The following is a 1,000,945-nucleotide window of genomic DNA, read 5'->3' on the forward strand; positions in this document are numbered from 1 at the left end:
ACCTTCTCAACTGGCCTTTGCCAGACTTCCCAGACAAGTCACCTGGGGGGCACTTAACAGCTTGCCCGGCCTCCGCCCTGGACGTTCTGACTGCCGGGGCTGGGCTGGAGCTCAGTGGCCTGTGATATTACAAAGCAAACGAGGTCAAGTTGAACAGTCAATTTGGGAGCCACTGCCCAGGACGACCAAGAGAGCCGACCAGCATCCTTCCTGGCTTAAACTACCTTGAGATTATGTCCCTTGTCAAAAAAAACCCAAGTCTTCATGATGCAGTGGGGGTCATCTGAACACTACAACTTTCCACAATTACCTCATTCACCAATTTTTCATGGTTTGAAAGATATTAAAGCCTTTCAATGTTAAGGGCTAATTTAAAACCTGCTAGTATGAGACTTTATTAAGTTACTGACTAGCTATAAAAATCCATAAATAAAAAAATGCCCCAATCAACCTTTCACAGTTGTATCACGAGACCCTCTTACACGCCTCCACGCTCTGACAGCAGCCAGCCCCTTTCATCATCGGCCTTGCTGTCTCCCTGGCCTGCCTCCGGACCGTCACGATCCCACGTTTCTTTCCTTCTAATGTTTAGAAATCAACTAGGCTCAGGGAGCGAGGCTAGGAGCCAAGGACAGTGTTACCAACAGTTATTACCTCAAAGAACTAAAAGGAAAATAAGTGGTTTTCATTCATAATACGGTAATGAGGCTAAACTGCAGAGGGCAGCTACTGGGTGAGCAGCAGCGCGGTGACGGTGAGACCCGCACCCGGGCTGAGCCGTGCCCATTTCAGCCACAGTCACAGTTCTGGCGGCCTGTGTACGACCGTGCGTGTTTCCACTCACCACACTTGGAAGCAATGCTCAAGGGTGTTCGTACACATTAACTTCAAGCCTGCTCTTTGCAAAATTCCCTGAAAATTCCTACAAGAATGCAGATGTGAATAATTGCACTGCTCAACTTCACAACACACGGCCCTCTGAGCCTGCACTGCCTTACCAGCTACGGATTTCCAGTCTTAACACTACTAACGCTGCAGGTTGCAGCACCTCCTGACAGAGTTTCACTCTGACACTGAGGTTCATTAAGTGACACTAATTTAGCTTTGAAAATGGAATCATATCCTCTGAGTGTACTCCCCAGAAGTTTAATCAAATTAAATGGAAAGAAAATGCATATGCTTTCGGTAAAAACAAAAACTACACTGTTACTCAGATAAGAAGACAATCACTGCAATTTTATTTTATAACAAACTGAATGATGTCCCAGTTGCAAAAAAAAAAATAAATAAATAGTAATGTTAATAAAGACTACTGGCCTTTTTTATTAAAGAGTCTTAAAATGTTCCTTTGGACACAAATTTAAAACTTCCAGCTATCTCTTTCTTTGACCCCGTAACACCCAGCCCCAGACATGCAATAAAAAGCAAGCACTTCCCGCCAGCCACACGCCTGTCCTACGCCTCGTGCAGGTTATTTGATGGCAGCTTTTGCTTTAGAGCGAGATGATCGGGTAGCCAAACACAACCCTACCTCTGGACTGTACTGAGCTTCCCGCTTTCATGCCTTTTCTCACCTTTAAATTCAAAACAAGTATTTCAAACATAAGGTCAATGTAGCTTTATGCGTAGGACGTGCCCACTCCTGAAAGCAGTTTCAATAAAATCCCTACTTTCCAAATAGATTAGGAGAGTCTGTTTATAAATACAAAATACCTTATCCACATTTTTTCAGAACAAAAAATCCTCACATGTTTATGAGAACCAAACAAGATAAAGTATAAAACCCTCATTTTCACCTATAAAATAAGTTAATGGCAATGTTGGAAGGAAGACTCTGGAGCTCCTAAGTCCCTTCCCAGGTTTCATCCAGAAAGATACAATTTTAAAAAAGCTTAAAAAATCCCGAAGTTGTAATTTCAGAAAGAAAAACCAGCTACGTCTTGTCTTCTTCCGCCGGTCAGAGGTAGTAAAGCTGATTGGACAGGGACAGGTTTGGCTCTCTGTGAATGCTCTGGCCGACAAGGAAGGCCAGTTTGTGGGCATACTGGCAGGGGGCGGGAACACGAATGACACCCTTTAGTGGAGGGAAAAAGAGGTCCTATTACTCTAAATCTAGCTCCTTTAGGTTGTAAATCTCAGCGCTAGCTACAGAAGCCTCTGGAAAGCGAGCCCCGGGCCGCGCGCGAGGGCGCACTCACCGGCCAGTTGTAGTAGACGTGGCAGAGCTTGTACGTCAGCCTCTGGATGTGGTCCGGCTTCAGGCCACTGCTGTCGTAGATGACGTTGTAGTGCGTGGGGGAGACGCTGCCGCTCCTCACCGCCTGGCTCACGATGAAGAAGTCATACCTGCCGTGACAAAAGGAAAAAGCCACACGGACACAAGGCTTATGCTTTGAAAGTGAAAATCAAGATGATTCAAGCTTCTGACAGCGAAAAGCCCTGTACACTGACGTAACCTGACCTCCTACGTGATGCGCTGCCTTGAGGTCAGAAACTTTACTGATAAAGCGCTCTGAAATGCTTACGTGTCAAAGTTTAAGATACCACTATTATGTGTATTATCAGTGTCTGTCACTGGTGCCTCAGGCGGTCAACAGTCACTGGACCTGGCTGCTAGTTCTGACGTGCCCACGGCGACAGGTCCCTGTTCCCACCCCACATCTGAGGGAGATGACAGAGCAGGAACAGTTCCAGAATCAAGAACCAAGCAGTGCAAATGTAAAGGAATGTCACATCGGTACTTCATTTTCTTGGTACCAATTAACCATCAATCCAGAGACATTGTAATTTGACTTGATAGATATTAAGAAATTAACTCTCTAATTTATTTGCCCAGTGAAACTAGACAAACTGTAAAGTCAGAATTGATCTACAACAGATTATTTAGAAAAATGAGAGTTTCAGAAATGTTAAGTGACTTGCCCAAAAGAACAGAGAAAGCACAACAGAGCTAAAATCAAAACCTTGGCTCTCAATTCAAGGATATTATCATTCAAAGAGGACTTCTCCAAGCATCTGAGCAGCATCAGCAGCTGTTAAATTTTAAGTGGTATCTAGTAAAAAGGAATCACATTTCTTTGTACTTTAAAATTCAACTTGGATTTTACCCAAATTGTCTAAATCAGTTATGTCTTCAGGTCAACTGTTACAGCTGAGTTTGGTTATCAGAGTAGCAGTGCTGTTGGAAAGTATCACGAGGTCATTCTGAATGGTTCAAGAAAATCCTGCAGGAAATGAACTTGCTAATACCTTAGCCATTTTGTCTTCCCTCAGTGAATTTCCCTAAAAGGTCAGAGCCCTTCTGTAGCCCTGCCATCACTAACACCTGCCTGGGAAAAGTCAGAATCCAAGGTAAGAGTTCTTGAAAACAATTCCTAACCGTCCCGCAACAGGACGACGTAGAGTGAGACTCTGTATTACTACCACTTGCTACATAAATTCAGCACAGCGACGCTGCTTCTGCCCGGGGCGCACGCAGGGCAAGTGCTCCCTGTTTAAACTCTGCACAGAGGCTGACATCTTATCCAATTAAAGTCGCCCTTTGTTAAAAAGGCTCCAACATTTTATATATAAAGACAAAAATCGTCCTAGCTGTCCACTCTCATGAGGAAGGCATTACTTTGGACTGGCCGATGAGCTGCCCTCATGAGCATGACCCACTACCCTGTACCCTGTTCCCCACAGAAGTGCTTCTGAGGAACCGAGTTTCACGACCCTACAGCTGAGCCCCTGTGTGCTAAGATCATCGCCCGTGCCCGCCAGGGTCCCCCTGAATGTTCTAGTTGGCTTTTCCATGGCAGACTGTAGCTGCATAAAAAGCGCTGTTTACTAAGAAGACACTTTCCTCATTTAATTTTATTAGAAAACAAGAATCTGTGAATGAGGTTACATATGTCAAAAAAAAAAAAAAAAAAGCAAGAGCAACCCGCAGCAGTCCTCAAGCTCTGTGTGTGCAGTTACCACCGCAGAAAAGAGCCCCTTCCCCCAGGGACAGACTACACGGAACCCTCCGTTCACCATTCCAGACACTAAGTTGATACATCATGGCAGTAATATTAGACCAAACCAGTGAAAGACTTCAGTACTTCTAAGACATGCAGTGTAAGAACTAGAAAGTAAATAGATTAAAGTCGGTCAAGTAGAGAGGCTATGCTAGAAAACCAAGCGGGAGATCACCCAATCACAAAGGACTCACCATTCTGGCCTGGTGACCTCGACATCGATGACCGTCCCAGGAAGCGGGTTCTGAAGTCTCCCTCCGGACTGCGCGAAAAACCTGGCGTTCACCCGCTTCTTCACCACAATCACCGTTAGTCTTGGGCTTAAGATCGTGATGAATGTAACTACATTTAGTCATATTTTTCGGGGCACTAAATCATTCATACATTCGTACACTCCGTTTAAAAAGAAGTGCGTGCCCCTCTTGGGGCATCTTATCTACGCACGTCGTGAAGGAAGACTCCACAACTGCAAGGAGCTGGAGCAGGGACCAGGGTCAGCTGTGGGCAGAAAGCTCTGTGACACAAGGTCACGGACACGTTTAATCATTAGGCTGCACATATGACACACCCATCACACTAAAATGTTAGAGCCAACGTGTCTTTAAATTTCACAACCTGAAACACTTTTCAGTGGGCATGTTCTACTATGTGGAACGTAAGATGTCAAGTCTAAAATCTCAGACAGGTAAGCTAATTTAATGATATCCAAGTCTAACTTACTGCCCTTCAAAATCACTGGTTCACAGTATACGGGAAGCTCTGTGTCTCTGTCTCTCATGGCTCAGCCACTCTTCAGCCTGCCATAATCAGCGCTGGAACCCTTCCTTTTCACCGTTTCCCTCCCCAAGTCTGTTCTCCAGGTGGCCTTCCTATGACAAGACAACTCCTTTTCCCGCGAGTGAGCTCTCAGCTCTGTGAGCTCTCAGCTCAGATCCGCTGCCGGGAACATGCCTTCTGGCCCTGCTGAGGGCAGTCTGGGATGGGCAGGACGTATTCAGCCTGAATACCTTTCACATCCTTTCCACTCGTCTCTTAAAGGTTCAAGTTCACTGTCTGAAACAGTCGCACTGTATGCACTATCCACTTGGGAATAAATGAATTAGAACATGTTAAGCACTTAGAACAGTGCTGGCAGCTAAAAAGGATTTGATAAGTATTATGATTATCAATACCCCAATTTTCCCGTGCCCTTATTCCAGCTAGAACATTAGTTCCTTAAGACCATAAATACACTTTATCCTAAACACTGGGAAGCAGAGGGCTTTCTTTACATGTAGTATGAACCTGGCTGGTATTGCCTGACTGGGTAAGGAGTTCACAGTCTAGACTAATGGGCAAAAAGATCACAAACTGGGAACTTCTGTTGAGTGATAAACCTCATGTGCTCCTTCATGGCAGCAACAGCCAAATGCAGAAGGGACAGGAGGGTGAGTCTACTTAAGCAAAAGGAGGACACTGTTGGAAATATCACCACCCACCCATGCAGCTCTGCTGCTGCCCAGGGACAACGGATCTGGGCACTGAAAGACAAGGTGGACTGCAGTCCCGTGACATCACAAGGAATGAGGCAGCAAACATGAGGGCAGAAAGACAAGCTCAAGTATGCTGAAGTGGCATTCTGATTTGTTGTTATACCATTCTAAATCAGCTGATACATGATGCATCTTTATAAAGAGTTAACATTTCAATTAAAAAATACTGTGGTTCTAAGAATAATTACAAATATTAAAGACTGAACTCTGCCATTTCTTCAAAATAAGGAATAATTATTTCTTGGATATTATTTTACTTTATATACAACTTTAAATAAACTTTTTTCTAGATGGATTACCTACCACTTACTGAGTGCACATCGGATACCGTGTGAAGCACATTCAACAGTCTCACATTCCTTTCAGCACCTTGGTCAGCTGCTCCCCCCCCCCCCCCCGCCCACCCCTGCTTCACAGATGAAGGCCAAGTTGGAATTTAAGACATACTGCCCTTGATCACTCATCTCTGCCGCCACCAAATCACAGCACAGTTCACAATGTGGAATCCACCTCATGCTTGGTCCGCTGTGCACTAGTCCAGCAGTCAACTTACACGCCCCTTCCCTGCAACAGTGGGCTCCTGTCTGCTAAAGGGGTGGTGGGCAAGTAAACCCCACCAGCCTCCTCAAACTCAATACAACACCACAAGGAGGGGCACAGAAATTCACCTGAAGGGCTGCAACCTCCTCTTTAAGAACTATTTCTGCCAATCCTTCCGGGAACCAAACTCAGAGGGCTCAAAAGACTCACAGGAGCAGAGACGCAGCAGCCCCAGTGGGGACAACAGCGTACACTTCCTGGGACCCCAAATATCCAGCGAAAGGGAGTGCGGGGAGCCTGCACTGTAGCCCCTACTCTTCTAGAAGTTTCTTCTCTAGGAATGAGGAAAAGGCAACTAGGACTAGGAAATTCTGAGTGCTGCAGTAATAACTGAAACTAAGCAGTAGAGACTAAGGAAGTTGCAGTCCATCTGCGCCCTCCCCAACTCCCTACCACCACACCACACCCCTCCCATGTGGACAGAAATCCTGAGGAGGACCCCAAAACAAGGCTCACAGAAATTCAAAGCCCAAAATGAAGTGAAATTAGTACTGTTATTTTAATGAGAAAATAAAGAATTTCAAGAGAATAGAAAAAACATCAACATTCAAAATACTTTAAAAAATGCTTATTAGCATTTTAATCTAAAACAGAATTACTTCAGAAGAGATAAAGACGCCCCTGACTTGCTCTGAGAACTTACTGACATAATGACCTCATCGTAAGAAACATGTGGTCAATACTTAGGAGTCTTTGAGAGTTTGACCAAAGAAGACCTGGAAGTACGCTCCGGTTCTTCTAGAAATGAGCTCTTCAGGATCATCCTGTGGGCCACTGAGCCCAGGCACAGTGAGATGAATTTAAAAATCCCTCACTTTTCATAATGACAACAAATGTTGGCTAAGAAAGTCTGGCAAAAATAACCAATTTAAATACTCACGTGCAAGCACACAGGAACAAGCTTCCTGGATTTTCCACAAACCTTTATTGTGCACTAAGCTCTTAATGCAACAGCACCCCCCCCATCTCAACTTGCTCAAAATCTGATAAAGAAAGTAGCAAAAAGTTAAACAATGTCACCTATGAGAGCAGCTATCTTGAGATGATACGTGATCTCCTGCCAAACAGCACGGGCAGGAGGCCCCGCAGGAGGGCAGAGGAGGGCAGCAAACAGCCCGGCTGCGCAGGAGACCGCACGCCACGTTTGTCACGAGCAGCACTCACTGCCCTGCGCTGTGCCCGCGGCCCGGGGGGAGAAGGATGACTTCTCCCTCCATGAGACTAAACACACACCCTCATCCTGCCCACCAAGCACCCATCCAGCCGAGCTCACAAACCAAACAGTACTCACTGTACCACGAGGCTGAGACAGAGTACGTTAAGACTACCCAGACTACGTATTCCGGTAACGCTTCTGTGGACACCTCTGCGTGTGCTGGGACAAGACGCTAGGCGAGGGGCATCAGGCAGACGGCCGGTGAAGGCGTCTCAGCGTGTCGTTCCTTGAAGGAACAGCCGCTCTACGCCTCCAGCCTGTCCGCCACGAAGAAACTTCCACGAGACGTGCCCCACCCCTTCCACCACCTCCAGCCCCACTGCACTTGCAACGTGAGCTTCTCGCTTACCTTTCACCTCATGATATTACTTTCAAAGACACAAAAGTGCAGTTTAACCAGGAGAAAGCTTTGCATTTCGCGTGCTTACTTGTAGCCTCTCCCCACAGACTTCAGGCAGTCCAGAAACTGCGGCACCTCGTAGCTGACCAGCGCCTTGAGCTGGCCGTCCCCAACGCCGTCCCGGAACACGACGATCCGACTAGGCATGTACTCGTTGCAGCTATTCCAGGCCCTCAGAGCAGCTGGGAAAAGCCAGAGAAGTTTTAAGTAAGTTAGCACAGAGCAAAAATGGCGTTTCTATCAAATTCTGGGCCCAGTTTTTTCAGAAACATAGTCTTATCATTTCTCGAAGACCCCAGTTCAGAGGCCAGACTGGACACACGGCAGGAGACTGACCTTGCAAGCAGACTTTGAGCCCGTCGACCAGCTCCTGTCCTCTGTCTTGAAATACACAGCGAGAGAACCAGCTGTGCGGGGGGAAACACGACCCAGGTGAGAACGCAGCTGCCGGCAAGTCTTTCCCTCTGAATTGCTCTGCATTTATTTTCACCCTCAGCAATCATGATTGTCAACTTCCTCTATGAAATCTTAAACAGAATTAACATGATACAAAGTTTCCTTTCATTATAAATCAACATTATAATTCCATCACTGAGGGGAAAATAAAATTTAAGCCATAATGGCTAGAGATGCCTCCCAGGTTTACACCTCAAGGCACACAGAAGCACTCTCACTGCTACACTTTTTTTCCTATACTCTCGACACAAGATGCTCTTCTTGTGAGATAAAACAGCTTGAAATATGCCCAGCTGTAATGCTAATACATCAGTGCTTCAATTTTCATTCTTCCTGTTCTTGGCAATTCCATCAATTCTAAGAAAAGCACCAAAAGATAATTTCACTATGTTGAAATACAAGTGACTGGGTAACCTGAAGTGGGTTTTCCAAAATAAAACTAACGTGAACACCTCAGTGGTCAAATTATCCAACAAAGTTTTAGTGACAGTCACAGTTAAAGAGATGCATCCTCCCCAGATACAGACACTCAGTGAACGGGAGACGCGGTGCGGCCACTACAGATTAAGGGCCAGGGAAGGGCGCTGACATGTCAGGGCAGCTAACGGCTGCTTTTCTCTCCCAGCTGTTTTACTGGATCTGATACAAGAGAAAGCAGGTTAACCATAAAGAAGCAACACCACCCCTGGACGCTCCGGACGCCCCAGACACCGGCCCTCTTGCCTGCGCCCCACAGTTCGTCCATGGCCACTGGGGCCCACTCACCGGGTCATCCCTTCGTTGATGCTTGCGACGAACCCTGCAATTGACCTCCGTCCAGCTGTGGTGTCATGGTAACAATCGATGCCAACTATCATTGCTAGCTTTAGCTTTAATAAAAACATGGTAGTTTCAAGCACAACAGAATACCAGCAATATTTTAAAAATCCGTTTTTCTTAAATAACAGTGAAAACTTTTATCCACCAATTAAATCAAACTCACAGGCATATCAACCCTCCAAAGCTCTCCTCCCATCTTGCAGTTCATCTGCAGGGCAATCTTTGTAGCAATGGCCATGACGGTCTGCTGTTTGCCTAAGGTTCGGGCCACCACACACTGACTTGGAGTCGGGCAATCTGTACACAAGTATTTTTTAATAGCATCGTATTTGTCCTTCCGGTTACTTGACAACAGACAAACAACCTAGAAACAAAATGTCCTCATTACAAACATTACGAAACTGGTGCTAAGTTCCAGGAAGAAGACGGGAAACCAACCCCCCCCCCCGGGGGGTATGAACAGTCACTACTCATCTCTGCCACGCAGCCAACAAGCAGGACCCTCACTTTTAGATGTCGCTTCTTATGCTCAACTAAGTCTGACAGATGCTAATGAAGAAATCACGGCAAGCAAGCGATGCAAAGCTGAGCTGTCATTAAAACTTGACAACTTAGTTGAGTATGCTCTATCACCAGCCGGGAACAATTTAGAAGTAGGGAAGAGGGCAAAACAAGTCAGTGATAACCGACCAGCTGACAGATTTAAAAGATTTTCTAAAATGTTCACACTTTTCATTTAATTATGACCCACCCGGAATCATCGTTTTTAAACTTTAAAAGCTCTGGCTTGAGAATATGATCACACTACAGAATTTCCTAGGAAGTCCATGGCAACTCTGGAGATGAAATGCAGTGCCTGCTAAACACAGCCCTGCCCACCCAGGTGGGAAGACCTCTAGCTCCAGGGAAGTTCTGAGGCCCCAGTGCTACACACTTGAGAGCTGCTTGAAGAGTGGATCTTAAACACTATCACCACGTGTACAAAAACACTAACTGTGTGAGATGGTGGAAGTGGTGTAACAAACCCTGCCGAGTCATCATTCTGCAACACAGACACATACCAAAGCATCACGCTGTACACTGTGAATGTACACACTGTTACGTGTCACTCACATCTCAAAAAAGCTGGAAAGACCAACCAGCCAACCAAGTCACCCACCCCTGCCCAAACCCTGGGGCTCCGAGTTAAGTCCCGGGGCTCAACTCTGCTCTCCCCTCACTGCTGTGCTCTCTCTCCACTGTACACCCCCAGAGTCGCGTCCTTCTCTTCCACAGTCCCAAACCATCATCTTCCTCCCCGGGTGTCTCCCTGTTTCCACACAACCTGATGGCATTTAAGTACTAGATGAAGGACTAAAAGGAACAGATGAGATGAAGCCATTCATTTCTTAGTTTTAAAGCAACACAGATGTGTCGTTTATCATTCAACCTGTCTTTGTCACCTCACTAATTACACTTAAGTGTAATTACAAATGTACTCCATAATTACACTGTGTGTGCCAAACAACTAAGCACTGATTTTTCCTCTCGTGAGTTTCCTCCCCCAGATTCTCTGGAATAGTGAAAGCATGTGAGTTTGGGTAAATTTAAGGTAGCTTTCTCTGTCCCTTCCCCACTGTTGGCAGTGCACTGACAACAAATTTCTAGGTGCATAACTAGAGCCAGCATTAGCTTAGCTGTCTTAGGAAGGCGAAGTATGTATTTTGCGGCTGGTTTGGGAACCTAATTTTAACATTAACATTAAGAAAAATGAACTCAGCTTCTAAGATTTACAAATCCCCCTTAGAACAACTGACTCCAGGTCAACTGCCTACGTTATCAATTAACTGCCTACGTTATCAATTAGCTACTTACTATCTGGGTATCTGATGTAACCTTCTGCTGTAAGACTCTTAAATAGGCTTCCGTTCTATCATCCACTTCAATCCTGCAACGGAAATACATAATCCAACGATCAGAAAAAGTAACGAAAAACGTCTATGCACAAAAGGTTCCTACAGAAAAAACCCATGAACGCTTCTGTGTAAAAAATGAAATAAACACCCAGAGTAGCCATGCAGTCAGAAGACTGTGTCCCACACACAGCAGGAAGTCTGAGGACAGCCCCTGGGCTCTCTCACGCGGCCGTGGCCGCGGCTGCTACCCAGCTTCTGTGCGCACCTTGCAGAAGCTGCAGCAGGTCTGCAAACTAAGAGAACCTGATGTTTTTAATGATCTTAGTGACAGTCTGAGCTCCCACACCCTCCAAGTGAGTACTAATCACCCTTCAGAGCAGAGATGACTTGATGAACTTACATTACTGCTTTCTTCATTTGTATGCCCATGGCTGGTGAGACTTTAAATAGGTTTTGTATCAATGAATTGGCTGCTTCATAGTTTCTTCGAGTATAGATCAACAGCCAGTTATCCAGCGGCTTAACGCTGATCAGTGGCGCACCTCTTGTTTCTTTTGACCAATCTGCAAACTGTGGATTGTAGTCAAACTAGAAAAAAGTTCAGAGACACTGTGAGTTCCACTGTAAATTCTCAGCGATAAGGCCAAAATTTTGTCTTCTATAATCCTACCGTGGCGTATTCTACACCTTGGACTCCTACTCTTAAATCTGAACTGCAGTGACAAATGAAACACCCTCAGTGGGGAAAAAAGACACAAAATGTATTCAAAGGATTAAGGCACTTTTGTTTCTAGTACACTCATATTAACAGCTGCCACTCAGTGCTCACCTGCACCAAATACTGCTCAGTACACCAAGCTGCAGTCCTCTTTAATCTTTCCTAGAATCTTACAAGGACAGGTTACTCCCCTCACGATAAAGATGTGAGAAAAACAAGGCCTTGAAGGTTAAGCAGCTTTATGACCAAGGGGTCAGATACCGAAAGCGCGCTCTGGCGGCAGCTGACGGCCAGGCAGACAGCGAGCAAGGCTGGGGCGAGCGCCTGGCGGCGTCCCCCGCACGGGGCCCCGGGTGCCCCCAGGGCAGCGCTCACACGGGGACGCAGACTTCTACTACGGCGGGTGACAAGAACAACTGCAAGTAAAATACCGCGCTGCGTGACTAGGTTGTTATTCATAGAACATTTAGAAGGCAGAAGGGCATAGCTTTTTATAAAAGTTTTTTAAAACTTTGGAGCTTGTAGGGCTTCAATTACACACACAAAAATGTTCAGAATACCTGCTTTCCTTTTCTGAGGATAAAATATAAAAGGCACCGCAATACTGAACATACACCCCTAACCAGCACACGGCCCAGGCGAAGCGCAGCCACACGGCCGGGGAGCGCTCCTCGTGAGGGGCACCCAGCCCCGCTCCGAGGGCCGCCGTCACGCGGGCTGACAGCGGGCGGACGCGGCAGGGAGGGGACAGGACGCAGGCGTGCAGCTAGGTGACTGGTGCTTGCTGTCCCGGGCGCCCGCCCCCAGCCGGCCTGCTGACGCCGGGAAGAAAGCCTTACTGTTTTTCCACCTTGATGAATCTTCTCTGCTTGCAAAATTCTTCCTGAGAAGGACAGTAAGTTGGAGTCAAAGCTCAAACCCCAGTCTCGAAGCTCCCTCTGAACATTATCATCTCTGTAAATTTAACACATTTATACGCCATTAAATGCAAGGGAACACAGCAAAAACGGATGCACGTGCAACGAGAGACCGACTGCAACTAACTACAGCGCACATCACTGCTTCTCAGGACTGAAACCCCAGCGAGGCTGCCGGGAACGCAGGACAGTCTGCTCTCTCGTCACACGTTTCCCCTCGTGACACCCTTTAAAGTCCTGATGCCCACACTATCTCCTCAAAGTAAGCACGACACCATAACAAGACAGCTTTGTCCCAATTTCACCTCCTAGTCTTCTATTAAGAATCAGAAATACCCCAGGCTACCACCAGGTTCGCCTCAATTATCCCTGACAGACAGTAGCCTCCCTTAGAAACAAAAAGAACCCCCCCCAATAGAACAAATACAAAATGAAAACAAACTACTCTGTCACCCCCACAAACCCACACAAAGTAAAAATGGAAACCACCCCCCAGAGCAGCGCAGATGCCTTACTTGTGGATGTAATCGATCAGCCTCCCCACTTCCCGCTGCCTCTGTTCTGGGGTTAGCCTCGTATGAACAGCCAAGTCTTTCATTACATTAAAATCATTGCGCATTTTATCAGTTAGACCTTCAAGCAGAACATTTAAAGGTAAATGGTCAGAGGAACAAGCACAAGCGCCGGGAGAGCAGGGTGTGACACGTGACAGGATTCCGAGGAAACCCAGCAGGTGCAGGGCTCCGGGGGGGGGGGGGGGGGGGGTGCTGCGTGGCTTCTGACACACAGCGGGCCGACGAGCTCGAGGCTCCGGTCGGCGGTACCTGTCAGGTAGCAGAGCTCAGGAATAAGCATCGCAGGGCCGGGTAACGTGCCGCCAGGGCCTCTCCTCCTCTTAGGCTGGCTGACCAAAACTGGCTGCTTCAAGTCGGTGATTTCTTGGTTATATTGCTATTCAAGGGAAGAAAGGGATCGCTGTTCAGAGTAAATGCCTCAGTAACAAGTCAATGGGCAGAAAGGCTTTTAAAATGAACAATGCCAACAGCATGGCTGGTACCAGTTTCCAAGTAAAGTATAAAAATTGTGTTTTTAATCCTATGTAAAACAGGCTGAGATTTATGTATTTTGCTGAGTATCTCATCTTTTTTCCTAAAAAAATTAGATAGTCACGGGTAGTAAGGCTCCGGGTCTGACTTTTAGTCAGCTCTCTTCACTGCACTTTTTGATTCCGTGGTTTAGAAATGGCAGTCGGTGTGACTCCAGGCCTTCGGCTCAGCACAGCTTTGCCACAACCACTCACGTCACAGCGAGGACTAGTTCACAAACGAGTCTCACTGTCAGACAACGCAGGGAAGGGGGAGAGTGTGCGCGTGACAGGACATGTTTAATTAGGAAAAGTTTCCACAAAATGTTGATACTGTGAAGCTGAATTTCAGTTTAGCAGTATGAAATTTCCCATCTGAAGATTCCCCACATGTAATCACTAAGATGAGTTTTCACAACTTATAAACAAAAATGCGGATGTTCCTGATCTAAGGTACGTTATGAGACAGCTCCTGGGCCCCCGGCTCAGCCCTGCGGTTCGAGGCCACGGCAGACTTTACCGGCGTTAACCGCACTAGACTCTCTGGCTCCGTGGCTTAAAGATCCGCTTTCCCATCATCTCCTGTACGCTCTTCCTAGCATCTTTTAATGCCCTGATTAATTCAGCTCCAACTTCTTATTAAACAAAAATCACACATCTCCATTTAGCGTACAAGAGAGTAGTATCATCATAGCCATTTCATGTGTCTTGGTCTCTCAAGAGGCTAAGGCACTTGTCCCTTCCTCATTCCTATCATGCGGACGAGGTTGCCACCTACTGCCATGAATTAAGAGACCACAAATTCTAGCCCGTCACTGACTTTGTCTTACATTCAACTCTTCACCAACCATCCAGGGGAAAATTATTTCAGAACAGAAAATTCCAAGTACAACGTGCACAACTGGCCTCATCCCCATGGATCTGTACTTCCTACTTTATCGCACTCTTCTCCTCACTAGGGGTCTAGTACCAGCCCCCCGCTCACACACTGCTCACTTGGGTGCACACATGCAGAAACGTGGCAGTGGTTTCAGGAGGGTCCCTATTCTCCATTTCACCAAAGAGCCTTAAGTGTGTAGTTCTTAATTAAAGAGCTTTGGGATTCCACCCCGATTCTATATTCTCAGTGCCTAAATGACAGCCTGTCAGTTCTTTTAACATTTCCCCCTAAATCTGAAAAACTAGCACATTCATTTGTTTAATATTACTCTTAAACTTTTTTTTAAACTGATTTGACTAATGATCTTCCCTTCCAAAGGCCCTCCTCTCCCACTGTTTCCTAGATATTATCTTCAATGCATCAGATCGAAGCCATCACTTATTACTAAAACTGCATTTCTACTAGGAAGTTCTAAGACTGCCTTGATTCTTTCATATACCCCAACGCCACCACCTTCTGATTGATCATGGCCACTAGACACCTTTATTCCTGGTTCCCAGAAGAAATCAGCTAAGCTGGGACGTAAGCCTCAGAGCAAGAGTGGAGCGCGCAGAGTGCTTTGGGCGAGGAAGTCCCATGGCCGTAACAGGGGGCTGGGGTAAGTGACGACACGTAGATCAGCAAGGGAGCAGGGCCACACCACTCGGGGACTCACTGGGTAAAGAAAAATGTGCTTACTAGGCAAGTCACAGGAGCAATGGGCAGCCACTTAATTACTCTGGGTAGCATAAAAGTAGTATCAGATTTGTATGAGTTTGAAAATGTAGTTTAGAAAGCATGAGAAATGAAAAGTAAGAGACTAGCTGAATAAGTAAGAGAAGTGGAGCCTAGAAGGAAGACGGCAGTCACTGAGAAAGAGAAAAATGAAGGTACTTCGGGGGGGGGTGATGGGCTCTGACAGATAATTGGACAGGTAAGGGAGAGAGGCACGGAGGTCTGAGCAATGTCTGAATTACCCATTATTCATTTGCTCATTCCAGTACCCAAGGGCCTAGTTAGGCACTGGGCTGTGTAAACTGCAAAGTCCCTGACTTGGTGGAAGTGACATTCCCTGCACTGATGAAGAGCACTGCCCCAGGGCCAGGTGAGGGGACGGCACATGTCCAGTGCTAGTCACATGCAGGGTATCCCTGAGCCATCCAAATATTTACAACAAGTAAGTTTAGACATGTCTAGGGCTAGAGCTAGAAATGTGAGAATTGTTAACATATCATACCTGAAGTCTCAGCATAGACTGGAGACCACCTAGAATATATCCCAGTAACAGGGGACCTGAGGCAGAACCTTTAAGGATGTCAGTGTTTACAAGGCCACTTATGCAAGATATATTCAAAGTTCTGAATGAGAAAAAGCTAAAATCTAGGATACTTTATCCAGCAAGGCTATCCCTTAGAATAGAAGGAGAAAGAACTTCACAGACAAGCAAAAACTAAAAGAATTCAGCAATTGTAAACCTATGCTGAAAGAAATACTGAAAGGTCTACTCAAAATAGAAAAGCAGCAGGATGCTATAGAAAAGAGAAAACCATAACTGGAAAGGCGATAACAACAATGAGTTATAACAGAATAAACATGAAGATGTAAAACAGGACATCAAAATCATTAAGGGTGGGAGAGGGGAGCAAGAAAACAGAGGTTTTTTTTTTGTTCTTTTTAGGATGGGTTTGAGCTCATATGACTATCAGTTTAAAGGAAACAGATATAGTAATGGGTTAATATACTTAAAAAAAAAAGGGTAACCACAAGTCAAAAAGCACATAAGAGTCACAAAACCCAAAAAGAAACCAAGATAATAATATAAAGGAAACTTATCAAACCACAAAAAGAAAAAGAAAAAACAAAGAAAATACCAAAACAATTGGAAAACTAAGTTCAAAATAACAATAAACACGTATCTATCAATAATTACCATAAATGTCAATGGACTAAATGCTCCAATCAAAAGACAGAGTGGCAGCCCAGATAATAAAATAAGAACCTACAACATGCTGCATACAAGAGACTCACTTTATAGGGAGAAGGACACACGCAGATTGAAAGTGAGAAGATGGAAAAAGATACTCCATACAAATGGAAATGACAAGAAAGCAGGAGCAGCAATATTGATTTCAGACAAAACAGACTTTAAAATAAAGCCCATGAAGAAAGATAAAGAAGGACGCTGTATAATGATTAAAGGAGCAATACAAGATGAGGATATTACACTTGTTAACATATATGCACCCAATACAGGAGCATCTAAATACATAAAGCAAGTATTAACAGACATAAAGGGAGAAATTAATAGGAGCACAATCATAGGGGACTTTAACACCCCATTAACATCATTGGACAGATCTTCCAGACAAGAGTCAATAATGCAACAGATACTAAATGACGCAACAGAACAGTAGGACTTGGTTGATATTTTCAGAACATTACATCCCCCTAAAATAGAATATATGTTCTTTTCAAGTGTACATGGAACATTTTCTAGGACAGATCATGTACTCAGGCACAAAAGAAGCCTCAACAAATTTAAGACAGAAATTATTTCAAGCATCTTTTCTGACCACAATGCCATGAAACTAGAATTCAACCAGAGAAAAACAAAGGAGAAAAAAAATGACAGCATGGAGATTAAACAACATGCTACTAAAAAAACCAATGAGTCAATGATGAGATCAAAGAAGAAATTAAAAAATACTTTTGAGACAAATGACAATGAAAACACAATCACACAAAATCTATGAGATGTAGCAAAAGCAGTCTGAAGAGGGAAGTTCACAGCAATAGAGGCCTTTCTCAAAAAAGAACAGTCTCAAATAAACAATCTAACCTACCATCTAAAAGAATTAGACAGTTGCACCCCAATGTTCATAGCAGCACTATTCACAATAGCCAAGACATGGAAACAGCCTAAATGTCCATCAACAGGTGACTGGATAAAGAAGATGTGGTATATTTATACAATGGAATACTACTCAGCCATAAAAACCGACAACATAATGCCATTTGCAGCAACATGGATGCTCCTGGAGAATGTCATTCTAAGTGAAGTTAAGTCAGAAAGAGAAAAATACCATATGAGATTGCTCATATGTGGAATCTTAAAAAAATAAAAACAAAACCCCACAAACAAAGCATAAATACGAAACAGAAATAGACTCATAGACATAGAATACAAACTTGTGGTTGCCAAGGGGGTGGGGGGTGGGAAGGGATAGACTGGGATTTCAAAATTGTAGAATAGATAAACAAGATTATACTGTATTAGCACAGGGAAATATATACAAGATCTTATGGTAGCTCACAGAGAAAAAAATGTGACAATGAATATATATATGTTCATGTATAACTGAAAAATTGTGCCCTACACCGGAATTTGACACACTGTAAAATGACTATAAATCAATAAAAAATGTTAAAAAAAAGTGACAAAAAAATAAAGAATTAGGTAAAGAAGAGCAAACAAAACCAAAAGCCAGCAGGAGGAAATAATAAAGATCAGGGAGAAAATAAACAGAGAGAAAAAAAATACAAAAAAATCAATCAAACCATGAGCTGGTTTTTTGAAAGAGTAAATAAAATTGACAAACCTCTGGCCAGGCTCACCAAGAAGAAAAGAGAGAGAGAGCACAAATAAACAAAACAAGAAAGGAAAATGGAGAAATTACAACCAATACCAAGAAAATACAAAGTATCATAAGAGAATACTATGAACAACTATATGGAAACAAGCTGGACAACCTAGAAGAAATGGACAAGTTTCTGGAAACACACAGTCAACCAAGATGGAATCAAGAAGAAACTGACTAACTGAACAAATCAATCACCAGAAATGAAATAGAATTAGCAATAAAACACCTCCAAACAAACCTGCAAACAAAAGTCCAGGACCAGATGGCTTCACTGGAGAATTGTACCAAACATACAAAGAACTCATACTGGTCCTTCTCAAAGCCTTCCAAAAGACTAAAAAGGAGGGAGTACTCCCAAACTCATTCTATGAAGCCAACATCACCCTGATACCAAAACTAGATAAAGACACTACCAAAAAAAGAGAGTAACAGGCCAATATCACTGATGAACATAGATGTAAAAATCCTCAACAAAATATTAGCAAACACAATCCAACAGCACATAAAAAAGATCATACACCATGATCAAGTTGGATTCATCCCAGGGACACAAGAATGGTTCAACATACACAAATCAATCCATCTGATACATGACATCCACAAAAGGACAAAAAAAAAAAAAACCCCACATGATCTCAACAGATGAATCAAAAGCATTTGATAAAATTCAACACCCATTTATGATAAAACCCTTACCAAAGTGGGTATAAAGGGAACATATCTCAACATAATAAAAGCTATTTATGATAAACCTACAGCCAGCATATTACTCAATGGTGAAAAACTGAAAACCTTCCCACTAAAATCTGGGACAAGACAAGGTTGCCCACTCTCACCACTTCTATTCAACACAGTCCTGGAAGTCCTAGCCACAGCAATCAGGCAAGAAAAAGAAATAAAAGGGATTCAAATTGGAAAGAAAAGGTAAAACTGTCATTACATGCGGATGACAGGATACTATATATAGAAAACTCTAAAAGCTCCACACAAAAACTACTAGAGCTAGTAAAAGAGTTCGGCAAGGAAGCAGGATACAAGATTAACATACAAAAATTAGCTGCATTTCTTTATACTAACAATGAAACAACAGGAAAAGAAAGTAAATAAACAATCTCTTTGGAAATTGCATCCAAAACAATAAAATACTTAGGAATAAATCTGACCAAGGAGGTGAAGGACTTATACATGGAGAACTACAAAACACTGGTTAAGGAAATTAAAGACTTAAAGAAATGGAAAGATATCCCATGCTCTTGGATTGGAAGAATCAATATTGTTAAAATGGCCATACTGCCCAAGGCAATCTACAGATTTAATGCCATCCCTATCAAATTACTCAGGACATTTTTTTACAGAACTGGAACAAATGATCCTAAGATTTATATGGAATCACAAAAGACCCAGAATTGCCAAAGCAACACTGAAGAAAAAGAATGAAGCTGGAGTAATAACCCTCCCAGACTTAAGACAACACTACAGAGTTCCAGTAATCAAAACAGCATGGTACTGGCATAAAAACAGACATATGGATCAATGGAACAGAATAGAGAGCCCAGAAATAAATCCACAGGCCTACAGTCAATTAATTTTCAACAAAGGATGCAAGAATATACAATAGAGAGAAGACAGTCTCTTCAGCAAGTGGTGCTGTGAAAACTGGATAGCAGCATATATAAACCAATAAAGTTAGAACACTCCCTCACTCCACACACAAAAATATACTCAAAATGGCTTATAAAGACTTAAATATAAGACAAGACACAATAAATCTCCTAGAAAAAAACATAGGCAAAACATTCTCTGACATCAATCTTAGCAACGTTCTCCTAGAGCAGTCTACCCAGGCAATAGAAGAGCAAAATAAACAAATGGGACCTAATTAAACTCATAAGCTTTTGCATAGCAAAGGAAACCATAAGCAAAACAAAACGACAATCTATGGAATGGGAGAAAGTATTTGCAAATGATGCAACTGACAAAGGCTTAATTTCCAGAATATACAAATAGCTCATACAAGTTAAAAAAAAAAAACCAAACCATTTAATCCAAAAATGGGCAGAAGACCTAAACAAGCTTTTCTCCAATGAAGACATACAAACAGCCAACAGACATGAAAAAATGCTCAATATCGCTAATCATCAGAGAAATGCAAATCAAAACTATGATGAGGTATCACCTCACACCAGTCAGAATGGCCATTATTCAAAAGTCCATGAACGATAAATGCTGGAGAGGCTGTGAAGAAAAGGGAACCCTCCTACACTGCTGGTGGGAATGTACTTTGGTGCAGCCACTATGGAAAACAGTAGAGAGATTCCCCAAAGCACTAAAAATAGACTTACCATATGATCCAGCAATCCCACTCCTGGGCATATATCAGGAGGGAACTCTAATGTGAAAAAATACATGCACCCCAATTGTTCACACAGCACTATTTACAATAGCCAAGACACAGAAACAGCCTAAATGTCCATTGACAGATGACTGGATAAACAAGATGTGGTATATTTATACAATGGAATACTACTCAGCCATAAAAATAAAATAATGCCATTTGCAGCAACATGGATGGACCTGAAGAATGTCATTTTAAGTGAAGCCAGAAACAGAAAGAAAAATACCATAAGATATCACTCATAGGTGGAATCTAAAAAAAAAAGGACACTATGAACTCATCTACAAAACAGACTTAGAAAACAATCTTATGGTTACCAGGGAAAGAGGGTGGGAGGGGATAAATTTGGGAGTTTTGAGATTTACAAATGTTAGCCACTATATATAAAAACAGATTTTAAAAATGTTTCTTTTGTATAGCACAGGGAACTATTCAGTATCTTACAATAACTTTTAATGGAAAAAATATGAAAATGAATATATGTATATATATGTATGACTGTATATGTATGTATATGTAGGACACCGTACTGTACACTAGAGATTGACACACTGTAATTGTACTTCAATAAAAAAATGAAAAAATTTAAAAAAGGCCACTTATGGAGAAATAAGCAGGCATTAAGATTTTTTTTAACATTTTTTATTGATTTATAATCATTTTACAATGTTGTGTCAAATTCCAGTGCAGAGCACAATTTTTCAATTATACACGAACATATATATATTCATTGTCACATTCCTTTCTCTGTGAGCTACCATAAGATCCTGTGTACATTTCCCTGTGCTATACAGTATAATCTTGTTTATCTATTCTACAATTTTCAAATCCCAGTCTATCTCTTCCCACCCCCCACCCCCTTGGCAACCACAAGTTTGTATTCTATGTCTATGAGTCTATTTCTGTTCTGTATTTATGCTTTGTTTACTTTTTTTAAGATTCCACATATGAGCGATCTCATATGGTATTTTTCTTTCTCTTTCTGGCTTACTTCACTTAGAATGACATTCTCCAGGAGCATCCATGTTGCTGCAAATGGCGTTATCAGTTTTTATGGCTGAGTAGTATTCCATTGTATAAATATACCACATCTTCTTTATCCAGTCACCTGTTGATGGACAGTTAGGCTGTTTCCATGTCTTGGCTATCGTAAATAATGCTGCTATGAACATTGGGGCGCAGGTGTCATCCTGAAGTAGGGTTCCTTCTGGATATAAGCCCAGGAGTGGGATTCCTGGGTCATATGGTAAGTCTATTACTAGTTTTTTGAGGAATCTCCACACTGTTTTCCACAGTGGCTGCACCAAACTGCATTCCCACCAGCAGTGTAGGAGGGTTCCCTTTTCTCCGTAATACTGGCCAGAGAAGGGGAGAATTTTCCCTGACCTTGCTTCAGGTTTAAATCAAACTTTCAAATGATGTCCTTTTTATATCTGCTGTTGATACATACCACTTCTTCCCATCCTTGGTAGTAATTATTAAAATAAACCACAGCAAACTGCTAAAACTCATTTCTCACAGTAACTTCTGACACCCAGAACAGTCTAAGCTGAACATGGTTGGGTCCTCAAGGAATTTTCAGAGGCTGCAAACAGCAGTAGGGAAATCAAGCTGAGACGACATGACCCTTGGCCTATTCTCATTTTGCCCAGATTAACACCAGTTCTTAACATGGCCACTCAGAGAACCATTTCCCTCCAGAGTGGCACCTGACCTTCTCATTCACAGGAGAGCAGCTGAAAGTCAGGCAACAGCACAAAGACATTTCAAAGGTCTCTAGTAGATGTATACTTCTGACACAAAAATACATAATAGTTCATTTATTCCACTTTTTAGAAAAAGGAAATGATCTAAGAGTAGAAAAATGAGATAAATTTTAGCACTTCAAAGACAAGTGATAAGATTTTAACTGAGGTGTTTTCTTGAAACACTTCTCCTGCACTTTTAACGGAGCACATCAAATGGAATGTGACCTGCTAAGGATCTAGGGGACAGATCTGTTTAACTCTGAACACTGAAACGTTAGTAAGCATTCCTATACAAACACTTTATTTTCTTCTGGCTGGTAGTTCATCTTTCTTGCTACTATTTGCCTCTGGTTCTTTTTCAATTTAGTGTCAAAAGCTAGAATCATCTTTGTAAAACTGCTGATAGAAAAGCACCCAAAAAACTGATCTCACCTACATGAAACAAGTCTGTCTGAATTCTGTCAATATGTAAAACAAAAGCTAACTGCTAACATACATGCAGATTTATCATAACTGATGTTAAGGGTTTAAAGATCTTCAGCCTCCCACTGCCGGATAAAGTTAAAAAGAACACTGTTGGTTATGCAGTAAGGGGCAGTATGGTAAGCGGTTAACTAGTATTGTTTACTGTCTGTTATCCTATTTGTCCTCCACATGCTTAAGTTCAAACGTAACCTCATTCTATTGCAGGAAAGGAGCCAGGACAGAGTACATCTCATTTGCTAATGAGCTATGTTGTAACCACCTTAATGAACATTTATATACAGCTTTAAAAGCCACTTGTTCCATACATACACCTATTAGAATTTTCACTGCAGATTTTTCACTGCAGATATTTCAGATTTCCCCTAAGGTCTAAGCACTTCAACATTAAAAAGATAAAAATCAACATTAACTCCTTACCTTCCTGTAGTACTCTAAGAAACTGACTTCAGAGCCATCGGCTTTCTTAAAGGTACTCTTTGGATTCTGGTCCCAGTCAATATCATCCACTCTGTATGTTTTATTGTTATACCTATGGACCAGGTGAGGTTTATTGGTATTTGATTAAAACGTGTAGAATTACTATTAAATAAAAAAGAGAGGCTAGATGGTATGCATTCTCTAAAAAATATAATTTCAAATCACTTGGTAATATATAATATTACAGAAAGAGGAAAGGAAAATAATTTCTTAAAGACTATGCTAAATGGATGGGGAAGCAACTAAGTTACTATTAGAAAATAAAATCGAACTACAAAGGGTAGAAGTCATTGGATGGATATGTGTCCTTTTCAGATGAGAATATTCCCCCAAAACTCGTGTTCTTGAGAAAGGTTGTAAGCACCCTCCCCCCACCTCTGTGCCGCTGTCACTGAACTTAAGCCCACTTTCTTTCTGTCTCACATTACAGGACTGGAAAGCAGCAACAGCTTAAGACTCGTGACACTGTGAATTTACATCACTGAACATCTTACTTGGTCAGAACAATTAGACCTATCAGTTCTTTAGAAACTTGTTCTTGAAACTTATGTTCTTCGGTTTGATGATACAAGTTGAACATGAAATCCAGAACAGTTTCACTTCGAAGGACTTTATGGCTGACATCAGTGCAAAGCATGATGTTATTTTCATACTGAAGAATAGAGGTAGTGAAGCCAGGCCAAATCACCAACCTGTCAAACAGAGCGAGAGCCATGAAGTAACCTCTAGGAATGTCCAAACATGTTTTGCACGTATCAAGTTTTGGTTTTCACCTTTAGTAACTGGATCCGAAAGTACAAGTATGAGTAAATTTATTTTTTTCTAGGTTTTACACGGTCCCAGATGAAGACTTATCATTTTAAGATCTTCAACAATGAATGCTATTTTATATTATAATACTTTTCTAGGTTTCATTTGAAATCGACACTTCATTAAACTGTTCTTTATATTGACCTAAGACTTGAAAAAACTGCCAGCCTAACGGAAAGCACCTAAAGTAAGAAGTCTAGCCACGTGAGCAGCAGTCTTGAGACACCAGAGTAACTTCTGAAGCAGCCATCAGCTGATGAATTTTGTTCCCTAAGAGCAAATACAAACTTCGTGTAGGACAACTCTCTATGCTTCCCCAGTGAAGGATGAGGATCACATGACTTTTAAAATCCAAGTATTCTGAGATGTATCCTTTATTATTTAAGCCGAGTTAAACATTCACCTAATGTGATGGGTACCATTAACAGACACAGAAAATTTGATCAATTTAAAATAGGGCATCACTTTCAAAGTTGTGAGAAAGGAATAGAAACTTCCCACTTCATACAAACCTATGATTTGGAATATCAATTGGGTCACTTGGGTTGTAATAATTCCGTCCAATTTGTTGCAAATTCATGATCTTCAAAAGCCTAGAATTTGAAAGGTCAGGATAGTGAACATTGGTTAACTATCTCTAACACTACAATCAGAGCGGCATATTGTTTAGAGCAGGGGTTGGCAAACTACAGCTTGTAGGTGGGCCAAATCCAGCCTACCTGTTTTCTGTACGGCCTGGGAGCTACTCTTTTTTGTTTTTACATTTTTTAACAGTCAAGAAAAAAACCAAAAGATTAATCAATGATGTATGAATCATATGGAATTCAAATTTCAGTGTTCCCCAGTAAAGCTTAATTGGAACACAGTCATGATCTTTCATTCATATACACTGACTGCTTCTGTATTTCAACGGCAGAGCTAAAGAGCTCAGACACAAAACCTAAAATGTTTACTATCTGGTCCTTTGCAAAAAGTAGTTTGCCAACCCGTCATCTACAGAAAAATAAATCTTCCATTACACTAATTTAAATAAGTATCCACCAAAACAGATATCCTATCACCAGTGGCAGGTATCTTATGCCCAACTTAAAAAGGTAAATCAGAAATCCAAGGATCATGTTTCAGTACCATTCCTGTCAACTTCAGCCTCATCCAGACTGCTTCCCACTGAGCAGGGGGATGGGGGGGGGGGTCTTCATCAAGTACATGTTCTAAATTCTGGATTTGGAAAATATAGTATCCACAATGAAAGTAAATTACAGAGCATGCAGTATGTGTCCTATGACGGAGCAAATAAATCTGAACAGACCTAAATCCTGTCCTGTTTCCTGAACAGGTGTCCACAGTAGGCGAGAAGGAAAGCAAAGCTGGTGATAAGCTCCTGAGAGAACATGGTTCTTAACATAAGCTCAAATGTGATTTAAAGGCCCTAATGTCAACACGAACAGGGAAGTCAAAGACGTAACACTTGCTTAAACAGCAAATAAATGAGGTTTATATCAGCACACCACACCTAAAAACAATTAAAACTCAGAGTGGCCCAACGATCCAACCATTGTAAAATCTAGGTAATAAGTATACAAGTACTTAATAGTACATGTCTTTCAACTTTTGAGTATGTTTTAAAAATTCTTAATAAAATGTTTTTAAAAATACTAACATACCTCCTAAAAATAATATTATAGAACTGCAAACAAGTTGGTGATGTCGGTGGGAGTTCATTTGTTAAGGTAATTGTTATTCTCACGTGCTCTCCATTTCGGGTCTGACTAAAAACTTCAGTAACCTGAGCCAAGGCAGTGGAAAACCAAATTTTAATTATTAAAATAAGCCCAATCACATAATGCCTGCTTAATAAGGCAACAATGAGAAGTACAGAAAAGTTTTAAATTAGGAAAAAAAAAAGAATGGCTATTAGAAGAGAGTGACTGAGTGCCTCATTATCACTTAACTGTAATCATGAAGTTACTCAGGTGGCCCTCAGAACGCTGCAAAAGTGCCCAAGGGCCCTGCGGGCACGCCACACACGCAGCAGACAGGAGACCCTGGGCTCTGAGAGCTGCCCCAGGCTGAGGCAGCTTTGCTCTGAGGGGGAAATACCCATCCCCCCTTCCCCCAGCCCGACACCTGAAATAACCTTGTGCTGTAGTCTTTTAGGTAAAAATAGTATCGTTCCATCAAAAGCATGACACCTTCCAATTAAATCTTCGTGTTGAAAAAGAAGAGCTGAGCGGAGTCTTCTGGCTTCCATCAGTGGGTTATAGTCAACATGGTACTGATACAAGGCCCACTGTGGGCGGGATGTCAGTCGAAAATGGTTAGTGCTCAGCCTTACTATAATGCCTGAAGAACCTGTAAAGGGAAGTCACTTTGCAATTAGCAAACAATCAAGTTTATTCTTTCTTGAAATCTTCCCTACCACGACAAGGCAGACAGCTCTGTAAATGGGCTCAGAGCAGCAGACAACATGAAAGTTCTCAGACATCTGACCTGGGGACTACCAGCCCACTTCGTTAAATTACTAAAAGCATACACTTAGAAATAAACCCTCCCTAGGCTAAGTAACTTACAAGAGAACCAACAAAATCTCTTCACAGCAAAAAGCTTTAAAAGAAACAAGTGATCTACGCAGTGCACAGTAAAACCTTTCAGTGAAGCCGAAGGCATCTATAACCGATTTCAAAACCCAAAGGGAGAGGAAAGCAGAAAAGCCAGCCATGCAGAATCTTTGCCCAAATGTGCTTTTTCACCCCAGTAATGCATCACATGAACAAATACCTAAATTAAAAGTGCTTCAGTTCACTGTCCTGTGTACTTGGAAAGCCATCTCATGAAACCATAGTTAATAATTAACCCACCTGTTTTTGATTCTTTAACATGATCCAGGTTCTGCCTTGTATTGACACCAAGATCGTGGAAGTCTCTACGGCGACCCCCTCTCTCTGACAGAGATAATTCCTGAAATCCGGCGGATATCTGGAGTTCTTTAAAATAAAAATAAGTAAATAATAAAAAGTTACACACCTAAGGAGTATGAAGCGTGAAATGCAGGATGACAATTTCCAAAGCGGTGCACTGCCTGGACCCAACGGCTACTGAGGGGCTGACAACCATGGGGAGCATCCCATCAGACGTTTCAGGGACCCGCCAGCCAGAGGAGAGAGTCACTTCTCAGCTGCAGCCTTTTCCATGAAGGCCTTTCTCGTCACTGCGCCGGGCAAACCCAGCTCCCTGACAAGACACACACACCTTTACAACATCGTGACTACTGGAAGGGTTCAAGAACTTGGGAGCATGCTTGTCGACTGGGTGATTATTTTTCTGTACTGTAGGCCTGATTACCACCTACGGGCCTTAACAACAGCATTTTCCACAATTTTATGACGTAATTATAGCAATAGGAACTGGTAATTCATGCGATTTAAATGTGCAGCCTGAAACAGAAAATGTTAAGTCTAAAATGTCACTTCCTCACTAAGTCCCTCAAGAACTAGCAGAATAGATGGGATGGGCCCATGTATATCCTGGGCCATGAAACACATCTACTGGGATAGTTAACTACCAGTTCATGCTTAGTTGCAAAAACTGTGCTTAAAATACTCTAAATTATTAAGTCCTTTAGTCTGTGGAAAGTTAAGCATCTCGTATCAATAGCATGACGTGGGTTTTGTAAGCAAGTGTTACATCCTAGCTTTCTCCTTGTGTGGCAGAGCCTGCTGACTACCCAATAACCAATCTTCCATTCTTCTTTAAAAAGTTTATTTTGGGAGTAACATGCCTAATAGGCTAGAATTTCCACCTTCCTGGCAGGTGAGGATGGCCTAAGAGGCTGATGCAGGAATTAACCGGGCGACACTTCTGGGAAGGCACCTCTGGAGTCACTAGCTGGCTGTTACGTGCTCCCCGCCCCTAGCTGCCAGTCCCACCTGGAATCTGGATGTGATGGCAGGAGGGAGCTCAAGCACACATTCTGAACAAAACCTGAGTCTTAATGGCAGAGGTCACGGACTCGGAGGAGACAACAAAAAGACAAAAGAGCCCAGTTCTCTTCTGACCACAAATGTCCAAACTAGCCCAGAAGTGCCAGCTTCTGGACTTCACTGGAGAAGTAATGTAGCTTAAGCTAAATATATCAGTTCCCGGTACACCTTGGAAACAAGTTATTCTAGTATGAGCTTCAATTTCGTCTCCTGAAAAACTGATGATAAACTTTACAGGCATGTAGTGTTTTAAATGAGACCGCCGTTGATAAAGCTCTTTAAAGGTACACTAAATATGTTGATTCCTGCGCCTCCCGATTTTCACGGGCTCTGCTTAGAAGTCCTTTAAATGTGTAACTGTTTCCATTTGTCTCCCTTGGCAAACTTTGTATCCCAAAGACCTTCAGTTTAAGTAACACATGGATTAACCACACTAACAAAGGTCAGGTAAACTGAATCCAAGCTGACAGCAACAACAGGTCATAAAGCCTTGATTTGAATTTTGCCCTGAAAAATTTGAGATTCTCTTGAAAAAATTAAATTCTGGCTACCAAAACCTGATTGCAAGTTTCTGAATGTAAACAACAATGAAATCTGTTCCCCTTGCTACGTATAATACCGCTATTATATTTCAGTCAAAGCTTGATTAACTGTCAATCTAGAAAGATGACAGATTTCAAAATGGATACAACTGGAAACCTTGCTAATTCCAGCTGCCAGAGTGACTTATTAAAAACACAGACCAGTTCTTGCTACTGTTCTATTTAAGTCCTTCAACGTATCCACACCCCTAACAGAGTGAAAATTCAAGGTCCTAAGCAATGTCTCATTAATGATAATCTGTTAGAGTCGTTATTTAAATTTCTAAAACATTTGAACATTTGCTGTAACAAGCACTTCTCAGATATAACACTTCTAAGAGCAGTGAAAGGTGGTAAAACAGGGCCTTGTCACCTGAGGGTTACTTAATCCTACCCTTACCTATAAAGGCAGGTACTTTTTACAGATAGGGAACTGAGTTTCATAGAATTAAATTCATGAATAACTGTTAAGAATTTTTAGTGAAGATCAATACAGAGAATATTTAGATTTCGGTATTTCCTGCCATTTTATTTGCATTTTAAAGCTGAAATAAGGAAATGTTTTTAAAGCAGCTTCAGCATATCTTTTCGTACAGTTATATTTCATTCAATGAAATTCTGAATATGCTGAACACAGCTAAACATGTCAAATAGTCTAAGCTTCAACAGGACTGAAGTGAAGAACAAAGCAGGAGGCATCACACTTCCTAACTTCAAAATATACTGTTCCACTATAGTCATTAGAACAGTGTGGCACTGGCACAAAAAAGCCACACAGACCAATGGAACACAATCAAGAGCCCAGAAATAAACTCAAGCGTATACGGTCAATGAATATTTGACAAAGAAGCAAAAAATACTCCATGGGAAAACATTACAGTCTCAAATGGTCGTAGGATAATTGGCTATTCACATGTAAAAGAATGAAACTGGAGCCGTATCTTACACCACTCACAAAAACTAACTACAAATGGATTAAAGACTTAAATGTAAGGCCTGAAACTATTAAACTCCTAGAACAAAACATCGGGGAAAAAAGCTCCTTGACATGGATCTCGGTAATGATTATTTTAAAAAATGTGACACCTAAAGCACAAACAACAAAATCAAAAATAAACAGGTGGGACTACAAACTAAAAAGCTTCTGTACAAGAGAAGAAACCACCATCAACATGAAAAGACAACCTACAGAATGAGAAAAATATTTGCAAACCTTCTATCTGATAAGGGGTTAACAGCTAAAATATATGAAGAATTCATACAACTCAACAGCAAAAAACCAAATAAGCCAATTTTAGAAACGGACAAAAGATCTGAATTGACATTTCTCCAAAGAAGATACACGAAAGACCTACAGGTACATGAAAAGATGCTCAACATCACTAGTCATTAGGGAAATGGAAATTAAATCCACAAAGAGGTATCACCTGTTAGAACGACCATCATCAGAGACAAGTGATAACAAATGCTGGCAGGGATGTGGAGAAAAGAATCCTTGTGCTCTGCTGGTGGGATTTTAAATTGGTGCAGCCACTCAAAAAATTAAACACAGGACCACCACATGATCCAGCAATTCTACTTCTGGCAATGTACCCAAGGGAAACAAAAATATTAACTCAAAAAGATACCTGCACCTCCAAGTTGGTAGCAGCATTATTTACAATAGCCAGGACCTGGAAACAATTTAAGTGTTCATTGATAGATGAATGCATAAAAAAGTTGTGCACATATACAATGAAGCATTATGCAGCCATAAAAACTGAGGAAGGCTTACCACTCACAACAGCATAGATGGACCCTGAAAGCATTATGCTAAATGAAATCAGTTAGAGAAAGACAAATACTCTATGATCTCACTTATATGGGTAATCTCAAAACAGAAACCGAAACCAGACCCACAGAAACAGAGATCAGACTTGTTACCGGAGGCAGAGGGTAGGAGAGGGGAAACTGGAGGAAAGTGGTCCAGACGTGAAACTTCCAGTTGTAAGACAGAGCAGCACGAGGGATATAATGTACAACATGAGGCCTATAGCTAACACAACTGTAGGCTGTATGGGATGTTTGTCAAGAGAGCAAATCCTAAGAGTTCTCATCACAAGGAGAAATCCCTTTTCCTGTTTCCTTTCAACTGTATCTTTATCAGAAGATGGTGTTTGCTGAACCTAGTGAGGTAGTCATTCCACAGTATCTGTAAATCAAACCATCATGCTGCATTACCTTAAACTTACCCAGTGATACACATCAATTATCTCCCAATAAACCCGGTGGGAAAAACAAAAGCAAGTGATTTGAGGTGCTTCTTGGCGAGTCACTGGTTTTAGCACTTGACTCCCCTTCTGGATTTGTTCTCATCATTTCTGACCTCTGAAGATTCTCCAACTCTCTTGCCAGATCAAATGAATTTTTTAAAAAGATATTTTAAAATCTAGTACATTAAGGTATGTAGTTGGAGACTACCTAGCCTGCTATAATGCTGGATACGGAATTCTTACTTGGTTGTATTTTGAAACTCATGCAAGTTCAAGTTTCTATCATTAGAATCTTTTGTAGCTTACTATGATACATTTAAACAGGATAGACTGTATCCCACTGTTCACTTTTTGGATTAGATAGGTAATTAAAAAAAAAAGAACTGAGGCATCTAGGGAAGATGACTGGATAAAATCCTATAAATAAAAGATTAATGCCCAGAATGACTTGTCATCAGGCACCTTAAAAAATAAAACAGCTTGTAGTACCACAAGAGTAAGATATGTAATTAGATATATGAAGTAAGTAACAAAAGACCTTCTGTCTTCCAACTGAGCCTTCAAATGAAACACTATTAATGGATGCATTTTTCCTAAAAACTTTCTATACAGAAAATACGTACATACACATACATGTATTTACTAAAAATACAAAAGTAATTCTGTTTTACAACTCGTTTTCATTGCAAGCGGTTTTTTGCATTCTTGAAAATGGCTAACTGATACTCTACTGTTAAAGCACAGGTTTCACCTCTCAGTGGTTGTTTCCAGTTGGGGGGTATTGCCTGTAGGTAACACCCTCACACAAGTCCTGTACTCACCCGGCGTCTGGGTGCACTCCCATGAATGAACTGCTAACGAGAGTGTAATGATGCACACGTTACAAAATGTATCCAAAGGTCAGTACAACTGAACAGCCCTACAGAGAGCACAAGTTCCGGCTCTACAGTTGCCAACATTGGCAGAAAGTAAAATGAAGAATAAATAGAAAACAAATGTTCCAGTTTAATTTAAATGTAACGATAAGGCTACCATTCTCAGTGGCCTTTGTGGTTTTCAACGCACTGCCATTTCCTCTGTCCATTTTCCCACCAGCTTGGGAGCATCACAGATTCACAGCACTCAGCATGCCAGAGACACTCCTCCATCAGGTCAGTAAGTTTCCAGGCTGTCTTCTGACACTGACAGTACCTGTCACAGTTCACTTCAGACTGTGTCAAAGTTTACTTCAGATTCAGCCATGTTTTCCTCTAATTTTCTGGTGTCGTTGGTTATGACCAAATATTTGGAGTACATGGAAACTCAGTGCGAGGCAACAAGCAAGGACCCAGCTTTGTCTGCTAGTTTTCCATTTGTCTCAACGCTATTTTACTGAATAGCCCATTTCCCATACCCACCCCAGGGCATAAAAGCCAATATTACTACATTAATTTCCTGTAAAGGCATACAGGTCAGTTTTTTCCTATACCAAAACCAAACTTAATAACTTTTGGAGACCCTCAAACCAAGCATCCAAATAATTCATTTCTGCAACAATGCAGTAAAAAGCACAATTTTGGGAATCAGAACTGGTGTTTTAACTCTACTGGCTCTCACAACGCCAACTTGCAGCTGAGAAAACAGGATGAACCAAGACATGTAAAAACTTTTTATAAATCAAAGTTACAAATGTTCAAGAGCTTTGATGAAATCACTAAAGATACCAAGAGAATGTTCTAAAATGGCTTACTAATGCATAGCGAGCAAATTAACAGTAAGTTTAGAATTTAATTGCTTTGTGACAGCCAGCGCGGGGCTCCGGGGTACTCACTCCCTGCACGCCCCTTCTGCCCCCGGTAGCAGCAGGCTGCACAGAGAGGTCCCACTACACCTCAAGGGACGGCTGGACCTCTCTCTCTCACTGAGGAGCGGTGCTTCCTGTCCCGTGCCCAATGTCACAAATGTACACACGACATCTTTCACTCTCCCTTCACCTTGTGACTTGGCTGTCGCTCCCACGGCTCCCCTCTGCCGTCCGCGGCCGGCCAGCTCCCCTTCTGCCGGTGGCGGCTGAGGTCCAGGCTGGACGCGACCAGGCTGCTGGCTCTGCAGTCACGTGCGAACAGAGAACAGTGTCCCTTTTATCAGAGGAAGTAACTAGTCTTAAACAAGTCTAAGGCATTCAACCAAAACTGACCTAAATTAGTAATCAAGTATTTTATTCTCATAAAGGAATTTCTTCAAAGGTCACCAATTTAACTGAGAACCAGCTTCCAAAACCCTCAGGCATAGAACGTGATCTTCCTTGTTCAGTTCCTGTCTCCTTCACAGGGCAGTTTTTTAACTGTGACAGCCGACGCTAACAGGCCTCACGACGGTTTGCTCTCAAGAAGGCCTTCTGTAGCTAGAAAAGCGACCCGCACTCACCGCAGTGGCGCCCACGTGCTGCACCGTCTCCTGACCACGGGCCCTTCCTCGTGCTCTCGCTCGGGCTCTCCCAGTCATCTTCCTTTTTCTTGAGAGGACATAAATTACCAAGACAATGCTCAATTGAGCGTTTCTACAATGTTGCCTTTAAACTGATTTAGTCAAGGTTCTAAAACTCCTGGGTAATTTTTTTCCCTAAACTTTAAACACAGTATCTTTTTTGCCGGGAGGGAGAAAGAAACTTTTTATTCACAGATGACATAATTGTGTACATAAAATATCAAGAATTTACCAAAAAAAAAAAAAAAGACTACAGAATCTGATATTTCTATGTTGATATTGTATCCTGAGACCTTGCTAAACTTAACACATTGTATCTTAAGGCAATGTCCCTACTTTCAACAAATTTAAGTGACCCTGTGCTAGGTGGTGGCACTGAAATGGAAGACTTATGTTAAAAGTATTTCATTTTTCTATTGATTTATTACAAAGAGATTAAGGAGGGTAAAACTGTTAAGAGACGATGTTGGTGACTACCTCCTTCCTTCACACCTGGTATGTATGTAATCTACTGTGAAAGTCGGCACTGATGCCAAGTTTCCTGCCAGAACCTTCATACAGCTTACACATACACACCACATCCTCCTGGATCTCCCCACAATTCTATGTGTAGCTCATCCCTTCTACCACATCATTTATGTCCCACAATTTCATTCTTGGTAAGGGGCATCACCATTCACTTTGTCTCTAAAGAAAACAGAGTCATTTATCTCTAAACTACTCCTACCAAATCTGTTCAACAATTCTCTCCATTCCTTCAACAACCCCATGTTAATGAGTACCTACTGTGAGCCAGGATCTGTGTTAGGCATCAGATACACAATCATGTACAAAAGGTTCCCCAGTCATCCCCCGACCACAGAGCAGAAAGCGGTATCATCAGGTTACTATCAGCAGAGACCTCAGAGCTAGACTATCCGAATCCTACTCCTTCACATAAGTGACCTTGAGCAAATCACATAACCTGTGACTCACATCCTTACTTGTAAGAATTATAATAAGCTACACCACACAGGCCAACTGTGCGGCTCAAGGAGAACCCACACAAAGCATTTACAGGGTGCCTGGCACATGGAGAGCATTCAGCAAGTATGAGCCCTGGTGGAAAAGGCAGAGAAAATCATCACTACAACTAATTTAACCAAGGAAATTAGCACTGTGTTCTCACAAAAAGGAAAGCAGGAGCGAATTTACATACTGAAGAGGCCTGCCTCCAATGAAGTGAACAGTTGAACTGAGCTGCAGGAGGACTGGGAACTGGGAGGAGGCGCCACTCTTCAGGCAAGAGGGGACAACCCACGACTAAGTGCTGAGAGCTTGGCTTGTCTAGAGAACTGAAAGACGCGCAGTGTGACTGCGGTGTAATGAGCCTGGACTTGACGCTCAAATCAGGGAACGTCACTGAAGGTTCTAAAGGGGGACAGGTTATGACATCATTACATTTCAGGCCACTCCGCTTTAAGTCAGGATCTCTTTCTTATGAGGTTTTTTGTCCCAAGACAATCTTCCTAGAAAAATCCATGACAAATCTAATCACACTGTCCACGTCTAAAGACCTCTTTGACTTCCTATCCTGTTCTAAAAGGACTAAAAATACATTAGCTAACTGTAAAAACCTTTGCAATCTAAGTCAGCAATTTCCAAAGTAGGCTACATAACACAATATGCTGAGGCGCTAGCATATTATAACTGATTTTAACACCATTATAAATTATTCTGTGTTTATACTACATACATGAGACGATGGCTGTCCATACGTAACTGACACCCTGAGCACACTGGGGTATATTCCCAACTCTGGAGACCTCTGGTTTAGACTGCAGCAAACATTGCTTTCCTCCACTCACACCAGCCGTTGTAAATTCCAGGATTCGCTCTGTCTCACGGCACGTGCTTTGCCCAAGTGCCCCACCCTCCTGTCTAAACTGGAGGGTCCGGGCTCATCCTTCAGGGAGCAGCTCGGAGGCCGCCTCTCCCACCCTCCTCCACAAAGCTGTCTGCGGGGCTGTCACCACCATCTGCAGCCACCTCGCTGATGGGAACCGGCCTCCTCCTCCTCGCGTCCACGCACACACCTCAGCGCTCCTCCGGGCCGGCGGAACCGCAGGTTGGCCCTCCGCTCCGCGGCCCAGAGCGTGGCGACCGCGCAGTGGCTGCGTGGGCGAACTCCCAGAGCCCGGCAGTGAGCGGAGCTGCCGCCCCGAGAGGGGCTCTCTTCACACGAGTGCCTTAGCTCTGGAAGCGCGCTCCCCGCCCGCCGCGCCTGGGACCCGGAGGGAACGCGCATCAGATGAGGCGCCTCCGCCCGCCCGGGCCCGAAGCTGGTGTTCGGCCGGCTCCAGGGACCGCGGAGGGACCGCACGACCCGCCGCACCCCACCCAGGCGGTCCGCCGCACCGCTGCGGGGCGCGGCTGTGCACCCCCATTCTGCCCCCCGCCCCCGGCCGGACCGCGAGCTACACTGTCACCCCCGAGACGAGGAGCCGAGCCGGTGTTCACAGCCAGCTGGACGCCACCTAGGTCACTACGGCCTCCACCCCGCGGCACCCAGGCCTCCCCGCCACCCCGGCACCGGCGCCCCAGGGAGGCCCGCCGGCCCGGCCCGGCCCGGCCCGCCCCCACCCGCGCCCGCTGAGGGCTGAGGCCCCGGGGTCCGCGCCGCCGAGGGGCTGTGTGGCCGCAAGGTGGACGCCCCGCCACAGGGCCGCGGCCTCACCAGACCCGCAGGCTGCAGCCGGAGGGAAGCCGCCGAGCCCGACTGGCGCCGGGGCCGGTCCGCAGCGATGCCCTCGCACCCGCAGCCGCGCCCTCGCCCGCGCCCGCGCCCTCGCCCTCGCCCTCGCCCGCGCGGCACTAACAGTAGCCGCCGCGCCGCCAACGGTTACCTCGCGCCGGATCCCTCCGCGCCGGGACTCGTGACTTCGTGCCCCGACGTTGGCCCCGCAGAGCCGCGCCGCCCGCTCTCACCGAGCTGGCCGTGGTGGGCTCCCGCTCCTGGGCGACTGCGGGGCGCCCGAGCCGGCGGAAGCGCACCGGGCCCTCTTTTCTGGGCGGGTGGACACTGATTCCAAGGGGTAAACTGCACTGCACGTGAGAGCGAGCTAACGGCACGGCGGGCGCGGGCCCGTGCTGCGCGCTGATTGGCTGCCGCGTGGATGGCGGTTTCGATGGGGCGCAGGCGGAGGCAGGGCCAGAATAGCCCGCCCCCGCCTCGCTAGGCCCCGCCCCCGCCTCGCTAGGCCCGCCCACAGCTTGCCCAGGCCTCGGGTTGTACCTGCAGCTCACGTGACCGCACGTGGGCGAGGATTGAGGTGGGCTTGGTCCCATCGCCGCTGGTGGAGCAGGGCTGAGCACGTAACACGCCCTCGGTAAATGGAAGTTGTGACCAGGTGTGTTCTGAGCGTCCTGCTGTTAAAAAGTGGACTTAATCTTGGGCTGGACCCTTAAAATTGTAAGGTATTTCATTTATCAAATAAGGAAACAAGATTTGAATTTTGCCCCCCCCAAACTAAAACTGCATTCTGGAGCCAAAAAAACAAAAACAAAAACAAAAACCAGGCGGCCGTGTACTTACACATTTCACTTTCCAAATCAACACATGGTGGAGTGAGCGCATGCGTGTTAACGTGCATGACAGTGGTTCTCAAACTTGACCTGCATGAGGATCACCTGGAGGGCTGGTTGAAGCACAGACTGCGCAGCTCCCGCCATTCCGATTCAGCAGGCTCAGTCCGGCGGGCCCGCTCGCTTGCACCTCTAACAAACTGCAGAAGTGCTGCTGCAGCTGGTCCGCGTCATGTTGATAACAGAGGCACCGAGCTGGGTGCCCTCAACAGTTCGTTTCCTCGTTGGGAAAAAGCAGTACTGTTAAAACTATTATGAAGATTATAAACATAGAAAGGAATTATTTCTCCGGCTGGGAAGTGGGACGAATGGTGACCATGTGATTAGCGAAGTCCAGTAATAATTCAATAGCTTCTGTATAATGGAGTTTAGGAGGTAGTCCTGTAGGGACTTGCTTTAAAGCTGCGTTTCTACAAGAAACGTATTTTTTTATTCATACTTGAGTGTATACTCTGGTGGGGGTAGGGGGTGGGGAGAGGGCTGAAGTCTCCCCAAGCCACCTCCCCAAGTCCTGCAGCCTGACCATCTGTGGGATAAAAGGAGCAGGCTAGATTTCAGTGTTTCCCACAGTATCTTGATTATGAACATCCACTGGGGGGAACTTCTGAAAAAAGCACGTGCCCAGGTAATCCTGAGTCAGCAGGTTTGAGATGGAAGCAAGGAGTACTCTTTAAACAAGTGACACCAAGTGATTCTTAGGCTCAGGGAAGTTTGAGGAATTTGAGGCAAGATCTGTGAACCTGACATCTCCCACACTTAAATAATTTCTGAGAGAAGAGAAGACACTTGGAGCGAGGAGTAGTTTGGGAGGAAATGACCTCCCGAAGGTTTTCACTTAAAAGAAAAAATTTTTAAGGCGAAATTTGGAATACAATGTGAACTTTCAATATCCCAAGAAGAACTTAAGATGTTAGTGAGAAGATGTTCTGTGAAGTGTTGCCAGCAGATGGGGCAATAGAACCAGAAATACATCTTTACAGCCTCAACGCAGGAGAGAAAAATGTCAAGAATGGACATTAGAGGGTAGAAGTAACACTTTTCCCTCTGTGTTTATGTTCTCCATGTGCCCAATCCTTTTGTGACTGCTGAAGATACAGTGCTTGTTTGAAATGTCACCGAGCATCTCAGTGTGTGTGTGATGTATGAAATTGGTTTCTAAAGAAACTGCGATACATCAAGATGGTGTATGGCAAAACCCCTCATTCTTTTGATGGTGCAAACATCGCATCTCACAAAACTCACCTAAAATTTAAAAAGAAAAGCTACAGAGAGAGGGAGATTGGGGAAATGTCGGTTTTTAAAAGTTTCTATATTGACAGCGCAACCAGGACACCAGTGGCATCAGTTTGGGGGAACAACAATGTATGTGCCTGACTTGAAGCTGGAAACTGAACGGATGTAGATTCTCCTCCCTGGAGCTTGGTCAAGAGGGCGTGAATCACCATTGAAAGTGAGCAGAGTGCGAAAAATGATCTGAGGGCTTGGAGGGAGGGTGGGCTGGGAGATGCTTCACAGACACGATGCTGCTGGAGTCTTGAGGATGCGTGGGTTTGCAGGGAGCCATGGGAAAGTATGGATGGAGCACTGTGGTCTGAGCAGGTGCGTGTGGCTCTGGGGCGACAGGTGGTCCTGCAGGAGTGATGGTACCTGGAGGGGACAGCAGGTGATGACACGGGAGGGATAGCCCAGGTTCTAGAAGTTGAATAAGGGTCAAAACTGAACGTCCAGACTGCTGACTGAGGTCCCAGATTTGCCAGGTCTAATGTTATTTCATTGTGGTTGCTTGCTTTGTTTCATTGAGGGAAATTCACGTAACCTAAAATTAACCATTTCACAGTGAACAATTGAATACATCCACGAGCTTGTGCAATTGACATCTCTATCTAGTTCCAGAACATTTTCATCAACCCCAACATAAAACCCTGTTCCTATCCTATTAAGTAGTCAGTCCCCCTGCCCCCCCCCACCGCCCCAGCCCCTGGCCGGCACAAATCTGCTTTCTATCTCTACGGATTTATCTGTTCAGTTCATTCCCTATAAAGGGAGTCATATGTGGTCCTTTGTGTGTGGCTTCTTTCACAGAGCATCCTGTTTTCAAGGTTCGTCTGTGTTGTAGCGTGCCAGTGCCTCATTCCTTTTGATGGCTTAGTAGTATCCCATCATATAGACAGACCACCGTGTGCCTGTCCTTCCACCAGAGCATGGGTCTAGTGTTTTGAAAGGGAGGCGGGAACCTTGGACATTTGTGGGTGCCTATTCAGGACATGGCCATTGGGTTCACGCTCTGAAGAACATTCCAGGGGAAGGAAACACAGTGAAGGATAAAGACAGAAAAATCCCAAGTTAGTTTAGGTGTGACTGGTAACATGGTGTTGGTGGACGGTGGCAGGCAGGACAGGAACCGCTGGCTGGGAAACCAAGTTGGTCGATCATTGTGAGCTCTAATTGCTGGAGGCAGGAATTTAGACCATAGTCTGTAACTCACACTGGGCAACCGTAGCTCTGAGATTCGGAGATTTTTGAAGCCAAAAACAACATAATCAGAGCACCTTTTGACCTAGTTCCTTTCATTTAAAGATTGCAAAGCCTCTTTAAAATCGTAATCCAGATTTGGTAGGTGAAGGGATAGATGAAGACTTTGAGTGAGGAAAACAAAACAAAACTTGGGCGTGTTACCATGAGTTCCTTAACTAATTTTCTGACGCACGTCCCTCCTCCCTTGATACTTTTCTTGTCATTCTGGTTCTGTTGAATTACAGAACTGCATAGCTTCTCACCGGCTCCTGAGATTCCTGATCTAACTAGAGAAGCAGAGTGAAAAGGTGGACCGTGCCTCAAGACAGACAGACAGAAACACACACACACACACACACACACACACACACACACACACAATACCTGAGAATAGTCATTGAAGGGGAGGGTGATTGGTGAGGTCAGAGTTCACCTGTTTCCTCAGTCCAAAATTGTAATCGCACTCTGAATATCACAGTCTAGCCACAGGTGGGATGTTTCGGGGCGGGGGCAGGAGAGCCTGGACTGGGGTCTACGCAATCGACCGATTCTGCTGTGACAAGTGGCCCCGGGCACAGCGCCGAAGCTCTCGAGTTTTCTCTGCTCTAGAAAAAGCAGAGGCCGTTGACCTAGACCAGCTCCTCTCATTGTGCCTTCCGTGGACTGGCGGCAGCAGCCCCACCTGCCAGTTTGTACAAAATGCAGCTTCTCAGGCCCCGCACAGCCGAGCGGAACCTGGCTCTCTTGGGGCGGCGCCCAGGGCTCTGCATTAACAAGCCCTCCGTGTGACTCTGGTGCCCCCCAAGGTTGAGACGTGCTGGTGCTGGAACAGCCCCCTCAGGGGTCTCATGTTTGCTTCCAGGCTCCCCCATATGGTTCAAAAAAGCCTGACTGCCCAGCTTTAAAGCTCACCAAGTTTCTCAGTCAGAATCAGTACCAGTAGCCCCCCACCCGCAGGAAGCCCCCACCCACCTCTGCAATCAACCACGCCCCTGCCACACCGGCCTTCCTGGGGGCAAACACGGGCCAAGCTCAGTCCTGTCTGGGGCTCCAACCTGGGCTCCTCCTTCTACTGGGGCACCCACCTCCGGGAGGGACTGGCTTCCTTTCCCACCCGGCTCTTTGCTCACATGTCCCCTCTTCAGAGGACCCTTCCCTGAGCACCCATCCCTGGGGCTCCGCTCCTCACACAGTCACTCTCCAGCCCATCCCTTCATCTGCTACCACAGGGCCTTTGCACTTCCTGTTTGTCTGGAAGCTGCTTCTTCTCGATCATCACTGTTTTCTACACAAACATCAGCTCCTCCCAGGGCCCTTCCCCAAGTGTCCCTCTGCCCAAGTCCCGGCACCCATTGCTAACCCTACATGTTAGGTCCTAGGGCTACAAAGCAAATGACCGCAGATTCAGGGGCTTAAAACAGCAGAAATGTGTCGTCTCACAGTTCTGGAGACCATAAGTCTGAAACCAAGGCGTCGGCAGGGCCATGCTCTCTGCAGACCCCAGGGGAGGATCTGTCTTTGTCTCTTCCAGCTTCTGGGGGCATCTCTCCAGTCCCTGCCTCTGTCTTCACTTGACCCCTCTGGGTGTCTCCCTGTGTCCTCTCTGCCTTTTATAAGGACACCAGTCACTGGATTTTAGCCCACCCCAAATCCAGGATGATTTCATCTTGAGATGCCTCCCTCACTACATCTGTAAAGATCCAATTTCCTAATACGATCACGTTCTGAGGTTCCCAGTGGCCATGGGTTTTTAGAGAACACTTTCCAGTCACTACACCCTGCTCTATTGGCCGTCAAAGGAATTTCTGTTACCTGACACCACATCCTTGTTTATTATTGTCTAGCCTGATAGGACCACATCTCTAGGAGGTCAGGGAACGCGTTGCAGCCACGTGGATAGCTGCAGTTTCCGCAGCAGTGCCCAGCGCCCAGCAAGATTTGTAAGAATACCTGTTGATGAATAAATGAATGAGTGAGTGAATGCATTCAATCCACAGTCTCTTCCTTTGCTCCAGCTCTAGCCAGACCCTGCGGCATCACTTCTCCCCCTGCTGACCCCAGGTCTTCAACATCTCTGCTCTGTGGTCCTCCCGCCAGCAGCATGAATTTCAGCTGGGCGCCAGTCCCTCTCCTGCCCGGCTAGTCCCACCTTTCTAGCCCCTCCAGGGCTATCCTGAACCTTCACCATCTCCACCAGCCCCCTTACCTAGTCCTTACCCCACCGGCCCTTCTACTGCTCCCAGGGAGGTGAGGCCGGGGGGAGGGGGGGGTGACGAGTGTCCCACCTCCCGCCTGTTGTCACACTGCTGTGACAGGCTGCAGTTATGTGTGGCCCGGTCCACAGGGGCTCGGGTTACATAATCCAACCTTCTCTGAACCAACCCTCACAAAATGCAAAAGGCAGCTTGAAAAGATTCCTGCAAAGAAACCATGGATGGAGAAAAAAAAACAAGCAACAACGAAAAATGCAAACACAAGCGAACAACAAGACTGTGGTAGAGTGAACAGTTCTGTCGCTGGACAAGCGTTTTGCAGCCCTACATGCTGACTTGTTCAGGCCTGACAGCCACATGGCTCTCCTGAAAAATATTCATGCTGAGTAATAATCATCTCGGTGATAAATGCCTTTTATCAAATACAAATTTCATCTTTAAAATGAAAGATGGTCTTTATCTTAGAATCTATTTTATCCAAATTTTAATTTTTGATCTTTATTTTGGAGTATATTTTATCATGTGCATATAATATAGTGGCATGTTATAAATACATATGCTGGTATATTATAAAGAAGTACAAATATATTTGGGTGGGCCTGCTCCAAATTTTGCTGTTATGGGTGCAGAATGAAAACTGATTGGAGGCTCCTGGGCTGCACACTGAGGTCCACGTTCTATGGTGCGAGGCACCTGCCCTCCGCCTGCTTGTCCAGCTCTGCCCTATCCCTCCTTGCCGCTCTCCTCCAACCCACGTTCCCGCAGCAGTGAACTTCCAAGTTCAGCTCCGAGGCGCCCCTGCGAGTCCTCTTTCCCTCATGTTTCTCCCCGGTGGATTAGCATCCTCCTGTCCGGAACCCTTCCCTGTGATGTACCCCCGATCACGCGCACCACGCTGTGCGGTCCACCGAGTGCGTGGACATCGGTTTCCTGCATTATTTTGAAAGCTCACCAAGGACAGAACCCCCGGCTCACGGGGATCCCGCAGGTCCCGCACGCGTAGGCGCTCAGGAAATGTTTATTGACTGAACGAGCGCAGCTGATAGCGTTTGGCTTTCTTGAAAGCCTTTGTGTTGGAAACACACTTCCGCCCTGGTGTGCCTTTCCGAAGTTGGGCAGGGGGTGTGAGTCGCTTGCCGTCGGCATCCTCAATTCCCTAGCACATGTGTTTATTTCTCCTTCAACTAGTGTGTCCTCTCTGAACCATTTTTCTCTTTTGCCGATAGCTGTGGGTTTTTTGTTTTGTTTTGAAGTGGCTGTTACTCCCAAATTAGAGGGAACACTTTCCTGGTACCTGGGACCCCAAGGGCCGTTTCCCACCTCCTTGCTCTCTACACATAAGTGTTTTGGTGCTAGTCGGCCCCCTCCCTCCTGGAACTTAGGGTTAGTTTTAAATGAGTCTAAACTTTTTGTGATGGCCCCCGAACCTTTGCCGGAGAAGGCTTTGAGACATTGGCGTGGGAAACTGTTCTGACCAAAGATGCGTGAGAGACTGTCGGCTGGGGTCGCTAAAATAAAGGGGGAAAAGAAATAAAAAGAGAGCAGAGCAAATAGATGGTCTGTCTTATCTTCCGACTTTGAAGTAGATGATGTCCATGGTGCTGGCATAGTTCTGTGACTCGGAACGAGGGAACTGTTCTTCATGGCTTACGTTAGTTGAATTAAGGATTTCAAGTTGTCATTTGCAGCGCAGGACACCTTAAGTCAAGATACAGCGGTTCCCACCCCAGGATGTAGGTCAGAACCTCCTGAGGAACTTACTGGCTCCAAGCTTGAACAAGGGTGCTATAGACCTGAACTTGTTCATGGATTACAGGGACCTCACATTTTAGAAGGCTGTCTGGTTCATTCCGATGTCAGTAGGCCAGGATCAAACTTTGGTGTCCATGCTGTATTTTTGGAGTGAGTTTTGCAGCAGAAGCGAAATTCAGAATTTACTTGCAGACACATCCCGTTTTGACAACTATGCCACCTATCTTGGTATACTTCAGGGGTAACTATTTTGAGGTAAACACCCTCAAATACATGTTCTTTTTATATTTATCCATCATTCATTAATCTCTATTCTGAACAAAGCTGAACCGCCATCTCCACCGACATCCAGGTTGTTTTGTATGTTAGTAGAACCTGCCACAAAGTTTCAGCATCTACAGTATGGGCAGGATGCACACGAGGGAGTCCTTTGAAAAATATCATTCAGAAAAAGGTTCCTATTTTTTGAACAATAAAAATAACATCACCCACACATAATTAAGTTTGTCGATAGAAATTTCAGCTTCTCTCTATGTTAAATAAACACAATTCTTCTGCGTTTCTAATTCGTATGAATACATCTCTTTCGGAAGTGGTTGAGCCTGTGAACTGACCAGTGGCAGAGGCAGAGGCAGAAATGATCTGGGTCACGACGGCCCAACCTAATCTGTATAAATGATTTACATATTGGTACCCTTGAAACATCACCCACCTTCACTCCAATTCTTTAAACTCAAAGAGCAGAAATCAAACACTTGCAGGCGTGTTTTCTACAAAATCACAAGAAATTCTGTCGAGTGCCGTGACACGATGTGTCACTGCTGTACTGGAAAGAGCTGTGTGTGGATTTTCTTTCTACATCAGCAGAAGGGTCATGGAGAATGACACTGAAAAGCTCACTTTGAAGCGACTGGTGAGCAGAGCTTGGACTTGAGCCTTACACAGGCCTTGCGTTGAGTATTGGAGATCCGTGGTTCTCCACCTTTGGAGATCTGGAAGCGGTGGGGCCCGTTTTAGAAACACGCACATATATGAAGGTGCAATTTTCCATACATTCTCAGGATGTTCTGGAACCGAGGGAATCCCCCATGCGAGACCCTGGCTGTGGACTAGACTGGCCACACTGGGTATTTTTGCAGCCTGAGCACCTGGTCTACACCAAGGACAAGGTTAGCAGTTCTGTTTAGGAAGGGTGGGGGCTGCAGGGAAGGGAAGGGGCCTGGGACACTTGTCTGGAAACTCATTTGCACACTGCTGTGACTAAGCCTTGTTTACCGGGACTGGCTTGCGTCAGGCTGATAGGGGATGGAGGGTGGCTGGAGCCCTCCCAACCACCGCCAGTTACTGCCACCGTTAGGGCCTCGCAAAAATAGTGGCTCAGTTGACTTCTGTTGACTGAGTAAATGATGGAATACACGTCTGCGACCCTGGGCAAGTCCCAGCTCTCTGGTACGCAGTGTCTCGTTATTATATTAGAACCCACAATTTTAGCCTCGTAGGATTGTCATGAAAATTAAAGGAGATAATATATGTAAGTTATGTACAGTAGGTGCACAATAAATCTTAGTGTCGGGCTGAGAATGGGGGAGGATCTGGAACCCTGAGTTCCAGGTGGATAAAGTTACAGCTACTTTGGTTCTGCTTTAATGAACACAAAACCTTATTCATTTGATAAGTGAAGATGCGTGGGGGAAATTTTGCTGTGTTACATTTTGTTAATGAGAACCAGGGATAATGCAATCTTAATTGGGCTGAAGTTTATCTTTGTACTTTAAGGAGGGTGTCAGATGAAAATCAACCATGTGAGCAAGATTCCAGGGACAGAGTTAACCTACTTGCGAGAGAATCCTGTTCTCCAACTGCAGAATGCTTTGCATATAAACTGCTAATCATCCATTATTTTTATCTGTTGAAGGTGAACCTGTGTTTGTAGACTCATCATTAGCAGTTTATCCTTGTTGCTATGTATGTTCAAAATTAGTCAAATTGCTTTTGAAAGAAAACATCCCAAAATTCCATTCCCCCTGCTAATTAAAACAGTTGCTCTTCCATTTAGTCCTGATTTGTAACACTTTACATTTTTTAAAAATAAAATCATCAAAATCAATAATGAAATTATTGAGTCTAGACACGGATCTTACCCCTGCCACAAATATTAACTCAAAACGGATCACTGACCGAAGTGTAAAACACAAAACTATAACATTCCTAGAAGATGATATAGGAGAAAACCCAGACGACCTTGGTTGTAGTGATGATTTTTTTTTTTTATTTTAAGATACAACACCAATGGCAACATCTATGAAGGAAAAAATGGATAAGCCAGCCTTCATTAAATTAAAAACTTCTGCTCTGCAAAAGACAACGTCAAGAGAATGAGAAGACAGACCACAGACTGGGAGAAGATATTTGCAAGAAACACATCTGACAAAGGACTATTATCCAAAATATACAAAGAACTCAACACTCAACAATAAGAAAACAAACAACATGATTTTAAAATAGGCCAAAGACAGAAAGCTCACCAGAGAAGATGCCCAGATGGTAAATAAACACTTGAAAAAAAGACCCTCCTTATCATGTCATCAGGGGAGTGCAAATTAAAACAACAGTGTGATACCACCAAACACTTCTTAGAAAGGACAAAACCCAGAACACTGACACCAAATACGGGCGAGTGTGTGGAGCAAAAAGAACTCTCGTGCACTGCTGGTGGGAGGGCAAAACGGTGCAGCCACTCTGGAAAACAGTCTGGCGGTTTCTCACAAAACCAAACATACTTTTACCATATGATCCAGCAATCACGCTCCTTGGTATTTGCTCAAAGAAGCTGAAAACTTACATCCACACAAAAACCTGCACACAGATGTTTACAGCAGCTGTATTCATAATCACCAAAACTTGGAAGCAACCAAGATGTCCTCCAGTAGGTGAATGGATAAATAAACTGTGGTCCATGCAGGCAATGGAATATTACTCAGTGCTGAAAAAAACAGCTCTCAAGCCATGAAAAGACATGGAGGAGTCTTAAATGTATGTCGCTAAGTGTAAGAAGCCAATGTGAAAGGTTGCCGACTGCGTGATTCCAACTATGTAATATTCTGGAAAAGTGAGACTACAGAGACAGTCGGATGAGCGGTCTGGCAAAAACCCAGGGAGGGGCGGGGGAAGGGAAAGTGAACAGGCAGAGCACAGAGGGCTGTGGGCAGCGAAGCTACTCTGTATGAGACCATGCTGATGGATATGTGTCATTATGTACTTGTCCAGGCGCAACGCATGCACAACACCAGGAGGAAACCCTGATGTAAACTATAGGCTTTGGATGATAATGTTGTGTAACAGAGATTCATCAGTTATAACGAATATACCCTTTGGGTAGGAGATGTTGAAGATGGAGGAGGTGGTTCACATGCAGGGGCAGAGAGTAACTTCCCGTTACTTTTGCTGGGAACCTAAAATTGTTCTAAAAAAATTAAAACTTTATTCAAAAAAAAAAAAAAAAGAAGAAAGAAAAGCCCAGCCAGCTTCACTGATGAATTTCACCACATACCTAAGAAGAATTAGCGTAGTTCCTTCACAAACTTGGAAAAAAAAAATAGGAAGAAACATTTGCTAAGAGTTTTTTATTTTTTAAATGAAGCCAGTATTACCCTGATAGCAAAACCAGTCAAAGCTACCACAAGAAAACTACAGACCAATATTCTTTAAGAAAAAGGTGCAAGAATCCTCAATACTAGCAAACTGAATCCAGGGCATATAAAAAAAGATTCCACACCATGACCAAGTGGGATTTATCCCAGGAATGCAAGGTAGACTTAACATCCACAAATCAATTAATGTAATATTCTATGGCCATAGATTAAAGAGCTGAAGCCACATGGGCGTCTTAATATGTGTAGGAAAAGCACGTGACAGAATTCGACATTCTTTCATGATCGGATACTCAACAAGCTAGCAGTAGACAGGAACCTCTTCAATCTGATAAAGGGAACCTTTATAAAAAAAAAAAAACCCCACAGTTAATATTATATTTAACAGTGAGAGACAGAATGCTTCCTTGCTCCGATCAGGGAGACAAGATATGGCTCTCATCACTTCTGTTCCATGATGTCGTAGACGTTCTCGTCAGGGTAATTAGCCAAGGAAATGAAACAAAAAGCATCCTGATTGGAAAGAAAGTAGAAAGCCTGTCACGGTGTGCAGAAGACGTGATCTTGTGTGCAGAAAATCCTAAGGAATCCAGCAAAAAACTGCTAGAACTGGGAAATAAGTCTGGCACGGTGGCAGGACACAATATCAGTATAAAAATGTCAGTTGTATTTCTATACACCAGCCATGAAAAAAACCAAAAAATGAAATTAAAAAGAAAGTCAATTTATACTAGCATCAAAAGGATAAAATAATTTGGGATAATTTAACAAAAGTACAAAATATATAGTCTGAGAGCTAAAAAAATGTATATATAGTTTTTGAAAGAAGAGCTACAAAAAAATGGGAGGGCATATGCAATGTTCATGAATCAGAAGACTTAATATTGTTAAGATGAAAATGCCCCCAAGATCTTGCATAATTTTTTATGGAATGTTCGCTTCGCGTCAGGCATTATGTTAAGTGGCTTAAGAGGATTATTCACCGCACCACGCCCCTGCCAGGTAAGCACTGTTGTTATCTGTACAGATGAAGAACCAACTTGTCCAAGATACACTGAGCAACTGGAGCTTCCCGGGTCCAGGTCTCTCTCAGCCTAAAATGCATGCTCCTAATTGCTCAGTGACTCACCCTTTTAAGCACCAAGAGCCTGCACATGTGTTTGTATTTATCTGCTTAAATAAATACACACACATTTCAGTGCACAGTAAATCAAGGCGTTGCAGCCATATTGACACAGCTCTCAGCGTAAGAGTGGAGGGACTTTAAGTTCTCCATGAGCCTGTTAATGCAAAGAAATGATATATGTGGATTCACGTAATTAATGTTGCTCGTGTTCCTTGCCTCCCAAGACAAATGGCTGGATCTGGGGTTCGGTAAAGTTTAAAAAAAATAAAACGCTTTCGAGTTATATGATACCGTAATGAAGAAGACAGTTGGCAACGTTACTAACACACGCAAATGCACCAATTTTATAGCTGTATACCCTATATTTTCCATAGAAATGTATAGAAATCCTATTAGGGTCTTAGAATGGTTCCCGAGTCTGCCCTCATTCATTCTCATTCTTTTTCTTCTCTTTTGGCTCAGGTTTGTTTCTGTTCTGTGCCAATCCTGCTTGTTCCTCGAGGAGACTTGATACAATAAGTTAAGGAAGTGAGTCCTGAACACTAAGCTGATAGCAGCTGAGAACAAGACAGCTGATCATTCTGTTCAAGCCTGACTTTGATTCCTTTGCCCTAAGAGTAACTGTGAGTCAACCTCGAAGTCATAAAGAACAACAGTTGAAACACGGGCTGTAGAGAAAGGACAGAGATGTCCGTTAGTGGCGAGTGTGCGAATAAATTATGGTATGGATAGCAGGAATTCATAGAGCTTTTATATATACATATGTGTATATATATATACATAAAAATTATGTGCTGGCCTATGTTTATTGGCGTCAAAAAGTACACAATTCATTGCTACTGGTAGTTCGGTGTGCAATGAGCTCTGTTTAGTCCTCTCCTCCCTCCTTAACCCTCCTGTATCTCTTTCTCTTTGTCTCCACATATTTAGAGCTGTACCCTGTGTGTGTGTGTGTGTGTGCATGTGTGCGTGTGTGTGCGCGCTGCGCGTGAGTCTATAAATCTGGACAGATAGCTACTCCGGATACTGGCGGTATTCATCATTTTTATTTTTCTACCGTAGACATTTTTGTATCATTTGAGTTTTTGTGGACATACGTTCCTTTCAAAATGATAAAACAGCAGCTTATTTCCGTTCAACAAAAATCAGACAGTATATGCAGTTGCCGCTACCCTAGTGGATCAAAAGATTTCCATTGTGGTTTAGCTCTCCTTGTAAAGGGCAGGAACCGATCCCACCAAATCCAGATCTCGGTGCCCTTTGAAAGGATGACATTTAACATGTCGGGACTGAGCTCACAAAGAGGTTACGGAACTTTTCAACCCTAATTTTGATTGCTTCAATATCAATATAGATGAATATTTCATCAAAACAGAGCACAGTTATGCAAGGCATGCTCCCTCCTGATTAGCTCTGAGCTTGCCCTGGGCTCTTGCCCCCACAGGGGGCAGTTTTATTATATAGTAGCTTGCTGAAGCGGTCCTGCGGGTCAGGGGGTTAAAGCTACAGAAATATGATTTGTGAATCATCTGAGCTCAGCTTTGTCGCAAAGATAAACAGAAAGACTATCAAAGCCTTTTCACAATGTTATTTAAATGCCCTGCCATGGGAGAGGGGAGAGAGGTGCGGGGCTGGGACGTTTAATCAAAACCAAACCTGCAAACACCGGCATCACTTTCATGAAATATTAAGGATTTTAATCACCCCTCTCCACGCCCCAGAGTTCCATTGACAATATGGATTTTTTTTTTTTTTTTTAAGTTTGGAATTGTTCAGGGATGTCTTCTCCTGGTCTCTCCCTAGTCTGTGAAACACTACAAATTAAAACAAATGTCTGCAAACATTCTTAAGGATTTCACTTGCCACAGCGCTGGAGAAAACTATGACCCTCCACATTTTCCACAGGATCAGGGCTGGTCGTGTGTTTGGGAGCAGTGTGGCTGCCTCCACGCACAGCAGGCAAGCCCTTTTTGCTTCAATTTTCTGCTCATTTGGGGGTGACTTTGGTGAGAACTAACCCCTACCTCCATCACCACATCATTCATCTTTTAGCATCGCTGCTGTCTGCGTGATGTGAACACGGGTCTTCTTGTGGGACGTGGCTGCCTCCAAAGAGACCTGAAGTCAGGTGGATGTGAGGAGGCGGCCAACAGCCTGGTGTTTAGATACACCTGGTGATCGTCAGACACACAGTAGTTTTAAAGCGGACAGTTCCAGAGAGGCTTGTGTCATGCCGTTTGGTATAAAATCCCCTCTGCCTGAAAGAAGCCCACGTCTCACCACGTCCGAGTCTGCACACAGAGCAGTGGCTGTGCTTACTGGGGAAGCCTTGGCTTTGAGACTTGCTTTCTCATAGCCTCGCTCTGTGTGTGTGTGTGTGTGTGCGTGCACACGTGTTTTCTTTTGCATAGTTTGGTTCCTTTTCCCATCACCTCCCGTTGTTGAAATAAGCCATTTCCCTTACATGTCATTTCCAAATGGAAACAGAACAAAGAAAATAGGACAAAAGAAATCAGGGAATTTTCCAAAGGCACATTTGATGTACAAGTATAAACAGGAAAAGAGATGCCTGGGGAGACGGGAATTGCGCCGGCAGACAGCTGTTAACGTGTGCAGTCCGGAGCTCTGGGGAGATGCGGCCGTCGGTGGATTTGCAGGGGAAGAACAGACAGGGGAGGCGAGGGTGAGAGGTAAACTCACTCTTGCAACTTTAAGTGACATCTGTACCAGCAGAATCCAGCGGGTGTCTGGTGTATTCGGCTTTCCCAGGAGGAGCTAGCTCAGATACACAGAAACGGACTTTTGAAAGAGTCTGAACACTTCCTGTGGGTGTCATTTGCAAGGTGTGATGGCTTGGCGCTCACTCAGGCTGAAGGCACCGGAACAGAAGAGTTTCCCAAGCTGCTCGGGGTCCGGCGGCTGTTGCTCTGGGATCTTCGCGTGCAGCCGAATCAAGCCGTGCTTTGCCACCGCCTGGTCCTATTTAAGAAAAGCTGGAACACATCACAGGGCCAGGCTGGCACTAGGATGTGAGGCACTATGTTTATGAACCATAATCCTGTTACTCACTTGACTTTTATTGGGAGACTTCGGGGTCTCAGATGTTGTGTTAAATACGTTCTCGAAGATCTTGAGCAAGAAAAGAACACTTCTGGCGAGTGCACACAGGGTCAAAATGGGAAAGGAATACGGCGAGGGAAAGGGAGAGAATCCTCACAACAGCCTTGAATTTGAACTTCCTGCCTCTTTCTGCCGATACAATGAAACCAAAGTCTGCTGACTCCCTAACCTGGATTTTTGTTTGTTGGTTGGTTGGTTTTGGTTTTGTGTGTGTGTGTGTGTGTGTGTTTGATATTGATTGATTGGTGTGTGGTTGATTTGCAATGTTGTGTTAATACTACTCAGCCATAAAACAGAATGAAACAATGCCATCTGCAGCAACATGGATGGACCTGGAGATGGTCATACGAAGTGAAGAAAGTCCCTAACATAGATTTTGATGGACAGAAGTAGAACAAAGGCATTTCCGTCTTTCTAAGAGGGCCTTACTATGTAAGTCTTCTTCTCTATGGCCCTTCTCAGGTGACCTTTTGCCTCAGGGACAACAGCGTTAGCAGCAGCACAGTGAAGGGTGGAGCCAGGTCCACAGGTGCGATGAGCAGAGTCCGAGTGCCGGGTGGCGGTGTAAGTCACCTGCCCTTTCTCGCCCCGCTTTGTTCTCCCAGTCATCCTGCAAGGTGGCCGCTCCTGGGACGAGTTTGCAGGATGGTGGCATGGAGAGCCCAGAGAGATAAAACAACTTGCTCAAGGTCACTGGTAACTATTCAGCTATGAGTGGTAATTCAAATCCTGTGCATGAATCCATGCTTTATGAAGAGCCTGTATTGAATGGTGAAGTATGACTTTAGCGATGCTTGTTGGACTTCCGCCCTTCCATGACAACCTCATCTTAATACGAGACAGCAAAACGAAGCCTATCTAGTTAGGTGTATTATGGAAAGCACTATAGAGATTCTGTAAAAAACTAAAAATAGACTTCTATCTAATCCAGCAGTCCCACTTCTGGGCATATATCTGGAAGAAACTCTAGTTCAAAGAGACACATGTACACAATGTTCACAGCAGCACTGTTTACAACAGCCAAGACATGGAAGCAACCTAAGTGTCCATCCACAGATGACTGGGTAAAGAAATTGTGGCATGTATATACAGCGGAACACTACTTGGTCATGAAAAAGAGTGGAATAGTACCGTTTGCAGCAATATGATTAGACCTGGAGATGATCATACTAAGTGAAGTTAAGTCTGAGAGAGAAAGACAAATATATATCACTTATACATGGAATTTAAAAAGAATGACACAAATAAACTTATTTACAAAACAGAAACAGACTCACAGACGTAGAAAACAAACTTATGGTTACCAAGTGGGGAGAGGGGTGGGGGTGGAGAGGTAAACTAGGAGTTCAGGATTAGCAGATACACACTACTGTATATAAAATAGATAAACAACAAGGTCTTACTATAGAGCACAGGGAACTGTATTTAATACCTTGCAATAACCTATAATGAAAAAGAATATGAAAAGGAATGTGTGTGTGTGTGTGTGTGTGCGTGTGTATATCTGAATCACTATGCTGTACTCCAGAAATTAACACACACACACACACACACACAAGAAACTTGAAAATAAAAAAGTGCAGAATGCTTTAAAAACAACAACAACAACAACAACAACAACAAAAAACAAAGAAACAAAAACCTAAGCCTACATAGAGTAAGACCAGTGAATGAAAACATAAACAAAAACAAAACAGCTGGCTAAATCTGGAACACGGCATAGCGAATTAAGACAAAAGTTGATGCAATTTCAAAAAACTAAGTTAGGTGCTCCTGGTATGGAAGGTGTTTTCAAAGTAAATATTTGACAAGAAGGTGATTCAATGCCACTTCTCTCTTCAGTATTTGATTTGACCTGAAGCTCTCTGAAGAGCACAAAGTTGGAGTCATGTCATTAAGTTATGTGCCCTTCAAGTGTCGGATTCTTAAATGCCATGGCTTAACCTTTTTAATGCTGTAGAACTTTGTTTCCAGTCAGCTAAGTTCTTCCTCTTTTTTTTCCTTTTTTTTTTTTTTTTTTAGTTCACAGGCAGCTGCTGGCCCGAAGCCCTTCTTATAAAGAGCAGGAAGGACCCGAAGCCACAGGCAGGATTAAAGGGCAGATCGAAACCTTAGATCTCAGCTTTAAAGTTGTAATGTACAGTGAATTTGGTTACATGGAAAAGGAAACAGTAATTGTTGAAGTATGTTTTCTTAAGCTACAGAATAATTTTTGAAATGCTTGCCTTTAATCCGCAGACAGGCTTGTGTTTGAGAAAAATATCGTCTTGCTGCTCAGGATGACTCTGAGTCTCTGAAACACTGGATCTTGGAGCTACATTTTGTCTTTTTTTTCCAAAAAATAAAAAGATGACTGGTATCTTGGATAAGGTTTGAAAGGGTGCTTTTTTGAATTACCGTAATGCTAGTGATTTGGCTATGAGCTGTTGGAATGGCTCAATTCCTCTTGCTTCTTCCTTAATATTTGAGATAGTACCTTTTTTGTTTTAAGATGCTTGTGCGTTCACTGTGCCTAGACTAGGAACCTAACTGTGCGTGGGGAAGAAGGCTGGCAATGTCATCAATGCAGACCTTCTCCCTCCTCCACCCCTCCTGCCCCTCCCCTCCAACTGCCACTGAGTTCACCAGTCCCATGGCAGGAGCACAGGTCTCAGGACTTGGGAGCGCCACATTTGAGTTGTCTTTGCTGCTTCCCAGATCTGAGCCCTCGTGTGGTTTCCGCAACTTTCCAAGCCTCCATCTGGTGTTGGGAATGCTGGATGCCCAAAATGCTCCTCTGTGCGTGGCGTGCGTCACACACGACGTGCACCTGGTGTGAGTGCAGCCCTGCTGGTCTTGGCTTTGTCTCAAGCGTGATCCCAGGGCTCTTGAGTTTCTGGAGAGATGATGTGTCCGGGCTCTTCCGGGCGGTCCTCTCACGCTCTCCGCAGGGAAGGACCGTTGTGTGGCAGGGTTTAACTCCGACATGCGACAGACTGCCACTTTCGTGAAATAGGATAAAAATAAATTCCCAGAAGAGAGAAATGGGAAAAACAAAGACATACACAATACGAGCTCAATTTAAAACATTAGAGTCGACACAAAATATTGTCAAACTGCAGTGGTGCTTACTCGCCATTTCAGATGGTTCATTGGAAGATGTCGTAACAAAGGAACTCCCTACGCAGGGGGGCAAGGTTACGAGAAATGGCAAGAGAGAGGCGGCCACCCAGGGGCAAGAAACAGTAAGGAGTGTTACCACCCCAGGTCTGCAGGGGCAAAGGAGGGGAGGGAGGCAGAGCCCACTGCGGCCTGGAGCCTTCGAGGTGGGCTCGGTCAGAGGAACTCCGGATGTCAGGTACACAGTCCCGAGTGTGCCAAGGTGGGAGGGAGTTAAGAAATACCCCACCCTGATCTCCTGCCCCCCCCCCCCCCGAGTTCTTGCTGGTGCTCAGCCTACAGAATTCAACTCAGAAGCACCAGCAAGGGGCTCTGGGTGTTGCTGTCTGACAAATCTGGTAATATCCTCCCCCCAGTTCACATCCATACACAATCCAAGAATGTGGCCTTATTTGGAAATAGAGTCTTAGCAGATGTACTTAGTTAAGGACCTGGAGATGAAATCATCCTGGATTTGGTGGGGACAGACTAAGTCCAATGACTGGTGTCTTAGAAGAAGAGAAGACACAGAGACACACAGAGAAAAAGTCTGGGTGAAGAGAGAGGCAGAGATCGGAGGGATGTAGCCATACACCAAGGAATGCAAGGATGCTGGCAGCCCCCAGGAGGGAGTGTGGCCCTGCTGACACCTTGTTTTGGACTTCTAGCCTCCCGATCCATGAGAGAATACATTTTGAAAGAGAATTGAAAATCTATGTTCAGTTAAACACTTGGACCACTTAGCCAAAAAGTGGAAACAGCCCAAGTGTTCATCAATGAACAAATGCATAAATAAAATGTGGTATGTCTATAAAATGGAATACTGTTCAGCCATGAAAAGGAAGGGAATACAGATACTCACTGCAATATGGATGAACCTTGAAAACATCACACGAAGTGAGAGAAGCCAAGCGTAAAGGACCACATCCTGTATGATTCCACTTGCCTGAAATTCTTGGATAGATCAATCCATAAAGACAGAAGGTAGGTTAATGATGCCCACGCCTGGGGAGAAATGGTGTCAAAGTGACTGCTAGCAGTTCTACGAATTCTCTTTGTGCTGATGAAAATGTTCTACATTTAGCTGCCCAACCACATGACTATACTAAACCCCACTGCATCGTAAACTTTAAAAGGGTGAATTTTATTGTGTGTGGGTGATGGCCCAATCAATTTATTTAAAAATCCCAGTGCCTTGAAAATCATTTATTTTCTTGTGATCTTGCTAAGATCTTTGTAAAAAAAAAAAAATCTGTATTTTAATAAAAATCGTTTGCAGGTCTGGGAATTTCCTGTGAGAATTAACCCATATTACCATCACTGTCCCACAATTTATGTTCTTCTAAGTTGGACCACTTGTATTTATTTTCTGGTGGGGTGTTCTTAGCAGGGGAGGTGGGGTCTCCCTTCTTGTGTACTTAGGTCAAATTTTTTTCATGTTAAATTTGTAAAAATGTGACAGATTCTTTTAAAATGAATGATACTGTCACTGTGGTGTTTGTTTTGTTTTGTTTTGTTTTCCTCTTTGAAATATGTCCTAGTATCTCAACTTTTTTTTTCAAATCACTTCTCAGTAATGAAATAAAGTATTTTTGTTTGTAAACATCAAAGGATCTTTTTAAAAAACGTTATGCTTCTCACATACTATAAATCTTTTTAATACCTCTGGTTTGGAATTAATCAATCAGTATAATATGATCTGCAACATCGCATCCTATAAAAAGGATTTGATCTCCGAGGCTGTGTTGAAAGGGAAAGAGTATTTGTCACCGTAGACAGCTATTTATCAAACGAATAGAAATTAAAAATAAAAACTCTGCATGCTCCCATGAATTCATGACTCGTTGACGAGTGGAAAGAAATCTCTGTGATAGGATTCTTTTTCTTCAAGGCTAGAATATTTAAAGCTGCATTTCACAATGGAGTTTCATTTACAAGGGTATTTAAATGTGCAAATATCAGTGGGTGGTTTTAGGCTGGAAAATGTCGTATGTTTCTAAAACCTTGACCTTGGATTCGATGCGGCAGTCACGTCTTCCAGCTGTGTGAAGATCTGGGGGCCTGACTTTGATACTGAAGGATGTCTTGGCCCTGAAGCAGGCTCTCTCTGGGACCCTCCCGTTGGGGTTTATGCCCCTGACCATTTTGCAGTTCATCTTAATGGTGTAAGTCACCTATTTCAGGTGTGTTTCCAAGCTGGCTGTCCCTGCGCTCATGGCCCACGTCGTGGGGTGGGGGAGGGGTGGACATGTCATTTACAGTTCAAATTGGGACCTTTTGAGAATGAAGGGGGCGTGATTCATAATTACATCAGGACAGCAGGTGTAAGCCAGGACGGTTCTGGGCAAACTGGGATGGAGAGTCACACTAGACCTGGGGGAACCTCCCCATCAGAGGAACCGTCTTCACGTAGGGTCATCGCATATGTGCCAGGCATCATGCCAACACTTAGCATGTGTTGTGCTTCACTTTCCTGCCGTGACAACCTTATGAAGCGAGCACTGTTCCCCTCCACTAAGATGAGGACGCTTGTGTCACTGGTTTGTACGACCCCACCCCCGCGGGTCACGCCGTCCTTTACCCGCCCTACACTCTGACTCCCCTCCTCCTTGGCCGCGCTCTTCCTCTCTCCTCTGTAAGCTCAGCCTTCTCCTCAAGGTCACTCGATGCTGGACTTCCTCCAGGCTTGGTCCTAACCACCTCACTTCGCTCTTTCCCATCTCATCCACCCGAGGGGCTTACGTAACCCCCACGCATAGGGGACTCACATCTCTGGTCAAGACCTCTCCTCTGATTGCCAGGTCAAGAATTATCTGCCTGCTTCTTTGATCTCTTTTTGGATGATTGGTAGGTGTCTCAAATTCAACGGGTTTGGAACTGAACTCATGGTCTTACCCGCCAGCCCCGGGCCTCGCCAGTGGTGCCATCTCAGAGGATGGCTCCCCCACCCCCACCTGCGTCCCTTACATGAGGGGGACATTTGGAAGCCGGGATGACACCTTTTCCCTCTCGCTCCCCAAACCAGGTCCTATCCACGTAATCATCTGCATATCTTTCAAACCCAGCCATGTAGGGTTGGATCTGAAGCACTGGGGTTGGGCCGAGGGAGCAGGGGGAGTGAGGGGGCTGCTCTCAGAAGGGAAGGGAGGTCGTTGGGGCTGAGTGGGGACTTTGGCTTTGAGTGACAGCAGGAAGATGGAGGACCACCGTGTTGAGGACAGAGAGAGTGTGGTGGGGGAGAGTGAAGCAGAGAGGCTCGTTAGGAAGGGAGGCCATTGCTGTCACCCAGGTGGGGATTGGGACGGCTTGGACCAGCGTCCAGTGAGTTCACGAAACCCCCTGTGCCGAGTCCACACCGCAGGCAGTGTCTACCCTGAAGTCTTACAACACTGCTTTCTGTGCGCTCACAGCAGCCGCTGCTCCCGACGGGGCGTTTCACACACAGCAGGTAACGCGGCTCCCGGGTGCCAGAACAGTGTTTCTTGTATGTTGTCTCTGCACCAGATGCTCTGGAAATCACCAGACTGAATGGTGTCCCAGGGTCTGCGGCACTAGGGAGGCAACTCACTCAGCCTGGATGCTGATTCTCTTGGAACCAATGACCTGGGGATTGGCACCTGACCCCTGTTCTCCTCCTTCACCTGGACACACAGCTTCCACTGTAAAGGGAGACACAGAACTGGCTCGAGATCACCTAGGGGGAAGGGACCACAGTCTCAGTCTGTCGATGCCCCGCCACTTAGGACAGGAAAGTCAGTGAGCCAAGGGGGCGCGGGTAGAAGTCCCTGTAAAGGGACTTACCTGCAGGGATGGGGAGGGGGAGGGGGTCACTCCTGCTAAATCAAGGGAAAAGTAGGCACCCTCTCTGCCTTGACAGAGCCTAGTGTCTAAGTGGGGAAGACAGACATCCATGAAATCATCGCACTCACATATAAACACGTACACATGTGCACATACACACAGACATACACACACATCGATGCACACATGCATACACACGCAGACACAAGGACGCACACAGATACAGTACACGTGCATTATCCCCCACGTATACATGCGTTCACGTGTGACAGACACCATGACACGTGAGGTAAAGGGACATTCTGGAAAGGAATGGGAACCAGTATGGCAGAAGCCAAACCCAGCCTGAGGGACCCGGGAGGTCTTCACTGGGAGGGGTTGCCTGGACTGCGAGACACATTTTCAGCTGCCACTTGTGACTCAGAGGGAGTCAGGAAATTGATTTCATGGGTTGCAACCAACACTTTCAAGAAAAATCAAGCAAAACAGAACAGAACAGATCAGAACATCAGGGCACACGTCAGAGTGATCTGTGTATGTGTAAAATGCTATAAGATTGTGGTAGAACGTGCTTTTCCGACCACAACGTGTGGACAGACATGTTTGAAAGGTGCTGACTTCAAGGATGAACAAGAGTGGCCCGAGGGGAAGGCGGAGCACAGGACGGGCGTGCGGAAGAGGACGTGCCACAGGCCGCAGAGGAGCGGGCGGCGGGCGGGCGGGCGGGCAGGGCTGCAGGGCAGGCGGCCGGGGAGGCCCGGGCGCGGCAGCGGCGGCGGCGGCGCGGGGCAGGACCAGGGCGGGCGACCCGCGCGGTGACGGCGGTGGGAGCAGCAGAAAGCCGCTGGGGGTGTGGGGTTCAGGAGAGACGCGCAGAGGAAGGGCCCTCCGCAAAGGAGGGAGGCCAGGAGGCTGCGGGGACAGACCATGGATCCACAGCCAGGGCCTCGGCGTAGGGGCCTCAGAACGGGTGGCTGAATAAACGGAGCTCCCCGCGCACACACGAGAGAGAAGGCGTGAACGGGGGGGGGGGGGGGGGCGGGTGAGGGATGCAGCTCGCGGGGCTGAGCTGCTGGGGGCCCTGGCCCTGCCCTCAAGACTGAACCCCCACTTCCTCAGCACCCATGTAGCCTGCTGAAATGTTTGCTTCGCCCGTTTGGTAATTTCAGGGAACAGTGTACCCACGGTTAGATAGTTTAACCGATGCCAATACTCCCCTGCCCAGCTCTGGGGGGGATGACTGTTCCTGAGAGCTAGTTAATCTAATGGCTAGATTTTAAAAGACCCTCTGTCTTGGTTTCTCCTTTCTCAGTACATTTCGGATTCAGTCGTGCAACCCTCGCACGACTGCCCTTAGTGGTGGTAACGGCAGCGACACCCGTCATGAAGCGCTTGGTCTGTGTGTCATTGATTCTGAGGCACATTTGTCCCCTGTGAAACCTTCACTCTCCGTGCGCCTTAGAATCCCGGGGAGCCGAGCATCGGTTGCGACACGGTCATTGTTATTCCTGCCGGGGGCTCAGACTTGGCCACAGCTGTTCATCTTTCTACTACTTCATCGACTTAACGCGCATCGTCAGCACTCCATGGGTTGAGTTTAGTGATGGTTAGAGGAGTTATTTTAAAAAAGAGAAAAAAAAACTACACTATGATTTGGTTTTGGAAAGGGGCCTTGATAGGATATCACAAAGACAAATATTTGTCTTAAGAAGAATGAGTCCAGTTCCACATTTTTCTTCCAGAGCAACATCCAAGTGCTTTGGGGGATCCAAGAAGACACCCACACATAGATGAAGAGGAGATAGGAGCCAAAAGACTGGCTACCATGTGCCAAACGGTGCAGCTAATGGCAAAAGGGATCACCAAATCTGCCTGAGAGGATAACAGAAGCTTCACAGCCAAGAGGGGATTATACAACCATTTCATGCGTCACAAGAGACAATCGCTAAGACTGTGCCTTACTATATCTGGCACTTACTTTATTTGCTACCTAACAAACCAGCGTCAAACTTTACTAGGTTCAAACATCAGCGATCATTGGTTTTGTCAGGTAACAAGACAAGAGGTGGGGAAGCCAGGCTGATGCAGGATCTCCACGAGTTCACTCATTCCTGAGCCTCCTTCTATCTTCCTGCTCCATCATCCTTAGAGAGGGGATTTCAGCTCCATGGTTACCTCATGGTTGTAAGATGGCTGCCACTGCTCCAGACTTGCTTCTGTTCCAGGCAGGAAGAAGAAAGAAAAAAATCAAGAAACTGAGCATTGATGGCAGTACCAGTCCCTATGACCTTTTGGAATTAAAGCATGCTTCGCATCTTTAGAAGGGGTACAAAAAGTAGGTAACTAGTAATTGCTTAATGACAGCTTAGAAGGAACTCTTTAGAATGTCAGAGAGCATGAGGACTCAGTTCATTTACTCGGGGAATACAGAAGGAGATCTGGCAGTTTGTGTTTACAGCAGGCACACCTGAGCCATCATAGAGGGTGAGTAAGAAGTAGCCCCTGGTCATCCCACACGAGCCACGTTTCTTAAGAGGACCAAGCGTACCCTTCTCTCTGGGTCTTGCATGGTCTGAAATACTCTACCCCCAAGCATCAGCGTGGCTCATTCTCTCCCTTCATCTAGATCTCTGCCTGTGCCGAGGACTGAGCTAGCCTCCGTCAGTGCAAACCCTCCTTCCACGTTCTGCCTTGTGACGCCGGGGCTGGGACCCTGCCCAGCCTGTTTCTCGTGTGCTGGCTGCTTCAGCCAGTGAAGGGCAGGGGGGCAGTGCCAGAGAGAGGCTGCTGGGAGGAGGAACAGTCTGCTCCTCCCTGCTTGCTGGCCGTCACTGTCACAATCCCCCAGCAATGGCACTTTGTCCTGCCGGGGACTCTCATCCCATCAGCTGCAGTTGCTTCGATCCCAGATTGCTTTAGCATTTCCGGAGGCAGCCCCCAGGTGTTCCAGCAGCAGCAGAGTCCTTCCCGCAGGACCCTGGGACACCCGTATCAACTGGGCAGCACCTCCTCTTGGGAGCTTCTGGGAGCTGGTAACCCAAAGTCCAGGCGTGGCAGTAGCAGTGGCGCCTGCAGTTACGATCGCTGGGTTCCCTTTGGCTTTTGTCTGCCTCCGACACCTGTTATGTCACCCACGTCCTGTATTGAATCGCACCTGTTGAAGCGCTTGGTGTGATCTCTGAGTCTATGACCGAACCTACATCGATACACTGCCCAGGTGATACCTCCAGAGAGTGGCCCACTGAAATAACACCCCTCTGTCCTTCTGTTTCCCCGCTCAGTTTACTTTTTATAGCACTAACCTTGACCTGCCATATACATACGTGCATGCTCCCTGACGAGGACCCTTCTTTGGCTTGTCCACGGCTACACCCCCAGCCCTTAGGGCCACACCTGGCGTGATACATGTATATTGAATAGACAAATGATTTCGGCCGATGAGAAACATGCCTCCTGCTCAGGTGATCAGAAAGGAAAGAAGTCCTTCCGACAGCTACACTCTTCTGGAGACACTTGCTGGACAAGAGCTGGTCTGCACATTGAGCTGACTCTTGTCCATGGTCACCAACAGTCCTGCCCAAGGTTTCAGCAGACCCACGCGTAGAACACCCGATGTCACACGTGGCCCCCTTGGCTAGGCTTCTAATTCATTATCAGAAAAAAAAATTATAAAGGTTCTTAGTCAGATCAAGCTGCCACAACAAAATCCTAGAGGCTAGGGATATAAAAAATAGGCATTTATTTCTCATAGTTCTGGATGCTGGAAGTCCAAGACCAGGGTACAGGCCTTGTCAGTTTCTGGTGAGAATCCTCTTCCCGGCTTGCAGACAGCTGGCTTCTTGATGAGTTCTTTACATGGTGAGGAGAGAGGGAGAGTGAACAAGTTCTCTGGTGTCTCTTCTTCTTCTAAGGGCACTAATACCATCATGGGGGCCCCACCCTCATGACCTCCCAAAGACCCCAGCTCTTAATACCACCACACTGGGGGGGTAGGGCTTCAGCAAATGAATTTGGGGGAACATATTTCAAGCTAGAGCAAATTCTTTCTGTCTCTCTTTTTAAAGAATTTCCGTTGAATAGCCTATTCAGTACCCTTCCCATTTTTTTTCTTTAGTTGTTGGAGTGACTCTATTGGATGCGTTAACCTCTTTAAAAAAGAATGCATCTCAGATCAAGTGACATGTCCCTGCAGATTCAATTAGTTGTGAAGCCAGTGTGGAATCTGACAGCAGTAGCCGGAGCGAGGCAATACGCCAGCTGTTCACACCCACATTCCTGATTATTCTGCCGAAGAGATTTATTTTTGAAGTCCCTTAAAAGCGTCAATACATCACAAGGGCATGAATTCTCTATTTCTCATGTATCATCTCTTCAGATAACTGAATCCTTATTAATTGTTCACTTTGCTTTTCTTGATAAAAAAGGATTTTTCTTTTTAATCCTACAGGCAGCTACGTGTTCAGTATTGAAGTGGATTGTTCAGCATTGAAGTGGATTGTTCAGCCTCCTGTTTGAGCTGCCCCGTTTTGAAATGATGGGCTTCTAATCATTTCAACCGTCCAGCTCAACAATTGTCTACCAGGCAGAGAGGAGACAAACAGGCGACAGGGATATAACCACTGCCCTCTGGGCACTTACTGTCAATGCCAGGCAAGCTCTCCACTCTGAGCACCAGAAGCCACTTGGGCTAATTTGAGCAGAACAAGGATTTACTAAAAGGATATTGGCAAATCCACAGAGACAGAAAGTAGAAAGGTGGCTGCCAGGGGCTGGAGGAATGGAGAATGGGGAGTCGTTGCTTAATGGATACTGAGTTGTGCAAGATGAAAAGAGTTCTGGAGGCGGATGGTAGTAATGGTTACACAGCAACATGAATGCGCTCAATGCTACTGAGTGGTTTAAATGGTACATTCTATGTTATGTGTATTTTACCTCGATTTTTAAAAATTGAAGTTACAACGTGTCAATTTCTGGTGTACAGCACAGTGACCCAATCATGCATATACACACATATATTTGTTTTCATATTCTTTTTCATTATAAGATAGTGAACATAGTTCCCTGTGCCTGAGAGACCCCTCCCCAAAGCAGATGAGGGCTGCTCCGCCAGGTCCAGGTGTGGCTGCAGCCAACTGCCAATGGCTTCCCAACAGGAATAAGATGTAAACTTTTGTTCTTTTATGATGCTGAGTATTGGGGCTTATTTGTTACTGAAGCATAACCCAGACCATCCTGACTGATACAGGAGCCCAAAGGCATCACAAATGAATAGAGTAAGTCTCTGGTTGTACAGACAACCGCTAAAAATAAGCTTCTCCTGGTAAAGATATGTCAGTTGAGCAACAAGTTATTTCTACTTATTCCAAATGATTAATTTGGTGTCCAAGTGTTCATAGTAGGAATAATAAGAGTAGCATTTCAATGACCTTCCTCCCTGGTTTAGAATGCAGCTGAGTTTGAACCTGTCAAATCGTTTTCAGTAAGGACTTGCTCCGAGTTTATGTAACGCGGCCCGTCTGTCTGAACTGGGCGACGGTGTTGTTGGCTGGTCTGCGGGGAACGGCCTGGCTCTCACAGGTCCGGTCTGATTTGCTCATAGGGGAGCCCTTTTAAAAGTAAACTACGGGCTTAAGATTCATCATTAGGGCCCTGGGAAGGTTTACAGCATTTCCTCGGTTATCCTCAAGCGGGCTGTGTTTCCTATGCCCCCGAGTCCTTCTCTCAAGAGAGAAGGGCAAAGAGAAACAATGGGAGGACGGCAGGAGGGGTCCTCGGCTGCCTGCCGGCTGCGGTCCGGCGGTGAGAACGTGGGGGTGAGAGGGCAGCCTGCAGCTGGACAGGAAATCTGCCTCTCACTTCCCATTGTCCTGACCCCAGGGCGGAGCAAACTGGGTGAAGGCGCGTTCCCACGGAGCCAGGCGTAGCGCTGTGGTCAGTTCTCCAGGAGGGACTGCGGCGCAGATTATTGTAACAATGCTTGGGAATACACGTGCTCCTCCCATTTTACAGATGGGGAAACTGAGGCACAGAACTCCTGTCTAGAGAGCTCGAGAACGTGTGGGTTCACGTTAGAGCAGAATTTGGACCAGGCTGTCTCCTTCAGCAACCTGCAGAATATAGGGTGTACATGTGTGTGTTAACAATAAAAAATGACTTATTTGCAACACAGCCCAGTCCCCATCGCTTCAGCACAGCACAGGAATAGGAAAGGGTCACACTGCAAGCATCGTTTAGTCCAAGGCAGACCTCCGTGCCGCCCAACACCGCAAGCCCAGCTTTCCCAGAGACCTGAGCCCAGAGTGCGTGTGCGTGTGTGTGTGTGTGTGTGTGTGGTGAAATATTTTTGGTTACCCGGATATGGTCTCACCAGCGCTGTCACAAGCTCACTTTTGAATTCAAAGGACACGCTGAGGTTCACAGACACTGAGGTGAGAGATTCGAAGCCTCTAACAGGTCATTTCATCATCAAGTTTTTCTTTGCACTATTGTCACGTTCCATGACATTCACACTCATGTATGTCTGCGTGAGTGTATCCGCTGCTTGACAAAAGCCAGCACAGAGCGGCGTGATGGGGTGCTTGTTACAGTAACGACCTGAAGAGGCAGGTCTTGTTGATGTGTTTGTTTGCTTGGCAGAGGACAAGAGATGTGAAGTGCCATGCAGTGTGGGGCAGCAGCTAAGACCACGTGGCCTGGAGCCGGCCACCTGGGTTCACATTCCGGCTCTGCCACCCATCAGCCACGTGACCTCGGGCAAGTAACTTTCCCTCTCAGTGCCTTGGTTTCTTTATCCACAGAGCGGCAATAAATAACAATGTCTATCACACAGAGTTTTTCTAAGAGTCCAATAAGTTCATCGCAACTCACAGTTCTTTCTCTGCCTGAATCTAAATAGCTCTGGAAACCCTAGACTGGACAACGAGGACTGAGTCTGTCAATTGCTAAATGAATACCCTGTTATATCGAGTACAGGTTAATGCTGTGCACTGTATGCCACATATAATCTGCATTGTATGTCTAAACCGTACATAGGACCTAAAAATAATTACATATCCACAGGGAGCCTTAATGCAAAAAGACACATGCACTCCAGTATTCATAGCATTATTTACAATAGCCAAGACAAGGAAACGACTGAAATTAGATACAGAAGTTGTGGTATATGTACACAATGGAATACTACTCAGCCATATAAAGGAATAAAATAATGTCATTTGCAGCAACATGGATTGACCTGGAGATGGTCATACTAAATGAAGTAAGCCAGAAAGAAAAAGAAAAATATCACATAATATCACTTAGATGTGGAATCAAAAAAAGAAACAAAAGAAAAACAAACTTATCTATAAAACAGAAACAGACTCACAGACATAGAGAACAAACTTATGGTTACCGGCGGGGGGGGGGGGGGCGGTGCAGTGGGTGGGAAGGGATAAATTGAAAAAAATAAAAATAAAATAATTATAAATGAAAATAAAATTTAAATATATTTAAATTATGAAAGATTTAACTGATTAACAAAATGTAAGTGAGTAAAGACCAATTAAATTTAAAATCTATTGGCTATCATGTCTGCTTCTTTGTAAAACTCAAAGCATTTGGTGTTTTCATGCCAAAACCTAATGTAATTTTACTTTTTGGGGGTGGGGAAGTTTACTTGCTTATTATTTTATTTTGGTTTTTCTTAATGGAGGTGCTGGGAATCGAACCCAGGACCTCGTGCCTGCTAAGCAGGTGCTCTACCACTAAGCTTCACCCCACCCCCAAAAACCCTAATTTCGATGCTCTGCATTCCACCAGCCCCATGAACATTTCTTTTAAAGAAGCCATAGTCACAGGCATAAAATCCAATTTAACTCATTTCTCTTCCTACCCATCCTAAAAGTGTCACACCGAAGTGTCATCCCCAGGGAGAGAGACAGAAGGGAGAAAAAGTCAGGGGTGGGGGAGATTTCACTGTTTACCTTAAAAAATGTTTGATTTGATTTCTTTTAACAGAGAGCTGTGGACTGCCTTAGAAATTTAACACACACTCACCCACTGAAAAAAGAAACACACCTGCTCTGTGTTGCATTGTAATTTGCCTTCCGGTATGCTTCCACAGGTGTGTATGTTTAAGTGGATGCAACATCCTTTTATTAATGAAGACGCTGCCCGTTGGCTTGGGGTGAGATGGGAGTAAGACACGTCACATTTTAGGAGACAATGCATGCAGGTAGGGCGTTAGTCCAAACCTTTTGTACTGAACATTTCAAAACTGAGACCCATGGGCGGGGCAGAACTAAAGCAGGCTCTCCTGCGGCGAGAACGTACGGGGTTCTTGTCTCTCAAGTCTGACCCTATCTTTTACTCTCCGGATTGTCAGCTGCTTCAGGGGTTGTCTGATCTCTGCCTCCTTTTCTTACTTCCAAGAATTTTTAGCTGGGGATGTATTTGAAAACACTTCAGAAAAAGAGTGGAAAACACGGTGTCTCCTTTGAAATGTGTTCCTTTGTTAACTCTCCCCCCCAAGAGGACAGAGCCCCCCCCACCCTTGAGGGCAGCCTTGATGCTGTCGCTCCCACCAATGACCTCACAGGCTCCCAGCGGCTGCAGAGCAGGGTTCTCGTCCCAACTCAGCTGTTCACAGCACAGTTGTATCAGGGGAGAAGACAGTCATTCATTTCCTCCTTAATTGGCATCTTTAGGCAGGAGACACCAGGCCTGTTTTTTTTTTTTCCAGCCAGCTGAATTTAAAAGAATGGTATATATTGCCCCCAAGTAGATATAAAAAGTCTTTTCTTGAGAAATTGCTCAACATTTGAAAAGATTTTCTTCCAGAAATCTATTTGGATACTTTGGTTTAGACTACATCCCCGAATACCCTCATTGCTAATGGTTTTAACTATGGCTAAAAACAGTAATGGAGCTTTAAAATGACATTTGCTCCATTATATAACTTCTCAGGGGCTTTAGCCTGGCAGAAACAGAAAGACAAGAGGTCTGGTTTTTTCCCCAAGATTGTATTATGAAATGTTTCAAACACACAGAATTATGGGAAGAACTGCAGAGCGGACACCCCGTGCCCACCCCCCTAAATGCTACAATTAACATCGTCTCCGTCTGCAGAATCCTCAGTCTCTCTGTCTAGCATCCCTCTCTTCACCCATCAATTTATCTCTGTTTTTTGAGGCCCCGAGCCCCAAGTTGAGCTGTCGGCTGCTCTCTCTCGGGGAGAGGATTTGAAGATGCATCTTGGAGCCTGTTTAGAAGCACAAAGGGGCAAGACAGCCCAGGGGCCAGAAGAGTGCATTTGATGTCCCCAGCAGCAGAAGTCCAGCCGCCTCGTGGGTTGAATGCTGCTGCCTGCTTTGACACTTGCCTTTTCATCATGCGGCTCCTCCACCAAGCTCTGTACCCAGCTCACCACAGTGTGGAGTGGCTCTTTTCATCCAGCCAGAAATCAGCCAGGCATTCCCTGGGTCAGACTGGGGGAAGTGGCCTCAGATGCCGCACGCTCAAAAGGAGGACCTCTGGGCACCTATGACATACATCACACGCACAGATGTCAAGGGTTCGACTCAACAAATTTCACATCAGTATGCGCTCATGTAACCACCACCCAGTTCCAGAGAGCAAACATTTCTGGGACCCAGATGGCTCCCTCGGGCCCCGTCCTTGTCAGCACACCACCCACCCTGCAAGGAGAATCACAAATCTGACTTCTGAAACCCGAGATTACTTCTGCCTGTTCTCCAGCGTCACGTAAACGGATCCAAACGCGGTGCACTTCCCGTGCCCGGTTCCAGCGCTGGCGCCCTCAGCCGTGTCGTTGTGCGTGGCGCATTCTTTTAAATCAGGAAAGATTAAACCATAAAACAACCATCAGGAAGACTTAACAGAATTCTGATTCTCCCCCATGTTGTCTACTTGGGTGCCTTTTTTTCTTGTTTCAATGTCAAGTCTTTTCTTTTCAAAAAACCTCTGTGTTGGCCGGTGCCCTAGGCGTGTGTTCCGTCTGCCTTCAGAGAGGGGGACCTATCCCCAGAGCACACTGGTCTTCAGAATAATTAACCGCAAATATTTACTGAACGTCCGTCAAATGCTGGGTCTGCACAACAGATATGTGCTGATGGTGAGCCAGGTCTTTTGATTCAGTTCATTTTTAAAACAGTATCTAAAGTCAACGTCTGACACCCTATGGGGAGGTTCATCCCCAGAGTGAAAGCCACACGTCACCACCAGTCCTGCCCAAATACCAGTGATCAAAGCTACTCACCTTGCAGAACTAATAATTTTGGATCTCATTTCTATTTTTGACCCTTCCCACCAAAATACGGACAGAAAGACGCTGACACTGTACAGTAGGAGGGAAACATCAAACTCCATAGAATTTCTCTAAATCGGACGATCATCTCCTGCCTTGCGTGGTTGGCTAGGAGATTTCCGAGCCCACGCTGTGGATGTGACGGTTGCAGTGGGACCCAGTGCTTCCAGAGTGCACGTATTTGGGCTCCTAAGTGGGTGGACCAGAAGGGACCAAATTCTTCACATTTCCTCTTTTTAATCTTCAGCCTCTCAACATAGCACATTGTAAAACATTTTGGCCATCCAGGAACCCCTTTCTTGGGGTGATTTTAAAGACGGTAGGATGTCTTGGAAGCTCGTGAGCCTCACTGGACGGGCAGGGAAACCAGGAGCGTCCCTGTGCCTCTCAGCCACAGAGCAGCTGCTCATCAGAGTCGACAGCTCTTCCTTAACCCCCTGACTCAGGTCCTGCCCCCCTTGCCGCCTTACGCGGGAATCTCTCTCGTAACCCCCGCTTAGAGGAAGCAGGGAAGAGAATCGGCAGACGTCCAGAGTGGGAATCTCAGGGCTTTTGACCGAACGCTCTGCTCCATCCGTGGTTACGTCTGAGCCCTAAACAGGCAGTTTAAAAGAGACACGTGGTCAAGAACTCCTGTCGATTTTACCCATTCGAAACAAAAGTGCAGGGGGCGGGAGGCTGGGGTATTAAAAAGCGACCCGGTGTCCCGTCCATTCAAGTAACCCTTCTGGAGGGAGGGAGAGGGTGAGAAACTTTGTCAAAATTATTTGGGGTTGAGGGGGGTGGTGCATAAAGAGGCTTATAAAGGGAAGCGAACTTGTGCAGCTAATCGGTAAGAAGTGAGAACGGCCCCCCTGCCGGGGAGATGATGAATTATCCTAGAGAGACTGGGCCTGGCTCCCGGCGGGCAGCGGGGGGACCCAGCCCACTGCCATCGAGGCGGGGACTCAGCCATTCTAAACGCAAATGAGGGGGCCCTTTCCACCCAGGCCTAAAGGGGGAGGATTAGAAGAGCGAGTTCAAAGCTCTAAAATGGCTCATTCGCGCTTTCTTTTTCCCTCCGCCCGCCCCGCCTTATTTTGTAAAGGGACCAGAAATATGGTGGGTTATTATCTCAAGTTATTGCTACAAAGAATTTCCAAATTAAAAGATAAGCGCGCTGAGGAAGCTCAGTCATTTTCATAAAAGAGGACTTAAAACAGATGTGCCCTCTTTCACGGAAGCACGCTGGAAAGAAAAATAGAAATGCATTTTTAACATAGCAGGGGGAGACCACGTGGCCTCACATTTGTCTCCGGAGGATCACTTTGTGCGAATCTGGAGAGAGAGTTCTAATGTGCTAACTCCGCTGCAAAAAGCCCTTTCATCTTCCCGGCCCTGGGGTGGATGACCCGCGTCTGTACACCAGACCTTGGCTAACTAGATAATTTAATTTTTTTTTGAAATTGTTAAATAATCTGCCATTCAGAAGTGTGTTGATGTCATACGAACCGCCGTCCGTATCTGGATGGAGAGCCAAGATGTTGCCAACCCACTTAACCCTTTTTCTCCTCTCATGGTGAGATGGGTTTTTCCGCGTTCGCTCAAGTTGGCTTCTAAAGAGTGTTTGTTTTTCATTTCAGACCATTGAAACGTGAATCCTTTGGCTTTTGCCCCCATTCATTCATTCACCGCAGCCCCTGCAGTTTCACATCAGTTCCCGTCAAGCCGTGCTTCATACGCGGCTCAGTCCTTACCCGGCCGCTCTCAGCCAGGCCGACAGGACACGGGAGGACTCACCGGTGATTTCGTAAGAAGACAAGCCAAACGTGAGCAGCCCCACGGCAGTGCCTCTAACCGGAAGAAGAGGCAACATTGAAACATACTCAGAAATTACAAGCCCGCCGAGCGATGGAGATTACTGGTCCTCTGCTGTCCTTTTGCAGGCGGAGTTCTGTCCTCAAAGACTCAAATGGTCCCCCAAGCTATGGAGACCGGCGGTGTGCGGCTCTCCTTGCTGTTCCTCTAAGTGTCTCCTTTCTGTTTTCCACCAAAATAGCTTAGTGTTGTATCATTCCCCTTAGGAAGCAAGCAAATCCTCAACTCACTGCCTTGGCTTCGTTCATAGCCACTGATCTTTGCTGACTGGGTGCTTTTGGAGTTACTCTGTTCCCTCTTTTAATTTAGCGCTTGAGCTGTCCAAGCCGGTCTCCACCACGCCTTAGCACGGCGATCACAGCGTCTCCCGGGCTCATGGAGACGTTCCCCGACTGCTCACTCTGTTTCCCCTTTTCAGTGAGCCTTCACCCCAAAACAGCTAAAATCCTGAACCTTGATCTTTCAGTGACTCTAAGCAGCGAATATGTGCAAAGTCAAAAGCACCAAGGATGAGGAAGCTGGGGTTTCACCCCAGACCAGTAACGTCCTGCTTCCGCTGCCTTGAGACTTCCCCACTCTCACCGGTTTCTTCTGGGTTCTTCCAGAGATCCTCTGTGTCCGCATGAGAACTTACGTCTGTCTGTCTCTGCGTGTGCAGCCTCGTGAAAAGGCACTCCGATGGGGTCGCACTGGAAAGCACATCTTCGTCCTGATATCACGCTGTGTTTTTAATTACGCATAGTCCGAAATTTCAATTTTTGGAAATTGTTTCAAACACTTGAAAAAAGATTACGCAGGTAGTAGAGGAATTCAGGCTCACAGTGGAAAACAGGAGCCAAGTGCGCAGTGTCCGAAGTGTCCGTCCGTCCTCGTGTCCCTCCCGCCCCCTCCCACACCCGCGTCGGAGTTCTCTCCCCAAGGCTGGCGGCGGGCGCTGCTCTGCGGTCCGTCTCCACGCTTGCTTCTGTCTATGCACCTACGTATTTGTAAACGCATCCTCCAGAGATGCTGTCTGTGACTTCTGTTTCCTTGTGCAACAGTCGTCCTGTGGCTCCTTCCCTGGGGGCACAGGTGCATCTGGCTCCTTCTTGGAACCCTCTCTGTGTAACAGGAGTTGGCTTACGTGGTTATGGGGGCTGTGACGTCCCGCAGTTAGCTGTCTGCCGGCTGCAGACCCAGGAGAGCTGAGTCCAAAGGCCCGGGAACCAGAGGCGCTTTGGGTGTCTCCTCCAGTCAGAGGCTGAAGTCCTGAGAACTGGGCTGGGCGTGGGCCGAGGGACGCTGGTGTGAGCCCTGGAGTCCAAAGGCCCAAGAGCCCGGAACTCCAAAGTCCAAGGGCAGAAGATGGGCATCTCAGCTGATGCAGTGAGGGCAGGGGTTCCTCTCTCCTTCTCCTTTGTGGGTGTCCCCTTCAGGCCTCCACAGGCCAGGCTGATGCCTGCCCGTGCTGGTGAGGGACCTCTTTACGCAGTCCACTGGTCTCACAGACACACACGATTATGTTTCACCAGCTCTCTGGGCATCCGCCAGCCCAGTCCAACTGACTGGTAGCATTAACCATCCTGTAACAGGGAAGGACAAACCTGACTCCGTGTTGGATCTGTTCCTCTGGCTCTGACCCTGGGCGCTGTTTCCTGGGCTGAGTCAGGCGGGTTCTGCACCTTCTGTAAAAGAATATTGCCCAGAGCCTGAAATACACAGGACAACCCCTTCTCAAGGTTCTGACCTTTAAGGGTAGGACACGTTCCCATTCATGGAGACATAACAAGTTGCAGAACAGAGAGTAACATGTGTGTTGTTGGAGGCTCATGGGGACATCATGACCTGACCTGCCTGGACAGGTGCAAGGACAAAGGATTCCTACACCAACAAGTTTGCAGTAACCAGCTACACTCCCGCCCCTGTTTAGTACAAACGGAGGCTGAATTCTGACTTGGAGAAGATGGTTCTCCAGGACATGAGTCCACCGTCTTCTCAGTCGGCCAGCTTTCTGAATAGAGTCGTTACTCCTTGCCGCAGCACCACATCTCCCGACTTATTGGCCTGTCGTGTGGCGAGCAGAATGAGTATGGACTCGGTAACAGTCTCACCACAGAAGATACTTCAAAAGCTTTGAACAGTTTCCTCTTGAACATACACCACTAAGGACAAGTTTGATTGTTGGGGGGACCTATTTCATCAATTTTGTATTACAGAAAAGAAGTCAACTAACTAAGCTGTTTTCCCATCATCCCTGCTGCCTTAAAGATGGTAGAGGAATTTATGAGGTGGTCGGTACAGTCATTCTTATGTCCTAAGGGGCTCAATGATACATTCAATTTTGTAGCTTACATTTCATGCAAATCGGTATGTCTTTAACGTTCTTAAACCAGTGGCATCCTGGCTTGGAGACGATTTCATGTCCAAGCGCCATGTTACAGCCTCACCCACCTCCCAGTGGAGAGGATGGAGACGCTTCACAGGGGAGGCGGCAGCAGGCTTGGGCCAGGCAGCAACCTTCATAAGACCAGGGTGGGGCGAGGGGCTGAAGAGGTGACACCGACATACAGGTAGGGCTGAACCACTCCGCTGCACACCAGGAACTATCACAACGTTGTAGATTAACTGTGCTTCAATAATAAATGAACAGATAGATATACGAATAAATAAATGAATGAATGAATAAATAAAATATTTATCACTACAAGAAACAAGAATGGTTTCTGAAGCTCAGAGGGCTAGTATTTTTATGGTCAGCTTCATACCGGGTTACGTTATGCAGAGGATTAAATGCCTTCCGACACTGTTTATCTGAATCTTCAGTTGCCTTATGATGACTGTTTCTAAGGGACAGTAGACTCCCCAAGTCAAGCTGAGCACACGGCATAACAAACGTCAAAGGAGGAAAGATGTCAGAAAACCAGCGTTTGGCTCTAGCTCTTAGGGGCTGCCCGACCTCCAGCAAGAAAAATGTTTCTATTTTTTAATTTAATTGTTTTATTGCAGTATAGTCAGTTTATAGTGTGTCGATTTCTGGTGCACAGCATTGAACCTCAGTTCCCTTACCTGTCAATAATAATAACGTCGGGCGAATGTCCAAGACTCTGAGGGCGAAACAGCACAGAGCACTCTATACAGGTAAAGTGTGATTATTTGGGGGGGGGTCTTTTTGGGTTTTGTTTATATATGTATTTTTTATTGACGTATAATCAGTCTACAGTGTTGCATCAATTTCTGGAGCACAGCGCGATGCCTCAGTCACACATGAACACGCACATGTTCACTTTCACAGTCCTTTTCACTGTGTTACTACATCACTAAGTAGTGCAAGGTATCAAACGTGGTTCCCTGCGCTATACAGTATGCGCTTGTTGTTTGTCTATTCTATCTGTATCCGTTAGTGGTACTCGTTTTTATTTATGATTAATTTTTTGGAGGGGAGGCCATTTTATTCACTTATTTATTTTTGGCGGACGTACTGGGGACGGAACCCAGGACCTCACGAGTGCTAAGCATGTGCTCTGCCACCGAGCTACCCCCTCCCCCTCTAGTGGTACTTGTTTCTTTTAACTAGAGTCTCTTCGTTTTTCTAAGTATGTAATTACATCATCAGGGAAAAAAAGGTAACTTTTTTCTTGTTTTCCAACTTGGCAGTCAAATTACGATGATTTTTTTTTTCCATTTTCTCTGTTTTTGCATTTTTTCCTTTTCAGTTTTATTAGGTAGAATTATTACACTTCGACTGCACGTGCACATTATATCACATGTAAATACATGTATACAGCACACTGCACGGTCTTTTAGTTTGCATATATGTACTCGTCATTGTTTCCAAGAACAGGTTAGAGCTTTAGTTTTTTAAACTTACATAGTTATCAAAGGAATAAAGCCAACCACAAAATAAGAATCAACAGAATGCGGTGATCCAGTCATAAAGGGCCGTCACACGTGCCACGCATATTCAAGGAATCAACCATCTAAGTTATAAATACGTAGTTCATTTGTGTCCTTTTTTTTTTTTTAGATTCCACATATAAGTGATGTCGTAAAGTATTATTATAATTAATGAGGAAACGTCTCTTACGTTGCTTACCAAACCAAAATCAAATCCTTTTCTTGCTGGGACCCTTTGTGTCTGAGTAACAGTCTGCACTGCCCAGGATCACTGCCCAACCTGGCCCATCCACACGGACGTCCACGAACAACAAACAAACACCTAGTGTGTCGAGCCCCGAGCTGCCGCATTCTGCACTGGTTCCCGCTTGCTCTGTCCTAATGCAAGCAAGATGAATTCTGCAAAGTATGTACATTTCGCAGTCAAAACATTTTTAACTTCCCTTTGCCAAGAAGAAAATAAACTGCAAGTATCTGCTCTTTAGATTTCACATATGTAATATTTTTAAAGACCGTAAGAGTCATATTGATAAAAATAGACATTTGAACGGAGTGTGTACATTTTTGATTCTGAGAGGTGTTGGCCCCCCAGAAAGGTCCATTTACTTTTACTGTTTGTAAATCTCTTTCCATTTGTGGGCTCTTCCCAGTGTGGTTAGCTGAGGATGAATGTTTATCTATGTGACTCAGAATCTAAGAAATTTAAGCCGCTTGGTCGATTCAGTCAAAGCTTGTGATTCTGGCACTCAGTCTTGCTTTACAATTTAGAAATTGCTCAAGTGATCAAAGACTAGTTGTTGGACGAGTTGGGTGGTTGGTTGATGAGCTCGTTAGTTGGATTCAGGTCGGGTTAGTGATCATTCACCCAGATGAATTCTGGGTTCTAGTTTTTATGGCTAAAGATACAGCAAGCTTTGTTTGTAGACTGCTCTGGCCACCCAGAGAGAGGTGCGTGTGTGTGCGTGTGCGTGTGTCTTGTGAAAATGAGAATTAATGCAATCCACTCCCAGATTCCATTTCAATCAGGATAGGAGTATGTGACCTTGGTGCAACACACACTTGACCCAAAACGGCACCTTTAAAAATTCCCATTATCAACCATCTACAGCTGCACAAAAGGAAGTGTTGGAAATGTGTTGAAATAGCTTAGCATGATCAATCCACGGCTACGAACGTGCACAAAAATAAAGGCTCGGAAAAAATTTCAAGCGTGACTTTGAAAAGAAAGGAAAAAGTATGTACTAGACATCTCCCAATTCAATTAAACATTTTCTTATGAACAGGAAGGCCCATGCTGGTTGAGTAAGAATGGGCATCGTTTGAGTAGGAACCTTCACAGGCATTTCCAATGTCCCATTTCCCTTTCGGGGTAACGGCAGGCATTAAGATACCGGATCCTTACTGAGCATCACGGCTGAAGAGAACCTGTACCAGGTTATGCCCATAATTGCCAGCCCCCCAGGATTCTAGCTCAGAAATTTTTGTGTGTTCCCAGGAGACAAAAATGAGTGATCATCAAAGACAGTGGAGCACAGCAGGACTGTCATAAGCCTGAAGTTACAACTTAGACATGCAATAGAAAATATCATCGCCACCTCTCCAGCGCATAGCCTGTAGTAATTAAAAACTTGATCCCTGCTGTTTCATCATCTCATTAGCAATGGGGCACAAGACTTTTATCCTTGTTTGTCAGGAATCAAACATACCAGAGGAACCCTGATTATAAATTGATGAAAGTAAAGTTAAACTTTTAAATAAGAGAAGTGACTGTTTCACAATGTTTTTTTTCAAAGCTGATTAAAGAGAGCCACGTTTTTTCTCTATAAAAATATTATCTCCGTCCAGCCTCGAATGGTAGAGGTCATCGCCAGGATTGTCACATCCAACGCGTTTTGCAAAAGGGGGTTTGCTTTGGAAGCGGCTCTGATTTAAAATAAATGTCAGTCCCGAAAAACTTCCAAAATCATGGATACAAAGGGTGTCCTCCTTTTCAAGGCTTTTGATGAAGTTGAAACACCTTCTACCCTCTCAGTCATGTGTGTTCTAACATCCTTTATGGAAGTTGGCTGGCCTCATCGTTTAAAAAGCCAGGCAAGCTTTCTGTTGATTTTAATAACTCGTCTTTGTAAATGGGGACAAGTGAAGGGACCAGGGCCTTGATCGGGCTGTGAAGTTTTCCACCCTTTGTTTCCAAAATGGCACATTTCCTTTGGAACCCGTGACGTTTCCTTTGGGTCCAAAGAATTCTAGAGCTGGACCTCCTCTGAGGCACCTCAGATTCTAATCTCTGCTACAGAACCAGTGGGAATTTCAGGTCTGAAGAAAGAACAGCTGATAGTACATTTTATTGATTTATTGATTTTAACGGAGGTACTGGGGATGGAGCCCAGGACCTCGTGCGCGCTAAGCACGTGCTCTACCACTGAGCTACCCCTCCCCCACCGGACATTTTGTTTTATTTTACTTTGTTTTAGTTCAAGGCTCCCACCTGTAACTAATTAATCACCGGCGCATTGAAAGCACTCTTACTAACGGCCATGCTCCCTGCCCGGTGCTGGGAGTCCAAAAACAAAATGGGGTCCCTGTCTTCCAGCCACATTAAAACTTTCTTCTCTCCACCCTCCCAGGAAAATGTGGCTAAATTCCTTGAGGAACAGTGGACAAAACAGCTTAAGAAGTAAAAGTAATAATAAATATGAAAGCTGGAGATTCTTAACATCAGCACTGCCACCAATGGCGGCCAGCTCATTCTTCGCTGTGGGACCATGTGTGCATTGGTGGGGGTTGAGTTGCACCCGGGTCTCTTAGCCAGCAGATGACAGTGGCAGCCTGCCTCTAACTTGGCAACCAGCAGTGTCTCTACCCATTGTCAGATGTCACTGGGAGGCAGACCCACCCCAGGAGAGACCCCCAGAACAACGTATCTATAGGATATTGCATTTCTGTCTCACTCACACACACACACACACACACACACACACACACGAGCCTGAATGCAGGGGCCACCCTGGAAAGACACAAATTCTCATCTGCTAAAAAGTAATTTCTCCCCCAGATGATGGGGGAACGGGGGAGGAAAGGGGTCTGTTTTCCCTGTACACCCATTAATACCTTTCAAATCACATTCCTTGTGTGTCCATCGCCTCTTGTAAGCAAACGAATGAATGAATGAATAATTCAAGCCAGGAGCTTTCACAGAGATAAATACGTGAAGAACTAAATTAATCAATAAACAAGTACATGAGCGGGTAATTAAGATATTATGCTGAGGCTCCCGACAAATTCTAGATTTACAAACAGATGAATCAATTAAGGAACTCTGATGGCGTCAAGACAGACTTAATCAGAACCACTCTGGTGAAGACAAGAGTGTGCTTACTGAAAGTGACTGAGGTAGGTGTTCCCGATTTTCATCTATCAGTCATCACAGGCAGCACCAATAGAGCATGCATACTTTTTGTCCCACCCAGCAGATGAGGGGTAATCTATCTTCCCCCGTATACACGCTAAGACCTTTAAAATCACGTGCCTTGTGCCTGCACAAGCAGACAAACGAATGAATGAATAATTCAAGCCAATGATTCCAAAAAGATGAACTCATTTTACAGGGGAAGGAATTAAGAAGAGGGAGACTTCCTTGGCGTGGCCGAGTCCTTGTTTTATTAGGTTTGAGGTTCTCAGGCCAGCAGTGCTCTGTCTTGGGGCGGCTGGCCCCGGAGGAGGGTGAGGGCCAGGGTCCTGGCTGCCCAGCGAGCTGATGTCTGGAGCTTTTGAAGGCTGTAATCGTTCCTGCTGCCTGTGCCCGTCGGAGAAGCTGCCTAGTGGTGACAGGGAGGTCTGATTTTGGATAAGCTGTCGTGTTATTACAAGGATATAAAGTTGTGTAACTGGGAGTCAGCCTGGGGTTGGAAGAACAGCCGTGAACCTTGGCTCTGTCACTGCCCGTGAAGCTGGGCGCACTGGGCAAGACATCCGTTTCCCAGAACCACACTGGCTCATCTCTAGAGCCAAGAGGTAGGGCTAGACGCTTCCCTCCGAGCCGTCCAGAGTCCATGGCCCTGCACATCTCAAGGATTTTAATAAGATTTTCAAAAAGAATTTTCTTCTCGAAGCAACATTGGAAAATAGGTGATTCATTGGATAACATTCCTGAGGCTTCATGCTTATCCTGAAAATACTTGCTCCCGCAGGAAACGCCTTTTTCATGTTCTTTTGTCAGACTGTCCTCCAGCGTACAACCTCTCCCCTCGACTTACAGATTTCCAGCCTTATATTCACATCCAATTCACGCAAAACGTGAAGGCTGGAAATACCAAATACCATGAAGAGCCGAATCAAGATCTAACGTATTTTAAGAGTCTCCAACACTCAGCAGAGAGAATTATAGTCAGTTCCAGTGTCGTGTGTCAGACGCCTGCCGAGAAATCACGGCGATGTGGAAAATCGCCTCATAAAAATCACACAGCTCATGAGAAAAATGGCGCTGAGACAGAACACTCAAAAACTTGGTCGGTGACACTTAAAAAATAAAGACAGGAACAGAGTGAAAAATGCCAGTGTGGTTTTACACATGTTGAATGGTTCAGAACTACATCGACACTGCAGGATTCTAGCACCTTCCCTGGGGAAAGCCCTGAACTTTGCTGTGCGGGTGGGTCTGGGAAGCACTGTCGCCGGTGCGTCACTGTGAAGCGGTGGAGAGGGTTACCCGAAGTCGGAGGAAAGGATGTCGGGGTGTCTCAGAAAACCTCAGTGAGCTGGGGCAGCTGTGGCTCTTTGTGTGTGTGTGTGTGTGTGTGTGTGTGTGTGTGTGTGTGTGTGTGTGTGTGTGCGCGCGCGCTGCGCGCGCGCACGCGCACTGTGCAAGTTCTTGGTGCAGTTTGCTGTACTCACCTAGCATTTCCTCGAAGGTGAGGTCGCCCTTGGGCAAATACAAGTCCAGCGTCATGTCCGAGTTGTCTCCTGCTATACCAACTGCGGGGCACAGATTCACATTTTCTGAAACGCCCTAGGGCAGGACCACGGCATCACCTGCACGTGGGACAGGACATGCCACGTGGGACAGGACATGCCACACGGGCCACAGCAGCAGCTCGTGTCTGGGCCTCCCGTGTGCCCGCGCGCGGCCGGGGACTGCCACGCGTTGGCGCGTTCCCAGCTCACCGCCTCTGCGAGCGGGGCGGGGCTGCGGGGCGCCGCTTTAGGGACCACGCGACTCAGGCTCGGGAAGAGCGCTCGGGTCACGCGGCTGGTCGGGCGGCGCCAGGACCCGCCAGTCGGGGATCCGGGCGGGCGCGGCACGAGCGCGCAGGCTCAGGGGTCTCCATCCCCGCGCACCCGCGTCGCGCCGTCGCCACGGCAACGGAAGGCGCGAAGGGCGTCTGCGCGGCCCTCCTCCAGCGTCTGTGCGGCCCGCAAAGCCCGCGCCAAGCCCGCTCCCCTGTGCTCAGGACGGAGCGCCCCGGAGCGTCCCATCCTGCTCCGGGCGCCACGCTCCGAGGGGAGGAGCACGCACAAACCGGATGTAGGACGTGTGAATAAACCCACGCAGCAAGACGGCGAAGGCACGGAAGGCTGCGTCCGATGAGGAGCTGGGAAGAAACACGCTCTTCAGGAGAGACAGACATGCGGGGTTGACCGGAGTCTCCTTGAAGTATGTCAGAGGTTAGGGCGTGTCAGGGCTATGTGATTTTTAAAATTAACATTTAAAGCCAATGTTAAACACTTACGTGTGCTCAGTTCCAGACCGTGTGCGTGTATCATGTCGAGCCCTCCTGGCAGCCGCCCTCGTGACATGAGCTGGTTCTGCTACTGCCGCCCATTATACAGATGGGGACATCGAGGCAACCGAGATCGGGGGTTTGCCGGAGTAGCGTGGCTTGCTATTGGCAGAGCAGGGATTTGAACCTATGAAATTTGACTTCAAAATTTCTACTCGTAATTCCCAAGCAGAAGAAAGTTACGGGGAGACTGGTTTGGAGTCCGCGTAACGGAGAACTTTCTGGAAGTCCTAAGTGCTCCCAGATAGACCAGGCTGCTTCTGGGAACTGTGAATATCTAGTCCCCAGAGCTTTTCAGGCTGAGGCTGAGTTACCCCTTGACGGGGACATGTAAAGAGGGTACAAGAATAGGTTGCAGAAGACTAGCTTCCAAGATTGCTTACGAAAGTTGTTTTCTGTGGTTCTAACAGGGAACAGACGAAGCAGATTTCTAACAAAATGCAGTTAAAACACAAGACAAAAGGAAACGGCAGCCACAGCGCAAGGGACCAGGGTGAGTGTGAAGCTGGCGTAGGTCCCTGATCTCTGCTCCTGACTCGTCCTGTGCTCTCCTTCCTCCCCCGCCGTCCTCTCCCTGTTACCGCCTGAGGGACCGCCCTCAGTCCCTGTGCTTCCTGACCACGCTCCCGTGTCAGAACCATCCCTTCTTTCTAGGTGCCATTCCTAGATTTCGGGTGCCTTCCAAAGCTCCTTTGCTGACTCACTCTTCTTCACCCATCTGCTAAGTCGTCCATCTTCATGGTTCCACCCCTTTGTCTTGTCTCATTTTACAATCCTCCATCTCAGCATCTTTCCAGCCTTTAAATGATGGGGTGACAAAGGATCCTCTCTGGTTCTCGGGCTAGCGAATCGAGCAAGCTTGTCTCTCATCACATCCACCACCATCCCTTTGGTGATGACTCCTGACTCTCAGGTCTCTGAGCTATAGAGCCATGTGTCCCACTGGGAACAGGGTGTCTTCTCTTAGACATCTCCATGCACCTTAACTCAGCGAAACCAAAATGAAACTCATCTCCCTGCCAGCCCTCCGACACCTGTGAGTCATTTGCCCTTCTTCCCTCACCCCGCTCTGTCTAACCAAGCACCCAGCTCTGTCTCCTCTCCCACCCAGATACCTCTCACACCAGTGCACGTTTCTCCATCCTCATGACCATCCATCTAGCTCAGGACGTGCTCAGTTCTTTATCATCTGTCCCCGGCTTGCTTCTTTAATGTCATTCCTTGCTACCGTATGCTCATGGTCCACACCCCAGCCACCCTGGATTTTTTTCAGCCCCTGGAAATTGCTCTTCTCTCTTGTGCCCCAGGTTTTGGACATGTTGTTTCCTCTGCCCAGAGCAATAAAAGTAACTTTTACTTTTAGTTTGGAAAATTTGTATAAATTCTTCTTCAGGAATCCATTTAGATGTCATTCCTTTTGTAAATCTTCCCAACATCTCCATCAAGCTACCCTCTGATGCACTCCCACAATACCCCAGGCTTTCCCCCAAAGAAAAGAATTTGATGCAGGACCCTCGTATCCCGTATGCCTGTTTATTCATTGGATGTCCCATTTGATTGTTAATTTCATGAGAACAGAGACAGGCTTATTGCTAGCACATAGCAGATTCTCAATAAGAATTTGTTGAATGAATATGAAAACATTGAGACTTTACGCCATGTTTTTACAGCCTGCCAGCTTTCACTGATTGTGTTCCTTCCTGTACTGATGTATTTGAGGACTGCAGAAGTCATAATCATCAGAGTTTGGGCAGAAAACTAGTTATTTCTAAGGATAAATTTGCCATCTGTCTTATAAACTTGGTCTTAGATTTGCAAGACTTTTTTTTTTTTTGCTTCGTTAACTTTTACTTTAGACTGGTTTTTATGGAGTAAATAATGAGACTTTAAGATGGTCTGTTCATGGATAAACTGTCAGAAAGTAATTATAAGGCGGGAGGGTGTAGTGCAGTGGTAGAGCGCATGCCTAGCACGCAGGAGGTCCTGGGTTCAATCCCCAGTGCCTCCATGAAATAAATAAAGAAACAAATAAATAAACAAACCTAATTACCTCCACCCTCAAAAAAGTTAAAAAAAAAAGCATCACATTAAAAAAGTAATTACATTGCAGAAAGTTTACTTTCTAAAATCACTAATCAATTAAATTTCTTCAAAGCTTAACAAAGGGGGAAAAAGGCGACGTATAATTACAAAGAGCTTGCTTTTCAATTTTAGAGAAAACACTTACTCGGCAGCTTTGTTTCGATTGAAAAAGTATTTTGTAGATATTAAAAAACAGAAAAATATGCAACTAACACGAGACAAGTGGACTATTTTGGTAATTTAGTCAATGAATAGTTTCTTTAAGAAAAAAAGAGAAAGATAACGTGTATTGCCTATTCATCCGTGGGGAATACTGGTGAGATAAACTCTTCAGCAGTGGGATAGCTTTCCAGTTTAGAGCGGTTTTAGTTGAAAAGGAAAATCGAGATATGACTTCCGTGCCACAGACAGTAGCTGCGTTAAAGAGCTCCTTTGTGTATATAATAAAATAGAAGACATTCAGGCACTTACGGAGTTCCACATCTGAGGCAGCGGCCTTGGGAAGACTGGATCTAACTTACCCTCTTGTAATGGAGCAGAGATAGGCGAGACACGATTTTGTTTGAAATATTGGATCATTTTCCTTTGATTCCGTGATTTTCAAGCCCCCGCCGCGCCCCTGCGCTGCTGTAGGGCAAGATCACGTCTGTATGGAAATGCTCTGCCCAGCCAGGGAGGTGTGAGAGCGCGTCTTCACGGGTGAGTCAGCTCTCGGAGGAGACCGTTTCAAAGCAATGCTTTTTTGAGAACAGGGAAGACAGTCTTCTGGATTATAATGACCAGACCAGGAAATAAAGATACATAGGGTTTTCAATTTTCAGACTGAAAAAATTTGGAAACGGACAAGCATTGCAGTGACCCACGTGGGCTGTGGGGTGAAGGGGAAAACTTACAAATACCTCGGTCCGCAGGTTAGAGGCTTTCAGTCCCCTTCTCCTCCGTGCCGAGGGTCTTTCTCATGCAAAACCCGAGGCGAGTCAAGAAAATTAGGAGAGGGAAATCTTGTGCTAAAACTCCCATGAGGCTGTCTTCCCCCAAATTTCAGTTTATTGCCTCTTTTTATCTTCTGCCGACATAAAGACCACAGTCTCCCGGTTGTTCCGAAAACACGTGTGCTTGGTGAAAACAGCGCTCAGCACACTAGGGGACCATGTCCACTTTCCTGCCTGGTGACTTCCCCCTTGTTGACTGGTGGCCCCCTTCTTTATCAACCGCCAGCATCAAAAGACTGTCCCCCTAGCTCGGTATGGCTAGAGTTAGTCAGGCTATAGGTTTAATTGTGAGAACAAGCACTGCAGGACAGACTGGTTCAAACGAGAGACGAGGACAAAGCTTATTTCTCTCTCCACGCAGTCCAGAGAGGCGGTCCGGGGTGGGCGGCGGGCGGCTCTGCCGTCCTGAACGCACACCTGGGACAACCTGGTGGCCCCAGCCTCCGGTGCACTGGCGTTCTGGAAATTGCCTGAATCTTCTGCTCACGTTCATTGATCGGAATTTAGCCTTTGGCCACGTGGAGCTGCAGGGAGAGCGACCGCATGGGTGGCCACGCGCCCACGTAAAACCAGGGGACGACTGGGGACAAAATCGCCCAGCAGTCCGCACCCAGCCCCTCAGCCGCCTGCATCCCACACTGCATGCCAGGCCCACTCGCCTCTCCTTGCAGATTTGTCTCGTGCTACAAGCACTTGCCCTCCGTCGAGGGAATTGTGGCGAATGTCTCCTGCTTCTCGGAAGACTTAGTGGTTGGAATCCTTACTCTTAAAATGAGACCTTCAACCGCCACTGAATCTAAATATTCACTCACTCGTTCATTCATTCATTCATCAAATGTTTGCTGACCATCCAGTCTCGGTGGGGACACAGCACTCAGGCCACGGAGGGAGGCCAGGCGGAGGGAACCGGACGTACAGAGCCTCTGGGTGGACGAGCGCCTGCGGGCTCCGAGGAGGAGTCTGGCTGCAGGGAGTGAGTGCCGGGGAGCAGGCCAGGCGGTGGTGGGGTTAGGAGGTGACGGGAGACCAGAGCATGGAGGGCCTCGAAGGCCACCATCAACTCACAACCCTTCACTCTGTTTTCACGGGAAGCCTCGGAGGGTTTGAGCGAGAGGAGCTGATCTGACTTACCTTTTAAAGGGACCATCTTGTGGCTGTGTTGGGAGTCAGACCGAAGATTGCCAGGATGGAGACGGACGGGCTGGGAGGCTACTGCCGTGGTCTGGGGAAGAGATACCGTGGCTCGGAGCAGGGTGGTGGCCACGGAAGGGCAGACCCTGGATATTTTGAGGAGGGAGCTTATGGGACTGGCTGACCTTTTCGATGTGGGTTTTGCAGGAAAGGGGTGTGTCGAGGACAAGTCTAGGAGTGTCAGTCTGAGCAGCTAACTAGCAGAATAGAATCACCATCAGCTGAACTGGGGATCGTTGAGGGAGGAGCCTGTTTGGAGAGAAACCCTGAGGTCTGGGTTTGGGAAGGCTACCCTTGAGGTATTTAGTAGATGTCCAAGCGGAGGTGTTGAGAGGGCAGTTGGATATGTGCGTCTGGAGCTCACGGGAGGGGCCCAGCCTGGAGAAATGACTGGGTAGGTGTGGGATGGCTGCGCTTCCAGAACCGCAGCCGCTGGGCAGGACCGTGTCTGGGTCTGACCCCTGGGCGCTGCATAGAAACAGTGTGGGCCGCTTTCTCCTATGTCACAGAGCCTGACGGGGATTCAGCTGCTCTGCTCGCCTGCACCCCGGCCACGGGCAGGACAAGCTGAGCCCCTAGAGATGCGCGATGGACCTGGGCCCTGAGCAAGGCAGAAGCCTCGTTTCTTTCGTCACGTTGGTTTTGGAGGTGTTGCTGCTGCAGCTAACCTCGGCCCAGCCCAACTGACGTGTGCGCGCAGACACAGACTCAGTTGCTCGTGGCCAAGTGGCGGTGTCTGGAACTAGGAGTGGAGAATTCGGTATTCTAGTGAGTATTTTGCAGACAGTTTGGGCTGAGAAATACTTTCATTTTCCAAACTGAAACGGAGAGAAGTTAACTGGAAGTTAAGAAAGTTGGTCTTTAAAAGAAAAATGCCTATTTTCCTAGCAGCGTTGGAATGGCTGATTTATAAGATTCTCAAATGCTCAGGGCCTTCTGAGTGCCTTTCTCACCAGCATCCTTCCATGATCCATCCACTCATATCCACACCCACATCCGTCCGTCTACCTACCTGCCTGCCTGCCTGCCTGCCTGCCTGCCTGGTGTCCCCGTCTCCCCCCACGGAAACTGTCCTGCCGAGCCTGACGCTGCCCGGCCCCGGAATGCCTGCAAAGGGAAGCCGGGGCTCAGCCCTGTGCAGGAAGCTAGCAGCAGGTCAGAATTCCCCGAGTCAGCGAGGCCCCACACACCTTCCGATTCTGCCTGGAAAATCCCAAGAGCAAAGCCACACGTGGGAGGATGTGCTGGTGGGGAACCCCAGAGGGAAGCACTGCACGAAGGAAGCCCCCCCCCCCCCCGGGACTCCTCGGACTGCTGCCAATCACCCGGGCCTCCAACAAAACCCCGAAGCACGGGCGCTCTGCTGCAGGGGGCCTGAGACGGGTCCGGGCTCCCTCCCCAAAGGTGGAGACGATGTTAATGCTGACCTTGGGTGGGCGCACCTGTTCTCTGCTCACGCGTTCACAGAAGCCCTGTGAGAAAGCTGCCCCGCATCACGTGGGTGCCAGGAGGCTGAGGGCTGAGACCGCCCTGCTGGGATCTCCCTTTGCCCCGCCCTCCCTTCCTCCTAACCTGAGGTGCCCTGTTTGGTTCTCAATGCAGAGGTAAGCTGTTACGAAATTTTATTTTGGCCTCTGCATACAGTATTTTAAAAAAGCTAACCATAACCTCCCTCCCTTTTTCTGAATTAAATATTTTGGGGTGAAGCTAGCATCGCCTGCCCCTTTCCCCCATGCGTTCAGCAGATGCAGGCGGTGTTTGGGACAATGGCGGAGCCAGCCGGCACCTGCGGAACCCCGTCTCAGGGCTGGGTGTTTTCACACTGTGTCCCACCTGGTCCTCACGGTCACCCTGGGAGATAATTATTATTGCTTTTAGCAGGTGGAGGACAGGGGTGGGGTGTGGGCAGCCTGCTGCGCATCTCACAAGGGGCAAAGACAGAGCCAGGATCCAACCTGGCTGAATCTGACTCACAAATATACATTGTATGGGGTGATGGGGCTCGAGAAAGCAGAAATCCGGGATCCCAGAGACTTAATTCCATGTATTCTGGGACAGCCCTGGGAACACTGAGACCATTGGTCACTTCCCTCTGGGTCTGAAAGACTCCACACTTACTTGTCATACACCCAGCATTACACTTAGGGAGTCCAATCTGCAGCATGTTTCTTAAAAAGCAGCAACTTGTTTCCTTCCCCGGCTCCCTGCCTATCGCGTGAAAACAAACCAAAAAACTTCCCATATGGCAGGAGCCCTCTGGTGGGCTTCCAGCGACAGCAAACTCAAGCATATCATCAGAGCCTTCCCAACACCCCTTCCTTGCTCTCCTTCTGCCCCAGGGCATTTGCACTTGCCAGGTGGGACAGCCTGCTGTAACCACTCAGCCGTGGCCAACACAGAGCCGGGCCTAACCACAAAGCCCTGCCACTCACCACCAATTAGCTTTGTTTCCAGTATAAACAGCGCTACCTGGAAGAAAAAGACAGCTGCCCAAAGCAGCCAGACTGTTCACCCCTCCCCGCAGCCCCCACACAGGTGAGAGGTGCTGGGCTTCTCTGTCCTGCCTGAAACACAGGTGGGGCTTTTTTTTTTTTTTGCCTTTCTTTCTTGCAAACTGCATCTCCATCAAGGCCACCAGGAGCCCAGAGACCGAGTCGGGGGCTAAGCCTGACCCTCCAGATGTGAAAAGCAGAGAGTGAATGAGGGCGAGGATTCTGCTCTCTTTCTGGGAGACTCTGCGTGTGTGCACACGTGGTGGTTTCCCCGACGGCGCGTGTTGGCAGAGGCCAGCGCGGAAGGCCTCCGGCACGACACAAAGGCATCTTTGACATTGCGTGCCTCCTCCCATCAGAGAGTGCCCGACGTGGGTGCTTTCTTTGTTGAAAAGGAAAAAAAAAAAAATCACACTTAAGCAAAAGTAAACCACAGCCTGATACTGTGCCAACAACATTAACCAACTTCTCGTCAGGGCCTTTGAAGTCAGCGGGGGGCAACATGCTTGTGGGGCAAGGGAAGAATGATACTTTAAGCAGTTCCTTTTCATCCCTTTAACTTAATGAAAGATTAATGGCCTTGTTATTTTTGTTTCTGCTGCTTTTCTCCCCCCCAGCCTTGAATTTCCACCCTGACCCCCAGCCATGTTGAAACTGAAAATCCTGCCTCACAATGGCTTTCTGGATCATTGGGTTTTGTGAATACAGCTCCCATCCCCTTCTCCGCCATCTGCAAACTGGACCACCTCCTCCAAGCCCCAAACATCCAGGTGTCCACGGAGGCGGGGCTCGTGGGGAGCAGGCAGATGGCGGCAACCCGGGAGAACTGGGTTTTGTTCAAACAAACCTCGCCTCCTCTGAAACGGGCTGGATTGCCTTGGCGGGAGCCTGCTCTCCTTGAAGGTTCTGGGTGGTGCTTCCTGGCATCACCTTGGGAGGCCGGCCACGGGCGGATCAGAAGGTGGTTCCATGTCACCAGCCGAGTGAGTCATGCTGGTCGAGGGCAGAGGAGCACAGACACAAAATCATTCCGGGGCAAGAGGATTCCTCCGCCCTAGTCCACCCTTCCCCAGCCTGGCTTTTCTCTGTCTTCCGCAAGCTGTTTAACAGCAAGTCTGTGACTGCCGAAAATGTCAGTGTCCCTCCCACACCAGCCCATCCCCACCCACCCACCCGTGTCCAGCCCATCAGGGAGACCTGTTGTTCCAACCTCCAAAACGTATACCAAGGGCGCCTGTTCTATTCCTGTCCGTTTCCACTCAAGCTCAAGCCGGCTCACCTCTTGCCTGGAAGACAGTCCGAGACTCGGGGTCTCTTGTCCTCTGATCCCCTAAACTCTGCCGCCAGTGGGATTGTTCTGAAATTAAGTTCGTGTCACTGTCTTGCTTAAGCCCTCAGGGGCTCTTGAATTCTCTTAAAAGAAAACCCAAACCCGTTACTGGGTGGCCTGGCCCCCGCCCGGCCCTCGTGGACCCCGCTCAGCCTTGGAGCTCCCGCGGGCCACCCTGGCTGCTGTCTCACCCCTCCCCCGCGCCCTCACACGGCTGGCTCCTCTGGCCTTTCTACGGGCTCCTTTTGCAAGTCTCCTTGTCCTACCTGCCGGCGTGATGTTCCTCTCCTATCTCTTCATCCCCATTTTTTCCTTCTTCAAAGCATTTATCGTTACCTGAGCTAATCTGCTTGCGGATGACCCAGTTCCTGCTGGAAGGCAGCCTGCTGTCGGCCTTGCTCACTCGGTGTTCACTTGCTGAGTTCCCCGTGTGCCCGGCAGGCTTCCAGCGGTGATCAAGACGGAGTCCCTCTAGTCGTGGAGAAGGACTGGTCTTTGTCTTTGGTGTGGCCTTTGTTTAAAAAAAAAAAAAAGTACGTTTCAAGAGCAGAGCGCCACAGAGAAGGTCAGGAATGGTCCCTGTTATTGGCTGACTAAATCAGGGACGGGTGGAGACTCGGGTGCATACCCGAAGGAGATATTTAGAATGCGGTCCAAAGTCCCAAGTTCGTTCAGTTGGATATGATTACGTATTTAGTTTACACGTGACCAGTTTCTGCAAATTTAGAGGTTGATTACAAAATGAGCCCGGTAGAACAATCTAGAAATTACAGTATCTGCAACAGGGTAGTACCCACTTACTCAACGGTTCTGCCAAGGCAGTTAAATATAGTTAGAGCTCATTATTAAAGGTGATAAGCCCTCAGATTTACTTACAGTGTCCGTTCCAGGTGAATTCCACACAAGCCCTAAGGACAGCTGCGATGCATCTGGTCGGTGAGGCCCAGCAGACCCTTCCGGAGGGGACGGGTCCCTGGTGCCCCTCCAAGCTTCCCCACACCCGCCCAGGACAGCTTGTATGTCACCAGACAGCTGTCTTCCCGGGCTATTTCAAAACCTCCTTGCGGGCTGAAGGATTCCAGAGTAAGAGCTGGGTCAATACTGTTTAATAACCCAGCGTGAGACCATTGCATCGGCAAGAGGTGAGGTATGGGAGGTAACAGAATGCCTTTTGCTTCCCCTGGGTTCAGATGTGCTTCACGTAATGATCCTTTTATGTCTGTGGTTGGAAGTTTTCTGAAACATCCCACGTTTACCCAAATTCTAACTCCGTGATCCTAACATTTTGGTCAATCGTTTATCATTTAAATAAAATTCTAATTCCAGTGAAAATGAGAATTCTTTGTCTCCTGTGATTCTTTGGTTTGGGGCTTATGGATACATTTTTCATTTTTTATAGCAGATCTTACCCGATGGAAGACCACTGTTAAAACCAGAGTCTTGGGATCGGCACACCTGAACGGGCTGTCCCAAGAACAGGTTTGATGTCTTGCTTCAGTCAAACAATGACCATGTTACATAAACGCTTAACCCCTGCGCTTGGAAGAATTTAGTAAAGGCAGAGCCTAACGCCTGACGTTAAATACACCCCCTTCTTTTAATAACTCATGTTGATTTCAGATCAGGAATCACGGGCGTCTGATACTATGAAAATTAAACAGAAATTTTCTGCCATTACACCAAGCAGCCTGCTTAATAAATCAGTAATGAAAAAGAATAATTTATTATGGCTTGTGAATTCTGACAGCTCTAAAAAGATGTCCTTTCTCTTCCCCCAAAGGGAGAACAGAGTTTTCTTTTTACCTTCAAGACACTGGCATTAAGCATAATTTCTCTGTCTGTAGAACTTTACTACTGAAGAGCAGACGGGATTCGATTTTTACATCACAACCTATTTTAAGCAATTATAATCCGCAAGTAATCTCTCTCGCTCATCCCCTCCTGGGGCGAGGAAGATGTAAGAGACCGTTCTGGGGCCTCAATTTAGACCAATGTGTGCATTCCTATTAGCTGAATTCGCTGGGATTCTGGTGCGCTGAGCCCGTTTCTCTCCGATTCTGCAAGGAGGCGGCTCACAAAGGAGGCTTTGCCGACTGAGTAATGTTAGGACACACACACGGTGTATTGTGTCCACTCTGTATTCAGGCGTGCGTTTCGGTGTTTGCCCTTTATTGTGCTGGCCAGTGAAGACGCTTCATGTGGTTTAGTATGAAGCCACTCGGGGGTTAACTACCTGGCTTTTCTTCAACCCACTTATATGCCTGGTAATTCTCAGCATTAAGCAGGGAGTGATGTGATGGAGACGCTTCATACTGGCTCCTGTGAGCTGACGAATCATTACTTTTCAGGAATTTGGGGAGCCCGTTGTTAACCATAGCTGCAATTAAATTATGTATTTTACAATTAAATAAATTTTGTTAGATGGAATCTAAAAAAAAAAAAAGACACAAGAGAACTTATTTACAAAACAGAGACAGACAGACGTAGAGAATAAACTCACGGTCACTCAGAGGGGAAGCGGTGGGGAGGAGGGATAAACTGGGAGTGCGGGATGTGCAGATACACACTACTGAACATAAAAGAGATAAACAACAAGTTTCTATTGTGCAACACTGGAAACTATATTCAGTCGCTGTGTTTTTCTCACTTTAAAATTTCTATAGGCTTCTTTTGCAAATTCACACTTTTTTTTTTTAAGGTGTCCTATTCATGTGTCGTTTTCTGTTTCCTCCTTTCATTTCTTTCATCATTTGAAAGACTTCTGGGGAAAACCCAGCTTTGGCACGACGTGGATCCTTTTAGTGTGCTGCGGACTCTGTCTGCTAACGTGCACCTAGGAAAGTTGTGTTTGTCTTCACATGCAAGACCGGCCCATCACTTTGGGGGCGTGAGACTTTGTGGTTGTCATATTTCCTACATAATTATACCTTTGATAATCTGGTATTTTCTTGTCTGGACTCTCTCTTGGAATGTGTTTGTCTAATATCAATACTACATTCTTATTATATTCTTTTATTTTCGCACTTTGACATATGTGACGTGCTGCTTAGTCGCAGCATGCAGCCAAGTTTCTCTTTTCGTCCAACTGAACAGAACTTTTCTTTTTTCAGAAAAGACAAAAATTGAGTGAATAGCATGTATATCATGATTTTTCTATATGCATAGGCTTATTTCTGTTTAGTTTATGTTGTTTCTTTTCCAGGCTTTCTTCCTTTTTTCCAAAAAAAATTTGAGCCAAACAGGTTCATTTATTCCATTTACTTTTTTTTTTTTAATTTTTTTTTAAGCAATGGCCCTGCTGGGCATACATTCTAGCTATATTTTTCTAGAGGTAATTAAAAATTTTAATCATCACATTCAATTTTATATTGTCTATGATATCAAATATCAATCAATGTCTTCAGGGGGTAGAGTATAGCTCAGGGGTAGAGTGTGTGCCTAGCATGCACACGGTCCTGGCTTCAATCCCCAGTACCTCCATTAAAAAATAATAACAAAATATAAAAGTAAATAAATAAACCTAATTACTCCTCCCACAAAAAAAGAAAAAGAAATTTTAAAAAATTAAAAAAAAAATCAATGGGTTCACCCACGGGACAAAACAGGCACCCTGGCCCGTGTGCAGTCTCTCTCTGCCTCCAACCTGCTGCCTGTGCCCACAGTGAGGTTCGCTGGAAGGCACCTAACCTCTACCATCCTTCACAGCCAGGATCTCCTGGTGGCGCCTGGACCTCATGCACTCAACCTGCTTTCTCATTTTCAAGTTCTTCTGGAATGTTCTGTTCTACTGATGACACCATTCTTGGCTTCCACAATCTTAAGAGTTAAATATATATATATATATATATACACACACACACACATATATATATATATACACATATATATATATATATATATATATAATATTTTCTCATAATTTCTGGGAATTCAGAGCAAGGAGAGGCAAATGTTAACAAACATGATATTTTGATTAAATATCCTTCTTGAAGGCATTTTTCTAGTTTTGAAAGATTTAAATAATGAACCCCTGATTTCTTAGCCAAAGTCTGGAAAAATAGGTGTTGCCACCCCTTTTTGGAAGATGAGGAAAATTAAGGCCCAGAGACATGAACTGACTCGTCGCAAGTTGCCTCCCTGGGTCAGGAGAGCGGCTCGGACAGGGACAGGGTTTGCAGGACCCTGAAGCTCGTGTTTCTTCTGCTCAGACCGGAGGGCGGCACTTCTCTTTCTCCTCCTGCTCCTCTTCCTGTGCCTGCTTCTCCCTGTCTCCCCCCCCCACCCCATCACTTTGATAATTGTTCATTTCTTCACCCGAGTCCCCTGGAGAGCCGGGGCTGGCCCTCGCCCCAGGGCACTCCCCGTGCCCACCGCCCGGCCCAACGCCCACGTTTGCCAAGACGCCTGCGTCACCGTCTGTTTCCGCCTCTTGACTTTAAGCTTCCCGTGAGCAGCTTCGCCTTGTTTTTCCAAGGTTTCCCGCGGCATCCGGTGCATGCCTCGGGCAGGGGCGCTCAGTGAGTCAAAGTACAGATGCGCCAGCAATGAGGAGGTGTTTAGAAATGCAGGCTGCAGGGGACCCCAGTATAAACCCAAGGGTGTAACTTGAAGAGAGGAGGCGAGAAAAAACTGGGTTAGACACCAGACTTTCAGAAACATTTAAAATATGGAGACTTAATCCCACCAGAGAAGTACCCCAACACGATGACTTCGTGTCCTCCAAAATTATCTTTTGCTTTCGCAGGGCACAGCTCAAAAGCATCTTGCTGTATTTTTACTGCTCAGTATAATGAAGCCTCTTTTTGTGTGGTTTTTTTTCTTCAAATTGCTTTTTCAAAAATTTTTTAAACTTTTTTTTTATTGAGGTATAGTCATTTTACAACGTTGTGTTCTTTTAGTGCGTTTTTAAATAAAAATCTATTGCTTGGCTTCAACTCCACTACATCATTTTATTATCCTAAGTCGTGGCTGATATCAGTCTGCATTCCCGCCACGACAAGAACTGTTACTAAGAAGCTGAGACTGAGGTTAAAGGAGCACCTGTAATCTTACCAATCGGCGCGTTCAAAAATACTCACTGAGTCTATAGGACACCAAATTCCGTGTGCAGTGTTTTCAAGACACAGAGATAAATAAAACACAATCCCTGTTATTAATCTCTGCATTTTGCAAGTGGGGAAAATGTGGAATCCGTTATGAGTGTGTACGTCTTGTGCAGGGACAGTTCTCGGCGTCATGGAGAAGTTTGTTTGCGTAACTCTTCACAGGAAAAGGATTGGACTTAAATGTGACGTCGCTGGATTTTTTTCTCCAGGTTACGACTTGTGCCTGGTGGGAGTCGAGACACAAAACACGTTCATTACGCAGCCTCAGCCTACACGCATTGGCCCCCACCCTTCACGCCTACGCTTTTAATCTTTTCAACAAGTAATAAAAGTTGGCTTGACCTCAGACATCCTTTCCAGCAGGAGAATTGTAGAGATGATTGATTGTTACTCTCAATTACTTCTGAGTCAAGGATACGTCCTCTGAGGCGGGTAGTAAATGCTGGATGAATGAATAATGGAACGCTACAGTGGGGTTGACCAGATTTCTCTACTGTGAAGCTACCCTTTTTCCTTTGTAAGTAATTAAGTATTGTGTGAGGAGGATACTTTATATAAATAATGCTGTTTCTCATCAAAATTTCACCCACTACATTTTAGCATCCATTGGTGATTCTTATCTGAAACAGTTATTGTAGCATTTGCCAAAGGGTGATTTTGCCAGTTTCTTTTAAATATGACTATGCATTAAAAAAAAAAAATTGCCTCAGTGTCTCCAGCACTTTTTAGCATATGACCTTGTACATGTTACTGATTCTCCTTGAACTTTATTTCCTTCATCTGTAGGTTGGGAATAATGATAGTAGTCGACTCTCAGGTTTGTTTGAAAATTAAATTAGATAATACACATAAAGCTCTTAGAACAGGGTGTGACAACCAGTAAGTATTCCATCCAAGTTAGCTGTGATTATATCATATTGATCAATATTGCTCAACTCTCATGGGCTCTTAAAACAGAATTTAACGTTGGAGGATTCTGCATGTTAAGAAAGAAGATTTTGTCATACTCTCTTGAAATAAGCAGTCAAATCATTCACAAGGAGAGGGAGAGCAAACCCATGCCTGAAAGAGGGAGGATATATCTCAGAAAAGATTCAGATTCCATCAGAAATGCCGAAGGGCTCCTGTTTACAAGGTCCCAGCTGGTCGAAGCAAACAGCCGTGGGCCCTGCTTGTTATTTTTCTGTAAAGATGAGAGACAAGCTAGATACCACCCCTGTGGAATTACTCTGTGGAGTTAGGGATTGGACCTTGGACCACGGGATGGATTTCCTTGTGAAAGGAGAACCTCCTGAGAAATGCCATAATTTGGGAACATCTGATCTGTGTGACTTGGAGCGTATATGGACAGGGTATCTTTTTGTATGATAGTGCATGGCGTAGGTGAGTTTACGATGATGGTGCTTATTCATGTGTAAGAGGTGGGTACGGGTTTCTCAGCAACTCCCGCCTCTATAGTGCTGCAAAAATACCGCAAATAAAATCCCACTTGGTGCAGGGCGCACTTGTAGACTACAAGGCTACTTGGAGGGTTGCTGTCTTCAGGAGATGCAAACCATGAGTTGTGATACCTTGGTTTCATTCTGTGTGTCAGTTGGGTAGTGGGACCTTGGGGAAGCCCACCCTCCTCCAGCTCCCATCACATGGTGCTTTTGTGAGGATTGATTTGATTTCTTCTTTGATTTTATCATTGACCCATTGGTTTTTTGGTAGCATGTTGTTTAGTCTCTATGCAGTCTTTTTTTCTCACCCCCTCCCCTGTAGTTAATTTCTAGTTTTATGCCACTGTGGTCAGAAAAGATGCTTGAAATAATTTCTATCCTCTTAAATTTGTTGAGGCTTCTTTTGTGTTCAAGTATGTGGTCTATCCCAGAGAACATTCCATACGCACTTGAAAAGAATGTATATTCTGTTTTTTTTGAAATGTAATGTCCTAGAAATAGTAACGAAGTCTGACTGTTCTACTGTGTCATTTAGTAGTTCTGTTGCCTTATTGACTTTCTGTCTGGAAGATCCATCCAATGATGCTAGTGGGGTGTTAAGTTCTCCCACTATTGTTGTGTTTCCATCCATGTCTCCCTTCAGGCCTGTTACTATTTGTTTTATATATTTAGGTGCTCCTATATTAGGTGCATATATGTTAACAGGTGTAATATCTTATGAGGATCGACTTGAATACCATGCACAAAACCACCTTAAAGGTGTGACAGTTGACAGTGGTGTTTCTGTGGGGCAATGGATGGGAGCATGAGCTCAAAGGCAGAGTCTGGACCCCCCCACCCCCCACTCAACAGCTGAGGGGCTTCCAGTCACTTCCTTCCCTTTGGAGTCTGATTCCTTTTCCTCTTCCTTCCAGTGTTGTCGGGAGGATGCGATGGGAGACAGTGTGTAAGGAGCCTTGCGCAACACAAGCGCCTGATCAGCAACAGCTGCTATGGGCGTTGCTATTTATGACTAGATGTCCTGCTTCCTTCCTGCATTTGTGGAAAGAGCTCAAAGAGGAGGAGAGAAGCAGGGTCACTGCTCCATGACCACATAAATCTGGGCTGCAGAGTGGAAATGTAGGATTCTGCCCAAATTGGCAATACCCTTCCCCTGCTAAGAGTAGACCTAACATGCACCTCGGTGTCCACAGCAGCACTGTTTACAGTAGCCAAAAACATGGAAGCCACCTAAGTGTCCATCAACAGACGGCTGGATAAAGAAGACGTCGTACATTTATACAATGGACTACTACTCGGCCATAAAAAAGAATGAAATCATGCCGTCTGCAGCAACATGGATGGACCTGGAGATGATCAAACTAAGTGAAGTAGGTCAGACAAAGACAAATATCACACGGTATCACTTATGTGTGGAATCTTAAAAAATGACACAAATGGACTTGTTTACAAAACAGAAAGTGATTCACAGACATAGAAAACAAACTTACAGTCACCAAAGGGGAAAGGGAGTGGGGGGAGGGATTAAGAGTTTTGGGATTAGCAGATACGCACTGCTATGTAAAGAGCTGATAAACAACCAGGTCCTACTGTAGAGCACAGGGAACTGTATTCAGTGACTTGTAGTAACCTGTAATGAAAAAGAATATATGTGTATATATGTATAACTGAATCACTATGTTGTATACCAGAAACGAATACATTGTAAATCAATTGTAATTCAATTTTTTTTTTTTTAAAAAGTGTAGATCTGTGTTAAGATGATGGAAACCATCTCCCACCATCAAGACTAGAGAGGACTGATTCTAAAGTAATTTAGCCAATAAGTGGGAGTGAACGGAAACGGTGTGTGTGCGAGTGGGTGTGTACATCTGTACATGTCACCCCTAGAAGCCCTGAACTTATGTCCTCTCAGAATCCTGCACATGCTGTCATGCTGTTTCCTTCCATATGAACAAACCCTGTTCCTTGGATGAAGCCATTGAGGTCTGCAGGATACACCCCTGTGAGCGTCCACATAGAGATCTAGGCTTTTAAAACAGAAATTAAGGTGCGAGGTGGGGGGAGCCTTTGCTTTCTAATCAGGTACATCAAACACAGTCAAAATCCCACCTAAGTTCTTCTTGAAAAATCAATGAATGGATCATGATCAAAGTGTTTGGACTTTCCAGCTTCCCCAAATAACGGTATTCTTGAGGATACAGTAAAAGAGGACAGTACATAAGGGACGAGGGCACTTCTTTATTTGGCTTTTCAGCACACCGGGGTGCTAAGCTCGCCTAAGTCTATCGAATGCATCATCTTTTCTTTTATCCTAAAAAAAAAAAAGAGATACTTCTAATCTATTATCATGACCATACATTGTCTATAAACCCAATTTATAAATCATAATTTCCATCCATTCATTCAATAAATATTTACCATGCACCTATGTTCCACACTGAGGATGACACTGAACAACACACACCAAAAAGTGATGTCTTCGTGAGCTAGCCTTCTAGTGGATGGACACAGGCATTAAGAGCGAGCATAGTTAATTGACTTGGTGTGTGGATGGTGACCAGGGCATGGAAAGGATAAAGCAATGAAGGAAGGTAAGACATGCCGGGGTTATAGGCTGGAACTTTGGTCGGTGATTTCAGGAGAGACCCAGTGCATTTGAGCAGAGTTTAAGGAGGAAAGGGAACAAGCTAGGTAGCTGTCAGAGGAAAGAGCATTCCAGGCTGAGGGAACAGAAAATGCAAAGGCCCCGAGGTAAGGGAAACGTGGTCTGCTGAGGGCATGTGGAGACGGCAGCAGGTTACACAGTGGAAAGGAGCAGGGGATGAAGAGGTAAGAGGAGCAGGACCGCAAAGGGCCCCAGAGACCCTCAGGGACTTTGGCTTTTGCTCTGAGTGAGGTGGGAACTTTCTAGAAAGGTCGGAGGAGAGGGCTGACAGGCGATGGCTTTGGTTTTTATAGGGTCACTCTGGCTGCTGTGGTTGCTGTGGGCAATAAACAGAAGCGGTGAAACCAGCTAGGAAGCTGCTGTAATAATTCAGGTGAGAGATAAAGGGAGTCTGGACCAGTGGGAGACAGTGGAATGAGCAGTGTTGGATTCTATGTCATTTCAGTTGGATGCATAGATGAAAGATAGATAGATAGATGGGTGGATGGGTGGAGAGATAGATGGCGGGGGGAGAGATAGATAGAGTTAGGGTATGGCTGAGTCCTCTGCAGCTGGTAAAAAATTATCTCTGTATCTCTATTTATAGCTAGAGCAACATCTACATACACTACTTTTTGCCAGCTGCAGAGGACTCTGTCACGCTCTTCTTTCCTGGCTCACTGATATCATGAGTAGCAGTCTTCCGTTGCTGCTATAACAAATTTCCTCAAGCTTCGGTAATCAAAGCAACACAGATCTAGTCTCTTACATTCTAGAGGCCGGAAGCTGGAAGTGGGCTTCCCTGGGCTACATGCAGCCCCACCGTCCCCGTCAGACACACTGGGACACTCCGGGATGCTACTCTCAAGGTCCCTAAGGACCTCCACTCTCTAAATCAATGGCTGAGTCTTCACGCTTCTTGACCGCTCAGTGATACGTGAGCCAGGTCAGAATTTACTTTTCCTTAAACATGATTTTCTCTCAGCCTCCTGGGAGCCACACTGCTGTTCCTCCCATCTCACCAGCTGCTCTCTCAGCGGGCTTGGCTGAGCTCCTCTTCCCCTGGACGATAAACAGGGGAGTAAACCCAGAGCCCAGACCCTGCCCGTCTGCGTGGCCCCATCTCTTCTCAGCGGCCCCCGCAGCCATCTCTTTGATCATGACTCCCAAGTGACTCTCATCAGCCTGTGGCTTAACCCCCAGACTTGTGTATCCAACTGGCTGCTTGACATCTCCACAGGGATGTCCAGTAGGCACGAAGGGTGACGGCTTCAAGAGTGACTAAGAGCAGGAGACTGGAGAGAGCCCGTGGGAATGGCAACTTCTAGGAGCTCTGATAAAAGGGGAGAGCAAGAAATAGGGTCATAGCTGGGGGGGAGTAGGGGGTCCATGGAGGTTTATTTTGGTTTGTTTCTCTTAAGATTGGATAAGAGCGCATCTGTAGGCTGATGGGAGAGACTGGGAAGAATGGGAAAGATGGGTGAATCTGGAGAGAGAAGTGGGGACCGTCAGGAGGGGCGCCTGAGAGTGGTCAGTATCCAGGGCGTCAGCGGAAACGTTGCCTGTTTCTTGGGGGTGGACGGAACAAGCTTAGTCATAGAGGAGAAGGCACAATGTACAGCACAAATGCAGGTAACACTTTATGATTTAAACTAATTTACCGTCTTCTTTTTCTTCCAGCCCCAAATCAGCTCTTTGGCACAGAGTTTGACATGCGTACTTCCTGTACCACGTCGGGAGAATGGGAACGTTTGAAAGGATGCAAATTTTTTTAAAACGTAAAAAACTCCAAACAATGTGAGAGTATTTTCTTATCCTCTGAGTCTTGCAAAAATCAAGAAGACTGGTGCAGCTGATAATGCGGAAAATACACGAGGTGGGTGGGACCGTGGCTGAATGCAAGCTTTTTGTGGGGTAATTTGGTCATAACCACCAAGGCTTTAGATGTGTGTATCTTTAGATCTAACCCTACCATTTCCACGTTTAGGAGGTGTTCTTTGGGTAAGGTTGCCCAAGTTCACAAAGATGTGAGTCCAAAAATGTTTACTTATAAGTGCAAATATCCACAATCACCCTGGATGTCCACTGGTGTAGGACTGGGAGCTACTTATGGTACTGAGGCCCTTGCTTTCTGAACATCCGAATCCCCAGAGATGGGCAGCTGGTTCTTAAGTGAACACAGCTCATGAGAGGAAAACATTCACTGAGGAACCAGCCACTTACAAAAGCAATTGCTCCTCCAACACCCTGCACGGTGGGATGCTAGAGTCCATCCTTACTCATTACGCCAAGCCTCTATCTTTGTTTAAAATGTCTAGGATACAATACAAATGCCATGCAAGTTCATTAAAAGTGAAATCAAAGAGCACGGGAAAGGCACAGGGTTTCAGGAAGCTGGGGTAAGTGATGTGCGGCGTCATTTGATTCCTGGAGCATCTTGGTGAGCTTGGAGCCGGTACCACTGACGAAGAGAGACGGGACCCAGATGACAGCACGATGAGTGATTCTGAAGATACTAACTTCAGCTGCAAAGGGTCCTGAGAGGACCTTGGGGACTGAGATGAGACTAAATATTTTTGTGAAAAAAGATCCTTTCAAAGGTCCCGTTGGAACGTCAACACCAAGTGAAACATCTCACATCACACTAGGGTGTAAATTCTCTTAGAAAATGTCCGTCCAGAACAATGGACCCTCAATTCACTTTTGTTCCCTCTAACTCCTCATCCGTAGTTGTAATTATAACTGATGCTTTGTCAGAGTAGAGAGTAAACTTCTTTGAACAGACTTTGGGTTCACTTCTCAGATGTTTTTCTCTGTGAGCGATAAAGCCTGGGGCTTCGTTGTCAGGGGGTTCACCTTAAGTGGGCTTTGGTTCCCATCCTAATGCGTGTCCCATCGCAAGCAGCCCCCTTACCCAATGGAAGAACGTTCACAGAAATGAAGCTGATCGCTAGCACTGGCACAAACCGTGGCCAAGGTGGATTGTTAAAAACATACGCAGGTGGCAATGAGGTGTGTGTCCATGTGACTCCATTCTGTGTTTTTCAAGAAAGGATTTCTGTATTCTGGACACGCTTGCATATGCATAGGAAACTTCTGGAAGGATATGTAACAACCTGTTCAGAGGAGTCACCACTGCCGAGTAGGGAAAAAGGCCTAAAGCTGAGAGCCGGCCGGGATGGTGACTTTCACTTGACAGCTTAAGTCACCTGATTCTGCCTGGTCTCCAGGTTTTTGCGGGAATGTGCTGCGGGTAGAAATTCTATACAAACAAGGAAGACTTAATGCAGATGAAATGTTAAATGTGGCCAGACCACGGGCACGGACTGGAAGAGTCCTGTGTGAACGGTCTTCGGGTCCGGGCAGAAGGAGACCGTCCTTTTGCCCGCCCCCCGACCCCGGAGCTGGTTTTATTAACGAGACAACTTACGAGGTGGAAGTTGCCTGTCTGGTGCTTTTCTGCTTGATGCTCTGAATTGAAAAAGCTCACCTCCTTCACAACTCCGGTTCTGCAGCTTCCTCCTCCCTGCCCTATTTCGATTCCCCCAGAACGTAGTGGGAGTTGGTCTCCAGCCATTAGATCCAACTGCTTTTCCAGCAGGAAAGAGTCAAAAACCAGAGTCGTCACCCGCGAGGCTGCAGGATGGTGCTCCTTCCGGCTCCCTTCACCCCTTCACGGTGAGACCTGTCCATTGCTCATCTTACTCACTTCTTACCCCCTCTTGAGTCTTTTCCGTGCTTTCCCAGAAGTGCTTAAACACTGAAACCTGTAGGCTGCGTTGAATTCGGCTCAGAATGTGTTCTCCTTTCCTAGACACCGTGGCTGTGACGATGTGCGGTATTGAAAGGAGGAAGGCACTGCGAACAGGACTGGACCGAAAGGCAGCTGGGATCCCTGAAGGGCAGGGAGTGGCGAGGGGAGCAGGGAGAAGCCATGTGCTCCTCTCATTTTAGAATCTCAGGAACGTTTTATGAGCCACGTTAATGGATGAAGCGAAATGTCTAATGAATAATAAAGCCGGGCCATATGCCTTTTCTAAAGAGACAGAAGAGCGAAACACGCACACCCAGAGAGAGGGAGAGCGAGCTGAAGCGCACTCTCTGTTAACCCAACCGCAATGCAATTAACGATGAAGGCGCTCCAGCCTTGTTCCCGGGCATGGGGGAAGCCGTCTCAGCTCTGTCTCTGTTACCTCTTAAGGGACCCGAAAGGAAATCCCTGCTCCAAAATATTTTCCAAATTAAAGTGTCTAACAACCAGTTCTGTCAACAAATGTGCTTTCTTTTCCCCGAGTTTAGTGCTGGCATATTTTCAGAAGGGGAACTTTTGGTTACGAGTATAAAGCCCCAAACCCCCCGAGGGCAACACACCCGCGTGGTGCCAGCCCTTTTTCTCTAATCCTGTGTTCTCCAAAGAGTTTTAAAAGGCATTTCCCCAGATCTGGAGGGGAAACTGGACCCCAGGAACGGTAACGTGCACCCCCATCTCCTGAGAAGGAAGGCACAGGGCTCACCTTGAAGGTGGCTTCGTTACGGCACGGCTTCTCTGTGTGTTTCCGGGTGGCTGCTCCCAATTTGTACAAATTCGCCACCCACAAGATCCATGACTGCTGCCTTCCCCTTCACAAGGGAAGTACCGACCATCAAGCCAGAGTGCCTCCCTACCTCCCCGCCTCTGGTTATAGAGACGTCTACGGTGGTGCCCGTCTCGGGAGCACCTCTTCCTCCCCCGCATCAGCCCCTCGCCGCTGCCCTCGTGGTTCCTGCAGCCACGTCCCCCTTCGGGCACCCACCCCGCGTCCACCTGCCCCGAGCCAAGCGAACCCTTCCCTCCTTGCTGCTCCCCGTCAAGCTGGGACCACCCTCCCCCCCTGGGGAAGCCCGACGCCCGCTCTCTCGTCCGCCCCTCGGCCCAACCAGCCTTGTCTTCGCCCCCAATTGCTCTAGTGAAACGATGTTTCGCAGGCCGCTGAGGAGCTTCCGAGGACCACATGCCACGTTTAGCTCCAGTTCTCACCCACTGGGGTCCTGGGAGCTTTGACACTGTGACCACCCACCTCTTGAAATTCTTCCCTTTCCATCCCTCCGGTCCCCAGATTATTTGCCCTGAGTCTCATTCTTGGTCATCCCACTGGTTTGTTTTTTTTCTTCCCTGCAGACCATTCCTGAGGTTCACATCCACTCCCGGAGTTTCCACCACATGCTGAACTCCATAGCCCAAAGCCAGCCTGTCTCCTGAGCTGATGCTCATTTCTCAAGTGTTTCTTGAACATCATGTTCTGAATATTTCGGTACCTCAAATGTAACAAGTGTACGATTACACCCAGTATCCCGTGACCCACGTCGGACTCCTCCTGGGGTGATCCTTGACGTCAGTGTCTCCCGACCCCACCTCCTTGGCTGCCAGGTCTTGTCTCCTTTTATCCCCTGCGTCCGGGTCATTCTCTTGCCTGCACTAGTAAACAGCCCTTAAACTATCTCCCAGGTTGTAATTTATTTCCCTCCAGCTCCTCTTTTGTTCCAGAAAAGTCCATCAGCATCGCTTGGGAGATTTTTCAAGGGCTATTTACCAAGCATGGGGAAACGCATCATCTCATTTAATGCTGAAAATGTCCTTTCAAGGCACTTCTTTTGTATATCCCCATTTACAGCTGGGAGGAGGTTGGGGGGGTGGCTTGCTGAAATAACATAGCTAGTCCTGGAAATGCCCTGATTAATGTTCACAGCTCTTTCTTATTCTTACTCAGCTGCATTCACAGATTTTGTTTCTATCTCCACTTCTATTCCCCAAGCTGTTTATATATTGATTTAAATAAAGAGTTCTTCTTTCAGTCAATGAAGCTACTTAAATTTTGCCTTTGTACTCGGTATTCACAGCGCTCGCCCTGTGCATCAGGAAACCAGGCTCATCAAATATATTCGTGTGATAACACTTCTGATCAAGACAAAACACTGTAAATAAATAAACCGCCTCGAGGCTAGAAATACGCTCAGCACCGTAGTTAATCGTTCACTTCTCCTGGGGGCTTGCGGCAGAATGTTCCTCACGCACCCTCCTTCGCCTTTCACTGCCGCACCTCTTCCAGCTCTGTTCACGCTGCATTTCTTAGCTTAGACTTCCTTTCTCATCGTCTTCGCCTCCAAAATTCTCTCTTTTTAAACACCTTCCAATAGGTGTTTAGGGAACAGGAAATCACAGGATTTTTTTTTAAGTGCAGCTTTAGAATTTGTGGAATAAATCTGAGCGTGTCTGTTGTGTGGAATTTTCAATTTTTTAACGTAAACTTGTGACTTTGTATTCTATACCACACCATATTTGGTGTAGCTCTGGACTGCAGACGATGCTGCAGTGCACAGCATGGAACTGGCACGGAAAAGTACGTACAGAAAACATGGCCCCTCATGAAACGTTAGAGCTGGAACCCCTGCAACCACTGCCCAGGACAAGAAATAGAACTTTGTCGCCCCTCCTCCCCCGGCCCCCGCCCTCCCGGAGGGGCTGTCTGTATGCACTGGCTCCTCCTGGGGCCGCAGCCCTCTCCCCCGCTCTGGACATCAGCACCACCCTGATCACGTGAGAATCGCGTCCCGGCTTCCCACTGTGTCTAATCACTCAAGTGTGCGTCTCTAAACATCGTAGCTTGTTTTTGTCCATTTAAAGCCATCTTTTAAGACTTAAAAAAAAATCTGCAAATTCCTCTTTTACTTCTTTTTTTCTTTTCAATGTAACTTTTAAGAAACCAGGTTGTTTGACCTGTTGCAGTGTCACGGCCGGCATTTTCCTGAAAGCGTCCCTGTGGTGTGACCTAACGTGTTCTTCTGTTCTTTGCATTTCCTGTAAATTAATAGTTGGATATATAGACATAATCAGATTCACGTTCGGTTTTTTTTTCCAGTAAGATTACTTTGTAGGCGGTGCGGTGGTTACCCATCAAGAAACAGGAGAATTGATTTTTTTTTTTTTGATGTTAGCAGACATGAGTCCTCAATGCCTAGATCCGCTGAATGATTAAAAGCAGCACAATGATGACATTATTTTAATTATATGATTTTTTCTTTATTAGCTGGAATCATTTCATAAAAAGGCAATTTCCTTCATCTATTATTTGATTATCTAGTGATACAGTTCTTACAGGACATCGCATATCGTCCTTTTTCTTTTGTTACTGATTTTCAAAATAATGAGTTCATTCAACCTTCAAAGGCAACCAGTTCTATTTTTGTAGCTTCATTATGAACTTACGGATTTAAACATGCTTTGTGTGTTTTTATTCATTGCATCTGTTTTTCTTAATAATGTTCAAATTCTCCCATCTTTGGTTAATGGGGATTTCTTCAAGTTGGCTTTTTTTATTTTTTTTAACTTGACTCTAGAAGACTTTCATAACTTCATTGCTGCTAGAATGACAAGTCCTTCCAGGCTCGTCCTTCAGACATGAAAGCAACTGTCAGTCATTTCTAAAAAAAAAAATAGTCCTATTTTGTTTATTTGTTTTCGTTTGTCCATTTCAGTTGGAAATGGTATTTCAAGACCACAATCTGGACACTAGGGGTGCTCATTTCTGTGAGTTTGTTCATTCATGCTAGGCCTTTTCAATGGACAAAGTTAGGAAATATATTTCCATATCTAGATCTGTAAAGAAAAAAAGTCTCTTGGGGGTTCATATTGGTCCTTCCAGTTCAAATTCCAGACTATAGGGTTTTGACTTAACAATTTCTATTTTACATCGTCTCACTTACCTTCCACATCAGTGATCCTGGTTCTCAAGGACAGACAGAATCCCAGATGAAAGAGGGCCACATAATCATCCATTCACTTTACCCCACATGACGCGCAGAACGGTCTCCGAATAACGAAGCAAATACTAGATCCACTGAAGATAGTAAAAAAAAAAAAAAATCCTTTTGCATCTGCTCCCCCACCCTCTTCCTAGTTTTGGATGGGTGTGTCAGAGTGTATAGGGGTTACATATGACACTGAATTAGTCTCACCTACGAGTAAATACATAGTTACAGCTCCCTCCAGTTAGACTGACCTCTCTCTAGTCATTCTGGTTGTCCAAAGCTCCTAATCTTACAGTTTCAAGAAGGACTCATGGGAGCAATATTCCCTGAGTCCTTACAGAGTGATAACAATTTAAGGGCCACCTTCATTCTTGAAAGTCAGATGGGTGAGATCCAGAATCCCTGAATTACATTTTCTGTTCTTAAAGAAGGAATGTTGGCATTTAAAAGTTTGGTGACAATTTGGCTTCCTTCCCTTTCTAAGTGACTTTATCCTTTTTAAAAAAAATGTAGTACTTTAACTAGTCTATTTCTTATTATTGCTCGTTCTGGGCCAGATTCCTCAAATAAGTGATGCGTCCTTTCAATATATCACTTCATTTTTTTTTTAATCTCACAGATACTTTAATTGAATTATAATTTTAGTATTGATCCTCTTTTGTTGTTTGAATTTTCTTCTTGGGGGATTTTAATTTTATGTTTATTACATCTACTTTATCCTCTAAAATTGTCACTTTCTCAAAACTCTTTTTAAAAATATTCTTTCATTTCTTTTTAACTTTCAAAAATGTCCTCCCTTTCAATTTCCATATCTGTTAAGGCGTTCTGGTGTATTTCTTCACTCTGTATTCCTTCTAGCACAGTCTTTGTTACTAAAATAACATTGCTTTTGGCTTATAATTCTCTCCTAAGCTCCACCATCTCATTTCTGAGTTTTTCTGGGTTATACTGTTCTCTTTTAAAAATCTTGTATCATTTTATTTTAAAAGAGCAACATCCTCTTCTGACTGATGGGCATGACTTTCCGGTGTGCTTTTCTGCCTCTTTTGTTTGATTTGCTATTAATTATGTACAGGATTTAATCTCAATCCCTTTTATTGCTCAGTGTCGTGGGAACAGTTTCCTTAAAATCTGGTAAGGAGGTATTTTCTGAGCTCCACATTACAGAGCTTCCATTCCGGTGTTCACATGTTGTGCTTAAAAACATGGCAGCTTATTTTCCGAGACTCCTTGTGTCCTGTTGCCCAGGGCACTTTTTTTCTGGACGCGGCTCTGTTTTCTCTCTGCTGTCTCGGCGCCCCCAGTGTGGATTCTATCTCCAGAAGCTTCTTCTTGGCGTAAAGCCTCATCCTGGAGGGAAAGCGCTGAGTTTCAGGCGTTGGTGGGGTCCCCGGGCGCTTCTGTCCCTTCAGACCTTCCTTGGCCCCCTTGAACTCACCTGTGCTTGGAGACAAATCCCCCTGGTTTGAGCTCCTTGTCTTCGTTGGTCCTCCAAGCTTTCCGGCTTCCTTGGCAACCCTCAGGTTCTTTCTCTGTCTCCTGCATGACCGCCGGCCCTGCACGCACATGGTGGTTCTTGGTGGTCGGCCCCTCCCGTGCATCCCTCCCGAGTGTACTTTGAGTTTTGGGGGTGAATTTCTCACCCTCGGTTTTATTGGAGATTATACCGTGAGCCTTTGGTTTTCCTGTTTTCTCTGTATACTTTTATGAGGAACTTTTGAGGGTTAAAAACCACGTCACGCTCCTCCCAACGTTCCAGAATTCTGATGGAAATTCTTAAGAGAAAAAGACGCATTCATCCCAACTTCTATAGGTTACTACTTACGAACAGAGCTGACATAACCACAGCCTTCGAACGTTTTGACCTACACTGCTTCTTTCCGGTTTCAAGGGAGCCTCTCCCTGGTTTCCCTGTGTTTCCTACGCACTCTTTCATTCTCGGACTCAGTCACTCGAAACGTCTCTTTGGAGGCTGCCCTCGGGTGCTTCCTTTCAGGTGACGCACGGGCGCTTTGAGGTGCGGGACCCCGTTCTGTACCGCGGGCGACGACGCATTTATTGTTGCGACCCGCCTGTTGGATTAACATTTTCCCAAATGATGCGTTTGAGCTTCGAGTACCGTGGAGACTGAGCTCACCGGCCCCTTTGATTCTGCACGGCTCACTCGCCCTGCTCTGGGCTCTGTCTCCGGCGTCCCTCTTTGCCGGGCTGACAGGTAGCATCTTCATACTGTGCTTCACCCAGGAAAGGGTTCGGATGTGAAACTCAGAAGAGAAATCCCAGTACAGAGAGGTCAACAGCCTTCTCTCTTGGCACAGCCGACATTTCAAAGTGGCTGCTGTTTGAAGGCTCCAACAGCTATAAATTAATCATCAGTGTCATCCCACTTTCAAAAAAGAAAAGAAAGAAAGAAAGAAACGGCTTCATTAGCACTGGGATTTTGTTACCTTTATTTGAAAACAGCGAGGTGAGTCGTCAAACCACGACTGTCTTTCATTCAATGTATTTCGAGGAGCAAAGAATAGGCTTCGTGTGTTGGGACGACTGTACTTCTGACGTTCCTATTTCTAAACCCCAGGATTTAGATCTTAATCTTGAAAGCGCTCCAGACTTCAGCCAGGGCGTCTGCCCTCCGTTAAAACACAATGCAGAGTTTCTAAAATAATTGTGTAGCAGCGACGGCCGTTTTTTGCCCCCCTCCATAAAGCGTTTGCCACGTGAAGAGCATCCTTTGAAGTGAGGAGCCGTGAAGATGGCAGGGGCAAAGGTGAGCCGCGCGCACAGAAGTTTACATTCCTGGCAGAGGGCGGGCTGCTGCGGACTGAAGCTATTGACACTCGCTGCCTTGACCTGCTCGCCGGCTGCGGCGCATCCCCGCCTCCCACCGCAGAGCAGAGACAGACCTTTTCAGTTTTCATTTGCTTTGGTGGGGGTATCAGCCGGATCTGGGCCATGTGGTCACCAGTTGCTCCCGGGGTGGGACTGGGGATGCCAAGCGCCTGGGACCGGGGCCCACTGGCGAAGGAATTCCTCCCCAATTCCGGATGCCGCGTGGCAAGCGCGCTTGAGATAATTTGCCTGGAGATGCGCAGCCCCCTGGGCATTTTTTTTTTTTTTACACCCACATGCCCGAAGAGAAAGGAGAAAATTAATAGCATATCCTGAAGCTGGAATGTTAAAGGGACAGAGTAAGGCAACACCCCGCTGTGGCTATTTCTTTATGTTAAAAAAAAAAAAAAATGCCTCTCCTGACTTTGAAAGTAGCAACTGCTTTTTTTTTTTTTTGAAGGAAAAAAGAAAGAAAGAAAGAAAGTCCTACCAACCGTTTCTTTTTGACAACGGAGAGCACTTTTTCCCTCTGGTACTCAGCTCATTTGGGACAGGATTCTACGGGCCTTGAGAACGCGGGCGGCGCGGACCATTTCTGCTACAGAACATCTGAGACCCGGGCCAGTGAGTGGATGCGGGGGCGGGGGCGCCATCAACCTGTTTATTCCAGAGGGCGCGTCTTCCTCCCCGCGGGCCCCAAGCTCACAGCTGCATGGGCTTTGTTCCTTCTCAGGACCTCGGCCTCCACCGGAAGCCCCTCCCGATGCACACCTGAGGCCTGCCTCGCGCGGCGAGCCTGGCTGTTAGTCCGCTTCGAAGGGCAGAGAGCAGGACGCAGGACGGACCGCCGGGGCTGCCCGGGCGCCTTCCACGAAGCGGCAAACGCTGGAAGGGCTCTGTCGGGGGAAGGGATTCTCGCTCATTTTCTCCGGGGCACCCGGGCTTGTCTCCCTCGCCTACAACGGCGAGTATTCAGAGGAAAGACGCTTGGTTCCCCGCGTTACCTGCCTGCCCCTCACCTGTCTGTCTTTATCAGGACAGGGGCCATCGTTCCTTGCCCTCTGTGAATTATTAAATATCCGAACATCTGTTTTTGGCGTTTCGTCGTTCATTTAGCGGCGTGGCAGAGGGGGCCGCTTCCCCGTGAACGAAGATGCTGGGCGCGGCGGCCGTTGCCTTCGGCCGGCACAACCCCAGGGGGCGCCCTCCCTGCGCGTGCGTCGGGCCCCCTGCGCGCCTCGCGTGCGCGCCCTCTGGGGGCCGCCGGCCGCTGTCCGGCTGCTCGAGGGCGGGGACCCGGGGGGCGCTCCGCGCGGCCCCGGAGGCAGGCCCGCCGCCGGCCTGCCGCGCCTCCGGGGGCCCGTCTGGCCTTTTTCTCCGGTCCCCTCCCTGTGACTTGCATCCCAGTCCCTGCCAACGTGTCCGGCCCGCTGAGCGGGGTTTGTGATCTGCGGAGAGTGGGAATCCTAGAGGGGACGGACTCATTTCCATGCGAAAGTCATTATCCGGCTGAGAAGGGCGGGCGGAAGAGACCACGCTGGCACCAGCGCGGGGGGCCAGCCCGGCGATCACAGCGCCCGAGGCCGCCGGGGGCCCGCGCGGCCCAGAGGCCGGCAGTTCGCAGAGGACGGCGGTGGAACTGCCCCGCCATGCGGGGTGGGCCGGAGGGCCTCCTCCCCTCCCTCCTCCGGGCGCGCAGGAGGCCCCCCCCCCCCCACACACGCATAGACGTGAGCACGCGTGCACGCTCACCTCTGCACACTCTTATGCACACAGACACCCATCACACGTACGCGCACACACACGCACTCACACACTCACCATCTCGTTTGCAGTCATGCATGCACACGTGCCCAGCTGCACACACTCACTCCCAAACTCTCCTGCGCGCACACACTCACCCAGTTGCTCATACAAACCCGCTCACACGTGCACGCACAGAGACGCACGACCGCGCCCAGGACGAAGTCTCACGCCCCGGTTTAGGGGTTCTTGCTCCCGCCTCCTGCTCTGCCGGGGGTGCAGCCACGTGGGGAGCGATTTAAAGGGATCGAAGGACTTGGCAGGCACATGATGTGCCTTCGTGCACGACTTAACCAGTCCTCCGGTCAAATCGCAGACAAAATGGAAGCGGTCTAGCAGGACAAGTTGACTCCCAGAGCGAACGTCGGGCTGTCTTCCTGGACGAGTTTATACAGTTTTTCTGAAATGCAAAGGAATCAGAGCCAACTTTTCTGAAGAGCAACCTGATCAATTATTAAATAAAGGAGCGTTTTCCAACTAACACAGAGTGTCCTCATCAGCCAACCTCTCTGATTTTTTTATTTCAAGATGGGAGAGAAAGAATGGTTTTCGTCTTCTCTCAGGTTACGATTTTTTTTATTTTTAAACACCATTTGGAACCAATTCGGCTGTTTCCGCGTGGGGAGCTCTGGAGGGGAGCTTAGGACCACCGACCTCCGCCTTGGTTGTCTCTTGAGTTGCTGGCCGCGCCCCAGAATCTCTCCTGCATTTTCCTTTTAATTTCTCCTCGTTGAAAGGAGTGATCCCCGTGCTCAGCTGGTGTCACCGGCACCCCCAGCTGAGACCGAGTAATTATTCCCACTCGCCGGGGCTTTGATTCGGTTCTGAGGGCTGCCTTTGGCTCAGTCACACAGCCTTTGTTCTGCCGGAGTTATTTTCCTCCTTCGGAAATGAAAAAAGGTGGAAGATGACAACACCATAAAGGGAGTGGGGAAACACCTCTGTCTTATTAACCTTTAAAAAACCGTTAATCCCGCGGCCGAAGGGCAGAGACATCAGGACGCCGAGGGCTGGCTGCAGGCTTTGTGACAGTGTCTCAGGAGCAAAGGAGAACAAGGATGTACATATGCGGGATTAATTCACGCACGCCAAATTAGAGGGAGGGCTTGGATGTCCCGGACGGGCAGAGGACAGTGGGGCCACGGGGAGGCTGCTTTCGGGTGGCTTCTGGCTTCTCCGATGGCTGTTACGATTCTGCGTTTCCTCCTTGAAGGTATGAAGTTGGATTCACAAAGAGGACTTGTGAGTTAGAAACAGAAGGGGGTTTCCCTACTGATGAGACAAGAAGTTGGGTCTCGGTGGGCGCTCTGCTGAGCAGGTGTTCTGTGCCCTGAATTCACCTGGTGGAGTCCCAGCCCCCAGTACCCCGGAACATAGCTGTATTTGGAGATGGGGTGGGTCTTTAAGGAGGAGATTAAATTAAAAGGAGGCTGTTAGGCTCAGCCCTAGTCCAGTGTGGTTGGCTTCCTATGAGAAGAGGTGAGGTGGGAGGGACGAGCGATCACAAGGACCATGCGCAAGGCCCGGCCAGAGGCCTTGGAGGAAACCCTCCCTGCCGACACCTTGATCATGGACTTCCAGCCTCAGGACCCCTGAGAAAACGCATTTCTATGGTTTGAGCCCCCGTCTGTGGCATTCGGTTGTGGCCACCCGAGCAGACTGATCCTGCAGGGACTGGCAGAATTTAACTTTAAATTCGTGTGTGTTTCAAAGCATCTTCCACCCCCAAACCCTTTGGAACTTCACAACTTTAGCTGTAAGAGAAACACTATGTGATCAAAGCAACGCCTAAAATTCCAACGAAAGAAATCTGTGGGCAAATAAATGGTTTGAGGGGGGCCAATGGTCAGTAGCTTGAAGCGTCCGTCTTTAGCATCCTACACTCTCTATTTTAGGGAGCTTGTTGAGTATGAGTGAGCAGGGCGCATGTACGAACCGTGGTCAGTTTGAAGGCTCAGTAACGCATAACTTGGTAGCACGTTTGGGTTTATGACACACCAGGTGAACTCACTACCCTGGGCCAGTCCGTCTGTCTTGCTTTGGAAAATATTTTCAGTGTCATCTGTATTTGTGTTCTTGCTGCAAGAAGACCCGCTTGTCCGTTCCGCCTGATTCTGACTCTGCCACGGGCGCTGTTAGAATGGGAGCACTGATAAGACCGAAAAAAAAAAAAAAAAAAAAAAAAAAACAAAACTGGGCCAGGAATTAAATTAATGCTTTTAGACAAATATCCGTTCCATCTCCAATTCTAATGCTAATTACATTTGCGGATCAAAGACTGTTCGTTAAAGTTTTGCTTTTGAGAAGCAGGGAGAGATTTTACTTTCCCATTTGGTATTTTTATGGGTCGGTGGGGGGTGACTGTGGGGGAGACCAGAATCTGGGGATGGACCTGGGAGAGGATGAAGGTTCTGGAAATATCCTTCAGGATCAGACTCTGCTGCCCCAAGGTTCTTTCTTCACCTCTTCGTTCTGCTCGCTGGGCTGAGCGGCCCGGTGGCACCCGAGCCGGGCTGCTGCGCTGCTCCGCTGCTGTAAGGGAGAGCGAGCAGCACGGGCGAGAAAATCAAGAAGGTCGGGTGCGTGGAAAACCGCGGGTGGGGGACCGTACATGCAGGTCACGAAGTGAGAGAAGCCAATCAGAAAAGGCTACTACGCGCTCTCTGCTCCCCCACACAACGTGCTGGGGAACGCGGACTGCGGAGACAGTGAGCAGTCAGCGCCGCCCAGGCATGGAGGGGAGGGCTGAGCAGGCGGGGCAGAGAGGGGCTTAGGGCAGCGAGACACTCCCGGATGCTGTGACAGCTTCCACAAGTCATTGTCCGTTTACCCAAGCCCACCACGTGCGCGACACCAAGAGCGAACCCGCACGCACGCCATGGGCTCTGGGTGACGGCGATGTAGCTTCACCAGTTGTGATGGACACGCGGCTCTGGTGGGGGTGTTGGTAACGGAGGATGCTGTGCCCGGTGGGCAATCTCCGCATCCTCTCCTCAGTTTTGCTGTAAGTCTGAAACTGCCCTGAACAAATTGATAATAATAATAATAAAGCATGTTTAAAAGGGAAAAAAAAGTACTGAGAATTTTTTAAACCTAAGCAAAGCTACTTTGGGTCTGAGACCCACACTGGAGCAGCACAGAGCCCAAGTTACCTGGGGAGAAAAGGAGGAAATAAAAAGACTGGATAAAGAAGGTGTGGTGTATTTATACAATGGAATACTATTCAGCTATAAAAACTGACAACATAATACCATTTGCAGCAACATGGATGCTCCTGGAGAATATCATTCTAAGTGAAGTAAGCCAGAAAGAGAAAGAAAAATGCCATATGAGATTGCTCATATGTGGAATCTTAAAAACACACACACACACACACACACAAATACAAAACAGAAACAGACTCATAGACATAGAATACAAACTTATGGTTGCCAAGGGAAAGGAGGGTGGGAAGGGACAGACTGGGATTTCAAAATTGTAGAATAGATAAACAAGATTATACTGTGTAGCACAGGGAAATATAAGCAAGATCTTATGGTAGCTCACAGTGAAAAAAATGTGACAATTAATATATGTATGTTCATGTATAACTGAAAAATTGTGCTCTACACTGGAATTTGACACAACATTGTAAAATGACTATAACTCAATAAAAAAGTGTTAAAAAATAGCCAATGAGACGCGGAGGAGATGGGGAGAGATGATGCAGGCAAGGAGGGGTTTGCCAGCAGGAGGGAGCAACACAGAAAAGGGGTGTCAGGTACATGGGTGGTGGCTATAAACCTCAAAAAGCCAATTTCTGAAATAAAGATGTCATAGCATTAAAAGCTAGGAAGACAGTGAGACTCTAAACAGAGGGCCCGCATTTGGAAGAGGACCTGCAAACAGGAAATGCACACACTTAAAAATACCCTCCCCCCACCGGGACTCGGCCGGTGTTTCTGTCATTACACTTGCGGGCGGGCCTGCGTGTGCGGGGTGCCACTGGGGATGCACAGAACCCGTGTTTGAGGGCTCAGGGTTCACTCTGTTCTTTCTTCCCCTCTTCCCTTCTCCTCACTTCAACACCAGCCAAAATATTATTTCTGATTTTTGTTTTCATTCATTCATTCATTGAATGAATATTCAAAGAGCTTACCTCCTGGAGGAATACAGAGACATCAAACAGGGGAACGGACACCCAAATAAAGTCATTCCCGACAGAGAGAAGACAGTGATAACCAACCTCTTTGATAAAAATCAGTCGAGGTGAGGAAGGGATGGGCGGAGACACCCAGGAGGGCTTCACACAGGAGACTGCTCATGAACTGAGACCTGGGTGACGAGAATCAGGCTGCTCCTTGGAGATCAGGGGCAAGAGTGTTCTAGACACAGTGGGGAGCAAGGGCCGGTGTCCCAGAAACATGCCGAGAGCCCCAGTGTGTGGGTGCAGGGAGCACAAGGGGAGGGGGTCCCGGCTAGGGTGGCTTTCCAGGTTTGGGTACCGAAGACCCCATGGTCCAGGAAAACCCTTGTCCCAGGCAAACCCTGACTGCAGGTTCCAGCTCAGGTAGGAATGTGACGACCTCGGTGGAGGTCGTATTTTATTTGAAACAGGGAGTCCTTGGAGGGCGGCACCGTGTATGACACAGGCCTGGGGTTCCCATCTTGGAAAGCATCCTTCCCAGAGAGGGTCCAACCAGCTGAATGCCTGGAGTCTGGAAGGGACACCCAATGGTGCAGTCTCTGCCCATGGAATCCTCTCCCTGTATCCCCCTGGCAGCCACAGGCGCCCTCTGTCCAGATGCTCTGTTTACCAGCATGAGACGCTGTACTCAGGACCTTCTCCCTGGATTCCAGCAGGAGCATCCTGGGCTCTCTCTGCTGCCCACCACTGCGCACGTGCCCGGAGCGGAGACAGACGCCTCGCTCAGGACGCCTGCTTCTCTGCCTCTTGAGGTGGTGTTCTCCCCACCGGATCCAACTTGTCCTGATGCTGATAAAGCAGGACCCCACACATGGATTCCAGCCCTGAAGGAGGGTTGCGTTAGAGCACCAGGCTCCAAATAAAACACTCGTCTCTTCTTCTATTTGTGTCGAATGTTTTCGGAGGTCTGAATGTTTACAGCACCACATCACGTGCTGCAGAGTTCTGGTAACGATTTTCAGGCAGCTGGACTCTTACGCAGACCTCCCCTTCCAGTCACCCAGTGTCATCCGAGCCGTGCTGCTGGGACCATCTCCACCCTCCCCTTGTACCAGTTCTCCAACCCATCTCATCCTGCCACCACGAAAAAAACCCAGACTTGGGGGAAGGATAGAGCTCCGCGGCAGAGCGTGTGCTTAACAGGCATGAGGTCTTGGGTTCAATCCCCAGCGCCTCCATTAAAAATAAATTAAATAAATAAATAAACAAGCCTAATTACCCCCCCAAGTTAATTAAAAAAAAAACTGCAATTAAAAAAAAAACCTCAAACCGAAAACCAGGAACATGTTTCTCCTCCACCACGACCACTCTTTTCTGGAGAATTTGCTAGAATTCAGGGATTTCCACCAAAAACCTAAGCGGACAAATGGGAAACCCTGCTTAAGCTCCCATATGTTAAACATATTTCTTCTACTAAGCTTAATATTTTTAGCTGCAAGAATAGAAAATGTGCCTCCCCTTTCCTTGCTTCCTGAGAATCCCATCTGAGGAATTCCGAAGTGGATCTAGAAAGTGCGATGTGGACACCAATGCCGTCTGCGCAGTCTGGGGCTTCTGAGTCCGCGAAGCAAGAGGCCGCCCTCTGGTGAAAACCTCATGGTTTCTTCTGATTGACATGAGATGAAGGGGGTCCCTTTGGATCATTCATTTGGGAGTTTGGTATCTGGGATGTCAGCAGATACAGCAGACCACTTTTGTGTTCATGGACTCTTGTATCCTTACTCGCACTTAAGCTAAAGAAAAAAAAATATATATATATACACATATATATACATATATATATATATATATATATATATATATATATATATGGTGGTGAGGATAGAAAGTCCATAAATGGGAGAAGAAGGGGGTGATTTGGGGCTGGGCATTATCTGATCTCATCTAACCCTCATTCCGAGACCATGAGGTCCCTGTGATTATCCATTTTGCAAATGTGGAAACTGAGCGGGCGGTGATGGAAATGGAACGGTAATTCCGCCCTGTTTACGTCCAGAGCCCACGTGGTCTCCCTGTGCTGCCCTCCTGTAGTTGGTTTTGGCTCGGTGGTGTGCCAACGGCTGCTACCAAATTTACCCGCCTCCCAGCACGGGAAAGGAAGACGAGAGAAACAAAAAGAACACCAGGCAGCTCGCGCAGGAAGAGTAATCACTGCCGGCCCCTCTTCCAATTTCAGGAGCTCTGTTGCGACTCCGGGGTTTTACTTAATAGCTAACTCCTTAGCGGATTACAAGCTGATACATGAAACCACAGGAAAGTCTTTGAATCATCTGAACAACATTTCCCCCACCCCCAACTTAACATATTCTTAAGTTAAAAGAATGCTCTTAAGAGGTTTTGTCCCCAGGGTTCTGTCCTCGGCTCAAGGGGCCTCATTCCAAAGCTCCACCCAGCCGGTTCCCTGCAGCTGCGGATTCACTGCCGGGGTGTCCGCTGCAGCTCTCCACCTGGATGTCCCGCAGGCACTGCAGCTCGACAAGTCTGAATCGGAACCCCTCTTCCTCCTGGATTTTCTTCTTGGGGGCTGTCTACCCAAGCACCTGGGCTGCAGACCCTGGAATCTCACCCCCTCCCTCTTCTCCATCCTCCTCCATGCAAATCACCAAACCGTCCATCCCAGGCTGGGTCCCTTGCCCTTCCCTGTGTGCGCGTGAAAATGCATGAGTCGTGAGGGACCGCGTGACCTATGTATCCTCTGTTACTGCATCTTTCAGTAGCAGCACCTAAGGTCTCCATAAACATTTGTTGGGTTAACACTGTTGAGTGACACGTGGATGCAAAATGCTGCACAACCCTGAGATGCAATGAGGGTGCAGGGCGGAGATGTACGTATAGCTTAGACTGCTCATAAACAGCCGTGAACGCGCTGCGCCGGGGTCATGTCCCTTCGGGCTCTGAGGGAGAATCTGTCCCTCGCCTCTGTCCCAGCTTCTGGTCTGATGGCAATCTTTGGCATTCCTTGACTTGTAGATACGTCACCCCAATCTCTGCCTTCACGCCATGTGACTCTCTTCACGTGTGTGTCTGTGTCCAAATAGCTTCTCTTCGCAAGGATGACCGACAAACTGGAGCAAGGCTCCCCCTGCTCCTGCAGGACTCCACTGAACTGGTTACATCTGCAAGGTCCCCTGTTTCCAAATAAGGTCGTATCCTGGGGTGCTGGCTGTGAGGGCGTCAACATGTAAATTGGGGGGGAAGATGGGGAGATACTTGAACAATCCAATGTGGAAAAGTGGAGGGTTCTCAAGTGAAAGGAACTCTGGAGGCAGAGGACCCTTCAAAAGGACAGTGGTCATCCCTGTCGGCCAGAGAGGGACTACGTCCAGGAGCTCAGCCAATGACGGCGAGTGATCTGTCATTGGACTGCGTTAGAGAGCCAGCTCTCTGAGTCTTCTACAGCATGGCGCCCTCAGTCCCCGGGGAGACGGCAGATCCTAAGGTGGGTGGTGATGTTTGCTCAGTAAAACACAATTCTGCAAAGGTCGGCAATTAATCACCAAATAGTCACTGAGGGGAACCTCTCTTTGTGGAGTTACTCCGCCAAACAGATGAAGAAGGAAGAACAGATGGCGAACATTTTGTCACCTCTATTGACATAATGGGCTGGACACCAGACCCCGTGTCTCCTAACATCACTCAAGGAAGGACAGCCGGACTCGTGTGCCTCCTGCTGGAACCACGCCCGCTGTGCCATTTTCTTGACAAAATTCAAATCGAAGCTGATCAAGCCTGTCGATCCAACTTTTTACAGGAAGCACAGAAGACAAAGAAAATTATTAAGTGACACCATGAAGACGTAATTGGTAAAACCCAAACTAGGAAACACCGTGAGGCAGAAGAAACTGGTTTTTCTATGAATAATGGGGGGACAAAAAAAGGAGGGGGAGTCCAGGGATCCAAAGGGACTTTAAAGAGGTTGCAACCGATTTTGACGTACGGGGCTATTTTGGCTCCTGTTTCAAACCAACACGAGTAAAATTAAAAAGTAAAACCACAGACATGTGGCTTGCCTCCACATGATGTAGAGGAGGCAACTGGAGATCTGAACACTGATGGGATTTTTGACGCTATCAAGGGCTTGCTGTCATATTAAGACAATGGTGCCATACTTACGTCAAAGGAAGAGTCCTTACCTTTCAGAGATGCACTCTGAAGTACTTATGAATAAAATAGTATGATGTCTAGGAGCTGCTTCAAAATCACAGTGGACGGAGTGGACGGAGGTGCAGGTGGAGGCGGACAGGTCCCGAGTGCTCACACGGGCTCACCTGGGCCACACGGACGCCCCCCCATCGTAGGCCAGGTGCTTTCCACCTTCATCCCTTCCGCAGCCGCAACTCCCTTTTGCCACGTCACCCAGCACCCCCACAGGTTCTGTGGATTGAGACGTGGACACCTTTGGGAGGGGGCCATCATTCCAGTACTCTGCCCACCACCAGTGTATCCGAAACTGGCATTGCTAGTGTGCAAACAAAACGGAAACGGAATCGCAGAGCAGTTTAAAATGTCTGCACTCCACGAGCTGCCTTTCCTCGCCGCTAGAATTCATCAGACCCGCTCGCTGTCTGCAGACGGTAGGTCTGAGAGCTGCTTCCACAGGCGAGGTGAGGAACCACAGCCGTCGTGGTGCAAACACTCTCTGTGAAGAGAGGTGAAGAGAGACAGGGGCTCAGAAAGTCCCGTCCAGTGCCTCCCTTGCCCATTCCTGTTTTTATTTTTTATTATTTTCAAATTATTTTATTGCAGTACAGTCCGTTCACAGCGCTGCGTTAGCTTCTGTGTACAGCACAGTGATTCAGTTGTGCACATTTATACACATATTCTTTTTCGTGTTCTTCTCCATTATAGGCCATTACAAGGTACCGAATGCGGTTCCCCGGGCCCCGCAGCACGGCTGTGCTGTTTGTTTTATGTACAGCAGTCAGGGTCTGCAAACCTCGAACTCCCAATTTATCTCTCCACCCCCTCCTTGCCTCTTCCAGTATCTCACACTCCTGTTTTCAAACTCAAAGAATTTTAATTATGAAGGGGCGGCCTCCTAAACCAGACTCCTGGGTTCACAGCTGAGGGAGCTGTGTCCTCAGATGAGGTCATCTGTCCCGACTCCCGGGCCAGGGACAGCTGGGAGTTAACTTTCCCCGGGTCTCCATCGCCAATTCCGGACCCTTTCTCCTCTGCTCGCGTGTGAAATTTCATACTCCTTTGATGTGTGAGGTTCTCGCCCAGGCAGTAAGCGTGCCTGGGGCACGGCCAGGGGATGCTGGGCTGGAGCCTGTATCCGGGCAACGATGGTCCAGGAATCAAGGGAAGGTCAGAGGCACCAGTCCTAGTGAGTGGACAGAGAGCGAGGGCTGGAGTGGACCCAGAAGGGCGGCAGCAGAGGACCTGCCAGCCCCAAGGCCCCGGAGCTCCTCGAGCTTCCCTAGATGATGGGCTGGAGGGAGCAGGGTGCTTTAACTGGATGTTCGGGCCAAGCCGGTGAATAGCGGGACGTGTGACGTCACCAAGCCCCATGCCCCTTGGCGTCTGGCCCACCCCACCTGCGGTCCTCCTCCTTCCCCTCGCATCCCTGCCATCAACCATCCTCCCGTTCAGGCCCTCCCACTCGCTGATGGCTCGGAGAATGGACTCAGTCATCCTCTCTGCCCTGAATTGAATAATGCCCCCTCCATTCATGTCCAGCCAGAACCTTAGAATACGATCTTACTTTGGAAACACGCTTCTGCAGATATAATTTGTTAAGAATGAGTTCACACTGCACTGGGACGGGACCTAAATCCACCGTGACGGGTGCTCTTGCAAGAAGAAGACAGAGACGTAGAGACACAGAAAAGAACAGCACGTGGAGAGGGAGGCAGAGGTCAGAGTGATGCGTTTACAAGCAAGGGTTGCCGGCCACACCCGAAGCCACACCCCCTCCAGCGTTTGTCATTTGCAGACTTACGAATGATGGCCATTCTGCCCAGTGTGAAGTGACCCCTCACTGTAGTTTGGACGTGCGTCTCTCTGACGCTTAGCGATACTGAGCATCTGTTCATGTGCCTGTTGGCCACACGATAGCAGGTTCTGTTCACTCATTTATCCCCAGGGTCCACAACCGTGCACGGCACAGAGGAGATGCTCTGTAAGGCTCTGAACAAATGTCTATGCAATGCATTTCCTCTTAGCCCGACTTAGTCCTTTCCATCTTCTGCTTCCTCCCTCAGGAATCAACTCCTTTAGGCAGCCTTCCCTGACCCAGCCCAGCCCACGCCCTCACCTGGACTCCCTCTGTGATATTCCCATAATACCTTGCTCATGTTCCTCATGTTCCTACCTTCCGCACACCTCGTTCTTCTGTAATTATCTGTTTATACGTGTGACGTAAGTAAACCGCCGCCAACGAGCCCGGCACAGGGCGGCCCTCGGGAAGAGGCAGCTGTTAGAATGAGCACCATCAAGCATCTCGCGCTCCGCTCCCGGACGGGGAGCTCCTGGACACCAGTGCCCAGCAGAGAGCTCTGCATGCAGAAGGGGCTGCTTTCTTGCACAAGGAGGCTGGAGATATTATGAATGAGTCTCATGCACCTTGGAGTATTTCCTGCCCTCTTTAAGTCTGTACTTCATAAACAAAACAAAGTATCTGAATCGAGTTAGGTGCCGGGGAGTGTTCGGCGTTCACAGGTACTGGCGTCCTTTCCCCCCAGATCTGTTCAATACCACTGCACTGACGGCCTCGCGGACACCCTTCCCCACGCGTAAGCCGGGCGGGAGTCATCCATCCTCCTTGTGGCTCTGAAAACCCCTTCAGGGTTGTGAATGAGCACTTCAAGAGCGCATCATCAATTCTGACATGTCTATCAGGCTTTCAAGTGTCTCTGCGGGAACCTCTCACTCCGGTCACCTGGACTAAAAGCTTTCCCCACCTTCCCAAAGGGGCCCCTTCCCCAGCGCTTTCCAAGCCTGAAGTTAAAAAAGAAACAGGAGGGAAAGCCACCTGCTTGAGCCTCTAAAAGCCCCTACATTTTTCATGAGGCAGGTGTTTTCTTGCTCCGGCGTATAGGGTCCCACACTCACTGCTCATCTCAGGGCCCGTCTGTCCAAGGTACGCTGGTCTCGCCACGTTGCCCCGAACACAGCCCGATCCTTCAGCCACAGCCTTCTTCGTGCCACAGAAAAACGTGGAAGCAGGTTAGCTGAGGACGTCAAGGAGGAGGGAAATGCGTGTGGAAGTAACTAGTGAGTGAGCGGGAGGAAGGGGTGAGCACGCAGGGGCTTTCCAGGGACCCTGGTGTCCCCCGCACTGGAGCACGTCTGCTCATCGCTTGCACGGGTGCAGGTGACTTGCAGGAGGGGGACTTGGTCCAGAATTCGGGGCGGAGCACTGAAAGGCCGTTTGTGCCTCCCCCGGATCCCGGCCTCTGCGCTGAGTCCCGGGCCTCAGCCTCCAGCCTTTCCCCTTCCATGTCTCACTCTCCAAACCGAACTACCTCACTTCCCTGTGGACTTGTTTATTTTCTGCCGCCCTACTAAGTTGCAATCCCTGTGATAAAAAGGACCTTTTTTTTTTTTTTTTGTCTTGTTGACAGTGGCACCCTCCGCGCCGAGCACAGTGCCTGCCACGTGCGCTTGGGAAACGGTGTCTGGCCCCGTGTCACACCGGCCCGCTGGCCAGAACGGGCGGCGGTGTCCTCGGATCACACCCGCCTCCTCATCTCCATCCCCAGGCCAGGCCTGGAGCCCCGCCGCCTGCCTCATCCTGAGCTGTGACCTCCCACGGTCTCGCCCTCTCCATCTGTTTGAAAACTGAAGGAGCCTTTCCCCTTTGAGGTCTCTCTGTCCCTGAGGTTTATCCTGACGAGGCCGGGATGGTTCGGGTCTGAGGTGGTAGAAGAGGCAACAGGGCAAGTGTTTCAAGTGTTGGGACCACGCTCCCTGTTTAAGAAAAAAAAAATTTTTAAGGCATTTATACCCCATCAGGGCGTCCAACATCAGTCACTTGGATGGGATTTATTTGATCATCTTAAACATATTTACTTAACAACTGCAGATTTTATATACTATATATTATATATTTTACATGTTATACACCTATTAACATGTATATATGTGTGTGTGTGTGTGTGTATATATACATATAGTTTTTAAAGCCATGTATACCATTTTGCCTGCACATATTTATGTATTTCTAACAAATGAGAATTTTCTTTTCTTTTTTTGATGAGAATTCTCTTTGAAATATACCACGCAACCATTGTCATAGTCAACCAAATTATCAGTAACTCATTAATATAATATAATATCCAGACTGTGTTCAATCTCCTCAATTATTGCTGAGGTTTGTTTTTGCTGTTGTTGTTGTTAAATCCTCTTGGTTTTTCCCAACAGTTGCAAATTGTATGGTTGCATCATTAAAATGATACATTAAAAAAAAAATAAAAGAAAGTACAGAGAATAAGACACAAAACTCTTTTCCCCTCTCACCGCGCCCCACAGAGTTACTCTCACCCCCTGTGCCACAAAGTAAGCAAGGTTCAAATTTCTCCCTGTGTGTTTCCATTGCTTCAAGTCTGAATAACCAGGCAAGTCAATGACCGTGCACTTCCTTTTTTTGTGCAAATGCAGTCGTGCTTTACTTCCTTGCCTGTTCCGTGCTTTTCCCCGTGAAGCATACATCTTGGAGACTTTTCTGCTCGGGTACGTGTGGCCCCGGCTGCTCTTTTAAATGCCTTTTTAGTGACTCTTCCACAATATGCAATACATTTGTTAACCATGTGTGGACATCTGATTTCTTTTTTCTTTATTTTTTTGCTATTACCAAAAATAATGCAATGAACAACTTTGTCCTTACATCTTTATGCCCCTGTGCAAGCATTTCTGGAAAACATTCTTCTGGGAATTTCTGCTGAGTGGAGTGTGGTTCTGAATTAAAATTTCCAGTGTGATGACCAAAGGTGTGGACCACACAGCAGTGCGACAGTCCTTCAGACGGACTCCGGATCAGCCCTGCTAACCGTCTCACTGTGTTAGCGCCTTTGATGAGATAATGCTTACAGTAATTTTGACACCTCCAGTGCTGGCCTGAGTTAATCTTTTATTTAAAATTTCTAATAAGTATCATAACATGAGATGTGACAATACTTTTCAGATTTAATAAAGGACTCATTTATTGAGAACATTCGTCTTCCCATTAATGATTATTTTTACAGCAGCGAAAGGTGGAGAAGCGTCCTTTGCTGAGCTAATGTGGCTTGTCGACTGGAAAAGTCCAAGACAGATCTAGCGAGCGGGTCTGGAGACCTAATTAACCACCTCGAGGCTGGTGAGATAACGGATTAGGCGTGATCCCTTGTTATCTTCGAAAACTATCATTGGAACAAGGGAAATACACATTTGGAAGAACTTAACAACAACATGATCTCGAGAAATGAGCACGTGACCACGCGAAGCTATGGAGTCCTGCCTCTGGAGCGCTTCCTGAAGGCAGCTGTATTTTGAGGACAGACAGAATCCGGTCCAAGGACAGCAGTGTTGGTGGTAGGGCGTCTTAAGCCTCCTTTGGTTTTCTGAGGCGCTCTTCTTTCTCTGACCTCCCAAACAATGGATTTTCTAACAGATTACTCATTTTTGTGCTGCACGCATAAGTTTCATGCTCTGAATCCCCGGAGATGGCTTCTGTTTCTAGAAAACTAGCATTTTTTGAGCTGCCTTCTCTCTTTCCACGCTCTGCTCTCCTCTTCCCTCTTTCTTAATGCCTTAATCATTGTCCAAAATTATTTTGCATCTTGCTTCCTAAAACCAGCCTTGTACAGAGGGCGTTCAGCTGGAGATGGGGATGTGAGACAGGGAAACGGGATTCAGACATAAAAGGAGAAGCATGTTTGGTGAAGCCAGCAGGGCTAACGCAACTGGGAAGTACCCGGGGACCATACGTGGGCAGTGGCTTCCTGTTTCTCACCTTTAGGAAGACTGTCTAATAACCTGAGAGTCACACAGAAGCCAGGCAGGCAGCCTCTCCATCCTGGGCAGCCGGGGGAAGGGGAGGGGGGAGCCCGCTGGGCACGGACAGAGAGCACTTTCCGAATGATCTCTTCTGGCTGTGCGCGTACCTGGGAGGGGACGAGGGAAGTGGGTCAGGATGAAGGCAGCCTCCCGCTGACTCATTGTGACAAAAACAGCTCTAGCGAGGAGCGGTTTCATTGTGTGCGCCCGCCTGCTCATTCAGAGCCTCCGAGGAAGCCCGGGAAAGGGAACATTGGCTCGTCCACACGGTAAATCAAAATGTGAGCTGACACGGGGAGCATGCTCGGGGGTTTCCTGATGGGACCGAGCAGGGGTTTTGTCATGCAGTTTTGTTTTGGTTTTGCCCTGTTTTGAGATGGCATGAGGTGTTGGTTCCCAAGGAGGGGACCACGCCAGCATTGAGATTTTAGGTACATTATGTCAAAGATCTCAGGGACCCATGACGGAGACCAAATGAGGAAAAAAAAAAACTGATCAAAGATTCTTGTTCCAGCAGGACAGTCACCTTCCCATGGGACGCTCTTGATCAAGAAAGTCATCAAAAAGTCATAAGAAAGAAAGGAAGAAAGGAAGGAAGAAAGAAAGGAGGGAGGGAGAGAGGGAAGGAAGGAAGGAAGGAAGGAGGACGTCTTAAGGAGAACGTTACTAAATACAGTGCCCTGAATGGTTGTGTCCCTCTCACCCCCGACGAGGTGGGGTTAGGAGGGGGGGCCTCTGGGAGGGGATCGGGTCATGGGGGCTCCACCCCCATGACCTGGATTAGTGCCCTGTGAGAAGAGCCAGCTCAGTTTTTTTCTGCCGAGTGGGGACACAGCGAGACGATGGCTTTCACCAAGAACCTGCCATTACTGGCGCCCTGGTCTCGGGCTCCCAGCCTCCCCCAGAACCGTGAGAAATAACTGCTTGCTGTCTAGCCTGCCCAGCCAGTGGTAATTCGCTACAGCAGCTCAAACCCACGAAGGTGCCCAGGAAGGGAGTTGCTTCTCTCAAAAACAAACGCCCATATTGATCAAAGCTTGCCCACCACCAGGACGGGTTCCTGGGACCCAGGGGGAAAGGTTAAGGGCAGAGCGATTACAAACGCAGAGGGCCCAGGTGTGGCAGAGGCTGCCGGGAACCGGTGCTTCCCAGATTCCCTATTCCTTTGTAGAAAGAGACCCTCCTGGGTTTGAGACGAATGCTTAGCGAGAGCCTGCACACCCAGGAGGCAGGCAGGCGGCGTGGGCATGGATCGGGGCGGCACACGCAGCTCGGGGACCGTCCGGTAACGAGGAGTGGCTCCCCTGCGCATCCTTGATGCCTCTGCCCACGTCCTGCGGCAGAATGCCCACGGGTTCTCGTGCAATGACTAGACAGATGAGGGCAAGGCTCTGGGGACTGGAAGAGCCACAAGACGGAAGGAAGCTGGGTCCCTGGGTGAGCTCGTGGGGCAGAGGCACCTGCCCACCCTGGGCCCCACCCCTGCGCTGCTGCAAATAGCAGAAACAAACTTAGACGTGCACCAGCCTCTCAGAGCAGCTTTGCCTGTCTCCTCACTAAAACGCAGGAGGAAAGAGCAGCCCCGGGCAGTCCTGCTCACCCCCCGGAGGGCCGCCAGCGCGTACCCGGCCGCTGGGCGCGCAGGAGCTGGGGCCTCCCGCCACGCCTCGCTTTACTTCTGAAGCCGCGGGATGTGTTCACGACACACACGCGGCTGACGTGACTTAAGATCTTGTTTTCTACAAAAATCAGCTCAGATGGTTGGATCTTCCTCTTCCTAGAACTACACCAAACTTACACCAAAAATAATTTTTGTAATTTTTTAAGTGCGAAAAATAAGAGTTTCTCAAAGAGTGATCTGGGGAGCCCTGGACGTCCCCACGTCCATCGGGGGGCGGGGGAAGCTATTCTGTTTCCTTCTGTTGGTCCTTTTGTTCAAAATAGCATGTGACCGTCGCCCCCTGTGACTTCTCCAAACCTCCCAGCAAACAGTAGAAGACAGAGGAAAAGGGGAAACACGCGACACTTAAAGCTAAGACGGACCACAGCTTATCATCGTAACGCTTCACCCCCTCCCCCGAAAACAGACCCTGTACTCATCTGCTTGGAGACCAGTGAAAAAAAGGACGATTAGGCACAAGGAAACCTTAATACACTGGAAGAGTGTTGATGCCGGCCATGTTTTGTGACCACAACACGAGAGGATTTACAAAAGTTTAAATAAGAAACTCAATTTTCTAACAAGAAAAATTTACCTCATAAAAAAAACTCTCTTGAGGAATAGAGGAAACGGTGTTTCCATTACAGACATAAGAATAACGATGACAAAAACATAAAACATTAAAATGTATTGACTGTGTCCAAAGCTGGGCTTCTGGGAAGTTCCTCATTTTCAATTAGTTCAATCTTTTTTTTTTCATAAAAAAGAAAGAATGCTTAAGAGAAAAAAGAAAAAGAGCGAAAAAGAGACATGCATTTAAATCAAGAACCTAATAAAGATAGCAAATAATATATCACAATGGTTTATATACACATACACCTTCAAGGAACATGATACCGTAAAATGAGGAATAAACGCAAATATGAAAAATAATTAAACCAAAAGGTGAAAGAAATTGAAGTGAAAGAAACAGATGATAAAAGAAACCAAAACATTGTATAAATATACTTAACAGATACATGACACTCACACACCACGCATGTACTTGTTATTTTGTTCCAGGAATAATGTATCCTGCATAAATAATGTGTAAGGCCAGGAAGACACATAAGTTATACATCCAGGAATAATGCGTAAAGCCAGGGGGAAAACCAAAACATTTTTCTGAGTCTCATACGATAAAGGACCTGAACAGATTTACATGTTCTTCAGGAAGGATAAAGTAAAACTTTCATATTATCCAAATTCATGAAGAACAAGAACACATTTTAATATAAAATTTCCATGAGATTATCATCAGATTCCTCTCTCACCGGCCCCCCGCCAAGGCTGTCGGGAGGCTCCGGGGTGGGGGGAGTGGACGGTGTGTCTGCACCGGAGGGACGTCATCCTGGTGAGACCCAGTTGTCCGATTTCTCACCGTGCTCCCCCCCAAGTCAGTGATTCCCAGGGCTCTGCCTCTGCGGGTCTGGGGTGAGGCTTGCCCTATGTTTTCACCCAGTTCCCAGGCGATGCCGATGCTGCCTGCCCCAGGACCACACTCTGAGAGCCAAGGGTCTAAGTCAGTGCATGGTCCCAGCTGCAGGAGAGCTACACATCACTGGAAACTTACGCCAATGAACTTTCCCCAGTGGGAGGCAAAAAGCAAGAGCAACAGCAAAGTAACCTTTTTTTAATTTTTGAGGGAGGCAATTAGGTTTATTTATGTGTTTATTAATTTATTTTGAACGGAGGTCCTGGGGAGTGCACCCAAGACCTCACGCACGCTAAGCACGCGCTCCACCGCTCAGCTACACCCTCCCCCCTTAACAACGAAGTCACTTTTAATTTTGCCCCAACGAGGGGGGCACAGAAAAGTTTGCCATCAGCTTCGAGGGTCCCACTGTGAGGGCTCACTGGCCCTTCTCCTGGTAAGGCAGGCTGGATAGACGTTCAGAGACGTTTACCACGGGAAAGCATTTCAGTCGCCTCCTGCCCCTGGAAATTGTTCAAAACAAAAGCATAAGAGAAGGCCCAGCATTTCCCATTCGGACTTGTCTTTAATGCTCCCTTTGAAATATCTGGCTCTTAAAGATGCACCTCCAGCGGCCCTGCTTTTCCGGCATCCTAGGCACGCCGTTAGTCGGCATATTGGGTGTCACGGCACCGGTCAGAGAGGAGATCTCCGCGGGGACATTCGCAGCCCCAGACAGGAACGCGCGCTCAGGCCCGAGCATTGTTTGCCCGGCCTGAACTTGGATCGGGTGTCTGGCATCCGGCTTCCTGCCCTTGGGAAGACGGCATCAAGGTTAGAGTCCCCGGCTGGGCCTTTTGCTGGGCTGTGGTCTGAGCTGACGACGCAGGCAGAGGCCTCCCACCCCTTTCCTGGGGGGCTGGCTTGTCTCTCCCGAGGATGCTTGTGCCCCAAGGAGGGTCTCTCCCCAGATGTGGACAACAACCCAGCCCCCCACCCCGAGCTCCAGGCTTGTCCGGCTGCTCGAACGTGGGCTGCCGTCTGCAGAGGCCCCTGAATGTAGACCAGGCTGAGGGGGAGGGGCGCGGGGGAGGGGGAACACCTACAGATGCACGGGCCACACAGGGCTTCTGGACGGAGCCTGGCATCACCAAGAGGGGAAAATGCCACCCCAGCCCAGATAGGGCCAGTACCCCCCGCTGACTACCTTCCTGAGTGTGTCCCAGGGCCTGCGGTGTCACGCTGCTGCTGCGTGCCCTCTGGCGGGGTGGGGGGGGGGCTGACCGCCGTCCAGCCCTCTCTTCCTAAGACCTGCTTCCCTCTGCAGGAGCCCGAGGAGCTCCCTCTCTTCTCTGGTCTGACTCAGCCTGGGGATGGCATCCCACGTAGGCTTGGCCAGCGGGGTGGGCTCCCCTGGGACTCTTGGGCAAGCGGCACAAGGAGCCGGGGACAGCTGGAGACGGCTGTTAGCCGCGGCCGCGCAGAGCGTGGGGACAAGACTGTATCTGGTTCCCAAGGCTGGACTCGCCCTCCTACTGACTTGCCTTCCCCCTCGACTCCCGTTTTGTCGACGTCGGTTTCTGTTGCTTGGTGTCAGGAAACCTGCGCGATACAACCCCAGCGGCTGAGGAAGTGGGTTCGGGGAGGAAACTCCAGGAGACGAGAGGACGGTGAAATTCACATCCTGGGAGTCGCACGTGGAGGGGGTTTTAAAAGTCATGACAAGTAACTGAAAGTCACTGTCCCCGGTTTCCTGGACGCAGGGTGGTCGGATGTCCACCAGCCTTTGCCTGGTTGCTGGCGTGCCAGGCATTGGCCAGGGCGACCCTGGACAAGTGCTGGGGGCGGGGGGGTGGGTGTTGGGCCGCCAAGTTCCAGCAAACAGCTGTTGAAGCTTTTGAAGCCTGCGTTTCATTCCAGGCCCAGGGGCAGTTGCTTCTGCCTGCTTGCCCCCAAACGCCTGAGCCAGCATGCGGGGTGGGTGGAGGTGGGGGTGGGCGGGGGGAGAGCCTGGCTCTGTCTGCTGCACTTCTTCTGGGGTCCAGGATGCAGTCCCTTCGAAGACGACGCCACTGGAGAAACGGCTGTGCGTCGCCAGTTCCGGAGTAATTCACCGTCAAGTGTTACACGCCTTCAACCAGCCAGGTTGCTCCCTGTGCTCAGAGAAAAGGGAGGGTGGAGGGGTGGACAGCAGGTGCCGTCCCCCCTTTGGCCCATCCCCGGCAGAGTGCAGACGCCCCAGTGGGTCCAGGCCGGCAGGGCCCAGTGCGATCTGTCCAGAAGATGCAGTCACGTGATTAACTAGACAGTCATTCAGGCCGCACATGGCGGTCCAGGCCCTGCCCTCAAAGAGCCTAAACCCTGAAGCCCCGGGACCCCGTTGACTGCTGTGTTTGAGATGATGCGACAGACTCCACACTCAGCTCCCAGAGGACCTGTGGCACCAGGAGCCAGAGAGATGGCGTCCAGGGTGGCGGGCCTCCGAGCACGTCCTCTTTGCCCTGGTACGTCCTGGCTCTGCCCCCCACACCTTGGTCTCAAACTTCTGGCCTCCTGAACAGCAAGAGAACAGACTTGAACACGTCAGGCTAAGTGAAGGAGGCCAGACACCAGGGCCACATGTTGTATGACCCGCGTGCGTGGACTGTCGGGGCGTGACTGCCCCAGGGAGACAGGACGGAGGTGTGGTCGCCAGGGGCTGGGGGAGGAGGGCGGGTGGCTGCCCACTGGAGCCGGGCCTTCCTTGGTGGGGAAGGAGATGTTTTAGAGCCTGGCAGTGGTGATGGCTGTAGAGCACTGTGAGGGTCCCGAACGCCCCTGACGTGTACACTTCGAAGGCTTCATCTTGTTCTGTGAATTCCACCTTAATAACGATTTAAAGAAAAACCAACCTACAGGTGAGGCGGGAAGGGAGGCAAGCAGGGCCGAATCAGGGCGCCCAGGAGTCCCAGGAGGTGGGCCAGCTCCGCCAACAGGTGAGACGGGGAGAAGGGCTGCCAGGCGAGCGGCGTTGCTCCGGAATGCCCGGGTGGCGCTCTGCGCTGCAGAGCCGGGGGGGGGGGGGGGCGGGGGGCCGGCCTCCGCGCTCACACCCCGAGGCTCTCCGGGGCAGGCGTGGACGGCGGCAGACGCCTCTGGCAGGAGACGCACCAGGAGAAAGGCCGGCCCCCTGCTAGGAGCACCGTCTCCACCTCCAGGGCGAAAGCCTGGGAACGACCAGGTTGCAAAACAGGAGCAGCCCGCTGCAGCTGGCTGCCGGGCTATATTTGGGACACGACCTGGCGGATCCGCTTGCGGCCTGAGCTTAACACTCCATCTCTCTTGAGTTCTCGGAAGAGCGCCCGGCCCTCGCCACTCACTGTCCCCTCCTGTGCACTGCTGTCTCGTCCCAAAAGTCTGCTACTGACTGAGCCGATTCGAACCCGCGCTGGGTGTTACCGGGGGGCCGGTAACTGCTCTGTTCCACGTGTCCTTTCCTTCTCCTTCTTTGCTTGAATCCTCATCTTCCCCTCCTGTAAAATGGGAATAACACGGTATTTCTGCGGGAACGGAAGGAGAGCGTGTTTATCGGACACTTTATGAGCTCTAATACACCTGCGGTTGTAAGCCTTGTCTTTTTCTCCCACACCGAGCCACCGATAGGTAGTCAGTGAACACTGGAATGAATTAAATCCTTATATGGCAAGGAGAAGGCTTGTCTGTCAGGCCTTCTGTGGAAAACGGATGTCACACAGAGGATATGACAAGTGGGATGTTTGTGCCCCCCGAGGCACACATGTAAAGCCTCAGTCCCCAGTGTGGTGGCATTTGGGGGCAGGCCCTTTGGGGGGGGGATCCAGCTGAGGTGAGGGCATGAGGGTGGGGCCCTCACGACGGGGTTAGTGCCCTATTGAGGGGAGGAAACAGAGAGGTCTCTGCACACACCGAGGAGAGGCTGTGTGAGGACACAGCAAGGAGGCGGCTGTCTGCAAACCAGGAAGAGGTCCTCACCAGCAACCGAACCTGCCGGCACCTTGATCTTGGACGTCCAGCCTCCAGCACCATGAGAAAAGATGTCTGTTGTTGGAGCCACCGATCTATGACATTTCATTACAGCAGCCCGAGCTGACCGAGAGCGTTTTCCTGGGCAGAGTTCACAGGACGGACTCTCGATCGAGGTGCACTCAGAGGGGCTGAAAGTGGATGGTGGGGCCAGGAGACAACCGCCAAGTGGGGTGTCATGATGCCTCTGGTCGGGTGGGGCAGGGGAGGGGGAGCAAGGGAGCCTGCGATGGATGGAGACTTGGAAGAGAAGCCGCAGCTGGACAGGAATGGGGCTACGGGGAGTCGACTCTCCCCACTGGCAGGACCCGGAGGGCTGGAGCCCCAGGGCGGAGGAAGCGCCCTGAACCCTGGGCACACTCCTCTCCCTCCCTCCGATCTCCCCGTGGGGCCTCCCATTGGCCCCAAATGACCAAAACGAGAGGTCAAGGAGCCTTGGAAGACAGAGTATGGGTCGGCCTCTCAGGGAGCAGAGAGGGAGAAGAGTGGATTCAAAGAGGCAAAGGGATGAGCAGCAGAGAGTGGGGGCCCCTGGAGGGACTTGGATCCTATCAAACACCTCAAATAGAGTCAGCGATGGGTGTAAGTATTGTCTGTGGTTCTGTCCATTCTTATATCTATAGCACTGAGCATAGGCAAAGGCATCCAGCTGGTGCTAAATAATTGCCTGTCATTTCAAGGAACTCAACTGCAATTGTCATTACATCTGTGCCCCCACGTCACCCTCACCAGACATCCCTCTGAGTAAATGTCCATCAACAGATGAGTGGATAAAGATGTGGTACACACACAGTGGAATACTACTCAGCCATAAAGAAGAACGAAATAATGCCATTTGCAGCAACATGGATGGACCTGGAGATTGTCACACTGAGTGGAGTAAGTCAGACAAAGACAAAAACTGTGTGATACCACTTATGTGTGGAATCTTTAAAAAATGACAGAAATGAACTTATTTATGAAACAGAAACAGACTCACAGACAAAGACAACAAACTGATGGTTACCAGCAGGGAAGGAGTAGGCGTGGAAGGATAAATTATGAATTCAGGATTTGCAGACACACACTACTACATATAAAATAGATAAACAACAAGGACCTACTGTAGAGCACGGGGAACTATATTCAAAACCCTGTAATAGCCTATAACGGAAAAGAATAGGAAAAGGAATATATATATATGTGGGTGTAACTGAATCACTGTGCTGTACACCAGAAACTAACGCAGCGTTGTAAACCGACTCTACTTCAATATAAATAAATAAATAAGTACATACATAAATACATAAACAAAACAAAACTATCTCTGAAATATTAAGCCACAAGGCAAAAAAAAAAAAAAAAAAAGAAAAAGAAAAAGAAAAGAAAAGCTAGCTCTCAGAACTGTGAGCATCTTGCCGGCTGGCACCTTGGCCGAAGATGGTTTGGAAGGACAAGTCTATGCGGTTTTTCAGGTCCCGGTGACCAGTCTTTCCAGTGTCTGCTGAGCGGAGCTGCAGGCGTGACATAATTAGCAGGCGGAGGTGCTTAGGAAAACATTCCTGCTACCAATTTTGTTTTTCCAAGACGGGAGGGAGACGAACGCCTCGGTGCGGACCCCTCGGCGTCCTGACGTGGCTCTCAGTCTGCTCGGAGCCCATCACCCTTCTTAAATGACCCAAGAAATTATGTAAGCAGGCTGGAGGGGGACATGCTTCAAACTGCATTTTTAACAGCATGAGAGTATCCATTTTTGGGTGTCCAGGGGCAGGGAAGTAATTTGGTTTATTTATTTATTTTTTAATGGAGGGACTAGGGATTGAACCCAGGACCTCCTGCATGCTAAGCGCGGGCTCTGCCACTGAGCTGTACCTTGCCCCGCCCCCGAGAGTATCCATTTTTAATAACAGTGAGATTTTTAAAGTTTAAGAAAAAAAATAGCGTGTTTGTGTCTTTGCAGTCCCAAGTCATTAACTATTTCCCAGGAATATTGTCTTCAGCAGAAATCCCCACACCCCTATTTTTACGTTCGGATACCCTCTCAATCTTGTGGCTTCTGCTTCTCTGCTCCTAAGCCAAGCGGGAGGATGTCCACTCGCAAGCAAATATGAAGGCGCAAATCTCCCAACAGCAGGTGAAAGCAAGGCCACGTAGTCATTCTCTGATACAGCCCTGAGTTTAATGAGCTTTCTACTTCCTGGAGTCTTGATCTAAATAAGAAACACACTGAAAGCCATAAAAGCAACGGTCCTTTCTTTGAAATCTCAATTAAAACCAACACAAATCAAGAACGCTTAGCGTCCCCATCCAGGACCATCTTTCAGGAAGGGGAAAAAAGAAAACAGCAACAAAAAAGACTTGGTGACTAAAATTAGAACCGCCCCCTCTGTCTGCAATTCCTCTGCCATTTTATGTAAAAATAAATAAATCTTACAAACCAGGATGTCCTGAGCTAGGACTCCGGTACCTCCACCATCTCAAAATCAATTTTCAAATGTTTTCAGGTCGGGCAAAATGCCAGAACGTGTTTTGACATGATTCTTCCCCCCTTAATTTATAACCTCTGTGTATCTGCAAGGAAATTCAACCCTTATGTTGCTGATTCCTTTACACTTAACTCATCAAGCACTGCCCTCTAAGAGGCATTTGATGTTCAGGGACTAGAGGCCCTTTTTTATGAAGCCTTTTAAACCTGTTCCCCCTTAGGAACAGGAAGCCAGAGTTTTTTTTTTTCTTCCAGAAGTAAACAAATTCAGCCCACAAAAAATGTCCCTCAGCGGCCTGGTGACCAGACCCGGAGTCCTCAGTGGCCCCAGATCTGTCAGCACGCTTGACAGCATCACTCCTTTGCAGCCTCATTCAAGGACAAAACCTTTGGTTAAAAGTCAGCACCCCACAAAAGATAGGGCCAGCCGAAGGCGGACAGGAAGGAGGGAACCCTTCCGCCTAGAGACGACTTGGGTTGCAATTTAGGACGTGGAAAGAAGACGGGGGAGTCCACGGCAGGAGGTGGGAGGGGGCTGTTTCTTTGAGAATGTGGCTGGTGCCCTGTCTCCCGGTGCGGTCAAGATGGCCACAGGGTCCCTGCCCTCCTCCTACTGAGAGGCGGAGACTCAGCTCCTGGTCCTTGGACCTGTGTGGTCCCTGCCGCTTCCCCGTCAGGTGGAACACGGTGCGCGGTGTGCCCGGGCAGCCTCTGCGCCCCGTCTCAGAATGCAGGCTCTGTCTAACCCACCCATCTACATTGCCTGCCTGCCTACCTACCTACCTACCTACCTAAAAATCTTCTATCTGCGTAATACATGTTTATTGCCAAAAACTGAAATTGAGAAGCTACAAAGGAGAAGGTAAAGATTACCCAGAAATCGTGCCAGGCATGGATAACCACTGCGGACATCTCACGCCTTTCCAGGTATGGACGCACCCTTTACAGGAAGTGAACTGTCCCTGCGCAGAACGTGTCCCATAACTTGCTTTGCCAACGGACAACAGGGTTAATATGCAAAATGTTCAACAGCCCACGTGGCGCCGACATGGGCCAATCGGAAGGCACGCCAGACGCGCACACCCGGAGGGTTGTCCTGGCCCCTCCCGGCTGATGGCAGCGGGCTGAGTGACACGGCTGGCCATGCCCATGTTCATAACACGGCTCTACGTAATTACTTTAACAACTACGTAAGATCCTAAGGACCTGCTGTAACCGAACAGTCAGCCAGCCGGTGCACATGTAGGTTGTTCTCAACTTTCAACACATTTAATGGAAGTTGAATTGTTGGGTCAGAGGGGGTATATATATAGTAAAGATGTTGGGGACCCACTGCATTTGTGCTTTAGCGAGGATGTCTAGTTACCTCCCCACCGGTGTGATATGGGGGGCCCACTGCTCCCCACCCAAGCCAAATCTAGGTATTAACAGCCTCAGGGAGGCGAAAAAAAGTATCGATCTATCAGGCAAAAATAATCATGTTTTGACACAAGTACCCTTTGATTACCATGAGTGAGGTTACATTCTTTCCACGGGTTCATGGCTGGTTAGTATTTCTTCTGTGTGACTTGCCCGTGCACAGACCCAGCGGGAAACAACCATTTTTGCCTTTTAATTTTGCTGATGGAGATTGTGCGTTTTTAAAATGTTTATTAACTTATTTTTTTGCCATGCAGAATTTTTTAATTTTTATGTAGTCAAATCACAATTTTTTAACGCCTTTATTATGGAATGATTCCTGTACAGTAAACTACACGTATTTCAGATGCACACTTTGATGAATTTTGATAGATGTGCACACCCATGAAACCACCCCCACGCTCAAGACAGCGAACATTTCCATCCCTCCCTCAACAGGTGCACATTTCAAGTTCCCCATTTACCCCTTCCCACCCACTTTAACCCCTCGTAACCATGATTTTAAAAAATAGTTTTGTCTTCGACGTCATACTAACAAGACTCTTTCTTGGTAAGTTTATGGCAAGTATTCACCAACCTTTTCTTTCTGCCGAATGAAGAGTTTAGAGAACGTTTTTCCCTGGGTGGTAGTATTACTTTTACATGTAAATCTTTTAACAATCCAAATGCATTTTGATAAAAGGCGTGAGACAGACACTGTAATAGAAAAGGTTCCCCCAATCTAAACCAAGCCGCAACACCAGTGGTGCAATAATCCGTTCTGTCCCATTTGTTTGAGATACAGCTCCAAGTTCATCGGCAGTTCTTTCTGGACATTAGATTTTGTCCCATTAATTTGTCTGTTTTAACGTTTATCCCTGTGCTGTTTCGGTTACTGTAGATTTATCGTGCACTTTACTATCTGATAGATTATGCCTTTTTCCCACCCCTCTTACAGGGTTTTCCCCCGTTGGGTATTTGCTCAAGTATGACGGATTTAATATCGTTTTGTAGAGTTCCCCAAAAATACAGATTTAAAAACTGGAATTGCATTGCATTTAGGAATTAATTTGGGGGACATTGACATATTACCAGGTACATGGTTTAATTTTTTTCAATTATTTATGCTTTTTAGTAACGTAGCAACGTTTTCTTCCAAAGGGCTTGCACATTCTGAACTTTATTTCTAAGCAGTTTACCTATGCTTTTTGAAGGTATTGCAAGGGTGGTTTTTTATTTTCTCTATATTTTTAACTGGTTATTGCTAAGACATAGGGAAGCTATAGATTTTTGTAGATTTGTTTTGTCCAGGTGCCCTGATCAGTTCTATTTGACTCTCATCAATTGCTTTTTTTGGGTAATTCTCCTTTCCATTGCATCAGCTGCAAATAATGACATTTGCTGATGGTTTTACCTTCTCTCGCTTCTTTTTGTCTTACTGCATCGTGTAGCACGGCCAGGTTCATGCAGAATCAGACTTAACAGCCTTGCTCTGTTCCATCTTTAATAAAAATGCTTCTAGTGTCCCACTATGATGTATAAGGTTTGCTGTGGGCCTCTAACGTGTCCCACACCGTGACGTCCTTGTTAGACCATTCCTGGAGAATGGTATCCACCTGTGGGCACCTTCCTTAGCAAGAATTTAGACCAAGGTAAACATGCTCTGTGGACAGTCAGCAGAGGGTAACCAACTCAGGCAACAGTTCTCAGAATCAAAATAGGGGCAGGGTGCACGGAATACCCAGCCTCGAAGATGCAAGGTGTTTTCATATGGAAAATGAATCTGATGTGTTACAGGAGGACCAGCTGGTAAAAGCAGAGAGAACAGGAACTGATCATAAGGAAGCAGGATTTAACTCGATATGACATGTCTGAAAATTGAGGGCTAGTCCAGGACAGGACACCCAGGTGGTGGTACCCAAGATGGGTCCATGTATTAGTCAGGAATAACAGACTTCAGAAGGTAGCCATTCGGAGGTCATGGTAGGGCCAGGAGAGTCAGCAGCACCTGCCTCACCTGGGAGCTTGTTACGAATGCAGAATTTCAGGTCCCGCCCAGGCCTATTGAATCAAGATCTGCCGCTGAGTGAGAGCTCCAGGTGATTTGTATGCATGTGAAGGTTTGAGATGCGCTAGACTAGTTGGTTCTATGAAATATATTTTCCTACAAGTCGCGTAAGACCAAACTTGCTGACACCCAGCAAACATAGGCTGTTAATTACCTGGAATAAGAAGAAGCCTGGAGGTGGAGTAGCTCAGTGAAGTCGTCACAAAAGTGGCTCTTTCTTGTTTTGCACCTGCCATCCTGGGAGTGTTGGCTTTACTAGCGAGTTTACTGCCTCGTGGTCACAAGATGGTTGCAACAGCTCCACATACAACTTTCACACTCCACATTCTGTGCGGGGAAACAACAGGCTTCGTCGACATCTGGCTTTTTATCATGAAGGAAAATCTTTCCTTGAGTCTTCCCTGAACCCCCATCTGCACAGTCCTATTCTCCTATCCCACCAGGAGAATATACCTTACATCTCACTGACTGGCGTGAGTGACAGGCACACCCGTAATCCAGTGGGATTGTTTTACCTAATTTAATAATTTTGGGTCATCCCCTGGGAATTGTGGGGACATCCTGCCTTGGCAAGTATAAACCCTTTAGAGGGGGAGAGGTGGGTTGAAAATAGAAACAATACATCTAACTTTGTTTGCTATCTCTTCCTCTCTCCGTTTTTTCTCTCTAATACCCTCTGTTTACCCAGTGTGACTTGGTACTCTGCACATGGCTGCATAACGGGTTTTATTGATTGGAAAAAAAAATGGTTGTAATCAGGACACCCAGCAAAGAATGGCAAATTTTATAACTGACCTTTCTCAATCCTTCATATTGTTTCTTTTTGGTCTCTGTAGACCTGTGTCACCATTACAGCAAATTAGAATCACAACTTCCTCATAATCTCTCTCATGTTCCCTTTACTCTATGCCATGCGTGGATTTTATTTTCTGAATCCTTGAAGTCCTGTTAAGGAATAAAAAAAAAAAAAAAACAATATTCCAACCAGCCTAAACTATTTCTGAATTCAGTGCAAATGGAAGCCTCCTGCCCTGAGCCTGGAACCCGGTGAAATCTGCATGATGCTGACTCGGCTTCGGGAACGTGGCTTCAGATGAGCCGCAGGAGCAAAAGCAGCTTGCAGATGAAGACTTCTACTCAAAGCCAACAAAATGCAAGTGTTTTATGAGAGGGGCGGCCCCGGAAGGTACACAGGTGCTACTCTGCCCTGGGGTGAGTGAGGCAGGAGGGCGGCCCCAACCCCAGTGCTTGTCACTGCTGATCAAAGCCGGCACCTCCACCTCGCCACCGCCGTCTCCCACCTTTTAAAGCGGACGCTGATTTATTGTCTGTCAGGGTTGATGACTTTGTAGTTCTGCCTAAAATACTAAAACATTGTTAGGATAAGTCTTTAAGGGTTTTTTTCCTTTTTTTTTTTTTTTAGTGCAAATAGTCCAGAAAATGGGACAAAGTGCCCCCTTTGAGGACATCTGTTGTGAGAGACCCCCCAAGAGCATCCGCTCCCATCCTCACAGCAACCCGCGAAGCCCCTGACTGCAAAAGCTCCTTTGGGTGGGATGGGGGTGGGTATGTTCCAAGCGGGGATGTTGTGAATCCCTTCCTATAGACTGAAGCCCCCCCGGATGCGAGCCTGGTACCAAAAAAAAAAAAATGTCATGATAACAAAGCGAAACTCGGTGACTTTGGAAAAGTCCGACTGGGCCGCGGCCATTGTGAAGATCTAACAGCGTCATCTTCGCAGGGGTGGGACTGTTGAAGTCCCCGACGACGGCCGCTCACCTCTGCCACTGAAACTGATTCTTTGCAGATTTCAAAAGCGTCTCCGTCCCTCCTCCCTCCAGCTTGGCCTTCACACTCTTAATAAAACATTAAAAAATACCCCACACTATGTCGCCGGAGCATGTTCAGAGAGCTTCCCTGAAGGCTGGCCCTTTCCGTCCATCTCCATATTACAGCCATCTTTGTCCATTTGCGTACAGAGGTGTCTGCGCATGAGGTCTGGTTCCCCGGGAAGGAGGCTGTGATGTGATTGTGTTCAAAGAGAAAGACAGAGAATATTTTCCACCGCAGTAGAGGCACTGGGCCTGCCTTTTAAACTTGACAGATCAGCGGGTATCCTGTGGAAACTGAACACGGTATTGGAAAAAGTGTTTCTCTAAGGAAAAAAAAAAAAAAACCTCATTCTCTTTAAAGATCATTACTCATTAGCATGCTGGGTTGAATTTTCTGGGGGAGGGGCAAAAAACATAATAGTAGCTCGCATCTATTAAGCCTAGCTCAGTGCCCACAGCCTGCAAAGAGCTTTCCACGTATGGTTTCACTTCAGCTCCTGTCCCCTAGGCGGTGGTGAGGAACAGACAGATTAATCCGTACAGCGCTATTAAAACAGTCGGGCACCTAGGGAGCGACAGCCCAGTGAGGGGCGCCACTATCACCCCCGTTCGGCAGACGAAGAGATGGAGGATGGAATAAATGTGCAGCAGCCTGCCCAAGACAAAGCAACGCCCAGGGGCCCGGGCCAGACCGGCCCCCGAGCATCGTGGGGACGAGATGTGCTCAGCCCTGTGCGCGGCGTCCCAGCTCCCCGTCCTTCACGTGTGGGATGCCAGTCTGCGCTCCCATCTGCTGTTCTTTCCCGTCTTTCTCGCTCTCCTTTTTAAGAAAAGAATGTGGGATTCGGGATAAAATCTGTTGCCTCGAGAATACATCTCAATTTTTTTGTTTTCTGGTTTTCGGCCTTGAAGCAGCCTCTCTGTAGGTGAGAGAATTAACGGACGCCCACCTGTGGGGCCCGGGCTCACTTTGCCTGGGTGGCCCAAGGGCTAAGCTAAGGAGACAGAGTTGTGTGCCCTGGGCAGGGGCGGGGAGAGAGAGGGGTCTCCGGCCCTCACCCTCCTGACTTCCCCCTTGTCTTTGTCTGGGTCACAGATTTTGGCTCTGGATGAGCCCAGCAACGTGATCTCCTTTAGTCCTTTCACAATAAAACTGAGGCACCCGAGTGGCTGAGTGAGCGCTCAGTCAAGGTGCCCTCTGCACCTCCTCGGAGGCCCCCACCCAACGCACCGACCAGTTCTCCAGCCGTGACCACTTCCAGACACCCACCTGTGCGCCCGCCCCCCCATGGCCCCCGTCACAGCCTGCAGACTGACCTCGACCACCAGGAGGAATCAGGGACCCCCAAACACAAACTGCCTACACTCCACCAACCCCCTCGGCTCCGCCTCCCTCCTCGTCTATTTCCTCCCGGGTCCCCCAGCCCGTGTGGTCCCCCCTGACCGTCCAGTCCCTCTCACTCCCTCTCGACATGAAGTCAACCCGCTGCCTCGACCTTCGGGGGGCCTCTCGGTCGCCCCTGCGTTCTCACCCCCTCGGCCCCATCCTCAGCTCATTCTCCGGGCTGCTGCAGAAGGACGGCGTGTCACACGCTCCCCGCTCCTGCTCGCCCACGCTGAAGCGGAGCTTTGCACTTTGCCAACATGCTCTTGTGCGTCTTTTGCTTGGAGCAAAGGCATGGCGTCCTGCTGTGGGGATGAGATGATTTCATCCACGCCAAGTCCTCAGAACCGCCGAGACAGGGAGGGGGACCTGGCGGGCAGACCGACAGGCTCGGAGCCGCACGGCCGGGGTTCACATTCCGGACTACGGACCCCTGTGGCCTTCGGCAAGTGGCTTGACGTCTCTGTGCTCTAATGTCCTCATCTGTCATCCGAGGGTTGACACTAGCACCACCCAACTGGTTAGACAATTGAATGAACATGTGGCAAGTGCTTCACATGCTAGCTGGTCTAAAATGCTTAGCTCTCACTCACTCACTCACTCACTCATTCAACGCTGGGCCAGAAGCTGTCATCAGACTGCCGGGCTCCTAGCCCACCTCTGATTACCTGCTGTGTGACGCTGGGAGTTTATGTAACCTCTCTGTGCCTCAGGGTCTTATAAAGTGGGGCTGACAGGGGCACCTACCTGAATGGATTGTCGTGAGAATTAAATCTGTCCAGCACTCAGCACCCAGGAAGTGCTCTGAAGGGCTCCCCACAACTATGACTGTTACTGTTTTAATTGTTGTCAATGTCATTGCGACTCCAAGGTGGCCTGCTGGAAGCCGGGCACGGTCGGGGGTCTTCGTGGAGTTTCCTGTCCCCTGTCTGTAACTCCTGACCCAGCCATCACCACGTCCCTGCAACCTCACCACGCCGCAAAATTACACGTGTTGAATCTTCCGCCTTCTGGGAATTCTGAGCCACCTTTGGGATGCCTCCCTGACTCAGAATAGAAGTGCACAGAAGCTGTGTCATGGCCAAGCCCCCGGTACACCTGCGCAGGTCTCCTGTACCAGGCTGCGACCTTCTCGAAGCCAAGGGCTGGGTGCTGCTTCTCCATTTCCCCAGCCCTGGCTTACAGTAGGTGGTGAGTAGCTGGCTGCTGGCTGAATAAAGGAAGGAAGGAGGGAAGGAGGGGTGGAAGGAAGGAAGGATAGAGGGAGGGAAGGAAGGAAGGAAGGAAGGAAGGAAGGGCAATGGACAGCAGCGTGACCTTGGCTAATCACCTTCTTTGAGCTTCCTCTGACTACAACCTCACTACTCAGACCTGCCACCCAATACAGGTTCCCGTGCTTCTGGAGCTAAGGCCGTGGCCTCCGCGATGCTGAGAAACCTCCACGCTGAGACAGTCAGCCATGCCTTAGGAATGAATCCTGCCTTGAGCCAGAGCATTCCGGAGCGGGCGGGCAGCTGTGGCCGCCTTCTACCTTGTAGGTCTACAGGCTGCTCCTGCAACTCACCTGTCGTAGGTGACCCGGAGTCAGCTTTGTCCCAGAGAGAGTGCAGTGTACTTAGGAATCTCTGCCGCTACCACTTAGGAGACCAGACGCCCTGGTGGAGCAGGCCCAGCCACAGGACGAATTCCACTGACCTTTGTAAACGAGGCCGCTGTAGTTTTGGGGGTGGAGCCACACTGAAACCCATCCCCACCCATAGCAAAGGCTCTCACGTGTGCCCCTAAACTCGGGTTCCTCGGGACCACCGTCTGAAGCCTCCGCACCGAACACGAGCAGACCCAACACCGCTGACGGGCCCAGTGACTTCGGAACTGAGTGTTTTGGGCTGGCACCCACCTCAGACACCCACAGCGGTGCCCTGACAGTTACCTTTCTCGACTTTTCCAAGCTCTGTTTCAAACACATCATTGTTGTTTTTTCTAAGAGTTACAAAAAGGGAACATTACATGCGTACGTGCACACGCACGTGAATACCTCGACAGTCTTTTCCAGGGGCTGGGCGGGAACAACCAACAAATAGGTTGTTATTTGGGGGCATTTTTTAAACTTTTCTCCCCCTTTTTAATGCACTGAAGGCTATTCTGGATGCTTCTTCTACTTACTTGGCCTGCCTGGTTGGTGTTTCTGGAACTTGGTGCTAAGCCACCCAAGCTCCCCGCCTGGGGATCCCACCCCTTTCCCCTCAGAAGACGACCTGCACCAGTGCCCAGTTCTCACGCTGCCAACGCAGGGAGGGTCTGGGTCGTCAGGCCTGGCTCCTCGACACCATCTCTAGGAAGCAGGCCGCCCTACCTGCAGGCTTCTGCGTATCATTAGTGAGTGCGGAATAAATGCTCAAAATTAAGAGCGCCCTTGTTCGGGTTGCAGTTTGGCATCAGCGTGATTCATGGATGGCCCGAGCTGGTCCATCTGATTCCCACGGCAGCAGAACCAGACTGTGCCCTTGGATCCCTCTGTGCCTCCGACCCGCTGAACCCGGGCCTACCTCCTCAAGCCTTCACAGCTGTACCACTGCGACGGCAGACGCAGGAGAAAAGTCAAGTGCAGTGAAGTGCAAAGCTGATTAACTTCTCCTCCTAATGACGCGACGCCCCCACCGCCCGCCACCTTCCTCAACAGACATTTTTATTTCGTCCAGACCTACAGTCTGTTTTGTAAATACGTCCAGGAGTTGCTGCAAAGCCAGCACACTTTGGACCGGTAGTCTGCAGTTCTATCTGGGTACCATTTGACCTCAATAGGTCACCTGAACCCTACTTTGATTTAATTCTCCTAATTGGCTGGGTCCAGTCTCCAGAGAGATTCCCAGAGCTTGTCCAGGCACAGGAGTGTATCCAGGCTCAGTAGCCAAGATGCTTCCTGAGGAACTGGGCTACAAGCAGGTCCTCGCATCCTGCCACCGAGAGGCAGAGACAACTTCCAACCTCACCCAGTCTTGCAGGTAATTCCTCTGCAACTCGAAATTCGGTCATCCTGCCAACATTGGAATCTCTGCCCCTCTGCCATTTCATACAGATGACCAGTGATCTGTAGAGAGAGACGCATAGGCGGGATTTGCTTGAAAAGCAAACAGAGGGAGAAAGTTTTCCCTATTCTGCCCCCCGCCCAGAGAAGGGGACCCTCACAACACACAAGGGACCAGCACCAAACTAAAGAACATACTTTATTTTTAATAAAATACTGGAGCATGAAAAATAGTGTATATTACAAATAGACACCAGCAGGGTGACCCTTTCCTGGCATTTCCTGGGAAGGAGGATAAACTCAGGGTTTGTAGACTGCTTCTCGGGGCCATTCAGGGAAACCATTTGTTTAATAATAGAAAGAGTCAGTAAGCCCTTTGGGCACCTTTGAATGATCCTTCTCCCCTCTCACCACCCCCCTCGCCTTTCCACAAATCGGTTCCAATGTGTATTGGCTTGGTTTCCATTAAAAAGCCACAAACTGTAACACTGAAGAGGTTCCGAGGGCTGGGTCTCTGAGTTCTTTTGTTAGGAGATTTCTTTTGTTGTCTTTATGTGCAGCAAAATACTTGTTTCTCTTTTTATTTTCATGGAAAGGGGGGTGGGAAATGTATTGCACACCGTTTGCGTTCACCAGCATTAGGCCTGGGGGAACGTGTCTACCTTGGAGAAGGAGCATGTGTGGAGGCCAGAGGCCGGGGTCTGTTCTAAGTGGCTCCGAGTCCACTGGACTGTGCTGAGTTGTCACGCTGTCTCTTTCTTCCTGTTTGCACAGAAGTTGCTGTCTGGCAGGCGGCCTTCCTGAGGGCGGGCCCCTGGGACGGCTGGCTCGCTGCAAAGGGACCCATCTGCCTGCCTCTCTCTCTTTGCAGCTGAGCAGAGGCTCTCCAATTTGCAAAGAACTTATCTCCTCTCTGATTTGTAAATGGATAGCAAAGCCAACTCAAACACACAGATGTATATTTATGGAAGGTCCTAAACAAAAGTTTTCTTCTGGGGCCTGAATCAACTACTTCACCACAAATTAGTTACACAAGAGGCTACTTAGCTGGAGAGCTCTCCTTCAGGGAAAACAGAACAAAGCAAAAACCTTTAAGTACATTTTTTTTTAACTTTCAGTGTATCACAGCATCCTGAATTTCAGGGTAAAGACTTTTTTTTTTTTTTACGTTTATTTAAAAAAAAAAACAAACAACCAAAACAAGCAAGCAGGCAACCAACGAAGAGAAGCACCGTGTTTTGGCTCTGGCCGCCACTGTATCCTCTCCGGGGAAGTTTTCCACCCCTGCCTTCCCCGCAAGCCCCTTCACACACAGGTGGGAGGCTGGGCGGGGATTTCGTATTTCCCGAGACGGGTTTTGGGAGGATGCTGGGCTTTTTTGTAAATCCCGCTGTTGGTGATCACGCTGGCCGGTTTCCGTCGGCTCTTCTTCTTGAACCTGCGGCTGCAAACACTCTGCCAGGACTGCAGAGTCTTGGATGTCCAGATCCACATGCCGCTGGTGATGCCCACCACCAGCAACATGAAGACCTTCACCATGAAGATCTCCACCGCGGGGATGGAGGCGGCCATCAGACAGTCCAGGTTTTTGGTCTGGTTGTTCATTTTGCACTCGTGCTGCGTGGCCAGGACCTTCCAGTACTCCACGTTGAGGCGTTCGTAAAAGTAGCAGGCAATCACACAGGTGGCCGGCACCGTGTAGAGTACGGAGAAGACCCCGATCCTCACCATGAGCTTCTCGAGTTTGTCCGTGTTCTCCCCACCCGTCTTCATCACCCTCCGGATGTGGAAAAGGGCCACAAAGCCCGAGAGAATAAAGGAAGTGCCGATGATGAGGTAACAGGCCAGCGGGATGAGGACGAAGCCGGTGAGGGCGTTGACGTCCATGCTGCCCACGTAGCAGACGCCGGTCAGCTCGTCCCCCGCCACCCTGCGCATCACCAGGATCAGGATGGTCTTCACGGCGGGGATGGCCCAGGCCGCCAGGTGGAAGTAGCTGCTGTTGGCCTCAATGGCCTCGTGGCCCCACTTCTTGCCCGCAGCCAGGAACCAGGTGAGCGTCAGGATCACCCACCACAGGGAGCTGGCCATTCCGAAGTAGTAGAGGACCAGGAAGACCAGGGTGCAGCCCGTGCTCTCCAGGCCCTCCTGGATGACATAGAGCTGTCCGCTGTCCCGGTCGCAGGCGATGCTCTCGGCGCCCGCAAAGAGGCGGATGATGTAGCCCACGGAGTAGACGCAGTAGCACATGGAGAGGAAGATGATGGGGCGCTCGGGGTACCTGAAGCGCGCCGGGTCGATGAGGAAGGTGAGCACGGTGAAGGCGCTGGAGAAGAAGCAGAGCACGGACCAGACGGCCAGCCAGACCACGGCGAAGTGCTTGTCGTCGCGGCTCCAGTAGACGTCCACGCCCGGCGTGCAGAGCGGCGCGCACGCTGCGCTCTTCTCCACGTGGTGGAACTTGCCCGGGTTGTCGCAGCCCGCGCGCCCCGGCGCCCCGTCCTTCAGCTGGTGCTCCTGCGCGCTGTGGGGCCGCTGCGGCCTGAAGAGCGGCGGGAACATGCCCGAGCCCCGCGCGGGCTCGTCCGAGCCGTTGTTGGGCGCCTCCATGCACAGGTAATTGGGGTCGTTCTTGTTGGGGAGTTTGCTGCAGTCCAGGGAGTCGGGCCACTTGAAGTTGAACTGCTCCATGATCGGGGAGCACTTGAGCCGGGCCTGCTCGCACATGACCCGGCAGGCGGGGATGGGGGTGGAGACTTGCTCGGTGCACATGGGCGCGTACAGGGAGCACAGGAAGAAGCGGAGGTGGCCGTGGCAGCCGTACTCCACCAGCGGCGCGAACTCGTGCAGCTGGATGGCGGCCTCGCGCTGGTTCTCGTGGCCCATCAGGTTGGGCATGCGGGTCATGTTGTAGCCGATGTCCTTGCACATCGGGATCTCGATGGGCTGGCACTTGCCGTCGCCCGGACGCTCCATGTCCATGGAGCTGATGGCGGCGCACGAGCCCATCACCTGCAGGACCAGCCACAGGCGGGGGCCCGGGCGCTGCATGCTGGCGTCCGAGGCGCCCTAGCGGGGAGGTCCGCTGCCCTCAGCGCCGCCGCTGCCGGGCTCGGGCTGCTGGCCCCGGCTCCTCGTCCCTGCTCGGGCCCCCGCCCATGCCCGCCCAGCCCGGCTCCAGCGGTGCGCAGAGCGCCTCCCCGGCCCTGCTCTCCGCGCGCGGCCTCCGCCGAGGTGGGGGAGCCGCGGAGGAGAGGAGCAAAGTTTGCGAACAATACCGGGAGGCGAGAGGGGCCCGGAGCTCTCGGCGCGAGGCCCGGCGCCGGCTGCAACTCACTGCCGCGGCAAACTTTGGCCTCTCGTGGGAGCGCGCGGCGGCGCGGCTGGGGAGGGCGGCGCGGCGGGCGGCGCGGCGGGCGGGCGCGCGGCGGTGGCCTGCGGCTCGCGGCGGCTCCGCCCTCTCCGCGCCGGCCCCGGCCCGGCCCGGCCCGGCCCGCAGCTGTTCCGAGGTCTGGTCCCGAGCTGAGCCGGCTCGCGAAAAGGCAAAGGGGGAAAAAGCAGAGCGCTGACAGGCCCCGCCCCCTGGCCGCGCGCCCCGCCCCGCCGCCGCTTTGCATGAGAAAGCCGAGCCCCCGGCGGCCCGCCCCGGCCCACAGCCCCCGGCCCCCGGCCCCCGTCCCGCCGCCCTCCCGCGTCCGTCCCTCCCGCCGCTCCTTCGCCCTCTCCGCCGGCCTCCAACTTGGCCTCTCGCTGCCTCCCCGCCTGCGCCCCCTGTCCCTGGGGTCCCCTGGGATCGTCCCCGGCCCCCCAAGGGCGCCGGGGTTACCGGGAGTTCGGAGAATGGCCGAAGGAGGGGGTTGGGCTGGTCCGCCGCAGGGGCCGGGGGCGCATCTCCCCTGCTTTTTATGGTGGGTCCCGGGCGGAGGGCGCTTTCAAAGCGAGGTGGGATTTGCGTTTTATGGCCTTGGCCATAAAGTGGCCCCTTAGCTTGTAAACCTGCCCGCATCTTCCCGAGGCTGCAGAGTTACCAGGCCTGCGTCGGGGCTCCGGCCCCGGGGAGGGGTGCTCTCTGAAATTTCAAAGGGAAGAGCCGAGGGCGGGTGGGGTGGGGAGGGGCTCTGGGAACCCAGATTTCAGGGCCGCTCCTCGGAGGTCTCCGCCAAGAAGGCGGGGAGGGGCAGGGGCGGGAAGCTTCCTGGGACTCTCAGGTCCCACCCCCACCCCCCCTCGGGAAGTGGGGACTCGGTTTGTGGGCCAGTGCCCCCCGCCCCCGGTGAAGCCGCGGAGTCGAGGGGCCTCGCGCCAGGCAGGGCTGGTGATTTCTTCTAGGCGGCGGAGTTTATTTATTATAGGAAGTCATTCGCTTGTCGGGTATTTATATTATTTGGCGAGTGATTTGCCGGGCCTGCTCCCTCCTTGGCTACAGACCCTGGGATGCTGCGGACTTGGCGGTGGGAGGTGGGAGGGCGCTGAGTCAGCTTGCCCCGAGGGTCCCCAACGCCCGGGGGAGGGGGAGGCGCCCATGCCTCTCTGTTTTCATTAAAAGGGGGGAAGGAGCGTCCTGGCTCAGCGTCCTTAGATCACCCCCCTTGGATGGGGCCAGTTCGTCATAAAGTCACTTGGAACACCACGCCCCCCTCCCCCCGTGGCGGCTGTGCGCGGTGGGCGCCCACACCCGTGGCTCACCTCCAAAGAGCTTGCACCGCGCTTCACCTGGCTTCCGGTATTAACCCTTCAATAAACAGTACCCCTAGGAGGCGGCCGGGTCTCTCTCCTCTTAGACGCCTTCCGAGGTCAGGATCCTTTAAAGGTTTGCTGGAACTCCCAGGATCACGCATAGAGGGGGCACTCGGAGGACGTTCCCGGGCGGGAGGAGCGGGCGCGGCGCGCAGAGGCCTCTCTTTCTGAGGCTAACACTGGAGAGGTGTGCGGTGTGCACAGACGTCCCTGGGAATCGGTGCTGGGCCCTCTCAGCCTGGCCGCCTTCCCAGGGCTTCGCAGGCGCCGCAGACGCTGCGGGCTTCCCAGCTATTTCCCGGAAGCGCCCCGGGAGGAAGCTGCTGTCAGACACTCGCCCCTGGGACGCCTTCTGTGAGCGGTGGCGGAAGTGGGGCACTTCCCCTGAGAGAGAACTCACGTACCCACTTCTTCCTCCCACCCATCCATCCACCCACCCACCCAGCGAAGGAGGAGAGGAGGCTAGGACGCGCCTGGCCCAGAATCAGGGTCCCTGGATCTGGGTGTGAGACGGTGGAGGAGGTTGGGGCGAGGAAGAAAGTGGAGGGAAATGTGGTGCAGGCAGATGCCAGCGCAGCCGGAACCGCCTTCAGCTGGGATATTCCCCCAGGGGCTTTTAAAAGGCTGCCTTTTCTCTTATGATAGTTCGGCATTTTTTGGGGGGGGTAGTTTCTGTTTTTTTGGATTTTTTTTTTAAGTCTAGTGAGCTGTTTTCAAAACCTTTATGTGAAAAAAAAAGATTCAGTAGACATCCCTTGGCTTTTCTAGAATGTTCCTTGCCAAGGTCCTTCCTTGGGCATCACTTCCCCTCTTTTCCTTTCTTTCCCGCAGAAACTAGGAAAATGCCAGCGAGTAAGAGGGATGGCGCCCAGCAGCAAGAGCAGGGTGTGCGCTATTTGAGAGAGCGCCTCCTAATTGGCCTTTTATGTGCTGCTTTAATTCAGCCGCGTTCAGACCCATTATTGGAGCTATAACCACTCCAGATTGCCGCCTTCTCTCTCTCTTTTTTTTTTTTTTATAAAAATGTCTGCAGAAGTGCTTCGCTCTGCCCAGCTGAGAGGGAAACCAACAAATAGACATTATGCTAGAAAAATGAGGGCTGAGAAATCACCAACTGCAAGATAACTCTGTAACTAATAAATGAAAAGGGCCTTTTGATGGCTCCAGCTGAAAAGATATTTTATTTTATTTTTTTTTCCTGTGTGTGGGATTTGAGATGTGTGATTCTAAGAGCGCTGAGGTCCCCTGCTGCTCAGCCCTGCCTGGCAACTGGACCCCCTCTGGCAAATGTGATGGAGAACTGGGAGGAATTTTATGGCTGTCTCTCCCCTCAGCTCTTTTTTCTTTTGTCTTCTTTGAAGAATGACTTTAGACATTTTATTTACATATTTAACCATGGATGAAAGCAGGAAAAGAAAGCATTTGGGGCAGTCGTGGGAGTAGTGATATGTTTAAATTAATGGAAATCTTATTAGGCCTCTAAAATTTTGAGCAAAGGTTTTTCCTGAAACTTTATCATTAAACATGATTTCAAATAACATGCAGGGACAAGGAATATATATATATATATATATTTTTTCCCCCAACCACCTAAAAAATGTTAGAGGAGAGCTACTCTTCAACATTAATTACCTTCAGATTCTTGCAAATGTTTACCCAGAAAAGTATAAGGTTTTTGAACAGGAATATTTAAGGAGACAGACAGTATTTTACCAAGAACTAAATATTTTTGGATGGAAGGGGATTGCGAGAGGCTGCAGAGTTTCAGCTCGTTCTAGTAAAGTCCAAAGCAGAAAAGACTTCCACGCCAATACTGCTAAAAATCAAAGTTGTCTCTCTCCTTGTGATGTTACAGTCAGTGGAAATTATAAGCCCTGGACGAGGTTTCCTGAAATGAGATTAGAGAAAACCCAGAGTAGGCTGTTTAAGGTGAAAAATACTGAACGTTTCAGCAACAGAAGTTAAAGCGTAGACTTAGCACCGTGCAAGCTAATTGTAAGAGCAAACTCTCGGACTATCAGCAACGCTTAGGAAAAGACACAGATGAGTGTTGGTAAAGTTGGAAGTAGAATGTGGCTCAGGTTATCTGTGTTTTCCAGGAACTCTCACTTGGAACATCTCTCTTGGCACATGGAGACTCGGCGATGCTGTGAACTGACTGTTGTGTTTCTCCTTTTATCTTCTAATGTCATCAGTGTTTGTATTTCATCAGCAGTTTTCCAGTTCTCCTTTCAAGTAAGAACGAGAGGAGATGGGATCTATTTGCCAATAATTGCCTGACGTGCAGAGGGGTCTCTGATCCCAAAAGGCACTGTTTTCGCTGACCTCATCTTGTGTGACGTTTCTGCAGAAACTTATTTATCAGATTAAAAAAAAAAACCAGGCATGGAAAATTCTATTTTCTAACCAAGTAGGCATGCTTATCCCCCACGCCACTCCCCCCCCCGCCACCCCACCGCCCCGCATTTTTCCCCAAGGAAAATACCTTTAGTCATCTGAATTGACACTAACTAGAGAAACTCACAGCGTGTACCACCCGACAAGCCCTGCAAACTGAAGCAAATTCAACAGGCACACAAGTTTTAATTACACCTAAAAACGCGCGTTGTAAGACGTGGGGGCGGGGGAGGGCGGGGGCGGCGAGAAGCAAACAGAAAAGCACCCACATCATAAAACGGATGACTGGAGGGTGCTCTGTTTCTCCAGCACAATTTAGGCGGTGATTTTAAGGCCACTTCCCTTGAAATGTGGTTTGAAAAATTACCAAAGGTTCCACGGGGTGCATTAGTGTGAATTGCAAATCAGAGCATGTCTCTAATCCTCCTTTCAAGACCCGGCTTTGGATCACTGGCGTCTACCGGGCTCCCCACTGTTCCTGGCGCTGGAGGGACCATTCAAGGGGACAGCGTCTCCCTCTATTCCCACACTCCAAAAAAACAACACCGCAGACAGACACCCTCCAACTAAATTAGATTAAACTCCTTCTCCTCCACATCGCATTAGCCTTTTCACTGCCCGAGATTCACTATTCAGCGCCTCCTAATTTAAAGATACAGTATTTCTTTCTCATCTCGACAGACACACAACAAACACACCGAGAAAGGGGACAAAGCTGGCCTTCGATGTAAGTGCTTCCAAATTACAAGGACATTATCTGTTTAAAATATAGGAAGGCTTAGCGCATGCCTGCTCTGAAACACAAACAAATTGACCCTTCACCTCTGACAGAGCCGGCCCCTAGAACAAGGACTTGATGCTGTATGGAACTGCTTTGGGGGGAAGAATGATATGGGGGAAAGGAATCAGGGAATGCCAGGAAGACGGAACAAAAGCGCACTCCTGTGTGTGTGCCTGTGTGCCTGCTTTACTTGGCTTTGCGTCTGTGTTTCAAACCGCTCTAAGTAACAATCTCTGAGAAGCGAGCACAGGATAGGAGCTCAAACTTCCTTTTTGGACATAATTGCTTTGCTTCTTTGCTCCCCTCCCCTGGCGGTTGGGGAGATATTGATTTAATTACTCACCTTCCCATCTGTTTCTTTTCTGCTTTACGCGTCCGCCCTGGGACCCTTTCATTGCCTGTCCCGAGGAGCGAAGGAAGAGGTCAGCCCCTCCCGCAGCCCGCCGCCCCTGCCCAGGTGAGGGAGGGCGATTAGGCAGGGGAACTGTCCCTTCAGGGACACAGTGGAGACCCCCACAGCCTGTTCCTGCCTGGAAAAGAAGGGAGAAAGGACCCCCCATGTTGTCCTTCTGCCGAGTCTGTAACCACTTGGCCAAAAAACCACATGGTATGACTGGGTAGGATCTGGTCTGAATCCCCCTCCACCACGTTCTAGCCCCGTGACCCGGGGAGAGCGCATTCCTGTCTCTGTGCCTCAGTTTTCTCATCTGAAAAATGGGCACCAGTTGGGTTCCCACGTCACAGGGCGCAAGGAAGAGGAGACTGTAATTACAGGGGAGCGTTTAGAGCAATGCGGACATGCGGCAAGTGCCGGGCTTGCGGCAGCTGCCATGAGGTTGCGATGCAGCACCCCTGGAAGGCGGGCACCATCAAGGACGCAGCAGGGCAGGACATCTGCGAACAGGGGTCCAGGGCAGTGACAGCGTTAGGACCCAAAATAATAGAAGCCAGTAATCAGATAAGTGAATCATTAAAGTGACTCATGGGAAATGGCTCCGGGAACCCCAGGAAGCAGGTGGTCGGAAGAGTCCCATTTTTGAGACGAGGAACTGAAGTTTGGGAGTCAAAGTCACCTGCCAAGGAGACATGGCTGAGGAGGGACAGAGTCAGGATTCAAAACCGGGCAGTGGGCTCTGAACTCCCTCCGCTGCCCTGCCTGCCTCTGAACAGTAGTAGGTGCCTGGAAACTCAGTGTGGTCCAGCCTGGAGCCTCAGGAAGGGCCCCTGTTTTGGTATCTTGCCAGCAGCCAGTAGAAGGAGAAAGGCCTGGCTTATGGCCTTTTTCCTTTCCTGCTGGACTGGGACCCCTCTGCCAACTTCTTATCGTCTTGATGCTCTGCTCTCTTGTGTCGGAAGGGAGGGTTTCTTTAGGGTCACAAATGGTGAGGAAAAGGGGGAGGAGACAGAATGTGAGAGGTTCGTGTGTCGATTCACCTCTGTCCTCAGCTGTGTGACCTTGGGCAAGTGGCTTAACCTCTCTGAGATTTGCTGCAAAATGAGGGTAACACCAACACCTCCTTTATAAGGTCTAGGGTAGGATTAAGTGAGACAACTCATGAAGTGCTTCGACCTGTGTCTGGCCCTGGGATTAACCAGTGTATAAACTCTCCATCCAGTCGCCTTTTGCCTTTTCTTTGTTAAATTCATCATTTGTCATCCCTGGCTGGAAGGCGGGATGGTTTGCCAGCACCATCACTTACCAGTCTTTTTCTTTCCAGTTGAACTGCTACACTTGTAGCTTCCCTGAATTTAACCAGGAATGAGCAGCTGACAAGTTGGAGGTAAAAACAGGGATGGGCCGCTCGACCCAGCTGCGGGGTCCCTGATTTCCCGCGGGAACTGCCCTCAGCCCCTGCGGGTCCCTTTCCAGGACGTCTGCTGCCGAGTTAACAGCAGATACTGTCCCGGGTCCTCCAGGCAGCCCACCCCTTTTCCTCCAGCCTAGATCTGAAACGCGGTGATGACTTTTCTGCTGGCTTTCAGAGACAGTTCAAGTTTCCGCCTCGTTATCTCACTGCAAGAAAAGAAACTCATTGAAATCGCCCCTCATTGTAAATGACAATTCAAATGCAAAAATCCCATTTTTCTCTAAGGTCCAGAATAGGGTCAGGAAGATACTTCTGCTGTCCCTGCGTGCATTTCACCACCCCCCTTTTTTTTTCTTTCATAAAATAACACTTGGGAAGAAGGTCTTTGTGACCGCGCTTGTAGCTGAGAACGGTAACGTGAATAAAGATTCTGCCTTCTGACGATGTCCGTCTGCCGGTTGGTCAGTCTCCCCGCCTCTCTCTTCTTCTGTCTAATACATATGTATTATACACATAATCTAATTATATAATCTAGATATAAATCTATAGATGTATATTCAAAATCTAATTTTGAAGCTGAATCTCCAAACTCGACCCTCTCTGCATTCCCAGGACCCCGAAACATGTTTTTACAATAATTCTGAAGCCCTTTTTTCCACACAGGCATCCTACACAGAAGGTCATGCCCTCTCGATGGCTGGGAGATGCAAGGTGTGCATTGAGGAGGGACCCACAAAGCTGGATATATTGGCCTCGAGGTTGCAGCCCAAAGAGGCACCTCATCCTTTTTTTCCCTTAAATATTAGATAATATTATCTTTTCATCCTCACAAGACTAGATGATAATTACGAGTTGGAAGTAAGGTCAAGATGCTGAGGGACTGCCTCCTGTTCCCGCGGGTGTATACAGTGGGAGGGACGGGTCCGCCCTGGGACGCCCTCTGTGGTGCCAGGCTCCAGGTGGCTGCATCGTGGGGTTGATGGATGGAAGGTGCTGCCTGGACCAGGAGGAAGTGATGGGGCCAGAGGAGCATCCTCAGTTCCTCATCACCGTGGCGACTCCTGTTTATTGACCCCTTTCCACAGGCCGGGCGCTGCTCTCAGCCCTTTAGGAACTTTGTCATGTTTTCATCCTGGCTACACCCCTACGTCGTGGGGACTGTCATTTTCTCTCTTTTATGGAGGAGGAAACTGAAATCCAAAGAGGCTAAGTAACTCAGGCAGACCCTGCAGCCAAGCTCCCCACCGCTCCCTCCTGCCAATGACAGCAGAAGCAGAGCTTAGGAGACAAGACAGCGGGACAGATTCTGTAGGTCCCACAGGAAGGTGTAAAAGCCAGCGGGGCTTCCTTTATGTGTGCTTAAGGTGCCATATGACTAACCTCGCCGGGACAAAGAGTGGGACCCAGGCAAGCCTGGGCCACCCCCACAGGTGGGAAGGGGCGATCGGAGACCTTTCCAGCCCAACGCCTGTGACACCGTGAGAAGGGCAGAAATCGCAGGTGGTTGGGATGGTTGGCGTGACGCGTCCACTCGGCCAGGCCATCATCCCCAGCTATTCAATCAAACCTGCGTCTGGGTGTTGCTGGGAAGGCATTTTGTAGAGGTGATTAACGGCTACCATCAGCTGACTTTAAGCAGAGGCGGTTGTCCTCAATAATGTGGGTGGGCCTCCTCCAAAGGGGTGAAAGTTCGTAAGAGAACTGAGGTTTCCAGAGGAGGAAGAAATTCTGCTTCAGCTCCTGTCTGAGATTTCCAGCTGGCTCTGTGGATTTCAGATCTGCCAGCCAGCAGCCCTCATGATCATGTAGGTCAATGTCTTGCAATAAATCTCTCTCCGTATTTCGCACCGTCGGTTCTGTTTCTCTGGTTTGCCCCTAACTGATACACTGGTCAGGAGGCTCTGGGGTCAGATGGACGGAGATTCCAGGCCTGGTTGCACCATGTCTGAGTGGGGGAATCAGGCGCCCCCTTTAGGTGTGCAGACGTGACTTGAACAAAGGCACTTGGCTCTGGGGACGAGGGGGCTGCCGTTCAGCCTGCACCTCACTCCTGAGCCGTGCATCCTGGCCCGGCCCATGTCTGCCAGGAAGGAGGCCTCCTTCTTGAATTGGCTAAAAGATCCTGAGCTCTGGGTCCACCGAATCCACGTCCCCTGCTGAGAGGGGTCTCCTTTTCCTACCTGACCCCAGCGCTGATGGCTGCCTGTGGGCAGCCTTAGATGGGTTATCGAATCTTCCTGAGCCTCTGCTCCTCGTCTGTGAGACAGGAGCTGCGTCCTTCAAAAGCTATGGAGAGGGTTAAACCAGACGAGTCATGAAACAAGCCTGTCCTGGCATCCAGCAAGGGACACCATAAACGCTGCTGCGGAGACAGGCTGGGCCCTGGGACCCTTTGCTGCCGGGCGTGCACTGGGACTGAGCAACAGAACACGAAGAAACTGTACGGGACTAAAAATAACTGCGTGCACGTGCTGTTGGGGCCAGTCATGAACAATAAGCAACAAAAAGATCAAAAACCCAGCTGCCACTTCTGGGGACTGCTCAAGATCCCTGCACACAGACAGCCAAGGGGGTGGGCAGGCCCCCTAAGCCAGCCCTCGGGCCTGACCCCTGGACCTGCCCCTACCCTCACGCCGGTTAAGGGACCAGCTCGCAGACCACCCCCCGGGAGTGAGAGAGGGAACATGTTATTTGTTTTCTGTCCCTTGTGCTGCAGGATGGGTCCCGGGAAAGCCTTGCCCGAATTGCTCATCCGGCCTCTTGTCAATTTCTGTTTTCATTGCATCAGTTAGGGGTCTCAGCAAGCGGCAAAACCCGACTCAAACGGGCTTAAGCCAGAGAGGTTCCCTCTGTCAGGGATTTTGAAGGGTGAAGGTCTGGCCGAGGCGGGGGGGGGGGTGAATCAGAGCCCTGTGAGGAGTGCAGGCCACGCGGGGGCAGCTGAGGGGGCCTGTGGAGGAGGCACCCGGGCCGAGCAGGGCCTCCCCATCAGGCAGCGGGGTGAAAGGCGTCTGACAGGCTTCTGTTGGGTCTGTTTCGGTTCCTCAGAGGCCGCGCAGGCAGGAAGCTGGGCAGGGCAGCGTTCTGACCGCAGTGGCTGCGTCTTCCTCGGGGAGCACAGTGGGACGCCATCCTTTGGGTCACCACAGGGCTATTTGGTGAGCTGCTTGCTGGAGTCTGTTGGCTTTTGAAAGGACCCAGGATCTGAACTTTCCTTCTCTGCAAATTATGCCTTGTGCCTGTTTTTTCCAGGCACGGCACTGAGCACTTAAAATCCACGTGTCACTGTGGCCTCGCAGCTTAAGAAGCCACGTGGAAAGCACTTTGCGGAGATGGGTTTCCTCTCTGCAACCTGAAGCCTCAAGAGGGCTGCTGTTATGATGGCCATTCAGCCGCTCCCTGGGCCCTGTGCATGACGAAGCTCGTGCCTTCCTCCGTGAGGTCCTCGTGGCCCCACTCCGGGGTTCCCCACCCCGACGTCTCGCTCCAACGCCAGCCAGTCCTTGTTCAAGTGCGCAGAGGGGTCCCAGCACGGGAAACTCTGGAACATCACTCCTCCGGCTTCAGCCCTACCCTTTCAAAAGGCAGGAGTCGGTAAAAAGATCCGTGCCTGCCTTTGTAAGCCTTTGTACATAAAGTTTCATTGAAACACGCCATGCCCGCTCCTGGCCAGTTCTCAGACGGCTGCTTGCCCAGGAGCCTCAGGGCTGAGCCGCCGCGACGGAGACTGTCCAGGCTGAAAGGTGTGCAGTGTTTATCTGACCCTGCGGAGAAGTCCGTCGCTGGCCCTCGGAGCAGGGACTTCCCCGTGTGAGCCGTTCGCCGTGCCCGTGGGCCCGGCCTCCCAGTCCCGCCTGGCGCTGGCTGTCCTGACTCTCTGACGCGCCGGTGCCTCTTCATCCCGCGGGTCCTCCCGCCCAGGCTGAGGGGCAGAGGCCGGCGACTGGGGAAGAGGTGGCGTCTGAGTGGGAGCCCCAGGCTCGCTCACCCACACGTTTATTCAGGGATGCGGCAGGTGTTTCCCTGTGTCTTCCCCGCGCTGGGTGCCGTGTGAGGAACTGCAGACGCAGCCCAGACGAGGGGGGAAAGGCCCCCGTCCCCAGAGGGACGGGTGTTGTAGGAGGGAGACACGTGACAGACAAACAAACCGAGAAGGCAGTGAGTTCAGAGACTGACGTGCGCTGTGTGACGGCGGCAGAGAGGGGAATGGGATGGAGGGGGGCGGGGGCGGGCTCTTAAGAGGTGACATGTGCCCTGAGAGCAGAAGGCGAGCTCAAGCCAGGCAGGCAGAGGTCCGGAGTGCGCCTTCCTGGGGTTCTTACTCAATGAGCACGTGACACACTCCGGCTGCCAGAATATTACGAAGTCACCATCCCTGTCACCATTCAGGAATTCGCAAGTGGCCTAACATAGTGGTTGGACCAGATTTTCTGGTCTGGATGCTGGCCCAGCCACTTAGGAGCTGTGTGACCCTGGGCAAGTTGCTTCCCTTCTCTGAGTCCCGGTTTTTTTCTTAACAGCACCACGGGGATAGTGACAGGAGGACTCGGTGAACAACGGTGACACGTAAAGGGGAACTTTGTATCAGCGCCTGACGCAGAGAGCGCCCCATCACTTACGCGGCTTGCGTACCACCCGGCCCTCGGGGTGCAGTTTGCGTAGCCCCCGTACCGGGTACGTGGCGGCACCGCGTTGTGAGTCCTCACGTAACCCAGACGGGTAGTGAGAGAGAGAGAACACACGAGAAAGTTCAGCACAGCCCAGCACGCGTTCTGACGTAGGGCCGGGAGGAAGAAGGCAAGGATGCTCAGTTTTTCCTTGGGGGATAGGAGAGGGGGTCCCAGAAAGGGCAACGTTTGAACAGTCTCAGAAGGCGGCTAGGAGCTCCCCAGAATGAGCAAGGGGGAAGGGCACACGAGGCGGGTGGAACAGCACACGCAAAGCCACGATGCCTTGGAGCTTCGTAGCACATTTGGGGAGCGGAGAGGCACGGTAAGGACACGCGTCTGTGTGCGGGAGGTCGGATGCTGGCTTTCCAGAGGTCTTTCCGGCAGTGAAGTGAAGGAACTGAGGCCGAGGGTGCAGGCGCTGGAGGTGAGGAGGTCTAGGAGCTACCCACCCACACAGTTTAGGTCAAAGAGAGAGGAGAAATACAGAAAACGGATGCATTCAAAGGACATTTGGAAACGTTCTCCGCCTGGCAGATGAGACAGGGGCTGGGTGAGTGGAGCTTCTGGCCTGAGCGCTGGGAGCAAAGGGTGCTGGGGACAGAGCTAGAAAATGCTGATCGTACAGGATCCGGCAGGCTCTCAAGCCCAGCTGTCCCACAGGGCCCCTGTGAGCTGGTCCAAACTGCCCTCGCTTGCAAAGGTGCTGGTCCAAACCGAGATGTGCTCTAAGGGAAAAGTCACCCAGGATGTCAAACCCTTAACCACCTCATTAGTGATCTCTATCCTGATGGCACACTGCAGGGAGAGTAGTTTGGCCGCTGGGCTAAATAAAAGATGTTACACAATTAATTGTACCTGGAATTTACCTGCATGCTTTTAAAGTGTCAGCTAGAGAGCGTAGAATCACGATGGGGCTCGCATCGCATTTCCCTCAGGCTGAGCTGATTTAGGGAAATGGCCCAGAGTTGTTTCTCAGGGGCTGAATCCACTCCACGCACGTGATGTTTTAAAGAAACTTGCACTGCTCAGTAACTTGAAAACATTGCCGTATTCTCACGTGCAAAATGAGCTTTCAGAGTCTCAAGGAGTCTCCAGATCTGGGCACAGAGCTGGCAAGAGACAGCAGCCCCTGTCCCCTGGGAGTCGACGGGACTCCCGCGGTCCAGGTGTCCCCGGGCCCCGCTTTCATTTAGGGCGGGGCCTCTGGGCCCCTGGCGGGCGAAGCTGACCCAGACCCAGGGCTTGGGGACGACGTCCCAGCTCATCCGGGATTATGTCCCTGCTGCCGGGCTAGACGGTGAGACAAGATCACTCGGGCAACGGTCCAATCCCAACACAGACGGTGGCGGTCTTGCCTCAGTCTCCCTGTGTGTGAAGTGCGCATAATTATGTGTACGGACGGGAGCTGGGAAGCCTGATTACTGTTTGTGCAGCTCCACGGGGAGGCTGGCTTAGGGTTTGTGGGAAGGGTTCTCATTGGGATTTCGGCTTTAGTTCTTGCTCGAAGCTAAACCCAGGTGAGTCACCGGGCTCATGGGTGCAGGCGGCTCAGCCAACACAAACAGGAGGCTGCTTGCCGCGGCCTCGGGGAGGCCTGGCCCCGCTCAGACAGGGCTGAGCAGCTCGTCTGAATCTCACCAGCCACCCCCTGTGAGGGCCGTGGGCCCAGGACTGCCGAGGGTCGGGAAAAGGATGGCCCCTAATCCTGCAGCCTCCAACTCAGGTGCACTGTGGAGGTGGCCCTCGCAGATGCACGGAGTCACAATGACAAAAGCAGCGTAACTAGTACTCTGACTCCAAGCGCCCGCTCCTTGGAGGCCCCCACTCGTCAGCCAGGTCTCCCAGCACTGCCCAGGGCCGGACGGGGGTGGCCCTTGTGCCCCAGGGTCATTCAGCATCTTCTAGAAGGGAAGGGGACCCTAACCAGGTTGAAACTCTGGGCGCAAGGAGAGGGCCGCCCCCCAGGTGGGCCGGTCCAGTTCCCTGTCTGGCCCTGGGGTCCTCTCACATTTGGACGATGAGTGGGAAGGAGTCCGGGCTCTGCGGCGGGCGTGGCCTGTTTCCTGCCGCACGAAGCTGGCTGCTGGCAGGCGTGGTGGTGGTCCTGGACCTGTGGGCTGGTGAGGCCTGCAGGAGGCCCGGCGGCGGAAGAGGAAGGGGCTGCCTCGGATGGAGGGAAGGAGGTGGGTGGGCAAGGCGTGGAGGTCTTCCTGCTTCCCCGCAGGGCCCAAAGGACCCATGGGCCACGCTCTGCGGGTCCCTGTGCCGAGACTGAAGCCAGAAAGGAGAAGGCAGGTCCCGGGGCCTCGGGGTGGCATTGTCAGAGCAGCGTGTAAAGGAGGTGATGGGCGGGTCCTTATTAAGTCACCGGTGGGGAAGGAGGCACAGTGACAGGGCAATGGGGACTCGGTCACTCCAGGGAAATCCATCCTGGGACAGTGGCTTGCAGACACTGCGGAGACCTCGCTGACACAGCTGAGCGCCTGGTCCAACCCCATCGAGACCCAGCCTTGGCTGACGGTCCCCTCCCCCATTTGTCCTCCGATCAGGGTCACACCGCTGAGTGTGCCGGAGCTGTTCTAGTCTCTTTGACTTGGACTTCTGAAGACGTTGCCTCCTTGCAGACGAGACCTCTCTCTCCATCTTTCTCTCTCTCTCTCTGTTTTTTTGCTCCCTCCTGACCCCATCTCTCTGTGGTGCCCAGGCCAGGGTTTGGATGGATGGACAGATGGACGTGGTGTGCAGAACCTTGGCCAGCCCTTTGGGGAAATCAGCCTCAGTTTCGATAATACCAGCACTTACCTGGCATGTTGCTTGTGTTTTGCATCCTCTGATCCTCCCTACTGCGGCCAGAGGCAGGTCCACAGTGACTGTCCCATTTTACAGCCCGGAAAACTGAGGCCAGAGAGCTTAAGCAGCCTGCTCGAGGTCACTGAGATCCACAGGGGCGGAGCCCGTGCCCCCTGCCTCCAGAGCCCGTGATCTCCATCGCAGGCTCGGCTCTGGGGGGAGAGGAAAAAGCCCCTGAAGAGACCAGTCGGAGTTTGGCCTCTGAGCCGTTAGAGGTTAAAAAGGACAAGGACGATTGCGCTAATGTAGCCGTGGGAGCCAATGACCCCCTGAGGCCCCGTGGCGTCCTGCGTGGCTCAGTCTACCTCTGGGACCTGAGTTCTCACTGGGGCCACGGGTGCCGGCAAAGACACAAATGCGACCCTCCCTGTCACTCAACCAGTGTGTCCTCAGCCATGCCCGCCTGGTGGGCGCTGATGGCGCGGGGAAGGGGTGTGGGTGGGCGAGACGCTGGACGGGGCGAGGTGCTTCGCTGTTGCCGGGAATCCAGACCCAGGGTGGCCGTGGCTGCGCCCCTGGGAGGGGGCCGGACGTTGCTGATGGAGCTACCGCCCAGCTGGCCCCGACCACGCAGCCCTCTGACAATCGATCCTTCCCAGGGATTTCTTCTCCAAAGCTGCCTTAATGATCATTTCAAACACCTACTTGGTGTCTGATCACAGAATGAACACGTGTTCACAGTTAAGTGTCTAAAACATGAAATAAGCGAAGTGATTAAAATGAAAATCGCCTGGAATCCACCCCAGCGAGCATCGCCGTGTTACTCTTTACTGCACCGCTTTCCAGGCTTTCTTGGTGAGCGTTTGTTTGTTGGGAAATTTCCTACCACAACTATACATGCTTCTGTCAGTGCGAGCTTACCATACCTCCCTGTTCATAACCTGCTTTCTTTTTCACTTAGTAATAAGACGTCATGAGAATCCTTCCCTATCATGAAAGATCTTTGGAAAAGATCCCCGTGTTGGGAGGTGAGGGTACAGCTCAGTGGTGGAGCGCATACTTAGCACACGCGGGGGCCTGGGTTCAATCCCCAGTGCTTCCATTAACAAAAAAATAAACAAATACATGTTAAAAAAAAAAAAAAAGATCACTGTGTTGGCTGGTCCACACTCCACCGTGTGGTCATGCTTCCATGAACCCCCCCAGTGTTGGACGTTTAGATAATTTCCCATTGTCTACTTCCCCGTATACTTTTGTATCTTCAGTATCGTATCTCAAACATTTTAGAAAGTCACTCTAGCTTGGGTTTTGTTCTCCCTCAAACGCAGGGAGCCGGCGGGGGGCTGACTTTGGACTTCCGACGTGTGGCACACACAAAGCAAGCTTGGTCCTGGTTTCCGTTCCCGGTGCAGAGTGGGGGCTGGCCATTCATTCAGTGTTTGGGTGGCGCTAAGAATGTGGGAGGGGGTGAGCCCCACGCCACCTCAGCCCCCCATCTGGATGGACAGGTTTCCAGGAGTGAGATGGGTGGAACCAGAGTGGTGGAGACACAGACCCAAGGGCACACAGCCAAGCGATGCCCAGAGCCCCGGGACAGCTGCCACCACCCCGCTGGGGCTTGGCCGCTCGGGCTCCACCCATGATGAGCACCTCCGCCTCCCTTTGACAGCTCTGCGCCGAGTCTGTGTCACACTTTTGCAACCCATGACCTGCCCATCAGTCTTTCTGAAGCCAGCCCCCGCCTCCCTCCCACTGGGTGTGTCTGGACAATTGCCAACATTCCGTGGTCAAAACCCCCAGCCCTTCCCTCGGGAGCTGTGCCTACTAACTTGCAAAATATCTCTTTTCTTTTCCATCTTAACCTGATGCTTTTCGCTTTTTAATCTCTAGCTCAGAGGGGAAAGACATCGGTCCGGACAGAGCCACTTGCTGTGTTTCGTTTCCATCAGGAAAACGCGCTAGAAGATTTGGAAGGGGAATTTGTCTCCGAAGACTCCGTCTACCTTCCACAGCGGCGAAGGCATCTTATGGCCCCGAGTTTACCATAAACACAACTGGAAACAATGTGACAGCCCACGGGGCGCCCGCGGAGGGGCCGTGGAAAACCCAGGCACAGATGCTTTCCTTCTTGCATCGCTTTTGAGAGCTAAGTGTGTGGCATGCCTGCTTTTCCAGGGGCCCCTCTTAAAAGGATTACGAGATGGCACTTTGCTGGAAACGTCTCTTTCTGTAGCTGTGCATCAGTCTGGGCTGGGTTTGTTGTGGCAGGAGGGCTCAGGACAAGAGGTGGGGAGAACTTTCTGGGTGGTCTGCCGAGCTGGGACTGGGCTGGGGTACCACTGGCAGATCCTGGGGGTCACCACCCCACCCATCCCCTTACATGGAGAAGCTTCTCAGGAGGGAAGATGGAGTTCTTGGCGGCCAGGTATGCTGGCAGGTGGAGGCTCGGCCTTCTTGTGCGCCACTCAGGGTTGGGGTCACCCTTGCGCCCCTCGTCTGGGACTCAGGTCAGCAGAAGTTAAGGTGATTGACACTTTGCCGGTCTTAAAACACAGGCAGTGGAGACTCAAAGACCCAGCCACACAGTCTGCCCCGCCGGCCCCCAGCCCCGTGGCCCCAGGCCAGGCAGGGGGCCTCTGCGCCTCTGATGCCTCATCTGACTGACACCGAGTGTGAGGGTCGGCTTTACGTGCCAGCCCGGTGACACTGCCCAATCACTTCATCAGACCCTTAACCTAGGTGCTGCTGTGAAGGCGTCCCGTGCTGGCTATCAGCATCCGCAATCAGCTGCCTTTGAGTTAAAGAAATTACCCTTCGTAATGTGGGGTGGCCCTTATGCCATTGGTTGAAGGCCTGAAGAGCGAACACTGAGGTTTCCTGAAGAACTTCCGCCTCAAGACTGAAACGTAGCAATCCGTAGGAATCTCCGGTCTCCTGTTGGCCTGCCCTGCGGACTTGAGACTTTGCAGATTTCACAGCTGCAGGAGCCAAGTCCTTCAAATAAGTCTCTTTATCTGTCAATCACGTATCAGTCATCTCATCTGTCCATCCATCCATCCACCTTTCTAGTCTACCGTCTATGTAAATGCCTCTCTGTGTCTACGCTGGCATCTGTCTCCTGTTGGTTCTGCTTCTCGGAGAACCCTGGCTGATGCTCAGAACTTGTAGTTAGAATCCAGTGAGTCACTCCACCAAGATCCAGCGTTGTGTCTGGGCACACAGTAGGCCTTTGGTAAATGCCCGTGAAAGGAGGACCCTGCTAAGCCAAGTGTATTCCCCAGGCAAGTCTGGGACTTGACGTGAGACTCCCCAGAAGCTGACGTCAACACCGACTTCATTCCCCCTCCGCCTGGGGGGCCCTGCTCTCCGAAGCCCTGCCCCGGCTCCGTGCACCAGCCGGACGCACTGTAACTCGCTAAGCCTTCCCAGTCAAGTCTCTTCAGTTTGGGATGGGGGTGGAGGGGGGCGGGGGGGCAGCGGGACACACACTTGGCAGACGACCACACACAGCGTCAGTTTCCAGGGGCGCACGGACATCAGAGGCTCCGGGGGACCTTGGGTAAGGAACCCGTCTAGCTCGGTTCTGGTCTGCTTGGATGTGAAAATTGTCGTGGTGACACACCCCAGACAGAACGGAAAACGCTGTTTTCCCTTCAATGATCTCATTGGATTCTGAGTTCACGCCCCAGGGGGCAGCGAGGAGATTTCAGAAAGACACCCCGTGTGTAGGTGCTGGGGTGCACTTTTCTTGGTCGCTTCCACCACCGACGGGGGAGGATCAGCAATTCAAGCTTCCTGTTTACTTCGCTGCCTTCCCTTCCTGCCTCACTCCCAAGCCAGGCTCGTTTCAAAGCCACGCTGACTCCCCACTGCCCGGGTTTCAGACCAGTCCCCTGCCACATCCCCATCTGCTTCCAGAACACTCCGCGGCCAGGTCCCCTCTCCCCGCCTGGGGCGTCCCTCCGTGCGGGGCCCGCCTGCCCCTGCCCTCCTGCACTCTCATCCAGGTGACTGCCGGTGGCTGATCCTGAGGACGAGCTTCCTCAGTCTGCATTTCATCCAACTGATTGCACCTGGGGCGTTTGACTCATCCACCGAAAATGCTTTCCTAACTCGATTTTTCTGAAATGCCCCGGGACTGGCAACAGGGCCAGGTTAAGCTGTTTTTCATAGCGAGTGTGCCAAGAAGCTTTTAGAAGTGGCTCCCTGTGTGCCCAAGGCGGGCCAGGCTGAGGGAGTAAACACACGGCGTTTCTTCGAGGCTTAAACGCACCTTCTGAAATATGGAGGCTGCCCTGTTTAGTTTCATTGTCATCGCTGAGCCATTCGAGCTGCCACGAGGTCAGGACAGTGCTGGTGACCCAGAGGGGTTCCCAGACTGTTTAGCCACAGGAGCGCCGTCACGTGCTCCGTGGGGACCCGGCGGGGGCCAGCGCGGGGCGTTTGCTGCAGGTGAGCTGCTTCCAGACCCGTGCCAGCCGGAGATCTAGAGCACCCAGCAGGGGAAGGGGCCCCGAGGCTTTAACTGAAAAGAGAGCTCCTGACTGCAGCTTGGACAGCATTTGTTTTCAGATGTCAATGAACTGTCTCTTCTGAGCTGGCCATCATTTGGGTTCAAGTGGAGAATGTGACGTGATTCTATTTCTTTACCAAATGTGTTCGTTTCGCCGGGGCTGCCCAACTGTCTACCACAAACCCGGGGGCTTGAAACAACAGATTCTTATTCATGCACAGCTCTGGAGGCCAGAGGGCCAAAGTCAAGGTGCTGGCACGGCTGGGCTCCCTCCCACGGTCCTAGGGCGCACCCTTCCTGCCTCTTCCTGGTCTCTGCTGGAGGCTGGCCGTCGGTCCTTGGCTGAGAAGCTGCATCACCCCGGTTTTTCTTTCTTTCTTTTTCTAGAATGATGTGTCAGATTTTTAGTATTCCAGAATTCAGGCTTCCGTATTTACTAACCTCTTTAGGAGGAGTTCGGTTTTGTTTCCTTCCCCATCCCCCCTTTTAAATTCTTTAATCCAAAGGAATTCTTCGACGCATTGACTGACACCGCTTCTTCAATCCAGCGTTCCTGAGCAACGACTTTGTTCAGCGTTAACTGAATGTGGAGCGGGTGTCTTGCTCCTTGTCTCCCTGGAATGTCTTTTCTTTCTTTTTTTCAAAAATTGAAATACAGTTGATTTACAACGTTGTGGCGTTAGGTTCTGGTGTACACACAGCAAGATGATCCGTGTGTGTGTGTGTGTGTGTGTACTTTTATGTACACGTATATGTATTCTTTTTCATGTTCTTTCCCATTATGGTTTATTACAAGATATTGACTGTATTCCCCTGTGCTGTACGGTAGGGCCTGTTGTTTATCTATTTTGTATATAATAATGTATATCTACAAACCCCAAGCTCCTAATTTGTCCCTCCCCCACCCCCTTTCCCCTTTGGTAACCGTAAGTTTGTTTTCTATGTCTGAGTCTGTTTTTGTTTTATAAATAAGGTCATTTCTGTCATTTTTTAAAGATTGCACACATAAGTGATACCATATGGTATTTGTCTCTCTCTGTCTGACTCACTTCACTTAGGATGATCATCTCTGGGTCCATCTATGTGGCTGCAAATGGCATTGTTTCATCTTTTTTCTGGTTGAGTAGTATTCCATTGTACATATGCCACATCTTCTTTATCCAGCCATCTGTCGATGGATATTTAGGTCGCTTCCATGTCTCAGCTGTTGTAAATAGTGCATCTTCCTGGCCCCAGCCTTGAGTGAGGACACCCTCTCGGGGCCAGATTCCTGGCCTCTTCCCCTGCCTCCCACCGACATTCTTTTGGGCTGGTGTTGGTGTCATTACTCCTCAAAACCCCACACAATATTCCACAGTGTCTTCCCCCTCTTGAGGAAGACAGGCTGAAAATATTTCTGAGTTGGTTTTCCCACATGTCCCTGCCTCCGAGTGTTCGAGGAGGTGGCAGCAAGGTGACGTAACAGACACTCCCAAGTGCCCCAAGGAGGAGAAAGTCATCCTTGGGATTAGATCAGGGGAGGGCCACATCTCACATCACCTTCACAAGGACTCTTGTTTGCAAATGGCAGACAGTCCGCAGATTCTAACTTATGCCCCAAAAGCGGGTGACGGGGGTGGCGGGGGATGGACTCAGTCTATGAGTTGTGCTTCAGGCATGGTTGGATCCACGGTCTCGCTGGTTGGCATTGAGAATCCATCTTTCTTATCTCTTGGCTCTGGCGTCCTATCTGTTGGCAGCAAGCTTGTTCCTGGCAGCTACACCCTTGCGTGTTACTGGCTTTGAAACACAGTAGGCAAAGAGGGCGCTTTTTCCCCAAGAGTTCCAGCTTTTGCTGGAACCCAGTGCTTCCCGATTCTGACTGCTTAGTTCGGCTCACGTGCTCATCCCTCAACCCCACTGTGTCCAGAGGGTCAAGGGCTCGGGCTGCCGTCTTGGGTCCTGTGACCCACCTCCCCACCAGCTGGGGTGGGGCAGGAGGCTGGTCCCACCTGAAACACGCACTGAGGATGGGGACGTCAGGGCTGGGCGGTGGAGGCAGTGCCGTGTGGTCCCCAGGCCCCACCGCCCTTCTCTGGGCATGCAGAAAGGGCCCTTCCTGGGTCCCCGTTTAGTTAGATGTGGTCACATGACCCGGCACTGCCAATGGCATTGCACAGAAGTGACGTCACATTTCCAGGGTGGCCCCTGCAGACCGCCCCCTGCGGACCGCCCCCTGCGGACTGCCCAGTTCTCCTCCCAAGTCCTTACCCCTGAGCCAGACCCGGAGGACTGGGGCGGGGGGGTCTCAGAGCGCCTAGAGGATGGCAGAGCCACTGGGTGGGAGGAGCGGTCCCCTCATACACACAGACACACATCACACACTACACGTGCTCACACGACTCAGGCGTGTGTATGCATGAACATGTACACGCGTGTACACGCATATATCACACGCACACCTACACATATTTGCACACCTGCACACATCACACGTGTAGACCTGCATGCGCGGGCACTCACACAGCAGCCAGCCCCCCCCCCAGCCCTGCAGGGGAGCGGGAAGTGTCTGCGCGTTTTCAGCCCTGCGGCCGGGGGTGTGGCCGCGGCTCGGCCTGCCCTGACCCGTGTCTGCCGTCACCACGGGAGGGCCCTGCCTCGCCGAGCGGCTTTCCCCGCAGAAGCAGGACCGCCCGGTGGTGTCTGGCCCGAGGCAGAGGGAGCTGAGCTGGGAGGGTTCTGCCCGGGCCCGCCTTCTCCTTCTCCCCATCTTTCACGGCCAAGTCGAGTTCTTGTCTTGTTCATCGGGTTATTTTCTCAGTCTCCTCAGGCGCCCTCTTAATGTGCTTTGAAGGGCGACTGTGTGCTTTCCACCTGGATCTAGTCAGGGGCCCCTCCCCGGGGGCGCCAGGCTGGTCCGGGGGGCGACCCGACCTCGGAGGAAGGGGCTGTGGGCGTCCCGGGCTGCCGGGACACGGCCACACACCGGGGGCGTAAAGCAACGCAAATGTGTTCTCCCAGCAGTCTGGAGGCTAGAGGTCTGAAACCCAGAGGCGGGCAGGGGGTCCTTGCAGAGGCTCCGAGGGGATCTGGCCCTGCCTCCCAGCGCCTGGTGTGGCCGCCGTCCTTGGTGACCCTTGGCTTGTGGACCCATCATCCAGTCTCTGCCTTTGTCATTGTGTGTGTCTGTTCTCGCCTCTGCTTGACAGACACCCGCCGTTGATCTGAGGGCCCAGCCTAGTCTAGGTGACCTCCTTCAGTCCTTACCTTGATGACATCCGCAAAGACCCTTATTGCAAGTGAGGGCACGTTCTGGGGTGGACACGCGTTTTGGGGACACACCACTCCACCCACGAAAAGGAGTGCCTGGGGCTGTGGGGGAGGGGCTCGCTGGTCAGGGGTGCTGGGGTCCAGGACCTGCGGGTCTTGGCTTCACACGAATGCCAGGCTTCAGATTCTACCCCTGCCGCACAGGATCCAGCGGGAGCCCCACGGGGCAGGTGCAGCATCCAGAGAGTTTAACAGGGGCCGGGAGCCACTGGCCACCCGCGCTAGACGGACAGCAGGAGCAGATGGTGGCACCTGACCCGGGAAATCAGAAGACGCTGGACCACAGGCTGGGGCTTCCGGGACGGGAGGGGACCCAGGAGGAGGGGCCCTCTAGTGGGGGCTGAGGGTCCAGAGCAGACGGGGGAGAGAAGGGAGGTGCTGCCTCCCCCGCGCCGCCCTCCCGACTTCCGCCTGCCGCGCGAGCCTGCCCTGAGCCGGCCGGCAGAGGGCCCGGGCGTGGAGCTCCCCCGACGGCCAGCAGGGTGGCGGCGGCGCAGACGTGACCTGAGAATAAACACGCTACTCCGCTTTCTCTCAGGAGGGTCCCGAAGAGGCTTTAGAACGCCCCGCCCCCACTCTACCCCACGCAGGAAGGACGTGATGTTGACTTTTATGCCTTTTGGTCACCAGGCGCCGTGTCCCCTTCTTTTGCTGACTTTATCTAGGCTTCTTCCTTAGGGGACCCGAAGCTCTTTGCGTGCATCACGTCATTTAATCCTCCAAAGAGCCCCAGGATGTTGGTATTCTTGTGATGCCCAATTCACAGATGAGGAAACTGAGGTCAAGGTTGCCGGCTGGGACTTAAATGCACGTGGTCTAGCTGCGGGGCCCCTGTTGCTGCCTCCCTGGGGTGGCCCTCACCTGCACGTGTGTGGCAGCCATCAGGCAAGGCTGACCTCAGCAGAGCTCCGGGGGCCGGGGCGTGGAGGAGCTGCTGTCAACACCAAGTAACATGGGTTCTGCTGGCTGCGCCCGCTCTGGGCTGTCAGTGCACCCAGCACAGGGAGAAGCTCTCATCTGAGCTCATCTCCCGGCAAAAATGCAGGCGCAGGAGTTAAGATCGAGGCTCCTCCGGGGGCAGCAGGAGGCCTGGAGTGCCGAGAGCCTGAGGGGCCCCCTCTGATCTGGGCAGCAGGGAGGAGCAGGCCAAGGAGAAGACGCAGCCAAAGGAAGCTGGCGTCTGAACCAACCAGCTGGCTTCCAGCCACGTTCTGCTCCATGTCCAAGCTGTGTGGCCTTAGGAGAATGGCGACCTCTCTGAGCCTCCCCAAACTCATCTGTCAAGTGGGGGAACATCGTAACAGTGCCTCATAAGCCATTGTAAGCAGTAAATACGAGAATAGAGCCAAAAAGCTTGGCGCCTCGTGGGGTCCTCCAGCTCCCAAACGTCCGTGTTCGGCTTTCCACGCTCAGACCTTTCAGCACCGGGGAAGGGTCAGCACGTGGGCTGTCAGTCAGGTTCGTTCTGTGGGTTCCCGTGTGTCCTGACTGCCCGGCCACAGACCAGATCTTTGAAGCACTTGCTGTCTTTCTTCACCCTGGCTCTCTTTACTGATGACACAGGCAGCTCCCGCGGACGTCAGCTGGCCGGGAGACAACTTTCCAGCCGACGTCTGGGGCAAACGCATCGCGGGCTTGACATTCTTTCCAGACTAGTCGCCAACCTTCTCTTTCTGATCGTTCAGAATATGTGTGTCGTCTCGGGTGCCCGTGGATCCAGGGGAAGGCATTTTGTCCTATTCTGGGGACTCATGTGCCGTTACTGGCCCCTGGCCCCATCCTATGGGTAGGAAACCCGGCACAGAGAGATTAAGTCTTGGGTCTGCATTTGCCCAGCAGATTAGTGACCGAATCAGGATTCGAATCCTACGAGCCTGGCTTCACATTCTTCTCACTGAAATTTTTGTTGAAATAATTGGAGGATCATAAAAAAACAACACAGAGAGATCCCGTGTATCTTGACCCAGTCTCCTTAAAAATGAAGACATCTTGCAAACTGTGTCACAGAGTCATGACTGAGATGTTGACGTTGATCTGGCTTCTCTTTTAACCCACACCCTAGGACCGCCCAGACTGATATGTTGTTTTCTCCAGGAAGGTGATTTTAATCCAACTCTGAGGCCAGTCTCCACTTCTAGTGATGTTTAAGGCGATTTTATTATGCTTAAGGCTACTTAAGAAAACCTGAAAGGGGGTCAAGCATGTCACCACAAAGGTGCCTTGGTTTGCTGTCTTATCTGAACCTCATCCATTCACCTGAGGCAGACTGCATGGCACACAATGGCTGCCGCATCACCTTCCATCACACATGCTTTCTGTACAGTATGACTTTGACCCTAACTCTCCCATCAGGAGGAGGGTTCTGTGTTCCTTCTTTTGAATTGGAGTGGGCTGGTGATTACAGAAGTGATGTTCCTGGACTTCTGTGAATAAGACACCAACGGTGATGCCACCTCCTCCTGATTCTTCTGACGATGCTGCCGTGCTGGGAGGAAGCCCACGCTGCCCCCATGGAAGGACCACGTGGAGAACCCACACGTAGGTGTCGTGTCTGACAACCTGGCTGAGCTCCCAAGCCACAGGAAGCGAACACCGGGCAAGCAGGCGAAGACACCGCCGGGTGAGTCCAGCATCCAGCTGTTGAATCACCCCCAGCCTTGGGTCTTCAAAGCTGAGATCTCAGACGCTGTAGAGCGGAGACAAGCCGTCCCCGCCGTGCCCTGTCCAAATTCTCAACCCGCAGGACTCAGCATAACAAAGCGGTTGTCTTCCGTCATAAGGTTTCAGGCGGCTCCCATGTAGCGATGGTGACTGGAACACCAGGGGGCAAACATTTCTTGAGCACCTACTGTGTGCCGGGGACGATGTTAGGCGCAGGAGGAACGATGATGAGCAAAAGCAGGCGGGAGTCCTGCCCTCGCGGCACCTCCACCCCGGCGAGCCCGGAAGATGAAAGGCAATCTGAGTTCTGCCTCTCTCCGTGCCAGGGTTTGTTTTTGTTTCTGTTTTATTTTATCTTTAAAAAGAGGAGAAAACTTGGACTCCATCCTCTTTGGCTCTTGATGCTCTTGCCAAATGAATTAGCCCGAAGTATTTTGGTCTGGCCGGGCCAGTTTCGTGCAGCCTGAGCAGAGCTGGCTGTGACTCACTCTCTGCGGCTGACGGGAGGACTGACGTCCCGGGGTGAATGTGTTTTGGCCTTCGGTTCCATAGTGTCTGACCTTGAAGGTGGGGCATCACAGAGACCTGTGGGAAAGGTGAGGGGCCTCGGGCCTTGGGCTCTGAGTCCCAGCGGGGTCTCTACCTTTGGAGCCATGGCTGAGCATCTGGCAAGGCAGCCGGGTAGTTGGGAGAGGATAAATCCCCACTCACGGGAAAGAAAGATTTAGCTTAGGCAATAGACGTGGAGCCCAAGCATGGCGGGCAGGTGCCAAGGGCTGGCAAACCGGCCTCGCCGGCTGGGAGCTTCAGCTGGGGTACCAGAAGCCCTGCCCGCAGCGTTCCCAGGGCTTTTCCGGAGGCCAGTTGGGGATGGTGGTGGGCGGATGGAAAAAGCCGATTATTTCCCTGGTTTCGGGCCAAGACTCAAGTTTGCAAACTCTGTGAAAACAAACACAAGAGTGAATGTTCCCAGTCCCAGCATGACAGAAAGCCATCCGGAGGGATTCCAAGAGGGCAGCTGCAGGATGGGAAACGGTTTGGAGAGAACCTGGAAGAGACCCCAGGGCTGCGTGCCCGTGCCCAGACCCGGAGGTGACTTTCGCATGGGGGTGAGAAGTCCGTGCCAGTGTCCACTCCTCAGGCTGGAGTGGCCGGGAAGGGTGGGCCTGAGGGTCACTGCAAGAATCGTCCCCGCAGCTGGTACCCCAAAGCCCCCCAGACACTGTGTCATGGAAGGGGCCACGTGGTGACCCCGCTGACCTTCTAGTAAGCAGATGAAGCCCAGTGTTCCTGCAGCAGACACTTGGGTTGACACTCGGTACCCCTTTCTCCATCCCTGGGTATCAGCATCCGACGTTTTTCGAGGAACTCTCTCTCCTTATTGACATACTCCATCATTCGCTGTCTGCGGGCATGGTCATGGGACCCGGACCTGGCCAGTCGGAGCACTGCACCTCTCTGGCCACATGATTGGTTGGGGGATAGTCATGTGACCCAGTTCTGGCCAATCACCGTCAAGCTGAGAACTTCTGTTCACACAGGTCAGGGTGTGAACGTTTTGTCTCTACTGGGTTTGAAGCAGAGAGGATGTCAGCTGGGGACCTAAGTCAGGGATGCTGGGGAGAGACCCTGCGGAGAAGGAGGACCGATGGCAGAGGGCAGGACTGGAGATGGTTTTGATGATAGTTATTTTAATCGAACCGTCCCCCGGACTCTTAACTTCCCATGTAAGTGAGTCAAGACATTCCTTTTTTGTTTGTTTGTTTCTTAAGCCCTTTTGAGTTGGGTCTTAGGGTCTTGCAGATGAAAAAGTCCTGGCTAAAACCTATCCCATCTCCAAAGTAACAGAATGTATCTTCCAAAGGGATGTGCGTCTTGCCACAGAGCGGAAGGAAGAGGCGTGAGTTAGAATTGCTGGATGAGATTCTATGGCTTCCATAACAAACTACCACAAATTAGTGGCTTAAAACAACATCCGTTTTTATTTTCTGATAGTTTCAAAGGTCAGAAGTCCACAACAGGTTTCACTGCACTAAACTCATGGTGTCAGTGGAGCTGCGTTCTCTCTGGAAGTTCTGTGGGAGACTCCATTTCCTTCAATTTTTCCAGCTTTGAGAGGCACCAGCATTCCTTGGTTTATGCCCACTTCCTCCATCTTCAAAGCCACCAGTGTCCCATCCCTCTGACCCTTCTTCTGTCATTGTGTCTCTTTGGGGCCACGGCTGGGAGAGGTTCTCCAATTTTATGTATTTCTGTGATGAGACTGGACCCACCTGGATAATCTGGGACAATGTTCCCTCTCAAGTTCCTTGACTTTAATCACACCTGCAAAATCCCTTTTGCCGTGGAAGGTAACGTAGTCATGGGCTGTTAGAACGTGGATATCCTGCGGGAGTAGGGGGCAAGGAGGACCTGGTTCTGCCTCTCGTGGTTGCACAGTTATGATTCAAGCATTTATTATGCATGGATTCTATACTGTACTCTCTGGGGAGGACTAAAAGGGTTATGAAAAAGTGAAAAAGAAAATAAAATCAAGGAAGCTTGGTGAAACAAGAGGTTCAGAGGGTCCCACAATTGCAGGTTTGATGTTTTAAGAACTCCAAAACCTAACCTGCTTTCCCTGTACTTATGGGCTCTTTGCTTACAGCCCAAACAAGGGTCACTATTTTCCTTCTTTGATTTTTTGAAAGACTTGGAGAGAGATTGGTGGGATCATTTCCAGACTGAGCTTGAGATGTTAAAAGATATTAAAAAGCTTCTCTTGGGTGAAGCTTTTTTGTAACCAGCTTCATTCAGAGCCTTTTCCTCCCTGACTGGCTGGCCAAGCCCTTGCGTGTGGTTTCCTGGTGTGGGTGTGAGATGCATGACCCAAGTGTGGCCAGGAGGGAGTGCCTGGGAGGAGATTGGGTGAAGCTGGCGGGCCTCACCTGTGTCCCAGTTGTGCTAAGGGCAGGCCCATCTTGCCCAAGCAGATCTCCTCTGGTCGTGCCCAGCTGGTGGCCCATCACTCAACTTACCCAGTGACTCCCATCTTGGGGACAAGTCATTGGATCAGTCCCAATGCACTTGGGCCCATTTACCATGGCCCCCAGCCCCCCCGGGTCTGGCCTCCCCACCTCTTAACTGCTCCCGCCACTCACCCCTGCTCCCCATGTGCCACCCTTCACTGCCTGTCCTCTGTCCCTTGAGGTCCTGAGCTCTATTCCAACCTCCAGCCTTTGCACGTGCTGTTCCCTCCACCCAGAATGTACCTCCTGTTCCTCATTCGGATCAGTTGTCACAGATCTCCTCAGAGAGGCCCTGATCAACCTTTCCAGCATTTCCATCCTGTATCTATGTCCTTCTTTACAGGGATGATCCCTCCCTGCAAGCACCTGCTGATGTTCCACCCGCTGTTTCTCTGCCTCTTCCCCACCACACCTGCCATTGCAGAGTCACCGCCACGAGGACGGGACCGTGTGCCTCTTGTTGACAACGCTCGGCAGATAGTAGGTATCCAGTAATAGCCACTGGGTGAATCCAGAATGGGTGGTGAGGGAGGCCATATTCATTCCTGGCGTGGGAGCCAGCCTCCAAGATGGCACCCAGGCCTCACCTCCCAACACTCGTGCCCTCGTGACTGTCTCTCTCATGTAGATCAGAGTGGGGCCGTGTGCTTTCCAAAGCTATCCCATCAAAGGCCTTGCAGCTCTGCTTCAGTGTCCTGGAACACCTGCTTCCAGAGATGGAAGATGTCCTTCTACCTTGAGGCCAACCTGTTGGAGAGGCCACATGTGCCCTGATCGATGCTGCTAGCTGAGACCAGCCTCCCAGCCATCCCTGTTGACGTGTGAATGACATCACTTGGGCACTCAGGAACAGCCCTTCCGATAGCTGAATACCTCCAAGGAAACTCTGTCCATGCCAAGTGGATGAGCCTTGCTGCCTTCTGGGCTGATAAAATTGCACGATAAAATTAAATGGTTGTTGTAAGCTGGTAAATTTTGTGATTATTTGTTACACAACAGTAGATCATTTGAGCCCTGCTTTCTATGTGCATCAAATCTAGAAGTTGCTTTTTCTTTTTAATTTTTAACTCCAATGGCCACAAAAACACAATTAGTATCTCCCATAAAATGAGAAACATATTAATTCCAAGAACTTAAGCCCTCCCTTCTCATTGAGTTGAAGATGCCATTGATTCTGTTATTTTATGTCATCTGAGACTAAATATGACACACCCAATTTCAAAGGTGTTAAAATATGAAAAACATGTGTCTTAGAATTAGTAAAATGCAGTGAGTTGGCACACTAGAGTCCAAGAATCACATGATAATTATCCCCAGCAAAAACATGCACCCTGCAGGAGACAGGGAGAGAACCCCAGCTTGCAGGGGGCTTAATCATTCGACACTAAAAAGTGGCCAGATGTGGTCACAATACCCAGCTTCCACCAAATCCTGATCCCACTACTCCCCAGCTGTCTTATCTTGGGCAAGTTGTTAACCTCTCTGAGCCTCAGTTGTCTCACCTATCAGATGGGGTAACTGTAGAACCTATAATGTAAGGCTGTTGGGAGGATTAAATAAAATAATGAACATGGAGTACTTTGTGCTGTGTCTGGAACCCAGCAAATGCTCAGAAAATGATGAGGGTGATGATGATGGTGATGATGGTGGTGATGATGGTGGTGGTGGTGATGATGGTGATGGTGGTGGTGGTGATGGTGGTGATGGTGGCAGTGATGGTGATGATGGTGGTGATGATGGCGGTGATGGTGATGATGGCGGTGATGATGGTGATGATGGCAGTGGTGATGGTGGTGATGGTGATGATGGTGGTGATGATGGTGATGATGGCGATGATGGTGGTGATGATGGCAGTGATGGTGGTGATGATGGCAGTGATGGTGATGATGGTGGTGATGGTGATGATGATGGTGGTGATGATGGTGGTGGTGATGGTGGTGATGGTGGCAGTGATGGTGATGATGGTGGTGATGATGGTGATGATGGTGGTGGTGATGGTGGTGATGGTGATGATGATGGTGGGGATGGTGATGACAATGATGATGAGGATGATGTTGCTAGTGATGGTGCTGACTTTTTTTTTTTCACTTTTCCTGATGTATCTTTCTTGTTCATACTCCACTAATGATTCCATCCTGGTTGAGGCTGGCAAGTTCTCTGCCTTGCATCCTTTCTGTCCAGAGGGCATTTCACACCCTCAGCCAGATCTGTGGGGGGCACAGTTTAATAGCCTTCCTGAGAGCCTTCAAACCCTCCCCTCTGCTGTGTCCTTTCAGAGGTCCCCTCCTGCTCCCTGTTCATAATCACTTCCCCCACCCTCTGTTTTCTACCTTCAGCAGACAGTTTTAATTCCAGCTTGGGATAGTAATCTAAAAATGGCCTTCCCAAGACCACACTGGAAATAGACAAGTTTTTTTTTATTAGAGCACTTTGTGCTATTTGGTTTTGTATTATCTGTTTTGTTTTGTATTATCCTGTGCACAAAGTCCAGCCTCCAGGACAGTTTTGCAAACTTCTTAAGACCGATGACTGCATCTTTACTTTGCCAAATGCAGGTGAAACTCTAGAAATATCCTGCATCTTGTGAATGGAAGGTTGTTTCTTTTATCAACAGCATGGACTGGACCCAGGGGATACTGCACTTGATAATAAATGTGAGTTGAATGTTTTGTTTAAAAAAATGGAGTATTTGCCATTGAGCCCTAGTTTAATATTTATGACAGCACCGTGGGGTGAACACTGCCATTTGTCCTGTGGTACAGACGTGGACATGTGGACTCAGAAGTCTTAAGTGGGTTGCCCAACATCAGACCACCTACTACTTAAGACAACACATATGACTGCCTGGTAAAGGGTATTATTTTGTTAGTTTTATATTATTGCTGTGGTCATATTATCCTCTACTTCTCTCCCAGTACCCAGAAAAATTCTGTTGCCTGAAGGCCTTCAGTAGATACACAACAGGAAAATCTTGCACGAGTCCAGCTGCAGTTGGGAAAGGCAAATCACTCCATTTTTAATTTTCTTCTTGATTGCTCCCAGTCCACGGATGCCTCACCCCATGCCCCTCTCACCACCACTCTGGGTGACCACACTCTCCTTTCTGTGACTCAAAACCGCTCATCAAGATCCCACGAGGATTCCACCTTGACATTATAGGTTAAGAATCTGGGGCTTCATCTTCCCCCTTCAATGGAAATTGTGAGTTAGAGATTTCTGACCCTTCGCGTGTAACACATAACTAAGCTAACAGCCAAGAAGTCAGATCCAATTTTCCAAGTAAAACCAATGCCCAGCTATTTATGAGGTTTCCATTCAGGGCAGAGTTCCTGACTTCTAAGCGTTTGGGCCAAACAATCAAAGGGACTTTCCTGTTGTCAAATGAGTCCTTTAGAATAATGACTAGCTTTTTAAAAGTCAGAGATCACCTTTTTTTTTTTTTAATTGTGGTAAAATGCACGTAACAAAATGAGTCATTTTAAAGTGTACAATTCAGTGGCATTTAGTCCATCTGCAATGTTGTGCAAATGCCACCTTCATCTAGTTCCAACCATCATCAACCCAAAAGAAGACCCCCATGTCTGTAAGCCATCATCGTCCCCCTCCAACCCTCCCTCCTCAGAGGCCCTGCGGACCAGCAACCTGCCTTCTGTCTCTGTGGACTTACCTCTCTGGTACGTTTCCTACGCTGTGTGGTGCCCAGCTTCCTTCACTTAACCTGGTGTTTTCAAGGTCGGTCCACACAGTCCCTCGTTGCTTTTTATGTCTGGACACTATTCCATTGTATGGACTGAACACAACTGTGTCTGGACCCCTCACCCATCGATGGTATTTGGGCTGCTCCCACGGGGGTCACTTTTAAGGGGGCAGCTCAGAAACAGCTCTGGGCTGGGGGCCTTCTTGGTGAAACTGCTCTGTTACCGTCCCCTCTGAAGCTCCAGCCCTTCCCTGGGGAACCTGGCTCACGGGGCTGGTGGGAGAATTGGTTCCCCACCCTCCCTCAGACCTAGGGTCTCAGGGGGGCCTCCAGTAAAGTTCGGGAGAGGCTTCGGCCACGTGGAACCTGGAGACCTCTCCTACCCTAGGAATAGATTTGGCCTCAGGAGCAGCTGCAGAATGCCGGCCCCGCCCTCGGTGACTGGCTTGTCACCAGGCTCCAGGGTTCACTTCAGTTCATCCTCCAGCGTCTGTGGCCCTGGGCGTGCTGACTAGTGCAGGGTGGGAGTGGGGGTTCCGAGCAGGCCCTGTTCACCTGCACCCATCAAGACCCTGGGGAAGGCAGCAGTGGGTGTGGAGAGGAAGCTGCTTCTAAGCTGCCACAAGGGTGCGTTTGCAGTGTGAAAGAGCATCCACGAGACACGGCTGCAAATAGACTGGGGCCCTAAGTTGGGACTTGACACGTGGGACTGGGAAGGGCATGGGAGGAACCCCAGGCGGCTCCAGCCAGCTGGAGCTGCACCCAGCTTTCCAGGCCAGGTGTCAGATCTGCAGGTGTCCCAGGGCCCCGTGAAGGCTCGGGAAGGAATGACGTCCCTGGCCCAGCCAGTGGGCAGAATCTGCTGCCTGGGGTCAGGCCACCAGCGAGGCAAGGGCAGAGTCACCTGGCCAGGAGGAGACGGAATTTCCCTGGGCCAGGCCTCCTGCCGGGAGGAATGCTCAGCTGCCAGCTGAGACGGCCTGCCGCCTCCCACCCCCCCGCCCCCGGCTGAGCCTGCGCGCAGCTGGAGAGGCCGGACAGCTGGTCCTGGGAAGCTGGGTGTGAGCGAGAGTGCGGGCCATGCGTGAGCGTCAACGAGCGTGAGTGAGTGAGGATGTGGGAGAGGGTGTGGATGCGTGCAAACGAGTGTTACAGTGTGAGTACGCGGGGTGTGTACGTGTGCTGTGCACGCACACGCGCCGAGTGTGTATACATGTGCAAGCAAGTGTTGGCCGTGTGCATGTGTATCTGTGTGAACAAACGTGTGAGTGTGTGGGTGCGTGTGCAAGTGAACAGATGTGTAAATGTCCGAGTGTATGTGCGTGTGTAAGGGGCAGTTTCAGGTGCCGGCTGATTTCAGCAAGCGGAACAGAGCGAGGATGGCGCTCTGACAGTCTAACCGTGTGGACCACACATCAAAGGAGCGGCCCCCAGCAGCCAGGCAGCGTCAAAGAAAGGAACCACTCTTAGGCACCTACTGTGCGCCAGGCTCTCGCCTGGGCCTGCGCGAGCGCTGCAAGAAGGAAGCAGACCTGCTAGTTTTCTTCGTCCAGGAGGGTGGCACGTGCGGCTGGTCCTGATGGGGAGGGCGTGATCGCAACACAGATGCCAGTCTCCCCGCCATTTCTGAGCGCATCCTCATACCCTCTGCTGTGTTCCACGCAGAGGCCGCCTTGAACCTGCTCTCAGCCCACACGTGGGTGGGGCTATGGCCCCCCCACCCCGACATGTGACAATATGTTGGAGTCTGCAAAGAGCTCGGAACCATCGCAGCTGCCAGCCTGCAGCCCAGAGCGGGCCGGCGTGTGCGAGGCGGGAGCCCACAGGGCACGTAGCAGAGCCGGCAAAGATGGGCAGCTCGGGCCCCGCCAGTGCCACCCCAGCCTCCCCTCCGTTGTGAGCCTCCTGCCCCCCATGTTTCTAAACCCCAACCCCAGGCCACCCCAAGCTGCCTGAATGGCAAGTCCCATCTTGTGACTTTTATGTGAAAATGAGAAATCCAGTTTGTCAACAGGCTGGAATTCCTTTCATCCCAGCCTCTACTCCTTAATTGGACGGGGGAGCTGGTTCCTTTGTGCATCTCTGGGGGTGGGGGGAGGGAATTGCTCAAACTTCCTCCGGCCAAATGAGAAATAAGACTTCAGTTTTTGCCAAAACTTGTTGTGTGAGCCGCCAGGGACGATGCATCCGGAAATCTGTGATGAAGAAACTTTAGGGGAAAAAAAAATCAAAGGAAGGTTTGGGGAAAAGAGGCCAGGGGTTTTCCTCTGGTTTCTCCCTGCGAGCCGCACTCCCCTCCCTGGCCCGCCCTGTAATCTTCTTGATTAGTTCTGCTGGAGGGCAGCATCCAGGAGACCGCCCATTGGAGCGGGGCGGGAGGGGCTGAAAAGTGAGCCAGACGCGGGTTTGCTGGGGAGTCGAGCGTGGCAGAGGCGGGCTTGGATGCCCTGTTGGAGACCGCCTTGTCCCCTGATCGTGATTTCCCGGGGGGCAAGCCTGTGTCTGGGGTGGCTTTGGGGGTGGACAGGAGTTCTGGCTTGTGGGTCCCGAGGCTGCATCTGCCCGTTCCTTTCCAGCTGGACCTTTGTGGAGGGAGGACAGGGCCCTGGGAGCTGTCGGTCGCTGAGCAGAGTCACGGTTAGGGCGGAACAGGGCTTTGTCTGCATCACTCTGCTGTCCCAGCTGGACACAAACCTGGAGGCTTAAAACAACACAACTTTATTCTCTTCTGGAAGAGGCCCGACCCGAGTCATGCAGGGTGGACTGCAAGGTGTCAGGGTGTTGGCAGGGCTGCACACCTCCGGAAGGCTGCCACGGGGAGAGCCGTGCCTTTCCCAGATCTAGAAGCCGCGGCCCGCATTGCTAGGCTTTTGATGCCTTCCTGGAATCACTCTGACCTCCAGCAGTTGTCACCTCTGCTTCCTCCTCCAACTTTCCCGCCCATCTCATGAGCCCCCTACTCCGTGTGGCTTAATCCAGGGGACACCCCCATCCCCAACCTGCCCCGCCAGCACCGTCTCCTTCCCCGTGTCCACAGGTTCTGGGATGAGCATGTGAATATCTTTAGGGGGGAATCACAGGGACAAAACCGAGACCCAAGCAGCCCACTAGAAAGGGGACGTTCCCGCGTCTCCCGTCAGCAAGAACTTCCTCCTGACCTGCTCCCTTAGCCCCCGCGGTGGCGCGTCCTGGATTTCGGGCCGGCCCTGGGCACCGGGGGCCGAGGGGCGGCGGAGAGGCCGTCTCGCAGAGTCGAGCTGTCTTGGAGGATCCCATTTGCTGTCAGAGAACAACCCCAAACAAACGTTCTTCATCAAGGATCCCACAAGGGAAAACTTCGGCCGAACAAGAAATGGGGCCTTAGAAATGGCGGCAGTGTGACTACCAGAGGTAAGGGTTCCCCACTTTAATTGAAGCTGCCTGGAAAACAGCAGTTTTCTTGAGGATTAAAAAAAAAAAAAAAAAAAACCTGCACACAGACCCTAGGAGCTGGGAGAGGCAGAGGGGCCGCCCCTGCAGGAGCCCCTAACGAGAGGTTTAAGGGCGGCTCCCCACCGGGCCTTCTGCTCCGAGGTGAGCGTCCTCCCCTGCTTTTCTAGAACATTCTCCGTTGTCGTGGACACCAGGGCTGGCCTGGCCCGGGTGGGTTCCCGGAGCTCCCCCTCCTCCTCGTCCTCCTCCTCGGCCTGGCCCGAGCTCGCTTCCGGAGTGGACCTCAGGAACACCCACAGCCAAACGGACAAGAGGACAGACAGGCCTCAGGAAGGAAGCAGGGGCACCCCACCAGCCCACCGCCTCCGCCCGCCGGGATCCAGGGCTTCTAAATAAACCGCGAGGTTATCCTGGGCTGACACCATCGTGCCCGGGACGCGGCACACAATGGGGGTCGATGGCATCGAAGCAAAATTCACCCTTTGCATTAGAAAGAGCAAGTAGCTCTTAGTAACCAATGTCGATACCGTATTTTCTTGCAAAAGTTGCCTGGATTTTTCGGAAGAAATCCTGACATTCTGGATGGGCCCCATTTCTTTCGGTGGTTACACCCTCTGCGATCAGAGAAATAAAAGTAAGCGCGGCCGCGCGGTCTCGTTCGCCCGGGCTTCGTGCCTTAATAGACTGCGGTGGACTTCAGACAATGCGAGGCTCTGCTCTCCGCTGACCTCCAGCCTGGGACAGGCCCCGCCCCCGCCCCCGGCATCCGGGGCCTGTTTCCAGGGGGAGAAAAGAGCAGCGCCCAGCGGAGGCCCCAGGGCCGCGCGGCCGGGCCTCCCGGGGGCTCTGCTGCGGGGCTGCCTCCCCGCGGGGCCCAGAGGCTCTGCCCGGCCCGGGGACCAGCCCGGCGGGGAGCGCGGAGCCCGCGCGGCTGAACAGGGCAGCCCCGGCCGTCCGTCGGGCCCGCCTGCTCTTTGAAGCCCGCAAGCCTCTCTCTCGTCACGGCGTCGCCCCTGCTGCTCACAAGAAAGGCGCCAGCGGGTCAGCCAGGGCGGAAGGGTGAGCAGCTCACGCCGGGATGGCCGTGTGAGCCCCGACGCCCCGCTCGCGGGGGTGGGAGGCGGCCGCCCGCAGCAGGGCGCCCGGGAGGGGCCGTCCTGGGGGCTGCTGACCGACTGACTTCAGGGTCAGCTGCACCCATGGGTGGACTTAGAACTGATAACTTCTCATGCTGAGCTCGCTGGCCCATGAAGAGCAGAGCCAGCCCCGAAATGCGTTGGCGATCACCCTCCTGCCACAGCTCCTGGCTTGTCTCCAGGAAGGTCTGCATCAGGAGGCGTGCCAGAGCCAGATGTCCCTTCACTGCTCACCCAGTGCTCCCTGCGCCCCGCCCACATGCTCCCTGGGGGCCGTGTGAGGCCCTGGGACCTGGGCCGCGCCCTCAGCTCCAGGACGGTGCCCCGCCTGCCGGCAGGAGTCTGCCTTCCCGGTGGTGCGTTCCAGCCCTGACTCTGCCCCCGACCAGGTGACTTTCTCCGAGCCCTAAAGGGGGGGGCCTTCATCCTCTGCCTTCTAAGACTGGGGTGCAAATTAAGGAGGGAATGCTGGCAACATGCTCGCTTTATGCCTGGCACAGAGTTGGATACTTATTAGCTATTATTTATTATTATTATTTATTATTATCATCATTAATCGCTGGTATGGTTAAGACAGCATTTAAAGGTCATTTAGAGAGCAGGATGTTAGAATTCAACAGAGTTGTTACAGGAACTCAGAAATCTTCTTGGAGAAACTCACCTACCAGCTGCCCCAAAAAGCAGATTTTAGATTACCCTCTAATTGGCTATCAAGAAACCAGGGATGACAGGTTGGGCTGGCGGGGCGTCCTGGGGACACAGATCCCTCCACACCTTTCCTGGTTCCCGGATTGCCTCGTCCTCCTGTTCGCTGGCTGCGCGGCCGGGAGAAGGATGAGCAGGTGAGGACAGGGTGGGAGAGAGGACGGGAGGAGTGAGCTGGACAGAGTGGGCAGGACCTGGGAAACCGAAAGCCATGATTTCTGATTCCAGGCTGCTTCCTCCTCTTCCAGACGAAACACAGAGGCAGGATCTTTTCAAACCCTTTCTGCGTTTGAGTTTTTAAAATCTCAGATGATGCACCGAAGTGAGTCACTGGTTCCAGGTTGGGACGGAAATGCCAATCTGCTCCTCCCCCACCCCCACCGGTGTATTTCCTTCTGGTCATTTGCCCAATTGTTAGACGTCTTAGCACCGAAAGCCGTGCGCTGTGTGCAGGAAACCTTTCCAGGCGGAAACTGCAGACCCATATGGTGATTCCAGTTTATGGGCAAAGGGACAAAAATGCCGTTAAAATTCTCAATATGATTTACTTAATATGAATCCTTAAAAACTTTCAGCTTAACTTTCTATCTTGGCTTCACTCTAAACAAGAATATCTGTGAAATAGCCACGTGGAGTTAAGTGCAAATGTTTTTCCTGTTAATGTTGTAAAGGCAGGAGTCTGTATGTAATAATATCTACCTGCATTCCAGCTAAGATCTCTGTGTGCCAACAGAGGGACATACCGGCACTTGGACAACACTGGAACAGCGGAAACTGCAGTGGCTTCCAGCCGGCAGACCTGGTGTGGCCCCTGCTAGCTGTGTGACCCTGAGGCGGTGGCTGAACCTCTCTGGGCCTCAGTTTCCTCATTTCTCAAACGGTGTGGTAATGAGGGTGAAATTGAAAGGGTCATCGCTGGCACTGAGAAGTCCTTCTAAATGGCTTGCTGAAGTCTGACTGTGGATGCATGTGGTCCAGGAAGAGGAAAAGGGGAGGAGAGAGTTAGCAATAGCCATCACTGAGAATGTGTTTCAGTGTTCACCCCAGTCCCGCTTGTCTGTTCTCACGACTTGCTTTATACATGTTCATTACCTTATCAGTAACCCTCTATGGTTTTCATTTTTATGATTCCCATCTACACCTGGGCAAAAGCAGACTCAGGAAAGAAGCTGCCTTGACCAGGGTGGTACAGCTGGAAGGTGGCAGAGCCGGGACCCGGAAGAAGCCCTGATCCCAAAGCCTGTGCTCTTCTCTGCAGCTCTGCATCCTCTGTCTGTCAGGGCAGCGCCGGCCCCGGCCCCGGAGAGCAGCCCCCTCCAGGTGAAGCAGGAGATGAGCTGTGTGCAGGGGCCCAGGTCCAGAAGACGGGGTCTGGGTGGGGATGGCAGGGATGGGATGCGGAGAGGGAAGAGCGGACACTTCTGGGTCACGGGCTGCACACGCATCACTGAGCTGAGCATCGCCCACATTTACCGACCACTTGACTTCTGTGCTCCATGTGGGGGCCCGGCCACTGCCCCCACTTTGCAGACGAAGAAACAGAGGCCCAGAGAGGTCACGAAACGTACTTGCAGTCATACAGTCAGTGAGTGGCAGAGTCGAGCTTTCAGCCCCTGCATTCTGCCTTTAAGCCTTTCATTTATATATATATATATATATATATATATATATATATATATATATATATAGTGTATGTTCTCTAAATCTATGAACATATATGATAGATAAATATGTAAATATGAAATACATAAATATATAAAATATAAATGTAAAATATATAAATACAAAGTAAATATATACACATAGAGAGAGAATCCATAAACCATCACAGCTTTAAAGGTGGAAAATTTGGTGATTTTCACTCTATTCTCAGAACTGTCCGGCCATCACCACCATGTCTCATGTTAGACCATTGCCATCACCCCAGAAGGGAAGGTCCCACCCCTCAACGGTCCCTCCCCAATGCTGGCCCCGGCAACCGCTAACTGATCTCTGTCTCCATGGATTTGCCCATCCTTAAACCTTTGTCCAGGTTCTCCAAGCTCATCCACGGTGTGGCGGGCGCGTGCTCCACCCCTCTTTAGGGCTGAGCCGTGCTCCGTTGCATGCCTTGTGCATAGATCGTCGGTGGAGGGACATTTGGGGCTGTTTCTACCTTTGAGCCAGTGGGAATGGGGCTGCCTTGCTGCTCGAGTACCCATTTCTGGGCGGACGTGTGGTTTCCTGTCTGTGGGGCACATCTAGGAGGGGAACTGCTGGGTCACGTGGGGCCACTCTGTTTAACCTTTGAGGACCTGCCAGGCTGTTTCCGCAGCGAGGGCCCTCCGTCTCCTCACCATGGGTCTGCACGGATCTGACAGCTACTGCAAAAAAGGCATCAGAGTCGTCCTGAGAGCCTGGGGCCCGAGTGGACCACTGGGCCACCAGACTCATCCTTTCTGGACTAGAGCCCTTCTTCCTCACACGGGTGATGAGCAGCTCCTGATTGTTCCGCTCTCAGTGACGGTTCTACAATCTCCAGGCTACAGAGAGCCCCCAACCCGAGGTCATGCTGCTCCACGGGGCCTGCGGGCAGCTGGTCACTGGTAAGTGCCAGGGCATGAAGACGTGTCCTGTGCCCCAGTTGGGACAACTCTGCAGGGCCATCCCAGCCTCAGGGCCCCCGAGGGGTAGGGAGGGCTCCCAGTGACCGTGCAGCCACTCAGCCTCTGCCTCTGCCCAGCCTTCTGCCCTCCTCCCCGTACCTGCCGTCCTGCTCACCTGCTGCTGTGTGATGAACTGTCACCAAGTCCAGACTCATTCTGCTTGTCACACGACAGGCCAACACATCGGGAGATGAGGTTTTGGGGCAAGGAATGAGACTTTATTCAGAAAGCCAGCAGACCGAGAAGATGGGGGACTAGTGTCCCAAAGAACCATCTTCCCTAAGTCAGAATTCAGGCTCCTTTTATACTAAAAAAGGGAGGGGGTGTGGCTGGTTGTTGCAGGTCCTTGGTGTCGGAATCCTTTGTTCTTGCATCTGTCCCCGTAGGTCAGGTCACGATGTTCCTGCAAACCTCCAACAAGACACATGTGACTCTCTGTCCTGCAGCTTTTTATCTCTCCATGACTGAAGAAGTGTCCTACCCTTGAAGGTCAGAGCCTCGAGAAGGGGCTGTCCTGTGTGTTTCAGGCTCTGGGCAACATTCTTTTACAAAAGGTGTAGAACCAGCCTGCCTCAGTCCAGGAGACCGAGCCCGGCGTTGGAGCTAAAGGAACAGATCTCATATAGAGTTAGATGTGTTCTTCTTTATTACAGAATTGCCCCAACATTTAGCAGCTTAAAACAACAATAGTCATTTTATGATATGTCCGGGAGTTCTGGATAGGCAGGCCAGTCCCCCTTCCCGTGCAGTAGGTGGCGGAGAACTTAAGGACCAGTCTAGTTGTACTAAACACCGCTGAGGGCACCTCAGGCCTTGCAGGGTTTGGCTCCCTAAACCCAGGCCCTGGTAAGTGTGTGTCCACTGAACTGAGTGGTGAAACTTCCTGGCCTCTTCAAACTCAGAAACAGAATCAGCTTGACCCACAGAGCGCCTGTTTCTACGACATTTACTCTCTAGAAACATTTGCATCCTTTAGACTCTTCATAATGCGTTTTCCACGTGTGTAAAGTGGACATAATAATAAGGCCTCCCACAGAGCATCACACAAGTCAGCTCAGACAGCACAACGCGGCTGTGTCCAGCCAGCGCCTGGGATGGAACAAATCCACAGTGGATCTTCTGTTCCTCTTTCCAACGCTGCGTCTATCACTAAGAGTTCATTTTTATAAAAATCCCCACATTTTGAAATTTTGGAAAAATCCAAGACTTTGTGCACCCAATAGAAAAATGGTCCCCGCTCAGGTTAATTTCAGCTCCCTTGGTCGGCCTCATCCCCTAAAGAGAGCTGACTGCTTGTGGTCCACTTTCCATGGAACTGTTGATAGGATGGAATAAGATCGCAAGTGCAAAGATCCTGGGGTAGGGTGTGACTCCCAGTAATGGCTGAATAAATCTCAGTCCTCGTATCAATAATTACAGCTCTCCATTTTCCTCCCCCTTCAGCTTCCCCTGGCTCGGCACTGCCGGGATCCACCGGGTATCTCTCATCTCCAAAAGTTCACAACTGCTTGGAAACGGAAAACTTGCAGGGCCTGAAGCCGAGAGAAAACACACGTGGTTAACTGCCCATTAATCTCTGTCAGTCTGTAGCTGCAGACATCAGACACCGGGAGGCAGAAACAAAGAGTCACAGGACTATTTTCCCTTAAGCACATGTTTCATATTAGAGATCTGGTGACTAATAAAAGCGCTCTGCAGAGGGAGGAAAGGAGACAAGTGTGGTACAGTTGGTGGGTTGCCCGTATAATGTGGAACTGCTGAAATGTAACGGGGAAGGAAAAATCTGACTCCGCAGTAGATCTGTTCCTTTGGCTCTGACCCTGGGCTCTGTCTCCTGGGCTGAGGCAGGCTGGTTCTGCGCCTTCTGTAAAAGAATGTTGCCCAGAGCCTGAAACACACAGGACAGCCCCTTCTCAAGGCTCTGACCTTTAAGGACGAAACACTTTCCCATTCATCGAGAGATAAAAAGTTGCAGAACAGAGAATAACATGTGTTTTGCTGCAGGTTTACAGGGACACCACGACCTGACCTACGTGGACAGCTGCAAGGACAAAGGATTCTGCCACCAAGAAGGTGGCACCAACCAACCACACCCCCTCCCCTTTTCAGTATAAAAAGAGCCTGGATTCTGACTTGGGGAAGATGGCTCTTCAGGACATGAGTCCCCCATCTTCTCGGTCTGCTGGCTTTCTGAATACAGTCACCATCTCTTGCCCTAACACCTCATCTCCCGAATTTTGGCCTGTCCTGCAGGGAGCAGAACCGTTGGACATGGTGACGTGTGTGTCTAATCTATGTGTATAAATGTGCTCTGTCTCCTTTGTGAGAGTAGTTATATAAGTGCCCACGTCTGTACATCTGTGTCTCTACTTGAATACATGCACACACCTTCTGCTTTCCCTCCTCAGACGGTAGCACTCCGCTCATGCAGTTCTGTGTTTTACTTCATTCACTTAACCATACATCCTGGAGATCAGTCCTTACCCCTTGAAATGCCTGCACCGTATTGCACTGTGTGGACGGGCCCTCCCTTATGTTGTCACGTGGCTGGCCACGTAGGCTGCCTCCAGTCTTTGGCTATGATACATATGCCACGTGGATGTCACGTGGGCAAGCCTTCCTAAGTCCGAGTCCTATTTCAGGGTCAAATAGTATGTGCGTTTCAAAATCAGATACTAGCTGTCCTCCCTGTAGGTTGCCCCCTTCAGGTACACATCCATCGGTGACGTGTGAGAGCAGGTGAGGTTTGTAAGCAGCTGCCCAGGAGATTCTGGTGCGCAGGAACGTGTGAGAGCTGTGATGCTTGGGGCAAGGTGCTGCTATCAGCTTCTGAAAGCCGCGGCCAAGGAAAGGCAGAGGGAGGGCGCTGCTTTGCAGGTGGATGTTGAAGGAAGAGGGGTCATGGACCAGCCCAGCTGAGCAGGGAGGGCTGGCTCTGTGATGTCACGTATGAGCTGAGAAGAGCGATTCTGCTTGCTGTCCTAGGACCGGGGCTTCGCTGTGGGGGTGTGGTGGGGGTGCCCAGGGATTGGTCCGCCTGTCGGGACATCCCTCCCTTTCAGCTGAGCGTCCAGGACTGTGGTCCCCTTTCCACGCCTGGGTTGTTCCAGCCACCGTCATCTCCACTAGAACAATGGCAAGGGTTCAACTCCCCGAGCAGGTTTTTTTAATGCCACGGTTGGTTACGTCCTGGGGAGAAGTGGCTGCAACTCTGTTGTCCTGCTAAAAATTATGTTTCTTATTTTCAAATGAAATGCTGTGCTGTCTGGACTTGGCTTCAAAATAACCCACAGGGTAGATGGAGTGAGCGAGGGTAAAGATAGTACCAGATTGGCCCTGAACTGACGCTCACTGACGCTGTCCAATACGTACACAGGGATTCATTACATTTTTCTTTATATATATATATATATTTCAAATTTCCTGTAAGAAAATTTCCAGTAAATGTTCCTGGCCAAGATACAGAGATGGCTAAACGCGCTCTGGTTCCTTCCAGCCTAGTCTATGAAGACATTTGAGTGACAGCTGCAAATGTAAAGGGCCCAGGTTAAAACAGAGTTGAAAGCCACTTTTCCGTGCCGTGGGTCCCCCCCAATTTCCAGAATCCTCCCCCTCTTTCATCTCCTAAAGACAAAAGTTCATCAGAAACTCTCCTGACAGCACCTAGATCTCTTGAATGGGCTAGAAAAATATTTCAAGGTCTCAGAGCAATTTAATGCCCTATGAAAGTAAAATAAATTGTGTACAAATAATTCGATAAGCTCGGGGAAGTAGGGGGGAAAAAACATTAAGCATGTCACAGCTGGCACCTCCAGGCAGTTTATCAAAGCAAGTTTCATAATTTAACAAAATCATCTTGGCATCGCGCACAAAAGCCCGCCTGTTTGATCCTTTAATAACACTGCTTAGCACTTTCTGGGGAGCTGGCTTCCAGCGCCCGGGCTGTTTCCAAGCATTAGCTAATCAATCATCAAAAGATACTTTCCACGCAGGCAGGCAGGACTCGGAAGGCTCTCTTGATCCCCACGGATGTGGCAATGGAAGTTAAGAGGCTTTTCCAAGGTCACAGAGGGGGCAACTAATGAGTCTCGGGTTTCGTCAGTGCTCCCGACAGCGCCCCTGCTGCCCCGGTCCCCTGGCCCGGGCAGCGCGCGGCCCCGCGCTCAGGGCCCCGGGCACTGGCGGGCGGCCTTCTGCAGCTTGGGGCTGGGGTCTCGGTCCAGAGCCTTCACCTGGGATGCCTCCGTGCTCATCGCGACTCACTGGTGGCATCCCCGGGAGCTCTCCTGCCGGCGTCGGGCAGTGGCCTGCGTGTACTTTCTTCTCTGGAGAACAGAAATGCGTGCTTTTGATCAAATATCAAGGAGCCCTAGCCCTGATTTTTGTCCAGCAGTTCACATTTGGGGGACTATATATAGATTTTTTTTTTTAATTATAGGAGGAATATGTGCACAGATTGAAGGAGCCAATGCCTCAGAAGGGCTCCAACATAAAAGAGAAATGGCACATACGATGTGGCAGACCGTCCCCCTCCCGGCCCGCCCCTGGGAGAGGGGCTGCGCTTGGAGGCTCACTTCGGAGGAGAGGGTGGAAGGGACAGGCAGTGCCTTGACGGGGAGGCGCCGCGGGAGTCACGGCTGCCGCCCCCAGGGCACCACGCGGGTGGGTGTCCGGGGTCCCTGAGGTGATGTGAAGGGGAGGGCGCGCCACCTCTGCGGCAAACTCCCCCGCACCCAGTCTCACCGTGAGAAAAACCATCCGGCAACGCAGACGGGGGGCGCCTCTAACACACCTGACCAGCACGCCTCCCACTGTCAGCAGAGGCCCCGGGAAAGGAGGAAGGGCTGGACAAGAAGCGTGCGAGGGGACCCGAGGGCTGCAGGCAGTGTGGGGCGGGGCCGATGGATGCTGGGACCAGAGGGACGTCAGTGGGAACACAGGCGAGATCCAGGGAGACCGCGGAGCGCCGATGATCGTACTGTCCTGGAGCTTTGGGTGAGGAGACAGGACAGCACTGGGGGGAGTGGAACTGGGTGAGGGACATCCAGGAACTCTCTGCACTACCCACCCCCCCTTTTTTTTTTCTCCACAAAATGAAGACACTTCAATTTTTAGAGCAATTTTAGGCTCATAGCCTCTGTGTACCATCTTTACAAATTTTCTGTAAATCAAAAATGTTCCAAATAAAAAGTTTATTTACGAAGAAACAAAAGGTTAAAATCTTCTCTCATCGTGTCTTCTGTCTCCATTGACAGAGGTAATCACTGTCAACAATTTCTGAAATACTGGTCCAGAATTCTGTGATCCATATACTTAAAAAAATTTTTTTAACCAAGACTGGGTCCTATCAGTCAGAAACCTGCTTTGGTTTCTTGCCTTCTTCATTTAATTTACGTCTGGGCGATAATTTTGTGGCACAATAGAGCTGGACTTCATTCTTTTCAGGTAACAGACTGTCCTCTTGCCAGTGTGTTCCAGTAATTCACTAAGCCAGATTCCAATGGGTAGACCAGCTGTTTTTGTTTTTCTTTTTTTGTTTGTTTTTGTTTTTTTACTATTGTAACAAGACAGCAGAAGAAGTGTCTCAGAAAAAGTCAATAAACACAACGGGGAAGAAAAAGGCTTAGCATTATTAATAATTTTAAAAGTCTAAACCACAACGGTGCTGACATACTATTTCTAATCTATGGGATGGGCAAAGATGGAAAAGTTTGGCTGTAGCCAGCGCTGGGGAAGGTGTGGGGAAACAAGCTCTTGTATTCCCACTGGGAGAGTCGGAACGGGTGGGAGCACTTCAGGAGTGATGTTGACAACACCCGCCCAAAGCTCGTCACCAGTGGGGGATGCAGTTAGCCAGGGGGAGCTGGGGTCTGGAGCCCAGGGGAACTTCTGGGAAGCTGGCAAAATTCTCCTTTCTGAGCGTGGTGTTGGTGACAAAGCTGTGTTCACTTTGAGAAAATTCCTCGAGTAACACATTTCATGATTTCAACACTTCCCTGTATGTTACACTTTAATAAAAAGTTAAGATTTCAGCAGATTGCCTGCCCTACCTTCACAAGAGGTGCATAGGATGAAAAGACGGGGGGGGGGTGCTTAGTGATTGTCCTCTCCCTGGATTACATATCTGGTACCCACAGAAATAGTATAGATAGACAGGTAGGAAGGTAGGTAGGCAGGTAGATAGATAGATAGATAGATAGATAGATAGATAGATAGATTGGATGGATGGATGGATGGATAGGTAGGTAGGAAGGTAGATAGATAGATAGACAGATAGATAGATAGACAGATAGATAGATAGACAGATAGATAGATAGAATCTTCAAAAAATCTGCTACTAAGTTTAGTGATTTCTTATTAATATAATATTATACCTTTTTATTTAAAAAAATCAAACAGAATCGTCCCTTGACCTGAATTTCTGCAAGTGGGCTAATCTGATAATGTAGACAACACACTAATTGAGGTTTTTTGTTTCCTAACTGCAAAGATTTAAGAAAAAAAATTCTTGGAGTGTACATAGCGTAAGCAATTGGAGGTTGGGTTGGGAAAAGGGGGAGTGAGACGGAAGTTGACGTAGTTACTGGGCTACGCTTAATAACTCCACAACTTTCATCAGAGTCGGTTAACTGGCCTTTTACTTGGGGAATATCCACGGTGAAATCAAACTCTGCCACATTCGCCAAAACCAGACTCAGGATCTGGGGAAAACAGATAAATGGGCTTCTGGGGGATGCTTGTAGCCAGTGCCTGGTGTTGAGGTGGGCAATGTGCTGCTGTAAGAATAAGAAGCAAAGGCTACCTCTCCCCTCGCAGTACAAGCCCAGGGTCGTGCTTGGGCACCGAGGAAACACACTGAGACGGACGCTCTGCCCCAGAGGGGACGTCAGCAGAGTGGGATTGGAAACCCGTACCCACGAGTGTTCTCATAAGGCCCCCAGGCAGTTCCCAGGACGGCACCTGCGAACCCCGGTCCCAAAGTTACACAAGATACGCATCCTAGTGAGCGAAAGGCGCTGCCCTCCTCCTCCGCGCAGACGTCACCCGCCTCCCGCCGCCCCTCCCTCCCTCCAGTCAAGACCAGCCTTTCTTCCGGCTGCTCTTTGATAAAGCAAAGTCCCCTCTGATTTCCCCATAGTTTTCTAGCTTCTGTGTGCGACACGAGCCTTTTACATTATTAATATAAGTTTTGAATTCAGTTACTTTGCTCCGGAGTATGAAAGCTTCTCTTTGGGGGACTTTGAAACTTGCAAGATGCAAACTTTCCATTAAGGCACTTAGAGGCAAGCAGGACGGTCGTCTTCCTTTGAGCATCGGGAGTTCTTAAAAATCAGGACCGCCCACGGAACCAGCAATCATATTTGCACTAAAAGAAAAGCACCAGAGATGACGGCTCAAAGAGCTCTGTTAGTGTGCGGGATAATTAAAAGTTTGCTGCCTTCAGACTGTTGCTATGGGAACAATGCTGGGGTGCATGAGGGCCATGGGGATCTATCCTGGGGCAAGAATGATTTGGGATGTGTTTTTAAGGCTGTGTGCATTGGAGAGGGGCAGATTGGTGGTGGGAAGGTGGGGAAGGATGAGTGCTTCCAGATAGTTCCTTTGGCTCAAATCATGTGCCCAGAAGAAAATTTGCAAAGCTGTTCATGTTGGACGAGCAGACTCCTAGCGTGCTGGCAATGACAGCCGTCGCTTCGAGATGGAACCGTCCTCGTATTAAACGTTTCCTTAAGAGACTGACTTTTCTCCCTTGTCGGCTGCAAACAGCAGCGTCCAGACACACACCGGTTTGGGATGAGCGATCAGTTTGTCTTCTGCTGGGGAGAGAGATTGCGCTGGGCAGCGGGGCACAGTTAGTAACCCAAAGCGACAGAATCTGGGCTTACAGCAGTTCCTCCGCCTGCAAAAATCTTTCCTGGATGTTCCGGCCCATGAGGTTTCTCTCCTTCACAGGAGACCATGTGACAGCTTGTCCTGGGGTCCACGTACCTAGTTAGAATTCTGGGTCTGGCGCTAACTGGCTGGAAGGTCTTATGCAGGTCACTTGGCCTCCCAAGGTGTAAGATCACCGGCGTTTCAGAGGACCATGATGGGGACTGCACCCGATGGGGCCCCGTCAGTGCTTGACGGCCACCGGGGGCGTAGCAGGTGCCCAGGAACTAGGAATTCTTCTCATTTATCCTTCCCTTCTCTTACTGCACTCAGAGGTCATTCCTGGGACCCTCCAGACTCCTGTGTCTTGGGAGGAAATGATCGTTAGCCCAGCAGCCTCGCTGAATTCCTACCACCCATGGGGGCAGGTGCTACCTTTACACCCATTTCTTCAACTGGGAGACAAAGTCAGCCAGCTTGGGAAGGTCGGAGGTGGCACTTGACCTGCTGCCTTTTGAGACTAGACCCCACGCCCTCTCCCCACCCCGTAAGCAGTCCACTAGCGTGAGCTGGGCCAGTCACTGCCAGGCTCTTCCCTGCTTGTCGGTTCATTTGATCCTCACAAGAGCCTGGTGAGGCGTCATTTCCTCCGCTTAACGGGGGGGAGACTCTCTGTCCAGGCTGGTCTGAGCACCACGCCAGGAAGAGGCGGCTGTCAGCGCACGGTGTGCATGCGACCCTTATCCTTTGGACCTTCCTGGACCCGGTGCCTTCAGGCAGGGCAGGGCCCACGCTGGGCGCAAAAAGCTTTTGGATTGCTTTATGGGGTGCGCTTGAGGGGCGGGGTGGGGAGGAATGAGGATCCAAATTTAGTCCAATGTTGGGGCTGCCAAAGTTCTGGACCCATTAGAGCAAACCGTAGATGTTTAGTCAATCTGACCGTCGGAGATTCTTCCAGGAGTCGTCAATTACCTTGTGAGTCACTGACAAATCCAGGCCTTTAAGGGCCCGATGACACGGGTCTGCCGCGCTGGCAGCATCGCGTGCCCTCCTCCCTGATCCCTTCGCCTGTTCTCAGCTGCTACAGCTGAACGCCGTGTGTTGTGCCGTTAACGCGTGTGATTTTGCTGACTTCGGCCTTTTCCCCAGAACCTACTTCCGCCTTAGAATCGCTGCGTTCTCGAGCATTTCCTTCTGGCTCTCACAGCACCCCACGAGGCAGGACAGAGCCTGCGGAGACCAGCACAAGGGGGCGGCGGTTCCAGCTCCAGACACCGAGTCATTTCCTAGACCAGCGGCTGGATCGCAGACTCAGGTTCCATTGTTCACTCACCGCCTTGGTGTGAGCGTGGTTCCAGGCTGGCTGGTGGAGTCGCCCCGCGGTGGGTGCTGGTGGGTGAAAAATCGTTCTCCCGCAGAGAGGCCGAGCCGTGCCCCCGCGTGAAGCTGGGGCTCCACTGGGACGAGGTCGTGTTCTCTGGAGCGCCGCTGTCAATTCCACAGGACGCCCACCCCAACTTGTAGATCGAGGGCGGCCAACTCACATGCTCCCAGGTCCAGCCGGCTGGCTTCAAGGGTCGTGGCATGGCTGGGGTGGCCAGTGGGTGCTACAGGTGAGGACTGTTGCAAACGGAGGGGACACGCGCTCTGCCCAGACGGGCAGCCAGGGCCTGGCGCCACCAAACCGCCTTGACGTGGGAAGGTTGGCCCAGGAGCACATAACAGGCCAGCGGTTCATGAGAACCAGAAATGAAGGGTTGGGCCACATCTCCAGACCTTGGCAGAACCGAGAGCGTCTGTTCATTAAATAACTTCCGACGCCCCAAGGAATAACCAATAACCTTCCGTCTGCCTCAGAACCACAGTCAGACCCAGCCGTTGCTCTTGCATTTCTTGTTTCGTTGTGGAGCATCTCCTGGGCTCCACGGCGCTGCATGAGGCTCTGGGGGAGGGATGGTGGACGAGACAGCTCAGAGGACCATCAGCCCTCGGAGCTTCAGACCCCTCGGAGGGCAGTGCCGGCCCTTCCGGCTTCCGGGTCGGGTTCCTGTCCCTCAGCATCACGCCCTCAGGGCTCATCCAAGCTGCAGCCTGTGTCAGAGCCCCTCCCCTGCTGAGGCTGGCGACCCCTCCCTTGTGTGTCACTGCCACGTCTCCTTCATCTGCTGTTCCGCCCATGGACACTTTGCTGGCTTCCACCTCTTGGTTATTGTAAGTAACGCTGCTGTGAACACGGGCGTGCCCGTGTCTCCTCGAGACCCGTTTTCAGCTCTTTTCGGTGTATATTCAGAAGCAGGATGGCTGGATCCTATGGCGATTCTGTTTACTCCTTTTAGGACCCTCCGCACTGTTTCCCACTGTGGCTGCACAATCTTCCTACTGCCCCACTTTCGACGGAGACATGAGACAGAGTATTTGCTCCCGTGAGTGCACCCGTGTGGGAAGCGGCACAATGCCGCGGGTGATTTAAGAGCCCGGACCTGGGAGAGGACCGTCCGGGCTCAGATCCCTGCTTGCCACCCGTGCCCGAGCTGCTGCTTAGCCTCTCTCTGATTCTGTGTCCTCAACCACGGAGGAGGGGTTTTCGTAGTTTCTTGTCATAGGACCGTAAGGAGGGTTAGAAACTCAAGCACGAGAACAGTGCCTGGTGTATGGGAAGGATCTGCAGAGGTCTTTGTTCAATAAAAGATGTCCTGCTCTTGCCAAAAATGTCCATGTATTTTAAGAGAAGCTGGAAATTTGGCTTTTTTAAATGTGACATCCCCTATTTTTAAGATATTGGCAAGTAGTTCAGATTCAACATAATATAATGAGTCAGGGAGATAACTGTGAGCCAGAAATGGCCCCGGGCTACCCATGTGGCTTTCCAGTAACAAGTGATGGGCTCCAGCTGCTTTGGGAGGAATCGGGAAGGCTGCCTGGAGGAGGAGGCGTTTACACTGAGCTACAGCACAGGCAGCGTTGTGCTGGGAAGAGATAGGAGTGGTGGGGCTGGTGCCCACAGGGGGCCAGGACGCAGGAGGGTGAACACACAGTCAGTCTTTAGTTCCGGCTTGAGCTGTGAGAGCGTTCAGCCACGTTCTGAGTCCCTTCTGTCATTACAGAGCCTGACGGGAAAATCCGGGGAATCTTCAACGGGGTCTCATCTGCGAGGGCACCGGCTGGATGCAGCAGTAGTGGAAGCTGGAATCGGGGTTAGTGGGCCCAGGGTAAGCCAGGACCCAGCTGGGAGGGGGTCCCACCCGGGGGTCCTGGGCCCTCCACAGCTCAGCTCGGGGCCTCTGTTGTCTTCCTGGCTGGGACCAGGAGCCGCTGCCCAGATCAAAGGGGCCCAGACGGGTGTGTGGGGCCGACGGGGCAGGCAGCCTTGCTGAAGGAGGACGTGCTAGAGAAGGCAGCTGGAGGCTTTGTCTCCCACCACTTCCCTGTGGCAACTGGCCCCGTCGCGGGTGGAGAAAGTCAAAGCAAGAGCCTTCTCGCCGAAGGCCGGGGCTGAGATGCAAACAGCCAGCGCTCTTCCAAAACTCTTACTCTCATCAGAATGAGGGGAAACGGTTCCTTTCTCTTAAACACACACACACACACGCCTTTCCAGGGCCTCTGGAGCTGATGAACTCAAGACCCTCTGGAATAAGAAAACTTAGTCACTTCTATTACGGAAACCAGAGAATATTTAACTCAATCCCCCCAGGAAACAGGTAGCGAGCCAAAGGCAGCTTCCAAGGGACTGGAGGTCTTCTGAGCGGAGAGCCGAGGGCTGGTTCCACGGCTGTGTCCCCTGGAGAAAGTCTTCAAGTTGTGCAGGTAGGATTCACACTGTTGGTTGCAATAAAGCCAAACCCCGCTTGGTACTCGGCGAGGCTCTGGGCTCCGTCCGTCTGTCAGCGGCGTGGTGTCCCGCCCCAGGTGTGCTGGTTGGTGGGTGTGAACCTAGGCAGACCTGCCCCCCTTAGGGGTTTATCTTCAGCATCCAGACCCGGGCCCCCACATTCCTTGAGCTCAGTGTTGCCCTGGGAGGGCAGGAGCTGAAAACCCCCCTCGCCACCCCCACCTCTGCCCCCGGAAAGCCGGGCCAGCCTGCAGCATCCTGATAACCGTGCTGCCGCTCCGAGGGCCGGGACAGATGTTGGGAAGTTTGCTTTGTCAGAAAAAGACAAGCCGGCCTCTCGCGGACCCTTTGATCTCACCTCGGAAGAAAGTCATAACCCGTCCCCGCGAACCTCCGAGCTCGGGCATGAAACACAAAGCCAGGAGGGCGCGAGGAGCACGGGAAACACACTCAGATCAAGCGCACGCGGTCTTCAAGAGCGAGGGCTCTGGAGGCGTGGCCTTGGGTGGCCCCTACATTTGTCGGGGGGAGGGTTGCCATTTTTATCTTTTTTTCTCAGACGGAGATGTGCAAAGCGGGGCTTTTGATTGGGGTGGCAGCAAACGGCCGGCGCTTCCTGAGAAGGAAGGGAGTGGAGCCACCTCTCGGCCCTTCGGGGCGCGTCATGGTAACCGGACGTTCAGGGCGGGGGGAGGTGGGGGGCCCTCCCTGCCTTTCCCTCTCGCCTCTGGAGAGCAGATGCAGGGGAGCATGCCTGAAGTTTGGCAGCTCCCAGACTCAGAGGCCTGGGCCATGGTCTGCCAGGCTGCAGAGTTTCCTGGCCTTTCTTTCTGGAACATTCTAGAGGATCCAAGGGGCGGCCCTTGCCCTGCAGCCTTCGGGTGGCAGGAAAGAATTCTTGTCCGGGGAAGCTGCCTTCGCAGGTGTGCCCCCACCGTCCCGCTCTCTGAGCCGCTGACAAACCAGCAACGTTTGCAGACGGTCACCTGCGGGCTCTGCTCTGGACCCAGTGGGTCAGCATTCATCACCCGCAGCTGCAGGAGACAGGGGCCACCGCTGCCCCGTCGTCCGGCTGAGAGCACTGAGGGGCTGACGGAAGGCAGAGCCACACAGCTGGGCAGTGAGCTGTCCCCTGCTCAGCCGGGCCCGGAGCCCGCAGACGGAGGCGCGCGGCCACCGGGAAGGTGACCGACAGGCCCTGCGGGTGGGCCGCTGGGCTGGGTGCCCACTTCTGGAGGGAGGTGCTCTAGAATGTCCACGCCGAGGCTATCAGCACCGCGGACCCAGCCAGGGCCCTGCCCGGTGACGCCAGCTCCCTCCCTCCGATGGTCCCCCGGGCATCTGAGTTCACACTGCCTTGGCTTTTCAAAAGCCGGGGAATGGCCGTCATGACAACAGGGGTCCGTCCCTCAGAGCAAGGAGGGGCATGTCTGCGGGCCAGACACCACTGGGCCAGTGTCTCATCTCTGCCAAGTCTGTAGGCGCCACTTCTTGGGGGTTGGAAGCTGCTGCAGGATTGGCAGGGATTTTCCTAACTCAGCTGACACCAGAGGGGACCCGAAACGTACACAGCGCTCAGACGGTCGATAAGCCCCTGTTTCTGAAACATCTGAAACAGCTCTGATGGGCCAGGAGGCCCCCAAAGCAAGAGAGAACTGCGACTCTCCTCAAGCGTGGCTGGGAGCGTCCTCCAGCCGTGACCGTGGAGCCGGCGATTCCAACCTGCGAAGGCACCGTTCCTCCGCTGAGCAGGGTGTCCGGGCACCTGCGGCCCAGCTGGGTGTCTCCCAGGATGAGGCGCCGACTGCTCTGAGCAACGGGGTTCTCGCTCTTGAAGCCACCCCTCCCCCCACGCCCACCACCTTAAAGAAGTGTTACTTTTTAGGGACAGGAATCAGGGGCGAAATGACGTGATGTCAGGGATTTGCTTTAAAATATTATGTCCCAAATATGGGAGGAAGGAAAGGGGGCGGGGAGAGGGGAGAAACAGGGATGGATGAAATTTTTGCGACAAAATGGTGATAATGGTTGAAGCTGGGGGCTGGGTCCCTGACTTTTAACATCCTGTTCTCACGTGTGCACGTGTTGGAAGGCTTTATATTTGTAAAAGTCTGGAACAAGGATATTATAGACACATTGTCTGCAATTATCACAAACTAGAATTGTTCCACGTGACCAGGGATGTCCAGGAGAGTCACACAGGTTATCGTGATTAAAAACCACTCACTTATCTCCACGTGTTAGTCCATGGACCGCCCTCCAAGACGGGCTGCTGAGTCAAAAAGCCAGTCATGTCGACTTGTAGGGCGTCGTGTGAAAGCGGAAGCTTGCTAGGTAGCGTCTTGTCCGCATGTTCACGGAAACCAGTTGGAAAGGGTTTGGAAGCAAACCCGTGAAACGGCGAGGCACGGTGACCCGCCGGGACGAGGTGGGCGCCGTGCTGGAGGCAGTGGTCCGGGGGTACCTCTGAGGCCCTTCCGGTGTTACTGTTTCTCGAGGTGTTAATATTTATGCCACGGCTCTGTTCTGAGTGCAGCACGGGCAGGAATTTGCTTAACCTTCATAAGAACTCTGTGAGGGAAATGCATTTGCACAATGAGAAACTGAAGCAAAGAGGAGGTAAGTTCTCACCAAGGACCCAGGTGGCGGCAGGAGGCGGAGTCCAGGTTTGAGCCCGGCGGGCTGGCCCTGAGCCAGTGCCCTGACGCCCTGTCTCTCTTTAGCCACAGTTTTGCTTTGATTTTTTGAAGTATATGCAGGTAGTGTCGCTGTAAGTCATTTAAACAGGATAGGCACACCTAAACTCCATAATTCTGGGGTCTGTTGGATTCCGTCAGCCTCTTCCGTGTCCCTGGGGTCCTGGCACCCCACCAGGGTCAGGAAGTGCACCTGCCTTGGTGGGAAGGTTTCCTGTTGCCTGGGCCCACATTCCTACCAGGCACAAGTCTGACCAGCGAGGAGTACAGCTCCGCCAAGGCAGGCTGCTGGGCTGGCCCGGGGCTCCCCAGATGCTCACACCCCTGCGCCCTCCCCTGCGTGTCCCAGGTCCTCCCCTGGAAAGGGCAGTGTGCTTCACGGACCATCATGGGGCCTGCTGTCCTGAGCTCCTTTTTGGTCTTGGGAAAAGAGTTCCCCACTGAGACCACATCTTTCTGTGGGACGAGACCAAGATTTGGACTGACGGCCACGGTTCCTGGGCTCTGGCCTCTTCCCATCACTGAAAATGAGACAAAACCCACCCCTGGCCACAAAGCAGTCTTCCCCTGAGCCCTGCGGTGCCACGTCCCGCACCTCCCTCCGGTGCCCGCCGTGGAAGGTGACCTCCCTGGAGTCTGGCTGGATGCCCTGCCGCCCCCCGGGTCCCTGCCCCCCGCCTCTGCTCCCTGCTTCCCCCCCACCCTGTTTCCAGCCACCCACCCCACTGTCTCGCTCTCCCGGATGCTCTGGGTTCTCCCCATCTCTCCTTTCCAAGCCGTGCCCCCCAGGCTCTGCTCTGGCCCGGCTCCCCTCTCTCCACGAACTCCTGGTCGGTCTCCTCCACCCCCGTGCCCGCAGCCGCCACTCGACTCCCAGGGCCTGGCTGCCCAACCTCCTGCTGCGTTAGCTCCCCTGTGTGTGTCACCAGCCCCGTGGTCTAAGCTGCCTTTGCCTGTGTTGCACTTTGCGACTTTAAACTTCCACCCAGGTGCTCTCTGTTCAGTGAGTAAACAGTCGTCACTAACTACTGTCGTCCTCTTGACTCTGGTGTGAGTGTGAGTGCGCACACGTGCACCTGTACACATGTGCAGGCTTGTACACACGCGCAGGCTTGTACACACGCATAAACGTGCCTTTGTACACACATGTACACCATACACACAGACACACGTGTATGCATGTATGCATCATATACACACGTACCACATGTAAAATACATTTTACAGAGGAGAAAGCTGATTATAGATTGAATACAATGTATAAAATCATGTATACAGTGTATCGTGTTTTCTCCTCTGCAAGACAGAGAGAAAACAGAACGCACCCCTTCCAGCAGCCTCCCAGAGCCGTAACGAGAAACAGACAGAGCAATAGGTACAGGAATTCCCGAGCGCGTAGAAATAGCAAAAATCACACAAGGGCCGGCTGGGGTTTATTTCTTCTCTACCAGACTTCTCCAGGCCAACCGTAAAGATGTCTGTAAACGCCAAGAAGTCAATGAAGCCCCTGCAAAAAATGCGATTTAAGCTCCGTCTAAACATCCCGGCTCGTAAGAGTAACAGCTGACATTTATGAAGCTCCTACTATGTGCCAGAAACTTTGCGGCCTCTTGACATCAGCGTCTTTATTTCACAGACTGGAAACCCGAGGCACCGGGGCGGCCAGCGCTCCGCCAGGGTGAACAGCCGGAGGGCGGGGCAGCGATGAACCTGGACCCGGAGACCCCGTTTCCCCAGCGTGGGCTTCTCCCAGGCTCTCACCTGCCTCCAGCTCAACCACGAAACGTGGGGCCAGTTTTTCTTTTGAGTTGAGATTGTAAAGATTATTTTAAGTACCAGTTTGCTTGTGTAACCACTTAGGAGTTCTTATTTTAAAAAGAAAAAAAGAAGGAGAGAAAACACCAACACCTCTGGTTGCTGAAATGACGTTACTGGCAACATGTCACGCCGCAACTTACACAACCGCCCCCCCATTACCGTTCCAGACACTCCCTTTGAATTCAGATTACACACAAACACTCACCCTTTGGGTAGCCGAAATATTCTTTTCCTGGCCCTTTAAATACACGGATTCCTGCTTCTGACAAGGCAGTCGGTGTGGGTCCTGGCTCCCCTCCGCTTATCTGGCCATGCCTTATGACGGGCAGACGTGGGAGCAAGTCGTCTGAAAAAGAGGGATGGAAACTTCAGAGAACTAGGGCAGGATTCTGGCTCATCTTTGTAACGCGGTTTCCACCCCTCCGCGCCCCCATCCCTGTGGAATTTGGGGGGATTGTGTCTTTGGCAGCGAAGATTAAGTGGACTGCATGCCCCCCACGGAGGGTTTAATTGGCAACAGAGTCAGAACCCACTGACGTGTGCGAAATTCATCATTGTGTCTGGGCTGGGAATGCTCGCCGGGGCCAGCCGTGTCTCTCTCTGGTTTTCCCACAAGCGTTCAAAATGACCTCGTGTCTCTGTGTCAGAGTGTCAGCCCCCTGGCGGGGCCGGTTTCTGAGTTATGTTTTCTTTGTAACCTCAAGGGCAAGGAAGAAGGTGGGCAAATCCGCCTGCCTCTGCGATTGCTGGATTAGGCAGAAGAGTGTGCCAGAGAGGAGGGAAGTCAGAACGCTGAGCGGTGAGACCGGCCCTGCTAACCGGGATTGAGGAGAATCCACGGGCCAGCGGGGGAGCAGCGGAGGGCCCTGGGTCTCTGTATTTGGCTCCTCGGGGGACCTCTGAGGTGTGTCAGGGGACCCAGTTACCTGCACATGGCGCTCCAGAGGCTGGGTGCTCTGAGTCCCCAACCTGGCTGAATTCTTCCGAGTGTGCTGAATAGCAAAAGCGATGCTGCTTTCACAGTGAGAACGCGAGTTTAGAGGTTTCGTTCATTCCTTCTCTGTGAATGCAGGGGATGGTTGTTGGCCACCAAGGGTCTTGGCCACCAAGGGACCACTTGCCCTTAGCTGAGCAGTAGCATTTATTGTTTAAGGTGGGCCAAGCTGCTGTAACAAACAGACACAGAATTCACAGCTCAGCCCCCAAAAGTTTGTGTCTCATTCATGCACAAGATCACATTTTCTTCATCCAGTCATCTGTCGAAGAACATTTAAGATGTTTCCACATCTTGGCTGTTGTAAATAGTGCTGCTGTGAACACTGGGGTGCATGCACCTTTTCGAATTAGAGCTTCCTCCGGATACATGCCCAGGAGTGGGACTGCTGGATCCCAGGGTAAGGCTAATTTTAGATTTTTAAGGACTCTCCACACTGTCCTCCATAGTGGCTGCACCAGTTACATTCCCACCAACAGCGTAAGAAGGGTCCCTGCTCTCCACCCCCCTCCAGTGTTCATCGTTTGACGACTCCACCATCTTTAACACACGTGTTCCGAGACCACCTTCAGCGTCCAGCGTGCCAGTGGGCTGCATGGTGGAGAGAGAGAGATGCTCCACAGGCCAGAGCGGGTCACCTTTGCTCACGTTCCACGGGCCAGGACTGAGGAACACGACTGTCAAAGAGACTGGGAAATGCAGAATAGCTGGCTGCCAGGAAGGGCGAGGGGAGAGCGGGCTTCAGAAGCCATCGCTTAAGACATTCTCCCCACAGTGTGCAGTCTTGGCGGGTCTGTAAATCAGGTTGTCCTGCCTCCTGTAACCAAGGCACGAGCATGTGATCCAAACTTGGCCGACTGGATTTCTTCATCCATGGCTTTTACATTTGAGTGACGCTTGCTAGGATAGAAAAAACAGTGTGTGTGTGTGTGTTTCAATGAATTTGAGCAGATTAATGCCAGCGGCAGCGGATGAGAGCTTCAAACTCTTTCTGCAGTGGAGTTCCGTCAAGCTACTTTCTATTGCCAACTCCAGGCCATCAGCCTTCCCACCTTGGAGAATTCCGGTAAGTGACCCTTCGCATAATCAGACAGAGGTGTTGCTATAAGCAACAAGCAAGGAATGCCCGCTGACACGGGGGCTGGACGCCGAGGGATCCGGGTGGACCCAGCCTGATAATACGTCACATCGCGGTAAATACGCCGGGGAAGTCTAGTCCCATCTGTGCGCCCTTCACAAGTACTCCGGAGCCTTCTCTGGTCCTTTTCATCAGAATGAACCCTAGAAATGGAAGTTTGGCATGGAGCATCTGGCACTGGCTGAGTAGAAGGGACCTAGAGCCCCGCGTTTGGGGATGACTTGGAAAGACGTTGGTAGGCTCCTCAGTTCTACTCTCAGGAGTGGACAGTCCTTCGTTTTAGACCCGGGTCTTGCAATTATCAAGAGTCATAATGGTCAGTAAAGCCGCTTATAGTTTATCTGGCAGGAGGATGACCCAGTCTGCCTCCAATTTTGTGAAGACTGCATGTGATGAAAGATATTTAAAGCCTTTGAAAAGCACAAATGTGACACGTGTGTAAGATGTGTTTGCTTTGAAGTAAAACCAGTAGGGAACCTATAAGGTCCGTGAGAACTTGAAATAGTAAAACAAAACAGCAAAAAGAAAACAAAAAACTTGAGCTGTGCAGCAGAAAGTCTTTCCAGGAGACGCACATCCTAAATCAGGATGCACGTTAGGTGAGCATTTCCTGCTGGCATCACGAGGAACAAATTGGTCCTCACATATTTGTTTGACTTGCACAATATTTGAATTATTTAAATTGCCATAATTGAAAACCCAGAAATTTAAAGTCAACGTTTTGATTTCCTCATTTTCTGGAAAAAAAAAATCCAAGATTTTGCCACTTTGCAGCTTCCCTGCCTCACGGTGACTCTCGGCCGGGGTTGGTAACAGCGCCCTCTGTAGGCAGGGCTTTCCTTCCCCCTCCAGCCCAGCCTAGTCGCTCGGCCATGTCACCAGGTCACCCGGGGAAGGCATTTAGATCTGCAGTCCCTAGAGTGGGTTTTGTGGGGTGCACACTCGGGAATGACGGCTGCGACCCAATGTGGCCCATGGAGATGTGCCCTGAACACTTCATCACTCTCTGTCTTCTCGTCTCTACTTGATCTCCTCGCACGTGTGCCAGAGGATCATAAACCTCATGTTCAGAATTGCATCATCACTCTGGGCTTCTGCCATCATTCTCTGTCCCACCCCCCGGGGGCATCCTGGACCCCACTCCTAGAGCAGCAGGGTGAGCGCCCAGAGCAGTCTGGGTGGATGGGAAGAAAGCCACACAGCTGGGGCATAATTGTTACCTGGAACCAAATTACTTTTAATGACTGTTGGTAGCCTCCCAGCCCCCTTCCGATTCTCACCACCAGTGAAGCTTAACAGCCCCGGGGCAGGTACATCTCCTATCCTGTAAGCACGAAAGCCGCTTGGCTGGTGATGGCGAGGTCTGACGTAACAGGCGTCCCCCACGATAAACATCAAGGGAGGATGCCCATTGTTCATGCCGAGCCACGGAGGCGGTGTTGGAGACAAGGGGATGAAAGGAAGGGAACCTTCAGGCTGATGGTCGAGAAAATTTTCCCAAGAGTGAAATCAGTTAAGCCTCTGAAGACTTGCTTCTCGGCAGCAATATTCATCCATCCTGACTCGGACGGACGTCTGTGGGAAGCAGGCCTGTGTTCCCAGCAGAGAATGGGGTGGAGGTTCCCGGGGTCTTTGCATCTTATTTCTCTAAATCCTTTAAGTGAATTTTTGAAGCAAAGTGTCTTTCTTTCTTTAGATCTATTGCAACAAATTTGACCAGAATCCGTTCCTGACTCATAAGCTGTTGAGGTTGGAAGCCCCATGAAAAGACCGGCAGGACCCCAAGCAGGGCCGCTGCTCTCCTGCCAGCACCATCCGATTCCCTGGCCCAGAGGCTCTATCTCACTTTTTGCCTCTGAAACGGCTTACTTACCCCTAAAATTCTATTAGTTCCCTGAGCTCACTCCTGACTGGTTATTTCCTTCACTCCTGATTGGCCCACTTCTCTAACTTCTGATTGGTCCATTTGTAGAACTTCATTTGCATAGAGCTCACTCCTAATTGGTTATTTCTCTCACTCCTGATTGGTCCATTTCCCCCACTCCTTGATTGGTTATTTCCTTCCCTCCTGATTGGTCCATTTCTACAAAGCTTGTTCCTAATTAGTCAACTTTTGTTATACCTCATTTGCATATGATGTTGCAAAGGTAAACTGGCAGCCAATAAAAGCCTGTGTAAACCTACAGACGGGATCCAGACCTTGGAGTGCTAACTTCTCTGGGTCCACTGGTGTAATAAACCTGAGTTCTCCAACTCTCCAAGTGCTGCTTGGTCTCTCACCTGGATCCAGGTTTTTGTCACAACTGAGCTGTAACACATTTTTCTGCAGCACTGTAACAGTATTTGCTGTGTCTGCATTTGTGCTTTCTCGGCTTTTCAAGAGCTGGGAGCTTCAACCAACAGGTTAAAGAAAAGCAGGGCTTCCAGGTTTGAGGTGTCCCACCCTCCCCTCCCAACCTCATACTGCTCTTCCCAACCCCCTAACCATTAGGTCTGGCCTTGGAGGTCCACAGTGTGGACTCATTTGACAAAATGTAGCAAATATTTGTCAAGTCTCAGCTATGCGCTGGGCCCCCTTCTAATTCACTGGGGAGTAGAGAAGAGAGCATAAGACTGCTGTTTTCGGGAGCAACCTAAGTGTCCATCGACAGATGAGTGGATTAAGAAGATGTGGTGCATACTACCGGGGAATGCCACTCAGCCATAAAAAGAAATCAAATAATGCCATTTGCAGCAGCATGGATGGACCTGGAGATGACCACACTAAGTGAATTCAGACAAAGAGAGACAATTGCCATATGATGTCACTCATATGTGGAATCTAAAAAATGATGCAAATGAACCTATTCACAGAACAGAAACAAACTCACAGACATAGAAAGCAAACTTAAGGCTACCCAAGAGGAAAAGGGTGGGAGGTGAATTAGAAGTTTGGGATTTGCAGATACAAACTACTATATACAAAATAGATAAACAACAAGGTCCTGCTGTAGAGCACAGGGAAATACAGTCACAACCTTGTAATAATCTATAATGAAAAAGAATATATATATAAATGTGTAACTGAATCACCATGCTGTACACCAGAAACTAACATAACATGGTAAATCAGCTACACTTTAGTAATTTAAAAAAAAAAAAAAAGGATTCCTGTTTTCATGGACTGTAACCGTACTGGGATAATCCAGTGGAATAATTTGAGAGGACAGGTCGGCCACGTTCTGTTTCCTCTCCTCTCTCACTAGCAGAAACCCAGTTTGTGCTGAAGAACTCAATTTTCCAGCTTCCCTCTGGGCTAGGGGTGGTCATGTGACCAACCTTGGCCAATGAGATGCAAGCAGATGTTAGTGGGTGGGGCTTCCAGGGAAACTCTTGTGAGGGGCGTAGGCTGATCTGCTGCTGCCCGTCGCCCTTAACGCTTCACCTTCTGGAATGTGGTTGTGATGCTCGGCCATCTTGCAGCCATAAGGACGGACGTCCCATGGAAACATGGATTTTGGAAACTCCAAAATCCTCGTAACACTAGGATAAATAAACTCCAGTTAAGTCACCTCACTTGTTCTAACACTTAATTCTCTGCCGTCTATCTGAACCCAACTCTGTGAGAACAGATAATCCAGAAATAGCGTTTTCAACTAGTGAGCATAAGACTCTGCCTTGCGTTTTGCTGGGGTGGTTATTGATACCGTGCTGATCTGCAAAGCCTATTCTTGCTCTAAAAGCGTGAGCAGAGCTGGGCTTAGCTGGGACCGTCCATCAGAGTGTCTAGTGGGACTTCTCCAGTGTGGGGGTCTCAGGGCAGTTGAGCTTCTGACGAGACACCTGGAGGCTCCATGGTGGGTGCTCCAGGGAATGAGGGCAGAGGTGCATGGCCCCTGGGACCCAGATTCAGGGGACACTCCCTGGGGCGAAGCAGTGACAAGCCAAGCCCCGAGTCAGGGGAGATAGCACAGACCCATCTCTCAATGGGAGGCGTGTCAGAGAATCGTGATTCTTTTGGGACCTCTGCATCCTGCAAAGCTTGGTTCACAGCCGCCGCCTCCAGGAAGCCTTTCCTCTCCGTCCCACACCCTTGCTGACCTCTCCTCCTGGTAACTTTAGCCATATGTTCACTCGGCATTTGCTCATCCTCTGCCCAGTTTGGCTGTGTCACTCTTCCCTTGACCATCAAAACACAATCTGCTTTTGAGCAAAGATGAAATATCCTGGTTTTATGGTTGTCTTGCCCAAGGGACATCCCCTCCCTGTGTGTCTCTGTTGTCTTCCCTCTATTTTCTTTGTGTTTCTCTACCTCTGTCTTTTTCCTTTATCTATCTCTTTTTCCTTTATCCCTCTGGCGGAGATATTTATCAGTGATTAGATACAATGGTTTTAGCGTCAAAGAGACTAGTGCTCAATTCTTACCAACTGTGTGACCTCAGGCCAACAGCTTAAGTCTGAGTTTCTTCATTTGAAAAATGGCAGTCCTGATAAGCGTTAATTGATTGAATGTGCGTAAACCTCTAAGCACGGCAGCCGGCAAATAGTGTGTTTGCCGTCATGGCTGTCATCATCACCATCACCATCACCATCATCAGTGTGGCTCCGTCTTGCCTCCCACAGATCCAGCTCCTCGTTCAGTGAAACCCAGGGGAAGGGGGTCCACTGAGAGCACTGCCTGGATCCATGTAATTAAGAGAAGGGACAGTGGACAAAAAGAGTTCAGAAAACAAACAAGTCTGCAGGAAGTCTGGAGACTTTCAAAACAGCCCACAACAAAGCCAAACAAAAGGGCTGAGTGGATGGTGATGTCATCTGTCTGCTCGAAGAGGAGAGGAAATTGTCGCCTCTCCTCCGGGAAGCCCGGTGGGGCTGGCGGGGCAGCACTGCCACTGCGGGAGGCTCCGGACCCGTCAGGACCCTCGCATCTCATGTTTACAAGACAACCTCTCTCTTCTTTAAGACATGCTTCTCCCTGGACGCGAATTCTACTATGCCTTCTGTTACACACGCACACGCAGGCATTTGGATGTGCTCCGGGGGTGGGGGGGACAGACAGGAAGGAAACATATCAAACGCTCACTGGCGGGTGTCCCTCGGGCGAATGGCTCACTCCTAGAGCCAGGAGCAAAAGCCACCGAGGGCTTGTGGGGCGGGTCGGCCTCGCCGGGGTGTGACATATTCAGAGAGAAAACAGAGCCCAGCCTCAGAAAAGCTGAGCGGGGCCTTTGAACGGGTCTCGCCCTTTACCACGGGGCGCTGAGATGAGAAAGGTGGCATTTACACTGCCTTCACGCCACGGCGTGTGGGGAAGTGTGTTGATTTTAGGCAAATTGTGTCGCACTTTGTTAACAAGTAGAATGGCAGCGTATCTTTTAATTGTTTTTTTTCAAGCTCGTGTATTGTTCCCTAAGACATCCTGGCTCCGCCACCTTGGGCAAGTCACTTAACCTTTCTGAGCCTCAGTTTCTTCATCTGGGAAATGGGCATGATGACAGGGCCGAGCATATAGGGTCACGAGGAGGAGTGAAGGAGACACCAAATGGGACAGCTCTTGTCCTATTTCCCATCGCACAACCTAAAAAGCTTAAAACAGCCTCACTTTCCTTCCAGAAGCTTCCTTCTCTATCCATGGTTCTGGGCCCCAGTCCCAGAATCTCTGCCTCTGAATCACAGCCCCCAGTCCTACGCCCTCCCTCTTTCCACCACTGCCCTCCATGTCAGCCCCCATCGCCTCCTCCCTGCACCACAGCCTCCTCACTCACCCCCCCCCCATCGTTTCCCCCCACAGGTGAAGTTCCACCCGGGACTGGTGCAATTCTTCCCAGAGTGACTGCAGGCTTTTCCCTCTCCGCCCCTCCAGGGCTTCCCACCGCTTTTACAGCAAGGCCCCGGCTGTGCCCTGGGGTCCTCTCTGCTCCTGCTTCTGCCCTAGCCCTGGATTCCTCAGCCCAAAGCTCTGTGCCCACCACACGTGGGCCTTTGCACAAGCGTCACCCCAGACACCTCCGTCCCATCCAGGGCAGCGCGTCCAGCCACTTCTGTGCTCTGCTCACTCCTGGTCCCTGGCCCTTGCTTCTTATTGCTCATGACACGTTCACAGCACGTTTCGAGGGCGAGTGAGTGACTCCCTTTGACTCAGAAGCACCCAGGATGCGCTTGGACTTGCTCTCGGCTCCGTTTGCTGGTGTGTATCTGGGATGGAGTCTGGAGGTGCCTGCATGTTCCACGTAGGACCATGCTGGTCCCTGCTGTGACCTGGGAAATCTCCCCTGAGCTCTGCGGTGTGATCTTGTCCGTTGTCGCCCGCGAGCCTCTGGGCTGCGTTCCGGGATTGTCCGGGTGTGCATCAGGTTATGCTCATTTTAGGAAGAAGAGAAATGAGACACAGACGGCTTGTCCAGGCCACCCAGCCAGTGAGTTGCAAATCTGGGTCTGAACTCGGAGAGCCGGATTTTCATGGGGCACCTTTTGTGCTGATCGGGCCAGTAGTTCTGTGGAATTGTCACTTACTGCATAAACCATACTTTCTGCAAATGCCTGCGTTATATTACTATGGGATGCTATGATTCCGGCTGAAAAGAGAACCAGTGAGGGACCACTGACCACATCAATATCGGCCGCAAGTTAGGCGTTGAAAGGGCGGCCCCGGACCCAGGCCGCCCAGGTTCAAAGCCTGGCCCTGCCGTGACCTTGCTGGATCACCCGGCCAAGTGCCTCCACCCACTTTGCCTCAGTTTATACACCTGTAAAATTTCTCATAACAGCAGCACTGGGGAGAGGTTTCGTTGTGAGGGTTCCGTGAGTTCATTCATGCAAACTGCTGGGACAAGACAGACACTGAATTCAGAATAACCTTCATTATTTTGTATTCACCTTTTTGAAAGCAGGAAGACCACTGGCTGTATTTTCCAGTTTTGCACTCGTATCTGGCATAGGTGGGGACCAGGGACAGTCTGCAGGTTAAAATCTGGCCGTCATATCACTTGGATTATGAGCACAGGGCTTGAAAAGCCATCTTCCCCTTGCTGGAAGGTCAAAAACCATATTATTTTTGTAATGTTCACATTTAGCTTCAAAAATAACTTAGCTACACAGTGAAAAGGCAACGAACACAGCTAGCCGTGGTCCAGTTCTCCGTCAGACACCAGCCCTCTGTGCTTTGCATCACCTTTCTAAACTTTAGTTCAATTAGGCTGCCCTTCGAGCCTGGGCCAACCGAAGCTGCACAACCTCTCTGAGAGATCTTCCCTGCCACGCTTGCTTCTCTGTGGCATTTGTAGGGCCTGTTCTCCACGATTACAGCCGAGCGGCCCCTGCACATTCCTTGTGTATTCAGGAATCAGGGTTTTCACTTCATTTGTTCTTGGCTGATCTGCCAATAAGACTGACATTGCGGGAAAGTCATCTAATGGCCTGATTCCTCAACTGCCACCGTCCATGAACCCTCTTGCTTCCGGTTTTTCTTTCTTTTTCTCCCTGCAGTGGGTTCTCACAGATTTAAAGAGAACAAGTCAGGGGTCCACTCTTCTGGGTCCTACTTCCTGGGACTTGGACCAACTATCGTTACTATGTGAGTAAAGGCATCGTGGTCAAGAACAAGCGAGCACATGGAGAAAGACAGCTGACAGTTCATCGGGGCGGTGACCAGTAGGACACAGCTGGCAGGTGCGCAGACGTCCTCGGCTGGGAGCCTGCCTTTCTGTCTGCCTCTCGGGATCTGCCCTGCGTGTGATGTCAGGGAAAGCCTTGTGCATGTGATCTTCAGTGGGGAGGCGGAAACTCACCAGTTAGGCTGGTATTTTCCCGGTTCATCAAATATTAATTATTACATAACCAGCAAGTGCCCTAGAGATGGGCGATGCGGGGGACACGATCCATCCACGTGAAGTGTCTTGATGTCCACGCACGGTTCTGGGTTTAAGGCCTGCTCCCCGAGCGCACAGGCACCAATCTGCAGACACGTCCGGAAGCCGTGGGACAGGCACATACGACCCCTGACAACCAAGTTCACAGTTACTCCGCTGTCATAGAAACCCGAGCCTGGGGGGGCACAGCCGGTCTGTGCGCCTTGCCGCCTGTGTTTGGAACAGGGTGGGGGCGCACTTTGGATTATGCATTGCATTTCTTTCTTGCCTTCTCGTCCATGGCAACCGTGCTGAGTGAGCTTGGACTGCGTTTGAGATTAGCTCACATTTGTGAGTCTACTGGTCATGGGTGGGGAGACGCCACGGCTGGGCTCTCAGCTTCCCCGTCCTCCCTGCTAACAACCCAGATCACATTCTGACATTCAGGGCCCCCTCCCCAGCTCATCAGGGCAAGTGGAGTTAGTCAATTATGGTCATTCAGTTCCCTTTGCAGCAACTGGTTTGGACACATGACATAATTCTGACCCAAGAGGGGAGGTCTGCTGGGTTGGACACCCTGGGAAAGGCTTTCCTTGCTCTTCAAGGGACCCCACGGATGGACCATGTCCCTTCAGACCTTTGGATGCTGTTGGTTGAGGTGATGATACTTGGAGCTGCGACAGCCTTGATGCAATCTTGACGGGACAAATCTGAGGATAAAAGTCAACATACTAAGAAAGTCAGAGCCGAAAGGTGGTGCAAAGAACCTGGTTTCCCAGGTGGTCACTGCTCCACTGAGGTGACCAACCCAGAGTCTGCCTACCTGTGGTCTTTGGAAATGAGAAATAATAAATATCCAAATTCTTGTGCCTTTTTGAGTTGGGTGTTCCTTCTCTTGCAGTCGGACTCCTGTTATGTGTGGAAGCAAGGGCATCAAGGCCACGGCGAACAGCACGGTCTTGGCGCTGGGCGGACGCAAGTCCAGCTCCTTGCTCCTGTGCTCACGTCCTACGCGTTGCTCCTCACTTGCAAAGTGCGAATGACAGTGGTGCCTGCCTCTCGGGGTGGTTCTGAGGGTTCAGCGAGCCCATGTAGGTCCAGGTCGGCGAGCAATGTCTGACATCTAGTAAGTACCACGAAGGATGTTATCGATCATGAATGTTCTTTAACGAGACTCTGAGCTCCGTGAGCACCAGCAGCAGTGGCTTTTTCCCTTCACTGCTGCATCTCCCGTGCCCGCACCGGGGCTGGCACACACGGCCTCAGGATGATGCTTAAAAGACTTCAGGAGGAAAGAGAGGTGGCAACCCTTTCCCCCTGGGGAGTGACCTGGGGCTTGAAGGGTGTAGACAGAAGGGCTACCAGAGCCTGGCATGGAAGGCCAAGTACAGCTCCCCGGGGAGGGGTGTGCCTGGGGGCAGCAGTGTGACCAGAGGGCCGAGAGGAGAGAGGGGCGTGGCAAGGCGGCACCCGGGCTGGGGGGGCACTCGACGCTGAGCCAAGGAGGAGCCCATGCATCAAAATGCAGAGACCGCACTTGACTCTGTGAGAAGCAGGGAGCTATGGAAGATGCTTAGGGAGGGGTGGGGCATCTGGGAGGTTGAGAGAGGCTGGGGCTAATTCAGTTTGAGGAACTTCCTGTATATTTTTTTTTTAAAAAAAGCCAACAGATGCTGAAACAAGGTTGCGTAAGCCTGAGGTGTAAGGACACGTTCACCCTGCCTGGGTGTGACCCTCCTACACACCTAGGAGGCCAGCGGGCAGACATGGTGGGTGACCCCACAGTCGTGTGAAATCACTCTAGTCCCCACACGAGGGTTTCTTATCTGATCCACAGAACAGAGGAAATAATCTGAGCAGACATCCATCCATCCTCTCCAGGGTGGAGCACCCTTCTAGGTGCCATGGGGAAGCTGATTATCTCTGTGCGGTCGATGGCCGGGGACAGGGCTGACTTCTCTTAGAACCCTAGTTAAGACGGAAAGATCAGAAGAGAAGAGACGGGAACAGGACAGAATGAAGCTGGAAGAGAACAGAGCGTACCAGAGCCCAGGACACATCAGCAGATTAGATGGTATTGAGCAGAACAGGATCGGATGATATAGACCAGAACGAGATCAACAGCACAGAAGAGACTAGATCAGCGGGTACTATCGTGTGTAACACGTGGGAAGTGCATCAGTGGGTGAGACGTCTGCTTCATTCGATGCTCCGTGTGGACCATGATACAGAATGCATTCCCTTCTCTGCTGTGACCATGACTGGTCTTGACTGCTGAGCCTCCCCTCCCGACAAATACGTGAAGTCCCGTCACTTCTCATTCTTCTACCTCAGACGCCTGGTAAGCGGTGGGGACGGTACCTGTATGTACCTCAGAAGGTTCTTAGAACAACACAATGAGTTGACACACGTTAAGTGCTTAGACAAAACCCAGCAGGCGACAGCAAACTCCAGCCGAGGGCTTGGAGGTCAGTCACCTCTTTAAATGTTCACATCTTTTCAAGTTTTCTCTTCCTCAGCAACTGTGAACCCAACCAGAGGAGGGACATAATGGGGTTCTTGAAGCCTTGTCGGGCCTGGAATTAAAATGTAGGGAGCCGGAGGAAGGTCCCTCAAAAGACTGCTGTTGTGGGATTTCCAGGAAGGCTGAACACAGCTCTGCACAGGGCAGACACCATGTTCCTGGAGAAGAGGTGAAGCTGAGACCCGTGTCAGTAAGACTGAGTGGTGCGGGCGGGGAGAGGAAGCTTATCAGTTCTGATTCAGTTGCAGGAACCGGAAACCACTCCAGCGATCCTGAGCAGGAAGGGATTGAACACAGGGGATGGAACACAGGGGACTGGGCTCTTGCAAACTCATTGGAGGGCCTAGTGGGTGGGCTCCCCCCGTGCTGCGGCACTGGCCCGGGAGGAGACTGCCACCTCTCCCACAGTCAGGAGGATGGGTGTCGGAAGTGACCCCTAGTCTGGTCACATAAAGAAGGGTCACTTTGTCTACCAGTCAGAGGTCAGGAGCGATTCCCCCACCATCTCACAAAGACTAGCTCTGAATTCAGGGTGTGCCTGCAAACGACGGATGCCCCAGATTTTCCCACGATTCTGCCACTTACTAGCTGTGTGGTCTTAGGCCATTTTCTTAACCTCTGAACCTGCTTCTTCAATTTAAAAATGGAGATAAAAATAACAGAATTTAGCTCATGAGTTTAAAGATTTTTTTGTGATGCAGTAATGTTCTCATCCCATAAAGAAATGAAACCACACATTTAGAGATGTTGTGAGAGTGCCTGGCCCTTGGCACGTGCTCAGAAATTATCACCATCACCACCATCATCACCATCACCACTATCATCATCACCACCATCATCACCACCACCATCATCACCATCACCACCATCACCATTATCACCACCACCATCACCACCATCATCACCATCACCATCGCCATCATCACCATCACCATCACCACCATCATCCCCATCACCACCACCACCATCATCACCATCATCATCATCACCATCATCACCATCATCATCTTCATGCAAGTGTGCAACCTGCTCAAGGGGTTGGGTTGAAGACCCACCAGGAGACTCTGCACTGGTCTATGGTCAGTGGGGAGTTTGGACTAAACGAAGGAGCTCTGCACAGCTCTCAGGACCTGAAGAGCAGCACCCGGTACAGCAGCAGTGCCAGAGTAATGAGATAATCAAGCAACCTCTGACTTTTCAGTTTTCCCCCAAATCTTGCTCACCCGCTCCCTCTGCAGGACAACAGGGAAGCTACACACTGAGGTCATTACAGAGCCTGTTCCAGGTCTGAGGCTCCCAGTGGTTCCCCATCCTGGCTGAACAGTAGAACCACCTAGGGACTTTTAAAAAATACTGATGCCTGAATTTCACCGAAAACCAAGTGAAACAGAACCTCTGTGCGTGTGGCCTGGGAATGGCGGCGAAGGCAGCTCCACGGAGTTCTTCTCATGGGCAGCCCGGGCTGAGAACCGCAGAGGCAGTGGTTTCCGCTGAGGTGTGACTCAGCCTCCACGTCGGCGTGCAGCCAGGCTGTGGGCGAGCCCTGCTGCGCGCCCCTGTGTGCCCGCGCCCGCGTCTCTCATTAGACCCGGAGAGCTGCAACCCTGGGTCAGACAGCAGGACACACTTGGAGTTTCAGTAGGTTTGCCAAGTTGCCCCGAAGTGCCTCTGCTCACTTCCACTCTCACCAATGAGAATGTCTCCCCACACGTCCCCTCACACTTGATAGTATCAAACTTTAATTTGAGGGGGCCCATCTGATGAAGAAAAAAATGGCACCAGTTAAAAAAGAACCATGTAGACTTTACGTACCAGTTTGGCGAGATCGCTGGGATAGATGGTGGAGCAAAAGAAACAAGTTGCAAGATACAGAAACACACGGGGCGACTGATGGAAAACAAGTTGCAGAAAGACGGGCACCGCCTGCGCGCAGAGGGAGGGGTCCTCTGGGGAGGGAGACGGGGGCTGAAGTGGGGGGGGGGGTCAAGCAGGACGCTACCTGCGCCTGGAAAATTTTCTCTTTTTATAAGGAGGATGAGTTTCATTGTATCATTGAGATCCATTTTTGAAAGCTGAAGGGAAAATTATATCCATATGGATGTTGTGTATATATAGAAAGAGAGAGAGACAACAGTAAGATGCTAAGATGTTACCATTTAGGGCATCTGAATAAAGGGTAGCCAGCAATTCTGTGCACTTTTCTCGCAATTTTTCCATAAGCCTGAAAGTACGTCAAAATTCGGCATTAACAACAGACCTTAAAGCAGCCCCAGGAAAGAGAGGCTCTGAGGGCCGGTGGGCAGCCCTCGAGGACGGAGGGCTGGCCGGGCAGATCTGCACCTCCGGCCCGCCCAGGTCTGTCCGCCCAGGTCCGTCTGCCCATCCTGCCCACAGAGGACAGACAGAGACTTCCTACTCAAAGCCCATCCTGCTTAAACCCGAACGCCTCACGGGACGGAAGTTCAAAGCAACGCTGGGGCAGGGCTGTTTGGCGTCAGTGTTTGGCCTGGGGATTTGAGCGGATTACCCAGCCCTGTGTTGCAGGCAGCGACTGATGGGGCCTCAGGTGCGAGAGGCCTTTGATGGCCATGAGCTCTTTGGAGGCCCAAGCAAATTGAGGACAAACCAGCTGGGCTGCCCAGGAGGGGGCCGGCTGTTGACCCTTTCTTTCCAGTCTTAGGAAAACAAATACTCAATATTCCAAAGGCTGAGTAAACTCATTAAAAGGATCCTGAACTTCCTGCCTTTTCACCAAGCCCTTGGAAGCTTCTCGGCCAGTTTCCAGGCAGCAGGAGGAGCAGGGAGGCTGGAGGGAGGCTGGAGTCGTCCAGGAGCCGTGGCTGTCCCTCCCAGCTGGTCCCTGGGCACGCAGACCTCAGCCACAAATCCCCGCCCGGAGACGCGTGGCTGGTGGGTGGCTCCTCCCTCCTACCCCGAATGCTGCCTCAGTCTGGCGTCCGGGTCATTCCGACACTACCCTGAGGGACCCAGGCCCAGAAATCTCGGACTTCTGGCGCTGCCTGTCTCAGGCCACGGCAGGCGCAAGGCAGAAAGGCGCGCGCTGGCGCCCTGCGCAGCATCCAACCTCCTGCCGCTGACCTCAGGGGACACCCCTGAGCGCGTCTTTTTCTCCCAGCGATTCCAGCTCCTTCATCCTCCCTGGCGCTCACCCCTTCTCCCCGCTGCATTCAACAGCCTCCCTCGGGGGCAGGCGCCCCAGCACAGACGTGAGCCCTGTGGGCTCCTGAGGCGGCCGAGGGGCAGGCCAAGATGGGGCAGCATCAGCTGTCAGGATTTGGGGTGCAGAGGTGCCGAGGACGTGGAGGTCACGGCTTATGGAGAGAGAGGCGGCGGAGGCTTCCGAACCCGCGTTTCCGCGGCTGTTGGACAAACCAGTGCCGCGTGCGCGTGTGTGCGGAGGCCTGCGTGTGCGCGCGCGCATCGCTCAGCCCCGGCGCCGCCCGCAGCAGAGGGGGCGCGCGGTCACCGCGGCACCGCCCCGATTAGGGCCGGGTTCCGGGGGGCTCCCACCTCCCGTCTTCTCCCGCAGATGCAGGTGCACCCTTGGTTTCCTGCAGGTGATTTTTCTTAAAGTACAGGATCAGATTACGTTCCGGGTCCCTTCCTGCTGTAACATTCTCTGAGCTTCCGAGGGAAGGACAGGTTCTGAGGCACCTGGGCTCACGTTGGATGCTCCGGTTCCAGGAGAACCAGAACCGCCGTGCGTTTGTGGACTGCACTTCACACGCGAGATGAGGGTTGGGGACCAGGGATGCAGCACAAGCCAGCCCCACCCCCAGGGTGGGGGGCACTGGGGCCAGCTCAGAGCAGTTCTAAGACCTGACCCCTACATTTTCAGGAATTTTGCTCGCCAGTTATTAAACACGGTCCTTATTTTTTTTTAATGACATAAATTTACAATTAAATAAATTATATTTACAGCAAAAAAATAAAATCCAAACTAATTAGTTCCAAATTATTTTATTATGTTTTCCTATTATGTGTGCTCTTAAGGTGATTTTCATCCATTGAACCCATGTGATGAAATTAAAAATTCCGCTCTGCTACACCGTGCAGCGATGTCTCAGGGGTTAGGCCGAGACTGGCGGTGGTGGGAGCACTGACACCACAGTCCTTGGTAAACACTACGGATCCGGGCTTGTTTATTGCTTTGCTGATGGTCTAGACTTGAGTATCTGAGAAAAGTATTGATCATGCAGATTAAATTTACAAATACATTATAGCTGTAGCCAATACACTGTGAATAGTACAAAAAAAGCTCAGGAAATGTTCTAGTATTTGAAAACCATGATCCGAATCAGCAAAGCATTTGCTCACCTCATTGACACACTGGAAAAGTTCTGACAGCAGAACTTTGTTTCAGCATCTTGGTTGCTTCAGATTTTTCTTTCTCATGAACGTAAATGAAAACATCAATCAACGCTCATGGAGTTAGAGTCATTCATCCATTGCAACTACACATTGGCGAAGGATTCAGGAGTTCAGCAAAACTGGGCTCAATTATTCTGTGAAAGCCAGCTTGTTGTGTGGAATCGACAACCAAGAGGACTGTACATTTCATGATGCTTTGTAAATTGTGTTATTTAATTTGGTATTAATTTATTGTTAAATAAATATAATATAAATATAAATAAATTAGTAAAGTAATTTAATTTTTTATAAATTATATTATTCTTTGAAAATTGTATGCTGTGTAAATTGTGTTAATTTATTATTAAATAAATATGATATAAATGTAAATAAATTAGAAATATAATTTAATTTTTTGTAAATTGTATTATTCTTTGTAAGCTGCAAAATGTATGCAATCTTTATAGCAGTAAAACTTATATGACACCTTTATGTATACATACATTTTCCCCCAGAAGGCTGGTTATTATTTGCTGGCAAAGCGCTGGACGAGATTCCTGCCCTTATGGAATGTTCATTCCAGTATGAAGTGCGGGGTGAGCAGCAGAGGGCAGATGGAAGGACAGCGGTCCAAAGAGAAGGGACATCTGGGCGGGGCTCCATAGGCTATGAGCAGGAAGGTAATGTGAGTCCCTTGTGACGGGCAGGTGAGCATCACTTCCGGTGATGCCCCTGCAGGGTCCTAGTGAAGAGAAACATGGGTGTGTCCCGTTCAGGCTGGGTCTTGGCCTCCCAGCGGGTGTCTGGTTGTGCCAACAGGTGGGGTGACCGTGAGGGGTCAGGTCCCATCAGACGACGTGGCCTGGAGAGGATGTACCCAGAGGTCCCGGAGAAGACGCAGGATGTGAGTGTTACCTGCTTCCGGGAAGGACTCGGGACAGGAGGCGTTGGAGGGCTCAAGGCGGGAGAAATGGGAGGAGGCGTTCTGAAAGGACTTGGCACCTGGAGGCAGTCAGTACTCCGGGAATGCTCTCTGCCGGGAATGGGCCGCCGTCTACTTTGCTGGGTCCTGGGAGGGGACAGAAGACGGGTAGGCAGGGATTGGCACGTAGTCCCTTTTATGTAAAATGAAAGCAAATGCAAGCAGACCTCGTTTGATTGTGCTTCACAGATATTTTGCTGTTCGTTTTGTTCTGTTTTTTGCAAATTGAAGGTTTGCGGCGACCCTGCGTCCAGCAAGTCCGTCGGCACCGTTTTTCCAACAGCATTTGCTCACTTGTCTCTGCATCACATTTTGGTCATTCTCACTATGAATGTTCATGATGGTGAGCTGTGATCTGCGATCTGTGATCTGTGATCTGTGGTGTTACTCCCACAGCTCATTGAGGGCTCAGAGGATGGCTGGCATCTTTCAGTAATAAAGTATTTTTTTTTTAATTAAGGTGTGTACATTTTGAGACACCATACTATTGCACACTTAATAGACTGCAGTGTGGTGTAAACCTAACTTTTATACGCACGGGGAAACCAAAAACTACGTGACTCGCTTTATTGCGATGGTCTGGAGACGAACCTGCGCTGTCTCTGAGGTCTGCCTGTAGAAACCAATCTCTCTGATGAGGGGAAAAAAAACAAAAGATCAACTGGAGTATGGATTCATGGAGGGCTTCCTGGAAGAGGTGGAAGCCAAGGGCTACAAATTCAAAAGCCTGCAGGCATCACACAGGTGTTGCTGAGCGACTGATGAAGTCCAGTTGGACAGGGAGCCCTTCCCCTGCGGGAAAGGGAGTTTCCCGCCTTAGGAGAGACAGCCTCTGCTCCGCCCTGCTCCGTGGCTGTTCTGTGAAACACAAGGTCATCTCGCTGGGTATCCGATTTTCCAAGAGCACAGGAATTTTGTGAGTGTGTGTGAAATCTCCCAGCTTTTAAGAGTGGACAACTCACATGACTTTTTAACACTCGGTGGACCACCTTGAACACATCTGCAGGCCAGTGCACCCTGCAGAGGCCATGCTGTGCAGCTGGTCTAAGTAGAATTCACCAGGTGAGGAAGGAGTAAACAGGCGAGGAAACAGCAGGTTCAAAGGCCCTGGGGTGGAGAAGGCGCCCCCACCGCGATCTCCATGTGTAGCTCCTCACTCAACAAGCATTTGCTCAGTCCCAGAGGTGTCCGCTGCTCTTCTGCTGGCCTTGCCTGTGTGTGCATATATGCGTGCATGTGTGTGGTGTGTACACGTGTGTGCACATGCATGTGTGTGTGCATTCCTGTAAAGGGTGTGTATGTGTGCAGTCACACGTGCATTGTGTGCAAATGCGTACGTGTGTGTGCACCTGCAGGAGTGTGTGTGCATACATGTATCTGCACGCACATACGTGCGCACCCTTGTGTGTGCGGGTCTGATCTGCATCGCGCCTAACGACAGCCCTCCCCCTGGCCCCCGGGTCTTACTTTCCGGCCGTGTTGGGACGTCCGGCAGACCTGCCCTCCAGCATCGGTCACCCTGGACGGCAGCCCCGACTCTGCCTTTGGAGCTAACTGTTGGGTGAAGGGTGTTCACGGGCTGGAGTGAGCTCAGCAGGGATGTGAGTACGGAGGGGACCTCGGAGGTGGGGACAAACGGATCCACAAACGACCAGAGGAAGTTGTCGCGGGTCCCAGAGTGGGGCACGGAGCACCAGGCTCCGGTGAGCGTCTGCAGACTCCAAGTGCGGGAAACAAAGGCAAAAAAGCAAGTTTCAGCTTTGGGAACTCGAGTTCCCGCGGTGGCTCCCCGCGCCGACCTTCGCGTAACTCGTGCGAACGCCGCCACCTGGTGGCACATTGGGGACACTGCCGGAGGTCCCCGCAGTGTCTGATGGGAAAATCCTCTTCCTCCTGCCGCGGGCTTTTCCAGGGGATGGCAGGCCCCTTCTTGGAAAGCTGGTGAGCCACGTTCATCTGCACTTCGGTGGATTTTAGGTTTAGGAGGCAGGTGACGGAGTCCAGAGACGGTGAGCAGGCCTGTGCTTCGGTCGGGCGAGTACTGGGTGCGGGCCTGTGAGCTGGGGGGGTTCACAGGCAGCGGAGCACAGAGAGCTGGCTGGTGGGAGCTGCCTGGGGGCTCAGAGGCCAGATCCTCGCCGTAGTAGCTCTGTGCCCTGAAGACAAATTGTCCTCGCCGCTCTCTGCCTCCGTTTCCCCATTCAAAATGGACGGGTGGCCTTGAGGGGTATTGGAAGATTCAAGGGGTCAGGCTCTTAGTAACTACGCATCTGAGTGACCGTTCATCTTCATGACGACTCTGGGTGATTACGCTTATGCTCCCATTTTACAGAAGAGGAAACTGAGTCTTAGGTCCAGTAAATTGCCCAAGCCCACACTGTTAGGTCAACTGCAGGGTCAGGATGACAACCGAGGGGAAATTAAATGCTTTTTCTGTCTGACTTCCTCCATCAGGCTCACATCCAGATATTTTTCTTTAGACTGAAGTTTCTTCCGTCGTCCCTATGCTGCCACCCTGGTGTTTGGCACCCTCCTGAGAATTCCATGAGGTTAGAGGGTCTTGTCCACTGCTCTTGCAACCATCACCACTCTTCATCTCCAGAATTTTTTCTGGAGCCTGTAGCATCCTCGTGGACTGAACGAGCAGCCTTTGTCCTGCGTGTCCACGTCAGTTACCATCTTGGATACCTCCCACCAAACTTCAGCAAGTCCTGAATCTCTCTTTCTTAAGCCACGACCCAAGCTCTCGAGTCCCCCCCAGCCAGGGACACCCACGATGGCCCCGTTCTGTACAACATTCCTGGGGGACAGAGAGTAGGCGGTGTGGTTATTGACGACACCTACGTCTCCCTCCCCCAAGTCGGTGGGACAGCCCAATGACACCTTTCCTGCTGGGCTGTCATTATGATGGGTTACATTAAGCCCGTTCCCAAGTGGGGAATCCGAGACCCAGGCTGCTTTGCAATGCCTTCCCATCCCAGCGGCGCTCATTAAATCATTAATACTTCTAAATGCTCCGAGACGCTCAGATGAAAGGAGGAACGTCGGGCAAGCCTGTTGTTATCTAGATTGCTACCTCCCAAGAGAGGACGCTTTCTCGTGCCTCTGCACTGGCGGGGCAGGTACGGTGAGAGGCCCCGGGTGCAGCCTGCCTTGTGTCTCGGGTTCCCAGCGAGAAAGGCTTTCTCTTGTTTGGTGGAAACCATCAAAACTCTCTAACAGGACTGAGACCTGCGTGTTTGCTCCAGGTCACTCACCAGATTTCTCCTTATAATCTGCTCTCTTTGGACTCTTTTAGGCACACCTACCAGGCTGTTTGCTGGTCTGGTGGCTGCCTTTACGGGGGTAATAATCACACCCTCTCCTGACATAGCTGAGATGGAAATTAGTCAAGGTCCTGGTGAACGGAAATTTACTGACCCGGGAGGCAGACCCAGGAGACGGCAGCAGTGATCAGAGAGACGTGTGTGGTGCTGCCCTAATGCTTATCATGTGTGGGGAGGAGACGGATGACAAAGGAGAAATAGGTGAATAAATTTTAAAAATTGGTAGTGATGAGCCGTGAGGGACCTGGAACAGGGCAGTGTGACCTGGAACTAGGGGAGGGACCATTGGACAGAGAAATCACAGAAGAGCTCTTGGAGAAAGGAGATATTGAGGCTGGGATCAACGCGATTACAAGGGGCCAGTCATGGCAATTTTATTTCCTTCTGGAGATGAATTTATTGGTCCGAGAAAATCTCAGCTCTGGATCTGAACTTCAGCAAGCGGGAGGATGCACTTGGGACGAGTACAGGAAGTACCTCGAGTCAGTAGTCACACGCACCCTTTTTTGTTTTGTTTTTTCTAACACCTTTATTGCAGTATGATTCCTGCAAACTGCACATATGTCAGATGCACAGTTTGATGAATTTTGATAGATGTGCACACCCATGAAGCCACCCCCACAGTCAGGACAGTGAACATTTTCATCACTGCCCAAAAGGCGCAATTTTCAAATTCCCAGTCTGTCCCTTCCCACCCCCTTTACCCCCGGTAACCGTAAGTTTGCTCTCTGTGTCTGTGAGTCTGTTTCTGTTTTGTAAGTAAGTTTATTTGTGTCCTCTTTTTCAGACTCCACATATAAGTGGTATCACATGGCATTTTTCTTTGTCTTTTCTGGCAGACGCGTCCTTACCTGCCCTATTTGTAGACGACGACCCACCGGAGGGCAGCTTGGGCTGGGGGAGCACCATGACCCGCCCCGAGTCTTACTCTGTTCAACCACATTCTCAAAGCCTCGGAGTGTGCTGATCAGACTTAGGGGCGACCCAGAAGCAGCAGATAGGGGGCTAGTACACTTACAGTCCAGAAGCCCCTGGCGGCCTGGAGCATCAGGTCCGAACTCGCAAGATAAAGACGTAATTAAAATAACAGGAAGCCTGGACCTCCCGTTCAGAAGAGCAGCTGCGAGGGAGGTCGGGGCAGGAAGGCTGACGCGTGTGTGACCATGCATCCCCGTGAGCGTGACAGGCCTCCGAGCCAATCCAGGGGCCCTTGTGCGCATCAGCTCATCTATTCTGTTTCCTAAGAGGTCCGGCCGCTTCTCAGGGATCCCAGGTCTGCGACAGGCATTTTGGGGGGAAACACTGCCATCTTTTCTATGCATAACTGAAGGCCATTTTGAAGAGGATGAATAAGGAAACGTTTTCCTAAAGTGACCGTGTTAGATAGTGTAATTGAGCCGGAAAACTTACCTGCTAGTTAATCTGCTAAGCAAGGAAAGACGGTCAAATCCCGTCACACAAAAGAGACGCATCGATTTCAGCGAATTCTGTCAGGAAGCCCGGTTATCGTGAGACGTCACGATGTTAGTAGAATAGTCCAGTGTCTTCTGCGATCAGCTGTGTGCCCCGTGTTGTTCGCTTCTCTTCATTGTGGTTGGGTTAGTCACCAAACTCCTTGTCATGGAAAATCTACCCGGTTTATTGTGCTTCAGAGCGTTCTGTGAGAGCCCCTTGCTAATTTTCCTCGAGAATAACTTCATTTAAAATAAAAATGAAGAGTTCTTTCCGAGGAAGAATGCCTTAGGTATATCCCTAATTGCAACCGCATCAACATCGTTTTAATGTTGGTTGATTTTCATTGTATTAGACCAGTGAGGTTAGAACTCAGGTTAACGGTCACAAAGCTGGTGAGAAAAAAATCAAGTATCTCTAATGAAAAATGTGTCATAACCTCGTACTGTTTCATAATCAAGGACGGTTTTCTGCAAACACCCTAGGCAGTATAGCCTTCTACAATAAACTCTCCCAGATCAGGGTCTGGGGACACACTTGTCCAGGGACAACATTTTTAATTCATGCAAAACAAAAATCCATGATGGAAAAAGACACTGAAACTGTGACTAAGCACCAGGGCGTGTGGAACCACATGCGGACCTTAGGCAGGAGGGAGCCGGCCGCCGCGAAGCCATCAGGAAGATATTCAGGAGTCTCTTGTGCACCTGTCAGCGTCAGTCCAGAGGAGGGGCGCTGGCCAGCTTGAGTTTCCACTGACCAAGTGATGACCTTCAGTAGTTTTTAGTTAAACTAAACTGGGGCAAAAGGACAATGAATTCTGTTTGTGTATAAATAAAGTCTTTATACTTAGATCACGTTGTAAATTGTGATATACCTGCTTTTCAGCTTTTCAGCATTTTTTAACGACTTGAATGTTCTGGGAAAAGTAATCATTAAAAAGTCATAAAATAAAAGTGAAGTGAGTCAGACAGAGAAAGACAAATATCATATGATATCACTTATGGGTGGAATCCAAAAAAAAAAAAAATTCAAACGAATTTATTTACAAAACAGAAATAGATTCACAGGCACAGAAAACAAACCTATGGTTACCAAAGAGGGGCGGTGGGGAGGGATAAATTAGGAGTTTGGGATTAGCAGATACACACCACTATATATAAAATAGACAAACAACAAGGTCCTACTGTACAGCACAGGGAACTATATTCAGTATCTTGAAATACCCTATAGTGGAAACGAATATATATATTATATATACGTATAACTGAATCTCTTTGCTGGACACCTAAAATGAACGCAGCCTTGTAAATCAACTATGTTTCGATCTAAAAAACACAAAACAGTGCGCATAAGGGCACTTTTATTTTGCCTCATGGAAAATCACAAATGAATGCATGTTGCAGAGTGTATTCTGTTCGACTCACTAACCACTGAGGGAAACAGACAGATACTCTCACCAGCTCAAAAGAGAATCCGAAGAACAGACACGTTTACAGGGTCAAGAAGATGGACACGCGTGCTCTCCTCAGGGGACGGGGCCCGCTGGAACCCCACCAGGCACTTCTCCACTATAGAATTTACACCAATGATGTGATTTGCTGTTAAGAGTTATTCTGGCAAAGCTTCCAGTGAGAGTCACAACATAATTCAAAGACAAATAGAAACTCAACCAGATCATCTTAGGGCTCTCATTCCAAACAAATAATAGCTTTCCACTGGAGCACAATTATTTTTTTCTACACATGGAGATTAGACAGCAACTATTAAATCAGTTAAGCCACGTGAGGTTCTTAGAATAGATCTGAATTCACAGTTCTGTAATAAAATTGTTGAATGCCATGCAGGCACTTGGGAAACAATAAACAAACAAATGAACAAGTGAATGAATGAATGAATGAATGAACCGCCAGCACCCTTGGCCTCCTGCCTGGAAGTTCACATCCACTTCTGGGTGACCAGTTAGTTGTCCCCAGGACAAATGACTCCATCTTCAAGAGGTCAAGATTTCCACGTGTTCAAGCAGAGTCTAGGAATTCAGAGGAAGAATAAGCTACACGTTTATTGGAAATACTCCAGAGATGGTTGAGATTAAGGAGCGTGGCTGGTGGGTTTCTGAAGCCCCTTCTCCTGGGTTGTCAGTGTTTGCCAAACCCTAGTGCTCAACCAAGTACGGAAATGAGCAACTCTGACAAAATGTTTCAGGGTAATTGCTTACATGGTGACTTCACTCGCCAGGTTGTGAGTCAAATCAGATTTACTGATTTTTTTCTAATGGGCTTTATTAATGTACAGTTTATCTGCAGTAAATTGCATCCATTTAAGATGTACTTCCATGAGCTGAAAAAAATTTATTTGAGGTAGAGTTGATGTACAATATTATATGTTACAGGTGTACAATACAGTGAGTCACAATTTTTACAAGTTGTATTCCATTTATGGTTACTATTAAATGTTGGCTATATTCCCCATGCTGTGCAACATACCCTTGTAGCGTATTTTGTACACAATAGTTTGTACGTCTTAATCCCCTACATTGCCCATCCCCTCCCCACTGCTGACCACTAGTCTGTTCTCTGCGTCTGCGAATCCACTTCTTTTTGTTAAATTCACTAACTTGTATTTTTTAGATTCCACATATAAATGATAACATAGACTGTTTGTCTTTCTCTGTCTGACCTATTTCACTGAGCATAATACCTTCCAAGCCCAACCATGTTGCTGCAAATGGCAGAATTCCATTCTTTTTTATGGCTGAGTAGTATTCCGTTGTTTGTGTGTGTGTGTGTGTGTGTGTGTGTGTGTGTGTGTGTGTATACACCACATCTTCTTTATCCATTTATCTGTTGATGGACACTTAGGTGGCTTACATACCCTGGCAATTGTAAATGATGCCACTGTGAACATTGGGTTGTGTGTTATTTTTTCAGATGAGTGTTTTTGTATTTTTCAGACATACACCCAGGGATAGAATTGCTGGGTCAGATGGTAGTTGTATTCTTACTTTTTGAGGAACTGCCATACTTTTTTCCACAGTGCCTGCACCAGCTTACCTTCCCACCACTTGTGCGAGGGCTCCCTTCTCTCCACATCCTCGCCAACATTTGCTGTTTGTGTTCCTTTTGCTGAGAGCCACTCTGACAGGTGTGAGGTGACAGCTCACAGTGGTTTCGATTTGCATTTCCCTGATAATCAGTGATGCTCAGCCTCTTCCCTGTCAGGAGTTTTGATCAGCATACACACTCAAGGAGCTATGCTAAGAACAAAGATATGGAAGAACATTTCCATAGCCCCAAGAGTTCCCTTCTGTCCCTCCTCCATCCCCCACTCTCAGTCCGTTTCCCTCAGTGTAGTTTAGATTGCCTTTTTCTAGAATGTTATGTACATGGAGTCATAAAATACCTATTCTTTGTTGTTGTTATTCTGATCTCTTTTGCTCAGAACCACGTTTTGAGCTTAATCAACGTTGGTACGCCTAACTCTTTCTTCCTTTCTCAAATCCAGCCTGAAGCAGCAAACTTTGTCATAACCTGTCTCCTTATCTGTGAGGTCGCCCCGCAGGGGTAACTTAACGGGCTGCATGTTAATTTTCACGGCACCCCCGCTGCGGGCAGCATCCCTCGGCCAAGCTCAGGAACCAGAAAGCTCCGGGAGTGCACGTTCTGCATAGAAACGTTCTTGCCTGGGACCTAACGTCCGTGTCCTGGGGCTCTATTATTTAGGAAAGTGTTTTCAGGGAGCCTTGAACCCAGCCGCTACTCTAATTCCGTTGCATTTTATTGCCAGGCTGAACCAACCATAAAATAGATTGACAGATACGGCGAAAACAAAACGCTATATTTTACAGGCTAAAGGCATTATTTCATTTCACGTCAGTGTCGAGGGCTGATGAATCGTCCTGGCATTTCTAAACTTAGACACCCCCCCGGGCCCCGGAGATGAAGCACTGCAGAAATCACGCTGAGTGTCCCCAGCCCTGCCCGTTTCATCTCCTAAATTACCCCCCATTCATTTCCCTCTCTGATGGCTTATTTAACGCCGGCTGTATTTTCAGGTCTCAGGCTGTGAACGACAGACACCTAGAGGCCAAACTGCTTGAAATGAGCGATCCAAGGTGTCGAGCTGTGGATCCAAAACCCCGACTTCTCAGGGAGTGAGGTCAGGCTCCAGGCGACCGACTCCCAAATTAACTCAGACCACAAATATTTATCGAGCGCCAGTTACACGCAAGGCACGGAGCTGAAGGCTGCGATCATGGGGATGGGCTGCCTTTGAAGTGCTGAGAGAGTAGAAGGAGGCCTTCCTTACTTCCGCAGAAGAGATGTGTCCTGGTTGGGATGCGGTGGCTTTCATGTGACAGCAGACAGGAGTCAGCTTCTCAAAACAGCCTGCAATTCAGTGGAATCCCAACGCAAATCCCAGCTGGAGGAAATGGATAAACTTACTTTAAAATTCTATGGAGGTCCATTTAAAGCTTATGCCCACAGGTAAGTAAGAAAGAAGAAACAGAGTAAGGGCAGGGAGTTGGAAAGGGAAGAAACACGGAAGGGAGGAAGGGAGATGTCCAGGAAGGGCCATCTGAGAGGATCTCTCAGCAACGCGAGGCAAACCCCTCCCCCGGGCCTCCCTCTAGCCCCCCTTAACTCACAGCTACTTTATTACACGCCTGCACCTGGCTTTGACCCTTTAGGCGGGGACGTGGGTGTGGAAGTGAGGCTCTGGCAATGTCATATGCCTGGATTTATGGTGGTGCCTTTGAGGCAGCTTTTGATTTTTTTTTTTTTTTTTTTTACCATTATACGTTAAAAACAAACAAACAACAAAACCCAATTTCTCCCTTAACATTACAAGTTCATCTTCTAAATCAGTTTGTATGCGAACCCAGCACCTTTTAACACTGTTTTCAGTAAAGATTTTTCACCTTTATTAAGTCAATTTCATTGAACATTTCAACAGCACATGTGAACGAAATAACCTCAGCTTTAAAAACATAATTCCGTTTTCTGACTACTTAACGTCCCAAGGACTTAAATGACCCCTAAACGTGGGATGAATCTGCAGTTCTGTGAAAACCTCACCAGTGATGTAGCACTGTGTCCCGGCGGCGTGCAGCCTAGGGCGTCCTCAGCCATGCGCCGCCTCCCAGGGCTGCCGCGGGCACGACTGCGACCGGCCGCGGGGCGCCCACGCCGGGTCTGCCGGGGGGCAGGTGCTCGTTAGACGTTTGCGCCCTACCGTCATCACCGAAACGATGCCCACCGTGGTGGGTTAAACTGAGGAACGGAACCAAAAGCTTTCCCCTCGGGGAAATCTTTCCGTTATCAGAGCCAGACCCCTCCCCACCATCAGAGGGACACTGCCCGACGCAGAAGCCACCGGCCCCGCGGCCACGGAGCTCTGGAACGTGGCTGGTCCCAACAGAGGCGCGCTGTGAGCAAAAACGGAAGCTCAGATTTTGATGACCTCCTGCAAAAACAAAGATTGCAAAGACAGTGAGGATTTACCGTAGAGCGCAGGGAACTATGGTCAACGTCGTATAAGAATCTGTCCTGGAAAATAATCTGAAAAACATGCATGTGTGTGTGTCCGAATCACTTTGCTTTACGTCTGAAACTCACGCCATGTTGTAAGTCAGCTGTACTTCGGTCAGACAACTGCAGAACATCTCTAGCATTTTTATACCGATTATGTGTTGAAATGCTGATACCCGGGGTACCCTGGCTTAGATGAAATGTCCAGTTGGAATTCACTTCCCGGGTCTCTCTGGACTTTTTTAAAGGTGGTCCCTGGAAATATTTAAATTGCACGTGTGTCTCACGTTACGGTTCTGTCGGACAAGGGCGATCAGGCAACAGGGAGCCGCAGAGAGGTTAAGGACACAGCGGCCCGAGCCCAGACCCCGGGTCAGCGCGGCCTGGCGCGCAGTGAGCGCCGCCGCGCCCCGTGCCTGTCGTCCGCAGCAGGCAGCGCAAGGCCTGCGGCCGCCGCCCGCGCAGGACCGCCGTGTTGACGAAGCGATTCTGCGTCCGGGAGTCTGGGGCCGTGCGAGCACGTGCTCAGTGAGAGACAGCTGACGCCCTGGTGCAGGGGACGTCACAGTGCCAGCGCGTCTCCTTCTCCCTGCCTGGGTGGTTACTTAGGGCTCACGTCTTTTGGTCTGAGCTGTGTCTGTGTGCTTAGAAGGTCTGGGTGGGTGGGTGGGTGGGTGGCTGAACAAGCCTGATGCCTTCAGGGAAACTCATGGCTGCAATACCGCCGACGGACACGGGGTGGCGGTGTTGCACCACCGCTGCCGCCTGGCTGGGTCCCAGGCACCTGGGGACCCGCTCACAGGTGCCTGCTCATCCCTGACAATCCGCCTTCTTTCCCAAGTTTCTTCGCTTTGGCCCCGCCCCCCACTTGGAGTGACCCGACCTTCGAGGCACCACCTCTCCTTTCCCTCCTGCACACTTTCTCTCCCGGGTCCTGCCGCCTGCCAGCCCCAGCCCGGAGCAGTCCGTTTCACAAGCGCCTTTGCCCCCGTCTAAAAGGTCCGAGGAGTCCTTTCGCTGACGGATGTCCACCCAGTCCTCAGTCCCATGCAAAAGGAGGCAGATGCTTCTGGTGAGGACTCAGGCTGCCACTCATGTCCCAGCCTTGCGTGCTCGCCGGGTCCAGGCTGCAGAGGACGCCCCACCACCCTGCTGATCAATTGTCACCTGGGTCACACCGCACCCACTCCAAGGAGCCCACGACGCTACCGGGCCGGTTGTGATGGTGACTTCCGTGGGGCAACTTCGCTGGGCTCTGCTGCCCAGTCGTTTGGTCGAACACGATCCTCGACGTGCAGGCATCTCACAGATGTGGTTGACAGTTACAGCCAGTTAACGTTAAGTCAAGGAGATGACCCTTCACCGTCTGGGTGGGCCTCGCCTAGTCAGTTGAAGGCCTGACGAGTGAAAAACTGAGGTTTCCCAGAAAAGAAGAAATTCTGCCTCAAGACTGTAACACAAAAATCCTGCCTGAGCTTCCATCCTGCTCTATAGATTTTGGGTTTTATCTTCATCTCTATCTCTGTATCTTTTGTATTCTGTGTATCACATATTATATCCTATATATTTCACATATAATATATACAGTATATATGTATTCTGTATGTAACAAATGCACATGTATACATTTTATATTTTTTCTACGTGTAGATCGATTAGATGGATAAATAGTTATTCTATTAGCTCTGTGTCTTAGGAGACCCTTGATTAGCACAGGCATATTGTCATATTCCCAAGGGGAAGCCCAAGTCTCAAGGACACTGAGCTTTTTTAAAAATTTTATTTTTCTTTTTGGGGGGGAGGTAATTAGGCTTATTTATTTATTTATTTATTTATTTATTTTTACTGGAGGTACTGGGGATTGACCCCAGGACCTTGCGCGTGCTAAGCACTGAGCTCTGCCACTGAGCTGTGCCCTCCTACCTCGAGGACCCTGAGCTTCGAGTCACTTGCCACTTTGCTTGCTTATGACAAACCTGCCCTTGAGGCTCTGAAACCGGAAGTCTCATTTTGAGTACACTTGCATGGAGCCGAGTTTTGCAGAAATTTAGGATCTCTTTTCATATACGTGCATGTACTGTTAGAGACGGGGGGGAAAGTCGCTGGTGCTTGGGCCAGGAGTGTGCTGTGGGGGTGGGGGGGCAGCCCCTCGACTGGTTATGGCCCCGCTCGCTGCTGTAACAAGCCGCCCCCACAGCTCCTGCCGGTGGCGGTTGGCCTTGTAACTGCCAGCAACGGAACCCAGGACGGCCTCGCCAGCAGGCTCACGAGAGAAGGTGAGGAGGTGACTGGGTGTCTCCGGAGACCCTGGTCTGTGAGCAAGACCACGAGGTCAGAGGTTAGCTGGGTGGGGTGGTAGCCGCTGGGCTCAAATTGGCAAGGGAAGGAGAGATTTTAACATCGAGCCGTTTCTTGCGCCACATCTGCCCCAGGGCTTTCCTACTTGTCTTCTGGAATCAAGCCCCCTTCTCACCTCGACCACAAACGTCCTGCCAAGGAACTCGGCTTTCGTGACTGCGTTGACTGCCCTGGGAGCCAGCTTCCCACACAGAACAGTCCTGAGACGCCAGGTGGTTGCCTGCGTGTGCGGGCGGGACGGGGGTGGCGGGTGTCACAAGTAAGCGGGACTTCACAGGGTTTCTTTCTGTGCTTCTGCGTTGCTTGACGTTTTTACCGGCATTTCTTTAATAATTAAAGGGCACCGATCTGGAATAACTTGGGGGAGACATCTTTCACGTCCTGGATCAATGCTTTGTTGATCCGTTTTAAATCCTGTAAAATAAATTATCTTAGGGAATGAACAAAAAAAATAAAATAAAGCAAGTGGGTGATCTAGTTAAGGAAACAGTGCTGGAGGGGCGTCTTCTAATGTCCTAGGCGCTGACTGACTCTGTGAAGTTGGGAGAGAGGAATCACTTCTTTTAAATGATGTTCAGGCAAAAAAAAAAAAAAAAAAAAGTCTCCATTTTCCTTTTTTCTTGCCACTTGATACTCTGTCTTCACGGGCACCTTTTCTGTTCCACCCGTGACTCGGAGGGTTCAGATCAACCCCGAACTTCTCTCCTTCTTCCTCCTTGAAAGAAAACGGTTGGCCGGTGTCCTAAGCCTGTTTTGCGGGGGGAGGGAGATGACTGGTGGTTTGCAGCCCATTTCTGCCAAGCCTTATTTATCTCACGCAGATGCAGGAAGTTAAATTCTGATGACGCTCTGAGCTGCGAAGGGGGTGTAGGAGATGAGTTCCTTCCCACAGAAAGGGAGAAAATGAAGCATTATTACCTCAAGAAAGGGATCTGATTGGGCTGACTTTGGAAGTCAGATGCGGCTGCCAAGTTATCTCCAGCCTGGTGCTGGGGGGAGCGGGCAGGGCCGGGGGCGGGGTGAGTGGCTCAGCCCACAGCTTCTGCTGGCGGGTGTCTGCCAGCCAGGGCAGGGGGTGGGGGCTGCACGGACACCGGGGGGGGGGGGGCACCAACCCAGAGGCTGACCAGTGGTGATGCTTGGAGAGGCTGGTCACACGCTCCTGGGGTGCAGTACGTGTCCCCATGGTCCTCTGTGCGGCCATCACACCACCCACCTCACGTGCAGAAACCCAATCCAGCCGGTGGGGCGGCTCAAATGGCACACATAACGGAACAGGTCAGGGGTGCATGGCTTGAGGCAATGTTGCCAAGAGGTTGGACGCCTCTGATTCTCTTGGCTCCACTTTCCTCCTTTGGCCCCCGGTCCAGGGCTGGTCCTCTTTAATCACCACCCTCGTGGCCCGGATGGCAGAAATGCTTAGCAGACAGAGCTTATTTCTGGAGCCGAAGACTTTACCTCCCAAATCACACTGTTAACTTGGGGCACTGCTTCCTAGAGGGGAACCCGGGGCACTGTATTCTCATACGTAAAACGGGATAATAATTCGGGTGACATACAATGTATCGTCTTTTTGTTTTAAATTGAAGTATAGTCAGTTACAATGTGTCGGTTTCTGGTGCCCAGCAACACGTCCCAGTCATGCGTATACATACATATACTCATACATTCCTTTTCGTATTCTTTTTCATTTAAGGTTATTACAGGCTATTTATATGTATTTTTTTTATTGAAGTATAGTCAGTTTACAATGTTGTGTCAGTTTCTGGTGCACAGCACAGTGCTCCAGTCATGTAGGAACATACATGTATTTGTTTTCATATTCTTTTTTTTTAATATAGCTCCCTGTGCTATACAGAAGAAATTTTTTAAACCTGTTTTTATATATAGTAAACCAGAACACTTCTGAGAGCCAAAGGGAGCTCCCTTAATAACCACGCCAAGATGACAGGTATAAACTGGGACCACCAGGGCGGATGAGCGGGTACAGGCATTCCCAGTGATGCTGTTAACCAAGTCCTAGGGCTGCTGCCAAGATGGAGAAAATGGCCCACAGAGGGGGCTTAGCAAACTTCAGGAGTGAAGGAAGCGCTCAAAAATGCTTTTAAAACAGTCTTAGCAGGAATTCTGAATTTCTGAGCCTGGCAAGGGTGTAGAGGGCGTGGGGAGCAGGGAGGCCTGGTCACGTGTGAAGGTTCCCCTGGAACCGTCTGGGTGGCCTGATGGCTCATTGTCTTGGATCCTTATACTCCCGAGAGCATTTTCAGTCCCAAGGCATCTCTAGAAATAACGCCCCAGTGTTGCTACCTGGTCTCCAGCTCCAGTTGTCTCTGAAAATGGTCCCCTGGTCTGGCCATGTGACAGGTGCTCAGTCTGGGCTTTTCCTGGAAGGTTCAACATTCTGGGTTTTTGTTTCTCTCCACGCGTTTGACTGTGAGGTGGGCGAGCAGCACCCAGGGCCGGTGCACACGTTTGAGGGCTGCAGTCTGCTGATTCCGGATCTGGAGTGCTGAAGCCTCTCTCCAGGTGTGGCCCCGGACAGCCAACCCCTGCCATCCCCACCGTCAGCACCACCCCCGCCCAGCCCGTCCGTGACGCACACCAGACAGTGGGAGCTTCTGCTTTTTGTCTTGCTGCCTGGGATGTGCTGGGACTTCGGGCGGAGTTTCCATCACGACCTGAGCTTAGTTCCCTTAGGATATTTTTCAGAAAAACAGAAATGACTAGGTTCATTGTTATCAGATCAGGTGAGTGGAAATAAAATGTGCTTCCTCAGCTCATCGAACGGGGAGAGCACGTGGGGCTGTCAACTTCCCAAAATGCTGCCCTTAAAAGCATTTTAGTATCTCTCCAGAAGCAAGAGGCAGTCTTGAGGCAGTGGACCAGGTGCCACACTATGGTGGGTGGTTCTGTGCAAACTCGGACTCCCTCTGTGCTGCTAGCACCCCCACCCCTGCCTGATACATCTGCCCCCCTATTTCCATTTTTATCTCCTTCCACTAATGGATGGATACACCAACTGGGATGCATCCATGTCGTGGAATACTACTCAGCTATGAAAAAGAATGGACTTCTGATATCCACAACAACACTGTGAATTTCAACTGCCTTGTGCAGGTGGAAGACGCCAGACTGGAGAAAAAGCTACATGCTGTATAATTCCATTTACGTGACATTCTGGGAAAGGTCAATGTATAGCCACATTTTTAAAAAAAATCCGAGTTTGCCAAGAGCCGGAGAAACATTGGCTTTAAATGGGGAGCCCAAGGGAAACTGTGGGGTTGATGGAATGCTCGTATTTTGTTTCTGGTGATTGTTACTCAACCGTGCGCATTTGTCAGAGTCTTAGAAACAGACCACAGTGAGCACGATTTCTCCTGCCTCTAAATTTTTTCATGACTACAATGCAAAAACGTATTAAAAATATTTTCCATTGTCTGAATGGAGAACATTTTTACAAAGAGGAGCTTAGAGATGCGTGTGCTAAATATATTTTCCCGGAGACGAAGTCAAAGATGTGGATGTTTGAGCCATGGACTCAAAACTGGGTCAAGACACAAATCACAATTCCTCCGCAGGGTCCACGGAGACCTCTGCCAGCCATCGCAGGGACACGGGTCGAGCGGAAGGCAGAAGCCGGTAATGAACATGCTGCTTCTCCGTGATGATGGAGAGGTGGTTAGTCCATGAAATCTTAGTCCCCTCTCTGCTCCTCATGTCTTATCTCGACGTACGTAATCTTCTGGTTACACAGCACGGATAGCCAGCGAATAGATGGCTTTATCATTTAAGATATTTCTAGAACAAAAAAAATGATGGAAGCAGTGGGGATGCAGCAGGGCCTCAGAGAAGCTGGTATCTGGGTCCTGAATCCTGCAGGGGAGATTTATCTTTGCGGCCGTTGTTTCTCGCTGCTTCTGCTTTGTGAGCTGTGTTAGCTTTCTGTTCCATTCTTTCTGCACACCCGACTTCTCTGAGTGGATATCAACTGTTCCTACGACTGGTATCTTAAAACTTCAGTCATTCCAGGGCGAGTTAACTGGATTTTCTTCCTTCTAAGTATAAACGTTTGTGGGAGAAGCTTTCTCGGCACAGCTGCTCTGCCCAGGAGCCCACGGCTGTCGGGTCACGTAAGAACACGTCAGCTCCCACGTGAGCCAAACTCAAGGGCGAGGTGGCAGGGAGGACATTTCCAGTAAGGGGCTTCCTTTCAAAAGGGGGTACTGTTCTTAGACAGAGGGGACTGTTACGGAGGCAGAAATGTGTGTCTGTGTAGCTTCCTCTGCAGGCGGGGTGTTCTGCGGAGGGTTGGTGGTAGCGGGTCAGAGCGGTGCGGCTTTCCAGCATCGGTTTCCTCATGTCCAGACATGGGCACCTTCCTCCTTAGCTTCACCTGCCTGGTTTTTGGTTTTTGGTTTGTTTGGTTTTTTGTTTGTTTGTTTGTTTGTTTGTTTTTTTGGTGGGGGGAGGTAATTAGATTGATTTATTTATTCTTGGAGGAGGTGCTGGGGTGGAACCCAGGACCTCGGGCGCGCTAAGCACGCACTCTGCCGCGTGAGCTCCCCCTTCCCCCTCACCTGCCTAGTTTTCAGAGGAAACTCCTGGGCCTCGTTTCCCTCCGGGAGACCCGGGTCTCTGGCGTCCCCGCGCTCCGCTCAAACCCACCCTGGTCGGACGAACAGGAAGAATTCTCCTTGCTCTTGCCACCTGTCACCGCCGCCGCTCTCTGAGAACAGCCCTCTTGTCATTTAAAAAGAGAGGTCCGAAAATTAGACTTCAAAAGAAGAGAAAGCCTCTCAGAGCCACCTCTGCTATTCGTTTCTGCTGTGATGGCCCCGCCCCCCCAAGGCGGCGGAGGCCTTGTCCTCACTCTCCGAAAAGGCGCAGGTCGCAGGATAAACTAGGAAAAGATCAAACACTATCCTGCCACACAGACGTTTACCGCTGCGCCCCTTTCCCTTCATACATCACGGCCCAGCTCGCGGAGGCCTGAAAGCACACGCCCCACCTCCCTAAACGCGCTGAAGTCGGCGGCTCAGAACAGGCCCAGCGCGCTGCGCGCACCGGCTCTCCTTGCGGCGGCGCATCCGGGCCGCGGGCCTCGGGCCCAAGCGCTTGCCCTCCGGCCCCTGCAGGACAGGCCGCTGACGCCTGGCGCCGAGGGAACTTCGCCCGCCCGAGTCCCGCCCCGGAAGCCGAGCGGACGCCGGCCCTGAAGGCACGGGAACCACACCCCCCATCACCCCGTGCGCAGGCGGGCCTGGGCGGCGAGACCCGGCCGCCCCTCGGCGGGCGCGCTCCGTGCTGTCCGTGCTCGGGGAGCGCTCGGATGCCCGCGGGCTTTTCATCATCGTTTGGGCGACCTTCACTGAGGTGCCTGCTGGCCTGATGCTCCGCTCGGAAGGATGATTAAAGACACTGTGGCCGCAGGAGGACTGCTGCCTCCGCACTTTGTCTTCAGTACGAGGCGGGGGTGGGGAGCAGATGAGGTAGGGGGATGCGAGCGCCGTGTGGTGAAGACGTCGTAAGTGTTAACCAAAGTCATGTCCTCCCCGGCCATGGCCAGCCATGCCCTGCCCCCCCGCCCAGCGTGGCCACCCACCCCCCCTCCATGCCCCCCCATGCCCCCCCCAGCATGGCCACACGCCCCCTCTATGCCCTTCACCAGCATGGCCACCCACCCACACCATGCCCTTCACCAACATGGACACCCATTCCATCCTCCCACCAACATGACCACCCGCCCCCTCCATGCCCTTCACCAGCGTGACCACCACCCACACCATGCCCTTCACCAACATGGACACCCATTCCATCCTCCCACCAACATGACCACCTGCCCCCTCCATGACCTTCACCAGCATGGCCACCCACCCACACCATGCCCTTCACCAGCATGACCACCCACCCTACCATGCCCTTCACCAACATGGATGCCCATACCCTCCACTTCACCCATAATGAAACATGGAAGAGAAACAATATGTATTTATCTTAACATCCCTTTTTAAAAATAATAATTTATAAAGTCCATTATAAATGCTTAGTGAGAAATGTAACCATAAGCTCAGAAAATGTTTCACTGGGTACCCTGGAGGGAAGGAGGAGGGAGCAAAGAGTTGGGGGGGACACAGGGGGACAAGGAGGACACAGTTGAGCCCAAACCACCCCTCAGACAGAGCTGGGACAGCATCCACAGGCAACCTGCTCTCCATCAGGGGTCCACGCCAACGATCCCCCTCAGAGTCCTTCCTCTGATCCTTCACTCACCCACCATTCAACAGTGGTACCTGTCGGTCCCCAAGACCTGGTTCAGTTTATGCTGGGTGGGAACTTCCCCTTCACAGGCCCAGGAAGCCAGATGCCCTGGCAGGAGGTGGGGTCCCGGACATTTGGAGGGGAGGTGGCATGGAGGGGAGGAGAGTCCCTGGACCTGTATGTAGGGGCACCTGGCTCTGAAAGTGTAAAAATGCCCCTTCTCACCCTCAGGGAGGAGGACGTCACACCGTGCAACCTCCCCTTCAGCCTAGACACTTTTCCTTTAGCTGTGTCCATACTACCCCACATGGGGGTGACACCATCAACCCATCAGCCATGACTTAATTCAACGTAAGTCCCAAATTAATAGCTTCTGGGCTGAATAGGACATTGAAAGATATTTTATTTGGCCTGCACTGGATTTTCACATTTTTAAATCCATTTTTTTTTTTTGCATTTAGTAATTGTAAGGTCTTACAGAATTCTGATTTCTGGCTTCTGAAAAAAACCCCAAAAAACTGGAAGATCGGACCACTCTTGGCTCCTGTCTCCAAGTGGCAGCCATGGGCTGGAGCTGGGCACAGTCAGTCTTCATTCATTATTATCTAAACATTCTGGGTTCCCACATGTCTGGTATTTTCCTGGACCCTGTAGGTATTCCGATGTGCAGCTGGGCAGTCGTGAGAGGAGGGAGAAAGCTCTGCCCTTCTTCCAGTCACTGGTGTTGAACTAACTGGCTACTTTGCTAAATTCCTGCTGCCATCAGTGTAGCTAATTGCCTGTCAGCCTGGTTCCAAATAAACTGATCAGCACCCTGGACGAGACTGAAAGGAGTTCCATGAAAGTCTTCAGTCTTCCCTTCTTCTCTTCCACAGTCTTTTGCATTGGTTTGCTTCTCCCCATTCTGAAAGGTCAATCGAAAGTGTTCCTTCTCCTCTCTCAAATTTTTTTCTCCTCCATTTTTTATTTTCATCCCAAATACCTTCCATCTAGATTCAAGGACCGTCAATATTTTAGCATCTTTATTCTCTCTCTCTCACATTTTTTGCTGATAATGAACCACTTGAAAGTTAACTGAGGACCTCAGGACACAGGCTTCTTCACCTCTTAATCCTTAAGCAGGTGTCTCCTAGAAATAATGATGCATAATCGTAACACACGGTATTACTGTCACCTTTTATCAAAGTAATTTTAATTTGATAATTTCTTCTAATACTCAGTCCATGTTCAAATTTCCCCTAATGTGTCAAGAATCTTTTAGAGGGTTAAAAAAAAGTCTTAAACCTGTCTCCTACCCTGTCCCTCTTCAGTGTTGTCTTCCTGAACTTATAATCTACCGTCCTGAGAAGTGAACGTATGTTACAAAGTTCTCCAAAACAGCCCCGGGCCCGCCCCTCCTGAGGTGACTCGATACCCCAGTATTCCAGGTACTAGTTCTGAGTAGCGGATTACTGCAAAGCTTGGCTGCTTCAGACAAAACTATTTTGCCATGCTCACGGGTTCTGGGGGCCAGAAGTGTGGACAAGGTGCCCTGCGGGTTCCTTTTCTCTGCTCCGTGACGCCCGGGGCCTCTGGGAAACTTCAAGGCTGCGAGCTGGGTTGTCTGAAGGCTTGTTCACTCTTAAGTGTGGTGTCTGGGCTGGAAACACTCGGAGACGTGGACGGCTGCCTGAATGCCCGCGCCTGGCTTCCCCGCAGCACGGCGGCCTTACGTCAGCTGCTTTCTTACCCAGAGGCTCAAGGTGCCAAACATGAGTGTTTCAGTGAGTTTCCTCTTGTGAAACCCGGTGTCACTTCCACTGTACAATCAGAAGCCCAGCTGAATCCAAAGGGAAAGAGGCGATTCCACCTCATGTTGGAGTGGCAAGGACGTTGTGGCCGATGACCACGTGGCAGGGAGGTGCGGCCAAGACCACGTCGGGGAGATGAAGTCTGCCGTAACTTGTACAGTGTAGCTATTTCCGCCCTGGAGCTTTGCGCATCAAATTGCCACATGTCCTATTTTCCATTCTGTTTCTACCTTTTCAGGAAAGATCATATGTCTTACTCCTTTGAAGAAATGAAGTCATCTTTCCACAGGCTCCCCCTCCCTCCCATTTCGGCTCCCCCCAAAATTCCTTCAAGTTCTGAATAGGAAAGCCTTCACTGGTTTTTTTCCACCTCCATCGCTTCCATTTAACTGGTGACGAGTCTCAGGTGTGCATCCAGTCTGTGGCACCCCAGTGTGACTGTACCCCCTCCCCCGGCCACTGCTAACCCCCAGCTCTGATTCAGCCACGTGCACTCATATAAACACCCCGTAGACAGTCTCCCCGCAGCGGGTCCACGGACTCTACCTCCTCTTGCCTCCGCTGCCCCTTTCTTGCAAGGCTCTCCCGTTGATAACTGGTAACCGCGGGACTTCCCACCACCATGGGAGTCGATTTGGCGTGAGCCGTCAGACCGTTTTCCTGACCGCTTAATAGGTTTCAAGACTTCAGAAGTGAACACATTAGCCAACTACAACCATCATTTGGGCAAGTGAGTCTCCCACTGGTGATCAGTAAACAATTTCCGCACGTTCCTTTTCTGAAGTGTTCGTGTTCTGGAAGAGACAGCAGAGGCGAAATTAAAGGCAGCAGAGTCACAGACATGAATAACTTGGAGAGGAAGCTGCTGTGTTTCCCTTAACTGAGCACATGGTTGACATCTGTGCCCTGTCTGTCTGGCAGGACTTCAGCTCATTGATTTCATGGCGTCCCCTGGTCCTGCCACTGACTTGTATGTGCTATAGACTTTAAACCAAAAATTCCACTGTGATCACACACTTGGAAGGAGAAGTTTGTGAAGTACCTGGTGTTGCTTTGTCCAAACAAGTGAAACTTCAAAGTAACCCTCCGAAAATGGCCAGAGAAACTAGAAAGGGAGGGTTTCCTGATCATGACTTTGAAATTGCTCAACAATTGGTAATCAGGGAACACACGAAAAAGGCGCAGCCTTGATGGGAGACATGAAATAATTATTTCAGGAGTTCTCTCAAAACAATGAGAGATTTGGCAAAAACGCAATGATTAAAATAATCTGTCTTCTGTGTCCTGAGTGTGACAAAAGAACAAAAGTAGCTGGAGATGCTGCTAATGAAACAAAAATGGGATTAACCTGAACGGGAACAAGACGCATCAAGGGTAAGAGTGAAATTTATTTGTTTGAAGTTAAACATGTTTTTATTTGTGCGTTGTCTTCAGTGTTTTGGGAGGAAAGGGGACCTCTAGCCAGAGCTGAAATATTCCAGTAACTAGAAGCTGTTCGGTCAGCTAAACTCCAGTGTGTGCTGCCGTCCTGGGGAGGTGGGTCTCACGCCTGCCATTTTTATTAGAATATTTACAGGTAAGATTTCCCACACGACTTCCAGCTAAGTTTGGACAGCCACCTGCCTCCCCTCAAAGGAAATACATGTAAATTGAGCTTCTATCTCTAAATTGCCTTTCTCTTCAGAGCGTGGTTTCTTTAAAACTACAAAGGAAAAAGAAATAGAAAAAAGAACGAGACAAGATTTTTTACTCTTGGTCTCCCCCACCCCCCTTCTCCAGCCCAGACCCTTTGGAACCCCTCCCAGCCACCCTCAAACTCTTAAGCGCAATTCCCAGGAAATTCTTTGTGATTGAAATTCTTCATTCTGCCTTCTGGGAACTCCATTTAAAAACGATCCTGGTTTCCTTTCCTTAATAGTGGAAAATCCGATTCTGACACCAATTACAACGTGTGGGTTTCTCCCCATCGCCAAGCAGTCCTCTGACATCAGCTGCGTGTCGGCGGATTCAGCCCCGTTCTGACACCGTCTACCAGGAGACAGCGTCAGGCCCCGCAGGCTGAGGGCTCAGTCCTGCGAGGCCTCAGAGGACAGCTGCAAGTCCAGGTGTCACCTGTGCTCCTCGCCTGCTGGTTACAGATTAGAGGTCTCCTCCTTCTCCTCCTTGGGCTGGGCTGACTTGCTAGAGCAGCTCACAGGACTCAGAGAAACCTGCCTACTTACTAGATTGAAAGGGTGTCGCTCAGGAGCAGCGGATGGGAGAGACGCCCGGGGCCAGGCAGGGGGAGGTGGCCCTCTTCCTTAATCTCCACCAGGTGTCACCAGCCTGGAAGCTCTGCAAACCCCTCTGGGGATTCTTTTTTGGGATTTCATTACAGATGCATGACCTATTAAATCATTGACCATCGTGAGGGGTTCAGCCTCCAGCCCTTCCCTTCCTGGAGGCCAGGGGGTGGGACTGAAAGTTCCAACCCTCCAATCACAGGGGGTTCCACTGGCAACCAGCCCCCAGCCTTCTGAGCTTCCAAAAAGTCGCTCCATTAACATAACAAAAGGCACCTCTCCCGCTCTCAGCACAGGAATTCCTAGCGTTCCGGAGCTCTGCGCCGGGAACGGGGACGAAGACAAAGAGGGTCTGATGGAATGCGCCAGGCAAAACAGCCACCCCCGGCTAGGGGCTGTCCTTGAATCTAGAGCCAAGTGTTAACCTTCCTTGGAGGATCTTGCCCCATCTCACACAAAGCTCGTGGGTCTGCTGGGGGGAGGTTTCTGGGCCTCTCTGCCCTGGCCAAGCACAATTCCTGGACGCCCCCTTTCGTTTCTAGCGCGGTTTCGCCTCGTCTGCACTTGCTGCTTCCCACCCCTTCTGCAGCAGATTCTGGCCGAGAGGGGCTTGAAAGTAAGGTGCTGTTTGGAGTCAAATGGCCGAGAGGAACATCTCACCCACTTCACACGCACCTAGAAAAACACGTTTCTGCAAATTCCAGGATATTCACCGAGGGCGGGTGGGGCGGGACGAGGGGCGGGGCGTGGGGTGGGTGAGGGGCGGGGCGTGGGGTGGGTGAGGGGCGGGGCGGGGCGTGGGGTGGGTGAGGGGCGGGGCGGGGCGTGGGGCGGGACGGGGGGGCGGGGTGGGGCGAGGACGGGTTGGGGCGGGGCTAGAGGCGGGGCGGGGCGTGGGGTGGGTGGGGGCGGGGCGGCCCCGGGGCGAGGGGCGGGGCGGAAAGTGATGCTCGTGTTTTGTTCTCTTCTTCCCCCGACGCGTTTCTCCCTCCTCCTGTTTTGATTCCCGGCCATTTCTCTTCTTAAATTGGCTGAGCTGGAAGGAATGTACAGGGACTGCTGTTTTGCACCACAAAAGCAGAACCTCTCCACCGAGCAAAACGACCGGCACCGAGAGCGAAGGGGCACTGCCTGCGGGCGGGGCTGCTGGTGACCGGCAAGCCCCCAGCGGGGAGCGGCCCGCGCCTGGGGCAGCTGTGCGCCTTTCTAATTTCCCACCTCGTGTCCAGGCCTGACCTCAATTCCAGCTCACCTGGGAAGATGAATGGCCTCCCTCCCCCTCGGCTGATGGCTCGGCCCCACCTTCGTGGCCGTAAAAGATCATTCTAGACCCAGAGGCCCAGGAACAGAGGAGGGCCGGCCTGTCGGGCAGCCCTGTTCCGTAATGGGGCAGGGTCTAAGCCAGTTCAGCTCGGCGGGTTTCCTCCAAGCCTCGTGAAATAAATGTACATCCAGCCACAAAGCGGTGCTTTTTGCTAATTGAGGGATTCACTCAAGAGGGGAAAGAAAAAAATGTGAACATTGCAGCCCGGTAGGACCGTGAAGCCTGCCTAGGTGACTTCTCTGGATTTCCGCGGGGTGGAACCGGTGTGCAATTATTTTCCCGTCCAACCCAGCATGGAGCTGCCGGTGGCTTGGTGGAAAGGACCACGCCAGCCAGAGCCTTTGTGCCATGGGCTTCAGGGTGGGAGCCTCTTAAAAGAGCTCAAGGTTCATCAAAACAGCAAAAGGAGGGTGATTGCAAACTCAGTGATCCAGCTTGTCCGTCTGGGTCTTCATTCAGGAAATCCTTTTAAGAAATGTCTTCTGGGCTCCAGATACTATTCTAGGAGTCGGGGTTCCACAGTGGGCTGACTGCCTTATGGAGGTTATCCCGACCCTGTTTCCAGAAGACGGGAAATCGGAGCCGGGCAGACAGAAACCAATAGGTGTGCGTTACTGCGACTTTTTTTCCCTCCCTCTGTATCTCTCCATCTCTTTGTCTCTCTCCATCTCTTTCTGTATCTCTCTGTCTCTCCCTGTATCTCTCTGTCTCTGTCCATCTCTCTATGTCTCTGACTTTATCTCCGACACCATCTCTGTCTCCATCTCTCTGATACTCTGATCACGTGATACTTTGAACAGTGGAAGGGATTACATACTTCATCTGGAAAAACCAACTGGACTTTTAACCATGGACTCTGGAAAACGCTCGTCTCAGGCAAAAAGACAGCCCTGTGTTTATGGTGTTCCTTTTTCCTTTCATTGCCTTTTCTTACAGCTACACAAACTATAGAAGCCATTGAATCATATTCAACCCCTGTCCTTCCAACTGGTAAAGTTATTGAACACGTCCATGTCTCGCCTACGGTTGACCTGCTATGGGGCACTCGCCTAATGGTCACTGGTCACACTGGCATGTTTCCTGGGTTGCGTGGACAGCCCGCGTTCGCCCACCAGCATTCTAGTGCTTTTGGCAACAGCTCTCTCCCAAAGGCTGGCCTTGTTACCCCTGGGAGCTGGGGCTGTCCTGGCTCCCCAGCTGGCCTTCTCCGACGCTAGTCCAGCAGGGACACCGGGACACCTGGTTTCGGCCAGGTCAGGCTGGACCTCTAGGCTCCCCACTCAGCCTTTGCTGGCAGTGGGGACAACGAGGCCGCCGGCTCTTCTGCGCTGTGCGGCTGGAGCAGCGTAGTAACCGTCTAAAGGAGCTCTGTCTTGTGAGCTGCCGCTTCCTTATTCCTTTGCTTAAAGAGAGCAGACTTTCTGGGAGTCCTTTTGTTTGCCCCCACTGGTGTTTCTGGCTGCCGACTTCTTTAGTCCTATGCGACCTGGAACACCTGAGATGCGAAGAACACCCAAGGAGCTGACCATTCTGTTGCTCCCTGGGTCTCGAGGCCTCTGTGAAACCCGCCTTCTTTTGACCGTTCAGAGTCTCCCTGTGTCTGTTACGGGCAGAACGGCCATGGAACTTCGCTGTGCTTAGAAGGGCTGGGAGCAGGCACACCTCATCCATCTTCCCAGAAGCAGGAGTCTAGATTTCCACCCCCCCAATTCTGGCATTTCTTTTTTTTTTTTAAATTGATATATAGTTGATTTACAATGTTGTGTTTGTTTCTGATGAACAGCATAATGATGCAGTTATATATGTATATATATGTTCTTTTTCATTATCGGTTATTACAAGATATTGAATACAGTTCCCTGTGCTATAGCGTAGGGTCTTTATATCTTTTTATGTACAGTAGTTAGTATCTGCTAATCCCAGACTCCTAATTTATCCCTCCCACCCACCACTCTCCCCGATTTCTAATGGTCAGAAAATACGAGGTGAGATGAACAATAATCTCTCATGTTCTCCCACGTCCTCGACCCCCTGGACTCAAAGCAGTTTATACTATTATTACGCTATCTTTTCTTCCCTGCTGTCTTTTTACTCACCTCGTATAGTTTAGGGAAAACAAAATGCATGATCTGTACTTGCCTTATGGACTGTCAACCACTAGGCTCCTTTCCCAGACCTTCAGTCTAAATCTCTCCTCCCAAGTCACCCGCCTTGGGATGCTGCTAGCTCCTGCTCTCATCTCGTCCAGTGTGCCGCTGATGGTGTTGGAATCAGAACACCACAGGCACGAAACGGACGCCTCTGCCCTCTCCCAGGTCGCAGACGAGCTGCCAGTCCCGCCAGCCGCCCCTGCAGAAGTTGGCAAGTCTGCAAACTTCCAAAACTGCTGCCGTGGTGTTTCCGATGCTTGTAAATATGGCAGAAGGCCTCCAGCTACAGAATTTGTTGGAAGCCTTTTTATTTAGCGAGATTTATTTTAAAAGCCAAACGTGTTTCTTTGTCGTGCACTTCTGTTTGCTTCTTTAAGAAACTTCGGAAAGTAGCAGCATCGAGGCGGGGAGGAGGCCTAAACCACGTCAGCGTGACTGGACCAAACCCTGGGAAAGCGATGGACTGAGCTGCCCTTCTCGTTCCTTTCTGGGTTTAGAAAATGCATGAAATTAATGCATGAAAGTTGCATTAACAGGGGTCCTAGAAGGAAACAGAAGGCACATGAAACAGGTACTGAGGAGACCCGGATGGATCGGATCAAGAGAAAGCAACAAGTACATGGGATGGTGTGGTGCCTTGGGACCACTGACACTGGGGGGCTACTGCCGTCCCTACGCCTTCAGGGACAAGGGAAGGGTGCGATGAAGAACACACACCGTGGCTTTAGAGAGGGCCACCTGATAGGAACCGTGCTTTTTGGCAGAGGAAACAGATACCCACTCTGACCAGCAGGGAGGGAGCTGTGAGCAGTCCCCCCCTCAACCCTCTGGCCAAAACCAACAGGAAGCCAGAGGCCAAGGGAATCCACTGAAGCAATTTGAAAGAGCCAGGCAGAGAAGCGTGGAGAGTGGGCCTGGAGGGGCAAAGAGAAGACGCCCAGCACAGCGTCCGAAGGGGAGCAGCAGCAGCGAGTGCCATGAGCCGCTGGACGTCCCTCAGGCTCCTGCACGGTGGTGTCCAGCTCCAGTCCTCTGGGCGAGGTGCCCAGCGCTGCGCGCACCCTAGTGTACACAGAGGGGCCACTCGTCCGCTAGTGTCCATTTTTCCTGATCGTAAAAGTGACCTATGTCCATTGTTTTAAAAGGCACATGATATAAACCCAATATAAAGACGAAAACCCCTCTAATTCCACTACTTGGGTTCAGGGAGCGCATATTTTTATAGATTTGCCGGCAGTGAGGTGCTCGGTGCTTACTTGTGTCTCTGTTGGGTGATTGTCACATTCAGGATTTTAAGTCCACCTTTCTGTGACTTGGGGTAAATCTCTCTATTTGTTGGTGGGGTTTGGGGGTGGGGAGAGGAATGCTCACCTCTGTCTCTGTCTGCTTCATCGGCCTACAGACGAAAAGATGCCTCCAGCTCAAAACTTTGTGTTTCTCCTTAAATGATGCAAGTGTCTTCCCCTCCTCCCAGCCGTCCCACCTTAGGTGCTTTCAATTTCTCTCCACTGCGCATTGCTTGAAGCGTACCTTCTGGAATCTTCCATGTATTCTGTTGTTACTGAATGTATCCCCGCGTCTCTGCCTACAAGAACAAAGAGTAGAGAGAAGACAGCGTTGGCCAAGGCTTCACTGGGGGCCAGTTCGTATGAACTTCAACAACTTGTCAGTCCCTCGTTCCTCTGACTGTGTCTTTTTTTTTTTTTTTTCTGATAAAGGCAATTCCTTTTTATTTTGAACCACACCTGTGACTTCATCATTTTCTCTTACCCCCTCCCTTTCCCGTGTTCCCATAGAGAGGCCCCCCTGGGATTCCATCTGATGAACACAAAGGTCAGTTTCTCTTGTGGATTCCAGGGAGGGCCTCTCTTCCAGGAAACGTCGACTCTTTGCAAGAGAGTAGAGTGGAAAGCCTCTGACTGTGTCTTTGACCCATGAATCCAGAAGACCAGTCTCCCCTGATCCAGAGCGATCTTTCAGAAACAGAGGGGCTCCGCCAGGAAGTCAGCAGTGCATTTACATCCATCAGAGACCGCGGCCGGCTCTGTCTTCGCATTAGGTCTGAGAATTGCCCTCCTCCCACCTCTTCCACCAGAACCACCGCGCTCCAAGCCGCCTTCGTCTCCCCTCTTGAATTTTTTCACAGCCCCCTCAGTGGTCTCGCTGCATTCACTCCTTTCCACAGCAGCCTGTGTGATGCAGTTAAGATGTAACACGGCTCGGGGTGTCCTTCCCCAAAAAGCCTCCCAGTGGCTCCGCATCTGGTGACGCATGACCCCCCAGACCTCGGGTGCGAGGTCCTGCGTCGTCCCACTGACCTTGTCCCCTGGAACCCCTCTCGCTCACTCCGGGCAAACCGCCCTCCTTGCTGTTCCCGGGAAACGTCAGTCATGCTTTCTTGCGTCTCCACTGAGGGCGATTCTGCAGCCCAGGACACTTCGCGGCGTCGGGAGGAGCTTAGGCACGGCCGGGGGGAGACGCTGTTGGGAGACAGTGGACAGGAGCGCCGCTCCGCACCCACAACGCCCAGGACGGTCTTCCCGTAACAGCGCCGAGTCTGAGGAAACCTGCGTCTGTCTGAAGGCCTGCTCCCTCACATGTCCGTGCTTGTCCTCTGCACCAGCTTAAACTTTTTGCTGGAGTGTTGTCTTCTCCATGAGCCCTCCCCTGGCCCTCTCATCTCAAGTCCCAGTTCTTCACCGTCCTCCCGACACAGCCCGTCCCCCTTTCCAGTATATTTTTCTATACAGCGTGATCCCCTGCTCACAAACCCTGGCATCTTCTTACTAATGCCATTTCTATCCTGTTAGGAGATAAGCTGCACGGGGTGGCAGTTTCATCCATTTTGTGCGCTGCGTCCCCCCACCCCTCACCCCGTGCGGACAGCGCCCGGGGAACACAGCAGGCACTCAATAAATATTTCTTGGATGGATAAAATAGAATTGCAAATAGAGTGGTTTGGCACCTCTCCCTCCACTTCTGACGTCTAGAATAAAAGCTGAGCTCCACTTTTATCTGCCCCCAAAGGCTCATTAAGCATTACTCTCAAACCAGATCAAGAAGAACGCCTTCCACAGATGAACCCTGCCGCGATGCACAGAGCGAACAGGACAAAACCGTGGGTGCTGCTTTTAGAGGACATTTTCTGTGTGTGTTCTCGTGGTATTTCTTCAGAAAACAGAACAAAATGGCAAAGGCAGAGTGCCTGTTTGTGAAGGCTACTTAACTGGACCTTTCCTGTGTTCCCAGGACCCTGGCTGGCTCTGCAAGTTCTTCTTAAAGAGCTCAGAACAGACCTACCTTTAATATTCTCAGTGCCGGTCCTCGGTTATTTTATAAACAAGAAGGGTTAATATTTTCTGTCACTGAACGTTTGAAGATTGCATCTCCTTGAGGGCACTCAACTCCTACGCTTCTGTTCAATCAGCACAACATCCTGGCCACTCATCTTTAGAGAGTGTGTGATAATCTGTTAGTGATACTGTCTTTTTTCTGTTCTCTTTTCTTCCAATTTCTAGAAAAATGCATGCAAGTTACATTCCAAGGATGCTGGAATTCCATTTATACCTGGCGCATCCATTATGGGCATAATCTATATTTCAAGGAAAGTAATTTATTGTTCCTCTGAAGGAAGTTCAATATTTGAAATCGGTTATCTCACAATGAATAAAGTAAAAGTCTGAAGCCCATTTAAACTTTCCATTAGCTGCAGCCCAGCCAAGGCAATTAAGAAGCTTCTTTCAGATTAAGGTTGGACTTGCAGTAATTGAATGGACTTGATTCCAAGCCTCCGCTGCTGTGACGTTGCCCTAACGTTCAGCTTCCCATACGCGGGGCTGTGGATCCAGCACGTTTCCCCATGAGTCAGTGCGGGGCAGGCTCGTGCCCAAGAGAAGCTCCCAATTTGAGCATCTCATTCAGACAAGGAGTAACAGGAAGGGCTCGGCTTCCTTGATATTTGGTAAAAAATCACAGTGGGAATAAAAACCGGTGAACGCTGGCTTTGCCGTCAATGGTGTTGCCACCTTGGCTGTGACGGGAGGGTCCCCACCGGCGCTGGTGCTTGGTTCAGGACTGCGCGTGCTTGGACCCACTGGGACACAGGAGACCAGGGAGGGCAATGATGCTGTGTGCTTTGTGTGCTTGAAAGGCTGACCAGCAGTACTGAGACTGGGTGGTGATTGCAAAATGGGTTTCTTTCATTGTGTTTAAAAAATGTTGTGACCCCCCCCTTACTCTAGACACCCTGAATCTGCATGCTTAATTGCAGCAAAGCAACATGAATTCACTTTTTTGTAATGATCCCTGCACCTCCCATGCTGTCCTGGGGTTGATTCTGCCCACAGGACCCACCCTCTTGGCATCAAATGATCCCCCGGTGACAGCTCACTTCATCCTCCTTGACGCCACGTGGAGCCACGATCTCCTTTACTGCCATTGCTGAGATGAAACGGCCAGTGGGCTGCCCTCCGTGCCTGACGAAAGGGGCTGGAAGATGTCCTTCGGGGGGAACCCAGCTCTGAGCTGTTTCACCCTTGTTGGCTGAGCTGCATCAGGTCACTCATGTGCTTGACCGCTTGTGACATGACACAGGTGTATGTGCCCTCTGACCTCTGAGCCAGCTACCTGCGGCAGAAGAAACGGGTTTGACTGACAGTGACATCCTGCCATAAGCACCCAACCCAACTGTCCCCAGTATTGCTTAGAGGGGACCCATGTATCTTTCCACCTGCTGCAAAACCTCTGCCAAGGGCACCCATAACCCACAAGAGTGGGTGCCATGCTTAATTTCGAGTTGCCCAGAATCAAAGTGTGAAAGACACTTCACCTTTTCAAAGAGTTTAGAAAGTTGGTGAAAATGTGGTGGGTGCTTTGCTCTTGTAACATTACCGGTTTCTGGGTGGAGACACAGGGGCCACACTGGCTGTCCCAACTACTGAATGTGTGCCCAAGATGCCAGCTGACCTGGCTCAGCCACTTAATTTTTTTTAATTGAAGTGAAGTGACAGTGTGTCAATTTCTCATGTACAGCACAGTGTCCCAGTCGTGCACATATGTAGATATGTTCGTTTTCATATTCTTTTCCATTAAAAGTTATTATAAGATATTGAACATAGTCCTCTGTGCTATATAGAAGAAATTTTTTAAATCTATTTTTATATATAGTGGCTAATATTTGCAAATCTCAGATTCCCAAATTTATCCCTTCCCAACCACTTCCCCCAGTAACCATATGATTGTTTACTATGCCTGTGAGTCTGTTTCTGTTTTGTAGATGAGTTCATTAGTGTCTTCTTTTCTTCTTTTTTTTTTCAGATTCCACATATCAGTGATATGGCATTTTTCTTTCTGGCTTACTTCACTTAGAAGGACAATCTCCAGGTCCATTGATGTTGCTGCAAGTGGCATTATTTTATTCTTTTTTATGGCTGAGTAGTATTCCATTGTATAACTATACCACAATTTCTTCATCCAGTCATCTGTCGATGGACATTTAGGTTGTTTCCATGGCTTGGCTGTTGTAAATAGTGCTGCTGTGAACATTGGGGTCTGCGTATTTTTTCACATTAGAGTTCCCTTGGGATGTATACCCAGAAGTGGGATTGTTGGGTCATACGGTAAGTCTATTTTTAGTTACTTGAGGAATCTCCATACTGTCCTCCACAGTGGCTGCACCAATTCACATTCCCACCAGCAGTGTGGGAGGGTTCCCTTTTCTCCACACCCTCTCTGGCATTTAATTCCACTAGCAGATTTACAAGGAGAAGTATTTCCACAGTGTGATATAATCATGTCACATGGACTCAAAGGCACATAGCTCCTGCTTCAGGGCAGGGATGCCCTGCTTTTTCTTTCACAGTCCAGTGAGTAAGAAAGCTCTTTGGAAGCCATGTTCCCAAAGGGAGGCCCTTTTGAGGGACCGCCCATAGTCATGAAGGGAAAATGGTCTCAAACAATTGAGGACCCCCATGCTGGATGAATGACATGCTGGGGGAAGGCTGTCCTGCTGTCCCCGCAGAGCTGGCCCGGCGAGCCCAGTCTTCAGAGCTGAGTCGCTGAGTCAACAACTCGGAGCGGGACGTGGGCCGGGCTGGCATCTCCCACCACGTCGGTGTTTCCGCCGTCCTCTCCGGACGCCCTCTCCCCTGCTCTCTGCGCTCTGCCCGCTCCGTGTCCTCTCTGGGCTTTCAGGGGACAGTCACAGTGTCACTTTATGTCCTCACCTCCCCCTCCTCTGCCAGCAGCCAGCCTGGCGCTGCGGGGCTCCGGGGACCACGCCGAGCTGCTGAGCCTCACCGCCCACCGCTCCGCGGGCGCCCGGGGACGCGGGGCCCGGCCGCCTGTGCGGGGCGCGCCGCTCGCGCAGCAGAGGCGCCAGGGCAGGCCGCCGCCCTCCGGCCCCGCTTTCCTCGGGGCAGGGGGACACAAGCCCTGTCCCCCGCAGCCAGCGGGCACGCTCTGCTTGCTGCCCGGGGTCGGTCTGTTTTCTGCCAAGGGAAATAAGGCTGAGCGTTTCTTCTAGGTGTTCATTAAACGTGACATTTTATTCCTCTACTTTGCACCAGCGCCTCAGATTTGCAGAAATAACAAATGTTTTTGAGCTATTTTCTTGCAACTTTGGTCTCTACCACTCTTTCTCTCCCCAGCTTCTGTTTCCTCTTCCATTTTTTTTTTTTTTTTTTTTTTTTTTTTGCGTTTCTCCTTGTGGCAGACAAGGAGCTTGTCCCGTGGCCCCTGCCTCCCACGTCCTGACAGTCACACCTTGTGCGACCTCCTCCCTGGGCGCGTGTGTTGGGGCGGGGGTGGGGGGACGGCAGCTTGCTTCTAACCAACAGCAGGGGGCTGAGTGACATGTTTATATGACACGATATTGTGACACTCATCCTGCGAGGATGCTTTTGTGGGCTGGATGAAACAAGTGGCCATGCTGGGGCCACACAAAGCCAAGAACTGCGGCAGACAGGGGGCACCTCTGCCGACACCCAGGGGGCGTCTGGAAACAGACCCTTCCCCGCCAGGCACTCGGATGAGACCGCATCCCCCAGCACACACCATGACACCTTGATTCCATTCTCGGAGGACTCAGCCCAGCCTCACCCATGCTCCTCCCTCCCAGAAACTGGGAGACCATGAGAGCGTGTTGTTTCAAGGTGCTCAGTTCATGGCACCTGGTTACAAAGCGATTGATAAACCCAGTTTGTTTCCGGCAACAGAGGAAAATCAGCAGCCCGGGAGACGCTTTCTTGTGACTTTGTATTATGCGTGACATTTCTCTGCTGCTCTGGACCTGTCACCTCCCTGGGCACTCCCCGTTCCCCATCAAACTGGTGTTTCCCCGTCCTGAAGGGCTGAAATAATGGCCAGATACTGATGCGGTCTCCTCCCGTCAGGGATGAATATACGAGCCTCCTTCCTGCTGACGCTGCATTCCCCCTGAATAATTGGTTTCAGTTGAAATCGCTCAGTAATTTGTAGGCCACCTTCACTTTAAAGAGTGTTTCAAGCAGCTGCTGTCATCTGTGAAATAAGTTTGGTTTTTATAAATGAACTGTATTATAAATCAATGGGCCCAGCTCTTAAGTACACTGGGGTAATTTATGGATGTTATGTAAGGGAGCACAATCTTCTCTCAAGCTTATGATTAAATACGATTCCACCTGTGACTAGAAGGCCCGTCCTTCAGACAGCTCTGTGCACGCACGATCCCGCCGCACCTGGGGCTCAGTTGCCCCTTTCCCCCGCTCAGAGCAGCACCAGTTATAGCCACACCGGGATTTTTTCTGCACTTATATTGCTTCAGCTCGTGGAGGTCACGGGTGTGCAGAGATTGAATTTCTCAAGTCTGTTCCCCGAATGTCTAAGTTATATGAAGTGTGACCAAAACGCCTTCCTGAGGAGAAAACCCTAGTGTTCACCACTTCAGATCAGAGCAGAAGCTTGACATTTGGAGCTAGACATTTCCCATTTGTCCTTCCGGAGTCTTCTCCACGGCTGCATGCCTCGGGAGACTCAATTTCAGGAATGGCATCAGTAGTTTAGTCGTCCTATGGTTGGCGTTGGCCAGTGAGACACTGTGGCAGGAGGAGCAGAGATTGGGGTAAGTGTCCCCTGGCTCTTTCCCAGCAGGGTCACCAATGGTTCGCTGGATCCTCTCACCTCCTGTAGGGGAGCGTCCCTGTTCCTGCAGGACCTGAGGCGTCCTCGGGTTTTCCTGGTTTGGTTTGGTTTGGTTTTTCGGTGCCTGTAATCTTGCCTCCACCTTTGCCAACGGTCCCTTTACCAACCTCCCCATCCTCCCCTTTGAAGCACCGTCTACGCACGGCTGGCCCTCCCCACCAAGCAGAAAGTCAGCTCTACGTTCAGTGTCTCAGGACATGGTGGAGAAGAGATCAGAAATCATCTAGGACACATGAAAAGATCCTCAACATCACTAATTATCAGAGAAATACAAGTCCAATCTTCAATGACATAGCCAATTACAACTGGTCAGAATGGCCATCATTAAAAAGTCCACAAAAGATAAACGCTGGAGAGGGTGTGGAGAACAGGGGACCCTCCCACACGGCTGGTGGGAATGTAGTTTGGTGCAGCCACCATGGAGGACAGTATGGAGATTCCTTAAAAAACTGAAAATAGACTTACCCTGTGATCCAGAATTCCCACTCCTGGGCATGTATCTAGAGAAAACTCTAACTCAAAAGAATACATGCACCTCAATGTTCATAGCAGCGCTATTTACAACAGCCAAGACATGGAAACAGCCTAAGTGCCATCAATGGATAAAGACGATATGGGGTGTGTGTGTGTGTGTGTGTGTGTGTAATACTACTCAGCCATAAAAAGAATGAAATTATGCCATTTGCAGCTGATGGTATAAAATGAAGTAAGTCAGACAGAGAAAGACAAATACCACATGATATCACTTATATGTGGAATCTAAAAAAAAAATGATACAAATGAACTTATTTACAAAACAGAAACAGACTCACAGACATAGGAAATGAACTCTGGTTACCAAGGAGGGAAAAGGGTGAAGGGGAGGGATAAATTTGACATTTGGGATTAACATTAAAAAAAAAATAACCTAGGAAGCCCCTTGGACTTGCTGCAGAATTAATACCTTGGAGTGAAGAGAGAACTTGGGGGTCAGTGCTGTCCATTTCAGAAGCAGGAGGGTCACAGAGGGGCTTCTCCACAGGCGAAGGGCCATCGGGCTCTCCCAGCATTGATGTGGAGGTGTCGGGACCCTAGAGAAGGAAGGCATAAGGTGAGGAAGGTGGCGCCCTGGTAGACCGCGGGAAGGCTCCTGGACAGCCAGCCACGTGCCAAGGGCAGACCGGGAGGGAAACGCTCGCCAACTCAGCAGTCACCTCAGAGGCAAACTTCACAGGCGCAAGAAAGGGACGACCTGCCTGGCCCTGCACCCCACTACGTGCCGCCCCCACAAGGAACCTGGACGCCGTGTTGGATGTGGGGGAGACTCCCTTGCGGTGAGGACAGAGAGCGTGTATTAACTGCATATTGTGCCCCGGACAGCCAGTGCCTTCCATGTTTAAGTAGCTTACTCTCCCTAAAGCCACGGGGACTTTACAGATGGGGAAACTGAGGCCCTGAAAGGTCAAGGTCACTTGGCTGGTTAGTGGCAGAGCCAGGGTTCAAACCCAGGCAGTCTGGCTCCCAAGTCTTAGCTCTATTCTGCCGACCCTCGTGGAGACGGGAGTGAAAGTTCCTTGCCAGGTGGATGAACCCAGCGAAACACCGAGAAAACTGTTCCTGTTGCACAGCGGTTTCTCAGGGCTGCCCACAGCCAGGGCTGCCTAGGGACGCTCCAGGACACCCCCTCCCACCCCTGCTGGGCTGTCCGTGGCATTCAGACCGTGGACTCCAGGGTCCACAGAGGGAAAAGTTGAAGCTGGAGATTGGCTAATATTTTAGAAAGCTGGGGAATCCAAAGCTGGAAGGGACGTTACAAAGTCACTCCCGCAAGCCCCCTGCCTTTCCACAGGTTTGACCGGTCCTCAGCTTCCTCGAAGACGGCCAGGTGGCAGACTCTAGAACCTCGGCCCAGAATTCGGTTCCTTTAAATCTTGCTAAACGGGTTTCTCATCACCCGCTGAGCTTCAACGCCCTGCCCTGTCCCTGCATCCCAGTCTCTGTCCCTCAGGACAAGCCCCGTGTTTCCTCCTAGCACTCATCGCGCTGAAACCGCCTGGTCGGGGCGTCACCCTGCGGGGGGGGGGGGCGCCTGTCCCTGTCTCGAGCAAGGAAGTTCCGGGAGAGCAGGGGCCACGTCCGTCTTGTTCTCTGCTCCGTTCCCAACACCCAGAGCAGGGCTGGCCGATGGCAGGAAAGCCACCAAAATGCGCTGAATGAGTGAGTCATCCTGATGGTTCAGAGACCCTCAGGCTCTCACAGTTGGAAAGAACTTTAAATGTCTCCCAGTCCAATCTTTCACCCAACCCACGGCTCCAAAGTGCCACCTACCACAGAATCACGTCCGTGGATGTTGCTCTGACTTATTTAAGACCCTTGGAAAAACACCGTTCTTTTGTGGACAAACAAACAGCTGCCGTCCTATCACGCACGTGGAACGAAGCTTCTCTGTGACACGTGGCTCAGAGTCTCAGTGCGCACCGCTTGCAGACGCAGCTTTACAGTCACGGCGAAGGTGGGCGAATGGCTAACATACTGCTGATGTTAGGTCATTTGATTCCAAAAGTCGGCTTCTGCTAATAAAGTGCTGTGCTTTGCTCAGACCATCTTCACAGCTTCTAAGTACCCATCGACTGCCTCTAATGGACAAACCCAGGGTTCTCAGATCACATTTCAGTTTCGAAAACTGCCACTTGAGAAAATGGTCATAAAGAGATAAAAGGGCTGTTAGTAGCATGTGTTGGTGAGTATGCCGGAAACGGTTATCTTTTTGTACTACTGACAGGAGCAGAAATTGGAATTTTAAAAGCATACACCAATTCCACATCTCAGAAGTTTCTGCCGGAGAAACTCTCCCCTCTGCACGCAAGGATATTCATCTCAGCGTAGGTCAACAGGGGAAAACTGGGAACAAAACTTCTATTAGTAAAAAAGTGTAGTTTGATATTAGGTTGTATGCCAGAAATTGACACACTGTAACTGACAGTACTTCAATTTTAAAAAAAAGAAGAATAAAACAAAACAGACAGGAATTCACGATTATTTTGGGGGAAGAAGGAAAAGGATCTGGGTTTGAGGGAGAAGGTGCTGACAACTTCAGTGTTATCCCTGAATTTCAGCATCGAACAAGGAGCATCTCTGTATGTATTCCTGGTGTTGTTAAAATTTAATGTGAAAACTCTGCTGTTATAAATCAGAAAACCAAATATAAGTGTGTGGTGGGGGGGAGAAACTGGCAACGCCAGCTCGAGACGCCACACTCCTGTTCTGGCTTTGTATGTGAGCCTCAGACTTTCCCCCCCAAACACAAGAGATGGCCAAGGGTTTCCTGGAAACTGTTCCGTCAACACAGGCTGCTAATGCTTGTCTTTGCAGACACTATCCCTTGTGCTCTGGGGTTGAATGCACTCAGGTTCCCTGTGAGCGTAGCCTCCAGGTGCGTAGGAGCTGAAAGCTGATGAGACGCAGAGGTGGCAGGAGGGAACAGTGGAGAAGGTGCTCACCTGGCTTGTCCCATGCCCTCGGGGGACGAAGCGATGCTTGGTTTCACTGTCAGCGTCTCTCCCCTAATTCTGGAAACAAGTTCCTTCTGGGACCTGCTGAACCATACGGTTCCCAGCAAAGTGGTCACCTTTTTGCATGGCCTTCCCTGCCAGCCTCCACATTGGATCAGTCCCTGGAGGCAAATAAACCCAACCGAAGCGCACCAGAGAAGGATGCTTAGAACAGAACTGTGAAACCGAGCTGGATGCCTGATAGTAGTGGAAACGTTCTCCATAAAACCTGGGAGCACCCAGTAGCCGTGCTTCTCCCTGGACAAAGAATCCAGGTCCCAGGTGAGACAGAATAAAATTAATTTGCCTGAAGAGGGACGAAACAGGGAAGAAAGATTGGAAAGACTCTGCCTTTCTTCCTCATGCCCTTCCCGCTCTTCAGTTATCCCCACCCCCCTCCCTGGATCCCACGAGCCGATCCACTCCCCATCTTGTAGAAAGGAGTCCTGATGAGTGGAAGGGCCCCCGCAAGCCCCACGGCAGGAGTGTGGCTGAGGAGCATTCGTCCTGTTACAAGACCACTGCACGTGACAGCTTCTCCTGCCTCTGGAACCCGAGCCGCCGCAAAGCAGTCCCTGGTGCCTCTGAGAATTCCAGCTTTTTTGGCGAGAAAGGGCCTAAGAGAAGCCAGCTGATTGCTTTAACACACTCAAGGTTACGGCGCCCCCACCAAACCCACCACCATGACTTCATCTTCATGAAATATGTACTGGATTATGCATCACTCTCAGGGAGAGAGAGGAGTGGCTCTGTGCCTGCCGCCCAGTCCCCGAGTGACAGAATGTCCCAGGAGGGCGCTGCCGCAGTGACGGCCGCCTGCTCCAAGCTCAGCGGTGGCCACAGCACTGAGGACTCACAGCCCTGCCACCCGCACGGGGTGCTTCCACCACGTTCTGCTTCTCAGCTTTGATCAAAATCAGCTCGTCCAGGGAGGACCTGGCTGTGCGGACACGCGTGATTCCTCACAGCCAGGCTCCAAAGACGTCAGAAAGCTCATTTGTGATGTTCTGGAACCTTCCAGAGACCCACACATGCCTGCGTGCCCCTTCTCAGGGCATTTATCAGCAGAGGAGCCAGGCACACACAGACACAGAGACAGGCGGGACAGTGGATTATCCTCAAGGCTATTTCATCCAAGCTCTGAAAAGATGCCTGAAAAATTTCTCCTGTTTCATTATAAAGAAGGCTTCCCAGTGACCAAATACGTTTACCTCCACAGTTAACATAACTCGCCCCAGAGCAGGACTGAAAAATGCTCATATTCCTCACTGCCTCGTCTTCTCTTTCTCTGGTGCAGGATGGTAACGAACTGTGCACACACTGGATTCAGACAGACCTGGGTCTGGTGTCGGCTGACTTTCCCGCTAGCTTGTGCCTCTGTTTCCTCATATGGAGATAAGACATATTGATTAGAAACACATTAATTGCTAGTAATTTATACAAGTCAGGGGTTGTGTGTTGTTTTCCATGACAGAGAAGTCCTGATGTGTCAGTTCAGTGGCTCAGTCATGTTCATGTGCCTACGATGCCCCTAATCTTTACCTCATGGTCATAGCGTGGCTGCTGCAGCTCTTACCATCAAACCACTGATCAAGGCAGGAATAGATGGCGGATGGTGGTTGCTGCGCTGTTCTTTTCCTTTCCCTTCCTCCCCAATGTGTTACTTTTTACAAGAAAACACAAGCTATACTAGACTTGCCTCCACCCTACCCTACTCTCTAAACTTCCATTCACACGTGTTATTGGTCAGTATCCTGTTAAAAGTCCTCCCTTGCTATAGGAAAAAGGATATTTTATTTTCTACCCTTAGTTGAAGGCAGTAGGGGCATGGGAATTTGGAAATGGATTTGCGAAGATTAAATAAGTAATAAACGTGGAGTACTTAGGTGAGCAAAAATTATTGACGATCCTTTTTTTGTATTGTCCTAGCAAAGTAATCGGTTTACACTGGATATTACAGAAATGCCGCTAGTCATTTTAACAGAAATTCATAATATTTTATGGCGTACACATACACACACACACACATACCCCAAATATATATATGTATTTTTAATAGAATCGTAGCACGTTTGATCTGGCCCAGGTCTCAATATCTTGTTAGTTTAATGCTTCCTTGATGAAATCTCGATGGACTTCTTCATGTCTCAAGTAACTTGTGTCCAAAAATTATTACTTTCGGTGGGAGGAAGGGAGTCTCTTTTTATCCCTTTTTTAAAGTTTGAATAAAGGTTATTGTTTATTTCTCCATTACAGAGTAATATAATGCCAGGAATGTAGTAAGTGCTTAATGAACGTCGTTGCTAACTCTTCATAACCAGCCTGATAAGGTTTTCCCCGTATTTGAAAACAGTTCCTTCACAGAGAACCTGGAAGCACAGAAAACCTCCTGGAGGTGCTGTTGGCCGGCTGCCGCGTCTCCTCGGCCAGGATGCGGGCAGGTGGTCACGTCTGCTGCGGGGGAGTCCGGGACACGCCGTCTAGCCGTGTGCCCGCTGTTCCGGAAAAGAGAGGCCGAGCTGGCCGGGGCCGCCGCGAGGAGGAGGCCAGCGGGAGAGTGAGGTTAGCGCTCGCAAGGGCACACCGTGCTGCTCCAGTGAGAAGGGCTGAGACGGGGCAGGTGTCCGCTCTGCGGTGGAGCAGGGCCTGCAGCCCGGCCACCACGGGCAGAGCCGCGTCTGCGCAGCAGCTGGGCACACGCGTCCTGTCGCAGCTCATCACCCGCGCCACTGCGGGTGGCACTGCTCCCTGGGTGGCTGGTGCAGACAGAGGCCCCGTGAGGTACCCGAGACGCTCTTAATAAACTCCTTTTCTGCTTCGGTCAGCCAGACTTCCTTGCTGTTGGTGGGGACTCCAAAGCCTCGTAAACCCCGCTAAGGAACCTCAGACGTTCCCGGCACGCACAGAATGGGGCGCTTACGTGACACGACCGGCGTGCTGAGTCACTTGACTGTGGCCATCACTTCACAATGTCTTCCCAAGCATCATACCGTCCCACCTAAACACATACAATTTTTATTTGTCACTTGTACCTCAGTTGCCTGCGACAGGTACCGAGCTGCCCTGCTCACAGTTGACGCAACCTGTGGTGCTGAGTGAATGATGAATGAATCCGTGCGCCCTGAGTTCCAGGGACGCAGCCAAGCACCATGCGAATGACACAGAGCTCCGATGACCCAAGCGTGAGTGAGGACCGGGTCCAGGCGGGCACCACGCCTGACACGCAGTGTCCCTTCCTTTGCGAAGCAGGAGCTGCATGCTGATGCGGTTACAACAGAGCTCAGGGCAGGATGTGGAAGCCGTGTTTTCCCTACGGGCGCTGTTTGCTCTCACCCCCTGCCTTATGTTTATGCGCTGCTCTCTGCCTCCCACGAACAGGGTCCCGCCCGCCGTCTGGCTTGGGCGTGGTTTTTCCCAAGTTGGTAGATAAAGGAAGTGTGACGTGGAAGTACCACGCACGCGTTTGGCACGTACTTGCACAGACATGTGCGATCAGTCTGGTTGAATCGGCTCCCATCTGGCCTAAATATAGAGACATCGATTTCGCTCCAGATGGTGCCGGGGCTTCAGCTGATTGCTCTCTTTTATATAATAAGCCCGGAACGCATGGCGCCTGGGGACGGAGCCCTGGATGTGAACATCTGCGCGGAGCGCAAGGTGCCCTGGAAGTGGACTTGGAAGGTCCCCTTGGAAGGGTTCAGTGAATCTTCACGGCGACAGATGCTCTGGCTGCTGAATGAATGATCGGGCCAGGCCCTGTGCACAGGGCACCGAGACGGTGATTCAGGGATGCCCCTTCTCGTTCACGGAAGGGGAGCAGTGAGCCTCAGGGACTAGGCGGTCATGGCTGGGTGGATGTGATGATGTAGGATGCTCAGCTCTCGGGGACTCGGAGACTCCTCGGCGTTGCTTGGGGACACTGGACCACTGCGCTCCGAAAACAGGAAGCGCAGGAGGGAAACTGGCCATCAGCCAAGGAAGCCAAGTCAGGACTCTCAGGGGCAGGACACCGGGGACCCCGAGAGGCAGAACGTAACCCATTTTCATGGGGCCAGTTCAGGCAAAAGACGTGGAAGTCCACCTCCTCACTCATTCCTGCTTTCCAGTAGAACGGGATTAATCAGGAAGGATGCGTCAGTGAGTTATAAGTGGATTACGAACAGTGTCCCAACATCAGTTATTAGAAATTACAGGCCAAGATATGCAATTATGGATGCTTTAATACGCATGGTGGAGTCAATCAAAACCCAATAGGAAACTAAACAGATAATGAGGAAGCCAAAGAGACGTTAATCTGAGATCACCAAACAAAACATTAAATTAGCAACAGAAAACCACGGCCAAGTTAAGTTCAGGCGGCAGACTTACTGGTAGGAGCACCCTCGCCCCTAGAAGGACAGACGCTCTAACCATCTGCATCCTCTTTTACTTACCGACTTGCAAGCACCCTTTATGCACTAAAATATCGGTCCTTTGTTCTATGTGCTTATGTCCACCAGCGGTCATTTGCCTTGTTAAGTGTGTGTGTATTTTGGCATATGTACGTGTGTCTTGACATTCAGAAAAAGCTAGCTTTTATTCCATCTACCCTCAGCACTTCTTCTTTGGCGATTTCTGTCTTTGGCATCTTGTTCAGAAAGCCCTTCCCTACTGGAAAATCTATGTATTAAATCTACCTACATTTTATTGCAACCTCTTATAATATTCATTTCTATTCCTGAAACATAATTGGCTACCGGAGGAAGGGTTGCCAGAAATGTTTTGGGAGGTGTCAAACTACACCAAGAGTTTAATGGCTTTTTTATTTATGGAAGTTGAGACTGCGAAGTAATGAGGGCTGATATCTAAATGAATGTATCAGAAATAAACGATGTTGCCAAACAATGGCTGCCCCTTTCAGAACAGTCATCTTGGGCACCTATTTAATTCCAGCGCTCACTTCGGCAGCACATTTACTAAAATTGGAACAGAGAAGATTAGCGTGGCCCCTGCGGAGGATGACACGCAGATTCGCGAAGCATCCCCTGTTTTAATACGTACCTCCGAGTCACTGAGCTGCACTCCAGACGTTAACGCAACATTGTAAATCGACTGTACGTCAATAAAAACATTTAAAGAATTCCAGTGATATCTTCAATGCCAAAAATAAAATAAAAACGAAACAACTCTTTTTTTTTGAATGATGCTCAAAAACAGTCACTCCGTGAACCCATCACTTGAAAGTTACACCTTAATTCTCCCTTTGAAAGTTACCCCCTAGGCCTCGCCCGACTTGCCTGAGTCACGTTGGATTTAATTAATATCCCAAATCTCTCCTGTCAGTTTTTGAGTCGAGCCAATGTTTGTTTGTTTGTTTTAATCTGTGTCAAAAATACCAGTGAAATTTAACTGCATTATGTAAGAGAGACCCTCCCTGCGCAGGCTGAATAATGACCCCTGAAGATTACGATGTCCACGTGCCAACCCCCAGCATTTGTGGACATTATCTGATGTGGCCAAAGGGACTTTGCAAAGATGACTGAACTAGGGATTGCGGGACGAAGAGACTTTGCTGGGTTATCTGAACGCATCTGCAGTGTAACCGCAAGTTCCTTGGTAGGGGGAGGCAGAGGGAGGCTGACTGCAGAGGTAGGAGATGTGATCCTGCAAGCAAGAGACGGGAGTAACTCAGGGAAGGGGCCACCAGCCAAGGCGTGCAGGCAACCTCCAGGGACTGGAAGAGGCTGGGAGTGGATTCTCCCCCAGGACCTTCAGAAGGAACCAGCCCTGCGGACGCCCTTTGACACCAGAGAAACAAATTTCAAACGTCTGACCTCCAGAACCATGGGAATGCATCTGTGGTGATTTCAGCCACCGTCTTTGTGGCCGTTGGTTACAGCCGTCACAGCAAACTAACACACAAACTTAATAAATTTTGCTGTGATTCCAGTGAGAATCTGCACTGAAAATCCACTCTAAAATTAGGAAATTTTACTTATTATGTATTACATACATACATACGTTAGGCGTATTTTATATCAACACAGATATAACCTGACTGAGCCACAGGATGCCCCAGGTACGTAGTTGGACATTATTTCTGGGTGTGTTAATGGTTCAGATGGACACAACAGAGTGTCCCCAGGGGACCCATGCCTCCTGGGAGGCGCTGAACAATGCATGTGGCTCAGCAGAGTGACTGGTCTTGGAAATGAGAGCAGCATCCCGTTGGTCCTTGTGAGTGAGGGGGTAAATGCAGACCCCTTCCCCAAGTTCAACACATCCCCGTACGGATGCCCACGAACGCTGCGGGGGGCACAGCTGCGCTGGCTACCTCTGTGACTTCTCATCCTTGGGGGGGTGCTCATTGTATGACATCCCCCCAAACACTCTTATGAAAAAACCTGTTACTCTACAGAAGTTTTAACTAACGACTCCATTTTGTCATTAGAAAGATGAACATACACCATTAATAGCCCGCTGATCTGCCTAAACTAGTGGGTGTTTAACACACACTTGCTGAATCCACACAGGGAAAAGAATAAATATCCTCATTCCCGATCAAGCAGTTATTTTCCCGTCGTTGGACTTCGGAAATCAAAAGTCTCCAACTGCCTTTGATCTATTATTTATCATTTAATTACTGAAGGCCGGAGCTGCGAGGAATTTTAACGATTACTTTAAATAACCGCCAGTCATATTTGAAGAAGTTCTTGTCTTCACCACCCGGAACTTTTCCAATCTTTTTCTCTTTCCCTCCTAAAATATTTAAGAAAGACATTTCCTAACACTGGCCATGATTAGCCAACACCAGAATCTTCCGGAAGGAGAGTGAAACATTCATTTATATGAGGGTCTGTCACCCACCTGGATGTTTCATCAGAAGCCCTCATACGTGTCTTTACATAGACTTGAGGTTCACGTGCATTTCATCCGTCTTTCCAACTAAGGCTGACAGGTGGGGGCTTCCAGGGAGCCTGTGTTGAGAAGGATTCTGAAGTCTAGTCTGGGTTCAGAGCACTGTGATCGACTATTGATGTCTGCCATGGGGAGAGGCGTCACAGACAGCATCCGACTTGCCACAAATTTGACGCCTCTGGAAATTGCCTCGGGCAGCTTCAGACGGGGAGGGCCATATGTCTGTTTTTTTTTTTTAAACTCAGATGTTTAAACTATAGGCGACAGGAGCCTTTTTCATTTATCAGCTCCAAATGCACCTCCCTTTAAAGATAACAGCCTGAATGTGTCCCCAAACCCACAGGCGAGTTCTTATAACTGTACCACAGTTTTGTTTAAGGAGCTCTTTGTTAATTATTTTCCTGTAACCTTTGTTGAACCGTCTTCTCGTCTCTCTAAGTGGAACCCTTAGTTTCCCCAAAAGAATTTGCACAGTATTTCAATAATTCACAGACAACGGGTCCAAAGAATCAACTCCTCTGTGTTAAAGGCAGAGAAGAAGGACGTTTGAGCGGCAAGCAGAAACAAACCTGAAACATTTGGAAAAGGGTGTGTTAGTCTGACCTTAACACAGACATCCTAAGGTCCCCCCTCCCCACGTCTTTGAGAACCGCAGGCAGGGCTGCTCTCCTCCACCCGTGAGTGTTGAAATTAATGCGGTGGGATGTGTGCATCGCTTAGAAAGAACGAGAGCGCGTCCCACACCGGGGCGAAAGGTAACTGAACGCAGGACGGGATGGGACAGAAAATTACAAAATGCTTTACGCATAATGAAAGCAGCAGGGGAAGTCTCACCTTCTGAACCTTGATCTCAGTTGTGGGGTGTGTGTGCGCACGTCGGTGTGTTTTAGGTAACAGCAACTCTATTTCCTACTACGGATTGCAGTCCAAAAGCATGTGGACGGTAACTGGCGTGAATGACATCTACTATCCAGAAAGGACGCGTGCCCTGTCCCCAGCTGCACGCGGAGCCGCCTGCCGTCCGAGCGGGAGGCCCCGCCTCAGGCCTCGTCAGCCTGGCGCTGGATGCACGTGGGCGAGAGACAGCGCTGTTTCGCTTTTGATGGCACGAGAGACCCCCTCTTTGAAACGGAAAGGAAAGGAAGGCTCTGTCCACCCACCCCCGAGGCAGGAGGAAGCGAAGAGGCACACACGGCATATTTCCGACAGCCACGTGGAGAACTCGCGAGGGTCAATCAGACCCAAAGAGGCACACGCTGCGTTTTTTTTTTTTTTTTTTTTTTTTTTGATTCTGCTGAGCCAGATGGAAGACAGTTTCCAATACCATTTGTTCATAAGACATGGGTCCCAGAAACACTTCTGTTTCTGCCTGCGCAGCAGGTTTGGGAGCAATACACCTTTTATACACCTTGACAATGGCCTTTTCTTCTTTCCTTTCCTTTTCTTTTCTTTTCTTTTCTTTTCTTTTCTTTTCTTTTCTTTTCTTTTCTTTTCTTTTCTTTTCTTTTCTTTTCTTTTCTTTTCTTTTCTTTTCTTTCTTTTCTCTTTCTTGAGAATGTCTATCTCCAGTCACACCTTTCTCTTTCTGACTGGTGCCTAACATACACTGAAAGCATGGTGTCCATGGACCACATGTTTGCACGTGTGTGGCTAAAAGCCTCCCTTTCCAGTGGAGGGCTTCTCACCTGCAGACAATCGTGTTTGCTTCCTTATACGGCTCATAAAGAAAGGCCAGTGCCACTCACTCACTCACTCACAAGTGTAATTTAAAACCAACTCTCCGGCAAGATGGGATGTTACAGCCAATATTTAGTTTTTTCCTTTCATTAGCTAAATTGTATTAAATTGGGATCCTTGAGAAAATTGTACCGACAGTATCGTATTTAAATGTATTTCGAGCTCAAGACTCACTCAGGCAAATTTTTATCATATGCAAATCACCATCATTATGCAAATAAGCACACCCTCATTGCCGTGCAAGTGTAAAATGGATGTTTGTTTTTATGATGATGAATTATCTTTCGCAGTTGCAGTCTGCTGTGTGCAGCTCAGAAATCTGCACGGGGGCTCCTGTTTGTTGCTCAGACATTTTTGTTTGTTCCGACATAAATCTGTTGCCAACTTGGGCAATGGAGGTTCTTTCTTTTCTCCCAGGTGAACACCGTGCACGGAATATTTAACTTCACGGTTTCTCATTCAATCGTCACGAAGCCCTTTAAGGAAGGTACGGTTACCAGCCCCATATTCCTACATGAGGAAATGGAGCTCAGAGATGTCAAGTGACTCGTTCAGGGTCACACAGCCAGTAAGGGGTAGAATCAGGACTCAGACCCAGGTTCCCGCTCCCGTGTCAGACGCTTGCATCTCTAACCAGTGAGTGAGCAAAGCAGGGAGCTTGTCCGGGAGGCTGCAGTTAAAGGGTGACACTTCGGTGTAGCTGGGGACCCATCTTGCCCCCGAGGACAGAGGGAGTCTGCAGGGATGTGCGCAGGCTGCGGCGATGGGGCGATGGGAGGGATGGAGACGGAGGAGGACCAGCCTGCGAACTAGCATCTCTGAAGGGAGGCAGCTGAAGACTGCGGCAGAGGACACTGCATCTGACGGTCCCCAGGGAGACGGGGAGTGAGCAGAGCGATGCGTTCAGACTCCCGTGGTCTGACGTCGCCCCGTCCTTCTGTGCTCTTTCCTCGCTTCCCCCCAAGAAGTTGGTGATCACAGTCTCGGGCATGTGGGATCACAGCCTCCACCGTCTCCCTGGGCTCAAGGTTCCGATTCCTGGAAGAGAATCTGATGCCTTGAGCCTGGGGCCCAGGCCTGCCCAGGCCTGCCCAGGCCTTGAGCAGCCGGGGAGTGTGGTTCCGTCGAGGGAAACGGGCGCGGTTCCCAGAGCAGATGCTGGACGGACACACACAGCAGCCGTCCACTCAGATCCCCCGTGCTCGGCCCGCTCCCTACCGATGGGGACGTGTTTCTCCATCTGAATCTGCTCATGTCCCTGGCAGTCTCCCTGGAGGAGAGGGTGGTTCAAATACGCTCACATTTTGAAGGCGAAAGCAACAGTAGGCCACTCTAGGGTTTGTAAACATCATGAGGTTTCATTTATGCAGAAAGAGGACTGGTCTCAGCAGCGACGGGGCTGAGTCCCTGTTACGGGCTGAGCTGTGTGCCTCCCCCCGCCCCCCGCATTCCCGGGCTGAGGTCCTGACCCTCAGCACCGCAGCAGGTGACCGCAGTTGGAGATGGCGGGGTCTTTCTAAAGGGGATGAAGGTGGAAGGAGGTCATACGGGTGGCCTCACCCAAGAGGACTCATGTCGCACGAGAAGAGGAACTCTGGACGCAGAACCTGTGCGCGAGGAGGACCACGGGGAGACCCGCGGAGAAGACGCGGCCGAGGGGAGAGGACTTGCAAGCGATCAGCCCTGCTGCACCTTGGTCTCGGACCTGGAGCCTCCAGAAATGTGAGAAAGTGCATTTCTTGTGAGACTTCGGTCTGGTCGCCCTAACACACTGAGACAGCCCCCCGAATTCCCATCGCGCGGTGAGTGGCGAAATCCTCTTAACAGAAGTCTGCGGGGGGGGACGCTTTCGTCTATTTTCAAGGTTATTTTTATTTGTTTTTCAGAAGTTCTCTTTCTTCACTCCTGCAAGCAGACAGACTTTTGGAAGCTGTCTATATGATTAATTGTCCAGAAAACTGTGAATTTGCCGCTTCTATCATTAACAGGTCAGCAGGAAGCGGGAGATGCATTTTTTAAAAGGGGGTTCGCTGCATGGGCGCCGTTGGCTGCTCTGGTGTTTCACTGAGCTTGGATTTGAAGCACAAACAGCCCGTCTTCCCGATGGAAGTTCGGGGACCGTGAGCTACCCCGGAAGAGCCAGAACTGAGGATGTAGATGAGACTTCTCGCTTCGTTTGTGCCTTTATTTTTGAGGTTGAGAGCTTGGCTGAAGCGATAGTGAAGTTTTCCATTTTCATGCTTTTTTTTGAGGTCAAGGAGGTCACTGTGACTTCGCTCTCTAGACCCCTCCCCCCCAGCAGCCGCCCCAAATTTCCCTTCCATCAGTGTCAGTTTGAGTGGTCCAGGGCCAAGCACAGTCCTCTCCCCCCGCCCCCCGCCCCGTGCTGACGCGCTCCGGCCTGGGCACGTGAGCGACGCGGGTCCAGTCAGAATGCGGCTCAGGGCTCGGGAAGGCCCACCGGGAAAAGAAGACGCCTGACCATCTAGCCTGAATTTGGGAGGATGTGGGCTGACTCCCCTGCAACCACTGTGCCCCCAGGAGGAGAGAGCCTGGCCAAGAGTGGAGTCTGCACCCAAGGACAGCAGAGAGAGAGGCAGAGAAATCAGACTCCCGCGACATCATCTGGCCTCAGATTAGGCCACATGGAGAGCAGATCTGAGCCTTTCCAGTTACACAGTCCAATAAATTCTCTCTTTTCCTGAAGCCAATTTGCATTGGACTGGAAAAGCTTCATTTCCAACTGAAACCTCAAATGGCAAACGACGATGGTTGGCTTGAGTGACTTGCCTGATACAAAGGAGAAAAGCTGGCCCATTTATTTGGGTTTTTTTTCCATTGAAGTCTAGTCAGTTTACAATGTTGTGTCGGTTTCTGGTGCGCAGCATCATGTTTCAGTCATACATGTACATACATGTATTCCTTCTCATATTCTTTGTCATCATAGGTTACTGCAAAATACTGAATATAGTTCCCTGTGCTACACAGTGGGTCCTTCTTGTTTATCTATATTATATATAGTTGTTAGTATCTGCAAATCCTGAACTCCCAATTTATCCCTCCATCCACACCCCCTTTTCCCCCCTGGTAACCATAAGTTTATTTTCCATGTCTGTGAGTCTGTTTCTGTTTTGTAAATCAGTTCATTTGTCTTTTTTTTTTTTTTTTTTTTTTTTTTTTTAGATTCCACATATGAGCGATCTCATATGGCATTTTTCTTTCTCTTTCTGGCTGACTTCACTTAGAATGACGATCTCCAGGTCCATCCATGCTGCTGCAAATGGTGTTATTTTATTCCTTTTTATAGCTGAGTGGGCCTTTGTGTTAATTCTTACGAGAGAGCTTCCGCCACCTGCCCTTTGCAGTCTTGCCCTGAGTTCACCACGAGACGGAAGCGAGGACACCACTGTGCTTGAGGGCCTTCACTGCTTTGTGCAGAGAGCAAGATTCAGTCATCAGGCAACAAGACACAGAGCTTTCGTCTGCTTACACCCTAATAAGTGACAGTAAGTTTTGAGTTTTCAAGGCCCCAGGAAGAAGATAGTGGCTTCAGGAAAAAAAAGAAAAAAATATACATAATCTTTCTCCCCGTGATACGCTCTTATGTTTCTCCCTTGTGTTAATTATCACAATAATAATGACATCATTAGTAGCATCACAAGGAGAATTAATTATCACCGCCTCTCTCCTCTGCTAGAGTGTTAACTGCAGGAAGATACAGCTTATGTGATCTTGGTTAGTGTTTCTCTCGTACGCTGCAGGGCCTCAGGTTCAACTTGGTACAAGGACGGGGAAGCCAGGCCCAGAGATGCTAGGTAACTCGCTCGAGAGGACACACTCGGTAGAGCTGGGACGGGAGTCTCCTCCTCACAGCCACGAGGGAGTGAGGATGTGGGGGACACAGGACAGAGCATCGCGAGACTCCCAGATGGAAGTCGCCCCTGGACCAGTTCTCAGTAAATCTGCTGGATTGTCTTAAAGGTCAAAATTGAAGAGACACCAGGATGGGCATAGAATGTACTTGGTGTGAGCTTCAGCAGGAGAGGTTTTGAGGGGGCAGGTGGCGCTCAGTGGTGGAGCACGTGCTCCGCATGCACGAGGTCCTGGGTTCAATCCCCAGTACCTCTATTTAAAAATAAATGTAAACAAACCTAATTACCTCCCTCCCCCCACAAAAAATAAGAAAAAAAAAAAACCAGAAACAGAAGACGTTTTCTGTGTGAACACCAGGAGATGGAAGACACACCTTGAGAACCATTGGATGGAAGTAGGGTTCAGTCTAGAGGGCCCCCAGGAGAGGGTGTTTCCAGGGCAGGCGCAGGTCTCATGGGAGGAAGAGGCACCATCTTCCGATCACGAGCGTCCGAGGTATAAGAGGTGGGTCTGTGCAGAAGAGGGAGGCGAGCTGGCACCTTAGCCAGCATCTGGCCCAGAGGACAGTCCACACCAGGTACCCTAAGGGAAGGCATGGTCTGGAGCACTGGGCAAGATCACTGGCAGGGATGCGAAGCCCCACAGAAGACGGTAAGGGAACCGGAAATCCAGGGGCTGGAAGGGAATGAAGAGGGGTGACAGTCCTGAGGCCACCTGGTGAGCACGGAGTCCTTGGGGTCACTTTTCCTGCCACCTAGGCCCCTGTGGCCCAACCTCGTCAGAAGCCAGGTGGCCAGGGGATCCCTGGAAAAGTGAACTCCAAGGGTTGAGTCTCACGGACACAGGAGAGGGCAGGGGAGGAGCCAGGACGGGAGCCTGGAGCCACAGCTGCCGTCCCGGTGCAGGATGGAGTGGGGCGGGGTGGTGGGAAACCACACTCCGTGGCTGGAAAGTCTCAGATTCAGTCCTCTGCTTGAAAATGAGAGGCGGGGGTGGAATGGATGCAATTAAAGAAAAATTACTTTTGAAAATCCCATTAGTGCCCAAATGTTTTGTTGTTAGATAATAATCAAACAGAGAAGGGAGATGCCGTGTTTACGGCCATACATTATTAAAATATGAACCATGCCCCATGGAACCTGGGTTTCCTGCTTTCCTGCTTCGCTGAGGGTCCCTATGCATTTGGGATGCAAATGCTGTTTATTCAACACACCCGGCACCGCAATTCAAATTATTTATTAATGGTGCTTATTTAATTTGATATCTTGGGTGTTTTCCGTGCCTGTCTGATGTCATTGGGGAAACAGACCATTGTTTTCCATTTTTCATTCCTGTAAAACAGATCTGAGAGTGAATTATTCATGGAATTGTTTAATTTGGTGGGAGTCTGATCACGCCGAGCCTGTGTGTCATTTTCCCCTCCTTTATTAAGGCTGCCAGAAGTCAATTAGCCGTCCCTAAATGAAATACGCAGACATCTCGTTAGCAGCTGGCTTAATATTGATTTTTTTTCTAGATTCCTTTTCATTTATGGTAATAGCTTTCGTTAAGATCAATGATTGTACGACGGATGCTTTGAAATCCATATGTGGCTTTTTTTTTTTTTTTTTTTTTTGGTCAGAGGAATTGACTGCAATTGTTTCATACAAAAAAAAGGTTTCCTAGACTCTAAGCTACTTGAGAGCAGGGACCACATTTTGAACTTTTTAAGAATGCTGGTTAACATTTAACAGGTGTGAGCTATGCGTCAGATACGACGCTGTGCAGGTTACAAATATGGTCTGATTAAATGCTCACCGTAACTCTGTGACCCGGGGGAGGAAAGGTCCGAGCCCGCAGCTGGCTCTGGCCGTTCCAAATCCTGTTATTTTAACCATTTGTCATCTCCTCCAAATGTAGCAGAGTGACTGACAAATCATAAGGACCAGGTAAGATTTTATTCGGCAAACCAGTGAAGAGACACAGCAGCAGAAACGTGTTTTGGAGCTTCTTCTGCAAAAGTGTGCAATGACCCCGGGGATTTTGCGATCCATTTTGTTTCTAAAGTCTGTGGCAGGTTGGTGGTTTATTAGTTAAGACTCTGGGTTACCAGTAACGGAAATGCAATTCAGACTGACAGAAGCAAAAAACAGGGGATTTGGTTCCAATGACCATGAAGTTGCTAGGAAGCGATGGCTTCAGGCACGGCTGGATTCAGGCGCTCAGACGATGGACTGATCCCTTTTCATCACTAAGCTCTGCACCCCGGGCAGCACACCATCCCTTGTGTTGCTGACATGCCCAAGGGAGCAGCTCGAATCCACCTCCGAAACTCTTACTGCCCTTCCGGTGGCTGCGTCAAAGGACTCAGGAGGAGGTTAGGTGCCTGATTAGGTCACGTGCCCCTCCTGCCGCCAGGCGCTGGTGCGGCCGAGTGCGAGGCTTCGATGGGCCACCCCGGGCCGTCGCCCGGCCCAGGACCAGGGCCGAGGCGCGCGCCAGCCACACTGCTCGGCTTGACTGCCGGAGGCGCGCGGTCCTGAGCGCCCGGAGCCGGGCAGGCGGACGCGCACACGCGCTCCCCTGTTGAGTTCTGATGAACTTGTTGCTCAGGCTTGTCGCTCTGATTCTACCCTCCGCTCTCCGTGTTTGAGTCACTCTTCCGGAAGGTTCTGGCAGTCTCCATTGTCTTGGTGGCAGGCTCCGCGGAGGAGGCCTGGGGTGGGGGCAGAGAATCGTCTTACTTCTCTGGGGCTTGGTGTGTTCTGTTCGTGATTCATCGCTGCTGCCGTTCTTAAGGTGTTTGAATGGAAGCAATGAGGAAAGCCCAGACTTGAGACACCTTTGCTTTTTTCTTGTTGTTTCTGCAACCAGCACAGAAGGACCCGAGGAGACTTTCTGGGGAGAGCAGGAGCTGCAGGTGCAGGGCCAGGACCCACTTCTTTCCCAGTCCCCTTCCTCCCCAGGGGCAGGGCGTTCCCTGGCCAGCGGATCAGAGGACACAGAGACGTCTTGACCTCTGGTCAGTTAACAGAGAAGCAGAACACGTACAGCCTCACATTTCAAGATGCTGACAGTCCTCTGACGGAGATCCCTTCGTCTTGGGTGCTCAGTCTTTCTCCTTGCTCCGTGTCTGTCTGGGTCTGGGATAAGCTGGCTGCTTGTTCAGTGTCTCCTATTTCTCCTACTTCCAGCTCAAGGGACCTGCCTTTTTCTGTTGCTTCACCCCTGGATTACCAAGGAAACGTGCCCCTTCTGCCTGAATCTGCCCTCTTGACTTCCAGTTTTGCCTGAATAATACTCCTGTCTTCCTCAGACACTCTCACAGAATCAGTCCATCGACAATTAGTCAGTCAACAAACAGACTCCAATTGCCTCACTCTAGCCTGGTGCCGGCGGGTACTGAACCCAAGACACATCCCCGAGGAGCTCACGCTCTGGACATGACAGAAGGTGGGCTCTCACAGGAGGGCCGTTGGCACAGTTCCTCCCGGGGGAGACCTGCAGCCAGAAGCGTCCAGAGCAGGGAGAGACCTGGGCGGCTCAGTCCAGGGGGAAAGTAGCATTTGTTCTTCCTTTCTGGCTGCTTTCTTCTTCTTTTTCTATTTTGGAATTGAGATATAATTTACATAAAACAAAGGGTGTAGCTCAGTGGTGGAGCATGTGCTTAGTATGCACGAGGTCCTGGGTTCAGTCCCCCGTATCTCCATTTAAAAAAATAGATAAATAAACCTAATTATTTCCCACCCCTAAAAAAACATAATAAAGACTGAACAAAATTGTTTAAAAAAATTCACTATGGTAAAGTGTACAATGTGGTTTTTCAGCGTATTTAGAGGGTTACAACAACTATCACCACTATGTAATTCTAGCACCCTTTCATCACCCCAAAAAGAAACACCACACCTATTAGCAGTCACCCCCTCCCCACACCCCCACACCCCAGTTCCTGGCACCCACTAACCTGTCTCCTGTGTCTGTAGATTTACCTGTTCTGGGAATTTCATATCAGCGGAATCACACGGTGTGTGGTCTTTTGAGTCTGGCTTCTCTCACTCAGCATCGTGTTTTCAAAGTTCATCAACAATATGGCAACAACGTGTCAGTGCCTCCTTCCTTTTTACGGCTGAAGCATCTCCACTATGGACATAGGAGGGTTCCAGTTGTGCTACATCCTCGTCTGGCCCCTTTGTCCTTTTCCTGAACAGATTATTTCTTGCTACTTTTAACTTTACTTGTACCTTTTAGACTTTAGATTTTATTTTTTAAATCTGTTAATTAGCTGCGTGTCTCTAAGTCTCTTGAGTACAGACTATCCAGTTCAAACGCACGCGTGTGTAAACCCACATCTGGACCACACAGCAATCAAATCTAAACCAGATACAGATTGGATGGCAATCTCCATCATTCTTTCTTTCCAATAATCCTAATATCACTGCTATAAATAAGCAAGGCAAGTCGGTCATTTTACCGGGGAAAGACTTTTGTGTGGGAATTTTGCGGGTTTGGGTGGAAGAAACAGAAATGTCACGAGAACGTATGCAAGTCTAAAAACGTACCCAGGAGCCTTCTATGCTCACAGCTGCATGGGCTCTTCTCTCCTGTGGGAGCTGGGGACTGGAGCCCACTGCGTCCACCACTCTGAGTGCGTGCGTTCCATTCCCCTCAGTCTGTAAGGTGCCCTCCTCTGCAGCTCAGCTCACGTGGCAGATGGAAGATACCTGTTCGCAGATCCTAAAACAGGGAGCCTGCCTCATAATTTGATTCCTACTCCCAGGGGGCGCTCTCTGCTGGGTTTGACTTGTGACAGTGACCTCTCTATGGTCCAGTCAACAGTGGTCAAGGGAGGAAGTCTCCTGTCTGGCCAACATGGCCACCAGGGGCCCACCGTGCAGAGACAGCTTTGGACCCACGCTGATGACTCAGAAGATGATTCCTCCTGAGTGGGGGAGACCAGGATGAGGGGAGAAGTGGCAGAGAGAGAGGAGGGGGAGAGATGGTGTGAGAGAGGGAACCTGTGAGTTCCTGGGGCTGGGAAGTCAGGGGGAGCATTGTCCTCAGCAGATGCGGTAACACCGGGTCCCGCAGCAGCCTGCCCGAGACAGTGCGAGTGAGAGTGAGAACCTCCCCCAAGCTATTCATAAGGTTCTTTGCATCGTGCTGCGAAAGCCCGAAATGCTCATAAACCACCTCTTTCTCAAGCTCGTTCTCCATACGCATCAAGAGCTCCCAGGGCGAAGGCCACTTTTCTCAGAAGCAAACATCTCCCCGTTCCTATCTGCCAGGGAACAAGGAATAAATAAATGCACTCGGAAACCTAAATGTGCAATAAGTAAAATAAAAATGGCAACAAGACACAGTTTACCTTGCGAGTTACCTCCCTATTGTAATGGACGCTTCTTTATTGCACCATTTAGCAGCCTTGTGTCCGATCAATATAAAACCTTAATAATGTAACGAGATTCTGCAGCGCCTTCTGTAAATTTCAGTGGGGGAGGGGAGGATTACTTCTTATTAAACTAAGATTAAATATGGGTATTAAAATTCTGCAGTGAGGAATCGAGAGGAAAAAGCTTTATTTCTGCCACCGCACATGGAATGGCTTTGATTAAAACTCCATGAAATACAAAAAGACTCGACTGTTACGTGTTCGAGCTGCACAGTAGCAAACCACGCATCACTTGGAACGAAGCAATGACTTTTGGTGAGTAACCTTGTACATCTGAGGGTTGTGGGCTAGGAAAGCAAAACGGGTTGGTTTTGGGTTGGTGGCTAAACAGTGACTCTTAAACATTCACGTGAAATACAATTTCAGATGAAACACACTCAACATGTGCCTATAATTACATTTTTTTCACGATTAAGACGAGTTAACGCATAAGAAACATTGTGATGTATTGTCTCAAAAGTCCTATGAGCTCACAAACGCTGTCTTCGGTCTCTGAAACATACTGCTTAAGCACACGGTTTCCAGTTCAGTTCCGCGTGGGAAGGACCGCTTCACCGCGGGCCTTGGGACAATCGGTTATTGACACAGGAGAGGAGGATTACATTCTCATCTTGCACCGTCTACTGTGATGAATTTCAGATAACTTAAAGAATTACATCTAAAGAACTGGAACCAAGAAAACAGAGGTGGTCAGTGAATCGTTCTCAGTGCGGAGTCAGCCCTCCCGAGCCCGAGGACCAAGGAAGAAACTGCAAAGCTGATGGTTTCAACTACATAAAAATAAAACAGTAACTACTATACACAAAAGAGATGAACGACAAGGTCCTGCTGTAGAGCACAGGGAACTATATTCAATATCTTGTAGTAACTTGTGGTGAAAAAGAACATGAAAATGAATGTCTGTATGTGCGTGTGTGACTGGAGCACCGTGCTGTGCACCAGAGATTGACACAACCTTGTAAACTGACTAGACCTCAATCAAATATCTATCTACAGAAAAAACAACAACAAAAAAAAACAAATTTCTCGATGCCCCAGAGACCACAAATAAAATCGGAGAGCTAATGAACCACAGGGAGAAAACATTTGCTATGTGCAACAAATCATTAACATCTCATTAAGGTCTCATACGGCCACCTTAAAGGTCTTGCACGTTATTGCAGAAATGGGGGGGAAACAGTGAGTGGGAAAGTGACCAAACAGGGCTGAAAATACGTGGAAAAAAAAAAACACTTCCTACTTATTGGCAGCAAAAGCAAACAAAAAATTAAACTGAAGATGATATAAAACAATGAGAGGTGACTTTTCAACCACCAAATGGCACACCACTTTTAAGATAGTGACACCCTGTCATCTATGGTGAGACGGCAGTTCTCAAGCTTGGTGCTGTTAATATTTGGGGATAATTCTTTGGAGGGAAGGGTTATCCCACACCCAGTCTTCTACTCATTAGGTGCCCCCTGCACCCTCTCTCTCTGGTCCCAACAGTGAGAACCGTCTCCAGACAGTGTCAGCATCCCCTGGGCCGAAACTGCCCACCTGGTCAGAAGATGAGGAACTTCGTGGTCTTGTACATTCCTGGCTCAGAATTTTCAGAAGACAAGTTAGAAACATTTATCAAAAGACTCAGGAATGTATGTCCCATCTTATCTAGCAATTATACTCTAAGTATTTATCCTAAGGAAAATACCAGTGCAATAAGATTTTAATCTATTTTAATATTCCAAGCTTGTTTTCAATTGCCAACGATTATCCATCATCCGATCTCCAACAGCAGGCAGCGAGTGGTTCGGGAAAGGAAGGAAACATACCTGCGACGCGGCCGGTAGTGGCTTCCACGGGCTGATGGGGAAACAGACACGTTGCCGTGGGCTGAAGAATGAAAAATCTGTTTTGTATTTGCAGACAGAAGACGTCTTCAACAAGAACCCTAGATTCTCACAAGAATGATAAATGGTTGCTTTTGTCCCCTGACCCATTAATGAACGAGTTTTCTACTCTTCAGAAAGTGTAACATTAGACACACTTACAGGATAATGACAAAATTAACCTCAGAATTAACATGTGTCGTAGGGGGAATCACAGCTTTCAAAGCCAACAGAATGTCAGTATTCTGTGGGAGAAGCTTGTTGCTGACGCGAATGGCAGGTACTTCCACGTGATCAGCACGGCAGAGCTGGCATTTACTGAGCAACTCTTATGAGCCCGAAACTTTACATGTGTTTTCTTCCTTCCATCCTTATAACTCCAGGGTTCCCGTGTCCCTGAGAAGCAGCGAGGCCGTGGACACTGATGCTCAAACGTCACTATTTTAGCTCTCCACTTACTTGTCACTGCTTCTCTTAGGAGCCACCTCTTGGGTAGAGTTAGAGAAGTGACGTTGGCCATCACTTAATGGAAATCCACCTTTCAACAGCGCAAGCAACATGGTGATTCACTGGTTCATGTTATAAAACTGCAGGCACAGATCTGCTGTCCAGAACAACTGGAACCAGGCTCTCAGATTCCCACAGGAATCCCTTTCGCTCACTAAACGTTGCCTTAATTCGCTCAGATCTGCTTTCCACCCGGTGGGGGAGCCAGCTGCTGGTGGCCCTAGATCTCACAGCTTTTCATCTTTTCAGCAGGGAGAAATAAGGGTTCTATCACCAACATCCAGTGTGAATTTGGGGCTGTGGAGATGGCAGAGAGTAGCTTCAGGGGGTCGCCGGGAGGAGAAGGGCTGCCAGAGAGTGACGCCAACACAGCAAAGTCAAGCTTGGAGGTGGAGAGGCCTGGAGAGCCCATCTGACCACCTGGATCCAGCCATTCCTGAAGGATACACCCTCAAATTCTCAGCTCCCCAGGTCAGTGACCCACAGTCAGTGTGACTTGTTTTCTTTCACTCACAAATTAATGGGCCATAAGTAATGCAGGACAAAGACCATTTATGATTTGTGTATCCGCAGGGCCTGGCAGAACGTAGGTGTCTAATTGGCATTTATTGAGCTGAGCTGAAATGAACAAAGGACTACTTTGCTGTTAGCACGTGTTCCAGTTTGCTTCACAAACCACCCCAATTCAATGGCACAGAAGTAACAGCCCTTGTTTTCTATGGTCACGGATTTCTGTAGGTCCAGAAAGCACACTGTAGGGGTGGGCTGCCTCCCCTCCACGCTGCCCGCAGCCTCATTTGGAAGCCTTGAGCAGGGGCCGACCAGCTGGCCGAGGACTGGCGCTATCTGAAGGCTCTTGGACTCAGCTAGAGAGCCTGAAGGTCCGAACCACTCCCTGACCTCTCTGTGACCCGCCGCCTGCCACCACCCCCCCAGGCAGCCAGCCTTCTTCCGGGGTGCCTCAATGCTCCATGAGCGAGCCAGGCAACCAACCTCCCCGACCCACCTGGGAAGTCCCAGGGCCTCACTCTTCTGTTGGTGACTCGTGATGCACAAGCCCTTGTAGGCTCAAGAGAAGCGGGCAGAGACCCTCCCTCCCGACGTAGCTGTGTGCGAAGATGCCACTGGGAAGAGCACGCGGCTGGGGGACATCGTTGGGGACGTCCTTGGAAAATACAGTGCCACAGTCAGTGTGGGAAAGGACGTGTGTTTGGAGGGCGGTGGGGAGAGCCTGGCATTACTGGGTGAAGTGAATGATCAGAATTAGCAATGAATCCTTTACTGATTATTAGCATCAGTTCAATGCTTGGTTTCCCCAACCCAGCCGCAGGCAGAGCGTCACGGGCAAGGATGCTGTGGAGGAGAAAGAGGGACACCTTCACTGACCTTGGAAGAAGAGGAACAGTGTCCGTGCCTTCCACCACAGAGCCCTTTGATCGTGGGGGCGGGAGGGATGCGGAGCTCCGGGAGGGGCGCCACGCCCCAGCCCAGGGGAGCGGCTCCGCCTTCCGCAAATGTTACATAAACACCCCAGCAACACCACTTCAAAATGGTAAATCGGACACGCGACTTGAACTTGGAGGTGCAACAAACTGTTACCCGACGGGAAGGCTTCCAGCCCCGTCAGCACTTCCTGCAAACTGCGTACAGCGGGCTGAAAGCCCGGCCGGCAGAGCTCACACCTGCCGGCTCTTCACCACGGAGCGTTTGCGGTCACGTAAGGTGTCTTGTTTTGTCGCTGTTGTTGTCTTTTCCAAGACTTGGAATTTTTTGTGCCAAAACCTTTTTCACACACAAAGAGAGCAACATTCTTAGTTTAAACTCCAAGATGAGTAAAGCTGATTTGTACACATTGTTTCTCTGACTTCTTAACTGTTGATGCTTACGAGACCTAATGTGTGCAAGGCACCAATAAGATGTTTGTTTATGAGTTTGATTCCACGGAAACCACTTAACATCATGCTAAGAAAACCGGTTCCTGAAAAAAAAAAAAAAAGGAGAAAAAAGGGGAAAAAAAAGAAAACCTGTTCCTGGACTTGACCCTGCAGACACCCAATAAATTATCCATCTTAATTTATAAGTAAAGAAATAAACACATAAATAAGGAACTAGAAAAAGAAAAACACGTTTTGAAAAGTGCATTTCGAGTCCTGCAGAAAACAGTAACTGAGAATAGCTCTCTTTGAAATGCCAACTATATTCATGAATTCTCTAACAATTAATTAATTAATTCTCTAGCAGCCCAACAAGTTAGGTGATCATATAGTCTACATCGCTTAAGATAAGGAAACTGAGGCTCAGAGGGGTTAAGTAACTTGGCTAAGGTCACACAGCTATTAACTCAAATTCAAGCACAGGCTCCCACCACCCCGGGGCAGAACGGCCCCGGGCGGCCAGGAGGGCTGGGAACTAACCAGCTGTGCTGAGTTTCATATTAACCCTCCTCTCACCCCCACTGGAAAAAAAATACAGTCAAATCATGCTGCTGCTCTCGGGGTGCTCCCCTGCCTGTGCAATGAGTGGTCTGATTAACTGAGCTCCAAGCTGGAGTTCGATGTTAAATTCATTAAGCTGACCAGTGGTTCTGACAAAGGACAGCAGGTAAATACTATCCAAACCCTGGACTCTTCAACTGGATGGAGAACACACTTTCTCTGGGACTGGGGCACACAGAGGGCAGGGGAGAAGAAGTCATTAATTCATCACTTGATTTCTAAAACGTCACAGAGGGGCTGCGTCATCCTGCAGTGTCCCGGGCAGTGAGGCTAGCGCCGTGAGCAGAACAGGTATTGTTTCAAGGAAGATTACATTCCAGGCGGGGAGACAGACAGTAAACCAGCAGCGCATTCAGGGCTTGAGAAATGACACAAGCACAACGCAGAATCAGACAGAGGATAGAAAGCGACAGGGGTTACTATTTACTCTGTCCAGGGAAGGCTGAGTGATACGCAGCAGAGACCAGAAGGAAGTGCGGAAGCCAGTCCTACGGAGAGCTGATGGAAGCGCGTTCCAGGCGGAGGGAACAGTCGGGGCGGAGGCTCTGTGCCGGGGGCGGGGCTTGCGCGTGGGAGGAGGCGGCCCCTGGCTGAAGCCGCAGAGGAGGAGGAGGGGTCCCACTGTCCAGCCTTGAGGGCTTTGTGGGGACTTGAGGGAGGGTTCGACTGCAGAGTAACAAGAGCTAACTTGATTTTTCCAACCAGTGGGTCAGGTTAAAGGAGAGATGAAAGACGATCTCCTGGTAGTGAGGCAGCAACTCAACCTCAACTAGCTTAGGAAAAAAAATGGAGATTATGTGGAAATGAAGGTGTTTCCTGGAACGCAAGAGAGGACCAGAATTAGGGACTAGAAGGGGGCGAGACTTTGTCTCTTGCATCTGTTTTCCTTCCGTTGCTTCCTCCACTTCCCAAGGTCACGTGGTGGTGGCAACGCCACCAGCAGCTTTGCAGGTTTGCATCACATATTCCAGGTATCCAAAAAGAGATGGCTTTTCCCTCTCCCTCAGGTGCAAAGGTCCTGGGGCAGGGCTGTGACGGGTCAGGTTTAGGTGCCACCTCCAGACAGTCATCGTGACCAGAGGCACCGTCTTGTAGTGGAAACACAGCACTTCCAGATACCACAACAAGGTAGATGGTTTGAGAAGCTGCTAGTTATTAAAAAGTATCCAGTCGAGATGCATGAATGTGTCACCAACCCTAGTTTTTCCAGCATTGAAATTCTAGCCAAACTGTAACTTTCTGAAGGCTATGCTTGGAAAGATTTTGAACTGTTTGATAAATAGATTTGTTTGAAGCCCAGATTTCTCATAACAGATTTTTCCAGAAGTCATTACCATGGCAGTCCCAGTACAGAATAAGAGAAAAAGGAAAGAAAAAGAAACCCCAATAATTTTTGTTTATCTGAAACATGTAACTGAATAACAGCTGCAAACGGATACTCCCCAGGGGTTACTTCCAGATCCAGCTGAAAATGCTGACGAGCAGAGGCCAATTCTGACTGTCAGAACTGATTTACGCTCAGATTTCTTTCTAAATTATTGTATCCTCGTGGCAGTGTCTTTAAAAGGCAGCAGTAACTAAGTTCATGAATTCCCTCTTTCCAGTTTTCATTTTCTCAAACCCAGCGTGGGAGGGTTGCAGCAGGACATGGCCAGGATGCCCCAGCTCTCAGGTTCCCTGTTGTAAGTGGTCCCCGCCATTGTCAGCGATGCTCACAAACCCACTCGTCTCTAAATCACATGTACGGCTCTCTTTGCCATCTTACGTTCTCATGCAGCTCTTGAGAAAGTGGAGGATGTTGCCAGCAACCTCTTGCTTGGAAACGTTCGTTTGCAACACCAACAGGGGTGCATATACCCATTTAAAAAGGATCCGCTGCTAGGCAGATTTTTAAACAGCCCAAGTTCACGTGGTATTAAAACGGTAATGTTTTCATTTTTCAGTCAACCCCACGATGTTGTTATTCACATTTTTAGCAGGGCACAGGGCGCGAGGTGACCCCTGTGGACTCCCACGCCTCTCACTTCACAGGACCAGAGTCAGGATTTCCTTCATGACCATGCAGGGGCTTGGTCATCCGCTTTGCTTGATAAGATGATGGAATAAGAAACATTTCCAGTTCTTTAAAATGTAATTTGACTAATTAAGACGTGACCACTTGTGGCTGTGGGTTGCAGCGGGCGATGTCAACTCCTTTACACCCAGATGGGAAAACGGGTGTCTCGAGCTGCCAGCTCTTCGGCACTAGGGGTCACTGCAGGTCCACGGATGCTGGGAGTCCCAGCGGCAGCGCACCCAGCTGCCTGGGCGCCCCGGACGCAGGTCTTGCGGGCTGTGCAGATGCTTGAGAGAGCCCCATCTCCGGGCACTGCTTTTCAGCCTTTTTTGACACATTAAAATAACAACAAAAATAACCTTTATCCAGCGTCACATATATTTTACTATTTTGGGGTAACTGTTGAAAATGATCCCTTAAACCATCCCTGCGATGAGACAACTCCTGCCACTTCATTTACTTTTAGGCCCCAAGAGCTCGCCGACGCCATTGGTCATTTTTTTGAGATGGACACCTCTCGTAGGATGAGACAGAAATCAGTGTACAAATCATCGATCATATTGAATCACACTGGGTGTCTCCCGTGTTGATCCATTTAAACACCAGAGAGCTCCTGACACAGTGGAAAACTGGTATTTGAGAATTGTCAGAAATGGTCTTTTTAAAGAGTTTTGTGGCTGTTGGGAGGTGGGGACCCTACGTCCCGGCTGGTACCCACGTACCTGCGGAAGATAAGTGGACAGGAATAAGTCACTGGAACCCCAAGCAGAGCACTCTATACGGCTGGGGAAAGTTAGCCGCTGGGAGGAAACTGGAGTGTGCACCTGATTTCCTCGGTCAACAGATTTTTATTACAAGGGAAAAACAGTTTTTTTTTTTTTTTTAAGCCAGAAGTCTTCCCAGCCCTATTATTTCCATTTTGTTAATTCCCCAAAGCACCCTTAAGTACCTTCCAAATTGGGCCGTTGAAAATGTCCTCAGATCCCGGCTTTGAAGCTGTGGCTTGTTCGCCTGTAACAACTTGCCGCGCTGTCTCTCTCTTTGATGTTGGCAACCTCTACAAATTGCCCGATAAAGCGTTTCCCTCAGTGGCCGCTGCCAGGTCCCCAGGGCAGGATCAACACTCTCTGTGTTACTTTCATAAACATTTTTTCTTTTTTTTTGGCCGGGGACAGGGAGCCATGTTCCTCAATAGCACCCCTGGGATGTGTCTCTCTGATTCAAACGTCCACAAATGGGGTTAATTCACTCCCTGACAAAGGTGTCTGTACATGGAGGACCCAGCCTCCCCAGCCCACTGGAGACACTGATTTCAAAGGGGCTAAAGAAACCCTTTGCGGTTGAGCTCAGAAGAGTAGATGGGTCCTTTCCCCGTGTCAGACTCAGCCTGGGACCGCCGTTCGGGCCATGCGGATGCCAGCGTTGCCCTTTGTCTGTGATCAAGCGCTCTTGAGGGATTCGGCAGGGGCTGGATCCTTCTCTGGGAAGGATGCTCTCTGGATTAAGACCTTCAGACGGTCACCCCCCATCGTCCTGACTGTGTGCCGACAGTCCACCCCCAACAGAGGAACGTTGTGCAAACCAGACTGAAAAGCAGCAGCCAAAGAACCAGAGGCAGGAGCTCCCAGCGGGGCGGCAGCTGGAATCTGGAGATTTCCAGCTCGGGCCTGGACTTCAGTGCCGCTCCACCTCGCCGCCCCGTTTTCTCTGCCCCAGGGAAGACCTCAGCTGGTGCAGGACGTGCATAGACGCCGCGCGACGGGCACCTGTTAGACAAGGGATGAACAGAGGTATTCTCAAGCTAGAGCACGGGGACTAGACATCAGACAGGAAACCAGGGACCGACTCAGCGTGCTGGGGACCAGCCCAAACCAGCTCCCCGGGGGGACAGAGATCCCATCCCGGCTCGCGGTGAGGGATTCCTAGCTCACCAGCCTCCTTGGCGCCCCGGGGCCACACAGAGGCCGGGAGTTGTGAAGGCAGGAAGGCGGGGGCTCCGGAAGGGGCGGGGAGGCTGGTGTGCATGCTTTGCCCTGCCTCTTCGATGCTACGGGAACATCCGGGCATCTGGAAAGGTGACTTGGCTCCCAGTTCCTTTACACAGATGACACCAACCCCCACAAGGTGGAGGCTCTGCCCCTGTCATCTCCCCGCCCCCCCGCCTTCACCTCCTCCCTCATGCTCCCTGGCTCACTCAGTGCAGACACTGTCTTCTTTCTGATCCTCCCTGTGTTTTCACACCTCAGGCCCTTTGCACTTGCTGTCCCTGACGACTTCTGTGCCCGCCACGTCAGAACGCTGTCCCTATTCTTGAAAAAGACAAGTCGTTGGATCTGAATTTGGGGAAGTTGAGAAGAATAGACGTTTCAGAAAGGCCCTGCCACGCCCACAGGAGGGACTACTCCGGCAGCCTATGGGTCACCCCCCTGCTTCCCAAACTCCAGGTATTTCTCACCATCTCAGGCGCTTCGTCATGGGGAGGAGGGGAGGTGACGCACGTCATCTTCTTCAATCAGTAGTGATTTAACGTTCTTGAGATCAGCCCATCCTTTGAAAAACGTTAAGTAACTTAATTGAAAAGGCAACTAAAGGGGACCCAAGACGTCCATTAATTAATAATCAGAGTAAAATAAACTGATGTTAATAAATCCTAGCTAGACATGGTCACTCTGAGCAGAAAGAGGTGTCCTCTGTTTTAAAAGTCAAGGCATTGGCAACTGTGAAGATTGTTCCAGAGTTGCTCAGGCCTGAGCCTTTCTCCTTCATGTGATCAGAAGGGTTGGAGCAGGACCAATTCAGTGTTAAAGGATGCCCCATCTCTGTGGTACCCAAAAGCTTCTTCCAACTGAAGGGACAGTTCCCTTCAACGCTGGAGTTCCACCTTGACCATCTTCCGGACAAAGCTGTTCTCTCTGGAGAGCGCTGTGTTCTATGGGAAGACCGCAACCAAAGCTGCCTGGTGCAAAAGCCTAATGCACACAGCACGAACAATTAGTGCTATTTAATTACTGACAAAATTAGGCTTACAAATTGATTTACGGCCTTGTAGATGAAACACATATTCTTGGAGGAAAGCAGATTTCTCACAATTAATTTGAGAGAGACAAGGCAGACGCTTCGGGGTGGGAAGTCGTCCCAGAGGTATGGGACGTAACCGAAGCCCTGGCAAGCCTCAGCCTACTTCTCCCAGGATTAGCTGTGCTAATTACCCGCGGAAAACGAGATGCCCTCGCTAGAAGAGCACACGGGAGAGTGAGGAGCCAGGCTTGCTTCTTACTTCAGTCACTGTTCAGGTATCTGGAGTTGCAAGTTCCCCGAAAGCTACCCACACCAAGCAGCAGAAGAAACTTTGTCCAGCCAACTGTGCACGGCAGGGAAATAGTTTAACATCTGTCAGTTGCCTTTTGTCCTGAGGATGCAGGTAGAGAAAAATCTTCTGCAGGGACATACCCGCCACCCACTTCCCCCCAAAAGGTATCTGATGATTGCAATTCTTGAGGGGGGGAACCCTCAATTTGATTGAGAATATATAAAATGATTGTTTTTAATCAAGAATAAGGATTATCTGTTCCTAGTCAATGCATTTGAAAAACTTTTCTAAAATAGACTCAGTTCACCTGAAAACCGATTGCAATAGCCTGGAGTCGGCATTTGGTGCAGGCACTGGCTCTACCACGGAGAGGCCTGGTGAGGATGAGCCCAGGACTCAATCTCAGGGTCCCTGTCGCTGAGGTGGAGGGCACAGTGGACGAGCCCAGCGGTCCGTGGAAGGGCAGCAGCAGCGCCACGTGGAAATTGTCAGGCAAGCAAGATTCTTAGGCCCCACGGGCCCCACCTAGACCTGATGCCTGAGGCTCAGGAGGAAGGGGAGAGGGCTCAGGACGCCACGTTTTCACAAGCATCCGAGGTGATGTGGGGACGTCGTCAACTTTCAGAAGCACTGAAATACATCACCTCTTACGTGGTTTGAGGCATTAGCTGTTTAGAACTTCATAGGAGAGAGACGCAAAGAGAAAAGGCAGAAATATTTATCTAGAAATAAAAGAAAAAGGGAAAGACAGACACATTCAGAAAAGTAAATCGCACATCTCACAGAGAATGAAACCCAGAGAGACAATCTTTTTGAAACGTTGAAGGCTACAAACTGAAAGCTCTGGTATATTTTTGCAACCCTGGGCATAAAGAGTAAAACACCTGTGGCTCCCTTGGCCAAATGATAATGACCCATTTTTACCTACGGAGGCACGTTCACCTCATTTGATTTGGTTGGCTGTGGTTTCCAATATTTTAAAAACACTCAGACCGTTTTCCTTCCCTCGGATTTCTGATCTGATGAATCCAAAGGCTCGCGTGGAGCAAAGGAGCCCGCGGGCAGTAATCACAGGCCGATGCCTTGTGGTCTGAGCTTCTGGGACGTCTTAATCAGGGTTTCCAGGAAGTATACCGGAAGAGCTTATCTTTTGCCTTCTCAGGGCCACGTTGGCGCATAAGGGATCCATTCCCAGCTCCAGATGGGCCAGCGGGGAGTCAAGATGGCATTCTTTTAGGACCACTGACTTGGTGGTCATTCCAGGATGGGGGCTGGGGGTGGGGGAGGGCAGCACGACCCTCGGGATGGCACGTCTGAGGCCCTCCTACCCTGAGATGGTTGGGGGAAGGAGTGCGGGGTGAGGACCCCTCTACAGTCAACCGTGTGTTCACAGGCAGGCGGACGGAGAGCCTTAGAAACCCCTCGGCTGGAGGACGTGCCCTGAACTTGAGTTTTGAAGAGGAAGAGGAGGCAAATGGCCTTCCTGACACCTGTTGGAAGAGCCGGCGGCGCAAGCCTCCCGGAGCCAGCGGACAGGCCGGCCCCCCGCCCGCCTCGCACAGCCCCCTCCCACGCGCGCGCGGGGAGGGAGGCCGGGGGGCGGGGGCGGTGGAGACCCGGGGAGGCGGGATCCGCTGTGCGGATTGGGGCTCACAGCTGTCACTCCGAAAGGGTGGGGCTTTTTTAAAAAAGCCAAATTTTCAGGCAAACCCCAAGCCCGCACGGGGCAGCGTGGCGCTCGCGTCCGTGCCGGATGCGGTCTCGGCGGAGCGGGGCCGGCGCGCGGGCGGCGAGGTGCCCGGGCCGGCGGGTCCTCCTCCGCGCGCGGCTGGCCCGCCTCCCCCGGGCGCCGGGGGCAGCCCTGCGTCCCCGGAGCCGGCCGTGGGCGCCGCGCGCCTAGGGCCCCGCCAGCCGGAGCGGAGGCCGGGCCGGGGCCGGGGCCGGGCCGGGCCAGGCGGGCGGCGGGGCGCGGGGAGCGGCTGCGCACCGCCAAACTTTGGGCGCCGGCGCGCGCGCGCGCGCGCGCCCCGGGGCGCGGCGGGCGGGATGGGAGCCGGGCGCCCGGGCGCCCCGCGCAGCTCCGGGCGCCGGGTCCCCTGGCCCCGGGCCCCCGCGCCGCCTCCGCCCGCGACCCGGGCACCGCAACCCCGCCGCCTCGCCGCCCGCCCGCGCTAGCCCCGCCGGAGCCGCCGCCTGCGTCCCCGCGCTCCCGGAGGCGCCCTTTGGGGGCTACCTGGGGGCCAATCCTCGCTGGGTAAACCGAAAGGAACAAATCCGCGTGGATGAAAATAAAAATATCCTGGTGGGGGTGAAAGGGAGGTGGGGTTTGCCTGCGCGCGCGTTGGACTCGGGAGAGCAACTCCGGAGCGGCGCGCGGTGTCGCCTCCAGGCCGGCCATGGACTGGCGGGAGGAGGGCGCAGGGCGCCGCGGCTGCTCGCGCCCCTAGCCCCGCGCTCCCTCGCCCGCCCGCCCCGCTCCGGCCCTCCGGGGGCTTGGCGCCCGTGTCTTCTTCGCCCAGACGGCGCCGGGGAGCAGAGGATCCGCGCTCCGGGTCTCCAGGATGTGCGCTTCTGAGATGGGGACGCTGTGGCACCACTGGTCCCCCGTGCTCATCAGCCTGGCCGCCCTCTTCTCTAAAGGTGAGGGGACGCCGCCGCCACCTCTGGCCCCGGGACTAACTTTGCTGGGAGTGAGGGTGTGGGAGGGTGTATGTGGATGGGGGTGGCCAGGAGGAAGGTTGCGCGCGCACGCGTGCCTGTGTCTCTGTGCGCGCGCTTTTGTGTGTGTGCGCGCGCGCGTGCGACAGCCAAGGTCCTCCGCGGCCCCTTGGCAGCAGGTGCCTCCTAAGAGGTATTGGGTGGGAGGCCCCAGGCGAGGCTGCTGAGGGAGGAGAGTCCTGCCCACTCAGCAGCATTTTCCATTCGGGGAGGGGGCCGTGAAGAACCTTGGAAAGGGAGGTGGGCACTGGGAGGGCCGAGCAAGATTCCAGAGGAAGCGATTGAAAGGACCTCCTGGAAAGCTTCTGGAATTTGGGCTTGACTTTTCCTGCTGGCTCAGACTTCTTAGGAGATAATTCCAGAGCGCGCCTGTGTGAGGGAACGCTGTTGAGTGCATTCTGGGCAGCTGGGCGTGCGGCGTGCGGCCAGCCCCTGAGAGGTGGGCCCGAGCTTCTCTCAGAGAGGTCTGAGGGGCAGGTTTCTCTCTTCTTGCCGTCCGTGGCCGTTGGTCCGTGGCAGCATCCATGCAGGTTGGACGCGGAGTTGAAACCACACTTGTCACCTGAGTCATCGCAGCAGGGCCACTGACTTGCAGCTGTGAGGAGGGCAGGGGTTCCCCTCTGTCTGCCTTCCCTTCTGTCACCATCTCTGTCATCGGAACAGCAAGTCTGGGAGCTCAGGACACGGGTTCCTTGAAGGGAAATTATTTGATTCCCAGAGGAGACTGTAGGAAGGACCAGCAGTTCTTTCTCCTGACTGATCAGGACTCTGTTTATGTGCGGTTCCCCCCAGGAGTCTCTTGCCTACTGAGAAATATATTAGCAGAGAAGCAGAGCATCCTCGCCGTCTCCAGTGTGTGCCCCCAAATCCCTGTAAACAGATTTTTCTGAGAAGATTTCTGAGATGCGATCTCTCTCAAACTTCAAAGCCAATTATCATGCACAGAGCCTTTTAATTACAGGAATTTTCTGTTCTCTGGGCTCTTCTGGCATCGCCGAGGTTGTGTTGCTTTAGATCTGACAATAGACAGTTCACACGCCGGGGTTTTGTGCTGGCGTGATGGAGGAGGAGGGGGATGGGTGCCCACCCTGTCTGGCTGTCTCTTCAAGTGCAGTCGTAATGGGCTCACGTCTCCTAATTATGAGCTAGAATCCGTTCCGGGGACTGGAGCCTCGGGGATTTGCGATGTGCACAAGAAAACAGAAGGAAAGGTTGATGGATTCAATGAATCCAACCCAGGCAGACGTGAGGTCAAAAAAGCCCACGTCCGCAGCAGCAGCAGCAGCCCAGCGGCCTTGCGTGCTGCTCCGAGGCGTGCTGTTTATTGGCCGTCACTTGGTTTTATCCTAGGACCAGGCTCCGGTGCTTTTATGCTGCAATAACAAGAAGCTACAGAATAGCTTTGCGAACACGGCCTAACTATTGTGTTTCCTCGGTTATGCACATAGTTCTTGTCCTGATTTCTTCATTAGGCTGAGCCGTGTGGAAGAGAACTGTTTCCCCTGAGACGCCTGAACTTTTCCAAGTGGAAACACTGCAGAGGTCCTGGAAATGAGGAACTCCGACGTGGAGGTCTTAGCTTGGGAGATGGTGGTGTCAGCCCAGCCGAGGACATATTTTGTGTTAAATTCAGAGCCCTTAACTCAGCCCAGGTGCTCAGAAGCGAAGCGGTGATGGGCTGGGGATTCTACCCAGCAGTTTGCAGACTCCCGAGCCCACGGTAGGCAAGTCAGTGCCATAGTGCGTCGAAGAGCAGGAAAGGGTTCAGCGCCCCTAGAAGCCATCCGGTTGTGTCCAGTTTCATGGCGCAGATGTGATTTCTAAACACAAGGACCATTCAGTTCTTTCTCAAATTCCTTTCCCCTCATGGACTCTCCAATCATATGAAAGTTCTAAACCAGCTTGAAAAATCGAATATGGAGTACATTTAAGAGGGTTTTTAATTGTAAGTAAACATATACATAGGCACACACTCCAAAGTGCCTCGTTTGTCCGGGTCGGATGGAAAAATGGAGATTATTGCCAACTATTAAATACGTGCGTTCGCACATTATTTTTACCGTAGTGGTCTCATGCTTTTCAAACACAAAGCTTCGAATGAACAGATGTGCACACTTTAATGCCAGGCTCGGGTCTTGGAACCTCACCCACGTTTCAGTTTTATGAGCAGGAACTGGTGGGTCACAGAGCAAGCTCGTCGAGATCTTTTGGAAAACAAATAGAAATAAAATCTCAGTGCTTGCACTTCCATCCCTTGGGACCTAGGAACCACTGTGAAACTACAAGTGTCCCCTGCCCCGTGGTCGGGCGGCCTTTCCTGGAGAGCGGCCTCGTACCGGGTTGGCAGAGAGCTTGCGTCTCACGCTGAGGGTCTGCTCTTCCGTCGGGAACGGGAGGCAGGTCACAGCTGGGCAGGCTTGCAGATGTCTTTATGTGTTGCTGTTCACCTCCTGGGAGGGGGCGGGAGCATGGAAAGTGGAGGGCAGTAGACAGATGAGTGAGACTAGAGATGAGCAGAGAGCCAGGTAGATGTGACGTACAGAATCGAGAAGGGGCCACATTTGGGATGCTGGTCGTGACCCTTACCTGCACCCCCAGAGCTATTTTCTCTTGCAAATGCCGGTGAGCAGCAGACACTCAGAGGGCCTGGGAGGGGAGCTGCGGGTGCGGGGCCGTCTCCGGGCTGTGCTGTGCGCTTCCTGGGCACTGGCTGTCTTGGGGCACCTTCTTGCAGAGCGTTTCTAACGTCACTGCGTCCCCCTGAGGTCGGAAGTGAAGCACCCGGGTGGCTGAACATCACGTCTGCTTTGGGAAGTGTCCTCCCCCAGCCTTGGACTGGAGGGGCCTTTGGTTCACAGTGACACCTTGCACAGGCTCTCAGGGGAGGAAGACATATTCAGGAGGGAGCACGTTGCTGTGTGTGTGTGAGCGAGAGAGAGACAGAGGGACAGAAACAGACAGAGAGTCAGAGACTAGAGTTTACGGCTTACGTTTAAACCCTGTCAAAGTTAAAAGGTTAGGAAGCAGGGAGACCATAAGGTTTCATTTTCTCTGAATTAAAAAGTTAAGTACTAAATATGATTTTGTAAAAAAAATGCTTATGTGCATAGAAAGTTAGAATTTGAAGTATCAGGATCTGTTTGATTTAGTTCAATTCTGAAAGCCAAGAGACGAAGGAAGGCAAAACAAAGGCTCCAGACCTGCCTCATTGCAGAAGCCAATGCTGCTGTCTGTCTCTCTGTTTTTTCATTTGAATGTACATAGTTAATTGGCATATAGATTACAGGATGTCTTTAAGGCCTTAAGGTCCTTTGGGTTTACTGTTCACCCTATATTTTAAGTTCATATATCCATTTATCCATTCACCCATTTATTCAACCAGTTGTCATCCCTCCGTCCCTCCATGTATCCATTCTTCTATCCATCTGTCCTTCCATCCATGCATCCATCCTTCCATCCATGCATCCATCCTTCCATCCATGCATCCATCCATCCTTCCATCCATCCATTCATCCATCCATGCATCCATCCATGTATCCATCCATCCTTCCATCCATCCTTCCATCCGTGTATCCATCTATTCATCCATAAAGCCATAAAATGTGTTCATTTAACACATATTGAAGGCCACAGGCTTTCAATGAGCAGGGGTCTCTGCAGGAACCGCTTGCCAGTGTTCTGAGGACACGGGGTTAGGGAGGTGCTAAAGTGTCCTTAGACCCAGGACAGTTTACAGAGTCATCCCTCTAGGTTGTGAAGTGCACAGACCGTCACTCCGTGGTGGTTTTAAGTCGTGAGCTCAAAACCCCACAGTTGCTTGTTCCGTTCCCTCTTCCTTTCCTCTTCTGGTTTCCTCGGTCCCTCCCCCTTCCGTGTTGTGTCACCGTGACTGCCTTCAGAGCACCAGCGGTACACCCCGCACTGTGCTGGCCGTAAGGAGCGCGGTAGAAAGACCCGCCCAGACCAGGTTACTGCCCTCCCAGAGCTGGCAGTTTATACAGCAGATAGAGAAAAATGTTGATTATATAAAAATGTAATTATACGTTATGTAAGAATGTTCTATAAAGGAATGTAAACTTGCAACTGTGATGTGTTGGAGGCACAGAGCGAGCATCTCTGGATGCGGAAACCTGGGCATTTGACTTCGAGCATCTGAGAGATGGGTTGGTGCTCACAGGGCGGGGGTGTGTGCGCGCGGGAGGGAGCAGACACGCGTACACATCCCGGGTCCACAGAGGGCCCGTGGGGCCGGCCCGAGCGGGCAGTGGACCTGCTGGTCCTGCCTGAAGGGTAGGGACAGGCAGTGGTCAGGACGGCCGTGGTGGCATCTGCAGCCTGCCCTGGTTATGCCTGCCGTCCTGCTGAGGTTAGCACAGCCGCCTCTGTCCCTCCCAGAATCGTCCAGGCAGGTGGTGATCCTGCGGCTGCCCCTTCGCAGGCCGCGCTGGGGAGCAGAGGGAGGGCGCGGACGGATCCGCACCAGAGGGCCTGTCCGTCTCCTGTGGCTGCTGCCATGAAGCCCCACCAATGCGGGGACTTAAAACAGCAGAGCTTCACTCTTGAACGGGTCTGGAGGGTCTCTGGGCCTAAATTAAGGTGGCAGGTGGCTTTAGGGCGTCTCCGGGCTGTGCCGCGCGCTCCCAGCTTCTGCCCCGAGGCCTTCCCTCCCGGCAGCGTCACTGCAGCTTCAAGGCTGGTGTCTTCCCACCTCCTCGGTTCTGTCCTCACACCTCCTCTTCTCTGTGTATAAGATCTCCTGCCCCCCCCCCCCCTTAGAAGGGTCCACATGGCTGCGTTTAGGGACCACCGGGTTTACCCAGACCATCTCCCAGCTTAACTTTAATCACACCTGCAAGACCCCTTCGCTTTTTCCCCAAATATAGTGACATTCGCGGGTTGGAGGGGTTTGGACCTGGGTATCTTTCTGGGGGGCGGGCACTTTTCAGCTTTCCCCGGGGGTGACATTCTAAACCTATTTTCTGTCTCCTCTCCTAAATTGGCAGCACCTGTAGAGGCAGCCTCTGCGTGACTTTCTCTCCCTCTTTGATTTTGGGCATCGCGGGGTTCCGTGAATGTGTAAGGATGCTTGAGGCTGTAGACTGTTGCTGAAAGAAACTTCGTGCCGCCGTGAGATGGTTGGCTGCTGGGATTTTTTTTTCCTCCTGTAATTCAAAGTGCTGCGGGGAATACTTTGGTCCATATTAATGGTAGGGAATTTCAGAGTGATGATGGCGTGCTGCGCACTGGGCTGAGTGATGGATGGAAATGATTTTTGTGAATTTGCAGACTCACCCCACGGCGTCAGCTTTTTGATTAACCCCATTTGATAAAGGCAGAAATTGAGACTCGGGGAAGTGAAGTTAACTTGTCCAAGATCTTACAGCTAAGCATGGAGGGAGTTTGAGTTCTGATGCCGGGGCCCACGCTGTCAGCGGTTGCACGTTCTGCCTGTGGTGACTGTATTTGCTAACGTAAAGCAAATCCACGTGTCAGGCAAGGACCCGCCACGGTGCCAGGCTTGCTGAAGCCCGAATGCAGAGGGGTTTCCGGGGAGTTTCAGCTTGGATGCGTGCGGCTAGATGTGGTTTGGTGAACGAATGAATACATGAACATTCTGTTCTTTAATTTTTTCTCAGCCTTCATTTTGCCAGCAGCAATCAGGAGTGATACCTAAAAGAGACTAAAACGTAGACTTCAATTCCAGGACTGCCATTGGGGTGGAGGAGTGGATGTGAGGCTGTGAAAGTGTGTGGCCGTCTCCCAGGCCAGCGAGCTGCAGAACCTGCCCTGGGGCTCGCCGAACTGTGACCCCCTCATCCGTCCCTGTGACCCCCTCATGCATCCGCTTAGCTGCTCCCCACGGGCCCTGAGGGAGGGGAGGGTCGACGTGGCCTCTTCCACGTCAACTAAAAGGGTGGGTGAAATTGCACGGAATGAGGGAGAAGCGTGTGGAGCAATGGCTGACAAATATTTTTCCTGTTTCTAAAAGGGGAGAGTTGGGTTCTGAGAGGCACACGGATTGGTGGGTTGGACTTCTGATGTCAGACGACAAGCGTGAGTGAATTAGGGAGACGGCATTGGTGGGGGTGGGTGGGGAATACTTCTCAGGCCTTTGCACCAGTGGGAAGAAAAAGCAGTGTTTATCCTGAGAAGCAGTTTGCACTTCATCCTGTGAGCACCATACATTGTCTAAGTGAGTTTCTACGTGTCTGTCTTTGCTGTAACTCCTAGGAGTCGCCGAGCCAAACTGGCTATTTATAAAGTCTGGGAACTTGAGAGACACGTCTTGTGACTCAACTTCATCCTTGGCTTTGTTTTCTTTTCCCCATTCTGTCTCTCTTGTCGGCTTCCTGGCCTCCTTATTCTGGACCAGCGCGTTGATTTTTTTGTAAGCTACTTCAAAGTGATCCTGACGTGCAGGAGAGGCGCAGGAGAGGTAAAAATAAATCATCTCGCTACCCAGAGACGACTGCCTCCCATTCTGATGCCTTTTCGTTCTAGCTGCTGCTTCTATGAATTTTTAAACCCGTTGTGTTCGCGCTGTCTCTGGGACGCATAATTGGTTTTTGACTTTTTTGGGTTCAGATGTTTATATAAGCATTTCCTCACGATTTAAAAATGCATCACGAATATATTTTTAATGTCTGTGTCGTAGCTTAGAAGTTTCAGCTCCTGTTGGACAATTACATAATTTATAGTTTTCCGCCCTTACAAGGACGTAATTATCTTTGTGCGTGGTCTTGGCTTTGAGTTGCTTTCTTGGAGAGAGCCACGGTTGTTTAATTCCTGGGCCAGAGAGTACCGGCGGAGAGTTCATATGCAAGGCCTTTTCCAAAAGGGCTGCGTCTTGGTGTCCAGGTGTTAGTGTTACCGAGTCCAAACCCATTCTGCTCGCCGCAGGACAGGCCAGTAAACCGGGAGACGAGCTGTTGGGGCAAGGAATAGCGACTCATTCGGAAAGCCGGCAGACAGAGAGGATGGCAGACTAACGTCTTGGAGAGCCGTCCTGCTCCAGTCAGAGTGCAGGCTCCTTTAATACTACCCGCCCCACCCTTCAACAGGGGAGGGGGTGTGGTTGGTTGGTGCAGCCTTCTCCATGCAGGAATGCTTTGTTCCTGCAGCCGTCCCCGTGGGCCAGCTCGCGGTGCAAAAGCCTCCAACAAAACAACTGTTACTCTCTGTTCTGCAACTTGTATCTTAACGTGAGTGCAGAGCTAGCAAGACAAAGCCTGGGAACAGGGCGCAGGGTCAAAGCCAGAGGAGCAGGTCCAGCACGGAGTCAGGTCTCTTCTCTGCGACATCGGAGTCAGGTCTCTTCTCCTCCGCAACATCGGAGTCAGGTCTCTTCTCCTCCGCGACATCGGAGTCAGGTCTCTTCTCCTCCGTGACATCGGAGTCAGGTCTCTTCTCCTCTGTGACATCGGTGATGCACGAAGCCTCTGTTTCATTGAGCTGCGACGCTCTCAGCGACGGCGGTGCCCGTGTCCGCTGGGTTCCGCAGCCTTCGCCGAGTGCCTTGGCGTCCCTGAGAAGTACTGCGAAAGCGCCGTGGAGAGAGTCAGGTGGAAGATGTGGCTTCTGAGGCCCTAAAGCTGTTTCCCCCCAGGTGCGGCCCGGTGCCGGGGAGGCCTTGCCGCCCACGGGCTGAGGGCTTGGAGCGGGCGAGCTCAGGGAGCCCGGGGCCAGAGAGGCGGAGGCGGGGCGGCTTACAGCAGGCGGTTTCGGGGATGCTTTGTGAAGAGGACCTCGGTCAGCAGACAACGGGGAGCTGAGGAGACTGCCGCTGGAGGTTTTGAGGGAAAAAGAAAGTGCACTTAGAAATGGGGTGGGGAGGATGCGATTTAGTCACCTGGCAAGATGGAGTCCCTCCCGGATGAACTGTTTGGGAATCACGGTTACAGAACAGAAGCAAAACAACAGCTGGACGGACATTCTAACCTGGAATTTCTTGATTCTTTGTCGTCGATGGAGTTCCAGAGGTCCCCGCTGCCTAACGCAGCATAAAACATCGAAGTTCAGCCCCGCGATCAACCAAGTTCTCCTACTGTGTCTCCAGCAGGGACTGTCGCTTGTTCTGGGTATTGAGGGCTCAGATCTGTTTATCTAACTTATTTTTGAGAGCAAGTTATAAACACAGTGGGTTGAGGATGTAGCAATGAAGGAGAAACCAGCTCTGCCGGCTTCTAAGTGGGCGACACCGAGACGTGAGGTTCCACTCGTCTCTGGTTAGCCCCGGAATACAGAGACGGACAAGAGTCTTTGATTAAGCGGGGAAAGGAAGGAACGGCAGCCTTGGTTTCCGCTTGGGACGCTTTAGAGGTCTTTTCCGTGGACTGTGCTTGTTGCGTGTTGACCGAGGCTCTCAGTTGCTGACAACAGCATCTGCTGTGGCCGAGACAGGATTGCGCAAGGGGTGGGGGGCACCCGCCGGGTGCTCCAGGGCCCCAGGCTTGGAGGGGGGACAGCGGTAGCGGGCGGAAACCCCCAGCCACAGTGTCCAGCTGCCACTGTTGCCTTCCGTTCTGCGCCTGTAGGGTTGGACACACCACTTCCTGACAGAACCAAGCACTCTCCCATTCCCTGTGAGTAGGAGGGGCTGTCCTCACCCGAGGCTGTGCCTCCCTTGCTCACGGCCTCCCGCCGGGCTTCAAAGGGGTGCATCTAGTAGTCAGCAGCGCCTAAGCCGGATCTGAACCCTGAGCATCAGGAGACTCCTGCCAGCCTTGCTCCGAGGACGCCAGCCTCTTCAGCTCAAGAAGGCGCACCGGAAGGGACCTGCCCTGGGTGTGAAATGTGCCAGCCTTCCATATCCAAAGACATTCTCATCTTGTGAGAATTGATTTTGGTGACACTGCCGAAAGTCATGTTCAGAGACCATCCGTGTAACTTCTCTCTTCCCAAGAGAACCGTGGGAAGGAGGCGGGACCTTCTTGTATGTTTCTGATGTTTCTGGTCCTGATGTTGGTGAACAGATGCTCAATTAATGGCTGATGTGATTTTGATTTCTTTCTAGACAGTCTCTCCCTTTTCTGGGATTTGTAAGTATTCCATGGGTTTCTCTGAGCCGGAGGCTCTCAAGAGGAGCTACCATTTTATCATCCCCAAAGGCCCCTGGATTACTGTCCTCAGTCAGTGTTTAACAGATGCTGTGAAGGAGGAAGTCAAAGCAGGTCTTAAGCTGTGAGCATCCTTGTTTTGGAATAGGAAGCAGAGTGTATAAGAGAACCCCTAAGAAGCCGTGGATGGGATGGAAGAATTCTGCCTGAGTTTTATTTATTTAAGGAAACCCTTTCTAGTGGTGAATAACTATAGATATATTTTGGTTGCAGGTACAGAGCAAAAATGTAAAATTGCCTGAGGACTGCGTTAGTGAGGACAGACTAGTGTGATGGGTAGACTATGATGTAGCGATAAGTAAATGGCCCTGTCTCTGTGGCTTCATGTGAGAAAGGCTTGTTTCTTACTCCGTTAGAGTCCAGTCTCTCTTTGATCTTCTAGTTATGCCATTCTGAACACATGACGGTAGGGGCTGAGAGGGCTAGGGGATCACGTGGAATGTGTTTAAGGTCCAGTTTGGAAATGGCTTCATTGCACCCACATCTCACTGACCAACATTAGAAACACGGCTTCCATCTGACCTCAGGGGGGACTGGGAAATGTAGAAGAGCGTGTATATTTTGGGTAAACGTGAAGAGTCTCTGCCAAATGGAGAAAGGAAGTGTGCTCGTTCACATAGCTGAAATTCTAGGGGAGAAATCCAGCGTCAGGCAAGGCTTGATCTGGGCGCTCACATGGTGCCAAAAGGACCTAACATCTTTTTGCTCCTCCTTAACTGTACTGGTTCTCTTCTAAGACACCCTGCCCTTCATTTAAGCAAGACGCGTCCCCAGCTCAGAAATTACACCTTTTTACTCTAAATTCAGTAAATAAGCAGAGCATTTCTTGTAAGGGTTCCATCAATGTTCTGGGCCTGCCCCTTAGAAGCCCACATCGCCTCGTGGACCTTCTTGAGTCAGTCACTGAGTGCAGGGTGGGATGGACGCAGGTTGCCTGACTCAAGTTTAGCCAGTGAGCTCCCCCTTTGGAGCCTCGAGTAGGAACCCACCCAAACCGCCTGATACGAAGATCAGGGGCAGGTTATGCAAAAATAATTTGGAACACTGTTGCCAAGAAGGGGGCGATGGATGCTGGATGGCCGATGAAATGGCAATATATCACTCGTAGGGTCGTTTTCATTTTAAATCTAATAGGAAAATATTCACATGTTCTCCAATATTTAACCTTAAAGCGAATTTTCTATTCTTGCCTAGACGATCAGTTCCCAGAACAGAACCGTACCCTCCCAGAGAAGTTACTTTATTCTTTGACTGTTTGTTTAAATGTAATGTATGCTTTTGTTTTCAATGATTATAATTTTTCAGAGTCCTTAATTAGATGTAAAAAGTATGCACAATGGAAATCACTGTTGTGAATAAATATTTGCATGGTGCACTGTTAAAAAGCAAGCATCAAAACACACAGTTTCTTGTTTTACAAGCATTCAATGTTGTGAAATGTGGTATCAGCGAAACTACTGAGAATTCTATTGAGTGGGAGAGACAGCAGCTTAAATAATATTATTTACATTTTCAGGGGAGCAGTGTCAACAATAGAAGGGAAAACAGTGATTTTGATGTACAGAAATGTAAAAAAAAAAAAAAAAAAAGCCAGCTTACTATTGAGTCCTGCTTTATCCCTTTAAGTTCTAAGTATCTGGTTCCTATAAAGCGAGCGTTCTGCTTGGTTTCCTTGATTAGGGAGTGCACATTAGGGAGTTCGACTTTGCCTGGACTCCAGATAAATGTAACCTTACAACAGTGCAGAAGAACAGCTTCCAGGACATTCTGGTATTAGAGATAACCTAATATTTACACTTCGGGGAGGACAGAAGAGTGCAGTGTGCATTTGGGCCAAATGTCACATTTTTACTATCCCAAAGTAGTTTTCTCGGGATTGTTTTGGATGGGGTGAAGAGATTTTTGATAGGGAAAGGGCAGTATTACTGTTCTTTTACGATGGAAATTTAAAAGCAGGCCTTGTGAGTCTAAAGGATGTGAAAGAAATAAAGCAATAGAGTGTAATATGCCTTCAGCGGGTGGGGAAGAAAGAAATGCTTTTAAAAAGCCGTGTGACGTCCTCCTGCAGGCGGATGTCAGAGGCGTGGCTTTTGATTGACAGCCAGTGCCAGGTGGTTCCTCCTGGCTCTCCAGCATGTTTTGCGTGGGTTCCCAGGGGAGGGTCCTGTCCATGTTCTGAGTGTGCGAGATTTTCATAAAATTGTGGCTTCCCCTGCCGCTCCTCAGTGGTGAGCTGCCCTGGTATTTCGGCAGGTCAGCAGCGTCTCCGAGCTGGGCAGCTCCTGGCACCCCCAGGCAGGATGGGTCTTGCCGTCTGCCCCCGGTCCATCTTCTTACACTCCTTCTTCTTCATTTTCCCAATTACATCATCCCTGGGCTTCAACTCCTAGAGAACTGGTGCTCTGGGCTTGCTTGTCTGTCAAAAGTGGGGAAATTAACTGTGGACAGGACTCCCTGTGGTTCTTGAATTTACGGAGCTTTACTCACTTACTGTGTTTTGTTACCGAGTACAACCTCATTCTGCTCGCTGCACGACAGGCCAGTAAATCAGGAGACGAGGTGTTGGGGCAAGGAATAATGGCTTTATTTGGAAAGCCAGCAGACCCAGAAGATGGGGGACTAGTGTCCCAAAGAACCATCTTCCCAAGTCAGAGTTCAGGCTCCTTTTACACTGACAGGGGAGGGGGTGTGGTTGGTTGCTGCAAACTTCTTGGTGCCGGAATCCTTTGTCCTTGCACCTGTCCCGGGAGGTCAGGTCACGGTGTCCCCGTAAACCTGCAACAAGACACATGTTATTCTCTGTTCTGCAACTTTTTGTCCCTATATGAATGAGAAAGTGTCCTACCCTTGAAGGTCAGAGCCTTGAGAACGGGCTCTCCTGTGTATTTCGGGCTACAGGCAACGTTCTTTTACAGAAGGCGCAGAACCAGCCTGCCTCAGCCCGGGAAACAGCGCCCAGGGTCAGAGCCAAAGGAACAGGTCTAATGTGGAGTCACGTTGGTTCTTCCCTGTTGCGTTTCACTGGGCCCTGATGCTGCGTGAATTGGCGTTCCCTGCTGTGTAATATTTATACTCAGTTTCAAGGAGTGGCGTGATTTTGTTTACTGCTTTGTTTTTACACTATGTATTTCTTTGGAGCAGCGCTCTTAAAAACTAGGACATACGAGTGGAGGGGTGATGCAGAGACCTTCCGAGGGCTATGTGAGTGGAGATCTTTTCAAAGGAATGAGTCTGCAAATACTCAGCTTCTGTGTGTGTTCACTCTGAAGCCGGATCTCTCTAAATTAATTTAACGTTACCCCATTCATCTTCTCTCTGTCCCTCTGTCTCCATCACACATACAGACACACTGTCTTTGATTTTGCAATAGCAAGGTACCTTGCACCCATCTAGTGCCTCACTACGATGCATTTCTCCCAGGTGTTCAAACTTCCACAGTCCCCCCAGATGCAGTTAGACAGTTCCTTTAATCAAGGCAGCGTAACACTCCCACCCCCGTCTCATTAAGAGGGACATTTATAAGGAAAGAATAATTTTTTATTTTAAAAAATTATTTATTAAAATGTGTCTCATATTTATGTGGCTTTGTGCGGTCATCACAATTGTGACAGTGCCAATGTGAGAACAGTTCTGAATGCTGAGACTCTTACAGTAAGGAGAAATAGAAAAGTTTAAGTGCAATGTATACACACCTGTGTCTTTGTCGTAGGAAGAGGTGATACGATGATGGGTAAATTACGTTCAGGATTAGATGTGTGTTACGTCAGGATGAAACGCTCTGACGGAATTGGAATGGAAATAAGAGTTTAGGGGAAAAGGAACAATTTAACATTTCTGATTGTTAATGAAGATTTTTTTAAAACATTTTATAAATGGATGATGGTGGGTGTCAAGTCATTCTGTTATTTATATTCCAATGGGTGCATTTAAAAGAGTGATGTAACGGTTTAATTTAAATGTCAAGATTTACAATACACTAGGAACTTTATCCTTAGCAACTGTTGAAACTCTGATGAAAAATATAGATATCAGATTTTAGATATGCGAGTGGGTACATAGTTTTGAAAGTTTTCTCTCAGGACTGAGAGAGGCAATCCTCTTGGAAGACCACTGTCTTTCGGATAGCAGTTCTCAGCGTGGGTTACAGTCACCGGTTGAGCTTTCCAGCGGTCCGTTGCCCGAGGAAATCAGAATAGCCTGTGGTCACACCCAGGCATGGATGGTTTTGAAAGCTTCCTCTGTTGATTTTGATGTGAAATCAAGGCTGAGAACCGTGTAGCAAAGTCATCAAGGAAAAGCATGTGTCCCCGTGGGGAAGAGAGAGAGCGGGGATTCTGAGTGCTGGCTGTGCACTGGAACCTCGTCAAAGGCATTTTTTGGGGGGGGAATGTGAGGTTAATTGAAGTGAATTTGCATGGAGCACAATTCACCTTTTTGTACAGTTCTATAAATTTTGACAAGTGCATAGTCTTGTAACCATTGCCACGGTCAAGGTACAGAACATTTCCATCACCCCCAAAGTTTTCTCCTGTCCCTTCACAGCTGGTCCCTCCCCTCACCCCCTGGCAACCATGGATCTGTTTCCTTTCCCTGAAGTTTTACTTTTTCCAGAATATTGTATAAATGATACTATATCGTATGTAACTTTTTGAGATAGACATATGTCACTCAGCACAGTGCATTTGCTATCCTTCTAGGTTGTCAGATACGTTCCCGAGTCCAGGCTGGGGGCAAGGAAGAGCAACGTTATTTGGAAAGCCAGCAGACCGGGAAGATAGTGTCCCAAAGAACCATCTTACCTGAGTTAGAATTCAGTCTTCTTGTGTTCTAAAGGGGGAGGGGGTGTGGTTGGTTGCTGCAGATTTCTTGGTGTCGGAATCCTTTGTTCCTGCATCTGTCCGTGTAGGTCAGGTCACGATGTTCTTGCAAACCCTTGACAAGGCAAATGCTATTCTCTGTTCTGCAACTTTTTATCCCTAGATGATGGAGAAGTGTCCTACCCTTGAAGGTCAGAGCCTTGAGAACGGGCTGTCCTGTGTATTTCAGGCTCTAGGCAACATTCTTTTACAGAAGGTGCAGAGCCAGCCTGACCAAGCCCCAGGAACAGAGCCCAGGGTTAGAGCTAAAGGAACAGACCCAACATGGAGTCAGATTGGTTCTTCCTATTACAGGTGAACACCTGGGCATGAGATTGCTGGGTAGTGTGGAACCTGCATGTTTCACATCCCAATACACTACCAAGCTGTTTTGAGAAATGATCGAACCATTTGGCATCTGCACCTGTGTTGTATACACTGTTCTAGCTGCTCCACGTCCTTGCCAACACTTGAGGTTTTCACGTTGTGATTTTATTTTAGCCATTCTGATACACGTGTAATGGTATCTCCTAGTGATTTTAATTTGCATTTCCCTCATTACTAATGATGTTGAGCGGTTTTTAGTGGCTTACTTGCCATCTTCATGTCTTTTTTTGGTAAAGTATCTGTTCAAATCCTTTGCTGTTTTAAAATGGGCAACTAATTTGAGTTGTCTTTATTTAGTTTTGAGGATTGTTTGTATATCTTGCATACTAGTCTCTTATATATGTGACTTGAAAATATTTTTTCCTTAATCTATAGTGTGTCATTCCTTTCTTTTAACAGATATTTGGCAGAGCAGACTTCTTTATTTTGATGAAGCCTAATTTACCTTTTTTTAAAATATAGAATTGCTTTTGTTGTCATATCTTAGAAATATTTGCCTAAAGAAAGGTCCCAAAGCTTTTCCCTTGTTTGTTTTTCTAATAAGTTTAATAGTTTTAGGTTTGAGGTCTCTGATTCATTTGGGGTTATTTTTTGTTTATGGTGCAATGTATAGGTTCAAGTTTTAGTTTTTTTTACATATGAATGCTCAGTTGTTCCAGCACAATTTATTGTTAAAGACTGTCATTTCTCTCTCTTAAATTGACTTTACATTTTTGTTGAGATCATTGGACTGTGTCTGGTAGGCGTATTCCAGGGTCTCTGTCCTGTACCCCTGACCTGTGTGTCTGTCCTTTCACAAATACCACTCTGTCTTGGTTACCGTCCTTTATGAGAAATCCTGAAATCAGGCAGTGTGAATCATCCAATTTTGTTCTTTTTCAGAAATGTTTTGGCTCTTCTAGTTCCTTTGATTTGCAAAGTAAGTTTTGGAATTGGCTTCTTGATTTCTAAAAAAAAAAAAAAAAAGATCCTGCTGGGGTTTTCACTGGGATTGCATTGAACTTGCAGAAAATACACCTTCCCAATAATGAGAACTGCCACCTTAATCATAATGAACGTTCGAATCCATGAACATGGTGCATCTGACAGCTTATTTAGGCTTTCATTTTTTTTTAATTAAAAAACTTTAATACAATTTTTAAAGGTTATACTAAACTTAAAGTTACTGCAAAATGTTGGCTGTATTCCCCATGTTGTACATACATCCTGTGAAGCTACGATCTTAGACCTAGTAGTCGGTACCTCTCACTCCCCCTCCCCTCTACTGCCCTACTCCCCCTCCCCACTGGAACCACGAGTTTGTTCTCTGCATCTGTCATCTGTGACTCTGCTTCTGTTTTGTTATAGTCACTGGTTTGTTGTATTTTTTAGATTCCACACATAAGTGATATTATACAGTATTTGTCTTTTCCTGTCCGACTTATTTCACTCAGCGTAATGCCATCCAAGTCCACGCGTGTTGCTGCAAATGGCAAAATTTTGTTCTTTTTTTTTTTATGGCTTTCTTTGATTTTTATCATCACCGTTTCATAATTTTCAGCATACAGATGCAGCACATAAGTTTTAGATACTTACCAAAGTGTTCCAGGATTTTAGGTGCTATTTGTCAATAGTATTCTTTTTCAAATGTGAATTTATGACACTTAATTGCAAATACACAGAATAAAATTGATTTTTGTACATTGACATTATATCCTAAACTTAACTCACTTGTTTTAGAAGCTATTGTTTTTGGGTAGACTCCTGGGGGCGTTTTATATGCACAGTCATGTCATTTGTGAATGTAGTTTTGTTGCCTACTTTTCAGTCTGTGTGCCTTTCCCCAACTCCCTTTGCACTGACTAGAACCTTCCCTGTGATGTTGAATAGAAGTGGTGAGAGCTCGCATCCCTGCCCTATTGCCAGTCTTAGGAGAAAGGCATTCAGGCTTACACCATTAACTATGACGTTGTAGACTTCCTGTAGACACATATGCATGTGGTTTATGAAATGTGTATGTTTCATAAAAATATAGAGATGAAGAAGTTCTGCTCTATTCCCAACTTGTTGAGAGTTTTTATCCTAAATGGATGTTGAACCATTTTTTATCGCATCATTTATCACAAGCATGTGATTTTTCTTAGTCTGTTGCTGTTGTAGATTACATTGGTTTTCAAATATTGAGTCACCTTACATTCCTTGTATGAACCCAGCTGAGTCACGGTACAATTTTTAAGGCACTGCTGTATGTGATTTGCTAATATTTTGTTTTGGGGTTTTGCGTTTCCTTTTATGTACTGTCTTTGTCTAGTTTTTGCTTCAGGTTAGTGTCAGTTTCATAAACTGAAATATGGCGTGTTTCCTCCTGTTCTGTTTTCTGGAGGAGACTATAAATTCAGTGCTAGTACTTTTAAATTTTCTAATGAGACTGTCTCACTCGGGAAAATTTTTTCAGAAGCTTTTAAATTGCAGACTCAATTTCAAAACGTAGAACAGATAAACAAGATTATAGTGTATAGTGCAGGGAAATACATACAAGATCTTGTGGTAGCTCACAGTGGAAAAATTGTGACAATGAATATATGTGTGTTCCTGTATAACTGAAAAATTGTGCTCTACGCTGGAATTTGACACAACATTGTAAAATGGCTGTAACTCAATAAAAAATGTAAAAAAATAAAAAAATTGGCTCTACACGGGATTTGACACAACATTGTAAAATTATTATTAATCAGTAAAAAATGTTAAAAAAATAAATAAAATAAAAAAATTAACAGTGTTAGAACTATTCAAATTATCTTATGTTGGGTGAGTTTTGGTTGTCTGTGTTTTTTCAGGAATGGGTCTGGTTTATCTAAATTGTTGAAGTTATGGAAATAACGTCCGTAACACTGCTTTACGAGCTCTTTCGCGCCTGTGAGGCCTGCGGTGGTGCCGTCTGCTTCATTCTGCAGTTAGCTGTGGTCTTCTCTCTCTTCTTGGTCAGTCTGGCTAGAGCTTTAAGAGTTTTATCTGTCTTTTCAAAGAAACAGCTTTCAATTTTCATTCATTTTCATCTGTTGTTTTCTTTTTTCGTGTTTACTGATTTCTACTCTGACCTTTATTATTTCCTTTTGTGGCTTCACGTTTAATTTTCTCCTCTTTATCTAATCTCTTCACATGGAAGCTTGGATCATTTTTCCAGACATTTCCTCTTTTCTAATACAAGCATCCAATGCTCTGAATTTTCCTCTGCACACTGCTTTGGCTCTGTCTCTCAAACGTTTTCATGTTATACTTTTATTTTCATGCAATTTACAAATTTTTTCTTAATTTCTCTTGTGATTTCCTGTTTGATCCGTATGTTATTTAGATGTTTGCTGTCTACTTTAAAAATATTTGAGAATTTTCTTGATACCTTTCTATTATTGATTTCTCATTTAATTCCATTTTGGTCAGAGAATATACTTTGTAGGATGCTAATTCACTTATTTTTTGAGTATTTTTATGTTCTGGAATAGAGTCTGTCTTGCTAACTCCTCCTTGTGTTCCTGAAAGGAATGTTATATGGCTGTTGTTGAGTGGAATGCCCTATAAATGTCCATTAGGTTACTTGGTTGACAGTGTTATCCAAATATTCTATATTCTGTATTTTTACTGATTTTCTGTTTACAGGTTCCTTCCATGACTGAGAGAGGAGTTTACCTCTCCAACTATAATTACAGGTTTTTCTGTCTCTCCTTTAGTTATGTGAGTTTCTGCTTTCTGTATTTTGAAGTTCTATTGTCAGGTGCATACATATTTAGGATTGTTACATAGTGTAGGTGAATTAGCCCCTTTATAAACATGTAATACTTCTTTTTCCTCTCACATTGTTGCTTATTTAGAAGTCTGTTTTTTCATCCTAATATAGCTATTCAGTTTTTTTTAAAGTTAGTGTTTACATTTTGTATTTTCCCCATTTAAAAGATTTTAATCAGTTAATGTCTTTATGTTTACAGTGTGTCTTACAGATAGCATATAATTGAGTGTACTTTATATCCGCTACAACAATCTCTTTTTCAGATGGTGTCTTTAAACAATTTACATGTCAAATAATTTTATATACGGTTGGGTTAAAGTCTACCATCTGCCTAGTTGTATGATATTCTCTCTGTTTTTTGTGCCCACCCCCTTTGACTGTTTTTTTAGTTAGTGGAAGATTATTTGTAATTGTATTTTGTGCCCACCCCCTTTGACTGTTTTTTTAGTTAGTGGAAGATTATTTGTAATTGTATTTTATCTCTACTATTTGGCTATTACTTACACCTTTTTAAAATCACTGCAGTGATTGCCCTAGACTTTCCAATATAGACTTCTAATTTATCGCAATCTAATTCCTGAACAGTATTACACCACTTCACATACAGTGCAAGAACTTCCAAATAATGCATTTCCTTTTCCCCTCTCCCACTTTCAGTTTCATTAATGTCATTTATTTTATTTTTATACATACTATAAACCCACGATATTGTTACTATTTTGCTTTGTATGGTCAGTCACCTTTTAGAGCAAATGTAAATAAGAAAAAATGGATTTTTTAATCTACCTCCATTTTAGTATTTCCAGAAGTCTTCATTTCTTTGGGTAGATCCAAGTTTCTGCCTAGTTATATAGTCTTTCTGCCTGAAGAGCCTCCTTTCACACATTTTGTGTCAGAGATCTGATGGTAATGCGTTTTTGGCTTTTACTTTCCTGAAAATATCTTTATTTCTGACAATATTTATTTAAAGACATTACTTTGCTGTCTCCTGGCTTACATAGCTTCTGACGTGAAGTCTACCGAAGTCCTTATCTCTGTTCTTCTGTATGTAATGTCTTTCTTTTCTTGGGTGGCCCTCAAAATTTTCTCTTTATCTTTCTTTTCCAGCATGTTGGATATGACGTGTCAAGATGTACTCTTTGGAATTTATTTATCCTGCTTGGGATTCTCTGAGCTTCTTGGTCTGTGTTTTGATAGCTGTCATTGTTTGGGGAAGACAGCACTCATTCTTTTTTCAGATATTTCGTGTTCCGTCGCTTCTCTCTCTCTCCCTCTTGGGGTTCCAATTACGTGGTTGCTGGACTCTTTCCTGTGGTCCCATGGGTCCTGGATGCTCTGATTTCTAACCCTTCTTTTTTTTTTTTTTGTCTTAGTGTTTCAGTTTCACTGACTTCTTTTTTTTCTGGTGGGGTTGGGGGATTAGTTTGTTTTTTGTTTGTTTGTTTGTTTATGGAGGTCCTGGGGATTTGAACCCAGGACCTCGTGCATGCTAAGCCTGCACTCTACCACTCAGCCATACCCTCCCTTCCTCAGCTTCACTAACTTCTATGACTTGTTTTCTTATCACTGATTCTTCCCTTAGCTGTTTTTAAGTCTATGCATAAGACCATTGAAAATCTTCATCTCTGACTGTGTGGGGTTTTCATTATGTTATTTCTAACACTTCCATCTGACATTTTCTTACTTTCCATCTCTTTGCCAGAATTCCCCCATCTGGTCATGAGGTTGTCCACGTCTTCCACCAGAATCCACTTGTATAGCACCTGGGGGGGGGGGGTCTCTTCTGCCCAAGCTCTCCCACAAGTGAGCCAGTGTTTCATCTCTTATCTTTTTTTTTAAGTTTATTTTTTATGGAAGTGCAGTTGATGTGCAGTGTTAGTTTCAAGTGTACAGCAAAGCCATTCAGTTATACATATACATACACACATTTATGTATTTCAGATTCTCTTCCATTATAGGTTATTATAGCAACTGAATGTAATTCCTTGTGCTATACAGTAGGACCTTGTGGGTTATTTATTTTATATATAGTAGTGTGTGTCTATTAATCCCATACTCCTAATTTATCCATCCCCCCTACCCCCCCAGCTCTCCCCTTTGGTAACTGTAGTTTGTTTTCTATGTCCTTGAGTCTATTTCTGGTTTGTAAGTAAAATCTGTATCTTTTTTGTTTTTTTAGGTTCCACATATGAGTGATATCACATGGTATTTTTCTTTCTCTTCCTGGCTTACTTCTTTTAGAATGACGAGCTCTAGATCCATCTATGTTGCTGCAAATGGCATTATTTTATTCTTTTTTCTGGTAATATATATATGTACCGCAGCTTAATTACCCAGTCATCTGTCGATGGACATTTAGGTTGTTTCCATGTCTTGGCTATTTTAAATAGTGCTGCTATGAGCACTGGGGTGCATGTGTCTTTTCAAATTGGAGTCTCCTCTGGGTATGTGCCCAGAAGTGGGATGGCTGGATCATATGGTAAGTCCATTTTTAGTATTTTAAGGCATCTCTTGTCTTTCTTGTTTTCCGGTTCCATTCATTTGAAATATCTTAGAAAATTTTTTATCATTTAATTAATTAATTAATTAGTTTATTGAAGTCTAGTCAGTTTACAATGTTGTGTCAATTTCTGGTGTACAGTGTAGTGTTTCAGTCAGACATGTACATACATGTATTCATTTTCACATTCTTTGTCATTATAGGTTACTACAAGATATTGAATGTAGTTCCCTGTGCTATACAGTATAAACTTGTTATCTGTTTTATATATAGTAGTTAGTATCTGAAAATCCTGAACTCCCAATTTATCCCCTTCTACTCCCTCACCCCCTTGGTAACCATAAGTTTGTTTTCTGTGTCTCTGAGTCTGCTTCTGTTTTGTAAATAAGTTCACTTGTCTTTTTTTTTTCTCTAAGATTCCACATATGAGTGATATCCATGGTATTTGTCTTTCTCTGTCTGACTTATTTCACTTAGAATGACGATCTCCAGGTCCATGCATGTTGCTGCAAATGGCAGTTTTATTTTTTATGGCTGAGTAGTATTCCATTGTATAAATATACTGCATCTTCTTTATCCAGTCATCTGTCGATGGACACTTAGGCTACTTCCATGTCTTGGCTACTGTAAATAGTGCTGCTATGAACACGGGGATGCATGTATCCGTCTGAATTAAAGTTCCCTCTGGATATACGCCCAGGGGTAGGATAACAAAAAGCAAAACAAAAAGTCTTTTGTCTTCCTGAAGGAAACTTTCTTTTCTTAGATTTCAGGCTAGTTGATTTCTCTGCAACCTCAGCCCTTTGTTCAGGAAACTCTCTTAAATAATCTGCAATTTATCCAGCTTTTTTTGTTGCTGTTGGTGTTAGTGCTAGGAGGGGAGTAATGCTGTCTCCAGTTCTCTGCATCTTAGGCAACAAATTTGAAAGAACACAGACCCAGAGGTTCCGGTTTATGTGGTTTGCCGTGGTGCCCAGATGCAGGTCTAGCTCTGAACGCCTCCTGGATGACTTTGATTCTGAAGCACAGACGCTGTGGGGCCATGATGTTGGGATGGGGTGCAAACTCTGGCATTTGGGATTCATCTCCTGACATTTGTTACCCTGGTGGAATTCTTTCATGGATCCCTCTTGGTCTAACCAGGAAAACAAAAAGCATGTCATATATTTTCCGCACATAGGATTTAGTAGAAGAAATCAGCTGCATAAGGGAGGGTGAACCTGTGGAAATTCAGAGATTGGCTGCAGCAGGGACCCCCGTCATCTCTACGGGGAGGAGACAGGTTCCTGCAGTACCGTTTCCAGGACAAGCAGTTGCTGCTGGAGCTGCCCAGAAAAAAGATACAGCTGACTCCTGAGAAGCCACCCCAGGCATTGTGTTAGGGGACGGAAGCCCTGGCCTCCTGCCTCTTGCCAGTGGCTTTCATTGGTCCAGATGTGCCTACAGCCAGCTGACATGGGAGCCTGGGAGGGCAACGTGCAGGGCTCAGTCCACCTACGATGCAGAATAGAACACGGACGACAGTCAGGGAAATGCCTGGAGGTGGCAGACATCCGTCACCCCAAGACCCCCAGTATAACCCAGTTAAACCATCTAACGAAGCAGAGCTAGTTTTCTTGCCTGCTGCAGTAAGGGGAAGGACCTGCTGAAACACTCAGTAGTCGCCCAGAAAAGGGAGGTCACGGATGGATGTTTAGAATTTTGAGGTCTGAGCCCATCTGGCTTAAGGTGAGTCTTCCAGGGTGGGTGTCAGGCGGACCTTCGTAAAGTGAGGGGCTTGTGGGGAGGCGGAGGATCCGCAGTCACTTCATCACCGAGCTTTGAGTCCCGGTGAACCATCCATTGTTCTGAAAGGGGGACTCTTTGTCCAGGTGAGCCATCAATTGCTCACATACGTCAAGTTTCCAGAAATTTTCTGAAACCAACAAACAATAATATTTATTAATTCACAGCTGTATCTTCCTGGACAGGGATTTCCTGGAACGGAGCTGAAAGCCACGTTGGTATAGATGGTCTTCATTTTCAGTCTTGAGGGTTAAGCTCTGTGGATGCAGATGCTCCCAGTTCCCAGGGGAAATGGACAGAAATTGACCCTCATCTGGAAGATAGATTCTAGGCTTCAGTCTTTACTCCGGGGTTGAAGATAAATTCGTGCAGCCTCACGCGTGGATGTTACAGTGAGTGGTTGGTTAATGTGAAGACATTAGAATAACTTACCCTGGATGCCTGGAGGAGAAGCAGCCGTCTCTGTGCCAGTTTGTTGACACCCAGGAGTCAGTTTTCCGAAATCGGTTGTTATCAGTGCCTAACGGCTCTGCGGGGCGGCTGCGGGATGAGGCTCTAGGTTATAGCTCTGTGTGCGTGTGTGTGTTTGGTTAACAGGTAGAATTAAGCCTCTGTTCTCGAACAGCCGTGCCTACTGTTTGTAGGTCAAAATGTCTGTTTGCAGGCCCACCGTGGGAGGCAGATGCCTGGCGCTCTCTGACCTTATTTCTCCTAAGTGTTTCAGGATGTTTCTCAGCTGAACAGATAGGGGTGTATGCCTCCCTCTGCTAGCAGGCGCCTGGCAGGGGCAGCCCTGACCGGCTGGATCGCCGGGTTGACGTGTGTGCATTCGGTGGTTGGGATTGAGAAAAGGTCGCGGACCCGTCTCTGTGGTGCATCTCGGCCGTGTGGGATAGAAGGCCTCCTGGTGCTCTCTCTGCTCTAAGTCCACTCGCTCATTCCTCATTCGTTCGGCGTTTGGTGAGCGCCCGCAGGTGCAGGGCACCGTGTTGAACAGGACGGGAGTGTCCACCCCCGGGGAGTTCGTGCTCCGGTGGGGAGGCAGACGGTGCAGAGTGACACACACAGTGGTTTCAGAAGCGCTGTGTGCGCGGAAGGAGAGCCTACGGAGTGAGCGGCGGAGGGTGAGGTGGTCAGGGGACCCGTCCCTGTAGGGGTGATACTGAAGCAGAGACCTGTGATGTTTGTTTCTCCCCCAAATCCCTCTGTTGGAACCTTCCCCCCGCTGTGATGGTCTTAGGAGGTGGGGCCTCCGGGAGGTAACTAGGATTCGGTGAGGCTGTGGAGGTGGGGTCCTCATGGATGGGGTGAGTGCCCTTCCCGGGGGGCAGAGGGCTTGCTTCCGGCCTCTGCCCCCTGCCCTTTGAGGATACAGTGAGAAAACGGTCGTTTGCAGCCTGGAGGAGGGTCTTCACTGGAACCCTACTGTGCTGATGCCCTGATCTGGGGCTTGAGCCTCCAGAGCTGTCAGGAATAAATTTACATTGTTTCCAAGCCACCCCACGTGGGGCCCTTTGTCACAGCAGCCTGAACCAGGTAAGACAAGACCTGAGGCACTTGCAAGGGTATCCGGGACCAGAACGTTCTAGGAGCCCAGTGAAGGTCCGAGAGTGGGAATCAACTTGATGGTCTGAGCCAGCTTCAGCAACCCAGCCCATGCTTCGAGGCTTCGAGGGCCATGCAATCTCCGGCATAAGCAATCAACTCTGTCCTTGCGATGGGAAAACAGCCAGACATCATATAAACAAAATGTCCTTGCTTCTGTTCCAATAAAACTTTATTTATAACCACAAACGGAGATTTTGGATGTTTTTCGGATGCCATGAAATATTCTCCTTCAATTTGTGTGTGTGTGTGTGTTTGGAGCCATTTAAAAACATACAGCCCATGTTCACCTTGCGGTGGTATGAAAACAGGTGGTGGTCTGGACTCGGCCCAGGAGCCCTAGTTTTCTGACCCCTGCTGTCAGCAGGCTGCTGGGGGCCGGATGGGGCAAATACAGAGGACAGTAGGCGGTGGGACCCAAGATGCAGGTAGAAAACAGTTCACGGAGGGGAAGTCGATGGGAAATGGATGGAAGTCTTCAAAAAACAGAGCGGCATGATCCAATTTGCATTCAAAAATTTTACCGTCGTGTGAGCTCTCAGTTCCTCCTGGGATGCTTTCCTCTTGCAAATTATATGAAATTTATCCTCAGAGAGAACCTGCAGGGTTTTTTTTTTTTTTTTTTTGTCATCCCCCAAATGAAAACAAAGGGTACATTTTGCTTTTGTGAAGTCAGATCTTTGTGAGCCTTATTTTTGGTGGATTTGACTCCATGTAGCTCATCTGCTCGTTTCGTCTCTTTGTAAACGGGGGGGATTTGAAACAGGGAAGTAGCTTTTCAAGGAGGCGCAAAGGGTTCACGCTGGTTCAGCGTCTAACCGCTGAAATGGCTCAGCAAAGAGCTGGAGGTTTAAAAACTCGCTGCTGAAACTTCCTGCTGCTTTTGACACATCAGCTTAAACCCTTCTTGTTTGTTTTTATAACAACGTAGGCGACAGCAGTCTGGTTCTCTTTTAATTGTCTTCATGTCTGCCCGTATTGGACTTGCGGTAAATCAGTGAAATGGTGTGATCATGACGATCGCAACAGCTTTCTTCCCTCGTGGCACGCCGTCTCCCTTCCCATTTTGTTAATCACAATCAGAATAATGCATCTGCTCGGAGGGTCCCTCTTCCATCAGATCTTAGAAGGAGAGACAAAGAGATTTGAAGATAAATAGTCTTTGTTGCATATGTTTGATGCAGTGAATTAAAGGGAAAAAAAAACCATCGGAACTATTCAGACAGACGAGTGTCTCCCCTGCAACAGCCGCGGCACGAGGATTTTGAAGTGTTTTCCGCACTTTGTTTATGCAGTAGAGTGATCAGAGGCCAGAAAGGTGACTGTCTTAGGGTCTTCCAGCAAGAGTCAGATTTGGGTATTCACGGGAGGGTCCATTCCGCAAGAAGGAACCTTTCTTTGCCTCGGTGGGCTATGCTAAAAGGAAAATAAAAATAAGAAGATTTTTTTACTGAGAGGCACCCAGGTGTGTCTGTCTCTGGGTCCTGTGAAGGGTGAACTACATACGTGATTTCCAAGTTCACGTTCCGGTCTCCCTGACTTGAATCTCGCACAAAGCACATCCCATATTAGTGGACTTGCTGACGGGGTGGAAATCAGCTCACCCACCCAGGCATGGACAGTCTGCGTCTTGTTCAGCGTTTCGCTCAGAAACTTGTGTTTGTGGTTACGTCCTGGAGACTCAGAGGTGTCTGCACATGGTGCGCTGAAAGCTGTTTTGTTGGGCTTTTTGCTCTGAAAGTGTAGCCGTTTTGGCTTTTAGTTGGACACAGAGCACCGAAGACGTGCTTCTAAACAACATTGTGTTTGTTGTCTTCCTCGGCGGGGAGCAGGCTCGACCTTTAAGGCTTTTAGGCTGGGAGGAAGAGACGTTATTCTGTGGGTCTGCTGTCAAAGGAAAAGTCTTCTTGAACAGCTGAAGAGATGACACCACAGTCGGGGACCCTGAGTCGAGGATATATCATCGTGGACCGCGATGTTCAGTGTAGAGATGGAGAGGCTGCTTGATCAGAAAGTTCATGTTCTCGATGCTGTAAACGTTTTCCATTTTTCCACTTCCTGGACAACCTGGACTAGGGATTCTGTGCCTTTGACTCCTACTGATTTCTTGGGGAGAGTTCCTCCCAGCAGGGGGAAAAGGAGACCTGGGATTCAAACAGGCTCTGCTCTCTCTCTGACAACTCAGTGGAGGGGTCTAAGCCTATCTGTGCAGCTTGCTGTCAGCACTGAGAAGTCACTGAATTAGAAAGTGGTCTCTTGTCTGTCTTTGATGGAAGTTACTGGGAGGAGCTTGACAGGGTGAGCCTGGGCAGCTTGGAAGAATCTGAAAACCTTCAGGAGCCCCTGTGTTTGCACCAAGACTGCAGGAAAGGGTGGGAGGGGCCAGCTCAGTGGTAAAGTGTGTGCTTAGCATGCATGAGGTTCCGGGTTCCATCCCCAGTACCTCTTCTCAAAATAAATATGTAAATAAACAAATATACCTAGTTACCACCCCCCCCCCCCACACACAAAAAGACTGTAGGAAAGGGAGGGAGCTCAACGGTGAATGTAGACTCAACAGAGTGGACGCTGCATTTTCTACTCAGCCCTCTCCTCTCCAATTCTTGGGGCCTGACCCTTGAGGCTGGAAATGGGAGGGGACCACTGGGGCTGGAGGGTTTTTTTCACTGGGGGTTCAGAGGCTGGCTTTGAACTGTCCTGTGACCTCTGAAGACAGCTTGTTGGCTCAGCAACTAGAACCAGTAAGTATTTTGCTGGTAAATGTGCCGCAGCTGGTTCTCACACCTGCCTGGTGAATTTCAAGCTAGTGAGGGTTTAACAGCTGGCTTGCAACATTCCTGAAGATTTAACACTTGGCGCCTAAAAACTGGTGCGAGCTGGTTCTAGGATCCACCGACTAGAACCGATACTTAGAGGCGTCTCACGTTGCCTCCGTTGGTTGGAAGAATTTTAGTAGGTCTCAGCCTGGCGTAGTTTTTCAGGACTCAGTTGGATGTAAGTGACAGAAAACCCAACTCAAACTGGCTAAAATAGAAAAGGGGACTTAGTGACTTTCGTAACAAAAGGGGGGGGGGCGTCCTCTGCGTTTTGGGCACAGGACAGGATGTCGAGAGTGCAGAAGAAGCCGACAGGACTCAACGTCTTTCTGCCTCATGACTCTGTTTTATTTCTCCTTGGTTTCATCCTTGGGCACACCTGTCCTCGTGGTAGCAGGAAGACTGATAAAATCTCCATGCTTGCATCCTGTCCACTCAGCAGCTTTAGCGGAAGACAAAGGGAGCCCTGCTTTGCCCAGAGGATTTCCACAGGGTTTCAGACTTGACTCTCATTGGCTTTGCAATGGATTGTGGTTCATTCCAGGATGAGTTGTCTTTGGCCTAAGGCCCAAGTGGAAACTGCACGTGGATGAACAATAGATTTCCACTTCTGGGTCACAGGCTGACTCAGAACAGAAGTCGGTGTGTGTCACAGGGCCCTGATTCTGGGGACGACCGCCTTAGTAGTAACTGAACAACTTCCGTCTCTTCATATGATGTCGGTGTGGGTAATGTGTCTGACTCCAGCTCTCTGACACGGGCTGGATGTCCTGCAGTTCAGTTCAGCCCTGACAGTAACCCCCTAGAGTCAGTGCAGACCCCTCAGGTCAGGGGCTCAATTCCAACCAGACCGCCTTCATTTCAGACGCCAGCTGCCAGTGGGGTCCCATGTCCAACTTGGCTACAAATTTGGAGGTTCCCGCGGCCCCCCTTGGTTTCAGAACTTGCCAGAACAACTCACAGAACTCACTGGAGTGCTATTTTTATTTTAAAGGCTACAACTCAGGAACAGACAGATGGAAGGGAGGCACAGGGCAAGGTCTGGGGGCGGATGCAGAGATTCATGAACTGAATTTGTGGGATCTGGGTGGATCACCCTCTCAGCTTTGGGTGGGTTCGTCAACCAGCAAGCCCCCCTGAGTGTCGAGGTCCAGAGATTTTATATGGAGTTCCATTGGATAGGCGTGGTTGCTTAAATCATTGGCCTACTCACCAGCACCCCCGCATCCCCACTCCCACTGCCATCCCCCAGAGACTGGGGTGTGACTGAAAGTGCCACCCCCCTCATCACCTGCTTGGTGTTTGTGGTGTGGTCAGCCCCTCCATTGACCTTATCTAAGACCCCACCCACCTCATTAGCATAACACCACCCTTCATCAGCCTAGTATATTATATCAGCATATATTAGCATAATGTAATTAGCATGATAAAGATGCCACCTCATTAGAATAAACTTGTGAATAACAAAGGCTTTTATCACTGAGGAAATTCCAAGGGTTTTTGAAGCTCAGTGGCAGGAACCAGATGGAGACCAGATACAGTCTTTATTGTATCAGATGTGGATGTAAATACACAGATAGAGGTACAGATATGTATGGGTAGTCAGCTTGTGCTGCAAACCCGTTGGTGGAACAATGAATCATTAAACCCTTTCTTAGATAAATCCCCCCTTGGTAATGGGGAACTCAAGCAGCAAGGCATGGTAATCACTCCTAATTCAGAGGAAAAATGATCTTCGTGTCTACTTTGAAAAATAATTACTTTTTCTCGTTTACTATCTTTAATTTGGTCCATAAAATTCAGCTGAGGAATACAGGCTGTTCCACCCCTTGGTGCTCGTTTTGAGCAGGTATCTGAGCGCCCTCGCTCCTTGGGCTTCAGTAAGAGCCTGCTTGGTCCAAAGGAAAGTTGACCCACACAGATTTTGGGGCACCAGGCGGTGTTTCATTAGGGGAATTGGCTGGGGGTAGGACAAATACAGTGGGGTGCCGTGGGGACTGGAGGCCCTTGTCCTGCCTCCTCAAGACATTTACATTCAAAAATCAGCAAGAAGCAAAGCCAAACAGAAACACTGTGATGGCTGAGAAAATGGTTTGAAAGGCTGGTTATGGGGAGGAAGCAGCCAGTTTGCAACCCACAGAGGTGAAGCGGAGTCCGGGTTCTTGGAAGTCTGCATCTTGGGTGTAAAACTGGTGTCTTCTTTTAAAATTGAAGTGTAGTTAGTTTATTTACCATGTCACGTTAATTTCCAGTGTACAGCATAGTGATTCAGTTTTATCTATCTATCTATCTATCTATCTATCTATCTATCTATCTATCTATCTATCTATGTATCTCTTCCTTTTCACATTCTTTTCCATTAAAGGCTGTTACAAGGTACTGAGTATAGTTCCCTGCACTCTGCAGTAGGTCCTTGTTTGGAAGCTTCTGCCTTGCTCCCTGTCTTTTTGTGGCCAGACAGGCACCTCTGAACTCGCTCCTGGGGGACAGCCAGAGGGCTGGGGGCAGGATGTGGGAGACATCTGGTGCATCCTGAGCTGCTGGCGAAATAAACTTCTGGTTGATCACCTTGTTTCAGCCTTAGAAGGCCAGTCCTGCTGTCTGTGGTTTTGAAACATCTGCCCATGTTTGACTGGAATTAGCTGTGCACACAGCTGGCACCTGCCGACAGGCGGGCAGGGCATAGCGGTGGGGTGGGCTGGATCAGCCCGGATGCTCTTGCTGTGTGAAATCCTGCATGGATGGAATTTGCCTGGACCCCAAGGGCTGGCTGAAGCAGGCTTTTCTCATGAATGTATCTTCTGGGGGTTCTGCTGGATGCCATAAGGTGACTTTTCATTGTGCACACAGGATATACTCACTCAGATCCAAGTAAGAAGTTATTTACTAGAAGTGAATATAGACTTTTGCCCCATTAAAAAAAAAATTGAAGTCTAGTCAAGTTTACCATGTTGTGTCAATTTCTGGTGTACAGCATCCTGTTTCAGTCATACATGTACATATGTTCATTTTCATATTCTTTTTCACCATAAGTTACTACAAGGTATTGAACATAGTTCCCTGTGCTCTACAGTATAAACTTGTTGTTTATCTATTTTACATACAGTATTTAGTATCTGCAAATCTCAAACTCACAATTTATCCCCTCCCACCTCTTTTCCCCCCTGTAACCATAAATTTGTTTTCTATGTCTGTGAGTCTGTTTCTGTTTTGTAAATAAATTCATTTGTGTCTTTTTTTTTTTTTTAGATTCTACACATAAGTGATATCATATGATATTTTTCTTTCTCTTTCTGGCTTACTTCGCTTAGTATGATCATTTCCAGGTCCATCCGTGTTGTGACAAATGGCATTACTTCATTCTTTTTTTTTTTTTTTACGACTGAGTAATAGTCCATTGTATAAATATACCACATCTTCTTTATCCAGTCATTTGTTGATGGATATTTAGGTTGTTTCCGTGTCTTGTCTATTGTAAACCATGCTGCTGTGAATATTGGGGTGCATGTATCTTTCCGAATTACAGTTCCCTCCTGAAGTATACCCCGGGGTGGGATTGCTGGATCATGTGGTAAGTCTATTTTTAGTTTTTTTAAGGAATCTCCATACTGTTTTCATAGTGGCTGCACCTAACTACATTCCCACCAACAGTGTAGAAGGTAGACTTAACAAATTCTAAATGAATTTTTTTGAGATGTCATTTGCATACAGTAAAACACACCCATTTTAAATGTATCCTTAGTGTTTTTTTTGATAGAAGTATGCACCGTGTTAGCATTGTGACAGTCGAGATAGACACATTCCTATCACCCCAGGAAGTGCCTCTTCCCACTTGAAGTCAACCCAACCCCATCCCTGGCCTCCGCTACCACTACTTACCATGATAGGTTTGGTTTTTGCCTTGAACATAGAAAATTTTTAACCCCGGGTGTGTTGAATGGAACCACCACAGTGTCCTAGGAAAACCCAACCCAGCCCTTAACAGTGGCCTCTTAGTTGTTGAAGGATACAGTCTGCGACAGCCAGGTAGTAACCCCTGTCCCGTAACACAGCAAGGAGAGTGTCACACTGGGCTGGAACGCTGGGGCCACACAGCCCGGGTCCAAATCCACGCGCCTCAACCCGCTAGCCATCTGACCACAGACAACACCGTACCCGCATTCCTTTGTCTGCCAAGTGCAGTTATAAAACACCCCTTCCATGGGATGGTGAGAATTAAGTGAGCTCGGCAAAGAGCTCAGAGCAGTGCTGGCTCAGAGAAAGCCCCAGTAATCCAGCCAGGTGTGGTGTGTCACCCGAGATGCATGGCCACGCCTCCTGACAGTCCATTCCGCACACAGCGGCCGGGTGCTTAGAGAGAATGTCAGTGGGACCATCACACTCACATAGACCCACGCTCCTCCCGTGCCCGGTCCTGGCAAGACGCGGTCATTCCTGCCTCTGGGACTCGGCCCCTGGCATCCTCTGCCCTTCTCTCTGCTCGAGCCACACCCAACGCATTTTTGTCTTCATGGAATCCCCATGTCAAGTTCATTTCCTTTTTTTTCCTTTTACTGAGTTGTCTGAATTCATTTTTTTTTTTTTTCTGAAGTGTCATCAGTTTTCAGTTGTGTCAATTTCTGGTGTACAGCATCATGTCTCAGTCATCCATGAACCTACATGTATTGGTTTTCATATTCTTTTTCATCATAGGTCACTACAAGGTACTGAATACAGTTCTCTGTATGCTGAATGCAGGAGAAACTTGTTGTTTATCAAGTTCATTTCCTTCTCACGGCGTTTGCGCCTGCTGTGCCCTCTGCATGGAAAGCTTTCCTGGACTTTGCACCTTTGCATTGGGTTTCAGCCCGATGGTCACAGGGGAAGAGGGCTTTCCTGCCCGCTCTGCGCGCACGCCGCTCCCCGGTGCCTCACTCTCTCTCGTTCCTCTCGTCGTGTTCATCTATACCTGGAATTATCTGGCATATGTATTTGTGTGTCTGTTTATTTTCTGGATTTCCAGCTCCTCCCACTAGGACGTGGGTTCTGTCCCGGGAAACCCCATACTGAGCAGACGTTCTCTGGTAGCAGGCTCCGTGATGGCTCACGGGGAGTTGGGACAGGCCTCATCTCTTTTGGACTGCCTTTCTCTAATCCTTAGTCTAATTGGCTGTGGCCAAGGTAGCATGATTGTTTTTGCTCTAAACATTTAGACCCACCCATTTTCCTCATCTACGTGTGCTGTGCCAGAGGCAGCCTGCGTATGTAGATTCAGGGGTCTGTGAACACGTGATGAGAGGACTCCAACCCAGACTGACTTCAGGTAAAAACAGACAGTGGGTGGATTTATTGGCTTAAACAACTAAAAGTTCCAGGGTGGCTTTCAGGCATAGCTTGATCCAGGGGCTCAGATGACATCCTCATCAGTCAGTGTCTCCCTATCTCTTGTTTCTGTTCTCTTGATTGGTTTTTTCTCAAGCAGCCTGCTCACCGGGTGGTGGCCTCTAGCAGCTCCTGGTTTATATCCCCCAAATTTCATATTCAGCAGGAAGAACACTCCTCTTTTCCAGTTGTTATAATACAAGGTGTCTCCTTGAGTCTTACTGACCTGCTTGTGGGCGTGAGCTCAGCCCCTGTGTTAGTTACCAGTTGCTCTGTAGCAAGCAACCTCCAGATGGTGACAGGGATGTCAAGGAAGATAACTGCTTATCATTTCAATTTCCATAGGATAGAAATTCAGGCAGGGCCCAGTGGGTGTTGCTTGACTTTGTCTGGTGATGTCCAGGGCCTCAGCTGAAAGTCTCAAAGGCTGGAGTCCGGAATCATCTGAAGGCCTGGCTAGGCTGGAGAATCATTCCAAGGTGGCTCTGTCCCCAGGCTTGCAAGTTGGCCGTGGTTCCTTCCCAACTGGGCCACTTGCCAGGGCCGTTGGTCTCCTTGCAAGATGGTGCGGGCTCCCCAAGAGGGGGCGAGCTGGGAACTGCAGCGTCCCTCATGACCTCCGCTGGAGGCACCACCATCATCTCCACCGGGCGCTGCCCTTCAGATGCGATAGTGGCCCCAGCCTGCCCTGGGGCTGCGGGGTGTACAGTCAGGCTCATGCTGTAAAGGGGTGAGTCGTGGAAGAATTCGCAGGTATTTCAAAAGCACCACCGCCGTAGACTCATCACAGCTGCTGGAAGGATGGATGCTTCTGATTGACAAGGAGAGGCCGCACCTGTTCTCGGGGGCGCTGTCACCAGGCAAGGGCAGGAAGGATTCTGTGATGTTGCCCCCTGACCCAAAGCAAAACCCAGATGTCACCACACTGCTGTTTTGCATATTAGAATATGCTGGGGCTCCGGGAGACCTGCTTCTCTGGGGAAAGCCACTGACTTTACACTGATCCCAAAAACAAACCAAAACAAAAATCCATCATTGGAAAGTGGAAAAACTAAGCTGCATGAAATAAGGATTCTTCCTTTTACAGAAGGACTGACCAACAGGTCACTTAAAATAGTAGACTCCCCAGTTTAGCATGAAATCTCACGTGCGCTGCGCCCCGGGCTCGGCATGGGCAGCCACGCAGGAGGGAAGGCGAGCGAGCGCCTTTGAGTCCCTTGGGAGCGGGAGCGGTGCTGTTTTGCATCCGGGCAGCTGCTGGCTCCGCGCCTGGGAGCTGGTGCAGAATCAGCCCCTCCCGGTCTGTGAGGCACGGTGTTCCCTGCCAGCATTCCCGCAGAACCATCATCTCCTTTTAAACCCAGCGTCTAAGACGGGCACAAAGTTCTGTAATTCACGCTCTTGCTCGAGCTAGAAACACAGTCTGTGTTTGTCTGACGATGAACTTGTTTTCCCGTTCCGAGCCCGGCTCCTGCGCGATTTTCTGATTTTCCGTGCCTCAGGTCTCTGGATGAATGGAGTGGCCTCGAATCCTCATTTAAATCAGCCCTGGGATTCCTCCATCACTGCGGAGGGCGAGTCTGCATCCTTTCCTCCCATCAAGATGCAAGGTGTGTTACAAGGGGCTTCTGTTCTGTAGCTTGGCTGCTCTGGCTTTTTTTTTTTTTTTTTTAAGCTCATCTTCCTTCTTCTTAAAGCATCAAGCATTTAGCCTCGGCCGTGTCAACCTTCAGTGGTGTTTTTATTTTATCACAATGGAATGGTTATATGCAGCGTGTGGGTAAAAGGCTTAGCTAAGTGCTTTTGAATCCCAGACCCATTCTCTGATTGTACTTGTGCCCCTCTTGATGGAATTCAAATAAACAGTTCTCTGGCATGAAAGGCCCTCTATCAGATTCATTTCTAAATTCTTTTAAGGATGTCAGCAGGTGGCCCCCAGGATGTGACGAGGCACCGGTGATCAACCTCGGTGGCCGCGGTGAATTAGTCTGAATCTGTTCGAAATGAAAAGTTCAGACAGCGCGGATGGGATAGACTGAAGGAGCCGCCCGCAGTGAACAGAAAGGGCAGGTGCGCCCTGCGCTCTTTGGGCAGAGAGATGCCCGCGCACGGAACGTGTCGTACGCGCGCGGCCCTCCGGAGGCGCCGCGGCTCCTCGCTCCGTCAGGCCGGTCTGTTTCCTGACGCGTCCGGCAGGGAGATGGCCAGCAAGCCTGCGACGGGGAGAGTTTCCCTGGTTGGCCGCTGAACTTGAACCTCCCCTCCCGCTGCGTGCGCACCTGAACTGGGGACTCCGAGGTAGGGACAGGAGCACCTGCATTTTGTGACTTTCCAGCTCAGTCTGTTAAAAGCAGCTCTGCCAGGCAGAGCATTCAATCCTAGGCTCATCCCGCTGAAACAGTCAAAGGTTTGTCAGGTATAGCTGGAACCGAGCAGGACCCTGCGGGGTCTTCCCGGGACAGACCCCTCCCCGTATCCTCTGCGGCAGCTCCTCTGGGAAGCACCCAGAGCATAGTGTCTCAGGCACATTTCCTGAGCCTTTCAGATGCTAAAACCACCAAACGACTTAATGATCATGAGCACGTGACCCCCAGACCTTCTGGTGCCCAGGGGTTGATAGTGTTGACACCCTGGTCTCGCCACATCCGCCCATCAGAGGGTTGTGCACAGCTGATCAAGTACCTGTGCCCCCCCCACACCCAACCTGACCTTTAAATAGGCTTTGCTGAAACCCTTCTGGGAGTTTAGGGTTTTCTTGGGTAGGAGCCACTGTGTCCTCCTTGCTCGGCCCTGCGGTAAACCTTTCTTTGCTCCAAACGCCGACCTTTCAAATTGTTCAGCCCCTCGGTGTGTCTGGCACACGAACTTGCATTTGGTAACACAGCATTCTGAAAATGGTGATTTTTCTCCCGAAACGTTAAAACACTTCCAAAAGTTCAAGTTTCTCAAAAGGTTAGTGACGTGATGTTGCTGCAGGAAGAACGGACGTGGGGCGTGAGGAGGGCCGGGTCCCAGGCTTCGGCTGAGCCCCTGGGACGTGCCCCGCCAGGCGTGGGTCCTTGGCTTCGCGCAGGAGAGAATTCAAGAACCAGCCGCAGCTGAGTGAAGGTAGATTTAGTCAGAGAGAGACATTGAAAGGCCACGAGGTGTGGGGGTTGGGCGCTCAGATTAGAGTACAAGTAGGTGCACACTCCGTGGGCAGAGTGCGGGCCGTCTCCGAAGAGTGAGAGGGGGGTGGCCGCAAGGCGCCATGTTGCTGGTTTTTATGGGCTTGGTGGCTTCATATGCTAATAAGTGGAAGGACCAGTCTAAGGGGAAGGGGCTGGGATTCCCAGGAAGTTGGCCGTTTCCCACTCTGACCTTTTGTGCTAGCCTCTGGGCTGCCATGGTGCCCGTGGGCGTGTATATTACAATGGGCGTATAATGAAGGTCAAGGTCTGCTAGACGTCACATCTCCCACCATCCTGAGCCTCAAGGCCTCCTGGGGTTGAATCTTCCGCCATCCTGGTGTTAATTGCCGCGTTACTCCTTGAGTGGCTGTGCCCTGCCCCCTTCCTGTCTGAGCGTAACAAAGGAAGCCAATAGCATGAGTTTTTCAGAGTCGGTGACATGGTCCAGCTCCACAGAAAGTGCTTGTGAGAAACTGATATGCGTGCGCGCGCACACACATTCAGTGGACAAAGTGAACGGATGCTGGAACAGAAGGTGAAGCTTGACTCCCTGTGGGCAGTGAGCCAGTGGCCTCCGAGGTTTTCTCCCCCACATGGCAGAAATGGTTTGCATTTCTCCTGGACAAAAGCCCTTTGCAGCTTTTCCACCTCCTGCAAGTTCACATCTCCGGTGTCGGACTCTGGGCCCTAATCAGTAGTCAGTAGTGCGTTGATGGGGTCCCCTTTCCCTGGGGCAGCCCGTGACGTGCCGGCGGGGCTGCTGAATGTCCCCCAGTGACTGAAGGGGCGTGCGGTCATCTTGTAGCCAGGTTTCCAAGTTGTGCCTGGCTTGTCCTAACAGGCTGCATTCTTCAGTGTCCACAGCGGCAGGTGGGGCGGTGGGGAGTGGGGAGCAGGCGGAGTGGGGCTGGTGGGCGGGGGTGGGAAGACCCTGACCCGGTCCCCACGTGCAGCGTGAGTGGCGCTTGGCCGGAACTTCAACTGCCCACAAGGAACGGTCAACCCAGGCTTTCCTGGGAGACCTCCCAATGAAACAGCGCAGCAGCTAGTTTACTGGGAAGAAGTGTCATCGTGGTTCTGGTTTTGCTCTAGGACGCTGTCGCCTTTGGCACAGCCACAGGACCAGCTGTGGGGCTTCTCCTGAAGGGCTGTCGGGCGTGGTGCAGAGCGCTGGCCACACTCACGGGCCCAGGCACAGCCCGCGGCTCGCGCTGCGGGTGGCGTCCTGCCCCGCCCCGCCCGTCGCCGGTCCTAGATCGGGGGCTCCCTCTGGTTCTCCCTTCTGTGCAGCGCGGTGACAGTCGTGCTTACCTCCTAGGCTGGGTGGGGGGTGCGTGAGGTGATACCCGGATGGTGTCGGGAGCACGAAGAGCCCCACGCATGTGGACTGTGCTGTGTCACCCAGGTCCACCCTGGGAGGCTCCGGGCTCCGTGTCCCTGCGTGCCCTGCACACTCGGGCAAAGCGTGTGATGTGGCGTGGTTATGGAAGGGAAGCTGGTGAGCACTTGAATGGCCCTTAGTTGTGTGCCGCCTCGTTTTACAGATGAGGACAGGAGGCCGATCTCCCCGTGGGGACTTCCCCTCACTGTACGTCATTGCTTCCTTTTCTCCTCTTTCATGACGTCACCTCCTGCCCTGCCTGTTCGACCTGATTGAATGCCATCACCTGGAAGCTGTTCTGCACAGTGTTTCTTTCTTTAAAAAAAAAATTTTTTTTTAAATTGAAGTATGCTTGATTTGCAGTGTTGCATCAACTTCAGGTGTGCAGCAGAGCAATTCAGTTATATATACATATGTATTCTTTTTCAGGTTCTTTTCCATTATAGTTTATTACAAGGTACTGAATTTAGTTCCCGGTGCTGTACGGTAGGTCCTTGTTGTTTATCTATTTTATATATAGTGGTGTGTATCTGCTAATCCCAAACTCCTAATTTATCCCCTCTTCAGTAACTGTGAGTTTGTTTTCTGTGTCTGTGAGTCTGTCACAGTTCCGTAAATAAGTTCATTTGTGTCATTTTTTCAGATTCCACACATAAGTGACATCATATGACATTTGTCTTTCTCTGTCTGACTTCACTTAGAATGATGATCTCCAGGTCCATCCATGTTGCTGCAAATGGCATTAGTTCATTCTTTTTTATGGCTGAGTAGTATTCCATTGTATAAACATACCACAGCTGCTTCATCCAGTCATCTGTCGGTGGACATTTAGGCTGTTTCCATGTCTTGGCTGTTGTGAACAGTGCTGCTGTGAACATTGGGGTGCAGGTGTCTTTTTTCAAAGTGAAGCATAGTTAATTTCCAATGGTCCGTGTGTTTCTTGACTCCTCACGGGTGGTCATATTCTGTTTGGAGTGATGGAGTGGAGCTGCCAGTGTACTGTCCTTACTTTTCTGTGCCAAACTAAAACCGTCCCCTCCCCCAGAATACACCCCCACCCCCAATGAGACGCAGCTCTCAGGGAGACAGTGACCAGCGACCAAGGGCACAAGCACTCAGCAGGGACTCAGCAGTGAATGCCAGGTGCACGGGGGCGCGCTTCCATGACTCTGCAGAGAACACAGGGACAGTCTGCACTGGACACCTTGCAAACCTCAACCCCAGCAACATTACCCCAGTACCTACCGTGTGTGAAATGTGGGGCGGATGCTTCCAAGCACATGCTCTGTGTTAAGACTCACATTAAGAAACAGATCTGTTAACATGACTTTCGGTTCTTTGGAAGCTTTGGGTTAAATCAGAAAGGGGGAACCTTCTGGGCAAGCAGGCTGACTTGGGTGCCGGTCACCTGCCTGTCCCCCCAGGCAGTGACGGCCACAGAGGGACAGAAGGCTGGTTGCAGGGTGTCTGTCTGTGCTTTCCTTTGTCTAGTCGTGTGGTTCTGGAGGCGTGAGGATTCTGCCCTGGAGTATGTACTGTGCGCTATTGGAAGCTTAAGGGAGTTTCAGAGATGATCTTGAGTGTATATAGCGTTTACCTTAAGCCCTCGCTTCAGAACCTCTTCTCTCTCCTCCACTTCACACGGTGAACCTTAGGGGCACTACACACCCACGTGTCCTATGAAATAAATGCATTTTTTCCTCTTTTATCTAGTGGGAAACCTTCTAGGTATGTTAAAGTCTCCCTATCGGAAAATCAGAAAACATCCTAAAAAAGACGGAAGTTGCAAAGCAGAGGGTCGTCTGGCCGTGTTCCGGGAGCTTTCTCTGTGTCCTGCTCTAGGGCTGTGCATGGTTTGCTTCTGTTCCACCGACCGCTCCTTTGGTAGAGTTACAGCATGACACTCCACCTGCCCTGGGGAAGTCATCCGGTTTAATGCTGGTTCCTGTGGATGTCTGCAGCCTCGAGAGGGATGTGGGAGACTCAGAAAGAGGACGAGGAGGAGGGAGGGAGAGAGGGCGGGACTTCGCTCTCCATCACGAGAGGGCTTTGTGTGCAGGTGCACATGCGGAGTTGTAGAGGCGCGGAGGTGCATCCCTGAGGACAGAGACACAGGCGCGGAGACGCAGGGCTGGAGGGTGAGAGCCTGAGAGACTGGTTCATCCAGGAGTCTGGAGCCCCCAGCACAGGTGTGGAGAAGTGGGTGTTCATACGGATACACACAGAATGAGGCGTCCGAATTAGAAAGAAGGAGATTTTACAGCCTCTGGAAAGAATCGGGGGTGCATTTCTATGGAGGAAAATGGATACATTCAGCAGATAAAGTAAAACTTGCAAACTCTTTGTCAGCCCCCTCCCACCCCGATTCCCGAAGGTTTTAGAGATAACGGTGGTGAGCACTTTGGTGGGACAGTTTTCGACTCTGTCTCTGCCTTTGCCGGAGGTGGCCACGTCCGGCAGTGCGGACTGTGTACCGCACAACTCCCGCTGGTGACAGTCACATCGGTCAGGGTCAGTAATCCGCGGCTCTCGGGCCAGTGGTCAGTTCCAGCCTGCCTCCTGTTTTCATGTGGCCTGTTGAGCTGAAAGCAGTTTTCACATTTTAAAATGGTTTAAAAAATATCAAAAGAAGAATGATATTTCATGCAATGTGAACATTATTTGAGATTCCAGTTTTGGTGTCCAGATATAAAGTTCTGTTAGAACCCAGCCACCACATTCAGTGATGTTTCTGGCTGCTTTCTGAGTCACCTTGGCTTTGACCCTATGGCTCAAAAAGCCTATAATCTTTACTCTCTGGCCTTTTACAGAAGAGTTGCTGCCCCTGACGTAGACCACGATGTGGGGGTTCCCCTGGACTTGTGCAGTGCGCAGCATGCACAGCTGTAAGGGAGCCGTACTGCATACACAAGCACACACACATTTTACAAAATAAAACAGTGCTGTCATTCTGAGGTTTATTTGATCCCTGCTGACGTTTTGTTGGCCTCTGATTTTTCACAATCGCCAGTAATGCTGCAGTAAACATCCTTGTTTCATTCGGGCTCTGGCACGTTCTGAACGTTACAGGGATCCCCAGCTGAGCGTCCGTGCTGGCGCCTCATCCATAGCGTGGCCGCTGGTGCTGAATGAACAATTTTTCAATTTCACCTTCACGATGGCAGCCTGAGCAAGGAAAATCTATTCTGGACTGGTTAAGAAAGAGGAAAGTCTGTAACGAGTCGGGAGGTTTTAAAATCCTAGAAGTGAAAAAACAAAGGAAGTCAACTGATCTCCATATCACGGGGAAACTGTTCGGCAGGGGAGACCTGGAGCATCTCACTGCTCGGATTGGTGCCACGTGCGGACGCGGTCCTGATGCACTCCGTGCAAGTCGGTTTTCCGGTGGATCGCAGCCTCTGCCTTTGCCTACGTCTGTGCTGGGTGTTTGGACACAAGGACTCTGCACGGAGGCTGTATTTTCCAATCGGAGCTGCTATTTGCATGAATGTTGAGATGTTCTTCCCTCCGAAGTAAATTTTGACCTTGGTCTTGCCGTCATTTCTTTGCTGGGAGACCGACCCGCAGCAGTAACTGCTTGTGAAACTGGTTTTCCTCGTGATGGAGTCTGCTGGAGTCCATCAAAGGGGCAGCTGCTCTTCCTGGACGGCCCTTTTCTTTTAATAGAAACCAACAAAGAAACGTGTTTATTGTGTTTCCTGCTGTGGAAAAGCCCTCACTCAGGTCGTGTGGCCGGCGTATATGTTAGTAACTTGTGGTTGACAGCAATTAAAAGCGTTTGGTACCAACGATACCAAACAGCTCGCTCAGCCTGTTGGCTTGGCTTCCCTGCCTGCTCCAAGGTCTAGAAACATCTGCAGAAAGTGTCCCCTGATGGAATGACACCAATTTCTGACTTGTCAGGCTCCTGACTCATTTCTGGGAAGTGTTTGAAATGAACATTCTGGTTCCTGCAGAGAGCAGGTTTATAAAATGTTCTGTTTGCACCTAGAGCCCCTACCAACAGACAGAAATCAAAACGTTTACCTCTGAATCGTACCCCCTGCTCCGACCCCACAGAGTGTCCATCTCATTTTTACGCGGAACTCGATACCACCTTTGTGGCTTATGATTTTTCCCTCGCTCATGCCCCTCTTTCCGTGTTTCATAATTTGCATGGTGGGTTTTCCCCGTAGGTTTAACAATAAGCAACTGGTACCCGTCCTGGAAAGGGCCGGCCGGCCCATTTGAAAGGCAGATTTATTGATGGGCTCAGAGGTGAGTTATCCTTCTCTGCCTAGAACTTCAGAGAGAACCCATCTGGCTTGCTCTCTCCTCTCTCTTTGAATCATGGTCCCCCCCCCCAATCCTGGTCCTGCCCCAAATCAGTGTGAGCGCTGGAGAGAGACCCACCCCTGCTTTCAGACCTGCACTGATTTGTCTCTCAGTTCTCACGGTCAAGAACCTGCAAAGGCTAAGTCAGGGGTCCGAGTTTTCAGGAGTCAGATCTCCGAGCGCGGGGGACGTCCACACGGCAGTGGAAGCGCCCGCCAAGCAGAAGGTGACTGTTGTGCGCGGGACGTTTTTCCTCCTGGCTGTTAGGGACGATTGCAGATACCCCTCTCGGACAGGCAGGGTGCGCGGCAGGGTGGTGGTGGGCCCGTGGCTGTGTTGAGGTGGTCATTCGGCGGCAAGGTAAGATTCTACCTTTGCTGATTAACTTCCCAACCTGAAAATTCTCTGATTCAGGTCTCTGCGTGGTGGGCGTTCTGATAGCATGGTCATAAGGATGTTGCGAGATTCAAATGAGCTAAGCTGTAGGAAATCCTAAGCATGGTGCCTGGCAGGGAGGTGACCTCAGTAAGATCAGTTCCTTCCTGCTGTTTTGTCCCCAGCCTCCCTGGTCAGCAACATTCATAAAGTGACAAATAGACCAACTAGGTTTTCTGAGTGGTAAAGCATGTGTGTGTGTGTATATATATATATTTTTTTTTTTTTTGGTCAGTATGTTATAATTTAATAATTGTCATATATATAGATACGTTCATCTATGAGTAGCTGGATCTATGTAATTCTAGTAAACTCAAACCTAATTATTATATAAATAAAGCACTCAGCTTTTTGTAAAGTCAAAGCAAACTACATCCCAAGGTTTTTGGTGTTGGTTTTGGTTTTATTTTGATGAGTGAAATTAAGGGAGGATTTGTCACCCTGCCCATGAAAAGCCCCCAGAAGTCCAGTTTTATGCTTATCTGGGCTTGGTACTTAGTTCTGCATTTTAGAAGCGCTCATTTGTATCCTTAAAGTAACGTTTTTAACATCGATAGGTTTATACTGAGAAATGACAAAACGAAATAGCTTTGGGTTTAGAGAATGAGAACGGACCAGACGTGGCTGCGCCACCGTGGAGGCTCTGACGTGTCCCTTTGTAAAGATGGAAAATGGAAAAGCTGAGAGGCTCATGGTCTGATCCGTTGCATCGTCAGCTCCTGTCCGTGACTGCCCAGAACGTGCTTTTCTCTGAAGCATTCCCCTTTTAATTACTGAGCTCACACTCCAGCCTGGGGAGTGAGTGTTTTGCAACCTGAGAACGCTGCTTGGCCGTCGGACAAGAGGCAGAGGCGGGAAGGACGACTGGGGTGGAGACCGAACCCCGAGGGGCGGGAAGAGCCTGGGGCGAAGCAGTAAGTTTCCCTGGTCAGCAACATTCATGAAGTGTCTAATAGACCAGCTAGGTTTCCTGAGTGACAGCGCGGATATATATATATATATATATATATATATATATATATATATATATGCCGGGCACATGGAGCGAAGCAAGGAGGGAGACGTGTGAGGTGGACCCCTTGCTCCCGGGACCCGCGGACCCGCGGTGGGTGATGAAGGGACCGTCAAGGGCTGGTTTCATCTCCAAGTCTTCAAGGAGTCCGTTGCGTCTTTGAGATTCAAATGGCCGCTCAAAATTATTTGTTATCTTCATGATTCAGAATGACACACAGGAAAAGTCGAAGTGGCTGCTCAAAGAGACAAACCCAAGACTAAAAACCGAAGGGCGGCGCTGGGCTGGTGGAGCCTGGCGGCCGGGCGCGGGGGTGGAGCGCGGGCGCGGGAGCCAGGCCGGGCACCCGGGTGGGCGCGCTGGCTTGTGTTCTTCGTCTTTAGTACTGATGAGCTTAGGAGTTTGGGGGAAAAAAGCCTCCCCCATTAGGATCCTGAACCTCCCTTTGCGGCCTGCTTCATCATTTCTGCTTTATTTTTCCAGGCGGTTCTGTGTGTTCCAGCCCAACACCTACTGCAGCCCCTGGTGGGGGCTGGTCGGGTGGGCCAGCCTGGAAGGTGCCGAGCGAATCTGTGCGGGACATGCAGTTTTCACAGTCCCCCCCCCCATATTTTTACTATGTGTGTAGTTTTCCTGTTTTATATGGGGGAAGAAAACTTTTTTGACACATAGGATCATTCAGGGAAACTTCATAAAAAGTGCACATATTGTCCTGAGCAGATTGAGATGCAGATGAAGTGAATGCAGTTTCCTTTCTTGCAAGCAGTGCACGGGTCGCACTGCAGGTGCCTGTGCTGTGCCTTAGCTTCACCTGGTGCCAGGGAGGGGCCGGCCAGGCTGCGGGGCCAGCTGCTGCCGGGCCTCCGGGAGGGGCTTGTCTGCGTTTGCTGTTGAAGGAGGGAGAAAAGCCCACCCGCCTCTGGCGGGGCCTCGGGGCACAGGTGGGGCGGGGGTGGGCCTGAGGGACACCAGCAGCGTCTCAGCTTGTCTGGAGAAAGCCCCCCCCTCGGTGTTAGAGGGTGCCCACTGGCTCCGATGCTCTGGCCGTGCCTCAGGCTCTTCCTGCCCCTCCGGGTTCTGTCCACATGTGCCATTGTGTGAATTCCCAGAGCCCACCTGCCTGTTGACAAAAAAAAGCCTGTGTGCTGAGTTGTGGCACTCCTGGCCCCGGCCTCGACTGCCCAGGTGATGGAACACAGGCAGAGCTCACACGGGTCTGTGTCAGCAGACCCTGGGCGAGGCCACCAACCTTGTCCTCAACTACCAGACAGTCCTACTCCTGGACTGGAACTCTACTGTATCAGAACTGTTTCTAAAGAAAACAGCAGTGAAGGACAATTTACTGCCCTGCCAATCAGGAGGGCCTGCCACGTCTGCATCTCGAGAGCCGTGCCGCCCACCCCGCTGTCGGGGTGGGGGTGCCCCACTGGGGATGCTCGGGGCGCAGCCAAATGTGTGAGCGTTGATGTGGGGCTGCGGCGCCAGACTGGCCTCGCCATCTCCAGGGCCAAATCTGAGCTGAGGTTTAGAGAAATGTTAATTAAAAAAACAACCCCCCCACCAAAACCCCAGAGTGCTCAGATTTTCCTAAAAGCAGACCTTTTTATCTGCAGATGCCTGTCCCAAGCTTTTACCCGATACAGTCGTCTTTGCTAGGAGTCATATGGACTAATCTTAAGATTTTTCTTCATTTTGTCCTCATTGGAAAAAAGTCTTTTTTTTTTTCTTTATTTTCAGATCTTCTTGCTGCTGGGACCAACTTATCAAAACAAGCCATTTTTATCTCAAGACTAAGCTAAAGTATTTATGTACTGGGTGACAGTTCTTTTTCATATCAAGGAACCAAAATTGTCACTTCTGTGTCCCAGTTCCTCCCCGTTTCATTTAAGGGCAGAGCCTTAAGGGACCGTTTGCACCTGAAGTCTTTGCAGCATGGCTGTGATCATTTTCAAAGGAACCATTAGGAAATTATCTTTGAGTATTTTGGATGTCAGGTACGGAGAAGGCACCTGCAGCTCAGAGGGGATACCCCACTGGGATGGGTTGTGGGGCTCGCAGTCCATCGAAGGGCAGTCAACTTACACTGACTTACAAGTTAATTGAGTAGATTAATAATCTACTAATGATGCAAAGTCACCTCTAAGCTACAAATTACACATATGGCCTCTGATTTAGAGCCGGCACACCTCTGTTTCAGATAACACTCATTTTTTCCCTTCTTTTAAAAACATGATTATTTGAGTGAGTAAAAGTGAATGACTTGCTTTGGAGAAAATGTCATGTCTGGATTATTACTTACTTAGGAGTAAAATCTAGCAAGATGGTGGTAAACATGGGCACAGATGATTTTCTGCGAAATTCTGCTCTTTGGCTTGAAGTATATCATGGAGAGAATTATTTGTCACTTGTAAGACTTAGTTATGTGTTCATTACCTTGGGATGAGAATTCCTTAAATTTGTTGACCATCTTTAGACACTTCTGCGTACAGCCCTGTGTACTACGGCGCTGGGCTCCGGCGGTGATCATGATACAGAAAGTGCGGCTTAATGCAGTCAAGATGAGCTCTGATGTACTACAGTAACAAACAGCCCCTGAACTCCTGGTGTTTAAAACAACAGGATTTATGCCTCTTCACTCTGTGCATTCATTGAGTTTCAGCTGTGGGTTCTGCCTGGCACTGTTGCCACTTGGGAACCCAGGCTGGTGGAGGGAGCACTCACCTCCTGGAACATCGCTATTCACGTGGCAGAGGGAAACAGAGGGTAGCAAAGTGTGCTCTGGCTCTGCAAGCTGAAGGGACATGTGTTACCTCCTCACCTTTCATTGGCCGTGGCCAGCCGTGAGGCCGGGGAGGAATGCGCTGTCTGGGTAGGGAAGTGGATCCTAGCATGTGCCCAAAAGGATAAGAACCAGACGTTGCGAAGAGCCTTAAAGACCGGCAGGCAGCCCTTCTGGAAATGACTCTGCAGGGGGAGGAGGACAGATGTGAGATGTGGTGTTGCGACGAATGCTGCGAAGAACGTTAAAGATGGTGAGAGGATAGGAATTGACCCAGGATGTTGTTCAACAGAGGATGGCTGGAAAGTGTGTCTCAGGTGAGTTAACCCGATGAGAGGCCTGCATGAGGCAGCTCCCAGGCGCTGTCTGTGTTTCTTGGATTCAGCCAGAGTTGCTGTTTGCATTTAAGGCTTAGTGAATGACTTTGTGGTTTGAATGGACGTGACTCCTGTTTCTAGCTGGGTGATAGGCTGTCTCGAATTAGACTAGATCTTTGACCGAGGTCAAGCAGTGACACACACACACACACACGCACGCACGCACGCACACATCACCCTGGAGAGGCTACCAGGCAAGCAGAACTTGAAGGAAAGATGTGTGGTTACCTATTACAGATATGTAAACCAGTGTTTTAAAACAATAATTTATCGTCATCCTTCATGGTTCTTGGAGTTGATGGGTTCAGCTGGGTCATTCTTGCTTGGAGTCCACTGTAGGCAGATGGTGGTCAAGGCTGGTGTCATCAAAGCCTCCTGCACATTCGTGTCTGGCTCCTTGGCTGGGTGACACCATGGCATCTTCCCACGTGGCTGGCTTGGGCCTCCTCACAGCATAGTGGTTTTAGGGTAGCCAGACCTTTTTTTTTTTTTTAAACATCTTTTTCTTCCAAAGCAATTATCCTAAGAGACAGGAAGGAGGACCTGCCAGTCTCTTAAGGCTTGGGCCTGGAGCATGACAGAACAGCATTTTAGCCATAATCTGTAGGTCCAGGTGGTCTCAGAACCTGCCCGGCTTCGAGGGCAGACCCCACTGTTCATGGGAGGAGTGTCAGAGAGTGTGCGGGTATCTGTAACCCACCACAGAACAGACATGCATTCATGCACTGGGCGTTCCTGGTACTCAGAACCACTTTTTGACTCAAGGCGTGTGCTGATTTTGAGCCAGGGCCGAGAGGGGGACAGAGTAGATCAGAGGTGTTGGAAGTCCGCCAGCTCTGGAAAGGTCAGAATTGGAGTTCAGGGTTATGCAGGCAGCAGGGACTGAGATTAAAAACCCAGAGAGGAGGGAAAAGCATGGAAGGGAGGCCAACATTCTGCATCACTGTTTCTCCTGTTTTCCTTGAAGTATTTCCCAACTAATCGTAGCAGTCAAAAGACTGAGGAATTGAAGAGATGGTGGCAGCGAAGAGGCTGATGAACCAGCAGACGAGGGCTCTCAGCCGTCTCACTGTGCATTTACTCAGGAGAGACAAAAATGCAGTTTTCAGGACCTGCCAAGGGAGGGACCTGGGCCCATACACACTCAGGGTTTTAGTTGCGGTTCCCAGAGGTTCAGGGGATAAAAGTAAGGGTGACCTAAAAATGGATTAACCCTCACAAAAATTCAAAAATCAGCCTTGAAATATAGTTCAGTGTCAGGCTGGGTTAAGACCAGCGCCCCTTACTTCAATTGCCTGCATGAAGCAAAATAAATCCTCTCTGGGGGAAGTTAACGTAATCCAGAGTCGTCACAACTTTTCATGGCCATTGTCTGGCGTTCGGTCAGAAATCGCTGGACGCACCAGAAGCTGGGACCCCTGGCCAAGGGGGCAGAAATAGACCCAGGGGTGATCCAGACACTGGAACTTCCATAAGGGGTTTTAAAATAATGGTAAGACGTATAGGCAAGAAAGTGGGTGTCATGATGGATGGAAAGATCCCGCTGGGAATTAAAATGTGTACAGAATAACCAAGCGAAAGTCAAGGGCTGAATAATAGAATGACTGTAGTTAGGAATATAACAAATTGGTGGGCAAGCAAATTAGGAGAGGTGAGCTGGAGTATAGGTCAGTAGAAATGTTCTGATGAGCAAAGACGAGAGAGAGAGAGAGAGAGAGAGAGAAAATTTTATAAATCTGGTGAACAGCATGAAGCCACGGATACAGGTTCAGGAAACGCTGTGACAGTCCCCCAGCATAAATGCAGAGGACATCACTTCCAAGTGCATCGTCATAAAACTGCTAAAAAGAGAAAAAAATGACATTCACCTTGAAAGAAGCGACAGTAAGGCTTACCGTTGACTTTCAATAGAAAGAAAATTCGGAAGGCAGTGAAATCCCATATTTAAAAACACAGAAGGAAAAGTAACTGTTAAAACCTAGAATTCTGTATATTAAAAAAAAAAAAGGACTCAAACAATGAAGACTCGATAAGGATGTTTGCTGACAAACAGAAACAGAGAGAATTTGTCACGGCAGACCTTCAGTGAAGGGGGTGCTAAACTGTATTTTTCAGACAGAAGGAACGTGACCCCAAGGGGAAGTAAGTACACAGATGCAGGGAGCAGTAAAGAGTGATGGCGGGGGAGGGTGTAGCTCAGGGGTGGAGCGCGTGCCCAGCACACACGAGGTCCTGGGTTCCGTCCCCAGTCCCTCCATCAGCAAGAACAAAAAAAGAGTGATGGTAAATACGTGGGTAATCTGAATGAAAACGGATCACACAAAATAGTCATTAGAAACTTTTAAAGGTGATTTATTGGTTTTCGACTAAAACCTGTCTGTGACATGGTGCGTTTGTTTGCTCTCGAGAGTCGTTTTAATTTGGGATAAATGTCACATAAACTCGTAACTAACTTCGGAGGCAGTGAGTGGGGCAGCTGATCGGCCTTTGTGGAATAACATTTGACTATAATAGATCTAGAACTTAAATCTAGCAAGACAGAGGCCAGTTATGGTGATTAGAGAGGCATGATGGTTCTGGTCTTAAAGGAAAAGTTTGGCTTTCCCCAAACAGGTATAAACTGTTTTGCTTCTATTAATTTCTGATTAACGTGGGGCACGCTGGTCTTCATACCTCTGGAACAGTGACGGGGAAAAGCTTCAAGTTTTCTCTGGTTTTTAGCAGCTACTGGTAGACTTGCCTATTCTTCAGCAATTTATTCTGCTTCAAAACACTCTTATAGGAAAGCAGTGTTTTGATTATCAGCCATTCCTGGAACATTAGCCACAAAACAGATTTAATTTGGATGCATGTTTGTGAAAAATACCTATGTCTACAAATACATACGTATGTGTTCAGTTTCACATTTTATTTCCCTCTGGAGTTTGGATATATTTTCCTTCTAGATATTGAAAAATAATGACTAAGGACAGTGGCTGATGTCACCAACTGTCTCTCTACCAGCGGGTGAGTTTCTTGTTTGGAGAACAGAGAGAGAAGAGGAGGACTTTAATTATCTCACTCGTTTCTTCCATGGGGATTCTGGTCAGGAGTTCGCAAGCCTTCTCACTGACCTTCTATCAGTGGTGAAGGAGGTCAGGGCTAGCGGGTGAGAGAGCGTAACGGTGACCCAGTGTCCCCAGTGTCCCTCCTGTCTCACGGATAAGGTGACTCCATCCTTTTCAAAGTGGATAAAACTGCACGCAACTTCCACCTCTTAAAGCTCAAATGGAAAGTGCATTCGAGTTCCACATCCTGTTGTGATTCGTCCGTGAAGGGCCGTGAGTCCGTCCCATGGCAGTGTGAAGGGTGAATTCTGGGGTGACAGAGAGGGGACGGACGGCATGGCTCTGTGGGGGGTGCAAGCACGATTTCACTGCCGCGGGCTGAAGATGGCTACTTAGGCTGGAGACATCTGTAAAAGTGCAGCGGTGTTTAGGGGTGGGTTAGGGCTCATGTGCCCACCCCGGGGAGTCCAGGGGAAGAAAGGTTTTCCTTCCAGGCTGGGAAGGATCTCTCGCTCTCATTGGGTGAGCCTCGGGTGAAACCCTTGGATCTTTCAATAGTGATAAATAGTACCTGTGAACACTGGGACCACACTTGTCTCAGCAAGGTGCTCGCTTTAGGGGAGGTGTAGGGGACCAGCAGTCTGAAGAAAGGGTAGTTACGTGTGTCCCCCATCTTACACTCCCTCCAGGACAGGCGCTCCCGTAGGAGAGTAATTTGCAGGCGGAACCCGTATCCTTGAGATTATTATGCCCTTCTCTCCCCTCCTCCCTCTCCCTCTCCATCTTTACAAGCACATAAAATTGAATGGGTGTAAGTTACTGTATTTCATTGAAAATAAGATGTCATCTTGTAAGATTTATCCCATTTTCGGAGACGTTAAAATGTGCATCTTAATACTGACAGCACAGAAAAGGATGCCTGTTTCCATGGAACTGGTTAAGTTCTGATCGATTCTGGACACACTAGCTAGATGTTCTTGCAAGCATCTCTCCATATCTGTTTTATTGGTTTATCAGCAGTAATTTTTTTTTGTGTGTGTATGGTGTTTTCTTATTACAAAAGCAATCTATTTAATAGAGCACAGAAAGTCTAAACTACACAGAAATGATCACACGGGCTCCTCCTGTCTGTGGTCTCTGCTCCTGCTCGGGCAACGGTCAGCTCCTCTTCACGGTGTCTGGAAAGTACCCGCTCCTAACAGAAACGCAGCCTAGGTGCGACTGTGTGTTTCGTGAGGATGGAAGACTGAGAGATTCAAAGCACAAACACTGCGGCAAACTCCTCAGCTCTCAGCCTCACCTTTTCCCCTCCCAGCTCCTTGCCCGCAGACCCCAGAGCTGCTTCTCTCATTTTGAGTTTCTTTTTTTTTTTTTTTTTAACATTTTTTTATTGATTTATAATCATTTTACAATGTGTCAAATTCCAGTGTTCAGCACAATTTTTCAGTCATTCATCGACATATACACACTCATTGTCACATTTTTTTCTCTGTGAGTTATCATAACATTTTGTGTATATTTCCCTGTGCTATACAGTGTAGTCTATTCTACAATTTTGAAATCCCAGGCTATCCCTTCCCACCCTCCACCCCCCGGTAACCACAAGTCTGTATTCTCTGTCTGTGAGTCTATTTCTGTCCTTTATTTACGCTTTGTTTTTGTTTGTTTGTTTTTGTTTTTTAGATTCCACATATGAGCGATCTCATATGGTATTTTTCTTTCTCTTTCTGGCTTACTTCACTTAGAATGACATTCTCCAGGAGCATCCATGTTGCTGCAAATGGCATTATGTTGTCGGTTTTTATGGCTGAGTAGTATTCCATTGTATAAATATACCACATCTTCTTTATCCAGTCACCTGTTGATGGACATTTAGTCTGTTTCCATGTTTTGGCTATTGTAAATAGTGCTGCTATGAACATTGGGGTGCAGGTGTCATCCTGAAGTAGATTTCCTTCTGGATACAAGCCCAGGAGTGGGATTCCTGGGTCATATGGTAGTCTATTCCTAGTCTTTTGAGGAATCTCCACACTGTTTTCCATAGTGGCTGCATCAAACTGCATTCCCACCAGCAGTGTAGGAGGGTTCCCCTTTCTCCACAGCCTCTCCAGCATTTGTCATTTGTGGATTTTTGAATGACGGCCATTCTGACTGATGTGAGGTGATACCTCAGTGTAGTTTTGATTTGCATTTCTCTGATAATTAGTGATATTGAGCATTTTTTCATCTCATTTTGAGTTTCTTTAGGTAATTTTGATCCTTTTCCTTTTTGATTGTAGAAGTTCTTTGTTGATATCATTCATTGTAGCATCTGATGATTTTTCAGTGGATCGGTTTTTTTTTGTATTGCTTTACATTCCCTGTATTTGATTTATAGCCTGGTTTTCCAATGAAATTATAATTACTTATGAGCTGGACTCGTGTCATGATTTTAAAATACTCCCTTATGGTAAGAATGTAATAAATGTTTGGAAAATTTGGTATTTGTAGAGTTTAATATTTTTAATAGAGGTGTTCTTAAAAACCTACTATAGAATCATAGTTCTTTAAAAAATATATATATTTGTTGCTTATTTTTACCTGAAGATGGCTTTATTTTACTCGAATTTTGAAGGCTATTTTCATTGGATGTAGAGTTATATCAGTGTTTTTCCTGAAGCACTTTTTCTTTTATTGAAGTATAGTAGATTTACAGTGGTGTGCTGGTTTCTGGTGTACAGCATAGTGGTTCAGTCATATATCAAATATATACACACATACTCTTTTTCATTATATGTTGTTACAAGATATTGAATATAGCTCCCTGTGCTCTACAGTAGGACCTTGTTGTTTGTCTCTTTTATGTACAGTAGTTTGTATCTATTCATCTCAAACTCCTAATTTATCCCTCCCTCTCTTTCCCCTTTGGTGACCATAAGTTTGTTTTCTACGTCTGTGAATCTGTTTCTGTTTTGTAAATAAGTTCATTTGTCTCATTTTTTTTTTTTTTAGATTCCACATATAAGTGATATCATGTGATATTTGTCTTTCTCTGGCTTATGAGTCATCTTTTTAATTTAAAAAGTGTTATTTTTCATTTAAAAAAAATTCTGAAATCAAAGCCTTATGTAGACTGATTCGGGACACTTTAGATCAGTCTTTGGGATTCTTCTTTAGAAGGTGGGTCCTGCGGTCAAATACATTGCAGAAGTACCGTTAGGGTCAGTCTCTTGAAGACAGTCCTTTTCAGAGACTGTCCACCTTCGTGAGCATTGGCAGAGATTCTCAAACTTGAGTTAATTGTGTCTCATCTTTACAACGTTTACCATATCTGGACCCCAAAGTGCTATTATTTGCTTAATGTTCTTTTTTGTTGTTGTTAAGAGACACTTTCTAAATAAAAATTTATTTTATGGTACAAATTTACATTATAACGATAAATGGGAAACCTGAATTATTTATGAAAATAAACACAGTGGCAGGAAGCAAGATGAAGATCCCCTCACTAGAGAGACCTGTTCTCTCTCCATTCAGAGGGGAAATTAGCAAGAGAAGCCTGAGATACGCCAGCATGAGATGGAATTTCTCCTGATGCACATCAGTAGGGTGGACAAGACAGGGAAAAGAGAGTGACTTCTTTCTGGTGGGACTTAGTCCTGGCTGGTGCCAGTTTGTGAACCACCTGCAATCTCTGAGTGGCCCATCAAGGCTGTCCGTGGAGCTCGGTGGGAAACCTGGGTGTTGTGATTGTTGAGTCAAACGTAGCGCCGTTAACGCAGTGAAAACACAGAGCCGCGGGGTCTGGCTCCTCCTGCGCCCTTAATGAATGTTGGGCAGTATTATCATTGTATTACCTAGTTCTCTCGTATCTGACTTTAATTTTTATTAAAGGGACCAGAGACCTTTTTATCCAACAGAATAGTCCCGAGACTGCTGCTTTGGTGCTTTTGGGGGAATCTGCATTTCAACACAATTAATAGTTTAGCATTGATGGATTCGTCTTTTGGCCTCTCATTGCTCCCCATTATTCTTTCTCTCTTTGCCGTTCCCTGTAAATCATAACTTTATCTATTAAAAAGGAGGGAACTTAGGGCAAAAGTTGAAGAAAGGGCTTAAATGAAAATTCCAAGCGGCGTTAACATTTCCATGCACTTCATTATTACCGTAGAGGAGGGTAGGAAATACGAGAGGTAAAAGTTAACACAATCTGGGCTGAAGTTCAGGGCTTTGAGGAAGAAGTTCCCTCGGAGGAGCAGGGGGACTTAAGGTTGATTAAACTGGGATTTCAGCATCTCTCAGCTCTGATGAGGGAGGCGGAAAGTCGCTCAGTCTAATTAGACCATCTTATGGGGGCTTTGGAGCCCCCACCTGTGGTGGTTTTCTCTTCTTTTTTTAATCTTAGAAATGGATTTTCAGAATCTGTTTTTCTTCCAGTTGAGATTTGAGGTTCTCCAGGGAGGAAACACATGATTCTTATCATCCTGAGAAATTTGGTGGCTACATTACTGAGACTTTTAAAACTTACGTACATATAATATGTATGCATACACACAGAGACACACACGTAAATGCATGTGTGCATGCAGGTGCGCACAGCACATCTACTATGCAGACATACATAATGTGTTACATGTGTGTTCTCTGTGTGTGTGTGTGTATATTTTACTGTTTCCAAATTTGTGCCTCTGCAGTGTGATAAAGTGGAATAAACTTAAATTATATTATTTCTAAGGATTCCCACAGTTTTATAATCAAATAGCACCCAAACTAATAATTATTCTCAAGTTTAATGATTACATTAACAGTAACACTTTGGGATGTTTCAGCATTCAGTGCCTGTCCGCCCTGGTACGCAGGTGTCGTCTTACGTAAGTGTCAGACCCGCCCCTCGCGGGAGGGGGCCCTGTCGCCCGTGAGGACAGGCGAGGGACAGAGGCACAGAGAGTGTGGGACCTCTGCCTAGGTCCCCGGGGGGTGACGGGCAAGCCGGGCCCGCTCCTGGCAGCTGCTTCCCGAGCCTTCTGCTGGGGCTCCGGGAGGGCCCTTTGCTCAGTGCACTGACGTGCACTTTTTACTTCCAATCTGTGCGTTTTAGACAGTCTGGATTATCCTGTTTCTCCTTTCGTCCAAGTAAAATTTGCTTCCGGGGTTGAACTTGAAGGGTTTTGTTTTTTATTTCCACTTGGTCGCTACTGAGAGCTTAACGTACAGGACGCACCACGAGACATACATCCAAACGGAGGAATGCGTCCCTGGGCGCCGGGAGCAGGGCGCGCGCGCGGCGCTGCTGTCCCCGCCGGACCCCGGAGGCCGGTGCCGCCGGCACCCCGGATGAGAGGGCCGCCGCCCGCGCGGGGCTGGGCGCGGGGGTCACTGCCCAGGGCTGCCTGAGCGTCGCGGCCCCTCCCCTCCCACCCCCACTGCCTTTCCAGGCCCCAGGCGCGTTGGAAAGGAGGAGCGCGCGCCCCTCTGCGCGGGGGTCTCCAGAGGGTGGCCGGCTGGGGGGCGTGGGAGGGAAGGCTGGGCTGCCGCGTCTGCCCCATTCGTGTATTATCCTAAACGACGTTTAGATCAAATTCTGGGACGACATTTATAATGAACATAATACAGTGCTTTATGATAGGGACCCTCAGTCAAGGCAAGGCAGGCCGGGGGATGAGGAATTCAAACCAGAAACCTGGAGAAGACCTTGAGGAAGCCCCAGAAACCAGAAGTTCTGGGGCCCCGGGTTACACCCCCTTCTCTCTTCCTTCCCACGTGCAAACAAGGGACTGCTAGCTACGAGTGAGCATGCGCACTCGCGAGCTGGAACATTCCATCCTGGGGTGGGGTGGGGTGGAGTGGGGGAGCTTAAAAAAAGCTGTTGCCGCCCCTGCACGCGCAGCTCCTTCGCGGCCCCCAGCGGTCCTGCCCCCCCCCCCCCCCCCCCGCGCGCGCTGTTTCTTTAACTGGTGAAGACTGGCCGTGTGCTGTGACCCGAGGGTCCCCTGTGAATTCTTTCACCGAGGCCCCTGGTCACTGACTCCTTGCAACACTTTGTGTACCCAATTCACACGTAAGGAAAAATGGTAAGTATATAATAGTGTATGATGTGTGCACATCTCACACAGATACAGGTATATACGTACATAAATAGATAATTATCACTTATGTGTGCATTATGTATGATACACTCCTGCACTATATACGCTATATATAATATATATTAGATGTACTCGCTTGTTTACTTACACGTGGAGAGAAGTTCCCGTGTATATGTGGATACACGCATGTAGACACGAGCACGCACGCACATGTATGATGGACACGCTAAGTAGTGTTTACCGCCCAGGGTGCAATCGATTCTGCGGTGAAGGCTGCAGAGCCCAGTGGGTTGCACTCTTGCTGGCTGGGTGGGTGAGTCCAGAGCTCGGGGAAGTTCACCTGGCAGCTGGCTGGGGCTGCCCTCACCTTTGTCATTCCTGAAACCAGATGCGCCCGGGGCCGTGAGCGCCCCCTTGAGGCCCCGCTGTGTGTGTGTGTGTGTGTGTGTGTGTGTGTGTGTGTGTGTGTGTGTGTCGGAGACGCTGGAGCTGGGCGCCCACGCTTGGGCCCTTCAGGCTTTCCCGGTGACCTCCTGCGGTTTGGCTCCGTGTTCCTCGCGTTCCTGCAGTTGTGCTGTGATAACTCTCCTTGGATCCGTATGTTATAAAATGTGTCCTCTCTTTTTAAAATGCATTTTCCTAAAAGTGGAATTTCTGGGGCCAAGAGTAGGTATTTTAAAAGCCTTTATTTAATATTTTTGGCGGGGAGGTCATTACGTCTATTTATTGATTAGTAGTTTTTGTTTTTCTTTTTTCAGTGGAGGGACTGGGGATTGAACCAGGACCTCGTGCATGCTAAGCATGTGCTCTACCCCTTGAGCTACACCGTCCCCCATAAGAGCCTTTCACTTTTCAAGTTGGAGAATCTCTTTATGCCATTTGCCTCCAAAAAGTTGTGGTCGTTTTGGCCACTTGCAGCCATAGAATACCAGCTGCCTGGCCCCTTGGCTGCGGTCCGTGGGTGTCATGATCAGAGGAAAAAGGATCTCTCTCTGTTCTTTTAGTTTGCGTGTCTTTGATTGCTATTAGGTTAAATCATTTTCCTGTTAGTTTGCACCTTTATTTCTTTGGGGACTCGTCTTCGTGTATTCATACCTGTGTTGACTTTTTAATGTTGGGGTGTTCATCTTTTTTTTTTTTTAATTTTTAAAAGCTTGTTTTATATTGAGGCCCTTTATCAAATATGTCACAGATTTTTTTTTTTTTTTTTAACACAGCTTAGCAACAGCTACAGTGCCACCTCTCTGTTAAGCTGGCCCTTTCCCGCTGCCCTCTCTTGGAATTCAGTGTGGAGGGGACTGATTGAAAATTTGAGGGACGGGTTGGGGACCAGACCTAGGAAAGATGGCAAAGCCTGCATCTGCCGTTCCTGCGGGTGGGGTTCTGCGGTGGGGTGGTCTGCAGCTCGGCAGGTGGAGGGGTGGTTCAGTTCATCCACGCCGGGTCCGGATGACATATGCAGTCTTCCACTTCTGATTTCTGGGAGGAAGATTAGAAGGGCTTCCCTATTGTAGAGGACGCCCCGGAGCAGGTTTATTTACTTTCTTGTATCTGGGCTGATGAGTGATTTAGGGAAGACAGCATTGACATGTGTGAGTTAATAGCAGCTCACCCATGGCTTTTAATCCTGATTTATGGGCACGATTTAAGACCAGGAATCCAGCACAGCAATTTCTGTAATGGAGAGAGCCACTGCTCCCCTCCCCCCCCCCCCCAACACACTGAATGATCAAATGTCACTGGTTTGTAAAAGTGTCAAAGGTGAGTATCTTTCTTTGGTAGGACCAACTGTTAAATTGCAAGTCTAGACAATTGCTTTATTTTTGTTCGAAGAGAGGGAAAAAGAGATGTTTTGGATTACATTTTGTGTGTAATTGTATATGACAGAGATATTAAATTAGCCTTCCCCGGACTGCTGGAGTTCTGCCGCCCAACTGTAAATTTTACTTGACTTTTTCATTTGCAGGTGACACAGAACCGTTCCAGGTGTATTTCATGGGCTCTGAAGAGCCCGAAAGGCACCAGAAGTATCGTGAGGTCGCTGCCCATTCGTTCTGAAGTGGACGTGGGCACGTGGTGGGGGAATAAATTCTCTCCATTTATGTTTTGGGTTAAAAATATTAACAACAAATCAGAAAACACTGGAAGCTTTTTGTTTGGTGGAAAAATCACTATTTGCGAGGTCTCAGCAAGTTTGGAGCAGAAATACGTTTCTTTTCTCTTCCGTAAAAGCATAGACGTTTCTACTTAGTGTGCCTCCCTGAGGAAGAGAAAATCAAAGTGCAATTTTTTTTTTTTTAACCTGATTGTGCTCCAGAAGGCTTTGGAAGGCATTTTGTTTGTAAACCTAGTTAATTTAAGTAAATTCATTTGCATGTGAGAATTTTGTACTAAAATCTTCACTACTGAACTCCCTACCTTGTAAATAATACTCGGGACTTGAATTTAGTTTGGGCATTTCCAGGTTTATTTCCCATTAAAAAGTAATATTCTTGAGAATAAATCCTTCTGGGGAGATGTCAGACGAGAAAATTATCTGTAAAAGGACTTGCTGCAAATATACATATTCCAAATGAAGCAAGCAGCGCCTGTAAAAACATAAAAATAATTATTAGATGTAGGCAGCACATCTGTTGCTGTATAAATCACATGGGTTCCCCTGGGAGGCACTCCTTTAAGTGGCGATGGCCACACGCATCGAACACCAAAGTCGTCTCCACTCCTAGCAAGTGTCTTTGAGCCAAACTCCTTTTCCCTCGGGGTTAAGAATAGACTTTTACCTCGTCTCTCATCTGCTTTTTCTTCTTCGCCTTGCAAAGTTTGGGATCAATTCGGGGGTTGGATTGGTTAATGGTTGCCTTGATTAGTGTGTTAATAGCTCTGGCCACAAAGTAATTCTTTTTACAAACTGCCCAGATCTTTAGGTTTGTAGGGATGTGGGTACACTGATCGTCGCCTCAGACTGCTGCATCGTCGCCGAGTGTGCGTGAACACCCACAGACAGCCAGGCAGTCGCTTCACCGCAGCCGTCCATCTCCTCTTACGGTGTGGGGGAGGGGCCCCTCTTTCTGATTTTAATGATTCATGGGAGGTGTTTACTTTATGCGCGTAGAAGCAAAGCAGGGGCGTTATGTTGTTAGGTAAGCACTGCTTCTGCTTGATGAAGAGCTAAGCTGTGCGCCTTTGCAGTCGGGAAATGCAGAAGGTGCTTGTGCAGTGTTCCCTGCTCTCAGTCAGTGCCCATGCGTGCACACACACATACATGTGCACATGCACACACGTGCACACACGCTTACACGCACACACATGCACACACACGTATACATGCACATACACACCACACACAGACATGTACACACATACATGCACACACATCCACATACACACACATACACATGTATACATATACACACATACACACCAAACACATCCACACACGCACACATGCACGCACACGTGCGCATGCACACATACACATGCACATACACGCACACACATACACGCACACATACATGCACACACATGGTCTCCAACCCTGGAGACAAGCAATCCACTCAATTAGAAGACCTTTAGCTCACAGAGGACAGTTCTCTGATGTTGTGGATCAGTGTACAGACATTGGGAACCTGTGAAGAGGAAACTCCCCTCTCCTGTCACCCAGGAACTCCAGGGTCACACGATCCAAGCCCGTCGGCTGCCGAGACCAGGGAGGTGACGGGGGCGGTGAATTCTGCCGTGTGGAGGACGATACAAGTGGGAGACGTTTAAGCACTTGGCAGCATTCCCACTCTTAGAGGCTCCACCTTGGTTTTCTCAATGTAGGAAGAGCACTCGCTCCACAGTGAACGCGATTAGCAGGTAAAAATAGCATACCTGGATCGCAGCTGACGCGCTGACTCAGTCACAGAGGTTCGGACTCAGGTCATGCTGAGCACAGCGAAGTCTCGGGACCGGACCCGGTTTTATTCCTCCCTCTCATCGCATGTTCCGTGCAGGACAGCAGCGTCCCCGTGGGCAGGGACCAGGCCGATGGGAGCCTGGACGTCTGGTAGCTGCGCCCTGAAATGCTGAGCGTGAGCGGGGCTGTGCCTGTGGCCAGGGAAGGCACTTGGCCACAGCTGATCACAGGATCTAACCGCAGAGGCGCTGGAAAACTCGAGAAAGCAGGTGCAGTCAGCGTCCTGCCACATAATTTGACAACTGTAAATTTCAAGTTGTTTCCGCTTTCCCAATCAAGTTTTTTTATATTTTAATCTTTCTTGTGTGTGTTTTTTTTAATGACCTCATGTAAAATGCGTATTACAAAGTGAAAGAAGCCAGCCTGGAGAGGATACACACTGCATGATTCCATCTCTATGATGCTCTGGAAGAGCCAAAACTATGGAGACAGTAAGGAGCTCTGCGGTGGCCAGGGGTCGGGGTGCAGGAATGAATAAATAGGTGGCACAGAGAGGGTTTTCAGGGCAGTGAAAATACGCCGTGTGAGTATGTGTCATTGCACATTTGTCCAACGCTCAGAATGCACAGCCCCGGGAGTGAACCCAGATGTAAACTCTGGATGCTGGGTCATGCGGGTTCCTCAGTTAATAACAAATGCACCGTCCGTGGGGGATACTGACGGTGGGGGAGGCTGTCCCCGTGCAGGGGGCGTGTGGGAAATCTCTGTCCCCTCTTCTCTATTATCCTGTGAACCTAAAACCACTCGAAAAATAGCCTTAATAAAAACCAAGTGAAAACCCCAAATACAGAAAATTGAGTTAACCTAGCAGTGTGAGGTCAGACGGTCATTAAGCCCTCCCGAGACCCCTTCTTGCTTTCTTTGCTGCTTTTCCCTTCTCTCTTCACCCTAGTCCATTTCTCTTCCCCCGGGGGTGCCCTGGCCAATACGTTTGCTGTTGAGTTTCAAATACTATGTGTCTTTGTGAAAGAAACAGTCATGATTGTAGGGATGTGTTAGTGAATTCCCTGGGTGTCATGTTACAGCCTTGCTTCTGTGTCTTACTGGTTCTGTCTGCAGTGGGTATCTTTTAAGATGTAGCCATGTTGTTGTTCATCTGAGTTTTGTTCAGTTTTCCATCTCAATCATCTACCATCCTTATTTGCTCCTGGTAGGACTTGGAAGAGCTCTCAATTCCATCCTTCTGTACCCGTAGAGTTCCAGAGGAATAAAATGTGGTCCAGTGTGCAGCTTGTGGAGAACTAGAGAATGTAATTTTTTTAAGAGTCCTCCTCAAATCAATTAATTAATTAAATTGGAGTACAGTCAGTTACAATGTGTCGGTTTCTTGTGTACAGCACAAATGTCCCAGTCATAGATTATGCAATTTCCACTTGTAATGGTTGGATTCCAGTTAATTTAAAACCCTGTGCTGGTCCACAGCCCCTCTGGGGAGTGGGTACCATCTGTAGGTCTCCCGTGTGACCCCTCCATCTACTGCCTTTAGTGCAGGAAACACTCTCCGACTAGGGCCCCCAAGGCCCACTGGAGCGGGGGCCTCCGGGGCCGAAGCCCACGGCAGTCATTCTGACACCAGGCTGGGGCAGCAGAATCTTCTGGAGAGCGTGTTTCACAGTGAAGAACCCTGGGCACACACCACCCCCCACCCCCCTATGCAGCAGGCAGGAATTTTTTTTTTTAAGCCTTCCATTATTTTTAGGGATGCGGGCATCTGGAGACAGCAGTGGAGAGCCACAGACCTAGTTTTTGTATTTGGCTGAGAATTATCTGTTTCTCGAAGACACACACCAAGTGATTTCATGTGTTGCCCGGGGGGAGAGAGCGGGAGTTAGAGCTGTGTTTAAGGAAGGAAGCTGTGGGGCAGCTGTGTGGACTTCACATTTATTCTTCATTAAAAAGCACAAATTCATATGAAAAGGCCTAAACCAGTCAAGCAAGAAGCGTGCTTTCATGGTGAGGCCAGGGAGGTAGGTTTGCGTTTGTGTGTGTGTGTGTGTGTGCGCTCGCACATGTGGATGGTTTTCTTACGGTCTGTTATCAAAAATAATTCAATTACAAGTTTTGTAAATGAACTCTGGGACAGCTTTAATTGGAGGGAGGTCGCAGGGGTCAACGTCCACCTTCACGGAAGGATGACCGAAACCTTACGCACGAGGAGTTTTAAGAACAAATCCTGGAACCCTGCAAGAGCCATTTGTAATTTGCAAGCAACATCAGTGTTGCTTGCAAATTGCTTGCAAAGAAGCCCAGGTGTCAGGGGCAGTTCTCTGACGGTGACCAGCTGGACTCCCCGTGGAAGAGCAACAGCAGGGAGCCTCGGAGGATTTCCCTCCTCGTTGCCGGATGGGAGCTAGGTTTGAACCACGTGGAGAAAAGCTCCCTGACAGGTAAAGGTGGGGTCCTTAGTGGCTTCACCTGTGACGGACTTCCCCCGACTCGGGAATGAGCCGGCTCAGTAAAGGGAGGCTTCTGCTGGAGCGCGGCAAGGTTTGGGGCGGCAGAGACAGACAGACAGGAGCACGTCCTGACAGCGGACCTGGCTGCACCTGAACCTCTGTGGTCAGCCCGTCGTCCCGCAGGGGAGAAACACAGAGAGAGACCTTGAAGGTGGAGGAGAGACGAGCGTTTATCTGCTGATGGGTAGGCCACGCCGTGCTTCCATGCGCGTCATCTTGCTTGATTCTCCCACTGTTCTGGGAGGACAGCTGGGCCCATAGAACCCCCGTGTCCGAAGGAGACAGGCTCCCGGTGGTCTGGTGCGGGGGTCGGCCAGCTTTTCCTGTAGAGGACTCGGTAGTAAAATTTTTTTTTTCGCAAGCCACAGATAGCCTGTTACATCTCCTCCTCCTGCTCCCTTCCAAGGCCGAGGCAGCGGAGGTGCTGCTCGCAGGTGGTGCTGACTCATGGTCCGAGGCTGGGAGGAAGGAGAGGGGCGAAAATGAGGGAGGGAGGGAGAGGGAGAGAAAGAGAGAATGCTGAGGCCGTCGGGACACTTGACTCCTTTGCCGCTGGGAGATTTAAGTAGCAGTAAAAATCAGTCCCCTGCTTATGTCCAATTAAGTTGACTTTCCTGTCACCAGTGACCGAAAGTTCTGACTTACGCCCTCGGGTTTCGGTTTCTGTGATAACCATTGTAATGACCAGTAGCCCTGGCAGAACACCTCCTGCACTGCACACACTGTTCCGGACGACGTGTGCCCGGCACCCTCCTGCCCGTCCCGTCTCTCTGTCTCTCCCTCCCTCTCTCCCCACTTCGGCCCATCCGGTCGCTGACGGGAGTAAGCACTGTTATTATCGGAGTTTACAGCTGGAAGTGGAGGTGCTGGTGGATCAGGTAGCCTGACCTCTGGGCCACTCTGTCCCCGAGAGGCGTGGGCTCAGGGAGGTCCCACTCCGGAGTCTTTATCACACATACGAAACGTAACAGAACCAGAAAGGAGGCACCCTTAGAGCCTGGGGTTTAAGCTGGAGTTTTGTTTTGTTTCTTTTCTCGTTTTTTTTTTTTATTAAAGTAGTGTCAGCTTTTACAGTGTTGTGTCAGTTTCTGGGGCACAGCGTAACAGTTCAGTCACACACGCACGTGTATGCTCTTCTTCATGTTCTTTTCCAGTACAGGCCACTACAAGGTACTGAACGTAGCTCCCTGCGCCGTACAGAAGAAACTTGCTGTTTATCTGTTTTATATATAGTGCTTAGTGTCTGCGAATCTCGAACTCCCAATTTACCCCGTCCCACCCGCTTCCCCCCCAGGTAACCGTAAGTTTGTTTTCTACGTCTGTGAGTCTTTTTGTTGTGTAAGTAAGTTCGTCTTTTTTTGTTTTGTTTTGTTGGATTCCACTATGAGTGATATATGGTAGTTTTCTTTCTCTGTCTGGCTGACTTCACTGAGAATGACGATCTCCAGGTCCGTCCGTGGTGTGGCAAATGGTGTTACTTCATCTTTTTTTATGGCTGAGTAGGATTCCACCGTATAAATAGACCTCAACTTCTGTACCCAGTCACCTGACAGCGGACGTTTAGGTTGCTCCCATGTCTTGGCTGCTGTGAACACTGAGACTCTTACCGGCTTCACTGCCACTCTCCCCGACCCCCCAGCGTCCTGTTCCCTGGAGGATGCTTCCCCTGATGGCCGTGACGTTTCAGGAGAGCCACTGCACCTTCCGCTGGTTCCTTTTCTATAACCACAGTCCTGGTCTCTCCAGGGTCCTGTTCCTGTTGTGGCTTTGACACCACTGCTGTGTCATAGGGACGACATCATTCAGGTGTGCTGTGGGCTGCAAGCAACAGGAAACGCAGTCAGCAGGGTCTGAAACATCTCTGGGCTCTCATGTCTCACACAAAAGGAAGTCTGGAGCTCGGGAGATGCCAGCCTCGCTGCTTCAGAAGGCAGTGGTGTCGCAGATTCAGCCTGGACTCTCTGAGTCCCCTGGGCCTCCCCCACGGTGGTAGATGGCCTCAGGGCCGCGCCCCGCTTTCAAAGCGAGAAGGAGAGCCTCGCGTGGGGCGGGGAATCTTTGCTTCATTTTTATCAGGAAGAATTATTTTCCTTGAGGGGCGCTGGCAGATTTCCCTATAAAAGCTCCGTGGACAGACACCCACTTTTCAGCCAGGTGGTGGGGGACTGCTTGTCCTGAGATTGAAGTCCCTGTCCCCAATATCTGAACTGAAGTGGGGTCTTCCTCCCTCCCTCCTCCCTCTCTCCTTCTCTCCCTTCCCCCCTTCTTCCCCCTTTCCTTCCTTCCTTCCTTCCTTCCTTTCTTCCTTCCTTCCTTCCCGTGAGCAAAGAGGGAAGATACAGTCTTTGGAGAGCTAACCAGGCAGCTCTGAACCCATCCTGCGGGTTCAGTGTGAGCATCCGTATTGTCCCAACACCAGAGATGACGGTTGTGACCCTGGGAGGGGAAGCTGACAGCTGTGGATGCTAATTGATATTTTTGAGATCAATCCGCACGGGTAAATTAGAATTGTTAACATTATTTGTACAGACAATTATGTAATTTCTAGATTCTATTTCTAGAAATAGCGCGGCTTAATGATTTCTAAATGCGCACCATCTAACATTAGGTGGCTTTTATGAATGCTGTTTGTGGAGGGAGAAGCAAAGACGGAGAATCCTGCATCTTAAACGTGCCCAGGGAACGGGCTGGAGAAAATCCTCGTGCCCCGTGAGATGAGTGTCTGGGCCGTCGCAGGGAGACCAAGACCATTTCACAAAGCCTCTGCAATGGGTTCTGCTCCCGGCCCCCCCCCCCCCCCCGCTGGGCCATTAGTTGGCTACTGTGGGTACCTTTGCGTGTGATTTGCATGTAATTTGCATATACCCATTTTCGCTGCCGTGAAGGAATCTCGTTATTAATATGCTTGCTCCAAACTCGGGTGAGCAGTAGCTTTCATTTACAGAGTCTATCTTGAGGGCACACTTCATTTCACTTAGAATAAATTATCATACATTTATCATCAGTTAGCAACTTATTAACATTAATATAAACACATATGTGGCACGTTTCTTCAGGGAGATTACGTTTTTAATCACTTAGTGAATGTAGCAGGCGGCTTATACATATTTTATTTCTTAATGGATGTCTTTTTCTCGGTTCCCATAGTCACATTAAAAACATAATTCCAAGCACTCTGCGTCTGTTAGCTCAGAATGCACTTAATTGAGGGGAGGAGGGTTAACAGGGAACTTCTGTCTTCCAGCGACAAACAGAACTTCCTCAGACACCTTGTTATGCTTGAGACGCGCGCACACTTGTCAGTTACGGGTGTCTCCCTCCACCGCAAGGAATGTTTTAAAATTTAATTAAGTGAAGCGTCGGAACAGGAAACAAAAACCGCTGGGTTACCTTGGAGGCCCCTTGCTCAGAATGTAAGTTCCAACAACGAATAATGAGGAAGGACAGAAGTGACCGTGGACTGTCTTTAACAGACCGGAAAGCTCAAATCTCATCAAGTGGTATTTTGCGAATTTTTCTCGGCGCGTCTGTGAGGGGCAGGACTGGCCCAGCCGCGCCTGCTTTTTCCCCAGCGTTCCGGAGTTCTCAGTGATCCCTGCCCATCTGAGGACGAAAGCACGAATTTGGGGCCAAGAAAGAGCAGACCCGAGTCCTTGTTGACTGGGTGCCACTGGGCAAGGTTTATAACGTCTTCAAACTTCAATGTCTTCACCTCAGAATGGGGATACTAGTAATAATATTTATTTCGTAGGATCACAGTAAGGGTTCCAGGAGGTCAGGCGTGCAGAGGGCTTGGCACGAGAGCGGAGGGAGGGGAAGGCCCCGTTATTACGGGCCTGTGTTAATCATTACAGTGTCAGTGCCCGACGGCCCACCAAGTGACGCCCATACCGTGCTCATCACAAGAGTTCTGCACTTTTCGTATTTCATCACATCCTCATTTTTAGCATAAAGCTGTTAGCAGAACCCTTTTTTGGTTCTTCGGTTGTTTTGTTTTTTTTTGGTTTTGCATTTCAGTTCCAGCCATAATTCATTTACTCAGCTTCTGAGAAAGTCTTCCGCCTGACCTCTGCCCTCCTTGTCACGGCTGGGCCCCCAGGGGTCCCGGGGGTGGGGCGTGCTGGTCGCCGGCTCGAAGTTGCGGCTACGTGGGGTGGGCGGGTCTGGGGAAGAAGTGCGCGGCGTGGTGACCGAGGTCATGAGTCCGTCCTGAATGCTGGACGTTTCCCGAGAGAGTGGATGGATTCCGGGTGCTCCCGTCACCGCCCCCCACCCCCCGCGTGGCACCTGGATGAGGAAAGGGCAGGTTCGTGAACTTGACGGTGGCGGTCATTTCACCGGCACAGGTGTGTCAGGTCGTCAGGTTGTACGCTTTAAATACGTACGATTTCTGTCCTTAAAAAAAGACCCCACAGCACTTCCTCTCTCGGGGCCGTGTTCTGGGGGCTGCCGGTCTCAGACTTCTGCAAACCCCACCACCTTGTTACCAGTTTCCTTCACCCTGTAAGATCAAGTCCAACTCCTGGACCTTGGCTTTCGAAATTCGCCGTGTAACGTGACCACGTGGGACACCTGGCTGGCTTTCCGTGACCCTGCGGGGCTGTCACCTTCTGCAGGGATCCCAGCAGTTCGTTCAGCCCGAAGTGGCTACAGCCACTTCAAAGATCTCTCTACTCCTGATAAAAGACCTGTGTTCTCCGGGGCCAGCGGGCTGAGCTCTCCGGGTCCTTTACTGTCTGGAAATAGAGAGGAGATGCAGGGGTATCCAAGGTCGGCTTCGAGGGGAGCTGGGGGCGTGGAGGGTCACACACCCCTCCCTGCCACCTTCCCACGAGGAAACGGGCTGTGTCACGCGGTATCGCCAAAGAGCCACAACACCTCGATGCCTTACCGCACAGGAGAGCTATTTCCCACTCATGCTGTAAGCCTAGCCTTGCTCAGCAGGAGGGCCCGCTTCTTTTGGTTTTCCGCTTTAAAAAAATTTGATCGACACAACATTGTAAACCTACTACACATCAACAAAAAAACTGAGGTAGAGTTGATTTACAATGTTGTGTTAGTTTCAGGTGTACAGCAAAGTGATTCAGTTATACATATATATGTATATGTTTATGTTCTTTTAAAAATTCTTTTCCATTATGCATTATTACAAGATATTGAATATAGTTCCCTGTGTTACACAGTAGGACCGTGTGGTGTATCTGTTTTACATACGGCAGTGTGTGTCTGTTGATCCCGTAGTCCCAGTCTAGCCCTCCCCCCCTTTCCCCTTTGGTAACCCTAAGTTTGTTTTCTATGTCTGTTGAGTCTGTTTCTGTTTTGTAAGTAAGTTCATCTGTATTACTTCTTTAGATTCCACATATGAGTGACATCATATATTTGTCTTTCTCTGACTCACTTAGTGTGATCATCTCCAGGTCCATCCATGTTGCTGCAAATGGCATAATTTCATTCTTTTTTATGGCTGAGTAGTATTCCATCATATATACACACCACATCTTTATCCAGTCATCTGTGGATGGGCACTTAGGACGCCTCCATGTCTTGGCTGTTGTAAATAGAGGGTCCCCTTCGTACCACGCTCACTCTGGAATTCAGGCCAGCTGCGGCCCCTGGTTGGCACCTGTCCCCAGGTTCACTGTGGATCATGTGCTGGCCTTTGACATTTTTACTTGGAAATGATGTGCCGAACTTCCACTCATTGTATGTGTGAAGTAGATCCCATGGCCACGGCTGACCTTAAAGAGAAGTATTTGTGAATGTCCTGATGAGAATGACAGGGGACATTCCCTGTGCCCTGCCTGCTCCCAGATCACCCTGCCCCCCGGGCACTTGTCTGTGTTCAGAAGGTGGTGAACCCACCAGCCCAGCAGCCTGCACAATGCTCATGGGTGTGGAGAGGGAAGACAGAGGCCCTGCGAGGCAGAGATGTTTGCATCTCCCCTGGGACGGGTGGGCAAGCGGCCAGCATGGAGGCAGCCACAGGTGAAGCCTCCCACCAGTAATCCCACGGGTGGGGTGGCCGGTGAGCGACGGGGGTCACCAGCCACGGGAGAGACTGTGGGGCGGACCTGGAGAGACGGATGGAGGAGGGGGAGGGACTTGAAACCGAGCTGGAGAACACTGGCAAGAAGGTTCCTTGGGGCATTCTGTGTTAAAGAAACAAGGCGAATAAAACGGCACAGTTGTCACAGATCAGCTGATCAGCCGGGCACCCTCTCTCTTCACCGAAGTGCAGTCTGCTGTGCAGTATCATGTAAGCTACAGGTGTGCAGGGCAGTGGCTCGGCTTCCGGGGGTCACACTCCATCTGTAGTGGGTGTAGCGTGTTGGCTGTGGTCCTCGTGTCGGGCAGCACCTCCTTGCAGCTTGGCTTACACCTGATGGTTTGTACCTCTCGTCCCCCTGCCTCTGCGTTTCTCCTCCCCTCGCCCTTCTCCCCACCAGGCTCAGCCTCCTTAAAAGGACCTTCCTCTCCCTCCTCTCTGCCCAGCAGTAGAAGAGATACTTGCTGGTAGAGGGGACATTACGAGAGAACAGCTTCCCTCACCCCCGTCCAGGCCACTAAGGGACTCCTCAGCCCAGAACACCAGGCCGGGGGTGGGGCGGGGGCTTCAGCCCCAGACATTTATTTCTCACATTAAGGAGGCTGGAAGTCCAAGATCAAGTTCCGGGTGAGAGCGTCTCCCTGGCGTGCAGACGGCCACCTTCTCTCCGTGTGCTCACGTGGTGGAGAGAGAGGAAACACAGTGTTTTCCTGTCTTATAAGGGCACTGACCCCATCCCGGGGTTCCACCCTGGCGACCCCCTCTAAATCTAGTCGCCCCAAGGCCCCCCACCCTCACACCATCACACGGGAGGTGAGTGCTTCTGCATGTGAGTTTGGAGGGAGGGAGCACATTCGGTTTATAACACCATCGGACCTTTGCTGGGAGCTGACGGGCTAAAACGTGATTAAAACCTAAAAATGGACAGAACTGAGTATTCATAGCCACGATACACATTTTTTAAAATCCAAAAGTGACTGAAAAATTACGGAGTGGCCTGAGGTGTTGCTGAGGGAGCCTGCTTGCTGCACAGGAGGGAGGGAACAGAACAGAGTCCACTCGGTTACTGGAAAAAAATTAAACAGTTTCACATCTTAACTGTTGTGAATTGAGGCTCTTTAATTAAATGGCCTCCTTTCTGCCTCTTCAGGTTCCCTGAGTTTGAGTTCCCACCCAGAGCTTAATGGTTGTGTGACCTTGGGCAAAGACCCTGAAATGCTCCGTGCCTCAGTTTTCTCATCTGTAAAATGGGGACGTGGTGGGCTGTACCTCACAGGGTTGCTGTGAGGACTGAATGAGTTAACGGATGAAAAGCTCTTTTTGTGCCTTAATTCATACCTGGCTCGCTGTTAGGCCTCAATTAATATCAGTTATTTTAGTGGGGATGAGGTTAAATTAGCTCTCAGTAATAATAATTACCATTGATTATGTTTTTCTCATACGTAGGCCGTCTGCTTAATGCTTTACGTGAAGCTTTGTAAAACGGGCGGTGTACCCATTTTGCAGATTAACACACTGAGGTTTGGAGAAGTTAAATGTGATGTAGCTGGTGAGTGATGGAGCCTAGGATTTGCTTTCCTGTCCACCCAGGGACCTGACCCCTGCCTCCTCCTCCAGGATTCTTCAGCCCGACTAAGAGCAAAGCAAACTGGCCTGCTTTCCTCTGGGACTCAGATGCTTTCTCTTCCCCAGGGCCTTTGCCCGGAGCGTCTCTGGCTGGGAGGCGCACGCGCAGAAAATGGTTCCCACGTTGGGCCTGACTCCGTGCCCCGAAAGAGGATGCTTGTGAAGTTGGCCCTCGAGCGGGGGCTGGGAACTTGGGTTTTAGGGGCGTTCCCAGCACTCTCTGATCCATGACAGGGGCGCACTGTGCCTAAATGTCTGTTAGGACGCCGTGGTTTGTGCTGACACCTGCTTTCTTTGGAGGGAGGGGTCCGTGCCAGGCAGAGGGTGCCTCCCCGAGCCCCTTCGCTAACATCTCCGGCGCCGAGCCTCCGCTGAGCGTCCCAGCAGAGCACACTTCGCACGCGCTGCCTGGAGGAGTTAAGTGCGAACCCTCTGCGGCCCCCCCGGGACAGGGCGGCGGCCTCTGCACCTGCTTCCCGGGGCTTCACCCCACGTGCCTTTTCCCTTTGCTGATTTTGCTCTGTGTCCCTCTGCTGTGACGAGCCGTAGCTGTGAGCGCAAGTCCTGGGACCCTCCTGGAGACTCGGGAGCGAACCCCGGACACAGCTCCCCACTTCTGCTCGACTGTCTCCTGCTCCCCTCCGGCCACCGCTCAGCGTCCCGACCTCGGAGACGCCCTCCCCTGGCCGGCGTCCTCTCTGGAGCTGACCACCCCGCTGTGCCCTCTGTCCTCGGTCGTGTTGCGTTTTTGAGGCTCTAGCCTGTCTCTGACGTTCTCTCTGATGCTTTGTTTTCTGTCTCTCTCACTGAATTTACCCCACGTCGCGTCTTTTTCACACACCACCCTCAGCACCAAGCACGGTGCCTGTTACATGGTGGGGATCGAAACTAGGTCCTCAGCACACAGAACCTGGGCCTTGATCGTTCACCCGGAGCGCCCGCCCTCGCCCTCTTCCACGGGTCCGCAGGTCATTTCCTGAATCCTCGCAGCGCAAACTGTGGCCCAGAGGCCTGCGCCAGCAGCACTGGGGCCCCATGTCACCCTCCTCCACCTCCCGGACCGCCGGCTCAGAGCCTGCCTTTCAGTAAGATCCAGGCAGCGCAGCGTAGCTGCCTGCATGCTAACCTTTCAGCAGCGTTTTCCAGAGTGGCCGATGCGTGTTTTGGTTTCATGGGGTTTTTTTTTTCCTTTTTCTTTTCCACCCTTCCATCCTGACTACAACACTGCTCCGGTGTGTTAGCATTTCTTCAGACCACGTGGCTTGTTTAGACCTGCCTGTGCTCCAGGGTCCCCTCTGTAAAGTCCTCATTTCGGGCAGAGAAGGTTAGTGCTCACATCCTGAAGTTAAGGGGCGGCAGACCGGCTTCTGGTGCCTTCCACTGGCCCATTTCCTGATGATGGTGATTCCACTTTGCCTTGTCTTTGTCACCTGTTAAAAATTCAGTTCCTTCAGTCATCCTCTGCCTCGTTTGCTTTTGTGGGTGTGTTCCTGAGAAAACCACCCTCATGAATATCTCTACGAAATTAAAGTCCCCCGTGGTCACATGCGTTTGAGAAATGCAAGCTTACGACACGTACCGTTGCGTGTAAGTCACTACGCAGTCCCACAGGGAGGAAACCTGTCTCCACTCCTTGAGTCCGTTGTTTCCCAAATGATTCTGACCCCGTGGTCTGCTTTCACTATGGGATGCATAAAATTGGAATCAGAATGGGAAAATGCCACCTTAGGGTGTTAATTTCAGGCCATTCTGGAAGAAAGTTTGGGTCGTGTCTAGGTGCGGGTGAGCAGTGGAGAGAGTTAGCTAGTGGCTCAGTCTGACTTCGAGGTGTTTATGACGCGTGGGTGGGCGTTCCAGGGTGGGAACCAGCGCCCGAGGGGCATGCGGAGCCCTGAGATTGTGCCCTCGCTCTGCCGCACCGAGTATGCCCCGCAGGCTCTCCACCCTGGGCTCCTTTACCCACCAAGGGACATCGGTGATCCCCGTGTACCAGGCAGGGTTGTTGGGAGGTACCAGCGAAGCAATGGATGAAAAAAGGCTTTGTGAATACTTACAATGAGGTCAAGATGCATTATTTCCAACGAGGGACTCTTCAGTTCCTGGTAGAGGGAGAATGATCTTCTGGGAAAAAGAAAGAAAGAAAGGAAGGGAGGGAGGAAGGGAGGAAGGGAGGAAGGAAGGGAGGGAGGAAGGAAGGAAGGAAGAAAAAAACTCCGGAAAACAACTCAGATACTTGAGAGAGCTGGATTCTGCTGTGGCCGGGGTCTCAGAGGCTGGAGGGGTGAGGAGGAAGGAGGTGAGAGGAGAGAGGTGCCGTGGGAGGAGGCGACCCTCGGTTCTTCATGGAGGAGGCTTAAGAGGAGACTTCGGTGGCGTCAGAAAGCTTTGAGGACCTGGGTGCCACGGGGACTTCGTGCTCTCAGTAAGCCCTGGGGTTCCTCAGCCTCAGCCTTCAGACGCTGGGGACCACACTCGTGAGTGCTGCGGGTGAGCAGCACTCCCTTTTTGATTGGATATTTCAAAAAACACACCCGGAATCAGAGGAAAATACGGAATTAAATCGTACTGATGGTCGTGGTGGTCGTGCTCACAGTAACAGCGTCGCTGATCGCTAACACTCAGCTCTTGGAGTGCGCAAAGCGCTGTTCAAAGCAGACACCACGGACCTTCAATGACATCTGGACAGATTAAAACAGAGATTGCAGGAGGCCACATTCCACAGGTTGCAGAGTCCACGTGGTGAATCAAGGTGCCCAAAACCGGGCTTGTGCCTTCATATATGGCGGACTTGGGGCTTGGACGGGTTTTATCCAGATCTTAAGACCTAGGGATTCCCCATCCCGGATCTAAGTTGGCGTGTACATGGTGTTATGATTTTTTTTAAAGCATACTTTATTGACCCAAGTGTTTTGTAATGTTAAGATGAAACTAGAGGCCAGCTCTCCTTTCTGGCTCCTGACTTAAACCTTCCGTAAGTCAGCCTCCATGAGCAAAGGGTGGTGTTGGGTGCTCTGAGGGGCGGTGGTTAGAAGAAGGATAAAACAAAGTGCCTTGTCTTTAAGCAATTTATATTCCAAGAAAACGCTCCTGGATTTGGTGTTGTGAGCATGTGTTTTCATTCCATCTGGTGATTTTCTCCAGCAAGACGGGGTGTGTGCGGTTGGCAGGGGAGAGGATGAGGGTGGGCTGTTACGTGACCTCCAGTAGCTCTTCAGGAATGAAAATGACACGCTCTCCCCTGTGCCCCGGGGACCCAGCTGCGGTGTGTGCACGAGGGTGAACGTTCGTCAGTGACGGTCTTCATGGCCAAGCCAACCCGCCATCTTGGAGAAACACATGAACGCACCTGTCTCCTTAGCTCTACTTTTTGAGCTGACTCCTTCCATTCTTCCTGTTGGCTGAAATTTAGCCTCCTTCACTTCTAGCACGTTGTTTTTGTTCTCAGTGGAAGTCCTGGGGATTGAACCCAGGACCTTACACGTGCTAGGCATGTGCCCTCTCACGGAGCTGTTCCCACCCCCCAACCTCCTTCACTTCTCAGACTGAAAGCAGAGGGAGACCGCAGACAGAGCCTTTAGTGCAGACAGAAAATGCTTGGTGGTTGAGAACCAGGCTTGATGACCCCAGGCTCGTCGGGGTAGAGACTGGATTTGTGAACTTCTCTCTCTTGTTACTTCTTCTGCTTCTGGGTCCCCAGTGGAGGATGGTTACCAAGAAGCTTGTGGTTGCCGGCTGGCTGTCTCTCTGCTGGTAAAGCACTCAGTTCCTTGTCACCTGCAGAGATGAAACATCTGTGCAGCTCTAGAAAAACCTAACAGTGCCGGACACTTAGTAGGTCTTCAATAAACACATGGTCAATGAATGGATGCGTGAATATATTAAGGTGCGGTGAAGGATTTACTGCCTGGAATTTTAATTGTATTTATAAGAAGTGAAGTTACAATGCCTCCGATTTTATACAATATTACGCCAGTGTTTGCCATTCTTTTGCAGTCATAAACAATTTCCCATGTAATCCATTTCTGTTCTTATTCATGTCAGCTAGTTATTAAACTGACTTCTGTCTAATTAGCCAAATGCTATGCTTGCACACAATTGGATGACTGTAATGAAAGCTGATTCATTATTTGAATAGGAAAATACGGTTATCTATTTATGTTCCTGTTTGTAATTATTTTCCAGAATTTTTATTTTATTTTTTTTTTGCCTGCGATGGAACTCTTTCAGTGTTTTAGAAATACTCATTCACGCGCAGGAATGTTGTCTGCATTCGCTCTGGCGAAGGCTGTCATCGTGGCCTTGTACTGGAGACGAGACATGAGCTACTGAATACGGTCTTAGGATGCGCTCACAGTGAGCCTCTCGGGCACGTGTCTTCGAAGGAAACCTTTTTCCCTAGACTTGGGAAGACTGGTGATTACAGAATAGATCTTCTCTCCCATTTCATCTTAATGGTGCTGTTCATCATTTTTATCTTCCTTTTATGGGCTCAAAGATAGAATGTGCTTCTCTTTTATTTTGACTCTTTCTATTTGTGTATGTTTTATTTTAAGCCTGTTTTCCTGTAATTAATGTTCAGTTTCCCACCGATGCAAGCGGGATTGACGGCTGAGGAGGCCTTTTGCAATGAGCTATCCCCTCGGTGTGGAAGCAGGGAGCACTGCTTATAGCGCACGTGTGTCGTAAGTAACTCAGTTTTTCTGTCTGGAAGATGGAGCTGATTCCTCTCTATGTGGCAGTTGCCTCAGTGTGGGTGTGCAAATGACACATCTTCCAACACGTTGCAAAAAAAAAAAAAAAGCAGATTAAAGTTTGCAGCAATTTTGGCCCAATGGATGGACCTGGAGATGATCATACTAAGTGAAGAAAGTCAGACAGAGAGAGACAAATACCATGTGATATCACTTATATGTGGAATCTAAAAAAAGGACACAAATGAACTTATGTACAAAACAGAAGCAGACTCACAGACATAGAAAACTAACGTATGGTGACCAAAGAGGGAAGGGGGTGGGAGGGATAAATCAAGAGTTTGGGGTCAGCAGATACACACTACTCTATACAAAATAGATAAACAGCATGGACCTACTGTACAGTACAAGGAACTATATTCAGTATCTTCTAATAGCCTATGATGGAAAAAATCTGAAAAAGAATATATATATGTATTCTGAATCACTTGGCTGTACACCTGCAACTAACAACACTGTAAATAAACTATTTCAATTAAAAATACATGTTTTACTGTAAAAAATAAGAAACGCAAATTATAATTGTAAAATGGTAAAAAGTTTTTTTGTATTTATTTGATCCAAAAGCTTTACTTTCAAAGAGAGAGAGAAATATGGAACCAGGGGGAATTCTCAGGGACTGTGAATTCTCGGGCCACAAAGCAGAGGAGACAATTTCCATAATATTCCAAAAATGGTGAAGTTTTTGTTTGTGGTCCCGTGGGAATAGATACTTGCATTCTGGCTGAAGTCTTTTTCTGCACTCTCAAAAAAGAGGGCCAGGGCTCTGGAAAATCTATTTGGTAGAGTGTTGGGTAAAACTGAGGCTGTTGTTTTGAAGCGTCTGACCCTGGCTGTCTGCGGGGCAGGTGTCCCTGTTTGAGGTCAGTGTTAGACAAGAGCTGATCATGGGCAGAGCAAGGGTCCTGCACGCTCTTCCTTTCCCCGCCGTATCCCCATAATATGGGGAGGGAGGAGCGAGAAAACCAAACTGAACCCGTAAATCAAGATGCCAGAAATCGTCTGGTTTGCCATGGCCATCCGGTGCTCCTGGGTGGTCAGTAGCCTTCCTTAACTTACACTGGAGTCATACCGCTTCTCAATCATTGTATTTTTCTCTGTTTCCAAAGGAAAAGGGCTTTGCTTTCTAATTGGAGTGCAAAGTAATCGTAGGCAGTTCAGACAGTGCCGACAAGCCGAAAGCAGACGCCAAGTGGTACCTGAAACCCCACCAGCATCCCAGAGAAAACACCACTCATGTTTGGGGGACTTTCCATCCGTCACTCCGACGGGCAGACACGCCCAATCACACACACGCACGTGCTTGATAAACAAAAAGTAAGTCCTTGACAGCTGTTGCATGTGCATCTAACTGCACAGAAACGCCTGGAACGACGTGACAGAATATTGGCCAAATGGTCTTCTGGAGATGCACCCGGGGCTCGGGAGGGTGGGGTCAGCACCTGGAATGGACAGACGTTCACCCACCAGCAGAGCTGCCGGCCCAGACTGGCCGTGATTGCCGTGTGCACACGCAGTCCGCCTGGAGAGCTGGCCGGGACTCATTTATTTATTATGTTGCTTAACAAGTCTCTGAGGCAGTGCCTGGAAGCATTGTATCATGTTCGCTATTTTGAAACCTGCCATTTTCACTCCACAATATATTCTGGCTTCTGACATGATCTTACAGAAGCAAGCCCTAAATCACTCCCTTAATGGCTGCACATTCATCCACTGCATGTGTGTGCTAAGCTGTATTTAGCAAATGCCCGTGGGTTAATTACTACACTGCAATTAACAGCTTTGTGCACATCTCAGACTAGTTTTACAATAAATGCCCATTAGCCATCTTGTGTGTTCTGGGAAAAAATCTCTAATCTCATGGAGCTCTTAGACTGGAGCTCTTAGACTAGGGGGGAGTCTGAGAACAAACAGACACGCGTATCTTTACAAAGGGAAGGAAATGAAAAGACAGCTGGGTTGAGACTAACAAGTGATGGAGAGGCTTGAGATAAGCATGTCTGGAACAGCTTCGGTGACAGTTAAGTTGAAGCTCAGTGATGGAGGACGCCAAGGTGTCAATGAAATGAATAGCGAGACACAGACGTCGTAGGCCGAGAGCAGAGCCGTGGTCCCGGGTGAAGGAGGAGGGTGACGAGCGGGGCCGAACACTGGCCAGGGTGGCTAGCGCTTAGCTAGTGAAGGGGGTGATGGCTGGGAAAGGCGCTGACCTCGGAAAAGGCATTGGGGAGCTAAGCTGGAGTTCTCCGCGTAGGACCACTAGACCAAGGACTTCAGATTTTATTCACAGTAAAACGGGAAGCCGGTGAAGGGTTTTAAACAGGAAGTGAGATGATCTTATTTGTGCCTTTCAGTTCACACTGACGAGTGACCGAGCATCAGTTGGAAGGAAGGGAGGGAGGGAAGACACCAGGGGCACCTCTTTGCCATGGACCACGAAAGTGGTGAGCAGGACTCGGGGTAGGGCGATGAGTGGGTTTGAGAGAAGTGGACAGACTCGGGGGACACTTCGCAAGTGGGGTCAGCAGGATGTACTGACGGGTTGAGTTGAGGGGGGCGAGGGGAGAGAAGGACTCAAGAATGACTCAGCTGTTTCTGGTCTGAGCAACTATGGCCAAGATGGTGCCACTGACTGAGATGGGAAGAGTGGAACGAGCAGGATTAGGCAGTGATGCCAAACATTTGGGAAACTTGTCTGACATCTGAGTGGCTCTGTCAGGGAGGCATTGGGTACACACATCTGGGGGGCAGTGGAATTGTTAGGCCTGGGCATATGTGTCTGGGAGGAGACAACTTATGGATGGTGTTGAGATTCAGACGAGGGATGGGCTGTCCAGGGAGAGAGTGTAGAAAGAAAACAGAAGGGACCAAGTCTTGAGCAATTCCAGCAGTTAATGGTTGTCTGGCAAAGGATTATCCAGGGAGAGAGACTGAGAAGTGGCCAGGGAGGTAAAAGGAAGCAGGAGTGAGTGGTTCCCAAGAGAGGAGGGTGCTTCAGTGCAGGGAGCGGGAGCGACGCTGTCCGATGCTGTTGACAGGTCCAGAGGGATGGAGATCCTGTCCCTTCGATTCGGAGACAAATGACCGATGACCTTGGCTGGAGCGTTTCGTTGGGGTGGCGGCGACGGAAACCAGAGTGGAAAATTCTTGTGGACTGATCTGAAGGAAAGAGAGACCGCTCGCTCCTAAAGACAACCCTCAGAGAGGGCTGATGAAGAAGAGGCGCGTGTAAGAGGGAAAAGGAATTTTTTGAAGATGCAGAAGAGCAGAACGTGATCGTATTAGTCAGGCTCTTTGATGCCAACGAGAACAGCCAACGAGACAGCTTTAAGCAGAACGGTTTTTAAAAAAGGACCTTATGCAGTTCACAGAGTCTCTGGGAGGCTGAGCCAGGAATTACGCTCAGTGACACCACAGAGCCTCCTTTATGGAAACGCCACTGAGACAGAGAGAGAAACGGCTCCGTCCAGGCAGAAGTGGGGGGCGGCTGGAGGAGGGAGGAGGGTAGGGTAGGACCTGATGCCGGGAACTCAGGCATTTGGGGTTAAGATGGTGCAGAAGCTGCAGTTTCTGCAGAAGACAGAGCTCCGTGTGTGGCTGGGAGGGAATGACAGCGGGGGGAGGGTCCTAAGCGTGTTGGCTCCCAGTCCTCCACGCCATTAGCCCGGCTGGCTTTTCCACCCAGGATCTCACAAGGCTGAAAGCCGGGTGTATGCCGGGCTGGGCTCTCAGCTTAGAGGCTTTGGGGGAGGGAGAATCTGCTTCCAGACTCCTCCAGGCCGTTGGGCAAGTCATTTCTCAGAGGTGTAGGACCGAGGTCCCCGCTGGTTCACCGGGGTCGCCCGCATTCCTGCCTCCATCTCCAAAGTCAGCCGTGCCACGGCGGGTCCTTCTCGCTCTTCAGCCTGACGTCCGCTCCTGTGATCATGTCAAGTCCACTTGTCCACCTGGGTGACCCAGAAGGACCACCCGGCTTTAAGGACAGTCGACTCGCCACCTCAGTCACATCTGCAAAGTCCATTTTGCCAGTAAGGTAGCATGTTCAGAGGTGGTGTCTCAGGATACTCATGGCCCTGGGGTTAGGGCAGGGTTCTTCTGGGGGCCCCTAATTCTAAAGGTGAAGGTGGGGTGAAGGAACTGGGACCCTGAGGTCAGAGGGTCGCCTTTGTGGATGCTGAGGCCACTGAGAACGTCCACAGGGTCTGGGTGACTTCAGGGCTCGTGGTGAAGCAGCCTTGGAGGGGAGGGACCCGGAGTGGAAGCTGGGTACCACCAGCTGGGGCTGTGAGCCTCAGAGTGGGGAGCGCGGATGCCGGGCAAAGCCGCCCCCAGGCCCCGCCCCGAGGGGCGCTGAGCGTAGGAGCAAGCAGATCTCTCCACAAGGGGGTTCCTATCTGTCATTTTTTTCCGAGACATTTTAGGTTTATCCCCCAGGGTAGCATAAACATTTTTGTACAGCGATCTGACCAGTTTCTTGTTAATCTGCTCACTGATGCTGCAATTTCGTTTGAGAACTATGAATGGAGTCTTTCTGTCGTTGCGTTTGTAACTGGTTATCGACTCTTATAAAGAGGCCTTTGATTTTGTGTTTTAATTATGTTAGTAGCCTCCTCTTTGACTGATCTCTGCATTTACGACTGTTTTCCTTTAGTGTTTTTTAATTGAACCATGTATAGTTGATTTACAATATTGTATTAGTTTCAGGTGTACAGCAAAGTGATTTAGCTATATATGTGCGTGTATATATGTATATATATATATGTATATATGTATATATATATATATATATATATATAAATATGTTTCTCAGATTATTTTCCATTATATGTTATTAGAACATATTGAAAAATAAGCAACAGCCTTTTCCTGTAGTTTTGACTGGATTTTCTAGGCGTGCTGTGTCATCAGTGGTAAATGTCAATACTTTTTTTTTTTCTTAAGAAAACCTATTTCTTTTATTTTCCTTGGGACTTAATTTTTAAGTTAGGGGTAATTTTGATTTTCCTGACATGGGGCTTTTGGGCAGTGCTCAAGATGGTTCTGTGGTTTTTTTTTTTTTTTTTTTCCTTCACTCTATTAATGTGATGAATAAAAAATTAGTACATGTTTTAACGTTTCTCTCTTTATTCCTAGGATGATTCCACGTAGACACAATCCTGCCAAAATGTATTTGATTTAGATTTTTAAAAATTGTATCTAAGTCCTATCTTTGATTCATTTCTACAGCGGTGTTTTTCTAGAACGCTCGTCCTTCTGTGTGCTGGGGAGCAGGTTAAACAGTGCGTGTGTGTGTATATTTTCCTCGAATGTGTGAAACAGTTTACATTCGCAGCCGCCAAGGCTGCCTCATTTCCACCCCCCACTGCCTCCATTTTGCTAAATGTTGAGCAGACACAACACACACACACACACACACACACACGCACACTTAACACACACATACACACACACAGCCAGAAACAATGTAACAATCACTTGACCAACCCAGATGAAGAAATGTTACCATTTTGTAATTTTTTTTTTCAGATTGTTTGAATAAGGAAAAATAGACTCGTTCAGATTTGTGGAGTATCTTAGATTTTAAAAAAATATATGGACATGTTGCCTGAAAAATGGTAATGTTTTTCTTTTTTTCGAGTCCATATGCCTCATTTACTTCCGTTTAACTCGATCTCTAGTGATACGAGCTCGTGATAAAGGCCCTTCTTCCTAATGAAGATGCTGATACTGTTTCACCGTTCAGTCGCTTTTTGTTTCTTGTAGGTTTCTGGTGGATTCCAGGTTGGAAAGTCACTTCCTACTACTGGTTAGCGAGGCATTCCTCTTCCTCCTCCTCTTCTAACTACGAATGCCTTTTTCCTTAGGGACGGCTCCTTGGTAACTTTTATAATTTATTGGACCCTTGTTTTTCCATTTTAGTCTTCTCTCTTTCCCGGAGCCCGTTTCTGTCGTTTTGGCTCTACCTGGAAACATCCCTTTAGTCCAGACTTTCAGATGTATTAACACTGGGTTAATTTACAGAGCGTTATAAGCATTTGTGTCTATTGACCCTCTCTCAATTTTTAATTTTCACCGTTTATTTTTTTCTGCTCACATTTCCTAGATGGAGTTAACTGGAGGCTTGCCCTTTTCTTTATTGGTCTTTCTACAGGATTCTTTAAAAAAAAAAAAAAGAATGCCCGTCAGCTACCATCTTCCCCAGAACCTCTAATCTACTTTATAACTGAGCTCCACGGAGGTCGGTAGATTTGTGAAAACAGAGAACGGCGGTAATATTGATTATGGGCCATTAGACACGAAGTGCTGGAGAGAAAAACCCTGACCTCAGCGGAGGCTGCCTTCCAGCCGGCGCAGAGAACCCTCCTTCAGTGGCTCACGGGGGCTCCCCATTATCTGCCGCAGGGTCCCGCACGCTCTCTTCTCATTGGCATGATGGGCCCGCCAGTCCGCACCATGCCTTTGACTTCAGCTTGACCCAGGATTTGGGTGAAGAGTTTGCCAGTTTCTAAGTAGCTGGCGTGTGGCTCTTACTTTCTTCCTGTTTTAAGACGGCGTAATATTACCAGATTGTGGTCCAGATACGCAGTCTGTCTTATTTCTCCTTTGGGGAGTTACTGACGTTTCTTGTGGACATTGTTTTCTAAATGATTTTGAGCATTTGAAAAAGTACAGCGTCTGTGACATTTGGGTTTATGTGTAGAGTACGCTATTCATGAAGCTCTCTTACTTGTGTGTTTCCTGTTCTCTACAGCTGCTTCCTTCCTTCCATCTTATAATTGTTTAAATTGAAGTACAATTGATTTAAAATGTTGTATTAGTTTCTGATGCACAGCGCAGTGATTCAGTTACACATTTTTTTTCAGATTCTTTTCCATTACAGGCTATTACAAGATATTGAATATAGTTTCCTGTGCTGTATAGTAGGACTTTGTTGTTTATCTATTTTGTGTATAATAGTTTGTATCTGCAAATCCTGGACTCCTAATTTGTCCCTTCTCTGCCCTTTCCCACCCTCCTCATAACCATAAGTTCATTTTCTATGTCTGTGAGTCTATTTCTGTTTTGTAGATAACTTCAGTTGTATCATATTTTAAATTCCACACATAAGTGATATCATACGATATTTGTCTTTCTCTGTCTTACTTCACTCAGTATGATCATCTCCAGTTCCATCCATGTTGCTGCAAATGGCATTGTTTCATTCTTTTTTTTATGGCTGAGTAGTATTCCATTGCATAAACATACCACAACGTCTTTATCCAGTCATCTGTTGACGGACACTTAGGTTGCTCCCATGTCTTGGCCATTGTAAACAGTGCTGCTGTGAACATTGGGGTGCAGGTGTCTTTTCAAACGTCCTTCCATTCTTCATGCACGTGATCTGTCAGAAGTAAAAGCAGCATGTTCAATATGCCTCATTTCTGTTGTGTTCTGCCCAGTTTCTCCTTAATTCTGTCTTTATCCACTTTTGCCTTATGTATCTCAATGTGTAATTCTATTTTTAATAGAAGCCCTTGAGAGAGCACAATCTTTGTGTCTACACTGTACATCTAACTCTTACTGCTTACCAATTATCTCTGCCCCATTTCGATCTTTTGATCTTGAGTTTAACTGTTCCTCGTATTGTTCTTGCAACTCTTGCTTTCTTGATTGACCTGCGCCCAATCTTTACTTTCACTCTGTCCAGTTTTCACTTTGAGGTAGATTTGGTTTTCTGACCCAGTTTGGGAGTCTTTTTCCTTTAGGAGGCGACTCATGGCCATTTGGGGTTTCTGTTTTTATTCTTCATCTGTATTCTAGATCTAATAGCGTTGAATCCTGCTATTTCCATGACTTGAATGAGGAATAGAGTTCTTTAGGCAGAAAGAGTAGGAGAGGATGGTGTCGATGTCTGAGATTACGCTGTGCTGTGCAGTGTTTGCATGATTTAAATTTCTTTTATCGTTACCAATAATATTCAACATGCACCTACTTCCTTTCAGCTGACACGCTAAACCCTTGTTTCCTAAATAGGGTCCTGTATTTTGTAATGACAGGGTATTAAATCAGAAGCCAAGACCGACCGGCAGAGTTTCATTAGCCAAAATAATTACATTTTTTAAGGTTTTTTCTCATGCTAATTCCCAGGAGGTCCTGCTGCTTTGGAGTTCATTGTTGAGTCTAAATCAGCCCCTAAGTAAACCTCCACATACGAATGAATGCTGAATGCTAAGCCAGAGTGCTATCTCAGATGGCAGAGATTGCTTTAAAAGGAGTGATAATGGAAGGATGCTGTAAGTGAACGGCTGTTTGCTTGTTTATCAGCTCCAGTCGGACCTCCATCAGATGGAGCTTTTTTCACCTCCATTGGTCCAGTCTAATCAGAACTGGTTCAGCCCGCCTGCCTTTCACAGGCAGGAGCTGCTTTCAGGTACAAGACAAGGAAAAAACCAGAGACAGATTTGAACTATCAGTATTACAACCTCTCTCAGCTTTCGCAGGAGTGAGCTCTGAAAGCCAAATGGGGCGGCTGGCGCACGAGGCTCTGGAGAGGGGAGGCGTGGACAGTGTGGCCCACTGAGAAAGAACGTTCTGTTTTTAGTTTTCCGGGAAGTGGCGTGGACACTCTGGGTGTGGTGGGGTTGGGGATGGAGGGGTCTGTCTGTCCATCTGTCAACTTCAGTGGAAGGGTTACAGGATGAGGGCGTCCTTGGTGAACGCCGCCTTGGGGAGCTGCTGATGGCCGGTCTCCCGGACTCGCCACCCTTCCTGACCAGGCCGGTGGCAGGATGCAGAGCAGGGCCGAGCGAGGTGCTGGGAGCGGGAGGGCCCCCAGCGCTAGGAGCAGGCTGGCCCCTGGCTGCTGGAGGTGGGTAATTGGGGTCACCGTGGATGGGCTTCCAGTTGTGCTGGGATCTTTCGGTCTTGGTTGCCAAGAGAACTGAGAAAATCTGCATTTTCATGGAAAATCTCTCAACTTTTCACTTGGCAATGAGTTTAAATAAGAAGGTGGGGAAAACCCACTGTTGGCCAGTATCCTAGGTGCTCGGACACGTCTGTAGGCTCCCCGGCCTGTGGCTGTGCGGATGGAAGGCTAGGGCCTGTCGTGGCCACCGCCGGGTCACTCAGAGGGCGGTGTGTCCCGTGACTCCTCCCGTGACTCTCCAAGCAGGCTCGCCCCCTTGCAGGCTCCAGGACGCACAGTTCCCCTGCTTGTACCACAAACAAGGTGGAATTGCTTGTTCCTTAATTAGTGTCGACTGAAAAAATGCACAGCCGAGAAGTTGAGAGTTGTGTTGCATCCGGCGGACTTTCTGAGGACCCGGGAGGTGGCCTCTGAGGTCGCTCTGACGGGCTGCTCCAGAGAGGCAGGGGAGGAGCCAGGAGATACAGGAGTTTTGTCCCAAAGACCAGGTAGTTCCATCAAAAGATGACTGGTGAAGAAAACCAGACATCTCAAGTTAAGGAACTGAGCGCTTTCCGGTGTGTAGGAAGATGCAGGAGTCTGGGCTCACGGAAGTCACCCCTGTGATGTGCACCTCAGCTGTCTGGGGCCAGTGTCCTGTGCTTTCCCATCCTGAGTCCCCTCGGGGGCACCGCCGGGGGTGGCAGCAGAGGCCGGGCTGCCTGCTGTCTCCACCCTGAGTTCCCTCTGCTCACCGTTGGGGGCAGTGGCAGTGGCGGCTGATGACCTGATGGCCGCAGCGTCCTTTGTTCACTGATGTGGCGGGCAGCATCTTTCATTCACAGGAGTCAGCATCTCCATGAAGAGAGAGACCCGGGGCTCAGGGGGCCTCGGAGCCAGCTCAGGGCCTGACACCTCGCAGCCTCAACGCAGACGTGCTGAAGGAGGAACATCCTTTCGTTCGCTGCTTTCATTTTCCATTCTCTCCATCCTTTGCACCCTTTCTGAACCCCCCCCCCCTTAATTCAGGCGTCCAGACTCTGGGTTTCGGTTCTAAACACACCCTCTTCCTTTATGTACTCCCCACTCCCCCCGCCTTTAAAATCATGGCAAGGTTAGTCGTGTCGACGAAAGTAGTCAGTAAACAATCTGTAATAAGAATAGAAAAGAGCCTTATTTGAGCCAAATCGTGGACAGTAGCCCGGAAGACGGCCTCTGAGGGGCTGCTCCCGAGAAGCAGGGCGTTCAGCACAGTTTTGTGTCTCGTCAGAACAAAGAACATCAGGCAAGTCAGGGAAGCGTCTGTTCAGGGTTTCAGAAAAACAGACCGGCAGGTGCACAGCGAGTCAGCGTGGCCTTGGCGCCTGCGCTGGGAGCCTCACCCCAGAGGAGGACCAGCACTGGGGTGTGGGGGGAGGGGCGTTTCGTCTTTACTTTTTAACACGGACGTTCTTTACTTCTGGGCCACGTGCCCTTTTCTTTAATAACGAAAGCAGATGTCCGAGGCGTGTGTGCGTGTGGGCCACAAACAGGCTGTTCTAGTCCGCATCGCGTTCCAGTGGACTCGTGCATCAGCCAGGATGACCTCCCTGTATCTCAGTGTGTGAACATCTCTCTCATCACTAGCGGGATGTAGCCCCCGTGAGGCCTGTGTCTTAGCGTTTCCAGGGGGATTCCTCTCAAGCTGCACATTTAATCACACGGTCACGGACTTTCTCGCTGGGGAAGTTCAGGCCAGTAGGGGCGTGTTTTGGGGGCTGGGCACCATGCCACGTAGACAGCTTTCTTAGAGTTTGATGATTGCCTCGGACGGTTTCCATTCCAAATAACCCCACGGCCGGGCGGGTATAGCTTAATGGTAGAGCACGTGCTTAGCGTGCGCAAAGTTCTGGGTTCAACCCCTGGTTCCTCTGTGAAAAAATTAAGTTGGTTTCTTTAAAAAAAAAAAAAAAAAACGAATAAATACATAAGCCCGAGGCAACATGTCCTGTGACCAGGGTATTTTAGGCCAGCATCTTAGGACGAAATGGGTTTTGATAGAAATATGTTGGAGACTCATACGGAAAGCCTCCTAGGAGGGGCACAGCCCGAGCCCCCAGGCTGCAGTGCTGAGCTCAGGGGACCTTCCGGGGGCGAGCGCCCCTCCCCGCGGGGTCAGCCTCACGGTGTCCGGGGGTGAGGGCTCCCTTCCTGACAGCCCCGTGCCCGTCCCCCCGAGACTGCCCAGTTTCCTCTGCAGCGGGAATAGAAAACACACAAACTCAGAAGGACCAGGCAGCTCTTGAGAATGCGTGACGTGGGCCAGCGTGGGACCCGGTGGGTCACAACCGGGCTGATCACAGCACCGTGCTCAGGGAGGAGTCGGGCCGGGGAGGGTGCTGTGTCCCGCCAGGGCCGGAATCCCCCGTCCCCGGTGGTCGCTGACCCAGGGAAGCCGGGCCCCGAACCGCCAGAACTTCCTGCACCCAGAGGAAGCCTGAAGCCTATATTTTTATGTGGAATCTTCCAATTCTTAGAAGCTCATTTAAGAAAATGGAAGCATAGTTGGCTTCCCATGTTGGGTGAGTTTCCAGTGTCCAGCACAGTGACTCAGTTATACATTTACATGTATCTATATTCTTTTTCATTGCAGGTTCCTACAAGCCGTTGACTGTCGTTCCCTGTGCGTACAGTAGGACCTTGTTGTTTACCTGTTCTGTACGTAGTAGTTTGTATCTGCCAGTCCCAAACTCCCAACTTAAGCCTCCCTCCCCCCTCCCTCGCTGGTAACCGTGCGTTTGTCTTCTGTGTCTGTGTGTCTCTGTTTTGTATGTAAGTACACTTGTGCCATTTTTAAAAGATTCCACATGTAAGTGATATCATATGGTATTTGTCTTTGTCTGTCTGACTTACTTCGCTTAATATGATCATCTCTAGGTCCATCAACGTTGCTGCAAAGGGCGTTATTCTGTCTAAAAGCTCATTTTTAAAATGTTGTGCCGACCGAACAAAACCATTTGGTACCTTGGACCTGGCCTGCCGGTCGCCGGGTTGCAACTTCTGCTCAAGCCAGAAGCCAGGATTTCTGGAACAGGCAGCCCTTGGAGACCCAGCCCCCGCCTTCCTTCTCAGTCTCCCCTCACACCCCCGTCTCTTCATCATCTGTCAGAGATGCTGCCCCTGGCGGAGGGCCACGGCAGGAGGGCCCTCCAAGTTCACAGGGGAGCCTCACCCTGCCTCCTGCTTCCTCCAGGGCAAGCCCAACTTAGAGAGGGCTGTGGTCGAGAACTGTCCTGCACTGCTTACGTTTTTTTTTTTTTTTTTGCTTTAATTTGGCTAATTCCATGCAGTTAAATGAATACAAATTAAACGAGTTTAGATGTGTTTCTGCTAATTATCTTAGCTCTTTTCATTTCTTTCCAAAACTTAAAAACACTTAACCTGTTTGGCTCTGCAGGAGGTTTATATTAGTAAATATAACACACCTGTCTAATTGCATTCATGTCTTTTGCCAGACTGCAAAGATTTTTGGAAAATGTGTTACTCTGTTTTTCTCATACAGGATAAATGAATCCGTTGGTGTCTCTGAAATCGAACATTGTTACCCCCTTTTATTTTTTTTTAACACTATCTGTAAACTGGATATTCTTACCAAGAAGGCATGTGACCCAGAGTTCACAGTGACTGCAGTCTTCCAGGCTCTCAAGGGCCATGTCCACCGACCGAGCTTTGGTGAGGCCCTGGGGCCCCCTGGGGTCCACCTGGTGGGGGATAGGACGGGGGAAGGCTGGATTTCCAGAACTCGTTCATAAGGTGCCGCGCGTGTCCTCGAGGCATGGGGGTCTGTGAGGCTGAGTGCACACGCAGTAGCTGCTTTTAGGACCTTCCGAGGCGCTTCTCTTTCCCCATCGCCCCAGCTCAGGAATCCAGCATTACTGTTAGCCTGAGATGGTAACCGGCAATGTAATGAAGCATCCGTGCAGGCAGACAGAGGTTCAGGAAGCTGCGGGAAGGGGTGAGCCCAGATGGCCCGTGCCAGCAAGATGCTCTGAGTGCTCTTGGGAAGGGAGCACCTGACAGTCCGCCAGATGTCGGAGAGCAGAGATGTTAACGTTTCTCAGAGAAGTTCTGCGCGGGGTGGGGTTAGGGGGTTAGTCCAGAGGGCACCAGATTCCCACAGAACATGTAACTGGAAACACTTACAGCGGCTCAGCCCTTTGGCTGAAGGTGGAATGGGGCATCCTAGAAGCAAACGGGAGATGGGCAGTGTTTTCAGAGAGGAGCCTCCATCCCTCTGGTGGTGCCCGGGCTGGCAAAATGGTTCGGTGACCTCGTAGGTGGAGAGTGTGGTGTGGAAGATGCAGGGGACTGTGTGCGGTTTTGAAATGACACACAGCAAGTAAACGGTAGAAGGCATCTCATTAACGTTTGAGAACGACTTTATAAAGTAAGAACTGAAAGTTGAGATAAGGGAGCAGAATGAGAAGAACCTGGGGGGACGCGGGAATTAAAAGAGCTCGATTTGACAGGAAAAGTGTTTATGGAAACGAAACGGCAGAAGCAGGAAATGCGATTGTAGCGAAGTTTTTTTTTTTTTTTTTTTTTAAGCCAAAACACAAATTGAAACAAGTAAGAATGTAGGAAAAAGAAAAAAACAGGTTTATTAAATCCTTTTCTGCAGGGGGAAAAGAAAAGGGATTGGACCTAGATGACTTTGTATGATGTTTTCCAGTAGTTTTTTAAAGGAATGTTGGTTTCTATAGGATATAAACAGAAATAAATAGAAAAGAAATGGAAATAAGACATGGGCAAAAATGAAGCTCCTTCAGTGAGTGGTGTGAGGCCAACGGAATCCGCAGATGAAAATCTAAAAAGATGGTAAAAGAAATTTTAAAGGAAAAATCTCATCTGTAAAAATAATTGCAAAAATTTCCAATGAGATACTAACACGTCAAATGGAATAATATGATACATTCGTAAAAAAAAAAAATTAAAACCAGCAAGAATGGTAGAGACTACAGAGAAAAATGTTCTTAAAGGCGAATCCTTGACACATGTCAGTAAGAAATTTGGTGAAATCCAATAGGCACGTCTGAGTTAACGAAGGAAGAGCAGTGTGGTGGGCGTGGCGTGATAGGTTACACACGGTCCCCAGTCCAGTGGCCACTTGCCCACAACGGCAACATATTAGTAACAGCGAAAGAAAGGATGCTCATTGTGGACTTAGTGACTTTGGTACAACTTATTTTATTTATTTATTTTTGGGGGAGGTAATTCGGGTTATTGACTTGATTCTTTTTTAGTGGAGGTACTGGGGGTTGAACTCAGGCCCCTGTGCGTCGTGAGCATGGGCTGTGGGCGTGCCGCCCCTCACCCCCACCGTAGTGATTTTGCGGTTCTTCTGTAAGTGAGGCCAGTAGCTTTGGTGCCATGAAATGCTGTTTTGTTAGAATCACCTGTGAGGTTGCTCAAACTATTTTTTTTATGACGGTGCGTATTTTTTTTATCAATGTCTGTAAGTGATTTACTTCAGGGGATTCAGGAGGATTTGGCTGACTGGGTCCTTCCTACCCGGCCGTGGTCCTGCGTGCTTTCTCAGGGCAGGGGTGTGGCTCACAGCGGGAGAGTCTGCCCTCCACCGGGTGCACAGTTGCATGCTTTGGTGATTCTCTGGGCCTGAGGGCATCCTCTCCCCGGGATGCTGAGCTTACAGACAGTCAAGAATCTGTATTGTAGTCAATGCAATGAATCAGGAGAGGATCAGACCAACCACTGGAAAGGGGTGAGAAATGGATTATAAATTGTTGTTAATGTTTTTAAAGCGGAGAAGTTTAGAACACTATGAAAGTCCATAATTCACCTCCCTTAGGTAAGCCCACTTCATGTCAAAGAGCGAGATTACGCAGACAGATGTGTGCACACCAGGGCCACACAGGAGACCCAAGCCACGTCCCGTCAGCCTCCCGCTCACGTGAAATAACGCTGAACACCGTTCTTTAAGTCCCGTCCAGAAAGGCATTCACTGTACGTGTGTACATTCTTTCTCACTTACGCAAGAGGGACAGCATTATTGAGAGACGATGTGACCGTCTTTCCAGAGAAGTAAAGAAACTCAGACATCTGTGATTTTCTCCCCAAACAGCGACAGTTACCTTGCAAATAACATGGAAAAAGAGATCCCACTCACAGACAACAAAAATAAAATGATTGTGGAAGAACTTAATGAAAATGCACAAAGTTGAAGGAACTGGTTAACAAACCCAAATTCTTTAAAACAGAAGTGAAGACAAAAAAAGACCACTTACGTGAAATAATAGAGTCAATGTTATATAGTATAATTTTCTGGAATTCATCGATACCTTTCCAGTCAAAATAGCGGCGTTTTAAGTCATATAAAGACAAAATGATTCTGAAATCTATTTAGAGAAACAAATGACTGTGTGTAATCGGGCAGATATTTAAAGGAATAACAATTTCAAAGATACTGCACGGTAAGGTATTAAAGCCCTCAGTAAAGTAAACAAAATGCTGCAAATACAGGTTTAGGAACCAGGAATGCGATAGAATAAAACAGAGAGCCTCGTCCTAGCGTGTGCATACGTGTGCGGACATAAAAGAACCGCTTTGTAAATATCAACAACCCTGATTACTTACAGACAAGAATTATGTTTCTGTTAATAAAAAATTAAATTATATTTAAAACCTCATATTCAAAATAAAAAAGCGACCTGCCGACCGTGACAACGTTGTCAGAATACTTCACCATACATAGCGTGGTTTTCACAATAACTGTAGTCCAGCAGTGGCAGAAAAATGAGACAGGACATTAGCAGACAGTTCACAAAACAGTTTAATTAAATTTGAAAAATACCATCGTCTTCATTGAAAGCCAAAGAAGCAGGAAGAGCTGGGGGATGGTTTTCTCTTCCCGCCCCGTTTTTGTGATCTGTCGTGTATTAACGTGGAAAGATGCTCCTGTGCTCCTGGAGAGAGTGGGGCCCGGAAAACGACACACAAAACGTGAAAGGCCGTTCAGCAACGTGGCTGGAGCATTCAAGGGGCCCTGCCCTTTCATCCCGCACCCCAGCTGGAGAATTTCTCCTGTGGGGAAAAAACCTGGATGCTCTGCAGAGATCCACCTTCAGATGGATTTAGTATCTGTGTTTATGAGCGAACTCTGGAGGGTCTGGGGATAAGTGCTTAAGACAGAACAGGCGAAAAGGATGCTTCTGACGCACGCACACGTTGGCAGGGCTAAGTATTCATGCGTCGGGGGGTGTATATAGTGTCCCCTGGTTGCCAGACCAAGCGGGGGTCCGCGCGCCCGCCCGCGGCGAAGCCAGCCCGCCGCCGCCGCCGGGTGCTGGTGAGGGAAGGCGCTCGCGTGCAGGTGCCAGGCAAGGCGTCTGCGTGTCCGGCGCCTAGAAGACCAGCACTCCCTCGCGTGGCGACTGCAGCGCGCGCCGCCCGTGCCTTCAGTTCAGCCCGGTGTCCGCGGACCCAGGCCCGGCGGGGCGCCTCTCCTGTCTGTCTCCTGGTAGAACGGACCCAGTGTGCCTCTCGGTAGTGGGTGATGAGTGACATTACCTTCCCCCTTTAGACTTTTCTACGTTTTCTGTACTAAGTGAAAATGTAGTAAGCGGTAGAAAAAGGGCCGCGTGTGCGCCTCCCTGACTTTCCCCTTTGATGACACCTCTTCCTCCTTTAGTCTGCACCTTGAAGTCAATTTCTTCAAGAGCTTTTTTCCCCCAGAAACCCCCAGCCCAAGTGAGACTCCTTTAGTAAGTCTCTTAAGGACCCATTTCCCCTTCATAGCTCTTGCCTTAGACTTCATTTATATACTCATTGGTGCACTGAGTTTTGCACGCCTGTCGCTCTCCACTGGCCCGTGAATCCCACATTTCTGGGAACTGTGCTGGTTCATTTCCCATACGTTGTACTTAGCATCACTCCTGGCAGCTGACAGGTCCTTGGTAAATATTTCCTGGATGAAGAATGAATGAGTGAACGCTCATTAAAATGGCTAACATTTATTGAGTGCTTCTTACGTGCTATTCATTTACCGTTTCCCGTCTCATTTGTTTCCTCGATAACCCTGTACACGTCTCCCATTTTACAGGTAAGGAAACTGAGGCTTATTGAGTTGAGAGACCCCGCTGGAGGTGACATAGATGGTGAGAGGGGTGGTTGGTGTTTGGAGTGAGCTCCAACACTGGGACTTCTGACTACCCTGCCCTCCCGTATCCGACACAACGAGAAGGAAACGTTTAATGGTGCACGTACCTTAAGCCAGGTGGCCGTGGTGGGGGGGGGGGGTCATCTCTTACTCAGAGATGTTTAGTCCATCTAGACGTCAGTAATTCAGACATTTGCTTTGGAGTCTGGGTGGCAGCCTGAGGGGTCGGTTCACTTATCCCTGGGGCTTAGCCTGGTTACAAATGGCAAATATTTTTCCAGTGTCCTGGAAAAATAAAAAAAAGGGCACCTCTCCTCTCTAAGGGAGAGTGGAGCAAAGGAGGCCCCGTGGCTTCTGTCGGTCTTTGCCCTAATGTGTTGCAAAATAGGGGCGGGTATGGCCCATCCTTTATAAAGAGCCTATCTGGGGATTGTCTTAATTCTGCTGATGGCCGGTAGAATATTTGCTTTTCAAATTGATTTCTTTTCAGCCAAGATTGCAGGCATCCCTGGCTAAAAAAAAAAAAAAAAACAACCTCAAAGCTGGGCTGAAACTGAGAGATTCATTTGATAATTAGATTTTGAAAAATCATAACCTTGGATCTTGGAGATGTGCAGGGAAGCAGATTGGTTAGCGTGGAGGTTAATTCGCTCTGTTCCTTCCGAGGAGTCGGGTGCCTGTGGTTGGATGGGGAAAAGAATCTAAACTGTAGTTCTTTCTTTTGTGTTCTCCAGTGGTCAGAATTCAAGGCAGTGATAGTTTTAAAAGCCATTTAGGACGTTTTTCACCACCTCTCTTGCTTGACAGTGAGTCCGAATAAATAGCTTTACTTTTCTCCACTACTTAGCTCCAGAAGCAGCATTTTATTTAAAAGAAGGAGGAACAGGTTGTATAATTTTCTATGCTATTCTAGTGCGGCACCTAATTAGATGTTAAGGGGTCTGTTTCTCTTTTGCTGTCAGTCTGCAGGCATGTGAACATGAGTTCTCTTCCCGTTTTGTTTTTGATCGGTGTGTCTCAGAACTTGCCTCCTGAAGCAGCTCAGGAACCTGTGAGCCTCTGTGGTTCTAGTGAGAGAGGACCGCTGAGCGCACCCCCTGGTCTGCCTGCTGCCTTTGACTAGACACCGCTCATTTGACTGTGCCTTGCTGGGCCGTTTACGGAAGCCGTTGAAATGAAAGGGACGTGTGCAATTTGCATTAAACTTAGGGCACCTCCAGTGGAGGGTGAAATGGGGCTACGTCACCGGAATATAGAGATCAGCAATGAATCACTGGTCCTTTTGACCTTTTTAGGATTGCCAGTTTTAAACCATCTTCCCAATGAAGACAAATTCAGAAATCAAGATGATCTGAGTATCTGGGAAGTTATTAAGATGCAGTTCAACCAGCATCTGTTAGGCATTCCTCCCGTTTCAGACACCGTGCTTGCTGTGGGGGATACAGACGTTTGTTTGTAGAGAAAACAGCCTCACGGCGGTGGTACCGCAGCCAGAGCAGAGTAGTCTGTGTGCTCGTTTGTGGAGTTCGGACACTGGCCGTCCTTAAGGACCACCCGTGAGGAAGGACTACTTCTGTTTCTTGGTGGATTTCCAATGGTCATTGAGCCATTTCCATGGATACAGGCTTGTGAGTCTCCTGATTTTGTGATTATAGGGTAAAAGCGTGGAAGACAGCCATGATCCTTCTCGATACGTCCCCAGTCCACTGACCTGCCCCCGTTTCCCTGACTCCACCCATCTGTCCCCAGGCCATCCTGTTCTTGCTGGCTAGTGCCCGAGCCTCCTACGGGGTCTCCTTGCTGCTGCGAACCCGGTCCTCCCCACACCTCTCTAATCAGTCATTGGAAAGATCTGTCAATGCATAAACATCCAAAGGTGGCAGACTCTTGGTTAAAACCCTCCCATGGTTTGCAATCACATTTCGAGCCAAATGCAGACTCCTTCCTGTGACTCACTACGAGAGCTGACGTCTTCATGCCCCAGGCTTTCCTAGCATCTGCTCCGCGACCTGCCAGCATCACTGGTCCCCAGGGAGGCCGACCTTCTGTCTGCCTGTTTGCTCTTCCGTCCAACTGGAAAGCTCTCTCCCCTTATGTCAAAGGGGGCTCCTTGTCCCTTATGTCAAATATCGACTCCGCGGAGGGGATGTTAGCCCCTGAGTTGGTTGGTCACTGGTGAGCTCCCCCCAAACCCAGCATAGCGCCCGGCGCAAAACACATGCTCCGTAAACGTTCGTCCTACGGGTGGATGAGCCAATCCGTGTTCTAGGTCATGTTTCTCCCCGAGTTTTTAGTCGTATTTTGGTTAAATAATTTGTGTGCTAAAGCCTCCTGGATTACTCGATATATAAACTCTTCTACGTGGGGTATGGTGATCTGTATGGATGTGAGTACCTCTCCGTCCTGTAGAAAAATACTGATTTTTTTTTTCTTTTGAAAAAAAAAAAAAAAAAGGATGGACAGTAATCTCCCATCCTTGATCCTTGAACCTCCAGTCTTGGACCATTCTTCCTGCTTCATACGACTACATGCAGGCTGTTAAGCTACGCGCTTTGGAAGGCGGAAGTACACGAAAGACAGAGTCCCCACTCTCGCGAAGCTTCCGATCTAGTGTTTGGCTTCGATCCCGGGGGCATCCGTTAGAACACAGGAAACAGTAGTCTAAGCCTAGAATTCTCGAGCGGTTCTGCTCTGAGCTCCCTTCAAGAAACTCCAACTTCCGATCGTCTGTGGGCCGGAAAGAAAAGAAATCCCACTTCCAGCTACGTGCTGACCCTTTGCCATGGCCTTGTTTCACCAGCTAGTGACGATTCCGGGGAAGGCAGTTCGAATGCCTTGGTCTCCCCCGTCCTCACATCTGTGTGCATCTCCCTGCATCCTGAGGGGCTGGGTCAGGGAGGACGGTTACCTGGATGCTTGGGGAAGGGAGGCTGACCCAGGGGTCTGGACCAGTGTACAAGTTTGAATCATCTCTCCTGTTCCCAGGAGTACAGGCTTGACCCGCACCCCCCACCCCGCCCCCCAGCTCCCCTGGTACCTAATGTTTCTCTGTCTGGGTCTGTCTGGGATGAGCAGGGACCGTCTGCTCTCTGCCCCAGCACCGCCCCTCTCTGCAGGCATGCAGGCTGCTGAGTCCTCTGCTCTGGAAACACAGAGTGCTTCCCCAGGAAGTCACCATCCATCTGATGCCGCCTCTCCTGCATCCTCTTTGTCTTCGTGGCCCTCCCTTCTTCCTTTAATAGGGTTTCGGGAGCCGGGGGCCGGTTTAGGGAGCAGAGATAAATCCGTGGTTTACCCCACGCTTAACCAGAAGCATTTGAGATGGTATTTCCTCTTTGGAGGAAGGTGGCCCATCTTGAAATGGGACTGAGTTTTTAGGGACAGTCAATTAAATGTTACTCCTACGTTCAGGTCCGTTTGGACAAAGGCAGCTTTACCTTTTGCAGCAGGAAGATCGAGCGACAGAATTTTTTTTAGCGCATCCGATGCGGTGCTTCCATTTACTGGGAGGAAACCAGAGACGAGATATCCCCAAGGTCACGGGACTGGTCTTTGGCGGAGCCGACGCTAGGATTCAAAGAGCGCATTCTAGCTCCGTCTGTAAAATTAGGAGGGGTCCTCCTGTGGAAAATGTTCTTTTTACCTCCCTCGTTCCTTCCTCCTCTTTTACCTCCTTCCCTGGGTTCTCTCTCCCTCCCTCCCTCCCTCCTTCCTTCCTTCCTTCCTCCCTCCCTGCCTCCCTCCCTTCCTTCCTTCCTTCCTTCCTTCCTCCCTTCCTTCCATCAAGTCAGTAGTAGCCAAACGGTAGCAAGTTTAGGAGCACAGCCTTAAGAAACGAAGCAATTCTGGAATCACATGTTTAACTCTTTTGGGGGAAGAGATCGCAGCGAAGAGGGGAAGTGGTCTGTCCTGGGTTGAGTGCCCCCCTGATCTGGGGTAGGCAGAGGTTTTCAGAGCCTCTGCCAGTTTAGTATTCGCCCATCCGCTGTGTCTTACCTGTGCCCTTCCTTCACTGTGTCATCGGGACCCCCGTGGGCCCTTGGGTCCTTGGACCGTTGGCCCAGCCGGCGTCTCATCGTTCTGCAGTTTGCCCATTTCCCAGGCAGTTGCACTTCACGCTTAAGCCTTTGCTGTTGTCTCCCGTCTCCCTTATTGTGTGTGACAACATCAAACCATCCAGTTGGATGCAGGACATTTCATCGCCCCGGAGGGAGGAAGAAACATGGCACCAGGACAGAGAGCCGGTGGAGGTCTGTCTGCTCCTGTCAGGGAGCTGATGAATTGCTGGTCTCATGCCCGTAGCTTTCTCTCTGGGACGTGAGGGTCCTTTCTGTGCCTTGACAGCTCTGACTGACAAGCTTCAGCAGGGGAACCTAAGACCCACACGTTTCTGATCGCATAGGTAAAAGGGGGGCTGAGGCCCGCGTGGAACCAGGTCGTAAACAGAGGCAGTAAAAGCTAAAGACTCGATGCGGCGGGCTGTTAGGACATCCAGTAACAATTCACTTCATTTCTGATTGCCGGGGGGTCAGGTACACATCGAAGGGTGTGGAGAGCAGGGCGTGTTTTCCTTGTTCCCCAGGACTTCGTGCTTTGCTGAGACCGCATAAAACAGTCTTACAGTCTCGTGGCCACTGGACGCCCACACTCCTGCAGTGAGCCGTTCTGGTGAGACAGAAAGACGTGCTGGGGGAGTTGTTATGCAAGTCACCTTCAGGCCCCAAATCTGTATTTCTCATGCCCCAGTCGTCCCTTAGGAACTGGTGGAAGGGCGTAGCTTTGTGGGTAGATCAACCCCGTAATCTTGTGTTTTGTTATTCACCACGGAGCTCCGTAATTGTCGCCTCTCTCAGGAACTCAGACGCTCCTGGTGTGCCCATGCCCGTGTTTGCTAACATTTTTCTCTCTTCCAAACTTCGCTCAACGTGCTTTAAAATGTAAGCAGCAGTTTTTACCTTTTCACTTAAAATCTTCTTTAAGATTGTGAAGCCCCAATCTTTAATAGAAAAGTGGGTGTGCTCTGGTCCAGGTCTGGGGAGTTTGCGTTCACGCACTCATCCTGAGGCCTCGGTTCACAAAAGCCATGAAGTACGGGGTCACCCAGGGGACTGCGGGCCCTCGGCTCCAGGCTTGAATGTGTGGCATCGTCCGGTGCATTCTGTTGTGCGTGTGTCCATTCCTGCATTCAGTCGTGCATTCGTGCACCCGTGCGTGCATGTATTCCTGCGTTCAGTCATGCACCCCTGTGTTCCTTTATTCTTGCATTCATTCACAAAGTCACTCATTTATGTATTCATTTATTCCTACCTTCATTCATGAGTTCATTTATTCCTGCCTTCAGTCATGAATTCTTTCATTCATTCATTTAGTCCTGCATTCATTCATGCATCCCTGTGTTCATTTATTCTTACGTTCATTCACAAATTCATTCATTTAATGTGTTCATTTAATCTTGCATTCATTCATGAATCCATTTATTTGTACATTTATTTCTGCATTCATTCATGAATGTATTCTTCCCTGAGTGTGTTTATTCCTGCATTCATTCATAAATTCATTTATTTGTTCATTTCATTTACTCCTGCACTCATTCATTTATGCATTTACTCACCCCGTATCCTTTGGTCCCCACTGCACGCCAGGCACGGTTCCAACCCTGGATACCCACCAGTGAACAACAGAGACACAAAGTCTTTGCCCTTGTGGCCCTTAGACTCCAGCGAAGGGAGACAGAAAAAACAAATGAAATACAGAGGCCGTGGGATGGGGGACAGGGAGTGGGGTGGGTTGCAAGGTGCTTACACTTGTATCGTGTTAATGTCCGTGGAGTAGACCGTGGAAGATGGGGGGTGAGCCGGGAGTCTGGGGCTTCCTGTGGCCAGAAGTGAGTGAAGATAAAGCGCGTGAAAGGATTAGTTCACGTGCTTTTAGGCATGTGGAGGTGGAGAGGGTGGTAGGGAGGGGAAAGTTCTTGTCAGAAGCGTGTAAGCCTCGAACTTTTCCCTTCTAGCTGACAGCAGTGATGTAGAGGCTGCCGAAGCCCTGCTGGAGCACGTGCAGCCTGGCCCCCTCCGACCCCTGCCAGGGGAGGCTGGCGGCCGGGCGGAGGTCCTTTATAGAGCACCATCCCTCCTGAGCCTCCTCGTGTCCCCTGCTGGCGGGCGTGAAGCCACCTCAAGAGCCGTAGAGTGTGCGTCACTTGTCCAGGTCCATGTGTGCCTCCACCTGGGACGTGGGGCTTGATGCCAGAGGTTGCAGATGATGCCCTGCAGGGCCCGCCCCCTTTAGCTTGCAAAGCGTGTGCTCACGCAGCAGCTTGAAGAATTACTGAGAGTTTCCAAAACTTATAAATTGAGAGAGTTTAGGTAAAAGTCTGGATTTCTGGTTCTTTTGCAGAGGACCTGGCAACCTTGTGACCGTCACCAGCCAGAGCTAAGATGCTGTGAGTCCCCAGGGTGGGGGGGTGGGGGAGCGTCCCTTCCTTATTTTGTTTTAGAACAAATACGCTTCACTTATCCTTGCTGCCTGCCTGGAGGAGGCGGGGTGGTGCGAGGCGGGGACGGTGCCCGCCGGGTCGGCGTGGAGCCGGGCGGGCACTAGGGGGCCCAGGCTGCGATTTGAGGAGCCAGAACTTGGGGATCCCAGAGCTTGACTGTATTTTAGGAATTCTGATTTATACAGAGAGGGAGAAGGGCTGGTTAAGATTTTGTTTTAATTGTGCCAGTCATGAATTGCTCCTATTCCAAGTGGTAAGATGATTCTTTAACATGTGACGTTCACAGTGGCATTTATCTTAAAGACGCGACCTGAACATTGACGATAGGAAGGAGCTTGGAGCCTCCTTTTGCCAACATTTAGACCCCACAGGAGACACTGTTTGCGTCTGCTCGGGCTGCCGTAACAAAGCCCCGTAGACCGGGCGTCTCAAACAACGGATTACTTCTCTCAGTTCTGGAAGCTGGAAGTCCGAACCCTGGGTACCAGCCCGGTGGGTTCCGGTGAGGACTCCCTTCCTGGGCTGCAGACGGCCGGCTTCTCAGTGTGCCCTCACGCGGTGGAGAGCGGGCTCTGGCGTCTCTTCTTCCCGTAAGAACGCCGGTCCCAGCGTAGGGCCCCACCCCTGCGACCTCAGCTACACCTCGTTCTCTCCCAGGGGTCCCAGAACAAATGCCACAAGGGGTGGGGGTTGGGGGGAGCTTCGGCTTCATACGCATCTGGGGGACGCGATTCAGCCCCCAGCAGACGTGCAGGGAGAGGGTACATTTTGTTTTACTGTTTTATTTTGTCATATTTTTAGATTTAATTTTTTTATTGAAGTATATTCAGTTTGCAGTGCTGTGTTAGTTCCTGGTGCACAGCACAGTGACACAGTTATTCACATATATTCCTTTGCAGGTCCTTTTCCATTATTGGTTGTTACAAGCTATTGAATACAGTTCCCTGTGCTCTACAGTAGGACCTTTTTGTTTATCTATTTTATACACAGTAGTTTGTATCTGCAGGTCCCAAACCCCCAGTTTATCCCTTCATCCTCTGCTTTCCCCTCTGGTCACCATATGTTTGTTTCCCGTGTCTGTGAGTCTGTTTCTGTTTCGGAAGTGAGTTCAAGAAGTCTCGCTGTAAAAGGCTGCACACAAGCACCGCAGGAGGAGAGCTGTCTGAATAGTCTGCGGTTCTCAGCGTCCACTCTGCTTGGTGTGTGCTGTGTTCATCGGCAGATTTAGAAATTGAGCAAGTGGAGAGCGATTGAAGTCGAGAAATACCGTTTATTGAGCACCTTATGTATGCCAGGCAGTCCTGCGTGTTGTTTTAATCCTGACTAAGTCCCCGGAGGTCGATGTTATCATTTTCCTTTTACTTGGGAGAAGGCTCGGTCCTCTTAAAGGTTGTATGCGCCCAGACATCACGCCAGCGAGCGGCAGGGTTGTCGGCAGAACCTAGAGCAGCAGGTGTCAGAGTCGGGCCCGAGCCGAGCAAGGAAGATGGTGTAGGTGATGGGTGAGGCTGCAGGCGCGTGCAGCGGCCTGGCCGGTGCTCCAGGAAGGCCTGGATGCCATCTGCTCAGCTCACCCCTCACCCTGCCCCCCCCCCCCCGCCGCTGTATTCTCAGAACCTAGGACAGCGCCCGGCCTCAGCAGGTGCCTGATGCGTCTTAACTGAAGGAGGCGCGAGGCCACCGATGCAAGGGAACTTGGACTGAGCGTGAACGCTGGTGACTTGGAAATCTCACAGTATGCTGGTGGCAAGCAAGATACAACTTGCCACCCAGTAGGCTGATGGTACGTTATTCAAGCAGAAGCAGTGGGGAGGGGGGAGGGGGAGGGCTCATGAAATCACCCTGCCGGGGTTTCACCTTTGTGTCACGTGGTGGCAGCCAGAGGTGCCTTCAGAGGCTTGGCTGGAAACAGTGGAGCACCCTTCGGAAAGTTGCCTGTGGGCGCACATGGTGTGGCGTTCTGCCTGCAGTGACTCACTGCCCGCCAGTGGTCGCTGGGGTTGAACACGCCGGCCCCCGGCTGTAGATTCTGACGAATGTTCTCTGTGGGATAAGCCTCCGTTAGAAGCCGGATAAAAGAGTTAACCCTCCTCACCCAGAGCTTGTTCCCGAACGGGAGGGAATTAAATCATACACTTTCCAACTTCACTGACTTGAAATTCAAATACGGGCTTCCGGAAGGAAGGAGAGAGGCGAAACAAAGACGAGAGAAGGAGAAAAAGAGGGGAATTGCGTGGCCACGTGCAGCGATGGCCGCACGGGGGCTGCATGGGGGCTTCTTTTGCCCCAGAGGACCCACTACCTTTATCTGAGAATAAATGCTTTTGAAAAACATTAATCATAATTGAAATGGATTTTAAAGAGTTAACTTAAGCATTGAAAAAAGGAAGAAAAAGAGAAAAAATAAAAACCACCACCGAGGGCAGTTATGCCTGGGGCATGTGGATGGGGGACACTTGGCTTTTCTCTAGCTTGATATTAATAAGGTCCCACGTAACATTCCTACAATGAGTTCCTGCTACTCAGAGAGTAATTTAAGGATTTCAAGATGAGGTTTTCCTACAAAATGGGCCATGAACGCCAGCCAGTGACTTTATCTGGGGATGTTCTAAAGACACAGTTACCTCTTCTGATTTTGGAAGAGGGAAAAGGTGGGTAAGAGTGAGCTCAAGGACTCTGGCTCTGTTGGAATTACTGAGAGACGCTACGATCATTTGTAATGCTGTGCGTTGCCAAGAGATTTCAAAGATAATGTATGACCCTTTCTTGCCTCCCGGGCCGAAGTGATCTTTGCCGATGGTCCTAGCACAGAAGACTAGCAAGCCATTTAACCCGCTGTTAAATATTTTGAACATGCCTACTGTTTATCTACTGGCTTTAATGCTATCCACGGACTTCATTTTTCATAAAACTCAAACAGCGAGCTTCTGAGTCCACCCAAAATATTCAAAATTGGAGTTATTCCAGCCACTGGGTTCAAATGCAGATGGCTCTCGGAACCTGAATATGGGAGAGCTGCTTTCCCAATTGCATTTGTTGACAACACGCTCCCTGCATATCCAGGTCCTGCGATGACAGTACGGAAGCCTGGACTATAATTCTGGTTTGATCACACGTAATCCCCCTGACCGGGCATGAGAAAAAGGCGGCTCCAAGCGCTGTAACGTGTCCTGGGCGTGTTCTGAGAATAAAATGCGGGCGAAGGAGAGGAAAGCCGTTTTATTACCAGCTACCTTCTTGGCAGAATGAGATCGTATTTTTGACCATTTGCATCTCTGAACGTAGGACTTTTTTTCTTTTTAGCGTTTTACTAGCCCTGCTGATCCTCTGAGACAAGACCAAAGCTCACCCGTTTTCACTTCACTGGGAACCCCGAGTTGAATCCAGCCTGTTCTGGGGCTCTCAGGGTTGTCTGTCTGGGGGGCTTTGGAAAGAAAAATCCATGAATCTGACGTGGTGCTTCTTCCCAGAAAGCTCTCTTCAAATCCCAAAATTTCAAGAAACCGGCGTTGCCATTTCAGAGAAGCCGAAAGATATTTGGTTTCCAAATGAAGAGCCAAGACTTCACCTACCAACCACAACAACCAAGGTAACAGAAATAAACGAAAAAAGAAAAAAAAAAAAGGCACCCAGGTCTGGAAGTAGGATTGGCGAGTCTTGTGAACAGGAATTGGGACACATTGTTGGAATTTTCTGAGAACCAACTGCGTCAACACTGCGCCACACTTCCCAGCCTCCTTGCAGCAGGCTGAAACGGACTGGTTTCTGGCCACTAAGGTGTGAGTGGCGTAACACGTGCCATGTCGAGAACGCTGATTCATAAGACACAAACATGGATTCCCGCTGTCTGGGGGACAGGCGGGATGCTGGACTGAAGCTAGGCACGATTTTATAGCAGGGCAAGCATTGTGCTATTTAATTCTCACCGTATCCTCCTGAGATACACTTGCTGTGTTTATCCCATTTTTGCCAGTAAAGAACAAAGGCACAGAGAGGTTGAATCATGTGCCCAAGGTCAAACAGCAAGAAAGGAGGAGGAGCGGAATTCAAATACACTTTGCAGGGCATTTGGTCCTGTCCAAAGGGTCTTTGAAATTTGGTCCCATCTAAAATGTCCATGAGCGTATTTGGTTCATGCCAAATGGTTTTGGACAGGACCAGATATCAAGGGCTTTTTGGCTTGGACGAAATGCCGTATGGATAGGACCAGATATCCGCTTGCCCTGACGCGGCGTCCAGCTGCAGAACCGCGGTCTGACATGCTGTGCTGCACGTGTCCACGTGCTCTTACCTTGGGGAGCTCATGACGCCCTAACCACTTCCTCAGTGCCCCTCTCGCTTTTGTTCTGAGAGTTATTGTCACATTGCATGTGATGTTGTGTTCAGAAAGGATATGAATGTTTTGAACGTTCTGTGTTTGAAGTTCAGGAAGAGCTCCCTTCTCTAGTGTGGATGTGACTGCTGATAACTTACCAGGATCCTTTCTCACCTTCTTCCTTTGATAGCCTAACTCCCTGGTTTTAGCTGGGCCCCGGGATATAGCTCACGGATACATCTCCTGAACTTTGTTGCAGTTTGGTGAGCCCGTGGGACTAAACTCTTGCCAGGGAGACGTGAGAAATGATTGATGCAACCCCTGGGCCTTTCCGTCAAAAAGTGCTTCCTGGATCTTTGTTTCCCACTGTCAGGGATGTAGATGTGATGGTGGGAACTGAAGCAGCTACTTTGGGCCCAGAGGTGGAAGCCATATGTTGGGAGTTTTGACCTGCCCTACTAGCTCAGGACTCCCTGCATGAAGAAGAATGTAAACTTGTGTCTTGCATTAGTCATTGTATTTTGGGGTCACTTTGTAGGGTAATGCAACTAATAGACTCAGAAATCTGCCTCATATCAGACCATCCATAGAATTTTCCCAGGCTGCTTTGCAAAGTCTGTCTCATTTCATGCTTGGAACTATTTCTGTGACATACAAGTCAGAAATATTGTGAGGTTTGCTTGGATTAAGACAAATGAGCCACCCTTACATTTATAGATAAAGGGCCAAGGAAGACAAATGTGGTGATTTCTGTGCTGTTAGTGTCTGTTGGGAGCCTCAAGAAACTTAAAACCAAACCCTGATCTTAGGATGTTACAGATTCAAAAGAGCATTTTGCAACAGAGCCTTTGACTAAATAACCCTTTATCATTCATGTGACACCCCAAAAATATGCCTTTGAGCCCACAAAGCTCACGATGGCTTCCCTTGCCTAGAGTGAATGGCCACAGCAACCCAAAGGGCCCCCTCCTTCATACATTCACAAGCAAGCCAGAGACTCATTTATTAGGAACATTCCTGATAACGGCTGTTCCAGGAATGCCACCAAGTTCCGTGTTAATCAGCTCTCTCCCCAGAAACGTGGTTATTAACATCCCTTTGCTATAGATCAAGGAGAGATTCCAGCCGCTGTTTCAATTTTCTCTTCAATTTAATGATGATAAAAGTTCCTGGATTAATAGCCCTGAGGTCCTTTTCAGTTATTTATCTGTGTGGCAGGTACTGGGGCTTGGGGAAGCTTGAAATTCAGTCCTTTCCTGGAGTTTAGCTCCTTGTGTAATTTCCCCCCTCCCCGCAGGTCATAAGCTCCAGGGCCCACAGAGCCAGGCAGGTGGAGTACGTTTAAGTGAAGCAGGCCAGGTGCAGGTGTGGTCTCTACGGAGATGCGTCCTGGCGGAAGGAGGCAGCCGGTTCTCCGTCCTGATGGGAACGTGGGCCCAGGGTTCCCAGATCTTTCTCTTTCTTAACAGAAGACAGACACCCAGAGTTTGATGAGAAGTCTCTGATTTTTAATTTTTAAAATCTCTGATTTTAATAATTAGTTTTCACTGAAGATTTAAAAACATTTTGCCTACCCTGCAAAAAACAAACAAACAAACAAACAAAATCTGTGAGTTGAGTTAAGTTAAAACCCTGGTGGCCTCTTTAAGACCTGTTGGCCTGCAGATGCCCGACAGGCAGAAGAGTCAGAGCTTACTTATCACAATGCCTCGCAGACAGCAGGACTGAATAATTACTTGATGGATGAATCCCTTCTTTCAAGTGAGAATGGGTATGGCCCTTCATTATCATAATAACAAACCTTAAGTAGATGAGCCTTGCCAGCCCAGGGGCTGTGACTGCACACGGCTGGGGCCCTCACTAAGGCAGAGCCTTCTCATTGTCCTTCCCAGTATTTGTTCTCCTTCCTTAAAAACAGGACGCTGATTTAAAAGCAACACATGGCCTCCTGGGGTAAAAACTGCATTTTCTTGTGGCTAGGTATAGCTGTTTTGCAAGAAGTGACAAATGGAAATTTTCAGAAGTGTCCTTAATCTTTGATCTTCTATCCTTCCTGCTGGCTGGGTTTTGGTTGTGATGGCTGGCGCTGATGCAACCACTGTGTTTCATGAGGATGTCAAGGACATTGGTGGGAAAGATGGAAGGAGCCAGGTTCCCTTCTCTGAAAGCACAGTTTCAGCTCTAGAATACTTAGCACTAAATGGCAATTAGAGGACAGATTAAACTTAATTTGTTGAAACCACTGTTCTTATTTTTTTTTTTTTGTCCATGTGGCCTTTATTATTGTCCTTTAATTCACAAAACCAGAGCCCATTTCCATGTGCAGTGGAATGATGGTGGTTGAAAGAGACATGTTAGAAAGCTCTCCCCCAATTAAAAAAAATGTACCAAAACGTAAGCTCCTCAGTGTTAGGATTATGGCAGCGTTCCTCCACTGGGCATCACGTCCCCAAATCAGTAAAAATGAAACCATTATCTGGCTCGAAGCTCTAGCTAGTTTTTTTGACAGTCACCCGCTCCAAACATTTATCCAGTGTCGAAGTCTCAGGTTGTCGAAAATCTTCCCAGGGCAACAACAACTTGCAAACAATTCTTTAAAGCCTCTTTCATGCATTAGGATTACTGTACCCAGCGGTGCGACTGAGTCATAGTAACATGAACTTGATGGTGCCCAGTGTTCCTGTGAGTCTTCCAGGAATAATAAACAGCTGGAAATAACTGCCAACAAACTCTCTAGGTGCTTTTTACCGGCGTGTTGGCAGCCGTGTTCATTCTCAGTCAATGCAGATTATCAAGACTTTTGTAGGATGGAGCCCTGAGTCCAGCCCGGGCTGTGAGCACTGAGCCCGGGAGTAGTGCAATCAGATGGCTGGCTCTGCCCAGGAAATTAGGGAAACCTTCTTAAAATTTAAAGAGGTCTGTTTATGATAGTAGTTTTTTTTTCTGAATACTAGGAGGGGAGTTTGTTGATTTTTATAGATTCGTTTTTATTGGGGGGGTGGTAATTAGGTTGATTGACTGTTCGATTAAAATGGAGGACTGAACCCAGGACCTTGTGCATGCTAAGCATGCACTCTTATCACTGAGCTGTACCCTCCCCCCCCTTTACAGATTCCTTTTATATCTTAGGTTTTTAAAAAGTATGCATAACTTGTCAACTGATTTTAACTTGTTCTTAATTGGGTTTTCCAAATTAAATCAAATTTAGATTTCTTTGCATTGGAGATTTTTTTTTTTTTGGTTTGATATTTGGGGTGCTCTTGGCAATAGCTGAGGACACCCCTGCATGTCATGAAAGGGCGATAAGAAATTGGGATATTACAAGAAAAAGGGCAAGACCTTTGGATTTGCTTTTGAAAGTCCCCCAAATGGTGCTGCATTCACAGGGTGCTAAGGGACACTCTCTGAGGCTCTGATGCTGGAAGGTCAGAGGTGGGAGGAGGTGGGCTCGGCGGCCGTTCTGACCCGGCAGAGAGAAATGTTCACCAGAGGTTGGAAGTGGAGACTTGCAGGCTGAATCGAGCTCACGGATGTATTTCATTTTCCTACATGGAGTAGTTGCTGATGTTGAAAGTTGGGATTAATTGCCATTTAAAAAAATCTGTCAGTGTCACCTATGGGGAAAAAAGGATGTCTGCCGTGTCTGTAATGACCAGCAGCACGTCCCGCCTTCCGCTGGAGCCAGGGCACGAGCCGCCACCCAGCTGCGTGCTCACATACACAGGCTGGGCCTACCCTGAGACCCCGGGAGTCTGGGTTCCCCGCTCCCGTGTAGCTAAAGTGTCACATGAAATAACATTAACAAACATCACAGGTGGCACTTTGCCGTTGGGAAGGCTTATGGTGCATGGACCCAACTCAGCTCCTCCCTGGGGTTTTCTGAAATGACTGACTCAAATATATATATATGTATATATATAGTAGTTAGTTAAAAACACATCGGTTAATTAAAAAAAAAAAAAAAAGATCTCCCGTGCCTGACTCTGCTGTTGGAAATGCCACTGTTCAAAGGTACACATTTTTTTTTCCTTCTCAAGTATGTCGTTGTCGAAAAACAGCAAAAGAAGCAGTGGACTTGATGATTAAACAGGATGTCTTTTTTTTTCTTCCCTGGAAAGAAGGAATTTTTTTTGAACCCTATTATCTAAAAATGTAGCTACAGACCTGACAAGTTGTTCTTATTATTTTTTTCCCTAGTTAAGAAGCAAGAACTTGCATAAGTGATTAAGGAACACCGCCTTTCCCTTCTTAAGTATCCAATTTAAATGTGTTTATCACCACGCATCCTGCTGCTTGGGAAAAATGAATTGAGCAATTTTTTGCAGAACAGCTAACAAAATGGAAGCAGCAAGGTAGGGCTGCCGTTTTTCTGTGATGGATAAGAAATGATGGATGAGTGTCCCCCCTTTCTTAATGAGCAGCTGAAGAGCCAGGCAGTGTTCCCAGCAGGGTGGGACTCACCCCACTGTCAGTCACTGGTGCCTGAAAAAGAACCGAGGGGGTGGGGTGGGGTGGGGGTGCGGGGTCACTGGTGATTGGAAATAATGAAAGAACAAAATTGTTGGGAGGGGCTGAGCTTTTCCATCTCAGCTTCCGAAAGGACTTCCCCGACAGTGGTCCCACAATCTCCTCGGTTGTAGCCCTTTGGACTCCAGCATCCTGGGGTCGGCGTTTAACATCCTCCTCGTGATCTGGCGTCACGAGCGGGCTTCAGACCATCCCAGCCCAGGAGCAGAATCTCTCCTTCTTTCCCAGGACTGTGCTTTTGTGCAGCAGAGGGTTTAAAGACCTACCCCTTTTTCAACCTTCCTGGAATGATTTTTTTTTTCCCCCGAATCACAGCACAAATACAAAGTTCATTACAGCTCAGTTTTAAGCTCATTGGTTGTTAGATCTTGATTTCTCACCGAGACAGAAGAGAATTCTTTTTCCTTATTGTTAAAGCGAGGTAGCATTGGGTACCTAGCATCAAAAAATGCACATGTGTGTGTGTGCATGGACACACAGACACTCCTGTATACGTGTGTGCATGCATATGCGTGTGTGTAGTTACCTGTGTGTGCATGTATTTTACCGTAATTATGACTGGCGTGTGCTTTGAAGCACCAGATTTAACGCCTCTAGACGCTGCTATGAGGCAGGAGTGCAGGGGGGAGGGGGCCCTAGGGGATGAGAATGAAGTCATTTATAACAAAGGGCCCCTTGACGTCACCTCCGTGGTTTTATTCCTCACTTCCTTGATCTTCTCTTGCGTTTTTACCTTTTGTGTTTATCTACCCTCATCCCTTCTCCCTGCCTTTCCCTTGCTTGTTGTTAATTGGCCTCCTTTGCTGAAACAGAAATGCTAACGGTGGCAGAAATGTGACAGCCCGGAGAGCCCCTCGGCGACACTCCCGGCGGGGGGCAGGGGCGCTCTGTCCCCCTCTCCAGCAGCCTGAGAGTGAGCCCTGGTCCCCCCGCTGGGTTTCAGAAGCCCGAGTCCCGGCTGCCGCGGGCCGTCCCCTGCAGCAGGCTGCTCGGCCGTGGGGTGCGGCTGCGGTGCGGTCGGACGAGTTGAGCCCAGATGTTGGGTTTGGGGGGCGCTGCCGCTTCCCCAGAGCCCCGCGTGCGGAGGGGCGGGGGTGCGGGGCGGGCGGCCTGTCTCGAATAGAGGCCGGGCCTCAGTCCGAGTCAGAGCAACGCCTCTCTCTTCAGCAGCTGCGGAGTGCAAGTCTTTCCTCTGTGGGTGACTCACTTTTACGTGAATTTAAGGTGAGGCACTTACGGAGGGGGTTCTTTTTGTTTTTAAAACCAAAAAAAAGAAAAGCAACCTGAGGACAGAAAGGGAGTTGCGGTGCGCCCCCGCGGCCCTCGCAGCGGTGCTGGGCCGTGACCCAGAGCTTCCCGCGGGAACGGCGTTGCCCCCGGGGACCCGGTCCTCGCAGTTCCACCCCCCCCCCCCGACTCCTGCAGGGGTGGAAACCGAGGCACCGGGCCCACTCAGCATGCCCGAGGCCTTCTTGGGGGAAGTGGCCTGGACTGGTTGGAGTCCACACCGGCCGATTCTAGAAGCTGAACCACCAGCGAACGTGGTGCAGCCCTGCGTCTCCTGCTTTCCGCCCCTTCCCCGTCTCTGCGCCCGGCCCGTGACAGTCGTACTGTAGCTCCAGCCACTGTGTGTGTGAGTTCGCCTTCTGCTTCTGCTCACTTCCTGTTCTATGAGGACCTCTTGTTTTTGAAGTTACTACGATCACTGTGTAACTACAGGGATCATATGTTCAGAGTGTCTTCCCAGGGTACAGTTAATGCTCGAATGTTTTTTTTTTTTTTTTTGGTTATTGATCTCCGGTTATCCTACACCCCATCAAACAATGGCTTCAGTCACAACGCGGCAAATGCAGGGACACCCCACCTGCTTGACTAAGGCAGGCCTCACCCTGGGTGATAGCATCCTTGAAAATTCGTTCCTGGCAAATATAGACTTGGAACCAAGACCGATGGGCAGTCACTGTTCATTAGTTTGGACCCAAAATGGGTTTTCTTGAGGGCTGTTGGGTTGGCCCATGACAGAGACGGACATGAGTCTATAAAAGGAGAAAAGAAGGCAGAAATCTGAGTTCCAAAGATGCAGAGATGAAAGACAGGAAACAGATCCCTGTGTCCCCGCATGAGCCTGGTAAACTGTCACCTCCTCACGAAAGCCTTCCCTGATTGGATCAGTGCTCCTCTCGATGCTGTCAGGGCGCCCAGCCGTTCTCAACCATAGGACGGATGCAGTTTCCCACGGATTTGTGCGATTATTTGATTGATAGTCCTCTCCTGCATTTTGTTCTCTAGGGCATCACCAACCTCCGGCTGGTCATGGTAGCAAGCACTTACTGCGCACTGTGTTCCCAGCACCATGTGCAACCTTTATAAACATTTAATACTCCCAGTAACTCAAGGAACTACATTAGTATCCCCATTTAACTGCTGAGAAAATGGAGGCATTAAGAACTTGCCTCAGTCCCCAGGGACTGTAAGTGGCAGAGCTGTAATTTCCACCCCATCCATCTGACTCTGGAGTCCCAGCTAACACAGAAACATTCTGTCCAGTGACACGCTGTTATTTCTGTAACCATGCTCGCGTTCAGGGACATTTAGGTTGTTTCCATGCTCCCTTGGTCTGGATGATCCTGCTCTGAGCATCTTTGGGGACGTACAGAGATGCTCTCAACTGACACACTCCAACTGCTCAAGCCTTCTTTCTGTTCTTGGGAGAAGACACACTTATCTCCATCCACCCCAGGGCCTTTGCACTTGCCGTCCCCTTGCCTGTAATAGCCTGTGACTTCCATGTCTTCACTCAGCCAACTCTTCCTTGCTAGCCAACCCTCAAGTCAGATTTCACCTCTTCAGTCCAAGCTTTCCTGAATCAATTGTTCTTTTTTTTTTTTTTTTGGCCCTTGCGGGGAGGTAGTTAGGTTTATTTATTTTTTTATTTTAATGCAGGTACTGAGGTTTGGACCCAGAACCTTGTGCATGCTAAGCATGAGCTCTACCAGTGAGCTCTACCCTCCCCACCCTGAGTCAGTCAGAATCACAGCCAGTGCCCTTATCTGCTCCGGCTCATTCATCATCTTACAGTGTCTCCATAGCACTTCATCCTCTGCTCGCTGCCGTCTGCTCCTTTCCCACCCCCTCCCTCCCGCAGCACGTCCGCCCGTCCACTTCTGCAGCCGTTGCGGCTGGTACCGGACACGGTACACAGTAGGTTTTCCACGCTGAATGCATGATTAAGGGATTGACTATACCTTTTACAAATTTTATCCAGTTATTTGTCAGAATGAAACCCCCAGCAGTGGGATTATTCTGCCCAGAGGACGTTGTGCCCGAGACCCCCAGGCACCCCGTGCGAGCCTGGCTGATGCACAGAAAAGCAGCCTGTGTTCCCTGCCGGCTGGCTTCAACAATCCCCTGCCTCTTCCCCCTGTGCCATCCTGCCCCGGAGAGATGAAAAGAGTTCTGTTTCCTTTTCTCCCCTTGCTCAGCGGCACAGCAATGAATCTTGTGCCCTCTGTCAGCGTCTGTGTCTTCTCTGGGCCTCCGAGCTGCTAAGGAAGATAAATGACGCGGGAGAGGTCCCAGCTCCAACCCGCTGAAGTGCAGGGCACTTCTGGGTCCTTACAGGTCTGGGGATCCGGGCTCACCCCGCCCTTGGGGTTGTCAGCAGCGCGGTCACACGTTCCTGGGCCTCCACTGGCTTAAATGGCCTCTCTGCGGGCTCTGATAGGACTTTCTGTTCTTTTCAGAAACTTCTAGATTCTGTACTGCGGGAAATGAAAACGGAAGTGGGAGGACATGATAACCCGTGGTTTATCCACACGTGTGCTGCCCTGGAGCTGAGTTTTTAAGGGTCCGTTGCAGACAGTGCCGCTGGATTTAGTTCCCGCAGGAAATTGAATGCAGCTGTCATGTTGATGCGACGCCCTTTCTGCCAGCGGTGGGTGGGATTTAGGCATCTGAGCTGTAGACTGGATGGACACGTTGACTTTCTTTGAAATATTCCACTTGTTCCCTTCTTTGATCTTATGACATTTTTCAAGTTAAATGGCTCACTCAGGTGACTCTAAGTATATGGAAGTCGTGGAATTCCAAATCCACACCATTCCAAGTATTCGGAATCCAAATCATTAAGTCACACAGAATTCCAAATCCGCATCTTTCCAAGTGTTTAGAATTCAAAGCATTAAAAAAAAAAACTTTACAGTTTGTGTTCTTATAAAAATTATACTGGGAGTAAGAGGGTTTAGAGCTGAATGCCAGCTAATGACCAGCATTTCAGATGCCACCCCAGGTCTGCTGCTGTTTCAATAATTCAGGAAGCAAGCCAGAAGTCTAGATTCTCACTTGGAATTTCTTATTTACAAGTTGGGTTCTAACACGATTTTCAAAAGTGTATTTATCTGGATCAGCCTTGGGAGCCGGGTTTACATCCTTTGGTTTGGAAATGCTGAGTCACGTGTCTTTTAAATGTAATTGTTAGAACGGGTGCTTTGGAGTTGTGAGTTCGTGGGCTGGCAATTCCATCTGCACAGAATGTATCCTTTTGTACTTTGCAAGCAAGGTGTAGGAAAAACAGCCACAGTGGCGTTCAGTGGATGTGTTTCCACCCACCCCGGTGTGTGTGCATGGGCGGCGCAAAACATACTAGATCGCTTTTTCAGAGACTTGACGGGCAGAGCTGTCAGAACTTCCAATCCGTCTCCCCAAACAGGGATGACCCAGTTGATTTGCACAATAAATGGCTAAAGACTCCAAAAATGGACTGCCTGGCTTCGGCGAATTGGGCCGGGCTGTGTGTCAGGAGAAGGGATTGGTGACGGGGCCCCGGGAGCCCGCAGCTCTGATGTGGTATCCCCGGTCGTCAGCACCGTCTGCCTCACCTATGTGCTTCTGAAGGTAGAACACTAATGCCGCACTTCGAGTGTGTGCACCCGCCTGACTCCAGGAGGGTGGGAAGGAGACAGAGTCAAAATATCTGCACAGAACAGGGATGTTGAGCAGCACTGGAATAATTTTCTGCACCCTGATGGAATAGTCACTGTACTATAGCCTGATTCTGAGATTAAAAAACAAACAAACAAAAAACCTTTTTGGAGAAACTTTGACTGAAAAAAAAAAAAAAACTCAGTCTGCGCATCTTAAGTAGGCAGAGATTGTCAGCTCATCCTTCAGTGGGAACAGGGCAGTAGATTTGAACTATTTTCGGCAGTCATTTCTATCCCTACCCTCAGTGAGGATGTTTTGTTTGCAAATAATACAGAAGACAAATCGGACTAGCTTAAGCAAGACGAAGAACTCACTGGCACATGTAATTGAAACTTTCAGGGGTAGTCGCCATCAGGTACAGGTTAATCCAGGGGTTTAACCGTAGGCTAGGGGCTCTGGCTTCACCTCTCTCTGATCGTCCTAGTTCTGTGCTCATCCAGGTATCAGCTTCACGTGGCAGGAAGAAATCTCTGCGCTGGCTGCGGTCCTGAGGGGAAGCCCGCACGTCGGTCCAGCTTTAGAGTGGTGTATCTTGATGTTCACTCTCTTGGGCTCCATGCTGGCCAGGGGCTCACTGTGCACCTTTCACTGTTGGCAGGAAAGTGCAACAGTCTGATGACTTTGCCTCGGTCTGCAGGTTCACTTCTTGAGAAGGGATGTGGACTCAGCTTCCGGAACCTGTCGTAGCTGCAAACAGAAGGTGTCGGCAGTTGAAAGGGGGACCTGGAGACAAGTGGATGCTGAGTGGTTGTCGGCCCAGCTTCCTTAGAACAGGGACCCTGAAGCTAAGCTTGCATGGTTTCGCTTTTGTGTGTGTGTGGTCCTGGGTGCAGTCCAACAGGGAGGATGGGAGTGGATCTATGTGCCAGTTGCTTAATAACTCCCAAATACCGGTAGGTGAGATGCCCCTGAAATTCCAGCCTGTTGCCAGCGCTTCCAGGCGGCTGCTTGGGAAGCCAGAACCACCCTGGTGCTACACCCGACTTCGGAGGTGGTGAGGGACGCCGTCTCCTCCAGGTCCAGCCCCGGGGCTCAACCTGCGGTCTGAGACCCGAGGGGCAGCCAAGGCATTGAGCCAGGAGTTCAGGCTAGTGGATCCAGTCTGAGGGGGAGGGGAGGCGGGTACAAGAACCTGGTTTCCTGTGGGAAGCCGGCCCGCGCGCGCGTCTGCTCCGGAATGAGGCTCGCTCTTTCCGCTGACGTTACGGCAGCTGTATACCCCGTAAAAAGCAGTGCTAGAGTTACCGTTGGATCCTCCAGCCCGTGTTTCCTGACTTACACTCTTCCTGTTTATGAGGCAGTTATCTCCTAATGGACTAGAAGGGTGGAGATAACACGCAGCACGGGGTGATTAGTGTGTCCTAAGTGTCTCCAGTGTGCCGGGCACCGTCCCAGGTCTATTAAAGACACTCACACAGATGGGCTTGGGTGGGCGTGCTTACCTCGTTACTTAAATTCCTACATTTAAAGCACGTGTCCCTTCCTCACTGCGTAATCATAGCCACATGCATTCCCTTGGCGTGTCCTAATGTTGTGATGGTCAGGAGGAGCTCAGTGCCCAAAGTGTGAATGTGGCGGTTGGATTACGTGTTTTTTATGATTTTAAAATTTATTTTGAAAGTAAGGATGCTTTATGAAAGTGAACAGAGGCTAGTGAAGTATTACAACGTAGGGAAAAATGAAGAAGGAAATAAAATGCACTTAGTACGTTCAGATACAGTAACTGTTGACATCCCGTTGGAAACCCTTCCTTCGTTTTTTGTTTTTTTTTTTTTTCTATGCACATTTTATGGCTTTTTTATTTATCTGGATCATAAGTGCTTATTTACTTTCCATTTTACGGGTGCTCTGTGGTGTAGCCATTAGTCAAGAAAGGGTAAACTTGGCTGTGGTAACAAATAGATCCTGGGTATTAGCAGTTTTCATGCAGCAAATGCTTATTTCTTCATCATGAGACGTCTCCTTTGTAGGAAGTCCCTGGCTGGCAGTTCTCTCCTGAGGAACTCCTCCACACCCTGACCTGGGTTGCCCCGGCTGCTTGAATCACGCAGTGATCTCTCTGGAGCATAACGGCTTCCAGATCCACGTGAGAAGAGAGGAGCGAGTTGGGCATGACTAAGGGCCAGGCTTGGACCTGGCTTACTCACCTCTGCCCATTTCCTGGGCTGACTCTCGGACCTGTGACGGCGTCTGAACCTCAGGGTGGACTCCCTCTGTGTCCCGTGAGAGGAGACGTCGTGGTCCACGGCCGCGTTTCAGTGTCTCCTCGGAACCTGGCTTCAGCGGTTCACCTCGTCTCCTCTCACTGGTTTAGGTGCCTGACAGGGTGATGTGTCTCTCGTCAGCGGTGTCAGTTACCATGGTGATGACACGTCAACGTTTGCTTATCTGTGGTTTTTTCCTTTTGGATAAATCCCTAGATGGAGGAGTAATAAAAAATAATGGCTAACACTTAATTCTTAGAGGCGCCTGGGCCTGTAATTTTTAGCTACTCTCTCATTTCATGAGCAAAGCATAACAATACTCTCCATGTGTCCGGATGGGCGGGCCCGGCCTCTGAGCTCGCCTCCGCCGAGGGGCAGAGCGTCTGCCCCCGCTGCTGTCAAAGGGCCTTCGGACCCCAGAGCCACTTTCCGGTCCAGAAAGACTGTATTAATTTACACTTTTTCAACAGCATATAAAAATGACCAAAGGCTTGATGCCAGCAAATTATTTTTTCTTAGATTTTGCCCAAATTAGTAGTCTCACCGTGGGAACAGGACACAGCGGCTCAGAAATTAAAGTTGTGCGGGGCTGAGAATTCCCCATGACTCACAGCCTTTCTAGGGCTTCACTTTTACGTCTGTAAACACGTAGATTGCAGCAACAGCTTTGAGGCTAAGGATGCTCAGAGGGTCCAAAAATGCCTTCCCAAAACAATCGTTAGAAACAGAAATTTCCAAGGCATTGAAATCCCAGTATTTCTCATTCTGGACCCCTCCAGAAAGTATTCAGCTTGGAAGGATTTTTAGACAAGGACAGAAGCTGCCAAATGAATTAAGTTTCGTTATATGTTATTAGCGGACCTGGCACCGCTGCTGACACACGGTACAGTCGTGTATTCGCTCGCTCGCACAGCGACGTGTCTGTTACAGCCGTCCGCTGCCGGGCAGTTGGATGTTCTGGGGATACAGAGGCGATTTAAGCCAGGGTGACCCCTCACAGGGTGTTGATTCTAGTGTAGGACCATCACATTCACCGTGAACTTCTCCTGTGGCACCATCAGGGTGAAAAGTGCGCTAAGAACTTGCAGCAGCGGGGTCTTCTCCATTCCTGAGGATAAGGAAGCATTTCTTAGAGAAATGGGTCATAAGGAAGGAGTGGGGATGACGCAGTTGAAGAGGAGGGAGGAAGGTCACAGGAGGCAGCGGGAGTCACATCCCAGAGACTCTGAGGCTGGAAGGAGGCTGGTGTCATTAACACAACAATAGAGTAAAAAAGACCCGCCGGGTGGAAGGCACACAGGACAGGGGACCGGGTGACAGGGAGGAAGAGAGGGAGACACAGGAAGGTCCTGGTGGACACATCTTGGACTTTTCCTAAACCGTGGAGTCCTGCTGAAGGCTTTTCCACAAAGCCGAGACGTGTCCTATGTGCGTTAAGGAGAAGCCCAACAGCAGCCTGCTCTTGCTGCGTTGGGTCGTTTCAAGAAGGACTATGTGGGCTTGAATTTGGAGGTGACATGGTTTAGGCAGCTGTGGACAGGAGTGGACAGACTCAGGAGGACTTGGCAGATGAACGACTCTGAGGGTGAAAGAAAGGGGAAGTGACAAGGAGGCACCCGAGGCTTCTACCCTCTGCTAAGAGAGCAAACTTTGGGCCAGGGGCAGGAGGGGGCGGGAACCACCCTGCTTCGGGCTCTGGGCGTGGAGAGCCTCGGACGCCAGCTAGACATCCAAGCGGAGCTGTTCTGTAGGCGGCCTGACACAAGGGTCTGGAGCTCGGTGGCAGGATTTTGGCTGAGAATACGAGTTTTTGAGTCACTGGCATATAGATGGTATTTGAAACCACACATAATGTAGTCAGAAGAGACTAAATTGGCAACCTGTAAGCAGTGACCTCTGCAAAAGCCCGAGATTAAAAGAGAAGAAGACGACATACTGGGTTATCCTTAATGCCAGGGCTCCGTCAGCCCACAGGGGCTGTTCATGTCTGAAACGACGGCACGGTCTACGTGCTGGAAAACCGGGGCTGTAGTTAAAGCTCCTTATCGAGGCGAAAACTTGACGGTGCATCTTATGGGAACGACGAATCAGACAACACAACGGGGTAGCGATCTCCCTTTTCCCGTGACTCTGCCTTCGGTGTGTGTTCGTTGTCGTAAGTGTTGCGACAGAACTTACTGTGTGTGTGTGTGTGTTGAATCCACACATCTGTCATGGTAAGTCCTAGTGAGCATTAAGGAGGAGTCATCCGTTGGAAAAGGAGGGGAGAAGGCTGAGAGAGAGAGAGAGAGGGTGGGAGAGGTGCCCCGGGAGGGTGGGGGACAGCGGCTCCCACCAGGGAGGGAAATGTCAGAGCCTGAACTTTCAGCCCCCGGAAGGAGGCGGGGGTGGGGTGCCCACCACCAGGCGTGGAGCCCTTGGGGGCTGTGCGCTGGGCAGCCGGGCCAGTGATAAACGAGCCAGATCCTGATTATTCTGGCACTGAATAAAACAATTCCTTGAACACTTGTTCTTTCTTGATTTCTTCTTAAGATTAGATTTTTAATGGTGATGAGATATGCATAGCATACAACTGACCATCTTTTTAAGTGAACCGTTCAGGGTGTTCAGGTGGTAACCATCACCACCACCATCCCTAGGACTCCATCTTGCAGAAGTGGCTCTCTGGACCCAGCAGTCGGCAGCTCCCCGTGCCACCCTCCCCCGGCCCCTGGCGCCCATCACGCGACTTTGTTTCCGTGAATCAGGCTGTTCTAAGCCCCTCGCGTCAGTGGAGCCGTGCGGCGCGTGTCTCTCTGTGCCTGGCTTAGTCCACGCGGTGTGATGTCCTCAAGGACCATCCCTGTTGTAGCCGGTTTCCAGAACTTCTTTCTTCCTTTTTTTTTTTCTTTTGTGGAGGGGGGAGGAAATAATTAGGTTTGCATTTATTTATTATTACTATCTTTTATTAACGGAGGCACTGGGGATGGAACCCCGGACCTCACGCTAAGCTTGTGCTCCCCTGCTGAGCTCTTCCCTCCCCCACCCCGAATTTCTTTCTTTTTTAAAGGTAGGACCGCAGTTCATTGCATGGGCCTGTCGGGTTGTTTTTGTTTTTATTGTGGTAAGGACACTCGGGTGAGATCTACCCACTTCGTATTTTTAAGCGTGCAGTGCGGTGTTGTTAACCTGCAGGCGCCGTGCTCACTGCGCATCTCTACAACGCGTTCGTCCCGCGTCACTGAAACTTCACACATTTGACGGGCCGCCCCCTCCCCCCTCCCTCGGCTCCTGGAAACCATCACTCTCTCTGCTCCCGTTGAGAGCGACTGTTTTAGGTCCTTGGTATGCGTGGAATCACAGTGGCCTTTGTCCCCATGAGGCTAAATGAAACCAGCCTGTTGCAGAGGGACACCTGCTCTTAATCGTATGCAGACGAGTGTATCTCTTGGCCCGGGCCAGAACAACGTCCAGGCACTTGTGGGCAGTGCCGGCGACGTGAGGGAGTCTCCCCTCAGTGTCCTGGAGGAGGCGGCCAAGACTGGGACCTGAGGAAGCCAGGCTGTTGGAGGAGGAATGGGCACTGATGAAGGGTGGGCTTGACCTGTGTTTGGGGCAGGAATGATGCAAAGCGGTGTTTTATCACCTTTTCACTGAGAAAGAGTGCACTGCTCTGCAGTCTACCCCTCGCGGGGAGGGGGGAGCTCGGTGGGGGAGCGCGTGCTAGGCGGGCACGAGGTCCTGGGTTCCATCCCCAGTGCTTCCATGAAGTGGGAAAAAAAGCCAAAAAAAAAAAAAAAGTCTACTCCTTAATTCTCTTCCCTTTCTTCCCAAATTCACAGTCATAAGCCACCGTAGGTGCTGGAGGAGCAGCCTGCCTCCTTTCTCCCCTGACAGAAGGCAGAGCGGCAGGAACAGACAGCCAGTACCTGGAGGCAGATGTGAAGTTTGGTGACACTCACTTCCTTTGTTCACCCCCCAAACCACAGTGCGTGACTGAGTGTGGCTGCATCACGGGGGCTCGTGTCCCTGGACTGCACAGCGGGCTCTACGTACAAGGGACTGATCTGGAAAGTGGTCCCCTGTTTGTAGTGTCTAAATTTAAATTTTCCAAAAATGCAGCAACACATCTCATGAAGATATAAGATGAACACATGTCAACATTAACATGATGACTAATGAGGGAGCCAGGCTGGCCCCCAGGATTCTGGAGGAGCTGGGGGTTCGCAGGTTCGCTGCAGGATGGGTTAACGTCCTACAGGGCAAGATGCCGTAGCTCCCAGTGAAGCTGTAGCTCCCCTGTGTACAGACTCCAGTCCAGCAGCCAAGAGCCAAGGCAAACCCAGGTGCGCTCTCCTGGGTAAGTAAGCAGCCGTTGGGCGAGCCGGTGGCAATGGAAGGACAGGGCACACTGTTGCCTTGTTTCCAAGTTTTGGACGCTATTTCTGAACAGAAACGTTATCGCTATAGGAAAATGCTCAGGTGGTGTCCTGGTGACCCATGCAGCAGCCTCTCCCAAGCCCACTCCTGCTGGATTTACTCAGCACATCTCTAGGTGCGTCCAGTCCCAGCGCAGGTGGAAGCTGGGACGTTTCTCTATTTTAAGCGCTCAGTCTTTGGACGATACGCTGCTGCAGGCAGAATTCCCGTCTCCTTAGTCTGTATGATAACCCCCCTCTTACTGGATGTGACTGGCCTTCATGAAGCACTGCAGTGTAGACTGAATCTTTGAAAATCTCCTGGCCACCTCTCTTTTCGCTTGGGAGACGTCTAAGTCCCAGGTCAGGGGGCTCCAGCTAGACGCACCTTGTCCTGTCTGGACTTCAGCCTTTCCCACCTCTCTGTCCGTGCTGGCATCTTCCGAGATGCACCATCTTCCTGTCTGCTCCATGGCTTGGCTGGCCCAGGTCTCATTCGACCACAGGGTCCCTTCATCCAGACCCTTGATTCCTACAGAGTGTGAACCCTTGGAGAACAGTTCCTGTCCTTCTTCGAGGTCACTGGACGCTTAGTGGTGTTGCTTCAGTTTCTCAAACGTCCTGACTTAGCTGTTCCCATAAGCTCTCTGGTTTTCTTGCCGTGGGTGGTGGAGTGGTGGATCCCCGGTGGGTTTGGACGCCCGAGATCCTGCAGGGAGATTTAGGGCACAGATCGCTTCTGCTCTAGGACCTTCTGCTACCTCTGGAGCGGGGGGATTCTGTCTCCCCTCACCCCAGCTCCCTGAGAGGCGGTTCTGAGGACCTGGCAGAGTAAATTACCGTTTCCTACGATCTCTTTCCCACCTCAATTTTCTTGTCTTTTTTCTACATATCTCTTCTCCTTCCTCAAACCAGAAACCTATTCTCTACGAATTTGAATAAAGCACATATATTCTTCAAGACCTATTGTATGGGGCTTGGTTTTGCAAACTCAAAAGCCGAGAGCTTGCTTGTACTGTTCGCACTTAGGCTGCAGCCTGAAGAGGGATTTGAGGCTCGGGAGGAAATCAGGTCTGGTGGAGGGCTGGTCGGGCAGGGGCGCCCGGAGAAGGAAGAAAGTGAAAGGTTATGGCGAAGACGAGGAGAGGAAGTCCAGTAGCAGTGGCAACCTCCTCCCGCTGTGGTCAGCACAGGGCCTCACAGCAACAGAGGCTCATACACAGTCACTGAGCGGACAGGCAGGCCTTACAAAATGGAGAACACGCAGGAAACGTGCCGTGCTAACTTCCTTTTGCTGAAATTGATGACTAAAGCGTGTGATTTCCGGTACTTGCTGAAGATCATGTGACTGTATGTGAATGTGCTTGTCTTTTTTCAATTAACTTGTCAGTCTACCCTTATTTTTCAGGAGGAAAAAGCTTTTCAGATTATTCTAAATTGTTGAAATAAATGTGCTTACTGACTTGTGAACGTCTAGGATTTGGTTTACAGTGGGGTTTTTTTGTTTTGTTTTTTTACTGGAATCTCTTTGTAATTTGGACAGTGTTTGGGAAGGAACATTCGTAATTCATAAAACAATTCTTTCTTTAATCACTTGGATGAAGTTTAGGAGCAAAGATTCTTTCTGATCTCTTTCAGATCTGAATAATGCAAGAGCCATTGGCTTTCGAGGACTTTATACGTTACACTGTGTTTTGTGAATTTTTCAATATCTCAATCCCATTGGCACTGTCTGGACAAGAGCTGCGGGAAAGGATGCCTGTGGGATGGCCGGCCTGGGAATGCCAGGCCAGAGCAGAAGGGATTTGGGAGAATTTTATCCTTAAGGTCTGAGGATGGCTGCACTGATAGAAAAGTTTCAGGTAAATCTGGGTTTACAGCGAAGCCTGTGTTTAAACAACCGTCTCCAGCTATTTGAGAGGGAAGTTTCACTCTACTTGCCGTAAATAAATCCTCATCAGGGGAGGGCTGCCGTGCCCTCTGGTCCTGAAAGTTACACGTAACACACGGCGCACAGGCGGGTGCACGTCTGTGGGCCTCGCCTGTCCAGCATCCCGGCTCCTTTCCTCCAGCAGCCTCCTGCCAGAGCTGCTTTGGGTACCAGCCTTCCCCCGTTGGGTGCGGGCTTGGTGGAAGTACCAGTTAAGACACCTCAGCTTTCCTGGCCAGGACCAGGTGGTCCTGCCGCTCCTGGACCAGCCCGGTGCTATTTCAGCGGAGTGGCTGAAGACCAGAAATGGCAGGAGCTCACTGATCACAGCTGGGGCGTCTTGGAGAAGATCTCTCCTGGTGCTCACCCCTGAGTCCCCACGGCTGCTCAGGGCTCTGTCCCTTCCAGGTGGGGTTTTCTTTCAGTGCCGACTATTCTGGGACCGGCCCCAGTGAGTGTGTGTTGGGGGGAGACGTGCCCCCACGCCAGCGGGGCGTTCTGCAGTTCAGCTCAGTGCTGTCACTGTCTGCCAGCACAGAGCATCAGATCCCACAGGTTAAGGGCTCCGTCAGATGAGGCTGCCCCCCGGTCCCGACGCCAGTCCCGACCCCAGTCCCAATGGCAGGTTGTCACCCGCGCTTCTGACCAACCAGCTGTAGATTGTGGGTTCCAATGACCTCCTCCTTGGGCTCCATCAGTTTGCTAGAGCAGCTGACAGCACTCAGAGAAACCCTTTACTCGCTAGATTATGGGTTTACTATAAAAAGGATGTAACTCAGGAGCAGCCAGATGGACCAGAAGCACAGGGCGAGGATGGGGAAGGGCAAGCTCTCCAGACGCCCTGTGCTCCCGTCTAGTCCTCTTGGGTGTCCATGGCGGCTTCATTACACAGGCACCACTGACTGAATCACTGACCTTTGAAGCTTGACCCCACATCCAGCCTCTCCCCTTCCCCAGGGTCAGGGGGGAGGTGGGGATGAGCTGGGGGTGGGGGCGGGACTGAAAGTCCCAACCCTCTTCACCACCAACCAGCCTCCACCCCCAAAGTCACCTCGTTAACATAACAAAAGACACCTTTCTAGCTCTCGGAACAGGAAATTCCAGGGGTTTTAGCAGCCCTAAGCCAGAGGCAGGGACAAAGACCAAATCTGTTTCTTGTTATGACCAGCAACATCACAGTGACCAACCCCCATAGCTTCTAAGGTCTCCCCGAATTGCATTTCGGCAGCACGGCTGTGCGGCTTGCAGCTGAAGAGCCCTGAGTCAGGTATTACCAAAAATATTAGGTGAGAGGATGAGTAATTTCCAACTGGTGTTTATCGACAGTCTTGAAATTCCCAGATAGGTAGAAGGGTAATTGGTGCAGCCCGTCTGGGCACGGAGAGTTGAAGGCTGGCTCTTCCCGGTGTTCTGATGCGTGAAGATTTGCTTTGCTCTTGGCTCTTCCTTCTGAGGTTCCTCCTGTCAGGGCATCAGCCCACTCAGAGCCTTTCCTTAGCGCGGAAGAGCGCAGTGTGCTCCGAGAGCCGTCTGACCTAAGTCTCACGTTCTTGGAGCTCCCTACCTTCGGTATTCTGAGTTACCGTCCCGTGACGGGACACACACACTGGGTGTGTGCGTCTATGTGGGTGTGTGTAGGAATGAAAAACTGTAAACATAAGCATTTAAAATATCGCAGGGGGAGGGTATAGCTCAGGGGTAGAGCACATGTTTAGGACTCACAAGGTCTTGGGTTCAATCCCCAGTCCCTCCATTAAAAAAAATTATAAGTAAACCTAATTACCCCCCCAAAAGAAATTACAAAAAAAATTTTTTTTAAAAGAGTGAAAAGAGAAAAAAAATTACAGCAAAACTTTAACCCCTTTTTAACATTAAAAAAATACTGAAGTCGTCTGGTTTTTCTTCCATATCTGAGAAGGTGGGGATATAAACAACTCAAAAAAAAAAAGAAGAAGAAATCTTCACAGTAGTGTGGCGGGGAACAGAGTAGTCGCAGGTTGATCTTTCTCTCACGAACACTTTAAAGAATTAGAATTTGGTTGAGCAAGGAATAGTAACAGTTTTATTACTGGGTACAAGTTTGTGTGCCCAGCGCACAGTGAGGCCAAACACTGAAACGCTGCAGAGAAAGGTTGACTGCAGGGCCGAGCAAGGAGAAGGGGTGCCTTGTGCTCAAAAGACCCTGAACATGGGGTGTGCAGGGCAGAGCTTTTATAGGCAAAGCTGGGGCGAGGGCTGCTGGGTGGGGCTTTCTTCCGATTGGCTGGTGGGGAGGTAGCAGGGCGGGGCTCCAGGGATCTTGCGCTGGGCCTGGAGCTACCCTCCCAGCCGGGTGGGGGCTTGGCTCCTGCAGAAGAACTCAGAGGAGCTGCTCTGCACATCCCTTCCGGAGGATCCAGGACCCTGCTGTAACAGCTGCACTATTGTTTCTTTTCTTTTTTGGGGTGGGGGGGAGCTATTGTCTTTTGATGGCTCTTCCTTTGTTTCTCCGTCCCGGACTTTCCTGATTAGCCACTGCTTGCATTTGCTCTTGGGCATTCTGGAACGTCTAGGAGGCCGAAGCCTTTATCCTGCAAATAAGAAACAGGGGGACGTGGAAAGGCTTTTTGTGCCCAGGAGGGCCCCTCAGGCTCCTGCTAGGTTTCAGTCTGGGGACGCATTATGCAAGATTAATGTTGTATGCATTAGTCTCTGATGAGATTAGTTTTAATTAAGATCACAAGGAAGAGTGAGTCTGGAGAAGAGAGGTCAGCAAAGTGTAAGAGTGAAATTGTACTAAAACCAGCTTTCCGTCCGAAAAAACTATAAGGAAACGCCTGCAAGCTTTCTTCAGAAAACTCTTCAACAGAACACAAAGTCACCATCCTGTTGCTAGCGAAGCTGCACATCCTGGTTGGTAAATGCAGACATGAGCTTGCCAGACAATCCACATTAAAGGCACCAAAAAACCCGCAAGCAGTTCTCTGCAGTTTTTCAGAGTGACAGTGGTGCAGTCTGTAAGCCTTGGCTGAGATGGTCTGAGAGCAGACGACTTCCCAAGTTACCTTCATGTATTAACCAGCATTTTGAAGGCGGGGTCCTGAGTCCACGTCTGTGAGGAAGCGACGAGTGCAGAGAGGCTGAGAGAGACAGGAAGTGATGGGACATGTGAAGGCTGGGGATACGCCCTTCATCGCAAGAGAGTGGCAGGTGTTCAGTCCTCCCTGAGTGGGGACGTGGCGCCGACGAGATTTCAAATGCAAAACTCTTGGGTTTTGAAAGTTCACCAGGAGACAGACAAATGGCCAACGGGCACCTGAAAAGATGGCCGACGTCACTTATCCCCAGGGAGGTGCGCATCAGAACCACCGTGAGATGCCTCCGACCCCAGCGTCCTTGCACCCTTCGTTCACCTCGACAGGCAGGGGGCGCCGCCGATGCGCCATGCCGATCTCGGCTTCCAAGCCTCTCTTCTGTTGCTTACTTTGTTCTAAACAGGGACCCATTTATTCAACAGGTATTTACTGAGCGTGTGCCGTGTGCCCAGCTCTGTTCTGGGTGCTCAGGAAACAAGTTCTTGCCATCTCGTGATGGGAACAGACGGTATCCAGATTAATAAGTATGTATATATGTACACATAACCGGTTGGCCCTTGAACTACATGGTGGAGGCGGCTGGGGTGGGGACCCTCCTCGCAGTTGAAAAATGCGTGTGTAGCTTAAACAGCCCGTAGTCGGCCGCCCTTCATGTCGGCTGGTTTGCCTCTGCGATTCAGCCAACCAGGGATCCTGCAGTGTGGTGTTCACCACCGGGAAAACCCGCGTGTCAGCGGACACTCACAGTCCTCACTGGTGCTGAAACTCATATTTGCTGGACCTCTGTCTACAGGGTGATGAGGGCTAGGTAGGAACACAAAGCAGGGAGGTGAGTTAGTGTGTATGTGTGTGTGTGTGTGACTTGAAAATGTGTAGAAGTGAGAAAGCAGCCGCTGGGCGTCGCCCTGGAGGGATTGAGGAGGTGAGCCCCTGGGAACTGGAGAATCTCACTCCAGGCAGAGCAGAGCAGGTGCAAAGGCCCAGGTTGGGAGGGCGGCTGCTGGCCCAGGCTCCTGGGCAGAGGGTGGGGCGGCTGCAGGCCGGTGAGAAGAGAGGGGTGGGAGCGGGAGGGGAGCCCGAGGGGCTCGGGACCAGGAAGTCCGTTGTAGGGACTTTGGCATCTACTCGGGAGGAACTGGGGGGCCTCTGGGGCTCCCTCAGCTGACATACAACTTGGCGGGCTCACCCTGGCTGGTAACAGGGAGGAAGGGGCAGGCGCGGGGGGCCAGCTGGGAGACCAGGGGAGAGATGCTATGGCCCTGGCCTTGGGGAGAGGCGGTGGCGTGTGTGCATCTTTTGAAGGTGGAGCCGAGAGAACTGGGGGAGAAATTGGACCAGGAGCCCGAGACGAAGAGAGAGTCCCTGAGGCTCCTGACCAAGGGCAGGGGAGGGTTCTGTCTGCGGAGACGGAGAGGCTGCAGGAGAAGAGGGTTCAGGAGAGGGAAGCCTGGGGCGCCTCCCCAACTCCCCTGCGGCTTCTTTAGGGGGTAAAGCATTTCACACTCATCGCCAAATGCCGAAGCCTTGGGAGGGCCTCAATAAAGGATTAAATAAATGATGAAATCTCTTTCCTCCCAGCCAGAAACGCTTATGTGTATATATAAAAAATAGTGTTTCTTTGTTGTGAGAGGAAAAAATAGAACATTCTTTGTTCAGCATTACAAAGCATCCCAACCCACTGCCCACCCCCAGGCTTTGTGGTTCTTCTCAAGTCCTGAGCCCTCCTTAATGTGTTCCCGTCTCCGGTTCCACTTTGCTGGTCCAGGACGCGGTCATCTTTTCACCTCATCAGTGCCCTCAGTGGTCCACTCAGTTCTGCTCCTGGCTCCTTACAAGCCGTTCCCTTCACAGCAGCAAGAGTCACCTTAAGTGCCAGTGAAGTCAAAGCAGCCTCCGTTTTAAAATCCCTTGATGATGTATTGCGGGAAAGGGAATGTTACTGAGTCCAAACTCGTTCTGCTCGCTGCACAACAGGCCAATAAATCGGGAGATGAGGTGTTGGGACAAGAAGTAACGACTTTATTTGGAAATCCAGCAGACCGAGAAGGTGGGGGACTAGCGTCCTGGGGAAAGAACCATCTTCCTCAAATCAGAATTCAGGCTCCTTTTATGCTAAAAGGGGAGAGGGTGTGGATGGTGGTTGCAGACTTCCTGGTGCCAGAATCCTTTGTCCTTGTAGCTGTGCTCGTAGGTCAGGTTATGGTGTCCCTGTGAGCCTCCAACAAGACACATGTTACTCTCTGTTCTGCAACTTTCCATCTCTAGATGAATGGCAAAGTGTTTTACCCTTAAAGGTCAGAGCCTTGAGAAGGGGCTCTCCTGTGCATTTCAGGCTCTAGGCAACATTCTTTAACAGAAGGCGCAGAGCCAGCCTGCCTCAGCCCAGGAAACAGAGCCCAGGGTCAGAGCTAAAGGAACAGATCTAACACAGAGTCAGGTTTGTTCTTCCCTATTGCAAATTCAACAGTGGGATCTACGTTCAGAGATTCCTCATCTTCCAATAACTCAAGAGGCATAAGAAATTGAGATTTCCAAGTGGAATATCCCAACTTCTCAGTGCTGGCAAGTAATTAGAAAGTATTAAAAGGCCATTTGGCAGAATGTGGTAGAGGATGGAGACATTTTTGGTTGTCACACCTGCCGGAGATGCTGCCGGCACCTGGGCAGAGGCTGGAGATGCTGTTAAACATCCTGCGTCACACAGAACAGCCCCCATAGCGAAGAATTGTCCAGCCCCAGATGTCGGAAGCACTGGGCGGAGAAGCCATATCTTGGGGTGATTCAGTGCAGGGACCACAAAAACACGTTAATGTTTCTCTAAATATTTATGTCTAAGATTTCCTTTCTCTTTTAAAAAAAATTTAATACATATATACTTTGTATATATATATTTATTGAAGTACAGTCAGTTTACAATGTTGTGTCAATTTCTGGGGCTCAGCACAGTGCTCCAGTCACACATGCACATGCATATATTCATTTTCATATTTTTTTCACCATAAGTTACTACAAGATCCTTTCTCTTTCAGAGGTACAAAACCACTTTTGTCTGTCTTAGGGCATTTTTTTAATCTTAGGATGTATAGGTGGCAAATTTAAGTTTTTTCCGATATAAAAACTTACCATAGTTTTCCTATACACAGCTCCCTCACCCGCCACCAAGCTTCTTCCGCACTGACCGGTTACCCAGCCCCTTTCCCTGCTCTTCTCTTTGCTGTCCCTGGAACACCGTATGTTTGTTTCAGAATTACCTGTTATTTTACATAACGTGTAACGAGCTCACGAGGATACTCGGGGAGAGCAGTATTCCGGATGTGAGATACGTTTTTCTCCATCCGAGTCGTATTGTGACAGCCAGTGAAAGGATATTTATTCCTGCTTCTGGGAAACCGACATCAAGTATCATTAAAAAAAAGAAGGATCACGCTGTTCCTAAGGAGGAGTCTATAAAGAGGGGGCTTCTGTGGGGCGCACACCTCTTCAGAGAAACAGCAGTAAATACCGTTTGTTTTCAAGGTGGTCTGTTACCTAAATGCAACAGAACAGTGGACGCAAAAGGAAAACGTGCTTGTAAGTGGGGCACTCAGAGGAGGCGAGAGAACATTGCAAAGAGAGAGGGAGAGAGAGGTGGGGGTCCCAGCCGTTCCTGAGTTTAGGGGGACACAGAGAAGATGAGATTGTGAAGCAAGGCAGGGATTCCACATGGGGGCATGGCCGTGTTCTGTTTGCCGCTCCACATTCACTCCCCTGCCTTCTCCATCTGCTTGGTGTCCCAGGAGGAAGACCCTTGTGGGTTGCAGGCAGGAGGAGAAGGGGTTCAGGTGTAGTTCTCTGGGCATCATAGGGGGCTGTCTCCTGGGGCGACGGTCACTCCCTCTAGTGCCGACCTGGAGTACTGCGACGCCCCCGTTGGGTCTTGCTGCGTTAAATGCACAGCAGTAACCCCATTCCTGTGTGCGGCGGCTTCCCTGTTGCCACGGCCCATGGGATTTTAACAGCGATCCCCAGTGCTCTCATTAAAATAAAAATTCTTTTTAATATTATGGAAGAATTATGCTAAAAGTAATACTTGATCGCCGTAGAAAGTAGAAAATAAAAGAGGAGCAAAAATAAGATCAGTTAGTCATAAATTCTATACTCGGTGGGGACCCATGTTATTATTTTAAAATAGACGTTATTTGTTGAAGTGTTACATCTCTAATCGTTACCACGTCCAAGCTCGTACTGCTTGCACGATAGGCCCATAAATTGAGGGACAAGGTGCTGGGGCGAAGAATAGCAACTTTATTTGGAAAGCCAGCAGACCGAGGAGATGGGGGACCAGTGTCCCAAAGAACCTTCTTCCTTGGGTTTGGATGCTGTTTTCTTGCAAAGAGGGTGAGGTGAGGACGTAAAGTGAAAAAAGGTGATAAGTTGTTGATAAATATTTCCTGTTTCCAACCAGACACCAGAGGGAATGCGTTCATTTCTTCTTCCCTGCAGCCGTTCACAGGAGGCCCTGGCCTGGATGTTTCCGGGGTATTTTAGCTTAAGCTCAGGCCTGGGAGGCAGGGTTCCCACAGATGGGCCATTATGTATACTTGATGCTTATAGGCAACATCCCTTTAGTGATGAACTTGCAGCAAAAGCAACAGATACAAAGGGTAAAGTGAAAGAAACAGCTCCAACATGGAGTCGGATGTGTTCTTTCCTGTTCCATTAAGGAAATGGAACACATGAATGATTATAAATGCCGTGATCAAGAGATCGAAATGTGGTTGCCGGGGGCTGGGGCTGGGGGCGGGGGAGATAAGGAGAGGCTGGTAAGAGTACAGACTTTCAGCTAAAACACAAAAATGTTCTGAGGGTCTAACATAAAACGGTAATCCGAGGACCCAGTGCAGTGGTGAATATGGGTGCTAACACTGTATTAGGTAACGGAAGTTTGCTTAAAGAGTGGAACTTAAATGTTCATAGGTACATGTTTACTTACAGGTAAGTAAACACGTTTATTGTTTACCTGTAAAGAAGTGGATGTGTGAAGTGGTGGGTCGGTTAATCAGCTAGATGGAGGAATCCTTTTCCAGTGTGTGTGTCTATCAAATCATCTCCAGGAACGCTTTAAATATTTCAGCATTTTATTTATGGATCATACATCTGTGAAGCTGAAAACGGATGAAAGTGGAAGAACTTCCTCGGCCCCCTAGGACCTCCTGCCGCCCTCTTGCAGCCACTGTCCCCTTTTCCCAAAGGTAGCCGTCCCCCTGAGCACACCTCGGTCTCACCTGCTCTTGGATTTTCTGCAGGGACCGTTGTGTTCCGTGTTGCCGTCTGTGGCTCCATCACCTCCGCGTGATGGTCATGAGTTTTCTGTGGGTTGTTATGTCCCTTCCAGTCTCTTCCTAACTCATTACTGGGCCTTCCATCTTGTTCCTTTAGCCTTGTTTCTATGCCTAAGGGTTTCCAAAAATGTAGCACCCCTGTATACCCCTGCATATATGTGTGATGAATATATTCCCAGCCCGTGACATGTCTTCACCCTCACGTGTCATCCTAGCAGCCGCTTAATGTGTGCCACCATCGTGCTTCACTCCGCAATGACGTGCTGGGTAAGGGCTTTCTAAGTGCCAGACGCTGCGCTGAATTCTGGGCATAAGTGGTGAGCAGGATAAAGCTCCTGCCCTTCAGAGATCATTAAATAAGCAAGAATGCAGAACGCGGTGAAAACTCAAGATAGGGAACGTTAACACAGTGGCATCGACCAGCTCCTGCTGCCATGTAATTAGGCGGTGGCCAAACGATACTGTGCATTTTGAGTTTTTTTTTTCCCTGAAGTATATTTTGAATGTTTCCCTTTCAGATCCTTCTACCATGTCACTTGTTGATGCTGTTGTCATACTGTCAACTGGGAGACTCGGGTTTATTCTCACATGTAACATCTTAGGGGCCGTGGAAGTGACGTTGGTTCTTGATACTTTTCATCTAAGATGCTTAGAGTCACTGCCCTTTGCACTTTCTCGGTTATTTGATTGTCCCCTGGTTTTGTTACTGAACTCAGGTCCACGTGCTTGCTGCTCAAAAGCCTATAATTGAGAGGCAAGTGTCGGGAGAAAGGAAAAGTGCTTCTATCAGAAAAGCCGGCCATCTGGGGAGAAGGGGGACTCATGCCCCGAGACCAACTCCAAAGAGTCTGCTCAGCCAGGACAGCTTTAAAGGGGAAAAGGGGGGAGACCCTCAGGAGGCACTGGGGCAGGAGCTTGGTCCTGCGCCATCTCCACTGCGTGCAGACCGGCTGACTCTCCTCAGATGTTACCTTGTCCCCGTGACCCGCCTGCAGGGATGCTAAGCGGGCAGTGCGGGGTGGAGAGCAGGTCATTCTTAAACGGCTTGACTCCTCATTCTTACTTCTTCTCATCCAGGAAGAGGATCAACAGGTGAGGCGAGGCATGGGGCGCATTCAGGAGAGCGCAAGCCAGGAGTCAGGCTCAGTCACCTGGTGACCTCCTCCCCGTAATCAGGTTGTTTTAGGCTCGAGGGGGACAGAAATGGGCCAGCGGGAAAGGGGGAAGAGCTGCCTTCACTCTCTGTACCAAATTACTACTGAAAAAGTAGGATATTTGTTTAGATTCAGAAATTTAAGTTAGGATGTCTTCTGTGTGAGGCGACCTTTCTTTCTTTCTTTTCTCTTTTAATTTTTTTCGTTGAAGAGGATACCTTCTGTAAGTAAAGAGAGCAAAGGCTCCAACACTTTTGAGCTTCACCCCCCTTTTAAGCCCTAAGAACACTGCGGGTGATGGGAATTAAACAGTAAATTAAACAGGATCATCTCCTTTTTGTTGTTGTTGTTGTTGTTAAAATACCGAAGTGTTTCTCCTTTGTCAAAATCAGCAAGTCTGAACAATACACGATCTCATTTTGGGCAGACTTCCCTCTGAGTGAGTTTACAGGGTTCCGGATGTGACGAAGTGTTCTGTTGTTCGTAACAACTAATCATCTACACAGCAGCCCCACAGTAGTAGAAGGAGTGTCCCACGGAGCCGCAAGGCTAACTGCACTGTGGCCTGAACGCACAGTAATCCTGTGGAAGTTCAGAGAAAAGTCAGATCAAAGCTGCCGGGGGGGGGGTGGGGGTCACAAAGAAGGCTTCCCTGAGGAGGTGGAATTTGACTTCATTCTGAATATTCTGAATAGAATTTTGGCTAGAGGGGCAAACACTCTGAATCATTAGGTGAAGGGGTTTGGGGGGCACCGTTTGTGGCTTTTGTAAATGCATTCTCTTTGTCCAATTCATCGTGTATTTTCATTAGGTCCAAATGCAAGGGCAGCACAAATGGAACAAGCAGGATACCTAATTAAGGGTAATTAAGAGTCGTGGCTTTTTCCTTCTTCAAGGGCAGCTGGCACTGGGTCTCCCCTTGCCGCCCAGCATTGTCCTTTTTCAATCATGAACTTTTTCAACGTCTTGACCGATGTTGCTGGTGCCAGACTGTCGGAGTCACGCTCTCTGACACTCGATTGCCAGCCGCTCCACTTTATCTTCTCACAGTTCTGTTGTGCTTTCTGAAGGAGGAAGGGAAATGGGGGAATGGAATGGGAGGGAAACGGGCAGGACTGGCTAAGGACGGGCACCCTGCGTCCCGCACGCCCCATCCTGTCCATCAGCAGAACCTCGACCTTGAACCGTATCATGTTGTGGCCACTTCTCATCACTGCGCTGCCGCCACCCTGGCCCAGGTCACCATCTCCCCTCACCTCCGTTACTGCCACGCCCCTGTCTGGTCCTTCCTCTTCATCCTCCCTCCGACACCCCCAGCTCCGCCATCCGCACCTAGTCTCCCTGTAGCAGCCAGAGTGATCACCTCGGGGTTGTGAATGATCCCACACCCTAGGGATTAAAAAAAATCAAATGCCCGCCGGGGTAAGTATGTGATGTAACTGAGGCATAAGGGCTGGGTGGGGACTGTGGCCACCTGGCGAGTTACTGCCCTACTTAGAGGGCACACAGCTCTGTGACTTGCTGCAGTGTGGTGATGGAGTCACAGGTTTCTCACATCTTGCGATGTTTTAAAGAAAAGCCAAACATCCAGGTTTTTATGTGAAATCTTCTGTTTTCTAAATATTGGCATTAAAAGCTAATTACGAATTTTAGTGGCTTGATGCAGAATCGAGTGAGACAGTCTTTGGAGCCAGATTCAGCCCAGTTTACAACGTCTGCTGTGGGCAGGGTGGAGAGCTCTTAAGGAAGAAGTAACAGAAAGACGTGTGAAGCTGACATTCTGCCACCGTCTACGTGGGCTCCCTCCTACGCACGGGTTCGGGGAATGCCGGTTTTTTCTTGGAATATTCTGCCACTAGTGCCCCCGTTTCCCTATTCACAGCTCCAGCTGCCCCTTTGCCAGGTGAAAGCTACCCTGGAATTTAACAAGTAGAATGTTTTTGAAAACAAACAACTTTTCAGTGAAGTAGAGTCGATTTATGATGTTGTGTTAGTTTCAGGTGAATCGCAAAGTGATTCAGTTACACACACATATGTGTATGTTCTTTTTCAGGTTCTTATATATATTTACACATATGTATTTTCTTTTTCAAATTCTTTTCCATTATAGGTTTCACAGAATATTGAATAAGCTATTGAATATAGTTCCCTGTGCGATTCAGTAGGTCCTTGTTGTTTATCTATTTCATGTATAATAGTTTGTATCTGTTCATCCCAAATTCCTAATTTATCCCCCTCTTCTTTTCCCCTTTGGTAACCATAAGGTTTTTTTCTATGTTTTTGAGTTTATTTCTGATTTGAAAATAAGTTCATTTGCATCATTTTTGTTTTAGATTCCACATATAAGTGATATCAGATGGTATTTGTCTTTGTCTGACTTACTTCACTGAGAATGATCATCTCTAGGCCCATCCATGTTACTGCAAATAGGCATTATTTCTTTCTTTTTGATGGCTGAGTAGTATTCCACTGTGTATATAAACCACATCTTCTTTACCCAGTCATCTTGTCAGTGGACATTCAGGTTGTTTCCATGTCTTGGCTGTTGTAAATAGTGCTGCTATGAACACTGGGGTGCATGTATCTTTTTGAATTAGAGTTTTCACCTTTTCTGGTTATATACCGAGGAATTGGATTGCTGGATAGTATGGTAAGTCTGTTTTTAGTTTTTCAGGAATCTTTATACTGTCCTCCATTCTACATTCCCGCCAGCAGTGTAGGAGGGTTCCCTGTTCTCCACAGCCTCTCCAGCATCTATTATTTGTGGACTTTTGAATGATGGCCATTCTGGCTGATGTGAGGTGACACCTCATCGTAGTTTGGATTTGCATCTCTCTGGTAATTAGCGACGTCGAGCACCTGTTCGCGTGCCTGCTGGCCATCCACTTGTCTTCTTTGGGAAAATGTCTATTTAGGTCTTCTTCTACTTCTAATCAGTAGAATTTTAAAAACAGGATTTGAAGCTCGCCCTTTTCCCTTCCAAGTGACCAGAACTTGGATGCAGGGAAACAGAATTTCCTCCAAAAAGCAAAAGTGCCTTTGCTTCTCAAGCCTCTGACCTGCTAAACGAGGACCACGTCCCGCAGGCCGTGCTGGTTCTGCTCACATTTCTCTGGTCGTCACTGCTCCTTGCTCTGTGGCGTCCTTCATCCGGAGTTGTCACTCCGGGGAAGCAGCTGGTGGCTCAAGGAGAAAGAATTTCCAGGCAAAACTGCGTGGACTGCACATGAATTACAATCACTCCTGTTAAAGAGTAAAACTCTGAGCTCTTCTCGCTCAGAAACAAAACTTGTCGGCCAGTGCATCCAGAAACAGGAAAAAAAAAACCTTATTCGATGTGCATTTCTTTGATAATGCTTTAAAGAAAACAGAGCTGATTTTATCTCTGTGCTGGTTTGAGAGAAGCATCTGTACTGATGGGTTTCCCCTGGCTTCTCGTCCTGTTCCATCCTGTGCATGCTGCATCTGGAGTCGTCTTCTATGAAGGAATGAAGTTGGGGGCCCTTTGGAGCCCCGTCTTGTGCCCCACCGACAGTACCCTCAATGGGCTGCCATCCTTCTGGTTTCTCTCTTTAAAAAACATTTTTTAAAAAAACATACTATGCAAGAGAGATTCAGGAATAGAGGCAGCATAACGGACCTAGAAGGGAAATTCTGACCCGCTGGGTCCAGCCTGTGACCAGAAAAGAATGTAACTTCCCGGCTGGAAGGGAGGGTGGAGGCCGCCTGGGGACCCTGCAGAAGCCCGGGCGGGGCTCCCTGTCTGCCCTGCTGGGAGGTGTCTCCGTGCTCTTTTTTTTTTTTTCCCATCATTTCAAATAATACAGGCAGCTGTTAGGTGGCATTTTCACGTTTTCTTCCTGTGGTACCTATTTACCCACCCACACTTCACAGTCCATGTTTGACTCGTTAATTTGAGTGATAAGTCACTTCGGAAAAAACGGCTCATGCTGAGTAACCAGATCTTCGTGATAAGCCTGTCGGGGAGCTCACGTCGGGGGTGGAGGTGTCACCGAGTCCAAGCTCGTTCTGCTCGCTGCACAAGCCAGTAAATCAGGAGGTGAGATGCTGGGGCAAGGAATAATGGCTTTATTTGGAAAGCCAGAAGACCCAGAAGATGGGGGGCTAGTGTCCCAAAGAACCATCTTCCCAAGTCAGAGTTCAGTCTCCTTTTACACTAAACGGGGAGGGGGTGTGGTTGGTTGGTGCAACCTTCTTGGTGCCGGAATCCTTTGTTCTTGCAGCTGTCCATGTAGGTCAGGTCACGGTGTCCCCGTAAACCTGCAACAAGACACATGTTATTCTCTGTTCTGCAACTTTTTGTCCCTCTATGAATGAGAAAGTGTCCTACCCTTGAAGGTCAGAGCCTTGAGAAGGGGCTCTGCTGTGTATTTCAGGCTACAGGCAACGTTCTTTTACAAAAGGTGCAGAACCAGCCTGACTCAGCCCGGGAAACAGCGCCCAGGGTCAGAGCTAAGGGAACAGACTCAACATGGGGTCAGGTTTGCCCTTCCCCGTTGCAGAGAGACCCGCCGTGTTCTCACCAGCCCCCCGTACTCGCTCTCTGGCCTGGACACGTATATCCCCTTTTGTTTTGTTTTGTTTTGTTTTGTTTTCAGTCTTGGTCACTAAAATGGGGACAATCGTATTGTCGTAATAAGAGACCTAAAGAGGAACCTCCCAGACCATCTGGGCGGGAGCTGCTGGTCCTGGGTGTGCTTCCCAACCGCCCTGGAAATTTTAGAAACTCTGCGTTTGGGCCACGTCCACGCAAAGAAGTCAGCACGGTTGTGGGGGTGGGTTTTAGTATTTCTTTAAAACCACGTGACATGCCGGGATGGCTGCTGCTCAGGGTCAGCCCTGGGGATGGAGTCCTGTCTTTGGGCAAATGTGTTCCACTCGGGAAGGGTCCCCAGACCTCCTCCCTGATTCTGCCGAATTCCCCAGATTCAGTGACTTCCCACCGCCCCCGCCATCCACACTAAACCCCGGGAGCTGCTGTGACCGTGGCCGCCTTACCGGCTGCCTGCCCAGCCAGAGAGCCTTTGGGTCATAAATTCAGTCACTTCATACTGACTGCAGATGCTTCAAGAGATTTTCTTTTTTGGGGGGGCAGGGGAGAGGGAGGAGGCAGCTAGGTTTGTTTGTTTGTTGGTTTATTCAGTGGAGGTGCTGGAGGTGCTCCTGCATGCTAAGCACACGCTCTGCGACCCCTGAGCTGTGTCCTCCCCCATCAAGGGCTTTTAGCCACTCACAGAATAGAGCCCAGCGTCTTCACGATGGCCCGGAAGACCTTCCCTGGTCTGGCCCATGGCTGGGTCTGACCTCCTCTTCCCTGCTCTGCGCCTGTCCCTCCAGACACCCTAACTTTTATTGTGCCTTTGGCCAGATGTGGTGGGGGGGCGCTTCTGCCCCAGGGCCTTTGCTTTGGCTGTCCCACCCTCCCCTCCCCCACCCCCAGTGGGAAGTATCTCCAGCAGGGTCTGCACGGCCACTTCCTAGCTGCCTCTGGGCCTCTGTTTAAATGTTCCCTGTTTGGGGAGGCTGTGTCAGGGCTGCAGTACACGCAGGTTCAGAAGCGGAGGACCAGGCGTTTCTGAAATGGCCCATAAGACACGCAGGACGTTACCTTCTGACGGTCTGGTGTTCCGGTGGTGAGAGGAGACGTGGGAAAGGCTTTTGCAGAAAACAAACCAACCTGTGGAGTTTGCCACTGATGGACAGCTGTCACTGATGGGGCAGGGGGCAGGCGGGTGTGGCCCCAGGTGTGGGAGGAGTGACAGCATCTGTCATTTCCGTTTCCAGCCAGTGGTGCTCTCTGTCTGGTCTGGATGGGTTCTGACAGCCAGTCATGTGTTCTCAGCGGTAGCCCACCCTTCCGGGGCCCCACAGTTTCTCCCCGGAAGGGAAGAGCTAGGAAACGAGTGGCTTACTGATCTGGAAGAGGGAGAAATCTGATCCGTCAACATACGTAAAGCAGCCTGGGGCGGAGAGAGATGATGGCACCTGGGTTCTGGGGCTCTGTCGCCTGAACACGCCCAGCAGAACTTGGACGCAACACTGGGAAAACCTGAGGCAGGGAGCTACAGGTGTGGTTAAGCTGTGTTACCGACAAATTAAAAAGTAGGTTTCCGGGGAGCCCGGTTTCGTGCCGCGTGCTTTACCCCCTTCTGCGTCAGAAGCACGGCGGCGCGAGGGCAGCTGGCAGGAGAGGCCGGGGGAAGGCCCTCCCGGCGGGCTGTTCTCACCGCCGCACCTTCTGATGGGAGGCGTTTGCCTGACGGGTGTTCGCATCCGTGTCGCCTCCGGGGCTCTGCTCTGAGGGTCTATACGTGCAGGATGCCCGGCTGGTGACGAGTTCTGCATGTCTCACCCACCCCCAACAGTCATCTGTCACCAAGCTGCCCAGCTGGCAGACCGGGACCTGGTTCTCTGCCATCAGCTGCGGAAGGATGAGGGGCAGGTTCATCTCTGAGCATCAGTAGAGCCCCCTTGTCCATGGACCCCCTCTGCCCCCGACTCAGAGTCCAGTGGTTAGGCTCAAGGACCCACTGGAACGACAGGCCCTTACCTCTCTGGCAGGACCTTAATTAGGTCCTTGCTTTTAGAAACAGAGTGACGTGGATTATTTCTGGAGAAACCGACAACATCAGGGCATCCAGCTCTCCTCTTGTTTTTTATCAGATTCCGTGCAAAGCGCTACCTGCATATAACCCTCTCGTGGTCGGAGTCTTCAGTGAACAGGGCAGTCCTGGGCGCTCCTATACCTGGGTTACCAGGGCCATTACGGAGTCATGTCAACATTTTATTTTAATTTAGAACATCGTTGGGATTAACCTGACGGCAGGGGAAGACACCGTTCACGTGCGCAGTGTTTGTTTACGAAAGCCTTGTCTTTATCTGATGGTGTGTCACCCGTCTAGCGTGGCTGGATTCCACACTGAGTGACTCCGAAGCGTAGTCCAGTGAGAACCGCAGTCCTCAGTGTGGATCCTTCATGGCCCACTTGAGACTTTTTTTTCTGGGTGGGAAAACGGGCCCAGACCACTGGGTATAAAATGTGATTGGCAAATTCCAGCTGCTAAATAGCTTTGAAGAGTTCACCAAACCAGCAGGTCAGTCCCCAGAGCCCTGTTCAACAGACGCACACACGTTTAGAACCAGGTATTTGCTTTGTCAGGGGGAAGGAAGCTTGTCTTCGAGAGCATGACACTAAATCAAAAGTTTAAAATGATGGTGGGCACGGTTTTAGGCAAAAACTCCGTGGAAGAACCGAGGGCTTTCAAATAAGCACTTTCTGGTAGAATAAATAACTTAACAGAATCGTGCTGAAAGCATCTCAGTGTTTAGCTACCCAACGTTTACAGAACTCAGCGCTCGAAAAAGGGCTTCCCCTATGGGAAACGCGGGAAGTTTCTCGAGGCTCCCAGAAATGTGTCCTATATGAAGAAACAGCTGATGGTAAAAATAGACATTCAAGGTTTTCCCTGCATCTGTCATTCGTATAGATTCAGACCTTTTTAGAGAAAACTACTGAGAAATGAAATATTTTGTAATCGTGGTGTAAATCGTAGTATCACTCTAGGTTTGTTTTTAGACTGGAGCATTTTTCCTATTCTAGGAAATGCATTTTTCTGTTATGGAACTGAGCTGGATCTAACCATTTTTCACCTCTTTATTATTATTATTATTATTTCTTTTTTTGGCTACCTCTTGAGTATGGCAGGAGCTTTTGGTAGGGTTTTCATCAGAACGGTCAGTTTTGCCATTTCTGAAAACAGTAATGTCAATCATATACTAGCTCACATGTATAAAACACTTACATGGGTACCTCGTGGAATTCTGTCAAGAACTGTATGAGGCGTAGCCTGTTATATTATACCCATTTTATAGATTAAAAAAACTGAGGATAAGAGTGATTTAGTGATTTCCCAAAGTTACACAGCTAGCGAGAGGGAAAGCTAGCAAATGGTTTTACTGGTCGTAAACCCAGGCTGCCTGACCTCAGGCTTTAATTTTTTATTTTTAAAAATTTTTTTAATTTTTTAATTGAAGTGTTGTTGATTTGCAACCGTGTCAGGTGCACAGCAATGTGGTTCAGTTATACGTGTACGTACATGTATGCACTGTCTTTTCAGATTCTTTTCCATTATATGCTGTTAGAAGAAGTGGAATATAGTTCCCTGTGCGAGACAACAGGTCCTTGTTGTTTATCTCTTTTATATACAGTAACGTGTGTCTGTTAATCCCCAACCCCTAATTTTTCCCTCTCCGCCCTTTCCCCTTTGGTAACCATAGCTTGTTTTCTGTGTCTGTGAGTCTGGTTTTGTTTCATAAATAAAATTTGTATCTCTTTTTTTAGATTCCACACATAAGTGATATCATGGGACATGTGTCTCTGTCTGACTTGCTTCGCTCAATGTGATAATCAGAGCCTGTTTCCTTAACTTCCCACGCCGCTGCCTGGTTTCCATGTTTCCTTTTTCCCTTAAAATGGTGGTAGAAAGTGAGTTAATTATTGGCCGTTCATTCCTCGTTTTATTAAAAGCATATAAATTAAGAGGAAAATAATTTACGAATTTGTGTGTGTCGGGGCGTGGTGGTTCCTCTAACTGATTTACCCTCAGAGACACGTAGGAAGGAAACGCCTTCTCCTCTCTAATACCCTCGTTAGTACTTTTGTAAGAAATCAGCTGCCGTGAGGCTGTGAAGCCCGGCGTTCCGGAGGCGGCGAGCACACGTTCGGGAATCAGACAGGCTCCTTCAAACCCGGGCGCTGGCGCTTCCTGTCTCGGTGCGCTGAGCGCCTTCAGCTTTCTCAGACTTCGTTTTCTTAACTGCTGAACGGGGCCACTAAACTCCTAGCCCCAGTCCTGCGTGGGCACTCAACAGTGTAGTAAATGAGCCGTGCCTGAGGCTACACAGACACACAGTAGGTGTCACACCCCCGGCTCCCTTCCACCTCTTCCTCGCTTTTCCTGTGAAACATCATTAGAAGTAAATCTGTTGCCCAAGAAACCAAAATGCGGAACTGTGACCGTCCGAATAAAGTAAGTGTAACAGACCCGTTCAGGTTTTATTTATTTTCACTGGGAATAAAACTTCCACAGCAACGTGATCGATCAGAAACTGCTGGGGTGTTTTTTTTTGTTTTGTTTTTTTTGCATATAGGTTTTATTTACCTTATTTATGTATTTACCTATGTGTGTATTTATTTTTAAATTTTTTATTGATGTGTAGTTGATTTACAGTGTTAGTTTCAGGTGTACAGCAAAGTGATTCAGTTATACATAGACACACACACACACACATACTTATTTTTTCTCTTCAGATTCTTTTCCATTATATGTTATTACAAGAAAAGGAATATAGCTCCCTGTGCTCTACAGTAGGTCCCTGTTCTCTGTCTGTTTTATATACAGTAACATGTGTCTGTTAATCCCTAACCCCTAATTCATCCCTCGCCTGCCCTTTCCCCTTTGTTAACCATAGTGTGTTTTCTGTGCCCGTGAGTGTGTTTGGTTTGTAAATAGAATTTGTATCATTTTTTTTTATAGATTCCACATGTAAGTGATATCATATGATTATCTTTCTCCAGACACTACTGTTTTTATTAGCTCCGTGGCACCCTCTGGGGAACCGCCTGTGCCCCGCCCCAGCCCTCAGTCCAGGGATGTGTGTGGGCCGCATCCATCCCAGTGTCAGGGCGGAAGTGCGGCCCAGGCCTGGCCCGTGAGCTTATCCCATCCCTCTGGCCACTGTAACTGGCTTCTTCCTGAGCACGTGAGCCACGCTGGGCCAGCGATCATCAGACCTGGGATTTTAAATGGTTTAAGGAGGAGAAGCTACTGTCTTCTTGGGTTTGATTTGACCCTGGGAGAAGAGAAGCCAGGAGCTGCTAGCATGAGTAAGCCACCCCAAAAATAGATCCATTGATTCTGGAGGAAGCAGATACGAGAGAGGGTGGTGCTAGTGTCCCTGGATCCTGACCTGATATCTCGGGTACCTTTAGATTTGGGGATAAAAGAAATTGCTTACTTGCGTAAGTTGCTTAGAGTTGGATTTTCTGACGGCTTTTACTAACGTACAAACTAGCAACCAACGAAGTATGGTTCCTGTCCCACTATGGGCAGACTTTTAACCTGAAGCATAAAACATTCGTGTCCAAAATAGGATGAAGGCGACAAAGGGCTCCATCAGGAAGTGCGAAATGACAGGTTTCAAGCATGTGAGAAACTGAGTGCACCCTCTTTTCTAGAGTGCAGATGAAGCTTCTTCACGTGCATGAAGAGAAAAGGCCTTCCGTGCTGAAACTGGGCGTGATCCCTTCTCCGGGCCACCGTGTATGGCCATTCAGGTTGTGCACTGCACAAGTGCTCCTGCGGTAGAGGACTCGGAGGAGCTAAGGCTGGTCCGTGCTGCAGCCTGATCTGCGCTGGCTGCCATGAGACTGCACTGGCCTGGAAAGAAGGACACTCATTTCTAATTAACACAAAGATGTCTTGTATGTTAGTTTCAGTCCCGGCAAAACTCCCATCTAAGTGTTTCCCCGCTCGTTCCTACCTCTGGATGCTGAATGTCCCTGAAAAATAGATGCTGTGGTCATGCAGATTCGTGTCCCTCTTAATTCATGGTTTGCACTTGTGTTAGTTTTTCGTGGCTTCAAATCACAAACTTAGTGACTTGAAATAACACAGAGTTGCCAGCTTTCAGTTCTGAAGGTCTGGTGTCTGACACAGGTGTCATTGAGCTTAAAAGCAAAGAGTCATCAGGGCTGCACTTCTCTCTGGGGGTTTCAAGGGAGGATCTGTTTCCTTGAGTTTTCCAGCTTCTAGAAGATGCCTGCACTCCTTGGCTCCTGGCTCCGTGCCTCCGTCTTTAAAGTCAGTGACAACGGCTTGACTCTCTCCTGTCCTGTCACTCTGACTTCCACTTCTGTCTCCCTCTTCCACTTTTTTTCGATTGAATACAGTTGATGTGCAATATAGTTGATGTAACAGTAAGTTTCAGGTGTACAATATAGTGATTCACAATTTTTAAAGGTTACATTCCATTTACAGTTATAAAACACTGTCTCTATTCCCTGTGTTGCACAATATATCATTGTAGCTTTTTCTTTTAATACATAATATTCTGTACATCTTAATCCCCTACCTCCCTGTTACCCCTCCCCTCTCCACTGGTCACCACTAGTCTGTTCTCTGTATCTGTGAGTCTGCTTCTTTTTTTTGTTTTACTCACTCGTTTGTTGTATTTTTAGATTCCACATATAAGTGAGATCATGCAGTATTTGTCTTCCTCTGTCTGACTTAGTTCACTTAACATAATGCCTTCCGAGTCCATCCATGTTGTTGCACACAGAAGAATTCCGTCCTTTCTTTATGCCTGAGTGGTATTCCATTGTATGTATGTGTCTTCTTTATCCGTTCCTCTGTGGATGGACACTCAGGTTGCTTCCACACCTTGGCAGTCACCTAAATATATAAGGCAAACGTTAACAGACATAAAAGGAGGAATCGACAGTAACAAGAATAGACTTTTGAACACCTCGCTCCCCCGAATGGACAGATCACCCCTTGTGCACTTTTAAGGGCCCCGTGACTGCCCTGGGCCCTTGCGGACATTCCAGGATGGTCGCCCACCTCCGGTCCTTCTGTCACACCTGCAGAGCTCCTCCTGCTGTGTGTGTCAGGTGCACAGCCACTCGCAGGTCCTGGGGTCAGGAGGTGCGCATCTTTGGGGGGACGCGGTTCTACCTACCACACGACTCTTACAAAACCTGGCCAATCATTCTAGGTCTCATTTCAGTATCTTGAATTTCTGGGCTAAATTTGATCAACCGTGTAGTCTGGCACCTTTGTCCAGACGGATGCAGCCTCTCATATCTCTAAGCGTCCAGGGAGAGTCGCCGTTATGCTCATGGGCAGCCCCGCTCGCTCACGTGACCTCTGAAGCCCTTTTCCTGTGCAGCTGGGCAGTCAGAACCTCATCTGACATCCCAGGTAACTGAGCCGGGACGTCTGCTTCAGAGAATCTCACTCGTCACCCGCTGTCCCTTTCATCCCGTGATGGCTCTTTTCTGAGCTGCATTGTTTTCAGTCTGTACAAGTTTCATGTTTTCACAGTTGCCTCCAAATCACACTGGAGCCTGCAAATCTGAAGCTGGTTGGAACAGAGGAGCGATTCCCGGATCTTTCCGGGACCCCATCTGTCTGGGTCACCCTGCTCCGTCTCCGCTTTGGGAAGGAGGAACTCTTGTCTCTGGGAACGTGGATCTCAAACTGTGAGAAACAGTCATTTTTGGAAATACACTGGACCAAGTCTTCAGAGGAGGTGTTCACTTCTGTTGGGGATGGTCGTGGGTGGCTTCGTAGACGGGCTGTACCCCGCGATTCTCTTTCTCTGATCCTGTGCTGAGTCTCTGCGGAGCAGCCGACGCGGTACCGGTGTGAGCACCTTGGAGAGGATGCAGGTGTGGCTGGCAGGAGTGAGCAGCGTGGGACTGAAGCTGTCATATCCTCACAGCCATGGGACCTGGAAGACGCCCCCCGGCCTCTTTCCTTCTTCCCCATTAGAAGGCAATTTTCAAGAAAAGGTAAAAATCACGACTCTCATGCAGATGTAAAATGAACACGTGTGAACGTTTTTGTTGAAGTCACTAATGAAATGAGGACATCAGGCAGGTGTCACTGTTGACACAAAGGAGAAGGCAAAGCGTCGCCCACGTCTGTGGAGGGAAGGGATGTGGAAACGCACGCGCGCAGACTCCAAGCCGGCTCTCCCGCAGGGGGGCGGGGCGGCGCCTCCTCCGGGGAGAGCTGGTCTGCGCGTCGGTAGGCAAGACTGCTTTTGAATTGCTGTCAGGTTTCCTTGTAAAATGGCTCCCGTAGCATCGGAATCGGGAAGCCGAGAATGATGCGCATAGTTCGCACTGAAGCACAGATGTTTTCTTGGCTCCCTTTCCACTGGATAAACTCTCCTCTGAACAGCCTGCGCCACGTTGGCACTTCTGACAAGTTTCTGCTGGTAGGTCTGCCTGTGGGCTCCGGGGACCTCAGAGAGCTGGGGATGGCGGTTAGTGGCCGTGTCTCGTTAGCATTATTTTTCTTGCCTTTCTGCTCCTCCTCCCCCCTTTCTCCTCCCCCTCCATCCCTTTCTCCTCTTTCTTCCTCCTCCTCCTTCTCTATCTCCATCTCCTCCATCTCCATCGCCTTCTCCTCCATCCCCATCTTCTCCATCTCCTCCATCTCTGTCTCCTCCATCTCCACCATCTCTATTGCCTTCTCCTCCATCTCCATCTCTACCATCTCCATCTCCTCCATCTCCATCTCCACCCCTCATCTCCCTCTTCCCTCCCCCTCCTCCTTTTTCTTGCCTTTTCTTTCCCTCTCTGTCTCTCACCCTCTTTCAGGGAATTCAGCATATTGATTAAATCATTCGAAGTGCCCTCAGAAAATGGAGAGGGAGAAAAAAAAATTGTTTATGAGGCTTTAAAAAAAGCTGTTTAATCCCTGAACTAATTAAACATTAATGTAAACAATTTTTAAAAATTATGAGATGTGACACTCTACCAGTTTTAATATAAGCAACTTAATGAAGTTCTCTCCCTGCATACTGAGCGTGTGCTTCTTGGCTGTTGGGGGTGCTTAGACATCACTTGGTCCGAGATTAAAAATGAAATTGATGCTCTGTATTCACCCTGTGTCTTCCACACTGGATTTTATCTCAGGGCCTTCGCGACCACCGTCTCCAGGGCAGGTCTAGGGGTAATGAGCTGCTGACCTGGAGACAGAGAGATTGGCTTTGAGCTGTTTGCCCAGTACCTTTTCATTTATCCATTTGTTTATCCTTTGATTCATCCATTTCCTTAATGTCCTTCTGGTCCTGGTATTGCTCTAGGTCCTGAGCCTCTAGCTGTGAATAAGTCAAGTCGGATCTCTGCCTCCACGGACCCAGCAGAGAAGGAGGGGTCTTTGGGTTTAATCAAGAAAACAAATAGAAAAGACAATTTAAGCTGGGAAGAAACTAAACAGGACATGAGGGATTGACCAGGCAGGGCTAATTCAGACCACTTCAAGATGTCTCTTACGCTGAGACCTGGAGGAGGAGAGTGACTTAGCCATGTGAAAGGCCTGGGGAATAGCATTCCAGGCAGAAGGGGCCAGTGCAAAGGCCCTGAGGCAGGAGTTAGCTCAGTGCATTTGAGAAGGGGCACGGGGGACCTCGGTGCGGGGGTGCTCACTTCCTGAGTAAAAGAGATATAAGTGTGCGCTGGGTGCTGCTGGAGACGCTCTTCAAGGGGGTTTCAGGCTCTGAAGCTCAGAATCTTATGAAGTCCTAGACTTGTCTCATTTTCAACACACTCCCATGACTTTGATCCAAAAGATCATCACAACGTTTAATTATTGTCTTCATATTTTCATTAATTATGTTATATATACACACATTAATAATATATATATATATATATATATATATATATATATATATATGAATTCATACACACACACACACACATTCTAATTGCAACGGAAACACAACAGTGAGCAAAAAAAAAAAAAAAAAAAAATTGTCCAAGTCCCTGCCTTCCTGTAGCTGCCATGGTCCTGGGCCAGTGAGCGTATCGACAGTTCTGTGTCTAGGAATATATGTGTAAGATGTGTGATACTTTATACAGTTTATATATAAATATGTGCTAAACGATACAGAGAACGGTGTGTTTATTCAATCAACAATATTGAGTATCTTCTATGTGTGAATCAGGAGGATCCCCTCCGTGTGTGCATGTGTGTGTGTACACACACACACAATCACATGAAGTAAGAAAACTGAAAAATGCTGGAGGGTGGTGGGAGATGGGCCAGAAGGAGAAATGGTGCGGAGTGAGAGGTGAGGAGAGCCAGGGAGAGAGATTTGCTGTCTTGTGTGCGGAGGACAATGACGATGACGCTTGAGAAGAGGTCAGCAGGTAGGTGGGGAGCAAGGCCTGCTTGAGGAAGACTGTTCCAGGCCAGTGGAGCCCAGGTCCGAGGGCCCTGGGCTCGGAGCGCGGTCAGCGCGTCCGAGGAGCAGGGAGCGTGTGGCCGCGGGCAAGGTCAGAGATTAGGTAATGGGCTGGGTCCCGTAGGGTCTGTGGGATTTCCTGAGGACTTGAGACTTTCTTCTCGGTAAATCACTGGAAGGTGTTCTTCAGGGGAAAGAGTGGCAGCTTTACATTTTAGGCTGGCATTTAAAAAAATTATTTTTTATATGATCTTTAAAGTTTACTCTCCATTAAAGGTATCACAGAATATCGGCTATATGTGCCACGTTGTCCTGGACATCCTTGAGCCTGTCTCCCACCCAGCAGTTCGTACCCTGGCTGACAGAAAGTAGTGGTAGAGATGGAGAGAAGAGATGAGATTCTAGACACCTTTTTAATTTACGCTTATGGACTGGATACGGGCGATGGGAGGAAGGGAGGAGGAACACACGACTCCAAAGGTTTTGTCAGCGATGCTGGAATGATGAAGTCGCATTTTCTGAGACGGGGACAACTGTGGGAGGAGAGGTTTTATAGCGACCCTGTAAAACCTGAACTAATAATCTGAGTGTACTAATCTCAGGTAAAATAATTTCTTTACGCCATGATAAATTACAAGAAACCTAAAACATTTCATATTTTAAAATGATCACTTCACCAGTGTGGCATAACAATTCTAAATGTAAATGTATCTATTCCTGGAGTTTCAAACTATAAAATTTCTAAATTGAACTAAAAGGGAAAGAGACACGTTCAGAATCACAGTGGGAGAATTTAACGCACGTGTCTCAGTAGCTAACAGACCAAGCCCGCAAATTTTCCACAAGAGCAAAGAATATTTGAACAAACAAAGAAACAAAAAACCTGCAGAGACGAAACATTCTTTTTTAAGTGTACACAGAGCATTCATCGAAATTACCTATATCCTAGGTCATAAAGCAAGTCTTGGCACTTTTCAGATGTTTGCAGTCATATGTCATATTTTCTCAGTTGAAGTTAGCTAGAATTCAATAACAAAGCATAACTTTGAAAAATAAATACCATTTATTTGGTAAATACTTGATAAATACCATTTTAAATAACCCATATGGGACTTGATAAATACCATTTTAAATAATCCATGTGTCACAGATGTAATTGCAATGAAAATGAGGGTATATTTTGAACCGAGTAAAGTTACGACGTATAACTTGTAGGCTCCAGCGGAAGTCACGCATATATTTGAAAAGAAGCCAGTGGTTTAGCTCCCATTTTAAGAAGTTAGAAAAACAACATGTGATGATCCCAGAAGAAGGTAGGAGACATCTGACATTGATGATAGTAAAAAGCTAATGGAATACAAAAACAAAGAAATATGAAATGTCCCCAAATCAGTTAAATGGATTTTAAAACTCGTTATGGGAATTTAAAAGGTCAAGAATGAAAATGAGCAAAGCAGGAGTATGTGTCCCGGGGACATAAAGTCTTCAGTAATTGGAATATGGAATATTGGTGCAAGGGCAGACAAACCCCTGGAGCAGACTCAACAGAACGCTTCTCTGCAGACGCTTTATTAGTGCAATACTGATTTGCTGAAGAGTGAGAAGCAGGTGGAATTTTAAATAAAATGTTCTGGGTCAAATGAATACGTACATGGAAAAAGATGAATTCTGGTATCTACAGCATATTGTGCATGCAGACTTGGTTATGGGACATAGAAATAAATGTAAAAAAGTAAGTAAATAAATCTTCTAGAAGACTCTGTAAAAGAGTATCTTCAAAACCTTAAAATAAACAAAGATTTCATAAACTGGACCCAAGAATTAATAACTGTAGAGGAAAAGTTTGACAATTGGATTATAAAGAAAAGAGTTCTATCTATCAAAAGATGGTCTTAGAGAGACAGGCTATTTGTAACCTATGTAATCAACAGAATACTCTGTGTCTCTAGTTTATAAAGAAATCCTACCCGTCAGGGAGAAGTGGAAACATCCAATAGAAAAATGCACAGAAGCCTTGAAGGGCACGTCACACAAGAGGATATTCAGTATCCAGTAAGAGCTGAGAAGTTGTTCAGCCTTCTTAGTCATCCAGAAAATGTAAATTATAATTGAAAAGAGATCTCACATTCCATACACCACAGTGTTAGAAATGAAAAAGATTGGAAATGCTAAGTGTTACGATGAGGAGGTGCTGGAACACTCTGAATCTTCTCAAAGAGGGTAAATTGATAGCAGCATTTTGTAAACTATTTGCTAGTATTGATTATAACAGTGTTTATTAAACAGACACCTGTGACCAAGTAATTCTACTCTTCATATAGACCCCAAAGGAATGCAGGGACCTATGCACCAAAGGCATTTGAAACAATGTTTGCAGTAGCAATATTTAAATTAGCCCCAGAGCACAACCAACCCAGACGTCCACCAACTGTAGAATCTAATGGATAAATAAGTTACAGGGTATTCATACTCTGACTTGTCAACAGTTGGGAAAATGAATGAAAAACACCTCTACACCACCACATGGATGAACTTTTCAAACACACTGTTGAGCTAAACAAGCCAGCCACAAAAATCACACATGTGATTTGATTTATATAAAGTTCAAAACCAGGCAGAACTATAATGTTGGATCTCAGGAGTGGTTTGCTCAGGGGGAAGTGGGTCTCTGGTGAGACGGAGGATGAATGAAGAGTGGGCTTCTAGGACGATGGTGAATGAGCCTTGTGAGAATTCCAGGAGCCGTGTTCTTCCATTTCATGCATTTTCTGTGTATATGCTACTGTTTGGTTCAAGGTTTATTAAGAATGCTAAATTATGAACTTTTACCTTTGCCTTGAGTTCTTTGCTTATATTACTATTTGTCCCAATTTTATATTCCTATATGCATACTCTTTAAAAAAAAAAACAGTAGACTATTATTTTTAACAGTTTTAGGTTTATGGAAGAAATTGAGCAAAAAAGTGCAGAGTTCCCATAAGCCCTTCTTAGTGTGGGGCCTTTGCTACAATCAGTGAGTAATGTGGATTCATTATTATTAATGAAAGTCCACAGTTCACGTTAGGGCTCACTCTTTGTGGTGTGCATTCTATGGGTTTTGACAAATATATGATGACATGTGTCCACCATTGTACTAGAGCGTCGTAAAGGATTGTTTCACTGCCCTAAAAATCCTCTGTGCTCCAGCTACTCACCCCCCTCCCCCACCCCAATAACCACTGATTTCTTCATGGTCTCCATGGTTTTGCCTTTTCCAGAAGGTCACACAGTTAGAATTACACAGCACGTAGCGTTTTCAGACTCACTTCTCCACTTAACAACATGCATCCAAGTTACCTCCACATCTTATCACGGCTTGGCAGCGCCTTCCTCTTTACCACTGACCAATATTCCCTTGTCTGGAGGCACCACAATTTGTTTACCCATCAATCTGCTGAAGGACATCCCGTTCACTTCCACGTTTGGCAGTTATGAAGAACAAACCCTGGTGAACATTTCTAGGCGGGCTTCTGTGTGACATACATTTCCCAGTCCTTTGAGTGAGCGTTAAGGAGCGCGATTGCCGGATGGGATGGAAAGAGTGCGTTTTAGGTTTGTAAGAAATGGCCAGACCGTCTTTGAATGTGGCTGGACCGCTTGTGTTCCCACCAACACTGAGTGAGGGTTCCTGTTGCTCCATGTCCTCACCCGCAATCGGTGTCGTCCGTGTTTTGGATTCTGGCCATTCTAACCGGTGTGCAGTGGTTAGATACACTTTTTGCTGGATATTAAGTTTGTTGCTAATTTTTAAACTTTAAGCCTGATGCTGCACTGAACATTCTTATAATATAAACTTCCTTTCTATTTTTTCGTGTCTTGGAATAGATTCCAGGGCGTGCAATGAACGGGGCAGAGAGAAAGGGAATTCCAAACTTCTCTTAGTGTTGTCAGCTCATCTCCCAGAAATGTGACCCGTGTTATTCTTCCTGTATGAGAGTGCAGCCGTGACTGAACTCTGGACAGCACTATGCATTGTGATAGTCAAACCTTTTTGTCAAGTCTGTAAGGAAAAATATATTGGGTTGGGCGTGACATGAATTTTATCTCCGTTTTCAGAATCTGGTAATAACAGATCCCAGGCCCCTTGATCTCATCTTAGTGGGTCTTCAACGCTCGCTGTGTCTGAAAAGTCAGTGTAGCTGTTTCTTCACAGCTCGGAGTGATCAGAGCATTTGATGTGGCCTTTCCGCACACACATCCCTGACTGGCACGCATGCATGTGTACATACATACGTGGCATTCATACGTACAGTTTTCTAAACTGTAAAACTGCAGTGGTGGTTCTCTCACAGGAGCGGTTTTGCTTCCCAGTTAGAGCAAATGAAAATACAGCCTGAACAGTTAAATTTGATTTTCAAATAAACAGTGAATGTCCCATGCAATATTTGGGATGGACTTGCTCTAAAAACGTATTCGTTATTATTCTGAAATTCACATTTAAGTGGGTGCCCTATGTTTGCCTGTCAACTTTCCCCTGAGGGGCACTTGGTAATGTCTGGAGACACTTATGGCTGTCACAACTGGGCGGGAGACGTCGACTGGTATCTAGGGTTGAGGTCCGGGACGCTGGTAACTAGTCAGCAATGCACAAGGGAACCTCATGCAACAAAGAATTATCCTCAGTGGTCCTGGTGTGGAGAGACCAAGCTTAAGACTGGATTTCTGTTTAATTTCCAGGCTTTGGCATTCAGCGAGCGGAATCTACAGGCTGACAGGGACTAAATGTGATTAATGCATATGGGGATGTGTGCCTCTCCTCCCAGCCGCCCCGTCTCAGGTGGCAGACCTGCCTGACTGGCCACGCTGCAGTCCTCGCACCCTGGCTTATTTTTCTTCATGGCACTTACTGCTGCTTGAAATTACATTACATGGGTTCGTTTCTTTACTTGTGTTTTAATCTGCACCCCCTCACTAGGAGGTCAGCCCCGTGAGGACAGGGGCCGTGTCTGTCCTGTGAAAGCCTGCCTCTTCAGCACCAAGGACAGCGTCTGGCAGACACCCTCGCGCCCCCAACAGCAGGAGGAGTGATTAAAGTCAGAAAGGGGGAGGGTGTAGCTCAGTGGTAGAGTGTCTGCTTACCTGCATTCAGTCCTGGGTTCAGTCCCCACTGCCTCCATTAAAAAACAAATAAGCAAACCTGGAAAAATTAAACCTAATTACCTTCCCCCACAAAATAAAGAAATAATTTAAAATTAAAAAAAAAAAAAAAGACAGAAAGGTATCTTGCCTTTAAGACAGCTTCACAGCCTCCGAACGCTTCTCCTGGCGCACTGTGCTTTAGGCTGGAGGGCTGCTCACATTGAAATCTGTACGGGGTTGTGTGTGGCGGGGATGCTGTATTTGCCACGGGCTACGTTCTTTAGTTGTCATGCTCCTCGGGGAAGCTGAAGTCAAATGCCAGCTTCCTGAATCATTCACGGTATGAAAATGTGCCTGAGAAATGAAGACAAATTCACTTCTGGAATATCTGAAGCAACAAATCCAACGCTTTAGAAGCAAATTAAGAGCCAAGTGTATAAAGTCAATGTGGTTCATCTCCACCTCGAGACTTTTCTCCTAAGCTGGTGTCATGGGCTGAAGGGGGCGCACTTCTTGTCCAGGTCCTCTGAAGGCGCCCTTTTGTGCTCTCACGTCCCAAAGAACAACCGGCGTCTTTCCCTGGAGATAGCATTTCCTCACTTAGAGGACACATCACAAGGCCCCCGAGTGTGTCCAGCTCTGTGCTGGGTTCTGGGGCCTCTCGTGTGTCACCTGTGGCTGCAGTAGCGTGTCCGAGAAGCCCTGGACCTGACATTCAAGCAGCTGCTATAGACCGATCACTGCAAAGTACCGGCCTCCGTGTCAGCCTTGGCAGTACAGTCACGAATCTTGGACTTGATGTATGAGTTACATTTTTCCCCAGTATTCATTAAGAGAGACGTGGCTCGTTACCATTTTTGAAAATATGTTTCTCTCTGCACCACTGGGAATTAATCCATCAGGGTGCCATTGGTACTCATGCCAAATTCTGGGGAAAGCACGATTTAACATGGAAAGATGAACACGGCAGGGCTGGGTCCTTGAATCTCTCCTTGAGGGTCACAGTGCTTCCTGGTGAAGGAGCCAGACGGCTGGGTTGGAATCCTGTCTCTGCCGCTTGCCTGCTGTGTGACTTTAGGCTAGTCCCTTAACCCCTCTGAGTGTCAGTTTCCTCCCTGTGATGCAAGGATGATAAAAAGCACCTAACTTTGGGTTGCTGGGAGTATTATGTTCATTCATCATTCTAGAACATACAGAACAGCGTTCACAACAAAATGTAATTTTTAAATAAATAATTTGGTGGGGGAAACAAATTGTAGTGCTAAGCAGAATTGGGCACATACCCAAGGAGAAAAACAGAATCAAGATATTGCATAGGTGTGGGGACCCCGTCCAACTGTGGTGTATGGGGAGGGGGTCTTGGGTCTGGGGGCCCTCATATGCAGTGTTCTAGGGCAGATGGCAGTTTTCCTGCTGGAGATTTGCCTTGAGGGGGCGTGAGAGCAGCAGAGGAGGGAACCAAGGGGTTGCGTTTGGTGAGCGATCTGCAGTTGAGTCTGGTCGCAGCATAAGTGGGATGCAGCAGGTAACAAGATCTGGGAAAGGAGGACAGCGGTGAACACCTGGAGGTGTTGAGTGCTGAGCGGCAGAATGTGAATTTACAAGGGAGTCGTTGGGGAACCAAGGAAATCTTTTTAACAATAGCAGAAGAAGGGACAGGATCACAGTGGAGTGGGGTGAATTGACACCCAGGCAGCAGACCAGCCTGGTGACTGTTTGCTGCCTGACTCTGGCGGAAGGGAGGGAGGGACACCGGCTTGTCGGGCTTGTCAATTCCCACAGTGTACGCGCTCCCACCCCGGGCTGCTGGCACCTCCCCACCCGAGGTTACTGGACGTGGGGCTGGAAGGAGGCACGTAGATTCAGCTCTTGTGAGTCCCCGCCTGCTGGCTCCTGCACGCCACTGACCTCGACGCACCTCCTAGTTGTGTGACCTCGGTCAACCTCTCCATCCCTTTGACTCCCGGTTTCCTTCTCCACAGAAGGAGGAAAATAATACGAAACAACAGACACGACACTTCCAGTTATTAAAAGAGAAACGCACTGAGGTCGGAAGTCTAAAATTGTTCCCCAGATGGCGTGCCTTATAGACGCTCCAGGGGACCCTGTCTTTCCAGCTTCTATGCTGTGACCCCTTCCTTCATCCAGAGCCGGCAGGAAGCATCTTCCTCCTCTCTGAGGTCCAGCCATCCTCTTATAAAGACCTTTGTGAGGACCCCGGTCCCGCTGGATGAACCAGGACCATCTGCTCATCTCAAGACGTTTGATTTCGTCACACCTGCAAAGTCCCCCTTGCCATGAGGGTCCCGTATTCACAGGCTCCTGGGGTTCGGTTGTGGGGATCTTTGGGGGGGAAGTGCTATTTATTCCACCCCAGTGACCAGAGACAACTCTGTGTGTGCGTGTGTGTGTGTGTGCACGCACACATGTATTTAAGGGGTTGTCTGTAATCAACAAAATACAAGCCTGTCTACAAGCGTGTTTACAATAGTGTATATATACACACAAATGTGTCTGAAAAGGAACAGGGAGACGAAATGGTAGATAAAAGGAGATTTACAGTCAGGGGCCAGTTTTGCTTGCTTTTTGAGTATAGTGTGTTTTTAAACTGAGGGGAGCTATCCAGTTGAGCAGGAGAAACAGAAGTTGGGGAAGCTTGAGAGGGAAAAGTTGCTGGACGCTGAGGACTCGATGTTGAAGGAGAAGGAGAGTCATAGTAGGCAAAGGCAGGTAGCAAGTTGTAAGTGGCTGGCCGATCTGCTGGAGGGAGGGGAGAGAGCTCCTGTCCGGTGGCCTGTGTTTTCTCAAGGAAGCGCAAGTCCTCCGCTGAGCGCGTGTTAGGGGCCGGGTGAAGGCCGGGGGTTGGCGGTTGGCTGCCAGTCTCTGCGCAGGGCGGCCTCCGGTGCCCGCATGTAGGAGGGAGCCTGGGGGGCGAGCGGAGCCAGTGGAACTTGGAGCTGGGTCTGTGTCTTGAAGCCCCTTTAAGCCAAGTTCCTAGAGGCACACCTCTTGTCCCAGTCTGCGGCTTTCAGGAACGTGGCGAGGCTCACAAAACGTCTAGCATGTCACGGCGCGCAGTAAAGCCGTCTGCTGTCCTGCACCTCGTCTCTGACGCTGCACCTGTGACCAGCGAAGGCCACAGGAAACAGGAAGTGCCTATTAAAAGGGTTTCCTCGTCAATCCCAGCTATCGTGGGGTCTGCCACCCGCTTAGGGCTTGCCATTGTAAGCACATTTGGACCCTCTGGTCCATGAAGACACCTTCATTCTCTCCCTTGGGGAGAGCTATGCAGTTCATGCAAAGTTGGATACTCTTTGTGAATTTGAGGTTTGGGCTGCATTCTTATTCTTCTTGCATTGGGGTTGGAAAATTTCCTCTCCTTTATGTAAGGTTTTGTTGCTGTTTCCAATGACTTTGAAGGGAGAGGAATGGAGTGGAGTTAATCTTCCTTCATTTGGATTTATTAAACAAATTCCTGAATATTTTCCCACGGTGATAATGTTATGAGTCTGTTCAAATTTGTTAATTTCCTTCTGGCTTATTAGTCAGTTTGAATGCATATTTTTTTTCTTGATAGTAAAGAAATTTTATAGGATTTTCTAACCACTAGAAAGAAAAGAAAAAGGAGCACATAAAATCAATCTAGCAAACGAGAAGAAATGAAAAAAAAAAAAACCCCACGAAATTGTGGCAAATGTAAAGCATACAATAAAACAGCAGGAATAAATCCAAACAAATCATTCAAGCAAAGGCTTACATTCAAAATCAATTTAGACATTGACACTAAAGAAAAGTGACACAGAATTAATGAAAATGCAAGCAGGCCAAGAGTTGTCCTAAGAAAATGCTGACAAAAACCAAAGAAAAAGTGGGGAGGGGTGGCTGTATTCATCTCCAGAAAAAAGTACAATTCAAAGCCAAAAACACAAAGAAGGACAAAAGGAAAGTTTTTATCACCAGCAACGTAATCCGTAAGAAGACACGATGGTCGTGGTTCCTTAGGTGCTGCCCAAGATACTGAAGACAAACACGGTCAGGTCTTGTTTGAAATACGAGAACCTAACCGTTTCAGAATTACTGGGAAAACCTTTAACACGTCTCTCTCAGATAGTGACAAATAAGGCAGACAAAAATAAGATTTTGTAGAAAACTTGAGGGTACCGTTACCAGATGACCACAATAGGGGACCCGTTCAGCCCATCTGTGACGTGTCCTTTAGAATTTCACCATCTCTCTGGCCCCTTGATCTTGTCTTTGTATTTGCTTTCTAGATTTACACGAGTTTTTTCTTTCTTTTGTTTTTTTTTAACTTAGGCTATTTCATGAGGATTTTGGGGTTGGAAGAGTATGTAAGTGAACGGTCTTAATCTGCCATCTGTAGCAATCACTTTTATAAGCTTTTTTTTTTAATTTAGCACTGCTTTGGCTTAATTCTCAATTTTACTATCTTTTATATCAATATTTCTTACTTTTGTTTTTATCATTTTTTCCTTAGGATTCTTTTTGTTTTGTTATTTGTTTTGGCTTTCTCTTTTCTTCAGCAAGATGCTTTGTCAGTTTCATTCTCTTCTGTTTAACACCGATGGTGCTGAAAGCATTGAAGACTCCTGCATGGATTTGCATTTGACTGTGTCTTTCCTGCCTCACATATGTTTTGATACATAATTTGTCACTATTGGTATTTTGTAAATACAGCGTACTTTAAAGTTTTCTTTTTATTTTTTATCCAAGAACTATTTAGTACTTTTTTTTTCCCCAAGCAAGTAACAGTGTTTCTATTTTTCTGTTGTTGGTAATTTATATTTTTATTATATATGCTCATGGAATACAGTTTAAGTTATTATTTTTGTTTTGCTTTGTTTTCCTGTGGCTTTATATGTGATGTTTTGGAAAGGTGTACAGAATATGTACAGAATAAATGGTGTCCTCTGTAGAGTTTACAACCTCATAATTTATATTATTTATATTTTCATATCCTTACTTTTCCATCCTTTATAAGTCAGAAACTGGGAAGGGACATACATAAAATTTTCAAACAAAATTTACTTACTGTCACTTTCTACTTATAACTTTAGGAGATTTGTGATATTAATTTAGGAGATATGTTTTTGCATAAAATATTTATTACTATATATGCACTGTGAGTTGTATCTTTCCATAAAAATTAAGATCTTTAACCCAGTTAGCTATTTTTTCTCTTGAATTTTACTTTATCCTCTGATATTAAAGTTGTAAACCCAGCTTTTTCCCCCACCTCAATGGAATATCTATGCTCAGATTTTTTAAAAAAAAAAATCTCTCAGTCACTATATTTTAGGGGTTCTCTTGCAGCCAATTTAAAACTTTTTTCCTTATAATTCTTGAGTCATTCTGGCAGTCTTTGCCTTTTAACAGGAGAGTTTAACTCATTTATATTTAGTGTCATAAGTAACAAATTTGTTCTTACTCCTTTGATCATATTTTATATTTTCTATCATTTTTCTTTTGATGGTTTATGTTCTGTATTTTCAATATATCCTGTTTGTGTTTTCTCTTTCTCTCTTTCTTCCTTACCAATATATAAGCCAAACCTGAGCCTGACTTCAAACTTATAAAAAGTATAGTTGAATACATATTTATTTGATTACCATTGACAAAAATAAACCCATTTCACCTATGAATTTGTAAAATTTGTACACTTTTACTTCTGTTTTCTTTTCATGTTTCTTTTGACATTTTTACCAAGTTATAATTTTTAAATGATATAATGTTTGGATTATGAATCTTTTTTTGATCAATAACTATTTCGACCTTGTTGGTTCTGTCTCCATTTAAAACATTATTTGAATTTATTCTGTGCTTAAATGTTTTCCTGTTTGTGCCATGACTGTCCTGTTCCTCAGTGTTACCGTTTGATCCACCTCCTCGCTGCCTGAATAGGATTCATATTAAAAAGTACGATTTTTTAAAGGAAGGATAGTTAGAGTGCAACCTTGCGTCTTGCTGTCGTCCTCACATGTTATCAGGAAAACCTCTAGGTTAGAGAATTGTTCAGTTAGAGCATTCCGCATCAGAGTTATGGAAGTGTTTATTATGTTTTAATACTTAATTTTGCACCATCGACCCAACTGAGGCCAGTTTCATTTTATTTTTCTTTAAAAATTTTTGTTTTTAAATAAGCACTTAGAGAATTATTTATTTATCCCTGACATTAGGAAATGTCTTCAGGAAAGACGAAATATTTATTTTTTTATACCCCAGGAGTGTTTTCTTTTCTCTCTTGTCTTTGTCACGGTGCTTCTTTTGCAGATTCTGGTTCTTCCCTCTGAAGCCCCGTTATCTGTGCATGTACCTAATGCACCTCCTGTTTGCAGTCCGCCACCGATCATTTTTGTTTCTTGTCTTTTCCACTTAGCTTTAGGGAAAGCTTCACAAATTCTCCTTCTCATAGGATAAATTCAATTTTCTGCTTTCTCATATCTGTTTTATTGCTTCTGAAACCATTTTAAATCCCTTACTCTGAATGCTACCATATCTTCTTCCGTCTTAGTCTTATTTCATTATGAAATAACAAAGGGCCTGCATTTTCTTGATTATTCAGAGCTTCAAAGTTATTTTGTGTAAAATATACTTTAATGCTCTGTGGTAACCGTTATTCAAAGCCCTGCTGTTCCTCGGACTCTTGAATGTCCTTTAAAACGACCACTGGTGTTGCAGCTTTTACTCGTGCAACAAGCATTTTATTCTTCTGTTTTTTTGCCTGTGTTCGCCTTCTCTTTGGCTGTCCTTGCATGGGGGCGGCCTCCAGTGCGCTGGGCTTCCCCCCACGGAGCACGGTGGGTTCCTCTTCCTCCCGTGCGGTGTTTACGTGCTCGCATTACAGGTGCACACGGGAGGTGCACACGGGAGGTGCACACGGGAGGTGCGCCCGGAAGCCCGCCGTCCCTGCGTTCCCGGGTCAGTGAGGCGGGGTGGGGGCGCTCGGGGTGTGCTGCCTCCCCCAGGCCAGTGCTGTAAAGCCCCTTCTCTCAGTTTGCTGCAGCTGCGACCCTGGGGGCCAGGTTCCTGTAAATCATTTTGGCTTGGCCGGGCCTCAGGCCACAGGGAGGCTGCAGGAAGCCCTGACTCGCCAGTCTTCTGTGCAGCGTGGGCAGAATCACTCTTGCGTTGTTCAGCTCAGCTGATGACAGATACTGTCAGCAGCCGGCCTCGGGAACATTACCAAGTGCGGGCATCCCCGGGGGGTGTGGCCTTTGCCCTTAGAAATGCCAGCGTAGTTCTGCCGGCCAGCATCCTCCTCCTATGACGCCCAGCTTCAGGTCGCTGGAGTGAGCCAACAGGGATCCTGCGGACCCAGTCACATTTGGAATTCAGATAAACAGCAAGTTTGTGTTTTGCTTTTAATTATAAGCGCACCCCATCACCATTTCCGTTAATGAGAAATGGAAACCCAACTGGGTTGCTGTATTTTGTCTGGCAGCCCTAACCATGCTGTGTCTTCTGCACGCGACGTTTGCATCCCCCGTGGTTTCTCAGGAATTCTCCAAGTTCACGGCGTGCGTTCTGCACAGGAAGTTCCGCACAGATACACAGGGTTTACTCATGACCGTATCCTCTTAGTTACTGCTTCGGAGCCCGCTCTGGGGAAAACATAAAGGTCTCGGCTCAAACGGCTCCCTTCCTCACGTTTCTCAAAAGCCTTGTTCAGGGGAAATTATCTTTTCCAAATGTTAAAATTAATATAAAATCTCTAGGAGGCCAGGCAGTTGCTTAAAGATGGGAAAACATCACTTAGTTTCAAATAAGCATCGAAAGCCATGGCACCAAAATCAAGTGTAATTTTTTTGTTCTTAATGGGTCATTAACTGAGATGTAGCATGCGTGGCTCCTTTGTTGCTTGACGCCTGGCTCGCTTTTATGTGGAACTGGTGTTCTCGACTTCTTGGCCCACTCTGTACATTGCTGGAATATTTTTCTCTGAGTTTTGTTTTAGAAAAGGAAAGGCATAAATGGAAGTAACACTAGCTTTAGGTCATCTTGGAGCATTTTTAAAGCAATAAACTCTTCGGTCAGATACCAGGCGAAAAGACAAATAGGCTGTTTGCAGAATAAAGCTTAGAAATTACTCCCCTTTGAGTGGTACCCACGATGACCCCCTTATGGCTTTCCCGAATAAAGCCAGAGGGGCCAGAGCCATGGCCCCGGGAACCTGTAATTAGTGGCACAAGTAAGTTTGCTGTCCTCAAGCAGTAGGGGCCAGATGTTCAACCGCAAAGATCACAGAGCCTCAGAGTCTGGTATTAATGCTCAGCCATCTATACCCTAGTTACTTGGCGTTGGCAGCGTCGAAAATGAATGCCAAGCCGGCGTGAAGGCAACACGAGGTAGCTGCTCTGAGTGCCGCCCGGATGTATTTTCAAGAATCAGGGGACACTGTGTGACTGATGTGGGTCTTTTACGGACCTCCCTGCGTGGAGAGGCACCTGCCTTCCCTCATGCCTCGTCACCAAGATTACATGCTGCCCTTGATGGGATAAAGGATCTGGGATTCTAATTACAGCAGGGCAGCTACAGAGAAGATCGCGTCCAAAATCCTGATGTCAAAGTATAAGCTGCTTTCGGTAATGCTGAAAGCACAGTTCACTTGTGGATGCATTCGTTAATCAAGTACTTACTGAGTACCTGATATTTGCCAGTCCTCTCCTAACGACTGCGTCTTATTATGGAGAAAGGGCCCTTGTGTGTGTTCTCTGCGCACTTGCCTGTAACCCACTGGAGCATTAAGAGAATTACAGGAGAGCAAGGGGTCCCGTGGGAGGGGAGTATGGGACGGACAGAAGGACGTTGGTGGGGCACAGAGCACAGAATCGTGCAGTCGAGGGGAGCATTCCAGAGGAGAGACCTTTGTGCCTCAGGCTGCGGGGTGATGGGCAGGTCACCAGCGAGGTGGGGGAGGGGAGGTGGGACCTGGGGGACGGATGGAGAAAGGTTCAGCCCGGAACCTTGGCACAAAACTCCCTGCCTGTCCTTCGCTTCCAAGAAAACTTACACGTGAAAACACAGGCTTTTTGAAAATATAAATCCTAAGTGGTTTCCAGAAAGTGAAGCAAAATGCAACCCTGCGAAGGAGTGAGGCGTCTTGTTAGGTGTGTGGTATTCTGATTTTTGAAAAAGAAATTCCTGCTTACGAAGTGGAATCAGATGGAACCACTGCTTGGGTGAATCAAAGCTGCTCAGGGACGGGTGGTTTCAGATGGTTCGGCACCTCAGAAGCCTTAATTGATGACCTGGGGATCCGCCTGGCCTGAGTGTTGTTAATACCAGGGAACTGGGGGCGCCCTTCCCTCGGGGCTGTTTGTCAACTCAGGATGAATGCAGTCAGGCTGGCCTCTTGCCCAGAAGTGGGATGGACCACAGCTCAGTGCCCTGCACCCTTAGAACCCGAGAGCGACTTCCATCCTCTGGTCAGCATCCTCCTCCGTCAGACCAGCCCAGGAGAGGCAAAGAGTTTCCACATCTTGTCTGCTCTCTCGTGAGCTCTGTGCAGCAGAGCCGCAGGCAAGACCCCTTTCTCTGAGTCCTTTGCTTTCCCCTCTGTTCACCGACAGCTTCCAAGAGGGGTCCAGACTCATGTAGGCGTTGTGCATTGGAAAATGCGTTCACGTGGGCCTTTGAAACAGGTTGGCCCAATGACTGGCAGGGAATGAGTTGCTTTTATTGCAAAATAACCAGAGATAATTACATGGCTCCTAATGAGAAGGGCTCCGGATGACTGTGGAGATTTGCAAAGAAGTCAGTGTTCCCAGAGCCAATAATTTCCATTTCTAAAACCCGTTAAATTGGTTCTTGAATTATGTAATTTCTCTGTCTGTGTTTTTCTTGCAGAATATAAGGCACATTGTAAAAATAACAGTTTGGAATTTTAGTTTCCCCTGAGGGAGGGATGTGTTCAGTAAGGGGGAAAAAAAACGCTTTCTGTGCACTGGTGTCAACATAGCTTTTGCAGAGGATGCAGGTGACCTTAAAGTGATCAAGGGCTTCCCTTGATTCTTGGGTTCGAGGGACACGTGGACCTGACGTGACATGGTCAGCTCAGCGGCCCCTTCCAGCATTCTCCCTCCAAGGTCTTTTCTCTCCTTTTCTCTCAGCCCCTCCCTGAGGAAAGCGTGCGCTGTCCAAGTGCTTTACGGTGGCCCGTCTCAATGTCCTTTATCGTTTCCCACTGGTTAGTGTGTCTGCAAGTGTAGCGCGTGTGTCTGGTGGGACAGAACACAGACACGGCATCAAACCACACGCTGAGAAAGTCCTTCCCGTTTCCAATCCCAGCCCCTCCGGCTGAGTTAATGGGACTGCCCTTGTCTGGGGGATGCCGGCATGTTCTTGAGGCCTTTCTCACGAGGACGTCTCCTTTGAACAGAAAGGGAGCAGGTCTTAGGCATAACCCATCACTTCCTGAAGGCACCGTGACCACTACTTGAAACTGAAAGGCATTACTTTGCCTTTTTATTTGATTTACTTGCATGCTGCACCTTCTATGTGTGGCTAATGAACCTGGCGGTCCACGTAGGCCAGCGGCATCAGTTTTTTGTTTTTTTTAAAGAAATATATTTAGTGTAGAATGAGTTGATTTGTAAGACATTTTGGGTAAAGAATACTGCATAGTTAGTACTGGAACGGGGCAAGCAATCATAAAGGGGGTGCGAAGACATCTGAGGTGCTGGTCACGCTGCTCTTGACTTTCTAACGCCTGAACCCCGATTCCTCCCGACAGTGGCGGAGAGCCGGGGCATCCTGGAGAGCATCCAGAGGTTTTCCCTGTTGCCCACCTACCTCCCGGTGACCTACCGCATCCACAACGCGGAGGTGTCCTTCTTCCTGAAGGAAGCCAACCAGGACATCATGAGGAACTCCAGCCTGCAGTCGCGCGTGGAGTCCTTTCTGATTTACAAGTCCAGGCGTCTCCCCGTCCTCAATGCCAGCTATGGGCCTTTCGCCGTCGAGCAGGTGGTGCCCCAGGACTTGCTGCTGCCCTCCAGCCCCTTTGGGTTCACCAGCAAGTTCTCCCTTAACTGGAAGCTGAAGGCGCACGTCCTGCAGGAGCGCGTCCACCTGAGCCGGCCCCGCGTGCAGGTGCTGCTGCAGCTGGCGGGCAGGGACTGGGACGACCCCGGGCCCGCGCCGCGGCTGCCCTGCCTGCGGGTCTTCGCCTTCCGGGAGACCCGGGAGGTGCGCGCCGGCTGCCGGCTGCAGGGCGACCTGGGGCTGTGCGTGGCGCAGCTGGAGCTCCCGGCCGGCTGGTTCGGGCCCCCGACGGTGGTGGCGGCCGCGGCTGGGAGGCGGAAGGCGGCTGAGGCGCCCGCGGGCGGTCCCACGGTGGAGCTGTACTACGCCGTGCAGCCCGCAGATGCCGCCGGGGACTGCGCAGGGGAGGATGCCCGGAGAGCTGGCTGGATGCGGACAGGCCACAACGACATCGACGAGTCGGGGCCTCCCTTGCAGAGAATCGGGAGCGTTTTCCTCTACCAGACCCACAGCCGGCCGGCCCTGAGAGAGCTGCGTTTGGATGACAACGTGGCCATCCAGTACGTGCCGAAGACGGTCAGGCAAGGAGAGGTGCTGACTTTCCCTGTTTCCATCTCCAGAAACTCCACCGAGGACCGCTTCACGCTGAGGTGAGTTCTTTGGGAGTATCTATTTCCCAGTGGTACCAGCTCCAAGGTCAGGCGATGCTTCTGAGACCCTCGCTGTTTGATCCCCTGGGCTCCCCAGGCTAGAAACGTTATTCCAGTTTTTAGAAACTCCACTGTCTCTGTCAAATACAGAGACCCGTTGGCTCTCTCCCGGTTGGTGGTGAAGATACTCTTATTAATAGGTTTTCCATGCTGTCCCAGTAGAGCTGGGGGACTCAGGTGTTCTGCCTTTGCTTACGGGGGTTCTCAGCGGATTTTAGGGTAGTTAAATGGCTTGTTGAAAAAAAAGAAACAGTTGAAATGAGTCTGCAAATGGGATGGCAAAGTTGTCAGGATGGATAGCGGATACACTTTTGCCAACGCAGGGTCTCTTCCAAACATGTGAATTCTAAGTGCGCTGCGGTACCAACCTCAAAGGTATCATTTTCTTTCTCTCTAGAAATAGAACGTAGTGTTCAAAATATAACAGAGCAAAAAGTCTGAAGGATTTATAATAGAGTTTGTTGAGTGTCTTATCTAAGAATACACTGAAGACGAAGCATTTAAAATGAGTGCTGTGGGCTTTAGGGGGAAAAAAATGAGTGAGTTTTCTCCTTGGAATCAAGTATGTGTGAGAAGCTACTTGCCCTGATTTGATTGGGTTTTTGTAATAGTTCTTTGTTTGTTTGGTTTAAATGCAGACAAGTCTGATTATAACAGCTGTTTGGTCTAAGTGCTCCCGGGTCACTAAGTATGTGTTACCACTGCTGCATAATCTAGAACCTCGATCTGATGTGCCACCTAATCAAATCTGTTATGACCCCTGAACACGGGAGTGTTGCTGAACATGGTACACAGTTGTATGCGGGTTTTTAAAGTTCATCTACTGATGATCAGGCTTCTTGTCCTTCTCCATCTGGGCTCCGTATCTGTGTTTCCTCCCTCCCTCCCTTCCTTCTATTTTTGTTAAGGGGTGGGTGAGTTTAAGAAAGGGGTCCTCCTTTTGCTTGTACTTTTGCACATTTCAGTTTTGTTGATGGTGACCTAGTGCCGGGAATTCCCTTTTACTCTCAAGCCAAGAAGCAGAAATCAGTGGGCAACATTCACCTAATGACTGAACCTGGCTGGTTGTTGGCGGGTTAAACCTTTGACTGGGGCTGTGAGTACATCTGGAGATTAGCCACAGGGATTTAGGGCGTGGGACTGAGCCTTCGTTATCTCTCCCTTCTGTCCTTTGGAAACCAGACCTAGATTCGGCTGGTCACAGGCCCTCTGCGTGGTGTGTGAGCTCTGGGCTTGGTTTTCCCAGGTACAACACTCATACGATATTTTTCTCGGAGACGGCTGCCTATACAGAGCAAGATTCTGCTGATGAGAACGAAAGGTTTTGAATAAGGGGAAATCACACCATTTCATACTCTGCCGTTTTTTCTGCTTGCCAATTACTGCTTGTTGATTTCTTGGACCCAGGGTTAAAACCCAGACTCTCCTGGACCATTAATTCTCCAGGAGATGATATTCACATCCAGCTTTTGGGGAAGCCGTTGTACACGTAGAATCAAATTTCACAGAAAGCTATGCTTCCAGTCACAGTCTTCTGCACACGAACGTGCTCCTGAGTCCAGAGGGTGGCCCCGTCACTGGAGCTGTGACAACAGCCAAGAGGAATCTGCTTGCTGGGCTGTAAAACAGTGACCCAGATCTTTGCAAATTCAGAAACAAGCACATTTGAAGCATCTACATTTGGTGGCTCCACTTATATGTCAAAAAAGATTGGAAAATTTTGGATGTATAGCCAAAGTGCATTTGTTCAGCATCCATCAATTAGAAGTGTGTTTTAAAAAAAATCAGTTTTCCAGTGAAGACAGTAGTAATGTAAATCAGTAGATACTTCACGAATGTGTGTTTAAGTTGGTACGATGGTACACTTTCTTTCTGTCTCTTTAAAAGCTGGCATGGGTGGGCCTGGAGATGATCATACTAAATGCAATAAGCCAGACAGAGAAAGACAAATATATGAGATCATGTATATGTGGAATCTAAATAAAATGACATGAACACATTTATTTACAAAACAGAAAGGGACTCACAGACAGAAAACAAACTTATGGTTACTAAAGGGGAAAGAGGGGAGGGATAAATTAGGAGTTTAGGATTAGCATGTACAAACTACTGTATATAAAACAGATGAACAGCAAGGTCCTACTGTAGAGCACAGGGGACTACATCAATTCCTTGTAATGACCTATAATGAAAAAGGAGATATATATATATAATTGAATCACTGTGCTGTGCACTAGAAACTAATGTAGCATTGTAAATCAACTATACTTCAATTTAAAAAAATGGGAAAAAAATATTTAAAAAAAAACAGCAAGAAAGCTGGCATTAATGATGTGTTTGCTGAATACTTAAAATGCTGGAATTACAAGTGAGTCCGATCTGTTTGTGAAAACCACTAGTGGGAAACCTGGATCTGGCAATTTCATTAGCCTTTAGTTCACATTCTTATAATTAGAAAGTAATGGAACTGTTTATCTTTTTTTAATGAAGTCAGTTTGACGCGAATTTACCATAGCTTCCAAATATCTGCAAAGAGCCCGGGTCTGCTCTCTCCGGCCGTCTGCTCTAAATAACCCTGAAGGAACCCAGCAAGCATCGTTGGGTGCCTGGCTCCAAAATGGGGCTTGTTTCTAGGCTCTGTGCTGACAGCGCTAACACGGGCCAGACGTGGGCTCATGGTTTACAGGGCAGGTGCCAGCGGGACATCTGTCACCTCTTAGGGACGGCCAGGGTGTAGAGGGGACCAAATGAACCGCCACCCACAGAAGGGAGCCCGTCCAGTTGTAGGACCCCTGCCGCAGCTGCGGTTTGAGTTCTTTGTCCACAGTCATTGACCACCTACTGCCACCCCCCCGTCACTTCCGCGCCAGTGATCTCCCAGTGACTCCATGGCTGCACACAGGGGCTTGGCTTCCATTCTGGGAACCAAGTTTTGTCGTGCAAGTTACCCCCAAGAGCAGTTTCAAAACCAGTGGGGAGCGTGCCCAAGTGTGCATGCCCGTGCACGTGTGTGTGTGAGGAGAAAATCCTGGTGGGGCTGTTTGTTACCTGATCAATTCTGTTCTCTCCCATAACTCATGTCTTCCAAAGCAGACCACCACAAAGGAAGAAGAGCCAGGAGCTTTTATTCCTGCGACATCTAAGGATCCCTTTTAATTTCAGAAAATGTTTTCCTTGCAGCACACAACGGAGGCGCCCCACAGCACTTGGGCTCTTTCTTCCCCGTTTGCACCACTCCTCCCCTCTCCTTCCCCTACAGAGAGCTGACTCAGAAGCATCCTAGGTCCCTCACCCCTGATTGTGTGTCTGGAGGAATGAAAGAACTCAAGGGCTCTTCTCTGCGCATCCTGCCCACCTATTCTTCCTTTGCTTTTTTCCCACAGGAGGTCAATTTCAAAGGCGCTCTTGTTGTCAGATCCGAATGTCAGGCTGGAGCCAAATATTTGCATCACATTAGCTGACACTCCAGGAACCCAGGTGGAAATGCCCAGGAGGGAATCACAACACTCCGAGGCATGGGTGACTTCCTCCAAGTCAGCGGTGTTCTCAGATTGGTTGAATGAATGGATGGATGGGTGGGTGGGTGAATGGATGGGTGGATGGGTGGATGGACATATTGTCATGTTCATTATTAACAAATACACATACTTTGATGAAATTTCTAGTTTCAACTGCGAAATACTCGAGAATTTGTTAAGAACCATGTGCCCAGCACAGTGGTCTGCTCTCAGGCCATCTCTGAATAAATTGTTATTACCAAGTAGATATTCTTTCACAGGTAAGAGTTACAAAAGTGAGAGAGAGAATAAAACAATATTTGACAAGGGGAACACCGTGGGCCTGGGGTTGACAAGACTCCAAAGATACTCTTTGGTGGTTTGAGAAGCTGGCTTTGCAGAAGGTTTGAGCTTGTTAGAAATAATACGGAGATTTGCGATTGGCCCAGAGCTTCACTTTCTTGAATGATGCAGCCTTTCACCCGCCTTTAGCTCAGAATAAGAGCTCTTCTTAGGCTGTTCCAGGGGAAATGTGCCTTGGGGTGGCCAGTAATATTCCTGGTTATGGGTGATAAATCCCAGGCTGGCTAATTGAATAAAAAAATAAATGAAAAGGTTAGTTGGATGAATGTTGTGGGTCTCAAGAATTCATCAGCCACTAGGGGCACTGGGCTTGGGGTGCACTGTACAGGAGGGGAGGATGCCCTGGCTGTAGACATGCCCTCAGCCCCTCTGCCCTGCTCAGCACCATGAATTCCTCCCTTGGTTCCCCCTGTTCTTACTATGGTCACGAAAGTGCAGAGACTCTCGAGGAACGCTCCATGGCTCATGCACCTACTTGCTGTGTGTGCCTGGGGTGGGCGAGGGGCCCGGGGTGGCTTCCACAGGGAGAGCTGGGCTGTGGTGTTACCTTTGGCCATGCTGACTTCCAGCCATGGATGTTTATCCTCTGTCACCTTGAGCTGACCTTCAGCTCTGCATCAGGACCTCGCCACATCACCTGCATTGTCGGTCCATCCGACAGTCTCCTTTTCAACCAGACTGAGAGCAGCTGGAGGGAAAGACGTGTGGGTTCGCCTGCGTATCGCCGGTGCACCCGGTCTGGTGCCAGCACGGCTGCTGGGAATTTGGATCTGCTGATCTGGGCTCACAGACGTAGATATGGGCTGGGTGAGAAAACTCAGTCTCAGTCGTTTCAGAGTTTCCCTGCCTGCCCCCAGCCCCAGGCACCTGGTGACGTTCTGGGGCGGCGGTGGGGGGAGATGGTGAGGATTCCACAACGCCAGGCGGGGAGGAGCCGGGGCTGGGCTTTGGTCGTTAATGTCACCTGCTCATCTGGTCTCTAGGAAGGTTCCGCTTCCCTGCGGTCTTTGTCAGTGGTCCACGGAATGGGGGCGAATGTCTTCATCTCCTCCGCCCAGTAAATCCAGATGTGATTTCTCCTTTTTTCTTTCTTTTTTTTGGGGGGGTGGTGGTAATTAGGTTTATTTATTTATTTCTTCGTGGAGGTGCTGGGGATTGAACCCAGGACCTGTGCGTGCCAGGCATGTGCTCCTCCCCTGGGTGTACTGCCCGGCCCCGCCCCCCCCACCCCCTGGCTATGATTTCTCTGTGTACCTTCTCTGGGTCATTTGTGTGAACACAGGAATAATGTGTTGGGTCTGGGAAGTTTGGGGACATTGCTGAAAGTATTAATAATAATAATAATTAATAATAATAATAATAATAATAATAATAAAAAAATAGCCAGTGGATTATTAAGCATCTGTGCGCTGGCACTAAGGGCTTAAACTACTTTTTATGCATCGATTCCTCAGAACAAGCCCACAAACTAGGTACTGTCATCACCCACATTTTCCAGAAAAGGAAACGGAAACACCCGAGGGGAATGGCTTGTCAGATGTCCCAGGACCCATAACATTCACTTCGCGGCCCTGAGAACTTATCCGCGCTGACATCCGCCCGAGAACGCGTGTTCTGGAAAATTCATCTCTTACATGCGAGGCAGGGAGCAGATGCAGATGCTCCTCGATCTCATTTCTTTTTTTTAAGCACGTAAGAGAATGAGTTACCTGGGACGTTTCCCTGACTCAGCTCGGTGCCGGGATGCAACAGCTGAGACAGCACAGGGGCCCAGCCCTGCACGGCGTGGCCGGCGCTGTGAGAGTGAGCGGGGGTCTGTTCTGGGGGATGAGACGCCGATTCAGGCACGGTGCCTTGGAGAGCAGTCCGGGTGAGGCGGTGGCCACCGTCTCCAGACTCTGCAGATGGGAGCGCTCTGAGGGCGTGAGGCGGGTTACCGTGGGCTCTTCCAGACCGCCCCCCCCCACGCTGGTCGTTATCACGAGGAAAGCCATTTTCAGGTCCACGGGGCAGCGCTGACCTGGTGGAGGCCACACGGGTTCATGAGGAAGAGCAAGGGCACGGAGCCAGGGGCCTGGGCACCTGTCGTGGCCTCGTCACTGACCGTGTGCTCTCTGGAAGGTCATCAAAGGTCACTGAGCCTCGGCCTCTGGGCTCTTTCCCTTCCGGGCGTCGCTGCTGTAATCACAGTCAGCCAGCGAGCCTCGGGCAGACCGTGGGGCTCCGGGCTCGGCATTCGGCAGGTAGCCCCCCACCCAGGAGCGCAGCGGGGCAGCTCACGGGCCGCGGTGACATCAGGCCGCTGCAGCCTGAGCGGCGCCAGTTCATCTGGAAGGGAGGTTGCCTCTGACTCCAGCTACCAAGACAGAAGATGAGAAGGAGCGTGTTCAGAGCTGCTTAGGAGGCACTTTCTTTGATAATTTAGGAGAGCAGCTGACTCAGCCTGTGCTGGTGCTGGGGACGGTGGGAGCGGGGCCAGGCGGCAGGGTCCTCCCCAATGTGAAGGTGCTAAAGGAAGCTGATCCACTAGAAAACTGCAAACACAATACCAGCGTCAACACGCAGACAAAGGGCTGGGAAGGTGTCAGCTCCGGAGCGAGGCAGCCGCGTGAGCTCGGCGGGAAGCTCAGCTCGGCGGGAAGCTCAGCTCGGTGCCGCCGTCGTGGCCGTGCAGCTCCTCGCCCGCCAGGGCCCCTGGGAGGAGAGAGGACGTGCAGTGGGCCGAGCGTGGCTTATATTTTTGGATACGTTTCCCTCTTCTCTTGAATTTGGCCCCTGGGCATCGATATCCTGGGAGAACATAGCAGAAGTGGGGGTCTGGAGCTCTGAGGCTCGACACAGACCTTGACCTCCCACCTGGGTCTCTAGAAGCCCTTGCCGTCAGAGCCCTGAGCTGCCCTGTAAAAGGTCCAGCTCATCTCCTGGGAGGTCACGTGACATCAGAAGCTCTGAGACTGTGGAGAGAGGAGGCTGGTAAACCCAGCCTTCTGGCCGTTCCTGGTGAGGCCCCTGACACGTGCTGAACGCCGTCCTGGATGCAGGAGGCCCGCCCGCCAACAGCGCAGTCCCGCCGGGGGACCTCAGCCTGTTCCGGGGCGGGGGAGCAGCAAGCATGTCTCACCACTGAGCCCTGCTCCTGCTCCTGGAACATAGACCCATGATGGATGACAAAAGCGCCGTGTTCTAAGCCTCCAAGTGGTGAGGTCCTTTCTTAAGCAGCAAGCGAGAGCTGGAGTGGTGAGTGGTTAGTAAGCGGGAGCAGTTTTCCCAGGAAGCTCCCCTTGCAAAGGGCAGAGGCGGGAAGGTGCGCCTGGCCCCTCACCCTCCTGCTCCGCCGTGACGGGCGGTAGGTCCGCCTCTGCAGCCTGTGTCCCCCAGATGCCCTGCACCACCCAGACCTGGTTCCCATGGGGTTTGGCCAATGGGGCCCGACGGCAGGAACCTAGGGGCCGGGAACATGAGAGAAGTCAGGACAGCTCTCTTTTCTCTTGCCCCATGGTCCTTACTCGGGTCAGAGAGCTTCTGCATCTGTGGTTCCAGCTCCCGCCAGGCAGCCCGGGCTGTGGCTGCAGTCCCTCCAGGGAGACCCGGCTGCTGGCCTCCCATGATGCCACCTTCGTGCTTTGTCCTGCTGACTCCAGGAGAGAAGACTTCCTGCCGTTACTACCACACGGGCTGCTCCGTCGGCTTTTCAGCCAGCCCTCGCTCTTAGAGCCTTCCGGCCAGGTGCCAGCTGTGGGTGCTGCTCCCTGATTGACCCTGTGGGTGCAGCAGTTTGAAAAAACACTGCTTTTTATGAAAGCAAGCTGTCTCTTCTGATCAGCTCCACGTTGCGCCCGAAGCAGAGACAATCACTGGGGTTTGTCACTCGTGGCCATCCCAGCTGGGAGCCAAGGCAGAAGGGTCGTACATGATGCAGAAAAGATTCACCCAAACAGAACACGTCGTAAATAAGACGGAAACTAAGTAAAGACCCCGAAGCAGAAGAAAGAGAACACGGAGGGGCAACACAATAGCGTTCTCTCCGGGCTGGGAACCCCTTATGCAAAGGTGGAAGATCAGTGTTTGTCTCTCTTCCCTCTCTCACTCCAATTTCAGATCAGTTAGGTATTCACAGGGGAAAAAGAAATCCGTGCAGGTGAAAATCCTGGAGAGTAACTTTATCAGCTCTGGGAGGAAAGGGTTCTTCAACAAGACACCAAACCACCGGCCACAGAGGGAAAATTGATACGTTTCACGACATTTTAAAGCAAGTACTTTTTTCTGTTAAAAAAAAAAAAAACCAGATCATAATTTTGGGGAAGGCATTTGTAATACATCAAGACCAATGAAGAATTAAGATGCAGCATATACAAAGAATGCGTGTAATTCAGTAAGAAAAATGACCAAACAGAGAGAAGGGTGACAAATGAGTGGACTTTTCACAGAAGGAAAAGCACAGTGTAGCCAATAAATAAAAGATACTCCATCGCATTAGAAATCAGAGAAAACCAAACTAGAACCACAATGCATTTCAATTTTACGTCTACTAGACTGCAAAAAGTCAGACGGTCTGATAACCCCGAGAGCTGTGGGGAACTGTGGAATAAAGGGAACCCTCATCCGCTGCTGGTGGGCAAACCTGATACAGCCGCTTTAGAAAGCAGTTTGGAGTCAGACGGTTAAATCAAACATGCGCATACACTGTGACCCCAGATTTCCACTTCCAAGGTACAGAACCTAGAGAAACTCTTGGCGTTCGTTCACTAGAAGGCATACATAAATACTCATAGCAGCACTGTTTTAACAGCAAAAAAAAAAAAAAAAAAAAATCCCAAAAGATTGTCAATTTTGACATAAATTTTGACATTTCCCTACAAGGGAATCCCACACACCCATGATAATCAGTAGCGGGTGATCGCTGATCCAGAATATTAAATTTAATCGAAAGCTTCAGAAAAGTACATTTATGTAAAGATTAAAAATTAGACATCAAATTAACAACAAAGTGTGGATGTGGATACACGCATTCATTCAGATAAAACCATAAAAAAAAAATAGCAAGGAAATGAACACAAGGTTTAGACCAGTAGGTCTCGGTGGAGAGGAGGACGCCACTGACGGAGAGGAGCGTACAAGGGGCTTCAGAGATAATGAGTATATTCTGCTTCCTAACCTGGGTGCCAGTGCGCGGGTGTCCGTTACCATCTTTTAAAGTGCTCTTGTGTGATGTTTAGCCCTTTCTTGAAACCACATAGACCTAATTTCAGTGAGTGCTTTAGATACACTGATGTGCGTGTGTGTGCATGTGTGCGTGTGTGTGTGTGTGAGTGATACATGCCAGACTTTAAAACGTTTTGTAAGGAAAAAGTGAGTCACTCATCACTTCCCAGGGGAAGGAATTCAGGCCGTTTTTAGACTTCTCCACGGTGACATTCCACACCACTCAATGCAGAAGCGACCAGGGCAGTGTCTATAGGTCACTGAAGTGCTCATTGCAGGGGTGTTGGTAATTTCACATTCACATAATGATACTATTCCCAGAATATTGCATGGCTTTTCTGGTATGAAAGTTTCCCCAAAACATTAGCTGAAAAAAGTGAAGGGCAAAAGATGGGGCCGGGATAGACGGATGGAAAGGCAGATGGATGACAGACAGATGATGGGTGGAATGACAGATAGATAGGGATGGTGGATGGATGGATGGAAAGATAGATAGGTAGATAGATAGATAGATAGATAGATAGATAGATAGATAGATAGATAAAGATGATGGATGGATAGACAGGTGAAGATGATGAATGGATGTTTGGGTGGATGGATGGATGGATGGATGAGTGGAAAGGTAGACAGAGAGGCAGTGGATGGATGAATGATGGATGGATAGATGATGGAAGAATGGATGGATAGATAGGTAAATAGATGATGGATGGGTAGGTAGGTAGATACACAGATATAAAGATACACAGATAAGGGGTTACATGGATGGGTGGATGGGTGGGTGAATGGTGGCTGGCTGGATGGGCACGTAGATAGATACATAGATACTACTGCATCTCAGTTTGGGTCTCTCCCTTTCCGCCACCATCTTGCTTTAATTTTTTCTGTAACAGAACTCATCACTGCCTGGGATTCAGCTGTTTGGGTGCTTCGACCGTTTTGGTCCCCTCCCTCCGTGAGCTCCAAGTGAGCAGACATCTCTCCTTTCTTGTGCATCCTCAAAACCGCAGTGTAGCGTCTGACACATAGTCGATCTCAGTATATCTCTGCGGATCGAGCACTTTGATTAATTTAAAGCCAAAGCCCACGATGGATTTAAAGGCCCTGAAAGATTCTCTGCCTGTTGATGGAGCCCAGGTTTGCTGACGGGGACATGGGGGGACTTTTTACCTGCGGCCGTGCTTCTCAGCCTCTCTGGCTAAGTTCTCCCAGCTCTTACCCTAAGGCAGGGTGTCCTAAGGATGGGGCTGGGTAATGCGTTGTGTGTCTGTGTGCGTGGGAAGGACGGAGGGTCTAAGAATTGTGGGATTTTGAGCAGCCTCCTTGGCCTCTACCCCCTAGTTGCTAGTAGCCCTCCTCCTCCTTCGATTGTGACCACAGATGTCTCCAGACATCGCCAAGTGTCCCCTCGAGGTCCACACCATCTCTCGCCAAGACCATCATCCTAGGGAAACTTTTCCTTCTTCTTATGGAATGAAATATTAGTCGATTTCCAGATTCCCTTTCGAACCTACAATAATTTTCAAAGAGGTTTATATCCATTTTCTCACCGATTCTTTGACTCGTTGTGATTTACATTCTGCCATAATCTCACGGTGTTTTCTAGGCATTTCTCATTCCTTACTGGTAGCTCATTTGGCTCCAAAGACAAGTGTATTGCCACTTTCTAGATGGTGAAGACAGAAAACAGAAGAACCAGGAAACTGTTTGTTGAGGGACCGAAACTTACCCATTAAAAACATCCATGCTAAAAGCAACCAGAATAGAGGACAGTCATATTGATTCTAGTCTCATAAAACACAGCACCACATCCTAGGTGGGAAATTCCCCAGAACGGATATGGGAAGCCGGATTTAAACAGGAAACAAACACAGAGTTAGCGCCCATTCTTGAAGCATCCTTTAAACCAGGATTTACACAAATGAGAGAACCATTTTGCTACTACAGACGTGACTTGTTGAGAAAAGGTGCCTGAGAGGGGGCATGCTTTGGTGAAATGAGATACACATTCTCAGAAGAAAATAAAGTTTCCAACATTCTTGAAGTAAAATCGAAGAGCGTGAAAAGCCACATTTTTCTGAAGGTGAATTTATCCATTTTCTTTGCCAGAAGGGACAGCTATGGCCGGACTGCCTGGATTTCCAATGTGCTGCTCAGAAAACGTGTCCTTTCCAAAGCTTACGTCAATTCCTGGATGGCTCCAAAATTAGCGCCCGCTGCCCTTTTCCACTGGTTTGAGGAAGATTTATTTTAATTCTGCTTTTCAAACTCTTGACTATATTAACAGCACGGAAAACCCAGGGGGGCTCACATTTCAGACAGGTGCCAGTGGAGAGGAGCGGGGAGCCGCAGACGTAAGCCTTCCCCTCCGATCCGCAGTCGGCCGGCAGGCGTCTTCTCTGTGCTGGGCGACGGGGTGACTTTACTCTTGCCTAAAATTAGGTCCTTTCTCCTTACAGCCCTGTGTCACCTTGGAAAAGGGGCAGAATCCATTCTTTACAGCAGGTTCCTTCATTTTAAGCAAGCTTCGTCTTACAGAATGCACTGGCCTACTTCTGCTCTACTGAGCCTTTGAATCAGAAACGTAAGAGATTCTCAGGTTGGTAAAAAGCACAGGTTTGATCCTGGGTTTTGCTGGAGAAATAGGACGCGGCGTCTCGGCTTCATTAGACACTGCAAACAACCGGAACCCACAAATACTGACTCACAGACTGTCAGCTGTTTACTGCCTCCCTCCTGCAAGGATACCAGCAAAATTCCAGCAGCCGTTGGTTCAGTCCAGGCTTTTACTCAGTCCGGGGTCTTTGGTTTCTTTAGGTTCCTTTTAAGCCGCGGTGCTTATATCTTATTTCAAACTTGAAAAACTTTTTATTATGGAAATTTCCAACCATGCATGAGAGCCAGACAGAATGGAAGACGACTCTCTGTGTACCAGCCGCCCAGACCCGGCAGGTACCAGCTTTCACCGCTTTCGTGTCATTTTTCCTTCTCGTCGACATTTCTTAAAAATTGACTTTAAAGGTAGTGTGTTGAGTGAAAAAGCCAGCCACAAAAGGCTCCGTGTTGTGCGCTACCCTTTATGTGATATTCTGGAAGGGGCAAAGTGGATGGGTGGAAAACTGGTCAGTGGTTGCTAAGGACTGAGAGCGGAGATGTTCCGACCACAAAAAGGCAAACACAAGGGAGGTTCTGGGGCGATGAGACCTCTCTGTCTTGATTGTGGTGGTGGGTGCCCGTATCAGCACAGGTCTGAAAACTCACAGAAACGTACAGCACAACACGTACATAGAGATACGTACATCCAGAGACACACGCATGTAGATTGCATGTAAAATTGTCAAAACTAACAAACATGTCAAAGGGATGAATTTAATTATATGGAACCATGTTGATGTTCAACCTCCTATTTTTTTTTTCAATCTGACGCTGACCTTGCTGCTGTCGGCGGGGACGTAACAGGTCAGCCTCACCCAGGTGGTCTCTTGTCGGCTCTGCTCAGGTGTACAGGCTCTGGGAAGCCTTGGTTACCGAAAGCATAGTCTTCCTCTTCGTGTTGGTTAGAGCAGGCACCTCCAGATGCTGTAACAAACGGTCTGCTCCCTCTCAGGAGCCTCACGTGATAAACGTGTGCTTCTTGTTCACGAGTCCAGTGTTTGTCAGGAAGGTTCCAAGGAGGATGCGGGATCTAGGCTCCCCTGAGGCTTTGCATCCTCGAGGACTTAGAAACCTATTGGAAACAACCATCTCCCCAGGGGCTGGAGCATGTCTCTTCCACAAAGTGAGTTCCACCAGTGACCTTTTAAGTTCCACACAGAGTAATACAAGTTCCCAGAGACGGAAAGTGTTTCACATGTGGCTGTAAATTCCCTCTGGCTATAAATGTTCACTGTTCTATTTTCTCTGCTAGGAATGTTGTGAAACAATAGTTTTATATATTACCTCAATGTTTACCTTTTCTTTGTGTCCTCTCTTTTTTGCCAAAAGAAATTTTTAGTACCTCCTCATTCCAGGGAGAAGGCAACGTCAGAGGTAGTTCCAAGGTTTTGCAAGCTTCCACGTTCGTTTTCCCTCTTGCTTTGGCACATGGGGAAGAAATACGTCCAGACTCCTGCCAAACGTAGACATGTGTGTTTCCAGTATTTCCCGAGCTCTTGGCTCCCTCTGGCTCAAACCTCAGCTCACGTTTTTGGTGGCATCATCGCGAGGACTTCTGAGCCATTGTTTCAGAAGTGTGCCTAAGAGAGAAATGAATTTTGTTTCTGTAAAGTTGGATCAAGAGAGTTAAAATAGAATGTATGTCTTATAAGAAGAGAGAGTGATTGAAGGTCCCCCGAGGTGTCCCAGGTTCAACTTGGATGCTTCTCAAGTACAGAAGAAAGGCATCGAATATTAGTTTTCAAAATATGCAAAAACAGATTAGTGCCTTGAAGTTCTTCACTATTAGGCAATAAATCAAAATGTATTTGAATGTCTACTATATGCCCATCACTGGGTAAAAATACATATATGTGTTATAGGTAGATGTATATAAAAGGTGGTCTAATATATATATATGTGTGTATATATATATATATATATATATGATATATAGGAATATGGTAATATAAGTAGTCTTTACCCATAGAGACGCTCATGTCTTAATGTTAGAAAGTCTAAAAACCCTCATGAAACTATTTGCACATGACTCAGCAACGGATAAGGTCTTCAGTTATTTTGTGTATGAAAGAGGTCAGTATTTTAAGTAGAACATTAAGATGCAACACATTTCCCTTTTTCAGTCCCTCTGCGTTCTACGTTTAGTTTTCCACGAGGAGCACGTCTGGTTGCCTCTCACCCTACGTCATCTTCATGTGCACTGGTTTCTTGCCTTTCTGTCGTGTTTACCGGGCAGCTCCTGAGCCCTGCTTCCGTCACCCTGAGGACTGCGAATTCTGTTGGTGACACGAGCGTCTCCCAAGCTCGTGTATCTAAACGTCCCTCTGGGTCTTAGTTTTCTACCTGTGTTAGATTTGGGCCAGCCCTTCTTGGAGCACCCGTCCTGTCGTATGGGTTTTAACAAATCGCCACACCTAAGAGGGCCCTTCAGCCAAGCTGGAGGTGCCACTGCTCAGCGTGAAGGAGGGCAGAGTTTAGGACGAGGCCGCCGGAGTCTTTGCAGGTGGCCGGTGCGAACTGTCTTTCTGTGTGTAAAGAAGGTAACACGGCCCCACAGTTCAGAGTGCAGGCTGCCTATGTCCTCTTGTTACCAAGACCAAACTCATTCTGCTCACCGCACAGCAGGCCAGTAAATCGAGAGACGAGGTGCTGGGGCAAGGAATAGTGACTTTATTCAGAAAGCCAGCGGACCCAGGAGATGGGGGACTAGTGTCCCGAAGAACCATCTTCCCCAGATCAGAATTCAGGCTCCTTTTATACTGAAAAGGGGAGGGGGTGTGGTTGGTTGGTGCCACCTTCTTGGTGTCGGAATCCTTTGTTCTTGCAGCTGTCCATGTAGGTCAGGTCATGGTGTCCCCGTAAACCTGCAACAAGACACATGTTATTCTCTGTTCTGCAACTTTTTATCTGTATATGAATTGAAAGGTGTTCTACCCTTAAGGGTCAGAGCCTTGAGAAGGGGCTCTCCTGTGTATTTCGGGCTGCAGGCAACGTTCTTTTACAGAAGGTGCAGAACCAGCCTGCCTCAGCCCGGGAAACAGCGCCCAGGGTCAGAGCCAAAGGAGCAGATCCAACACGGGGTCAGGTTTGTTCCCTGTTACACTTTTTTGGGATTTTTTTTTTTTACATCCTTCTGGTGAAAACCCCCTAATACTGAGAGACACCGAGCAGGTCAAGGGGTTTTAGCTGCTTTGCTGTCGAATTGTCACATTGTCTTACTCCTCCACAAACCTAGTTCCAGGTCAGCGCTAGCTGCTGACCACACAGCCCTTGCAGGTGGAATTCTCCTCTTGTCCAAAGGGCTCAGGGACCGCCGCCCTGAGCCGCGGGTGTGGAGCGGCCAGCTGTCCCCCTCCAGGCCCGCTGTGCCCCCGGATCTTGTGTTGATTTTCTCAGAATTTCTCCAGCGAGCACTCGATGGCATCTAATCACAGCTTTCTCAGCCCCATTTAGAGTCTGATGGCGAGGGGAGGGTGTCGCTCAGTGGTAGAGCACATGCTTAGCAGGCATGAGGTTGTGGGTTCAATCCCCACCCAGTACCGCCATTAAAAAAATAAATAAACCTAATTCCCCCCCCCCACAAAAAAAGTCCGATGGCAAGCTTGTCCCTGTTTTTTTTTCCCTTTACTAGAACCCAGAGACATCAAGCATAAAAAACTCGATGCAAGCGCTGTGTAAATAGGACATTTCCCCTCCTTTCTCTTGCCTGTGTAAGCTGACTTTGCACATACATACAGGCTACCTCACCTGTGCTGTGCGACATAGCCTTGTAGCTGATTTATTTTATACAGGAGCTGTCGTATACAGAATTCCAGGCCCAGGAATCACAGAAGGTCCCAACCAAAATGAACCGGAAGGGATCTACACCAAGACGCATTGTCGTTAAAACGGCAAAAATTAAAGACGAAGAAAGAATCTTAAAAAAGCAGCAAGATAAAAAGCCACTAGTTACATACACAGGAATCCCCGTAAGACCAGCAGCAGACTATTTAGCAGAAGCTTTGCAAGCCACAAGGGAGTGGCATGACGTGTTCAAAATGACAAAGGGAAAAACCCTACAGGCAAGAATGCTCCCCCCGCCCCCCAGGCTATTGTTCAGATCTGAAGGAGACAGAAAGAGGTTTACAGACACGCAAATCCTGAAAAAAATTCAGCATCACTGAGCGATTATACAAGAAGCGTTAAGGGGAATTCTCTAAGGGGAGGGGTGCAGAGCACGCTAGAGCGATGAAAATTGCTTTAGGAGAAACCTAATCGATAAAGGCAAATACACAGTAAAGACGCTTACAAAGCTAGCGGGAAGTTCGGAGATCAAAGTAGTAAAGCCATCTGGCCCCACAATGAGTGGTCAGCGAGTGCATAAAACAAAAAGACGTAAGGTACGAAGGCAGGAGCGCTAAACGTGGGGGAATACGGAGTGAAAACGCGGGGTTCCCAGGATGCATTCAAACTTAAGCAATTTGTCAGCTGAAAATAACCCTGTGCACGCATGTATCGCTACGTATAAATCTCACGGTCACCACAAACCACAAGTCTGTAATGGATACACGCACAGCCGCGTAATCTCTGAGCCCAGAGTTGAGAAAGTGATTCCTTTCCGTGTGATCTGTGAGCCCTTTCGGGTGTATCAAGGAGGAGTTCTCGATGGTTGTCAGAACGCATTCAACATTCCTCTAACTCTTGAAAATTTCCGATTTTCAGCACCGATAGGTGTCAAAGACGTACTGCCACCCAGCGAAGACTTTTTCTAGAGTGCTAACGGGGTTCTGCTTACAGTCACGTGATGCGAGGCTCCTTTTCAAAATAAGTGGATACTTTTCCTAAAGTGAGTTGACTTAAAGGGCGCTATTTGGTGCACAACACGATTGGCGGTGTCTACACTCTGAGAAAAGGAGTGACGCAGGGCCTTCCCGAATATCTGAGGCGTGACAAACACAGTTCACGTCCAGATTCCGCATTTGCTGGCAGATAATGAAAACGAAGCTGAGAGCAAGACCCCGGGGCCAGTTCGAGATGAGTCAGTCTTCAGGAGCGTGTGGGTGACGGAGCTGGGAGCTGGGGGCTGGTGGCCGGGCCTGAGTCTGGGGAGAGGTTAGGGGACCCGGCGGGAGCTGGACCCAGGGCTCCGGCGGGAGCAGCTGCGAGAGAAGGTGGAACTAGGGGCCGGGTGTGCGCGGCGCAGCGATGCCGGCTGCCGGCGGTGGTTTGCGGTGCTTGCTGCCAGCGGCCGGCCTTTCTCCCCGCACGCGGCCAGGCCCCACGCCGTTTCCCGGCTGACGTCTGTAACAGTGTTCCCTGTGCGTGAGGCCCTTTTGGCCTCTCTTGCTTGGGGTCTTGATGGGTTTGTTTTCCGCAACCACACGAAGTGGAACTTGGGAGCGTTTTCTCTGGGAAGAGAAGGCGGACTAAAGCAGTTGGTGCTGTAACTGTTCAAGGGCTGGGATGAAATCTCGCCTGTCTCCGTGTCTCTCTCCGTCTCCCTCTGACAGCAGAGACCCCTTCAAGTCAGAGCTGCCCACTGAGCTCTGATCACGTAGCACTGACCCTCCCGGCCAGCATCTCCTCCGCCTGCCGGCCACGCTGCCCTGCCCACACCCCAGGACCCCTGGATTTTCTGCTTGGTTTGAGATGGAATGGAGCTGTAATAGCGTTCTCTGAGACATCTTCAGCTTGAACTTGGAGAAATTTCCTGATGTAATACAGCTCAGTAAGCTCCAAAATGAGCTGCAATGAGACATTCGCACTGTTACAATCTGCAAAGAGGATAATGGGCCCTTAAAACGTGCCGCCGCAGGACTCGGCCCTGTGCAAGGCAGCACGGCTTCCCAGCTCCTCCAGCGCCTCCGAAAGATGAGTGCAGTGAAGCCAGCCCCAGCTTGCCTCACCCCCGTCTCGCCCATGGTGACAGTGGCTCCTCGGGTGGGTGTGGTAGGGTCACCCACGCCCAGGTGGAGCAGGGGTGCGGAGGAGAGGGCTCTGAGAGTCCACGGCCACGTTGGGCTGGTCTGGTTGTCACGAACTTGATCCAGGAAGGACTCAATGTGGCAGAGTCTCCAGTGGGCTTCGGTGGCTTCACTGGAAGTCCTGTGAAATGTGGGAGACCCCCCCGGATTCGTTTCGAGAGTTGTACAGATGCACCTGAATAGCGTCTTGTGGTCTTCCTTGACGGCAGCCTTCTGCTGCTTGCAGGACACACCCATTCATGCATTCATTCGTTCGGTGTTTACGGAGGACGTTTTACAGCTGAACATTGCTCCAGGCTCTAGAGGTAAAACAGAAGAAGCGGTTACCCTCAGGGAGCTTACTCTGAGTTGAGAATGAACGAATGAGTAAGTGAAATGAATGAGTAAATGAAATGATGAGTAAATGAAAGTAAGATTGAGGCAGGCTGGGACCGGGGACACTGGGCTGCAGGGCTGGCACCTGGGCAAATTCTCCTTGAGCAACAGAACGCAAAGAAACTATAAGGGACTAAAAATAACCACATGCACGGGCAGCTGGGGCACGTTATGAACAACAGGGTGCACAAAGACCAGAATGCCAACCGCCCCTCCTGAGGGGCTGGGGGCAGAATCAGGAGACTGACCATGATCCCTGCACACAGACCACCGAGGGGGCGGGCAGACCCCCTAAGCCAGCCGCCCCCGCCCTCCTCCCATTTAAGGCACCAGCTCCCCCATCTCAGGGAGCGAGCAAGGGCACCTGTCACTTGTTCTCAGCCCCTCACTCCCTGTGTAGCCCGAGCCCCAAGGCCTCTCACCAGTTTCTCTTGATTAAGGAGTCTGAGACCCCGGGTGGGTATCACGATGAACACAGAAGTCATGAGTGTAGAACTTTATTTTAAAAAGAGTGATAGAGTAAAGCGGGGTTTCCAAGTCTTATCTCACCTTACATGGGGGAATGTGTGTCACAGAGGGGAAAAGGGACTCAGTGGGTCATGGCTGGTGGGGACAGGCTGGGTGTCTAGCTCTCCAGGTCTCGCCTGGACCCCAAGGGCTGGAGGTAACCTACAAAGTCAGCTTCCCGTACTTCCTTCTGCACAGCTCGCTGTGACGTTCTGGATTGGAGCTCCGGGAGGTGCTTTAGATAACAGTGTTGGGGGGAGGTGACACGTAAGCTGACGTCTGCATATTGATCAGGAGCCCCTCAGAGGGGAAGTGGGGAGACCCGTGGCGCCAGGAAGCGAGAGCAGCCAGAGAGGAGTGTGGGGCGTGTGGGCTGCGGGGCCGGCGCTCGCGTCTGGCCCCCGGACTGACTGACCTTGGCTCTGACAGAAATGAAGGTTGATTGCCGCACGGCCGCACCCTGTGAACGAACCGTCCACGCCGCCATCACGCCCAGCGGTGCAGCTGAACGGTTACAGTGGAAACGGCGTGTTTCTCAGAGCCTAAATGTTTACCATCTGGCCCTTTACAGAAAAAAAAGGTTGTGGTCCAGGAGGTTAAGTCAAGGAGAAAGTGAAGGAGGAACTAAGGTTAATTTGAAAGGCTTTGCTCTATATGCAGCCTAACTGCTTTGCTTTGGAAATTTGGTGCCTGTGTGTGTGTGTGTGTGTGTGTACATGCGTGTGTGTGTGAATTTCCACTTCATGCTAAGAAAGAGATGCGGCAACGTCCTGTGTTAGGGCACTGCTGGAGCATTTGACACGTAGCAGTTTTCTGTCTGTTGATGCATGGTGGTTTTTTTATTTGGGGTGCGTTACAAACGCAAGTTACTCTCATCACTGTCTGATTCACAGTTATCCTGAATCTTCATATGGTCTTCAATTGTCAAAAAAAAAAAAAAAAGAAAAGAAAAGAAAAGACTTCACTCTGAAAAAGGCAGGTTCCAGCCAGACTTTTGAGCCCCAGTTCTCCCAGTGCACGTCACATGGTGATGGAAAATGTGTCAGGGAGCTGGGGTGTCATAGAAAGTGGGGAGAGAAGCTGCCGGAGGGTCTCAGGCAGGGTAGAGATGTGGCTTGATTTACATCATGTAAGATGTTGCTTTGCTGTTAGCCCTGTAGAGAAAGGCCTTTAGGACAGCTGGGGAGCAAACGAAGACCCCAGCTGGCATGTTCCGCCGGCCGTGGGAGCCAGCCGAGGAAGTGAGCAGGAACTCAGAGGAGGACATTCTGTGGGCTTACGTACGTACTGAAATAATAGAAATAAGTGTTTCCTGATGGATGGTCCCTCTCCAAATTATTGCCTTTCATACAGTATTAGAAACTGATGGACCAAATGGAAGTCCGTTTGTGGTGGGCTGTTTGCTACACAAATTCAATGATTACAGTGCAGCCTTTAATAAAACAGAACACGGACACGAGTCTTCGTACGTCTGCACGGCTGGGACATCGCGCCGCACACCAGAAACTGACACGCTGAAGCTGACTATGAGTCAGTTAAAAAAAAAAAAAACTGTCATAATATTTTTACATGTGGGAGCAGCCATGTGATCAAAAGTGCCCATGATGAAGAACAAAATACATCAACTCCTGCTTTTTGGGTTTTTGAGGTTTTTTTTGCCTCTGGGGTCTCCCGGCGTTCCCGTGGATCCTGCACGCTTGCCATGCTCAACGAGGAAGCAGTGTGGACGCCTGCAGCGCTAATTACCTCTTAGATACATAATTGCTGGGACCACTTATCACACTCGGCTTGCCCGGGAATGCTGTTCACAAGCATCATGCCCGTGGAGTTGATAAATTCTCCTGCCAAAGCCGAGAAGACGTTATATAAAGAGATCCCAACAGGATCCACGAGTGTTAAAGGATTTGATAGTTCCATTTTCCGCTGGCCTTCAGTGATTCAGGAATAATTTTTTGTTGTTGTTGTTAGATTTTTGGCAGCGGAAAAGGAATTGTAATTTTAAAATTCTGGGTGTGGTCTTTGTATCCCCTTTATTAACAGACTCAATCCAAGTGGCTGGGCTGAGCCCAGAGCAATGCCCCTCCTCCCTCCAGTGCGTCCCAGTATTTGTGGGTGAAGGTTGTGGGTCATTTGTCAGCCTTTAGGCGGTAAATCTGGGCTTCCCACGCAGCCTGGGGTTTACTCTTACGCCGCTGCTATCATAGGAGAAATGACCCTCAAAGTCACATGATTCATTTTCTTCTAGAACAAGGTGCAACTTCATGGAATTTATAAACAGGGGTATAGGGTGGTCTGGGGATTTCAGATAACTTTGCAATTTGGTCGAATCTCACTTGGACTGCAATCATTTCATGCAGGGCTCTCCACTGTTCTGAAATCAAGATGATGGCACAAAGATCAAATTAATAAAACAAGTGAGTAAGGACACATGGTTCCAGCTCACTGCCATCTTCTTTTTGCTGCATTGTGTCGCTTTGAAATTTCTATAGATGGATAGAGAATGTCTTCTGGTACCTGCTGGCGGGCTGACCCCTGTGTCATTTCAGATACGGGGAAGTTCTGTGAGAAGTACTGAGTGGTGTCTCACCCAGCCCTTTTCTCAAGCTCTACAGAAAGCAACAGAGCTGTTTCTGGGTCTTTTCAGTAGAAGCGTGGTGGGTTCATATCACATGTTAATTTTTTTTTTACCTTGAATTTTGCAAATGAAGAGAAGTGGCCATCATTATTTATAGTGAAGGAGTTTGCTTTAGTGTGAGAATTAAGAGAGTTCACCTGTAAAATACTTCCAGGGAAACATGTCACCTTACTCTGCCTGGGGTAAGAACTACACTCTGGAATCTGAATCTCCGCCTGGATTTGGATCCCAGCAGTTACCTTCAGTGGGACCTGGGGCCTGTCATGGCCCCTTGCCTCTAAAATGGAGACATTATAATACTTAGATCACAATTTTGTTGTGGAAGGTAATGAACTAAGACAGGCATCAAGGCAGAGACGTTGCACCTGATGAAGTGAGACAAGGAAGCAGACGTTATTGAAGGCTGTTGCAGCAGAGGAGAGAGGCCGGGGCCCGTTGCTCTTAGCTCCACTGAGGAAAGCTGGAGGGGTTTGGAAGAGCTGGGGTGGGGCGCCTGAGGCCAGCTGTGTCTGCTGGTCAACTTTACCCAAAGGACAAGTGAATTTTCTCACGTCTTCCTGGCAGGAGGGAGACTGACAACTCAGAGCAAGGCTCCCACCCACCGGAGGCTCCTCCTTTCCTAGAAGACAGGGCAGCAGGATGCTGCCTTTCTGGACATTACTTCTCACAGGGCTGCTCCCAGGTCCTTGAGAAGACATCCCTGGGCTTCCAAGCTGGCAGAAGGCTTTTAAAAAGATTTACATCTCAAAGGGGCAGAGAAGGGACTTACTGCTGACAAGTTTTCTGAAGTAAATACTCTTAAGAAAAGGGAGGGAGGGGCTCTGCGGAGGCTGTCTGGACTCAGCAAGGGCTGGAGGCAGGGGGAACCTGGCTAAAGTAGTCAAGCTTGCGGGGCATGAAGCCCTGTGGGTCGTGGGTACAGTGCTCAGAACCACGCCTGCCCCCAAATATGCAAACCTGATCCTGGAATTTTTGGATCTGCGTGAAAGTGTTACCCAACTCAGGTTTGGCTGCTTGTGGCTCAAAAGCCAATAACTCGAGAGGCAATTGTTGGTAGAAAGGAACAGTGCTTTCATTAAAAAATCTGGGGAGAAGGGGGACTCGTGTCCCGAAACCAACTCCAAAGAGTCTGCTCAGCCAGGACAGCTTTAAAGGGGAAAAGGGGGGAGACCCTCAGGAGGCACTGGGGCAGGAGCTTGGTCCTGCGCCATCTCCACTGCGTGCAGACCGGCTGACTCTCCTCAGATGTTACCTTGTCCCCGTGACTCGCCTGCAGGGATGCTAAGCGGGCAGTGCGGGGTGGAGAGCAGGTCATTCTTAAACGGCTTGACTCCTCATTCTTACTTCTTCTCATCCAGGAAGAGGATCAACAGGTGAGGCGAAGCATGGGCGCATTCAGGAGGGCGTAAGCCAGGAGTCAGGCTCAGTCACCTGGTGACCTCCTCCCCGTAATCAGGTTGTTTTAGGTTCGAGGGGGACAGAAATGGGCCAACGGGAAAGGGGGAAGAGCTGCCTTCAACGTGATTTACAGAGTGATTATCAGTTTAACCAATAATTTCTTTATAGAACAAACGAATAAGACATAGAAATCTCTTAATAATAATCTTCCCAGTGTATTCAAGTAATTCCCTTTATGAAAATACAACAGAAATGCAGATTTGCAAACTCATTCTCCTCAGGGTGAATTTTAGGGAAAATGGATGGACCTGAGCGCAGTACATCCCACTGAGAAAACTGCCGAGTCTCTTGCATGGGGGGGGGGGGAGTAAGCTTGATCAAAAAGGCTATTTTAGTTTAAAAAAAAAAACTTCTTGGGGATGAAAAAAGCTACTGTAAGGTGATGCGGAGATTTTTGTCCACAGCAGTGAGCGTGGTTGTGAACACGAGTGTCACCTTGGCTTTGGAAGGTTGCTGTGTGTCTCTGTCTCACGCAGGGAAGTGCGTGTGACGGCCTCCTGCGTGTGGCGGTGTCGGCGGGCTGGGTCACAGCAGCCCTGTGTCTGCGGCGTCCTTAGAGTCGTTCCTCACGGGGGGCGCTCCGTAAATGCGAGTTTGTATTACCACAATCTGATTCCGCCTTCGTCCTCCATCTTGACATGGTCTCCGAGTGTCGAGAATGTGGAGAAAAGAAAAACTCACTCTGAGTGAAAGAAGGGGCAGACCTGACTTTGATTGAAAAGCCAAATTCAACCAAGGAAATTTGAAAAATCTAACTGACTTTGCGGAGTGATTCGTGGATCGGGCTGCCCCCCTCCTAGTGAGGAGAGGAGGTCCCCAGGGCTGCAGGAAGGGGGAGGATCTTAAAGGCAAGACAAGGGAGTCACAGACCAAAAAGAGGGTTTCAGGCCGCAGTAACCCGTCTCCGAGCGCAGGAGGGGCTCGCGTGACAGACGCCTCATTTTCCTGTGGAGGGCTGGGGACCCGCGTGACAGATGGCGTCCTTGGTTCCTGAAGGTCACGTGGATTAGGTGTTAAGCCCCAGTTTGGTGGCTTCTCATGGTTGACTTTTTCTTTTCTTTTTTTTTTTTTTTTTATTGCGTTTCAGTCGGTTTACAACGCTGTGTCAATTTCTGGCGCGCAGCACAGGTTTTCAGTCCGTACCAGAACATACGTACATTCGCTTTCATGTTCTTTTTCACCGTGAGCTGCTATAAGACCTTGTATATATTTCCCTGTGCTCTGCAGTATAAACTTGTTTATCTATCTACTCTATATACGCCTGTCAGTGTCTACTCGCATGGGTGTTTTCAACATTTTTGACTTTTGAATCCAAGCCATCCCCCACCCCCTGCCCTTCCTCCTCTGTCTCTGTCTCTGACCCTCTCTCTCTCTCACACACACACGCTCATCCTGCATCAGTAGAAACTCATGTGCTTGTCCCCTGGGAAGAAGCCAGGGAACAGCCAGATCAGGGATCTGGACAAGCTTGTGTTGACAGACTCCTCTAGATGCTTAATTGTCGTCTCTGCCTAACCTTAGCCAGTTAAGGCCCCAAGAGACGTGCGCACCCTTCCGTCAAATGAGCACGAAGTGCTTGTCTTCTGACCGACGGTTTCCATTTCAGCTGCTGCTCGGTGCGAAGATGCCAGAGAAGGGAAGGTGTTTGCCGAGGTGGGGACAGCTGGCCGGGAACCGAGGCCCTGGGGATGGACAGGCGACTCACCGGGTCCCCCCCTTTCCTCTGAGGTTGCCTTTCCCATTTTCTCTCCGTGGGGGACTCTCTCTTTGCCATTCGTTTTCGTTTGTTTGCGTGATTTGAGGATTTCCTGCTATAGAGATACCAGCGGAGATGAAATGACTCGAGACCTGAGCCAAAAACATTTTTAAGGCAAATAACTTCGGTGCCACATCCAAGGATGCGGTTGCCGGGACCCTGGGGGAAAGGTGCGGCTGGCTCTTAGAACTTAGAAACACACCTCAGAAACGTGCTCTTCTGCAGTTAAATACACAGTATGTGTATGTGAACACAACAGGACAGCTATGTTACGGGGAAGTGTTTTATTACAGTAGTAGAGCTGGTTTGGAAACATGACAGATTTCAATAAAGGAGCCGTTAAAAAGACGCCCAGGAGGTACAAATTCTTACCCAGACCTGGTTTCGCTCCCTGAAGCAGCATAACTATTTTTTTTTTTAAATAAGTCTATCGCAAAGCAGAGATTAGTGGCTTAAAATGATTTACGTTCGTAATCTCTTAGGTGTTAATGAAACTCTCATGCACATTTAAAAAGGCAAAACCTCTTTGCTTTCACTCCAATGTGCGAGCGCGGAAAACACTAAGAAGGCAGGAATGGTACAGTTTTTTCTATAAAACAAAATACCTTAAATAAATTCTTAAACAGGAAAAGTATTCCAACTCTGACATGGCCCGATTTCGTCTTCCTTGCCTCTGACATTTTCGTTTAGAGACAAGATGATGCCTCGCATGAACAATTTAGTGAAGTCCAAGGAAGGGATGCGAAAAGCGTCAGGTTTGCGCCCAAGATTTCGATGGAATTAAAGGCCTGCAGGTGATGGAATGAACTCAGAACTTGGAAAAGTTGTTTATTGTGGCCAATTTCATAGGCACCTACCAAGTTCGAGGAGCTTCACTGAGCCCAAGGGGGCACGGCCACGGAGGCTCCCCGGGGCTGGCCAGCCGCAGGGAGGGGACGGGTGGGTGGCTGGAGGGGGGACAGGCAGTCCCGACTGTTCTGAGCATCTTAGTAGTTCCAGCGCAAGGCCACGGCTCCCTCTGTGAGGCAGAGACAGGAGAGAAGGATTGTTTTTTTTTTTTAAATATGGTCCTATTCACTTAGATGGGAACCCAAGACTCAGACGTCACCGGCTTAAGCGCCGTTGGCCGAGCGTGTCTGAGTTTCCGAGGCGAACCCCTCCAGGCCTGCGGCGTGTACGTTCCCCTTGCTCTCGAGCTCGCTCCCCGGGAGGAATGTGGCAGCGGCTCTTTGGCAATAAGAAAACGAGCCGAGCGGCTTGAAAGAGGGCTGTCAGCCCGCCGGGAATGGGTGATGGATGGAGAGAGGGAGGGGCCCTGACAGCGTGTGAGCCGGCTTGCTGGCGGGCCGCTGCCCTCGCCCGTCACACTTCCACCGGGAGCGGGCGGTGTCCTGCGGATGCGCTGAAATCCCCAGAGAGCTGGTAAAGCGGATGCAGCTGAGGGAGGCTCAGGCCTCTCGTCCGGCCCCCTGGCCTTCCGAGGGGATTAAGGCACCTGAAGGAATGCAAACCACGGGGTCTGGGGTCACCGAGCCCTTCACGGCGGCGCCCTTTCCTGTGGGATTCAGATCCTTTACGCTCCTGCTTGTTCTGGGATGACAGATATAAAAAAAAAAGATGAAAAGCGTTTTCTTGCAGCGAAGACAGTGTCCAGCAGTTTCTCCCAGGCTGAGTTTCACAGAGCGGGTTCCCCCCACCCCCAGCTTCCAACATTTACCTAAATCAGACAGACGTCAGGTCACTGGGTTTGTATTGTTTCTTGAATTTAAACAGATCCAAGCTCTTTGCAAGAACTGGGTGTGATGCGGCTGTTGGAAACTTTGGGTTTGCCTGGTTTCGCAGTCCCCCCCGGACTACCTGCCCCATCTCTGTGTGTTTGCCTTCAACACTTCAAATTCTTCCTTCCAGGAGTGTCCCAGGAGCCCTCGTTTCTGTGTGGCGTGGGACAAGTTCCGGCCCGTTCTGTTTACTCTAAGACAAGCCTTGGACAAAGAATGAGCAGCCTCTGTTTACCCCGTCTGATTCCCACGTGTCTTCTGAGTCTTTGCTGTGGGGTTTTGTCTTTTCTTTTTTCCTCCATGTCTGCTGCCCTGAACTCCAGGCATCACCGATTGAGTCGCACTGTTTCCATCTGTCTGTTTTTCTCCAACACACACGTGCCACAGATCATTTCTTTCCCAGGCCAGAGCACTTTTCAACTGAAAGTTGGCAGCACCCATGATTACAGGCAAGACAGCAAGGGTAAACCGGAGCTCCCAGGCCAACGCAGACGCCTGGAAAACCTACACACGTGCAGACGCGTTGTGTGTCTTTGGTGTATACCCAGATCTGCCACTTTTTACGAACCGTGTAAGCAGCCGCCCAGTGGAGATGCGTCCACTGCCTGCTCTGTGCAGACCTCTTTTTCAGTTCGCTGTTTAAATCCAAAGATAAGCCAGGAACAAACCTTGTTCTTCAGGGATATATTGCACTTTTTTATAAGTTAAGAAATAAATAGTTGGCTTACAATATTAATATTGGAGGGGGGAGGGTACGGCCCAGCGGCAGAGCACGTGCTTAGCATGCACGAGGTCCTGGGCTCAGCCCCCAGTCCCTCCGTTAAAAAAATAGATAAATAAACCTAATTACCTCCCCTCCCCCTAAAAAAGAAAAAGAGAAAAAGAAAACAGAATCTTAAAAAATACGTTAGTTTCCAGTGAACATAGTGATGCAGTGTTTTTACGGATTATGCGCCGTTAAAAGTTATCACAAGACCGTGGCTGTAGCTCCCTGTGCTCTACGAGGTGGCCTTGCGGCCTCCCTGCTTCTTATGTAGCGGTTTGTGCCTCATACCCCCTCGCCACTAACTTGCCCGTCCGCCTGGAATATATCCCGCTTTTACCAAATGAACAGTCGGTTAGCTTCGGGAATCTAACTATACAAAGTGTGACCCAAACACAAGCCGCACGACATCATCTGGTGCAAAAAAAACCAGCGGTCTGCCCGCTCTCCGTGGTCACACGGAGAGACAGTACGCTGTCACAGGTGTGTGTACGAAGACGTAAATACTGGCCTCGTAGGTCATCTGCAGGATTTGCAAGCATGATTTTGATTGTAAGGTTTTTTCTTTCTCGTGCATTAACTGGAGGACCTAACGCTCAGGTAAAACACAACGCCACAAATAAAGTAATAAGAGAAGTAAGACCTGAGCCTCCGTGACTCTGGGGAAGAATGTGACAGGCAGATATCATGGGAGTGGCAGAGACAAACCAGGAGGGAATGGAGGCCGAGGTCTTCCCAGGGAGGGGAGGGCGTCAGGGAAGACGGGTGAGCTGAGCTTTGAAGGGTTCACGCATCAAAAACCGGTTGAGCATCACTTAACATAGCGCGCTGCTCTAGGTGCTCGGGCTAGAACGGTGAGCAGAAATGGACGCGATGAGTAGAAATCACCATTATGATTCCAGTGAGTGCCCCCCAGGAGCATGGCCTGACACTCCTGAGAATGGGTGAGGGGGTGTGACGAGAAGACACCCGGGGACAGAGACGCTCAAGACGGGATCTGAAAGAGAAGGAACCTATTTAGGGGGAGAGGGGAGGAAAGGAGGTGCCAGATGGAGGGCGTAGCAGGTGCAAAGGCCCTGTGGTGGGAGAGAGGATTGTAGGTGGAGTTGAGTTTGGCTGGAGCAGAAGGAGGGAGGGAGGGAGGGGAAGAGGTCAGCCACACCAAACACCTTCACCCGTGTTTCCGTCGGTGACACGGTCTCACTTTCTGCAATGGCCTTGTTGGTTTATTTATCTATTTTTCTGTTGTATGTTTCCCCAATTAGAGAGTAAGTTCCCGAATGTTGGAAACCAGATCCTTCTTGTTTCCTGCTGAATCCCCTGAAGCTGAGCACAGTTCCTGGCATGTAGTAGGTACTCGATACATATTTGTCAAACGAAGGAAGAGTGTACTCATGGCTGGCCAAGCCTTTCAACTAACGATCACTTTGTCTGTGATATAACCACCTCCACCCCCCGGTAAGATGTCCAGTGACATCCAGGGCTCATGACTGAACAGGCTTTCTCTGTCCATCTGCCCTTCCTGCCTCCTGCAAGAATGCACTTTGCCCTCCCTCGTACCTGTCCTTCAGCAAAATGTTGAGCATGATGTAAACAGCAACCGCTGACTCCTTCCTGATCAAAGTTTCCTGAAACTATTGGCCATGGATATTCTAAAATCATTTCGGGGGGTACATGTGCAGCCCATAACACAGGCTATCATTAAATAGGTTTGGAGCATCCTGTGTCTCCCTCCCAGAGCATCCTGTGTCTCCCTCCCAGAGCATCCTGTATCTCCCTCCCAGAGCATCCTGTGTCTCCCACCCAGAGCATCCTGTGTCTCCCTCCCGGAGCATCCTGTATCTCCCTCCCGGAGCATCCTGTATCTGCCTCCCGGAGCATCCTGTATCTCCCTCCCAGAGCATCCTGTATCTCCCTCCTCCCGCCCGGAGCATCCTGTGTCTCCCTCCCGGAGCATCTTGGATCTCCCTCCCAGAGCATCCTGTATCTCCCTCCCAGAGCATCCTGTCTCCCGCCCAGAGCATCCTGTGTCTCCCTCCCGGAGCATCCTGTATCTCCTGCCTGGAGCATCCTGTATCTCCCTCCCGGAGCATCCTGTATCTCCCTCCCAGAGCATCCTGTATCTCCCTCCCAGAGCATCCTGTATCTGCCTCCCAGAGCATCCTGTGTCTCCCGCCCAGAGCATCCTGTGTCTCCCGCCCAGAGCATCCTGTGTCTCCCTCCCAGAGCATCCTGTATCTCCTGCCTGGAGCATCCTGTATCTCCCTCCCGGAGCATCCTGTATCTCTCTTCCAGAGCATCTCAAAGCCTTGGACCAGTAGAGCCTCTGAGAAGTCATGCAGAGAAGAAATTTGTTTAGTTTTATTTAATCTAGTGTTTCTCAAAATTAATAAGCTGTGAAGCTTTTTTGTTTTCAGCCTAATACTGATTAAAATTCCATCAGAAGCTAGTGTTCCAGGAAGCACAATTGGAAAACAACTATAAGTTGCTACGTTTATGATATCCGTGGACCACTTACAGCTACAGTGAATTGTATACTTTTCAACGTGAAGAGCAGTTCTCCACGTTACATTGTTTAAAGTTAGGCAGAGTTATTTATGTAATTTGCGACAACAGCAATCATCTTTAAGCATCCCAAATTGAGGCTTCAAATATCCCCTCCGAGTGGGTGTTATTTAAATGCAACCTCCCAAGTTGAGGGGGTAAGAGATTCTGGTGGGTGCGCAGTAACTAACTGTGCTGTAGGTAATAAATCCTGTCCTTAAATTATGCAACTGCTCTGCAGGGCTTTCTTTGAAATCATATCTCATGTTTGACTAGAGTTTCTAAAGTGTTTCAGCTCTCATCCACGGTCTAGCTGTTGGAGACACCGCAATTGCTCTGCAGGTTTGTGGGCTGGAGCAATCTGCAAGAGCTGTAAGGATCTTGTCATTCTGCAGCAGACCAGGTGCTCCTTACTGGGGAGACGAGAGTCATTTGAACGTTTTCATCCTAGGGACAGACCTGGCCCCTCTGCTTCTTCTCCTCGGAGTATTAACACGACAACAGCAAACCTTTTGGAGTGTCGACGTCTCAGGGTGGATATGAACAGACATCTTTTTAAAAAGTGAAAACCGGTTAAAAGAAGAATGTCACTTGATTTGGGAAAATTAGAGTTTTGCACCTTTTTCTTGAAACTTTCAGAACGTTGAGTACCAGTGTCAGAGCTGGGTGGTCTTGAGAAGACAGGCTAAGCAGCCTCTGGAAAATATAAAGACGTCCTCACAGTCAAAGAATACACAGATGGCAAAAAGGAAAACTGGCCAAGGGTGTGAAGGGGCAACCCCACAGAGGCTTTCGGGGCCGCTCATGGGACTGCGAGAGGATGCTCAGCCATCGGGACGGTCAGGAACACACAGACATGAAGTGCCCAAGGAGGCAGTATGTCCTTACCTAGCCAGCTGGCCGGCACTACGACATGTGCCAGGACCAGCAGAGGGGCCGAGTCCTGTGAGACCTGGCAGGTGCTGGCGAGAATGATGAAATTCTCAGAAACATCGTGTGGTCCCCCTGCCCCTCCACATCCCTTCTTCTCCCTTCTCTCGGCTCCGTGCCTGGAGAGGCTGTCTGGGTGGAGCACGCCAAGGGGCTCACATGCCCTGTGGTTTCTGGGGAGCCCAGCCGCTGGGCACGTCAGCTGGAGATCTGAGGTCAGAGAGAAGGTGAGCCCAGGTGGGTTCCCCTTGTGTTCCACGATGGGCTCAGAGGTGACAATGGCTGGTTTCCATACTGGAAGCCTCTGTGTTTCCTGTGGGCATTTCCTACTGGCCTGGATGGGTCCTGGTACCTGCCCCCTCCCCTTGTCCCTTTGGGCTCTGCATAGCTCCTCCCCCCAGCATGAGCTGCTGTCCCTTAGTGGTTTCTCTTAGTCTCCTCCACGTCTCTGTTGTTACCTAACTCAGGTGCTCAAAAACCAAACATCAAGAGGCAGGTGTCGGTAGAAAGGAAAGGTGCTTTAATCAGAAAAGCCAGCAATCTGGGGAGAAGGGGGACTCATGTCCAGAGACCAGCTCTGACGATTCTGCTCTGCCCTGCCCATTTTTAAAGGGAAGAAAAGGGGGAAGAATCTGAGTGAACCATTGGAGCAGGAGGTGGGGTCTGCGTCATCGCCACTGCGTGCAGACCGGCTGACTCTCCCCTCCCGCAGAAGGCTAGTCATATCAGGGTTGTAGAGTTGAAAAAGTATTAACAAGCTACGTGTCCATCCAGAGAGGATAATTAGATAAATTTCAATATATTTATATAATTAAAAATTACATATTCTTTGCAAGGTAGCTTTCCAAGAAAGCAAGGTGGATAAGCGAAGACAAGGGGACAGGATGAATGCATTCATGTGTTGGATTTTTCGACCAAATATTTAATTTAGTAACGCCCTGTAGACAGGAAGTTGTGCCGTGCACTGGGGTTGGGGTGGGGGGAGACATACAAAAGTCTATTTTGATTTTCGTGCCTTTTGAGAAGCCGAGAATCCAGCAAGAAAGACAACACAATCATGTAAAAATGTTACATAAAATTTGTAGTTAGGATTTGTTGGGTGTTAAATAGGAGAGAAAACTCAAATCCAACCTGTTTGAGCAAAAAGCATGCTCATGGCTTCAGGCACAGCTGGATCCAGTTAATCAAGTGCCATCATTAGATTTCTGTCTCTGTCCTTCTTACCTTCCTCTCAGCTCTGATTTCCTCTGTGTGTTCCTATCATCTCCCTCCATCACCGGTGAACTTACGTCGCATCACGCAGCCCAGGAAGATGCCTGCTCCGGCCATCACATGTATTCCCTGCTGGCCAAAGCCGGGTTGACCCCACTGGCTGTAACAAGCGCAGAGGAGGGCTCTCACAGTCCTGGACTGGGTCATTCGTCCATCATCTGGCGGAGCCGCAGGATGACGAGGACAGGTTACTCTACCTGGGCATCCCATGTCTCACGGCCACTCCCGTAATAGCGAGGCGAGGGATGCTGGGGAGGGGAAGCCGGCCCGGCTCCGCTATGGCAACAAGTGACAGCCCATGACGTTTACGACCCCATTTCGTAGAGAGGTGCAGAGGAGAGAGAGAGAGACCTATTAGCTGCCAGCGTTATGGATCCTGTCCCGTCTTCAGGAGGTGGGACATTAGCTGGGTTTTTTCTATACTTTGAAAACCTGGATCTGGTGTGGGATGTGGGACGTGGGACGTGGGATGTCAGAGGACCACCTCAGTGTCTGACCTTTGCACTTTTCCTGGTGCACTTTCCCCCTAAATTTATCCACATTCAGTTTCCTACCTGATACGTTAGATCTTCAAGGATTCCCTTGCGTTGCCCTGCGGAGCCTCTGCCGTGGGTAACGTGTCTGCAGGTCTCCGGTCCTCGCCTCCCTCCACCCCCCGAACCGAGGCAGAAGTGCAGTGAGGCGCTGCACCCCGGGCCTGGCCGACTCGTGCGGACGCGCTGCCTCCCTGCTGCTACCCCGTTCCCAGCACGTCCGTCGTCCCAGGTCTCAGCGTGCGCGTCTCTTTCTGAGAAAAGAGGAAGTCGCCTCACTGAGGATGGACGGCCTCTGAGGTTTGAAGTCAGAGGGGGCACGGCTTCTTCACTTTTCCAAATAGTCAGGTGGTGCTGGATGGAGGATGGACCTTGCATAGACAAAATAAACCAGTAGGTAAAGAAAACCACAGCCCTCAGCAGGAGTGGCCGCGGGCAGTTGCCCACAGTCACCCTGGACCCTGACCACCTGGCTTCACAGCTTGCCTCTGCCGAGCAGCTGCGTGCTTCAGGCAAGCTACACTGCCTCTCTGGGCCTCAGATCCTTGTGGGTACACGGGATAGGGAACCCACCTCCCTTCACTGAAAGGTTGAATGTGTTAATCTTTTAAAGACTTGGAATTGTGCCCTCGGCCTCGCCTTCCTTTATCAGGGTTCCAAAGCCGAGGATCAGGGGCATTGCTAGTGGGCGTCGGACGTTTATTGAGTGCATTCACGGTGCCAAGTGTGCAGTGTGGCCAGTGAGGGTGTGCAATGTGCATGCTAATGGAGAGACTGAAGAAACACACCGAGGTGCATTTGTAGGGGAGCAAAGCTTGGCACCCCAGATGTCTGTTTGGCAGGTGGATTATTTAGAGCTGAAAACACTAAAGCCCAAAAGCCTCAGGAAGAAACATGGGCCTCCCTCTTAGCTCCCAGAAGGCTTCCGACGGAGGGTCTGTTTCCAGAGTAGCACTGTCACCAGAGGCCTGACAAGGATGAGGGCTTGTGTGATGGGGAGAGACGGGGGCCCACTGTGTCCCGTGGTCTCTGCCTGGCCCAGAGAACACCTGTGCACCACACGTTTCCTTTCCCATCCCTACGTGAATTGCCGTCCTCCCTTTTGAGGTCCTACCCCCCCCTGCCCCCAACGTCCTCTTGTGTCTTTAGCTGCAGGTGGTGTCTAAGGTGCGGGTTCCCACCACTTGGACGACTCACTTGGCTCTCCTGGCTCTCCCATATCTAGTTATTTTTAAACTTTGGTTTTTCTCCTGCTGATCTGTCTTATGTCAGTTTAAGTCTTAGCCCCGCCAGACGGACCTAGGAGGGGAGAGGGAAGTCTCGTGCCAGGGAGGTCCCCAGTGCTCTGGGGAGAGCTGAGCGGCGTAGGAGGGTAGGGGTGAGGGGAGGGAGGCGGCTGCCCCTGGTGTGGATGGGGATGGGGGCTGTGATGGGCAGAGCTGGGACAGGTGAGGGCAGAGCGCTCTGGACCATCTGCCGCTACGGCTTGGAGGCCGGAGTGTGCTCAGCACCTTGGAGAAAAGCAAGGAGGCAGGTGTGTCTGGAGTGAGAGAGCAAGAGGGAAGAGCGGTGGTCAGAGGGGTGAGGACGGGCAGGAACACAGAACTCAGGGGCCAGTGGCGTCGCAGGGGAGACCACGGCCTGGCCTTCGACCTTCGCTCTGAGCAATATGGTGGTTGGCACTGTTGGCTTGGATCTGGGGCGATGGCACGGCCTGGCCTCTCTTAAGAGGATGCTCCTGGCTTCTGTGTGCAGAACAGTGGAGGCCGTCACGGTGAATCCCAACCAGAGGAGAACGTGGCTCTCCCTGGCGTGGCAGGTGGCTGGATAGTGGGTTCGCCTCAAGGGCTGAGTTGCCAGAACTTGCCAGTGGGTTGGTTGTGAGCTTGACAAAAATGAGCGTGGTCAAAGATGACCCCGGAGATTCGGCAGACGGCTCCCGTGGGAGGAGCGGTTTTGGGGACAAAAGCAGACGTGGACTTGTGTAGACTGGAGACGCTGCTGGCTTGGATTTTGGGTAACTTTGGGCCATTTTGGAGCCCTGTGCTCAAACACAACTGATTTTGGATGCCTTCGTAGAGAGGAGCTTGGTTTTCACATCCTCGGTGTCTCTCTCCTGTTAGGGCAATGCCCTCAGTTGTCAAATGAAACGTTCCTTTAAAAACAAAGATTCTTTCCGGGGTTTAAATTAAGAAGAAAGTGATGACTGAGACTCCATTTGAGTCTAAGAAAGTTGTTTAACGGTTTCCATTAACACTACTGATCGAGACCTTTAAACCAAATGTCAGATCATCCTCATACTTAGAACACTGAGAACAGGAATCTGTAATGGGAACATTAAGAGAATTTAGCTCAGCAAATGGGATTACGGTGACACCTTTTTTCCCCTAGAAGTTAATTGGGTTTAAATGAAGGCAATTTGGCTGAAGTTAAAAAACCAAATGGTGGTGGAGGGGCCGGGATAACCCAGGAGAAACGAATGCCCCAGGAATAGGGGCCCTCTGGGAGATCAGCTAAACATAGGCAAATGGGCTCAGTGTTTCCATGTTTAATTGGGTAATAAATCCTCCATTGGCGGGGACTTCCCTGTATAAACAGTGTGTCTCCACGGGCGTGCGGGGTGGGGGTCCTCTGCTCCGTGTGATGTGGGGGTCACGGTGCAGCAAAACACATGGCCTTACAGGGCGCCTTGTTTGTTAGTGAATTTCAGTGGGGACATGGGGAGATTATGTTCCTGGTGTGTGTGTGTGTGTGTGTGTGTGTGTATGTGTGAATATTTTAAATCCATGTTGCCTTTAATTATCACTGAAGCTACACAAATGTTAAGGAATTTGTAACCCCCTCCTTAGAGATTCTCCTCCAGTGATTGAGTTTTGCTTGAGTGGAGTTGAGTAATTGCAGCAGAAACTGTGGAGGTTTCAAAGCCCAAAATCCTGACTGCCCGGCCCTGTGCAGGAAGAGTTTGCCAGCCCGTGAGACAGGACGCTGACCAGTCCAGAAGGCTGCTGCACGGACCCCTGTTACGTGGATAAACACGTCAAGAACGTTTCACAGGAGCAGAGCTCAGGTTGCCGTCGGTGCCGTCAGCATGTCTAAAACCTGACGATTGCTCTCATTATTCTTGTTGAATTTACTTAAAAATATTTTTAGATATTTTTATTTAAAAGGTAATGTCACTGCTATGGGTTCAGAGACTAACATGTGAGCACAGCCCTTGAAAACTTAGTGGAAAAAGACCTTTGTGTCCATTTATTTTCCACTTGCAGCCTTTGCCTTGTTTTATTTAATTAAAAATTTGCCGCCTGCGGGCAGTCTTCGGGGCTGGCCCCCCGTGTTGTCTCTGGTCCTCGTAACGACACCGCAAAGGGGTGCTGTGTCTGCTTTGTCACAGGCTGGGACCCCAGTGCCCAGGGAGGTACAGTGACCTGCCCGAGGCCGGGGAGCGGGGAGGTGTCAGGAAGTCTGGGCTTGAGTTTGGAAATGAAGCCAGTCGGCTTCCAAAGCCACCTCCTCATGTCACAGACGGAGCCCGGGGGTGTGGGACGGGGAGGGGCAGTCTCAGGCCTGGTCAGACTGGGTCGGCTGGTGGATAAAAGCCTTTCTGCAGATGAACCCCACCTGCCCGAGTCTGGGGCCTCGAATCTCTTTTCATGGATTCTTTTAATCGTTCCATCTTTTTTTAAAAATTTTTTTATTGAAGTGTAGTTGATTTACAATATTAGTTTCAGGTGTACAGCAAAGTGATTCAGTTATACATATATATATTTTTTTTCATTCTTTTCCATTATAGGTTTTTATAAGAAACTGAATATAGTTCCCTGTGCTCTACAGTAGGTCCTTACTGTTTCTCTATTTTATATACGGGAACGTGTGTCTGATAAACCCCTAATTTATCCATCATTCATTTTCTGTGTTAGCCTTGAAAGTGGAAGTTTCCAGAATGCACCCAACCTGGCTTTGCCCCTTGAGTGCTCACCGGCCGGACCAGCCTCAGCAAGCCTGGAGCTCAGGGCCCCACCCCTCCTCCGACAAGGTGATCCTGTGGGGTCTTTGTAGGAGCTCTGTCACTCAGCATCTGCCCTCCTGGCCTGCGCCCTGGTTCCAGCCCTGCGTCCTTACCCTGTTCCCTGTGACGCAGCACCGTCGGCCCCATGGTCCCCTAACGGGACCTCGGTCTTGGGACTGGGGGGAGCGGCCGGTGGGGATTCATGGCCACCAGGACTCTGAGCCTTGTCTGAATCCCAGTGGCCTCTGCTTGATCAGGTCTTCTCAGTTTGCCTCTCAGCTGTGGTTCAGGAACGCCGAACCATTCTAGGTTTTGGGGCAGAAAGGAAAAAGGAAAACGATTAGAAAGCGCCACCCTTTTAGAATCAGGCTACATCACACAAATCCAAACTCTGCCATCGTCTGCCATTGCAGGAGACGTGGGACGACTTGGGCTTTGTGGCCACGCCTCGATGGCACTGAGAGTTGCCGCCGTGTTTCGGTGGGGCACATGTGAGTGGATTCCAGTTTCCCCCGGCTGGTCCCCGCCCTGTGTGTTTCCCTCGCTTCTTCTACTTGGACACTTTGGGCAGTTGAGTTCGTAACCCCTCGGTTAGGCTCAGCTCCCTCCTAGCAGAATCCAGAGCCGTAGTTCACAGCGGCCAAGACGTTTTAGATGGACGTGATTGGAACTTCACCTCCAGGAATAGAGTCATTCCAGCCAGGAGGGAGCGGAGCAGAGCCGTCTTATCTGACCCCACCGGCCGTCCACCGTTCCCCTCTCTTCTTCCTCTGCATCCGGAGTCTGGTTGCTCCAGACCACTCATGACGAAGCTTCCACCCGCCTTCCCGGCCCCTTTGCAGCTGGATGACTCGGTCTGGCGTTGACTTCGCCGAGCTATTGAAACGATCATAGAAAAGGCTTGCGTCTGGAAATTCTGTTATGGGAGAAAAAAAAAAATCCTCTGGCTAAGCCACTCTAGTTACATTTCTGTTATTTGCACCTAAGGACACTGCTAACTAACTGATTGACGTTCAAGGGCGCTGGCCCCGGGGCTGCGTTGCCTGGGTATCAGCGCTGAGATGACCGTGCCCACCTGCGGCCCCCCTGCTTCCCGACGTCCCCAGCCTCCCTCGTGGTCTGCGGCGGGGCCGCGGGACTGAGTTCCGGCAAACAGGGATGTGGACAGAGGTTGCACGTCAGCTCAGACGCCAGGCACCCAAGCCTAGGGAGCGTCGGCCTCAGTGCGCCTGCCTCCTCCGTCCCTCTCTCCCCGTGACAGGACGACCCTGGAAGCAGCACAGGCGGGAGGGAGCCCGGGTCCCTGAACCACTGGATGGAGGACAGCCCCGGTCCGCACACACTGGAGCTGGTGTGTAAGTGAGAATCACAGCTGTGCTGTCTTCAGCTTGAAATAAACCTTGGGCCCCCAGGCTTCCAGGGGTCAGGGTCAGGCTGTGAAACCTGTGCGACTCTCCAGCCCCTCCACGTTCGTTTCAGATGTACGTGGAGGGTGACGGGCAGGGAAAGCCACCAAATGCAAATCCAGGACCAAGAGTCACTCCCTGTCAGGAGAACCCCTTCTGGACAGGACAGCGCCATCTGGGTGTGCGGTGTCGGGGCAGCGATGTGAATTGCCCTGGAAATACTCCAGCTGCAGGAGCTTGCCTGCGCGGGCGGTCCTACCGCCCAGTCTCAGGCTCCCCGTGAACGAAATCCAGGCAGTACGTGATAGCATCTAACTCAGGGGTGTCGCAAGGATTATCTAAAGTGTGTATGGAGAGCCGTGGACAGTGTCTGGTACGTGGGGAATGTGGCGGGGGAGAGGGAGAGAGGGAGAGAGACAGGCGGGGGTTAGAGAGAGGGACCCTCTCATGCTTTGTAAACGGTCCTGCTTTGAATCCTGCCCCAGACTTTCTGACTCCTGGGGTGCAGCTGGGGTGCATCGTGCATCTGGGATCCTGAGGGAACATCGCTGCTCTTCCCGGGTCTGGGTGAACGCGAGCTTCTCCCTGGGCAGCAGCTTGGACCAGTGCCTTGTGTCAGTCTATAATCAGAGCACTGGAGCCGCGTGAGGCTAATGCACTTCTGTCGGTACTTAACCTAATCGTCCTGTAAATCCCTTCGATTATGTGCCATTTACTTCCTAACTCGTCCGAGGGACACGTCTGTGATTCACTTATGGATGCGCAGAGCTTCCCTCTCATGGTTCTGCTTTTTTTTTTTCCCCTGTTAACATCACCAATTGCTTGCCTGCTTGTACGCTGAGGAATAGAGCCCCCAAACTCATCCATTTGAAATGTTAAAGTGATGCTGGACACACACGCGTGGACAAAAGTGATCAGAACTGTTCACTTCCTTCTGTTTAACCAGTTGATAGTTTCTCAGAGCACCTTTAACAGAATCTCCACCCCTCCAGGAAACAGCCAGACTTCTGGAAAAATAAACTCAGGTGTTTCAAGTTGTTTTAATGTTTTCTTGAACTGGGTGAAAAAGAGGGAATTAAAAGTGAAGGCTTTGACACACACATGGCCAACAGGCCCATGGAAAGATGCTTGATATCACTGATTATTAGAGAAACGCAAATCAAAACTACAGTGAGGTATCACCTTATGCCAGTCAGAATGGTCATTAAAAAAATCTACAAATAATCAATGCTGGAGAGGGTGTGGAGAAAAGAGAACCATCCCACACTGTTGGTGAGAATGTACATTGGTGCAGCCACTCTGAAGAACAGGATGGAGGTCCCTTAAAAAACTAAAAATAGACTTACCATGTGATCCAGCAATCCCACACCTGGGCATGTATCTGGAGGAAACTCTAATTTGAAGAGATGCATGCACCCCAGTGTTCACAGCAGCACTGTTTACAGCAGCCAAGACATGGAAGCCACCTAAGTGTCCACCAACGGATGACTGGGTAAAGAAGTTATGGTATATTTATACAATGGAATACTACTCAGCTGTAAAAAAGAATGAAATTATGCCATTTGCAGCGGCATGGATGGACCTGGAGATGATTATAGTAAGTGAAGTGAGCCAAAGACAAGACCACATGATACCACATGTATGTGGATTCTAAGAAAAAAATGATACGAATGAACTTATTTACAAACCAGACATACACTCACAGACGTAGAAAACAAACTGTGGTCACCAAAGGGGAAAGGGGTCTAGGGGAGAGATAAATTAGGAGTTTGGGATTAACAGATACACACTACTGTACATAAAATAGATAAAAAGAAATAAGAACTCACTGGATAGTTCAGGGAACTATGTTCAATAGCTTGTAATAACCAATAATAGGAAAGAATCTGAAAAAGAGTATGTATTTATATATGTGTCTGTATAACTGAATCACTTCGGTGCACACTCAACTCTAACACAACATTGTACGTCAACTCTACTTCAATCACACACACAAAAAAAGTGAAGACTTCATATTGGAACAGGAAACGGATCCGTGAATAGATTAGAGGATGTCATTGCCGAAGCCCTTTTGGGGGACTGGGTTACAAGTTCCAGGACAGAGTAAAGCAGAGCGAGCGTGTCTGTTCGAGAGGATAATGAGCTGCTTCCCGTCCCTCTTCCCGCTTTTCCAGTTTCTAGAGGAGAGGTTGGCGTCTCTGCCTCCCTGAGCCGAGGCTGGGCTCCTGTCCTGGGCAGGGACGGAGGGATAGGTCCCCACTGGAGAGCGTAGCCCTCGCCCTCCTGACGATGCCTTGTTCCTGGTTGTGTCTTTGCGCTCAGGTCCAGCGCATAGTACGAATGCTGGTCAGCTCACAGGATGCACCGACCGTGGGAAACCCTCCTGCTCTGTTGGATAAGTGGGCGAAGAAATCAAATGCTACCTGTTATATTTTGAGCGCTTTCCCATCACATACGCTTTCTTACTTAATTCAACAAGTGTTTTAATTGTAGTTATATATATATATATATAAATCATATATATGATTATAATAATACAAATATATAATATATAAAATTATATATATAATTGTGATTATATATATAATATAATGTGATTTTATATATGTATAAAATTGGCCATTTTAACCATTTTTAAATGTTCAGTTCAGTGGCCTTAAGTCCTTTCACATTGTTGGGCAACCATCCCTACTCTCCATTTCCAGAACATTTTCGCCATCTGGACGTGAAGCTCTGCACCCAGTAACTCCTCATTTGCCCTTTGCTCCGGCCCCTGGCAGCCACCATTCTGCCTTGTGTTCCTGTGGATCTGACTGTTCTGAGAACCTCACATTAATGGGCCCATGCGATTGGCCCTCTGGTGTCTGGTTTATTTCGCTAGCACACTGTTTTCATGACCCATCCATGCTGTAGCCTGTGTGAGAATTTCCCCCCCTTTTCAGGCTGAATAGCACCCCATTGTCTGCGAATCCCCTGTCCTGTTTATCCGTTCATCCCTTCATCCATCGATGGGCACTTGATCAACAGACTCTAAATCCTGCACTGTTACTCGTTATTCAGACTCACAGAGGTGACCTACTGTGCTCGAGGGCAGAAACCTGTGGGTTTCTCAGCTCTGACTTGAGGAGTCTGGTTTGGTGTTTTCTGTAAAACTCCTTGTGAAAAGCTCTTTTCGTGCGGGTGACATTTCAAGGCTGGGTCAACACAGCCTTTCCCTCTTTGGAAAGCAGGGAGTCGGGGCGTGCAGTCCTGACCCTCGGCTCACCCCCTCTTAATTGCTCCTGAGCGAAGAGGACGGGTGCCCTGTGCCGTATACCCGCCCGGCGTTCCCCTTTCCTCGGAGCAGCCGCGGTTCCTTCAGCGGAATTACGTTCATCTGTTGACACAGTCCGGGGAGACGCGGTCGAGGGCTGCCCCTTCTCCTGCACAGAGCAGGCCCACGGCCCCAACCAAGCCGACCACGTCTTCCTTCCAAGGACTGTGAATATGAAACAGAGACACTAGGAGAGGATGGCTGGGGCCGCACCCTCCTCTCCGTCTGAGGGGCAACGTTCTACCCAGACCTCTCCTGCCCACAAACCCCCATTATTACTCCTGTTTTTAGCCTCCCACCTGTCCCCGAGCCCTACCCCCTCCGGCTCTCACCAGTTCTCCGGACCCCCAGTGTCCTTCAGATGGTTCTCTCTCGTTGAAATTAGCCAGAGTTGGTTTCCGTTGCTCACAACTAAGAAGTTGACCGACTCAGAAGTACAGGGCTTGTATATTCCTATTAAAGAAGTTTTTGTTTTATCAAATTTGGGGCCCACTGTGTACTAATAATTCTTCTACACTCATGGGATTTAAAAACAATGTGAGCTAAGACTATGCTCGCTAAGTGTGGACCACGTCACCTGGCATCTGGTCAGAAAGGTAACACTTCCGGCCCCACCGCAGACCTACAGAATCAGAATTTGCACCTTCACCACAACGTTGAGACATGCTGAGTGAGCACACACTCCTTACTAAAAAAAAAACCAAAACCCCGCAGTCTGGAGAGAGGCGTAATCGCAGTAGTAGGCGTATGAACACAAGGACCCGTGAACTTTTTCTGCCGCCTCCTACAGACGCTTTGGGATCCTACTTCCATGTTTTCCCAAAAAAGACCATCTTTTTTTCTAGTTGCCTTTAAGACAGCGGCAAATGGGCAAGAGGCATGTAGGCCAAACCGTGGGACACTGCGCGCTGGGGGGGACAGCACAGAAGTGGGAGAGGTGGCGGGTGTGCGGGTGCCTGGAGCCGTGCTGTCTGGAGCAGCGCGTGGGGACCCTGCAGGGCTGGGGGGTTGGGGGAGAGGGGTCCCGGCTCTTAAGCTTGGTGCAGAGAGCCCTGCCCCCCCCCCGCCCCGGCCCCGGTGGGGGTCTGGGGCCAGGGCATGCACGGCAGGATGCAGCAGCAGGGCCTGCCAGCCCCCCCCCCCCCCGCTGTGACCAGAGGACCAAGCCGCAGCCCTGTCAGTGACCACGACTGACTCCCTTAAGCGCCACACCGTGGTCAGTTTTCCGATCAGCTTGTAAGAGGACCTCGTCTTTCTTGGGAGACCGCTCACTGCCAAGGGGAGGAGGGAGAGGTGAATCTTTGACAAGACTCTTAGAGGTCACCTTACCTCCGTGTCCAAACTTACGATGCCTATAATTGTCTTCCTAGTGGTGGAATGATGACTGTCCAATACTGTGCTTCTCAAGAGGTCGTTCCCAAACCAGTAGCATCAGTATCACCTGGGAACTTACTAGGAATGAAAATGTGGGGGCCCCAACCCCGACCGATTCAACTGGCAAATGGTGGGGTGGGGTCCAGGTGGTTGGGGTCCACCTGTACTTTGAGAAACACTCCAATAGGTTTCTGTGTAGCCCAAATGGGAGGAGCGTTGCTTGGAAGCTGTGGGGTGAGAGGGAACGAGGGTGATGCAGAGAGACGGAGAAAGGCCAGAACTGATGGGTCAGTAAATTGGCTTTGCGATTTGGGGTTAATTCATTAACAAGAACCCCCTGATTTTCTGCGGGGTACACCGTTTTGTTCTTACCCATAAACTCAGCACTTTTTTTTTCTCCAGAATTAAAGTGAATTAAAAAAGAGACTCAGGTTTCAAAAAGAGAATCAATGGCTTTTCCACCCAGTGAACAAACCGGTCTCATGAGACAGTATCACTAATTTGTCACGTGAGCTTTGCTTGTCTGAGAGCTGTCCTGCCGCACAGCTTTCTTACCTCGTCTAGTGACCTCTGAACCTTCATCCATCATCGGTGTATTTATGCTCCATCTTTGCAGATGAAAAACAACTCTGCATCTGGATGGAATGAAGATGGGTTTCGAGGAGAGCTTTCAGTCGCCCCGGCTGGGCAGCACAGCCCACTCGCTGCAGAAAAGTCGGTATTTTCTCAGCTTTTGCAAACGCCTCTGCTCTGTTGGGTGGAAAGGCAGTGCGTCTCAGGTGAATAAACATCAGAGTTCCTATTTGTGCCGCTTCAGGGTCAAGAGGGCTGAATTAAAACTCCTTAAAACCCATCTCACTGTTCCTTCACTGTGATTTTAGTTTAAAAGCCTGGGCTTTGTGGGTGATTATTCTGTTCTTCTTGCAATGTGTTGTCCACTTTCCCCCGTGGTAATCAATATTGCACAGAATCGAGCAGAAGCAGCTCCTCATCTGTCAGCCCCTCCACCATGGTCAGCACGTCCACGGGGGGCTGGGTACCATTGTCGGGCACAGTACACTTAGGGCGGTGGCGATGCCAGCCTCGAAAAGTGTGTTACAAGTTGATTAGTGGAATTAAAAGTTGGATTCACGCCATGGACAACTTAGCAAGCAGCCTCTAACTCTTTGACAGATGTGGGAGAAAGCCTGTATGAAATCTCGAGTGCTCACAAATACAGAAGAAAAGGCATTTAAAACACACGTTTGGTTTATGTTGGAACTGGCCTGCATTCCCTCATTCATTCACCCGCCATTCTGTTTATTCAACAAACGCTGAATGGCGCAGTAAAGGGTTAACCTTGCTAGAAGACAGTGTTGGTCCTTGGCCCCCAGCTCCTGGCGGGTCACCTGTAAGCCCTTGGAATGCTCTGCCTGATAAAAATCCCTGCTTACCTGGGGACTGTGACCATGCCGGACAGTCTGTGCCAACAGGGTGAGTTGGTGGAGGTCTTGATCCAAAAGGTAATGGCTCCATCCTCGGAGCAGCTGGAGGCAAAGGTCAGCCACGCAGGTGGTCGGCCGTGTCTGCAGGACCAGACTTCATAAATCCCTGGACCCCCAGCTTCTGATGAGTTTCGCTGGTCAACAGAATGCTAACCAGTATCACTGATGGGAGAAATGCGCCCTGTCTGCCTGGCTCTGCGGGGGAGGACGTTGGGAGGCCCCACACCTGCTCCCTCCCAGACCCGCCCCTGACACCCCTCTCCCTATCGCTGGTTTTAATCGTTGTCCTTTCACTGTAATGAACCAAAACCGTGAGCATAAACCACAGCGGTGAGTGTAACAGCTTTACTGACTTCGCTGACTTCTTCTAGTGAGTTACTGTTCCGGCTAAATGTGGGGACACCCTGTACTGCAGTGCCTACTCAGAAAGCCAGGGAGAGTGTTAGCCCTGGAGACACAGAGATGAGATCACAGTCTCTCTCCTCATTTCCAAGAGAGACGGGGAAACTGACAGTGGGGGGAAGCATAATACACGCCCGGTGGAAATACAAGGGGACAGTTGCACCTGCTGCCCTTTCCGTGGACAAATGCGCTCTTTGGAACAGGCTGCATTCTGAGAGAGTTACACTAGGCATTTTTGCAGAGGGTGCTAAAATCAGATGATGCACTCGGGTGTACAAGAAATGCAGTTTAATTCCTCCAAATTTCAGGTGCTTTCCTTGCCCCCTACATTTTACCCAAGTGGCAGAAAACTCATCTCCATCACAGGCAGTTCAGTGCGGGTCTTTTGGTCGATTCTGAGTTCTCTGCGCCTTCTGCCAGAAGTTGCTTCTAAGTTTTAGGCAGTTTGTAGTGCGTGTCTTTGGTTGGAGTGATGGAGGGTAGTGGCGTGGTCGTGGGTCCATCTTCTTCAGCCAGGCCCTCAGCTGTCCGTCTGCTCTCATCAAAGCTACGTCCTTGCTCAGTTTCTCTCCAGGCTTCTCTGTGACTGAACTGGTAACTGAGCTGGTCCACAGCATCCCATGGATACAGGGGGATTTTAGCTGCTTTCCCCTGTGGCTGTGGGGCTGTGGCAAACTCTGAGCCTGTCTTATGGACTCTGTGCCCCGGTGTGACAGAACTGTCTCACCCTTCTGCAGCTTCCTTGCCAATTTCTTCTGTTTCCCCAAGTTTTCCCCAAGGAAGTCTGCAGAAGAGTCTATGGATTGACTCCAACCAAACCCACACCAACTCCCTTTCCTGCTGTATTGTACAGGGTGAAAACTGAAATGTCTTTTCCCAAAGACCTTCATAGCAAGGGTTCCATCTATAACCCATTCCCCCAAGAAGACCCTGCTCACGAGACCGAGGCGGAGAAGTGAGCGTTGTACAAGTGCAGATCACCCTGTGCAGAGAAACGCTCAAGTGCGGCGGCTGGGGGTCTGGTCCTCCTCCCTGGCCAGCTTGGCCGGTTTGTTGGTTATCCAGTCCCTAGCGTGTGCAGTTGCATGGAGGTAGCAGCATGCGCTGTGTTAGTGTTGCTACAACGGTTTTGTGGTGTGGCTGAGCCTTTTTCCTGGCTGCCTTGTTTCTGGCTTCAGAGCAACTCAGCCCGTTTATCTGGCCCTCGCAGATCCAATGTGGCTTCTGTCGACTGCACCCGAGTGCTCTGACCCATAAAACAGGGGTGCATTAAAGCCCCCATGGCCTGCGAACTAATTTACAATGGGAAATGTGACTACCAAGGGCTTCCAAAGGAGGGTTTGCCGATCAGCACATTTTTCCCCCTAAATACAAATACTATATATGGAGCCCTAATTGCCCATAATAACTGAAAGGCTGTGTAGGAGGCATGAAGTTATTACAAGAGGAGCTGGTGAATTCTTTTTAGCCCTGAGACCCAAGTGTCAATCAAGGACATTTCAGGGGACGAGAAGAGGAGACAAGGTCGTCTTTCCCGGGTGTGAGGGAGACGACACAACCTTGCTAGAGTGGGAGGCAGATTCAAAGTGAGGGCCTCTGTGTTCTTCTCCCGCGGCCTCTTGCTCTGTGTGATGTGCATGCGCTTTTAGAGATGAATGGGTAGGAGAGGAAATGCTCAACGCCGTGATAAAAGGTAATGGTCCCGCAAGTGCACATCATTTTCATAATCACACCCATCATGTTTAAGCCTTTAGTGACACATTGATGTGTGTTTGTGTGCCACACAGCAGAGCATGCACTACAGAATATGTGAGGGAAAAAATCTGAAAGCGGACCGAGGATGGGCACCTTTAAGAGTGAGCCCCATCAAAGTCGTCTTAGATTTACACCTCTTGTCTATTTTAAGGGTAAACAATTTGTCTTTATAAATACCTATGCTCCAAGGAGAAAAATTCTAAAACAAATGGGTTGGAAAGATCACTAAAGAGGGGAAAAAAAAAGATCTTTGCTCTGAAATCAATATCCCACGTCTTCATGTGTTCACCATCCCTTCTCCCCCAAGGGCAAGGCTGTTTTAATTAGAACTATTTCCTTAGGAAGGTGTGTGTCTGTACTGTTTAATATTAAGTCTGCTAACAGCATCTTAGTTTTGTGCCTTGGCTGGGTACCTGGAACCTGGAATTCACTTGTGGCTAGTCAAGCTTCAATGACGATAATGATAATTAAATCTCATGCTTCAGCATCTAAGTATGATAATGCTTCAGGCCTGAGAGAAGGCATTTTTTTTTCCTATCTGTGTCATTTTCCAATTGGTTCGTTGCATCATAGTGATTTGGATGCATCTTTTCTTTCCTGATTCAACTGAAAACAGTTGCCAGTGGCTAGACCGTTGGGTCAGGTCTGGAAATGACAACATCTGTGATGTTCTGAATCGAAAGTGGCACATGCCTGTGTGACGAAAATCAGTAGGAGGCCCCAAAGAAATGCAGTAACGAGGCTGCACGGTTGATGTCGTGGGAGTCAGAGGGGACTGGTACAAACCTCTGATGTTGCCTTGATTTCCTTTCCCCCCACCATGTTCTTTTTTTCTTCTCTTCAATTACTTCTTCTTTTTTTTTTTTCTTGTACTTTTCATTTGATCATTGTCCTTTCCCACCTTTAAATAAACCAGTGGCATTCCAGGCGTTACCGCTCTCTGCTTTTAGAAGCAAAATTTAAAGAGGTTGTTGATAGCCACGATGATCTGTGCTGGCATCAGTATTCGTTTCTTCAGTACACTCTTTCTGGGAAGATGAGATAGTGAGGATATGGGTAGATGCTTGCACGTTCTTAACCTACAGTGCGATTGGTATACTCAGGGGTGGGCTGCCCAGCCTTCACCTTCCGCCTTTCCCCCAGGTGCCTTTCAACGTGGTGACCAGTTGGCCCTCAACAGCTTTGCCGAGCGCTGTCCTAGGTACTGAAGTTAAAGTGTGTATAGACTCCACCTGGGGAGACGAATAATTATAATCCATTCAATGCAAGGGATAATGAAAACATTCACAAGAAACAGACGGAACATTTAAAACTTGTAAAGAGTACATGAATCCTACTGATTCCTGATGTGAACTTGTTTGCAGCTCTAAGGTTATGCTTGACTTTGGAGCCATTATACATTCTAACTGATGAAACAAATGACAGGAGTACCCATGGTTTGGTTCTCAGTCCCTTTTTATTTGACTAGAAGGGAATAGTTTTTCGTGTGTGTGAAGGTTATAAAATCACTGGTATTTCAAGCTTCCATAATTCCGAGTCATGTATTTATTACTACTTCTGCCTTAGGTTATAAACAAAGAATTACAACCACATGCACCAAAATGTATCAGTTGTGAATGCGTTAATTGCAAAGGACAGGAACCCTACTGCAGCCAGATTAAGCAGAATGAGGAATTTATTGGTTCATAAAACTGGGATTTCCAAGGGTGGCCCTGCTTTCACGCATGGCCAGTTTGAGGATTTAAGCAGAGCCAATGCCAATAAATGCCCTCTCCGCTCTCAGGCTGGCTTCCTTCGCTGATGGAAACATGGCTTCCAGAAACCCCGAGCCTGCTTCTGTCCCTCAACATCCCAGGGGAAAAGAGGGAACTCCCTGGTCCCCCTTAGAAGTCTGGGCATTTTCTGTGGTTGGTTTGATTACATTAACCATTCATTTGTGGGTCAAATATGAAGCAATGCTATGAAATGGTATGACTGGCCAGGCTTTGATCATGTGCCCAGCTCAGCTTGGAACAGAATCAGCCCACGGATCTGCATGGACTTTGGATGAGGAGGAGGTGGAAATTTAGCTTGTGGTGTCAGACTAAGGGGGACCAAATTCTTCAAAAGCAGGGAAACCAATCACCAATATCCATTACCAACATGATTTAGAAATCAACACAATTTTTCTGCAAACCATGACTTTTCCATGCGTCTTTTTTGGGGTTTTCCTTTTCCTCTCTTGGGGGTATTCCTTTGGCTTGTATTTACCACGATTGTACCGTTTCCTGCTGTTTTTTCTGCCATTATTGCCAATACAGACCCAGAACTGCAGCAACCATAGCAAATGCAAACACACACACAATCTACTTTTAATTCTGCAGTGGAGGTAGGAATCCTGCTGCTGAGAGGGAGAGAGTGCTGGTCCTGTTTGGGGTGAGGAAAAACCGTAGACAATCCAGGATCCGAGTACGTTGCTCGGATGGCAGCCTCATTTGATGTGTTTAGATGGCTGGGGGGTTGGCCCGCAGGACGTCTGTCTTCACAGCCCTCTTGGCGCCACCCCTCAGAGTCATTCCTGGATACACGGTGCTTCTCCTTCCCAGAAAGAAAGGAAGAGCATTTCGTAGGATGCATTCTCCTCGTGGAAGCTGGAATGTGCGGAAACACTCTGGCATTTCATGAGAGTCCGTCCTAGGAATCTGGCTTACAGTGTGCTAGGGTTCCCCTCCCAAATGATTTATAGCTATGGCTGAATCTCATTGTCGGTGTGTTTGCTTTTTTGTTTGTTTGTTTATTTGTTTTTTGCAAAGAATGTCATGGCTGAGTTTCTCCTCTTGAAATTCTTCTTGTATTTCTTACTGCTTTCCATTGAATTCCAATACGCTTCTGACCTTATTCAAATGGCATTTAAAAAAAACCTCATGTTTGAGTGAACCCTCCTCCATGACAAAGCACATCTAATGTAGGACCCACCTGAACTCTGTGGGAAAGGCTAGGGTTGCCTGAGCTCCACAGGTGGTCCGAGCTGGATGAGACATGGCTGGCCTGCGGATAGTGGCAGGCCCGCCCTCGGGGCGTTTCGTGATCTGCAGGGAATGGGTCAGCCAGCACAGCGGCACGTTCTAAGTGCCACGTCGGGGCTGAGACGCAGGTGAAGATCTGAACCTGATGTTTGGATTTCCCGGCTATCCATTTTAATTTTTAGAAGACTTTTTCCGTATTCCTCGTAAGGGAATGACACATTCATCCTTGGACGGCCTGAGGGCTCATGTTTATGTGACGGCTTGTGAGGTAATACTGCTTTCTCAGGGGACTCCCCTGCTTGTTCCGCGTGCACGCGTTGTTTGCTTCTGGGGAATTCTGATGGGACGTTTCCCTTTATAAAATCCTTCCACTTCCCACTCCGGGAAGTGCGACAGCTCTGTTTTATGTCAATACTGGGTGTTCATTACAGAAGACTGGGCTATCTTTTATGTCTAAGTGTACTCTTTTGAACACTTGGGGACCTGAAAAATAGTTGATGATATTCTGGTTACCGATTTCTGCAAATAAATCAGGCAGGATTATATCACTGCTCCTTTTAATATTCCCCCAGTCGGTACCCGCACACGGGTGGTCCACTGTCTCGATGATATTACCGACCATCATATAGACAGATGCACGTATAGATAAATATATAATATACATACGTGTATAATGTGTGATGTGTCACATCTATGGTAAGTCTGATTACGTGTATATGTAAGTATGGTGTATATAACAAATGCATATGTAGTATGTACGTGTGTGTGTGCTCACAGGCTCACACACACGCACATAACACACGTATAATAAACTTCTTCACGGACATGCAGCGTGTTGTTTCACTACAACTATTGAAATAGCCTCCTTTCACCTGCCGGCTTCTGTTCTCACCTGCCTGTATCCCGCGCTCCGCAGAGAAACCAGTTATCTATCAACTAAATCAACAGATCCCACCAGTTCCTTGCTTCTTGACTCCCCGATGTCTTCGCAGGGCAGTCACGACCCGCCCTCCCTCACGGCCCACAGGACCACACTCCGTCTAGCCCCTTGTGCTTGTTTGCAGCCACGTTCTGCCAGCTGCCGCACATTTAATGAGCTGTTCCGTCACACAGGCCTCCCTTCTGTCCCTCAAAGCCGGATCTGTGCTCTCCTTGGAGTGTTTGAGGTTATTGTCCCATTTGAGGGGGAGCATCTTCCCAAGAGTGCCAGTGAGCCGTGGCTGCACGCAGAGCAGACATCCCCCAAAGACGGGCAGCATGAAGGAGTCAGCGTGTCCCCCGGTCCCACGTCACCGGCTGGCTGAGGGTCGGCTGGAGCTGGGTTGACGCAGGCTGGGCTCAGCTCGGGGACGCTGCTGGTCTTGACCGGGCCCCCACACACGTCTGCAACCAGCTGGCGCTTCTGGGGCTGGCCCTTGCACATGCCTCTCATCTTGCTCCCGGGATCAGCAGGCAGCCTGGGGATGTTCTCTTGGCAGCGAGCAAAGAGCAGGTGCAGCAGAGGAAGAACTGACTCCAAGGCACGTCCGTCTTGTTCTGTTGACCAAAGCGTGTCCCGTGAGCTGAATTCAGAGTCAAGGGGTGGAGAGGTGCTCCTACCCCGTTCATGGCAGGAGGTGTGAAGTCATACAGCCAAGGTTGTGAATCCTGGGAAAGGTGACGGATAGGGTCCAATAGTTCACATACCGTCTTGGCTGACTCCTCATTAGCTGACTCAGGGGCCTCACAGAGGTGACCCCGGTCCGGAAGTAGCCCTCAGCCAGCCACATTCCTCCCACGTCACTGCACTTTGTTTCCTCAAGTGGTCTTGCTCAGACGTGTAATGCCTGTGTCCCCCCCCCCCACCTCCCTCAGGATCTGAAACAGACTTAACGTTGCAGACTTAATGACAGGCTTAAATGTCAGCTTCTACTCACAGCCGTGTTTGCATATTACCTGATTTCACTGAGAATTAATTAGGAGCTCAGGTTTCTAGTCTGGGGTCTGCTTCTTAAACACGATCTGTGTCTAGGAGCAGGTTAATTCTCCCCAGCCTTTGTTTCCCCATCTGCCAAAAGAAGCTATTAACTGGCACGGAGTCATACGTCGCGTTCAGCCCTCCTGGTCTCTGATTATGGACCCTGAGTCTATTGAAAAAAGTAAATTTACATTGCTCTCATTCTTAGAGCCGTGGGAAGCAATAAGTCCACAGCCCGAGCCGCAGTTCCAGACACTGAAAGCTTTTCAGCAAGTGTCAGTTATGTTCGCACTGTGTACACAGAGCGTGTTTGAGGTGGAAGACGGGATATACTAGGGAGGGAGGAGCCCCGCTGTAAGGGACTTACAAGAACAGCAAATGTGAAACATCAGTATGAAAATGCAGCGTGTACTGCGCAGAGGAGTAATTTCCACAGGACGTAGGCAAGCTCTGGAGATGCTGGCGCCAGGCTGAATAGGACGGCCAAACTTGCTTTGGACTCTACCCATTCTCTGATCTTAGTGGGGAATGATTTTAGCCACTTTTTGATCAGATGTCATACCTCCAAGTGTCCTCCGTGTTTTGGCTTCGTGTACCTGTTATGTGATACACCCCTTTTTACATTCGTTCCAGCAAAAGCCGAAGGCAGCTGACTGGGCACTGCTGAGAACCCCTCTTGATCATGTCTCCTCCTGACAGCGAGGAGGCCGCGTGTCAACTTCCCCTGGACTCTGACATTGATGTTCGTTCAGCTGCCGGTCTGCACGATAACTGTCAAGAAAATCTCTTGACGAGCCTTAAATGCACAGATCACACAGAAGCGAATCATTGCCCCAAATGAGGCCATGTGGCTTATGGAGTTACTAAGCTGAATCAGCTTATGAAAGCTTTTAAAATCATCTCTGAAGACCGAACAGAGGCCCTGGGAATTACTCTGTGTTTGTGGCATTAAAGCCATTTCTGTTTCCTTCACGAAGCCACAGGTCACAGCGACATGACCTCACGGACTCGTGGCTTAAATAGGCACCATGGAAGCTTCTTTTTGGTAGGATGTCTTGGAAATCCGTCAGAATGGGGCCATCACAGGGAGGAACAGATCTGACCCCACACTGGGTCTGTTTCTTTTACTTTAACCTTTGTATCCGATTGCTCGTTAATCACTAAGGAGATGTTGTCTGTCAGCTCCAATGATACATGATGGCCCCTCTCTGGGAACCCTGCCTCCCAAGTAATGAGCGTTAAGTTAAAACACCTTTGTTTGGCTCGCAGGAAACATTGATCAGGCCCACCTGGGAATGATGACTTCCGGCAAGAAGAAATTAACACACCCCTCTCCAGAGCCTGGCTGGGACCAGGACTTTTCCTCTTCCCCTTTCAGTATGAAAGGAGCCTAAAATCAGACTCAGGGAGGGTGCTTCTCTAGGACACGAGTCCACCATCTTCTCGGTCTGCTGGCTTTATGAATAAGGTTGTTGTTCCTTGTCCCAGCACCTTGTCTCCTGATTTATTGTCCTGTCATGCGGTGAGCAGAAAGAGTTTGGACTCAGTAACGGGACCTCAAAGGATTTCGCTTAGTCTGACAGTAAACGGTATGTAATAGAAGATGGCTTAAGATCTCAGGGTGATGTGTGCAGAGTGGGGGAAAGAAAACCATTAGCTGAAGTCATGCAAGCTTTAACAACCCTGGAAGCTTTAGGGAACTTAATATTTTAGAAAAAGCAGTACCAAGCGGAGGAGTTCCCGATGGCATTTGATCACACCTGCACTCACACATACCTCCTAATGATTTAAGGTGTCACGTATCGCCTTTAAATTCAGCATCTTGCTGATTTATTTTAGCATAAAATACTGACTATTGAGCAAGCAAAGGAAAAACATCCTTCACTCAGAAGTTGGTCTTAATTCCTTGGTGACCATTACAGGTCTTCCCCCAAGGCCAAAACCACAATTTGTTACTGTTTGGCATCCATTTTTTTTTTCTCTCTTAACTCAGCCTTTACACCTTCATTGCCTCCTGCTTTTCATTCAGTTTCCAGCACATTTAAAATCAGCCAGAGCCCTTCCTGGTTTTTGGGTGTCTGAGACCTGATTTATTTCATTGATACAGTAAAACACACTTGAATTCAGCCAACGTATGTGATCAGTTTTACGTGCCTTTCTCCCAGGCTGGTAATGGAATTTTTACAGCGTGATAAAATATCTGGGGTCACGTGGCATTTTCATCTTCTCTTTTCTTGAGTTGGAGTAGTTCCACCAGCAATGCGTTAAGGAAAGCTTCCCTCACCATGACCGTGCTGCCTGGGGCCCTGCCGAGCTTCTGAGGTGCAAGTCACAACGAGAGGCATCCGACCACTGAATTTCCCTGACCCCAATACATACCCTTTCCTTGAACCCGTGAACCTTTTTTTCCAGAGTGACTGGTCTTATGGAATGTGTATTCTGACTGTTGGAAGGAAGTTCGGGAGACCAAAACCTCAAAGGGTTCTATATACATTTTTTTTTTATGACGTTCAGTTGATTTACAACGTTGCGTTAGTTTCAGGTGTGCAGCAAAGGGATTCAGTTATACATATATGTATATAGTTTTCTCATTTCAGGTTATTACAAGGTGTTGAATGTAGTTCCCTGTGCTGTACAGTAAGTCTTTGTTGTTTATGTGTTTTACACACAGTAGTTTGTATCTGCAGATCCCAGACTCTAATGTACCCCTCCCCGTATATGCTTCTTGACAACTGATAGCACATGAAATTGGGGATTTATTCTGGCTTTCATTCTCCAGCCTCTCTTCCCCTTCCTCCTCCTCCTCCTCATTACTGAGTAGGCACATGCGTGCATGAAAATAAATTACAAAGCACAAGGAGATGTACTATTAAAATAATCCTCTTTCTGATGTTTCCCAGTAACTCAGGTTCTGAGCTGCGTCCTTTTCCCCGGACCTCCTTGCAGACCTCTGCTGTCACCTGTATACAATCCCTGGTGTACGTAAGGCTTGCAGAGATTATACAGTTGTGTATACAGTTGGCCCTTGATCAACATGGGTTTGAACCGCATGGGTCCACTTAGACATCAACCTTTTTCCATCGGAAATCCTTAGAAGTTCCATTTTGACTGACTTCCAAGGCATGCGACCCACAACAAGAGGCTTGCGTCTTTCTGGGCTTTTGTGGTTCATGTTTAAGTCACAGGCACGTGAGGTCTGAGGTTGTGGAGAGACTGTGGATGTGGAAGACTGGCCAAGCGAGCTACAGATTTCTGACTGCACGGGGGGTCAACACCACAATCTCTGCTTTGTTCAAGGGTCAGCTGTGTTGTGTAATCCGTGTTCTGTCTCCACACAGATTAATAAAACACAGTTCTGCATCTTGCTTTGCGTCCACCAAGGATATATCTTCCGTGGTATTTCCACGTAAGATCCGTATCAGAACATAAAGGGCTGGCTCATTCTTTTAAACACGTGCATGGTGTTTTCTTGGGCAGAGGTACCATGATTCATGTACTCAGTCCCCAGCTGCTGGACATTTAGCTTGCTCCCAGTCTTCATTCCATGTAATGCTGCAGAATATTCTTGCGGGTGTATCATTTCAGATGTGTGGAAACACAGCTGCCTGTTACATACTTAGCAGTTGGGTCAAAGGGAAGGTATTGACAAATTCTATCGGACTGTTGGGTTATCCTGTGAAATAGGAGATTTCAAAGCAAATCTAAGTCCACAGTCCTTGGGAGAGGCGAAAATAGTATGTCAGCAGTCTGTAACTTGGGGATACCGTTCAGGTTTTCTCACGACATCTTTTTCCATCTCAAAAGCTGAGCAGTAGAACCAGGGATGGAAGTCCATCAGGAACAGGAAAGCAAGATGTGTCACCATTTTTGGCCAGTTCCGAGTCTCTCTCTTTTCTTGCTCCCTGAAATCCAGTGGGTCCTACGCTCAGCGGTGTCTTACAGTTAGACTCAGCAGAGCTTCTGTGTTCACGGTCATACGTGAACGGTGGCATGTCTTGAACACCAGTGGTGTCTTAGCGTCAACGAAATCTGATACTTCTTATAATGGAAAATAGAACAAATCAAGTGATTTAGGAACAATGAAAACTGTCTCTTTAAATGGCAACTCTTCACCTCGGTCAGTGCACCGTCTCTGGATTACTAACTCGATTCCTTTTGGTGGTGGTGCCGGATTTCACCGTCAGGGTCGACCCATCTTGCATTTCTTCTGGAAAGAGGTGATTTTCTTTTTATTTTTTGGTTCATCTTTTTGGTTAACTATTAAACAATCAAAATTATCCATTCAAAACACACATCACATCATTCGCTCTCAAGCTCAAAACCCTCGTGTTCTCTGTTTTCTCATTCCTCTAGGAATGAATTCCTCACAAATTTATTTGGCAAACAATCCCTTCCCTCATTGGGGGAAATAAAAATGCTTGAAGGCAGCATTTTTTAAAATCTAGCTCTCTGCCATCCAAGACTGTCTCATAATAGACGCTTGATAAATAGGTGTGAGTGAATGTATTTTTATGACCCCATAGTGGTTCTGAAAACACAGAAACCAAACCCCAAATCAGTCCCATTCAAAATGCGGCTCGCACGGTGGAATTCACCTACTCAGTGCGAGAGCAGAACGTCTCCAGCAGAGCGGAGCGGGGGGGCCGTGCCGCTGCTCAGCGCGCCGTGCGTTCGCCTCTCTTTCAGCCGCTTCCAGAACATGACGTTCCAGCTGACACCGAAACATCGTTTCATGCCATCCCCCGGAGGGTCTTCACCACCCTGGCCGTCCTCAGAAAGAAGAGGCCTGTAGCAGACACGTGATGTTGCCACTTGCCAGGGAGTCAGGAGCTTGGAGAAAGCCGTGGGGCGAGGCCCGCCTGCCGCGCCATCACTGTATCTTCTTCCCCTCCACTTCCTCCCAGGGTCCCCCCGCTCTTCAGAGCTCATCTTCCCCTTCCTCTTCTCGCTGATCTGACGGTTCCTTCCTTCATCCCTCATGTGGGTTCTTGGGATTCCTGCTTGTCCTTAATATATATATATATTTTTTACTCCTTTCTCCTCATCGTAACACAACCACAACTTCCTCTGGTCACCTGACCCCCGTGATAAAGACTGGATGTTTAAACTTCCCTTTTCGCTGGGTGACACCACCTGCCACGTGACTGAAGACCATGGGTGCCATTTACAAATGAGGCCACAAAAAGAAGCCAGGCCCTCAAGACCCCCTCCCTCCTCCACGTGTGCTTCAAAAGGGGCTGCGGACGTCAGCCGTCCCGGGCGGAACGGCAAGGAGGGAGATGAGAGATGCAAGGAACCAAGCCCCACCACCCTGAGCCACCAGAGGAGCTTACCCTGAAGTGTGTCAGCCTTCATTTTATCTAAAAAAAGCAAACTATTATTTTATTGAAGCCACTGTTGCTTCTGGTCTCTGCGGAAACTTTACCCCGAGTGATGCAATGCTCGTCTCTCATTCACACGGCCAGCTGAGAGGAACGGGAGTCAAATTCCAAATTCTGTCTTCTTCTTTGGACGTGTTGCCTGACCCTCCCAGGAGTTATGAGAGGTGGGGCAAGAAGTGAAACGGCATTTGAAAGAATCCACACTTTTACGTAAAGTGCACTTGTGAGAACAGTGGTGTGGAAAATGGGTGGGAACAGGGACCTCACCTGGTGACTGTTTTAGACTCAGAGGTGGCCGTGTGCTGACAAGATCCTTTCCGGTGGTGGCTGTGTCAGGAGAGTGACCATCCTGAGCTGGCGTTTCCTGGTGTCTCGGGAGTCCTGGCAAAGTCCTCTGTGAGAGTTTGCGCGTCTCAGCCTCCCAAATGAGACGGAACCTGGAAAAAAATGCATTTGATTCCAGGCACCTTAGTATCAGAGAGACACACACCAACTGGAAGGGGCTTGTAGAAGAAAGAAAAAAATAAATAAAAGGAATAGATAGACAGTATGGAGAACTATATGCAGTACTGTGTAGTGACCTATAATGAAAAGGAATATGAAGAGGAATACATGTACGTACACGTATGACCGAAGCATTACGGTGCACACCAGCAATTGACACAATGGTGTAAACTGACTAGACTTCAATAAAAGGAAAAAAGAGCAGCATGTTAACCAAGGTGCTGAGGAAATTGATTTACGAGGGAAGATTAAACCAACTAAATATGTATCTTGGGGGTAAGTGGTAACTAAAAGGGGATATAATAGAACATATTTGAAAGGGCAGAATTGAGAGAGACAAAAGGGAACTACTGAATGTGGTCTCAGGAGGAAAACGACTAGAAACAGTGAAATTCAGGAAAGAGAAACGTGCTCTAAATGTCCGGGGAACAGGCGAGGCGATGAAATCTGTTTGATCTCACCAGTCTTGCAGCAGAAGATTCACTGCTTAATGGACTTAATCCTATTGGTGAGAGTGGAATAAATGGTTTTATGTTGAGACGTGGTAGTTCTCTGCTCACTGCGGAACTGTGGCAGTGAATTTAATAAACCGGCCGTGAACACCAGCCTGCTCCCCCGGCCTAGAAGATCCACGTGGAAGTCAGAGCCCGTCCTGAAGGCTGGGTGTCAGCTCCTTCGACATTCCTCCCCTGTGGTGGCAGTTAATCGTTGGAATCTGTGTAGGTTCTAGACGTGGAGGAGGAAATGGCTAAAAGGACTGCTGGACAGAGATATTTATCTGCAGATTTGGAGCATTTGTTCCTGCATCTGTAGCCAGTCCCAGTTCCTCCCCCGCCCTCCCCAAAAATAAAGACCTTTTGGAGGAAACACAAATTAAAACAGGCACATGTACCCTGATGTTCACAGCAGCACTATTTACAATAGCAAGATGTGGAAGCAACGTAAATGTCCAGTGACAGATGACTGGATAAAGAAAATGTGGTATATTTATACAATGGAATACTACTCAGCCATAAAAAAGAATAAAATAATGCCATTTGTAGCAACATGGATGGACATGGAGATCGTCATTCTAAGTGAAGTAAGCCAGATAAAGACAAGAATAGAATCCTCATAGACATAGAAAACAAATTTATGGTTATCAAAGGGGAAAGTTGGTGGAGGGATAAATTAGGAGTTTGAGGTTAACAGATACACACTATTATACATAAAATACATAAACAACAAGGACCTACTGTATAGCACAGGGGACTGTATTCAATACCTTGTAACAAACTATATGTGTATCTGAATCACGTTGCTGTACAACAGAAACAAACGCAACATTGTAAATCAACTCTACTTCAGCAAAAAATTAAATTAAAAAAATAAATTCATCAGAAAAAATAAAGAACTTCTGGCAAGGATCGCCCCCTTCTCTAAAAAAATAGAAAGGATGAGTTCTTTGAAACCATGTGAACTGCTGCAGGGAAGTTTCCTGTTTTAAACCGCCTATCTTTATTACAGGGCACAGCTGAAGAAGGTCGTTCTGATAATGTCTGCGTGAATACTGATGATAAGTGATTTTGTGGCTGTTTCCCATTTTGGGTATGATTCTGGAGACATCGTTATTCATGCATTTTACATTAAATATCATTTGTGTTCATAATATGAGTGTTAACTGATCATGAAAAAAATGAAACTAGCGTAAAGAAGACACAGTTCATCTTTCATTCAACTATTCTGGCAACTCCGTGGCTGTTGCTCTCAAGCGTATTTTCCTGCATTCCTTTTATTTGTCTTAAAGCGTTTACGTTTGCCCCAGAAGAGGTGCCCTAGAACTGCGAACTTCTCACTTACACTCAGGAACATTCATGGATGGGTAGATCTGGTCTCGAGAGCATAAGATTTAAGGAAAAAAAAAAGATTTCTGGAGCGCAAATGAGTCCTGCTGGTGATTTGTGAGTGAACCCAGCCCGTGGCTGGGCTGAGGAGTGGCCCTTGCAAACGTGGCCACATCCTAGTCTCTGCAACCTGTGAATCGGTCACCTTACCTGGGGAAAGGGACTTTGCAGATGTGGTTAAGGATCTTGGGATGGGAAGTTATCCGGATTAGCAAGTGGAAGTTTATGAAGACAAGGGTCCTTGTAAGAGGGGGGCAGTGGGGGGCCAGTGTCAGAGGAAACGATGTGATGGAAACAGAGGTCGGGGTGATGTGGGGGCCACCAGCCAAGGTGTGCAGGTGCCTCTAGATTCTGGAAGAGACAAGGAGATGGATTCTCCCCCAGATTCTCCAAAAGAATGCAGCTGCTGCCGCCTCGATTTTAACTTACGGAGACTGACTGTGGACGTCTGGCCTCCAGGGCTGTGAGATGCCCGATGTGTGTGGTTTGAAGCCACTGAGCTTGTGGTTAGTTGTTACAGCCACAGCTGGATGCGGACACACCCCTGGCCACTGTCGCCTGGCAGGTGGGCGTTTCTCTTTCTAGTTGTTTTTGGTCATAACCCTTCGCAGTGATAAAAGCCGTGCTTCTGTGTGGAAGCCGCCCGTTGAACAGAGGGAAGATGTGATAGTGTGAGCTGAAGTGGGTCCCGAGGTGGTGTGTGGTCTTGACGGAAATGCGGTCCTGGCACAGCTGGGCATCTGTCCAAATGCACGTGCTTCCACATGCGCGGGTTTGCGGATGTGATTCCCGAGGTCTCTAGACGGATTCTTTGATTCAACGATAAATTTTACTCTGCTTGATATTACTCCATACATACGATTTAAAATCTGTATTTTTAATTTGATATTTAATTAGCATTTTCCAACTTACTGCATGGCCTTGAGACCTATCTCTGACTGCCCTGGGAGAGATGACTTCGTGGTTCCTGTGTGAAGCCAACGCGACTGATTTCTGTGTTTGGTCGTTGGTACACATCTCGCAACTTCTCACTCTCAGGGTGAATGGCTAATTACCTGAACACTCTGTTGACTCCTCCGTCCTTTCTTTATTGATTGTAAACGCTCTCGGGACCTTTACTGCGCGTTGCATGCCTGTATTCGTTAAGAGAGGCGAGGCTGTGGGATTGTCACCCATGAGCCTGGAAGGTCACGGGGGGACCATAATAAGCTTGTGTTGGCTGCACGCAGCGCAGGCTGAGCCTGGTCACGGAGACCCTTGTCTGTCCTGAGGTTACACCCCCTGGGGGAGCTGGCCTTCACGGAGGAGGCTGCAGGGCAGAGCTGGGCGGGAGGAGGGAAGGCGTGATTTTAAGCGCTAAGCCTAGACGTGCCTTACGTACCATCCACCTCGTTCCACAGGCAACGCTCAGTCGCACGTTCCCAGCCTCACGGCAGGGAGGGGAGGAGAAACTTACTCATCCCGTGTTTACAAGGAGAGGAGACGGTACGGGAGCACGGAGCAGGATCCCTGCCTCAGTGCCGGCACGTGCGTGGCTCTGCGCCCCGAAGGTCCATTTTGCTCCGAAGAACTATTTATCTATACTTACTTCAACACAATTCTCTTTTAATTACTATTATTATAATTTTTCAGTACATTTTGACACAAAGTAGGGAAAATCTTTTTCTTTTATGTCTTTTTTTCCTACACGTTCTTGGCTTTTCTTATGCAAATTGCATTTATTTAGTGAAATTATTAACGTCTTCTCTGCCTGCTCAAACACACACACCTCATTGGCATTTTGGGGCTTTTTTTAAAAAAGTGAAGTCTAGTTGATTAACAGCATTATGACGTTGGCATTTTGATTAGAAATACATTACGTTTATACTTTCCTGTGGGAAGGGATGTCAGTATGTATATATTTTCATCCTTTCCTCTAGATGCCTTTGCAACTTTGCAAACAAAACAAAACAAAAATATCTAAAATCTTAATCTGAAGTCTCTTTGAAAGAAGTATGGAGGCGAATATATGTATATATATGCATGGCTGGGACATTGTGCTGTGCACTAGAAACTGACACGTTGTAATTAACTGTACTTCAATTTGAAAAAAGAGAGAGAGAGAGAGAGAGAAAAGAAAGAGTTCTTGGGACAGTTAGCCTGTGATAATCATGATGTAATGGGATTGAAAGAAAATAAAACTTGGAAATCCCTGCCAGCATTTGAAGAGTCATTGGAGACAGATGGCGACAGGTCAGCCACCCCTACAGGTGCCTCCCTCCCTCCCTCACGGCAGGTCACGGTCAGGGACACACGAGGTCCACTGTCCGTCCAGCACATGGCAGGGCGCACTGCCTGCCGTGTGTCTGCACCACTTTCAAATGTTCTGAAAGATTGCTCATCTTGTTTGCAGATTTCTGAATTGTGGTCCAAGACAAACTCGTAGACTTGAGCTCATGAGGATGTGCTGGGAAAACCTCATCCCCACCGTGTGTGAGACATGGGCACGGCAGCGCGCCTACCTTTTTTTTTTTTTTTATTGAAGTACAGTCGGTTACAATGTGTCAGTTTCTGGTGAACAGCACCGTGTCCCAGTCATGCACATACACTTCCATATATTCGCTTTCATATTCTTTTTCATTAAAGGTTATTACAAGACACTGAATATAGTTCCGTGTGCTCTACAGAAGAAATGTGTCTTTTAATCTATTTTTATATGTAGTGGCTAACATTTTCAAATCTCAGACTCTCAAATTTATCGCTTCCCATCCCCTTCCCTCCCTAATAACTGTAAGTTTGTTTCCTATGTCTGAGTCTGTTTCTGTTTTGTAAATAAGTTCATTTGTCTTTTTTTTTAGATTCCACATGTGAGTGATCTCATATGATGTTTCTCTCTCTTTCTGGCTTACTTCACGTATTATGAGGCTCTCTAGGTCCATCCATGTTGCTGCAAATGGCTAGAGCGTTTCACTCTTATAAAATAACATAGACGTCTTTTCATGCATCTCGTTGAAGTCATTCTTAAACTTCTCTGCCGCTCAGATGATCACACATGCTGCTTTAGTACAGATGAAGTCCTCTTTACTTCCTTAGGAAGCCTCTATCTAATGAGTAATGAATAACAACGAAGCTACTGTGTCTTCGGCGTGTGCTACGTGCCAGCGCCATTCAGATTGTTTCATTGGCATCAATGCATTTCATCCGCAGATCCATGTATGAAGTAGGTACTGTTATGTCCTTCATTTTCGGGTGTGGAAACTGAGGCACGTGAAGTGGTCCCATCAGGTCTCTCAGACTGAAAAGCCTGGAGCCAGGATCCGGCCCCACGTTCTCCGGCTCTGTTCTCACACCCCTTCCACGCGCGGGATGAGATTCCCTTGACGCTCTCGCTGGGCAGCTTGCACAGCAACACAGAGCTACTCTTTCTTCTCACGGTTAGCGGTCTCATTATATAGTTATTGAATGACTCACTCTCCTGGAACGTTCCAACCTTTGGTGAACGCAGAATGTCATTTGAGTCAATGAGCGAACCCAACCTGCTGCTTGGAGCCAAGTGTCTCATGGCGCCTGGCCTAGGCTGGTTCCCTCGTGCTCCTTGGGTGGGGCTTGGGGGCAGGGGGCAAGGAAGTTCTCCTCTGTGATTGCAGAAGCGGAATAGAGGAAGTCCAGTCGTCACAGCCTACTGCAGGCTTGCTGACCTCACACCTGCCCACATCCCATTGGCCAAAGCAAGTCACGTGACAGACCCCAAAGGCAAGGGATGGGGAGGTGACCTCCATCCACGTGAGGCCAGGGGAATGCGCGTAGCCAAGGTCAAAGAGCGATCAGGGGCAAAAAATGCTGCTTCTACGGAAGGAGTGGAGGATTATGAACAATGATCGGCCACCTACCCACTTCAGGAACAATGCCAAAACTCCCCCTCGGAGTTTTTAAAATGCAGACGTTTCCCTAAGCTTTCCGGGTTTAGGAGTACTGTAGAACAAAATAAACATGGGCCCAAATGCAAAGCCTGAGCGAGTTTCTGAATCACCAGAAAGAAAATCCGACAAGGTGCCCAGTTCACTGTAGCGGGCTCACACAGAGAGAGAAAAATGCAAAACCAAGCAGCAGGGAATAAAAGTGTTTTTGTTGTTTCTAACAAGGGGCTTCTCCGCCAACTCTTTTTAGGAATTATTTTTCCTGAAATTTTACTTGATGGGAGCCCTTAAAAATCACACCTTTCGAAGTTTCTTCACTCTCCTTTAAGATATATTATTCTGGAAACTTCCTTAAAGCCATCTCAAAATTACAATATTAAGTTGTTCACGATTCTCTTAAAAAGAGGGGTTCCAACGCTGGGACAGTCTTCCAGGATGCTTCCGTTAAGACACCACTTCCACATCACTCAGCGGCAGGGAGCAGGCTTTTTCCAAACGAGAAGAAAATATCTTTCTCAGAGAGGAAGGGAAAACACTAGGAGAATTTTAAAAAAGCAACATCAAACCGCTTCTCCAGGAAACCCTTCCTGTGGGTTTGCAAGGTGACAGGTGTGAGAAGGCAAGGGAAGGACACGTTTTGCTTTTTCCTCTTCGCATGGAGCGAATGGATACAGAACAATGTCTAGATGGTGATGTCAGAGTGACCAGGTGAAAACCCAAATCTGAATATGCCCATTGGAATCCGCTGAAAGTTCACCAGTTTATACAAAGGTCTGTAACCCCACAATGAGAAAAGCCTCAGAAAATACCATACGGGTAATTTGTGGCGTCGTAATTACCTTTTCCCCAAACATTTGTTTAAAATACTGACAGTGTGTGTGTGTTTCAACGGCGGAAATTCAAAGACGGTAGATGTCATCTTGTGTCAGCATGGACAGTTAATTTTCTGATGTTGAAGGGAAAACATTATTTTGGAAAACACTCCTTCAAAAAAGACCCTTAGTGGCAGGTCGGGGGAGCAAACTTTCTAAAAATAAATAAATAAATGACCTGGATTTCTGAAAATGTCTTCAGGTTTTGGTGAATAAGGCAGATTTCTTCATCACAGGTATCTTCTTAATCAAGGCCAATATTCATCTTTGGAGGTTTGGCAGCTCCTGGGATGGGAAGTTCCAGCTGAGGAAGAAAAGCGCCTAAAAGTGGAAACCTCAATTTGAAGACTTTGCACTTAAGAAGAGGTTTCCAGCAAGGTTACTGGGATGTTTTCTAGGCACATTTGGGTTTGTCTCAAAACAGACTAATTTCTAACCTCCCATGTTTGAAAATTTCTAAAAGAAACAGTGAAGAGAAAGGATGGAAGGGGTCGACCCTAGACCTGGCTGGTGGCGAGTTTTATCCCTTGGGCCAACCTTGACTAATTGGCGATGTCTGCCAGGTGACATTTAGACATTGAGTCTGTACGGAATTCCTGCTCAGCTAGAAAAAGTACTGAGATCAGCTGGAAATTCCCCCGTGGAGTAACTTATGCTGTAAAGGGCCAGATGGTAATATTTTAGACTCTGAGAGCCGGTGGTCTGCAGGGCAGCTGTTCGGACCCACAACTGTAGCAGCGTGTGGCTGTCTTTCCAATAAAAGCTTGTTTACAAACACTTAACTTCAAGTGACGTGCAAGTCTCATAGGTCATGAAGTGTCACTCTTGTTTTGATTTGTTTTCAAACGTTAAAAATGTAATAATTAAATGTTTTTAGTTTGCAGGCTGTAAAAAGAAATGGATGATTAGATATGGATTTGACGCGTGGACTCGTCTGGCCCCTGATGTAAAGATTATAAGTTGGAAGGGGTACAGAATGGGCTTGAGTCCGGTGGTAACACCCTGTAACTGTCTGTGTGCCGACGTAGTAACTGTCACGTGGAAACGTGGATGTAAGGGCTCATTTCTTTACCGTATTGAGAACCCCAAAAAATCTCTAAGAAAACTGCTAACAATTCGATGTAAAAATAGCCATAGGACAAGAACAGAAAATTTACCAGGAGGATCTACAAGTGGCTTAAAGCAATGAACAGGTACTCAGCCTCACGCAGAGAAACAGTGCAGTTTCATCCGACCGGTTGAGAAGGATCTAAACTCTTGATAAAGAGACATCTTGGCGGGGGCCTGGGGGGGGTGCTTTGTATGTTGCTCGTGGGAGTTTAAACTGGTACAACATGTTGAAAGGGAATTTGACATCCTTCACTATTTTTAAAAGAAACATCATTGTTCACCCAGAAATTCCACGTAGGGGGACGTGGTCTACAGCCCATGTGTGCAAAGATTCTACACAAGGACACTCTCTGTGGTGTATCATTTACACTCTCAGAGACGGGGAGCGGCTGAACGCTCACCAGAAGAGAGCCGCTTCAGTAAGTGATGGTCTGTCCACCTGGAAACGGGGATGCAGAGGAGAGCGAGCAACAGCGTGCGCATCGACTGATCTGAGCCGATCTCCAAGGTCCATTATTAAGAGGAGTAAGGAGCAGAGGGAAGAGAGAAAGCTGTCCTTTGTGCTAATAATAAAGTAGAAATAGGAGCCACATCTGCAAGTGAGAACTGGGAGACTGGCAGGAGACAGAGAGTTTTATCTTTCTCCTTTGCAACTTTCTGACAATCTGAACTTCTTGCTAAGAGGCTCCTTCAGTCAAAACTTGAAAAGTTAGGGTACGTTGTTGTCAGCTAATTATGTCCCAGTCCTCCCGTCTGGTTCCTACACAGCGTGAGGTTTGCAGTGCCCTAACCTTGGCGCCATGCTTAGCCGAAGCTCTAAGAAGAAGGTTAAGCCCTCCGCCTTGAACAAAAGCCGCTGCGTTTCAGAAGATGAGATATTTATTTAGAAAAGAGGAAATATATAAGAATGGTCTGTTGAACTGATAACGAAAAAATGAAACGGTGACTTGAGACAAAGACAGCTGCCTCTTTTTCCTTTGGGCGACTGAGTCAGGAAACATTCAGTGGAATCCCCCAACCTGTTGGTAAAAGTGTGCGGAAGCTGCCACGTTCTTCCCCCAGTTCTGCACGTGGCTGGTCCTTTCCAGTTGTTCCCTTTCAGGGACGGCTGTCTCCCTGCTCTCTCTAAAGCAGACACCTGCCCGCACTGGTTCTTCTCCACCGTATTGTCCCATTTTATTTTTATCACCCCACAGAGTTACTTTGTTTCCTTGTTTACCGCTCTGTACCCCCCCGGAAGGTTAGTTCTCGGAGAGCACGGAGCTCGCCTCTGTGTCCGCAGTGCCTGGAACGGTGACTGCCAACAGCAACAGAATAACATTTTTTTCTGATTTGATTTTTAAAACAGTGATGCGATATCACTGCTCACCTGTCCGAATGGCTGTCATCCGAAGGCCTGCAGATAACAGATGTTGGTGTGGATGTGGAGAGAGGGGAACCTGTCGTGCACGGTGGGTGGGAGAGTAAATGGGTGTAGCCGCTGTGAAAACCAGCGTGGAGGTTTTGTCCACGTCCACGATGCTGCCAGGCGTGGGGGCCGCAGGTGTTGTTGGGGTGGGGTGAAAGCGAAGTCTGTGTTTTTCACCCCAAGCATCGTCCGAGTGCTTGGAGGAATGACCCAAATCGAGAAATCTGGATCAACCAGTTGTGCCCATTGTCTACCTGGTACCAGTTTAGAGGCAGAGGTTTTCACACCAAGCTCCCGCCCGTGGTTTGAAATGCCTGAGATCAGTGATGGACGATGTCCCTTTAATTTACACGAGCAGGAAAAAGGTCGAGACGCACTGTGAGGTTTTCAAAGATCTTAGCGTTTGTATTTGGAGACTGGTAACGTGATGCTGAGAGGGAAGCGGACTTCCATTACTAAGTGAAGGTTGTCCTGGCTTCCCCCGCACCTCCCCCGGCGTTTTCTGTGGGGGGCGTTCTTTTATAGCACGGGCATTTCTGGGTCGGACACCTTTTGGGCGCTCCTTCCAGTCCTGAGACGTCCAGCTCTCATCGCGGGCACGGACGTGGTGGCCCGTTCCGCCCAGACCTCCGCCGGGTTGGTCCGGGCGTCGCCCGACAGCTCCCCAGGTCAGGCGCGAACTGCCTGTGTGTCTCGCCGCCGACCGCGGGGTTTCCCGCATCTTGAAGGAACCACGTGGCACTCAGGGGTGTTCTGTGCGCTCGCCCTCTGTTGCCTTGCGCGGGGGTGAGATATGCCCCCTTCCAGGCACAGAGGCTGGCCCAGTCTCAGGGATGGTCCGTGTCAGCACCTGGCTCAGCCGTGGGCATGCGCCCTGAGCGGCTTTTGAGGAAGGATTTTCCCATTCATGGCACTAATCCTATAACCACCACCACCACCAAGTCTAAGGCGTGTGGAAGGGAACGGTCTTCCCCTTTGACGGACGTTTTAGCAGGCGCCGTGGGTGCCCGGACCCTATGTCCTTGTTCTTACCACTTCCGTCTAGTCTGGCCCAGCTTTCAACGGCTTCATCTTCACTTCTTCATCCGAGGACCGTTTTTGGCCACTGATGCTCACTGCGTCCATCCCTCCGGGGGCCAACACTGCCATGGAAGTAGCACCCCCAGGAGCAGCCGCCACCCAGCGTCCAGGGCGGTTGCACATCCTCCGGGCTGTGGGCTTCTCGCCGGCTCTCAGAGCTCCCAGCAGTATCAGCCTGAGGTCACCTGCTCCGTGGTGCGTCCCTAACGCACTGCCTATTCCTGCAAATAGTCTTGCAGCCTTTTCTGGTGATTCTTGGAGTTGCTGCCCAAGTAGACCGTCTGCACTTCAGTCGTGCCTCAGAGACTATTTCTAGAACTAAACTAAGATAGACGTTGCCGCAGCACCACAAGGTGCTTGGAGGCGCCGTATCGAGGTTGGAACCAGGAGGAGAGGAAGCCCACAGACTCGGAGGGCAGAAAAGACGAGTCTTTACCGGGCTGCAAACACAACCAGCCCTGGGACGGCTCCTCCTCTGGCTCTGCCGGTGTGTGAGACGACAAACCCCTCACTTACGTAAGCAACCTGCGGACGGGCTTTAGTTACTTCAAGCCAGAGCATCCTGACGGATGGATACCGCGTTCGTTTGGTCTTCGGATCCCACCATCGCCTCTGCTAAGTCGTTTCTGGGGGGCTTTATCCAGCCAACTGGAAAATATTAAAGATTTATTCTGTCATCTGGCTCCCTTCCTAAGAGCCCCTTCCTTTAGAGATGAGGAAACAGCTGGCTTTATTTGCCATCCGGTCGAAGCCACACGCCACCTGCTTTCGAGGGAGTTAGAGCCGACATCAGATACGTCCGTGCTGGTGAAAACGCCCAGTGCACGTCTCCATGCTCCTGCCCCCCAGGCCCAAACGTGGAGGAAGAAGCTCCGTCTCCCACTACGGCGGCAGCAATGGGTGGTACTCGTCCTGGAGCGCTGCCGCCGGGTCCCAGTCTCCAGCAGGCCGTCGCCTCCCAGGGGAGGTGGGTGCCCCGAGGCCGTCGCCTCCCGGGGAGGTGGGTGCCCGGAGGCCGTCGCCTCCCAGGGGAGGTGGGTGCCCCGAGGCCGTCGCCTCCCGGGGAGGTGGGTGCCCCGAGGCCGTCGCCTCCCAGGGGAGGTGGGTGCCCCGAGGCCGTCGCCTCCCAGGGGAGGTGGGTGCCCCGAGGCCGTCGCCTCCCGGGGAGGTGGGTGCCCCGAGGCCGTCGCCTCCCGGGGAGGTGGGTGCCCCGAGGCCGTCGCCTCCCAGGGGAGGTGGGTGCCCCGAGGCTGTCACCTGGTTAGGGCTCCTCTACGAGGCCTGCCGGGTCAGCTTTGACGGGTGTCACGTCAGCGGGCATGTGTGTGACCTCGAGCGGTGCTTTTATTTTGCGCTCACATCTTTCACACTCGTCGTTTGGAAAAGTCAAATCGACTGGTATTTGAAATTTTGCATACAAAACCATTCTAGTTCCGCTGTGTGACACAGACGAGAAGTGCTTTTGCTACTTTGCGCAGCCTGTGGTATCGAGCATGCGGGAGGATGTCAGCAAGCACTGGGGCCACGGATCAAATCCAGAAGATGGTGACACTTTGCACAGCGGCCACGGCCGCTGACATGGGGAGCACGGTAATGCTGATCTGAAAACCGGGACCCATTTTTCCTACCTGTGTCATGAAACTGTCCCCCATGTCCAAGCTGACCTTAAGTTCAGTTTCAGCCTCAGGTTTCCCTGGATGTCTTTGCACTTTGGGGGCTGCCGACATGAGAGTTAAACTGACCAAAGCCACGAGATCTCTGTGGTTTTATAATCAGAAGACTGTCCATGTGAAATCACACCATCTGGTTGTTGAATGAGGGTGCCCTTCTCCCGTATCCTCCCTCCAAGCCTTCTTCTCCAGCGTTTCTAACTCTGGCTGGTAGAAGCTTCAGTATCTAACAGCTCCCCGTGACTTCCAGCTCTTAAGCTACCCTAGGACAGAGCTTCTCAACATGTGGTTCTTGGACCAGCGGCTTCCGATCCCCGGGAGCTGAGACATGCAAATTCTCCGGCCCTGCCGAGTCACAGACTGGCAGGGGGACCCAGCACCTGTGTTCTGATGCCTCCAGCGTGACTCTGATGTGTGCTAGGGTTTGAGACCCACAGTTTAAGAAGTGGAGAGTGTGTCCCTGATTATACTATATGTAACTTCCTGGGGATTTCCTGTGGAACCAGTTACTACAGAAGGTCTGCAGGCAAACGTGCACTTAGCTTCCATTTCGTTGCATCATCCGAACAATAAAACAAAAGGCATTCAAGATCTCTTCAGACATACGTAGTGAATTAAAGACGCAAATGAAATGACATAACAATGTTATACTAATGTAACATTAATAATAATAATAATGCATTAATACAACTAATACAAAATGCAATAAAGTAACGAAACAAACTTAGGAAGTTTCCATTGCTTAATGCATTGCATGACATGTTTCGAGGATTTTTCTTTTCTAGAAACAGATTTCTTAGGAAATGACCTGGCTCTCTACAGATGTGCACTGGGACTTCTTAGGGAAGAGAACCATTTGATTGGAGATTTTTAAATAAGACAGATGCAGTCAAATAGAATGGTGTCAGTATGATCAAAGTTAACGTCTAAGAAAGAGTCGTAGGGAAAATTATGTCATAAAATAATGATTCTTGAGTACCCTGGGGTTGTGTCTGCTTCCGAAGAAACAAAACTCTCCTCCGATCCTGGCAGAAGGGAATTTTTGGCATGTTGGTGCCGTGAATTATTGACAGTATTTGACGGTAGGGTGACAGGCTGTCATCCAGGGAAACTGTATAAGTTAGAGCATCTTCTAAGCTTTTGTTCTGTTCAGGCCATCGGTCCATCCCTAAAACTCCCCAGGATGGCCAGACGCTGGGACACACTAATTGGCTGAAAGTTCTCCAACTTTTCGGTCTCTGGCTCTCAAAAATGATTCAGGACTTAAAAAAAAAAAGTGTTTATCTAAGTTGTACCCAGCAATATTCACTGCATTAGAAATTAAAACTGGGAAATGGAAGAAAAATGTGTATTTATGAATTTGTTTAAAAAAAACTCTACACCCATTAACATAATGATATACTTTTATGAAATACAATTCTGTTTTCCAAATTGAAATAAAATTCATGAGAAAGGCAGAACTGTTTAACATTTTTTTAATTTTAATTTTTTTTACTGTCTGGCTTAACAGATGAGAGCTGGGTTCCCACATCTGCTTCTGCATTCAGTCTGTGGTGAAAACATTGTTTTTATTGAAGCATGGGCAGCGTTGGCCTCACATATAGATGTAGTTGGGAAGAGGAATATTTTAATAGCCTTTTCAGATCATTGTGCATGTGTGTGTGTGTGTATTTCTTTAATACTACGCCAAAAGCTGTCACATAGCTTCTTCAAGGTTAGTTGCAAGGTGGATACTGAGGCTTCTGAATGGTTCCCTTCCCTAAGAGTGACTGTGTAATGCCATGCATCGGGTGTCTGGAACATTCTGCCTCACCGGTCGTGCACAACTTTCAAATGCTGACCCAACTCCAAACCTCACATTTTTCTCTTAAATATCAGTACCAATCTCATCAGAAAAAGCCTGTACCCATTCAGAAGCTTCCAAAATCACAGTGACAGCCACCAGCCTTCCAAAATCCTACTTTTTGCTTGAAAGCTGTCCTTGGATCATTGCTAACACATGCTGTCAGGCGCTTTTCTTGAAGCGGCAGGCTCGCTCTGTTCATGATTGCTCGTCAAATACCCAGACAGAATGCCCGGCGTTCGCTAGTTATTTTTTTAGGTGAAAATGGTGTTCCATAAAAAAAAAAAAAGTGGCCAGCTCAGCAGAACAACATGCAACACCGTGAGAACTCAGTACGTAGTGGTTTTTATGTATTAGTCACACAGAATATTGAAAAGATGTGTATTCAAGGACACATATTTAAGAAAAATAATCATATTTAATGTTCCAGCAAGGATGTCCTTAAGTAAAATCAGAACTTTTTAAAAATTTTTACTGTGTGAGCGTGTTACAGTGAGTCATAGCAGTCTTAGCAATACAGGTTGGTTTCATTGTCTTGATTTGTGCGAAGGTGACAACAGTTTTATCCACCATTGCTTTGGTACCATTAGTGCGAGTGACAACATAGTAAAAAAAAAACAATGTGAATGGCATCTTGGTTTTATTATGAAAATAGTTTTGACTTTGCAGAATGGCTGGAAGTGCTTTGGGGGTTCCCTCAGGGTTCCCAGGCTGTACTTTGAGAATCACTGATGGAAGCCATCAAGAACCCTCTTGTCACTAAGAGAAGGGTCATTTCCCCCCAAACCCACAGGGCTGGAGAGTGGGTGATGGAAATGTCCTCTTGGAGAAACAAAACTGCACTGTTTTGACACAGGAAGAGCAGCAGGAAGTTGATGACAAAGAACAGTGGATGCTCCAGGCGGCTGTCCGAGGGGATTGTGGGGCAGTGTGTCCACAGTGTTCTTGAGGAGCAGAGAAGAGGACCTTGACCCTGAGGAGTCAAGCCTTGTCCTTCCGGAAGGCACCAGGCTGTTGCTAGGGGCCCCCCCGGCTCCGTTAACTCTGTCGGACGCTCTGACCGCGCGGCAGGGTTCTCCTGCCCGCTGGGGAACAGCCGCGTCAGGGGGCCTGTCAGAAGAACACCTGCTTTTATTTCCATAAGTTCAGCCGGCCATGGGGAGTTCGATTCCAAAGCTGGAGCCGCCTCGGATCAGCGTTCTCCCTCTGGGTGTGTCACTCAGCCTCCCCTCACTTCTGTCTTCTCGTCTACAGAACAAGGCGGGCTGAGTGGATGGATAATCCCTGACTTGCTGCCGCCCTGGTTCTCTGGGGCCAGCAAGTGCAAACCCTGGGAAACGCCTCAGGCTGTTGTGTTACGTTCCTTTTGGTCTGTTAACGGTCGGTCTACCCGAAACGACAGATGTGGCCGGTGTGTAAAAGCAGCTGCGGCCATCTTCAAAAACAGAGCATTACTTCCCATCGGCCCAGGCTTTGAGGCTCTCTTTGGTATGCTTCACGTTTGCCCCCCGCACCATCCCAGGTCAGGGACAGCCCGATGAGAATCCATGGCTACCCTGCCTGGCTTTAGTAATGTGCCAGTGGTTAAACATAGTTTGATGGCTACCCGAGGATACAAGACTCCATTTCAGGTGGGCATTCAGATAGGAGTTTCACATCTCTTTATTAACCTTCTGTCTTTCCTCCCCAGCAATCCTACATCTTTTCCCAGTCAGGCTGTTCTTCCCCCAGGGTCCTGAACTCATCCTGAAAGGACTTCATTTGATCTTGGACGTTTGGTGCAGGAGGAGGCTCTAGGTCCTTCAGATTTTACAGAAGGAGATTTCTACCAGAAAAATGAACATCTCTCTTGTAACCTTCCTCGGTGTTCTGTTGTGCTGACCAATTCTTTGTCTTTGTTAATGTGTCTTTCTTCTACACCTCAAGAAGGGTGGAGAGGGGGAAAAAAAGAAAGAGGGAGGTAAAAATATCCATTCATATCTTCAACTATGCACAGGTACACCCACACACAGAACCAAAGCACTGAGGAGCAAATGCACATAAAAGTATCGCCTCACACCTGTCAGAATGGCCATCATTCAAAAGTCCACAAATGATAAATGCTGGAGCAGGTGTGGAGAACAGGGAACCCTCCTACACTGCTGGTGGGAATGCAGTTTGGTGCAGTCTTTATGGAAAACAGTATGGAGATTCCTCAAAAGACTCAAAATAGATTTAACATATGACCCAGCAATCCCACTCCTGGGTGTATATCTGGAGGGAACTCTAACTTGAAAAGACACCTGCACCCCAATGTTCATAGCAGCACTATTTACAATAGCCAAGACATGGAAACAGCCTAAATGTCCATTGATAGATAACTGGATAAAGAAGTTGTGGTATATTTACACAATGGAATACTACTTAGCCATAAAAAATGATAAAACAATGCCATATGCAGCAACATGGATGGCCCTGGAGAATGTCATTCTAAGTGAAGTAAGCCAGAAAGAGAAAGAAAAATACCATATGATATCACTTATATGTGGAATCTAAAAAAAAAAAAAAAAGACAAATGAACTTATTTACAAAACAGAAACAGACTCACAGACATAGAAAGCAAACTTATGGTTACCGGGGGGAAAGGGGTGGGAAAGAATAAACTGGGAGTTCGAGATTTGTACATACTGACTAATATATATAAAATAAGCAAACAAGTTTATACTGTAGAGCACAGGGAATTATACTCAATATCTTGTAGTAGCTTACGGTGAAAAAGAATATGAAAATGAAGATATGTATGTTCATGTGTGACTGAAGAATTGTGCTGCACACCCCAAACTGACACAACACAGTAGTAAACTATCTATACCTCAATTAAAAAAAACCACATACAAGAACAAACAAAAGGTGCGTGCATTCTGGAAAAGTGGACGTGCTAGGAAGGTGGACATTTATGTCACGATGGTCCTTGAACAAGGTCTTGGAAGTTTTACAGAGTGGACAGAGTAGGAGAGGACAGAGGAGTATTGCATGTTTAAACGTGACTTGGGGGAGTTGTATCTTGCAGTTACTCTCTGCTGTGTGACGTTAGCACCCAGTTTTACATCTGCAGTAAATGAAAGCACTCCCTAAAAATAATTAGTACGTGTGCTCAGTCACCCTGTTCGTTGAGCATGTACGATGCACAAGGCTCTGCTGGAGGCCGGGGTTAGAAGCACACAGATGAAGGAGCTTCCTGTTTAGCGTGATAAATGACACATTGACAGCTTGTCAATTATGGGCAAGGGGGCGGGGGCCATAACGGTAGGCACAGGGGACTGCTGGAGGACAGGGGACGTTTATCTGACTTGGTCGAAGAAGAGTCAGCCGGGGGGGACTACACAAGAGGGCTTCCTCTAAGCTGAGTCACAAAGCAAGCGTGAGGCTTACCCAGGTGAGGGGGAGGTTGAAGATCACGTTACACCGAGGAAGAGCTTGGGCACGTTAACACACACAAGGGAGCGTGGGGTGATCTGGGGAACAGCGGGAGATGCCGTGGTGGAGGTCTTGTACGCACCCAGGCTTTGCTGAGTCTCAGGGAAAAATTCTGGCTTTGGATGGACATTGATATTACCATTTCTCATAAGAGGAAAGTGAGGTTCAGGGAGATTGCAGGCTCATTGTCCAAGAACAGAAAGCTAGCTAGTGCCAGATGTTAGTCTGGAACCTGCGTCTTCCTTCTGCTAGGATGAGGGTATGTCTCCCACCCCAGGAGGTTCCGGGAGGTATAGAGGACTCGGCCAGCTCGCTCACAATCTCTCTGTGCTGATCTGTTCCCTGTTGCCTGGTCTGTGAACCATTTCTTAAGAAATTGGATGAAAAGTAGAGTTGTTTGCTAGAAGGGAGGGCTCCTTAAACTGACTTAATTGGTCTGAAGCAGCATTATCTTCCTGAATGAGAGGGGAAGGTGCTCCCAACCCATCCCATTCTACTACGGAAAACTGCTGAATTCAATGCCACTTTCCAGACACAGGTCTTGGGAATCCAGGAATTACCCAGACTTGGACCGTCCAGTTGATAATCAAGCTGTAACAGATCATCCACATTCAGAAGGATGTAACTTTGAGCCAGATGTTTGGGACTTTTCAAGGAAATCCTTGGTTAGTTGAAGCCTAAGCCGTCCACAAATTTTATGAAGTTAGTAATATATACCTAGAGTATTCTACCAAGGTTTCATTCAATGTTACACGGTAGAACATTTTTCAAGAAATGTGTATATATACATATATACGTGTGTATATATACACACACACACACACAAAAGCCACCAAGTTAAAGTGGCATTTCTATTTCTGGAGAGAAATCCACTTAAATGCTCTGGATCATTATATATAGAAATTTTCACCCACCTTCAGTTCAAGTAGATGGCATCGGAGAAGTCCAGCTCCAACTCATAGCACAAACCATTCAAAAGCTGAGTGACAACTAGTCTTCTGCCCTTTTGATAATTAAATTCAGCTCTGAAGCCTCCTGAGATTTATACTTTTAATATCTCGATTTGAATGAGGGTTGTCCTAGAATCTGGACAGAAGGCTTTTCTTTCTGAACCGTTAATTGGGCAGAGAACCCAGAGATAAACAAATTGATTTAATTTTAATCCACTTCCATGGTGATGCATAGTGATAGCTGGTTTCTGTCTCACAGGGTTGAAAACCACAGCCCTTAATAAGAGTTTGCGGGTATATTATGCAGCTTTAAATAGCTTATGTTGTGCTAGACTGCTCTCCATAAATTATTCCAACTCCAGCAGTATCTTGGGGACTCCCGGTTCTTGTCTGCTGCGGATTTTCAATCAGTGAAACTGTTAGTGTGGCATGAAGAAACTCCGAGCCTTCTTCTGTGAAGAACAGCGCCGATTCCACGCCTAGTGTTCCATAAATGAGATGCGTTCCGGAGAAACCGACCTCGCGTTCTGTCGCCAGTGAATAGCAACACAGGGCAGAGAGAAGTCATAGGCTTCTGTGCCCGGGCATGGGGCAGGCTCTTCACATAGTAGGCGCTCAGATGGATTGCACGAGTGCTCCAGAGTGTTCATCCGGAATTAGGGGTGGGTATGGTCTAGTGCGAGTCAGAATGGTAAGGTCACGGGCTCTCAAAGTGTGACATTATCCTACCGGCTCCTTGACATCCCACAATCAATGTCATCCCCTCAGAAAGGCATTCTCCAGGTCCCTCCACCTCGGTTAGGTCCCGTATTTACTTTCTCATGGCTCTGTAGACTTTTTCTTATCTACACTCACCACGATCTGTCATCCTATACTCATTTGCTTTTTGTCTGTCTCCCTTCACTGGCCATTGCCACCATCCACCAATATCCACTCTAGGAAGAGAAGTGGGGGTGTATGTTCCCCAACACCATGGAGTTAGGCATGCTATATGATTTGCTCAGACTAAGGACAGATAAGTGAACGTGACTGTCACTCCGAGGTGGATGCGAGTAAAAACTGGCACAAAAAAGTTTCCATCTTTGCTTCTCCAGGGGAGGTCTGGCCACGTTCCAGATGGCACAGCCTCTCTCAGCTCTTCCTGAGGGAGGGAGTCATGACCTTGGGTGAGCATATACCCAAATGAGAAATCGACTTGTGCTGTTTGTTTTGTTGGTGTTATTTGTTACTGCGGCGTAACATACCCTAACCTGACTGGTGCATTCCCACGTGGGTGATAAGCACCAGGAGCTTATGAGCTAGGACTGTTTCGTGCTCTGCTGTACCCTTAGTGATTAACAAGTGTCAGGCACACGGATGGTGCATATTAAATGTTTATACTTTATAAAACCCTTGGATCTCTCACGCTGTGCTCATCAATAAATGATCAGACCCATTCTTGGAAAACTACAGATCGTCCCACTCCATGAGTTTGCCCCCTGAAGCTTCAGTTAGCCTTGAGTGCTATGACACGCTTCATATTGAACCAAAACACCCCTCTGTTTTATGTTTATATTTTCTCTGGCCTCTACAGGTGTTCACTTCCCATCTACACCCCACTCCACTTCAAAGCCCTCATTTTACTTGAAGCCAGCCCTTCAAGTCTTTTCTTATTTTACCAGCAGATTTTCAACATGAAAACTTCCCTTATATCTTTGGATTTAGATTAGATTCACATGACAGAAAGCCAGGTGATGCTTGTTCTTTCTACATCAAAAAAAATATATATATATATTACAGAGAAATTGAAGTCTTTTAAAGGTGAGCTTCATATCAAAAGAATCTGTCCAGTTGACTTTTGTGGGGTGTCTTCCCACACAGAGCCCAAGGAAGAAAGACGATTAATAAACACTTCTGATTTAGGGAGAAGAATTCTAGGTTAAATCATACCGTCTGCATGTTGGGTGAAGAGGGGTGAAATTAAAATAGATTTCCTGTCTATCCTCTCAGGTATCACCTCCTGTAACCTCCCAAGATGTATAAAATATCACACGTGCAGGAAACTCATAATCTTTGTAGCTGCTGGAAAAAAAAAAAAAGTAGCTGGAGCGTTCAGTTGTGTGTCGGCAGGTTGTGCCGTGATTATTCATCTCCCAGACCTACTTCCCTTTTGGACTTTTGAAGACATTTTCAGACTGTAAGGATCTCCAGACTGGGGTGTGTCTGCCTGCCACGAAGCCAAGCCATTCAAGGGGTACACAGACATCAGTAGTTTGAAGAGAATCGTTTTCCGGATCCTCTACTTGGGCGGATTTCTTTCCTAAAGTTGATCTGCCAGGAAAGGACCTGTCGAGGCAGTCAGCTTCACATTTGGTCTACTCCCCCACCTAGGATCTCTCTATGGTCCATTTCCCTGGGATGTCAAAGCCGACGGGCTGACAACCTGTCGACAAGTTAGTGACGCTGGTGTCTTTGGGAAATCCCATGACTCTGACGACTAGAGAACACGCCCCTTTGTGAACCACATCACTGATTCTTTGCTTTCAACGAAGAAGAAAGGGGAACCTCAACAAACTGTCAGGTTTCCAAACATCCCTTTTGGTGATGGACCACAAGGTGAGTTTTCTCCTACAAGGAGTTGAAGGAAGTGAGTGATGTTGCTGTAACGAAGTGCCCGGGACCACGTCTGTGACACTGAGATGCAAGATTGGAGGGGACGCTGACGCTGTCTCATTCTTGTAGTACGTGAAGTGCATCCAGCGGTCCACTGCCAGGTCCTAGCTGGGGAGGGGGGCTCCTGAACTGGAGCATCTGTGATCACTTCACCACGATTGTTACCCCTTCTGTGTTCTTTCTGCATCTCACGGCAGGAACCTGAACCTACGCTTCCCAGAATCCCTCTTCCCCTGCGGTTCTGGGTTAGAGTCCACCAAAGAGAGTCCTGAGGATTTGGAAAGCAGAGAAGAAATAGGCATCATTCTCCAGTGGCTTCACGGGGATTGTTGAGATTCTGAGCAGCCGGAGAGCCAGGGCTGGAAGCCATCGCTTTCATGCAGCAGGCGGCGGAGTTGGTGGGAGGGGCTCCCCAGCACTTGACTTCCGGCTCGCCGGTGGTCCCCGATTCCTCGTATGAAATACTTCCCTCTTGGAGCGACCTAGAGTTGCTTCAGTTTTTCCATCCAGGGGAGACCCTACAGGCAGACTGCATTTCCCCTGGTCCCAGGAAATAAGCTGTGGTCATGCGACTTGCTTTGGCCAGAAGGATGGCCATGACTTCTAGGTGGCAGCATGTATGAGACAGGTGGTCATAGTTCACACTCTTTCTTCCTTCGGTTGTGAAATTCTGAAGCCCCGCACAGTGATGGTTCCTTCAGTCTGATTTCCTGCCTGTCCACATAGGATGTCCAGTCAGAGCTAAAAGGAGGTCTGTTACGTTAAGCAAGTAAGAGTCAAGGTTGTTTGTTACTTTAGCATAAGAGAGGCTCTCCTGACTATACATATAATCCTAATCGTGCTATTAATCAATGCATTTCCGATAATCCTTCACTGTCTTATGTTGAATAATTATCCTTTCAAAGTTATACATACATATTTTTTTCTTAAGTGTATACTTAATGTAATTGTAATGAATCTCAGTCTAGAGTTTTAAACATTCCAGAGATTTATGGGCACAGGGAAAAATAAGTTTGAATTTATATACATATATGTTGCAGGGAAGTATGACAGAGATCAATAAAAGTCTTTCAGACATAAAAATAGCACGCGATAGAATAAACTTCTGTGAGAGAAATAAAGTGGATACGCAAGCTAAAGGAGAAAAAAAAATATAAAATTCAAGTCTGGTACAGCAGAGGAGGTCTGTGTGCTTTTTAAAACAAATAATGGTGGGTATCAAATCATTATGGTATTGAGATTCCAGTGGATACTTTAAAAAGAATGACAGTTTAATTTAAAAATGTCAATAGTTAGAATACACTGAAAATTTCAACCTTTGCTGCTGAGGAGGGAGAGTTTTAAACTTCAACTTTAAAACGTGCCTGGGGAAGCAGAGGTTCGTAGAAATTATTCTAGAGCATTCCCATCCCATGAGATTTTCTGTGATGAGGGTTCTGCTCTATGCCCACCCGAGCTGTCTAACAGAGCAGCCCCTTATCTGAACGTGGCTATTATGTTCTTGAACTGTGGCCATGCCGCTGAGGAGCTGAATTTATTTTATATCATCTTGACAATTTTAAATTTAAGTGACCCAGGGATGTCTTTTCGGACAGAGCACCTTCCGGGTCTCTGTAAGCAAGGCGACTAGGTTCCAGGGCCATCACGTGTAAAATTGCGAAATTATTTCCAGTCACCGCTTTAAAAGAAGGGCAACCTATTCTAGTAGGGTTTGAGCTGATTTCTGTTATGTGGTGTATTGATTTTTCCCTCCAGAAACACAACACAAGGTGCGATTGTGACGTGTGGTTGTAGGTCCAGCCACGGTGCTGTGGGATGTCAGTGGTGGGGGAGGCTGTGTGTGTGTGTGTGTGTGTGTGTGTGTGTGTGTGGTGGGGTACAAGGGGCTTGTGGGAAATCTCTGTACTTTCTGCCCAATACTGCTGAACCCCTAAAACTGCACTAAAAGTTCGTTATTCTTGAAAGTGATCTTTCAACATTGAAGTTTTAAGCAAAGACGTGTTCACTGATTGACTGGATGCCTTCTAGGCAGTTTTTAGTCGGAGAGGATTGTATAGGACCAATTTTACACGTTTTTATTGAGGTATAGCCAGTTTACAATGTTGTGTCCATTTCTGGTGCACAGCACGGTGCTCCAGTCACACACGAACATGTGTACGTTCACTCTCATATTCTCTTTCACTGTACGTTACTACAAGGTATTTGTATAGGAACAATTTTAATTGTCCATCATGTTTGGGTGGAAACTGCATTAATAAAAGCCCGCCCACGATGGCTCTCAGAGAACCCACTGGAACAACCTTGCTGTGGGCTGAATTCCATCCCCGCAAATCCCTACCTCCTGGTACCTGTGAACGCGACTTTGTTTGGAAATAGACCCTTTGCAGATATGATGAACACAGTACGGTGTTGTGCACTGAAAAACGTGTTAGAGAAGATCTCATGCTGAGGGTTACCATATTTTTAAAAAGTAAAACTTAAAATGGGGGGTGGGGAGCGTCCAAACTCAAAATGACTGAAACAAAAATAAAAGCGTGGGGTAACGAGGGATTAGACCACTGGTAACGAACGGGGAATCAGCAGGGATCTTGCTTCAGATACGGTCGTGTCAAAGATCTAGAAACAGCAAACTAAAACCACCAGATCAATCAAACCATCCTTAGGAAGAGTTGATCGTGAGGGTAAGAACGTTCTCAAGCTGGGGGCCTTCACATTCAAACGGACATGAAGCTCCGAGGCAGGACGTCGCAGGATGGCTTATAAGGTGAGAACGAAGACGGTTTAACCTTCACAGCGACTGGTTAGTACAGTGGGGGTTTCCAGACGGCAGGGGTCGGCTGCCCTACATCATTTTTAGGAAGATGACTTCAGGCTCTTTGGTGATCATCAGACGCATTTGTAAGAAACAACCTTAAGTTAACTTTTGCTTACGGGGCGTGAAAGGAGCTGCGTTTAGCGTTGCGGGCATGGCTGAACGGCCCTGTCGGCCTGGGGAGTCTTCAGGCCTGGTCTCCGTCCTGTTTTAGCTGTCGGGTTCCGGGCTCAGGACCGCGGGCCTCTGTCTCCCTCCTCCAGGTTCCCGGGCTCACGTCAGGCCCGGTGCTTTCACAGCACAACAGCTCAGGTCTCAAGCCCTCCCGGGCTCTCCCAGGCCAGGGCACGGGGACCTGGAGGGACGTGTCCTTTCCTTGTTCTTCCTGGATAATTCCTGAGCCCATCAGTCTGACTGGGCCAGACCGCTGTGACCCCGGGGAAGAAGAGTGCTGATTGGCCGAGCGTCGAACCCCCCTGACACACGGACCTCAGGCTCTTCTCCAAGCAAGCGGAGTGCGTCCCTGTAAGGCTGTCACTGTCCTAAAGGACCTTGTGTGCGAAGCAGCCACTTTCAGAGAAGGCTGTTACAGGGGTGCATTTTTTTTTTCTTTTTTCCTGCAAACTGAAAGGCCACCTTTGAAAACGTGTGGACAGAAATGATTCTTATAGAAACAGGCATCCAAACATGCCTGCAAAAAAAGGGGGAGAATGAGAAGGAAGTAGCTCCACCAGATATTAAAACGCCATAAGCGATTGTGTTTAAAACACTTGGGCGCCGGCACATGCGGTGGCGGACAGATCGATAGAAGCAAGTGGAGGGGCCGCAAATAAGGCTCCGAAGAGACGGCCTTAGTGCATATTAAATATGGCGCTTAAATCAGCAGGGACTGGGTGAGTCATTTAATAAACAGTGCTGGTGAAACCCACAGGGGGGAAAAAAATAAAGCGGGGTCTCTCTTTGACTCGCTTCTCATGCTAAAATAAATTCTAGATGGATCAAGGGGTTAATTTCCTTACTCATCAATTTTCTGATCAACAGTAAAAATGAGACCAGCAAAGCAATAGAGAAATAGACAAAGGATGTGAACAGATATTTAGTCACAAAGATTATAAGTGTCTGAAAAAACACTCACACAACATTGTGAACTGACTATAACTCAATAAGATAAAATTTAAAAAAATAAAAGAAAAATAGGAAGCAGATTAAAAAAAAAAACTTAAAAAACCCCCCAAAACTCAGCGCCCCTTAGACTTAATGAAACACGATTTTGATTGATCAGATCCGCGGTGATCAAAGAGACACATGAAGGTGTTCTCGGGGAACGTGCAAATTGTGGGATCTCTTTGAACGGCAGTTTAGCAAGTTGCCTCAGAACTGAACGCTGGGCGTCTCTTTTGACTTGGCCGTTTCTTTCTCCGGAGTTTATAGCACAGACGTGCTTGTGTGTGTTTACAAAGCTGTGAGTGTACAGAAATTCTCTGAAGCACTGATGGTCGTGGCAAAGATGGAAAACTACCAGTGGTCCATCGGGTGGGCCCCTGGCAGTTAGGTTTTGTTCAAATACACCCGCACACTGGAGTGGTACGTGGCTGTAAAGCAAGAATGAGGTGGGTCTACAAAGTCTGTTACAGACGTGTTACAAGACACAGTGTTAACTATATGTATATGTATCTCAGATGCATAAAAATGTATACAGTGTCTTACCACTGGTATCTTTTTTTAAAGATTTACACTTCTAAACGTGTAGACCTCCCAGAAAACGTGCCTAAGCCAGGGAGAAGTGGGGCAGAGACGTCTGCAGTGAGACCAACTTTTCGTGTATCCCTATTGGTAATTCAATATTTACAAACATGCCTGTGATTTTTTTTTTCAATGAAAAAAAGTGAATGAAAAATTAAAAGTCTCTCAAAGAAGGGTCCCTGAAAATATCAGTGCGTGAATCTTAGTTCTGGCTTTGATTTAGAATGTTTTCCTTAATGAAAGAAATGCATTTAAACCATCCCTCTGAAACACGGGCAACCCTGAAGGCTGGGGAAAACTGCAATCCAGTTCAATTCTGTGCGGCCATGAAATTAGAGGGTTGGGGCTCATAGCAGACAGTAAAGTTAGGCCTTACCCCAAACCCGGTGGTGCCCTGGGAGCAGGGGAGGGAGGGAGTGTCCCTGCAGAGGGCCAGCCAGGCTTGCCTCTCTGCAAACACTCACCCTGCTGGCTCTGCTGAGATTATTGTCCTGGTGAAATCTGCAACTTGTAAGACCAGTGTGAACTTTCAGTCTGTGTCTTCTGTCTCCCACGGGAATGCACGGATGAGATTTATTTTGTTTTGTTTTTGCTTTTTTTTTTTTTTTAGAAAAATCAGGACTTTGGTTAGTGAGTATTGTATGGTTGAGATGGAAAGAGGGTGAAAATGAGAGATTAAATAGTCAGTCATAGACATCGAATACAAACTTGTGGGTGCCAAGGGGGTGGGGGGTGGGAAGGAATAGACGGGATTTCAAAATTGTAGAACAGATAAACAAGATTATGCTGTATAGCACAGGGAAATATACACAGGATCTTATGGTAGCTCACAGAGAAAGGAATGTGACAATGAATATATATGTGTTCATGTATAACTGAAAAATTGTGCTCTACACTGGAATTTTACACAACATTGTAAAATGACTATAAATCAATAAAAAAAAAGATAGTCAGGTGTCCAGGTTTCTATGTAACAAGGGAAATAATAATAATAATGATAATAATAATAATAATAATAGATAAAAATGATTTTTTGCCAGGCATGATGGACGTGGCTCACTGTATTTCATTTGTTCTTTGTCATTATGTTCAACAAAGAACAGGACTTTTTCCTCGCACATCTGCTGATTTATCTGATGACCCCATGAGGGGAGATTCAATCACATAAAGGCTGGGGTGTCCCTGTTCTAATCAGGGACATGTGGGCAGTTCAGAGCGTGGTCACTTATTGCTCTGGGGTCAGCGAGGCTAATACTTTGGCTCGTCTTTCCAGAGGTGTGCAGAGTCTTCCACCCTCTCATGCCACCACCCCTCCCGCCAGCTCAGCCCTCATCTGATGGGAGGCTGTGTTGAGGGGCCTTGCTTATATCAAGGCTCTAGTTTCCCAGCTGAGCATCGCTGGTTTGCGTGGGGCCATGCTGATCCCCGTGAACCGTAAGCCGCGGCCTGACGTAATGAGTTGTGGAATATTTCAACTACACCCTTGACTGCTGGGTGGAGGTCCGACTGTTTCCAGTCGGGACGAGGAGAGGAGTGCCCGCCACTCACATGCTAGGCACAGACCAGCTCAAATCTGGGGGACGTCCGTATATGCACCTTGGGGAGGAGACTTTCCTCCCCCTTCTAGGGTCTTCTGGCTGGTCCAAGAATCAAACTGACATGAGACAGATGAACAGGAGAAAATCACACGGAAGTTTAATCACGTGTGGACACGGGGGAGACCCAGGGACACCGAGTAACTTACGGACACGGCGGAAACCCTCACCTTGAACACCACCTGCAGCTAAAGACACAGGGGATGTTGGGGGTGGGGGTTTAGGGCCTCAGAAGGCAGGACGGCAACCGACACGTTCGGTGAACCAGTGTCTCCTGTGCCAGGCAGAGGCCAGGGGACACAGAGTGGCCCCTGACCGCTCAGAGCCCCCCCACACCACACTGCATCCACATCCTTTGCAGGTGTCTCTGGTAACGGCTCTGTTCTGGGCATAGGCCCTCTATGTAAATTTTTTAGGTAGTTAGGGGGAAGGTCAAAGTTTCTTCCCAAGCCTTTTGGGCCTGGGGTTGCTTTCAGCTCGAAATCATCTGCGTTCCAGAGACATTCTGGGGTGGCACGTTGTTTTCCCGAAAGTACACACATTTCCCCTCTGCCTGCCCCCGTGGTTTGGTAGTCAGTTTTACCATTTTGCAGGTGTGTGGGCGACGGAGTAAATTAAATCTTTGTGCGATAGCCACCCACTGGGATCCCTCGGTTACGGCTCCGGAGGTGGCATGATGCTTTTCCGTCCCCCATTGACCCACTGATTCAACTTACCGCGGTCCAGCTCCCGGAAGTTGCAATGCTTCCAGCCCTCAGATGGCTTCGTTTAGCCAGGATAGCGTTCTGAATTTTGGGGAATTTCACATAAAACTGAGAATTGCCAGGCTCCCTCCGATGTGGTGAAGGACTGGGAACAGCAGGCCTGCAAGCAGCGGGGACCGGAGGAGAGGGCAGGCGCCCTGCGGACGAAGCCTGTGCTCGCGGTTTGCGTCATCAAACCCTAGTCCGGTTTGCACTGTCTAATGAATGACACCGTCTCCACTTCCTTTTAATGTTGTTTTTCTTTTTTCTTTTTTTTTTTTAATGGAGGGACTGAGGATTGAACCCAGAACCTCGTGCGCGCTAAGTATGCGCTCTACCACTGAGCTCTACCCTCCCGGGGGCCTTGTAATGGTCAGTGGATCAACCGGTGACCGAAAAGTGCCTGCCTCCCTCCCACCTGGCCAGCAGCGGGTCCTGCGTCCCCGAGGCCACGCCTCCCCCTTCCTCCAATCCTGGCCCCTCCTGCTGAGGGGTCTTGGAGACGCCCCTCCCTGTGTGCTCTCTCACCTGCCCCAGATGGTGGTCCTCCGACGGCTGGGAAGATGCTACACACATTTCTGCGTCCCTTTAGCCCTTGCAGTGCCCCACGATAGCAAGATATCAAAACTGGCTTGACTTGAAGGGACTGGCTTTCATTCCAAATTTAACTTGACCAAGAAAAACGGCAGCGTGAGAACAGATGCCCTCATACTTGTAAAGACAGGAACAGCCCAGCAGGCAGGAGGGGTGTAAGCTCCTTGCTAACATCCCTTTACCTGCATCTTTATAACGTGACCGCTGCCCATCGTGTGTTTCCGTCCAGCGCTCGGGAATTAAAGGTTCCAGTGGGTTCGAGCAATTCCCTTTACCTGGGGTGTGTGCGCCCCAAGGGCTGTGCAAAATGATTCATTGGGATGATGAAAAAAACAGGACTTCTCGACATGCTTATTTGTAATCTCATCATTTTTAATTTATACTTTGTGTCTGTTTTACAGCATTTAATTTATACTTTGTGTCTGTTTTATGTAGAAGCATTATTTTATTTCAATTGTCCAAGTGTAAATTTGATAATTAAATAGACCTATATCAAGGTTGAATGTTAAAAAAGAATAATTTATTGATTTGAGTGCCTGATTTTAAGGACAGTGTTTGGAGCTTGCTGGATCAGGCGCTCTCCTTCCTAGGGCTGGTTCCCCTGAGCACTGCTGCCTTTGGCTGTGTGTACGGGGATGGTCCGAAGGCCACGGCAAAGAGACTTAGCAAAGGACGTTCCAGCAATAGGGAGAGGGGCCCCGCGTCACACGGAGGGGAAAGCGGGACACGATTAACCGAGAGCTGCTGAGAACGTCATCAGCAAGCACGCTACAACGGCTGCTGGCCGGGGCAGGGCCACGATGTAAAGGTGGGGCTGAGAGTGGCTCTTCACATAAATGAGGGCGACGTGTGGTCTTAGTGGGACCCGGCACGCTCGTCAGCCGTTCCTGGTCATTTGGAAAGTAGGAGCCACGGGCGATTGTAAAACGGGGTCCCAGAGCTACTGCGTAGGAGGAAAGAGAGCGTGCTTTCTTCTCGTCTACGGTTAACGGGAGGAAGCGAGTAAGGAGGCGGAGGGATTCGAAACAGCTTTGCTTGGACCCAAAGGGGTTTTGTTGGACTGTGAACTGATGGGGGGTACAGGTTTCCATCAGTTAGTCGGGAAGGGTACCACTAGCCAAATCCACAGCACTGTATGCTGCAGCCTCTGTACCCAGAACGTGAGAGAGGGGATGTGGGGGGCAGAAATGGCAGATGGGCACCACGGTTCTGGTCCAGGTGACTGGCTGTCTCTGGGATGTCCCTGGACGCTGTTCTTGGAACACACACGTGCACACATGTGCATGCTATGTATGTATATGTGTGTATGTATGTGTGTATGTGTGTCTCTGTGTATATATGTGTGTCTGTGTGTATGTGTATGTGTGTGTGTATATGTGTATATGTGTGTATGTGTGTCTCTGTGTGTTTATATGTGTGTGCACATACCTGTGTATATGTCTGTGTAAATATCTGTATGTGTGTATTTGTATGTGTTTGTGTGTGCATGTGTGTTTATGCACACATGTATGTCCATGTATGTTTATATCTGTGTCTGTATATGTGTTGATATCTGTGTGTCCGTATACACATGTGTGTGCCTGTGCATACAAGTCCACGTGTGTATGTGTGTGTGTGCACGTGTACATGTGCATGTGGGGGGGTGTGCACGATAGCACTGTGAGGTTTTAAAAGCTCAGCGCACCCTCGAGCCAGGCGGTGGTTATCTCTTCGGCCGTGGGGCGTGTGCGCTCTGTGGGGGGTACGGCTTTCCCCTGTCACGACGGTAGACGTATTATTAAGTGTAAATACACAACAAATGCCTTGGGAAACAAGCGCTCTGTTTGTGTCTGTGGTGAAGCTGCCAGTGTAACCTGTGTTTATTGCACCACAAGCAGGTCATAAAACTTCCACTAATGAATGTACGTAGCTCAGGTGTCGTAAACAAAGGAAGGAATTAGCATTTGGTTCAGACCCACTGAAGCCAAATTTCACATGTTCGAAGGATGGTCTTAATGGTTCCAAAACGCTGCCGCTTACAGCTCTGAGATTCGTGCTCCAAAATGACCGACCCAGCGCAACCCGTGTTCAGCATAAACCGTAGGTGTGTCGCTGAGAAATAACCCCCCGGGTTCTTGCATGTGTTCATACTTGACGCACAGTCTGCTCAGGGATGTCTCTTGAGCAAGGACCCCTTGTCCAGTTCAGAACATCTCCAACACGCCATGGAACTGTGTCTTCTCCTATGAAAACATTCCGTGTCTACGAAAGACAATTTCCCAGGGCCCGGCACTACATTTCAGAATTTCCCCTTATAAATCATGCTGTAAATCCTAGCTTCACGTAGCTGCACCAGAATTATTAGCAACAGGCACTCCAGGGGTTAAATAAGAACTGTGTTCTTTCCTAAGAACTTAAGAGCGATTCCCTGGCGAAACGTTACCTGAATTCCAAATGCCCTCCTTCTGAATAAAATTTAAGAAAAATATGAGCCCGTTGGATAACAGAAAAGGCCTGTGGACCGACATCACATGTGTAATGAAAAGACTGCCAAATCCAGGTGAATGACCTATTTATTTAAAGCAAATTTGATTCAATAAAATTCCAGTGCACGGTAATTGGGGCCGCCCTTAGAGTTCATCCTAATGGAAGAGCAGCTGTATGTAGCGAATTGAACTGGTGTTTTCAGCATCCCACCTTGCTTGCCTGCAATTGAAATGAGTTCCTGCAAAGGTGGGAATCGCGCCACACGGCACCCGAGTGTCCAGGTCAGACGCCTCCGCCCGATGCACGCAGTTCCCAGTCCGTGAGTGGCTGCACTCCGAGTGTTGGGTTCTGCAGGGGTTATTTACAACTCAGGACATTTTGGGTTTTTTCTTTTCTTTTTTTCTCTAGAAGCAAAGACGCTCACCTTCTAAAAATGGTAGCTTCAGCCCGGAGGGCTACACATAAGTAGCGACTCCTCGTCTCCGTGTGGGCTAGTCAAAGCAGTGTGTGCTTGGAGTCCCCAAGACCAGCCCTGGGAAAACTCGCTAGGAAAACTCACAGGACTCAGCGTGTTGTCATCGTCACGGCTGAGAGATATCACGGCAAAAAGACACAAAGCACATCCAGCAAAGGGAACGGGCACATAGGGTGACGTCTGGGGGAGCCAGGCACCAGCTCCGCTCCCAGGGAGCCATGCAGGATGGATGCCCTGAATTTTTCAGCAACAAGTTGTGATAAGACGTGTGAGCTGTTGGCTGCCGGATCCTTCCCTGAGCCTGGGGGCCTGGAGGTTTTACCGGGGGCAGGTCCCCTAGGCACCCTCCGCCTGGCAGGCACCGAAACTCCAGACCCCTGGAGTGAAAGCAGGCATCTGGCATAAACTATATTGTTCGTACAAAAAAAAATATTAGACTCAGTGAGCCCCACTCTTTTGGGAGTGGGGGGAGCCCTCTTGAAACCCAAGTTCCCAGATGCAGGTCGGGGGCCAGCCCCGCCAGGAGGCGTTTCTAGGGACGGCAGTCTCACACCTGCTGGTCAACTCTTCTGCATAGTAAGTTTTCCAGTTGTTTCTGTGGGAAACAGCGTTCCTAGTGCTGGCAGGCAGGTCCTTTCCTCTCTCAGCCCTGGTCCTAAGAGCATCATTATTTCCTCCCGTCTTGCTTCTACTAGCAGGAGGTGGTCTGGCCTGTCTCCTCTGATGTACGAGTGAGGATTTTGGAGATGGAGACTCAGGGCCCAGCGCCTTGCCTCTGTGTGCGCACGGGTACCACCACCATAAATCTGGGAAGGCTGCCTCTCTCTGTAGCATCTTCCACCTGGTCACCTGTCCAAGGGGCCCATAGGTCCCCTGGCATCCTTGCTTCAAAACCCTTTTTATTTTCCTCAAGGGGCTAAGAAAAGAAAACACAACAGAAAACATGACTTTTCCCAACCGTTTGTACATCTAACCGATTCCAATTTATTGTGTTGTTCTGTTACCCTCGTAGAAGTCCTTTATCACGTTCCATTCCATATATGTTTTCTCACTTGAAATCGCTTAGAGAAAAAGCACGGGTGTACGAGGAAGCCGCTTCAGCTGCGGGTCCGTCGGCCTCCCTCGTCCGGCTGCTCTGACGTCCTGGAGGAGGACCTCTGAGCACGCCCTCGGCCCTTTCCCCGAATGAAGGAAGGAAGGGATGAGTGAACGGAGGACAGGGGTGCTGAGTGAAGTCCGTGGTGGACGCGCACTTGCTTTGGTCAGCCTGCCTCTGTCTGAAGTCTGAGCGGATGTCAGCACCCCTGACAGGTGCTCGCCGCTGCTGGGTCAGCGAGAACATGAGTTGGGTCAGATAAGTGGCTTCAGTACCAGGAGGTTTTACGTGATGCTGAAGACAGCACCGAGCTGCTTCGACCGGCACCGCGGTCAGGAACAGTTTCAAATCCCGGGTCACCTGCTCAGAGGCTGCCTGATCCCCGGGGTGCTCTGCTCTTCCTTGAAAATTAAAATGGCTCTGACCTCCTAGGGCGCGCGTGAGAGTTAATTCAATAAGATAAAACTGGAATGAACTTGGAAGAGGGCCTGGTTTGTGGGAAGAAGTCGAGAAGTGGCAGTGATGGTGATGAGATGGGGGTCACGGTGGTGGCGATGACAGTGACGGCCATGACGTAGTGGTAGATGTCAAGTGGACCTGTCACCTGCCTGCATGTCCGTTTCCTCTGAGCCATCCTATTGCCAGACCTGTCTCAGCCTCCCCGCTTTGAACTTGGCACCTTGCTTGGGAAATTAGATAAAATAATGCAGACATGGTGCCCCTCAGTGCCTGGCAAGGAACAGACATCCCAGGAATGTGCATTGTTATTATTAATCTAGTTTTGCCATTTTAGTGGATTTCCTTTTCCTATTTCGTTTTAACGGTCGAAGGGTATTCAGGTAGTTTTGTTTTTAATGAAAGCCACCCACCAGTGCAGCGTTATTTCTGTATGTAACCAGTGCTCGCCGAGGTCAGTATACTGTTGCCAGCTCCTCTGTTAAAGGAAGGAATCCCTGGGGAAAAAATTAGGACAGATGGGTCGGAAGTTGATTGCAGCTGTGTGGTTAAGTTGTGTTAACCACGAGCTTGCACCTGCCAGGCGACAGTGTGACCCGGAGGCCGCCGTGCTCCCAGGAGCAGCGGGAACCCCGGGGTGCCCAGAGCCGTCTCAGCTGTCCGCTTCCTGTCTCCAACAGGGCCAAGGCCACGAAAGGCATGCGCGTCGCCGGGGTGCGAGCCAGCAGCCCCGCCGCGTGGGAGGTCAAGGAGAGCCCGGCTCACCCCGGCAAGCACGCCCCCACAGCCATCGTGTGTCAGAGGAAGTCGCCCAGCTCGGAGAACAGGTGAGTTCCTCGTGGCCTGCGGCCTCGTCGCGTTCCTCGTGGCGGGGACCTCGTGTTTGCCCGAATCTGCCAAGAACCGCTTTCACCGCGCTTTGTGTTTGGGGTGCGTCGTCTGTGTCATTCGTGCTTCCAGGTGAGACAAATGGGGCCTTCATTTGGAAAAGGGGGGCTATCGTTCACAGCGGGCCGCCTTGAAACCCCAGCGCGGCTCGGCTCAGCCGCGGGGCCGGCTCCGCGCGGCCGGAGCTCACCTGCCAGCGGCGTCGCACTGCAGCGCGGCCTCTCTCCGACCCTCGTGCTCGGGAAAGGCGAGACGCCTGGGCAGCTCTGATAAAAGGGCCCGTTTCGCAAGTGTGAGAAACAAGAGCTTGTCGATGGCCTGGCACGCGAAGGTGCCTTTCCCGTTTGCCACGTGGGTTTAAATACGATGCGTTGATTGCGTTTGCGCGCAGGCCTTTTTCTGGTGGTCCTGTGCGCCAGCTGCTGTGGAATGACAGGGAGCTGTGACCCAGTCTAGACACAAATGAAAAGCGGCCTCTGTGTGCGGGACCCACCGAGCCAGAAACAGCTGCTTCCCGGCTGGGCCGAGACTCTTGCGGACTCGGCGCTTCTTGATTTAGTCCTGTTTCCTGAAAACCTCATTTGTGATGTGAGAGAATTTCTAGCCTGGTCACCAGTTCTTGCCACTTTTAGGCTGGTTGCTTTTTGTTCTTTATGTCACAGGCAATTGAAAAAACAACTTGAGAATAGACTTGTCCCAGGTATGTGAGTAATGTTATTTCTGGAGTCAGCTCTGTTAAGCTTCGTAGCTCAGTGTTTGGAAGATACATCTATTTTCCATCGTGTATTCTGATGCAGAGGTCGTGACTCATATTAGCTGAGGCTGTTACGCTTTTGGGGGTTTATCTACAAAGAGCATTTGACGCCCGCTTTGTGGGGAGACGTGTGGTGGGTCTCCCGCCGTGTTCCTCTGGTTCACGGTGATGCTTCAGGGTTTGGGTCAACAACCCTCAGGCTCTGGCTGATGCTTTTCCTTTTGTGACCACTATCTCAGGATTGTTTTTTTTCTGAGTTGCTTTTAGAGCAAACGAGAGGGGAAAAGAAGAAATCTGTATCCAAGTTCTGCCCCAACCCTAAGTGTTTCTGTCCTAACGGTACACCACACGGAACCCACACAGGTTTCCTGAAAAAACTTCCTAAGTCAGCTCACATCCAGAGATGTCTGGGCCGGTGACCTGCTTTGGGAAATAAGATGCCGCCTCAATGAAGAGTTTCCTTTGTGTTGTGAAGTTAGCAAAAATCAGGAAGGGTAGATACGTAGGCAGATAGGGAGGGAGATAATGATGGGTAGGCAGACAGACAGACAGACAGATAATAGTCTTTACCAAAAACAGGGGTGGGGGTTGGGAGAAAAGATCTCAGCCAAGGTGCCTGTTCCTCCTCTTCTCTTCTTGTCCATTCTGTGAATTAGTAGCAATAGTAGTGGTGGTAGTTTTAGATATGAAATGCAAAGAGATCTGGACCATTTTGAAACATTTTATTACATATACGTACATGTATGTATTATAGATACACATGCAATTCCATTGTGTACATACACCACCTGCTCATCACCCAGTCATCTGTGGGTGAGTGCTCAGGTTGCTTCCGTGTCTTGGCTGCTGTAAAAGGTGCTGCTGTGAACATCGGGGTGCACGTATCTTTTCAAATTGGAGTTTTCTCCAGATTTATGCCCAGGGGTAGGATTGCTGGATCATATGGTAAGTCTGTTTTTAGTTTTTTAAGGAATCTCCATATTGTTTTCCATAATGGTTGCACCAAACTGCATTCCCACCAGCAGGGTAGGAGGGCTCCCTGTTCCCCACACCCTCCCCAGCACTTATTATTTGTAGACTTTTTAATGACGGGCATTCTGATCAGTTTGAGGTGATACATCATTGTATTTTAATTTGCATTTGTCTAATAGTTGGTGACGTTGAGCATCTTTTCATGTGCCTGTCGGCCATCTGGATACCTTCTTTGGAGAGATGTCTATTTACGTCTTCTGCCCATTTTTGGATTGGGTTGTTTGTGTCTTGGTTATTGAGTTGTGTGAGCTGTTTATAGTTTTTTGGAAAGTAAGTCCTTTTGGTCATGTTGTTTGCAAGTATTTTACCCCAGTCTGTGGGTTGTCCTTTCATTTCGTTTATGGTTTCCTTTGCTGTGCAAAAGCTTACACGTTTGATTAGATCTCATTTGTTTATTTTTGCTTTTATTTCTTTTGCCTTGGGAGACCGACCTAAGAAAACATTGCCACAGTTTATGTGGGAGAAGGTTCTGCCTGTGTTCTCTTCTAGGAGATTTATGGTGTCCTGTCTTATATTTAATTCTTTAAGCCATTTTGAGTTTATTTTTGTGTATAGTGTGAGGGAGGGTTCTTTTTTTATTAACTTTTTTTTATTGAGTTATAGTCAGTTTACAATGTGTGTCAAATTCCAGTATAGAGCACAATTTTTCAGTTATAAATGAACACACATACATTCATTGTCACATTTTGTTTTTGCTCTTGGGAGGGTTCTAACTTCATTGATTTACAAGCTGCTGTCCAGTTTTCCCAACACCACTTGCAGAAGAGGCTATCATCTCTCTATTGTATGTTCTTGCCTCCTTTGTCAAAGATTAATTGACCGTACGTCTGTGGGTTTATTTCTGGGAGCTTTATTCTGTTCCATCGACCCATATGTCTCCTTTTGTGCCAACATGGCTCTGTTTTGATGACTGTAGCTCTGTAGTATTGTCTGAAGTTGGGGAGAGTTACGCCTCCAGCTTTGTTCTTTTCCCTCAGGATTGGTTTGGCAATTCTGGGTCTTTTATGGTTCCATATAAATTTTAGGATTTTTTTTTTTCTAGTTCTGTGAGTAATTGGACGGGGATTACATTAAACCTGTACATTGCTTTGGATATTATGGCCATTTTAACTGTATTAATTCATTCAGTCCAAGAGAACGCGTATCTTTCCATTTCTTTAAATCATTTACAGTTTCCTTTATCAATGCTTTATCGTTTCAGCATATAGACCTTTTACTTCCTTGGTCAGGTTCATTCCTAAGTTTTTTTTTGATGCACTTTTAAAAGAGATTTTTTTTTTTACTTTCTTTTTCTGATATTTCATTGTTAGTGTAAAGAAATGCAACATATTTCTTTGCTGAATTCATTTATCAGTTCTAATAGTTTTTCTGGGGAATCTTTAGGGTTTTCTATACGTAATATTTGGTCATCTGCATATAATGACAATTTTACCTCTTCCAGAGAAGGGTAGTTTTTGAGCAGAGGGACTAGGAACTGTGATTTCTCCTGGAGGGAGCTGGGAAGATGGGGGATAAGGCTGAATGTAAATTACTTTTTACTGCGAACCATGTGGGCTATGATTTTTTTTTACTATGTGCATGCATTACCATTTAATAAAATGTGTACAGCTAAAATAGACTTTTTCAGAATATGATATATTCATTTATATGCTCAACTTTTATCCTCACTTCAAAAAAATTTTTTTTACTTCTGTCTTTATGGGATGAAATAAAAGAAAAATTGTCCTCCCCTCTTTGAGCTAGCGCGTAGACTGGGAGGAGATCTATTTCTCCTTTCTTTGAAGGATAATAGGAGGATGTATTATGGAGTGGAAGTTTTAATGTTAGGAGGTTTTGCTTCAAAGCAAAAGCGATTTTGCTTGATACAGTCTTCCCACTCTCTGAATGTTTTTCATTTATTCTTAAAAGTTAGAATCAGATCATCAGAATGCAGAAGAGGCAGTCTTCATTAGCTTGAGAGTCATGGATTTTGTATTGCTAATAATTCACCATGGATCACGAAGAGGCATTAATGACGTTAAGTCACTGTGACAGGTGTAATTCTATGGATTAAAAAGACACTTGTGCTAGTGAGGAACTCAGCAAGAGTGATGAAGATCTCTTATCTAAGTGGAAATACATCCTTCCTTTTTTGAAGAAGTTTGGTTGCTGAAAACCTTATCATCACAGTATTATCATATGAATGTTATCCACAGCTATCACATCTGTTTTGACTAAGCATTGCCAGGAAATACTACAGAACAGAAGCAGAGTAACTAATTATGCTCCGTCCATCAAGTTTCATTTGGTGTTTTCTTAATCTTGCTTGTTATAGCGCACTGTAAGCTTAGATGAATGTGTAACAAAAGCCATGCACTTTTTATTTCTTTCCTCTTCTCTGCAAAGATGAGTGTTTTCCAGAATTTGCTATTTAGATGATTTTAGGTGGTACGTAGAAATGGGGTCACATAAACTGGAATGAGAGAAATTTACATGCTTTCCAGTTCTCCAGCAAGACTTCTGATTAAAGAGAAATTCATCTGTTTTAGGGGCTAATCCGTCTTTTAAAGTCTGTATCCTTTGTTAATAGATTACAGACAAGCAAGAGGACATAGTTAGAATTAACCCATTTTCGTAGTTATCATCTATTTACTCCATATGTTACCTACATTCCATTTATTATAGATAGTTTTGTTACTGTCTAAGCTTGTACTGCTCACTGCAGGACAGATCAGTAAATCCAGAGATGAGTTTTTGGGGCAAGGAATAGTGACTTTATATACTGACATATGACATATGGAAAGCTAGCAGACCAAGAAGATGGAGGACTAGTGTCCCCCCAAAACCATCCTACTTGAGTTAGAGTTCAGGCTTCTTTTATACTAAAAGGGGAGGGGGTGTGGTTGGTGTCAGAATCCTTTGTCCTTGCAGCCGTCCACGTAGGTCAGGTCATGGTGTCCCTGTGAACCTCCAACACGACGCATGTTACTCTCTGTTCTGCAACTTTTTATCACTATATGAATGGGGAAAGTGTTATGCCTTTAAAGGTCAGAGCCTTGAGCATAGGCTGTCCTGTTCCTTCCAGGCTATCGGCAACATTCTTCATTTGTAGCTAAAGCAACACAACACAAAGGCTAAAGTAACAGAAACAGACCCAACGTGGAGTCAGATCTGTTCTTCCCTGTTACTGTATGTTCCATTTTAAAACAAATATAATTTAAATAATAGCATGAGGTGCCAGAAATAAAAAGTCATATTTCAAAACATACACAGATATGGTTACAATGAATGTATATTTGAAGTTAGAATATACTGGCATTGATAAATGCATCTCATACTATATTTGTTAAGATTAGGTTTGATTGTTTAATAAGAGTGAGTTAACAAAATAAAAGTTTATTTCTCTGTCACATACCATAAGCCCTGATGTGGGCAGGCCGTGGCTGGTGTGGAACTCCTCAGTGCTGTCAGGGTTCCGTGCACCTGTCTTTCTTCAGCACTGTGTTAATGCATGGCTTTCACCCTCGTAGATTAAGGTGGCTGCTGAAGTGCCAGTCATCACATCTGAATTGCAGGCTAAAGAAAATTAACAGAAAAGGGTCTTCTCTACAGGCAGCAGTGTGCTTAGCTCAGAATCAGTTTTCTGCTCCATAGACTGACGAGCCGACTGGACGGGTTGGGCAATGAGGAACCTCTGTCTCAGCAATTTATAAAGAATAAATGTTGTGGGATTTCCAATAAGATGATGCAAAGAGCATGGTACCTAACTGCCTCCTTCATTCGACCATGTTTCCAGAAATTTCCACTGAAAATAGGGGTACAAAGACCCACGTTAGCAATGCACTAAAGAAGTCATCACGCACGTGTTAGGAATGTAGAGAAGTGTTTGTGAAAGTGTAGGACTGAGTTGAAGGAGGATGCAAAGTTGTCCAACCTCAGTTCTGCATAAAAAACGAAAAGGACGAGGAATGTGAGTGGAAAAGACCCAGGCATCAAAAAAAAACAAGAAACAAAAAACCAGGACTCTCTTCTGACACCCGCAGCAGGCTGTGGCAGGAGTGGGAATGGATCCATCAACACCAGCAAGATTTCCTCTCTGGACTGGTAACAATAAAAGGCAGGTGCTGGGTGAGGAATGCAGGTACCCAAGCCCACAGAAAACCCACAGACAAATGAAAATGTCACCATAAGAAAGAATTTAGGTGGGGGAACTCTTAAAAATCAAGGACAAAGACAGAATTTCCTGCATGAAATACAGATGGTTTTCAACACTGATCAGTGATCTCAGATTCAAACTAAGCATTGTATCATCAAAGACAGATGAAGCCACAAGAAGCAGCGAACGTGGGAGATGAGAGAGGTGGGGGAAGAGGCGAGACATGCAGTAGCTGCTGGAGTTGCTGCTGGAGCAAATAAAGCCAGTGACGCTGAGTGAAACCTTTAGGAGGAAGAGAGGCTTCAGAACAGAGAATGAAAAAGAAGTGAAAGTAAGATGGAGAAACCTCTGGAACCCATCAAGCAAGAATATGAAGGAAAACATGACCACAGGAACAGGAGGAGATCACATGGTTACCGTAAGGTCCGGCACTGCTGGTTCTGCACCCAAGAGGACTGAAAGCAAATGCTGGCCCAGAGGCCGTGCGTGCCCGGGCACATCGCAGCAGCCTTAGTCGTAACAGCCAAGAGACGAGCAAGGCAACACGTGTGGCCTGTCCATGCAGTGGAATATTATTCAGCAATGAAAAAGAGAGAAGTGCTGAAACATGCTACAACAGAGATGAACCTTGAGAACATTGTACTACATAAAACAAACCAGACATAAAACAACACACATTGTATGGTTCCATTACACCCAGTGTCCAGAAGAGGCCAGTTCTTAGACACGGAACGTAGATGAACGGTGGCCTCTGGAGGGCAGAATGGAGGGTGACCGGTAATGCGAATGGAGTTTCTTTCGAAAGTAATAAAAATAGTCTCAAATTAGACAGTGATGGTGGTTGTTTGACTCGGCGAATGAACTGAAACCCACTGATGGGTAAAATGGTGACCTTTACAGCGTATGAATTAAGTCTTCATAAATCTTATAAAAATCAGTTGACTACAAAAGAGTTTACAAGAGAATACCAATTTTGTCTGTAAATGAATCTAGGACAGGGGAAGCTGAGAAAATATGTGAGCAGGATGTTGACCGTGGTCCCTTCCCAGATGTGCCGTGAGTCATGGTTCACAGTGTCCCCTGCATTGTTCAGCTTGTATCTCTGAAAATCCCCACGGTGAGCATGGATCTTTTTTTTTCTTTTGAATTAGGAAAAGATGAAGTTGCGATGCCCCGCCACGGGGGAAATTGTTCAATAGCGCCCTGGACATCTGTCTGCGTAATTGCTGAGTGGAACACTGACTGTTTGGGAATGCTTTATTTGTCTGCTGACTTGTGCAAATTTGAAGCTGGAAAGATCTGGCCTCTTTTTGTTTGGGGCAGAAAGTACTCATCATGGAGATATTATAGACTGCTTAAAAATGTTCAGTCTTGCTTTAGGAAGCAAGGTTTTAATGATTGCAATTTACTGCTGTTTTGGCTGTGTCAAGATGACAGACCAAGTGATGGGGGGAGAAAGATACAGTATTTTTTTTTTTTATTGATGTAGTAATTTGATTAGAAGTATTTTCCAGCAATCTGTCTTTCGAGAGACAGTTCAGCTCCATTGACATCCAGAACCTGAGTTTAACAACACCACAACCCGAGACAATGGGACAAAGTTACCAACACGCTGCGTCTGTCCCATGGCAAGTGGAACGTCGTTGACGCCTTCATGCTTTCAGTGTCCTTCCCATCGACTCTTACGGATCATAATCGTCGTCCGTGTTACCACTGGAATGATAATTCCCACACAAAGAAGAGAAAGAACGTGGGTGTACGAGTCAGGAAATCTAATATTCATTTCTCATTTTTATGCTGGCCACCTTGCATTCCACCAGAGGGACGATACGACGTACAAGTTCTTACTCTGTATTATCAGCCTAACAAGGTCGGCCTTCCCTCGACTAGTGTGGGAATCCGATGTAACCCTGCGTGGGAGCAGAAAGACCTGGAAATCATCAAGCGCGGCATTTAAAGAAAGCCACCTATTAGCTGTCCTTGGGTTGTTACAATGACAGCGCAGCACGTGTACCAAAGTCCGCCGAGACCGTGGAAGATGAGCTTTACTTCCATAGCCCAGATGAAAATGTCTCAGAGTACCAGGCGAGGTGCATTTGTTGTGCGTGGGGCCTGTGTCAAGTGTGAACCACATTCCTCCGTTATGTTTACATGTCGGATCTGTCAGAAGCATCTCCACTTAAGTTTGTTTTAATACCTTCTGCATTAAGGATCCAGCTGACCAAGATACTGTTTCCAATACTGCGAGATATATGTCTCCTAAACATACTGGCAGAAAAAGAGATGCAGATGATAAAGTGAGTTTTTTTTCCCCCTGAGAACTGAGGAGAACACAGAAGCCTTATACACCGTTGGAGGAATTGCAAAATGGTTTGCCCACCTTGGAGAGAGATTTGTGGGTATTTGGCTATTGACTTAAAATGTGCGTCCGTATGACCCTGAAATCATGGTCCCGGCACCTCTACTCCAGATAAAAGCTGAGCCATGGATATGACGAGATGTGTACAAGAGCATTCACAGTCGCGTTTAAAAAAATCACAATTTGTAGATACTGACAGGTATATATAGACTAGATAAATAATATTATACTGTATAGCACAGGGAAATGTATACAAGATCTGGTGGTAGCTCACGGTGAAAAAGAATGCGACAATGAATATACGTATGTTCATGTATAACTGAAAAATTGTGCTCTACACTGGAAATTGACACAACATTGTAAACTGACTATAACTCAAAAATAAAATAAAATAAAATAAAATAAAATAAAATAAAATAAAAAAAAAATAACTAACTGTTGAAAACCTGAATCTCCATCAGAAGGTGAACCGATTTTTTAAAATGGGACATTCACATAATGGAATCTTAAGCAGCAATGACAAGGAATTGCCAGCCTGTGGTTTTTAATGTTTATCAACATTAGATTGACCTGCAGATGTCACACTGAGGGGAGTGGGAGGTTTGAATAATAACCTGCACAGCCTGACACCGTGCCAGGAGGTCTAGAAAGACACCCGCGGGAAAAAGCTGAATTAGTAGAGACGGACCTGGGACGAGACACCGCTGCTGCTGAGAAGGCCGGCGGGAAAGGACGCTGGGCGGGCATCGCGGGGAGAGATGTAAGCTTCTCTGACTTACCCCCCTGAGGAGCACGGAGACTGAGAAAGGCGGCAGCGATCGTTCAGGCCCACGGCAGTGCGGTTACTGGGAACCACGAGCCCGGGTCCCCATGCCATCTACCACCTCCTGATACTCACGCAGTCCCATCCCGAGGTGGCGCGGGGCAGCGTGGGGTTTGCCTTAACTTACCCTTGTGCTGCTTTATGTTTATTACGTCCATATATCTGGTGTTTAGCATCTCCCATTTCCAAGCAGAACCACATTTAGAGTTCAGTTATTTACCGCCCCCCTTCGGCGGGAGCCCGCGGTGAATCGCTGCCCGTCCTTCCGGGGGAGACTGCCTTTGCTTCTGATGGGATCCCCATGGCGCTGTAATCCTAAAATGCCAACTGTTACTTTGTTTTTCTGCTGGAGCTAGAGAGGTCACAAAGGCAGCACGCATAATAGCCTGATAGCGACAGTAATTGCATTAGGCCACTCGCCGGTGCTCATCGAAGTACTTCATGAACACACGCCAGTGTCGGAGATGGTGGCCCACGTTGGCTGCTGTGGGCTTGTGATCTCACAGAGCCCTCCCACGCCCTGTGTATTGCTTCTTCACTGATTGGAATTGCTGAAAATGCTTGCAGGGGCAGAAACCCCTGGTGTGACATGTCACATTCCCTTGAGAAGACCGTGGGCTAATATTGGTCTTTATGGAAATTTCTGAGCTTGAACTTTCAATGAATGTGTGTGTGTGTGTGTGTGTGTGTGTGTGCTTTTACAGCCATGTACGCAGACCCCTTAGCATAATTTCCAAACCTGGAAAACATCAGTAAAAGTCCTACAGGGAAAAAACATGTCTCGATATAAATCAATGTCCATGTATCTGTGTGTCTTTCTCTCTGTCTCTGTGTTTATAGCTATACTGTATCTATAACTTAGCTACATCGTGTCTGTATTTATGTTTATATAGGCAAGCATAATGCATAATATATATGCATGATGCAAAATGTAAAATTATTTTTTTAAAGGATCATGAGCATTTGCAGGTGTATTTGCTTTGATGGGTGTTCATTCTTAAAAAAAAAAAAGGTGCACAGATGTCTGGATACTGCAGACGTTTTGAGAGTGAGGAGCAAAGAGCTTTGAGAAAGTCGGCTTTCTGACCTGAGCTGTAGAAGCTTCTGCCGTCCCTGATCTCAGCCTGCATCCTCCGTGACGATCCTTTGCTGCACGCATCCCGCCAGCATCCTGAAGTCGCCAGCTTTCCCTGGTGGGCTTAGCTTGATGGAGCAAATGCTGTGTTTGGATGATCTGTTTCTTGAAGGCCTGGGGAGCCGTTTAGAAAGATAATAGTATTTCATGGAACATTAGAAAAAGAAACAAAAGGAAAATTGTGGGATTCATCCAAAGAAGCTTTATTTACAGTCCAACTGTGAAAAGTATCACCTTGAGTCTTATGTTCTAAAAATTTCCCTCGGATTATTGTTCTCTTGGATGGAATGTCTTATTTTATATTTAAGGGTACAGGTTTTGGACTTTGCATCATTTCTAAAAGTGCCTTTCACTCTCAGCCCTCACCGTCCATGCTGTGTGCCAGTTAGTTCCAGAAGTTTCCTGACTTCTTAGTCTTTTACCCTGGGGATTAGTTTTGTCACCAGTTGGCCTGGTGTACCTTCTCCTTTTCTTAGAAATCGTACTTGAACTTAGACATTGCCGGAGAAATTAGCACTAAGGGCATGGCACTGTGTTCCTACTTAGAACTCTTTTTATTTTTTATAGGTTTCGAGTTATAAATTATATGCCATAAAATTCACCCATTTTAAGTGTGCACTTAAACGAGTTTTGGAAAACTTATTTTGTTGTTCAGACATCACCACCACCTAGTTTTAGAACACTTCCATCCGTGGAAAAAGTCCCTTTTTGTCCATTTGCAGTGAATCCCCACTTCTTCCCCAATTCCTGGCAACCAAGTTGTCTCTTTTCTGAACCCATAATTGTGCCTTTTCCAGAATAGCCCAAGCTGGAAATAACCCAAATATCTATCAAATGGCGAGTGGATTAAAGTGCACCATCGTCACGATGGAATACTATGCGGCAATGAAAAAGAGCTGCCTACTGATGCCTGAGAAAAGTGGACAGACCTCAGATATATTATGCCGAGTGGGAGGACTCAGGCACAGGCGCTGACGTGTTCTGTCAATCCACTTACAGTAGCTCCTCTGTATCCACAAATTCAACCAACTGCAAATCAAAAATAAATTTTTTAAATTCCGGAAAGTTCCAAAAATGAAAACTTGAATTTGCTTGCACCGTCAACTATTTACACAGCATTTACATTGTATTTACAACTCTTTTCATAACATTTACATTGTATCAGGTTTTGTAAGTAATCCATAGATGATTTAATGTGTAACAGAGAGTGTGTGTAGATTATATGCAAAAGAAGGGACTTTCTTGGATTTTGGTTTTTGCAGAGGTCCAGGTGGGAACCAATCCACAGAGTGATGACTGTATATTCAATGTTTAGATCTCATTTTAAATTAGTTCATTTTCAATTTCTCACTGAGATCCGCTAAGTTATCTGGTACCAGGTTACTTGAATTCTTTGTGAATTGATTTTCCTTTCATTTTTACATAAACTTGCTGTTTTATAAGTTTTTAAAACTTCATCTCAAATAGCCCTTAACTTCTGTTCAAATGCTCTGTACTCATCAGGAGAAGAAATGACCTTCTGACCAAACATTACAGGCGGCATGAAAAACTTTTTCATCTCACTGGTTTGAAGAGGTTTATTTATTTAAACAAAAGATTCCAGGCAAGAAATGCAGGGGACTCTACGTCTTTCATCTTTGTCATAAAGGTAGATCCAGTGTTTACGCCATTGAAGTAAGAGGCTGTGGATGACCTCAACTCACCTTGCAAGGTCAGCCATCCGTTTCCTAGAATCTGAACTCTTAAAATATTCCAGAGGGGGGGAAATGGGTTTTTCAGTTGTGGACAGAATACCTACAGAGGCTGTAATTGTGTTAGGATCAATTTCGAGATGTGCAGAAATCACGTGGGGCTCTCAGAACGTGCAAAGGGATCCTTCCCGTTCTGTCCACATCAGTTTCAGCCGTGGGCACTCTGTGTGTGTGCAGCCACTCAGCGTCTTCCCTGTGTAGCCCCTGAAGTCTGGGCCACTTGCTAAGTGTGGTTTTGATTACCCACTCCTGGGGCCGAATGGAACACGGATGAGAGTAGTGTTGTGTGCGGTTTGTAGGTACTTGTTATAACAAACTCTCCCAGGGAAAACTTGTGCGAGGCTCTAGAAAAGAAATGGGACAGTGTAGGTTCCTGAGGGGGCTTCGTGGAGGGGACGACTGAATATTAAATGCCAATGGTGTGCTGGAGAAATGGAGGTTTGTCAACATGCACGTCTTAATGGTTGTGGGCGTCAATCTTCCTTTTACACGACGTCACTAAAAATAGGAGGTTTGTTCCACAAAATAAGAGCCTCAGACAAGTTACCTCTCAGCTTAAAAACATTCCTCTTAGGAACCTCAAGAGTCTTAGCAGGAACCCGGTAATGGCGTGGAATTGCATGTTGCTTACCACGTGTCAGAACATCATGGGAGGGGAGGGTGCAGCTCAGTGTCAGAGCACATGCTTAGCGTGCACGAAGTCCTGGGTCCAGTCCCCAGCACCTCCTCTAAAGATCAGTAAACCTGGTTACCTCCTCTCCCTGCTAAAATAAAATAATCAAACAATAAACAAATAAAATATTTTTTAAAAAGAACATCACAATCTCAAAACGTAAAAATAAAGTTACATCCCAATACTTGAGGTCACTTCCAAGACCATCATTTCAGTAAATTCGGTGTCTCCACGCAGAGTTCTCTTTTCCAACATGAAAGCAGCAGCTAACAGCCATCGCGGAGAGACAAGAAAACAACGTTCCATAATTCCCCAGGTATCTGCAAAATCCACATCCAGTCGCTGTGCCCAGATTCAAAGGCAGACACAAATTTGACGTGCGCCATCTCACCTCCCACCCTGGAGCATCAGGGTCGGATGTCCCACGTTCAAATCCCAACCCCGTTTATTTTACTGGTTCAAACCTAACTCTTCAGCTTTGCTCCCATCTCTTCCTCACGCCGACTGCTGCCTCCTGTCCTCCCATCATCCTTGAAGCACCAGCTACAACTACTCCACAAGCCTTGATTGCCCCCGATTTTCTTTTAACAATCTCTAAACCTTTATTACCCACCATCCACCTTGCGCTCCGGTGTCCTCTCATCAGGTTCTGCTCACTTATTGTGGTTCATACCAGCCTGTGTTCCGTGTGTGTGTGTGTGTATGTGCACATCCCACCAGTTAATTCATGGACCCACCTACTTTTTTGTTTTTAACCACCCACAGCACCTAGCAGAGTATATAGTTCATAGTGGAAACTCAGTAAATTCCTCACTGCTCTGTAGTGTGTTCAGCTCATGTACCCAAGTTATTTAAAAAAAAAAAAAAAGGAAGGAGAAGGAGATTTGATGGAATAAAGTTGGGTGAGGTTGGCTCAGGTTTCCTGAAGCTCTGACGCTGACCTATTTTTCACACATTTTTACCATCTCTACGTCTAACCTGCAGGATTACCCACTTGCTCCTTGAACTCCTTTCACTCTTAAATGTAAGTAGATATATTTCAAAAGGGAGTTCATCTTGCTCCAGATGGGAAACTAGGATTGTTGCTAAGTCTGAACTCATTCTGCTCACCACAAGACAGGCCAGTAAATTGGGAGGTGAGGTGCTGGGGCAAGAAATAGCGACTGTATTCAGAAAGCCAGCTGACTGAGAAGATGGGGGACTCATGTCCCAAACAGCCATCTTCCCCAAGTCAGGATTCAGGCCCCTTTTATACTAAAAGGGAGACAGTGTGCTTGTCTGTTTGAGACTTCTTGGTGTCGGAATCCTTCGTCCTTGCAACTGTCCTTGTGCAGCTGTCCTTGCCAGGATGGTCCTACAAACCTCCAACAACACAAATGTTACTCTCTGTCCTGCAATTTTTTATCTCTGGGTGATGGAAAACTGTTTTGCCCTTGAAGGTCAGAGCCTTGAGAAGAGGCTCTCCTGTGTATTTTGGGCTACAGGCAACGTTCTTTTACAGAAGCTGCAGAACCAGCCTGACTAAGCCCAGGAAACAGAGCCCAGGGTTAGAGCCAAAGGAACAGATCTAATGTGGAGTCAGACTGGTTCTTCCCTGTTACAGAGTCACTTGGTTTCAGCAGTTACCTCTAAAATTCAGGTGTGAAAGAAGTCAGTACAGCTGAATTGCAGGCAGCCTGCGCCCTGAGCGGGTCCTGAAGCCCGCGTCTTCCTTGTTACACCAGATGGTTAGCAAACCTTCCAGGGGCACAGGCAGACCTTGTGTTACTGCACTTCGTAGACACTGCATTTCTTTTCTTTTCTTTAACAAATGGAAGGTTTGTGTCAACCCCGCATTGTCAGATGATCATTAGCATTTAGCAAGAAAGTAATTCTTAACTAAGGTATATACATTTTTTAGACATATGCTAAATATAATTGCACACCTAATGGACTCCAGTTTAGTGTAAACAGAACTTTTATATGCAGCGGGAAACCAAAAGATGCATGGGTGTTGCTTTACGGCATTATTCACTTCGTTGCGGTGTTCTGGAGCTGAACCCACGGTTCTTCATTCTTGGTGTTCTTGACTTGCAAGGTTAGGGTTCTTAGAACTCTTGATCTCCAAGGTCTGCCTGCGTGAAGGACAGCTGTGCACCATGCTGAGCCCTTCTCTTCAAAGCAATCAAAAGGACTGGAGGATGATGGGCTGGCATTCGTGCTTCCCTGTGTGTCGTTGAAGTCTAGTCTGGGTGAGCGCTGAGGACCGTGTTAGGTGGTGCCTGACTGTCTTTTGTATGGTTACGTGGGGCACGGCACACACGTTCCTAGAGCCCTTTACAGTTTGCACCGGGCATGTCGCCCGGGAAACCAGTTTTATCCTGATTGTTCCATTGCCATCTTTCAAGCCAGGGTCTTTTTTTCATTTTGGTGCCGCTGAGTCTGTTGGCAGCTCCGTGATGCCCAGGAATCTGTTCTCAGAAGAACGTTCCAATTTCATAAGATAAAATCCATGGGAATACTGAGGAATGTGATTGTATCAACAGGTGGCTTTCAAAGTATTTTTCATGGCGATGTGGTTTACGTGCTTCCTTAATAACCCCTGGACATGAACCCCTTAGCAGCATGTCCCGTAAGCACCGTGAGTTTTAAGTAAAGGTCAAGGGCAGAATGTATTTTGAAATCCCTATTACAAATGCAATGTGGCGCGAAGGTCACGGTGACTTCCATTCGTGAAAAGTCACTGTCACCAGCTCTGGGTGTTGCCTGTGTTCGTTGTTGAAGGATGTGCTAAATTCCAGTTCAAGGCTGGAAAATCAATTCATTATAAAAATATAAAAATAAATTAAAAATATTAAGATGTTTCCCATCCGAGACCCCTGAATTCCATCTCCATGGACGCTAGATTAATAGCCCCTTCCTTCAAAGAAGTTTGGGTTTCTTAAAACGGAGCGAGACATAATTAAAGCACAAAATATTTGTAACATGACAGAGCCTAAGTTTCCTTGTGCTGCGTTTGAGAAAAGTATATTTTAGGACAATTTCACGTGAATATAATTGTAAACAACAGAAAATCTTCATAGAACTACCCATACGCAAAAGCAATATATTCTGTATGTGCCACGATTTGTTAAAATGTTTAACAACTCTTTGGTCCTATATTCTGGGAACTTACCCTAAATAATCAGAAATTTTATGCGCAACTGTGGTCATCACACTTTAACAAGTAATAAAAAAATTTGGAATTTGCTGAATAGATGAGGATGGGGGGATAATTAAATAACTTGAACGTATTCACGTAGCAGAATGTGACAGGGACAATAAAATGCTACTTTAAAGATTTACTGGTACAAGAAAAAGCTATCAGTTTACTGGCATGTATACACACACACAACGTAGTCAAACAGCTAAAACGAAAATATAACAAAGTTTGAATTGGGTAATATTTATTTTTCTCCTGAATTCAAATCATACACTTTTTTTTTTTTTTTTTTGGAGAACCCAGCATGTGCTACGTTCTGCACTGTACCCTAGTTCAGTGTTAAAACGGAGTATCAGTTCTCAGGGGTCTGAAAGTCTGTCTATCTTTCATTAACAGTTTGCCAGTCTTTACAATAAGCACATATTAGTTTTATTAATTACCAAAAAAAAAAAAAAGACCCAAGGGTTTTAATTCTTTTATTGTTATTCTAAACTTGCCATGGAAATACACACATTTCCTTCAAGACTGAAATCGGGGCTGGGCGCTGTCAAAGGACTTGTGAAATCGTTTACTCTCCTTGGAAAAAGAGCAGTCTTTGAAAAATGATTGCATTCTGATTACCTTAGCAATTCCATACGTCGTACATTTCTGTGTGTTTCCGTGTAGGAACAAACACAAAGCTAAATTCGCTTTAGATGGAAGTAATGAGAATTACTCCAGTGTCTGCAGTGCTTATGAGCTTTGATGTGTAAGATAAATGAGAATGGATCTATTAGGTAATACTCTCAGGGTATATAACCAAAATCATATAAAAACAGAGGCGACCAACAAGTTCTGGTTCAACTGATGGTATCAGAAGCTGAATTTTCTTTTGAAAGCACAAATATCAAAGAAAAAGAGATTCAAGCATAGTTTCCCCCAATTCCTTATTCACCCACACCAGCCACGGAGAAAATGGCCTCGAACTAATTTCAGAGCGACCTTGTGATGGGGTCGTGAGCCTAAGAGATTGTAGCAGAAGCCTTAGGCAGGATTTATGAGAAAACGCAAGCTGAATTTTGCACAGGGAAGGAAAATTTCATTTAGCATTTATTGTCGAGCGCTATTTGAACAGAGGGCAAGGAAAGGGCTCGACAGCCTTGGCGATGGCCTTCGGCGCCGCCTCGCGCTGGTGGGGAATTGTGGCCCCTCCGCCCGCTGATGACTCTGCTGTCTTTATCCCCCTCTCTCCTCCATCTTTAGACATTCCAAGAACCTTTTTATTACAGTATAAAGTCTACGTTCAGACACCTCCTAACAGTTATTAGCCTGTGAGCATCTCACGCTTAATTTATTAAGGGCTAAGTATGTTCCAACATCTTCGAAGGGTTTTACCTGTAACTCCTCTGCGTTTAGCTCATTTGATTCATTCTCCTAACAGTAAAGGCAAAAAGGATCGCCCCCGTTTTATGGGTTGTGAAATGGGGACCCAGTACAATTTAGGTAACCTAAGTGACTCCCTGTGGTAAACTGAATAATGCCTCCCCGAACCCCCCAAACATGTTTATGTCCTAATTCCAGGAACCTGTGAGCATGTGACCTGAAGGCTAGGAAGGACTTTGCAGGCGTGGTTACATTAGGGATCCTGAGGTGGGGAGAGCGCTCTGAGTCATCCTGGTAGGTGCAACGTGATTACAGGGGTCCTTGCGTGAGGAGCAGAGGGAGACGACTGCAGAAGTGGAGAGCTGACAATGGGTTTGACGGATTCGGAAAAGGGGGTGGGAGCCAAGGAAGGCAGGCAGCCACTGAAAGCTGAACAAGCCAGGGTGGTCTCCCCAGAGGTCCCCAGAAAGAAGCAGCCCGGCTGACCCTTGATTTCAGACTCTGACCTCCAGAACTGTGTGTTGCGAAGACCATGGAGTTTGTATAATTTGTTACAGCAGCAACAGGAATCTGATACACTTCCCCAGTTCACTCCCGCAGTAAGGGCAGAACGAGGTCTCGAACCCCCCCGGGGAGGCGGGTCCCACGCTTGACCTCCCAGCCACAGTGCTGCCCTTAAAGGTCACTGGACTCAAGTCACATCCCCTGCTGTCTTGAAAGCTTCCTGGTTAAGTGAATGATAACGTGGGTTCACAGGGTTTGGGACCCAGTCCCTGCCCTGCCACCTGTCAGCTGTGTGGAGTGGACGGAAGAGTGACCCGCGCCTCCAGAGGCCCTGGGCTGGCGGGACTCGATGCACAGAACGCAGTTGGCATGATTCTTGTCTCACTGTCAACGTCGTGGTCACATTTAGTAACAAAAAGTGCTCTGAGACTTTATAAGGCCAATAAAGCTTTCAGACGTCAAATTTCAGTCCTATTTCTCAGACTCTACATTCATTCATTCCTGTCCATGTTATTTGTAACTAGTATGTGTGTGTGTGTGGGGGGTTGTGTGTACAAAAATCTCTTTAAAAAATTTTTTTTATTGAATTATAGTCGCTTTACAATGTTGTGTCAATGTCTGGTGTACAGCAGAATTTTTCAGTCATACATGAATATACATATATTCATTGTCGCATTCTTTTTCACTGTGAGCTACCACAAGATCTTGTATATATTTCCTTGTGCTCTACAGTATAATCTTGTTTATCTATTCTACATACACCTGTCAGTATCTACAAATCTCGAACTCCCAGTCTGTCCCTTCCCACCCCCTTCCCCCCGGCAACCACAAGTTTGTATTCCATTTCTATGAGTCTGTTTCCGTTTTATATTTAAGTTCATTTGTCTTTTTGTTTGAAATGGGTTTAAAGGACTGTGAAAGGCTGAAACCCAACTCACGGAGACTGACGAGACACAGAGTGCTGACTTCTGTGTGTGGTCGCCTGGCTTCCTACTGGGGAAATGGAGAAGCCTCTAGCTGCAGAGGGAAGCGAGATAAAGTGGGTGGCGGTGCTGTGTGCGTGGTGCTTATGGGGCACATCCTGACTTCCACACATGCTGAACTGGGCATCTGGGGGAGACGCAAGGGTTAACGTTCTTTGGAAAGAGCCTCTCATGGCACAAAGCAGCAGCTGACGCTGGACGGCTCTGATGAACTCAGTCTCCCCGAATGACTAAGAGCAATTCTATTACAGGCAGCCCTTGTCTTCCGTCACCGGGCATTCTGGAGCATCACTAATCACAGAGCGTGTTGTCTCACGCTGGACCATATTTTCCCCTAAGAACAGAGTTGCAGTTGGAGGGTTGTCTTCTTGATGGGCTGCAGCTTGAAACAAATCATAGCTATTCCTAAAAGCAGAACTCTAGCCACCTTAAACGCCGACACTCGTTCCGCGCAGTGAGACTCAGTCAGGTCCGTCCTGTTCAGCAGATGGCACAGGAAGCGTCTCATTTACAACAGACACTCTGCTGGGCGCTGGGGGTGCCAAGGGAACGGAAGCCAGCCTGGCACGGTCACGCCGCTCACGGGCAAAGAGAAATCCCGTCGTTCCACTGAGGTCAGCGAGACGAGAGGTGTGTGAGCTTACCATCGTTTTTTTTTTTTTTTTAAGAAGCCCTTGAGGTTCTGCACACAACATAAAAATCTAGCCCTTCAGTGTCAAAAATGAGACCGTAATTTGACACTGTGGTGTATCAGAAGGAAACACTGCATGTGGAGTGAGGAGACGCATTTCTGATTTCTGTATCAGGAAGGAGTCTCTCTTTCTACTGGAAGTGACAGAAAACCGAGGTCCAGCCAGTTTACGCAAAAAAAGAAGAAACTAGGAGATTTGGTGGAGATGGTGGTGGTGGTGATGGTGGACTTATTGGCTCATGAAACAAAAAGTTTTGCAGTGGACCTTCCCGTATAGCCATGCGGTGGTTTTAAAATATGCCTAGCTTTTCTTTGACACGCTTCCTTTCAAAAGGTGGAGTTGAATAGCCCTCCTTTGAAGTGTGGGTGAGACTTAGCTACTTGCCTCCAAGGAGTTGAGCATAGCAGAGGGATGACGTGTGGCTTTTGAAGCCAGATCGTAAATGACATGCCACTTCTGCTTTGCTCTTCGTGGAAACGTCCGCTCTGGGACAGGGCACCAGCTGCCATGGCGTGTGGACACGCGAGCAACTGGCAGAGGAGCCCCCGTGGGATGAACACGGGCTCTCCTGCCACATCCAGCACCAGCTAACCACCCCTGGAACGTGAGTCCTCCAGACCAAGTCGAGCCGTCAGATGACCGCAGCCCTGGCTACGTCTTCACCGCCGCCTCCCGAGAGACCCTGAGCCAACACCACCCAACTGAGCTGCTCTGAGATTCCTGCCCCTCACAGAACGTGAGGAGGACAGGTGCTTACGGTTGTTTTGTTACACGGCACAGCGGCACCTGAGGCTTAGAAGACGACGTCCAGACCGAATTTCTCCATCCCTTGGCTCTTCTCCCTGCCGGCTACGTTCTCAGAAAGGTCACCTCTCTTCGTGGCAAACTGGTTACAATGGATGCAACATCAAATCACCCCACTTTGCAACCCAGTAGGAAAGCCATAATAAAGTGTCCCTCCAGTTAATCTTTCCAGAACTCCTGGGGTTTGCTCTGATGGGACCAGCCTCGGTCCTGGGCCTCTGTCTGGACCGGTCGCTGCGGCTGGGACTTAGATCAGCTGATGGAGAGAGAGGAAGAGTCGGTTACCGAAACACAGAGAGAGGCTGCGTGAGAGGCTGTGTTCCCTCCGTCAGACATGGTCTTACTATGAAAGACAGAGGAATTTAGCCAATAATTATTTCCATGGCTACTATGCACCAGACACAATCCTAAGCCCTGGAGATACATCAGGGAACAAAAAGAGAAAAAAGAAACTTCTTATTCATATTGCTCACATTTCGGCGAATGAATTCAGACAGGTTAGAAGCCCTGCAGCCCTGACTGGTGGCCTGATCTTTGTCGGCGAGCAGCTGTGTGGCTGAACGTCACTTTCCTCATCGGAAACATTAAGACACAACGTGTCTTCCCCCTCCTGGGCAAGCTTTTTCTGAGGAGAAAAGGAAGTGACGGATGTGGAAACAATATATAAAATACAGAACGTTGCTTGTAATATTGAAACCAAGTTCACAGGCTGCGGGAAAATACTTGCAAATCCTGTTGCTGACAAAGGGCTGGTGACCACAAGGGAAGACAAATGACCCCATTTTTTAAAATGGACAAAACATTTGAACAGAGCTTTCACAAAAGAAGAAATACAGGTGGTAAATAAGCACACGAAAGGGGGGTCAGCACTGCTCGTTATCGAAGAGACACAGACTGAGACGACAATGAGGTATCACCACGCAGCCACTGATCGGTGGGGTTTAGGAAGACGGGTAGACTCACACGCACGTGTTCACAGCAGCTTGGCTCAGTGTCCGCCATCGGATGACCTGATGGGCGCTTTTCTATAGTATCCATAAATAAAATAAGACTCAAAAATTAAAAGGAGTGAAGTCCTGGTTCACACAACATGGAAGAATCTCAAAAAAATGTTTGCTACGCAAAAGAAGCCAGAAACAAAAGGACCGTCTAGCAGACCACCCCATTTATGTGAAGTCCTCTAAATGGAAAATCTAAACAGAAATGGCGGAGAGCTTGCTGGGGGTGACCAAGGGCAGTGGAGAGGTTGGACGCTGACCACGCAGGTTCACAAGGGCCTGAATCGCGTGGATGGATATGCTTGCGTTGTGACTGTGGTTCCGTGACTGTATATATTTGTCAAAGATCCTCCAACTGAATGCTTCAAGGGGGTGCGTTTTATTCTATGCAAATTGTACATCCATAAATCCATTGAAAAAACGAGTTAACATTTAACTGTGGCCTCATTTGACCTCCCAAAGGTTTAGAACGGCCCTCTGGCAGATGAGTAGAAGAAAGCGAGTCTCTGAAGTGGCCTCAGAGGATCTGAGCTCGCGGCTTTGTGCTTTCCTGAATCCTGCAGTTGGCTTGATTGCTCAAAATGGTAGCTTCCGTAAACAGCGCGTGTCATCCAGGGTTGCAGCACAGCGAACCGCAGGCCGGATCAGGACCACGTACGTGTTGTATTTCGCCCATACTGTGCTTTGGAATTGGGAAAGCCTACATTCAAGTGTCGACTTTGGCTTCTGATGCGACTCTCGTGCGACGCTGGGTCAGCGGGGCTGCCGTCCGGGGGGAGAAGCAGGCGCCCCGCGCATGGGGGACTCACAGTCGGGTTTGCATCAGTACACGGGGCCCCGGTGGCTCGGGACGCTTCGCTCACTTTTAATGCAGGCGGACCTCGCCGTCTCGTGTTCCACCTTCTCGCCCTTGGCAGGTGTTGCGTTTTTTGACAAATCGAAGGTTTGGGGCAACCTTGCATCGAGCACATCTGCCGGCACCATTTTTCCAACAGCATTTGCTCACGCCGTGTCTCTGTGACACCTTTTAATAATCCTCGCAATATCTCCAGCTTTTTCATTATTCTTACATTTGTCATGGTGATCTGTGATCTGTGATGTTACGATTGCAAAAAGATTGCAACTGGCTGAAGGCTCAGATGATGGTTAGCCCTTTTTAGCGATAAAGTATTTTTAAATTAAGGTGTGTATGTTATTTTTTAAGACATAATGTCATTGCACACTTAATAGGCTACTGTAAAGTGTAAACGTAACTTTTGTATCCACTGGGAATCCAAGAAATGCGTGAGACTCACTTTGCCGTGATGTCTGCTTCACTGCGGCGGTTTGGACCCCGACCTGCCGTATCCCCGAGTGGCACCTGCACCTGGTGACTCCCCGAAGGCATTTTTCAAAACCCTTAGCTTATTCGGTGTCTGTGCGTGCATTTACAGGGGCTTCGACCTATGCGGAGTCTCCTTTAATTCTTAAAAATTCCTGCAGGATGGATATTCTTATTCCCTCTTTACAGTGGAGGAAACATCAGGTCAGTACATGGAATAACCTTCCCGAGGTCGCAGTGCTGAGAATTTCGAGATCTAGAACTCAGAGGGTCCCTTTCTCTTAGGCAATGCTTCTTGTTAGTGAAAAGGAGGAGGAGGATGGAGAAAAGGTAGGCGGTGGGGGGAGGGAGGGAGGAGGAGAGGAATGATTTTAAAATAAAGGCTTGCTCAGTGTCCATTCACTTAACACTTCCGTGCCTCGACCTGTCTCGTGCTCCAGCCGGCACACAGCCAGTGCCTCGTCGTCCTCACTGCTGTGGACCTGGATCGATTCTCTCCTCAAATATTCCCAGTCTCCTTCTTTTAAAATCAAAGTTTCTCTCCACGCCAGCACCTGAAACGGGTTTTTCTAAAGCATTCCCTTTCACGTATGATACAGCATTTTTTAAACTGCAAGGAAGATTGTGTAATATAAACAGAACCCTTGAGCACGCCATTGAGAGCCCTTCACAGGCCAGGTTCTCACCGTCTGTTTCATGTGTTTTGTTCACGGATTTTTATCATAACTGCTTGTCGTTCCCAAGTCAAGTGAGAGGTGCCGCGGCTGCCCCTCCTCTCAGAGGGTAGAAGTGTCCTCACAGGGCAGATGGGCTGAATTGTGTCCGTAAGAGCACGGGGAAGAGGGACAGTGTGGAGGCCACGGTGCTGAGCTGGCAGGGGACCAAACAGAATACGCGGACGAGCCAGAGAGAAACGGGGCCAAAACGGTGAGACATTACATGTCAGAATCAATGGGCTTTTAGATGAATTTGTAGGGCGCGGGGAGACTTCGGAGCTCCAGGGGGACACGAGAACAGTCAGACGAGGGCTCAGATTGTGAGGAAGGAAAGAGGGCAGGAAAACAAGGAGGGGGTGGGGAGGGAGGAGGGGGTGGGGGAGGGGAAGGAGGGGAATCCAGACGACCCTGTTTCAAAACAGAAGGAAACGAAGGCGCACCTGCTGGACTCCACAACTTGAGAGAGAAGACACGTTCCGGGAACATGGGTCCGTCTTTTTGCCTGGTTCCCACCTTCCTTCACCCGCATCGCTGCTCCCTCCGGGGTATGGCTATGATTGATTAAACAGGTTTTTAAAAAAAGCTGACTTCCCAGATGATGGAGGCTATCACTCAGAGGGTGGGAGTCCTGTGTCGACGGGGTTATGGAGCCGTGAAGTACAATCCATAAAGCAACTGTAGTTTCTAGATGAAAAATCTGTGAATAAAATCTTTAAGATTAAAAAAAAAATTCTCTGCTTTTACAGGTGCTGTGTCCTTTCCCTCCTGTCTCTGCCTCTCCAAATATACGCATCCTTTATTACTGTGTTTCAGTGTCCCCGTTGGGGCATCTCCAATCCCCAGCCCACTGAACAAAGATAAAAGTGCCCGTCTCTCCCCTCTGCTCTGTCCCTAGGTTTGGATTCTTATCCCCCTCTCCAGACTTGGAATCTACAGTTCCTCCCTACACTCTGCATGCAACACAGAAATGTTAGGGCAACTGGGAAATACTACACACTATGAAACAACTCTTGGCGAGTTACAGACGTGTTGACTGTAAACAGATAGCCCATGCTTGTTATCAAGTTAGAGAATAAATTTCCTAGGGTACTAGGCTTCTGTGGTTTTTGGTTGACCGTCATCCATTCTCCTTCTCATTCATTCCTGAAATCCTTGCTGTGCACCTGTTAGGTGAGATTCGCTATTATGGGCACTAGGGATGCAGCAGTAAACAAGGCCGGCAAGGCTCCTGCCCTCCCGGAGTTTACGTTCTAGGGGGCGAAAGACGAACTAACACGTAACTGAACACAGCTGGGACCAGCTCTCCCCAGATCTCAGTTCACCTGTTTGCAGTAGAGCCAACCCCTCCTCCGACTCAAGGGGAGAGGGTGACATGGTCCAAATCTAGCTGATTCCCCTGGACGCACGTATAGTTAGCTCTGTAGATGAGTGAGAAATATATACATGGGCCCAGTGAATATCAATCCCAGACTTTTGCAGGAAATAAGCTTTTTTTTTCCTCCTTTCTGCTCTTTCTGCCTAGAATGGTAGAGCTGCTGGTAATTAAGTTGCCATAATGTGGCCTAACTCTGCCTGAGACTACTACATGCAGACAAACGCAGCCAGTTGAAGGTGACATCCACGTTCCTCATGGCCAAGTTTTACACCTTGATCTAGCTCTACCTGAAGCCCATACTTCCTCTGGGCTCTCACATACGTGAGCCAATAATGTCTATTTGCTAAAACCGGTTGAAACTGGCTTTCTGCCACTTGCAGACCCGTCTTCCACACCAGGTTACAGTTCTGACTGTATACTGTTAATTAGCATAAACATTTCACATTTTATTTTCTAATACATGTCACAGGATCGCAAAAATGGCACAAGAGGCTTGAGATGACTAGGCCTCTAAATTTGGGTACTGCTTCTATCAAAAATTGGACGTCTCTGGGAGGCGGCCCTCCGAGTGTCTCCTCACTTGCTCTGTGACGCCAAGTGCGGAATACATTAATGTCTGTTATTCTGCAGTTTCACATCTTTTGCCAGCTTGAGAAGCCATTATCTAATACTCGGTACTTCACTTCCCCAACGGTCCCCAACATCACTTGAAGTAAGAAAATCACATAAATTGTGAGTAGGGATTGTTCGGTCCAAGACGTACATTTCCCAGATGGAGAAGTTGTTCCGAGCCTGGATCGTTAGGGTCTGGGTCTCAGGACATTCAGGAAAGACGGTGTCATCCGCAGCTCCCATCTTGGAGCGAGCCTTAGTTGAGTTAGAATCTGCTGAAACCTTTTGACCGTTCTTTCCACGTATTGCTTTGAGGATATTCCAGAAGTCTGGAGGTCTAGGATAGTTTTTAAATGAGAAATGAGCACATCTCTCTGATATAATCAGATCTTTCTTTTTTCCCCAGAAGAGAAATCACCGGGTGATTCCCCAAGCTGCTTTGCTTAGCAGCTTCAGAAATCATGAGACGTGAGATTGTATTTTAGGACTGTCCAAGTAAACCTCCGTCTCTCCTCTCCTGCCTCGTCTTTCTAATCTGAAGAGATAGATCTTGAGGCTTTCAATCTCTGTGAAACAGTTTTCACTTTGGTTGTCATTTTAAGTATGAATTTCCCCTTAATCCTGGAAGTTTTATTTCATTTTACACCTCTTCCGGCAGAAATTTAATTTTACTTTGATTCTGCAATTTCCAGGTTCTGTTCTTTATGTATGGTATTGTGCTTTGGGGTAGACGGAAGATGCTCAAGCCATACCCTCCTTTCCAGGGGAAACTGTGGGGAGAAAACAGGAAAGAACGAAGCACTAGCGTAATTGCAATTATGATGTTTTGAAGCTAAATTCGTTTTTCCAGTTTTCTTGTAATCCATCGGAATTGCCATAAAACACTTAATCCTGCCCCATGTGATGTTTTATCAGATGCCCACAAGGGACCGGGGTCAGCGGCGCAGGAGATGCACAGATAAGAACACAGATACAGTTAAGCATCCAGGTCACAGGGGCCACTCAGGAGCTGAGTGTCCAGTTTCCCGTCAGAGAGGAATCCACTCGGGAGCAAACAGGCTTGTTCCTAAGGACGTGAGACAGACCCTCTCTTTGTCAATCCGGAGCAGGGGAAGAGCGGAAATGGGGCGTTGTGGCTGAAAGCAAGCGTCTGTACACACGACAGCGTATTTTGCTCATCAGAGGTGGCGCCGGGCACTTGACTGTCTCCGTCTGTCCAGGCAGACCCCACCCCGCGTCCTCTGGGCACGTTCAGCTTTTCTAACAGCAGCAAGGGTGGAGGGCGAGCAACTGAGGATGCAGATTTCACAGACTGCTGGTGGCCGAGGCAACGCACGACGGCCATCAGGAGCCTGAGGTCTCTTTCCTCCGGGGGGAGCTCCTCTAAGTCCTGCTGGGAAGAAGGGGGCAGATGAGGCACGAGGCCACGTGGGTTGCCTCCCTCCTCGGGTCCCCCGTGGGTTGTGACCCACCGTAGGAGAAAAAGCAAGCTCTGCTCAAACTCCTCCCCAAACACACCCTCACGACTCCCCTGCGGTGGAGGTCTCCAAACCGCATTTCCAGTAGCGCCAAGCGCCCGGTTCCCACCCGTTGGCTTCATTTTGCTTTCTTCATGATGTCACCAGCAGGGAGGGAGCCCATCACTGGAGCACTGGGAATGATTCTTAGGGTGGATGCGTTCTTGCGGGGGTGAGGAGGAGCAACCCTGGCATCCGCTATGTCACCCCCTTCCTCGCCATTAATCTCACGGACCAGGATCAACTGGCAGCTCACTGCGTTTCTACTCCAGAAACACAGATAATGTTGGAAGCATGCTTAACCTCATCTTCACAACTTTTCATCTTGCATCCTGACGTCTGATCCTGTTCTGTTCACGCCTCTAGGGCAATGCGTTTCTGTTTTGATTAGTGTCACTGGTGACCTCTCGCCAGGGTTTTTAATTTACAATGCAAAGCCATCCTCCCAAGGTCAACCTTACATATTCTATGATGTGTTTTTTTTTAAAAATTGTTTTAGGTGTACAAAATACCTGGGATTTTTAAAAGTAAAGTTCCTTTACAATGTTGTGTTGGTTTCTGGTGCACAGCATCATGGTTCAGTTATACTATATCTATTCTTCTTCATGTTATTTTTCACGATAGGTGATTACAAGATATTGAATGTAGCTCCCTGTGCTCTACAGTAGGTCCTTGTTTATCTATTTTATATATAGTCATGTGTATCTGGTAATCCCAAACTCCTAACTGCTCCCCCCGACCCCCACTTCCCCCTTTGGTAACCACAAGTTTGTTTTCTATGTCTGTGAACCTTTTTCTGGTTTGTCAATAAGTTCATTTGTTTTATTTTTTAATAGACTTTATTCTTTTAGAGCAGTTTCAGGTTCACAGCAGAACTGAGCAGAAAACAGAGAGACTTTGCACATAGTCCTCCCCACCCACACATTGTATCCTCCCCTACCCTCAGCATCCCTCATCAGCGTGGCATATTTGGTACAATCAATGAACCAACATGGGCACATTATTATCAACCAAAGTCCATAGTTTACATTAGGGTTCACTCTGGATGTTGTATGTTCTATGGGTTTTGACAAAGATTCCACATATTAGTGAAATCATTTATTTGTCTTTGTCTGACCTACTTCATTTAGTATGATCATCTCTACGTCCATCCATCTTGCCACAAATGGCATGATTTCATTCTTTTTTATGGCCGAGTAATATTCTATATATATATCTATATCTATATCTATATATATATATATATACACACACACACACACACACACACACACACACACACACACACCACTGTATGGTGTAATTTTATTATCTTATGTGCTTATATGATAGTAAGTTAGATAAAATATGCAATAATATTGCTTGTCTCTCCCGCTGGAAGACAAGTGTCACAAGGGCTGTGACCCAGTCACTTTCCTTCTTCTCTCCCTGCGGTGCCTCCAGCTTCTAGAACAGCACGGTGCCCAGGATAAGGAATCTACAAAGACTTTAAATGAGTGGATGGACACAGGCAAGTCGGGGCTTCACTGAATTTGGTAGGCATAGTCTTCGAAGGCAGAAAAACAGAAGCAGATGGTGGAGAAATAGAAGACTGAAGTGATGCTGGTTGGGGGAATTAGAGTTGAGGAGAGAGAGCCCTGCCCATAGGGGGCCCTGACTTCAGTTCCCCTCTGAGTCCCCCTGTATCCCCACCTTTAGATTCCACTGGATGGTCCTGAATTCTCACGTGAGGCTTCTTTCTTCTTAAACAGCATTGACTCCAACTTTCCTCCTTGCCGCCCAAGAACCTTAACTGATAAAGGCAAACAAACAGGAGGTGCTCAACAGAGACATGGCTCTAGACTGAGTAGAATATTTCATTTGCCTAAAAGTGGGCTGGGGTTGTTGTATCCCCCAAAACTCTGCATTCTGGCCCCAGCCAGCCAGCAGCGTTCTGGAAGGAGAAGGATGTGGGGAACTGAAGTGAGCATTGTTTCTGTCCGTCCAGAGCGTGGTGTGCTGTGTCTCGTGCAGAAGCTTAGCGCTCCTCCCTGCAGTTACTCATCCTGAGATACTTCCCGCTGAGAAGCCCTGGAACATTTTATTATTGAGCTCCCTGTGAGGCTTCCTCTGGGTTCATGTGGGAAGGGGAGCCCCAGGGGAATGGTGTTCGCATGATTTCTTTTTATCTATTTAATTTTCACTGCTCAAAGGGGAAAAACGGCAGCCATGCCTGGGAAATCTGTCAATATCATGTGGCTAAATAGGAAAAACAGATCCTCAGATAATGGGATTTCTCCAGTACTTTCCGAAAGCCAATGGGTAATTTGCTTTCTGTCTGGTAGCCACAGCCACCTGGCACGTCCAGGTCATTCTGGAATTCTCAATGTGTTCAGATGCCTTATAAAACAATCTGAAATATTTCATACGAGTTAGGATTCCAGCAAGAAACTCCAGATGGTTCAAATGAAGGGGCTTTCCTGAAGAGAATACTTACTGAGGTGTGGATGGAATCGAGAAATGATGGCAGTGTTGGTGCCCTCAGTGATCTCAAGAGAAAGAAGCAAGACTATCGCTTTACCTCAGGAGACAAGGGAAGGAGAGGAACAGAGACCCTGGGCTCCGTCAGAGGTGGAGCCTCAGAGGAGGGACCACCTCTCACAAGCTAGAGATCTGAAGGATTGCAGCCGCCGTCTGCAATCTGGAATAAAGCAGGGAGGCAGGAAAGAGACCCCAAACCTATCCTCCCGTTTTCTGTTCTCCAGCCAGGAAATCCCATTGGCAAACCCAGCTGGAAGCTGAAGGCCAAGGGAGACCTCGATGTCAGCCAGTGCTGTAGCCCTTCTGGGTCAGCCCCCGGGTACACGGGAGGCGGAGAGTGAATCCTGGGTGGGAGGGAAGGCAAACAGAAAGTAGTCAGCACACCATGATTTTCTTACCTTCCAGGCTACATCCGCGGGAGCGTTCACCCCGAGAAAGCCATTGAAACCTTTGAGATTTTCTTCTTGCTCTTCTTCTGCGGATGGTTCATGGCTCTCCCCCTCCCCACCCCCCGACTACAAGCTGCAGTAGGAAAATACAATAATATTATTACAAGATATTGAATATAGTTCCCTGTGCTGTACGGTATGAGCTTGTTCAATATCTTATAATAAGTTACGGTGAAAAAGAATATGAAGATGAATACACGTATGTTCACGTATGACTGAAGCATGTGCTGTACGTCAGAAACTGACACGTCATTGTAAACTGACTATATTTCAGTAAAAAACATATGCATTAAAAAAAGGAAAAGAAGAAAAACATATTGTCACTACCATGATCCATATTTGCGTTTCTTCCCAGACGCATGCTTCTTGCTGGTGAGTTGCCTGTTACCATCTTCGGAGTGTTTCCGAAATTTACCCTCTCCCCGACCACTATTCACGCCAGCCCCATTTCCCACGGTGACTAGTGTAATTTCCTCCTGTGCGATCTGCTGAAGCCCTCACTCTTTCAACATCAGGGCGTCCAGACTGGGTCGGCCAAACCGTTTTCTTTCTTCGACAAGCCAGCCTTGTCATCGTAAGTGATGTTTCTGCCCATCTCTTGCGAAAACCAGTTCAGAATGTCTCTCCTGATTTTTAAGAGTCTCTCCTAAAGGGCTTAAGAATTTTCTCTGAGGGCCACATGCGCCTTAAATCTCACCCCTGCTCCCTCTTATGTGTGCTTCTGAATAGAACAGCCCTCCTTCTTAATAGCTTAGAATTTTTTAAATTTTGCAAGTATTCGCTCAATAAATTCATGCAAGAAAATATTAATTGTGTGGGTATCCTGTACCAAATGTGAGGGGTAAGGTGATGAATGACACAACTTAATCTCTCCACTAACAGAGCTTCCAGACAAATCTCTTGCCCCTGCTCCCCCAGAAAAAAGTATGTGTAATGTTTGCGTTGAGTTCATATTGAATTTCTAGGCCCTTACTGTGTTTTGCTATTTATCGTATCCTATTTATGAAAGTCAAAACATTTGCTGAGAGGCGTCATTTTTGGACCAAGGCCAAATGAGATTCAAGGAAGCCTCCTGAGATGTGGCCCTCACCTCAAGGATGGTAAACTGGTCAGACCACCGCCTTCTCTTCCCGGGGTGATCAGAGGCAGCACCTTAATAAAAGGCAGTCTCAGCAGGTCACCTGTCACTCCCATCTAAAGCCCGTGGAAGCTCTCCATCGGTTTTTGGGTTGTGAAGGGAAGGCGGAGCTGGCAGGTCCACAATCCTCTCTCCCAGTGTAGGAGGGAGTGGATGTCTGTGTCTCACCTTCATTTATATCTTTGAAATTGTTAGTAAAGCTTGATACCGGCTTTGATCTCTTCTGTGTGTGAATCTGATTTGATAGTCGAAATATTCATATTATCTTACAGCTTAATTCCTTTCCCCTTTGTTAAGAGGGTGGGGCTTTTCCAAATACAGCCAAACCCACCTCTGCTCCAGATCAGGCCCGAGGACCCTGTCCCTCGGAGCCTCTCTCCTCCCACTCGCCAGTTTCCCTCCAACGCTGGGCCTCCGGGCCTGCTCGCTGCCCTGCCTGGAAATGCTTGCCCACTAGTCAGCCCATAGTGACCCAGCCTGTGCCACGTGCCAGGCACCGTTCTAGACACAGGACGCCCACTGCTGAACGCAGGAGGCACGACTGAAGTGTGTGAGGATCGGCAAGAGGCCAGGATGCTTGGAGCTGAGAGGAGAAGAGGAAGGAGGCCAGGGGACAGACTTCTTTTTTAAAATGGATCATTAATTGCTAATTTTATTTATTTTTAAAAAATTGAAATAGAGTCACTTTACAATGCTGTGTTAGTTTCTGGTGTACGGCATAGTGATTCAATTATATATATGTGTGTGTGTGTGTGTGTGTATATACATATATCCCTTTTCATGTTCTTCATTATGGGTAATTATAAGGGATTGAATATAGTTCCCTGTGCTCTACAGTGGACTGTGTTGTTTATCTAATTTATATATAAAAGTGTGTATCTACAAATCCCGAACTCCCAATTTATCCCTCCCCTCCCCCTTTTCCTCTGGTAACCTTATGGTTGTTTTCTATGTTTGTGCGTCTGTTTCTGTTTTGTAGATAAGTTCATTTGTGTCATATTTTTTCAGATTCCACATATAAGTGATATTATGTGGTATTTTTCTTTCTCTTTCTGACTTACTTCACTTAGAATGACGATCTCCAGGTCCACCCTTGTTGCCACAAATGCCATTATTTTATTCTTTTTTATGGCTGAGTAGTATTCCATTGTGTGTGTGTGTGTGTGTGTGTGTGTGTGTGTGTGTGTGTGTGTGTGTGTGTGTGTGTGTAATCTTTATCCAGTCATCTGTTGATGAACATTTGGGTTGTTTCCATGTCTATTGTAAATAGTGCTGCTGTGAACATTGGGGTGTACGTGTCTTTTTAAATTAGAGTTTCCTCTGGATATATGCCCAGGAGTGGGATGGCTAGATCATAGGGTAAGTCTATTTTCAGTTTTTTAAGGAATCTTCATACTGTTTTCCATGGTGGCAGCACCAAACTGCATTCCCACCAGCAGTGTAGGAGGGTTCCCTGTTCACACCCTCTCCAGCATTGATCATTTGTGGAACCTTTAATCATGGCCATTCTGACCAGTGTGAGGTGACCCTCATTGAACTTTTGATTTGCATTTCTCAGGATATATAATTCTGATTTTACTCAGTGATGGAAAGATATCGGAAAGGTTGAAGGAGGGATATGCCATGTTCTGTCCTTTTTTTTTTTTTAAAGGGAGGGAGTTTTTATTCTACAATAAAATATTATCAAAGACCAGCAGAGGCACAGAATAGAATTCGAGGCAATGCCAGGGATCAAAGCTGAACAAATCTATTACATATAAGCCGATTTACATTACTTTGTACCTTCCTTAATATGCAAGTGTAAACAAATTGTTTGCATATCCTGTCGACATGGCAGGCATACACTTGCAGCATTAAGAAAGTCAGATGCATGAATCAGGTCAAAAAGGAAAGGTGCGCCTGCAGGGAGGCGGCCCCTGGGTTGCAGAGCAGTGAGTCTCTGGGAAGCAGCATGGGGCAGTGAATGCACACGTCTTGGAGCCAGGGTTTTTTCCAACCCTGACACTTAGCTGTGTGACCTCAGGCATATTCCTTAACTCCTCTGATCCAGTAAGGATGAGGAAGAATACACGAATAGCTTACCCTTCATGAGTCCATACGCAGGCACCAGAGAAGAGCTTCTCGCCTCTTACTTACGAGGTAGGTGACGTCCACCTGATTTCCCCCCTAAATTGAAGTTTCTGTTCAATGCCTGAACCACGGGGATTTTGTCTGTTAATTTTACTTCCCTCCCCCAATAGTGTGAAGCAGGAATGTTGGGGGAGCTTGCATCTGTTGATCCCAACTTTCCAACAGGTGGTCCCACCTCAAACTCTAGACTGGCTGGTGGGAATGGGTCAGAGAGGGAAGGAGTTCATTGCAGTGTCGTTGATTTACAACATTGGTGTGAGTTTCAGGTGTACGGCATAGTGATTCAGTTATCCTTATAAATACATAAATATATATATTCTCTATATATGTATATACATTCTTTTTCAAATTTTTTTCCATTATAGGTTATTACAGGATATTGAATATAGTTCCTTGTGCTGTACAGTAGATCCTTTTAGTTTATTTTATATATAGTAGTGTGTATCTGCTAATCCCAAACTCCTAATTTATCCCTCTCCCCCTTCCCCTTTGGTAACCCTAAGCTTGTTTTCTACGTGGAGACACTTACTTTTAATTGCATACCAATTTGTACTGTTGCATTTTTAAACAGTACGTATCTATCACTATGTTAACTATGACACTTAGAGCAATGCCCAGCATACGGCAAGCTCCTCATAAATGTTAACTGATGTCACCCTCAGTGTTGTTGTAGACACTCAGATGGGTTTATTCATTACCCTGTTTGATGCCTGTCACATAATAGAATCTTTTTTTTCAATTGAAGTCTAGTCCGTGTACGATGCTGTGTCAGTTTCTGGAGCACAGCACCATGTTTCAGTCATAGATGTACACACGTAACTTCCTTTTCATAGTATTTTGCATTAAGGTTTCTGCAAGATATTGAATATCGTTCCCTGTGCTCTACAGTAGCAACTTGTTGTTTATCTATTTTATGTATCATAGATTCTTAGTAACAGTCACTATAAGAAAGTATTTTTCCATTAAGTGTTGGATTAGTTTGGACTCTTTGATTGCAAGTTACAGAATTCCAACTCAGAATTAAACAAACAAAAACAAGACGGAGGAGACAGAGAGGGTGAGAGCGAGCGTTTATCGGCTCAGGGACCTGGAAGAACACAGCACACGCAGCTTCAGTGCAGCCGGACGCGTGGATGCATACGGTGTCACGCGGGCATGGGTTTCCCAGCTGCTGGCTCAGTAGTCCTCACATCAGCTTCATTATTCTCAGGCAGCTCCGTGTAGTGGCTTAGACCTGCCGTGAAGGTATGAGTCTCAGGACAAAGGGGGGCTGCTGACTCCCAGCAGTCCCAGCGGAAGTTCCAGGTCCACGTGCATCTCTCTGATCTGCCTTGAGCCATGTGTGCTCTGGGCCTTAGGATATGAACAAAAGCCTGACGGTCCAGGCTTGGCTCGTGGAAAACTAACACACCTGAGGGCAGGGCAGCCTCTTATGAACCTAAATGCTGGGAAACGGGTAACTCCCCCAGAAGATTTAGGGCGCCATTGCCCAAAAAAGAAGGTGCTGTCATCACACAAAAGGGCACGGTCACCTTTGCACTGTGTGTACACGGCCTTTTCTCTGGACACCTGACAAAAAGACCTTCTAATGAGTAGCGTGACAAAAAGGAAATTATGAGATGCTTTTTTGTGTTTTGTTTTGTTTTGTTTTGTGGGAGGAGGTAATTAGGTTTATTTATTGTTATTATTATTATTATTATTATTATTATTATTATTATTATTATTTATTTAATGGAGGGACTGGGGATCGAACCCATGGCCTCGTGCATGCTAATCACGTGCTCTACCACTGAGCTGCACCCTCCCCCTGGAAATTACAATGTGTTAAGTAAAATGAGTGGAATGTACAATGTGATTTAGGAAAAAGGGGGCCCCATCTAGTTGTATTTTGTGCACCCCTGTGATTCTATTACAGTGTGTTTGATGAGATGATATATAATTAGACGTTCTCTGCTGTGTAGCTAAACGCACTTATGTCCCATCACTCTCTGGGCAAATTTCTCTCCTGATTTCTTTGCTTTGTACTGAAAAGCTCTCTCATGTTTTCTTAAAATAAAAATTAATTGCTTTTCAGCGAATTCCGTGAGCAAGAAGATGTGTCTCCCAGGAAGTATTTCATAATCAGTCAGTTCCCAAGCGCTGCGTTTGTAGCCAAAACTTTTCTTAATTGGCTTGAAACTGACGTTTGCTACAGTTTCTTACTCATTGTAACTAAAAACAGAAGGAAAAAGAAAAAAGAAAGTCAGAAAAAGGAAAGAAACTCACAACTAAATCCAGGGAGCTTTTCAACCTGATCACCTTTCAGGCGGTACAAACTACCGACGGAGGAAACGTTCACACACTGAGGGATTGGGAAGTCGTGCCGGCCTCTGCGTGGTCGAACCTGAACTTCAGGCTAACCAGAGCAGCTTGTTTGTGGCCCGTTAAGCACGCATTGTACTTGGTCTTTACCCATCAAAGAAAAGAGCGCATTTAAGAAAATCTAAATGGAGTAACTGTGGTCCAGGAGTTCAGAAACAGAGCTGGGTGGCCACAGTGGATGTGGTTGCAGACCCGCTGCTGGGTTACTGAGAACTTGAATTTTCTGGCCTGCGTCGGACTCAAGGACCCCAGCAGACACTCTCTGCGCAGTCCCCGCTCCCAGCTGCCAGCTGCACCCTTACGGTGCCAAGGTCTCCCCTTGTAACTCTGCAGCTGTTTCGGGCCCCAACCAACCCTCGTTTAACAAGCACGTGACTCCTTGCCAGCTCCAATTATAATGTAATTATGTAATTCTGAGGGTACTTTTTTTTCCTTTCTAGGCCTCCCCCATTTTGTAGCCCAACAGAATACAATTCAACTGCTTCTTGAATCTGTGTCCGCCAGGTTATAGTCTCAGTTTGGCTCGAGGAAAATTCTTTTCTGTTCCAGCTCTAGGTTTGTTGATTATTTCCATCGACACTCTTTAAAATTAAGTAACATGCTTTTCTCTCTCTTTTTTTTTAACGCACCGAAATTGATGATGGCTCATGTACAAGTGAAGTTCGCTTCTACCTCATGTAAAAGTCAAACAGGTAGTGCTGATGACAGGTGGCTCACCGAGCAAAGACTTACAAACCCAGGCTCCTTCAAGCTTTGGTTCCGCTGTCTTCCGTGCGTGGTTTCCGTGGTGACCGAAGTCATCAAGGTGGAGGGAAGGGAGGGAGAAGCCAGGGAGGATCACGGGAAAGGTGGTCGGGGTGGCCCTGAATGGCACACATCGCTCCTTTCGCATGCCCTGGACCTCGGTCACAAGACCGTCTCTGCAGCAGGGGAGGCTGGGAAAGGCAGTCCAGCTCTGCGGTCTTAGGTGAACAGCCAGCGAGCGTTGGTGACATAAATACTGTGAATCTGGTGTTTTGTTATGCTTTAGGGTGGATCTGGTCTTGCCTTCATCTTTATAGAGCAGTCAGAGTGGTCTTACTTACAGAACAGGAAGACTGTCCCCGTGGGCCGATGATTGCCCCGCACGTTTGTATTCAGAGGACTTTCAACATGCCTTATCTCATCTGATAATCAGCTTCCATGAGCGAACGAGGTGACAGAGCCAGAGGGAAGATTCAGCCCCAAGGAGACTCAGTTGTCCGAAGTCACACATCTGGTAACTTTAGAGTTGGGACCTCATATTTTGGCTCCAGCTCCAAGGTCCGTAAGAAGGCATAGGTTGGAGCCCTTGAATGACTAAGAAAATCCGTGGCATCCAACAGACGGCCAGACACTGAATTGCCTGGGGCTGGGGGCAGGCAGGAAACGTAAGTGTGAGTGGGGGTAACGTGGGGTATCGTGCAAACTGAGGCACAGGCCCACGGGCCGCTGAAAGTCAGAGCCTGCGGGTTCTTGCCGACAGGGCTGTGGGTCTAGGGTGGTCAGGGTTCTTTCACGGGAAAGAAGAAATTCAGAGGCTCGGGTAGAACTTTCAAACATTGAAATGATCCCCCAGAACAAACAGGATGCACCTGTGGGTCACCAGTGCACAGCTTCCGGCTGGGAGTCTGAGGGACCGATTCTTTGGCGTGTCTGAGGAACGCACGTGGGCCCCCCGAGACCTAAACCAGGTAGGCTGACAGACTCCGTCAAGTACACTGAAATGCGTGTGGAAGGTTGTTCATTTCTGAGTATTGCATGTCGTAGATCCGTGTTAGAAAAACTTAAATACCCAGTCATTTGGGATTGACCAAATGGGTCATAGCAGGTACGTTAAACTGAATATAATGTGGTCATTCGATACGACGACATTGACTTGGAAAGATGTCCTTATGTACGGTTAAGCCCAAAGCATTTTAAGAAAGAATGATCTTGTCTGCAGTTTCAGGAGGCACATGGATTTAGTCTGTGTCCCCGTGGGCCTCTGGTTGCCTGGAACCTTATGAGTGTGTCTCTCTGTCTCTGTCTCTGTCTCTCTCGTTCCCTCTCGCTCTCACTGACCAGATGGACAGTGGGAAGGAGGGCTCAGTCTCTGTCCCTGAGCTGATAAGTCACCCAGGCATGTGAACAACTGCTGTATCGTAGACACAAAAGACTTGACAAGAATCTGTACGTTAATGTGATTACCTCTGGATGGCAGGACTATGTAATGGTGATTTTAAAAAATCCACTTGCATATCTGTAATTACGAACTTGTCCACTGCTTAGAAATACTGTTTGTCTATTTTAGAAAATTGTAATAAAGTTTTACGAGAGATAATTATATTCTACTATGATGATTTCCATTCGCCTCCAGTGATCTCACAGGAATAAAACTCGTAACAATGGTGTTCCTTAAAAGGCCAAGGCCGAATAGCATTTACAGCTGCAGCTGTGGATACCACAGGGCCCAGGAAATGCGTGTCACATACACATGTACACGTGTTCCTTTCCATTTTATTTTAAATAAAGAAGAAAGTATCTTATACCATTGTTTTCTTTCAGTGTCCAAATGCTGTTTGAGACCAAGTAAATGTGGATCCCCAGGCCCCGACAGACCCTTTGGCTAGGGAGGGCGCCGTCTGCTCTGTCCATGGCACCAAGTCCAGAGTGAGGACCTTAGCGTTTGTTCAGCTCAAGTGACACTGAGAACAAGGAGCATTCAAAGAGATATTTTGTCTTATTTTTCATTTGCTTCTGGAAGAAAACCATGGCTCCTTCAAAATAATTTTGATTTTCATAGAACAAGAAATCCTCATTTTTATTCAGTCCTCAGAAAGGCAGCAAGAAAGAAGAGGGGAAAGGAAGAGAGAAGGAAGGGTGAGATGGGAAAGGGGTCAGCAAGTAGGGAGGAGGTGGGAGCCCAGTTCCGTGGTCCCGGGGTTACGGCGGCGTGGACATGCTAATCCGGGCATCCACGGCGTGATTCGCAGTGTGTCTGGTCCCCGGCTGTCGTCGTCTCCCTGGGCCTTTGCCGCTGCCCAGCCCGTGGGTCAGGTGGACACGCCTTCTCCGTCATCCCCAGCATGCTGATGGATAGCCTGGGCATCAGATGCCACCTGCACCAGGGTGCACAGCGAGGAAGGGACGCAGCTGAGGGTACAAGCATCTCTAATTGTTATCATAGGTCTCGGTTTGGGACCCTGGGCAAATGACTTCCATGCTCAAAGCCTTTTCAAATGGGGATGGCCGTCACCTTCTTCATTTGGCCGAAGGGAGACATCGGGATGAGAGGAGTGGGACAGAGTGGTCCCACCAGGCCCACCCTCCACATCCGTGGGCCTGGAGCAAGGCACAGATGGAGGCCCATGCGCCATCTTGGTTTGGGTTCCCCCAGGAGCAGGTGGTGCGGCCAGCATCTGGGTGCAGGTATGTCTTGTGGCCGCGAAGGAAAACACCAGGAAGGGAGGGGGAGTAAGACAAGGAGAGGCGGGGAGCCAATCAAAGGCATCACCAAGCACGTCACTCCCGTGGACCACTGCGCCCTCCCCCTGATGGGGATTCCCTGAGAGCCGCCACCCAGGGTGAGGAGGCTGGGGTGCTTCTGTCCCAGCGCCCATCGGTCTTTTGTTGAAAGTTGCTCCCAGGAGCTCCGTTGCTCGGCGGGTTCTGCCTGCTGTTCTGACAGCCGAACAGACTCCAGCAGCAGCCAGAAGCCCTGAGGCGCAGAGATGCAGCTTCCGCAGTTGCAAGTCAGGCTGAGTGCACCTGAGTGGGGAGGGAAGCCCAGGGAGCAGGGGAGGGGCGCCCGCCACATCTGCCGCACACAGCATGTCTCAGCGCTCGAGAGCTGTAAATCAAGCTAACAGCCTGATAAATAAAAGATGTTCTTTTCTCCCGCCGTGACAAATATACCTTCATAGCTGTCTGGGATGCCAGATTAGAATCCAGAATTCTTGCACTCGAGTCCTCAGATTCTGCCTTGAATCTGCCTCCCCCGGGACAACCAGCCTGGGTCAACTGCCCGCTCCCACGGCCTCACCAACCACAGGGGGCACACACGTGCGTTGGGAGAGTCCCCTTAGCTGCCCCGTGGCCACCCCTTGGGTTCGGCCGTAAACACACAGGCAGCGTGGGTCCACACTCAGGAGGCTGGACTCCAGGAAGAGGGGTGTGCAGATGTGGAAGGGAATTTGGTCCCTTTGGACAACACGTTTTGGGGTCCCCTGTGTGGTGGACACTGTCAGGGCCTGACCCCTAGCCCCACACCCCTCACTGTAGCCCTGAACACTGACCTCGTGGCTTTCAGATGCAATCACCTGCGACTTTCTGGGGCTCTTCTTTGGTGGTGGGAGTCTATTCAGCTCATCTGTGGGGCAGTCTGGATGTGTCGGGGGGTCAGTGCCACCCAGAGCTGCCTCTAGCCTGCCCCCTCACTAGTGTCCAGTTGGGTTGTCCTGGGGCCAGTCTGCGGGGTTCCCCGAGGGGACCCAGCCTGGTTGCCCCCAGTGGTTCTCATGCCTGGCATCTTCCTTTCTCTTCTCACGTCCACACTCCTCTGTGGTCATCCTTGGGGTCACCTTCCAAATTAAACACACTCACCTATGTACCTCATGGTCTTAACGCACCTGGGTCCCCAGACTATGGTCTGGAAGGATGTCACAAGTTCCAGGTGATCCTGCCCTTTGGTCCTGTGGGGAGAAGAGACCGAGCAGGGGCCTTTAAAAACGAGGTCATGGCCTGGGAGCACCCCGACCTGCCAGTTAGCAAGAGTCTAGTTGGTGGTGCTTGTAATTATTGTCACACTGGAAAAACCCCAGATCCTTTGAATCCTTACTAAGGTATTTTTTCCCGCACAAGCCAGCTGTTTCTAATAAATGGGAGAAAGCTGTGTTTGGGGGTAATTTTAGTTCACAAACGTCCCTGAAGGCTCTGTGGAGAGCACTGGGTAAATGAGCTGAGGAAGCTAACCAGCTTCTGACTTTCCCAGAAACTGTGGACGAGGGGCGGGGAGAGAGGGGAGTCCATTCTTTCCCCGAGTCCAGATGTGCGGGCTGAGTGTCTGCGACCCCCCCAGAAGTCACTGCCATAATCCCCACAGCGGTGGTATTTGTAGTTGGGAGCCCTCGGGACAGGATCAGGTGCAGAGAGGCCATGAGGGTGGAGCCCCCGTGAATGGGATCAGCGCCCCTGTAAGAGGAGGCCGGAGACCGCCCTCTGAGTCATGAGAGGACACAGCAAGCAGGTGGACGGCGATAACCTGGAAGGGGGCTCTCACCATCCCCAACCACACGGGCACCCTGACCTTGGACTCCCTGGCCTCCGGGACTGTGAGAAATAAATGTCTGTTGTCCGTAAGCCACCCGGGCTACGGTCCTTTGTGATGTCAGCCTGGACCGATGAAGACCCAAGGGTCGCAAGGGAACACATTAGACCTTTTGAGAAATGCAACAGGAGGGAATCTGTCACTGCTCCTCGAATGAACATCCTTCTCGTCAAATCCCCGGGCAGTGGGTGACTTTTACTCTGAGATGCCAGAATCTTTGCGACCTTTCTAGCATGTGGCCGACACTTTATAACAAGCAAGATTCCTGAGCCAAACAGTTAGCCAGGGGAGCAGGCATTTAATCACCCTGTCACGTGCCTAGCCCTGGGAGCGCCAACTTTCGGTCCCCTGCGGAAGTTTACGGTCCAGGCGAAGAGTTTAGGGACCTTGGAGGTAATCGGTCAAGTGCTCAAAACATGCTTTTAAAAATAAAAAAATGTGGGGTGGGAAGGGACTGGGATTTCAAAATGTAGAATTGATAAACAAGATTGTACTGTGTAGCACAGGGAAATAAAGACAGGATATTGTGGTGGCTCGCAGAGAAAGAGAATGGGACGATGAATGTACGTATGTTCATGTATAACTGAAACATTGTGCTCTACACTGGAATTTGACAAAACATTGTAAAATGACTATAATTTAATTTAAAAATGTTAGAAAAAACAATAATCAGTACATATATGTAAACTAAAAAAATGTGCAGTGTGCTATATATATATATTTACATGCAATATCATGTGCACGTGCAGTCAAACTGTAATAATTCTACCTAATAAAACTGAGAAAGGAAAAAAAATTGAAAAACTGCAGACGGATCAATTCAGAGCAAGGTGGACAATTTTAAATGAAGCTTGTCCACCTATGTTTTGGCAGGTTCAAGTTAAATTAGAGAAAAGTCGTTGAGAAATGCAGGGATTTCCATCCGGGGTGGCCTCCTGGAAGGAATTTTGTGGATGAAGTGCTACCCACCTTGATGAAGTGTTACAGCAGGGCTGTGGCACGCCGCGTGCTGACAGCGCCGCGTCCCTGGCGCTGGGTTTTGTGTCAGTGTCACGTGCTGCGTCGGTGTGCTGACCTGAAGACGTGGGTGCCGGCCCCCGAAAACGTCTTGCGTTCACACAGGGTTCATGCTCTCTCTAAATGACGTTCCTGGTTAGCAGAATTTTAAAATTAAATGCTATTTCTTTTACCGATTTTCAAATGACCCAACTTCCATAAAGTGCATTTCATATTAAAACTATGGGAAGTATAATTCAATTTGCCACTGATTCCAAAGAATTAAGCTAAGAATATTTTAAGTATCCATTGAGAATGGTTGTTGCTCATATTCATCGTAACAGCAATGGTTCTCAACGCTGGGAGCAGAGGAAATTGTCTTTGGTTTTTTCTTTTTCCTCCTACCGAATCCTCGTGTCCAGGCTTCATCCAAATTAAATCAGAATCCTTGTGTTGGGCCCAGGCGTCTGTATTTTTTTTTCAGGGCCCTCTGGGAGATTCCAATGGGAGGCAAAATTGAGAACCACAGTATTAGACCAAAGAAGGAAAAAGTCAAGCATGTTGGCGTGAATTTGTCCATATTCTGTTGTACAAGCCGAAGTTGCCTTCAAAAAAAAAAAAAGAAAAAAAAAGAGACACAATGACAGGTCTCTGATAGCAGCATTTTTTGGCCATTTGTTTCATGAGTATGGTATTTGGAAAACAGGATCTTTTTTAAGCTTTCAGGTCATTTAAATACCAGGGCAAAAGGAACTTTGAAGGTTTGATCATTTAGAGTACCTTTTCAACACACACACACGCACACACGGTAAACACGTTCCCAGAGGTAAAACCAGATGTTTGCCCTTTCCAGTGGAACTTGGTAGGAAAAGAGCCAAATAATCATATTAAATGAGTCTTGAAAACCCGGGTGGAAAGAGTCTGCTGAAACTTTGCAGAAGTTATCTGAATCTAAGGCTGGAAAAAAAGTGATGTTGCGTCTAAAATTAGTGAGAGCCCTTATATGTGGAATCTAAAAAAAAAAAAAAAGGTACAAATTTTAATTACAAATCAGAAATAGACTCATGGACATAGAAAACAAACTACGGTTACCGAAGGGGAAAGGGGTGGAGGGAGAAATGAGGAGTTTGGGATTAACAGACACACAGGACTATCTATAAAACAGACAAACAAGGACCTACTGTACAGCACAGGGAACTGCATCCAATTTCTTGCAATAAGCTGTAATACAAACGAATCTGAAAAAGATATATACATATATATGTATAACTGAATGGCTTTGCTGTACACCTGAAACTTAAATCAACTACACTTCAATAAAAGAATAAAATTAAGGGGGAGGGTGTAGCTCAAGTGGTAGAGCGCGTGCTTAGCGTGCACGAAGTCCTGGGTTCCATCCCCAGGATCGCCTCTTAAAAACAAAGATAAATAAATAAACCTAATTACCTCCCCCACCCATACCCCCAATATAAAGAGGATTGTTTAAAAAAATTAAATTAAATAAAAAAAATAAAGTTGAACTTTCTATGGGTAAGAAAAAGTAAAATAAAGTAAAATGAAATTAAAAAAAATAAAATAAAATAATAAAATAAAATTAGTGAGCGCACACCTTCTTGCAGGCACCCTCAGCTTTACTCCGAGTTTGAGGCGGATTTTTTCAGATGCTGATCTGGCTTTTAGAAGCGTTCTCCTCCGCCATTTTTCTCATTAGATTTTCTTTAATTACCAGAGCAGTGCCTGTGATGAGTGCATGACTTGAAAGCCGCATTTAAACAGTCGCTCACCTCCACCTCCGCACGTCCCGCCCCCCAGCCTCCGAGTGTCCGCGCGCTGTGCAGCGCTCCGCTTTTTCCTGCTCCTACGCACGTTCGTTTTGCATTTACTTAAGGACTTAAACAGACTTTGACCAAACTGGGACCGTTCCCGAGGCCGCCGTTGGCGTCCTCACTGGCGACAGCACACAGGGTGCGTTCAGACGGGCAGGTGTGAGATTTGTTCCTCGCCGTGGCCCTCGCCCAGGCATCTGTGGATGCAGCGCCGACCTCCCCATTCGCCCCCGCACCCCGGGGGCGGACATCCTGGCGGTGGCCAGTTCTCACCCCTCCACTCACTGCAGTAAGGACACAGCTGGGGTGGAGATGGTCCAACTCTGCCCCACAGCGCCTGCGGCCTCAGCTGGGGCTGCTTGGGTGGCTGGGGCTTGGCTGGGGCAGCTCTGCAGGGGCTGTGTGCCTGCGACCTCGTTCTGGCTCGTCAGCAGGGCCCCTTAGTGGTCCAACAGGTGGTCTCTCCACGTGGCTGGTTTGGAGGCTAACAGCGTGGTGCTCTCAGGTTTCCAAGAGGGAGAGATCCAAGTCGGGTTTCAGCCAGAAGGATGCCGTTAAAATCAGATCACGTCACTGCGTTTCTCCAAACCTCTGGTCCCTCCTGCACGCACACGCAGGACAATGGGGGGTGCTGGGACAGCCTCCTTACGAGCATCTGATCTTAGTACTTGACGCCAGTTTATATATAATTTTTTTATTTTGCCACTGTATTTATAATTTTAGTATTTTATATAAAAGTATATACATTTTATTTTTTATTATAAAATATATTTTGCATTTTATTATTTTTGTTATTTTATTTATTATTCAATTTTATTATTTTTATTTTGCCATTTTCTACATAATTACATATTAAACAGTGTATTTTGCTTAGTTTTAATACACATCAGGCATGAAGGATGTGGTCACTGGGCAAATCAAGACGAGACTGCATTTAGTTGCGTTCAAAACTTTTTCAAAAGTTGCTCAGCTTTCCAGAGAATTCTGTCACGTCGCTCGGTACTAGGGTCACGACGTCTCTCTGGACAGCGAGAGCCTTTGGCTGCTTCGCTGCGCCTTTCGGGGTAGTCACGTGGTGTGTCTTCACAGTGAGATGCATGTTATTTCATTAGAAACCACTTTCCTTTTGTTGGTTCATTATGTGGTGGTTAAGTCATTACTTTTCTTTTGAATTATGTATGTGGATAATTCTATTATCTATGCATTTCATTGTAGAGATGAAAGAGAGCAAAACAAAATATTTACTCTAGAAAGAGGGCATTGAAAACCCTGTCTGGGGCAGATTAAACACAAAGGCTGTTTCTCAAGAAGGTCTGACCCCGTCATTTACCCTCTCGGGCCTCGAGGTGTCCTTTCCCATCTCCTCTAAATCGAGGAGGCGGTTTGTCGGGAAGTCTGTTCTTACAGGTCCTTCCTGCTGCAGGAAGGGTCGTGTGCACAGATGCATGAACACACGGACGGGAGATGCTCACCTGACTCCAGCATCCCACCTTCCCGTTGTCCAGGGAAGGCCAGCCGCAGTGGCCTGCTCTGAGGCCCCTGAAACACCCAGCCTTCACCTCTGCTGGACCCTCGCTGATTATCGGGCAGAGTCCAGCTTACTCCTTCTGTCTCAGCTAACGTCCCTTTCTTGGTCCTCTAGCTCTGGGCCCCCCTGGTTTTCTCCATCTCAAGACAGTCTGTTCACAGCTTTCACCCAGTTCATAATTGTGCGTGTTGGTCTTGTCTCCCTGTGTTTCCTGTTAACTCCCCCAGCGTACAAGCTTCCTATGGTCTTTGATTCACCTTTGCACGCTCAGCAGTTACGATGGGCTGTCAGCCCAGAGCAGAGAGGGAGCAGGCAGTGAGTGAATAGACTGTGGCGAAAAACTGGGGGGCGGGGGGCGGTAAAACACACCACCTCAAATGTGTCTCTCCGGCATGAGGACTAATTCATGTTGACTACTTTTGAAAAACAGAAGACTCGGGGTCTTTTTACCTTTGCCCTTAGCTGCCTAAACAGAGGACCTGCTCCAGGAAGGGAGCACCACCAGAGACCACGGCGGTGTGAGCTCGGCGTGTAGACGGCGGGGGAACCTGCAAAGTCTGCTTGTTAAAACTCCCCTCTGGGTCCCACTGTCTCCGCCTGGCCCAGCAAACACTTCCTCACCAAACACTTGCTTCCCCCTCTCCGTGTCGGTTGCCTTCCTCCCCTCTAAGGCCCCAAACCCCTACCTCAACATCCTCCTTTGTCTTGAGCTGAGGATGGTCTTTAAGCAAAGGTCGCAGCCACTTGGGCGACTTCCTCCGTGTCCCTGGGTCTCTCCTGGGTCTACACGTGGCGCCACTTTTGTTTGATTTTCTCCTTTTCGTCTGTCTCATGTCAATATAATTTTTAGACCAGCCAGAAAAACCTAGAAAGGCAGAGGAAAAGCTCTTCCTCCCGGACACGGTCTCCATAGGCCCTAAGCTTTCCCTACGCCTTCTCCTCTCTCTTTCTGTCCCAGATTTTTAGAAACTAGAATCTGGTGTCAACTTCCAGAGGTCAGAGTCACGCACTGCAGAACATCTCTCTCGGCATGACGGTCAGTTGAGTTGGACAAGAGGGGCCGGTGGACGGAGCCAGCAGGGGGCCAGCAGGGCTGTCCTGTGGGTCGGTCTTCACCTGTGAGTGTCCGAGCCCCGGCCTGTGGTTGGTGCTGGTTGCCGTGAGCCGTGCCAGCTGGTGGAGTTGTCACCAGTCAGCGTGACTCAGTGGGAAGTGCGTCCATCCCGGCTCCCTTCTGCTCCGGACAGTGGATCCGCAGGGTTCAGTCTGAGCCAAAGGACAGCGAGCCCTGCAGACCTGGGTGCCGGGGGCGTCACTTGAGCGCTGGTTGCCCTGCTGTGACCTGTGAGCTTAGGCAAACTATCTCCCCCTGAGCTTCAGCTTCCACAGCCCTAGCAGGGGAGAAACCACGCCTGCTGCACCTGACTGATGGGCTGATGTGAGAATCAAACGTGATAAATTACCCGAAGCATCCCTGTACCCAGGCCAGAGCAAGCACTCAGCAGATTGATATGGAAAGTTCCGGCAGAGAACACATATGTGCACGCAAGAAGTTATTAATAGCATTTGTGCAGCTCTGCGGAGTGCTGTGTCCCAGAGGCTGTGGCTCATACCCCAGGTCGGTGGATATCTGACCACAGGGGAAGCTCACGAATGCTCGCTCACGTCCTGAAGGATTGATGGGAAAGACCCAGATACCTGCAGATTAGTGTCAGAGGTGTGGCCAGCTCTCACGGGCCCCCAGATTCTCGGGTACCTGCTTCTCATCTCTCTCTGACTCGCTGTGTCTTCACGGTCTGTCTGTCCTCTCTGCTATATCCTTCCCCTTCCTCCGTACCCTGCAGACCAAAGCCTCTGGTCATTTACTGACTTACGAGCACCCCTGGTTTCCTCCAAACTCACAACAAATGGCAACTACCCTCTGCTTTTCTAGGCACAAAAGACACTAAGACAACGTATGGGCCAGTCTTAGCCCCTTGAAGGACCAACTGGTTTAGTAAATGTCTGTTTCTAGAATTGCACACATCATCGCATGTGGGCACGTGACCTGGAACCCTTCGTGTCCAATTTCCACAATGTTGGGATCTGGAGACAAACAGCCCTGTGTCCACTCTTGGCCCGCTAGCTCTCTGCCCTGGGACACGTTACATCACTGCTGTGAGCAGTCATTCCCTCACCTGAAAAATAAGGACAGAAGCCCAGGTGCCCTGCACATAGAATTCTCAGGAGGATAAATTAACCTCGGAGTCAGAAGCAGGACCCCCATTACACGGCACAAAGTAGTAGCTCAGCGCATTAAGCGTCGAGAGTACCTTCTGTGGGAATGACTCTCCCAGATGCGTTGGTAGGCACTTCGATCCCGTGAAATATTTCACACACACACGCACATAAAGATACTTGAAAACCGCCTGGTAACTTCGCAAAGAAACCTGCTGCAAAGCTTTGCAAAGTTACCCAGAGGAATTGTTTTTGAAGTTAATAACCCAGATGCATTCATCTTATATGACCATTCCACAAAAACAAATTGCTTTTATAGTCAAAACTACAAATTTAGACCCCCCGATCAATACCTCCATTTTATGAGCTGTCTGTGGAGAGAGCTAAAGACATACATTGCTCGACTGCCAACGAATCAAGATAAATCAGCCCAGCGTCTTCCCATCTATAGATCCAGGTTGATTCACATAGTAGACACAGGCCCGGCAGCCGCGCTCCATCCCTCTCCAAAATTACACACTCATTGCCTCTTCTGCCCAGTGTCATCTTACAGGCTGGAGGGGAGTGTGACCCCTGTGTCAAGGAGAATGGGCAATTCATCACTTTGCCTCCCACGGCGACTGGGGATTCCAGTTCCAAGTTTCCTAGCATCACCATCAAAGCATTTTCTGTGGTTCCCCTTGGAGGTGCTCCTGTGGTTTTGTTCTTCAACAGAGACGACAACGGATGACAAAGTCGAAGCGATGCGGAGAGTCAGGCTGAAGTTTGTCCTTTCTGCTTCCTAAGGGGAAAGTCTTAGCTCCCTTTCCACGGCCTTGTCCCAGCGGGAGCCCCCAGACGGTTGGCTCTTTGGAACCCAGAGGCATTGCGGTGAATTTCAGAACCGTGCAAGGGTCGTTCTGTTTGGCTTTGTCAGAAAGTGAGTGCTGTCCTGCCGGAGCAAGAGTGAGGGGTGCTGTTCTCGCTCTCTGCGCCCGGTGGGAGGGTCCGCGTCGTGCGTCTTGGACAGAGTAGGTGATCGGTGATTCCCTGCGTGGTGAATGCAATGACCTTTCTCTTCTCTCTGAGACTGTTTCCATCTTCTCATTCCTCAGTTACCCTGCACGAGTGCTTCTCAGTGTTAACACTTCCCAGGATCACCTGGAGGACCTGTGAAAGCACAGGTCGCTCGGCCCACTCTCAGAATTTCTGCTTCAATAGGTGTGGAGAATTCGCATTTCTAACAAGCTCCCAGGTGGCGCCGGGGTCGCACTTTGAGAACTCTCATCACATTTCATCTCCTTAACTGTTTCAAGCATCTGTAGACTCGAGAGCAAACACGTCTAGGGTGCACCGAAAGCAGACAAGAAAGACATTTTTAACCTCTTGACTTAAGGCCGTGAATAAAAATCAACTGCACTAATGGAAGAGAAAAAAGTAGCAATCTTGCCCTCTCTCAGTGACTGCGTAAGATTCAGTCTCTTGCGTCGTTAGAACACGTAACCAAGCTCTATTCTCCTTGATCAAGCGGGCCCTCGTTTGCAGGCTGGTTTTCTCCGCTAAGTCCGGGAGGAGAAGTTCTGTTTTGCGGTCGTTTCAATGCGCTAGGCGGCGTGCAGGTCTGGAGCCGGCCGTCTCTCGGGCCTCTTCCAGAGAAGGCCCCATTAAGACAGACACCATCAAGAAGCAGAACATCTGTTTCCACCTGGAAGGAGCCAGACTTCAAAGGCGTGACATTAAAATTGATTTATCTAATCATAAAGATAAAGCAAAATAAAACGCAGCCCGCACCCTCGGCTTGGAGTAATTAGGAATGTACGGCTGTCGGGGGACGAGCGGTCTGCGAAAGCATCTTACATAAAATACTGTTTTGCGAAGTGTGGAGAGAGAGCAGGGAGGCTGCCGGAGGTGGGGACGAGTTCGGTCTGTTTCATTGTTTTCCCGGTGATGCAGACGATGCCTTGGTGACTTGCATCAGGGGCTCCCACACCTCCTTTGCAACAATGGGTGCTAACGTGCGTGTGTGCGTGCGTGCGTGTGTGTCCGGGAGGGTAACCAAGGGTGTGGTTTTCCGCCTTCTGTGTCTCCGGTCATCACCGTGCAGGGGAACCAGCCACAAGTGGCCTTGCTCAGGGTCAGAGTGCCCCGGAGAGGCCACGACTCACCCGCCCCTGTCTGTCCTCGAGAGAAAGAAAAAACCACTCCTTGGAGGAGGAAGAAGCCAGAAAAAAAAAAAAATGCAGCTATGTGTAATGCCTAGCAATGACAGCCCCTGAAAACGTCTTCGCTTTTTCTGGTTAATGGCCACCCGCAGGTGCCCAGTGGTTGGAGTGAAGGAGCCGGCTCGGGAGGGAAAACTCCATCCCGGCTGCCCCTGACTCCCACCATCCGCCATGCTGTCTCCTTAGAACCAGGCCCTCGTTATCTGTTACCTGGACGATTGAAACGCTCGCTCTCCCTGCTCACCCAGGGCATCCACACGCAGCTGCCTGGTTAATCTTTCTAAAGCACGGATCGGGTCGCGCCCCCCCCCCCCTCCGCGGGTGAAAAGCTGCCGTGGTCCTCCGCTGCCTTCTGAACAAAACCCAGCTCCTGCAGTCCAGCACTAGAGGCCATTTGGGAGCTGGTTCTACGGTATTTCCGAATACCTAGCCCATGATAACTGTACAAGATCAAACCCAGACACGTCACCCTGCTAGTGCCTACCCATAAGGGTCCCGTCTACATGTCTCAGTTCTTCCCAGTTCGACCCCATCATTTCCAAATCCCTGTGACACATCTCTTTCTCTTTCTAAGGTTCGTAAGGCAGAGCATCCCTTCCTGTTCTTCTGATGACTGCATCCCGAGTGTGTGAGGAGAGCCCGCCCCCTTGCCCAGGTGCGGGCCGGCAACCCCTCCCTGGCCAGTCGGAGCAGCCCATCCCCTGGGCCACTGTGGTTGGCTGGGGATGGTCCTGTGACTCAAGCATGGCTAATGGGATTCCATCCCAGGGCGTCCCAGCTGGGTCCCAGCTGGGTCCCAGCTGGCGCCATCGGGAAAACAGCTCTCTTCCCAGGCAGGGCGTGGATCCGATGTCTCTTCAGCCAGGACCTGTTTCATCTTTGAGAACCTGCTCGGGAATAAAATGAAGTGGAGAAAAGCAGGGCTAAACGCATGAATCCAGAGCCAGGTCTGGATCAAGACCCAACACTGAATTCCCCAAGGGTGTCATCCAATAAATGATTAAACTATTATTCTCTTTTGGTCTAAGCCAGGATTGTGTTACTGACTTTTCTACTCAGGTAACTTATACAAATAGTAGTACTGCGTTTCTTGGTTGGATTATAATCGTGGATGCGTATTTTAAATTTTATTCTCAATTGTTCATGTAACATACATTTTTATTAAGTATGAAGCCCCCGCCAGGTTCCCCATTCGGCCCTGGGGACAGTTTCTGTCTTTGAAGGGCTGTTGACCCAGCTGACGGGGGAGATGTCAGTAATTACAGCAACGCCAAGTAGCTCAGTTAGACGCTTCAGAGAATCCTCCTTGTTCGAGCTTCCCGGGATGTATCCGAACAGACTTCCTGGAGGTGGTGACGTTTAAGCTGAGTGTTGAAGAATGAATAGGAGTTTCTTACAAAGGGCACCAGAGGAGAAGCATTCCGGGCTAAGGAAATAATGTGTGAGAACAAATAAGAGCAAGTGTAGTGAATTTGGGGGAAATGCACATCCTTCATCATGGCAGGAAGACTGTCCAGTGTTCCTGACTGATCTCTGAGGTACATACAAAACAGCGTTCCCCCACGGAATGGATTTCACAAATGTTCATTGACTGAGTTAATGAGTGAACACCTCATCAAATGCTATTATAGGCAGTAGAACGTTCGTAACAGCGCCTGTGAGAAGAAATGATTAATTGAGGCTCAGATGAATTCTTACATGAAAAGTTAAAATTCTCCTTAACCAACCACTGTTACAACCGTCATCCCTGCCAAGCCAGCTTCCCAGTGACTTTGAATGAGAGAGCAGATGTGACAGGCTGTCATTTAATTGCATTGGGCATGTAGAAAATGATAACAATAAAAATATTCTTAATAACAATGATCTGTCATTTGTTGAGAGCTTCCTCTGTGCTGGGAATTGCACTAAGCAATTTACTGTTGACATGAATCCAGCGACTACGGATATCCCCGTTTTTAAAATGAGGGAAGTGGAGCTAAGGGATGTCATGCAACTTGACCAAGTTCACTCAGCTGTTAAATGGATGTGCTTGTTCAAAGGCTGGTAGGAGGAGAAACCAGAATTTGATCCCAGGAAGGACTGTCTACGTTCAGAACTCTTGTCTGCAATGATCTGACCGACTGTATCTGAGGAACAAGTGGTGTTGGCTGGACTCAGTGTCCCCTTGTGTGTCCCTTAGATCAGATTTTTTCTTTTTTTTTTAGAATTTTGCTTCATTTGGCTAATCATCTGAGGACTTAATCCCAGGAAGACAGCCTCTCAGATAGTTGTAAGGGACCGCTCGGAAGAGGTAAGGGAGGAGCCAGATATATAGGAGTTTTTGCAACAAAGACCAGGTAGTTGGAACATCCAAAGATGACTATAAAATAAAGAAAATCAGGTACGTCACGTTAATGAATTTAGCGCTTTTCTGTGTGTGAGAAGATGCAAAGGTCTGGGCTCACTGGAATCATTCCTTTGATCTGCACCTCAGCTAAGATTTCTTGAGGTAAGAGCTTTAAATGTTTCTCAGCTGGAGTTCTTTGGGGTTTGCCATGGGCTCTGATCATTTCTGGCTTGGGTTCCCTGAATCAAAGGCGACGGAGCCTCCCCGTCAATTTTCCAAGACCTCCCTTCTCATAAAAGCAGTGAAGGACACAGGATGGACATGGTGTGGACTATGAGTCTCATTTCATAGAAGGCTTGGATCCTAATGGGTTAATTCTCTGTTGCTTTGACCTCTCTTTCTCCAAGTCCTGCTTATAATCAATTTGAAGCTGTTAATTGGGCAAAAGAATTCTTTATTACCATATCCCAAGGGTAACCAAAATTTAATTGCCGGAGCCTTGTTTGTGCAGGCAATTTCTGTTTAACAAAGAGGAATAGTTAGTGCCGTTGTAAAATTAATTGGGTGTGTTCTGCTTCGACCCCCGCAATAGTCCGAGGGCTGAGAGAGTGGTAATGTGAATAGTGTTTATTAACCACAGAGATTTCATAATAATTTTCTTTGCAAGGGCAGCTATAAAACCCTGTTCTAAGCACCATTTTCTTTTCATCATAGAAATGTGAAAATTACAACTCAGATTGTAGCACTTTTTTTTTCCTGGTCTGTGATACCATTTCAATTTTCAAACCTCCTTGTCCATTTCAAGATGAAGACCAAGCCGTGCTCCTTTCTTTTCGGTTTCCTCCACGTGTCCCTCTCTCTGTTCCTCTTCCTTGGCCTCCTTCTGTCGGTCCCTCTGTGTCCGTGTGTCTCTGTTTCTCTCTCCTCCAATGGAACTCACCTCCTAAGCACGTCTTTAACCAGGACCTGTCACTCATCCCTCTCTTTTTAAACTCTCAGAACAAGATACCCCTACAGGGATCTCATGCCCAAGACTCACTTCACGTCAGTTTGTGGATTTCTCGTCTCTCCCAGCTCTTCTGCCTGAGGACTTCCCTCAGGAGAAAGGCCCTGAGTTTTGATATCATCCAGATGTGCGTCACATGCCAGCCCACAACCTGTTGGCTCTGAGGCCCGGAGTGAGTTGCTTAACTCTTCCTGCTCAAAGGTTTCATCTGTAACACCAGATAGCAAGGCCTGCCTCCTAGAATTTTGGAGACTCAAATGAGACAATGTCTTGGGGTTTCCTGGAATTCCTATTCTATGATGCTTCCTTGCTCGGTCTCCCTGATCAGAAAATTCCCTCTTTGAGAAGAACATGTGTGTGTCTGCCTCTCTGTGTCTGTCAGTTCCCCATCCCTTGGTTCTCCTCTCTTCTTCCCTTGGTCTCTGCAGAAGAGCTTACACATTTGCTCAGCCCACACTCGCCTTTCCAGTTTGATGTGAAGACCCCAAAAAGACAAATGAGTGACTCAGAAGAAAGATGGGATTTCAGACTGGTCCTTGCTTTCTTGGCTTCTCTTCATTTGTTTGTTTGTTTGTTTGTTTGTATGAGTCCATCTACATCTGTCTACAAACTAAACATGCCTCTCACCTCTCAGGGCACTGGGCCAGCAGAGCCTTCGGGTCTGGCTTCTCAGTCCACACCTCTATGCTTGCCCTTTGGCTTCTGTTTTAGTGCCTTTCCCTGCATCCACTGAAAAGCTCAGGTTGGAGATCACACGTTGCTCTGCTTCTGGGGTCCCGTTTCTGGTTCTTGGTCTCTCTCCTGGCGTTGGCTTCCTCTTCCTCAGTGGAAACTTCCAGTAGAAGGATCCCGAACTGCAAGCCTCTGTGTTCTTTCTCATCTTTCCCTCCTCCACCCAGCAGATTTCTCCTAAGCCTCTACTCTTTGTAAGTCCCTGTTGACTGGAGCCCCCTCCCATCACCTTCAACCTTGCTCAGCAGACTCACCTTAAAACCTCCAGCTTTGCCACAACTTGAACTCACACTGGTGAGCGTGGCAGCCAGGGATCCCATAACTTTCTCGAGCACCACCTCCATTGGCATCTGCCCAGCCCGTGTTACTGCATCTAATTTATTGCACACTTGACATCTGGTGATACATGCCGCACACTTGGTTCTCAACTTCACTTCAGCTGCTCTGTCCTCTGCAGTCTGGGTTTTGCCTTTATAGCCACGGGCATCTGAAAATGGGGATGCTCACCACTGCACTGGTGGGAAGGAAGATCCTTCTGATCACCTTTGGCCTTTTTCTATGTGGCTCTCCTGGTGTCTCTCCTCCTGATCAGGCTAGCTGGATTCTGCAGGGACTGATCACACACGCAGGCAAACACGTACGTCTTCACAGGTACACCCCTCGTCATCTGTCTGTGGTCTTCAACCATCCCCACTGTAACCTTTTTAACAACAGCTAACATTTATTCAGTGCTAATTACATGCCAAACGCTGTTTTTTGCTGCTTTATACACTTTAAAGAATCGAATCTCACTGCAGTTCTGTGACATAGGTGCTAATTATTATGCCCTGTTCAGATGAGGAAATGGAGTCCCACAGAAAGTAAGGGTACGCACCCAAAGTCACAAAGCTGGCTTGTGCCAGTGAATGGCCCAGCTGCTCCTCAGGCCCAGACAGTGTGAGATAGTGTCTCCATGCAAGAATTTCCTCCCAGCTTGTCTCGAGAAACCTATCTGTTTTCCCAAATCTTGATTCCTGAGAGATATGGATGGAGAAATCAGGAAAAAGGATGGCAATTCTCACAGGAGTATTAAAGCTTAACAAGCCACAAAGAGATGCCCTGCTTAAAAGGAATCCACCAAAGTCAAGGGAAAAACAAGAGAGGGAACCCTAAGATGGGCACTGAGGGACAAAGTGGACACTTGGGGACACTGAGGTCACAGCATGTAGGAGTGAAGCCCTTGTGATCTACTGGGTCTTGCTTGTAGCTGTGTCCATTATGATGTTTGCTGGTGGCCCTGTCTTCCGCTAACAGTGAGTCATTATTTTTAATAAAAGAAGTGACAGTATGTTTATAGACACAGCATACTTTATATCAACCCTTGGGATGACATATCAAGAAATAACACATCTTGGAAGCAAAATAATTCCTTAAATTGGCAGTTTCAGCACCTGATTCTGTGATTGCTGTTAACCTTAATATGAAATCTTAATGTAAAATTATTCAGATACTATCCCAAAATGTTTGCCGGTGTTTTCCCGTGTTGGAATATTCCCTATGGACTACCGTTATTTGTAAATGCAACTGAATTTAATACATATTAGATGCACTTTATTTGTCCGTAATAGTGAGTAAAGAATGTGAAGAATGTTGAAAGTGTTTTAAGAATAACCTGTGACTTACAAAATCCTCCGAGAATTCCTGGGAATTTGAGTTTCTCTTTTACGAATCCTAAATATTCATATTGCTCAAGAGTTCAGAACACCAGCCTGGATGCAGTCTTGCTTATAACCAGTCTTGCTTATAACCAGTATTCTAGAATGCCGCTAGCCACGCGAGTCACGTTTTGTAAAATACATATTTCCGTCACAAATGGAAATCACTTTGCATACGGTCTGTCTTGCCCACCATCTTGGAAGCTTCACGAGACAAAGGCTCTTGTGCCTTGTCCACCTGTGTAATGCCAGCACCTAGGACAGCTCCCGCCAGCACCTAGGACAGCTCCCGCCAGCACCTAGGACAGCTCCCGCCAGCACCTAGGACAGCTCCCGCCAGCACCTAGGACAGCTCCTGGCACATGATTGGCACTCAGTAAACATTTGATGGATCAATGACTGAATTGGCAGGATCAATTGTTGACAGTGTGCAGAAACAAAATACTGCAAATGAGGAAAGAGTGTCCTGATCCTGGTCACTTGATTTCGACTGCAGAAGGGATCCTTTTACGGACAGCAACAGGACTGCCGATCTGCAGCCTGTCCTCATTTCTGGGAGTGTCGCTGAGCTGCCCCGGGACCTCCACCCAGCAGAGAGTCACCAGGAGCCAAGATGAAGGGAAGATCACTGGAGATCTTAAGGGAATACGGAAGGAGGTGTTTCCAGTGTCGTTACAACCTGCTTAGCCCAGAGCCCCGTTGTGCTAACTCAAGAAGCTTGTGATGTTCCAAACCTCAGACAGCAGAAGCTCGCCTTAGGCTTCTTTCTTGGTAATTGAGAAAAATGTCTTTTCCTTTTCTGTCGAAGGGGAGGGAGCGGGGACCACAGTTTCTGAGCTGCCTCCCAGGTCCCGCGTCCATGACTCAGCAGGTCTTACCCACCAGCCCTGCGTGGGATGCCATCCCTCTCACTTCACTGGGTGAAACTGTGTCAGAAGTCGGGGGCTGGTGTACGTGGGTGTTCAGTTCCAGTCTTACTGTGGGTGGTGTCTGCTGGATGTCGGCACCACCGCGAGCCTCTCCAGGGAATAACTTAGCACCTGCCAGGTGTTCCTTCTGAACTCCGTGGTTTAGCCGGTCGCCTCTTCCCCGGGGTATCTAACTCCTGGTTGGAAGGCTGTGAGTTCAAATCCCCTTAGGACCAGTTTTCATTAGTTTTTCCAGATTCATTTCTTTTCTCTGTGTGATGCCCAGAGCTCACTGTGTAATTATCCTTATCAAATGCATCTGATTAAACCACTTCAGAAGGTCTTTTGGTAGAAAAGGCAGAAAATTATAATGAATTTAGTTGTGTCTCATGGTATCATTATCAGTGGACTCAAACTACATCAAAAAAGGAAAAGAAAAAAGAACAAAGGGAAACAGAAACCTCTTCCCACTCAGATATAAAGGCAAATGCTAGCTTGTGAAATAGCTGTACCATTATATGACTGTTTTACTTTTAATTCTTTAAAATGTCTTTTGCTGCAGAGAGGGATGACTTATACCAAAAGATTAACCAGCGTGGCTGAGTTTTGCCCCATTTATTGTTACTGCTGAGGTCTCAGCAGGAAACAGAGATACACAGTGAGGGTGCGGAGGCAGAGTTATGGAGAGATTGTTTACGGAGGTGTGGGCAACGAAAAAGATCCAGTTAGTGATGCTCAGCAGCAGGAAGCTCTTGCCTCCCGGGGTCTGGAGGACAGAGGGAGGAAACGGCATTACCAGAGTGCAGGATGGGCTGGACCCCTGGAGGAAGGACCCATGGGTAAGAGCGCCCACCAGGGAAAAACACAGCATCTGTCCAAAATCGGGCAACAAATCCTGGGAGAATTGAAGATGTTTTTCCCCTCTTTTCTTCTGCCCTTTGTCCAAAACCAACCAGAAGCCAGAAAGGAAGCAGTCTTGGAGGTGCAACCCCTAAGGGTCCCAGAGCAGAAGGAAGGGGGATGGATCTGGGGTGGCAGGTGGGTAGGCAGGGGGAAACTCAGCTCTGTTGATCCTTGTTTGATAAAGGGAGCAGATGAAGAGGCCTTGGTTGTCTGCAGCTAAGAAGAGAATATTTGCTGGTCCTACCACTTCATTTTTCATGCACAAGTGCAAACTCTTTATTTTGTGCACAAAGGACTGTGTGTTTTATATCTACAGCAGGAGGGCCATCTGGAAGGCCAGCTCCGTTTGCCCCAGGAAGAACCTGGCAGGCACTGGGGAGTCAGTGATTGGGAAGCAGAGATGTTGGGCTTGGCTTCTAAGCCAGTGAACCCCTGAGACAAGCTCACCAGGAGTGGGGAGAACTCAGAACTCTGCTCTCCCCCCAGTGTTTCTCTCCCCCCAGTGTTGACTCGATCATTGTAACACCAGTAAAACAATCAGCGGTGACAGCAGCCAATGTTTACGGAACACTTTCCACGTGTCTGGCTCTATGCTAACGACTGTTTAAATGTTCTTTAATCCTCATGGTGGTCCTGAAAAAGAGCCATTAGAATTCTCTCCAGTTGAGAAGATGAGGAAAGGGTGTCAGCAGGCATCATAATACATCCATGCTGAGGGGTTGGGTGGCAGCATCCAGATCTGAGTCAGGCGCTCTCTGAGCCTGGAGGTTTCTGCTCTGACGTCTGCCGTGTACTTTCTGCTCATCTGCTCGGTCACGTGGTTCCGTGTGTTTCATCTACTAGCCATCTCTTGAGCGCTCCACCTCCTGCCCTCGTGTCTTGCCCGGATGATTGCAGTGGCCCCTTAAATCATTTCCCTGCTTCCACTGTCCCTTCTCATGGGTCCATTCTCCACGCGAAGAGTAGGGTTGTCCTCCCTGAAAAACTCAGCCACTGTGTCACCCTGAACTGAAAACCTCTGGCTCCCAGAGGACACGTTCAATCTCCTCCTCACATCAGGCACGGTCCTTTACAAGATGGTCCAAACCCTTGTTACCAGCAGCTTTTCCCGAGGCACTGCTTGTCGCTCTTTATGCTCCAGCCACGTCTCAGAGCCCTTCTAGAACGCACGATGCCTTTGCACGTGCTGTGACCTCTGCCTGCAGCTCCCTTCCTCCCTTATCCCCGTGGAGAATTCCTAGTAATAATTCAGCACCTGGGAAAGTGCTGCTCCCCTGGGAAGCTGTCCCCAGCCTTCCCCCTGAAGTGCTTTGTTTTCCCTTTCACGCCCTTTCTACCATGTCTAAGTGTCATCGCACACGTATTGGAATTGCACTGCTGAAGGCAAATTTTTAAAAAGCAGCCCAATCATTTTGCACCTATTATCTCCTTTAGGGCTAAAAAGAAAACCTGTGAGACAAATGCTGTGATTATCCTCGATTAAAGTTGGTGAAACAGAGACTCAGAGAGGTTGAGTACTCTGCTGAAGGATGCACAGCACTTAAGTGCTGAGTTGGGTTTGGACCCGCGCTTTCTTACTGCTCAGTCTTACTGCTCTATAGCGTCACTCATGCCTCGCCCGTCTGCAGGTCGCATCCCCATGCTCTGTGTGCTTACCTTTGACAACCCGACACTTGTATGAGTCTAGAACCTGGTAGAACCCAAGTGCATGTTTACTGGATAAATGCAGTTTTCCTCCTGGAATGAGCAGCCAGAGCCCAGACACTTGCCTACATTCCTTGATGAGTTCTGAGCTTTTGGTCGCTCATTCCTCCCTCCGTCTGCGCTGGACAGCTTGCCTGCGGCTCTGCGGGATCGAGCTGGATTAGAAGTGCTCTTTGTCTTCTGGGCTCTTTTCAGACTCTCTAAAGGCCAGCTGTTATTAGCTGGGTTTCCTGCTCTCAACGTTGGTTGTCATGCATTAGAGCTGGGAGGTCACTCCCCGTGTCGGCAGCAGCAGAGTCCTTGCAGGGGGACAGACAAGCGGGCTGCTGCCCTGGATTGTAATGATAGGTAGGGACAGTGGCCCGGAACTCAGTGCTGGCGAGCCGGGGAGGGGCGGTGGAGAGACAGGAAGTCGATTCTCTGGCGGGAGAGTCAGATCCCAGACCAGATCCTCCGCGGCTAATGTAACGACCGAAGACGTGACTCCTGGGGAGAGAGCGCTTACCATTTTCAAGGGCAAACGCAGTGCTTCACAGGTTTTCCTTGTACACCAGCTGATGGGCCGTTTGGTTGGGCCTGTCGGTAAAGACATTTTGCACTTGCCTGTGGAGTGTCATCGTGTCCGGAGTGCCTTACATCAGCATCTCACAGCGCCTTCTTCCCCCAGCTGGAAGCAAAGCGGGAGACTTCTTTAAGTCGGTTACCGCCCCCTATGTGACGTCCTCAGAAGGAGAGGCTTCCACAGGGACCTGCGTGAATGCTGCCCAGGTGCTCCTGCTCCTGTTGGCCTTGCTCCCCACGGCCGTCACGGGCACCCCGCCCGCCCCGTCAGTGCAGAGGCCAGCGCCTTTCGCCTACAGCTCTGCGCCTGAAGGCTAGTCCTTTCCAGATTCCCACAGCGTATTTCCAATAATAATAGTCATTTCACGTCTCTTACTCAGTAGTTCACGAAGAGCTGGATATTCCTGTTCCAGAGTAAGAGTGATGCCTGCAGCTGCTGAAGTGCACGGGAGTCCCGCACTCTGCGTAGCCCCGGCAGGAAGCAAAGCTCAGAGGCACAGAGCGTCACCTCAAGGAACTATGTTCTGGTCTGGAGGGTAATCGAACTACACAGAGATCTCCCACACGAGGCATAACACGCGTGGTGAGAGACGGTGACCACTGCATGGGCTGCTTAGTATGGTTTTAGAAATAGAAGTCCGGCTACCCCTCCTTCACTGATAAGCCGTGTGGCTGAGGAGTCACTGGCAGGGCACCGGCTCCAGGGGGAGATACGGGAACAAGGTGAACCCAAGCAGAGCGTCACACACACGGATGCACGGATACACACATGGACGCACAGATACACATAGACACACACACGGATACACAGATACACATAGACACATGCATAGATACACACACGGATGCACGTGGACAGACACACAGACACACATACACATACAGACACAGATACACATGCACACAGAGACACACACACAGGTCCACACAGACACACACAGACACACGCAGACAGACACATAGGCACACACACACAGACACACATGGACACAGACAGATACAGACACAGCAGGGACAGTCATTAGTTGCAGAGTGGGTGTAGGACCCACTCCAAGTCAACGAGCTACGTCAGGACCCAATCCTAGGACTGCTGGGTTGTGATCAAAGGAGGGACGATTCCAACCCCCGGGGGTGAATGGCCCTGAGCACAGAAGCCTGGAGCTGCCGGGGCCTGTCCGGAGGGGTTGGGGTGAAATCAGAGAGAAGACGGCCCGGTCAGGAGCTGGGGGAGTCACCACGTGGTCACACTTGAAATACACGGCACTTTTATTTGTCAATCACACCCAGCAAAGCCAGAAAACAACCAACCAAAGGAGCCGGGGAAGCAGCTACGTCTCAGCCCTGTGTGAGCCTCTGGGCCCAGCCCCTGCTGGACTTGCCTGTTGAATTTATGTGAATAAATCCCTCTTTGACCGATGATTGTTGGCTTCGGTTGTTTTGACGTTTCTACTATTTGCGGCCAACTGAGATGAAAACGTACTATTCTTGGAAAGCGTCCTGTCCAGTTGGACGAATCAGCTTTAACCCCTTCTTTGAACATAATTTGGGGTTCGGAAAGGGTGGGACGTCACGCAAGGGAATTCCCGGCAAAGGAATGCCGCGCGCCAGCGCCAGCCAAGAGGCAGAAACAGACAGATGTGGACGTTCGTTCAGTCGGCAAAGATGTTTCAGATCCTCTACAACATCCCTGGGTTTGTGCTGAGAGCTTGGATACAAAGATAATCCTAAAATGTTGCAAAAGAATCTGTATACTGTATCCTAGTTAAACTTTTGCACAAGGAGGAGGGGAGGCAAAAAAATAAACAAGTTTCTTCCCTTCTCCTTCCTTCCTTCTTCATTCCTCCCCTCCCTCCCTCCTTTCCTTCCTTTCTTCTTAAAAATACTCAGAAGCCATGGAGCAAAAAAAAAAAAAAAAAAAGGTTTAGAAAGAAACACGATCTGCTTATGGATTCCCAGGACATTTCTGTTAGGATAATGTTACCGCTAAACTGAGCACTCTTTAATTTCCCTGGATGTGGCAGACTTGGGCCCCTGGGTTGTGATGAAGATAGTAGCCTCGACAAGAGTCAGGTCAACATCCACTGGAAGCAAGAAGAAGGAAGGGACCGGCCTCCCCTGGTGCCTGTCGACGTGGGAAGCAGCACCCCTCCCCCTGGAGGCGGCTCCTCTGCATTTTACTGTCAGGCAGGAAAGCTCGTTGGAAGACTTCGGTTCTCCAGCCCACGTGTGCTCACAGCTGTGCTCACGACTCACAGGGAGGTGCCTCTCTCCCCGCCGTCCCCACACGGGTGGCGCCCACCCCGCCCCCCTCTGGCAGGCGCGCTTCCTCACTCCCCCATTTTCAGGCAAAATCCAATCATTCTCCTCACTTCTCTGGAAAGTGGGCCAAACGGAATGGAGCCGAGGTCTCATCCATCATGATTCCCGCGTGGTGTCTCGGAGGAAATGAGATGCTGGAAAGGGCGCGCCGGGCTGGGAGGTAGCGCTCCATCTCTGAAAACTGACCTGGAGGAACGCGCACCCAAGATGAACGATTTGCCCCAGCCGCTGCGTCGCCGGGGCGGGCGGCTGTCTGTCTGCCGAGTATCCATCCCGCCTTCCACCCCGCTGGCAGCGTGAGAGAGCGGTGGTCTGGGCGGAACCAGCCTCCCGGACTTCTTGGCCGCCGACAGTGGGCACGTGGCCCGGTTCTCGTCCGTAAGTGCAGGTGGAATTTTCTAGGTAGAGCTTCTAGGAGAATATACTTAAGTGACCTCCGTCTTGAACCTTGACCCTTTTCCCTCCTGCCTGGGCTCCTGCTGGCATCGGCGAGCTATGCCCAGTCCTGGCTGTCCTTTATCTGAATGTCTTGCTCCCTGAGAAAAACCTCAGTTTGGACACATCACCTGGAGACAGTGGCAAACCTCTATAGCCAGGTGTCCGACTTTTGACATCTATAACGAATTCGCTTTCCTTCCGCTTCATTATTAAAATTCTTTCTTTGGCTTTGTATGTTTTTGCATAATCTTTTTGCTTGGCTATCAATATGCTGGCTCTCCTGTGTCTGAACATTTCATTTATTTGCATGATTCATTACCCCCGTGGTTGCCATGCCGGCGCCTGTTTGAGTTCCGTGGGAACTGGGACCGAGGTTCACCCTGCAGGCATCAGAGATGCGGCAAAAAGATGACACCGCGAAACAGGCTGCGGAAGCGGGTGCAGCCAGGCAGCGACACGGACCTGAGTTCTAAGGCGGCTTCTGCCGTGACTCATGCCTGCTTGTCGGAGCTCTGGGTTGCCCGCTGGGTAAATTCCAGCAGACTTTTCCGATGTGTATTTATGAAGACCTCTTTCCCAGCATCTGTGTGTCTTATTTTCCTTGACAACATCAAGGAGCATCGGTCCCTGTGTAGGGACCCCACGAAGTGAGCATCCATGGAGACCAGAGCGTCTGTGCACCGCAACGTGAACTTCAGTGCGTCGGGAAGCAAAGGTCAGACCCACGCGCCAGAGCCCAGGAAGGCTTGATAAGAACTTACGGAAACGTCCCGGTGCCCGGATGACGGTCTGGAGGGCAAGCGACTTCTTTAATGAGTCCTAACGCCCACCTGTCACAGAGAAACAGATGGCCTTGCCGGTCCCGCGTTCACTGCTGATGCTTCTGCAGGCACATTATCATTAATAATTTTCAAAACGTAGCGCTGCTTGGTTTTTTTTTCTTTTCCAATAGGAGTGCACATCACCTCTGCTTAAAATCATCCCTGGAATCTTACTTAAGGATCAGACTGAAATCAAAGCACATTGTAAATCATGCAGAATCGGAATCATTTTTTTAGAAACCCTCTCAGCACAAGACCAGTATACCCACTGCCAACTGATCAGACCGTCCGTTTGTCCCCCAGCACTGAGCAGACTTTGGCTGACATCCTGGGAGGTCTGTTTGGTTCTGCTGGAGTAGCCCAGGAGGCCGCAGGTTGACGGATACCCGAGGACCACGCTGGAGGAATACATGGTTTTCAAACCCTGGACTCATGCTTGGTGTGTGGAGACGGTTCAGGCTGTGAGACACGAGGAAAGGGCACATGCACGCCCCCCATCTCGAACCTCCCCAAGGTGCCGACCAGCTGGAGGGGGGGCCAGCCTGGTTGTCGACACCATTATTTATTTGAAGCTGCCTTTGTGTACGTGACCACCGGTATGCTGAGATTCCACAGGACGTGCGTTGGCGTCTAGCGTGGCCGAGGGAGGCAGAAGATCCAGATGCCAACCCCGAGGCAGGCCTCCCACCACGGGGAGGACAAAAATGGTGATGGTGCCCACCGCCGAAGGTGGACGCCCCCAGAACTGGGAACACTGCATCTTCTCCAGGCTTGGAGTCACCGAGGAAGGCGCCACACACAAGGCACAGGTTGGCACAACGCTTTCTGCACAGGAAGAAGGGGCGGGTCCCTCCCAGCGGCCCACACTAGGCGATGACCTGCGGGCAGCCTCTCGTAGAGCAGGTCGAGCCCTGCTTCCTCCCCACGAGAGGCAGATACACTGGTGGGGCTTCCAGGTGCCATACGGCCACGTGCTTGGCAGGACCGTGAAGGCCACTGTGTTCCCAGAACAGGGGAAGCGTTCCTTCTAATACGGGAGGGGAGTCTGGACCAAGCAGCACTCAGCGCCTGGCCGCCGTGTAAGGAAAGCCCCCCTCAGGGCGTTGGCGGGAAGAGCAGGGTCAGGTGATGGTTGTATCGCCAGCAAAATCTGAAGGTTGAAAGATGCCTTACAGCCCAGGGTTTGCTCCTGAGACTCAGAACCCCCCTCAAGTGTGGCGGAGACTCACACTGCAGCCTTACCTACCTTGGCACATCTGTTAGCAGGTGAACCGGTCAACTCCTTACTCCTTAATTAAACACTGGGCGGTGTTAAGCATTGTCAGCAACTAGCTTATTCTTGAAGCATTTTTATGACGTTGGGTTTTTTTTTTTTTAAAAACATCACCATCTAATGGATGAGTGCCCAGGACTGGGGACTTGGACCTGGGACCCCCCAAGGCCAGTGGTTAGGCCCTCCCCTGAATCCTCCCCCACCGTAACCACACTCCACTCCCACCGTGGACAACGAAATCTCCCTTCTCAGAAGGTAAAAGTCGAGCCGTCAGCATCCGGGTAAGAGCTGCGGACTGTCCACCACGTTTTACTTGCTGCTGGCAGCAAGGTGGCTACGTTCTCTTTCTCTTAGCAGATTGGGAGCACGCAGTACGTTTTAGCACTTTGGGTCAAACATTCAGTCTGTGATATGTCACTGGCGTTGTGTCAAATGGTGACTTAGTCTGTCTGCCCTGCTGTGGCCAAACTCCACGGGCTGGGCTGGTGTATAAAGGACAGAATTTTCGTGCTCACAATTCTAGAAGCTGGAAGTCCGAGATCAGGGTGCAGGGTGGGCGAATTCTGGTGAGAGCCCTCTTCGGGGGTGCGGACGGCCAGCTTCCTGCTGCGTCCTCACTGGCGGAAGGGGCACGGGAGCTCTCAGGGGCCCCTTGTATAAGGGCAGTAACCCCATTAGCAGGGGCTCCACCCTCACCACCTGATCACCTCCCAGAGGTCCCACCTCCTAACACCATCACTTCGGGCATTGAGGTTCAATATATGAATTTTTTTTGCAGAGGGAGAGATGACAAACGTTCAGCCTATAGCAGTAAGCGTAGTGCAGGAACTACCAACGAGCTAGTTTATCACTTTAAAGTGTGAGATGAAGCCATTGTGGTGAAGCGCAGACCACCGTTTACACCCAGGTGTGGGGGATGCAAGCTTCCATTACAGCATATCCTCTGTCTTTCCTGTGGGCTTGAAGCGTTTCATAATTAAAAAGTTCAAATATATATATCACCATATATTGTCATATCCTTTGAAGAAGTAATTTACCCCACGTAAGCATCCATTTCCTCCATACATGGAATGAACACTCCCTTGTGTAAGTGTCCAGAGTTAGGAGGTTAGCACCCAAAGCTCCTGGTGCACAGACACTCAACACACGCAAACTCACCGCGCACCCACAACGCACCAAGCGTTGGGCTGCAAGTTCTCCCGCCCCCCTCTCTGGCCGTGCCCACCCTGGAGATGTCAGTGCCCAGGACAGAATTCCCGCCTCCCAGGAGCTCCTCGCCTATTTCCACAGCTCAGGTGAGTGGCACCCAGGCGGACAAGGAGGTGAGGTAGCCTCACCCTGTTAGTCCGTGGCAGTCCACTGGGAGCTGAGGCCTCCTGAGCCGGGTGCTGCTCCCCCACCCCCAGATGGACGACCGTGGGTTTACGCGCGGACGCTGCCACCTCGCCCCTGGGAGGGAGGGAGCCCTGGTGGGAACGGTCCGTGGGCCCAGCTGCAGATGACAGAGCTCCCCACGGCAAGAAAGCGAACCTCCTTTCCCTCCTCCAACCACGCGGATATTCCCTCGCAGAGAAGGGCTCTGTCTGGTACTCGGGTGTCTTTAAATCCCTGTATTTGCTTCCCTCATGTCTCACGGTGAAGCACATGTCAGAGGCAGCGCCTTCGGCAGGCGGTGGTGTGGATTCAGAATTAAGCCCCTAGTTTATTTTCTCCTTGGTTACGTTCACCGCTGCCTTCTACTTACGGCAGACGACACCCTTTTCACTTCACGGGCGTGCAGTGAAGCCTCCTTTCCAAGTGAAGGTATTCAAGTCAAGAAAATGCGTCAATTCTATAATAAAAATAAATAAATAACGAAGTTTGCATAATAGTGTCGGTTGCATGCAGACAGACTCCAGAATGACTGATGGAGAAAATCCCTGAGCCAGACTATTTACGGAGCTAAAAATAACTCTTTAAAGAAAAGAGAAAATTGGAGAAAGTGCTGGGTTTTTGAATAGTAGTTGGAAAAGCAAATGGAGCGTGCGTTCAGGGGCTTCGGTGCCACAGAGTCATCTCCCCGGTGTCAGGGAGGAGGAGAGGAAATACAGAGAGAAACCGTCGATCTGTGTCTGTGAAGGACAAACCCAGCACCTGGGATTCCGGAAGGCGCAGGTTTTTATCGCTGCGGACTAGCCTGTTTTAGATTTGAAATGATCGTTAAATAATGCCGTGTGCCGTCCGCTTGGGGACCCGACTGGCTGCTAATCATATGCTCAAAATCGGAGGCATCTATTTCTGAAAGACAGTTAATGCCAGCCCGGCCTCAGGGCCAGACGAGCTGATTAAAACTCGGCAGGCACAATTGCCGTGTCTAATACAAAACTCATCGCCCCCTTCCCCCTACACACACAGCATTTTTCCTTCTTAAAGAAACAGGAGGAGACATCGTGAAAAACCAAGGCCTGAAAGATACTGCGGACGGCAGCTTTTCCTTCCCGCCTTTTCATCAGTTTTAGGCAGCACCTGCCTCGGCCGCAACATGTGAAACAGGGGCGCCATGGAGATTTTTACGGCTCGCCTCTGCTCAGAAGACAGGAGGGGGCTGAGCTCTGCAAGGGCAGAGACCTGAAAAATGCCAAGTCAGAAGTGGGTATGAAGCGTCAACAAATAAATGTCGGTTCATTTGCGTACTGACTGGATGTCTTATCCCACATTTGGGACACTGTATTCTCAACCGATAGCTCTGAATGAATAGATACGTCGTTTCTGCGTTCGCACGGGCAGGGCAGCCAAGGTGCATGGCTCTGGAGGGCGCCGTGCGCAACCCCGGGGGCTCGAGGTGTGTAAAGCTTGAGCAGCCCTGGGTGCTGGGGATGGAAGGACTGACCGAGTCACACCATGTTCTTTCCAAGATCTCCCCTTCTTTCTGCCCTCAAGGACTCGCTGCGCCAGCGCAGGGTGTCTCAGTGCACCACCCAGATTTTCTGCGCCAGCCCTGACGTCCTCTGCCCCCACCGGCTGCCAGGAGGGGAGGCAGGCAGCCAACACCTGGCAACGTAGTCCCTCTTCTGGGCTTGACCTGAGCGGCATCCAAGGCCCTGCTCCTTTCCTGGGAGCAGCACATGTCCGGTGACTGGGGGACGCAGCCGTATAAAGGCTGAGGTCCTGAGGGCCCCCCCAGCCCCATGCCTCCCTGGGGATGGCTCCCTGTGACTGCGTCACAGTTTGATTTTTCCCTCTGTCCCATCCTGCTTCCTTCCTCCCTCTACACATGTCCATCCCAGTAACACTCCTCAATAAGCTTTCTGCATGTAAATTCATCTCAGAGTTCGCTTCTTGGGAAACCTGACCTGCAACGCACAAGAATAAAAATGCCCCACGTAGGTCATGCTGTGCGTTTTGTTGTGGTTGATTTATTTGGATGAATTCCAGGGACAGACACCCAACCCATGCTGGCTTAAGCCTAAAAGGCAGTTGATTGACTGTAAGCTGGAAAAAAAATCCAAGGGGAGAGCTTCAAGTATAGCTGGATCCAGGAGTTCATAGGATGACACCATCACCCACTTTGTCTCTTCTTTCTTCTTGGTTGGCTTCAGTGCCAGGCAGATACCTCAGGCCATGAAAAGATGGCTTCCAGAAACTGGAGACTTAGATCCTAGTACTTTGGATTGTGAAAGAAAGAAAATCTTTCTCTGGCCAATTCAGAAGAAAAAAATTAATTCTGCATTTAGATCATTGTAGTCCTTTGGGTCAAATAGTCAAGCTGAAAGCAATCCCTGTGGACAAAGGATATGAAATATATGTATTGACCAGGCCTGGTTTAGATGCTCAGTTCTGGAGCTGAAGGGGAGAGCTTGAGCGTCTTCTGAACCACAATGGCCAGTAGTGGAGAGAAGCTGTGAGCAGGAGAACGGAAATGAAGTATGTTAACTTTGAGTGGGAAGGGGATGGAAGGAAGAGAGATGAGGGAGGGAGGAAATAGAGAGGGTGTCCAGAGAGAGGGAGAAAAGGAAGAGGCAGCAACAGAGTGAGGACGAGAAAAGGAGGCAGAAGGAAGGGAGACACCATGGGAGATGGTGTCTGAGGGCACCAGAGCCTCGAGTCCCTGGGGTGAGTCATTGCTCACCGAGCTTCGCTTTTATCTTCCTGTATTTGTCATCAGATCAGAGAGCGTGTAAATCAGCCTTTGATGATATCAGAATGGGGCGTAACGGTTCAAATCCTAGAGTTCTGCAGCGCCCACGGAGTTACAGAGACATTGAGGGGCAGGAGACAGTGGAGGAGGCAGACAACCTTGAGGATCCCATTGCTGAAACGCACTTATCTCAGGCGGGGTTCCCTAGGATGCAGGCTCTGAGATGGAGATTTGAGCTGCAGGGAGTGTTTGCAGGGGTGTGTCCCTGGGAGAAGCTTACAGAGGAAGCAAGATTGGACATATCCAATGCAATTTCAGCAAAGGTCTCAGCCTATCCCAGCTTGGGTGCCAAGCTGGTTTCAACAAAGGTCTCAGTCCATCGCAAGGGGAAGCCTGGGTACCAGATCCTTGTATCCACCCTGACCAGTCCTCTGATGGGAACTTCTACCCAGGAGGGAACATGACCCAGCAGGGGGAGGGGCTCTCTTTATCTGGGTGCAGGTCCCAAAGGTTGTCCACCCCCAGTACTCCAATCAGCTGGGGAATTGTTGGCTTCCTCCAGAATCGGGGGTCTGGGCGGCACCCCACAGCATCCAGGGGGCTGTCTCCTGTCATGCATGAGTAAAGGGAAGGGGCTGGAAGGACTTCGGGTCATGAATAAGATGCATGTGACTCTCCCCTTGTCCCTATTTGGACTGTGTTCAAGGAAGGGACGCCCCTGGTCTCATCCAGGTGCCCCTTACACTGGTTTGAGTGTGCATTTTGGCATCACCCACCATAAAGGCGTGTGCAGTGTTCCGCTGTGCTTTGCGACGACGGCCATTTCCATGCCCTGCTCCATACCCGTCTGTACCACGCAAGGGGCGCCATGACAGGGTGGAAGGGGAGCTGGGTGTTTCTTCAGACGCCCCCCCCCCAACTCCCTGGCAGATTTGTGAGTCCTGGCTGGTTTTTCTCAGTGCACTTGGTCTGTTCAGTGACTTGCCCAAGCTTACACAGTGGGGAAGGGGAAGAGCCTGGGGTCTCCTAGGTCCAGGACCGTCTCCACTTTAACACGCAGGCATGGGGCACTCCCCAAGAACGACCACGCGAATGGTCCAGGCAGATGTGGAACCAGGCGTTTCTGGCAAGTTGCTTACAGATCCCTTCTTCACGCTCACCTTGCTCTGCTCCCACGCACAAGGGGTTGATTGCTCCAAATTCCATTTTTCAGGCTCCCTTGCCCACTGGATGCTGGTAAGGTATAGTCAACGGAAGACAAGGCTAGGAGACTTGAGAGCAGGGAGAAAGGAGAATCCAGGATTTCTCTCTCAGTCTCCTTCTCTCCGTGTCGCACAGCCTCTTACCCTGGGTTGTGCCTCCCCTGTGGCTCCATCTCACAACAAACAGACTCCGCCATGATTCTGTGTCCTATCGCGTGGCCTCAGTTCCTGGTTCCGGAATACCTCCTCCTTGTCATCTCCATCCCTGCAGATGTGAGCTGCTTCTTGCCATCACTGACTCCTGGGTTGCTTCACTATTTCCTTTTGTAGTTTTGGGTTCTTCCAGTACCTTTTAATGTTTACCAAAATGTAATATATTTTTGGAAAAGTTCATGTAATTTTGTACATCTTAACGAACATCCCAACATCTTCTAAACTAGTTCCTCGGATTAAATTCACTCTGTTAAAGTCCAGACAAAGACCGTGTTTTCCTGATTGGACTCTGAGTCCACAAAGTCACTCACCAGAGCTAGACAAAGGAGGACCTCAAAGACCACTAGTAAGTAGGTTTGGGAGGGGTACAAACATCCATCTGAAACTTCATGTGAGCAAGACAATGTTATTTTCGTACAGTTGATCTAATTAATATCCATTTCCAGCTTCCATTCTGTCAGATGAAAACCCTCAACCTCAATCAACTCAGGTGCTTTTACCCACTCTTCCTGCCAATCCAGGCTCCCGGTCTCCTTACAGAATTGCATGTAAGCTCTAGCGGTTTGCGTGTGGCAAGTGTTCAAGAGGAAGGTGATGGGAGGTCTGGATTTGGCCACCATTGAACTGGCCGACATCTCCTGAGATGTCTGAGATCTGCCTGGGCTTTAGGTCTGGATCTGCCCGTGGGTCTGATACATCATGAATCTTTCCCTCTACAAGGCCCCTCCAAGCCCGCCTTGCAGGGAGATGCCTCGTAGAGAGCCCTGCACTTCCGTGGGACACGCGAGGCGTGTTCTGAGCTCTTCCATCCCTGCAGCTGGAGAAATCCTACCCTCTCGCTCGAGCCCTCTGCTCCATCACACCTTGCAGTCATTTCCTCTGGGTTCTGGCTTCTGTATGAAGATGAGGCACAGTCTCCTGGGTGTTCGCTCCCTAAATCTCTTCATGGTCCACAGCTTTCTCTCCCTGAGACTTAGAGAGGTGGACCTGGCCATTTTGCTCAGACACCCACAGTCTCTACTCATTCCTTGCCATCCTTTCAAATCTACCTTGGGAATAGTACTCAGTATTAAAAGAAATACTACTCAGCTGTAAAAAAAAAAATGAAATAATACCATTTGTAGCAACATGTGGATGGACCTGGAGATTATTCTATGAAGTCAAGTGACTCAGACAGAGAAAGACAAACATCATATGATATCACTTATATGTGGACTCTAAAAAATGACATAAATGTACTTGTTTATAAAACAGAAACAGACTCACAGACGTAGAAAACAAACTACCAATGGAGGGTAGGGAGAGGGATAAATTAGGAGTTTGGGATTAACAGATACATACTACTATATACAAAACAGATAAACACCAAGGATGTAACATATATAGCACAGGGAACTACATTCAGTAGCTTGTAATAACCCATAATGAAAAGGATATGGAAAATAATAAACGTATGAATAACTAAGCCACTTTGCTGTACACCAGAAACTAATACAACATTGTGGATCAACTATACTTCAGTAAAAATAAGTAAATAAATATCAAATCTAACTTGTAAATTTTTTTGAAAAAAAAAAAGAATTATTTTGTCTGGAGAACAGGAAGCTTCACTCTTACATTATCACAGATGCTCCAAAATCCATGACTTCTTCTCTGTACCTGAGTCCTTCCCGTTTCCTGTGATGACTCTATTTTGTGTAACTCAGCTTGGATATCAGATGACCCCAAATGATCTCCGGCTCATACCAGCCAAAGCTTGCTTTATCGCTCTCGCTGCCAGCCCATCCTTGGGGGCGTTTAGCTCTGTGACACCTCTTTTCCATTCTGGGACAAGACCAAAGGAGCCGCTGCTGTCAAGTTCAGGTTTGTCTTGGGGAGAAGAGAGGTCATAATTCCTCAAGCATCCGCCCCAGGTGCCACCTCGTGTCACTTCTGCTCACATTTCGTGGGTTAAAGTGGGTCACATGTCCAAGCCTGCCGTCAACAGGAGGAGAAGCAGAATCCACCGAAGGGAGGACCAATGCATATTTGGAAACAATAGAATCATCACCACACTTTCTACAGTTTCAGTGACTGGAAGATAGGCTGTGTCTGCCCTTTTGCTGACTGTTAAGAATAGAACAAAGTTAAAAAAAAAAAAAAGAATAGAAGGGACTAGCTTATGTGTAAATAGTGGAAACTGGGTGAAGAGAAAAAGGCGGGTGAAGGGGGGCTAAATTGATGTTTAAAAACATGGTCTGGCCGTGAACGCAAGCAGAGTGCTGGCCATCTGGCGTCTGGACTGACCTTATTCTTAAAGGACTTACCTGTTACCGGATGGGGAATTTTGGTCCAAGCAAAAGGGCTTTCAGTGCTTTTCAGAAGCGCCAAAGAAAGGAAACTGTCCCCAGAGGTAAACCTGGTTCGCTTTGTGCATTTCCCCTTTGGGGGCGCGCAGTGCTCATTCCCGTGTATTCAGCAATTCTCCAAATCCCAAGTCCCGCCTCAGTGGCCTTTCCCTCAACTTCCCGCAGCACTGTTTTTAGGAGCAAAGCCTTGAAAGGGAATCATGAAAACTGTAGCTATCGGTCTATTTTTAATCCTGTGCCGGGCAGAAAACCTGGGGCTTTGGAATGGGGAAAGAGTGGCCAGAAGCTATGGCAAAAGTGATTCCATTGAGAATTGCAAAAAGAAAAAAAACTTTCAAAGCAGATTCCATATGGCATACTATATATACACGGAGCTGGCAAGTACACGGATTCCGAAAACAGCCACTGTTCTGTGCAACTGTGTCTGAGTTACCCTCTAATAACAATTGATTTCTTTCCAACACCCAGTTGACTGGTGATAAGATGGTATGTACTTTTTCAATTATCAAGTGCTGACATGTACAGTGCAAAAGTCTTAAGTGTCTGTCTTTTTTAAAAAAGAAAAGAAAGTAATTTGAGTTGCAGAGAACAGAGGCATCGATGTTTCTTGCACACCTAATTTTACGATTCATATCCAGTAACCAAGGAACAAGAGATGTGTCACCAGGGGATGTTTTGATGAAAAAACAAACTGGAACACCATCCCTGGTGCTCTTTCCAGGATGACACGAATCTGAATCACATTCTGGGGTCTCATGTGTAGTAGATGTGAGTCACCGTAGGGTGAACACATTCTTCTCAGGTCACAAGAGGAGATGCAGTGACAGGAGGAGAGGTGGGAAGAGAGAGACTCCCTCCCGTCTAGGAGTCTTCACAGGAACGGATGAGACAGTTAAATAAAAACACTCTAGTGCTGGTGATCAGGAACCTGAACTCTGGAGCCGGGAAACCCGAGACTAAGTCTTTATTATTGTTGTTCTTGTCTTAAGTGTTTTTTTTTTTTTTTTTGAAGTAGAGTTGATTTACAATGTTGTGTTTGTTTCTGCTGTACAGCACACCGAGTTATGCATATAAATACATTCTTTTTCATATTCTTTTTTGTTATAGCCTATTACAAGGTATTGAATATAGTTCCCTGTGCTCTACAGTAGGAACTTGCTTTTTATCTATTTTATATAGAGTGGTGTGTATCTGCGAATCCCAAACTCTTAATTTATCCCTCCACCCTCCCCTTCCACCTTGGTAACTGTAAGTTTGTTTCTTATGTCTGTGAGTCTGTTTCAGTTTTGTAAATAAGTTCATTTGTGTCATTTTTTTTTAGATTCCACATATAAATGATATCATATGGTATTTTTCTTTCTCTTTCTGACTTACTTCAGTTAGTACAATGATCTCCAGGTCCATCCATGTTGCTGCAAGTGGCATTATTCCATTCCTTTTTATGGCTGAGTAGTATTCCATTGTATAAACTATACCACAACTTCTTCATCCAGCCATCTGTCGATGGGCATTTAGGTTGCTTCCATCTAACACTAAATCTTGACTTGGCCACATGCTGGGTGACTGTCCTTGGCCAAGCTTGTTAAACCCTCTGTTACCCAGTTTCCTGTTCTGCACATGAAGATAATGTTAACCACACTTCCTCATGGGGCTGTTGTAGAGAACCAGTGATTTCTCATACGTAATGTCCTTAGCACAGTGTCAGACAGGAGATGCCGGCCATCGGTCCAGCAGGAGGAATGAGTGCTGGGGTGGGTGCAGGAATACAGGTGCGTGCACAGGTGCCTTATTTGAGAATTGGGTGAAGGTGCCCAAGCCAGGGGGTCCCAGGAGGCTTCTGGGGAGGTGAGCCTAAGATGAAACAAGAGTTAGTTCACCAGAGAAAACGGACAGAACATTTGAGGTGGAGAGGTGGTGTGGGCAGAGCAAGGAGGTCAGAAACCAAAGTTCAGGTTTGATTTCAGCATCAAATTCAGTGGCCTGCGGGGGCCAGGAGAGTCAGGTAAAGGGGAGAAGCAGTCCAGGTGGGGATGGCGATGAGGTGCCATGTGCAGGGCTCCAGCTGCAGCGACCTCCCAGGGGCAGGTGCCCACCCCGGGGAGCTCAGCTTTTTCTGCTTTTCAGAAACCTCACGGGTCCTCATGTGACCTCTGCTCCCAGATGGTGAACCCTGAGCCTGGCTTCCTCCTCCGGGAGATGCCGGTGGGTGCTGCCGGCTCTTGTCAGTGGATTTCTGTTGCTTGTACTTAAAACTTCTAACCTAGGCACTGCATTCAAAGAAGCTTACATCCTAGTGGGTGGAAATAAAACACAGAAATACATACGTCACCTGTCAGTGATGTTAAGTGTTTGGAGATGGAGTAGGGTCGGGTGGAATTTTACGTTGAGTGGCAGGGGATGTTCTCTCTGAGGCTGGAACATCCCAGCAGAGCCCCGAAGGGGCCGTACGTGTGTGGGGGAGGACCAGGGACCGGAGCGGACGTGCACCAGGAGCCAAGCACCCTTCCCCGGGTGTGGCTCTAGCAGGGCCGGCATTCTTCTGGATCCAAGAATTCTGACCCAAGCCCGCTGATGACAGCTGAGGTGTGTTCCAGGAGCCACCAGCGCGATAACGCTTCCCCAGGTCTGAGTCCTAATTAGCACAGCCTGCAGCCGCTCCGCGGTGGTCCTCTTCCGCGCGGGGGGCCTGGGCGGCGTCCCTGCATCCCAGCGTGGGGCGGGCGGCGGCGGCGGCGGCGCTGACCAGGACTGTGTCGTGGCGTCCTACCTTTCTACCCCGTTTCTGCTCACCAACACGACGGCGCTTCTGTGAACGGCAGCTGTTTCCCGACTCACAGACCCAGTTGGCCTTGCCGTGGAGCTCAGGCTGCGAGTCCCAAAGACTTGGCCAAGGCAACCTGAGAGATTTCCGATGAGTGATGTTGGACGGTTTAATGCAATTAATTCACACCACTCCAGCTGCTCCCAGGAGCCTTCCCTCCCCAAAGGAGAACATCCAGCCGTTGCTGAGGCCATTTTTCTGCCCTCCCCACACCCCGCTCAGCAGTGAGAGGAATTCATTGTTCGCAAGTGCTTTCTTGAGGAGTGAGGACCAGGTGATGAAAGGATTAGCATTTGCCTTGAGAAAACATCCCACTAATCCATCTACATAAAAAGCGTAACACCTTCTGAAGCCAAATATTGCTTTTTTCATTTTTTTGTTTTGTTTTGTTTTTGCCAAATACTGTTTTCTGTCAGCCTCCACGAATATGTAAACTTGAGGACTGACCATGGCTAATACGTTCCTCTGCCGTGGAAAAGCAGATTTTGTCCTAGGGCTGAACAAATAAATAAAGCGGCAGAGTTTCTGTTTGAACCCTCTCTATCATACGTAAGCAATGAAATCTCTCCTCCAAGTAATAACACATGTTAAGAATTTTTGAACATGCATCGCATTAACCACAAAGTTGCAAAAGAGAAAATGCAAATGTGAAGGCTTCACCTCTTTGGTCGTCATCGTTTAAATTTCACACCTGGGTCCTGGAGGCTTCTTTTGCTTTTGTTGTTGTTTTAAAGGAAAGGTGTTTTGATGTCCTGTTCATGAGATGCTGTTGCGTTGTGGCATATTTGTAAAGCACACCTGGACGCTGAATTATCCGATGTAAAAACTGGTTGATAAATTCACATAAGAGACCGATCACTCATTCCTCGATTATTTCGCGTCTGACCTTCTGTCTTCTTAGTTTTCTCTCTTTTTGCGTTTTTGGTTTTGGTTTTGCCCCTGTGTGCACTCTTTGCTTTGTGGATTTTGTGTCTTTGTTTATCAGGTAGGAGAAAACATTCCCTAATGTATATACATTTTTATAGATGCTTAAATAACCCAGCCAGAAATTTCCATTACTTCTGGAGAGGATTGAAACCCAGCAACAGGAGCAGAGATAAGACGGGAAAGGGCACTTGGGATCAGCTCAGCGGGACTTAATACCTGAAAAGTCTGTTAATACAGCAATTAAAGTGAACATACGCTCTTATAGTGAAATCAAAGCCTTCATGCCTGTGGCATCGCAGCATCCTAAGGTCCTCTGTTTTATTTTCCTCCTGTGGGACATATTTACAAAATTCACTTTCTTCCAGCAGTGTATTTTTTTTTAAGTTACATTTTAATTTTACATTTTCGTTACACACACGGGGATGCGTCGTGAGTCAAAAATGACCAGGATCAAACTAAAAGCAGAGGATGCTTCCTAACACTAGGCGTCATCTTCTGAACAAGAGAAGCAGTGACAGGGCGTTCGCGCTCTCTGTGCCACACCTTGCAAGTTTACCTCCTCGACCGCCTGTCTCCCCAGCTCCTACCACCCGCGCGTCATTGTTTCTGTCCCTAATGAAATTCAGAGACATTTCCGCCCAAGCACGGATAATGTGAGGGTCGTCCAGGATGCGTGCTTCCCGCGTGCGTTCTCATTTACTCTTCACAAACGTCCTTGGAGGTCTTTTTCGTCTCCCCCCCTTGCACGGGCATCAGCAGGAGGCAAGTGACCTGCCCGGGGTCGTGTATCTCTCAAGAGATGGCAGGTCTGTAAGCTAGACTACACGTTCTGCGGTGGGAGGCAGTGGGTCAGGATGAGGTAAATGGATGTCACAGCTACGCCATGTTCCTGGGAGCCACTCGCCCAACTTCCGCCACTTCCCGGTTGTGCGCCGGGAGGCAAATTGCTCAACCTCTCTGTGCCTCCGTTTCCCCATTGGAATAATGGTGGTGATGACAGTACTTGCCTCCCAGGATTGTTGCGGGATTTAAACTTCATGTGTAAAAAGCTCAGAAGAGCCCCTGGTCCAGAGTAAGCGCCCTGGGTCGGCAGCTGCTGTCGCTACTGTTGTTCCAAACTTCATGCTCCATGAACGCATCTTCTAGTGTTTCAACAATCCAAGACAGAACTGGAGGGGGAGTGCGGCCAGCATCTCAGCACGACCAGAGGCGTTCCCGGGCCACTGGAGCCCGAAGCTGACCTGACGGAGGCAGTAACGGCTGCTCATTGCCTTCCCCTGCCCCCTCCCCACCTCCCTCTAGTTTCAGAATCCCGACTTTGTACAGGGGACTCATCGCCTCAGCTTTAAGACTACATTCCCAGGCCTCCTTTGCTTGGAGGTGGGGGGAGGGTCACAGGAAACAACTCCCACAAAGTTTCTGGGAAGGTTTTGCTTCTGTGCTCGGGGAGCCTCCTTTTTCCTTGTTTTCATCCTCATCACCTCCCTTCCTGAGTTACTGGCAGAAGGAGGGAGGTAGTGCAGCCTTCTTGTGACCATGAGGTAGTCACAGGATGAGGGCCATATGCTAAGAATGGTAGGTGAATGCAGATGACTGGATAAAGAAGATGTGAGATAGATAGATAGATACAGATACACACATATATATAATGGAATACTACTCAGCCATAGAAAAGAATGGAATAATGCCATTTGTAGCAACATGGTGGACCTAGAGATGATCATACTAAGTGAAATGAGACAGAGAAAGACAAATATGATATCACTTACATATACAATCTAAAAAAAGGACACAAATGAACTTATTTACAAAACAGAAACAGACTCACAGACATGGAAAATAAACTTATGGTTACCAGGGGGGAAAAGGGGGTGTGGATGGAGGGATAAATTGGGAGTTCAGGATTTGCAGATACTAACAACTATATATAATATAGATAAACAAGAAGGACCCACTGTGTAGCACAGGGAACTATATTCAGTATTTTGCAATAGCCTATAATGAAAAAGAATATGAAAAGGAATATATGTGTGTGTGTGTGTGTAACTGAATCACTATGCTGTACACCAGAAATTCACACAACATTATAAGCTGACTGTACTTCATTTAAAAAAATACTATTCATGATGCGCTTCATTATGCTTGAAACCCCACAGTTAGTTTGAGAGAGATGACTTGTTCTTGTGTTTATGAGTCATTGGAAAATGAAGCATTCTGAAGGCTGAAGAGTGTATCGTGTAAGAGGTGGAAATGCCTTTGCTGAGCCCAAGTCAGGGCCGGGCAAGGGAAAGATGATGGATGGAAGACATTCTGGGTGTTTCCCTGGAGAGTCAGCCCCAGTATTTAACACCTGTATCCTTGGTGTGAGTTCAGGAGGAAGCTATGACTTTCTCAGGAAACTTCCTGGTAAAGACAGTGGAAGCCCTGGGTGTGCAAGTTTCATCACAGACTCGCCTTGGACACAAACAAAAAGACTGACAAGTAGCTTTTTGGAAAGGAAGTCATCCAGGCACAGAGATGCTTCTAAATTTCATCGTCAGCAGCATCATCATCGTCCAACTGTCGTTGGTACCAAATGGATACGGCGCTCACAGAAAATAATACCTCTTTGTGGAGATGGTATTTTTAAAGGTTGGAAAATTTTTAAGTTATTTCCTAAAAATGTCAAATATTTTCTCAGCCACAGTTGCCCGGGAGACCTATCCACGAGGCTGTTATAAACTGCAAGGAGCAACAGACTTACGATCTGTTTGGCGTTAATGAATGGAATTTCATGCCCTGGATTGCTCTGATTGGAAAGTATATTTTTAAAACTCAGGATGCAGTGGGCTCTCCTTGTCAAACCTTGTGACGTATTTCTATTTCAAGTCAGCAGTTGCTACCATAAATGATTATCTGAAGTTAATGTTTATTTACAGAGACATTTTGTGACTATCTGGCCGCAGTAGCGTGCTAGCTCCTTCTACTGATGGACACAGCAGCTTCTGTCTCCCATCACGGAACAGCTGTCTTGAACGGCGTCTGGAACGAGGGTGGTGGCGTGCAGACTCTCGCTGGCCAGTCCCCTGCCCCACCTGTGGAAGACGTCAGTCACTAACAACGATGCTTTTACACTGAGCCCTGGCGTGGTGCCAGGCTGCCACCGCCAGTCAACCCACTTTGGCCCTTGGAAGGGAATCCATTTGCCAACCCAAGTCTAGAAGAATCAGGCCTCCCCTAATGAGGGTGTCACCACGATGTTACAGAAGGGAGTGTGCTTTCTGTGACGAAACAGGGCAGGTACGGGGATGGTCACCCGTGGAAAGACTTGCCATGCACGCGTCACGTCAGACCACCGTGACTCATTTTCAACCTTAATTCCATTCTAACCTGCAGAGCACTTTTTCAAGTTTACATGCCGAAGAGGAAAAACAAGGAATGGAAATCATCAAATAATATCATTTCTGGCTTAACATGTCAGCCACTTCTGTCTAAATGAGTGTTTGTGCATATTTTTTTAACAAACCGGGATGAATTTTTATTTTTTACTTAAAGATATGTCCTATACATTTTTCCAGGTCATTGCAAATAGAATGAGTTCTTTCTTTTCTGAAAATCTGCCTTATAATCAAAAGAATGGCTTCACCATAATTGATTCAACCACTCACGTGTAGACAGGTGAGTCTCTTCCCAATATTTTTGTCCGTATGAATAATTCCGCACACATCCTCACATCCTGGTGGTTTTTATTACTGTAGATACATCCCCAAGTGAGATTTATGGGTTAAAGAATATGTGAGGATTTTCATGATAATGGACATGACCAGATTAATTTTCAGCATGTGGCAGCAATTCGTTTGTCTAACAACCTTTTGTGAAATTCCTTCTTTACCAACCTTCTCAGACTGAGATGTTCGCGTATTTCTTGCTGGTCTGATGAGGGCAGATGTTGTCTCTGTGGTTTTATTTTGCATTCACTGGACTACTGGTGCAGAGGAGAGTTTACAGGGTTTCCCTGGCCTTTGGCACCTCTTCTTTTGTGACTTCCCTGTTGACCCCCTCTGCTGATGGCTTCGCGTCTTGTTGTTTGCCTCTGTCTTAGCCATCGTGGGGGCTCCTGTCCTAGGAGGCGTCGGCAACATTCACGTGCAGTGACGCGGCCGCCAGGTGCCCCTCTTCTGGCTTTGTTTATGGTGACGGTCACCAGCAAAGGCTTTAAATTGTACAGATGTTCATTTTGTCTCTTGCACAGGATGTGTCTTAATCCCCAAATAGGTAAATATTCCCCTAAATGTTAACATTCGTGCCAGTAGGGGGCGGGAAAGAGAGAAAAGAATTTTCAACATTGCTCTGTGGTTTGATTAATTGCAATGAGCACTAATTAATGGTATTAAAAATACAGGGAGGGAAGGAAGGAAGAAAGAAAGGGAAGGAAAAGGATGGAAGGATGGAAGGATGAAAGGAAGGGAGGGAGGGAGGGCAAATAGGAAGAAAGCAAGCAAGAAAGTCAGTTGAGGAGGGAGGGTTTGACCATGATCGAGCAGGACAGGGGATGCGTTTTGGGCTCGGGGGACGCTGACGGAGCTGTTCTGTATCTTTACTATTGCTGCCATCACTTAACTGTACGTTTTTGTCCAAACTCATAGAAATGCATACCATAAGAGGGAATTTTACTACGTGCTAAAGAAAAATAATAAATTTTAAGAATGTGAAAGTGAATATATGCATATTCGTGTATGACTGAAAACCTGTGCTCTACGCCAGACATTGACACAACATTGTAAACTAACTGCAACTCAATAAAATCTAAATAAAGTAAGATAAAGTAAAAATAATAAGTTTTAGAAGAGAAAAGGTTCCCAACTCTTCTAAGGGTCTAGCTTTACCCTGATGACAACATTTGACAGTAGTTGAAAAACAAAGAAAAGTGTACTTCAAATCATTGATGAACATCGGTGCAAAAATCCTACATAAAATATTAGTAAATCAGATCCAACAGTGTATTAAAAATACGACGGGGTGGAGACTGCCTTGGACTGCGTAGTGCACTGGCAATTCGCCGTGAGGACATCGGGGTCCGCGTGAGGAAGCCTGCGGTGCGGGCGTGCTCCTCTCAGCGCTGGGAGTGCTCTGGAATACAGATGCCTCGTCGGCGGGTCACGAGGTGATGTACTGTAGGGCATTTAATAGCATCCCTGGTCCCTGCCCACGAGAGGTCACAGCACCCTCCTCCATCAGGTATGACCACCAAAAGTACCTGCAGGAATGGCCAGGTGCACTCTGAGTGGCAAAAAGTCTCCCCTGGAGAACTGCCAGATGAATGTCACTGATGAGCAGAGTCAATGAAAGAACATACGATCACCTCAACGGACGTCTCATAAACGTCTCAATAAAATGTCTCAAAAATGCAATGCCATTTCTTGATTTTTAAAATAGATACACAAAGCATTTAAATGGTAGGAAAGGGTGAGAATTGTCTGAATGAGATGAAGACTTTGTGTCGAAAACCCACGTCAGACATCACCATACACAATGACTAAATACTGGAGCCTAAAAACATCCCTGGACTGCTTCGCCAGTTAGAAGATTAATACTGGGTACCACAGGTCAGTACTCAAAAAAAAAAAAAACAAAAAAACAAAAAAAAACCGTGTTGGAGGTTGCAGCTACTTTGCGTTGGGTGAGTTGGAGATGGGTTTGGAGGGAGGCAGAAAACAAGGGTGCCCACTCGAAGGCTTTTTCCTGCGCCGTGTTGCCGGCCGGCCTCGCAGATCCCTGGCGGCGGGGATAACTGCCTGCCTTCGTGACCTCCTGCAGGACGTGAGCTCCGCGAGAAAGCACACAGACAACCCGGCGGAAGGAACAGCTCTCCTTTCGGTCGTTCTCGCTGTTCTGTGGGCTTGAAGTTTCCCCCCGCTGTTTTCCTCATTCATTTGACAGGTCTGCCAAGGTGCTGCGCGCTGGTGGCTACACTTGGCCGTTTTAGAGGCGGTTTGGAACCGGTCGGCGCTCACGTATAACCCAGCGCAGAGCCTGTCAGCCGCAGGGTATGTGCAGAGATGGTTGACAGTTATCCTTGCAAATGGCAGTGGCCCGGATGTGCCCCCCCAAAATGTGTAATCATTTCAGATGTGCCTCAGAGTGTTGTCCGTGGTAGTTAAATAATGTGATAGATAGTATCGTGGCCGTGCGCTTCTTCTAGCCAGAAAGTGTTAGTTATCTGTATCCATTCACATGTGTTTCTTGTCGAAGATACTTTTTCAACTCAGAAGAACAGAACTTCCTTTCCATCTTAACATTTCCCTGTCACCGTGGTCTCTATGTCAAGCCATACATTCTATTTGCCAAGGAAGGAATGACTTCTTAATATAAATTTTTTTTTCAAATGACTCTCCTATTCACGGCGACTCTGGAATTCACTCGCTCAGCGAACATGGTGCCCGAGGGCACGTCACGTGCTAGGTGTTGGGGGAAGTAATGAGCCAAACACCCGTCCCCTCCCCTCGTGAAGGTCATCCAAAATTGTTTGGACAACGGACGTTAAAAATAAGTGCAAAACAAACATGCACCTTCCAACTGTCGTAAACTCAAGGAAGAAAGAGTGTATGATGTCCGGAGGAAGAGTCACAAGCCATCCTTAGCCAAGTGCCCGGCGTGATGCGGGCTGAGGACGAGCCCGCCAGGCACAGGAGCGCCGTTGCGGGGGCTTGGTTTTCACTCTTTATGACCAGCCCTCACGGTGCCAGGGCGCTCGTGGACATGCGGGGGCTGTGTTCTGGCTGGAGGTATGGTGAAATGCTGTAACTCCATTTAGAAAATATTTTGTGAGTGTTTATTTAGTGTAAGACCTTGTTAATTCACCGCCAGCTGAGATGCTCCCCGTGCTTGATTTATGTGACTTCATGGGAGGAATGATTACTCCTTTCTTTGTGTTTCAATAGATCACCGTCCAAAAACCTCGGTTACAGTGCTTACCATATTGTTTGATTGTCTGTCTCCTAGAATAAGCAGCGTGTAGTCTCTGCAAGGTCAAAGTAAGAGTTTCCTATTCATTTTGCACTTGGCAAAGTACTTGGCGTCCTGTAAACATCTGCAGAGCTTAAAACCTGTGGGTGTGTTTTCATCCTCCAAAGACTAAAGGTTCCAGGATGGTGCTCGCTGAAAAAGGAATTTATCTAGATTTTTCTAAGACAGCCTACATTGGAAATCACCCCATTCTCCCAAGTGAGTTTTATGCCCAAACTATAAGAAACAGCATTGCTTACTTTCCATAGACATTCTCAATCTCAAACTAGTAACATTAAATATCCAGGAATGTGCATCGATGAAACAGGGTTTGAATCTATGTCGGAAACTGGATTACTGAAATTTAATTCAATAGGGGATTACGCTTTTCTCAAAAGAAATTTAGTCCAGACGAAGCCTTGTCCAGGACGGACGCATCTCCCCTCACTACCATCCCCTCACTTGGCTCCATGGTTCCCCTATTCCATCCCCCAGAGTGTGGCTTTCTCCCTCCTGGTGTGTAGACAGCTCCTCCGCCTCCTTCTTTCTCTGAAGGAAGAACAAGGAGGCAGGGGTCACACTTAGAGCAGGGAAGCAAAGTGCTTTCGGAATCCCCAGCAGACTTCCGCCGTCGAAACGCTAGGCAGCACGGTGCCCCGGCTGCCCCAGATGCGAGGGGAGTCGTGGTTTGGATTTACTGCTGGCCCAAGCAAAACTGCAGTTCTTATAATGAAGGAAAAAGGGTAAATGCATTTTGGATAAGCAACTCTCTATGTCTTCCCCAAGGGGTCCTGGATAAACAAGTCATTGTGTTCAAGCTGTTCATGCTTTGGAGAGAGAACCCCATCATATTTTATTTTCTTCAAAAATAGGAATTTAGACTCTGCAAAAGCAGTGAGTGTTTTTGTGAATTTTTAGCTTATCATCTAGAACCTTTGTTACAGCATTTACCACAGTATTTGATTGTCATGTATATATAAATGTATATACACACACACATATACACCAAATATATGTATATTGCATAAGACAGTCTGTCATACATATGTATGTTTTGTATGTTTATAAAATATATTCATATTTAAATATAAATAAATTTAAACTAATATGTGTGTTTTATATATATATATATATATATATATATATATATATATATATATGTATGTATGTATGTATTTAGACTGTCTTTGAAATGAGATTTTTCTGATATTTTGGCTAACTGTTCCAATACAGATTATTGATAAGAAACTAATTTTCAAAATAAATTAACAAAAAGAAGATGATTGAAGAAAATGCTATATTTTAGTTAACTTCTCATTTGTTAAATCCAGTCTGCTGAAAATAAAAGCACATGGTCCCTAAATATATTAAAATCTGCTCAATCTCGCTCCGTAAAAAAAGAAATGCAGATTAAAAGTATTCTGAGATACCATGTCTCACCACCCCCCAAATTAATAAGAGATCCAAAGTTTCACAACGTTGTCTGTTGGCATGGCTGTGAGGAAGTGAACACTGTCTTCCATTTCTGATGAGTAAAAAATGGTGTAACAGGGAATCACAGAAAAAAAATGTGATAATGAGTGTGCATATGTCCATGTATGACTGAAAAATTGTGCTGAACACTAGAATTTGACACAACATTGTAAAATGATTATAAATCAATAAAAAATGTTTAAAAAATGGTGTAACCCGCCGTGTGCAGAGCTCTCTCTCCAATGGATGCTACCAAATATATGAAAAAGATGGTTATGCACAAGACTGTTTCTTGCAAGAAGTGTGGGGGGCTTCACCGTTGGAAGATGAGGTCTGCTTACATTTGAGCTGCTTGGGCACCACTGCAGTGCGCTCCATTATTGGACCGGCTCTTGCTAATTACATCACAGACAAGACTGTCATAGTCAAATGGCATCAACAGTAATTAGTGACGGGGACACCTGTTTTGTAAGCTGTACCTTGGAAGAGGCATTGGGAGGAGCATTGAGAGAAGTTGAAAAAAGAAAGTTCAAGAACATGCAAAGAAGGGCTTGGGAGGTGAATAAAGGACTAGAATGAGCCTTGTGCTTGAGGGCACCATGGGCACCAGCATTGTTCACCCCACGGGCATCATTAAGACCAGTATTAGGATAAGCATAAATAAGCCAGTATTTTTAAAATTTTAATCAGAAAAAATATATATATATGTATATGTGTGTGTGTGTGTGTATATATATATAATATATATGTTTGTGTAACTGAATCACTTTGCAGTACACCTGAAACTAACACAATATTGTGAGTCAACAAAACCAGATATTCTTCAATCCACATGGTCTTTGTTTTCTTGTTTCTCACTGTTGCTACGTGGAAGTGAACTCGTATCCTGTCCAGTATGGACACCACTGGCCACCTGTGGCTCTTTAAATTAAAATGAAATAGAATTTAAAATTCCATCTCTCAGGCGCACTGGCCACAATTCAAGCACAGGATAACCACATGTGGCCGGTGGCTGTGTGATTAGGAATACAAATTTTGGAGTCAAAATCTAGGCGTCTGACATTTATATAAACACACATAAGGTGAGTTTTCCCCAAAATACCATTCTTCAGAAAAGAGGGAGGATTCTTATATTAAAGTCTTTAAAAAGCTTCCTACATTGTGACACTTGAGTTTTGAGCACATACCAAAATGATTTTTTGTTAAGCATGTAATTTTGAGACAGCAGTAAAGGTAAAAATCAAAGATTACATTCATTGTGCTAAATATAATTGCTTATGGGGAAAATGCTGTAGCCCCACGTGCTTGTGAAAACAAAGATTTTTCAAAAGAAATACTGCTTAGTGGAACCATAGCGAGATTTCTGGAAAAGGGGGGGAGTGGATGAAAGCCTCTTTTTTACTTGCTAATAACCATTTGGGGGAGACGGGTCTGCTAAACCTCACTCAAACAATGCTGCCTTTAGAAGTTTACAAAGCTTAAAACAGAACTGATTAAAAACAAAAAAACTGATTCTAAATGTGGTAAGAGGGACAGGAGAGGGATGGAATTTAACAAATTATTATTTCTAAGGAAATGACTTCATTTGTAAGTCAAACAAGACTTAACAAGATTTAGTCTGAAAAGCAATATAGTAAGCAGTTACTTATTAAGGCTCATGAACACACATCTACAGAATTAATGAGAAAATCAGCTATTCAAACATTACATGAATGAGCTCTCACAACTTGGAGTAAAACTTGCGGTGTTAACATCATGAGTGTTAACATTTGTCCTCGAACAATTTCTTTGGAGGTGACAATCGTGTGCTCTGAAAAACTGTGATTAAAGAATGATGTCTGTGGGATGTGGTGTATATATATTGTATGTAGCATACATATTACCTACATATGATGGAATACTACTCAGCCATAAAAAAGAATGGAATTTTGCCATTTGCAACAACATGGATGGACCTGGAGGGTATTTATTATGCTTAGTGAAATAAGTCAAAGACAAATGATCACTTACACGTAGATCTGAAAAATGAAACAAAGGAGTGAACATAATGAAACAGAAAGAGACTCACAGATACAGAGAACAAATTAGTGATGACCAGTGTGGGGAGGGGAATAAGAGGAACAAACTGCTGTGCATAAAGTGGACAAGCTACAAGGACATATTGCACACACAGGGAACACAGCCAGTATTTTATAATAACTTTAAATGGAGTGTAGTTTATAAAACTATAATGACGTCTTTGACAGAGGTAGCTATGTTGAAGAGACATGCGGAGGGTTTGCACAAAAATTTAATTTTGGCAGGAGATACATAAATATTTCTAAATCAGTGTATCATTGCATATATTGTGTAGTTTTAAAGATGTCTGTAGAGTCGTTTGATTATTTGATGAGTTCATTTATATCCTTAAGGTCTTCTGTATCATATATACATAGCATATACATGTATGTGTCATGTATGTTGTGTATCGTTTCCTCAGAAATGATAATTTGTTAAATTTCAACCCTCTCCTGCCCCTCTTACTGCACTTAAAAATCAGTTTAAAAACAAACAGTTCTGTTTTAAGCTCTGTAAACTTCTAAAACTAGCACTGTATCATATATACGTAATATATAATACATATGATACATGTATCGATCATATATGTTATACATATATCATACATGATATATAGAATATATCATATATTTATGTAGCTCCAAGTGGGTGAAAAATAAACCGAGGAAGTATTCTTAGTGGGAAAATGAGAGAACCAACATGTATGGGCGGTGAGTGACATAGACACCCCCTGCCTCGATATCGCCATTTGAAAACAGGCAGAACAGGCGATCAACCAGGTGATCAAAGTTGTAGAAGACGTGGCGCCCCTGCAGAGGACCGGTCAGCCCTTGGGAATGTCAAGGCATCTTCCCTTTCATCACAGCACATCCATCACATCCTTTCTGGGAGGACCTTGCATTTCTGATGAGGTATCTGAGTGTGTGAACGGGTGATTTAAAAAGCAGCCATCTGAGCATCAGTCCTTTCCAGATGTGATCTCACCAGGGTGGACGTGGGGTTGGGCCGCTGTGCCCACTTTAAGGCTGTCACTCGGTTCCCAGGGGGACAGCCTAGAATTATGTCGAGAACTCGCCGCACTCACTCAGCTGGTGAGCTGGCTCGCCACGTGGCTGGTAGGTGACCTCCTTCAGTGAAGGGCTGTGTCCTTGGAAAACAATAGTGACGCTGTTTCATCTGGTCCTCTTCATATTAGGTTGGCCAATGATCTAATTATATACAGATTTTTTTCCCCTAGGATTAATCTAGCCCATTCAAATGCATTTTTGTATTTTATTGTGAGAGTGGGCCTTTGTCTCTCCAAGTGGAAATAACTTTATTGCTTGTTATGATTACGACTTGTATTATTTGGATGTGCATGATAAAAGTATTTAAAAATAACATTGTAGGAAAGAAGCAAAGATTTATTCTAAAAGCATGTCAGCCTCCCGGAACATTACCGAGGTTCACAGATTTTACAGCACTCTAGTTTTTGCCTAGGCATTTGTAAATATGCTCAACTTGCTGGGCCATTTGGGTTGTGTTTTTGTGCGTGGATCAAATCAAGCGAATGATGTTTACTATTTTATATGCATTATTAAGCTCCGTAGTCTGAGTTCTGTAACATATAAATACGCAATAACATAATGTTCAAATATGTGTACTTACTATTTATAGGCACCCTGGTGTTTCACATCCCATGCGTAAATAAATGTTTCTGTTTATTTTGCAGAAGTTAGAACCATATAGAGGAGTTTCAGAATGTTGGTGACAAATTAGCTTTCCCAAAATTGCTGGGCTTGGCCCTTCACAATTCACACGAGTGATTCAGCCACCAGGTTCTCAGTATCCCCTGGTGAAATATTTTCTCACATGGTATTTTGTGGCTGGAACAGAAGTGATTAAAGACACAGAGAGCATTTACGTTTTCTCCAAGAGGATCCAGTAAAATGTCCGTGTTGCCTTTCTTGTCCGTGTTGAAGCTCGTGTGAATGTGTGTGTGTGTGTGTGTGTGTGTGTGTGTGTGTGTGGATGCGTTAGTGGTATTGTGAAGTGTGAATGAGAGTTAAACAGACTTCCTGCCTTAATTCACCTCTGTTCTTTCCTCGTTCCTTTTCCCCAAAAGAGACGTAGGTAAGTTGTGCTACAGGCATATGTTTATAATGATCGTGTTGAATAAAAGAGGATTTCTACTTAAAAAGTTAGGTTTACCTGACTGTGGTCAACCCATGGTCATGGGACCCAGGAAACTCAGACACCACATGATATGTGGGCCTGTGTGGATATCTCTGTGCGCACACGTACACACATTTATATGCACAGAGAGCTCCTGAGTGTCCTAAACTTCATCCTATTCTCAAAGAGGTTCACCACTGACCCAGAGCATACTTCGTTATTTTTCCTCTGAACGTCTCTCAATGGTATTAAACTGCCTCGTGTGAAAATGTAAAGTACCCCAAGATAAACCCCAGAAAAATTACTTGAGAACAATACGGAGAGACTCCCCAACCTGGAGAGGTAAGGGGTGAGAAACAAGATGTACATAATTGGAATAGCATCCCGTATTCCTGGATGATAAGAGAAAAGCTAATATCAAACAGTGGTAGATCCACTGCAAGTTCATTTATAAGCGCCACATTATGCTCATTAAAATCCTAACAGGGCGTTCAGAAAAATAACAGAATGACTCTCAAATTCATCTAGAAGAACAAATGCTTAAAAGAGCCAAAATATTTTGCCAAAGAGAAGTAACGAAGGAAGACATATCCTATAAATAAATTGTAAAGCTACATGCTTGTAACGACGTGCGCTGATGCAGGAACAGGAAGATGCATATTCGGTGAGTGTAGACCATGTCAGGCACTGTCTTAGTGCTGACGGCGAGCAGGAAAGGCAAAGTCCCTACGTTCTAATACGTGGGGACAGAGGGAAGTATGCGTGTCTGATAGCTGAGAGGGATGGATGGTGCAAATAAAACAGCGCCGAGAGGGGTAATGGCCTGGAGCAGAGGTTGCTGCGTCAGGTTGGGTTGCCAGGAGAGACTTCCTCTGAGAACACTAGGTCAATGCCACTTAAAAATCCAGAAACCGGCTTGTGTGTTTTAACAAATTGGCATCTATTAATGGTGACACTTCAAATCATCGCCCTGTGGTTGTTTAGATATTTTTATATTCATTTCTAGTAAAATAAATATATGAAGTTCAACCTTACACCTTTTTCTCTGAGCTTCTCAGAGACTGATGGGAACTAGGACCACTTCCCACTTTTGCAGAGTCCCTGGTTCTTACCGATAAAGAAGTGATGGAGAGTGACGTGTCGTGTTGCATTTTAAAGGCTGATATTTAACGAGTTAACATTTTCAATCTCTATATAAATTGTTAGTTAGAGAGTGGCTTGGCTTGTGTTCTTTGTTTTTCCTAAGAATCAGTCGGTACTTGTGATTAAGTCCTCCTAAATCTTGTTAAAGTGGTAAGAAGCAAACTTGATCATTTTAGCTTCCTAAATCAAGTCTTAAACCTAAAAAAAAATCTTTCTCATTGTTGATTTTGAAATGTTGGACCCCGGTTTAAGAAGATTCATTTCAAGTTGCCTTTCCTGCAGCTGTCTTTCTTTGATCAAGGGGACCTTTGCTTTATCTAATAAGGACCATTGTTAAAAGAAAATTAATCCGTCGTTAATATGCAGGGTGCGTCGGAGACAGAGAGAAACAAGGCAAGGAGAAAACTTAGTAGGCCGGAAGCAGAACTCGCATATTCTGTGTATGTTTCTGAGAGCGCTATTCCTGGGCGGATCAGTTGCATATCACACAATTCGGGGCAGGTGGGGTGCAGGCTTGTAACACACTAGAGTCTAATTACACAGCACACAACCTGTGGGGCACACGAGACACCCCAATCTCTGTCATCTCATTACTGAAAGTTCACATGCACGCCCAGTGTGTGACGTGTGTGTCTGCTGTGTGCACGCGTGTGTATGTGTCCTTAAGCATAAAAATGCATGTATGCTTGAACACATACAAGAATACATACTTATAGGCACATGCATGTGTATACATGTTTCTAGTGTATGTATAAATACTTCTCTGTGTGTGTGTGTATGTATATATATGTGCATTTTTGGTAAAAATAGGTATTGAAGTCTGCTTACAATTTTTTCTTTGTTCCTAATTCACTTTCAGTTGAAGTATATAAACAGGCAGCATTTTCAAAAAGTGCAGGTTGTAAAGCTAAAGTTGAATCACTCTATAATACAAAATACCTGACTGAAGTCTTAATGCGTCTGAAGTTTCATTTTTATATAAACATCATGAGAATGTACATATATTTGTGAAGAAGGATGCTTCTCTTTTTAATGGGGTTTCTGAGTGAATCAGCAAATTGGGTTTGGGCATTTTAATTAATTTGTCTAATTTATCTAAAAAAATGGGGGTGAGAACTTGATTAAGAATTTCCCTCCAGGAGAAAAGAAAACTCAAGAAATACATCTGGCATCTTTCATAACCTCTTGTCTCCCCTCGTTTTTAAGATTCAAAGGATGTCATCTACATCCTGCATGTCCCTCCAGTATGGGGAGGGAGGGGGCACATCTTCTTAAAGAAATATGGCAGTCTTAGAGCCATCCTTGACTTCCTTCTTTCGTCCAAGACCCACCCTGAATCCATCAGCAAATGCTGGTGGGTCTACTCTCCAAAAGAAATCCTGAATCTGGCCACTTTGTGGCGCCTTCCCAAATCACTCCCTACTTCTGCCCTGGGCCCCACAGGCAACTCCCCTCCCAGCAGCCAGAAGGACAGTCTCTTATTTATGGTTTCCTCCAGGAACTAACATTTCAGGTTTTCAAAAACCAAAATGACATGGAGGAGTAGACACTGAGAAGACTTGACCCGTTTCATTCACATCACACCATGGCCCCACATGAGATGGTGATACATTTATTCTTGTATTACGTCCATTTTTACATTAAAAAATATGAGTGCTCTTATAAACATGCAAAGCAGATAGCCTCTCTGTTAAGGAACTTCCAGTGACTTCCTACATCACTCAGAATAAAATCCAAAGTCTTTATCAAGGCCAAAGGCCATGCAGTTTCTGGCCCAGTTTCCCTCCGACCTCACTGCATCCTTGCCATCCCTCAAACACGCCAGCACACGCCAGCCTCAGGGCCTTTGCTCTTGCCTCCCACCTGCCTGGAGCACGCGTCTCTTTGATACCCCATGAGTGGCTCTCCTACTTCATGCAGATCTTTTCTAGAACGTGGCCTCTGCAGCCAGCCTTTCCTGACCAACCTTTCTCATGAATGTCTTCATTACAGTCCATCCACTTTACAGCATGACATGAATTTTAGGATTTTCAAAAAAAAAAAAAAAGAAAAAACGTGTAACCCCAAGACACTCAACAGAATGCCTCTAGCAGAGACCTCATCTTTCTCATGTTCCTCTGTCTCTGCAGTTGCTACCCCCTTGCCTGACACTCAGTAGAGCCCCAAGAGATGGTAACTAGACACAAAAATGAACAATGACAAATTGTCTGGGAGGGGGTCCTTGCTTTTGTCTGATTTTTTTCCCCATTGCAGGTGCTTTGCACTTTCCACAACAGATGTGTTCCTCAAAAGTTATGTGTGAGCTGAATGTCTGAAGGTCAAAATCTATTTTAAATGCATGAATGCAGCTTTCTATCTGAGATTGCCGCTTCATGGGAACGCTTTGCAGACACTCCTAGCATCTGTTCTGTGAGCTTGGTCCCTGCTACACGGTCTTTTTCTCAGGGAGATATTTGTGTGTTGTAAAAGATGTGTCTAAAGTCTCCTAAGAGAGGCATGCCTGGGAGTGTTTTCTCAAGCCACTGTCTGCTCTTCAGCATTCTAGATGGATCTTCCATTCTTGCCGAGACCCACTGTAACAGTCGCCTTGCTTGACAAATCTTTGATATCAAGCAGTAGGATTACTCAAGCCATGGGAACTTTATCCTTTGGGTATTGAGTTGGCTTGGAAGGACCGACTAAGTGAAGACTGTTATTTATTTATAACCAAGTCCTTTAATAATTTATATTTAGCACTGAGTTGGGACTTTCAAGGGGCCTACCACAAGCCTGGGAAGTGATTCTATTGGATAGGTCTTCTTTGATAACTCGTGGCTGGAACCACACTCCAACCAGCAAAACAAAGGAGAGTTCGTTGGTGTACATGGGTGATGTTCAGAAATAAGGGTGACTCTGGGTGCTGCGAGGAATACCCCCAGGACTAGACCCTCAGGCTCTTTGTGTGTCGCCAGCTATCCCACCTGACTCCACACCCATCCTCTCAGCATCATGGCTGTGGGAAAGAAACACTTTCTCTTCCCCATCACTTAAAAAAAGAAACAAATGGGTCCCATGTCCCATCCTTGAACTGAAGGGTTGTGGCGTGTTGATTAGTTGGGATTGAACGTTCTTGGTGAGTACCGAAGTGAGGACATCTCATGGGCTTTTGTGTTAGGGAGTGACACCTACCTCCCCAGCATCTTCTCGGAGAAGCTCGGAAGGACTCTTACAGCCTGCCTTCCATTGGGTCCCCAGTGAATGTGTCATGAAGCCAGAGCTGTCCAGGCTCAAATGAATGTAGGAGTCTAGACACCACATGGCTTTGATTTCTTTTATGAAGCCTTAGGGGCATGCTTCTAGGAAAGCTGCTAAAAGTTAGTCATCAGGAGTCCCCAAAGAGTTTCCCATCTTTCTCTCTTTGTCACCCTCCAGACAGACAACAACAATTTCCAAAAGTAGTTGGTAAATATAGACATGGGAAACCTGACCAGTCAAGAAGCACACTTCCCTCCAGGCAGCCTGGGGTGGTTGCTTTCTGTCCTTGGAGACGTTGGGTCTTAGAAATGGATGGAGTTGGAGCCTCTGTGGCTGGGCGGGGCTTCACCATGAACTCATTCCCCTCCACCCTCTTCCCCTGGTGGTCCTGCGACTCTGGCATCCACCGTCACAGAGCCAGTGGAGAGAAGAGGAAGTGAGTCCTTCCCCAGGCCAACCTCGCTGGGCCAGTTCACATCCTGAAACACGATCTGGTGTCTAGAGAGTGCAAGACTCTGTGCTGGACAATGAGGGCGAGGAGGCGGGAGAATAGAGGAGGTTGAGGGGTGGAGGGAAGGGCTCCAGTGTGTCCTAGAGGGGGTTGCTTAACCTCTCTGTGCCTCCCCACTTGCTCATCTGTGGAGTAGAGAATAGCATCCCTTCTTCATGTGGTCAAGACGAGGATTAAATGACTGAGTGGCTGTGAAGCAGATCTTATAATACTGGCCCACCAGTGGTCCCATGACCATCACTTTCATGTGTGCACCCCCTTCTGGGGGCTCTGCGAATCCCAACCCCTTTCACCATTCCCCCATAACTAGACTGTGGTGATGAAGCAGTCCCAGTGTCAGAAGGAGATGCATTCATCCTGCAGCCCCAAGTCATGCAGCTTCATCCACGCCAGGCTCGGTGCAGAAAAATTAAACCAGCAGCGGGGTTCAGTGAAAACTTCAGGGGTGCAATGGAAATAGGAGAAGCATCATCCCAGGTCTGTAACTGGAGAAGTGCTGTGAGAGGACTTCCTGTGTGCGCTGAACTTTCTCCATATTAGGGAAGTCAGGCCTGGATAAATTCAGCTGTATTTTTCCTTCATTGAATAGCTTCTAAGTGACCAACATGCTATGACTCACATTTTCCCTGCAAAGATCTTGGTAGTTTTCCCACTCAAACAGAACAACTGAGTTAATGCAGAAGAGACTATATATTTAACTTGGCATCAGAATTATATACACTCCCCAAGAATTTTCCTCCCAGAAAGTACAAATTATACAACTTTCTTTCCATCATAATAATTTGAAAACATCGATGTTGAGTAGATTGGACCCTGAGTTTCAGTTATTGGATCTTGGAGGTGCACAATGAACCAGTTTCACTGCCCGCGGAGCCCAGGTGCGTCTCCTGGAGAGAGGAGTGTGGACCGTGTTAACCCAGCCGCAGGAGTTGAAGTCCCAGCATTGGTTACAAGTTCGAACTGAAAGGATGCTCGGTTGACTAACGCACCTGCATCTGGGTAATAATTTTGGAGATTTGTCCTTGTGTGTTTGTTCCCACCAACCCTGAACTTGGCCTTCTCACCTCGTCTGCATTGTGGGCCTTCCATGTATGTCCTGGGGTACGTCTCCCTGGTTCTCTTCCTCTCTTCCCCTGTGACTTCCAGGGACTATGTGCACCTGATTCTCCAAAATGTTCCCATGTAGGAAGCAAAGCTTTGGCCCTAAGCACAAGACCCACATTGCAGGGATTTGTTGGGTCAGCAAAGCTCTTTTGGAAGATTTCTGGTTCTGGAGATGGACCCAAGGAGAGCTCCATGTGGCCAGAGTAGATGTGAATTTTCGAGACTGAACGCTGCCATCCAGCTCTGCTTTCCATTCTAGGTCATTTAGGGAGAAAGAAAAGTGTTGGCAGAGACAGAAGAATAGAACTATTTGTTGATTGGAAAAATCCTTCAACCAACCCGTAATGACCGCTGATTACATCAGACACATTCCCCGACATCAAGAAAGGCCCACAAAAACATTGTCACTGTGGTTTTCCTGCATCTCACTGCCCAGATCCCCCTCTGTGCTTATCCTCAGTCCCAGGATAGGCCTAATGGAGCCATTTGGACTGAAACGGGAATGGGTTTGATCAAGTTTCTGATGGACATCACTCTAACTGCCTGCTAGGGCTGTGTCCCATTAAGTTTTATAGTCTTTGTTGGAAAGGTCAAGTGCGTGCCGCAGTTAAGGGCCTGTGCCATTGTAAGGACCCCAGGTCACCAAGGGCACAATTAAATCTCCTTTCTGACCCCCAGTGACAAGCACACACTTGGTGAGCGATGGCCATGGGCAGACCCCACCTCCCAGACAGGCGAGGCTCCTCCGAAAGCTTACAGGCAGGGCAACGAGGAATTTAGAAAAGGCCACCTGAAGAGGTGGATAAGCACCCATTGCGTTTTCTCTACTGAGATGCACGGCGAGAGCTGAGACACTGAAAGTGGAACGTGGGCTCGGTACTGACCTTGGTGCTGAAAACCCAGGCGCCTGTTGTCAGGTTTTCTCTAAGGTTAAGAATGGGCTTATTTCTTTGCTCAGGGCTCGGGAGAAGCTAGGAGACATGAAATAAATAAATCCACCTGCAAATCGAGTAAGTGTGTTTATGTGATGGGTCCCTCGTGGAAACAGATCTTAAATCTCAATTTCAGGTGCACAAGCGGCGTGACTGTCTTTATACTTTCTGAGATAAATTTATCACCGAGTTTATTTTTTGAGTATATACACATATATGCACATAAATATGCCACACATATAGGTGTCAGGTTATTTTAACTAGTAAATCGTATTTATTCTATAAATATATCCTTTTTTGCACATTTGCTTATTTTTTTATTGAAGTATAGTTGATTTACAATGCTGTGTTAATTTCTGCAGTACAGCAGTGATTCAGTTACACATAGACATACATATATTTATTTTCTTTTCAGATTCTTTTCCGTGATATGTTATTACAAGAAATTAAATACAGTTCCCTGTGCTCTACAGTAAGGCCTTGTTGTTTATCTGTTTTATATACAGTAGTTTGTATCTGCTAACCCCAGATTCTTTATTTATCTCCCCCCCCCTTTTCCCATTTGGTAACCATGAGTTTTTCTATGTCTGGGAGTCTCTTTCTGTTTTGTAAATAAGTTCATTTGTGTCATTTTTTTAGATTCCACATGTAAGTGATATCATATGACATTTGTCTTTCTCTTTCTGACTTACTTCACTTAGTGTGATCATCTCTAAGTCCGTCTATGTTGCTGCAAATGGTATTATTTCATCATCCTTTTGTAAAAAAATCACATTTGTTTATTTCGACACTTTTGTCATTTTCTGTTACTCACCAGATAAACGTTACTGCAGTGAACATGGCTGTGTGTGCATCTCCGTGAGCACAGGAAAAAGAGTTTCTCTCAGATGTATCCCAGAGAGTTACTGGACTCCAGGTTATGAATATTTTCTGTTTTACCAAAGACAGTCAGATTCCTCCCCAAAGTGGCTTTAGCGACTCACCACCCACCGGCCTTACACTAGAACACCGTTCCCTCGTCCTTTCTCCCTCTTCTGTTGTCAAACGTCACAGTCTGCACTCACCGAACGGATGAAAAATGATACCTCTGATATTTCATAATAAAAGTTCATTTCTATTTTGAGTCTCTGGTTCTGCTTGGTGGTAGAAACTCCTAGCTGATTCGGGAGACTCAGATACCCTTGGAGGGGAGCTTACATCGAGCATGGTGGTTGGATGACAATCATCAGTGTCACTGTTTTTGAAGAGCTTTACAGACACGTCATTTACCTTTCATAAAGTTCCCCTGTTTTGAGTGTTCGGTTCAAAGGCTTTTGGCGTATTGACAGAGTTGTGTAACCATCACTTCAGTCCAGTTTTAAAAACACTTCCATTACCCTCAAAAAGATCGCCGGGAGTCCTTGCAGTCCATCTCCAGTCCTGCCACCAGCACTTAACTTCTGCCTAGAGGTCTGCCTTTTCTAGACATTTCACACCAATGGAATCATACCACATGTGGTCTTTTCAGCGTCCTTGTTTCCACTGATGGGATGTGACATGTCGTTGAGTGTATCTGCGGGCATCCTGTGTGCACAGCTTAGCACATCAGAGCCACCAAGCCTGGGCTGTCATCAGAGTTGCACCGCTATGCACCCCTTCTTAAATCCTTCCCTCGGGATATCCCTGCTGACTTCCCCCAACTCCTGGGTGGCCCAGATCGGAGAGTCCTTCATCACAAGAACCTCCCACAAGTCTCCAAGAAATAACAGGGGTCCGGAAAGATCCACCTGTTTCCCTAGTCGGGGATTGGAGAGAAAGACACATATTGTCATTTCTAAGCCAACTGATCTCAGTAATTTTATTGACCAACTGGGGCCCATCCTTGAGTTTCGGGGTGATATTTCAGCCTAGCAGGCAATCGTAATCACCTCCTTTCATGTTTAGGGTTTGTATTCCCAGTTCTGACAAAAATGTATTGAGGGAAGCCGCAGCCAGCCAGGATAAAATCTCTTCATGTTTCTCGGCAGAAACCGTAATTGCCAGTAATAGCTACCAGTCCCAGCTCAGAGGCCAGTTTCATTTCTTCCCCGCCCATTGTTCGGAGAACACAGATTTTGATCCATGGCTTAGCGTTCTCGCCTGGTTACTGAAAAAAAAAATGTGCAATGCCACAAAACCGCTGTGAGATTTGAAGCCATTTAATTCAGTTTGCAATTCTGCCTTGTTGACGAGGACGTGGTGATGATGGAAAGCCTTGTTGCTTATTTCAGTATTAATTTCAAATGAGGAGCCTGTCAAGAAAATTATTTCTATTTGGTTGTGAGGGGGATGTCTTTTCAGAGACGGCTGACAGATCAGCGACTGAGTTCTGGGGTGGGGTTTATGTTTGCCTGGGAGGAGCCCGACTGTGCAACCATGTGGAGAGCATGGCTTCGCTCCTTCTGGGTGCACGCGTCAGTGTGGGTTGTGGTGGGCAACTCTGAGCGATGCATGTTGCCCGCAAGAGGGAAAGAAACCACTTCAGTTTGCCATGAGTTGCTGGCTAAGGTCTTCGAGCTGCCTGGAGTCTTTTTATCTTCATGAGAGCATAGCTACTCAAGACTTTTCCAGATGAGCTTTTGAAAAGTTTTTCAGGGTAGCTGAAAGAGAGTGGTTTTCAACTTAACCAAGTTTCTGAGAAGCAGCCTAAGGCAATTATGTGAACTTTGCTGCCCTGGAAAATAGAACATGAAGGCAGCAGTCTGGCTGGTGCCACCCAAACTGAAGAAGGTTAAGTGTGTCTTCAGCAAACCCTGCCACATACTCTCAGCCACTGCCTCAGACACACAGCCACTGCTATCCTGGAAAGACACTGGAAAAAATCCCCAGACGTCACTGCATCTGAGTTTTGACCACTCAACCAAATGGGCACGCCAGGCTTGATGGATGCTTTTAACAAAGAGCCGGAGTGTGCCCGTGTTGGTTCATTCATCCATTCACTCACTCACCCACTTATTCAGTGGACACCTTCTGTGCCACTGCAGCCACGCAGAAGTGGGCAAAGGTGATCCAAACGACACAGCCCTTCCTTCCAGGCGCTCTCGCAGTCTAGATCGGACATCCGGAACTCACAGCCCCCGGCTGAGTCTGCCCCACAGAGGACTCTTCAGTTGTCTCACAGGATGCGGTGTGACCTGCGTTTAAAATAATTACAGGCCTTGTTTGAACACCAAGGGCTTTCATGTGAGGAGCCAGGCTTCTAGCATCTTGAAAAATCAGAAACGTCTGTCACATAGACTGGAGATGAGTAGAGGTGGCTGTCTTCGGGCAGGATTCACCACCCAGTAATCATATCCCGCCGCCCAGAGAAAGGCTTATATCGACACGGAGTTAGTATTTTATTGATACTGGTGTTGAGGTTGGGTCAGTGTTAGTATGATATTATCACTGTTACAAGCAACACTAATGTTGAGGTCACAGGGTTCGCACTTTTTGCTATCAGTGTTAGTATTAGTGTTACAATTAGTGTTAGTGTTGAGGTTAGAGTCGGGGCTAGTACTTTTTTACTACTAATGTTAGTATAGTGTTACCACTAGTATTAGTTAGTGTTGGGGCCAGGGCCGGGGTCGGTGTTAGCGTCGGCGTGGGTGTTAGCATTAGTGTCCCCAGCCCTAAGCAGCAGATCGCCTCTCCGTACTTTTGTTACTGTTTCCATAACTGGGCAGGAGCTCGGTCCATTCCAAGTGTCCGGGTTCCTGAAGTAACAGAGGACTCGGGCTGTGTGCATCCCATGAACCAGCTGGTTACGCAGGACTGAGCCACCCTGAATGATCAAGGCAGTGCTGTCCTCATTGGCCAGTTTGTAAAGAGAGCCTCAGAGACGGGACTGGCAGTATCGCCTGGGACCTGTGCGCACCGCAGAGTGGCCTGTCTCTGGTGGAAGTTAATTAAGAGGCTCTGAAACTCGCTCTGACATGTTGATCCCCTCCGAGCCTCCGTGCCGGCTTTTCAGGGTTGATCCAGCCTCTTCTTCTGCTTCCCTGATACAGCTCCTCTCTCCGGGGAGTCCGTTGAATATGCACCGACAGTTTGGCTGCCAGCTCGCTGTACATACAGAGTCATAAAATATGCAACAGAAAATATTGTTTGCCTTCTGAGCAAACAATTCAAGCTCTAAATTATTCAACCTGAAGATAAGTCAGAGAGACATTTTTCACAGTTAATCTTGTCTCCTCACTCTCCCGTCCGGCCATGGGAGATTCGATTTGTGTTTCCGACTATTTCTTGCTGCCCATTTATAGAAGAGGGAAATTTCAGTCTTATTCTCTGAAAAACCAGCCAAGCAGTCAGAGATCAACCACTGAGCCAGGTGGTGGGTGGTAGGTGGATGAAAAGCTTGTTTATTTTCAGGTCACTGGGAGTAACCCAGATACAAAACCTTTTCTCCCAAATGTCCTAGTAAATTTGTAGCCCGGGAAGTTTAAGAAGCACTTTGACCATTTAAAACGCTCATTGGGATGCAGGGACTGACAACCCTGTTGCCTCAGAGGATGTGTGTACGTTAGAGACAGTCTGAGGTGAGTGGAATGGTTTCACTCTACGAGTCCTACCAACACGTCCTGTCCTGAGAGGGCTGGCTGGCTTCCTTTTTTATATTTTTCCAAAAATCTAAAATAGAACGTGACACTTTAAAATGGAAGCTTAAAGACTTGGAGTCTAGCGTGGTAGGGAAGAGAGGAAAATTTTTTCCCCCAGCGCTTCTGAGACTGCCATGAACAAAGGAATCACCTGGAGATTGTGTGAAAATGCAGATTCCGATCAGGAGGCCTGGGGTGGGCATGAGAGTGTTCCTTTCAACCAGTTCTGAGAGCCGCTGGTCCATGGACCACACACGTTGAGTAGCCAGAGGAAGAAACGGAGGGACAGCCTGGTGCAGACCCTCTACCCGTAAATAGAGCCAGGAAAGCAAACTGTTGGCCTTCCATTTGCTTTCTAGGAACTGTGCATAACCTTGACTTTTTAGATCTTTTTTTATCTGGAGAGAAGATGAACGCGTGGCTTAAGTCCCCGGAGTCCCGCCGAATGTTAATTCCTTGGGGAGTCACCCCCAGACAGCTTTGTGGGGCGCCTCCTATTGTGATGTTTGTTGGCAGCTGTCTTTTGCCTACTTTCCATTGTTTGTTTTGCTCCATTTTGTTTTCTTGCTCTTAAAGTTTCAATAAGCCCTTTCCGTTTCAGCAGTTGACTTGGCAGCTGAATCTTGCATTTTCGCCTTTTTAAAAAATATAGACATAAGGTTTTGCTTATCAAACTGTCCCCCAGATACGCCGTGGCACTCTGTCAGCACCTTCTCCCGGAGCGTGACGAGTGTGTGCTGTCCTAACGTGTGGGAGCCTGTTCTTGAATCTCTGTTTCTGTGTGTCATCTCTACTCACCAGGTGGTCCTCAGCTTGCAGAGAGCCATCTGCATTCTGCGAAATTCTGTGGTTCTCAGAAGGTAGCTGACAGTGGGTGATCACATCCCCTTCTAACCCAGCGTTCCTCACCTCTGGCTGCACATGAGAATTATCTAGGGATGCTGTGGGTCAGCGAGAGGGAGTGAATGAGGGTCTCTGGGATCTCCGGGAGTTGGGACCCAGCCCTCTGCGGTTTCTCACTTGTCTTTGTGAAGCTGGCTCAGTGAAGGCTGAGAACGGCTGCTCCAATTAATGGAAATCTCAGCTTCAACAAAGGTTGTCTATAGAGTTGATGTAATATTTGTAAGTATAGGGTGATAAGATGGTCGCGTCAGTGTTTGTGTTGATAGCGTTCCTAAATGCTACATGATGGGGCTCAGGGGGCTGGATGTGTGTTCTGCCCTTCTCGGGAGCAGCTAACATAACTGCTTTTCCAGATGGCCTTGCAGGGAGGATTTCTGGATGTGATTTAAGTTTCTCCAGTCAGATGCACACAGACAAGTTTGGATTTGGAACTGAATCTTATCTGGAGAGAGGCAGGGCATGGGGCTCCTTCTGTGGCTGGTGCAGACTGGAGCCGGAAGCTCAAGGTGACACTGATGATCTGGTGGGCGGCCTGCTGACTTGACAGCTCTCTGCTTGGGGCAGGTCGGTAGCCCCGTGCAGGTCCAGTCCTGTGGTGTGGCTTTGGCAATGACTCCCAGGAGCTAGGAACTCAGTCTAAACTGTCTCTCAGGCATCCACCAATCCTATATGTCATTTATACCCCACAATAAAAAGAGTGGGTCTGTCCTAGGAAATTAACCCAGCCCTACAGAAGCCACTGACAAGAAATTGTAGATGTAATGACAAATCTGCCAAAAGGCTAAAAGAGGAAACTGACTACATAGCACCAACAGCCATAAAAGAAAACCAAGATTTCTTCTGTCCTCGGACACCTGGCTCTCAGGAGAATGGACTGAGGTCTACGCACATCTTCATCCCAATTCTCATTTTTAACTTTTTCAGAAAAACTATATATTATGAAAAGAGGCCAGTTTTCTAAGTTCCATGCAAGGTTGACAAACTCAAGATACCATGGTGTAAAAATTAACCTTGGTTAGCATTTTCACCTATGATGAAAATGAGGCATGCAATCGTGAGAAAGGAATGATTTCCAGTTATTAGCATTTCCCAGGGTTAATACTTAGGGTCTCTGTCTTCTTTTTGCTGGTTCAGTTGGATCAGTATTTTCTTTAACACTTGAGATTTTAGGACCTTATGTTTTCTGCTATCAAATGGTCAGAACTGCACCAGTGTTTAGGCTGCACTTCCCCACTTCACAGATCACCTTACCTGCTCATTGCTAGAGGGGTCTCGGGTCCAGCACTCTCTTTCAGTATGATAGACAACCAGCAATTATCATTTTGCTGGAGTAAGTCTCTATACTGTAAGTATTGCCTAGAGATGGTTTTCCAGGGATGATTACAGTCATACTTGGTAATTGAATGCCCTTTGTCAGCTTAATGGACTGGAAGGAATTAAAGTGCTCAAAAACCTGTGATCAGATGTTCTAATCTTGATTAAAACGACTATGGCTTGAAAGGTGGTAAATGTCAAAGAAAGAGTCTTGTAAACTGACTTCTGAGTTGATGTCTGATTACCTGATAGAAATGGGAAGGTTTGATATTTAAATTGACTCCTGAATATTTCAGCACTTAAGTTCTGCTTTTTTGGTAGCAGAATGGAACTTCCAATTGCTATTAAAATTTCACAGGCTTTCATGACACTTGAACCACCAACAAGTTTTTCCAAGAACATGGCGGTGTTTAAGAGTATGGATTCTAACCCAGTCATTACACTCCTGGGTGAATTATACTCCAGAAGAAATGGGTGCATATATGTTGCCAAAAGATATGTACTAGGATGGTCATAGAACATGGCCCAAAATGGTGAACTACTCCTATGCACTTCAAGAGTAGAATGAAAAAATAAATTCCAACTCATTCACACAGCTGAATACTCTTCTGCTATGAGAATAAATGGTCTGCAGTTGTACACAGCAATAAGGATGAGCTCATGTTAAATGAAGGGAATCAGACGTAGGACAATCCACTCTCTGTAATTCCATTTACATCAAGTACCAAAATAGGAAGAACTAATCTGTGCTTTTAGAAGCCAGATAAGTGGTTACTGTTGGGCAAAAGGGCAGCAATTGGAGAGGAACTTCTAGGATGTTGTTAATTCCCTGTTACTTGACCCAATAGCTGATTACATGACAAATTCATTTTGTCCAGATTTGTCAAACTCTGCACATATGACGTGTAGATGTTCCTGTAGGTAATGCATAGTTCAATGAAAAGTTTAATGAATTAAAAGGGAACAGAGGCAATGGTAGAAACAGACCTGGACTCAGATACTGGCTTTCCATTTACAAGCCACAGAACCTGGGGAAACTCTTGTAACCATGCTGGGTTTGAATTTCCTCATGTGCAAAATGGGAATCATCAAAAAATCTGCTTCAGAGATGGCAGCAGGCACTTGAGAAGCGTTTGCTAAATAAATTCTAAAAAAAAACCCAAAAGGATGATTCAAATCTAATTGCAATGAAAAGCTGTAATTCCATGTCAGTTGATTATTTGAAAGGAAAGAAGTGATTTCCAGTGTTCTCAAAGGCAGATAATCCTTTTGTGAGTCATTGAGAGCCTAATCTCCCTCTTTTGCTAGGTTCTCTTGGCAATTTTATCACTGTTTACTTGTATATCTATGAGTTGGTAGGGAGAAAGAAACAAGAAATCAAATACCAAGAGGCATGGTTACTCTCAGAAATAACTTTGTCGTGTAGGAAGAAAGAAACAAGAAATGAAATACCAAGGGGCATAGTTGCTCTTAGAAATAACTTTGTCATGAAAAGAAAATATGGGTGTTGAAAGGCTGGTTTTGAATACAGTAAGCTTCTGGAATTACCTATGAGTTTCAGCTGTATTGTCCACTGTTCTCTCACTTTACAGAAGCAATGAATGGCTGGGGTGATTTATGTAAATCTTTTTAATTTACATACTGGAGATTGAACCCAGGACCTTGTGGCCAGTCATGATTTATATCAAAGTTGCTACTACTTCTAGGCTTGAAGAATCACATCTATCTTTTACGAAGACCGCACAGATGACATTCTTTTATACATATATCTAAACAACCACTCAAAATAATTCTCAAATGACTCAGTATCCATTTTCTTTCTTAAAAAATCAATTTAGCAATGAAAAAGGAATGAACTATTAATATATGCCATAAAATGGAAGAATCTTCGTAAATTTATGCTGGGTAAAAAAAAAATCCAGTCATAAAAGATTACATGCTTTATGATTCCATTTAGATAACATTTTAGATATGGGAAATAGCACAGTGGTTACTAGGGATTAAGGATGGGGGTACAGAGGCAGGAGGGAGATGGGTGCAGCCATAAAAGGGCAGCAAGAAGGAATCCTTGTGGTGATGCACTGCTCAGAGTTCTGATTGCCGAGATGGGTACATGTGATTGTAGAGAATTAAATACACACACAAACACAAACACACACACACACACACAAATGAGTATGAGTAAAACCAGGGAAACTGAATAAGATCAGTGGATTATATCCATGCCAGTATCCTTATTGCCAAAACTCAGCCTCCAAGTTGAGACTCGAGGACAGAGTTTTGTATGAAGTAGAAAAGGAAGCTCTATTTCTTTGCCAAGCAAAGGAGGTCACAGTGGGTTAGTGCCTCCAAGACTGTGAGCCTCCTGGGGAGAGAAGGTGGGGGTTTTATAGTAAAAGTTCAAGAATTTAAGGGGTAGTACTGGTTTCCATAGAGATTGCATACAGGGTAGCAAATTGTTGCAAAGTTGTTCTTGTCTTTGCAGATGCAATTGTTCTCTTCTTCTGCTGAGTATGATGTTTTCCTCTGGCTTTGAGAATCTCTGAATGTTCTTGTGCCTAGAACAAAAGGGTGCTTGGGAAGGGGGTCTGTGGAAAAGTGCTCTAGAGAAAAACTTGTGCAGTTTAAAGTCAGGTTGGTAAGTGCTTCTAGCATTTAGGGCAGGCTGAGGCTTGGGACCTCTTGCTGCAGTGTTTGCACAGGCTAGGACCTGCACCTTGAACAACAGAATACAAAGAAACCCCAAGGGACTAAAAATGACTGCATACATGCAGTTGGGGCAAGTTATGAACGACAAGATACAGTAAACAGAAACCCAACTGCCATTTCTGAGGTACTGGGAGCAAGAACAGGGCACTGAGCATGATCTCTGCACACAGCCCCATGAGGGGGTTGGATGGCCCCCTAAGCCTCGCTCCTCTCCCGCCTAATGGTGGTCAGCAAGAGCATAAGAAAAGTCATCTAAACTGTTACACAGTTAAGCAGTTACAAATACCATATGGTCACTGATGACAGTAAGGTCCTACTTGGTTACATCCTGACTGGTATTGCACAGACGTTACCAGTGGGAGAAACTGGGTAAAGGGGGTCTTTCTCTATTATTTCTTATAACTACATGAAACTACAATTATCTCAGTATAAATGTAAATTTAAAATACTTAATTATCAGCACCATAAATGTGGCATCTTGGAGTATTGATCATTTTAAAATATTTCCTGTAAGAAATGAGACATTTTCACTTTTGCTTTGTGTTGTTTGCCTGCTAAGTGAATCCTGAGAATCATTAGCAGTTTATTACATATTTGTCTAGTGTTTATTTTTAAATGTACCTATTAATTGCATTCTCACATAAATGGAGGTTGTTATTACCATAATCTCTTGGAGCTAAAGTGTCACAGGTTATAAAATGTACTAATATGTTGATTGCTGTAAGAAAAAAATGCCATTTAAATTATGACAGCATCTTTCTTCTTCAGAAGTTTTTTTATGCTAAATGAAAGATCTCACCTTTTATGAAAAGGTATATATATATGACTGAATCACTGTGCTGTACAGAAACTAACACAACACTATAAATCAACTATATTTTGATTTTTAAAAATTAAAAAATTAAAAAGAAACTAAATGAAAGATCTCTTCCAGACGTAGGTTTTTATCACATAAAATAAGATAAAGCAAAGTAAATTGGTTGTGGCACTTCTAACCCTCTTATATTGAGTCTGACTTCTTTGAATCACATCAACCCTGAGTTATCCATGACCCCATTTTTCGAGAGTATCACCCTCTCACCTTCAAGAGGCAAGCACTTCTTAAAAGGATTCTCAGCTATCGTCCTCAGAATTTCCTTTCCAAACCACTGCCTCCCCTTCTGGTGGCAAAACTAGATTTTGACACTCTTGATATTCCCAGACGATGTCGATGAAAGGTTTCGGACCACAACCAGGACTCAAATTCTCAAGTGTCCCTCAGAGTGGACCGTTGACTAAAAAATATCGAAGGGTGGCATTTGTCAAGGGAGATTACCCGTGGAACAACCAAGTTCACGCGTTCACAAAGACAACACCGTTATGCCAATGTCAAAGGGGTTAAATGTAAAAGGAAAAAAGAGTCATCCTAGTTAAAGTGAAGAAATACTGGGGCATCTCTTCAGGGAGCCTGCCATTCTGAGGGTCTAGGGAATGATGGAGAGATTATAACGCAATCTAAGGCCAACTCCGATTTGTCGCTTGCACTGCAAGGAAATAAACTATACGGCTCAGCAGAGTCTGTGGGTTGTGTCTACAGGCAAATACGTCTCCCTTTGTAACAACTCCATGTACGTGTGAAACCTGATCAGCTACCTTTCATAAAACATATTTTTGCAGCGTGTTTTTTCTATCAAAACTCAGCTATGCCAGGAGGGGAATCCTGGCAACTGGGCATATTTTATTACTACTGCAAGTGTTTCTGATCATGTAGGTTTGTGACGAATTCTCGGGTCCGGCAGTTGTATTTCCCACTTATCAATCCAAATGTCTGTGGAAAGAGACATCTTTATCACAGTTTCATTCATTCATTCATTCATTCACGGATCTTTAGCGATTACTGCCACCTAGCCAACGAGTACAGCTCTCAAAACGGAACAGTGTGTTCTCTTCTTTTTCTTTCTATACAAACTTTAAGTCTGTAAATTAACGACCTGTGCTTGTGTGTGTGTGTGTGTGTGTGTGTGTAACTGACCGTAGAGCTGGGACCAAATTCACCTATGGGCTGAGCAGGACTGAAAAAGCATTTCCACGACATTAAATCACGTGTTAGAATGGAAGCCCAGGTTCATTAAACGGAGTCCATTGATTGAATTAAAGGCGCAATCTCAAGGGCCCTGTCTGATGAAGTGCCCCAGTGCTCCCGGGCGATCAGCTCCTGACAACAACCAAAGGCACGTCGTGATTGAAAATAACACTCAGGGCTTATATTTGTTTCTGTCTCCGAAGCTGCTTAAGACGTTTATTTCAAAATGTACTCCATCGACCTCTGTCTGCCATTTGTGTTGACTGAACTTTCCGATGGCATCCAAGTCTCTGCTGAAAAAAGCACAGCGAGCCATAATGGTGCTGATGGCTACGCTTTAAAATCGCTCGGCACTGCCACAGTTCCCCGAGCCTCTGTAGCTAGAAGGTAGGATTCTGTAAGGAGTTGAATGGGAAACGGGGGTGGCATTCTTCCGTTTAGAGCTGGCCTGTTCTGCTTCAGGGCAGACAGCTGTAAGAAGGAGCCAGCAAAACGTGGAGAGACCCCATTACTTAATTTTCTGTTTCAGCCAAAGCTCTTTAGCTTCAGCTGCCTTTGAAATTATTTGTCTCAGGTCTCCCCCAAAACCTTTGATTAGCTCCGGGGAAATCTCCTCCTGGCTACTGAGAGCTGTAAAAGTGTCCGTGTTTCAGAACACAGCCTGACCACAGCTTTCAATTAGCATCAAGAGCAGAGCTCCCAAAGTGCTGGGGAACCGGAAGTAACGCGGCTTTGATCGACTTCGGAACATCCTCGTTAGACGTGGAACGCGGCCTCAAAGGCTGGTCTCGCCTGCCTCCACGAGCCCGGACCTACGTGCACGTTCTCGCCTTAAAAACGCCCTCACAGCTTTTAATGAGAACACCCTTTGAGGTGTGGGGCATCTAATCGTTCTCCATCCATTCTGAAGTTTCACTCTGAGGAAGTGATTGTTTCGATGTGACCTTAAACAAGAAAAGAGGCTGCAGGGATTAATAAAAATTAAACGAGGTGAGTGCAGACATTTCAGGAGATGGCCCGGAAAACAGCGGGAACTGACAAGATTACAAAATCATGTGAGGTGTTGGCTTTGCCTGAAGACTGTGACCAGCGTTCAAACGTGCTAGCGATACAGATCCTTGATAGGTCATGTGTTTATTACCTTCTTCATCCCACACATGGCTTACAGTGTCTTGATTACCTTGGCTAACCATAGAGAAGATTTTTAAAAAATGATCAGGGAGTCCATGTGAAGGGACAGTCCATGGATGGAAACAGAAAAGTCAAGTGAGGATTCAGAATGGAAATACACACTGTGTAGTTCTGTGCAGTTGCAGGAGGTAGACCAGGTGTTTCTTCCTAAAGTCCTGGTGGTCAACAGACTGAAGAATGCAATCAGGTAAGGAGTCAGAATAACCACAAAATGCATCCAAACCAGGTACTCAGGAGACACACACGTCTTCTTGGTAACAAGACCTGAAAGGAATGTCTTTTGTTGGTCCTTAGAGAAGGAACACCATGGAATTTGGTGGACCACGCCCTTGGCAATATCTTAATAACTGGGAAGAATATTTAATTTTTATTCTACTGTTTCTTCTCACAGTGCTCAATGTAGGTTGGGAACTTAATGATTTATTCTTCTCTCAGACCTCTCTCAAGTTACAACTTGTTTGAAATGACCGATTCCCAGCGACGCCTTCTGTATCAGTGTGCTGGGACTCTCAGAGCCAAGGACCGCAGACTGGGTGGCTTGCACAACAGGATTTATTGTCTCACAGAGGCTGGATATCTGAGCTGTAGGGCTGATTTCTTTTGAGGCCTCTTTCCCTGGTTTGTAGCTGGCCATGTTCTCTCTCTGTCTTCACATGGTCCTTCCTCTGTGTGTGTCTGTTTCCTAATCTTCTCTTTTTATAAGGACACCAGTCATTTTGGACTAAGGCCCACCCTAATGACCTCATTTAAGCTTAATTACGTATTTAAAGACCATATCTCCCTAAAGCATCACATTCTGAAGTGCTGGGTGTAGGACTTCAGTAGGTGAATGCCGTTGGGATATAATTCATCCCATAACATCTTCTGTGCTTGCTATATCAAAAGGAGAACCTCCATCCCTTCCCTTTTGTTTTTTATTGAAGGACAGTCAGTGACAATGTGTCAGTTTCTGGTGTACAGCACAATGTCCCAGTCCTGCACAGACATACATATATTTGTTTTCATATTCTTTTTCATTAAAAGTTATTACACAATATTCCCTGTGCTATACAGCAGAAACTTCATTTAAAATCTGTTTTTATATATAGTAGCTAGCATTTGTAAATCTCAAACTCCCACATTTATCCCTTCTCACCCCCTCTCCCCAGTAACCATAAGATTGTTTACTATGTCCGCAAGTCTGTTTCTGTTTTGTAGATGAGTTCATAGTGTCCTTTTTTCTTTTTAGATTTCACATATGAGTGATACAGTATTTTTCTTTCTCTTTCTGGCTTACTTCACTTAGAAGGATGATTTCTAGGGCCATCCATGTTGTTGCAAATGGCATTATTTTATTTTTTATGGCTTAGTAGTATTCTGTTGTATAAATATACCACAACTTCTTTAACCAGTCATCTGTCAGTGGACATTTAGGTTGGTTCCACGTCTTGGCTATTGTAAATAGTGCTGCTGTGAACATTGGGGTGCATGTATCTTTTTGAATTAAAGTTCCCTCTGGATATATGCCCAGGAGTGGGATTGCTGGATCATATGGCAAGTCTATTTTTAGCCTTTTAAGGCACTTCCGTACTGTTTTCCACAGTGGCTGCACCAAACTGCATTCCCACCAGCAGTGCAGGAGGGTTCCCTTTTCTTCACAGCCTCTCCAGCATTTGTCATTCATGGACTTGTGAATGATGGCCATTCTGACAGGTGTGAGGAGATACCTAATACCACTTCCTTCCATGATGTATTTTCAGAGCTCTTCTCTTAGATTGGGTTCCCTAGACATGGACTCCAAGGGGAAGAGTTGGGTGCAGAAATTTTACTGGGGAGGCTAGGGGGCAGATACACATCTTAAGTAGAGGAGGAAGTCATTGACCTCCAATGCAGCAGAGGTTGGACTGATCCAGGTGATTCTAATATGCTGCCCAGGTTGAGGACATTGATTTAAATGGTCCCATCTCCAGACTTTGTCCCCAAATCTGATAGGGTTAACCATCCCCAAAGTTTAATTTCCTTGCACACAAACATGGTGGTTCTCAGTCATGGCTTTATACCTGAATCATGCAAGGAAGTGTTTTAAAATCCATGCCCTGTGCACACACCAGACAAACTAAACCAAACTGTGGGAGGTGGACTCTCAGCATCCATCTTACCTGGCAATGCAGGTGGTCCCCAGCATGCAGCCAGCGCCATGACCTTCTGTTTCAGAATGACACCGATTTTGAATCTGCGGTGTAGACACAACTGCAGGTGCTTTGCCTGAATCATAACCTCTCGTGATTGGGCTCTTTGTAAATTGCTCTGTGTTTACTGACTGCGGTACTGAATAATTTATCAAATTATTATAAGGCGGAGCATAATAGATTGGGTGTGGATTTATCATCTCCTTTGCAAATGACTGTTGAATCTGTTGTGGCAGAAGAGATGAGCGATCAGGGAGCCGCAGCCCACCCAGGCTCCCTGGGCACTGGGCTGTGGCCAACATTTATGTCACTCTGAGAATTCCTCCGGTTGGCTGTGCAAGGGCATGGCTAGTTTAAGAGGCTGGGGTGGGGTGGGTCTCCCCAGGTAGGGAGAGTGCCAAGTAGGGGTTGTTGTGCTATTTCCTGGAGCTGGGGTACATTTTAGTGGCTCCCCAAGGGATGGTCTGAAGCCCCACCCAAGTAGAGCTTTAGAAGCATCCGCCCCATCCACTGCTCTCCCACCAGCTCTGTCCTCCCTCTCTGAGGCTTCTGGCAATATTGATGGGTCAACGGGCTGTTTACAAACTACATGAAGCAGTCTTGGGACAAAAATTCATGTTGCTCTTGCTGTCACTCCCCAGGTCTCCAAAAGGAAAGGCTCACGGGCAACCTGAAAATGCCCAGCACAGCTCTTGGGTCCAGGTGATGCCCTGGCTTTCTTGAAACCAGGCTGAGAGTCTGTTCCATGGCTCTGTTCTCCTCAGCCCTGGTCCTCACTTCCCACCTAGAGACCACCTCTTCCTTCCGTCTCTGGATCCCCTTCCCCTCCCAGCCCGAGGCATCTGCTCTGGACAGGACCGTGTTCCCCTTGCCAAAATGTGTGTTGAACTCAGAAAGCATGCTGGACAATTCTCTGGGGAGTAGGGGAAATGCCTTCTTACACATCCTTTTTTATTCTTTGAGATTTTCATTTCTTTCTTTTATTGATTTATTATTATTATTTTTATTTCCCTAAGACCCCAGGCTTTTGGAAGGTAAAAGCCAGGAAGTATACTTCAATTTTTTCTTGTTTCCCAAAAGCACCAAGTAGCTTCTCAGCCTGAATGGAGTGAAAGGAAGAAAAGGGAAAAATCAGGGAAATAACCGGTTAAGTTTTCAAAAATGTTACCTTAGTCCTTAATCCTCGGGTGTTCTCGCTTCATTTTATACTTTAAACTCCTTAAGGATGAACTGAATCTTTGCCTTCTACAGTTAACGTAAATGTGACCCAGGTGTCACCAGTAGGAACGAGGAAGTGATTGTTTACCTGCCAGGGAGCTTCCTACCCGCTGCTTTGTTTAAAAAAAAAAACCAAATTTATGATGCTCAGAGTGAGATTCCACTCTGTTTCTCTCTTTTTATGTGGCCCAAACTTTTGTCCCTTAAATAGAATTATTATTGGAATGGGGCTTGAAAGGTGGGGCGGTGAAGGAGTAATACATTAGGCTGGAAGGATTTGTTCACATAAGCGATGGCGTGAAGTCACTTTCCACAATGCCTGTTTCAGACACTTAGCATTCAGATGCACGTATCTACATTAAAAAACAAAAACACTTGGTGTCCTAGTCCGCTCAGGCTGCAATAAGAAAATGCCGTGAGCAGGGCGGCTTAAACAACAAACATTCATTTCTCACAGTTGAGAAGATAGGAAGTCCCAGATCAAGGCGCCAGGATCTTCAGGGTCTGGTGAGGACCCTCTTCTTGGCTCATGAAGGCCCCCCCGCTGTGCCCTCGCCTCCTGGGAGGGGCCCAGAGCACTCTTTCTTCATAAGGGCGCTGATCCCTTTCATGGGGGCTCCACCTCATGACCCAACCACCTCCCGACGTTCCCACCTCCTAACACCGTCACTTGAAGGGTTAGGTTTTGGAGGCTCAAGCAGTGGAGGGCATGCGTGGCATGTATGAGGTCCTGGGTTCGATCCCCAGTGCCTCCTCTAAAAAAATACGTAAGTAAACCTAATTACCTCCCCCCCCCAAACAAACAAACAAACAAACGAACGAACAGGGTTAGGTTTTAACATATGCATCCTGATAGGCGGCTGGGAAGGACACAGACATTCAGCCCACAGCACTTGGCATCCGAACTTCTAGATATTTGAAATAGCATGTTTCCTTAGTGGACTGGCCTTTCCAACAAGCAGGGGGCCCTGGCTGTATTTCTTTCCCACGGCCTCTGTAACCAGTTACCACAGATGTGTGGCTTTATTCTCTCCCTGTTCTGGAAGCCAGAAGTCTGAGATCAGTTTCACCGGGGTGCGGGCAGCGCGAGGCCCTTCCGGTGGGTCTCATGGAGAATCTGTTTCCTTGTCTTTTCCAGCGTCTGGAGGCCATCTGTGTTCCTGGGGTTGCCACCGTCCTTCAAAGCCTGCCTGTCTCGTTTCTGTTGGTCGTTGTCACATGGCCTTCTCTCATCTCCCTCTTATGAGGACGCTTGTAATGACATTTAGGGCCCAGCCAGAGAATCCAGGACAATGTCTTCATCTCAAGAGCCTTAACTTCGTCACAGCCGCCAAGTCCTTTTTGCCATAGAAGGCAGCCCTTGCAGGCTCTGCGGACGGGGAGGCGGATGTCCGTGGGGGGCGTTACTCAGCGGACCACACTGGCTCTCAGTTGGCAGGGAATACTGGGCATGTGCACCAATGTGCCCTTTTCTCCATGCTCTACCGTCTTCACTTCTGCCTCTGACATCCATCCAATGGCAGCAGCCAATAGCAAACCTTGCCTGCTCCCAAGCCCAGCCGGGGACTGACTCCAGCAGCCCCTTCTACCTTGTGGACACTGAGGGATCCATTGTATTACGTGCTCGGACTGACCTGACCCGTGAATATGGCCCGTACGTTAACTGCCACCGTGGCAAACATGTAGGTTTGTCAGGACCCGGGCTGCAGAGCGTATGTTGGCCCAACCGCTCATGACCATGATGTGGCGAGGAAATGTGGGGGTGGATGGGCTGTTAAATGTCTTTTGATATCCCCACCACATTGAGGTATGTTTAGCAGATAAGTATAGATATGAAAGACTTCAGTACTTTTCTTTCTAATCAGTGCCTACTATCATCACCACCACCACCATTGTCACCATCACCACCAGCAGAATCACCATCAGCACCATTGTCACCATCAACACCATCACCATCATCACCACCATAACGTTCATCACCACCATCACCACCATCATAATCACCATCATCACCACCATTGTCACCATCAACACCATCACCATTATCACCACCACCATCATCATCAAAATTATCCTTATGAAAGTTCAGATGGTCAGTGCCATTTTATTTTGTGAAATCTTTACAAAGAAAAGTGAACTCACTAAACCTGGAGGGAAGAGAACACACTCTATATACTAAGACTAGGACCTAACAGAAGCCCCTCGTGGTTCAGGCTGATGAATTAAGTCGCTCTGCGTGCAAAGGTCTCGGAACCCCAACTTCATGCCCCTCGAAGGGGCAGCAAACTAAATCCCCTTCAGAAGCATACAGGCAGCCCTGCTCAGAAACCGTGGATGCCAAGCTCAGGTCCCTTCTCCAGAAACCTTGATCCTGCTCCCAGCTGCATGGCAGCAAAGAATGGAAAGTCCAGTCTGTAAGTTTCCTCGAAGAGGATTTCAAGCCGTTTGCGCTCAACCTGGCCTGACATGCTTGTTTGGCCTGCATGGCGGTTTTAAGAAATTTTGAACTAGTTGTAAATATTTAACTACCAGGAGCTTTCCATTTTAAAAAATAGACTATAGATTTTTATCTTTTAAAAATCAGAAGACCTGCCAAGACTGCACTTCTTTCCAGAAAGTTCTCCGATTGGTGACTGTCCCCCCGACTGCTGTTTTCCTTCGGCTGTGCCCCTCCCTGTGTGACCCGCTGGGTCTTTGCAGTGTTTGAAATCGTAGATTTCCTTCCCAATGCTTTACCCTTACACATGTCACAGATAAAGAGCGCTCACAAGCGTGCTGAAATTGCTTGAGCTCACCTGGCTCTGATCTCTTCTTCCGTGAAACTTGTCCCCTCCCCTTCCCTGTTTGTCACTTGAGACTGATCATGCCTTTGGCTATTCTCATTGCTGCAGGCAAATCCAGTTGTCACATCTCCCATCGCGTTCATCAGGCAGTGATCTTTGCAAATTAGCCTTCTGGCAGATTGGGCCCCAACTGTTTAGAGCTGCCCCAAGTTGCCTCTCAACCGCTAAGCGGGGCATTTAAAGAATGAATGATAGAGGGGTGTTGACTCCGGCGGATCAGATCCAGCTACCTGGCTGGGAGCACTTAGACAATGGAGGTATAATCTTGTGATTGTGTTTTCAAGCATTCTAGCAGAAACTTTTTCCTGCCTAGTTCACCTGACGAGACGCAGATAGAGAACTGCTAATACAGCAGGACTGACATCTGAATTGGGGGGGAAAAAGACAGCCTGAGGAACAGATAATTTTTATCAAGTTAGAATTTTTAAAGAAGGGTCATTGATTAAGGAGACGGGCAATCAGCACTCAGTTTGTCACATTCTGCCCAGAAAAGCGAACGTTCCTTTTCCTGGCTTTGTTTTCTGTATCCCAGCACACAGACACCACAGATACACACAGCAAGAATTGTACACCCTCTCTGTACTGCCAAGATGGCATTCAGCTGCATGTAACCAAAGCCCAAATGTAATTCCCTTTAAGACGTTGGGGTTTGTGTATCCCAAACGATGAAAAGATGTCAGGAGGTATCCCATGGCTGGTATAATGGCTAAATGATACAATGGCATCTCCTTCTTCTGTCTTCCTGCTATGACTCACCATCACAAGATGGCAGCTGCACCTCCAGACATCACATCAGTGTTCCAGGCAGGAAAGAGAAAGGAGGGAGGGTAAAAAGCATATGCCCTCTGAAACTGCACCTTGCTGTCAGGGTAGAGGGCGGGAACCTGTTTCCTGGAAGCTCCACAAAATAGATTTCTGCTTACGTCTCATTGGTCAGAAATACACGTATGACCTAATTCCCAGTCAGTTATTTCATGTGGCTGGGGTGGGGCGGGGACAGGTATTTCCAACTTGAACACATTGGGTTCTGCTGACAAAGAGGGAGGGGAGAACGGATTTTGAGCAAAGCCAGCATTGTTCACACAGCTATTGAACCACTGCATTATTGAATACTCATCTGCTGAGAATCTAGAATGCATGGGGGTCTGTAAGGTTTGAGTAAAAGAAAGGAAGGGTTGAAAGGGAGGGAAGGAGGGAAAAAAGATGGAATGAGGGAAGGAAAAGAGAGGAAGGGGAAGGACTACTTCCCGTCCTCAAAACATTCACTCTCTGCTAAGAGAAACAGATGTGTAAATAGGTAATTTATCAATAGTTGCATCTATCTCTCTGCATAGTGGTCAGCCCTGTGAGTACGGTGCACAGGTGGTGCACTGAACAATTCTAGGGGCATATCGTTAAGTTGGGCAATGCAGAACCTGCACTGGTGTATGAGGCAGACCTAGCCCTGGGGATGCTGATTAAACGGGACCCTCTGTGCAGAGATAGTTGTGATGACTGATTGCTTCACAGTTGAGAAAGCTGAGGCTTAATGAAATAGTAGGCAACATAACTAGTAATATAACCAGGAACCTATTCCGGGTGAAATTCACTCCCAGGTTCCTTCTCTGAACCACTGCATTTCACTGCCCGTAGCTGCTCTGTCTTCTAGAGAGTGTTCGCAATGGCCAGATAAACTTCCAGGCTGTAAAATCTCTCCGGGAGTGACGCGAACCGTTAAGGCTAATAGGTGGGTGTTTGAAGCCTTAGATAAAATAATGTGCAGTGAGTTCTATTCCTCACACGGAACTGGTGACAAACACACCTAGGTGCTTCTATGAGAAAAACAAGCTTCTTGATGACATTCTCCTCCCCAGCAGCTCTGTGAGATTTCAGCAAATCACCCATCAGGCCCGAAAGCAGAAAGGCAGCATTGACTTAAAGTTTATCTTTAATTATATTTAAATCATGAAGCTTAACTGAATGTATTGACACTTATACCAAGAAATTCATTGACATTCTATTAACCTCAACCAGCAAATTAATTCTTCAACCTCAGACCTGGAGCACTTGAGGACCGGAGCACAATTATGTATCCATCAGGGGACGTGGTGTGGCTTGTTCACGGGGGAGTTTAACGGCTAAGCCTAAAGAAACAGGAATTAACTAGATACATATTTGAATTATTTTTTTATTGCAAAAGGATGAAACGTCTGAGCCTCGCAGCGCTCCCATTTGTCACGTCAGACGGGAGTTGAGAAGACCGCTGGGAGAGTTAGCCCTGATCCCGATCGGCACTGTCCTGTTTGCATTTTCTCATGAGCGTAGACTCTTTATTTCTACCCCAGCTGCATGCTTCAAGAGACCACAGCTAGATAAAGAAAATTCATCTTTGCACGCCGTTTATTGCAACATCACGCTGACGGTGTTAGAGTTTTGTGCTTAAGGTTTTGCGTGCAATTTAGCGGTCAGGGGTGGACGTTCAAGGATGCAACCTCACTTTCCTGATGGAGACAGTCCTTTGGCCGTTCCAGTGAGCTATAGTGCTTCCTCTAAGACCAGGTACTAAAAACCCTTGTCAAGACACGAAGAATTTCCTTCCAAACTGTCTTCCTTCTGCTGACATAGCCAGCTTGTAATAGAAAAGAACCAATCTGACTCCATATTCGATCTGCTCCTTTGGCTTTAACCCTGTGCCCTGTTCCCAGGCTTAGTCTTGCTAGCTCTGCACCCACGCAAAGATGACAAGTTGCAGAACAGAGAACAACAGTTTTCTTTGTTGGAGGTTTTGCAGGAGCACCAGGAGCTGGCCCACGGGGACAGCTGCAGAACAAAACATTCCTGCACCGAGAAGTTTGCAACAACCAACCACACCCCCTCCCTTGTTTTTTTGTATAAAAGGAGCCTATATTCTGACTGGGGGGAGGATGGTTCTCCAAGACATGAGTCTGCCATTCTCTCGGTTGGCCAGCTTTCCAAATAAAGTCTCTATTCCTTGCCCCAACACCTCGTCTCCCGGTTTACTGGCCTGTCCTGTGGCGAGCAGAACGGGTTTGGATGTCTTAATAGAGATGGAGTCTTAATAGAGAGGTCCCTCTCAATGTGTTCTCTCTTAAAAAATAAATACATAGAAGTGGAGGGTTTGGTGGGAGAAGCACGGAGTACCCAGACGGAGCAGAGGAAATATTTCTAATTAAAAGTGATGGAGAGTAAGTCTAGGCAGAAATGCTATGTCATGTACAATTATCCACTCAAGCTGGAAGGGGAAAAGGCACCTGCATGCGGAGCTGGTACTTCAAAGACAGACTCTCTTCCCAATCCCCGAAGAGGAGAGACTCGGATGCTCAGGGGCTAATTGTACACCACCGGTTGGCTCACCGCCTTTGCCAGTTCCACCGCATTCTGATTTTGTGTGTTCTGCCCAAGGAGCATCTAGGATTTCATCGGAGACACTGGGCAGGAAGGGTTTACGATATCCCCGTTACCTGGTTGGGCAGACAAGTGTGATCTCAGACAGTCTGTAGCCCTGGCACGGATGCTGATGTGTCTGTGGCATACGAATTGTATTTTTCTTTAAGTTAAAAAAAAAAACCTCCCAACAAAAAGAAACATATAAAATAAAATATCTCTCTGTCTCCAAGTGAATAAGAAAAATGTCATGACGTGGAGATGAAAGAATTAGCTTTATTTTTCTTTGGCAGAAGTTCCAGCTCACATGTGGAAAACACTTTCTGATTGGGGGCCGAGTGGGAGGGGGCAACTCCTGGATCACTCCAAGAGCATTTCACTTTTATTTTATTTTAATTTTTAATTTTGGGGAGGAGGAGGTAATTAGGTTTATTTGTCAATTAATTTATTTATTTTAATGGAGAGACTGGGGATTGAACCCAGGACCTCGTACATATGCTAAGCATGTGCCCTACCCCTGAGCTCTACCCTCCCCTCTGATTTCACTTTTAAATAGAATTTTGCCTTTCTTCCCTGTTACTGAGGGAAGACCTTTCGTGGCTTCTCCATCCCTCCCACTTCAGCCCCGTGTCTCTCTTACTGTGAATGTTGGAAGCCCTCTTCAGCTGAGGGTAATACACTCTTTAAAAAAAATCATTTAAAGTCAATCTCTGTAAAATAGAGGCTAAAATGCCACAATAAAAGTAGTTTAAAATGAGGTTTGATTAGGAAATTACTATTTATAAGTGAAACTTAAGACAGAGAGGACCCAGTTATTTCGCCTTAAATAAGCAAAAGTTATAGTTAGAATGACGGCTTTCAATATCTTGTAATAGCCTAGAGTGAAAAGGAATATGAAAGGAATACGTATGTATATAGCATAACTGAATCACCGTGCTGTACACCAGAAACTAACACAGCATTGTCAATTGACCGTACTTCAATTAAAAAAAAGCTAAAAATAGAAAAAAGGAAAAAAAAGAATTACGGCCTTAGTCACAGATGAAGACTGAAATCAGCATTGATTGGGTAGGAGAGGTAATCTTTTAGGAGGAAAAAAAACTCTTTCAGTTTTGATCAATTTTGAAAAAGCAATCTAGGTCTTCATCAACTTTTCTCAGAGGCTTATCTTGTGCTTTTGTCAGCCACATCCTGTGTTTTCAAAGTTCCTAAATTGCCATCAACCTTGTTGATTTTCTCTTCTTCAGACACTGGTGTGTTTAACTCTGCCGTGTCCTCGTTTGGCAGTCGTTCTGTGTGTGAATCAAAGGACTCAAGCAATTCTCTCTGAGACTTCGTTGGTGGATTTTATTAAATACGACATCTTTTAAAAGATTAGGAATATGTCTTTGCAGTAGGTTTGCGTGGTATTTGCACTCTACTGTGTTCCGTATGCAAACAGCAATCAGCAGTGACCTGTATGACGGACGTTTAGGGCGCAGATGCTGAGTGAGGTGAGAGTTGGGTGAGGTCTAAGTTTCTGTCAAGGGCACGTCACATAACCCTTGTTCAGACACAAGGAGCCCTTGAAATTCGTCAGGTATCCTCCCTGCTTTCTGCCTCTTCATTTGCCCTTCCTTGCTGCAGGGAAGGCTGGTCTACGTGCTTCAGTGTCCTCGCGGCTATCAGGAGCACCGAATACCGTTGCGATGTGTCTGTGTCCCTGCAAATTCGGTGATAACCGGTGGAGATAGTCATGGCACCGGAAGATGGTGACTCTACCAACAGGAGCTTAAAGAATTCAAAACAGAAGCTCATCTATAGACACCGTCAGTCCTGCAAATTCCTACAAATTGCCCCGCCGTCCACCCAGGCTCAGGCGTGTCTCTCCTACAGCCTTATTTCTTTAGAATTTCTGCCTGGGCCACCCACATCTGCTCTGGTCCACCTCTGATCCGTTCTCAGTGCTGCAGCCATAGGGATGTTTTCAAGCCCTTCACCCTTTGCTGCAGATGATTTGATGGACTCGCATTCAGATGTGTACGGCTGCTTTTGCAGGTGGCAGTGCCCTGGTGGCCCCCAGGATGCCCTGAATACAGGAAACTCCATTTGTGTTTCTAGACAAGAACAAACCCATTCATGGGCTGGCTGACTGAGCCCTAGGCTCCTCTACTGCAGACCCCAGCAGTGGGCCTTTCCAGGAAGGAACTATATGCTGAAATGTAAGCTCTAAGAGCCACCTTTGTCATCAGAAAGGAAAGGCAAAAGGCACACTGCGCAGTGGGAGACGTCCAGGGGAGGGTCAGGAATTGCTCAGCCGAGCAGGTGGCGGCCGTGCTTCCAGGGGAGACCTCACCCCTTCTTGGGCTGACTTCCTAAACGCAGCCCTTACCGACCCCCCACTCATCCGTGGACTGATCGAGAGAGCCCTCCTTCAGTGTTTCCACTGCAGAACCACTCAGGAACCTTAACTGAGTGGTCAGATGGAGGGTGGGTGTGGCCACAAGTTTCAGGGGGGCCTGTCCCACCTCCCCACTGGGAAAAGAGCAAGTACTCATGGTCTGGCCGCTCCTCCCTGCAGAGGGTCCCGCAGGGATCCCCACCTTCACCCCCAGTGACCCTACACTCACGCTTTTAGAGGATCTCGGGGCTGAAAACAGGATGTGCGGTGGAAGGAAAGGAAGGAAGTGACCAGTTCTGAACCTCACCTGGTTCAGAGACGGGCCCGGCAGGGCAGATAAATGAGACCAAGGAGCCGAGATACGCAGCAGGTCTGAGGTTCCCTTTGCAGATAGCCGGGCGTGGTCTGGCTGTCATAATAGTTGGGGCCTGCTGTCGGCACCTGTAGGGCAGGGCCTAAGATGACAGATGTTTCCACACAATGAAGAATGCCCCTCACTCCATTTGAAATTCTAATGTTCTGCTGACATTTTTGCAAGACTCATAACTCACCTGAAGGACTATCACTCTTTCTTCATTTTTTTCCCCGTTGCGACAATCTGTAATTTGGCTTGACCTATTATTGCTAGTTCAATCACGATCATTCTGTAACTTTTTATTACCTTATACAAGTCAGTCTGGTCTATGAATTCTTCTCCCAGTTGCAGATTTTATTTGACCGCCTCACAATGCCTTCTGGTGATGGTATTTCCAAACATTTGCTTATTGAAATGGACGTGAGTTTATTATTTTTAGAGGTTTAGTAATTTCCCATTTCTCTTATGATAAGAGCAGAGATTTGCAAACTTTTCCTGTGAAGGGTGAGGTAGTAAATATTTTTGGCTTTGTGGGCCATATGCTGTGTAGCCTGCATATTCTTTTTTTTTTTTTTCCTGCTAATATATATGTTTTAATTGAAGTCTAGTCAGTTTACAAGGTTGTGTCAATTTCTGGGGCACAGCACAGTGCCCCAGTCATACATGAACATACATATATTTGTTTTCATATTCTTTTTCACTATAAGTTATTACAAGATATTGAATATAGTTTCCTGTGCTCTACAGTATAAACTTGTTTATTGATCAGCAGCCAGTCCCGTCTTTTCCCTGCTGGCTCACGTCTAGGGCTGGGGATCGCGGGGACCCTCTGTGTCAGTTTCCCTCAGTTCTGCCTGCCAAGCAGGTGCCACGTTCTCCTCCGAGCCTCCTCGGAAGCTCCACTTCTGTCCCCACTGACTTTCCAGCTGGAGAGAGGGCATCCCAGGGTGAGGGTACCTTTCTTCCTATGCAGCTCCCTCCCTGCAGGACCAGTCCTGCACCAATTTTTCCTTTTATCTTTTTCTTTCTTTTTTTTTTTTTTTCTTGCTGGATTTTGTGAGAATCCTCCTGTATTTTGAAGCAAGAGACACTGTGCGATTCGATGGGCTTGTAGATGTAATTCTTGGTGTATTAGTGGGAGAGAGCAAGCTGTGAGTCTCTCTACTCTGCCATCTTAGCTCATCTCCCCCTCTTTTTCCTTTTTTAAGAACGTTTTAAAAAAATGTGAAAGCTGCTTTTAGCCTATGATCTGTGATTCGACAAGCCGTGGCCAGGTTCGACCCACTGACCGTGGTTTGCTGATTCTGAAAAAGCCAGCTCTGAATGTGGCTACAAGGACTGTGCACCCACCGTTCAGCTGCTGCAGCTCGTCCCTCCATTCCAGGCCCTCTGGGTGTTCCAGCCACACTGGTTTCTCTTATTTTCTTTAACCCGTCCCACTCTCTCCAAGCACAGGGCATTTGCACATACAATTCCTTCTGCCTGGAACCCTTTGAATTCCTATCCGTCCCGTATAGAGACCACAGCCTGAGCCTTGCTGCCCCCGGAAACTTAGCCTTACCGCCCTGTGCTCGACCACAGTTCTCACCTCACCTGCTACCTCTGCTTCTCACCTCGTTTTACAGTCACCACTTTACATTAGCTGAGGTGATTACTCATTTATTTAGTGTCTGTCTTCCCCACCAGACCATACGCTCTAGAAGAGCAAGGGTCTTCAGTCGTCTGCTCTCAGGGAGTTCGGCGGGAACCTTGAGTTACGGCAGTTGCCAGTTTCCGTGGTGTAAATATTCCCACCCATGTCAATGTCAAGTTACCAAAAGGATGTCCCTGCTTGTGGAGGTGAAATGAGATGCTCAGAATCAGCTCGCTCTGGGGCACCACTGGATCTCCATCTTTTTAAACTAACCTTCATAGTTGCATCCCCATCACCCAGAAGAGTACTCAGTAAACAACAAGAATTCCAGAAACATCATTTGGATAAATGAATGAATGACGTACATATTGGGGTGGACAGTGATGAGGCACAGAAATAAAAGGCAGAAATAAGGTGTGACTCGGGTCAAGCTGCAACCTCTCCATTTTGCTTCTCTGGAATAACTGGTTACCAAACCTCAGCGTATGGCGAGGTGGGGACCAGAGGACGGGAGAAGACAAATTTTTGGTGACAGAAATCTCACTGTAAAGTACATAGGTTAAAGGGGTCATGTATATTTTACTCCATAAGGAAAGGCTTTTATTCTGCAAATGCTAATGAAGAAAGTTAGAAAATATATGTCAATAGTAGGAACCTTGAAGACTGTGATAATGTCTGAGAAGGAACAATTTGTTTGAGTAATATCTTTATTTTAATCTTGAAAATGAGACGTGAGGGAAGGGAGGAAAGGAGGACATGGCTCTTCCATTTGGGAGAATCTGGTAGCCTGTGTCTGGGTCTGATGCAAATTCCCAAAACACCATCACAGACAAATACTGGCTTGGTCAGGAGGATTCCTCCCAGCAGAGCTGGAAATGCTTAGTACCGGGGATAATGGCCCCTCCACCCCGTCGCTCATTCCTCATTTCTCTTCCATTGCCAGCATCTTCCACATAGCGTTTGTCAATTGTTTTGGGTGTCCGCCTGACTTTAAAAATTCCTTCCATTTCCCAAGAAGCAGATCCTGAGACAGGAATCTGTGTGCAAGTGATTTATGAAGGGAGAGTCCCCCAGGAAACCAGTTAGAGATCAGGGAGAGTAAACGCGGGAAGGAAGAACCCAAGCAGCGGTGCCGTTTCAGAAGGCACGTGCAGGGTGGTTCAGCCTGGTCCCCTGGGGAGACTCTGGAGCATGAGCAGCGCCCTTGACTGGCCCCACTGAAGCAAGGGGTCTGGGTTTTCCCCTTCGCCACCATCAGACTCTGCCCAGGGCCGCCTCTGGGGGAAGTAAACTCTGAGGCATGTGCAGGTTTTTGCACTTGTGGGCAAGGAGGCTTCAGAAACTCCAGAAGAGCCATCCAAGGAAGGTCACGGGTAGATAATGCCAAAAGCAAGAGCACTTAGATGCGGTGAAAAGGGAACCCTTGAACACTGCTGGTGGGAACTTAAATCAGCACAGCCACTATGGAAAACAGTATGGCGGCATCTCAGAAAACTAAAAATAGAACTACCTCATAAGCCAGCAGCCCCACTCCTGGGTGTATATCCAAGGAAAATGAAAACACTAATTTGAAAAGATGCACGAACCCCAGTGTTCATCACAGCACTATTTACGCAGCCAAGACATGGAAGCAACCTAAGTGTCCATCCACAGATGAATAAGAAAATCAGATGTGGTATATATACACACAATGGAATACTACTCAGCCATCAAAAGGAATGAACATTTTGCCATTTGCAACCACGTGGAAGCACTCAGAGGATATTATGCTAAGTGATGTAAGTCAGACAGAGAAAGACAAATACTGTATGATACCACTTATATGTGGAATCTGAAAAATACGACAAACTAGTGAATATAACAAGGAAGCAGCAGACTCACAGACATAGAGACCAGACTAGTGGTGACCCGCAGGGAGAGAGCAGGGGTGAGCCGCAATATAGGGGTGGGGATGTGGGAGGTACAAACTACTGGGGGTAAGACAGGCTCACGGTTGAATTGTAGAACGCTGGGAATATAGCTGATATTTGTAATAATTGTAAATGGAAAGTAACCTTTAAAAATTGTATACAGGATTTTTAAAATTAAAATTAAAAAGAGAAAAAAGCACTTAGAAGCCAGAGGTAAGGCATGTGGAAATGCTAGAGGGATATGAGGAGGCCTGGGTGGAACACTGACACCACCCACCATAATTTGCCACCCAGTAACACGTGGCCCTCTCTCATCACATGACCTCTAGAAAGTGTCCTCAGTTTCTTGGAACACATCTCACGCTACTGTCTAAGGGCAAGGTCATTCTGATGCTGAATTCGCTCTTGCTCTGGCTTGACTTCTGTTTCCAGAAATTCTACCCAATTATCTTTTAGAGTACCATCTGGAAAAATCTAAGTTGGAAATGGAATTTCACTCTCTGCTTTCCCCCACCCACCCTGCCAGCTTCTCCACGACACTCACTCTCACAGTGGAAGCCAGTTGCCCACGTGGGTGGTTGCAGAATGTAGTCTGATCATTGGCATGCTTTTTAAGGACCTACCATAATATGCTGGTTTTCTAATCTGAAGGAAAAAAAAAAAATACAGGTAGCTTTAAGATGCATGGACTTACCTCTGAAATACTTAGCTCCAAATTGTTCTGATGCCAGCAGGTCAGTGTCTATATGGTCCGACGGGATGGTAGGCTTCTGTATCGAATGCTCTAGTTTCCACATCTCCACTTTGATTTAGAGACACATCATGGAACTTAAAGAGTTGGCAGAACAGCCTAAAGGCAAGCTAACCTCAAGGCATCTCATTACAGAAATGTCCCAGCTTTGCTTGTGCAGCTTTCGTTGGAAGCATCCAGTTTCGGGGTCTTGAGTAAGCCCTGTGTAACGTACTGACCTGTGTCTCTAGTGGGGGATGAGAAGTCGCCTTAGTGATCTTCATTGCTAGTCAGCATGCCCGTCCTTGCCCTGGAAAAAGAGGTGGGGGCATAGAACCCAGTGACCAAGAGTGGGCATCCTGCAGGCAGATCTCCTGTCTCCTTCACTCAGAAGCTGGGTGGCCCTGCACAAATGTGTCACCCTCGTCTACAAAACTGGTAGGAAGTAACTATTATTTATAGGAAGACCGTGAGGACGGCGTAAGACAAAACAAGGCTTTAAAACAGCGCTTGGCACATTAAAAGTACTTAGTGAAGTTTAATTGTTCTGTCACTTTGGAAAAAGAGGCATGAGGTGGCCCTGCAAAGCCTCAAGTCCGGTCCTCTGTCCTGGGTGTCCGAGCCACGGCCCTGGAGGGTGTGCTCCCTGCCTGTGCCTCTGCTGGCCTGACCCACAGCTCGTTTCCTGAACAGCCGTCTCACTTCCCCCACATTTGGGGAGGCCTCTGGCTGTGTCACGAGCAGTTGTGTCTTTGTTTGAAGGAAGCTCTTCCCACTGAAAAAAAGCTTAGATGTTTTTAAAATTAAGGTATGGTTGATTTACAGTATTGTGTTAGTCTCAGGTGCAGAGCGTAGCGACTCGGTATTTTTGCAGATGGATACCGTTAATGTTATTAGAACATAATGGGTGTAATTCCCTGTGCTGCACAGTATGTCTTTGTTGCTCATCTGAAAGGCCTGCATTTTGAACCCAGAGCACAAAGGAGAAGCTTATTGGGAAATGAGACGACCTGTTTGAATCCAGGAGGTGTTATTCATCTCCTCCGTGAAAGAGGACGGACCACTGGAAGATGTCTCCAGACTCACATGTGTGGAGCCAGTCAGTAAGGATTCGAGGTGCCCGTGAGAGGCTGCGTCCCCTCCTCTGCTTGCGTTTTGCTCGTCTTCCATGCGGAGGACAGCTGCAAGCCAGACAGGGCAGGAAGAAGGCTCCTTGTCTCACCTACGCTGGTAGCGGCCACACCAGCGGGAGACACTAAAACCGCAGGCAGCTCCTGGGTCTGTAAGTGTGACCCAGCACTGGGCCTCTCCCTGGGGGACCGCACTGTGTCCCACGCAAACCCTGCCCGGACTCAACAGACTTGACGTGGAACTCACACATCAAGTGTTGTCCGTCCGTATGGCTCATTATTTGACTCGCCTACGAGGGGAGGAGGGGAGGCTGGGTGGGCGGGGCTGTGTGTCTAAGGCCACCAGAAGCGGCATCTGAACACTTTATGCTTATGCAGACCCCCAGGCCCCCTTGGCTGGAACACTGTCCCTGTCCTCCCTCACTCTTGTACTCATGGACGTCGAAAATTCTTCTTCTTGGTGCATCTGTGTCCTCCCAGATTCTACTGATCTTATTTCCCAAATCCACTAACTTAGTACATTCTATGTCTAATACCATTACATACAGAATACTTCCAAGAGCACAGGTGTCTACATTATTAAACTTTATAAACCTCTAATGCAGCTGTTCACGATCCTGCTGGCATGGTAGAGTCACCTGGATGAAAAAGAAAGGAAGATGGAAGGAAGGAGGGAGGGAGGGAGATTAGATGAGAGAGAGAGAGAAAGGAAGGAAGGAAGGCAGGAAGAAGGAAGGAAGGAAAGGAAGGAAGGAAGGAAGGACAGAGATTAGATGAGAGAGAGAGAAAGGAAGGAAGGAAGGCAGAAAGAAAGAAAGGTAGGAAGGAAGGGGAGAAAGAAGGAAGGGAAGGAGGAAAGAGGGAAAGAAAGAAAGAAAATCAGTGCCTGGCCCACTCAAGAACCATCAGAAATGTGAAGTGGGTGGTGCCTGGACTTCAGTTTATTTGTAAAGTTCTCCCAGGCAATTCCAATGCCTTGGCGGCAGTGGAGAACCCCTGCCTATAAAATACGCAGACGTATTTTACATACTTCTACCTGTGCCTCTGTATTTATCTCCTATAACGTAGCAGCTTCCTTCTGATGACTACCAGGCGTTATCCTCTGCACCAGACACACTTGGAACAGGACAAGCATGGCTACGCTTTTCAGTCTAACACCCCAACACTCAAACTGCAAAGGTACAGTCCTTGGCTTTACAGCTAAACAGGAAGAAGGGATAAATATTGCCAAATATGCAGGAGTTCTGGAAGCTCTCGAGTGCTAAATATTTACAAAAAAGGAATTAAAATTCAAATTTCCACTGATTTGCCAAGACACATATGATGAGATATTCTAAAGCTAGATCACCATGTGCAGAATTTACAGAGGAAATTGTCAGGAAGCTGGGGCACACCCTGCTGCATCAGAAATATTGATAAGCCCAGGCAAGCTACGGACTCAGTCAAGAAAAACACAATTTCAGGACACACGATCTTCCTAATGTTTGCTGTGGCCCCCAGGTTAAGAATTCCTAACTTAGGGTGTTTTCATCAGCACCTCAAAAGAAGAAAGCTAGCTCAAAACAGACTGCGTTTCCTTTACATCTTGGCCAGGCAAGGGACCTAAGGGAAAAAAGGGAAAACCAGACTTGGTAGGACAGCCAGGCAAGTTTCCTGAAGGAGTAAAATTAGATGAAGTACATAGAGCACTTTAAAAATGATTGATCCACTATGGAGGACAGTATGGGGGGTCCTTAGAAAGCTAAAAATAGATTTACTCTGCAATCCAGCAATCCCACTCCTGGGCAGGTATCTGGAGAAAACTGTAATTGAAAAAGACATGTGCACCGCAATGTTCACTGCAGCGCTATTTACAACAGCCAAGACAGGGAAGCAACCTAAGTGTCCATCCACAGATGACTGGATAAAGAAGATGTGGTACATTTATACAGTGGAATACTACTCAGCCATAATAAAGAATAAAATAATGCCATTTGCAGCAACATAAATGGACCTAGAGATGATCATACTAAGTGAAGTAAATCAGACAGAAAAAGACAAATAGCATATGATATCACTTATATGTGAAATCTTAAAAAAATGATACAAATTCTGTTTACAAACCAAGAACAGACTCATGGACATAGAAAACAAACTATTGTTACCAAAGGGGAAAGTGTGGGGAGGGATAAATTAAGGGTTACGAATTAACAGACACACACTACTATATATAAAATAGGTAAATAACAAGGACCTACTGTAGAGCACAGGGAACTATATTCAATCCTTTGTAACAACCTATAATGGAAAAGAATCTGAAAAGAAAAAAAAAAAATATATATATATATGTGTGTACGTATGTATGTGTATAACTGAATCACTTTGCTGTACACCTGAAACTAACATTGTAAATCAACTACACTTCAATAAAATTTTTTAAAAATTGTAACCTCAAAAAAATTTTTTTTCAAAAAAGATAAAAAATTAAAAAATAAAAATTGTTGCTGGTGTTGTAGACAGGTCTTGGAGAATGGGAAGGATTTGAATACATGAAGTTTATAATGTATTGTTGGTAAAGTGAACTCCATAAGACAAATGTGCAGGTAAGAACAGTCCCGCATTCCGATGGAGGCCAAGGTCGCTCAGCTTCCTCGAGGTTCTGGCACCTCGAGGGGCAGAGAGTGGGGAAAGGTCACATGACTGTGTGCAGGCGTCACTGCGTACGAGTTCCCATGCGCCTCAGTGGTAGAGCCCAGCTCCTGCACTCAACAATCCAACTTTCGCTGATTCTGTTCTGTGGATCTCTCTTTGCCCTGTGACCAGAGATGGCAAATCCCAAAAGAAGGATGGTCCCATTTCATGAATGGGGAAGTCAGACCAACATTCGTGGGATTTCCAGATACAAAACGCACAAATGCCTTCCGGCACCCTGATCTCAAGTTTCCTGTCCTTGCAGAACCCTCGTCAGACGTTCCAGACAGACGGCAGCGTACGTCTTAAGAAAAGCAAGCTGGAGAGGGGATAAATCCCCAACGGCTGACGCAGTTTGTGTCTAATTCTTATCACAGCCACTGTTTCTCCGAGAGTTAAGCATCCTTCTTTCAGAAGCTGAGAGTAAATCTTGCAGGATTTAAAAACCAGGGGCCATTTTTCTCTAATCACTGCTCACAGCCCAGGGTCGCTCCTCCTGTTCCGGCTGCGAGATCGCTGCTTCAGACGAAAGCTAACCTCTGCAACTGGGCTCTCGTCGCAGGTCTTCTGATGTCCTGTCTCTGTTCCTCCTCCCCCTGGAGTTCCCCCTCCTTGTCTTCTCGGCCTTCCCCTCCCTCCCTCCTTTTATTCTGGCCCCCCCAATATCCTGGTACTCCATCCCATCCCTCCCTTTAAGGAGGCAGCTCCCTGGAGCCCCTGCCATTCATCTCTGAGCTTCTTCCTGATAAATCTGCGTGCCTTGATGGCGTGATAAAGATGCTTCAGAGCTTTGCCTTTTACAAAAGGCCAAGCCTCGTCGTCCTAAAGGTCGGAGTCAGTGATCATTTTGCAAGTATGTGAAATTCAGCACCTCTACAGGCAGATCTGATGGGGGAAGTTGCTTTGGTCACGAAGGGTTCAAAAGCGTCTGTCCTCGCTGCCTCCTGGGTTCGTTGTCACCTGTGCTCCTCTTCCCTCAGGGAGTGGCTGGTACCACACCTGCCCTGCTTTTCACCTGTCACTTAGTAGAGCCAGTGATTTAGAAAAGCTGACTCTAAAGAGGCAGAAGAGATAGCCAGTGAATGAAATGAACCAAAATAATTGTAAAAATCGTCCTGATCGTCCAACTGGGATTCATTGCCAGATACGTGTTTGTGGAAAACCTAGAATGTCTAAAAACGAATCCTTGTCATAATCACTCCTATTTCCAAGTAACATCTGGCTGCTTCTCCCGGCTCATCCGTCTGGATCCCTTGGCCCCGCCCTCCTGTTCACGCCTCACCTCTGATTCTCTGCAATTCTGTCTCAGCCCCGCTGGATAGCAAAGCCAGATCACCCTCAGACGCCCTTAAAATTCTGTGCCCCGGGCTTGAGTGGACTGCAGCTTTGGGAAATCCAATCTAGGCAGCTCAGAGGTTTCGGGGAGAGAGGGAAAGAATCCTGTCCTCTCAGATGGGGCACGGGGAAGAAAGCATGTGGGAAATTCAATCACCATTTCCCGCAGTTACCCACACACACCTGTCCTGGGGACTCCGAGCAGCTCACACAGAGCAGAGCTGCGAAGCTGGAGTGATGGCGACCGAGGCCAGGCCAAGGCCATGGATCTTGTTAAAGGCAGTTTGTCCTTCTGAGGATCACATTTCTTTCTGTTTTTTTCCTCTTTTTTTTAATTGAAGTAGAGTTGATTTACAATGTTGTGTTAGTTTCAGGTGTACAGCAAAGAGTTTCAGTTATACACACACATACACATTCTTTTCCAGATTCTTTTCCATTGTAGGTAATTATAAGATACTGAATATAGTTCCCTGTGCTGTACAGTAGGACCTGGTGGTTTTCCTATTTATATGTAGTAGTTTGTGTCTGTTAATCCCAAACTCCTAATTTATCCCTCCCCCTCCCCGTTCCCTCTGATAATCATAAGTTTGTCTTCTACGTCTGTGAGTCTGTTCCTGTTTTGTAAATAAGTTCATTTGTGTCATTTTTTTTGATTCCACATATAAGTGATATCATATAATATTTGTCTTTCTCTGCCTGGCTGACTTCACTTAGTATGACCATCTCCAGATCCATCCATGTTGCTGCAGATGGCATTATTTTTTTGCTTTTATGGCTGAGTAATAACCCATTGTGCGTGCATATATCAACACATATATATCTTCATCACAACTTCTTTATCTCATCACCTGCCGGTGGACCCTGGGGAATCCTATCTCTGCCAAGCCCTTCGCAGGGATGCTATGAACTCACGTGTGAAATAGTTGCCCGCCGAGCACGCCCACCCCAGTCCTCAAAGTTGTTTTCTCCTCCCTCTAGTGTGGACGGCGCCTCCTACGAAGTCATGCAGATCGACGTGGAAATCGAAGAGCCCAGTGACCTGCCGGCCACGCAGCTCATCACGTGGCAGGTCGACTACCCAGGAGGCACCACATCCGACCTGGGGGTGTCCAAGATCTACGTGAGCCAGAAGGACTTGATCGGCATCGTCCCGCTGGCCATGGTAAGAATGGCCCTGCCTTGGGCTCTTAACGCAGACCGCGGGGAAAGACGCTGTCGGGGAGTGTCAGTGAGCCCAGAACCGGAGGCGGGGCGGGGAGGGGAGGAACCGAACCACGAAGTCGACCGCAAATCGCCAATTCTCAAAAATTATTTTCTGGATAGTATCTTTAGAATATTATTTAGAAAATAATCAAAATCCAGGCATTAGGTTTGGGTCTTCCATTATGTGAAAAGGTGACGATTTAATCAGTCTGTAGGCTAAGGATTTCAAACACATAACACTTGCAGGGATCAAACAGACCACGTATGTGGGTGAAGTTGTGGCAGGAGGGAGACTTGACAAACACCTGCCTGGTAAAACGGCCCCAGCCAATGTTTGCCATGCAGGAAACCAAACCAGATTCTGGGTTCTTCAGATCTGCTGATTTTAATGTGAAACACCAACTTGTTCATGGTGGAACCAATTTTCCCTTTAGAAAATCAAAGTTATCCAAGAAAGGGTTAACTCAAAGCCATTCACAGGCCATCTATTTATGTAACTTGTAATTTAAAAGATTTAGGACTCCAAGTCTGCCCCTGTGTTTCCTAGGATTTGTGGAAAACAAGATGGGCTTTCATCCCTGAAAGGACCCGCCCCCTGGTTTCTAGGCAACAGAAAACATTGCCTGCGGGAAGACGGATCACCCGGGTTCACCTAAGCCAAACCCCCCAGCAGCCTGTGTAGCCCCACCTTTCCCCAGGGCCGCTCTGCAAAGGAGTCACCCGTTTTCTGAATGTGGGTTTTCCCAGTGCCAGTGCCTGGATCTGCTATTCCACTGACAGCAGTTTGAGGTTTCTGTTACAAAAGTCCTTTTACTGTCAGAGGTGAAGGATGGCTTGACCTCTCCGGTGTCGCCGTGGTGTCTCCCCCTCACCACGTTTTAGGGACTAGTGACAAGTGTCATTATGTGGTGGTGAAGGGACGTCAGGAATCCATCTTTCAACCCAAGGTGACGTGGACAGTCACCTTGTGACAGTAAGTTAGTTATTGGGCTGTTCATCAGGGAACATAGAGGTGCTGGGGCCCATCCATTGAGAAAGGCTCTGATTAACTATTTCTTTCATTTTAAAGGCACTGAACCTCCCCTGGTCCCTCACTTCATTTCTGACAGCAGCGCTCCTTCGTTTAGGCTGTTGGTGGTCCTATTGCTAGGGGATGGCAAGACCATTTGTCTCGAATAAGTAATTCCTTGAATTTGTTCCTTTTCGGCATCTTTGGTCTGATGAGCTTTGGGCTATGCTCTGAGGGGCTTCCCTCGCTTGGCTCGGCCTAGACCAGTGGGCTTAGTGTCCTGCACTCAGCACTCCTCCCGCCTAGGCTGTCCCTGTGACGCTCCTGGTGCCTGTTCCACACCCGCAGAAATCTCCACTCCCACAAGAGCCCCTCTCTCTGTCCTCCACTGGCCTCTGAAACCGTCCTCACCTCCGGCCCCCCCTTTCCGGCTGTGATGTGCGCAATACAGAAGAGCGTACAATGGCAGAGCTAGCAGGAACCTCAGCTAAGGCCTAGTGGGCCCTTTCGTCGGTTAGAAGCTTTATTTGGCTGAAAGCAGGGGAACTCCCTGCCCGCCCACTCCACTCTACCCCGGCCAATAGCGGCTCTCATGCAAATGCGTTTCTTCTTTGATGTGAAGGAAGTCCTAAGGTTAGTGGCGTCAGGCTGGTCTGGTGCCCCATGCGATCTGGACTCGAGTGCCATCTTTATTTCTGCTTCAGCTTGGATTCCATCCTCATGGTTACCTCAGGGTCCAAGATGGCTGCTGGAATGCCAGCCAGCACGTCCACATTCTGCAGAGCAGGAAAAAAGTAAGAAATGTCGATGACCAAACTGGGTCAGCTCCTTTTCCCTTCAAGGAGTCTTCACAAGAATCCAACATAATATTTCTGGTTATATCCACATGGCAAGAACTCAGCCCTGTGGCCACACTTAGCTGGAAGGAAGGCTGGTAAATCTCTTTTACAGCATGGTGCATTGCGCAGGCTTGATTACAAGGAAACAAGGGATTAGATATTGCAAAGCACAGAGCAGGGTTTGCAATAATCCTTCTCTTTTTCCGCTTGAGGGAACTGAGGCTCAGAGAGGTCGCTCATCCTGGCACTGGAGGGTTTTCTATTCTCTGTTAGTCCTAGGAGCCGCGTAGGAAGCAAAATCACATGCTTACAGCTTAGGCTTACCCCTTACCTGCCATGCAATCATGCTTAATTTCACTGAGCCTCAGTTTCCTCATCTCTAAAGGGAGGGAAAGATAATATCTACTCATAAGGTTGCTGCAGGGATAAAAGGATGGTTCAGGAATGCTTGGAAAAATGCCCAGTGCACTCAGACATGCAGTAAACGTTAGCTACTCTTATCACGTATTTGCTGAATGCAAAGGATAAGCGATACACTGGCCATGATGTACATTCTTTCAGGGAAGAGAATGGTCCCAGCCCCCATGTTTCCCAATATAAGGGGCGTGTGAGGTGGAGTGCAGGCACTCACTGATTCTGGAACGGAAGTGAATGACTTGGATGAAAACACGTTTGATCTGATGCGTTTTTACTGACACTCCCTGAGCGTCTTCCTCGGGAACTGACCTCCCGTCTCTTGTACGCAGGGTGTTCTGAGTTCCGTTTCCAAAGAAAGCTGTTCCTTTCACCTTTGGCTTGATGGGTGAAAGAACTTTCGCCATTTTCAGGGGAGTTACTTCCATTAAATAGACCTGTTGCCGCTTCGTGTTTCGTGCTCACTCCGTGTTTATTGAGAGACATTTGGAAGAAATCTGATATCATTGCATCCATGAATCTACTTGTTGGTGTTGCACATTCTTGAAATGGTCAAGGGACAGAAGGATGGCTAGCTTCACCTGGACCACAATGAGTCCAGGAGGAGAAGATACTTTGAGTAGCGCTCAGGGCTAGAGTCGGGAGCTGGATCTTTAAAGGAGACGGGGGGGGGGGGGGGGGGGCGGCCGGAAGGTTTTCAGCCTGGGGCTGCTGCACCGCTGAGTGTCTGTAAGTGGAGAACCGATTTGGGAGGGCCGGCGGTGGGGGCGTCAGAGAGGCTTGGGGGTGGTACTCTGGCTGCTGGAAGATAACCCTGACCTAAGATGCTTGGCAATTCCTTGTCCTCACCTTTCTTGTCTGATGTGAGCAGCCTGCTCAGGTGGCTCTGTGGCGTAGGACATAGCATCCTTCTATCCTGTGGCCTCAAAGGTATTGACCTCATCCCCAAGACCCCAAACTAATAGCAGCTGTGTGTCCACGAGGCAGCTGCAGGCATAGGACAATGATATGGGAGATGGTTGTGCCCCTCTCCGTGCAGGATGTGACCTTTTTCTGAATGCACCACCTCTGCTCCCGTCCCATCAGCCCATGAACTCCACCGAGGGACCACATCTAGCTGCAAAGGAGGCTGGGAGAGCACGCTTTGTCCCAGGAGACCACGTGTCTGGCTACAGTTACATTACAGTGGAAGGAGTGCATGTGGGAAACACTGAGGCTGTCCTGGACCACCGCTGTGGACCATGGTGATAGCAGTGGAGAGATGGAGAGGCAGAGCACTTTAGGATACAGCCTAGTGGGTGGATGGTAAGACTTTGCGATGCATTGGATGTAGGCGTGATGGAAAAGTGGGAAAAAAGATGTATCTTAGTTTTAGACCTAACCCCAAAGTTCCCATGTATCCCCATGACAGCACCACACAAACTTAAAATGCTTCAAAGATTTTTCTATACAAAATATCCTGTGGTTGACATTTTCGCCTCCAAATCCTTGCACACGTCTCTGATTCATTCCCTGAGATAAACCTTTAGAAATGAACTTAAATCAAAGGGTGTGAATCAAAGACTTTGCAGTGCAATCATATTTTTTTTGATAACACTCCCCAAACTGCCTTTCAGAAAGTTTAACCAATTTACTATTCCACCTGCTGTGTATAATGACGCCCATTTCCCTGCAACTTCACCAACACAGACTACAAAAGTGAAAAAAGCTATGTGTTAAGCAAAAAACAATCTCAGTGTTGCTTTGCCCTTCTGTGTTCACATTTTTAAAAATTTTCCTTATTAAACATTCGTTCTTAGCCGACTTCTGTTTCCTGTTGGAAACAACTTCTTACGTTGTCATCAAAAATCTTTTTTTTTTTTTTTAAATTGTGGTTAAAACACACATAGCATTAAATGTACTGTCTTGGCTACTTTTAACTGTTCACTTCATTAGTGTTGAATCTGTTCACGTGGTTGTGCAGCAGACCTCAGGAACGTATCATTTTGCAAGCGTGAAACTCAGCATCCACGGAGCACTAGTGCCTGCCCCCTCCTCCCAGCCGTCTGTAACCACCTTGCGTTTTTTGCGTTCATGGATTAGCGATAGTGGCCTTCTGTAGGACACTCTGCAAGTACGCCCCCTGGCTTACCATCTGCCTTGCAGTGTCACAGATCATGCGTTTCAGCGTGCGGAAGTTTGGCGGGTATTTGTGTAATGTTTACATAGTCAGATCTACTGATCGTTTCCATCACGGAGATCCCTCCTCTGCCCCTAATTGTAACCAAGAGGAGCAAACATGCCTGTTTTCTGCGTTCTTGTAGAACCTCTAAGTATTAAAATTCCCACACACGGCACATCTGAATGGGTTAGAACGATAACCTTCAGGAAATGGTGCTGCAAGTCAGCGCAGCCGGGACTGCTGACACTCTGACTAAGGGCTTGAGATCAACTTGGGGTGCGCACATGGCCCCCCATTCGTTGTGTGAAGCGTAAAAACCCCACCTCCAGGGAAGCTTTGGAATGAGGTGCAGTCACGCGCTTCCGCTCAAAGCTGATTTTCCAGGAGACGCTTATCCCTTCCTCAGTATTTTGTCTATTTTTCTCTCCCTGATGTCTAGGGCCTTAAAAGCCTTAATTTCCTTTTCTTTTTTTACCCATTCATGTATCTCTATGACTTTTATTACATTATAAGTGATCTCTTACTATCTCGTAGGTAAATACATTTTTTGTTCTTAGAAAATTCTAAGGAAAAGGTCATTAGATGAGCACGGACATGGATCTAACTGGCGCATGTCTGTAACTGCGTGTCAGCGTCGGGTTCCGGGGAGCGGTCTTTGCACTTCTTAGAGGAGATGGAGCACATCCTTCTGGGGGCGGGGGGAGGACCCAGTTTCTCAAGGCTTTTCAACATCCTTCTCTCCTATTTGCCACCTGAGTTTTGGCAAAAAGAAAAGAAAGAAAGAAAGAAAGAAAGAGAGAGAGAGAGAGAGAGAGAGGGAGAGAGAGAGAGAGAGAGAGAGAGAGAGAGAGAGAAAGAGAGAGAGAAAGAAAGAAAGAAAGAAAGAAAGAAAGAAAGAAAGAAAGAAAAGAAAAGAAAAGAAAAGAAAAGAAAAGAAAAGAAAAGAAAAGAAAAGAAAAGAAAAGAAAAGAAAAGAAAAGAAAACGTTTTGAGCTTCCGCTGGGATTCAGAGACAATGACCCTGATATTTGAGTGCCCTACCGGCTAGTCCTTCCAAAGCTGTTAACACGTGCTCTTTTCTCTAAATAAAACAAACACTATTTTCATTCCTGCTGGGCACTGGCTGTGTGGGGACTGTCACCAGGGCTGCTGTCCCAAGTGTGGGCTGCAGGTGGATGGGGGCTCTCCTCTGGATCGTGAGGACGTGCCCTCCTCCCAGGCGGGGCTTCTGGTGAGGTCCCCGCTTCGCCCTGCCTCAGCCTTGACCACTACGTTTCAGTTATTAGAGTTGAGTTGGGACTTTACTTTTTTTATATTTTTTATACAGTATACTGCACATTTTTTTAGTTTTCATGTGTGGAGTCATTATTGTTTCTAAGAGGAGATTAGATCTTTAGCAGTTTAAACTTACATAGTGATTAAAGGAAGAAAGCCAAGTATGAAATGAGAATCAGCAGAATGCGGTAATCCAGGATTTGACACAACATTGTAAACTGACTATAACTCAATAAAAAAAAAAAGAATGCGTTGATCCAGTCATAAAGGGCAGTCAGATGTCCTTACACATATTCAAGAAACCAACGTGATAATTAGTCCATTTGTGGCCTTATATTATTGTTACTGTTTTTCAGGTTCCTTATATAAATGATGTCCTAGGGCATTTTTCTTTCTCGTCCTGGCCCACTTCACTTAGAATGATGATCTTCAGGTCCATTCATGTTGCCGCAAATGGCATTAGTTTATTCTTGTTTTATGGCTGAGTAGTGTTCCATTGCATATAGACACCACATCCTCTTTATGCAGTCATCCGTTGTTGGACACTTGGGCTGTTTCCATGTCTCAGCCGTGGTAAATAGTGCTGCTGTGAGCATTGGGGTGCATGTGTCTCTTTGAATTTTATTTTCCTCTGGATCCATGCCCAGGAGTGGGGTTGCTGGATCACGTGGTAAGTCTATTTTCAGTTTTTTAAGGACTGCCCTCCATAGTGGCTGCACCAGTCTACACTCCCACCCGCAGTGCAGGAGGGTTGGGACTTTAGATGAAACTTAATCAGGAGGTGCAGTCTGCACAGACAGTTATTCTTGAAAATAGCCAAAGGAGAACCCTCACCCTAAGGTGACTTGGCCAGCGTGACAGTTCATGGTATTTATATAATGCAGAACTAGAGTCCCCGTGTCTGCCAGACCTGGCCCTGCAGAGTTTCAGGGAAGGGCAACCAAACTTTTAAGCAAAAACAAAGACTTGAGCCACGTGATATATTCCAAGCTTCTCCCCAAATGTGACATTAGTGGCAGCCCAGATGCCTCTCAGAATTCTCTGCACAGCCCACCTTCCACACCCCCTCCTCCAGGGGGTCTCCCTTGATCTGCACAGCCAGCTGGGATTCTTGTTGGCCCTTCCACTCTGTCCATCTCATGATCTCCTTGCTCACAGCGAGCACAGTAGTCGAGTTGGGGAATTCAGACACTCCTGAGGTGTTTTTGCTGGTTGAGATCGGACCATGGGGAGCCCAGATGGGCAAGAGTCAAACCCGAGAGGCTTGGGCAGACCTAAGCTCAGGATGTCCCTTTGGGTTCCTTCTAAGTCCCTCCTGTGTCACCTTACTGTTTGAACCCCACCCAACCCCTTCTAACCGCCAAGCATGTCTTCCAAAGCAGAAGCAGCTGGACTTCCCTGCATCACCCCTGACTTGCCCTTTATGTCAGACTGAAATGCCTCTTCTCATCGGCTCGAGCTGAGAGTCTCTGTAACCCAGACAGTGACAAGTGGGAGCCATGCAGTGTAGACGTCGCCTGACCCTTCACCTCCTTCAGTCCCGAGTTCTTTCTGATGCGATTCTTGGAACTTCCAGAAAGCAGCCATCACATAAGCTCTTCCCTCCTCGTCTCGTCTGCGTCTTCTGAAACCTTACCGATCAAGGCATGTCCTCATAAATCGAGACGTCAGTAGCAAGTCCATTTCTGTAAACCCAGCAGGCGAAACTCACCCGCATTTTGGTAACCATGCGATTTACTCTTGCAAAGCTTCAGAGGATATCAGTGCATCTTAAATAAGCTCTCCCAAATTGAACACCTTTCTCTTCTTACACAAAATGAACTTCCTTTTCATCCCCTGCACCCTCCCCTAATCTTCAGAACCCTGAGGGCTGATTTATCTTCTCCAGGCACTGTGACTGCCATCACACCGTGCCTCCTCCACGTGTGTGTACCTGGCTGAAGGCATGGTGACTCCGTGAGAACCCCAGAGGACAGTCTTCTCACCCACTGGCCCACATGCGGGCCTGTGGCGATGGGGTCACACTGACCGCTTCATCCATCAGTTGTTTTTTTTAAATGTATAGTCACTTTACAGTGTGTGTCAATTCCTGGCGTCCTGCATAAGTTTCCTTTTTAATGTTCTTTTTCATTGTCGGTGCCACGATACTGAAGGTAGCGCCGTGTGCTGTGCAGTAGGACCTGGCTGTTCATCTGTCATATATCCGGTAGTTGGTGTCCGTTCCCATCAGGCTGAAGGTAGCGCAGATCAGATCGTATGCGCCGCGACAGTCACTGTCTGCGGTCAGAACTTCAGAAAAGGCCCCCAGGTTTGGGAGGAAGCCCTCTTTCCTGGCTCCCATAATGAAATGTCCGCCTGCTGTTGGCCTAAACGCAGATCCTTTCTGCTTTGACTTTTCCCGCTCTCCGTTTTCCTGTGTCAGCCGGGAGTTGGCGCCCTGGACGCCCTCCGCCGCCTCGCGCAGACTTTGTGAAAACGCAGTCACGCGGAAGAGCTCGGCCCTGCTTTCATTGCTATGCTTGCTCTGCCGAGTGCAGGTTAGGATGTTGTGACAGCCCTTGGGAAAAACCTCTGCTCCGAGACGCATTCTTGCTTGGCGGCTTCACCTGCCCGCCCGCGTCACCACGGCTCCGCCGGGCGGGGGGGGGGGCGGCGCAATGACGTCACGCGCTCACCGTGCGCTACGTACCAGGCGCGCCTCCGCGTGGCCCCGCGGGGCTTCGCTCAGAGACCCGCCGATGCTGGCCCCGCGCCTGTCCCCATTCCACAGACGGGTGGGAGCGCGTGGAGTTGGAGGAACGGCCCCAAGCAATCCAGCTGAGAAGCTGAGCTGGAATTAAGATTCTGGGGGGGAGGGGAGGGGCCCCAGAATCCGTGCCCACGGCCAGGGCACGTGAAAACAGAAGTAAGGCTGCTGATCGGTTCCATATGCAAAGAGATCTTCGGAAAATGCAAATGCAGGAGAGCACACTCGTGGCAAATACGCAGTTGAGAAGTCTCCCTGAGACAGGAAAAGTCATCCGAAAATGAATTATTTATCACGCGCACAAAGCCTCTGCCTCTTCCTTTCAGCCCACTCTGCTGTCTTTCATGCTCCCTAACGAGCCGTCCTCTCCAGAGGTGATTTATAATGAGACAGCAGCGGCAGACCTCCGTGCTTTTAAAGGGACCCAGCACAAAGCAAAGCCGGGGACGCACTGCTATCGTGGGGTGTCGTGTGGTTATCACAGCCCCGGCGACGTTACAGGCAGCTGCTCCCCGTGAGCCAATGCCTGGGATGCAGTTCATTTTGTAGACACAACAGAAAGGTGGTCCATTCAGGAAACGCCTACCTAGTTCCCATTGTGTGGCAGGCACTGGCCTGTGTGTGCAGGGAGGCAACGCAGCCCGCCTCCCACTCAGGGCAGTTGGCTGACAAATAAGAAAAAAAATAGTTGAGCCAGATGAGTTCAGAACTGACCCATGCTTGGAAGGAAACAAAGCAGGATGTTGAGAAGGAGAAAGGTTGGCTGGGCGAGCCCTTTGAGACCAGGTCATCTCTGCAGAGGTGACATTTGGGCTGAGATGGAAAGCCAAGAAGGAGCCAAGGCAGGGAGATCTGAGTCTAGCTGGCTGTCTGGATGGAGGGAAGGAAGAGTGGGTGCCAGAGCCCAGAGCAGGGCAGCTCAGGGTGCTTCCGGACGGAGACCGTCCGGTGATGCTGGGGGAGGTCAGGGCAGGCGGGCCCTGGGCGGTGTACCTCACCACCCACGACGCATGTGGTAGGACTTCTCATTCACTGTGTTTAAATCATCTAACCCGTCATCTGTTTTTAAAATCTCACTCTGAATGCTGGAGGAGAGCAAACTGGGAGGGTGGGCACGGGACCACCATCGAAATGGAAAGACCACATCGGGGGCTACTTTAATGGTCTGGGGGAAAGGAATGAGAATCTGGACTGGGATGATGGTGACATTGAGGACAAATGGGAAGTCTTGGGGTGTCCTTTCTAAGTCTGACCATCAGAACCTGCTCAGAGACAAGATGAGGAGTGTGTTTGCCTGGGAGAGAGAAAAGCGCCTAGATTAGACCCAGCGGTCCCACAGGACTCTCTGAGATGATGCCAACGCTCTTTGACCTGAGCCTTCCAATAAGGGCCACCGCCACGTGTGGTCACCGAGCTCTGGAAAGGCGCCCGGTATCACGGAGGTGCTGAGATTTTTATGTCACTGAATGAACTGAAATTGAAATAACCATCTGATCTAGTGGCTGTCAGACTAGACAGGACGCTGCCTTGGGCGGGTGCGGGGGCGGCCGTGCCGTTTCCTGAGCTGGTGTCTGGACGTTCTCCACATGCTCTGTGGAACCCCCGCTCCGCTCTTCTGCGCCCTGAGCTACGCCCTTGGAGCCTCTCCTGTACAGAGGGCCTCAAAGGGGCCTCATGGTCCACTGGATTCTGGTTGGGTCTGGTCAGTGGAAGGCAGTGGCGGAAGATCAGACGGAGAGTGAAGAGAAAGGTCGGGCTTTGCGTCCCCTCCTTCCTTCCCTGATGGGCCACAGGTTCCCAATGGCCGCATTGCTCTGTCAACGTCACCAGGTCCTGTCAGTCAACATGCTCGCTGAGTAACAGCAGAAGTACCAGTCACGGGGGTTGTGTTGCAAATCCAAGTATCGGTGTCCATCTGCACTGATGGGTGTCTCGTTGAGGTGCCTGCTGTAGACAGCTGGAAGTATCTAAATGCCGCGTTCTGTCTTATTGTATAGTTCCTGCCCTAAAATGCATTCACTGAAATGTGTACTATTTTATGAAAGCATGGTCAGTTACAATGTGTCAGTTTCTGGTGCACAGCACAGTGTCCCAGTCATGCAGAGACATACATACATTCGTTTTCATATTCTTTTTCATTAAGGGTTACTACAAGATAATTGAATCTAGTTCCCTGTGCTATACAGAAGAAATTTGTTTTTTTAATTTATTTCTATGTATAGGGGCTAACATTTGCAAATCTCAAACTCCCAAATTTATCCCTTCCCACCCCGTTCCCCCGCTAGTGAAGATTGTTTACTATGTCTGTGAGTCTGTTCCTGTTTTGTAGATGAGTTCATTAGTGTCCTGTTTTTTTTTTTAGATTCCAAATATGAGTAAGAGCATATGGTATTTTTCATTCTCTTTCTGACTTACTTCACTTAGAATGATGATCTCTAGGTTCATCCATGTTGCTGCAAATGACATTATTTTGTTCTTTTTTATGGCTGAGTAATATTCCATTTTATAAACGGCCATTTAGGTTGCTTCCATGTCTTGGCTATTGTAAATAGTACTACTATGAACATTGGGGTGCAGATGTCTTTTCAAATTAAAGTTCTCTCTGTATATATGCCCAGGAGTGGGATTGCTGGATCATATGGTAAGTCTATTTTTAGTTTTTTGAGGAATCTCCATACTGTTTTCCATAGTGGCTGCACCGAACTACATTCCCACCAACCATATTATTTTACTATAAATGATTTGCTTTTATTTCTCCTTTATAATTCACTTAAGACATTATATTGATTTTTTAAAGCATGTGTGTTGGTAGATTATATTCATTATGGTTCTAATTTAGGGCTAATAAAGTCAGCGCTACGTAATTTGTCATATAAAAAGAGCAGTAGCTCAAATGGGGCTGAAAACAACAGGGTTGGCAAATATTTTCTGCAAGGACACAGATAGTAAATATTTTCAGGTTTGCAGGCCAGGCACGCTCTGCTGCAACCATCCAGCTCAGGTCTTGTAGCTTAAAAGCAACCAAGATGTGTAAGCACATGGGTGGGGCTGAGTTCCAGTAGAACTATTTATGGGCATTGAAATTCAAATTTTATATAAGGTGCATGTGTCACCAAAAAAAGGATTCTTCTTTTGACTTTTTTTTCCAAATGTAGAAACTATTTTTTTCTCCTAAATATAAAAGCTGTTCTTAGCTGCAGGCTGTACAAAAACTACACTTGCCCGTCCCTGTTCTGATGTAGACACAGTCTTTCCTTACCGTTGTCTTAGTTGCTCCTTCTGGCAGCTGAGAACATCCCTGCCGTGTGGTCCAGTCATGATATAAAGCTTGACCCCCTGGAATGAAGGCTTCCCTGAAAATAAGAGCAAACTTAAAAAGTAACATTGTCCTGAGAAACGTGTGTTTTCTGCACCAAGCGGGGATGCCTTTCCCACTGCAGTCCGCTCCATGGAGAGTTTCCATAAGATTCGAGTTAACCAGAGCAGGTCGTCGGAGCCTGGATCACACCCTCGGCATCTCAGGTTTGACAGCTCAGCCCTGTGCTTGTTGGTTCCACTCCTGAGCAAACCCTTCTGACGGTTTGATCATTACGGTCAAATGAATGCCTTCCGTCTTTTCGGAGTCCTGGGAGATCCCCCACACTGGTGATGTTTCTTCTTCTTAAATCTGCCTTGCTGTCCCTCACTTTCTTTGATTAACTTGCTCGTCTTCCTCTTTGTTGACATCCACTGGACAATATCAAAATTGGTTGACTTTACAGCTGCCATTAGCCTTTCAATTAACCTCATTATCAAAGAGTTGAAGATGGTCCGGAAAGAGAGCTGGTAACTGCTCTGAGAGCATGCTTGTCACTCAGTCCTGGGTGCCACGTGCTCAGAGCCAGCATTTCCTCACCTCTTGAGTTGTTATCTAAAGGCTGGCTCACGCCAAGACCTCCGAAGTCTTGGTAGCAATTATCAAAAGGTGAAAACACCGCTCAGAAAAAGCAGGATTGCCTGGAGGAGCACCAACGGCCAAGCCCATGACTGTCTTGCTTATCTGTGAAATTTGTTATTCTTTTCTCAAGGGAGAGCACCTAAACCCAACGCAAAGTTTTGGAAGATCTCAGGATCCACGTAATTTTGAGAGTCCATCCAGCACTGGCTTATCTGTCACGGTCAGCTTGATGTCCCATAGCATGTGGTCAAGATCGTGGTCCACAAAATCCAACTTTGTCAGACACAACCGTCCTACCTAAAGGGTGTGCTCTGTCTCTCTGATCCCCTCATCTCCGTTTCCTTCTTCTCCGTGGTATTTCTTGGTACCTACCGTGCCAGGTATTGATTTGGTTCAGCCTACAAGCCTAGAGGGAATCTGGGCTTTGCCTGTGGGGTTCATGCCAGGCCCACAGCGGAAGCGCCATCCACGTGCTGGTGGTGTAGCATGAGTCAGACGAGGCCGAATTAACATCCCTGGCCTGAGAATTCAGAACTGCGTCAGCCTTGCGCAAGTTGAATTGCTTCTCTGCACCTCCTTCTTCTTGTCTGGATAATGATGGTTTTTACCTCCCAGGGTGATGTGAAATCCACCGAGCCCAAGTGAAACACTCGGCACCACGGGGTCTGGGACTTGGGGGCTGTGCAGTAAACACTTCTTGCTGCAATTAGCAACTACAACAAGAGGGACAGTGTGTTTGGCGATGTTAGCACAAAATACTGAAGTGGCTGTTGTTTCCCCCATATTCTTCTTGTACAAATTTTCCAAGAAATTAAGGAAAAAATAAACCTCGAATGTCCTATAGGGATAAAGGGACTCAAGAAACCTGTAACATTTGAAATACTGGGTAATAATGACTGTGCTCTGTGATGGGAGCCTTGGCTGACCAGTTAATCGGGCACAGAATGACAATAGTGACTTTGTGAGGACATTTTCAAACTCGGTCCAAACTGGTTTGTGCAGAAATCAGAATTTAATTGGCTCCCTATGTAAAACTGGATTCATTTGGCTACAAAAAGAGACCCCCCAAATACAACGGCTGTAACCACAGGGGGAGTTTGTCTCTTTTGCCTGGGAACGAAGTCCAGAGGCAGACATCGGACTGTTTTATTTGGGACGGATACAGTGGCTTCCTGGTCGTCAGGGACCCAGGATCCACCTGGGTGTGTCTTTCTAACGGGGGACTCTTTTCTCAAGTCACCTCATGATCCAAAATGGTTACTGAAGCTCCAGCCATCAAGTCTGAGTTCCAGACTTAAAAAGGAGGGAGGAAAGGCACCCCAAAGTCATCTACTATCAGAATCCGCCTCCCATGCGGAGCCTTCCTGGGAGCCTCCCACCACGTTGCTGCTTAGAGCTGCAGAGCCCAGTCCCACGGTCATTCTTGGGACTGCTGGGACACGAAGTCTCTGGGCTGAGTGCAGAGAAGGCTGCATCACTGTGCAACTCTGGGGGAGTGAAGTATGGCAGGTCCACACCTAGATAGAACTGGGGATCTCCTACCAAGGAGGCAGGTAGACCAGATGTTGCATGGCAGCCAGCCACGTCTCCCAGACACACATAACCTCCAGGTCTGCGGGCTGGCTTCTGACCAGTTCTACTCCAGAAGGTTCCATGGCACCCCCAGGAGCCAAGTCTGCCCCCCTGAAATCCTCTCACCCCTGCTTTCACCCAGGAACCAGCTTCACCCTCAGGCCAGTCCCCTCTTGAAGGCAAGCTGCTGAAGACGGTGCCAATCTCACACCCTCATTTTCCCAAATCCAGGGGAAAAGAAATCCAGGGCTCATTCCTTAAAGAAGTATCTGTGGCCATTAAAGGGAGAAGAAAGAAATGAATACGGAAGGGGCACCGGGGGATTCCACTGTGCCTCTTCGTTTTGCCCAGGAGAGGTGAACTTCCACGTGAACCCATTCGACAGGACTGAGAATTCAGGTGTCTGACGATGCAGCTTCTACAAACCTGGTGACTCCACCATCCAGATGTGTTGCCGGCTCATGAATGAAGCGTTTGCTGTCTTTTTAATAAGAACTCAGGACTTCTAAAATGCAGGTGTCGTGTAATAGAAGAACACAGGAAGAAGAGCCCCAAGTAACAGTCCCCAAGGAGCCTTAGCTTCCTTCCTTCCTAACAGGAGCCGCCCTCAGCGTTCACCAGGGCTGGCTGTAAATAAAGTACACGGGAAAGCGGAGAATTCCCATTTCAATACAAACCATGAAGGAACGAAGTATAAACGTGTTGGTCATAATGAGAAAAAAAATTATTATTAAAACTTTTGAAAACATTTCTCAAACAGCACATTAAAATATGTTTTTTTCACAAAGTAATGGTTTTCTCACATGGGACTTTGAACTAGTTTCCCTGTGTTCTTTAACTCAGAAGTTAATAAAAAAGAATTATTTTCTTGACAGCTGCTAAGAAAACTGGAAATTTCAAAAGGTGCTGAAGTTTGAGTTGGTGTAGAATTAAAGAAAACTCCATTGTAAGTAACAAGCTCTTCATGCTGCTAATCTTTGCGTGATGGGTGGTAAATGACAAGCCATGCAATGCGGGCAAAGTAAGGGGGAAAAAAATGTCTGTCTTTTCAGTTTGTATAGACCAGCCTTTTCGGTTGTGTGCCTAAATTGTCTATTAAATTTAGACCAAATTGCCTAAGCAAAAAAAAAGCACTGATTTATCCTAAAATGCAATTTCTGTTTTGCTTCAAAGAGGAGATTATGAAGGCAAAGGTTGAAGACATCCCTTCCTTACCCTTCCTTTGGTGACAGAGACCCTCTTTTCCTCCCTTCCTCTCCTTCTGTTCTCTCTCAACCCTCTCCCCTCCTCTTTCCTCTCCTCCCATACTGGTCAGGGTTCTGCAGAGAAGCAGAACCAATAGGAGAGACAGATATATGCTGAAAAATAGTGTGTGTGTGTGTGTATATATATATATATATATACACACACACACACATATATGAAATAATATTATTCCTTCTTTTCTCAAAATATAGTATAATATATGATTTAGGCTGAGTAAAGGACGAAATTGCCCCTTTCTCGCTGGGACAGCTCATCTCACCTGTCTCATCTCACCTGTCCCATCTCACCTGTCCCATCTCACCTGTCCCACTCTTGGGCTGGGACTTACACCAGCAGCTCCCCTGGTTCTCAGACCCTGGGACTCAGACTGGACTTACACCACTGCCTTTCCTGGGCCTCCAGCTTGTGGACAGCACTCAGGGGACCCCGAGGACCTTGTTAGCGCATTTATCAGGCAGCAGCATGTGATCAGCTGAGGCGCGTCCAGAATGCAAGGAACCGGGGCCCCACGTTCAGCATGCTGACCCAGTGAGCCAGCGTCTCACATCACAGCCTGAGGACCAGAGGGGCGGTCTCCAAGTGGCCAGCCCAGGGTGCCAACGCTGCTTCCCTGTACCTGTCTCAGCCCTGCTCTGGTCTTGCCCTCCACGCTTGCTTCATGGTTGTCATTAACCACTGGAGCAAAGGCTCCTTGTTCACATCCAGCCGGAGAAAGAACAGCTCTCCTCCACTTTCCAGATGGAGTCCTTCCTCTTCCTTAGACCCTGCCACTGCCTCTCCCTAGATAATCACCAGATGCTCTGATTAATCTCAGGCAGGCCTCCTAAGCTCATCACGGCCAAGGGGAGAGCATCGCCAGGCTTGGCTAAGATGGCAGACGGCGTCAGCTTTCTCTGAATCCACAGGCTGTAAGTAGGGATGGAAACTTGAACAGAGCCAGGTTTCTGAGAGGATGCAGAGAAGGAAGAATGGAAGCTTGATACTATGTGGACGCTGACTGGAAAATTCCTCCAAATTACTGGGCAAATATGATTGCATAGGATTTGGGGAGGGAAAAGATAACTGCCTTTCCGTATCATTTACAACACAAATCTTAAAACCTTCAACAAGAACAATGAAAAACTTCCTATAGAAAAGGTGCTTGAAAAATCAAAATAATAGGGCATGTGATGAAAGAACGTCCACACCATTCCTCATGGGTAGAGCCCAGCTGGGTGTGGCAGGAAACAGTCACCCCCACCTTCAGGGCACCACCACTGCCACCGTGGTCCGTAAAGAAGCAAATATGTCAGTTCTGCTGCAGCTCATCGTCGATGGCTAATCTAAGGTGCGTGGTTGGTGATATTAAAAGTTGGAGGTTGAAACACTCAGCCATAAAAAGGAACGAAATAACACCATTTGCAGCAACATGCATGGACCTGGAGATGATCACAGCGAGAGAGGTAAGTCCGACAGGGAAAGACAAATATCATATGATACCACCTATATGTGCAATCTAAAAAAAATGATACAAATGAACTTATTTACAAAACAGAAACAGACTCACAGACGTAGAAAACAAACTGATGGTCACCAAGGGAGAAAGGGGGTGTGGAGGGATAAATTAGGAGTTTGGGATTAGCAGACACACACTACTGTATATAAAATAGATGAACAACAAGGTCCTAATGTAGAACACAGGGAACTATATTCAATATCTCCTGATAACCTATAATGGAAAAGAATCTGAAAAAGAATATATAGGGATATGTAAAATTGAATCACCGTGCTGGACACCAGGAACTAGCACAATATTATAAATCAACTGCACCTCAGAGAAAAAATTAAAAATGAGAAAAAGCTGAAGATAGAGTTTCAGCCCAGGCTCAGAGTTTTGAAATGCATTTATTTGTAACCTAAGAACTTCCCATTGAAAGGGATTTTAACAGACATGTAACAAAGCAATCTGATAATCTTAAGCTCAAGTCGAAACTACCTCTAAACACATTTTCCTAAAGAATCAGCACTTTTCTCCAGAATCCGTTTACTTCTCTATGGCTCGCCGGTAGTGAGCCTTGGGTTTATCGATTCATCTAACGCTGGGTTTTGCTCTTCTGTTTATGTCCCTGTTTGGAATATATCCACCAAGCTGGGTGTTAGTCCCCACGGCCAAAGCAAGTCGATGCGTACCCATTCCTTCTACTGAGAGAATGATTGTATGTGTCAGGGATCAGAAAAGATGGGAGAAGTTACTATTTAAGCTTTTTTAATTGTAAAAACATGAGAAGCATTAACAGCAATCAGAAGAAGGGACTTTTTCATGCCTCGTATAAAACGGTGGCTGGACTGTCGTAACACAGCAGAATGACTGCCCTGCAGTGGAATTCTTCAAAATTACTGCCTGAGGGATGTGGTGCTTACAGTTCAAAGTGACTTTTTTTTTTTTTTTTTTTTACAGAACTTATTTTTCTTAAACCTGTCAGCAGCAAACTGTGGGGGAGGAAGGATTTAAACTGCTCGGTGCTGTTCATGCAGATCCGTTTTCCTGACAATTTTAAAATGGAAATAAAGGCTATCAGTCCTTATGAATTTGTAGTTATATGCAAGTATAATAAGATAACATATGGAAAGCAATGGGATGATTAGGAAAAGGGGTGTGCTGAGCATGTTACGAGAGATCTGAGCGTTCGATCCGTAAATCTTGCATTTCCATTTTGAAAGTGTGTGTGACTAGACAGTTAATTCTTTTTAACTAATATAAGAGTGTTTGGTATTACCTACCTCTTACTATGTCTAACAGAGTCATCTTTAAAAAAAATAGGAAAAGATGGAACTCAGTTCTGAGCTATGAGGCAGGTGGCAAATTTAACCTTCCTGTATATGAATCCAGGCATTGTGATGGAACCCAGGTCCCCTGTCTTTCTAGAAAAATCTGTCCTTGATTGAAAGAAATTCCCTTGTGGTAATGACATCAGGGACTAGTAATGAGAGTACAATTCAATTACTGAGAAAGGACTCAATCCTGCAAAAAAAAATAGACTGTCTCGTTTATTGAGGACCCAAGTAATTTGTTGCCGGACCCCCCTGGTAGGCTCTTTACAGAATTTTTCCCCCATATTTTAATTTTTAGTACCTGAAACAATTTCTAGTACCTAGTGAGTATTCAAAAATGTCTCAGATGAATGAATTAATGAATGAATAAATACAGATTCATGTAACTTTTCATTGTCCACAACGAGATGTTTTATCTCCGACCAATGTCCCGAATGTAGCATGTCTGTCATTCTCTGAAAATTCATAAATTCTTTTTTCCCCCAAACCGTTTCTTCCCATGGTTTCAGCATCTCGATAAATTGCACGTCTGTCCACCCTGTTCTCGAACCAGTAGCCTAGGAGTTCTCCGTGGTACTGATTGCACTTACCCAACAAGCCAACTGGTAACCCCATCTGGTAGTTTTGTCTCCAAAGTGTATCCGTGAGTTTGATCTCTTTGCTCGCCCCTAAGTTCGAGACACTTTCATTTCTTGCCCTAACCACGTGGTCTCCCTTCCTCCACTTCTGCCACCCCAACACCCACCTGGTCCGTTTTCCGTGTAGCAGCTGGAAGACCCTTCCACAACAACACGAGGCGCCTACCATTCTTCTCTGCTGAAGACCGTCACGTGCGCTCCCATCCACACTTAGAGGTCAGAGTTCTTTCTAAGTCTCAAAGACCCCTTCATTGTCTGGTCCCTACTTCCCTCTTTGACCCCATTTCCTAAAACTGACTCCCTTCCTGGTAGGTTTCACATCCCAGTCCTTTGGTGCTCCTGAAACTTACCCCGACCTCGGGATGTTTGCACTGGCTGTTCCCCTGCCTGTGAGTCTCTTCCACAAGCATTTCTCACAGCTGATTCATCACTCAACCTATCCTTTGTGTGTAAGCTTTCTTCAGTCAGCGAATCAACGTGGCCCCACCACCAAGATGTGTTTATCCCATCACATGGCTTGTTTGCTTTCCTTTCCTTTAATTATCTGAAATTATCCTGCTCATTTTTATGTTTCCTTGTGAATATTTCTCCCCCACTAGTTGTTAAACTTCTTGAGCACAAGGAGATGGTCCACCTTCACCGATGCAGCATTCACACACCTAGAATGTTAACTGGCACAGAGTAGAGGCTCAAAATATTTGTTGAATGAATCAGGGGTGGTGCATACAGGATCCAACCAATTGATAACTGAGGATTTTCAGACATGACACATCCTTATGAAGCCATAGTATCTTCCAGCGATTGTCAGGTCTCTATTAAATTACTCACAATATTTTAAGAAGCTACTCTGTACCCACGTCTACCTTAATTTCAGGCTCACTGGTCTGCAGTTTTCATCACTAACTTTCTGTCTTGGCCATTTTTGTTCATTGAAAATCATTTAGGGCCTTTCTGTGTATATATAGTTCTCACAGGTTCAGTAAAAACACTACAAAGTCCATCTGTCTGTCCCACGGAGTAGTACGCACAATTCTGGAGGGTTGATTCCACTTAAAAAGGCTCGGTGCTGGCTTGCAAGCTGCTCACCCAACCTGGGTCCAGTTCCTTCTTACTCACTCTCACTTCTGGTCTGATGACTCTCCATCAGCGGAATCGAAGCAGAGATGGGAACGAGGAGTTTGGGCAGCTGACGCCATTTCTGAAAGCCTTCCTTCTCCTGGTATCTTCCTTTTACTGCCGCGGGTCCGGGGGTTCCACCGTCTTCTAGTGTATTCTGCATTTCAGGGCTTCGGGACGCTCTGGACTGCAGCCAGCTTTGGCCAGAGAGAGGTGCTCGGACCCCAGCAGGAGCTCCGAGGGCGGGTGTGGAGGGAGGCTGGCGTATTTGCCCTTCCGCCTGCCTCTCTGCAGGTTCCCTGGGTGGGGGGCGCTGGGCGGGCCCCTCTCCCAAACACCCCTGCTCTCCCCACTTCATCTGCTCCCCCCGGCTGCACAGCCGGCGCTAGCTCCGGAGGACGATGCCTTCCCCCTGGTCCCCCTGTGTCACCGCCTTTCTAAGTTCGCCCTCCTCAACCTGCCCTCCTGCTTTCTGTTGGGACCCTGATGGGTTCCCCAGATATTCTCCCTCCAAACCCAGTCCTGGTTGTGGGGTGGGGGGGGAGGTGTAGCTCAAATGGTAGAGCGCATGCTTAGCATGCACGAGGTCCTGGGTTCCATCCCCAGTACCTCCATTAAAAAAAAAAAACTAATAATAAATAAATAAACAGACCTAATGGCCTCCCCCTCTAAACAAACAACCAGAAAAACAGTCCTTACTGCCTGCCTCCTGGCCAGCCCTTCCCCAGTCTAACCTTTCGACATTTTTGGCTTCTCTGCCCCTAGCAATCACTTGGCGTTGTGAGATCAGAATTTCCATCTTCCCGCCTGGCCAGACCCCATCTCGATTTTCTGTCTATAGAACTTTTTTCTTTTCTTTTCCTGAAACTTTTAGGAGTCTGGCTTCCTTCTGTCACCCTGCTTGGTGACAAGTGACTTTTCCACACCGGCCACGTCCGGCTCCGCCAGGTGTCTCGTGGGAACGTTCCGGGTGAAGAGACTCGGTTCTACCCTTTATGAGCTGCTCTCTTAGAGTCTTTTGAGAGATAGCTTCACTTTTCTATTTTCTTTATTTTTTTTTCCTGGGATTCCTTGGTTATCTGGTTTGATCGCCTGTTAACCGCCAGGGAGTTTCAAATGCCCCGTGTTTCTGTTTTCCCGGGAGCGTCACTGAGCATGTCTGAACTGTTCAGTCCGTAAGACTCCTCATCCTCCTGGTGCGTGTGGGCCAACTAAACAGCACAGACCAGGGGGAAGGTCCGATCACACGGGCCCTGCGTGAAGTCCGGCTCTCCCCTCGGTGGTCAGGCCGCGGCTGCTTCTGAAACTGGACTGTAGGTTGGGTCACCATCTACGTAGCATCTTGAAGCCAGTAGCTCCCCAGTCACAACCCTACTTACATCTGTAAGGGCTCCACCCACCCCAGGGTATGCTGACGTGGGGAAAGAGATGGGGCCAAACGTGCATTAGAGAGACGAACCCAAGGGGACTGTCAATCCCGGAACGTAAGCTGTTTAGATAATTTGGTGCCTAAGTAGCGATAAAGTAATTACTGAGCTAGTAATTAGGTAGGTAATTAGATGGTTTATTTCCTCTGCATTTAACAACAACAACAGCAAAATGCCACCAGCAGCCATAAGGAGAACTCTAGAAATCAACTGAACTTTCAGAAAGAGCCAGAGGGAACGAGTAATGGGGACCCAGGAAGAGACCCGTCTTTAAAGAAGGTGCCAATGGCGTGTGCTGCTCTCGACGGCCCTTCTGCACCGCTGGCTTCTGAATGTGTCTCTTCAGGAGGGTACACAGGTGACAGGGGCAGAGGGAGGGTGCACAACCCTCCAGTGGGTGGGTGAGGAGGCTGCGGAGAGCGTCCCGTGTGTCCTGAGTCTCTTGGCACCTCCGCTAGCAACGTAAGCGGCCTGTCGCTGGGTACTTCTTGCCAGTGTTGACTGAAACCAACAGCTTCCTGCCTCCCTAACAGTAGCAGCTTTAAGAACGTCATTTAGGTCAACGTCTAAAATGGTCTGGAGTCTGCTATTTACCTCTCCCCGGCAGACGGACACCTCTGTCCTAGGACATCTTCATTCCATCGGACACCCTTTCCGTGTGTGTGTCTGGGACCCGCCCGGAGAGAGTGGCTGAATTAGGCTGGCTCTTTCCTTCCCCGAACTCTAGTTAATAAATCCATCCGACATCTGAGTGGCGTGGGCTGTTTACTGTGCCTTATCATTCATTTGACAGTTAACTAAGGGGTATTCTGCTCTCCCTGAGGAATCATTTTGTTTCGCTGCTACAGTCAGTTTAGGGATTCTCAACAAGGGCACTGCTCATTTCCAAGGGAAGGGGTGGTCCGTAAGCCCTGCTTGTATTCTGATACGCCAGCCAAAGTGTTTTCGTGGCAGAGAGACGGAAGGGGATTAATTAATGAATCGCCTTTTCATGGACGTTTTGCAGATTATTTACATCATATAACACGCATTTAAATTATACTCCTTTTCCACAAAGAATCCTTTGTGGAGTTTCCCTCGTCCGTTCAATCATGCATGTATGCTATAAACATATGCATGTATGCTATAAACATTTACATGTATTTATATACTTATAGGTGTGTTTCTGTGTGTGTATATGCCTTGAATGGAGCAGGTAAAGTGCAAAGTTTGGGAAATAAAACAGACACAGATCCCGCTCCTGTAAAGTCAGCAGTAAAGATGGGGAAGACAGATAATGAACAGGTAAGTAAATAAATAAGTAAAAATTGCACATCTCAAACAGCGTGCGGTAACATATCAGACAGCACATTGTGACAGAGAATTAATTTAGGGGAGGGGGGACATTTAGTCTGGAAGATCGGAAGGTCAGCCTTAAGGAGGTGGCGTTGGAGCTGAGGCTTAAAGGATGAAGAGTGTCAGTCCTGCAAAGTGCAGGTCACGCGGGCCCTGCGGACAGAGGGGGCCTTCTGTAGGCAGGCTCTAAGGCCAGAGAGGACTCAAGACGGCCACAGGGCGGCCAGAAGGCAAGCAGTCAGGGAAGAGGGTCTCACGATGAGTTTGCACAGGGTGTTTGGTTTTATTCCAAGTGCAATGGTTAGAACTCGGGGCGTGTCAACTAGAGGGTTAAACATATATGTATTTTATGGTTTTTAAAACACTTTGCAAGCGGAGATGGTATTGGAGGAGAGCGGAGATGCGAGCAGCAAGACCATTGGTGGGTGGCTTGGCGGCATCCAGGGGAGACCTGGAGGAAGGGGGAGGGGCGGGGAGAAGTGGGCGGAGTCAAGAGAGCTGAGCTGCCGAGTGAGGAAGAGCTCCCGAGACTTGCTGGTGCGTGGTCGCGGGCACATCCAGACCAAGAAGAGGGTCCTGTAAGTCTGCAGAACGAACAGGTGGAAATGGAGAGGTGCCTGCCAGGAACTGAAGAGGCAAAGACGGCGACGGAACGGTTTTGAGGGGAAATCAAAAATTTGGTTTTGCATATGCCTGGGAAGCAGGAAGAGGAATTAAGGTCTGGCCATCATATAAATCACGTGTTCATCGCCAGAAAGGATCTCTAGGCTCGAATTACCAACTAAGCACAATGCTGAAGCTTAAGTTACAGTGCTTCCACTTTTTTTTTTAATTGCCATAATAATAATATAAGGGAGTCATTTGCTGAATGCCTGCTCCATTAGGTGTGCTGTTAGGCGCACAGTAGGTGCCTTATAGTTGCTGTCATTTATATAAATTATATCCTTTCCATGGTGTTTTCAGGTTGTTTCTCTAATTCTCCTAGAAACTCTGAAATCTTTCTGCATTAACATACCCTCCCATGTTCAAGAGAGTAGCACTAATTTTAAAACAAGTTTAAATAGTACCTCTATGAATGTCACGAGTTGCATTTGGATTTGCTAAATTTGCCTAGGGAGGAAAAAAAAAATCCAGGGTAGTCTTTGCTCGTTGTCCTGTGTTGCTTCTTCATTTCAAAGCTTAAAATAGTTGAAGAAGAAGCTTGAGTTAGAGGCTCCCCAAATGCCCCCCAAACTACCTGTTTCCCAGATTCACCTGTTGCTCACTGGCTGATCCTCAGAGCTGCTGGCACCCCTCCCTCTGCCTTGGCCGTTAGGATACTGATGGCCACGTTTGCTGCCTGCCTTTAGCAACTGGGTGCAGAGTACGGTGGTCTGGACTCATATGCTCTCACCCGACCCTGGGTTTCTCATTTTTATCTTAATTTTTCTCTGCACCACGATGTCCTCAAGTCAGCATTTCCCAAATAAATGATCCATGGAACATGGACGGTCTGAGGATTATTGATTTTGTATTTTAAAGCAGCTTTGCCAGGCATGTGAAGTGCTGGGCTAACCAAAGTGAGCAGGCGTCTCTGCAGTAGGGGCCACTCAGAACAGTACGTAATGATCCTTTTCTGCGTGAAGAGGATTAAAAGACTGTGTTCTGCAGATTCTCTTCACCCTGGAATCCTGTTGGCCAATGGATTTTTTCCCCCAAGCCACAGTGACCAATAACTGTCCTCATTCCGTGGAATGGGGTTTGGGATAGAGATGATAAACAAGTAAACAAATCAAAGATGTAAAGCAGCAAGGTCCTCCTGCAGAGCTCAGGGAACTGTGTTCACTGTCTTGTTGTAACCTGGGATGGAGAAGAACATGACAATGAATAGATGTGTGTGCAGGTAGGACTGAAACTTGTGCTGTGCAGCAGAAATGGACACAACGTTGTAAACTGACTACACTTCAATGAAAGAAAGAGAGAGAGAGAGAGAAAGAAAGAAAGAAAGAAAGAAAGAAAGAAAGAAAGAAAGAAAGAAAGAAAGAAAGAAAGAAAGAAAGAAAGAAAGAAAGAAAGAAAGAAAGAAAGAAAGAAAGGAAGGAAGAAAGGAAGGAAGGAAGAAAGGAAGGAAGGAAGAAAGGAAGGAAGGAAAAGAAAAGGAAGGAAGGAAAAGAAAAGGAAGGAAGGGAAGGAAGGAAGGAAGGGAGGAAGGAAGGAAGAAGGAAGGAAGGAAGGGAAGGAAGAAAGAAAGGGAGGAAGGAAAGGGGGAGAGATGTAATGTGAGGTAAGTCATGAAGGCTTGTCACGCTAACATTAGTTTCCTGACCTCTTTTCTACTGTGGAGCTTCTCCACCGGGTCAGCCTAAAGAAGCTATTCGATTTCTTTTTAATCTCTTTATCTGTAATGGGACAATATTATCAAACTCTCTTAATTTGGCTGGGATGTTGTGCAAATAGACATAACTGTGCAACACTTCGATGCGCTTTTTAGCTTCTGGGGAGCGAGGTGTTATGTAAATCCCAGGCATTGTTTGTACTGTGGTTATAATAGTCTAACTTTTCTACCGGGTAACCCAGAGGTAACGCTGTCAGCACACAGAAAAGAAAGGGTTGAGCAGAACCAGTTGGACGCGCCCAGCCCACGCCCCGACAGCTGGCTGGTGGGTGAGCTGCTGAGCTCAGAAATCTGAAGTGGCATTTACAGAAGACCTTATTTTGAGAAAGCACTGCAGGGAAATTATAACAAGTGTTATTTAACAGCTCTAATTATGATTTTACCCCACCCCCCTGCTTTCATATCTACAATTGGACCCAAATTAATATTTATTTTTACTAATGATAGCAAACCCAGATGGATTGCTTACTATGTACTAGGCACTACCCACAGGGGCTTTGCATGAACTGACCCATTGAATCTTCACGATCACTTCGGAGGTAGGTCCTATGATTACCCCCATTTAAATGATGGCAAGACTGAGGTTAAGCGAGGTCAAGAAACTTGACCAAATCCTATGAATAGAAAAGGTCTGGAATGACAAATATTGAATAGATAACAGGGTTACCTCAGGCCAAGGGCTGGAAGAAGGGAGACATTTTATCATGACAGTTTAAATTATTTATGATCTATTAAGCATATAAGCGAAAAGTTAATTAATTAATTGCCTAGAAAAAAAAGAAACTTGACCAAATTCTAACTCAGACAGTCTAGCTCCAGACCTCAGACTCAAAGCACGCTGCCTTCCATCACTCAAGCTGTGTGCCATCAGGCATAGATTCCTGCCCAATCACTTGGCTTTGTGACTGACACATAAGTTGATGTCCTACCCTTTGGGGGGGGGGTTACACGAGACCTTTGGCCAAGCCTCAGGAGAGACGGTGGCACATGGACTCCGTGCAACTCGGCGAAACTTTGATTTCCCCAGTGTCAGAGACGTGTGTGGGCGTGTGCTGAAGTTGATGGACAGCTCCTGCTTGGAGCAGTTTCTACAAGGCATTGCTTTCCCCAGCTTTCTGGAGCACGTGTGAGTTTCTCATGTAGATATTTCTGATCATTTTTTAAATTCAGCACAGTATTTAGGGAGCACAATGGCACTGTGAGATACAGTGCCGAATCGGGCTGACCAAGTCCCTGCTCTCACACTCCTTTCTAAGGAAGGTTCTGGCCCGGCCCACTAATTTGAAAAACGAGGACAGTTTAGTTCGTGGCTGGTGTTGGGAGGACATGCGTGTCTACAGGTAGGGCAGTGAGCCTAGGGCTTCGAGACACCAAGAAAGGCCAGCAGTGTGATAATCCGGGGCTCCCAGTGCACCAGACAAAGGAACAGCAAGTTCTAACAACAAATTAGACCCAGCTGTGCTTGGGCCAGGAGGGCAGGGCAGGGGACTGTTGCAAGATGACTTGACGTGTGTTGGCGGGGACTTGGAGAAGGTGGGGTCTTTCAGGGCATGATCTGGAATTTGAATTTTATCGTAAGGGCAGAGTTAGCTGTACAGTAGGGAGCTGACACTTTAACAGATCACCTCAGCCACCGTGTGCAGACGGGAGGGAACGTATTGAGTCAATGGCACTGCTTCGAGGCTCCGAGGATCCATGCACATGATGATGGAGGTGCAGGGAGACGGTGGGGAGGGGAGGGGGGACTGGGTGGCGTTGAGATGGAAACATCAATGCTCAGTGATGGAGTCAGTGTTGGGGTGGGGAGTGGAGTTAAGAGCAAGTGTTTGTAATCCAGGTAGAAGACATTGGGTTTTATTTCTTGCATCTTCCTGCGTCAAAGCAGGTGTAGAGGTGAGGGAATCTCCGTCAGGAAAACAAAGCTGGAAATGATCAGCTGGTGGGAGACTATGCTGGGACCCCATCCCTCCATCCCTTCTTTCATACCAGCACCCCTGCCTGCTGGGGGGCAGAGTTCATGTCCTCCCCCGTTGACCTTGAGCGTAGCCCTGTGACTTGCTCTAGGCAAGGCGACGTTCGCAGATGTGAATGGAGCAGGTGCCGGGAATGTGCTTCCGTGGCTGGGTTTGCCGTCCTGTGGCTCCACCATCATTATCAGAAGAGCATGCCCTGTAGTCTGGTGGTCCCAGAAGAATGAGAGACGTGTGGAGCAGACCTGAAACCCATCTGGACTTGGAGCCAAGGTCTGTGGACCCTCTGAGCCCAGCAGACCTGCAGACCCACAGCCTGAAGCAGACCATCACCAGCTGATCCACAGATCAGGGAGGGTGAAGATAAATGCTCCGTGTGGTCAGCCAGCAGTTAGCTGAGGCAGTGCACCCAGCCCCAGCCATCAGAAGTGTGGGAGACAAGGATTATGAATATGGATGAGCCCTGTTCTGCCTTTTTTTAAGCAAAGTCTTTAAAGTCTGGACATCTCCTAGGATTCACAACAGCTACAGTTTATGTCCTTTAGATAAATGCTGTAGACACAAGGTGAAAAAGAGAGAGAGAGAGCGCTGATAGCTCTCCAGGTCTACTGGTCCTGTGAAGGTCTTTAAACAATGGACCTGCCTAAAATATTAGGTTCCCTCCCAGGGACATCATTATCTGAGACAATAGAATGTGGTGTTTAACCCCAATGTTCACAGCAGCCCTATTTACAACAGCCAAGACATGGAAGCCAAGTGTCCATCGACAGATGACTGAACAAAGAAGATGTGGTATATTTATACAGTGGAATATTACTCAGCCATAAAAAAGAATGAAATAATGCCATTTGCAGCAGCACAAATGGACCTAGATATGATCATACTGAGTGAAGTAAGTCAGACAGAGAAAGACAAGTATCATATGACATCACTTATACGTGGAATCTAGAAAAAAAAAAAAGATCCAAATGAGCTTATTTACAAACCAGAAAGAGACTCACAGACATAGAAAACAAAGTGATGGTTATCAAAGGGTGAAGGGGAGGGGGAGGGATAAATTAGGAGTCTGGGATTAGCAGATACAAACTACTGTATATAAAATAGGTAAACAACAAGGACCTACTGGATAGCCCAGGGAACTATATTCAATAGCTTATGATAACCTATATTGATAAAGAATATGAAAAAGGATATATATATATATAACTGAATTGCTATGCTGCACACCTGAAACTGACACAACAGTGTACATCAGTTTTTTAAAAGGCGAGGGAACAGGTACTCCCCTGAAGCCTCCAGAAGGAATACACCTGCTGACGCCTTGCTGTCTACTTCTGACCTGCAGAAGGGAGAGGGAATCTGTTTGCATTGTTTTCTGGAGCCACTAGGCTTGCGGGACTATGTTACCACAGCAACAAGGAAACTAACCCAAGGACCTTAAGCGGTAACTGTGTGTGTTCGGCGGGTGCCCAGTAATCGTCTGCAGCCCTGTTCTTCCATCCCTCGCCCTGGCTACCAAGCAACATGGAGTGCCTTTCACTTTAACAGGTCCACGACATTCCCATCTCTGTGACTCTCAGAATTCCCTCCTTCCGTAGGGTAACTGTTGGGCGGTGCGTTTCGCCGTGCAGGTTAATAGCATCTCTGAGCGTTGACTGGCCTTGGGAGTACTGGATTCACACCACACACGCCTGCATCTTTATTAAGGGGCTGCTCGAGTGCTCACCGTCGCCTGTAAGATTAGTTGGCTTCCTTGTACATTTTGAAAGGCCCATTAAAGAAGTCATTATTCTATGAATGTTCTTTGTGCCCCAAACTCCAAACGTACAGAGACTCGTGAAAAGAAAAGGTGCGAGGTTTTATTTTTTTCTTCATCTTTGCACCTTTTTTTCTTTTTTTTTTTTTTGGTTAACCTTGAAAGCACTAGAGTTATCTTTGTGTGTTTGACTAATTTCAGATTTTGAAAGCACAAAGGAAGTGCTTGAGGTTTGGAGCTTGCCTATGAAAATGATTAAGTGCGACTGGGAAAGCGTCAGTCTGGGATGGTTCATTGAAGAAACCTGTTTAACGTTACAGCACAAAGAGTGCATAGCAATGATAGCTTCCTCTTCTTTAGTGCCCCTGAGAGACCATCCTGAAGGACGCCTGAGAAGGATGCAGTGCCAGCTTCCCCTCTGTCTCAGCAGTGAATTAAATCTGGTGCCAACGAAGAAGTGAAAATGATACTCCATTATCAATAGTGTCCACATGTTCCAAGAGTCTAAAAAAATGTTGATTGTTCAATAAGTCCAGTTTGAGAGGTGGGGTGGGGGAGACTGTCATGCATTATCAAATATAAAACATTTTCTGAGCTGCCCTGGCTTTCTGTAAGTGATTCTTTATATGGTTTTGGACCAAAATGTGCTTTGGAGAAACATCATTCCAACGTGAAACTGTTCAGACTCTTTGTTGCAAGTTGACAAAAAAACCAATTCAACTGGGTGAAACAGAAAAGGGATATTTGTTGGCTTCCATAAGAAAAGTCTGCAGATCAATTTCAGGTATGGCTTGATCCAGGAGCTTAGACAGTATCATCAGGAACAGTTTTGCTCTCATTAGCACTGAGCTCTGGATTCCTCTGTGTTTGTCAACCTTCACGGACTCATCTCCAAGTTCACATTATTCTTGGCACTCCCAGCCCCTGCAGAGCCATCTTCCAAGGCCCCCAGGCCACATCTCATGGCCTTTTATTGGTTCTTACTGACTCATTCAGATGTCATATATTCACCACATGGCTCTGTCAGGCCACACTGGAGTCAACATACCTACGCCTGGAACTTGTTTCTGAAATATTTGACCTGGAAGCAGAGTGAAGTTGGCTCTCTGAAGGAAAGTTGAGGTTCTGATGTCAAAGTTAGAAGAAATGGTTTGAATGGCAAAAAGTCAGCCAATTACCTTGACGATGAAGCCTGTGCTAAAACTAGGTACTTGGGAGCTGGTGATAATGGGTGCTGATAAAGGAGAGCGTCTCCCTGGCAATTACCAGGGATCTGGGCCCAGCTCTGCCACGGATTGAAGGTAGGGGTGTAACTGGGTAAGCTACAGGTCTAGTTGAGTTCTAAACCTCCGAGGGACGCTGCTCTCACTCCAGCCTCTCGTGGCGTGTGATATCCGTGGACCCTGTGGTCCTTTCATCTTCCATGGGGAATGATCCTATCCCACCCACCCAGGTGTTTGTGGAATTAATTGATGTTGTTTGCCAGAGGCTTCTGTTACTCGCTCCTTCCGGGAACATCTTGGACCAGTTTTTCCCTTTTCCCCTGGAGTCTGGGTAGAGCCAAATGACTCGTTCTCGCTAAGGAACCTTGAATTGCCAGTCCCGAATCCCGCAGTGCCATCTTTTCCTCAGGCTTGGTGTCTGACGGTGCTCACCACGCCGGCTGCTCCCATAGTCTGGGTCCCAGAATGAGGCGAGTCCGTAGCCAACCCGTGACAGGTAGGGAGCCTGAGAGAGGAGCACGGCTTTGTTTAAGCAGGCGACGAGGGGACTGCTTGTTTCTTCGGCCCATCCGAGCTCATCCAGACTGATGCAGGGTTCCAACGGGAACGTGTTCCATCCGCCGTGATCTGCGCCTTGGCCTCACCGCAGCGACTGAAGCGTGAGAACACGGCAGGCAAGATGGATCCATCAGATTCTCTCCCCAGAACTTTCAGGTTGGAAGGACAACCTCACAATGGCAGAGTCAAGAGTCCTGCTGCCATGAATTCCCTGGACACCTGCGTCCTTCAGAGGGTGGTGTCCACCCCTGTACCTTTCCTATCAGTGCCCGACATGGTTCAGTGACCAAAGTCACTCTCTGCTGCCTGCATTGAAGGTCCCGCCCTGCACCCACTGTGAGGTTTAGCCAGGCCAGCGTCAGAGATCCACCCCGCGTGGCCTTTGGAGGGCAGGCTGAGACAGCTGGACTGAGGAACCTGTGCCAGACCCGCCTCTCTGGGTCGTGTCAGATCTCCTCAGCCCTCCCTGGCTCTGGGACACTGGGCTGTTTTTTTTCCAGCTGCCGTAGCTACGGTCTCCCCAGCGATGCTGGCGACCTTGCGCAGGCGCAGAGGACAGTGTCTGACGTTAGGTCCGCCCTGCTCTGCCCCTGTAGCGCTTGGTAACGTCACCTTGTCCACCAAGCCCTCCTCTGGACTGCAGGTTGGCCGTGTGGCAGCGTTCGTGGGAAAGGCTCCGGCACTGCTGGGAGGCAGAGCCGAGGGGCTCTGCCAAGCATCTGCTAGACGTCCGCACACGCTCTGCTGAGACGCCTCCCCGGGGCCGCGTCCTTGCTCGGGCCCCGGATCACTAACACGGGGCGGGCGGTGGTGGATTTTATAAGCTTCATTGCACTGTCTCACTGTTCACTAACATATTTCCTCTAATGACCTTGTTTTACAGATTAGGAAATGGACATAAAGATCTAGCAGCCATTGAGTCCATATTCCCATCATTTTTTAAATTTAAGTACAGTCAGTTACAGTGTGTTAATTTCTGGTGTACAGCACAGTGTCACGCATCTACAGACATATATTTGTGTATAGGAATTCCAGGCATTAAAAAAAATCCTGAAGTGTGTTCCGAATCACGGTAGAAACGTTGAACGTTAGTCCATATAATTCACGGTATTCTGATTACATAAATGCTCATGATCCTTCCATGGAAACTGTTCTGAGTCATCAACTTAAAGATGTGAGATAAATATTTTTATTGCTCTTCAGTAGGTCACGTTTTTTCATGCTTCCTAGTTCTGCTAGGCTAGTCGTCCGAAAGCGAATCCCAGTCATGGCAACTCCCCACCTCCCCCTTTCCTTCTTGGGGCTGTTTACCTACTGGGAAGTCCCAGAATCTATTTCCAAAGGCCTGTGGAGATGGGAGCGTCTGACTGCGTGTAACTTGGTCATGCAGGCATCTTCTGGGACGCCACCTCTCCCACCTGGCTTCTGCACATTGGTGCATGGAAGTTCCAGTGCACACAAGCCACCGGGAACAGCCCCATCCACAGGGTAAAGCAGCTTTGCAGATCCAGGAGCTCTCCGGGCCACTTTGGAGCCACCCCCGGGCACACAAGAACAACCCTCCTGCTTCTCTGCAACCCAGGGCGTGGTACACCTCCAAGATGCTCTGTCAGCCTAGTGAAGTCTCGGCAGTTTCTCTCTCTGGAGAGGCTCCACGCCCCTGCGATCTCACCTCAGGAAGCAAGCGACAGGACAGCCTCTCTGCTCTCGGACTCCATCTCGCCTTAGCTCGGGGTCCAAGACTCTGTGTGAAACTCAGCAACCCCACTTCTTCCCCGCCTTCCTTCCCTTCCTTTCAGGTTGAGGAAGCAAAATCAGGCACTTCCAGGAGCCTTGCTGTTGTTTACTAAGGAGTCCCTCGTATCTTATCACCGGCGGTATTTTTCTCTTCTATTCCAGCGTAGACTTTTAGAAATCAAAGCCCAGGAGAAGATTTTTCCCTCTTTCCTTTGCTTTTCTTCTCTGCTTTTTATTCGCACATCTCATCCCACACGGTGGCATTGTTAGCCGCGTATATGTCTGTATTATTATAATCACAAAGCGTGTTGTTAAAAATAGTGTTTTTAATAATCCCCAGTCACATCAGCTGGCTCTCTGGTCGGTTCTGCTTGGATTCCTCTCTGTCCGCCCAGGACGGCTGGTGGCAGGATCTAAGGAACCGGAGGTAAAGTTTATAAATGTGCGGCTGGAACTGAGATGCTCAAGGTTAGGGCTGAGGTGTGCAGGTCTGTTTCCTTTGGTAATTCACCCAGGCCCTTGTCTAGCCAAAGGATCCTGTGTAAAGGATGGCTCCATCTCACCCGCTCTGGTGCGTGTGATTTGACTGGCGATGAAGGGCGGATGAAGGTGGCTCCCTCTTCGTTATGTGGCGCTTTGGCTGCTCGGGTGTTAGTATCCGCTCCATGCAGGCAAGCTGATGGGGAGAAGGAGGATGGAGTCCTTCCACCGTTGCTCTGCTGACCACATTAGGGCCACATTTGGGAAAGGGGAGAGGACGCATCGTTACCAGGACTGATACCTCTTCTCTGGATGAGGATTTGTTTTCGCTGAGTCATACGTAGAATGTGAATAGTGACGACAGACAGAAATGCCGTTCGTCCCTTATTATTGCTCTTCTGCCTCTTCATTATAAACCTCACCCTGATGTGACAAGGCATGCTCTGCTCACGTCAACCTGCAGTACTTCCTCCCCACCACAGGTGGTGCTGTGGACTCGTATTCTAAACCTTCCTCCGCCATCTCCCCTGACCACATGCCTTCCCAGTGGGTTCCTCCAAACCTGTGGCTTTGTCTTTCTGATCCCCCGCCCAGACACTTTTGCTTCCTCCCTTGCATGTGATGCTTACTTGGACTTTCCCCAGCTCAGGCCAGGAGTCATGGCTCTGCAGTGACCTCACAGTCATTTCTCAGCCCTTCTCCCAAACATCTCCTCTTCCCTCCAGCTCCCTGCTTTCCATGGTCCACGACCCAAGAGGGAACCAGGGAGCCCATGGGAGGCTGGAGGGAACGCTGCAGCCCGGGGGGCTGTCTTAATAGTCAAGTCGAAATCAACCCTGCAGAGACCTCAGACTCCAACTTCATAGCCCCAGTTTTTTACTGAGCACCTTTTCCCATTGCCTATGTGCCATTGTAAGAGTGTTAAATCTGTTTCTTACAAGTTGGCCCATCCAGGTTGGTGGGGTGGGTGGGGAGAGATGAGGGACTGAATCTCAGTTTAGTAGCTCAGATTAAGACAAAAAGTCATCTAGAACAAGAAAGAAAAAAACCCCAAGAGAATCATAATTATTCGACATCGTTGTAAGAAAGAATGAAATGGAAAGACCACAGACAAGATGTGTTCCCCATTAAGAAAGCCCAGTAAAGTGAAGTTGTGCTATAATTTACCTTAACCTATGAACTCTCTTTAGAGACGAACTTCAAGATGACACTTCGTTATTCTAGTTAATTCTCCAACAATGGACTCATCTATTAGCTTACCTTAAACTAGAGACACGAAATATGAAAACAAAATAGAAAAATCCTGCAGGGATGTCTTTCCAGCTATGTCCCATTGACTGATAGGATTGTAGACTTAACATCAGAGAGGGTTTGCCCAGACACCTGCAGCCAGAATTCTCTCTGGCTTCTCTCTTTAGCCCAGTGATCCCTTAAGATTCACGTCCATGAAAATCACTGTGCTGCACTGGAAACGTGTCACCCGCTATGCGGTACTCAAGGGACAATTTCAGGAAAATTTTCAGAGTAATGATTTTGATGCTGCTTCTGCGTTTAGCTCTGACTCTGAGACTTAATCCTCTGGGAAAATTCAACTTCATCGTATAGTAAATAGTAAAATTCAACTTCATCTGGCCCTACTGAACTAATGATGTCTGTCATGAAAATGTGTCTTTGCTATGGGTTTGCAGGTCACTTCATTGAGGTCAACAGCTCAGCAGACTGCCCGCCTTTATCGTGAATGTTACAAGACTGATTTCTGAAAATATCCCCATAGTTAAAATGCTGCATATGAGGTTACCATCCCACATTCTGACACCACCTCCCCTCATCAGAAGTGACCACTGTTCCAACTATGTGTCTTTCTTGACCTTTTCTGAAGCTTCTGTCTACACATTCATGCACATAGAGTTTTTGAGATTTTGTTTCAACGTGTAAGGTGTCATTTGAAGTTACTGTCTGACCACTTCCTTCTTCCTCAGTCAACAATATTTCTAAACACCTACCCATGTCTCCACACGTAGGACTGGCTATTCCCATGAACTGCCACATAGCCGTGTTAATCAGAATAATATAGATTACATTACAGTGACAAATGTTCCTTGAAACTGCAAGGTCCTAGCACAACAAAACACGCGTTTCTCCCTCATGGAAGGTTAACATCAGGTTGGCAAGGAGCTTTTTCATGCAGTGACTCAGGGATCCAGGCTTTTCCCACTTCGTGTGGCTCCCACCTCAATGCATGGTTTCCAAGAATAACAGGGAAAGGAAAGAGACCGGTGGAGGAAACACATTGAATTGGTTCACTTTTCATTTTGAGATAAGTTTAGGTTTAAAAATACATTGCAAAAATCGAAAGTAGTCCCACGGTCCCTTTACGGAGCCTCCCAATGTGTGAACATGTTACATAACCACAGTGCAGTGATCACAACCAGGAAACAACCCTGAGACGGAACCATGATGAAATTCAGACCTACGTGAATTCTGCCGGTTCTCCCGTTTGATGCCCTTTTCTGACACGAGGGCTTTTACTCTGGGATAATTCCTTAGACCGTCTTGGTTTTTTCATGACCTTGCTGTTTTTAATGAGCATCGGCCAATTATTTTGGGTTTGCCTAATGTTCCCTTGTGAGTAAATTCAGGCTGTGCTTCCTGGACATGATTACCATGGAAATCACTCTGTGCCTTTCTCGGTGCGTTGTCCTGGCAGGTCGGTGATGTGATTATGTCCTGTTACAGGTGAGGTTGGCTTGGAGCCTTCGGTTAGGGCGGCATCTGCCAGATTTATCACCTGGGACGCTTCTATTTCTGTTTTCCCCTGTGTATTAAACAACAGCAGTGTTACCGAAACCTGAATCCTGTCAAGAGATCAAGCGACACTTGGAGGGTTGGAGAACTCAGGTTTATTACACCGGCGGGCCCAGAAGAGTTAACACTCCAAGCTCTGGACCCCATCTGTAGATTTACACAGGCTTTTATAGGGTTTTAGGCTTTGATTAAGTTTGCGCTGTATGCAAATGAGGTATTAGAAATGGACCAATCAGGAGTGAACTTTCAGGAACCAATGGAATTTTAGGGGTAAATGCAAATAAGGTGTTAGAAATGGACCAATCAGGAGTGAGCTTTTGGGAACCAATGGAATGTTAGGGGTAAGCTTCATTTTCCTAGAAGCAAGCCGTTTCCTAGAAGCAAGCCGTTTCACAGAAGCGCAAAAGCAGGAAGGCAATGGCCCTGCCTGGGAGGTCTGGCTGGTCCCTTTGAGGGTTTTGCCCCTTCAGTCGAGATACCTTGGAACTATGTAAATATCCTGTCAGTTGTCATATTTTGCCCACAAACTGTAGCCTCCCTGGATGATTCTAGCCTGAAACAGTCATCCCTGTGGTGTTTGCCCCTGGTGACCTTCTATTTCCAATCATTCCTTCTATGTGTAGTAGCTGGAATTTATTTATTTATTCAATTTGTATTTATATCAGCTTCGGGCACGTGGGTATTTGTTTTATCCTGAGGAATACAAGCCATCACTCTCATTATTTACCTTCTTGCTCAAATTATCCTGGATTCATCCATTGAAAACGCTGCAAGTTGGTAATTCAGAGAAAAACCAAGAGCATATGACGTCATCTATATGTGGAATCTTAAAAAAACGACACAAATGAACTTACCAAACAGAAATAGAAGCACAAACATAGAAAACAAACTTATGGTCACCAAAGGGGAAACAGGGAGGGATAAATTAGGAATTTGAGATGAACAGATAAATACTAATATTTAAAAAAAAAAAAAGCAGTGACCTACTGGGTAGCCCAGGGAACTATAGTCAATATCTTGTAATAACTTTTTGCAGAGAAGAATCTGAAAAAGAATATATATGTGTGTGTATAACTGAATTACTTTGCTGTACACCTGAAACACTGTGAATCAACCATACTTCAAATTAAAAAAACTATAAAAATTAAATAAGTAAAATAAAATGCTTCCAGTTGGCTCCTGTGTCCTTTCAGGATGCCAATAGCCTTTTTTTTCTTTCTTTCTTCTTGAGCCCTTTTAAAATTTTCTGCCACCCTAAGAGGGCACAGGCTCGTCTTATACTTTTCAGGTCACAGATGGTCCCAAGGATCTTCGGTTCCTTTTATCAGAGACGTTATTTACGCTCCAGGCTCTGGGTCCCAGGGACATATGCTTGCTCGTGCCTGCTTTTGAACAGAAGCAGTGCATCAGCCCTGCTCTCATTTCCGACTGCCAGCCCTTTGCCACGTGCTCCCAGCCTAAGGATAAGGGAGACAGAGAAATCTCACTTCCCTGGTGCCCAGGAAGAGGACACAGCATGGTGACCACACAGCGTGGCTGCCACCACTGTAGTGTTGCCATGTGTGCTCAGTCTTCAGTGCATTTCACCTCCTCCCGTGCTTCCAACTTTTCACTCTTAAAAATAACCCCACAGTGTCTTCCTTCAAGCCTGACTCCTTGGTCACATTCCCAGTAGATGATCCATGCTCCCTGTCTCTAAAAAATATCTCAGCTGATCAGGACAGCTGCAGAGACAACAACGGTGATGTGTTGTCTGAATTTTATTAACCACGACAAGTGAAACTCCAGTGTCCACGTATATTTTCGGTTCCGCACTCTTTCTGGGTTTGACATCAGCTGTTGTCCCTGCATAAGGTTCTAAAGTGGATGGTGGCAAGCTGGTGCCTCTGAAACTCGGATTCCAGTCAGCGTATTTTTAGTTCGACTTTCTTCCTAATGAACCCAAAACTAGAGAAACCTTCTCTCCATAATTGGACTCAGGGGTTGGTGGCCACAGCCTTCTATAAACTATTCATTTAAAATAAACCTTTCTCATTAGCAAGAAGAAAATTGGAGACTTTAATAACATTGCTTCAAAAAAGCATCTTATCTGGATATAAGTAGAAATATGAAACTGCGAGATGGAGTCAGTAAATTTACATCATCCCTGCAACAAATTATAGCTGAAGGAGGATCTAGATTAGAATCCTTCTCTCTGACAGGCAGAGCCTGGTTGACAAGGAGGAGAAGCAGAAGGGAGGGTATTGCTGGTCTGTAAGAAGATCTGTAGGAAGAGAGAAGTGAGGTGGACTGAAATTCTGGGCTTTTTTTAGAGATGGAAGAAGGAAGAAGGGACTTTTCACACCTATATTTGAGGCAACTTGATTTCAATGTAAGTTGGCTACACTGTATCAAGACAGAAACTTATTTGAGAAAATAAAGACAGAAGTAAATTGAAATCATTTCAGTTTTGGGATGACAGCTTTTTCTCTGCTTATGTAACTTACGGATAGAAGTCACCCTGGGAGTGGTTTTCCAGTTTCTGGAATCAGAATGGTACCTTTCATCCGGTTGGCTGTTGATCTGTTTCTGCATCATGATCTCCACCTGAGATCGTAACAGGTCCCTCTTTGCAAAGGACCATGTCGCCACTGAAGGATACTGCCCCAGTGGCATGAAGATAACTGCTTTTAAAAAATAGTTGGTTAGTGAACAGTTCAGTTGTGGTCACCATGTTGTGCAACCACCACTACTATGGAGGTCCAAAACCTCCCCATCGTTCCAAAGGGAAACCCTGTACCAATGAAGTGGTTTCTCCCCACTTCCTTCCCTCTGCCCCTAACAACCGCCATCTCTGTGGATTTGTCTCTCCTGGTTTTTCATAGAAACAGAATCGTACGATAGGTGGCCTTTTGTGTTTGACTTCTTTCACTTAGTACAATACTTCTGAGGTCCATCCATTTCATAGCACATGTTAGCGCTTCATTCCTTTTTCATGGCTGAATCATACTCCACTGTATGGGCAGATGAACATCTTGCTAATCCATTCAACAGCTGATGGGCACTTGGGTAGTTTCCACCTTCTGGCTGCTGTGAATTATGCTGCGGTGAACATGTCTGTGCATCTATTTGCTTGATTGCCTGTTTTCAGTTCTTTGGGGTATGCACACAGAGGTGAAATTGTGGGGTCAGTTCTGTGTCCCGTTCCCTTCCGTCCTGCACACTGGCATCATGGAAGCCATGAGTTTTGTGCTCAAAGAACCCTCAACCTTCAGGGTTCATGTCACAACATTTGACACGAAGGGGCTGTTGTAGCTACCAACTGCTGGAAGCCTGAGAACAACAGCTGTTTTATTAGCTCTCATGGTCCTGTGAGTTGACTGGGTAGAACAGAGCAGTTTCCTGCTTCAAGTGAGATGGGTGAAGGCTTTGATCATCTGGGTGATAGATTAGACTGAAATGTCCCAGAGGGTCCCATGGCCTCCCTCACACACCCAGGTGTGGCCGTCTGTCCACTGTGAGCTGAGAGCCTGCATTCTCCTTCACGTCACCTTCCTCCGACGGGGGCTCCTCACGGCATGGTGACCTGGCTCTGGGCGGGAGCACCTAGGAGTGAGTTTCAAGAAAAAAGACGCAGAAGCTGCCCGTCTGCTTCCAGCCTCACGTGCCATTTCAACACCTTCTATTGGTCAAACCATCACAGGGCAAGTTCATATTCAAGACCGGGGTGGGGGGTGAATTAGCTCCTCCTCCACGACGTGCGTGCACACAGAGATGAGCTATTGTTAGGGGCTGCCTTGGAGACTCACCACCTCCCCAGGACATGATGTCGCTGAATGAGAGAATAGAAGTTGGCTGGGCAGCTTGGTCTCTGTCATGGGGCACCTACTCTTCTCATCTTGTGAGGTGGCCCGAGAGTTTCAGAGCACAGAAGCCCCTGTGGCCATTTTCCTTATCTCTCCCTCAGGTGGATTGGAGGACAATTCCACTTCCAAAGAGAGATTTTGAAAATCATCCATTATGTTAGAAAAGAACGTTTCTAGCCGAAGGTATTTTTATATGTGTGCAAACGTTAAGAATCCCATTTTAAAAGCAAAAGGCAAAAATGGATCACATAATTTGGAAGGCTCTCTACTCCCTCGTCAGCTCCCAGTTTGTGCTGTGGGATGGAACTAGGCGGAGGGATGTGTTCCCTCCGCCCTCATCGTCCCAGCCTCACCCGAAGGTGCTTCTGGAATTCAGACCAAGATGCAGTCAGCTGGAGCTGCCTTCTCAGGAACACTCAGCCCTCTGTTCACTCTTTGTTTCTCTTTTTTTGTTCACTCTTACCTCATCCCTGGGTTATGGCTATCATGGCTGTGACTCTGTCTTCGGTTGAGTTTTCTAGAAGTAGGATGAAGTTTCTTGCCCAAGTGATTCCTTGGGGGTAGCATGCTCAGGAGAAGCCTCTAAGGGGAGAGGGAAGGAAGCGCTTAGCTGGACAAGAAGCTGGGCAGAGGTTCACGGAAGTCCATACTCGGCCTGACCCCGTGGGGAGCTCTGGGGTGCAAATGCATCCCTGAGCGGAGCCCCCCCGAGGCAAGGAAGACTGTCTTTTGTCTTCCCTATCAGTCAGGCATGGGCAGTGGTTTGGGCTAGTTTTCAGAGAGAGCAGAACCTCCCAGACACCACCAGGAGAGGCAGGTCCCATTGGCCATAGAGAGTTCTCGGGGATCCCTGAGCTGTGAGCTGTTAGCATCCGACCCCCACGGCGGGTTCAGAGTCAGGGTAGGGGTTTAATGGTCCTGTTTATCTAGAAGTAGAAGATAATTGAGTGCATGCGAGCAGGACGGCTACCACTCGGGCATCAGGAAGATTCTTTCTGTCCTCCATGAGTTTCCAGTCTAGCGTAGCCACATTCTTTCAAATTTTGCAAAAGAAATGCCTCTCCATCAACAAAATTCAGGGTCGCTCCCTCGGGGAGTCAGTACGAACCCACCTGCAGCCCCGCCATGAACACTTCTCAGCTGACTTCTCAAGTTCCACAGCACAGTAGGGGGTTGGACTTGGTAAAAGACCTAAAGAAACACCTGTTTGTGGTAAAAACCAATAATTTGATTTTCTTTCTTTTTGGGGGGGGTTGGGGGTTGGAAAAAACAAATAACATATCACGACTTCACTGTAGACACGATTATATTGATCTAAATTGTATCTGCAGTAGTACGCTAGCTTCATGTGTTCGCAGGATACACGTGTGTGTGATGGACATGACTGTGCTCTCAGCACCCATCTTGAAAGCCTTTTATGAAACAGCTCCTTACAGGTTAGAGGGATGGTGAGGGTGTTAAGGGAATGCACCGCGAGGGCACCCCTAGTCTGTGTCTCCGGTATGCGACGTGCATTTCACTTCTCTCTTCTCTCGACACAGCTGCATTGTTAGCCTTCGCTAGAACGTTAAACGCTACGGTTTCCCTTTATGAAGCCAGTGGGGTTTTCTTTGCTGTGAAATGAGTCATTCAGTTCCCCTCCTCCTAACGGATAGAGTGTAATTAACATTGTCTTGAGGCTAATTTTCATTTACGCTGCCGTTGCTCATAAGCCACACATTATTCTCTGCAAAAGTCAACGTGTCACTTTTATGAGTCCAGTTTTCACTTTAGCACCAGGAAGATTAATTCAGGCTCCATTAACGTCCCCGACTTCAGATACGACAGAATTGTTGGGCCCTGTCCTTTATGAAGTCCTGTCATTTACCGGTGAATTGACGTAGCTACGTAAAAAAATGAGGCCATCATTTGATGCTCGTACGGTTATTGACTTTCCAAGTCATGTGACAGAGCCGTGGGGGAGGGTGAACAGAAAATTTTCTTTCACGATTTCTCACTTTTCACTCATAAGGCAAACATCTCCTCCTTTAAATACGGTCGGATTTCCTTTACGCCCTAAAAGGATTGGCTCAAATTCATATTTGATCTCTTGCTAAAATTTTTCTAGGTTTTGGGCTTTGCTACCAAAAAAAAAAAATCAAGTTAAAGAAATCAAATATTAAAGACTTGAGCCATTAGGGACTTCTCAGACCTTCTTTTTTCGACCAGCGTGAAGCGTCGTTACGATTTCTGCTGCAGGCTTGCAGGCGCGCCGTGATGTTTCACAGATTGCTGGAACCCTCGGCCAACTCTCTCCTAAGTGAGTAAAAAGTCCTCCTTCCTAAAAATGACCTGGGGAAGCAAAGGAAGTGGAACAAAGAATCCTTTACCACAACATTTTTTACTTTGCCAACATCCATTAGCTTAGCTGCACTGAGTTTTAGTATCCTGCGACAGGAAAACCTACTTCCTTAAGCATTTTTGTTTTGTTTTGTTTTTTTGGTGGTGAGAGATAATCAGGTTTATTTATTTATTCTTAGAGGAGGTCCTGGGGATTGAACCCGGAACCTCACGCATGCTAACCCCATGCTCTACCACCTGAGCTACAGCCTCCCCCACACCTGAGTGTCTTTCTCAAAGGCTAGTTCAATGATGGTCCCTTCTCCCTTTGAGGCAAAAGCTGCAAATCCGTGTCCCATGAGTCAGATGTGTTGTGCTTGGGGTGCACAGGGACCTTTTTTTATGACTTTTTTTTTTTACTTTTTGAGGGGGAGGTAATTAGGTTAATCTATTTATTTATTCGTTTTAGCGGAGGTGCCAGGGATGGGACCCGGGACCTCGTGCACGCCAGGCCTGCACTCCCCCACTGAGCCATACCTCCCTCGTTTATGGCTTTTCATTTTAGAGCAGTTTTATGTTCAGGGCAAAATTGAGGAGAAGGACAGGGATTTCCCCTACGTGCCCCTGCCTCCCCCATCAACTTCCCCCACCCACGAGATACGTTTCTTAGAACTGATGGCCCTACGCTGACATCCGTTATCACCCCAAGTCCATGGTTTACGTGAAGGTGCACTCTTACGCTGTGGGTTTGGACAAACGTATAGTGTGACGTGTATCCACTATTACAGTCTCTGGGAGCAGTTCACTGCCCGACGTCCCCCCTGGGCTGCACCTGTTCGGCTCCCCCACGCGCCCCCACCCCTGGCAACCACTCGTCTTCCTATTCCCTCCACAGTTTTGCCTTTTCCACGTCCTGTAGTTGGAGTTGTGCCACATGGAGCCTTTTCCAATGAGATTCTTTCGCTAGAAATATGCATCTAAGGTTCCCCCATGTCTTGCCCTGATAGCTCATTTCTTTTTAGTGCTGAATAATATTCCATTGTTAACCACAGCTTATGTATCCATTCGCCTACGGATGGGCATCTTGATTCCTCACAGGGCTTTTTCTAAAGGAAAGTAAAAAAAAAAAATTAAATTTCGTCTCTAAGCGTAACATCAGCAAGTTTTACGTAAATTCTGGATTTCTGAGTTCTACTGAAAAAGGGAGAAACTGATGTGCAGGTGGGTACCCAGCTTGGGGACGGCCAGTCGAAGCTTCTCCGTCCAGTTCAGGCAGAACGTTTTCCTGTTGGCCTCAGGACTGACCCAGTCCCCTCCATTTTGGGCCACATCCCAGCATTTCTGGGAGACCTCCGCTGTTCACAGCAAAAACAACCAGATGATGTTGAAATAAATATTGTCCCAAAGTGAGCAGGGTGTTAATGCTCAGGAAGTGCACCCTGTCTTCTGCTCATTTCTCTGCATTTCTTTTACCCTCTGGACCGTTCCAGGCTGACAGTCTACACTACAGAGTAGACTTCTTTGAAGGAAGGAAATCATGATCCTTTGTAATGGGAAATTCTCTTTACTCCTTCCAAAGTCCAGAGAAGCCCTTCCTGCTACAGGTGCCCTTTTCAAATAGCAGTCATCCTCCTGTTTCCTAAAAATGCATCCAAATGCCACTGAATGGCCGCTTGACCCCAGGAAGAAGCCTCTGGAGCAAGTGTGGCTGAGACCCAGATGAAAGGCTGGGGTTAAGACGGAGTCTCAGCGTGAGGGGTCTGGAATGAAGTCACACTCGCTCCCTTCTGAACGAGTCCCTCCCCTTCGCTGAAGACTTCCTCCCCCGGTTTTTCATCGCCCTCTAGACCCACCCGGCTCCCCCCTGGCAGCAGGACCCAGGAGCGTTCAGGGCTGTGGGCACTGAGCTGCTGCCACTGGGTCGTTCCCAGGAGTGACAGCCCCTGAATCTCCCGTCCCAGCTCCGAGTCCATCACTGTGACCTCAAGTCTGCTGCCAGCGGCCAGAGGGAATGCGAAGAAACGTGCTATTACAGCGTTCACTGCAGCTGGGGGCTTGGGAGGGCGCGGGGGGGGGGGCATGTGACTATGTAAAGGCTGAGCCGTTTAGGCGCGCGCTGGACTGAGACCAGGTCTGTCTTGAGGGGGCCGCACGGTCGGCCCAGCCCTCCCTGCTGCCCTTACCTAGCGCCGGAGTCCCCTGACCTCCCACTCCGGCTTGAATCCTCTCATTGCAAAAGGAAGAGGGTCGACCAGAGAACTGGTACTCTGCTAAGATCTGGACATTTTCCCCTCTACGTAGACATGGGAGTTTTCCAAGATGAAGCGCAGAGAAGGGAGCTCTTACCCCGATGGAATCCGCCTCGGGGTCAGCACGTCCTAAGCTTTAGCATCCTCACAAAGTCGAGAGGCCCCGGAGGGGGACCGAGAGGGTCTTCAGAGCATCGGCGGGGGTCCTGGAAAAGTGCCGTATCTCCCCTTTGGTAACTATAGTTTGTTTTCTATGCCCATGAGTCTGCTTTTTGTTTGTAAATAGAATTTATATCTTTTTTTTTTTTTAGATTCCACATTTAAGTGATACCGTATGATATTTATCTTTCTCTGTCTGACTGACTTCACTCAATAAAGGGATAAAGTAGGGCTGAGGATTAAAAGACACACTTTACTATGATCTGTAGATAAACAAATTTATTTATAAAATAGATAAACAGCAAGGACCTACTGTATCACACAGGGAACTATATTCAATTTCCATAGAATGGAAAAGAACCTGAAAAGAGAAAATGTGTATGTGTGTGTGTAACTGAACTGCTTTGCTGTACACCTGAAACTAACATTGTAAACCAGCTACACTTCCGTGAGAGATTTTTTTTTTAAAACTGGTGTATTTCTTATGATTAGATGATATGACAAGGAAAACACAAGGCAAACAATTAAGAAAAATGTTAGATCCTAAATTTGTTGATAACTTCCAAATACAACCTTTTAAATTTCTGAATGAGAAACTTTCGCCTGCATGCCTGAGCATAACTTTTAAATATCTGGTTTTATTCTTGAAATGGCCGCATCAAGTCTTTTTAAATGAGCCTTTCAGATTCTGGACAGTCAGCCTTGATGATCAAGACAAAAAAAAAATTTTTTTAATCATTATTTTTACAACCATGCAAAAATTTACAGCAGTTAAAGCTACATCCTTTTTTTTAACTTGACAAATTTAATGTTGAAATTTCTTGTGGTAAGTTGAGCAGATTGCTAATCAGATAGGATTTTTTTATATCACATGTCTCATCACAAAGTAATGATGAAGCCCTAATCCGACGTGGATACCACTAAGATTCGGGTCTAGCGGTTGAGAAGAATAAATCTCTTTTTTAAAAGGGACTCACAGACACACAAGACTAGATCCCTCTAGCCAGAAAAAGGAAGGGAGAAAGCCAGGCTTGTTTCTAAAGGTTTTGTTTAATACACGCCCACCATTTCCTCTCCCACCTGTGTTCTAAGACCCTGAAGTCCACTTTTTTATTATTAAGCATTGTCTGTGCTGCGTCATTCATGCTGGTTTTGGGACCCCAGCCTTTGGTCCAAATTAGCATCTCCGCCCATGAGACTCTGCACTTGCGTCCCGGTCCTGCCCTGAATTCTTCGGCAGCTGGCCGCTGACACACGCCGCCGCCAGTCACGGCGGGCACCTGGCAGTGACGCGCCGAGACTCATTCAAGTGAGCAGCAATGGCTTCGATTTTGCATCATGAGGCGTGATCCGCCCAGCGCACTTTGCATAATGTAAGAATAATAAATGCTGTTAGCCTTGTCAGGAATTCTCAGGGCTGTGCGTTAGTCGAACCAACTGGGTGTCGTTAGCCCTACAAAGTTTGCAGGAAACCGGGAGACTGCAGTTCGGTTATTGTACTTTTTGAACAATGAGCGCTGAGTGATTGTTGAAAACTATTGGTGTCCGTGGGTTGTGCTTCATCCCTTGTTTCCCGCTTTGTCCGGCGCCCAAAGAAGTCACAAACAGCCCCCTCAGTGGACTGGCTGCGTGCCTGGCACTGATAAGTGTATCGCACGCCTGCATGACTTTATCTGAGAAACGGGTTTTGATAGCTCGCTGGGATTTGGGTCGGTGGATAATTCCACACAAACAGCAAATCAGAGTGTCATTGGCAAAAGAAAAGACACAAATAACCGGCAAATTCCATAAATCCCAGGCTTGCAAGTAGCTCTCTTTTCATAGATTGATCGTAGGTGTCCTTGAAAGCTGTCTCTTAAAAAAAAAGAAAAATTGCCCGCTCCCCACAGATTGGCGGTAGGGTTTTCACAGCTGCCAGTGACTGTGTTCCCCATGAAAGCTGCGATTCGAAGACATGGTGCCTTGGGTAGCAAACACTGTATCTTTGGGTAGCAATGCAAAAAGAAGTTTTGCGTGGAAGAATGATCAGTGAGTTATGTGGACGTGATTTTCCTAAATGAACAGATTCTGCAAAACCTCTTTAGTGGTCGGGCTCGCACCCTTGTAGACGTTACTCCTCCTCTGGGGCAGGAAAGTTCCCTGATCTCAGGAACAGTTTTGGGAGGGGCCTGAGAATGTTTGCAGAGTGAACAAAGGTGGAACACAAATCCTCCGACCTCGGTCTCTGGGTCCTCCCAGCCCGCTGGGGCACGTGGTGTTTGAGCTGTCTTGGGTCATTCTTGAACGATTATGTTTGGTAACTCAGCTTTACGTGGGGTTGGAGTTTTCTGAGCCCATGGTTTGGGTTTTTTAGCTTCTTTTCCAAGCTGGCAAGTGGTGCAGAAATAAACCGACACTAAATAATGAATAAACACGTTTTTGCTTAAATCAGCATTGCCCCAAGGTCAGTCCATGAAGTACAACCTTCATGATTCCAGGTGGTCTGTGTTCCTTCTGCTAAAAGCTTGACACTCTTCTTCAAATAGACTTAACTTTTCCTTTAAGAAATGTTTCTGAAGATACTTTATCACGTTTGTTACACGTATCATGTACAGTAGGGTAACTGTAAAAATAGGTATATTACAAAGCAAGCCATCCCATACATCTCCTTGCTCTTTGTTAAAAGAAGGGAAAAAAAGTGGGGAAGGAGTTGTCCCCGTTGGAAGGATGGTGAAGTCACACCAGCATCAAACTGACATCAACTTTGTAAAGTTCTGAGAACCACGGGTGGAGGACTGAAGAGGGGACCTGCATCTCACTGTGTGTTTTTCTCATGCCATTTGCATGCGTTAACTGAAACCAACCTCCATGCCGTCTTCGGGAAATCCAGACCCAAGAACTCCACCGCTGGGGCGTTTTTTGCTGGAACAGTCTCTGTCCTGCTTTCTGTAAGCTTGAAGAGCCTGCAGTTCTGTGTGTGCCCATCGGGTGGAGAGGCTACGGGAGCCAAGAAGCCCCAATTCCTTTAACGTTCATGCCCAGCTCCCCATTTTTAGGGGACAACTGGTCATTTAAAGGACATCCTCTCTCTTCCATGGCGCTGCTACTCACATCACAGAGAATGTATCTTCTTTTCCCAGCCAAGTGCAGGATGTGTCAAAATTATGTGTGCTTTTCACACATCCAGAACTAGCAAAATAAAGACATTGTGAATTCAGGATTAGAAGTCAGATGAACGACAGATGATTGGATAAAGAAGATGTGCTACATATATACAATGGAATACTCCTCAGCCATGAAAAAGAATGAAATCATGCCATTTGCAGCAACATGGATGGACCTGGAGATGATCATGCTGAGTGAAGTAAGTCAGACAGAGAAAGACGAATATCATATGATATCACTTCTATGTGGAATCTAAAAAAATGACAAAAATGAACTTATTTCTAAAACAGAAATAAACCCGCAGACATAGAAAACAAATTTTTGGTTACCAAAGGGGAAAGGTGGGAGAAGAAGTAAATTAGGAGTTTGGAATTAGCAGATACACACCACTGTGTATAAAACAGATAAACAGCAAGGTCCTACTGTATCACATGGGGAACTATATTCAATATCTTGTAAAAACCTGTAATGGAAAAGAATCTGAAAAATAATACATATGTGTAACTGAATCACTCTGCTGTACACCAGAAACTCACACAGCATCGTAAATCAACTCTACTTCAATTTAAAAAAAACAAAGTCAGATGCAAACACTCTTAAGGGCAGGACTGTGTCTCAATAGTAAAGAACTATCCAATTTGTGAAGAACTTTATGGGACCCCATTATTAAAATTTATGGAATTTCAAATGACGACTTTGGTAAACTAATCGTGTTTCCAAGTTGATTCATCTAATGAAACTGGTGGATGATGGTCCAGTGTTACAGGTAAGGGTTATTATGACCCGGTTCCCGGACTCCCTGGAGAAGTACTTCTCAGGTCTGCTGGGCACACAGATCACCTGGCCCTCGGGTCACAGTGAAGAATCTGAGTCGGTCTAGCGCGAGCCTGGGACTCTGCATTTCCGGCAAGCTCCCGGGTGACGTCACCTCTGGTGCTCCTTACCTGGAAGAGCAAAGTCCTGTGTGGCTTGAGCATCCTTTCCTTCTCAGCCCTGTCACCTCTGAGACATTTTAGTGCCTGGCGTTCAAACACCCCGACTTTGGAGAAGGAAAACCTTCCAGAGGTCTCTCCTCCCACAAAGAGATACAGTTTTTTGAGTCACAGCATAATAAGAAAGCTCTCCGTGCCTGCTCCTGGCTTCTCTGTTACAAAGCTGAGAATAACAGTCCTCTTGAAAACCCACTAAAGGGAGCACGTTAGTCTTCCAAGAGCCGATTCTCTGCTTTTTTTTTTTTTTGTCTTGTTTTCCCTGACAACATCACTCCATCCCAGCAAAAGCTTGGTCCTTTTTTTTTTTAAATCAGCTTCACAAACACGACTTAAAAGCTACAGCTCTAGGGGAAAATACACTTCAAAAAAAAAAAAAAAAACAACAGCAACAAAAAACATGGTGGGCACGTGTGCGGCATTATAAAACCCAAACATTATTCCTTCACTTGCTCTTAACAATGAGGCCTTTGAGGCAGCTGTCACGGGGAGCCACAGTCGACGGCAAAAACATCGCTGCCTCTCAGAAAGCAAGGCCCACGGTTGCCACAGTGAGATACTCAACAGCAACCCGTTCTCGCGTGCACGCCGAACCTCGTCGCACGGTAATTATCTGGGAGGACTCCAAAGGGACGCTAATGTTATGACAAGTGACCGACTTGGAGGATGAGGGCTCATTTGAAAGCAGCTCAGCCCTTCGTGCACAGAACGCTCTAGAACCTCACTTGCGCAGGGAAACAAAGAGTATTTTTCCGACTTCACGTGAGCCGCAAGCTGCAGCGTGCACCCATTCTCCGGACGCGCACTCTCGCACTCGAGCCAGCGATGTGGGGTTTTGACGGTGAAGGATGTGAGGCACTTCCAGAGATCAAAAGGAAACCCTCTAAATATGCAGTTGCGTCGCACTCTGTCGCCTGATAAGAGATTTGTCTAGATGCGACTCTAACCACGTGTAAGTTGGGTCCGTGGCCAGGCATTGTCTTCAGCAGGACGTTGCGAACGAGATCACACGTGGAGGCTAACGTCACCCTGCCCGACGATGCAGACGGTTCTTCGGCAGATGATCTCAACGCCTTCATCTCCTGGGAGTCCTCCTGGATCTTCAGTCTTAGGGTTTAAACTCAGGTGGTACCCTCTGTTCTAGGCGGTTTCCATGGGAACCAGGCCAGGCCGGCAGGGGCTGGGTTTCCGGTCCTGAGGCAGCCACTTCGCTTTGGTGACGGGAGCCTGCTCTTGACGACGCTACCTTTCTGGTGGAGATGCAGGTGATGAATCACGGCTGGAAGGAAAATGCGAGAGCAAAGGAAGGGCCAGAATAACCTTGCCTGCGACCAAGACCCCGGCACCGAGACTTAACACATCGCGACTCTGAAAAGCCAGAACGTGTCAGATTCCTGCCAGACCCTCTCCTTTCTTCCGCCGCTCCCTCCAGCTGGCTCGCTGGGTTTTCCCTTTTGGTCCGTCTGTGAGTGTCACTCGCGCATCAGATGGCAGCCCCTGACCCCACGCCTCTACCATCCCTTGCGGAGCACTTTGGCCACCCCCCATCCATCACCAAGTGGCAGCAGCCCTGTGGTTCTGGCACTGTCACTAACAAGATGCTGGGTTCTGCATGCAGCCTGAAAATTAGACGGAGTCTCTGCTCGGAGGAAGCCCCGTCTAACTCTGACCCCATCATGTGACACGAAGGGCCAGGCTGCCAGTGGGACTGAGAGGGTGGGAAGCAAGGAAAAGAGTCCCCGGGGGGACTCTGTTAAGTGCAAAGCCAGCGGGCTTAGCCCTTTCCCCCTCGCAGTCACCCTGTCCTGATAACCCACCTCCCAGTTCTGTCCGCCCTGGTGTCCGCGAGCACCTCACTCACACATTCACTCAACAAATACTTACTGAGTATCTGGTGTCCATGAAGCACCGTTTTAGGCCTGGGGATGGAACCGAGCACAAGGCTGGCAAAATTCCTGCTCTCGTGTAACTGACAGTCTGGTGGAGCAGACGTTCGGGAGAAGGAGGGAGGGAGGACAAAAAGGAACGGGAGGAAATATTAGAATAAATACGGCACAAGAAAGCCCATACACGAATGCCGTAGGAAGGGCCCCCTTAGACTGGGTGGGGGACCTGGAAGTTTCCTCTGGAGAATCACGGCATAGACGGAGGTCTGAGTGAGATGGAACAGTTGGTTATGCAAAGATCGGGGGGGGGGGGGAGAAAAAGTGTCATTAGAAAAAGGAATAGTGGGAAAACCCAAATGGGAACCAGGTTGTCCTGTTTGAAGAATGGAAGAAGGCAGTTGTGGCCGGAATGTGATGATTTAGAGACAGAATGGAACGGGGGCGCCCAGAGGGTTGGGCGGGTGCCATATCTCAGGACTCTCGAGAAGCTGGATTTGATTCTAGGGTGTGATCAGAAGCCACTGGAGGCTTTTTATTTAAACCAGGGAGGGGTAGCCGTTTAAAGCTCCTTCTGCTGCTGGGTAAAGAATTGAGGAGGTGTGGATGGCCAAGAATGAGATGACTTTGAGACTTCTGCTTATCTAGGCGAGACAAGATGGTTCCCTGAGTTTGGGTGGTCAGGGCGGAGGTGGGGGCAGGTGGACAAGGGAAGAGGGAGAGCCATGTCCCAATTCGGCTCTGATAGATGGGCCAGAGCGGGAAGTCACTCAAGGAGATTGAGCAGGAAGTGCTGGGTGGTGGTCAGACACTCATTAGCCGGGACAAGAAAGCGTTTCAGGGAGGCAGGAGACATCCGTGCTGAGTGTTGCTTCTCCAAAGAGAAGGCTTGGAACAACCGGTCAGCGAGGCAACCCAGAGGCCGTCGGTGACCTTGCAAGAGGAGCCAAGACAGAAGCCCCCAGTGGGGCAGGTGCAGGTGGGATTCACTCAGTCCCTCGGCACATTAGCGTATCAGGCACCTGCTAGGTGCCAAGGCAGGCTGTGAACAAAACACAAAATCTTCGTTTTACCTTGCTGTTGCGAGGGGATAACGAATGAGACGGGTGACCTGCGTGCTCAGCCAGTGCTGTGTGCCCGCCAGACAGGATCAAACCAAGCGCGTAAGGCGGGACGGAGGGTCTGGGAGGGGAGGGGTTAGAAATTCCGGTTCGGGCGGGTGGTCCCAGAAGACCTGACGGCGTTGGAAGGAAGACGGGGGTTGAGCACGTGGATTCCTGGGGGAAGAGCCTGGCAAGCAGAGAGGGTAGCAAATCAGAAAGCCTAACGGGGGAGAGTGATGCAGCCCCACGGAGGGGGCCGGGGGCTGAAGGCTGGGGCGAGGGGCGAAGGGCGGCGCTGGGGGTGGGGAGCGCCCGAGCCGAGGCAGCGCGCCCAGCTGCTGCGGACGACGCTGTATGTGGACTGTTGGCCGCGCACGTAGCTCGACACGCCATGTGTCACCTCAGCTTTCAGGAATTTCCCGCGTCTCTCCATCTGTCTACAGTGGACGTTTGTTCTTCAGTTACCCAGCCTTCAACCCAGTTTTTCTTTGTTGAGCCACCCCCAGTCCCTGTGGTTCAGATGGGGCTGACCCCCGCTGCCCAGGTCCAGGGGTGGTCGCCTGACCCTGGAATGGCCACTGAGAGCGTGTCAGCCCTTTGGCCCCGGTGGCTGGTCCAAGGATGACCAGAGGCCCCCGGCCAGGCGTCTCCAAGAGAATTCCTGGATTCTGTCGCAACTATTAGACTCTCTTCCCACCAAGACTGCACTGTGTAGGATAATGTCAGCCTGGAATTTAGGGGAGGGCCCCCGTGGGGAGAGGCTGCCCGAAGGTGACCGCCAACACGGAGGCAGGCGGAGCCGAGAGAGCGGGTGCAGACTGGTGGCCTCCCTTACGCCCCGGACTCCAGTGCCCCGGAAAGCTGCGTCCACTCCTGCACTGACTTTCAGCTTCATGAGTCCACAGGCTCCTTTTTCTTTTGCTTGATCTGTGTTCAGTGCTTTCCTGCTGCTGGAATCTGAAGCAGTTCTGACTATGCACACTCAACGTCTCCTGTTCAGGCTCTTCTTTTTAATTCGGAAGCACCTTCACGCCGTGACCTTCTCCTTTCCGCCTTCCTTCCACCTCCCTCCGCTCTGTTCCAGGACACATGCTTCACCCTCGTTAGCATCTCCCCGTATCTGCGGAAACCCTTCTGCTCACAGCGTCATAGACCCTGTGTGTCCTTCCTGCCTTCGTCCCTTCCTCCTCTCTGCCTGTATCCACCTCTCAAGACACAGCTAAAACGGCCAATCTTTAAGATTTTCCTGACCTCCTCTGTCTTGCAGTAAGGGAACAGAATCTGGAGGCAGATGGCCTGGGTTCAAAGCCCACCTCCACCATTTACCGTCCGTGGGACCTGGAGCAAGTCCACGCCCCAGTCTTACCGGAACAAATTCCCCGAGACCTTGGCACGGCCGCTTCTTCTCCTTCCGGCGGCATCTCACCTGAAGCCAAGGCAAGGATGCCACCCAGATGCACTTGGGGTTCTCGTTGTGTGGGGGCTGCTGGCACTGAGCCGAGGCCCCCCCGCCCCGTCCGTGCTGGCTGCCCGCCTGCTCTGGAACACAACCCTCAGGGTTCAGGAGCCGCCTAAGCACAGCCCGGGCTCCGCTGATGTCAGGGTCCCAGGTGTGGACTCTCACCTGTGGGCTTTCTGCCCCAGGAGCCCGCGAGGCTCTCCCAGGGCTGGGCTCCACCTGAGACGCGTTCTTGCTCATCTGTTTCCGGGAGAGGCCCACCCCCAGCCCCATAAGTCACACCCTGCCCCCAAATCTTCATCTCAGACTCTGCCTCTAGGAGACTGGACCGGAGACACGCATCCTCTCAGCCTCCTGGTCACTTACTTACCGCCCTTCCCATCCTCTGATGTAGCCACTTGATTCCTTTGTTTGCCTACTTTCCGTCCTTTTTCTCTCACTTAGAAGTTCTCTGAATGTCAGTGATCCATGTCCAGTGCCATTCAAGCCTAGAACAGTGCTTGGCAGAGAATGGATGCACGGATATATTACACAAGGAGATGAAAAATTCAACAAATGAATGCATGCAAAGCAGGCAGCCTGTCTTCCATGACTGACTGGCAAATTGATTGTCTTTTGGCACAAAGGCAAAAGTGAACACATGGCCCGGGTCATTATCCTTCCCCTTGCAGATGTCATTTGGAATTCATTTAGGACAGTCACATAACTTCACCATTCAGAAATGATTTCTCCCAGCGGCCATCTATAAGCCAATATGTATTAGGAATGATTTATTCCTTAATTTAGGGATAAGCAACTTGTAGGCATGGAATGTGCCTTTTCCATCTTTGCAGAAAAGATGCAGGATCGTGTCACCCTGCATCCAGGCATCCTCAGTGCTCCAGTTACTTTAATAATGATGCTAATCACAGGAATAATAATTAGCTTTGATAGAGTGTTCTGACTATGGTCATATAGGTACTGTCTGATCTGCATAGATAATTTAATTCTTAAAACATAACCCTGTAAATTCGGTGGGATCTAGCTCAGCTGTATAAAAGAGGATATTGAATCTCAGAGAGTTTACATGACTTGCCCAAGATCAGCCATCCAGAAGGGACTGGAATATAACTCAAACACAAGTGTCTAGTTTTACGGAAAAGTGTCCCATTTAAACAGTGGGGTATGAGGGTCGTGTATCCTCTCTTAACTGTGCATCAGTTAGGACTCTGTTAATGGCAAGAGATAGACGCCTAACCCAAATGGCTTAGGCGGAAAAGGCTCATGCAAGTCTACGCTCATGGAAATAACATGTAATAGGACACTTGGGGAGGGAGCACTGGCTTCAGGTGTGGCTGGATCAAGGAGCTCAAACAATGTCAGTAGGATCTGCTTTCTCTCCATCCCTTGAGCTGGCTCCATTCTCAGGTGGCTTCATGCCATGTGGTGTCAGGGTGTTCAAGTTCCAGCTCAGTCCCCCTAGATTCAAATCCAGTGGCACCTCTTGGAAACCCCAGTGAAATTCTTGTCCTTCACTGTCTCTGCATGAGCCACATACCCATCTGTAGACCCACTGCTGTGCCCAGAAGGAGAGACAGCTCTGATGGCCCAGACCTTAGTCACATGCTCATGCCGGACTGGGCTGAGGTGGGAAGAGGGCCCGGTTCCTCAGGAGTAAATCCTGGGGTGGCCTTAGCAGGAGAAAGGTGAAATGTTGTCAGAAACAGGGGGTGCCACTAGAACTAGTACCCAAGGTCAGTTCACCTGTCATTCACAGGGGCACTCACTTCATCTCGAGGTCCTTTCTCTAGACACTGTTCTTCCCAAGTCCCTCTGGCATGCCATGTGCGGACATGCAGCCTCTCCAGGTGAGCTAGGGTGGTCTGGCTCGGCACAAAACACCAGAGTGGGCGTGAAATTGCCAGTAGATGGCACGTGAAATCCTGATGAGCCTCAAAGCTAGGATTCCTACTGATAATTCAATGAGGAAAACAAGCTGTGTGGAATCACAGAAGAGCTACTCAGGAAATGGACATGTCTTATCTGACACCCAGCACCTCTCTGTCCTCCTTCTGAAAGAATCCTTCAAGTGGTGCCATCTTCCCTTATCAGCCACGTGACGTAGGTGGGATTAACTCCACTCCCAACTGCAGGGGTGGTCCTGGACCTACATGAACCACTCCACACGCTCCACCCTGCAGGATATAGGGATCGGTTCCTGAATGGGTATTAACCCCAATCAAAGCCGATGAGCAAAAAGGAGATATTTGCTAGGGCTTCTGAAAAAAGAGAAGCCAACTCTCTTTTAAAAGGGTTTCCATCCCCGTCTTAAGTGCATCATTTGAAGATGTGAAATCTGGAAACACTCTCAAGAGTGCTGAGGTCAGAGGACACAGGATACATTTAGAGGGTGAGAGACAGCTGGAAATTGGGGATTTATAAAGCCATAGGATTGCCAGATAAAGATACAGATAAATAACAATATATTTTTAATGTAAGTACTTCCTTGAACATGCTTTTATTTTTAAAAAGTTGTTGCTTATCTGAAATTCAGTGTTTTTATTTGCAAGACCTTGAAACCCTTTAAGGCTGACCTGTGCAAGACAGAACCATGAAATGGAGAGAAATCAGGTCCCTACAGTGTGACACAGTTTGAGCCCCTGGATCAAGCCTTACCTGAACACATTAGTTGCAAAAACAATAAATTTCATTTTTAGGTTAGGCTTAAGTTCCGTCTTCTGTGGCTTATAACCAGAGTCATGACCACTGCCCATGGACAGGGTAGAGTGAGAGGTGAGAATTCAAGCCTAGGAAGGCAGGATTGCAACCTGGTTACATAAAGATATATGTAAACCAGAGAGATTGAGAAAGGAGACGCAAAGAAGTGTCCCTTGGCAGCGCCCTCGGCAGAGGTGGCCGAAAGAGCCTTGTCCTCGACAGGGAGGTGTGCCCCTCTTAGGAAACACAAAACTCCATGACATTCACTGAGTCCTTTGAATGCACCCAAGCACCGCGATAAGCTCTTTACAGACATGATCTCATTGAATCCTCCCTGCAACTCTACCATTTAGATACACCTGTTTATCCCCATTTGACTGTGGAGGGATCTGAGAGATTAATCGCAGACAGAGATTAATTTGCCCGAGTCCCAGATCCAGCAACGTGGCAGAGGGTAAAGCTGGGGACTGAAGAAAGGCCGCCTAACCCCACGCTCCTACTTCAATTCTCCGCCCTTCTGAGGGATGCTCTGAAGCACAGGCACCATTTTAAAAAACCCTCATCAGTGTCGAGTCCCTGTGCATCATGCGGCGCTCTCATCCTGGAGGAGGGGGGTACCTGCCAATCCCCACAGAGCAGAGCGCCCTGGAGGAGGGCTTTGTGCCTCCAGTTCTTGTCGACGCGGCCCCTCCCCCAGTAAAAGAGTGGCTGGGCTTCTTCCTGCTGCGTCAGCCCCTCCACTTCAGCCAAGAAATTGAAGTCAGCACCCTGAGACCCGTGGCTTCCGGGAGACTGCGCGCTTGGGTTTTGTTCTGCGCTTTTTATATGCGACCGACCCCCAGTTCCTTTCCTTTCCAAGAGCTTTTTCGATTCAGGTGGCTTTAGTAAGGAATTAGTTTTTCACAACTGTGCCTCTGTTTCCCCCCCCCTGATTATTGCCATGGGAAGAATAACCAGATCCCGTCTCACCTGGAAGTGTGTCCGCTCAGCTGGGCATCTCTGAGTTTGCGGGAAAGTGGGTCCCTCCCCCTCCCACAGAAAGAAGAGAAAACGAAAAACAGCAGCCCCCAGACAGCACCCCGAAGATGCCGGCTGAACCTGCGCTTCCCTTGCGTGAGTTCTCCTTGCTTTGCGACGCCCACCCTTTGCAAGAGGCTGAGTTCGGCTGAGACCAGACAGAGGGAACACTCCCGGCCAGTAGACCTGAGCTCTTCGTCTTGCTCAACATCAAAAGCCTGGCTGTAGTGGATATAAATCTCAGTGGGCAGGCTCAGTTAATCAAGAAATGTTTATTTTTTTGTTTTGCTGTAACTCAGCTTAATCACTTTTCCAAGACCCCATTATTTATGGCTTGGCAGGAAAATTAACCCTGGTGTCATTTGTTCGTTTCTGAGGTCATTTAAAGGTTGTGCTGAATGAGATCAGGGTACTTGGACGTTGGACAGGGTTAGTCCATCAGTCCGGTCGCTGCTGGGAGGTCGTTGCCTCGGTCATCTTGGCCACGTGAATTGGGGGGCTCTCTGAGGCTTCAAAGCAATGCTTAGGAACCTGGGGTCTTTCTAGGAGGCAATCCGCGGGTCTTCTCTGCCTGGTTTCACCACCAGTCGCTTCTGTGGGTTCCCAGCAGTGTCAGCAAGAAGCCCGAGGCCAAAAGTCACCCTCTCTCTTCTTCTCCCCACCCCCACCCCACCCCCCACTGCCACCCGCCCATCCCGGGATACAGCTTCCATCTCAGGGGGAGGAGCAAGTCCCAGACCCAGTCCTCTACTTCTGGACAAAACATTCTGTCCATAATCTGAGTCTTCACTTTCTTTATTGGGCTGAAATCTTATGCCTCTGTCCCAAGTCCTTTTCATTATTTTTCTAAACAATCCTCTCATCTTCTAAGATTTTGTAAATTTGAAATAAAGGAGTCAGGGAGGCTCTGGACTACTCATTACGTGGATGGAGACACACACATATATTTATTAAATACATGAAGGATTTGACTGCGTTTTATCAGTTAGGGAGACTAAACTGGTGTAACAAATAAGCCCCCAAATGCAATGGCTCCACCATGAGAGAAGTATTTCCCACTTGCATAAAAGTACAGAGTGACAGTTTCAGTTTCCAAGGAGCTCCCATCCAGGTAGTGATTTAGGACTTCCATGGCTCTGCCACCTCCCTGGAGTCATCACCTCCGAGGTCCAGCCACTCAAGTAAAGACCATGGGGAGGACACACTTGTTCTCTGCAAGATGCTGGTCCAAGTAGCATCCATTCATTCATCCGTCCGTCCATCACAAGCCATTGGCAGTTCTGAGTCACATGACCACACCCTGCAGCAAGGGAAGCTGGGAAATTTAGTCTAGCCTTGAGTCCCAGGAGCCTAAAGGCAGATGATAGCCAGTGTCTGTGCCCAAACCACTGACCTTGACACTTTAATACCACATGCAGCCCCTCCATCTTACTCAGTCTCCAAAAAACTGTGAGCATGTAAAGTTTAGAGGCTTGCTATCAGGTAAAATGAAGGACGTCCTGCAGACAAGCAGGAACACTTGAGGGCTGTTTATCCATCCCTCATTTGTGCAAGGGACTTGATGGCTAACCTCAAGGCACAGGAGTTGCAATTACCAAGAGTCCACACGGGCATGTCTTTCCACGCCTTCCTTTCATCCTGTTCAGTGCTACCAAACTTCAGCAGGGCTGTACACATTAAACCATCGAAGTTGAAATTTATGTGCAATTAAGCATATTTTCAAAACTAATTTTGACGATGCACAGTTTTACCTTATGCACTTCTGACATAAACTACCTGCTATGTAAAATGCAACTCCTCTGCACAAGGAAATCTGGGGTGGAAATACTGTGAGTCAGTATCTCATGCTCTCCTCCCACCTGATGAGCATGGGAGCGTAAGGACTGCCCCCAGAGGACCAGAGCCTGGCTCCAGTGGGGCTTGTATTCTTGTCTTTGGAGGTCTGGTCACCCTCTGCCATCAGCCATGAGCGCCAGCCCATGCATGTCCCAGACACCCTGGGGAAATGTGGGAGGCTCTGTCATTAAATCGTTTTAAATCACCCATAAAGAAAGTGAATGAATCACTCACTGCATTAAGCATGAACAAACATTTGGTCTAAGAGGGATCGTTGGTCTAAGAGCAGCTCGGGGACCTCATGGCTCTCTTATCCACCCTGTGCAAAAGGGCTTTGTCTGTCCCAGACCCTCAGAGGGGCAAGAAGATTGGAGTTGAGAAGGATTCAGGCGATTGTGCAAATTGAAATAAACACTTGCCTCCATGCAATTTACACAAATAATGAACTATCTGACTCTAAAGGTAATTCCAAAAGGAGAGTTTCCAAGAATATTTTGAGCAGTGAAACTGATGACTTTCCAGGGGAACAACTTTGAAGTCCCCATCATGCGTCGCATGTAATTGTAACATATGTCAAAACATCAGTCTTCTTTCATTTGCTGCACTCATTCAGTCATTCAACAAACACACATGGAGTTCCTACTACTTGCCAGTCTCCCCATATCAGGTGCGGGTAAAATGGGCCAGGGTCCTGCCCATGTGGAGTGACCAGTCGCTGTGTCCGTCAGGGCTCTTGCTTGCAATAACAGATATTTACCTTGGGTGATAGAGACAGAAAATAGGTGAAAAGATCCTGAATGGCTCAAAGAATCATGGGGGAAATACTAGAATCAGAATTGGAAAATGGACAGTGGATTATGCAGGGTCCCATTAAGAGCGAACTTTCCTGAGAACTAGTGACTATTTTAATTATTCCAGACAGCATTCCGCCCGCCTGGTTGTTCTAAATAGTGTCACGGCTGGTTATTGTAGGTACTCATTAGGCGTCTCGTTACTTTGTCTAGTTATTTTTGGTAGTATTGTGTCCATCCTCCATGCCGCATGGCTGTGAATCTTACCAGGACGATTTACATTAAGGTTTTGTTTCCTGTCTGTGGAAAAGAGCGAGAAGTCACAGAGCAGTATTACAGGAGAGAAATTAGGATTTGGTTTTTGTGGCCTTCTAAATACTGGAAAATGTCAGTTAGTTGCCAAGTTCAGAAAGTGACCTATTTTAGTTATATTTTAGGAGGCTGACTGCTTAACGGGTGTTGAACATTCTGAAAGCCAGAGGAGGAGAAACTGGCAGTGTGGTCTAGACATCCCTTGTAAATGTCACTTTATCCATCGATCCGAGTCCTTGTTCTCCACAAACAGGAGGCCTGCCCGTTCATGCTCTGAGGCCTGAAATGCAGAAAAACATCTCTGACTAACAGCCCATCTGAAGAGTTAGTGAAATACAAATTGATGACCATTTGCCTGCTTCTCAAAGAAAATCTGTACGTTGACTTCCAGGTTTTTCACCGTAGCACTTTGCTGCTATGCCTTTTTAGAGAAAATAAAATGAGCAACTTAGACAGCTTTTGGAACACCTTTTCAATTAAGGAATAAGAGACATTAACAGGAAAATCCATATTACAGTGTGTACAGTTTTCACTCTTTGGATACTAATTTAATGAGCAGAAGAAAACCGGTTGGGTGAGTATAACGTATAGAATTTATCCTGGACCATAAAGGATCCTTCAGTTCCAGTAAAGGAACGGAACTGGCCGATCACTAGATAACCAAGTATTTGGCAGGTGTTGAGCATGAGAACTTTTCAGCCTCATTGTGTGGTCTTGTTGGGCTGCTATCCCAACTCTTTCCATTGGCTTCCGTCTCTCTTTTTCTACCAGCTCAGTCGTATGTGGAAAAGAAAAAGCAGCCACAACGCTCCTCTTTGGTGCTGCCATGCCAGGACCCGTCTCCTCCTCTTTCTCTTCCTGTGGTCCTTCCTCTAAAAGAACTTAAATTGCTTTACAACCTTGGCGTTGGGAAAACTTCTCTAGGAACGTGGTGACCTGCTGTGTGAGGTGAGAAACTTGAACACCTGTAGGAGCTGGTGGATGCAAGAAAAGGACCAGGCAGGAACGATGATGAGTCAGTCAATACCCATTCTAGCTAACGGGGAGCAGCTGCCTCTCAGCTCAGTCAAATGAGGTCACCCCAGAATTGCGCCTAGGTTTGGCAGATGTTCCGGTTTTTCCAATAAAAGCCATCGTTCTGTATTTTTATGCAAAACTTCCTGGTTTTTAAAGGCTGGCAAATAACTCTTTTTTGTTGGGGGGAAAAAAAAAAGCACCAGGCAGGCTAAATAGAACCCTATTCTGTCGGGACAGAGGTGGCCAGGTCTGCCTTCCGGGATGCCATTTCTCACGTTTTGTGTTATATTTTGTCACTTTTCTCCTCCGTCTACCACTTTCGCTGCTGCTTGCTTTGTAGCCTGAAGCAATGCCATGTCCAGCACCTCCATCCCCTGTCACTGCCCCTTACAAACACAACACAGCCTCATAAAAACACAGGGAGTGAAAGTGATTCATTTATCAGCCGATATCAGAAATCGACCGAGGGCGAGAACTCTCTGCACACAAATGTGTATAGCAGTTTTATTCACAATTCACTCCTGGTTGGAAGCAACTGAGATGCTCTCCAGCAGGTAAATAAACAGCGGCACACTAGACAAGGGAATGTTACTCCGTGCTTAAGAGAGAGAAGCTCAAGAGTTGCCCCTTAGATTTAGGTTTTTTGATATAATAAACCAACCTCCCTAATAAGTTTGCCCTCTTTATGTATTTATTTTTTTTTAGTTTCCAGTTTGTTTCTTGCCATTTTCTAATTAGACTCAAGACTCAAGATGTGAAATGTTTATCCCTTGTTTTGTGGTCAGTGGAAGTCACTTTCCTTGCCCCGCCGCAATGCTCACGCCTGTCCCTGTCCCTGTCGGAACAAGTGACCATGAACACAGGAGCCCCCAGCACTTCCTCCCCTGAGGGGTGTTAAGATTTCAGACGTCAACCCAAGCCAGGTGCCTGCTTCCCTGACTTAAGAGAACGCAATCAATCAAAATGAGAACGTTTCAACAGTTAATTAAAATTCCAAGATGAGGTAGTCATAGAAGTAATTATCTAAGATGTATTCAATCAGTTGTTAGTGAAATCCACAAAAAAAAATTAATCAAGGATAATTTGCTATTTGATATTGACACTTTATACGCCTCATTCATGCTGAAAGAAAATCCCATTAGGGAAGCTAATTTGCTTTGCGTTAAACTCACCTTTACAAGAATCGAAATCAAATCTCGCCCAGTGATCATGAGACTCACAAAATACCTAGAGATGAAGCCCTGTGTTGGCGAAGAGATAAGCCAAAGGCCAGACTCTTCCCAGCCGTTCTAATCTGGTGGGTAAAGCTGGCCGTGCGCGCGCCGGAGCAGGACCAGTGTGAGCTGACGTACGCGCACACTTTCACAGCCTACAGACAGCGAGGCAGACGTCACCTGCGTATGTCAAATTACGCGTAGCGTGTAGCAGGGCGTGCTGGCCTTGTTTGTAAATCTTGGGTCCGACTCTCCTGAATACGTTGCGCGTCTTCATCTGTAAAACTCAACCGGGAGTACGTACCACCAGGAACAGCTGGGAGCGAGTAACAGTGCTTTTAACTGCAGCTCCTGGGAGGCGCCCTGTGCTTACGGCGCATCTGGGAAAGCAGTGAGCGATTTGCATTACGGTTTATCTGTGATCGGAGGTGGCAAAAAAGCACGTGTGCACGTGTGTAAGTGTGTGCATGTGTAAGTGTGTGCGTGTGTGTGCTTGCTTTCCTCTGCCTTGCTGTGTCGGAAAGCTAAATCCAGCCGTGCATTTTGAACAGGATCGTGAAGCTAAGACTAGATTTTGTGGCCCAAATGGGCTGCATTAACATTGTTGTCCTCCTAACAGACACGGGACAGCCAGCCGTCAGGTCATACTTGTAGACCCTAGTTTAAAACGATTGCCTTTCTCACCAGACTATAGTTCCTCAAAGATGCTGGATTCATTTCCACAGCCCCTCTGCCTGGCATTTTGTCACAGCTCAAGAGCAATTAAATGATTAAAGAACTAATCAATGAACCGTTAAAAAATAAAATCTCTGGGCTAATTACTGAAAATAGGGGAAAAATAAGGTTGTAACTTCTGAAAATAGAAGAGGGAGAAAAATTGAAAGAAGGGAGAAAAATAACAGCCAAAAAAAACCAAAAAAAACCAAACAAAACCAGAAAAAGGCAAGAAGAGAAGAAATAAGAAATCAAACAAATTTTTAAAGCCTAGGCAACAGAAAGCACAAAACACAGAAAGCACAAAAGAAATGGATTCGAATATACAGGCAATGATAATGAATGGAAGTGAATTACACTCTGCAATTAAAAGACCAAGATTGCCAGGCTAAACTGAAAAAATGTGATACTCCAGTTGTATGTCTGTATCAAACACACAAACACATACACACACCTGAAAAACAAGGGCACAAAAAGAAAGTAGAAGGTTGGAAAATTATACACTAAGCAAATCCTAAGCCGAAGAAAGTGTGGCTGTGTAACTGTCATGCGAAATAGACTTGGAGGCAAAATATAGAAGTAGACGTAAAAACGATTCTTATCTGTCTCTCTATCCATCCATCCATCCATCATCTTTATCTAAATATCCATCTATCCATCTACTTATCTATCTGTCTACCCATCCATCCATTCATCTCTCTGTATAGATACGTTCTGTACACTTTCTGCATGCATAAATATTTCACCAAAAATAATAGGCTTCTGAAACCTCACTCCTCTCCTAGGATGAAAAGCAAATTTATTAGCCATAAGGAAACCTTTCTTGAATGGAGGAGGATTAAACTCCAGAACTGGTCAGTGGGAGAAGCTGTTAAAACCCTGTCTCCAAAGATAGAAAAGAACAGAGCTGACAGCTATTTTTGGAATGACATTTTGATGGATGGACTCTAGTCTCCCAACTGAGATGCTCTCGAATGCTAGGAATGGGTGTCACAGCACACCCGTTGGCCAAATGTGGGATCAGTGGCTCAGTCTCCAAGGTCTCTCTTTCTCTGTTTCTGTCTCTGTCTCTGTCTCCCACTTTCTGAATAGTGAGATCAAAGAAGATAATGCATTTTTTCTCTCCTTGGATAAGTTTGGTCTTCATTCATCTTTATAATTAAGCACCTTCTTTGCATCATCCATTCGGGAAGTATTTTTCGTCATCTGATCTTTTCCAAGCATTCCGTTAGCTGCTGAAGATAAAATGAAAACAAACCATGCCTGGTCCCTGCCCCGTCCCTGCCCCTAGGGAGCACAGAAATCGGGTGAGGAAGACAGATCGTAATCAAATAATTACACAAATAAATATAGAATTTATCTCTGACAAGTGCTCTGAAGGTAGACAGGACACGCTGGAGGAGCTACAGTACAGAGGATGGCTTACTGAGAGAAGTTGGAGGGGCTTTGTCCAAGGAAGGGGTGTGCAGCCAGAGACCAAAAGGGTGAATGGGAGGGAACGGGGTCCCGGGCAATGGGACCGTGTCTCAGGTCAAGGAAACAGCACATGCAGAGAATCCGTGGGAGGAGGCAGCATCATACAGAGATGCAGACAGCAGGACTCTGACTGCAGAGAGGAGAGTGAGAAGAGGGTCATAAATGGTGTAGGAAGAGGGAGCAGGTGGCTGTATCACTAAGGACCTTGTCAAGGAAGGTTTGCTGTTCCAAGAGCAATGGAAAGTATTGAAGTTGGTCTGGGGCAAAGGATGGGGAAGGGCAGGGCAATGGGGTACCGGGAGATGGAGACAACTTCAGGACTTTTCTGGCTGGAGTATGTTTGCAGGTGGGTGGGCCAATGAGGGAGTTCTTTCTACTGGAAAAACCCAGGCAGGAGACAGTGGCAGCTTGGATGAGGGGGGGTGTGAAATGGGATGGGTAGGATGGTTATGGAGGGAAGGGGATGGACCGAGGGAGGTTCAGAAGGTTGAATGGAGACAGGACACAGTGATGGATAGACGGGAGGTGAAGAGAAGCCTGGGACCTTCCTGGGCTGATGGCCTGAACACCTGGGGAGAAGTAGTGTCCTTCTCTGAGATGAGAAAACAAGTGGGCCAAGTGGCTGGGAGAGGTCATCGTGCATCTATTGACCTTGAGGTGCTCCCTTAGAAACTGGGTATTCATGCAAATGTAAACAAGGCTCAGTACCTCGACCCTGAAGACTTAAGTCTGGGGGAGAAAACACTCATCTAAGTATTCCGACGCCACAGGTGAAGTCAACACTCAAAGTCACAAAGCTTTCTTTTCGTTAAATCACAAATCAAGAGGTCATTCTGCGTGAGATCCTGCTCACTCCTCGCCTTCTTCTGCCTTGTGATGTCACCGTTTAGAGACGGGATATTGTCGAGGTGGACACAGTCTCATTTGGGACGATTCTCAGGTTCTTCTGCACTCAGCACAGATCTTCTGAGAATTGATGACGTCTCAGCTCTGCAAGCTCGTGTCCGCCTCACTTCATGACCTACTCTAAAGGTCGGTACTAAGCACAGAATGTGGACACAAAGACAGAGCAGAACAAACAGACCAGAAGTAAACTTACACATATGTGGTCAACTGACTTTGACAAAAGAGCCAGGTAACTCACTGGGGAAAGAGAGTATTTTTTTTTTAAATGGTGCTAAAACAATTGGTCATCCTTATGCCTACTCTCTCAAGACACTCAACCCGTATTTTAAGCCATGCACAAAAACTTAATTCAAGACGGAGCATAAATGTAAATGGAAGAGTTCAGGCTATGAACATTCCTGAAAACGATAGAAGATAAAGCTTTTGTGGCTTGGGCTGTTTAAATGTTTCTTAGCTAGGATGCAAAAATCATGAACCATAAAAAAAATGTACAAGTTGAACTTGACATTAAAAACGTTTTCTCCTCAAAAGGCACATATTTTAAAAAGCAAAAAGGAAGCCACAGACTCTGAAAAAAACACGTCTCTTCCAAAGGACTTGTATCCAGTATGTATTGGAAAAAGACACTTACAATTGAACGTCAATCCTATAAATCAGGATGGAGGACCAACAAGCCTACAAAAATAGCTAAGTTATTTGAATAAACACTTCATGAAAGTAGACACACAAATGGCAAATAAGCACATAAAAATATATTCAACAACATTAGTTATTAGGTAAATGCACAGTGAAGTCACAATGAGACACAACTACACACTCACTAAAATGGCTAAAATTTGAAAGATTGACACTATCAAGTGCTGGAAAGGACGTGGAGAAACTGGAACCCACATATTTTGCTGGTGAGAATGTTTTGCTTTCCAGCCGTGTCGGAAAACGGTTGGCAGATTTTTAAAGTTACACAAACTTGCACATGACCCAGCATTTCCACCCTCCAAAAGGAATGAAAACATATGACTTCTATGTGAATATTCAAATCAGCATTACTCATCATAACCAAAATGAGGCAGCCCCAAATCTCTTTTAACTGGCAAATGTGTGAAGAAATGGTGATATATCATCATAATGGAATATTACTCTGCACTGAAAAAGCAATGGACACCCCCCCCGATACACATAGCAACATAGAGTCATCTCAGAAACACCGTGCTGAGTGAAAGAAATTAGTCACAAAAGACGGTATATTGTATGAGAGTACATGACATTTCTAGAAAACTCAAAACTAGTGGAAAATCAGAGTCATGGATTGGGAGTCAGAATTGACTGCAAACAGTTATAAAGGAGCTTTTCAGGGAGTGATGAAATGTTCTAAAACTGAATGGTAATGGTAGTTAAAAATGGTATACATTTACTAAAATATCAAATTATTTAAACTGGTCAAATTTATTATATGCAAATTATACCTAAATACAGCAGTTGTAAAATACATAACACGGCCGGGGCTGGTCCTCGTGGAGGAAAAAAAAGTGGAACTCAAGGCAGCATTCCGTTCTTAAAGAGAAAGAAAGAGTGACCATAAATTCAAGCCTTAATTTGACTAGAATTTTTATGAAAGTTAGGCACTAAAGCTTACCGTGTCACTCTTAACGAAGCGTCTCAAATATGCCTTAAATGCACATTTAATGTACCTCTAATGAGATTCTTTGGCCAACTAATTATCAAGCATGTTTAATGGAGTTTAACAATTGCAGACGAGATGCATGGTCCTTTCCACATGGGTTTATCCTTATCAAAATACTTTCAAGATAATGGATTTCACTCACGGAGGTTGCCTTTGTGAATAAAAATCTTTCTACTTGCCCACAGTGAGAGTACTTATATTTCTATCAGTTACTAAAAACCTACCCAATTAACGCAAGAAGTCATCACTGTCGGCATTCTTTATGGATTTGTGATTCTGTGTGCCCGTGGTAATTTAAGGAGATTTCGATAAAACGGGAAAGTTCATAAAATGTGCTTCATCCTGGTCAAGAGGCAGAGAAGAAATGCTGGTTCTGTGTTTGGGGCAGGTTAGAACCAGCGTGCAGGTCATCATGAATCAGACTGTGGAGACATGCGGATTTTTCAAAGCACGGGCTCTGAAAGCCGAAGACGAGCCTGGATTTATTTTCTTGAGCACAGGGCGGGCATGAGCATTAATTCTCTGAGAACCAGTCAGAGAAGATTAGGTACTTAACGGTTGCTGCAGAGTCTACAGTGAGAAAGGACTGGAAGCTTTATTCGCGCGTCTTCCTAAGAGGTTATCACAAGACCCGCCATGTCTCTTCATAGTGGCTTCTCCGATTCCGCATTTCCAAACCGCCCTAGCTTTGCGGATGACCAGCACCAGAGTCCTCATGCTCCTTCCTTATTTTAATTCCCAGTCCTTAATTTCCTGGCATCCTTCCTGCATTGCAGTAAACTACGGAGTCGGTTTATTTATTTATTTTTTTTTCTACAGTCACTTTTACGAATTCTTCTCAATGGCCAGACTCATAAAGTCATGTATCGCCACAGGGCTGAGCAGAATTTACCTTTGAAAACCTGCATTGATGCACACATCTGACTCCAGGGTCGGGAAAACAAAGAAATCTTCACAGCCCTTATCTGGTTTGAAAGTCACCAGCTGCACTGACATTCATTCGATGTCATCTTCTTTCTTTCCGTTTGGCTTGGAATATTCATTCCACAAATTAGCCAGGTTGTGATTTTTTTAAAAAAATATACACTTTGCTGTTTTTATTTTAATCTGCTGACCTTTGGAAACAGAGAGACCCAATCACATTTTTAAAAACCGAACAGTATCGGTTTGTGACTGCAGTCTGTTCTCTCGAGGTGTATTGGTATGTATCGCCTTGTTTGCTCCAGAGTTTCTCCAATGCACTGGGAAGCATATTTCATAGAATCATTTCTGCCCTCACCAAAAATATATCCTGTAATGAAGTAGGATATAAGAGCTTTCAAAACCGCCAGAGCAGGGCATAATTTTAAAAAGATAAATTGCCGTTTGGGGGGTTTAAGTGTGAAAAAGAAGAATGGCTCTAGGAAAGAGAGGCATCTTTTTTCTAAAACCTGTGGCAATGTTCTCCCATCCATTCATTTAAGAATGACTGAACGCGCTCCCTACCTAACGGGACGGATCAGAGAAGCAAACAAAACAGGGTCCCGACAGTCTAGAGGAGGAGGCGGGGTTTTAAAAGTTTAAGTAATTAATCTGGATTAATTTTTTGATCATTTGTAAAATTTTATTTTCAAGGCATTAAATGATCTTTCATTGAATGAATGACATTTTAAAACAAAATAGGTATAAACATAAGTCACTTCCAGCTGAATATGAAAAAGGAGGCATCGTCCGGGCGAGGGGTGGGGAGGTGGCTGTGAGCTGGGGGCGGGGGGCAAACATTAGTAAATCAGCTTGAGAAGAACACCCTCGGAGGCGATGCTGCTGGTGTGGAAACATGAATGAGGATCTGGGGCAACGAGGCCGTGCCGCGCCCGCTGGCTTCCCACCTCCCGCGGATGCAGCTTGGGATCTCTGGACCAGATGGATCGCCGTCTGACAGGCAGGTCAGAGCCCGCGTGGTGCCTCCTGAATTTAGCGCTGTGCCCAGCCGGCTTCCCTTGCTTCTGGGTTTACTTTGCGGCTCCATCATTCTCGTTTAATACTCCTTAAACACAGAGCAGTAAACCTTGTGCCTCACACTGGTTTGTGGATTGCCCTCTCTGTCAAGCCATTTGCCTTGGGACACGTGTTTCATGGGTCCAACAGGGCGGAGGGCGCTCCTGAATCCCTAAGGGAAGTGGCCATCCTTCGTGGACAAAGACGATTGCCAGTGGTTCTCAGACTTTGCTGCCTGAAGAGAGACACCTGGGAAGATCTGAAACACCCCACGCGGTCCCGGCTGCAGCCCCCACAGGTAAATCAGCACCCAGGGCCCAGCGTCAGGGCTGTCTGATCTCCCCTAGGTGACTCTAAGGGCTGCCAAGTCTGAGGACCACTGGGTTAGAACCACCAGGGAAGATACTAAAAAATTACTGATACCTGGGTCTCACTCCCCAGAGATGCTGTTGTAACTGGTTTGCGGTGGGGTCCTGGCACTGGGATTTGCAGCAGTCCCTGTGGAATGACCCTCGGTAGCCCTGGCTGAGAGCCAGTGCTCTGGGCCCAACCCCGGATGCCCCGAGCCGCGGGAAGACAAGACGTTTTGGCCCTGATACGTCCATGCTCTCCCCTGGAGGTCTCACGCTGTTGGCCAGAGTGCGGGTTACCATCTGTCTCAGCCTGCCGATTGAGCAAACCTCCAGCCAGGTGGGGCTGACCCACGGCCTTGGACGCATCGACCCCGTGCCCTGGACAGCCGAACGAGTCCCCGGCAGGTGCCTCCTGGACCTCCCGGAAGCTGGGACGTGTCTGCCGAAGTCCAGCGTAATTAAATAAAAAGTAGTGACAACAGTGGCGACACGAGGTGGGGGATAGCGCGGCGATCCCAGCAAAGGACGCACCCCCGCCGTGCGTCCTTGCTCCGAATTAGACGAAGTCCGGTGAAGTCTGGTCACTGAAGGCCCGTGACTCCCTTGCCCGTCAAGCCGTGTGGGTGTGGCAGGACTTCCCAGTTCCAGCCGGGGAGCGTGAAGGGCAAGGATATTTCTACCAGGATCCGGCAAGGGTGTGGTTAGCCTTCACCGTGGGACAGAATGTGGAAGAGAAGGCAGAGTATCTGCCGAAGGCGGACACTGACGGAAAGGACTTCAGCGCGGACTCCGGGGGTACTGGTGAGCCCCGCCCGAAGCACGGGTCACTCGATGTCTGACAGTCGCCCTGGGAGGCGCTGGATGGAGTGGGGAGCCACAGAGAAGCCCAGGTGGGGTCAGAGGCAATATACTCATAGGGAAAAAAAATGACTTCTGAGAGCGACAAGGACTCTCTTGCGGAGGAAAATAAACAAGAGGGGTGATTTCCAAGGCTTTTCCCGGGCACACATCACAGAGGCTTGATTTAAGTGACCGCAGTGGAGGTGGAAGTTGGTGGCTGGGTCTGCAGAACGCATTGGGACAGTGCCAACAGGAGTGTTTTGGTGGCCAGTCCACCAGGGTTGGACCTGATATGGGGGATGAGCTAAAGGGGAAAATGGATGATGACTCCTGAGGTTGTGGCTGGAGCAGCCGGGGGCCCAGTGGCACAGTTGACCATTCAGGACATAGAAAGAGAAGCAGGTTTGAGGGAGGACCTCACGAGCTCTGTCTTGAACCCAGAGAATCCGAGACACCCCGGCAGAGGTCACATGTGAGTCGGGAGCTCATGGGAGTGGTCAGGGCTGGAGAACGATCTGGGAACGCACAGGATGTGAAGATCCCAGGGCATCTCCTAGAAGACGGTCTTGCCTGGCAAGGTGGCCCCACCAACCCCCTGAAAACGGAGTGCTTTTCTCCAGCACACATTTCTCTGGGTTTTCAGCCAGGCTGAGAGTAAGATCAGCATCTCTGAGCTTTGATCACAGATTTTGAAGGAGGGTCTGTAATCATTTTCATCTTCATCAAGTGACTGACCCTCGTGTGTCTTTCCGATCTGAGGACAGCCGCACCCAGGAGGCACTGAATCAGAGGCTTATGTACCGAGAAGACACTGGGTGATGTAAAGGTTCAGGCTGGGGGAGCAGCAAAGAATACTGATTTTGTTCCTCTCAAAGGTTGCAGCCACCACCGCCACCACCAGGAAAGGGCAGGAGAGGCCAGGACGTCACGGGGCTGAAGTCAGTGCATGGGTGACTGTGGCCAATTTAAATTCCCAAGTGGCCTTTTCCCTGCCCCCCAGAATAATCTTCGCTGCATCCTCCCTCATCCTAACTAGCCAGGGCTCGAATGCAAAGGCATGCAAATTCACTGTTACATTGCATGAAGAGAAACATAGGTAAGAAGTTTCTGGTGGAAGAAAGAAAAAGTACATAGTGTATTCCGGGGCCAAACTGCCGATGACTTTTGCACTTTTGCACCATTTCAAACTAGCCCCACCACTGAATCCTCACTGGCATACGTAATTAACACTGGGCTCTGAGCCCCACCAATGAGCTTTGCTGAAAGCCCTGTGGCTTGCAGGTCAGTGACAGCACTGAGAGCCACTTCCAGGCCCCCTGGCGGGCTGAGGTTCTAAACAAGACGCCCTTCTAGGCGCACCCATTTAGTGCCGGGAAGTCTGGGAGCAGCCCTTTCACGGTTCTTAATTTTGCCTGTCCCTTCCACACCAACTGAGCTCTATTCCTTGTCTCCTAAAACCAGCAGGCCTCAGCCTACGGAGAATTCCGTCGCCTTTGACAATTTGACATGCGTTTTTTTTTTCTGTGGTGCTAGAGAAAAGGGTCTGACGACTGATTTAGTGAAAGGCCACAGGCAAAAACTCCCCCCAGTTTCAAAGAGCAAATACTTGGCAACCGTGAGAGGAGTCTACCAACAGACGTAAATTAAATATTCATGCCCAGTTTCACGGAATTGCTCTTTGGGGGCTATGAAGGAAGTCTGAGTTTCTTACAAGAACCCTCGTCGACATCCCGAGTTGTCACTCTTTGATCTGTGTTGAGTGCACGCAACAACATTTTTGTCATGTGTCAGACTTTCCTTATCAGGGAAGGCGATGAATCACCGGGTCTATAATTTCTGACACAGACTACCGTGCTTTAAAGAAAGTGTTGTAAGTGAGGTTGAGTGCTCACCCCTGTGTCTTCCACGTTTTCGTCCACGTTTTCGTCCACGTTTTCGCTTTAGTGGGTGGGGCTGGGCTCCTGAATTATGCATACGACGCCAGTCATCTCAAACATTTGACATTTAAACGAGGGACCCCAGATACAAAGCCTCCCATGGCCAGGCACGTTGTACAAAGGACAAGTGGAATTTGGTGAGACGGAGAGAGGTCACTGCGCCGTGTCCACTGAATGAGGCCCCAGAACTGCCTGAACTTCTGCTTTTTTCAAGACAAAAGCAGAAATCCAGATTTCTGCCTGTCTCCCAATTTTTTAATGTTGTGCCTCAATCAGTGAAAAAGAATTATGTCTATACAATCCAAGCAATGCGCATCCGTGACTGGGTCCAGTCCAGAGAGCCCTAATTTGAACAGCTTCAGAAGTAAGTTTTGCAAAATGGAAGACATGAAAACCCCAGGCCTTGAGGAATATTACTCAGCCATGAAAGGAAGGGGGGACTAATACATGCTACACCATGGGTGAACCTTGGTGCTCTGTAAAAGAAGCTGGTCACAAAAGATCACATGTTGCACAATTGAATTCCTGTGCAGGGAAATGCAAAGAGACAGGAGGTGGATGAGTACTCGTTTAGAGTTGGGGATGGGGAGCTACAGGAATCAGGGTTCCTTTTGGAGGTGACAAATATTTTCAAAACTGACCGTGGGGATGGTTTCCATGTACCTGTGAATATATTAAAAACTTTAAATGGGTGAGCCAGGTGATGTGTGAATTACATCTCAACAAAGCTGTTCCAAAAACAGATAATGACAACCAAAATCTCTATGCCTTGAGCACGGACCAGAACCAGCACCGACACTCTGCACTCTGTGCTCTGCTGCCTCCACACACAGTTTATTTCCTATAACCTCTGCAAAGAACTATAAACAATAACACTGGAGAGATTAAGAAAGACGTGGCCTTTGAGTGGGGCCTCGCACTTACCATGTTAGGATCATCTTTAATAACAAGCTCTGCAGGTACGAAAATCGTGATTTTTAAAATATATTTATATTCTGTTTTCAAGGGCACGTCTACTGCACACAGCCGGCCCTAGCCGCACAAAACCCTGTACACCGTGGAGTCTGTACTTGCTGCTGGCATGAAGAAGATCAAGGATTCTCCTCCCCCTGCCTCTGCATTTAAAAAATTCCTCCCATCCCTTGGTGCATATATTTATCAAAACAGCCCCTGAATCTAATAAAGGAAAGTCCCCAGGTTACATGTATGCAGTATGCTTGGAGAAGGTACCAGCTGGAGCACGGAGGGTTCTGCTGGGAAGAAACCCAGGGGAACAGAGTGGTCAGTAAAGAGCTTGATGATAATTAAGGTTCTGATACAGGTAAATTGTGAAAGACAGCAGGAGAGACAGGCAGTCGGTAACCCCAGGATACGTAAATATCAGAATAAAAGGAAAGGGACCCCCGGGTACTGGTCAGCCCTACCATGCTGGTTCTCCGCTGGGGCGGCCCTGGGTGACGTCTGGAGACATTCTTGGTTGTCACAACAGGGGACGATGCTGGCATTGCGTGTGCTGAGTCCAGGGATGCGGCTAAATATATAAAGTGCAGAGAATTGTCTGGGAACAAAGAATTTTCTGGCCCCAAACATCAGTCGTGTCCAGACAGAGCCCCCCCGCTCTGCAGTGAGCGATATTTGTGAATGTGCAGCGGCCCCGCCGCCGGTCTCCAGCTTTCACGCTCAGCCTTTGTACCGAGCACGGGAGGCTTCGCTGTGTGTCAGGACACAGTGCAGGCGCTCTGCCCGCCTCGCGAGGATGAACGCGGAAGTCGGAAGTGGGAAATGTTGGGAGGTCAACGTGGGAGAAAGGGCAGAGGGGCGAGTAAGCCATGTTAACAGCTGCACTTCGTAACGTGCGTGTGGGATCTGGGTCGCCTCCCGCCGGGTAAGGAAACACAGGTTGTGTTGTAATGTGACCGTGATTGTTGCGTGTATTAGTTTTCTGTCCTGGTTCTGGGAGCCGACTGGCTCCCCGCTCAGGTGGGAGAGCCCTCCCGAAGGCTTTCTCGCTGATGTATCCGGTGGGTCAATGCTGGGATTCAGCTGCCACTGTCGACCAGACCGCTCGCACGACGGGACCTGGGCTTCCTCACAGCACGGCGGCTGCCTTCCAGGAGCAAGCGTCCCCAGGGAGAACGGCGGGTGGGAGGCACATCGCCTTGGACGACCCAGCCCCAGAAATACCACAGCGCCGCTTCCACTGCCTTGGAAGCCTGAGGCCTGAGTCACTGAAGCAGCCCGTGTTGGAGGGGGAGGGTCACTAGACTCCAGCTCTGCCTCGGAAGAGGGTCAAGAGATGGGCAGACATCCTCTGAAGCCACTCGGGCATCAATACATTGTCTCCTGATTAGAGGTGTGTTTGCTCAAAATGATCAAGACCACCACCAGTGGAACCACAACGGGACTCTCGTTGCCTTGACTGGGACGGGAGACCCTGGAGGGAGAGACACGATTTCATCTGTCATCCCAGAAAATCAGCAGATCAATATCTACACCTCCTGTATTAAGAAAGTAGAGGGGGAGGGCAGTGCTCAGTGGCAGAGCACATGCTTCACTGTACAAGGTCCTGGGTTCGAGCTCCAGTCCCTCCAGTAAAAAAAGAAAGTAAATGTAGCGTGGTATTTAGATATTTAAATATGAAAAAAAAAAAAAGCCGTCAGTACGCAGTAGAAGAGTTGGAAGTGGTCATCAGAGAGGAACAGAAATGGGGGTAGGGAAGGGTGGGATGGCCTTTCATGGCATTTTATGGTATTTTAACAATGAGGTTGTGTACCCTCCGTAAGATTTTTAAATTCACATAAAAGAGTAAGCTCACCGTGCATGGGGTTCGTGTCTCAGAAGCTTCCAGAAGACAGCGTACCCGGGAGAAGACATGAGCAGACCGCCAGCCTCCTGTGCGCTCTGCAGTGTGACCCAGCCCCCCCTCCCCACGGGAGGAAGAATAGCTTTATTTTACCCAATATGGCTGCTAAAATAACTCTCCATACCACGCCATGGCCTTTAAACCCAAAGGCTGATGTACCTTTAAGAAAAACAGTGATTTGTAAATTTGTTTGCGACGCAGGTGCCGAACTGATTGATGCCTCCGCTGATTAAAAGAAGCAGAGAGGTTATTTATAGTGATGCAGCCTTATTGCTAATGAGGAGTATTTCTGTGGTCATCTAATGGCTCTCCTGTTTAATGTGGTGTGAATGAGAAATTCGTTCGTCGTTGGCGTGTTTGGTATTCCTCAGGGCTGCAGGCGTGCGGGGCTGGAATAACAGATCTTGGCCAAACAAGCAAAAGTCAAAGACAGGGTGATGAGCCATTATTCTATTCATTAGGTCATTGGTCTTTGTTGAGAAGTGAATTGAAAAGATTTAAGAAATGAACCACAGCGAAGGAATCACGTGCAGAAAGAGCTGCAGAGATGTATGGTCCTCACACTGACTTGGGCTGGGTCTGCCCAGGCTCATTTCAGCAGAAATCAGGGCAGTCAACCAGGAGTGTCGAGTTTCCAAACCTGAGTCATCTACTTTGGCTTGGGGCAGAGTCTAGAACTCAGTGAATATATATATTTTTGGAAACTGAAGTTGGACAGTGTTGTGTATTAGTCAGGGTGGATTAGGTAACGTGTAGTAACAAACAGCTCCAACATCTCTCATTGCCTTAAGACAAGGAAAGCATTTTTACCGCTCCTGCTTCATGTCCTATGTGTGCCAGCAGGAAGCTCTTCTCCATACACTGATTTGGGTCTAACAGGCTCTACCATCTTGGAGCCGCTCCATCTGGAACATGCAGGCTCCTCAGTGACCAAGGAAGGTGGTGAGGAAGGATGGATAATGGTGCGTGAAAGCTTTACCTCCTCAGCCCAGAAGTAGAACACAACGTTGACCTTCACATTGCAGTGGCTGGAAGTGTTCACACGGCTCTACCGATCTGCAAGGGTAGAAAAGACGGAAAATGTGGAGAAGCAAATGGCATATTTGCTGAGCCTGCCTTTTCCTGGCATAAGCTGGATTTGCCTGCGTGGCATACCCACCAATGTCCAGCCAGGCTGGCCAGGCCTCTCTTCTGATTGGCTGGTACCCATGCCACACTGGTGTTTTAGGGTTTCCTCCTCTCTCACATTTTAAACGTCACTTTTGAATAGGATATATTTTCGCAGGAGGGGTAAAAATCACTTTTATCCCTAATGTGGGCATCCATCTTTAACTCAGCTGTGTATTTATTTTAGTATGAAACCTAAATTTTAGCTTCTTATACCCCTTTGCCGTTTAATGTCCTAGAATTCAGTCTGCTATTTGTTTGTGTCATTGGAGGTGGCATTAAGAGCAGAGGGTGAATAATGCCGCTACTATAAAATTTTAATATAAGAGCTTTAACAGACTTAACAGAATATGCCTGATTTTAACATCAGGGTAATAACAGCACACGTAGAGCTGATCTGTGTAGTGGAAAGCTGTCATTTGCAGCTGCCCCAGAGGTGTCCTCTCTGCATTTCTGTAGCTCCCCACAGTGTAAATCTCACCTTCTCCAGGTAAATTCCAAAACTCTACTTTGTGCCGTCCGTCGTCCCCCCCCCCCCCGAGAGAGCGCAGTGTGCCTGTGAGGGTTCAGGCTTGTGACGTGGTCTCTGCCAGCTGGATGCACCTGTGAGGCTTTGCTTCCCACGTGGGGAAGAGGAAGGATGTGGGCGTTGGTTTGGCTGCCTGAGATCTGGGGAGAGGCTGCGAGATTCTAGAACAATCCGCCTGATGTATCAGCTTCCTAGCCATGGCAGAAGCAGCGAGTCCATGGTGGGCCCATTCTGTGGCTCCTGGCATAGAGCTTGGGAGGCGGGCTGGGGTCTCTTCCTTCGGCTCTGTCGACAGTGCGGGGCTCGGTCCATGCTCGACAGATCCCTTTCGGCTGAAATGAGCTGCAGTGGATTCTGTTGTCTGCAACAAAGCTCCTTGCCTCACACGGTGTTTCTCAAAACCGAACATTATTTCCGAAGTATTTTGAAGAATGGGTAAATATGGTAAGAAATGGAGTACATTTTTTTTTTCGTTTCCACATTCTTTTTCATTAAAGATTATCACAAGATATTGAATATAGTTCCATGTGCTCTACAGAAGAAACTTGTTTATTTATCTATTTTTATGTAAAGTGGCTAACATTTGCAAATCTCAAACTCCCGAATTTATCCCTCCCCAGCCCCTTTCCCCTGGTAACCATAAGGTTGTTTACTATGTCTGCAATGAGTTCATTAGTGTCTTCTTTTTTCTTTTTCTTTTCTTTTCCTTTTTTTTCTTTAGATTCCACATTTGAATGATATCATATGGTATTTTTCTTTTTTTTTTTTTTCTGGCTTACTTCTATTTTTTTAAAAAACAAATTTATTAGCAATACAGGAAGTTGCAGAAGTATCAGGAAGAGAGTAAGAATGTTGCAAACTGTAGGTAGATGTTAACTGCGTTCCCAAACGTGCAGTGTTAGCTTCCCAAGTAGCATCTGAGCTGTCAGCGTGAGTCCTGGATCCAGGGTGTGCGAACCCTTCGTCTCCTCGAGCCCTGTAGGGGATGCCGCCATGTTTGTGTCTTCGATTCAACGAAGCATTTGATGAGGAATTATGAAGTGAGCATTTTAGTCTCTCCAAGGGTTATAAGCAGACACGTGAGGAAGTCTTACCTCTGAAACTTGCTGTTTAAATTAGTGTGATTTCTGGCCACATAATTTCTGTGCAAATGAGAATGTCCAGCTGTGTTTCATTTTTAAAAAATTAAGGAAAACGCTTGTCCAGAGTTTATCGTGGGAAATTTCTCTCCTGACATGGGAGCAACTTTGTAACACCTGAGTCCCTCTCTGGAACTCTGTCTCTGGTGCCCTGTCACGTGCCCTCAGCCCTCCTCTGGGCAGTCCCCTGACCCAGTCCCCCCTCGAGTCATTCGGACAACTCCCTGGAGATAGGCGCAGGGCTTCCCTGGCATCCTGGGAGCCTGTCCCCAAGCGTGGAGTTCACAGCCCCGGGGGACACATGCTTCCAGCCTGCAGCCAGCCAGCTGTGGGAGCCCAGGCCTCTGCAGAATCCCGCGGCCCTCTGCCCACAGCTGGCTGGCCAGCATGTCCAGCTGTTAGCTTCTCCTCCTCGGCCGCTTCCCACACCTCCCTCCCCAACTCCCACTCACTGTAGATCAGTCACCTCCTCCCAGAGCCCTGTCTCAGGCCCCTTTTGGGGGCAAATTCAGACCAATGCAATATGCAGTTTGCAAACTGGTCAGCTGAGAGTGACCATTGTTCAAGAAATTCAAAGGCTATTTCTCAAGGAATATTGGAAGGAAACCTATAAAGCAACGTGCTTTCGTCTAACTAGTCTCTGGGCAGCTTTATTAATTAGGAATCTCTGAAAGCAAAAGACGTTGATTCTGTTTGTGGTTTTTCTCAAACTACTTTTGAGGGATGGCTGACGTATGAAACAGTGCACGTATTTAATGTGTACGACTGGACGGCTACACATCGATGAGGCCGGCGCCGCCGGCAAGGCCATGGACGCGTCCGTCATCCCCCAGAGCCACCTCTATCATGACGGTCACTGTTGTTATTACTAGCGTGTGTGGTGAGGACCCTGGACATAAGCTCTACCCTCTAAAAAGGATTTTATTGAATGAATACAGACCCTCTGAGAGACTGGCTAAAATAGGGCAGAACCAGGAGCTCAGTGCAAATGAGTGTCAGATAAGAGGACAGGCTTTTCCAGGTGCCACCAGGGGGACGAACGAAATCCAAGCCGTCGTGGCTCCTGCCTCACTGTCCTTGAATTCAAATCCCAGGTAAGAGAGCCTGACTGTCGTAAGCACCGGAGACGCCTGGCTGCTCTGACCGGGGAGAGGGCTCCTGGGACTTTCAGTCCTAAGGAGGGCGGGGGGGGGGGGGGGGCGGTTTCCCCGAAGGCAAACTGATGTCCCGTTTTGCAGAAGGAGCTGGGACAGGCGAAAACAAAAGCTGTCCATCCCAGTAACTCTTTATCTTCCTTTAAAAACATTAGCATGAAATCTAGTTCATTTCACCCAAATCCTGTGTGTTGGAGCATTCATGCCCTCGTCTTTTGTCCTCACGAGCCCCCATAGGAAGTGCTGTCTTTGTGCAAATTTGGGTGAAATCAAGCTTAGTGCGCCAGCGAACTTGCACATCCGCCTCCTCGTAACGCCCGTCTTTCAAATTCTCTCGCACTGAGTTAAGAGATGGGAAACACCCTGCCTGGACGGTAAGGGCACTGGACCTTGTGCCGCCTTGGTGAGGCACACCTCCGCGTTCACGAGGGCCGCCCCAGCCCTGGCCTCCGGCATCACGGCCGAGGGCGGTGCTTTGTTTTATCTGTTTTGCGGGAGGTTTGCCCTTCTGCCCGCCTCCGGCGGTGGGCTGCTCGAAGCTTCGTCCGCGATGCTTTTGTCTAGAGAGGAACCAGGGGATGCAGCAGACCCTCTGTTTATTCTGTTTTTTTCCACCCTTATCATCAAGTTTAACTTCTGTGGAATCATCTCAGAACCACATATTAAAATGATCTCCAAAGAAGCCACAGTGATGTTTAAGGCCAAAAACTGGGTTTTTTTTTTTTTCCTCATTAGAGGCAATAAGCAATTTAACTTACTCCTTTCAGCCTCAGACCTGTGAAAAATGATGAGGGTTTTTTTCCCTTCCAGGTCGTGTCAGATAAGATTGTGATTATCTGTGAGTAACAGCTCGTAAAGAAGGAAGGAAGGAAGGAAGGGAGGAAGGAAGGGAGGAAGGAAGGAAGGAAGGAAGGAAGGAAGGAAGGAAGGAAGGAAGGAAGGAAGAGAAAAGAAAGAAAGAAAGAAAGAAAGAAAGAAAGAAAGAAAGAAAGAAAGAAAGAAAGAAAGAAAGAAAGAAAGAAAGAAAGAAAGAAAGAAAGAAAGAAAGAAAGGAAGGAAGGAAGGAAGGAAGGAAGGAAAGAAGGAAGGAAGGAAGGAAGGAAGAGAGGCAGGGGAAAGGGATTAAATAGGCAGGATCTTTTTTTAAATTTGTTGAGGTTTAGTTGATTTGCCATGTTGTGTTAGTTTCTGGTATTCAGCACAGTGACTCAGTCATACATTTATATATGTTCTTTTTCAGTATACGTTATTACAAGCTACTGAATAGAGTTCCCTGTGCTCTACAGTAGGACCTTGTTGTTTATCTGTTTTATATACAGTAGTTTGTATCTGCAAATCCCAAACTCCTAATTTGTCCCTCCCCACGCTTCCCCCTTTGGTAACCGTAAGTTTGTTTTCTGTGTCTGTGAGTCTCTTTCTGTTTTATAAATAAGTTCATTTGTCTCATATTTTAGATTCCTTATGTAAGTGACATCATGTGATATTTGTCTTTCTCTGTCTGACTCACTTCACTTAGTATGATCATTTCTAGGTCCATCCACATGGCTGCAAATGGCAGTACTTCATTCTTTTTCATGGCTGAGTAGTATTCCATTGTATAAATATACCACATCTTCTTTATCCAGTCATCTGTTGATGCACATTTAGGTTGTTTCCACATCTTGGCTACTGTAAATAGTGCTGCAGTGAACATTGAGGTGCAGGTGTCTTTTCAAATTGGAGTTTTCTCCAGATGTATGCCCAAGAGTGGGGTTGCTGGGTGATATGGTAAGTCTATTTTTAGTTTTTTGAGGCCCCTCCACACTGTTTTCCACAATGGCTGCACCAGTTTACATTCCCATCAGCAGTGTAGGAGGGTTCCCTTTTCTCCACACCGTCTCCAGCATTTATTACTTGTGGACTTTTTGATAATGGCCATTCTGACCGGAGTGAGGTGCTACCTCGTTGCAGTTTTGATTTGCGTCTCCCTAATAGTTGGTGACGTCAGGCATCTTTTCACATGTAAGTGGGCAGGGCCTTAGTCTTCTCTCCAGTTGTGTGCAGAGGGAACAGTCCGAGGCTAGTGCTGCGGTGCACCCAGCATGCAAGCTCCTTCTCTCTGGGGCTCAGTCCTTGCACTCGTCCCCTGGCCCTGCTGTAACAAAGTCCCTTGGCATGTGGTGGCTTAAAACAACGGAAGTTTCTTCCCTCAAAAGTCAAGAATCCCCAAGTCCACAGTCAAGTTGTCCAGAGGACCAGGCTCCCTCTGCAGGCTCCCGGGGAGCAGCCTTCCCGCCTCATCCAGCTCCCGCTGGTGTTGGCAGCCTTGATGTGCCCATCTCCGCGTCCATCCTCACGGGGCCATCCTCCCTGTGCCTCCAGATGCATTTTCACTTCCTATGAGGACATAGGATAAAGGCCCACCCTACCCTGGAACTACCTCACTTCAACTCGTTATATCTGCAAATAAGGTCATATTCTGAGTTTCCAGGTGGACAGGCACTCTGGGGGATGCTATTCACTCCCTCACAGTCATCATTCTCCTTTGTGCATTTGTCACACACTTGGGGGGAGCCTTCTAGGCATCAGACCCTGTTGTAGACCCACCTAAACCTAGAGCAAACGCAAGAGGCCGGCGCTTATCCTCATGGTATGGCTGAGAAAATTTGGGCACCAAGGGTTAAGTGAATGGCTTGAGGTCACCCAGTAGGTAGTGTTAGAAGTGGGGCTGGAACCCGGCAGTCCCAGGAGAGCATTCCTGCGCTCAGCTATGGCACTACACTGAACCGTGTGGCCCTTAACAGCATCCTCCAGCTCTGGGGGTGCAAGATGCAGCCCCAACTCCCGGATCATCTGTGCAGAGTGGGCAGGAAGAAAGGAAAATGCAAAACAACCTTCAGAATTAGTTTTTTTAAAAAACAGACTTCTTTGGAAGCTTCACCCAGTGACTTCCATTTATATCTCCTGGACCAGAACTGTGTTACAGATTAAGGGGCGTCAAAAAATATATATAATAATTTTAGCGGAGCATTTTACAGCCTCAAACAAAATTGGCATTTTGTTAGGTAGGCGGGAAGGCAGAATGGCACTGCACACAGCCATCTCCGGACGTGTTTTCGAAGGTCTCCCGATGTCATGTTTTCCTGTACCCATCTCCTTCCCCTCCCCTCTTTTAAAATTAAGTTTCAAGAGTGCATTTGAATAAATGGCTGTGCTCATACCCAAAGGGAACATCGGAACATGGGAAGCATGAGGAAATTCTTTTAAAAAACAAACAAACACTCTGATTTTTGGTTCCAACCCGCCAGACCTCCATCATGACAAGTTGTTTCACAGTTACGTAGCGGCAGACTGTCAGTGCTCTGCGCGTTTCCTGACACCATTCCACAGCAGAGGGCTCCAGACCAGCTCCGCGCCGCTGTCTGCCAGGAGCTCTCGCTGAGACTGTAGAAGGCTGCCTGGCCTGCACGCGCGGCAGGCTGGCTGTGCCAGGGAGTGGCCAGCCCCCAGGAGCCGCCTGCGGGAGCTGATGTATAAATACCCCAGCTCCGTCGCCCCTCGGTGGAATTATTTTCAGAGGTGTATGTTGGATAATTTCCCTGCAAGGAAATATATGAGGATACGTTACAATATATTGAAATATACAAAATGCATGATGTATTTCATAATATAGACCAGTCCCCGCAGGAGGGGACTGGTGGTCACTGGCATGATACGCACTCTCACTGGCTGCCTCTTCTTCCCTGAACCACTTCCCCACTCTCTTACTGAAGTTTGCTGAACCTCGCAAATCAATTGCCCTTGAATCCTTGTCCCAGCATCTATTTCTAGGGGCTCTCCAAACTAAGACGTGGGCCATCATTTCTCCAGCAAAATGAGGACAGTTATTGTTTCCTTGAAATAGACAGTGATGAGTTACAGCCCAATAAGAGGCTCTGTGGCCTCACTGACGAGGTCGTCCCTTTTCCCCAAGACACAGTCGGCGTCTCCTCCCCGGCTTCACCTCCTCCCAGCCTCTCATGAGCCTGAAGTCACACGGCTGTGTTGTCAGGTCTCCAGGAAGGCCGTACTGGCAAGAACAGAGTTTCCAGGTGGCCGAAGGGGAGCATGGAGCTACCAGTAAAAATCGAGACAGAACTTTATAAAGAGATGTCTGTCTTCATTTCCTAGGCTCAGGGGCTGTGATGAGGTGAGCTCATGGCAGTGTTAGCAAACTCAGGTTCTGCTGCTCACTGCTCAAAAGCCAGTAACTGAGAGGCAAGTGTTGATGGAAAGGAAAGGTGCTTCATCAGAAAAGCCAGCGATCTGGGGAGAAGGGGGACTCATGTCCCAAGACCAACTCCAAAGAGTCTGCTCAGCCAGGACAGCTTTAAAGGGGAAAAGGGGGGAGACCCTCAGGAGGCACTGGGGCAGGAGCTTGGTCCTGCGCCATCTCCACTGCGTGCAGACCGGCTGACTCTCCTCAGATGTTACCTTGTCCCCGTGACCCGCCTGCAGGGATGCTAAGCGGGCAGTGCGGGGTGGAGAGCAGGTCATTCTTAAACGGCTTGACTCCTCATTCTTACTTCTTCTCATCCAGGAAGAGGATGAACAGTCCAGGCGAGGCATGGGCGCATTCAGGAGAGCGCAAGCCAGGAGTCAGGCTCAGTCGCCTGGTGACCTCCTTCCTGTAACTAGGTCCTCTGCAGGTTCGAGGGGGACAGAAACGGGCCAACAGGAAAAGGGGAAGAGCTGCCTTCAGCAACAAGGCAGCTGAGCCTTCAAGGGTTTTATAGGATCACACGTCAACCCAAGCCAAGGCTCTGGTCTGGAGACTTGTGACCCGTCCACATACCCCTCAGCTCCTGGAGAAAGCAAACCAGGCACAAGAGAAGGTTCTCGATGTCAAAGAACTGGAAATGCACAGAGGAAGCAGGGCAATGCCTGGAAGTCCATCCCTCCCCAGTCAGAAGCTGCCAGCAGAACGAGGCGTTCCGTTCGGAGGCAAACCCCCAGACACGCGGGCTCACGGCGGCTCCCCACTTACCCTGGGGCCGCCTCCCACGACGCTGACCTGACAGTGCGCGTGTTTTACAGTCTTCTGACTTATGTTGTTGGAGCAGACGTGCTCGCTACTTTTCCACCATTGATGTGCAAAATTGTTTTCTCTGAAACTGGTGTCAGACGTCATCATAATGCTCCCCTGGATTGTTTTGTTTTGGTTTTTTTCCCCTTTGAGATGGGCCAGTTTGGACCGGAGACTTAAAATACATTTTCCCATTTCTTCCCAAAATGTGGATAGTTCCTTTTGATCCCTGCCCTTCAGAGCAGAAAAGGCTGCCTGGCCTTTTTCCTCCCCAGAGGCAGCAGGAAGTAACACCACATTCTGACTTGGAACCTTCACTCTTTTACTATGTTTGTACCCAAAATCAAACCAAATCAGGCTGGGAGCCCACAGAGGAGAAAAAAAATATCAGCAATGGGATATTTGTGTTGCTGGTGGATGCAACCAGTGTCCCAGGTTCTTGTCCCATCCCAGAAGGAATTCATAGACAAGACGCAGTGGTTAAAAAAAGTAAAGTGAGGATTTATTAACGGATGGACAGGACACTCTCAGAGGAGAGCGGGCAGGCTCAGGTGGGCGGCTGCCCTGAGTTTCTTTGGCAAGTTGGGTACACAGGGTGTGAAAATGAATGGGCGGAATATTCATTGAAGAGGGAAGGGTCTGGGGTCGTGTTCCCTGATTATCACCCCAACTCCACCTTCCCAAAAGGAGGAGGGACTTTTGTCCTCGTTTAGTCTGGATCGGAAGTGTCCTGGTGTCGGTGCGTGATGGGTACTTCCGACCTGCAAGGCTAATTTTATTGAAATGAGAGCATAATAAGCAAAAGGTTGCATTTGGACATGAAATTCCCGCCTTTTCTCACCTTTCTTTGTTCATCTCCAGGCCACTCACCACCCCAAAAGGTGTGGCCCCTTATCAGCCCGGAGGGTCCTGCTTTTCCTTCTCTGCCCGGGGACCCCTTGTGCTCACACGGTGTGTGGTTCCCTGCATCCGGCCCGTGCCCCTCCTTTCTGCCCCATTCCTGCCATGTGGTCTGCGTCCCCCTTTGCCTGCTCACATCTAGCTGTCTGCCTGCTCTGACATTTGGGCGTCTGTGTGTATTCAGACAGCATGAGATTTTGAAATTCAGAAACATTAAACTGTAGAGTGTTGTCTTTTAGAATTAAAATAATGGAACAAGAAATATATATAATATATAAAATATTATCACATGTATTTATATAATATCATTATATAAAAATAAATATTATTGTGTATATTATATATAATCATATCCAAAGGCTAAAACCAAATGAGCTCTTTATAAAATGGACCTCATCCTGCAAAATAAAAGTAAGATCTTACATAAGAAATGGAAGGTTAACATAAGGCAAACGGTTATGTAACCTGAAGATGGTACCCGTCCGTGCCTTCTCCTGGCGTGTGGCTAAACGGGCGTGTGTGATTTTGCACAAAAATCAGATCGACGAGGGTCCTCGCAAGCCCATCCCTAAGAGGTGTCAGTGCCTCCGTGACCAGCTCCGAGCGTCCGCCCAGACGTGTTGTTGCTGCCCCAAGGCTGGGCCAGGCAGGTCCCCACGTCCAGGAGAAGCGCAGCGTGCAGGCCGGCACCACTCCTCCTAGGAACCCGGCCGGCACGTGATGAGTGGGGACTGAGCAAAGACCGCTGCGGGCTGGGGCCCGGTGTCTCGTTATACAGAGGCTGTGGGTTATATGGGGACTTCGACCTTCACGGGGTGGGGGGAGTCAGTCCCTCGGAGAGGAATGAGGTGGAATGAGAGTCCTGCTTCCTGGGGCTCCGTGTTCTCCTCTGAGAAGCGGGCTCATGTGGTCTCCCAGGACCCCAGCAGTTCACAAACTGCAGGCTCTGAGAGGAACTGACGGGAGGGTGTAGCTCGGAGGTTGAGCGCACGCTTGGCACGCACGAGGTCCTGGGTTCACAACAAACAAAAACAAAGAGTAACTGAGTTAGGCACGGGGTGTTGGGGAGAGGGGTGCAGAGTAAGGATTATTGCTCAGTGTCCAGGAAAAGTCCCCTGAGACACCCAGTGTCGAGGAGGGACTCATGCCCAGAGGACCGAGCGACACAGAGCAAGGGGATGACGGTGGTGATGACAGATCCCAGGTCCCTCCCTGCCGAGTCCTTCCCTGCGCCTTCCACAGGCTGTGCACGGGGCTCTGGGGGGCAGGGCAGAGCTTCCAGCCTAGAAGAGGGACGAAGGGACCGAATAACTGAGTAAAAACAGAAGAGCAACTGTGTCAGGGACCACAAAGGAGCGGCCGTGCCTCCTCCCCCAGGCTCTCAGGGGCTGTCACGGTCTCTGCAGGGACGTCCCGAGGGACGCAGGTGTTGGGCTGAGCAAAAGGCATGTCTGAGTGAGTGCGTGTGCGTGTGCGTGTGTGTGTTGTGCACGCATGTATCACATGGATGGGGCCGTGGGAACATCACAGGGGTCATCACAGCATCCAGACTTGTACAGAGGCCAGCACCGAGCCTGGAAAATTGACAGGAAGTGAAAGAAAGCCAGGGTGACCGAGTGCAGAGTGAGGGGTCTCACAGCCTCCACCCCCCCGCCCACGTTATTACACGAATCTCCTTCTAGGACACCTTGCTCCTCTGACCAGCAGCTGACTGCTTACGTTGGAATCGTCTTGCTTGAATTCAGACCAGTTGGGGTGGCTAACACATGGGCTCAGGAGCTGAACTTCCTGGGTTCAAATCCCACCTTCACTATTTCCTAGCTGTGTGACCTTGGGCAAGTTACAAAACCTCTCTGTGCCAGGCACAAAGTAGAGCGAATATGATCACACGTTGGGATGCTGTAAGAATTTATAGGTCCATATTTATTAAGTGCTTAGGACAGTTCCTGGCACGTGGTGTGGCTTGCCAAACACGGTATCAACAACTCGCCCCTCTGCCCCCCTCCGACGACGCCCCTTCCCCATCGTGCTCCCGCTGAGGGAGTCTGGGTGAGGGCAGAGCACTCCCCCTCGGCCGCCGTGCTGAACCCCAGGCTCGCTGAGCCTGGGTGAGGGCGGGGCTCTTTGCGCACGTGGAGGGATGTGACAGAAAGGCGTGCTTGATCTTCCAGGAGGCAGACATCCTGAACACAGCCATCCTCACCGGGAAGACGGTGGCCGTGCCCGTGAAGGTGGTCTCTGTGGAGGAGGACGGCACGGTGACAGAGCTGCTGGAGTCCGTGGAGTGCCGGTCGTCGGATGAAGATGTAATTAAGGCAAGTTGACACCCCCCTGTCCCCACGGGAATCTGCTGGCGTGTCAGCATCCGTGTTCATCGACCGGCTGGGACCTCGGGGCCCCCCGGCTCCCCCCACCCCCCTCTGGTTGCCGGCCAGCGACATTCCGCGCACAGGAGCGGAGCATGCTGGGAAACGGCTCTGGGAGGAGTCCTGGGCTGGGGGGCTCTCACCTTCCGTGCTTGCAAGTGCTTTTGGCCTCTTCCCCGCCCCGGAGGGGGCTGTGGAGGGATGGCCGACCGCCACCCTGATAGAGGGTACTGTCCCTCCACCGCCAGGCGGGGGACGGGCGTCAGACGCTAGACTGGCCAGGATGCGGCCAAGGCTGTGAGATGGTGCCACAGCACAAAGCATTTGTGGGAGATGGAGGGGCGGACAGAGCATGTAATTAGGCCCAGCTTTGCTTCGGGACACCGGCGCGGGGGGAGGAGGAGACTCCGTTCTGCATCCCCTGGCCAAATTCCTCCGCTGGGGAGGGCGTGACCAGCTCTAGCTGTTTAACTGCTGAGGACTCCTCCCTTCCCTCCGGCTTCTTCTTTCTCGTTTTAAATTGAATGCAAACATCAGCCAGAACCGAGGAGCTCTGGGGTATGCGCCGGGCGGGGACTCTGAGCTTCCTCTGCCAGGCAGCCTGGCACACTTCCAGTCCGCGGGGGACAGGGGCTGCCACACGGCAGAGCTGCGGTGACAGAGGCACCCTGGCACCTCCTCCGAGCCGGCCCCCCCAGCAGACGCCCCAGGTTGGCCAGAGGTGGGTGGGACTCCCCCTGCCAACGTGGTCCCGGGACGAGCCAGAGCCCAGTCTGCCTGCCTGTCGTGCGCAGGGGCCCCCGGACCCCTCTGCCCCCATGTGAAGCCCAGGGAGCAGTTCCACCCTTGAGAAGGGCATGGACAAAATGCAGATTGAATCTCCGCTGAGCGCTGGGTCCTGGGTCCCTGTTTCAGATGTTAGGACCACGCGTTAGAGGCACACCCCTGTCCTTAGTTGCTCGGGGAGAAGGCAGAGATGTGAGAAGCAACAGAGCCGTGTGACACGCGACAGAGCGCCCCACCGCCCGCTTACTCCAGAAGCTCGTTCACATCAGCACGCGGCACATCCATCCCCTCAGCGGCCCAGACCATCCCCCCAGCGGCCCAGACCGCTATCTCGGCACCTCCTTGATTTGTCTCTGCCCACGTCCAGTCCTGCAGCAGATTCCACTGGCAGTGCCTTCTGGACACGCCCGGGGGCCCAGCCTTCTCCAAGGCGGCCCCCACCCCCCAGCCCAAGCCGCCCTCCCCTCCCCGCTGGCTTCCCGGTGGCCGCCTTTCCCCGCAGCTCTCCTCTCCCTCAGGTTCCAGTGCGGCCGGTGGGGTGATCAGAACATCAGCCTGAAGATGTCATTCCTCGGCTCAAAACCACCCGCTGGCTCCCCTCCCATCCCGAGGGAAAAGCCGAAGTGTTTCCCAGGAAGCCCGCCCCCGCCCGCCCACCTGCCCCAGGTCTCCGCTCGCCCCTGTCGGGTCCCCTCTCGCTCTCTCTGTTCCAGCCACCCCGGACTCTCGCCTTTCCGGGAACAGTTCGGACACCCTCCCCTCCCCTCCCCCCTCCTCCAGCCGCCTCCTCTCGTGGACTCTGGCTCACAGTGGCAGCCGGGCCCCCTCCCTGCTCGCTCTCCGCGCCTGGGCCTCGCCTGGGCCTCAGCTGTAAGAGAGCCTCCGGGCACCGCCACGCTGCCTGCCCCCCACCCCCGCTGACTCTCCACCCTTCACATGTGTGCACCCATGTTATCTATTTATAGGATATGCGAGACATTTATACACTAGACACATTGATAGGATTTTCAAATGCATTGTATATTGGCCATTTTAATTTTGTTTGTTGTCTGTCTCACCGGGACCGAAGCTCGGTGACAGCAGGGCGGCCTCGGTCCCCTTCATTCGCTGCTGTTCCCCCGTCGCTTACAACAAGGCGAGGCGTGTGGAGGGTACGCAGCAAATGTTTGTTGAGTGAATGAACGAACAGTGCAGGAACGAACAGGGAACCCTGAAGAGAAAGTGTATAACTGAATGGCGAGCGGGTTCTCGGGGGAAATACTGAAATCAAGACCCGAAGTTCAGCTAGATTAGAAAGACGTGAAAGGCCATCGCGGGCAGAGGGCACAGCACGAGGGAGGGTGGTCGGAGGGGTTCCCCTGGCCGTGGGGCCGCCTTCGCTTGGCCACGCTGTGAGTCCAGCTAGAACCGAAGCAGAGGGTCGCTGCACACGCTCCTGGCAGAGCCCCACCTCTCCTGCCTCGGGAGTCACTCGGCTGCTCTGCCCCGGGGATCTGTGCAAACCCGGAGAGCCTTCTCAGCCCTGCGGGGGGGGGGGGGGGTGAGCCTCCCAGGGGCAGCCCAGGCTCCATCCTCCTGAAAGCGTGTCTTCCACATGCCCCCCCACCCCCGCCGGCTGAGGCCCCCTGCAGGGCTGAGCCCCAGGTGCCCCAGGGGCAGCCAGATCAACAGCCACACCTTCTACTGTTGTTTCCTCCCTTCCCTTCCTCCTCTTCCTTGCTTTCCTTCCACCTGCCGCCAACAATCAGCCTCCGGCCCACACCTAACCCTTGTCTCAGGCTCTGCTCTTGAGCAGACTTAAGACGGCGGGACGGCAGTGCGAGAGAGCACGGGGTGCCTGGGAAACCGCTGGGGCTGATCACGGCTTAACTCTGGGAGGGCTGCTGCTCGTGGTAATGATAAAACCCCCTCCTTCTGTGAAGCGGTTACCACGTGCCAGGCACAGCGGCAGTCTTGACTTTCGGAGACGGGCCAGATCCTCATTTGAAAAATGAGGAAACCGGGGCTCAGTTCAGTAGGCAAACATCACAGGCTGATATGCAAGGAGGCATCGTTGGAGAGGAGAGTCTAACTCAGGTGCTGGAGAGCCTTGAAAGCCGGGTTCTGGGGTTGACCTTAGTCTGGCGGATGGTGGATAGTTGTTGCGCGGGTTTCAGCAGAGGGGTGGTTCACTTGATTGCATCATCATTTCATTGAACAAGCATTTATTGACCATGGTCAGGAAGTTCAACCATGATCATTGACCAGCTCGCTCTGGCCCATCGGACTTGCTCCTACTTTTTAAGATTCAGTCAAAGGTGTGCTTCCTCCATGAAGTCCTCTGTGATGATTCTGCCCTGAGTAGCTACTTCTTATCCCTGAAATCATATGCAGTTTGATCCAGATGATCATTTATTGAGGACCCTTGACATCATGGCCCCAGGAAAGCACTAAGGAAAGTAAGAAGGTGAGCGTGCCAACAAGGAAGGCCTCAAACCACACATCCCACTGGGAGCTCTAGTACTTAACCCTGCGTTAGCTTCATGTTTGCGGCGTTGTGCATGTCATTTCATTTGGTTAATCATTGCGCATGAGGGCGATTCCTGCTTTTGTGGTTTATTCCCGGTTGTGCAACTTTCAGGAAGCTCTGCTGACTCCCGTGCTGGACACTTAACGCTTTCTCTCTCCAGCTTTCATTTGCCCTTTTTCTGGTAACAATAACCTGGTTTTCTCTAGAAAATTCCTCCATGTCTTCGCACTAAATTCAGGCAAATTTTTTTCCTTTTTTTTTTTCCCAAAAATCTTTTTTCAATTTGTAAAATTTATTTTTTTAATTTTCTCTTCCAGTTTTGAAATACAGTTGACGGACAGCCCTGTAGACGTTCAAGGCGAACAGCCTAATTATTGGACTGACGTCACACAATGACTGTCACTGTAAGGTCTGTGGGCTTCCGTCACCTCGAATACGCACACCATTAAAGAAATGGAAAAAAATGTTTTCCTTGTGATGCAAATTCTGAGGATTTAGTCTCTCAACAACTTTCAAATAAAATGCACAGCAGTGTTATTACATTTATTATCCATATTTATATTTTACTTGTATCTATTATATATTCATTGTATTTATCATGTTGGACATGGCCTCCCTAGTACTAATTTATCTTATAACCAGGAGTTTGTGCTGTTTGTCTGCCTTCATCCAATTTGACCTCTCACCCGCCACCCCAGCGCCCCCCAGGAACCACAGATCTGATCTCTTTTTTCTATGAATTTGTTTGGTTGGTTGATTGGCTGGTTGGCTGTGAAGTACAGTTCACCTGCAACGCTATGTTCGTTCCTGTTACACAGCACAGGGATTTGGTATTTCTACACCTCTCAAAATCATCACGCTAAGTCACCATACAAAAACGGCACCCCGCTGTTTCCACACGGTGTATTTCATACGCGAGGCTCACTGACTTAAACCCATGCAATTTAAATGGTGTTGTGCCCACCCTGGCTTCCAGGGGCCATGGGACCAGCGTGGCCAGCCCAGGCACGGCACAGCGTCCGTCCGGGCACTGGCCTTGGCTCAGCGGGAGACACAGTCTCCAATCCCAGCCTTGGGGGTGCGGTCTGGAGACTTGGGCTGGCAGTCCTGCAGGAGCAGTACTTTCTCCCCTCCTGTTCTGACTCCCTGCCCTTGGGAGGATGTGCTGGAGTTACGCGGTACCATCTCGAGAAAGGAGCCTGCCAGGGAGTTATAAGCAACGGAGAAAGCCAGAGCCAGTGTGCAGACGACTCGAGCCCTGACCGCGCCGCTCCAGGCCCCGACCCCCCGCACCACCCCCTAACCGTGAGCCAGCAGAGTCCTTTGCTGCGAAGCGATTTGTCTTCGTCCTGTCATTCCCGGTTCCTATTTGTGCCCTAAACGACTTGAGTCGTCTTGGGAGTCATGAAATCACCGTCAGAAACACAGAGTCTCAAGGAGAGCGCTGGAGAACCTCCCCGTGTTCGGCTGCACAACTTAAAACTCAGATCCCGCAGCCCGCACCGCTGTCGCCGCGCGGTGCTGTGACTCCCAGACGCTGAGAGAGAATCACGGGGTGCAGACGCTGCTGAGAAAGCAGGCCAGGGGGCTGGGAGAAGGCTCTCTGCCACCCGTTCAGGCCCCCGGGAGACCGCCGAGCAGCCGGTCTGCCCTGGAAGCCCGTCTCCGCCGCCCCCCATCTTTCCCTTTTGATTTGCTTTCTCTTCCTTTCCCAGCCAGGGACCCAGGAAGCTCGGTCCATGGACAGGCTCCTCTCAGGAAGTTCACTGGGAGACTCATCCTCACCGAGTCGTAAATCACCCGAAGGCATGTTACCTCCTGCCTCCCAAGGGCGGTGGGGTTTTAAGAAGGCGACAGGTCCCTAGTGGACACATGTCAGATGTTGGTGGGCATATGCACTGGGACCCTTAGGGGCTGGGGATAGCAGGAAATCCCCTGACTTAAGTTTTATAAAAAAAAAAAAAAAGTGGGGCTGAAGCAATTGAAAACTTCAATCGGGACGAGCTGATGGGGATTTTATTCAGGACCTCAAAAGATACCAGGGCCCTCTCTGTCCCTCCCCCCTCCTCCCTCTCTCCATCTCTCTCCCTCCCTCCCTCCCTCTCTCGCCATCTCTCTCTCCCCATCTCTCCCTCCCCTCTCACCTTTCTTCCGCACGACTTTCATTCTCACGGAGGCTGCCCTCGTGGGAGCAAGATGGAGACCTTAGAACTGGCTCAAATGCAGCTGAAAAGAGTAAATGCCTCTAGGCGAGTCCTACGGAGATCCTGGGATCTGCTCTGATGGGACCGATTTCGGTCACCTCCTCATCCTGGAAGCCCAGACACCCTAACACACTGGTTGCCCAAGGCCTACATCACCCCAACGCACGTGAACTAAAACAGAGGGAGGGTGGTGGGGAGGGGGGCCGGGGCGCCCCCAGGGGAGGTCTTTGTGCTTTCAGCACGCAGTCAGGTGGGGGGGCTCCCAGCAGTGGAAACAGCATCCCCCAACCCCCAGCCACTTAGGGCTGGCGGGGCTGTGGGAGTTTGGGACCCCGTGGGCAGCTGCTCTACTGCAAAGCCAGCTGCGTGTCACCCACGGCGAGGACGATGGATTTGGGCTCGAGCATCCATCGCCGAAGGCTTGCTGAGCTGTGTTGAAAGTGCTCGTGTGGCTTCTAAACACTCAAGCATCTCCCCCAAACCACAGAAACGTCCTCCGGTGACCGCGAAGGGAGGGCAGCCCTGCTCCTCGCAGCCGGACTCGGCGGGCCCGCTTCATCCTCTTGCAAGATTCCGACGGCGTCAGGGCCCACGCCGCTTCTCCAACAGAGACACGCGCTGGTTAGAGACTGGGCTTGACAGAGCCTGGCACGTTCCCCCAAGGCCAATCGGGGCGACGGGAGCAGACCCCCATCAGGGGAGGGGTGCGATCTCAGTAGGGAGAGACCGCATTAGTCCCTTCTTTGTTTGTTTGTTTGTTTTTCTTTTCTCAGTCTGCTGATCCTGTACTGCGGGCAGCATTTTTGCCCCCTCCCCACGAGGTTAGCCAAGTGGCTTCCTACACACCTGGCCAAGGAATCAGGCAGTTGCAAGGGGGTCGCCTTCTCTCTCATGCTCACCGCCTCCGCTGGGGCTTTCCCTGCGCCACATGCAGGGGAACAGTTCCCAGGAAGCAGTTCAGCCTCGAGACACCGCCTCCCCCTACGTGTGAGCACACGGCGCCTTTCAGATGCTCATACGGGAGACGCGCGTTTTATTCGGTGAACAGGTATCTCTTGAGCTCTTTTGTTCAGCGGGGATGTTGGATGAGAGTGACCTCTCCAGAGACCCCTTCTTCCATCCGTCTTATGGTTCTGTTTAAAAATAAATCTCTCATATTGGAGTAGAATCTGCAGCTACAGAGTGGGGTGAAGCTCCCCGCTGGATGCAGGGCCTGGACCCAGCTTTGTCTCCCTGCCATCAGTGGAGGCCCCGCTGGATGCAGATGGAGCAGCAGAGGCAGAAGCAGAGCCTGTGGGCTGTGACAGCATCAGTTCTGCACGCACACCTGGAGCTTTTTCTTCTTATCACAGCATCCTGTTTGGACGCCAAATAATGGCGTTCCTTCCCTGAAATGGACTTCCTAGTGGCAGACTTCTTTATTGCTTGATTGAGAATAAATATTTTCACTTATAGGAAACTATTTCTCTTCCTCAAATGTAGACCCAACTTTCAGATTCCAATTCTCTTCCTCGCTACCCACCCATCAGTTTCTGACACATGATGTATCACTTCAGAATTGCTATAGTTCTTCGTTCCAGATGCAGGTTAGATGTAAAGATAAGGATTATGCCCATAATAACAATCATTGCATAGTGGAGTTTCCCTGAACCTTCATATGAAAAAGCAAGGTCATTCCAAGGATGGTGAATGGGACGTCTTACAGGACCAAAGGAAGTTTGGACAAGCAGGAGTGCCAGCTGATGATGGATATTGAACTGGTGGTTAATATTCAGAACGGTATTAAACTATAAAGAACTGTATTCTGACCGGGTTAGTCCCGGTCAGAAGAGAGTGAAGATGTGAGAAGAGGGGCTACAGAGATAATATCTTGGACGGAAAGGCAAGGTCGGGAGGAAGGAGAGCCAGCCCCGTTGCTACTCCTCCGTATTCTGTTTCCTTCATGAAGGAAGAGCTATGACAGTTAATTAGGCCTCTTTGGCAGCTGCACTGGTAACAAGAAGCCACGGGCCGTGTGCCCGTTGCACAGACACCGGGCAGGCAATTAGACTGTGCAGGCGGATTGTACCCTGCTACTTCCGAGACGCGAAGGATCAAAACGACAAAAGTCAGACTTCAGAAGTCAAACAATACACTCGTGGCCCCCCAAAGCCCCAGTTTAAACGATTTCCAAGAGTAATTTTCACTCCAGGTCAATGAACCTTCCTGTAGACCTTCACTCTCAGGGACCGTGCTGGGAACATGGTTATCTTCGGTCATTTATGTGTGGGTGTGACTGATAGATTTGGAGAAATTCTGGACTAGGGACAAGTCTAACTCGTGTCTGTATTCCTGGACTTAACTGAGGTCCTGGCACAGAGTAGTCACTTAATACATCATTGTTTGTTGAATGAATCAATGGTAAAATAAACCCGGGGCTGTATTAAACATTGATAAGCATCCAGTGAGGTATAAAATATAAGCTTCTGCATTCCCTTCCGATGGTATTTTCCTTTAAATTGACTTTTTGTTAACACGCGTACTTTGTGTAAATTTGGATTTTGGATGTATTATTCTCAGGGTGCCAGGAAGCATCACCTCGACACACCTGGAGCCAGGTGCACATTATGAGCCAAAGGCCTTCTGGTGGGCACCACCTGGTGGCAGAAGCCCAAATTGCAGGCATAGTACCTTCCAGGATTCTAATGCTCGTAAGGGGAAGCCTTTTGATTTCTCTTCCATTTCTGTGATGGAAATTATTTCTTTGACTTATGATATATAAACACATTGCTTCTTTTCCCTCTATATAGTTTTTTTTTAACTTTATTTTATTGAGTTATAGTCAGTTTACAATGTTGTGTCAATTTCCAATGTAGCGCACAAATATATTGTTATATGAAGAAGGAAACTGCGTTGACAACAGGTGCATTAAGGCACGAGTCATGGGCTATAAGCCCTTTTAAATCCCCTAACCCGATGTGCACGGTGAGGATGCGTGTCATTGGCGCAAAGCCGTGGCACTGTTCTTTTGAAGCCCAGCATAAGGATGGCAGTGTTTCGCGTGATGATTTAGGAGTCAGACCTCCATTGGTGGTAAAGTGAGGCCTGCAGCAAGCAGCCAGCTCCAGCATCCCATCTAAAATGTACCCGAGCGCACAGCACACCTGCTGTGATTCGAACCCCAGTGTTCGTCAGAAACTCGCATTAATGAAGACAGCAGTGGATAATTAGTGCCAACCCAGCCGCACAGCCCTGTCTGCCGCTTCTGCGGAGGTACATTAACAGGGGGAGAAAGGATGGCAAAAACGTACGTGTAGAATCCAAAATCTGAGATTATACTTAGCCCAAAGGGTTGTTTTTGCCCCCTTCGCTATTTGTCTTTCAGGGCCCGGCACCGAGGGATTCGGACTTAGCAGAGATTGACACAGAGTCTTGGCTTTAATTTTAGGGTGAGTTACAGAAGCTTCTGCTGGCCTTCCCCCAAGGGAAAGGTCTTTGAGCCAAGAAGAGAGAGAGAGAGAGAAAGTTCTGGGAGGCATGATAAGTGTTTGAGACCCAGACAGACACCCAGCTTAGGGCCCTTCCACGTAAAGCCAGTGACGGCTTTCTGACTCTGGAGGCAGTGGCCACAGGCAAGGAAGAGAGGCAGCGTGGCTTCAGATCCCAGATGCAGACCCTCTCTGGACCCTCGAATCTCCGAGCGGCATTTCTCACGACTCATTAACTGGACGGAGGGTCCAGAGATCCATCCCAGCTAAGACCTCCCCAGGGGCCTAGACACAGGTCAGGCTGTAGGGACAGTGACGTCCAGCCCGGGTCGTGCTCAGGTGCTGGAGGACCAGAGGGGAGCACTTCAGCCACCACTGGACACGGAAATACTTTTTTTTTTTTTTTTTACGGAATCAGATGAAGACTTTCGAGACCCAAAGGCCTGAAGACATGATGGAGGCTCCCATATAATATTCAAAATTAAACAACGCTGAAATCTTTGTAACCAGTCCAACGAAGAGCTTAATCATAAACCTAAATCATTCAGCAAATACTGGCTGCGTTTTCGTTGCATAAAAGGCACAGTCCAGGGCCTGGGGATTCAGCAGAGGGCACAACGAAGTCCCCGTCCTCGCAATGCAAGGAGCGAACGGGGACCCTGCTTCCACACACGCACACGCTCCCTGTGTCCTGTGTGTCTGCTTCACAAACGCACTTCCTGTATGTGCTTTTCCCAACAGGGGAGGAAAGTAGGAGATACCTTCTCATACCCTGTGCGACCTGTAATGGACAGACAAATGCACATTCTACGTATACATGCTTTTATACGTGTAGCTTCACGTATGTAGTTCCCTCCGTGGAGGTGAAAAATGCGATCTACATTTTATCCTACTTATAATGCAATGTCCTATTTGCATATTACCTGTTCACATAGTAATATACACATTGCATATAAACAATTAAGTGTATTATCTCTATATAAACTTCCTATAGGACATAAGTATTTATCTATAAATATATACAAATAGAATAGAATGAATAGCATACAATAGAATAATACAGTAAGTAGAATAAAATATATAAATATATGTAAATAGACCAGTAAATATATTTATAGATAAATACAGACATTTATCATCTGTGCGTCCTTTACAGTGGAGGAAAACAAGACATCCTCCTCCTTTTCTGTGTATCCTTCACATGTATTTTTTTTCATATATAGTATGTGTATCCTGTTACTATGTAACAGTTTCACATACGTGAGTATCCTGTTTATATATGTGTGTTCTGTGGCCTGCATACGTGTAGTATACATGGCCTACATCCTACAGAGCAGCTCCAGGGTATAAATGCCTCATTTCCATATATATATTCTATATATCCCATATGTGTGTAGTCAATATGACCTACCTCCCCTACAATAACTCCACATATAAGTACCCTAGTTGTATGTATTGTTTGTATGTGTCCCATATGTCCTGTATCCCATGTAACATTTTCCCGTGTGTATCCCACGTGCCTCCTCTGTGTCTGTGCAGCAGGGTGCACGCGTGTACGCACACGTGTGTGTGTACATATAAAATCAGCACGCCTCCTGAAAGGGTGACGCTGGGTCCAGATCTAGAGGCTGAGCGAGCAGGTGCTGTGGTTGCAGAGGGGGACTACTGCAGCCAGGACAGGCCTGGGGAGGCAGCGCCTGGGGAGCTGGGGAGCAGTGGACGGAGGCGGGCCCAGGAGCCGGGAGCGAGCGGCGGTGAGCGGGGCAGACCCCGGAGAGCCTGTCGGGAGGGAGGGAAACCCGGACCATGCCTTCGCTGTGAACGGGGCCTGGACAAGAGCAGGGGCGCGATCCGTCTCAGGATGGCCGGAGCTCTTTGGCTGCTTGGCCAACAGACGGCTAATGACCGGGCTGGCTTGAACCCCCCGAAATCTGTGTGAGCTTCCCACTGCTGTCGTGAAGAAACACACCAACGCACTGACTTAAAAGAGCACGTGTCAGTTGCCTTACAGCTGCGTGGGTGCGGCCGGCACGGCTGAACTCATAGCATCGGCAGGGCTGCTGCACTTGGGATGTTTCTGGGGGAAAACCTCTTTCCTTGACTTTTCCATCTTCTAAAGATGTTGGTCCAAGGATACCAACTTCCAGTTATAAGATGAGGCAGTTCTGCAGAGCTGACGGACAGCCTGGCGATTGTGGCTAACGACAGTGTATTGTCTCCTTGACAGCCACTAACTGGACAGGTCTTAAATGTCCTCACTACGAAAGGAAAGCGTGGTCATCACGTGCGGTGATGGAGGTGCTAACACCTTCTTATGGTCATCATCTCACAACGTATAGCGTGTCAGATCATCACGGTGCACACCTTAAACTTACACGGTGTTACGTGTCACGTGTATCTCAATAAAGCAAAGTGATAAAAAACAGAAAAAAGAAAAACTAGCCCAAAGCAGGCTTAAGATGGAAACCAGAGGTTATTCCAGTTTGGTGTCTCAGTGAAAGCAAAACGTGTAAAAACAAAAAGAGCTAAGCACCCCTGGAATAACGAAATAATAAAACAGAACACAATTAAACAGGAAAGTCAATAGTACTTATAGATGTGAAAGACAAAGTCGATTTTCATAGTTCATCCGATCCATCCATCATTGGTTTCCACATTGATTTCAAATAACCGCAAACAAAACAAAATGCTGCTACGATGTGACCCAGGACTGACGCTGTTGATTGCAGAGCGCATCCTGGTTTCAGAGACGTCACAACTGGGAAGGAGGAGAGAGCAGTCCTAGGACTGAGGACATTCAGTCGTCCTTCCCGGGGCAGAGTCCTCGGCTCATAAAGTCTGCATTAGCGGAATGCTTTTAAAAAGGTCGGTTTGGTTTTTGTTTTGTTTTCCAGTAAAAAGGTGCCTCTAAATGGGCAAGGGAGGAGGCGTATTGGCTAAAACCTCGAAGATGATCCCATTTAAAAATTAAAATCTGCCTTTAAAAAAGTCAGTAAATAAAAGCCGCCCACAACCCTGGTCCGCCACCCCCCGCAGGGCCTGCGGAGTCACGTTTCTGACTCGTCTGTCATTCCAGGTCTCATCTCTCTCTGATTCTTTTTCTTTAACAGTGTTTTCTGGGGCAGGTAATTAGATTTATTTATTTTATTATTACTATTATTATTACCAGAGGCACTGGGGATTGAACCCAGGACCTCATGCATGTCAGGCGTGCACTCTACCACTGAGCCATACCTCCCCACCCCCATTCTCTTTCTCTGCCTCCGTCTTCCACTTCGAAGGGCCCTCTGGCAGCGCAGGGCCACCTGAGTAACCCAGGATGAGCTCCGGGTCTCACGCTCAGCTCATCCCAGAGCTGATTCCACCTGCAACCTCCATTGCCCTTTGCCGTGTAACCCAGCACAGGCAGAGCTTCCAGGGACCAGGACGTTGACCTCCTTGGAGGGTCACGTACACCCTTGGCTCCTGGCTTGGAGGTGATGCAACAGGAGAGAGAAAAACCAGACGTGGCCTCCCGTGGGTCTCCCTGGCCCCGCACAGTCTTCCTCCAGATTGAACAGCACACGATTTTAGCCATCACTGGGGATGGCTGGGCTGGTCTCCGGGCCAGCACAATCCTCCACATCTAGCAGCACTTTGCAAGAACCCCCGTGGTGGCCGCCTTCCACATTCCTCCGTGTGTCCCTCTTGCCTCGCAGCCCACTGGTCTCCAGCAAGCCTGCCTCACCCCACCACATCATCGCATCTCTCGGCCCTAATTCCGAAGCCTGAGCAGAAACCCTCTTCCTTACTCCTCGGCAGTAGGAAACTTGAGAGTTTTTACAGCAAACCATCCTTCAATTTTTACGTTCATTATCTGCAAGCAGGACTGGGCACTTTGGTTGGTCCAAGGGCTCCCCAACTTTCAGATTACGGGTCACCAGGCTCTGACTTTGTGAGTCTGGACACCTCCAGATGCTATCAGTGGCCCTTTGGGGGCTTCCTTCTGACAGCTTGACGGAGAGTAACCTCCCAGCCGCCTCCTCCCCTCCCTCATGTGGGACCGAGGACCAGAGAGCACTCCTCTCGGGAACCCTGCCCTCCCCCTGCAGGGCAGCCTCTTATCCTGCCATCTTGACCCCTTGGTTGACCAGCCATGGGTGGCTTGAGTGTGTCTGGGGACAGTGGTTCCCTCCACCAAAATACTACACTTAACTGAAGAAGCGGGTTCGTGGAGGAGGGGAGAAGAAAGGAAGCTCAGACAGCACAGACACGCCGTGTCTGAGATATCAGGCACTGAGGGAGTCACATGGTGGGGACTGCCATTGAGTAGATTCCTCACGCTGGGCCATTTTTGAGAACAAAAGGAGGCACGCTTCATGCAGGCAGGTATAAAGCTGACCTGTCCTGGGCCAACCAGGAGGTGCGGTCACCCTAACTGTGGGCCAGGAGGGTCTGCTTCCCTGGGTGGGAGGGGTCTGGCCTTTAGGGGGAAAGTGCTGAGTTCAGAGAAACTGAACAGTGAGCGCTCGTGGGTCGGAACTGGGACATGGTGTCTCACTCAGTGGCAACCGACAACTTAATGCCATTTTCAAAAGAAAAGTCACCCCCAAAGTAAGACTTAGAAAGAACACAACGGTGGTTTTGGAAGATGTCCGGGGCTCACGCAGTGAACCACACAGTTTTAAGGAACATTCTTGCCCTGGATATTTTTATGCAGCGTTTTCTAAGGTAGAATACAGTGTTTTTTTCTAGGTGGTGAGAACATTTCCTATAGCAGTAGGTTTATATTTACTTTAATGTTTACTAGAAGAGCATATGGCTGGGACGTCCAACTGCGATTTCTTGTGTAGTCTTCCTTGGGATCAGACTAAATTTAAAAAGTTGTTAGTATAAAGAAGACACCCATCAGTAGACGGTGACACAAGTGGCGTGTGGGTAGAGGAAATAGCGAAGGTCGTACCCAGGTGACCCGACCTGGCTGCTCTGATGTATGACTTCATTCACGTGGAGGAATGGCTTCCTTTCTCAGCAAGCCCCGGGCACCCTCTTCGTGGAAGCTCGAGGTCGCTCAGTTTTGTGCTTGCTGGAAGCAGGACGCTGACGAAGAGAAGGCAGGGAAGTCCCAGCACCCCCAGAAGGCGGGGCGTCACCGGCCATCACTTCTAGCTGCCGAGGTGCGGTGCTTCCAGGCGGTGCCACTCGGAAGCTGAGTGGGTGAGTCTTTTAAAAAGTAAAGGTTCTGGTTGAATGATTGTGCTCATTTTTAAATCGCTTTGAGGTCGTGCTGTTCCAGACTCCAGTCCCGCTCTGCCTGCCTCCTCCGTCACCACCGCCGCATCCCCGACACCCTCACCTAAGCCCTCCAGCCTCCTTCTTCGTCCAAGACCCTGAAGCTCCTTCCTTGGTCTTCTCCCTTCTCCCCTCCTCCCTCTGTTACCTGCTAGGGCCAGGCGTCCTCCGCTGCAAGGGGCCTGGCACGATCAGAGTTCGCCTGTGTTTTGCGTGACAGCCCAACCTTGTCGTTCGTTGTCACCCTCCATGTGGTGATCCCGGGCCCAAGCTCCTTCCATCTTGTGGCTCCTCCACCCCCTGGGGCTCCTCTGGCGCCACCTGCTGGAACCGCTGCGGGCGTGCAGAGCCATGAGCGACGGTTAGTGGCAGGACTTGAAAACGACACAGCTCTGCTCGCCGCCCAGCAGCTGGAGCACCGTCACGGGTCCTCCCTGACAGCGGAGGTGGGGGGGCGAGCTGTGCGCCCACCAGGAAGCGGAACAAAGACGCACCCGTGGGGCGGAGGGGACTCAGATCGCAAGACTGAGGGCCCGCAGCAGTTAATTATTTACATTAACTGTTCCACGTGAGAAACGTGATTTACTTAATCTTTTCACAATCTGTAAAAATATTGCACCGAAAATGTCTTAAATACTTAGTTTTAATTTAGTGTGTTCTGAACCTGCATAAGGTACGCATTATGCAAAATCAATCCTGAAAAAAAGCAAAACTGCCATCTTTGCAATGTATTTGCAGTGGCTGTTACGGTTTAGCAAAGGACGATGAGTGTGCTAGCCCTCAGGGGTCACTGTGGTCCTGGGACCGTGCTGAGCACGTACACCTGTGAGCTCACTTCACCATCATAAGGTAGGTCCCAGGTCACCAGTGAAGAATCTGGGGCACGTGCCCAAGCTTGGATGCAGACCGTCTGGCTGCAGCATTCACCAGGGTGCCCCTCACAGATGAACACAACTGGTGATGAACCAGGAGCCGAAAGAAGGAGGAGACAGGAAGTGGGGCCCCGTGAAAGGGCAGACTGCCCGGAGGGATGGAGTGGGCGGTCACGCGGAGGGGAGGTGCAGAGGGGCAGCCTGGCGCCCTTTGCTCCACGGAGGGTTCCAAAAAGATGAACAAATCAAGCCCCCCCCCCCCCCCGCTTGGACCGACTCCGCATGGGACTCCCAGGGGCTCCTGAAGGAAGGGTCTGGCATTTTGCAGACTTCAAGCCTCTCTGAGCTCTGCTGTCAGTAGGAGTCAAGGAACTCAACACCAGATCTTGACTTTTTAATGCAACCCTTGACAGGTCTGAGGATTTCTTGTGGCAACTAAAGTTAGAGGTTCCTGTGGTGTTGTCGGAGTAAAATCACTTCATTAAAGCAAGACACATCTCCAGGACCTCCAGACTGCTTCAGAAGCTCTGCATGCAGTACATTCCAGAGCAAAGTTGCCTGAATTCAGTGATATGGGGATGGATAGATAGATAGATAGATAGATGATAGATAGATAGATAGATAGATAGATAGATAGATAGATAGATAAATGGATAGAGAGATGGATGGATGGATGGGTGGAGAAGTAGATGATAGACAGATAGATACGTAGATACGTAGATAGACAGATGGATAGAAGATAGATAAAATAGACAGATGACGATGATGGGTGGATGGATGGATGGATGGATGGATGGATATAAACATTAGGCATTCCTATGAGAAATCTTAAATCAACTGATTTTGAGACGCAAACTTAGAATGTTGGACATAATGTTACCAATTGTTGATATATTTGGAAACACCTGGGAGAAAGCATTAACTTCCTAGGTGGGCAAATTAGTCAGGAATCTGCCATGTGAAAGCTTGTTTTCATCAGTTTTTTGTTTTCTTTTGTCTTGTTCCAAAAGCTCTTTTAAATTGAAAATGCAATTCTTTTTTCTGTTCTGCCACACCCTTAGTCTTAGTGCTGACAGATAACAGAAATTGCCTTTTCTTGAAACCTTGGGAAGGCTGTTTCATATATAAGGGATCCTTTGTGCCGCCGAGTACCTGGGTACCATCTCGTCCATGTCTGTGGGGTACATGAGCTCCCACATCTTCTGTTTCTGGAGGTAGAACTGGGAATTTTAACCTTTAAGGTCAGCTTCAAGTTCAAGTCCAAGGCTACTCTGTAAGTTTGGAAAACAAACAGGGTCAGCCCAGGTTCAACGCAGCTCGTGTTAATTGGTTTTAGCCTTGGGATTCTGTGAAATAATTTCCATCTAGGTTCTGTTTTTGCTTTGCTTAGTGAACTTGTTCCTCTCCCATCGTGTGGGGCTCAGCCACAGGTCAGCTCAGGTGGCCTGAAGTGGAAACACAAACCCCCTCTCCCTGCCTTCGCCCAGACACCTGTCCTGCTTTTCCCTGGAACCACGTGCATCACCTTTCTGATGAAACGGGCAAAGATGGTTTTGCAGGAAAGAGGAAGCATATGAGGGGAGCGGCACGAAGTCCCCTCTGAGTCAGACTCAGCACCTTAGCTGGATTAACTATCGATGGACAGTATGGGGCCAAAGAGAATAGGCCACTGGAAAAAAAAATAACCCCCAAGGTCATGATCACAAGCGTATCTTCTTAAGAGTGGATTGTGCCTGAGGCTGGGTGGTCTTGGGCATCACATTATAAAAGCCATGAGGAGACTAAACCATTGTAGTTACCTGCATCCCCTGAGCCCTTCTGTAAGTTATGGAAACCCCATAAGTGTGCCCAGCAGTGACACATTCCCTGCACCCCCAAATCCTGTAAGAATTTTTTCCCTACAGAATCCTGCAAGCAGGTACCCTTCTCTTTTCCTTCTAAACCTTCTAATACAGATTAACAGATACACATTGCTATATATAAAATAGATAAACAACAAAGGCCTACTGGATAGCAGAGGGAACTATATTCAATAGCTTGTAATAACCTATAATGGAAAAGAATCTGAAAAAGACTACATAGATAGATAGACAGACAGACAGATAGTCTATGGGTGGGCCTCGTCTGATCAGGTGAAGGCCTGCATAGAAAAAAGGCTGACCTTTCCCAAGGAAGAGGGAATTCCGCCAGCAGACTGCCTCTGGACCCAGACTGCAGCATCAGCTCTCCCTTGGGTCTCTAGCCTGATGATCTGCCCTGTAGACTTTGGTCCTACCAGTCTCCTCAATTTCATGAGCCAATTCCTTAAAATCTCCCTAGGTAGAGAGATACATAGGTAGGTAGACAGACAGACAGACAGACAGATAGGTTGATTGACTGACAGACTGACATTGCTATCAATAGATGCCAGCAGACATGTGTCTGTACCTACGTCAGTTACGTGTGTCTGGGAGAGTACCTGTATCGGATACTTCGCCTATTGGTCTGTATATATAATATCTCTATCTATAGCCCTGTATCTTTGCCAAATATATATTTAGATGTATAAAGATACAGATCTATAGAGAGAGATACAGATACACAGTTCTACGGACAGACAGAGCAAAGTGTCTCATGCAGACGCCACCCCAGCATCGACATCTGGCACAGACATCTACGGATGTCTACAGATACAGATGTGAATGTATGTGCACAGACACACACGGACACACACAACCTCACACATCCCGCTGGTCCCGTTTCCCTGGCAGTTTCGCCTCCCCGCCACGCCCCGTGTGGAGGGTCTCAGTCGTGTCCGTGCTCTGGTTGCTGGGCACCCCACCCACCAGGGAGGTGCATCACTTTAGCCCCACATTCCACTCACACTGGTCGCAGACGCGTCCTTCAGACCCCCGCTCGTGCCTTCGGCCGCCTGTGTTCTGTGTTTGATGCGTCAGATGCCTTGCTAGGTGCTGGGGACACTGAGATGAGTAAAACACATGGTGGCAGTAAGAAGCAGAGGAATTTGTCTCCACTGAAAGAAAACTGATTTTCCAAATCAGTGCAATAAAGTGCTCCACGGGAGGTGATAGAAAAACTGGCTGGGGGTAGCAGGCACTCACGGGATGGGGCAGTCTCATGACACGCAGGGGGAGGGTGGGCAGGGTGGCTCTGAAGCTGAACCGTCTGAGACTAAACAGGGTCTCACCCAGGATGTGTTTTTTCCCTCTGCCTAGGGTGCCTTTAGGAGAACTACATCCCAGGCAAAGGGAACGGCTCCTACCGAGGCAGAGAGGGGGAAACAGCCAGGACAGGTTTGCCTAGAGTCAGGGCTGGGACCACAATTGGAAAAAAGGCAGGAGAGGTGGGAGGGGACCATCGAGGGAGCAGTATGTTGTGCTTCGAGACGCTGCGGTTTCTCCAAGTTGAATTGCTCAATGGCCGTGGGAGGATGGACATAAAGGAGGTGGTACCAATGTCCCCCTGCACCTCTGGGTCCTGAAACAGCTGGGGAGGATCGTGCCAGAGTCCCTGGGTCTTGGCAACCAACCCCGAGAGAACCTGAGAACTCCTTCCAGCCGCCCCTGTGCACCCGGAGAAGCCAGCGCCTTTGTCTTCCCACCCCCAGGGGACCAGCCTTCCCCCGACTGGAAAATCAGAGGCTGCACTTAGACATTCTCAGCATTGTTACTGGGGCTGACTACGCACTGGACAGTCGCCCCTTGGGTTGGCTCTCCATCCGTCCCGCTCCTCCTGCGAACGGCTTCTCCATCCTCCTCCAGAGGCCACATTTTGCCCTCTCCCACCTGTGTGTCACCGAGCAGCGCTTCCCTGAGTCCCCCAGGCCAGCTCAGCAGAGGGGCTGCCGGCACCTGGCCGCTCCCCGGGGGCAGGATGGCGGCCTGCGGTCTGGGCTTCCTTCCGCTCAGGTGTGGCAGTGACACGTGGACGCGTCTTCATCTTCGGACGTGCTGCCTCGGGCCACTGCCCCCGCTCCCCGGGCTCCCGCGGGGAGATCGCCTCCCTGCACACGTGCTTTTGAAACCTCTGCCTGTTGCACGTTTGCTGACGTTCCCCGGGTCAAAGCTGCCGCCAGCGGGCGGGGACGCAGCCGGCAGGACGGCGGGAGCATCAGCGACGCCCGGATGCAGGTGCTCGCGCGCGCGGGGGCGCGTGCAGCCCCGTTGGCGTTCCACGGGAGCACGCGGCCTATGATTTTTCAAAAAGCAATTTAAGGGCTTTCAGCAGTCATTTTGACCACTCTCATTTCCCCACCCTCTTCGAGTCTCTGCTCAAACACCACCCAAGGAAGCCTGCGCTGCTCACGTACAATCAGGTGTGCCCTCCAGCCCCCGTACTCTGGTCTGCTTTTCCACGTCCTTTATCACTTCCCAACTTACCGTGCAATGTACTTGTTTGTCATACCGACTGTTTAGCGTCTCTTGACCCTCAGCACGTGCCCTGCAGGGTCGGGGATTTTTGCTTGTTTTATTAACTGACAGAGCCCAAGTGGGGCTATTTCTTATCAGACACTCATCAGACGCTCAAGAAATATATTTTTTTTAATGAATGAATTCATTGACTTTAGAACCTAACTTACAAGGGAGAGTCACCATTCCTTGTGATTCCATTTATAAATGTTTTGTGTCATTTCCCTCCACCCCACTTCGTCCCATGAATTCCCCACTTCCTGAGAATTAAATCTCGCCAACATGTGGTTTTGCCAGCATGACACTTACCAGGACAACGGGCACCTTTGCGGATAAGGAGTAGCCAAACCAGGCACCGTGTTGAAGAGAAGGCTGCAGCCGTGACGTTCAGCAGAACCACTGGGGCCGGTTCCTGGCCGCACGGGGTTGTGTCCCTTCCGGTGTATTTGCTAGAACGATCCCCAATCTGCGGCCTCTGTTCTCAGGCTAATACACCGCCACGCCTGGCACTTTGCTGCGTAACAGCTGCGAGTGGGCGACGCCCGAGACGTGTGCCGAGGGAGGCCGTTTTATTTCTTAGAAGCGCATCGCTGAGCCTGGTCCTCACACCTGCGACGAGCAGGGCCAGGCCTGCTGCCGTGGAAGCTAACCCCCGACAGTGAGCCATTTCACGTTCTCCCCGGGGGCCACGGCCCGGGGCTCAAAATGGCTTTCAGTGCACGTAATTGAAAAGAAAATTGTTAGAGAGGTTCTCCCAAGCCAAGTGGGTGGGGGTGGTTAAGCCGCAGAAGGCCAGGAGTCGTCCCTGCGGCACAGAGAACAAAAGACTGTGTTTTGGATACCAGACTGTCCTCCATGGTTTTGGCCGGGTGGTGAGGAGATTTCCTGACGTTCAGGAGTTACAGTTACACGTCCCAAAGAGTGCCTGTGCGGCCCCGCGGTGGCTGCCTCTAAGCGGCCCCACGGGGCCCCGTGGTGTGGGAATTTGTCGAGGAAATCCGGGTACCGCTGTGAGCTTAGCCAGAGAAAGCACAGTCAGGCGACGGGGGAGACTTCACCACCTTCTACGCCCCGAGGGCCTCCCTTGTGGCGGGGCTGGGGGCAGGGAACCGGAGTCTGCGCCTCCCCTGACGATCGTCCTCCCCGGATGCGACTCAGGACGTGAGGATCCTCCTGCACCAGCCTTTGAAGACACCCTGTGCCACACAGGTGACCCCGGACACAAGCCCCCGCCCTGGATGCAGCGCCCAACGAAAGGACTGAGCAACTCGAGGGCGGAATCACTGAGACAGCCTCCAGGTTCAGCCTGATGCTGCTATAAGGGGTCTGCGGGGGGAAATGTGGGCTCCGCGCAATATTTTGCCTTACATCCTAACCCTTATGTGGGATTCAATCTGCTAGACCCCAGAAGGAGCGTGGATGTGACAGAAGCAAGCTTTGAAGGCTGAAGATGCTATTTCCACAAAGTGAGGTGGACAAAGTACCACTGCGCTGGCAACAGTGACAAACTGTGCGAACGGAGGAGGCTAGGGAGGGAAAGCGGGAAGGGGCCGCTGCCTGGTTAGGGTGTTTCCATGTATACGAAACTCCCCGTGTTTCTGAATCATGTTCTCATATATTCTCCTTACTTACAAAAACTTGTAAGACAGATAAGGAAACTGAAATACATCCTGCTCAATGACATTTTTGATAACCTGATGGGCAAGGAAGTGGTGGCATCAAATCCGGCTCCGGGTGTCACGCCCTGGGGTCATCTCAGTCCACCACGCCGCATCTCCCTTGGAAACGCAGAGCACCGCTTCTTCAGATGGCCTAATTAGGACTTCGGGTGCGTATTTATAGAGCCAGGCGAAGTTCATGCCGGTCCAATTTTTATTAAAATAGACGTGCATTTCCGTCTTCTCTTGAACCGCCACTTAAAACTATTCCGAAATTCAAGCAACTTGGAGAGAGGCTTGCTTTTCTTCAAAACATCCGAAAACCCGGAAGAAAAAAGGACGGGTCAGCATCACCTTGTCGCACAGGCAGCTTGTTAAAAAGCCGAGCATTTGGTGAGATGGGGCGGGGAGAACCCCTAAGTAGAAGTGGAAGCCCCTTCCTAGAGATTCGAGCTGTGCGCTCGTCACTATGGACATTCGTAAAAGTAACCACGCACATTTGTATCTTGGTTCATAGATGCAAAGTGACAGCCTATGGCTGAGTGACAAAAAAAGGATATTATCTGGACAAAAAGAATCGGAGCGGAAAGTGAGGCTGCGGGAAAGAGAAGCTGATAGGATTGAAAATGGGCATAAATATAAATCACAAAAGAAGATTGGTTTAATGCAATATGAGAGTCAGAACCTGCGGGCACTGAAACGATCGCTCGTGTCCCCTGGGCTGGAAAGCTTTGGTGAGAAATAAGCAGGGTTTTGGACAGAAAGAGCCAGCTCAAAAAACGCTGTTTCAGCTGGTAGGAGAAATTGCGTCTCATTAGGGAACATCCTGTTTTACAATTTTTTGATACAATGTAAGAGAAATGTCCGGGGGCACAAAGTATCATGTCCTTCATCTCAAAAGTAGCTTTTCTTAAAACAGAGTCGGGTTTTAGAGACTTTCGGAGGAGGCAAGGTTTATCCATCTTTATAAAAACAAATACTTAGTGTTTATTTGCTTGCTCTCCACCCTTTCATCCATGACCCAAAGCTGCTGGTGCATTAGTTACTGCCTCGAGGATCTTCTTTACCAGCCTCAGAAGTCATCACCTTTTATTTATTCAGTTTGCACATGGTAAGAGCGCGTTTGGGAACAGCCTCCCCGCACTGCCTCACCCCTGACCTAGAAGGAGCAGCTCTAAATGAGAAAAGGATTTGGAGACTTCTTGACTATTCACGAGAAAGTCAGACCGCCCTGGACCCAATTAAGCACTGGCTGTGGTCCAGCAGGGTATCCTGAAGTGTGGACATGGCTTCAGCCCACAGCAAGAACAAGGCTTCGAGGTGGTACGGAGATGGATGCTTGTGACAGACTATATCTGTGCATTTCACTTAACCTATTAGAAAAATATAAGTAACACATCAAAACTGGAATTGCATATATTTTACTTGGAAGAAAGTTATGGATATTGTTAAAAAAAAGATAGTAGAGTGGTTAGATACATGGCAAAAATCATGGAAATGTCTGATAAGGGTGGCAGCAGGAAATTCCTTCATTCTCTCATTTATTCATCCCTTAAGTACATCTCGAACCCCCTCTGTCTGTCAGACCCACTTCTAGATGATAGAAATATAAACAAAAAATCGATGCCGTAACGGTTTATTTACATTCTAAGATGGTACTATATCTTTCAGGTTGCTGTCAGATAAAAATAACAGAGCAACAGACTAAAAGCAGTTAATAATAGGAGTTATAATCCACTCTACAAAACAGCACGCTCAGCACTTACTGGTTCCAGATGTGGCTGTGTCAGCAGCCTGATACCAGGGCTCCAACCTGGTTTCCAGTGATTCTCTTGACTTTACACTCACTATCCCAGAATGGCTGCCACAGCTCCAGCCACCACATCCTCACACCACCATGTCTTGTAGTTATGTTTCCTGCCTAGCCACAGCAGATACTTGTGTTTGACAGTCTTAGTCCATAATAAAGGATAGGGTGAGCTTGCTCTCAGACGATGGGTCTCAAAGTGGGATTCCCCAGGATAGCAACCATCAGTATCATCTGGGAACTGGATGGGCCCCGCCTCAGACATACCAAGTCAAAAACTCTGAAGGTGGTGACTGATGTGCTGTATTTTCAGAAGCCCTTCGGATGACATGGTTGCAGGACAACGTTTAAAAACCACTGCCTTAGGCAAATGCTCTTTGGGTAAAAAGCAGCCTGATGCCAGTGAGATTACATTTGAAAGAGAGATTGCTGAAAAGACGTGAAGTAGGAATTAAGTGCTAGCGTTCTGGTGCCTCTCTTGGCCACTAGCTAACCGTGTGACCTCAGGAAGCAAATTAACCACCCGGACTGTGTTTATTTAAGTGGTGATGGGTGTGGAAGACCGCTTTGAGAAGAGGCTTGGTTAGATCAGTGGTTCTCAACCAGGGGTGGTTCTCCCCACCAGGCAATGTCTGGAGACATTCTTGGTTGGCACCGAAGTGGGAGGGGATGCTGCTAACAGCTAGTGGGTGGAAGACGGGGATATTGCTAAACAGCCTGCAACACAGAGGACAGCACCGCCACACGAGGAGTTACCCAGCCCCAGACGGCAGCAGTGCCAAGGCCGGGGAGCCCTGAGATGCCTCTAGGAATGTCGGGACGTCCATGTATGTGAAGCATCTAGAACGGGCGAATCTCCAGAGATGGGAAGGAGATTACTGGTCGCCCAGGGCTGGCGGGTAGCGACTGCTGATGGGCCTGGGGTTTCCACCTGGGGTGATGAAAACTGCAGTTCACGACTCTGTGAGATGCTCCAGACCACTTAACTGCACACTTTAAAAGGGTTATTCTTATGGTGTATGAACTGTATCTCAATCAAGCTGTTATTGGCAGGGGAAACGGGGGGAGGGGGGAGGGAAGATGAAATGGGAAGCCTGATGAAAGAGAAGCCTCTTCAGTAAAACCATTACCTGTGGCGGGAACTTTGCTTTCTGCTGAGAAACCACAGTTACGTCTCGTAGAAAACGCTGCAATTTTTCCACGGCTAATACCGTAAATTTTTTTTTTCAAAAGAGAATACATTTTCCCAAGAAGCATTAAGACTCAGTACTTTTCCTTCTATTAGCTCTGAATTCATCATTTCATCTCCGTGAATACGGTTATCATCTCTACCTTCTGCAAAAAGCTTGATTGTTTTGGGAACCAGAGGGAAGAGGGCTTATTTCTCGACAGCTTCCTTCTTCCGGAGGGTTCACTCCATCCATCCACACACGTCACTTGTGCAATTACAGCGCCCTGGCCCTTGTGCGCAAGGCTGCCTCTAGGTAAAGGTAATCTTTGCACTTCCCCGAGATCCCGTATCTCAGAAACTGAGTGCGGGGCGTGGGCTGGCTCCCAGTGGGCCGACTGCCATTCGAATTCTAAACTGGGTTATTTTAATGTCACAGAGACGTCCGTCCTGTACACCTAAGTTATGTCCACTGCCGTGCAGAGTGAGTAAAGGCAGAGTCCCCGCCGTCACACAATATGTGTTAGGGGATGGCCCTTCGTGGGGGGAAATTACAAATCAAAAGGCAGCAAGACGAGGCAAGTTCCCCTGATCTCCCGTGGGGAGATGCGCTGGGGCCGAGGGTGGCTGGCGCCCACTGGCCCTCCTGCTGTCTCTGTGGCTTTATGTGAAGCAGCCCAGCCGGCTGGTAGACCAGCAGACTACCTAGGACCCCCGCCGTCTGGTTTCAGATGCCAGCTATTTACAGGAGCTGTCAGGGAAGCTAGCTGCCTGGCAGCTGGTAGCTCGGCCACCCCTCCCGCTGGGGAGAGCAAGCCCTTGATCTCATAAGATGCTGCGACTGCTGTCTCCTTCCCACTGTGTGATGGCGAGGCCGCCGGCCCCAGCGAGGCTGATGACCGAGGAACACACTGAGCTCCTGAGGTCACTTTGAGGATGGGTTCTGCTTGCTATCCATCTCGGCGCGGGCGTGGATCCTCAGATGCTGTGCAGTCCCAGGAAGCAGCCCGGTGTCCCTTGCGTCTCTGCGATTGCAGAGTGAGGGGGGGTTTCCAGTTTGCCGCCATCCCCACCAGCCCCTATTCAGCCCCGGCACGAAATGCGACAAGACCCATTTACACAAAGCCCCATGGTGCTGCTTTGCCCTGCCTGAGCCCCGCAGGCATTTGAGCTTGGGGTGCCTGGTTTAAAATCCTAAAGCCTCGTTGCCGAGGCCCAGCCCCCTAATGATTCTCTGTGGAACCAGGCTACTTACATAACCCCACCCAACGTCATTGTCATCGCCCGTAAAATAGTGGTAATGATCGCTCCTGGTTCAGACGGTGGCGTGAGAATTAAAACACGGTGGTGCCTGCACGCAGGACAACTCCACACCCAGCACAGAGCTGTAAGAGTAACGGTCACTGTAACGATATCCCGAGTGTCTTAGGCAGCTGCGATAACCAATGCTGCACACCGGGGGCTTAAGACAACAGACATCTATTTCCCACCATTCCGGAGGCTGGGGAGTCCAAGATCGGAGCACCGGTGGGTTCCTGGTGGCGGGGAGGGACCCTCCTCCTGGCTGGAAGATGATCTGTCTTGCTTTGTCTTCATAGCGAGGGGGTGAGGCTTCAGTGTGTGGATTTGGGAAGGATGCAGAAACTCAGTCCATTGTTTGGCTTTAGATGTTGGTCTTAGCTGTTGTCAAGGTACCAGGACTCTGCAGGGTGACTCTTCTAAGGGAACCAGGTCATGAATTATGGATTCCAGAGTGGTACCTGCCTCCGCCAGTGGTCCTGCCGGGGAGGGTTTGGTGATTTATTTTTTTCCTGTACTTGCGCCAAGAGACACAACCTAAGTGCAGCCGGAAGATTCTGTTCAAGGCTCCCGGGGGTGGCGCTCCTGGTGTCACTATTTAATTTTCTACAATGCTCTGTTTTTAACATGCATATCTTCTGTAGGAAAAAAAAAAAAAAAAAAGAGGAAGGGTGTGACACTGCCCTGCCCCATGGCCAAACCTGTATCTGCGACACCAGCCTCCATTTCGGGGGTCGGAGGAAGTACCTTTAGAGACTAGTGTTGGAGGAACCAGCTCAGGAAAGGTCTGGGTTTTTGGCAATTAATATTTTGCTAAACTTACTTTATCGCACCTCTGTCTGTCCATGCCCACAACCGCCGACCTATTTCTTCATCTATTTCGAGGCTGGTTGCAGACACCGGTCCTCCTCGCCGGCCAGCACGTCAGTATGTCTGTCCGTAACCAGAGTTCCATGCTTGTTTTCAGTTCACTTATTTCAGTGAAATTTATACAGCATGAAATGCACACATCTGGATGGTGCCAAATGATGAGCTTTGAGAAATGCATGCACCTGGGGACCGAATCACCATCAACACATGACCGTTGTTCCAGAAAGTTCCTTCATCTCCCTTTCCAGCCAACCCCAGCCCTCCTCTGAGGCAGCCACTATTTGAGATTTTTTTCCTAACAGATTATAGTTTGGCTGTCTTAAAATTTCACACACGTGGAATCATTCCTTCATTTAATGCAGTATTTTCGAGACGCGTTCATGTTATCATGTGAATCAGTAGTTCTCCCCTTCTAATTGCTGCGTCGTTTTTCACTGTATGAATGTTTTCCTGTTGACGTCTGTGTATTTTCCTGTGGACGCTTCCATTGTTCAGCTCGTATGAACACTGGTATGAACGGCCATACGTACGTCTTTATGTGGACATATATTTTTGTTGGGCTCCAGTAAACACGAGTAAGATTTCTGGGTCACAAGCTGGGTATAGGGTTCGTATCATTAGAAACAGCCAGACGTCCCAGCCGCCAAGTCTGAGTTCCGGTTGCTCCACGTTCTTCCCAACATTCAAACAATATTTAAACGATGCTTTCAGTCCTTTGAATTGCAGCCACTCCTGTGATGGAGGAGTCACCAAGCCAGTGCACGGGTGTCGACGCTCAAGCTGGTTCAGAGCAAACGCGTCGTGTACCCAGTCCTTGCTCCTTGTCGACCAGGGAACGTGGTCCTGGCGAGCACGGCGCCGGGAGCTGAAACGATCTCCCGCCGTCCTCCAGACCCCGAGCACGCGCTGTGGGTTTTTCCTGAAGATTCTGCACATCCATCAGGCTGCCGGCGGGGACGCTTGCTGAGTTGCTGCAGAAGGTCACAGGATTGGGGTCCTCGGTCTCGGCCAGGGAAGGTGCAGGAGCCACACGGTGTCACAGAAGCCACACGCTTGGACAAAGAACAGTCACTTGGTGCCCATCTCCATCCAGCCGGGGCACCTGAACGTTTCTCTTTCCTGCAGAGCAGATTGCAGTTTCCGGTGAGGAGGATTAAGGACCAAAGACGGTGGAACTGGACTGGAGTACGGACTCGATTATCCCTGACCCCTCAGAGTGAGCAGGAAGGGAACTGGGTGAGGGGCATTTTCATTGGGGTGGCTGGGAGCGATGAAGAGCCAGGAAACAGTAACAGCGGGACACTGTCAACTCCCTTGCACCCGGGGGCCGGGGGCAGGGAGGAGGAGCTGGCGCTGGACCCCAGGGCAAAGTCCTAGCAGGAGACACCTGCCCAGCAGCAGCGCGGGGTGCAGACAAGGAGCCAGAGGCACCAGATGCCAGCCAGCAGGCCGGCGGGGAGGAGGTGGGGGAGTAAACACCCCAACCTTTCTCCGCCCCTAGTCTGATTTCCTGTCGATTTCCTCGGTCAAACCCAGCCCAGGTGCTAGCGGGAAAAGGACATGCGTTGATTTAATCCATGGAAGTCAGCTTCCTGGGGGAGGACGGGGCAGGCAAGAGCCCAGAATGTGTCTGGGGAGGCAGCAAGAGAAAAAAAAAACGACAACATACACGGTACAATCCCAGAGCTCATTTAATTCATAGCCGCAGCAGCCTGGACGTAGGAAGAAATTAAAATGCTATATGAAACAATGATGGCTGCAGCTGCACGAGCCTTGCAATCTCATGAAATGCTTCACCAGTTGGGACACAAATACAATTAATTACCTGTTGTATTGTTGCAAACTAATTTCTCAAGAGTGCACCTGCCTTATTCTCAGGACGTCTAGAAGCTTCCTTCCAGTGGCCACCCACTCAGTGCATCGTCCAGGAACCACAGGGGCTGGAACTGAACAAGTGAGGATGGGGGGAGGAGGAAGCGAGGGCCGTGGTTTCCAGCACCGCCGAGCACAGCGCCGGGTGGCCAGTTCGTGCCTCACGCCCTGCAGCCGCGGCCCGTCACCGTGGAGGACCTGATGGGCAGCGCCCAGTGGCCACGTGGCTGATGTCGGGGCGGGGGCCTCGCTAGCCCAGGTCCGAGTCAGGCTCCTCGTGGACGCCGGGATTAACACTCACCTGGTTCGTTGTCCCACGTTCACCGCGTCAGCCAGCCTGGGCCATCCAAGTACCCAGCCTGGGCAGCTGAAGCAGCAGAAATTCATTTTCTCAGCCTTCTGAAGGCGGAAAGTCAGGAGCCAGGAGGGCGGGTCTCCAGTGTCCTCTTCCTGGATGGCAGATGGCCCCCTTCCTGCTGTGTCCTCAGGGCCTTTCCTCAGGGAATGCAGGGAGACACGGGGGAGGAGAGAGAGAGAGAGCCCTGGTGTCTCTCCCTTCTCTTACAAGGACACCAGTTTTACTGGATTAGGGCCCCACCCTAGTGACCTTAATTACCCCCTTAAAGGACCCATCTTCAAATACATGGGGGGTTAGGACTTCAACGTATCAATTGGGGTCGAGGGGGAGAGACACGCAATTTAAAAACCATTCATCTCCGTGGCTGCTCCTCCGAGACACAGGAGAGGCTGGCCTAATGGGATGACCGTTCCAGTGGCCTCCAGCCTGCTCTCTGCCTGGCAGAGGGATGGAGAGAGAGACAAAGACAAGATGGGTCGGGAAACTGCTGGCAGATTTAGGAGGCCACTGTAATAAGCTGTCGGAGGCTGGGAAGTTAGCCGGCACCCCCTCCACCCTGCACTCTCCCCACCCCTCGCCCCCATCTTCCACCCCAACGGCAAGGCGTGGCCTGGAAGGAGAGGACGAATGTGCAGAGAGAGCTATAACTCGCTGTGTGGGTTAAGAAGCAACAGTTTGGAGGCTGGAGGCGACATCTGAACGGAGGAGAAAAGTCTGGGGAGAGACGGAGACCAGTGGGTGCCCCGCAGGGCCACACGTGGAACCACGCCTTCCGGGCGGGTGGGTCTGGTATGCAAGGATGCAAGAGATGTCTGTCCTCCTCAGCCCCGCAGGCCCCTCCCTCACTCCGAAACAATCGGCAAAAGTCTGGTGTCTTGGCTACACCTTGGAGGTGCTCTGGAGGAGGATGAGGGAATTTGGCGTGGTCCATGCGGGGGTGACAGGGATGCGGAAAGAGAGCCCCAGTGTCATGACCAAGTGGCGAAGAGGAGGTGGGCTCGGAGCTAAGCTGACCGGAGGAGTGAGAAGGTCTTGATGTTTTCAGGTTCTCAGGCCAGGAAAGGTCTCCCCAGGGAGGCCGGGATGGAGGCTCCGCCCAGTTCGTGCGGCTTTTCAAGTCAGCCTTGACGCCTGGAGCCCCCAACCTGAGGCCCTCCGGGGGCCACTTCCTTTGACCTGCATCTGGACGCGACCGTTCGGGCTTTTGCTGGGGGCAGCCTGGGCTCCTCTGTGCTTTTGTCTTTGCTTCTGCTAGAAGCTGCGGGGACAGGCAGCGAAAAGAAAAGACCACTCATTTCCTGCGCTTGATGGGAGGTCCTTCGCGGCCCCCTGAGAGCCTGTGTGTGGAATGTCTTCCTTTGTACCTTCATCAGTTCTGCACACATTCTCCCCTCCTTTTCCAAAGGCTTTACGTGGCCACGGACAAGCATCCGGACAGGGGAGAAAGTAATAATTAACATAGGGCACCTAGGGTGAGTCCACTAATAATCACATGAATTCATATGACCTTTGTAACAACCATATAAGGTAAGAGATGAAACAGCTGAGGCACAGGGAGGGCAGATGACTCGTGGTAGACGGAGCAGTCGGGACTAGCACCCCGGCAGCCTGCTTATAGGACCCAGGTGCTGACTTTCATGCCCCCCGGCAATGAAGTGATGTGAAGACACCCTAGAACCTGGTGCCCGGCTCATCTGCCGGTGGCACCCATCCTATTTAGCATCCAGTGCAAGGGCCCAGTGAGATTCTCGCCCTCTGTGTATATACCGCCCCCCTTAGTTTTGATACAGAGAAGGTGCCACACTCCCTCTAGGGTCCTGCACCCTGCCTTTTCCACTTAACCTGAAACTCAGAGGTTATTCCAGCTGAGCTCAGAAACGTATTCCAGTGTGTGTGTGTGTGTGTGTGTTTGGGGGTGGGGGGGCTCCCACCACAAGCAGTTCGCCTCCAGGTCTGTGCCCGACAGGTCAGTTCTGACACTACCCACCTGCAATTAGCATCAGATCCCCCGGGTTAAGGACTCGGTCCCACAGGACCGCCCTCCAGCACCCCCACCCCACCCGCCTTCAGACGCCAGCTCTGCAAGCCTGGCTTGTCGCCGGGGCTTCTGACTGACTGGCTGTCAATCAGAGGTTCCCACACCCCTTCCTTGGCTTTGATTAACCTGCTAGAACAGCTCTCGGAACTCAGGAAATCAGTTTACTCACTGGATTACTGGTTTATTACAAAGGAGATTAAAGAATATGAATCAATGGCCAGAGGCAGAGAGACACAGGGCGGGGGTCCACGCGAAGGAGCTCCTCTGTCCTACCAGAGTCTGGGGTCCGGCATGGTGACGCTCAGATGTGCGCTGGTTCCCCAGCCCGGAAGCCCTCTGAAGCCCCTCCTTTCGGGGTTTTGCATGGAAGCCCCATTCCACAGGCATAACTGACTAAATCCTTGGCCGCTGGTGACTGACTCAGCCTCCAGCTCCCCTCCCCTCCCAGGACACCGGCGGGTGAGACTGGAAGTTTCAACCCTCTCTTCTAGGTTGGTTCCCCTGGCAACCAGCTCCCGCATCTTCAGGGGAATCTCCAGAAGTCACCCCATTAACATAGACCCCGTTGGGGTTGAAAGGGGCTTGTTGTGAATAACAAGACTCGTATTTCATCTTTATGGCTCCAAAGCAGTTTTCAGGAACTGAGGATGAGAGACCACATTCTAAAGCAAAAGATGCCCCATCTCCTTAGAGCTGAGGGAATTCCAAGGGCTCGGGGAGCTGGGATCCCAGTATGTACTTCTCATTATGGCTCCCAGCATCGCACATGCACGGAACTGCCTCGCTCTGCGTTAACTGCTCTGAAGAACTCCATGATGCGTCATGATTTACTTTGTCAGTTTCTTAATGAGGGGCATTTCGGTGTTTCCTGTCTGCTCCAACTGATTTTCAGGAAGGGAGTGTAAGTTCCTAGCTGCAGCGCCTGAGGGGAGAGAAGAGGGCAGAGGGGTCGGGGAGCTGTTTAGCTCCTGCGGGAGAGAAGCTATTCATGGTTCAGAACGGCCAGGGTACCCCACCACCGGCACAGAGCCCAGCCAGCGCGTTAACGGTGTCCGGTGGGTGAGAATCCGTCCAAACTGCAGAGCGAAGCGAAGAGAAATTTACGAATCAGGGATGCAGGATGCAAACAACAAAAAAAGGACGTGGGGGTGAGCACGTGAGGGAAGAAGAACGTTTCCTGTCGGAATCTGCTCAAAGCTTAGCTTCCTAAACAAAATCCTAACAAAAAAGTCTTGGCTTCTGCTAGGGCTGCGAAAAATTGAAAGTCAAGGGGAAAAAAAGTGGAATTGTCCAAAAGGAAAAGGTAGCTGTCGGGAGAACTGAGTCATTCTACAGAAGCCCAGTGAGCTCCGGGAAGTTGACAGGCAAGACTGAGATTACGATCTCCCTTCTTGCACGTCAGCAGTTCCAGGAGAGATTCCACAACGGCGGGAAATACATCAAGGAACGGTTTAGAAATGAGCTCTCACACACTCACCTTTGTTTTGTTAACACAAAAGGACTCTTTTGTATAATCTGTCCCCAGCCCTCAACAGTAGCTCCTTGCGATAAATCTGTTACCATCCCGAATGTCCCCAGGAAGCTGCGCTCCCCAGAAAGTCATGGATTTTGACATTTTGAAGCTTATTCAAAAAGTCTAAGGTATTTCGTTAAATGCTTCGCTCAGATTTTTTTGCTGTTGTTGTTTTCAGGATTATTTTTAAGCGTAAGGATTAAAGGTGCATTTTACAACGCGTTCGGGAAATGAATGCACTGTCCTCCAGACGCACCTGCAACCACATGGTCGCAGTAACACTACGTGCAGTAGCCAAGACGTGGCAGCGCCCTCGGGGCCCAGGGGTGGACGAACAGCTGAAGAAACGGAATGAAATATTCTTCGGTCGTAAGAAGGAAATCCTGCCATTTGGGGCAATATGGATGAATTTTTTTATCCTAGTCTGTGGTAGAGAGCTTTCTTTTTTTTTTTTCTTTTTAGTTTCTGTTTTCTAATTTTTTTTAATTTTTTACTTTTGCGGGGGAGGTAATCAGGTTTACTTATTTATTTAATTTTTGTAGAAGGGTTGCTGGGGGTTGAACCCAGGACCTTGTGTGTGCTAAGCAGGCGCTCTACCACTTGAGCTACACCCTCCCCCCTAATATGGATGAACCTTGGAGGCATTATCCTGAGCGAAAAAAATCAGGTAAAGACAAATACTGTATGACATCACTTGTATGTGGAATCTGCAGAAAATGAACCCAGAGAAACTTAGAGTAGAATGGTTTTGGCCAGGAGCCGTGGGGCAGGGGGTGGATGGGACGACGTTGCACCAAGGGTCCAAACTCCTAGTTGTAAGATGAGTGCGTTCTGGGGCCCTAATGTACAGCGTGGTGACTGTGACAGTTGTTACTCACGACGTATTGTGTACTTGTGAGTGGCTAAGAGCTTCTTAGTTCTTAAAGTCCTCACTACGAAAAAGAAGGAAGGAAGGAGAGAGAGAGAGGGAGGGAGGGAGGGAAGGAAGGAAGAAAGAAAGAAAGAGGAAAGAAAGAAAGAAAACCGTGTGAGGTGATGGCGATGCCGTGTAACCTTACTGTGGTAGTTATTTCACAACATAAACATTTATTGCTTGATCTCGTTGGAGACCTTAAACCCACACAGTGTTGTCCATTATATCTCAATAAAGCTGGGAAAGAGAGGACGCAGCAGCTGGCCCCTACGCGTGCTGAATTTGCTGTTCAGTCATTCTGAGTGTCGTCGGTGAAACATCTGTTCTTACGACATCTGCCTGCGCCCACGTGCCTTGGCTCCCCAGGACTCCTGGTTCCCACCCACCTCGGTGGTGACACTCTTCATCCATCCATTCACCCCCGACACCGGACACCTCACGAGGTCCTATCTTCAGCCTTGTTCTCTCTCTCTCTCTCTCTCTCTCCGTCGGATTCCTGATCCATTCCCACAGCTCCGCCCCCATCTTGGAGAGAGATGAGACAACTTCTTCATTAAACGCTACACCCTCTGAGCTCTCAAAGCCGTGTCTTTGTGCTTACTGTCACCAACTGCATTTCAGATCGTTTCACCTAAAGCCAAACCCGTCTCCCTCAACGCGTGGCCGGCATTTCCCCCTGCGCACCATCACCGTCTTTCCAGCCCCCGACGCTGGAAGGCTCCCGCTCCCCACCCCTCGCATTCCACCCGCAGCCGAGCTCTGCTGCATTCTTCCCTTCAGTAGTTTCTGAGAACTTCCCTTGCCGTGGTGCCCACATCCATCAGGCCGTCTCCTCTGGTGGCAGCCAGGATGCTTCCTGTGTAAGGTCGGAAAACTTAATCCCAAAGGGGATTGTAGCTAAAAAGCCCAGGGGCGCTTCTGATCTGGGGGCCAGGGGTCCAAACGCCGTCATCAGGACCAGCTTCTCCCCGAGTGTCCGCGGATGGCTCCGTTCTCAAGCACGAGGGATGTCGGCAGGTTGATTACCTGACCCGCCCAGTCAGCATCACTCCAGAAAGAGACATTCTGTTCTCCAGCACCTCAGATGCCCTGGAGCTGCGTCTGCTTGGTGCGCTGGGGGCTGTCTGCCCGTCTCTGAACCAACCAGAATGGAACGGATTGGCTGGCTAGACCCAGCAGCTCGCCGCTTCTGAAGAGGGCTCTTGGAGCCACATGGCCTGGGAGTGGGAGCGAGGTGACTACTCCCCAAGGGAAGAGGAGCTCTGCAACAGGGAGGGAGCGGACGCGGTGCAGACAAGGCAGCCGGTGCCCCACCAGGGTTTACTTCCCGGGATGCTGCAGCAAAGCCCAGATTCCCTCACAAACACAACCAGCCGTGACCCACTGTTCAACAGGTTAAGGTCCCGGATTCCTCTGATCAGAGCTCGTCTCTGCTCAACAAGTGTTCCACTGCCCTTTCGGCGGTGGGGGTTGTACACCTGCCCCGGGCTCGTCGAGCCTGACTCTCCCACCTCACCCCTCTCGGGCGGGCAGCGTCTCAGTCCCTCCTCCACAGAGAAGTTGGAGGTCAGACCCCTGCATCCACGACCATCCCAGCTTCCTCCCCGCTTGTCCGGGTGGGTGAGTGTCCTGGTGCTTTTCAAAGTACGGGAAGATGCAAGCATCCAGGTTCATAAAAGATTTCTTCTGAAAAGTCTCTATCTGAAGGTCTGTTCTGCCAGTTTTCCCAGAGCACAGAGCGCCCCATTCCTGATCTCCGCCCTTCCAGGGCGTGCTGAAGGCCAGCGTCCACAGGGGCTAACGACTCAGTCCTTGTAGAGCCGGATGGCCAGCGTCAGTCTCCAGTTGGCAACTTCAAGATGGATGTTCCACCCTCTGCCCCTCACTTCTCCTGATGCCCCTCACTCTGAGGGCTTCTCCCCAGTCCCGTGGGTTCACTTCACCTCTGGACACGATTGTACACCAACTGATGATCCTCAGCTATGAATATGTCCCGAGGGCCCACACCTGTGCCACATGCTGGCGCCCTTGTCCCGTGGACCCCCTTGAACTCAAAACCCTCTTCATCCAACCCATCTGCACTTTCTAGTTGAGAACCAGAGTCATTCCTGATGCCTCCCTCTTCTTCCTGCTGCCTCTTCACTCCCGAAAAACAGACGCATGTGCTTATGCGCTGGAGTCAACCTTTGAGTCCACTCAGCATCTGAGCCCACGCTCCTCGGCCAGGCCGCCATCACCTCTCAGCTGAATTTCTACAGCAACTGCCTTTGTCACCTCTGGGTCCCCGGTTTGACCCCCTCCAAGCCCCTAAAATACCAACCTGACCCATCCCCCTCCAGTACCGGGACGCCTCATTGCCTGGCCACTGCTTGAGTCTCCAGCCTCTCCCCGTCCCCACTCACCTGTCAGAGTGTGTTTCTCCAGCCAAACTGGACAGCATGTCCACAGACACGCCGGGCTGTCCATCTCACTCCCCGCCTTCCCTAACAGGTGACATCTGGCCGGCTAACAAGTGCCTTGACAGCTGCGGAGGAAAAAGCAATGGAATCGTGTGTGTCATAAACCTTTAAATACAAGATGAATTATGGTGATCAAAGAAGCCACATTATGTTCCTAATGATCATCACCGCTTTAAAGTTCTGTGGGCACTGCACAGACCAGATGGTCTGGGGTTTTATTTTCGGCGAACAGTCAGTGATCAGGGTGGGGCTGATCACGGCTGATGTGTTTTTATGTAGTTTGTGCGCTTCATTGCATTTGTGAAGCTGGCAAGGGGTGTGGCTTCTATTGTGTTGGCATCATATTCCGAATTCATTGAAAATAAGTCAGTGACTCCACACGGGTTAACCAAGTGTCAAACGTAGTGATTAAAACAGTAATATGAGTATTTTATCCAGAAGGACGATTTTAGCATAAAGAGTGGACAGATCTGAAGTGTCGATCTGGATGTACGAAGGCAAGTGAATCTGAAAATAAGATGAGCGTTCACGAAAAGACAAGACTAACTTGTAAGAATGATCATGACTCCCTGGAAACTGGATTTTATTAAACTGACAAGAAGCCCCGGAAATGCTTGCGACATTTCGAAAGAAGTGCGTCTCCAGTAACCTTATTACAAGAGCACTGTAATCCTTTTTATACCAAACCGGTATTCTTGTGGTTAAAGGCGAAGAAAACCAAGCCGCAGAATCCCCATCAAAGATGTGTGTGTTCCTTGTCGCATAAAATGAGTACAAATCACTGTGGCTCTCGGAAGCTTGCAAAGCCAGGTGCAAATCCAACTCCAGGTGTGCCTGGAGAGAGAGCTGGGTGCAGCCTTGGTTAAGCTCCTCTATTAGGCAGCTTTCTGTGTCGGAAGAGCAATTGCACGTATCTGTGCATTCTCGCAAATATTTTATTTTGCAAGCATAAGGAATCATCGGTCTGGGCTTCATAACACCAGCCCTCGGTGCCTGCGCTCTTCTCCGTGTCTTGGGTGACTTCCTGTTCTGCTCATTATTTTGTGGTCAGACGCGTGCTTCCTGATCCCGACGCTGTAACACTGCCAACGCGTAAGTGTGGTCCGAGACACCGGGGACGGTGCCCTTTCCGCGGGCTTGGTGGGGGGAGGACGCAGTCAGGTGGGCAGGAATCATGTAGCTCTCAGGAAGCCGTAGGCAGTTAAAAGCCGCACCAGATGCCCTGGCTCTGTGGTCATTCCAAACATCCAGAAGTGTTGGAATCAACAAATTCTCTCTCTCTCTTTTTTTAATCGAAGCAGAGCACGTAGGAGGGAATGCTTCTTAGCGATGAAAAGGGTTAGGGTTAGGGTCAGGATGAAAAGCAGCGAGCTGTATTGTTACCTGCAGCGGTACGGATGAACCTCCAGAACATTATCCTGCATGAAAGAAGTAAGCATAAAAGATGCCATGCTGTAAGAGTCCACTTGTATGAAATTCCGCGGAGGAAAAAAACCACGACGAGAGAAATGAAATGCGTAGCCGCCAGGGGTGGGAGCAGAGAATCACATCTAAGGAACCCCAGGAAACTGAGGGTGGAGGATGGTTCCCTATCTTGATTGTGATGGTGGTCTCGTGATTGCACGCAAATTCCAAAATCCATCAGACCGTATGCTTCGTACTGGTGGCTTTTCTGGTATGTGAATAACACCCTGATAAACAAAAGACAGGGGAAAGTTCACGGCAGGTTTGAAAATGCATGTATCTCTGCAGACTTTAAAATATACTAGATCAGGGGCACGCAGCCTGCGCGGTAACCAACCATGTGTTTGACCAGGCGACAGTTCGCCGCAGAGACAAGATTTGAAATGTGGTTTTTGGTGTGTCGTGATCCACCAGCGGCCGGCGGAATGGTCGGGTCAGTGAGCCTCCTTTCTCTCCCGCTGTCCTCATCTCTTTGGGTCTGCCTTGTGACCAGCGTGGACGCTCAGCAGGATTGCTGAACTGATGGCTTATGGCTGGCGTCTGATTGGTTAAGTGGCCGTTCTAACCGGGGTGGTTGAAAAGTCTGAAAATCAGCATTGCACGTAATAGCAACTAAAAAATCTCCCAACACACACACACACACACACACACACCCCTTCTTGGAGCCAGAAATTCTACCGGAAGAGAAAGAATTTGAGAGTCACGCTCCCCATCGTTTGCGCCAGGAAACATCAAACTTCCTTCTGCAGGACCTTGGAGAATTGATATATTTTTCCCTTCCCTGTTTTCCTAACTGTCCACTGGGACCCATCTTTCTTGCTCCCTGCAGGTTTCAGGTAATTCTGAAAAAAAAAAAAAAAAAAAAAAACCCAACCAAACAAAAAAACATTTCAGTGTTTGGGCAAAGAGAGGGTTTTAATGTGCTCTTACTAAAACAGTCAGGGCTGCGGCTTCCAGCCCCGGAAGCCAGCATCCAAGGTTAAGTCTGGGAACCGCCTTTTGTCATCAGAATGAAGGTGGGGTCGTTGGTGTGGGCGCTACGATTAGAGACACAGCAGAGGCTGAAGAATGGGTTTCCTGTCACCATGCGTCGTGGTCTCCAGCCTCTGTGTTGAGGAACTATGGCAACGTGAGAACGTTCTGTTTGTCAACTGGTTTCTGCTCTTTGTTTTCATTGCTGGTTCAGAGATAAAAAACTTCCAGCCTGCTTTCTTGCCACATTTACTTTCTTTTAGGGGGGATTCACATAAGTTATTTTATTTTTTAAAATTTTAAAAAAATTGTTTTGGTTGAAGTCTAGTCAGTTTACAATGTTGTGTCAATTTCTGGTGAACAGCACAGTGTTTCAGTCATACATGTACATACGTATGTTGTCTGCCAACAGCAACATACCCCAAACCAAAACAAAATTCTATTTTTGCTATTGGACTTGTGGCAAGGGGCCCAGAGGTAAGAGGCCAGAGCCGGTGCTGCTGTTCAGTGATGATAACAGGGTACCAGCCTCTTTCCTTCTTTTGACAGTGCCATCTTGAGCAGGTTGGTGTTCTTGGTCCCACCTTTTTAAACTCTTTTGAAGTGCCAGTGGCTCTGTGACACCCTTTGGACAATAGGAGATAACCTGATGGGTTCTGGGACTGTTTGCTTCCCTGGTACAGGCTGCACCCCTTCCTGCGTCATTCGTTTTCCTACTTGGAGTGCAGGCCTGCAGCTGGAGGTGACGCAGCCATTTTGCAACCATGAGGCTCTGCTTCTCTCAGTACCTGCTCCTTTCTCAGGCAGGCTCTCCTCTGAGGTGGCAAAGATGGTTTCCAACAGCTCCAAGTTTGCCTTCTTCCAGCTTAATAGCCCTACAGGAAAGAGCATGCCTGTGTGCCCACAACTCCATCAAATGTCCGGGACGCAACTTTTATCAGCCAGTTGCTCCTCCAGCGAACTGAAGACTTCAAGGAAATGAGCTGCTCTACTCTGTGAGTCCTGAGCCATGTGCCTATGTGGAGACAGAGGATCCACCTCACTTCAAAGCCACTGTCTATGTGGGGTAAAGAGGAGGATCTGAAAAGAAGAGTAGGGATAAATGCTGGAGAGACAGAAACACCTGATTTTCACCACCATCACCGTAACCAGACCCAGCTTATGTGGCTGTCTGGGTCCCAGGGGAAGCTGACATCATGTCAGAATTGAACATTGATGTGATTTACTGGAAGAATTGCCCATGGAGATGAAGAGCAGGGGGCTGGACAAAGGCAGAGAAGTCTTCAGATCAAGACAGAGGTCTGCCTGTGCCCTCCCGTCCACCCCTGTCCTTGCATACGGCACGACGACTCCTTTTTCAAGACTGAATAATACTCCATTTGTATATACCACCTTTTCTTTATCCTTTCATCCACCGATGGATATTTGAGGACATGGAAGGGTTGTTCAACAGATGTAAAGTTCCAGTAATGCAAGATGAATACATTCTAGAGATCTGTAAACACCATCCCTGCAGCTAACAAGACTGTTCTGTGCACTGGAGAATTTAAGAAAGTAGGTCTCAGGTTATGCATTCTTACTACAAAGAAAGAAAGATGTAGGTCGGCTGTCTGTGAAAGGAGAGTGGGGAGCAAGGCAGATGGGGTAGGAGGCGCCTCCGACTTCAGCATAGTTCAGAGAGTCTCAGCAAAGGCACAGGGGTCCCTGGAGCAAAGGCTGCCCCTGGGGCGCTCAGCCAGGCAGCACCTCCGCCCTCAGCCGTCGGGTAGAAGCCGCGGAGGGAGAGGCAGGTCTCCGCTTGAACACGGAGCATCAGATCCCAAGTTGCAGCACCTGGAGGCTGTCATCAGCCACGCACCCTGTGGTCACCTCCCCAGAAGGACCACGGCAGCCTGGGACAGCCAGCTAGCCTAGAACCAGTGATGTCCCACTCCAGTTCCCAATGCTCTGTTGGTCTGTCTGCAGCCTCCAGAGATGCTCGGGACAAACCTCTTCTCTATAGGAAAAGTCTATGAAAATAGAAACCGTTGCTTTTAATTAACCAGAGACACAATCACTCGTCATTTACTTAAAAATTCTACTACATATGAGGACGTATTCCTATTTGCTCAAGACAGAATCTTATAAGTTTAGGAACTTAAGATTTATCTATAGATAGATCTTGTATATTCTATACATATAGGATATGTTGTGATTGTATTGTAATTACACTATTATATATTTATAACATTTATATTTAATATAATTTATATATTTAAGTATATTGAATTTACATATGTATTTTATATATATTCTTATAATTATATAATTATGCTATATAATTATGAATATAATTATTACAATTATTCTTATATATGTATATGATATGTTACATATAATATATGCACACATATCTGTATATATGTATATATTTTTTCTGCTATTTTACAAACAGATTCCAGGCAAACATAGTTAAAGGAAAACGTTTAAGAGCAATTGATTGCACCAGCTTTTCTTTCCCTTAAAAATGCTTTTTAAATCACCCACTGCAAATAAAAACAGCAGTGAGGGGGAGGATAAAACCAAGAATTCAACTCTTTTGTAAACAGAGGATAATTACTTTGTGCCCATGAATCTTGGCAGCCTGGATTTCGATAATTTGGGGTGGCTAAATTTGAAATCATTCGAGCGAAGCCTGGCTAAACGTTTGGTGTTTGTCCTCCCGCAAAAAGTTTGGAAATATTAAGAAAATATTTGCTTTTAATTTGGGTTATTTCATTGAAAGTGTCCAAGAGCAAAGACTGTGCACCTTCAGTAGGAATTTAATTATTAGAAAGAGTTATTGGGGTCTAACGGGCTCCACACACGTTCAGGGAAATAGAGCTGGATGGTATTTAAGCATAACGTCGTCACCATTGCTTGATGAACCCTTTTTCATGAGTTTGCCACTAAATATGTTTTGAGTATGTTGGATTCTGATCCATGCTTGTGATCTGCAAATTTTTTGGAGAATCTCTTATAGACGGGTGCTTGTTTTTTTCTTAAAGCAGTCATTTTTCAACCCCCAAATCAGGAAAATGCACCGGAGTCCGGAAACCTCCCTTACGTGCTCCGTGTGAGAGCACGTACGTGTTTACTCAGCCACGTGTGCAATACGCATGCCTGTCTCCATACGGAATTGCATGTATAAGACACCGTTTGTGTTTTAGTTTTTCCGTTAATGTCTTCTGTTATCTGTGTGTCACGATCTTCCACGTGGATCCGCTGCATGGATGTTTGGGTGGCTGGAGTCAACCCGACCGCACATGAAAACACCTCGGGGGCAGTTAAAATGCTGATTTGATGCCTGGGCCCCACCACTGCCCCACTGAATCAGGACCTCTGGGCGTGGGTCCTGGGAGCCAGCATTTGGAAAGTCCCTCGGATGACTCTGATGGGTGGCGAACCCTGCTGTGGGCTCAGCCCCACGGTCTTAGCTCCAGCGGGCATCTAAGCGCCCGTCCGGGATAACCCGCAGGTGTGACGCTCTTGCTAATTTCCACAGTGTGCTGTGCGGTGGTTCGCGACACTCAGCACTTGCTGATCGCTCTGAATCTGTTTGTTCCTTTGGCTCCTGTCTGTAGCCCTTCCTAGAATAAAGTTCCATGAAGATGGGACTTTTTAACTGTTGTACCTCAAGCATCCAGAACACTCTAGAAAGTGCTTGTAGCAGGTTGGGACCCCTGAAGCAGACCCCGAGATGGAGCTTAGTCTGCAGGATGTTCCTTGGGGACCCGCACTTGTAGGAGGGAGGGGACAGAAGCACAGTGGGGCGGACGGAGAGGCTGAGTGCAATGCAGCCCCCAGGGGGGCTTAGGGGACCCCACAGGGGCCCTGGGGCTGGGATGGCCCCTGGGAGCTGTCCTGGGTTGGAGCGAGGAGGCTGGACCTCTGTGCCCCCCACCGATCAGTCACCAGGTGTAGACATCCCTGGAAAGACAGCCACCTTGGTTGAGGTGGCTTTCTTCAGCTGGAGCCACCCCCCAGAGGACTGACACCTGAGGGCCACCCTCCAGCAGCTCTCTTGGCAGCTGGAGGAACTCACACTTCCTTCCTAGAGACCGAAGTGTGGCGGAGAGGTGCACACCACAGCAAAGCACCACAGTGCTCAGAAATACTGCAGAAAGTGTGTTTTTCCAGTTCCCGCCACCGCCACAAAAAAAGTGCTTTGGTTTTTGAATGTGTATGCGTGTACCTCATCTTGGAGAGTAAACCCAAGAAACAGGCTTTGGGAAGCACCCGTGAGGATCTATACATCTGTAAGCTGTGCACGACGGAGCTCAGTCCTGCTCAGGACCCTGGGATGGGGCAGGCAGAAGGCACCTGAGAACTGTCTGCCCAGGAAGAAGAGTATTTCCCCACCACTGGCTCCTGCCCCGCACTGGTCAACGGGCGTCCAGGGTTCTTAGCGCCCGTCCACTTCCACGTGTGCCTGTGCGTCCACGGGGCCGAGCAGAAGGTGACCAGCTGTCCTGGTCTGCCCAGGGCTGCCCCAGTTTGAGTGCCAAAAGTCCCACACATCCCAGGAAACTCCTCTATCCTGAGCTACCCCAGCACAGGTTCCTCCAGGTGCTCATGAAGCCAGAGAAAAGCCTCCAGGCAGAGAGGAAGAGATGGTCAGAGCCAGGCAGGGCACTGGCAGCCACACCTGCAGGACGCTGGGTCCAGCAGCGACCACGGAGGCTAGAACCCAGGCGAGAGCATGTGCGACAGAGCTCAAGAGGTGTCCGACCCGAAATGCCAGCTGGCCTTGCTCCCCGACGTGCTCGCCTCACATCTTCATTCAGAAACTTGGGCGCCCCACTCAGGCCCAGATCTGTTCCGCTGCAGTGGGATTCATCACTTCTTTCTTGGCTTGAGAAAGCTTCTGCTTTCAACCTGGCCAAAAATCTGAGGTAAAGGAGAGAGAGGTGCTTTCAAAAGCCCCAATATTTAGCAGATGCCTGGAGCGCAGGTTGTTGACGTCTCCTTAAACGGCCAATATTCCCGTGCAGTCGGCTTATTTGCTTTCATTTGTAGACGAGGAAGGACCAAAATTTGGCTCTTGGGGAAGCTTCCGGACCTGCTGGAAGCCACGGGCGCTGGCCAGGTCTCCCCACATCTGCCGCTTTGCTGGGTCTCAGCCGCTGTCACGTAATTCGCGTCCGCTGCTCCGGGGAGGCCAGGGAGGCATTTGGCAGGAGGAGGCAGGACGCGTTGGTCGGTGCAGTGCCCCACTCCAGGCCCTGGTCTTTTTTTGTGAGGAGAAAAAGCCCTCTTTGGGTGTGAGTGATTGGAAACAGCAAAACCTTAATCAAGGAAATGTGTGCTTTGGTACATGTAGCATGATAGGTCCTCCTCGATGCAAATGTGTTAATTCGTTTAGGAGCCCCCTATCCCCGGCCTCCACGATTGATGGGCAGATGCTTTCGGCACCAGATGCTTTTCCTCTGAATGTTTCTCTGAAGCCATCGAGGTAGTTCAAATGCATCCCCTGTGTCTCTTTGATGTCCTCCCCCATTGCAGGGTGCCACACGCCCCGGAATCACCACAGATGCGACATCCTCCCAGCGGCTCTCGGCATCCCGCGTTCCAGTGACAGCTCTGTTAGCGCTTGTGACCCCCCCCCCCCCACTTCGTGTAGGACTTGGCCCTCTCTGGTAATTCCCTGATGCTCATAATGAAGAGAAAAGCTCTTTGTTAAATGTACAATTTTAGCGCTAGTAAGGCAGAGGGGAGTGCTCTGCTCCGGCTCACTTTATCGGACCCTTGAAGCACGGATTGAAGGAGAACCCCGTGGGGATTCAAGGAACGTTAATTCAGTCCCTAACACGAGTTCCTGCCGAACGCGGACGTGTCGTGGTGCAGTCACTCCCGCGGCACCCCGATCGTGCGGGCGGATTTTGTTCTCCCGTCGGCCCAGTGCCTGCCTGGAGGAGGGGATGCCGGCAGCCGTGAGTGGGGCCTGGACACGAGATGTTATCTGCACTAACTGAACGGGGACAGAACGGTATCACTGTAGCATCCTTCTCACTGCTGCGTACGCATCTGTCCTTCCCTCACATCCGTCCAAGTGCTCCAGGAACTCTGCGGGACGAGAGGTCCGGGGGCCGGAAACTGCAGACAGGATCGGGCTGGAAAAGGGGAAACACAGAGACAACAGAGAGGAAGCCATGTCCCCAGCGTCTCAGAACCGCCCACAGATTTTTTTCTATTGGCTCTGGAATGCCACCGAAATAGAGGTCACAGACATTTACGTGAATAAGGGTACATGGACGTAAATATGGAGAAAAATGATAGGTACTGATATCAGTGCACTGAAATCCTCTGTCTGTCTGGCCTGGGCTGATTTTATTTTATTATTTTATTTATTTATCTTTTTGTTAACGTAGTCGCTTCACAGTGCCGTGTTAGTTTCAAGTGTCCAGCAAAGTGATTCAGTCATACACATACATACATGCTCTTTTCCAGATTCTTTTCCTTCATAGGTTATTACAAGATATTGATTATGTTCCCTGTGCTGGACAGCAGGTCCTTGTTGTTTATCTACTTTATATAGTGTGTGTCTGCTAATCTCCAACCCCTAATTTTCCCCCCCCTCCCCCCTTGCCCCTTTGGTCACCATAGTGTGTCCTCTATGCCTGTGAGTCTAATTCTGGTTTGTAGGTAAGTTCGTTTGAATCATTTGTTTTTGGACTTGGCCGGCTCACGGCGCTGTGAGTAGGTGCACAGGGTGGTCCCCGTAGGTGCTGAGGTCCACAAACTGTCTGCTCCCCGTCCTCAGCGAGACCTGTGCGAACTCAAGCATAAGCATCGAGGAAGGCTTCTAGCCACTCAGCGTGATCGCATCCTCCAAACTCACCTTTACTGTATTTTACAAAACTTCATCTGGGCTGGATTGGAAATTAAAGGAGAAAAAATTAACTTTCTTTATCACAGCAAGATTAAGAGGCCCTGAGTTGGAAGAACTCTATTCTTCTGTTGGCAAAACGCAGACCCACTGAGCTGGTCTCCTGCTAAGTTCTGGGAGGATGGAAGGAGCGAGTTCCCAGGATGTGGCCCTCACCTTGTCTGGTCACATACAACTTCTGTTCAGAGATAGTGTCTCAGAGGAGTGTTAAATAGAGGGTCTGGTGTTTTCAAATGTCAAGGTACGTCATCCCTCTAGAAATGAGCACAGTTCCAGGAACCGGTCCCATTATTTCTGAACCAGGTCGCGTTATCGCTCCCTGGGAACCAACAGAAAAGCAGGAAGCGTCATAAATAAACGCCAGCCGTCCCCGCCTCTCCGCCAGCCTGGTTGGGATGTGCTTCATCCCAAAGATAAACGGCCCATCCTCTCGTCAGCCTCTTAGGATGACTTACAGCCGCAGCCACTCCACTGTAACGGGATGGGGACGTCTAATTACACCAGTAGCCGGCACCAGAGTTCCTCCTGGAGCAGAAATTGCATTTACCGGCCAAGAGAGAAAGGGAGGTGCCGGCGCTGAAACTTAGGTTTGTCCAAAACTGAGCAAATCCACCAAGAAAAATGAAGGCGTGGAGCATCAAAAGTTGTGTACAAGAACGTTCGTGGCCGCATCACGTGATCCCCAGAGGCTGGAAAGGAGCCAGACGCCCACCCACAGGAGAGGGAATCACACAGTGAAGCGCTGCTCGCCGGGGACCGTGAGCGTGGACACAGCCCGCAGAGCTGAGAGGTGACAGCAAAGCCGGAAAGCGGCGAGGACAAGTGGTACCGTGTCTTCCCTGCGGAGCTCTGGAATGAGCGCAACTGCTCCGTGGGGAGAAAAGCCAAAACCATGGCTAACGGGCGGCGGATGATGGAGAGGAGGGGCGAGGGAGACTCTGGGAGGCTGCGCGTGGCTGCGCGTGGCTGGGGCTTGGAGGGCTGTCCAGGTGTCGACAGGTGTTAAGCATGTGCTGAGCTGTGCGGGTAAGATGTGTGCCCATCCGGGTCGTAAGTTATTACTCAGCTTTTTGAGAAAGAGAAGTCCCTGTGTGTCCAGGTGAGACACGGAGGTCGGGGCTGTGGGTGGAACTGGTCCTCCTGGGGCCAGGTGAGCACGAAGCTTGTGATGAAGCTGGGGGAGTGGGGGGGGGCAGAGGTGAGGACACAGGTGTGAGGGCGTGTGAAGGGCGACGGGAGCCCCTCCCCCAGCACCCGAGAATCTGCAGGAAATTTAACAGCTTCTGGGAAACCTCCTGTGAGGGGATCCTTTGTGGAAACCAGCAAAGGACCTCTTGGCTTGGCCTTCAGTGAACCCGAAAGAGCCCAGGGGGTGGTCCCGGAGCATCTGAGCAGCAAAGCAGACGTGCTGGGAGCCCTCCTGAGGTCTCTTCCTCCCCGGCGCCCTCGGACGTGAGCTGTCGCACCCGGCCACGTCCCGAGCGCTTAGGGCAGGGGCGACGAGCTCGGTGACCTGGAGTGGCCAGGACATGCAACACGCTCCATGGCCTGTCCCATTCCAGGGCATTGCACCAATGATCTTTTGATGTCAAAAGTCTGTTTTGCTCTCATATTAACTGGCCGCAGCACTGTTTCATTCCAGGGTTGGTCCCTGAACGCAGAGGGTATCAGAGAACACGAGCAGGTCCAGCGGGCCGTGGGCCAGCCTAGCTCCTGCGCCCCTGGGACCCAGAGCAGTCAGGGCGCCGTCCTGGGGGAGCGGCAGGCGGTGACAAGGGTGCACGGCCCTCCCCCGGGGGCGGGCCGTGAGATTCGGGGCGGGGGCTGAGAGCACGCGTCCCAGGGCCGCCGGGTCCTCCCGCTGCACGGGATGCTTCCTGATTCCAAACACCTTTCCTGTGTCTCCCCTGTGCTTACAAGAACGCTGGTGTCTGTTTTCCATTTACCCCCCATCTTCAAAAGAACGGCTTTCATTCTTACACTTCTGAGTGCTAGAAACCTGAAGTTTACTGAGAAGGATTTAGAACCTCCCACAAGCTCTACTTTTAAGGGAAAAGCACAGAACAGTGGCCACCATCTTTTTTTAAAAAAAATAAGAAAATATGTACTCAAATGCTTGTATATACACGGACTTTTCTGGAAGGCTGCACAGGAGACTGGTCATGATGGTTACCTTCAGGGTGGGGAGTGGGGGGCAGGGGAACCGCGGCTGGAAGGGCGAGGGGCTTAATTCTCACCGCACTTGCTTCCTCCTGTGCTGTTTGGCCTTTGAACCATGAGTCTGTACCAACTTCCCATTCTTTTATACCAAAAAAAAAATTGAAAGTTAAAAAGAAAATCTCCAATGAGGTATGTACTCAGACTCGAAAAGCCAATATGAAACATTCGTGATGTGTGACAAAGCTCTAGGAATTTTTTTAAAAATCGCTGAGAGGAGACCCATCCTTATGGATAGAAGTGTTTCTCCGCTTGGCAACGGAGTCTGGGATCAGACCGTCACTTCAGAGCTAACCTGTGTGTTCTGGGTGGGAGTTCGGGGGCCAGTGCCTGACATACAGCCCCAGGAGCTGGGGTGCTGGGGTTCCTCCCAGCTGTGACCCCAGACCACCTGCTGGATCTCTCGATGCCCCCTCGACTTCCTCTCTCACAACGTCGTCACAACAATCCTTACCTCCAGCGGTTGCTGGAAGATTAAATACAACAAGAAAGCCCCTAGAGCAGTGCCTGGGGTGCACTAACTACTGTCATAAACACTGGGGGGGATTTGAGCCAGTTTTGATACTTAATTAATAACGACAGGGCATAGCTTCCACACTTGGGTTCACTTTTGGTGAAATTTCTGTGTTGAAATTTTGGTGGTTTTTGGCCAAAGCCCAGTGACACGGATCCGCCATTGTAGCATCACACGGGGACAGTGTCCCTGCCCTGAAAATGCTCTGTGCCCTGCCCTTCATCCCTCCGTCCCCCTTGACCCCTGATCGCTCAACTGTCTCCAGAGTTTTGTCTTTCCCAGGAGGTCGCAGGGTTGGGACCACACGGCAGGCAGCCTTTTCAGGTGGGCCCCTCTCACTTAGCAGGACGCCCACACCGCCCGCAGCACCACTTTTGGAGGCGGGGAATAAGGGCGTCGAGTCGGTGATGCTGAGTCAGCACCGGCACCGCAGGGCTGCGTCTGAGAGGCGTGTTTTCAAGAGCACTCGCGCTGGCCTCGTAAGGGCTACTGCGCGGCATCGCCGGGCGTGGAGCAGAGAATCCTCGAGCCCAAAGCCGCCGGGAAAGCTGGGCTTTTGTTGAGGGGTTGAGAGGGAGGGAGGGTCTCCATAATCGGCTCGCATTCACCTTAGAAGATGAAATCAAAGCCGGAGACTCTGAGAACAGATGGGGGCGGATTTCATGTTCGTGAGAAGCTCCTTGGATCAGCCGGTCCTTTGTGCAGCGAGAGGGTAACAGGACTCCTCCTGCCCTGGGCCCCGAGAGCCCTCCGCCCGTGGCTCCCAGCTGTCCGTCTAAGTGAGAGTCAGCCGGGGTGTCCGTCAGAATGCAGACTCACCGGCCTGGCCGGGGCCTCGGCAGGGAGGTCTGTTAGCTCTCCGGGGCTGTCCTCGCAGGTTGCCTCTGGCTGGGTCACTTCCTCCTCTCACAGATCTGGGGGCCGGAATCCCAAAACCAAGAGTAGTAGCAGTGCGGCCCCCTGCTTTGGTGACACATGGCCTTCCTCTGCCTGAGCCCCGGGGGAGCTCTGGGTAGTGACACACACGCACAGTTTATCCTTCCTTGAGGCAAGCCAGGAAGTCACGGGGCGGAGAGGTGGGGTGCGAGGTGCGTGGCACCCAGGTAAGTCTGCGGGTGCAGCTCCAGCGCCTAAGGGCGGCCTCCCAGGGGAGAGACCCAGCATAAATCGTCAGCAGAGCCCCTGCAGCACATGGGGATGAGTGCCCCCAACCAGTGCAAGAGACCCCAGGGGAGGGGGCGGGCCCCACAGCATCCGTCGTTACAGCGTCTGCAGTATCGGAAAGCAAACACCAGCGGGCACCTTCAGACCCACTCCCCACCGTCCGGACCTCGAAACAGCCACAGAAAAGGGAAAGAAATACTTCTCTTTCCTCCTCCGCGCTCTCTCGCTTTTCCTTTCTCCATGGTTTACGATAAAAACGCCTGCGTCCCCCACCCTCTCTTGCCTCTTCACAGGTTTCGGACAGGTGTGACTACGTCTTTGTCAACGGGAAGGAAGTGAGAGGCAAGGTGAACGTGGTGGTGAACTTCACCTACCAGCACCTGCACAGCCCCCTGGAGATGACGGTGTGGGTCCCCCGGCTGCCCCTGCAGATCGAGGTCTCGGACACCGAGCTCAACCAGATCAAGGGCTGGCGGGTCCCCATCGTCTCCAACAAGAGGTGAGCGTGCTGGTCAAGACTTCCGATCAGAAACCCACGGCAGGTGCGCTTAGGCTGAAAGTGGAAACTTACAGGGTAGCTCGTTTCAGGCGTGAACTGATGCGGGGGGGTTCGGTGGTACCCTTGAGACGGGGTCTCTCTCCATCTCTCGGCTCTGGTTTGCTTCGCGTTGGCTTTGTCCTCTATCAGGCTTCTCTCACCGGGTTCCAGACTTGGACTGTCTTCTCTGCAACTCTGCAGAAAGGACATCCTCGCTCCCCCCGTAATTCCAGCAAAAGCCCTGGAGTTAGGTCTTACCCTCACTCGGCTTGTGTGCCCCATCCCTGATCTAATCACCATAGCCGAGGAGACAGAATACACTGGTCGGTCGAGGAGGCTTCAGCCACAGTCCCCTGGCTGGAGCCAGAGGAGCTTAGAGAAAGAGGTCGAGCCTGCCTGAACCAACGCAGAGGGGAGGATTGACTCTGGGAGGGCGTGAGCAACAGTCGTCCACCAGAGAGACATCTGAACAGGTGCTGCCTGACCTGAGCCGTCTCCTGGTGCCCCCCGCCCAGAAGCTCTGAGATCTCTTTCCCTTGGGGAGGTGAAGTCTGAGGCTGGTCACCTGTGTGCCTGGTGCATCACTCTGACGTGTTTGATGGAGCGATGTCTCTACCATCCACATCAAGCGACAAAATGGGCATCGGGTACAAAGACAACTGTAAAAGCTCAGGCTCTTTGGTCAGAGGTTTTGTCACCTCAGAGAAACCTGTGCTTAATTAAGGAATCCTATGAAAGTCAGCCCTAGGAGGTCAAAGGTGAGCGTGTGCAGAATTAGACGAGGAAATATTCCTGGAGTCTGGGTACTCAGCAGGGAGCAGAGAAGTGGCATTTACCTGAGGGCTAATTTTATATTCCTCCCCTTGGACGTCCACCCCGTTTCGTCCCTGTGGCCCCTGGCAGAGGGGACGGCTTCAGGAATGATGGCTTGGGTCCCTTGTGCAGCTGGAAGACGGTTTCAGCCATGATCCTTTTCTTAACCACCGGGGTTTCTGTTGTTGAGTTGGGAGAAGGGATGAGTTAAGAGTGATGAGCGATGCTGCCGAGGGCAGGCAGCTGCAGGGAAAGCCTCACCCAAGAGCTGGCCGCGTCTGGTGCCATCACGACTGCCCAGCTCAGACACGGCAACAGAACTACTGCAAGAGGCGGGCGGCTCTTCTGACGGAGACCGTGACGGTGCTGAGAGGGGCCGCCTGCACAGAAGGCATCAGGTGTTGAGGGCGCAACGAACATCCGCCTCCTGGCCAAGCCATCCCCGCCCTTTCTACGGTGACTCCCACGTAGCACCTCGCTGAGTTACGCACTCCCCGCCCTTGTGTGCTGGTTTGCAGGGCTGTACTGGTCATCCATAGCCTATAGTGTCAGTGATCTCTTGCTACATAATTTAATGGCTTATCCCCAAACCAACTGGCTTAAGAGAAAAATCTGCGTGATCTCACAGTTTCTCTGCATCAGAAAATCCAGGCAGGGCTTAGCTGTGTCTCTTCCAGGCTGCAGTCCAGCTGTCAGCTGGAGCTGAGGTCTCATCTCGAGGCTCGTGTGGGGAAGGATCTGCGTCCAAGCTCACGAGGTTGTTGGCCAACCTCAGCTGCTCCCATTGGGCTGACGGCCCCAGTTCCCCATCGGTTGTTGGCCAGAGGCCACTGACAGTTTCTAGCCATGGGATGTCTCCACAGGGCTGCCCACCACATGGCAGCTGGCTTCCTTGGGGCTCAAGGAGAGGGTGCCGAGCAAGGCAGAAGTCATAGTCTTTTCAAACCTAACCTTGAAAGAGACATCCCGTGACTTCTGGTGTAACCTTTTGTTGGAAGAAAGTGACTAGGTCCAGCTCAGGTGCAAAAAGGAAGGGGATCTCACTCAGTGAAGACCAGGAGGTGAGGACCACGGGGGACACCTTCGAACTCTGCTGACCACACCCACCCACTCTGACTCGTCAGCACTCGGGCCGTACCGGTGGTCAAGTACTCTGAGTATCACCCCTGCGTGTCTGGCTGAGCCCACCCCAGGCTGTGATCACCCCGAGGACAAGGGTCCTGCCCTCTTTCCTTTCCACCCCCAGCCTCCCACCTTTGACCCAACAAATCGGCATCTGTTAAACTGAACCAACCCTTTGACAGGCCAGCTCGGGACAGCGAGGAAGAGGATGAAGATGAGAGGAGGGGCCGAGGCTGCGCCCTCCAGTACCAGCACGCCATGGTGCGGGTCTTGACTCAGTTTGTGGCTGAGGCAGCGGGCCCTGCAGGCCACCTGGCCCACCTGCTGGGCTCAGACTGGCAGGTGGACATCACGGAGCTGGTGAACGACTTCATGCAGGTGGAGGGGCCCCGGATCGCCAGGCTGCACGGGGGACAAGTCCTGATCGGCCAGGAGCTTGGGATGACCACCATCCAGGTAAGAGAGCCCCAGAGGCGAGGACTCTCGCTAGCCTCACCTCTGCCCGGAGTCTGAGTGCCTCGAGTGAGGGGCAGGGAGAAGGAGAGGTGACTGTCTCCAAACTCAGGTCCAGCTACTCGCTGCTCAAAAGCCAGTGCTCGAGAGACAAGGGTTGGTAGGAAAGGAAAGGTTGTTTGTCCTAGAGGCTGGCAGCCTGGGGAGAAGGTGGACTCATGTCCAAAAGCCACCCCCCCCCACTGCCCATTGGGGGCAAGAGATTTTAAAGGGGAGTTTCAGGGGTGCAAAGGCGAGGGAGGGGATAATGTGCAGAACCGCACAGTCAGCTCTGACAGTCATCTTGAAATAGGTCATGCAGTGGTCTAAACAGCGTCCTCTTGCATTTTTTAAGTACAGTTAACCTTCACCTCCAGAGTGGGCTTGTCCCCACTTCCTTGAGGCCAGTTCTTAGAACGGTGGCAGCTGAAGCAGCCTATGTGATGGCTGTAGTCTGGTCATCATGCGGGTCATGTCTTCCACTGGTGGGGGTTTTAGTACCTACAAAACAGCTCGAAGGATGTGGCTCAGAATAATTTCTCCAGCCCCTGACGAGGAACTAAAGGTCCTTGACGTTGTGTAATGGCTGAACTGTTATTCTGTGTTGCCTGACTGCTTCCCTTTGTTTCTGCATTTTCTCCTTTCTCTGATTAAATTTATTCTTTGGCTAAAGTTTTTCTTCAGACAGGAGGCAGGCAGAGGACACTGGGAGGGGGGAAATCTGTCCCGCCGGGTCCTGCTCAGTCACAGTTACACAGATGCTCTTCCGAAGCAGGGTCTCCTCTTCAGGGTCCACACTGAACGTGAGCCTCAGCCCCTAAGTCATCGCAGGTGTCCAGAGGCAAAGGAGACTTCGGGCCATTGGCACCTGGGGTCGGACTCGCAGCTGAGTTTATCGGAGGATGCGAGCTGATATTCCAAAATGCAACTGAGTGTCACGACTCGGGGCTCCCCGAAGCGTGGAGCGTGAGCTCCTGGGGCACACAGGGCGACTTAGGTGGTACACGGACCCACCGTCTCTTCTTTGAGTGCACCTGGTAATTGGTGATGGTGCGTATAAGAGAGAAACGCCATGTCAAACTGGCGTGTCAAAACCATTTTTCTTTGACACTATGAAGTTTTTTAAAACAACTCTTTTAAGTAAAATAATTTTAAACAACACATAAGGAACAGTAGAGTCAGCAAGAGCGCTAAGTGACAGCAGGAATGGTCCACGCTGAGGAAGAATCAAAGTCAGTCCTCGGGCGAATGCAAACGTCCGTTCTGTGCACGGTGCGTGGTGGAGTTTATTTGCACGCGGGGTCCGGGCTGCCGAGTCCCACGCCGTTCTCTCCTTGACACCCTCGTGCTGTTACTTAAAAAAAATGCATTGCACTTTCCCAAGCCTGCATTTGCTAGAAGCAGGTGTAGTGGGAAAGACTCGTTTTTGCTCTCTCTGGCTCTTCCGTCGGCCCCCACCCCTCGCCGGCTCGGAGCAGCGTCTGTGCCGTGGGAGGGACTTCGGGACCAGCAGGGAGCCTTTCCTCGCTATGTCGGTTCTGCCTTTCAGATCCTGTCGCCTCTGTCCGACGCCATCCTGGCGGAGAAGACCATCTCCGTGCTGGACGAGAAGGTGGCGATCACGGACCTCGGGGTGCAGCTGGTGACGGGGCTGTCCGTCTCCCTGCAGCTCAGCCCGGGGAGCAACAGGGCCATCTTCGCCACAGCGGTGGCCCAGGAGCTGCTGCAGCGGCCCAAACAGGTGTGGGGGTGGGGCCTGGGGCACCGCAGGCGGGGCCGCACACCAGGGGGGGTGTCACACGGCTCTGGAGGGGTCACATGGTGCAGCTGAATTACACGTCAGTGGGGCTGTTGACTGGGTGGAGTCCTGCCTTGAGCGGGTCACACATCAGGAGAGGTCGCACAGTGGGCTGAGGTCACACGTGAGATCAGGTGTCACTAATTTGGGATCTTGCAAAAGGGGGGGTCGCTCATTGAGTGTTTCCATCTTGAATGGGGGTTGTAAAGGGGTGACTGTTCTGCCTCAGGCTTCCTAGCCCCCCAGAGATGCCCCCCCAAAAAAGTTTGCAATGAATGAAGGATTGCAGACGGGAGACCCGGGCTCCACCCCCCACGAAGTGTCACCTGGCTGTGTCACGTCCCTCCACCATCCAAGCATCCCGGCTCCGGACACTCCTGACCTCCCGGAGCAGTGGGGTGGACGTAAGGGCGGGAACAGACTCCAAGGAAGGGTCCGCAGCCTTCTGCTAAGTCCCTGCCCAAAAAAACGGGGTCACAGGTCTGGGGGGTCGGAAGGAGACGGGAGGAGATGGCTGCCACATGTGCTGTTAAGCTCAGAGCAGGAGTAACACCCGGCCGTGATGTCAGTCGTGGTCCCGTTTCTCTTTGTTCAAAACCGGCGTGTGCTAATGGAGGTGTCTGGGTGCGTGCGTCGCGTGTGCACGTGGGTATATGTTGTGTGTGTGTGTGTGCTGTGTGCACTGTGTGTGTGTGTTGTGCACATGCTGTGTATACTACACGTTGCGTGTGTCGTGTAAATTGTCTGTGTTGTGGGTGTGTGCCTGTTGGGGTACATATCGTGTGCTGTGTGTTTGTGTCTTCATACAGTGATTTCCAAACAAAGGGCACTTGGAAATGTCATCTGATTGCCTCACATCAGAGCGGGATAAACATTATTTCTGAGAAAGGACCTGGGTGAACTTTGATTAGCAACCAAGACAGCGGTCTCGAGCCGTCGATTCCCTGTGCCCCGTGAATGGGGACGGTCCCCCCGTGGGGGGCTGGAAGGCCTCCAGCCCACGTCCGGGATTTGCGGGCAGCTTCCTTCATCGGCCAGGAGCGCCCCCTGGAAGCTGCCCCTGGGCGGGCACGCTGGCACCTGGAGCCCCCTTGCACCCGCAGAGGCCGGGACTGTGGCCGAGCAGGAAGTGGCCCTAGCCGGACCTGCCCCTGGACGCCGGGAGCCGAGTCGTTTCCCAGCCTGTGCCTGTCCCCGAATGCCCCCCTGTCGGGTCCTAGCTGGCCCCTCGCCCCTCCACGCTGCTCTTTGTGTGCAGGGGTCTGGGTTAAAAAGCACTTGAAAGTGGACGGTCTCCATCCCGGAGGCGAATCCTTCCAGAGGCAAACCTCCCTCATCTCGGGGCCGGAGGACGGCGGCCTGGATGCAAGTGACAGGTAGCGAAGGAGAAATAGCCCCAGGCCCCCTCCTATCTTCCTGGGGCCATCAAATCAGGTGGTGCCAGCTAGGAGTCAAGGAGGTGACGAGACACAGGACCCGGCCACCGAGCTAGCCCATGCTGGACGCGCTGAGCCAGACGCGTGCCCCTGAGGTCGCTCTGCGCCTGGTTTGGGCAGAGCTTAGTCCCTGCCTGCAGCTGGGCTCCGACACTCCAGTTTCAAGACCTCCAGGGTGCGTCTGAATTGCCTCCTGTGATTTCGTGGCAGGGCGGGAGAACCTGGCAGCCCAGGGCCACGGCCAGTGGCTTTGCGCCATCTTGGCGGCGGTCTCCGCTTAGCAGCCAGTCCAAGCCGAGGTCGCACAAGGTCAGTGTTCACGGGCTGAGCTGAAGGAGGCGCCGAGGCCACCAGTCAAGCTGGAGAAGCCTGTCTTCTCTCTTCCAAAGGCTGGATGCCATCGGGAAAACTTATCGCTGTTGCGGTCAGGGGTTCTTTGGTTGCAAGAAATGCAAAGCAAGTTAAAAGGACATGGGATAATAAATATTATTATTTGTTATGAGAAGCCAGGACAGAGAGACTCTCACGGGCCCAGCTGTAAGAACCTGGGGGGTCTGGGGGGCAGTGGGCTCACTCACTCCCCTGCACTCATCAGAGCAGCGCTGTGCCCAGACTCTGCAGGTCCACTGTGGTTGCTCCAAAGCAGGGCTTCGCTCCTGAGCTTTGCAGGAGCTCCCATTCCTCTTCCCACCACTAAGAGCTTCAGTCCTGTCTCTCCTGTTTCAAACTGGAGCGGGAGGGGCCAGCTGGCTCAGAGCTGCTGGGGTCAGTGTCCCCGGCAGCAGCCGTCCTCCGGCTGCCACCAGCTGTAGCTGGGTGGGCGGGACACGGGCCTCTTAGGGCTGGGCGCCCTTCTGGGCTTGGGGTCGGGCAGGTCCTCCAGGGGGCAGGAGCAGCAGCGGGGTCGGGGTGGGGAGCAACGGGCTGTCAAGCACAGTGACATCATCACTGGAATTAAACGCTTGGAGGTCACCTGGTCTGTGACCTCCATCTCCCTGGTCAGACGAGCCCCAAGGCAAGTTGGTCTCAAGCAACCGATGAAAAGGCAAGAGAGGACGATGGGCGCGTGCCCTGGCCCTGGCCGGTCAGTCTCCTAATTACCCCAAGCTGGCTGGGCTGGAAGATGGGAGGGGAGGCGCTCCCAGCGGAGCGCTTCCTCCCTCCGGGCGGCGGGTTGTGCTCCTTGCCGCCAGGCCGACAGTGCGTCCGCAGGCCGGTGGGAGCCTGTTCCCAGATGCCCAGACGCAGCCGGTGCAGATCGCGCACACCCCAAGGCAGCGGCTCCTCGGGGCTGCCCCTGCCCGCACTGCGGGCTCTCGTCTGGGCTGCAAGTGACGATCGGAGACCCTGTATTAAAGCAACTTAAAAAACTAGCATCACAAGTATTTCCCCTTTAAACGTGTGACGCCCGATAACCAGCACGTCTCCTGTGACGTGCGGCGCGTGACCACGCAGACGGAGCCCGTGCCCCACGGAAGGGACCCATCTTCCTTTCAACACCTCGGGGGAGAAGGCAGACCTTATGAGCGGGTGTTTGGGACTGGGCCCATTTCATCATCACCCTTTTACCGTTGTTTTCCTTTGGGTTCCACATCCTCACAAGAATTCGTTTTCTTTCGTGCCTTCGGTGTGTCTAATGTCCTGTCTCTCCACTGCTTACGAGGGTTCCCTTCGTCCTGGTGGTACTAATTTGCTACGGAGTGCTTACTTGACTAAGACTTTGAGTTCCATGAGCTTTGGGGCCCCCGTTTTGACGAGTGTCCTTATGTTCTTCGACAGGAGGCAGCCATCAGTTGCTGGGTGCAGTTCAGTGACGGCTCCGTCACTCCCTTGGACGTTTACGACGTGAAGGACTTCTCTCTGACGGCCACGTCCCTGGATGAGAAGGTGGTGTCCGTCCACCAAGACCCCAGATTCAGGTGGCCGGTAATCATTGCTGAGTCCGAAGGCCAGGGGGCTCTGGTCAAGGTCGAAATGGTCATCTGTGAATCGTGCCAGAAATCCAAGCGGAAGAGCGTGCTGGCCGTGGGAACGGCCAACATCAAGGTTAAGTTTGGCCAGAACGATGCCAACCCCAACAGCAGTGACAGCAGACACCCAGGGCGGACAGGAGTGCACCTGGATAATAATGTCAGGGACAGAAGGCCCGCCAAACCCTTGCAGGAGTGGGGCGGTCGAGACGGACAGGACTACAGCAGCCCTTCCGTGGGCCGCATGGAAGGAAGGGGCTCCACCACAGAGAAGCCCACCTTCCGGCGGAGCGATGGCCGGGACAGCCTCTCAGACGACGACGGCCACCTGCAGACCACCCCCGTGGACCTCACCAGCTTCCCGGCCCAGGTGGACCTGCCCAGAAGCCACGGGGAGATGGACGAGAGTGACCTCGCCCAGGCGTCCAAGGGGCTGAGCGACCTGGAAATCGGCATGTATGCTCTGCTGGGCGTCTTCGGCCTGGCCATCCTGGTCTTCCTCATAAACTGCGCCACCTTCGCCCTGAAGTACAGGCACAAGCAGGTCCCCTTCGAGGAGCCGGAAGGGCTGAGCCACTCCCATGACTGGGTGGGGCTGAGCCACCGGACAGAGCTGCTGGAGAGTCACGTCACCTTCGCCTCCTCCCAGGAGGAGCAGATCACCGCCATCGACCGGGGCGTGGATTTCGAAGAGAGTAAGTTCCTCCTCGGCGCAGACGCCCCGCTGGGCATCAACGGACAGCTGCTCAGACCCTCGGGGCCCACGGTCGCCAACGGCACGGATCAGCGCAGCGAGCCCCCCGCATCCCCTACCTCAAAGCGGAAAAGGGTGAAATTTACCACCTTCACCGCCATCGCCCCGGATGCCGGGGGCCCCGCCGTGAGCGCCGTGTCCACGCGCAGGGGGGACGCGGCGAACTGGCTCGGCCAGGACCCGGCCCCCGGGGAGCGCGCCGGGTCACGCGACTACACGGACGGCTTCCAGGGGGATGCGTAAGCCGGACGTTCGCTGACGTTGGTTCTCACTCACCTTTCGGCCTTTAATTTGGGGACGTGTGGCTTACGGGGCCCCCAGCAGAGAAATAAGACGGCAGGACAAGGTCAGGAGACACCACCCACGGAGCCCCGGAAAGCGACCCTGGCTCCCCGGGGAGGCCCCGGGTCGGATTCAATATACACGTTCCGCGGCACAACGTCCTGGCCGACGCCGAGAGGCTTATCCCGCGTGCGAAGGTTTTATTTAAACCTGGAAGACAAACGAGTTGTGAATCACTGAGCTTCTGGGAGCGTCCGGGAAAGGCCAGTCCTCCTCTCTCACTCTCTCTCTCTCTAATAAAAGCAGTTTGGGTATCGCGACACCCACACGGCTGCCGTATGCAGTGTTGCAGACGACGGGGGGCGAAGCGAGACTCAGGCCGGGCTGAAGGGGACGGAGGGGAGGACGGTGTCACTGGGACCGGGGCTGCGCCGCCTGCCGGGCGCACAGGCGGGGCCGAGTCTGGGGCTGCAGGGCGGCACTCGGGAGGCGTGCTTTGCGATCATTCTCTCCTAAAGGCGGGGTTATTGACAGACCGCGGCGACTGCTGACAAGGACTGAAAGGGAGCAAGCCAGCAAGCAGGCCACCGACCTCTCCGTAACCAGCTGCCAGGAACACAGACTCGCACAGAGAAACCCTCTGAGCAGTTCCGAGCATCCCTTGATTTGTAAACTAATGCATCCTGAGTGCGGAGCTTCAGTCGGATTCAAAGAACAGTTTTTTTTTTTTTCTAGCCAGTTGTCTATTCTCATTTGTACTCCTCTCCAACATCGCCCCCTTTCTGAAAGTCGTTGGTCACTTGTGGGCACTGGGGGGGGCAGTGTGAGCCCCCACTGAGTGGCCCAGGTGACACTCGACACTGAAACACCGCTGGGCGAACTTCGCACGTGTCCTTTTTCGAAGAGGCTGGTCTTTGCGGGTGAGCGCCGCGCGCAGGGAATCCAGCTGCTCCCTCCCCTTGCTGTTCTAGAAAGAAGAGGGGGCTGTCCTGTGATGGGTCTGTCGACAGTCCCGTCCAGTCTGCTGCCCAAGGCTGCTGAGATGAATCCGGGTGTCCACGCAGAGGGCACAGGGTGAGGCTCGGGACTCGGGATGTGTTACGAGGTGGGTCGTGCAGGACGCCCGTCCCCACTAGCAACCGGGCAGAACGTAAGGCTGCTTCTCCTCCGCGGAGAGCAAGAGGGACCCGGGTACCAGTGCACGGGGCAGAGGGCTGGGCGAGGCCAGCGTTTGGTCCTAAGGTCAGTCCTCAAGGGGTTAACACCGCCTGAGATCCGGAGGACCCTTGAGACCCTTGAATAGCTCCCGAACCCCTCAGGTGCCACGCCTGTAAAAAGGAAGCGGGGAGAGGCTAGCTGGTTCTTACGCCCTCGTCGTGCTCGCGCCGAGGCAGAGATGATGGTGGAAAGCTTGCCAAGCAGGTGCGGTGCTGAGCATCACAGTGGAGGAAGGAGCTGCCCAGAGGAGGCCCTGCTGTGGAATCAGAGTGTGTGTGTGTGTGTGTGTGTGTGTGTGTGTGTGTGTGTCCTTTGCATCCTTTTCTCTCTCTGCTCTTTAGATCCTTCATTTTCCAATTCCTCTTGCTCTGTGTGTCTCTCTGAACCTCTCCCTCTGCCCCCTGTCTCTGTCTCTCTCTGCACACACATATAATTGAATTCTCCGTAGATGGTGCATGTAAACCCCAGCAGTTTACCTCCTCAACCTTTGCGCTCTCCCCAAAACGAAGGTGCTGTCCGCCGGCTCTAAGACTGGGACTCCAACCGCCATAAGCCACCCGCTCCTGTCCCCACCCTGACTTTCGTGGTCTGGTGGGGCGATGAGCCTGTCACCCCTTTTCAGTGCCAATCCTTTGCTTTCAGTCGCCTCCTCCCGTCTCATTCTTCCCCGCGTGATGTTCCATTGAACAGCGCCTCCGCGGCCCCCTCTCGAGTCCGTCCGCGTGCAGAATGCACTGTAGATTGTAAGAATGTAATACTTATATTTATAAACTTACCGACTGTAAATATAAAGTTTGCATTCCGCGGCTTCCTGGCTGTCCTTTGTCTCTCTGCGCTCTGACCCCCTCGGAGAGGCTCGTGTCAGTTGCAAATGGCTCCCCAAAGCTGCGGGCTTTGGGTAAATGAAAATGCAGATTTAAGGATCCCAGCACAGTCCAATTACACTCCTACATCGTGTAATGCCGCTCTCCGCGTGGAGGCGAGGTTGACACACGATGACAAAGTACGCTGTGTACTAAGTATCTCTCCTTCAGGACCCGAAAGGATTTGCAGATAAATCACAGGTGCAATTCTCTGCTAAAAGCCTGCTGACTGATGGCGGTTAAGTGAGAACCAGGGCAGGCAAGTGTCGATTCCTGCCTCCCTTTGGGCTGGAGCGACGAAAAGGGCTCTGTGCTTTCTTTGCATCTCACACACACATTCACAAATTCACTTCCTGAGGCATGGATGTGCCCACGGTGGCTCTGGGCTGGGTTTTAAAAAAAAATTAAAAGGCTGGTTTTTAGATGCCTCTGATGATCAAACGCAGTCCCGAGATGATTCCACCGAAAAAGAAGTTGCGTGAAATCCTTGCATTTTTGCAAACAGTATCCAGTGATGGACGATTCACGGATTCAGCTGGCATTCACTGAGCACCTACTATGCGCTAAGAACCATTGCAGACGCTGGAGATGAGCACTAAACATGGCAGCCCCATGCCTGCCCTCGGAGACCTCACCTCTAGCGGGGGGTGGGGGGGTGAACAGCAGACAAAATGATTTTCCGGTGGTCATAAGCCGTGTGAAGGATAATAGAACAGGTTACAGATTAGGAAAAGACGGAGGCAGCATGGAACACTTTGGCCGTTCCACCTAAAAGAAGCAGGACTTCTATCTTCTCTTGAAATTTCAGACACTCTCCCCAAATGGGGCTTGCGATCCAACTGGGCCCTAAGGGACTTGCTGCTGCCACCTCCAGGTGGGGATGTGAGTCCCCGTGATGTCCCTGCAGGCACCTCCAGGCCGAGTGTCTCCCCGACCCAGAGTGCAAATTTCACTCGCCATCTGTCTTACCATTTTTAAAAAGTTTTTATTGAGTTGTAGTTGATTTACAACGTTGTGTTAGTTCCTGGTGTACAGCACAGTGATTCAGTTATACGTATATATATATTCCTTGTCAGGTTCATTTCCATTATAGGCTATTACAAGGTGTTGAATATAGCTCCCCGTGCTCTACAGTAGGTCCCTGTTGTTCATCTATTTTATATACAGTAGTGTGTCTGTTAATCCCGAACTCCCAATTTATCCCTCCCCACCCCCAGCTTTTCTTATAATAGGGAAATACTTCTCCCCGGCCATGTCTCTACCCAGAGGTGCAGAAGGCAAAGACAGGTGGAGGCCGCTGTGTGTTCTCCAGACACGATCAGGGAACGCATACCATTACGTGAAAGACGGAGCAGCCCTCTGCGTCTCCTGGGAAATGAAGGGCGAGGCGTCTAAGGGCCGCAGCGTAAGACGCCCTCCTCCCACGACCATCACGGGGCCTGTGCGCCCAGAACTCGGGAAAGGAGTGGCAGGAGCGTCTTAGCGATCTGACTTCTTCACGAGGCATCTCTTTGAATGTCAATCAAATCAGTGCTGTTGCCAGGATTCTCCTGGCCTGGCCCGCCTCCTCGTTTCCACCACTTCATGGCCCCGGAGGCACTGAGTCCCCATCCTTGGCCAGGACAAGAGCTCCCAAGCCAACGGGCACCGGGATCGCCAGCGCCCCCAGTGGAGGCCGCGGCTTCCGGCGGCGTCTCAGGGCCCCAGCCGTGAGCTCCCCGCCATCCCTCACCCGCTGCCTTCCTTCCCTCGCCGCCTTATCAAAGCCACACGCTGGGTGGCCTGAGCCACAGAAACCTGCTGTCCCGCAGTCTGCAGGCGGGAGTGCGAGATGCGGTGCCAGCAGCGTTGGTTCCTTCCAGCCCCTCTCCGGCTCCCGGCGGCGCTCCCGGTCCTCCGGCTTCGCCCCGTCTCTGCCTCCACGTTCAAGCGGTGTGCTCCCCGGGATGTCTGCACGTGCGTCCCCTGTTTCATAGGGACACCAGGCAAGTCGGGTCAGGGTCCACCCTGCTCCAGTAGGACCTCGTCTTCACTAATCACGTCTGCAAAGACCCCCCTTCCAAGCGAGGTCACGTCTGGCACTCAGGGCAGGTGGTGGGGGTTAGGACGTCAATGCATGAATTTGGGGGGTGCAGTTAAAGCCATAACACCAGCCTCTGGCCAGAGATCTTGGGCAGCTGAACTTGGGAGCAGACCGAGGGCAGCGGAATGCTCCGTGGACCAACCCAGGCTGGGCTTCCAGGAACACCTGGAAAAGCCTGGACTCGCCCTCCCCTGTTTCACACCCACTTTGCAAATGAGGCTGCTCTCGGACACCTGGGAGTGCAAGACAAACATTTGTCTGTTTCCCTCTGGGGAAGTTCATCCCCATGAATGAATTACCCGGGTCACTTCCCAAGATGCCGTCACTTGCTCCCGGCCGGGGGACCCCCCACTTTGGTTCTGGCAGGAATGCAGGTGAACCAGGTTGGCTGCTCCCCCCCGTCCAGTGGCCACTGACACCTGGAGGGGCACCGGGGGTGACTGAGGGGTCACGGATGGGAAGGTAGAGGTCAAAGGAAGAAGGATGCTGTGGCCAGGGGTCCAGGTGCACATTTGACTACGATCAGTGGACCCCTGCCCGGTCCAAAAGGCCTCGCCCTCAAGTTCCCTGCCGCACACGGCCCCTACGTCTGGCCCCAGCTGATGCGGATATGGGGGGGAATTGCCAGCTTGTGTACCCAAAAGCTGCAAGTAGGAGAATTAAGAGCGCCAAGGCCACCTGTCTTTTGGCAGGTGTACTCGTCTCCTGGGGAGGTCGCCACAAAGCGTCACAGGCTGGGGGATCAGCAGCACAGGAACTGATTCTCTCAGCGCTCTGGAGCCCAGAAGCCCAGACTCCAGGCGTTAGCAGAGCTGTTTCCTCCCTCGGCCGGGAAGGAGCATCTGATCTGTGCTTTTTCCCTGGCCTCTGCTGGTTGCCAGCAGTCCCGGACATTTCTTGGCCCTTCACTCTGATCTCTGCCTCTCCCCGTGTGTCTTTTTGCTCCTATTTTCCTGTTTTTATAAGGACACCAGTCATTGGATTAGGGCCCACCCTACTCCAGTGTGGCCTCATCTCAAGCCAATGACGTCCGCAGAGACCCCTTTTCCAAAGAAGGTCACCGTCACCGTCAGGGTTAGGTCTGCAATGTGGGGGACACAGGTCTGCCCACTGCAGCAAGAAAGTAGTCCCCTTGGAGGGAGGAAGCCCTGTCTCGGTGTGTTTGCTTTGGAGAAAATCTTTGTCCTTGCAAGTGATTTTTAGAGGAGTTTGTTTAACTGGACTTCCGGGAAAACCATGGAGAGGTGGATAGAATGTACCACATCACAGGCCTGACCGGGTGGGGGGGCATCGGGCTTCGGAGCGGTTGGACCCAGGAGTTCTGTCTCCTCCCCCTCCTTCGCTGGCTCAGCGTTTGCCTGTTTGACTTCAGGCTCAGGCAAAGCTCTCGCATATGGTGGCTCCTAGAAGCTGGAGCCCTGCAGTTTCACAGCGGAGAATCTCAGAGTAAAGACGGTGTCCTGACACTTTCAGAGCGAGTCCCTCCGTGGACCCCCTCTTGGCCAGCTTGAGTCACAAGCCGAACGTAAGCTGCCTGTCACCTGCAGGATGTGTCGGCGCAGGGCTTGACCTCAGGTGCCTCCCTCCACCCCCAGGGCCTAGGGAGAGGTCAGTGCACACTTGAACCCCGGGGACTCAGAAGGAGAAGGGACGGACTTCAGAGGGAACATCAAGACACTTTGGCCATAAGAATGGATGTCGGTCCTGCAGGGAAATCCATCCCACGGCTCCCTCACGTTGCCTCCCCCTGACTTCCCCACCTCCCCTGGTCCCAGTTCCACTCCCATGAGCTGTGCTTTCGAGAAAACTCTGGAGCCGTACATACGGGGCCCCAGAACATGGAGGGCCATGCTGCGGAGGGGCGGCCAGACCACCCGGGTGGGTCCGCCATCACTCGCTGGCTGGGGCCATCACTCCCTCTTTCCAGAACAGACTTTGAATCTCTCTCAGCTGTTTTCCCCTGATGTTTAGTCGGGTCGGATTGGCCAGTTATGCTAAAGGACTCGAAGCACTATGGGTGACGTTTGCTTTATGACTTTAAAAGCCTCTGTCTCGCTCCCTTCTGCTCCCCCCGCCTCCAGAGCATGTTCATGGCTCTTAGAAGAATCCACTAAGCAGACGGTCAATGTTTGCTAAATGAAAATTAACAGGGTGACCTTTTAAAAGCATAATTCAAATCATGTCAACTCCCGGCTTAAAACCTGCTCAGAGGTGCCCATAAATCCTAGAGTGAGACCTGGACCCCGTCCCATGGCCCGGGGTCCGGAGTGACGCCACGCCGCCCGTCAACCCCGCCCACCTCATTTCCACCACAGCCCCTCATGCTCCCTGGACCCCAGCCTCACTGGTTTCCTTCTGTCTGTTCTTCTAACCAAACAAGCTCATCCCCACCTCGGAGCTTTGTCCCTTGTGGCCTCTCCTTTCTGGGACTCTGTTCCTCCGTATCGTCACGGGTTTGACTTCTCCTCATCACTCAGGTCTCAGCTCATCCGTCCCCTCCTCAGGGAGGCTGTCTCTGGCCGCCTCCGGGTAGCCGCACAGCCCCTCTCATCCAGTCCCTCCCGCTCCTGTCACCCCATCGTGTGTTCTTCGTGGCTCCTAGAGAGCTCTAGAGCCGTCCTTTCTAAGGAGTTGCTTTCTTGTTCCTTGTGAGCCTTCCCTAGTGGAATATGAGTTCCAGGAGAGTAAGGACCTAGTCTGACCTCTCCTCTGCTGTCTGCCCCTTGACTAGAACCGTGCCTAGCAAGGGTCAGAGATCAATAAACTTTACTTTGGATGGATGGATGGTTGAGTGGGTGGATGTTTGGATGAACGGACAGATGGATATACAGATAATTAGATGCTTGGATGGATGGATGAATGTTTGTTTGGATGGATGGTTGGTTGATTGAGTGGGTGGATGTTTGGATAAATGGACAGATGGATATATGGATGATTAGATGCTTGGATGGATGGATGAACGTTTTTATGGATGGATGGATGGATGGATGGTTGAGTGGGTGGATGTTTGGATGGGTAGACAGATGGATATACGAATGATTAGATGATTGAAAAGATGGACAAAAGCTTGGATGGGTGGATGGATGGGCAGACAGACAGACAATGACTGGTCTACAAAGCATAAGTGATGAAGGCGTAGTCTGATAAACTAAGCTGGCACCTAGGAAGACCCAGGAAACTGGACTGCTGACAGAGGGGGCTTTTTTAACCTAATCTAGCCGCGCTGCCTCATGGACGTGACACAAGCCTCTTCCCCGAGGCCAGTAGACAAGCCTCCAGATTTGGTCACTTCAGGGGTGACAAAAATAGTTAGCTGCAACTCCTGCCCTTAGGAGGGACGTGGAAGATAACACCTCGTCTCGCCTCTTTCTGTGGATACCTTGCTGGCCCAGCCCTGCGTGGGCGAAGGGTGGCCGGAGTTAAATACCCACCTCTTCCCAGATTAACCTCGTCGTGTGGAGGTCTCCACTTCAGTGGGAATCCTGAAGGCTGCGCTCCACGCGGTCGGTATCCCCGGATCTCCCCGGCTTCTCTGTGTCCCCAGGAAAGAGGGGGGTGCCCTTCCCCTCTCCTACAGCCCCAAATACACGGGGCGTGTTTGCACACGCAGGATTTACGGCCAACACAGATGTGCTCAGGACATCCCCCAGGTTGCCTTGCAGCTCTGTTGGGGCCACATGACTATTCTGGCCACGACCATGAACATAATGACAGGTGACACTCCCGATGGGGGCGATCAAGGGCACGTTCCCCACCCACCCTCTTATCTGCCTCGTGGACAGGGAAGCCACACCACAGGCTGGAGGGAGCCTGGGTCCCCGAGTCGCCGTGGGAGGCTCGTGGCCCTGGAGAGGAGCGGCCCCTCGTGGACCCTTCTGGACGAGACGCAGACCTTCGCTCTGTCTGACCACCTGCTGTCTCGGTCTGTTTGTCACCAAGCATCACCTCCTTCCCGCGGATTAACACGGCGGTCGTTCAGCAGAGTCTGCTTGGCTCCTTGGGTGGCGGAGGCCTGAGGGCAGTTTCCCGTGAAGTGGGAGCTGGGAGGGCGTGGGGGGCCGGACACATGCCAAACTGGTTCTTCTTTCCCTTTGAGGATCCGCATGACTCGGCTGCCAATGCAGGTTTGTGCCAGGAGGAGCCGAACAAACGCGCCATCCTGAGAGTGACGCGGTCTCTTGAGGCCTAATTGTGACTCATTACCAGCTTGAGGAAAACGACTGAGGACCTTGCCCGGGCCTCGGAGCTGGTGAGAGCCAATTAGCCGGCCAGGACCTGACTCTGCTTCGCTCTGTGACAGGGCCGCCCAAGAGGCGCCCTAGCCCCCAAGGCTTTGTGCTGGCGGGGCCCCCCGGCTCCGCTGCCGGCCCTTCCCCCAGCCCGCCCTGCTGTGCCCCCCGCTCCCGTCCCAGCCTCCTAGCCCCGCCAGGAGACGGCAGGCCGGAGCCCCGTGCCAACTCCCACTCCTGTGAGCGGCAGGTGCCCGGGCCTCCCGGCTCTGACCTCAGGGTGGCCCCAGCTGCTCGGAGGACAGAGGGCGACAAGGATCGGCCAGTGTCACCAACGGGCCCCTGTTACTCATTCAGCCTCAGAGCCTCTCCACAAGGAGGAAGGTTAGGTGCTACGCCCTGTAGGAACTGAACTAGCAGATCAGCCCGCCCGCTGCGGGCCTGCCTCCCCGCACCCCCGCCAGACACGGGAGCATCGGGGGTCCAAATTCGGGACGTTCGGAGTGAGATGAGCAGGATGATGAGACCCCACTCCCTGCCCCTCTGTGGCCAGACGGGTTACTCACGGCACACGTGGATGGCGCGGCGTGGGCCACACCGGTGGACCCCGTCGGCAGTTCCTGAAATGCCCTTGGCGAGCTTTGACAAAGTGTGGCCTGAAAGCCGCCCCCTCCCCGGCCCGCCCCGAGAAGTCTCAGGTCGCCTGGTCTCGGGCAGGGCTTGGGCGTGTGTGTCTTTCCAAAGCTCCCCCCGCTGACGCTGACGGACAGCCAGGCTTGGGAGCCGGCCCTCCCAACGCTGAGTTTTTACGTTCTAATTCTTTATCTTCAGTCTTGGCCCTTTTATCTTCATGCCAGAAATCCCAGCATCGGTCCCTTCCTCGGCCATTAGTAAGCATTTATGACTCTGTCGTCCTTCCCCCCTCCTGATCAATAGCTTCCCTCTTAGCATTTGGCGTTCACCTGCGAGCGCTGGATGGCTTCCCAAGGTCAGGGACGAGCCAAGGATGCCGTCCTGGAGCAACAGCGCCAGCCTGCGGGGTTGGATTCCGGATGCTCTGCGCTACCGAGCCATTCAGCAGGGGTCTTGGCTAATGCGGCCCTTGGCTCTGTGTGCCTGCCTGGCAGAGGGGGGCCCAGGGAGGCACTTAGGGGAATGCTACTGCCGGATGCTGGGGAGGGGTGGCGAGTAGAGAGGCTGGGTGCAGAGGGTGCCTGCTGGCCCCGGACACCGATGCCTGTGATGATGGGTGAGCCTCTAGGAACAGGTGGCAGGGAGCCCTGTTCTTGCATGGAGGCTACATGGCATCATTTAAGTACCTCACCAAGAGCTCCCCACCAAAAGGAAACACTTCAAAGCCCGCCAGGTGGCTTGCCCTGCAGCTGGAGCTGCACACTGGACAAGGACAGGTGGAGGCATACAGGTATTTCTCGCAGAGCTCTCGGGAGGGGCAGAACACTGGACACACTCTCAGTGCCCATCGGCAGGGAGCTGGCTACAGACTCCATGGGGCCCTTCGGGCTCCCTGGGTTATGATCAGGGTCTATGGGCTCATGCAGAGGCAGGACGTGTTCCCGGAGGAAGCATGCAGGTGGCCGGCAGACACATGACGCCGTGTGTGACCACCCGGGAAGCGTAAGTCAAAGCCACAGTGAGGTACCACCTCGCACCACCAGAGTCACTGCCGTAAACGGCAAGCGATAACAAGCGTGGGAGAGGGGGTGGAGAAAAGGCAGCCCTCGTTCACCGCGGGTGGGGACGTGCGCTGGTGCAGCTCCTGCGGAAAGTGGTGCGGAGCTGCCTCCGAAAAATAAAAACAAAACTGCCACGTGATCCAGCAGAGCCACTCCTGCGTATTTACCCCAAGAAAACAAAAGGACTAATTCAAAAAGATACCTGCACCCCTGTGTTCACAGCAGCACTGCCTACAATTGCCAAAATACAGAAGCGACCTAAGTCGGCATCGATGGAAAACTAGATGAAGACATTGTCTGTGTGTATACACACACACACACACACACACACACACACACACGATGGAATATTACTCAGCCATAAGAAAGGATGAGATCTTGCCATCTGTGCCAACATGGATGACCCTAGAGGGTGTTACGCTAAGTGAGATAAGTCAGAGAAAGACAAATACCACAGCCTCACTTACAGGTGGAATCTAAAACACCAACCAACCAAACACACAAAACACAACGAAACCCAGATGTACAGACACACAGAACCAGCGGGTAGGTGCCGGGGGAGGGGGTGGGGCAGAACAGGTGAAGGGGATTGAGAGGGACGAACGTCCAGTTAAATATTACGCAAGTCGTGGGGATGCAACACACAGCGTAGGGAACATGGCCAATCACGTTGGAGTAGCTTCGCGTGGGGACAGACGGTCACCGGACTTACCGTGGGGGTCACTTCATAATTATTCAAATGTCAAAGCACTGCATGGTACACCTGAAGCTATGTTTCAATTAAAAAATAAAGACAATAATAAATTTTTTTAAATTGGAAACTGGTAACTATGTTTGATCTGGAAAGAATCAGAGGACGGAACGAAGGTGGGGTGGGACGGACCCTGGTTTTGTCTGTCTGGCTTGTCACTCATGCTCACACTGGAGAAGCCGTGTGGCGCCGTGGCCTGCGCTCCAGTTCTGAGCCCCCTGGTCCTCGCCCAAGGTCACACAGCGCACACGTAGCAGCCCCCAGAAGACGAAGTCAGACAGGTGCTTTCAGAGCCTGTGTTCTCTTTTTTTAACTTCTCTTTTTCCTTTTCAGTCTTATTAGGTGGAATTACCACAGTGATACTGCACACAGACAATATACTGGCTGTAAAAACATGTATACAGCACACTGCACATTTTTTAGTTTACATACACGTACTGTCCATTGTTTCTAAGAACAGGTTGGAGCTTTAGGTTTTTAAACTTACATAGTTATCAAAGGAATAAAGCCAACCACAAAATCAGGATCAACGGAACGCGGTGACCCAGTCATAAAGGACCGTCATGTGTGCTCACACGTATTCAAGAAATCAGTCATCTAAGTTATAAATAATAAGTAGTTCATTTGTGTCCTTTTTTTAAGATTCCACAGATAAGCAATACCATATGGCATTTTTCTTTCTCCTTCCAAGAGCCTGCATTCTTAACCCTTGTTCTACAGACACGTGTGGCGTGTAAGCACACATGTGCACGCACGCACACACGCACACGCCCTCCAGGTGACAACCCCGGCTGACACCTACTACAGAGAAGACTGGCTTTGACGTCTTTGTTTCCTACTGTTGTTTCCCAAGCATTCCGTTGTCCCAGGGAGGCCACCCCTCTCAGTGGTCCAGCTGAGCTCGCCTTCGCGGAAAACGGCACATGCGCCCTGTGGTTTACAGCTGCGGGCGAAGTGTCCGGGGCGGAGAGCTCCCGCAGTGACTGCGGCTTCTCAGCCTCAGCTGGGCCGGCTGGTGATCACGCACCGACGAGGCCAAGGCTGGGCCCAGAGCTCACTCGGCTTGGTCAGGCAGAAGCAGGCGGGCTTATGAGCCCCCTGGAGAACGCAAAAGGGTCTGTGGGCTTCTCCGGGGCAAGGCCTGCTGTTTCCCCTGGCTCTGCAGAGGAGGACTTCGAGGTCAAGGTCACTTGAGAGGAACGGGGTTGTGTTTCCAAATCTGTAGGTATTAGAGCGAGGTTGGCCAAGGACAAGGCAGCTGGGCAAAGCTTAAGCAATCCCGTGAGGAACGGAGGCCGGAGCTTGGGCGGGGGGCGGGACTTGATGTGCGCACCTCACACGAGCTACAGATTCTGCAGGAAACGCGAGGGGCATCTCTTTGTTCGTGGATCCCGGCGGTCTGGGCAGGGTGGTATTCAATAAAGGCTCCTGCTCCCCCAAGGGACACGGTGACAGTGGCCTTCCGCCTGCCTAGCATTGTAGGAGCCTCGAGGAAAGCTCGCTGGGCCTCTTGCCTCCCGGCTATGCTGCTCTGAAACCGCCTCCCGAAACACCTTCCCTGGTCTCAGAATCAACTTCCGGTGAGCCGCGGCTCCCAAACCCCACATGCCGTTTGGGGTCAAAATTTTAGGCATTTTGCTATGTATGCCATCCATCAACTGTGTAAAAAGGACACAGTCATACTGCACAAAGGCGTGATGTGAGTACAGCACGGTGCCCTTGGACGGAGGAATTTTAATTCTCCAAGGCTGGGGAGGCACGAGGGGCGGCAGGCTTAGCCAGGGAACACGGCTGCCGGATAATTGCTCAAAGCAGCCAACGCTTCCTCCAGTGTTTCCAAATGCACAGTATTTCTAGCTTGCTGCGCTGTCTACGTGATATAAGAACGTGGAAGAGGATGCACTGCTCCCCGGTACCTCGTTTGGAGAGGATGCCGAGGGAACGCAGCCACGGGGAGCGTCAAATCAACCTTGCCCACCAAAGAGACCACAGCTCCCGTGGCCACGTGGCGAGAGGCTCTCCCGATCTGCAGGCACAGTTGGGCCGTTTCATTGTTCGAGAGACAATGGAACTCGGTCCTTAAAAGGCAAGAGCTGGCAGGGAGGGGAGGGCTCAGTGGCAGAGCACGAAGCCCTGGGTTCCATCCCCTGAACCGCCACTGAAAAATAAAGAAATAAAATCTTTCAAAAAGCAAGAACTAGACCCAGACCCCCTGGGTCCCATTTCTGGTCCTTCTGCTTTTTACTTCGACGCACTTAAGTAATTTATTTATCGTCTCTCTGCTTCAGTCTTCTAACCTGTAAAATGAGAAAGACCATGAACTACCTTAAAATAACGATTCCTGGTGCACAGCCGGAATTTCATGAATTTGTTGAACATTATCTTTCTTATCTTCAACCCCAGGATTAAGGTTTTTCCCTCGAGGCAACAACAACACAAAAAATGGCATTTTCTTCTGAGAAGCTTACTGGAGATGGTCAGTCTTCTTGGTTGCAAGCAATAGAAATTGACCCATTATTGGAAAGTTGTCAGGACTCAGAGAATCAACGGGGATGAAAGTCCGGGGTGGGGCGGAGAACAAAGCAGGAAACAAAGGAACTACAGAGAGACAGATACTGCATCCCGAGCTATTAAAAGGTAAAAAGGTACAGAAGCCACTGACGTCCCCACCATCAGTGTGACTTCCGACAGCCCCCGCCTCCCCGTACCTGTTACTCAAGAATCAACAATTCTTGGAGAAAGAATCCGGTTGACCAAGTCCAGGCCACATGCTGACCCCCAGCTGCCAGAGGCAGAATCTCACTCTTCCGTGAGGGCTGCCCTAAAGGGGTCCCTGGGACTGGACAGTCAGAAAAATGACAAAGGTCCGCCCCCACGGGAGCCGCGAACTTCTGAGCAGTGTTCCCCCGGACGACACAGGGAGTCCCACCAGCAGATCCGGAAGAGCGAAACCCCAGGAACCTGTCTGCTGCCATCTGACGAAACCTGAAGCAAAAACCTGGGATTGAAAAGGCTGCAATTCTCCCTCTCCCCTCCACCCTATTTCTTCCCAGTTCCCGGCTGCAAAGAATTCCTGGAATTAAACATAACGATTGAAGCTGCCTGTTGTGTCCTGGTGTGCAATACATCACAGAGGCGCCTTCGAACTCCGCCGTGCATCTGAATCGCCCCTGGTGTGTGGTTCGCACAGCGGTTACTGTTGCAAAAAGAGAGAGAGAGAGAGAGGGACCCAGGAATGAGCTCTTGCCTTCGTTCACTTCATTTATTTTGATACAATGTTTGGAGCGACTTCATTAAATGTGCTCAGAGTGTCCTGTCCCTGCTGCCTCTGCCAGCCTCTGTGTCACGCAGATAATACTACACACGGAGGGTGAACAAAGACTCCTTCGAAAACAGCAGGAATGATTTAGCGTGATTTATAGATGGGGGCGAGCACTTTTCTTTTCTCCCCTCAAAGGCTCCAAATAGTGTGAAACATTTCATTAGGGAACACATCACTGATTTTGTCTCTAAACGCTGAGGCAATTAAACTGCTGTTTTTCAAGAAGAAAAGACACCCTGTTTTGGCACTGTTTCGGGTGAGGGGGGTGTTTTTGGTTCTGTCTCTTTGTTTTGGAAGGGACGGCTTCTCCAGATAAAGCCAGCCCTGACAGCAGGATGCTAACCAGGCAGCAGGATGTGGGCTCTCGGCTTTCATCCCTGAAAGCAACGGCAATCTTGCTGTTCAGTCTGAGGAAACAGCCGCAGACGGAGTGGCCGTCTCATTCAGGGAGTGCGGCGTTTTTTTTTTTTACACTTAATGACTTTGTCACTTGTTGTTGAGAGATGGGGGCGAACAAAGCCTTAAGAAACTAGGTTGAGCTCAGTTGGATTTAAAGGCCCATTGCCCCAGTTTTCCGGTGGGAACCCTGAGACCCCCGGATAAAACACGACCCCACTGAAGATGCTGAGTGGAAATGACAAGGTCACAGTCCCTCCCCCAGTTAGACACCCTGGCTCCAAAACTACCCAGAGACAATCCACAGAGAGAAGGAAGAGGATGCAAACAAGAAACCAGTGTGTGTTTATTCTTACCTGTGCAACGTTCAGGACGAGGGGAAAGGTCTGTAAGAGCAGAAAGACTTGTACCTGCCACGTGGCTGGTGCTCGCGGGCGGCCCCGGGCTGGCCCAGGTGTGTGCAGCCAGGTCCCGTCTGACTGGCCAGTGTTCGGGCTGGTTGCTGCACACTCGGAACACAGCCTCTGCGTCCAGCAAGAGAGGGTCCGTTAAGGGAGGGCGTGGTGGTCGTGTGTCGTCTTGACATTTCGGGGGTCGCCCTTTCTCTGGGGACAGCACACAAGGTTGCTTTGGGGGAGCCCCGTGTCCCCTGTCGGGTGCAGGCTGGCCGAGCCGTCAACAGACACGCCCCGATCTCCTCCGCTCAGAGGATGTCGGCGGCCGTGCCCTCAGCTTCTGCCGCCCACACCTGTTCTGATGCTCGGTCGCTTCCTGTCCATTTTAAGTCTAGTTCTTCAGCCTACTTTCCTGTTTCGTAAGATACCCCATTACCTTCTAATCAAGGCCGTTCCTCTTGAAATTCGTCTAAATCAGTTTCTGTCACTGGCAACCAGAACATTGACTGTACCCAGAAAGGCAAGTTCCCAAGTCTCCTAGAGATGATGTAAGCCGAGCCGTGAGGGTGTAACGAGAAGTGCTGGGCAGGGCACAGCTCAGTGGTAGAGCGTGTGCTTAGCGTGCACGAGGTCCTGGGTTCCATCCCTGGGACCTCCCCTAAAAATAAAATAAAATAAATAAACCTGATTATCTCCCCCGCAAAGGAAAACAACAACGACAACAAAACGTCCACGAGGTTATAACAAAAAGCCACACACCATGGACGGAGGAGCTGTCGGCAGGAATGCTCCCCCGAAGCAAACCTTCCTGAAAATGTAGCTTGGAGACAAGTTGTCGATGAGATTCACGTGCCTCTTTGTGTGTCCCCAGGGAGCGTCAACCAGGGAGGGAATTCTGTAACTGTGAGACTCTTAGGACGGTATAAAAAGTCTTTTGAAAATACGATATTTACTCTGACCAGTGGCAGCCTCAGAGAAGAGTTGATCTTAGACCGAATTAGGTCTGGGAAGAGTCTACTGAATATTTTTCCAGAGTGGCACAGGAAAACTACTGCTCATCTATCAGTTATTTTCCAAAGGCGTGTGTGAATGTCCTCGGAGGCATGCTGTCCATCCACCTGTACTCTGCGTCCTGGTGACAACAGTCCGCTAATGACCATAATGACAGGCATGGTTCTTAAATCTGCAGCGACTCTTCGGGTTGTAAACGACAGAGACCCCAGCTCCGACTGTGCTGAGCAGAACAGGGAATTCACAAGCACATGCAAACCAAAGCGGCACCAGGAGGCTCGGTGGATCGCACTGCGGAATTGCTGACTGTGCAAAATGCCCTTTCGCTCCATTTCAGGGTAATGTACACGCGTACCTTTCCCAAGAAAGCCCCTTACCCGTCAGCTCTCTGTCTGGAGGGATCTGAAAGGACACACCCTCATGCTGGTGAATGACAACAAGGAGCCCTTAATAAGAGGACAGGCGGCTTGGGGCCATTCCTCCTGTCCCCTTGTCACGGAATGGCTCCACCGCATTCAAAGAGCCACCGGTGTGCCCCTGGCACCAGGCATCTGAGCGCGGCATCCTGCAGCAACGTGAACGTCCAGGGTGACAGAGTCGGAAGCTTCCCGGCCACCAGCGGCCAGGCCACTGCTTCATTGTAACCGCTCCGAGGGCCACTCCTGCGTCCGAAGGGCCCCCTGCTGAGTTATCGCAGGGACCTAAGTGTCAGGGGCACCGAAAGGCCACAGGGATCACGTGGCTGTCAGCGGCTGGCTCGCCCCCTGTGTGCAGAGCATGCAGGGGAGTCAGGGGGCTGGGGGCTGGGCATTAGGGGTGGGGGCTCCTGGTCATTCGATAATTTGAGGCGGTGGTGGGTCCTGCCCAGAGCAACAGTGCCCCTCCCAGAGCATCTCATTATTCATTCCGTCCAGCAGTCAGTCCCACACGTGTCCCCTCCCTCCTCCTACTCCTGGCGGGGAGCCCGCTGAGGTAGGTGGCAGCCTGGGACACTGCTCCGTTCCCGGCAGGGAGACTTCTGGGCGTCGGAGAGCAGGAGGAAGCCCGGGGTTTACAGGCAGAGGGGAATCGCTCTCCCGGACAGCATGGGTGCAGAGAGCTGGTGGCGTCAGCTTCCCGGAGGAGAAGCATGTGGCCAACATCACCCCCAGACACATCAGCCTGATCTGTGACCCCCGTGGGCCTGCTTCAGGTGGAGGGAACCCCAGACACCGCACTTTGCAGACCACCCCGCCACCAGGGGCCCCCGTACATCTGCGGCTTCAGAGGTCAGGAAAGGGGGATTTACGCGGTTCCCCCGCCTCAACCCGGACCTTGCTTCAGACAGGTAGACCCTCAGAAATCACGGCTCTTACTACGATCACCAGGCCCCCATCCGTCCTACGAACTCGGATGCTCCCGGGGCCGGGCGAACAGTCATCAGAGCGGGGGGCCTGCAGCAAGCTGTGAAACCAGCACACGCCGCCCAGACCCAACCAGCCGCTGCCTCGTGGATGTGAACCTGGTGTTGCCAGAGTTCCTGATTTGGGGGCCAACAACAGGAAGGGAAAAGGAACCTAGAAAGAAGGATTTAATGGAAACCCCCCAGCATCTTACGAGTGGCTCAGTTTTAAAAAGCATTCTGAAAACGCCACCCAGTCGGCCTGTGGCCCAGATGAAACCCCTCACTCGCAACAATGACAGTAGAATTAAAGCGGCACCAACTGCACGCCCAGCCCGGTGCTAAGAGCTTCAAACACCTCACATCATTTGCTTTCCTGGCAGCTCCACGGGGTGTTTGTTCATTCATTCATTCATTCATTCATTCTTTTTTTAAAAATTGGATTCATATTCAGTTTTATTTATTCTTAACCTTATTTTTCCAATTAAATGTTGAGGCTTAAGCGAATAAGCTATTTGACTGAAGCACGGTTGATGGACAGTATTATGTAAGTTACAGGTGTTCAACGTCCCCGCCCTCGAGATCCAGCTTCATCAGGGTGACCCCTCTTAAAGGGGCTCTTAAAGGGGTGGGGGCGGGGGCGGACACGCAGCCAGGAGAGCAGCAAATGGACCAGGTCGTTGCAGTGGCAAGTGCCATGAAGATGATGAAACTGGGTGATACGGCAGAGACGTCCTGGAGTAGACTCTCTGGGGAAGGTGGACAATGAGGCCTCTGTGCAGGATGTGGCATTAGAGTCCCCCTTCTGAGCACGGGGTTGGGGGGAGGAGCTGGTTATCACAGGAGAGGGGACCGCCAGGGCCAAGGAGCAGCGAGCTGGGGCCGGGGGAGGGCAGGGGGGCTTCAGGGGAGGGGGCAGGGAGGAGGTGCGGGAGAGGCTGCCAGGGCCGGCGGCAGGGATACGGCGGGAGCCCAGTGGCCGTGACAGGAGGTGGGAGTTTAGTCTCCGTGCAATGAGGAGCTCTTGGTTGGGCCAGAAACTCGTTTGCAACTTGGACAAGACGGCTCTGTGTGCGGCGTGGCCTGCGCAGGGGCACGCCAGGGGAGGCCAGCTGGGAGAGGGGGGCAGTCCCACTTCTGCCCCTTGCAGGTGAGGAATGCCAGCACTGCTTCTGGAGTGCTCTGCTGTCCATACAAGGCACAAAGAAGACCTGAGACCAACTTCTGGAGGAAAGCAAAACACCCACCCGTGCATCGGCAGCCACTGGACGAAAGGACCGCCCAGCACCGGGGTGCTGCCAGCTGTGGCCCGCGGCGGCCAGCCGGGGAGCGGCGTGTGCGCAGGACCGGGTCCCCACTCACTCCCCCAGCGCCTGGAGTTCAGTACGAGCCCTGTGTCTCCCCCTGACCTGCGCATCACAGACCGACACGCTTCAACCCCCCAGTCTGTCATGAATGGACTGAAAAGAAATGTCACATCTCTCAAAAACCAGAATGACCTTTGGGTGGATTTTCTGGCTGCTCGTGGGAGAGAGGGGCTGTTTTTCACAGGATCCACAGGGTTCCCTGGCAAAGCAGTTGTCGGCAGCTGAGCAGGGCTGGGGCCGCGGGCAGGCTCTGCGACTGACGGTACATCATCCTTGGTGCAAAGTTGACAGCCCGATGGATGGTCCGATGGTGTGATGAGGCGGCTTCCTCACCCAGAAAAGTCCTCCAGCTCAAATTACCCTTCTCTCCATCCAGGCAGCTAGATGCCAGAAATCCCTGCATCTGACATTGCTTTAAGATGCTGTAGGTCCTAGGGGGATACAGATGTGTTCCCAGGGAAGAGTGATTTTAATCCATTATTTTCGACATGATTCAGTAAAATCGGCTATTATTGCTCAGGAAGCCTTGGGGAGGTGGCAACAGGACTGGTTAAGTTTTTCCAGGGGGTGGGGAAACGTGGCAGGAAGGGAATGCCTTTGCTGAGGTCTCTGGTTACGAATGAGCATAGAATTTTCTGGAAATAATGACAGGGCTTTGCTGAAAATCTAATGATTTAGCAGAACCCCAATGTAAAGTGGAGACAGTTCAAATTTAGCAGATTCAGCAACACTTGTTCAGTATGAGAAAGAAGAGGGGAAAGTGTGTGAGCTGATTGTCCCACAGAGAGAGAGACAGAGAGACAGAGTTACAAGGGTCTCCAGGACTATGCCCTCATAAAGGATCAATTCTGATTTTGAAGAATTGGAAGCAGAGTTACTTGTTTACTCACATTCCTAGAAGCACTATTCACAGCGTCCAAAAGATGGAAACACCCCAAGTGTCCATCAAGAAATGAATGAATAGCAAACGGGGTACGTACCCACAGTGGAACATTACTCAGCCATTAAAAGGAATGGAAATTTGATATTATTCTATGACATCCGTGGACCTCAAAAACACTGTGCTTGGTAGAATAAGACAGATACAGAAGGACAAATATTGTATGATTCCACTTAAACAAGGTGCCTGGAATAGGCAAATTCACAGAGACAGGAAGTAGGTCAGAAGTCACCGGGGGATGCAGGGAGGGACGGATGGAGACACTGTCTAGTGGGGACGGAGTTTTTGTTGAGGATAATTTTGGGTGTAGACAGAGGTGACGGTTACGTCATGAATGTATTTAATGCCATGGAGTTGTGCACTTACGAATGGTTACGTGATAAATGCTATGCATATTTTATCACTGATTTCTTTAAAAATTAAGAGTGAGATGAGATGAAATTTTTTTAAAAGAATGGATTTTGACACCTTTTTTTTTTTTTTTTGGTCAGAGTCCTTTAGTGCAAGCAACAAACTAACTGGGGCTGCTTTCTGTTTCTTTTTTCTTTTTCTTTTTCTTTTTCTTTTTCTTTTTCTTTTTCTTTTTCTTTTTCTTTTTCTTTCTTTTTTTTGTAATGGAGAGACAATCAGGTCCACAGACTGGGTGGTCAAAAATATTTCTCTGAATGCTCTCATTGGGTGCTTCCACTTTGAGGCACGAGACACCATAGTTTATATCTGTCTATGCTTGTCTCCTTGAATCTGCCACACTCCATGGACTTCCCCACCCAGACAGCATCTCAGGCAGACAAAGGACAACCCCATTCTGAACAGTTCACAGCAGCCTTTGCGTCGTGGTGACATCTCAGAGGGAGAGAAGACTGTGGGCCAGTCAGTACTAAATTGTAACCCCAGGGCTTGGAGAGACTGCACACGCCCTGAACAATCTGAACTCGCTTGCATTTCAGAATGTGAATCTGCCACGTACGTCTTGCAGGAAACTCTCGGGGCACTGACTCTGACAGCTATAACTTGCACTTGACCACGGATTTGTAAAGAGGGTCACAATCTGTTGCAATCATGAGATTCCATTCTGCCTGAATTCATACTGACGCTGGTTGCTGACACTGAGAAACCTTGGGGGCTATTTGCTTCTGTATTCAGAGAATGAAGGGATGTGGCAGAAGAAAACTAGAAATCAGAGGATGGAAGTCCCAAGGCAGGCTGTGTGAGGTCAGGCAAGTTACTTTACCCCTCTGAGTCTGTCCGTCAAATGAGGAGTTTGCCTCTCTGACGGCAACCCTAATCACGTCCCCTGGAATGATTTCCCTTCCTGACTGTCCCGTGGGCACACCATGCTTCTCCCCAAACGTGGCTTGTCTCCACCATCTGCTCCTTGCTGGTAAAAGCAGTGACCTTCCAGCAAGGGGAACGACCCCTTGTACCGTCGAACACCCTCAGAGGAAAGAATTTAGTACGTCCACAGCCAAGAGGAGGACAAGGAGGCACAGAAAGGTTGGGTATCCTGTCCAAGGTCGCACGCTAAGAGATGCTGGCTGGGACTCAAACCTGACTTTACCGTGTTCTTAACCCACAAGCCCTGCTTCCTCCGAGGACCGGGAGCAGCTGGCTTGAGTTCCCTCTGGTTTGCGCCGTAAGGTGTCTGCTGGGCTCTCAGTGTCACTGTCACTCCTCAAGCCTGCTTTCTCCTGTTGTTGGTTTTGCCAAAGGGACGTTCTACAAACTTTTCCCACTCCTGAAGTGCGGTGTCAGCCCTTACTGAGCCCCTGCCACCCGCCAGGGCCTGCGCTAAGGGCCCTGCTCACCCTCACAGACCCACAGCCTCCTGCGCGTGGTCCCAGTATCCACCGAAAAGAAAAACGAAAAAGAGAAAACTCTAAAATCCAGATTTTTTTTTCATAGGTTTGCAGCAACACTGGTCAAATAATGAAGAACTATGTGAAGTGCTTATTTACCACATTTCTTTACCTCTTTAACATGTTTTGCTGCATAAATATTAAACAATTTCACTGTGGGGTGCTGCCCCAGAGGTGGGCAGCACTGGGTATGTGACTGTACACATGCCTGTGTCTGCATTTATACATACGCATTCTCTCTCTGTCTCTCTCTCTATACACACACACAGTACAAATTCTATCTGTATATAGATATGTCCATAGACAAAGGGATAAAGAGAATGTGTACTCTACAGAGAGAGCATATTATATATGTTATATTAGGGGAGAGAGAAAAAGTATGTCTGTGGCAAATATACAGATATTAAGTATATAATATATAACATACATTATAAATATAATATATTAATATTATTTGCATGTAAAATTTTATGTATTATAAATGATACATTATTTCATATTATATTATAATATATCATTTCATATTATAACATAATAACTATTGCTTTATATTATAATAATACATTGTTTCATACTATATTATAATAACATTGTTTCGTGTTATATTATAATAATATATTGTTTCACATTATATATTGCATACCTGTATTATACATTAGACAGAGTGTGTAGTATATATGTATATACAGATAGGTAGGCAGATAGATATAAAGACAGACTGTGTGTGTGCACGTGTGTGTGTGTGTGTGTGTGCGCGCGTGTGTGCATGTGTGCGTGTGGAACCAGGACATTTCTAAATCTTGAAGCCCAGCCGAGCACCGAGGATCTGGACGAGGGACTGTGGAGCTGCGGTGGGCTGTGCAGTCGTTTAGAACATCACCCCCGCCCCTCCCCTAAGGACCAGCCTCTGGGGGAGAATCAGACACGCGGCCCCGCTGGCAGCAGACATACCCACGGACCCGCTTTAGCCAACAGGATGTGAACGGAGGCGACACCCTGCGCTACTTCTCTGCAGCTGCAAGCGCCCCCGTTCGGCGGTGGATGGGCAGGAGCCCACATCCAGAGGGTCTCTCTGGCGCAGACTTGGCACGTGTGACCCCCACCCACGTTCCACTGATCAAATCTCAGGTGTTTGCTTTATTCAGCTGCAAGGGACCCTGGGAAATTCCATTTGGCCGTGTCCCCCAGGGGAAAGGCCCCTGAGCTTTGGTGACCCACCCCCCCCCCCCAGCAGCATCTGTCAGTCACTGAACTAAACAGCACAAAACCATGGACAGGAAGAAAGCCGGGCTGCTTTTTCGGAAGCAGGCTGAAAGGAGAATGCCCAGGGCTGTTCATGTCTTCGGTTCGTCCGGCCCTAACTTTGCTGCTGTAGCAGGTGAATCCCGGTTTACGTAAGCTGTCCTCTTTGGCACGGTGTTAACTGAACTTTTCGCGTGCATTTAGCACCCCTGTCGCTATTACGACAGCGGTTACTGGGGCAGGGCATAGCTCAGGGCAGCGTGTGTGCTTAGCGCCCACGAGGTCCTGGGTTCCATCCGCAGCAACTCCGTTAAATAAAGAAACCTAACTCCCTACCCCCCAAAAAAACATTTTTAAAAAAACCCTCACAATTTTCCATTTTGCACATTTACTACTTTGCACCTTCGCCCAAATTTATCTCCACTTTATGCATTCTATAATTGACTTGAAAAGCTTCATAGTCGGTCATTTAAAATTGTACTTTTGGTTCAATTAACCAATAGGTTACAGCTCACTGAAAATTAAAGTGTGGTTTAAAGCTCAAAAAAAAAAAAATGGGTTTATCTCCTTGCTAGTCCCTCCCTGTTGGGTAGGACTGAGTTCACCTAAACCTGCTAGTGTCCAAAGCGGAGGTGTGAGGTCGAAGAGGACTGCGATACAGGAGGAATGAGGGCACCTCAAAGAGGGAGGGAGACAGGCAGCCAGGAGGCCCCCGCACCATGAATCCGCACGTGCTGGCTCCGAATCGCCCCTGGATCACCTGTAAGTGCCTCCCCGCCTCGCAAACTGTCGCCAGGTATTTTTAGCAAGGCCAAAAGTTCCCTGAAGCACCGTAATTATCTCGGTTGGAGATGTCAGGACAGTTTACAGTTAAAGCAGGGGCCGGCCGGCCGCAAGCGGGATAATGAGGTGCACTCTGCCTTTTTCATAGCTTTGGAACAGAACGTTCCTGCAGCTGCTGCTGCAGGGGGACTGGGGACTCCACCGTCCTTCCGCCAGCCATGGACACATCATTTCTCCTCCGCAGAGCCGGGTGAGCTGTTCTGACCTCGTAGCTCCCAGCGGGGGAGGGAAGACGGCAAATCAGGACTCTGCGGAGCATCTCCCCTCGTTAGACCCAGCGCTGATGAGACCCCGCGGGTCTTGCTGGTCCCAGAGCACCACACGGGCAGGCTTCTGGAGAAATAAAAGACACCTGCGGTTACGCAAGAGAGCCTTCCTGGAACCTGGGGGCTGTCTGGATAGAAATAAAACCTCCAAGGCATTTAGATTCCCCCAGGAGAGGTGCCATCTGTCGGAATAAACGGGCAGAGAGAGAAAAGGTTGACTGTGACCATCAAAAGAGCGTGTCGGGGGGCCAGACCCCCCGGGTTTGAGGTCAGGCACCGCCAGTGAGCAGCTCTGTGACATCACCTCTCTGTACCTCTGTTAACATAAAGCGAGATTCGCTGGAAGTCCTTGACCGGTCAGCTGAGGCCGCCTGTTTTCCAGTGGCAACCGACCCCCAGATCTCAGAGACTTACAAGCAGTGGGGTTTATTCCAGGCCCTCCTCGTCCGTCCGTCCACCACGAGAGATGACTCTTTATCTGAGACGCTGCCGCCCTTGCGGCAGAAGAAACCGAAGGAAAGAGGGAAAAGCTTAGGTGAATGCCATCCGACCCAACCGTGACGGTGGCAGGTGTTGCTGGGTGAGGGTCACCAAGCCCCCGTTCCCCTGGGGACACAGCCAAGCGGAATTTCCCAGTGTGCCTTGCAGCTGAGTAAAGCAAGCGCCTGAGATTTGATCAGTGGAACGTGGGTGGAAATCACAAGTGCCGAGTCAAGTGTGGACCAGAGAAACCCTTTAGATTTGATCGCTTTCCCCGCCCACCAGCCGAGTGAAGAGGCCCCAGGGGAGGGCGGAGCCACAGGAGGGAAAGGACCTGGGCCCCTGAGTCTCCATGTGGAAGGATGGCGCTGCTCACATGCCCCCAGCTATTACGTGCCAAGAAACGAACCGTGTCACCACTGTCTGCATCCGCTCATGGGCTGACTCACGCCACAGCCTTGACCCTGCGTTCCTGCCACTCAAGATTCCGGGCATCTTCAACTGGGTCATCGAGGAATCCCCTGGAGACCCCTCGCTGAGACGCTGCTCCTCTGAGCTGAGCCAGCTTGCACCCAGCGTGTCCCTGATTTATTATTGTTATTCACCTATTATCTTCCTTACACACGGCTTCCACCTGCTAATTCTAGCTTGTACCCCGCTGTAATAAACCGTACCCATGAGTGTAACAGCTTTGCTGTGTTCTGAGAGTGCTTCCCGGGAATCACGAGCTTGGGGGTGGTCTTGGGGAACCTCCAAACTGCCATGAAGTCATGGCATTCCAGCGAAAGGCCTGGCGTGGGGAAACACGGAGGCCTGAAAATGCCGTCTCTCAAGTCAGTTCACAGAAAGGGGAAAAAAATCACTCTCAAACATATGGAAAGAGGTTCAGCTTGACTCCACAGTAGCACCAGCACAGATCAGGAGCAGCTTGAAGCGTCACGTGTTGACCTGGCAGCTTGGCGCGCATCCCGGAGCGCAGCGGCGCACCGTGTTGGGGCAGCCGTGGGGAGCGGACTCCCGCACGGAGGCGGGGGGAACGTAAACGGCTACAAGCTCCGTACGGACGCATTTGGCAACGTTCCCCAGAGTCACAAGTGCGCACACCTCTGACCCACCTACTCTGCCTTGTGGCTGCGCCCCACCTGCGTGTGCAGATGCGGGAATGCAGGAATCTTCGCCGCCGCACCATTTCTGTAACAGCAAAAGACTGAAAACAACCCACAGGTCCATCATGAAGGGACTGGCTGGATACATTAAATTATCCTGTCCAACAGAATATATAACTGAACACTGTACATCTAAAAAAAGGGGGGGAAGAGAAAAAAAATGTACACTGATGCAGACAGATACAGTTCAGTGGGGAAAAAAGCAAGTTGTAAAATGGCATGTATACTTTTGCATCATTAAAGATAATGAGAGGCCGTCTCAGAAGGTTACACGATGTAGGCACGATGCCATTTCTGTGATATCTTCAAAGAAAGCTGGGCTGATGGAGATGAGACCGTGGCTGCCAGAGGGAAGGGCCGGGGGGCTGGAGGGGCGACGCACAAGGAGTGTTCTGTCCCCGGATTGTGGCGCAGGTCCCACGAGTCCACACACGGCTGCGTTCACAGAACACCACAGGGAAAGGAGGCCGGCTTTCTTTTTTTGTTATCGTTAAAAAATTTAATTAATTTTAAAAACTATCACTCTTGTACAGATGCTGCCCTGAGTCTCCACGCCCCAAGAGAGGGATGCGAGAGCGGCCTTTAAGGAGAGGAATTCCCCAGCCTCAGGCACCACAGCTTCCCTTTTAATGGTTTCTGCCAAGCCGCCCTTCAGAGTGGCCACACCCGTGGGGGCTTCTTAAAGGCAACTGAGCCTCAGGGAGGTTTCCTGCCTACGGAGTCTATGGAAAATCTCCACCGGGAACTGAAAACCTCTGTATTAGGAATCCTACAGTGTCCCAGATCGATACTCCAAACCGCTGTCTTTCCTTTTCTCTGGGGTAGATTCACGGCGCGGCAACAGGGTCGGAAGCAAAACAGGAAACGGAACTCGAGCCCAAGTTAAAGACTCGCCTGCCTGCAGGTCCCAGCAGGCAACTGAGAGCAGGATAAAGCACGCCAGGGTGGCAGCCGCCAGCACTCCCACGGGGCGAGCCCGGCGCAGGCACCGGGCAGACCACCCCGCGTGCCGTCGGTGACCGGATTCTCACAGCAAACCTCACGGGGTGCCTTCATTTCCCCATTTGACAGATGAGGAAACTGCCGCACAGAGAGGCTGAGCTGTGTACGTGATGTGACAGCTGGAAAAAGGCAGATCTGGGGCTCAGGCCAGAGCAGTCTGGCTGCAGAATGCACGACCGGCCAGGAGCTAGACCCTGCCGTTCCAGCGTGACCCGACCTCACGTCCAGCCCCGCGGCTGACCGCGGGCAGCAGAGCCAGGCGGCCAGGCAGCAGGCGAGAGTCTCTGTGACCCACTTAGATCCGGCACGCGCTCACCCGGGTGTACTCTGTTTTGCTTATCTATTATTGCATCAAAAATAAAAAAAACCCACACCAAATGTCAGTGACATAGAATGAAAATGGTTTATTTTTTATCAAGGATTATTATGATTAATTACATGATACGGTTTATGAACTGTAACTTATCACAATGATTACTTATTATAATTATTGTACAGGAGTCCGTGCTGCCGCTGACGTCGGCCACGCTCGGTGGTTAATCAAGGCTGGGCTCGCCCGTGTGCGTGCGGTCAGCCATCTGGTCGGCTGTGGGCCGAGGGCGCAGGGGCGGCCGTGGCGGCAGCGGCTCCTCCCTGCCCCGCAAGGCTCTCACCCTCCGCCAGGCTCGCCGGGGCTGACTTATGCTGCGGTTCAGCAGGTTTCTAAGAAGATCGGAAGCATGCAGCATTCCTGGGTCCAGACTCAGAACTCAGAGGACGCTGGCCCCGTTGCATCCTATTTGCTAAAGGCAGTCGAGAGGCCAGACCACGTTTCCCACCCAGAGGCAGGAAAATCGATTCTTGATGAACTAGTTTCCTGGCGAGACCCGGGGGCCACTTTCGCAGCCCTCCCGGCCCCTCTGTCTGGGCTCCTCTCCTAAACCACTGCCGATTGTTTTAATGAAAGACAGAGTGTGTGTGTGTGGGGGGGGGACCCACAATTAGATTTTCAGAGAGTTGTTAAGTGAAACGGTTCATGGGCACCTGATAAATTCCAACTGCTCAGGCTCAATTTTCATCTTTGCTCCTATTCCCAGGGAGTCACCTAAGAAAGCTGAAATTAGGACCCCAGCACCACTGGGAGTGAGTTCTAGGGACTGTGTTCCTAGCAAATGATGAAAAAAGGGAACAGGTTTAGCTAAAACAGAAGTTCGGTAACATACAAACCCAGTAGCCCTCCAAAGAGAGCTCTTCCTGCATTGTGCCTGGAACGCGCAGATGCCCAGTGACGTGACAGAACCGGTCCTGGGACGACAGAAGTGTGAGCTATGCCGTCATCGCCCATACATTCTGCAAAGTCCTCCTAAGGACCCGCTTTGTGCAGGATGTCACAAGGGTGCGTTGACACATTTAGCAGATGTTCACTGCGCAGACAGGGGCTGATGACTTTGCCACTCAGTTCTCAAAATGACACATTCAGAGCGCAGACCGAGAATAAATGGATTTGCAGAAGCCAGGAATGTGGGTGGATCAGCCCGGACTCGGCTTCACACCTCTCTCCGCCGGCTCCTGACTTAGCTGCTGCGGTCAACAATCGGCGTGAACCTTGAGCCACACGGTGGGTGGGACAGAGGACACACATGAGAGCCCGCAGGGACGGGCAGACTGAGCACAGCGGAGACTGGCGGGTTCGGCGCCAGACCTTGCAATAAACCAGGTATCGCAATCACGCGAGTCGCACGCGTTTTCCGGCCTCCCAGTGCACATAAAGGTTATGTTCACCCTATGCTGTCGTCTATGAAGCATGCAACGGCATTACGTCTAAAAAAACGTATTATCGTATTGGTAAAAAATGCTTCATTGCTAATGAAATAACGCCATTTGCAGCAACATGGATGGACCTAGAGATTATTATATTGAATGAAGTAAGTCAAAGACAAATATATGATATCACTTATATGTGAAATCTAAAAAAAAAAGTACAAATTCTAGTTACAAACCAAAAACAGATTCACGAACTTAGAGAACAAACGATGGTTACCAAAAGGGAGGGGGGTACAAATTAGGGGTTTCGGATTAACAGACACACGCTACTATATATAAAATACATAAACAACAAGGACCTACTGTACAGCACAGGGAACTGTATTCAATTTTCTATAATAACATATAATGGAAAAGAATCTGAAAGGAAAAAATATATGTGTGTATGTGTATAACTGAGTCACTTTGCCGTGCACCTGAAACTAACATTGTAAATCAACTACCCTTCAATACAATTTTTTTTTTAAGCTTTATTGCTAAGAAATGCTAACCATCACCTGACGACAGGTTTGCCGCAAATCTTTAACTTGGGTAGAGCACAGGAAAGCAAAGCACCGTTAAACGGGGTCAGCCGGCGCTGCTCTCTCCCCAGGGGTGATGTCCTGGCTGAAACCTCTCTCTCAGGAAGGATGGCCTGGAGAGCCGGGCTGTGGATGATGGGCGTCCGGCCTGCAGCCCGTCCTCCTTGGTCACAGTGACCTCGCAGCAGAGCTCACTGCCTTCCACTCATTAACCCAAACACCTCCCAGCACTGAAAACCTGGGGCGGGGCACAGTGGGGGTTGTCGGCAGAATCCCCACCCCTGGCTCCCCACAGCCCAGACTGCGCCCCCACCCCACCACAGAAGTCACTGGGGGCAGCCCGCCCTGGCCTCAAGGACAAACGGGACTCTTAGGGGAAACGGGACCTACTTACTGTGGGTCTGGGACATCTCTTGAAGGACAGTCCTTGTTCCTGGATTTTGCAAAGCTGATGAGGACAGTGATTTTTCTGGTGGGACAGGACAAGACTTACTTCCTACTGTGCAGAATCAGGATGGTTAATTAACTAATTAATTAACCCTTGGCCCCAGTCATATGTGCATATAAATCTGAACTTGGCATCTCTGGATGGATGTGTAAAAGGCACTTCTAACTCATCCGGACCAGACAGACTTGGCACTTCTTATCCACCTCCCTCCCTCCCTTCATCACGCGCAGAAGACAAAATAAAACCAAACAAACAGCCACACGGACACAACAGACCCTAATCTCTCACATTAGACAAGCTGAGAGGCAGGCAGCTGGGGCCTGACATGCCACCCCAGAGTCATCAGGGACCCGGGTTCCTTCTCCCTCAAGGTCACAAAGTGAGCTCTGGAGCTCCGACGGTCACACAGTCACTCCACGTAGCAGGAAGGAGGAGGTGGGCGTGTAGCACAGGGAACTGTATTCAATACCTTGTTAATAACCCTTAATGAAAAAGAAGATGAAAATGGATATACGTATGTCTCTGCACGACAGGGACGTTGTGCTGCGCACCAGAAATTGACACATTGTAACTGACTGTACTTCCATAAAAATAAAATAAATGTTTCAAAAAAGGAGGAAGGGGGGAAAGGTAAAAGGTGCCACCAGTACATCCACCTGCTTAAGCCAGAGTCACAGAAAGCACCCCTGATTCCTCACTTCCCTGCATCCTCCACATCTATTTTAACAGCCCATCCCATCAGCGCTACCCCCCAGATACATCCTAAAGTTGTCCGCCTTGCTTCTGAGGGCTGAATTATCTTTTAGCCCCTGAGTCGATTTACAATGTTGTGTTAGCTGCTGGTGTAGTGATTCAGTTATCCATGCGTATACTCTTTTTCAGATTCTTTACCGTCATGGGCTGTTACAAGATACTGAATATAGCTCTCTGGGCTACAGAGCAGGTGCTCTTGTCTGTCCCTCCTTCTTTGCCTCCTCCACCACAACCTACTCAAACCACCGTTACTGCTCGCCTGCCTCCGGCATCTGTCTGCGCCCCTCTCGTCCACTCTCTGCACAGAAGCAAGATCTGACATGCCACTCCCCTCCTTAAAACTCTCATTTTGAGCTAAAAATTCATTGCCATCAAGGTCCTCCATGACCTGAACCCAGCACGAGATCCCAGCGCAGCTCCTGCCTGTCCACGCTTTACTGGTCAGCCCCCCCCCCCCCCCGCCGCCGCCTCCTTCCCCTCCTGTTCCCCACATGCCCCGTCGCCTTCCACCAGGCTTTGGCGTCCCTGCTCCCCCTGTCCTGGCAGCTCCGTCTCTAGCCGTTGAACACCTGTGTCCTTCTCAGCATCCCCACCTCAGTGTGAGCACCTCCGCATCAGGACCGCCTTCCCTGATCACCTGATACCTACAGATCGCACCCCCTCATCCATGTCCCGGTCACTCTCAGGCCTGGTCTTATCTCTTTGCCACATTTATCACTACCTAGAATTGTCTTTTAAGACCTTGATTTGTTGACTGGTGTAGAGTCTGACTTCTGCCCGCTGGAGCACAGCCCCTGTGAGTGGAGGATGCTTACCGCTCTCGGTTCATGACCATCTTCCCCAATGTTTAAAACAATGTCCGACCCGTCATAAATGGTCAAAGGTTACTTGCTGAGTGGACAGATGATGGATAAATGAGTGGACCGACCCCATTCGAGGCAAGCCTGGATGAGATCAGAAAGGATCACAGTTGGAGGCATGGTGATGGTAACCAAGTGTCCACTGTGAAAGGACAAATCATGAAAAGGCATCCTCACAAACCGATTCAGAGCAAAGTGGTAAATAAGGGATCTTGGGGGCATGCATCAAGAATTTTGCCCCGGCCATGCAGTAGGGCACCTAGATAGAGCTGTCAAGTTTCCGGCAACTGGCTTCTGTCCATCCCAGAAGAACAGAAGGAAGAGGAGTGCTTCCCAAAATGATGAAGCGACACTGGACAACTTAATGAAACGTTCTCAGTTCCCGCTGAGGCATTAAATAGTCGGCTTCCACGTGGAAGACTCCGTGGCTTGTGACAAGCCCTTGACAATTTTTTTTTTCCATGGAAACTTTATGGGTGAAAAAGATTAACCAAAAAGGTGTTCCCCAACTGCAGCCTTGTTGTTTGGAGCTTCACTGCTCACCAATGAAGACTCTGCCAGCAGCAGGACAAGAAAGTCCAAAGATGGCTGATTCTCTCGCATCCAATTATAATGAGGTATTAATTCTGTGTTGTTGGGTTGACCTGAGTTACAAATTGCTCGTCTAGAAGGAGGGCTGTTTTCTTCCCCCCATGTGGTTCACCACCGCTGCCCTTCTACCAGGAAGAATAAAGCCTCCTCTTTGGAGATTTTCAAATTCTAATGACTGAGGTTATGAGATAATGAGAGATCAGCTCTGGGAACGCAGGAATCATCCTGGGCCGGCCATTCAATTTCTAGGTTACTCTGGCCGCCTCGGAATTGGAGCTGGCACCCCAAATGCCTGCAAGGACTCCACTGAGCATGGCTGCTACCAAGATTTCACAGGGTAAGGTCTCACGGGGACTTGCCACAGCTCACAAGCGGACCGCCACGCGGAGGCTAATTCCACCTGGTACGCTGGCCATCTTGGTCCTTTTCGCACCTGCCGTCTCTGACCGGAGTGTAACCCCAAACCTCCCCCTGGAACCCCGCGCTGATTAAAGCCAGGTGCTGGTCTGGGTCGGACATAAACTCAGTTCCCAGGCCTCCGGCACAGTGTTTGAAGTGAGCCCTAGTTCTGTGTCCAACGCCTGCTCTGCTCACATTTTATTAACTGCTTCCAAGAAGACCAAAACACAGCCTGAAGCCAGAAAGAAGCCCACGAAACACTTAAACGAGACACGGTCTTAGTTCCTGATGACGATTGCAAGCTTCCTTTTCGAAGAGACAGCGCCAGTGGGACCTCCAGGGAAAAGAGGGGAAGCCGCCCTCCACTTCTCCGCTCTGTGTCACGCCCTCGGCTAGTTCCCGAGTAACATCACTGCATCTCCTCGTTGTGTTTGGACCTCATGGGAACGTGAGAAAACTGTCACTGAAGGACAGAGATGTTGGAGCTGAGTGATTATTCTTCCTGCTTCATTTCCTTAATTGTTTTTTTAAAGTATCATTTTTAACCTACAAAAAGAAATATCTATGTTCACTCTGGGAAACTTGAAATCCACAGGGGAAAAAAAAAAAAACACATAAGAAAATAAATGTCAGCCGTAACCATCCCCCAAATACATGTGTGCGCACCGTTACAGGTTCTCATTCACACACGTGTGTGCACGTTTTAGGAAAACTGAGATCATAGCCCACATACTATGGTGACTGTGTTTCCTTGCCAAGCCTGCCATTTACACTGTAATTTCTAAAGGCCGCCCACTATTCCATGTTAAACCTACACAACTACTTAATGAACGACTCGGTGACTTCTGAATATTGACATTGTTTGAAATCTTTGGCCGTTAAAATTAACGCTGTGATGGATTTACCTTTTACATAAGCTTTTAATCATCTTTGATCTTGTCCTTTGGATAAATTTCTGAAAGTGAAATGGCTCACTCGAAGGTGCTATTTGTATGTTTGGCTTTATATATATATATTTAAACATATAATACAGATTTTATAAATAAAATATATGTTTTATATATCACTGTAGATAATTTTGTTAAATTTTAACTGCAGATAATTTTTATCATAATTAATAAAATACATAAGTAATTATTTACATTTGTATATTTGATTATGCATAAATAATTCCAGACACAATTTTTCTCTCCAATTACAGATAATTTAAAATTATAGTTAGTAAAATCAGTAAGCTAATTCTATTTCAAATTATAATTTGCACTTTCATTATATTAGTTAGACATTTATGAATAGATATTTATACTTTCATAGTTATACATTTATAAAATACTTAACTTATAAGGCAAAATAAATTCATCACATATATATTTGTAGATGGATTTAAGTATACACATATTAATAGATACAGTGCTAGATGCATGCATGAAGCAGCACAGTGCAGTTTCGGCGAGACGCCTCTGTGCTTTGTGCAGCATTATAGATGTATGCATTCGTATGTATGTGTATAAAGCTAAACAGTTCTAAAGAAAATTGGCAGTAATTACATTGCCAGGAGTAGACATGGGAGTCTGCTGGTTTTAAAGTGCTCGCATCTTCAGCAGGTGCTTCTCTGATGCCCCTCCTCCTTCCGCGGGACCTTTCCTCCGTGTGTGTGGGGAGAAAAAGAGGCCGCTGGTATCTCTTCGTCTCCTTATAAGGACACCGGTGCTATGGAGCAGGGCCCACGCTGATGACTTTATTTCTTCTCAATTATCTCCCTAAAGGTCTCATCTTCAAAACAGCCACATTCGGAGTTAAGGCTTCAACACATGAATCTGGGGGCGGATACTTATCGGTTCGTAACAGTACAGAGACGCAGAGAAAGCCGGGAGAAGATGAGGCCGGAGACGCGTGCGCGGCTAACAAGCCAAGGAGGGTCGGGAGTCACCACAGGCTGGACTCAAGCTTAGAGCATTGTAAACGTGACCTTCTGTTACCAAGGCTGTTGCCCCAGAATCACACCCCTGCTCCTCCCAGAAGGGAAAGGGAGCTGTGACTTCCAGGAGACCTGAGCCTCATTATGCGCTCGTTGTAATAAATTAGCATGCTCAGGACACACCCACCAGCGCCAGGGCAGTTGCTGATCGCCATGACAACCACCAGAAAGGCTCCTCCAAGGACTGATAAGCAGAGGTGTGTCAGTCCCGGGTCCAGCCCTCCACGCCTGTTCTCGGTACCTCGTGAATATTCCTCCTGCTCCTCCCAGCTCCCTCCCTCTCACCTCGACCCTCCTGTATGTACAGTGTCCCCACCTGAGTCACGTTAAGCTGATTTGCAAACTGGGTTCCCACCTCCCCATTCTTTGGCCACCGAATGAACCCTGTGCTGTGTGGCTCTCGGTACCGGTGTCATTTCTGGCTGCGTGACTCTGATCAGAGAAAGAACCTCGCCGGCCGAGACGGGGGTCTCAGCCAGGACTGGGACCCCAGCGCGGGTCCGTCGGCCACTTCAGTGTCACTGATTTCCAAACCGGTGATTAAAGCACAGACATTACGCCTCGGGCCCTTCAGGACTGGCCTCTGACACACTGTCTAGACCCTGTGTTCTGACCGCGGAATCTTTCTCTCTCTCTGAAAAGCTCCTGCTTTGCAGTCCAAGAGCTTTGGTTTTCAAGACGGTTGTTTTCTCTCTCGTGAAATTCAAAAGGCTCCTTGGGAATCAGAAAACAAGACTCTGACTCTCTCTTATCTGAGCTCGGTCTGGCGATGTCCATCTCCACCCTCTGACTGCAGTCATGTCAGAAAGGCCCGGTTTTCAGAAGGAACTGCAGAAGTGCGCATCTGGGAGACGGGAGGGCAGGGGGCAGGGCACAGCCGGGAGAAGAGTGACACGGTGATTAGCCCCACGACGGAGGAAGACTCGACTCCCAGTGGATCTTGCGCTTCAACATACGCGCCTTGAAGTACAGAAGCTGCGAAGTGGCCCTCCCACAGGGGCCAGGGCGGTCCCCAGGCTGACCATGAAAGGTCCAAAAGTGGGCGATGAGTCCCAGCCCCTCCCCCAAAGTAGCTGGAATAACCCCCACACTTTTTAGCATTTGAAGTTGCTGAGCCCATAAAACTAGCCCCGGCCTCGTGGCCGTGCTCCCGTCTGAGTGAGATGGCCTGCCCTCCGTCTGCGGAGTGCACGTCCCTGAATAAAGCTGCCTCTACTCAACTATGACTCGCTCTCGAATTCTCTTCTGTGCGAAGCTAAGGACCCTCACTTGGCGGGGTGCGTTCCAGAGACTCATCCTCTTCCTCCTCATTTTTCCTGCATCCTCTGTATGTGCATGTGCAAATATATATATATATATATATATATATATATAAAATTAATATATTGATAAATTATTCTGCTACCCCAAAAAATTTTCTATTTTTTCGGCAGTATTATAGCATATGAGGTTACCCAAAGAACATTTGTTTCCAGACTGCTGAAAAAAAAAAATTCCAAAAACAAGAAAGCCTTACTGTATTTAAAACCAGTTGATCAAAATTCCACCTGGGTAATACTCATCAGCAAGGAACAATTCTCCTAACTCAGCAATTCATTCAAAATAAATGTGCTGATGTTAAACCTCAGATGAGCAAAATACCCTTCTCCTCTTTTCCCGCTGGTTCGGTGGCTGGGGCCCTGCAAATCTGACAGGAGACAGACGAGCAGGAGGAGAAGGTCTATGCCAGGTCCGCATGGAACCTCGCAGGCATGAAAGGAAAACCTGACAGACGTGGGCAGACCTGGAGCTCACCTGCCCTTTTAATAAAGGGCAAGACATCCGCGGAGAAGGGAGAAGGCAGAGGAAAGGGGCTTTGAGATTCCAGGGGTGATAAGCCGTGGGAAGGTAAACATGCAAAGCAACCAACAGAAGGTAAGTTTCCTTTAGGAAAGCTTGTTCGCGCAGGCCCACCTTGGCGCTGACCTCCGCTCAAAATAACCCTTATGCCAAAGTGGTATATTTGGGGCTCACGTGTTCTGACCCCTTTCCCAAAGCTCCCTCTGACTTGGGTTGGACACTGTGCAGGTGCAGCTAAACTCCTTGGCGTGTAGCTGACGACTGCCTGGGTGGGAGATGGGGACAGTCACACGCGGGGCCGGGGAGAGAGAGAGAAGATGCTCCAAGCAGCCCAGAGGAGCATCCGTCCTGGCTCCGTCCCCTCCCAGCCCCCAGCTCCGGACCCGTTTCAGAGCCTCAAAGTTCCCTCACCTGTAGAATCACGGGGCTGTGGCGAGGAGTCATGGAGACCCTGCAGATAACGCACTGCCAAGTAAGAAACAAATCCTCACTCAGTAAAGAGAGTTTTTATCGGAAAGGATTTTTGAGGCTCAACAGAGAGGACCGTCCAACAACAGGATCTGTGAGCGTCCCATGCGTTTAGGTCAAGTGGGTTCTTGTTTCACTGCGAGGAGTAAGGAAGGCTAGAAAGAGGGTGTGGGGAACTGGGGTGAGTGGGAGCGACGGGGCCAGGTGGCCGGCAGGCGGATGCGGTGTCCCGAGGCCAGCCTGTTCGGGGTCGGGGGCTGTCACGGACGGGCTGTCCGCTGGCTCGGGCTGAGGCCGGACCAGAGCCTGGGGAAGCCGAGGTACCCACAGGGGCATCCACGAGTTCACCCAAGTCACGCGAGGAAGGGTGGTCCTTTGCAGTGGACGAACGTGGCGCGGGGTGGGGGGTGGGGTCACAACCCTTTGACGTCATAAACGTAGCTGCTTTTTCAGCGTGCCATCCTGGTCTGTGTGCCCGCTGGGCCTCCAAGCGCACTGAGGTGGCAGGAGAGAGGGGACGGGGTCCCGAGACGGAAGCAGCCCTCTAAACTCGGTGAGCTGGGGTTTTTTCCCAGCCATGTCTAAAATGGAGAAGTTTGCACCAAATACATTGGAGAGCTAGTCTCCCAGGACTGCTTGGCTCCTCGGCTCGCCAGCTTCTTGTAAACATCTGGTTGTTAACCTTTCTCATTTGGGGAAATATGTCGCGTATTTTTATATTAGATGCCAAAGAAGGAAATCCACTTTAAATGAAGCGTGACTCTCCTGGCAGCGGAGGCTTTCGGCAGCGCATAGAGCAATTTCCAGGGCTCCTATCGAGAAAGGCATCGCAGTGCTCTTTTTTTTCCCCACCCCGAAGGAGAAAGCTTTTGTAATTCAGCAGAATTGTGCAATTTGTGGGGGGAAGACATTTCTCTCAGCCTGGATTTTTAAGCACTTGTTTATGAGTTTGAAGGACGAAGTAAATTGTAAAATATTCCTTTAAAATAGATTGTGGCCACAGATAAAGCTGAAGTCGTTATTTTTTTAATTGACACCCTCCCCCCTGCCACACACATACCTTTTTTTTTTTTTTCTGTATTCATTTTTAGCACAAGTCCCTTTAGCGTCTAATAAGATTCTCTTGGAAATTACCTGTCACGCTTCGGAGGTGGTTTTCGTTCTGACTGTTGGGGTGCAACTGCCCTGTGGATCCTGTACTTAACTGACTTTTGATCCGCACCCCTTCCTGAGGGTCGACCCCACTCTTTCTCTGAATACTTTGCAGCGGGCATCCACCCAGGTCCACGCTAACGGTCAAGCCCCCTGGGGAGGGAGCCCCCCGAGGCGGGGAGTGTCCCCTGCTGTAGCCTCGGCCAGAGCGCAGCGCCTGCCTCCACGACCACAAGAGACGCTGGCTGAACGGAGGGATGGACGCCCGACTTGTGGGGATTCCTTGCAGGTAACTTGGACCGTGCAAGGTCTTTGTTCTAAACACTATTTTTGAATATTTTTTGGTGGGGGAGGTAATTAGGTCTATTTATTTATTTTTAGAGGAGACGCTGGGGATGGAGCCCAGGACCTCGTGCATGCCAGGCATGTGCTCTGCCGCGTGAGCGACACCCTCCCCCTCAGCACTGTCTTTAGAACCTAAACACTGTGCAGGTTAGAACTTCATGGCATCTTGTTTTTAACACAAATCCGTGCCGTGTGGCAGTCAGGGTCTGGCTCATGGACCCCTTCAGAAACAATTTCTACTTCCCAAGAGCTTCCAGCGGGAGCAGAGCCCGGCCCACACGCACTCGGGGCGACCAGGGAGACTCTCGGGGGCACCGGGATGACACACAGAGTCAGCACACCCCGTTTGACTGTGCCTTCGGGAGTGGTGTGTCACCTGGCACGGACAAACACTCTCGGGGCTTCGGGCGGACACCCACGGACGCTTTGACGCTTGAGCTTTTAATTTAGGAGCCACAGGGCTGGAGGTTCTGATCGATGAGGGGGCGCTGGCTGGGGGCTTGTATACGGATGAGACCTTGGGGAGAAAAGGTGGTCTGTGTCGGGATGGCCTTCAAACCCTTGCGGAAAGCACTTCTCTTGGCTTTGGTAATTAGCAAGCGGTACGGCTGTAACCACTACAGAATGAGAAACCAGTTTATCCCGATGGCTGCCGCACTGCCAGCTCTTCCCCGCAGGCGTCCTTCCCCTCTCTTTTGGTAGGAGACCCCTGGTTTTTAACGGGGTGCGTGGCCGCTGGGAGAAAAGCCTGCATTCCTAAGCAACTGGGCGAAGGCACAGTATGTAACCGGAAACAGGAATTGTTCTGAAACGAGGAGACAAATCTTCCTCCCGCCTCCCACCTAGCTGCAGCCTGGAATCCAGGCGTGATGGCGGAGCCAGGGGAGCGACCTCACACCACGAGGTAGAGGCGGCCATATACTGAGGACGCAGGGGTCCTAGTCCCCGCCCCCCGCCCCCCATCCCCGGAGAACATCATACGTGCCTTGTTAAATCTCTACATGATGGGAAAAGAACTGTTTCTCTTCTGCTTCAGCCACTGCCACTCTGGAATCTCCGTCAGTCGTAACCAAATCTGATCCTGACCGACACCCTCCCACTCACCAAGTCCAGTGTAAAGTCGGCCCCTCGTGACGAGTGCTGTCCTCTTGAACTTCGCTGCGGAGCGTGGGAAGGGCGTGAGGGCTGCTATGATTCCGGCAGACGCCATCAGCGCCGCCTCTCCCAGCGACCGGCAGCCTGGTGCGCGCCGTGCCTCTCTGCTCCACCCCCCCGTGCCCCCTTAAGTGCACATCCCCTCCGTATCTGAAGGCTCCAGTGTCTCAGTTCTATCTGGAAGCTGACTCTTCCAGTCACCCAAACCTGTGCATCAGCAAATTGGAAACTCCACGCAAAATGTTTCAGCATAAAGTTAACCGAGTATGAAACTGAGGGCGGCCAGAACATTTATAGAAAAGCGTTTTTTTAACCTACTTTGGTATTAAAAACAACAATTGCATTTAAACCCCTCTTAATGAGGTGCTCCCATGTCAGTACCTCCTTTCAAGGTGCAGGGACGGGAGGGAGGGGCGGGGCCTGCTTCTTCCAGAACCAGGCTCACGACAGGAACAAACACACAGAAGCTATTTTTTTGTGCAGAGGGTGGTGGCACTTTATTCATTTAAAAACAGGCCATTCCCCAAAGGGCCAGAGGCCGGTGCGGTGCTTCTCTGACGACGTGAATGAATGGCGCTGAGGTGCAGTGGAGCCCAGCACGCACACCGGCCTTCACCGGGCCGAGCGGCGCTCCCCGGCGGCCAGCGTTCCCTGCACGGCAGCACCCCCGGCTGGTACCCAGGGCAAAGCGGGGCCTTTTCTCAGGTTGACTTCGCTGACTCCAGACTCAAAGCCGCCAGCCCGGGGCTTGGCCCCCGTTTCTCCCTCCCCCTCCTCCCTGGCCACAGGGGACCCCGGACCCTCGTGACTCTCAGATACCACAAAGGAGGCGGGGTGGGCTGAAGGAGGCCGCTCGCAGGGCTGTGGATCTGGGGCGCGAGGAGCGCCTGCGGGTTCCGTGTGCCTGCCTTTGGGAAGGGACCCTGCTCTGAGACTGAGGCGCAGAACGGAACGCGAAAGGACGTGGTTCGCAATCTGTAAACGTGCTGTTCTCATCCTCAAGTCGCTGGAGTTTAAATTGTTCAAACTGAGTCTTATCCCTTTAAAAACAGGACGTAGGTTTGGCTGTTTATAAAAAAATGATGATTGGGGGGAAAATGTCCAAGGTACCCTTGAGGCAAGGGTGACGTGGGTTTTCCTCCTCCCTCCAGGGTCTGGCGGCATCGGAACAAACGCCAACGAGACGCCTCCTGTGATGGGCTCTGAGCCGGCGTCAGCCCCTCCCTCTGGACGCCCGCGGCTTCCCACCTCGCACGAGAAACAGAGCACCTCACACCCAGCTGTTGCCACAGAATGTTCACCGGACAGCAGGGATTTTAGGGTCCAACAGAGGCAAACACCGCCACCAAAGGCAAACGAGCATGGGGTGTGGGGCCATGGCGCCGGCGCGGTCAGGACCTCCTCCCAGTGATGGGTTCGCTTGGCTAAACTCGCCTCATGTTGGACAGGGTCGTGGGGATCCGGTGCCGGTTCTGGGATGGTCTGGAAGCTGGTGACCAGACCAACACTCAGCCCTGGGTGCTGAACCCCAAAACCCAGGTGACGTGGCCCCTGTTCCAACTGGTTTTCGACTCAAATTCGGCCAGGAGGTGGAGGGAGCCTGCGGGGGGTTGAGGTGGGGGCGGGGTCTGCCTGTTTATCTAGAGGGGGTCAAAAGCAAACGTGCAGAGCCCGGAGGCCCACCTGCAAGTCTGTCGGGGCCCCACTTTTGCTGCAGAGTCTGCACCACGGCAGAAACGCCACCAGGACCCCTCAGCCGACGTGTCTGATTTTTGCTTTTGCTCTTTGAACAGACAATGATGGGTTACAGGTCATCCGAAGACAGGGGAGAGGTGCCTGCGCTGTGACGGCTTACCAACAGACCCCTGCTGTCCTCAGGAAGTCCTAAAGCAGCCCGTCCAGCTCTCTCCCTAGTTCCGCGCAAAACCAGCTCCTCCGCCGCAGGGACCCAGTGAGCTTCTGTGCATCCATGAGGACCGATCTGAAAACACATCTGGGACGTTCTCTGGGAGCACAGCGAGGTCTGGGCTGAACTGTCTTAACAGCCGACTAATCTCTGATTCCAATGAACTGGGCTTAGTTTGGACCAGACGGCCGGGTCCCGCCGGCCCAGGGCCCCGGCTGTGGGTATCTGCCCAGGGCTGTGCCTCGGATGGACGCCGATCGGCACCGCCGACACCCGGCAGGCGCCCTCAGTCCTCAGGGCTTCCCTCCAGCATCCTGACGAGGTGCCCGTAGGTGTCTCTCTCCGCCTGCCACGAATGGTACATCCTCACGTAGTCCCTTCCGTTGGCCACAACTTCCTTTTCTAACGCGGGATCGCTAACCAGCCTCTTTGCCAGCTGAACAAACTCCTGCAAAGAAGGAGATGGAGGAGAGATGGAGGTGAGCAAAGGGGTGAAGGGGGATGGCAAGCGCAGCCGGAAGCCCGTGTCTTTCCTTGGTCCACCTCCCTGACTCGGGAGAAAATGGCCTTTGGGAGAGATGGGAGTTAATGCGAACCCTGGGACTGAGTAAACAATTACGCACGCGCCGGGGTGAACGCGCGAGCAAAACACGAGAGTCAGCGATCACGCCCCCTCCTGCCCTCTGCCCTGGACGGCCAAACCCGCAGCTCCTCACAGGGACTAAGAGCCCTTCCGGTGACCCTGAGATGCACAATTTCTCCCCGTTTCCGAGTATCAGCTGAGACAGACGCGAGTGTCTGACTGCAGGATCTGAGCCCCCATCCTCGAGACACCACCACCCCCGTGGCCCTGGGCAAGCTGCTTGACCTCTCTGAGCCCCACACTGCTCGTCTCCAAAGGGGCAGTGGGCCCCGAGGGGTGAGCCCAGCGCTGCCCCTGACTCCACGGGCGGCGGGGGGGGAGGGGTTCGCCTGTCTGGCCTTGACTTTCTAGACTTTTCTTCTGTTGCTCAGGTCCGGCCGGAGAAAGTCTGCCTTGCTCAATGTTGATTGATGAGAATTATTTTCATTGTTAGAGGGTGTTCAGGGGGAGGAGGGGAACGTGCATTATTTATCACACTTGCACGTAAGTCAAAGCAGGGTTCACCAGCCGGGACGCCCGCATTTAAATTCACATCCCACCCCTCGCAGGAGTGATGCTGGGTCTGTTTCGTAACCTCCCTGAGCCTCAGTTTCCCCATCTTTAAATTAGGGACAATAATAGCACCTGCTTTGTAGAGTGCTGAGCAGATGCACTGAGCTAATACAGAGACGTCAGGGCACAGCCCAGCACGGGCCTAGTTCTCGCCACCACCCTGCTTCCGCACCCCGTGCACATTCCACAGCAGCGGTGCCCGGGACTAACACACGGTGTTTTGCTGTTTAAAAGGAACATCCGTGTAGCCTCAAAGTTATTGTTAATTAAACGTTGGGTGATTTTTACAGCTAGCAACATAAACAGCAATGTTTATGACAAAGTGGAATTATATTTTTATGTATTATGTATACACTACAGCAAACTGGTGTTCCATTTATAATAAAAACATATTTATTCCCACCTCACAGGAGAACCACCTTCTTATTAAAATTATCCGAGAGACGCAGAGCTGTGGCACGTTATTTTCGGACGCTGGTCGTATCTGTGATTTATCTGACGCAGACTTCGGCTACAACCCAACCCCCCGGCTTACGTCCCTGCAGAATGCATGACCGACCGTATTAGAACAGAATCCTGGGTGACAGGGTTTCTAGGAATAGAGTGTGAGAGGGTGTACTTCCTTCTTCTCTGTCCGCATGAAAGACGGAGCAAAAACCACAGACTTAGATAAAGCAAGAGACATCTGCGTGAGGTGTAAGACGCATCGTGGCTGTCGGCATACAGCCCTGGGGTGAGAGGTTGAAAGAAAATAAAGAGAAAAGAAAGGACAACCTCACTCTTGAGTTGTCAGAGCCCCTCCCCGAGGCTCCTGGGCTCACACAGCTCCTGCACGACAGCCAAGGCAGCTCTGAGCTCACGCCGGGGACAGGGAGGGAAGCGTGCTGGCACAGAGAGCCGCGTGTGCACAGACGGCACCGCAGCCCCTCCCCCCTCCCAGGCCTGTCTCCTTGCCGCAGGACTTGCCCACCCCTCCCATGAAGGGGGAAGGGGGTCTACTTCCCCAGCTCCCGAGTCGGGGCTGGTCCTGGAACCTGCTTTGACCCGCAGAAGAGGTTAGAAGTGATGTAGCTGGGCCTCCAAGCAAAGCTTCAGAAGGTCTCCCGCTCTGCAGCCTCTCGGAGCCCTGAGGCCACCACCTAAAGGGGCCCGAGTTCCCGGAGGCTGGAAGTCCAAGGTCAAGGTGCTGGCAGATTCCGTGTCTGGTGAGGACCTGCTTCCTGGCGTCACAGAAGGTCGTCTCTTCACGATAATCTCACAGGGCGGAAGGAACGGGGGAGCTTTGTGGGGTCCCTTTGATTCAGGCCTGAATCCCATTTGTGAGGGCCCCACCTCCAGGGCGAACAGACTCTCGGGGCCCCACCTCCTAACACCATCACACCAGAGGCTTGAGCTGCCAAGTGGGAATTTGAGGGGTGGGTGGAGGCACACTCAGTCCACGCCGCCTGCGTGTCTTCTAGCAGGTGGTTCTGGGGGGGTCAGGCCATGGGAAGCACTAGTCTAAGACGGACCACTGTGCCTACCTGATTACTTGGCCACAGAAAAACTGCATCTCACTGAAAACCGCAAGTTGTGAGAATCTTGCTCCGAGGTCCGTCTGCAGAAGTGACAGACACGTGTCTGTCCTATTCATCTCGCACACAGCCCCATTCGGTGGTCGGGTTTCAAGTCCTATCCAGGTGCCACGGTTCACAATGCTGTGTATGGAAACACGGCCACACGGCATCCCACGGGCCGGCGTGCGTGGCGGCGACGTCGTGGGGACCCCGCAGAAGAACGTACAGTCTCGGCATGACTCAGCCGGAGCGTTTGACCCATCTTTTAAATGTGCAGCGGCAATAACCAATTGGTGTGGGGGGGGCTGCTGCGTGTTCACGAGACAACGTGATGGTGAAAGACGGGCTCACTTGAAAACAAACAGCAGAAACAGTGAGCAGGCGCACGTGCAGGTGTTGGGGCAGGAGAAGCCAACCTGGGCGGGTTTCGAAGCAACCGCTCAGGAGACCATCCCCGTCTACACCGACGGCTCCAAGCAGAGCCGGAGAAGGTGGGCGGGGCTCGCCCCTGACCGTGGCCCTGGCCGTGGCTGAGACGGCGGCAGCTGGAAGTCTGGTCTGTCTCCTTCCCAGTGATCCGGTCCAGGACTGGTCACTACACAGTCTAGCAGTGGGTCCCGTTCGCGCACTCCGTGAGCTCCGGCCCTTTTGCAGGACAATTCCTGAGCTCGTGTCTGCCTCGTGTCTCATCCCCAGACCCCTCGAGACCCAGGGGTGATGGGGTGGAGCCCTGGATGCTCTGGTGTGTGTTCTAGACCACGGTTCTCGGGGGGCACATGTGAGGGAGCGGGAAAAGGGCGGTGAATGGGCACGGACCACTTGGTGACAAAGTGAACTCCCTCTCAATTCCCTCCCGCCCCTGAGTCAAGGAGGCAGCCTCCATGAGGGGTCCCCTGTCCTTTAACTTCTCAACATGACACCTGGGTCTCTGGCCAAGAGCCTCCCGTGGGGGCCAGAATCTGCCGAATTGAATAATAACCACAGCCCACGCTTAGCAAGAGCTTGCAACCAGGTAACAGATCGTGTTTCAGAATCCAGGATGTGGGGGTTTTAAATAATGTGGTTTATGTACACTTTTACTAACATAGGCCCTCCTGAGGCAGCGCCCCATAGACGACACATCAGAATTTTGGAATCAGACAGATGAACAGTCTCGCTCAGCAGGGCAGACAAAGCCACAGAACGCCACATCCAGCTGAGAGACGAGTTTGCTGCCAGGTGAGTTTTGGCGCCCAACTTACTAAAAATAAAACCGCTTTTCAAGTGCTTTTCTTGGATTTCAGAATTGCAGGAAAGGGACTAGGACTCTTGTGATCACTGTGACTCCTTTCACAGAGAGACACAAACAGGGGCACAGAGAGGCCCAGGAACCTGCCCGACGTCACACAGGAGAAAGTGACAGAAATGGGAATTAAACTCAGGCAGCCCCAGAGCCCAGGTCCTCCTCCTCCAGGCTCAACAGCTTCCCAGGGTGATGGAGCAAAACCCACTAAGCCACCGCATGGATCGTTGAGCTCCGGGAACGGCTGGTTAAGCTGGAAGCGAGGCTGGTGAATGTTCGCTTGTGTTTCTCACTCTCTTGCCTCCCAGATACCTATCAGGGCACCATTTCAAACAGACAAGCTGGCAGAAAACCGCTCTTGCTGCTCTGGCGTGCTTCAGAGGCAGGGGAGAGGAAGGCATCAGGGAGGAGAGGGAGGAGAGTGAGGGGAAGCTCTGGGAGAAGAGGGCAGCCCAGAAGACGAGCATGGAGCAGGGATGCCAGCGGCAGGACGTCAGAGGGAAAGAGAAAAACCCGAAAATGAGTCTGCAGTTAAGTCCCTCTGGTTGTGCTCTGGGGAGGAGGCGTGAACGCAACGCTCACAGGCGGCATCACCCAAGGAAAGCCGACTTCAGCGAGGCCGTGGGAAGAAGGGTGTAGAGAGCGACACCGCCGGGCAGAGCTCAGGGGTGAAGGCCACTCCAGCTGCTGCAAAGGCTCCCAATCGGAATTCTCCTGCCGAGGCCACAGCGGCTGCCACATCCCCCAAAACCCACAGTCAGCCCCCACACGCCACCTGCATGAGTTTTTGTGAGCTGGACCTTGGCTGGTGGCCACTGTCCTTGTGCACGTGAATGTCCTCACGCCCGCCCGATGCCTGGTGGACACAATTCTTTCTCCTGCAGACCGTAGCCGCCAAGCGTGCCTTCCGGTCACGTTAACTCCACGTCCTGCATTTCTTGAACCAGCAAGCTCCGGGAATGGCAGGAATCAAACAGAACACGAGTTCCTGAGGGACAAACAACTCAGTCATCATGATGAAGACACTCTATCTCTTGTGCGTAAGTGCTGGAGGGAGGGACAGGTTGGAACGTCTCTACACTTACGAGACCAGGAACAAGGATGGCTTTCACATGTGTGTTTAGGCTAAGACCTGCGACAGCTGATACAAAAGAGCTGATGGCGTGTGTTATGAGACCAAGAGGCTGTTAATTCCCGGTACGGCAGGGATAAATCAGTCCTGTACTTTTCGTTTATGTGTCTGAAAAGGAGTTCTCAAAAACACGAGGCTGTCTGAGAACTGTAAATTATGGGTATCTTTGAACTGCATGTTATGTGGTCCATTTTTCTGGCCCACCCAAGTCATCCCTCTCCATGTGTGTCCCCTGCCATCTGTGTCATCCTGACCCCAGGGACCAGGCCAGATTCCACGAGGATCATGTGTCTCTGCACTGAGCCCGATTCCAGGGCTTAAACCCAGGAGCTCTGTGTGTTCTCCAGCCCCCAAGGGGCCGCCGCCGACTCCACCCCGCGGTCAGCACCATGAAGACAGTTAACTCCGTGGACTTGTAACTTTCCTCTGAGGCAAAAGGACGGGGCGCCACCCCACATGCTTTCTGATGAGCTTCAATATCTCCATCTTGCAGAGGGAGAAACATGTCCAGGATCACACAGATTCCAAGGGGCAAACTCAGGATCCAAGCACAGCTCTGCCTGATCAAAAGTTTGGACGCTGATCTTTCTCCAAAACGCTTGCTTCTTCCAAACAATAAATTGCTGATTGACTATCAAAGTTGTAAAACAAAACAGTCTTAATCAAAGCGTAAGTCCATAGTGAAAGCAAAGAGCATTGGTCGGAACGTAACACACACTCAATAAACATGAGCTGTCATCATCATCATTCCCAAAGTTACCATTATTTTAATAGTTGCCTGAAAAACAAACAGAACCTCCCAGCCAGATTAGTTTGGGCCACACTTTAAAAGTCTGTCCTTGAGAGAGAATATAGATTTGCGGGGTTTCTATTAAATGTCAAGTGGATTTTAATTTTGAAGCTATAAAACGTAGTCATGAAATAGCTCCATTTTTTTTCTTCTTAAAAACAAAAAGAATGGGATTGTTGCGGTAACAACAGCAGCAAAAAGTCAATGTTTAGCAGGTTTGGAAAGTTCACATAAATTACGGTTTCCTGGGGGTGAGGTGTATAAAAATAGAGGTTATTTTGTTCCAACCACAGCTGAAGGTTTTTAATCATCGTTTTGTTAAAAATCCAAAATACGCGTTTTTGCCTGCGGTTCAGAAGGCTTTCCTGATAAGCTCCCCAAAGCAAACTTCCCTTCCTTCCAAATTCCCTATTATCTTTATGCAAATAGTTGTCAGGCCAGGTTCTTGCCTCCCCCCTTCATCTGTCAACCGACGCTCAGTGCCAGGCGCTGTCCGAGGTGCTGGGGCTGCGAGTGCCAGGCGCTGTCCGAGGTGCTGGGGCTGCGGGGTGAGGAACACAGAATCCTGCCGGTGAGGCACCTGTCCCGGTTTAGAGGGGAGGGCACCGCTCCGCTCCCGTGGACGTTTTCAGGGGGTGGGGGCGTGGCTGGGGAAATAAAGGTGGCCACAAAGGACCCAACCAACACCTGAGCACCTGAGCGAGCCGACACGGCAGTGATCAAAGCCGGGAAAGGAGTAAAATGCAGAAAGGTAGCAAAGGGGGTGGGCCTCTGGGCCAGGTGGTCCGGACGGAGCAGGTCCCACTGAGGAGAGGCCCGCGGGGGCAGAAGCACCCAGCCCGAGGAAGATCACAGGGAAGACACTCCGACGGAGGAGATGGAGGAGCAGAGATGGTCTGTGAGGTGCGAAGCAGGCAGGTCAGGGTGGAGGGCAGAGGCGAGGTCGGGCCAGCTTGGTGACCATCGTGAAAAGTTTGGGCTTCATCCCAAGTGCTCCCCTGGGGCACTTCAGCAGGGATGTCTGCACTCCCTCCCCGACTTAAGCTGTGGGTTCCCAAGGACATGTCTCTAGCTGCCCCCACCCAACTGCACGGTGGGTTCATCTTTCCGGCTGCTCACGGAGCACTGGAACAGAGCAGGGAATTCAGAGGAAAGAGACACAAGGCCCTCCGGCATCCCCTTGGATGGGCTTCCGTCTCCTCAGATGTGAGGCATCGCGACCTCAGCCGTTCTTCAGAGACCCCGCCTGCATCAGCAGTTCTCTACCGTCTGCTGCAGCAACGTGGGTGCCACTTAAAAATCTTCCCTGGGGGGAGGGCAGAGCTCAGTGGTGGGGCACCTGCTCAGCATGCATGAGGTCCTGGGTTCAACCCCCAATGCCTCCACTGAGAGATAAATAAATGAACCTAACTACTCCCCTCTGCCCCAAAGTCTCCCCTCGCCTTCCTCCCGGTGCTAGTCTTCTCCTGGTGCAGAACAAACGCTGTCTATTACATCCTGGTTTCTGGAGGTCCGAAGCCCCGGCCTGGGTAGTTCCTCAGGTCAGCAACTCACGAGATGAGCTCCTATCTGGAGCTCGGGGTCCTCTTTGAGTCGCACACGGTTGTTGGCAAAATTCAGTTCCTTGTAGTCCTGGGACCAAAGCCACCATTCTCTTCCCAGCTGTTGGCAGTGTGGGGGACGAGGGGGCTGCTCTCAGCTCTTAGAGGGGACCCCAGTTCCAGCGAGGGGCACTCAGCCGGGCCACTCCTCCCCTGGGGCAGGTGGTCGCCAGCCAGCCGTAACCCACTGGGGACTCCATGTCTTGTCTCAGACACCGGAGCTTCCACCACCTGTCCTGGCACAAGCCACGTTCCAGTCAGCTCCTCCTTTTCTATTCCATCCACCCATCCCTCGGTCACACCCATTTATCTACCTCGGGTCTCTTCCCTGAAGACCTCACTTCTGCCATCCAGGCTGATCGGCGCATTCAGGTCGTGCCTGCTGGTGCATCTTTTACCTTCCAAGGCCAGATCTGCGCTGACACAGGGGTCCTGGGGGCCTTCACCGTGCCCAGAACCCACCGCGGTTCCCCTCTGGGTGTCCCACATGCTGCAGCCTTCTCCACCTTCAGAGGTGCCAGATGGGGAGGCCCTAACGGGAGCACAAAGACCGAGCTCCTGGAAGGAGGAAGCAAGAGGCCAGGGTCCTGGTGATTGGAAAACACTCCCCACCTGGGACGCCCACCGAGTCCGCGGTCAGGGAGAAAGTCACGTGTCGGCTCCCATGGTTGGTTCTGTTTTAGAAATAGGTTCATGAAAGGGACAAAGGGATACAGGGTGCCCTGTAACAACCATTCCTACCCTTCAGGCAAAGCGTCTGTGAAGTTCCTTTTCCGTTGCGACAAGGAGGTGAGCGGGGTATGAAATGCACAGTCTACCACATAGCATCTCAGTTCAGGAATAAAAACAAAAGCAGAACCACTAACTCCAGATTTAGCAAGGATGTGAACAGCATTTACGGTAAAAAAAAAAAACTATATATACATTTATAGATACAGATACATAGATAACTTTATCTATTCTATCTATACACATAAAACCTTTACAAGTGTCGACTGAAATGAACGCACAGCCAAAAAGTTAAGAGTTACGTTTTATCTGGCGGGAGGACTCGGGCCGGGATGACAGCGCCTCAGATGGCTCTGCCGGACGGCTCTGAAGAGGTGGGGGAGGAGCTAGGACATATAGGAGCTTTACAAGAGACCAGGGAGTTGGAACATTAAAAGATGACTTGTTAACTAAAGAAACCAGGCATCTCAAGTTAAAGAATTTAGTGCTTTTCTGTCTATGGGAGGGAGCAAACATTTGTGCTCATTGTATTCATTCCTTTGACAAGCACCCAGCTATCTAGGGCCAGTGTCCTGTCCTTTCTTGTTCTGAGCCCCCTCAGAGGGCACCACTGGGAGTGGCTGCAGAGGCCGGGCTGCAGGCCTGTCCTCGCTGGGGGGTGGCGGCAGCCGCTGAGGACTTGACGGCTTCAGCATTCTTTGTGTACTGATCTGGTTCGCAGTGTTTTTGTTCACACGGGGCTGGCACTCTGGCCTGAATCTCTTCCTAGTAAGTGAGGTGCTGCTTCTCACACAAACCTGAATGCACGTCTGAAATATCACAAACCCTGGCAACCAACCAGCGGCTAATTTCATCTCAACACCTGAGCCCGGACGACCAGAACCACAGCCGGAGACTTCTCCAACACGCATATTTGTTTCTGAAGCGCGGCTCCCGCCCTGCGCGAGGTCCGAGCCTGAGTCCAACGGTAAAGCAAAGCTGTGTGTGGCGTCCGTGTCTAGCGCACTTTTTCAAAATGCGTTAAAAAAAATTGCAGCCTCCCCTGTGTGAAACCTAGAGCGTTTCGGGGTTTTTTGTTGTTGTTGTTTTTTGGGTTTTTTTTTTAAAACAAATAACATCCTGTGTAAAATGAAAGTTAAAGCATTGGAACCAAAAATAAGCCTTGGCCTTGACTCTGGGAATGCCGTGGGGCCGTGTCTGGGGGCTCTCAGGAAGCCAGCAGCCGGCGGACAGGACTCGGCGTTGCCAGAAACAGGACAGTTATTTGCAAATATTAAAAGGAAGACCTTACAAAAACCGTGACGTGAAATCAGGAGAGCCTGACTGCCCTTGCTCTGGTGTCCAGCCCGACACACGCGTTTATAAACCATCAGCTGTTCACACACTCGCTGATAAAGTCACAGTGCTCTGAAATTGAGCTATAAAATAAACAGACATTGTGTTTGGGGAGACGAAAAACAAAACCTCTCTGCCAACGTGGAGACAACATTCTATGACCTACAGCTTGGCCGGCGCTGATTTTGAGGGATGCAAAACGTGGTAAGAAGCAACGAGCCTTTGTCTGGAGAGTCAGCAAGTAACTGCTACACGCTCCTCGGCCCCCGGCATCGTTTTGGCGTTTAGGGGCTACTATTTAAAGAAAAGGCGTTAGCGTTAGGTGTGCCTTTTGGGGGGGAGGTGACAGACAAGCCCTGGGCCCGACCTGTGCTCTTCCCGCTGGTTTCCCAGGTGGGCGGCCGCGGCCGCCCAGCACCGCGTGACGCGCAGCGACCTCCAGTCCCCACCCACACGCCGCCCGGCGGGAAGCTGTCGTCTTGTTTGTGTGACTCGGTGATCAGCAGGCAGTGAAATGAAGGGGTGATAGGAAGGGAGGGGGAAACCATCCAGCAGTAAGCATTCGCTGTAGGAAAGTCTGAAAAACGGAACTTCCAAATATTTGAGCTGACCCCAGCTTTTAAGTATAAATCCCCACATCTCTGCATAGAACATGTGCTGATTTTCAAATGTAGCGCCTCAGAGAACAAAGGAGGCGCCCGAGACCCCTCTCTGCTGCTGCAACGCCCTCCTTTGAGGGTAACGGTGCCCGAGGCTCCGACCGCCGGGCCCAGTGCGTCAGCCGCCTCAGCCCCCGTCACGCCTCTGAGAGCGAGAGTTACCACTGGAGCCGAGGGTGCAGCTCAGCGGTAGAGCGCGTGCTCACCGTGCACGGGGTCCTGGGTTCCGTCCCCAGCACCTCCAGCAAAAAATAAAATAAATTGAGCAAATAAAGAGACTCAGGCCAAGGCCACCCCCACGCCCTGCACACGGTCCCAAGGGCTTCCAGTGCAGCTACATCCCGGGAGCCTCAGCTCCTGGTGAACAGGACCCCGTCACATGAGTCCCAGGAGGTCCAGGCACCCACGTGTGCCCCAAATGACCCCTAGGTCCACCACCTGAACCCACTGCCAGATGCACCGGCCTTTGTTTCCATTTCAGACGCACACCTGCCTACGGACAAGTGTTGGCACGACCACCCTGCCTCTTCCACACACTGTCTCGGGGGGCTGCTTGTGACCAGCCCCGTGACCCTCTCCTGAACACCAGGAGGCGTTCTCGGGGCACAGGGCTGTATCTGAGGAGCCCCCACTCCAGACGCGTCTTGAGCAAGTCACGGTCTCCACCAGCAGCATCAGAAAACAGAACCCAGGAACTTCCGTCCTAGGTGTCTTCTGGTCACACGCCCAGGTGGCTGCCTGCGTGACAACAGGGACACTGTGCCTCTCCCGGTTATGAAAGGAGGACCGAGAGCTCCTCGCAAGGGCGCGCATCACAGACTCCCTGAGCGGCTCGCGGACGAAGACGACTCAGACCAGCCGAGCACCCGGGGCCCCCCCATTACCTGCGGGTCAGAGAACAGCAGTCCGGTGACCTCATGCGTCACCACGGCCGCGTTCCCAGGGATGTTCCGCGCCAGCACCGGGACTTCCAGATCCATTGCCTAAAAGAATGTGCAAAGAGGGAAGGAGTCAGGAGTGGGGGCCGAGGAGCGGGGGGAGGTGGCGACCATTTTAAGAGCTTCTCTGGCAAGATGAGCCAATTTGTGGGGGAATAACTCCTTCTGTTAACTGGACCCCTGGCACCGCACAGAAAGCACCGCCTGACAAAATTCTTTCTCAACCCAAAGCCCGCGTTTTCAAACTACGCACAGAATCTTCGTGACGTCCTGCGCCTGCCAGTCCTGGAAAGCTCTGTACTGTCACAGTCCGTCTGCCCTAATGGCTGCAACATCACAAAGAAACCCCTCTCTCCAGATGCCCAGCGGACACCTCTTCAGAGGCAGCGTGGAGTACAAGTTGCTAGTCACCGTCTACTTTCCCCGATGAGTGCCGCTCTTCCAGTTCACGCAGCGGTCCCCCAGCACGCACCCCACGGGCAGGAGGAACACGATTTATCGTCCTGATGATTCCCTAAGCAGCCTTTTCATTCCCGGAGGGCTGGGTTGCTGCCCGGAGGCGCCCTGGCTGGTGGGGGGCGGGGGGGACGTGTCACCAGCACTCTGGCTCTGACGATACACAAGCACATAGTAAGTGCTGTGGATCTGCAGGTGGTGCCTAACTTGAGGTCATAAATCCCTGGCCCTGAAGGGGTGACACGTGGCTTTCAAAAACGTCAGGTTACCCGATCTCAGCCGCTTCGTACACAGCGGCAGGAATCTCCATGACACCAGGGACCACCAAGTGGCCCACATGCCCAGAGCCGGGCGGGACACACGGTCAGTGTCCATCAGACACTTGTGGGGAGAATGACCCAGAAGCATCCGGACATTAGCTGTAAGTCAGGGGTTCGCTCCGTGGGCATCAGCGCGCTTCCTGGTGGGTTCACCTGGGTTTCGGTTCTATGTCACCCAGGACAGTCTGCATTTGAGACCCAGGCCCTAGCTGGGGGAGGGGGAGAGTGGGACACCCCTCCGTTCCGGCCCCCGAGGTTATTCTGTCCCCACCACCGGGGGGGGGGGCAGCGCTGGCACGCCACTTGGAGGGGCCTCCCTGCTCGTCCCGGGCCGCACCCCGGCCTTCCCGGGACAGCGACGGGCCTCTGCCAGGCTCTCCTGTCGGCATTTCACGATCACAGAAGGTCTCCAAGTTGTGATTTTCTGCTTCCGTCTTGCAGGGTGAAGGCAGGGACCCTCTGTGGCCGTTACACTCAGGAACGCGGAAACCCAGCAGCACAGGGGAGGAGTAACCAGAATGGCCACATCTCAGCACGAGGGTCACAAGCGCCCTCCGACCCCGCCGGCTGGGACACTTGGGTTCCCCAGACTGCGGGCGTGACCTGGAATTTCGGAGGAGAGCTCGGGCCAGGAATCACGAGACCTTGGTCCTGCACGGCAGCGGCTTCGCCGCCGGCTGACACGGTGGGTCTCAGATTCACTGCTCGTCACAGTCACTGGGAGACACGGACGTTCGACGCCCGGTACCGGACCTCTTCCTGGGCCCGTTTTATCACTTGGGAACGAGGGAGTAACCTTTGCAGAGTGAATGAGAAACTCAGACGTCACTTAGCACAAACACCACTTAGGTGGTGGGTGGCTCCAGCCGACGGGGACGCTGACCACGTAAGTTACGGGTGGTACTATAACTCCGGTGAGGGGGACAACGTGACGTGTGATGGTTCCCTTCTGTGCACGTCACCCCGTTTCGGTCATGAGCTGGCTCGGCCAGCAGGACGCACGGTGATTTCATTTCCAGGTGTTTGTCAACTGACTGCAGAATGATCCTCATGGATGAGGCCTTCCAGATCGTCTCATCCCAGCCCACAAGCTCCTCTGAGGGCAGGGGCTCGGGAGAGGCTGAGCGCACACACCAGGGCAGAGCTGGCCCCGTTTCCACCGTCCTCTATCCCAGGCGGCCCCCGGAGCACTTTCAAATTCAAACCGTACAGTTGTCCACTGATTCAGGGTTAGCACCGGTACGTTTCAGATGCCCTGGCAGACACACAGACCGAGAGGGGAGTCTACAGACGGAGATGCAGAGACAGAGGTGTAGGTCAGCAACATCGGCCACCGGAGGGTCTCGGACCCGAAGGATGACAGAGTTCACACCCCCGTTTCGGGCAAAGGAGACCCCATCACGCCTCCTGCTGCAGAGACTTAACTTCCACATCAACTCAGCCAGCGCGCACCAAGCACCCAACACACCCGCAGGGCCCCGTGCCACCGAGCCCGCCCGTTCCTTGTCCCGCACTCAGCAAACAGTCATTGTCAGCCTGCAGGTGGCAGGACGAGGGAGGCTTGGCTGATGAGGCCAGCGGGTAAAAGGGAGGGTCAGAGAGGGGACGCTGCGCGGGGCTCGGCCTGCTCGGTCCAGTTGGTGCTTGGTGATCACAGACGGCGCTGGGCTGGACTCCGGGGGAGGGTCCAAGACGGCAGGGGACGCGCTCCTTGCCTCCGAGGGAGGCTGTGTTTCAGCAGAAGAGATGAACTGCCCCCTGGAAATCTCCCATTGGCAGCAACGTGGACGGACCTGGAGGGCGTTGTGCTAAGTGAAGTGATTCAGACAGAGAGAGACAAGCACCGTGTGATGTCACGTATGTGTGGAATCCAAAAACACAGCACACTGTTGGATAGAAGAGCAGCAGACTCGCAGAGGCAGACGAACCTAGCGGCCGCCAGCGGGGCGGGGGCAGGGGAGGCGCTGTCCAGCACAGGGAACGGGGCCGGTGCTTTACAGTAGCTACTAACGGGGTATAACCCCCAAAACGGTGACATCAGCTACACCTCAATAAAAAAAAAAAGAAAGAAATTCAACCTGGGCCGTGACGCTGTGAGTTGGGAGGAGACACTTAAATGCACTCCGGAGGCCGGAAGCCTCCAGAAAACCAACTCTGACGTCATCTCTTAGCAAACAAACCGTCTTTAAGAAAAGAGGCGCCTTACGAACGGGTAAGCACGTGGAAATGGCATTTTCGCCCACCAAGACGCGGCGTGAAGGAGCTGAGGGCTGAGTCTCAAGTCCCTTCCCTCAGGTGTGACGCCACCTCCTCTGAAAGTAACTGTGTCTTCGGGAGAAAGCAGGCCCCAGGACACGCCGGCGCCGGGAAGGCGGCCCTGGTGGGAGCCGGGCCGTGAGGTCTTGTGCCAGACGGTGCCTGGAGGCGCGTGAACAGAGAAAGGAGGAGGGGCGGGAGCGAGGTGCCCGGAGCAGGGAGCCCTTCAAACCCGGAGCCGGGAAGAGGGAAGGCGCGGCGCCAGGCGATCCAGTGTCTGGTCCAGCCTGCGGTCCCTGGGCTCCTTTCACCCCTGATGAGCCCCTCAGCCTTCCGCCGGGAGGGTGGGAGCGTCACCCTCAGCCTTCCTGCACACCTCTGTCTCTGGGCCACCGCCTCCAGCAGGGCCGACAGAGCTTTCCAGAGGCACGGCCCCCAGTCCACGCTGCCGAACAGCCTTGAGAAGCCGAGCCGCCAGGGCTCCACGCCAATGCGGTAGAGCGGGCTTTTGAAGGACGCCATCACCTGTATTTACGGTTTCTTCAAGCTTCAGGGGGAATTCCGATGCACATTGAAGCTCCGTAGTCCAGGTTTCCTTGCAGAGACGTCTGCCCACACTTCACTGGCCTCGACTGAGAGTGCGGGCAGGACAAAGATCCCTGCTGGCCAGGTGGGGTCGCGGCTGGTCCCACTGTTTCCCTGATGTGCAGACACAGGGCAGGCGGGGGCGCGGCTGGTCCCAGTGCCCCTCAATGTGCAGACACAGCGCACTTACGTCATTGGGCTGGAGCCCTTCTTCACCGAGACGCCAAGGGCATCGCAGGTGCGGCTGTCGGATGCAACACTATCTTGCACCTTGAAAAACACTGCCCTCCCCTGCAGCCAAGCTCAAAGCCGGCAGCACCCTTCCCATTGTGACAACTCAAAAGGCCCTTCACTTTTTAAGGTGGGAAGGGCCCCGTCTGCCATGCATACCTTGACACTAGCCAAGGTCACACGACGGTCACAGCCGCCCTCGAGAAGCCCTGAAATGAATCTTTAATCCCTAGGACCTGGGCTTGGAAGCTGAGAGCCCGAGAATTATCTCCTTGTGACTCTGCTTTAGCAGACGACCTTCCTTTCCCCTGCGCAGTGAAAGCTTTGATCTGGAGGTTAGTGTGTGTGTGTGTGTGTGTGTGTGTGTGTGTGTGTGCGCGCGCGTGTAATCCATGGCAGAGAGGAGACACTAGTGAGGAAGACTAGGATAAAAAAAATAGTAACAATGTTTTGTATTCTTTTAACTTAATTCTAGGCAGAATTCAACTTCGTAACAAGCCCACAGTGGAGACAACAGATTCGTTGTGGGAACGTTCACGCCACTGCCCACGTGTCCAGCTAGAGCTCGATCTTTGGATTTTACCAGCAAGAAACATGTTTAATCATATGGGCTTTTTACACGCTTCCGTGACAAAACAAATCTCATCCCGCGAGGTCAAAAGGCCGTTTCCTTCAGAAGTGGTCACACGTTTATTCCGTGAGGAACTGCTTTGGCCATCCGAGCAGATTCTAACGAAACACACCCTTTATGACACCTCTGAAGTCAGCTTCATTCGGAAGCCCTCAGCCCGAAGGCTATTTTGGAGGTTTCAAAGGGAACTCTGTCGGTGCTCCGAGACGGCCAGGACTGCCAACAGCTGCCTCTCCTCCTTCCCTTTGAAGCCGAGGGGACTTGACAGCGAGTCGCCTGCAGTGAAATGCTGGGTGTGCTGGTTTGAAAAAGCATTCCCGAATTCAACTTCACCTTTTCTTAAGAAGCAGGGGGAGGGGGGTCTCAATTTACATACAAAGGAACGATTCAGCAACAGCGCAGGGACGGGTCCTGCAAGGTCCTTGCTTTTTAAAGCCGATGCAGAGAGTACAACGGGCCGCTCTGACGCCTGCCGTCCCAGGCTGATTTTAAACCACAGTGGGGTTGACGCTCAGCATCACGCTTAGATTGAGACGTTGAGGTGCAGAGGTGGGACGTCTGCGGAGGTGGGACACGCCACAAACCCACGCTCTGTGCTCTGAAAGCCTCTGAACCCTGGAACTGCAGGCGCAAGTAGAGTCTGTCTCCCCCGGCCCACGTATTTTGCTTTGGGCTCTTTTTGGCTTTTGAAAGGAGGCCACGGGAACAGAAAGCACAAGGCGTACGACATCGGTCCTTCCTTAAATTTAGGGAAGATTCTTCTTTTTTTCCTGATTTAATTATTTACCATAATCTCCAGAACACTGAGGTCCAAAAATTGCACCAGTGAATTCAACGAGCCCCAAAGGTGTAAATGGATATTAGAAATACGGTAGAAACAAAAGCGTGTCTCTAAGCAGACACTGACATGAGGAACCAGTGTCGTGAGAAGGGGAACGTGGGATGTGACTCAAAGACCTGGAGGACCGACAGCCACACGTCTCCTTTGCTGTGGCAGGTTTTGTGACCTGCTGAAGACGAGGGCGAAAACCGCGTCTGCTGTGCTGAGAGCTGGAGGGGACTCCGTCCATGCGACGAACAAAATCCAGCACCGAAGGCTGGCGATGACAGGAGGGCAGGACTCCTCTTGGCTAAGGTCGCCCTCCAGGAGGAGCCCAGCTCGCCGTGAACTGACAGCAACGCAGGGGAAAGGAGAGGAGCCTTTCGCGTGGGCTGCCCGCTGGTGACCGCCGCAAGTCACCAGCGCAAAGCGGTTCCCACGTCCCGGTGGCGCACCGGGCACGTCAGGCGCGCAGCGAGAAGCTGAAGCTGCAAAGGCTGCGAGGTTGGACTGCGTACCCCTTCCCAAGAGTGGACGCGGCCAAGCCAGAGCCTGCCAGGATTTCAAGAGCAGGGGCTTTTCATCTCAGCCTCTCCCTGCGAAGCACTGGTACCTCGGGCAGCGGACTGGTTGGACTGCGGGCTGGGACTGCGAGGTGGCACTGGGATGTGCGTGCACACTTAGCCCGAGCAGGTTTAGCCGTTTTCCTGAGCTGAATGCTAGACAGACAGACTGCATCCGCCCCTGTCCCCACCCCCGGGTGCAACTACACCGACCCCCGCTCCAAGCTGTCATCTCCTACCTCTTCCATGTGCAGGAGCCCAACCCGTTCCCATCCCTGCAACTCTGGGATCACAGAACACACTGCAAACAGGGAGCAGCAACCAAGGCAAGAGGAGGCTTCCCACAAAACCCACCCCCACCCCGTGCCCTGCCCCAGCCCTTCACCACCTCGTCGCCTTCCCGCTGAAGACATGCGGCCGGTCGGGGTGGCGCCACCCGCGTTTTATTTCCCTCTGGGGCTGGCCAGGAGATGGCCATGGGAAACACAGTGGCATTTTGAAGTCCCAGCTAGCACTGAACAACCACTTCTGAGCTCCCAAGAAAATGCCGTTTTGCTTTTTTTTTTAACTTCGAGGTGTGCACAGCCTCCATAAATGCGAACAGGGCTGGCGGACAATCTCACACCTCCACCTTCAGGACGCACGCTGTGTCCTTACCTCCAGAATCGCGGCAGACATGCCCTCAGACACGGAGCTGTTCACCACCGCGAAGGAGTTCTTGACGACCGCGTGCAGGTCCTCCTGAGCCATCTCTCCCACCAGCCGAACCCCAGGGCTCCTGCAACAACACGGGCAGAGAGGGCGTCTACGGCTGGCGTCTCACATGGAAGGGCGGGGAGAAAGGGGGGGGACAATTTGGGAGGAAGACCCTACATCACAAGGGGAGCACTACTGACAAAGGGTTCGACACAGAAAACCATCCTGGGCTGAGAATCTATTTCCCCCCTCGACGTGGGGGCGGGAGCCGGTTAAACACACCTGCCTTCACCCTGAACACGCGTGACAAGGGACACACCCGCTTCTCAGACACCGGGAGGCAGAGAACGACCTCTGCCGTTTTTCTCTTCATGACTGAGAAAACAAACCTTTTCTAATAATTCAACCTTTTTTCCCAATGATTTTTTTAAAGTCACTGAGAGATAATAATAGATGTGTAACATACAGAGAGAAAGAGAAATTGTAAAATAGTAAAAAAAAAAAAAATAAATAAATAAATAAATTCAACCAGTACTCATGTTCCCACCACTTCTACAGGTTTTACCTTGTTTTCCATCCAACAAAAGTGACATTTTTCCCCAAGCCCCCGCCCCCTCCGCCAGCCTCGTGATTCCGACAACACGCCCTCTGGCCTACGTGGTTGTACCTCACCCCGTGTGCGTTGTGCACGTCTGAGCAACGTGAAGACACCTGCTTGCTGTGGGGGTAAAGTCAGTGTTTGCCAGGCCCCCTGGCTGATGGGTGGCCCGTGGGAGGGGCGTGGGACCGTGCGGCTGCGACGAGACCCCGTGAAGGGGCGGCTGTGACCCAAATGGGAGGTGGCCCTTCAGCTCTTGCTCTTCCCGCCTCCCCACTGGAAATTCCGGATGCACGGGGTGGAATTCTGCAGCCACTGTCACCTGGAGGATGGAAGCCACAGGGAGGGACAGCAGGACAGAGAGACAGGAGCCAGCGTCTCTGAGGTCTTACTTGGTCCTGGACCAAAGACATGAGGCTTTTTTATTCTCCCCAATTTTTTGAATTTTTTTTTTGGTGGGGGGAGGTAATCAGGTTTATGTGTTTATTTCCTTGTTTATGTTTACCGGGGAGACTGGGGATGGGACCCGGACCTTGCGCGTGCTCAGCACGGGCCCTACCACTGAGCTGCACCCTCCCCGCGACCCGACGTCACTTTTCTACGTGGGCAGTTCAGCCCCAGTGTGTGTCAGGCCGGCGTTGCTGGGTCTCTGTTACTGGCAGACAGATGCCATTTACGACAAACAGGCTGACAGGCTGCTCTCCAGAGGGGCGGCAGCCATCTTCACCGTCACCAGCAGGCATTTCTTTGCAGTGTTGGCCGAAGTGATCAGTGAGAATTAGCACCTCCACGCGGGTTGCAGGGGCAGTCTCCACGCGTGTGGCCCCTCGGCCGCTCCCCCCGGGAACAGCTTATGCTCCCAGTACATCAGCGTCCTGGCTGCAAATGGGGGAAGCGAAGATGTCCCGGGACCCTTCAGAGATTAAAGGTGGGATAGTCTGCAATGTGCCGGGGACACAGCCTGGGACACGGCGAACGCTGGGGACGGGGATCATTTCCTGGTCACGAGGCTTTGTCTCCTGCAGGCCGCCTGTCACGCGCCCTTCCCTTACCTCTTCACTTTGGCTTCCACTTCCCTGGTGAACACTGGGTCAACCTGAAAAGAGACCAAGATAAACCTTAGGAAGTGCTGGAAGTGAATCTACCTCTTAAGAGGATTGCATATCGTGGCCACAGAAGCAGTCGTTTCAGAAAGGGAAAAAAAAAAAAATTAAATAGGAAATAGTGCCCCTGAGTCCAGACACCACAAAGCAACAGGGAGACAAGAGGACTTAAGGGAAAGTGTGAAGAAATCTGCAAATACAGTCATCCCTCTGTGCAGAGCGGGGCTCCGCAGACAGACCACCGAGGCCAACACCCACCCCCAAGCCATGCACTAGCCCACGTGGTTGTGCAGACGTTAATGGACCTCTCTGGGCCTCGGTTTCCTCATCTGTAAAATGGGAATTATAGCCACACTTTGGGACCATTGGGAGGATCAAATGAGCTCAGACACACTCAGTACTTCCAACTATTTCTGACACATAGTAACTACTGTATCAACAGTAGAAGGAAACAGTTAAATATCAAAGCCGTTCTAGAAGGAATAAGAATGACAGCTGCAGATTACATCACGAACACAAGAATATCTATACACCTAACCCAGACGTGTACTTTCCCAGTGACGGCGCCACAGTCCCAGGAAGGAAAAGCCACCGCACCCTGAAGGCGATCACAGCATCCACAGACGAACGCACCTCACTCCCGACCATCGGAAACCAAACCGGAACACTCTGCGCACCATGACCTCTTCTGGGGTTTTCACTTACAGAGGGACCAGGAGTCCCTTAAAGGATTCTTTCCCACCTGTCACGGGGTTCCTGTAAACCCACTGAGGGTGAAGTGGCAGTAGACATTTGTTCTGTCTAGTTACTCTGCCTGCAAACTCTCCACGGAAACAACCGACAGACTGGCTTTGTCCCGCCCCATCCCTCCACTGGTTTTATTAACAATGAATACAAATAACAGCCAAAATATTCTTAAGCTTATGCAAGTGTAACACAGAAGTTGAAGCATTTCTTCAACGACAGAGGCAGATGTGGGTGTGAACACATTTTTCTCGCACGGTGTCTGCCGGCTTGTCCTGGTACAGACGACGAGCTCAGAAGTGAAAGCAGGTTCAATTTCTCTTCTCATTCACACTTTACCAGCAGGCATCAGGCTTACAAACCAAGTTGGTTTAATGACTACGATGGTACCCCTAGAGTTTATCATACTAACTGAAATAATTCTGTGTCTTCCAGAAATTTCATTCCAGTTTGGTTTGGCAAGGAAACATTGTGTGTGTCTCTGTGTGTGTGTGTGCATGCCACAGACGTGTGCTGAACGCCAAATCCTTCAAACTACTCAAATGACCGAGATACATCCCCAGGAACCAGTAATGCAAAGCTCACTTACATCCCTGACATCACCACATCACTCTGGAGGCCAACATTGCGAATGTGGATGGATAAGGAATTTGAAATGATTCTTGGATTTTTTTCCCTATAGTTTAATGTATTTTAACAGCAAACTTGCAGGAACAGCGCAGAAGGCAGAAAATATTAAACACGTGTACTTGCGCGCAGGGCAACACAGAACTAAGACTGGCGAAAGGATGGAGGCTACTGTGTGACGAAAATGCACCAGACACGATTCAGCGGCCATCCATGAGAAACCCACTCGTTTAAAGAAAACCCAAATGCTGGCATTATCCAGAAAAACGCAACAGGTTTGTTTCTAATGGTTAGCAAACTCAGCTGCCGAAACTTGTTTGCCAAAACATTCTGACCAGCGTTAATGTCTCTGCTTTCCCATCAGAAATTCACATTCCAGTGAAACTGCCGAGCCCCGACTCTGCGCCCTATTTTCCACTCACACTCAGACACTTAGGTACCTTTTGACTCCAAGAGGGGTGGGGTGGGGGGAATAGAACATTCAGAACTATCAAACGAGGTTTTTTTTTTTTTTTTTTTGGAAGAATGAAGTCTTTCCCATCTTGAGCGCATCGTCCGTGTGCGCCTCCTGCTGGCGGGGCGTCCCCTGGCGTCATGGTCACACACGCAGCGCGGGCGGCATGCACATTGGGGGTCTTGTCTGGGGACAACCAGACCCTGACAGCTGCGCTCTAGAGGTGCAGCCCTGTTTGGGAGCCCTGAGCAACGTCTCGCACCGGATGCTGGCAGGAAAGTCTGCCAACCAGAAGTTCAGGGGGCTTCTGATAGTGTCCTGTTTCCAAGCCTGAAATGATGCCTGTAATGATGGGTTTCTTCACCCCTCCGGTAGAGGGCCCACTCTCTTTTTAAAAGATTCTTATTTTTTTAATCGAAATGTAGTCAATTCACAGCGTTAGTTTCGGGTGTACAGCAAAGCAATTCAGTTACACATATACATATGTACACACATGTTTTTTCAGATTCTTTCCCATTACAGCTCATTACGAGAAATGGAATACAGTTCCCCCGTGCTACACAGCAGGGCCTTGCTGTTTATCTAGTTTATATACAGTAGTGTGTGTCTATTAATCCCAAACTCCTAATCTATTCCTTTGCCAGCGGGTTTTTGATCAGTTTCTCCCTGGGCGCATCACCGCCGTGGACTTGCGGGCGGTCATCTTCCCAGGACGCACCGGATGGAGACCTCCTCACTCAGGCCCCTAGCCCTCCGGCAGGAGCCCCAGGGTCAGAGAGGGACAGGAGGAGGCCACACAGTGCTACTCCATGAGAGATTTTTTAAAGAAAAAACTCACGGCCAGGCACACTTTATTACTGGTGGCAGCTGTTAACGTCGGTATCCACCTGGCTCTTACTCTGGGCCTAATCCCCGCTGAGTCCTACGCACATATTGCTTCTTGCCCACAATGCTGTCGTCGTCATCCCCACGTTAGGCGGGAGGACAGCACAGCTCAGAGAGCTGGTGTAGCTCAGCCAGGATCACACAGCAGGGAGGCTGCCGGGCCAGGACCGAGCCCGGGCAGCCTGACGCTGGAGACTGCATTCTTGGCCACGCTCTGCTTTTTACGCAAAGGCTTTTTATGGAATAGTTCATATAAAGTGAACGTGCCCCCCCCAGAACCCCTCCCTGCCTGCCTGTTTACTCACCCACAGATGCCACCTGTACGTCCCCACTTCTCACCTCTCTCCTAATGGCATGTCACTCTCTCCATCAGGAATGCCACCTTCTACCCCTAAAACCCATCTATCCCCAAGGCACAGGCAAATGGGACCTGAGAAACTGACCGATGATCCAAACCAGAGGTACCATCTCCCCCTGAACTTTTCTACCACCTCCTACCAGACATTTTTTTTCTCACACTAAGCTTTCAAAATCCAGTGTATATTTCAACTCACAACACCTCTCAGTTAGCACACTAAATTTTCATGGGGTGTAGTTGATCTGTATTTATATTTCATAAAATGTCCAGTTGGAAAAAAAAAAGATTTATATATCCAAGTTATTCAAAACTAATTAAAAAAAATTTTTTTTGCATTGGTCAAAAAAAAGTAGTTTGGGATTCTTGTCCATCTCGCCTCCATTCTCCCCCCAAGGTCATGCGAGTTCTGTGCTGGACAGTGTTTGCTGAATGAATGATCTCCAGCCGGCTCCACCCTTCCATTTACCACGTCTGATTCTTTTTGTTCAAATTACCTTAAACCACTGAATTCCCTGATAGCCCTGACCTCCTATCATGAAAGAGTAATCAGCCTAACGAAAGCTTCCTGTTGGTGCGACATGTTAATTTTGACATACGTGTTTTACTTATGATAATTTTTAGTTAAAAATTCCTCCTGTTTTGCGGGGAGGTGGGTGTAGCTCAGTGGCAGAGCATGTGCTTTGCATGCACGAGGTCCTGGGCTCCATCCCCAGTCCCTCCTCTAAAATTAAATAAACGAAATAAACCTGATAACCTTCCCCCGCCCTCCCCACTTCAAAAAAAATTCTCGTTTTTTATTTTATGAGCACGTGTCTGCTCTTTTGATTAACTATTTAAAGGAAAATGATTCATCAAGGGGAAAAAAATTGTACAAGACAGCTGAAACACCTCACCCTTTAATAAACTGACATTTCACTGAAGGTGTAACAGCGACATCCCCGCTCAAAGCACAAACGGCATCAAGCTTTTTGGGGTTTATCCTCCGCATCAGCTCATTGTCACATCTCTTAGTGAAGCCAAGGGGAACAAGACACCAGATAAAGGAGAAAAGAAGGGAAGATATTTTCTGTTTAACGAAAGCTCATGTTCTGAAATTTTGAAAAGCAAACCCGCCGTAAGCAACAGAGAAAAGTCTCATCTGCTCCTTCTAAGCTCATTTATTTTCTAGCAAAATACACTGTCTCAACGCCCAGGCTTGAGGAAAATCATCTCCGATACAAGTAATTATTGTGGAGAGTGTACACTGCCCCGGCTCCTTTTCAAACAGGACCAGAAAATGCCCCGGCTGCAGACCCCCTGCCAGCGGAAGCCATGTGCTTGGCTGAGACGGGTGGACTGGGGAGATCAAAGGAGCTTTAATAGAAAACCAACACCCAGCGTGAGCCACCCTGCAGCTCGAACAAGGTCCTCACGTGTCAACATGGAAAGGGGACACCAGCAGGGGGCGCCCTTGCATTTCACGCCCACAGGGCGCTGCCTGCCAACCAGGCGCTGTGCAGGAGGCCTCTCATTTCGGCCTCAGGAGAAACTGTGGGGCAGGTAGCAATGTTCTTAGTCTTGCCCACTTTACAGACGGGAAAACTGAGGCACGGAGAGGCGAACAGAGCACCCAGCTCGCATGCAGCCACGACCACACTACTATGCGGCCACGCAGAACCACACTCTGCAGGATCCAGGGGATGCGGTCGTGGCCCAAAGGCGTTAATGAACTCGCCAGCAGTAAGCAGTGATGAAAGACGTGGGCGATGGCCCGTGGGGCTGAGATCTAGCTGCCTGAAATGCTCTTGCCAAGGACGACCACAAACGTAAACCTGGGTACGGCATCTGAAAAATAACCCACGCCCAGCAGCACCAATTTTGAGCACCTTCACTCCACCCTTATAAATGGCTGGGAGGGCAGGTAAGTGCCAATCTCAAAGCAGAGTCGTAAGCTTCAAAAGAAGGTGGTATCTGCCTTCTGGGCTGGGTCACAGGACGCGGTGGGAGCGAAGGTGAATGACAGACACACCCCTGCCGGCAATTATTTGTTCCCGTCTGTCTTCCCACCCGGACTGCACGCGCCCCGAGGGCAGGGCCACGTCTGCTCTGCTCACTGCCATGTGTCCACGTGCCTGCCACACAGCGTTCCCTGGAGGGATGAGAACGAGGGAAATAAACCCACATACACAAAAATAGTGGAAGAGCGAAACCTATGGCCCAAAAATGTCTCTTTGGCACGTGGATTATCATTTATTATTATTTCCAGCTGCAAACAATCAAAAGCCAAGAGACCCAGGAAGAACCTTTGACCTTCTCCTTAACCGCCTAAAAGAGTGTGGACGGAGGACCCGTTCCAGGAAGGGGGCACCACCAGAGACCACGGCGGTGTGAGCTCGGTGTGTAGACGGCGGGGAGCCTGCAAAGTCTGCTTGTTAAAACTCCCCTCTGGGTCCCACTGTCTCTGCCTGGCCCAGCAAACATTTCTTCACCAAACTTTTGCTTTCCTGTCTCTGTGTCAATTGCCTTCCTCCCCTTTAAGGCCCCAAACTCCTACCTCAACATCCTCTTTTGTCTTGAGCTGAGGATGGTGTTTTAAGGTCAAGGTTTCGACTCAGAGTCCCTGGGTCTCTCCCATGTCTATATGTAATTAAACTTCTGTGTGATTTTCTCCTGTTCATCTGTCTCATGGCAATTTAATTCTTAGACCAGCCAGAAGAACCTAGAAGGGGACAGGAAAGTCTCTTCCTCCTTGACAGCCTGCACATGTACATGTATATATGCACATATGTATACACACGTGCGTTCACACACACATGTGTGCACAGATATGTAACACTATATGTATTGTTCACGTAAATGAACAGGAAAGTGAATGAAGATATCCAAGCCTCCTATTGGATTTGTGCTCACGAACATCAACAAACCTGTAAAGGGTGATGCGATAACGGGGTGATCACTGCACTAAACTGCAGCTGAGCACCGTTCTCACTGCTAAGAGCATCCTCTCCATTTCCCTGACGGAAGAGCACCGAACAAATGCCGGGGACCAAACACAACGGGCCACACGTATTTCCTCTGTGACCTCTAACGTGTTCAGTTCTTGCTTGACGGTTGATAGAAACAAACAGGTGATCTGCATTTTCCGCCATGATCATCATTTTTCCTCTTTGACTATCTGGTGTCCGTTCCACCCCTCCGGCTTCCTCTGGGGGGGCTTCCTCACCTCCTCCCACTGACATGGCCTGGGGGAAGTGTGTCAGGTGCCTGGTCCTCTCCTTATGGGATGCGGGTGTAACACATGCTGGACCGTGGGCCTCGGAGGGAACGACCCAGGGACAGAGAGGGATGCTGTCCGAACCTGGCCTTCAGCCTCCCCAACGGTTCCCTCGACGGCTCTCGTAATCTCCTGGTAGATTCCCTGTGGCTGAAGCTGGTCTGAGGCTGTGGCCAAGGGGCACTGGCTGAGCTGTGCCATTTCTTCATCGGCGTCTCCTGTCTGACCGGGCTCCGTAGACAGATGGACGGGAGGGAATCGGTGCTGTGCGCACCGTGGTTATTCCCGAACAACAGACCAAGCCTCTTTTCCAAGACATATCAACGAGGTGAGGCAATGCAATTTCGTGCTGAGAGGCCCTGCACATGGCCCTCCAGAAGCGGGTCATTTATGCTCACAGAGTCTATTCCGTCTCTGAGCTCAGCAGTTAACCAAGATGGGAATGAACGGAGGAAGAGTGTACTCACACCGGACATCAAAAATAATTGTAATGCTCTATGTGGAATTTGTGTTTCATCCGTTCCCGGATTTAATGGCTAAAGGGAGAATTTCAGTGTGTCCCAAGATCTGACCTCTGGCCCACGTCTCAAATCCATTTCCAAATTATCAGCACGTTAACCCATAACACTGTAGCAGATACTCAAATTCTAGGGCAAAACCGTCTCAGCCGCCGCCTAGTTCTGTATGCAGAAGTGATGCTAAATTGAATTCCTGACACGGAAAGGGCACAGGCGTTTGGGAATCTTACAGTCCTGACGGGAAGAAGCGTCTCTGAGCCAGGCCTAGACCCGGGGAGGGACTTCCACCGAGGAAGCAGCCAAGAGGGAACACGTTCGGGGGTCTCACTCTCTCTCTCTCACACACACACACACCATCCAGTGTGGCCCAAGTCAGCGTTTCTAGATTACGGAGCAAATCATGAAATCAATTTGGGGGTAAAAATTAGCCTTTTTTTAAAATGACACGGAATAGCAGAGGACAGACCCATTCAGGTTTTTTGTTTTTGTTTAAAAATGGATTGTTTAATACAGCTTGTTTCTGGTGTGTGTATGTGTGGGGGTTGGTTTTATCTGCTCACGAGAGCTGACTGCATAAAGAAATCCTGACTCTGTTGGGTGACGTCTGCCTGGTAACTTGAAACTGGCCATGGCTAAAGCTTTGCCACCAGGGAAATAGGCAAATAGAGCTTTTAGAACATAGGGCTTCCTTCCCCGCCCTCCCCGACAGAACCAGCTGCTGAACACTCACCAGCCACCGGCTGTGGAGAAAAAGTCAAACAAACACAAAACTTAAGAGACACTAACCAGCCTTGGCTGAAGGATCGGAGGACCTGAAACGCGTATCTGGGTATTTTGGTTTTAAAATCTGTCATCGGGGGGAAGGAATCAACACTGAAACCAGTTATTGGAAGGGCTGTGTGACTCACTGGATTCAGCGCTGCCTTAGAAATCCAGAAATTCAAATTACTGCGTCTGCTAAGATGACATTGAGGTTTTTGTGGTAGGGGCTCCTGTTTCCCTGCAGATTGGATAAAGACCTTTTACAAGGCAGGGGTATTGCTGTGGCTCGAATGTCTGTGCCCACCCAGATTTGTAAGCTGGAATCGTAACCCCCGAGGTGACGTGAGGGGTGAGGTTTTGCCAGTGCTTCGGTCCCAAGGGTGGGGCCTCATGAATGAGATTAGCGTTCTTACAGAAGACCCCAGAGAGCTCCCCGCCCCTCCCATCACGTGTGGTCACAGCTAGAGAGTGTGACCAAGAACGGGGAAGTGGCCCGCCCCAGAACACGACCAGGCTGGCGCGTTCCTCTCGGACGCGCGGCCTCCGGACTGCAGTAAGTCAGTTTCTGCTGTTCGTCGGCCCCCCGTCTGCGGGACTTGGTGACAGCAGCCCGGACGGACCACAGCAGATAGAAACGAGTCAGCTCCAAAGCCCCAGCACTGGCATCCAGGTCCGGACGAGCTGAGAAGACGGCCCAGGGCGGCAGGCAGACCTAGGTCTGGGAGATGCGGCTCCCTCGTCAGTGGAGGGGAAGCGAGCCGACCCCAGGACCGCCCCGGGCTGAGTGCACGCGCGGCGCGGTGCCAGGTGCTCACCAGCAAACCTGCAACCGAGGGATGTCTTTCCCTGTTTCCTAGAGGGTTTTAATGATAGATAGCGGAGTGCCTCGCGGAAGAAATGCTTGAGAATTGTTAATCGTTCGCGGCCATGAGCCTGAGGCCCAGCGATTCGCTGTCATCATGACCCTTCACGGCCCTTCACTCAAGAGCTCCCCGTCCTGGCTCTGCTTTCTCTCATTCATTCTCTGGCCACTCCGCCCAAGCAAACTAACTCGTAGGCTGTAGGTGCAGCTCGGGTCAGTCCCACGGGGGCCTCGGGGGGGACCTTCGGTGCACCTGCTTGGAGCAAATCACTTTCATGAGATGAGCGGTCCTGCACCCAGACGCTGGGTCCTGAGTGCGGAGCCCGACGGAGGGACAGCCTGCGCACCTGCTCCGGCTTTGCGGAGGGGGAGCGGGTGTCCCGGAGTCCCAGGGAAGGAGAGGCGGCACCACCAAGCCCTCCCCGGGCCTCCGTTCCCCGGCCGACGGCCACCATCAGGCACGGACACCCCTGTGCACAGGCTGCATTTCTCGTGCTTACAGATACTTATTTTCCACCCCACGTGGCTCCTAAGCGCAAGTGCATTACTGAATCGGGCGATCGGGCAACCAAACAGCTCTGGGTTTGTCTGCGGAGCACTTCCAGGGAGTTTCAGAGAAAACCTGGGCCACACGGAACATCTACCTCACACGCGGACTTAGACTGACATTCGTTCCATGACTCTGCATTCTCTGAAAAGCTCATTTGTTATCCTTTGCAGCAATAAATTAACGGCAAAGGCTTATTTTAAAGCCTCATAATCTTTAACCTTGGTCGAGAGTTCAATTTTTAAAAGGCAAACAGACTTAATGTATTTAAGAAAGAAAGAAAGTTTTGGTCAGAAGAGTAACATAAACTAATTTTTTAAAATACATAAAAAGAATAAAGAGGAAAACATAAAAACAATGCTTACGGCAAATCAACTTACTTCCGGACCTACGATCACCATGTAAACGTTGGGCTCTTCCTGATGCCATTCTTGGGGAGAAAAAAGAAGAAAAAAAAAACCTTTAAAATGGTTCTCAGTCACAGCCAAAAACATAATTCAGTTTAGTGTTCATTACTCCACAATATAAGTTATTCCGTATCATTTTGCTTTTGCTCATATGAGTCCATTTAAATTATATTTATTTAAAATGTAAAAATTGAGTATTTTAGGCTATTAAGGAAATTTTTTTCTAGAACATTCTGCATTATTCAGATACCTAATTTATCAGGTAATTAGGACAGATACGCCATCACAACTTAATATGAACTTTAGAATATAGTGAAGGTGGGGTGAGTATAGCTCAGTGGCAGAGCATGTGCTTAGCATCCACAAAGTCCTGGGTTCAATCCCCAGTACCTGCATAAAAATAAATAAATACACCTAATTACCAACCCCCCCAAAAAAGAATATACTGAAGAATCTAGAGATTAGCTTAAGCAATGCAACAAAATTCCAAACATAACATACAAGTCGGCAGGTGTAAAATCTTTCCAGACAACGCTAGTTTAGTCTTACAATTATAGGCTGTTTTTGTACAATTTCCTCTGAAGCCGAGGGCACCGGAAAGTAAGACACCACTGAACCAACCAGACAGCACTGCTGTTTTTCTGGTTGTTCCCAAAGTAACAAGCTAGGAACAGTTCTGCTAACATGCAAAAAACAGGAAACCCAGAGTCCTAAAGAGAGACGCGTGGAGACGGGGACCCACGGGGAGCCCCGCGAGTAAAGGGCCCCGGTAGGAAGCGTACCCGAGAACGCGTCCACCAGGTAGAGCGGGTCTTTGACGCGCCTCAGTCCGCAGATCAGGAGAAACACGTGCAGGTGATCGGCACTTTGGTTTATCTCTGCAACAGAAGAGAAAGTTCAGGGAGTTTTCAGCGACGAGGACTCGGCTTGCGATCGCGGCAGCAAGGAGCCCTCCGCCAGCGCTTCCCACGCCCAACCTTCGCCTTCATCCTCATTCCGCCGCATGAACTAGCTGCCCCTCTGGGCTGGGGAAGCCGAAGCCGAGCTCAGCCCAACAAACGCGCTGCAGTACAGGAGGTCGGGGCGCCTGAGACCTGTGAGCCACCGGCCCTAGAGGTATCTCGATGCAATTCCACTTAGGAAAAACATTTTCTTTATGAAACTAGAAAGATGGCTTATATATGAATGCCATGTATGTAATATTTTGAGTCCGCATGTGTATATACGAGGACACGGGCTTAATGTATACACGCCCATAGATCTATAAAATAGAAGGTTTAGGTTTGCCGGAAAGCTGTCAGTAAGGTAGCTGCCAAAGGCCACATTCACGGTGGTCCTTCTCATCAAGAGGTGGAGCCGATTTCCTCGCCCCTAGACTCTGGGCTGGCCTGGTGACTCGCACCACGAACAGCGCGCAGGGCAAGGTGAGCAGTGACCTCCAAGCCTCGTGCCCAGCACCCTCACCCGCTGGGACGCTGCCGCCTTATAATGAGACGTGGTGGAGAGAGGCCCAGGCCCCCAGGCTGGAGGCGGCCACGCGGGGACCGCCAAGCCTCGGCCAAACGTACGAGTGAGCCCAGCAGACACAGGGGAGGCCGGGATGCGAGCTCCCACCGAGCCGAGTCCAAACTGCCAACCCACAAAATCATCAGAAAATACACGGTGCTGGTTGTAAGCCACCCTATATGTTGAGGGGGGTTTGTCAGGCAGCAGTAGGTCAGGGAGTCAACAGAAATGATTAATATCATAAATCCAAGCTAACCTAAAACTTCATCATTTCCAAGTGTATGTAACTGGACATAAAAGCAAGCGAGGAGAAGGTTTTCACTCGTTCCTTCCACTGGTCCCATCCTCAGTGCAATTTCATTTCCTCGGTGCTTTTTCATGTCTTGAGTAGTAACAAAGGCAGAGTGAATACAAGGAGATACATTATCAACACCCTAACACAATAATAATAGTAATAATAATACAGAACCGGCTCTGGAGAAAATCTTTACCGAAATGTTGAGACTCAGATGTCCCCTTAGAAAGCTCTAGAGCAATGATGACTGTCTCCGAACAACTGTTGACAATTCCATGGAGATATGCTGAGTTTTTGTTTTGAGTATGTTCCTGGTATTCTCAGGATCCTGAAACTAACCTTCAAAATACAAACCTTAGTGAGAACTTCTTGGATCAAAAGTTTAAGCTAGAAGCTACGTCTGGAATTTGAATGTGTGATGGGAAGAATTTGAGGTCAGGCGTTTGAACCTGGGGGCAAGAGACAAGCTATTCTCTTTAATAAATGATACAAGTTGAAGAATTACCTTTAAGGGGGTGGGGGGTGCAGCTCAGTGATAAAGCGCACGCTTGGCATGCACAAGGTCCTGGGTTCAATCCCTAGTGCCACCATTAAGGGGAAAAAGTTTTTTTAAATAAATAAAAGTGCTTAAAAAAAAAAAGAATATCTTCAAGGATAGGAAGGTCGGGTGTGAAAAACAGCCAAAACCTACACAGTTAGGCAAGAACCGTAATGAATGCAAAACCCAGTGAGGGCAAGTTGGACCAGGACAGAAATTACAAGTGCTTTGTCAAAAATCACTTATTAATGACAAAGGAAATATAACACCTGGACATGGGGGACGTGGGGAAACTGAGAAAGACTCACTTAACCGAGAGGAAGCCTTAGCCCAGTGCACATGCCTTTATTTGCACACACACAGAGATCTGATACATTTTTTAAAGAATCACCGGTGATGGGAGAAGCTGAAGTTCCGTGTCTCCAGATGTGACACAGTGAGAAGGACACAGCACCCCTCCCATCATCATCCTGAAGTACATGGCGTATCGACTCAACCACAGAAGAAGAGAAGAAGGAAGGAAGGAGCAGCGCCGTGAAATTACCAAAAGGGGGAAATTGGAGAATATCACCAAATTAAAAAAAAAAAAGAAGTAAATACAAAAAAAAAAAAAAAAAACCACACACACACACACAAAGATGGCATCCTCAAAAAAAGCAGTTTTAAGAACCTCTTTGATGCCTCAGTGAGAAGGTGGCACTGAGTTCTTCATCCTCGCTTTGTGACAAGCACAGATGTTGGAGAACAACTCTGCCCCCTTTTCTTCGGTTTGACTCGCGTCAGCTACTCAGAACAGATGGTTCGGAAGACCCGCTGCGTGAGGTGAAGCCCTCTGGTCAGGGAAAGCCCGAGAAAAATGGCCTTCAAGGCACCGCCCCACCCCCACCCCAACCCAGCTTCCCTAGGAAAGCCACCCTCCAGAAAGAAGGATCCACAATCTACAGAAGCTTCAGGATGTTCTATGACTTGCAGGAACGCAACCCCGTACGCATGAGATGTATGTGTTTGCACACACGGACACACAGACAGAGTAGTTTCAAAGAATAATTTAGGCTTATTACATACGAGGCACTCTGATATTTCCTATTTCATTTCATTTCATTTCAGTTTTAAAGCTGCTGGTGCCCGACTCACTACACTGATTTTGAGACCCCCGACCCACCAGACCCTGGGGGGAGACGGAGTTAATCCCACATCCCCTTGCCTCTCTCTCCTTCTTCTTCCCGGGCTGAATTCAATGTCATAGGAATTTGGAAAACTGCATGAGACCATGATCAAACAGAGACCTCAATCCTTTGTCTTATCTAGGATCTTTTTTTTTTTTTAAAGATTTTTCTAAAAATTAAATGCAGAGACAGCATTTGGGTTTGAGAGCTTATGTGCACTTCCCACAGACACCAAGATTGTTTTCAGGAAATTAAGACAATAGTTCAAAACTCCTCATCAAACAGCCAAGATCTCAGGCCTGCCTCCCTGAGGCATCAATTCTGAGCTAATCCACTCCGGGCTCCCTGGGGCCCCGGGCAGCTTTCAGGAAATGCACTGTTTTCATTCTCAGATTAAAAAAAAAGAACGAAAACAGGCTGGCCCGTAGGGGGTTGGAGGTGAGGCAGGTATTTACATAATTTTTCTTTTAGTGGATTTCATTTCCTCGTTTTATTTTTTATTTTTATTCAGTGGAGGGACTGGGGATGGAACCCAGGACCTCACGCACGCTGAGCACACGCGGTACCACTGAGCCCGTTACCCTCCCCCTTTTCCTCCTTTTAACCTGACACTTACTTTTCTTCTCTTTACTTTTCCTCTACTATCCAGGATTAACAAGTCAAGGTTTGAACTCATCCCTTACAAACACACCCCGTCACGTGTCTTTCCGACGGGACCATTTCCTGGAGGACGGTATTTTTATCTTCAAAACAAAATGTGTCGTTTTCACAGTCTGGCACCACATCGGTCCCAACAGACGAAGCAGCACATTCCTTAATCCTGTGAGTGACTCAGGAGCTGGTTCTGGAATAGAAACCCAATCCATGTTTAATCCACTTTCTTCGCCGTGTTCTATTCCAGGAGCTCTGTTTCTTTAAATTTTTTTTCAACGTGTTGTTACAAGGAGTAAAGGATTCAAGAACTTCTGTCGAGCGGCGAGAGCCAGTGAATTTTAGCTGAAAAGTCTGTGAGTTTTCCATCTGGAAAACAGGTGAGTTTTCCTAGGGACAGCCTGAGCAAGGAAAATAGTCCCATCTGAGTTTTGCCTATGAGAGTTTCCATTTAGAAAAATAAATAACGTTTTAAAAAACAGAGGGAGAAAATTCAATAGACAATGAAAACAGAAATAAAGCAAAAGTGGGGGGAAAAGAAAAAGAAGGGGCAGCAGGGGAAGTGTAAGCCTTCTCGGTTTTGGGATGGGACGACCCAGGAGCCTTCATTTCTTTAGGTGCGTTAGTCACCGGCATTTAAAAGCAAAAATCATGGATCACTGAACTGTAACAACCTTTAAGATGTACATGAAAACTCAAAAGACCAGGTGACTGACTTGATGCCCAAACGTCTATCTTCTCATCAGAAGAGCTGCTGTAAATACCACGTGGAGTTACAACAATGCCACTCGGTGCCTTTAATCTACTTTACCCCGTATTTGGTCCTGGTTGGTCTGTTTGAACGTGGAATCCGGCGAGCACAAGACTGACTTAATGTTTTAAATGAAGGAGATTTGCGAATTTGCTAGCGAGGGATTCGAGATAAAACTCTGAGTTCTCAGAATTCCTGCGACACCCAATGCCTCATAAAACTGACATCAGATACTTGAGAAGGAGGCTATAAACCCTGGGAACTGATCAGCCCCCCGCCTATTGATACAGTGTTAAATGAGGCCCTTCCCCGCCCACCCCCTGGATTTCAAGGTTAATCGTTCCTAAGAATCCGGAGGGTGAGCGTTTGATCGCTAACAGTCTGTATCAAGCTCACCGCGTCTGCTGTGTTCCCGGTCTGCAGCTCACACTGGAAGTGACAAATCACAATCCCAGGCTGCTCCAGAGGCCAGGGAAAGGCAGAGGACGGGCGAGGAAGACGGCCCATCTCTGGGGTCTGAAATGCAACAAAGATGAACAACCGTACAAATGAGAACAGATGCCTGATCATAAAACACGGAGACGCCGACTGAGCCCGCATCCTCCCCGAAAGCCAGTATCTCCCAGAGTCCGCTCCCGCAGCGCCAGCCGGGGGTCCCCTCAGCCCACGCGTTCTGAATACACTTACGGCGCCTAATTGCTCACGTCACGAAGAAACGGCAGCCAAGTCGGTCCCCAGGGGGAATGTTGTCTAAGGAGTCTTTTAACTCTCCTGGCTGGTCCGTTCATCGCTCAACAGTAAGACCCATGAAACGATCAACCGTGAGGCTACAGACCTCGGTGACAAATCACCCGCCTTTTGGAAATCATGAATGTTGGTGACACCGCAGGGGTGACCTGGGACACACAGAAGACGGAACAGCCTCACAACTGGTTCTGAGCAACAGCGCCCGCTTCCTGACGTGATGAAGCAATTCGACAGCGTGTGTAACGTTGTTGCCGAGATGGTAACGCTGTTGCCGAGATGGATGTGCAACACTTGGAAAGTTATTTCTAACCAGATGCTTGGAAACATTTTCTTTTCAAGGGAACCTATCGCTGACATAGAGTATGTGGCGGAGATTCTGTTCAAAGTTTTTGGCGCCGAAATAGGCTTGGGGTGGTCCTCGTGCCTGCCGAGGGCAGGGCATGGTTTCGCCATCTTCGGTCTCCTCTCTGAAGTTTAGAGCAGGACCTGCGGCGTCAGCTCCCCTAATGGTACCTCTGTGTTGCTGTCTCGAGGGAGAAACCTCTCAGGTTTGCACAGATGGGTTCTTAGGCTTCAGACGGCGTCCAGTAACCGATTTTAGCTGCTCTGGTGCTTTTCCAGAATTACTGGGTCCATCAGCCTGTAAGGCAGTTATGACCCCAAACAGCTGTCAACTTGTGGGCCTCACGTGTGGACAACTAAACGTTCTATGCTTACAGATACCATACAGCCAAATTGTGCTTAAACACCATGACCCTGCTTGGATCGTACCATGCACAGAAAACACAAAGTAGGCACTACATGTGGGGAAAACGGTACCCTCACTGCATCACTGACACACACACACACTGATGCTGCTTTCCAAGGGACCCTCACAGCAGACGTATGCAAGCCCTGGTTAAATGCAGAATCTAACCCAGTAATTCTGGTTTTAGGAACTGCCCTAGAAAAACAATCAGGTAAAAAATGTGAAGAACTGAAACCCTAGCACCTTCATCGCTGCATATCAAAAAGTGCTTAAAAACTCTGAACGCCCGACAAAAGGGATTGCTTGAACACATTTAGAGAATTTTAAATACAATCAAGGAGTTAAAAACACAAGGTCATTAGATCTAATAAACTTGGAAGATTTCAGGACGTAATGTCCATGTGTAAAAATCAAATGTATCTCCATCTACTAGCAACAACTGAAATTCAAAAGTGAAACTTAAAAAAAACCTTTACAGCATATCAAAAAGAATACAATCCTTAAGAATATTTTTTAAACAACACTAGAGGCCTATACAAGTCATTATGAAGATAAATAAGACTTAAACAAATGGACAGATACAGCACATTCAGAGATTTTAAGACAAATTATTGTTAAGATATCAGGTTCTCTCTAATATGATCTACAGAGTCAATGCAAAGAGATTTTATAAAAACCTGACAAGATGATTCTCAATTTTTATACCTGCAAAACACCTAGAAGAGCTACAACAATTCGGAAGCAAAAGTGCCGACTAGCGCTATCTGATTTCTAGACACAGCATAAATCTGTGGCAAAGACAGCATGATACTGGCGTAAGGGTGGATATAAAACATGTACATACAGAGGAACACGTACAGTAGACGATTTTTAGCAAAGTAACCAGAGCAATTCAACAGAGAAAGAAAAGTGCCTTCAATGACACTAAAACCTAGAGGAAAAAAACTGAATTTTGATCTCCACTGCCGGCCACACATGAAAAGTAATTTCAGATGGTTTACAACCCTAATGAAAAAGTGTCACCAGAATCCTTGCACAAGCACGTGGAGAGCAGTTCTATTCACAACAGCTAAGAAAGGAAAGCAACCCAAAGCCCACCAGTGGGAGGACGGAGAGCTATCCATGCAGTGGAGTACGACTTGGCAATGAAAAAGAAAGAACAACAGTTACACACAGCAGTGTGCGTGCACGAACCTCAAAAATGTTATGTGGAGAAAAAAGAAAGCCAGACACAAAAAGCGCTTACTGTATGAATCCACTCAGAGGAAGTTCGGGAACAGGTAAAAACTAATGGATGACGACAGAATGGGGGACGGGGGGCCCTTACGGAGGGATGGGAACTAAATGCGGGAAAGCACAAGAGCGAACTGTCCTGAGCGGTGGGAAGGCGATCAGTCCACTTGTCAGAACTCATCTAATTTTACATCTCAAGTCTCTGCATTTCTCTCGATGGACATTTTACTTTGACTTAGAAAAATTTTTCAGTCAGCACATTTTGTTACTAACATGATGAATAAATAAAGCAGGTTGCGCAGAAAGCACAGTTTGACTGTACTTTCTTTTTTTGTAAACTAAAAAAAAAATGGTCAGTACACTGTACATGTGTATTTATGTGCAATGCAATGTCTATGTGCAGGTGAACTGTAATAATTCCACCTAGTAAAACTGAAAAAGGAAAAAAATAAAAATAAAATAAAATAAAAATAGTTTTATACGATGATTTATACATATGTATTATTTAAACATAAAAAATCAGATCTATATTATATATATTTTATATATAATTTATATATAATGTAAATAATGTAGATCAAATACCTAGCTATGTATTTATAATAAATCTATGAATATTACATATATATAGATTTCATATATACAGTGATTTTAAGAGCCAAAAATACATAACAGTGTAATGCAGCTATAATATTGATATGATATATAAGTACATAAAAAGCATTAATATATATGCAAAGTTGTTCCGAAAGATCACATCGAGACACTTCATAGCAGTCCCTTTGTGATGCTGAGATTTCAAGTGGTTTAAAACTCTGTTTCTTGGGGAGGGTACCGCTCAGTGGTAGAGCGTGCACTGAGCATGCCCGAGGTCCTGCGTTCAGTCTCCAGGATCTCCATTAATACAAATCAATAAACAAATACCTAATTACCTCCTTCCCCCCGCCAAAAAAAAAAGGAAAAAGAAAAAAAGAATAATAAATAAAAATAAAATTTTGTTTCTTACTCTGATCTCCATTTTCTTATTTTTTCAAACCACGGGCACTTGTTACATGTGCAGCTAATGAAGTCGCACAAATTGAACACATGAGTTTGGCATCTTTAATAGGAACAGACGCCGCATGACGCCAAACGCTTGGGACATGTGTCTGAGGAGCAGCATCAGGAAGGCCGGCGCTGCTGCCCGACCCGCGCCCCTCCCGCATCCCAGCCGCGGCTCCTCACGGGGATGAGCCCACCGACGAGGTCTCGGAGGATGGGGAGAGACGAGCTTTGTTCTGGTCTTGCCCGGGCCCCTCCCCTTCTTCTACTTTGACCCTGACAGGCTCTTCTTCAAAACAGCGTGACCCTAGCAAGTAACTGAGCCTTGCTGGCAAGACGCACTTCAGCGAAAATCCTACCGGAAGATTTCACCTCCTACCTGAACGCTGAAGGAAGCTGTTCCAGTTAAAGGCGGCGTTCGGCGCTGTTGAAATTCCTGGGGAAAGAGGAAAAGAGAAGGCTCGCGCTGTTGAGACACGACCAGCTATGTTGTGTTGACATCTAAACAACCGTCACGCCCGCTTCTTAGAAGGACCTCAGCATCCTGAGGGTGTCACTGAGTTCCCGTTAACCCCTCCAAGCCCGCGAGGCTTAAAGTCAGCCCCTGGGTCCCAAGGAGAAAAACATCCATCACGTTCACCCCACCGCCCGGTACGGGGCCAAACTGTCTCCAGGACGCAGAAAGCTTGAGTTCTGAAAAAACCAGATATCTAAACCATTACCAACTAAACTCTAATAGAAACCACGTAGAAATTATGTCTGCATTTAAAATTCCTCACCCCACCCCTCTCCAAATCAGACATGAATGCCTGCTATCCGGGCCGCTTCCCCAAACAGATTTCAGTTTAAAATCCTCTGAAAAGATGAACAAAGATTTCAAAGATCCAGAGGCAACATTTAACAGATTGTCTTGAGAGCAGAAAAGATCTGAAATGTTACGGAATGTAACTTCGGTCTCAGTGCCCTCCTGAGCTGGTCCCTCACACTGACCGGTGCCAACGGCAGCTAGTTAAGGAGGGCCCACCCTGCCCAGACTGGCAGACTCTGGGCGGGTGTGGTCCCCGCCGTCCTGGAAACCTTCACGTCCTGTTAAGCAGGCTGACGCCTCCGGTTTATGGAAACTGAGCTTCCCTGAGGTTAATCGGGGTCCACAATGGCCCAGTGTATAGGTGGTAAAGGCTGCGTTGAAACCACGTGTTGCATCAAAGCCCGTTTTTCCGGCTGCACCGGCCTCCTCCCTGACTGTAAACCAGGCTGCAGCAGAGGAACAGGAGACGCAGCCCCAGGCCTGTCCTGACACGCACACCACCCTCCCCCTCCGCTTTGATATATGCTGAGTCAGCGTGTCTTTTTTTAAACAGGGGCTCCAAGAAACAGTTTATTTGATGAGTGATTCTGCTGCTCAAAGGATCCCTGAAACCATCAGGGCATTTAAACCATGACAATGTGACGTGTAAGGTGGACCTGAACTTATGACCCTGGCCTCAGCACTGGCTCTAACCTAAGCTTGGAACCAGCTACGTGTTCTGTGGAGCTCCTGCTTCCCCGATTTCTACAGCGGTTTACTAGCTATGTTGAGGAGACCCCGAGGGTCTGAGGAAAGGGACCACCACCAGGGTAGGACGGGGGAGGGCAGGAAGGGTTGCAGAGGGAGGCAGAGGGTTCCGGGTGCCCCCAGCTCAACTCAACTCAACTCAACTCAAAAAAAGAAGCCCATCCGTCTTTTTCCATCTTTACTGACAGTATCTGTACTTCCTGTTAAATGATCTGCATTTTTAATTATTCTTTTATAATGTTTTCCTATTTATCTTTTACCTTAATGTCAGAAAATAATACAAGTGTATCTGTTCTATTTTTAAATAAACCCCAGACATCTTGCTCATAAACATTTCATAAGTGTTTTAGTATGTGTCTTTAAAAAGATAAAGGATTCATTTTTTTTTCAAATATATATATATATATATTTAAAAAGTCTTACCTTGACTTTGGACGAAGATCTTACCCCTAGCATGCGGCTTTTGAAAAGAAGGGAGAAAAAAAAAAAAAGTAAATTTGATGATTCATTACCTTTGCTTTTTAGAAATGAAATGAAAGCCATAAAAAAAGATTCTCTTGGAAAATATCGCAAAGAATCATCGACACAGCCGCTCACAGACTAGTTACTTTATAAAAGCAAAGCGTTACCTCTGCTTTTAATGGGGGTTCGCCCATTAAAAAGTACCGCGCATCTATAAAGTAAGAAGCACAAACAAAGACATCTCTTAAATCAGCCGTAATGCAATGTTACAAATTTACAGTTACTATGTTAGAAGAAAAGTTATGAAGCTCAGACAGAGAACGTGCCAGGGACAGAGCCCAGCAGGTGCTGAAGCTGGAAGTGGAAGTTTGGAGAAACGTGGTTTGGGTTACAAATCCTTGAACAGAGAGCGCCTACTCCCTCCCTCCCTTTGGACGAGAAAGGAGGAAGGGGAGGAGGAGGAGATGAAGATGAAAAAGGAAGGGGAGAGAGAAGAGGAGGGGGAGGAGGGGGCGATGGAGGGGGAGGAGGGGGCGATGGAGGGGAGGAGGGGGAGATAGAGGGGAGGAGGGGGAGGGGAGGAGGGGTGATGGAGGGGGAGGAGGGGAAGATGGAGGGGGAGGAGGGGGAGATGGAGGGGGAGGAGGGGAAGATGGAGGGGAGGAGGGGGAGATGGAGGAGGGGGAGGGGGAGATGGAGGGGGAGGGGGAAGAGGTGAAGATGCTGGAGGAGAAGAAACCCTCTTCTTCAAAACAGCCCAAAGTCTAAAACATTGGCTCAGAAAGCGTCTATAAGGACACTGAAGCCCTGTCAAAGACATACCCGGAAGGCATCTTCACTCTGAAGGTAATATGAGTATTGGACAAAAACAGACTCAACATAATTCTATGTAAACTGGATTCGTGAAGGCAAAGCAAAATAGCGTTCACAGTCTCACCACTGTTTTCACTAGAAATACATGAATTCAAATGCTCCTCCCAAGAAGATCCCTTTGGGCAGAGACAAAAACTAATTAAGTGGGTATCTCAGCTCTACAAACAGAGCAAACTGACTCCACGTGGAAATGTCTGGATTTATCTGCGGATCTTTACACATCTCTGAGCACGACTGCCCCAAAATCTGTGGCAACCCTGGAAAAAATAAGGACCACATCCTATACGGACGTTCGAAACACATCATGAATGACATGTGATGCTCTTTTCCCAGCAAATCAAGGAAAGAGGCACAGTAGCAAAAATCTGCAGCTGGGTTATTTTTAATCATTGTAAAAAGAAAAAAAATAATCTAGCAAAAGCCAGCAGGTCTCTATTGACTTGGAAAATCATTTTCTATATTAAAATGTTCTAAATACAAATTAGCTTTCTTTGCTCAACATTTATTGTTGTTTCACTTGCCTTGAAATAGCACGAGTCAGAGGCCTTATACATATATATATATATATATATTTATCTCATATCCCTTGCAAGACATGCTCATTGACCCATTAAATGAAAAAGACTCTGGGTGTGTGTGGGTGTGCGTGTGCACGCTTGTGTGTGTGTGTTTGTAGGAAAGCTGGAGAGGGAGGATTCTCCACTTTCAACGTCTTTGTGAGACCGTTACTTAATTTGACCTAAAAAGCATGTGCATCTGTTGGACAGATGAGTATAAACGTATGTGACTTTGTAACAGACCCCAAAGCTCATTTATGCCTTTTTTTTTTTATAGTGGAATAGCAGACAGACAGCAATAACAAAAAGGTTTCCCATTTTTTGATTAATATAACCTTCCGAAATTAAACTTGCCGCAAGGGGAAACTATAATAAATTTTACTTCTGAAATCTATGCACAACTCCATCCCCTACAGGTGGCAAAAACATTCATCTTTGTTTTGAAGTCACAATACAGCTTCTAATGATGTCTTTGTTAAGTCCTTTTAAAACAGTTACAAATTACTTAAAAGAAAATCACGGCCCGCAAGTATAAAGCTCTCAAAGAACATTACGAAACACAGAGAAATGAGGCCCTTTTCGGGAGGATACAGATCTGTTTTCTCCCTTTTCTTAAGAAATGTGTTTTTTAAGCAAGGGAAGAAAATAACTTTCAAAAATAAAAAGGAGGGGGCACAACCCTGTCACCGAATTCCTGCAACTGAACCAAAGAAAGATTTTTCAAGGAAAAACAAAAAATCCGCAAACAAGAAGAGGAGGAAGTCTGAAAACTGAACTGGGATCCAGTTCTGGTGTGGAGCAGGCCATCAGAATGAAACTGTTAGAACCTCCCTGGCCAAAACCAAGGGCTCAGTGTGTAACATCTAACCTAATCTAGTCCAGCGACTCAGGAAACAGGAATGCCAATGGGAAAATTCCTGGGAAGATTAAAAATAAATGCACGGTTAAATCTATGGAGTAAATAACATGGAATGATCGCTGATTTTATTCTAAAGTGTCCCCTACTGTTCTTGTCTTAGTGCTCTGACGGATTAGAAGCAATGTTTCTGATCCTTCTAACAGCCTGTGCCCCAGGTCGTGGGAGAGGCTAACTTGCAACCTGTGCTCTGGGACTGAGGAGTTTTCCATCCTTTGGGTTCCTTTAACACTCCTGCTGCTGGCAAGGTGATTTTCAGAGATGATCAGACACAAAGCAAGGGGCCGTGCGGCAAGGAGGAGAGACAAGGAGTAGTTCAGAGGGCAGCGCGCTGCAGCGACCGGGCGGCAGGCAGCTCACCGAGCCGAGCACTGGCACCGACGGCGGCCTTCCGGCTGGCCCGCGCCACGAGCCGCGCCCATGACAGCCGGTGAGCTCTGTCTTGCCTTCTGTATGTCAGTTTCCAAAAAAAAAATGGTGGTGAGTAAATGTACACAATGAAAGTAAAATTACACTTTATAAGTTCCTGCCTCCCACAACTGCTTCCAGAAGGTTATTTTTCTTGAATAGGCGCCAAAGCAAGGCAGGTAAATTCGGCCCCGGAAGGCAGTGACTCAAACTTTCCAAAGTTCCGAAACAAACAAACAAAATCAGGATAAAGTATCACCGCCAGGAAGCCTGGCCTGGCACTCACCGCGGCGAAAAGCCCTCATGGGCCTTGCTGGTTCTCACTGTGCTTTTCTTTTTCTTATTCTCTTTTTTTGGCAGGAAGAGGCAATTATGTATTTATTTTATTTTTGGAAGAGGTACTGCGGGGGGCTGAACCCAGGTAAGCACGCACTCTGTGCCCCTGTCCCCCTCACTATGCTTTTCTGATTGATAACTGAGCCACACAATGGTTACTCAAACTCAGGAGTTTTTTTTAAATAGTTCATAAACAAATATTTGAATTTAGAGAAAGTCCTCTTAGCTGAGTACTTATTAGGAAAAGCATGTGAACAGTGCAGTTTGATTTTTCTCCATAGGCCTGTGGGGTTTGGAACCCAGTGGAGACAAATTAAACCTCAGTCATTGCCTCTGCAGAGAGGAAAGCCTTCAGTTAAGAAAAATGTATACCCAATTCGCTTTTTAATTATTTTGGTGACACAGTTACATTTTCTAGTAAAAGTCTGGTGAATCTAGAGACCACATTCTAAACTAGCGTTAGAAGTGCCCGGATTTGCATTCTGCATGTCTATTACAAACCCTAGGAAGAAATCAAAATTCTCTTTAGACTAATTTTCCATTTCCACCGTGCATATATCACAGTTAGACACGTGGGGGTGAATCAAATTCCTAAAAACACCGAATCAAGGTTCTGATATCACAAACCAACAGACTGGTGCTATCCCCAAACACGATGGATGTTGAACTCGAGTGATAAATGCTAACGACGTAGCAAGCAGACCTGGCTGAAAAGCCCTCTGGGCTGGTGTCCTCGACAAAGTAGGCATCAAATTAAGGACATCAAGTTGAGGCTGATATAAAGAACACTAAAAAAAAAAAATGATATGGGTCCAAACAAAGGCACTTCAAATTAAGAGATAAAATAAAGCCATCGTTGTCGAAATCCAACCAAACTAATTTGTGGAGAGTCAGCCAGAGAAGCTGGATGACGGGAAACAGCCTCCAAAACAAGGTTTCTAAAGGAGCATCCTGGCTTCCCCAGAGGCTGAAAGTAGCCCACGGCTTACAAAATAAGCCCTCCCTCGTTTCCTTTTCGTTCACACATCTTCCACCCCCGGAGAGCAGAGAAGCACGGGGGTCAGGAATCCGGCAACAGGGCGCTCCCCCTTGCTTGCCAGTGGGGTCAGCAGAGCGGCGCTGCCGAGTCCCCGAAACGAGGCTGGTCTGGACGGAGGTGTGCCCCCCACTGAGTGTAAAATGTACGCTCAATTTCAAAGACGTGGCACCAAGGAACCAGACGTGGCACCAAGGAACCTCCGGGAGGCAGGCTAAATAAAGCCTGTTATTAAAACTGATTTTCCTTGTTTCCATTTACTTTTAAAATGTGGCCACCAGAAAATTTTTAGTCGCATGCACAGCTCACCCTTGGAGGTTGCACTGTTATTTCTGTTAACAGCGCTGGTACCCAGAGCCTGCCTGCACATGTCTGTGTTCTTACGTAGGCTAAGTTTGAAAAAAACACAAGTTTTAGGCCAGGTTTTATGCTCAAAACTGTACTTAGCTACACAAAAATCACAAAAGCCATTAAGAAGCAAAGGTCATAAATCTTCCTAATCTGGGGATTACCGGAATTTGGTTCTGGTTTGATAATCATTAGGAAGAATTAACTAGGCTTCTGCCTGAGCCAAGCCTGCTCCCCGAAATAAAGGATACAGAATTCAAAACAAAAGCTGGAAATGTGGTAACGAGGAGCGAAGCTTAATTACTCAAAAAACTGTATCACTGTTCAGAACATGTAAATGAAAGTAGTCTCTCTGCAAAAGAGCCATCTGAAAGAATTACATAAATGTGGCTCAACAATGAACCTTTATGCTCCTCATTACATAGTTTTTATTTGCAAAAATTAATCAAATAAAGGTATGATGCTGAACTTTACTGAAAAATCATCCACCCCCCCAAAAAGTACAAAAATCTGTATTAAGTAACAGGTTCATCATCAAGTTTAACAACCAGTTCCCATCACTTTAAACTATAAAAACAAATTCACCTCAGGGGGAGGGTGTAGCTCAGTGGTGGGGTGTGTGCTCAGCGTGCACGAGGTCCTGGGTTCCATCCCCAGCCACTCCATTTAAATAAATAAGCAAATAAACCTAATTACCTCTCCCCAAAATAAATTCCTTTACTCAAGTTCTCCCAAAATTTACTTATAAAAAAACATTAGCCTACTAAATATAAAATAAACAGCAAAGTCCTACTGTACAGCACAGGGAACTATATTTAATATCTTGTAGTAATCTATAGTGAAAAAGAATATGAAAAAGAATATATATATATATATATATATATATATATATATATATAAAACTGAATCACTATGCTGTACACCAGAAACTAACACAACATTGTAAATCAACTATACTTCAGTTTTAAAAAAAGAATAAATGGTAAATTTCATAAGACACTCTGTTTACTGTGATTCATTACATAGCAAAAAATGACTGATACAGTAAGTGAACACATCTCTACCAATTTTGGAGGGACAAAGGATTTACGGACAAAGGTGACAGTAATAAGACTGAGAAGTTAGGGAAAGGGGGGAAAATCATGGAGGAGAAACATGCTTCAACAGGTGAAAGCCTTCTTTTATGCCTGGCTTCACAGAAGACAGCAGAACAGTGTCACATTTGCTGCCCCAGTCAGTCTGTTTCCATAGGCTGTTCTGACTGAGGTTCATAAAGGAAGAGCCACCTCTCGCTGAGTAGTTGGAAAGGGAGGGGTATTTATCAGCTTTTTTATTTACATAGATTTGGGGGGGTAATTAGGTTTATTTATTTATTTATTTTTAAATGGAAGTACCGGGGATGGAACCCAGGACCTCGTGCATGCTAAGCGCGTGCTCTGCCACGGAGCTATACACCCTCCCCCTTGTATTTCCTGTTTCGTCACACAGAACGTTTAAAAAAAATGTATTCAAAGGCTAATATTTAATAAAATGAATAATTTGTATGCTTCATCACAGACATTCTTACGTGAAACTGGCTTTTTTTTAACTACAAGTGGGTGGCGGTGAATAGCCCGGGACTGCTTGTACACTTGGTGCCACCACCTTCGCCGGGATTAAGGAACCAGCCATCTTCCTCCCCGTTGCTCTTCACAGGGTGAAAAAGGCAAAGCTGGTTTGATGTTATTATGAAAATAGGTTTGACTTTGCGGAGGCCCTGAAAAAGTCCCGGGAACCCCCGCTTTGAGAACCACGGGTGTATGTGACTGCCTGCCTGAAGGCAGATGGGCAAACGGTACAAAGGTGAACCTGGGAGCCAGGAAGCTCGCCGTGATTCATTCATTCAGTTGCACTGATTTAAAATATAGATGAGATTGTGAAAAATAAAGCGAACAAAGCCTAAAAAATGCAAAAAATAAAGCGAGTGAAGTCTAAAAATATATATATATGCAAAAAATAAAGGGAATGAAGCCTAAAAAAATGCAAAAAATAAAGCAGACAATGCCTTAAATGTGTGTGTGTGTGTGTGTGTGTGTGTGTGTGTGTGTGTGAAAAATATATTGCACTGAAAAACGCAACCTCAATTCTCTGCCAGGTTAGTCTGATACGAGGAATAAGCGTGGACACTCTCTGGCCACAGTGAACCTTCACGTTCACATGCACACAGGACTCTGAGCTTTGGTAAAGTCCCAGAAAAGCCCTCCCCAAAGCTGGGTCTGCCCTTGTCCCAGTGCAGCCGTTTCCAGGCATCAGATTTTACAAATTGAAAGCTTATATATAAAAAATGTGCAGAGCCTGTCAGATGCACACAGAGGAATGACGCCCACAGATGCCACGGCCATCAGTGCCGTGCACGACGCTGGGCTGGCGGACCCCAGGGCCCAGCACGGCGGCGGTCCACCCAGGCCACCTGCAGGGCTTCCCGCCACAGCAAACAGCCTTTTCCACAGGGCTGTTTCTCTAGTTTTGCGGATGCCGGCTCTGCCATGCCTTAGAGAACTCCCCACGGAGCTCTCAGACCCCCACCAGCTCATTCCACCTGCCCTCTAAGCTGCAATAAATTTGTTTTAAGTCAATAACTGCATTCACTTGCAGAGCTACGAAGTCCTCTACTGGTTACAGCTTCTCAAATAAACAGCCCAACCCAGGAAACTGCACCTGCCACCTGCCGCTCAGCGTGTGCGGGCGGCTGCACCGCGCACGGCGTCGTCTGCAAAGCATCCCATCTGGGCACGTAAAAGGAAAACAGACAAAACATGGAAAGAGGTGGCCACGGGCTACTTTTTCTGTTCAATAAGAACATCAAAAAAAAAAAAAATCAGTGACGTTTTGAAAGCATCTGCACAAATAAAAACCAGCCACGTGTGGGAGACGCTGCGCGCCCCCGCGGCCGCAGCGCGCAGGGCCGCCGGGAGCGCTGCCCTTTCCGTCCCCCGCCCCCGCGACCTGGTCCGCATGGCCAAAATCACGCCGCGGAGGGAACACGTACCCACTGCGTCTGCGCCGTTTCCTTCATCGACTCCGTGAAAGCGACAGCGAACCTGGAAAAGGGAACAAAAATGACGGAAACGATCAGGGCAGAAAGCAGCTCCTCCGAACAAACCGCGAGAGACAGGCTAAGACGCTGAAGGTGCCGCGAGTCACTGGCCGTTAGACTTCATCTCCGCTCACATCCACGACAGCAGGTTCACCAAAGGAAGGCGAGGCTAAAGTACCCAAGATTTCCTGAATGTCCGTGGATAAGGAACATTAATGCCCCCGTTCACCGAGAAACGGCTGTTCCCCAGAAGCAGGGCTGGGTACACACAGAATGAACCAGGGACAACTTATGGCTCCAGAAAGTAAGAAAGTGCCCCAAGAATGGCGAGAGATTGTTAAGGGGATGCAGGACTCAACTCAAAGCCTCTCCCGTGGCCATCGGTGGGGTGACCTGGGCACTGAAATAAATAAGAGTGATGGGTAACCCAGAGAGTTGAATAAACATCCTTGGGTCCACGGTGATGTACACAGATAACTGAATGAGTAAATGGGGTCAAACAGACAACTCGTCCCTATAGCAGAATTCCAACTAATGAACTCCTTCTAGGAGTGGCAGAAACAGAAAATCACCATTACGCAAACAGCGGAGTGAAAACTGTTGCAGCAAAGAACCATCCTTAGGTGACTGCTCCCCCCGGGGTGACCCCTGCCTGTGTCTTCTCCAAGCTTCCGTCTTCCCCTCCTCCCTCTCCCACAACTGGCCACCATCCCAGACACAGCCACTCACACGCCCCCTGCTTAGGGGAGAAGTGAGGGGCCCTCCCCTAGGGGTAGAGTAAATGTGGGCGAGGAGGAACAGACCACATCGGGCCTTCCGTCCGAGCCCAGCCGGGGTCTGACTCCTGGCACCAGTTACGAGATGCTCTCCACAGCCCCAGAACATTGGCGAGAAATGCAAACGCTGTCATCAGAGGGCGTCGACCTTATGCCGAGAAATGAGGATTACAAGGAATGAAAAGCAACTAAATAGCGAGTCCAAGGATGGAGTAGAAACCTTCCTTCGTGCAAAACTGCATAAGCGAGAAACTTAAGAATCAAACCGGTAACACCATGCATGTAAATCGCCTGCCACGGTTCTCGGTCCCTAGTTCATTTAACACCTGATCAACAGCGTTTAGTATTACTTTTCTACCAGCACTAACACCACGACCAGGACTTCTGGAAGACATCAGGGCTCCCCACGTGGCCAGTGAACAAACCAGCTGACAGCTTCAAACTTTCAGGGGAAAAAAAAAAGCAAAGCAAGACCCCAAAAGCAAGAAGAGCCGCTGAGCAGAGAATCAGGCCAGCGACACAGAGACCGTGCGTTTTCCCCTCCAGCGGCATTCACGGACAAATGCACAAGTGTAACCGTCAGGACGGCTTCTGTGGAACGATAAATCCGCCTGTTTGGCAAGCATCATGATCCGTCTTCCCGTGAGAATGTCAGCCCCGCGGGAGCTGTCACGTCGCTCTGTCACAGCCACCGCCCAGCCCCTGCAGTGTCTGGCACCCAGGAGGCGGGCAAAAATGTCTGCTAAATACGATTAAATAAGAGAACGAGGGAGTGAGGGAGCAGCTCCACCCGCAATTCCAACAGGAAGCAGGGGAGGGCGAGGCAAGTTTCAGGGAGAGAGGGGGAGAGGGCGGGAAAATGTCCCAGGTGCAGGGACCTGACCATGTGCGTCGGAGCCCAGCGGCTGGCTGGGACTGTCCCCCACCCACATAACTGTCCCCACCATCACGTCAATTTCATTTCATACAAACCCCTTTTGCTCATTCGTTTGGCAATACTGTTTTTCTCATATGCACTTCGATGAGGCTTCACTAAACAATTTCCACACATTTCAAGGACTCCTTACTTAATTCTGGTATTTATAGTTACCAAACGCTTATTATAATATTCATCAGCCAAAAAAGCTGATGCTAACATTAAGTTCGCACGCTGTACACATACCATGTAGGAAAAAGAGTTTTAAGTACTAAAAAAGTTGAAAAATACACCTCATAGGGAAAAGCACACCTCTTTAAAATCATCTGATTAAAAATGAAACACTCATTAGAAAGCTAGACGAAGGTCAATAATTTGTCTTCTAGAAAAGTGGGCTGAATTGTGTTGGGCAAGAAATCGGATTCATGCAACTTGTCCTGCCCGCTGACTTCAATCAATACCCACCCCCAACTAAAAATCAATGTGTGTTTTAATAACAATGCAGTAAGTAATGCTAGTGATACCATATGATGAATTCATCCAATATTGGTTCTCCCGAGCAGAATTATTTTTCCTTCTGTAAGAGTGCATTACAAATTGCAGAAATCTAAAGGCAGTACATTTGTACAATATAACAACAGCCGGAAGAAAACGTAATATGACAGATGACCTTTCAAAGGAAGCTCAAGCTGTTTGAATACCTTTATTTATTGTAACACACACACACACACACACACACACACACACACATGGAGTACGCCCTATTGTAAAAAGACTGTATTGCCACATTTATGTTCGGGAAGTCCTCAGGCAGAAGCAGGTCCTGAAATGCAATGACATCCAAGCCTAGTTTTAAGGCACAAGACCAACACCTATCTTGTGAGCTAATAAAACTGGGGTTTATATTAACTCTTAACAAGAATTCTGTCTCCTCCACCACGCAGAACCTTCTAAGGTTATGTGTGTCCAATATTAACCGTGGTCCAAGAATTATCCAAGTGCAGTAACTGGTCTACAATGACTATGTGCAGCAAAATAAAAATGTACCAAATGAAAGAAACAAATGAAACAGAAAGAAACCGACTTTATACAGTAAGACGTAAACCACCCCAACTACTGGTTTCCTCATCTTTTTGTTTCAACGAACTCCATCCAAAAGGGTTAAATGCCTAACTCCTGTGAAATTCTCTGAAGTATTACCTGGCTTCCTCAAGGACTTTCCCCATCACTTTGTTTTTTTCTCCCTGGTTAACATCTTCGTTTAAATCAGTTCCACCAAAGATGACTCCAAATGGAATTCCATGACCTGCAAAATTAGGGGAAGTAACAAAGCAGAATTTAACTTTGGAAACCACTCTTGCTTAACATCCCAAAGCAATGACATCGAAAACCGAAGTTCCCAGAACATGCGGACTGTGTTTTGTTGTTTGTTTCATTGTATCTAACTCTCCTGAACAGACTAGGTGCCACTATGATGAACACGACCTGGGGTTAATCACGTGAAACAGGACAATTTTCAATCAATTTGCTTTCAATTTTAACACATGAAAAACCAGCTATCAAAGCCAAGCTCATCATTTCTAGGAAATGGGTTGAGCTTGAACTACTGGTATTTATGACAATGAAAGAGTTCACGTTGCATCATGTTATATTACATTATATTATATTATGCTAGGTTGTGTTACATATTGACTTTAGACCTGCTGTTGATCATAATAACAGACACCGTGCCGGCGAGGAACTGTAACAGGGAGAGGAAAGAGATCTTTCCTGCATCTTCAAGGAACGCACAGTACACAATGCAGCAGTGATAAATCCTGGAGGGCACAGATACACGGAACCAAAAACACTAGAGATGCTGAGCATGTCAAGTGCGGAAGGACTTTCCACCAGAGTGAGTCTACGCTGAGCGGAGGGCCCTGCGCTGATGGACGGCTCTGTCTTGGGCTTGGTCATCTCCTGAGGCCCTGACCGTGCACAGATCAAGCCGTGTGCTCATCAGACATGGCTCCCCAGAAGGACATCCAAGGTCACCTAAAAATTTCAAAAGAGACGAAAGCCCTCGCAAACCACTAAACAGACCAGATCTCACTTGAGTTCATCCTGGGGTTGGTTTCCCAAACAAGCCACCTCCACTGAGATTTCAGTGCTTACGTGAAAAGGCACTGATCTTTTATTTGCCTTAGAAATGTTCTATCGTGCAAGGAGAGCCGTTCTATCTTTTTCCTAGGAATTGAGCCACGAGGTACCAAGCACACCAGTAACACATAAGAGATACAGAGAGGCTGTAAGTAAAAAACTCAAATGAAAACTTTAGAAAAAAATTTTTAAAGTGAGAAGATCGAGTGCATTTTGATTGACACAATGTGTGTATGAAAGCCATCAGCATGCATTTCTGTGGACACAGAACACCTGTGGAAGGATTCAGGAGGCAAAAACCTGGCTACCATGGTCTCTGGAGAAGAAACCCAGGAGATGACATATCTGGGATGGGAGAGAAACTTAACTTTTTGCTCTGTAACATTTTATATTGTTCATGTTTCTTACTATGGAAAGGCATGACCTTCTCCAAAAATACAGACGGCCAGACACAGACAAGCACACCTAGTAGAGATGAGTCACCTTCTACAATGGCTTTAGACTCGGGGACGGGGGGTGCTGAGATGGGAGAGTGATTTTAGCACGTGGGGCAGACGTGAATCTTTGGGGACCGGAGAAAGGGCCGTGGCTCCCAAAGACGTCCATCCATAATTCCCGCAAAACTCTGAATATGTTCCAGGAGAAAGGGCGATTAAGGTAGATGGAATTGAGGTTGCAAATCAGCTAACCCTAAAACGGGAGAGATGATCCCGGATTATCCAGGTGGGCCCAGCGTCATCACAGACTCCTTACACGGGAGGAAGGCAGGGGACGAACGTGAGCAGGGCTGGACCGGCCATCGCTGATTCTGAGGATGGAAGGGGACCTGAGCCAAGGAGGGTGGGTGCCTCTAGACGGTGGAAAAGGCAAGGAAGTGGATTCACCACATGAAAACCCCCAAAAGGGACGCAGCCCGGCGAACGTCTTAATTTCAGCCCAGTGAGGCCCATTTCAGCTCTCTGACACCTCAACTGAAGGATCGTACACGGGTGTTACTCTAAGCCACTGGCTTGGTGGTAGCCTGCGGTAACTTGTTACAGAAGCCCCAGGACAAATAACCCTACGGCCTTTGCCACAGAGGGAAGCTTCCCCTAATAGAAGCTGAAGGGGGCTAAGAGAACAGCAGAAAGTCTTTTGGTGAAACCACCAAAGACAGAGAAACAGACACCTGAAGGATATAGGCTGGGGTGGAGGGTGTAGCTCAGTGGCAGAGCACGTACTTAGCGTGCACGAGGTCCTGGGTTCAATCCCCAGCACCTCCTCTAAAAATAAGTAAATAAACCTAATTACCTCCTCCCACCAAGAAAAAATTTTTAATTCAAAAAAAAAGAAAGATGTAGACGGGATATCAAAGTAGGTGCTTAAAAGCTCTGAGAAAACAATAATTAAGATGATCAGCCCTCAAGTTCATTAAGTCAATCAGCAAACATTCAAATACGTCCAGTCTAATGTAGCGGGGGAGAACTCAGGACTCCGACACCGCCCAGCCTTGGCCTAGAGTCTCTGTTCTCCACCCGGAAAACGGGTGACTTGGCGCTGGTTACTCAGTGTCTCTGAGCCTCGGCCGCGCTGGTCTGCGGAGCGGAGGCCCCAACAGCGAGCTGAGCTACGCGGGAGGGTAAATGACACGCCGCGCGCGCCGGGGGACGTGGAAGCGACTCCGGCATCGCTGGGCTTTGTCCGGAAACCGGCTGAACGAACGGTGCGCACGGCAGCGAGCACCGCGCGACGAAGGTAAAGCGGCGCGCGTATCTGCGCGCGGAAGGCCGGCGGCAGGGGGCGCGTCGGCGCGGACCGCGGGGCCGCGCGTGCGCTGCTGCGGGAGCGGAGCGCCCCCCACGCGCCGCGGCGGGAAATGGCAGCGGGGCGGCGCCCGCGCCTCCGCCTGCGCGGGGACGCCCGCCCCCTCCCGCCTCCGGCAGCGGCGCCCCGGTTCTAGGCTCCCGGACTCACACTGGGACTTACACCCCCACCCCCACCCCCAGTTCTCAGGCCTTCAGACTCGGCTGAATGAAGCCAGCGGCCTTCCTGGGCGCCCCGCTTGCAGGTGGGAGACCGTGGGACTCGCCACTCTCATATACGCGACGCATAAACGTGCGTGTGGGAAGATTTATCATAGGGACTGGCTGCGCCACGACGTTATGTGTAGACACACATGAGGCCTCAGCACGGCTGTATGCTAAGGGACAGACAGATACACACTGACACTCGTGTGTTGTTCTGTTTCTCCAGTAACCCCCGAATAATAAATACATCAGGAGGAAAAAAAATCACCCCAAAGCTTACAGCTGACTGCCCTGCTGAACGCTAGCCAGTTCTGCAGCCAACCCAGCCGCCCAACCCTAGCATTCCTTTTTTCGTTTTGTTTTCTTTGGGGCGGTAATTAGGTTTATTTATTTACTTATTTATTTTTCAATGGAGGGACCGGGGATTGAACCCAGGACGGCGTGCATGCTAGGCACACGCTCTACCCCTGAGCTCTGCCCTCTCCCACCTTCATAATCTTTACTAAATCTCCTGTTCGACGCCCAGTCCCTCAAAAGCTCTTTCAACTGGCTTTAGCATCTCAGTGGTTCCCTCATTAATAAACCAGTTGAATGCGCCCACGTCGACATTTTGTCAAAGAGCCTAATGTTTTTAACTTCTGAAAAGTGTGCTTGGAGTGAAGGAGCACACGTGGAAACAGGCAGGATGATGCTCTCGAGGCAGGAGAAACAGCTCCACTACAACTCCGCTCTCAACGGCACGAGTTACAGCCTTTCAGAAAATGCCTCAGCAAGGAGAGCACACCCACAGGAAGGCTGTGCTCCTCCCACGTTTGAACCAGGTGTTTACCTCGCAAGAGTCTCCCTCCTCTGTAGAGATGAAGAGCCAGGGCCGCCTCCAAGCTCTCAGCCTTGATGAAGTTTGCGATTTCGGATGGGCTTTCAAAGTCAAAGGCGTCTTTCAAAATACACTCGTGACCTGCAGCTTCCAGATGGTCCCTTTATTAAAAAAAAATACAGAGAAAGAAAAAAAAAACATGGGAGAAAAAATATTAACAAGGCACAGGCTTGTTAAATCGGTTCAGAAGACAATTTAAACTGGAAGTTAACGGTAACTATGTTCTGAATTGCCCTTTGGAGGGGATCCACCTAAAAGTCTCCAATCCCAGGACTGCGGCTCGGACCGTGGCTGGGACCAAGGCTGGGGGAGGAAGGGCCAATTCAGGGAGGCGTGGCAGCCTTGAGAGACACCGGCACACACTGCCACTTGCAATGGCGTTTGCTGCACCAAAAGGCACCTTCTTTATTTCTTTGATTCCACTCTCTCCTCCTGCCCTTAATTATGGTCAATGTCCAAAGTTTGTTTCCAGGCATCTGTTAGTCCGTTTTTTAATAAAGAATTCAAAAATGGCCCCTTATCATAGCTTAAAAAAAATACTCCATGGCTTTCCCATTCTACCACCAAAATATCTTTCAAATATGTCTCTTCTTTCTCTTCTCTTCCTGGTTCACTTCCTTGTAACATAAATCTAAAATACAAACCTGGTAGAAGAAAAAAAAAACTTTTTTCTTGGCAACAAAAATGTGAGCAAAACCAAAGGGCAAGTGAGAAACTGGGAGGAAAAAAAAAACCTACAACACGTACCAAAGAAAAGAAACTAATTCCTTAATACATAAAGAGCTCTTAAATATCAACAAGAAAAAAACCAAACAACCCACTAGAAAAACAGAGATCAGCATAAAATTATATATAGTCCATACGTACACACACACACATATATGTATATATACAGTTGGGCTTTTAAATACAAGAAATGGTGATCAACTTCAGTCATCTTTTTAACACAGACTATTTGCAGAGACCAAAAGCCTGCCCAAGGCTTCATGCAATAAACACTCCTATACTGGGGAAACCAGCACAATGTCTTTGATGGACAAGAGCCAGCATATGTAAACTGCACAAACTCTGTGACCAAACAACTTCGCTTCTAGGAACTGATTCCAAAGACACACCTGGGCATGAGTGCAAAGCCATGTACCCGAGTGTAAGCACTGAGGCTGTGTTTGAAGGAGCAGAAAGACTAACGAACTCAGTGTGCACCCGCAGGGGACCAGTTACACCCAAGTGAAGCAAACCAGCTCCGCCACCAGGAAAGAATGCAGATCGGTGTGACGTGATTTAGAATGAACCCCAAGACACGTTGTCAATGAAACGAGAACAAAGGGAAGCCTGCTTTGTGTACATGCAGTGTGTGTGCCCAGAACAGCTCTAGAAGGGCACGTAAGGAACTGATAACAATGATTCTGTCTAAAGAGGACCAGGGACCAGGGACCAGGGTCGGGGAGAGCTTATCTTCTTGTCACACACCCTTTCACACTGCTGGATAACTTTACCGTGTGCACACATTGTCTTTGATAACTGTTTGAGGTGCGTGAGTGTGTGCGTATGTGAATACACAACCAATCCAAGCCCGTCTCTTCCTCCATCAAAACCCTCAAACTGGCTTGGGCTCGGGGCAGCCAGCTCGACTGTCAACCCCGTGCGAATGGAGCCGAACCCGCCCTGCGTACTGAATAGACTAACGGCGGAACGCGTCTCTGGGATCAAGTCCAAACGCCTGAGCCTCGCACACGGTGCCCTTCACAACCTGCACCACCCCCCTCCTACCACCCTCAGCTCCAGCCCCACTCTTTTTTGCCTGCAGGATGCCCAAGGCATCATGCCTTCTGAGCCTCGAGACCAAGCCCCAACATTCCCCATGCCAGCTCCTTTCAGTGGCATCTACAGCGCCTGCCCTGTTGTAAGCAGCTCTTTGCCCTCCTCTGTTTGTTCCTCCCCATGTTCCTCAGACTTTAGTCACCAAGATGAGGTCACCAGGCAACACTTAACCTGACTTCCAATTGTTGGCTTCACTGAATGTTCACAACGCCTTGCCTAACCTCTTGATGTCTATCCTGGATCAGAAAGAGTAAGAACGAAGAAGGAAGGCGTTAAAGAATGACTGGCTCTCTCCTCCTCGTTTCCCCTTAGCAAATGTGCAGGTGAACCATGCAGCCAAGAGAGCTTCCAACTGCAGGCGGGCCACTCGGGCAAGAGAGCAGCCAAAGGAAGATGGGGAGAAGTCAGCTGGTGTGCACGCAATGGAAAAACGGTGGAGTTTGACCTCCTACCCTAATGATTAACTGAGATAGTTTCCCCTTTTCCCCTTTAAAAACCATCATGGCTGAGCAGAATCTTCAGAATCTGGGACACGAGTCCACCTTCTCCCCAGACTGCCAGCTTTTCTGAATAAAGCACCTTTCCTTTCCACTGACACTTGCCTCTCAATTACTGGCTTTTGAGCGGCGAGCAGGCAAACCTGAGTTCGATAACACTCTCACAATTTCCACTGTGCTCTGAGTCTCTCTCTCTACCACAACCCCTCTGTGTTCAACTAGATGAACATGGGAGTCACATCGTCCTTACAGCGTCTGTTACAAATCACCACAGAGGCAACAATCAAATACACCTGAAAACACACTTGAAATTCTTCAATCACCCAGAGGTACTAGAGGATGCAGTTCAAACGCATCGCAGCCATTTTTCCCCCTAATAATACAGATTATTCTTCTTCAGCTAAGCACACGAGATGAATTAGCTGGCTTGCAGTCAGGGGCATCACTGTACAAAATAGTAAGGGTTAAAACAGAAGAATGAAGGATCTGGAGTCTTTAAGCAAAATGATCATAAAATGACCAACTTGCTTACATCACAGGAGCCACATGGGAGCTCAGGGCCTCTGGAGAAACATTAGATTCGAATCTTCAAGCCTGCATCACCAACACTGCCACGTGAATGATGCGTTCTTCTCTCTCACTCTGTTTCCTCTTTTGTGCTTTAAATTAAACGTACGATTTTGCAGCTGTTGCTGCAAAGAAAGAAAAACTAAGGTCCCGAGCCCTCAGTTGGCTTATGCCATTGACGTATCTTGAGTATATCTTGATCTTATCATTTCTACTGTTAATGTTGATCCACTCAGTCAGTCCAAAACACCGCCCCACCCACCACCAACTCCTTTGCAAGTGCTAGTGGCAACTGCTAAGCAGAACCAGGAACGAAGCCTGAAGGCAGTCTAGCTATCAGCTCACTTCAACCTAAAAATACACATCACGCAAAAACAAGCACTCAACGTGCTTCTGAGCATAGGTGAGTAACTGTTATTCCATCTTCTTAACACTCTAGGAATGAGGAGTCACACACAAACGTGTTGATAAATGAACAAGAAGGAGTTTGAATTCTCCTTAGGGAATCCATACCTGTGGGATCTCTGGCGAGTGCAGAGACGGACACGGTAGGGCACGTGGGATGTGGCTGGTTCGGTACAGATGACGGCTTGTTCTTCATCTTGAAACATACTTTGAAACAGCATTTCAACACGAGCTTTATGATCTCATACATATTCCAAAATAGTCTTTGTTTTTAATCTTAATCCTCTCTATGGACTGAGAATCTAGCCTTGTTTCTGGTTGATGGGTAACGCCTTTAAATTGCTCTGTCCCTATTCCTTCTGCAAGCGATCCCTTAATACAACTAATAAATTCCCTGAGCGCCTATTATGTCCACAGAGTTCCGGCTTCTGTGACTTAAGGCAGGCTTCATTTGAGAAAGACAGCATCTCTGATAAATGGAGAGATTTTGAGTGTTTATGTGGCAGTTCTAGGAACCAGCTGAACCTGTACATTCCTGACTCCAGATTCAGAGACCCAGTGGAACTCTACCTGCTTCCATCTGGCTGAGGGCCATCCTCTTTAACTGAGTGACAGAAAAGCTTAATCAACCCAACTTATGTGGATTTCCACAAACTATGATGTCCTGACTTTTTTAAAAAGATAGCAAGATGAGGGGAGGGTATAGCTCAAGTGGTAGACTGCATGCTTAGCATGCATGAGGTCCTGGGTTCAATCCCCAGTGCCTCCTCTAAAAATAGTAATAATAAATTAATAAATCTCATTACCTCACCCACCCCAGGAGGAAAAAAGATAGCAAGATGGAATCTTTAGATTAAAAAAATAAAGACACAAATGAACTTATTTACAAAACAGAGACAGACTCACAGACATAGAAAACAAACTTATGGTTACCAGAGGGGGAAAAGGGCTTGTGAAGCAATAAACTGGGAGTTCGAGATTTGCAGATACTAACTACTGTATATAAAATAGATAAACAACAAGTTCCTTCTGCATAGACCAGGGAACTATATTCCATATCTTGTAGTCCCTATAATGGAAAAGAATATGAGAATATATGTATGTATGACTGTATACATGGACATTGTGTTGTCCACCAGAAATTAACACAACATTGTAAACTGCCTATACTTCAATAAAAATAAACAAACAAACAAATAAATAAAAAGATGGGAAGAGAAACCAACACAAGGCAGGCAACACGAAGTCCATTCCGTATCTATGAGCTCCTGCATGACCCTGAGATGGGAAACAAGAGGATAATATTCCTTAAGGCCATCCTGCTGGTGGGCCTCTGCGTACGTGCAGCTGGCCGGCCCAGCGCCTCTCACAGGACAAGCGCCCCTGGCAGCCCAGTGACTGCAACCTCAGCTCACCCGGGGGAACCAGGGCTGTGTCACCGGTGGGGCCAAGTCACCGGTGTTGAACTATAAAATGTTACCCTCTGGCAATATTTTAAGAATTTCTGGTACATTAAAAAAAAAGAAAAGAAAAGACGATGGTCTTGAAATTCCATCTTGAAATGATGACGGAATTCTGGAAGATGAAGGCCTTGGAGTGAAGGCCCGCACAAACCCGCGGGCCCCAGCTGGGGAAGGTAAACTGGAGAGGACACTGCCCCGCCTGCCTGTCCATAAATTAAGCGACATGATGATAACGCATCTGCGGGACCTGGTGTTACCTCGAATTTTCCCTCTGCGGGTACGTCTTGCAAACTGTAAAGTGTGCCTGCTGTTCTAATGCACTTCTAACAGGACGCCTGTACTCAGGAGATTACGGTTACGAAATACGAATGCAATGTGAATATAAAACAGACTGTAAAAATGACAAGTTTTGAAAGAATGTAAAAAATACGACAACAAAACAGGCAAGGCGTCTAGACCAGGAGGTGCCTCCAACCCAAATACCGGCTGAGGGCAGACTGATGAAGCAGGTGAACTTGAGGGGAGCGGCCGGTGGGGGAGGGAAATGAGACAGGAGGGGCCCTACGCCAAACGGGAGACAAAGGTCCCCCCTGCGGGGGTGAGTCCTGTGTTGTCTATGAAGGCAAAGTGTGCCCGCTGAGCACCTGAAACGTGGCAAGTCTGAACAGAGATGCACCGAGTGTGACACACACACACAGCTCATTGAGTACCTTTTGGATTGACGGCGTGTCGAAATGATATTTGGGTGGACTGACTTCATGAGAATAAATTACGAAAATTAATTTGATCTGCTTCTTCCTACTTTGTCTAAAGTGACTACGAGACAGTTTTAAATGACACCCGCGGCTCCCTTTCAGTCCGCACTGGACATGCGGGATTAGATCCTCTGTGGTTCCAGACGGTGGGTACCACCCAGACATGTTCTCACGGTTGCGGGTTCTGCCAATTCACCGAGAGAAGCCGGGTATTAGAAGTTCTATGAAAAGCTTCCCAATTTTAACCAGCTCCCCACCAAGTTATTTCTTCTTCTCCTTCTTCTTTTTCAGTTGAGGTGTTGCTGATTTACAATGTTGTGTTAGTTTCTGGTGTACAGCAAAGTGACTCACTTACACATTTTTTTTTCTTTTTCCTATGGAGGTGCTGAGGATTGAACCCAGGACCTCGTGCACGCCAAGCATGTGCTCTACCACTGAGCTATAGCCATCCCCATTTTTATATGTTCTTTTTTCATATTCTTTTCCACTATAGGTAATTACAAGCTACTGAATATAGTTCCCTGTGCTACACAGTAGGACCTTGTTATTTATCTATTTTATATATAGTAGTGTGTATCTGTTGATCCCAAACTCCTAATTTATCCCCCCCTTCCTTCCCCTTTGGTAACCATAAGTCTGTTTTCTATGTCTGTGAGTCTGTTTCTGTTTTGTAAATTAGTTCATTTGTGTCATTTTTTTTTTAGATCCCATACATGAGATCATATGACATTTGTCTTTCTCTGTGACTTATTTCATTTAGTATGATCACCTCTAGGTCCATCTGTGTTGCTGCAAATGGCATTATTTCATCCTTTTTTATGGCTGAGTAGTATTTCATTGTGTATGTATACCACAACTTCTTTATTTGTAGATGGACATTTAGATTGCTTCCATGTCTTGACCATTGTAAACAGTGTTGCTATAAACATTGGGGTGTACGTACCTTTTCAAATTAGAGCTTTCTCTGGGTACATGCCCAGGAGTGGGATTGCTGGATCACAGGGTAAGTCTACTTTCAGTTTTCTGAGGAACCTCCATACCGTCCTCCATAGTGGCTGTGCCAGTTTACATTCCCACAAACATTACAGGAGGGTCTCCTCTTCTCCACACCCTTTTCAGCATGTATTGTCCCAGTATGTATTGTCCCCCTAATTATTTCTTGGTCCTTCGATGCCAACATTTGTTACCCCCTTAAATCTTCAAAAGTTCACAGAGGTTTGCTTCTCCCCTTCCCTTTATTTAAAAAAATTGGTACAGCTTTTGCTCTGAAATGTGTTGCCCACGTCGCATTCATTCCCATGCTTCCCCCTCCTGCAGCCTTGAATGTCCTCATCACCGACGTGACCGGGAAGTGCCCACCCTCCAGATCTGGGGTGTACCCACCGGCTTCCGCCGACCAGAGCACCGCACCTTGCACGCTCCCAGCCGGGTGTGCAGCTCTGGGGCCCGGGGCTGCACTTTCAGAGACGCCGACCTGCTTGTTCCCGCTGGGCTTGAACCGGGTGCGTGTATGTAGGTGCCAGGCAAGCAAACCTGACAAGAATGGGAAGCGGACCCAAGAGCCAGAGAGCAACTGACTCCTGTCCGCGTCATCTTAGTTGCAAAGTCACGCCTGAAGCCGGCCCCACCTCCAGACTTTTTATCGGATAAGCAACTAAGTCGTCTTCATTGTCCAGGCAGAGCAGGGCTGGGTTTTCAGTTATGCAAGGCTGAAAAGTCTCTGCTAGGATTATACGCCAGCGGCTTAGAGCCTTTTTGGTTAATTTATATAAAATCTTTTGTTGTCGCATCAAGCTCTCTGTAAGCCACAGCTGTTACCTTTCCTCCAGGCGCCTCCATCACGTCAACTGTCCAGGGACCTCCCAGGTCTCCCACACCCCTGACCTCTGCACCTGCAACCTGCAGCCCCTCCCGGCTCTTCTCCCAACTCTGCAAAGATTCCTTGTGCGGTCATGTCAATGGTTTTCTTATCAACACCGTAGACTCTCCTTTCTCGGTCTTTTGTGCGACCGTGGATGCATCTGGCAACACACCAGCCTCCCCCTCAAATCCCAACCATCCAGATGGCTGCATGCCCTCCAGTCCTCACCCTACCTGCAATCTACCTGGACCTTCCCATTGGTCAGAGCGTGGCCACGCCCCTCCTCCCTGCCCCTCACATCTGCTCCCCTCTTCCAGAACAAGACGGGATAAGATCACAGAGGCCCTCCAAGCACCAACTCCTCCTGCACATTAAACTGTGATTTCACAGACCCTCATGGCATCCGGCATCCCTTCCACGCCTTTTAATTGAAACCTTCCCTTCCCTTAGGGTACCTGGAGCTGCCTGCCTCACGGTCCTCCATCTCCTTTTTGTCCTACTCTCTCCCCAGCAGCTCACCCACCTCCCAGGCCAACGCCCTGTCCCGCTCTCAAACACACGCCCCCAGGAGCCCAGGCCCCTCTCTGAATGCCCACGTGGACGTGTGGCCACTGACCCTTTCCAACGCGCCTTCACCGGCTGCCTCTCATTCAACAAGAACACATCGTGCGTTGTCTGACAGGGTCACTCAGTGTGCTGAGACCCTCCACGCTACCCAAGCTGCCATCTTCCCAACACAGGTGGAACCGAGCCCCCCAAACCGAGTTTAACCTCTCTGTCCAAAACTTGACTCTCTTTCTGATCCCAGCCCTCTGTTCCCCTCAGGATTGAGGGGCATCAAAGAAAAGGGGGGACTGAAACCAAGCATGACCCTCTGGGTACAAAAGCCCCTCTGTGTCCTGTGTTTCTCTTTTTGTAGAGAAAGGCTTTTTAGTCTCCTAGACCTTCCCTGAGTTCCAAAGAGCAGATCTAAACAGTGACCAGTTAGGGATGGGAGGGAACCAGAAACAAAGGGAAAGCCGTCAAGAAACAACAGGTCAGCAATAAAGCAAAGTCCTAGGTCCTCTTGAAGGGACGTAGGTAACAATTTGATACAGATCTTTGAACCCCTACCCAGGTCTAACCACAAGCACACAGACCCCAGACTGGCTGGAACCAGAAGGTGGATGATAAATTCCTGGAACATCACTCTATTACCACCAATCAGAAGAAGGGCATGCCTTCTGCAGTCCTCACCCCAAATGCTGCTTTTAAAAATGCTTACCTGAAAACCACTGGGGAGTTCGCATCTTTGGAACACAAGATGCCTGTTCTCCTTGCTGGGCGCCCTGCAAATAAACGCTGTACCTCCCTCCACCACGACCTGGTGTCAGTACATTGACTTGCTGCATGGCAGGTGAGCGACCCACATTTAGTCTGGTAACACAGGGAACATCCTCACTGCTCACTCAGCAGCACACGGCAGAGCCTTCAAAGGACTGCTTACATCTTCTCTCTCCTTGGCTACATCATCCCAGGTCCTTCCAAGTCATTTCCAAGTCTGTCTTCTCTCTTCATTGCTATGTGGGCCACCTCAGCCCCCCACCTGAAATCCTGTTAGCCTTCAATCCAGAACCTGCGCTGTGGCAACGACGGGGCTCTGCTCCCACCTGCCAGGCCAGCTGCTCTCTCTGGCTGACTCTCAACACTTTGCCTGCCTCTGCTTCTCAATCCCACCAGCCCCTTCCTGCCTCAGGGCCTCCGCACATTCAGGTCCCTTGGCCAGGAATGCTGTTCCCAGCTTCTATCCCTCCTCACCCTGCTAACCCAGAGGTTTTAAGCCCCAGCTTAAAAAGTTAATTCCTCCTACACAAATGTTCATAGCAGCACTATTCATTGTAGCCAGTAAGTGGAAACAACCCAAATGTCCTTCAGCTGATGGATGGACAAGCAAAATGCGCTACGTCCATCAATGGAATATATTATTCAGCTATAGAAAAATTAAATACTGATGCATCATGCAAACTCCTCCAAAAGGACCACACAGTGTATGATTCCATTTATGTAACATGTCCAGAACAGGCAAATCCCTGGGGACAGAAAGTAGACTAATGGCTGGCCAGAGCTGGGCGAGGGGGGGGGGGTGACTGCTAATGAGTCCGCAGCGTCTTCTGAGACAGCTGAAGGTGTCCTGAAATCAGATAGTGCCGATGGTTGTGTGACTTTATGAATATACTAAAAACCACTGGGTTGTACGCTTTAAAAGGGCGAATTTTATGGTATGTAAATTACATCACAATAAAAAAAAAGAACTGCATGAGAAAGAAAAAGCTGTTTCTCTGGGGAGCCTCCCAGACCCCCTGGAACCAGGTCTGTCCCCTGAACGTACTCTCACCGCCCTGCACTTTTTCCTGGAACCGATCATATCGTAATTAAATGCTCTGTGTAACTGTATGTTCGTGCTCGAATGCCGGAACCTTCTTTCGAATGACAGGGCTTCGCACTGAGCTGATGTGCTAGAAATCCGACAGCTGACTGGCGGCTGGCTTCCGCAGGGCTCCCCTGTCTTAGCCCAGCTCCACACTCAGCGCCTGCCCAGCGCCGTGTCCATTTGGAGATGCTCAACTGTACATATTTGCTGAATGAAAACAGTAACTGACAGTAATTACTTCGGGGGGAAGAAAGGAAACAGCCTCGTCCCACTGACTTCACGTACACCCGCCGTTTCCTTGGCATCCTCTAAAAGAAAAACTAGAAAACCTGACAACTGTCTCTCAGGTTGTTTTCCTCCCCAGACGCTTGGCGCTCACAGAATCCAGTAGACTGTAGCTGGGCGGTAAGGTCAGGGCTGCATTTGACGTGATGATGTTTGCTTTTCTCCCTCCCCCCGCTGCCCAGTGAGTTTCCACGAGGTCTTCTGTTTGCCCCCGTTATCTAAAGTGCTTCTCGTTCAAATAAAACCACTTTTGCTCACACCATGTTCCGGACGGAGTAAGAGGAGAAGACGCAGTCACACCCACTGCACAAAGTCCAGCTCTCAACGCAGGGGCATCAGCGTTCACTCCGGTGCCAGGGCACCCGTCCGAGGACTGGGCTGGCCCTCGGAGCCGCCTGCTCTGGACGTTGGAAGCCTAAATCCTTCACCTCTTCTTCTCCATCCCTCTTCCTGCATTTCCCTGAATCCTCAGGAGCACTGCAGACAAAACTCTAGGGCTGGGACCCAGTAATCTGGTGGGTCTGCTGGCTTGGTTTAGAGCAGGGGTCAGAAAACCCGCCCTGGGGTATGCACCACTGTATATAAAATACATAAACAACAAGGACCTACTGTGCAGCACAGGGAACTACATTCAACATCTTGTAATAACCTATCACGGAAAAGAATATGAAAAAGAATGCATGTGTACAACTGAATCACCATGCTGTACACCAGAAACAAACACAACATTGTCACTCAACTGTCCTTCATAAATGAATACCTAGATAGACAAGTAAACAGAAACAGAAACCTGCCCTGGAAATGGCCAGAGAGTAAACACGTTTGGGTTTGCAGGTGGACGGGCTGTCCAACCATTCAGCTCTATTTATTTCAGCATAACCTATTTGGTGCCCTCGGAAACCATTATCTCCAACCACTGCATCCTTAAAGCCGCGCTGTGAATATTTTTTTTACATCCATGACTTGCGCCATTTAAATTTTGACCTTTAGTGTTCGGAACTGACCTGAACCCATTTGCCTGATTCAGAGGACCCTCGGGATGGTCAGGTCAATTGTCAACAGCCTCCGGGGATCAGAGGCGGGTGGGGGGAGCCATGGATCCCCTCCGCTGGACCAGACTCTGACAGCCACACCTGGCTTCGAGCTGAGCCAGGTGACCCAGTGGGGACAGGGGCCAAATGAAGCGGCAGACGGCAGAGAGTGCCGCAGGCCAGGCTTCCTGATTCACGACGCACACAAGGGCCCAGGTAACCGCGCCTGCAAATCACACACCCCACAGCCTGCTCCTTCTTTCTGAAGTGCTGTGTGCCGGCGGACAAAACCTCTGATACGGACTGCTAACATTTACGGTGCTTGGGAGACACTCCCAGAGAGCAGGCCCTGCTTAGGTAACGTGCCAGCTCACGGCCCCCGGGTGAGAACATCTCACACACACGCAGCACACCGTTTACACGGAAGGACAAGCAAAAGGCTGCAAAGACAATAAAACAGTCACTCCCTAGTTACTGGTCCCAATTTTCCCCCCAAACACCTTTTCCTTTCCTGTCACTTACACCTTCTAAAAAACATCAACACAGCAGAGGCCCAAGCGTACCACAAAGACCCAAATATACTCAGATTTCCCTGATTTTCTCTCAATGTTTCCCCTCTAGGATGAAGGAAGTCGTGGATTTTTTTTTTCTCCCTTTTTCCTGATGAAGTTAATTCGTAGGTCAGGACCCAAAAAGTAGGGGCCACCCCACGGGCCGGCCGATGCCACAAATCTAAACCTCAGTCAGCCCGGCCGCAGGCGTGCGCCTCCCACTGTCAAGGAGACTGACCACACGCCTGTGGCAGTCCTCCAGCTCAGCTCCAGCCAGGCCTGGACCCGAGAAAACAGGGCCTGTGAGCTTGTAAGGACATCCCCGATGGCCCAGCCAATCATGCCCTGTTTTTAAGGTGTGGCCTCTAAGACTCTGTAAGACTCACCTCAACTCAAGAGCCCCTGGAGGGGCACGATGCTCTTGGGAGGGCTGTACCCCCCAGTCCGTGGCCTGTTTCCCCTTAAATGAAGAATAAAGCGTTTTGCCTTGAACAGGGGACATTAGAGTCATTACCAAATTGTATTCGTTTTTATCATCTGCCACTCCCCACGTTCCATCCCCGAGTCCTGTGCATATTCCTTCTTAACTAAGTCAGGCCCAGATGCCCTATTCTCTGCTCCCATCCTAGTTGACCCTTCACGCTGCAGCGAAAACCATCTTCAGCTGCACGTAAGTCAGATAGCAGGTTCATGGTTTCTTTCCCTTCCTGGCACCAAACCGCAGGTCCTGAGTGACTTGGGTCCTGCCTGCCTCTCCAGCCGCCACATCTCCCGACTCCAGCCAGAGCAGGGCTTCTCAGCCTCGTCAGCAGTACTGACGTCTGGAACTGTCCCAGGGCCATCCTGAGCACTGGAGGGTGTGGCACAGCATCCTCGGCCTCCACCGGCTGGATGCCAGTAACCACCGCCCAACCCCGAGGTGCAACAACCAAAGAAAGTCTGCAGGCATGGCTCCCTGTCCCCGAGGCGGCAAAACCACTCCCCTGTCCCCTGCACATCCTGTTAGACTTTGCTCCCATTGAGAGTCACTGGCCTGGAATATTCCACGCCGCTGAGTGCCTACAACCCAATTCTGGAACGGATAAGCTCTGGCCCACCTCCCACGTGGCTGCCTCTCTGCCCGAGACCCCCCTCGCCCCCAGGCTGCCCCTTCCCCGTCTTGCCAACACAGGCTCGGATTCCTGCTAAGCACCACGCCCTGTCGTAAAACAGCGAAAATGCACTGACTCAGAGTTGAGCCTCCTGACAGGTCTATGCGGCGGGCCTGGGGGCCTCGATCTTAGGGATTTTAAGCAGGGGGGCGGGCTGGCGTGTAAAGGCAGGAAGTGAGCCCCAGAGCTGGTGTTTCTCCATCGATGCCTGAAAGGCTCTCCCACCTCCAGCCTGGGGCGGCCCGCCCGCCTACATGCTTCCGGAGCGCCCCACCCTTCCCCACAGGTGACCCTACCACCAGGCAGCATGGCCGCTGACGCACTGGGTGTTAATGGACCACGACAAACGTCAGTGGGCAAGAATGGACCCATTTCTTCTTTTCTTTAAATCCAATTTTCTCCCACTCAGACCACCCTCCTCTGGTAGACTGATGGGAACCCCCGTCTTATTCATTTGGGGGGGGCTTCCTCCCCCTCTGCCCAGGGTCACTCGAGGGTCTCAGCGGTCTCCCGCAGAGAAAGTGTGAGGACACACACTGCTTCTCACTGCTTCCTGGTAACTGGCTCCCAGGAAAGTCTGTCACCAGACGAACCCCCCTCCCCTCCTGTTTGTGGACACCCAGCATCATTTCCTCAAGGAACCGAAGCTTTCACAAGACAGAAGGTGTCTTCCAGCAACTTCTGCTTTCTCCTTTTTCTCCCCACAGCAATCCTTCCTGAGTGAAGTGGAGACAAAGGCTGGCTCTGAAGAGAGCCCAAAGTATAAAGAACAATGTTTTATTCTGTTTCACGCGTAGAAAAAAAACAAAAATAAAGTAAGTAAATGGCCCTGCACCTCTGCTTGCCCGGACATGAGTCCACGGACGTGCCTGCCTGTCCCCTGAGGGGCCCTGAGGGGGGCTGTGGGCGCACCACTGGAAGATGGGCTCACGTGTACAGCTCAAGCGAGGAGCAGAATGGTAAATAACAGATGCTCTCTCCGGTTTCCTCAGCACGAACTCTGGGTCCCACCTGGGCCCGACCTCTCTCTGACCTCCTCTCGTCACCAGATCCAGGGAGCACGGCCTTCTTTCTGCTTCTCCAGCCTGTCAAGCTTGCTCTGGCCCCAGGGCCTGCATTCTCGCTATTACCTGTCCCTGGGACCAACCCTCCATCCAGTTCTCTTGAGTGGCCACCTCCTTCTGTCACTGAAGCCTTGGCTTGAATGTCACCTCCTCAGACAGCCCTGTTCTAATTCCACGGCTGCCATCACTATCTGAATCACCTCCTTTATTTCTGGTTACTCCCCCAGTGTCTCTCCCCAGCGCTGGAATGTGCTCCACAGAGGGTGGACAGTGTGCTTCCCGGCTGCAGAGGTCCAAACGAGTGACCTGACTTAGAGAAGATAAACCCGTACAGTGCAAATCCCCATCGTAAACAGCTGACTGGAAACGTCAGAAGAGTGCTGTGGCCTCTGTGGGTCGCTTCCACGGGGGACCTTTAGGAGAGCATGTCTGAGTAGAAACGGATATTAAAGGGCTGCAGTAGCCCCAGTCACACAGTTCAAGGACGAGGAAGGAGATCCACAGAGGGGAAGTAAATTGAGAAATTTCATGACGCAAGTCAGGTTGTTTAAAAAAAAAGAAAAGAAAAGAAGAAAAAACCTATGAAACTTCAGGCATTAATCAGTTTCCTCCCTGCCACGAGGGCTTACATTCCAGCGAGGAGAAGAGAAAAAGTAGAACAGGAAACCCAGAAAACGAGATAACTGCAGAAAAAAGACGCGTTAAGAAAATAACCAGGCAGTAAGACGGGGAGGATGAGGATGGGAATGGCCGCGACGAGGAGCCAAGGCTACTTTGAACAGCAGGACCCTCTGCTGCACGTGTGCCGGGAAACCCTGGTGCCCCCACCCCACCCCCGACTCCCGCCGCGCCGCCCCGGCTCCAAGGGACCGGCTACCCGGCTACGCACCCAGGATTCTGCGCAAACGTGACTGCAGCCGGGAGGCCTCCCCGGAGCATCCTGCCTAAAATAGCAAAACGCACACAAGCAGCCTTGGCCTCCATGTGCACACAATACCGCCATGTGTACACAAGTCTCTACGTACATCCCTACATACGTACCACTACATACGTGTGTGTGTGTGTGTCCATGTGTTTTTATTCTCTCTCTCTCGTCCCCACTGAAATGTCGCGTCCTGAAGCCCCGACTGCGGGTTCGTCGCTGTGTCCCCCGCCTAGGGCGCTCACAATAAACAGAAAGCACCCGTGAAGCCAGACGCGCGGAGACCCCGCGGAGAGCGCCGAGCAGCCTCCGCAGCGCCGGCCCGCGGTGCTGCCTCCCCGCCGCGGCACCAGCGGGGACCCCAGGCCACGCGGGCCCGGGGTTGGGGGGGGGGGCACCCGGCTGGGGTGGGGCCCGCGCGCGCCCCTCGCCGCCCCGCGCGCCTCCGGGCCCTGCGCCCGCCGGCCGGTCCGTTTAGCGCACGCGGCACGGGGAGGCCGGGCCGACCCCTCGCGCCCGCCCCGCCGCGTCCCCGCCGGGTCCCCGCGCCGAGGCCCGGGCCGCCGCCGCACCTACCGGACGCGCTGGGCCGTGACGGCGTTGCCCGTGTGCCGCCGCAGCACCGCCAGGAACAGGAGCCGCATGCCGCCGCCTCCCGGCCATCCGCCGCCCCGCCGCGGCAGGGCCCGGGGTGGGGGGGGGGGGGGGGCGGGGGCGGGACGCGGACCCGGCCCCGGGGCGACGGGCGGCCGGGCGGGCTCCGTCGGTCCGCCCGCCGCTCCCCAGGCCGCGCCCGGCGGTTCCGGCGCCGGGGTCCGGGGCGCGCGTGCCCGGATGGGGGGGCGGGGGTGGGCACGGGGCCCCTCCCACGGGTCCAGCGCCCGGGGTTCCTCGGGTCCCCTCCCTTGGGGACCAGAAGAGACCACAGGTGGGCCCCCCTGGGGTCTCAGGGTGGGCACATGTCTGCTCCCATGGGGACTAGAACCAGAGGTAATTTCGGGTCCCTTCCCACGGAGATGAGGGGATGACCACAGGTCCCCCCAACACACAGGGCCGCAGGTTCCCCATCACAAACACAGAGGGACCAGGGTGTTCCCGCGGGGACCAAGGGGCCAGCACGGGGCGGAGGTGATTGCCAGTTTCCAACCACAGGAACCAGAGGAGGCCATGGGTGGACTCCCAAGGGGCCCAGGGTGCCCAGGGTCCACTCCCACGGGTACCACCACCAGGGGTTCCTGACATCACTCGGAAAATGAGAGATCTGGCACTGTTAAGCCGTCATTCCCACAGCTGACTGACCTAAGTAAAGCCGCTGCCCTCTTCAGAGGTTTGTTGAAAGGTAAACTGAGGCATGTTTACAATTTTTAGTGTATTTGAGCAAATCTTCCAATGGGGCAGCGCCAAGCCGGAAGTGGCTAGGGGGGCCCCACCCACAGGAGCTGGAGAGAGACTTTTACACTGAAAAGGTGGAAGAAAAGCAGGGAAATTATTGATTGGCTATTGCTTAAGGCATACTTGGCTCTGTGTGGTTGGTTGTCCCCAGGTTTCAATTCTGTAACCCGGAGGCATTTAAGGCTTGCTTACATTTTTTGGTTTGCTTAAGGAAGCACCAAGGCATTTAAAAGCTCCCTGTCAAGAGGCCTCCTTTCTTAACAGATGGGACCTGAGGTCTCCAGTTCAGCAAGGTGGGTGTAGGCATATTTCAGCATCTTTGTGAGCTCAGTCTGTATTTCTGTTTTTAGAAGCTGAAGTTTATACGTTGACTCCACTCTGTCACCAGGGACGGGGACTTCTCTCTTTCTACTCCAGCATCATCAAGTATGGCCTTTATTCCTTAGATGGCCTCTAGGTGCAATGTGACTGCTGGAGCTCCACCCATCACATTCACATTCCAGGCAGCCTGAAGGAAAGGGCGAAAGAGTGCATTTCATTTTAAGGGCTCCTGCCTTTATCTTATTCTGCACACGACCATGTCTTCTATCCAAGGCAGCTGGGAAATGTTAGCTCGGTTTATGCCACCCTGAAAACGGGTGGACTATGTTGTGGACATTATCTTTTTCCGGACCATCATGCAACACCTCAGAGGCCTATTTCACCGATGGCTGCGTGTATGAAGGCCCCCCAACGATTCATCTGAGGCTGATCTGCACCGCCCCCCTCCCTCCGTGCTCTGTCCCTTCTGTACTGATCCGGTTCTACTTTACGGCCAGGGAGCCATCAGCCCCTCCCCTCCTCTGGGTCCTGAGCTCACTCTAGGCTCTAACCTCCGCCTGCCAGGGACAAGGTCAAGCACAGGGTAGGCGCTCAATAGATGTTGGTTGAATTAAGTAAAATCATTGAACTTGCTCCGTTGTGAGATCTTATTCCCATGAGAATGCACTCCTGATTTTTTTAATGAAGGTGGATGCTACAATAGGATTTGCTAGGCTGCAACTCACTTAATATTTGATTTTTCTGAAATGCACCTGTTCTGGGAGGTAAGAGATTCTGACCTATCTTTTGGGGCCCATTTCTCTACCCTTTCATGACTTCAGTTTACCCATTTGTAAAGGGAGAAAAACTATAAACAGTATCATCATTAACTAGTTCATTTTGATGCAGTCTTTTATGATTCTCCCAGGTAGATAATATAAAAGGGTACAAAGACAAATGTGTTGTTACTGAATAATGTAGAAATTATTACTGGGTGGGGGAGGAAGAACAGAAAAGGTTGTGGGCATCTCTTAGGAGATTTCTCCAGATGCTTCTAACGTAAGGCTCTTAAAATATATGTAAAAAGCAAAGTGTGTTTTTTCTTTGATCACAGTGTTTGCTCAGACTGTTTCTCTAGTTCCTAGCACCAGGGAAAATGAAACTTTATTATCTACCCCGTAGAAAAGTGATAGCATTTTCAAGGGAGGGCACCGTGCGCATTATTGACTTTAGAAATGGCTCTGTGATGAGAATCGAAACTTGCAGGGGGTGTTCTGCATGCACGAGGTCCTGGGTTCAATCCTCAGGCCCTCTAAAACTAGAGTGGGTGCTCTGCATGCACGAGGTCCTGGGTTCAGTCCCCAGTCCCTCCATTAATATAAATAAATAAACCTAATTACCCCCCCATAAAATAAATAAATAAATAAATAAATAAATAAATAAATAAATAAATAAATAAATAAATAAATAAATTGAAAAAAAAATCAACACTTGACATCTTTTTTTTCCCCTTCACATTAATAAGCGAGGCACTCTCCTTCACTGTTGCCATCAGTTTTCCTTTTAACTACCATCATCCTCCCCATGGCACTGAGAACTATAAATGCTGTGTGTGTGAGAGAGAGGGAAGATGAGAAATCTGCATTAAAAAAGACACAGCGCAGAGCTGTGGTTTTTAAGTGCACTGGTTAGGTTTCCTTTTCCTGGCTTTCACTGACAGCACTTGAAAGTGACCAAACACGAAAAGAAAAAGGAAAAAAAAAAAAAAGAGCTGTTGGTCTGAAAGTAACTCGTTTGTCCTAGTGTTGTCTGATGAACACGAGGAAGTCAGCCAGGGCTGCGTGATTTTCTCTTGGAGCCTCGGGCAAGAAAGTGGGGCTGTGGTTCCCACCGCTGTGCTGATGGCTGGCAGGCTCGTTTCTTAACTTTTCAGCACGAGGACGCTCACCCCAACGATTCTCGCTGCTGCTGAAGGAGTGATGAGACAGGGAGTTTGACAGCATTTGGTGCAGTTATAAGGTTCTGGGCTCAATCCCCAGTACCTGCATTAAAAAAAAAAAAGCACAGAGAACCCCACTACCTTAAGATAACTGCTAATTAACCCTTTGGTTTCAAGGTTTTCCAGACTTCACAAATGATCATCATAGCAGTGGGTGCTCACCCTGTGCTTGGCAATGATCGGAGCTCTCAGCAGTGCTTCTCCATCAATCCTCCCCCGCGTCCTAGATGGTACGTACTGTTGTTCTCACCACTTTGCAGATGAGGAAACTGAGACACAGACGGTATGACACGTCCCAAAGTCGCGGGGCAGTGCCAGTTCTTTACTACGACTCTTCGGCTCTGCTAGATGGACGCAGTACTTTGTGGTGCTTGTTGCTTTTTGTTCTGTCTTGGTTTGCCTTTGTGATGGTCGCAGAAACCAGGAACACTCTACACTCTTCTTTTTCTTTTGGTAATTGCTCTTTTTACAATCGTGATAGGCAAAATTCTAACTTGGACCCCAAGATTTCCCACCTCCCTTTTTACGCCTTCTCCCAGTTCAGTCAAACATCTATCCAGGTGATGCTGTGAACAGAATTCAGGGATGTGATTAAATTCCCAAATCAGTTGCCCTTAAGATATGGTGATGATGCAGGGTGAGTCAGACCCAGTAACTGTCTCTTTAAAGGGACTGGGCATTTCCTGATGTTGGAGAGATTCAAAGTACTAGAGAGGATTTGAGGTCAAGAGATTCTCTCCTGCTGGCTTTGAGGGTAACTGGGGCTTCGTGGCAGAGAATGCTGGCAGGTGTTGGGGGCTGAGAAGAGCCAGGAGGAAATGGGCACCTCCCACCTCCAAGAACTAGACTCTTGACAGGCACAGGAGCTGGAAAGAGCTCTGGAGGAGATCTCAGCCCCACCCACACCTTGATGTCTGCCTTGTGAGACCCTGAGCTGAGAACCCCGGCAGCCATGCCCAGCCTCCTGACCTGCCAAGCTGCCAGATAATAGGTGGGTGTTGTCTGAGCCACTGAAGTTGTGGTCATCTGTTACACGGCACAGTAACAGTAATGCAGTAATTACCAGCAACACCTCTCAGAACCTACTGCCACAGTATCGCGTGAGTAACTACATAATATTCCAGCCTGTGCACGCACTATAATTTATTTAATCAATGCCTTCTTGTTGTACATCTTTGCTGTTTCTTTCTGCTATTTTAAGCAACAATACAATGAGCATTTATTTTATAGCTGTCTCTGTACACACTCTTAGCAAGTGGAATTGCACATTTGAAGTGCAGGCAAATGTGGTTTCGATGCAAATGACTGTCCTCCAGAAAAGCTGCACAATATAACTTTGCACCAGTCATTTGCAAGCACACTCATCTCCCAAAACATTGCCAACACTGGGTGTTTTTCCACTCAAGTGACAAAATGGCCTCTCTTTTTGCATTTTTCAATTGTTGGTAAAGTTTGATTTTTTTTTTTATGAAAGGCAATTGTATTTTTTCTTTTCTCTCACGTGTGTGCCTGCATATGTATGGACTGCCTATATGTGTTGAAATTTTTTTCACTTGCAAATGACAGAAAGTCACTCTTGCTTAACCAAAATGAGAATTTATGGGTTCATGATTGAAATGTCCAGAAAAAATTTTTAAAAACCTACTTTAAGCCACAATCAGAACCAAGACCTAGAAAATGCCATTTTGAAACAAGGTGTTTCTGTCTTCATCTCTCTCTTCTTCTGGATTGCTTCATTCTTGGTTTCCAAAGATGGCTCCTGGCAACTCCAAGCTTTCATCTTTATAAAAAAATTTCCAAATCCCACAGAAAGAGGAATGTTTCTTCCTGGTCAGTCCAGAATAAGTCATGGGATTAGCTGATTGGACAGGCTTATGTCACATGACTACCTCGCCTAGGGGACCAGCCAGTCCTGCACCACATGGAGCGTTGATTTCCCCAGAAAATGCAGGTGCAGTTTCCAGAGGAGGCATAGTCGCTGAGGAGGCCCGAGGACAGCTATTCTCCACAGCTCTGCCAGTTTCACCCACTGGATGCTTATCCAATAAATCTCATAAGATTCTTAAGAAGCTCTACAAAATAAGGACAGTAACTTTGCCATATGTTATTTCAGGGTGGTTTTTTTTTTTTTTTTTTCAGTTTGTTTGCTGTTAACTGCAATAATTCTTTTCTCTACAAATAAGTTTGATGTCTTTTTGCAGCAAAACCAATCCACTTTTCATTTATGGCTTTAGCGTTAGGCTTAGAAAAATATTCCCCTCCCTAAGATTTTATATTTGTCCATATTTTCTCTTAATGCTTTTATCTTTTCGATTTGTCCATGATAATATTTTATCCATCTGGAATTTATGTTGGTACAATATGTGAAGACTATTTTCTCTACATGCCTGGTCTCTTATTCCAACAGAATTTATTGAATAATCCATTCTTTCCCCTGCCGTGGATTGGAAATGCCCTTACTATCATGTGCTGAATTATTTTATGTTATGTGCTTTAAATTTTGTCCTTTGTGTTCCTCTCCATCGATCTTTCCTACCGGGCCTAATTTAAAAAATTAATATGCTTCTAACTACCAATTATCTATTTTATGGTTGCAATGTAAATTAAGATATTTGTAAATAATTTTAAAAAGTGATAGTTAAAAGAGAATGCTTCGTGGAAGAGGGTCTAGCTCAGTGGTAGAGCACATGCTTAGCATGCATGAAGTCCTGGCTTTCAATCCCCAGTACTTCCATTCAAAAAAAAGAAAAAAAAGAAGAAGAGGAAGAAAAAGAGGGGCTTAGGTGTGGCCCTACATTTGTGGCACTTCTCCAAACTTTCTTTCACTTACTCTGTCACCCAACTCCCCCTTTCTGTTGGTGAATGCCTGACTTTCACAGATGTTTTGTGGGTTTTTAAAACCTGGGAGGGAAAGAACCCAGGAAGTGGAGGTTGCTAAATAAAGTGGGTGCTTCAAAAAAGTCAAATCAAAACTCATCTTCCTGGCTACATCCTTTCACATCCTCTGTAGAAATAAAACAGGAGTCATTCTGAGAGCTGAATGAATCCCCACAAGGGCAGGTTAGGACAGCTTTGGTCTGGGCTGAAGAAAATAAGGACTTGCTTCCATTGCGTTCGTTGGTTCTGTCTTTAGTCCTACAGTTTTCTGCTTCTACCTAGATTATTTGCAGCCAGATAGAACTGTTCCGACAGGGACTTCCTGGAACCAACAGAATTTCTGACAACTCTCTGTACTCAAAAGACCTGACGTGGCCTGTGATTCTAATAAAGCTAATGACACACCGTGGCCTGCTGCATGAAGATGAGCTGGGCCCGAACCCCTCTGTAGGGAACTGGGAAACCAGAGAAGCAGAAGCACCGGCCACGACTGCAGACACTGAACCGTCGTGACATGTGGGGACGGTGCCCAGCAGTTTGCTGACTGAATAGTGATGTATGGAGGGGCCAGAACACTCCTGGTGATTCTTTGTAAACCAGCGTTTTGAGGAAGCTGCAACTGTAAGCACATGCAACTGTCTGGTCGCTGGGAGCGGAGTGATGCAGATGTGAAACGAGAAGCAGAAACATCGGAGAAGAAGTCAGAGACACTTGGCAGTCCCCGAAATGTCCCCGGTCCCGGGTGGTTTCTAAATACCTTCCATCGGAGAGCGTCTTCTCCGAGCTCCACGCTGAGCAGGGCCCAGGGGACAGGGCGGTGGCAGAGAAGGCAAGGCCCCACATTTCAGAGCAAACGATGCACTGGCAACCCCAGGCCACACCACACGCCTCCTTGCAGTCGGGTCCCCTTTCGCAGAGGGCCCTCGAGGGGGAGAGGCTACCCACAGAAGTCAGTCAGATGCCACCGCCAGCCCCTTGGATGCCTGCTCTATGAGTTAGGTCATTGATTTGATTATTTAAGGCGTGTGGGAGAGGCTCATGCCATCACTTTCAGGAACGGGGGTGTATCCCACGTAGACCCAACAAAGCGGAGGGTGACGTCACACCGACTCTTCAGCTATGCGATCAGAGGGGCTCAGTACACGGGCTGCAGGCTCACGATTCCGGGGGCCGGCAGGAAGCTCTAAGGGCGAACTGTACCAGGGTGGGGGGTTAGGTTGTCCTCCCTTATTCTATTTTTCAATTTTCCCACGTTTTGATCGAATCCCAATAGATGCTCTGGGGCCACAAGTAACAGAAAATCCAACACAGTGGCTTAAATGAGGTCAGATTTGCTCTTCTGCTACGTGACATCTCCCTGATCTTCTGCTGAGCCATCCGTGAACTTGGCTCCATCCTACGCGGCTCCATCTCGTGCCTGTGAAACAGCCACTCGGGCCAGTGAGGGCTGCGGTCATCCTGACTCACGCTGGGCCTGGAAGGGCGTGTTGCTCCTGCGGTCGCTGAGCCAGTCCTCTCCTTTAGCCGGACTGGGCCCGTCTACATCCCTCGTCTCCTTCCTGGGCCCCAGGGGAATTTCACGTCCTGAAGAGCAGGGTCTGAGCTGAACCAGGTGCCGTGAGAGGCGTGAGAGCCGAGCACTGCGGTTGACCAATCAGATCCAGAACCAAAGATGCGTCAGTTCCTCCCGAGCTCCAGGAGGAGGGGTCAGGACTGTTTGGAAGGAGAAAGAGAGTGTGCGTGCAGAGGCTAAGGAACCAAGCGTGCCCACCGCACGTTAACAGAGAGCCGGGTTGGCTGTCTGGCAGAACCTTGGGCAATGGCGGAGTGAGGTGTACTCCGCGGTCCGACATGGTGGCCACCAGTCACCTGGGGCTACTCGGCACTTGAAATGTGGCTGTTGTGACTGAGGAACAGAACGTCTCATTCTATTAAGTTTGAACTAGTTGAAGTTCAAACAGCCACAGGTGGCTGCTGGCCACAGCATTGGGCAGTGCGGGTCTAGGGAGTAACTTCTCCACTGCAAGAGAAGTCAGACCACAGAGAGGAGGGAGGATTTGTGGACGCCAGACAGTGTGCGCCCCATCTCAAGGCGGGGGCGGCCACCTGGCATCAGCAGATCGTGGCTGTGGGGGGAGGCAGCTGTGTTTTCACCCTCTGATGCTGCCTAACACAGCTCCCCAGGGCTCAGTGGTTTAAAATAACAACTATTCCATTTGCTTGGGACATGCCGTGGGGGCTGAGGCTCAGCCGGGCAGTTTCTCCTGCTGGTCATGCTGGTGGTTACTCATGCGTTTCCCTCCAGCTGGCAGGTTGGCTGGGAGGCTAGGGCGCCAGGACCCCCTCTCCATGCCTTTTCAGACTCCCCCCCAACACCTGGTCTCTCCAGCAAGGTGGCTGGTTCCGGGCTCCCAAGGCACAAATACCAGAGAGGGCAGGGAGGTTCTGGCGGGGGCAGGGAGGTGCTCAGGAATGTAACCGGCAGCCACAAGTCCCAGTGTTACCAGGGCTCGCCTCTGTTTTTTCAAGAGCAGCAGGGCATCCAAATTTACATGTGAAACCTCCTGATTTTTAACTATTAGCTCACCTTTTTTGTTTTTTGGTAACGGCTTTATTGAGAAGGAATTCACATACTACTCCTCAGTTCATCCATTTAAAGTGTACCATTCAACGGTTTTTAGTGTATCACAGACACGTGCGACAATCACCCCAATATTAGAATATTTGCATCACCACAAAAAGAAGTGCCACACCCTTAGCGGTCACTCCCGTCTTCCCATCCCCCCAGACCTGGCAGCCACCACCAGCCTGCACTCTGTCTCTACAGAGATGCCTCTTCTGGACATCTCTCTCTCTCTCTCTCTCTCTCTCTCTCTCTCTCTCTCACACACACACACACACACACGGGATCCTGCAACATGTGGTCCCGGCTCCTTTTAAGCGCCACAACCAAACAAAAACACTTCAGCCCGCTGGATTTGTTTTGCCACCTCCGGGTGTCAAAGATGGCGGTGTGACCAAACACAAGTGCTCAAGTGTCCTGGGAAGACATCCTGAGCTGTGTAACTGCCTTCCTCCCACCCTCATCCCCCTTTTCACCTGGCTTTATACTTCTTTGTTTTTTAAGTTTTAAGGTAATTAGGATTGTTTATTTATTTATTTATTTGGGGGGCAGTACTGGGGCTTGAACCCAGGACCTTGTGCATGCTAAGCACACGCTCTACCACTGAGCTATACCTTCCCCGACCCATATACTTCTTAAATGAGACCATCCAGTAGGGTTAGTTTGCTGTCATCTGAAATAGTCTATCTGATTTGGGCCGAACTTCAGCACTAAGTCATCATATGATAACAAGGCATTCAATGGCTTTATTTTCATTCCATGGTTAATGCTAATGTTATTCCACCCTTTGCCTGAGTGTATCATCTCGTCAGCCTTACGACAAATACTCGCAGGTTTTGACAGCTGGAGTGCGGGGCAAGCTCTGGACTAGGAACCAGTTATGAGCCTTTTACTCAGGTCTGATTTCCAGAGATTACTAGATGTGAGGCCCTGGGCAGGAAACCTGAAGGGCTCTGTTTTTTCCCCTGGTGAAATGTGGATACGGATTATCCGCTGTAGAACATCACAGGAGTCTCCAAAAAAAAAAAAAAAATAGGTGAATGTAAGATGTTCCTCCGGCACTGTTTACAATTCAACAAATATTCAGTTATTCATTTATTCAGTTAATTCCACACATAACTATTGTTGGCAGGTGCTGTGCTAGATTTTAGGAATACAGCTGTGAGCAAACCAAACAAAATCTCAGCCCTCCTCGCTTTGAAGACAGCTACTAAAGAGTTTCACAAAATTAATACCTATAAACTGTAACAGGTATTAAAAAGTACAGTGTGCTCTAGCGACATACAGAAAGGGGACCTGTTCTTACGTGGGAAGATCAGGAAAGTGACATCTGAGCTGACAGCTGCAGATGAGAGCCCTAATGGAGGGGGGGGGGCAAGCCCTACTTTGGCATTCAGTTCTTCTCTCATTAAATATTCATCTACTGCCTGGTGTAGCCCAGCGCCCCGCTAGGCGCCGGCCAAGGTGTCACACACTTAGATAAATTAAAAAGTTAATACGTACTACTTCGAGACTTTTAGGAAGGACTACTTACCCCGGCAATCCCACTTCCTAGGTAATTGCTTCCTCCGGGTTTTAGCTGCAGTTAAGGATCGGGAAGAAGCCCCGGGTCCCAACTTCTGAAGCCATGCAGGGGGCCGTTTCGGGGGGGGGGGCGGGGGGCACTCTTCCACGCCACCACGTGGCAGGCACCGGTGTAGGTGCGGGGAGGGGGCGTGGTGAGGACCGAAACACACAACCAGCTCCCTGAGATCATGGAGCTCATAACTGTGGGGACCACGGACGTGGTGGGGACAAAGGAACAAACAAACAAAAAAACGTGGCGGACACTGTGGAGAAACTGAAACAGAGCAGCGGGATGGGCGAGGATCCCCTTTAGACGGGCTGGTGAAGAACGCTCACAAGGAGTCAGCACTCGAGTTGAGGGCTGAAGGCAAACAGGACGCCGGCCCTGTGACGCGGAAACGGGCACTGAGCTCGGCTCTTTCTCGGGCCGCGGTTCTCAGCGCGGGCGAGCTGGCTCCCGGGAGCTATTTGGAGACGGCTGCGGCTGCCATCACTGGGGAGCGGGGCGGGCCGGGATCCAGCGGCGACAGGAGGTCAGGGATGCCCCGAGGCATCCTCGGTGCACAGGAGCCCCCACGAGGAGCGCTCGGCTCGCAGAGTCAGCGGACGGAGAGCCCCAGTCCGCGGCAGGAAGGCCAGGGGCCGGGGCAGGACCAGCGGTCGGCCCGAGCCCTCCAGCCGGGGGGCCCGCAGAGGCCGCGGCACGGAGGAAGCCTGGCTCAGTGCCCGGCTCCGATTTCGCTTTCAAAATATTTTCTGCGGCCACACCCCGGCCCTGGGGCACCGCCGTGAGTGGAAGCGAGCCCACCGCCCCACAGACTTCCGGGGCGGAACCGGAAGTCCTTGGCCGGCTTGGCGGCCGGCCCGTCCAATGGGGACGCTCGGGGGGCGGGCCCACGCGGCCGGCAGGGCGAGTGCAGTCTCGCGAGAAGGGCGGCAGCGGCGGCAGAGCCCCGCAGATCCCGGCGGAGGGGCGCGCGGCGGGCGCATGGCGAGCGCGGGCGGCGAGCGGGCGCCGCTGCTGGGCGCGCGGCGGGCGGCGTTCGCGGGCCGGCGCGCGGCGTGCGCGGCCGTGCTGCTGACGGAGCTGCTGGAGCGCGCCGCCTTCTACGGCGTCACGGCCAACCTGGTGCTGTTCCTCAACGGCACGCGCTTCGGCTGGGAGGGGGCGCAGGCCAGCCAGGCGCTGCTGCTCTTCATGGGCCTCACCTACCTGGTGTCGCCGTTCGGCGGCTGGCTGGCCGACGCGCGGCTCGGCCGGGCGCGCGCCATCCTGCTCAGCCTGGCCCTCTACCTTTTGGGCATGCTGGCCTTTCCGCTGCTGGCCGCGCCCGCCACGCGCACCGCGCTCTGCGGGGCCCCGCGCCCCACGCGCGTCGGCAACTGCTCGGCGCCGCCCTGCCCGGACGCGCCCGAGCGCTACTGCGCGCCCGCCGCGCTGTCCGCGCTCGCGCTCGTGGGCCTGGGCGTGGGCGCGGTCAAGGCCAACATCACGCCCTTCGGCGCGGACCAGGTGAGGGGCGCGAGGGGGCGGGGTCGCTGGCAGCCTCCGCAGCCCCGAAACGACTGGGGCCAGCTTGCGGTGGGCCCTGGCGGGGGCGGCTGCAAAGACGGGACCTCAGTCCTACGGAGGGGCCGTCGGAGTTGAGACCTGGAAAGACAGCAAAGGAGTTTCCGGACTGGGCATCCGCAAGTGCAAAGTCCCGGGGGCCCGGCGAGAGAGAGGACACCCTAGTCGCTGCTGTAGCGGCTGCAGTGGCAGCGTGTTGCAGTGCATAACACAGAAATATGTCGGGTCAGCATGTACTGGACACCCTAAACTTACGGAAGGTTGAGTGACAAGTACATTTCAAACAGAAAAGAGGAAGTGGGAAGAGGTGGCTGGCAGGAGCTCCGTGATGTGAGGCTTGGTAAAGTTTGAGGTGTTTTGAATACAGTAAGAAGCCTTTATGGGGTGTGAGCAGCCGGCGTAATGGCAATGTGATCTGATTTATGTTTCTAAAATTTCAGCCTCTGTAGCGCAGGGGCCTGGCAGGTGTGTCCTGCGAGCCAAATCTGGTCTACTTCCTGTTTTTGGAGGGCCCACAGGCTAAGAATAGGACTGGTGGTAGGTTTTTAAATGATAAGAAAAAAGTGAGAAGAATATTTTTGTGCCAAATGAAAATTAGGTAAAGCAAATTCCAGTACCCATAAAAACTTCATTGGAACCCCGCCCTGCGTGTTCCTGGTCACATCGGCTATGATGTGGCTGCTTTTACAGTACGGTAGCAGAACTGAGTAGTTGCGACAGACTGAATGTCACCCAAACTTTAAAATATGTACACCCTGCCCCTTCACAGAAAAAGGTGTGGACATCTCATATAGAAACTAGGTTGGTTGTGTGGGAAGTGCTGACAGCAGACATATCAGGTAGGAATCAGTTACACAGGCCAGGTGAGAGATTATAGAGATTTGGACCAGGATGGAGGCAGTGGCCATGGAGTGAAGTGAGTGAATTTAGAATAAGTCATGGAGGTGGAGGGGGCAGGAATTGCTGGCGGGTTTTATGTGAGCAATAGGGAAGGTAACTCCTAGGTTTTTGTGCTAAAATAGCCATGTGATTGCAGGCATTCACTGAGGGCTTACATGCATCAGCCCCTGTGCTCACTCCTTTGTTAGTCCATGTGACACCTCTGCCGTTCCTGTGCCCATTTTACAGATGAGGAAACGGAGGCTTGAGAGGTTCACTCATTTGGCCAAAGTTGCAGAGCTGGTTTGTGATGGAGCCAGGATGCAAGAGCCTGGCCTTTGAACTTGAATCATACCTGTGTAAGGTGACACCTTATAACGATGTAGGAAGTAATAGTTGCCCAATGTCCTGGATTCTGTTTCCTTCTCCACACTGGGGAATGTGCTTCATATAGTTGAACTCATCTGAACCTCATGTGAATCTTACACCCATTTTTTTAAACGAGGAAATGGAGGTGTAAAAAGAAATGATTCCTTTTGTTGGTGGTGGGTAGTCAAGCCGGGGTGTTAATCTGGATCTAATTTCTTAGTGTTTCTTAATTCTAATTTCTTAAAGGCATCCTGTGATGGTGGCTTTGGCCTTGGGTTGCCATCAGCTCACGGGCCAACGCTGAAGGCACGGCACTGGGAGCACAGTTCTCCGTCTTTGAAAAACTCAGCCACAGGACTGAAGTGCCCTGAGTGTTTGGTTGATGCCCCTCACCGCCCTGAGTGCTTTTCTAGCACTGTCTTACCTAAGCTTCCCAACAATTTCTACCCCGTAGTTGTCCCTGTTTTATAATAAACAGAGGCTTAGAGGATTTGACCTGCTCAGGACCACAGAAAGTGAGTGGGGGAGCTGGGTCTGGACCCAGGAAGTCTGGCTTAAAAGCTAGTACTCTCCAGTAGTTAATAGAAGAGTAATTTAATATTCCTTAAAAGAACTGAGTGGTCCTGAAGAGGTTTTCTAGAATGCATGACAGAATTTGCACTCTTTTGATAAGTAATTAAATGTGGACATTAAAAAGAAATGTCCTTTTCTGCAAGAGAGCTGGCCTAATCTCTTCTAACAGGTCACCTTCATGGAAAAAGGAGGACCACTCCAGATTCAAGGACATCAGAGAGACCTGACAACCAAACGCATCATGTGCTTCATGACTGGAGCCCAGATTTTCAAAAAACCGTTTCTTGGGAAAGTGGGAATAATTTGGTTACAGACCACATGTTAGGTAAAATTGCAATGATGTTAATTTTTTTAGGTGTGATGTGGTCTGTGGTCATGTAGATGAACAGCCTTATTTTTAGGAGATTCATGATGAAATCTTTGGGGTGAAATGTGTGCAACTTATTTTTAAATAGTTAAGCCTTAAAGTATGTCATAATATGTATATGTATGTATATATACACACACATGTAGAAAAACAGGAGTAGGGATGTAAATGAAGGGTAGAGAAGTGTATATTTTACTATTCTTTCAACTTTTCTTTACCTTTAAGTTTTTCTAACATAAGAAGTTGAGGTGTCTGCACCGTGGACAAAGCAGCTGTGGTCTGTCCATGTCGTGGAGCGTCCTTCAGTGAGAAGGAGGCAAGTGCCTGCCACAGTGCGGATGGATCTTGGAAACATCCCGCTGATTGAAAGACGCCAGGCACGGAACACCACGTTCTCTAATTCCATTTATATGAAATGTCCGGAATAGACAGGTGCATATGTGTGGTTGCCAGGGGTCAGGAGATGGGGACAGAGAAGGGACAGTAAAGGGCGTGGGTTTCCTGTTGGTGTGATGAAAATATGGGACTGGATGGTGGAGGTTGCATATCTGTGAATAGACTAGGGGACCACTGAGTTGTACAGAAGGGTGGCTTTGTTGGTATGAAGTTTATTTCAGTGGAAAAAACATTTAGAAGGTTGCTTGCTCCATGCCAGGTGCTGGCTGGTCCTCGGAGGGGATTTCAGAGGCCGACCGCGAGGTCCCTGCTGCTGGGTGCGAGGGTGTGGCTCCGAGCCCGGAGGCCAGGCACGAAGCCTGCCAGCCTGTCTCTTTGGCATCTCCTGGCCTTTCTCAGTGTGAGGAAATCTGTTTTTTTAATGTACTTTTGTGCGTCTCTCTCACTCATGCCGCCATTGTCTGCGATGTGGTGCCTCCGGGAAACATCCTGAGTGAGAGATGAGTGGGCTCAGGCTGCACAGCTCTGAGAAGGCACTCGAGATTCCGAGGGTGATGCGTTTTGATGTAAATCACTGTAGCCCCATCTTCTCCCCCAGGGCTTACCCTTTTGCAGAGGTCATGTCATTCTTAGTGCGTGGATCCTGTATTTGAAATGGCGAACTGAAAGAAGAACTTAGTTACAGACAAAGAGAACAAAGATACTTCTTTTTTTCTAGAGGGGAAAAAATAGTTGCACTGTTGTGCGTTGAAAGGAATATTTCCGTATCGGCCAACTGTGTGACTCACTTCGCAGAATTCTGTTCTTTTATCTGTGCTTCTCTGAATTAACAGCGGTGGTGGCTTTGGACCTGTCACAAGACACTCTTGTTTACCCCAGGGAGGGTGGGGCGTGGGGCCGCGGACAGAGGGTCAAGTACTGTGACTAATACGAAGTGAAGGCTGCCGGCCGGCCGGTCCCGGGCACCGGGGGAGGCGTGTGATGTGCAGTTTGTAGGATCCAGCTTCCCATTTGTTCCAAAAAATGACTGTTACGTGGTTATTTGGGGCCTTGGGAGGAGTCTTCGGGTTCTAAAGTGAGTTTGGTGAATTACGCTTGGCAGTTCGAGGAAGCGGCCTGCCAGGTTTCCGCAGTTCGTACCGTGCGGCGCGGCTGGGGAGGACGGGCCCACTGCGAGTTCTTCCAGTTCAGACATAAATGGTCTGCGTTCTGTTTACGTGTTACGTTTACTGGCCTTCTTCCCCTTCAAGCTTACTCCCCCCCACCCTAAATACTTGTTTTTATATCTTTAATTATGTTTTCTCTGTAACTGGTTCCCTGCTCACACTTTTTTCTTCTCTCTGGGCTGTTTCCAGGACGGCATGAACCTTCTGAGTCCCTTTTAGTAACATCTGAACACGTTGTGTCCTCGTGAAGAGCCATCAGTCTTAGAGATCAAAGGCCCTTCTCCACACAGATCATTTATTCAGCAGGCAGGCCAGCATTTGATCTAGGACCTCGGTTCAGTTCTGATGTGGGTGGGAGTCAAGTTTAACATCCTGCTGAGAATGTGCAGTTTATTTAAAACTCAGATTTTCAGTTGGAGATGGTGGTTACCAGATAATTCAAGCATAGTTCTTGACATCACAGTTACCGTGTTTAATCATTTTGGAGTAAAAGTTTTTGGAAGGGCACGTGATTTTGCTCTATACTTTAACATTAAAAAATAGAGGTTAAAATGTCATATCGTGTAACATGACTGCTAAAAAGATGGGGAGGGCGGTTTGTGCATCAGAATTGGTTGTTCAGGCCCCCATGGGAAACCTCCTCTGTTACTTAGAAGAGGAGATTGCTCTGTGGATCAGAATGCAGATCTGCTTCTGCAACAGAACTTGTCTAACCTTTCTGTAACCTGTAACTTAAGGGTGAGGCAACAGAACTTTCCAGTCCAGCGGCAGCCCACAGTCCTTGTACCCAGTCCCACAGCAGCCTTTAGCTTGCAAGTCCGTGTAGAAATTTTATGAGATGAAACTGGCCAGAAATGACTCAGGCCAGTGCAGAGCTCATGCTGGTGTCCACGTGGCCAGAAAATCCATCTTCAGGGAAGGAGGTTAAGGGGTGCCCACCCCACATGGACTGTCACCAACAGGATGGGCTCCGACTGAGAAAGTCTTGGGGAGGAGCTGCACCGAGAATCACCTGTTACCTGGTGCTTCTGTTTGTCTGAGTTCAGGAAATCAGTGATTTTTTTTTAGCCTTCCAGGAATCTCGGTCCTTATCAGAGTTTCTGCTGATTCCACTGATAGCCTTCCCGGTCTAAAGACAGCATGTGGTTTTAGCTTCGGTCTGTAATTTTCTCTTTGCGCCAGATTTATCAAGGCGTGAAGCTGTGTGGCTGTCAGCACAAGTGCCCTGGAAAGTTGTTTGACCCCAGAGATGGGGAGTGGGCAGGCCTGGAGTGTGGGTCCCGCAAATATGCATTTTTAAGGAGCATTCCAGGCGTTTCCGAAGCAAGAGGTCTGCGGGCGATACTTTGAGAAACTCAAGGATTTATTGGATGTAAGTGCAGTTAAGAGAAGGACTCCTCAGAATCTGTAGTAATTAAAAGCGTAAGATACATTTTTTTTTTGGCAGGATGTATCGTTAAACACCGTTCTGATTACGCTGCATTTCTGAAGGCGGTGAGGGCACCAACAATATCTGTATATATAGTGATATATATTAAAGCATCGCGTGTGTTTTTCGTCCTTGAAGATCATCACAGGTTTTAAGTCTCTTTCCTCCTGTCATTTTAGGTTAAAGATCGAGGTCCAGAGGCCACGAGGAGGTTTTTCAACTGGTTTTACTGGAGCATCAACCTGGGAGCCATCGTCTCGCTGGGCGGCATCGCCTACATCCAGCAGAACGTGAGCTTCGTCACCGGCTACATCATCCCCACCGTCTGCATCGGCGTGGCGTTCGTGGTCTTCCTCTGCGGCCAGACCTCCTTCGTCAGCAAGCCTCCCGACGGCAGCGCCTTCACCGACATGGCCAAGATCCTGGCGTACTCGTGCTGCCCACAGCGGCGGCCCAGCGGGTGAGCGCGCCGGCCTGCTCACGGCCCGGGCTGTTTCTCGAGGCTCAGCCGTCACCCTCTGTCCTGTGCTTACTGGGCAGGGGCGGGGGGGGGTGCGCTGGGCTGAGGTCAGCCGGCCCGGCCCGTGGCCTCGGCTCGGCCCCGGAGGCGGGGGTGGTGCTGCCCCTCCGTCTTGCAGACGGGCCCGCAGGCCCGCTCCTGCGTGTCGTCTCTGACCTGCCCCTCGCTGCTGGCGGGGAGGGGGGCTCCCGGCTGCCTGGTGTGGGAAGGTGATGAACAGGCTCGTGGGGCGCGTCGAGGAGACAGGATGGTACTCCGCACGTTTCGCTTTTCACTGTAAAAAGCTTTGCCGTTCATTTGAGTGGAAAACTGAGCAGGCGCTTACTTTGTAGGCCCCTCTCTGTGCTCCTTAAGCAGCAGGTCGCGGCCTCTCGCCTCGGGTCAGCAGCTGAGCAGTCCGCCTGGGCCCGTCCCCCAGTGCTCACCCCGGTCGCGCCCCGGCTGCTCTCTGACAGGGGACTGACGGCAGAGGTCTGAGACGCAGGCAGGGTGCCTCCATCACCCACCTTGCAGGGGACTTCCCAGCTTTAGCGCCGTGTGCCCACAAGCTGAGGTTTTACCGCTGGAAGTCCCAGAGTCCTGGGCAAACTGTGACCGACGGTCGGTCCCCCTGGACGCAGATGAATAAGGGAAAGTCCAGGTCTTAGCTCACAAAGAGACCTCGGAATTTTCTTGTTGTCACATATTGAAGTACCAGTTATGTGCAGTAAACCCACCCCGTTTAGCGGTTCGGTTCTTGGAATTGTGGCAGGTTCATTCTGCCATGCAGCCACGGTGCAGTCAGGATATGGGGCTCATCCGTCACCCCAGGAAAGTCCTGGGGACCGTTCGGAGTTGAGCCTCTCAGGGAATGCTGCGATCAAGGCAGGCACTGAGGGGGGCGGTCAGTCCCTGGGCTGGAAGCCGCCTGCTCGGCCACAGTGGGGACAGCACCCGTTGCAGGAACGTCCTGCACGCCAGCTCCAGACCTGCCCCCTCGTGGCTCATCTGCAGGTGCCTCATTTATGTCCTTGGAGCCATGGTGAAGGTCTCATGTTCCTCCCACGTGGTCGATTTGAAGCTGTCCCCAAATAGCTTCACGGCCCTGCCCCTGTGCCCCAGGCTGACCGTGTCTGGTTTCTGCAGCTGTCCCCGTGCGGAATTCCAGCACAGCTCCTCACCAGCCTGGTGACCTGGAATTCCAGGGGTCGGTGTGGCTTTCAGACTCCTAATTCAGAGCTGCACGTGGTGGGACCACACTGGGCCAGCACCTCGTTCTGATTGGGCTGAAGCAGGGTTTCAGATCCTACGTGTTTATCCTGTAGATTGAATGCCCATTAGCAAAGTGCACGGTTTGTGTGTCCGTGGGTGGCACCCGGCAGGTGTTTCTGCAGGGGCGCACCACTGCTTTGTGGACACTGGCGTTCTCGGGCACAGGTGGAGCGGTGAGGACGATTTGGACTTAGGAGTCTGGTTTCCCTTCAGGTTTGTTTTTGGAAGTCTTTGGCCCAATTACAGAAGGACTAACCCACGGAAGAGCTGGTGGTCTCGAGAATTCTCCAGCCGTGCTCTCCTCACGCACACGCTGGGGCTCTGTGACCTCGGGCAGGTGCGTGACCTCGCGAGGCCTTTTCCTTTCCGCACAGCGGAAGGAGTCTCCTCCTGTAGGACCCTCGCAAGGCCTCCGCGAGCTGGTCAGAGCCTGGTGGAGGGTCCTGGCTGACAAGGGTGCCTGGGCGGAAGGCCGGCTCCCACAGCTTAGGGGAGGAAGCACGGCACGGCGCCGCGCGGGCCCCTCCTTGCTCCTGGCTCTGATCTCCCAGCCCGACCCTAGTTCCTTTCTGGTCTATGTGGGCCTGTGCTTTGAAGATGGTGTAATGCTGATTTCAGATGTGAAATCCGCGCACCATCTGTTCAGTTCATCAGAGTGAGTGGAAACAGTTCTGAGCCCTCTCTGAGCTGAGAATCTGAGGGCCGAGGGCCCGTTTTCCCGGGAGAAGCACACGCGTATGCACGCAGCCCCCGTGGGCGGGCCCCGGGGGAGCACGTCCGCCTCCTGGGTCCTCATCTTGTGCCTCGTCATCTGTGACTGTGGCTCCGTGCTGGACCCTCGTCTGTTACAGAGTAACTCACTAATAATGTGTGTGAACTAGACCACGTTACTAGGTGCGTGTTCGCGTAGCAGTTTCTAAAAACATTTTAATGATACGACGCAAGTAATATAGCCGGGTACCCTTGTGCAAGGTTCTGTGTGTGAAACGAAGTTGTGATTTGACATTTGGTTGTATTTAGAGAAACATGGGTGGTCCGAGGACGTGCGTCATGGAGAGGAGCAGTGTTAGGTGCACAGGGGCTTTACAGGTACGTTTTTGGCCAAAGGAAAAAAGAAACAGGAGAAGCTCGGAGTGTTTTCAAATGAAAGTATGAGTGTTACCTTTGGAATTTAGCTTTTCACTGGAGTGTGTTTTTCTGATTATTTTCCTCACTTTCCAGACCAGCTTCGTAAGGACAGAAAATGCATCTTTTTTTTTTTTTTTTTACTTATTTCTGTATCCTCAGCACCCAGTTAGAACAGAACCAGGCAAACAGTAGGTGCTCAGTAAATGTTTGCAGAATTGAATTTAGTTCTCTGTCCGAAATTTGGCTAAAATATTAAGTTACAGTTTTCAGTTTTTTGGTTTTCCTTACTCTGAAAGTTCAGATTTAAAATGTCAGTGTTAAAAGACAAAAATGATCTGCAGTAGTGGTAACTCAGTAAGATGGGACAGGAGTTTACAAACCAGAAAGCAGACGGCCACCGTTTGTATCCAAGTCCCAGAACGGGAAGAATTCTCAGTGGTAATTAATTATCTCCCGGGATTTGGGGTTTTAGAGATTGGCGTGCAGTGAGAACTTTTTTTTCTGTTTTACCTGTAAGAGCCAAGAGCATGTTTCTCTGCTAGAGTGTTTTGGGCCAGAAAAGGCCTTGGAGTCACCCCGTAGGACCTGTTCATTTTACAAGTAGTGAAAGCGGCCCAGGGCAAAGCGAGTGGGGACGGGAGGCCCGGGTTCCGCACCGTGACCAGCGGGCCTGAGTGCGGGAGGATGCCCGTGGTGGAGCCGCGGGGCAGGTGGCGTCCTGCAGTGGTCAGGGCCTCAGGACTGTCTAGGGTCAGGACCTGCCCCAGCTCTCGGGCTCTGTGACCGGGAGCACGTTCTTTACCCTCTCTGTGCCCTGACTTCCTACTCCGTGCCGGGGGCCGGGCCGAGTGTCCTGGTGCCTGGGAGGGTTGTGGTCAGGGCTGACTGCCCCCGGGTGATGCTGCCCAGGTCCCCTAATCTGAGAGCCGGTAGCCTTCCCTGCTGGAGCAGCGCCTCCCACCGTCTCACCGCCAGGACAGCAGGGCACTAAACCCGCACAGTTTTGTAACAGGGTCAACGTTGGGCGTCCAGTCTCGACGTTATAAGTTACCTAACTGAAAATCCAGACAAATCAATACGGCACAGTATTTTTTTCAAATAACACCCCAGTGATGCAGCTGATGTCATCGTCACCAGCTTCAGATGAAGCTGCAGGCTGTCCCCAACATAGCGGGACGGGGAGGAGGCCTCCCACCTTTCAGGCAGTGATTGGTGATCACGTGTCTTCCAGCCTGGTGGAAGAATGGTGGTGGCTGCCGTCACACTCTGACCGGAAGGTCCTGGGCAGCTGTCTCAGTACCTCCGGCCGCGTTCAGGAGCCTCGGTGGCTGTGTTTGGTGGGTGCAGTTAGTAGGTATTGGAATGAAGTTTAAGCAAATTCAGTACAGTTTCCGACTCCAAACTTAATTTGTTACCAGATAATTGGTTTCTGGGGGAGGGGTGGAAGAAAACTAATTCCTTGATTTTATCTCCCCAAGTGAAGGCATTGGAGTCTTTCAGCAATCTTCTAAACACAGTCTGTTTGATTCATGTAAGATGTCTCGAGGAGGGCCCTTCCCGGAAGATAAAGTGGAAGACATGAAAGCTCTTGTCAAGACTGTCCCCGTTTTCTTGGCTCTGATACCTTACTGGACAGTGTATTTCCAAGTGAGTGCCGCCAGCAGGGTCCGTGTCCCCCTCCCCGGGAATGCCACCCGGCACTCCTTCGGCTGTCTCCGCGGTGCGCAGGGCCCCCTGCCTTCTTCGCCATGAGTGTCAAGGATCCTAGAGTCTTCTTTTTAGTTACAGACTCATTTTTGCCGATATAAATGTTTTGAGACCTTTTCCAGAAAGAGGCCAAGAGTGGGGATGTTTTTCCCAGCCCCCCTGCCCCTTTTGACTTGGCTTCTCACTGGGATGACTTCTTATTTCTTTTTCCGAGTTGGTCTCCGGGCTACTTTTATGATGACCGAGCCACTGACCTGTCTGTTTTCCACCCTGACCCTTGCGAGCCTCGTCTGGATGTAGCCCGGGGAGGGGCGACCCGCTCAGGTGTGTGTGTGACGGCCCACGTGTAATGACGCTGCTTTTTACACCCAGATGCAGACAACGTACGTTTTACAGAGTCTTCATTTGAAGATTCCAGAAATTCCCAGTATTGCAACCGCTCATCATACGGTGAGAGCAGCGTGGTGATCTGCAGATCGCCACTGGGGGTTCCAGGACGGGTGATTCTCCCCCCACCAGAGGTGCCCTGAATGACCGCGCTCAGCACGCACTGAACGCATTCCTGATGAAAGGAGTGTTTCCTTCTTCCCAACACTGGTTTTCCGTTGGTTACGTCGTTTACTAGATTCAGTTGAGAACTGGCAGTTAAACTGTAATTAGTATTTCTCCTGATTCTTTTTTCTCCCCAATAAAGCACAGAAACCCAAGTGCAAATCCCCATAGAAATCAGTCTTTTCTCGGTTCCAGTGCCTCCAGACAGACTTTTTTCCCAGGAGGTTCTTGAAATAAGCTTTTCTGGGTTGTAGACGTTAGCCGTCGTGTAAGTGACCGCGGGAAAGTCAGCCCATGCCTTACGCGATTTACAATTCCAGTTTCCGGCGGCCTGGCTGACCATGTTCGATGCCGTGCTCATCCTGCTGTTGATCCCCCTCAAAGACAAAGTGGTGGACCCCGTCCTGAGGCGGCACGGCCTGCTGCCCTCGTCCCTGAAGAGGATTGCAGTCGGGATGTTCTTTGTGATGTGCTCGGCCTTTGCCGCAGGTAAGAGGCCCTTTCTGCCTAAGCGGGCGTGGCAGCTCGGTGACATGCCGTGCGCCACCCGGAAAGTGTGTGCGCTCTAACAGAGAACACGTACGGGTTATTTTAAACCTGAGTGGTGTTCATTTTCTGGTTTTTTGTTATATGAAGTTTAAGGTTTTTTCCCCAAAGATTTGTCTTTTTTTTTTTTAAAGCGCTCTCACCAGTGAAGTACTGTGGAAAGTGACTTGGGTTGAATTGAAGGAGGCTTGTTGTCTCCTGCTGATGTAGATTTTAGACGACTGCGGATTGCTGGATAGATGAATTTTTGTAAATTAAAGGTGTCACATAATCCTTAAAGCTGTGATTCTTATGTCAGGTCCATTAATCGGCTTCCTACACCCCAGACCCTTTGCATTTTTATGTAAAATTTCATGTGCATTTTCCTGGGGAGAAAGGCTTTTGGGGTTTTTTTGGTTTGGGGTTTTTTTTTATTTTAAGTCAAATACAAGTTTGTGACCAGCTTCCATCCCCTAGAAAAAAAGAAAGAGGTTAAGAACCAGTGCCTCAGTATTCCAGCACCGCTAAGGGGAACTGTCCTCTGGGGGGCGCTACATTCTGTTTTCGCAAGTCTCGGATTCTGAAGCATAAGCTGAAATGTCTTGTGCCGAGAAAGCTGAGGTGTCTCTGACTGTCTCACTTGCTTTGGAGTTTCTCCTTTGTTAGTATTTGAAAATTATCGAGCCGCAAAATAGGTTAGGTAAATGACAAGACAAAAAGAGCTGATGCTCCTGAATCACCTATAAACCATCTCTGTTACGAGGAGTTGACTGTTGAGCACTGCGGGGACGGAATTTAATATTCTCCAGTAGCGCTTCCCAGCAGCCTGCATCTGCCATCACCAGCGCGAGCACATTGATACAGCACTTAATAGATTAAAAGAAACGAGTCTCAAGGCTTGAGAAATCTATATTCCAGACGCCAGGACATCTTAGAAGACAGTTACGTTTTCTCTTGATCAAATAGGTAATTAAAGGAGGCCGTGTCTGGAAGCAGCTCTCGCTGTGTGCTTTCTGTGTAATTCCCTTCCTCTTCAGTCTAGCGGCCCCCGAGGGGGGCGGTGGGGAGTAAGCCGGAGCAAACAGCACTCTGATCGCAGGTTTGGAGATGCAGCATCAGTGACGGGCAGAGTAGCTGTGCTGGAGGTGGTGTCCGGCCGTCTGTCCGTCTCTTGCCTCCCCGAGCGCCTGCTCTGTTCCTGGAGTGGGGAGCCCCCTCAGTTCCCCGGCCGCGCCGGTCGCACTCCAGGAAGGGGGTCCTCGTTCTCCCCTGGGGAAGGGGAGGCCCTTAGTTTCCTGGGCATCTTCTAGCAGACTCTAGATTTGGGTTCCTTTAATGCCAGCTTCTCTCTCTGTTTCTTTAAGGGCTGACTCGCTCCTGTGGGCGGCTCTGAGATCCACAGGGTTGTTCCAGTGGTTTCTGTGCTGTTTATGCGGGAAACAACATGTGACTGAGGGTGGCCCATCAGGCAGGCAGTGCTGCCTTTTAAAAGAGCTGGCCATCCAGGGCAGTTCCCTTCCAGAGCTGGGCAGAGCCAGACAGCCTTCAGGTGGCCGCTGGCCCCCATGGGGGTGCAGGTGCTTTGCATTGCGGTGACCTTGGCCACTCAGAACTTCAGCATCCGAATCGACGACTTGGAAATGGATAACACCCACTATGCTGGCATTTTAAAGAGGCTTGCTTTGCCGACTGACCAGACATTGACGTTAACTGTCACTGGTTCAGAGTTTGAATGTCGTGTAACTTGACTGAGGCACAGTTCGTGAAATCTGATGTAAACATTGCCAGGTGTTCCATGCAGTTCATTGCCAGCTCTGGCGAATATTATTTAACCGGAACATTAATGAGGATTGAATAGAGACGTGAAATTATTATAGCACACTGAAACTTTGATAGGAAAGAAACCTGATTTGAGCCTTATTAAGAAAAACTAAGTGAAGAAGACCATAAAAGTCGGGGAGGGCGCAGCTCAAGTGGTGGGGCACGCGCTTAGCAAGCACGAGGTCCAGGGTTCAGTCCCCAGGACCTCCTCCAAAAATAAATCAATCAATAAACCTAGTTATACCCTCCCCCCCCCAAAAAAAAAACCAAGAAAAAAAATTTTTTAATTAAAAAAAAATGACCATAAAAGCATATCATAGAAGCTGTGCTTGTTACACAGAGGGAGGAAAAAATGCCTCAACTGCAGATGAGCCGTCCCCCCTTCCACACACACACACACACACACATATACACACATACACACATATACACACACACACATACTCAAAGGGCTGAGTTTATGGTTCGATTAAAACCTGCAGCCGTATTATCAGCGTGCCCGCACGCCTGTCCGCGGTGAGCGTGTTTGGCTTGGTGTCAGGGTTACACGGTGTCATCACCTTTTCCTCAATTTCTTACACGTTCTGTTTTCTCTTAAATCACTTAAGCTTTTAATTTTTTTTATGTCCCTAGTAAATCATTTACTGAGTTTTAGAAAAATGGTTAGAGATAAAAATAGTCTTTCAAATAAATCTGTTGTGTTTCCTTCCTCATTTCTGGTTTCGTGCGTTTATGTGCTCGTTTTTAAAATTAGGCTTGTGCAAATTGTGTGTACTTTATAACTTTTCCATGGATGTGTCTCTTGAATGTATCACTTGATTGTTTCTATGTTTTCTATGTGAAGAGTAAGAAACTAACTTCTACTACCTTGGGTTTGTCTTGTGATTTTTCTTTTCTCCTTTCTCGAGTTAAATGCTTCATTTTCTGTCTGTTCCTCCGCGTTTGGTGGTGAGAACCGTGCAGTGTGTGAGTCTGCCTCCTGTTACTGCTGCTGTGCTGGGGGCTTGTGTGCTTTGATTTGTTGTGGTGGCTTGGTTTTTTTTCCCCCTAAGAATATTGAAACTGGGGGTTTGATCCAAGAGTAATTTCAGAGAATTTGTCTTCATTTCACGACGTCAGTGTTTCTGTCTGTCCATGTGTTCGTGAGGAGCCAGGAGAGAGTGTGGCTTCCTGATTCCTGCATCTGGATTTCAGGCTTCCTTTTTGGCTGGTATTACTTTTCTAAAACCTTTAGTGGGGCACTGCCTGGGCGGGGTCGTTGCTGTCTGCTGTCAGCTGTGTCATTTGGGGTCCCTGTAACAGGAGCCCTCAGCCCCGGTGCTGCCCAGGGTCACAGGTACGCTGGTCTGGGCGGGGCCTGGTGACCAGAGGCACGGGTCCCGTCTGGACTCTCCAAAGCAGCATGAAGGTCCTGAAGTTCAGGACCTGGGTCTGCCCGGGAAGCTGCACTTGACCTTATCCAAACGGCGGAGAAGTGATTGCCCTTGGGTCTCTGGTTTGCAACCCTCGCTCCAAGCAAAGCCGCGTTGTTCCGTCTGCAGCTCTGCTGAGGACCGAGGGGCTTGTGTGTCTGAGGTTCCTGCTGCGTCTCCAGCGGATGACGGTGTTTCACTCACCGTGAAGGTGAACGACTTAGGTCTTCCCCGGGGACCACACGCGCCACCCACGGGAAGTGGCCCTGTGGTGGGAGGTGTGAGGGCCCATTATTTCATTTGCAATTAGACTTCTTTAAAAGCAAAACTTAGTGACATCTGTACCCTAAGAACTGGGTCCTACAGATTGCTGCTTTAAACTTTATTTTGATTGGCTTATTTTTTGTTTTGTAAAGAGTAGCTCTTTCCTATCTTATTTTCCCACGCCTTTCTCTCCTCCGTGACAGAGGACTGACTGTCCAGTGAGGTCTCGGTGCTGCTGAGAGCAGAAGTGGGTTTGCAAAGTCCAGTTTACGGTACCCGCCTTATCCTTGGTTTTGCTCTCCGTGGTTTCAGTGACCCCCCTGTCAGCCGCAGTTCAAAAATACCTACATTACATCCAGAGAGTGAGACCACGTTCACATACCTCTTATTGTGAGCTGTGTAATATTGTGATTGTTCTGTTTCACTGTTAGTTACTGCTGTTAGTAACTCACTGTGCCTGGTTTACGGAGTGAACGTTCCCATGGGCTCGTGTGCAGGGGGACCTGGTGTAATAGTGGGCGGCACTGACCTCATTTCAGGCACCCACTGCAGGCCTTGGAACGTGCCCCCCGCAGGTGGGGGACCACTGCACCGCGCTGCTGAGGGTAAGCCGCCCGTACAAGGAAGCTAGCGTTACAACGAGCAGTGGTAGTTGTGACAGTGAGAACAGGGAGTCAGTGCGTCAGCCTAAATCTGTTACCACAAAGGGGGAAGCATCTCAAAACGTGTTACCTTCTGGGAAGTAAACAGCATGGCTAGCTTTCCCCTACTCCTTCTCTGAGAAGAAACTGAAGGAGTTGAGGTGAGCGGTCAGGGCTGAGGGTTGCGTTAAGCACGTGAACACGGGTCTTACGGGCACCGCAGAGCGCCCCATGAAACGTGCGTGTGGAGCCTGCGGTTCAGACGCCTGCTCAGGGAGCTGAAAGCAGGACACCCTTCGGTGGGGGCTCTGGGGGAAGCTGGCACTGGGCGTCAGTGTCCTTCCGTGCACTTCTCAGAGCGACCGGCCGACACTTGTACCGCGCGTCTTGTCACCTGGCTTCACGGCAAGTGTTAATGACGGCTCCACTGACCTACTTCTGAACTCTAGGAATTTTGGAAAGCAAAAGGCTGGACCTCGTTAAGGAGAAGACCATCAACCAGACCATCGGGAACGTGGTTTACTACGCGGCCGACCTGCCCATCTGGTGGCAGCTCCCCCAGTACGTGCTGATCGGCGTCAGCGAGATATTCGCCAGCATCGCGGGTGAGGCTCCGCCCCCGCTGGGCGCGGGCGGCCCGAGGGCCCCGTGGGAGCGGGCGGGCGGCGGCGCCTCCGAATGCGCCCGGGGAGGAGATGGGACACCTCGGCCGGGGTTCTCCCTTCCCGGCGTGCAGACAGCAGCACCCCCGCGACAGTCACCTGCCGCCGGGGAGGAAGGAAGAGCCGCGCGGGGGGGCTGCTCCCGGCTGGCGCTTCCACGGGGGCCCTGCCTCGGGGATCCGTCCCGCCGGGCGCTCGGCCTCTTCCTCCGGATTTATCTCCAAAACGCGCGCACACAGGCCTCTTTCCCGTGCGGAGGAGCCGCGCTGCCGCGGGGCCGGGCCGGCTCTGCGCAGGCCTGTTCGCGGGCGCTGCGGGGTGGGGGGAGTTAGCGACGCCCCCCACCCCGCCCCTCACCGGCTCCGGCCGGCCGCCGACGGGTCCGACGGGGCGCCCTGCGCGTGGAGCAGGTGCACGCCTGCAGCCTGCGTAACGTAACGGCCGTAACTGAGCTTACACGCGCCCCTGTCGAGGCTGTTCTAAGTGACACCGCCTCTGAGATGCAAGTCGCAGGTGGATCTCCCCACTTGAGCCTCGTTTTAACCCCCCGTGGAGAACGTGGGAAGCTTGCTTCTTCACCCCTTTCTCTCCAGAAGGAGCAAGACAAGGCAGGGCTGCCGTCGGCTGTGAGCCGGGCATCGACTTAAGCCCCGTGGAGTTCTGGGGACAGGTGTGGCGAGGGGGCCCCGCGCACGTGCGCGCCGGGCTCCCCTCCGACTCCGCCCCCACCCTCCCCGCAGGCCTGGAGTTCGCGTACGCGGCCGCCCCCAGGGCCATGCAGAGCGCCGTCATGGGCTTGTTCTTCTTCTTCTCCGGCGTCGGCTCGTTCGTGGGCTCCGGGCTGCTGGCGCTCGTGTCCCTCAAGGCCATCGGCTGGATGAGCAGCCACACGGACTTCGGTAAGGCCCCTGCTCCGGCGCTGCTCCGGCGCTGCTCCGGCCCCGCCTCACCCCGGGCACTGACCGTCCTGGGGGCGCTGGGCCCCGGCCCAGGTGGGCCTCCGCCTCCACTCCCGCCCCGCCCCGCCCCGCGCAGTTCCTGCGGAGCGCTTGATTCATGGAGGCCTTCTCCACCTTCCTGTCTGGCACTAAGTTTGTTGTTGTTGTTGTTTGTTTGTTTTGATGGAGGGACTGGGGATGGCGCCCAGGACCTCGTGCATGCTAGGCACACGCTCTGCCACTGAGCTGTGCCCTCCTCCCGCCCACGTCTAGCGCTGTTCTTAGGAGGTGAATGAAATCTCTCACCGATTTCCCTTCACTGACCGTGGTTCCATATTCTTTTCCTTTTTTCAGGCAGTACCTTTTAATTCTCTGCTATTGAAAAGAACAGAGGTGTGTAATAAGTTACCTGTTTATAAACAAGTAGTACTCCTGATCGGTCATACTGGGGTTTTGCAGGTGATTCCAGCAGGTGGCGTCTTGGTGAGGGTCTTGCTGTTTCTGGATTTGTGATCGCCTTTAATCAGACCCAGGGGACGGGGATTTCTTTCTTTGTTTTATGTTTTACTCATGAAAACCCCCGTATTGGGATTCCTTGTATGGTCGTGTGGCATTTGCTGTCCTGGCACTTAGCTGCTTTTAGGTTATAAATCCCCTTGAAAACCTGATGAATTTTTTGTCTGGGAGAGACTTCCTTCAAAGACAGGCTTGTTACAAAGGCCAGACCTCTGTGATTCTTAAGATGTGGGTTCTCCGTTTTCTGTTCTGCTTTTCAGTGTATCGTGAAGGTTTGGTTGAGCTTTGTCATTCTTCCCCCTCGTTACTAAGCTGACACCTCATAGCTTCCCTGTCATTCATCCTCTGCTTCTGCCGGGTAATCGGGGACGTCTGTGTGAGGCTTGCCTCCGGGGCGGGTGCACGTGCGCTGGCACGCACATGCTGGGCCTGGGCGCGGGCACTTCCGCGAGAGGGAGACGCTGTGCGGTGGGTTCTGAAGCGGCCACCTCCCCTGGGAGCGCACGGCCGGGTCTCCTGGCCCCACACAGTGACGGGAGGTTGAGTCCCTTGTGTGCACTGCCCCGTGTCCTGGGGGGTTGCAGGCGGTAGCATGGAGGCACGCTACAGGTGGCTGTCCAGTGGTTGATTTGGGGAGAAAATGGTGCCAGGTGACCCCCCCCCCCAGAATAATTCTTACTGCTGTGGGAGGAGCGGCAGGTGTCTTTCCGGAGTCCACCTGCCTCCCCGCCATCCCTGCTCCTCCCAGCACAGCCCCCACCCCTAGGTCCCCGTGGCCATGCCTTCAGGGAGGCCGCAGGGCTGGCTGGTGACTTGGGGGTGACTTCCTGTCCGGCTCTGGGGCTGTGGCTGGAGGAAAGGGCCCTGGAGGCTCCCCCATTGCCTCCTCCTCTCCCCGCCCTCCCGGTGGGCCTGCCTGTCGTCGGGGTTTAGATCGGGGCTCAGTCCCTACCGTGGGCGGCACTGCTCCTCGTGCTTCTAAGCGGTCTAGCCGCAGACCGCTGGGAGGGCTTCCTCGGGGCCTCTCAGTGACCCCCACCCCTCTGTTCCGATGTCTGGCAGTGCTGGCTCCTGGCGGCCCTCCCCTCTGCCGCCCTCTCCCACCTGGCGCTCCTGCGTTGTCCCGGTGACCTCTTCGTCATCATTTCTGCGGAGCCTCCACTGTGCGAGGAAGTCACAGTGCCTTTGGGTGTTCTGTTGATGGTGTTGTGTTCGTGGGGCTCCAGTTGGAGGCTGTCACGAGTAAGGCGGCTGGAATGTTCCTGTGCGTGTGTTTGGTGGACACGGGGCCTGAGGGTCTGTCTTATCACATGTGGAAGACTCGGAAGTTACCGTGTCTGTGTGCAGTTACCTGCTGTCTTGGAAGAGGCCCGGGAGGTTCTCTGAGAGCGTGGTGGGGGAACGGCCCGAGAGGAGACTGGCCACACTGTCCCACCTTTGCTTCTGGTGGCAGGAGCTCAGTCGGGTAACTTCCCCCCTCCCCCCGGCCTTCTGGGGGGAAGATTCTCACATGAAAAAGGCTGACTGGGCCTCTCCCCGGCGGCCAGGCCCTCCCCGGGGCGGCTTGAGAGCCGCGTCCTTTCACAGGAGAGGTCATGGAGTTTGAGGACCCGGCCCAGGGCCTGGGTCGAGATGCAGCTGACTTCACGGTGGCTTTGAAAACAAAGTGCTTGTGTGTTTTGAATCAGAAATAGGATTCTTTTTCTTTTTTTTCTTTTTTTTTTTTTTAATAACCGCAGTTAAAAGTCACCCTGACCTTAGCAGGACCCAGAGTTCAATAAGTCAAACCTCTTCCGACCCTGAGCGCAGCTGACATGCCGTCTCTCACCCCCAGGCAACATCAATGGCTGCCACCTGAACTATTACTTCTTCCTGTTGGCCGCCGTTCAGGGAGCCACCCTCCTGCTCTTCCTCATCGTCTCCGTGAAGTACGACCAGCAGCGGGCCAGAGCCGGCGGCACGCCGGCCCCCAGGAGGGCCTGACGCCCCGCGCCCCCCGGGTCCGCCGGACGTCGGGCCCGTCGGCAGGGGCGCCGGGGAGCGGCGAGGTGACGTCCCCGCCGTGGCAGGCTCCCCGCTAAGACTTGCATGGTACTGGATTGGTGTCTTTCCTTCCAGCCGGTGACCTAGGTAAGTGCCTTCCCGTGGAGTGTCTCCTGTCACCCCGCACCTTCCTGGAGCAGAAACGCGGACGTGGCCTCAGCTCTGAAGAGCCCCGCTCGCCCCGCGGTGGCTCCCTCCCCGCCGATCACCCACCGACTTGGGACGCGACACCCTGAATCGTAAACAAGTTTCATCTCCTTCCCATGAAGCGTGGTCTTGCTTTCTTCTTCTTTTTGATGAATAAACGTCTATTTATATCGCGGAACGGGAGGACTTGCTAAGGAATTCAAGAGCGTGGGCAGGTGCTGCAGAGGTTCCGTGGAAGAGCCGCCTTGATGGCCACAAGCCTTGGCGCGGGCCGGCAGAGAGCGCAGCTCACCCGCTGCTTCAGACAACACTTGTTTAAACCGCTGACGTTGCTTTTTTGTCATTTCCTTAACGTGCTCCCTGGTTAAGGAACGTTAAGGAGCACGGCTCCCACCACAGTCCGCAGAGTAACTTACCGCGTTTTAACCTCGCGGGTCAGCCCTCGTGTACGCTTTCACTAGTTTGCCGCTGAGACCAGAGACCGTGGGGGATGGAAGGGAAACCTTCTGAGCAGCATGGGTGGCATTAAAGATGACCGGAGGTGTGAAACGTGACGTCAGCTGTCGACGGTCACCGACTTGGGTGGCGTTGGTTTACGTGTATGCAGGGTTCTGATTTTGTTAATAAACTATTCTTTGTTCGTTGCTGTATTTTTTGGGTATAACTTTACTGTAAACCGCACCTCTAATTTGGGACCCAGCAGCTACTTCCCGCCTGGCCTGTCCCCGGTCACCGTCTGCTTGGCGTTTCTGTGTGGCGGTCACGCGGATCCCCGAGCTGCCACGTAGAAGGTGTAACGTCTCCTGGGTCAGGAGCTGATGGAAGGTCGCAGTATAAACCCCTGTCCCTGACACAGCTCTTTGATTTTCTAAGAGAGTGACTGTTGAGCCTTCTCTGTAGTAAAATACAGTTTTATATGTGGAGGAAAAGAGTGGAGATACACAGAAACCCCACTCTTTGTAATACAAAGTACAGAAAAACTGCAGAAAAATACAAGGAAATCTTAACGGGTGGGGGTCCAGACAGGTTGAAGACAGGACTCAGTGTAACACTAGTTCTCAGAGGCGCTGAAGGTGTGAGTTTGGGTTTAAAAATAAACGAAAAGGGTTGAAAAGCACCACTCAGTACATTATCCTCCGGAGACCCAGCTCTGTCCTCAGGACGTACTGCGCACGGACACTGTTAGCCCATGCCGGCAAGAAATAGCTCTTCCCTGTGAGGAACTAGCCACGAAGGGAAAGGGCCGGGTGATGGCAGGGCGGCCCCTCCCCGGGCTCCGTGCGGTGCGGCCGTCCTGGGCGTCCAGCCTGCAGCCCGGGCTGGGGGCCAGGGGTCAGCCCAGGACAGAGCCAGGGCCACCCTCCTGCCAAGGGGAGTCTCTCCAGAAGGTCAGTTGGGTGAAGGACAGACATCCTCTTAATTTTTCAACTGAACTGAAGAGCGTGTGCGGTTGGGTTCACCACGCGGCATGATCGCTGCCTGTGCAAAGCCGGCGTGCTGCTGTGGGAGGCTGTGCGCGGCTGCACGCCCGCCCCGCATGCCGTGATGTGTGTGTTAGCCGCTTCCGGCAAACGTCTGTGCGCCCCACTTGCGGACGCGGGTCCCTGCTGTCCCTTCCCCGAGGATGGATGGGGCGGCACTGCACTTCTGCTCAGTGTCCCGGGCGGCTTGTGAGGGGACAGAGCTCTCACACAGGACCTGCGGGCCTGCTGCGTCCTTACGTCCGTCCTGCTTCTACTGCGGGGGTCCCGCCTCCAAGCGGCCGTGCTGGGGTGGCAGGCTGGGGGAACCACAGCTCCGCGTGTGCGGCACCACAGAGCGCCATGGCGGCGAGTCCTTTCAAAGCTGCACTGGGCCTCGTACGACCCCCTGACCACCTCTAAATGCCAGGTAATAAGAACACAGGTGGGCGTCAGGATTACCACGTTGTGCCACGCAGTGCCAGGCAGCCCCATCACTTGAAAGTCAAAGCACGTCAGAGGGGAGCCGGGTTCTGTGGGCATCAGAAACCGCCGCCCCCCGAGGCGTCTGCTGTTACAACCGGCCCGAGGGCTCCCGGGCGTTTCCAAGGGGAGTGACGTCACTTGAGTGGATTTGTGTAAATGCTCATTGTTAACTCCTTGCCCTTTTGGAAACAAGGCTTTTTTAGAGGAAATAACACATAAAACGTGCTGTGTGGCGCTGGGACACATGACCTAAGTGAACAGCACAGAACGCAAAGGAGAAGACGAAACGGCGCAAGGCCGCGTAACGCCACGAAAAATCAGCCTCAGCTGGTTTCCGAATCGGCCGAAAGAGGCGCGCGCCCGGGAAGGAGGCCAGCGCCCGGGAGCCGCGTCTGCTGTCTGACCCCCTGGACCAGAGCTGCGGGCTGGCGCAGGTGAGCACACCCAGACGTAGGTGACCACCCCGTCCCTGTGAAGACCTTCCCCAGTCTCGGGAACTGCACTCTCTCGGTGCCGGGCTGATTTTCCAGGGGCTCCGGGTGCCAGCAGAACGGGCTGGACAAGGAGGGGAGGGGCGGCAGCCCCTGTGTGGGTTTCTGAGAATTGCACTGTCAAGTCCCCGACCCGTGGGACTGCGGTGGCAGAGGTGCAGGTGGACAGGGGGTAACGATTCTGCGAACCCTCCCCTAACTCCCCGAGTGCTCAGAGCCGTGGCCGTTAGTCCTTAAAAGTAGGTCAGTGTCTTAACCGAAGGGGTTTCCACTTGACCCGTGGCAGTATCTGGGGACAGTGGGTTCAGGTTTGGATGGGTGATGCTTGAAGCCTGGGCTTGTGAGGGCAGGAGCGTCCTTTGGGGAAGGCGTGTGGCCCGGCTGCTCCCACGTTCCGAGGTCAGAGGGACAGGGGTGGGGGTGCCCCCGCAGAGGGGAGCAGAAACCAGTCTGTCCTGCTGCTCAGGGTGAGTGAGACGTGGGGGCCCAGGTGAGCTGGACGGCGGAGCCTGCAGACCGGTGAGAGGGGTGGTAGCGGGGGCGGTAGTGGGGGCAGTAGGCAGGGGCGGTAGCGGGGCCGTGCGGGCCACGGGAGGTCTGCACCCCTTCCTTTAAGAAGGGAGAAGTGACGAAGCTTTCCAGATTCCCAGCATCTGTAGAAAGTGAACATTATGGTCGTGGGACGGTAGCGGAGCCCCAGCGCGGCGTTCTCGGGGCCTGGGCTGGGGTGGGCGGCCACGCTTGGGTCTGGTGTTTGCCAAGGAGCCCGACCCTGCCAGGAGGGGCCCCCAGCGTGCGGGGACACCGTCTCTATCCTTACACTGTTACCAAAGCCTGAGGGAGAAATGCGGGGGCCACACAAACTGGGGGAGGGAGAAAGGGCACAGGACAAGCTACGCACCCCCCACAAGTCTGCACAGCGTGGCCAGACGCGCCCCCAGACTCAGCTGTGAGGGCACGAGGGGCCGGACCCTCGCTTGTCTCTTAGGAGCCGTCCTGTCAGAGAGAGAGGTGGCTCTGTGCCGGGTGGAAGGGTGCCCACCCCGAACCTGTGAATGCGACCTCATTTGGAAAAAGGATCTTTGCAGATGGAAGCAAGTTAAGATCAAAGATGGGCCCTAAATCCAGTATGGCTGATGTTCTTGTGAACGGGGGTGGGGGGTGGTGGAATTGACGCAGAGACACCCAGGGGGACGGTCACGCACGACGGAGGCGGAGGGCGGAGGGGCGCTTCCACGAGCCGAGGACCCCGTGGTGCCAAGAGGCCGGAGGAGGCGGGAGGCGCTCTGCCCCCGGGCCTTCAGAGACGCGCCCCGCCGACACCTCGAGGCCACACCTCTGGCCTCTGAGAAGGCCTGCCATGGTAACCCATCCAACTTGAGGACCGTTGGTCGTGGCGGCCATTGAGAGCCCACCCAGCACCCCGTTCGCGGCCGTCACAGTGCCGGTAGCCGGGGGGCTGACAGCAGAAGCCATGTATCCGCGGTTCTGCAGGATAGAAATCTAGCTCGGGTCTTGCTGGACCCGAATCAAGTTCTTGCTGGGGCTGCCTTCCTTTCTGGAGGCGGAAGAGCCCAGGGTGACACTTTTTGCCTTTTCCAGCCGGGGGAGCCTGCCCGCAGCCCTCGGCCGGGGTCCTCCCCTCCAACTGCAAAGCCAGCAGCAGCACGGAGACTCACCCCCCATCACCCTGCCCTTCTTTTCTGCCTCCGCCTACTTTTAAGGATTCTTGTGATGACACCGAGCCCATGCGGATAATCCAGGGTGACCTTCTCAAAGCTGGCTGTTACGCACACATAGTTGCCTCTGCCAGGTGAGGGGACGTTCACAGGTCCCGAGAGTTCAGACGTGGACGTCTTTGGGGGCTGACAAAATTCAGGAGCACTGAAGCCTCTGGATGGGACCTGGCGTGTTATCACAGGAGAAGTTCGTAAGAACTCAAAATTATCTTCCACACATATTTGGTAAAAATGCTAAAATCGTCCCCTCTCATTCCGGCAGTGCTGATAGCCAACAAGATTAATAAATCATTTGGACAGATCCAGACATGAATTTTTATACTCAGTGTCAAAATTAAAATTCACTGATGGGTGCAAATGTGGACTTGAACAGAAGTAGCATCTCATCTTGAAAACAGAATTAGGAAGAGGACGAAGTCCCCTTCCACCCCGACCGCCGGGCCGGCCACGCCATTGGCCCCGGCTCACTGGCCCGAAACAAGGGTGGCCCTGTTCCCTGGCTTCCTTTCCAGGTTTGGTCCAGGATTTTAACTTCTCTAGGTTCCAAACATAGAAGTAATGTGTTCCTGAAGTCCAGGAAATTCCAGCAAGCCATTTGTATCAGTTGAAAGGGGGAGGGGTGTAGCTCAGTGGCAGAGCGCACGCTTATTAGCGGGTTCAATCCCCAGTGCCTCCTCTAAGATAAATAAACCAAACTGCCTCCCCACGCCCAAAGTAAAATAATACAACAATAAATAAATAAAATGCTTGACACTTGATCTTAGCCAAAAGGCCAAGAAGCGATAATAAAATACTTTAAAAACGGGGGGAAAAAAAGAAAGGTAAACAGGAGCCGCTCATCATGGCAAATTAAGCACTACTTGGTCACTCCCACGTGGCTCTGAAGGCCGAAATACCAGAGGTGAGGGAGGGCTGAATCCTGCTTGTCCTAATTTATCCCTGCCCCGCCCCCGAGTTTATGCTTTGATTTTTCAGGCCCAGCAGATCATCACGGGGCACACTTTAGATAGCTTACAGTTTTGTTTGTCGGTTAGACCCTTGAGTGTTGATAAGCCCCTCCTGCCCAGAGCTACAAAGGGCAGCTCCTGGGACCCGGGCCACTGAAACCTCCAAACCCCACGCGCGCTTCCTTGAGGAATCACGCCATCGGCAGGGCCGCACCTCGGACTTAACGTCCTTCATCCCCTTATGTTCTTCGCAGGTGTGTGACTGTTGGTGAGTCTGGAAACCAAAATGAAATAGCCACACCCTGGGAGCCACTCTTGTCCCCAGTCTCAAACCCGGGCCAGCCTTCCTGGGTCTGGCGGGCTCCGTGAACACAGTCCCCAGGGGATTCCTGGATGATGCCGTCCGTGTTCAGTCTGGGAGACTCTGTCACCCACAGAGCGCCCGTCATTTGAAATGAATGCATGGAGTGGCTATCCTGTGGCTGGAACAGAGCAATCAATGTTGTCCCCACCCTTACAAGCGGGGCAGGTGGCCCTTCACTTAAGGGGGCCTCTTCAACAAAGCTAAGTGGGAGCCGGCCCTGGACCACGAGTGTTTCCTCCACTCTGTTAGCTGCAGGTTAAAACTCAGATCGGCCTTGTGTTTGGCTGAATACTGGCTCACCCCCAAAGATGGCCACGTCCAGACCCCGGGAACCTGTGAACGTGTTCCCTCACGTGGCAAGAGAGGAAGCTGTGATGACGGAGAACATCCTGCGTCATCTGGGGGAGCCTTTGGAATCACAAGGCTTCCTTAGACATGAAAGGAAGGAAGCAGGAGATTCAGGGTCAGACGTGAGGACAGGAAGGGACAGAGGGATGCGGTTGCTGGCTTTGAAGACAGAGGAAGGGGCCACGAGCCCCTTGGCTCTTGCACGACTCAGCTCACTGCCCTCCCCCTTCATCCTGGCCCCGCAGTGTGACTTCCCTCCACCTCTCAGCCCAGGGCTTGTTCATTTCCGGGGTGAGGCCTCCACCGGGCTCCCCATGAGCCCAGCAGAACCTCTGATGGCTTTTGACTAATTGCAGGTGGGCGATGTATCTCAAGCCACCTCAGCGTGCCGGAATTTACAGCTTCAGTCCTGTCTGAGCCATTCACCGTTCCTGGAGCTGAAAGCGAATGCGCACACTTCAGGGATGATCGGAGAAGCCTCCGGGTGGATTTATGCTTGCCATTTGAAATTTTAAACCCGAACCAAGCTAGTTAGACCCAGAGGACTTCTTGCCTACTGCTCTTCAGGGCTCAGATATTTCAAAGACATAAACCAAACCCCGGAATTCAGCAGTTTCCTAATGTCCTGGACACCATGTGAAGCGCAAGCCATCCATCATTCACAGCTGAGCCACGATGCCACTGGAAACAGGAAAGTCAGAGAAGGAGAATCAGCCTGGTTCCCGTGGATCAGCGGTCACGCTCATTCAGTCACTCAACAAACACCCCTTAGCCACCTACTGTGTGCTAGCTCTTTAAACCTGGGGAGGGGGGTGTGCAGCAATGAACGAAACAGTGTCGGGTCTCCTGGAACTCAGGTCTTAGGGAGGCAGACAATAAACATGAGAGCGAACAGCGTTGCAGAAAGCGTAAGGATTTTGTCCAGAAACAGTATAAGATGATCAGATAGCATGCTCCCACGTGGTGAGGCAGCTGGACGCAGGGCAAGGCTTGGGGCAAATCGCTTCCCCGTCTCGGCCAGCAGGTGATAAACCCGTCAAGTTGCCATTTCTTACTTGCCCTGCCCTCTAGTGGCTGGAAATAGAATTACAGGCTGTTTTCCAAAACTGCTAAGACAGTTTTTGAACGCCCCTGATACCAAAATCATGTTGTTTAAGGGTACAAACTGGGAACTAGTGGATAAATAAGTCCTGGAGATCTGTCACACGGCATAGTGATTATAGTCAACAATACTGTATTATCAACTTCAAAGCTGGCGAGAGACTAGCTCTTAAATCGCTCTCAACTGCAAGAAGGAAGCGATACGTATGTAACGAGTTCGAGGTCTTAACAAGAGTCTTGCTGCGTATAAATGTATCAAGTCAACATGTGCATCTTAAACCTACACAATGTCATATGCTAATTATACTTTAAATTAAATGTTTAAAAAATAGGCTGAGAAGAAAAATAGTTAGAATCCACCAAAACTATAAGAAACTTGGTCACTCAAGTCATTGTTTTTCCCCTAAAGCTCAGTCAACATAAGTATTGAGACCTACTTAGAGTGTATTAGGGCTAACATAGTAAGTTACATTTATCTTTAGCTTTATTTCACTTTCTCGCGCATGGGGGCCCCTCTTGGAAGATGAGCCAGTACGTTTCCCCGTGGCCGAGGAGATCACGCACAGGTGTACAGTTTCCTAGCCTTGCAGGGATGGACATGCTGGCTCTGAGAGCGCAGCCGCGTCCGTGAGCCCGCACCTCCCCGGAGGAGAGCCTGCGGGGTGATCTCAGAGCAGGAATGGGGGACGGGGGAAGAGAGACGGGAGACAGGAGAGCAGGTAACAGAGAAGTCCCCGAGCTGGTCGCTGCCTGGCGCTGGGCTCCGTGGGGCCTTCTGACATGCATCTCGGAGCCTTCTGTCTGGGGGCACAGGAGGACAGCCCAACCATCCATCAGTCCCGTGCCCCACTGCCCAGAGAGGCATTCACCCCCGATGATTTCTGGGCTGCCGAGGGTGAGTCCTGAGCGGGTCCCCGAGCATCCCACCCCAGGAGTCAGAAAAACCCGAGGATAAGAAGCCAGAGGTCCCCTGGCCCAGCCAGTGGGGCCGAGAGGGTTCTGAAGCAGGGAGAGTGTGTCCGGGACACTGAGGTGACGCAGCTCGCCGGGAGGCTTCCAGGAAGACATCTCAGGGGCTGAGGGCATCCCCACAGGAGAAAAAGCAGAGGCCGTCGCTCGCGGGCTTTGAGGCAGACAAGCCCTCTGGACTACACTTGGACACCTCCCGAGACGGAAAGTGCCTGGCAATGAGGAATGGCGGCTTCCCCGAGCATCCCGTGCGGGCGTCCTCCCCTCCTTCAGCCGCGAAAACGCTTCCTCAGGAAGGAGGTCCCTGAGGGGCCCGTGTTGACGCCTGCAGGTTGCGGGAGCTGCGCGTCCAGACCCGCTGGCCGGCCTGGTGGAGCTGGTCCTCCCTGAGGGCTGGAGGGAGGCGGGAGCGGCTCGAGGGCCTGAGCCTGCGTGGTGTTCCGCCAGGAGAGCGTCTGTACAGGTTCACCCAGTAGGTCAGTTTCTTGGGGCTGCTGTAACAGATGGCTACAAACTCTGTGGCTTAAAACAGATAGAATTGATTCTCTCACTGTCCTGGGGGCCACAAGGCTGGCGCGAGGCGTGGGCAGGGCCGTGTTTCTTCCAAAGACGCCCGGGGAGGCCCCTTCCTGCCTCCCGCACCTGCCGGGGCTCTTGGCTCTCTTTCCCTGGCTTGTGCAAGGCCTGCCCTGCCTTCCTAAGCCGCTCCTGTGCGTCTCTGCATCCTTCTGTGTCTCTTATGAGGAAACCCGTTGGACTGAGGGCCACCCTTATCCAGTGTGACCTCGTCTCCATCCTTACCTCGCTGACATCTGCAAACCCCTATTTCCAAACGAGGTCACACTCTGCGGTTCTGAGTAGATGTGAATTTGTGTGTGTGGGGGGGTACCATTCAAACCACTGCACCCAACGTTGGAAAATGAGATTTTTATATTTAAAAAATCCGTACTTCTGAAAATAGGTCAGGATGGGATCCCGGCCCCTGGGGCAGAAGCTGGAGCCGCCTCCTCTGGAAGGGACGTCTTTCTGATTTGTCGCAGCACCTGCCTCTCAGAGGAGGCCAGCGCACACCTCTGCCAGGCCGGCTAATGCGTGTCTCTCACCTGTTGGGGCCAGGCAAGCTCCAAGCGTCTGGCCCTTAATGTGAGAGGATTCAGTAGTCCGCAGAGACGGCTGGATCCGTAGCTGGTTTATTATGGCCACAATGAAACCAAACTGCCTTTTCTTGAAACGTTCGTCAGCATAAAAAATATACAGTTCACACTCCAGTCTTGAGAGCCTTCATAACGGGGGTCACAGGTTGGAACACACCACCTGGGTGGATTTCTCTGTTTAGGGCAGACGATTCACATTATGGCAATTTACATCATTGAATGAAGTAGAGCCATTGCTCCTCACATTCATCAGCCCGGATAGCTCTTACCTCCTGGAGAGGGAATGTTTATCCAGGAGACAGACCCTATGTGGTCTTACTTTTCTGCCCTTGGTAGGAAGGAATCTGACTCATGTCGCCTCTTGCCCCACAAAGGTCCAGTCTTGGAGAAATATGTTACTGTCGTAAAGTTATGGGTGACAGAATTCATTGGCTTAAATCAGTGAAAAGTCCAGACAGAGAGTTCAGGTACGGCTGGATCCAGCAGCTCACTTCCGTTTTACCTGTGTCAGCTTTATTCTCAGCCTGTCTTTCCCCATAAGGTTAGAAAAGTTCCTGATCTCCAGGAGCTGCGTGCTTCCACTCTTCCAGCTCTGAGTCCGATGAACATAGGGTTTCCGTTTCCCAGAAGTTCCACCAGAAGTCTTGGAGTTGCTCTCACTGGCTCTCCTGGCAGGATTACCGACACCCGCCCGCTGTCATGGCCAGGAGAGAGCAATGCTCTGATCGCCCAGGACAGGGTCTCAAGCCGCCATGGAGACTGGGTCAGACTCAGCTCCCACAAGTGAGTCCCAAGGGAAGCCTGGGAGATGGTCCCCACAGGAGAGGGAAACTGACGCGTGTTACATATGCTGGTACCTGCCGGATTCTCAGGACTTCAACTTTTCGTCCAAGTTCAGGGCCCTCAGCGGTCAATCTCCCTGTGCTTGTCAGAGGGGTTTACCCATTTAATTAATGGATAATCTTGCCTGAGTTGCTTTATCTTAGTCTCTAAGCAAGATGCCCCAAAATACCTGAAGTTCTCATCCATCTCACAAGTTGCCGTCAGAACTAGATGAGATCTTTTACTTAAAATGGAACAACACAGAGGCTGAACCTAGGAGACATTTGCCCAGACTCATCCAGTAAGACCTCACCTGAACTTGAGTCCATCTGCAAAGACCCTGTTTCCAAGCAAAGTCCCACTCGCAGGTCCCGGGCTGAGGACTGGGGCATATTCTGGGGGATGCAGTCCAGCCCACAAGACTGGGTATTATTTATTTACTATTTTCCTTTAAACCAACTCTTTTTTTTTTCCTGCTTAAACAGAGCGAGCAGAGTTGGGAGTAGATTTTCAAACAGACTCCCTGTTTGAAATCCACTTTCTAGCTGCGGGAGGAGGACCATCATTATGTGTCTCTCCTTGTTGAGAATGATCAGATCTGCCTCATAAGCCGGTCGTGAGAATTAAATCCACACACACACGTCCCCTCCAGTGCCTGGCACGCAGGAGCGGGGAGCCGTGGTCGCCACAGGGTTTGCTGCAGTGGAGCAGCAGCATCTCCGCGCGTGGAAGACCACGACCACCCACCACCAGCCACAGAAGGGAGGCATCAAATTAAACACCATGAACCCAGCTCCACGCAGTGCTGCCAGCGGCTCCGGTCTTCAAGCAGGGCCGTGGGTCCAAGCCGCCCCCGTGTCCGGGGTGTCCAGGGGGATCTGAGGAGGCAGCGCCTTTTGGGGGCTCCGGGTCGATGTCACTGCACGCCACGCGCCGTCCTCCATCTGCAAGCTGAGCTCGTGTTCCCGAGCAGCGGGATTCCTGCTTCCTTCACCTTCCAGTTGTCACCCTCCGGTGGTGGTGGTGGGGGGGGTGGAGAGCGGGGGCTGGCCGCGGCTTGTCCGTGAGGGGTTCCGAGGGTGGGGGCGGGCCGCCAAGCCAGGCCAGCGCATCTGCAGGCAGGCCCGCTCAGCCAGCTCGGGGGGCTGGTTCGGCTGCTGCGGGAGGAGCCGCCTTCGCTCACCCAGGGGGGGTTTGGACCACGGCCCCCAGGAGCAGCCCTTGCTGCATCAGCTGCTGGAGCGGGGACGAGGGGGGAACACAGCCGTCCCCACCACGGCATCCCTGAGCTCCCAGCGGCGGCCCAGCCTGCCCCCTGGAACTGGCAGCGACTCACGGCCCTGAGAGACCCGCCCAGGCCAGTGTGGCTGGAGCAGAGGGTGTCGGGGAGACGGGTCAGGTGGGGCTGGATGGAGCAGGGACTTAGGACCTGGAGTTTTCCTCTGGGCGAGCTGGCGGAGGGCCATGGGGTGACTTTGAGCAGGAGAGCGACGTGATCTGATTGAGGTTTTAAAAGACTCGCTCTGTTCACTGGAGAGAGAACAGGTCCTGGGGACCAAGCACAGACATAAAGGAGAACTGAGGAGGGGGCGTTTCGGGGGGGGGGGCAGCGCTCAGGGGTAGAGCACACTCCGCACGCACAGGGTCCTGGGTTCAACCCCCAGCACCCCCACTAAAAATAAATAAACAAAAGTAAACAATGACCCTAGTGACCTCCCCCCAACAACAACGACATAAAAGAAAATCGTAAAATAATAATTTGAAAAAAGAGGGAGTGTTTCCACCGTGACGCCCTAGGAAGGAGGCTCCTCTCACGCCCTGCCTGCCCCGCACACCTGAAGCCGTCCTGACCACGCTCCCACGCCCCGCGGCTTGGCCTTACAGGATGAGGGCGTTTCCCTCAGCGGAGATGTGCTGCGAAAAGAGAGGAAGCAGTGTGTTGCTGATGGAGGCAACACCACCAGCCAGCAAAACCGCAGACGCTGGAGAGTGTCTGGGAAAGGTATTACTCGGGCCAGTGAAGCCCGCCCCCCAGGCAGGACGCCTACCCCTCGCCCCTCCTGTTCCTGCAGAGGAAATTTCCACTCCTCGCCCCAGGGAGGATGGCAGAACGATGGATCATCCAAACCAAGACACCTCTGGGAGAGAGTGCTTTAAACGTGATTAACGCTCTGTGCCTCTAAAGGTATGTTTATGGGCTGAAAATTCGGCGCCATGGTGTTGGTGGACCTACACCATCTATTCAAAAATTACTTTAAAGAATGCAATGCTGTCTACGACATACGTGCTGGATAATTGTGCGTGTTCGAGGGAAAACGTGACATTCTTTACATTAATTGGAACAATTTATATGACACCATCTTGTGTAAATATTTCATATGAATTTTAAAATAACATAAACCGGCCAATTCGCGTTGGTGTCTGTATTGATCAGGGTTCTCCAGGGAACGGAACTTATGATCGATCGACTAATTGACTGAATTTGAGGAACTGGCTCACGTGATTCTGGCGGCTGAGAAGTCCCACCGTTTGCCATCTGTTGGAAGGAGACCCAGGAAAGCAGGTGGTGCCATTCGGTCCAAGTGCAAAGGTCTGGGGACCAGGAAAACAGATGGCGTGAGTCCCGTCCTGAGGGCAGAAGAAGATGGATATTCCAGGTCAGCAGTCAGGCAGGGAGGGAGAGACAGAGGGACAGAGGGACAGGCAGGGAGGGAGGGACAGAGGGACAGAGGGACAGGCAGGGAGGGAGGGACAGAGGGACAGAGGGACAGAGCCAGCGTTCTCCCTCCCTGTGTATGTTTGTTCTATCCAGTCCACCCGTGGACTGGGTGATGCTTACTCATGTTGGGGAGGGCCACCTGCTCTGCTCAGTTCATCAGTTCCCATGTCAGTCTTGTCCAGACACACTGACACCCCCAGAAACAGACTTCCGGGAAGCCCAGCCGAGTGGACCCGCGGGACGTTAGCCATCACAGGACGTGCACCCATCCTTTCTTCACTTTCTCAGTCATGCATGTCTCTAGCATGACACCACAGTTACTTTTCTAAAGAGGAAAAAGAAATTTAACCTGATCTAATCTAAGCTGAGAAGCAAAGTTTCTACGTAAAATATATACATATATATAAATTTTTTTTTTACTAAGACCTTGAACATTGTAATTAATAACAAAATATTCAGCCTGAATATTTTCACAGGCAACGTCCCTTTTCCCCTCCGTTCAGAAGACCTTTCTTTGACAACGTATTTTTATGACACACAAGCCTATCAAATAAGTGGCCTCTACTTAAGGTTTCTTTTAATATTTTACCACCTTTAGATCCTGCAAAATTGCAGGCTTCCTCGCTGGTCCTCCCTTCTGACACGGAATATGAATTCATCTCATTAAACAGAGGACCTCGATCCCAAGACCCCTCTCCCAGGCCAGGATATTTCAGAGCACAAGCCCACGGTTTTGAAACTGAATCCTGCCTGTTGGGCTGCGCCCTCGTGGTTTAAGTTGCTCCGTTGACCCCTTACTTCCTAGGGATAAACTTCAACACCTTCCCGTTTTCCAGCTCCCCCCGCCCCCTCCCTGCTCCAGTGACTGCAGTCTGCTAAAAGCTTGAAAAGCTAAGTTTCGTGATGCCCCATTGTTCAAATACTCTGATTAAAGAGTTGCGTCTGGTTTTGAACAGAGTCTCAGATCTTTTTACAAAGCAGCGCAGCGCCGATGTGGGACACACAGGTGAACGTGCAAAGCAGCTCTCCCGCGGCTCAGACGGCCGATCGTCGGGCGGGAGAGCCCCCCGGGACACAGCGCGCCCTGCTTGGGTGCCTTGTGCCTCCTCAGACCTGCGTCGTGGGGGCGCTCCGAGGTCCACTTCCTCTGAATGTGTAGAAGTACAGCTAAACGTTTACAGCTAGAGCTTTGCGTGAGTTATTAGGGCTGTGTCATAGGTCCGCCCTCCCACATGCATCCCCTGAAACCGAACGGCTTAACACAACACGCAGTTGTCATGTGGCAGTTTGGATCCAGGCAGAGCTTGGCTGGGTCCCCCCGTAAGGTGGGAATCCAGGTGTCAGCCCAGATCACTAGCATCTCAAGGTTTGATGGGCCCGGGGGGTGAGTGGGGGGTGACCCGCTTCTCAGCTCACTCGTGCAGCTCGTGGCGGGTTCTCCCCGGCCATTGACTCAAGACCTGGGATGTTTGCCACATGGCTTCTCCACAGGATGTCCACAGCGTGGCAGCTTGCCTCTCCCAGAGGGGGACACAGATCAGGAAGAGATGGAGCGAGAAACAGGGAAGCCGAAGGCAGACCCTTCCTGGAAGAGTCACAGGGGGGAGTCCCTTCCCTTTTGCTGCATACATTCTGTTCATTAGAAGCAAGTCGCTCCGTCCGGCCCAGACTCCCAGGGACGGAATTACCAGGGCGCTGAGGACCAGGTGGTGGGGCTCCTCGGGGTCCACTTAAAGGCAGCCCGCCACGGCTTTTACTTCTCCTGGTAGACGGTCGGAACTGATTGGATTACCTATGCCCTGTTATCAATCAGGTTCTGTTCCCTAAGGTTTCTTAATTTAGCGCACTATTTTTTTTTTATTATCATGATTTTGTACCGCACTAAAATTTGCATTCGTTATATTCCTATGAAAACAAATGCCTATTTTGTCTCAGTGCTGAACTTTTCACTGAATTTACAACGGCATTCACAGTCATATCAGATATTTCATTCTTAATTCAACTGAACAAACTTCCAAAACCTTTGCTTTGATTTCATGAATTGGATGAAAAAATTTGAAATGTTGTCGTAACAACTGATTTTATTCTTTTTTGCTAACTTTTTTTGGGGGAGTGGGGAGGTAATTGGGTTCATTTATTTATTTGTTTTTTATTTTTATTTTTGTTTGTTTTGGGGGATTTTAGGGGGAGGGTAGGTAATTAGGTTTATTTCTTTATTTTTAGAGGAGGGACTGAGGGTTGAACCCAGGACCTCGTGCATGCTAAGCACGTGCTCTGCCTCTGAGCTGCACCACCCCCTCCATAACAACTGATTTTTCTTCAGAGCATCTGATATAAAAGTCAACATCGCTCATCTGCTCGCGGAGTCCATACCTTTTGGTTCACTGTTTGACCACATGCAAGAAATCAAGGAATCAAAAGTGAGCAATATTCATGGAGAAGCGCGGTTACTTGATCTAACAGAAAAGTCACACCGCACGGTGAAACAGCTCCGTCTTGGGAAGAGGACTGTTAAGGAAGTACTAATTGTTCAAACTCTTTATCACGGAAAATCCCCAGGATACCCCTATTTAAAATAAAACTCTGTAGATTCCAAACCCAGCGTCAGCAATGGTCATTTCACGGTTAATACTGTTTCATCTGTAACCTCACCCGCCTCCTTCATACATGGTATTATTTTGTAGCAAATCCCAGACATTAGGTCATGGTGTCCATAAAAACGTTATTTGTATCTCTAAAAGATCAGAGCTGTTACAGACTCCACCATACCGTGATCACACCTTAGAAAATCAACAGTAACTTCATACCATCAAAGCCCCAGGTGCTACACAGGTTTCCAGTTGACTCCTGCAATGTTTTATGTACATTTTCATTTTTACGGTTTGTTTCAGTCAGGAGTCATGTGAGGTTGCGTTGCCGCTGGGTGACGCAGCAATCCTTACTTCATTTCTAGCTTTTTCCTCTCCTGCATCTTCCTTTCAGGTCCCACAAAACCTGGATCCGCTCAAGCGTAGCTGCATTTGTGGTTTGTGTGATGTTATTTGGGGGGGGGGGCTGGTTTCTCATCCAGCTCTTCCCTGTCCTCCCAGCACCACGGCAGCAGGGAGGGGGGGTGTCTTTCTTTCAGGCGTTCCTGCCGGAGTTCCGAGGTCCCCGGGCAGGAGACCCCAGTCAGGCCACAGGCTGACCCGTGGCCCAAGCCCAGGGCCAGGACGTGGACGCCACGCTGTGCCCTGTGAAGGTGGGGCAGGTAGGGGCGGGCCCTGCAAAGCACGGGGGCTGAGAGTGGGCAGAGGTGGGTCCCCAGACAACACAGCGCCCTTTCCTGGCAAGAGGGGGAGAGGAAGGACACAGATACTATCCTCAGCACCCTTCCGCTGGCTTTGGAACCAGATTGTCGCCTCAATCCTATTTTAAGTGATAACGTCACAGCGTTCGCCGTGGCCCTTGACTGCAGGGCCTGGCCTGTCTCAGAGCCTGAGGGCCCTGCCAGCGGCCTGCCGCTCCCCATGGCGGGCGGTTTGTGAGTCCAGCAGAGGGAAGCCCCCCACCGTCCCCCTGCCTTCTCTCCAGAGCATCCCGTGCATTGCTGCTGGGTTTTTCTTGTTTAGTTTTGGTGTTATCTAAATATTGACTCTCTCTGGAAGCAGCCAGCACTGGAACAACCTTCAGAGTTTTGTTTTGTTTTGTTTTTTATGACTCCTGGAAGGAGAGAGTAAATGTTTTGTTGAAGTACGTGGAGGGTGAAAACAGAAACAAAAGATGTGCGTCAGCTGAAGTGTTCTTTTATCAGCCTGGCAGCTCCAGTGTCTTCCCAAGCCTGGGAGAGTGAGGCTGGCTGAATCCGCAAAACCCTCCTGGGGACCTGCGTGATGTGCCCTGTTACCTCTCCTATTCCGTCTGCCCCCCTCACCCCCACCCCTGCCAACTTGCTCTGGTCAAGCCACTCTGGCCTCCTGGCAGCTCCTAGAACACCCAGGCATGGTCCTGCCTCAGGGCCTTTGCACGTGCTGTGGTTCCTTCTGTGCTGTGGTTCCTTCCGGGCAGAATGCTCCGCCTTCAGAACAAGCTGCATGGCTTGTTCACTTGCTTTCTTCAAGGCTTTGCTCAGATGTTACCTTGTGAGGAAGACGTTCCTTAAAGCGCTGGATTTAAAACTGCAGTCTCTCCCTCGCTCCCTAGGAGCTGGCTGTCGTCCTTCCCTGATTTATTTTTCTCCGAGGACAAGTGAGAGGCCCCGTTCAGAGCACTTATCACCTCTGAACATAAGTTATATGATTTAGTAGTAACCTTGTCTACCAACCGTGTCTCCCCACTGGTGGGTCTGAGAATGCAGTCGGGGTCTGAGTGAGATGCCTGCCTCTTTCCCGAGGGGTCTGACCCTCGGGAAGACCCTCCTTAGGAACACAGGGGCCTGCAGGGCAGACCCTCCCACCCAGCCAGCTGAGGAGGAGACCCCCGGGCAGGGCGTGGCGGAGGGGAGGCGGGGGAGGGGGGAGTCTTTTCCTTCCAGGACATTCCAGAGTCAGACGTTTTCCCATCGGCTGCCCAGGAAGGAACTTGGAAACTGAGGGGAAAATGGTCCACCCTTCAAACAGCACACAGTGTGTCAATTGCCAAGAAACATCAGACACGCAAGCACGGAGAGGCACCTCGTTCTTTTCCCTTCGAGGTCTGCTTCTTCGTGGGGCTCAGACGGGCTCCGCCTCCCGCGCTGAGCTCTGGGTGCAGCCCCCGGGGACGGGGACGGGGACGGGGACGGCTGCGTGCAAGCCTCTCTCCAGCCGAGAGGCTCTGCCTCCACCCAGCTGGGTTTTCCTCCCGAACAAAGCTGTTTTGCAAGGACAGCTGTCGGTCACAGACTCTCCAGCTTGAGGACACGGCCAGAGAAATGTGGTCGGACTGACCTGAGGCCACAAGATGCCGATGGAGGGGGCCCGGAACCTTCCCTCTGCATCATGTGGCCGCTGCCCGGGCTGCGGGGCTTGTCACAGAGGGTCACTGCTCTGCAACGAGTCCAGAGCTGCAGGCTACACACGGATTCCAGGCGGGCAGAAGAGAGCTTTGTGGCCTCAGCCTAGAGACAGATGTCCCCAGGCTAAGAACGGGGACTCTGGAGCAGGTTGAACTTTTAGTCTGAGACCTGCCTGCAAACCCGTTTCTCTCCTGAGCCCCAATCGGAATTCCACGGACGCCCGAGGCTCCGCTGTGAAGCGACTGCCTCCTTTTCTTTCTCTCCCCTCCGCCCCGCCCTCCCCCCTCCACCTGGCTGTCCTCCTGGCTCGTGTCTGTCCCCCCCCCCCGCTAGACACCACCTCCCTGAGGCCCGGCTGCCTTGATCTCTGCTCTCGCCGCCCTCCCCATGACACAGCGGCCGCCCCGCACGTACCCGTTAAGTCAACAAGTGAGCCGGCTGCGGGGAGTGGAGGTGGGACGCCCAGGTGGGTGGAGCCGGGAGGCTGGGTCCTCCTGGGGAGCCGGGGGAGGGCCTGGAAGCGCCTTGGAGGGAGACAGGGCGGTGGTGACGAGGGCAGTGGCACTCAGAGCCACCCACCGAGTCCCGAGATGCTCCTGGCTCCGTTCACAGCACTTAACGCGCATCGCCTCACCCAGTCCTCACAGCAGCTCTGTGGGGAAGGACCAGGCATGCTCCCATTTTACAGATGGAAAAGCTGCGGCGCAGGAAAACCAGGCAGCTTTCGCGACGTGATGGGGCCTGGTGTCAACGGCAGTTTCCCTCAACCGGCAGAGCGCGTGATGGAGAGCGCGTGTCACCCCGGGGTCTCCAGGGGACAGATTCCAGCCTCGCCATGGGTCGGCGGGGACGCTGTTCTTCTCTCTCTGTGTGTGTGTGTGTGTGTGTTTAAATAAACCTTATCAAGGTATAATTTACATAAGACCCACTCTTGGTGTCCAGGTCAATGAATGTGACGACTGTACTCACACATGCAGCCGCCTACGTTTTGTGTGGTTTCGTGTGTACTCACATCGTCACAAGAGTTGGACGTTATCGGCTCCACCTTGAAGATGGGGAGACGGGTTCTGAGAATCCAGGCGACTTGACTCAAGGGTGGTTCCACTGCTTAGGAGAGCGAGGGTCCAAACCCAGTTTCTTCTGGATCTAGAGTCCATTCCTGTCTGTGTGAGTCACCTCTTGTCCACCACGGCCGGGAGGGAGGAATCCATGCCCCTGGGTGATGGCGGTGGCTGAACACGTGACAGAGGGTATCGGAGAGACGAGATGGACAGCGGTCCCTTACTCTCGATCCTCTCTGCCTGAGCAGGACACCGGCCGCTGGGCAGGGGCCCCCCGGGGCAGCTCGCGGAGCAGAGTGACCAGCCGGGGCTGCGGGAGGCAGGCTTGGTCGTGACAAGAGGGTGGGGCGCCCCTGGCTCCCGTGGGAAGATGTGATCGGCTTGTTTGAACGATGCCACAGGCCTGCAGGGAAGAAAACGCAGCTCTCAGGGGAGGCAGGAACGGGTCCCAGTGACGAGGGGGTTCAGCGGGGGGACCTTGTCTGTGGGAGCTCCCCCAGGCTCCTAATTTATCCCCACCCCTTGTCCCTTTGGTAAGGGTGAGTTCTTTTTTTTTAATGTCTGTGAGTCTGTTTCTGGCTCGTAAATAAGTTCATTTGTATCTTTCTTTATAGATTCCCCATATGAGTGATGTCGCACGACATTTGTCTTTCTCACTCAGCACGAACATCTCTGGGTCCATCCACGTTGCTGCCGAGGGCACGATTTCTGAGAGGAGCTTTCCACCAGGCCACATGAGACCCTCCGTAGCTTCTCCCCGGCGCAGGGGCATCACACAGTTTGGGCCTTACCCAGTGCTGTCCCGTTGCTTCCGGTCCGCTTCTGAATACTCAGCCAAGACGCCCCTCCCTTACAGTCAGAACCACTGCAATGATTCTCTGTGATGTTTGCACAGGAACAAGCACCCTGTGGAGTCTGGCCCCGGCTCCGGCACCCTTCAGATCTCTTACAACAGGCACACAGCATAGGTCCTGCTAGTGGAGATGATTTACAGGAGAGGAAACTGAGTCTCAGGGCGTTTAAATGGGCCACCCGTGGGCACCGGTCTCGCCGCGGGCAGAGGTGGGCCTGGGGCTCGGGTGCGCTGGCAGCTCCCTGCGCCTGGCACTCCGGCCCTCCTCTCTCCTTCCCCTGTGGCTCCACCTGTCACTCAGGGGCCAGCCCACCGAGCAGCACCCCATTAGTTACTGCCTCTGCCACATTCAGAGGCTGAATCCCAAAGGTCCTTGAAATGGAGATATTTCCATTCAAATCAGATTCCTCGGGCCGGGTGAGCGCTGGGGACGGGCGAAATGAGTTTAGCTAAAGTGGAAGATGATTGAAGCCATCACTCAGGCTTCAGCGTGAACCTCAGCCCTGCCTGGGCTTGTCCGACTGTCTCCCTGGGGTCGGGGCTCTTGTTTCTACGGAGCGTGCCGCGTGTGGGCGCTGGCCTGGGCGCAAGCCGGGCGTGTGCAGTGTCAGGCAGCACTGTAGGGGCTCATAGCCCTCTCTCCCCACCCCGGGGGTGAGCAGCAGGGCAGGGTCTGCACCCCCAGTGCCCAGCTCAGCGTCAGGCACCAAGCAGGTGCTTCGAATGATGCAGGACTCGGTGCAAACGATGGTAGCCTCTGTGTGTGTGTGTGTGTGTGTGTGTGTGTGTGTGTGTGTGTGTGTGTGTGTGTGTGTGTGTGTGTGTGTGTGTTTTAGCTTCTATAAACCAAAGATAGGTGACTTTTGATTACAGAGGTTTTAAGAATGTCCAGAGTCCAAATAGAACCCAAAATTCACTAAGCATTAAAATGTCTTTATGATAGAATCTGAGCTCATTCAAAATCGCAAAACCCCACAAGGAACGGATCAGGATGTCTGACAAACTCCAACAGCAGTCCGACATTTACCCACGTGGTCAGGACCTTCCTGTAACTCAGCAGCTTCCTTCCAGCCTCCGTGGCTTGGCTGGCTTGGTCTCCAAACGCCCGGAACTCTTGTTGGCAAAGCTCTTGTCACCAAACCAAACTCGGGTCCGCCGGCCCACGTGAGCAAAGCCAGTCTACGGGCGCAGGGGACAGCGAAGGAAGGGGCGGCATTTATCACAGGTGCCCAGCAAGGGGTCCTGGCAGCTGGCGCTGAAAAGAGCCCAGCTCCCTGGTGGGCTTCAGGGGAAGGCTTTGATGACAGGATGGGGGGGCGTGGAGGGGGAGGACCAGCTCGTGGACCCTCTTCTGACGGGTTGGTGGTGATGTCACTGGCAGTCACCATCATCAACCTCTGGCTCCAGCCAGCCTGGGGGTCTGTGTACTTGTGGGAGGCACACCATTAACTCCTTCCACCCGGTGGACTTCCCAGTATTTGCAAAACAGCTCAAAGGACACGGCTCAGAATATCATCCAGAGCCCTTGGGGAGGAACTAAAGGTCCTTGATTTTGTTTTACGGCTGAACTATTACCATTTTGTCTTGTCTGACTGTTTTCCTTTCTTTCTGCATTTTCTCACTTCTCGGATTAAATGCACTCTTTAGGAGTCGGGGGAGCCTGGGAGACTAAAGTTTTTCTGTAGATCAGAGGCAGGAGGGGGCCATGGCGGCGGGGGTCTGTTCTGGGGGGTGCCCCAGGGGGTCCTGCTCGGTCTCGCTCTCATTTGTTGAATGCCCGCCCCGCGCCAGACTCGGATCTGAACCCACAGCCATGCGTTAAGTCACTGAATCTCCATAACAGCCCTGGGCGGCCCCTGCTCTGGTTAGACATGCCTTCACACGGGGAAGCTGAGGCACGGGGTCCAGACCCCCCCCCCCGGGTCTGAATCATACGTCTCCTCCAGGTGGGATTTCTGTGCCTGGAGCCCCGCTGTGCTGAACCACCGAGAGCTGGGTGTTCGCTACCATGATGGTCAGTCATTTGTTGAGACATGAATGGAATCCAACAGCCAAGTCTTCTCTCGTGAAGGACCAGAGCTGCGTGTCTAGGGTGTCGGGGGCTGATAGATGAGCAACTTGCTGAAATGATGGATAAACTCTTACGATTATAGAAGAGGATCTGGGTCAAATTTACCCTTCGTTCTGGAGGACGATGGGGTCAGCTGCTCCCTGGGTTCCGTGTGAAACATGCTTAGCACGTAGTAAAGAGTTTTCTATCAGTGTTTGGTATCACATCCCACCCCACGCTGTCACTCTTACTGCAGGCGAAGCCATGAGATTTCCTGCACGCCTTTGGTGAAGAAAGGCGGTTTCTTTCCTTTAATAATGACACCTCCATCGCCATGTCTAATTCCTTCGATCGCCACGCTGAGACCCCGTTTCTTCCTTCCCACAAAGGAATCTGCATGTCTTTGTTTGCTGATGGATCGCCTGGCAAGACGCAACTTCTCAGACCTACTGTCTGGGCCCCCCACCCACTGCGGTAATTATTTCCCTGATAGTACATGATCCTTAATTACCTCTCCATCGATTTCTCTCCCCGGGAGCCGGTCACTGCTAAGGGGAAGCTCGAGGCTGATGGAAAATTCAATCTGGTCCCCGCACGCCCCAGCCCTGATGAGGGCTCTCACAGATAAGCAAGAGTCTCTCTCTGGGCACTGACGTCTGCGGCCGTCTGATCAAAGTGGTAAAAGGCTGAGCACGGACAAACATCGCAAAACGCTGGGCAGGGAGAAGGGTTGGTGATCAGAAGTCTGCAAGGAAGGTTTAGCAGATTTAGCCTCAGAAAGTCCCAGGGGAAGCCACTCCGCCACATCGTTCTAGAATGTTTTCTTTCCTCCATCGTGTTCTGCGTATCCTTCAAAGCGCAGCTTGGCCGCTGCCCACACGCAGCCTGCCCTCCCACCTGCCCCCGGCAGCTTCTGAAGGAGCCCCCTTAAACCAGCCTTCCGCCTTGTGAAAAGGACCCTCTGTTACTGGGTTAGAGCCCATCCCTCCACATGAGTGTCCCAGTCACGAGAGCCCCATCTTGCACCTCAGGGTTGGCTTGGCTGTGAGTGTGCGAGTCTATTCTAGCCAGAGGGAGGCTGGATCGGGCCCCGTGAGAGTCTCTCCAAGTGGGAGTGCTGTGCGGCTCTCCGTCCTGGGTCTGTCCATGTGCCTCCATCTGGGCTTCCTCACAGCAGGGTGAAGCGACCGTCTCCCGGGGAGAGAGCTGGGCAGGCGCTGTGTTCTTTGTGCGACCTGGCTGGGAAGTCACGGAGCCTCACTCCCGCCGTGTGCTGCTGGTGCGCAGGCACCGGGCCCCACGGAGAGACGAGACGAGGGGCACTCAGACCGCCCCCCAGAGGAGGGAGCGCCTGGCACGTTCCGAGAGCAGGTGGGGAGCGAAGACCGGTGGTTACCTAGGGAAGTTCAGCTTGCCGCTCGGACGGAGCGAGGTGCCGCCCGGCTCGGCTCAGCTCAGCTCAGCTCCACGCGCCCTCCCGGGACACCCAGGTTCTGCCGGCCAGGGTCCAGCAGCTCCTTTCAAGTGGGGATTGTCGTCCTGCCGCTCATTTTATAGGAGAGGAGCCAAGGATCTTAGAGGGACGCGGAGCTGTCTGGCGGTCAGAGCAGAGCACAGGAGGCGGTCCGCACGTTCAAGGACACTGGTTAGACAAACCACAGCTCATCCGCACGGGGTAATGTCAGGCAGCTACTAAGTGGAATAAACTTTATGTTCGAGACGGAAAAGATCACCATGCTGTAGTGTTCATTTACTTAAAAAAAAAGGGTGTAGAAATGTCAAGATAGTGGCTACTTGTAAGGAACCGGTGGAATTCTAATTGGGGGGTGGTGGGCATGCACGCGGGGCTTCTGGGTTGGATGGTAGAGGAGCTAGGTCCCAGGGTGTTCGTCTTGATCTATTGATTATTTATTAATACAGTAAATTACATACATTATTATTTAATAAGAATAAATTGAAAGTGTATTGTTTTTCTAGCTTTCTGCATTTATATTTAATTATTTTAAAAGTTTAAACAGAAAAAAAAAAAAAAGCCAAGAGGGGCGGGGGTAGGCTGTAGCTCAGTGGTAGAGCACATGCTTAGCACGCATGTGGTCCTGGGTTCAGTCCCCAGTCCCTCCATTTAAAAAATAAATAAATAAATAAATAAACCCAATTATCTCCCCCCAAAACTGTTTAAAAAAATTTCTTTTTTAATTTAAGAAAAAGAAGAGTTTTTTTTTTTTAAAGGCCAAAACAGTTTGGCAGACCCTCGAAAAGTTAAAAAGGATTACCATACAACCCAGCCATTCCTTTTGTAGGTTTCCACCTGAAAGAATGGAAAACAGGTGTTTAGACAAAAACTTTCACATAAATATTAACTGTAGTACAAGGGCCGAAAGGTGAAGACAGCCCAAATGTCCATCCGCGTGTGATAGGGAAACATTGTGGCAGGTCCATTCACCAGAATAGTATTCAGCCATAAAAAGGAATGAAGTAGTGATACAAACTTCGACATGGGTGAACCTCAAAAATATGATGTAAAGTGGAGGAAGCCAGACACGAAAGGCCATCTGCCATGTGATCCCATCCCTGTGAAATGTCTGTAGTGGGGACAGAATGCTGCCTGGTGGGGCCCAGGGCTGGGAGGGGAGGCCTGGGGAGTGAGGGCTGATGGGCACAGGGTTTCTCTTTTAGGGGATGAAGCCGTTCTGGAATTCCATGGAGATGGTGGTGGCACAACAGTGTGGAAGTGTGACCCGTCACTGAGTGGTTCACATTGCTGTGGGGAGTCACCTCCACCAAAGAAAGGTGGTGTCTTGAGCGCCCGCTCGTGGCAGGAAAAGGTAATGACGGAGATGGCAGCATTCATCCCACCGCGAGGCCGGAGGGCGCTGTCTCCCGCACCCTCTCCGCTGGGAGCTGGACCAGTACCTTGGCACCGACGGACCATGGCTGCAGGCCTGCTAATTCCTTTCTTCCTCATGACCCCAGCCACACAGACAGGGTCCCTGCCTGCTGCGTGTCCCTGGGGGACCGGGCTCCAGGAAGGAGGGTCAGGAGGGTCAGAATCCACGCTATTTGTCAGGTTCTAGGTAGTTCATCTCGTGTGATCCTCCCCTAAGAGGGTGTCCACCCAGTCCACAGGGAAGCAGCAGGGCCCCGAAGTCCATGCGTTCCCCGCAGTCCCCAGTAACAGACCCCAAGTGGAGGGCCATGCCCCAGCAGGCTGGACACGCCTCCTGGGAGTGAGACCGGGAGCTCGTGGTCGGGCAGGGAGCGCTCTGTGTGCGTGCGTGCGCGCCCACCTGCAAACGTGCACACGATCAACCCAGTGGCAACCTTGGGGACACAGTCTCAGGGCATCCTAGGGTAACAGTGATACACCAGTATCAGTCCCTGGACTGTCCAAACTCATCCAAGTTCTTATATGAAGAGTCAGTCCAAAGCCTCGATCATAATGAAATGACCTCCCAGAGACCAACCGCTGTCCTTGACGAGAGGAAAAACGCCAGCCCTCCCAAATATTAACCGCGGTTTTTGTCACCTGAAGCCAAACTGCTTTATAATAAAAAATAAAATGACTTTATCGTATGCAGACCTCACGCTATTCACTTTCATCGCTCAAACATTTTTATAGGCTCCTAACATGCATAAAGCGGGCATCCGTGGCCCATAATCCTTTAAAATGAGAAACCGTATATTTTCTTTCCTGCGATAAAAAAGGCTCTGTTCTGGGAGGAGGGTGGAACGAGCCGGTGGCTTTTGCTTGAGTCATCACGATGAAGGTCACCCGTTTGCCGGCAGAGACACACGCTGCCCCGTGGCCGTGAGCCGAGCCTGAGAGAGGGCGGGCTGGGCTCCGGGCGACGAGGGCCGGGGCTGAGCTGGGGCTGGGTGGGGTGCAAAACCTCTTCCCAAGCCCTGTGTGCCGACCTCGCCTCTCCTGCCCCACCGCCTGCCTCCACCTCCAGTCCCCGGGCAGGCTCCCGTTTCCTGTCCCTGTGCTTTGCTGGAAGGGACTCGACAATTTTTGAAAAAATTCCAGAATGCGTGGTGTATGAGTTTCCGAGGGCTGACATGACCGAGTACCACAACCGAGTGGCTGAAAGCAGCAGAAATGGACTCCCTCACAGTCTGAACGCCCAAGGTGACGGCGGCGCCGGCTCCTAGCAGCCAGATGCTGGCAGTCCCTGGATGGTGGACGCATCACTCCGATCCCTGCTTCCCTCCCCCGTGGGGTGTTCTCCGTGCCTCTCTGTGTCTGAATTTCCCTCTTCTCACCAGGACGCCTGTCACTGGATCCGAGCTCACCCCAACCCAGTGTGACCGCACCCTAACGTGATGACCTCTCCGAAGACCCCATTTCCAGATAAGGTCCCACGCGGAGGTTCCGGGCGGACAGGAGCTTGGGAGGAGGGCACGATGTCTGACCTGGTCCACAGGACGGGAGTTCAACAGTCATGCACGGTCAGAATGTCCCTTAAAAGCCTTTTGGGACACAGACAAAGAGGTCTTGTGCAGAGTTCTCTCTTGATGAGGGAAGAAACTCTTTCTCTGAGAGCCCCCCCCCCCCCGTGGACTCCCTTTAACTGTGTTTGGCCAGAACTGCGCCACACGTCCGCGTGGCTAGCACCGCATCGTGAACTTTTACTAAGAGAACTGCTTGTCTGCTTCCTGATGACCTATCTTTCTCCAGGAAAATGTAAGGTCATGACTTCAGGGAGTTTGCTGGTCTTGTTAACTGGCTATCCTCCCAGCGGAGAAATGAGCTTTGCCCGCAGGACTCTTCTTGAATGAATGAATGAATAGAAAAAATGTTGAAATGCGGAGAGAATATTTAAAGGCCTGGGGGTGGGGGCACTGAGTGATAGGCTGGTCTGGTCCAGGCACATCTCAGGCCACCGCTGTCCTGCGGAGGCCGAGGAAGGACCGCGACCCCCATCAGGCCACCTCTGCACGTCCCACCAAACCCGAGTTTCCTTCTCAAGACTCACATCTTCTGGTTCCAGTCTTGAACAGAGCAACGTGGTTTCTGCTGCGGAATCACAACAAAAACATTTTCCTCTTTTGCTCCCGGCAACCTTGACAAATTTGATAGCGGAAGACAAGGGAAATTTCCTTACCCGGTAATGAGACCGCTTCTGCCTCGGGTACCAAGTGTTCCTGGACCCTGCTTAGCGCTTTCCATCTAAACGCACGTTCACCAGAGTGATGGAGGCCCCGTCCCTCCCCGGCTGCCCACGCATTTACTTTAATTCCAGGGCCCTGGTGGGAATGAATTACAAGGTTATTTAGATCTGCTGCCCCATAAACCTTGACAAAGCCTTTCATTTAAAGGGAAAAAAAATGTCCTTCATTTTCAAAACTCGCTGTTGGCGGCGGTGGGTTGAGCTGGGATCTGTTTTCCTCCATGAGATTGGAAAAGGCTTTATTGGCATCGTCTTATGAGACCGGGGAAGAGCAGGCGGTCCCGCCACAGATCACCTGGATAAGACCCCCGCCGCCAGCTGCAAGCACGTCTGAGCCCCCGCAGGGCCCCGGCCCGCGGACCGTTCCGACCCTCCCAGCACTCCACAGGCTTGTGAAGGTCGCGGCCTGTCTGCTCAGGACGGCGGTTTGGTGAAGGGCGGGCAGCTGGGGAGAGCCATAATTTTCAGACCCCGGAGAACCATTTGGTGTCCCGCCGCTGACGTGTCCCCGGCGCAGTGACTTGCCAGGTGAATTAGTAGCGGCGGCACCTGGCGCACACGTGTAAGAAGGATGCTCAGGGGCTAGGACAGAAAGGACACATCGCAGAGAAGACAGAGACGGCGGTGCGGTATCTGGGCACATCGCGGACAGTGCACCAGAATCGACATTCTGCTCAGGACTGACGCCTCTGGGCAGGACGGGAGGGGAGGCGGAGGGGCTGAGCGCCGCCCTCGGCCCAGGGCCTGGGCCTGCTGGCCCCGTGAAACCTCACCACAGCTGTTCTTCAGGGATGCGTGGGCCCGCTGAGGACGGGGGCCCAGGGGGATCCAGAGCTGGGGCCCTCCCGGGCTTATCTGCGGCTTCAGAAACATCATCTCCCTCTGTTTTTTGTTCTTAGACGATCCCTGCTTGCTGTGAACATTCAAACAATGAAAAAACAGATAAAGGGGAAAAACAGTGCTGGCCACGCCCCAGCCTGGCCCACCAGGAGACCCCACGGGTACCGAGGATAGCCTTCGTGCTTGCTTCGGCTGTACGTGGGCTCTCATGATTGCTTTAGCTAAGATGAAATCTTTTAAATTTTTAAAAATTTAAAAATTTACATCTTAAAAAAATTTTTTTAAATTTATTTTTGGGGGGAGGGAGGTAATTCAGTTTATTTAATTACTTACTTATTTTTAATGGAGGGACTGGGGATGGAACCCAGGACATTGGGAATGCTAAGCACACGCTCTACCACTGAGCTCTGCCCTCCCCTCCTTACAATTTTTTTTTTATTGAAGTGTAGTTGATTTACAATGTTGTGTTCACTTCTGGTGCACAGCACAGTGATTCCGTTTTACATGTATGTACGTATTCTTTTTCGTCATAGATCGTTACAAGATACTGAATGTAGTTCCCTGTGCTGCACAGTAGGTCCTTGTTGTTTATCTGCTTTTGTAGATAGTAGTGTGTTTCTGCACATCCCAAACTCCTAATTTATCTCTCCCCTTCCCTTCCCCTGCCAGTAACCATAAACTTGTTTCCTATGTCTGTGAGTCTCCTTCCGTTTTGTAAATAAGCTCATTGGTATCATTTTTTTTTTAAGATTCAACATATAAATGATATCATATGGTATTTTTCTTTCTCTTTCTGGTTTACTTCACTTAGTATGATCATCTCCAGGTCCATCCATGTTGCTGCAAATGGCATTATTTTATTTTTTATGGCTGAGTAGTATTCCATTGTGTATATATATGTGTGTACACACACACACACACACACAGTATACCACATCGCATATACATACATATACATACCTATACCACATCTTCTTTATCCAGTCATCTGTACAACAGCTATTCTTAAATTATTCCTTTTGACTTCTGGACTGTTTTCTTTTGCTACTTTGTTTTTGTGTGGCACTGTAGAGGGTGTGTTATCTGGGACCCTGGGGGGTGTATGTGCGTGTGTACAGATTTAGCAAAGGAGAACCCTGAAAAGTTAGCCTGATTTTATACCCTTTGGATGCCTCCAGAAACATGGTGTAAAATGTGTCTCAGGATCCTGCTGGTTCAGTAATTGAAAATGTCCCCTTAAACACACTCATCTCCACGGGGCAGGTGGACTGTGCTCCGAGTGCACCATTTCCCCTGCTAACTCCGCCACACCGGTGTCTGCAGAGATGAAAAAGGGACTCAGAGAGGAGAGCGTTATTAACATTTTCTGTCTCTCAGCCAGGAAAACCCAGCTCTCAACTGCTATTGATTTACTTTCTGTTTGGAGAGGCTGTTACTTGCTCTGATGAAGGCTGAAGGCAACTTTATCAGCAGTTGCAGGATTGCCCCAGTGAGGGGAATGCAGAACTTCCACCTGACTGGTCCTGCAGCATCCCAGAGCTGTGGATTTATGCAATAGCCAACATCTTGTGGTCTTTCTCAAGCACCTTTGGCTAGCAGAGTGGTGGGGGTGAAGAGAAAAAAAGGGAAAAGAGGGGTTTGCCATTTTCTTAAAGACAAGATGTCAAAACCACAAAAATACTAAGGCAGGAAGACATGACAAAAGATACACTCACTTCTGTTTAATAACCTCTGAATCTTCTCTCCAGACACACTCGAGCATTTGCTCAATGCCTGTGTGCCAAGAGCGGGGCCAGGAGTCAATGAGATGCAGGTATTCAGAACCGCGCCCGTTGTCCAGGTGCTGGCTGCGCAGAGGAAGCAAACACTGCAGGAATCGTCCATGACCAGTGCTGGGTTCAAGGCCGAGAGCTGTCATGGCCCCTGGAAGGCACTGGTGCTCTGAGCGCCAAGCTGTTTGGTAAAGCTGTGCCGTCTTCATCTTGTCTCTAATCGATCCTGCATCCATTCTCTCCTCTTCTGGTAACAAAACCATATAATTTGGGGGGGGATTGAGCCCACTTCCAGTCTATGAGTTTTCCTTGGGTCTGGATGGAGGCACGTGACCTAGGCAATTAGAGCATCTAATATGCTTAAACACCATGTTGGCTTGATAAATAGACACACAATGCAATGGTCTAAAGGGATTCAATTCTGAGTATTTTGTTTGAATGGTTGGTGAAAAGAATGGTTCTTTTCGCTGGAGGTACTGAGAGGTCACAAAGCAAGTCTGATGCTCCTGGTGGCCATCTCCCTGTCTGCCAGGGCATGGAATTAACACAGAGAAAGGCAGAACTGAGAGCTCGAGAGTGTGACAACCATCAGGATCTCATAGGAGCACCTGGATCCAGCTATACCTGAAGCTTCCTGGATTTTTAATTTCATCTAGCCACACCCCTCCTTTTCTTTCTTAAACCATTTCGAGTTGGATTTCTTACTGCTCGGAACCAAAAGAGTCTCCCCTGCTGTGGAAACCATGCCATATGTTCCATTCTTTTTCCCCCTCCTGTCTCTTTTTTTAAATCTTATTTTACCCTCAAAACTTGAAATTCTGTTGTTCTTACTTGTTTTCCTTCCCACTCAATTTTCCAGCTCTCTGCCTGTAAATTCGTAATGTTTCTTTCAGACTATAGTGAATGCATCAGGCACTGGCGTCATTAAACTGCATCTAAATGAGGACATTCCTGGTGTTGACCCTGGGCAAGGCTGTTCCTGGTCCAAAGTTGCCTCCCAAGCTGCCAAGTCTGGCTTCGTTTCTTAAGCTCAGACATCTCCTTTGAAAGCTGACTTTCCACACACAGAATGGACCGAAGGGCCCTGTGAGATCTGGGAACTCATGTTATTTTTGCCAATTCGCCGAAGGTTTAATATTTATAGACACAAGTCTGTGTTTCCAAAGGAGACTCATTGCTCCCCGTCTCTCGGTTTCTATGATTGTCGCAAAACTGAAGTCTGCACTTGTGATTGAACGGATTCTGGAATTACCCCTGGTGTCTGTGCAGTAAATATTTCTGCTGGGAAAGAAAAAAAAAAAAGCGCATTTTATAATCTCTCCTCCCGTCTCACTCAAGGAAACCTTTAATGAAGCCCACAGAAGTGTTGGCCTTACTTCAGAGAACCCCCTTTTCTTACTCCCAGAAGCTCAGGGAAAAAGAGTTTTGACTCTCCGCTTTGGGGTCATGTCTATGAACGTGTGGGTGGACTTGTTCCTAAGAAAGACAGAGTTAACGCTTTGAACGGGAAACCTGTGCTCTTTTGTGAGGACAACAAGTCTGAAGCTTCAGAATAATTAGAACACATTAAAATTTCCATGAAATGAAAATGTGGACATCGTGGGTGACGAGGCCCTGAATCCGGGCCCCAGGGCCTGCAAGGGGTTTCCATGGCAACCCGGCTCTGCTCGCAACGCCGACCGCCGACAGTCACAAATTCGAGGCCGGCTCTTTCCGTGGAGACCCACCTCCTTGCCTGAAATCCTGCTCTTTTCCCCGCTCCTGAATTGGCCATCCCCGATTCGTGCTTTCAAACAGGCCTTCCGTAAATACGACTTGTTCCTCCCCAGGGTGAGACAGACTGCTCTGCCTTTCTGTTGAAGAGCTTGGGGGAGGCCGCTGGAGAGAACCCACACCCTGTCTTCCGGCCCCACTTGCCCTCAGTGAGTATCAGAAGGGTGAGAAATCTCCGCCCAAGGCCCCAGGGGTCCCCGGTGCTGCTCTCCTGTTGGCTGGATGCTGTCGGTCCCACCCCCAACCTCTGTGGGGGGCCCCAAAGCGATGCTGATAGAGGCCCCCATAACACGTATACATGTCTGAATGTTGCTGGTCAGGTTAAATAGTAACTGTGACGTGAGCCATCCCCTGGCCTTGAGACTGCCTCCTTAGCCACCCAGACAGCCGGGCTCGATGGAGCAGCTTTAAGGTTCCTGGGAGTTACGTGCAGAAGTTGTCCCAACAGGGGAAGCCAGCCCCCCGTGCCTGGCCCGTGGTGGGCCCATGGTCCTCCCCGCCTCTGCCTTCCCTTCTCTTTCTCCCTAACTTTCAGAGGCCTTACCTGCACACATGTGGACACCTGTCCCACAGACACCTCCTCAGGGCAGACCCCTTGCAGACAGCTGTGCCCCGGGCCAGGGCTGGGCACACAGGCCTCGCCGTGGTCCTCCCTAAGGAGGCTGGCCTCAAGTCGAGGCCTTGCTGGCCTGGAGGTAGATGGGGGCCATCCTGCAGGGGACCCTGGGGTCCAGATTTCTGGAATGTATTCCAGAATGGGAGCCAGATTTCCTAGTGGGCACATCTCATTGGCCTCTGCATTAGCTCCCCGGGGCTGCCATCGCAAAATACCAAGGGCTGGCTGCTGTGAGCAACGCAGCTGAATTTATTCACAGTTCTGGAGGCCGGAAGTCTGGTTTGGTTTCTTCGGAGGCCTCGCTCCTGGGTTTGCAGATGGCCGCTGTCTTGCTGATCTTTCTTGTGGGAGCACACATCCCTGGCGTGGGCTTGTGTGGCCAGACTGCTCTCCCTATAAGGACACCAGCCACCTGGGATTGGGGCCCACCCTAATAGCCTCATTCAGCTGAATCATCTCCTGAAAGGTCCTGTCTCTAAATACAGTCACTTTCGGAGTGACTGGGGGTTCGGGCTTCAACACATGGATTTGGGGGGGGGCGGATACAACTCATCACACAGCGGCCTCCCCCCCAGAGGGGGACAGAGGTCTGCAGTGGCATCCGGTGGCGGGGAGTTGGGGTAGGGCCTTCTGAGGTGTGGGGCCCAGGGAGGCGCGCGGCCTTTCTGTTTGCCCCCCACTAAGGCTAATGTCCGGTCCCCTGGTTTTGGTGACCTCGTCTCACAGCTGGACCATTTAAAAGCTGTTCTCAGATCCTCTTGGGGCAGAACACGATTAGACCTGCCTGTCATTCACTCCGTGACAGGCATGGCTGGGATGCAGGGACATTCGGTCAATGTTAAAGGGCCATCAGACCCACAACACTGACCTGAGGACACTTCAATAAATATAAATTTTTTAAAAAAGGGCTATCGGTCTAATGGAAGGTGGTCAGCGCGGAGAGAATCAGCACCTCTGCTGATGGGTTAATCACGTTCAGAACTGAAGGTGGGGGGATTGGCCTGTGATCCTGCTGGGAAAAACAGATTTCCAGCGGTTTCTAAAAGACAGTGTCGCTCTCCTCACAAGGAGTTGCAGAAAACCGTCATGTCTGCTGGAATAAAAGCTCTTTTGATTGATCAAAAGATGCAGAGTTTACAGTGTGGGCCAGGGGTGCCCTGAACTGACGGTGATTTTTCTCCTCTCGAGAGAGAGAGCTGAGTTTGATCATTTGCAAAAAAATGGAAAGATGAGCAAACAGTTGATTTCCCCGTGCGGGCGCCCAGCAAAGTGGAAGCGTGCACCGCAGACACACACTCGTCAGTCTGCGCCAGCCAGGTACCCTTGTCTGACAAATCCCGCGGGAGGCACCTTTCCTTCCGTCTTTCTTCCCAGGAACAAAGGCAACACGGCAGAATTTGCTGAGCACAGATCCTCAAAGAAACTCCTCAGCCTGTAGACGTGCCTCCATTCCCGGGACCCACCTTAGGGTCTTCTGATCTAGTCTCAACACAATAAAAAAGAACACACTAGTGATTCCTCGTGGGAGTGAGGAGTTTTACTGAGAACATCACTCTCCACCAAGTCATTTAGAGGAGCCGGGCACTGGGCTGAGTGTTCTGCCTGCATGAAATGAGAAAATCTTCCCAGGAATACTGATGTCAGGCACCCACCCATTTTACAGCTGAGCAAACTGAGGATGAAAGTCATTGAGTGATTTGCTAACAGCCACTCAGCTAGAATATGCCCCAAGCTAGTTCAGGTTTCTTTTTCTTTTTTTTTTTTTTATTTAATTGTTTTTTTTTTTTTGGTGGGGGAAGATAATTAGGTTTTATTTATTTCTCTGATGGAGGTACCGGGGATGGAACCCAGGACCTAGTGCAAGCTGGGCATGCACTCTACCACGGAGCTTCTTTTTTTTTGAAGTATGCAATTCGGGAGGTATCCAGTCTATCCACAGAGTTGTCCAACCATCACCGCCATCCATTCTAGAACATTTTCATCATCTCCCCAAAGAAACCCCACCCGCGTTGGCTTTCTCTTCCCCCGTTTTTTTTTTTTTTTTTTTTTCCAGCCCTAAGTAACAGCTGTGCACTTTCTGTCTCCAGGCTTTTGCCTCGAATGAGCATTTCATCTAAATGGAGCCATACACTATAGGTCCTTTTGAATCTGCCTCCTTTTAATTAGCATCCTGTTCCCAAGGCTTATCCTCGTGATGACACGTGTCAGACTCTGATTTCTTTTCATGGCTGGATGGTATCTCACTGCGTGGGCGCTTCATTCATTTACTCGTCTGTCGAGGTACCCTTGGGCCGCCCCTCTCCTTTGGCTGCTGTTAATACGCTGTGCTATGCGCAGTCGTGCGCAAGGTTTTGTGTGAATACCTGTTTCCATTTCTTTAAAAAAAACCCACCTACTTCACTGAGGTATGACTGACGTGTGAAAGGCTGCATCCGTGCATCACAATGCTAAGTTCTTCCACTTTTCCCAGCATTCCTTCTCCTGGGATAAATCCCTCCACTTTTCTTCTTGCAGAAGTTCTCCAGGGAGGTGCTGACTTCTCGCTGAATTTGAATTAATGGTGCCTCCGCCCACTGAAGAGATGCGGCTGGTTTCTTCCCCTTGAGGGTCCAGGTTGGTCCTGCCGTTTCTCGGGTCCCACATCCTTGGGGTTTTCGCCTTCATTTCCATCCACAACTGACATCTTCAATAATGGGCCAGGTCTGGGGCGGGGGTGTCTTTCCACATCTGAAAATGCCTTTGCTCTGCCTTCACCCTTGAACATGACAGTTTGGCAAGGCTTAAAGGTCGAGGTCCAAAGTGATTTCTCCTTAGACTTTTGAAAGAATTATCCTGCATCTTGTCGCATTCAGCATCACGCGTGAGACGTCTGATGCAAGCTTGATTCTGAACTCCCTGAGAGGTGAATGTTTCTTTTTTTTAGGATATTCTTTTTACCCTTAACACTCTTACATCTCATGAGGGATGTGTTAGATGTGGGTGTTTTGAACCCATGTTGTGTTTCCACGGGACGAACTCTTGCATTCTAAGATTCATGTCTCTCTACTGCTTCGGAACCTTTTCTTATTCCTTTTTTCTCTTTGCTCCTGTTATCTCTAGGGTGTCTTGAGCTTTTCACTGTGTTACTTTTTTTTAAGCGTCCCCCCCCCCTTTTTTTTTTTTTGGTGAGGGGGAGGTAATTAGGTTTATTATTTATTTTTGGAGGAGGGACTGGGGACTGAACCCAGGACCTCGCGCGTGCTGAGCACACGCTCCGCCGCTGCGCTGTCCCCTCCCCCCCCCCCCCCCCCGCAATGTTACTTTTAAATTTCCAAGAGCACTTTTTTGGCTGCTGTCGCCTGATTGCTTCTTTATCACATTCTTGTTTTCTGGGTCATCACTTTGAAAATGATAATTGGGGCTTTCTTTTTTTAAATTTCTTTTTAATTTTACTTTTTATTGAAGTGCAGTTGGCTTACAATATTAGTTTCAGGTGCACAGCAAAGCGATTCAGTTATACACATACATACATTTATTATGTTTTCTTTTCAGATTCTTTTCCATTATGTGTTATTGTAAGAATTGAATGTAGTTCCCTGTGTTACGGAGGTCCTTGCTGTTTATCTCGTTTATAGATGGTCCTGTGTATCTGTTAACCCCAAGCCCCTCACTTATCCCTCAGCGGGGGCTTTCTGAAGTGCTCCTCTGTTCTCTGAAGTATCTGGGTTTTCCACCCGGGCAATTCATCTGCCTCCTTTTATGGGCCCTTGCTTTTCTGTATATGTCTGTTTCTCTTTGACAGTCGATCCCTGTTTGGGAGCAGCTTGTCCACATCTGAAAACATTGCCACTTGCTCTCCAGACAGTTTACAGCACGCAGGCGCCCAGCAGCCGGTGTGGTGACGTCCCTCCCCGCCCACACCCTCCCCTACGGGGGGCGGCTTCAGTGAAACAGTGGCAACAATAGTCCTTACCAGTTTGGAAGGTGACAGAGGATGCACTGCTTTCCTTCGCAGTCGTCTGATCGTTTTTGAGACGTTTATGGACCCTTTATATTTCTTCTTTTGCCGAAGGAGCTGGTCAGTCAATGAAAGTAGCCAGGAGGCAGGGACGAGGTCCCTGGGAGAGAGACTGTCCGGCACCCTGGGTTCCCGTGAAACCTCTCCCTCTCTCTCTGCTCCCCAAGCCTGAGCTGCCTGGCCTTCCTCCTCCTCACGTCCCCTCGGTGACAAGTGACAACCCGCAGCACCAGTGACCATTCCGCTGGGAAGAGAGATGAATTAGTCAAGACCAAATCCGAGAGGGTGGCTTCTCCCAAGCGGCAGGAGGCTCTCTGCTAATGAGAAAAGGGAGCGGGAAGGGGGCAGGGCACAGCCATTCAGGGAACAACACAGCAGTTACCACCAGGGTGAGGAAAGATTCAACCCCCAGGAGGCCTTGAGGCGCAGGATGGTGGGCGATGTGACGTCCAGCAGACCTTCATTATGCGCCATTGCAATATGTTAGCCTGGTGAGTAACCGGCCCGCAGGAGCCAGGACAGGCCCAAGAGGAGCCACTGAAGGGCAAAGAGCGGGAAAGGGCCAACTTCCTGGGAACCCCAGCCCCTTCCCCAGGCTGGTTAGACGGGTCCTTCCACTTATTAGCACATGAAGCCACTGAGCCCATGAAAACTGGCGACACTGCCCCTCGTGGCCGTGGCCCCCCCCTTGCTCCCTCCTCTTCAGGGACAGACCGCACTCTGTCCGTGGAGTGTGTACCTACTTTGAATCTGAGCGCCCAACCCCCACACCTCGTGGCCTTTCAATGTCTCTCTCTGAATAAATCTACCTTCACTCAGCTGCGGCTCGTTCTTGAATTCTCTCCTGCGCGAAGCCAAGGGCCCACGCCTGGCGGGGCACGTCCCAGGGGCTCAGCCGAAGCCTGGGACCCGGCCCTCCTCACGCCCCACGTCCGTTTTTCCTGCATCAGCAGGAGGAATTTCTCCCTTTTCCATTAAATGGCTGCAGATGAGGAGAATTCACCAGGCTACAGAGGCACCCCTTTGGACATCACCAAGCAAGCTCTTTAGAAATGCAGGCACAGGTTGAATTGGCCAGGAAGTCCTCACTATTTGAGCACGCTGAAAAGACATTCAGACCTGTGTGCACAGATTGAGCTCAGGAAAGGATTTGTACCCAGGAGGTGTCACCTGAAATAAATGCACAGCCTAAAGTTGAAAGTTAAGTTTTATTTGGTGGGCAATTCTGAGGACTCAGCCCTGGATGACAGCCTCTGAGGGACGGCTCGGAAGAGGCAGGGGAGGGGCTAGGACATATAGGAGCTTTACAACAGAGACCAGGTAGTTGGAACAATAAAAGATTGCTTGTTATTCAAAGAAAACCAGGCATCTCAAGTTAAAGAATTTAGCGTTTTTCTGTGTATGGGAGGGAGCAAACATTTGGGCTCATTGAATCCATTCCTTTGACAAGCACCTAGCTGTCTAGGGCCAGTATCCTGTCCTTTCTTATTCTCAGTCCCCTCAGAGGGCACCATGGTGAGTGGCTGCAGAGGCCGGGCTGCAGGCCTGTCCTCACTAGGGGGTGGCGGCAGCCGCTGAGGACTTGACGGCTTCAGCATTCTTTGTGTACTTATATGGTTTGCAGTGTTTTTTGTTCACAAAGGGGAGGCCCCGCAGGGTCCTGCTGGGTCTCAGGGGCAGGACGCAAGTGGAGGCGGGTCTGCGTCATGCCGCGCGGCCAGACGGGCACGAGAGGCGATGTGCATGTGTGTTCCGTCCAACCTTGGACGCACGGGTTCATCTCAGGCGCCTGCAGAGGGACCAGTCTCGAAAGCAGCCATCAGTGCCCCCAGTCCTCTTCTTGTTCCCTCGCCATCTGGTGACCCAGTACCGGCCCACCTGGCCAGAGCAGCCTGGGGGCCTTAGCCGCCCTGGGGAGGGGGGGTGCAGGAGAGTGTTGTTTGTTAGGAGGGGAAAAAAGTCTCAACAGTTGCCCAAGAAGAAGCAGGAGTCTTTCTAAAGGCTGCTTGGCTGTAATCATCCAAGGAGGGGAGACAGACCCAGGAGGAAGACACTGGGTGTCAGACAGGGTGGAGGACGGGGTGGGGGTGGGGCGGCTTTGCAGTTACCTGGAGGTTTGCATCACAACGGGGGTAGCTTCTCCGTGGCTGACTCTTTGGTTCTGGTGTTTCATTTCACAATTGAAATGGAGCTTAAGATCTTTCCCACACTGTGGGCTCAATTTTCCGAATTCACGCGCGGCGGGTGGGGGCCCTGTGGCCAGGTGGACTTCCAAGCAGCCTGCTGTTTGCTGAGTGTCCCCAACCCGCAGCTGAGGGTCTGCCAGGTCCTGGAGGGAGCGAGTGTAAGGTCCGCCGGTCTGGGGGTTTGACTCCGCACCTGGAAGCTGCCTTTGTGGCTCCAGGTGGAAGAAAAGCCCCTGGCTGGCTGCCCCCGCCTCTCTCCCTGATTCAGTGAGACCAGAGGAAACTCACCAACAGACTCAAGTGTATTGAACGTCCGTCCACCGGGCTCTCGGTGCTAAGTGGCCGGCTTGTGTGACGATCCGCGCGAGGGGCCGTGTGGCGCAGGGGCTGGGGGCTGGGTGCTGGCTCCAGGCTGCCCAGTTCCAGGGCTGACTGCCCCCCTAAGTAGCTGGATGGATGGCTCTGAGTAGGTGGCTAGGCCTTTGGTTGATCTGCGTTTCTCACGTGCAAAAGGGTGGCAGCAGACTGCTGCGACTTACTCCATAGGTTTGTTGTGGGCAATAAACGAGTTAATGTTTTTAAAGCACTTGGCACAGACTCGGGACACAGTTCGATCAGTGTTCTCTCTTATTATTAGCATCACATCTTCATAACAACCTTATAGAATGGTGTGTGAGTTTCCTGTTACTGCTGAAACAGATGATGTGGATTAAAACAGTGATTTTTTTTTTTTTTTGGGTGCAGTTCTGGGGGTCATAAGTCCTCCAGGTAAGGTGCAGGCAGGGGAGACCACAGGGGAGAAGCATGGCGCCTGTTTCCACTGTCACATCTTATGCTCTGACTCTGACCCTCCTGCCTCCCTCTTTCCCTTCCTCCTAAGGACCCTGGGGATGACACGGACCCACTTGGATGATCCCAGATAATCATTCCATCTCAAGATGCTAAACTTAACCACGTCTGCAAAGTCTCCTTTGCCAGGTAAGAATCAGACCGCCGTGGCGCAGATCTGACTCGGCCACTTGGGTGGGTTAGAACGCACAATGTGATTCTAAAAGAAATCGTTGTTTTGGACAAACTCTTAAATTCCACCATCAGTTTGACTGTGACTTCAGTTGGGTACGGCCCAAATAAACCACCTTTATTATTTCTAAGAAGACATACCAATGTCTCAGGTGTAATAAAAACAATACAATGATAATACGGGGTGGGTGTGGGTCTAGCTTAGCAATCGAGCGAGCGCTTAGCAGGCACGAGGTCCTGGGTTCAATCCCTGGTACCTCCATTAAAAAATAATAATGACCACTTCTGGTGGCCTGAGTAACGGCTCCCCAGAGAGGCCTACACCCTAATTCCTAGAAGCTGTGAAACCAGAAATAAGTTTCTGTATCTTGAGGTTGTTTAAATCGGAAGCCCATTTGCCTTTACTGGATAAAGTCATTTATTTATTATTTAAGTCGTGTATATAAAGAAACAAGAAGTGAGCCCAGGGGTATCTGGGTTTAGTCATCCGTTCTCAGCTTAGATGTGGTCTCACACCCACCCTGTGGGGCGTGGGGCGTGGCCCCCTCCACACGTGGCCCCCTCTGCCCGTGGCGCCATCCATTCCTCACCGCTCTGTTTATTTCCTCCCTTCAAAGCCCTGTGTTTCCAGGTATCAGCTCATGGATGTGGCTAATGTTTGTCTTACCTGTTTCCCCTACAAGGACACACGTTCCATGTGGACAAAGACCCCAACAGTCCTGTCTGCTATTCCAAGTACACAGACTAGTATCTTATCCGTAGAAGGTTTTTATTGAACAAACCAATAAATGCCTTTCATCCTTTCTGTCTGTGCCCCAGTTTCCCTGTCTACGTCCAGCCTAACTCTGGATTGTCACGCTTAATGTAGTGACTCACTCTCTCTCTTTCTCTCTTTTTTTTTTTTTGGTAATGACTCTCTCCTTCCACGGCTAAAGCAAAACTCAAAAAGCCAGCGCGTTCTGCGAGTGAGTCCTCCCCCCACAAAGTGACGTGGCTCTTAGAATCACAGCCTTCGCTCTGGGGACAACACAGATGGGAGGAAATGTAAATCCTGACCCTGAACTTAACCTGGATTTTGTAAATCAGTGAAATTTCGCAGTCTGGTAATTTCTTTCCACCCAAATGCCCTCTTTGACAGGAGAGGAAAAAAAGGGTTTTTTGGACAGAACATTTTGGTCGGTAGAATATAAATTGGAAAAAAAAAAAGGCAAAATTGGCTCCATTCTTTGAAGCATTATCTAATGTCCTCCCTCGAAGAGAACAGTAACAGGATAACCTGACTTCCCGTTCCTCTTAGTTCTACTTTATAAACCTTCCTGATCCAGAGCGTCAAGGGAGCATCTCCAACTCGGAAAACTCCTTAAACAGGATTTGGCTGTCAGAGCCCTTGGGTTTTGGTTTTTTGTTTAAATTTGCTTGTTGTTTTGAAATGGCTTAATAAGCCTTTCTGAACACACTTAGGAAAACCGCCTAATTTAGCTTCTTCCCGCTAGAAATTTTGGGATGCGGAGACCCACCCAAGGCACTGGTAGTTGGTCAAAGGTTTGAGCAAAGAACTTGGGGTGAAAAATGCCCGTTGTAAAGGCCGACATGTTATGTGGGCTTTCGGTCTCTGTTCCCAGCAGAGCTGTGTCCTCCGCAGTCGAGAGGGGAGAGGTGAATTCTCATTCGTGTGAATCCGTCTTCCTGCCACTGGGAAACCAGTCTCTCCAGTCACGAGTGTTTTCAACGCCTGGCCCTCGCCGTGAGAGTGTGTCCAGGTGCAGGGTCTTTGCATCCACGATCCCCTCTTCCTGGTGTCCTTTTTATCTGGGTTGCATGCAGGTACCTCTGAGGCATCCTGCACTTCAGGCCGAGCCGTCTGTCTTCAGAGTGGCCGTCTCCGCCCGCGGCGCCCCCTCAAGTGTCCCATCAGAGGGTGTGCTAACACCAGCTCCCTCTCTCTGTCGTGGCCGGACCTTCGCAGTGGTCTGTGCGCAGATCTGACTAATACTTGTAACGGGCAGAGCGCACGTCTGCCCGGAGCCAGATGGGGCCTGCCCCACCGCCGCCTGCCCGGCGTCCACGTGCTCTCCCTCCCAGGATCCAGCGCCTGAGGCCCCTTCCTGGCGGACCCCCCTTTGCAGACGCAGGGAGTTTCTGGGAACTTACACCCTCCCCGCCACAGAGATTTCGTGCTACGAGACGACCGGCAACGCAGCCCAGCGGAGCCGTGGAGCCTCGTATCTTGTGTTTCTGTTTTTTGGTTTTAGTTTCACGTCCGGCGCAGGAGCTGGCAAATGCCTTAAGAGGAACCTGTGCGCTGGGCACTGGGCTCACTTCCCTGCAGGGCCCTCATCTCAGGCACCTCAGGCCCGCCTCCCTCTGCTGCCTTCAACGTCCCGGACGTGATTTTTGTCCGTCCAGCCCAGCGAGGCGACTGTGTACTGTCACGCTTCGCTCAGTCTCTGAGCGACACCACGTGCATCGGGAACGCCCCAGGGGGAGAGTGCGGTGCGGCCAACGCGGGGCTCACGTCAGTACGATTCCATCCTCCGTGGGGTTTTTGCCGTCTGGTCTCCAGGCACCTGTGCCATTGTTACCTGTGCAAGAGTTGGCCTGTCTGAGCCAACCCTTCACCACCAATCACAGAAGGCAGGCGGATCGCAGATGTGGGCTGGCCATCACCCCGATTCCTTCCGCCTCGTCTCCCAGTGCTCCGTCCGCCTTGGGGAGCGGGTCAGAAACTGTAGCCTCTTCCTGGAAGGTGCAGCCCCGGCGGCTGGCTTGGCAAGATGGTTCTCCTGTTCAAAGTGGTACCACGAGCCTTTTCTCCAGGCGGACGCATACTGACAAGCAAAGATGGGGGCTAGATTTTGGTCCCCAACCTCCCCCTCCCCCCGGGGGTTCCCCGATGCCGCTCAGTCTGTTCCCCTGCACCTGGTGTTCCGATCACCTTCCACCGAGGGCTGCGGAACTGTCCCTGTTAATTATACGTAAAAATCAGTATTTGTGCTTTAATCTCAACTATGGAAAAAAAAGAAATCCGAGGGCAACAACCTGCACGGACGTCATCAAAGCGCCGGTGGAGGTGAAGCCAGTCATTTTAATACATTGTTTCCAATGCTCTTGGGCTGCTTTTAAAATTCAGAAAAATAATTTAAAAGTCACATTTATAATGGTATACTTTCAAACTATGAATATGACCGTGCAAACTGATGTGCACCATTTCAAAAAAAACAAAAACCAGTGAAGAGTAAGATGAATTAATTTTTACTTTTGGGAGACGGGACTAGAGGCTTTTTCCCCCACTTTATTTCTACTTTCCGTCGTTTGCCAGATTTTGTGCACGAAGCTAGAACTGCTTCTTTGTCAGTTTCATTGCATTTTAACAGAAGAAAATACATGTAAAGTTCGTCTCAGGGCCGTCACCAAGACCACAGGCTTGGGTTTGAGTCTCTGCTCTGCTAGCTCCTCGTCTAGACCTTGAGAAGGATGCTCTGAGCCTGTTTCCTCATCTGCAATTTGGGGTAACATGCCTTTCTCAGGGGGGCTGCTGTGAGTGAACAAAGGATGTTTCACACCAGGTCTGGCCCAGACTCGTTAAACGGAGTCTCCTTATTATTGCGTAGCTATTGTTAATATTAATAAAATAATGTCAATAAGTTATTGTTGATAACAATAAAGATTAATGCTGATAAATATTGCAGTCAACCCTCCGACAACATGGGTTTGAGATGCAAGGATCCAATTATGGGCGGATTTTTTTTGGTAGTGAATACTGCAGTGCTACGAGGTCCTCTGTGGGTTGAATCCGCATACGGAACCACGGATACGGAACACGAATATGAAACCATGGATACGGGACAGCGAATACGGAGAGTGGGCTGTAAGTGACAGTAGGGTTCTCCATTGCAGGGAGGGTCGACCCTCTGACCCCAGTGTTGTTCGAGGGTCAACTGTAACGTTAACTAAGATCGATTCATATCTGAGCGAGAACAGTTTCTTTTTTCTGAGCCTTGTGTTCCAAGAGGCTGAAGTCTGGCTGGAGGACACGGGTGACTGTGCACAAGGAGATGGGACCCTGCCCCCTCCGCCGCCACCCCCTCCCCCCGCCCGCCGTTTTGTGCTCTTACTGGCGATTCTCCTCTGCCTCCGCCCTCTGGCTGCCAGCGCCTTGAGGTCTTATTAATTACTCCACCCTTTGTGGGTTGCCCAGGGCCAGGCACACAGCAGGTGCTCAATAAATGCATGCAAAACGAAATCATTGGGCCAGCATCCATGAGACAATCTACCCTTGTTCTATTTGATCACGTCAACAGGAAGGGAGAATTACAGACGGTCTGTCTGGACACACAGTCTGGCCATTGTGGTGTCCGCCTCCCAGCCTTACAGGCTCACAGCACGGTCAGAAGGCAGTTCCTGGCATGCGCTCATCTCACCCGTGACCTTATTTGCAGCATGGAGCTGACACCCATCCTGGGGAGTAAATCGGAGGTCAGAGACCTGCAGCCCCATCTGGTGGGGAGCCAGGCTCCCACTCCAAGGGCAGGCGGGCTTGGTGGGCGGGGCGGCACTGGCGCTCAGCTGGGACGGAGAGGGGACATCCTTGACCACCCGCCCAACGTGTTCCGGGGTCTGACAGCAGTGCAGCTGTGTGACGGAAGCCTTCCTCGTTAGGAACTACTCTGGATCAGCCGAGAAGCCGAGAGCAGGGGCGCCGCTTCCCTTCTAGCCCAGCTTGGTCTCTTTAACCAGCGGCCCACGGGGTGGAGAGAAGACACAGGAGTTCAGTGAAATAAGAGGCAGCCCGCAAGATGCTGACTCGCCAACCCATGGGACGTGCTTTAACGGCGACTGGCACCCCAGGTGTGCATAAACAGCTCCTTCCCCCGCCGACCCCGGTCTGCCATATTGGCTGGAAATAGCCTCTTAAAAGGTCCAGCTAAGGCTATGAGGCTTCAAGGATCCTTTCTCAGCGACCGATTGGAGTAAATAAAAAGATCAAAGCTGAGCGCATCACCTGGCTGCCAGGCCAGGCCAGGCGTCTTCCTCTCCAGCAGCGGCAGGCAGAGCGGAGTCTGGCAGCCGCAAAGGGGTTCACGTCCCCACCCGGTGGTCTCCTCTGCCGCACACACGTCACTTTGGATGAACGCCTTTTGCATCGCGCTGCTGCAGGATCAGGCTCTTAAGAGACGCCGTTGATGGACAATCGAACACAGATTTTTGTCTTTTCCGTTAACACTGGTGCAGCCCGCCCAGCAAAGCGAGAAGGACGGCTGAAAACCCTCCGGCGGCTTTTCTTTTCTTTTCTCTTTTCTTTTCTTTTCTTTTCTTTTCTAATCCTTATTCATTTCTCACCGTCAGCGCGTCTCGGGGCAGCTCTACCCGGCGAGCCTGGTGCTGGTTACTCTTGGGTATGAGTTCTCTCTTGTGGATTG

General features: G+C 49.3%; 5 protein-coding genes, 4 long non-coding RNA genes, 1 other non-coding gene and 1 pseudogene across 34 annotated transcripts; 5 read left to right on the forward strand and 6 right to left on the reverse strand.

The window, feature by feature from the left end:
* Window positions 1–849: 849 nt before the first annotated feature.
* PIWIL1 (piwi like RNA-mediated gene silencing 1) lies at window positions 850–33,411 on the reverse strand. Its single transcript, XM_010948370.3, has 20 exons — window positions 33,334–33,411; window positions 32,901–33,012; window positions 26,973–27,098; window positions 26,252–26,466; window positions 25,779–25,900; window positions 24,627–24,707; window positions 23,799–23,996; window positions 23,245–23,356; window positions 13,379–13,505; window positions 13,070–13,187; window positions 12,477–12,591; window positions 11,320–11,507; window positions 10,879–10,951; window positions 9,188–9,388; window positions 8,971–9,074; window positions 8,086–8,156; window positions 7,778–7,931; window positions 4,196–4,321; window positions 2,199–2,346; window positions 850–2,074 (listed from the first exon to the last, which is right to left on the reverse strand). The coding sequence occupies exons 1-20, from the start codon at window positions 33,409–33,411 to the stop codon at window positions 1,958–1,960; spliced, it is 2,586 nt and encodes an 861-aa protein (XP_010946672.2). The 3' UTR covers window positions 850–1,957.
* A 48,250-nt stretch (window positions 33,412–81,661) lies between these two features.
* LOC123614919 (uncharacterized) lies at window positions 81,662–89,553 on the reverse strand. Of its 2 annotated transcripts, XR_006722420.2 has the most exons (4): window positions 88,571–89,553; window positions 88,184–88,261; window positions 87,752–87,897; window positions 81,662–84,443 (listed from the first exon to the last, which is right to left on the reverse strand). It is a non-coding gene; the product is annotated as an uncharacterized LOC123614919 (long non-coding RNA). The 2 variants fall into 2 exon arrangements; XR_012503618.1 differs by having other exon boundaries at window positions 81,662–87,897; window positions 88,571–89,552.
* Window positions 89,554–143,518: 53,965 nt separating this feature from the next.
* Window positions 143,519–146,788, reverse strand: FZD10 (frizzled class receptor 10). The gene has a single exon (XM_010948371.3). It carries the CDS (start codon window positions 146,386–146,388, stop codon window positions 144,643–144,645), a length of 1,746 nt encoding a protein of 581 aa, XP_010946673.2. The 5' UTR covers window positions 146,389–146,788; the 3' UTR covers window positions 143,519–144,642.
* A 31,985-nt stretch (window positions 146,789–178,773) lies between these two features.
* On the forward strand, window positions 178,774–190,846 carry LOC123614920 (uncharacterized). 9 transcript variants are annotated; one of them, XR_006722423.2, is made up of 5 exons: window positions 178,781–183,118; window positions 183,210–183,303; window positions 183,715–184,301; window positions 185,273–185,566; window positions 190,065–190,846. It is a non-coding gene; the product is annotated as an uncharacterized LOC123614920 (long non-coding RNA). The 9 variants fall into 9 exon arrangements; XR_012503609.1 differs by having other exon boundaries at window positions 178,781–182,665; XR_012503610.1 differs by having other exon boundaries at window positions 178,781–182,665; window positions 183,230–183,303.
* A 71,940-nt stretch (window positions 190,847–262,786) lies between these two features.
* LOC123614932 (U6 spliceosomal RNA) lies at window positions 262,787–262,887 on the forward strand (annotated as a pseudogene).
* A 25,384-nt stretch (window positions 262,888–288,271) lies between these two features.
* On the forward strand, window positions 288,272–817,551 carry TMEM132D (transmembrane protein 132D). The gene is made up of 9 exons (XM_074356215.1): window positions 288,272–288,666; window positions 448,656–449,556; window positions 539,912–540,058; window positions 670,953–671,136; window positions 757,512–757,655; window positions 806,711–806,916; window positions 809,073–809,346; window positions 810,932–811,123; window positions 814,396–817,551. Exons 1-9 carry the CDS (start codon window positions 288,588–288,590, stop codon window positions 815,581–815,583), a joined length of 3,315 nt encoding a protein of 1,104 aa, XP_074212316.1. The 5' UTR covers window positions 288,272–288,587; the 3' UTR covers window positions 815,584–817,551.
* Window positions 769,839–769,910, reverse strand: TRNAV-GAC (transfer RNA valine (anticodon GAC)). Its single transcript has one exon. It is a non-coding gene; the product is annotated as a tRNA-Val (tRNA).
* Window positions 817,552–826,398: 8,847 nt separating the features above from the next.
* GLT1D1 (glycosyltransferase 1 domain containing 1) lies at window positions 826,399–926,356 on the reverse strand. 15 transcript variants are annotated; one of them, XR_012503589.1, is made up of 14 exons: window positions 913,594–914,390; window positions 910,148–910,296; window positions 906,374–906,479; window positions 903,434–903,485; window positions 895,893–895,929; window positions 894,294–894,350; window positions 887,001–887,126; window positions 886,021–886,116; window positions 885,212–885,261; window positions 875,771–875,814; window positions 874,082–874,202; window positions 867,509–867,607; window positions 831,010–831,231; window positions 826,400–830,702 (listed from the first exon to the last, which is right to left on the reverse strand). XR_012503589.1 is itself a non-coding variant. In XM_074356088.1 (14 exons), exons 2-14 carry the CDS (start codon window positions 913,689–913,691, stop codon window positions 856,632–856,634), a joined length of 1,197 nt encoding a protein of 398 aa, XP_074212189.1. In that variant the 5' UTR covers window position 913,692; window positions 917,087–922,990; the 3' UTR covers window positions 854,890–856,631. The 15 variants fall into 15 exon arrangements, 11 of the variants coding, with proteins under 11 accessions (XP_074212191.1, XP_045367684.2, XP_074212189.1 ...); XR_012503590.1 differs by having other exon boundaries at window positions 826,401–828,757; window positions 829,169–831,231; XR_012503591.1 differs by having other exon boundaries at window positions 826,404–829,656; window positions 830,535–831,231.
* LOC141575778 (uncharacterized) lies at window positions 926,352–933,259 on the forward strand. The gene is made up of 3 exons (XR_012503592.1): window positions 926,352–926,663; window positions 928,787–928,899; window positions 930,612–933,259. It is a non-coding gene; the product is annotated as an uncharacterized LOC141575778 (long non-coding RNA).
* A 1,631-nt stretch (window positions 933,260–934,890) lies between these two features.
* On the reverse strand, window positions 934,891–936,606 carry LOC123614922 (uncharacterized). Its single transcript, XR_006722428.2, has 2 exons — window positions 935,704–936,606; window positions 934,891–935,182 (listed from the first exon to the last, which is right to left on the reverse strand). It is a non-coding gene; the product is annotated as an uncharacterized LOC123614922 (long non-coding RNA).
* An 81-nt stretch (window positions 936,607–936,687) lies between these two features.
* On the forward strand, window positions 936,688–957,261 carry SLC15A4 (solute carrier family 15 member 4). Of its 2 annotated transcripts, XM_074356086.1 has the most exons (9): window positions 936,688–937,248; window positions 942,664–942,944; window positions 946,615–946,720; window positions 946,920–947,030; window positions 947,463–947,540; window positions 947,963–948,131; window positions 952,755–952,910; window positions 953,708–953,866; window positions 956,256–957,261. In XM_074356086.1, the coding sequence occupies exons 1-9, from the start codon at window positions 936,724–936,726 to the stop codon at window positions 956,402–956,404; spliced, it is 1,734 nt and encodes a 577-aa protein (XP_074212187.1). In that variant the 5' UTR covers window positions 936,688–936,723; the 3' UTR covers window positions 956,405–957,261. The 2 variants fall into 2 exon arrangements, with proteins under 2 accessions (XP_074212187.1, XP_074212188.1); XM_074356087.1 differs by lacking the exon at window positions 946,615–946,720 and having other exon boundaries at window positions 936,692–937,248; window positions 946,862–947,030.
* Window positions 957,262–1,000,945: the final 43,684 nt, after the last annotated feature.

This window comes from Camelus bactrianus, chromosome 32 (assembly GCF_048773025.1).
Source record: "Camelus bactrianus isolate YW-2024 breed Bactrian camel chromosome 32, ASM4877302v1, whole genome shotgun sequence".
Taxonomy (NCBI): domain Eukaryota; kingdom Metazoa; phylum Chordata; class Mammalia; order Artiodactyla; family Camelidae; genus Camelus; species Camelus bactrianus.

Bases quoted from the DNA above. Each gene is read 5' to 3' on its own strand.
- TMEM132D (XM_074356215.1), top strand. From the start codon at position 288,588: ATGTGCGCTTCTGAGATGGGGACGCTGTGGCACCACTGGTCCCCCGTG. The intron at 671,137-757,511 runs GTAAGAATGGCC...TTGATCTTCCAG, and splicing joins GCATCGTCCCGCTGGCCATG to GAGGCAGACATCCTGAACAC. The intron at 757,656-806,710 runs GCAAGTTGACAC...GCCTCTTCACAG, and splicing joins CGGATGAAGATGTAATTAAG to GTTTCGGACAGGTGTGACTA.
- GLT1D1 (XM_045511727.2), bottom strand. From the start codon at position 913,706: ATGCTGTTTCAAAGTATGTTTCAAGATGAAGAACAAGCCGTCATCTGT. The intron at 906,480-910,147 runs GTAAACACCTGG...CTAATTTTGCAG, and splicing joins AGGAGGGAGACTCTTGCGAG to GTCATGGAATTCCATTTGGA. The intron at 875,815-885,211 runs GTAAGTTGATTT...GTCTCTTTTCAG, and splicing joins TGGTGATCGTAGGTCCGGAA to GTTGACCCAGTGTTCACCAG.
- SLC15A4 (XM_074356086.1), top strand. From the start codon at position 936,724: ATGGCGAGCGCGGGCGGCGAGCGGGCGCCGCTGCTGGGCGCGCGGCGG. The intron at 946,721-946,919 runs GTGGGTGCAGTT...GATTCATGTAAG, and splicing joins AGCCTCGGTGGCTGTGTTTG to ATGTCTCGAGGAGGGCCCTT. The intron at 947,031-947,462 runs GTGAGTGCCGCC...TTTTACACCCAG, and splicing joins ACTGGACAGTGTATTTCCAA to ATGCAGACAACGTACGTTTT.
- FZD10 (XM_010948371.3), bottom strand. From the start codon at position 146,388: ATGCAGCGCCCGGGCCCCCGCCTGTGGCTGGTCCTGCAGGTGATGGGC.
- PIWIL1 (XM_010948370.3), bottom strand. From the start codon at position 33,411: ATGACTGGGAGAGCCCGAGCGAGAGCACGAGGAAGGGCCCGTGGTCAG. The intron at 27,099-32,900 runs GTGAAGGGAGAG...TTTATTTTAAAG, and splicing joins AGCGACAGCCAAGTCACAAG to AACTCCAGATATCCGCCGGA. The intron at 23,357-23,798 runs GTAAGATGTTCA...CCTGGTCCATAG, and splicing joins GGTCTAATTGTTCTGACCAA to GTATAACAATAAAACATACA.